The following is a 1,137,062-nucleotide window of genomic DNA, read 5'->3' as shown; positions in this document are numbered from 1 at the left end:
TTTATTTATGAAATAAATCCTTGATTTTCACTTAAAAAATATTAACTTTTTAACCATTTTATCACAAAAATATACTAGTAGCTAATCTTGTTAACAATTTTTAATTCGGTTTACTAGTAACAAAGCTCTCAACAAAATAAAGGTGGCCATTTTCCAAGATGGCTGGAATGGGGTCATCGTATACGCTAATTGTGCTAACACCAGAAAAGTGGAACTGAGTATAAATTGTTTACAAGGGTCACTTATTGAACCCAACCACAGTAAGATTAACCGTTATTAGCCATGTCCCTCGTAAAGTTATGCTAGATGGGTGTATAATAGCTTTAACTGATATTATACATTTTATATCGATAAAAAATAAAAACATTAAAAACCCTTAAAAAGTAATTGATGTTTCAATTTTTTATTTTTCCGATTTGCGGAACATTTTCCGCATTTTATTTTTCCGGAAAATTAACAACACTAAAATGACGTCTTGCGACACGTTTGAAAGACACGACTTATCCTTCCCCCTCTCGTGCGGCGTGTCGGCGCGAAATCTAGACCATGATGGCCGTGGATTCTCTCAGAAAAAAACAATTCTTGATCATACTTTTTGTTGTTTTACTTCTCCGGAATTTTGTTTGGGGCCCTACGATTCTTGCTGCGTGAACGAATATTTTTCGTCCGTTTTGGGTTTAGAGAGCGCAGAGAGCAGATTTAGAAACTTGACTTGAAATTGCGTCAAGTAGAGTTGGTTGAAATGACGGAGAGGGGATACTGATGGCTCTGTGGTTTTTGAGATTGCGGGAGATTTACTTAGATCAAGGACACGTGTAACTATTTGTATAAGTTGTAGAAGTGGCTGAAAGACCAGTATGTGTTAATTTGAGGGGCCTCGCGTTTGTGTGTTTTGTCCCGAAGCAATAACTAGAGTTTACCAAAAACATTTCGTTCCCGTATACTGATTTTTTATGTAATTATTTCAAATACTTTTTGTGAAACGTAAACCGACAGTTAAAACCAGTAAATAATTAGTTCTTAAACGATTTCTGTAATCGTGTTATCACCCATTTTCCATCTTCCGTGATAAACCACTGACCAGAATACAGGAAGAAGAAACATTGAACGATAATAATAATCAGCTAGGCTAATACCCAAGGCACCACCTTAGTCCTAAGTCATCAAGCGACTTTTGAAGCCTTTAATTCAGGTGGCCGGGTTACAATGCGTAGGAGGGTGGTGGCAAGCCCTGCATGCCACGCGAGCCAACAGCTCCCTACACTAACTATTACCGTTAACCACCTCTACACCAAAAGTGCATATTTAGCATCTGGTATACCCGGCTGTAGCAAAAAGTAATAGAAAGATATCTTGAAGAATTCTTCTTGTTTTGCAAGGCTGGTCTCAACTACTTTTAATAAACTAACATGCAAATCGACGAATGCTAACTATAGTGCTCGGCATTCGATTAATTTTTATCCATGAATAAAATAAGCTCGGCGATATTTAAATAATATTTATTTAAATAACCAATAGTTGAATAAAAATTGTAAAATGTTTAAATAATCGAAAGAGAATAAGCCTATTATTTGAATAAAACAAACAATTATTTAAATAAATACCACTTTTATTCAAATATATGCTTGGTTGCGTAAAAAAATATAATTAAATAACTTAAAATGATATTCTTTTTACAAACGTCTTTTAAATAAATCGGAAAATTTGTGGATAATGAATAAACAATTCCGAGCACTAATGCTAACGCCAAACTTCGGAGCAGGTCACCTGGAAGGATGCACTGATTACTCTATATATAGAGAGAAACATGACAAGGCCTTACAGTTCGGGTTATAACTTCTAATATAAGTTCACCCCTTTGATGAAAGTTTTTCAATACAAAACTACCTTTTCATGAAAAATTTTCAAAGGCTTTGAAATATTTTCATCTTTAATATACGCAAGCAAAAAACAATTTATTAATCAAGATTACCTTATTTCAAGAACCTGGTTTGGTATATAATATTGATTTAGGGCAAATTCCATCACCAATTTAATAGCTTTAATTGTTTTTCCTTGCTTACTGTGAAATTTCATTTAGGGGCACGGGAAAGGTTAACTTATTTATCACACTCACGTAGAACAATTCATTCTACATATTTCATTACTAATTTGTAAGTAATATGATAGTTTCATACAATTAAGTTTTATTCTAAAATACTTCATCTGAATTTATTTTATAATTTTTATACTTTATATTTGAGAAGCTTGTTTATATCGCACAAAATTTTATTTATAGAAAATGTTTTTAAAATATGATATTGTTATACCATAAATATCGGATACGACTTCCCCCTAGGAGCCACAAACACATAAGGAAAACACAGCTGCCAACGGGTTAAAAGTTTCCATTATTTCAACACTGGTCTAAACAACGAATTGGCTTTTTCGTGAGTTCTACTTCACAACAGTAAGGTATTGTCGGTATACTAAATTGCATCCAAATAAAAACCTGCGAAAATAGTACAGAATAGGGTCGTATGTTATTATTTATTAAAAATGTGTTTAGCATTTATAGTCCACGTACCACAAAGCTTACAATACATAACCATGGAATCTATAGCAAAATATTTATATCTGGCCTGGGTTACAACTTTTTTAGCGTATAAGTAAAATCTTCCGAATTGTAATACAGCCGGGTACACGACGCCTAAAATCTGTTGGGCAAAATTTCACACAATGATACATTTAAATTAATAAAGAGCCTTTAATTTATGTTTAAATAAAAATTTAAACCTTTTTCAAATTCAAACATTTCAAATGTAAAATTTAATTCTTTCACAATAAATTCATATGTATTTTTAGAAATATTTATGGTATTTTAATATAGAAATGTTTATATTTTCATTATTTTAGGGAAGCTGAAATATCCTGGAGATAGGCCACCGTGTTCTGCGGTTGGCCTACCACCAGGATATTTGCGCGGCGGGAAGTAAGCTTAAAGGAAAACCGGCAGAAGAAATCCAAGGCCTTTAATACCGGAGGCTTTAAAATTTTGATTTGATTTAAGAATTAATTTGATTTCAAAGTATAATTCGGCTTGTCCAACTTGTTTTATAAAATGTTACTTTCTTTCGCAGACAATAACAAGATGTCACGGACATTTAAGTACACACAATCCCCCTGGTGTATTAAATGTATTTCAAATATTAAATTTGATTACATTTACAATTATCTTGTACATTAACTTAATAAACCCAAGAGGAATTTTACCGAAATGCCTTTTTCGAGTTACTTGGTTTTGGAAATAAGGTAGCGAAAACCCAACACGTACTTTTAGATAAATTTTTAGACAAACCGAATTTTTCGAGTTACAGCCAAACCGAATTTTTGAGTTACCTGGTTTTGGCAATAAGGTAGCGAAACACAAGCACGTTTAATTTAAATTAATTTTCAGCCAAACCGAATTTTTCGAGTTACCTGGTTTTGGAAATAAGGTAGAGGTTTCCAAGGTCGAAGATCAAATATTTCGAGACAGATGGCGCTTGTATTCTGAATCTGGATTTGTTCGAAATTTCAATATCACAAAAGTGCTTACGCGGGTTGTGGGGTCCTGCGAATTGGCCAGAAATCTCACTTAAAATTAAAATTTCTTAATGTAACCAAGGAGCAACAAACACAGCACCCCACACAAGGAGAACACAACCCGTCAAAAGTCGGGCATTGTCTTGTGTACATTTTTCTTTGGTTAGACGCTTTAGCGCCTGCTGCCGTCGGAAGGGGAAAATTCGGAAATTGTCTTCCCCCTTTCCGTAAAACGCTCAGCGTTAAGGCTCGTCCAATGAAATTTCTACACAACTTTAAACACGCCAACGAGTTGTGACAATTACTCTGCGTTTGGCGTGCTTAAAGGCTAGCTGCGTTCTCCTTGTGTTTGTTGCTTCTAGATGCAACCGTAAACGTAGTTCAGAAATGATCCGTACTAAATAAAAATATAATTTTCAAACCGATTTGGTATATTTAAGTCTAAAATCGCCAAAAATCAGTAAAATGGGTAAATGATCTACTTGCAGGTCCCCTAATTGTAGAAGAGTTATGTAAGATTTGGCGGCGGCAGCGGCTACACGGTACGTGATCTTAGTACACACAAATCCCTTTTGGGGATTGTGTGTAAAAAAACGGAAACGAGAGTCTTTCATCCCCGGAGATCACGAAATTGAGGAATAAGGGCCGAAGGGTCCTACCGTAAAACCGCTTTTACAAAGGTGGTATACTACTATTATTTTGTAATTAACTTATCACAGATTACATGGTTTACATCAGCGAAAAAAACCTTGAATGGGCCAAGTTCCGCTTTGTAGAGCTTGGTTTGCACTGGATAAAATGTCAAAAAAAAATCTGATTTTGGCTGCGGACGTTGAGCGGTTTTTTTTTGTCGTCGTGCGCACAACAAAGAATTTATATTTTTCCGGGACCCTTCGCGTTTTACGTTGCGGATATTATGGGCTCTTAAAATTACGCAAAACGTTTTTTCTCTTACCGGAAATTTATTTCAAACCATAACAAGGAAAAGTTGGATGTTAAGCAACGAAATTATCAAAATAAAAAATAGGCGTAACTGTGATAGAAATATGCAAGTGGAAGTGAGAAAATTTCAATTACAGAGCTGCCAACCAGACAGTAACATTACTTGTGGGTATTAGCGTATTGTATATAAGGCTTGACTAGTGGGTACCCAGTTGCACTTTAAAAAAATTCATATATTACAATTCAGTCTATAATGTTTGCAAATACATTCGAATTATACAGATAATTTGGGTAAATGAGGGAACATGAAAAACATAAAAAAAGTTTGAGAAATGCAATTTCAATTATTGTGTAGTAAAGTAGGGTACACGAAGACTGTAATAGATTAAAGGTTTGGACAATACTAGAAATGGATTTTCAAGGTTTTTTTTTTGGTGTTTACTTTTGTACCCCACCACGGCACTTTTTTGAAATGGTAAAGTTCCATTTTTTTGTAGTAAAGAAGGGTACCCGAAGACTGGGGTGGCGGAGTGGTTAGCACTTTCGCCTCTCAGCAAGAAGAGCCGGGTTCGATTCCAGCTTGTGACACTGGATTAGAACTCGGAACAACTTCTGCGTTGAGTTTGCAAGTTCTCTCCCCACTGGTTTAAGGGGTTTTCCCACGAGCTCTTCGGTTTCCCCTTCCATAAGAACTTGTTAAGGATAACGGTAAATAGTTAGTGTAGGGAGCTGTTGGCTCGCGTGGCTTGCCTCCACCCTCCTACGCATTGTAACCTGGCCACCTGAAATCAGGGAGTACAGAACGGGAGATGAAAAGAGGGGGGTTTTTTGGTTCTGCTGCAATGAGCTACACTTCAGCAGGCGCCTCTGCAAAATACGGGACACCTCGACTATTTAACGCCATCCATTATCAGCGGCCATGCGGTTTTTGTTGAGAAATTCAAATTTTACACTCACGTGGTGAAAATAAGCATGGACCATTGTTACATAAATCGACTTTCAAAAGTAAAAATAAAATAAAATTGTAATTATTTTAACAGATCTTAGAATTATTTTATATCATTTTATACAATTTCTTTTTCTATTTTAGGGAATGTGTTTAAAAGGGCCATGTTAAAGGCAAAAATCGGAAATATATTAGCCAATCATTGCAAAGGCTTAAGGTTTGAAATATGATACAAAATTATATTTACATTGATTTAGTACTATGATTTCAGTTGTATTATATCCTAAAAAATATACGCTTTACTCAAGAAACTTGGAATATTGCCACTCGTAAGATAATTTAAATATTTACAATTAGGATCTACGTTATCTAATGAAAGACGGCAGCATCAACTTCCTCCATAAACAACAAATCCACAAAAATTAGGTAGATGGCGCAAAAAGCCGTATCTTGTCCCGTATTTTGCCAACCTTTCCACCCACTTGCCACCCACCCCACCTCGATTCTCTGGCTTCTTGGTTGAGAACCCTAAGAGATCTGTCAAAACGACTCCCGTTCTGTACTCCCTGCTGAAATAATGGCTTAAAAGTCGCTTGATGACCTAGGCCTAGGGTGGTGCCTTGGGTATTAGCCTAGCTGATTATTATTAAATGTTTGGACAATATTAAAAAGGGATTTTTTGTGCTTACTTTTGCACCCCACCATGCCACTTTTTTTAAATGGTTAAGTTCCATTTTTTTGTAGTAAAGAAGGGTACTCGAAGACTGTAATAGGTTAAATGTTTGGACAATATTAAATAGGGATTTTTTGTGTGTTTCCTTTTTTTTTTTGAGATACACAAACATCGGTGTCGACCCGACGCCTTAGACACCAGAACACACACAATAACTGATTAATCAGGGTGAGATATGTGTAACGGCCACGCCAACGGGGGGATATGTGGGGACAGGGGTGGGGACACCCGTGGCGGAAGTATCCCGACCACCCGTTGGGGGATTGGTAGTCGTCCTCACACGGCCTTCCACAAACTCTGCCTCCCGGACACCTGGGATTACAGGAGTGAGCCACTACTCCCGGCTGTGTGTTTACTTTTGTACCCCACCACGCCACTTTTTAAAAAGAGTTCAGTTCCATTTTTTGGTAGTAAAGAAGGGTATCCGAAGACTGTAATAGATTAAATGTTTGGACAATACAAAAAATGGATTTTCGGGTTTTTTTGTGTTAACTTTAGTACCCCACCACGCCACTTTTTTGAAATGGTTAAGTTCCATTTTTTTGTAGTAAAGAAGGGTACCCGAAGACTGTAATAGATTAAATGTTTGGACAATACTAAAAATGGATTTTCGGGGGGTTTTTTTTTGGTGTTTACTTTTGTACCCCAGCACGCCACTTTTTTGAAATGGTTAAGTTCCATTTTTTTTGTAGTAAAGAAGGGTATCCGAAGACTGTAATATATTAAATGCTTGGGCACATTATTCGTGTTTATTTCATTTTGGTATATAGACACAATTTTGTTCTATTATTTAATTTCGCCGGGAGTAGTGGCGTACTCCTGTAATCCCAAGCGTCTGGGAGGCAGAGTTTGTGAATGGCCGTTTGAGGAAGACCACCAATCCCTAAACGGGTGGTCGGAATACTTCCGCCACAGGTGTCCTCACCCCTGTCCCCACGTATCCCCCCGTTGGCGTGGCCGTTACACATATCTCGCCCTGCTTAATCAAATGGACGAGAGGACTGAATTGTCACACACGTCAAAATCGACCTCTTAGAAACATTATTTAATTTCTATTGATTAAGTCACTACAAGTACAACTCGGCTCTGCCAGGACAAATCTTAGGAAACAACATTTTTCAAATTCGAGATAGTTAAGGTTTCTGATTTTGATTTACATTACTTCACTTCTTGTGATAATCTCAACGACGATTTTTTTGTGCGATTGGGAGGTGTGAAATAGGCCTTTCCATAAATTCACTACGACTTTTCAACTTGTTTGAGATAGTGCAGTCAAGCCTGTGGACGAATTCACTAGCTCTCTTTAGTGGGCAAGCTAGAGAAGCATTGTAGAAGCAGAAAAAAAACAGGAAACAAGAAAACCACGTTAGTATATGGAAATGCTTATGTTAATTTGTATACTTGAATTAATTACCAACTAGGTTTTGCCATGAAACTAACACAATTTAATAACACTGCTAGTATTATACCTAGAATTAAACTATATTACTAGTATTATACCTAGAATTAAACTATATTACTAGTATTATACCTAGAATTAAACTATATTACTAGTATTATACCTAGAATGAAACTATATTACTAGTATTATAGCTAGAATGAAACTATATTACTAGTATTATACCTAGAATGAAACTATATTACTAGTATTATTTACAGATTTATTGTTATAACCGGAATAGTCAGAAAGATATTATTAATATATTATATGTAACATTAGTATCACATAATAGTCGCTCGATGACTTAGGCCTAAGGCGGTGCCTTGGCAGGGCTCCCAGCGATTTTTTTAAATATTATAGGAATTATAGGAAATTTCATAGAAAATATAGGAATTTATAGGAACATTATTAGCCAAAAAATAGGAATTTATAGGAACATTTTAGCTAAAATAGGAATTTATAGGAACATTTTAGCTAAAAATAGGAATTTATAGGAACATTTTAGCTAAAAATAGGAATTTATAGGAGCTTTTTAGCTAAAAATAGGAATGTATCGGAGCATTTTAGCTAAAAATAGGAATTTATCGGAACATTTTAGCTAAAAATAGGAATTTATAGGAACATTTTAGCTAAAAATAGGAATTTATAGGAGCATTTTAGCTAAAAATAGGAATGTATAGGAGCATTTTAGCTAAAAATAGGAATTTATCGGAACATTTTAGCTAAAAATAGGAATTTATAGGAACATTTTAGCTAAAAATAGGAATTTATAGGAGCATTTTAGCTAAAAATAGGAATGTATAGGAGCATTTTAGCTAAAAATAGGAATTTATCGGAACATTTTAGCTAAAAATAGGAATTTATCGGAACATTTTAGCTAAAAATAGGAATTTATAGGAACATTTTAGCTAAAAATAGGAATTTATAGGAGCATTTTAGCTAAAAATAGGAATTTATCGGAACATTTTAGCTAAAAATAGGAATTTATCGGAACATTTTAGCTAAAAATAGGAATTATCGGAACATTTTAGCTAAAAATAGGAATTTATCGGAACATTTTAGCTAAAAATAGGAATTTATAGGAACATTTTAGCTAAAAATAGGAATTTATAGGAGCATTTTAGCTAAAAATAGGAATTTATAGGAACATTTAAGCTAAAAATAGGAATTTATAGGAGCATTTTAGCTAAAAATAGGAATTTATACGAACAATTTTGAAAAAATAGGAAATTATAGGAGTATATGGAAATTATAGGAATTTATAGGAACTCTGGGAGCCCAACCTTGGATGTTTTCGGGAACAGCGGACCTAAGCCAGAGCTAAGCTCTATTTAGAAGGCAAATTTTTCCCAAACGTTAAGGCTGTTTTTTAATACATTATTTTTAAAATTATAGGAATTTCTGGACATAGCTATAGAAAAACTAGAAAATTTCGAAAAAATAGGAATTTATAGGAACAATTTTGAGAAAATAGGAATTTATAGGAACAATTTTGAGGAAATAGGAATTTATAGAAACAATTTTGAGAAAAGAGGAATTTATAGGAGCATATTGAAATTATAGGAATTTATAGGAACTCTGGGAGCCCTGCCTTGGGTATTAGCCTAGCTGATTATTATTTTTTTTATTATTTAAATATGTAATGTTAATTTATGGTCTAGTAAATATGGTCCAGGTAAAAGGGCCTTAGTTAGTTCCGGCACTGCAGCCGGTGGCGAAAGCGTGATCGCCTTTTGATGCCAGTTAAAATGGTTATTTGTGGGTTCCAAATATTTACACGGATCTATTCGTGTATGAAATGTCCCCTATCAACGAGAGCGTTCGACGACCCTCTCCCAGCCCATTTAGTTATACCATAAGCGACATAATAGTCATAAGTATGTCACTTCCTATTTTATACACACTCATGTTTTAATGATTATGTGTTTCGCCAATGACCACTTAAATCATAAATCTATTAACGCGAGTTTATATTAGTCTTTGGTACAATGCAAACTTTTTAACAAAGCAGCCAAGGCTTATTGAAAACTGAAAAACTTTCCATTGAAGTAAAATTAACGCTTATTTGGCCAAATAGTTAAAAATTTTCGAATGGGAAAGCAAAATTGACTATTTTAATTTAGGACCGATAAACGACTTTTGGTAATTATTTATTTTCATAAATTATCCCGGCAGTGATTCTACCTAAAATTGAAAAGTAAAGAATACGTCGACTTTGTTGATAAAATACCATTTACGGAATCACTATCGACAGACTAGTGCTCGGCATTCGATTAATTTTTATCCATGAATAAAATAAGCTCGGCGATATTTAAATAATATTTATTTAAATAACCAATAGTTGAATAAAAAATTGTAAAATGTTTAAATAATCGAAAGTGAATAAGCCTATTATTCGGCTTTCCGTTGCTATGCAACGCGTTTTGAAATTTTTAATGTTTAGGCTTAGTTTCTCTTTTAGATAACAGTCGCCAGCCGCAGATTTCCCGCGCGGTACTGATGAGTTCCAAATAGAACGAAACCGGTCTACCGTTGGAATTTTTGGCTTTTTTATTTAGTTTTTATGTAGTTTATTACTCGAAGATCTATTTGATCCGAGATTCGCGTTTTTTGTTTGCTCGAAGACATATTGGTACGAGTTATTAGTAAGTTTTTTATAATCTTCATTTTGTTTAGGATTTAGCTATATTATCCCTTTTAATTATGGACTAATCTACTTTTTCACGTATTATATCATCCTTCGCACAGTCCATAGGTGGTTTCTTCTAACTTAACTTATCGTATATATTATTTAAATAAATACCACTTTTATTCAAATAAATGCTTGGTTGCGTAAAAAATATAATTAAATAAGTTAAAATGATATTCTTTTTACAAACGTCTTTTAAATAAATCGGAAAATTTGTGGATAATGAATAAACAATTCCGAGCACTATCGACAGACTATCATTAACCAGACTCGCTGAATATTATACTTAAGCTATTAAGTTACTTATGATGATATATCACTTAATCTCAGTTGTGTTTGCGCCTTACTTGGGCAAATGCGCCGATGAAGCTTTTACCGTCTCGTAGCTTTTCCTGTTCCGCGAATTCGATATCCAGTTATTCCGTATTGAACCAATAGCTAAGGTTAACGTACGATATATTGAAACGTGCTAGATCCGCGTGGATTATGTTTTCAATTATTTCCGGGACGTTACTTTACCAACAACGTTTTTTTGTTAGTCAGCACCAAAATCAGCATTATGTTAAAATATGTTCATTGTCGTAGAAATTCGTTATTTATTTCAATTTAAGTTATTCGGTGTTGGTCCATTTGATCGAAAAATATGTGATAGACAGTCGATCATTATACGTTGCAATTGATCGAAATTCCATTTGATAGAATCCCATTTGTCATTTGTTTCATAAGATCAAACCTTCAAATGATCGAATACTATTTGATCGAATTCAAAAGTATTTATAGTACTAGTTGGTATGTTTTTATTTTACCGAATGTCAATATGAAGTGCAGAAGGAATAATGATGGGATAATTCATTCCTTTAACTGTATTAAGCCACAAAGATGAAGAGATTTTTACTTTATACACTATATGATGGAATTTTTTATGACATCGACGATAACGGCCCGTTGTTTTTGATATATATAAATAGGGTCAGGTTAGGTTAGGTTAGGTTGATGTACGCGAGTCGTAGGCGCGTATGCACCGTTGTATACGAGGGGTCTGACCACGTTCACGGCCCTTCTATTGCTGGAAATTAGGTACAGAGTTCGTTTTTTTAATAGGTCTTTCTATTAATTATGTCCGAGAGAATATTTTGTTTTCTACGTCACTGCGCTCAGGTTTTCTTCTGTATATTATTTTTTGAAGTACTATGGTTATTTTTCTTTAGTACAGTTTAAAGAAATAATTATTATTCATACAGTCTACTGTATCTCATTCTGACTAGATGTTGCCTTTTCGATTTACTCCCAAAAACTAGTAGTTTTACCCTACAGTAGCTTTCGATCAAATTTCGTTCGATCAAATGCCATTCGATCAAATGGAAATTCGATCAAATGGGACCCGTTCGATCATTTGGGAATCGATCAAATAGACTCAAACCAGTTATTCATATTAATTAATAAGTAATTATTGAGATAAGAATTAGATAATGAATTTAAACGGTATCTGTAAAAGACAGAAGAATCCATTTAAACCATAAAAAATACACAAACGTTTTTATCAATCTTGCAATCACATTTCAATGTAATTGATCAGTTATTTTGAATTAAAATGGGTGGACATAAAATGGGATGACGTACAACTTCATAATTTAAACTGAGGGTGAAAACCTAATTATTTTTGAATTAGGTTCTCAATGTCCTTCAAGAAGATGTTCAAGGTCATTCTACATTTCATTTCCCAGTGTCTTTTTTCTTGAAATTAATCTCTTCTTCTCGGTTCAATTAGTTTGGCTAATTAACTATTCATTTTGAATGACCTTGATTTATGTTTCCCCTTTAATTAATGAAATAGGACGACCATCGAAATTAGGGCTCGGCATTATAATACCGTTATCCGTGAAATTCGTGGTTATTTGTGGTTAACCGAAAAATATCTTAGTTTTAACCGTATTTTTAGCGAACTGATAATTGTTTTTATAAATAATTTCATTACAATTTGATTAGAAAAAATATTTGTTAAAGATATTATGCAGTTTTTTATCTTGATTTTTACCGTTTCGCTTAGAGAACTGATAATTGTTTTTATAAATAATTTCATTATAATTTAATTAGAAAAAAATAATAGTAATATATACAATGCAGTTTGTTATTTATATCATAATCTATTTGAAGCTACATATAACTAATATTACATTAAAAAATATCGTATTGGAATGTCATAAGAAACTAGTTCATTTTCATAAGCGAAAAAGCGGACCAGGACGGCACTTTGACTTCACACCTTAACTGAACCCCTATGACCCAAAGCGACATAAGACCCAAAAGTGTGTCAATTCCACCTTCGCGCCTGCTAAAACATCTAGCGAGAGCTAGTCTCCCCATAGACTAAATAACCTACTAGTTGGAATTGCACTAGCAACATTATGGCAGAGAGAATTTATAAATTATCTCTGATTATGGTCTGGCGCGATTTTCTCGCCCGTAGACATACGTTCTAAAACGCCTCACTCGGCGGCGCTAGAGTGGATAATATTTAAAATTTTGATGACGTAGCTTTCACGTCACTCTTACCCCCCGATCCCAGTTAATTCCCCTCATTGCAACACTGAACGATTTACCTTTCTGAAAAGTGCTTCCACTTTGAGGGATTTTATCCCTTTTTAGGGATTTTTCCGACCTAACAGGGATTTTATTTTGGAAGAGAGGGAAAAAGGGAAAATTAAGGGATTTTTCGAAAATTAAGGATTTTGGGAATTTTCCTAATTGTCGCTTGAAATATTTTGGTCTAGTACTTCAAATACTACGAATGAAATTAACTGGGATTCGGAAGTGTGTCATAGATTTAAATATATTTTTAAGAAAAAAAATTTCTTTATATAAGTGGTAAATATTATAAATCTTATTGTTTTAGTTAAAAGAATTGTGAAAGGGATAAAAATGGATTTATTAGAACCGACAGAGGGAGAAAGGAGATTGTCCAAGCACTGTTTCTGACACACTTTTGGGTCTTATGTCGCTTTAGCTAAATTGGCTATGACCTATGACGTAAACTTAGGTTTCCCTTTAGTTGCGAAAAGTAAAATCCTAATAGTAATATTTAAAGTCAATAGATCGCTGTGCGATTATTAAAACTCGCCTTTTATATTTCAATAACATCACCGGTAATCAAAGTTATTTTTCGGGCCCACTTGTTTTTTCACTTAGATGACGCCGACCGTCATCGGCTACTAATATTTATCCCCCCCCCCGTTTTGAAATGTCTCGGTACGCCACTGCGCTTATGTAGATATTGCCCATGGACGGACTTATAATGCTTAATCCTACCCTTTCAGCTTGCCAGACCGAAAATCTGAAATTATCGATTTTACTGGAAAATTATTGCACATTTGAATTAAGATTATTATTTTTGAAAGCACTACAGGAGTTCTATTTCAGGGAAGTAAACAAAATGCCTATTAACTGAATATGTTTAAAAATGTTTAAAACACTCAGGACTACGCCACACGTTCGGCAGAAAATGTAAATCATTCATTTTTAAGTAGAATTTATATAATCGAATATTAAAATTTAAATCGTTCGTAGGTTTTCACAAAAATTTAAAAATTGTCGTACATTATCGTACGTCGAGGCAGAATTATCGAAATAATGGTACGATATCGTACGCCATGAAAATTATAGTACGCCATAAAAATTTCGATGAAATTATCGCACTGCGCGATAATTATCGTACGTCTGGTTACGCTGGGCCCTTTCCACGGTTCAACAATAGACGATAAAATAAATTCCAACGGCTTCCCGCCCTCTGAAGGAGGTTTCTCTAACTACGCTGTACAGCCAAAGGTTGCGGAGAGAGGATTTTCAGCCCCCTGGAGTGACTGATTTTTAACTCTTTGGGGCATATAGTTCATTCCTCCCCACATATACTTTTACTCTAAGGTTCGACTTTCACAATAAAGATTGAAGTGAGATTGGAATAGCTCGTAGCATGAGTCTCGTTAGACTCCATCGCCATCTATTTTTAATAAAAGAACTAAAAGCTACCTATGTGAGAAAATTCAGCTGGCGAGAGTGCGTTTAAGATCTTTTAAATTAAGTCAGATTTCTGGACAATTCGAGGGGACCCCACAACCCGCTTACGCGCTTTGCCGTATTTGAATTTCGTGGCTATTGATACAGGCGCCATCTAACTCGTTCGCGTTTCGCTACCTTATTTCGAAAACAAGGTAACTCGAAAAATTCGTTTTGTCTAAAAATAATTTAAATTGACGTGTTCACGTTTCGCTTCTTTATTTCCAAAGCCAAGTAACTCGAAACATTATTTTTCGATAACATTCGTTTTGAGTTTATTAATGTACAATTTGTTCAAATTTAAATTTAATATTTGAAATATATCGGGGGGATTGTGTATACTTAAATGTCCATGACATCTTGTTTACGTCTATGATGATTCATTGCAATAAATAATTTGCATTTTAAATTAACGAGTTCAAAATTGTAGCTAAATTTATAATTAAACGGGCATTTTGTTAGGCCATTATTTCCGAAATATAACTTAGATGGCGCCACGTGCTCTATGATAAATTTATTTGCTTCTCGGCGACAGGCGAAAACAGTTTCTGTACATGCTCAAATATAAACCAATCCGCAGCATTTAACCTTGGATTAATAACGTTAGCTTTTATTATTAATCCAAGATTTAACTAACAATGACGTATAAAACGCTCCAAAAAATGGTCGAGGGGTCGGAGGGGCAGGAGGGGCTTATCATCCCAGTAATCGGTGTACAAACTTGTAGCTTTGACTGTACTAAAGTGATGACGTAACTGATTACAGAATTAGCACTACCAAAGGCTGTACTCACAACGAGACGACCCGAGGTGTAACACACCGATTTTGTTCAAACTCGGGGTTTATATTCAATGGGAAAATTTCCATTTGGTGTTGTCAAAAACATTTTTGGTTGCCAGGGCAAAACGGTTGTTTATGGAGACATTTCCCTTTAGGATTTTTCAAATTACATGAAAGTCTACTAAACCCCCGAGTTTGAACAAAATTGATGCGTTACACCTCAGGTCGTCTGCTTGTGAGTTCAGTTTCAGCAAAAATATTTATTTTTGGTTTCAGCTGCTTGGAATCGGTGTACAGAATTTTAGGAAGGGGGTTGCACTAACAATACAAGGAGTCAAACTTCAGTTAAAGGCCTAGTTTAAGAAAATTTCATCCCCCAGTATCTAAAAGGGGTTGAAACTTATTTTGGCGTTCCCCTATTGATAGCGACGGCGTCCCCTCGTAAATCGAGGTAAGACTGGGAAGCAAAAGATATGTTTGAGCCCCCCTTTTCAAGTAAGGGGGTAGTAGCAGCGGCGATCGGAACACATTCCTGCGGGGACCTGGGCCATTATTTTTTATCTAAAAATTCACATACTTAAAACTTAAGCAAGAAAATGTACTGCTCTAAATCTTTATTACTATATATTTTTTTATCCGTCAGTGAAATCATTGATAACAAAATTTAAGTCGATGTTTTCAGTAAAATCTCTGTGTACATGGCTAGATCATTAAGCCTTTTTTGGCCACATACATTACGAAGGTATTTTAGGCTATCTAACTACACTTGAGTAAAACAGGGTACACGACGAGCCGATTTTCTGTTTGGACGAATCTATCGAAATCAATTTTATACTATACTCAATTGCAGGTTAAGAAAGGCAAAATATCTACGGCATTTAGCGGAAAGATACTAGCATGAATTTCAGGTTAATTGCCGACGGGAATTTCGAATTTGGTCTATTTTCTGTTGAATTCCCAAAGGCTCCTGCGCGTGTTATATTAATCCATTTTAGAAATGCCTATTGAGTAAATTTCTCAATCAATAAATATTTAATGTATATTATTATTTTTAAGCTTAATTATAGCGTATTTTTAGTATTATGCTTATAAACAATCATCGAATTGCATGTTTACATTCGTCAACTGTTACCTGTTCTATATACTTACCGTGGACTCTCCTTACGTATGCCTCAGTAGTACTAAATTAAATAATAACCGCTGTTTTTAAATATTATCTATGTTAATTGATTAATTATTACTTTGAACCAAAACGCAATATACATTTTTTTTCAAAATTATATAATGCGCGCAGGTATACTTAGAAATTCAACCGTAAATAGGATAAATTCCAAATTCCCGCCTCCGATTTACCAGGAATTCCTACTAGTATCTTTCCGCCAAATGCACTAGATATTTTTCTTTCTTAACCTGCAAATATGCTGCAACTGACGTGAGTATAGTTAATCTTAATGTTACTTGCATCCACAATATCAAAATAACTTCTGTAAAAAGACTGAAATTGGAGCAAAATAAAAATCAGTTCTCAATTTAATTTCTGTGGGGGCTCTGCCCCCGTATCTTTTTAGCTGTTGTTGCTCGAGTCCCGGTGCCCCCACGGGAGGCTTCGAAGAGTTTTCACCCTACAACAGCGCTCCTAACGGTAAAACCATCCGCTTTATAGCGCCAATAATTTTGTAACCTTTGTTAAAACGTAAATCACATCAAGCATAGTGCTCGGCATTCGATTAATTTTTATCCATGAATAAAATAAGCTCGGCGATATTTAAATAATATTTATTTAAATAATCAATAGTTTAATAAAAATTGTAAAATTTTTAAATAATCGAAAGTTAATAAGCCTATTATTTAAATAAAACAAACAATTATTTAAATAAATACCACTTTTATTCAAATAAATGCTTGGTTGCGTAAAAAATATAATTAAATAACTTAAAATGATATTCTTTTTACAAACGTCTTTTAAATAAATCGGAAAATTTGTGGATAATGAATAAACAATTCCGAGCACTAATCGAGCATATCAGGTTTTATACAGGCATTTCGTAAACGTAGAGATAGAAGTGGTTTTAGGCTTAGCTAAAACGTGATATGACGGACGTTTCTCTAGACGCGTTCTAAAAGCCTACATACGAGGATTCTCTCTCGACGACAGGAAACTAAGTTGAACAAAGGGTCTATAGGCACTTCCTCTATTCAAACGCGCGCGCGTGTGTACACGTTCTGAATTGAAATGACCCAGATAATTGCTCGCGCACGAATATCAGGAAATTTGGAAAATATCGAACAATAGCCAAGGACAATATTTATAGAGATGATGTTCGTGATATTTATTCGGTTTTAATTGACGTAAACTGGGAAAAACGACCGCTAAAACGCGCATTTCATGATATATACAAAAATAAATTAATATAGATCATAGCAACATTGAATCATAAGTAACATAACACATAAGTATGACCATAAGTTTATAATTATTATTTCATTGAAAGCCATTATTATACAGGGAGTTGTGTAAAGGGGCAGGGCCAGCATATGATACATTTAAGTTGGGTATTTGTCTCGCTGAAGGTTACAAGGTTATGACTAGTGTTGTTAATTTTCCGGAAAAATAAAATTCGGAACATTTTCCATAAAATTTTCGGCGGTATATTCCCATTCGATCGAACTCCCATTCGACCGAATTCAATATGTTTCCGAAATATAGCCCAAAAGGCGGATTCGTTTCATTGGGACCTTTTGTTTTGTTTTTAACTTCTGCCCCGAGATATAGCAGGGTACGCAAAAAACGTTATACCTAAACAAAATTGCTACAGGTGTACTAACTGTAATGTTAGGTTAGGTTAGTCTCTCACTTCCCTAGGGTGGCGCGCTTTTATAAATATATTTATGCTTTGAACTTTTTATTTATATCAAGAATACAATAATTCGAACAATTCGAAACACTTATTTATATCAGAAGTAAACCTATTTAAAAAACGTCTCATAAAAACGAAATTTGATCTACTATAAAAAATAATATAAACGTGCAAAATTGGGCTGTAAACCGCACAATTGGGGTATTTTCGATCAATTGGGACTCAATGTTAAATCGTTTTCGAACGAATGGGATTTCGGTCGAATGGGACCAAAGCTTTTCGGCCAATCGAAAAAATAAAAAATTGAAACAAACTACTTTTTAAGGGTTTTTAATGTTTTTAACTTTTTATCGATATAAAATATATAATATCAATAAACGTACTATAAAACAATAATATTGTTACATTGTTAATCAGTTTAAACTTGTCTAGAGGTTTAGTTTTACTTTCAGATTCGAAAAAATGAGGAGAAAATGCCGCTTTATTTAAATTTGAAAACAATATATTAGACTAGTCATGGAATGAAACCTTTTTTTATTTTTTAATACGGAAAATTATCCGGAAAAAAGGCCTCGGGAAATTTTCCTACTTACAACACTATAGTTATGACGTTATACGCCTATATTGAAAGGTGGGTAAAAATGGCGTTTTTTCAACACGTAATTATCATTTTATTATTTCGATTAACTGAACATTATTCGAGTGTCATACTTACAGCTATTAAGTTACGTATGGTAGAGGCGGTGGGAAGGAATAGGAATAACAATGTACTCGTTCTTAAAAAAAAATACCCTTAGTTTTGAGTTGGCGATTTGTGATACTAGATGGTGCTGGTATCGACAAAGAAGAAGTATTTGTTAGTAGAATGCATAGGTCGGAAACACTTTTGGTCTCCAGTCTCCACTGGAAGGTTGAGCCTCCGGTCTCCAGGTCTTCAGTCTCCACAGAAATCGCGGGTCTCCGATCTCGGAGACTGAAACTGGAGGTCGGAGCCGCCGCGGCAACACTTTTGGTCTCCAGTCTCCACTGGAAGGTTGAGCCTCCGGTCTCCAGGTCTTCAGTCTCCACAGAAATCGCGGGTCTCCGATCTCGGAGACTGAAACTGGAGGTCGGAGCCGCCACGGCAACACTTTTGGTCTCCAGTCTCCACTGGAAGGTTGAGCCTCCGGTCTCCAGGTCTTCAGTCTCCACAGAAATCGCGGGTCTCCGATCTCGGAGACTGAAACTGGAGGTCGGAGCCGCCACGGCAATACTTTTGGTCTCCAGTCTCCACTGGAAGGTTGAGCCTCCGGTCTCCAGGTCTTCAGTCTCCACAGAAATCGCGGGTCTCCGATCTCGGAGACTGAAACTGGAGGTCGGAGCCGCCGCGGCAACACTTTTGGTCTCCAGTCTCCACTGGAAGGTTGAGCCTCCGGTCTCCAGGTCTACAGTCTCCACAGAAATCGCGGGTCTCCGATCTCGGAGACTGAAACTGGAGGTCGGAGCCGCCACGGCAATACTTTTGGTCTCCAGTCTCCACTGGAAGGTTGAGCCTCCGGTCTCCAGGTCTTCAGTCTCCACAGAAATCGCGGGTCTCCGATCTCGGAGACTGAAACTGGAGGTCGGAGCCGCCACGGCAATACTTTTGGTCTCCAGTCTCCACTGGAAGGTTGAGCCTACGGTCTTCAGGTCTTCAGTCTCCACAGAAATCGCGGGTCTCCGATCTCGGAGACTGAAACTGGAGGTCGGAGCCGCCGCGGCAACACTTTTGGTCTCCAGTCTCCACTGGAAGGTTGAGCCTCCGGTCTCCAGGTCTTCAGTCTCCACAGAAATCGCGGGTCTCCGATCTCGGAGACTGAAACTGGAGGTCGGAGCCGCCACGGCAATACTTTTGGTCTCCAGTCTCCACTGGAAGGTTGAGCCTCCGGTCTCCAGGTCTTCAGTCTCCACAGAAATCGCGGGTCTCCGATCTCGGAGACTGAAACTGGAGGTCGGAGCCGCCACGGCAATACTTTTGGTCTCCAGTCTCCACTGGAAGGTTGAGCCTCCGGTCTCCAGGTCTTCAGTCTCCACAGAAATCGCGGGTCTCCGATCTCGGAGACTGAAACTGGAGGTCGGAGCCGCCGAGGCAACACTTTTGGTCTCCAGTCTCCACTGGAAGGTTGAGCCTCCGGTCTCCAGGTCTACAGTCTCCACAGAAATCGCGGGTCTCCGATCTCGGAGACTGAAACTGGAGGTCGGAGCCGCCACGGCAATACTTTTGGTCTCCAGTCTCCACTGGAAGGTTGAGCCTCCGGTCTCCAGGTCTTCAGTCTCCACAGAAATCGCGGGTCTCCGATCTCGGAGACTGAAACTGGAGGTCGGAGCCGCCACGGCAATACTTTTGGTCTCCAGTCTCCACTGGAAGGTTGAGCCTACGGTCTTCAGGTCTTCAGTCTCCACAGAAATCGCGGGTCTCCGATCTTGGAGACTGAAACTGGAGGTCGGAGCCGCCACTGCAATACTTTTGGTCTCCAGTCTCCACTGGAAGGTTGAGCCTCCGGTCTCCAGGTCTTCAGTCTCCACAGAAATCGCGGGTCTCCGATCTCGGAGACTGAAACTGGAGGTCGGAGCCGCCACGGCAATACTTTTGGTCTCCAGTCTCCACTGGAAGGTTGAGCCTCCGGTCTCCAGGTCTTCAGTCTCCACAGAAATCGCGGGTCTCCGATCTCGGAGACTGAAACTGGAGGTCGGAGCCGCCACGGCAATACTTTTGGTCTCCAGTCTCCACTGGAAGGTTGAGCCTCCGGTCTCCAGGTCTTCAGTCTCCACAGAAATCGCGGGTCTCCGATCTCGGAGACTGAAACTGGAGGTCGGAGCCGCCACGGCAATACTTTTGGTCTCCAGTCTCCACTGGAAGGTTGAGCCTCCGGTCTCCAGGTCTTCAGTCTCCACAGAAATCGTGGGTCTCCGATCTCCTTCGCTGAATACATGTAGAGAGGAACCTTTTTTAGTGATATTTGGTGATAATGAATATGGTGAAACGGTAAAATCGTGCCAAGATATGAATTATCCATCAGTATCAATAAGGACGTTCTTCTCATTATAAAGTGTCGAACTTTCCCCATCATTGTTTTGCCTCGACTCTTTCTTAGCACGCCTGAATTTGTTTGATAATTTTACATGACTTCAACCATGGTTGGTATTAATGAGAGTGTAGACCAGGCACCAATGGTAGATTACCCTTTCCCCCACCCATCTATGAAAACGAGAAAACAAAACGATTCGTTGACCCTTGAAATTTCAAATGATGTGACGTTCCTCTACACTTCAGTCATAGGTCAGCTTTCCTATTTATTTGAGGCATCATTTTTTCCGCCATCAATTATATTGTACGAGGAAATATTTTTTCCATTTATTATATCTTGATGTTTCTTCTTATTATACTTTGCCAAGGGGCTAGTTACCTCGGAAAAAATGTACACCCAAATATCTCCGATCTTTCCCAAATATCTTCGATCTTTCCCAAATATCTCCGATCTTTCCCAAATATCTCCGATCTTTCTCAAATATCTCCGATCTTTCTCAAATATCTCCGATCTTTCTCAAATATCCCCGATCTTTCTCAAATATCCCCGATCTTTCTCAAATATCCCCGATCTTTCTCAAATATCTCCGATCTTTCTCAAATATCCCCGATCTTTCTCTTGATTTCTCAAATTTCCAATATTTCGATTTCTCGCTACTAGTACACCAATTTTTAAAAGACCGCCAAAACACATCTGCAAAAGATCGCCTTTTTTGGTATTTCAAGTATTTTTGAAAACCTGGAAACGTACTAGTTTTTGAGACAATGTTTCGCGCATTTAATTTAATTATTACTATAAATTTTTGTTAATTAACATAATCCCTTTAATCATATTTAATCCGCACTATACTCTGAACATTAAATAAATATCGCAATTCAATTTTATCTCTTCAATTAGTCACTTTATTTATGTAACTTCAAAACTTTGCATACTTTAAAATTTACATACTGTTCACTCAAACTAGTGAAAATAAATTACGTGTTACGTGAAAAAGTCCAATCTACATTCTCAATTATAGGTAACAAACGACTCTATCATGGAAATGTAGAGGCTTAAAATTGCACGGTGTGACTAAACATAACAACGGCTCTGAATAAGCTTTTCTAAAAAGTCATTACGCTTGCCGAACTTGTTTTAATGTGTGGCTTTCGTCACGAGATACGTAGGAGTTCAGTTCAGTTTTGAAGGCTAGATCTTTATAAAAAGGGCGACTCGTCGAATTTTACTAGTTCTTTTTATAAAGTAACCTGGCCTTCTTGGTTAAATGTTGCTCTTACGTCACAGCCTCTTACTTTCACCATATGTAACATAATTACCTATAAGTATGCCACTGTACCTTTATTCCATTCAAAAATCTTCACTAACGGTTTGATTCACCACGAACCAGTAAAAAGGTGGACTACGTTAGATTTTAACCTTTTTATTCATCCTAGTAATTTTGGGAGTCACACTATTGGCTAGTAACATATGTCTTTAAGCCAATGGAAAACCTCAAAATTGAGAAGGAATTTTAGTCAGCCCAATGTAGCTTATTGAAATTTATAAACTCGCTCGGTTTGTGCGGATGAAGTTAAATAATGAGTAGTTTAGAAAAAGAAAAGGTTGGGGAAAATGAATAATACGGATACGGTTCGGTTCGGGGGGATATTCCACCAGCGTTATCAAAACCCATACTAAGCCTAGAAGGGTTAGGCCGATGCTCAAAAGAATCTGCAAAGAGTCCAACCTGGTAGATGTTTCAACTATTTTTTCCAATAAACCTGCTTCTTTTATTTGACAATGCAAATTTATTTAGAACCTGAGTCGCCGAAACAATAATTTGCATATTAATAGCATTAACAGCACTTGACAGTATATTGTAGTTCATTTTAGCTCCTAAGTAGTGCTCGGCATTCGATTAATTTTTATCCATGAATAAAATAAGCTCGGCGATATTTAAATAATATTTATTTAAATAACCAATAGTTGAATAAAAATTGTAAAATGTTTAAATAATCGAATGTGAATAAGCCTATTATTTAAATAAAACAAACAATTATTTAAATAAATACCACTTTTATTCAAATAAATGCTTGGTTGCGTAAAAAATATAATTAAATAAGTTAAAATGATATTCTTTTTACCAACGTCTTTTAAATAAATCGGAAAATTTGTGTATAATGAATAAACAATTGACGGCTTTTAAAATTCATTTTGCGCGTGAAAATAAATCTACATGTTATGGTCAAAAAAGCGCGCAAAGAAGGCTGTGTGCCCAAGACATGTACCTGTAGTGTCACGCGCTAAAACGTCATTTCAAAATCCGTCAATTCCGAGCACTACTCCTAAGCCTTGGTTGTTCAAACTGGTTTTGTTTACTAAAATAATGGCCGTCGGTTTATCAGACGTAGAGCTAATGGTGCGACGGCATAATCGGCATTTGAGATTCGATGACGTCAAATATTACGTCAAATATTACGCAATATCTGTGAAACAAACCGTTAGTGAAGAAATAGAGCTAGTGGCATACATATGAGTAATTATTTTTCATATGCTTTTACTAGTCTATGAGTGCGCTCTACAGTCGTCAGAGGACTTAAGGTTTACTAATATATACTAATAAAGCTGAGTCTTGTGACGTAAGAGCAACATTTTAACAAGTTGGGCAAGACCACTTTTTATTTTATAAAATCAACTATTCATGTCTTGTTCAACTTGTTAAAATGTTCCACGCGCTCTTTAATATTTTAGTGTAAAAGGGAGCATGCGCGAAATCGCTCGAGCCCATTTACGCTAAAATATCCAGACGCGCGTGGAACTTTTTAACAAGTTTAATAAGACATAAATAGAGTTTATGCTAGCGTCTATTGGCTATCATAGTGAAACGTCACTTCTACGTCACGAGTGACGCACCCGATACATCTAAACAAAAGGTCAATGTTACTTTATAGAAAGGCTTACTGCTACCCGTCCAACTAAATCCTCCCAAAACCCAGGCAATTTTTACGAGCAGACGAAAAATGATTTTTGTGTTAGATTACGTTATTCTAACCTAACCTAACATTAACCTATAGCATCATAAGTGTATAATATTATTACACAAGTGTGACACTTCCTATTCTTCACATGCAAAAGTTTTACAGAGAGCTATTCACGAGACAGACTGCATTACGGGCTTCGTCACCGATTTTCTCCCGCTTGCTAACGCGTCACACGTAGCCTTTGATAACGCCTCGTTAGGGGGATATTTTCTTCTGGTGATGACGTCACTCCGTTACTAGCTCTCAGTAAAATATTCCCCATTAAGCTGGTTTCACACTCGACGGAAAATATGCCGGAAAGACGATAATAATCGCCGAGCTGAAAATTGATTACCATTCGTAGAGGTCGGTAACGGTTAATCATTATCCATTACTAAATTGATTTTTTTGGGAAAAAAATGTAAACAAAGTAATTTACCGGTTAATATTTCGGAAAATGATTAAAAAACATGTATTATTCGTAAATTTTGAGCTTTTTATCGAAAAAAACGTCGTTTTTCCGATTAATTTTACCAATTTATCGAAATATTTAATCGGATAATACAGAAATATAAATTACTTGATCAAAACATTTTTCGAATAATTTTGAGAGCTTTATCTATTGAATAAAAGTTAACCATCCCCGACCTCTACCCATTCGATATACCGCTAACGTTCAACTTTACGCTGCTAATTTTCCGTCGAGTGTGAAACCATCTTAAATGTGACAAACTTATGAAATAATATTATATACTTATGCTTTCGTCCATAAAACCCTAGGCCCAAAACACTTGAAATATTACATACAGGCTGTCGTAATGTGTTTTACTCGCTCGTAAAAATAACATAACAAATATTTCCATATAAACGTTCTATGACTCAGAGCATTGGCTCATTATTATTATATTCAAGGATAGATATATGATCGTATATGTTATCAAGCTGGTAATGTTTCGAGGTACAGGTAGAGTCATCAGACGTTAAAAAGTCCAAGTGATGATTTTTAAGTAGTCATCGGACTTGGCAAATGACTAGTCAAGTTAATTTAACTGCGTTCCGAAATCCGTGTTTAAATGTACACCGAGTTTTCCTTAACATTTCCATTTAAATCGGACGTACTTCATAGCTCGAACTGGAGATACGTTGAATTTATTTACACATTTTGTTTTTATTCCGTTATTGTGGTGAGTCTTATTTTTAAAAGCTGAGATTATCCTTATAAATAATTTAATTTTGTTGCCAGTTTTCGACAGTATTTACGGCACTTAAAAATAACAACATTAAATAGAGGTGGGGTAGCGGAGTAGTTAGCGCTTTCGCCTCGCAGCTTGTGGCACTGGGTGAAAACTCGGAACAACTCCTTCCGCGTTGAGTTTGCAAGTTCTCTCCCCACTGATTAAAGGGGCTTTCCCCGAGTTCTTCGGTTTCCCCTTTCCATAAAAACTTCTTGAGGTCAACGGGAATAGTGAGTGTAGGGAGCTGTTGGCTCGCGTGGCATGAAGGGCTGGCCACCACCGTCCTACGCAATTTAACCGGCCACCTGAATTAAAGGCCTTAAAAGTCGCTAAATGACTTGGGCCTAAGGTGGTGCCAAGTGTATTAGCGTAGCTGATTATTATAGAGCCAAAAATATGAAGAGAAATGTTCAGGGTCAACGGAGAAATATAAGCCTTTTTTGTATTCCTTGCCTGTTCCCAGGAGGGATTGGAAAGGAAATTTATCCGTCAAAGTCAAAGGGCCAAAAGAACTTTTAAATAAATTTAAATGAAGGATCTGGCATCTGGTGTAAAGTGTCGCTACGGACGCGCATTTCCGGGTAGCTCATCGCGTCGAACGGTCGCGTTTTTCACAGTCGCTTCTTTGCAACTCAATCGCACTCGCCGGAATGGAGTCGATGCCGTTTTCACCCAACTACTCCTACTGCTTCGATTTCGAGCGTAGTTTCAACGGCAGTCAAAGACAAAAGGAAATGTACGACGTCATCCACCTTCCGTACACTTTCAGCGTCTTGTACGTGGCTCTGGTTTTCGGCGGGAAGGAATGGATGAAGAATAGGTCCCCGTACCGCTTGAAGATCCTGTTGGTGCTGTGGAACGCGTCCCTTTGCCTCTTCAGTACGCTGGGATCGTTACGACTGCTTCCGGAGTTGACGCACGTTTTGACGAACTACGGTTTCGGGTTCTCCGTTTGCCAACGTACCGGTTTCCTCTACAACCCAATTTACTCTTGCTGGAGCTACCTGTTCACCGTCTCCAAAGTGTTCGAGTTGGCGGACACCGCCTTCGTCGTCTTGAGGAAGCAAGATTTACGTTTCATCCATTGGTTTCATCACGCCGCCACCTTGATCATCACCTGGCACGGATTCGTCGAGTTTGTCGGATTCTCGCGATGGTTTGTCACCATGAACTTGGTCATTCATTCGGTGATGTACTTGTACTACGCTATCCGGGCTGCCGGATATAGAATACCCAAATGGCTCGCCATGCCTATCACGGGGGCCCAGATCCTGCAGATGTTCGTGGGCACCGCTGTCTCCGTGTACAGTCTGTACAGTCTCCTCAGCGGAGGAACTTGCCACGTATCCTTCGGACTCAGTGTGGCCTTTACCCTCCTCTACGGCTTCTACGTGTATCTCTTCCTGTCCTTCTTCATTGCCAGCTATTTTGGGAAACCACGCTCGACTGGGACTCCTCGATACGCGTCCAAATCCAAACTGAATTAATGCGCTCTAAAGGAACAAAGGCCAATAGGCGAAACTATAAAGTAAATTTGGTCTTAGCCAACTTGTTAAAATGGGAAAACTAAAACACGTGACTACCATATCACAGCCCATTTCGATTCGGTAACTCGTGTTCATAGTTGGCGGTGCGGCGGTAAAGAAAAAAATTATTCCTTCCAGGTACTGCATACAGCTAATAAACTTCCACCTTTCTATTACCAGATGTTATAAATAATAATAATAATTAGATAATTTACATGAAACGATCAAAGTTTAAACAGCCATTAGCAAAAGAAAATGAATAATAATTCGTATTTCTTAGGATAGATGGCGCTGCAGTTTTCCACAAAGTCACGTGACTACCATCTTTATAGTTTCGCCTATTCCAAGAAAATTGATTATATTATTCCATTGTGATTGAACCTTTTTTTGGGATCCTTTTCGTTTTCGTTTAGATTCATATTTAGTAAATAGACAGGTTAAACCAACTCTCGAAAACGTGTAGGTGGAAATTGTAGGAGAAACCTTCTACAAGTTCCAGCTGCACGTTTTCTGGTCGTTCTCTGGTGCTGGCTATACCTCTTTATTATCATCGTGGTGCACGCAAATGACTAATCAGTACCACCAGATGTATATTTTACAAGTACCAAAAGTGTGTCAGAACGGAATAGTAGTTAATGAGAGTTTGACGCAAAGTAAAAATGGGGAAACGAAGGGGGTCGGAGAATACGTCATCAAAATCGAGATACTCCAGCGCCGCCCAGTGAGGCGTTTTAGAACGTATGTCTACGGGCGAGTAATTCGAAGAGTGAAAATCGCGCCAGACTACAGACTAAATATAAAGTTGCTTGTACTATTCCAACTAGTAGGTTATGTAGTTTATAGTGCGACGAGGTCTCACTAGAAATTTTAAAAGTCGCGAAGGTACAGCTGACACACTTTTGGGTCTGATCACAGACAGTATATATCCCTATATACTGTCTATGGTCTGATGCTGATTTTGCAAATATATTTTAGAAACAATTAATGATGCTAATGTTAATGTTATTCGCTTGAAACATGCAGGGGCGTAGGAACGTTGTAGAAGTTGGAGGGGGCAAAAAGAAACGAAAAGGGGTCTGGAGAATGGTTTTAAATTTTTAATGGGGCGTAGCTTCTCCGAATGCAAGTGTACTTTTTACTACTATGTAAATTGGCGGGAAATGATAATTTGAGCCTTTGGAAAATTTCAACTGACCAAAAAGTTGGAGGGGATCAATAACATTAGTTACCCCTCCAAGCATTGCCCCCCCCCCCCGGTTCCTACGCTCCTGGAAACATGAACCTTTGCCTGCTCTCGCTGATTTCTCAACATAAGTTTCGGATGTAACATTATTACAGTGAAATGCGAATATTATGGTTATTATTATTACATCAAGAAAGAAATATTTATATTCCCAACTGCATCGAGCCTGGAAGGCACATAAATGGACGCTTCAATGCTGTTATATTTACTTCTGGTAACATTGATTCTGAAATCCACAGATTACTATAATGCTAAAATGAGCTTTGGCACTGATCAATTCAATTTGACATAAAGGTTGTAGCTTTTCTGTGGTAATTAGTTAATTCTCTGGTGTTTAAAATATAAATTTTAAATAAAAAAAATTAAATTAAATTAAATTTGTGTAAACCAACTCATTTAGTCAAAATCGTAACTGTTTTTATCGAAAGAGACACCAAGTTTTGCAGCATTTGCAATCTCGCGTATATAGTTAAGTGCACATACACAAATAAAAATGGTCTATTTCTATGGCTGGATGGAAGCGGTGATGCCAAATCGAGGGAAATCTCACATATCTAGGGAAATTTTGAAAAAAGCAAAAAGGGAAATCAAACCGAAAAATTCAAAGCGAAGCTAATAATTAAAATTATAAAATGAATTGGATTTCGTGATAAATATGATTACTTCTAGAGTTTTTGATGACTTTTAAGGCCTCCGAAAGTGTTGCTGCTTTTGACCAAGCCCAGTGACGTCACAGAAATAATAGCCACTAGCAATTTTCTAGCGCAAAATGTTTTAAGTATTTATTTTTAGGCGCGGTAAAGGAAAACAAAATATTATTTATACGAAATGTTGAGAAAAACCATATTTATTTTCTTTGTATGCTTACATACTTATGTTGTTATCTTTGTAATATTAAAGATTTTATACTTATTGATGATGTAATAACATAAACTTAGACAATATGTTGCATACGTGTGTTTGTTAGTCGAGATAATTACTAATATTAATGTGTTCGGTGACGTACAGTTTACGTCATACCCAAAGCGCCTGTAGCGGGGAAAAGTAAATTAAAAACATTATACCTGCACGAGTCCCCAAGGCCAAGAGAGGCTTTTAATGAACTCTTAATGACTTAAGCACATCAAGAATGTTTGTGTTCATTCAAGAAATGGATTTCAGTTAAAATTTAAGACGGGCAAATACTAAAACTTTAAATATAACTGGATTTCAGTTAAAATGTAACACGGGGAAATACTAAAACTTTAAATATAACTGGATTTCAGTTAAAATTTAACACGGGGAAATACTAAAACTTTAAATATAACTGGATTTCAGTTAAAATTTAACACGGGGAAATACTAAAACTTTAAATATAACTGGATTTCAGTTAAAATTTAACACGGGGAAATACTAAAACTTTAAATATAACTGGATTTTGGTTAAAATTTAACACGGGGAAATACTAAAACTTTAAATATAACTGGATTTCAGTTAAAATTTAACACGGGGAAATACTAAAACTTTAAATATAACTGGATTTCAGTTAAAATTTAACACGGGGAAATACTAAAACTTTAAATATAACTGGATTTCGGTTAAAATTTAACACGGGGAAATACTAAAACTTTAAATATAACTCGATTTCAGTTAAAATTTAACACGGGGAAATACTAAAACTTTAAATATAACTGAATTTCAGTTAAAATTTAACACGGGGAAATACTAAGACTTTAAATATAACTATTAATTATTGACGAAAAATTAAAAAATAATGACGCTTCAAGTGGTTTAAATTTCTTTCACATAATCACTGTTTTGACGTAATCAAAAAATGCTTAGAATTTCAATAGGAGTAATTTGAATACTGGTAATCGGTATAATTAAAATTCTGGCAATGGTCCCGAATTATTAAAAAATCCTGGAAATTGAAAGTATCAAGGTCTAAAGTTATTAATTTTTGGATTCGGTGGGGAAAAATCTATTACAAATTGATAAATTATATAAATTAAGTACCTTCTGTTATTTTATAACGAAAAGGCAAAGCTAAAATTTCTTGGTAGAGTGTACTAATGCTTTTTACACACAATCCTGAGGGATTTGTGGGTACTAAAATCACGTACCGTGTTGTTGAGAATAGCCGCCGCCGCCGCCGAATCTGACATCACGCATCAACCAAAAGGTTTAGAAGGGTCATTGATGTGGCAATCGATAGGAAAAATCAGATCCTCAATAGCCCATATTCATTTTGCCACTAAGGGGCCCACAAGTTGCTAATTTTAGTAGATTTTCAACTTAAAATGTACATAATCTTTTTAAATTAAGACCGACTTGGTTGAAAATTATATTTTTAATTAGTACTGATCATTTCTGAACTACGTTTTTGGTTTCATTAAGAAATTTTAATTTTAAGTGGTAACCCGCGTACGCACTATTGTCATATTTGAATTTCGTGCCAATTTATACAGGCGCCATCTAGCTCCAAATAACATGGCTACCTTATTTCCAAAACCAGGTAACTCGAAACATTCAATTTCGAGAAAATTTCTCTTGGGTTTATTAAGTACAAGATGATTGAAAATTGGTTCAAATTTAAAATATATTTAATGCATCGGGGGATGGTGTGTATTAATGTACGTGACATCTTGTTTCTATTAGGATTTAATTCCGCCCAAAAATGTGACGAACCGATTTTATCTAATCGGTTTTTCCTACATTCGACTCTGTTCATTAATTTATATCTGTCCTTGAAATTATTCGAACTGACAAACTATAACCACGAAAGCGGTAAATTTTCGATAATTTGCAACCCTTTGCCATAAACCCAACAAAATATCGAGTGGGCCAGCCACTCGATAAATCGGATTAAAAAAAACGATTACTTGATTTCTTAAAATCAAATAAAATCAATCAATTATTAAAAAAAAGTTTCATTTAAAAAAAAGCAATTTAAACGAGTTTTTATTTCTAAATTATAGAAAATAAATAGTTTTAAAATTAAGATTATTTTAGTAGTCATAAAATCATTTGTAATCAAAATAAATAGTTAGAAATCAGGGAAATCTTTGGTAAAGAGTAAAAAAATTAGGAAATCATGGCTTGGACAAAAAATTGGGAAATCATAAAATCACTGGGAATTGAAAGAATCTTTAGAAAACCGGGAAATCTTTGGTGAACAGTTAAAAAATTGGGAAATCATAAAATCACTGGGAATTGAAAGAATCTTTAGAAAACCGGGAAATCTTTGGTGAACAGTAAAAAATAAGGAAATCATGGCTTGGACCAACAATCGGGAAAACTTTCATGGAAATCTAAAAATTCGAGCCTATTTTCAAAATTATATAAAAAAAAATTAGGAATAGGGAAAATATTTCGTAATCACTAAAAAATTATGAAACAATGGCTTCGACCAAAGAACGGGAAATCTTAAACACCCAATATTATTTTGGAGACCATAGAGTCACTGAAAATCGGCAGAATTTTTAGAAATCGGGCAAATCTTAGGTAATCCGTAAAAAATCAAGGAAATCGTTGGTAATTTTATAATCAGTAAGAACCCTGGAAATCTTTTATGGAAGTCTTAAAAGGATTATTTTCGGAATCATAAAATCTTGGGAATCGAAAGAAATCTTTAGAAGTCGTGGAAATATTAAATCAAGGCTCCGAGAATAAACAATCGGGAAATCTTTCATGGAAATCTTAAAAAACCAAAATTATTTTCGAAATTATAAAATCACTGTGAATCGAAATAAATCTTCGGAAAACTTTGATAATCAGCAGTATAAAAAAATCTAAACCATGGCTTTGACAAAATAAAATCGGGAAATCTTAAAAATTCAAGTTTATTTCCCAAATTACTAAGAATCGAAAAAATTGGGGCATCTTTGGTAAATATTATAAAAATTGGTAAATTATGGAATCTTTGGTAAATTTTATAAAAATTCGTAAATCATGGCACCTTTGGTAAATAATTTAAAAATTGGTAAATCACGGCATCTTTAGTAAATTTTATAAAAATTGGTAAATCATGGCATCTTTGGTATATAATATAAAAATTGGTAAATCGTGGAATCTTTGGTGAATATTATAAAAATTGGTAAATCATGGCATCTTTGGTAAATAATATAAAAATTGGTAAATCATGGCATCTTTGGTAAATATTATAAAAATTGATAAATCATGGCATCCTTGGTAAATATTATAAAAATTGGTAAATCATGTCATCTTTGGTAAATAATATAAAAATTGGTAAATCATGGAATCTTTGGTGAATATTATAAAAATTGGTAAATCATGTCATCTTTGGTAAATAATATAAAAATTGGTAAATCATGGCATCTTTGGTAAATATTATAAAAATTGGTAAATCATGGCATCTTTGGTAAATATTATAAAAATTGATAAATCATGGCATCCTTGGTAAATATTATAAAAATTGGTAAATCATGGCATCTTTGGTAAATATTATAAAAATTGGTAAATCATGGCATCTTTGGTAAATAATATAAAAATTGGTAAATCATGGCATCTTTGGTAAATATTATAAAAATTGGTAAATCATGTCATCTTTGGTAAATAATATAAAAATTGGTAAATCATGGAATCTTTGGTGAATATTATAAAAATTGGTAAATCATGGCATCTTTGGTAAATATTATAAAAATTGGTAAATCATGGCATCTTTGGTAAATATTATAAAAATTGGTAAATCATGGCATCTTTGGTAAATATTATAAAAATTGGTAAATCATGTCATCTTTGGTAAATAATATAAAAATTGGTAAATCATGGAATCTTTGGTGAATATTATAAAAATTGGTAAATCATGGCATCTTTGGTAAATATTATAAAAATTGGTAAATCATGGCATCTTTGGTGAATATTATAAAAATTGGTAAATCATGGCATCTTTGGTAAATAATATAAAAATTGGTAAATAATGGCATCTTTGGTAAATATTATAAAAATTGGTAAATCATGGAATCTTTGGTGAATATTATAAAAATTGGTAAATCATGGCATCTTTGGTAAATATTATAAAAATTGGTAAATCATGGCATCTTTGGTAAATATTATAAAAATTGGTAAATCATGACATCTTTGGTAAATAATATCAAAATTGGTAAATCATGGCATCTTTGGTAAATAATATAAAAATTGGTAAATCATGGCATCTTTGGTAAATATTATAAAAATTGATAAATCATGGCATCCTTGGTAAATATTATAAAAATTGGTAAATCATGGCATCTTTGGTAAATATTATAAAAATTGGTAAATCATGGCATCTTTGGTAAATATTATAAAAATTGGTAAATCATGACATCTTTGGTAAATAATATCAAAATTGGTAAATCATGCCATCTTTGGTAAATAATATAAAAATTGGTAAATCATGGCATCTTTGGTAAATATTATAAAAATTGATAAATCATGGCATCCTTGGTAACCACAATTTGTACGATCTATCGTGTTTCATACTAATAATACGAATGTAAAAAGGGGTTAAATATACTTTATAGTATTTACTGTAAAGTAAATTTGGTCTTAACCAACTTGTTAAAATGGGAAAACAAATTTACGTGACTACCTTTTCACAGCCAACTTCGATTCGGTAACTCGTGTTCATAGTGCGACGGTAAAGAAAAAAATAAATTCCTTCCAGATACTGTAGACAGCTAATTAACTTACACTTTTCTATTACAAAATGTTTTAATTAATAATAATAAATAGATAATTTAGAGGAATCGATCAAAATGTAAACCACCATTAGCAAAATAAAATTAATAATAGTTCGTATTACTTAGGATAGATGGCGCTGCAGTTCTCCACAAAATAACGTGACTACCATCTTTTCAGCCCCCCTAGACTTTATAGTTTCACCTATTTACCCAATAAAGTGTTTCCACAGGTGCCGCTTTGGCGAAAAAGTTACCAGATAGTTCGTTGGAAGGTTGGGGGAAACGAACGAATTAGTCGTCCATACTATCTGGTAAGGGCAGAGGTAACGCATCCTACTGAACTTCCCCACGTCACTTCGCACCGCGGCGTTATAAAGTTTGTTCAAACTCCTCTCTCTCGGAAGAGTGTCAATAACATTTCATCGAGGTGGAAAAACTGGTTGTTCGCCAGTGAAAGGGTTGCATTTTCCCCGATGCCTTACAGACACGATATTTTCATCAAAATACAACAACTCCAAAGATAAATCTCAACTGCTTGGATTTTTTCACGCTAACGGATATGATTTAAACTTAGCTTCCTAGCGGTGGCTATATAAATTGTTTCTCTAATTTAACGCCTCTGTAGTTTTGAAAGCATCGTCTGAAAGCGAAAACCACGTAACGGTTTTGTCGGGCATTTTGAAAGATATTATTTTGATTATTTGAAATAATATTCCAGATTGCGTTGTATAAAAAAATTAATATTTTGCCTAATATTGGCATTAAAATCCGCTCGTATCGGAATTCATTATATAATTTAAATAACTCGTGTTTAAAATCGTATATCGTGTTATTTGGGTTTTGCCTTTAGGCGACGGCTCACCAAATATGGGGCTTTATAATTTTTGGTTGCTTTATTAGTGGGACGACACGACAAGCATTTTGATTTATTTAATTATTTACTTACTGATACAAGTTGTGAATTACAGTTAAGAAGTATAAAATAAAAATTAAAAGCAAAATCACGTACCACACTTTTGCCAAGATTATAAATGAACCGCTCGTTATTCTTGCTTTTGTTAGGATGACAGGCGTGGTATTGACCTCCCAAAGAACCACTACGGTTAGTAATATTGACACTAAGCGATAATGAATATCGATAATACTATTTATATAAAACCAATAACTTACCTAATTAGACGACTCACAGATACTCTGTAACAGCCATTTTTGAACACCAGGATGTTTTAATGTTGTTTACTTAATCCACTACCATTAATCTCATCTAGATTCGCTACTAAGAAATAACTTTTATTTCCTTTTTTCGTTCCACTTTAAATTCGTGTTCCGTTTTTTAAGAGTTATATAAAACGCCGTATTTTTCCAACATAACTACTGCCACCTATTATTAATAAACGACGTTAATTTAATTAATATTATTAGCGTTATAATTTGTAATAAATCTGGGCTTTTTAACACGCTATCGCTCGGGCCGAGCCAGGCTGTCGCTGGCGTAATGACCACTGCCTGGCGGCGGACGGTTAACGATATTTCACGCGTGGGAAGGAGTTCAAGATTCCGTTACCAGATGTCGCCGCGACCGCTTTCCTAATCTAAACTTCTAACCAATCCAAGCGCCTTAAAGTTCTTCAGATTATAATAGACAGGATAAGCCCGCGTTAGAAGCAAGTGTAGAGGGTGTGCAAGCGTCGGTTGATCGCGCGCTGACTCGACTCGCTGTACCCGTCCGGCCTACCCGTTTTGTGGGTCGTGCTTAACCTGTTACATATATCGCCACCACTTCCTAGATCCTAGTACGCTTAAATGACTCGCTATGAAAAATCAAGCTTATATAAAAATAAAACAATGGATTAGTCCTTGGGGATAGGACGTTTGCGTTATTAATTTTAAAGGGTTCAGATTGAGGTTAAGCTCAATACACTAGAAAGTCTATAGAGACCATATGAACCGTGCCAGATTTTTCGATTTGCATTATTTGTTAATTGGATTTCAAAGGTACAATCACTTAATTTTTTTAGATTGCTGTAAACCATGTTTTACTAATTATTATTTGATTGAAATTAATTTTATTAATGCTTAATACTTGATTATTAGTAAAATGTTTGTATTAATAATATAAGCATTATTTTAATTTTAATATTTATTTAATATTAATTGTAATTTGTCATTAAATTAGTTTTATTAAATAACAATTATTAATAAAATGTTCGTATTAATATGAAAATTGTTTTAACTTTAATATTTATTTAATAGCAATATTAATATGAACATAAAATTTATGTCAATATTATATGAAAGTACAATTTTGGTCAATATAACCAACTTAAAATTTATGTCAATATTATATGAATGTAAAATTTATATCAATATTATTTGAATGTAAAATTATGGTCAATATTATATGAACGTAAAATTTATTTCCATATTACATGAACAAGTAAAATTTTTCCATATTACATGAACAAGTAAAATTTTTCGATATTATAAAGTAAAAATTATATATCTGTATTATAAAAACCTAAAATTTGTCAATATTATATAAATGTAAAACTTATTAATATTATATGAATGTAAAATTTATTTCCATATTACATGAACAAGTAAAATTTTTCAATATTATAAAGTCAAAATTATATATCCGTATTATAAAAACCTAAAATTTGACAATATTATATGAATGTAAAATTTATACGAATATTAAATGAACAAGTAAAATTTATACGAATATTATATGAAAGTACAATATTAATATGAACATAAAATTTATGTCAATATTATATGACGGTACAATTTTGGTCAATAGTATAAACTTAAAATTTATGTCAATATTATGAACGTGAAATGTATGTCAATTAATATTATGAACGTGAAATTTATGTCAATATTATGAACGTAACATTTATGTCAATATTACATGGATGTAAAATTTAAGTCAAAAATATATTAACGTAAAACTTGAACAAGTAAAATTTATTTCCATATTACATGAACAAGTAAAATTTTTCAATATTTAAGTCAAAATGATATATCCGTATTATAAAAACCTAAAATTTGTCATTATATTTACGTTAAATTATGAACATTAAATTTACATCTATCACACAAACGTTTAATTTATATCTATCACACAAACGTTAAATTAATGTTCATATTTATAAGAACATTAAATATCAATTGTATGAATATTAATAAAATCACATTTTTAATTTAATATGTATATAATCTTGTGAATATGAAAAAACAGGGTATAAAAATGAACATTAATTAATTACTGGTACGTTGAGAAGGAGTTTAAATATAGGATAATTAATTGAAAAAGAGCCAGGAGTTCGAAAGCTCCGGGTTTTAAATCTGAAATATAGTTTAAAAGATCTCCATGCATAATTCTTCTATTCTTAACCGTCAAATATTAAGCCATGTACAATAATAACATTATATTTAAACAGGTATGTAATCTAAAAAGAGAATCAGTTTTTATGTAATCAAATTTTATTTTTAAAACCTTAATTTTTGCGTAATAACATCTTACAAAAAAAAGTCCATTGTATAGCGTATCAAAATTCGCGGTTCAAAACTAAAATCACACCTTTGACAAATGATTCGCTGAAATAACAAGAATTATGCGAGTGACTAATAAAACGTTCCTTGCTCTTCAGATAGGTGGAGCCACCTACGAGAGAACCCGCGAAAAATGAAAAGTACTCCCTCAACAATAAAAAAGCAGCTTTTGGAATTTCTCTGGGAAATCGGAAATAATACGTAGTTACGTTTTGCACTATTAACAGATGGGTATAATACTTCGGTTCGGTAGTAGAAAATATTTAGAAATTACTATTTTGTAAAGTACATTAGTAAAATTTTCTAAGATAACTGAATAAGTTCTAGTCGATTTTCTTGCCATTGGTTTGCGAATGGCCGTTGGTTTGGTAAAGATGGCCGTTGGATACGGTACCGTTGACGGCTTGGCTCTTGGCCAATTTTTCTCTGTCGTGACGTTTGACGTAAGCTTGGATGAAGAAGTTGAGGAAAAGGATGAAGTAAGAGACGTAGATCGCCATGGATAGGTTGGCCAAATTCTTCTTGATGTCGCATTGGTAGTTGTTAATACTGACGTAAAAGACGTAGCCGAAGACGACGGAACCCGCTACCATCTGACTGATCTGGAACATTGTGATGAACATGGAGATCCATTTGGGGACGCGGTACTTCAAGGCGCGGAAGGCGTAGTACGTGTACATCACCGAATGTACGCTGTGCCAACAGATGAAAAAAGACATTTAGTAAAATGGTAACGAAGAAATTAACAGGAGACCCAATACGGGAATGCTAGGAGGTGGTTGGAAGTTCAGGGTGGATTGATTTTACCCAAGGACGTCCCTGCTAGTCGTACCTGTAATTCATGACTATGATCCACCTCGCGGTCGAGGAATGGTCGGTGTAGCCGTACCAGAGGAAGGTGGCGGTGGCCAGATGGTGGTACCAGTGCAGGAAGATAAGTTTCTGCTTGCGCAAAATGATGAAGGCGGTGTCGAAGAACTCGGGCACTTTGGACAAGACGAACATGCAACCCCAGAAACCGCTGATCGGGTTGAAGTCGGCGTAGCTACGGTTGCAGACGGAGAAATGGAAGCCGTAGTTGGTCAGGACGTGCACGAACTCGGGCACGGTCCTCAAGGTCCCCATGATGCTGAAGACGGCCAGGGTGGCGTTCCAGGCGGCCAGGGCGTTGCGGAGTTCGTAGCGGGGTCTTTTCTGCATGAAGTGCCGGCCCCCGAAGATTCCCACCAAATAGACGATCCCAAGGTAGACGACCAGTTGCCAGTGGCGCTCCATCCAATCTCGCCAAGCATCTTTGTTGAAGTTCTCTTCGAAGGGGAAGATGAAGGCGTAGTTCGGAGAGTAAGCGAACGTCACGTTAGTTCGGAGCATGGCGTTGCTGGATGCTCGAGGTTCCTGTAAGCATCAGATAATCATTTCAGTCAAAAACTATTTTCTTTTAAAAGCAACTTACGCGTTGGCCACCGAGGCTAGTTTTTTGAACCTGGGAGTTTTTTTACCCAATAATAACTTTAGAATTCTAAAGAGCCGGGTAGACTTTTTTAAGTAAGTAGTCCCGATTAACCCTAAGGCTAAATTGTACGCAAAATCTAATATGTAATGAAGAGCGTGTAAAAATGTCGTCTTATAGGCCTAGGTTTTCTTCTGCCTGTCCCCCTTTAAATTAGGCCAACATGTTCAGTGGTTGGCCTACCACCAGGGTATTTGTGCTCCACTAAGTTAATTTAAAGGGGGACAGGCAGAAGAAAACCTAGGCCTTTAACTTGGGCCATTTCGTTGTATACTTCAAAATTTTTCTCTACCGTTCAAATTAATGGAACCTTCACGTGATTAATTAGTGTAGACGGGTTAAGCTAGCTCTAAAAAAACGCTTAGAGACAAGGCGTGTGATAAACAGTTTGTACGCTATTAAGCTACGTTTGCAATCTTACGAGGTTTACTTTATCTGTTACCCCAAAAGGAATTTGCAAGAATCAAGTCGTAATTAATGAAATCGAAATTCATTACGGAAACAAATCTAGTTTTGATTACAATTAATTTAGCGATACCTCGAGGCTAGAAAGGAGATACAACTTTTACTTACGTTTCCGATGGTAGATCTATTACGAACTAGTATTTCCATTCGAATACGCCCGAGTTTAAATATAAATATTGAGCTGATAAATGTACCTTTGGTCTCTTCACAATATTTACCATTTTAAAAATATTTTTTTTTAACCATCAGTAAATATTTTCAATTAAAACATTTATAGTAAAAAATAAAATTAAAAACCTAATGAAATATTCATGGTCCCTGCCCAAAAATCACCCGTCACCACTACCAAAGGCAGGCAATAAAATAATTTTATCTTAAGTAATAATAATAGATTAGTTTAAATGTATTGTCTACTACAAACACTAAAAATTCTTTAAAAAATAATTTCGAAATTAAAATAAAAAATTTAAAATAACAACATCCACTTCTACTTTAAAAAAAAAACGGCAACCCTGTTTTAAAATAATATATATCCAAAGAATCAAAGATCATGGATTACTTAACTAGCTATGCAATGACTAATGATTGGACGGACAACGTTTGGGGAATTAAGAGAGTAATTTGTAAGCTTGAGTGCTGAGTCCCTACGTTTTAGGCTTGAGTGCAGAGTCCCTACGTTTTAGGCTTGAGTGCTGAGTCCCTACGTTTTAGGCTTGAGTGCTGAGTCCCTACGTTTTAGGCTTGAGTGCTGAGTCCCTACGTTTTAGGCTTGAGTGCAGAGTCCCTACGTTTTAGGCTTGAGTGCAGAGTCCCTACGTTTTAGGCTTGAGTGCCGAGTCCCTACGTTTTAGGCTTAAGTGCCGAGTCCCTACGTTTTAGGCTTGAGTGCCGAGTCCCTACGTTTTAGGCTTGAGTGCCGAGTCCCTACGTTTTAGGCTTGAGTGCCGAGTCCCTACGTTTTAGGCTTGAGTGCCGAGTCCCTACGTTTTAGGCTTGAGTGCCGAGTCCCTACGTTTTAGGCTTGAGTGCCGAGTCCCTACGTTTTAGGCTTGAGTGCCGAGTCCCTACGTTTTAGGCTTGAGTGCCGAGTCCCTACGTTTTAGGCTTGAGTGCCGAGTCCCTACGTTTTAGGCTTGAGTGCCGAGTCCCTACGTTTTAGGCTTGAGTGCCGAGTCCCTACGTTTTAGGCTTGAGTGCCGAGTCCCTACGTTTTAGGCTTGAGTGCCGAGTCCCTACGTTTTAGGCTTGAGTGCCGAGTCCCTACGTTTTAGGCTTGAGTGCCGAGTCCCTACGTTTTAGGCTTGAGTGCTGAGTCCCTACGTTTTAGGCTTGAGTGCCGAGTCCCTACGTTTTAGGCTTGAGTGCCGAGTCCCTACGTTTTAGGCTTGAGTGCCGAGTCCCTACGTTTTAGGCTTGAGTGCCGAGTCCCTACGTTTTAGGCTTGAGTGCCGAGTCCCTACGTTTTAGGCTTGAGTGCCGAGTCCCTACGTTTTAGGCTTGAGTGCCGAGTCCCTACGTTTTAGGCTTGAGTGCCGAGTCCCTACGTTTTAGGCTTGAGTGCCGAGTCCCTACGTTTTAGGCTTGAGTGCCGAGTCCCTACGTTTTAGGCTTGAGTGCCGAGTCCCTACGTTTTAGGCTTGAGTGCCGAGTCCCTACGTTTTAGGCTTGAGTGCCGAGTCCCTACGTTTTAGGCTTGAGTGCCGAGTCCCTACGTTTTAGGCTTGAGTGCCGAGTCCCTACGTTTTAGGCTTGAGTGCCGAGTCCCTACGTTTTAGGCTTGAGTGCCGAGTCCCTACGTTTTAGGCTTGAGTGCCGAGTCCCTACGTTTTAGGCTTGAGTGCCGAGTCCCTACGTTTTAGGCTTGAGTGCCGAGTCCCTACGTTTTAGGCTTGAGTGCTGAGTCCGTAAGCTTGTTTGCATTCTTGAATTGTTTAATCTAAAACTTGCGCCGCTAAAACAACGATTAACTACTATTGATTAATTAATCTTTAGATTAATGCTAATTAAATTAATAGTTTCAGGCAACATTTATTGAGGAAAACCTTTCCTCATTTGTCCTATAACGGACGTCAAATTGAACGCTAATAACTAGCCTCGGGCATTCTATACTTTAATTAATTAATTTTTGTTTAACATTTAAACGCCGCTTACTGTACTATTCGAGTGTGAACGGCCAACCATTAAATATTTATTACCTCTTTTAAAATATGCTCGATTAGCACGAGCCGTGGTTTCGAGGAAAATACCCTTAATATACGCGGTAAAAGTATTCGGAGGGGAAATTACCGCGTAATCCTATTAAATATATATTAATAATAAAAATAATAATAATAATAATAATAATTATAATTATTATAATCAGCTAGACTAATACCCAAGGCACCACACTAGGCCCAAGTCATCTAGCGACTTTTATTACGGTGGAAGGGTTAAATTATATATCGACACAAATGTAAAAACAAATAGTAGCATTTCAATCTTACTCTTTTGATTATGAATGTCTTGAGTTTCGGACGATGGGATGACCTGCGCGAGATACTCCTGGCGCGATACAACGTCCAGGTCGGAGTGACACTGCTCAACCTGGCCAAAATTATGTCCCTAGGAATCGGCTCTTTGTCACTGAATTTGAGCCCCCAAGAATAGATTCGACCCCTATCACTGACCCCCTTTTAAGAAAAATGCGCCGCTGTTGGTCAAACCGTTCCTACAGGTCGCTCTACCAAAACTCAGCGGGGTATCTTCAACGTTAGTCCTAAAGGGGAGGGCCAGTATCAGTTTGGTTCGCCAAGAAATGTTCGAAGAAAGGTTTAGCAAGGTCACCTCGCGATATACAAAAACCGACCTTAAAGCACTTCCCGCAAACAAAATATTTGTAAATTGTGGAGAAAAAGTCGAAGAGTAACAATGAATATTTCGAATTTTCTTCGCGTATTTACGCGTTTGTCAAAACAAAAGGGTAATAGAGTAATTCGAACAGCGACTGATGGTGACTAAGGATCGAAAGAGTGGTCGAAGCGTAGAAAGGTGGCACCCAAACGCTCTCCTCAATCAGTTAGTTTTCTCTTTCCGTTTTCTCGCGAGCTATGGGCCAAATAAAACTCGATTTCGCAGTGGAACAATTTGAAACCAGTACGTTGCAAAATACACTCCAGGGTTTCATTTATGATTTTATCACCTTTATAGCTGATTCCGGTAAAGGGATTGAATTTACGCCGAGAGTACGGGCTTTACATATTAATTTCTCCCCACGAAATCCAGTTTTACTATAAAAAATATCTTGGATGCGTTTTTTTCACTTAATAATTAAAGGGCCACTGAAACGTCACCTCCGGATTTCGAATTTTAATGAAGCTACACCAGAGATTATCTCACAAGGTCGATTTCTGAACGTTATTTTTAAGGAACATTCACCGTGATTCGAACATTTTTGCGGATTAATGTACTTGTTATTTTCTTGTATTTCGATTAAAACGACCTTGGTTCGGTCGCAAATATAGAAATAAATATTTACCTTGTATCTTCCAAGAGTACGTGATTCAAATTTTAATTTTAAATTGATCAAAATGATCCTTGAACGTTGTCTTTAATTATTCGTCCGTAACGTTTCTCAATTACTTTCTTTTATTGTAAACATCCTAACGCCTACTTTGTCAACCTTTGACGAAATTTAATGAAATTGGCCCTAATTATAGATTTAAACTTTATTACGTTTTTTAAAAATCTTACAAGATTGATTGATTTCAAAGTGAGTATTTGAAGTATATTTCATAGTGAGTATTTGAGGTATATTTCAAAGTGAGTATTTGAAGTAGATTAGAAAGCGAGTATTTGAGGTAGATTTCAAAGTGAGTATTTGAAGTAGATTTCATAGTGAGTATTTGAGGTATATTTCCAAGTGAGTATTTGAAGTAGATTAGAAAGCGAGTATTTGAGGTAGATTTTAAAGTGAGTATTCGAAGTAGATTAGAAAGCGAGTATTTGAGGTAGATTTCAAAGTGAGTATTTGAAGTAGATTAGAAAGCGAGTATTTGAAGTAGATTAGAAAGCGAGTATTTGAGGTAGATTTCAAAGTGAGTATTTGAAGTAGATTAGAAAGCGAGTATTTGAGGTAGATTTCAAAGTGAGTATTTGAAGTAGATTAGAAAGCGAGTATTTGAGGTAGATTTCAAAGTGAGTATTTGAAGTAGATTAGAAAGCGAGTATTTGAAGTAGATTAGAAAGCGAGTATTTGAGGTAGATTTCAAAGTGAGTATTTGAAGTAGATTAGAAAGCGAGTATTTGAAGTAGATTAGAAAGCGAGTATTTGAGGTAGATTTCAAAGTGAGTATTTGAAGTAGATTAGAAAGCGAGTATTTGAGGTAGATTTCAAAGTGAGTATTCGAAGTAGATTAGAAAGCGAGTATTTGAGGTAGATTTCAAAGTGAGTATTTGAAGTAGATTAGAAAGCGAGTATTTGAAGTAGATTAGAAAGCGAGTATTTGAGGTAGATTTCAAAGTGAGTATTTGAAGTAGATTAGAAAGCGAGTATTTGAAGTAGATTAGAAAGCGAGTATTTGAGGTAGATTTCAAAGTGAGTATTTGAAGTATATTTCAAAGTGAGTATTTGAGGTATATTTCCAAGTGAGTATTTGAAGTAGATTAGAAAGCGAGTATTTGAGGTAGATTTCAAAGTGAGTATTCGAAGTAGATTAGAAAGCGAGTATTTGAGGTAGATTTCAAAGTGATTATTTGAGGTAGATTATAAAGCGAGTATTTGAGGTAGACTAGAAAACGAGTATTTAAGGTAGATTTGAAAGCGAGTATTTGAGGTAAATCAGAAAGTGAGTATTTGAGGTAGATTAAAAAGTGAGTATTTGAGGTAGATTTTAATTGGTATTTGATAGATAATGTAGAAAATTGAAGTTAGTGTCGTACATCTTAGCCCAAAAATAATTTATTCACTATAACACAAACAAACAAAACAATGGGGAAACAAATTATTTTCATTTCCCGAAAATTATGGTATTCATTTTAATGTTTCATTTCTTCGTCTAATTTTCGTCAATCCCTGAATTTCCTATCCCTAAGTTGAAGTATTTATTACTGTGCTAGAAATTAATGTAACCTAAGGACTGTCCTGCGCAAAGACTATATGGTCTTTGGTCCTGCGTTTGGAAAGAAGGTACTAGGTCCCCCCACCCCAGCCCCAAAAAAAAACCTTTGAAATGTGTTCAAAACTTCAAACTCTATACATCCTCCTAGGTTCAAAGGTCTCTTAACGCCAGCCCTCTGAACTCCTCCATTGATAGCGGTCTTCCGATCCTGGGAATTCAGGGATGCCAGATTGGGCTGGAAAGCAGCCAATTTGGCTTCTTTTCAAGAACATTGGCTGGAAATAGAAGGGTTGGCTGTTGGCGGAAAATTGGGTTTCCGTGTTTTTGTTTTGGACTTTTTGTACTGAGAAAACCGCCAAGGGCCAAAATCCATTAAAATTAAAAGACGAACAAAAAAACCGCATGGGATTGGAATTATTAGAAAGCGTTTTGTACTTGGGATTAAAAACATCAAAAGTTCGAAGTTACAGCCACCATTAAACTTGATTGAAAGCTACAACTCGTCAATTTACGATTAAGACACCTATGTATTATATGTGTCTTTAACTTTAAAATAAAAAATAAAAAAATTTACGGCAAATCTTTTGGCTTGTTTTTGGGCTACTTTTCAAAAAAAGGATTGGCGGTTTTTTTGGGCTTTTTTCAGTTTTGTTTTGGCGGGTTTAGGATTCAAAATCTGGCATGATGGCATCCTGGGATACGGATCTACTTATTTATTTGTTCAAATGTTACAGCTCCCAACCCCTTTCCCGGTTAAAAGATTTCTGGGTGCGTCGTTGTGGTTATCTGTGTAGCCGCCGCCTGTAGGGAATTTTAAAAATGTTCGCTCAAAATCTTAAAATAGCTTTCCTTCGTACTTAAAAAAAGAAGAAATAACGCCATTTTCTTTTCAGGTGGTTCTTTATACAGTCTATGGTGGGGAAAACTATTACAGTGAGTATTCGAAGTAGATTAGAAAGCGAGTATTTGAGGTAGATTTCAAAGTGAGTATTTGAAGTAGATTAGAAAGCGAGTATTTGAAGTAGATTAGAAAGCGAGTATTTGAGGTAGATTTCAAAGTGAGTATTTGAAGTAGATTAGAAAGCGAGTATTTGAGGTAGATTTTAAAGTGAGTATTCGAAGTAGATTAGAAAGCGAGTATTTGAGGTAGATTTCAAAGTGAGTATTTGAAGTAGATTAGAAAGCGAGTATTTGAAGTAGATTAGAAAGCGAGTATTTGAGGTAGATTTCAAAGTGAGTATTTGAAGTAGATTAGAAAGCGAGTATTTGAAGTAGATTAGAAAGCGAGTATTTGAGGTAGATTTCAAAGTGAGTATTTGAAGTATATTTCAAAGTGAGTATTTGAGGTATATTTCCAAGTGAGTATTTGAAGTAGATTAGAAAGCGAGTATTTGAGGTAGATTTCAAAGTGAGTATTCGAAGTAGATTAGAAAGCGAGTATTTGAGGTAGATTTCAAAGTGATTATTTGAGGTAGATTATAAAGCGAGTATTTGAGGTAGACTAGAAAACGAGTATTTAAGGTAGATTTGAAAGCGAGTATTTGAGGTAAATCAGAAAGTGAGTATTTGAGGTAGATTAAAAAGTGAGTATTTGAGGTAGATTTTAATTGGTATTTGATAGATAATGTAGAAAATTGAAGTTAGTGTCGTACATCTTAGCCCAAAAATAATTTATTCACTATAACACAAACAAACAAAACAATGGGGAAACAAATTATTTTCATTTCCCGAAAATTATGGTATTCATTTTAATGTTTCATTTCTTCGTCTAATTTTCGTCAATCCCTGAATTTCCTATCCCTAAGTTGAAGTATTTATTACTGTGCTAGAAATTAATGTAACCTAAGGACTGTCCTGCGCAAAGACTATATGGTCTTTGGTCCTGCGTTTGGAAAGAAGGTACTAGGTCCCCCCACCCCAGCCCCAAAAAAAAACCTTTGAAATGTGTTCAAAACTTCAAACTCTATACATCCTCCTAGGTTCAAAGGTCTCTTAACGCCAGCCCTCTGAACTCCTCCATTGATAGCGGTCTTCCGATCCTGGGAATTCAGGGATGCCAGATTGGGCTGGAAAGCAGCCAATTTGGCTTCTTTTCAAGAACATTGGCTGGAAATAGAAGGGTTGGCTGTTGGCGGAAAATTGGGTTTCCGTGTTTTTGTTTTGGACTTTTTGTACTGAGAAAACCGCCAAGGGCCAAAATCCATTAAAATTAAAAGACGAACAAAAAAACCGCATGGGATTGGAATTATTAGAAAGCGTTTTGTACTTGGGATTAAAAACATCAAAAGTTCGAAGTTACAGCCACCATTAAACTTGATTGAAAGCTACAACTCGTCAATTTACGATTAAGACACCTATGTATTATATGTGTCTTTAACTTTAAAATAAAAAATAAAAAAATTTACGGCAAATCTTTTGGCTTGTTTTTGGGCTACTTTTCAAAAAAAGGATTGGCGGTTTTTTTGGGCTTTTTTCAGTTTTGTTTTGGCGGGTTTAGGATTCAAAATCTGGCATGATGGCATCCTGGGATACGGATCTACTTATTTATTTGTTCAAATGTTACAGCTCCCAACCCCTTTCCCGGTTAAAAGATTTCTGGGTGCGTCGTTGTGGTTATCTGTGTAGCCGCCGCCTGTAGGGAATTTTAAAAATGTTCGCTCAAAATCTTAAAATAGCTTTCCTTCGTACTTAAAAAAAGAAGAAATAACGCCATTTTCTTTTCAGGTGGTTCTTTATACAGTCTATGGTGGGGAAAACTATTACAGTGTTGTCAATGTGTGGCGATTTTTGGCGATTTATTTGGCTTTGTGGGATAAAGGGATTTTTAAGTGAAAATCATTGATTTAGTGGATTTTGATTTAAATTATTTGAGAAAAAGCACTATTTCCGAAAAAATATCAATTTTAAATATTTGCGTATCGCCTTCAGATTTTTGTATTTTATAATATTTGTTTAATATAATTTTCTAGATTAAGCTACTCATATAACGTAGTATTTTTTGGATGGCGATGTTTGGCATATAAATAAAGATGCACAAAATCAGCCATTTTTGACTGGTTTTAACTCCAAACCAAAGACTATAGAAGCTTACGCTAAGCGTAAGCTTCTATAGTCTTTGTCCAAACGTTGCGAGTCAATTTCGTAAATCTTTTTACTATGGGTAGACAAGAAGTCATATAATTTAATTGCGGTGAAAAATCGTTGCGATCTCTGTTAGTTCGGCAACCATTGACGTTTGTCTATAATAAAACAATATCCAAGATTATTATAGAAATTATAAATTTGTTTGGAATCCAAAGAAATTTTTAGAAATTAGGGAAATCTTAAAATAATCTGGAAATCATGGCATTGTCAAAAAAATAGGGAAATCTTAAACATCCAAGATCATAAAATCATTGGAATAAAAAATAATCTTTAGAAATCATAATTTCTTTTTAATCCTTAAAACAACCCGAAAATCATAGTTTCGATAACAAAAATTGGGAAATCTTTAATAAATTTTAAAATCTTAAAAATCCAAGATTATTTTCGAAATTATAAAACCACTGGGAATCAAAAATAATGTTTAGAAATCGGGGAAATCTTTGGTAATCAGTAAAAAATTGAGGATATCATGACTTCGACCAAAAAAAGGGAAATCTAAAAGATCCAAGATTATTTGATTGGGAGTCGACCAAAAATCGAATCCAATCTTTGGCAATCAGAAATTTGGATTACAATTTTCACTTAAGTTCTGAATTCGAGAAAGTGTCGAAGAGAAAATATCAGATGGACTGATGGTACGACCACGTTGCCAGATGTAAAACTGAAAATTATGGTATACGAACTCAAAAATGATTGAATTCTTGGACAAATTATTTAACAAGGTCAACTATTAATCTTTTTGGGCTGAACGTGAGTGCAAAATGATAGTCGGTTCGGAAATTATTGACAACATGGTATGTCCTATCAGAATTATGGAAAATATGGTACGGTCTGTTAAAATTATTACAAAAAGGCGTACCATAATTTATGGCACACTGGTTAAATTATGGTACGTTCCAAATTCCTATCTAGAATTAATGAACTGTATCATAATTATGGTACGTCTGGCAACACTGTGGTATGAATTTGGCCCACGCTGGAAGCGATCATCACTAGAGTACCCAGGTGTACGAATTGCAGAAAAACACAGGAAAAATTCCACAAACATTCCGGGAAATGATTGGAAATCACAAAACGTGTTTGGAAAGGCACAGGTGTGCAAAGGCTTTAAGAGTATCAAGGGACTACCCCCTCGGGGAATTTAGAAAAATATTTTAATCCTGCTTTGAAGCTGATATCCTGAGGATAAACCACTGCCTAGGCTGGTAGAACATATAACCATAAGTAACATAATTCCTCATAAGTATGCCATAGAAGCATTTTCTTCAAAGAGAGAGTGTTAGAATATTCTTGGTATAATTAGATAATGATATTAATAATGGTAATGACGATTTTACTTACAAAAATAAATATTGAAGTTTTTAAATGGAGGAGTAGGCTTCCCTGCATTTTATGGGAACCTATTATTGACGTCATTTGCCGGTAGATGTTTATATTGGTTACCACTAGAGACCCGAGATAAAATTTGGGATTTTCAAAAAGAATTTTAAACCTTTATGTAAAACACTAATACGACATCGGAATCGAAATTCCACGTTTAATAAAATCATTTAATTGTTTTACGTATAAGGATTTTAATTATCAATAAACATAAATAAATAGGAGTAAAAACGCGAACAAGTAAAGAGACCAAGAAGTGGGGGAGAAAACTAAGCTTTATGGGGGGAAAATATGCGGTTAGTCTTAATTAAGTTTTTCGCCTTGAAGGCCTATCGGCCGAAGTACCGCATATTTTCCCCCAATAAAGCTTAGTTTTCTCCCCCACTTCTTGGTCACTTTACTTGTTCGCGTTTTTACTCCTAAAGCCTAGTTCCCACTTAGCGAAAAAAACTATTTTCGCGCTGAAAATTGACGCTCGCGAATAAAATTTGCGATTTTGTTCAAATTCGCCGCTAAAGTCGCGTCTCCGCGGTATCTAGCGAATGTTCTATTTTTTGACGTCCACACCTTGGCGATAAAAAGCTTCAGCCAATCAGAAAACGCGTTCCCTCGATCTATTCCACTCCCGTCCGTCACTTATTAAGCCTAGGTCTTTAGAAAAGCGGCTCAGCCAACTTGACCAAGATACTGAAGTAAAGGTAACTATCTCACGAATAGAATCGTTTATTTATTGAAATTATCAACAGGAACATCCATTTGGTTCATTTTGAACTGATGTTTTATGTTAGACCTAAAACATTACTAAAAATCCACACGAGTTGTTTTCAGCGTTTTTAAATTTTCGCGCTAAAGTGAGAACCGCTTCCCCAGCGACCGAAAAAACACGTCTTTTTTATTCGTCTCGAAAATTCGGCAAGTGGGAACAAGCCTTTACTCTCTAGACCATTGGTGGTTCTCGTGTTTTTGTTCTAACATAAATAAATACCTTATCTCCAAAAGAAACAATAATGTAATAAGCTTTCGAAACATATTGGTGGTTTTCCGACACACTTTTCAAGTCATAGTTAATTTTTGAAAGGACATAACAAATTCATGGGAGCCAAATTCTTTTCAAATATTAGGAGCGCGCGCCCAAATAATCAATACATAACTTTATACACTTATTTAATCCTCACAAAAACTGGAACGGTAGGAATTTGGTAGAAAATCTACTAAATTTCTTTCTATCCTCAACAATTTAGTGATTAACACATAAATATTTGTTTCAAGTGCCATAAAATTTTAGAATTGTGGACATAAAAATCTATAGAGTAGTTTCAGTTCGTAGCTTTGGCTATGGCCGCCATTTTGTGCGGGATATTTTCTCTATGGGAAAAAGCATAGGTGACGTCGTGTGACGTGATACTGATATCACTGTATATTATGATGGACCCTAAATCACCAAATTCAAAATGTGTGCAAGCTGACACACGCTCACTGGATGGAACGTAAATTACGTCACTTTAAACTCCGTGACGGGCTTCTATGAAAGAATACCCTCACGAAATTAATACGCAGTGAAAATTAATGCCCTGCCACAATTAGGGCGCGAGCAAAGCCGGAAATAGCCAAACCCCTCCAAAATGACGTCATGAAAAAATGAATAGAATTTGTCATAATACTCAAAACCAAATCTGGTTTCATTTTTCAAATCAGATTTGTTGTTGTAAAGTTATTTATGCAAATTAACCCTAATTTAATTTTTAATTGAAACAAAGTCAGCGTGAAAGTAGTATTTAAAATAATATCGCTCGAGACCCTGATATTTTTTGCTTCGCCCCAAATAGTGGCGCCGAAAGCTCATAGAATTAAGTATGATAAAAGTTGCGCTTCTAATTAATGAAATTAGCGGATATGATTGACCGGGTGTCAGTCTATATTATATGTTTCATTGTTTTGCCGTGGCGACCGAAAATGTGTTTGACAAAAAAAAATGCTTTTCTTACATGGGAAAACAAAATATGTGAATAAAATTTAAAAAAACACAAACGTAAACAACGACAATTGTTTTGGAGGGGTTTGGTTATTTCCGGCTTTGCTCGCGCCCTATTGGTGGTAGGACATTAATTTTCACTGCATATTAATTTCGTGAGGGGTATTCTTTCATAGAAGCCCTCATTCGGTTATCTACCTAAAATAGAAACAAAATGGCTGCCAAGAGAAAACGGACAGAAACTTTTGATCGGGACTGTACCTCACGATCACGTGATTTCGTTTCCGTGGAAACTTTCTCAATAGATTCTTTTACGCGCGTATTTCATGGGAGTCGCCATTACCGTGCTACACGCAAGAGAACGGGTTTTGGGGGAAAGAACTTTCCACGGTAGAGCTACGTGCAGTACGTCTATGGCAGCTGCCTGTGGAGCAAATCGTCATCAATGACGCAGCTCTAAGTATAAATATATGCACCAAGAATAAATATGCAAGTTGAGCAAGAATGAACAGTGCAACGCCCGGCAACGCCACCCTTTTGCTGGTGTAGATTTCTTAGTAAAACGCGAGGTTAAACAGTTACAATCGTCTGTTTGCGGATTTTAATTATTTTCAAATGATTAAGAATTTAGTTTCACGTTAAAATTGGTTAACTGCCGTCAGAATTGGATTGGAGGAAGTTATCATAGAGCCATAGAGCCCATTGTGGGCGCATTTGACTTGCCAGAGAGAGAGAGAGACTAGGCGCGATGACAATTTTGGCCCCCTATCACGGGAGTAAGACCGAGATCGGTACCTGGTGGAAATTTATAGAAACACTGGAAAATGGCAGCCGATATAACCGCTGAAACGTCTTTGCGATCTATTATGGATATTAACAGCTTAGAAAGTGAGACAGATCCATCTAGGGATATGAATTTCCAACCTCCTAAGATGCACCAACTTAATAAAGTTATTATTTAATTAGCAAATCTAAAACGAAAAATAAGTCTGTAGCATGTAATTTCGATAAAAAATTGCCAAATAGTAACCAAAAAACGGCAAATAATACTAAGCCTTCGCCAAGTTTTAAATCGGTTTCTTAAGCCGGAAATTACAGAGAAAAACGATTCTAAAGCTAACAAATTTTCCAATGTTGACATCAAAACGAAGAGTTAATCTACCCTTACAGAATCAGTGGTAGTTGGGATATTAGTTTGTGATATTTCAAAGATGATCAATTTTAATTATCATGTAGAATTAAATTATGAAGTATGTAAATTTGTATTTAGGAATTTTGGCATTAATGATAAATAAAAAATATATAGAATATTGAAGCATATGTTTTAAATAACGCAGTTCTTGACTGAACAAATAAACTTACATCTAGTTTAAATATATTAGTAGCTTAGTTAAATAGGTGTCATCCCAGTTCCACGCTTCCATGTCTAACAACACTTAAATAATTAATATCTTTTTTTTTAGTCGATTGTGACGTGTGGGACAGTTCAGTCCTCTCGTCCATTTGATTAATCAGGGCGACACCCGTGGCGGAAGTATTCCGACCACCCGTTGGGGGATTGGTCACTGGTGGTCTTCCTCTAACGGCCGTCCACAAACTCTGCCTCTCAGACGCTTGGGATTACAGGAGTACGCCACTACTCCCGGCACTTAATATCTAAGCCTAGAATTGTAAAATTTACGATATAGCAGACGATATTTTAATTTCGTTAGCTTACGTTAGATGGCGGTATCGTTACCCAGCGTCCCTCGAGAATTTTCTCTCCTTTTGAGGGGATGGAATTTTCAACGAGAAAGAAACTTACCCCCCACGCTTTTGTAAGGCATTTGCGCTTCCAGAATTTAGGGCTCTGTAGTAACTTCTCCTAATCTAATTCTGCTACCGTGTTAAAAATTGTCCGAGCAGTTCAATTTGAAAGGGAGACCGAAAATTGTCATTTTATGCGATACCGAAGATAATTTAAATTCAAATTCAAATTCAAATTCAAAACAAAATTTATTTGACCAAGTATTTGGTTAGCTACAGTTCAATATGGCCAAGTCTTAAAAGACTTTTAGGCCTAGACACTGGCAGTGCCCATTTAATTAAAGTATTAATTTATTTACATTGTTTTTGGTTCATTTAATTATAGTGTTTTTAGTTCGTTTAATTACAGTATTTTAGTTTAGTTCAGTTTTAGTTCATTCAGTAATTGTAAAAGAAACACGGTTGAAGAGGTAAAAAAGACCAACAACGTTTGGGGAAACTAAAATATAGAGGCGAAGGTACCTTCGCCTTGAAGGCCTATCGGGATTAGCGTATTAAATAAATATATTTTAGTTTCCTCCGCTCCTGGTTTCAATGGAGATCAAAGGCTTAAGCTTCATATTTCCTACCTGTTTAAAATTAATTAATAATTTAACTAATACGATGGTAGCATCGTGCGTCAAAAACTATCCAAATCGAACGGCCATCAGGAGTAAAGCAACACAGAATCATAAGTAATATAATAAACGTACGTATAAACAAAGGTTTATAATAACATTTTATGATAAGTGTGCCAGGTAGAGCTATTTCTAGAATGGCGGACTTTAGATCAAGTCATTAGAAATAAGCAATGCTTTTGACCTCGTCAGCAGTTATAACCGACAAGTAATAATTTGTATTTTAAATTTAATAATTATTTTATATAGAGGCGCTTATATTTCTGATAATGGGCACACTCTTGTTAACTAACTAATGGAATAGTAATAATAGACTTATGTTTATGACTAGATGCGTACTTTGAGTAAAACACAATAAACCATTTGGGCAATTGTTACTGAAAAACGTAATCTACCGAGGGGTCGGACACTTGCCATTATTTTGTACGGGATTTTGGGATTTCGTAGAGATTTTGGCGATTTTATCATTACTTTTTGAAGTGATTTTGGGATTTCAATGTTAATTTACCATAGCGAGAGTTAAAAGATTTTGGGATTTCAGACAAAGTGTACGGGATTTTGGTAAATGTCCGACCCCTCGTAATCTACATACTAAATACAAAACAATGGCTTTACAATTTGACTATCCATTGAACTATAAGTAACATAATTTTATGTTACTTATGATTACACCCAAAACTCTTGATTTTGGTAAATTTACATTTTTGTTTACGAGATGGAGTGCACAGTCCCTAAATTGCCAGTTTCGAGGTTAAAGGGGGTGTACACCAAATCGAAAACAAGCATTAGGAAATGTTTTAACGTAACCAAAGCCAGTTAAAATAATTATTAATAATCAGTTAGACATACACCAAATCAGCTACTTAAGCTACTTTGTCACTTTTCAGATTATCTACAGGTTCTATTAATCCTAGTGGCAGATATGTGAAATATTTCGTTATTCTTGGATATATAACATTGCCGGTCACTATTCGAAACATTTGCTAAGTATATTATTATATTATATTAATAAATATAATCAAGCCGTTGTTAAATCATAAGCAAATTATATTTAATATAACAAATATAAGATTATTGAAATTATAGAATATAATAGAATAAATATTGGATTATTAAAATTATAGAATAGAATAGAATAGAATAAATATTGGATTATTAAAATTATAGAATAGAATAGAATAGAATAAATATTGGATTATTAAAATTATAGAATTGAATAAATATAGGATTATTAAAATTATAGAATATAATAAATATTGGATTATTAAAATTATAGAATAGAATAGAATAGAATAAATATTGGATTATTAAAATTATAGAATAGAATAGAATAGAATAAATATTGGATTATTAAAATTATAGAATTGAATAAATATTGGATTATTAAAATTATAGAATTGAATAAATATAGGATTATTAAAATTATAGAATAGAAAAAATATAGGATTATTAAAATTATAGAATAGAATAAATATTGGATTATTAAAATTTTAGAATTGAATAAATATTGGATTATTAAAATTATAGAATTGAATAAATATTGGATTATTAAAATTATAGAATAGAATAGAAAAAATATAGGATTATTAAAATTATAGAATAGAATAAATATTGGATTATTAAAATTATAGAATTGAATAAATATTGGATTATTAAAATTATAGAATAGAATAAATATTGGATTATTAAAATTATAGAATAGAATAAATATTGGATTATTAAAATTATAGAATAAATATAGGATTATTAAAATTATAGAATTGAATAAATATAGGATTATTAAAATTATAGAATTGAATAAATATAGGATTATTAAAATTATAGAATTGAATAAATATAGGATTATTAAAATTATAGAATTGAATAAATATAGGATTATTAAAATTATAGAATAAATATAGGATTATTAAAATTATAGAATTGAATAAATATAGAATTATTAAAATTATAGAATTGAATAAATATAGGATTATTAAAATTATAGAATAGAATAGAATAAATATTGGATTTTTAAAATTATAGAATTGAATAAATATAGAATTATTAAAATTATAGAATTGAATAAATATAGGATTATTAAAATTATAGAATAGAATAGAATAAATATTGGATTATTAAAATTATAGAATTGAATAAATATAGGATTATTAAAATTATAGAATAGAAAAAATATAGGATTATTAAAATTATAGAATAGAATAAATATTGGATTATTAAAATTTTAGAATTGAATAAATATTGGATTATTAAAATTATAGAATTGAATAAATATTGGATTATTAAAATTATAGAATAGAATAAATATTGGATTATTAAAATTATAGAATTTAATAAATATTGGATTATTAAAATTATAGAATTTAATAAATATTGGATTATTAAAATTATAGAATTGAATAAATATAGAATTATTAAAATTATAGAATAGAATAGAATAAATATTGGATTATAAAAATTATAGAATTGAATAAATATAGAATTATTAAAATTATAGAATTGAATAAATATAGGATTATTAAAATTATAGAATAGAATAGAATAAATATTGGATTATTAAAATTATAGAATTGAATAAATATAGGATTATTAAAATTATAGAATAGAAAAAATATAGGATTATTAAAATTATAGAATAGAATAAATATTGCATTATTAAAATTATAGAATTGAATAAATATTGGATTATTAAAATTATAGAATAGAATAAATATTGGATTATTAAAATTATAGAATTTAATAAATATTGGATTAATAAAATTATAGAATAGAATAAATATAGGATTATTAAAATTATATTAATAAACATGATACAATAAATATAGGATTATTAAAATTAAATTAATAAACATGATACAATAAATATAAATTATTTATAATTATGATGGTTCAATTATTATATAACATGAGAGTTTTAATTAAAAATTCCCGAAAATGAACCCAAGAATATGTGCAATTGATTTTGGCAAATCACGCGATCTTACGTGTGAAGATCGATTGACAAATAAAAGTTTATTTCTCCATTGATAAATATTTTTCACAAAATTGGCTAATATTCTACCCTCACAAATCGTATGCAATCTCTTTCACAATTTAATCTATGGCGACTAAGCTACTTTCTTCATATCTTTTAATAATTGCTAATCCAAATTATTTTAGAGGATAAGGCGTAATTTGACGCGGAAAAAACCTTTGTAAAATATGCAGTTGTAAAACATTTAAAACCATAGCTTTAGCTTTTTTACACATTTACAATTAATAAAAATTTTGTAATCGCATCTTCGGTTACATCTGAGATTTGGAAAAAGTTATTTTTTTCGCCAACCCAGTTCAGTCTTTTCAAACGAAGCCTTGACCTAAACGTAGAATCAGAGTTTAACTTTAATTAAAAAATCATCTGTAATCCCAGAAGTTTATAATATACCTTATCAAAGGAGTATCTATCACTTTAGACCATTAAACTGAAACGTGTACCATTTTACCACGGCTTAAACTTGATTGCGTTATTTACTATTGTAATACCAGAAGTTAATTGTATAGCTTACCAAAGGAGTATCTATCACGTTAGACCATTAAACTGAAACGTGTACCATTTTACCACGGCTTAAACTTGATTGCGTTATTTACTTCTGTAATACCAGACGTTAATTGTATATCTTACCAAAGGGGTATCTATCACTTTAGACCATTAAACTGAAACGTGTGCCATTTTACCACGGCTTAAACTTGATTGCGTTATTTACTTCTGTAATACCAGAAGTTAATTGTATATCTTACCAAAGGAGTATCTATTACTGTAGACCATTAAACTGAAACGTGCATATGGTTCAAACTAGAGGTCGGGGACGGTTAATCATTATCCATGATTAAATTGATTTTTTTCGGGAAAAGAATGTAAACAAAGAAATTTACCGGTTAATATTTCGGAAAATAATTAAAAAACATGTATTATTCATAAAATTTGAGCTTTTTATCGAAAAAAAACGTCGTTTTTCCGATTAATTTTACAAATTTATCAAAAAATTAATCGGATAATACAGAAATATAAATTATTTGATCAAAACGTTTTACGAATAATTTTGAGAGCTTTATCTATTGAATAAAAGTTAACCATCCCCGACCTCTACTTCAAACAGTAAACAGTAAGGTGTAATTCACCCAATAGAAAAATAACATTTAGGTGTAGTGAGAGATAAACCATTTTACAACGGTTGCTTCAAGTAATTTAGTAAGAATTATGACTGTTCAATTATTTTTCGATTATAAGAATAATTAAGAATGAAAATCGACTTTTTACTTTATGTAAAAAATTATTACGTTGTAATTAACTCATTGAAATTGTGATCCAATATTGGGTCAAACATCAGATTAAGAACAATATTTTCTGGCCGTCGGGAAACAATTGCTTTTTCCCACTTTTCAAACTTTGCCCCGCGGAATTCCGAGTTTAAGAGCCCGACATATACGTCGAGATATCAACGGTACTTTGTGGAAATTATTCCCTTGAAAATGTCAGCGGAAAATCGCGATTATTTAGTAAATAAATATTTGAATTATTGTTACTTGTAATGAATATTTTAATTATTATTATTGTTGTAATAATATTATGATATGTAACATTATAACTTATTCCTTTAATGAAACTTTGTTTACAGGATATGACGTAAAATGCATCACTTTCGGCAACTTTACAGATGGGAAATAGAAAACACGCGGAATTCAATCCATAATTAAAAAAAAAAGTGTATTTTCCAAGTATCAAGAAAAAGGAGTTTAACATATTATTCAACAAATCCATTTCACATGTAATACTTTGGCAACCCCTAGCCATCGCTACGCCGCTGTATGAGTAATTATGTTACCTATGATTTTATTTATAATAATTTTATTACATACAAAAACTAATAAAAAACAGTAACATATATGTAAACAGGATGTTAACTAAAAAACGATACAGGGCCAATAACTAAAAAATATGTTTTAGTTAGGAGTTTGAAATTTTCAGGACACATACCACTTGCAAGGTGTCAATTGGCAAGGGAAATTTCTATGACCGTGAGCCATGTCTTCAAGGTTTTCATCATGGTTTTTTTAATCGGGTTAAAGACATTAACACTTAAAATTTCAATTCACACTCTTTTCAAATTGGAAGCATTTCTCTATATTGATTCGATTTCGAGATAAACTTTGAATGACCTTGAACCACGAGTTAAAGGTCATCCGAGTTTGAAAAATCTAAAACCCCCTAACTAGATGAGTATGTCTAGCAAATTTTGATACTCTTGCATGAGTACTTTCATAAGCCTATCATAAGGTCTCCATAAGCAAAGGTCTACCATAGGGTCCCATTTTCGTTTTCAAAATTTGTACCTCTAAAATATTATCTTACTTCGTAGAGCAGCCACGCTCGGGTTGATAAATGCCACACCTCAAATTTGAAAAATAAATACGTTCAGAAACAAGTTCTCTTATTTCTAAAAGTCAGTTTTAGGTTCTGATGAATCATTTTACAACGATAAGTGTTAATTTTAGGTTTGAAAGTGATAAAATTGTGTATAAGCCTTGGCTACGGTGCTAAGGGCTCGCGGCGTAGATTTCTCCTGCGTGGTTCTAAGTTTAAAAACGTTCACGCACGGCTTGCGCGCATTCATCATGCAACGCTCGAAATCAAAAGGAAATAGGGGGAGAAAGTCTATCACTGCCTTCAGATTTTACCTTCCACCATGCTTGACACCCTTTTTGAAGAGCTAGTGATCACGTGATATTTCTAACCAATAAGGATAGCACATTACGCGCGAAGTAGTGCATTTGTGGTATTCCGGTCCGCGCTCAAGATGAAAATTTTGAATTTTATTCCCTGGCAATCATGTCACCGCCTCGCGATTTCAAATAGTCTCTCTGTCAAATGCTGACCATTATTTCCTTCGATAACGGTTGATTTTAATTAATAATTACTATATCAATTGTAAAATAAACAAAAAAAGCTCGTAGCTATAGCTATTATTTCAGTTAAACTTGCAAATTGTTAGGCCTTAACATCGTAGACTTACCAATTAGTCCCGATCTCTGCTCTTAGATGGCGCCACGCTCTCCACGATTTAAGTGAGCGTTATTCTAGTTACGGTTTATTACTTTTCAAAAGTCGTGTTATTATTTTTAAAATGTCGCATTTTAGTTTCTATCATATATCTACTTTATTTAGGAACTAAATTAACCAAATTATCGAAAGCAAAAGTTTAATATTCACGTATTTTATAGAGAACTATTTTTCATCGTGGCGGAGTGCAACCGATACCTTTGTGTCCCTGTAAAGAGGCGAGGGGGAAGTCATTTGCGAAGCCCAAAAATGTTACCCCTCAAATAAGACGTCGTGCGGTTGGACCCAGTGCCAGACTTTCTCCCCTATTTACTTTTGTCGAAATTCATTTGGGGAAATGCCTATAGTTGATGACGTAGCCAATTATAGGAGGTGCAGATTTTAACGGGTATGTGATCGTCAAAAATTTGGCCTAGACCTTTGCTTATGGGGACCTTATGATAGGCTTATGGTCAGACTGTATATATTACAAATTTGTTATTTAAATTTTCTTTAATTTAAAATTTAAGGTATAAAAAATTGCAGAAATTTCGTAATAGCTAACTATTAAACTTGATTTATTTTGTTTATTTTTGATGAAATTTGTTTCTAAACTTCTAAAGTGTAAGCTAATTTAGTATTCATGTTGGATATTTTCTTCTAGATGGTATGTTAGATGTCATAAATGTCACAGGCCAGGTAATTTTTCAAATGATTAAAAAGTTAGATATCCTATTTACGCACTTTGCATACTAATCAAGGTGATTCCCACGTATGTACTTTCTCAAGGACTTTAGCGCACCCTTGGAAATTTCATATAAATGTGTATACACAAAATCCATTCTATATGAGAGTTGATAAGGGTAACTTTTAATAAAAAGCAAAATCGACGAAACTATCAAATTTCTTACAGGAAAAAACCTATTTAGAGCGGTTTGATTTTTATGCTGTGCCAGACTTTCTCCCCCTATTTACTTTTGCTTGTAGGATATTAGATTGTACAGATTATAGTAAAATCAATAAATTCGCCATCGTGGAAAATGACTTTTGAAAAATAAATATTAGCCTAAACACCATTTCAAAAGACTTACATAAACCACTCGCAGTTTGATACAAGTTCAATCTGAATATAATTCATTATTATGTACATTATCTCATTAACCTTGACCTCACAGAAAGGTTTAGCAAAATGCTGTCCTAGTTTTTCCACAGCAACGCCAAATTAGTTACCAAAACTCTCGATTGCGCATTGTGTAGTGGTAATGAACTTTTACAATTACCCTACACGACAGGTAGAAATAATTTGGGCTAAATAAATCAGGCGCGTGCTACAAAACTTAAGATAAATTTCGGAGGTGCAATCACCTTCCGGAGAAAAAATGGTTGTTACAACAGCACGAGGTAATTCAGGTTCCTTTATTACGTTTAAAGAGATTTTAACTCGACTCGAATTGCGTTTCAATGCCGTTGGACATTTTAAATGTGTAATTTTCAATAGACCTTGAGCCGGGCTCACCATCTTGACAATCTTCTCATAATTGATCCACTTTTCCCAAATATTCGCGAGATTACAAATAAATAATGGCATAAGCGTATAAAATATATTGTACGAGTGCTATTCGTTTGAAAGTGAAACTTGTAGCTTCTAACTTTCTAAAGTTATTATGTCGGAGGTAATATGGTTTATAAATAATTAAGAGTAATTTTTACATTTTACATCGATAGATGGAGTGATGCTATCTACACATCCGTGATTTGCTGGGATATACCATCCCATTTAGTAGTGGTTGGATCCTGCAAAGGTAAATGTTTCATTTTATCAGCCTATATTAACACTTATCTCAAGATATATATAAAATTCTGATAACGGTGAATAGTATAAATAATATTTTATAAAAAAAAAGGTTTAAAAAATTAAAACGCTAATTAAAACTTTATTTACAAAAAATTCTGCCTGTGATAACAGTCGATTTAAATTTAATGTAAATTATTAATTAGTTATTTACCATTATCTTCCATATTTACTTTTTTAATTTTTTACATTTTATCGTTTTTTACGATACTATTTACCACGAGCGAAATTGAGCGGTGAAATTTCATTTTAAAGGGAATATAACTTTTGGTATTTCTGTCGCCCTCCGAGGGTTCCAATATTGTCCGCTGCCTCCCGTGGCTTTTCACACCGGCGGCGCTGATAATCGCTGATTGTGAAGGGAATAAAGGAAATTGATGGGGTCTTCCATAAAGAACGCGTTGGAGGTTCTATTCCCTTTAAAAGACCGCCAAGCGAAAATGAAAAGAGCGCAATAGATAGAAGTGAAAATTTTTAATCTCATGGTAGCTCAAAAACCGGCTAGCGCGAGGGGATGTTCACTAAAAATGCTCATAACTATAAAAGCTTTCACTCGGGTTACTCTTGTAACCGAGGGGTCGGAAATTCTAAGAAATCCCGTATCTGGCAAGAAATCCGAAGTAAAATCTCGAAATCTGGAAAGAAATTCCTAAATCCGACGGGAAATCTTGATGTACAGCGAGAAATCGAGAAATCCTGAAATCCAACGAGAAATCTTAATATACAGCGAGAAATCCCGAAATCGAACGAGAAATCCTGAAATCCGGGACAAAAATTAAGAAATCCGAAATCCACCAAGAAATCGTTAAATCTCGGATTTCAAAATTCCGTACACATTTTTGGTGAATGGTCGACCCCTCGCTTGAAACGCCATTATAAGCAAATCTTTAAATTCCCAAAATCTTAACAGATGGCGCCAGCAGTCTGGTAACGTAGAAAAATCGATTAATATACAATTTTTTCTATTTATTTTTACGCCGAATTTTTCTTTGTTCACATGGAACACTGTTAATGTTAAAATTATGTTGTTGATTATAAATCGGTGATTATAAATCGGTGATTATTTATTCTCTTTTCACCAAAACGTTTAAACTGGCGCCATCTAGAATAAATCAAAGCATTCGTTGTAGATGAAATAGAGTAATCAACCTCGCATGTTTGTTAAAAAACGCTTATCACTTTAGATAAGATAATATTTGTGTATATACATGTATATCGAACCGCCGTCAATTCGCCGAAATCCTTTTCAACGAAAAAGATTTTTGGGATTACGTAGCACTCAGAAAGACGAAAAAATGATTAGACTATACTAAAATACTCAAAATGAAAACAGATGGCATGAGAATTCAATAGAGTTTCTCTGCTTTGCGACGCGCGCATTTTAAAAACACCAAAATATTAACCAGAATTTGAACAACTGGGTAAATATCACGCCATCTGTTTTCATTTTGAGTATTTTAGTGTAGTCTAACCTATTTTTGTCTTTCTGAGTTCCACGTTACCCCAAATCTTTTTCGTTGAATATGATTTCGGCGAATTGACGGCGGTGTGTAATAATAATAATAATTATTATTTATTTATAGTCACATGGTAATATAATACAGAAATTGAGATCAATAGGCGCTTAAATAAAACATCTTCCCAGAAATTGCCAAGAAGTAATATTTCCGACAGCCAGGACTCATAAGTTATTATTTATATAGTGCTTGTTGAAATATTAGAAAGCTGGAAACTTTCTCGAACGTAACATCGGTTTTTTGCTAAACCTTAACATGCCAAAAACGTTACTTGGTTAAAAGGAAACACTTGTTGCAAAAGTAATATGTTTAGTTCTAAATGAATGAGTTTTCATCTTATTCCAAAAGATAATTTTATACGAAATGAATTAACTCTGCCTACATGAGAAGCTTTAAAATTGCCCGGTATTATAAAAATATTACATATAATTTTAATTATTTATACCATAAGAGGATGATAATAATAACAATCTTCTTATACTTAGTTTTAGTAACATTATATATTTTACCTTAAAATATATTATCGAAAATTAACATTAGTACGTTCCTTATACACGTGAGCCGACGCGTTTCTTATCTGACGCAAAATTCTCATGAGGGCAAAAACGCGTCTCCAATTGGCTTAATAATGACTTTTTGGCTAGCCATTCTAACCGTTTAACCGACCGACCGGAAATAGTTCCTTCCCAGATGAATTTGGAGAGGGGAGTAAAAACCGAGTATCTTTTATTGAAGCGTCCATTGTATTAACAACACTTATCTCCCGATTGTAAATCAACTGTAATAAATCATGCTATGCTATTAAACATGTCGGTTCAATCATTCTTCTTTAACTTAGAACAGCATAAAAATCAAACCGCTCTAAATAGGTTTTTTCCTGTAAGAAATTTGATAGCTTCGTCGATTTTGCTTTTTATTAAAAGTTACCCTTATCAACTCTCATATAGAATGGATTTTTATGTATACACATTTATACGAAATTTGCAAGGGTGCTGAGCTGCTGCGCTAAAGTCCTTGAGAAAGTACATACGTGGGAATCACCTTGATTAGTATGCAAAGTGCGTAAATAGGATATCTAACTTTTTAATCATTTGAAAAATTACCTGGCCTGTGACATTTATGACATCTAACATACCATCTAGAAGAAAATATCCAACATGAATACTAAATTAGCTTACACTTTAGAAGTTTAGAAACAAATTTCATCAAAAATAAACAAAATAAATCAAGTTTAATAGTTAGCTATTACGAAATTTCTGCAATTTTTTATACCTTAAATTTTAAATTAAAGAAAATTTAAATAACAAATTTGTAATATATACAGTCTGACCATAAGCCTATCATAAGGTCCCCATAAGCAAAGGTCTAGGCCAAATTTTTGACGATCACATACCCGTTAAAATCTGCACCTCCTATAATTGGCTACGTCATCAACTATAGGCATTTCCCCAAATGAATTTCGACAAAAGTAAATAGGGGAGAAAGTCTGGCACTTGGGTCCAACCGCACGACGTCTTATTTGAGGGGTAAAATTTTTGGGCTTCGCAAATGACTTCCCCCTCGCCTCTTTACAGGGACACAAAGGTATCGGTTGCACTCCGCCACGATGAAAAATAGTTCTCTATAAAATACGTGAATATTAAACTTTTGCTTTCGATAATTTGGTTAATTTAGTTCCTAAATAAAGTAGATATATGATAGAAACTAAAATGCGACATTTTAAAAATAATAACACGACTTTTGAAAAGTAATAAACCGTAACTAGAATAACGCTCACTTAAATCGTGGAGAGCGTGGCGCCATCTAAGAGCAGAGATCGGGACTAATTGGTAAGTCTACGATGTTAAGGCCTAACAATTTGCAAGTTTAACTGAAATAATAGCTATAGCTACGAGCTTTTTTTGTTTATTTTACAATTGATATAGTAATTATTAATTAAAATCAACCGTTATCGAAGGAAATAATGGTCAGCATTTGACAGAGAGACTATTTGAAATCGCGAGGCGGTGACATGATTGCCAGGAAATAAAATTCAAAATTTTCATCTTGAGCGCGGACCGGAATACCACAAATGCTATACTTCGCGCGTAATGTGCTATCCTTATTGGTTAGAAATATCACGTGATCACTAGCTCTTCAAAAAGGGTGTCAAGCATGGTGGAAGGTAAAATCTGAAGGCAGTGATAGACTTTCTCCCCCTATTTACTTTTGCTACAAGTTATCCCTGCTCGTTTCCAAGAAGCCGGCTCTTTAAAGCAAGTGTCGGCTCTAAGTGAAGTAGCTCTTTTTTCAACAGATGTCGCTAGCGTCGAAATCAAAACAAGATGCTCAAGCTACATTTTAACCCAAAAGGCGGGACACAAAAGTATTCTTAGCGTTGATTGGCTCGTTTGTAAATTTGTCAATAACTTCCATTATAGTAATTGTTTACAATATATTTTATATGGGATATATAATTTAGGTTAAAGTTCACTAAGTAGAGTAAAAGTGGTCTAAATATAATACTCTATAATGGCTCTCTGACGACGTTATTGTTTCGCTATTTTGAGTTTTAGCTTCCGGTCCTATTAATAGATGGCTCCACGCTCTCCACGAAAGTAATTTTTTCGTAGATTCGGATAGATTCATGGCCCTCTCTAATAACAGGGGCCTTTTCATAATACAGGTGGCAATGATAGAGCCGACAGTTGCTTTAAGACGTTTCCAAATTTTACAGGCATGACTTGGGACCCGGAATCTACTTGAGGAAGCGCTTCCGGGGGCCCTAAAATTTGTTTTGTGTGCCCGAAATTAAAATGAGAAGAACTAACCTAATCTTGGTGCTAAAACGTAGTGTGTCAATATATAGGCGTTTTCCGATAGATAATTCCAATAAAATTCTGGTAACACTACAGAGTAGCAGACGACACGTGAAGCAACGTTTTTAAGTATAGCCAAACCATGCATGTTTCCAGTGAATAACATAAGCACTATATATAGTAACATGAATCTATTTAACCCATGAATATCCAACTCTATCATTAGCCACGGTATACTCTGAGTGAACGTGGGGCGGAGCCTATTTTCGCGCCATACGAGTGATTTACTCTTTAAGCCAATAAGAACGAATTCGGAAATGATGTCATTTTAGCGCCAGATAATTTACGAGAGCAGAATAGCCGCGGCGAAATGACTTCTCAGGTACGGTTCACGTTTAAGCTTTACAGTTATAATTCTTTCTAGTATAAAAATATAAATTAAAAAGGAATGTTACTCCGATATTTTGAAAGCAATCTTATGCTATCGAGTGTCTTGTGAGATTTATAACAATTTAAACATACAAACTATCTCTGAAAAGTTAAGCCTCGGTGAAACTTTGGAAGAAAACCTGAGTCAACGTTTGCCATATTATTATTAAATAATAAATGCTCTGTTATCATTTTATTCTAATAAAATCTATTCTAATAATAATATGAAATAGATCTATTTATTTAAATAGATTAATGATAAGTACTGCAAAAAGCTTCGACTGCTTATAAATAACAGCTGACACATCTGAGTTCTACTTCGACTCCGTCACTATAAATTGGCTCCGCCCCACGCGTCGCCAGAGGTGACCTAGGGTATTCCAGTTGAATATTCATGGGTTAAATAGATTCATGATAGTAATTAATACTTAGCTCCAAGATTTGTATTATGTACTTCTGTAATCATTTATTAATAAGTTTTTTCGTGATTTCTTTATAGGCGATGCGGTAAAATGGAGGTTACAGGATTTTAAATATTTAGTAAACCGTAACAGAAGCTTTTCTATTTTAGTTCTTTTTCTCTATAGCGCAGTTGATTTTCTTGTGAAACTAGTCATTGTGACCCTTTTAGCATGGCTCCCAATCCCCGGCGATCCCGTATGAAAAACATACGGAGGCAGAGCCCCCACAGGATGAATAGCAATATGGAAAACGCGTAATTTCTGCAGGCTATCCTTATAAGGCGCTATCTATCGGTAAGAAAGCTTGTGCTATCGTCGCGAGAGCCATTGTCTCCTGCTTAAAAATTATAATAAAAGTCACCAACAGATGGTGTCTAAAAGCTACGGCCTGCGAAAAGGTCAAGCACTTAGTACTAAATCCTGCTAAAATGCTAAGAGAGCTCGCACTCTGCCTCTTGGTCACGTGCCTTCCTCGGTGTCTGCTAGGTGTCCATTCCCTATTTTATGTTAGGCTTAGACGCCCCGAAATTTATCTAGACCTTTATATACATTTCTTATATCTATGGCTAGGTATATGGTCAAAAAAGGCTTAATTTTCTAGCCAGGGCGCGTCAAAATTCTTCCCTTGATAGTGAGAATTCTCACTTCTCAAAATTTTGACGGTCTTTCTCACAGGAGGTGATGTAATCTCTTCTCGCGAGTTCTCATGAGCAGGCTTGGAAATAAGGTTTATTTCTAAACTGGTCTATTTGGCCAGTGACTCCCAACTCTTGAATTATTTAATGGTCACGTAGACCAGATGGTTAATAATACGGTAGATAATTTTGAATTACTAAACTGGACACTGGACCAGTGAACCCCTAGCTTTTGAATAAAAAAACTCGTTCGAGAAATTAATAAACTGGTCTTTGACCCAGTGACCACCGCTTATTTCCTAGCCTGCTTATGAGACGAGTGAGAATGCGGCCTCCGAAAAAATCACAAGAATGTAAGTGTAATGTGTAATTTTGTTTTACCCATTGAGTTGGGAATATTAATCTGGAGGTCCAATCAAAACGTCGGATTTCAGTATTTCGCGAAACAAGTTTTTAAAAATAAGAATACTGTCGTCTGCTCCCATCGGCGTCCCAATTTGGGACTCCCAAATGACGAGAAAACGTTATCATTCTACCCGTGGCGCCGTCTATCTCTCAATGGTCCGTTCAAATAAGACGCGTTTTCAAGCAAAAAGATTTTTTTTTTTCAAAATAATGGATGGCGCCACGGGTCATATGATAACGTTTGCTCGTCATTTTAGAGCAGACGGCACATTCGTATTTTTCAAAAACGTGTTTCGCGGGGAGCAGATTTGATTGGATCTCTAGATTAATATTCCCAACTCAATGGTTTTACCATGGAGTGTAGGAAACGAAGATGTAGAAACACTAGCGACATCTATCAATGAAATGAAACGACTTTAAATTCTATACAGCTTTGTGTATAAAATTCTTTTATTATTATTTTTTTATTTGCCCATTTTATTTTTATAATTACAACAAAGGCACTTCATAGATGCATGTTTAAATACATTTGTTAAATTATCATTCTTGTTATTAATATTTATTTTGTTTTCTTAAATTCAAAATGTTGGATTTTAAAATCGAGAAATATAAAGTATATTTTTTATTTAGTACCAGTGTTATTCATTTATTTTCATAGAACTCTTAAGAAGAAAAGATTCAACATTTCTGAATTATCTGATAATTCATAACACAACATAAAAAAATATAACTAAGCCAACTTGAGAAAAATAAAGGCATACACTGGGTGTTTTAATAATATGACTAGCGAATCATAATAATAAATATAAAATAAAAAAAAATATGGCAATGATATCGCAATTAAAAAATGTTGTAAATTTTTTCATTTGCATTTGTTTTAGGTGATTAAAGAGGATATCAAAGGCGTTCCATCTGGTTATTGCTTTTCATTCTGTTAACTTTAGTATTATTAATTTTTATTTATAAGAAAAAACAATTCATTTTAATTTTAAAATTAGACAAATTAATTGGGCTTGGTTATATTAGCTTTAGGAATTTTTATTTATGTTCAAAATCATTTTATTGTATAATTTGTAATATTGGGGCGTTTTTATATCAATTTCGATTATTAAGTATACGTGCTTTATATACCGTGTTGTATATATTTTAATACTAGTTTTATTTAAGGCTATATATTATAATTAATTACTTCGTTAGTTTCTATCAGGTGAAAGATGTGATACTATTGGGGTGATATTGGATCTAGTCTAATTTTGTAAAGTGTTTTTTTAATATTATTAATTTTCTCAAAATTTTCGTTGTCTTTACTAAAAAACAGACGAGTTCGATTAATTTATTTCACCTTTCCCTTTTTTAAAATTACCTGCCTATAAATTCGCTAGTCTCACTTTTACATAGCTGAAACTACCCTTTAGTATCGAATACCTCAGCCCTAATTTATTTCTAAGCTACTCTTTATTTGTTTCTTTTAATAATTAAGTTATTTAATTCAATCCCTCTATAAAAAGCCTCATTTTTAAAGCCTACCTTCACTTTTAATTTTAAATTTCCCCTTCAAACTTTAAAAGCTGCCTGTAAATATTCGTATCCTTGTCGGGTCCCCAATCAAAACGTGGTGCGTTTCGTAGCTGTGTTTATTAATAAAGTTTTGCGTGTTTAAAAATGTACCTATAATTTGTTTGGGTAAATTTGTAAGAAAAACGTGAGTTTTGTTTTTTTGTAATAGTTTCTCGATCGTTGTATAGATGGCGACAGCGTTTCAGTTTTCTTTCTTCGCGTTTTCCGTCGCGTTTTGCTCCACGATTTGTTGTCGGGCCGCAACGGGTGGGTCTTCTTTCGGCGCTACGTCTTTCGATTTGTTCAATTTGGGTTTGCTATTTCGTAGGTAATTGTCGTAGAACAGTTTTCCGAAGAGTAGGCAGAAGGAGAAGTACATGAGGAAGGACAGTTTGGCCGTATCGAAGGTCACAGTGCAATCGTAACCCCTGACCAGGACGTAGTAGGCGTAGATGCTGATGAAACTGGCCACCACCATCTGCAAGATTTGACCGGTGGTGATGAAGACGGCGAAACTTCTGGGCAGACGGAACTTGAGTGCTCGCATTCCGAAGTAAGAGTACATTACCGAGTGTATGCTACGGGATAGAAGAAGAACGGACTTTAGAAAACAATGTGGAAAAAACAGAACGAGGGCTACGACATTGGCAAACTTTGAATTTCAAAGTGATATCAGAAACTGCTTATGGGATTGCAGAGCACGATTTTCGCTCAGATTTCAGGATTTTCAAGTTGATTTGTACTTATGTCGAACCTCTCGTAACGGACATAATGAATTTGAGGACACTTACCTGTAATTCATCCAAATGAACCACCTGGCCATAGCCGTATGTTCCCGATAGGTGTACCAGCAGTAGAAGGCAGCCAAGATATGGTGATACCAATGCAAGAAGAGTAATCGTTGTTTACGCAGTACAATAAAGATGGTATCACCCAGCTCAGGGACCTGTTATCAGATATAAAATACATACACAGAAATTTGTTTATTAAAATTTTGAATACAGACAACTAACCACGGGTGATTTTAGGCGCGGAATTTAAATTAAAACTAGTAATCGTTTTCCCTCACACCATAAGTATCCAAATTTTACATGAGTATGATGGTTAGTCTTGTCTAAGACCTGACTGAAGGCTATCAGTAAAAAGACAGTGGAACTGAAACACTTATGTGAAACAATTAAAATGAAAATCTAAGACATTATAAATGTCTATGAGACTATCGATTTAAATGAAGAATCAGTTTCTTCCGATTATATTTGAATTTCTATCACAAAAATAGTTGTTGGAAACTGCCCCAATTGAAGGACCACTTTAATAATACACGATTTGTATTCTATGCACTTCTAGCATACACTTGGGATGCTCAAGGATTCATTGAGACCAATTCTAAACACTGCTAGCGTACACTTCGAATGTCCAAGGATCCATTGAGACCAATTCTAAACACTGCTAGCGTACAGTTCGAATGTCCAAGGATCCATTGAGACCAATACTACGCACTTCTAGCATACACTTTGGATGCTCAAGGATTCATTGAGACCAATTCTAAACACTGCTAGCGTACAGTTCGTATTTCCAAGGATCCATTGAGACCAATACTACGCACTTCTAGCATACGCTTGAGATGCTCAAGGATTCATTGACACCGTGCTGTCCACGCGTTTGGGAATAATTAAAATTAACATTTCCGATTTCTCAGAATGAAAAATAATCAGGCAAGGTCACAGGTGCCAAGTATCACAGCGATAATTAGAGACATTAGGGGTCACTGGTGTCAAAGATTTAAGGTTCAATGGTATCAAGGAAATCTTAATTCCAATACTTTTATGCTTTCCCACTGAGCTTACATAATTCCAATATTTTAATGCTTTCCCATTTAGTTTACATAATTCCAATACTTTTAGGCTTTCCCATTGAGTTTACATAATTCCGATACTTTTATGCTTTCCCATTGAGTTTACATAATTCCAATACTTTTATGCTTTCCCATTGAGTTTACATAATTCCAATACTTTTATGCTTTCCCATTGAGTTTACATAATTCCAATACTTTTATGCTTTCCCATTGAGTTTACATAATTCCGATACTTTTATGCTTTCCCATTGAGTTTACATAATTCCAATACTTTTATGCTTTCCCATTGAGTTTACATAATTCCGATACTTTTATGCTTTCCCATTGAGTTTACATAATTCCAATACTTTTATGCTTTCCCATTGAGTTTACATAATTCCGATACTTTAATGCTTTCCCATTCAGTTTACATAATTCCGATACTTTTATGCTTTCCCATTGAGTTTACATAATTCCAATACTTTTATGCTTTCCCATTGAGTTTACATAATTCCAATACTTGTATGCTTTCCCATTGAGTTTACATAATTCCAATACTTTTATGCTTTCCCGTTGAGTTTACATAATTCCGATACTTTTATGCTTTCCCATTGAGTTTACATAATTCCGATACTTTAATGCTTTCCCATTGAGTTTACATAATTCTGATACTTTTATGCTTTCCCATTGAGTTTACATAATTCCGATACTTTTATGCTTTCCCATTGAGTTTACATAATTCCAATACTTTTATGCTTTCCCGTTGAGTTTACATAATTCCAATACTTTTATGCTTTCCCATTGAGTTTACATAATTCCAATACTTTTATGCTTTCCCATTGAGTTTACATAATTCCAATACTTTTATGCTTTCCCGTTGAGTTTACATAATTCCAATACTTTTATGCTTTCCCATTGAGTTTACATAATTCCAATACTTTTATGCTTTCCCGTTGAGTTTACATAATTCCAATACTTTTATGCTTTCCCGTTGAGTTTACATAATTCCAATACTTTTATGCTTTCCCATTGAGTTTACATAATTCCAATACTTTTATGCTTTCCCATTGAGTTTACATAATTCCAATACTTTTATGCTTTCCCGTTGAGTTTACATAATTCCAATACTTTTATGCTTTCCCATTGAGTTTACATAATTCCGATACTTTTATGCTTTCCCATTGAGTTTACATAATTCCAATACTTTTATGCTTTCCCGTTGAGTTTACATAATTCCAATACTTTTATGCTTTCCCGTTGAGTTTACATAATTCCAATACTTTTATGCTTTCCCATTGAGTTTACATAATTCCGATACTTTAACGCTTTCCCATTGAGTTTACATAATTCCGATACTTTTATGCTTTCCCATTGAGTTTACATAATTCCAATACTTTTATGCTTTCCCATTGAGTTTACATAATTCCAATACTTGTATGCTTTCCCATTGAGTTAACATAATTCCAATACTTTTATGCTTTCCCGTTGAGTTTACATAATTCCGATACTTTTATGCTTTCCCATTGAGTTTACATAATTCCGATACTTTAATGCTTTCCCATTGAGTTTACATAATTCCAATACTTTTATGCTTTCCCATTGAGTTTACATAATTCCAATACTTTTATGCTTTCCCATTGAGTTTACATAATTCCATACTTTTATGCTTTCCCATTGAGTTTACATAATTCCGATACTTTTATGCTTTCCCATTGAGTTTACATAATTCCAATACTTTTATGCTTTCCCATTGAGTTTACATAATTCCGATACTTTTATGCTTTCCCATTGAGTTTACATAATTCCAATACTTTTATGCTTTCCCATTGAGTTTACATAATTCCGATACTTTAATGCTTTCCCATTGAGTTTACATAATTCCGATACTTTTATGCTTTCCCATTGAGTTTACATAATTCCAATACTTTTATGCTTTCCCGTTGAGTTTACATAATTCCAATACTTGTATGCTTTCCCATTGAGTTTACATAATTCCAATACTTTTATGCTTTCCCGTTGAGTTTACATAATTCCAATACTTTTATGCTTTCCCATTGAGTTTACATAATTCCGATACTTTTATGCTTTCCCATTGAGTTTACATAATTCCGATACTTTTATGCTTTCCCATTGAGTTTACATAATTCCAATACTTTTATGCTTTCCCGTTGAGTTTACATAATTACAATACTTTTATGCTTTCCCGTTGAGTTTACATAATTCCAATACTTTTATGCTTTCCCATTGAGTTTACATAATTCCGATACTTTAACGCTTTCCCATTGAGTTTACATAATTCCGATACTTTTATGCTTTCCGATTGAGTTTACATAATTCCAATACTTTAACGCTTTCCCATTGAGTTTACATAATTCCGATACTTTTATGCTTTCCCATTGAGTTTACATAATTCCGATACTTTTATGCTTTCCCATTGAGTTTACATAATTCCGATACTTTTATGCTTTCCCATTGAGTTTACATAATTCCAATACTTTTATGCTTTCCCATTGAGTTTACATAATTCCGATACTTTTATGCTTTCCCATTGAGTTTACATAATTCCAATACTTTAATGCTTTCCCATTGAGTTTACATAATTCCGATACTTTTATGCTTTCCCATTGAGTTTACATAATTCCAATACTTTTATGCTTTCCCATTGAGTTTACATAATTCCAATACTTGTATGCTTTCCCATTGAGTTTACATAATTCCAATACTTTTATGCTTTCCCGTTGAGTTTACATAATTCCGATACTTTTATGCTTTCCCATTGAGTTTACATAATTCCGATACTTTTATGCTTTCCCATTGAGTTTACATAATTCCGATACTTTTATGCTTTCCCATTGAGTTTACATAATTCCAATACTTTTATGCTTTCCCGTTGAGTTTACATAATTCCAATACTTTTATGCTTTCCCATTGAGTTTACATAATTCCAATACTTTTATGCTTTCCCATTGAGTTTACATAATTCCAATACTTTTATGCTTTCCCGTTGAGTTTACATAATTCCAATACTTTTATGCTTTCCCATTGAGTTTACATAATTCCAATACTTTTATGCTTTCCCGTTGAGTTTACATAATTCCAATACTTTTATGCTTTCCCATTGAGTTTACATAATTCCAATACTTTTATGCTTTCCCATTGAGTTTACATAATTCCAATACTTTTATGCTTTCCCGTTGAGTTTACATAATTCCAATACTTTTATGCTTTCCCGTTGAGTTTACATAATTCCAATACTTTTATGCTTTCCCGTTGAGTTTACATAATTCCAATACTTTTATGCTTTCCCATTGAGTTTACATAATTCCGATACTTTAACGCTTTCCCATTGAGTTTACATAATTCCGATACTTTTATGCTTTCCGATTGAGTTTACATAATTCCAATACTTTAACGCTTTCCCATTGAGTTTACATAATTCCAATACTTTTATGCTATCCCGTTGAGTTTACATAATTCCAATACTTTTATGCTTTCCCATTGAGTTTACATAATTCCAATACTTTTATGCTTTCCCATTGAGTTTACATAATTCCAATACTTTTATGCTTTCCCGTTGAGTTTACATAATTCCAATACTTTTATGCTTTCCCATTGAGTTTACATAATTCCAATACTTTTATGCTTTCCCATTGAGTTTACATAATTCCGATACTTTTATGCTTTCCCATTGAGTTTACATAATTCCAATACTTTTATGCTTTCCATTGAGTTTACATAATTCCAATACTTTTATGCTTTCCCGTTGAGTTTACATAATTCCAATACTTTTATGCTTTCCCATTGAGTTTACATAATTCCAATACTTTTATGCTTTCCCGTTGAGTTTACATAATTCCAATACTTTTATGCTTTCCCGTTGAGTTTACATAATTCCAATACTTTTATGCTTTCCCGTTGAGTTTACATAATTCCAATACTTTTATGCTTTCCCATTGAGTTTACATAATTCCAATACTTTTATGCTTTCCCATTGAGTTTACATAATTCCAATACTTTTATGATTTCCCATTGTGTTTACATAATTCCAATTCCCATTGACTACTGATGAATTAATTAAAATCTAAAGACAAATTAGTCGCTTGATAACTTAGGCCTAAGGTGGTGCCTTGAGTGCTAGCCTGGCTGATTATTATTATTATTTTATTATTATTAATTTAGAAGAAATATTTATTTAAAAATTAATCTGAAGTAATACAAGGTTAAAGTGCTCATATATTGGATAATTCCTAAACTCGGATGTGACGGGGCCACTACATCTAATAATGCGAAAAAGCCATGGAAAATATTTTGTATTTTATTTATTTTTAAATCGAACAGTTCTAGAAGAAACGGTTTGCTAACAAATTAGATGATAAGTCAGCATCGATCCTGAAGGTAATAATTTATTATATTTTGGTACCTTATTGTCAGGGAACCTAGGCAACAGTAACAGCTGCACCCGAAGGAAGCATTTTTAATAAACCCGAATTTTCCAAAAGAACAAACGAAAACATGACATTGAAATATTCAATCGTTTGATAGTATATTTAATAAATCGGTCACTGAATAAGTTATTAAATAAAAACAATCATACATTGACGACAATGCTACAATAGAGAATATAAATAAATACTTAATTTAAAATATAATTTTCATTCAAACAATACCGCATTGTATTTTCAATGATATTGCAAGATCGATAAACGTACATTTATGGGTTCTCGATAATAGACAATAATATAATAAAGCAATTTCGATTAAGCCAATGTTAAATATACAGAATGGATTTTAGGGTCGCTTCTCCCTGGGCACTCGTGCTTAGCCAGTAAAACATTGGTATAGGGGTCGATAATGGCGTAAAGCTTTTCGGCTGCTACGCGAATATAGTGAAATGGGGACAATGTTTTATATTGATGTATCGTTCCACGCTACGCTGAATCGATACTGAGCCGAGGACGTTCAACGTCTGCGAGTGACGCTTTACCACACTTGACTTCAGCGTTTAAATCGACGATCATAAGTAACATAATACCCATAACTATTTTGCCAACATAAAAGTCTTTTTAAATGTTAAACGCGTTTAAATTTTTACAAAGCCTTAATTGGCTGATCCTTCGAATAGGCTGCTATCGGTACCGTTACCTAACACTTCCAAAGACTAGTAACAGTGGAGTGATCAGTCCTTAGCCACGCAATGATTTATTTGGTAATGGGTGAAGCCGATTAACATTACAAAAATACAATCGGTAAAATACGAAGTGTCATATTTTTTTTAGCTATAATTGGGATGACGTAGATAACAAGTGACCTATGGATTTTCCAATTCCCTATATGGAAAAAAAGTGGAATAAAACTACTTCATAGCGGAGGAAACCCATGAGATAATATGAATTATTTCCCCCATGCCGAAAGATGGCTCTGATGGCAATTGAACGTCAGTAAAATTTAAAAAAAACATTAGGCGTATTTTGCATATTTCCCTATTTGTGATACGCGAACTTGCAAAGTAGGTCGATTCTGTTATGGTAACGCTTTCTAACAATTGATTCGTCTTGGTTATTTTGTATCTAAGAGGTGTTTAAATACGGTGATTCTTAGTATGACGTCATCATAAGCTCTAGTTCGGTCTACTGCGCAAACTCGGGTCATCTTACTCGTTAGCTAACCATAGAACCATTAACACGAAGAATAGAATATTAATCGCTGGTTCCCATTGATTTTCAAAATGCTTTTTGGAAGAAAACATAGTGCGTGGCGAAATACATCATAGTTAGGTAAATTTCGAGACGTGTACCCCTCCGGCGATTGCCAGGAAAATCGAGTCGCGAAGCGCTGTACCCCTCCGCAGTTTGCCAGGAAAATCAAGTCGCGAAGCGCTGTACCCCTCCGCCGTTTGCCAGGAAAATCGAGTCACGAAGCGCTGTACCCTTCCGCCGTTTGCCGGGAAAATCGAGTCGCGAAGCGCTGTACCCCTATGCCGTTTGCCGGGAAAATCGAGTCGAGAAGCGCTGTACCCATCCGCCGTTTGCCGGGAAAATTGAGTCGCGAAGCGCTGTACCTCTATGCCGTTTTCCAGGAAAATCGAGTCGCGAAGCGCTGTACCCCTCCGCAGTTTGCCAGGAAAATCAAGTCGCGAAGCGCTGTACCCCTCCGCCGTTTGCCAGGAAAATCGAGTCACGAAGCGCTGTACCCCTCCGCCGTTTGCCGGGAAAATCGAGTCGCGAAGCGCTGTACCCCTATGCCGTTTGCCGGGAAAATCGAGTCGAGAAGCGCTGTACCCATCCGCCGTTTGCCGGGAAAATTGAGTCGCGAAGCGCTGTACCTCTATGCCGTTTGCCGGGAAAATCGAGTCGAGAAGCGCTGTATCCCTATGCCGTTTGCCGGGAAAATCGAGTCGAGAAGCGCTGTACCCATCCGCCGTTTGCCGGGAAAATCGAGTCGCGAAGCGCTGTACCCCTATGCCGTTTGCCGGGAAAATCGAGTCGAGAAGCGCTGTACCCATCCGCCGTTTGCCGGGAAAATTGAGTCGCGAAGCGCTGTACCCCTCCGCCGTTTGCCGGGAAAATCGAGTCGCGAAGCGCTGTACCCCTCCGCCGTTTGCCGGGAAAATCGAGTCGCGAAGCGCTGTACCCCTCCGCCGTTTGCCGGGAAAATCGAGTCGCGAAGCGCTGTACCCCTCCGCCGTTTGCCGGGAAAATCGAGTCGCGAAGCGCTGTACCCCTCCGCCGTTTGCCGGGAAAATCGAGTCGCGAAGCGCTGTACCCCTCCACCGTTTGCCGGGAAATTCACGACCATTAGAAGGCGTACGTTTCATTTTGCTGGCTGGGAGGAATACGTTATGGTGCAGATCACGCTGTGACCTAGTTTACTAATAATCAAGAATAAAATTTAATCATGATATAGTCATTTTTCATCTTTATACAACTGACGTGATTTTAATCAGATTTAATCATGCGAGGATGTGCTGATAATCCATAATACTTCTATCCTAAGTGATATATTACTAGGATGTAGTTGAATCGGCGATGCAGAGATGGGCATTTTTGTAAAACAGCCGCTAGCGCTCGTGCGTTTTTTTGAGCATTGAAAATTTTCACTCTTTTTTTGAGTAGTGGAATTTTTCGCTCCTCTATTTTCGCTCTGGTTTGAGCGTTGAATTTTTCGCTCATCTCTTTTTGCTCTTTTTCGAGCGCTGGAAATTGATTTTCTCCAAATTTTCCTTTATTATTAAAAGAAAATTTACCACTTAATTTCGCTCAAAAGTATCAATAAGCTCTAAATGAGAGGACTGTCTTGAAACTCAATAATCAAGAAAAACACCGCGGCTACTAGTCCAATTTTTCGAACTATTTTAAATTTTCTACCAAATATTTTGTTCGAATAATCGACTATTTGTTCCTGAAAAATTAATATAGGCGAAAATTTCCAGGTCTATTCGCTTCGATTAATCGAATATTCGAATTGGTATTCGATCGAAATATTTGGTGTAACACCTCTATAAAATTTAAATTATCAGGGTCCACTAATGCGGTCTGGTCTTGTATGACTATCCTACGTCTATGAGCCCTAGTAAAAATTTCGATGACCTTGGACAAGTGCAGTGGCGCACTCAGGGGGGTTCAGCAACCCAGGAAGAAGAAGAAAACTAGCATAACCGAAGCCCCCCCGCCCCCCGAAACAAATCCTGGGTGCGCCACTGCTCAAGTGGAAAATGAAAATTGTAGGTCTAGTCTCCCCTCGCTACCCTACGTCTACGACCCTTAGTAATATACGAAATGACCTTGGACAAGGTGAAGAGCCAGGTCCAGTAGCCGCTGATTTTGTTTTGCTCTACGTAGGAGGGATTGCAGACGGAATAGTGGAAGCCGTGGTCTCGGAGGGAGTGCAGGAACTCCGGGATGGTGCGGAGAGCACCCATCAGGCTGAAACTGGCGAAACAGAAGTTCCAGACGGCCAGTAGAGGTCGCAGCTCGAAGGGCGTGCGCGACTTCATGTAGACGGGCCCCACCGAGATGAGCAGGACGTAGGCCAGCAAGTAGTACAGCACCCGGTTCCAGTGGTCCGTCATCCATTGGCGGCGAGCCACGTTGTCGAAGTCACTCTCGAAGGAGAACAGAAACGATCCGTTTTGCCACATCTTCGGTTCACTGGGTTCCTTTCAAAGAGACGAGGGAAACATTAATTTTACACAACTACTTCCGTTCAAGTTAGATTCTTAAATGGATAGAGGACGTCCGAAAATGGTTATACAAAAAAATTTAATGTTAATATTTCCAGTATTTGATTTATTATTAGCAACCAACTTTCGTGTTTTATCTCCTCCGACTCGATTTTCTCAGAACCGCTTGGTTGAACCTACCTGCAGCGCCATCTCGTGAACGAAATATTATTTTCCCCGGTTTTATCGTTTTTCGGTCGGAACTGTCGTCTGCTACGACATTCTCCTTGGCTTTTTAACCGGTTATATTCGTAGATTGTAGTTTATCGTGTTTTTAAAATGCCTTACACGCCGCCCTTTCTCAAATTTTTGCCGCCTCATTCTTTTGGCGCTGCACGTAGGTTCAACCGCAATTTCTGGAATTTTTGGAGCCGTTTGATGTAGGTTGCGGAAAAAGTAGCGTAACTTTTTAAATACTTTTCCAATAACTATAAAATTTCAGGGACATAATCATTGATATATTTTCTATCATTCTGTAAAAAAACCTCGTAAAGTTTGGTTTTGGTGACAATTCCCCTTTAAGTCACGAGACAAAATTTCCCTTAAATTTTGTATATTCAATGTTTTAATTATAAAGAAATTTATTCATGCAAACATTCAAAGGGAATTTAACCTTAAACACGTTCTTAACCGATGACCGCAAAAATATTATGGATTACCTCACCAGCAAACCCCTAAACCACGTCAAAATTATTAAAAGCCTTAGGAAGACGTAGATTTTCGATACCACAGTAATACACTACAGAGGTTGTTTGTCCTTAAAATTGTTCATTTTTCTCGCTAGAGGCGTTTGTCTTTTTGGCTATGACGTCAATTCTGCGTCACTCTACACAAAACTATTAGTAATTATTTCTACTAACTTACTTGCGCAACATAATTATACCCTTTTGGTATTATTTCACGGTTTCTCGGAATGACTATTTTCTAATGAACATCTTTTACTCAAAAGTGATAAAATACGCGAAAAGGAAAGGAATCGAAAGCTAAAACCTAAAATTTGAAGAAATTAGAAAATTTACATATAACCTGTACCATTAGGTTTTCGAGCAAACAAAAGACGCGAAACTCGGACCAAATAGATCTTCCAGTGAAAAATGAAATGAAATTAAATAAAATAGCCAGAAATTCCAACGGTAGACCGGTTTCGTCCTATTTGGGACTCATCAGTACCGTGCGGGAAATCTGGCTCGCGATTATTACACCGAAAATAGAAACTAAGCCAAACATTCAAAATTTCTAACACGTTTCTCGGCTTCTGATTGGTCAAATTTGGTCAAATCAAAGTTATTACAACTAATAATATGGCGAGCAACAACCTTCTAGAGATAGCTTTTGAATGACCTTGAAAACATGGTTCAAGGTCATTCAATTTTACACCAGTAAATGTCCTCCTGCACGAGGAATGTTCCATAGAAATTTGGATTTGGGTACATTTGTTCGAATTTCATTCGTCCGAACGGTGGTACAAATGTCCGAATGATCATTTGTCCGAATGCCGGAAAACAGGATCGTGTGTCCGAAAACGTATTTCATTTGCCCGAAAAATTTATCACAACTTTTGTTGGTGATTTAGTCGTTCAATTTATGTTAACTTTACTGGCGAATTTCATTTGTTCGAATAATCGTTTGTCCGTTTTTTTGAACATTAGGAATTGGTTGTTTTTTTTAAATATTGTTAAAGGGAATATAACCTCAAGTCTTTTTAAGGGTTTTTTATGTTTTTTATGTTAACAATTTTGGGGGGAAATTACTAACCAGTGCCAAATATATCTGAAGTCATAGGAGGGAGCGGGAAATGGTCGAAGTGTTGGTGTTCCACACCTAAAAACCTGAGGTTATATTCCCTTTAATATAAGAAAATAGTAACATTAACGTGAACCTAACCTAACCTGACCTAAAATATCCACAACATTCAACGCAATTCCCACTTACTATATCGGCCAAGGAAAAATGGACATAATAGGATAAAATTATTAGACATTATAAAAAAACAGCAATAAGAAATACTAATTTAGCGACAGAATTCGGACAAGTGATGCTACCGATTCGGACGAATGAAACAAACAAGTTGTCCAATTCGAACAATTGAAACATTTGTTATTTCGGTGGTTCGGACGAATGAAATTCGAACATTTGTTCCACCGTTCGGACGATTGAAATTCGAACAAATGTACCTACCCCGAAATTTGAAATTTAAAAAAAAAGATTTTCAGTTATTTCTCAATTTTCGTTTTTAAGTAGACACCCGGTTTAAGAAATGTTAAGCTAATAAGAACTGCATTCGCAAGAGAAACATTTTAACAAGCTGGGTAAGACCACTTTTTATTTTATAAAAACAACTATTGATTTCCAAACAAACCGAATTTTTCGAGTTACCTCGTTTTGGAAATAAAGTAGCGAAACACGAACACTTTAATAAAAATATATAAATAATCAGCTAGGCTAATACCCAACGCACCACCTTAGGCCTAAGTCATCAAGCGACTTTTAAAGCAATTAATTCAGGTGGTCGGGTTACAATGCGTAGGAGGGTGGTGGCAAGCCCTTCACGCAACGCGAGCCAACAGCTCCCTACATTAACTATTACCGTTAACCTCAACAAGTTTTTATGGAAGGGGAAACCGAAGAGCTCGGGGGAAAACCCCTTAAACCAGTGGGTAGAGAACTTGCAAACTCAACGCGGAAGGAGTGGTTCCGAGTTTTCACCCAGTGCCACAAGCTGGGATCGACCCCGGGTCCTCTTGCTGCGAGGCGAAAGTGCTACCCACTCCGCCACCCCAACTTAAATTGATTTCCAAACAAACCTAATTTTTCGATTTACCTGGTTTTGGAAATAAGGTAAGGAAACGCGAACACGTTAATTTAAATACTTCTTTTAATTGATTTAATGTTGCTCTTCCGTCACAGTCTCTTACTTTGACAAGTCTACAAGCGCGTGCTACAGTCGCCAGAGGAATATAGGTTTTTCTAGCGCGGGTGCAAATCGCTCGTGCGAAGAATATACTAATAAAACTGTGTCTTGTGACGTAAGAGCAACATTTTAACAAGGTGGGCAAGACCACTTTATAATTTATAAAATCAACTATTTTGATTGATCGCGTGTAGTTTTTTCTTCGACCGAGTCCAACATACATAATTACTCCAATTCGATAAATAGATTAATTAAGGTTACGTAATCGGTTATTGTTTCCTACTCCAGGACGTTTTAAACAAATACTGGGTTTCTCGAGAATGCAGGTTTCAAAGTGACGTCACGGAATAACTCAATTTCATTGGTTGAATTTCAAATTGTTGAATAACTGGAAACTGTGTATCAATCAGCTACCTGAAAAAAGTTGCGAGTTGGTCCCCAGTGCCTGTGCTAAGGACTAGGATTCTAGGAAAGGTATGCTATGGTATACCCTGAAATTTTAAAGGGTTCCCAAACCCTACCAAGTGGGCCCAATTTTTTTATAATGCGTTTAAATTTCTTAACTCTACAGAAAATTATTACATGGAGCGTATAAGTTTAAATTTTGACTATGAACCACCATATTTTGCTAGCTTGAGGAAATAAAATGGACCTAATTAAAAATCCCGGCCTCAAAGAGAGCCGTTGCTACTGGAAGTAGCTATACTTTTTCGGAGAGAAAGCCGGGATGAATAAACCTGGTTTGTTCGAAGACGGTCCCCTAGGCTAGATGGCCCCTAGGCTGGACGGTCCCCTAGGCTGGACGGTCCCCTAGGCTGCACGGTCCCCTAGGCTGGACGGTCCCCTAGGCTGGATGGTCCCCTAGACTGCACGGTCCCCTAGGCTGGATGGCCCCTAGGCTGGACGGTCCCCTAGGCTGGACGGTCCCCTAGGCTGGATGGCCCCTAGGCTGGACGGTCCCCTAGGCTGGATGGCCCCTAGGCTGGACGGTCCCCTAGGCTGGATGGTCCCTAGGCTGCACGGACTCCTAGGCTGCACGGACTCCTAGGCTAGACGGTCCCCTAGGCTAGACGGTCCCCTAGGCTGCACGGTCCCCATAGGCTGCACGGACTCCTAGGCTGGATGGTCCCCGGTTTCCCCCCTCTTTTGTGGGCCTGGGCCTACCTATTCCAAATATCCTGGCGCTACGGCTGATTGTACCAGCCTTCGTTGTTCACACGACTTATTATATTCCCAATTAGTTGGGCAAACTTGAAAGCCCAACTAACATTGTAAAGACCTTTTCACACGAGCCAACTTTTCAAATCAAAATGCTGAGTCAGCTAAAATGGATCAGTGATCCATTTTTTCTCGTTTACTCATCGAACTTTTATTCACACGAACCAACTAGTTGGGTCAAAATGTTGGCTCGTGTGAAAAGGCCTTAAAGGGAGTATAACCTTTTCAGGAATTTGGGGCAATACATAATTCCCTCCCCTCATTTTTCTAACCACGTGTTATACGTAGTGTGAAATTCAGTGGCTTTTGAAGAATTCTCCCACTAAGAGTATCCCCGCTTTGGTAGTTCGTTAATTTCTCATATCTACTAGAAGGCCTTTCGTAAATCTAAAACCACGTACCTCATTATTAAGAAATTATATTTGAGTAAATATCCAAACTATAATGAAAATTATTAATTTATAGCTCGGATATTGTTGTTTATATGTTAATTAAGGGTGCATTTAAAAAATAAACACTAAATATAAGACATTCATTATATATATTTATATACCCCCGTACCGTAAATTAATTAAAGTGAGAAAACCTCTTCAGGGCGGGCACTCTAATAGAAGAATGGGGTATTTCTACTATCGTTCTAGACTAGCGCCATGAGCGAGAAAAGAGAGAAGCTATGGCGCACCCTACCAAACAAGAAGGATTCTACTCCCTTTAAGTGGCACGAATAATTACGGGACCCGAAACCAAATGGCGCGGTTGGTGCTTTTACCGCAGCGCCGCTTGTAGCGCCGTAGTGTCAAGTATTGGAAAGATTTCTATCCAAATACTAAACACGTGCCCAATAGTAGCGGACGACGTTAGGCCTAACGTTCTTAGCTCGTCACTGTCGTCAAAGCTTATTTCCATTTTGACTAGGCGTTTTTAAATTTATAATCTATTTAAACCTTCCAGTGGCGGCTTAAGAAGGCTGGGTCCCCGGGGCGGCGGCAGTGTTATGTGACACCCCCCAGGACCGTGCAGAAGTTTTCACGGGTACGTCTTCTTCAAGTTTAATCGTTCTGATTTGCACCCCCCCCCCCCTCGAGCTTCTCCGATGGCACCCCCTGCTGCCCTGGTACCCGGGGCGGACCGCCCCGCCCCCCCCCCCCTTAGACCGCCACTGAAACCTTCACACAAACTATATATGCCAAAACATTAAAGCGAACTTCCAATTTAAATTAATTAAATCGTTACCCGATTCAAAGCCTACTAAAATTAAAAAAGTCTCACTTCTATTAAAAACAGCTGAGCAGACCTAATGTAGGAATGCACAATTTTTACGCGCTTGTTTCGTATTTGGATAGAAATATTTAATGATTCTCTCGGTAGGAGCGCTGACGGGCGATACAAATTGTGGAACCGGGTATTTTGCTTAGGACCTTAGGTTTTGAGTCCATAAATTATTCGTTCAAGGTGACATTCAAAAGTTGTATAGTATGAAGTACGCTTTACTAACAATTTTAAGTACATATATGTACGAGTTTTCCGTCAATTTTTGACTGCCATTACATGTCTATTTATTCAATCAGAAAAGCCAGAGTTGCTAAACCAGTGCCACGGCTACCAGGAAAACCATCCACTGATTGTATTTTGGACCTATTATAGCGACACAATTTGCTGATGATTTTTAAGTTCCTCGATTGTATTGAAAATTATTTCTAAAGATTTAAAAGCTTTATATAATAGTAGAGGAGAGAAAATTCAATTTCATCCATAGAAAAAGAATCTTGATTTTAAAATTAAAGTGGCAGGGCTTGACAAACCGCTCGTTTTCCTTCAACAACAACCTTCTATTCATCAATATCGTACGTTTGTCTAGAAAATTTTGATTTTGTAATTGGCTTTATCAAAATGTTTAGTTAAATACCCAAGAAAAAACCTCATGATTTAAAATAAATCAATATTTATAGTTATGTAAATTTATTTTAAAAATATATTACAAAATTAAGAAAACATTTATAAAAAAAATATTATATTTTGAATGGTTAAAATTAATATTAAAATCGACATTCAATCAAAATTCAACTAGAAAGTTAAATATAATTATTTTATAACAAACGAAATTTCTTTATAGAGTAATGGCACTGTGACGTTCTAGTACGTCACCAATGCTTTTTCCTATAGATAAAAAATGTGCGACCAAAATGGCGGCCATGGCCAAAGCTACGGAGTGCTACTACTCTATTATGTTGGTTTAGTAGGTGTTTTAGGCGTGATAAAAACATTGCCTTTAACGTAATCGGTTTTTATTGTTACAATTTTTAATTTTTTCCAAATTCACGAAAGGAAAACTAATTTAAATCGCGAAACTAACTTTCAGTAGCGACATTAAATCACAAAAAGTAAAATTAAACTGATCTATTTGTTCGTGGAAAAATGTAAATGTTAAATGTACCTATCTTTAGCTACTATCTACTTTCCTACCAGCTTAGAAATAAATATATACAGTTGTTTTAACATATTACGTGTTTTTGCTCATAATTATCTTGAATATCACTGTTATCTAATATCGATACATGGAAATACTAGATTAATCGCCCACAGGAAAGTCCAAAAGTTCGGATATTATTCTATCGTATAACAACTTTTAAAATAAACTAAAAATTGTTAAAAAAATAAAACATTATTTAAAATTCTTAGTGATACTTTACTTTGCAAAGTTATTTTACAAAAAATTTTAAAATATTATTTGATATTGAAAAAATATGTTACAAAACATTTTGAAAAATTATGATACAAAATGTTTTTAAAAATTATACAAAAAAAATTGAAAAACTATACAAAAAAAGTTTAAAATTATTTTAAAAAACATTTTGAAAAGAAAAATAATTTTTCGAGATGTTTCGTAAAATAATTTTTCAAGATGCTTCGTAAAATAATTTTTCAAGATGTTTCGTAAATAATTTTTCAAAATGTTTTGTAAATTTTTTTACAAAACATTTAGTATAAAACTTGTACTTGTAGTAGTAGATTTCAAACTCTAAAACGACCGGTAGAACACTTGTCACTGTCACCAGTGTGACACATTTCAATCCTGAGCTTATAGGCAAAGAACATTTCCTCAAAAAAACCTATTTCATTATAATCCGTATGAAACCCCTCACTGCTTATCTTTGTTCAATGTCTAACTACAATCGAATTTCAACCTGTTAAGTTTCTACCCTTTGTTAACTTATAAAAATTACAATAGCAACAGCTTGTTTAGCAGTAAGGTGTGGTCAAGGATAGAGGAATTTCGTTTTCATTTTTCAACGAACTTAGAAGACGCGACCTCCCCTTGACCTGTGACCCCTCCAACAATGATAACAATAGCTAGAAAAAAATAAATTGCCAAAGGGGGAAAAAGCATTGGGTCTAAAGATAGCAAACCTTGACACTACGACCTTCAAAAGGTTTAAGAAAGGGGGTGGGGAGAAATAGGCCCCATACTGGGGAATGCGGCTTGGATATCTTGCCAAAAACTGTCCCATTTTATCAGGAGAGTAACTTTGTCATTTTCTTTTTTTACCTGGAGATAAGATTTATTGACGATTTTTGGGTTTTACAATATCGTCATTTTCCCAGTGCCAAAACAATATAACTCCAAAAATATTTGTTTTAAAAAGTTTTCGCTTCCAAAGTTTGCCGTATTTTGAAGGTAAAAAAAACGTTAACTATATTTCCGAGTCCAATTCGTATTTACGACATTCGCAAAATGTCATTATTCCCTTGCAAATGAAAACACCGCATTCGATCCCCGCCACCAGTACGTTTAGGATCATCCATTATACTGAAATAATTTTGTTTCATTTTTCTGTTAGAGCTGTATTAGAATTATACGGTTGTTGAATTTCAAAAATAATAATATGGGCTTTCACAACTCAAAAATGCGCAACTTACTCTGAGCATGCGCAGTCACTGTTACGCCTATTTCTCCCGATAGAGGGATGGGGAAGAAGAGTTTTAAAGCTCGCTAAAGAAATTTAGTCCCTTTATTAATTAGTCCAAGATTAGTGTTTCCCCCCCATTATCCTACTAATAAAAAATAGTGTAGTGCTAAGTAGATTAATTTAAAGGGGCTGGAAAGTGGGGTTTTGAAATCGTCTAGTGACGTAGTATCTCCAAAAAAATCCGGACCCTGCTTTATTTCCTTTTTTCCCCGCTTGAGGAATTTGGCTCTGACGGAGATGTTTTGAAAATAGTGAGCGACCCGAGAGAGACTAGTGACAGGTATTCATACGCGAACTAAGATATTCGGGACTTCGTGGACGTGGTTTTGGTTCTAGTATTTTAATATTTATTTAATTATAATGAAGTTAATGAACGAGTTTAATTCAAATAAAAAACGGAAACGTGATGATACGAAAATATCTGTTGTTGGTGAATTAGATAAGTGGGAAAAAGCAAAAAAACTGGTGTAGTACTAAGGTGTATCAAAATGCTCCAGTGAAACCAAGGCCCTAAGAAATTGGCTTCGATTCATCTAGCGTTTTTTTACAAAATTCGATTCAAATGAATTTTTCGTTAAATATTTGTTGTTCACTAAACAAAATCTCAATAAAGATTAATGAAATTTGAAAACTTCCTACGAGCTCGGCTATAACACTAACCAAGACCACGCTGGATTTCGTCATACAAAAATCCCAACTCAGCGGTACCTGTTTACGTCTTCGTGAACTTGAGAAAAAGTAGTTCTACGCGCCAAATTTCGTTAATGACGTCACGGATGACGTTTTTCAAAACCCCAATTTCCAGCCCCTTTAAAAACTATAACATCCCAACTAAAGCCCAGTTCACACTATACAATTAATTGGGCCACTTAATTGAAAGCAACTAATTGTAAGCAAGAAAACTGTATAGTGTGAACAGAAAAAGTTGGAACAATGGTTACAATTTTTCTGTTCACACTATTCAATTTTCTTGCTTACAATTAGTTGGTTTCAATTAAGTGGCCCAATTAATTGTATAGTGTGAACTGGGCTTCACTTACTAAGTTTTGCTTTCTTTCCCTAAGAAGGCCTTGGAAAGTTGGAATTTTCAACACTGACCCGCTCGGCCTCCCGAGTTGCTTCGCAGATTCTAGTTATATAAATACCTAAGGGGTTTCATTTTTACACTAACAAGTAAGTAATACACGCGATAAATTTAGAATCTTAGAAATGCGCCTAGAGCTTGCGACGGTAAACGTTTAATTTTAATAGCTTGACGGATACTTATAAATATTTGATAATAGTTATTATTATAATATAAAATTGAAAAGTAATTTTTTTTAAATTGTACCAAATTTATGAAAGCAAAAAAATATAATTATTTACGTGGTAATCCAAAAGGCTGTGATGTACATTAACAAAAAATCGCGTGTTATGTGTTTGGAAAATTGTAGTGTTGTTAATTTTCCGGAAAAATAAATGCGGAAAAATTTCCAGAAACGTTTCCGCAAATCATAAAAATAAAAAATTGAAACATAAATTACTTTTTAAGGGTTTTTAATTTTTTTTTAACTTTTTATCGATATAAAATGTCTAATGACATACTACAAAACATTAATAGTGTTTAAGTGTTACATTGATAATCAGTTTAAAGCTAGTCTAGAGGTTAGTTTTACTTTTAGATTCGAAAAAATGAAGCGAAAATGCCGCTTTATTTAAATTTGCAAACAATATTAGACTAATCATGGAATGAAAACGTTTTTATTTTTTTTTGGAAAAATACGGAAAATTTTCCGCAAAAAAGGCCTCGGTCATTTTCCGCGGAAATTTTTCCAACTTACAACACTAGAAAATTGGCTCCAAGTTTTGTAAAATATTATCGATTTTAAAATTTATAAAATACTTGTAATTATGTGGTATTTAAAAAAGGCTGATTAAACTTTGTAAAATTTAAATATTTTTCATGTTTCCATTTATTTTTTTATTAAGCATTTTACGTTTCAAAGTTTACGAATTAATGGCGTCACCCTGTACATTTCTGTCTGATTTTTAAATTGCTCGTTTAATTCGTCATTTTTATGAAACGAACTGATATCGGACATGAGTCATGATGCAATCTTAGTAGATCAAGGTAAAAACTGCCTAGTTTGAAGTCTTTAGAAATCATCGCGTTACGTCATTTCGCTAAATTTGTTTGTGCTTTTGAAATTATAACTCTAAAGCGGTTCAAGCGTTATGACGATTTGCCAACTCGAAACCCTCTTCCAACAACCACCGTTTTATCCCAATTAAATGCGAGGAATAAAACCTTACCGAAATCAATGAGGCGTTTTTGCTACTTGCAAATTACATTTCCCACGCCAAACGCAATATTATAACAAGAACCTTTTTATTTTGATCTGGAAAAGAACTACGTTGAGGATGAATCTATTTAAGCCATGAATCTTCAATTGGAATACCCTACCCAATCTATAGTGACGTAGTCGAAGCGTTAGTTCCTAAAATGACGCGTTATGGTTAAGTTTCCTTTTTGTAGCATTTATCATTACTCTATTTAATTAAATATATGCATGTATTTATTTAATATTATTATTAGAATAGTTATAATTATAATAAAATTATAACAGAGTATTTTTTATTTAATAATAATATTATTATAATAAAATGGCAAACACTGACAAGGGGAGTACCAAAGGTGTTTATTGCCGATTTTGTTCAAAGTCGGGCGTAATGTAGACCTATATGAGATATGAATTTCCCCAAAAGGAGACGTTGCACTACAAATTCAATTTGCCATGGCAACCGAAATTGTTTTTGACCACTTAATACAAAAATATTTTTTTTCCTTATTTTACCCAAAAATTGTTACAATAGTTGATTTTATAAAATGTCTTTACGCTTGCCCAACTTGTTGAAATGTTGCCCTGGAATAGTTCAGCCAATACCTAAGAATGAGTTCATAAACTCTTTAGTGGGAGAGAAAACGGATCCACAACTGAAGCGGGGAGGCAACATTTCAACAAGATGGCCAAGGTTAGTTTATAAAAAGAACTATTTATTCAAACTTGAGGAAATTTTCCTAAATGTGGTCTAAATTACCCATTTAGTGATTTTCAAATTAAATGGAGATTTTTTGTTTTAAGTGGTCAAAAATATTTTCGGTTGCCATGGCAAATCGAATTTGTAGTGCAACGTCTCCTTTTGGGTAATTTCATATCTCATATAGGTCTACCTTACGCCCGACTTTGAACAAAATCGGCAATAAACACCTCGGGTACTCTCCTTGTGAGTCAGGTTTTTTCCAAAGTATCACCGAGGTTTAGGTTTTCAGAGATAGTTTGTACGTTTAAATAGTTAAAAAGCTCACAGGCACTCGATAGAATCGCTTCCAAAAGATCGGAGTTACATACCTTCATTTTGTATTTTTATTCTAGAAATATTTATAACTTTAAACCTTATTTTTAACAAAATAACGTGAACTGTTACCGAGGTTAACGGTAATAGTAAGTGTAATGGTTAAGACAATTTACTTCTGTGCTCGAAGAGTAAGTTCCGTCCCCAAGCAAATATATAACCATCCCGGTATTTGATTGGTTCCCTAAATCTGATTGAAAAAAATGAAATTATGGTATATGAACTCCAAAACTATTGAATTCTTGGCAAAATTATTTATCTTTCATTATGCAGGCGTTTTGAGACTTTGGCTAGCTTTTAAAAATTATGAGTGAATTTTCCAGATCAAACATTATTGAAAATATGGTACACCCTATTATCATTATTGAAAATATGGTACACCCAATTAACATTATTGAAAATATGGTACACAAAATTAACATTATTGAAAATATGGTACACCCTATTAACATTATTGAAAATATGGTACACCCTATTAACATTATTGAAAATATGGTACACCCTATTAACATTATTGAAAATATTTTACAAACTATTATCATTATTGAAAATATGGTACACCGAATTAACATTATTGAAAATATGGTACACCCAATTAACATTATTGAAAATATGGTACACAAAATTAACATTATTGAAAATATGGTACACCCTATTAACATTATTGAAAATATGGTACACCCTATTAACATTATTGAAAATATGGTACACCCTATTAACATTATTGAAAATATTTTACAAACTATTATCATTATTGAAAATATGGTACACCGAATTAACATTATTGAAAATATGGTACACCCTATTAACATTATTGAAAATATGGTACACCCTATTAACATTATTGAAAATACGGTACACCCTATTAACATTATTGAAAATATTTTACAAACTATTATCATTATTGAAAATATGGTACACCCTATTAACATTATTGAAAATATGGTACACCCTATTAACATTATTGAAAATACGGCGCACCCTATTATCATTATTGAAAATATGGTACACCCTATTAACATTATTGAAAATATGGTACACCCTATTAACATTATTGAAAATACGGCGCACCCTATTATCATTATTGAAAATATGGTACACCCTATTATCATTATTGAAAATATGGTACACCCAATTAACATTATTGAAAATATGGTACACCCTATTAACATTATTGAAAATATGGTACACCCTATTATCATTATTGAAAATATGGTAACCCAATTAACATTATTGAAAATATGGTACACCCTATTAACATTATTGAAAATATGGTACACCCAATTAACATTATTGAAAATATGGTACACCCTATTAACATTATTGAATATATGGTACACCCTATTATCATTATTGAAAATATGGTACACCCAATTAACATAATTGAAAATATGGTACACCCAATTAACATTATTGAAAATATGGTACACCCAATTAACATTATTGAAAATATTGGACACCCTATTAACATTATTGAAAATATGGTACACTCAATTAACATTATTGAAAATATGGGACATCCTATTAACATTATTGAAAATACGGCGCACCCTATTATCATTATTGAAAATATGGTACACCCTATTAACATTATTGAAAATATGGTACACCCAATTAACATTATTGAAAATATGGTACTCCCAATTAACATTATTGAAAATATGGTACACCCTATTACAATAACGCAAAAAGGCGTACCATATAGCACACTGTTAATTATTGTACGACCCAAATTCCAAGATAGAATTATACCATAGCCTTCCCCCTCTCTCATGCAGGATGAAAAATTGAGAATTATTACATATCTCTGGTATTCACGATAAAATTAGACAAGATGCAAGGCGTGAGGGGGGTGGATGTTGACACTATGCTTTCATTATAGTGATAATGACGTCACGATGATATTACCTATACGACTATATTAAAAGGTGGTGAAAATGTCGACCCACCCTGCGAAATTTTAATTTTTATGGAGACGAATTTCCTGTCGTGCGTAGTTTTGTGTCACGAAATTGCAGTTTCTTATTGGACTTTCATATAAATTAAAATTTAGCTGGGTTGGCATTTTTACCCATCTCTTAATATAGGCGCATAGAGTAGCGGTTTCAGTAACATATTACCAACAAGTATGACAATTAGCTAAAACTGATTTTCAGTTATTACCCAAATATAACACAAGCCGAAATAAAATACTACCAAGGATGATAATAAAATACTCGGTTCGTTTGCGAATCCAAGTCGAGGGTGGGCGAGTGTTAAAAGTAATAATGCTACTTATGGCAGTAGCATTCGCAAATCAGTTATCTGTAAGAGCTATTTAAAACTAATAATTATTATCTTCAAAAATGAAACCAAAAATATTTAAAAAAACCCAAAATCTTTATTGGATATGAAACTAACTTAGTTCATACAAGAGCGCTTTTAAGAAAAAATTTGTAATTTCAAAAAATGTCTCAAAAATGGATTAATAACACTTGTACAAATTTTTCAAAGGTTGACTGAAGAAGTACCTTATGGCGCGAAACTAAAATATAATTTTGACACAGACCGATAAATTAATCATTCAGTAATTAGTGACAGTATTTAAGTTTTTATTTTTAATTTTTTTATTTTCCTATATAAAAATAATGACGAAAACGTTTTGCTCAAAATATATTTACAGCTGTATAGCTTGAAAACACCTAAAGCTCGTTAATAATACCATCCCGAAATTTAGAGAATCACTCCTATTTTATTAGGAGAAAACCTACAGTTTCATTTTTAGATTTAATATGATTATCTCACATTGTTTTCGCCTAACTATGGAAAGAACTGGTCAACTAGTTTTTTCCGTTAAAAGTATAATTTCACGAGAGCTTATTTCGAAGAGACTATATCGCTTTATCTATAGACCCGTAAAATGTACATTAGTTTTAATTTTACGTAGTATTTAATAATTTATATATAACAAAACAAGTTTCGATTTCCTTTCCCGCGAATTTATTTAAATCACACTAAATAACAACGCGGTATCTACAACATTTAATAAAATCGAAATTGAGCCAATTTCAAATTCATACATTTTTTTTAATGATCTAAATCTTCAATTTTTTAATTTTCTCATTTAAGGAAAGAGCTAAGCTAATGGTACCAAAATTAAATTTCGTACTTTCTAGCATATTAATATAATTTTAACAAAAAAATCTTTAATAGGTGGGAGGTTTTTATAATTCTTTTTAATATAAAAAAGCCCATTAAGTTTTTTATTTAAAGATACGTTACTGAATATACCTTATAAGGCTATATATATATACTAAATATGGCTTGAGCATATTTTATTTTGTCCTGGAAAAATTAAGTTCCTTTCGGAGGATCTTCAAATTTTCCCCACGTTTTGGTATTGTAGTAGTTAACGGAAAAACAATAAACATAAACCAAAATTTTTATATTCCTTACGTAGAATATAAAATTAGTAGACACCTATGAAATTTTCGTTGCGAAAATATAACGCGTTTTAAGTTTGTCGTCACATATACGAACACGACTTCGCGTAAAAAAAAAGTCTGAATTTTTTTCTTTAAACTAAAGATTATTCCGATTAAAACAAAATTGGACGAAAAAAAAAAATTGGAACGAAAAATACGGAATGTCGACTTTTTTCCCCCAAAAAACGAAAAATAGCGATTTTAAAATAAACCTTTTTTTAGTTATACGTTCATGGGTGTGTTTTTTTGGTGAGGTGTCCCGTAATAAATTGGGGGAGGGGGTGGTCCCGGCGCGAAATTTACTGTTCTTTCTTGATGTATTTGGCGGGGGTTCTGGAAGATGGGAAGTAATTATTGTAGAACAGCTTCGCGAAGAGCACGAAGTAGCTGAAGTACATGAGGAGAGAGAGCTTGGCGATGTCCTGGGTGATGACGCAAGCCTCCCCGCGTCCGCGAGCCTGGTAACCGTAGATGCTGACGTAGCAGCCCACCACCATTTGGGCGATCTGCGACATCGTGATGAACATGGCGACCCAGCGTGGAACCCGGAACTTTAAGGCACGCAACGCGTAATAAGTGTACATGACGGAATGGACGGAGTAATTCATGCAGACGAACCATCTGCCCATCGCGATGTGTTCCTTGTACGTGTACCAGCAGTACAGACAGACGGTGATGTGGTGGTACCAGTGCAGGAAGATGAGGTTCTGCTTGCGCAACACGATGAAGATCGTGTCGCCCAGTTCGGGCACCTTGGACAGCGTGAACATCCAAGTCCAGAAGCCGCTAACCTTGTTCTCCTCGATGTAGCTGGGGTTGCAGACGGAATGGTGGAAGCCGAACTGCTTCAGCACGTACACCAGTTCCGGGAACGTGCGCAGAGCCCCGATGATGCTGAAGACGGCCAGAAAGATGTTCCAAGTGGCCAGGAACCGGCGCAGCTCGAAACGGGGCCTGAGACTCATCAGGGCTTGTCCGCCGAAGACCAGGATCATGTACGCGGCGATGTAGTAGAACACCGTGTGCCAGTTGTCCAACATCCATTGCCGGCGACTTTGCTTGTCGAAGTTGCGCTCGAAAGCGAAGATGTAAGAGTAATTGGGCGAGAAGGACACCCGCATGTCGGCTCCGAGTGTTTGCGACATGTTGAAGAACGGCGTTGATGTCGCTGGTGCGGCGGTGGCGGCGCTGGCGGCGGTAAAGAGACTACAAAAATGAGAAAAAAACGAAAAAGAGAATTGAGCGGTGCATGCGCTGAGCAAACAAAATAAGCTTATACGAGCAATTCAGAAATAATAAAAGAAAAATAATTTAAAATGGGGACCGTTATTATAATATACCTAGAAATGATATCTAACGTGCCGGTGATCTCAAAAATCATGCCCCCGCAAGCTCTCAATATCCTTCTAGATTTCACACGCGAATATACTTTTAAAATTTTACTTTATTCTGGCTAACCGCGTACCGACTTCCGCGAAGGTAAAGTTATCTTCCCAAATCCGAATTGACTACTGCCGTCAAACGACTGTTTAACCATTTTATATAACAAAGGAACTAAACCATTTTAAAAAACAAATAAATGAAATAATAGAAATCAAAAAATGCATAGCCAAATTAAAAAAAAGCTCCAAATAAATGATCGAAAATATAATTTTTTTTTATAAAAGAAAGTGACTATAAAATAAATAATACGAACCAAATAGAACCGATTTTATTTTTAAAAAAAGGCAAGTTTAAAAAATAATTGCAGACAACTTTTGGGATGAAATAGAATTAAATGAAAAATAGTTCAGGGCCACGGTAAAACTATATAAAAACATGAAATAAAAAATATAATTAAATTAAAATTATATTTAAACAAAACTGCAAAAAAATCATAATGCGTGCTTCAGCAACGGAGTGCAGGATGGGAAAAGGGTTTGCAGCTTCGGGAGCAAAGAAGAGGTGATTGGGAAAACATACGATAGATTTATTTTTTTGGCATCTTGAGACGCGCTTTCACCACGCTGAAATATCAGGAGAAGGGGTGGGGGAGGCAACCTCGGGGGATGAGGCGATGCGACCTTGAAATATTGGATCTCCGCGCGCGGGATGATTCGATGTTTGGTGGGTGGAATTATCTCGAAATTGCGGGGTGGCCTTTCGCTGAGCGCAGCATCGCATGTTCACGAGTTCGCCACGAGACGTATCCATATTTGATAAGTAAATGAGTATACGATTGTACGTCGCGTCAACGCGAAAGTATATTATCAGATACGGCGCGAAAGTGTTGTATCATCTCGTGATGAGCTCATTGAATGTCTGTGGAGTGACTATCTTCTCGTGGTCCGATGTGCGGAGACAGTGTTATTCAGACGGACCACGTTTGCCGTCTCGAGGTATAATCGCTATGATTATATCAAAATAGACATCTATTTCGGGATATTTGTTGGGTTATCTTGGAGATTGGAATGAAATTACATCATACGACAATTTATAAGTTGCGTAATTTTACATATAATAAAATTATATTAATTATATTTTACCACAAAATCGGATTTTAAAGGTGCATTTCAACATTTCTTTCGATTACTTTTGGCTATTTTAGTGGAAATAATTTAATTAAAAATAAGTAACACAACGAAAGTCAGGGTTGGCATGATTTTGCCAAGGGTAGAAATAACTGTGTATTTCCATGGTTTTTTCCAAATCTAGGGGCAAAATTCAATATAAAATAAAGAATAAAAGCAGTATATTCTTCTATTCTATTCACTCTTCATCTCTCCTATTTGCAATGACCAAATTTGTAACTTAATAAATGAAAAGAGACTTAAAACGGTTTTAAAATTCACAATATATTTATTTAAAAATCCAACGTTTCGGAGGAACTGTTCCTCCTTCTTCAGGGATTTTTACAAGTCTGACAGTATAAAATCCCTGAAGAAGGAGGAACAGTTCCTCCGAAACGTTGGATTTTTAAATAAATATATTGTGAATTTTAAAACCGTTTTAAGTCTCTTTTCATTTAGTTTTTCACAATGTGCTTCTCTTCACTTCTATGTAACTTAATAGATTAATGATTCATTTATCCTGAAAAGGGTTTTCTCCACTTTTTTCCGGTTTTTAGCAGTTTTCCCCACATGTCCCGGCAAAACACTGTTTTTGCCAACCCCGACGAAAGTGTCAAATATAAATTATGAGTCTTGGTATTTTAATGGAAAAGAATGTTAGAAACCCTCCGCGAGAGAGCAAAGCTGGACTAATCAGTAATCAGATATGAGCAAAAAGCGTGAATTTTTTCCTTTTAAAATTCTCTTGGGCGCAGCAGTGGGTAAGAAGCCCTGAAAATGACAAATTTATGTCTAGTCAGAGCTTTATAAAATTATGTCTATGGAGGTTTTTTTTTGAATGACAAGAACATAGTTGAGATACCTTGGTACAGCGTAGTTGTATTTTAAATTAATTCTTATTTATTAAAATCCTGAATTTTAGAATTTACTATATGGCAATGACAGAAAGAGATTTCCTTAATAGGTTTTTCCATAAATTCGCTACGACTGTCCAACTTGTTTTTGAGATAGCGCAGTCAAGCCTACGGACGAATTCATAAGCTCTTTTTGGTGGAAGAGCTGGAGAAGGATTGTAGAAGTGGAAAACAATTAAACAAGAAGGCCACGCTATTTTATAACACTTAAAAATAATATTAAAAATCCAACACTCGTAAAAATAAGTACTATATGCTTACATTATTATTAAAAAATACCCGTTAATTGAAAACATATTAAAAAGCAAATACACGTAAATCGGTAAGCCTTGAATTTTAATTTGTAAGTAACACGATGAAATTGGCAAATTAATTTAATTTGAAACATTTTTTTTAGACCTTGAATTGTAAGAAAGAAAATTTGTACAAATTAAAGCGACTCGAATATTTTTGGCTGAAGTTCAAAGCGAAGATAAAAAGAAATCGTCTGATTAATGTTGAAAGGCACAATCTGGGTCCAATGTCAGTTTACAACGGAGAGAGGAGTGAACTTCGCCAAAAAAGGCAAAGTTGAGTGACCGGCGGTCAGCTGAAACTGAAATGAGGCGAGCTACGGTGGCGCCACTCGGACATAGGGTCGATATCGCGGCTGGACAGAACGCGCGGGACTCGCCAAATTAATTGATCTAATTAGACGGACAATCTACGAGCAGCAGAAAGAAGAATATAGATTATTCCCTGGCTTTTTCCACGAATTTCTAGGCGTGCGCGATTAGAAATGGCTCGTACGCTACGCGTATTATCTAGACGTTTCGTTCGCGGTTCTTAACCTCTGCACCCAAATTGATCGTACTACGGAGTACGGTCCAGTGTTACCTAAATGTCACTTTTTTAGAAAGTGGCAAAATGTGACAAATAATCAGTAATTGCATTTAAATGATGTAAATAATATCTTTCAGATATGTAGAGATGTGAGATAATGTTTCAGTTTTTCACAAAAGAACCATTAAAAACACCTTACTCAGGAAAAATTGTTGAAAAATAGCCAAAGAAATAACTAGATTGGGCTACAATTGAGTTTCTAGCCCAAAACCTGGCAACTAATCCAGTATATTTGTCTAAAATAGCGCAAATATATTTATCCTTTGGTACGTTTTTTTATTTTTATTAAAATTGATTATTTGCCACTATTTGGCATATTAGCCAGTAAAAGTATTATTCGCCATGTCGGTATTTACCACTTTTTGCCACATTATTTGACACCTGACATTTACCACTTCGGAACACTGTTGCTTCATTAGGTTTTATTATACTCTTAACATGAAACAGGGTTGCCACAGTTTTTTCACCATCAAATTCCCTGACTTTTCCAGGTTTTCCCTGACTTATTTTGTGCCAAGATTTTTTTAACCTATATTTTAGAAAAAGTTTCCTATTTGCAACCGAAATGAAATTCCCTGATTTTTAGATAACTTTTAAAATTCCCTGATTTTTATACAGCCGATATATCGGCGGTAATATCAGACGATATTAACAAAGGTATCTATCATAAAAGTAGTGTATATGATAAAATCATTGTAAAAGACGGTTCTTCAGTGCATTGTCAATTTGTCATACCATTTTATTCTATTTTTTCATGAAAAAATTTTGCAAGAGCATATGCGAATATTTCTTTTCATTTTACGTGATACATATTTTGCATCACAGATGGAAAATCGTTGTTTTGTATTTGATTACACTTCCAACCCCCTTTCTAAAATAAGGTATGATCTACCTTTTTAAGTCTGGCGTACGTGGCGCGGCCAATCAAATCAAATATTATCATTAGTTAGTTATTCGATAATTTTTTTATTTTTAAATGTTTTTTCTGGAAATATTTTTCTAATACCGGTATTGGCCGATTACGATATATCGGTGCATCCCTAAAATTAACATTAAAACCATAGGAAGTACCATACTGTTTGTACTAATTAAACGTAATTAAATGGATTAATTCAATTTACCAATGTATACGAATTAATAACCAATTTGCCAGAAAAAATCTCAACAATGTTTAAAAATCAATAAAATTTTAAAAACCCTGATTTAACGACTTTTTTAAAATAAATTTTCTTGGAGGTCACTATAGATTCAGTAATTACCCATTGAACCTTAAATTTCTGAAAAATAATTTTTATTTGGCCTCGAGTAATAAATATGAGGGTAAAATACTGGCCTAGAGTAATAAATATTAGGTTAAAATACCTCGTATTTTAAATATTTACCTTAGAAGAACTCTTTAAGCGTAAATAAAATATAAAAAAATTGTGGAAAATCGGGATTTGCAAACCAAGCCTTTGTCAAGTTTTTAGAGGAAATTTTTTGACATAAATATAGATCCGGTATTTTCGGTTTAATTTCTTCTTTTCATTGACAAGAATTCAGATAGCGAAACAATTAACCTATATACCAAGAGATATCTCGCTTATATTTAAATTTCACCGGAAGAACGGAGGAAGTAAATTTCTTACGTTAATATTTCAAGCGTAAAACACCGGGGCATTGTTTACGGTAAGTACGCGTTTAGAATATTTGAATTAAAAATTTCATTATTCGTTCAAATTCCACTCATTGGGAATGAAATTGCTTCCGTATTATGGTTTCAATTCATCCTAACTACTTATTATTCAAATCATAATTTGATTACCCAAATCATTATTTGAGTAACTATTTATTACCCAAATCATTATTTGAGTAACTATTTATTACCCAAATCATTATTTGAGTAACTATTTATTACCCAAATAAAATTTTGAGTAACTATTTTATTAATAAAATAAAATTTTGAGTAACAATTTATTAAACAAGTAATAATTTAAGTAAAAATTTATTACCCAAATAAAAATTTGAGTAATAATTTTATTACCCAAATAAAAATTTGAGTAAAAATTTATTACCCGAATCAAATTTTGAGTAACTATTTATTACAAAAATCACAATTTGAGTAACCATTTATTACAAAAATCACAATTTGAGTAAAAATTTATCACACAAATAATAATTCGAGTAACCATTTATTACAAAAATCACAATTTGAGTATTATTACAAAAATCACAATTTGAGTAACTATTTATTACAAAAATCACAATTTGAGTAACTATTTATTACAAAAATCACAATTTGAGTAACTATTTATTACAAAAATCACAATTTGAGTAACTATTTATTACAAAATCACAATTTGAGTAAACATTTATCACACAAATAATAATTAAATAAATTTGTCCTATGAAATTTAGGATTTTTGGTTTGATTATTTGTATAATAGGTACCAAGAAGTTTCCTCGCATTTTTTGAATGTTGGATATTAGCGTAAAAATTTTCGTAATCAAAAATTAGTAGGTTGGAAATCGCCCTGGGGTGAAACGTCCAGAAATTCCCCCGATAAAAAACAAATATAACTTTCCGTTTTAAGCTCGGGCGACTGCTAAAAGGGGAGGCAGTACAAAACACACAGGTAACTCAGCAAAAAGCAGGAAATACAGAGGTACTCAGACAGGAGAAAAAATTCTACTTTCAGTTTCTTTGAGAGATTTCTAATTTCTCTTCTAGCGACCTCATTTTTTTGTGTTTTTCGAAAGAAATGGAGGCGCGCAAAAACTGCTGACCCAAACATTTGAACGGCGCAGCTTTTTGAGAGCACTGGGTTTTATTTGTAATGGGATTTCATCGCGATTATTAGGCTATTTTACGGTCGTGTCATGGCGTACTGAGCGCCGCTTTTGTCACAGACAAAAGAACTAAATGCCATTATGAAGTTTACATCTATATTCCTTCATAAATTAGCTAATTATTAAGACATTTAAATAATCAATCATAATTTTACGTGATCGGCAGTTTAATTTAGAAGCGATTTATAGGAAAATATATAAAACCAAATAGACGAAAATAAAGGAAAATATTGGGATAATAATAGGATATATATTAGTAAAATACAGGAATAATATAGAATAGTTATTACGAAAATACAGGAATAATATAGGATAGTTATTATTAAAATATAAAATAGTTATTAGGAAAATATAGAATAGTTATTACGAAAATAAAGATAGTAAATATTAGTTATTAGGAAAATATAGAATAGTTATTAGGAAAAGAAAGATAGTTAATATTAGTTATTAGTAAAATAGAGATAGTTAATATTAGTTATTAGGAAAATAGAGATAGTTAATATTAGTTATTAGGAAAATAGAGATAGTTAATATTAGTTATTAGGAAAATAGAGATAGTTAATATTAGTTATTAGGAAAATAGAGATAGTTAATATTAGTTATTAGGAAAATAGAGATAGTTAATATTAGTTATTAGGAAAATAGAGATAGTTAATATTAGTTATTAGGAAAATAGAGATAGTTAATATTAGTTATTAGGAAAATAGAGATAGTTAATATTAGTTATTAGGAAAATAGAGATAGTTAATATTAGTTATTAGGAAAATAGAGATAGTTAATATTAGTTATTAGGAAAATAGAGATAGTTAATATTAGTTATTAGGAAAATAGAGATAGTTAATATTAGTTATTAGGAAAATAGAGATAGTTAATATTAGTTATTAGGAAAATAGAGATAGTTAATATTAGTTATTAGGAAAATAGAGATAGTTAATATTAGTTATTAGGAAAATAGAGATAGTTAATATTAGTTATTAGGAAAATAGAGATAGTTAATATTAGTTATTAGGAAAATAGAGATAGTTAATATTAGTTATTAGGAAAATAGAGATAGTTAATATTAGTTATTAGGAAAATAGAGATAGTTAAGATTAGTTATTAGGAAAATAGAGATAGTTAGGATTAGTTATTAGGAAAATAGAGATAGTTAATATTAGTTATTAGGAAAATAGAGATAGTTAATATTAGTTATTAGGAAAATAGAGATAGTTAATATTAGTTATTAGGAAAATAAAGATAGTTAATATTAGTTATTAGGAAAATAAAGATAGTTAATATTAGTTATTAGGAAAATAAAGATAGTTAATATTAGTTATTAGGAAAATAGAGATAGTTAATATGTTATTAGGAAAATAGAGATAGTTAATATTAGTTATTAGGAAAATAGAGATAGTTAATATTATTTATTAGGAAAATATAGATAGTTAATATTACTTATTAGGAAAATAAAGATAGTTAATATTAGTTATTAGGAAAATATAGAATAGTTATTAGGATAATATAGAATAGTTATTAGGATAATATAGAATAGTTATTAGGATAATATAGAATAGTTATTAGGATAATATAGAATAGTTATTAGGATAATATAGAATAGTTATTAGGATAATATAGAAAAGTTATAAGGATAATATATAATAGTTATTAGGATAATATAGAATAGTTATTAGGATAATATAGAATAGTTATTAGAATAATATAGAATAGTTATTAGGATAATATAGAATAGTTATTAGGATAATATAGAATAGTTATTTGAATAATATAGAATAGTTATTAGGATAATATAGAATAGTTATTAGGATAATATAGAATAGTTATTAGGATAATATAGAATAGTTATTAGAATAATATAGAATAGTTATTTGAATAATATAGAATAGTTATTAGGATAATATAGAATAGTTATTAGGATAATATAGAATAGTTATTAGGATAATATAGAATAGTTATTAGGATAATATAGAATAGTTATTAGGATAATATAGAATAGTTATTTGAATAATATAGAATAGTTATTAGGATAATATAGAATAGTTATTTGAATAATATAGAATAGTTATTAGGATAATATAGAATAGTTATTAGAATAATATAGAATAGTTATTTGAATAATATAGAATAGTTATTAGGATAATATAGAATAGTTATTAGAATAATATAGAATAGTTATTAGGATAATATAGAATAGTTATTAGGATAATATAGAATAGTTATTTGAATAATATAGAATAGTTATTAGGATAATATAGAATAGTTATTAGGATAATATAGAATAGTTATTAGGATAATATAGAATAGTTATTTGAATAATATAGAATAGTTATTAGGATAATATAGAATAGTTATTAGGATAATATAGAATAGTTATTAGGATAATATAGAATAGTTATTAGGATAATATAGAATAGTTATTAGGATAATATAGAATAGTTATTAGGATAATATAGAATAGTTATTAGGATAATATAGAATAGTTATTAGAATAATATAGAATAGTTATTAGGATAATATAGAATAGTTATTAGGATAATATAGAATAGTTATTAGAATAATATAGAATAGTTATTAGGATAATATAAAATCCGTTAAAGTCGTCTGCTAAATGACGTAATTGATGGACAATAACCTTGGAGAGTTGTTGTTCCACCTTGTGGCAGAATGGCCAAATTCATTGACAGATCATATTTATAGTTAAAACAAAAGCCAAGTGATTAAAACCGTCTTTCCAACCATTACTGTTGCGGTTAGTGCGTAGTAGTAGAAAATAAAGCAGCTTTCAAAGCAAGTGCTTTTTCAAATGATTTAAACTACGCTGCAGTTAGGTGTAGACTGTAGAGTAGTTAATTATTACAGCAAACGTACTTGTAGGTGATGATTAAAAAACATACGCTTAGATTGTTCAATAGATATAGCTAGCTTAAAAGTAAAATTGTTAGCCACAGATTAGCTTATAATTAATTTTCACAGCCGAAATTTAGGTTAAAATTAATTCCTAAACGTAATTTAGCTTAAATTTAAGTCATAGTTTAGCTTAAAATTAATTATTCTAGCCGTAATTTAGCTTAAAATTAATATTTCTAACCGTAATTTAGCTTAAAATTAATATTTCTAGCCGTAATTTAGCTTAAAATTAATATTTCTTACCGTAATTTAGCTTAAAATTAATATTTCAAGTCATAGTTTAGCTTAAAATTAATATGTGTAGCCATAGTTTAGCTTAAAATTAATATTTGTAGCCATAGTTTAGCTTAAAATTAATATTTGTAGCCATAGTTTAGCTATTTAATATAGCCATCGTTTAGCTTAAAATTAATTATTCTAGTCGTAATTTAAATTAAAACTAATATTATAGGAGTAATTTAAATTAAAACTAATATTATAGGAGTAATTTAGCCTAAACTTAATATTATAGGAGTAATTTAGCCTAAACTTAATATTATAGGAGTAATTTAGTTTAAAATTAATTCCACTAACCCAATTTTAACTTAAAATTAATATTTCTAGCCATAATTAAGCTTAAAAATAATATTTTTGGTTACAATTGAGCTTAAAAATATTTTTGGTCTCAATTGAGCTTAAAAATAATATTTCTAGTCACAGTTTAGCTTAAATTAAATTTTCACAAGGTACCACATAACAATTTTCCCCCGTGATTTGCTAGACTGCGGGGTTACGGCAACCCCCCGATAAGGAAAATACACTACTCTATCAAAATCAGCTTCAAATTGGAATGTAGTATTGTCCAGACAAAAATTTCATGGTCGTATATCCTACTACACGCAATAATATCGTGGAGGCAGAAGTAAAGAACTTCCATAATATTTCAAGAGCGAAGTAACCTATATTTTTTCACGCTTTAGCGGTCAGCCCTTTCCGCTCGTAATACAATCCAAATTTAGGCTTAGAGGTTTCACTTATAGGAAATCATCACAATAATCAACGCATCACACTTGAAGGAGCCCCATGTGGCGCCGAGGGAGACGGGTGCACGCGGGTGTGTAAGCAAAGAGGGAGAGACACCCAAAATTTTCCATATTCTACGAGCCTTATATTTGTGTCAAGGTGAAAACCTGTGACAAGTTTAAACACTATTTGCGTTTGCTTAGATTTAAAAATTAAATACGATTTAGTATGAATATGGGCATGATAATTTCAAATAAAATGCAAGCTCACGTTGCCACCCTCGTAATTAAAATAAAACATTTACATCAATATGACGTCACTACATCCATTCTCATAGCTTCGCCTTAGAATGTAAAGAGGGAGGTGGTTACCTCTATGACGTGATCGATTCGGGCGTATTTTACGTAATGTGGCCGATCGATGCCGACCGCTCAAAATATGAGCCAAACCTTTACACTTTCCACCCCAAATGTAAAAAGGTGTTAAACCAATAATTTATACATCCATAAATTGTTACATTCGTAAATCTATATGAATTATTGAACGTTAAAATTGATAAAAGAAAATTCGTTTTTAACTAACTCTGTAATAACTATTGGAAGGATTGTCAGTGAAAAAGGGTTATCCCGGAAGTCTATCCTATTTTGAAAAGGGCGTTGATGGGAAGTTAACTTTACATACGGGATGGTCACCGGGTAATGTTTTAAAATATCCAGGGTGTAAATTGCGTAAAAAATGACTTACTTTTCGAAGGTGAAATGTGTAGTCGACGGAGACGCGCGACGAGCGAGGCAATCGATACGAAACAGGCGAGGCTACGAAGAGAAACTCGCTTCTCTAAGCCATAGGATAAGGCTTAGGAATGGAGCACGCCGATTTAAAACTGATATTTCGTTTTTACGCGCGCACTTAAGTCTCGCAAAAACGCTCGCGAGCGTAACGATAACGGAAATTTTCGAGAGAAAAAAAAGCGGTATTTTATTTTTAAGTCTGTCGGCTCTCCTCGGGCGATTGGCGCGAAATTAAATATATATAATCTACGGGAAAAGTCGAAAAAGTCGCGCGTTTTTAGCAGTTACTCCGTCGGCGACCCAAATTCGCCGAGACCGTGCTATGGTCTGATAGCCAGAAGCCGATGTCGAGGAACCAACTACCGCCTACGAACTGCCGATTCAAGCTCTTACGAAGATATGACCGCTGTCCGTACGACGAGGGGGAAGTAGCTTTTTTCGTTATCGGGGGTAAAGACGCGTTCGAATGCCAGGTGGATTTGACGGTGGCGGCGTTTGGGTTTTGGGGGGAAACTTCCCAGATCTTTCGCTCTTTTCTCTACGCGTTTTATTAGAAATCACACCGCTGGCACATGGTATCCGCTGTAGGGGCTTTCCTAGATCGTGCGCGCGCTCAAATGTCAAACTCCGACTCTCGAAAATGCGCGCTATATCTTCCACTTTCTCTCTCTTTCCGCGGGGAGGATGATGGGGCCGTATTTGTTTGTAGCGCGATATAGCGCAGGCTGAGAGAGTGGCGCCACTACTTTTCGCGCGGGGATATCATCCGAGACCCGACCGGCGTCGTCAGCCAATCGGAACCACTCTTTCGTTGGATGACGTCATCCCGTGGAAACGCGCGTTTCGCTTAACCCAGCCGATCCGCTGAGAATTCCGATTGTTACGCGCGATCTCGACATATTCGAGATTCGCGGACTGTCCCGCTGGCAACGAAATTGCTGGCGAAAAATTGGGGCAATGGGCCCCCATCCCGGACAATGACTTGACCAGAGGTTAAACCCTATTTGCCAACTTACAAACCCTGGGTTATACCCGGGACCATTGCGAAATTCGGAGAAAATACGCGTTTTTGTTTATGATCTTTTAGAACTACGTTTTGCAGGTAGCCCAATTACAGAGCTTTGTTGGTGATTCCTTATGAAGTTATGATAATTTACTAAGCGAATCCACTCGTGACGGCATAGCTCAAATATTTCATACGTTCATTTTATTAAATAAACTTGATCAGAAGTATATAACGTAACTCTTTCTAGGGGAGTAACCATCTAGGATGCGATAATAAAATATGAACTGAAAACAATAGCAGGGATTCAGGAAGATACTTCTCTCTGAGAGACATGGTATATACTTCTGACTTCATTTAAAATTTAGAAACATCCGGATTAGTGTTTAAATTTATTAAAAATGATTTCATAATATCTAAACTTCAGACTTCATTTAAAACCTAGGCACATCCGGATTAGTTTTTAAATTTATAAGGAAATAATTTTATAATATCTAAACTTCTGACTTTATATAAAATTTTGGCTCATCAGGATTTGTTTTCAAATTTATTAAAAAATTATTTATTAATATATAGACTTCTGATTTCATTTAAAAGTTAGAAACATTCTAGTTATCTCTTAATTTATTATAAAATTAATTTTACAATAGCGAAACTTCTGATTTCATTTAAAAGTTAGAAACATAAAGATTAGCATTTTAAACTTATTAGAAAATAACTTTATTTTATCCAAACTTCTAAATTTATTTCAAATTTAGGCACGTCCAGATTAGCTTTTTAAATTTATTAGAAAATTAATTTAATATTATCAAACCTTCTGATTTCATTTAAAAGTTAAAAAACACGAGGATTAGATTTTTAAATTTAATAGAAAAAAAATTAAAATATCAAAAATTCTGGCTTTATTTAAAATTTACAAACATCAGAATCAGTTTTATTTATTATAAAAATAATTTTACAATAACGAAATTTCTTATTTCATTTAAATTTTGGAAACATCCGGATTAGCTTTTTAAAAATAAAAAGTAATTTAATATTATAGAAACTACTGATTTCATTTAAAATTTAGAATCATCCAGATTAGCTTTTTAAATTTATTTAAAAAAATAATTTTATAATATCAAATCTTCTGACTTTATTTCAAATTTAGAAACATCCGGACTATACTATTTAAACTGTATGAGAAAAATAATTAAGAAATATCGAAATTATGTACATTAACAAGATAGTAAAATTTCAAAAATACCCACTTTTTCCTTTTATTGAAAATGAATGAAAGTTATATTTTCTACTTCCTGTACGATGAAACCGGTACTTTAGAGGAAATCTTATCTTCGATTATTTTTATGGGAAAGAAATTTCGTTTTATACAACTTGTTTCTCGTTAAAAAGTTTCCAAAAGTTAATATTTGTTAACGGGCCTACGAATTGCTGGAACGCGCGTTTTATCGACCATTTCTTATCGGGAAAACTTTCGATTTTAAACCTCCGTGACACCGTAGCAATTTTAACAACACTTTACAAAAGTAGTATACAATCAAGTCGGTATTCCCCTTTGAAGTATTTGTGTAAATAGGCAAATTTAACCGTAAATTATCCAAGTTTTTTTAATTGATGGTAAACTCTACGCTGAAATGTAACAAAAAGAACTTGATCCTAATTTTAAGAAATTCCTACCTCATTTTTTTCCCTTTCGTTTCAGTTCTTTTGAAATTCCTAAAGGCGCTAGTGACGAACTAACGTATCATTAAGTTATATTTTGCAAACTACGAAGCCTCTTTTACGGATGGAGCTTCAATTAGAACGCATTAAATAAATGGATCACAAATTAGGTTCGCCATTTGCCACTAGACACAGGAAACTGGCAGTTTATTCGGTTAACTGACAAATTTCGTTACAGCAACACTGTTGTCTGTTCACTAGATGAGAAATATTTGGGTTGTCTTAACTTTAAATCCCCTTTAGTTAATTTAGACAGAAGGACGAAGAACTCATATAGTTTAACCCTGGATAGAATATAAAAATATTTTTAGAATTAACTACTCGATGTTTTTACTAACAAGTTCGTTTTTGGCAATGAGAGCTTTTATCATTCGTCCACAGGGCATACTTAGTTTTTCTCACAGTCTCACGTTCGATTCGAAAGTAATCATTATTTTCTACTCGATCTTGAAACTCCTTTGTATGATCACAAATAACAAATGAAGGCTTTTTCCTGATTTTGACCTTTTATTTAAACTTAGTAATTTACCCGTTTGATAATTACGAGCCTGTATTTTGTAGATTTATGGGGGCAAGCTCTTCATACCAACCAGTCGTCCGTCTACCTTAAATATATTACCGTTAACCTTCACAAGTTGTTTTTTAAATGAAAATTCTAATCACGTTTCCCGAAGAGGTAGCCACCTAAGAAATCTGGTGTACAAACAGTCAGAAATCCAAATAATTATTTCCGGAAATATAGAAATCCACAAGCAATATAGGAAATATTGGAAATCCGGGATAAATATTGGAAATCCAGGATAAATATTGATATCCAGGATAAATATTGGAAATACAGGATTAATATTGATATCCAGGATAAATATTGGAAATCCAGGATAAATATTGGAAATCCAGGATAAATATTGGAAATCCAGGATACATATTGGAAATCTAGGATACATATTGGAAATCCAGGATACATATTGGAAATCAAGGATACATATTGGAAATCCAGGATAAATATTGGAAATAAAGGATAAATATTGGAAATCCAGGATAAATATTGGAAATACAGGATAAATATTGGAAATCCAGGATAAATATGGGAAATCCAGGATACATATTGGAAATCCCGGATAAATATGGGAAATCCAGGTTAAATATTGGAAACACAGGATAAATATGGGAAATCCAGGATAAATATTGGAAATCCAGGATAAATATGGGAAATCCAGGATACATATTGGAAATCCCGGATAAATATGGGAAATCCAGGTTAAATATTGGAAACACAGGATAAATATGGGAAATCCAGGATAAATATTGGAAATATAGGATCAATATTGGAAACCCAGGATAAATATTGGAAATACAGGATCAATATTGGAAACCCAGGATAAATATTGGAAATACAGGATAAATATTGGAAATCCAGGATAAATATTGGAAATCCAGGATAAATATTGGAAATCCAGGATAAATATTGGAAATCCAGGATAAATATTGGAAATCCAGGATAAATATTGGAAATCCAGGATAAATATTGGAAATCCAGGATAAATATTGGAAATCAGGATAAATATTGGAAATAAAGGATAAATATTGGAAATCCAGGATAAATATTGGAAATCCAGGATCAATATTGGAAATCTAGGATACATATTGGAAATCTAGGATACATATTGGACATTTCTGGAAATCTAGAAATTCAGGATAAATATTAGAAATCTAGAGGAATCCAAAGAAATATTAGAAATCTCGAGAAATCCAAAGAAATATTTTAAATCTCGAGAAATAAACGGAACTTTTGTAAATAAGCGAAAGTTTAAAAGATGTTCCAAATAAATCCTGGTTTTATTTATTTATTTATATTGCCCCACCCAAATGACGTCCCTGGTCACGTTTCTCAGGCGCCGAACCGCCGCCGCCGAGTCTTTTACTTTTCAGCGCACCGCCGACGCCGCCGCCGATAAATTTTGATACCGTCGCCGAATTTTTCTTGAGATTTTCTAAGTAACTTCATTTTTTTTCCTTCAAAAACATTTGGATTTTTTCCCCCAAATATTCAAAAGGGGTATAAACTTTTGCCCCTTCACGCCACCGCCGCCGCCGACAAAAAATTCAACGCCGCCGAGGATTTTTGAAAAATCGTCGCGCCGCGCCAAGTCGCCGTCGCGGGATTTTCGCGAAACGGCGCCGCCGACCCAAATTAAATCCGCGCTTTGCTCTGACGTTGTAGTGTACACATTCACCATCTCGAAATGGATACTTCTCTCGTAAGAGATATATTATTAGCTTCTGATAAATCAGGATTTAGAGGTTACATAGATACGTAAATATATGTTCGCTTGATTAGTCTTGGAAAGTGAAAGGTATTTGGTCGAATTAATTTTATAACCTGAGAAAACGTCACCTCGTGAACTGCGTAGTTTTGGAAAATAACTTGGATTTATGTCGCGTGAAACGGTTGGCGGGTCAGAAATGAACCGTTAAATCAGTCAATTATTACCATCATTAAAATGAAATTGAAATAGCCGTAAAATTCGGCAAAATTTAAAATAATACCTTTTCAAGTTTAATGCCCTGAGAAACTTGGAAGGTTGTTTTAAATAACAAATAAATAATAACCAGCTAGACTATCAGAATCCATTATGAATGTAATTCCGGGAATAATTATTTTCAGAAGCCAAAGCTATTGAGTCTCCGAAAGTGATAAAATTCAGGAATTTTACAAAATTACTAAAAATTAAAGTTGGCGTTATCTCATTAAAATTACCAGTTGCCAACATTATTTCTGGTAATAATTTCTGGAATAAATTAAGGAAATAAAATGTTTCTTTTAGAATAACCATAAGTATAATATTAATAAGTAATATTAGGGTAATATTAAACGAAATATTAAACGTGACATTAGACTAATAATAAATCAAATATTAAACGTAATATTAGACTAATATTAAACGTAATATTAGAATAATATTAAATAAAATATTAGACTAATATTAAATGAAATATTAGATTAGTATTAAATTAAATATTAGACTAATATTTAATGAAATATTAGACTTATATTAAATTCAATATTAAACTTAATATTAGGCTAATATTAAATGAAATATTAAACTTAATATTAGGCTAATATTAAATGAAATATTAAACTTAATATTAGGCTAATATTAAATGAAATATTAAACGTAATAATAGCGCTAGACTACTATTACAAATCTAATTTAGTATTATTAATTTAATGTAATATTATTAATTTAATTCAGTATTATTAATTTAATTTAATATTATTAATTTAATTCAGTATTATAAATTTGATTCAGTATTATTAATTTAAATTAATATTATTAATTTAATTCAGTATTATTAATTGAATTATCACTAATTGAATTTAGTATCACTAATTTAATTTAGTATCACTAATTTAATTTAGTATCACTAATTTAATTTAGTATCACTAATTTAATTTAGTATCACTAATTTAATTTAGTATCACTAATTTAATTTAGTATCACTAATTTAATTTAGTATCACTAATTTAATTTAGTATCACTAATTTAATTTAGTATCACTAATTTAATTTAGTATCACTAATTTAATTTAGTATCACTAATTTAATTTAGTATCACTAATTTAATTTAGTATCACTAATTTAATTTAGTATCACTAATTTAATTTAGTATCACTAATTTAATTTAGTATCACTAATTTAATTTAGTATCACTAATTTAATTTAGTATCACTAATTTAATTTAGTATCACTAATTTAATTTAGTATCACTAATTTAATTTAGTATCACTAATTTAATTTAGTATCACTAATTTAATTTAGTATCACTAATTTAATTTAGTATCACTAATTTAATTTAGTATCACTAATTTAATTAAGTATCACTAATTTAATTTAGTATCACTAATTTAATTTAGTATCACTAATTTAATTAAGTATCACTAATTTAATTTAGTATCACTAATTTAATTTAGTATCACTAATTTAATTTAGTATCACTAATTTAATTTAGTATCACTAATTTAATTTACTATCACTAATTTAATTTAGTATCACTAATTTAATTTAGTATCACTAATATAATTTAGTTATATTAGTTTAATTTAGTATTATTTATCTAATTAATATTATTAATTTAATTTAGTGTTATTAATTTAATTTAGTATTAATTTAATTAAGTATTATTAGTTAAATTTGGTATTATTAATTTAATTTGGTATTATAAATTTAATTTAATATTATTAATTTAATTTAATTTAATTTAGTATTAATTTAATTTAGTATTAATTTAATTTAGTATTAATTTAATTTAGTATTAATTTAATTTAGTATTAATTTAATTTAGTATTAATTTAATTTAGTATTAATTTCATTTAGTATTAATTTCATTTAGTATTAATTTCATTTAGTATTAATTTCATTTAGTATTAATTTCATTTAGTATTAATTTCATTTAGTATTAATTTAATTTAGTATTAATTTAATTTAGTATTAATTTAATTTAGTATTAATTTAATTTAGTATTAATTTAATTTAGTATTAATTTAATTTAGTATTAATTTAATTTAGAATTAATTTAATTTAGTATTAATCTAATTAAGTATTAATTTAATTTAGAATTAATTTAATTTAGTATTAATTTAATTTAGTATTAATTTAATTTAGTATTAATTTAATTTAATTTAGTATTAATTTAATTTAGTATTGTTAATTTAATTCAGTATTATCAATTTAATTTGGTATTATTAATTTAATTTTGTATTATTAATTTAATTTTGTATTATTAATTTAATTTTGTATTATTAATTTAATTTGGTATTATTAATTTAATTTGGTATTATTAATTTAATTTGGTATTATTAATTTAATTGAGTATTGTTAATGTAATTTAGTATTATTAATTTAATTTGGTATTATAAATTTAATTTAATATTATTAATTTAATTTAATTTAATTTAGTATTAATTTAATTTAGTATTAATTTAATTTAGTATTAATTTAATTTAGTATTAATTTAATTTAGTATTAATTTAATTTAGTATTAATTTAATTTAGTATTAATTTCATTTAGTATTAATTTCATTTAGTATTAATTTCATTTAGTATTAATTTCATTTAGTATTAATTTCATTTAGTATTAATTTCATTTAGTATTAATTTAATTTAGTATTAATTTAATTTAGTATTAATTTAATTTAGTATTAATTTAATTTAGTATTAATTTAATTTAGTATTAATTTAATTTAGTATTAATTTAATTTAGAATTAATTTAATTTAGTATTAATCTAATTAAGTATTAATTTAATTTAGAATTAATTTAATTTAGTATTAATTTAATTTAGTATTAATTTAATTTAGTATTAATTTAATTTAATTTAGTATTAATTTAATTTAGTATTGTTAATTTAATTCAGTATTATCAATTTAATTTGGTATTATTAATTTAATTTTGTATTATTAATTTAATTTTGTATTATTAATTTAATTTTGTATTATTAATTTAATTTGGTATTATTAATTTAATTTGGTATTATTAATTTAATTTGGTATTATTAATTTAATTGAGTATTGTTAATGTAATTTAGTATTATTAATGTAATTTAGTGTTATTAATGTAATTTAGTATTATTAATTTAATTTGGTATTATTAATTTAATTAAGTATTATTAGTTAAATTTAGTATTATTAATTTAATTTGGTATTATCAATTTAATTTAGTATTGTTAATGTAATTTAGTGTTATTAATGTAATTTTGTATTATTAATTTAATTTGGTATTATTAATTTAATTAAGTATTATTAACTTAATTTAATATTATTAATTTAATTCAGTATTATCAATTTAATTTAGTATTATTTATTTAATTTAGTATTATTAATTTAATTTAGTATTATTTATTTAATTTAGTATTATTAATTTAATTCAGTATTATTAGTCAAATGACTTGTAACAAAATATGCGATGAACTCGACTTTTCAGAGATTAACAAATCTAGGTTTAAAAGAGCGCTGCAGAACTATTTATTTAGGTAGCTGCTTCTAAATGTGTCCTAAGCGTCGGCTGATCATCTCTCTAATCGAAATTTTATTATTTGCAACTTTATTGTGAAACACATTTGAATGTAATATTTTGATATAAAAAAAATTAAACAATTGTATAACGCGAGTTTATTTTTGCTCCAGATTTTTCATTGAATTTTGTATACCTAAATATTTTCGGGTGCTTTTAGACTAAAACGGCGGGCATATTAAAATTATTGAAAATTATTGAAAAATTATTGAAAATATTGAAAATATTAAAAATAGGACTGTAGAACTTAAAATTAAAACCTTTAATTAAAAAGGGATGTATAACTTAAAAGAAAAGGGATTGTATAACTTAAATGAAAAGGGATTGTATAACTTAAAAGAAAAGGGATTGTATAACTTAAAAGAAAAGGGATTGTATAACTTAAAAGAAAAGGGATTGTATAACTTAAAAGAAAAAGAACTGTAAACCTTAAAAATTATTAGAATTTCATAACATAAAAATAGTACTGTATAAGAAAATTTGTATAATATAAATTATTGTAATTTTTTTCCTCCTTTTTAAAACGAAAATCAAAACCCTGTAAAGTTGTTAAAAGTGTTAAAAAACATGTTACTTTGCAGGAAATAAACAGTTTCAATTCAATTCAATTCAATTTGGTATTATTAATTTAATTTGGTATTCTTATTAGTTTAATTTGGTATTATTATTAATTTAATTTGGTATTATTATTAATTTAATTTTGTATTATTATTAATTTAATTTGGTATTATTATTAATTTAATTTGGTATTATTATTAATTTAATTTGGTATTATTATTAATTTAATTTGGTATTATTATTAATTTAATTGGGTATTATTATTAATTTAATTGGGTATTATTATTAATTTAATTTGGTATTATTTATTTAATTTGGTATTATTATTAGTTTAATTTGGTATTATTATTAATTTAATTGGGTATTATTATTAATTTAATTTGGTATTATTATTAATTTAATTTGGTATTATTATTAATTTAATTGGGTATTATTATTAATTTAATTTGGTATTATTTATTTAATTTGGTATTATAATTATATAATTAATTTGGTATTATAATTATATAATTAATTTAATATAATTTAATTAAGTATAATTAATTTAATCTAATGTAATTAAGGATAATTAATCTAATTTAATCTAATGTAATTAAGGATAATTAATCTAATTAATTAATTAATTAATTTAATTTAATTTTAAGTATAATTAATCTAATTAATTAATTAATTTAATTTAATTTTAAGTATAATTAATTTAATTTAATGTAATATAATTTAATTTTAAGTATAATTAATTTAATTTAATGTAATATAATTTAATTAAGTATAATTAATTTAATATAATTTAATTTAATTAAGTATAATTAATTTAATATAATTTATTTAATTAAGTATAATTAATTTTATATAATTTAATTTAATTAAGTATAATTAATTTAATATAATTTAATTTAATTTAATTAAGTATAATTAATTTTATGTAATTTAATTTAATTAGATATAATTTATTTTATATAATTTAATTTAATTAGGTATAATTTATTTTATATAATATAATTTAATTAAGTATAATTAATTTTATATAATTTAATTTAATTAGGTATAATTTATTTTATATAATTTAATTTAATTAAGTATAATTAATTTAATATGTTTCTAATTTGTTAAATATTATTAACACTTTTCAATTATAATTTCTGTCTCAATACAAATTTGACCTGAGTTGGGTATAAATCCACTTTCGCAGTGCGACGCCAAACAAGGTTTTTGTAGGCATATAATACGTTTTTATAAAGAATGAAGCACCCTTGAAACAAATTTACAATTTTTTTTGGTTAAATACATTTCTATATGTACAGAAGCTGAACTTTACAAAGTGAATAACGAAATTTGTAGATACTTTTAAACAATTTCCAGTAAAAGCAGTTAAATATCAGTAGAAAAACCGACTACACGGTTTTGAGCCTCAAAGTAATTCTAAAAATCAGAAACTGATTTTGAAATTTTAGAGCGAAATTTTCGAGGGGCAGGTCACTGAGGTCACTTCCATTTTGGGTGCGTCTTAATCAAAGTATAATGATTAAATCAGGGTAATCCTGATTAAATCAGGGTAATCAAGATTAAAAAATCTTATCACGATTTAATCAATCTAATCACAATTTAAACGTGATTTAATTATTCTAATCATGATCTAATATTTTTAATCAGGATTTAATCATTTTAATCAGATTTAATCATTTCAATCATATTTAATCATTTCAATCATATTTAATCATTCAATCATGATTAAATCAGATGTAAACATTCTAACCATGATTAAACGTGATTTAAGCATTCTAGTGTTTTTGTCGATTTTCGCCTTAAAATCTACACGCTAATTTTACCTGGTTGAATATTATATTTTTAATTAGTACTGATCATTTCTGAACTACGATTTCGGTTGCATTAAGAAATTCTAATTTTAAGTAATATTTCTGACCAATTCGAGGGACCCTACAACCCGCGTACGCACTATTGTCATATTTGAAATTCGTGATTATTGAAAGTTTGTTCAAATTTAAATTTAATATTTAAAATACAGATTGTATGTACTTAAATGTCCGTGACATCTTGCTTAGGCTGATTTCGAGATTTTGGAACTGATATTCGCTCTGGATTTCAATATTTCTAAAATCATTTTCTCCAGAGTGTACGGGATTTGCACGAATGTCGGACCCCTTGAGAAAAAGACATCGCAAGTTCTTGTAGCGAATAAGTATAAGCCTTATGCTGTCTCTGTTCTTATAATAATTTTAACATAACTACTAACAATTAATAAACAGTGTTTTATAATAAAAGGAAGTTCAAAGCTCAGGGTCTTCCATTTTAAACTGCTCATTGAAAAAACCCCACAACAATCAGAGATTAAATTAACCACGACCGTTCCGTTGGTTTCATCTTAATACGTTTTCACCTTCTTAATGTACACGTTGATTGGGTGGAAATGTTACAGGTAAATCATGGAAACTACAATGAATAGTACGTCTTTCGAAATATATGTGGTTATTCCTTAACCACATTTAGGTGTGATTTAGCACTATACTTTAAATCAGTATTTTACTATAAATCAGCACTTCATTGTAAACTAGTCGGTTACTCTAAATTTGCAAGTTACTATAAATCAGCCCGTTATTATAAATCAGTCCGTTACTATAAATTAGCACGTTACTATAAATCAGCATGTTACTATAAATCAGCACTCTCCTATAAATTAGAACATTACCATAAAACAGCACTTCACTGTAAATTAGTCGGTTACTCTAAATTAGCACGTTACTATTACGTTACTATTAGCACGTTATTATATATTAGACCGTTATTATAATTTAGCACTTTACTATAAATTAGCACTTTACTATAAATTAGCACTTTACTATAAATTAGCACTTTACTATAAATTAGCACTTTACTATAAATTAGCACTTTACTATAAATTAGCACTTTACTATAAATTAGCACTTAACTATAAATTAGCACTTTACTATAAATTAGCACTTTACTATAAATTAGCACTTTACTATAAATTAGCACTTTACTATAAATTAGCACTTTACTATAAATTAGCACTTTACTATAAATTAGCACTTTACTATAAATTAGCACTTTACTATAAATTAGCACTTTACTATAAATTAGCACTTTACTATAAATTAGCACTTTACTATAAATTAGCACTTTACTATAAATTAGCACTTTACTATAAATTAGCACTTTACTATAAATTAGCACTTTACTATAAATTAGCACTTTACTATAAATTAGCACTTTACTATAAATTAGCACTTTACTATAAATTAGCACTTTACTATAAATTAGCACTTTACTATAAATTAGCACTTTACTATAAATTAGCACTTTACTATAAATTAGCACTTTACTATAAATTAGCACTTTACTATAAATTAGCACTTTACTATAAATTAGCACTTTACTATAAATTAGCACTTTACTATAAATTAGCACTTCACTAGATTAGTCCGTTATTATAAATTAACACTTTACTATAAATTAGCATTTTATTATAAATTAGTACGTTACTTTAAGTCAGTACGTTACGATAAATCAGCACGCTGTGACTTTTATTAAAGGACCTATACATTTCGTATACATAGACAAAACACTATACTTAGGCTACTGAGGACAAGCTAGTAGTTGGTTGACAGAAGGAGTACTAGAACGTCTAGAAGAAGTGTATAACATATCGTTTACGAGAGAAGTTAGTGTAGTCATCTCCCTTTATTGCTGATGTTAATCGCTTAAAACACGTACCTTCGCAATCTCCCGCTGTTTTAGGGATGCAAACTATGTATTACATAGTGTGCATCCCTACGTCATCAATGACGCAGTTCCAAGTATAGATACATCCACCAAGAATAAATATGTAATTTACTCAAGAATGAACGGTACGATGTCGCTATTTTTCTGGTGTAGATTTCTCAATAAAACGCAAGGGTTAACAGTATCAATCGTCTGTTTGTGGATTTTAATTATTTTTAAATGATTAAGAATTAAGTTTCACGTTAAAAATGGTTAACTGCCTAGTTAAAATTGTTCGAGTAGTTCCATTAGAAAGGGAGACCTAATATTGTCATTTTATTCAATACCGAAAGTAATTGTAAAAGAGATCACCACAAAGGCTTAATTTTATAAACTTTGCTAACTTCTTTTCTTAGATATTCCTGTCGTTATTTGCTATTTTATTTAAATAACCCGGGTTTAAAATCCTATCTGGGTTTTCTTAAAGCCCTTAACGATATTAATTTAAAAATTTTAAAGTATAAATAAAATTTTCGTACGTTTTGTCGCTTTGATGAAATTACCAACAAAATGGCTACCTATTTGGTAGCTACGCGCGAAATGGTTTGAAATTTTCACTCCCCTCCTGGTTTCCAAGGAGACCATGGGCCCCTCCCTTAGCTGCAAACTATGGCCGAAATTCATCATATAGCGAGTTTCTAAACCTATTACAGAGTGAAAATGATTGACTAATTTGTACAAATTCCTATACATTGTAATTTTAACATTTTGCATGCTTAGAAAAATTAATACGTGGTATAAATTTTGATCCGTGATGCGGTTTATACATCCGCGGTTTTTGCGGGAAATTTGAACCCAATCGAATCTGCGTCTAGCCTGACAAGGTACATTTTTATGGTATAGATGGACTTCTGGTATAATGTTGATGGCGATTAATACCAATGAAAATTTCAAAATAACTGCTTCAAAAGCTGAAAAACCATAAGTTAAATGTTCCGGTTCAATTTGCTGTAGGAAGCTTCATTTTTCTTTTGGAAGCGTTTTCATTTTCAATAGGCCTTGGTTACACGCAAAAATTAGCTGGTATACATTACAAAGAATAGCAATATAAATATAAGAATTAAAGAAACATTTATATGTAGTTTCTTTTGATATTTTAAATCTCTTACCAAACTATTGTAAATAAAACTGCGGGTATTTAAGGAATTGCCGCCGTTTTTTTTTCAAAAAACCTCGCTCTTACCACCATCTCATAGCTGCCCTACTAACTTTAAAATTTTGTCTATTCAAATTTCATTTCAAACGCATTTATTGAATTTTACTTAAATTTTTATTGGGAGAGGTATGTTATTCATATTTAAGTATTTTAAAATTACGCAGTGATAGTAGTTTATTGGTTTCACTGTAGATGGCAGGAAGCCTGCTACCGGCTACGAAAAAACCGGAAGTATTGCCACGTTGGAATGAGACGCGTTTTTCGGCGAACTTCCTTCAGAAGTTTCTGACACTACGCTGGCGCCTTGATGTTGATAATCTTCTACGTAACAGTTTTAATAATGGTTGAATTTTTCAATGATTTTCCTTCGGCCTTGGGCTACGTCGCCTTTTAAATTTAATTCGTTATCATATTTAATTTTTAAGTTTAGTTATTTAGATAAATTATATTTTAAGAAATTGCCAAGTTTGTAAATAAAAGGTAATGAATTTATTTTACAAAGTCCTAAGTATTTCGGAATAGCAACCCCTGTTAATTTCAATGAAGTTCCTAGTCAAGTATTTAGGCCAATGTCTGTATCTAATCTAGGCCTAGGCTTCGGGTTCGTCCCTGATAGTGATTTCAATTTCTTTTTACTTCGTACATTTTTAGAAATTTCTAACATATTCTGCATACGTGGATAATAGAAAGGTCTAATGTAAAATATAAGTCATAGGGTCCATTTTAATGCCTAAAATTAATTATATCTTCTTAGATTTGTAATGAATAAGTATGTTGGCAAAAAGCCATTTATTTTTTTGGTTAACTCCAATATGTATCTGTGTTGATTTAAGGAGAGGTTTGTTTATTACATTACAAATGTATTTTGATAAGAAACTCTGCCATGATAGCCAAAGGTATTTTATTAAAATTTTTAATCCATCTAAATTAAATCTTGTTTTATTCCACAGGCACTTTACACCAAACAATGGCCCAACAAAATTCAAATATTAGGAGTCCTCCTATGGCTCCAAACCTTGGATTTCCGCCAGGACCAAATATGATGGCACCAAGACCACCAGCCAGAATGCCCCAACCTCTTCAGTCCTACGGTTCACCAAATCCACCCCCAAATAGCATCGGAGGTACGCCTTACGCGGAAAAATTGAACAGCCCTTCTTTAGGAGGGACTATTGAAAATGATGGAGTAAAACCACCCTTAACTAGCAATGGTGATGTTAGGAGACCATTTCAAAATGGACCTTATAGAATGCAAAACGCTGCTCCCAATAACTTCAACGGACTTAATAACTATAGTGGCGTGAATGGTGTCCCTAGTGTAAATCAACCTAATTGGATACCCCAGGAGCATCCGCAGTCATTACCTGGAATGGGACCCCATAATGTGGGAGGTCCACCTAATATTTCCTACCAGCCAGCTGTACCCACAGCTAATACTCCTTATTCTTATTCTTCTGTGCCTTCTACCACTCCTGGCACTAAACCAGATGGTATGTCATTTTTTATTTAGTATTTGTTGAATTGATTGAACAATGATAATTGTAATAAAGGTGTGCAGCAACAACCATACATGCAGCAACCATATCAAAATGTACCGCCAGGGTCCATATCACGGACAAGTAGCCAAGGTCTTTTACAAACTTCCTCTGGTAAGATGTTCATTCTTTTCCTTTATGGTGTTCATTTCAGTTTAGTTTTCCTCTTGGTAGACTGATTTATAAAAATGTTCCAGTAATTAAGTGTTTATGAAGTTATGTTTTTGCTAAGCATGATAATTATTTTTGTAGAATTTTTCTATCCGTACTGATTACTAATTTTCAAATCTATGTGATGTTTGCGATAATAATGTGTCACGGCTTTCTTCTAATAGAACCAAATTCTGCACGCTCCTCGAGAAACCCTTCTCCTTTACCCAATCGAAGCTATGACAGCATGGAAGGACAGTTTCCATCACCTAGGCCCAGTAGGTGTTTGCGCAAAATCTTCCATTTTTATTTTCATCTAAACTCACCCTTTCGTTGTAACGATAGTAGCTTTTTTTGTAACTTTTATGTGTTGCGCATTTTAAGTTCATCACACCTGTTTGAATAGCTAAATCATTTTATTGCAGGTCCCGTTAACTCTTCAACTAATCTCCAATCACTAGCTGGTCCCCCAACTGGTCCCCAATCTCCTCCAAATACTGGGATGGCTCCCGCAACAAGTGTCCCTTCTACCTTTCCAAGCATTCCACCACCTCCCAACAGCACGCCTCAATATCGGCCTATGGTTCCCCCTTCTTATATGACCCATCCTGCGGCGCCAATCACTCATCAACCACAGCAAATTACGCCTCAGAACCAATCATCTCAAGGATCTCCTAATCCATTGGCACCACCTTTGCCCCACGCTCCATCGGCTCCAACTCAGAGACCGAGGTATCCGCAACAGACAGGGTACAGTCAAAGCAGTTATCCAACTCCATCTAGTCAGGCACCCGCGATGACTCAAATGAACCAGCCATATGGTAACAACTACGGTGGGCCAAACTACACTAATGCTCCAGGACCTCAAATGTCTGGTCCTGAAGGGCCTGTTGGTGGAGTTCCCGGAGGGTATGACCCTCAATTACATGCCCGAATGGCTGGAATGAGTGTTCATAATAGCTTCTCAAGGATGTGGGTCAGTTTAGCCATCTTTAAATTGTTACATTTGCAAGTGAAATTTTAATTTTTCTTGATTTAACAGGGAAATGACAGTGTAAATCTCCTGCAAGACCGTCATATTCTTCCTCCCACGCCTGTTCATCCTCCCAAACCAATCTTGCCACAAGAGAAAGCAAATTGTAGTCCAGAGTAAGATTTTAGCGGCTTCGTAGCAAACCCCTTTTTAGCGGTGAATTAATCTCTTTTTTTGCAGTATATTTAGATGCACTTTAACCAAAGTCCCTGAAAACTCTTCTTTACTACAAAAATCAAGGCTTCCACTTGGTATTTTAATTCATCCCTTTAAAGACGTTAGCGTAAGTATAGGTTTTACCTAATATTTAATTTTATATGAATATCAACGCATGTCAGTTTTTTTTTATATATATACTTTAGCATAAGCCTATAACCTCTAAGTTTGAAACGCGCATAGCGCCCTCTGTACCACCACTGGACGGGTGAAAAAGAAGAAATCAAGCGATAGTATTGGCACCTGATAGAGATAAATTGAAGCTTCTTCCTTCCCCCTTTCTCTCTCTACGCACCTCTCTCTTACCAAAGCAGCTGGCATCATGCATTGCCACCGGGTGGATTTAGTGCTGTACTTTCGCCAGTCGTTTGCTTGAACCAACACTGCCTTTCGATTCAAACTTAGGGTTGATAGGCTTATGACTTTAGATGATACTGAACATTTCTGTGTCAAAATTATTTTGCGGAGATATTAATTTTTGAAAATTAACAAAAATTAACGTTTTCTAGCGTTACTTTGCCGTTTGTGGTATAGTAGGGTACATGAAAATTTCAGTTTTGTGCAATATTGGGTGGGCAAAAAGTATTTCCTATTTTTTCTTGGTAATATGTCATCAAAGTCACGATGCTAGACAGCCCATCATGATTAGTCAGAATGGGGTTGGGGTGGCTCCGTGAATTTTCATTTCTGAAAAATAAAAATATTTTAATAATTTTGACACAGAAATGTCTAAAGTATCACAAAAAAAAATTGTGTTGATATTTTGCCTTCGTTTTTTATATCCGATAAAGTTATAAATTAAGTTTTGATTTTTTTTAGCATCTTCCCGTAATTCAATGTAACACTATAGTAAGATGTCGGAGCTGTAGGACCTATATTAATCCTTTTGTATCCTTCGTTGACCAAAGAAGATGGAAGTGTAATCTTTGCTATAGAATAAATGATTGTAAGAATTGAAAAAAGTAAGTTATTTTGACATTTGGATTGTAAATTAAAACTTTGATACCAATTTTTAGTACCCGAAGAGTTTTTCTTTGATCCAGCGAGCGGGACTTTTGGTGATCCAACTAGGAGACCCGAAATTAAGAATGCCACAATAGAATTTATAGCCCCATCTGAGTACATGGTGAGTTTAGAGAAAAATGTTGATCAGCAATGGAATATTACATTTTCTTTACATTTTTAGCTTAGACCCCCTCAACCTGCGATATATCTGTTTTTGTTAGATGTATCTCACGCTGCTATAGAAACAGGCAAGTTTTGAAGATGGCTTTTTTATATAACACTAAAAGTAATTAATGATTATTGAATCATTTCTTAGGTTACCTATCAGCATTTTGTCAAATTTTATTAGAGGAAATAGACAACTTACCCGGGGATGCTAGAACCAGATTAGGAATAATTACGTATGATAGTTCAATTCATTTCTACAGCTTATGTGAGGGAATGACCCGCCCCCATATGCTGGTTGTATCGGATATTGACGGTACGTTTTTATGCTATAAATTTCCAAATAAATTTTGGACTCAAATAAATTTTTTTTTTTACATTCATTAGAAATGTTTGTTCCTCTACCGGATAATTTATTGGTTAATCTATATGAGAATAAAACGGTAATTAAAAAGAACCATGACTTTAGACTCTTAATTTGGTTTCTTGCTATAACCAAGCCGATTATTGCAGCTCCTTCAAGAGTTGTTAACCGAACTGCCCACTAAATTCGCTCATAATGATGACACCAACAGTGCCTTGGGTGCTGCTCTTCAAGCCGCATTCAAGATGGTGGTAGGAACTGCTCTTTTGGCAAAATGTTGATTCTTTTCGTAACGGCTTACTTGTAATTTCAAGTCCCCCGTTGGAGGTCGGGTAACCGTAATGCAATCCACATTACCAAACCTTGGTCCGGGAGCCCTCAAGCCCAGAGAAGATCCAAATCAAAGAGCAGCCAAAGTAAAGTGTTTCGAATGTGTCTTTGGAATTAATAGCTTACTAAGACCATTTTTGTAGGATATAAATAATCAATGCCTTGGTCCAGCCAGTGATTTCTATAAGAAACTGGCTCTCGATTGTTCTGGGCAGCAAGTTGCTGTTGACCTGTTCTTGTTAAGCACTCAGTATGCTGATATTGCGACATTAGGTAATAGTGAACTAATATTTTGAAATAAATAAATATTCTTAAGGAATTCCATTGGTTTGTTTTAGCTTGCGTATCAAAGTTTTCCTCTGGCTGCATGTTTTACTATCCGGGATACCACAGGGCTCAAAACAATCTTCAAGTTGAAAGGTATGAGAATGATTTGAGGCGTTACTTCACTCGTAAGATTGGGTTCGAAGCAGTCATGAGGATTAGGTGCACTCGAGGCTTGTCAATTCACACATTCCATGGAAATTTCTTTGTGCGATCTACCGATCTTCTCTCTTTGCCCAATATCAACCCTGACAATGGCTTTGGAATGCAAATTTCTATTGAGGAGAACCTAACGGAATCCAATGTTGTCTGCTTTCAAGCAGCTGTTCTTTATACATCTAGTAAAGGTAAACCACAATTGTCTAAATCTCATGCCATAGTTTATTTAACATAATTTTAATTTCTAGGTGAAAGACGAATTAGAGTGCATACTCTGAGCCTCCCTGTTTCGCCAAATTTAACAGAAATTTTAGGAGGAGCAGACCAACACGCCATTGTTGGTTTATTGTCCAAAATGGGTAAATGGTTATTGGCCACGCTTTAAACTTTTCCCATTTTCTGAAATTAATTCAATTTCAGCTGTTGACCGAAGTATAACCTCATCTTTATCCGATGCGAGAGACGCTTTAATAAATGCCTGTATAGATATTCTGAGTGCTTTTAAAGCAACATTGCCAGCGTCACAAACAGCCGGAGCTTTAATGTCTCCTTTTTCAGTTCGATTAGTGCCTCTCTACGCTATTGCTCTATTGAAACATGTAAATTGCACCATCATAATTACATAAAATCTCGTAATATTTATTGAACTTTGTTTATTTTCAGCCTGCATTCAGGGTCGCTGTTAGTACAAAACTGGACGATAGAGTGTTTGCCATGGAGCAAATGAAGACACTACCCATTGCTTACCTACTCAATTATATCTATCCTAATTTATATCCTGTTCATGCTTTAGATGATAATGTAATGGTTAACTTTTTGTTACTTGACTTATTTCGTCTTGCATTTTAATTTCCATGTTAATATCTTTAGAATGCCTTGAATGAGAATGATGTAGTTATACCGCAGCCCCCACTACTTCAACTTTCTTTCGAGAAGGTTGACAGACATGGAGCTTATTTGCTGGATACGTTAGAGTGCATGTATCTTTACATTGGCAGAGCCATCAGTGATCATTTTTGCGCTAATGTTCTTGGGGTACCGAATTATCATAACATTCAGGAAGGATTGGTAAGCGATTCTTATTTTAACCCATTTTAATTTTATAATTGGCTATAACAATTTTAATTTTATTAATACAGTGTGAGATACCAGAATTGGAGTGCCCAGAAAATAATAGGTTACGAACTTTCATTTCCTGGATCTTAAGCCAAAGGCCATTCCACGCTCCATTAATGATTATAAGGTAATATACTTTTTCCTCACTGTTACTCTAGTTAGGCATGTGCGAGCCTTGATTGGGTTTCGAGCCAAGCTTGGAGTATGAAAAATTTCACTTTTCGAGAATCGAGCTGAGCTTTAAAATTTTATCAAGCTTTCGAGCTTTTAGGCTTAGCTTAGGAAATAGTGGACTGATGAACCGCCAATGACAATAAACAGCTAGGGCACACTACGTTATGTAACTGATGGATTTGGTTTCATTTTCTACAATTAAAATCGTTGACCAATCAGGAACAACTAGTTAAGTTAGAAGAAACCACCTTTGGACTGTGCGAAGGATGATAAAATACGTGAAAAAGTAGATTAGTCCATATTTAAAAGGGATAATATAGCTAAACCCTAAACAAATTTGAAGAAATTAAAAAACTTTGTAATAACTCGATAGATAGAGATTCGCGTTTTTTGTTTGCTCGAAGATCTATTGGTATGAGTTATTAGTAAGTTTTTTAAGGTAATTCTCAGCAATCTTGCTCAAACTTTGGGTTTAAGTAGAACATGAAACTTGCAAATTCCTTAAGGGGAAAGTTATGTTGAACTTCTGTTTTGTTATTAAATTAAATCATTTCCCAATTTTTCTCCAATTTACCCATCTATTAATTTAGCAAAATATTTAATTTTTTTCTGTATATTTCATGTTAAATCACATTGAAAGTTTGGTTTTCACTTTGCTATGGCAAAATTGTAACTACACCCTTTAGGATTTTTCAAATTACTACCGAAGGTCTACCAACAATGTATTTATTTCTACTTACGCATAGGCGAAAGTCCTAACCACCCCTCTTGTGCATGGGGAAACTAGGAAATGATATCATTCTCCTTATGTATTAATAAATAAATACATTCTTAGTCCACTAAATCCACATATTTAAACCAAATTGGTAATAACCACCTCCCATGTGGTATCCTTGTTAATGTAGTTTGTTAAGTCAAGACATTGTTAGGGAGGAAGTTTTTGCGTTCAAAAAGATAATCATATGGTTTGGGGAAAGGGAGCTCGTTCACTCTAAAATGTTTTGTCATTTAATTTGTATGTCTTGAATTTAGGGAAGACAGTAAAATGAAACATCTTTTCGTTCAACAAATGCATGACGATCGATCAGAATCTTCGTTTTCGTATTACGAATTCTTGCAGCATCTAAAACAGCAGGTTTCAAAGTGACTCTAATACACGTAATATATTTAAAGTAAAATTTTCTAGGGGTTTTTTCATGTTGTAAAATAAATGAAACTATTTAGAACCGCGAAGGCTCTTCATCAGTAAATATTCGCGAGTATGTTTAGCGCTTTAATGACTGGACGAATCTTTTACCTGGATTATAAAAAAAACAATTATCAGTAAACATTTTCATACTATCGGAGCCTATAAACCATTGACTGATCGGAAAGAAATGGTTTGAAGCGTAAATAGTTCTCCTCTTACCACAACATAGGTTCCAGTTATTAAAGAAAATAATTGTTTTCAAAAAATAAATATTTAATTGTAGCTAGTTAAATCTTTAAAAAAAAGTTAAATCACGCGTGCGCGGAGGAACTCTCTAAAATCCTGCCAGGAGTGCGTATCGGGAGAGAGAAGCCGAGCTAAATTGCCGTTTTTTAATTGTGGCAATCTTTCATTTCTTTGGGTTCACTGATACTATTACATATATAAAAAAATATTTATCCAATATTGTTCTCAAATTTAAAAAAAAGAGCAGGCCCTTATAAATAAGAAAGGTTATTGGCTGATGAAATTTGGTCAATTTTTTTGTTTGTGAACAATCAATTAGTCGTATAAATGTGAAAATAAATTTTTGAAAATAAAATGTTGGGTGATTAAAAAATTTTAAAGGTAAAAACATTGCGTATAAAAATAACCTTTTTATTGAGCAAATATATCTGTTCAATATAATTATATACATTCGTTATAGAAAAAAAAAAGATAAATCACTTATGTGGTAATACACAAATAAATTGGTAATATTTAGATACTAAGACTAGTGTTGCATACCAAAATAAGTTTACAGATTTTTGTTTGTAATGGTGGAGTGGTATTGTTATCACACTTTTGTCTAAAAATGAACCCGTTTCTTAACAACTTAGGTCTGTCATAGACCTTGTTTGGATCCAGAAATTATAAAAAGTTCACTGTCTATGGTCTGCAAGGGGTATGAGTTTGTGCTATGTTAAAAAATGTTTATAAAGCTCCAGGATGTAGGAGCTCATTTATGCGTTGGGATTGTTAATTGAACGATTAAAATTTACACGCGCTTTGATGAGCTAATCAGACATTATCCTTCAGCTCTTATTTTGCAATTAGAACCAGGAATTCTGGGTGTAAAAGACAGGCGTAGTCCGTGCTTTGATCTACACACCATTTCCATCGTAAAATGGATCTTGTCCCTGTGATCCAATGAGTTAACGACAAAGTGGCGTAAAATGTTGGCTACAATTACTTTTTCTTCCATAAAGGCAAACTTTTGACCTTAAGGGAAAATAACAAGTGAATAAAGTGTTTTTTATCAAATGTCTAACTGCTTGGTGCCTACCTATGCAGTTCCTAGGACCAGCTGAAAATGGTACATAACTGAAGGGATGTCTACCGTTGCAATTTTCTGGTCTAAAACGCTCTGGGTTGAATGTTTCAGGGTCTGAGTAGTATTTGGAATTTTGGTGCATCATGTAAGAAAATACCAAGACAGTGGAATGCTTCGGTACTCTGTAACCGGCTAAAAAAATAATTATGTTATGTCAAAAAAATTTATTGTTGGTAGTGTAGGTGAAGCTCATACAATCACAAATGTGGCTTAGGCATAATTTTGTTAATTTTTCTAATAGGCTCAGGCTTAATTTTGTTAATTTTTATGAAATTGAAGTATTAAACTCGGTTTTCAAATATCAGTTAAAGTAATTTTTAGTTAAAGCTTCTTATATTAACTAAAATTTGGAAGAATGTTTTAGGCTAAATATGTACATTTGGCGCAGTGGCGGAGCTAGAGTTGTTAGTTTTCCTGTCAATCCCCCTGGGCGTAGCTTTGACGGTACTAAATTTTAACCCCTTTTGGACCTCCACTGGACAAATTCCGTTTTACAGCACTGATATTGAAGAAAAAGTAACACCTTTGAAGTGTAATGTTTAGATTAAAAAATTTCCCAAGTGACAAAAACGCAATTTTTGGGCTTTTAATCAAGGACGTATTAATAACAATATGCGCTTGGACTTATTAATAAAGGGATTTAAACTGAGCACCCCTTTTGGTCGCTACTAACGTTTTGCACTCCCCTGTTATCCGTTTAAATATTGTGATATTTTCCCATTGGCGCAGAGTGAGTTCTTAGTTTTTTAGTTGGTAAAGGGATCGAAAAAAGCTTTACTTTTTTGGGGAATCAATACATCTGAATTAATTCAGGACAGGAGCGTGCCAACGTTTTACGAAAGCGGTCACCGTGGCAAATAAAAAATTATAAGCACATACCTTGTTACGTTCGAAAAAATTCCGCGAGATAGAAAAACAAACACAAGAGTGTCGCATGTTTAGTCGTATTTTTAACCAAAAAGTATTATCGCTTTATAAACGGTATAAGAGTGATTATCACAAAGATGAATTTTTTAATCCAGTACCAAAGCCTGGTAGGAAACTAGGAATCTCGTTAATTTTGGAAAAGTGTAGTAAATGGTTAAAAGCAATTAATTGTAATGACATAACAGTAGACAGTGGCGTAACTAGGAACTCCGCCCCCCCCCCCCGCGAAAAACGACTCGGGGGCCCTTTTAAATAGCACCAATTTTAATAATAAACGTTTGGGGGCCCCTAGTTCTGCGGGGGCGCTATTTACGCCACTGACGGTAGATACTATAAAAGTACATCACCGTGTGTATAATGTGCATTTTGTGGTCGGTACCAACCAGTAGATCAAACATTTAATTTATCAAAAAATTTAAACAGCTTTAAAACTTCAGAAACTTTTACTTAAAAGCCAGGGGCGGATTAACCCTTTTGGCGCCTTTAGGCACAGAAACATTTTTCGCCCCTGGGCATTGTCTAACGGGTTGGTCAACTAACAAGGAGACGACCCGAGGTGTTACACACCGATTTTGTTTATACTCGGGGCATTGGTAGACCTTCATGTAACTTGAAAAATCCTAAAGGGATTTTATTCAATGGGCAACGGTTTTGCCGTGGCAATGAAAAATGTTTTTGACAACTTAAAATTTAAATTTTCCCATTGAAAATAACATGGGATTTTGTCCGATTCCAAGGGCCCCCCCCTGTGAAACATTTTACAAAATTGAAAACAAATTAAAATACCAAGATGATAAAAAAAATTATAAAAATTGACGAAAAAAATCAATTAGTCACATTTTTTATCAATTTTTTTAATTTTTTTCACAGGGAAATCGGTCAAAATCCCATGTTATTTTATGTTGTCAAAAACATTTTTCTTTGTCATGACAAAACCATTGCCCATTGAATAAATTCCCTTTAGGATTTTTCAAGTTACATGAAGGTCTACCAGTCCCCCGAGTTTGAACAAAATCGGTGTGTAACACCTCGGGTCGTCTCCTTGTAAGTAGGGGCAAGCCAAGTACTTGGACCGTGGGGCTTTATCAGAGCACGGACTGTAAATTTTAGAGTTTTGGCGCCCCTAGAAATATTCCGCCCTAGGCACGTGCCTACTCTGCCTAATGGTTAATACGCCCCTGTTAAAAGCTCTTTAAAACTTCAGGAATTTATACACATACATTGAATTAACAAAATTCGACTCTACAACTTTAGTTCAAAACACTTCTAAGCCATTAAAACTTAACGAGTACGTGCGACTCCAAAAAAAAATATTTTGAGACTAGTCTACCAAGCGCACGATAGATGGCTATTCGATCATAGCCCCACGTAAACACTAGCATCATGGGTTGATTAATCTACATTCCATGGTAAAATATTCAACCATGGACACTGTATCTCATGATTCAACCAATCGCAGCCCAATCTTCGAGGCCCCTTTTCGCCTCCAGAATACAGCTTCTCTCCTTCAAGACTCAAGAGTGAACTACAAATAGTTGCCAGGTATAAGTGACGCCCCGCAGCCCAATACGAAATTAAACTAGCCCAAAAAAGCGGCCACCGTCAAAATTTTTTTTTCTAAAAATAGCCCAAATAGACCCATAACAAAAGAGGGGCCGCAGACGAGGCTTAAGTGAGACCTCTGGACGGAACATCCTGTTTGTGACGTTTTGAACCACGTGACCGCCATTGAAATATACAGGCGGAAGTAAGGAAACGGATGTTCCGTCCAAATGCTGAGTTGCCAGGTAAAAATGTTAATTTTCGGCCCCCCAACTTTCAACATGGGTCTATTCTTGCCCATTTTATAGGCATATTTTCACAAAATAGGGTGGAAAATTTCATAGAGTCGATAATTTTCGGTCAAATAATTACTATATAACAAGTAATTTTTGTTTTAAACAGAGTTGTGGTCTAATATTAGGGTAGTCACACGTAATTGAGCGGAGCGAGCGAAGCTCTCACTTCAGCGACTTCAATGGAAAAGATGCCTGTCGTGCTGTCCGTCCGTTTTTAGGGGGCGCGTAAATGGAGGGGAGCTACAGCAACTTCAATGGAAAAGATTCTGTCTGTCGGCTGTTCATCGCGCAGCGTAAGGGGAGTGCGTAAATGGAGATGAGCAAATAAACGCTTCCTTCCCCCCTTTTTAGCCTCTAACAATAGAACGAGAATATCGCGAGGAACCAAGAGAAGGAGAGCATTGGAATTTACCTCTTTCTATCGTCTCTGCCTACAGAAAAAAATTAACCAAAACCACATGACCGTCGCCTGGTTGTCGCCAATTGAAACACATTGTGAAACAGTGGAAAAGTACCAGTTCAATGGGTATGAAAGAGAGTTCCCCCGTTTAGGGTTAGGCCTATATTTTGTCATTGGTAAGAGGGGAAAACTCAAATGCCCTGACTGACCTTAACTTCTTTTCCGCACTTTTTATTCCATCATCGACTCGTTCACATTATGGGCGAGAGCTGTATGTTATAGTTAACGGGTCAGAGTGTGCAATAACTGGTGGCTTTACCGGGGAGTCGGGGTCCGGCTCTTGTAACCCATAAGGGCGGTGGCGCACTGTGAGATGTTAGCTCTGGTCAAATGGTCCTATCTCCACCTCCGACTTCGGTCAGGTAGGGGCTGGAAACTGAGTTTCGGCTCAGGCTAACGGAAAGGGTCCGTGCAAACTGGCCGCCTCGGCGGATTGGGTAGCGTGCTGTCGGGTCACACCGGGATCTCCGGTGCCAGCTGTGCCGGGTTACTAGGACTGCTGTGTGCTCGTCGTTCCCCTTTAGGTGCTCTCTCCAAAGGGTTTGACTCTTTACCTACGTAGGTAGGGTGTCGGCTGGAGTTGCTACAGCATCCACACTTAATCCCACTGCTGGGTTGAGTGGCTTGCGTCAAAGGTGCGACCATCAGTGGTAGGTTCCTACTACCCATGCTGGATTTGTCACCTGTTCGGGCTAGGTGGACGCTGGCGTAGGGCACTATGATGATAGACCTCCGGTGGGTATGGTCTCTGTTACTAGGTACACCGGGCTATAAATTCTGACACACTGTAGGTTATAGTTATATTACCAGTACTAGGTAAGCATCAGTTTTCTCTATTTTCTTCGCTTATAAAACTTATGTCAGCATTGCGACGCGTTTCGTATTTTGAAAGAAATTTTTTTTTCGTCTTCATTCTTCAGTCTTGTTTCTTCCGTATGTATTGAAAATCGTTTACCGGCTCCCTGTAGTTTTTATCGTGGTTTTGTCCATTATAAAATGTAGCTTTCTTACACTTAAAATGTTTGAATCAAAGTAAAGGAAATAAAAACTAATGACTTGAATTCCAGCCATTACGCGCGCTCCGCTCAATTTTTTGTCGAGAAAGCCCGTTTCGGGTTTTGAGACGCCCTAGTTTTTACCCCGTGACCCCCGTCCCCGTGGACTTTAGCGATGCCGCTATCGCCTCGTTTTCATTCAACTTTCCCTCCGTTTTATTATAAGTTTACGATACCTAAGTTTATGGTTTTACGAATTTTACCGTAAAATTATTCCCTAGACCGCCTCCAGCCATGCTCCAGCCCAAGCCTTTTTTTCCCGCAAACGCTTTGAAAAATAGCCCAATCGGGCGGGAAAACCGCCCATCTGACAACTTTATCTACAACTGCGGAAAGTCTGCCCTTGCAAAAATAGCGGGGCCAACTTACTAGCCAAGTCGCCTCCGCTGGCCCTGTGGTTGGCAAGCCCCTGATGTGCGATAACATGGTCCCCTGTTTCCGATTTTTTTTTCTTAGAATGGAATTTTTTTTAAAACTGCTTGTGGCGCCATCTGGAAATTGCAAAAGTGGGATATTTTCCCTACCGCTCTGATATAAGTTTAATAAACATTAATCATAATTTACGTAGGCACTAGAGGGCGCAAGTAAATTCCCTCAGTTTTTAACTTCATAGTGCCAGCAATTTAATAGTGCTTAGTTACTTCTACGCGTTCTTGTTTTTATCAAGAAATCAAGACGTACCAATTAAAGTTTCCTCTCGAATTTTGCGAGCAACGAATGGAACGGAAGGGTAAATACGTTGCGTTTCCTAGACAGAGATAAAAAGATTCAGCTTTCCCGCTTTGTACACCGAATATTTTGATATACCTTAAGTACACATTCCAAGTATTTCATTTCTTTGACGTCCTCGAGGGTGACGTTTCTTTCTGTGTCATCTCCGAATATTTCGTAAACTTCCTCGTAAGCTTTCTGTTGAACGTCGGGGTACAAACCCAACAAGTACAACATCCAACTTATGCCCACCGCTGTCGTGTCGTGTCCCTAAAGAAGACAGACGGAATACATTATGTTTGGTAATTTGTTTTACTTGAATCCGTGGTAAGGATGTATTTTACCGCAAACATGAATGAGTCCACTTCCTCTTCAATGTCCTCCAAACTGAGGCTGTTGTCTCGGATGTGATGGTACAACAACAGATCGAGGAAAGCTTGTCTCTTTTTGGCTCCGTAGTATCCCTCGTCGGCGGTATTGGCGATTTCCGCCAATTTATTCATATTTTTGTCTTGTAACATCTCTTCTTTTCGTTCGAGGATGACCTGAGAGTTATCTTAGATTAGATTTCATTCCAAAAAGCTGTTTCTCAAATAATATCAAGAAAAATGTAATAAAACATTGCAGATATACAGAACTAATCAGGGCGAAGCGTATATAGACGCATTCACATATTGCCTACAGGGAAATATGCAAAAAGGGGCGAAATCCACCCGAGGTACCTTCCTATTTAATAATGTTTGAGATAGATGGCGACACTATAAAATTTATGAAAACTAAACTTTTTTAAAAAGTTATTAATTAATTACTAAATTATAGTACTTTAAATTCTTATTAAAAGTATATACTTTTTGTAATTTAAATTAACAATTAATTTTAACAGTAGTTAACACGCTCCGCCATAGATGGCACTATAATACAATTTTAAAAATCCAATCAAGGTTCAGGGAAGTGAATTTTGTATTTTGAAGCTCGACAAAACCGTTCTCCACTAAAAACTGAAAACTTTCAACCAATCGTTGAAAATCAAATTTATGACGTCATGTTGTTATCAGAGCGCCATCTACTAAGAAATAACGCCATCACCACGTTACCTCGGATGAATTTTACCCCATGAAAGTCGTCTTTGCCCGTTAAAAATGTAAATCGATCTATACAGGGTGTTTCGAAAGGTTATGCAAAAAATTTAAGGAGTTGTAGGGGGTGAGTTGAGAAGTATGCCTGTTTTTTCCCATTTTCCTACGATGAGTTAAAAGAGCGCCAGAGAGCTTCAAATTGTGTCCTACTAGCCCCTGGAAGTAGGCTGTTTATAAAGTCCTTTTTCACCTATCACACGAACCCAAACCTTAATGTTCGCATTTCCCTGCTGCTTGGTTTCGCTCTTGTTGCAGCCTACTTCCAGGGGCTAGTAGTCCACACTTTGAAGCTCTCTGGCGCTCTTTTAACTCATCGTAGGAAAATGGGGGAAAAACAGGCATACTTCTCAACTCACCCCCTACAACTCCTTAAAATTTTTGCATAACCCTTTGAAACACCCTGTATAGTCTTTGCTAATCAGCCTCCGTGTCGTTACGAATTTTGAATTTTGATTTTGAGGTCAAAGTTTATATTGTTAAGGCTATGGGAATGTACGCCTTCGTACGCGTTAGATTTTCAATCTTTTGAACATGTAGTTACCCTTATTGAGCCTTTGACAAGAAAATATAGTTTTGTACTTCCAAATTCAATTAACGAAAAATTAATTATTAATATACTTATTGCAACTTTAATAAAAGTTGAATTTAAAGATTTAATTCAGTGAACTAATCCTAGTTGATAGAATTTAAATTATTACGTATAATATGTCCCCGAAAGATGGCGTTACTGTTTTAATTTGAATTGCAATTTTTCGTCTGAACCAGATAGTTCTGGCTTCTATAAACTGGTCGTGCGTTCTTAGTAACCTAAGTACGATCTTGAAATTACAGATTTTGAGCCCACTAACGTTAGAGCCCTCGCATCAAGTCCCAGGTGTGTTTAGAACTTTGCAAATTATATGGGGTATCCTAGTATTTGACATTTTATATTTCAGGGAGCCACGCCTAAAGCCAATAAAGGTTTTGAGGAAAGATTAAAGTTCCCAATTTCGCCTTCATGGTGTCTGGGCTTCGAAGACTTCGCCAGCCCGGCTGGGCGTTTTGTACTTGTGCCAATCAAGTGTAAGCTTGAAATAAATTTCTTCAATTTAAGGAAAAACCGTTATAATTTTGGCACCTATTCGTAGTTTCTCTAAATGACCCCCAATTTCGAGTTTCACCTTCAAGGCGACCCAAAGGCTTAGCAGCCACGTGAAAGTATAGTCTACAATCTAATAAAGTTGATTGACGTCGGTATCAACGAAAAGTTCATAAACGAGTTTTATCGGCTTGCGTTGACCCAAATTGACCATTCGCGAGAGGGGGGTTTCCCCGCTTGTAACGCGTGTTTGTTCGATGGTGAATACCCATTTGCAATTTTAAAGGTGATTACGTATTTGCATTTTCAATTAGTTTCCGTGTTTGTTTCCGTCTAAATGGGCGCCCGATGCCGTTAATATACAGCTTTTCTTACTTTTTGAACTCTCGTAAACCAATATTTACCCCTCTTCGTAAGCACTTTCAAAACTCGTGCCTGTTTCAAAAACATTTAAATGACATTTATTTGCGCAGGAAATTTTAAAGATTATGTGGGCGCTTAAAAATCTCTTAATCTCTCTTTATTTTTTATCAGTAAATTTATAAAATTGTATGTTTTTTAAACTGTGTATATATATTGATGCAATAAATATGCAACTTTCAAATTTGTTCGTTCACTGCTGTCCATCTATGTTGCCTACAAATTTATTTATTTATTCTATATTATTATTTATGACAATGTTAAGAAGATAATCTAGACGGGGGAAGGATAAACGTCAGTCACGGCCAACTTTGATCCAGCTTTGATCACGCGCTGTTCGCGCTAGCGCGAGTGATCAAAGTTACCCGTGCGTCAGTAGATGGTAGTTTTAGCCCAAGGTTGGTAAAATTTAGACTAGAAAAGGTTGCCTCGAAAAGGGGGTTTTGGTTTATGCGTCGTCTTATTCTAGGTCTGCTACTCAGCCTTCTACTGTAGTACATGACGTCCCTGGGTTCGGAAAATACTAGCCTTCTCAAAGTTACAGGTGACGTCACCTGGTTTGGCCAATAGATTTTTATTCGTACATGAGACCCACTTGATTTTAGCCGCTTTTCTTTTATGAACCCTGCTCGTACCCTAGATTCGAATTCTAAGAGCTTTCTTATTGACGGTTTTGGAACGAAGCGTTTACACACTTTCGGCACCTGACCAGGGTTGGACATAAGGACATTTTTTTAGTAGTCAGCCTGACTAGTGAGCCTACTACCTTAATTTATTTTAATAGTCATTGACTAGTGGGGGTAAAAATGGGGGTATAAAAACAAGACGGACAGGCAACATTTTGCTTAACCCGTCAGAATTAAAATAGGAGTTCATTATCACTTGAGTTACTTGACTTTGGCCGATCACAATTTTTTCACAGAGAGTCTTTGACTAGTTTGAAATATTTTCATTGATAATATCATCAAATGACGCATTAATTTGACTTAGAGATTCTGAATCAGAACTTGACAGTGACTCTTGATTTTTTTACAAGCATGTTGTGATTTTTTTTTAAATAAAATGGGATTGATGCATTTATGATACGCCATATTCGCCATTATTTATGAATATTTAGGTAGGTTTTTCACTAGTCAAATTGACTAGTGAGCCCCCAGATTTTGATTAATTTTAGTAGTCAGAGCATTTATTTTAGTAGTCAAATGCCGTGTCTAGTGCCTTATGTCCAACCTTGGATAGGCGCTGTTCGCGCAACAGCGCCTCATCAAAGTTGGCCGTGGTCATATCTATAGTTGGTTACCATTGTTACTATGGAGCTAATTATTTCGGAGTTCCGTTAGGAAGTTGGTAAACGCTATTGAAAGCTGTCTGCTCGTTCAAAATTCTCTCTGCTAGACAGCTGAAAGTTCAACCAATTGAACATAGAAATTCAAAAGTCGTCTGCTATTTCTCACATATTTAATTGACGGATATTAAGACAGATGGCGCTATATTTCCTAAGCTCGAAACCTTTTGTTAGGGCATGAGGTGGATTGGGAGCAACGCTAAAAACTGTCCGGACATTTTCGGTATTACATAAATCGACTAAACCTAATTTTGAAATGCTATTTTTCTCTTTTATTTCTATGTGGCGTTAAATTAAATTTACCATATAAACATAATTTCTAATCGAAAACCACAAGCTAACATTAAAAAAACCTATAATAATAATAATAATAATAATAATCAGCTACGCTAATACCCAAGGCACCACCTTAGGCCTAAGTCATCAAGCGACCTTTGAAGCCTTAAGTTTGTTGTCTAAAAATCGAACTTATCAATTAAAAAAGACATAAATTTAAAACATACTATCTTGAAAACCAATTTTTAAAACTGTAATTTCGTTGAAAAGGGACATTTCTTAATTTTCTAACGCAAAATATGATCATATGTTTTTACTTTGCCTTAGGGTAATTTGAAATTAGCCACAGTCCTCATTAAAACGATTGACCTTTCAGTGATTTCGAATTATTTCAATTATATTTTACCCCATAATTAATTTATAATTATAGACCGAAATATATTTGTGGTATAATGTTTCCTCCTTTCACGCTTCAAAACATTTTGGTCGTCTTAAACCTAATTTTGTTTATATCCGCTTTAAAAAAATAACGAGATTAAATAATTAAGAGTTTTTTAAAGCGATAATTGTACCTTCTCACAAATAAATTTCGCACCTATTACAAAAAAGCGTGAATTTATAATTAACCAGGCAGGTAGATAAAAAAATGGTTTTTTAAAACAAAAAAAGAAAAAAAACTGTTTTTATCGGAGAAGAATTTATGAAAAACGAGGGTAGGTAGTCTTATTTTTTTCGTTATTCCCCGACCCGCATAATTACCCAATTTAAGGGCCAGAAGAAAAAAAATGAAAGCGAAACTGTACCAGGAAATATTTATTCTTGGCTGGATAAAGAATAAAAAAAGAAAAATTCTCAGAAAGAAAATGTATACCCGCACACCAATAGGGTCAGCCCGCGAATAAAACCCGACGCCCCCTCCTTCCGAATTATTTTCATTTACCATTTTTACGTTAAAATAAAAGCCTAATTTGTCGGTTGGAAAGTGGGACTTGGTCATTTCCTGTATGGGGAAAGTGGACCATGGAAATGGACAGGTTTAGGATTAGCTCGAGCTACCTGGGAACGCGCGGCCGCCGCGAACTTAACAGGAAAAATACTCTCTTCGTAAGCTAGAGGCGATCCTTATATTTGGTATTCTTTGGAAATTTGTTTAAACAGTATAAAGTGTGGGAAAGCCCATCGGATTTGGGTCTCCGGAACCCTTTCGAAGAATGAGCCAATTTTCAATTAATTTTTAACTTCCTGGGCAGTAGTTTTTCGAATGGGCTAGTCGCTAATGTATTCGGGTGTACGAATCTTAATCATAATAATTAAGGCAAGAAAAACACTGTAAATAGTCTGACTGATTTTCGCCTAAGGTTCTTAACCGACTATAGCTAAAGTTATTGACATTTGAGGTCATGTCTTGCCATAAGGCAATTTACATTTATTGATACATTTTTCTTTGCTGAACAGGTTTGGTGTAATTCTGTACATTGTTTTCTAAAAATCTTAATATTATTAAAAATATTTTGTTTGGTACCAAAATATTTTGTTTTTATATTAATTTAATAATAGACGTTTTCAAAATTCGGCTAAAATCAAAGTGTAGTATCAACTGTTTAACATATCAACCACTAAAATTGAATATAAACGATCTATCTAATCTAAACGATATATCTAGGAAAATAAATGCATCGTAGATTCCACATAATTCCGAATGTAATATCTGATTAATTATTTTATTTGAAAATCTCCGAATCTGTTTTAATCTTTACATGATATTATTTTTTTCCAAAGTGAAATCTCAAATATAAAAGGTTACGGCCACTTGTACCTTTCCCAACTTCCGCCTCCAATCAAAGTGTAAACCTTTCAAGCATTACGGTCACATATTATATTATTCAAGTCTGCCTACACTTTATAAATTTAAATAATTCCTCTCCTCAGCATAAAAAGGGTAAATTTATTTAAATGATGAGGAAAAATGTTCCTGCTGAACTTACTTGCTGAACGAAATCGCTCATGGCTTTCACGCATTTATTGAATTCTTTGCCCCTTTTGCTTCGATAGAAGATTTTATTGTACCACAACCAAGGTCGCACGATGCGGGCGAAAATGGTTTCGCAAACTCTGAATGATTGGCAAAAAAGAGTTCAGTTATCACTAAATGTTAATGAAATGAACTTATATTTATATCTGTTCTTTTCTCAATTAAATGCTAATTAAATGAACTTATATTTATATCTGTTCTTTTCTCAATTAAATGCTAATTAAATGAACTTATATTTATATATATTTCTACTTTTCTAAATAAAATTTAATTAAATGACTTGGTATTTATACTTCTACTTTTCTGAATAAAGTTTTAAATAAATGACTTTATAATTATATTTCTACTTTACTGAATAAATTTTTAATTAAATGACTTGGTATTTATATTTCTACTTTTTGAATAAAGTTTTAATTAAATGACTTGGTATTTATATTAAAACTTTTCTGGATTAAATTATGATAAAATGACTTGGTATTTATATTAGATCTTTAATTGTAATTTATTAAGGGCATTTAATTTTAATTTTATCAATTTATTTCCTGTATATTTATACTTTTTCACCATTAAATGACTTATTAAATGAATTATTAAATGACGCAATGACTTATTAAATGAATTATTAAATGACGCAATGACTTATTAAATGAATTATTAAATGACGCAATGACTTATTAAATGAATTATTAAATGACGCAATGACTTATTAAATGACTTATTAAATGACTTATTAAATGACTTATTAAATGACTTATTAAATGACTTATTAAATGACTTATTAAATGACTTATTAAATGACTTATTAAATGACTTATTAAATGACTTATTAAATGACTTATTAAATGACTTATTAAATGACTTATTAAATGACTTATTAAATGACTTATTAAATGACTTATTAAATGACTTATTAAATGACTTATTAAATGACTTATTAAATGACTTATTAAATGACTTATTAAATGACTTATTAAATGACTTATTAAATGACTTATTAAATGACTTATTAAATGACTTATTAAATGACTTATTAAATGACTTATTAAATGAATTATTAAATGACTTATTAAATGAATTATTAAATGAATTATTAAATGACATTAAATGAAATATTAAATGAATTATTAAATGACATTAAATTAATTATTAAATGACATTAAATGAATTATTAAATGACGCAATGACTTATTAAATGAATTATTAAATGACGCAATGACTTATTAAATGAATTATTAAATGACGCAATGACTTATTAAATGACTTATTAAATGACGCAATGACTTATTAAATGACTTATTAAATGACTTATTAAATGACTTATTAAATGACTTATTAAATGACTTATTAAATGACTTATTAAATGACTTATTAAATGACTTATTAAATGACTTATTAAATGACTTATTAAATGACTTATTAAATGAATTATTAAATGAATTATTAAATGACATTAAATGAAATATTAAATGAATTATTAAATGACATTAAATTAATTATTAAATGACATTAAATGAATTATTAAATGACGCAATGACTTATTAAATGAATTATTAAATGACGCAATGACTTATTAAATGAATTATTAAATGACGCAATGACTTATTAAATGACTTATTAAATGACGCAATGACTTATTAAATGACTTATTAAATGAATTATTAAATGACGCAATGACTTATTAAATGAATTATTAAATGACGCAATGACTTATTAAATGACTTATTAAATGACTTATTAAATGAATTATTAAATGACGCAATGACTTATTAAATGACTTATTAAATGACTTATTAAATGACTTATTAAATGACTTATTAAATGACTTATTAAATGACTTATTAAATGACTTATTAAATGACTTATTAAATGACTTATTAAATGACTTATTAAATGAATTATTAAATGACGCAATGACTTATTAAATGAATTATTAAATGACGCAATGACTTATTAAATGACTTATTAAATGACTTATTAAATGAATTATTAAATGACGCAATGACTTATTAAATGACTTATTAAATGACTTATTAAATGACTTATTAAATGACTTATTAAATGACTTATTAAATGACTTATTAAATGACTTATTAAATGACTTATTAAATGACTTATTAAATGACTTATTAAATGACTTATTAAATGACTTATTAAATGACTTATTAAATGACTTATTAAATGAATTATTAAATGACATTAAATTAATTATTAAATGACATTAAATGAATTATTAAGTGACATTAAATGAATTATTAAGTGACATTAAATGAATTATTAAATGAATTATTAAATGACATTAAATGAATTATTAAATGAATTACTAAATGAATTATTAAATGACATTAAATGAATTATTAAATGAATTACTAAATGACTTATTAAACAACTGATTAAATTATATTTAAAAGGTAAAAAAATAGACTCTTACACGTGTAATCCGTTAAGATAGGGCGAGTCGTTGTTTTTCTGTGCTCCTATGTACTTTCCCATCGCCGTTTCTGCAATATAAAAATGATTAAATTATCGGGCGCCCCTGAATGTCGACTTCGGTGGGAGCGCTTCAAAGCTAATAGGTTGAAACACGTATATAGGGGTGTTTTAAGACATATTGGTGTATTCGGTTTTCTCAATTCGCAACTTACCGCAAATGATGTCCAGCGTACAGAGAGTGACCAAAGGAACGATGTCCGTTCCTGTTCCATTCAGACTTTTAATTTTATCTATCAGAATTAGCGATTGTTCCTCTATAACCGGAAGGAACACTTCCAAAACTCGGAAATGGAAGGCGGATGTCAAGAGCTTTCGTCTGCTCTTCCATTTGGCTCCTCCGCTATTGTTGAGAAAGAATTAATACACCGAGAGTGTGAATATGCAACCAGAAGTTTATCATGATAGGAGTACCCATGTAGACGCTCTACGTCACGTAATTTTTTTGCGTCCGAAGCGCCATCTGTTATAAAAGCTGTCATTTAAATATTTACCCTTTATCCTATCGTGCAAGGGCGAAATTAAATAAAATTCACTTATTACTTAATGATATGGCCGCCATCTTGGATTCAATATGGCGGATGATTGAGTTAAGGATTTTATCTTGCGGTTTGTTAAAGCCACTCGCAATTGACTCAGCGGTTGTAAATAAGAAAATATAATTTACACGGAAGTTTCGAAATCCGCCATCTTGGATTCAAGATAGTGGACTGCTGGGTATACAAGCTAAAATTGTTATTCTATATTTATATGAAAAATTACATATTTTTATCACAAAATTAAAGTTTTTCTGAGATATTATCCAAACTCAAATGAAAATTCAATGAATAATAAACGAAATCAGAACGTAATTGTCAAATAGTGATCTTCCAAATTTACCCAGAAACCCAGGTGACAGAAACCGCTTAAAAACACAAATTTTTAACCCTTTTTGATTTATATATTTTTAAACGTTATCGAAGACGTCATTATTATCTCTTAGACGCGGTTCAAAGTAGAATACTCCTATCTCGATTAATTCCTGGTGTGGATTAAAAATATCACAATTAAATGTTTGAGCACGTTTACCTGACCACCAGACCCGTTTTCAACCATGGCCTCATAAAATTGTATTCGGCCGACTTGTCAATAATGATATTACTGCTAAGTATTTCCTGAAAATATTTTCCTTTAACTCTGGAAGCCATTAATTAGATTTGCTTGAAATAGAGCCTACCTCGACCGTTTCTGGCTTGCAGACGATAACAATAGGTCGAAAGAACGCCCAATATCTCCAGACTCCAGACTCACCGTATAATTTCGTGTAGGCGCAGAGTGTTTGGAAAAAAGCTGAAATATATATTAAGATTTAGTTTCGTTGTGTAGACTGTTATTTAATTTCTGCGACAACAAAACAATATATTATTTATCTTCGTAATTAAAATATTTTATAATCCTGATACACATATTGATTCTTTGATGTAAAAATTCCATTATTTTAAAAATAACATTAAAAATGACACAAAATAATAAAATTACAGGCGTATTATAGTGAAATTTCAAAACGATAAAAATTTCGGAGAAAATTTATCGCAACCTATCATACTTTCGATAAAAGGTAACTTCGTATGAAACAAAATATTTAATAAAATAAATAAAGTTTAATGTATTCTGTATTGGGGATCAAGGTCAGTGGCGGACTGTACATAGGGGGGCCTTGTGCGATGGCAAGTGAGCCCTATGGTCAGTGGCGGACTGTACATAGGGGGACCTTGTGCGATGGCAAGTGGGCCCTATGGTCAGTGGCGGACTGTACATAGGGGGACCTTGTGCGATGGCAAGTGGGCCCTATGGTCAGTGGCGGACTGTACATAGGGGGACCTTGTGCGATGGCAAGTGGGCCCTATGGTCAGTGGCGGACTGTACATAGGGGGGCCTTGTGCGATGGCAAGTGGGCCCTATGGTCCCTGGCGGACTGTACATAGGGGGGCCTTGTGCGATGGCAAGTGGGCCCTATGGTCCCTGGCGGACTGTACATAGGGGGGCCTTGTGCGATGGCAAGTGGGCCCTATGGTCAGTGGCGGACTGTACATAGGGGGGCCTTGTGCGATGGCAAGTGGGCCCTATGGTCAGTGGCGGACTGTACATAGGGGGCCTTGTGCGATGGCAAGTGAGCCCTATGGTCAGTGGCGGACTGTACATAGGGGGGCCTTGTGCGATGGCAAGTGGGCCCTATGGTCCCTGGCGGACTGTACATAGGGGGGCCTTGTGCGATGACAAGTGGGCCCTATGGTCAGTGGCGGACTGTACATAGGGGGGCCTTGTGCGATGGCAAGTGGGCCCTATGGTCAGTGGCGGACTGTACATAGGGGGCCTTGTGCGATGGCAAGTGAGCCCTATGGTCAGTGGCGGACTGTACATAGGGGGGCCTTGTGCGATGGCAAGTGAGCCCTATGGTCCCTGGCGGACTGTACATAGGGGGGCCTTGTGCGATGGCAAGTGGGCCCTATGGTCAGTGGCGGACTGTACATAGGGGGCCTTGTGCGATGGCAAGTGAGCCCTATGGTCAGAGGCGGACTGTACATAGGGGGGCCTTGTGCGATGGCAAGTGGGCCCTATGGTCAGTGGCGGACTGTACATAGGGGGCCTTGTGCGATGGCAAGTGAGCCCTATGGTCAGTGGCGGACTGTACATAGGGGGGCCTTGTGCGATGGCAAGTGGGCCCTATGGTCCCTGGCGGACTGTACATAGGGGTCCTTGTGCGATGGCAAGTGGGCCCTATGGTCCCTGGCGGACTGTACATAGGGGTCCTTGTGCGATGGCAAGTGGGCCCTATGGTCAGTGGCGGACTGTACATAGGGGTCCTTGTGCGATGGCAAGTGGGCCCTATGGGCGTCTACTGAAGTGGTCAATCGTATATATTCAAACTAAATAATAGCCTTATACTTCTGGCAACCAATATTTTTGGCCACAATCCGCTACTGATAATTGCAATTTTTTTTATAAACATTTCAGTTACCAAATATTTTCAATATCTTGAAAAACGCCAGAAGTAATATTTTTTTAATATTTAATCAAGTAATAAGTAGAATTATAATATTTACATACGATAAAAATATTGAACTAAGCTTTAAAAATTTCAATGGGCACGAAATTTATCCATATTACCATTGATATTTGTTTTAGAAAGAACATTTTCAATATTTTCTAAATAGAAATATTTAGAAAAATCAAGTAGAGTCAAGCAAATAACATTAGCAGTATAGGGAGGTGGATAGTTATATCTATGATATATATTATATATACTTCTGGTGAAAGCAAACACTCCTCCGTAACACGAATTTAATGACAGATGATTTGAAATATCGTATCACCGTTTCCCGACAGCCAGGGTTGTACATTTTATGATATTTTTCTACATAATGAAACGTTCGATATTATATTCAACTCAAAAACAACGTTGAAAAATGATTTAGACAGATGAAACAATCCATATTTTTATTCGTATTTTCATTTTCTACAACCTAGTTTTGATTTCGTATAAAGTAGGAGCAACAAACACAGGAGAACGCAGGTAGCCCTTAAACAAGCTAACGCCGTGTTGTGTACAAATTTCATTGGACGAGCCTTTACGCTGCACGTTTTACGGGCGGGGGGAAGACAATTTCCAAATTTTCCCCTTCCAACGGCAGCTAGCGCTAAAGCGTACGCAAGAAAATGCTCGACTTTTGACGGGTTGCGTTCTCCTCGTGTGGGGTGCTGTGTTTGTTGCTCCTAGGTATAAACCACGTGGTTTTGGGCAAAGTTTCCAAAGCCAGCTTTAAAGTGAACAATTTCTATCATGGATCGATGAAATTCATGGTTTTGCCATTATTGTCTTATTAAAATTATGAGGGTGAGGTAATTCCATATGGATGCACCTAGTCATGCCAGAATGGATCAGCGGATTGAAATAAAATTTGGCACACTTGTTTCTATAAAAAAAACTAAGATTGATAGATTTGAACAGTAAAATATTAATAAATAAAAATTTAGATTTAGAAGCAAACTTTACGGATTTGGAAAATGAAAATAACTTAAGCGATTTCTAAATGACTATCCTACTTTATGAAGTAAAATGCTACAAATCTGATGGTGTTCTTAGAACTATGCTACCTTGTTTTGGTCCTACCTTGGGGGAAATCTGATCATACTACTATACATAGTTTGCACCGTAGGGAGGGGCTTATGGTCTCGATGGAAACTGGGAGGTGAGATCAAAAATTAAAACTATTTCGCGCCTAGATACTCAATAGGTAGCCATTTTGCTTCTGAACTCATCGAAGCGACAAAATGTACGAAAATTAGATTTATGCTTTCAAATTTTTAAATTCAAATCGTTACGGGCCATAAACCAAACCAGATCATATATTTTAAACCTGGCTTATTTAAATGAAATAGCAAATGACGACATGAGAATCTACGAAAAGAAGTTGGTAAAGTTTATCAAATTGGGCCTTTATGGTGAACCCTTCGCTATCGAATAAAATGACAATTTTCGGTCTCCCTTTGTAATTGAACTACTCGAACAATTTTTAACAAGGCAGTCAACTAATTTTACTAAATTCTTAATCATTTAAAAATTAAATTAAAATCCGCAAACAAACGATTGAAACTGTTAACCCTCACTAAGAAATCTACACCAGCAAAATGGCGGCATTCAGGCATTGTAGGGTTCATTCTTCTTCAAATTACACATTTATTCTTGGTGCATATATCTATACTGGGAACCGCGTCATTGATGACGTAAGGAATTTAGACCCGGACGCCACGAAATTTTGACCGGCGGCGGCGACCCGATTATTTCCCATCGGCGGCGTCGGGGTCTAGTAGGGATGCAAAATATGTATACCGGAATGCAGTACGGAAATTACAAATTCAATTACAGTTATTTCATTTAACTAAAATCAGGGCGGTTAATCGATACATTTTATTTGGTTCAAAAGGACGAAATGAAGGCAGTATTTACCATTAGCCATTAGATGCTACGAGTAAGGTTTTTACTCCGACTATGCTGAAGATGGCGGCAGTGGCGTAACTAGGAACTCCGGGGCCCGATTTTAATCATAAACGTTTGGGGCCCCCCTAGTTCTCGCCCCCCTCCCGCGCCGCGGGGTCTGCGGGGGCGCTATTTACGCCACTGGATGGCGGTACACAAAATTGGGGAGCGTTCCCGTTCCAATTCACACGTGACGCCATCTTCAGCAATTTTTAACAAGTTAGAGAAAAAGTGGCCAGGACATACAAACTCAAACCCCTGTAGCAAATTAGAGTCGGGCCGACGTCGGAAAATGGTACTAAACTCTAAAGTCGGCCGACCTTTGGATTGAGGGTCGAAATGTCCTAGGGGCAAAAGGGTCGGCGCCGACTACAAAACGTCGACGTTTTACCGCCTTTTAATAGACCTAAGAACCAACTCCGAAACGACGTCGTGCCGACTTTATATTAATGCTTATTTCTGACCAAAACTGATCTAATTATTAGATGCCGCGTTTTTCAAATACAAATAAGTTTGAAGAAAAAATAAAAGCGAATAAAAATTATCTCAGAAAATCATCAAATAGTCAGAAAATAATTAAAATATCCCCTTTTCCTAAATACATATGGTCGGTTTCATAATGTTAATGTCGAATCCAATAATTAAATGTAAGGTCTATTTTAAGTCGGATAATGGTCGGCATACCGACCATATATAGTCATAAAAAAGGATTTACGGTTTAGGTCGGCATTTGGTCGTCGACTATAAAGTGACTTTTCGACCGTACTTCGAACCTAAAACGACTTCATGTGCTACAGGGGAAATTTTTAGACCGGGCCACTACGCGCTTAAACCTCTTTTAGAAAAAGTAATACTATTCCTTTTTTATTTCGATTGACAATGGTTAATGATTTTTGGCGGTAAAATATTCTTTTTAATTGTCCCCATTGGCAACAAATGTTTCAGCAACTGACAGCGATTAGCCTCGTGGGCTCGTCAACTAAGTGGATTGGCTTAAATAACAACTATGGGAAATAATTAATGGGAACAAAAATAATCATTTATCTAGTCATTTTAAAACGGGCGTTATTAAAACGAGATTTGAATATATCTTTTTGAAGAAATATTAAATTTGTTTTGATATTTTATTTAATGATTTTCCTTTAGATCCGCCAGTTGGAAAAGTTAATATAAAGAAAACTTTTTCCTGATTTGAGGTTTGGGAATTTAACGTGATTCTTTATTTCGAATCCTAGTACTTTTTTTTTCAAATTGACCTTGTAACGTCCATCACAAAATTGGGAATTCCTGTATACAGGTACTCAGGTAGATTGACTTTGTACGAATTTAACAGACGAAAATTTTATTTTGACTCGCACTCAATCAAAGTAATTCTCGCGGCGGTTGAGAAGCGGCAAATTTGATTTATTAACGTATTGGGTCATAGTTTATTTCTGAATGCTCCCCTTGTATGAAATTCGGTTATACTTTCCTCGTAAGAAATCTGTAAATATATTTATTGAATGCGTCTGTATGAATGTCCAATAATCATTGACCTCTTCAAATTGTGGTGATTTTCAAGGATAACTACTGAGAGTCAATCTGGTACCAGAACTTGGTAACCATATTTCATGGTTCTCAGATAAAGTGACTAAGTTTAGAGTACAGTCTCGCGAAAATTTGTTTTACTTTTCGTTAGGCTTCAGAACTTTATTGAATAAAGTTAATTTTACTTTTCGTTAGGCTTCAGAACTTTATTGATTCAAGTTAATTTTACTTTTCGTTAGGCTTCAGAACTTTATTGATTAAAGTTAATTTTACTTTTCGTTAGGCTTCAGAACTTTATTGATTAAAGATAAATTTACTTTTCGTTAGGCTTCAGAACTTTATTGAATAAAGTTAATTTTATTTTTCGTTAGGCTCCAGAACTTTATTGATTAAAGTTAATTTTACTTTTCGTTAGGCTTCAGAACTTTATTGATTAAAGTTAATTTTACTTTTCGTTAGGCTCCAGAACTTTATTGAATAAAGTTAATTTTACTTTTCGTTAGGCTTCAGAACTTTATTGATTAAAGTTAATTTTACTTTTCGTTAGGCTCCAGAACTTTATTGAATAAAGTTAATTTTACTTTTCGTTAGGCTTCAGAACTTTATTGATTAAAGTTAATTTTACTTTTCGTTAGGCTTCAGAACTTTATTGATTAAAGATAAATTTACTTTTCGTTAGGCTTCAGAACTTTATTGATTAAAGTTAATTTTATTTTTCGTTAGGCTTCAGAACTTTATTGATTAAAGTTAATTTTATTTTTCGTTAGGCTTCAGAACTTTATTGATTAAAGTTAATTTTACTTTTCGTTAGGCTTCAGAACTTTATTGATTAAAGATAAATTTACTTTTCGTTAGGCTTCAGAACTTTATTGATTAAAGTTAATTTTACTTTTCGTTAGGCTCCAGAACTTTATTGAATAAAGTTAATTTTACTTCTCGTTAGGCTTCAGAACTTTATTGATTAAAGTTAATTTTACTTAACACTCCGGTTACTCGACTGTACGGAGTTACACCAGATAATAATTTTTTTTATTAGTTTCAAGGAAAATGTTTTTCCCATTCCACATATATTCGATTTGTTTTTAGTTCGTCGAGAGGATTACATGATTTTCATTCGTAAAAGCCAAAAGCCCCGTTTTCAATCACGATTTTTCCGATCAAAAATCACGCTTTTGTGTCAAAACCAACCGGGAGAAGCTTCTCTATTGGCAGATACACAAATGGTTTTGATATAGGCTTCTTTTGAAATAAAAGCGCGTCAAAAAAGCAAAAGCGAAAAGCCTGAAAAATATCGTCATTAAAAACGGGGCTTTAGTCTCACTAATTTGAAGTGATAAAGCCACAAAAAGCAACGTCACCGGCTTCAAAACATCCGATTTCAATTTAGAAGCAGTTAGATCGGTATAGGAAAAAGCCCAGTCATAGAATATGAACGTTTATCTGACAGTTTTATTTTCAACGAAGCACTAAATTTGAGATTTCTGTCTCTTAGAACACTTGTAAGAGTTTGCTGTCTCTTAGAACACTTGTAAGAGTTTGCTGTCTCTTAGAACACTTGTAAGAGTTTGCTGTCTCTTAGAACACTTGTAAGAGTTTGCTGTCTCTTAGAACACTTGTAAGAGTTTGCTGTCTCTTAGAACACTTGTAAGAGTTTGCTGTCTCTTAGAACACTTGTAAGAGTTTGCTGTCTCTTAGAACACTTGTAAGAGTTTGCTGTCTCTTAGAACACTTGTAAGAGTTTGCTGTCTCTTAGAACACTTGTAAGAGTTTGCTGTCTCTTAGAACACTTGTAAGAGTTTGCTGTCTCTTAGAACACTTGTAAGAGTTTGCTGTCTCTTAGAACACTTGTAAGAGTTTGCTGTCTCTTAGAACACTTGTAAGAGTTTGCTGTCTCTTAGAACACTTGTAAGAGTTTGCTGTCTCTTAGAACACTTGTAAGAGTTTGCTGTCTCTTAGAACACTTGTAAGAGTTTGCTGTCTCTTAGAACACTTGTAAGAGTTTGCTGTCTCTTAGAACACTTGTAAGAGTTTGCTGTCTCTTAGAACACTTGTAAGAGTTTGCTGTCTCTTAGAACACTTGTAAGAGTTTGCTGTCTCTTAGAACACTTGTAAGAGTTTGCTGTCTCTTAGAACACTTGTAAGAGTTTGCTGTCTCTTAGAACACTTGTAAGAGTTTGCTGTCTCTTAGAACACTTGTAAGAGTTTGCTGTCTCTTAGAACACTTGTAAGAGTTTGCTGTCTCTTAGAACACTTGTAAGAGTTTGCTGTCTCTTAGAACACTTGTAAGAGTTTGCTGTCTCTTAGAACACTTGTAAGAGTTTGCTGTCTCTTAGAACACTTGTAAGAGTTTGCTGTCTCTTAGAACACTTGTAAGAGTTTGCTGTCTCTTAGAACACTTGTAAGAGTTTGCTGTCTCTTAGAACACTTGTAAGAGTTTGCTGTCTCTTAGAACACTTGTAAGAGTTTGCTGTCTCTTAGAACACTTGTAAGAGTTTGCTGTCTCTTAGAACACTTGTAAGAGTTTGCTGTCTCTTAGAACACTTGTAAGAGTTTGCTGTCTCTTAGAACACTTGTAAGAGTTTGCTGTCTCTTAGAACACTTGTAAGAGTTTGCTGTCTCTTAGAACACTTGTAAGAGTTTGCTGTCTCTTAGAACACTTGTAAGAGTTTGCTGTCTCTTAGAACACTTGTAAGAGTTTGCTGTCTCTTAGAACACTTGTAAGAGTTTGCTGTCTCTTAGAACACTTGTAAGAGTTTGCTGTCTCTTAGAACACTTGTAAGAGTTTGCTGTCTCTTAGAACACTTGTAAGAGTTTGCTGTCTCTTAGAACACTTGTAAGAGTTTGCTGTCTCTTAGAACACTTGTAAGAGTTTGCTGTCTCTTAGAACACTTGTAAGAGTTTGCTGTCTCTTAGAACACTTGTAAGAGTTTGCTGTCTCTTAGAACACTTGTAAGAGTTTGCTGTCTCTTAGAACACTTGTAAGAGTTTGCTGTCTCTTAGAACACTTGTAAGAGTTTGCTGTCTCTTAGAACACTTGTAAGAGTTTGCTGTCTCTTAGAACACTTGTAAGAGTTTGCTGTCTCTTAGAACACTTGTAAGAGTTTGCTGTCTCTTAGAACACTTGTAAGAGTTTGCTGTCTCTTAGAACACTTGTAAGAGTTTGCTGTCTCTTAGAACACTTGTAAGAGTTTGCTGTCTCTTAGAACACTTGTAAGAGTTTGCTGTCTCTTAGAACACTTGTAAGAGTTTGCTGTCTCTTAGAACACTTGTAAGAGTTTGCTGTCTCTTAGAACACTTGTAAGAGTTTGCTGTCTCTTAGAACACTTGTAAGAGTTTGCTGTCTCTTAGAACACTTGTAAGAGTTTGCTGTCTCTTAGAACACTTGTAAGAGTTTGCTGTCTCTTAGAACACTTGTAAGAGTTTGCTGTCTCTTAGAACACTTGTAAGAGTTTGCTGTCTCTTAGAACACTTGTAAGAGTTTGCTGTCTCTTAGAACACTTGTAAGAGTTTGCTGTCTCTTAGAACACTTGTAAGAGTTTGCTGTCTCTTAGAACACTTGTAAGAGTTTGCTGTCTCTTAGAACACTTGTAAGAGTTTGCTGTCTCTTAGAACACTTGTAAGAGTTTGCTGTCTCTTAGAACACTTGTAAGAGTTTGCTGTCTCTTAGAACACTTGTAAGAGTTTGCTGTCTCTTAGAACACTTGTAAGAGTTTGCTGTCTCTTAGAACACTTGTAAGAGTTTGCTGTCTCTTAGAACACTTGTAAGAGTTTGCTGTCTCTTAGAACACTTGTAAGAGTTTGCTGTCTCTTAGAACACTTGTAAGAGTTTGCTGTCTCTTAGAACACTTGTAAGAGTTTGCTGTCTCTTAGAACACTTGTAAGAGTTTGCTGTCTCTTAGAACACTTGTAAGAGTTTGCTGTCTCTTAGAACACTTGTAAGAGTTTGCTGTCTCTTAGAACACTTGTAAGAGTTTGCTGTCTCTTAGAACACTTGTAAGAGTTTGCTGTCTCTTAGAACACTTGTAAGAGTTTGCTGTCTCTTAGAACACTTGTAAGAGTTTGCTGTCTCTTAGAACACTTGTAAGAGTTTGCTGTCTCTTAGAACACTTGTAAGAGTTTGCTGTCTCTTAGAACACTTGTAAGAGTTTGCTGTCTCTTAGAACACTTGTAAGAGTTTGCTGTCTCTTAGAACACTTGTAAGAGTTTGCTGTCTCTTAGAACACTTGTAAGAGTTTGCTGTCTCTTAGAACACTTGTAAGAGTTTGCTGTCTCTTAGAACACTTGTAAGAGTTTGCTGTCTCTTAGAACACTTGTAAGAGTTTGCTGTCTCTTAGAACACTTGTAAGAGTTTGCTGTCTCTTAGAACACTTGTAAGAGTTTGCTGTCTCTTAGAACACTTGTAAGAGTTTGCTGTCTCTTAGAACACTTGTAAGAGTTTGCTGTCTCTTAGAACACTTGTAAGAGTTTGCTGTCTCTTAGAACACTTGTAAGAGTTTGCTGTCTCTTAGAACACTTGTAAGAGTTTGCTGTCTCTTAGAACACTTGTAAGAGTTTGCTGTCTCTTAGAACACTTGTAAGAGTTTGCTGTCTCTTAGAACACTTGTAAGAGTTTGCTGTCTCTTAGAACACTTGTAAGAGTTTGCTGTCTCTTAGAACACTTGTAAGAGTTTGCTGTCTCTTAGAACACTTGTAAGAGTTTGCTGTCTCTTAGAACACTTGTAAGAGTTTGCTGTCTCTTAGAACACTTGTAAGAGTTTGCTGTCTCTTAGAACACTTGTAAGAGTTTGCTGTCTCTTAGAACACTTGTAAGAGTTTGCTGTCTCTTAGAACACTTGTAAGAGTTTGCTGTCTCTTAGAACACTTGTAAGAGTTTGCTGTCTCTTAGAACACTTGTAAGAGTTTGCTGTCTCTTAGAACACTTGTAAGAGTTTGCTGTCTCTTAGAACACTTGTAAGAGTTTGCTGTCTCTTAGAACACTTGTAAGAGTTTGCTGTCTCTTAGAACACTTGTAAGAGTTTGCTGTCTCTTAGAACACTTGTAAGAGTTTGCTGTCTCTTAGAACACTTGTAAGAGTTTGCTGTCTCTTAGAACACTTGTAAGAGTTTGCTGTCTCTTAGAACACTTGTAAGAGTTTGCTGTCTCTTAGAACACTTGTAAGAGTTTGCTGTCTCTTAGAACACTTGTAAGAGTTTGCTGTCTCTTAGAACACTTGTAAGAGTTTGCTGTCTCTTAGAACACTTGTAAGAGTTTGCTGTCTCTTAGAACACTTGTAAGAGTTTGCTGTCTCTTAGAACACTTGTAAGAGTTTGCTGTCGTTCGTGTACTAACGCAGCAAATTTTTACAAAATCATACCTAACTTTTTTATAATTTATTTATGGGTAGAAATTAGCTCAAGTACCAAACGTTTACAAAATCATACGTATCTTTTTTATCACCTACAGGCCCGTAGCCAGAAAAATTTCGCTCAGGGGGCAGTAACTTTTTGTGAGGGGGCACCTTTTTATGATATCTAATTTCTAAAATTAACATAAGTGGCGCCGTGAAATGTTTTTGGTGTTTAACAAAAAAAACCGTTGCTTTCTGAAGCAGGCCGTTCTACAACTTGTATTTTATTAAGAAATAGTTACCTATAAATAACGATCTAGACCTTAGAAAAAGACAAGTGGTCCAAAAGGAAAATTTCAACGAATAGAAGTTTAAAAAACTAATAGAGATGTATATTCTTTGAGGGGAATGGATCAAATTGAGGGGGCAGGTGGGGCAAATAAAACTTTCATTTGAGGGGCAACATTTATTTTTGAATGCCCCCCGTGGCTACGGACCTCTATCACTTATTTTTTGGTTGAAATTAGTTACAGCAATTTTGATGTTTTGCAAACAGTTCTTTAGCTGCTAAGAATTCGTTTGCTAAGCAGGTGGCTTTATGTTTTAAAATGGCAAGACGAAAATCCAGCAGTTAACCAACTTCTCGCGTTTACCGCTACTTCATTATAACTAAACTGTAAAGGTCAATCAAAAATGATTACCATGTTTTTTTTAAAGAATTTAAATTAAAATTAAATTTTAAATTCGTTCTTTAATTATACGGCTCATAGTAGAAACGTTAAGTGACATTTTATTTGAATAACCGTGTTGATATCGCAACTTTATAAATTATAGCAAACATTGGAAGTTTATCGTTGCGTGGGTGGTAATTTTCTTCCTTTTTAGAAGGATACGCGACTCTTTTGTACCTGTGAATTGGTCAGATTTTCGCTGCCCCAAATGACCACTTTTCCTTAACACGATTTGAAATTTAATTATTTGAATAAAGAAGTAAACGTTAGAAGTGAAATTTCGAGATAATGTGTATTTTGTAATGCCTCGATTTAAAAGACGAGCTATGCATAATGTGTTAATAAAAGACTTCATAAAATCTGAGTTGTCTATAGCGTTTTCCATTGCTGCTCTAAAGAGCTCTGTTTGGGATCGCTCAGATCTAGATTTCATGTTTCATTTTCAAGCCCAGAGCTGCTCCGATCAGCATTTCATGTTTCTTTCTAGTGCTCGGATCTGCTTCGATCAGCATTTTGTGTTCCATGTGCGTGCTCAGAGCAGCTCCGATCAGAATTGCTTGTTTCATTTGCGTGCTCAGAGCAGTATTTTCAGTTTCGTTCTAATGTTCGGATCTGCTCTGAGCAGTATTTCATGTTTCATTTCTGTGCTCAGAGCTTCTCGGGTCACCATTTCATGCTTCTTTATAGTTCTCGGATCTGCTTCATGTGCCATTTGCGTGCTCAGAGCTGCTCCGAACAGTATTTTCAGTTTCATTCCAATGTTCGGATCTGCTCTGAGCAGTATTTCATGTTTCATTTCTGTGCTCAGAGCTGCTCCGATCACAATTTCATGCTTCTTTATAGTTCTCGGATCTGCTTCATGTGCCATTTGCGTGCTCAGAGCTGCTCCGAACAGTATTTTCAGTTTCATTCCAATGTTCGGATCTGCTCTGAGCAGTATTTCATGTTTCATTTCTGTGCTCAGAGCTGCTCCGATCACAATTTCATGCTTCTTTATAGTTCTCGGATCTGCTTCATGTGCCATTTGCGTGCTCAGAGCTGCTCCGAACAGTATTTTCAGTTTCATTCCAATGTTCGGATCTGCTCTGAGCAGTATTTCATGTTTCATTTCTGTGCTCAGAGCTGCTCCGATCACAATTTCATGCTTCTTTATAGTTCTCGGATCTGCTTCATGTGCCATTTGCGTGCTCAGAGCTGCTCCGAACAGTATTTTCAGTTTCATTCCAATGTTCGGATCTGCTCTGAGCAGTATTTCATGTTTCATTTCTGTGCTCAGAGCTGCTCCGATCACAATTTCATGCTTCTTTATAGTTCTCGGATCTGCTTCATGTGCCATTTGCGTGCTCAGAGCTGCTCCGAACAGTATTTTCAGTTTCATTCCAATGTTCGGATCTGCTCTGAGCAGTATTTCATGTTTCATTTCTGTGCTCAGAGCTGCTCCGATCACAATTTCATGCTTCTTTATAGTTCTCGGATCTGCTTCATGTGCCATTTGCGTGCTCAGAGCTGCTCCGAACAGTATTTTCAGTTTCATTCCAATGTTCGGATCTGCTCTGAGCAGTATTTCATGTTTCATTTCTGTGCTCAGAGCTGCTCCGATCACAATTTCATGCTTCTTTATAGTTCTCGGATCTGCTTCATGTGCCATTTGCGTGCTCAGAGCTGCTCCGAACAGTATTTTCAGTTTCATTCCAATGTTCGGATCTGCTCTGAGCAGTATTTCATGTTTCATTTCTGTGCTCAGAGCTGCTCCGATCACAATTTCATGCTTCTTTATAGTTCTCGGATCTGCTTCATGTGCCATTTGCGTGCTCAGAGCTGCTCCGAACAGTATTTTCAGTTTCATTCCAATGTTCGGATCTGCTCTGAGCAGTATTTCATGTTTCATTTCTGTGCTCAGAGCTGCTCCGATCACAATTTCATGCTTCTTTATAGTTCTCGGATCTGCTTCATGTGCCATTTGCGTGCTCAGAGCTGCTCCGAACAGTATTTTCAGTTTCATTCCAATGTTCGGATCTGCTCTGAGCAGTATTTCATGTTTCATTTCTGTGCTCAGAGCTGCTCCGATCACAATTTCATGCTTCTTTATAGTTCTCGGATCTGCTTCATGTGCCATTTGCGTGCTCAGAGCTGCTCCGAACAGTATTTTCAGTTTCATTCCAATGTTCGGATCTGCTCTGAGCAGTATTTCATGTTTCATTTCTGTGCTCAGAGCTGCTCCGATCACAATTTCATGCTTCTTTATAGTTCTCGGATCTGCTTCATGTGCCATTTGCGTGCTCAGAGCTGCTCCGAACAGTATTTTCAGTTTCATTCCAATGTTCGGATCTGCTCTGAGCAGTATTTCATGTTTCATTTCTGTGCTCAGAGCTGCTCCGATCACAATTTCATGCTTCTTTATAGTTCTCGGATCTGCTTCATGTGCCATTTGCGTGCTCAGAGCTGCTCCGAACAGTATTTTCAGTTTCATTCCAATGTTCGGATCTGCTCTGAGCAGTATTTCATGTTTCATTTCTGTGCTCAGAGCTGCTCCGATCACAATTTCATGCTTCTTTATAGTTCTCGGATCTGCTTCATGTGCCATTTGCGTGCTCAGAGCTGCTCCGAACAGTATTTTCAGTTTCATTCCAATGTTCGGATCTGCTCTGAGCAGTATTTCATGTTTCATTTCTGTGCTCAGAGCTGCTCCGATCACAATTTCATGCTTCTTTATAGTTCTCGGATCTGCTTCATGTGCCATTTGCGTGCTCAGAGCTGCTCCGAACAGTATTTTCAGTTTCATTCCAATGTTCGGATCTGCTCTGAGCAGTATTTCATGTTTCATTTCTGTGCTCAGAGCTGCTCCGATCACAATTTCATGCTTCTTTATAGTTCTCGGATCTGCTTCATGTGCCATTTGCGTGCTCAGAGCTGCTCCGAACAGTATTTTCAGTTTCATTCCAATGTTCGGATCTGCTCTGAGCAGTATTTCATGTTTCATTTCTGTGCTCAGAGCTGCTCCGATCACAATTTCATGCTTCTTTATAGTTCTCGGATCTGCTTCATGTGCCATTTGCGTGCTCAGAGCTGCTCCGAACAGTATTTTCAGTTTCATTCCAATGTTCGGATCTGCTCTGAGCAGTATTTCATGTTTCATTTCTGTGCTCAGAGCTGCTCCGATCACAATTTCATGCTTCTTTATAGTTCTCGGATCTGCTTCATGTGCCATTTGCGTGCTCAGAGCTGCTCCGAACAGTATTTTCAGTTTCATTCCAATGTTCGGATCTGCTCTGAGCAGTATTTCATGTTTCATTTCTGTGCTCAGAGCTGCTCCGATCACAATTTCATGCTTCTTTATAGTTCTCGGATCTGCTTCATGTGCCATTTGCGTGCTCAGAGCTGCTCCGAACAGTATTTTCAGTTTCATTCCAATGTTCGGATCTGCTCTGAGCAGTATTTCATGTTTCATTTCTGTGCTCAGAGCTGCTCCGATCACAATTTCATGCTTCTTTATAGTTCTCGGATCTGCTTCATGTGCCATTTGCGTGCTCAGAGCTGCTCCGAACAGTATTTTCAGTTTCATTCCAATGTTCGGATCTGCTCTGAGCAGTATTTCATGTTTCATTTCTGTGCTCAGAGCTGCTCCGATCACAATTTCATGCTTCTTTATAGTTCTCGGATCTGCTTCATGTGCCATTTGCGTGCTCAGAGCTGCTCCGAACAGTATTTTCAGTTTCATTCCAATGTTCGGATCTGCTCTGAGCAGTATTTCATGTTTCATTTCTGTGCTCAGAGCTGCTCCGATCACAATTTCATGCTTCTTTATAGTTCTCGGATCTGCTTCATGTGCCATTTGCGTGCTCAGAGCTGCTCCGAACAGTATTTTCAGTTTCATTCCAATGTTCGGATCTGCTCTGAGCAGTATTTCATGTTTCATTTCTGTGCTCAGAGCTGCTCCGATCACAATTTCATGCTTCTTTATAGTTCTCGGATCTGCTTCATGTGCCATTTGCGTGCTCAGAGCTGCTCCGAACAGTATTTTCAGTTTCATTCCAATGTTCGGATCTGCTCTGAGCAGTATTTCATGTTTCATTTCTGTGCTCAGAGCTGCTCCGATCACAATTTCATGCTTCTTTATAGTTCTCGGATCTGCTTCATGTGCCATTTGCGTGCTCAGAGCTGCTCCGAACAGTATTTTCAGTTTCATTCCAATGTTCGGATCTGCTCTGAGCAGTATTTCATGTTTCATTTCTGTGCTCAGAGCTGCTCCGATCACAATTTCATGCTTCTTTATAGTTCTCGGATCTGCTTCATGTGCCATTTGCGTGCTCAGAGCTGCTCCGAACAGTATTTTCAGTTTCATTCCAATGTTCGGATCTGCTCTGAGCAGTATTTCATGTTTCATTTCTGTGCTCAGAGCTGCTCCGATCACAATTTCATGCTTCTTTATAGTTCTCGGATCTGCTTCATGTGCCATTTGCGTGCTCAGAGCTGCTCCGAACAGTATTTTCAGTTTCATTCCAATGTTCGGATCTGCTCTGAGCAGTATTTCATGTTTCATTTCTGTGCTCAGAGCTGCTCCGATCACAATTTCATGCTTCTTTATAGTTCTCGGATCTGCTTCATGTGCCATTTGCGTGCTCAGAGCTGCTCCGAACAGTATTTTCAGTTTCATTCCAATGTTCGGATCTGCTCTGAGCAGTATTTCATGTTTCATTTCTGTGCTCAGAGCTGCTCCGATCACAATTTCATGCTTCTTTATAGTTCTCGGATCTGCTTCATGTGCCATTTGCGTGCTCAGAGCTGCTCCGAACAGTATTTTCAGTTTCATTCCAATGTTCGGATCTGCTCTGAGCAGTATTTCATGTTTCATTTCTGTGCTCAGAGCTGCTCCGATCACAATTTCATGCTTCTTTATAGTTCTCGGATCTGCTTCATGTGCCATTTGCGTGCTCAGAGCTGCTCCGAACAGTATTTTCAGTTTCATTCCAATGTTCGGATCTGCTCTGAGCAGTATTTCATGTTTCATTTCTGTGCTCAGAGCTGCTCCGATCACAATTTCATGCTTCTTTATAGTTCTCGGATCTGCTTCATGTGCCATTTGCGTGCTCAGAGCTGCTCCGAACAGTATTTTCAGTTTCATTCCAATGTTCGGATCTGCTCTGAGCAGTATTTCATGTTTCATTTCTGTGCTCAGAGCTGCTCCGATCACAATTTCATGCTTCTTTATAGTTCTCGGATCTGCTTCATGTGCCATTTGCGTGCTCAGAGCTGCTCCGAACAGTATTTTCAGTTTCATTCCAATGTTCGGATCTGCTCTGAGCAGTATTTCATGTTTCATTTCTGTGCTCAGAGCTGCTCCGATCACAATTTCATGCTTCTTTATAGTTCTCGGATCTGCTTCATGTGCCATTTGCGTGCTCAGAGCTGCTCCGAACAGTATTTTCAGTTTCATTCCAATGTTCGGATCTGCTCTGAGCAGTATTTCATGTTTCATTTCTGTGCTCAGAGCTGCTCCGATCACAATTTCATGCTTCTTTATAGTTCTCGGATCTGCTTCATGTGCCATTTGCGTGCTCAGAGCTGCTCCGAACAGTATTTTCAGTTTCATTCCAATGTTCGGATCTGCTCTGAGCAGTATTTCATGTTTCATTTCTGTGCTCAGAGCTGCTCCGATCACAATTTCATGCTTCTTTATAGTTCTCGGATCTGCTTCATGTGCCATTTGCGTGCTCAGAGCTGCTCCGAACAGTATTTTCAGTTTCATTCCAATGTTCGGATCTGCTCTGAGCAGTATTTCATGTTTCATTTCTGTGCTCAGAGCTGCTCCGATCACAATTTCATGCTTCTTTATAGTTCTCGGATCTGCTTCATGTGCCATTTGCTTGTTCTGATAAGCTCCGATCAATTATTGCGTGTTCCATTTACTGCTCTCAAGAACTCCTATCAAGAGTTTTGCGAATCCAATTGCAGTTAAAATGAAAACGCTATTAGTGTCCGTGCAACTGCTAAAAATAATAATAATCCGCTAGGCTAATACCCAAGGCACCACCTTAGGCCCAAGTCATCTAGCGACTTTTAATGCCTGAAACAGGTGGCCGGGTTACAATGCGTAGGAGGGTGGTGGCAAGCCCTTTATGCCACGCGAGCCAACAGCTCCATACATTAACTATTACCGTTAACCTCATGAAGTTTTTAGGAAAGGGGAAACCGAAGAACTCGGGGAAAACTCCTTGAACCAGTGAGGAGAGAACTTGCAAACTCAGTAAAGAGTACAATTGAAAAATTACCATACACCTAAAACATCTCGCGTTACAGGTTATGTTTCTATTCTCAAATTATAATAATTACGTAATAAAATAATAACGCCAAGATTTCTTACAAGATTCGGCAGCGTCTGGAGAAACATTGTAGAATCTTAATTTCTGCAATGTTGGGTCCATTCTCTTTGATAAACACGGAAGAGGGTATTTTACGGGCAAATTAATTTCTAGCGTGACGACTGTCAATTAGTGAAATGAATTAAATAATAGGTTTTGTTGAGTGTTCAAGTTTGAGGCTACGTGCATCAGTTTATTAGATTATGTAAATATTGTAGCTGTGGCTAAAACTTTTTTATAGGTCACAATTAAAATCTTGAACCTCGCTATTTATTCTAGGAGCTCAATTACTCGATTTTGAAGCTCTTCGCGTGAAACCGTGGTTTCAGTCAGGAAATATTTGGTTATCTACCGCGTTATTTTGTACCTTACTTCCTTGTTTTTCTTAAACACGATTTCATTTTTCGGAAATCGAGAAGCAAGTTCGGGAGATTCCCTTTAATTAGTATCGGATACTTTATCGTCGCCTCGAAGCTATTTCTTGCAAACATGAAAGCCATACCTTACAGCAAAGATCTGTTCACACCACCCAGCTTTACAGCTGACCAAGTTCCTAGCGCTATCGAAACGGTTACCATGAAAACAAAATGTCCTGATCGCGAGGCACGAACTAAACTTTTGATTGTCAAAGCCAGAAACGGGCGGAGAATTCGGCTCGTTTTCAAAATCCGCTTCACTAACTTCAGTTTCCCTTCTGTAAAGTTGACGACGATTTTTCGTCGCGGAGTAGGAACAAATAATAGACCCGGCACAAACTGTCCCGATAAAGTAGCAGACAGATGTTTGGTGTGAACGAGCCATAAGTTAAATACCTCCATAATTATCTTTCCCCAGAATTAGTGCGTTGTATTTATTTATACTAGCAATTTAAGATATTAGTTTAAATGACAGTACTATTTTGGAATTTCTAATATTTTTCTGTCTTCTGGCTATGAGTTGTATATTGGTAGCGTTATTTAACACCCATTTACTGAAATTTCAAAAACAAATTATGTTTGCGACTGAAATTAAAACAAATACAGTTTGAATCCAATTCTGTTCCGAATAAATAAATTTTATCAAATCAAATTTCATTTATTGAAATTCGATCAAATATAATAAATTTTTTATGGTAATTTTCGATCAAACTTGAACCTACATAATTTTTAATATCATTTAAAAAAAATTTAGGCCACAAATTTTTGTAATTGATCTTCAGAAGGGAAACAATCGGAATTTAAATCAAGCTTCCGGTTGAGTATATGGGCATCTATCGGCCAATTAAAAGCTTCAAATTAGTCACCAGATTTGAACCGCTTATAGCTTGAATTTTACGATTTTAACCGATTTGTTTTTTTTTCTTGGAGGTTAATTTTCGTATACGTCACATCCTAGTTGAAAATATTTATTGACCCATTAAATTAATGAGAAACTCTTATTGCAAAATGACATAATATTAAAATCCCTACTGTGGATAATGTGGGTGATGCTTTTCAAAAGATATCTAAATGTTTGACATTGCGTTGTTTGTTTTGAAAGTCGTTAATATATTACAAACAATAGCCCATCGTCTTCAAAATGCTTATCATGTCTGTTCTTTTAGTTATTACGCTCACTCTTCCGAGTACAATCTTCATTACAACAGCGGATTGGTTGAGATGGTAACCGTGTTTTTAGGGTTACCAGGAAGTAGTCACTCGTTGCGAGTTCAAAGCTGCCAACACTTGCGTTATTATTAATCGCTGGATGCATTTTAGGTGTTTCCTAGTTTCGACGAAAGTTTGTAAACGCGATAGCTTCTCAACCGTTGGTTGTAGAGGGATAATTTTTCCACTTTCTAAATATGAATCAACCATTGTGAATCCAAAAACGCGCGAGTCAGTGCCGTAGAACCAATATTTAAAAAGTTGTCAAAAATGAGTTTTGACGGTACCCGCCAAACTATAATTTTTTTGGCGGACGAAACCGATAAATAACGAAAGATATTGGAAAATAAATAATAGTTGCAATTGGTTTCATCGATCTATCTATTATAGTTTTCTAGCAGAATTAAAAAGAGGGCACAAATTTCACCTGTCGAAGACCTTTTAAACAGAGTGTACCTGATTTATGATTTCTGCGCATAATCTCCATAGCTAAAGTAATTTCCCAATTATGAGCCATGGCCACCATTTCAACAAATTTCTCGTGAAGCTTAAAAATCGTTAAAAAAAAAGATTTCCTCTTCGTATTCATTTATTAAGGAAAACTATTTTTTTGGGACAAATACGAAATCTTAGCGGAAACTGTTCACAAATTTTAACCTCAATTTCAAAAAACAAATGAACAGAATTTAAGTTAATTCTTAGCTGAAACGGTTACACACGTGATTGTGGTTTTGAGAACCTTAATATTCGTCGCCAATTTAAGAACAGTTCACGCAGTATTATTACAACCTAGAATTTTTTTAATTTATGCTCAAGGAGAATGATTATTGGACATTTTATTATAATGCCCAATATATTAAATATTTTATTATAATGCCCAATATATTAAATATTTTATTATAATGCCCAATATATTAAATATTTTATTATAATGCCCAATATATTAAATCTTTTCTTATAATGCACAATTTATTAATTATTTTATTATAATGTCCAATATATTAAATATTTTATTATAATGCTCAATATATTAAATATTTTATTATTATGCCCAATATATTAATTATTTTATTATTATGTCCAATATATTAAATATTTTATTATAATGCCCAATATATTAATTATTTTATTATAATGTCCATTGTATTAAATATTTTATTATAATACTCAATATATTAAATATCTTATTATAATGTCCATTGTATTAAATATTTTATTATAATGTCCATTGTATTAAATATTTTATTATAATACTCAATATATTAAATCTCTTATTATAATGTCCAATATATTAAATATTTTATTATAATGCCCAATGAAGGGCTTGCCACCACCCTCCTATGTCTTGTAACCCGGCCAACTGAATTAATACTTCAAAAGTCGCTTGATGACTTAGGCCTTAGGTGGTGCCTTTAGTATTAGCCTAGCCTAGCTGATATATAATAATAAATCTTATATTATAATGTTTAATGTATTAAATATTTTATTATAATGTTTAATATATTAAATATTTTATAATAATGTTTAATATATTAAATATTTTATTATAATGTTTAATATATTAAATATTTTATTATAATGTTAAATATATTAAATATTTTATTATAATGTTTAGTATATTAAATATTTTATTATAATGAACAATTTATTAAATATTTTATTATAATGTCCAATATATTAAATATTTTATTTAAAGCAACTGTCGGCTCTATCATTGCCACCTGTATTATGAAAAGGCCCCTGTTATTAGAGATGGCCATGAATCTATCCGAATCTTCGAAAAAAATGACTTTCGTGGAGAGCGTGGAGCCATCTTTTAATGGGAATGGAAGCTAAAATTCAAAATAGCGAATCAGTAACGTCGTCAGAGAGCCATTATAGAGTATTATATTTAGACCACTTTTACTCTACTTATAGTGAACTTTAACCTAAATTATATATATCATAAAATATATTGTAAACAATTACTATAATTGAAGTTATTGACAAATTTACAAACGAGCCAATCAACGCGAAGCATACTTTTATGTCCCGCCTTTTGGGTCAAAATGTAGCGTAAGCATCTTGTTTTGATTTCGACGCTAGCGACATCTGTTGAAAAAAGCTACTTCCCCTAGAGCCGACACTTGCTTTAACTGCTCAAAAATTTTATATTTTATTTAACTGCTCAAAAATTTAATATTTTATTTACTGCTCAAAAAATTTAATATTTTATTTACTGCTCAAAAAATTTAATATTTTATTTTAATACTCAAAATATTAAATATTTTATGTTTGTACTTAAAAAATTAATTATTTTATGTTACTACTTAAAATATTAAATATTTTATTTTATTACTTAAAGAAATAAATATTTTATGTTACTACTCCAAATAATAAATATTTCATGTTGTAATATTTTATTTTGCTACTCAAAATATTCAATATTTTATTTTACTGCTCATATGCATAGAGAAAATTAATATCTTGTTGCATCGTGGTCGAATTTTCTCCAGGTATGAGAGGCGGGAAGGAACAACGTCACCGGCGTGAGCTTCAATTGTGTCGGAAGACGTCAGATTTAGAGAACCAATGAGATACCAATAAATGCACTCTTTATAAATAATCAGTTGGGAAAATGTTATTGTTCGAAATGAACTTTTATGGAATCATTTCCGATTCCTAATTAACTTTTTTTCTGTATAATCACCTCAAAGGTATTTTCATTCGTTTTAATATTCCGATCATTGATTACGTAGCTTAGGAATTGGCTTTCTTTTAACTTCCTTTAGCACGATGCACTCAAAATATGCACTCTATCTAGTTTAATATCTGAGACGTGCACGCGGTACAAAGTGGAGGCATCCAACAGGTTTTTTGTCTGTCGCAGGAAATGATCCGCTTTTCTTCGTTTGGGGATTTCAGGAGCCCCTGTTTTCCCAAAAATGTATATTTCCGATTTGTGTGACTGTTTTAACGGTCTAGGGAAAAAATCATTGAATATATGGAATTGGAATTTAGGTTATCCCGGTAGTGGGCTTGGGAGTCTTTGGAGAACTCGATAAGGCACCCAACTTTAATTGCGATAGCTAGAAACAGGTGCAATAAAAAATATAAAATGCTGAATTGCAGATTAATCTTTTTATAATATTATAAGAAATTATATAACATTTTCCAAGGGGGAAAACTTGGAATACTCTAAGGATATTTATTATCTGCTTCTATAAAGAAATTGTATAATACTAGTGCGGAATGAATTATGGAGGGATAATTTTTATTTCCAAAGGTATTTGGGTACAGTCACCTGTAGAATAACTTTAGATAAATTAAACTCTCGAGAATAACGTTAGGGAAATTATACTCTACTGAATAATATTAGAGAAATTACACTCTTTCGAATGACGTAAAAAAGTAAAATTCTTTAAAATAAACATCAGAGAAATTTTATTCATTAGAATAATGCTATAGAAAAAATTTATTCTTTAGAAAAAACATTAGAGAAATTATATTCTTTAAAATAAATGTTAGGGAAATTATATTCTTTAAAATAAACGTTAGGAAAATTATATTCTTTAAAATAAACGTTAGGAAAATTACATTGGTAAAATAAACGTTAGGAAAATTATATTCTTTAAAATAAACGTTAGGAAAATTACATTGGTCAAATAAACGTTAGGGAAATTTTATCCTTTAATATAAATCTTGGCGAACTTACACTAGAATAAACTTCATAATTATCTATAGAAACCTTTCATAATCTAGAGGGTACTATTTCAAAGCTTTAAATATCTTAAGAAATATAAATAAAATTATCTATAAAATATTCCAAAGGCTATAGAACCGTGTAAATTACACTTCAAAGCTCTAGAAGTGGCTTCAGAATTTCTATAGAAACTATCTGTACGCTAAAAAGCGGAGTGTAAATATTTGTATAATGATATGATTAACTGTAAAAAAAGGGAATTTTGATCGAAGAAAATGCACTGTTGCATAGAAAATATTGTAACAACCAAGAATACCGTAGCTCTATGCAAAGCTTCAGAGAATATATCAACGCCTATACTGTCATTTAATTCCATATATTAGTTTTAATGTTCAATTATCAAAATACTTGATAATTTGCAAATATCTTTTTGAAGTTCTACGAATAAGTTTTTATTTGGCTGAGCTAGGACTACTGTAGTTCTCTCAAAACATTTGTTGAGTTTGTCTTTACGTGAAAACTAACGCAAAATATATATAAAAAGGTTGATATTATAGCAATTGTTACACCTTTCTTTGCTGCATTTCTGTAACATACTTTTTGAATAACGCAAATAAAGCATGGATTTGTAGATAAGCCCTTTAAAATATTTGTTTTTGTACCAAATAGATGACTTAGTATAATTATTATTGATTTATTAAAAAGCTTAATCTTCTGCCTAAGATTAATAATAATCAGCTAGGCTAATACCCAAGGCACCACCTTAGGCCTACATGTAAGTCATCAAGCGACTTTTGAAGGTGGCCGGGTTACAATGCGTAGGAGGGTGGTGGCAAGCCCTGCACGCCACGAGATCGAGCCAACAGCTCCCTACACTAACTATTACCGTTAACCTCGACAAGTCTTTATGGAAGGGGAAACCGAAGATCTCGGGGGAAAATCCCTTTAACCAGTGGGGAGAGAACTTTAAAACTCAACGCAGAAGGAGTTGCTCCGAGTTTTCACCCAGTGCCACAAGCTGGGATCGAACCCGGCTCCTCTTGCTGCGAGGCGAAAGTGCTAACCACATTAAAGTGTGGTATCGTTTAGCACCAGCTGTAAAATGGGATAGATCGAGGGGTATCCTAATAATCATTATTAAAAATTTAACCAATATTTAATCATTTTTAATCTTTGCGCAGTCAAAGCTACAGATTTTATTTCAATCAGATCTAATCATGATTTAATCACGCGTAGGGTGTCCTAATATGCATGGAAGTGAACCGCCCGTCGGGATAGATACATACTCTTAAAATAATAAAAATCTCTGTATAATATTATGGTAATACGTTTTTCTACTCGCTTAAGACAGTCAATGATTTGCTGAGTATAAAGATCTAAGTAATAAGTCGACGCCCACTGTCAATTTGAAGTCAAAACATAGCTTTTTCGTCAATCGCGTTTCTTAATATTATAAAGTAAATAATAAAATAAAAGTAAATGTCGTTACATTTCGATGATGACGACCAGAAAAAAAATCCAACAAAAACCGAGTCATTTTGGGTAAAATATAGAAATTCTAACAGGAAAAAAAAGTTTGGCGTAAACTATAAATTATACGAAGTTAATTTATATAATCCACTTTTTAGGGGCACCTTATCAGCAGACAGTCTTATCTCTGGTGTATCAGGGTAGAATGATTTTTCTTTCCTATAGCTTATAATTTAGGTTGGCCGAGTATGGCCCCCTTGGTATCTTTAGGCCATTTCGGCAGTTAACTCTCATCGAAGGGGAGATTACTTAAGAACAAGTAGCAATTATTCATAAAATCCTTATAAAGTCAACTACTAAATGTTCCCGAGTGGCGATCCCCCGCATTTAGCTCTGAGAAAAATAAAAATAAAAGTTAGGTGCCTCGTGACATGAAAAATGTAGAGTTCGAGACCAGAAATGATTTGGCTGGACCATATCAAACCGACAGAAAAAGTGCAGTCCCAAAATGGGGTCACGATACACCGAGACACAGAAAAAAATCATTTTCTTTCCCAGGTGGAATATTTAATTAATAACACCTTTGTTCGTGCTTTTTTCGCTCTTTTGATTAATTGTACCTGCCACGCCTTTTTCATTTTACAATTGAAAATTAACAATGTTTTCGTCGGCTATTTTTGTAATTACTTGTTATTTTTTTGGTGGGTATACAAAACTTATAAAGGAGGAAATATTTTTAACATTTTTTTGAACAAAACCATTCAACGTAGATAGCACCTGCTGCTGAGTTTTAAGTTATAACACCAGAAGTATATAATATCAATATATTATTTAACTGTTCAAAATATTCAATATATTATTGAACTGCTCAAAATATTAAATATTTTATTTTACTGTTCAAAATATTCAATATATTATTTAACTGTTCAAAATATGCAATATATTATTTAACTGTTCAAAATATTCAATATATTATTTAACTGTTCAAAATATTCAATATATTATTTAACTGTTCAAAATATTCAATATATTATTTAACTGTTCAAAATATTCAACATATTATTTAACTGCTCAAAATATTAAATATTTTATTTATGAACGTCAGATTTAAGGAACGAATGAGATACCGGACTTATTTAATTTTTTAGGGGGAGCTTACTGTTATATTTCAACATAGTAATTCTGCCTAAATATAAATAAATACAAATTATACTGCTAAAAATACTGAATATTTCTATTGCTCAAAATACTGAATATTTATAAGTACTGCTCAAAATATTGAGGATTTTGTTTTAATGCACAAAATATTGAATATTTTATTTTACAGCTCAAAGTTGAATATTTTATTTTACTGCTCAAATGTTGAATATTTTTACTGGTCAAAATATTGAAGATTTTGTTTTACTGCACAAAATATTGAATATTTTATTTTACTGCACAAAATATTGAATATTTTATTTTACTGCACAAAATATTGAATATTTTATTTTACTGCACAAAATATTGAATATTTTATTTTACTGCACAAAATATTGAATATTTTATTTTACTGCTCAAAATATTGAATATTTTATTTTACTGCTCAAAATATTGAATATTTTATTTTACTGCACAAAATATTGAATATTTTATTTTACTGCACAAAATATTGAATATTTCATGTTACTGCTCAAATGTTGAATATTTCATTTTACTGTTCAAATTGTATGCCCCTTTTGAAGCCTTAAGGGCGGAGGAGCTTACTGTTATATTTCAACATAGTAATTCTGCCTAAATATAAATAAATACAAATTTTACTGATAAAAATACTGAATATTTTTATTGCTCAAAATACTGAATATTTTTACTGCTCAAAATATTGAAGATTTTGTTTTAATGCACAAAATATTGAATATTTTGTTTTAATGCACAAAATATTGAATATTTTATTTTACAGCTCAAAGTTGAATATTTTATTTTACTGCTCAAATGTTGAATATTTTTACTGCTCAAAATACCGAATATTTTTACTGCTCAAAATACCGAATATTTTTACTGCTCAAAATACCGAATATTTTTACTGCTCAAAATACCGAATATTTTTACTGCTCAAAATACCGAATATTTTTACTGCTCAAAATACCGAATATTTTTACTGCTCAAAATACCGAATATTTTTACTGCTCAAAATACCGAATATTTTTACTGCTCAAAATACCGAATATTTTTAAGTACTGCTCAAAATATTGAGGATTTTGTTTTAATGCACAAAATATTGAATATTTTATTTTACAGCTCAAATGTTGAATATTTCATTTTATTGCTCAAATTGTATGCCCCTTTTGAAGCCTTAAGCTCCGGACCATTTTACTTCAACTTCCTTTCAGAGACCTCAAATTGATTCGTTAAGAAGTTTTATAGACACCAGCTTCTTTAAAAAACCTGCATTCCAAGTTGACACAATAAAATGGAACTTGTATTTCTTACGGGCAGGTATTACTTCAAATCCGTTAAAGATAGTAATTTCTCCAGAAAAATGGTAAACAGGATAGAACGCCTAAAATGTTTTCACGGTTATTACACAGTGTTAGATGATCTTACGTCTTCCTTTATCAATCCAATACTCCAGGATTTGATCAAGTTGTTGCTTCTCTACGCTTAAAATGCGTTGTGGAAGCCTATACTATCGCTTTCAGATGGTTGATACCAAAGTCTGAATCCATGGAATGATAATTAAACCCGTACCTTCGAAGGTTCCAGTCAGTTTTAATAATGAAGAAGAATTCACAGCTCTAACTACCAATATAAAATGGAAAAATTACAACGCGTTGTGATATTTACCTATTTACGAGGGGCAGGTCACTTCCATTTTGGGTGCGTCTTAATCATAGTAAAATGATTAAATCATGGTTTTCGTGATTAAATCAGGGTAATCAAGATCTAATCTTTTTAATCAGGATTTAACCATTTTAATCACGATTTAACGATTTTAAACAGATTTAATCATTGTAATCAAATTTAATCATTGTAATCACGATTTAATCATTGTAATCACGATTTAATCATTGTAATCACGATTTAATCATTGTAATCACGATTTAATCATTGTAATCACGATTTAATCATACTAATGATGATTTAATCGTTTCAATCAGTATTTAATCAGATTTAATCATTTAATCATGATTAAATCAGATTTAATCAATTAATCATGATTAAATCAGATTTAATCAATTAGTCATGATTAAATCAGATTTAATCATTAAGTCATGATTAAATCATTTTTAATCATTTAATCATTATTAAACGTGATTCAATCAACATAATCGTGATTAAATTGAATTTAATCAAAATAATCACGATTAAATCGGATTTAATCTTTTGAGGAGTACGTAGTTAATCAAGGAAGTGACCTGCCCCTCACCTATTTATAAACCCATATTTGTCATAGAAAATTACTATAATTACGAATTTAGCCTGAAAATGTTTTTTGAAAAAAGGGCGTGAACTTGCAAAGGTACATGTTTCAAATAATAAAATTAGCGGGTTAGGGAGATGGATACTTAAACGGATATCTCATAGAGTTCAGGTGAAACTTCTATAGTAAGGTTAACGGTAAACCTCAAAAAGTGTTATCAAATTGAAATTTTTCTTTGCATTGATTGTTATTTACGAAAAATTATCTTTAAAGGTGAGTCAGACCTGTCTAATTTTTGTTGATTTTTAATTACGAAGAATTATTTTTGAAGGAGAATCAGGACTAATTTTTTGAGAAATACCTCGTCACCGTTAAAACAAAACCACGTATCTTTTCGGTGGCCTTTTTGAGAAAAATGGATTTTTTAATTTTGCAGGGACTTGTGAAATCGCGTGTTAGGTTTTTACACGCGAGTTAATTTTATAGTTAAATAATTTCGTTTCAGTATTGACTCTTTATGAGGATTTTAATTTAAAAATATTTTGCTAAAGGGGAATTTTTAGAGATACGTGGTTTCGCGTCATGAAGTGAGATAGGAGCTGAAAATAAGCGAGATACGTGCTTTTGCGCGAAATAAATTGCGAATATCAAAGATACGTTTAAATGTTTTCTCGATTTAAAAAAATAAATCCAATTGCAACCTATTAATGTTTTTAATGTTATTTACGTAAATTGGGGTGTAGAATCTAAGTATGTCAATTTTGACAAAACCACGTATCTCAAGTTACGTGGTTTTGTTTTAACGGCGACGGACCTTTTCTAACCAAGATACTTCTTTTTTCAATATCCACGTATAATTTATTTTCTTATAGTTCTGGTAGTGATAATACACTTTCAATTTCAATTTCTTGATATGATCTGGTCGACCAAAAGAAAGCTATTTACTAACCCTAAGGCCACTGCTCCGACGTTGTAGTTAATCGCTTACGGCTTAACCTCAGTAATACCATCTTTTTTTTATTAAACAGGATTTGTTAAAACGACAGTAAAAATTTACGATCGTTTAATATACGTTTATGGCTTTTTTAAACTGGAATTTAATTTTTGTTTAAACATTTAGTTTGTCAAATATTTTTAGCTCGCGTACGATTTCCAATCGCTATATTGAAACTAACGTGGTTCATTTACAAACCTGTAGTAGTTCTAACAGGCTAAATAGTACATGCTAAAATTTAGGCAAAAATTATTAATTACAAATTGTCCAAAAAGCATATGGGCGTATAATTAATTAAATTGACATTTTAATTCTTATGAAGTTTGGAAATTAACCACTGTTTTAACCTAAAATATACCCGTTTATTTTAATTAATTAAATAGGTAATTTAATTCTTATGAAATTTTGAAATTCACAATTTTTTAACTAAATATATACTAGTATATTTTATTAATTAAATAAGTAATTTAATTCTTGCGAAGTTTACAATGCAATTTCATTCTGATGAAATATAAGAATTTAGGCAAAAATATTAAATTATTTTTTTGGAATTTAATATACCCATATAATTAAATTATTTAAATGAACAATTTATTTAATTAAACGAGAAATTTAATACTTAGAAAATTTACGAATTCCGAAATTTTATCGAATTTAATATATTCACGTATATTTATGTAAATGAAATACGTAATTTAATTGTTATGAATCTTTAGAATTGAGCAATTTTGTTGAATAACTTAATTTATGTGAAATTTCATTTTCTATAACGATCTAGAGTTCACTCGCGGGTTTTTAAACCTTCAAGAGCTCAACGCCAACATTATTCGTTTCAAAGCCCAAATATTTTAACGATATTTTGAACTCGGCGAGTTCGCTCATGGAAAGCAGTTTTTCATATTTGAAAAGAAACAAAGAAATATTTCGGATCGGAGATTTTTAACGGTGGCCCCAGATTCGCCACCGCAGACAAAATGAGAATACGTTTTTCTCTTCAGATGGGTTCCGCCATTTCCCCCTTATTTATTGTAACGAGCTTTATTTCGGGGACCTTAGGCGTAGTTTGTTTAAAGCCGGGAGCCCTAAATTATTAGCATATTCGAAAATTGAACCAGGAAAAACATAAATTATTTTCAATTATTGTTTTACAAATAAACACGATTGTTTTTGTTGCACACCGAATATTTTAAAATTATTTATTATTTACGGAATATTCTTTTAGCACGAACAGGGGTTTTGAAGTTAGATAATTATAACTGAATACGGCGAAATTTTCGGCACAATTGACGGATTTTGAAATGACGTTTTAGCGCGCGACACTACAGGTACATGTCTTGGGCACACAGCCTTCTTTGCGTGCTTTTTTGACCATAACATGTAGAGGTATTTTCACGCGCAAAATGAATTTTAAAAGCCGTCAATTCCCAGGAAATTGATTTTATAAATCTAGAAATACGTTTTTATATAACGCGAAAAGGTAGAAAATGAAAAGGTCATAGGAGATTTTTATTAATAAATAATAATAATAATAATAATCAGCTAGGCTAATACCCAAGGCCTAAGTCATCATGCGACTTTTTGAAGCCCTTAATGGTTTTTTCGTTGCTACGCAACGCGTTTTGAAATTTTTAATGTTTAGGGTTAGCTTCTCCTTTTGGTTAAGCTAGTCGCGAGCCAGATTTCCAGCGCGGTACTGATGAGCTCCAAATTGGGTGAAACTGGTCTATCATTGGAAACTCTGGCTATTTGCATTCCATTTTAATTTGTTTAATTTTATCCGAGTATTTTGTAAGTTTTATCATTACTTTAATTTGTTTGTATTTAGCTTTTTTTGCCCCTTTTCAGTATAGACTTTTCTACTTTTTTACTGCATTATAGTCCATAGAGGTTTTTTATTAACTTGAATTGGAAATTTTTAAATTCGATGTTCAAAATTTGGACTAAAAAATATCCAAAATAGACTAAATCTGAACTAAAAATTGATAAATCAGCAATTAAAATTCTTCGATACAATTTTCTAAATCGCAAATCTAAAGTGAAATTATATTGAATCTCAAAATTAATTTTAAAATCTTAATTTTTTGTCTCAATTGAATGATAACCTAATTTTGATAAATGAGTTTTGGAAACGAATTTTTATATCGAAAATCCACGGTGGAATTGACGAATTTTGAAATGAAGTTTTAGCGCGCGACACTACAGGTACATGTCTTGGGCACACAGCCTTCTTTGCGTGCTTTTTTGACCATAACATGTAGAGGTATTTTCACGCGCAAAATGAATTTTAAAAGCTGTCAATTATATTTTTGAATACCAAAATTTATTTTAAAAAGTCAATTTTGGACGCAATAAGCGGAATATGAAAATGTCTTTATTAATTGATAATTACCAATTGTCAATAAACGTAGGGAAAATGCGGTACTTACTGACATTCATGTCGACTTTCTTGTTCCTGATGACGGGCAGCAGGGGAACGAAGATGCTTTGCCAGGGGTTATGACGCGCTCCCGGCATCATGTCCACCATGGACAAATATTCCTTGAGACGCGTGGTATACAACACAATCACTGAGAGTAGGACCATCAAGAGAAATAAAGCCGCGAACAGGTAAACGGGCAGGTCATCGTGGCTCTTGACCAAATATGAATCGGTGAAATCCTTAGAGTCCACCATCTCTGGGAGAGGCGTCACGAGAGAGAGTGCAAAGACGGACCGAACTATGGCGCGATCCTTCCACCGGAAGCTCCTTCGACGGAATGCCACAGTCGCGACCGGGACTCTCGCTACCTGGTCAAAAACCTGAACGAGATTTTTCGTGATCAATCTTTTAAAAAGCGCACCTATAGCTCGTTTCGAAATTACTTTCCGCTCGGCTCTTTCGATCGAGACCAACGTCATAAATTAGCGGCCAATAGAGACGCGTTTCTAGCAGACGCCGGAATGTAGCCTGTACCCTGCCCCTTCCAATGTTGAGAGGCACCAATCCTTGGCGTAATCCGCTTCGAGCTCGATTCCAACTAGCTTCTTTATGAATTTATATATTTTTTTAAAGACGTTCGAAAGTTTTCCTTATATTTCCTTTAACGAAAAGTGAGAGGCCGTCGATTTAGCCCGAGGAAAGTGAAATCCCTCATTCGTTCCGCTTGTGTCCACGCTTGGAGGGCGTACGGATGTCATTTTATCCTGACGTTTTTTCCTAGACGTTTGAGATTTGCCGCGTAACTCCGATGGAATTATTAATCAATTAATTGTCTACGCTGTACTATCTCTCGCTACGGACCTGATCTTCAAATTTAGTACGCAAATTTAAACGCATTTTCTCTATATTTATCTCCGGTTCGTCTTCAGGAAATAAGCGTTTAAAATTCGTCTTTTATTACGGGTATAGTCTAAACTTGAGCATCTTTAAAGAAAATTGTTCGGTAATAACCGTTGGTTTATAGAGTGGTTTTTACGGTGATATTTCCTTATACCTTTTTCTTGTTGTTATTTCTCATTGTAAAACGCAAAAGGTGAATTGCAAATAAAAAAAAATGCACTTTGTCATAAAAACAAACAAGTCAGCAAATAGAATACGCGATATTATCCGTTTTATGTATAAAAGTAATCCACATTTAAACTTCACAAAATAATATAATTTATCATTTAACCTAATTCTTTGAGATTAAATGATAATAAATCTTTTGTTTTGACTTTTTTTTCCACTTAAATTCTTCGAATGAAACCAAGGTGTCTGGGAAATTACGTAAGATAAAGGGTTACGAATTAAAAGACCAATTAATTTTGAACTAGGTAAAAATCAGCACCCTTGAAGTATTTATTTTTTTAATTGTAACAGTTCAGTCCGTGATGACCATTTCGTTATTTCCTCCCCCGCCATCTTAGTGTTGACCATTCCGCGTGCTTGACCGCTATATTCGTTATTTGGAACCGCTGTGGTTCAACGGCTCCAATTCAATCACCCCTAAATATTGAAATAATATTTAATAATAATAATAATAATAATAATAATTACTTCAATAGCCAATTACTTTTTTCGGTGACCGGAGCAGTGCCCATATTTGGCCTTTAATAAATTGAGAAATCAGTTTTTTATATATTTTTTATGGAAAAATTAAACTTTTTTGTCGAAGTGATCAGTCTAATTTCTTATTACATATTTTAAATTTTCAAAATTCTTGTAAGCGTAATAATCAGTCTCAGTTTTAGATAAAAGGTTTGATGCTAAATAATCAATCTCAGTGTTACAAAAAATCGAGTATGCAAAATAGCCAGTCTCTGCAGTTTTACAAAAATCTCGTATTCAAAATAACTAGTCTTAGTTTTACGAAAATCTCGTATGCAAAATAACCAGTCTCTGCAGTTTTACAAAAATCTCGTATGCAAAATAACCAGTCTCAGTTTTACGAGAAATCGTATATGCCAAATAGTCAGTCTGAGTTTCACATAAACCTTTATTCCAAAAAATAGTGTTGTTAATTTTCCGGAAAAATAAAATGTGGAAAAATTTCCCTAAAATTTTGCTGAAAATTTTCCGCAAATCGGAAAAATAAAAAAATGGAAACATAAATTACTTTTTAAGGGTTTTTAATGTTTTTAACTTTTTATCGATATAAAATGTCTAATAATAATCAGCTAGGCTAATACCCAAGGCACCACCTTATAGGCCTAAGTCATCAAGCGACTTTTAACGCCATTAATACAGGTGGCCGGGTTACAATGCGTAAACAGTAAACAGTAAACACTAAACATACTACAAAAAATTACTAGTGTTACATTGTTAATCAGTTTAAAGCTAGTCTAGAGGTTTAGTTTTACTTTTAGATTCGAAAAAATGAGGCGAAAATGCCGCTTTATTTAAATTTGCAAACAATATATTAGACTAATCATGGAATGAAAACTTTTTTCCGGAAAAATACGGAAAAGTCAGTCTCCGCAGTTTTACAAAAATTTCCTATGCAAAAAAAGCAGTCTCAGGTTCACAAAAACCTATTTGTCAAAAATCTGTTGAAGAGTGAAAATCTTGTAAGAAACATAATGGTTCTCGGTTTTTCAAATATAATTTTTTAAGATTTAAATTTATCGTATTAAATAAACTTTGAATCTAAAATAGAATTTTGTAAAACTTGGACTAACTTCGAAGCACGGTTCGAGTTTTATGATAATAGGCGCTTCCATTCTTTCAAGAAGCACTACCTTAACAGTCCTTGCAGGTGCTGGCTTTCGGAAATATTACTTTTTGGCAATTTCCTTGAAGTATTTTTTATTTAAGCGCTTATTGGTTGACCCCCTAGCATTAAGTTATCCACATATTCGTTCTAAAACCAATCGTAGATAACAATTTCACTATACGTAAATAAAATCTATATTACTTTTTCCTTATTCTTTGTCAAAACAAAATAGAAAAACGCGGCTATTGTTCATATATTTCTTCCATTATTATCAAGAAAGTATTCAGGTGAACAGAGAACATGTGGGCTCTATCCCGAGATAAATAACCACGCCCCTTTGGGTTTCCTCGTGTAGGCGGTTGTCACGAAGACATATCCTATAGTCACGTCTACATATTCTCTGTTACCCTGAGTACTTTCTTGGTATTATTGGTTCGAAAGCCCCGCGAAACCACGCGGCGAAAGTGAGGTTTTTACAACAACAAAGGCAGAAACAGGGTCACATTCTATTCCGATAGAAGGAAAGACTCTTCGCGAAGATTAAGACTTTCTCGATTTTATAGCTCATGCTCTTTAATAAAACGCGGGAAGTATTTTTAGTCTTCACGAAATAAAATTGGGTATCGCCGCTGCGAACCGGACCTTTCGGAAGTCTGACTTTCCATTGAACGTTTCGAACGGTTTTCCTCCAAGTCAGCTGCGCCGAACCATTCCAATATTGTTACACTTTCCCCAAACTATTCTTTGACCCAATAAAGTGACGCTGTAATTGCATAGTTTTAAAAAGATTATTTAAAAAAATGGCTGGATATATTCTACGACATTTCCCAAAAGGTGTATTTGATTTATTATTCGCCGGTAGTTGGTCAGCGCGATTGGTTCTTGAACGACAATTCATCATCTTATTAAAGGAAATATTTCAGGTTTAATTTTTGGTGGGAGGGGATTTTTGCAAATACCATTTTCAAAGTAATATTATTTATAGCAATATTCTTTAATTATTTAAAATAGGTCTTAAATTTTAAAGATCGACTAATAATAGACCAGAAATCGTTTTTGTGTGTTTTTGACAAGATAACTTCAACCAAAATGGCTGCAACATACGTTTTCCAAAACGTAAATTAAAAATTTATATTTATTTATATTTTATTTTGCACATAATAGATTAATTCGAATAAAACAATTTTTTAAAATTTAATAAGTTTCTTCGTTGTTTGACTAAGATCAAAGTGTAGTATATTTTCCCATCAACAAAATAAATGACTTTCGTAAATATGCACCTCTAAAATATTTTGTTTTGTACCAAATAGATTTCTGCCTATACTGTTTTTAGATATTAAGTAATAAGCTTCTTCATAATTGTTTTAAGATCAAAGTGTAGTACCTTTTATGATACATTATCAAATCCTAATGTACCATAGATTCAACTTAATCCTAATCCAGCTTTAACCCGTTGTGATGTGTCGTCAACATTATTTTTGTCAAATGATTTCGTAAAATTTGCGATATTTTGATAAAACAATTGTACCATAATAAAATAAAAATGTTTCATAAGAGTTCCAGTTAGTCGAAATAATTATTGATATCAAATGGATAAACACCTCTAATGGAAAAATATGCAATTTAATTATCAATTGTGGCGTGACGGTTAATGCACGCGACCTCTAAAACAACGAGATAAAAAACCTAAAGAAATCCACAAAAATAAGCGATGGATTTTCAAATTAATTTTGCGCATGAAAATAGCACGCTATGTTTTGGGCAAAAAAAAAACCAGTTAAATAAGGCTGTTCATTTCAAAATTGACCAATTTGTAGCTATTTTAGAAACGGCTATCAGTAAAAATTTAACCTATGAAACATATTTATAAACCTACGGAAAAAGGCATTATCCCCAAGTAGATACATTAATGTTTTCTAAAGACTTCAAAACTCCGAACTAGAATTTTGCCATGTTTATATGAAGTCTTGGTAATTTATCAAGTGACCAAATTTTAATTAAAAATTAAGGAAATGAGAAACAACATTTCTTTCGGTAGTTTTAGAATTGAATATGGTAAAATGTAATTCATATTTATGGAAAGTAGTGTGAATATGAGGTAGGATGAGTTTAGCAAGTCGTTTTTAAAACTTATGAATAACGAATTCTTTGGTATGTCAGGGAATTTGAATATGGGTATAAAAATCAGGGAAAGGTCAGGGAATTTGAATATGGGTATAAAAATCAGGGAAAGGTCAGGGAATTTGAATATGGGTATAAAAATCAGGGAAAGGTCAGGGAATTTGAATATGGGTATAAAAATCAGGGAAAGGTCAGGGAATTTGAATATGGGTATAAAAATCAGGGAAAGGTCAGGGAATTTGAATATGGGTATAAAAATCAGGGAAAGGTCAGGGAATTTGAATATGGGTATAAAAATCAGGGAAAGGTCAGGGAATTTGAATATGTTTATAAAAATCAGGGAAAGGTCAGGGAATTTGAATATGGGTATAAAAATCAGGGAAAGGTCAGGGAATTTGAATATGGGTATAAAAATCAGGGAAAGGTCAGGGAATTTGAATATGGGTATAAAAATCAGGGAAAGGTCAGGGAATTTGAATATGGGTATAAAAATCAGGGAAAGGTCAGGGAATTTGAATATGTTTATAAAAATCAGGGAAAGGTCAGGGAATTTGAATATGGGTATAAAAATCAGGGAAAGGTCAGGGAATTTGAATATGGGTATAAAAATCAGGGAAAGGTCAGGGAATTTGAATATGGGTATAAAAATCAGGGAAAGGTCAGGGAATTTGAATATGGGTATAAAAATCAGGGAAAGGTCAGGGAATTTGAATATGGGTATAAAAATCAGGGAAAGGTCAGGGAATTTGAATATGTTTATAAAAATCAGGGAAAGGTCAGGGAATTTGAATATGGGTATAAAAATCAGGGAAAGGTCAGGGAATTTGAATATGGGTATAAAAATCAGGGAAAGGTCAGGGAATTTGAATATGGGTATAAAAATCAGGGAAAGGTCAGGGAATTTGAATATGGGTATAAAAATCAGGGAAAGGTCGGGGAATTTGAATATGGGTATAAAAATCAGGGAAAGGTCGGGGAATTTGAATATGGGTATAAAAATCAGGGAAAGGTCAGGGAATTTGAATATGGGTATAAAAATCAGGGAAAGGTCAGGGAATTTGAATATGGGTATAAAAATCAGGGAAAGGTCAGGGAATTTGAATATGGGTATAAAAATCAGGGAAAGGTCAGGGAATTTGAATATGGGTATAAAAATCAGGGAAAGGTCAGGGAATTTGAATATGGGTATAAAAATCAGGGAAAGGTCAGGGAATTTGAATATGGGTATAAAAATCAGGGAAAGGTCAGGGAATTTGAATATGGGTATAAAAATCAGGGAAAGGTCAGGGAATTTGAATATGGGTATAAAAATCAGGGAAAGGTCAGGGAATTTGAATATGGGTATAAAAATCAGGGAAAGGTCAGGGAATTTGAATATGGGTATAAAAATCAGGGAAAGGTCAGGGAATTTGAATATGGGTATAAAAATCAGGGAAAGGTCAGGGAATTTGAATATGGGTATAAAAATCAGGGAAAGGTCAGGGAATTTGAATATGGGTATAAAAATCAGGGAAAGGTCAGGGAATTTGAATATGGGTATAAAAATCAGGGAAAGGTCAGGGAATTTGAATATGGGTATAAAAATCAGGGAAAGGTCAGGGAATTTGAATATGGGTATAAAAATCAGGGAAAGGTCAGGGAATTTGAATATGGGTATAAAAATCAGGGAAAGGTCAGGGAATTTGAATATGGGTATAAAAATCAGGGAAAGGTCAGGGTATTTGAATATGGGTATAAAAATCAGGGAAAGGTCAGGGAAATTGAATATGAGTATAAAAATCAGGGAAAGGTCAGGGAATTTGAATATGGGTATAAAAATCAGGGAAAGGTCAGGGAATTTGAATATGGGTATAAAAATCAGGGAAAGGTTACGGAATTTGAATATGGGTATAAAAATCAGGGAAAGGTCAGGGAATTTGAATATGGGTATAAAAATCAGGGAAAGGTCAGGGAATTTGAATATGGGTATAAAAATCAGGGAAAGGTCAGGGAATTTGAATATGGGTATAAAAATCAGGGAAAGGTCAGGGAATTTGAATATGGGTATAAAAATCAGGGAAAGGTCAGGGAATTTGAATATGGGTATAAAAATCAGGGAAAGGTCAGGGAATTTGAATATGGGTATAAAAATCAGGGAAAGGTCAGGGAATTTGAATATGGGTATAAAAATCAGGGAAAGGTCAGGGAATTTGAATATGGGTATAAAAATCAGGGAAAGGTCAGGGAATTTGAATATGGGTATAAAAATCAGGGAAAGGTCAGGGAATTTGAATATGGGTATAAAAATCAGGGAAAGGTCAGGGTATTTGAATATGGGTATAAAAATCAGAGAAAGGTCAGGGAAATTGAATATGAGTATAAAAATCAGGGAAAGGTCGGGGAATTTGAATATGGGTATAAAAATCAGGGAAAGGTCAGGGAATTTGAATATGGGTATAAAAATCAGGGAAAGGTTACGGAATTTGAATATGGGTATAAAAATCAGGGAAAAGTCAAGGAAAATAATTTCAGTTGAAAATAAGAAACTTTTACTAAAATATGGGTTAAAAAATATAAAATCTTGGCGCAAAATAAGTAAGGGAAAATCTCCGGAGATAGTCAGGGAAAATCTGGAAAAGTCAAGAAATTTGATTGTGAAAAACTGGCAACCCTGAAAGCTGTGTTTCACGGACACTGACTCTCTATGTTATCTGATTGAGACTGATGATATTTACAACGGCATGGCAACGTCAACCCGTCTTTATGATTTTTTAGACTATCCAAAAGATCATATACTATTTAGTGAAACCATAAGTTTATGATACCATTAACTTATGGTGAAACTTACAAAAAACAACTTGTATTTATGAAAGATGAATTGTGTGGCAGACTTGGCCTCTCTTTCGTTGGTCTAAAACCAAAAATACATTCGCTACAGTGTGAAATTGGAGACAAGAATACTGCCAAAGGTGTTGAAAGGCATTTTGTCAAGAGAAATATAAAACACAACTCTTACCGGAAATGTTTATTTACGCTACGCGTAATGTTAGCGAACACCAACAAAATAGCAGCGCAAAATCTTGAGCTAAATACGACAAATACTACTAAAATTGCGTTAGGCCCTTTTGATAGCGAGAGGTATGTTATAGATGGTATTGAAACACTGGAATTCGGAAATTACAGTATTGCATCATTCAATAATAAAGATTAATTTTCAAAGTCATTACACGTTTAGTAACACAAATTATAATTTGAATATCTAGTTAATTTGATGGTGGTTGTGTTAAAATATTTGTCATGTTGCTAATAAAATATAATTCTAAAAACTGATTTTGAATTTAGTTTTAAGTTGATTTATCCCTTAGCCAATAAAGAACTGTCAACCCTTAGTTAGGCAAGCAAGAAAAGCAAAATAATTGTCAGCTCTAGGCAAGGAAAGAAAAAATCAATGTTCACCAATGAAAGGTTAGAACTTCAGAAAACAATTAAATGACCTCTAATCTAAAGGACTGGACTCGTTTAAAAACAAAATGGCCGCCCACCCTAGACTAGATAAATAATAAAAATCAAAATGGCCGCCAACCAAAGGCTAGATACATAATTGAAAACAAATGAGCTCTAATCAAAGATTAGGTTCACAGGAAAATATAAACTTTATATAGCAACCAAATTTCGTGTCATAATTGTTACCACGTACGCGCCAGGAACCTCATATTCACACTACTCTGGAAACATTTTTTAAAGTGCCCAAGAAGCGCCGAACTGAGACGGCCGAACAATTATAAATTTAAAACTTTATTAGGATAAACGTTGTAGTTTCCGATCCATGAAGATTGTACACCCTCAAGGCTTAAACTCGAACTTTCCATCGCGGTAGCTCTTTTTCCTTGACAAATTTTTAATGCACGTACACACCTAAATAATGAGCTACAGTTGGGCATCATGCAAAAGATCCAATTTGAATCGCTTCGTTTCTTTGCAATAGACGAAAAAAGATTTGAAAAATTTCACGCCAGGAGTTTGCCACTTTGAAAATTGGCGTTAAAGGAGCGAGAAATCGAATTAATTATCCATATATATATTGGAAACTAAATAAATATTGGGAAGGAGATAAATATTGGAAACCATAAAAATATTGGGAAGGAGATAAATATTGGAAACCAGATACATATTGGAAACCAGATAAATATTGGAAACCATAAAAATATTGGGAAGGAGATAAATATTGGAAACCATAAAAATATTGGGAAGGAGATAAATATTGGAAACCAGATAAATATTGGAAACCATAAAAATATTGGAAACCAGATAAATATTGGAGACCAGATAAATATTGGAAACCATAAAAATATTGGGAAGGAGATAAATATTGGAAACCATAAAAATATTGGGAAGGAGATAAATATTGGAAACCAGATAAATATTGGAAACCATAAAAATATTAGGAAGGAGATAAATATTTTAAACCAGATAAATATTGGAAACCATAAAAATATTGGGAAGGAGATAAATATTGGAAACCAGATACATATTGGAAACCAGATAAATATTGGAAACCATAAAAATATTGGGAAGGAGATAAATATTGGAAACCAGATAAATATTGGAAACCATAAAAATATTGGAAACCAGATAAATATTGGAAACCAGATAAATATTGGAAACCAGATAAATATTGGAAACCATAAAAATATTGGGAAGGAGATAAATATTGGAAACCATAAAAATATTGGGAAGGAGATAAATATTGGAAACCAGATAAATATTGGAAACCATAAAAATATTAGGAAGGAGATAAATATTTTAAACCAGATAAATATTGGAAACCATAAAAATATTGGGAAGGAGATAAATATTGGAAACCAGATACATATTGGAAACCAGATAAATATTGGAAACCATAAAAATATTGGGAAGGAGATAAATATTGGAAACCATAAAAATATTGGGAAGGAGATAAATATTGGAAACCAGATACATATTGGAAACCAGATAAATATTGGAAACCATAAAAATATTGGGAAGGAGATAAATATTGGAAACCAGATAAATATTGGAAACCATAAAAATATTGGGAAGGAGATAAATATTGGGAAGGAGATAAATATTGGAAACCAGATAAATATTGGAAACCATATAAATATTGGAAACCATAAAAATATTGGGAAGGATATAAATATTGGAAACCAGATAAATATTGGAAACCAGATAAATATTGGAAACCATAAAAATATTGGGAAGGAGATAGATATTGGAAACCATAAAAATATTGGGAAGGAGATAAATATTGGAAACCAGATAAATATTGGAAACCATAAAAATATTAGGAAGGAGATAAATATTTTAAACCAGATAAATATTGGAAACCATAAAAATATTGGGAAGGAGATAAATATTGGAAACCAGATACATATTGGAAACCAGATAAATATTGGAAACCATAAAAATATTGGGAAGGAGATAAATATTGGAAACCAGATAAATATTGGAAACCATAAAAATATTGGAAACCAGATAAATATTGGAAACCAGATAAATATTGGAAACCAGATAAATATTGGAAACCAGATAAATATTGGAAACCATAAAAATATTGGGAAGGAGATAAATATTGGAAACCATAAAAATATTGGGAAGGAGATAAATATTGGAAACCAGATAAATATTGGAAACCATAAAAATATTAGGAAGGAGATAAATATTTTAAACCAGATAAATATTGGAAACCATAAAAATATTGGGAAGGAGATAAATATTGGAAACCAGATACATATTGGAAACCAGATAAATATTGGAAACCATAAAAATATTGGGAAGGAGATAAATATTGGAAACCATAAAAATATTGGGAAGGAGATAAATATTGGAAACCAGATACATATTGGAAACCAGATAAATATTGGAAACCATAAAAATATTGGGAAGGAGATAAATATTGGGAAGGAGATAAATATTGGAAACCAGATAAATATTGGAAACCATAAAAATATTGGGAAGGAGATAAATATTGGAAACCAGATAAATATTGGAAACCATATAAATATTGGAAACCATAAAAATATTGGGAAGGATATAAATATTGGAAACCAGATAAATATTGGAAACCAGATAAATATTGGAAACCAGATAAATATTGGAAACCATAAAAATATTGGGAAGGAGATAGATATTGGAAACCATAAAAATATTGGGAAGGAGATAAATATTGGAAACCAGATAAATATTGGAAATCATAAAAATATTGGGAAGGATATAAATATTGGAAACCAGATAAATATTGGAAACCATACAAATATTGGGAAGGAGATAGATATTGGAAACCATAAAAATATTGGGAAGGAGATAAATATTGGAAACCAGATAAATATTGGAAATCATAAAAATATTGGGAAGGAGATAAATATTGGAAAGTTGAGGAATACGAAGAATTATTAGAAATCTCTAGATAAGAAAATATTTTATTCTACCAAATATTGAGAAACTTTGGAAATATTGGAAGTTTTTTATAAAAATTGGATATGTCTGGTTAATTTTGAGAACATAGGAAATATCTTATTAATATTGAGAAACATTGGAAATATCTTATTAATATTGAGAAACATTGGAAATATCTTATTAATATTGTAAATGCCAGTTGAAATAGTTCATTAATATCCGAAATATCTGGAGTATTTGATTAATGTTGGAAATATTTGATTAATGTTGGAAATATTTGATTAATGTTGGAAATATTTGATTAATGTTGGAAATATTTGATTAATGTTGGAAATATTTGATTAATGTTGGAAATATTTGATTAATGTTGGAAATATTTGATTAATGTTGGAAATATTTGATTAATGTTGGAAATATTTGATTAATGTTGGAAATATTTGATTAATGTTGGAAATATTTGATTAATGTTGGAAATATTTGATTAATGTTGGAAATATTTGATTAATGTTGGAAATATTTGATTAATGTTGGAAATATTTGATTAATGTTGGAAATATTTGATTAATGTTGGAAATATTTGATTAATGTTGGAAATATTTGATTAATGTTGGAAATATTTGATTAATGTTGGAAATATTTGATTAATGTTGGAAATATTTGATTAATGTTGGAAATATTTGATTAATGTTGGAAATATTTGATTAATGTTGGAAATATTTGATTAATGTTGGAAATATTTGATTAATGTTGGAAATATTTGATTAATGTTGGAAATATTTGATTAATGTTGGAAATATTTGATTAATGTTGGAAATATTTGATTAATGTTGGAAATATTTGATTAATGTTGGAAATATTTGATTAATGTTGGAAATATTTGATTAATGTTGGAAATATTTGATTAATGTTGGAAATATTCGATTAATGTTGGAAATATTTGATTAATGTTGGAAATATTTGATTAATGTTGGAAATATTTGATTAATGTTGGAAATATTGAATTAATGTTGGAAATATTTGATTAATGTTGGAAATATTGAATTAATGATGGAAATATTTGATTAATGTTGGAAATATTGAATTAATGATGGAAATATTTGATTAATGTTGGAAATATTTGATTAATGTTGGAAATATTGAATTAATGTTGGAAATATTTGATTAATGTTGGAAATATGGAATTAATGATGGAAATATTTGATTAATGTTGGACAGTTGGAAATATGGGATAAATGTTGGACAGTTGGAAATATGGGATAAATGTTGGAAATATTGAATTAATGTTGAAAATATTTGATTAATGTTGGAAATATTGGATCAATGTTGAAAATATGGGATCAATGTTGGAAATATTGAATTAATGTTGGAAATATTTGATTAATGCTGGATATATTTAAAATACTTGAATAATGTTGGAAAAATTTAAACTAATTGAATAATGTTGGAAAAATTTAAAATATTTAATTAATATTGGAAATATCAGAAATGTTAAAAATATCAGAAATTACAGAAATGATGAAAATTTCGGTATATCCGAAATATTGGAAATATAGGAATATCAGAAATGTTGAAAATATAAGAAATATATGAAATGTTGAAAATACAAGAAATATATGAAATGTTGAAAATATAAGAATAATATGCAGTCCATAGGTGGTTCCTTTTAACTTAAGAAATATATGAAATATTGCAAAATATCGGAAGGGATCTCAGGAAATATCGAGAAATCCAAAAATCCAGAAATACCATCGAGGTATCAGAAATATTTGGAGCTCAGGAATTTGTTCGAAGTGGCTCACCCCTCGAATTCAAGTTAGCACGTGCGTGTTCGAATCGAGTTCGCAATATTTTCCTTGTCAAGATGTAATTTCCTAGTTGACCCGTTAAGACTCACCCGCCAAAATGTCTTCATATACATCGGTATTTTTGAAGTTGTTTTTATACTTCTTATTCCTCTTAAAAATTTCACTCTTAAATCTTTCTTCGCGTGTTTATGTTTTTGCATGCTTGTAGGGTTTAAAGTTCTAATTTTTGAAGTATTTGTGTATCTTATAATTAGCCATATTCAGGGAAAACCAAGACAGTTTACTTAAATTATTAGTTAATAAATTTAATAAGAACTCCGCGTGCCATATTCGAAAGATGTTTGGTAATTAAAGGGACTTAACTTAACTAGCACCAATCATCAGTGTCTTCTGTTAAACGTGCTGGCGTAAAAGTTAAATTCGTGGGATCCACCCTTCACTCGATCGCCTTCTTCCAAAGTTACTCATTCCAGTTTCACTCGAGTTTGTGAATAGTACAAGTTTATATTTTCTATTATTATTTTTTTCCTAAGTTGGAAACACGTGATTTATATGTCTAGATAAAAAATTGCGGTCATTTAAAAATTCGTAACTATAAGTAAGCGCGTTAAATATAATAGCATAATCGGGTCACAAGTTATTTCCGACAGATGTTTTGATTTATCAACTGAAATCACAACGTGGAACGAATTTAAGCTTTTACGGGCCGAATCCAAAAACGTTGACGGCGGCCGCAGATTAACAGAATGCTCTCTAAAACTGTATAATTAAATCCGAAAGAAATGATATGAAAAAAATGGGGATAATGTCAAACCATTGCTACGGGCGATAGAAAGCAAAGGTTGTACGGAATATAGCAAAATTGGTTTCCCGGGCTATCCGATTGTACTACGAAGATAGTTTTCTTTGTGATATTGACAAAAGATAACAGTAAATTCACCGAAGGCAAAGCTGGTTTTACTCATCGTTATTAAAAGTCAAAATTTTAGAAAGAGATTCCAACAGTAGACCGGTTTCGCCCTTTTGGGGCTCATCAGTACTGTGTAGGAACTCTGGCTACCCTCGGAAATCTGCCGATATCAGTATATTAGTTTTACTCATCATTCTTTTACATCTGTGTTAGATGCATTCCGATTGCTGTTTGATCATTTTTTACTTTTGATTTGGATCATAGATTCGTTTCACTTCAGTATTAAGTTAAGATAAAAACAAAGTTAAATAACACTGTCATTTATTCCATCAGAAAAAATAATATTTTTTAATTAATTATGTACTATTTAATTATGTACCATTTAATTATCATTTATCGGAGTTTCAATCAGTTGAAATATTTTCGCTGATCGTGGTACAGATATCCACCATACATTGTCAATTTTTAACTTGTATAAATTGTTAAACAATTTTATAATATTTAAAGCAATAATAATCAAATGAACACAGCAGTATTTGAATAACAAATTTAATCAATAATAAAAAAGTTAAAATTATTTCAGAAAAGGGGTATTTTAGTTCTTTTTTTAATTTGATAAGCGTAAATTATAAAATTGTGATCACTGAACCGATAACCATTAAATTAAACATTAATGAATCGGTATATAATTCCAACTAAACAATAAATGTTTTTTTTACGTATCGTAAATACGGTAACATTAATATTGCTTTGGTCCATTCGACCGAAATCCCATTCGTTCGAAAACGATTTAACATTGAGTCCCAATCGATCTAAAATACCCCAATTGTGCGGTTTACAGCCCAATTTTGCACGTTTATATTATTTTTTATAGTACATCAAATTTCGTTTTTATAAGACGTTTTTTAAATAGTTTTACTTCTTATATAAATAAGTGTTGATAGTCTTATTGGAGCCAGTTAGCTAAAATGGAGAAAATAGCTCACAAAGGAGGGTTTTTGTACATTAAGAATGATTATTTGTTTCGCTTACACAAAACGGTAAATAAATCTAGTTATTATTGTATTCTTGATATAAATAAAAAGTTCAAAGCATAAATATATTTATAAAAGCGCGCCACCCTAGGGAAGTGAGAGACTAACCTAACCTAACCTTACCGTTAGTACACCTGTAGCAATTTTGTTTAGGTATAACGTTTTTTGCGTACCCTGCTATATCTCGGGGCAGAAGTAAAAAACAAAACAAAAGGTCCCAATGAACCGAATCCGCCTTTTGGGCTTTATTTCGGAAACATATTGAATTCGGTCGAATGGGATTTCGATCGAATGGGAATATACCTTAATATTAGCAGGGTCGCACTTGATTAATTAATTGTCTAGCCTCATTTGGTATATTCTTTATTTGGACAACATATGTTTTCCTATTAAAAATTCGAGTCTATATTTGCGAATGGGCAGTTATCGTATTTCCAAAATAGGAAAAAGCAATTGTTATTCAACTCTCGTTCCCAACACTCTCAATTGAAGATGATTGGTCTATAATGCCCGTATCGCGGGTTTAAATGAAGGAAATGGTAGATATTTACTGAGCGCGATTTAGCTCGCTTGAGTAACTCCATTGTTCAGTATCTATAAATGAGCTTTTTTTCAACGAAGATTATTTCTACACTATTTGAAAATATTCCTACCTTTTTAAGTTGAAATTAAGTTTTCATAAATAAACAAACCAATACTCATATTCACGCTAAAGTTGTGATTCACACTCACATTTATATTTCAAATTCAAACTTAACACTCAAATTAACCCTTCACACTCACATTTAAATTTCCAATTAAAACTACACACCCAAATTAACACTTCGCATTCACATTTAAATTTCAAATTAAAACTTTACACTCACATTTAAACTCCAATTTCAAACTTAACACTCAAATTAACATTTTACATTCACATTTAAACTTCAAATTCGAACTTTACACTCAAATTAACATTTTACATTCACATTTAAACTTCAAATTCCAACTTTACACTCAAATTAACACTCATATTTAAACCTCAATTTCAAACTTCACATTAATACGTTGAATACAAACTTGACCAGTGGTGTAGCCAGGGGGGCACAGGGGGCACATGCCCCCCCCCCGAAATCTATGGTCATACGTACAAATATTATTATTTTTTTTTACTTTTTTTTCAATGGCGTGCCCCCCCCGAAATAAAATCCTGGCTACTCCACTGAACTTGACACTCACATTTCAAATTCAAACTTCACACTCACACTTCCGAAATATATTTCACATGAACATTAACCATCTTTATATCTAGTGATATCGACAAAATTATATAAACCATTTTTTCATATCGATAAAAAGTTAGGTAGTTATTAATTTTCTTTTTGCTTGTACTGAACCGTTTTGTGTAAAGTGTATTATATCCGTATTTTGTACTGGAACAGAATGAGTTCCAGTTTATTTAAATATCCACATTAACATTATCGATAAAATTGTTTCACATTAATTAAAAACAAACAAAATATATCCTGAAGGTCCCAATACACGAATGACGCTTAAAAATTTGTTTACATTTTATTACTAATTGAAACATGATATGACACCGAATTTTAGAACGGCTTTTGGGGGAAAGTTGTAGAGCAACTATTTAAGAAGTAGGTTTAGCCTTTAATCCGATCAATTTCGGAAACATTTTTATCTAATCTCTTATCTTCAATGAGAGAATATAGTTAACAGAAAAAACGCTAAAAGAGGTCTGCCCACTTTTTAAACTTACGTAGTCATTTATATTATTTACAACTGGCAGGATCTCATAACTCTTTGGAACTCGGCCTAGCCTTCGACGTGCACTAGCCGATAGGCTTGAGAAAACCTGGTTTTTCCCGATGAATTTTACTCTAAATCCTTTCTTTAGTGTTTTTAGAGCGACGTTTTTCCTTATTTTGACTTTTATTTATTATAGCTTTGGCATTGCCACGGTTTCCCACGTTACAAAAAAAATACGTCCAGAATATTTTGTACTTTCCTTCAAATTATTTCTTTGTGGTTTTTTAAAAATACCTTCGCGGTTAAATTTCGCCAACGAATTTTCGATACGCTTCTATCACTTTTACTTTCTGTCGCAATTTTAATGTTAAAGGCATCTTTGAAGCAAATCGTGTGGCGTAGTGGGCATTTAGAGTTGTTTCGATTATAAGAAGGGAATCCCAACCAGGTAACTTCTCCATTGCCAATGCATTATCTCCATTAAACTGTTTAGTTACGGCCATGACCTCACCTCTATTTGAAAAGTAGTACGACAATCTAGTTTTTGTGATTAAACATTGTGTCTCTTGTTTATCTAGATGCAATTTCCCTTAACCAGCCACTCGTGGATAATCAGCCATTTTGGAAAATGGCGTCTAAATTACGCTAAATCACTCGTAACTCGCTCAGTGCAAATCTTTCGTTGGTTTATTATCTAAAACGTGTGATCGTAGATATTTTAAGATTATTTTCACCGTTTGTGTTTTACAATAAGAAAAATAAACAACACTTTTTTCTCCGGAAATGACAATTTTATTTATTCAGTAATGTCGATGTGTAGACTGGAGCTGAGGTTAGTGTCCAATGGTGTTACACTTTTCAAAATCACTAACAATTAGTTTCCAGTGTATATATTTTGCGTTTCACTTTTCAGCAATATTTTGTTTTAATGAAACACTAGAATAACACTGGTGCAGAAAATAGATTCCAATAAATATTATAATTGTACTATAATTGCGTACACTCTTCCACCAAAAACAAATTCTAACTTTAAGTTTGAGTTACTGTTCACAAGTGATAAAGTGTGAAATTCTCATACAAAGGTAAATGCGAATAATCACCACCTCCAAATCCGTGACACACATGACCCACTTGAGCTCAAAGAATTTCTCAACTACGCAATTTATCCGTTATTAACGCGGTATCGTCAGAATTAACAAAGGCAATGGGTCAGTGGACACATCTTAAATTTCATTTCCTCCAATTTTACACTTAACTACCTATCCGAAATAAAAACATTTAGCTTAACTCGAACGTTAATACAATTATTAATCATAATTTTTGATTAGATTAGTTTTGCAATATAAGAACCGAGCTAAATCCTCGTAATTGATTTGGTTTCAAGTCCAACAGAGGGTGGAGCCATTAGCCGTAGACTACATTCGCGATCAACCGATAAGGATTGTAAGAGATTATATTGACAAAATTATACCCATGTTCCTACCGTCATGGTACAGTGCCTTTCCCACTTTTGAGTACGAAGGGGTGAAGGTTTTGAACAGATTTTAAATATGACAGGATGCCGAAGTGCCTAGCACGCGAGAGGAGTCCGGGCTCTATCCCAGCTTGTGGCACTGGGTGAAAACTCGGAACAAATCCTTGTGAGTTGAGTTTACCAAGTTCTCTGTTAAATAGGTTTTCCATAAAAACTTGCGGAGGTTTTAAAGTCATAGTTAGTGTAGGGACGCTTTTGGTTATAATACTAATAATAACCCCAGGCACCACCTCCTCGAGCAACTTTTAATGCCTATAAACAGGTGGACGGGTTACAACGCGTATATAGGAGGGTGGTGGCAACCTTTCATGTAACGCGAGCCATCAGCTCCCTACACTTACTATTACTTGTTAACATCTACAGGCAGGGCTAAACACAACCCCTGTATCGCTGTTAGAAGGGCCTCAGGCCTGTATAAATTCAGGTGATAAATGACTTCGAAACTTTACTGAAAAATCAGCTGAACCACATTGAAATATGAATACTTATCTCTAGGATCTGTATTATTTACTTCTGATAATATCAAACCAAATAAGAAAATATGCCACCTACTAACAGACAACTAGGGAAATCGGAGTTGCCAGTCACTTTTAAACGTGAAACAAAAGCCATTAAATAACAGCTTTTCGCCAGATTAACTCTCCACTGAAGACTCGTTGTTATATGAAGAAATTGCAGGAAAACTTTGATAACATGCCAAACCTTTTGAATTATACGCAATTTTTGAGATTGTAATGCCCGGTTACAGTATATATTAAATTTGCTCGATGACTTGGGCCTAAGGTGGTGCATTGGGTATTAGCCTAGCTGATTATTATGTTATGATAACTAATTACATTTTCAATTTAATTGGAATAATTACGTCATAAGTGTGTGAGATGCGTATTAGGGGTTTACCCGAAACTTCCCTTTCTCAATTACAACTGATTAAATTTTATTAATTTGATGAAATTTTATTTATTTGATTAAATTTGATTAAATATGATTTATTTGATTAAATTTGATTAATTTGATGAAATTTGATTTATTTGATTAAATTTGATTTATGTGATGAAATTTGATTTATTTGATTAAATTTGATTTATGTGATGAAATTTGATTTATGCGATGAAATTTTATTTATTTGATTAAATTTGATTAAATATGATTTATTTGATTAAATTTGATTAATTTGATGAAATTTGATTTATTTGATTAAATTTGATTTATGTGATGAAATTTGATTTATGCGATGAAATTTTATTTATTTGATTAAATTTGATTAAATATGATTTATTTGATTAAATTTGATTAAATATGATTTATTTGATTAAATTTAATTAAATATGATTTATTTGATTAAATTTTATTAAATTAGATTTATTTGATTAAATTAGATTTATTTTATTAAATTAGATTTATTTGCTTAAATTAGATTTATTGGATTAAATTAGATTTATTTGATTAAATTAGATTTATTGGCTTAAATTAGATTTATTTGATTAAATTATATTTATTTGATTAAATTAGATTTATTTGATTAAATTAGATTTTTTTGATTAAATTAGATTTTTTTGATTAAATTAGATTTATTTGCTTAAATTAGATTTATTTGCTTAAATTAGATTTATTTGCTTAAATTAGATTTATTTGATTAAATTAGATTTAATTGATTAAATTAGATTTATTTGATTAAATTAGATTTATTTGCTTAAATTAGATTTATTTGCTTAAATTAGATTTATTTGCTTAAATTATATTTATTTGATTAAATTAGATTTATTTGCTTAAATTAGATTTATTTGCTTAAATTAGATTTATTTGCTTAAATTAGATTTATTTGATTAAATTAGATTTATTTGCTAGCTAAATCGATTAACTCTCCGAAATTAATTGTTCAACTGTTTGTCTCACTAATCCGTTCTTGCTTGCACCTAAAAATACCCAATAATAAAACGCGTACCCAGGAAGTTTTTTATGTCAGAAAGTTAAAATCTATTAACCCTATCACTCGAATTCAGAGTAAATTTAACAAATTGTATAATTCTGATAACTACACCTTAGACTTGTGTAATCAGAACCTTTACTCCTTTAAAAATAATATAATGGCACGCTTAAAAGAAATTGACGTTAATAAATAACCGAATCGCTCATTTTTTGTTTAAACTTTTAACTTAAGAAAAAACCGATTTAAATACTACGTAAAGCATGACAAATAAATATGTAAAACTTTTGTGCTATTTTTTGTAACAATATAAAAAAATAATATAACAAACTTAACCTCTGTATAAATTTTAAAAGTGTCACCAACATGTTTTTATACAGAATAAACAAAGTTTGAATTGAATTGAATTGAATTTCCAATCAATCATAAACCAATTTGATTTGATTGATTTTTATTGGATTTAAATTAGATTTATTCGACTTCAATTGAATTTATTTACTTTTTAAACTTTGATTATGCTAATGTTACAGAAATGAAGTGAGCGTATAGGTAGTACCTTAAGTCTGCGTGTAGTAGCCTAAAGCTATCTACATTGTCTTATCCCTAGTATAATCAAACGGCCCTTTTAACTTCTGATTTCATTTCAATGAAATTTAATTACTAATATTATTTATTATTATTCTGACGTTTACAAAAAAACCATCAACTAAAGCTATATAATTTAAATCTATAATGTCTTTTTCAATTAAAGTGATTTAAAACGTTTACTTATGTTAAATAAATTAACATTATTCAGCCTTGCTTAGTTGGATATAATGGTTGTGGCGTTGCCAAACGTTTTGCAATGGGTGGTCCTCTTGGCGCTGTATACCAGATTCCAAGGTTGGTACAAGTGTCCAAATTTCTTAATTATTTTAATTGCTAGTAAGTTTAAGTATCGACCGTATGCACGTGAACTTGTTGGCTATCGCTGTGCTTCCCCACGCGTTAGTTCAAACGTCTAGAGAAGGCGTACAAGTTTACGTTCATACGCTTAAAATTTTTCATTTTTATGCATAAGTATTTCAAATTGTCTTTACATCTTTGGAGAATGATGGAAATTTACCCGTAAATAATTGATAATGATCAAATGCTCAAATATTCGAACAAAACGAATAATTATAATAATAATAATAAGGACGCTTTTTATTTGGATATACTTCCTGGTTGCTTTTTAACCTTGACAAAAGTCTCAGGCTTGGGCTGGGCACTGGATCAAAAATCAGAAAAACCGTGTCATTTCGCGGACTTCAATTTTGTTGATTGGTTTTTCGTACTTAATGGTTCTTTATTATTACTGAGATTCGGTGGCAAAAATCGATAGACGTCCTTGAATAGCGGAGGCCTCTCAAATTAACAATACGACGTTGAAGATTTCGTTTCGTTTTAAGGAATATCATCTCTATAGCATTTGTGTCGCCAAAAAATTGGTTCCAATATTAGAGACTTCTTCCTTTGGTTTTGGAAATTTTCGCCGCTGCTTAGTGGTTTGTTATGAACGAACCAAATTGTACGTAAGAACACGTAGGAGGGTGGTCTTCACTTAAAGGAAAAGTCCAGGTTTGGTAAAACTTGGGCCTATTTGAAAGATCAGGTTTAAATAAACTCAAAAATATCAGTCGTAAAATTGTATCTTTTTGTAATGACGAGAAATTAATTTTTAAACGAGCGAAATTTACCGCCAAGCGATCTGCCATTTTTGTTTCGGGGTGACGTTTTAGGACTTTAATCACGCGCTGTTCGCGCTATAACAGGCTTTAACAGGGCTCTGTTCCCCGCGCGCGCTTGCTCCGCGTGCGGTCTGCGGAGGGAAGGCGAAAGAAAATGGCAGCTCGCTTGGCGGTAAATTTTGCTCGTTTAAAAATTAATTTCTCGTCATTAAAAAAAGATACAATTTTACGACTGATATTTTTGAGTTTATTTAAACATGATCTTTCAAATAGACCCAAGTTTTACCCAACCTGGACTTTTCCTTTAAACCTCTATTGGGCCAAGGATTGTTTTTATTAGGGAAAAACACCGCAAAAAATGTCCGTTATACATAAAGGCTTTTTTGGACTAGGAGCGCCAATTTTTGAAATCTTGTTTATGCCTAAGGGCTAAGACTAAAACTAAGTAGCAGTTTTAGGATTTGTGACGCCCTTTTAAACAGATTCATAATAAAAACTACATCATTTCTGGTACATTTCGAAAGGGATTGTTTGTCGTGTATTCTTAATTATTAATTTTCAATCAAATTTAATTATTTTTGTGTTAAAATAGTTTTGTTTAAAAAATAAGAATATTAATCGTTTAGTTATCAAGGATATTAATAATTTAGGAAAATACACACTTATTAAACAAATCTAATTTACTAATCAAGGAAATTATTTATTTTCTATTGAGAAAATAATTACAAGTTTACTAACAATTGTAAGTGCAAAATTAACAACTTACTAATTATACAAGTAATGCAAATAACTAATTCAGCTAATTAATTAGTGACTCGTTTTTTCCAATAACTAATTTACTCACTTTTGTAAAATACTATAAATCTAGACTTTTCAAACTATACTATTTGAATCGATTTCAAGGCAAAGTGTGAACTCGGTTTAGTAATTGCCTATCCATGGGCCAAATAATGATTTATCATTATTTGGCCCATGGCCTATCCAAATAAATCGGCGCGACAAAAACACATCGACTGCGAGCGTCGACGTAAAAAATGTTAGGCCTAACGGATATTTTTGCGTCGATCCTATTTTTGGCGCTTTGGCACTAGTGAAAACCGACATGTTAACGAGCTTTTAGTTAAATACTACCCACAAAACGCATTGACTGAAAGCTTCGGCGCAAAAAAAGTTAAGTCTATTGGAGCCTAACCACAAAACCCAACCAATGCGAGTGTCTACGCAAAAAACGTTAGGCCTAACGGATATTTCTTGCGTCGATCCTATTTTAAGCGTTTTGGCACTAGTGAAAACCGACATGTAAACGAGCTTTTAGTAAAATACTACCCACAAAACGCATCAACTCCAACTGCAAGCTTCGACGCAAAAAATGTTAGGCCTAACGGATATTTTTTTTGCGATTTGACCCTAGAGAAAACCGAAATGTTAACCAGCTTTTAGTCCAAAACTTAACCACAAGACCCAACCACTGGGAATGTAGACGTAAAAAACATTGTTAGGCCTAACGAATGTTATTTTGCGTTTTGGCAGTAGAGTAAACTAACATGTTAACCAGCATTAAGTAAAAAAATGTAGCACAAAATACCTTCCAGAGTGGCTGTTTTGCCCTTGGATAAAACAAGCCTTAATTTGGAACGTGCGGCGCTGCTTTGAAAGAAACTTTTTGTGAAAACGAGCGAAATAATGGTAAAAAAAGCGAAATACTTGTGTGCGCCGCCTTTTGTATTATTTGACGCTTATTTACAATGCTTCTTTTTATATCGACGCTAGTTTTTGTGACTAGGTCGAATATGTGAGGGCATCAAGGATGTTATAATTTGTTTTCTCGATTTTTTCGCTTTTCATTCTTTAAATATGTTTCTTTCTCTTTTTCCTCTTCGTGCTTCTATGTTTATTCATTCGTTTCCACTTTCCAAGGTGCCGCGTTTGATTCGGTATCAGAAGTTCATAACGCTCTCTCGTAAGTATGTAAAGCGCCTTATTCTTATTAACGCCAAGCGGCGAGTTTTCGAAGCGCATGAAGGGACAATGGTGAAACCTTAGCAATCAGAGAAGTTACTTTTCTGATTTTATGGGCGCCATGCATTTTTCATTTGAATTTATATATTTCACGTGAAAATATTTATGGCAACACTGTATATAGAGAGATATCTAACTAATGATCAAAAACATTTGGACCAAAAACTAGCGATTTTGTTTTTAATTAGGTAGACCATAAACAAATAAAAGATTTTCCATGATTATTATTCGCGACCGAAACGAGTCTAGGTGGCGTCTAGGAGCAACAAACACAACACCCCACACAAGGAGAACGCAACCCGTCAAAAGTCGTGGATTATCTTGCGTACGTTTTTCATTGGCTAGACGCTTTAGCGCCTGCTGTCGTCGGAAGGGGAAAATTCGGAAATTGTCTTCCCCCCGCCCGTAAAACGTTCAGCGTAAAGGCTCGTGACGCTCGTTCATTGAAATTCGTACACAAAACTTCGTTAGCGTGTCTAAAGGCTAGCTGCGTTCTTCTTGTGTTTGTTGCTCCTGGGTGGCGTAACGGCGCTAGCTACTCCGAGGCTACGCCTATGATCTACCGTCTGCTATAGACAAATTAAAAAGGCATAAGAACGTTTTTTCTTAAATATTATCATCAAAATATTAGAAAACGATGCAAAAATATATTAATATGCAAGTATTATTATTTAATAAGTCAAATTTACGAATAACGACGAGGAAAAAACTAATAGCGTCTGCTTTAGTCGCTACCGGTCTAGCTTTCAATGGCGGACTAAAGGGGGCGTAGTGATAGTTTTCGGTAGGGAATCCCGTATCGTTCTCCCTTCTAAATACCGTTGTCGACTTCTAAACCTAACCGGGATTAAGCAAAGAATATAAAGCCCCAGGAATGGAAGGTGTAGCTCCGTGTAGTGGAACTTTTGCGCCTCTCGTTTTTAAAGATAGACCGGGTTGCGGTAACCGTTCCCGGTTACTCTGATTTGCTTTGCCGGAAGTTTCTAGCGCAGCCAAAACACGCGGCCAATAATATCAATCCTTCCATTCCTGGGGCTTTATATTCTTTGGATTAATTACAGAATCCGGATTGTTTTTCCAAACAGTATTCGTCGGTCTAAAATTTCGTACAAGTCTGTGGGGTAAGTTATAATTAAATTGATGTAATTTGGCGTTTGCAACATTTTTTTCAGTTGTCAAGGGTTACGTTGAGATGACGCGTTTCGGAGAGGATAATATTTTATTAGTCTGTGTTATCCAATTATCCAATTTTTGACAAACATTTACAGCAGAGAATAAAGAGATAAGAATTTAAAATTATAATTTATACTAGACGGAGCTGATTTAAACTTTTGGGTTGGAAGTGAATAAACATACATTTATCACAAATACTTTCTAACACTATTTTAAGTGATGTCTTACGTAGAAACCTGAATACAATATATTTTACGATTTTAAAACTTTTTAAAAAAATAATCTTTTCAGAATGGTGGAGTATTTCAAAATTGCCCCCGAAGAAAGGTTATATCAAGAATATTGATAAGATATTTTCGAAGTCTATTAACTTTGAAATAAAATCAATTTTGCCAAAGGCAATGTCTGGACAAATTTGTTTAACTCCGAAAACAACTTCGCTAACCCAGAACGCCACGAGGTACCTCCGAACATGGGCCAAATAATGATAAATCATCATTATTTGGCCCATGCTCCGAACAGCTAAGAAATAGTAATTACAGTGTGGCACTATAGGCTTCGAGCTTAGGAAATATAGCGCCATCTGCCTTAATATCCGTCAACTAAATATGCCAAGAATTAGCAGACGCCTTTTTCATATATTCAATTTAAAACTCGGTCGGTAGGCGGCGATACTTATGTACAAAATTTTAATTGAGCCTGAAGCCTATAGTCTTTCTTATATCTCAACATTCAATTTCAGCACAAACAGGCGCGTAGGAACGTTTTGGATTAAGGGGGGTACAGTTTGTGTGTTTAAATTGACGCCCCCCTTTTAATACAATTTCGCGCCCTTTTCGAACCAATTTGGCTCCCCTGTCCAGTTTCAAGGGGGTACATTGTACCCCTGTGCCCCCCTGTTCCTACGCCACTGAGCACAAAGCCCACTAGTGTCTAAATATGCCCGAAACAAAATACACTACCACCATATGTAACATAATTACTCATAAGTATGCTACTAACTCTATTTCTTCACTAACGGTTTGTTTCACAGCTATTGCGTCATCCATACCTAGAGGTCGGCGTTTGAATAAGAAATTATACGATTGTTTATATTTATCCATAACCGAGAATTATTCAGAAATATTCGAAAAAAATGATTAATTTTGCATGTTAAATCGTTGTTTATTCGTATAATTTATTCGTATAAAATAAATAATACTAATTTTAATGATTAATTTTAATTTTTGCGGTTAATTTTTTGTTCCGCCGACCTCTATCCGTACCTTACGTCCTTACGTAATATTTGATGTCATCGAATCTCTAATGCCGTCGCACAATTAACTCTACGGTCTCATAGACCGACGACCATTTTTGTTAACAAACCGGCGTGAACCACGAGTTAAAATGGAATACAATATCGTGTTAAGTGTTGTTAATGCAATTAATTTTAAAATTAATGTATTCGGTAAAATAAATTTGCATTGTCAAATAAAAGAAGCAGATTTATTAGATTTAGATTAGGTTGAGCTTTTCTGCTGCATCTTTGATAAATATAAACCCTGAAAAACAAAGGACTTAAAGTTCTAGAGAAATCAAACTATCTTGGAATGGTACCAACCAATTTGGGGTAGGTACATTTGTTCGAATTTCAATCGTCCGTACGGTGGAACAAATGTTCGAATTTCATTCGTCCGAAATAACAAATGTTTCATTCGTCCGAATCGGTAGCATCACTTGTCCGAATTCTGTCGCTAAATTAGTATTTCTTATTGCTGTTTTTTTTGTCCGGATTTTTACCTCTCCGAGGGGACAAAGTCCCCTAGGAGGGGTTATACAACCAGCGTGTCTGTCTGTGGATCTGTGGGTCTGTCAGGCCTGCGAACGCATTCGCATTTTCGGTGCAAAGTGTAATCACTGCGTACGCAGTTTCTCAAAGGGTTGGCAAAACCACCGTGTGACGGATGCATTTGCGGTTTGGTTTGGATGGTGTTTTTTCGCTCACCGTCGTGACGGTTTGGTGTATTACGTTTTTGTAATGTTTATGCGTAGGTTGTGAGTGTTGAATTTGTTGTGTTTGTGTTCTGATGGTTGTGCATGTTGAGTCTGTTGTGTTTATATGGGCGTTTTCTCTCCAACTTCTTCTCAATGACTTTGGGACGGACCGAGTGCTGAGTGTAATGCTACCTCTCAACGTCCAATGGCAGGGTTTCCACCAGTTGTACACGGTATTCGTCTTAGTATCAATTTGCGATCGCATCGGGCGGGATTTGAACCCGAGACCTCCTGATTGACAGGCGGACGTTCTACCACAGAACCACCGACACTTGTTACGCGTTATTGAAAATTAGACCTTCAGCTTTATCGGAAGCGTATTTAATAGAGTACGAAATTTTGGTTTAATTGAAATAGAATTGAAATTGAAATTATTGCATCGAAGAAATTCTAATTTAGCGTTTCTCTATTGATTAAAAACAAATGCGCCACCCAGGTTTCAAACCCAGACCATTCGGCTTGGCAGTCGAGCGCTCTACCACAGAACCACCGATAGCTGCTTAGATTCACTGAAATTAAGACAGGCATCGTAAGCATAATAGGTAATAAAGTCTTTTTTTATTAATGAATTTATGAAGGCCTTATCTGTTTTTTTTTTAAAGGTTAAATCTTGTTTTAGCGCAGTCAGCCGAGATTATAGGGTTAAAGGGTAGACCCTATGGGTGGTCCACTTTGTTAGTTTTTTTTGTTATTTAACGACCTATATATAGTTGTGTTAATTCTAAAGAGATAATTTAACGTTAATTGCTTTAAGAGCTGGCGGTTAGTCAAGTGGCTCTCTGTGCTTTGTTGATGGTAAGGTTTTTGCTTCTTGTAAATATATTTGGTGTGGATATTTGGATATCTACGATTTCTAACGCAGTCAATGATTTCTTGGGTGTGCGAGTCATTATATGATATTGGAAATTGGTCTTTTTCATGCGGTATGTGTCACAACGTCAACTGGAAGTTGAAATAAAATGAGCGTTAAAGATGCGGCAAGTATTTCGTAAGCGAGAAAAATACAAATACCATCTGTAGATGTTTCTTTCATTAAAATTTGCTTAGTATTATATTCAACTGATAAACATGTACTGTAAAAAGGGTTAAATTCAATTGTGCATTGTTTTAGTGAATCTAACTCGCTGTTGTAACTACTTAATTTATAATATTCTGAATAAATTAAACTCGATTGTTTCGTCTCAATTATTTAAATTAAAATTAAAATTTTATACCGGGCAGGGTTTGAACCGAGAATACGTTTTTCGTAAATAACTCTGAATTGCGGAGATATCTTTGGGGGTCGTATCGAGAAATTAATACCACTAGGGACCATACTTCCGAGGAGAGGTATATTTTGGCTTGCCAACTTGTTTTTAGTGCAAGAATTAAAAAAAAAACTACATTGAAAATATCGTTGTTTGTTCAAGTTGTTTTTTCTTAATTGCTGCTATAGTAAGTGGGAATAGGCCGATAAAAATATTATCGTACGAGGAGACTTCCCATCAGTGCTTCCCCCGCGTAAACCTGCGAAAAAGAGGATTTCTCTGATTGGTGGGAATTTACGGCCAACTTCGACGTTTTTTTTGCAGTCTAACGAATTTGCAATTCGCGAATCGGCAAGTTTAAAGCGATGGATTCTCCAATGAAAAGACTTGTTAATGTTTTTGATAAATGTAAATTAAATAGCATTTAAATAAAACAGCAAACAAATCCTCCAATTCCAATTAGACGATTCATTTTATATTTTTAACTTATAATTTACGTGTTAATCATAAGAAACGTTCGCGTAAGGCCACGATTCTTGCTAAGGCTTATGTTTTCCTCAAAAATACTCCAGCAGACGAAATTGATTTTTAACGTTTTTTATAGTTTTGATATCTGTACATAGATGGCGCTGCTTTTAAACATACGTCACAGACTTGCTTCCCCTTCCTACCACCTTTCCGAAATCCTCTAGTATTTCGTTGAATGTTATGGATAGGTTAGGTTAGGTTAGGTTAGGTTAGGTTACGTTAGGTTCACGGTAATGTTACTATTTTCTTATATTAACAATATTTAAAAAAAATCAACCATGCAATTCCTAATGTTCGAAAAAACGGACAAACGATTATTCGAACAAATAAAATTCGCCAGTAAAGTTAACATAAATTGAACGACTAAATAACCAACAAAAGTTGTGATACATTTTTCGGGCAAATGAAATACGTTTTCGGACATACGATCCTGTTTTCCGGCATTCGGACAAATGAACATTCGGACATTTGTACCACCATTCGGACGAATGAAATTCGAACAAATGTACCCAAATCACCAATTTCTGATAGTTTCCATAACGAATTCCATAACTTTATCAAGTTGTTAGGACCAGATATAAATAGGTCTAACGATGATTATTTAAGTCTTCTTCACACCAACGTTGACGAAATAGTGAAAGCTTGTTGCGATAAAGAGAACAAAACAAATTGAACACTATCATTGGATGAAGAATCTATTAAAGAAAACACGGTAAGAAACCTTTTTTGAACAATAATATGTACCTTTGAAGAAAAAAGCCATATAACTTTCTCTGGAATTAGAATAGTTGATTTTATAAAATAAAAAGTGGTCTTGCCCAACTTGTTAAAATGTTGCTCTTACGTCACAAGACTCAGCTTTATGAGTGTATTCCTCGCACGAGCGATTTGCACGCGCGCTAAAAAAACTATACTCCTCGTTTCTATTAGTCGGGAAAATTTAACTGAAGATGATTTTAAATCAAAACAAGCTAATTCAACAAAATACTCAAATTTAAACTTAAGTAAAAGTAAACCTATAATATTAAAGCTATGCACGCTTAAACAAAACGCAGAATTGGGAAAAATATCTGACAAGGCCATTAGTAAAAAATGTGTAGATGAAATATTTAGTCAAATTAAAAAATGTGTAGATGAAATATTTAGTCAAATTAAAAAATGTGTAGATGAAATATTTAGTCAAAATAAAAAATGTGTAGATGAAATATTTAGTCAAATTAAAAAATGTGTAGATGAAATATTTAGTCAAATTAAAAAATGTGTAGATGAAATATTTAGTCAAATTAAAAAATGTGTAGATGAAATATTTAGTCAAATTAAAAAATGTGTAGATGAAATATTTAGTCAAATTAAAAAATGTGTAGATGAAATATTTAGTCAAATTAAAAAATGGGTAGATGAAATATTTAGTCAAATTAAAAAATGTGTAGATGAAATATTTAGTCAAATTAAAAAATGTGTAGATGAAATATTTAGTCAAATTAAAAAATGTCTAGATGAAATATTTAGTCAAATTAAAAAATGTGTAGATGAAATATTTAGTCAAATTAAAAAATGTGTAGATGAAATATTTAGTCAAATTAAAAAATGTGTAGATGAAATATTTAGTCAAATTAAAAAATATGTAAATGAAATATCTAGTCAAATTAAAAAATATGTAAATGAAATATCTAGTCAAATTAAAAAAATGTAAATGAAATATTTAGTCAAATTAAAAAAAGTAAATGAAATATTTAGTCAAATTAAAAAAATGTAGATGAAATACCTAGTAAAAATAAAAACTTAGCTACCATTTGGGAAGAGTTCCAAGGTTGAAAGAGGAATAATTAAACGAAAAAGAAAGTACCTTCCCATTTTTCTATGTATGAAATGTGACAAACTTCATTTATAGTACAAAATTTATTAAACAAATGTTATTTATTATACAATATGATTAATAAAACAAATATTTATTATAGAAATTTTATAAATTTGTGTTTTTCTTTGCTGCAACACAAAATAGTACAGAATCAGTAAGATGTCAGGGGTAAATCAGGGATTTAAATAATTTCGTAGAAAGTCAGGGATAAGTCAGGGATTTTAGTCAGTCAACCAAACCACACATTAGCAAAGAATTTTTGACCTAAAATAATAAAAAAAATGTCCAAAAACATAACCAAAATTTCCAAAAAGGTCAGGAATATTGGCAAAAATTGGTCAGGCATAACCGGGAAAAGTCAGGGAATTTAGATCAGAAATTTTGGTACGAACGCTATGAAGATCTCGGGGGGAAACCCCTTTAACTAGTGGGGAGAAAACTTGCAAACGCAACGCAAAAGGAGCTGTTACGAATTTTCACACAGTGCCGCAAGATGGCTTGAACCCGTCTCCTGTTACTGGGAGGTGAAAGTGCTAACCACTCACCCAAACCACAACAGAATCGAACTATTTTTAAGAAACTCCTGTCTATGGCAACTAATAGCAACAAACACAGCACCCCACCCAGGGAGACCTCAGCAAGCCTTTAAACTCGCTAACGCAGTGTTGTGTACAAATTTATTGGATAAACCTTTACGCTGAACATTTTACGGAAAGGGGGAAGACAATTTCCGAATTTTCCCCTTCCGACGGCAGCAGGAGCTAAAGCCTCTAACCAATGAAAACTGTACGAAATAAAATGCACGACTTTTGACAGGTTGCGTTCTACTTGTGTAGGGTGCTGTGTTTGTTGCTCCTAGATAGCAACATATATAAACATTGTAACATTAAAAAGGGCCGCTGGTCACTATAGAAACTTCAATTTATCGAGTAATAAAATTACACGCGGAGTCTCACGAACTGAAACGCGAGGTATTTAAAATCGCAAAAAAGCGCGCGACCGCGCAAATCAAAAACTTTAGAATTAGGCCCTAAAAACCTCTTACGTAAAGTTTTATACTTAAGCGCAAAATTTAACAGAATGAATAAAATTTTCGGCAAAGATGGCAAGAAAAAGACGGAAGCCAAAATATTTCCGAGGAAGTCGAAGCCGGTTCAACCGAAGTCCAACATTCCCGGGCCCACGGGGGGAAAGTGGTTCCATCCTGAGAGACCCAGGAACCAGGTAATCGCCGAACTGATCAAGACGGAACGCGATTACGTCCGGGACCTCAAACTGGCTGTCGAATATTATTACGTGCCACTCAAGTACTTGACCAGCAAGAAGGGTAAACTGACCAGCGTCTTGCCGGCCCGGTTAGTGGAGAGAACGTTGGGAACCTTTCCCGCTCTGGTCAAGAAACACGAAAGGTTCGCGATGGACTTAAGGCGCCGCTGGTCAGTGTCGGATGACGACCGCGCCATCGCCGATTTGGTCAAGTCCTTCTTCTTGGACCGGGAATTGCTGGAACTATACATCAGGTACACCGAAGACGCCACCGTGGCTCTGAAGGAGGTCGAGATGGCCTACGGCGTAAACCACACCCTCGAAAAGTTCGATCGCAAGGTCAAGAAGAAAATGACCGAAGACGGGGTCCACTTCGACGTTCGTTTAGTCAACATGAACCAGTTCGCGATGAAACCCATGCAAAGAGTGACGAGGTACGACTTGTTATTGCAGCAGCTGCTTCAGAAGACCGAACCCTCTCACCCGGATTACGCTGGTCTCCAAGAAGCCAAAGTCGTCAGCGAAGTATTCCTCCAGTGCGTCAACAAAGGAAAGAGAGATTTGAGCGGCCGCGTCTCCGCCAAGGGCCAGTCCGAACTCGGCAGGACCATCTCCTTGACCGGATCCGTTCCCTCGTCATCTAGTCTCAAACGGACTGCGAATTCAGCCACGAAGTCGTCGTGGGATGATGTCCAACGCAACGCGTCAGATCTGGGAGCGTCCACGTCAACGGGAACCAATACGTCGATGTCCGATGGCTCTACGTCAAAAGCATCTACGAGCAAAGGTTTATCCGGAGCACGCTCGCGGTTCTACAACTCACTGCCTTCCGAAGGTACGATTAAGAAGACCAAAAAGAAGCCAACCAAGCCGGGGAAAGTCAAAAGCCCTCGAAAAATTCATAACAAGAAGAAAAAATTGTTTTAAAGTGTTAATTTCTTTGAACTTATATTAAATGTTTTATCGTAACGTGACTTAATTTTTTCGATCTTAGGAATACTACAGTAGTTAAACCTAAATTAAACGACGTTTAAGATTTGTAGAAGTAAGGCACGAGTATACGAGGAGATATATTAACTGTACACGAAAACGCAATTCAGTGTTTAGACAGCGCTCACAGCCACACATAAGTTGAATTTTAATAAAATGTTCAAACACGTTATTAATTTCGTGGTGTATCCTGGGTTAGCAAAGAGTCTAAATTTGGTTAAAATGTTGTTAGAAACGCAGCCGTTTTGTTTGCTGTGAAACTGACAGTGTGCTTCACCTTTTTAAAAGACTCTTTGCTCGTCGACGTTTAGGCTTAAAGAGATAAATGTCTAACTTTGATCACGCGCTGTTCGCGCTACTACGGCCAACACATTCGTCGAAATTCCGCGAGCAAGGATTTTCCCCCTATAAACTGCACTATAATGTGTAGGAGGTCAGCGCCACGCTCGGTGGTTATATTGTCTTCAATGTATAAACTATACTAAAAATAATAATCCGCTAGGGGCGCTGACGTCATACACATCTTTTGCTCATAAGTTAACACAGAAACGTCAACGAATGAGATGGCCGCTGTAGCGCGAGAGATGCGCGATAAATCAAAGTTGGGTGGTGCCTTACATCGGAGTCAATGGAGTAGTCACATTATTAGGGTAGTTTCTTTGAAAAATATTAATATACTTACTGTATAGCTCTTTAAATCTAAAATCGAACATACATCTATATAGAAAAATTATTGGGCCAAGCATTGTCCTCGACTACGTCTACGTGTTATCTGGTCAAAATGATAAACTTTTACTTTTATTAATATGATCAAAATTTTGTGTATTCAGAAGAAAAATTTGCGAGATTTGTTATTACAGCGGATTTCTAACCAGATTTGTGAACTTTTCTAATATCCAAATTTATTTTAGAAAAATCCTTGGATTTACTATTTTTTTCAGGATATGTGGATTTTTATTGAGAATTTGTAGCTGTTTCGCTTGGAATTTGTGAAATCTTAAAAAAAATTTCTTTAATCTGGTGGACTGGTGTATTTTTCTTCAGATTTGTGGATTTTTCAAAAAGTTTGGGTGACTTTGCGACCTTGAACTGTCCCTCGGATTTGAGCAGTAGGTTGGATGCCAGAGTGGCCAAGTGCCGTTGGTGACATTCATCAAGGACAAACCCAGCCAAAGTCCGATTTTCCCTCTTTGGTTACTCTGAATGTCCACAGACTGAAACAGAAACCGCCTTCGATAGGCAAATAAATACTATACGTTGTCATCAGTGCCATCTCTTGGACAAAACTGTCAGTTATTTTTCCTGGATGTATTTCGTTTCGCTGTGTCAGGATTTTCATGCATCAGTAGGGGAAAACAGACCAATGAAAATCACAATTGAATTTGTGTATAAACATGTAAATCTTAACGAAACATAAGTGGATAAAAAAATATAAGTATGACAACTAATACAAATTTTTCAATGATAGTCTGTTTCGCCAATGACAAAGTAAACCATTACGTACCGACGGACTGTCAACTCTCCGCGAACTGCTCTTAATATTTGGAGGAAGCCAGGAAAATCGCTGATGATCCGCCGGTAGCCTTTTCGACGGACCAGTCAAGGCCTATTGAAAATTGAAATGCTTTCAAAAGTCTAAATAACGCTTACGTTTGGAAAATAATGATGAATTATTGAATCGGAAGATAAAATTAAAGGAAAAGTCCAAGTTGGGTAAAACTTGGGTCTATTTGAAAGATCATGATTAAATATACTAAAAAAATTAGTCGCAAAATTGTATCTTTTTTTAATGATGAGAAATTAATTTTTAAACGAGCGAAATTTACCGCCAAGCAAGCTGCCATTTTCTTTCGTCTTCCCTCCGCAGACCGCGCGCGGGGAACAGAGCGCTGTTAAAGCCTGTTAAAGCGCGAACAGCGCGTGATGAAAGTCCTAAAACGTCACCCCGAAACAAAAAATGGCAGCTCGCTTGGCGGTAAATTTCGCTCGTTTAAAAATTAATTTCTTGTCATTAAAAAAAGATACAATTTTACGACTGATATTTTTGAGTTTATTTAAACATGATCTTTCAAATAGACCCAAGTTTTACCAAACCTGGACTTTTCCTTTAACTATTATAAACACTGGCTCCATTTCAGAAGTTATTTTTTTTTCGAATTTCAAACCTAAACGAGTGTAGGTTCGTATTTCTCGCCATCAAACTAACCAACTATTTTGCCAACGGAAAGAGTAGGAAGGGACGAGTTTCCTGTTCGCAAACTTCCTGTTTCGCAATCACTCCACGACAGAGTATCATTAACCAAATTCGTTCTGTGCCATACTTATGTTTATTATCCACTTATGGGGTTAGTAATAACACTGCACCTACCGTGTAATTAGGTATGCTTTGGTAGGTATGTTCCCATTTAACCCAATTTGACCTTCTCCCAAAGTTATCAGTTCTCCCAAAAACATGGTGTCCCATTTGTCCCAATTCCATTTCTCCGAACCGGAGTTCATTTAACCCAAAAATTTGTATTCCCATTTCTCCCAACGATCAATATTCCCAAAAATATGGATTCCCCTTTCTCCCAATCATTATTTGGAATCGGTAAACAAAGTAAGTTTACCGTTTTGTGAATATGTGAATTGACTTGGCGTTAGGTTAGGTTAGGTTAGGTTAGGTTAGGTTAGGTTAGGATCCAAAACCCCAGAAGAATTCCTCGAAGCGATAAAATGGGGATTCGATGTAAAATGAAATGGGCAAAATTTGATGTACTTGCATATTAAAATAACACTTAGATTCATGTTTATACCAAGTGTAATTTTGGGACAAATGGGATTTGGGATAACTATTTTGGGACAAATGGGATTGGGACAAATAGGATTGGGAGAAATGGGATTGGGAGAAATGGGAATTGAGAGAAATGGGATTGGGAGAAATTGGAATTGGGAGAACTATTTTGGGCGAAATGGTAGTAATAAGCCTATTATTTAAATAAAACGAACGATTATTTAAATAAATACCACTTTTATTCAAATAAATGCTTGGTTGCGTAAAAAACATAATTAAATAAGTTAAAATGATATTCTTTTTACCAACGTTTTTTAAATAAATCGGAAAATTTGTGGATAATGAATAAACAATTCCGAGCACTAGGTAGATCATCCTGGAATAGCAAATATGTATTAATATATTAAAAGGTGAATAGAAATAATAATTAAAATATTATACCTATCCAGGTACTCTAAATAAATTCTTAACCCTGCAAGATGAAACTCTTTTAAAAACGTTTTTAATTGAAATCTTTTTTATTTCTTCGTATGAGTTCACCTGCCTTCGCTCTCTGACATTTTTCGCAATTTAAAATTTGTGAGCTGTTCGAGACGAAGCGTTGAAAGGATTTGTTGCAAACAAATAATACAATTTAGCCAATCCGTAAATTTAGTTTCACATTGAGAAATTCGGAAAGGACGAATTTCACATATTTATTGTTACATGAAGAAACGTTATGACACATAAGAACCTTTTCGGTGATACATGGGACCTGTTTCGTAGAAAGTTACGTATAATATTCATGATATTTTAAATTTGAGAAGATGGCTTCATAAACATAGATTAAATAATTAGGATAACCGCTTAATCTCTTTTCAACTCTGAAAAAATTTCATTTCCAAAAAAAAAGATTCGGTTTAGTTTGGCAGAAAGGTACGAAGTTAGTTAATAACTTTTTCTAATGTGAAATGAAAATCAACGTAACAGCATCTAGTTAAAGCCTACAGTTACTATATTTAATCGATTTACTATCCAACTGATTAACAGGCCTTGACGACCACGACCGAATTTTAACTCCAATGACTGCACTCATCCGACCAAAACCACAAAATAAAATTTTTGCCGAAAATGTTAATTTCTATGATAAAAACCAGGTCATAATATCAAAATAAATTGCTCAAGTTAAAGGGGAACGGTCAAGCTTTAGCCAGTCAGATAGCCCTATAGCCCATTAAAAACTAAAATTTATGGTGAAAACCGCATCAAAAAATATTGAGTGCTTAATTTTTAATAAAATAAAGGAATTTCGGGAAATCGAAAAGCGCGCGTCCGCCGCGACACCTGGTGAGAAGTCGGTGAGACGGAAAAACAACGTAAAAGCGCGCGCTGCTGAAGACGCAAAAAATTTGTTTTTCACGCGCGGCGCGTTCCAGTTGTAAGAGACCTAACCCTAAATCGCGCGATTTTAAAAGTTAGGATAGTTCGCAAATCGCTCATACGGGGTTAGGGGCGCTGGCGGCAGCCCTAAGATGGCGGCGAAAATTCAAACCCAAACACCTGGCGTTATTTTTCGTTTCAATTTTTTGGGCCAAAAGCTATTTTTTCAAGACAAAAAAAGGTACGTGTTAGTATATTGATCGTCTTGTTAATCTTTTGATACGGAAATAAGGCCCTATTTGGAAAAGCTTGGCCGTTCCCCTTTAATTTGAACTCTATAGACCTTTTCACACGAGCCAACTTTTCAAAACAAAAAGCTGAGTCAGCAAAAATGGATCAGTGATCCATTTTTTCTCGCGTACTTTTTTGGTGGATTAACTTTTATTCACACGAACCAACTAGTTGACTCATCTAGTTGGGTCAAAAAGTGGGCTCGTGTGAAAAGGCCTTAACTATAAGCAATAAATTTGATTCCATTTCATGTCACGCTGTGATGTCATTTTATCTGCTGTGTACAACAAGTATTATATTTAATTCTGATATTCCGGCTTTTTAACTCCTCGCATTTCATAGAATATTTAAATCTAAACTTGATAATTTTTCATTCTTGGTTCAATTTGTTTTACCTTAAAAATTATATTTTAATTTTAAATTTGCAACATCACCTGGGAAAACTGATTCATTCAATCAAATCAAATAATTTTAAAGTCCAGATTGGCTCACAAATTGTTACGATTAACTAAAATTTAATTATAGGTTTAAAGACATATTACCAATTACATTTATCTGCAGTACGTCTTATGCAATGACTTTTTCGGTAAAAAAGTAAATTTCTGACAGGCAAGCCAAATTAAGGTTTTTGTGTTCTGAGTTTGCTAAAATAAAATCTCATAACAACTTTTTGAAGATTGACATTTAATTTAGAATAAATAAAAACTTTATGAAGTGATATTATTCTAAAGTTATTCTCAATCTGCTAAAAGTTGTCATGACATTTTATTTTAGCAAACATTGCGACTAGAGGCTTCCGGTCTCCAGGAATCCAGTCTCCATCATAGGCCAGCAACACTTTTGGTCTCAAGTCTCCACTGGAAGGTTGGGCCTCCAGTCTCCGGTTTTCCAGTCTCCACTGGAAGGTTGGGCCTCCAGACTCCGGTCCTCTAGTCTCCACTGGAAGGTTGGGTATCCAGTCTCCAGTCCTCCAGTCCCCATTGCGACTAGAGGCCTCCGGTCTCCAGGAATCCAGTCTCCATCATAGTTCAGCAACACTTTTGGTCTCCAGTCCTCTAGTCTCCACTGGAAGGTTGGACCTCCAGACTCCGGTCCTCTAGTCTCCACTGGAAGGTTGGGCCTCCAGTGTTTGGCCCTCTAGTCTCCACTGGAAGGTTGGACCTCCAGACTCCGGTCCTCTAGTCTCCACTTGAAGGTTGGGCCTCCAGTCTCCGGTTTTCCAGTATCCACTGGAAGGTTGGGCCTCCAGACTCTGGTCCTCTAGTTTCCACTGGAAGGTTGGGCCTCCAGTCTCCGGTCCTCCAGTCCCCATTGCGACTAGAGGCCTCCGGTCTCCAGGAATCCAGTCTCCATCATAGTTCAGCAACACTTTTGGTCTCCAGTCCTCTAGTCTCCACTGGAAGGTTGGACCTCCAGACTCCGGTCCTCTAGTCTCCACTGGAAGGTTGGGCCTCCAGTGTTTGGCCCTCTAGTCTCCACTGGAAGGTTGGACCTCCAAACTCCGGTCCTCTAGTCTCCACTTGAAGGTTGGGCCTCCAGTCTCCGGTTTTCCAGTATCCACTGGAAGGTTGGGCCTCCAGTCTCCGGTTTTCCAGTATCCACTGGAAGGTTGGGCCTCCAGTCTCCGGTTTTCCAGTATCCACTGGAAGGTTGGGCCTCCAGACTCTGGTCCTCTAGTTTCCACTGGAAGGTTGGGCCTCCAGTCTCCGGTCCTCCAGTCCCCATTGCGACTAGAGGCCTCCGGTCTCCAGGAATCCAGTCTCCATCATAGTTCAGCAACACTTTTGGTCTCCAGTCCTCTAGTCTCCACTGGAAGGTTGGGCCTCCAGTCTCCGGTTTTCCAGTATCCACTGGAAGGTTGGGCCTCCAGACTCTGGTCCTCTAGTTTCCACTGGAAGGTTGGGCCTCCAGTCTCCGGTCCTCCAGTCCCCATTGCGACTAGAGGCCTCCGGTCTCCAGGAATCCAGTCTCCATCATAGTTCAGCAACACTTTTGGTCTCCAGTCCTCTAGTCTCCACTGGAAGGTTGGACCTCCAGACTCCGGTCCTCTAGTCTCCACTGGAAGGTTGGGCCTCCAGTGTTTGGCCCTCTAGTCTCCACTGGAAGGTTGGACCTCCAAACTCCGGTCCTCTAGTCTCCACTTGAAGGTTGGGCCTCCAGTCTCCGGTTTTCCAGTATCCACTGGAAGGTTGGGCCTCCAGTCTCCGGTTTTCCAGTATCCACTGGAAGGTTGGGCCTCCAGTCTCCGGTTTTCCAGTATCCACTGGAAGGTTGGGCCTCCAGACTCTGGTCCTCTAGTTTCCACTGGAAGGTTGGGCCTCCAGTCTCCGGTCCTCCAGTCCCCATTGCGACTAGAGGCCTCCGGTCTCCAGGAATCCAGTCTCCATCATAGTTCAGCAACACTTTTGGTCTCCAGTCCTCTAGTCTCCACTGGAAGGTTGGGCCTCCAGTCTCCGGTTTTCCAGTATCCACTGGAAGGTTGGGCCTCCAGACTCTGGTCCTCTAGTTTCCACTGGAAGGTTGGGCCTCCAGTCTCCGGTCCTCCAGTCCCCATTGCGACTAGAGGCCTCCGGTCTCCAGGAATCCAGTCTCCATCATAGTTCCGCAACACTTTTGGTCTCCAGTCCTCTAGTCTCCACTGGAAAGTTGGATCTCCAGACTCCGGTTTTCCAGTATCCACTGGAAGGTTGGGCCTCCAGACTCTGGTCCTCTAGTTTCCACTGGAAGGTTGGGCCTCCAGTCTCCGGTCCTCCAGTCCCCATTGCGACTAGAGGCCTCCGGTCTCCAGGAATCCAGTCTCCATCATAGTTCAGCAACACTTTTGGTCTCCAGTCCTCTAGTCTCCACTGGAAGGTTGGACCTCCAGACTCCGGTCCTCTAGTCTCCACTGGAAGGTTGGGCCTCCAGTGTTTGGCCCTCTAGTCTCCACTGGAAGGTTGGACCTCCAAACTCCGGTCCTCTAGTCTCCACTTGAAGGTTGGGCCTCCAGTCTCCGGTTTTCCAGTATCCACTGGAAGGTTGGGCCTCCAGTCTCCGGTTTTCCAGTATCCACTGGAAGGTTGGGCCTCCAGTCTCCGGTTTTCCAGTATCCACTGGAAGGTTGGGCCTCCAGACTCTGGTCCTCTAGTTTCCACTGGAAGGTTGGGCCTCCAGTCTCCGGTCCTCCAGTCCCCATTGCGACTAGAGGCCTCCGGTCTCCAGGAATCCAGTCTCCATCATAGTTCAGCAACACTTTTGGTCTCCAGTCCTCTAGTCTCCACTGGAAGGTTGGGCCTCCAGTCTCCGGTTTTCCAGTATCCACTGGAAGGTTGGGCCTCCAGACTCTGGTCCTCTAGTTTCCACTGGAAGGTTGGGCCTCCAGTCTCCGGTCCTCCAGTCCCCATTGCGACTAGAGGCCTCCGGTCTCCAGGAATCCAGTCTCCATCATAGTTCCGCAACACTTTTGGTCTCCAGTCCTCTAGTCTCCACTGGAAAGTTGGATCTCCAGACTCCGGTTTTCCAGTATCCACTGGAAGGTTGGGCCTCCAGACTCCGGTCCTCTAGTCTCCACTTGAAGGCTGGGCCTCCAGTCTCCGGTTTTCCAGTATCCACTGGAAGGTTGGGCCTCCAGACTCCGGTCCTCTAGTTTCCACTGGAAGGTTGGGCCTCCAGTCTCCGGTCCTCTAGTTTCCACTGGAAGGTTGGGCCTCCAGTCTCCGGTCCTCTAGTTTCCACTGGAAGGTTGGGCCTCCAGTCTCCGGTTTTCCAGTCTCCACTGGAAGGTTGGTCCTCCAGACTCCGGTCCTCTAGTCTCCACTGGAAGGTTGGACCTCCAGTCTCCGGTCCTCCACTCTCCACTGGAAGATTGATCCTCGAGTCTCCGCTCGTCCACTTTCCATTGGAAGGTTGGCTTCCAGTCTCCGGTCCTCCAGTCTTCATCGCGACTATAGAAGCCTACGTTCTCCAGGAATCCAGTCTCCATAGAAATCGCCGGTCTCCGTATTTTTTAACGTATTTGTTTGGAAATCGATAACTTTCTGAATTTGGTAGAAGAATTTGATTTTCAGGTTTTTCAGGTTTGATTAATTAAATGTTAATTAAAATTTGGCGTTTGAAAAGACGCAAACTTAGTATGCATTGACCAAGAATTTAAGGGGACTCACTGTTCCCAATATTTTGACACGGTAGGCGTGGCCTAACTCGGAAGGCTTACTGAGGTACATCAGCCGCTTTGGAGCGCCTCAAGAATTCTGTTCAACTATCACTGCGAGTTGGGGCTTAAGAGACAGTACGTGCGAGAAAGTTAGGTTAGGCTTAGTTCATAAAATTTTTAAGTTTAGAAACGAAATGGATTCCAGTAAATTTGATTAAAACACAGCCATATGCGGCTTACTGATTATTTTTTACTTAACACAATGGTTAATTACCATTACTTAAAATTTTAAAGGCCCAATTTCATTTTGTCAAAATTGAACGTGAACGCTCCAGCTTCTCTACGAAACTACGTCGGAAATCGACTTCAGCGACGCCAACTTCGCCAAGTTTGTCCACATTTAACTAAAATTACCCGTGATTTTTCTATTCCCAGTATTAACGCGTGCTTTTTAAAGCCTAAAAATTGAGACCCTTTAGATTCTTGTCGATGCTTGGTCCATGGTATAGGGCTAAACTGAAAAAGAAGAGTTATACAATTCGAATAGCCCGCCATCTATGATTTAGTTTTAATTTAATAATGTAAAGTAAAGTATACTTAATTACTTTGTAATTAATTTATAATGTAAACAAATAAATATAATTCATATATTTATATTAAAATATCTATATATATATTTTTTATACATATGTATGAACTTCTACCCAAACTATAATACTAGATGGCAATAGCAGCGTATGATCACTTCATAAATTATCTCTCCAACACTTAGTTCCAGCTTTGATGACTAGATGGCGCTATAGTCTCGTATTTTTTCTAGATATTCCGCTAACTTTTCCTTATCGCGCAGCACTTAGAAACCAGAAAATGACATTATTATCGCGTTTGTTTTTCGCTAACGGTTTAAAGATAAATTTGAAGTCTAGTCACTGCCAGAAGCCTTTTATTTCCATTAGTTTTTATTTGATTAATACCAGAACTCCCAAGGAAACGAAAGCTACTACCTATAATTAAGTTCTTATCACCAGCTAGATAACCACAGGCGGAGTATATAGAAACAATTAAATTAAATCTAATTAAAGGGTCTTAATTAAAACGATGTAAACTGAATTTGTTTTACTTCAACGTAACTTGGCGACAACTTTTTATTATATCTTCCGTAAAATACAAAAAATTAAATTTAGAAGTACTCAACACCAAACTTATTAATACCCGAGTTACTTAATTTTAGGAGGTTAGATTAGTAACAGAAACGCCTCATTTTATGTTGATTTGTTAACAGCTCCCTCTATTGCAAACAAATAGTAGCGTAAATAAATAAATGAAGTGTGGTGTGGTTCATTAATTATTAAAATAATCTAATAAAATGTATTTACATTTATAACTCAGAAAATAAATATTTTCAGTAACTATTCATTTAAAATTAAGGCTATCTACTCAATTTAAATAAGATAGATGGTACTCTTTGGGGGGGGGGGGGATAATTAAATTGTAAAAGAGCGTGAATTTTGGAAAAGCAATTCGGAATTATGGGCGCCATCGGAATTTTAAGCTAGCAAAATTAACTTAAATTACTTTTATCCAAAACATTAATTTCCAAGTTAAATTAAAGGAACTATGAAGGAGATATAAATATAGTCTAAGCATAAAAAACGATAATTTTGCCCTATAAAATGGTTATTTTGTCATTATTATGATTTTTTAATTTTTCACCTGTGTGATTATACAGTTAATTCGTATTAAAATTTCATTTTTTGACATTGCAAGGCCTGCTTGACTCGGAGGGTCAGTGGAGTGATTTCTGGCCTTAGAACTGGTAGTCTGACGAAATAATGTTCTTATAGTATGCGTGTTTTAAGAATACAGCCGCGTTCACACTTACCCCTTAAATGGCTTCGTTTAGATAACTAGTTTTCGAAACCAGCGTGAGAAATCGCTTCGTGTTGGTTCGGGAAGCAACTCGTCCAAGTCGGTTCGCTTAGAATCGCTTTCAAAACGACAAGGCGGGGAAGTTAAATTGCTCGTATTTTCGAAAATAATGGGAATAAAATTCTAAATAATGTCCAATAATATTCCTGTATGTATAGTAAACATGATTAACTAATTGTTTTGAAATACATTTTAGTATTTTCCAAATTCCAGTCATAATTTGAAATGGCGTTAAGCCTTGGCTATAAGCGAACCGGACTGAATAGATTTCGCACGTGTGAACCAAGAATTATGGTCGGCGGTCAAAACTGGCATACAAACCGACCTAAACTGGGTTTTAGGCTCTAGTGTGAACGTGGCTTAAGTTACTTTGAAGGCGTTGACTGTATATCCAATGGGTTTTTGGAAGTCCGTATAATGCGAGACGCTGTCAAAAGCTCACGAAAGCTAAAATGGATTAACCTAGGATTCTTGAGAATTAGGCTTAATGGTGGCCAAGCCGACCGCCCTGGTATTTTTTGACGTGACATTAATCACTTATAAGCTTACGGTAAACTTGTTTATGATTTCAAAGAGAAAAAATATAGATTTCACATATGTAGGCTTGCTTTAAAAAAAGTTGGACTTTTGTAAAGTTGGAAAATATCGCGGTTTTGCTTTAGATGTTTTTTAATCGAAATTTATCAACTCAGAAGAATGTGACACGGTATTTCGTAACAATACGACAGATCGTAACGTCATGATTTAGGGCTTGCTGGAAATTAATTTATTAATTATACTTAATTAATTATACTTAAAATAAGTATAATTTTAAAGTAGTAATTTCGAAACCGTTTACAATCATAAAAATTAAAAAAAACAATTTAGAAATATTTAAAATAATTTTTAAAAAATATTTTAATTTTTCATTTGTTTTTTTTATATATTTATTTAAGATGATTTTTCAAAAACTATCTTAATATTACGCTTTTTTTTTCCACAAAATATTTTAATATTAGGTTTTACTTTTTCCACAAAATATTGTAAAATTAGGTTTTAATTTTTCCACAAAATATTTTAAAATTAGGTTTTATTTTTTCCACAAAATATTTTAATATTAGGTTTTACTTTTTTCACCAAATATTTTAAAATTAGGTTATATTTTTCCACAAAATATTTTAATATTAGGTTTTACTTTTTTCACAAAATATTTTAATATTAGGTTTTATTTTTTTCACCAAATATTTTAAAATTAGGTTATATTTTTCCACACAATATTGCAATATTAGGTTTTATTTTTTCCACAAAATATTTTTAAACTAGGTTTTATTTTTTTTCACAAAATATTTTTAAACTAGGTTTTATTTTTTTTTCACAAAATATTTTAATATTAGGTTATATTTTTCCACAAAATATTTTAAAATTAAGTTTTAATTTTTCCACAAAATATTTTAAAATTAGGTTATATCTTTTCCACAAAATATTTTAAAATTAGGTTTTATTTTTCCCACAAAATATTCCTGAATTTTTTTCCAAACATTTTTATTTTTATTTTAAATTTTTTTAATTTTTTCAAAAGGTTTTTTTAATTTCTAATTTTTAAAAGCGTTTGAAATATTTCTAAAACATACAATATTTATAAAAACGTTTAAAATGTTTTTAAAAACGTTTAAAATATTTCTAAAACATACAATATCTATAAAAACGTTTAAAATATTTCTAAAACATACAATATCTATAAAAACGTGTAAAATATTTCTAAAACATACAATATCTATAAAAACGTTTAAAATATTTCTAAAACATACAATATTTATAAAAACGTTTAAAATATTTCTAAAACAAAATATTTATAGAAACGTTTAAAATGTTTTTAAAAACGTTTAAAATATTTCTAAAACAAAATATTTATAAAAACGTTTAAAATGTTTTTAAAAACGTTTAAAATATTTCTAAAACATACAATATCTATAAAAACGTTTAAAATATTTCTAAAACAAACAATATCTATAAAAACGTTTAAAATATTTCTAAAACATACAATATCTATAAAAACGTTTAAAATATTTCTAAAACATACAATATCTATAAAAACGTTTAAAACATTTTTGAAACATTTAAAATGTGGTGGTTTTGGTATTTCGGCGAGAGATTAGAATGTCCTTGAGAATGAGCGGAAAGCGGAATTGTGATTATTTCGTTACGCTTATTTGGATGAAATCTTTGACGAAATCAGCGTGTGCAGTAGCCATTCGTCGTGGCTGCGATTCCCCAACCGGTAATAAGCGTTCATGATGCGGACAATCTCTGTGTATTTCTGTTTGACGAAACGGTTGTCTTATTTTATTGTTCGTGAGCCTATGAAATTTCTGGGAATCTTTGTACAGATATAGATTTGTTCTTTGATAAAATGTTCACGCAGTCGGAACGTCAACTTGTTTTTCGTCGCAATTTCACATATTTTCGGTTTTCGCCCATCATTGTACTTTTACGTAATCTTTTTGTAATACGTTAATTCGAACATAATTACGTAGAAATATTACAATGATTCTACGGAGCTTGCGCAACAAATCTCTATACATAGGAAAGTATGCAAGCAAAAGATTGGGGGTGGAGTGGTAGTTAGTAAAAACTATGAATAACACCTTCCGCGCTGAGTTTGCCCCCATTGGTCAAAAGGGTTTTCCGTCGAGTAATTTGATTTATCCTTTCCATAAAACTGCTGGCTCGCATTGCATGAAGGACTTGCCATTAAAATTATATGACTTATGCCTTGGTATATAGCTTATTATTATCATCAAAGTACTTAGGCATCATTTTAAGTGCTACTCACACTACGAGTCCCAAATTTTTGCAAAAGGTTTTTGTTGAACACCGTTCACCACTCGAATTTTCAAATACTTTGTGTTCGAGTTCACACGTTCTACTTATACCTCTAATGCAACAACAAAATTTGTCAATTTACATTCTTAAATGTTGTATACCTCTAATACAACAACACAATTTGTCAATCTACATTCATAAATGTTGTATACCTCTAATACAACAACACAATTTGTCAATCTACTGTAATAAATGTTGTATACTTCTATTACAACCACAAAATTTGTGAATTTACATTCGTAATGTTTTATACCTCTATTATAACAACAAAATTTGTCAATTTACATTCGTAAATAATGTATACCTCTACTTCAACAACACAATTTGTCAATGTACATCCGTAAATGTCTTATACCTCTATTATAACAACGCAATTTGTCAATTTCCATTCATAAATGTTGTATACCTCTATTACAACAACAAAATTTGACAATATACAATCATAAATGTTGTATGCCTCTACTACAACAACACAATTTGTCAATATACATTCGTAAATGTTTTATACCTCTACTACAACAACAAAATTTGTCAATGTACATTCGTAAATGTTTTATACCTCTATTATAACAACAAAATTTGTCAATCTACATTCGTAATGTTGTATACCTCTATTACAACAACACAACTGGGATATCTACATTTGTAAATGTTGTATACCTCTATTACATCAACAAAATTTGTCAATATACATTCGTAATGTTGTATACCTCTATTACAACAACAAAATTTGACAATATACAATCATAAATGTTGTATGCCTCTACTACAACAACACAATTTGTCAATCTACATTCGTAAATGTTGTATACCTCTATTACAACAACAAAATTTGTCAATTTACATTCGTAAATGTTTTATACCTCTACTACAACAACAAAATTTGTCAATGTGCATTCGTAAATGTTTTATACCTCTATTATAACAACAAAATTTGTCAATCTACATTCGTAATGTTGTATACCTCTATTACAACAACACAATTTGTCAATTTACATTCGTAATGTTGTATACCTCTATTACATCAACAAAATTTGTCAATTTACATTCGTAATGTTGAATACCTCTATTACATCAACCAAATTTGTCAATTTACATTCGTAAATGTTTTATACCTCTACTACAACAACAAAATTTGTCAATCTACATTCGTAAATGTTGCATATCTCTAATACAACAACACAATTTGTCAATCTACTGTAATAAATGTGGTATAGCCTACCTCTATATACTACAGAAACAAAATATGCCAACTTACATTAATAAGACTAAAAAAAATTTCATTTATTTTTGTTGAATTTGAATTAAAATTGCGTTCATATTATTAAATTGAAATATTTGAGATATAAAACCGGTCGTTCTTCAAAGCTAAACCAACAAAAGCATTTGTGCGCTGATCACGTTGTGATAATTTATTTCTCAATTCACACCGAGATGAGCAGCTCCGTTCGCGTGAATAGGTCTTAGGTCTACCTATTTTACTACAAAATATGAATCATCAAGGAAATATTTGTATAAATGCTTTTTAGAAATAAAGATGGTTGTATCCAGAATACGAATTATACTTTTTAATTTGATTTACCGTTTTCCCTCTCGATTTCTCGAACATGTTATTACTGGGTCGCGTGTTGTCTCGCTGAACCCTCCGTCATCACATTTTTATTTATCTCGGGCGGAAATGTTAATTTTGTCCCTATTTGATACCCCTGCTTATTTTTGGGAGGGGTCCAATGTACCACTGGGTTTCTTTAGGGTTTTATCCATTCTTTGGACGAAGTTTAGTCGATTTCATTTTTGAAGGAGAAACTGGAAATATGATTATCATTTACAAAAAAATAATCGCTATACAATAAACAATTTTCTTGTTTTGGGGGGTTTGACGCGTACGTTATCATCGGGCACTTCCTGAAGTCCCGTGGTGATAAATTCTTCTATGTAAGATGTAGTCCTTACAAACACCAATAGTAAAGCATTTTTACATATTTAAGGTTTTGTTTTATTTATTTATCATTTCAAATAATTCCAGTCGTAGGTTTAAATACTTTCTATATAATATCTGATGCAATATTTCCCATAGTAATTAAGGGGGAAGACTACTGTGGCCATTGTCTTCTTTCATGCTATTTCGAGCTGAACTCTTTTAATTTTGTATTTTAACTTATAAAATTTATATTTAAGTGTAGAACAGACTCTTGTTTAGTGCTTAAAATAATTTTGAAAATTTCAAATTTATAAGTAATTAAGTTATTACGTTTTAATTCGGACCCCCGGAGCTAAACAAGTTGGGCCAGCGCCCAAACTACCCTTTAGTTAGGACCTTATATCTTGTTAATTATTAATATTAGAATTCTCAAAATTATTTAAGCACTAGAGGAAGGAACAGCTTAATAAGAAAAATATAATTCAACTGTGTAATTGTTAAAACAGAAACGTTCAGCTTGAACGAAAAAGAGGCTTTTACTGTATTCTTCCCCCTTAAGTTTCCAAAACAAACATTTTATATAATAATATAAGGTATTTAAAATACCATGGTACAGCGAAATATAATTTGAACATACTGAGTTTTAACTTGGTTTTTCAAGAAATAACTCTAATTTCAAAATATTGTTATATTTATTATATTATATTATATTTAATTAAATTTATTTTAGTGGAAATTTTTACTGGAGATGTAAAATTATTTCCAAAACCTTAAAATTAACATGTAATTTAAATATTTTCAAAATAGGCTTTCCTGGGTTTCGCCAAATGAGTCGATCTGACATAGACACCTCACGAATATCTTACAGGGAAACCCATCTTTAGAAGGCAGCCATTAGAGGTTCGATTTTGATGACTGTTATTTATTCTAGATGGCGTCAATTTAAAGGAAATATAACTTCAAGTCATTTTTTATGTTTTCTATGCTTTTTTATGTCAACAATTTTGGCGGGAAGTCACTAAACAGCGCCAAAAATATCTAAAGTCATAGGAGGGAGCGGGAAATGGTCGAAGGTTGGCGTTCCACACCTAAAACCTGAGGTTATATTCGAGGGGCAGGTCACTTTCATTTTGGGTGCGTCTTAATCATAGTAAAATGATTAAATCAGGGTAATCGTGATTAAATCAGGGTAATCAAGATTAAAAAATCTAATCAAGATTAGAAAATCTAATCACGATTTAAACGAGAGTTAATCATTCTAATCGTGATCTAATCTTTTTAATTAGATTTAATCCATTTAATTAGATTTAATCATTTTAATTAGATTTAATCATTTTAATCTCGATTTAATCAATATAATCGGTCGAATCGAGAATTTATCATTAAAATCAAAACTAAAGTATGATTTAATCATACTAATCACGATATAATTTTTTAATCAAGATTTAATCATTTTAAACAGATTTAATGATTTTAATCATTTAATCTGATTAAATCAGATTTAAACAATCTAATCATGATTAAACGTAATTTAATCAATATAATCGTGATTAACTTGAATTTAATCAAAATAATCACGATTAAATCGGATTTAATCTTTTGAGGGGTGCGTCGTTAATCAAGGAAGTGACCTGCCCCTCGGTTATATTCCCTTTAAACATTTTGACGCAAATCAAATGAACACTTACTGTTTTCTTCCAAACAACTTATCACACTATTTTAAGCCATGTATGTATCATGTAAAAACGTTGTCGTAAAAAAAACACAAAAAACATTTTAAAATATTTCAAAAAGTGAAAATAATTCTTTGGTTTGAATGATAACAATTGTGGGGTGACTTAAAGGGAGAAAACTTATTTAACATTTATGCCACCAGATAACTGGTGCTAGTTACGTTAAAACCATTTCGTAGCACGTGCTATAAGACGATTTTCTTGCAATCATATTATCCTGAGCATTGTAACCCGGCAACCTGATTTAAAGGCATTGAAAGTCGCTGGGTAACTTGGGCTTAAGGTGGTGCCTTGGGTATTAGCCTAACTAATTGAAATATCTCATAAAACTACGACAGTGATCTTGGTAAGCAGATTTGACTCTCTTTTATATTGCCCTACATGTAGTTGGAAAAATACTATTCAGTTAGGTACAAAAAATCGAACTTTTGACTGGACAAGCCACTGTAACACATTTTTTACGCCTGCACCTAAAACCTTGGTTCGCCTGAACCGAAAATCATGGTACTTCTGCACAAAAATTTGGTACGCCTGCACCAAAAATCTTAGTACGCCTGCACCGAAAAGCATGGTACGCCTGCACAAAATTCTCTTACGCCTGCACCGAAAATCATGGTGCGTCTGCACCTAAGACCTTGGTACGCCTGCACCAAAAATAATGGTATGCCTGCAACAAAAATCTTAGTTTGCCTGCACAGAAAATCATGGTATCCCTGAACCAAAAATCATGGTATCCCTGAACCAAAAATCATGGTATCCCTGAACCATAAATCTTAGTATGCCTGCACAGAAAATCATGGTACGCCTGCACAAAAATCTTGGTACGCCTGCACCGAAAATCATGGTACGCCTGCACCCAAAATCGTGGTACCCCTGCACCAAAAATCGTGGTACGCCTGCACCAAAAATCTTGGTACGCCGCACCGAAAACAACCTGAAATAAATAATTTATAGTTATGATTTAGGTATATTTTATAGCTGTTTTATATCGTATTAGTTTTATGGCCTCAAGCGAAAATTATTTTTAAACTGCGAAGAGAAACAGGAAACGAGCTTTTGAATCGTTGGTGGTAAAAATGGGAGATACCTCTCGAGTCGTTATGTAAATAATGAATTCGGGCTTCAATTGGATTTAAAATAAAATGGCACGCTTTTTTTCGCGCCTATCCTGCCAAATGGTATTTTAAGTTTATCTAGTCCTTACCCCCTGCCCGGGTCTATATAATATTTATGTACCTTCCACCCTCCACGTTGATTTCTCGAGTATTTTTGTAATTTGTTATTTCACCGTTATCGACATGACATTAGTTATAGCTAAGGATCGGAAATATAACTTTTAGTTATTTTTATATTTATCTAACCGAGATCCTAAATCAAGCAAGTCTTAAATCGAGTTTTTTTTATATCTAGAATAATAGCAATGATAATTTAATAATATCATTTTTACATTTTTTCTTAAAATGAGAACCAAAATGAAACAAGGCGAGGGTATCAGTATCGAAAAACGTTTCGAACATAAATATTTAAATAAAAGTAGAGTTGTTAATTTTCCGGAAATATTAAATGCGGGAACCGGAAACTTTTCCATAAAATTTTCCGCAAATCGAAAAAATTAAAAATTGAATTTTAATTCTAGATTAGTGTAGAGGTTTAGTTTTACTTTTGGATTCGATAAAATGAGGCGAAAATGCCGCGAAATTTAAATTGGCGAACAATATTAGGCTAGAAATGGAATTAAAACCTTTTTTATGTTTTTTCGGAAAAATACGGAAAATGTTCCGGAAAAAAGCTAGGCTTCGCTAATTTTTCGGAAAATTTTCTGACTTACAATAGGAAGTGTCAAACTTATGACTATTATATTACTTTTGATAATATAAATAAACTAATAAAATATATTAAAATAAATTAAAAATTAAGGCCTAATGTAAAAACATAAAGTTATTACGAATTTCTTTCAAAAGTGAAGTATCTCGACTTGCTACACTTTCGCTTTCAGGTAGAGCAGTATTGCCAAGAAGCCCTCGAATTCAATAGCGTTAGCTTATAAAGACAGACAAGTACAGTTTGCATATATAGAAACAACCTATTAGTGTAAGTCATAAGTACAATATTATAAATAGAACGACGTATGTTTTCACCGTTTGTTGTAGTTGGCAACCTGTTTTTTTCACGCGTTTACTAGCTCCCTGTAAATTCAGTGGTGGGAAGTTTTTTTGGTTATTTTTATTATTTGAGGCTAGGCCTAATCATTCTTCTCGGGATGTTCTCGAGGAATCCTGGTGAAGTTGGAACTTCGGCGGTTGCATTCCGGATGTGAGAAAAAGTCGTTTTTATGTATCACGATTCACGCTCTTCAGATTAAAAATATTCGAACTACCGTTTGTGGCGTATTAAAAATAGCCAAACGTTTAGCGTACCTGGTACCAGTTCTGATGTCAAAATGAGTGATGGAATTGTATATTCTCAAGAGAGAATTGTGTTGTTTCTTTTTTAGTGCTTTGAGCTGTACGGTTTGGCCGAAATCGGTGCTATGAAAACATTATTTTTAACATCAACTTTTCATTTATTTACTTCCAATTTTATCTGAAAATATATTCTTCATTTTAAAATTTATTTAATCAGTAATTTAATGTTATGGGTAATTTTATTTTATTCGTAATTTAATTTTATCGGTAATTTAATGTTATGGGTAATTTTATTTTATTCGTAATTTAATTTTATCGGTAATTTAATGTTATGGGTGATTTTATTTTATTCGTAATTTAATTTTATCGGTTATTTAATGTTATGGGTAATTTCATTTTATCAGAAATTTAATTTAAATCTAATAAGTAGTTTAATTTTAATCTAATAAGTAGTTTAATTTTAATCTAATAAGTAGTTTAATTTTAATCTAATAAGTAGTTTAATTTTAATCTAATAAGTAGTTTAATTTTAATCTAATAAGTAGTTTAATTTTAATCTAATAAGTAGTTTAATTTTAATCTAATAAGTAGTTTAATTTTAATCTAATAAGTAGTTTAATTTTAATCTAATAAGTAGTTTAATTTTAATCTAATAAGTAGTTTAATTTTAATCTAATAAGTAGTTTAATTTTAATCTAATAAGTAGTTTAATTTTAATCTAATAAGTAGTTTAATTTTATCAGTAATTTAATTTTAATCTAATAAGTAGTTTAATTTTATCAGTAATTTAATTTTAATCTAATAAGTAGTTTAATTTTATCAGTAATTTAATTTTAATCTAATAAGTAGTTTAATTTTATCAGTAATTTAATTTTAATTTAATCAGTAATTTACTTTTAATTTAATCAGTAATTTACTTTTAATTTAATCAGTAATTTACTTTTAATTTAATCAGTAATTTACTTTTAATTTAATCAGTAATTTACTTTTAATTTAATCAGTAATTTACTTTTAATATAATCAGTAATTTACTTTTAATTTAATCAGTAATTTACTTTTAATTTAATCAGTAATTTACTTTTAATTTAATCAGTAATTTACTTTTAATATAATCAGTAATTTACTTTTAATTTAATCAGTAATTTACTTTTAATTTAATCAGTAATTTACTTTTAATTTAATCAGTAATTTACTTTTAATTTAATCAGTAATTTACTTTTAATTTAATCAGTAATTTACTTTTAATTTAATCAGTAATTTACTTTTAATTTAATCAGTAATTTACTTTTAATTTAATCAGTAATTTACTTTTAATTTAATCAGTAATTTACTTTTAATTTAATCAGTAATTTACTTTTAATTTAATCAGTAATTTACTTTTAATTTAATCAGTAATTTACTTTTAATTTAATCAGTAATTTACTTTTAATTTAATCAGTAATTTACTTTTAATTTAATCAGTAATTTACTTTTAATTTAATCAGTAATTTACTTTTAATTTAATCAGTAATTTACTTTTAATTTAATCAGTAATTTACTTTTACAAATTATTTAATTTTAATTTAATCGGTAATTTAATTTTGTCGGTAATTTTAATTTATTCAGTAATTTAATTTTGTAGGTAATTTTATTGTATCCGTAACTTCATTTGAATTTTAAATTAATATTTATATATTCATCTCGAGTTACCTGAACATTACAATGGAAATTTATAAAGTTAATACCAATAAATAACTTTTCTAAGAATCCCAGTTTAGTTTTAATTGTATTCTCGAGAAAATATATGTTCCAACGCTTTTTGTTTGATGAGGGTTTCGTGAAATGACGTACCGCAGAAGCTTTTACCATGTTTGCTTTCCCAGCGGTTTTAATAACCACGAAGGTAAATACGACCAATTTGTTTACCGTTTTCCATTGATACCGTGAAACTGCAATTTTAACCATATTAACTCATATCTTTATTAGCTTGTAGTAAAATTCCTTTTGTGTACTGTGTTCTTATTTGCAAATCCTCACTATAAGGTAAAGTTCGTCCATAAATTTGAATGTGTATTCAAATTAAGTTCATAGGCACTAAGACGGGGTTGGAAAAAAACATTTTTTTAAAATAAAAAATCCAGTATGGTTCAAATCAGTTGTAACCGGTGGTTTGAACCAGTTAAAATGACTAATAAAAAATACTCAAATTGCTTATATCTACCCCTTAATTATTACTTCGAAAATGGTAAAATTGGCCCATTTCAAAATGACGTTTTTGCGCGTGACAGTACCTTTACATTGTAAGGTATAGCAGGCTTATTTACCCGCTTTTATACCGTAACATGGCGGCGTATTTTCACGTGCAAAATGAATAAATATTATTTCAGATTTTCAATATTTCTAATTCATTTCTCAATATTTTTATAATAAAAAAGTGGTTTTAACCATGGATTTTTTTTCGGCTTAAACAAGTCTGGCTGGTTCTAGTAAAAAGGCTATTTTTTATTACGTTTTTGTTAGAAATTCTTCACATTTTTTAAAATATTTATTGGAAAAATAAGTAAATAATAATAAGGCATTGATGAATCAAGACCCGAGGCATTTATTTGTTTGCTTTGTACGAATCTCGTTTACGTACATAAAAATGAAGTTGATGTAAACAAACATCGATACAGATACATTTTAATTTATTCCAATCTACGGTTGAGTGGGGACCTGAGGGATTTTCAATTCCCATTCAATTAATTTCAAAAAATCGCCGTATCAGCTTTCCGGATCTGATTATTAGCGAGATTAAGCCTAATGGGTTAAACGCGTAAACGGTGTAGAACTTCCAGACACTTTTTTAATGTTCATTTTTTAAATAACACCTAATTACGTAAACTTGACCATTAACAAAAGTGTATAAATCTAATTGACATAAGTGTGTCAGTTTTTTATCTTAATAATTAAATTTCTGCTGAGAGCCATTTCTAAAACGTTCAGACATTTTTGGTGAACTTCAGACTCAGTCGTCATAAGGTGCAATACCTGATTTTTACGTCGTCGTCTTAGTGGACGCATGCAAGGAACCATGTCGTGACTTAGGACGGGAGTTATTTTAAATTCTCGCGTTTTTTTAAATTCTACGTCACTCTACACATAGCCGTCAGTAATTATTGATACGAAAATGGTATTTCCGATGTGCACTTCAACACAACGTTGACCATTTTTCGTGGAAGTTGAAATTTCTTAAAATATTTTATATTCAAAAATAGTATTATTTTGTAAAAGGAAGTACGCATAGAAAAATTGGTTTAGTTAAAAACGGTGCAGTTATAATTAAACTGAAATTTCCATGTGTTCTTGCTTTATATAAATATAACTATCAATATATAAAATAATAATCAGCTAGACACCACCTTAGGCCTAAGTCATCAAGCGACTTTTGAAGCCATTAATTCAGGTGGCCGGGTTACAATTCGTAGGAGGGTGGCAGCAAGCCCTTCATGCCACGCGAGCCAACAGCTCCTTACACTCACTATTACCGTTAACCTCTAACTTGCACACTTATGGAACATAAAATTATTGACTTCTATCTGTAAATATCTAACAAGGAAACATCCCGAGGTGTTTATCCTTGATTTATTTTTCAAACTCGGGGGTTAAGTAGACTTTCATATACCTTGTAAGCTCCTAAAGGGAGAAGTTTCAATGGCCAATCGTTTTGCCATCTTCAGACAATTAAAAAATTAAAACTTTGGCGCTAGGGGGAGATCTTCTTCTTGTGATGACATCATTCCGTTACTAGCTTTCAGTAAAATATTTCCCAAAGTGACAAACTTATGAAACAATATTATAGACTTATGGTAAACGCAATAAAATAATTTTTGTTTGGGAAATTTACTCGTTTTAAGCGTTTGACGCGTTCGTCACAAGCGATTTGGGCGATACTAATTTTCGCATGCAAACTCTTTTTGCAAATTTTACGCAAGTTTTGATATTTTCAGAAATAGCCCATAGTTTGCAAATCAGATACTAATTTGCGCAAGATTTTTGCAAAATTTTATCAGATATTGATAATTTCAATTCGATTTACCTCGGATATCACAGTTTGCAAAAATATACTATTTTGCACAAGGTTTTTGCAAACTATGATATCTGAGTTATATATAATTGAAAACACCAATAATCGTGAAAAGTTTGCAAAAATCTGGCGCAAAATAGTATATTTTTGCAAACTATGATATCTGAGGTATATATAATTGAAAACCCCAATAATAGGGAAAAGTTTGCAAAAATCTTGCGCAAAATAGTACATTTTTGCAAACTATGATATCTGAGGTATATATATAATTGAAAACACCAATAATAGGGAAAAGTTTGCAAAAACCTTGCGCAAAATAGTCTATTTTTGCAAACTATGATATCTGAGGTATATCTATAATTTAAAACTCCAATAATAGGGAAAGGTTTGCAAAAACCTTGCGCAAAATAGTACATTTTTGCAAACTATGATATCTGAGGTATATCTATAATTTAAAACACCAATAACAGGGAAAGGTTTGCAAAAACCTTGCGCAAAATAGTATATTTTTGTAAACTATGATATCTGAGGTATATCTATAATTTAAAACACCAATAACAGGGAAAGGTTTGCAAAAACCTTGCGCAAAATAGTATATTTTTGCAAACTATGATATCTGAGGTATATATAATTGAAAACACCAATAACAGGGAAAGGTTTGCAAAAACCTTGCGCAAAATAGTACATTTTTGCAAACTATGATATCTGAGGTATATCTATAATTTAAAACACCAATAACAGGGAAAGGTTTGCAAAAACCTTGCGCAAAATAGTATATTTTTGCAAACTATGATATCTGAGGTATATATAATTGAAAACACCAATAACCGTGAAAAGTTTGCAAAAATCTTGCGCAAATTGGTATTTGATTTGAAAACTATTGGCTATTTCTGAAAATATCAAAACTTGCGCAAAGAGTTTGCTTGCGAAAACTAATATACCCCCAAAAAAACTATAAGACGTGTTCTCCAGCGTTGATTCCAAATAATATTTCTACGCGCTGAAAAGTAAAAAAACGGAATAATACTCCTGAAAGTAATATTAAAATAATCATAAGCCGAGAAACACCCGTAAAGAAATATGCTTCTATGATTTTTTCCTGAAATATTCCCGCATAAAAGCTTGTTTAGAGATTATCTCGACTTGAGCCAATTTATTGTTTGGGGGTCTTATCTCTGCTTTTTGGTTGCAAAGCGAAAACATGAGGCAATATTATAGTTTTCGTGACTGACCTACATCAGCCGTGGTGCTGGCCGTCTCTCTGGCCATTTGACCAGCCCAACTTTACCAGTTTACCCCTTGTTGTTGTTTGTTGTTGCGATTCCCCAATTATTAATCAGATTTCAAATTAAAATGCAACAATTGAAAAATATTAGAACCTTTAATGTTAATCAGAATTTAAATTATTATGCTTCAAAGAAATATAATGATATTTCTAATTTAAAGTGTTTATTTGGAATATATAACTTTGTAAAAACTTTATATGTAAATCTGTAAAAAAGTCTTTGTAAAAACTCTATATGTAAAAATTTTAAAGGTTACTTGTAAGAAAAAGATATATATATATATAAAATAGTTTTATATAAAACTGTAATTTGAAAAACTGCGTTGTGGCTTAAAAGTCAATATTGACTTAGCCCGTTATTTTCCCACGTAAAAAAAAAATATATATATACGTCTAATAAATGTCAGCTTAACTATAAGTATTTTTTATTCATAATTTCAAGAATTATAACATTATATTTTAATCAGATTTGAAATTAAAATGCCTTAATGGAAAAATATTATAATTAAATATTTCCTAAAATATAACCTTTAATGTTAATCAGATTTGAAATTAAAATGCCTCAATGAAAAAATATCCTTTAATGTTAATCAGAATTGAAATTATTTTGCTTCAAAGAAATAGAATTGTATTTCCAATTTAAAGTGTTTATTTTGAAATATTTTTATTCATAATTTCAAAATTTATAATATTATATATTATTCAGATTTGAAATTAAAATGCCTCAATGAAAAAATATTATAATTTAATATTTCCAAAAATTAAAACCTTTAATGTTAATCAGAATGGAAATTATTTGGCTTCAAAGAAATATAATTATCAAGTCTAATTTAAAGGGTTTAGTTTAAAATATTTTGTATTCATAATTTCAAAAATTATTATATTATATTATATATTATTCAGATTTAAAATTAAAATGCCTCAATGAAAAAATATTATAATTTAATATTTCCAAAAATTCTAACCTTTAATGTTAATCAGAATTAAAATTATTATGCTTCAAAGAAATGGAATTATCCGTCTAATTTAAAGGGTTTAGTTTCAAATATTTTTTATTCATAATTTCAAAAATTATAATATTATAAATTAATCAGATTTGAAATTAAAATGCCTCAATTGAAAAATATTATAATGTAATATTTCCTAAAATATAACTTTTAATGTTAATCAGATTTGAAATTATTTTGCTTCAAAGAAATATAATTATCCGTCTAATTTAAAGGGTTTAGTTTCAAATATTTTTTATTCATATTACCAAATTTATAACCCCATTCATATTAATCAGATTTGAAATAAAAATACTCAAAAAATAGTAATTTTCTTTTAATTTATATTTATAATAAATGATTATTTCCTAATATTTTAATTTATAATTTCAATAATATACTCTTTTATGTTAATCAGAATTGAAATGCCTCAATGGAATAACATTTTCGTTCCAATTCAAATTGAAATTATAAATTTAAAATATTTGAAATTTGTTTCAATATATTTAAATTTCGTAACTGGTTATTTCTACTTCAAAGCATATCGTTTAAAAATCTTTCCGTACCACGTTAAAACCTCTCTTTTGAGACGAATCAGATACGTTGACACTTGATAATTTCCGCCATTTTAAACATAAACCTTTACGGGTATTGTTGCAATCTTAATCCGAAATCAGTGGCCCTATTCTGGCCCATTATTTGAAATAATAGCCGCTTATAATTTATAAATTGCCCCTAAAATTTCTACGCATTTTGTAATTCAGGCATAACGAAAGATATAAATAAGATTAGCATTTATAATGTTTATTAGTTCATGGTTGAATATCACTCCAGCTGTTCCGCGTTTGCTTGGTAATTCTGGCGACAAATCATTCGCTACAGATCTTGATAATGTTATTCGTTCGAAACATTTACCTACGAATGCTTCCGTTGATTTCTCAAAACACGTTAGGCAAGAAAAAATAGTGCTAGGTGAAGAAAACTGAATATCGTCTTATTGATTTTCTTATACTATTTCATACATTGTTAAATCTAGGAGCAACAAACACAGCACCCCGCAAGGATAACGCAACCCATCAAAAGTCGTGCATTTTCCAGCGTACATTTTTAATTGATTAGTCGCTTTAGCGCCTGCTGCCGTCGGAAGGGGAAAATTCGGAAAGGCTCGTCCAATGAAATTTGTACACGACATTGCGTTAGCGTGTTTAAAGGCTAGCTGCGTTCTCCTTGTGTTTGTTGCTCCTAGGTTAAATATACCCACGCAGTGTAATTCTAAAATTTGACATCTTAAAGGGTTAATTTTGAGTTGTAAATTCACGCGCAATTTATGAACCCGCGAAGGTGCGTGATTCATTTTAATAGCAGTAAGAAAAAGATTATTAACTTCTGATACAAACTTAATTTGAATAATATTGTGAAAGTAGCACGCATTAATTTTAACAAATTCATTGTCGTGTGTATAGTTATCGGTATAGTGATATTCTGTTCAAGAAACGTTCACCGCACCCTATTGTGGTGTGGGCGGTTCTTTCGAACTAAATAGCATTATTGACATTGTTACGTCTGAGCATTTTGACTTCACCCTGGCGAAAGTGACGCGATCATATCCTTGGGTAGGAGTAGACTTTTCACCCTTTAATTATTCGTTTCTAATACGGGCCTACCCACGGTAATGGGAAACCCGTAGTGTCCTATATATACGTATCATTAACGCTCGTATATTCGCTCTTTTTGTGACAGAAATAAATTCTGGTTTTGTTTCTGAATTAGCTATTAGCTAGGCGTGTGATGAGCCCGACTGTTTCAAATTGGAACTCGCTACTTCCGCGTACTAAACCTACTCGCTTTCAACAATTTTATATGGAATTTTGAAAGCTAGTCGAGAATCTTGGCTAGATACGCCAAAATGTCGGCTATTTGAATTTTGTACCCTAATATTGCAATAGCCCTAAAAATTATGTTGACTACTCCAGTTTCGGTAGCTTCAGCCGAAAGATGGTTTTCTAAAAACTACCTAAGATCAACCATTAGCCAGGAAAGATTGTCATCGCTTGCCATATTGTCAATCGAAAATGAAGTGGCGAAATCATTAGAGTTTAATGAAATAATCAGATTTTTCAGCAGAAAGAGCTATCTAGGTGCCAATTTTAGAGGTAAACATTTTGTGAAACGACTCAACAAGTACTTAATTACTGAACGAAATAAAAACTTTTTTTGGATGTTTAAGTTTGGCAAAATGTTTTCCCTGACAATAACTCATCTCTTAAAAGGAGAGGGAAAGGGGGGAGGAACTTTTACAAAGTCATGAGCCCCGAAAATGCACTTTTCACCCGGCCCCGCAAAAGTTCAAGTAGGCCCTGGCTATTTCGAACAAAGCATGACCATTATGGTTGTTTAAAGGTAGGCTTTACATTTTCTTTTGACTTTGTAACAGTGGAAAAAGTAAAATTCAATTTGGTTCAAAAGAGTAAAATTCAATATGGTGCAGAAAAGTAAAATTCAAATTGGTGCAAAAGAGTAAAATTCAATTTGGTGCAAAAGAGTAAAATTCAAATTGGTGCAAAAGAGTAAAATTCAATTTGGTGCAAAAGAGTAAAATTCAATTTGGTGCAAAAGAGTAAAATTCAATTTGGTGCAGAAAAGTAAAATTCAATTTGATGCAAAAGAGTAAAATTCAATTTTGGGCAAAAGAGTAAAATTCAATTGGGTACAAAAAAAGTAAAATTTATTTTTTAGGCAAAAGAGTAAAATTCAATTGGGTGCAAAAAAAGAAAAATAAATTTTTGGGCAAAAGAGTAAAATTCAATTGGGTGCAAAAAAAGTCAAATTCAATTTGGCGCAAAAGGGTAAAATTCTAAATTAGGGGTAAGGAGCAGTTTTTAATTAGAAATTTTAATGAAAAATCAGTGGTCACAATTAAGGAGCAGTTTTTACCTCTCCTAGAGGACAAAGTCCCCTAGGAGGGGTTATACAACCACCGTGTGTGTCTGTCTGTCTGTGGGTCTGTCTGTCAGGCCTGCGAACGCGTTCGCATTTTCGGGGCAAAGGGTAATCATTGCGTACGCAGTTTCTTAGAATCAGGGAAAAGGTTTTTCCAAAAGCGCCCTCTTTTTGTCATTGGGTGTAGTATAATTTTTTAATCGGCTGGGATTCGAACCCGAGCCCTCTTGCACGACAGGTGAGCGTTCTACCGTAGAACCACAGATACAGTTACGCTTCACTGAAAATTAAAAAATCTTCCGAGGAGAGGTATATTTTGGCTTGCCAACTTGTTAATTAGAAATTTTAATGAAAAATCAGTGGTCACAATTAAGGAGCAGTTTTTAGCTAGAAATTTTAATAATAATTGGTGGTCTCAAGGAGCAGTCTTTAACTAGAAATTAAAAAAATAGGTATCCCGAGGAGCAGTTTTCAACTCGAAATTTTGATTAAAATCAGTGGTCCCAAGGAGCAGTTTTTAACTCGAAATTTTAATTAAAATCAGTGGTCCCAAGGAGCAGTTTTTAACTCGAAATTTTAATTAAAATCAGTGGTCCCAAGGAGCAGTTTTTAACTCGAAATTTTAATTAAAATCAGTGATCCCAAGGAGCAGTTTTTAACTCGAAATTTTAATTAAAATCAGTGGTCCCAAGGAGCAGTTTTTAACTCGAAATTTTAATTAAAATCAGTGGTCCCAAGGAGCAGTTTTTAACTCGAAATTTTAATTAAAATCAGTGGTCCCAAGGAGCAGTTTTTAACTCGAACTTTTAATTAAAATCAGTGGTCCCAAGGAGCAGTTTTTAACTCGAAATTTTAATTAAAATCAGTGGTCCCAAGGAGCAGTTTTTAACTCGAAATTTTAATTAAAATCAGTGGTCCCAAGGAGCAGTTTTTAACTCGAAATTTTAATTAAAATCAGTGGTCCCAAGGAGCAGTTTTTAACTCGAACTTTTAATTAAAATCAGTGGTCCCAAGGAGCAGTTTTTAACTCGAAATTTTAATTAAAATCAGTGGTGCAAAGGGCCAATTAAAACCCAAAACATATTTTGGTAATTTCTAGCGCGCGAGAGTGTAAATTTAATGGGTCAAGGAATTTTATTAACGTCAGATTAAACTTAATTTGTATTTTCGGTTGGGTTTCTTTTTCGGAAGAGATCAATCATTATTTCCTTATTTTTTGTGTTATGATACTCAACTTGTAAAACAAGGAAGTGAGGTAAGCTCATAATTATTGGCGTTATTAGCCACCTTATATTTGGTTCTAGTAAAGTAATTACTCTAAGACGTATTTTTCACACTTTAGCTTGATGGAACCCCTGTAGCACAAAGAGCCGATTTAGGGTGGGGTCGTGGTCGAAAAGTTACTTTTGGGTCTTGGTGCAAAGCCGACTCTAAAAGTCTGAAACGTTTTTGAGAAAATTCCGCGTAAGTACGTATTTGATCCCTTTTAAAGTGGGTATGACGACCTCACATTTGGACCACTTTCCGACCCCAAAAAACCTTACAATGTTTAATATTAATTTATAAGAGTAACGAAATTCAGATAGTGAATTAGCACCAAACGAAAAGGTATCACCGATTTTGTTGAAACTCGGGGGTTCGGTAGACCTTATGGTAGTATGAAAATTGCCAAAGGGAAAAGTTGCAATGGGCTGTAGTTTTCCCATGGCAACCGAAAATGTTCTTGACCTCTTCATTTAAAAAAGCATGGGATTTTCTCAGTTACCCAAATTTTGTTAAAATTTAACCAAAATTGATCAATTTTAGCCAAAATCATTGATCAATTTTAGCCAAAATCATTGATCAATTTTACCCAAAATAGGTCAAATTCATCTTTTGGATAAGTTTTGAAAATTTAATTTAAACCGAGAAAATCCCATGCTTTTTTAAATGGAGAATTTTTGGTTTTGAGAGATCAAAAACATTTTCGGTTGCAATAGGAAAACTAAAGCCCATTGCAACTTTTCCCTTTGGCAATTTTCATACTACCATAAGGTCTGCCTAACCTCCGAGTTTCAACAAAATCGGTGATAACCACCTCGGGTAGTCTCCTTGTAAGATTAAAGTGTAGTATTGTTTCGCTCCTCAAAAAAGATAATTTTGTATTAAATAATATTTTTAAATTTAATATTATGGTTTCGTGAAAATGTAGTATCTTTCCGCATAAATTTGAGTAAATGACTTCATGTAATTTATTTTAATAATAATAATAATAATAAACAGTTTCGTCGTTTGGCAAAAATCAACAAAATAAATGACTTCATATAATTTGTTTTTCAAATTAAATAATCAGCTTCCTCATCGTTAAACAGATCTATGGTCTATACTCTATGAAATAACATTTTTCAACTTCATATTTAAGTTTTTAGTCGTTTGATCAAAGTGTAGTATATTTTCGTATCAGTTGTCAAATATTAAAATATTATCGATGTATTATCGTTACAAATATTTGATTAACTTAATAATAATAAAAATATTATTTTAAAATGAAAATTAATTAGGGATGCACCGATATGGGTACAGCCGATATATCGGCCGGCCGATATATCGGCTAATCGTGGCCGATAATATCGGCCTAGGATAGCCGATATATCGGCCGATATTAACAAAGTTACCTATCACAATATTATGCTTTTTTGTTTACTCTCGTAACCACCTGTTAAAAAATGATATGATCTAAGGCTTTTGGAGTCTAAAAACCACTTATGATTCCTGACCGTTTTGGACGCGAATAATTATTTCCTACAACAGCGATCAAAAAGAACCACCAGAAAATGTTTTTCTAATACCAGAAATATCGGCTAATATCGGCCTCGCTTAAGCCGATATTGGCCGATACCGATATTTGAAAAATTAGCCGATATATCGGCCGATATATCGGTTACCGATATATCGGTGCATCCCTAAAATTAATACATTAAGCTTTCAATGAAATCGCAGTTTAAATTCACCTTTAAAAATAAGCCTTAGCCTTTCTAACTTTTCTTCACGGAGGTGCGTGGTAAACCGCGTTTTGGACAATTGAGCAGCTGATGTTGTTTTGATAGGCGAACAGAGGGGATTCGAAATTGAAGTTGGCAGGCACGGACCACTGAACTTCGACACTCTTTTCCAATGCTCTACTTAAAATTCGCGGGATCTATATCAAGCCAATTAGGTCAATTATATTACACGCTTTGTTTAACTCGAATGCCATCTTTGCGTGTAGGATAACAAATTGGAACTTTAGGGATTTCCACTTGATTTAATCCAGAATTAATAATTGGGCTCGTGATCCGCAAGCCTTTCCGCTTGTATTATCGAATATCAGGTACGATACCGATCTCTCCGTGTTGGGGGATTTTACTTGAATTATTGATTAATCTTAGAAAATTTATACCAACACATAACTAAATGATTTCTAGATCAGACTTGAAGAGATTTTAAAATTGAAACTTATATTAAATCCTGTTTTAACTTGTTGTTATCATTTAGTTTACAAAATTCGTTTGTGATAATACGTATTCAGGGTTCTGCTCAGTTATAAATTATGTTAAATAAAATAACATTTTAATAAAATAACTATGTAAAATAAAGTATTACTATAATTTAATAAATTATCTATGTAATATAAAGTATTATTATAATTTAATAAATTAACCATGTAAAATAATGTATTATTATAATTTAATAAATAAATTATATAAAATAGAGTACTATTATAATTTAATAAATTAACTATATAAAATAAACAATTATAGTAATTTAATAAGTTAATTATATAAAATAAAAAATGTAATAATTTAATAAATTAATTATGTATATTAAATCATTATAATAATATAATAAAATAATAATGCAAATTATATAATTATAATCTTCTAATAAATAAATTATGCAAATAAGATAATTATAATCTTCTAATAAATAAATTATGCAAATAAGATAATTATAATATTATAATAATTGAATTATGTAAATTATATAATGAACATATTTTAATAAAGGAATTATGCAAATTAGATAATTAGAATATTATAATAAATGAATTATGCAAATTAAATTATAATATTTTAATAACTGAATTATGTAAATTAAATTATAATATATTAATAAATGAATTATACATATTAAATTATAATATTTTAATAAATAAATTATGCATATTAAGTTATAATATTTTAATTCTTTATGCAAATTAGATACTAATATTTTAATAAATTCTTTCTGAAAATTAGATACTAATATTTTAATAACTGAATTATACAAATTAAATTATAATATTTTAATAAACGCATTATGCAAATTAGATACTAATATTTTAATAAATGGATTATGCAAATTAGATACTAATATTTTAATAAATGGATTATGCAAATTAGATAATTATAATATTTTTATAAATTAATTATGAAAATTAAATTATATTTTTTTAATAAATGTATTATAGAAATTAAATTATATTTTTTAATAAATGTATTATAGAAATTAAATTATAATGTTTTAATAAATGAACTATGCAAATTAAAAAATATTTTTTTAATAAATTAATTTTGCAAATTAAAAAATATTTTTTTAATAAATGAATTTTACAAATAAAATAATAATAGTATTTTAATAAATGACTAAATTAAATTAAAATAATTCATTAAATTAATTACACAATTATATGGAAAATTTTTACAAATAAGAATATTAACGAAAAAAGTTTTGATGATTATTAACGGTTTAATAATTCAATCGAATTAATTTTTCACGGAATTTTACGGTAGATTAAATTCTTAATTAAATAATATGAAATTACTAAGGGCGGTGATTTTGCACTTGAATGACCATCAACCCAGGAACGGTACTGTACTAATTGATAAATGCGCTCCGGGATTTTCCCCAAAAACTATTCTACAGGATAATACGGTGAAATTTAAAATAAAGGTATCAACAATTTGGCGTATTGAAATTTCAAATTAAGCAGGTATTTAGGGCTTTAAGCCCTTAACACCCCCATTACGAAACTGTTACGTATTTTTCACTTTTTCATAAAAAATAAAAGAACTCAACATCTTTATTTTGTCATTATAAATTTATTGCGTATTGGATGTCTCAAAAAAACTTTTTTTCAAATTCGTTGGCCCCGGAAGCCAAGTTATTTGTTGAAGATTGTGTAATAATATACTGTTGTCTGTGTTTTTTTTTGTGTGTCTTTAACGGCTGGCGATTTTCATAATTATCACTCCTAACAAGAGCAATTCGGGTCATAACATGGTAACACGATGGCGTGAATATGTTACTCTCTATAATGCACCCACTTACTTGCTTCGAGGTTATTTGGTTAATGGGTTGAATGCGGAAGCTTTAGTTACATTTCACGTGACGTCAACATCTCTATAATAACCGAATCCATTTAACTATTTTCGTCATATTGACCAAATTTATCGTGAAAGCTCTTATTGGGTTTCTATGGAGATTTTTCGATATTTTTACCAATTTTAAATACTGGCAGCATGACGTAGATAATATGTCACGTATGCTTTTTCCAACTGAAAAAGAAAAGCATACCAGCATGGGGCGCGTCAAAATTCTGAGAAGGAATTCTTCTCTTGAGAAGAGTTCTTCGTGAGAACTCGCTAAAATGCGTCAAATGATTCTTCTAAAGATGGCGGCTTACGAAAATTCCACGAACATTGTAAACTAAGCCTTTGACAATAAATATTATTTTTACACGATTTCACGACAATATATGAAGTAAGAAAACATTTAATTTTTAATTTAAAAGGAAATATTTCATCGGTAATTAACGAACCATTCTGTATTCTCTGAAATTCATTTTCGTTCACAAAAATATCATATTGTTTATTTTCTTCAGCATCAAGTAAACTGAATAAAATATTAGCTGCCATTTATATTGATAATGGCAAGTGAAAATTCTCCTCCTGCTACGAGTCGAGAGTGCTAACCACTCCGCCACCCCACCGTATCCGACTAGTAAATGTAGGCCTGTAAGCATTAACTACTAACTTGTAAATTTGTTGAGTAGAGGGTAAAGTTTGAACACGGCTTTAGTAGTAGTATTGTTGTTAACAATATTAACGCTAGAAAACTTTATTATGATGATTTTAAAGGGAACATAACATGAGTAGCATCTCGAAAAATAACAGTTCCTTCTTTTCTTAGTATTTCCTAAGTATAGCTATGGTAACCTACGTGAAGAGGGTACTTTTCAAAATAAAGCAATAAAAAAGGTGGCATATTTACACAATCAATAAGATATCATTGTTATAATGTATACAATAGTTTGTTTAAACATTTTATCCAAAAATTAGTAAGGATTTGCACTCATATTTATTTTAAATCTAGACAAAACTTACCCCCTTCACAATCAAAAGGGGGAAAGCCTGTATGATGACTGTTGGAATTTTCCAAAATCACAACCTATATTGACGTGTTTATCGTGAATGTTTAACGCTACATTTAACATAGTTGTTAAGTGGGACGTGTTTACGTTGAAAGAATACGTTTATTTATATATTTATTTTTACCCCTATTTTAATATTCAAATTATATTGCCACTAGCGTGGTCGCTATTACAAACCGCGGAACCAACTTCGCTTTTACTTTTTAATAAAACTATCCGTTTATAAAACCGGCACTGTTTAGAATAACTTTAAATCATTATTAATAAATAATTTGTATATTTTCAGTTTGCTATGTCCAGTACGATTTTAAATTAATAAACTGTGTATATTTTTAAATTTCTTTACGAGAGTTATTTAGACTGAATGGTGTTAGAAACCCAATTATATTAATATATATTTTTATTGAGAATAATTTTCAAAAGCGGGTTTACAATTGAGCGTATCCATCGAAATCGAAAATAAATTTAGCTTTTTATTTATAAAAAGAAAAATGTTTAAAAAAGCTTTGAATTCCGAAAGCGCGGGAACAAAGGTAGTATATTTCAAAAAGTATTTATTATTCTCGTTGTGTGTATTTGCGATTCTCATGGCTGGGTATTTAGTTCAACGTTGTCGCCTTTTTTATAGCAGCGACGTAAAAAGTAGTGGAAGTATAACCCGGGTTATACTTTTTTTTTTCAAATTCACCTGTGCCGCTTACGGAAGCAAGGCCTTACTTTTTTTGCTATGATTTACCGCGGTTTTTTATACGCATTTCAAAAGATCGTAATATATATACCTGTTACGTTTGACTTGATTTAACTCCAACCCATATAGAGCTGTAATGTTTGTTAAATTATAATTCTAATACTAATGCGTTTGGGCGTAGGAACAGAAGGGGGGAAACTGCCCCCCATAAGATTAACTGGGAGGGGTAACTAAGTCAATTGACGCTCAGGAATTTTTTATCGGTTGAATACGGATTAAAGATATGAAATGCTTGATGAAATGAAAAACGAATTCTTCCTGTATTTTTTAAATCTGCGCTTTTTCTACAGATTAAATGAATTTTTCATTTGTATCAAATTATACTATTAATTATATACTATATTAATGAAAATTATCATATTTAACGCATTAAAGTAAGTGAAAAATATAATAATATTATATTTAATAAAATATTAAATAAAATATTAATTAAAAAAAATAAAATAAAATAAAATAATAATGTTCAATAAAATATTAAATAAAATATTAATTAAAATATGAAATAAAATATTAAATAAAATATTAAATAAAATATTAAATAAAATATTAAATAAAAAAAATAAAATAAAATAAAATATTAAATAAAATATTAATTAAAATAAAATAAAATAATAATGTTAAATAAAATATTAAATAAAATATTAATTAAAATATTAAATAAAATATTAAATAAATTATTAAATAAAATATTAAATAAAATATTAAATAAAAAAATATAAAAATAATGTTAAATAAAATATTAAATAAAATATTAATTAAAATATTAAATAAAATATTAATTAAAATATTAAATAAAATATAAAATAAAATATTAAATAAAATATTAAATAAAAATAAAAAATAAAATAAAATAAAAATATTAACCAAAAATAATAAAATAACATATTTAATAAAAATAATAAAATTAAATACTAAATAAAAGTAATAAAATTAAATATTAAATAAAAGTAATAAAATAAAATAAAATAAAAGTAATAAAATTAAATAAAATAAAATAAAATAGAATAAAAGTAATAAAATAAAATAAAAGTAATAAAATTAAATAAAATAAAAGTAATAAAATAAAACAAAATAAAATAGAATAAAAGTAATAAAATAAAATAAAATATGAAATAAAAATAATAAAATAAAATAAAATATTAAATAAAAATAATAAAATAAAATAAAAACAGTCTGCGCAGTATAAACCTGCGTTTAAAATAGAAGAAGTAGAAATTTACGCTTTCCTAGAAAACAGAAATACCAAATTTTATATCTTTAAATTCAATCAAAAATAAGTTAAGGAATCATTTTCTCAATTGAATTCAAATAATAATTTCTACTTTAAATATGTTTTAGGATTGGTTTGAAATGATTGCAGCACAGTTGAAAAGAATTCACAATAAACAAAACCAAACTGTACTTATCAGATTTATGTAAAAATTTCTAACTACCTGATAGCGAGTTAAAAGAAAATTTCAATTGGTGTAACTCGACCGAAATAAGCCATCTTAATTGAATCAATCTAATTATTTCCCTATTTTACCAATGGTATTCAGCTTGTAAAATTATCAATCTAAAGTTATCACAAAACGATCAAGAAGCTGTTGCTTCTATTGAAAATAATGTTTCCTTAATGACACGAAAAGATCTGATTTAAATTCATTTAAGACGCTTATAATTAACGATAAAGGTGGACGCTTCACTACGCGGTGAATTTTAATTAGGTACACGCCAAATTATCATAAATTAAATGATGCCCCTTAACAGATAACACTTAACCCAGAAAAAATACCTTTGAATCTAGTCTCCCCCGCGCGCTGTAGGTTTTTGAAACTTTGCGTGAATTTTTAATATTTTGGTAGATTTGTGTTACCCAGCAACGTACGGTATTTCGTCGTGTTTGTTTTTAAAAATCTTTCTGGGTGTATACGGTACAACGAAGAACTATAAAATATTCAAAAGAAAAAATAGGATTTAAATCTAATCTGGCCATTAATTTTGCCATGAACTCTTTTATTGTTGCGAGGGTGGTGCAATGTTGGTATTCGTTTTTATTGAAAAATGTTGATGACATTTCGTAACAGACCGATGCTAGGTATAATAGTTCTATGGGTTACCCAGTAAAGAGATTTTCTACAGAAATTTAAAATAATCCTTTTTCAGCTTAATAGAGATTTTATATAGATAAACCTTAGGAAAATATCGTTTTAAAGATAAAATCTCAGTTACCCTAAAGAAAATAGCGACTCTGCAAATACCCTTAAAAAAGAATAATGATAATTGCTGAAGGTATTTTATAGAGTTTGCAAGTTCTATCCTTACTGGTTAAAGGGGTTTTCCCCCGAGTTCTTCGGTTTCCCCCTTCCATAAAAACTTATTGAGGTTAACGGTAATAGTTAGTGTAGGGAGCTGTTGGCTCGCGTAGCATGAAGGGCTTGCCACCACCCTCCTACTCATTGTAACCCGGTCACCCGAATTAAAGGCATTAAAAGTCGCTAGATGCCTTGGGTATTAGCCTAGCTGATTACTATTATTATTTATTATTATTATCATACTGTTTGTCTATAAAGAACCAAGAATTATCTTTATATAAATTTTGCTTTGTCTTACTTAACCGCTTTTTAAACGTATTAATAGATTAAAGCGAGGGGCTAACCACTTCTTCAAATTCTGAACACCGATTACAGCGAGTACAGCCTTTGGTAGTGCTAAATCTTTAATCGATTACGTAATCACTTTAGTACAGTCAAAGCTACCGGCTTGAACACCGATTACGGATAGTGATCCTTGGGTTAAAGTTATATTTATTCATAATTAAAAAATTACCATACAGCTACAATTATAGTTTTTAAAGTGACCACGTTTTCCATATACTTTAGGAAGGTGAATAGGTGGGCAGCACCCTGTTCACGTGGTGGCGGCTAGGAGCAACAAACACAACACCCCACACAAGGAGAGCGCAACCCGTCAAAAGTCGTGCATTTTCTCGCGTACATTTTTCATTAGTTAGACGCTTTAGCGCCTGCTGCCGTCGGAAGGGGAAATTCGGAAATTGTCTTCCCCCCGCCCGTAAAACGTTGAGCGTAAAGGTTCGTCCAATGAAATTTGTACACAACACTGCGTTAGCGTGTTTAAAGGCTAGCTGCGTTCTCCTTGTGTTTGTTGCTCCTAGGTGGCGATCGAAGGTTTTATTTCTTTGTAGGTACCAGACGAGAATCTTGATATCAGAAGCTATAATTGCAACCACGTCTTCTCTGCTCAATTTAATAAATTCTTCGCGCTACCTCCGATTTAAAAGTCAGATTTCATTCTCTTTTTATTTATATTTTGACATCCACCCTGTTATTTATTTGACTGTTGTAAGTGCGTTATTTAAACTATTTTAGTTATTGTAGAAATTTAGCATTTTCTCAATATCATTGTTGTGAAGGGGTGGAATATTTTACAATACAACGGAAGCGTTTTATTTTATCGTACAAGCTTTTCGCTCTATTTTCGTATCCTAAATATCCCATCATTATCGCCAAAATAAACCTACCAAGGCCTACCGAATGTATTCTTTCAATTTCGTCATATACGGTATATTTTGGAAAAATATTTCAATTCAATTCCCCCACTCCATCCGTTTCGGATTAAAACTTTCCCTCACACTGAGTTTTAAACTTTTTGACCTCCTAACCAATATATTTTATTCTGCGCTCAAAGATTTTAAACTCTAGGGTTGCGTTTGGTATTTTTAAAATAATCGTTTAAGTTCTTTGAATATTTGCCTAACCCTTTTAGGCTTTAGGTTAAGACAGGTTTTATGTTTCAGTGGATGCTCGACTTGTTAAATAACTAATTTATGGTATAATAACTTAATTAATTTAGTCAAAACCGAAAATTATGTTTACCTTCCATATAATAGAATCGTATGTAGCATAATATCTCATAAGAATGCCTGTGTATAACATCTCTATAGATCTTGTTTCACACAGTACGTAGAATAATTGAGTTTGTACTTTTCTTTCAGATGCGTTACCAATTGGAAGTTATTAATTATCTGGCAAGATTTGTAAGATTTCTTGGCATTTGGTCAATTCCGGCATTTTTTTAATTGAAAATATTAAAGCGATCAAAGACATCATTTTCTACAGATTTTTAAGATGGATTTGGAGGTAATTTACAATAAAAAATTCAAGATGGCTGCTCCCTTAATACATTCACCCTACGAATTTCAATTTAAAAGCACATAAAAATCGTTTTTGTGCTAAATCCGTTCAATTTATATTAAACAGATGTTTTACACGTGCGCACTTAATTATTTACTTAAATTAACCGACCTCGTACCAATAGAAGTCGCTTAAAAATATCCAGGGCTTAGCGTTTTTGAACGGATACGTTTGACACGATTTTGTAGAGTTCTTACTTTAAGATTTATTCTTACAGGACTTTGTTCTTAAAATAATGCATATTTTTTGTTAACTTGACGCACCCTTGGTTTCATTAGGGAAAAATAGTTTATGGCAGTCGTTTCCCAAACTGTGGGGAAAAAATATATAAAATGCTAATAACCCATAGAGCTTAAATTTGTAGCACGTAAAACTTATGCTGTTTATTTTGACTTTATTTAAATGCTATTTATTAGTTGCAGTCAGACGGCGAGCACATACTATCTTGGGGTAAATTATGCATCTTTAGTTTAGTCTCCAATTTTGTTCCATTTTCGCGAGTCCTGTTGCACAATTTAGTTAAAAAAAATTAAATCGGAGGTTTTTTCCTTATAAAAAAAACGAAAACACAGATTTGCGCCCCCCACCTATTACGGATTCCGTGTTTTTTTTTTCAACTGGTTTATGGCATAAAAACTTATGATTGATTATGTTACATATGTTAAGTTACATACTAAATTTTTTATATTTATATTTCACAACCATCTCATATTTTTGACTTTTAGCACCCTTTAATGTTATACACTTTTTATAGTAATACAACAGCGAGAGCAAAGTAAACCTATTTCAAACGATCTTAAAACTTTACGACGTCGTTAAATTATTTGCAAAATAAACATTTACTACCCACATGCTTTTAAAGATTAACAAATTATTAGAACTTTGATTCTTGGAGGAACGTTTTCTCAAAATCGAAATTTCTTGAGTGAATTTTGTTGGTAAGTTCCGTTTACGGTTAAAAAATGTGATGAGTCAAACTCTTAGTTTTAAATTCAAATCGTAAATGAATAGACGTAACATTTATAAACGTGGTGGTTGAAACGGGTTTTAAAAGCCTGTTGGCCCGGAATTCTCAACTTCCTTCCTGTCCGTTTTAACCCCCGATTGTCAGCCAGTTTCTCAATTTGTTTCGAGTTCATTTTTCATCGAGTTGGTCCTTCTTGCTGTAAATTCGGGTTTCCTCGTCTTGCGTCATTTCTCGAGAAAAATAAATTGAAATATCGGACGAAGTGCAATTAAAAATTGTGTCAGACGACCGATTTCAAATCTGCTATTTCCATAATTTTAAATTCATATTTAATTAAGGCGTCTAGGTGGCCCTGTAATACTACGCGAATCGAAAACATTTGGGCCCCCAATCTGAGTACCGTGATAAATGTCGTAGGTTTTCACAGAAGGATTTGAAATTTTCTAAATCAAGTCCGATTTTTAAAACACAGATATTTCTTAATATTTCTACAGATTAAAATACGCTAATTCAAATTATATTTTTGATAAGGAACTTTTAGCATCAGGCCACCTGAACTAATAGCTTCAAAAGTCGCATGATGACTTAGGCCTAAGGTGGTGCCTTGGGTATTAGCCTAGCTGATGATTAAACGTGATGGCACCGTGGGGCCCTTAAACGCTGAATTCTGCGACTAGTTTCCCGCTAGGAGACATTTAGGCGCTGCATCCCAACAGAATTGTATATTGGTTTTAAGGCAGCTGTGGTTGATATTGGAAGAAACATGTCTCTTGAAAATGGTCAAATTAATGTAATATTGATAGTTTACTGTTATTTACTTTAAGAAAATTACACCTTCAAAGTTTAAAAATTGGGATAAGAAGAGGTCAATACAGTTAATTAATTTGTATTTTCATGTTTGGTAGGAATTAGCGGCTTATGAACGTCAACACCACAATTAAATTTTTTAATTACCTGCCATCGGAAATAAAACCAATGAACTATCGCGTATCAGATTTCCGACATTTAAATATTCATAATAGTCTTGGAAAATAAACTGGGTGTGTTCTGCATTATAAACAAAAACCAACAATCGAAACCTTTAATAGTGTTTAGCCTGGGTTTTAATACCTGTTTATTCCCTGTTTATATAGCCACCACTAACAAGGAGACTACCCGAGGTGTTAGACACCGATTTCGTTCAAATTGGTAGACCTTCGTGTAACTTGGAAAATACTGAGGGGATTTTATTCAATGGGCAACGGTTTTGCCATGGCAACGAAAAATGTTTTTGACAACATAAAATGGAAATTTTTCCCATTGAAAATAACATGGGATTTTGACCGATTCCAAGGGTCCCCCTGTGAAAATATTTACAAAATTGAAAAAAAAAAAATGAAAATACCAAAATTATAAAAAAATTGATAAAAATTGACGAAAAAAATCAAAATTTATCACATTTTGATCAATTTTTTTATTTTTTTATCACGGGGAAATCGGTCAAAATCCCATGTTATTTTCAATGGTAAAAATTCAATTTTATGTTGTCAAAAACATTTTTCGTTGCCATGGCAAACCCGTTGTCCATTGAATAAAATCATTTTAGGATTTTTCAAGTTACATGAAGTTCTACCAATCCCCTGAGTTTGAACAAAATCGGTATGTAACACCTCGGGTAGTCTCCTTGTAAGCTGTTATTTCTGCTGTATGACGTTACAAACGTTCAATTTAAAGCCATATTCCACCTCTGCTATTACATTAACATTCAGTATTTTGAAGACAAATTTGACACCTTTAACAGGTATTGACGGGTTGTATCAACGGGGTTTCTGATCGAATTGAAGAATTGTCCGTCTTAAATATAATTTAAAGTTTAATTTCATAAAATATGTGCATAAGGTCGCATTTATTTTTTCCTTAAATATGTTAGGGTGTCAGACGGAGTTGAAGAATCACCGCATGGGCAAATTAATCAATCGAAAAAACCTTTTATTGAATTGCCAGGAAAGTAACTTTCACTTTCATTTTATTCAAATGGTACTTGCGAATCTGTAAACGAGTTTTTTTGGGTTCCTACTCAAACAAAGCCAGTTTAACTACTGGAAAGCGCTTCTCAATTTAACATTACTTTTATCGAGGTAGCGGCTTTTAAAGATTTTCAATCAACGTCTTGCTTTACATTTTCTACCTTTCTGAAAAAGTGGTTTTCATTCCAAAAAATTTTCAGCAAAGTAATAATTGTAGACATTAAATTCGTTGGAATAATACTTTAACGTAGACATTAAATTCGTTAAAAAATACTTTAACGTAGACACTAAATTAGTTAAAAATATATACACGTAGACACTAAATTAGTTAAAAAATATATACACGTATACACTAAATTAGTTTAAAAAATAAAATCACGAAGACGCTCAATCAGTTAAAAAAATAAAATCACGAAGACGCTCAATCAGTTAAAAAATATATACACGTATACACTAAATTAGTTTAAAAAATAAAATCACGAAGACGCTCAATCAGTTAAAAAAATAAAATCACGAAGACGCTCAATCAGTTAAAAAATATATACAAGTAGACACTAAATTAGTTTAAAAAATAAAATCACGAAGACGCTCAATCAGTTAAAAAAATTATTCACGAAGACGCTAAAATAATTTATCGTAGACGCTAAATTAGTTAGAAAAATATTTTCTCATAGACGCTAAATTAGTTAGAAAAATATTTTCTCATAGACGCTAAATTAGTTAGAAAAATATTTTCTCATAGACGCTAAATTAGTTAGAATTTTTTTTTATCGTAGACGCTAAATTAGTTAGAAAAATATTTTTTCATAGACGCTAAATTAGTTAGAAAAATATTTTCTCATAGACGCTAAATTAGTTAATAATTTATCGTAGACGCTAAATTAGTTAGAAAAATATTTTCTCATAGACGCTAAATTAGTTAGAAAAATATTTTCTCATAGACCTCAAATTAGTTAGAAAAATATTTTATCGTAGACGCTAAATTAGTTAGAAAAATATTTTCTCATAGACGCTAAATTAGTTAGAATTTTTTTTTATCGTAGACGCTAAATTAGTTAGAAAAATATTTTCTCATAGACGCTAAATTAGTTAAAATAATAATAATAATAATAATAATAATAATAATAATAATAATAATAATAATAATAATAAATTCAAGAAGACGCCCAATCAGTTAAAAAAATAAATTCACGAAGACGCTCAATCAGTTAAAAAAATAAATTCACGAAATCGCTCAATCAGTTAAAAAAATAAATTCACGAAGACGCTCAATCAGTTAAAAAATATATATTCACGAAGACGCTAAATTAGTTTAAAAAAATATACATGTAGACACTAAATTAGTTAAAAAAAATAAATTCATGAAGACGCCCAATCAGTTAAAAAAATAAATTCACGAAGACGCTCAATCAGTTAAAAAATATATATTCACCAAGACGCTAAAATAATTTATCGTAGACGCTAAATTAGTTGTAAAAATATTTTCACGTAGACAAGTAAACGCCTGCGGTATTTTATCTGAAGTACCTTCGTCGGTTCACTGTATTACTGCCCAACATTTATTTCGTGTTTTACTGCACCTACTTAGGCTATATCAAATTCAAAATTTTCACTCTGTAATTTAAAAAAAAAAACAATGCGTGACGTAATTTCGTTCGAAGGCCGCGAGGTTCAATCGTAAAAAAATCATCTGTAATACCAAAAGTGTATAATATATATCACGAAAGAAGTATTTAACAATTTATTCAGAATAATGAAATTAATAATTATCTAATTAGATTTATTTTACACTTCTGTTTATAATTTTACTTATTATTGTATTTTATAAGATATAAAATGTTCCCTAATAAATAATATAATATAATTTGAAACATTTATGATTATTCTAACCAAAATTGAAAGAAATTGGGATTAAATTATGTATTATACATATTATATTATGTGCATTTAATTATATTTTATAATGGTGGTCATTTCTATCAATATACTTTTAATATTAAATTAAAATTAAACTTTTAAGTTAAATATGGATAAGAATCGTCCAAATTCTGTCGAAACAATCAAAGTCGGACATTTGCGATGTTCCCAATGATGGTAAGATGCCGGTCCCAATAAAAATCGCGGACACTTTTAATGAGCAACGAAGTGTATCTTTAGATTTGTTTTTAGATTAGCAGAATCCGCCTACACAGCCGCCTGTAGATGCGGGAAAGAAATTAAGTAATGTTAAATCCGTCGAGATAATACTTCAAGGATATCAGTCTTTATCGAGGCATTTTCTAAACCTAAATTCTTCTAAAGTCACAAAGCATTAGGCGTAAGAAACACCTGGATTTAAGCTGATATGACCGACGTTATAACTGTCTATATCTTAACCTCATTGTTTGTATATCGCGCCGAGTGTCAGTGAACCGCTGCTAATGCATTCCGAGTCGTGGCAGGGGTCTAAGGTGCGCTGTCAATATTAATGCAAATGGGTACGTGGTTTCCTTAATAATTCGCAGTGGCTGATAACTTTCACTTTAGTAGAAAAGAAATGGGTATGCATCATTTAAAGAGAAAAGTGTTTACCGATGTTCTTTTATCCAATTCGAGAAATTATTATTAGGTTTTTACGGGTAAATATTAATTTTATGGATTTGAATTGGAATATTCGACAATTTCTACTCAGAAATTCTTCCCGATAATTTTAATAAATAAAAATATGGAATGATTTAACCTTAATTTGGTTTAAGTTATGAAAATTTATTTAAATAATTTTTAGTTTTAATTCGTGATACTTAAATTTTGTTGAATCTATTGAACTTAACTAGTATGTATGGTATAGATCAATTCAATTTTAATGGTGAACGTGGTGAGACATTTTTAACAGAAACTACACTTTCATCTTAGCTTAAAGACGAAGAAGCTTTTAATGAATATTATAATTTTTAATAAGTCATTTTTGCTGAAGCGTAATATACTACACTTTGATCTTATTATTAAATATTTAAAAATTATTTTTAAGAAGTCATATATTTTGCTGATGGAAAAAGAAACTACACTTTGATCTTAGTTACAAGACGAAGAAGCTTCTAATAAATATTTAAGGACCATTTTTAATAAAATATGCTACACTTTAATCTTATCTAAAAAGCGAAGAAGCTTTTATTGAATACTTAAAGATCACTTTTAACACGTCATCTTGGCCGAAACTACACTTTCATCTTAGTTACAAGACGAAGAAGCTTCTAGTAAATATTTAAGAACCATTTTTAATAAAATATGCTACACTTTAATCTTATCTAAAAAGTGAGAAAGCTTTTATTGAATACTTAAAGATCACTTTTAACACGTCATCTTGGCCGAAACTACACTTTCATCTTAGTTAAAAGACGAAGAAGCTTCTAATAAATATTTAAGGATCATTTTTAAGGAAATATGCTACACTTTGATCTTATCTAAAAAGCGAGAAAGCTTTTATTGAATACTTAAAGATCACTTTTAAGACGTCATCTTGGCCGAAACTACACTTTCATCTTAGTTAAAAGACGAAGAAGCTTCTAATAAATATTTAAGAACCATTTTTAATAAAATATGCTACACTTTAATCTTATCTAAAAAGCGAAGAAGCTTTTATTGAATACTTAAAGATCACTTTTAAGACGTCATCTTGGCCGAAACTACACTTTCATCTTAGTTAAAAGACGAAGAAGCTTCTAATAAATATTTAAGGATCATTTTTAAGGAAATATGCTACACTTTGATCTTATCTAAAAAGCGAGAAAGCTTTTATTGAATACTTAAAGATCACTTTTAAGACGTCATCTTTTATCTTAGCTAAAGGTTGAAGAATCTTATTATTAAATATTCCTTTTAAGAAGTCATATATTTTGTTGATGTTTGTTTATTAAATACTTCTGAAAATAAAGGTTTTTTTTACGTTTTTGAAAAAAGAATGTAACATAATATTACACTAAAAACTATACAAAAAAAGGTATATCTGTTGATGTATTTCTAAAATTTAAATGCACAAACACAATATTTCGACTGTAGACTAAAGCCTAGTTTAAAGCTGGAAATTGAGAAAAACAAACCAGTTTTGGATTTAGTCCGTTATTTAGTTCCATTTATGGCAATTTAATTTTAAAAATACAATTATTAACATGTTATTTACCATTTAAATAGCTAATAGTTCTGAACTTTCGAAAGTAGGCAGTCGCCGCTTGACCCTTTGACCTGTAGGGGAACCCAACACGGGTCAGTTTAAAATATAAGCCAAGAAAAGTTTCCCCTTTCTGAGGTTTCTGGTTACACCACAATAACCCAATAAACTTTCACAGGGATCTTTTCGCCAGTACGAGAAAATCTTGTTTATTGACCCCCATTTTTCGCGTATGCCCATAAGCGTGCTGACCGCCAGACGACGCTCATGATGGAATATTCGGCAACAAACACGCACGTGATGCGCCTATGGCGTTTCAAATACGTGAATTCCAGACGAATTTAATACAAGCTGCGTTTGGATTAATTGCTATCAATGATGGGTGCGCTCAGCTCATTTTAGAGTGGGTCGGAGAGTTTGAGGTCGGAATGAGCGCTAACTTTTACATAATTGACAGGAGAAGAACGGAGCTGCCTCTGTAATTAGTTATTAATGAGCGTGAGGATCAATAACCTCAATTTTAGCTTGAAAGTGAGCCGACCTTAAAGATGAGCTCGCGAGTGAAGAGCCAAGCTCTTTTTTATCTCTTAAAATCTAAAAAAACTGAGACGAGTTAATTATAATTAGCCTAAAAAGTGTGAATTCTGGGCTATTAAATCTTCGCTTTTCGTAGAGTTTTCAGAATTTTATATTATTTAGGTAGCTCTAGAATTTATTTTCTTGATAATATAGGTAATATGATAGAATTAGTTAAGGATTTCTGATTAAGTTTTTTACGGTTGTTGACCTGGTTGATGAGACGAGTGAAATAACTCATATTTTCTTTGAGCTGAGAGCGAGAGAGCTTTCCCAATATTCAATTCGAAAATGAGGGACCAATTTGGCGCGTTTTTCGAATTGTACCCCCCCCCCCCCCAATTCTACCCCACTTCAAAATTGAAATAAGCAAAGATATGAGCTATCAGTATACGCGTTTGATATGAGCGTATGTGAGAGCGTATAAATTATCTAATCCACTCTTGAGAAGAGCGTGAAATACAAATATGTCAGGTTCTCGCGAGCGGCTTGTGAGCTGAGATTGAATATCCAAAAAATGCCCATCACTTATTGGTATGCTTTCGTAATAACGCGGCAGCTAGCAGACCATTTAAATCGGTTCACAAAAAAAAATAGTTTCTGAAAACTAAACTATTATATAATCGATGATCAATATTTTACCGAAATATTTTGTATAAAATGTCGGCCATTTTTTGTATATTATCCGGGCATGGATAAAAAAATAGTGACGTCAGTCTGAAATTTTGGAGGTCATCCAAGTCAGCACAGTTCACTTTCCCCCCTAAATATATTTTATACTCAGTTGCGGGTTAAGAAAGGTAAAATATCTAGTACATTTAGCGGAAGGATACTAACATCAATTTACGGCGGGAATTCCGAATTTAGCCTATTTTCTGTTGAATTCATAAAGGCTCTTACGCGGTGTTATATTAATCCATTTTAGAAATGTTTATTGCGCAAATTTCAAAATGATCAATAAATATTTAATGTAGATTATTATTTTAAAGCTTCATTATAGCGTACTTTTAATATTATGCTAATAAAAAATAATCAAATCGCAACGTCAACGTTGTGATCTCGGCATTACCCGTTCTATACTTACCCAGCTTGGACTCGCCAAATGGAAATGGAATTTTTTAGGTATGCCTCACTTGTAGTACTTATAATAAATTATTACAACTGTTTTTAAATCTTACCTATGTTAATTAATAAATTATCACTTTGATGTATAAAGCAATAGACGGTATTTTACAAATTTATATAACGCGCGCAGGTATACTTAGAAATTCCCGCTGCCGATTTACCCTAAATTTGTGCTAGTATCTATCCGCCAAATAAACTAGATATTTTGAATTTCTTAACCTTTAACTGACAAGGAGACACCCCGAAGTGTAACCCACCGATTTTGTTCAAACTCGGTAGACCTTCATGAATCATGAAAAATCCTAAAGGGAATTTATTCAATGGGCAACCGTTTTGCCATGGCAACGAAAAATGTTTATCACAACACAAAATATTAAATTTTCCCATTGAAAATAACATGGGATTTTGACCTCAAATTGATCAATTTTGATGGTTTTTTTTTGTCAATTTTTTTCTATTTTTGGCATTTTTGAAATTTTGAAATTTGTTCAAATTTTTCACAGGGGGTCCTAGGAATCGATCAATGGGAAAATTTCCATTTGTTGTTGTCAAAAACATTTTTCGTTGCCATGGCAAAACGGTTGCCCATTGAATAAATTCCCTTTAGGATTTTTCAAGTTACACGAAGGTCTACCAATCCCCCGAGTTTGAACCAAATCGGTGGGTTACACTTCGGGATGTCTCCTTGTGAGTATAGTCAAAAACCGTATATTTTCTAATGGGCTAAAACGGCCCAATTTGTTTTATAAAAAATATTTTATTTTATAGATAAAAATTATTCTAGTTTGTAACCTTTAAATATGCGTCCTAAAACCGTTATCGCATTTTTCTCAAAATCCGCGTTCACACTAAACATTTTTGAAACGGTTTCGAAAGATTATATTGAACATTTTCGGGGTCATCTGTATTAACAAGCTTACGATAAATAAATTCGACACCAAAATTTTACAATTTGATCTTTCTAAACTGCTTTTAAGTGTTTCTAAAGTGTCTAGTGTGAACGCGGCTTAGGTAGAGTTTTTAAATTTTCAGGGTTTACGTAGGGAACAATCTAATTTCTAATTTTCATACGTAAGCCCTGAAATTTAAAAAATAACCTACCTATTATAGAATTTGAGACACCGTTTTTGGAATTATTTTCAAAAGTTTGCCGTTTTGGGAAGCCTTGGAAATTTTAATGATATTTGTCCGGCCAAACTGTCTTTCAATGCTAATATAAATAATAATTAAATTAAATCACTAAATATTCCTCAATTTGTTTTTTAAATCGCTGGAAGTTACAAAAATCTTCCGTAAGAATTACCATTAGAAGTAAACAAATACCAAGTAGAAACCAAGTAGGTAATTAGGTAATATTAATATTAAATGAAATTTTAGTTCTTTATTGATATTAGCGAAATATCTAGCAATTTGTCATGAAAAAAAGACTTAAACTGTATGAAAAATCAATAATTTTCAAAAGAGAAATAAAACCCTAATTTAACAACACTTTGTTGTAAACGTGGTTTTAATTTCACAAATATATCCCCCTGCATTCTAATTTCGATATTTAATTGTTATATTTTAGATTATTGAAAAATATTCCGATAAAAATGAAGATATTTAAAAATACAGTTTATTATGATTACCTAGATGATGTTATCCCCCCCCCCCCTAAATTTGGTACAAGTTAAATATAAAAACTACCTTTTGGGTTACCTTTAAAATAACGTTTTAAAGAGTAACAGTCTATAAATACCGAACGTTAAACGTGGTTTTAATTTTACAAATATATCCCCCTGCATTCTAATTTCGATATTTAATTGTTATATTTTAGATTATTGAAAAATATTCCGATAAAAATGAAGATATTTAAAAATACAGTTTATTATGATTACCTAGATGATGTTATTCCCCCCCCCTAAATTTGGTACAAGTTAAATATAAAAACTACCTTTTGGGTTACCTTTAAAATAACGTTTTAAAGAGTAACAGTCTATAAATACCGAACGTTAATTTTAAAATCTTGAAGTTTTAATTCAGACAAAAGAACTCATCTGATTTAAAAAAAATCAATTGATTTTTAAGTACAAGTCTTTAGTTCTAAATTTAATCCATTCAAGAAGCCCGCCATGGTTCGAATGGGGGGCGGGGGGTGACACTTACTTTCCCCTACAATGATGACGATGTCACGTAAGAGTTACATTTATACCCTACAATCGCGTTTGATCAGAATATAATAATTCAGACTGAAGAATACCCAGTTGATATCTATAATTTAATCCCGCGGTTATTTTTTTTTGGGTTGAAAGTTCGTTATCTGTTTGTACAAATGATGTACTAAACACGCGAATCTGAAGCGTGACACGGTTCACCCAACAACGAAGTGGAAAGCAGTCAGCGTGGAGCGGGTCTTTCACCGCCTTCCAGCGCGCTGTCACGCGAGTGGTGAATTTTGGAGGAATACCCGCGGCTCTCGGCGAGGAAGAGAGTTCCGACTCACTCGAGTGTGACCCAGATTTCGTTCTCTTCCGACCAGTGAAAGTTAAAATGGAAACGGCGAGGGGGGCATTCAATTCCGGATGGGGGTCGGATGAAACGAACCACCAGGGCGACAGCGGTGGCTGCAAATGATGGTTAAAATCCGTATAATGGCACCTGAGGCGTATCAGTTTGATTTGACTTTAGTTGTAGGTGGAAGTGTAAAGCTGGTGGGATCAGTCGCCTTAACCACGAGTGAGAGTGATAATTCTCGGATACTGACTGCTTCGCGTGGATTTGTGCCGCCGCTGGTCCTTCTGTTATAGAAGATGTCCTCGGACTTGTTGCCGGTCACCTTCTCCACCTTAATCCCGGAGAACTACTCCCTGTGGACATTATGGTGGGCGACGGTGCTGTTGGTGACCGTGGTGCCCAGTGCCTACCTCTTCCTCAAGATTAAACGGAAGAGCGACATGTTATGGAAAGTGCCCGGTTCCAACGGAAATCCCTTTTTGGTGGCCGTCGCGGTGTGCAGGGCCATCATGGCGCAAAAGAGAATCAACTCGAACGTCAGTAAGTTGCCGTTACGCTGACTTTCCTCGTATTACTCGCTATTCTGGATAGAATTCATTTTAATTTTTGAAAATGGTAAAACATTATCTAGGTCGGAAAATAGCGCTGGTAAAATTAGCAGTTTCCAAAAAATTCATTTTAAAATTAGACCAAAAAGGTATATATTTCGACTATATGGAGCTGTATATATTTCTAATAAACAAAAAATGTTATATTTTTCGACGATACAGAAATTTCTATTTTTTAGTAGAAAACGTTATATTTATTACTAGAAAAATTTATATTTCTTACTAGAAAAATTTATATTTCTTACTAGAAAAATTTATATTTTTTACTAGAAAAATTTATATTTCTTACTAGAAAAATTTATATTTTTTACTAGAAAAATTTATATTTTTTACTAGAAAAATTTATATTTTTTACTAGAAAAAATTATGTTTTACTAGAAAAAATTATATTTTTTACTATAAAAAATTATATTTTATACTAGAAAAAATTATATTTTTTACTAGAAAATTTATTTTTTACTAGAAAAAATTATATTTTTTACTAGAAAATTTATTTTTTACTAGAAAAAATTATATTTTTTACTAGAAAATTTATTTTTTACCAGAAAAAATTTATATTTTTTACTAGAAAAATTTATATTTTTTTACTATAAAAATTTATATTTTTATAGTAAAAAAATTTATATTTTTTTACTTACTTAATTTATTAAGTTTTTCTAGACAAATATGTATTCATTTTTACTAGATAAATATTTATTCATTTTTACTAGATAAATATTTATTCATTTTTACTAGATAAATATCTATTCATTTTTACTAGACAAAAATTTTATACATTTTAACCATACAAAATTTTTTAAAAATTTCCAAAAACTCGCTTAAACCTTCTATTATATCCAATCGTATATTATTAATGTTGAAAACATTTATTCGCAAATTACTGCGTATGTACAACCAATTTTAAATTGTTCTCCTTCGAGAGAAAATTTACTACAAACCTCCCCTCTAAAGTGACACCTAATTTTTAGATATAATTTACTGTTTTAAAATAATTTCCGGTTACTCGTGATCCTCGTAAAATTATTATAATTTACTTCTTTAATAAAATGGAGCCCCTAGGCAAGCAAGTGCTTCGGGCTATTGGAATATTCCCAGCGCTCGTTGTTCATTTCCTAACACAATCGCTAAAATCTATTATAAATTTCCCCGGAATTGAAAGTTAAGTTGGAAAATAATCACTTATTGTATTCAGCTTTAATTAGGCTCGTAACAATTTCTATAAAAACTCTAATTAGAAAGTGTGAAATCGGGGTTAAAGCTTTGACGCCCTTTGTGAAATTTCGAGAATTCTTTCAACTTGTCTTAAGAAATATTGTTTTTTCCAGAAAAATACTTAGAAAGTATTTGGTTACTTAAAAATGAGCTAGCATTCCTCACATTCCTCCATATTAAAAAGAATCAGTCCAGCTAAGCTAAAAGTGAAGAGGAAGGCAGGGTTGAGAGTAAAGTAGGCGCTTAAAGATATTTAACGGTAATTTTATTATCATTTGTTCGTCATAAGCGGGCGAAAAACTAGTAATTTGTTTCTGTTATTGGCCCCCTCTCCGATTATCTAAATCTTAAACTTCAAAACCAATTTTGCGTAAACGCCACAACATAAATAAAATTACTGAAATATTTTCAACTCTTAAAAAACATTTGCGTAAAATTGATAACATTAATAAAATAACTGAAATATTTTCTTATTATTTTCAAACCTAAAAAAGGTTTGCGTAAAAATGATAACATGAATAATAAAATAACTGGAATATTTTTTTAATATTTTCCAACCTTAAAAAACATTTGCGTAAAAATGATAACATAAATAATGAAATTACCGAAATATTTTCTTAATATTTTTAAACGCTAAAAAAAGTTTGCGTAAAAATGAAAACATAAATAATAAAATATCTGAAATATTTTCTTAATATTTTCAAACCTTAATAAACATTTGCGTAAAAATGATAACATAAATAAGGAAATTACTTAAATAATCTCTTAATATTTTCAAACGTTAAAAAAGGTTGCGTAAAAATGATAACATAATTAATAAAATAACTGGAATATTTTCTTAATATTTTCAAACCTTAAAAAACATTTGCGTAAAAATGATAACATAAATAATGAAATTACTGAAATATTTTCTTAATATTTTCAAACGCTAAAAAAGTATGGTAGAAATAATAGCAGACGGTCAAAAATTAATTTAACGGAAGAGTATTGTTTCCCACGAAAAAGTAACAGATATTGAAAAATGACTAAACAAAGAATTCTATATTAAGAAAGTACTGAAAAACACTTAACTTGGGAGCTGAAATAGAGATTGAATCTTCGATAGCCGACGCTATTATTATTTGAGAAAATAATTATTGTTCTATCTTTAACGGCGGCAGTATCGTTATTCTAACCTACTTTTTAGTATCTAGTGACAATGGTCCGTTTTTTACGGCGATATTTTTTCTGTGATATTCTTTTCACTTTCCTCAAATACGTTCCCAGTAACCCTGAATTTATGTCGCGTTACAAAGTTGCAATTTACTTCGGCTTACGTCTAGCTATGTATCTGGGATTCACCATTAATTTTTTTAATGAAACGCTAGAAATTTCGTGCTTTGCGGGGTAAAATTTTGGGACGTGATTGGAATTTTAATAACCTCCGTAATTAGTTTTTTCCCCCTGGTTTTAAACTGCCGGGAATCGAAGCGTTTGTATATTAATAATTACTTGATTGTCTTTATTAAAGGGTTTGGTTATTTTGGACGATGGTAATTTAGCACCGATCTGTTTATTTTCTTAAAGGGGAACGGCCAAGCTTTTCCAAATATGGCCTTATTTCGGTATCAAAAGATTAACAAGACGTTCAATATACTAACACGTACCTTTTTTTGTCTTGAAAAAATAGCTTTTGGCCCAAGAAGTTGAAACGAAAAATAACGCCAGGTGTTTGGGTTTGAATTTTCGCCGCCATCTTAGGGGCTGCCGCCAGCGCCCCTAAACCCCGTATGAGCGATTTGCGAACTATCCTAACTTTTAAAATCGCGCAATTTAGGCTTAGGTCTCTTATAACTGGATAGCGTAGCGCGTGAAAATTTTTTTTCGCGTCTTCAGCAGCGCGCGCTTTTACGTGGTTTTTCTGTCTCACTGACTTCTCACCAGGTGTCGCGGCGGACGCGCGCTTTTCGATTTGTTTATTTTATTAAAAATTAACCACTCAATATTTTTTGATGCGGTTTTCGCCATATATTTTAGTTTTTAACGGGCTATAGGGCTATCTATCTGACCGTTCCTCTTTAACAATCTTCGTAATGGAATTGTATTTATTTAAGTTACTGGATTTTAGTTAATTACTCCTTTTTTATTTAATTTCTAACAGTGTCTTTTCAAGTGCTATGCGGAGTCACTCAAATGTTCGAGCGAGAAAGAATTTACCGATTCTGGTTCGGATTTCGACCAATTATCGTCTTCTACAAACCGGAAACAGTCGAAGTATTTCATTTCTTACGTTATGTTTTCTAGAAGTTTTCTAGTTGTACGAAACACCGGCTCAATTAACCCTTCAACCCTGTGAGCTCACGTTCTTATTTCCTTTAGGTGGTTCTCAGCAGTAATACAATACTGGACAAGAGCTTTGTGTATCAGTTTCTCAACGAATGGTTCAAAGCCGGTCTTATCACGAGGTAATACCTTATAGCGGATTTACTCAACGCAGACTTTACTCGATTTAAACCCTTTGTTCGAACTATTCTTTTAAGTTTATCTAGAAACGCGTTTTTCCGACAAGGAAATAGCTCCAGAGTTCAGCCATAATAAATTAGCCCATTTCAGCACTATAGATGTTAAGCAGGTGAAAGTGTTATATTTCTGGATGTAAAAAAATGGTGGTTTTACTTTTACACTCATCGTAGAGAAATAGACCATTCTATAAAATCCGAGCTAAGCCGGCCCAACCCTTATCAAAGAGATTAAAACTATTGCTGTAGGACTGGCAACTTTAAATATTCTTTGGTTTCAAGAATTTAGCTTATGTTCCGTTCTTTTTCGGGCTAGACATATTGCATTTATTAAGTTATTTTTTATATCGATCAGCCGACCTGTGTTGCACGTTTGCCAGATAATAATGAACCGCTCTGGTTCATGAAAAATTGGGCCAAACCTTCAGCCTCTCTATGCACAAAAGCAGGAATCCATACCTCTACTTGGAATGCTTATCCTGGCGTATCGCCTATGGTAAGATCACTCTGACGGCTTAAAAAATCCCCTCTGCGCACGCTCCCTTCTCACGTTGTTGTTCGTTAAGTTAACATAGTGACGTCAAAAAAACCATCAGCCACATCGAGACGAAAATCTGACGCGATAAGCATTCCGAGTAGAGGTATGGATTCCTGACAAAATTAAATAACCACATAACTTGTATTTTATAGAATGGTTTATTCTCAAACCACAAACTCATTCCTGATATTTAAAACATTTCGGTTTTCAACATATCTTTTACGAATCATTTATTTTAAAGAGGTCAGGTAATTTCTAAATTTGCTCAAAAGGTAGCAAAGGCAACCTGAGATAGAGGTGAGGGTAAGAAAAAGACGACAACCAGATATAATAACAGATAACGTTTTCGTCTGCCCGTAAAACCTTCGGGATAGTTGGGACTTCGACAATAATGATATAATTTCCTTCATGATGGCGTTTCAGTACTGGCGGCAAATGGAAGAAACGCAGGAAGCTGTTGACGCCAGCTTTCCACTTCAGGATCCTGGAAGACTTTTTGCCAGTCATCAACGAGCACGCATCCGTCCTGGTGCAGAAGTTGAAACAGCAGGCGCCATTGGGAGCGTTCGACATGGTTCCTCATACAACGCTTTGTTCCTTGGACATTCTTTGCGGTAAGTGTGTTCTCAATCTCGTCTCAACACTATAGTTTCATCCTTACTGTATTTTATTGGAATGTTTAGAAACCGCCATGGGCAAATACGTGGGAGCCCAACAGAAGTCCGAGAACCCCTATTTAGAAGCTCTCAGCGAGTAAGTTTTTTCTTTTCTTTAGAACTAACGCCATTAGAGGTTGAATTTAAAAACCAGAAATCTTAACAGATGGCACCAATAATCGAAAATGTTAAAATTTTAAATTTGAGGTTAACGGTAGTAATAACGAGCTGTTGGTTCACGTGGCATGAAGGGATCATTGAGTTGGGAATATTATTCTAGAGTTCCAAATCAATTCTGCTCCCCGCGAAACAATTTTTAAAAAATTACGAATGTGCCGTCTCCTCTAAAATGACGAGAAAACGTTATCATATGACCCGTGGCACCATCCATTATTTTGGAAAAAAAAAATTTTGATGGAAAACGCTTCTTATTTGAACGAACCATTGAGAGATAGACGGCGCCACGGGTAGAATGATATAAAGTTTTCTCGTCATTTGGGAGCAGACGGCAGTATTCTTATTTTTTAAAAACTTGTTTCGCGAAATACTGAAATCCGACGTTTTGATTGGACCTCTAGATTAATATTCCCAACTCAATGGAAGGGATTGCCACCACCCTCCTACTCATTGTAACCCGGCCACCTGAGTTAATGCCTTTTAATGGCTTTAAAAGTCGCTTGATGACTTAGGCCTAAGGCGATGCCTTGGATATTAGCCTAGCTGATTATTATAAATATGCCAAATGTTTTTCTGAGTTAACTTTCGATTACAGTCTTTACAAATAATCGTTTAAAATGATTTTTTAAATTGTCCTTCGCAATAAATCAGTATTTATTCCCTAACCACCAAAAGGTTTAAATTGAAACCAACTAGTAAAATTTAAAGCATTAAAAGTCAACCTCTGATGGCTTTGATCTAAATGTTTGTTTCCCTGTTAGCAATTTGTGAATCGATCTTTTGGTACTTTACAATGGTGACTATATCTTTGTCCATCCTTCCGCAGCGCGTCTGAGATGTTTATGTATCGTATCATGCGTCCTTGGCTTTGGCCCGACTGGATTTTCAATTTGTCACCCGGAGGACGTAGGTTCAAAGAGTGCATGCAGCATATGGGGGATTTTACAAGAAACGTAAGTTGCTTTCAAAAATATTTTATTAAGTGATCTCTGACCAAATTGCCCCATAAGTAGCCGTGCAGTAGCGTAGCAAGAAATTTGTCAAGAGGAAGGGGTCAGATTATGTAAAAATTAGGTTCAGGAGGAGGTCGAAATTTAAGTCAAAGCTTCGTCAGTGTTGCTTGGGGGAAAACCTATTGAACTATTTCGGAAAAAAAATCTAATGAACAGAAGCAAGATAAACGTGAAATTGAAAGGGTACAATTATATCTTCCGGAACCCATTTCCTATTAAAAAAAAAGAGGTTTACGAGGTAAAACAATTTACACCAAAGGGACCTATATCAGCAGTGTTTCCACTCTGCGGTCGAAATTTTCGCCTATTTTAGGGACAATTTTACCAGTTTTCGCCGGTCCTATAGTCGATTTTCGCCGCCGTTTTCGCCACAATTTCCCCCCCATAGATTTAGTGTCACTGCATATGTTTCTTCTCTTTATTTCCAATCTTAGAATCAGGCAATATATTTATTTTTTACAAAAGGTAACTATTTGTTTTTTAAATAAAAAAAAACATTTTAGATAAATTTTATCTCTGCCAAAAAATGAATGGGTTGCCATAAGGGGCACAGTAGGTGGACTACAGAGACGATGATTTTTTAGTTTTTCTGACTGAAAATATTTACGCCGCAAATTTCGCCGTTTCCAATGGTTTTCGCCTTTTCGCCGGTTTTAAAATTTCTGGTGCTCACCAAGACAGTTTTCGCCGAAAACGCCCTTTTTCGCCGCAAAGTGGAAACACTGTATATCAGTGATGGACGCTTGAAAGCTACTTTCAACTCTTCTATCTGTCATGTGCCACCGTGGGATCACGGTTGACCTCAAACCAAACAATACCGACTATTCGCCTAGTGTCTGTACCGTTTACGTTATTTTAAATCTAGCAAAATTTACTGGTGTCTTATCGGCTAAGATAGGAGCGACTAAACCTTTCTCCTGTGAGATATTTTACTGGGTAAAAATCTTCCGTGGCTCCGTGTGAGCTGTCACCTTCTCTTCACGGTTTTTTAATTTATTCAACTCACGGTGATTGAAATTTTTATCGCAAGTTCTATACTTCCTGTATTTTTTCTCCGAATGAATATTTAAGTCTCTAGATTGTTTTTCAGAAACTTTATCGAACTACGAAATTTTGTCAGCTTAGGGTTATTTCCTATTTAGTGAATATACATTTGTTCTCTAATAATGAGTAAACTTGAGACTTGAATGCGCAGGTTATTCGCGAAAGGAAGGTCGAAATGATCAGACGCATCAAGGCCGGAGAAGACTCGGAGGAGGAGTCTGGCTACGGGAAGAGTCGCAAAGCCTTCTTGGACATTCTGGTCAGGAACCACTTGGCCGATGAAACCTTCACGGAAGAAGACATCCGCGAAGAAGTGGACACGTTCATGTTTGCCGTAGGTTTGACCAATGTCTGGTCCCCGAGAGTCCCTCTAACCCCGTTATCCAAGAAATATTGTTGAGGTTAATGGTAATTACTGCTGTAGGGAGCTGTTGGCTCGAATGGCATGAAGGGCTTTCCACCAGCTTCCTACGCTTGTATAACCCGGACATCTGAATTAATGGCATTAAAAGTCGCTAGATGACTTGGGCCTAGGGTGGTGCCTTAAAACTTGTTGATGTTAACGGTAATTGTAGGTGTAGGGAGCTGTGGGCTCGAGTGGCATGAAGGGCTTTCCACCAGCTTCCTACGCTGTATAACCCGGACACCTGAACTAATGGCATAAAAAGTCGCTAGATGACTTGGACCTAAGGTGGTGCGAAGGGTATTAGCCTATCTGATGATTATCGATTATTGGCGTAAGAATCACCTTTTGGGGCGTCATTTTCAGGGTCACGATACGACGGCGGTGGGCATGAGCTGGACTCTCTACCTCATCGGATTATACCCCGAAGTCCAGAAGAAAATCTACGAAGAAGTCCATTCGATTTTTGGCGACGATAAAGATCGTCCAGTGACTATGGACGACGTGAAAGAAATGAAGTACATCGAATGCGTCATGAAGGTAGGCGCCAAAAATCACATTTTCCAGCGAAGATTACGTTTCTCAGAAAACCTCGTTATCCTCGTTACAGGAGAGTCAGCGATTGTATCCTTCTTTGCCCCTGATTGGACGAGAGCTTCAAGAGGATGCCGTCATTAGTACGCCCTTTCCGTTTTCCCGTTAATAACCCGGGGCAATCCCGCTTCAAGTTTGTCGCTTTTTTATCGATCAAATAGATGGATATCCAGTGCCGGCCGGAACGGGTCTGATGATCTTTACGTTCATGCTTCATCGTAACGAAGAGATCTTCCCTAAGGCTGAGCTCTTCGATCCGGATAGATTCCTTCCGGAAAACTGCTCCGGAAGACACCCTTACGCCTACATTCCCTTTTCGGCAGGACCCAGAAACTGCATTGGTAAGCGTTATCTTCTTGGTTTTAGCTTTGTATTCGCGCTGTTTCCTCTGGGACTGTCTTCGAAAATTGAGTACACGGTTGTTTTGGTTTTGTTTATATATGGCTCGATTTTTCCATTAAAATTTCGAACAATTGGTTCTGTGGTATCTGTTGGGTTGTTTATGGTCTATTGGGACCAGGACTTTGGTTCGAAGGCAAGCAACTGACTAAGAAATAAAACAAAAGATTTCAGGGGATAATGTGTCCCTTGTACTCCGTATCTACGCTATTGACTGGTTCTTAACAATATATTACATGTAGTTAAGAATTTCCGATTTTATTTATGGCTTGACCTTTTGCAACTGCTCAAGGTCGAACATAAGACTCGCATTAAAGATTATTATTAGGACTCTATATTCGTTCGGAATTAGGATTGTCTTTTGACCTTTCATTTCCTATTTTATTTATGATTTGACCTTTTGCGACTGTTCAAGGTCGAACATAAGACTCGCATTAAAGATTATTATTAGGACTCAATATTCGTTGGGAATTAGGATTGTCTTTTGACCTTTCATTTCCTATTTTATTTATGATTTGACCTTTTGCGACTGTTCAAGGTCGAACATAAGACTCGCATTAAAGATTATTATTAGGACTCTATATTCGTTCGGAATTATGATTGTCTTTTGGCCTTGCATTTCCTATTTTATTTATGATTTGACCTTTTGCAACCGTTCAAGGTCGAACATAAGACCCGTATTATTTTTCTAATAGGCATTTCCGTTATCCACAGGTCAAAAATTTGCCGTCATGGAGCAAAAAGTGGTTCTTGCAAACGTCATCAGGAACTTCACTTTGAAATCTCTCGAACAAAGAGATCAGATTCAGTTGGTGGCCGAAATGGTGCTGCGTTCCGAAAATGGAATTAAAATGATAATCGAGCCTAGGTAACGACTAAAACTAGTTCTCGTTGGTTTTCTTCGAGCGATCAGCATTCATATTTAGTCTACGAACTGACGAAAGTTGCAGTTCAAAGTTATATACACAAACTTTTCAATTCATTCAATATATGCATTAATCTATTTAACCCATAAATATTCAACTGGAATACCCTACCCAATTTATTGTGACGTAGTCGAAATAGAACTCGCCTGTTATTTATTATCAGTCGAAGCGTTAGTTCCTAAAATGACGCGTTATGGTTAGGTTTCCTTTTTGAAATATTTATCATGGATCTATTTAATTAAATAAATTAAATTAAATAGATTCATGTATTTATTAAATATTATTATTATAATAGTTATTATTATAAACAGATAATTTATTATTTAATAATAATAATAAAATGGCAACACTGATTCAGGTTTTCTTCCAAAGTATAAACCGAGGCTTAGCTTTTCAGAAATAGTTTGCATGTTTAAATCATTGAGTTGGGAATATTAATCTAGAGATCCAAATCAAATCTGCTCCCCGCGAAACAAGTTTTTAAAAATTACGAATGTGCCGTCTCCTCTAAAATGACGAGAAAACGTTATCATATGACCCGTGGCGCCATCCATTATTTTTGAAGAAAAAAATATTTTTGCCGGAAAACGCGTCTTATTTGAACGAACCATTGAGAGATAGACGGCGCCACGGGTAGAATGATAAAGTTTTCTCGTCATTTGGGAGCAGACGGCAGTATTCTTATTTTTTAAAAACTTGTTTCGCGAAATACTGAAATCCGACGTTTTGATTGGACCTCTAGATTAATATTCCCAACTCAATGGTATAAATTGTTTAAAACCTCACAGGCATTCGATAGAATCGCTTTCAAAAGATCGAAGTTACATTCCTCCATTTTGTAATTTTATTCTTGAAATATTTATAAATTTAAACCTTATTTTTAACAAAATAACGGGAACCGTCAGTGAGAAATAATTTTGCGATAATTCTGCTCTAGAATTACATCATTTTCGAATTCGTTCCAATTGGCTTAAAAAAGTAAATCCCTCGGGTGGCACGAAAATAGGCTGCGCCCCACGTTCCCTCAAAGTATACCGTGGCTAATGATAGATTTGAATATTCATGGCTTAAATAGATTAATGATATAAGGGACACATGTTTAAATGACAACTTTACTCAGAGTGTAAAAAGTCTTCTAAATGTTCAAGATAATACCAGTAGCATATATTATGAATCTTAGCATCTACTGTAATACTAATGTTATTAGTTTTGAAGCATGTACCTTCTCAGGCGGAGTAATACAGGTGTTATATTTTGAGCGATGTTGACCGCGGTTTTACTGGAAGTTTTATCCCGCTAATAACTGCCTCGAGCCTGGGAAGGTAAAAGTTTCATTTTAATGGCCTTGATGGACACTTCTCTCTTAAGAGATTTTATAGTCTTCTGATAATACTCCGAAAATTTTGTATAATTTGCATATTTTACATCGACTCACCGACAATTACCAAACGTATTCTAACAAGGAATTAATTTGATGACATTCAACCAAAGATAATGAGATGCGTAGAAAGCATTAGCTTTTGATTTTAAAAAACTATGTTGTTTTATGGTGTTCTTTTATTAAAATAAATAATAACGTTTGGTTTGTAACTGAAAACGTTTCGTTAAATAATACTTTTTTTTATAAATTATATTGTGAAAAGTTCAATTATATTATATTTGAAACGAGAGATGGCGCTTCATAGTTTGGTCGCGTAGTTTAACTGCTGCAAGATAGATGGCGCGTCGCCTTGCGAGACGCGTTTTCGAAAATCGCTAGAACTGAAGCGACAGATTTTATTACTTTTTATATTTAGCGTTTAACATAAGTTTAATGCAAATTCTAAGCAGACTTGAAGACCGGAAGTCGCGTATCCAAACCAGATCAACCAAAGATTATGAAATTATGATAATTAAATATGTAGTTTCTACTTTTTCACGGTCTAGGGCAAGGGTAAGTAGCCATATTTTGAAATTGACCTAATTTGAACTAATTAATAGCTAAGCAACGCTTTTAATTAATAATTAGTCCCATTAGTTTATAACTATTATCAGCCCTTCTAGGAATAGAATAATTTGGCGCCCCTTGAGCCTAGTCAGGTAAAACCCAAATATTGACCCCACTAAAATTTTAGTAGAAAATAAACGTAGCAAAAGTTCCCATTTTAATTGGTTTGGGATTACATAATCGGGTTTCATTTCTGTGGTCTTTAAAATTCATTAATTGATTGCTAGGCCTAGTTTTTCGACGTGTTTTAGTTAATTTAGATTTAATTTACATTGTGTAAAAGTTACTTTAGTTTAAAATAAGTTAAGATTAGGCTAATTTAGTTTGTGAGGAGAAATTTCAACCAACGAAAAGTGGGAACCGTTGCTATGTTTAATCTGATGTGAAATTGGTCGCCCTAGGCCTATTCCTGAATGCTTATAGCCCGTTGACATTGACAATTAACAAACCCTTTAGTAAACTACTGACGAAAATATTTGCCCTTACAATTTCTCAGTGTTTATTGTTTAGGCTTATCAGAATATTTATAACATCCATGTCTAATATTTTTACGTAAGAATACTTGAGAGGTTACGAACGAAAACATAACGGGAAATGTGAACTTGTAGACGCTGCTTCAAATTATTACTAAAATCTGGGCATTTGTTTAAGTAGTTTCCTAAGTAACATAAGTACGACACTTCTAGTGGCGGCTTAAGAAGGCTGGGTCCCCGGGGCTACAATATTTTGTGACACCCCCCAGGACCGTGCAGAATTTTCACGGGTCCTTCGTTTTGCACCCCCCCCCCCTCAAGCTTCTCTGATGGCACCCCTGGCTACCCTGGTACCCGGGGCGGACCGGCCCCCTCGCCCACCCCTTACGCCGCCACTGGACACTTCTAACTTAGACCATAAGTTTTTTGATATTTTAATAAAATCGAATGTTTTAATGTTTTATTTTATTTTATTTTATTTTAAAACATTAATAATTTGAGTGCATTGGGTAATGTTAATTAAAATTAAAGATCTACATTTAATTATTAATCCTAATTTAATTATCTCTGAATTGGCATTGCTACAGTAATTATATTTTTGTACACTTTCAAAAATGCATAGAGGAATAATAGGTGATTTAAACCAATGATTTTTTAAAGTAAGTGTCGGCTCGACGTGTACTAGCTCATTTTTCAATAGATGTCGCTAGCGTCGACGTAAAAACAAGATTCTTAAGCTACATTTTGACCCAAAAGTACCCCTCACAACGTTTTTCTCGTTTCCAAATTTGACAATGACTTAAATTATAGTAATTTTCAACAATATATTTTATATGGGATTTATTATTTAGGTTAAGCTCCACTAACGAGGAGACGACCCGAGGTGGTTCTCACCGATTTGGTTCAAAGTTGGGGGATTGTTAGACCTAGATGTAACATGAAACCCGTTAAAGGGAAAAGTTACGCTGGGCTTCCGTTTTGCCATGGCAACCAAAAATGTTTTTGACAACATAAAATAAGAAAAACTCAATATAAAATAACACGCGAAAATGACAAATTCTAAAAAAAAAGTAAATTTAACATTTTTGGATTACTTTGGACAAATAGGGGGGAATAAAAACCATTTTGGGTGAACTCGAGCGAATTTATAATTATATTTAATATTTAATTATAATACTCTACAAAGGTTCTCTGACGACGTTATCGTTTCGCTATTTTGAATTTTAGCTTCCTTTGCCATTATAATAGATAGCACCACGCTCTCCAGTAAAGTCGTTTTTCGAAAAAACGGATAGATTAATTGCCATCTCTGATAACAATGGCCTTATCATAATACCGGCGGCAGTGATAGAGACTAAAATACTTGATTTAAATCAGAAAATCAGGTATTAGCAAAAATCTAGCAATTGGGTTGTATTTGTGTCTTTTTGTAAATGATCAGCCAATTTAAAACTCAGTCAATCCAATAATACGAGATTGACCAATTCCTCCCTTCTCTCGTAGCAGCCCTGGGGACTTAGACCATGTAACAGTAATTATCCCCAATTATAAATAAATGCATTCTAGTTTATAATAGAGAGGTTAAGCAGAGCACTCTAGAAGTCACGCGAACATTTTTCGTTTCCCGTTTGCACTTCGGAGCAGCGTTGCCAGACGTACGATAATTATCGCACAGTGCGATAATTTCATCGAAATTTTTAGGTCCTACTATAATTTTCATGGCGTACGATATCCTATATACCATTATTTCGATTATTCTGCCTCAACTTACGATGATGTACGATAATTTTGAGGGCTGTAGTTTACTTCTGCCCCAATACTAATTTTGGTTGACGTAGAACTGATGAAGACGAGGTTTTATGTTTGATCTATACTAATATTTGTTAATCTTATTGACTGTAGTTTACATCTGCCCCAATACTAGTTTTGGGTGACGTAGGGTACGCGACGATTGTATTAATAGTTGTAGGCTAGAATATTGATGTTCATATTGATTATATACGTAGCAGCTACAAAAGAGCGAGAAATGGCTTGTTTCAATGCTAAGGTTAGGTTTAGGTTAGGTTAGCAATTTCTGGTTCTTTGTAGCGGATTTGTAATTAATTACCTTGTTTTCCATTGAAACCAGCCATCATTGGCCCTTTGTAGCTTCTCCGAATGCACATTCCCTGTTTTTCATTGTAATAAAAAATTTGTTTCTTTTGTAGTTATTCCGTATTTAATTACTCTGTTTTCTATTGAAACAAGCCATTTCTCGCTCTTTGGTAGCTGCTCCGTATTTAAATACCCTGTTTTCTATTGAAACAAGCCTTAATTTAGTCTACAGCTATTAATCTAATCGTCGCGTACCCTAAGTCACCCAAAACTAGTATTGGGGCAGATGTAAACTACTTCCATTTTGAGATTTTTTGAAAAACTTACGAACGAAATTTTATAATTAATTTATATAACGTCTACTTAAATATGAATGATATACATTTTCTGCCGAATGTGGTGCGTAATCCTGAGTGTGAGTTTATTACTCCTAGCTGTTACCGCATTTTTTAAAAACATTTTTAAACATATTAAGTTCAGCTAATAATGATAAAAGGCATGGGTTTTTTCCCTGAAATAAAACTCCTGTAGTGCTTTAAAAAAAATCATCTAAATTCAACGCATTTATTTAAAAATTAAAATTTAGCGCCAAAAAGGAATGTGCGATAATTTTCCAGTAAAATCGATAATTTTTTGGCCTAGATACGATAAATTAAGATTTTCGATCTGGCAACGCTGCTTCGGAGTCGAATATTTAACAATTTTAAGACGACACCATATTTCTGTCGAGCTTATTTAAAGTGTTTAAATAAAAATACTGATAATTATAATTATAATTTTTCAACTCAACAAATCGAGAGAGAGAGCTATGACAACTTAGCTTATTTCTCTAGCAGCATTTTTGTAAAAAAGTGTAAATACTTGTTCGAATTGAAATAAACCTAGGTCTTCTGGTCTTGTACAATTGAGACTAATTTGATGAAATAAGTACGAGTATATTAAAAGATAAATTTGTGGTACACCCGGGCACACGAAGAAATAAATAATTGTATTTCGACAACACTAACATCCATTAATAACGACTGTTTTAGTACTGTTCAAACAACGTTTTTAAACTTCGTGTACCCTGGGTTAGCGAAAGGTGTGCAATTTGTTAAAATTCTATTGCAAACGTATTTGATTGCGTTAGACGATGAACGAAATCGCGCCTAACCGATTTTAAAGAATATTTATCCTAGAACGTCGAGGTTCTCCCGACGTTGTTGTTAAAACTTCTAGAGCGCATTGCTTATCCTCTCTAATATGCCAAATTTCGTTGCATACCAACCAAAGCTTTTCCCTCGGTAACCATTTAACTACCGCCGTCAATTTGCCGAAATCATTTTCAACTAAAAAGATTTTTGGGGTAACGTAGGACTCAGAACGACGACAAAAAGGTTAGACCATACTAAAATACTCACAATGAAAACAGATTATACAGATGGATAACCCCCCCTATGTCAACGAAAGAGCCCTGGGAGAAATAGGGAATTTTAACTTCGATCACGTCAGGGTTGTAGAGAGATGGTTCGATCACTGAGCAATTCTACCATAGGAGAGTTTGGCTAAAGAAAAAGTGGCAAATAGATAGCGCCCGACACCGCGTAGCCCCTTAAGATACTTATGGGCATTCCCCCAATGCATAGAAGTACTGAGGTACCGCCTAATTTATAGGAGATAGCGGGAAATTTAAATTTTACAAGCTAACTGGGATCAATTTAATTTATGTTTCGTTTTTACACGTGTGAATTTTAAGGAATTTTATTTTTTTAATATTTATAATTAGCGAACATTAAATTTCAGATTCTCAGATATTTATTTGAACTGAAATACAAATTTTGTACTAGAATTAATAAAGGAATAACACTGACCGTAGTTTTGCTTTTTGGCTCTTAATTAGCTTAGGTTTGCTTAGATTGTTCGCAATTTTCAAAAAATAAATTGTGAATGAATTTATAACAAAGCGAAAATTAACTAATTTAGAGATCATAAAGAACCGAGATCGATCGACACGAAAACTTGGCAGTGTTCCCTTTCCTTAGGTACTCCAGTGTAATGAGGTAAAGCCCACAAAATATCGGTAGGTGCTACTTAGCGTCACTAGCGCCATCCGTGGTAGAAAAATATTTCGCCAAATAAAAAATCTAAGTGATCGAACCATCTCTCTACAACCCTGATCACGTTTAGGGAATGGGGGAGTAAATAAAGGGAGGGGGGAAATGGGGAGTAAATAAAGGGAGGGGGAAAGGGGGAGTAAATAAAGGGAGGGGGAAAGGGGGAGTAAATAAAGGGAGGGGGGAAAGGGGGAGTAAATAAAGGGAGGGGGAAACGGGGCGTAAATAAAGGGAGGGGGAAAGGGGGAGTAAATAAAGGGACGGGGAGTAAATAAAGGGAGGGGGAAAGTGGGAGTAAATAAAGGGAGGGGGGAAAGGGGGAGTCATAAAAGCCTCGAGATTATGTCTTGGTGCCACGCTTTAATCAGATGATGTACCTCTTTTTGATTACTCTTAAGTCGATTTTTTTTACAACATCTCCTGTGTTGTTTAATTTTTTTCGGGGATGATGTGTGTACCCGTGTAGGACCGACTTTTGTTTAAGTTGAAAATTTGTTTCCATGGTAACGCACCGAAAGTCACGTAAGGCATTTTTATTTTACTTCTTAACCCGACCTTAGCCCTTCGCTCCTAACGTTTTATGGATGAGGTGCCCCCTTTCGTCAACTTGGTCGTAAAATGAAATGAAAAAACGTGAAGTTTTATTAAAAAATATTGCCTGAGGCAAAAATGGTCTTTCAAATTAAAGTGCTACTATGGAAAACATCGCGGGAAATTTAAATTGGAAATTTATCTAAAGCGGATTTGTTTAAACTTGTTCTAAGCGTTGGTCTATTTCACGTGAAGGACCAAGATCTACCCTTATTTATAAATATTCCTTTGTTGGTTGTACTGCTGTTCAAAAAACGATGCGACTGACTGTTAGACTGTTAAAAAAATATTGCTGGCTAGTCCCAAAGTTCGAATCGAGATTTCACTGAAGCCGAAAGGCAAACAAAAAAGGAATGATTGGGTTTTTCTCAATACTATCCTTATGTCGTTTAATGCTTTTGTGTCTTGTAGAGGGCAGTAATTTCGTTTATAGTACCAAGAACGTATTTAGGTTATTGAGAAAGTACGCGTTAAAGACTACAACAGGGTTCATACACGACCTGGGAAACCTGGAGAAGTCAGGGAATTTGGAAATGTTTTCAAAAGGTCAGGGAAAAGTCAGGGAATTTGAAAATGTTTCCAAAAGTCCAGGGTAAAGTCAGGGAATTTGGAAATGTTTCCAAAAGGTCAGGGAAAAGTCAGGGAATTTGGAAATGTTTCCAAAGGTCCAGGGAAAAGTCAGGGAATTTGGAAATGTTTCCAAAAGGTCAGGGAAAAGTCAGGGAATTTGGAAAAGTTTCCAAAAGGTCAGGGAAAAGTCAGGGAATTTGAAAAATTTTCCAAAAGTCCTGGGAAAAGTCAGGGAATTTGAAAATCTTTCCAAAAGGTCAGGGAAAAGTCAGGGAATTTGGAAATGTTTCCAAAAGTCCAGGGAAAAGTCAGGGAATTTGGAAATGTTTCCAAAAGGTCAGGGAAAAGTCAGGGAATTTGGAAATGTTTCCAAAAGTCCAGGGAAAAGTCAGGGAATTTGGAAATGTTTCCAAAAGTCCTGGAAAAAGTCATAGAATTTGGAAATGTTTCAAAAGTCCAGGGAAAAGTCAGGGAATTTGTAAATGTTTCCAAAAGGTCAGGGAAAAGTCAGGGAATTTGGAAATGTTTCCAAAAGTCCAGGGAAAATCAGGGAATTTGGAAATGTTTCCAAAAGGTCAGGGAAAAGTCAGTGAATTTGGAAATGTTTCCAAAAGTCCAGGGAAAAGTCAGGGAATTTTGAAATGTTTCCAAAAGTCCAGGGAATTTGGAAATGTTTCCAAAAGTCCAGGGAAAAGTCAGGGAATTTGGAAATGTTTCCAAAAGGTCAGGGAAAAGTCAGGGAATTTGGAAATGTTTCCAAAAGGTCAGGGAAAAGTCAGGGAATTTTGAAATGTTTCCAAAAGTCCAGGGAAAAGTCAGGGAATTTGAAATGTTTCCAAAAGTCATGGGAAAAGTCAGGGAATTTTGAAATGTTTCCAAAAGTCCAGGGAAAAGTCAGGGCATTTTGAAATGTTTCCAAAAGGTCAGGGAAAAGTCAGGGAATTTGAAAATGACCCCAAAGAAATCGGGTCAATAAATTTTGAAAGATATACATAATAAATGTTTTTCAAGATTTTACCTCAAACCATTCATTTATTCTACAAAAATGGTCAGGGAAAATTTTACAATTTGGTCAGGGAAAACCTGGAAATGTCAGGGAATTTAATTCCGGAGATTTTGTACGAACCCTGTACAAACAGCAATCAAAATTGAAACAGCCACGCCATTTGTAAGGGTGTTGTTTTAAAATATTTTTCTGGTCCTAACAATTATAGTCCAGTCAACGAATGCTCAAAAAAAGGTATAGAGGGAAATGTTGGGAACACAATTTTTGACTTGAGGTGAACATATCAAAAGTCCCCGCCCGTAGCCCTTGAGCCGGGGAGACTATGCGATGCACCCAAAAAATAAATGTCGGCCATAGGGTTGTAGAGCATTAAATTCACCATCTTTTTTTGTTATGTTTCGACGCCATATAATAAATAATAAAATAATACATCATTGGAAGGTAAATAATCTAATTTTTAATTAATTTAAGTTATTTTTAGCTGTTTTATTGAAGATTTATTGTATCTAACATAAATCATAGACGGCGATCGCTACGATAACGCGTCTGATAGTTTTAATAGACAAGGAGCGTTTCGGCTATCATTTTGTGACATGGTTAGGTTATTTTTACACAAAATATAAATTGTTTTTGTGCTTTACTGCTAGTTATAAACTAATTGGGCACTCATTTGTTTGTTTTTGTCATATTTTGTTTTGTTTGTTTCAGTGGGATGTTTTGGTGTCACATATAACGGTTTGAGTCTATTTGATCGATTGAATCGATTCCCAAATGATCGAACGGGTCCCATTTGATCGAATTTCCATTTGATCGAATTGAATTTGATCGAATGGCATTTGATCGAATGAAATTTGATCGAAAGCTACTGTAGGGTAAAACTACTAGTTTTTGGGAGTAAATCGAAAAGGCAACATCTAGTCAGAATGAGATACAGTAGACTCTAATACCGAAAAAAAAAAACCTGAGCGCAGTGACGTAGAAAACAAAATATTCTCTCGGACATAATTGATAGAAAGACCTATTAAAAAAACGAACTCTGTACCTAATTTTTAGCAATAGAAGGGCCGTGAACGTGGTCATACCCCTCGTATACAACGGTGCATACGCGCCTACGGCGTGCGTACATCAACCTAACCTAACCTAAGCTAACCTAACCTAACCTAACCTGACCCTATTTATCAAAAACAACGGGCCGTTAGCGTCGATGTCATAAAAAATTCCATAATTTAGTGTATAAAGTAAAAATCTCTTAATCTTTGTGGCTTAATACAGTTAAAGCAATGAATCATTCCATCATTATTCCTTCTGCACTTAAGCAATGAATTATTCCATCATTATTCCTTCTGCACTTAAGCAATGAATTATTCCATCATTATTCCTTCTGCACTTAAGCAATGAATTATTCCATCATTATTCCTTCTGCACTTAAGCAATGAATTATTCCATCATTATTCCTTCTGCACTTAAGCAATGAATTATTCCATCATTATTCCTTCTGCACTTAAGCAATGAATTATTCCATCATTATTCCTTCTGCACTTAAGCAATGAATTATTCCATCATTATTCCTTCTGCACTTCATATTGACATTCGGTAAAATAAAAACATACCAACTGGTACTATAAATACTTTTGAATTCGATCAAATGGTATTCGATCATTTGAAGGTTCGATCTTATGAAACAAATGACAAATGGGATTCGATCATATGGAATTTCGATCAATTGCAACGTATAATGATCGACTGTCGATCACATATTTTTCGATCAAATGGACCAACACCCATATAACGATGTCGTGAGTGTTGTGTCGTCAAAATGAGCAGCAAGTGTTTTGTTTGTGATGAGGAAGTGACTGCATCGAGTCCTGAGGTTTCTAAAGTGGGTGAAAAAGGGATAGTTTCCCTTAAAAAAGCCAGTAAAGCGGGGTGACGGCAAAATCAGCCAACTAGCCAATGTGACTTCACTTCTCGCCCACACGTTGTGTAGAAAAAATTACGCGAGGACCCAGTCGATCGCGGCATTCAAGAAACAAGAGGCATCAACATCTGCTCAGCCTGAAACATCGGTGCTGCGATCTGCATTACCCAAGTTCAAGAAGAATTGTTTCCTTTGTGGAGAGTTCATTCAACATGAAACTAAGAAGAGTCAAGACAAAAGAAGGAAGGTACATCCAGTCCGCACTCTTGATTTCCATAAAGTATGTATATCTGCAGCCTTGCCGGTGTTAATGACTGTGGTTTGAAATTCATCAGGCCCTTATATGCTCATGTGAAATCAGGAAGTTCCTCATCCGAGTACGTAGCAAAAGCAATGAATGATATTTATGCCTTCAGTTCTCATAGACTGATATTCTCGATGCAATTACTGGGGAGAAACCTGTATGGAAAACTATAAAAGCACATCTTCAAGCCAAGTATGGGTCTCGTTTGATAGTTTCTGAAGGTTCTAACAGATTCGATGTTCCAGTGCCGTGCAAACAAATCCTACGCGATGCTTGGTATGAAGAAAAAAAGAACAAGGAAAGTGACGAAAGACTGAGGATTGTGCAAAAAGCTGCCGAAATCATTAGGCATGATATTCAGAGTAAAATTTGCAATCACAAGGAATACCCCCCAACCGATGACTTCTTTAAAGATGGAGAAGATCTCCCAAAATCCTTACTCACTTTTCTCCGTTCAAAAAAAGCAAAAAATATGAGGCAAAAATGTTTTTTTTTCTCCAAAATTACAGACTTTCGAGAGCGGATATCTCGAAAACTATACAAGATATCGAACAATTTGACGGAGTAAAAAGTGTAGCAAATTTAATCAGCTTTCATTTTGTATGGATTGGTCATGTCGCTAGGACGCATTGTTTCCGAGATATAAGCCCAAACCCGAAATGTGGGACCTTCAAACCCCCTCTCCCCGGCTCAAGCAGTGAAGTACGAACTAAATTAAGAGTTAAATCAAACAGTTCCATTACTAATATCATATGTAACTTAATCACTCATAAGTATACCATAAAAGCTTTTTCTTTAAGAAACCTTGTTCACGGGATATGATGCAAATTACGTCACTTTAACAATCTTAATTTCCACCACTCCGTTAATCACCCAAATCTCACTCCTGAGTCTCTTGTAGCAGACTAGTCGTCGAAAAAAAGACTAAAAACGTCGAAAGGCAAATTGCAGGGGTGCCAGGTCAATTGTTTTAAATATTGTGATTATTTAGATTAGTAGCTTCACTTTAAGATCAGCCTACGTCAAATTTCCCTAGATTTCGCCAATTTTTGGTCTGATTTCCCTTTTTCCTTTTTGGATTTTTAGGGGTCAAAATTTTGGAAATTTCCCTCGACTTGGCATCACTGCTCCCGCGTCACACGTCACACGTAGCCTTTGACGGCGCCTCGCTAGGGGGAGATTTTCTTCTTGTGATGACGTCACTTCGTTACTGGCTCTCAGTAAAATATTCCCCAAAATGACAAAGTGTTCCGAAGTGGTAAATGTCAGCTGCTGTCAAATCTTGGATTAATAATAGTAGTTCCTACCTGGATATATCACTGGGAAAAAATCTGACCAGCAAATGTATTTTGCGACAGCAGCGCCGCTTCGGCGAAGTTAACGGAGAATTTCCGAAAGTCCCGTAACACGTAGCCTTCTACAAGGCAGAACCCGTAACAAACACTTAGGAAATGCACACGGAACGATTGAGTGATATATCCCGGTAGGAACTACGATTATTTATCCAAGGTCAAATAATGTGGCAAAAGGTGGTAAATAATAAATTTTGATAACATACCAAAGAAAAAAATATTTGTGCTATTTTAGACAAATATACTGGATTAGTTGCCTGGTTTTAGGCTAAAAACTCAATTATAGCCCAATCTAGTTATTTCTTTTGACTATTTTTACTGAGTTTGAATTCGTGTGCTACATATCTGAAAGATATTATTTACATCATTTAAATGCATTTACTGATTAAATATTAGTCACTATTTGTAACGTTTTGCAATATTTGCCACTTTTTGCAATACTTACCACTTTTTTGCCATATTCACCCCTTTTTGCAATACTTACCACTTTTTGCCATATTTACCCCTTTTTGCCACTTTTTGCCATATTTACCACTTTTTGCCATATTTTTCACTTTTTGCAATATTTGTCACTTTTTGCCATATTTGCCCCTATTTGCCACATTTGCCACTTTTTGCCACATTTGTCACTTTTTGCCATATTTACTCCTTTTTTTCACATTTACCATTTTTCATATTGCAACTTTTTGACATAATTGTCACTTTTGCCATATTTGTCAATGTTTTGCCATATTTGCCCCTATTTGCCACATTTGCCCCTTTTTGCCATATTTGCCACTTTTTGCCATATTTATCATTTTTTGCCATATTTGTCACTTTTTGCCATATTTACCCCTTTTTGCCACATTTGCCACTTTTGCCATATTTATAATTTTTTGCCATAATTGTCACTTTTTGTCATATTTTTCACTTTTTGACATAATTGTCACTTTTGCCACATTTGTCAATTTTTTGCCATATTTGCCCCTATTTGCCACATTTGCCCCCTTTTTGCCATATTTGCCACTTTTGCCATATTTACCCCTTTTTGCCACATTTGCCACTTTTTGCCATATTTACCATTTCTTTTCATATTGCTCCCTTTTGCCACATTTGCCACTTTTGCCATATTTACCATTTTTTGCCATATTTGCCACTTTTTGCCATATTTACCATTTATGCCATATTTGTCACTTTTTGCCACATTTGCCACTTTTTGCCATATTTACCATTTTTTGCCACATTTGCCACTTTTTGCCATATTTACCCCTTTTTTGCCACATTTGCCACATTTGCCACTTTTTGCCATATTTACCACTTTTTGCCATATTTTTCACTTTTTGCAATATTTGTCACTTTTTGCCATATTTGCCCCTATTTGCCACATTTGCCATATTTACCATTTCTTTTCATATTGCTCCTTTTTGCCACATTTGCCACTTTTGCCATATTTACCATTGTTTGCCATATTTACCATTTTTTGCCATATTTGTCACTTTTTGCCATATTTACCCCTTTTTGCCACATTTGCCACTTTTTGCCATATTTACCATTTCTTTTCATATTGCTCCTTTTTGCCACATTTGCCACTTTTTGCCATATTTACCATTTTTTGTCATATTTGTCACTTTTTGCCATATTTACCCTTTATTTGCCACTTTTGCCACTTTTTGCCATTTTTCCCATTTTTTTCCATATTTTTCACTTTTTGCAATATTTGTCATTTTTTGCCATATTTGCCCCTATTTGCCACATTTGCCACATTTTGCCACATTTGCCCCTTTTGCCATATTTGCCACTTTTTGCCATATTTGTCACTTTTTGCCATATTTACCCCTTTTTGCCACATTTGCCACTTTTGCCATATTTACCCCTTTTTGCCACATTTGCCACTTTTTGCCATATTTACCATTTCTTTTCAAATTGCTCCTTTTTGCCACATTTGCCACTTTTTGCCATATTTACCATTTTTTGCCATATTTGCCCCTATTTGCCACATTGGCCACTTTTTGCCATATTTACCATTTCTTTTCATATTGCTCCTTTTTGCCACATTTGCCACTTTTGCCATATTTACCATTGTTTGCCATATTTACCATTTTTTGCCATATTTGTCACTTTTTGCCATATTTACCCCTTTTTGCCACATTTGCCACTTTTTGCCATATTTACCATTTCTTTTCATATTGCTCCTTTTTGCCACATTTGCCACTTTTTGCCATATTTACCACTTTTTTGCCATATTCACCCCTTTTTGCAATACTTACCACTTTTTGCCATATTTACCCCTTTTTGCCACTTTTTGCCATATTTACCACTTTTTGCCATATTTTTCACTTTTTGGAATATTTGTCACTTTTTGCCATATTTGCCCCTATTTGCCACATTTGCCACTTTTTGCCACATTTGTCACTTTTTGCCATATTTACTCCTTTTTTTCACATTTACCATTTTTCATATTGCAACTTTTTGACATAATTGTCACTTTTGCCATATTTGTCAATGTTTTGCCATATTTGCCCCTATTTGCCACATTTGCCCCTTTTTGCCATATTTGCCACTTTTTGCCATATTTATCATTTTTTGCCATATTTGTCACTTTTTGCCATATTTACCCCTTTTTGCCACATTTGCCACTTTTGCCATATTTATAATTTTTTGCCATAATTGTCACTTTTTGTCATATTTTTCACTTTTTGACATAATTGTCACTTTTGCCACATTTGTCAATTTTTTGCCATATTTGCCCCTATTTGCCACATTTGCCCCCTTTTTGCCATATTTGCCACTTTTGCCATATTTACCCCTTTTTGCCACATTTGCCACTTTTTGCCATATTTACCATTTCTTTTCATATTGCTCCCTTTTGCCACATTTGCCACTTTTGCCATATTTACCATTTTTTGCCATATTTGCCACTTTTTGCCATATTTACCATTTATGCCATATTTGTCACTTTTTGCCACATTTGCCACTTTTTGCCATATTTACCATTTTTTGCCACATTTGCCACTTTTTGCCATATTTACCCCTTTTTTGCCACATTTGCCACATTTGCCACTTTTTGCCATATTTACCACTTTTTGCCATATTTTTCACTTTTTGCAATATTTGTCACTTTTTGCCATATTTGCCCCTATTTGCCACATTTGCCATATTTACCATTTCTTTTCATATTGCTCCTTTTTGCCACATTTGCCACTTTTGCCATATTTACCATTGTTTGCCATATTTACCATTTTTTGCCATATTTGTCACTTTTTGCCATATTTACCCCTTTTTGCCACATTTGCCACTTTTTGCCATATTTACCATTTCTTTTCATATTGCTCCTTTTTGCCACATTTGCCACTTTTTGCCATATTTACCATTTTTTGTCATATTTGTCACTTTTTGCCATATTTACACTTTTTTTGCCACTTTTGCCACTTTTTGCCATTTTTCCCATTTTTTTCCATATTTTTCATTTTTTGCAATATTTGTCATTTTTTGCCATATTTGCCCCTATTTGCCACATTTGCCACATTTTGCCACATTTGCCCCTTTTGCCATATTTGCCACTTTTTGCCATATTTGTCACTTTTTGCCATATTTACCCCTTTTTGCCACATTTGCCACTTTTGCCATATTTACCCCTTTTTGCCACATTTGCCACTTTTTGCCATATTTACCATTTCTTTTCAAATTGCTCCTTTTTGCCACATTTGCCACTTTTTGCCATATTTACCATTTTTTGCCATATTTGCCCCTATTTGCCACATTGGCCACTTTTTGCCATATTTACCATTTCTTTTCATATTGCTCCTTTTTGCCATATTTGCCACTTTTGCCATATTTACCATTGTTTGCCATATTTACCATTTTTTGCCATATTTGTCACTTTTTGCCATATTTACCCCTTTTTGCCACATTTGCCACTTTTTGCCATATTTACCATTTCTTTTCATATTGCTCCTTTTTGCCACATTTGCCACTTTTTGCCATATTTACCATTTTTTGTCATATTTGTCACTTTTTGCCATATTTACCCTTTATTTGCCACTTTTGCCACTTTTTGCCATTTTTCCCATTTTTTTCCATATTTTTCACTTTTTGCAATATTTGTCATTTTTTGCCATATTTGCCCCTATTTGCCACATTTGCCACATTTTGCCACATTTGCCCCTTTTGCCATATTTGCCACTTTTTGCCATATTTGTCACTTTTTGCCATATTTACCCCTTTTTGCCACATTTGCCACTTTTGCCATATTTACCCCTTTTTGCCACATTTGCCACTTTTTGCCATATTTACCATTTCTTTTCAAATTGCTCCTTTTTGCCACATTTGCCACTTTTTGCCATATTTACCATTTTTTGCCATATTTGCCCCTATTTGCCACATTGGCCACTTTTTGCCATATTTACCATTTCTTTTCATATTGCTCCTTTTTGCCACATTTGCCACTTTTGCCATATTTACCATTGTTTGCCATATTTACCATTTTTTGCCATATTTGTCACTTTTTGCCATATTTACCCCTTTTTGCCACATTTGCCACTTTTTGCCATATTTACCATTTCTTTTCATATTGCTCCTTTTTGCCACATTTGCCACTTTTTGCCATATTTACCATTTTTTGTCATATTTGTCACTTTTTGCCATATTTACCCTTTATTTGCCACTTTTGCCACTTTTTGCCATTTTTCCCATTTTTTTCCATATTTTTCACTTTTTGCAATATTTGTCATTTTTTGCCATATTTGCCCCTATTTGCCACATTTGCCACATTTTGCCACATTTGCCCCTTTTGCCATATTTGCCACTTTTTGCCATATTTGTCACTTTTTGCCATATTTACCCCTTTTTGCCACATTTGCCACTTTTGCCATATTTACCCCTTTTTGCCACATTTGCCACTTTTTGCCATATTTACCATTTCTTTTCAAATTGCTCCTTTTTGCCACATTTGCCACTTTTTGCCATATTTACCATTTTTTGCCATATTTGTCACTTTTTGCCATATTTACCCCTTTTCGCCACATTTTCCACTTTTTGCCATATTTACCATTTCTTTTCATATTGCCACTTTTTGCCATATTTACCATTTTTCATATTGCCACTTTTTGACATATTTGCCCCTATTTGCCACATTTGCCCCTTTTTGCCACATTTGCCACTTTTTGCCATATATACCATTTTTGGCCATATTTACCCCTTTTTGCCACATTTACCACTTTTTGCCATATTTACCATTTTTTGTCATATTTGTCACTTTTTGCCATATTTACCCCTTTTTTGCCACATTTGCCACTTTTTGCCATATTTACCACTTTTTGCCATATTTTTAACTTTTCAATATTTGTCACTTTTCGCCATATTTGCCCCTATTTGCCACATTTGCCACTTTTTGCCACATTTGTCACTTTTTTCCATATTTACCCCTTTTTCCCACATTTACCATTTTTCATATTGCAACTTTTTGCCATAATTGTCACTTTTTCATATTTTTCACTTTTTGACATAATTGTCACTTTTGCCATATTTGTCAGTTTTTTGCCTTATTTGCCCCTATTTGCCCCTTTTTGCCATATAATTTTTTACCATATTTGTCACTTTTTGCCATATTTACCCCTTTTTGCCACATTTGCCACATTTGGTACTTTTGCCATATTTACCCCTTTTTGCCACATTTGCCACATTTGCCACTTTTGCCATATTTACCCCTCTTTGCCACATTTGCCACTTTTTGCCACTTTTTGCCATATTTACCATTTTTGCCATATTTGTCACTTTTTGCCACATTTGCCACTTTTTGCCATATTTACCATTTCTTTTCATATTGCTCCTTTTTGCCATATTTATCGTTTTTCATATTGCAACTTTTTGCCATATTTGCCCCTATTTGCCACATTTGCCACTTTTTGCCATATTTACCATTTTTGGCCATATTTACCCCTTTTTGCCACATTTACCACTTTTGCCATATTTACCCCTTTTTGCCACATTTACCACTTTTGCCATATTTACCATTTTTTGTCATATTTGTCACTTTTTGCCATATTTACCCCTTTTTTGACACATTTGCCACTTTTTGCCTAATTTACCATTTTTTTTTCATATTGCCACTTTTTGCCAAATTTGCCCCTATTTGCCACATTTGCCACTTTTTGCCATATTTACCATTTTTTGCCATATTTGTCATTTTTTACCACTGACGTGTACTTTATTCTAAAAAGTGACATATAGGTAACACTGGTGACAAACCTATGAAACCAAATTATAGACTTATGGTAAATTTCCATAATAAATTTAAATAGAGCACTATCTTAACCTTCTATTTGGGGGTGGGGGAGGTAAAGGCAAGCAACAAGTGGTCGTCAAGAGTCCTAATGTAGGGGGGGAGGGATGTTTAGTAAGGTATCTCTGCCGATTCGTGCATCCTTTTGTTCTTCCTACCTGGTCGCAACGTCACGACGAAAACCCTGCCCTTCGAGCTCACTGCCAGGTCCCTTGGTCGCGGCGCCACCCGCGTCTGTGGCGAGTAAGGCGCCGATCGATTCGAGGCAGAGGACTGTTGCCTTGGCGACTAATAGAGAAGCAAACTGTAACAGGCCAACGATCAAACAAGGTCCCCCCCTTCGGCTGCCGAATTTATTCCGTTCAAAAAAAGAACTATATGAAAGTGCGAGGCTTGCATCGCGTCAAAGGTCAGGTGCTTTTCAATCAGGTAGCACCACGCTCGGATTAAATCTTCTTCTCTTTATTGGAAATTGTCATGTACCTCTTTTAATTTTTCCCAATTTATTCTCAATTTTATCATCTTGTTTTAAAGGTAATAAAACGAAACATTAAAATTGGAAATTATCGCGTACCTTTTTTTAATTTTTACCAATTTATTCTCAATTTTATAATTTTTTAAAGATAATATTATGGAACATTTAAGTATATTTAACTGTTAGGTTTAGAAGGGTGGTAATTTAGGTGGTTATTTAAGCATTTTTAGCTGTTAGGTTTCAAAAAGTGGTAATTGATTGATCTGAATTTTATTAAAAAGTGCCTGAAATCAACCAGTTGCCTAGATAGGTTTCAACATAGTCATTATCCCTAATCAGGGCTGCCACAGTACCTGTAAAATTTGGTATTTCAGGTTTAGATTTACTTTTGTATTAGAAAAAATGAGGTGAAAATTCCACAAAATTTAAATTTGTGAATAATATTAAGCTAATCATGGAATGGAAGAAAATTTTATAAATGTTGTTTTTATTTTATAAAAAGGATTGGTAATTTAAAATTACCAATCCTTTTTTTCCGGAAAATCAAAGGTTATATGAATAGTAAATTTTAAAACGTATAAAATAAAACAACATTTATAAAATTTTCTTAGTAGAGTTGTAAGTCGGAAAATTACTAATTTTCCGACTTACAACTCTCAAAGTCAGGAAAAATCCAGGGAATTTTAAAATGGGTCTCAAAGTCACGAAAAATCCAGGAAATTTTAAACGGGTCTCAAAGTCAGGAAAAATTCAGGGATTTTAAAATGAGTCTCAAAGTCAGGAAAAATCCGGGGAATTTTAAAATGGGTCTCAAAGTCAGGAAAAATCCAGGGAATTTTAAAATGGGTCTCAAAGTCAGGAAAAAGCCAAGGAATTTTAAACGGGTCTCAAAGTCAGGAAAAATTCAGGGATTTTAAAATGGGTCTCAAAGTCAGGAAAAAGCCAAGGAATTTTAAAATGGGTCTCAAAGTCAGGAAAAAGCCAAGGAATTTTAAAATGGGTCTCAAAGTCACGAAAAATCCAGGGAATTTTAAAATGGGTCTCAAAGTCACGAAAAATCCAGGGAATTTTAAAATGGGTCTCAAAGTCACGAAAAATCCAGGGAATTTTAAAATGGGTCTCAAAGTCACGAAAAATCCAGGGAATTTTAAAATGGGTCTCAAAGTCAGGAAAAATCCAGGAAATTTTAAAATGGGTCTCAAAGTCACGAAAAATCCAGGGAATTTTAAAATGGGTCTCAAAGTCACGAAAAATCCAGGGAATTTTAAAATGGGTCTCAAAGTCACGAAAAATCCAGGGAATTTTAAAATGGGTCTCAAAGTCATGAAAAATCCAGGGAATTTTAAAATGGGTCTCAAAGTCAGGAAAAATCCAGGAAATTTTAAACGGGTCTCAAAGTCAGGAAAAATTCAGGGATTTTAAAATGAGTCTCAAAGTCAGGAAAAATCCGGGGAATTTTAAAATGGGTCTCAAAGTCAGGAAAAATCCAGGGAATTTTAAAATGGGTCTCAAAGTCAGGAAAAAGCCAAGGAATTTTAAACGGGTCTCAAAGTCAGGAAAAATTCAGGGATTTTAAAATGGGTCTCAAAGTCAAGAAAAAGCCAAGGAATTTTAAGCGGGTCTCAAAGTCAGGAAAAATTCAGGGATTTTAAAATGAGTCTCAAAGTCAGGAAAAATCCGGGGAATTTTAAAATGGGTCTCAAAGTCAGGAAAAAGCCCGTAAATTTTAAAATGGGTCTAAAGTCAGGAAAAAGCCAGGGAATTTTAAAATGGGTCTCAAAGTCAGGAAAATCCGGGGAATTTTAAAATGGGTCTCAAAGTCAGGAGAGCCAGGGAATTTTGAAAAGTTTTCTCAAAGTCAGGGAATTTTTTAGAAATTAGTATACAATTCAGAGAAAAGTCCGGAAATTTAATTGTGGTTACAAATAGAAAACTTTCACCAAAATGTTATTTAAAAAATGTAAAATTTGGTCTTAAAATATGTCATTGAAAATCTCCAGAAATGACCAGGGTAAAATCACCGGAACTGACCAGAGTAAAATCTCCGGAAATGACCAGAGTAAAATCTCCGGAAATGTCCAGAGTAAAATCTCCGGAAATGACCAGGGAAAATCTCCGGAACTGACCAGGGAAACCCTGAAAAAGTCAGGAAATTTGAATCCGTAAAAACTGTGGCAACCCTGATAAGTATAAATAAATATATTCTTAACATTGCCAAATTCTTTTGCGTTTCCAAAATCTAATTGCCAAAACCAAACGGTGGAATATTTTTAGGCACTCGCAATAATGTAATGGGTTTTAGGGTTTTAGTTGTTCCTCGAGTGCTTTCGGAGTCTCTCCGCTCACGTGCGGGCGCTCTGGCCTGTTTCGGTAGGACTATCATCGAATCGCGAACAGCTGTTCGGAAACCACAGATTCAATTATTTTCCCGTTCCAGCAGAGTGGTTCAGAGCGAGGCTTCCGAAAGTAGCCGAAAAAGAACTGAATTGGATCCTTTCTTCGACGAAAGATCTCCGATTTCTTATCCCTTTAAATTGTTTGTATTGATCACCGCAAGGGGGAGCTGCGGGTTATCTAGGCGGGAGGGACCAATCTTTTCGTTCTCATCCTTCCCTTGCTTGACAACGGTCCTCACAACCGAGGTTTCCAGAAACGGTACACTTTTTAAAAAAATGGCCCAAAACGTCACACTTTTTTCATAGAAATTTCGTGAAGGTTTTTTTAGACATAGCGTAAAACGGCATACTTTTTTCGAACCCGAAACGGCCCACTTTTAAAATAGTAATTTCGTGGAGGTGTTTTTAGACATAGCGTAAAACCGCTTACTTTTTTCGAACCCGAAACGGCCCACTTTTAAAATAGTAATTTCGTGGAGGTGTTTTTAGACATAGCGTAAAACGGCATACTTTTTTCGAACCCGAAACGGCCCATTTTTAAAATAGTAATTTCGTGGAGGTGTTTTTAGACATAGCGTAAAACGGCTTACTTTTTTCGAACCCGAAACGGCCCACTTTTAAAATAGTAATTTCGTGGAGGTGTTTTTAGACATAGCGTAAAACGGCATACTTTTTTCGAACCCGAAACGGCCCATTTTTAAAATAGTAATTTCGTGGAGGTTTTTTTAGACATAGCGTAAAACGGCATACTTTTTTCGAACCCGAAACGGCCCATTTTTAAAATAGTAATTTCGTGGAGGTGTTTTTAGACATAGCGTAAAACCGCTTACTTTTTTCGAACCCGAAACGGCCCACTTTTAAAATAGTAATTTCGTGGAGGTGTTTTTAGACATAGCGTAAAACGGCATACTTTTTTCGAACCCGAAACGGCCCATTTTTAAAATAGTAATTTCGTGGAGGTGTTTTTAGACATAGCGTAAAACGGCTTACTTTTTTCGAACCCGAAACGGCCCACTTTTAAAATAGTAATTTCGTGGAGGTGTTTTTAGACATAGCGTAAAACGGCATACTTTTTTCGAACCCGAAACGGCCCATTTTTAAAATAGTAATTTCGTGGAGGTTTTTTTAGACATAGCGTAAAACGGCATACTTTTTTCGAACCCGAAACGGCCCACTTTTAAAATTTCGTGGAGGTGTTTTTAGACATAGCGTAAAACGGCATACTTTTTTCGAACCCGAAACGGCCCACTTTTAAAATAGTAATTTCGTGGAGGTGTTTTTAGATATAGCGTAAAACGGCATACTTTTTTCGAACCCGAAACGGCCCACTTTTAAAATAGTAATTTCGTGGAGGTGTTTTTAGACATAGCGTAAAACGGCATACTTTTTTCGAGCCCGAAACGGCCCACTTTTAAAATAGTAATTTCGTGGAGGTGTTTTTAGACATAGCGTAAAACGGCATACTTTTTTCGAACCCGAAACGGCCCATTTTTAAAATAGTAATTTCGTGGAGGTGTTTTTAGACATAGCGTAAAACGGCATACTTTTTTCGAACCCGAAACGGCCCATTTTTAAAATAGTAATTTCGTGGAGGTGTTTTTAGACATAGCGTAAAACGGCTTACTTTTTTCGAACCCGAAACGGCCCACTTTTAAAATAGTAATTTCGTGGAGGTGTTTTTAGACATAGCGTAAAACGGCTTACTTTTTTCGAACCCGAAACGGCCCACTTTTAAAATAGTAATTTCGTGGAGGTGTTTTTAGACATAGCGTAAAACGGCTTACTTTTTTCGAACCCAAAACGGCCCACTTTTAAAATAGTAATTTCGTGGAGATGTTTTTAGACATAGCGTAAAACGGCATACTTTTTTCGAACCCGAAACGGCCCATTTTTAAAATAGTAATATCGTGAAGGTGTTTTTAGACATAGCGTAAAACGGCATACTTTTTTCGAACCCGAAACGGCCCATTTTTAAAATAGTAATTTCGTGGAGGTGTTTTTAGACATAGCGTAAAACGGCATACTTTTTTCGAACCCGAAACGGCCCATTTTTAAAATAGTAATTTCGTGGAGGTGTTTTTAGACATAGCGTAAAACGGCTTACTTTTTTCGAACCCGAAACGGCCCACTTTTAAAATAGTAATTTCGTGGAGGTGTTTTTAGACATAGCGTAAAACGGCTTACTTTTTTCGAACCCGAAACGGCCCACTTTTAAAATAGTAATTTCGTGGAGGTGTTTTTAGACATAGCGTAAAACGGCTTACTTTTTTCGAACCCAAAACGGCCCACTTTTAAAATAGTAATTTCGTGGAGATGTTTTTAGACATAGCGTAAAACGGCATACTTTTTTCGAACCCGAAACGGCCCATTTTTAAAATAGTAATATCGTGAAGGTGTTTTTAGACATAGCGTAAAACGGCATACTTTTTTCGAACCCGAAACGGCCCATTTTTAAAATAGTAATTTCGTGGAGGTGTTTTTAGACATAGCGTAAAACGGCATACTTTTTTCGAACCCGAAACGGCCCATTTTTAAAATAGTAATTTCGTGGAGGTGTTTTTAGACATAGCGTAAAACGGCTTACTTTTTTCGAACCCGAAACGGCCCACTTTTAAAATAGTAATTTCGTGGAGGTGTTTTTAGACATAGCGTAAAACCGCTTACTTTTTTCGAACCCGAAACGGCCCACTTTTAAAATAGTAATTTCGTGGAGGTGTTTTTAGACATAGCGTAAAACGGCATACTTTTTTCGAACCCGAAACGGCCCATTTTTAAAATAGTAATTTCGTGGAGGTGTTTTTAGACATAGCGTAAAACGGCTTACTTTTTTCGAACCCGAAACGGCCCACTTTTAAAATAGTAATTTCGTGGAGGTGTTTTTAGACATAGCGTAAAACGGCTTACTTTTTTCGAACCCGAAACGGCCCACTTTTAAAATAGTAATTTCGTGGAGGTGTTTTTAGACATAGCGTAAAACGGCTTACTTTTTTCGAACCCAAAACGGCCCACTTTTAAAATAGTAATTTCGTGGAGATGTTTTTAGACATAGCGTAAAACGGCATACTTTTTTCGAACCCGAAACGGCCCATTTTTAAAATAGTAATATCGTGAAGGTGTTTTTAGACATAGCGTAAAACGGCATACTTTTTTCGAACCCGAAACGGCCCATTTTTAAAATAGTAATTTCGTGGAGGTGTTTTTAGACATAGCGTAAAACGGCATACTTTTTTCGAACCCGAAACGGCCCATTTTTAAAATAGTAATTTCGTGGAGGTGTTTTTAGACATAGCGTAAAACGGCTTACTTTTTTCGAACCCGAAACGGCCCACTTTTAAAATAGTAATTTCGTGGAGGTGTTTTTAGACATAGCGTAAAACGGCTTACTTTTTTCGAACCCGAAACGGCCCACTTTTAAAATAGTAATTTCGTGGAGGTGTTTTTAGACATAGCGTAAAACGGCTTACTTTTTTCGAACCCTAAACGGCCCACTTTTAAAATAGTAATTTCGTGGAGATGTTTTTAGACATAGCGTAAAACGGCATACTTTTTTCGAACCCGAAACGGCCCATTTTTAAAATAGTAATATCGTGAAGGTGTTTTTAGACATAGCGTAAAACGGCATACTTTTTTCGAACCCGAAACGGCCCATTTTTAAAATAGTAATTTCGTGGAGGTGTTTTTAGACATAGCGTAAAACGGCATACTTTTTTCGAACCCGAAACGGCCCATTTTTAAAATAGTAATTTCGTGGAGGTGTTTTTAGACATAGCGTAAAACGGCTTACTTTTTTCGAACCCGAAACGGCCCACTTTTAAAATAGTAATTTCGTGGAGGTGTTTTTAGACATAGCGTAAAACCGCTTACTTTTTTCGAACCCGAAACGGCCCACTTTTAAAATAGTAATTTCGTGGAGGTGTTTTTAGACATAGCGTAAAACGGCATACTTTTTTCGAACCCGAAACGGCCCATTTTTAAAATAGTAATTTCGTGGAGGTGTTTTTAGACATAGCGTAAAACGGCTTACTTTTTTCGAACCCGAAACGGCCCACTTTTAAAATAGTAATTTCGTGGAGGTGTTTTTAGACATAGCGTAAAACGGCATACTTTTTTCGAACCCGAAACGGCCCATTTTTAAAATAGTAATTTCGTGGAGGTTTTTTTAGACATAGCGTAAAACGGCATACTTTTTTCGAACCCGAAACGGCCCATTTTTAAAATAGTAATTTCGTGGAGGTGTTTTTAGACATAGCGTAAAACGGCTTACTTTTTTCGAACCCGAAACGGCCCACTTTTAAAATAGTAATTTCGTGGAGGTGTTTTTAGACATAGCGTAAAACGGCATACTTTTTTCGAACCCGAAACGGCCCACTTTTAAAATTTCGTGGAGGTGTTTTTAGACATAGCGTAAAACGGCATACTTTTTTCGAACCCGAAACGGCCCACTTTTAAAATAGTAATTTCGTGGAGGTGTTTTTAGATATAGCGTAAAACGGCATACTTTTTTCGAACCCGAAACGGCCCACTTTTAAAATAGTAATTTCGTGGAGGTGTTTTTAGACATAGCGTAAAACGGCATACTTTTTTCGAGCCCGAAACGGCCCACTTTTAAAATAGTAATTTCGTGGAGGTGTTTTTAGACATAGCGTAAAACGGCATACTTTTTTCGAACCCGAAACGGCCCATTTTTAAAATAGTAATTTCGTGGAGGTGTTTTTAGACATAGCGTAAAACGGCATACTTTTTTCGAACCCGAAACGGCCCATTTTTAAAATAGTAATTTCGTGGAGGTGTTTTTAGACATAGCGAAAAACGGCTTACTTTTTTCGAACCCGAAACGGCCCACTTTTAAAATAGTAATTTCGTGGAGGTGTTTTTAGACATAGCGTAAAACGGCATACTTTTTTCGAACCCGAAACGGCCCATTTTTAAAATAGTAATATCGTGAAGGTGTTTTTAGACATAGCGTAAAACGGCATACTTTTTTCGAACCCGAAACGGCCCATTTTTAAAATAGTAATTTCGTGGAGGTGTTTTTAGACATAGCGTAAAACGGCTTACTTTTTTCGAACCCGAAACGGCCCACTTTTAAAATAGTAATTTCGTGGAGGTGTTTTTAGACATAGCGTAAAACGGCATACTTTTTTCGAACCCGAAACGGCCCATTTTTAAAATAGTAATTTCGTGGAGGTTTTTTTAGACATAGCGTAAAACGGCATACTTTTTTCGAACCCGAAACGGCCCATTTTTAAAATAGTAATTTCGTGGAGGTGTTTTTAGACATAGCGTAAAACGGCTTACTTTTTTCGAACCCGAAACGGCCCACTTTTAAAATAGTAATTTCGTGGAGGTGTTTTTAGACATAGCGTAAAACGGCATACTTTTTTCGAACCCGAAACGGCCCACTTTTAAAATTTCGTGGAGGTGTTTTTAGACATAGCGTAAAACGGCATACTTTTTTCGAACCCGAAACGGCCCACTTTTAAAATAGTAATTTCGTGGAGGTGTTTTTAGATATAGCGTAAAACGGCATACTTTTTTCGAACCCGAAACGGCCCACTTTTAAAATAGTAATTTCGTGGAGGTGTTTTTAGACATAGCGTAAAACGGCATACTTTTTTCGAGCCCGAAACGGCCCACTTTTAAAATAGTAATTTCGTGGAGGTGTTTTTAGACATAGCGTAAAACGGCATACTTTTTTCGAACCCGAAACGGCCCATTTTTAAAATAGTAATTTCGTGGAGGTGTTTTTAGACATAGCGTAAAACGGCATACTTTTTTCGAACCCGAAACGGCCCATTTTTAAAATAGTAATTTCGTGGAGGTGTTTTTAGACATAGCGTAAAACGGCTTACTTTTTTCGAACCCGAAACGGCCCACTTTTAAAATAGTAATTTCGTGGAGGTGTTTTTAGACATAGCGTAAAACGGCTTACTTTTTTCGAACCCGAAACGGCCCACTTTTAAAATAGTAATTTCGTGGAGGTGTTTTTAGACATAGCGTAAAACGGCTTACTTTTTTCGAACCCAAAACGGCCCACTTTTAAAATAGTAATTTCGTGGAGATGTTTTTAGACATAGCGTAAAACGGCATACTTTTTTCGAACCCGAAACGGCCCATTTTTAAAATAGTAATATCGTGAAGGTGTTTTTAGACATAGCGTAAAACGGCATACTTTTTTCGAACCCGAAACGGCCCATTTTTAAAATAGTAATTTCGTGGAGGTGTTTTTAGACATAGCGTAAAACGGCATACTTTTTTCGAACCCGAAACGGCCCATTTTTAAAATAGTAATTTCGTGGAGGTGTTTTTAGACATAGCGTAAAACGGCTTACTTTTTTCGAACCCGAAACGGCCCACTTTTAAAATAGTAATTTCGTGGAGGTGTTTTTAGACATAGCGTAAAACGGCTTCCTTTTTTCGAACCCGAAACGGCCCACTTTTAAAATAGTAATTTCGTGGAGGTGTTTTTAGACATAGCGTAAAACGGCTTACTTTTTTCGAACCCAAAACGGCCCACTTTTAAAATAGTAATTTCGTGGAGATGTTTTTAGACATAGCGTAAAACGGCATACTTTTTTCGAACCCGAAACGGCCCATTTTTAAAATAGTAATATCGTGAAGGTGTTTTTAGACATAGCGTAAAACGGCATACTTTTTTCGAACCCGAAACGGCCCATTTTTAAAATAGTAATTTCGTGGAGGTGTTTTTAGACATAGCGTAAAACGGCATACTTTTTTCGAACCCGAAACGGCCCATTTTTAAAATAGTAATTTCGTGGAGGTGTTTTTAGACATAGCGTAAAACGGCTTACTTTTTTCGAACCCGAAACGGCCCACTTTTAAAATAGTAATTTCGTGGAGGTGTTTTTAGACATAGCGTAAAACGGCTTACTTTTTTCGAACCCGAAACGGCCCACTTCTAAAATAGTAATTTCGTGGAGGTGTTTTTAGACATAGCGTAAAACGGCTTACTTTTTTCGAACCCAAAACGGCCCACTTTTAAAATAGTAATTTCGTGGAGATGTTTTTAGACATAGCGTAAAACGGCATACTTTTTTCGAACCCGAAACGGCCCATTTTTAAAATAGTAATATCGTGAAGGTGTTTTTAGACATAGCGTAAAACGGCATACTTTTTTCGAACCCGAAACGGCCCATTTTTAAAATAGTAATTTCGTGGAGGTGTTTTTAGACATAGCGTAAAACGGCATACTTTTTTCGAACCCGAAACGGCCCACTTTTAAAATTTCGTGGAGGTGTTTTTAGACATAGCGTAAAACGGCATACTTTTTTCGAACCCGAAACGGCCCACTTTTAAAATAGTAATTTCGTGGAGGTGTTTTTAGATATAGCGTAAAACGGCATACTTTTTTCGAACCCGAAACGGCCCACTTTTAAAATAGTAATTTCGTGGAGGTGTTTTTAGACATAGCGTAAAACGGCATACTTTTTTCGAGCCCGAAACGGCCCACTTTTAAAATAGTAATTTCGTGGAGGTGTTTTTAGACATAGCGTAAAACGGCATACTTTTTTCGAACCCGAAACGGCCCATTTTTAAAATAGTAATTTCGTGGAGGTGTTTTTAGACATAGCGTAAAACGGCATACTTTTTTCGAACCCGAAACGGCCCACTTTTAAAATTTCGTGGAGGTGTTTTTAGACATAGCGTAAAACGGCATACTTTTTTCGAACCCGAAACGGCCCACTTTTAAAATAGTAATTTCGTGGAGGTGTTTTTAGATATAGCGTAAAACGGCATACTTTTTTCGAACCCGAAACGGCCCACTTTTAAAATAGTAATTTCGTGGAGGTGTTTTTAGACATAGCGTAAAACGGCATACTTTTTTCGAGCCCGAAACGGCCCACTTTTAAAATAGTAATTTCGTGGAGGTGTTTTTAGACATAGCGTAAAACGGCATACTTTTTTCGAACCCGAAACGGCCCATTTTTAAAATAGTAATTTCGTGGAGGTGTTTTTAGACATAGCGTAAAACGGCTTACTTTTTTCGAACCCGAAACGGCCCACTTTTAAAATAGTAATTTCGTGGAGGTGTTTTTAGACATAGCGTAAAACGGCATACTTTTTTCGAACCCGAAACGGCCCACTTTTAAAATTTCGTGGAGGTGTTTTTAGACATAGCGTAAAACGGCATACTTTTTTCGAACCCGAAACGGCCCACTTTTAAAATAGTAATTTCGTGGAGGTGTTTTTAGATATAGCGTAAAACGGCATACTTTTTTCGAACCCGAAACGGCCCACTTTTAAAATAGTAATTTCGTGGAGGTGTTTTTAGACATAGCGTAAAACGGCATACTTTTTTCGAGCCCGAAACGGCCCACTTTTAAAATAGTAATTTCGTGGAGGTGTTTTTAGACATAGCGTAAAACGGCATACTTTTTTCGAACCCGAAACGGCCCATTTTTAAAATAGTAATTTCGTGGAGGTGTTTTTAGACATAGCGTAAAACGGCATACTTTTTTCGAACCCGAAACGGCCCATTTTTAAAATAGTAATTTCGTGGAGGTGTTTTTAGACATAGCGTAAAACGGCTTACTTTTTTCGAACCCGAAACGGCCCACTTTTAAAATAGTAATTTCGTGGAGGTGTTTTTAGACATAGCGTAAAACGGCTTACTTTTTTCGAACCCGAAACGGCCCAATTTTAAAATAGTAATTTCGTGGAGGTGTTTTTAGACATAGCGTAAAACGGCTTACTTTTTTCGAACCCAAAACGGCCCACTTTTAAAATAGTAATTTCGTGGAGATGTTTTTAGACATAGCGTAAAACGGCATACTTTTTTCGAACCCGAAACGGCCCATTTTTAAAATAGTAATATCGTGAAGGTGTTTTTAGACATAGCGTAAAACGGCATACTTTTTTCGAACCCGAAACGGCCCATTTTAAAAATAGTAATTTCGTGGAGGTGTTTTTAGACATAGCGTAAAACGGCATACTTTTTTCGAACCCGAAACGGCCCATTTTTAAAATAGTAATTTCGTGGAGGTGTTTTTAGACATAGCGTAAAACGGCTTACTTTTTTCGAACCCGAAACGGCCCACTTTTAAAATAGTAATTTCGTGGAGGTGTTTTTAGACATAGCGTAAAACGGCTTACTTTTTTCGAACCCGAAACGGCCCACTTTTAAAATAGTAATTTCGTGGAGGTGTTTTTAGACATAGCGTAAAACGGCTTACTTTTTTCGAACCCGAAACGGCCCACTTTTAAAATAGTAATTTCGTGGAGGTGTTTTTAGACATAGCGTAAAACGGCATACTTTTTTCGAACCCAAAACGGCCCACTTTTAAAATAGTAATTTCGTGGAGATGTTTTTAGACATAGCGTAAAACGGCATACTTTTTTCGAACCCGAAACGGCCCATTTTTAAAATAGTAATATCGTGAAGGTGTTTTTAGACATAGCGTAAAACGGCATACTTTTTTCGAACCCGAAACGGCCCATTTTTAAAATAGTAATTTCGTGGAGGTGTTTTTAGACATAGCGTAAAACGGCTTACTTTTTTCGAACCCGAAACGGCCCACTTTTAAAATAGTAATTTCGTGGAGGTGTTTTTAGACATAGCGTAAAACGGCATACTTTTTTCGAACCCGAAACGGCCCATTTTTAAAATAGTAATTTCGTGGAGGTTTTTTTAGACATAGCGTAAAACGGCATACTTTTTTCGAACCCGAAACGGCCCATTTTTAAAATAGTAATTTCGTGGAGGTGTTTTTAGACATAGCGTAAAACGGCTTACTTTTTTCGAACCCGAAACGGCCCACTTTTAAAATAGTAATTTCGTGGAGGTGTTTTTAGACATAGCGTAAAACGGCATACTTTTTTCGAACCCGAAACGGCCCACTTTTAAAATTTCGTGGAGGTGTTTTTAGACATAGCGTAAAACGGCATACTTTTTTCGAACCCGAAACGGCCCACTTTTAAAATAGTAATTTCGTGGAGGTGTTTTTAGATATAGCGTAAAACGGCATACTTTTTTCGAACCCGAAACGGCCCACTTTTAAAATAGTAATTTCGTGGAGGTGTTTTTAGACATAGCGTAAAACGGCATACTTTTTTCGAGCCCGAAACGGCCCACTTTTAAAATAGTAATTTCGTGGAGGTGTTTTTAGACATAGCGTAAAACGGCATACTTTTTTCGAACCCGAAACGGCCCATTTTTAAAATAGTAATTTCGTGGAGGTGTTTTTAGACATAGCGTAAAACGGCATACTTTTTTCGAACCCGAAACGGCCCATTTTTAAAATAGTAATTTCGTGGAGGTGTTTTTAGACATAGCGTAAAACGGCTTACTTTTTTCGAACCCGAAACGGCCCACTTTTAAAATAGTAATTTCGTGGAGGTGTTTTTAAACATAGCGTAAAACGGCTTACTTTTTTCGAACCCGAAACGGCCCACTTTTAAAATAGTAATTTCGTGGAGGTGTTTTTAGACATAGCGTAAAACGGCTTACTTTTTTCGAACCCAAAACGGCCCACTTTTAAAATAGTAATTTCGTGGAGATGTTTTTAGACATAGCGTAAAACGGCATACTTTTTTCGAACCCGAAACGGCCCATTTTTAAAATAGTAATATCGTGAAGGTGTTTTTAGACATAGCGTAAAACGGCATACTTTTTTCGAACCCGAAACGGCCCATTTTTAAAATAGTAATTTCGTGGAGGTGTTTTTAGACATAGCGTAAAACGGCATACTTTTTTCGAACCCGAAACGGCCCATTTTTAAAATAGTAATTTCGTGGAGGTGTTTTTAGACATAGCGTAAAACGGCTTACTTTTTTCGAACCCGAAACGGCCCACTTTTAAAATAGTAATTTCGTGGAGGTGTTTTTAGACATAGCGTAAAACGGCTTACTTTTTTCGAACCCAAAACGGCCCACTTTTAAAATAGTAATTTCGTGGAGATGTTTTTAGACATAGCGTAAAACGGCATACTTTTTTTGAACCCGAAACGGCCCATTTTTAAAATAGTAATTTCGTGGAGGTGTTTTTAGACATAGCGTAAAACGGCTTACTTTTTTCGAACCCGAAACGGCCCACTTTTAAAATAGTAATTTCGTGGAGGTGTTTTTAGACATAGCGTAAAACGGCATACTTTTTTCGAACCCGAAACGGCCCATTTTTAAAATAGTAATTTCGTGGAGGTTTTTTTAGACATAGCGTAAAACGGCATACTTTTTTCGAACCCGAAACGGCCCATTTTTAAAATAGTAATTTCGTGGAGGTGTTTTTAGACATAGCGTAAAACGGCTTACTTTTTTCGAACCCGAAACGGCCCACTTTTAAAATAGTAATTTCGTGGAGGTGTTTTTAGACATAGCGTAAAACGGCATACTTTTTTCGAACCCGAAACGGCCCACTTTTAAAATTTCGTGGAGGTGTTTTTAGACATAGCGTAAAACGGCATACTTTTTTCGAACCCGAAACGGCCCACTTTTAAAATAGTAATTTCGTGGAGGTGTTTTTAGATATAGCGTAAAACGGCATACTTTTTTCGAACCCGAAACGGCCCACTTTTAAAATAGTAATTTCGTGGAGGTGTTTTTAGACATAGCGTAAAACGGCATACTTTTTTCGAGCCCGAAACGGCCCACTTTTAAAATAGTAATTTCGTAGAGGTGTTTTTAGACATAGCGTAAAACGGCATACTTTTTTCGAACCCGAAACGGCCCATTTTTAAAATAGTAATTTCGTGGAGGTGTTTTTAGACATAGCGTAAAACGGCATACTTTTTTCGAACCCGAAACGGCCCACTTTTAAAATTTCGTGGAGGTGTTTTTAGACATAGCGTAAAACGGCATACTTTTTTCGAACCCGAAACGGCCCACTTTTAAAATAGTAATTTCGTGGAGGTGTTTTTAGATATAGCGTAAAACGGCATACTTTTTTCGAACCCGAAACGGCCCACTTTTAAAATAGTAATTTCGTGGAGGTGTTTTTAGACATAGCGTAAAACGGCATACTTTTTTCGAGCCCGAAACGGCCCACTTTTAAAATAGTAATTTCGTGGAGGTGTTTTTAGACATAGCGTAAAACGGCATACTTTTTTCGAACCCGAAACGGCCCACTTTTAAAATAGTAATTTCGTGGAGGTGTTTTTAGACATAGCGTAAAACGGCATACTTTTTTCGAGCCCGAAACGGCCCACTTTTAAAATAGTAATTTCGTGGAGGTGTTTTTAGACATAGCGTAAAACGGCATACTTTTTTCGAACCCGAAACGGCCCACTTTTAAAATTTCGTGGAGGTGTTTTTAGACATAGCGTAAAACGGCATACTTTTTTCGAACCCGAAACGGCCCACTTTTAAAATAGTAATTTCGTGGAGGTGTTTTTAGATATAGCGTAAAACGGCATACTTTTTTCGAACCCGAAACGGCCCACTTTTAAAATAGTAATTTCGTGGAGGTGTTTTTAGATATAGCGTAAAACGGCATACTTTTTTCGAACCCGAAACGGCCCACTTTTAAAATAGTAATTTCGTGGAGGTGTTTTTAGACATAGCGTAAAACGGCATACTTTTTTCGAACCCGAAACGGCCCATTTTTAAAATAGTAATTTCGTGGAGGTGTTTTTAGACATAGCGTAAAACGGCATACTTTTTTCGAACCCGAAACGGCCCATTTTTAAAATAGTAATTTCGTGGAGGTGTTTTTAGACATAGCGAAAAACGGCTTACTTTTTTCGAACCCGAAACGGCCCACTTTTAAAATAGTAATTTCGTGGAGGTGTTTTTAGACATAGCGTAAAACGGCATACTTTTTTCGAACCCGAAACGGCCCATTTTTAAAATAGTAATATCGTGAAGGTGTTTTTAGACATAGCGTAAAACGGCATACTTTTTTCGAACCCGAAACGGCCCATTTTTAAAATAGTAATTTCGTGGAGGTGTTTTTAGACATAGCGTAAAACGGCTTACTTTTTTCGAACCCGAAACGGCCCACTTTTAAAATAGTAATTTCGTGGAGGTGTTTTTAGACATAGCGTAAAACGGCATACTTTTTTCGAACCCGAAACGGCCCATTTTTAAAATAGTAATTTCGTGGAGGTTTTTTTAGACATAGCGTAAAACGGCATACTTTTTTCGAACCCGAAACGGCCCATTTTTAAAATAGTAATTTCGTGGAGGTGTTTTTAGACATAGCGTAAAACGGCTTACTTTTTTCGAACCCGAAACGGCCCACTTTTAAAATAGTAATTTCGTGGAGGTGTTTTTAGACATAGCGTAAAACGGCATACTTTTTTCGAACCCGAAACGGCCCACTTTTAAAATTTCGTGGAGGTGTTTTTAGACATAGCGTAAAACGGCATACTTTTTTCGAACCCGAAACGGCCCACTTTTAAAATAGTAATTTCGTGGAGGTGTTTTTAGATATAGCGTAAAACGGCATACTTTTTTCGAACCCGAAACGGCCCACTTTTAAAATAGTAATTTCGTGGAGGTGTTTTTAGACATAGCGTAAAACGGCATACTTTTTTCGAGCCCGAAACGGCCCACTTTTAAAATAGTAATTTCGTAGAGGTGTTTTTAGACATAGCGTAAAACGGCATACTTTTTTCGAACCCGAAACGGCCCATTTTTAAAATAGTAATTTCGTGGAGGTGTTTTTAGACATAGCGTAAAACGGCATACTTTTTTCGAACCCGAAACGGCCCACTTTTAAAATTTCGTGGAGGTGTTTTTAGACATAGCGTAAAACGGCATACTTTTTTCGAACCCGAAACGGCCCACTTTTAAAATAGTAATTTCGTGGAGGTGTTTTTAGATATAGCGTAAAACGGCATACTTTTTTCGAACCCGAAACGGCCCACTTTTAAAATAGTAATTTCGTGGAGGTGTTTTTAGACATAGCGTAAAACGGCATACTTTTTTCGAGCCCGAAACGGCCCACTTTTAAAATAGTAATTTCGTGGAGGTGTTTTTAGACATAGCGTAAAACGGCATACTTTTTTCGAACCCGAAACGGCCCACTTTTAAAATAGTAATTTCGTGGAGGTGTTTTTAGACATAGCGTAAAACGGCATACTTTTTTCGAGCCCGAAACGGCCCACTTTTAAAATAGTAATTTCGTGGAGGTGTTTTTAGACATAGCGTAAAACGGCATACTTTTTTCGAACCCGAAACGGCCCACTTTTAAAATTTCGTGGAGGTGTTTTTAGACATAGCGTAAAACGGCATACTTTTTTCGAACCCGAAACGGCCCACTTTTAAAATAGTAATTTCGTGGAGGTGTTTTTAGATATAGCGTAAAACGGCATACTTTTTTCGAACCCGAAACGGCCCACTTTTAAAATAGTAATTTCGTGGAGGTGTTTTTAGACATAGCGTAAAACGGCATACTTTTTTCGAGCCCGAAACGGCCCACTTTTAAAATAGTAATTTCGTGGAGGTGTTTTTAGACATAGCGTAAAACGGCATACTTTTTTCGAACCCGAAACGGCCCATTTTTAAAATAGTAATTTCGTGGAGGTGTTTTTAGACATAGCGTAAAACGGCATACTTTTTTCGAACCCGAAACGGCCCATTTTTAAAATAGTAATTTCGTGGAGGTGTTTTTAGACATAGCGAAAAACGGCTTACTTTTTTCGAACCCGAAACGGCCCACTTTTAAAATAGTAATTTCGTGGAGGTGTTTTTAGACATAGCGTAAAACGGCATACTTTTTTCGAACCCGAAACGGCCCATTTTTAAAATAGTAATATCGTGAAGGTGTTTTTAGACATAGCGTAAAACGGCATACTTTTTTCGAACCCGAAACGGCCCATTTTTAAAATAGTAATTTCGTGGAGGTGTTTTTAGACATAGCGTAAAACGGCTTACTTTTTTCGAACCCGAAACGGCCCACTTTTAAAATAGTAATTTCGTGGAGGTGTTTTTAGACATAGCGTAAAACGGCATACTTTTTTCGAACCCGAAACGGCCCATTTTTAAAATAGTAATTTCGTGGAGGTTTTTTTAGACATAGCGTAAAACGGCATACTTTTTTCGAACCCGAAACGGCCCATTTTTAAAATAGTAATTTCGTGGAGGTGTTTTTAGACATAGCGTAAAACGGCTTACTTTTTTCGAACCCGAAACGGCCCACTTTTAAAATAGTAATTTCGTGGAGGTGTTTTTAGACATAGCGTAAAACGGCATACTTTTTTCGAACCCGAAACGGCCCACTTTTAAAATTTCGTGGAGGTGTTTTTAGACATAGCGTAAAACGGCATACTTTTTTCGAACCCGAAACGGCCCACTTTTAAAATAGTAATTTCGTGGAGGTGTTTTTAGATATAGCGTAAAACGGCATACTTTTTTCGAACCCGAAACGGCCCACTTTTAAAATAGTAATTTCGTGGAGGTGTTTTTAGACATAGCGTAAAACGGCATACTTTTTTCGAGCCCGAAACGGCCCACTTTTAAAATAGTAATTTCGTGGAGGTGTTTTTAGACATAGCGTAAAACGGCATACTTTTTTCGAACCCGAAACGGCCCATTTTTAAAATAGTAATTTCGTGGAGGTGTTTTTAGACATAGCGTAAAACGGCATACTTTTTTCGAACCCGAAACGGCCCATTTTTAAAATAGTAATTTCGTGGAGGTGTTTTTAGACATAGCGTAAAACGGCTTACTTTTTTCGAACCCGAAACGGCCCACTTTTAAAATAGTAATTTCGTGGAGGTGTTTTTAAACATAGCGTAAAACGGCTTACTTTTTTCGAACCCGAAACGGCCCACTTTTAAAATAGTAATTTCGTGGAGGTGTTTTTAGACATAGCGTAAAACGGCTTACTTTTTTCGAACCCAAAACGGCCCACTTTTAAAATAGTAATTTCGTGGAGATGTTTTTAGACATAGCGTAAAACGGCATACTTTTTTCGAACCCGAAACGGCCCATTTTTAAAATAGTAATATCGTGAAGGTGTTTTTAGACATAGCGTAAAACGGCATACTTTTTTCGAACCCGAAACGGCCCATTTTTAAAATAGTAATTTCGTGGAGATGTTTTTAGACATAGCGTAAAACGGCATACTTTTTTTGAACCCGAAACGGCCCATTTTTAAAATAGTAATATCGTGAAGATGTTTTTAGACATAGCGTAAAACGGCATACTTTTTTCGAACCCGAAACGGCCCATTTTTAAAATAGTAATTTCGTGGAGGTGTTTTTAGACATAGCGTAAAACGGCATACTTTTTTCGAACCCGAAACGGCCCATTTTTAAAATAGTAATTTCGTGGAGGTGTTTTTAGACATAGCGTAAAACGGCTTACTTTTTTCGAACCCGAAACGGCCCACTTTTAAAATAGTAATTTCGTGGAGGTGTTTTTAGACATAGCGTAAAACGGCTTACTTTTTTCGAACCCGAAACGGCCCACTTCTAAAATAGTAATTTCGTGGAGGTGTTTTTAGACATAGCGTAAAACGGCTTACTTTTTTCGAACCCGAAACGGCCCACTTTTAAAATTTCGTGGAGGTGTTTTTAGACATAGCGTAAAACGGCATACTTTTTTCGAACCCGAAACGGCCCACTTTTAAAATAGTAATTTCGTGGAGGTGTTTTTAGATATAGCGTAAAACGGCATACTTTTTTCGAACCCGAAACGGCCCACTTTTAAAATAGTAATTTCGTGGAGGTGTTTTTAGACATAGCGTAAAACGGCATACTTTTTTCGAGCCCGAAACGGCCCACTTTTAAAATAGTAATTTCGTAGAGGTGTTTTTAGACATAGCGTAAAACGGCATACTTTTTTCGAACCCGAAACGGCCCATTTTTAAAATAGTAATTTCGTGGAGGTGTTTTTAGACATAGCGTAAAACGGCATACTTTTTTCGAACCCGAAACGGCCCACTTTTAAAATTTCGTGGAGGTGTTTTTAGACATAGCGTAAAACGGCATACTTTTTTCGAACCCGAAACGGCCCACTTTTAAAATAGTAATTTCGTGGAGGTGTTTTTAGATATAGCGTAAAACGGCATACTTTTTTCGAACCCGAAACGGCCCACTTTTAAAATAGTAATTTCGTGGAGGTGTTTTTAGACATAGCGTAAAACGGCATACTTTTTTCGAGCCCGAAACGGCCCACTTTTAAAATAGTAATTTCGTGGAGGTGTTTTTAGACATAGCGTAAAACGGCATACTTTTTTCGAACCCGAAACGGCCCATTTTTAAAATAGTAATTTCGTGGAGGTGTTTTTAGACATAGCGTAAAACGGCTTACTTTTTTCGAACCCGAAACGGCCCACTTTTAAAATAGTAATTTCGTGGAGGTGTTTTTAGACATAGCGTAAAACGGCATACTTTTTTCGAACCCGAAACGGCCCACTTTTAAAATTTCGTGGAGGTGTTTTTAGACATAGCGTAAAACGGCATACTTTTTTCGAACCCGAAACGGCCCATTTTTAAAATAGTAATTTCGTGGAGGTGTTTTTAGACATAGCGTAAAACGGCTTACTTTTTTCGAACCCGAAACGGCCCACTTTTAAAATAGTAATTTCGTGGAGGTGTTTTTAGACATAGCGTAAAACGGCTTACTTTTTTCGAACCCGAAACGGCCCACTTTTAAAATAGTAATTTCGTGGAGGTGTTTTTAGACATAGCGTAAAACGGCTTACTTTTTTCGAACCCAAAACGGCCCACTTTTAAAATAGTAATTTCGTGGAGATGTTTTTAGACATAGCGTAAAACGGCATACTTTTTTCGAACCCGAAACGGCCCATTTTTAAAATAGTAATATCGTGAAGGTGTTTTTAGACATAGCGTAAAACGGCATACTTTTTTCGAACCCGAAACGGCCCATTTTTAAAATAGTAATTTCGTGGAGGTGTTTTTAGACATAGCGTAAAACGGCATACTTTTTTCGAACCCGAAACGGCCCATTTTTAAAATAGTAATTTCGTGGAGGTGTTTTTAGACATAGCGTAAAACGGCTTACTTTTTTCGAACCCGAAACGGCCCACTTTTAAAATAGTAATTTCGTGGAGGTGTTTTTAGACATAGCGTAAAACGGCTTACTTTTTTCGAACCCGAAACGGCCCACTTTTAAAATAGTAATTTCGTGGAGGTGTTTTTAGACATAGCGTAAAACGGCTTACTTTTTTCGAACCCAAAACGGCCCACTTTTAAAATAGTAATTTCGTGGAGATGTTTTTAGACATAGCGTAAAACGGCATACTTTTTTCGAACCCGAAACGGCCCATTTTTAAAATAGTAATATCGTGAAGGTGTTTTTAGACATAGCGTAAAACGGCATACTTTTTTCGAACCCGAAACGGCCCATTTTTAAAATAGTAATTTCGTGGAGGTGTTTTTAGACATAGCGTAAAACGGCATACTTTTTTCGAACCCGAAACGGCCCATTTTTAAAATAGTAATTTCGTGGAGGTGTTTTTAGACATAGCGTAAAACGGCTTACTTTTTTCGAACCCGAAACGGCCCACTTTTAAAATAGTAATTTCGTGGAGGTGTTTTTAGACATAGCGTAAAACGGCTTACTTTTTTCGAACCCGAAACGGCCCACTTTTAAAATAGTAATTTCGTGGAGGTGTTTTTAGACATAGCGTAAAACGGCTTACTTTTTTCGAACCCAAAACGGCCCACTTTTAAAATAGTAATTTCGTGGAGATGTTTTTAGACATAGCGTAAAACGGCATACTTTTTTCGAACCCGAAACGGCCCATTTTTAAAATAGTAATATCGTGAAGGTGTTTTTAGACATAGCGTAAAACGGCATACTTTTTTCGAACCCGAAACGGCCCATTTTTAAAATAGTAATTTCGTGGAGGTGTTTTTAGACATAGCGTAAAACGGCATACTTTTTTCGAACCCGAAACGGCCCATTTTTAAAATAGTAATTTCGTGGAGGTGTTTTTAGACATAGCGTAAAACGGCATACTTTTTTCGAACCCGAAACGGCCCATTTTTAAAATAGTAATTTCGTGGAGGTGTTTTTAGACATAGCGTAAAACGGCTTACTTTTTTCGAACCCGAAACGGCCCATTTTTAAAATAGTAATTTCGTGGAGGTGTTTTTAGACATAGCGTAAAACGGCATACTTTTTTCGAACCCGAAACGGCCCATTTTTAAAATAGTAATTTCGTGGAGGTGTTTTTAGACATAGCGTAAAACGGCATACTTTTTTCGAACCCGAAACGGCCCATTTTTAAAATAGTAATTTCGTGGAGGTGTTTTTAGACATAGCGTAAAACGGCTTACTTTTTTCGAACCCGAAACGGCCCACTTTTAAAATAGTAATTTCGTGGAGGTGTTTTTAGACATAGCGTAAAACGGCTTACTTTTTTCGAACCCAAAACGGCCCACTTTTAAAATAGTAATTTCGTTGAGGTGTTTTTAGACATAGCGTAAAACGGCTTACTTTTTTCGAACCCGAAACGGCCCACTTTTAAAATAGTAATTTCGTGGAGGTGTTTTTAGACATAGCGTAAAACGGCTTACTTTTTTCGAACCCGAAACGGCCCATTTTTAAAATAGTAATTTCGTGGAGGTGTTTTTAGACATAGCGTAAAACGGCTTACTTTTTTCGAACCCGAAACGGCCCACTTCTAAAATAGTAATTTCGTGGAGGTGTTTTTAGACATAGCGTAAAACGGCTTACTTTTTTCGAACCCAAAACGGCCCACTTTTAAAATAGTAATTTCGTGGAGATGTTTTTAGACATAGCGTAAAACGGCATACTTTTTTCGAACCCGAAACGGCCCATTTTTAAAATAGTAATATCGTGAAGGTGTTTTTAGACATAGCGTAAAACGGCATACTTTTTTTGAACCCGAAACGGCCCATTTTTAAAATAGTAATATCGTGAAGATGTTTTTAGACATAGCGTAAAACGGCATACTTTTTTCGAACCCGAAACGGCCCATTTTTAAAATAGTAATTTCGTGGAGGTGTTTTTAGACATAGCGTAAAACGGCATACTTTTTTCGAACCTGAAACGGCCCATTTTTAAAATAGTAATTTCGTGGAGGTGTTTTTAGACATAGCGTAAAACGGCTTACTTTTTTCGAACCCGAAACGGCCCACTTTTAAAATAGTAATTTCGTGGAGGTGTTTTTAGACATAGCGTAAAACGGCTTACTTTTTTCGAACCCGAAACGGCCCACTTCTAAAATAGTAATTTCGTGGAGGTGTTTTTAGACATAGCGTAAAACGGCTTACTTTTTTCGAACCCGAAACGGCCCACTTTTAAAATTTCGTGGAGGTGTTTTTAGACATAGCGTAAAACGGCATACTTTTTTCGAACCCGAAACGGCCCACTTTTAAAATAGTAATTTCGTGGAGGTGTTTTTAGATATAGCGTAAAACGGCATACTTTTTTCGAACCCGAAACGGCCCACTTTTAAAATAGTAATTTCGTGGAGGTGTTTTTAGACATAGCGTAAAACGGCATACTTTTTTCGAGCCCGAAACGGCCCACTTTTAAAATAGTAATTTCGTAGAGGTGTTTTTAGACATAGCGTAAAACGGCATACTTTTTTCGAACCCGAAACGGCCCATTTTTAAAATAGTAATTTCGTGGAGGTGTTTTTAGACATAGCGTAAAACGGCATACTTTTTTCGAACCCGAAACGGCCCACTTTTAAAATTTCGTGGAGGTGTTTTTAGACATAGCGTAAAACGGCATACTTTTTTCGAACCCGAAACGGCCCACTTTTAAAATAGTAATTTCGTGGAGGTGTTTTTAGATATAGCGTAAAACGGCATACTTTTTTCGAACCCGAAACGGCCCACTTTTAAAATAGTAATTTCGTGGAGGTGTTTTTAGACATAGCGTAAAACGGCATACTTTTTTCGAGCCCGAAACGGCCCACTTTTAAAATAGTAATTTCGTGGAGGTGTTTTTAGACATAGCGTAAAACGGCATACTTTTTTCGAACCCGAAACGGCCCATTTTTAAAATAGTAATTTCGTGGAGGTGTTTTTAGACATAGCGTAAAACGGCTTACTTTTTTCGAACCCGAAACGGCCCACTTTTAAAATAGTAATTTCGTGGAGGTGTTTTTAGACATAGCGTAAAACGGCATACTTTTTTCGAACCCGAAACGGCCCACTTTTAAAATTTCGTGGAGGTGTTTTTAGACATAGCGTAAAACGGCATACTTTTTTCGAACCCGAAACGGCCCATTTTTAAAATAGTAATTTCGTGGAGGTGTTTTTAGACATAGCGTAAAACGGCTTACTTTTTTCGAACCCGAAACGGCCCACTTTTAAAATAGTAATTTCGTGGAGGTGTTTTTAGACATAGCGTAAAACGGCTTACTTTTTTCGAACCCGAAACGGCCCACTTTTAAAATAGTAATTTCGTGGAGGTGTTTTTAGACATAGCGTAAAACGGCTTACTTTTTTCGAACCCAAAACGGCCCACTTTTAAAATAGTAATTTCGTGGAGATGTTTTTAGACATAGCGTAAAACGGCATACTTTTTTCGAACCCGAAACGGCCCATTTTTAAAATAGTAATATCGTGAAGGTGTTTTTAGACATAGCGTAAAACGGCATACTTTTTTCGAACCCGAAACGGCCCATTTTTAAAATAGTAATTTCGTGGAGGTGTTTTTAGACATAGCGTAAAACGGCATACTTTTTTCGAACCCGAAACGGCCCATTTTTAAAATAGTAATTTCGTGGAGGTGTTTTTAGACATAGCGTAAAACGGCATACTTTTTTCGAACCCGAAACGGCCCATTTTTAAAATAGTAATTTCGTGGAGGTGTTTTTAGACATAGCGTAAAACGGCTTACTTTTTTCGAACCCGAAACGGCCCATTTTTAAAATAGTAATTTCGTGGAGGTGTTTTTAGACATAGCGTAAAACGGCATACTTTTTTCGAACCCGAAACGGCCCATTTTTAAAATAGTAATTTCGTGGAGGTGTTTTTAGACATAGCGTAAAACGGCATACTTTTTTCGAACCCGAAACGGCCCATTTTTAAAATAGTAATTTCGTGGAGGTGTTTTTAGACATAGCGTAAAACTGCTTACTTTTTTCGAACCCGAAACGGCCCACTTTTAAAATAGTAATTTCGTGGAGGTGTTTTTAGACATAGCGTAAAACGGCTTACTTTTTTCGAACCCAAAACGGCCCACTTTTAAAATAGTAATTTCGTTGAGGTGTTTTTAGACATAGCGTAAAACGGCTTACTTTTTTCGAACCCGAAACGGCCCACTTTTAAAATAGTAATTTCGTGGAGGTGTTTTTAGACATAGCGTAAAACGGCTTACTTTTTTCGAACCCGAAACGGCCCATTTTTAAAATAGTAATTTCGTGGAGGTGTTTTTAGACATAGCGTAAAACGGCTTACTTTTTTCGAACCCGAAACGGCCCACTTCTAAAATAGTAATTTCGTGGAGGTGTTTTTAGACATAGCGTAAAACGGCTTACTTTTTTCGAACCCAAAACGGCCCACTTTTAAAATAGTAATTTCGTTGAGGTGTTTTTAGACATAGCGTAAAACGGCTTACTTTTTTCGAACCCGAAACGGCCCACTTTTAAAATAGTAATTTCGTGGAGATGTTTTTAGATATAGCGTAAAACGGCATACTTTTTTCGAACCCGAAACGGCCCACTTTTAAAATTTCGTGGAGGTGTTTTTAGACATAGCGTAAAACGGCTTACTTTTTTCAAACCCGAAACGGCCCACTTTTAAAATAGTAATTTCGTGGAGGTGTTTTTAGACATAGCGTAAAACGGCATACTTTTTTCGAACCCAAAACGGCCCACTTTTAAAATAGTAATTTCGTGGAGGTGTTTTTAGACATAGCGTAAAACGGCATACTTTTTTCGAACCCGAAACGGCCCACTTTTAAAATAGTAATTTCGTGGAGGTGTTTTTAGTTATAGCGTAAAACGGCATCCTTTTTTCGAACCCGAAACGGCCCACTTTTAAAATTTCGTGGAGGTGTTTTTAGACATAGCGTAAAACGGCATACTTTTTTCGAACCCAAAACGGCCCACTTTTAAAATAGTAATTTCGTGGAGGTGTTTTTAGACATAGCGTAAAACGGCTTACTTTTTTCGAACCCGAAACGGCCCATTTTTAAAATAGTAATTTCGTGGAGGTGTTTTTAGACATAGCGTAAAACGGCTTACTTTTTTCGAACCCGAAACGGCCCACTTCTAAAATAGTAATTTCGTGGAGGTGTTTTTAGACATAGCGTAAAACGGCTTACTTTTTTCGAACCCAAAACGGCCCACTTTTAAAATAGTAATTTCTTTGAGGTGTTTTTAGACATAGCGTAAAACGGCTTACTTTTTTCGAACCCGAAACGGCCCACTTTTAAAATAGTAATTTCGTGGAGATGTTTTTAGATATAGCGTAAAACGGCATACTTTTTTCGAACCCGAAACGGCCCACTTTTAAAATTTCGTGGAGGTGTTTTTAGACATAGCGTAAAACGGCTTACTTTTTTCAAACCCGAAACGGCCCACTTTTAAAATAGTAATTTCGTGGAGGTGTTTTTAGACATAGCGTAAAACGGCATACTTTTTTCGAACCCAAAACGGCCCACTTTTAAAATAGTAATTTCGTGGAGGTGTTTTTAGACATAGCGTAAAACGGCATACTTTTTTCGAACCCGAAACGGCCCACTTTTAAAATAGTAATTTCGTGGAGGTGTTTTTAGATATAGCGTAAAACGGCATCCTTTTTTCGAACCCGAAACGGCCCACTTTTAAAATTTCGTGGAGGTGTTTTTAGACATAGCGTAAAACGGCATACTTTTTTCGAACCCAAAACGGCCCACTTTTAAAATAGTAATTTCGTGGAGGTGTTTTTAGACATAGCGTAAAACGGCATACTTTTTTCGAACCCGAAACGGCCCACTTTTAAAATAGTAATTTCGTGGAGGTGTTTTTAGACATAGCGTAAAACGGCATACTTTTTTCGAACCCGAAATGGCCCACTTTTAAAATAGTAATTTCGTGGAGGTGTTTTTAGACATAGCGTAATACGGCATACTTTTTTCGAACCCGAAACGACCCACTTTTAAAATAGTAATTTCGTGGAGGTGTATTTTTAATCATGATTTAATAGATTTAACCATGATTTAATAGTTTTAATCATGATTTAATAGTTTTAATTATGATTTAATAGTTTTAATCATGATTTAATAGTTTTAATTATGATTTAATAATTTTAATTATGATTTAATAGTTTTAATCATGATTTAATAGTTTTTATTATGATTTAATAGTTTTAATCGTGATTAAATAGATTTAATTGTGATTTAATAGTTTTTATTATGATTTAATAGTTTTAATCGTGATTAAATAGATTTAATTGTGATTTAATAGTTTTAATTATGATTTAATAGTTTTAATCGTGATTAAATAGATTTAATTGTGATTTAAGAGTTTTAATTATGATTTAATAGTTTTAATCGTGATTAAATAGATTTAATTGTGATTTAATAGTTTTAATTATGATTTAATAGTTTTAACTATTTTCTGCACGATTTTTAAATTAATTTCTTTCGGTTGGCCAAACTATTTGTTATGCCTAGAAAACAAAATAACGTTTAATTTTCCTCCACAATTAATAAATAATAATGAATAAATAAAATACAAATTATAGTCTTTACCCGTTGATTTAATTATGTACATAAAAGTGAAGCAAAGATTTTCAAAATAAATATTTAACTTCCTTCTCCTTCAAGGTTGTGTAATTTACCTTTTTCAACCTTATTTATAATTTAAACCCGTGAAGATAATTATTTTTTCCCGGAAATAAAGCTATAAGAGACCTAAGCTTCGACGGGATGGCAAAAAAATACTTTTTTTCATCCCGTCATCGTCGTTAATTCCCCGGGGTATTTTCGAGCTTGCTAGAATCGTCGCCAAGCGTCGCCCGTCGCGATGTGTCGGAAGTCGATTTACAGCTAGCGAAAACGCCGTAAAAAGGTCAAACTAATTTGCATACCAAATGAAACGTCGATTAACTTTGAAATATTCCTTCTTGTAAGCCTCGTCGAGGCCCGGGCGAGCGTTTCTCTCCGCACCTCTCATCCCCTTTCCTCCCGAGCTTCTGGGATCGCCAGAAGCTGGGAGAGTAAAGATGAAGAGAATTTACATATTCGGTGAAGGGATTTACGTTGCCTATAGGGCGCAAAAATGTAGATCGCGCTCGGCTCAATCTTAAGCTGATATCGTTATTAATGAAGGGGAGAGGTCGACCCCGCGATTGACTTCACTGCCACTTTATTCCCGCCCCGTCTTTGGGCTCGTTCAATTTTTAATTAAAACAAGACGGGCAAGCTATATGGGAAATTGATGCTTTTGCTATATTTGAAAAAATTCTAAGGTGGTGCCTTGGGTATTAGCCTAGCTGATTATTTTTTATAGATGATTTCAAATTAGCCAGTGAAATCTGGTGACGGTTTTCTGAACCACGTCGAATCTCAGTGGTTCAGAAAACCATTACTTGATTTTAAATAATAACAATTAATAATAATAAGGAAGAAGAATAATAATAATAGTTAGTGTAGGGAGCTGTTGGCTCGATCTCGTGGCATGCAGGGCTTGCCACCACCCTCCTACGCATTATAACCCGGCCACCTGAATTAAGGGCTTCAAAAGTCGCATGATGACTTAGGCCTAATGTGGTCCCTTGGGTATTAGCCTAGCCTAGCTGATTATTTAATTTAATAATAATGATAATAATAAAAAATAATACTAACAATTATTAAAAAAATATATAATAATTAATAATATTAACGAAGAAGAATAATAATATAATAATAATAATAGTAATAACGAAAAAAATAGTAATTAAAAAACCATAATAATTAAAAAAACAGTAATAATTAAAAAAACAATAATAATTAAAAAAACAATAATAATTAAAAAAACAATAATAATTAAAAAAAAACAATAATAATTAAAAAACAATAATAATTAAAAACAATAATAATTAAAAAAACAATAATAATTAAAAAACAATAATAATTAAAAAAAAACGTAATAATTAAAAAAACAATAATAATTAAAAAAATCATAATAATTAAAAAACAATAATAATACCAATTATTAAAAAATTAATAATTATTAATATGATTAACGAAGAATAAAAATTATTAAATAATAACTGATACACTGATAAACCGGATTTTTTAATTTAAAATCTCGCAAATAAGAATCGATGTACCATTCTGTATAATTTAATATTGTCTATTCTGAAGCTTTGTTTGATTTAGGAAGGCAAATTGAACGGTTTGTTTTGGAATCAATTCATTGCTGTCGAGCCATTGAAGTAATGCGGGGGTCTAGGTTAAAAAAGTGTTTCTGAGCCTGGTGGTCCTAATCAAAGGAAGCTATCTATTTGTGATCAAACGCGAATTAATTCCTTCTCTGATAAGCTAAGCCCATTACACAATCTGCCCCAATATTTTAAAAATGTAATTCGCTATCTTGTTATAAAACATTAAATATACATTCTAATTAGGGTGGTCCTTATTTGGTTTATTTCTTCTCTGTTGCATTCTTAGCCCATAAATTTGTTCCAATGTATGAAAAAATAATTCATAAGAAATTTGGGAATACATTTATCAAAATTTAGAGGTAGCTCAATAACCTTAAAAATTCCCTATATCTTAGCATTAGAATAAACGGCGTTTCTTAAATTTGTATCCATATTTTTCGAGTTAGTTATGGATTACCCTTACTCTATCTAAAAATCAACCACTCTGTGTTGTTTAATATGCCATTAAAGGCCTAGGATTCCTTCTGCCTGTTGTCCCTTAAGTGTACTTCCCGCCGCGCAAATATCCTGGTGGTAGACCAACCGCAGTACACGTTGGCCTACCACCAGGATATTTGCGCGGCGGGAAGAAAACTTAAAGGAAAATAGGCAGAAGGAATCCTAGGCCTTTAATTATCTGGTTTCCAACTGCCTAACGTTCTATTACAGAAAGTGGAAAGTTATTAGCATACGTAAACAAAGCAGTTTGGAATTCCCTATATTTAGCAATCGAACAAACGTTAATTTTTAATATTTCGCGAGTTAGTTACGGGTTATGGCTACTTTCTCTAAAACTGAAATATTCCCAGTAGTGTAATATGTAACCAATTTATCTGGTTTCAAACTATTTTTTGAAGCTAGGAGCAACAAACACAGCACCCCACACAAGGAGAACGCAACCCGTCAAAAGTCGTGCATTTTTCAATGGTTAGACGCTTTAGCGCCTGCTGCCGTCGGAAGGAGAAAATTCGGAAATTGTCTTCCCCCTTTCCGTGAAACGTTCAGCGTAAAGGCTCGTCCAATGAAATTTGTACACAACACTGCGTTAGCGTGTTTAAAGGCTAGCTGCGTTCTCCTTGTGTTTGTTGCTCCCAGGTTTAAGCATGGCAATGGATCCAATAGACTGGCCATTTTGAGTAATAGTACACAAAACAGTTGTAATCCAGATAATCTAACGACATATTCAACAACAGAGTGGTTGGTTTTGAGATAGAGTAGCCGTTATCCGTAACTAACTCGAAAAATATGCATACAAAATAAAAAATCACCGTTTTTCCTAATGCTAAGATACTGACAATTTTCAAGCTCTAAATTTTGTTCAATTTACCCGAAATTTCTCATGAATTATGTTTTCAAACATTGGAACAGATTTAGAAGGTAAGAGTGCAACATTTAAGAAATTATCAAAATAAGGACGACAATAATTATAATTTGACTAAAACCTTTTCTGGTAAAACTACCATTTCTATACACAATATCAGGGTTACTTCGCACTACCTCCAAAGGCAGGGGTTTTAAAGCCAATGCCCGAAATATAGTCTGCTAGGTTAAGTGATTTCTACTTAAAGAGTAAGTTACAAATAGATTTTCGGAATAGAAACTTAACAACTTATATTTTTCTCGTTCATTTGATGGTGGGTTTTCCGAAAATGTAATTAACTTGATGAAATACCGTCGTTAAGTTTATTTCATATTAAAATGAAAGATAATTTTATCGCGCCTAGTTTGTGACGTCATTGACTAGGTTTTTTCTGAATTTTTCCCACTGCATTTGGTAGGTTATATAGTACCCACCATCCTACATAGATAATTCAGGTTCGAAAATATTAAGTAATATCGATTAATTTACTCTGAAAACATAACCTGACTTTACCAAAAATAACTATCAAATTAAGTAATTTTATAGAAAAATTAATTTATCGTTATCGTATATATAAATTAAGAGATTATTCTTTAACACTTTATTATTTTTATTGGTTGGTTCAAATTAACCGTTAGCCTCTACAGAGACCCCACCCATAATAAACACTTTCCAGATGAATTCAATCTAATTTAAATTTTCGGCGAAATATTACGAAGCAAAGTAAATTTTTTAATTAATAATTACCAATAAATTTGGGTCGAACGTAATTTTTGAAAAATTAAATGGTTTATATCTCCGGATTAATTGTGGAGCAAATGAAATTTTTTATAAAATACTGTGGAGCAAAATAATGCCGAAATAATGGCTATTTGCGTTTCGAATTGCGAAGAGATTTGGGGGGGGGGGGGGCGACCGTGACTTTGGCCCCGCCAATTAAAATTTGAATAACTTCAGTTTTAAAATGGAGCAAATGTTTTGGAATTAAGCGGTCGTCGGAGCAAGATGAGAAGTTAAAGAATTCACATTTTGATATTAATCGGAACAGGTGGGGGGGCCAAATGTTAACTTGGCCTCCGAATTAAAATGCAATTAACTCCCTATTGCATATGGAGCAAAAGTTCTAACTAAGTGCAATCGTTAGAGTATTAGAGCGAAAAATTATATTCTAAGTTTAAAAGAGATCGGTGAACTGGGGGGGAAAGCGTTAACTTAGCCCCCCCAATTAGAAATTAGTTATCTCGATTAGCAATGTGGAGCAAAATTTGATTTTTGTGGAGCATAATGGAGCAAAACAAAGCCAATTTAATTATCTATTTAATCGTTGTTTTATCATAAGTGAGGGGGCCTATTGTAAACTTAGCCCCCCCCCAATTAAAATGTTAATAAGTAATTAATGGAGACGGAGCAAAATGGTTACGACACGGAGCGTAATAGAGCAAAATGAGAGCAAAATGATGGAATAAGTAAATTTTAATTATGAGGTTTGGAGGGGCCAAGTTTACGGAGCCTTGTAGGATCCTTGCTAGATAATATGGCGATGCCAATTTAGCGCGCGCTCTAAAGGATAAGCGTGAGCGCGTGTTTTTAAAACCATGTAAGCACCCGCGTACAAAATTCAGTAGTAGAATCACATGGTTCTATAGGAGATTTTCGGATTTGACCACGGAATCAGTAGATTCTACATTTTGTTTCCAAGCCTAAACTCTATGTTGGGTTCAGTGGCCAAGGATAAATAACGTGTAGCCATTTAGTGTTCGGAATTGTTTATTCATTATCCACAAAATTTCCGATTTATTTAACAAAAGTTGGTAAAAAGAATATCATTCTAACTTATTTAATTATGTTTTTTACGCAATCAAGCATTTATTTGAATTAAAATGGTATTTATTTAAGTAATTGTTTGTTTTGTTTAAATAATAGGCTTATCCACTTTCGATTATTTGAACATTTTACAATTAATTTTCAAATATTGGTTATTTAAATAAATATTATTTAAATATCACCGAACTTACTTTATCCATGGATAAAAATTAATCGACCGCCGACCTCTATAGCCATTGACGTCAATCACCCCGCTAAAATGCAAATTGTTTTGGCGTTCTACAAATTATTTATAATTATCTACGAAACGGAAAGCAACGAAACTTTATATTTGTGTATTTTAAACGTAAGCGCTTCGTTTAATAACAAAATTAAAGCGGTAACGTATAATTTTACTCTTTAAGGAAAACGATTAATTTGAGCGTTGCTCCCAATCTCCTTCATGCAGTCATGGGCACTCCACTCGTTTTGAGCGAAATTGAACGGTAAAATAACTGTTAAAAGAGCTCAACACGGAAATGAGAGGAGCTGAAATTTCCCCGCTCAAACGGAGAAAAGAGATGAGTAAAACATTCGCGAGTACGAGCTGAGCGGATCTTTAATGAAAGTGCCCATCACTGCGCTCGTGCTCGAAGAGTTAGCTCCTTCCCTTTAAACCAAATTAAAACAGGCCTGTATCCCAAAATACGACCGTGGCTCGTCTCACATAGTAGTAGTCTTGGCTAGGTAAAAAGATCACTTTGAAGTAATATTAGATTAGAGTTGGTTTAAATAAATAGTTTCACTTTAAAATGGATAACAAAAGTTAAAAAGGGCCTATAAATAAATTTTATTATTTGAATAAAATATTTCCGAATTTAAAATTTAAACAACCAAATCTCCCTGTTTTTAAAAGAGCAAGTTTTAAAAGAGAAAACGGATGATTAGCTATTTAAAGCAGGGTTTAAAAAAACCCGGGTTTTTTCAAAAACACCCAGCCCATTGGGCTTTTTTGGGTTTTTTTGGGTTTTATTGTTTTTTTTTTGGGTTTTTTAGGGTTTTTTACCTAAAATGATACCCTAAATCGATGATTTACTTCATTTTTATTTTTTATTTTCAATTTAGCACTACTTATTTATCGCTCTTATTCTTATCTTTCGTAGACGTAAAGTATCGTCTGCTCCATGTTCTGCTAAATATTTATTGAAAGTTGCAGAAGTTTAAAACTTACTGTTTAGTTAACACTGTTAACTTGCTACTGTTAGATTAGTGTTTACCAAAACACTGGTAATGTATTTTGTGTAAATACGTTTTATAAAAAAGCAATATTTTTGTATTATTATAGAATTTAAAGAATTAAAGTTTAATTTTTTAAATGCTTTAATATAGTTTAATATAGTTTAATTATTAAACAATAAATTTAAACTTTTTTCGTCGTTTTTGAAACTATTTAAGGTGGGTTTTTTTAAGTGGGTTTTATTGTGGGTTTTTTAAGGTGGGTCCAACCCAAAATAACCCGTGGGTTTTTTTGGGTGGGTTTTATAAATTCGAACCCTGATTTAAAGCAAGTGTCGGCTCGACGTAAAGTAGCTCTTTTTTCAGCAGATGTCGCTAGCGTCGAAATCAAAACAAGATACAACGCTACATTTTGACCCAACGCTCGCATTGATTGACTCCTTTGTAAATTTGACGATAACTTAAATTATATTAATTTTTAACAATATATTTTTATAGCACCCATACTACCCTTTAGTTAGGACCTTATATCTCGTTAACTATTAATATCAGAATTATCAAAATTATTTTAAGCACTAGAGGAAGGTTCAGCTTAATAATAAAAATATAATTCAATCATATAATTGTTAAAACAGAAACGTTCAGCTTGAACGAAAAAGAGGCTTTTAGTGTATTCTTCCCCCTTAAAGTCCACTAAGTAGAGTACAATTTGTCTAACTATAATAATTATCAATGGTTCTTGACGATGTTATTGTTTCGCTATTTTGAATTTTAGTAGTGTTGTAGTGCTGGGAAAAGTTTCCGGAAAATGACTGAGGTCTTTTTTCCGGAAAATTTTCCGTATTTTCCCGAAAAAAATAAAAAAGTTTTTATTTCATGATTAGTTTAATATTGTTTGCAAATTTAAATAAAGCGGAATTTTAGCCTCATTTTTTCGAATCTAAAAGTAAAACTTAACCTCTAAACTAGCTTTAATCTGATTAACAATGTAACACAACAAATTATTTGTAGTATGTATACCGTTATTAGACATTTTATATCGATAAAAAGTTTAAAAAATTTAAAACTCTTAAAAAGTAATTTATGTATAATTTTTTTATTTTTCTGATTTGCGGAAAATTTTCCCTGAAAATATCCTGGAAATTTTTCCACATTTTATTTTTCCGGAAAATTAACAACACTAGATTTTAGCTTCCTTTGTCATTAATAGATGGCACCACACTCTCCAGTTAAGTAGTCTTTTTTATCTAGAATCGGATAGATTCATTGCCATCTGTAATAGCAAGGGCCTTATCATAAAGCAGATGGCAAAGGTAGAGCGTGAGTGCTCCTATTAAAAAAAAGCGACAGACGAGTAGCTCCATCTATGGATCAGTTAATGAACCTCTTCAAATGCTTAGTAGTCTCGGGTAACATCGATTTCGAGTGCGAAAAATGATCGAGCTTGTTAGATCAGAGCCCCGAAAGATTTCCGAAAAAATAGCCTCTAATTTTCTAACTTGGATGATTTATTATAGAGAGTTTAAGCGACACTCTATCTAAGTTTCGGACATGTATGCCAAGTTAGCTCGACGTAACGTCTGTGAAGTACTAGCGAAGCCTATAGATTCCCGTTTGTAACGTCGGACGTACAACCTCTGTAATATCTCATCTTTCCCAGGTAGAATATCTTAATAACCTTAAAAAAATGAAATCCTCGGTATAGACGATAAATTTGATATAAGAACTAGTTTCCGACAGAGCGTAGGAAATGTCTTTGGAGATATGAGAACCGGCTCCTACCCCTAACCCCCCTTATTCCCCTACCCCTAACCCCTTTTTGCCCCTACCCATAACCCCCTTTCTGAACTCTTCCAACAAATTCTTTTATCGTGGTCGTCCGCAGTCACCTGACCGCGTGGTTCCAAGGCCATTCGTAGCGGATTACGATAGTGGATATTTTACCCTGTTCCCCGCTGTTGGTAGCGCTGTTAACTGACGGCGGGGTACATTAGGGCTTGGGCTCCCTTAGAACCAGGAAGAAAAGGCTGGTGTTTTTGCAGCAATGCTTTGGCAGAAGAAAGTCATAACTTTTGATTTGTGACTGCGCGACACTTTTTGGGACGTAGTCATTTTTCGTTCCTCTTGACTAACCAATCAATTTGGAACCATTTCGCTTGGATGAGCCCCCTCCCCCCATCCCCCTTTATCCCCTGTTCATTTTAGCCCAACAGATCTGCCTCATTTGGTGGCTCTATCACCCTCCTACCTTCCCCCCTGACTATAAGTCACTTATATTAATATTAACCACAATCGTTTCGAAGATAGACCATAACCTAATATATATGTTATTTCTGCTTAGGTATAATGACCATGTTGATACTATTTTTAGCGTTTGTTCGAGTCCACCTTTCACGGCGTCAAAATTCCCTAGTTTCCAAAGCCGGAGATACATTCATATTTACATGAAAAAGTACATAAGTAACCCTGGGAAAAAATTTCGTTTTAATTTTTGTTTCGAAATAATTATCTCTGATGTCCCTAGTATATAAAATAACGCGCTTTCTATATTCTCAATATATACCCATAATTCATCTTTAATATTGGTTGATTTTTCAGTTAAATAAAATACCAAAACAAGCTAATAGTATCAATGGCTAATTTTATTATATTTACTTTTTTAATTTAATTTTGTCATATATTGTGATTTTTAGCTTCGTTTTAAAATCATCCTCACTTCAAATTTCCCTAGATTTATAATTTCCCTTATCCATTTTCCAAATATTTTAGGTTTAAATTTCCCTAGATGTGGGAAATTTCCCTCGATCTGGCATCACTGCTCCTTCCCCAAGCAAAAATATAAACATCCGGGTTGTTTAAAACTTACATCTTCCAACTCGATTGAAGCGCACGTCGGTAACGGTTTTCCTCCCCCCCCCTCTCGTGTGAGGAGGGAAATTCGACTTGGATGCCCGTGATTGTCTCAACATAGTACTTATTTCTACTTAAGCAGAAATCAAGTCTTTCCCTAACCAATATATTTGTAATTACCAAAAAACTTTACAAAGAGTACTTGCGCAGGTAAAGTAAAGCACATTTTGTGTCGTGGGATTCCAGAAGGAGAAAATCTAAAGTTTTCTGTGCGTGGTTTCGTTTCATTTCACGCCTATTAATAGAAACCTCAACAAATTCATAGAAATCTCCTCAAATTCATAGAAAACTCAATAAATTCATAGAAATCTCCTTAAATTCATAGAAAACTCCACACATTCATAGAAATCTCCTCAAATTCATAGAAATCTCCTCAAATTCATAGAAATCTCCACAAATTCATAGAAATCTCCACAAATCCATATAAATCTCCACAAATTAATAGAAATCTCCACAAATTCATAGAAATCTCCACAAATTCATAGAAACATCCACAAATTCATAGAAACATCCACAAATTCATAGAAACATCTACAAATTGTTAGAATATTTAACAAAATCCTAAACTGTTAGAAAAGTCCACAAATCCATAGAAAAACCTAAAATCTTAAGAAATAATTCTAGCAACTATTTAGTATCATTTAAAATCCTAGATTTTTAACAAATCCGCCGAATGTTTTTTTGGAAATTTCCGCATTACTAAAAAATAAAAATCATCGACAATATTCGCAAATCCATCAAAAAATACAAAGCTTTGGATTTTGAAAAAATACAAATCCACGTGTTTTGAAAAATACGGTTGAATTTTTTAATTGCTTACGGGGAAACAAAAATTCAGAGCGAAGCCCTTAGCGGCTCCAATTTATTGCTTTTATTTATCTTACACGGAGCGAATTTAAGCGTTTTAGGGGGAAGGGACCAAATGTTCAACAAATTATTACTAAAACACTACTTCTTATACATTTTGAGTGAGGTTTTATGTGCCAAACTATAAACCAAAGTAAACTTTAGAAAACAAATCGGCTTAAAAAATATTTTTTTTTTGTGGTTTTGGGATAATTTAAAATTTATATTTTTGAGACTACTGGCACCATCTGGTTATTTTAAAATCAACTTTTAATTGCGTTACCCATGTGAAAGAATATCCCTTGTGAAATCTGTCTATTGCTGCTCGATCATCTTGTTTCAAATATATTTTCTTTAGAGGAAAATATCTGATATTAGAAAGGTTAAGAAACCCCTTAAAAACGTGTAGAAGAATCTTGCAGGAGTGTACAATCAAATCTCAGCTAAAGTTTCTCCTACACGTTTTCGAGCGGGTAGCTTAACCTGTGTATTGGCGAGGTTAAGATCTCAAAATTCGTCTAGAAATATGTCAAATAAGTTCAAATTTTACAAGGCATTTCTTAAGCCTAGCGACTTCTAGCTCCTAAAAAGTAAAGAGGGACTCTATACGTGTCAATCTCAAATAAAGGCTTGCTAAGCCTGATACGCTTGACGTAGCGGGTAGACGGGCATTTCGTTCTTAACCTCTATTGATTTCTTTCGAGGATTTTTCACTCTTCTCCAGCGAAACAAAATTTTTGGGATGTCGTTGTGTATTTTCTATTATTTTCTTTTGGTTATTTATTTGGTGCAGTACTAGCCTAAGCTTTCTTGTTTATCATATAAAAATAGCCCTGAAAATCGACAAACCCTCCGTTCCAAAGAAAAACAGATTTTTACTTTTTTTTCCATTAATATTTAAAAGGTTTTTATCGTTTGCAAAAACAATCGGATCTACTGTTTTTCTACGTGGTAATATATTTGCGAAAATAGCTGCTTTAAATTTACATTCCCAGAGCTTGAAAATGCAAAACAGGCCCTTGCCGTGTCGGCCACCATTTCAACCTTTTTCAAAAGCATTACCTTAGTCCCTAAACCAGGTAACTCGACTTAGCACATTTGGATACCTCATTGTAAATATAAAATATTAAATTATGATAACCTTTGACCATATTTTTATATGTGAACTTTAATAAAGGTTAAAGTTAAGTTACTTTTATCTAGTTAGTTAATATTCGTAGTAAACACGGTTTTGGGTAGAAGGTATTCTACTCTAAAACCGTGTTTATTACGAATATTCGGTATTTTAGTATGTTTTACCACCAATAGATGGCAGACGTAGTCCAGATGAGTGGCTTTTCGCCTGGAGTTGCTGTTGGAAGGTGATTCTACCTAAAAGAACTTTCCCGAAGCTTTTTGTCAGTATTTACTTTAAATCTTTTAAATTTTAATGTACTGACATTGGTTAGCGACGAAGGAAAGCCCATAAATATCCCACTTCGGTACTTGGTGGCGCCATCTACTGAAGTTTCGCGAAACATCTTAGATTATTTAAGACGCGCGGAAACGGGTGAAAGAAACGAAATACTACGCGTTTCTTTTTCCCACTACTAGATGGCGCGCTGATAAAAAATGTCCAGGCGCATCGGATAACCCGATCACGAACCTGATAAATCGGTAATCACTTCCTCGAAGCGAAAAAATCCAAAGTTTTCCGGCAATCTCCGCTTGTCTTTACTTAATAAATAATAAAGCGTATCTGCTTCCAACTACTTTCTAATATTTCGGACACGCTAGAATAGAACGTCGTTCTTACTCTCCGATCACGTACATGCACAATCATTTTCCGTTGGGCGCCGGCAAAAGCCTTGATGTATACAGTGATGGGCACCGCTACTCGCATTGCGAGCGCTTATGTTATTATGAGCGAAATTGAGCGGAAAAATGTTTTTTTAAAGAGTGCGAAATGAAATTGAGAGGAGCGCCAATTTCAGCTCTCAAAAATGAGCGAAAAGAGAGGAGTGCTTATTTTAACTCTTAAAGAAGAGCGAAAAGAGAGAAGCGCTTATTTTACCGCTCGAAAAGAGTGAAATTGAGAGGAGCGCTTATTTTACCGCTCAAAAAGAGCGAAAAGAGAGGAGTGCTTATTTGACCGCTCAAAAAAGAGCGCAGATAGAGGAGCGCTTATTTTACCGCCTAAAAAGTGTGAAAAGAGAGGAGCGTTTATTTAACCGCTCTAAAGAGAGCGCAAAGAGAGAAGCGTTTATTTTACGGCTCAAAAAAGAGCGAAAAGAGAGGAGCGCTATATTTTACCGCTCTAAAAAGAGTGAAAAGAGAGGAGTGCTTATTTTACCGCTCAAAAAGAGTGAAAAGAGAGGAGCGCTTATTTTACAGCTCAAAAAGAGCGAAAAGAGAGGAGCGCTTATTTAACTGCTCAAAAGAGAGCGCAAAGAGAGGAGCGTTTATTTTACGGCTCAAAAAAGAGCGAAAAGAGAGGAGTGCTATATTTTACCGCTCTAAAAAGAGCGAAAAGAGAGGAGCGCTTATTTAACTGCTTAAAAAAGAGCGGAGATAGAGGAGCGCTTATTTTACCGCCTAAAAAAGAGCGAAAAGAGAGGAGCACTTATTTTACGGCTCAAAAAAGAGCGAAAAGAGAGGAGCGCTTATTTTAACGCTCAAAAAAGAGCGAAAAGAGAGTGCTTATTTTAACGCTCAAAGAATAGCGAAAAGAGAGGAGCGCTAAATTTTACCGATCCAAAATGCGTGAGCGTGAGCCGATATTAGACTAGCGAGTGCGAGCAGTCAGTGAGCTGAGCGACTCTTTGACAAAAATGCCCAACACTGGATGTATATTCCGACGAATAGCGAGGGGGTAACTGTTTCGCTCCCCACAGAGCTCTGCTGAGTACGCTACCATTTTTATGAACTCTAGCAAAATTTATGTCGACCAACTTTTAAGGATAGAAACCCTCGAACGAACCAAGTACGAGGTCCCTTTTTCTCTGCATTATTAAAGGTATGTTCCCATTTAACCCAATTTTACCTTCTCCCAAAGTTATCAGTTCTCCCAAAAACATGGTGTCCCATTGGTCCCAATTCCATTTCTCCGAACCGGAGTTCATTTAACCCAAAAATATGTATTCCCATTTTTCCCAACGATCAAGTTTCCCAAAAAAATTGATTCCCATTTCTCCCAACGATCAATATTCCCAAAAATATGGATTCCCCTTTCTCCCAATCATTATTTTCCAAATATATGGTAATTGCGCGGTTAGGTTAGGTTAGGTTAGGTTAGATTAGGTTAGTAGGCATATCCTAATTGTAGTAATATAAAGAATTACTTGGACTTATTTCATGTAATATATACCAAGTTTAATTTTGGGACAAATGGGATTTGGGACAACTATTTTGGGACAAATGGGATTTGGGATAACTATTTTGGGACAAATGGGATTTGGGATAACTATTTTGGGACAAATGGGATTGGGACAAATAGGATTGGGAGAAATGGGATTGGGAGAAATGGGAATTGGGAGAAATGGGATTGGGAGAAACTGGAATTGGGAGAACTATTTTGGGCGAAATGGGGGTAAACCTTATTAAACGTCGATGCAGAATATTTATGGATGGTGCGGTAGATAACTACATAAAAATAAATAAGCATATATTATTTCACAATTTATTTCCTTTTTTATTTACTTTATTTAACTTTCGAGCTACGCTGTTTTTCGTTTTACATTATTCGTATTCCATTTCTTTTAATGTTGTGGCATTTGGTTTCGGAGGATATTTTAGGAATCGCGTTCTAAGTGGCTCTTGATTCCTTATTACCTATTTCAAAGATATTCCAGGAAATTATGTTAAGGACTAGAACTTGAGTATTTTAAATTTTTAATAAGTTGTACAAAAACCCATTAATTTTAATGAGAATTTATATTTTTTCAGTAGGAATGTAATCAATATTGCGGTAGTACTGGATACCATTTTTAAATCCTAAACAAGAATGTGTTTATTTTAACCAAGAAGGTATTTATTTATAAACCAAGAATGTATTTATTTATACCGACAATGTATTTATTTATACCGAGAATGTATTTATTTATACCGAGAATGTATTTATTTATACCGAGAAGGTATTTATTTATACCGAGAATGTATTTATTTAAACCGAGAAGGTATTTATTTATACCGAGAATGTATTTATTTATACCGAGAAGATATTTATTTATACCGAGAATGTATTTATTTATACCGATAATGTATTTATTTATACCGAGAAGGTATTTATTTATACCGAGAATGTATTTATTTATACCGATTATGTATTTATTTATACCGAGAATGTATTTATTTATACCGAGAATGTATTTATTTATACCGAGAAGGTATTTATTTATAGCGAGAAGATATTTATTTATACCGAGAATGTATTTATTTATACCGATAATGTATTTATTTATACCTATAATGTATTTATTTATACCGATAATGTATTTATTTATACCGATTATGTATTTATTTATACCGAGAATGTATTTATTTATACCGAGAATGTATTTATTTATACCGAGAATGTATTTATTTATACCGATAATGTATTTATTTATACCGAGAAGGTATTTATTTATACCGAGAATGTATTTATTTATACCGATTATGTATTTATTTATACCGAGAATGTATTTATTTATACCGAGAATGTATTTATTTATACCGAGAAGGTATTTATTTATAGCGAGAAGATATTTATTTATACCGAGAATGTATTTATTTATACCGATAATGTATTTATTTATACCTATAATGTATTTATTTATACCGATAATGTATTTATTTATACCGATTATGTATTTATTTATACCGAGAATGTATTTATTTATACCGAGAAGGTATTTATTTATACCGATAATGTATTTATTTTTACCGATAAGGTATTTATTTATACCGAGAAGGTATTTATTTATACCGAGAATGTATTTATTTATACCGAGAATGTATTTATTTATACCGAGAATGTATTTATTTATACCGAGAATGTATTTATTTATACCGAGAATGTATTTATTTATACCGAGAATGTCACCCTTGAACTTTTCTTACCCTAGATTAATTAATTAATAATAAGAATATTAATTTTATTAATAATGATTATCGTTTTCATTTTCGGTCACGTAAGTGGACAAGTAAATGGAATTGTTCATGATGAAATTATGACTTCAAATTAGGGTTGAGACGCGCGGCGTGTTTTGTAATCACGTTGAAGACTTCAGTAAACCCCCTTCGATAAAGACAAAAGGCTTCTTTCATCTGCCAGCAATTTACAGTTCTTTCGTATCGGACATATTACTTCAAAATAATGTCTAATCAAAATTTCCTATTTTTGTGTTAATAATAAGCAAACAAAAAAGTTGGAAATATTGCCAGGGTGGCACAGGGGGCACCTGCTAATGTTGACCACGCCAGGTGGCACAGTGGGCACAAGCTAATGTTGACCACGCCCGGGGGCACAGTGGGCACAAGCTAATTTTGACCACGCCAGGGGGCATATAGGGCATACTTTTGGTTTCTAATTTACATTTTTCAATAGCCCTTTCTATAAAATAAGCTTCTCCTGCTGAACTGGTTTTTATGTAGCTCATTCGTCACGAAATACGTAGAAGTTCAGTTCAATCTATGCTTAAAAAAGGGTACCTCGTCGAATTTACTCTGATGTCCAGGGCTTTTCGTAGTAAAACGTCATCGATACGTCACCCGTGACGCAGCAGCAACATCAAAACAAGAAAGCCAATGTTACTTATCAGAAAGGCCTATTAAATGCCAACCAAACAAGTGTTGTAAGTCGGAAAATATTCCGGAAAATGACCGAGACCTTTTTTTCCGGAAAATTTTCTGTATTTTTACCAAAAAAAAAAATAAAAAAAGGTTTCATTCCATGGATAGTCTAATATGTTGTTTGGAAATTTAAATAAAGCGACATTTTCGCCTCATTTTTTTCGAATCTAAAAGTAAAACTAAACCACTATACTAGTTTTAACTGATTAACAATGTAACACTATTAATGTTTTGTAGTATGTTTACTGATATTAGACATTTTTATCGATAAAGAGTTAAAAACATTTAAAACCCTTAAAAAATAATTTATGTTTCAATTGTTTATTTTTCCGATTTGCGAAAAAATTTTGCAATTCGGAAAATTTTCTGTAAATTTTTCCGCATTTTATTTTTCCGGAAAATTAACAACGCTAAACCAAACCAAAATCCGGTCAACTCGAATTATTAGGAAAACAGTCACACTTACGTCAAGTGCAATTATAAACTTACGGTATAGAGGTAAGAGAACCGAAAAGTAATTCCCACAAGTTCCTTCGTTACGCTCGGCTGTTACTTAAGCGCGTAGATCCCTTTGACAATCCCTCTAATATCTTCCACCGCCGATACATATTTTCTTTGGTATCACTTTACCGTACATTTCCGCGTAAAAATATCGATGCGATATGTTTCCTCGCATCGTCGTCGGAGGGCGCCACTGTCCCCGTCGCCCCTTCCGGCGTGTCGATAAATTTCGGGGCCGGCTCGCCCACCGTTGGAGAGTCGCCGTTAGAAGTACCCGTACCGACTGCCGGTGCCGCTACTTGATTCCGGAGGTTCCCCAGCAAATCGGAATTTTTGCCATTATTTCCGTTAGATCACATTTGCGGTTTTAATCAGAGAAGCCTTTGCTTATAAATATCATTATCAAAACAATTCAGTTAGCTCTGTTTCGATCCAGAAAGTCCGGACGTTCCGGTTGGACGTTAATTTTTCGTTAATGGTCACTAGTGGCGAGAGTCGTTCACGGACAACGGTCAATACTTAATCAGGTTTCCCGGTTTAGTTATTTTTAACGCGGCGATCTTGTTAATCATGGCCAACATGCTCGAGATTTATTTTAAATAAAGGTTCTTTCTTTAACGGTACGTTTCGGGAAGTTTCTTTTGATGTGTGGTTTTGGTTGCAGTTTGTGATAATTTATTATAATTTATATTTCTATTTCTTAGCCGTTTCAAAATGACGTAAATAAAAGGCGATATAAAGGAGACATTGCAGAGGCGTTTATTGGGTAAGTCTAATTTTTAATTGTGTTTTTTTGGTCGGTTTCATATTTTCGGTTTAGGTTTGCTGAATATTTTGTACGAATTGTGTTTAATGATATAACGATTGCTACCAATTTGTTTTCTGTTTGGTTTGGTATATATTGTTATAGGTATATGATATTGTTCCATAAGTATGTCGCTTTTGGGAAATATTTTATTGTGGCGGGAACCTAGAAAAGGCCACTTGAGACGCGAGATCGAACGGGCTCAAAACGGAGACGAAAACCCTCTATAGAGTCTGTGTTGTGAATGGTACTCAGTAAAAATGTTATATATAACATGTGGTATGCTTAATGGTCTTACGAATCCTAAATAAGTGACCTACTTATGGAATAGTATTATAGACTTATGATATTGTACCGGTAAATTTCTTATTGAAAATGTTTTGAGGTATTTTCAATTTTACAAATAATTGAAATTGAAATAACTAAGTCATGAAAAGTACCGTTAACTATCGGAAAATAGTTAAATGATTTATGTTTATAGACTTATGGTATTATAACGGTAAAAATGTCAACGTATTCCCAATTTTACTATTAATTTAAATACAATTTACCAATACAAGGATGTACCGTTAACTATCGGAAAATAGTTATATAATTTATGTTTATAGACTTATGGTAGTATAATGGTAAAAATGTCAACGTATTCCCAATTTTACAATTAATATAAATTCAATGAACGAAAACAGAGATGTACCGTTAACTATCGCCAAATACTTCAGTAATTGGAATTTATTAACTTATGGTATCGTAGCGGTAAATTTCTTCTTGAAAATTTATCAACCTATTCCCAATTTACAATTAATTTAAATTCAATGAACCAAAACAGGGATGTACCGTTAACATCCGCGAAATATTCGAGCAATTTCAATACACACGGTCATAAATATTAATGGCGTTTCACTGGGATGAAAACCCGTTGGGGATCTCTTTGTACTATCATTGAAATTCCTCTCTTCAAGAGCAGGCGCAAATCCTTTTAATAAATATTCATAATTCCGTAAGTAAAATTGTCCCCTTTAACCGACATCCAGGAGACAATCTTGATGGGAATAAAATCGTAGGAAGACTCTCGCTTTTTCATATTTTGAAAATGACGATTATATCGCGAAACCTTTTGGCTATGTCCCTGAGCCGGCCAGCTGCCTCGTAGGGCTCGTCCGTATCTCATTTAGATAATGGAAAACTACTTACAGGATTAAAAGTAATTTTGCCGGTTACCCAGGGTACACGGGAACCATGAAGTTATTACGTCTTTACCAGTCCGTGCTCCGACACCAGTTAATTGCTTTCCACCCGTTTCATTCTGCCCGAATTCCAAACAAGTCTATTTTCCAACTATGAAACGACTTGATTGGGAGGTTAAGCGGCAGCCATGGTTGGGATTCGAGCACCCGTTCGAGTGGATGTCTTGGGTACGTTCAGTAACGCTCATCAAAAACATTGATGAGTATTCGATGTCAACATTTTGTTACTGTACGATTTTTCGTGTTTCCCAATTGACGTCAAGATGTGCATCCGATGGCTTGTCTCTCATACAACCGAATCCTACAATTTTGGCGGATTTCAAATAAATACTGAGTGTAGGGAGCTGTTGGCTCGCGTGGCGTGAAGGGCTGGCCACCACCCTCCTACGCATCGTAACCCGGCCACCTGAATTAATGGCTTTAAAAGTCGCTTGATGACTTAGGCCTAAGGTGGTGCCTTGGGTATTAGCCTAGCTGATTATTATTTATTTTTTAACGATGAACTTTTAATATGCAATAATTAATTGTCATTTTATTAAACCTAATCTAACCTAACCCAACCGAACCCAACCTAACCCAACTGAACCATACCTAAGTTAAAAGAATGAAACCCAACCTAACGCAACCTTAACTAACCCTTTACCCTAAACCAAACCCATACCCTAACACTAACTCATAGGTATATATTTATTTTAAAATGTGGGCTATAGATTATAAAACTGTAGTTTTAATCAACAATTCTACTGGTTTGGTCAGAGGCCTATCATTTAATTGGAATGCCTCAGCTACTGCAATGACCGTTTTCGCTTTTTTAATAAAAGACTGATCGTTGCAACAATAAAGATTATTGTCGTCAACAATTTCGACATTTACCAACTCATTAATTGTTGAAAATAATATTTTTTATTTCCTCTGATTTTTGGGCCCCATAACATTTACAACAGCCATCTTTAAAAACAGCACTGCCTAGAAATAACACCGTTCAGTAATCTCCTACGTCACTATGACGACAAGCAAACATTAAGCAAACATCAAGTAAAAACCGATTTTCCAAAGATTTGCGTTATTGAACGTACCCCTTGACAAGTGTCATCATGTATTATTGTATTTATTTAAATCAAGAATCTATTCTGGTGAGCAGAGAATATGTAAAGCGAGTAAAGTCTCTCATTTCATAATTCCCGGAACACGGAGATAGAGTCCGTGTTCGTATGTGAGTGTTTTCCCCCTTACCGACAGAAAAGGGAAATATTACGCACGGTAAGTCGGAGGGGCGTGGTTTAACTTCCGGGAATCATATAAATAATCTGTTAACCTCAATACGTTCTTGCGTAAACTACGTTAAGGTGATTCGTGGTCATCATGATCCACTCCTCCCCGGTAAAAGTGGGGGACGGAAATAAGTCACCAGCGTCTGCTTCAATCGCGTTAGAAGACCAATAAGCTACGGTCATAAGCCTATCAACCCTAAGTTTGAATAGAAAGGCAGTGTTGGTTCAAGCTAGGAGCAACAAACACAAGGAGAACGCAGCTAGCCTTTAAACGAAGGTTTGTGTACGAATTTCATTGGACGAGCGTCACGAGCCTTTACGCTGAACGTTTTACGGGCGGGGGGAAGACAATTTCCGAATTTTCCCCTTCCAACGGCAGCAGGCGCTAAAGCGTCTAGCCAATGAAAAACGTACACAAGAAAATCCACGACTTTTGACGGGTTGCGTTCTCCTTGTGTGGGGTGTTGTGTTTGTTGCTCCTAGGTTCAAGCAAACGACTGGCGAAAGTACAGCGCTAAATCCACCCGCAAGATAATGCGAGATTTAGTAAGAATTCCTCTGTAAGATCTCGCGAGATTTAGTAAGAATTCCTCTGCTAGATCTCGCGAGATTTAGTAAGAATTCCTCTGCAAAATCTCGCGAGATTTAGTAAGAATTCCTCTGCAAGATCTCGCGAGATTTAGTAAGAATTCCTCTGTAAGATCTCGCGAGATTTAGTAAGAATTCCTCTGCAAGATCTCGCGATATTTAGTAAGAACTCCTCTGTAAGATCTCGCGAGATTTAGTAAAAATTCCTCTACAAGATCTCGCGATATTTAGTAAGAATTCTTCTGTAAGATCTCGCGAGATTTAGTAAGAATTCCTCTGTAAGATCTCGCGAGATTTAGAAAGAATTCCTCTGCAAGATCTCGCGAGATTTAGTAAGAATTCCTCTGCAAGATCTCGCGAGATTTAGTAAGAATTCCTCTGTAAGATCTCGCGAGATTTAGTAAGAATTCCTCTGCAAGATCTCGCGAGATTTAGTAAGAATTCCTCTGCAAGATCTCGCGAGATTTAGTAAGAATTCCTCTGTAAGATCTCGCGAGATTTAGTAAGAATTCCTCTGCAAGATCTCGCGAGATTTAGTAAGAATTCCTCAATCTCGCGAGATTTAGTAAGAATTCCTCTGCAAGATCTCGCGAGATTTAGTAAGAATTCCTCTACAAGATCTCGCGAGAATTCTGGCCGTCTTGACACACCCTTAATATATAAACCAGTGGGAGGGAGGAATTGTAGATGATGCGGAACCGAATTGTATCTCTGACGCTAGCAAACGGGGTTCTCAATGGTATTAAATGGTGTGATATGGCTTGAGGGGGGTCGCGGGTCGGAGGGGGGCGGGCATTTGTCCGACTCTGAGAGACGCGCCGCTGGAGGGCGCTCGCGAGCGAATGTCGCTTCGGCCAAATTCAATTTCGCCGAAACCGCTTTCGTGATATGTAAATGGCACATCCCAGAGGCCGTCTCATCTAATACCAGACGCGAGGGCGACGGAGGGAGTATCAGTCTGTCCTGGTCACTTCTACCTCTTCGACGTTACGGGGTAGCGGGTGAGAGGCGGGGTTTTTGAAGGATGGGCGGAGTCCGTGGGACGATTTGCGGGCGAGCTAGAAGGCGTAGGTGAACGTGCGGGCGCGAGGCTTTCGCTAAACGGAGTGTTTCCTCGCTAACTGACTGATTCCTCCAACAGCGGCTTAAAGCCCTCTTCCACAATGCCTTCGGCTTCCAAACTTTTCGCGTGTGTGGCTGTGAATGCGCATTTCTGAGTCGTGTATATTTATTTCGAGTCATTTTTTCTAACTTTTCTGGTGAAGCCCCAAAAGCTAGACCGTTTATTTTGTTTGTTTTTTTTTACCGACGAATGTGGCTCGTAGAACAATGTGACAGATCTATTAATGTGAAAAATCATTTCAGCGGAAATGGTATTTTAGTTTTTGAACCGTTACTGATGATATATATATATATATATATATATATATATATATATATATATATATATGGTCTCCAGTTTTTGGTCTACAGTCTCCGCGGGAAGATCTCGTTTACGACCTCCAGTATCAGATTCATCTATAAGTCTCTGATACTCAGGTCTCTTCAGTTACCTTAAATTTCCGATCCAAACCCAAGAGGCCGAAATCACGTAAATTGGAATGTTGTTTTGTCTACTGTCTCCACTGGAAGATGTAGTCTCTATACCTACAATTTCCCCTGAAAGATTGGGTCTCCAAACCTCCACTGAAAAATCAGGTCTCCAGACCTCCACTGAAAGATGTGGTCTCCGGTTTCCAATATCCACTGTAAAATATGGTCTCCGGTTTCCAATATCCACTGTAAAATATGATATCCGGGCTCCAAATCCACTGTAAAATATGGGCTCCGGTTTCCAATATCCACCGTAAAATATGGTATCTGGTTTCCAATATCCACCGTAAAATATGGTCTCCGGTTTCCAAATCCACTGTAAAATATGGTCTCCGGTTTCCAATATCCACTGAAAAATATGGTCTCCATTTTACAAATCCACTGTAAAATATGGTATCTGGTTTCCAATATACATCGTAAAATATGGTATCTGGTTTCCAATATACATCGTAAAATATGGTCTCGGGTTTCCAAATTCACTGTAAAATATGGTCTCCGGTTTCCAATATCCACTGTAAAATGTGGTATCTGGTTTCTAAATATCCACTGTAAAATGTGGTCTCTGGTTTTTAAATATCCACTGTAAAATATGGTATCCGGCTTCCAATATCCACTGTAAAATGTGGTATCTGGTTTCTAAATATCCACTGTAAAATGTGGTCTCTGGTTTCTAAATATCCACTGTAAAATATGGTATCCGGCTTCCAATATCCACTGTAAAATGTGGTATCTGGTTTCTAAATATCCACTGTAAAATGTGGTCTCTGGTTTCTAAATATCCACTGTAAAATATGGTCTCCGGTTTCCAATATCCACTGTAAAATATGGTCTCCAGTTTCTAAATATCCACTGTAAAATGTGGTCTCCGGTTTCTAAATATCCAATATCCACTGTAAAATATGTTTTCCTTATTTCGCCAACTTCCGTGCGATTTCGTTCCAGGGATAAGGGCAACCCGAGGGGCAACCCCGGACGTGCACCGAGCCAAAGCCGAATGATCTTTCCATCGGTAAAAGCGAGAGGTTTATTTCTGCCGAAATGGTTTCCGGGCGTTTACAAAATAAACAAGCGCTTCCATTAAAACTGTCTCATTCCAACACGCGCGGAAAGTCAGTCTTCCAGCGTCTTTTATGCAAAACAGCTGTCGTAAACGGGCTTCGTATTTTTAGCACCCTACGCCACTTCCTACTTCCGTCACCGGGTACTTCCATTCCCAGCCTGAACCTCGCCGACTGCACCCTATTCTTTTATTTTGATATTAGTGTCTCTTTAATGATATATCAGTGCCATATTTTTTGTATTTTGCTGTAATAAATAGTATATATGGATCCGATGAAACTGAAAAAGACATAAACGTCAGGGCGACAAATTGTAGGACTTAATGACGATGCGACACAGCGGCGTTGTATATTACGAGAAAATAACCTAGATTGGCTTTTTTAGTCTCTTTGTTATCATAATAAAATCATTTACCATTGGGGGTTTTTCCGCTGAGAAATAAAATATAACATTAACTCTTTCATATTTCTAGATTTTTGTTGTTTTGTGCTATTCTAAATTTTTTAATTAAAGTGAAGTTTAATTAATCGTTTAATTAAAACAAGTTGGCAAGCCAAAATATACCTCTCCTCGGAAGAATGGTCCCTAGTGGTATTAATGTCTCGAGACGACCCTTAAAGATATCTCCGCAATTCAGAGTTATTTACTAAAAACGTAATCTCGGTTCAATCCCTGCCCGGTATAAAATTTTAATTTTAATTTAAATAGTTGAGACGAAACAACCGAGTTTAATTTATTCAGAATATTATAAATTAAGTAGTTACAACAGCGAGTTAGACTTACTAAAACAATGCACAATTGAATCTAACCCTATTTACAGAACAAGTTTATCAGTAAATAATACGAAGCAAATTTTAATGAAAGAAATATCTACAGAGGGTATTTGTATTTTTCTCGCTTACGAAATACTTGCCGCATCTTTAACGCTCATTTTATTTCAACACTCGCCCTTGATGAAGATGGTAGTGGACGACTCGTAGACTTCCTGTTGACGTTGTGGCACATACCGCATGAAAAAGACCAATACCATCCAATTTCCAATATCATATAATAACTCGCACACCCAGGAAATCAATGACTGCATTAGGAATCGTAGATGTCCAAATATCCACACCAATAAAAAATGTATTAACAAGAAGCGAAAAACTTACCCTCTCAAAGCACAGAAAGCCACTTGACTAAACCACAGCTCGTATATCAATAAATGACCGTAGACGGAATAGTTAGTGCGACACCTTACCATTAACAAACAGGAATTTTCGACGTTATTATCATGAAACCGGATAAGCTAAACAACACGACCTACACACTATAAAGTATCCTCCAAAACTGGACGTTTTCGTGGAAACAAAATAATCTCAAAAAACCAAAGATAAAAATATAAGATCAAAGAATAGACAAAAAACAACATTATCTCGATCAGTAAAAATAACATACGACCCTTCCTTTGCCTAAAACCCAAATACATATGATATTAAAATAATTTAAATCTTACACGAAATCTTGTTCTATTTCAATTAAACCAAAATTTCATACTCTATTAAATACGCTTCCGATAAAGCTGAAGGTCTACTTTTCAATGAAGCGTAATAAGCGTCGGTGGTTCTGTGGTCGAACGTCCGCCTGTCAAGAAGGCGGTCTCGGGTTCGAAACCCGCCCGATGCGATCGCAAATTGATACTAAGCCGATTACCGTGAACAATTGGTGGAAACCCTGCCATTGGACGTTGAGAGGTTGCCATAACACTCAGCACTCGGTCCGTCCCAAAGTCAATAAGAAGGAGTTGGAGAGAACGCACCCATAACAACTGGCGCGACGGTGAGCGTTAACGAAAAACCAATGCAACCAAACGCAACGTAATCGCAAATTTAGCCGTTAACGCTTACCGTCACACGGTGGTTTTGCCAACCTTTAAACTGCTAAAACGGTTATTCTACTGCGTACGCAGTTATTACCCTTTGCCCCGAAAATGCGAACGCGTTCGCAGGCCTGACAGACAGACCCACAGACCCACAGACAGACAGATAGACAGACTGACACGGAGAGGTACAAGTTGGCAAGCCAAAATATACCTCTCCTCGGTAGAATTGTCCCTAGTGGTATTAATTTCTCGAGATAACCCTTAAAGATATATCTCCGCAATTTAGAGTTATTTGTTAAAAATATTAACCCATTTCTATCCCGCCCGGTATAAAATTTTAATTATAATTAAAATAATTGAGACGAAACGACCAATTTTAATTTATTCAGAATATCATAAGTTAAGTAGTTACAACAGTAAGTTAGACGTACTATAACAATGCACAATTGAATTAAACCCTTTTACAGAACAAGTTTATCAGTTAAATATAATACGAAGCAAATTTTAATGAAAGAAATATCTACAGAGGCTTTTTGGAATTACTCGCTTACGAAATACTTGCCGCATCTTTAACGCTCATTTTATTTCAACACTCGCCCTTGATGAAGATACCGTAGATATCTGGTAGTGGACGACTCGTTCACTTCCTGTTGACGTTGTGACGCATACCACATGAAAAAGACCAATGCCGTCCAATTTCCAATATCATATAATGACTCGCACACCCAAGAAATCATTGACTGCGTTAGAAATCGTAGATATCCAAATATCCACACCAAATGTATTTACAAGAAGCAAAAACCTTACCATCAACAAAGCACAGAGAGCCACTTGACTAACCGCCACCTCTTAAAGCAATTAACGTTAAATTATCTCCTTTGAATTAACAGAACTATATATAGATCGTTAAGAAAGTGGACCACCCACAGGGTCTACCCTTTAACCCTTTAATCTCGGCTGACTGCGCTAAAACAAGATTTAACCTTTAAAAAATACCAGATTAGGCCTTCATAAATTCATTATTAAAAAAAGACTTTATTACCTATTATGCTTACGATGCCTGTCTTAATTTCAGTGAATCTAAGCAGCTATCGGTGGTTCTGTGGTAGAGCGCTCGACTGCCAAGCCGAATGGTCTGGGTTCGAAACCTGGGTGGCGCATTTGTTTTTAATCAATAGAGAAACGCTAAATTAGAATTTCTTCGATGCAATAATTTCAATTTCAATTCTATTTCAATTAAACCAAAATTTCGTACTCTATTAAATACGCTTCCGATAAAGCTGAAGGTCTAATTTTCAATAAGGCGTAACAAGTGTCGGTGGTTCTGTGGTAGAACGTCCGCCTGTCAATCAGGAGGTCTCGGGTTCAAATCCCGCCCGATGCGATCGCAAATTGATACTAAGACGAATACCGTGTACAACTGGTGGAAACCCTGCCATTGGACGTTGAGAGGTAGCATTACACTCAGCACTCGGTCCGTCCCAAAGTCATTAAGAAGAAGTTGGAGAGAAAACGCCCATATAAACACAACAGACTCAACATGCACAACCATCAGAACACAAACACAACAAATTCAACACTCACAACCTACGCATAAACATTACAAAAACGTAATACACCAAACCGTCACGCCAGTGAGCGAAAAAACACCATCTCAACCAAACCGCAAATGCATCCGTTAACGCTCACCATCACACGGTGGTTTTGCCAACCCTTTGAGAAACTGCGTACGCAGTGATTACACTTTGCACCGAAAATGCGAACGCGTTCGCAGTCCTGACAGACAGACAGACCCACCCACAGACCCACACACAGACCCACCCACAGACCCACCCACAGACCCACAGACAGACACGGTCGTTGTATAACCCCTCCTAGGGGACTTTGTCCCCTCGGAGAGGTAACAATTAAGTTGAATTAATCGTCTAATTAAAGTGAAGTTTAATTAATTGTTTAATTAAAATGCAGTTTAAATAATCGTTTAATTGAAGTGAAGTTTAATTAATCGTTTAATTAGAGGGAAGTTTAAATAATCGTTTAATTAGAGGGAAGTTTAAATAATCGTTTAATTAGAGGGAATTTTAAATAATCGTTTAATTAGAGGGAAGTTTAAATAATCGTTTAATTAGAGGGAAGTTTAAATAATCGTTTAATTAGAGGGAAGTTTAAATAATCGTTTAATTTAAGGAAAGTTTAATTAATCTTCTAATTAAAGTGAAGTTTAATTAATCGTTTAATTAAAGTGAAGTTTAATCAGTTGTTTAATTAAACCGAAGTTGTCAGGTACTATTTGCGCAAAATAATTGTTTTGAGTTTTTTGCTGCCATAACAACTACATTCATTTCGAATAAAGCAACGCTATGATAAAAAATTAGAAATACAAGTATTTAATTACTCATATTAGGCTTTATTATTTAGAAATATGAAGATTTAAATAATAAAAAAAAACACAATTTTTGCTCCAAACTTGCTCTGAATTCCCTTTGCTCTAATGGGTGATACATTTCTTTATACGGAATGTTCTGTAGATGGCGTTATATGATAAAAATATATACTGGATCTGATCAAAGATAATATAGAACTCCGTACCCTAAATTCGAGTTCAGGGAGCTTTCCGATTGGCGGTTTTGTAACGAAGTGATTACCCACTTCTGGTTACTATATATAGTAAGTTACCATGGTAATTATGGAGCTAATTTTCTCGGATCACGCACGAGGTTTTTATTATCTTTGATCTGATATATTTTCTTTCTACGGAGGTACGTTTGTCGTCTGCTTTACTGGCTACTATTGATTTAGAAAACCCAAAAAAATTAGGAAGTACCAAATTCAATTCCGAAATCGGGCCCGGGCCCCGGTAAAAGAACAACGGCGGGCCCCAGGATAGCCGTTATGCCTGAAATCCACATTGAATTTATGTAGATTAACTTAGGAGAAGACTCCAAACCCGGGCCCCATGCTGCGCGGGCCCATCATCTTGACGGGGCCCTATCAAATTCAGATGGTAGGGACCATAATTTCCAAATTTCTTTATACATTATCGGATTACTAATTAGGGCGAGGTTTACTTTACGAAATACTTCAAACAAAAATTCCTTAATAAATAAAAAAGAAAAAATAATTTCGATATTCAGTGTGTTAAAACGAAATGAAACGTAGAGGGCGGAGCTAAAGTATCCCCCCCCCCGCTTAGGATAGAGGGGGGAGAGAATACACCAAATTATCTCCCCTAGCAACATCGGCCCGTCGCCTGGTGGGCGTTACTACTATCACAATGAATCGAGTTGATTTTTTCGCCTCTCACTAGATGTCGTTAATCATATTTTTGGATGAACTTTTTTTGGAACGTTTCCAAAAAGGGAGAAAATCGGAAGAAAAATATTGGAATCTTTTTCCTTTAGAAAAATATTAAAATCCATAAAAACTATAGATTTAGGGGGGGGGGGGCTGAATAAATGGGGAGAGTATTCCTAACTATACAGCTCCTGTTTATCTTCCTAAAAATACTCGTATACCCAGCGTACGCGTGTAATTTCATGTATTTTAATATAAATAAATGTATTTGGTGGCTGTCCGGCAACACTGCCCGTCTGCTTTTGATGGTAATGTAAAATTTGGTCGTCCGGTAGCCCCGTATCTGCTAAAATCCTATAATTTTTGTTTGATCTGGCTCTTTGCGTATTTGGACCAATGACCATTTTTTTCAAAGAAGGATCGATGGCTGTAGAATTCTTTGTCTTAAAACGAGAGGGGCACGACACTCTTAACTCCCCCCCCCAAATTCTTTCTTTAACCTCCTTACCCGAGGTTAAGAACATCGTAATTTGAGATATCGAAATTTGGGAAAATCCACTTGTAAGTTTAAAATTTTCGCAAATCAAGAATACCCATCAAATTTATTACATACGCTTTTTGAATATTTAGAAAGGTAGTTAACTATTTCCAATCACCGAAAATTATAAAAAATAAAGTTATAATTGAAATAGGTCCAGTTACTATATTTTAACTTTAAACTTTCACCAAAAATATCTTAACATTAAATTAAATTTGACCGTAATTTACTAAAATAGAATAATTATACCTACTTTTCAAACAAATAATATCGTTACTCAAGTTACCATTAATTTTAATCTACTTGTACAACAAAAAATAACGTAACTCAATTTACCCGAAAATTTATCTACTTTTTAAACAAATAATATCGTACAAGTTACCACAAAATGTAAATACTTTTCAAACCAATAATATAGTACAAGTTACTAGGGATGTAATGGTTCCATTTATTTGGAGTATATCGGTTCCAGTTCCGGTTCTTAAATTTTCGAACTTCAAGTTACCATAAAATATATCTACTTTTCAAACAAATTTTACTGTATCTTAACGTTACCATAAAATATACCTACTTTTCAAACAAATAATATTTTAACTTTAAGCTACCATTAAATATATCTACTTTTCAAACAAAGTTTATTGTAACTACAAGTTACCATAAAAGTTATCTACTTTTCAATCGAATAGTATCGTATCTTAAACTTACTATACAATATATCTACTTTTCACGTTACCATAAGATATATCTACTTTTCAAACAAATTTTATTGTAACTTAAACTTACGATACAATTTATCTACTTTTCAAATCATATTTTCAAAAAATATAAGTTACTACATTCTTATCTTCTTAATATCGTGAAATCTATTATCTTTTTGATAAAATAGAGTGCATTACGGGAAATATCAACCCAACCAACTTACGTTAGAAAATGTTGAAAACCGAGTTCGATGAAATTAAGAGTTACGATGATTTTAAACTCAGGTAACGACTTTATCTTTGCTTTTTCCCCCTTTTCGGCAGATGGATGATAAAATATTTTCTACTTTTATATCGTGCTATATTTTTATTTTGAGCCAGTTTTTCGGCACTAATGTGTTCTATACAGGATTTACACTGCATCTCCTATTTACCTACCTTAATTCCACAATAAGGTATCTCCAAATATTTAACTTAAATAAAAACATTTAAATTTTGAAAAGAAATATTACACAAAAATTAAAAAAAAAGCAAAAAAATCCATAAATTTGTATATAAAATTTATACAGGATGTCCACTAAAATGATCCAGAGTTAATAATTGAAAAGCTATTTTTCCTTGGAATTTGATGTTTTCATATAGTATAGCACGCGCAGGGGGTCATTAGATTAAACCAAACTTATGACCTTCTTGACATAAAATGCGATGGCCCACACCTTCCTAATTGGAACCGAGTCTCTAAGTCAAACGGTTCTCGAGATAGGTTTTGAATGACCTTGAGGACATGGTTCAAGTCCATTGGGTCTTGTATCATCAAATGACCCTCAGCGCGTGCTATGCGATCTGAAAATATCAAATTCCTAGGTAAAAAAGCATTTCAATTATTAGCTCTGGATCGTTATTTAGTGGACACACTGTTTAAACAAGCAAATACATTTAATTCGAGTTAACTGGTTTTGGAACTAAGCCATTTTTGTTTACACCTTTTAAATTAATAGCCCCGTAACGTTTTTGATGTTACCAACGATTTCACTGCCAAAAGTTACTATGTGTGATTTTTGAGAGAAGGGTATAAGTCAGAACAAGTTACTGGGGCTCGTGCAGCTTCGGGGCCCCTGTCAGTATAAGTTAGGTACCCTTCTTCTTAGAGTATCCCAGAAAACCAATCTTTATCTCTAGTATTAATTATTGGGGCCTCTATTTATTGTTTTATAAGAGCCCGGGCCCACTACGTCGAATCTGTTCCATTGCGCCGAATCCCATTCGACCGAACCCAATCACATTCGACCGAAAAATCCGCACTTTGGCGGATTTAGGATTCGGTCTAATGGGATTGTCCCATTCGACCGATAAAACCCGCACTTCTCCGGGTTTAGGATTCGGTTTTATCCGTTTTAGCATCTGTCAGAACGGCATGCAGTGTTACCTAACCTCACCTAACCTAACCTAAGGTAGAAAGAAAAACTATTTTTTTGAGGTCGCTCAATTGTTAATATTGCGTCGATCGATTAGAAAAATAAAAAACCCGCCTTTGGGCTAATTTCATCAAAAACATTGGCGGAATTCGGTCTAATGGGAATTCGGTCGAATGGGATTTGGCGCAATGGGAAGATACCGCTACGTCGACTTTGGTTTCAGGGGAATGTTTTATATTTTAGGTTGCAATATTACTAATGATTATTAAATTTCAATTTATTCCAATCGAAGGGCTTGCAATAAAACAGTCCTTAGGGCTTTAGTCCCCCACCAAATAAAGCCCTGAAAAAATCACGAACAATAACAGTGCCAATATCATTAGGATAATCAGCATCAGACCTATTCTATTGATTTTAGCCCGTTTTACAACCTTTAATATTTTCGACCGGTAATGATGATAATACTACCCTTAAATATATCCTCCACATTTCATAAGCCTCGAGGCAAAAAATAAGTAACTCGAAATTGTTAGTTAAAAGAAAATTGGATTATCGAACTTTTGGAGAAAGAAAAGCCTAACTTGGAATTGGGTTATATTAAAGTAGAGTTAGACCAGGAGTATATAATGTATTTTAGAGAATATAAGTATCTATCTAGGCAGGAATCCATACCTCCACTTGGAATGCTTATCCTGCCTTATCGCGTATGGTAAGATCACTCTGACGGCTCTGTCCCCGCCTACGATATAAAAATCCCCTTTGCGCGCCCTCCCCTCTCACGTTGTTGTTTGTTAAGTTAACATAGTGACGTCACAAAAAACCGTCAGCCATATCGAGACGAAAATCTGCCGCGATAAGCATTCCAAGTAGAGGTATGGATTCCTGATCTAGGACATTAAAATGAAACGTGTAAATTTGCAGATTCATCGCCAAAATTATAATTCCTGTAAAATCAGATATTTTGAGACCTACCCTATATTATCCTGTAAATTCTAGTAAGTTTGAGTTAGTATATGTTTCCAAAATACCAAATTGTTTGGTGACATAATTAGTGACTGAAACTGTCGCTACGCATCGTTCAGTTGCCGTCGATAATAGGCGAAACTATAAAGTCCAGGGGGGCTGAAAAGATGGTAGTCACGTGACTTTTGTGGAGAACTGCAGCGCCATCTATCCTAAGAAATGCGAACTATTATTTATTTTATTTTGCTAATGGTGGTTTAAATTTTGATCGATTCGTCTAACTTATCTATTTATTATTATTATTTAAAACATTTTGTAATAGAAAAGTGTAAGTTAATTATCTGTCTGCAGTATCTGGAAGGAATAATTTTTTTCTTTACCGTCGCACGGCCAACTATGAACACGGGTTACCGAATCGAAGTTGGCTGTGAAAAGGTAGTCACGTGAATTTGTTTTCCCATTTTAACAAGTTGGTTAAGACCAAATTTACTTTATAGTATCGCCTATTGAATGTTGGCGCCTCTAGTGTGGAATAACAATTTAACAAAAAAAAAACGGTTTAATAAGCGGGAACCTTCGAACACTTATATCAAATGATATATATTATATACTTCTGATAAAACCATAGAATGTGCAAGTAGAATTATTTTTTAAAATTTCGAAGTTTTTCAAAAGTTACCATATTCAAAGCATTGCGATCCGTTTGAAAATTCATTACCGAAATACCCATTCCCGAATCCCGATGCAAAGTATTGCTAACCTTTTCAAAATACTAATAATAATCAGCTAAGCGAATACCCAAGGGAACACACAGGCCTAATTCAACTAGGGACTTGTGAAGCTAATTACCTAGCTACACTTACAATTTCCGTTAAATTCAGCAAGTTTTTAAGAAGGGGGAAACCCCTCTAACTGGTGGGGTGAAAAATTGCAAACTCTACGCCGAACGAGTTGTTCCGTGTTTAAAAACAGTGCCACAAGCTGGGATTGAACCCGGCTCCTCTTGCTGCGAGGCGAGAGTGCTAACCACTCTGCCACCCCACAAATGCGTTCCCGAAATTCCACTCTCAATTCAAAATATTACTTCCAGCTAGGAGCAACAAACACAGCCAGTGGCGTCGCTAGGCTGTTTTAGGCGGCGCTTGAGCCACCTGTAACATTTCTGAAGCGCCACCTAAAAGTTCCGAAAAGCGCCTACTCAAATTTAGAATTTTTCCAATTCACTTGGCGAAAAGTATCTTTGAAATGCTTCCTTAAAAATGCTCATCAAAAAATTTATTTTTCCTAGTCAGCCTCGATGTTTCAACTTTCCAAACCCCTTAGGGGGGCCCCCTCCCCCATATCACTTAATGGGACGCCCCTGACCAGTGCTTATCGCTTAAGCGCCGCCAGTTTCGAAATCCTGGTGACTTCCACCCAGGAGCAAAAAACACAACACCCCATACAAGGAGAACGCAACCCGTCAAAAGTCGTGCATTTTCTTGTGTACATTTTTCATTGGTTAGACGCTGTCGGAAGGGGAAAATTCGGAAATTGTCTCCCCCATTTACATAAAACGTTCAGCGACTAGGCTCGTCCAATGAAATTTGTACACAAAACTCCGTTAGCGTATTTAAAGGTTGATAATTTATTACTGAAGTCAAAATAACCTTTCCCAACTATTCCCTTACCGAAAATAAGACTTCAAGGGGATTCCCGCTCATTTCCGCGGGATTTGTACGATAACCATAGAAAATTGTTTAAAAAAAACGTTTCTTGATGGTACTATTAGGATTTTTTTTGCTATATATAGCAAAAACTCATAATAGTACCATGGTCATTACACTATACAATGAAATTCCCCAGGGTTGTTTTCCGAACTTTGTTTTCAATTTCCGGAGATCTCCATTATTCAGAAATACACCCCTGAACCGAGTAACTTTGTTTTCTGTATTATTAATATGGACTCAGGCTTTCTATTTAAATGAGATATTCTTGAATAATCTATCCATCATCTATTTTCCGTACATTTTCCTTAAACTCTCTACCCCTTTAATGTTTCCGTCGGAAAAGAAAAGGTTGACCTATTTTTTTGTTATCAGGGTTTTATCATTTTTAAATCATGGCATGGTTTTCTTTACTTAAAGGTTTGCGTATGAGTAGACTGTTAAATAAATGTTTTATGGAGATATATACTCATAAACGGAATATATTATCCTGATAATACGGGTTTTGTAAAACTCACAGGGCTCGTCTACGTAATGTTTATTGTGGCGCCTAGATAGCGCGGATGTTGTTATTAATATATTTAAATTTTCATATTTTTGTAGAGGATGGATGTTGTTGTCCGATTTTTGAAATCGCCTGTTCTGTGTTTCGCGGAAGATGAGCTCGTTTCTAACCTTCATTGAGTTAAAATTCAACTACCTCTAACTTGCGAAAACTCGCTTCCACTACGTCATAGAGTCGTCTGCTACGTCGTCTAATCTCCCCACTTTCCAAGCGGTACAAATGACTAGGGCCCGTGAATTCTAAGGCTGAGGTTTCATCGAACGAGGATCTCTTCTCCCGGGTTTCTACTCCTCTCCAAGCGGTACAAATGACTAGGGCCCGTGAATTCTAAGGCTGAGGTTTCATCGAACGAGGATCTCTTCTCAAGGGTTTCTACTCCTCTCCAAGCGGTACAAATGACTAGGGCCCGTGAATTCTAAGGCTGAGGTTTCATCGAACGAGGATCTCTTCTCCCGGGTTTCTACTCCTCTCCAAGCGGTACAAATGACTAGGGCCCGTGAATTCTAAGGCTGAGGTTTCATCGAACGAGGATCTCTTCTCCCGGGTTTCTACTCCTCTCCAAGCGGTACAAATGACTAGGGCCCGTGAATTCTAAGGCCCAGGTTTCATCGAACGAGGATCTCTTCTCCCGGGTTTCTACTCCTCTCCAAGCGGTACAAATGACTAGGGCCCGTGAATTCTAAGGCCCAGGTTTCATCGAACGAGGATCTCTTCTCCCGAGTTTCTACTCCTCTCCAAGCGGTACAAATGACTAGGGCCCGTGAATTCTAAGGCCCAGGTTTCATCGAACGAGGATCTCTTCTCCCGGGTTTCTACTCCTCTCCAAGCGGTACAAATGACTAGGGCCCGTGAATTCTAAGGCTGAGGTTTCATCGAACGAGGATCTCTTCTCCCGGGTTTCTACTCCTCTCCAAGCGGTACAAATGACTAGGGCCCGTGAATTCTAAGGCCCAGGTTTCATCGAACGAGGATCTCTTCTCCCGGGTTTCTACTCCTCTCCAAGCGGTACAAATGACTAGGGCCCGTGAATTCTAAGGCCCAGGTTTCATCGAACGAGGATCTCTTCTCCCGGGTTTCTACTCCTCTCCAAGCGGTACAAATGACTAGGGCCCGTGAATTCTAAGGCCGAGGTTTCATCGAACGAGGATCTCTTCTCCCGGGTTTCTACTCATCTCCAAGCGGTCAAATGACTAGGGCCCGTGAATTCTAAGGCTGAGGTTTCATCGAACGAGGATCTCTTCTCCCGGGTTTCTACTCCTCTCCAAGCGGTACAAATGACTAGGGCCCGTGAATTCTAAGGCTGAGGTTTCATCGAACGAGGATCTCTTCTCCCGGGTTTCTACTCCTCTCCAAGCGGTACAAATGACTAGGGCCCGTGAATTCTAAGGCCCAGGTTTCATCGAACGAGGATCTCTTCTCCCGGGTTTCTACTCCTCTCCAAGCGGTACAAATGACTAGGGCCCGTGAATTCTAAGGCTGAGGTTTCATCGAACGAGGATCTCTTCTCCCGGGTTTCTACTCCTCTCCAAGCGGTACAAATGACTAGGGCCCGTGAATTCTAAGGCCGAGGTTTCATCGAACGAGGATCTCTTCTCCCGGGTTTCTACTCCTCTCCAAGCGGTACAAATGACTAGGGCCCGTGAATTATAAGGCCGAGGTTTCATCGAACGAGGATCTCTTCTCCCGGGTTTCTACTCCTCTCCAAGCGGTACAAATGACTAGGGCCCGTGAATTCTAAGGCTGAGGTTTCATCGAACGAGGATCTCTTCTCCCGGGTTTCTACTCCTCTCCAAGCGGTACAAATGACTAGGGCCCGTGAATTCTAAGGCCCAGGTTTCATCGAACGAGGATCTCTTCTCCCGGGTTTCTACTCCTCTCCAAGCGGTACAAATGACTAGGGCCCGTGAATTCTAAGGCTGAGGTTTCATCGAACGAGGATCTCTTCTCCCGGGTTTCTACTCCTCTCCAAGCGGTACAAATGACTAGGGCCCGTGAATTCTAAGGCCCAGGTTTCATCGAACGAGGATCTCTTCTCCCGGGTTTCTACTCCTCTCCAAGCGGTACAAATGACTAGGGCCCGTGAATTCTAAGGCCGAGGTTTCATCGAACGAGGATCTCTTTTCCCGGGTTTCTACTCCTCTCCAAGCGGTACAAATGACTAGGGCCCGTGAATTCTAAGGCTGAGGTTTCATCGAAGGAGGATCTCTTCTCCCGGGTTTCTACTCCTCTCCAAGCGGTACAAATGACTAGGGCCCGTGAATTCTAAGGCCGAGGTTTCATCGAACGAGGATCTCTTCTCCCGGGTTTCTACTCCTCTCCAAGCGGTACAAATGACTAGGGCCCGTGAATTCTAAGGCCCAGGTTTCATCGAACGAGGATCTCTTCTCCCGGGTTTCTACTCCTCTCCAAGCGGTACAAATGACTAGGGCCCGTGAATTCTAAGGCCCAGGTTTCATCGAACGAGGATCTCTTCTCCCGGGTTTCTACTCCTCTCCAAGCGGTACAAATGACTAGGGCCCGTGAATTCTAAGGCTGAGGTTTCATCGAACGAGGATCTCTTCTCCCGGGTTTCTACTCCTCTCCAAGCGGTACAAATGACTAGGGCCCGTGAATTCTAAGGGACAGGTTTCATCGAACGAGGATCTCTTCTCCCGGGTTTCTACTCCTCTCCAAGCGGTACAAATGACTAGGGCCCGTGAATTCTAAGGCCGAGGTTTCATCGAACGAGGATCTCTTCTCCCGGGTTTCTACTCCTCTCCAAGCGGTACAAATGACTAGGGCCCGTGAATTCTAAGGCCCAGGTTTCATCGAACGAGGATCTCTTCTCCCTGGTTTCTCCTCCTCTCCAAGCTATTTTGGGGCCTAAAATTAATATTTTACCGGGCCCGCTTTCGGTGGCCCTTATGAGACTTCGCTAGATCAGTGAGGGGGGATTTCCACCTACTGTCTTTTGGAATTCATCGGTTTAATCTCGGATGTATGTTAGGGCTACTCACTTCCGGTAGTAATATGAAGTTACTTGTTAGTTTTTTAATATTATTAACTATTAAGATTTATAACGCAAAAGCAAAGCTTGCAACGTTGAGATGGTTCCGGACTAATGCGAAAATGATCCAAAATTGGATCAAATCTAATCAAGATAAAATCCAATTTATGTTATTCTGTTTAGATAAGGTTGATCAAATCGGAATAAAGTTGGATTATTTATATAGTCATTGGAAAGAATTAATTACTCCTGATTATTTTTCTTACTTCATTTTAACCATATCTTTTGCCTGTTTTAGCCATTCTTTAACCAAATCGGGATTAGTTTAATAATCTGGTATCGTGAAATATCCACTATTTCGCGTAAATATACTATTATTTTTTCAACCTTTGATTATACACATTATTAAAATAGGAAAAAACTCAATACCGGAAGCGGTTAGAGGAAGCCTCGACCACGTGACAAAAATGCGACTCCGCGATCTGATCGTATCTAGTGTTGCCAATGTTCAAAAGTCGAAATTCGCATTGCTGGATAGTAAATTTCAAACGATTTCCCACACCCCTATTTAGCCCCGTCCCAACCAAAACTCAACGGAAAACATGTCATAATTTTCAAACGTTTTGTGAAATTAATTTTTTAAATAAAATTTTATTGAAATTGCAATTTTTAAAATAAAATTTTAATGAAATTACAATTTTTAAAATAAAATTTTATTGAAATTACAATTTTTAAAATAAAATTTTATTGAAAATACAATTTTTAAAATAAAATTTTATTGAAATTACAATTTTTAAAATAAAATTTTATTGAAATTACAATTTTTAAAAAAAAATTTTATTGAAATTGCAATTTTTAAAATAAAATTTTATTGAAATTGCAATTTTTAAAATAAAATTTTATTGAAATTACAATTTTTAAAATAAAATTTTATTGAAATTTCAATTTTTAAAATAAAATTTTATTGAAATTACAATTTTTAAAATAAAATTTTATTGAAATTACAATTTTTAAAATAAAATTTTATTGAAAATACAATTTTTAAAATAAAATTTTATTGAAATTACAATTTTTAAAATAAAATTTTATTGAAATTGCAATTTTTAAAATAAAATTTTAATGAAATTACAATTTTTAAAATAAAATTTTATTGAAATTACAATTTTTAAAATAAAATTTTATTGAAAATACAATTTTTAAAATAAAATTTTATTGAAATTACAATTTTTAAAATAAAATTTTATTGAAATTGCAATTTTTAAAATAAAATTTTATTGAAATTGCAATTTTTAAAATAAAATTTTATTGAAATTGCAATTTTTAAAATAAAATTTTATTGAAATTACAATTTTTAAAATAAAATTTTATTGAAATTGCAATTTTTAAAATAAAATTTTATTGAAATTGCAATTTTTAAAATAAAATTTTATTGAAATTGCAATTTTTAAAATAAAATTTTATTGAAATTACAATTTTTAAAATAAAATTTTATTGAAATTACAATTTTTAAAATAAAATTTTATTGAAATTACAATTTTTAAAATGAAATTTTATTGAAATTACAATTTTTAAAATAAAATTTTATTGAAATTACAATTTTTAAAATAAAATTTTATTGAAATTGCAATTTTTAAAATAAAATTTTAATGAAATTACAATTTTTAAAATAAAATTTTATTGAAATTACAATTTTTAAAATAAAATTTTATTGAAATTACAATTTTTAAACATTTTGGTTAGGGCTGAGTCGAGTACTCGGACTCGGACTCGAATATTTTAATTTTTATTACTCGAATGGACTTGCGAGCCGTTCACCGAGTCCTAAAAATTACTCGCAAGTCCAATTTTTTTAAGACGAGTCCGTTATTTTCCACCGAGTCCGTCATTTTTATTTGTTTATTTTTTTTGTAAAAGTCCCGTATTGGCGCTGCGGCAGCGTTAACGCAGTTTGTTTAGTCAGAGGTCACATGACTCACATGGTGAATAGTTCTTGTAGTAAGTTTTAGTAACCAAAAAAATCCAGATTCCAGATATTAAAACATTTTTGAAGAAAATTTTAATTACTTAAATTAGTAAATTAGTAAAATTACTTCTTATTATAAAAATTGTAGATAAGTAAATTAAGTATTTTAAATATTAATTACTGATTTAATTTTTAGGATGATTCTGACTTTTTAGCAATATAAGGCTTAGATAGGGCTCAACTGCAAATTGGGGACTCTGAATTAATTTATGACTCGAATTGGACTCGCGAATAAATTTAATGCTCATACTGGACTCGTTCGGAAATTTAAGACTCGAATATTGCTCGTGGCTAATTCTTAGGGACTCGAAGACTCGAATGAGTACTCGAAAGTGGGACTCGCAAATTGGTGAGTCCAATTTTTTGGGACTCGGACTCGACTCGAAATCCAAAAAAGAGGACTCGCACAGCCCTAATTTTGGTTGTTAGGCATATGCATTGATTGATTGAAGGATTAGGAGGCGTCTCCTTTATATTATTTATAAAATTCCAATGTTAACAAAAATACACCGCTCTAGATAAATTATGGCTTCCTATTGAAATTCAAATTAAAAAAACCCCCGAAGACATGAAAATCCCCACAAAATCAACGTTTTTGAAAAAAATAAATTACCTTTTTCCCACAGCCAAAATGGACCCCAAAAGTTCCCACAATATGGGAAATTTCCCACAATCACGCAACACTGATCGTATCATTCGTATGAGAGCCTATCAGATTTTTGAGCCAGTCAAAAGATTTCCGCCGGGTGTATTGCGGGGAAGACGAACGTACATCAGAGTTAATTTTTATGTACTTAAACGTAATTAGAGACGAATTTTAAAGGAAACTTTTATGATTTATCATAATACTGATATAAACCAATTTATTTATAAAGAAAAATATACAGGGTGTTTCAAAAGTGATGCAAACATTTTAAGGAGTTGTAGGATGTGAGTTGAGAAGTATGCCTGTTTTTTTTTTAAATTTTCCTACGATGCACTGTTAAAAAAAATTGTTCTAATTTGAACAAATTGCCGTTCAGAAGGTTGTCCCTGTAACAGAACGCCATTTTGTTCTAATATGAACAAAAAATTTTCTTTCGATAAAGAACGATGGTTGATGGTTCAATATTGAACTTAGATGTTCTATATTGAACAAACCTTCTTTGTTCAAATTAGAACGTTTTGTCGTTCGCCGTGGATCATTTTCTCGTTCGACTTAGAATGTTTTATCATTATCAAATGCAAAGAGTACATCAATTTGTTGCTTTCAAAATTATAGCTCATGTCTCCTGACGGCGGTTCATCATGCTAAATTAAAAAAGTAACCGAACATAACCCATTGCCCACCGAAAAGGCAAACCAGGCCTAAAACTAGATTATTTAAATTTAGTTCCAATATCAATTACAACCATCTTATTAAGCTTAAATTATCTACCACGAAAGTGATAGGCCTAAATTTATCAAACCTTTTCATAGCACAATAGGTATAACTTTCTATTCTCAGCCGAAAGGCCGAGAACTGGTAACTTACGATTTTAGAATTTATTTCTATGCTGAAAACGTCAAACCAAATTGCAGTATATTACGAAATATTTTCTGTAAATTTTAATTCTGGAACTTGGGCAATTACATTTCCGAACGAATTTAGTCTACCTTGCCAATCAAATAAAAATGTACTTAAAAAAAACGGTGCGTGTCCTATAAATTCGGACCTTTCACAACCCTTTTTCGTTTTCCACTTCGTTAGGACCCGGAGGTTATTTATATCGTTATTTGTGTGAAGTTTCTTTTCAATAGGTGGGGTAGTTTCTGAGAAACAGCGTTACAGACCTAACGCCATTTGAGTCGCTGGTGAAGGAGCTACGCTCCAACAATGAAATTGAATCTTCGGTAAATTTCCAAATAGTTTAATTAACCAGTACACTAACTTAAAACAACATAATAATGTACGAAAAAACTACCTATAACAAAGCGCACTCTAAGCCACTCATTTATTACTTTATGGATGTTATACTTGTTTGTTACTTTTGGCCATACGAAGTTTTCCGCAAAATAGTGTCACGCTTATTTGTTACTTTTGGCCTTACGACGTTTTCCGCAAAATAGTGTCACACTTATTTGTTACTTTTGGTCATACGTTGAAAGTGTCACTTTTGTATGTTAGTACATGTACATGAAACCAATACAAAGAAATCCATATAGAATTGTGTGTAAAACCTGATCTCCTAGCTATTGGAACGAATCTATTCTATTGTGTAGTTTACAAGCCTTCCTCCAGAGGGCGAAAGAGCATTCGTTCTTATTTGAACGAAATAAAATATCTTGAACACACCGTTCTCTGTTACATACCTTTAGAACGCTATCGTTCATTTTTGAACAGACTGTTCTAAGTTGAACGTCTTCTGAACGAATTTTTTTAACAGTGTGAGTTAAAAGAGCGCCAGAGAGCTTCAAAGTGTGGCCTACTAGCCCCTGGAAGTATATTGCAACTAGCACTAAACAACAAATGATATCTAATAGGTTCCAAAACGACCTCAAAAGATTCCATGATCAACCAAATTCAATATGTTTTTGAAGCAATACCCATTTTTTTCTGCCTTGTAAGTATCTAGAACTCCCCGAGCGCGATCTTTGGAGTGCCTTTGAAAATAAAATCTTGCCGCGTCGCCATTTCCTTTCAGGGACCACATTTACCCGTATTTCCCTCTCGAAAAAAATGGAAACCATCATTATGGAAAACTATGCAAACAGCTCGAAGATTTCCGCTCTTAACCGCGAAATTGGTTCGTTGGTCTACCAACTGAATAATGCAGAGTCGCCAAAACGAAATTTCCCTCACCGGGTCTTGAAATTTTCCTTTTTGACTCGAAACCCTGAGAACCATAACACTTGGTTAAATATTTTTTATTGGCCTTGAAAAAGTTATATTCAACACATAGCGCCTTCTTCGTAACCAATATTAAAATATACGCCCCTAATTAATCTTAAAAGGGAATTGTCACCAAAACCAAAATTTACGAGGTTTTTTTACAAAATGATAGCAAATATATTAATGATTATGTACCTGAAATTTTATAGTTATTGGGAAAGTATTTAAAAAGTTACGCTACTTTTTCCGCAACCTACATCAAACGGCTTCAAAGATTTCAGAAATCGCGGTTGAACCTATGTGCAGCACCAAAAGAATGAAGCGGCAAAAATTTTAGAAATGGTGGCGTGTATGGCATTTTAAAAACACGATAAACTACAATCTACGAATATAACTCGGTTAAAAAGCTAAGGAGAATGTCGTAGCAGACGACAGTTCCGACCCAAAAACGATAAAACCGGGGAAAATATTATTTTCTTCAAATTAAATCAATTATTTTAAATATTGTGATTATTTAGATTAGTTGCTTCACTTTAAAATCACCCTTTGTCAAATTTCCCTAGATTTCGCGAATTTTTGGTCTGATTTCGATTTCCCTTTTTGTATTTTTAAGGGGCCAAATTTCCCTCGACCTGGCATCACCAAAAGCGACATAAGACCAAAAAGTGTGTCAATTCCACCAATGCGCCTGCTAAAACATCTAGCGAGAGTTAGTCTCACTATAGACTACATAACCTACTAGTTGGAATAGTACTAGCAACAATATAATTAGTCAGGAATCCATAACTCTACTGGTAATGCTTATCGCGGCAGATTTTCGTCTCGATGTGGCTGACGGTTTTTTGACGTCCCTATGTTAACTTAACAAACAACAACGTGAGAGGGGAGCGCGCGCAGAGGGGATTTTTTTATCTCGTAGGCGGGGCCAAAGCCGTCAGAGTGATCTTACCATACGTGATACGGCCGGATAAGCATTCCAAGTGGAGGTATGGATTCCTGATGAGGACTATTGACTGGGGCGATTTTCTCTTCGATTTACTTGCCCATAAAAATACGTTCTAAAACGCCTACCTCGGTAGCGCTGCAGTCGTGAAAGTTTTCCGAATTGGGTGACGTAGCTCGTACGTCACTCTTACCCCCTGATCCCAGTTCATTCCCCTCACAAGGAGACATCTCGAAGTGTAACCCACCGATTTTGTTCAAACTCGGGGGATTGGTAGACGTTCATGTATGATGAAAAATCCTAAAGGGAATTTATTCAATGGGCAACCGTTTTGCCATGGCAACGAAAAATGTTTTTGACAATACAAAATATAAAATTTTCCCATTGAAAATAACATGGGATTTTGAACTCAAATTGATCAAAAGTTGATCAATTTTGATGTTTTTATTGTCAATTTTTATTTATTTTTTCTTTTTTTGGCATTTTTGAAATTTTGATATTTATTCAAATTTTTCACAGGGGGGGGCCCTAGGAATCGGTCAGAATCCCATGTTATTTTCAATGGGAAAATTTCCTTTTGTTGTTGTCAAAAACATTTTTCGTTGCCATGGCAAAACGGTTGCCCATTGAATAAATTCCCTTTAGGATTTTTCATGATACACGAAGGTCTACCAATCCTCCGAGTTTGAAAAAATCGGTGGGTTACACTTCGGGATGTCTCCTTGTCAGTGCAACAAGCTCCCACTGAACGATTTACCTTTCTGACACACTTTTGGGTCTTATGTCGCTTTTGCCATCACTGACTATACTACGGATTTGAAGTTGGCCGTTGAAAAAAGATGGTGGCGCCCATTGTAAATAAACGCAACCGGTTCTAACTTCGTTAAAGCGTAATCAAAACGTAATTGCCTTGAATACGGCTTTATTTTGCAAAGGGGGATAAAAGCGCGTAACGAGGGATTAGAGCCCGTAAGAAATGAATTTTTTGGCTGCTGGCTTAAGGGCTTAACCGTAAAAGCTTCGACGCGTTCGAGGAAATTCGAAAGGATCCTAATCTTAGGCATTCTAAACGTATCTCCTCTTAACTATAAAATATCCCAATGGCCAGGCTTAAGTCCTTTCACGGTGGCGGCGGCCCTTTTATGTCCGTCCTGGTAATTGCTTGTTTTCCCAAGGACAGATATCAAACAAAAAAGTGTTGCGGCTCGAAAACAATACCTTCATTTCTCCCCGCTGAGACTTTCGGCTCGCGTTTTATCGAAGCCGAAAGAAGCTTACTTGGAAACCAAATTTCCCCTTCCCTAATAGGAACTGTACTCTCCTCGCTGCCTTTAATCGCGTCTCCAGTTGACCTATAGAGTTTTCGCCGTGAAACGTAAAACCCTTTTAACCTAATTATCCTTTGAGCGGGATTCGCTGTTAAATATTTTATACAGTGTGTCGCTTAACGTTTGGAGCGTTTGAGGAGGGAACGTATCTAGCGCCACCGTTTGGAGGGAGCCGCGGCATTCGTTTGCGTAAATAATCGCGACGCTAAAGTTTAGAAAGTCCTGCCCCGTTTTTGGAGTTTAAAATTTATGAATTTATGAGGGACTAACTCGAAATTATTTTATCCTAAGGCGTTTACAAAGGCGCCGTACGGTCGATCCGCGTCGATTGTAGGCTGATTAAGGGATAAACGTGGATTTGCCTAATCATCCAGGCGGCTATAGGCTCGTTGATGGCTGCAAATTGGCAATTAGAAGGAAGTTTCTCGCTTTTCCGCAACGCGCGATGATTGGGTTGCCAAACGCAACGAGGGGGAAGAGTCGGGACAAAGGGGGGACGTTACTATGGCAACATACGTTATTCGAGCGGAAATAAAGTTTACCTATTTTAAAAGTATCTACATTTTAAATTACTTTAATTATTACGCTCTGGTTTGCCGTTTTAAATTGGAGTTTGGAATTTACTTATTTAAGTCAATTACGGCATTTTTAGAGTTTCGAATAGACTGATTGAATGATGAATGAATATTTTTTTACTCTTTGTTAAAGAACAAATCCCTTTTATAACAGGGAGAAATCCATAAATATGGATCCCACGAGTTACATACTTTAAAATATATTTGCCATCGTCAAAAACATATTATATACAATAATTTCGATAGAATAAAATTGGCAAAAAAACTATAGAAATTTAGAAAAATAAAATAAAACCAAAGGATGGATAGGACTAATAAAAAATTGTTGAGGTTAACGGGAATAGTGAGTGTATGGAGCTGTTGGCTCGTGTGGCATGAAGAGCTTGCCACCACCCTCCTACGCATTGTAACCTGGCCGAGGGGTCGGACATTCCCAAAAAAAGCGTACGGGATTTCGAGGTTTCGTCGGAGATTTCGCGATTTCATCGGAGATTTAGGGGTTTCGTCGGAGATTTCGCGGTTTCGTCAAAGATAACGCGATTTCGTCAGAGATTTCGCGACTTCGTCAGATATTTTACGATTTCGTCAAAGATTTCGCGATTTCATAAGATATCTTGAGAAGTGCACGGGATTTTGTACAAATGTCCGGCCCCTCGAACCCGGCCCCCTGAATTAATGGCTTTAAAAGTCGCTTGATGACTTAGGCTTAAGGTGGTGCCTTGGGTATTAGCCTAGCTGATTATTATTATTATTAAAGTTATTTACAATATGTACAGCTCAAATATGAATGCATTTGCATTTTTAAATTTGGCACACTTAACTAGAAAAAGGTTTAATTCTCGATTGTCCCCAACGCCCCAGAATTCGTTTCGTCACGACCAGAACTTGCCATTTCGAACTCTTCGATTCTAAGCCCAAAAGATACGCCAAGCAATTGGCCGACTTGTCCAGTTCGTTGGCGTAAATATATTATTTTTATATGGTGAGTGAGGGTAAGAATGGACATGGCGAAGTTTGGACACTTTTGAAAAATATTTATTTGAAAATTTATTCTTTGATGCCAAAGCGTATACAAAAACCAATAATATTTCTGGAATTATATAATACGATATAGACTGCTGCGCCACAAGTGAGTAATGAATTCAGATTTACCTTTGGTGCAAGGGTTATTCTAACCTCTAAGGGCTTTGCTCTAAATGTTTGTTTCCCTGCTAGTAATTTGTGTAGTTGAGACAATACTGGCTTTCGAGAGTGCAGACGATGCTGGGTTCGATCCCACCTTGTGGCACTCGGAACCACTCCTTCCGCGTAGAGTTCGCAAGTTTTCTCCCCATTGGTTAAAGGGATTTCCCCCGAGTTCTTCGGTTTCTCCTTCCCATTAAAACTTGTTGAGGTTAACGGTAATAGTTAGTGTAGGGAGCTGTCGGCTCGCGTGGCATGAAAGGCTTGCCACCACCCTCCTACGCATTGTAACCGGCCACCTGTTTCAGGCATTAAAAGTCGCTAGATGATTGGGGCCTAAGGTGGTGCCTTGGGTATCAGCCTAGCTGATTATTATTTATTTATTTAATTAATTAATTATTGCGAATAAATTCTTACTCAACCGTGGTGGCTTAAAAGAACTGAAGTTAAACAAGCAAATTCAGAATAATAAATTATTTTCAAACTTCAACCAACATTTGTACCTATAAATACTCTTTTGTAAATAACTTTTAACACGTAAATAATTTATGATCTTAATTTTTAAATCTATTACATATACTTTAATATGTATATATTAATTAGGGCTTCTAACGGTGATCTGTGGCTTTCCAAGATTAACTGGATTATTTTTAATCCTATACCTTTAGCGGATAACATATTTTGTTACTCTAACGGCAGTACGCGGATACGCTTTGCGATTGTCTGACAAACCTAAATGATTTTCACGGGTTGATCTGCTTTTTAAATTGTTTCTTTAATCCGCGATAACTGCGGATATACTATTTTAGTGTATCTTTATATTGGCTTGGTGGAACTAAGGAATATTTTTGTTGCGATACAAAAATTTTAAAGGGTAAAACACATTTATCTAGATGTCTAAAGGTAGACCACACGAAGACCGATATCTACGCGCTTATCTGAGAAAAAACTTCTTACTATATCTGTGGTATCGTCGGTTACCGAAACCAAATATAAAAACCCGATTGCCGCGGGTCAGATAAAAAAGGGTACAAGTAGCCAGCGAAATCAGATGTTTATCGGAAATATATCTGATATGAGAAATAGTAATCAGTTTGCCTTATTCAGATAGTCGTTAGAAGCCCGAATATTAATTGTAATACTCATTTTCTAAAATTATAGCCTGTGATTAATTCATTCCGTCTTGATTCCCAAATTTAACCCAATTCTAAATAAGATTTTCAACATTTGGTGATAGACCAAAAGTTTCAATGGCGAAGATTAGAGCTTCCAACAGATGATCTGAACCGAGTAAATAATTAAGATCAGATTTCAGAGTAACTGCATTTGAAGTTAGATATTGTTAGATCAGTTGATGAATGTCAAGATACAAACCAGTTAGTTTAAGGCCGAAACTAATCAGAATTCATTGTAAACCAATTAACAGAAGGTGAGTGAATTCCAAATTTATCACAGCTAACTTTTTTGAATTATTTTCTTAATTTTTATTAGTTTATTTTAATTTGCTTTCCACAAGATTATATATACACTAAGCGTATAAGTCAGATAACGGTTCGCCAAACTGAATCTGGAGAGATTATTTAAGCAGATCATTTCCGATCGGTTAGCTGGGTTAATTAAAAATGCGTATTTTTATTTTAACTCGCTTTCCACGATATAATATATACGCTAAGTCAAAAGCAAATTTACTTTTGCACTAAATCTGGAAGCAAATCAATGATTATCGTTGGAAACACTAGCTAAAATCACGGTTGAAAATTTTGAACGCAACGGGAAAAAACTGGACTAGCAATTTTCATCGCGTTTTTCGACATAAGTAAAGAAAAAAAGTAAACAATTTGAGTTCGGCGTTTTCGCAATCTCCGATACAAACCCCAAACCATTAAAACTCGCACGCGACCAAGCGTCCCCTTAAAACACGCTCTGTGTTTGCCTTTCACGCGCGAAGCCTTTAAGACCATCATTTAATAAATTTTCGTCCAATTACTCTTTCAACGGAGGGAGCCAAAAATATATTCTTAAACACTGCGAAAACGGGCGAAAAACCATTATAGATTAAAGCCTAGTTCCCACTTGGCAGAAAAAGCAGTTTTCACGCTGTAAATTGACGCGCGCGAATAAAATTTGCGAAAATCTTAGTGTTGTTAATTTTCCGGAATAATAAAATGCGGAAAATTTTCCGCAAGTCGGAAAAATATAAAATTGAAACATAAATTACTTTTTAAAGATTTTTAATGTTTTTAATTTTTTATCGATATAAAATGTTTGATATCAGTAAACATCACACAAAACATTAATAGTGTTACATTGTTAATCAGTTTAAACAAGTCTAGAGGTTAGAATGAGGCGAAAATGCCGCTTTATTCAAATTTGCAAACAATATATTAGACTAATTATGGAATGAAAACTTTTTTATTTTTGTCGGATAAATACGGAAAATTTTCTGAAAGAAAGGCCTCGGTCATTTTCCCAAGCGTCCGGGAGGCAGAATTTGTGGATGGCCGTGTGAGGACGACCCCCAATCCCCCAACGGGTGGTCGGAAGACTTCCGCCACGCGTGTCCCCACCCCTGTCCCCACGTATCCCCCCCGTTGGGGTGGCCGTTCCACATATCTCGCCCTGATTAATCAGGTGGACGAGCGGAATAAATTTGTCCCACACGTTACAATCACGAAGAAAAAAAGAAATTATAAAACATCCCGAAAAGTAAAAACCGGTTCGTTTGCAGAAAAAGCTTTTCGAAATCTGGTAGTTTTCTTCTCAATCCTATTTCGCACTACATTTAGAAATACATCGTATTGTTCTGAATGCATTCGAAAGAACCTAAAAAGCAAATAAAATTTTAATTTCTTTATCTGTCAAACATTGTTTATTTCAAATTACTCACTTGAAAAAACTTTATCGGTCACAAATCCTCATTTCTTGAATAAGGTTAATGAAATAGCCCTAGCTGTTCCTGTATTTTTTGAAATATATTGCTAATCCAAAAACGTTTTTGATTTTGGAGAAAAATTTATCATATATTACATAAACCAATAAGATATTAAGTAAAATTAATTTTTTTATGGAAATTCTAGCGATATTAGGCTTAGTGTTTTTAAATATTTGCGCCAAATGAGAACCTACCGCCCAAGCGATTTGAATTTTCGAAATATTTCGTCAAGTGGGAACTAGGCTTTACTCTGAGCTTAACGAAATATTTTCCAAAAAATTCCATCTTTATAGCTTTTGCAGAGAGAAAAAACATTTTAAATTAATCACGTGACTTTGCCCGAGAAATCGACCACTTTGACCCCCCGCCCGTCTCGCTGTGATTCCTTATTGAAGCGAGTGTTCGAGGAATGGCGAACGAACAGATTTGTGGACGGCTTCGGCCGGGTGGGAAGCGGGCATCGAAAGAAAATCCATATTGGCATCCTTTGGAAGTGAGGAAAAATGGGAAAAAAAGGTTTCCGAAAAGCTGAAAGATTTCCGGCCCTCTTTCCCCCCGCGTCTGAGAATTACTCATTGTTGGCTCATCTTCAAAAAATCCTCCTTTTGGTTCTTCGATTTATCCTTCGCGAAGGAAGCATAGACCAAGAAAAGGTTCTCGGTCTATGCTCTAACCGCGTTCGTCTGGTTATTTGAGCTAAGCTACAACGGTTTTCACTCGAAACCCCAATATTTTAACTTTCAACGTCTGAGCTTGGGTTACTATTTGCCTCGTAATGGGATACTGCAGTCTCGCGTTGTTTCGACGGTGTCTCGCTGGAATATCTGCGAATCAGACACGCTCTGTGTTTACTAACCAGGAGACTACCCGAGGTGGTTATCACCGACTTTGTTTAGAGGTCGGTAACGGTTAATCATTATCCATGTTTAAATTGATTTTTTCGGGGACAAAATGTAAACAAAGAAATTTACCGGTTAATATTTCGGAAAATGATTAAAAAACATGTCTTATTCGGAAAATTTGAGCTTTTTAACGAAAAAAACATCGTTTTTCCGATTAATTTTACAAATTTATCAAAACATTAATCGGATAATACAGAAATATAAATTACTTGATCAAAACGTTTTACGAATAATTTTGAGAGCTTTATCTATTGAATAAAAGTTAACCATCCCCGACCTTTAATTTTGTTGAAAGTCGGGGGTTAGGGAGACCTTACGCATGGATTAAACACTAAAGGATGTTCCACGAGCTAGCTTCCTAAGGCAAAGTCCTCGTTAGCTAGGTGTTATTTTTTGTTTTTCTTCTATCCAGGGGCACCGGATATGAGTTTGTAGCGCCATCTGTTATTTTTTGAAACTTTTATACCGTGATTTTTAGAATTCGTATGCTATTTTTTCGATACCATTATTTATTTAAAAGCACTAGGGTTTGTTTGCCCCTGGATAGAGCGGAGAGAAAATTAATTTCCGGTTTTTCGGACTCGCGCCGCTAGGTGGCGACACGACAGGGCATTTTTGTGTTTCTTCGCCAGTGGAACATCCTTTAGTGTTTAATCCATGCCTTATGGTAGTATGAAAATTAAACTAGTGGGGAGAGAACTTGCAAACTGAACGCGGAAGGAGTGGTTCCGAGTTTGTAGCACCCTGCTCGCCTCTTGATTCCCGGCTCAAAAACCACGCCCCTCCAATATCTCTCTCTCTCCAAGTTGTCATGAAATCAGAGGATATGGTTACGGCTACAAGTTCTCTGTTAACCTTAATGCATTCTTGGTGATTTTAATGAGCATACTCTCTTTGAAAATCTCTTTGTGTTATTTGGTAATTAAAGGCTAATTTCGAAGTCGGTTCCCTTTTAACTGGCTCTATAAACAACTCGCTAATTTCCAAGACACAATGGCTCTCATTTTACAACGAACCCGAAATCTGTATTTAAGGCAAACATTGTAAAATCTTAAAGGGCCACAACGGTGTTTGAAACCAGCTGGGTGAAAATCGAGGAGTTCCCGTTCAATCACATTCTGGGATTTTTTTACTCATATTTCTGGCGATTGCGTGGGATTCTGGGAAGCACTTTCGCCTCGCAGCAAGAGGACCCGGGGTCGATCCCAGCTTGTGGCACTGGTTGCAGCGTTGCCAGATAGCCAAAATCAAATTATAGACCCAAGGACTAAATATTATAGATTTCCAGTCCAAATTATAGGACACATTGTATTTGGCTTTAATTTATATTTTTATGAAATTTTAAATGAAAAAAACCGAAATATTAAAAATAATAAAAACACATTTATTCATTTTTATCATAAATTTAGTATTTTTCAGTCTGATATAAGAAATTTTGAAATTATAGGATTTATAGGTCTTCAATATCGAAAAATCGAAAAAATGCCCTATATAGTATACTGTTCAAATTATAGGGCACCGAAAATTTTGTGACAAAATTATAGATTTTCCCTATAATTTTAGGGCGTCTGGCAACGCTGACTGGTTGATAAATCGGAAACACTCCTTTCACGTAGAGTTCGCAAGTTATCTCCCGGCTGGTTAAAGGGGTTTTCCCTCAAGATCTTCGGTTTTCCCTTTCCATAAAAGCATTTTATGGTTAACGTTAATAGTGAGTGTAGGGAGTTGTTGGCTCGCGTGGCATGAAGGGCTCCATCTGAATTAAAAAGGCATTAAAAGTCGCTAGATGACTTAGGGTATTAGCCTATCAAATTATTATTATTATTATTATTAATATTATTATTATTATTATGAGCTATTAAAACTCAATCGGCGGTTTGATTTAGGCCTATTCATACGAGCCAACATTTTTTCTCAACTTGTTTTTTTTTCACATTAACCTCCTTTACGTCACGCTTCCGTTTAATTTTATTTAATCAAAAAAATTAGCGTGAAAATTAATAGATTAAATATTAACGCTAAGCCTTGGTTATAAAAATTGCTCCAACAGAAGCGTTTGTGTGCCCGACACATTGTAGAAAGTGTTTCACATTTCAAGGATCAACTGTCAACACATTTGGCGACCCGTGTTTGCTATAAATATTTTGCGTAAATTTTGAGGAACATCGAAAAATGCCACGCGTCGTCAACCGAATTTTCACGACTGAGGCTTAGCTTTGATTATTTTAATAGGTCAATTTTGGTTAACATCCTTTTTATTCATTATACACAACTTAATGCTTATATTAAGGCCGTAAAAAGTAGACCTGATATCCGTAAAAAGTAGACCTAATATCCGTAAAAAGTGGGTCTAATATCCGTAAAAAGTGGAACTAATATCCGTAAAAAGTGGAACTAATATCCGTAAAAAGTGGAACTAATATCCGTAAAAAGTAGGCCTAATATTCGTAAAAAGTAGGCCTAATATCTGAAAATAAAAGACCTTTAACCGTAAAATGTTCGAATTGTAGCTGTTATAGATATGCATTATATACGTCATTACTAGATATATTAAACAATTTACATTAGCTATTGTAACACGAGAAGTCGTCGAAATTAACACTATAAGTGTGCACTGGAAAAGTTAAATAATCTTTTCTATAACCTTATATCAACGTACATAAGTGGTTAGAAATGACAATGTCAGAAACGTTAATTTATACGAGATTACATCGTCCGAAAATTTCGCTCATAAACAAAGTTGGGGAAAATGTTTGTCTTGAAACTTGCATTGGACAGCTCACATATATTTGACTGATTTGGGCAGATTTCCGAGGATATCCAAATTTCGTACGCAATACCGTGAATTAATGGGTCCAACATTCGTATAAATACGGTACACTTTAGAGAAAATAATTTTAGAAATTAGGGATGCACCGATATACCGGCCTATTTTCTAATATCGGTATCGGCCAATATCGGTATCAGAAAAATATTTTCAGAAAAACATTTAGAAATAAGAAAATTATCGAATAACTAACTAATGATAATATTTGATTTGATTGGCCGCGCCACGTACGCCAGACGTTAGAAGCTAGCTCATTCCTTTTTTGGACAGGGCACAGGGGGTTACGAGGGTAAAAATACAAAACAACGATATTAGATTTGTGATAGAAAATATGTATCACGTAAAATGAAAATAAATATTCGGATTGTGCACGAATAGCTTGGGAGAGCGTTTGGGGGTCACGGAAGGTGGGCCTACCGACTGAAAAATAAGCCCGGTGTTCGCGGAATCACGGAATCACTGAATGAAAACTTAACGCGTAACGCGAATAACTTAATCGACATTAAATAATAACGACTTGTTAAGAATTGAAAATAAACTGAATTTAATTGAAAATATAAAGAGGGGTTTACAAAAAAATAGAATTAGTTAAAACTTGGTTTAAAAAATCGCGGAAGGTCTCGAAAAGGGTTTCTCTCGGAATGAACAAAGGTGACGACTGACCCCAGCTTCGGAGAGGTCCTCGGGTTTTGTACCCTGGGAGTGGAAAATGTTGGTCCGCTGACGCACGGAGAAAACCTTTCCACGATTTCACCACGGAAAGAAACTGGGGACAATATTGGGGCTTTTCAACTATTCTTCGAGAAGCGAAGAATAAAAAAAGGGGTCGTTAACAAAATTGTGGGAAAATGCACTTAGAAAAAATAGAAATACCTTATAAACTTAAAAATGAATTCACAATGAAATAAACAAACTAAATACAAAAATTACGCAATCTTAGCGAAGATTTAACATACTCCCGCCCTTGGACTCCGTTCAAGAAAATTGACTCTCGAGAAGATAGAGTAATTTTACTGGTCTTCTTAAAATAGTCCCGTTTGACAAACGTATAAGGCACGATCTCACATGACCATCGCGTCCAGGATGAACTTCGTGAACCACGGCCATCCTCCAATCTTGTCGCTTAGCTCGGGGCTCTTCTATTAGGACGACGTCATCCACTTGTAAGGGTTTCGTCGGGGTAGCGTTGGTACGATGGTGCGCTGAACGCAATTCCAGAAGATAATCTTTCTTCCAACGGTTCCAGAATTTGTCCATCAGAGTTTTTCGGTACTTCAGACGTTGCACCAACTCCTTTCTCATCAGCGGCTTGTCGGCTGCAGATGTAGTCGTTTGTGAAGGCAGGGTTGTCAATCTATCCCCGATCAGGAAATGCGCTGGCGTTAGAGGGGATGGCTCATTCGGCTCGTTGTAGATGAATGAAATCGGTCGTGAATTGACGACGGCTTCTGCCTCGATGAGAGTAGTCTCCAGTTCCTCGTACGTTAGAAAAGCTTGTCCAAAGACTTTGCGTAGGGAACTCTTCACAGTTTTGACCATGCGCTCCCAGTATCCTCCTACCCATGGTGCTCGGTCGGGAATGAATGTCCACTTGATTTTCAGGTTGTTGAAGTGCTGTCGAATTTCGGGGCTTTTGATTGAGGTCCACAATTTCTTTAAATCGGCGTCCGCGCGATAGAAAGACTTGGCGTTGTCTGACATAATCTGCTGAGGTATTCCGCGGCGCGAAATGAAACGTCGAAACGCGAGAAGAAATTTATCAGCTGACATATCTGTCACTAACTCAAGGTGAACGGCACGACTGACCGCGCAGGTAAAAAGCGCGATATAGCTTTTCTTCGCATCACGTGTGTCGATTGGACCTGCGAAATCAACTCCAATATTTTGGAAAGGGCGCGTCGCGTTGACTCGACTACTTGGCAAAGATGCCATGGGTGCGCAGGAAGGTTTTGCACTGAAAATTCTGCATACGGTGCAGCTGTTAACCACTTTTTTCACAAGTTGACGGCCGCGAAGAATCCAATAGTAGCTTCTTACTTCCGTTAGAGTATTATTTACGCCTGCGTGCATGAGTCTCTCGTGATGGTCTTTCACAATTAGCTCGGAAAGTCGATGCGTGGGTGGCAGAATTACGGGATGCCTCTCTTGATAGGTAAATTCCGTCTGTCCCAAGCGTCCGCCAACTCGCAGAAGGCCTTCCGGATCGAGGAAGGGGTTTAGCGTGTGAAGCTTGGATTGGCGAATTTCGTCTCCTTTCGACAGACTTGAGATCTCCTCGGCGAAGCTTTCCCTCTGAGCGGTTTTGATGAGATGATTCTCCGCTTTCACGAGTTCCTCCACGGTCAGCGGCTTGCTTCTATTCTCGGGGCGTTTCTTGACGCTGATGTCGATGAGACGTAAAACGTACGCTATGATACGGGTGACCTTCTTGAAGGAGCTGAATCTCTCCAAGTCGATGAGGCTGGTTGGCGGGGACTCGATGATGCTCAGGACTGCGTTTCCTGTTGTACTTTTCTTCTCTTCGGCAGCTGCTTCTGCCAGGAATTGGTCAGGAATCGGAATTTCGATGTGTTGAGTCAAATCGCCACGTAGCCAGGCTGGACCGTGAAACCAGAATTCGCTGTTGACTAGCTCGGTCATCTTCTTCCCTCTGGTGGGCAGGTCTGCTGGATTATCGACTCCTTTGCAGTGGCGCCACATCTCAGGAGTCGTTAGTGTGTGAATCTCGTTGACACGGTTCGCTACGAAGGTTCTCCATCCTCCGCTTGTCGGCGGCTTTTTGATCCATTGCAGGGTGATAGTTGAGTCTGACCACATGTAGACTGACGACGGTTTTTCGCTGAAGGTTTTCAGGAGATGGTTCACTAGGCGGGCTCCAAGGAGGGCGCCCATCAGTTCGAGCTTCGGAAGTGTCAGGGATTTCTCAGTAGACTGATTCTCTTCCGAAGGCGTGGCTTTTTGCCTCTCTTTCGTCTTTGTTGTTGGTGCGACTCTGCTTTTCGAGGCGACTAGGCTTGTAGCTACGTTTCCTCCGTCATCTTCATAGCGTAGGTAGACCACTGCTGCGTACGCTTTCTCGCTGCTGTCGACGAAACAGTGTAACTGGACAAACGAAGGGCTGCCAGTCTTGACTTCTCCGAAGTAGAATCTTGGTATTCTCGCGTGACGTAGATCTGGTAATTCTTCGCACCAGGTGTTGAATTGATTGGCCAAATCTTCGGGTAACTTCTCGTCCCAACCCAAGGCGTTGTTTTTTGCTGACTTCAGTTTCCATAGTTGCTGAAACAGGATCTTCGCTCTCACGATGAAGGGGGCAAGAAAGCCCAAAGGGTCGTAGATCCTGGCTACCGCTTTAAGAACCCATCGCTTGGTTTCTTCTCGCTTTTGTAGGAACTTCAGAAGCGGCGCTACGTCAAACGTTATCTCGTCGGTGGCGGTGTTCCATGATAGACCCAGTACCTTTTGCGGTGATGATCCAATTAGCGTCTCTTCAGCTTCAGGCTCGGAAATATTTCCTCGTTGTCTCCATAATCGTCTCAGCTCGGGGGAATTGGTTTTCCATTTTCGCATCTGCATATTGGTTTTATCCAGGATATTGGTTACGTCGCTAGTGAGACTGTTGGCGATTGCTGCGTTCCTCGCTCCTGATAGCAGGTCGTCCACGTAGAGGGCGTCTCGGATTAAGCGACAGGCGTCCGGTTTTTCATCTTCGAAGGACTTCGCGTGATGTCTGACTGTCGCGGCCAGAAGAAAGGGTGAAGAGGTGACTCCAAAGCCAACTCTCGTCATGCGATAGGTGATGAGTTGACCCGTCGGATCCGGATTGTCGACGTTGATCCATAGGAAACGTACGGCGTCTCGGTCTGTCTCGGCGATGGAAATTTGCAAGAATGCTTTTTCCACGTCTCCCGTAAAGGCGATGGCGTTTTCTCGGAAGCGGATTAGGACGTCTAGCAGCTCCGGATTGAGGTTTGGGCCCGATTCTAAACAATCGTTTAGAGACGGTTTTCCAACGGCTCGTGATGATGCGTCGTAGACGATTCGAAGGCGAGTTGTGGCGCTTGATTCTCTGATTACTGCCCTGTGTGGTAGATAATAGACTGGTCCCGTTGCGGTCTTCAAATTCTCGGGAGGGACGACTTCGATGATGTTTTGGTCATGCTGATCTTTCATGACCTGGTTATAGTCACCGAAAAGGATTGGATCTCGCTGCATCTTCATCATGAGGTCGTCTGTTCTCTTCGCTGCTACAGAAAAGTTATCTCCCAGAAGCGCTTTGTTGGATTTCCAAGGCCAGCCTACCTCGTAACGTCCATCGCTGAATTTGACGGTTTCCTCGAACCCTTCAAGTACGTGGTTTTTGACTGGAATCTCCATTTCTCGGCTGTCGATGCCGATAGCGTCCAAGTCCCAAAAGAGTTGTAGTTGCTCTGAAAGGGGATCTTCCCTGCTCGCTGATAGCATGACTGGTACTGCGTTGGCTCTGAATTGACCGGAAGTGACTGATGTTTCGCCGCTGACTATCCATCCTAGTTTCGAGGACATTGCGACGAAGGCTTCTCCTAGGCGTACGGTTTTTCCGAGTGCGATTTTCCAGTACTGCTTCATGCCGATTAAGAGATCCAACGATGAATGAGTGGGATCGCGGGTGGTTGTCATCGGTTTGTCCGCCATCTCGAGTCCTCTTCTCCGCATTTCTCGTGCGACCGCTGATCCGGGTACTGCGAAGACGGCCCCACATATTTCCGGCGTCTCGTAAGCTTCGATGACGGCTTTGCTGTTCGGATCTTTGACGCTGAATATTTCCACGAGGACCTTTTTGCGGACTTTTCTGACTGGCTCCTCTCCTTCGAAGCCGTATACTTCGATGGCTTCTTCCGCGATGACTTCGAGGTTCAGTTTTTTGGAAACGTCTTCTTTGATGAATGAACAGTGAGCGGCTGGATCCAGTAGACATCGGTATTTCATGTCTCGATCGCTTCCAAGATAGGCTTGCGCTGTCTGGAGTAGGACGGTGGTTTTGTCTCTCCCGTCGACAATTGCTGATGCTACTAGAACTTTCTCCGCTTCGCTTTCCGGCTGCTCTCTGTTTGGTACTCTCGTAGATTCTCTCGGTCTGGATTCGGCGTCGCATAGAGTTGAATGATGTTTTCTCTTGCAATACTTGCATTGTTGATTTTTCGCTCTGCAATCTCGTGATTTGTGAAACTCCCGTAGGCAGGTGAAGCATCGGCGTCTCTTTGCTATTATCTCCCTCCTCTCGGCGACGGTGAACTTCTTACAATCGAGGGTACTGTGTGACGTGATCTCGCAGAAGACACAGTATTTGTCTGTGGCCGTAGTGAAGGCTGCGGCGCTTGTGCGGCGACGGGGTTCATCGTTTGATGAGCGGTAATCGGGTCTCCCATAGCTTGATTTCTGCGATAAAGATTGTTGCGGTTGCTTTCGTTCCGGTCTCGTTTTTGATACGGCAAAAGCGCGTTCGCGACTTGATATCTCGATTTCCAGAAATGATAGAAGGTCGCGGGGGCTCCATCGCTGATTCGGCTTTAATGTTCTCGTAAAAGCAAGGGCTATTTCTTCCGGAATTCGCTTGATTAGAATTGGGCAGAGAAGGGTACGATAGGTGTCGCTGCCAACTCCGAGTGACTCTAGACTTCTGATCTCGATCTCGCAGGTATCGTATAGCTTGGTAAGGGCATTCAAATCACTCGCGTTGCTGACCTTATCCATGTAGAGTAGGTTGTCCAAATGTTCCGCTATGATGACTTCCGGTTCTCCAAATCGCTTCTTTAAGATGCTGATAGCGGCGTCGTAGCTTAAAGATGTGAGACCGGCGATCGCTCTGGCAGCCTTGCCTTCCAGAAATGACTTCAAATAGCTAAATTTCTCGCTATCGCTTAAAGTTGTTCGATGAAAATTCGATTCAAATATTCCCCAAAAGTTGAGCCATTCTGCAGGTTCGCCGTTGTATTTCTTTACTTCAAGTTTGGGTAACCTGACGTTAAGTCTCGGCTCACTCCTCTCTCTCGGTATCGCTGAAGGGGGTGTCCGGTAGGGAGGATCCACTCCTAGTCCAAGGTCGAGAAGGGGGTTTCCCGTCCCGTTGCTGCCGCTCGGTAAACCGCCCTGGTCGTCCGAACCGGTTCCGCTCCCGCCCGTGATGCCTACGCTGACGATTTCCGTTCTCGCGGAGGACCCCGAGGAGGATTCCGCTTGCTCGTGGTTGTTTCCCCTCGGCGGCGGGCTAGCTCGTGTTTTCGCTGCCTCCATCGCTTCGAGTCGTAGGTCAACTAGCGTCTTGATTTCAAGAATGTCCTCCTTGTATTTTTCGATTTCTTCTATCTCTTTCTCGTAATTATTTTCGTCCAATTCGAGGACCATCGGATCAATTTGGGCGTCAAGCGCTAGGACTTCTTTTTCTTTGACTTTTAATGAAATAATATTCACCTTAATTATCTCGTAATTTACGGCGGTTTCCTCTAGCTCCGCTGTAATTTCGTTGACTTTCTTGGTTATCGCTGTACGGATGATTCCTCTCTTCTTTCTTAATCCCGTCAAGATGGTGGTGCTGGTCATGATGACGATCTTCAATTATCACGATCACAGTTCAGAGTTAACACCGATTAAACTTAAATCACGTTTCGCGGAAAGTTCCCGGGTTTCGGCACCAAAAATGTGCACGAATAGCTTGGGAGAGCGTTTGGGGGTCACGGAAGGTGGGCCTACCGACTGAAAAATAAGCCCGGTGTTCGCGGAATCACGGAATCACTGAATGAAAACTTAACGCGTAACGCGAATAACTTAATCGACATTAAATAATAACGACTTGTTAAGAATTGAAAATAAACTGAATTTAATTGAAAATATAAAGAGGGGTTTACAAAAAAATAGAATTAGTTAAAACTTGGTTTAAAAAATCGCGGAAGGTCTCGAAAAGGGTTTCTCTCGGAATGAACAAAGGTGACGACTGACCCCAGCTTCGGAGAGGTCCTCGGGTTTTGTACCCTGGGAGTGGAAAATGTTGGTCCGCTGACGCACGGAGAAAACCTTTCCACGATTTCACCACGGAAAGAAACTGGGGACAATATTGGGGCTTTTCAACTATTCTTCGAGAAGCGAAGAATAAAAAGGGGTCGTTAACAAAATTGTGGGAAAATGCACTTAGAAAAAATAGAAATACCTTATAAACTTAAAAATGAATTCACAATGAAATAAACAAACTAAATACAAAAATTACGCAATCTTAGCGAAGATTTAACACGGATATGCTCTTGAAAACATTTTTCCAGGAAAAATTTGAATAAAATGGTATGGCAGTGTACTTAACTGTTGTTTTACAATTATTTTATCATATACATTATTGTTATGATAGACAACTTTGTTCGAGGGGTCGGACACTTGCCAATATTTTGTACGGGATTTCGGGATTTCGTAGAGACTTTGGCGATTTTATCATTAATTTTTGAAGTGTTTTTGGGATTTCAATGTTAATATACCTTAGAGAGAGTTAAAAGATTTGCGATTTTAGACAAAGTGTACGGGATTTTGGTAAATGTGCGACCCCTTGCCTTTGTAAATATCGGCCGATATATCATTCGATATTTCCGCCGATATATCGGCCGATATTATCGGCCACGAATAGCCGATATATCGACTGTACCCATATCGGTGCATCCCTATTATAATTTAGAAATCTTGAAATCAACTTGAAAAGCCCGAAATCTGGGCTAAAACCAGTTTCAAAATCTCCAAATCAGCCGGAAATTCCAAAATCAGTTTCTGATTTCTGAAATCATTTTGCGATTAAAATCCCGTACGCGAAATTGTCAAATGTCGGACCCCTCGAAAACCGGTCTCCCAAAAATTGGAGTTTGGTAAAAATGTTTCATTACGAAAAGTGGAGTATCGTCAATATGGAAGCGACAATGGACGCTTCAATAAAAGATACTCGGTTTCTACTCCCCTCTCCAAATTCATCTGGGAAGGAGCTATTTCCGGTCGATCGGTTAAACGGTTAAAATGGCTAGCCAAAAAGTCATATTTAAGCCAATTGGAGACGCGTTTTTGCCCTCACGAGAATTTTGCGTCAGATAAGAAACGCGTCGGCTCACGTGTATAAGGAACATACTAATGTTAATTTTCGATAATATATTTTAAGGTAAAATATATATTGTTACTAAAACTAAGTATAAGAAGGTAATATTATTATTATTATCATCCTCTTATGGTATAAATAATTAAAATTATATGTAATATTTTTATAATACCGGCCAATTTGAAAGCTTCTCATGGAGGCAGAGTTAATTCATTTCGTATAAAATTGTCTTTTGTAATAAGATGAAAACTCATTCCTTAAGAACTAAACATATTACATTTGCAGTACGGTATGCAACAAGTGTTTCCTTTTAACGAGGTAACTTTTTTGGCATGTTAAGGCTTAGCAAAAAACTGAAAGTTTCCAGCTTTCTAATATTTCAACAAGCACTATATAAATAATAACTTATGAGTCCTGGCTGTCGGAAATATTACTTCTTGGCAATTTCTGGGAAGATGTTTTATTTAAGCGCCTATTGAGCCGGAAGTAAATAGAAATTTGAAATCGATGGATCCGGGGTCGGAACGGGTCCATGTGCGGGAAAGAAGGAGAAATTAAAAGGCCAAAACATAATGACGGAAAAGAAGGCTTAACGATAATGAATTATCACTTTATTATTACGGCTTTTTGCGTGAAGCTCCCTAATTAAATTGGGTTGACGGCCACCAGCCGACCATCGGCGGATTAAGTTACGCGCTCTTTGTCCATACACCAAGAACTTATTTAGCTGAGCTCTCAAATTTCGACTTCAAAGGTGTACGCTCGCCAACGCTCTTCATAAACATCGGTGAGTAATCGATGTCATTATTTTCCGTCGAACGCCTTTTTCATTTTCGGTTTGGACGTTATGATGCCCATGCGATACCCTTAACAAGGTCATACAGACCTGGAAAACCTGGACATATCGAGGAAATTACCATTTTTAAAGTAGAAATCAGGGAAGTATCAAGGAAATTACCATTACCATTTTAAAGTAGAAATCAGGGAAATATCAAGGAAATTACCATTACCATTTTAAAGTAGAAATCAGGGAAATATCAAGGAAATTACCATTACCATTTTAAAGTAGAAATCAGGGAAATATCAAGAAAATTACCATTACCATTTTTCTTTGTAAAAATCAGGGAAATTATATATTTTTTTAAATTAAAAATCATTAAAATATCATGGAAATTCCAATTTTCTTGTAAATATCAGGGAAATATCATAGAAATTCCATTTTTTAATCAGGGAAATATCATGGAAATTACATTTTTTTAAATCAGGGAAACTCCCATTTTTGTAAAATATCAGGAAATTACCATTTTAGTATAAAACACACATATATATATATATATATAGATATATATATATATCAGGAAATTACCATATTTTAGTATAAAACACATATATATCAGGAAATTACAATTTTTTTGTATAAAACACATATATATCAGGAAATTACAATTTTTTAGTATAAAACACATATGCTAGGGCAATTTCCATATTTTTAAGTAAAATTCAGGAAAATTCCCATTTCTTAGTAAAATACAGAAAATTAACGGAAATTAATGAGGTTCAGAAAGTTTTCCTTAACGAGTGCAAATTTACATCATTAACATTTTCTTATTAAAGGTTTGCTGATATTCGTTCCTGAATGATACAATATAAATTAGTCAGTCTAAAGTTACATTCAGTACCCAAAGGACATGGGACTGCAGAGATTGTAAACCATACTTTGCAGCGAAGGTTCATCTGCTTACGAATTTTTGTGATCAGTTTAAAGTTTTATGATTATCAAGTGATCCAACTTTCGCTATGAACTGTGGGAGAGTGGTACCAGAGATTGATGTTATCAAAGAGTATAAAAACTACGTAACCTAGAGATATAATGATGGTCGAAAGCAGTAAAGGAAGTTGTAGCGACCGGGGGGGGGGGGGAAGTAACTCAGTGAATTTGCACTTCAAATTTCGGTACCGCAGCGCCACTACGGCAGTTTTAAGTGGCAATCATTTTGATTTAGTTCAACATTCTTGAAAATTCCTTAAGGAATTGGTTACCTTTAAGACTTGGCAACGTTAGAGAACAAACGCCTTATTCTTCACTTTTTGAAAATAAACACCAAAACAACGAATCCACAAATTCTAACTAAAAAAATCACGAAACAGTAACCAATTACTGTCACTTTTTTGAATTGACAGATATTAGACAATTAAATATCCAAAATGCCAAATTTAGCATCTCCGCAACACCGTAACTGCCATTTTTCTCCGGTTTTATTATTTATTGTACTAAATACTGCCGTAGTGGCGCTGCGGTACCGAAATTTGAAGTGCAAATTCACTGAGTGCCTTCCCCCCCGGTCGCTACAACTTCCTTTACTGCTTTCGACCGTCATTATATCTCTAGGTTACGTAGTTTTTATACTCTTTGATGTTATTGCCTCATTTTCATGTTTATATAAACTGAAATATGAAATCCTTATTTTGAAGGAAAATTAAACGAAATACGAGTAGTCAATATTAGCGTGTGTATATAACTATAGCACTGGAATTACATTTATTGCTTTCAATCTGATGAACAATAACTGTCGTGGATAAATAAAATTGAAGAAACTTTATAGGTGCTATAATTCTGCTTCTTTTCTACGATACGTGCTCGAAAATTTGGAATGAAAAATTAAATATTAACGTCCTAAATAGGAATACCGAAATAAAATCTTACTTTCCAATTTTTCTGGAGATACAACCTCCTCTGTACTTAAATCCACTGATCTATTTGTAATTGTTCTTTAAGAGTTTTACTTGCTTACCCTTAGTTCCCAAAAACTGCAATTTAGTTGGCTGCCATATCAAGAATTCCCCAAGTTATCCACCCATGGTCGAGCAAATATTAGTAGTGCTGTATTTACTTACACTTACACTTACAGAACTTTTGTAGCTTTTCCAAAGACTTACAACAATGATTACAAGTCTAAATTTGGAGTTCCATGTTTTCCAAAATCATGATGAGATCTTCAATCAGAAATTAAATATCAATTAAGTACCAACAACACGTAAAAATTGTCTCATCAACTTTTTTAGCAAATCTTCGAAGTATTATTATAATTGAATTTCATAGAGTGGCTTCATCTGTTTTGAGTGAAAACTAATCAGAAGACTTTGAAGTAACTGGTGTTATCATTTAAAATTTAATCTGTAATGTTTTGGGATTTTGAGTTGTACCAATTTCTATAATCAAATATTTACCAATGTTGTTCCAGAAGTTCACTAATTATATTGTTGTTGGAGGTTCAATTTGTCTTGTTTATGGACGTGTGTCCAAACGTAGTAACGGTTCTCAATTTCTATTGAACAGAAATCCTCCCACATACCAAAGTAATTGCTGCCTAACAACCGATTCGCAAATCTCATAGAGCACGTAAAACTATTAAACTATCGCAACCTTTAGTCGCTGCTGTTTATAGATGAATTTATGTGGGTCTCTCAATTTGTGCATCGGTTGATTAATTTTGCTTATTCGGTTCTTAGATAATTCATAATAGATTCCGCAGGCCATGAGCAACACGTGCGAGTCTCGTTCTCAGAGTGCCGGCTTTAATTACATTTCTGCCTCAGTCTGTGGCCGCACTTGAAGAGTGTACGTAACCCACAAATGCATCTGGTCATTGTTTACCCAGCGGTCGAAGGTCACTCTCAATTACTTCTGAATATTCTTTAAAGGAAATAGAACCGCAATAGAACACCACTATTTCTGGCTCTACACCTTTAAGGGTGTTTTCTCTCTCATATTCAACACCTTAACCGGTTTACAAAGGATGTTATCCTACACCTTTAATAGAGTGTTTATTTACACTTTTTGAGGTGCTTTTGTCCTCCGTTTTAGTTCCTTCACACTCAAAACTTACTGTTGAAAGAACAGCAAATACGGTTTATAATTTACAGCAAGGTGCAGTTGAAGTGGGTTAACAGCAGTTGGTCGTAAAATTTACAGCTTTCTGCTTTATTTTGAAGAAAACAGTAGCGACTGTAAAAATTCATATTCGTACTGTTTTTAAAATGACAGTTATATTAAAATTAACAATATGAAACCGTGGTTGACTTTTTACTTCAAAAATGCGTAAAATTTACCACACGGTGCTGTTTTTTCTGTTATGAACGGCAAGCGCTAGTATATAAAACTAATTATTATTTAGTTGTCAAAACCTTTTTAAAATCGCACAAGTTTCATTTTAGTTTTAAATATAATAATATCCGATAAAAATATTTTTATATACTCTTTTGTATAAGCAGCACCCCACGCAAAATGCTATAATAATTACAACCCTTGTTCATCGTGTGCTTAATAATTTGAAACCAAGTTAATAGTTTACTTTCCTTTGGTTTTCCCTATAACTCTGAAATACAAAGGATCGAGCTAAACATAATCAATTAGAGTTGTAGTCATGTTTGGTAAATACGATTAAATGTTGCTCTTGAACTATGAAAATATTTGGTCAAAATTTTTGTTATAATAATTTTAATAATTGATAAAAAATTATATATTTCTATCATGAATTGATTAATAAAATATTTGAAATGTTTTAATTAAACCAATATGTTAATGGTGTAATCCGTAATATTTTTGGTGAAATTTTAAGGTTGTGAACAAGTTCTGTACTAAATACGTTTGACAACTAAAACTACGGCAAACACTGGGATTTTACTGTAAAAACTGCAAACATTTGCCGTATTAAATACGTCTGGAATGAAGGTTAAATAAACAGCAATACTCTGTAAATATAACTTTGTCTTGATGTATTTTTGTCCAGTAAATTTAACAGGAAGCATAACAATAAAAAAAACAGTCAGAGTTGGTTGTGAAATTAACAGCATTCTGCTGGCATCTATGCTGACCGCAGCTTACTGTAAAATTTACATTAATATTTTTCTGTGTGTTTATTACACCGTTTGTGGTATAAAACCACTACTCAATTTAAAGTACAAGACTATTCCTTTTTTGGTTTCTAAAGGACCACCTTTAGGGTACTAAACTACTGCCTTAAGGGTTCTACAATACTTCTTGTAAAGTGTTAAACCACTCCCTTTAAAGCGTTAAACTACTCCCTTTAAGGTACTAAGCTACGCCCTTTAAGGTACTAAACTACTCCCTTTAAGGTACTAAACTACGCCCTTTAAGGTACTAAACTACTCCCTTTAAGGTACTAAACTACTCCCTTTAAGGTACTAAACTACGCCCTTTAAGGTACTAAACTACGCCCTTTAAGGTACTAAACTACTCCCTTTAAGGTACTAAACTACTCCCTTTAAGGTACTAAACTACTCCCTTTAAGGCACTAAACTACTCCCTTTAAGGTACTAAACTACTCCCTTTAAGGTACTAAATTACTCCCTTTAAGGTACTTAAAACTCTCCTTAAGGTACTAAACTAGTCCCTTTAAGGTACTAAACTACTTCCTTTAAGGTACTAAACTACTCCCTTTAAGGTACTAAACTACTCCCTTTAAGGTACTAAACTAATCCCTTTAAGGTACTAAACTACGCCCTTTAAGGTACTAAACTTCTCCCTTTAAGGTACTAAACTACTCCCTTTAAGGTACTAAACTACGCCCTTTAAGGTACTAAACTTCTCCCTTTAAGGTACTAAACTACTCCCTTTAAGGTACTAAACTACTCCCTTTAAGGTACTAAACTACTCCCTTTAAGGTACTAAACTACGCCCTTTAAGATACTAAACTACTCCCTTTAAGGTACTAAACTACTCCCTTTAAGGTACTAAACTACGCCCTTTAAGATACTAAACTACTCCCTTTAAGGTACTAAACTACTCCCTTTAAGGTACTAAACTACTCCCTTTAAGGTACTAAACTACTCCCTTTAAGGTACTAAACTACTCCCTTTAAGGTACTTAAAACTATCTTTAAGGTACTTAAAACTATCTTTAAGGTACTTAAAACTCCCTTTAGGGTAATAAACTACCAGTGGCGCCGATCCCATGGGGGCGGCGGGGCCGAAGCCCCCATTGGGCAAAAACAATGGGGGCTCTGCCCCCATTGGTAAAACCGCCGATGTTAAAGGCTATTTACTTTTAAGCAAGATAGTGTTGCCAGCAGCCTCATTCCAAGTTTATTAGTGAGCTTCAGCCCCCATTGGGAAAAAAGCGATCGGCGCCACTGTAAACTACTGTCTTAAATGAGCTACACTCTACCGGGTGTTAAATCACTATATTTACAATGAAATATAACAGCGTTTATACACCTTTTCAAGTTTTAAATTTGGGACAAGAAAAAACCCTTAATGGTGTATATAGTAACCCTAAAGAGTATTATTTTAATCTATTTTAGCCCCTTAATATACCATTAAAAAACCTTTAAGGGTGTAGTTACTGAATTTTTGCTCAAATTGTTAAGAGTTTTTCATAAAGAATGCGTTGATGTTATATTCCCTTTAAAGACATAGTTTAGACTATTTGATTTTCTTGAATTATACCATAAAGTAGGAAAAGCCTTCACTAGCAGGTGGTTTTACTTTATTAAATGCTATTAAATAAAACCAAATGGTTAAGTCAGTGATTCAAACTTTTTGAACTTATTACTGGCTTTAAATTTAAATTACTTTCCAAAATAATTTGGCATTTTTTTGTATCTTCATTAATATTAGGTACTCTTAAGTAATGTAGGCTATTGGTATTCCTTATCAATTAAATTTACAACTTCGGTATATGTGCATCTAAATAATTTTAGTTTAAAATGCAAAATTTCTCCGTAATAATTTGGTCACTAAGACTAACTGCAGTAAAAAAGTAAAAATTATTTTCATCAACAAAGTTAATCCCCATAATTTACTTGTTGATTCTGTTGACGTTCATCGAAGTAGTTACATATACATTTAAAATACTTGTATTAACACTCATTACCAACATAAATTATTAATATTTTAAAGTAATACTTAATTTACATGGTAAAGGGTTTGGTTTATTTTTGAGCTACTAGCGCCTGTAAGAGTGCTCCACCCGCTGTACACTGGACCACAGATAGAGTTGATAGTTATAATAAGGCATTAAAAGTCGCCAGATGGCTTGGGCCTAATGTGGTGTCTTGGGTATTAGCCTAGCTGATTAATATTATTATTATTATTATTAATTTCTACTAGCCCAGCCCTACACGTGAGACTAAAATCACTGAATTGTGTATTAGTTTTAGCAAAAGTAGCATAAGACTCAAAAGTGTGCCAGCTGTACCTTCGCGCCTATTAAAATTTCTAGTGAGACCTAGTCGCACTATAGACTACATAACCTACTAGTTGGAATAGTACTAGCAATATTATATTTAGTCTTTAGTCTGGCGCGATTCTCACTCTTCGATTTACTCGCCCGTAGACATACGTTCTAAAACGCCTCACTCGGCGGCGCTGGAGTATCTCGATTTTGATGACGTATTCTCCGACCCCCCTTCGTTTCCCTATTTTACTCTGCGACAAACTCTCATTAACTACTAGACCGTTCTGACACACTTTTGGGTCTTATGCTACTTTTGGTTTTAGTTTGAATCTGTTCGTGGCCACGTTTAATGAATTCCATTCTGAGTATAACCAAAGGCGAATAAATATTCACTCATCGATTACATTGAAGGAACTGGTATAAAGATTATATTTACATTTAGTTAGCAACTATAATTTACGTAAAACCTCAAACACTTACAATTTGGTCACCGTAAAATCTGCCATTCCAAACAAAAATTAAATTAAAAGTAAATATTTGATAAAAAACGCCCGTTGTCAGCGGGGTGGCGAGCCCCGAACGGCCGACGGCAAAAGTTCTTTATTAAATTAATAAAGAGAGTACGGCTTTCCCTTAATTAAAGCCATCGTGCCTAGGACAAAGGAAAGTGGCACGGATAAATAGTCAACCTTTACCGCAGTCGGTACAAACTGTACCCTTTCCATAACTATAAGTAGAAGTAGCGGATGAGAGTGGGTCTTAGTTAAGGCCTAGGTGGACCAGAAGAAAAAAGCTTTCCGCGAGGCGCTCCACTTGTACCTTTGGCCTTTATCCTTTATTGCTTTTTTACGCATTTTTTCGGGTGCTTTTTCATCTTCTCTCCGGGTTCATTTCGGGGTTTTTCGCACCCTCAGCCACCGAATTCCGGAGATGCTTATTGAAGCTAAAAGCTAGCCCCACTTCCATCCCGCTTTCGACAATGGTTAGGTTGCGCCTGTATTTGTATATGTAAAGAAAGCCAATGGAAGAAAAGGCGGTAATAGCAAGAACGTTGTAAGGTTATTGAGAACGGACGAGTCTAACGAGGACTACTTAGGTCAGACTGAAAAAATGTGGTAATTTGAACTTAATTAAAGCTAACGATATTTCCCCTTTATGGGATGTAGAAAACAGTATCATCATCTCTCCAATTATGTCCATGGTATCGACATAAAAATTTTTGATGTTGCTCCCCGTTATAAATATACCGTGAAAAAACATGACGTCATTATACTATCTGTATACACTCTATTATATCCTTATTTGTGAGAGCTGCCATTACAGGTCTGATTTCAAATAGTGCACGCAAGGCCGCTTCACGCGGTCAAGTGCACGCGACGTCACGAGCTGATGAGCACGTGCAGGCGCCCTTGGCTGTACTATTTTAAATTAGGCCTGTAATGAAATGGCCGACTTCGTAAAAGAGTGTATATTGTTAATAAATAGACATGCTCGACGTAAAATTGTTACTCTTGACAAAGAGTCTAGTTAGAGTAGGTTAAGAAGAATAACGCTATGACGTCATTTTACTCCGATTCCGTAGTGGCGAATAGTTTGAGTCGGAGTAAAAACGTTTTTCCAAAACGGCTGCCCATTTTTAGCAGATAAATTCTGGCTAGCAGACGAATAATCCGATTTACTCCTTCACACCTCCTTTTCAGAAGGAGTAAAAAGAGTAGCCCTAATACTCCGGAACAAGCGAATAGTTTATGGGCCGGAGTAATTCTCATCACTGGAACAGGCGAATAGAACGTTTTAGGGTAAAGAGAGTACACTTTTAGTCCTAGAACAGGCGAATAGAACGTTTTGGGGTAAAAAGAGTACACTTTTAGTCCTAGAACAGGCGAATAGAACGTTTTAGGGTAAAGAGAGTACACTTTTAGTCCTAGAACAGGCGAATAGTACGTTTTAGGGTAAAGAGAGTACACTTTTAGTCCTAGAACAGGCGAATAGAACGTTTTGGGGTAAAAAGAGTACACTTTTAGTCCTAGAACAGGCGAATAGAACGTTTTAGGGTAAAGAGAGTACACTTTTAGTCCTAGAACAGGCGAATAGAACGTTTTGGGGTAAAAAGAGTACACTTTTAGTCCTAGAACAGGCGAATAGAACGTTTTAGGGTAAAGAGAGTACACTTTTAGTCCTAGAACAGGCGAATAGAACGTTTTAGGGTAAAGAGAGTACACTTTTAGTCCTAGAACAGGCGAATAGTACGTTTTAGGGTAAAGAGAGTACACTTTTAGTCCTAGAACAGGCGAATAGAACGTTTTGGGGTAAAAAGAGTACACTTTTAGTCCTAGAACAGGTGAATAGAACGTTTTAGGGTAAAGAGAGTACACTTTTAGTCCTAGAACAGGCGAATAGAACGTTTTGGGGTAAAAAGAGTACACTTTTAGTCCTAGAACAGGCGAATAGAACGTTTTGGGGTAAAAAGAGTACACTTTTAGTCCTAGAACAGGCGAATAGAACGTTTTAGGGTAAAGAGAGTACACTTTTAGTCCGAGAACAGGCGAAAAGAAACCTCCTAGTAACATAATACAGTTACTTATTTTCCTCGATTAGAGATTTTTTTAGATAGTTCAGATATCAGATCAGTTGATACGGCTCAAAATGCCAACTAGATAGTTTAAACCGGAAATTAATCTTAATTAATTCAGATAACTCACAGTTATACTTTTTTCTATAGCCTCCAATTGATTCCTTTAAAAATTTTAATTACTGTTTATTTTTAATTTACTTTCCACAAGATAATATATACTACTCGTTAGATAACTGTTCAGCAAACTGAACCTGGTGAGATGTCAGTTCAGTGCGGTTATTAGGGATAATGTATCAGATACAGTTTGAAGTCAGATTGCAGAATGAAGGGAATAGGAAAGATTGCCTGATCTGACTAACTAGTTACCATCAGGTATTGGAAAATGATGACTTGTATAACCTGATCAGTTGAACGTTGGAAGAACTATTAGGATAATTATAACTGAGACCAAAGTTAGGGAAAAATGAATTGAAAATTATATAAATATATTATATATATATTATTTCGTTCATTTCTTAAATGTTGCACTCTTACCTTCTTAATTTGTTCCAATGTTTGAAAACATAATTCATTAGAAATTTCGGGTAAATTGAACAAAATTTAGAGCTTGAAAATTGTCTGTATCTTAGCATTAGAAAAAATAAATATTTTTGTATATATATTTTTTTATTTTTATCGAGTTGGTTAAGGATAACGGCTACTCTATCTCAAAACCAACCACTCTGTTGTTGAATATGTCGTTAGATTATCTGGATTCCAACTGCTTTGTGTACTATTACTCAAAATCGCCAGTCTATTGGATCCATTGCCACGCTTAAACCAAGTAGTTTGAAACCATATTTTGTTATTTATTACACTACTTGGAATATTTCAGATTTAAAGAAAGTAGCCATAACCCGTAACTAACTCGCGAAATATTAAAAATTAACGTTTGTTCGATTGCTAAATAAAGGAAATTTCCAAAACTGCTTTGTTTACGTATGGTAATAACTTGCCACTTTCGGTAATAGGACGTTTGGCAGTTGGAAACGAGATAATTAAAGGTGTATTAAACAACACGGAGTGGTTGATTTATATATAGAGTAAGCGCAGTGCCGGATTAAGACCCTTGGGGGCCTCTAGGCACTAGGCTATCGGGGGCCCCTTTAATGCAAGTAGAGGACTCAAGGATGGAGTAAGAGGGTAGCTAAGCAAACCAACTTTTTCTAGAGTTGACACAATGACCATTTTGAAAATGGGAAATGGTTTTTTTCCATGGGCACCCGCAGAGGTGGGACAACGGGGAAATTGCTCCATCCCCGCCCCCTTTCTTTAGCTATACCTCTTTACTCCCCCCCCCCCCAATTGGGCCTTGCTCTGTTAATCTTTCTGTCGAAATTTTTGTTGAGTGCAGTGACGAAGAAGAGTGATCCAGTTACTTGAAATGTGTGTTACATCAATTTCGGGAAACTTATATCCGTATTCCTACTAAGCTTTAGCTATAGCTCGTTCATTTATCGGATCGTTGTATGTGAAAATAATGTTGTATATAGAGCTCGGCGAAACAGATAAATTAACCGCTAAAGTTTTGATTAACCATAAAAATTACGATTAACTGTTTATCCATGGATATTATCCACGGCTATATAGCAATTTAATATGTAAAATAATCGTTTTTTCTCGGATAATTTTGGTTTGTGGATAAAAATAAATAAAGTGATTATTTCTTATCCAAACGCCGAGCTCTAGACTTGTATATTTCATCGGGCGAGTTCGCTATATGACTTGAAATAATTTCTGCCGGCGTCCATGCTCTCAGTAGCGTACGGGGTGGACTTGCCCATCTGGCTATGCCACTGCATGCTCCTCTCTATTTCAACTCTGTTTGAACCCAAAAACCAACCTTTTTCTATTTGAATAGGCAAAAACCAAACTTTTCGCCCTACCCCTCTAATACGAAGCACTTAATTACATACGTTCCTGAATTCCATAAATGACAATTCACAACGTAACTTAAACCAAAAAATAAATAAAAAATGCCATAGCACCCACTTAAAGGAAGTAATAACTGGACCATGATTATCCAAATTATAGTTCGACTATTCAAATTTGTTTAATGCTGGGAAAATGTTGTCAATTCAAATCCTAACGATGTTTATATAAAAAAACTATGCTGGGGCCAAACAGAACTAACAATTGTGGGGCAACCCCCTCTCTGCTGAGCGGCCTGACACGGAGTCACAGAGTGGACAAGAGATTGGTTATGCAAGGTTACAAGGTAGTCGTTTTGGTACGGTTCTACCTCTATAGATCACCGTAAAACGAAATAGAGGCTACGCGGCAGTGGCGGACTGGGTCTAAAAATGTGGACTGCCAGGGGTCAAAGGGGGCCCACCCAAAACCAGAGGCGTAGACAGAGGGAGACACCCTCCGAAAAAGGAACATTCCCGCCTGAAATATTGTTTTATGTTAATAATGTTTTCGCTTTAATTATTTTTACTCAATTGTGTGCGAACTACGCTACTGCCGAAAACTAGAAGGATAAATCCTGAAATATTTTTTATTAAATCAAGGAATACCACTGGGCATGCCTCAGGCTGGAATCAAACCAGCGACCTGTGGGTTGCGGTCCCAACGCCTCTTCCATTTGGACTACCTAAGCCCACAAATTAGGTGTTCCCTTGTCTCGCGTAAAATATATCCCGATTTTTTATTAAGCCGTAGCATTTTATAAATCACCTAGTAGTAGTAACAGTTCCTTTCAATTGGAATACTCTTTGAAACGGCCACTCATAGGTCGCTGGTTCGTCGCCATTTATAAAGAGAAATGTTTTAGCGATATAATGTTTTTAATAATTACAGATAACATATTAAGGCAATATACAGTCGATACTAAATGTAAACATAATTATACAGATTGTTATTATTAGTTTATATTTTAAACAAATGCTAGCTTTTTAAATATGTATACGGTGCCGAAATTTTACTTATTAACCGGTTGTTTAAAGCATGTTTCATGTTCCACTATATTTTGAGTAATCGTTGGAATACACTAGATGACTGTGCGAATCTGTCAATAATTGCTTCTACATCCACTTCATCTAACAATTCCTTTTCAATGGATAGCATTATGCACGATTCCAGGTTCTCCTCGGACAGTTAATTTCTTAGCCTTGTCTTTATTATTTTTAGCTTAGAAAATGCCCTCTCACATTGGACTTGAGTAACTGATAGTGTGCAGACACGTAACTTACGCGACTTTTACACGCACCCTTCTATTCGCAATAAAGGGTTGATCGCACCATGGCTAACTTACCTATTCTGCCGTTACAATTAAGTTCGTCCCGGGTGAAACGCGTATCGTTCACTATTGGAGATAGCGTAGCTGCTGGTCTAGAAAATGGTAAGCTTACAACTATCATTAAATTTAGATTTAAATGGTTTTACCAGGGTTTAATAGGGCGAAACAAACAGTAATTAACCACTCAAACATAAAATAAATAACGCAACATAAACAATTTCCCATACATCAATTCCCACAATATTTACATTAAAAGTCAACGGTTTTTATACCTCGTCATCGTCCACTTGCCTTGGTTCACTTGGGCAGCGCACTCTTTGGAGATCTTGTTGGACGCAGTTGGATCACACGCTCACGCACTAACGCTACCTGCCCGCGCAACAGCTTGGGTCGACGCACGGTCGGATCCTCTGACTCAGTGAGTGAGTCCGCATCTAAGTTTAGCCGGAGACCGAGCGCAACTGATATTATACCACTTAGGGCAAAAGTTATGTCATTTGACGCGATCATCGTAGGCAAGGTTTCAGCTCCGAGTAGAAGTCAAGTTCCAAGCGTGACTTATGAAAAACTTAGGGTTATCGGCTCTGCAGCTTAGTTTTGTTCGAGCCTCCTGTCCATCAACGGAGCGTCATTGGCGTCATTGTTTTCAATACCAAATCGTCGGCAAGGGGTTGACCTTTTATTACCCAATTGGTGAAGGGGTCACACCCCTTACACCTGGGACACACACGTGGAAAATCTCGTGGCATATGGGGAACACACTATCATCGGTACACTTTCAACATTTGGGAAACATCGGTACACCTTCAACATTTGGGAAACATACGCGACACTTTTCAACATGTGGGATACATTTATAAATCCGGTGGCAAACCATATTTAGAAAGGTTAAAGAAAGAACAAGTATTCGCGGGGTGAAGGAAAGATAAGGAGATGGCCACGTGTGACCTTCATTTTACGGTAGAAACACTTTAAAATACAATGGCATTACTTTTTACGCAAGGGCCGGGAAAAGACAGCAGCAGCTATCGCTTTAAGCGGACAATAGTGAACGACTTCGGTGCGAGGAAGCGGGAAGCGGGACCCCTAGGCCTACGGAGTCATCACTCCCCTACACACAATGGGAATCTTAGGGAATGGTCGAATATGGAGTCAATTACTCCACTCGCGTCCCGCGCGAGTGGAGTAAACTACCCCACATGCGGAAACACTCCCTGGAGAAAAATAAACTGAATTCCACGGAATAATAATTAGGGTTTTTGAAATATATCTAACGAGAGCTAAGAGCTTTTTAGTGTAACGGCTAAATGCAATAAGTCCATTATTTTATGTTACAAGAAGACTTTATAAAGTTCATAAAGGTTATCATATGCCTTGTCGTGAAGTCTGTTGGATGCCAGAATTTTTGGTACACAGGACGGACAAGCTCGAAGCAAAAGAAAGCAATTCCAACATAACTTCATCTTTACTGATTCGTGGAGAAAGCTTAACACCATTCAAGGCGTCATCTTCTAGGCCCTTCTCTGTAATATTTTTAAAATTTGCTGTGTCAAAGCAAGATAAATCTTTATACAACTTTTTGTGTTGTAAAAAACGTGAATATAGTGACTGGAAAATGCGGTCCATTATTAGGTTAAACACATTTACTCGAAAATCAGCGGGACCCTGCCAAATATAAGACGTAACTGTTCAACTACGTAGTTTCTTTCGTCGGGTACTCGGGCTTAGCCAAACTTTTAAAAATTAGTTAATAATGGTTAAAATTGTTTTGAAACTGAATCCACTCTGAACCGCCAGCGCCTCGGCACCCCGACGATGTTATTGGAACTTTTTTTTTAAATAAAATATTAAGTTTTAGTTTTATTCAGTAAAAATATAATTTATAATTGAAAGTTTTGGAACTTCTATTATATTTTGAAGCTACTATAATGTTGACATATTGTTGAAGGTTTAAGGTGGCCTACTGACCAAATTTATCATGGGGCCCACCTGCCATCGGGCAGGCCCAGTCTATGGCCAGTCCGCCACTGCTACGCGGTACCTTATCTCGACTTACTCGAATTCGTTTTTTAGTGTTTTTCGGAAGAGTATTTCATATTTCGTTTATATTATAAATATTAAAAAAAGAATCAATATAGTTTCCAAGTTATTTTCATATTGAAAAAACATGCCGTAAAACTGTTATTAAATTTAAATAAGCTTAATGTTTTTTTCAAATAATTTATTCTTTGAACTAGCGTATTGACGTGGGATCTTTCGGGGGCCCCTAGGCACGTGCCTAGTGTGCCTAATTCTTAATCCGGCACTGAGTAAGCGCAATCCGTAACTAACTCGAAAAACATGGATACAAATTTAAAAAACGCCGTTTATTCTAATGCTAAGATATTGGGAATTTTCAACGTTATTGAGCTACTTCTAAATTTTACTCAATTTATCCCAAATTTCTTATGAATTATATTTTCATACATTGGAACAAATTTATAGAGTAAGACTGCAACAGTTAAGAAATAAACAAAATAAGGACCACCCTAAAATATATACACCTAAAAATAAATGGTTGAGAGCTATTTTTCTGCTCAGAAACGATCAAATTGTAGACTTTATTTTCCTTGCTTAAAATCTGTGGTTTTCTACAGGCCGTTTTCGACTTAGTAAAGCAACGGCCGTGGTTAACAGCGGAGATTTCCGTCGCGATGTGATAAGCTAGACTCGGCTCCTAGTCGACGCTAAGCCTTGTCTCGAATAGAAGTTCAAAATCGGGGTTTTATAAATACATTTTCTGGTAAGTTTATTTTCCGAGTGAGTGTCCTTCACAGCCAGCCAATGAATTTGAAAATCCTACGTTACGTCTTAGATTCGACGTAGTTTAAGCCCCACCCCCGTTTCTATTACCGATTTCGGAGCACGGTACCAATGGTGCCTTTAACATTACAAGTATATACGTGTCCCCTGTAGCACAAACAGTCGATTTAGGATCGGCCTTTGGTCAAAAAGTAACTTTTGGGTCCTGGTCCAAATGGCGACTCTAAAAGTCTTAAACGTTTTTGAGAAAATTCCGTGTAAGTACTTTTTTTTATCCCTTTTAAAGTCGGAATGGGGACCTTACATATTGGAGCACTTTCCGGCTCCAAAAATACCTTGCAATGTTTAATATTAATTTATAAGCGTAACGAAATTCAGATCTATACTATATTCCTAAGTGTCTTCTGTCTGTCTGTCTGTCTGTCTGTCTTGCGTCTGTTTCTCTAAAGAATGTTAAAAAGCGAGTTGAAATCTATGTATTTTTGCCCCTGGAAAGGTGCCGTGAATCCTGCAATACTGCAACCTACATACACCTATACAACCAATATTTTTCTGCCTCAGTCAATTTCGCGGCTACGTCATCGTCACTTGGAGAATGGAGACTGGGGGGGGGGGGGGGAATAGCGTTTTGTTTATGACTCGGTCTTCACGGGATTTTAGTTCCTTAAATATAAAATTAATGGATCTCCATTGCGAAAAATAGCTGGAACATTTAATTATGTTTTCTTGTTAATATTTCTAGTAACAATCTTTAATACTATACAGGGTGTTTCAAACGGTTATGCAAAAATTTGAAGAAGTTGTAGGGGGTGAGTTTAGAAGTATGCCTGTTTTTCTTCTTCCTTTTCCTACGATGAGTTAAAAGAGCGCCAGAGAGCTTCAAAGTGTGGCCTACTAGCCCCTGGAAGTAGGCTGCAACAATTGGAACACCCTGTATATAGTTTCTTGGGCTAAAGTTAAGTCGGTTAACACACCAGTTGGTCTAACTATTCGCCCGGTTTTTGCAGGAGTGGGCTCGTTCCGTATAAGAATAAACGAAGGCGAATGAAATGCAACTAGTAATAGATCAAGCCTCGATGTCACCCATTCAATTTCCGCTTTCCTCAAAAACATATACCTGTAGCTCGAAATATCGTGTCCCATTTTCAGGGTTCCGTTTTCACCCTCTTCCATCCGAGGATTCTCCTGCCCGTCCTGCCAGAGGAAAGAGTTAGCATGGCCGGCCAACGTTTAAGGAAAGCCTCTCTTGATTTTTATTGGCGGATAGGGAAATTACAGTCTATAGACCTTTTTAACTTTATCTTTTTTAAATTAGGGTAACCCTTTCTATAAACTTTCAGCAACTTCTTTGATATATTTTCTGTTAATTTTAAGTTTATTATATAATGAGTTAGAAAGCTACGACTCAGTGACCCAGTAAAATATAAATTCCGGGCCCCAACTACTAGAGATAATTATACATTTACGGGGAGTCGAAAGCGTAGTTTGCTCAAGCCCGGGCCCCAGTAGGTATTGGCCTCTGTAAATTGGCTTCCCGACAGCGGACCACGGGCCCTGGTAAAACAATGATTCCGTGCCCCAAGAGAGCCGTTACTACTGGGGGTAGTTACGCTTTTTAAGGGGCGTCGAAAGCGTAGTTTGTTCAAACCCGGGCCCCCAGTTGATATGTGCCTAGGCCCTATAGGTGGTACAGGCCCGGTTATTTGGCTTCCCCACTCCACTTAGCCTTAAAGGTACAGGTATAATTTTTATGGATACTTCTGTCGTTATAGAGATATTGTAAAACTTCTGTTTCTACTTATCGCCTTCCTCTCTTATTAAGTAGTTTTCAAACAATGCAATATTTTTATTCTCCTGACGATACTCGAATGCCCTATCCCCGAGCAGATGGCAGCGCTTCCTAACTCGGATAAACTTTATCAACATTATCGGGTGGCCTTGGGAGAAAAAAACGTTTTTCAGAAGCCTAATTAAATGTCAAGTATTCCGTCCTTTCAATGTCCGCGATATAAAAGTGAAGCTTTTTCGCGGGAAAGAGCGAACGCCAAAGATAAATCCTAATTAGCCTTGTCTCTCCAAATAATAACTGTAAGGAACAAAGCGCGCCCTCCCGCGTTGGCTTTCGATAAGACTAGACGACGTCCCTCCTTATCACATTTCGTCCTATTATCGAGCCTCGCTTGTTTTTTACCCCCGGCTGGGATCATGATTGAGCTTTTTGAATTTAAGATGGCTTTGGCTTGTAAAAGTTTCTTTCGCGTGACTTCATTTTCTCCGTATTGAAGTTAATGGCGTTCTCTGGCCCGGGCCCTTAGCAAAAATAAATCCAGGCCCCAATATCGTAGGAAATTAGTATAGGTCCAGGACCCCCGGCTGCACGGGCCCCGGTATAACAATAAAGCCTTTAATACTGGAGATGATTGTACGTTCATGGAAAGTTGCTTGGTAGAAGGTGCTTTATCCAGGCCCCAATATCGTAGGAAATTAGTATAGGTCCAGGACCCCGGCTGCACGGGCCCGTGTAAGCAATAGGTACGGGATCTAACAAAGCCGTCATTAATACTTTTATGTAAAATATCGTGTGATCTAGGAGCAACAAACACAGCACCCCACACAAGGAGAACGCAACCCGTCAAAAGTCGTGCATTTTTCAATGGTTAGACGCTTTAGCGCCTGCTGCCGTCGGAAGGAGAAAATTCGGAAATTGTCTTCCCCCTTTCCGTGAAACGTTCAGCGTAAAGGCTCGTCCAATGAAATTTGTACACAACACTGCGTTAGCGTGTTTAAAGGCTAGCTGCGTTCTCCTTGTGTTTGTTGCTCCTAGGTTTAAGCATGGCAATGGATCCAATAGACTGGCCATTTTGAGTAATAGTACACAAAACAGTTGTAATCCAGATAATCTAACGACATATTCAACAACAGAGTGGTTGGTTTTGAGATAGAGTAGCCGTTATCCGTAACTAACTCGTAAATATGGATACAAAATAAAAAAATCACCGTTTTTCCTAATGCTAAGATACTGACAATTTTCAAGCTCTAAATTTTGTTCAATTTACCCGAAATTTCTCATGAATTATGTTTTCAAACATTGGAACAGATTTAGAAGGTAAGAGTGCAATATTTAAGAAATTATCGAAATAAGGACGACAATAATTATAATTTGACTAAAACCTTTTCTGGTAAAACTACCATTTCTATACACAATATCAGGGTTACTTCGCACTACCTCCAAAGGCAGGGATTTTAAAGCCAATGCCCGAAATATAGTCTGCTAGGTTAAGTGATTTCTACTTAAAGAATAAGTTGCAAATAGATTTTCGGAATAGAAACTTAACTACTTTATACTTTATCGTTCATTTGAAGGTGGGTTAACTCACTTGATTAAATACCGTCGTTTAGTTTATTTAATATTAAAATGAAAGATAATTTTATCGTGCCTAGTTTGTGACGTCATTAACTATGGTTCTGCTGAATTTCCCCCACTACTTTTAGTAGGTTATATGGTACCTACTATCCTACCAAGATGATTGTTGTAATCATTGAGTTGGGAATATTAATCAAAAGTCGTGTATTTTCTTGCGTACAGTTTTCATTGGTTAGACGCTTTAGCGCCTGCTGCCGTCGGAAGGGGAAAATTCGGAAATTTTCTTCCCCCTTTCCCTAAAACGTACAGCGTAAAGGCTCGTCCAATGAAATTTGTACACAACACCGCGTTACCTTGTTTAAAGGCTAGCTGCGTTCTCCTTATGTTTGTTGCTCTTAGGTGTGATAATGGTTTTAAGCCAGCCCCGCCCCACTTTTTAAGATGCACGGGCCCCTGTATAACAATAGGGCCATTAATACTGGAGATAGATAGAAGGATCTATATCCAGGCCCCAGGCTGCCTGGGTCCCCGGGTAAAGCAATACGTCGGAAGGGGAAAATTCGGAAATTGTCTTCCCCCTTTCCTTAAAACGTACAGCGTAAAGGCTCGTCCAATGAAATTTGTACACAACACCGCGTTACCTTGTTTAAAGGCTAGCTGCGTTCTCCTTATGTTTGTTGCTCTTAGGTGTGATAATGGTTTTAAGCCAGCCCCGCCCCACTTTTTAAGATGCACGGGCCCATGTATAACAATAGGGCCATTAATACTGGATCTATATCCAGGCCCCAGGCTGCCTGGGTCCCCGGGTAAAGCAATACGTTTATGTAAAATATCATGTGATAATGGTTTAAAGCCGGCCCGCCCTCTAGGCTGCATGGGCCCCTGCATAACAGTAGGGCCATTAATACTGGAAATGTCTGTACATTTATGGTAGGTTTCTTGTTAGATGGATCGAAATCCAGGCCCCAGGCTGCACGGGCACGTATAAAACAATAGCTCCTGCCCCAAGACAACTGCTATTACTGGAGATACCTATACGTTTAAGGAAAGTTTCGTTGGGGAATGGTTTAAATCCGGGCCCTCAGGTTGCACGGGCCACAGTAAAACAAAGTCCGGGCCCAAGAGAAACATACGTTTAAGGAAAGTTTCGTTGGAGAATGGTTTAAATCCGGGCCCTCAGGTTGCACGGGCCACAGTAAAACAAAGTCCGGGCCCAAGAGAAACATACGTTTAAGGAAAGTTTCGTTGGAGAATGGTTTAAATCCGGGCCCTCAGGTTGCACGGGCCACAGTAAAACAAAGTTCGGGCCCCAAGAGAAACATACGTTTATGAAAGTATCGTGAGGAAATGAGAAAAGGGATCTGGAGCTGCACGGGCCTCGGCAATTGCTACAATTTGCATTAATGTTAAAATCAAGTCCTTACATGTATTGCAAGATGGAGGTGGGCGGAGTCACTGTTTTAAAAAAGTGGCTTAAACATTCTATTTCCAATTAAACTAACTTCAGGTTACTGTTTATTATTTAGACCTAGTCTATTTAATATTATCAAAAGTATATAATATCATCTTTGATAGAAGTATCCACTTTCCTATATTGATAATGTTACTAGCTAGAAACGTACTTTCGAAGTCTCCCACTGATTTTTCAAAATAATGAGAAAATCACAAATTTTTCTTTCACTATATTCCCATTATTCATCAACCTCATAACATCGCTCTCATTTGAAAATTTCTCGAGCCTGTCAAGGTACACGTTATATTTTTATATACTTCTGATATAAGCAGAAGTAAATGAACCGAAGTTGGGTATTATCCTAGCTGATTATTATTATTATTATTATTAAGTTATTGAAATAGCGCTCCGAATCGGAGGGCGTTTTCCTTATGAAAATGATGAGAAAATCGAGTCAAATGAAAGCTAATTTCCGTCCCCTTCTTTTGAAGCGACAAATTGCACTTGGGAATTGTTGGTAAAGCTATTTCTTTAAAGGCCTAGGTTTTCTTCCACCGGTCACCCTTTAAATTTACTTTCCTTCCAAACAAATACCCTGGTGGTAGGCCAACGTGTTCCGCTGTTGAAAACCTAGGCCATTAAAATCCAAAACCTTTTTTTCGGCCTAGGAGCGCGCAAAATTTCAAATTCGAGGTCAAAATGTAACTTCATAAAGATAACGCCTCCAACATGACTGGGGATAAATGAGGTTCATTTACTTCTGATATTAGTAATAGCGAAATCATTTTAGTCCCCATATCCCTTCGATTGAACGCAGACAATCTACAAAGAACTAGCAAAACTGATTTTGTATTTTCTTCGTATCGATTCATAGCCTCCCCTTATGACGTAATTGGCTGTCGTTCGATTGATGTACGTGCCGCGTCATTTATTCAACGTTTTCGATTTATTTTCATTTTGTCATAGTTAATAGAATTTCTTCATTTATACTTCAATATAACGATATTTCAAAGATATCGATCGTGCTGGCGCCGTAACGATCATACTTAACGTCGATCGATTTCTTGCTATCGATTTCCTCGTAAAATATAATGGCTCGAGTGAAACTACTCCCCTAAAAGTTTTAAGTAAAGAGAGAGGTTCTGAGATGTTTTCCATCTCTTTCCGGTCTTTCTTATTTTGGATTATTTTTCTTCGTTTTTAGAACGTCCTTTCCCTGAAGCGTTGGAAAAGAAGTTACCAATACCTGAAGTTTTGAACAGAAACATATTGGTTAATGTTAATGTTAATGTTACAAATTATTCGCTCTGATTATTTTCAATACTAACGCAGACAGATAACAGATTACGGAGAGTAAAGTTCCATATATACGGTTTTTTTGCCTTTTACCAAGGTAAGCGTGGGAATGGATGGCGATCAGATTGGTACCTTATTTTTGGTTCAGGAATGGATTTTCTAGAGTTGTTAATTTTCCGGAAAAATAAAATGCGGAAAAATTTCCAGAAAATTTCCGCAAATCGGAAAAATAAAAAATTGAAACATAAATTACTTTATAAGGGTTTTTAATGTTTTTAACTTTTTATCGATATAAAATGTCTAATAACGGTAAACATACTACAAAACATTAATAGTGTTACATTGTTAAGCAGTTTAAACTAGTCTAGAGGTTAAGTTTTACTTTTAAATTTCAAAAAAATGAGGCGAAAATTCCACTTCATTTAAATTTGCAAACAATATTAGACTAATCATGGAATGAAAACGTTTTTATTTTTTTCGGAAAAATACGGAAAATTTTCCGGAAAAAAAGCCTCGGTCATTTTCCGGAAAATTTTCCGTCTTTCAACACTATAATTTTCAATTCTGATCCCCAAACCTTGAATTGGCGATGTAAATTTTTGGAATGGGAAAATTGAAGTCGAATACAATGGGAATGTTTGGTAGGCAAATATTTGAAGGGAAATGGGTATTCTTTCAGCGGGAATGGGAAGAAATGGATTTTCCATCTGATCCCAATACCTTGAATCAGGAAAGGAAATTTCGGGAATGGGTGGGAATGGCAAATCTCGAAAACTTAAAGGCCTAGGATTTCTTCTGCCTGTTTTCCTTTAAGTTTACTTCCCGCCGTGCAAATATCCTGGTGGTAGGCCAACGTGTTCTGCGGTTAGCCTACCACCAGGATATTTGCGCGGCGGGAAGTAAACTGAAAGGAAAACAGGCAGAAGAAATCCTAGGCCTTAACCCAAATATGTTAATGGTTTTAAGACAAATATTTGAATGGAAGTGGATGTGTTTTAGCGGGAATGGGAAGAAATGGTAACATTTCTGTTTCAAATGCAGTTTTCTAATAATGAGAAGTAACCAGTAAGGAAACAACTCTATAAAATGTCCTAATTTCGATTATTCAGGAATCACATTCAATATAATTTAGTAATCAAATTTGATAAACCATTTTCGTAAAGAGATATACCACGAGTCTATAATTATGTTTCAAAAGATACGGAACTTATATACTTTTCCCTCACCTTTTATATATTTTAAAACCATTTCCTTAAATTTGAGCCTTGAAACTGTAACAGTAAACTGAGAAAATTTTAAATTGTAAAGGAGTACGCGTGTTTAGTTCAGAATTATGTATATTCTAATGGAAATATTTAAAATGAATTTTAAAATCGTCCGCCATGGATATAAAATAAGGCTGTGGGATAAAAAATTCGAAAGAGAAGACATACTACGAGCTGAGTTATTTTGCTTGATAAGGCACCATATTTTTGAAACGCTTATTTCTGGCATTGATTTTCAATGCTATAGACGCAGGGCTTCCATATTCGGGGAATTTTTCCTTTTTCCAGAATTTTTCAACCTTTAAAAACACTGAAAGGGAATAATGCAATTTAAAAGGGAAAACGGGAAAAGCGATGGAAATTTAATAAAGGGTCATTATAAAAGTAATGAAAGTCACAATCTAAATATCCAAAGCAACTTTTGAGGATATGTTTTTGCAAAATTATTAAAATGTAAGTAATTTTGTAATAAATAAAACCTTAAATTTTCAATAATTTTAAGAATTAATCTTAATATCTATATAAATTAGTATTAAGAGCGAGGGATAAAAAATGGGAATTACTAGGTCGAAAACGCGAAAATGAAATTATCGCAAGAGGAAAATTTTAGATATCAAATGTGGAAGCCCTGTATAGACGTCTGCTATGCTGTCCTAATTGGATTCTGCAGTTTTGTGTTTCCAACGAAACGACAAAATATTATAACCTTAATTAATATGCTGTTTTATATGTTAAATAAAAATTTTGTTTAAATACATAAGAAATTAAACGGTTAAAGGAGTTTGCAACTTTCTATGTAAGCTAATTCTCATAATGAATTTATAAAACAGACACGTACTAAATTCTATCTATCCAAGTCTGCACTTATTATTTTAAACTTCTGGTTTAAAGTAGAACTATGCAACAGTATTTAAATTTGGCATACATCATGAAAAACTGAAGATCCAAGTCAAGTAGTAGTAAAAAAAAATGACAAAAGAGTTACATTAAAATGACACCATTTCTTTCTAGAAAGGCCTGATGAAATGTGTGCAGTTACACTGCAGTAGCCTGTTTGAATTGTTAAAGGGACTTTCAAGAAAGACTTACAAGGAAAGTACCCTTGTAAGGTTGCCATGGCAAATCGAATGGGTAGTGCAACGTCTCCTTTTGGGAAATTTCATATCTCATATAGGTCTACATTACGGCCGACTTTGAACTAAATCGGCAATAAACACCTCGGGTACTCTCCTTGTTAGTCAAATTGAAATAAGTCATTCAGTCGTAACTTTGGGTTTACAATGTACGGCATGTTAACTTTAATAACTTTCTTGATTAAATTGATTGCAAATCTCTTTTATTGATGACTTCTTTACTAGTTTAGTTTCTATAATGAGTTTCAGCAATTTAAATGCTGCAATTTTACACGTAATCCTTTACAATTTAAAATTTTATCAGTTTACTGTTACAGTTTCAAGGCTCAAATTTAAGGAAATGGTTTTAAAATATATAAAAGGTGAGGGAAAATTTATGGAAATTATTTTAGAAATATAATTTGCTTTTTAAAATAATTCCAAAAAATAACTCTTTAATCTAAAACATTTCAAATATCTGTGCCTTCATAGATCCGAACTACCCCTTAAATCAAATTTCCAACTGCTTTGATAAAAGCATTTTTTATTTAATAGCTGTCCCTTTGCTCTGCATCACAGGGCAAATTTTGACTAAAATTTATAATTGAAAATAAAATCCTTAAGTTAGAAAATAAATAGGTTTTATTTTTAAAAATATTTTGTACAGACATTTTAATTGAATGTAATTTAATATATTGAATATTATTTTAAATATTTTACTTAACATTGGGAAATAAAGATGATAATTGGTTATGTCAAATTGAGGTTTAATTTGCCATTAAGACTTAGATAACGGGTGTATAACTGGTTCTAGTAAGCAAGTGAAATATGCTAATTTTAGTAAAACTTTCAATCAAAAACAGACCTTTGATGAGATAGTGTTTATGGGTAGCATAGCATGATTTGTGAAGAGCTTCTAATCGTTTACTTTTATCTCAATCATGTATCAAGAGTTTTCCAACTCTGCCGAGCTTTCAAATAAAAAACCAACCATGTGTAATTTATATTATAATAGAATGGGGTACACAGACATTGTAAATGAAAATAGCCACAAAGGCAATTAATATGAATATATATTATATTAAAAATCTAAAAAAAATTTCTAACGCGCTTAGTGTAAGTAAGCACATTTATCAACAGTACTTGTTCTGGCTGTACTACCTTACAACGGTATGGCTCGTACACTACTGATCCTCAAATAACAATAATTTATCTTTAAGCTTTTGAATAATTAAGACGCCTTTACATAGAGGATTAAGTTTGAATGCCCAAACGTTTATTGTTATGAAAAATTATTCAAATATTTACCATACTTCTTTACTGTAATTAAAATTCTCAAAATTATTTTCACAATGCTAAATGAATACACCTAAATCAAAATTCAATGATTATTGTTTTTTAACTCTGAAAAAATTAGCTGAGTAAAAAAAATATGTAAGAGATAAAAAAATTAACTTCAAACTAAATTTTACTTTCCACAAAATTATTTCTGGTACTACTAAATACGTTAGTTTTAACCTAGAATATATGATCGGGTTCTACAGGCTAATTTTCCCTACGAAGCAAAGGCTTAACGGTTAAATGTTAACTACTATTAAATTTCAATTAAATGAATTACGAAAATGATAATCGTTACTTAAAAAATACTTAATTACGTATAAATAATGAGATTTAAATAAAGTTCCCATACGAAATGGTTTATTATTTCTTGAGTAAAGTGCGAAAATCAACGTTAACTCGAAGACGGACAAAATTTTATTTTTGCATTTTTCCGGGAAACTGGCTACGAGCTGATCAGTTGCCTTCCATGTCAAAAATGGTACTCTAACTCATAACAGTACGAAGCTCCTTATCTACAGTCGACTAACTTTCGTTAAATGACGGGATGAAGTTGACAGTAGCAACAAATCCGTATGGCTATCTCTGTACTGTACAACAACGCTGAAACATTAATATTCATTGTAGTACTTCCAGACAATAATTGTTGACAGTAAGTATAATCCCGCTAGGGATCCACAATACTGAATCTTGGGCATGAAAATCGCTTAAAAGTCTTAAAAATTTTAGCGACCCGACTATTGATTCTCCTGCGCTTGGCTGTATTAATTTTAGTGATGCAACTGAAGGTTTGCACTTAAATACAACGATATACATTATACAAAGGAGAAGATCCTTTCACGGGAGTTACGCCATTAGGGGCTGACATTTAATTACCCTTAGCCTTACCAGATGGCACCAGCAGTTCGAAATGTAGAAATTTTAAATTATTTAAAAACCGCGAAAAATATCATTTCTTTTTATGGGTAATTTTTTCAAAGCTGTTGTTTCTGTTATTGCATTTACATATAAAATTTATTAAAATAATGTTAGAAATTGTGGAATTCTGTAATAAATCCTCACCCAGAACATTTAAATTGGCGCCATCTACAATTAATAAAAGTATTAAAATCAAACCTTTAATGGCTTCACTCTAAAGGTTCGACATTCCTACAAATCCCGTAGATTTTGGAGAAAACTGATTTTAGAGATTTTGAAGGCAACTTCAGAATCAGATCAAAAACCAGAAATCAACACGAAAATCGTGCTCGGAAATTTCAAAATAAGTTTCTAATTACTGAAAACACCTTGAGATTCAAAATTCCATACATAATATTTGCGATCTTTAATAATAATCAGCTAGGCTAATACCCAAGGCAACACCTTAGGCCTAAGTCATCAAACAACTAATAAAGTCATTAATTCAGGTGGCCGGGTTACAATGCGTAGGAGTGTGGTGGCAAGCCCTTCATGCCACGCGAGCCAACAGCTCCCTACACTCACTATTACCGTTAACCTCACCACTCGATTTCCACGTAAGCAATAGGTTAAACTATAAAGTTCAAGGGGGCTGAAAAGATGGTAGTCACGTGACTTTGTGGAGAACTACAGCGCCATCTATCCTAAGAAATGCGAATTATTATTCGTTTTATTTTGCTAATGGTGGTTTACATTTTGATCGATTCTTCTAACTTATCTATTTATTATTATTATTTAAAACATTTTGTAATATAAACGTGTATGTTAATTAGCTGTCTGCTGTATCTGGAAGTAATAATTATTTTCTTTACCGTGACACGGCCAACTACGAACACGAGTTACCGAATCGAAGTTGGCTGTGGTAGTCACGTGATATTGTTTTCCCATTTCAACAAGTTGGTTAAGATCAAATTTAGTTTAGTATCGGTCCTATTCTATAGGGACGTCAGAATACAATTGTAGCAGCCCAACTTGTCTTTTTCTTCTTGATATTCTTGTCCTTGGTTCTTGAGATGGATGCTCGGTCCTTAATTCCACTCTATCCCCGTCCCTTTTCCCTCGCTGGTCGGGAAGAGCTATCGGATTTCGATAGCCCCGCGAATACGTCTTCCACTCTCTCACGGGCGGCTCGCTTTTAATGGAATATCCGAACGTTAGCCGGCATGCTCTCTGCCATAATGATGCCGACAGACTTTTTGTTCGCTCTCTCTCCAGCCTAGTTTCGATTTGTTAAGATACGCTTTTACAATGCCCCCTCGAAGACAGCAGCTATTACGGTTGAAGGTGGGCTCCCTGGTACACTCTGTACGGGTCGATTCCGTTCGGAAGCTACTGTCTCGTTTGTAGGTGAGCCATCCGTGTAGATTCATCCGATGCCCAGGGCCTTTACCTTTAAACTATCCCGGTGCTTGGAAACTTTTCCCGGGATTGGACTGAGAGGATGGCTGCCCCGCGGGACGCCAATTCTGCGAAGGTTAATCATGTATTCGACTACAGTTTTTCTTAAAAGTTCTTTTTTGTATATCCATATTGAGAATTTGTTTTAATTTCTGGTTAACCTTTTACCCGGGGATTATTCCCTCTCCTCTACCCTTAGTTTCGACGGATTTCGGCGAGTTACCCGCTTAATATTTGACAATGGTAAAGTTTAGCCACAATATCCGCAGGGTGAAATATCTGACCGTGGTATAAACGTATTTCCGGGGCTCTGGATGGGCCCTGGAAATCAACAAGTATTTTGACTAAATTCCGACTATCCTTGACAGAAAAGCTTAGCTAGTGGGCCTGGAGGGTATACAATAGAAAATATAGAAAAGGAATAGCAACTCTGTCTATTTATAGTCTACGCCTAGTGTAGGTCTATTAACTTCCGGTAATATTCTGAAGACAGCCTTGCATATTGCTATATGCCGGAAGTATCCTAGATTTAGAACGTCGAGATAAATTTTTACAATTGTCATTTGAAAATATTCTTTGTAGACTCGTAGGCTCTCGGAGTGACCTAATTACGTTCGTGGTCCTAGTATTTATATTTCAAACTGTAATAATGGAATTTTATTTAAAAATGAAATAACTTGATAATGGCAATTTATTTAAAACTGTAATCACTTGATAAAGAAAATTTATTTAAAACTGTAGTAACTTGATAATGGCAATTTATTTAAAACTGTAATAACTTGATTTTGGCAATTTATTTAAAACTGTAATAACTTGATAATGACAATTTATTTAAAACTAATCACTTGATAATGACAATTTATTTAAAACTGTAGTAACTTGATAATGGCAATTTATTTAAAACTGTAATAACTTGATATTGGCAATTTATTTAAAACTGTAATAACTTGATAATGACCTTTTATTTAAAACTAATCACTTGATAATGACAATTTATTTAAAACTGTAATAACTTGAAAATGACAATTTATTTAAAAATCAATTTAGTTTTTATGGGTATACTTTAATTCGATTTCCCGGTAATACATAGTCTACACTCTCCTCCAAACAAAAGATACCAGTCCAGCGGCTATTAGTTAACTGATTACTCGTCCACTTCGAACGGGACGGCTTACTTTGCATAAAATCCAATTGGAAATAAAGCGATTATAAATCAGTGTCAGGCGCGGAAGAAGCAAAAAGTATTTTATTATAGGGAGGCCTATCCGTCTTCCAAGGCATACGTGCGGGGGGCATCTGTAGTTCGGCCAAACTCCGCCAGAGCGAGCCAGAGCCTAAGATAAATAGTCCAATGACGTGAGCGACCTCGATCCGGTGGGCTATAACGAGAGTTCCGTGGCGCAGGATTCCGCAGGAAATCACGGGCCTCGTAGAAATGATTATCCTCGGGGACCCATCCCGTCCGAAGCTATCAAAGAAAAATGTGTGTCCATTGATCCAGACTTCTATACCCGTATATCATTTATTGACGACCTTTACGGGTCTTTCCTCGAGTCCTAATTAGGATCCCGTAAAATATACACGTACTTTACTAGGTCTAAGATCACGCTTTTTCTTCGCAATAATTTCCCTCCAGAAGTTGAGTGATTAGGGATAATCATATTCCATCAATTTAGCTTTTTGGGAGCTCTCGAGGAAGTTTAATAAGTAGTTAGGATTCGCCGTAACTTATTTTCAACTATCACTAAAATTGGTGATTTCCTATAAATCTGTGCCCCTTTTTGGGACGGTGACCACGCGTGACCGTGGCGGGAAATGGGCGTCAATAGACTTAACGCGGTGTAATTCATCAGAAAAATACGTGGAATGGATCTCGTGGAGCACAGACCACCTACCCCAAAAGGGACATGCATCGCTGGTAGTCATTTCAGTATTTATACAGGGTGTTTCAAAAATGTATGCAAAAATGTTAAGGAGAAAAGGGTGAGTTGAGAAGTATGCCTGTTTTTTCCCCATTTTTCTACGACGAGTTAAAAGACTGCTAGAGAGCTTCAAAAAGTGGCCTACTAGCCCCTGGAAGTAGGCTGCAACAAGCGCAAAACCAAGCAGCGGGGAAACGCGAACATTAAGGTTTGGGTTCGTGTGATAGGTAAAAATGGACTTTGTAAACCAATCGAGGTAACCAGCGTAAACAAGTAAACTTAAACAGTATTTTAAGTCCCTGCTGCTGGTTTTTGCGCTTGTTGCAGCCTACTTCCCGGGGCTAGTAGGCCACACTTTGAAGCTCTCTCGTCGTAGGAAAATGGGGAAAAACAGGCATACTTCTCAACTCACCCCCTACAACTCCTTTAAAATTTTTGCATAACCTTTTGAAACACCCTGTATGTCTTGAATGTGAGATGGCTTTTTATAAGAGCGTGACATCTCACGGCAAGTAGAGGCAGTTTTGAAGGTACAAGGACGAAGCACGCGCGACAATAAAAAAATGTACTGTAGAAGCTGGCTCGTGCATTTATTTCGTTAAATAAAGAATTTTCACGCGCTATTTTCTGTTTGTTGTAAAAAAAGGCGCGTCAATTTTGAGACAACATTTTTTCGAGGTTGATGCGAGTCCTTCTCAGGGAAAGTGGTCTGTGCGCGGAGCAAACACGCCCAGAAACACGATAGCTTTTAATACATCTCTCCTCTTTTATTCCTCTTCATTTCGCCGTCGCCGCTTGGTGGCGCTGCTCCGAGTGTTATTGAATAAATTGCGGGGCCGGCCCAGCCCCGTAAATAAAAGGGAGTTGCCGTAACCGTACCGAGGTTAAGCGCCCCGACGTTCCGTCTGCGTCCCTTTGACGACGCCACGCGCGCATTACCCGTTTGAAACTGCTAAATGCGGTTGGCTACGTGCTAATGACAAATAAGGCTTTCGTAGCGGCGGCCAAGGTGTAATTGCGTTTTCCCATTCAAAGAGGGCGCTACTTCCCTCGCCTTTAATTGCCCGCACGTGACGAGGTCGCTTTAAACCGATGAGTTTTCCGAACGGGTGCCAGCCGCGCCAAAAACTAAGCCCAAAGGATTATTAACGTTATTGTTTTTTAAACCCCCTCTTCGGCTACGCCCCCCGCAACACCTTTTGTTTTACTTTTGCCGCTCTGAGCGCCCTCGTTTGGTTATCGGCGGAACTAGAAAATTGATTTTTCCGCTCGAGGCGATACTTTTTTTTTGCTCAATCAAGTGAATATTTCTTTCGTTTCTGCGCGTTAAAATTTACCTCATTGACCATATTGGACAGAATTTTTTTGGTGCTTTATTTTACAGAGAAGTTAAAAAAAAATTGTACGTAAAACTTTTACGCAATAAAACTATACATTTTCTAGTGCTAGATTAACATACCTTTAGTTTTAGAATATTTTCAAGTCTGTTTAAAATAGTTTATGTATGCTTATTTTTCTTAAGAATCAAAGTGCGTTAGAACTTACTAATTAGTTCAAAATTACTTGATATACATTATGACGTCATTCCGTCATTACAAAAATAGTTATATTCTGAAATTTAGACTTTAAAAATTGATATACAAAACGTCTGTTTGTGTGTTTTTTTAACCTTTTATAAATTTAAATGAAAAACTAATTTTAAAACTTATTCTAACCCCAATGTATTAATCTCTAAGTGCAATAAAAAAAATTGAATTTTAATTTTAAATTTGAGTATTTAAAAGATATTACAAAAGATAAATATTACAAAGAGAAATGTACAAAAACAAATATTGAAATGCTAATTGACAAAAATAAAATGAATTAAAATAAAATGAGAATGGATGAAAGTTTTTCGGGGGCTGTTAGGCATTTACGAGTGTGCACCGGTCGATCTGCCAGCCTTTGAGAATGGCTTTAGTGGTGTTGAAAAAGAACACTATTTGTAATTCAATTTACATTTATTGTGTTTAAATTTATAATCTTGACCTATTTAACTTGGTATATAGCCAAATTGCTCATGCATATAATGCAATTTTGTCATTACAATGTAATATGACCAAAAATGTTAATACATATGATGTCATTTGGTCTTTACAATAAGAGTAAACCAAAGTTGTCAATACATATGATGTCATTTGGTCTTTACAATAAAAGTAAACCAAGATTGTCAATACGTATGATGTCTTTTGGTCATTACGATGTAAGTAATCCAAAATTGTTAATACATATGATATCATTTGGTCTTTACAATGTAAATAGACCAAAATTGTCAATACAAATGATTTCATTTGGTCATTACAATGTAAGTAATCCAAAATTGTCAATACATATGATGTCATTTGGTCATTACAATAATAGTTTTACTGAACGCCTGTAAAAGTGTTCCACACGCGAAGCTCCAGTGTTGAGGGAAAAGTTAATTTACATGGTTTTCGCTTATAATTCCTTGGATACATTTTGAAATCGAACTTTTCCAATTTAGTTTCCCTTAACGAAAGACTATCGGGTTTAAAATTTCAATATTGGCCCATTTTGCGGCTTCAAACTGTCAAAACCAGCAACGAGACTTGGTCACGTGGCGATGAAAGCGCGTGATCGAAAATAAGCTTAGGACGCTAGATAAATACTCAGCTCTGGAAGAGCGAGCGTTGAAGGGTCTTATAAATATTTATTTTAGCAATATAAGAAGCTATCCATTCCTTTTCGCCCAATTGGAAATATTGCCATTATCAACCGCCAGAGGGAGCAGCGATAGACAATATCCGTACACACGGTACCGACATTGATTGTCGCGTAGACTCTTCTTTTAAGATAAAGAAAAATATTATTGAAGTGGAAAACTCTCAATACGAATTTTTGGTAACACCAGAAGTTTTTATCCCTTAGGAGGGAAGTATCCATTTAGCCTACTCCGATAGAACGTGTATCTTCACCGAATCGAGACACTTTTAATTACTCAAATATCCAGGGCCGTGCAGAGGGGGGGGCAGGGGGGCAAAATCCCCGGGGCCCGGGTGAAAAGGGCCCACGAGGGGGGCCCGTAGCTGTAGGGCCCATCGAAGAAGCTCAAGGGGGGGGGGGGTACAAATCGAAGGGGCCCGCGAGTAAGTTTGCCCCGGGCCTCAGGATACCTCTGCACGGCCCTGCAAATATCCAATTTAATTGCAAAATTGTTTTAAATATTGGACAGATCCATTAAATTTTTGGCTAAATTCAAAGCCATTAATTTTCAAAAATATTATCATTAATATATTTGTTTATAATTAGGGAGCTGTTGAGTCGATCACGGTTGAATTTACATTTGAAATTTGTAGGGCAATAAGTTTATTCTTTAACGTTTATCTTTTATCGTTTATGATTAAAAATTTGCTTAATGATGAATTTTCTAGTGTTGTTAATTTTCCGGAAAGATAAAACGCGGAAAAATTTCTCGAAAAATTTCCGCAAATCGGAAAAATAAAAAATTGAAACATAAATTACTGTTTAAAGGTTTTTAATGTTTTTAACTTTTAATCGATATAAAATGTCGAATAACTTTAAACATACTACAAAACATTAATAGTGTTACATTGTTAATCAGTTTAAAGCTAGGATTAGTTTTACTTTTAGATTCGAAAAAATGAGGCGAAAATGCTGCTTTATTTCAATTTGCAAATAATATAATAGACTAATCATGGATTGAAAACATTTTTATTTTTTCGGAAAAATATGGAAAATTTTCCGGAAAAAAGGCCTCGTTCATTTTCTGGAAATTTTTCCGACTTACAACACTAGAATTTTCGTTGTTACAATATTCTTCAGCTAAGGTAGCGATGGTAATCTTGATTTCTTTGCACTCAAGTGTGTTAGGTTTTGACAAGGTTTCGTTATAATGGCGAGGTGGGAGACGTATAGTTTCGCCACTTCTCCAACCTTGGAAGCGCCTATAATAACGAGCGCACTTTCATATTACGAAAGAGGAAAATATAATAATATTTGCTATCTTTATCTTCGTAACGGTACGGTGGTGATAGAGCCTAGTTTTCATTGGCGGTAAACACGCGAGAAAAAAAAACGGTTTCCGCAAGATTCACCTTGCGGAATATTTTCGGTTTCCTTTGGTACATAAAACCTCATTCTTTTTTTCTTCTTTGCTGCACTTAGCCGCGTTATTTTGGCCGAAATATTTCTCGAAAGCGGATTCCTGGCAATTTCCGCTAGTCGAAACTAGGCCTAAGCCGGTGACAATATATCCATCGATATGATTTTTCTCCCACCCTTTTTGCAACGGTCACTTATCGTTAGTCTAGAATTTTGGGAGGCTGGAATTACGACCTGATCTTGTCTCTATCGCGTAGGCCATCAGAGCCATTAGCTTTTTCGTGCCCGGAAACGAAAAAGTTGCCTCTGTCCTCGCGACTAACGAAGCTCGGAATTTTGGACGTAAGTCTTCTAATCGCATTCTTAATATCTCAACTTCCTTCAGCGTTGTTTCGGGGGAAACCAAAGGGAGCAGGTTTAGTGTTTCCTGAGATACGTCACGGTACATGTCAATTTCGTTTGGCTACCCACTTACTTATTTTTGCTCACTGTCTACGTCGTTTTGGCACTAATGACAAAAGGTCATTTACTATTTTACTCTATCATAAAAGCGGAACTGCGGGTAAAATGTGACAGGTAAATTAATGGCGTTGTCATTTCTCCGATGACAGTTAAGTTATATAAACAGAATTCAATACTTTACCCATGAAATGTCAAGTATAAATAGGAATTTGGTAAATCGTCTACAAATTTTGCTTAATTTGACATAACGAAATATTATGTTCCTAAGTTTGTTACTTATTATTGAGAGAAAATATAGATATAGTTGATTTAAATCGGACTTAATGAACCGTTTTTTTTTACATTTTATTGTATTTCAACATTTATTGCCTTTTTTGACAAATTCATAAATTTCCTGCAGTGATAATGTACACTAAAATTTTAGTGTATTTAAATCTAATTTCTACTTGTAATTTATATTGCTCTGAATTAGCATTGTTACATATGTTATTGTTTGTACATTTTCTTCCATATATTGAAGTATATTAGGCGATTAATTTGATGTTTTTGATTTTGTAGATTTTTAAACATTTATTACAACTTTTTCTTGAAAAACTTTCTTAATAAATTTCTTGCATGCTGCCAGTAGTGATGTAGATATATAAATCATGTTTTGAATCAAATAGATATATAAATCATGTTTTGAATCAAATAGATATACAAATCATGTTTTGAATCTAATAGATATATAAATAATGTTTTGAATCAAATAGATATATAAATCATGTTTTGAATCAAGTAGATATATAAATCATGTTTTGAATCAAGTAGATATGTAAATCATGTTTTGAATCAAGTAGATATATAAATCATGTTTTGAATCAAGTAGATATATAAATCATGTTTTGAATCAAGTAGATATATAAATCATGTTTTGAATCAAGTAGATATGTAAATCATGTTTTGAATCAAGTAGAGATATATAAATCCTGTTTTGAATTAAGTAGATATATAAATCATGTTTTGAATCAAGTAGATATATAAATCATGTTTTGAATCAAGTAGATATATAAATCATGTTTTGAATCAAGTAGATATATAAATCATGTTTTGAATCAAGTAGATATATAAATCATGTTTTGAATCAAGTAGATATATAAATCATGTTTTGAATCAAGTAGATTTAAACGTTTTAAATCAAGTAGAGTTAAACGTTTTAAATCAAGTAGAGTTAAACGTTTTAAATCAAGTAGAGTTAAACGTTTTAAATCAAGTAGAGTTAAACGTTTTAAATCAAGTAGAGTTAAACGTTTTAAATCAAGTAGAGTTAAACGTTTTAAATCAAATAGAGTTAAACGTTTTAAATCAAATAGAGTTAAACGTTTTAAATCAAGTAGAGTTAAACGTTTTAAATCAAGTCGATTTAAACCTTTTAAATCAAGTCGATTTAAACCTATTAAATCAAGTGGATTTAAATTTTAAATCAAGAAGATTTAAATTTTTTAAATCAAGTGGATTTAAATTTTAAATCAAGAAGATTTAAATTTTTTAAATCAAGTCGATTTAAACGTTTACACGCTACAGAATATAATTCTAGTAGTCTTGGATTTTTCTTGTTTTAGGCTTTAAAAATGTACTGGATGCATGTAAAAGTGTTCAGGAAGACGTTATAAAACTGTAAAGGGTTTTAGCGTATAATTCCTTAGATACATTTTGAAACGGTACTTTTTTACCCCAAAAATATTTTATATTTATAGTTGATGGACAAACTTTATTGTTAATAGATTTGAACTCGGCTTCATCCGGATAAATATTTGACTAAAATTATGAAATATTTGAATACACTCAATTTAAGCCAAAAACATTTTTGGATGGAAAAATAACAATATTTATTCAAAACCCGCGTGAAGGAAAATCCCTATAGGGCCATGGAAAGCTCCTGAAATATTTCCACCGATCTCCTGCCTCTTAAAATATTTATTTCTTTGGAGTTCATTTCGGTTTTAGGGACCGGAGGTGCGAGTTCATCTTGATAGATAATTCAAGATTATTGTCCTGTTTCTGTCGGGCGGTACGTTGTCGTATAATATCTCTCTGGTGACGCGATGGAAGATACGAAAAGGTCGCCATGGTTACCACCGGATTGAGTTATGGATAATAATAATCAGCTAGGCTAATACCCAAGGCACCACCTTAGGCCTAAGTCATCGAGCGACTTTTAAAGCCTTTAATTTAGGTGGCCGGGTTACAATAAGTAGGAGGGTGGTGGCAAGCCCTGCAAGCCACGCGAGCCAACAGCTCCCTACACTAACTATTACCGTTAACTTTAACAAGTTTTTATGGAAGGGGAAACCGAATATCTCGGGGGAAAACCCCTTAAACCAGTGGGGAGAGAACTTGCAAACTCAACGCGGAAGGAGTTATTCCGAGTTTTTCACCCAGTGCCACAAGCTGGGATCGAACCCGGCTCCTCTTGCTGCGAGGCGAAAGTGCTAACCACTCTTCCACCCTGTGGATTTGTGGTTAGCTCTCTCTCTACTCATTGCTAGAGGAGCCGGATTTAAACTCAGCTTGTGGCACTGGGTGAAAACTTGGAACAAATCTTTCCGCGTTGAGTTTGCAAGCTCTCTCGCTAATGGTTAGAGGGGTTTTCTACCGAGTTCTTCGGTTTCCCCTTACTATAAGACTTGTCTAGGTTAACGGTGGATACGGATCTATACCTCTACTTCGAATGCTTATCCTGGCGTATCGCTCATGGTAAGATCACTCTGACGGCTTAGGCCACGCCTACGAGAGAAAAAATCACCTCTGCGCGCGCTCCCCTCTCACGTTGTTGTTTGTTAAGTTAGCATAGTGACGTCAAAAAACCCGTCAGCCACATCGAGAAGAAAATCTGCCGCGTTAATCATTCCAAGTAGAGGTTTGGATTTCTGCGATGAATGTAGGAAGCTGTTGGTTTGCGTGGCATGAAGGGCTTGCCTCCTAAAAAAATGACATTAAAAGTTATAGGCTTACTTAAGTCTAGGGTGGTGCCTTAATTGCGTGTTAGCCTAGTCATCAAAGTGATTTTTTAAAACAATCATTAAAACAAAGTTTCTATATTATTTCACCTAATGAATTATTAATAACATTTGAGCAGTGATTTTTGATCAACGTTTTTTGAAAAGAATGTACATTTACCTGATTGCATGATTCTAATACATTGTTACATTGTAGTATATTTCAAACAGTCTTTCCTTAATAAAAGCGACTAACTTGTAACTGGAGTTTCGGGAGCTTTGAGAGATACTGGCGCGTTTGAAATTGCTAGCAGCTTATCTTTAGGAACTGGAGTGATCAATTGTAGGATACTAAGCAACCTTCCGAATCAGTCGGGCATAGTATATGGCCAGTAAATAATGGCGCTATTCAACTCCCGCGCCGAAGAGGGGTGCGGACATCCCCGCTAATCGGGAACGGGTGCTCTGGTCCCCGCCTGTCCACGCCGTGACGGATGACCGCGGTTCAAGGTCTTGTCTCGTCGTCCTCTCTAGCCAAATACAACTCCGCCGAAAGCCCCAACCGACAGTTCAATCAAAGACCGCTAGGGTCTAAATGGGCGCCTATTTCGTTGGCGTTTGTAGGCCTATTTTTAGCCTTTTCTTCGTCGCTGCTTCCTGCTCCAAAAAAAGGCGAACCTTTTTCATACTTTTCGGTTCGTTGCGGTTTTCCCAGCTCATCCGAATGGATCTTTTTCCGCGGGCCTCCGATTGAAAAGGGGGAATATTTCTTTCGGGAAAAACTCTTCATTGTTTCTGGAATGCTAGTCGATGACGTGGCGCTCGCCTCGTTAAGCCGGAAGAATAGCACGCCCCGCTACGCCCATTACTAAGGGACACCTACGCCATCCAGCGGACGGAGCGCGAATTACTTAAATAAAAGATATATATTTAGCTTTACGAAGGAAAAACTTGGCAAGATGAATTGATAGTTTTTGTCTCGTCGCGTTTTCTTGGTTTTGATTCTTAACGCTACTATGGAAACTATTTTCGTACTTACAAAAGTTGCGTATTCTATATGCTTTTTTTCTAGTTATAGCGTAAGTAACATAAGAAATATAAGTACGACACTTCCTATGGTTTTTAATTCACATTTTCTTACCGAACAATGTTTGGATAATGATAAAGGAGACGACCTGAGGTGTAACGCACCGATTTTATTCAAACTCGGGGGTTTGCTAGACCTTCGTGTAAATTGAAAAACACTAAAGGGAAATGTCTCCATAGGCAACCGTTTTGCCATGGCAACAAAAAATGTTTTTGACAACACAAAATGAAAATTTTCCCTTTGAAGATAACATGGGAATCTGACCAATTTTAAAATATTTAAATTTTTGAAAATTATAAAAATAGAAAATATAAATAAAAAAAATAATGAAAAAGTTCGAAATTGATTAAAATTTTTACAGGGGGTACCCTAAGAATTGTTCAGATTCCCATGTTATATTCAATGGGAAAATTTCATTTTGTATTGTGAAAAACATTTTTGGTTGCCATGGCCAAACGGTTGCCTATGGAGACATTTCCCTTTGGGGTTTTTCAATTTACATGGAGGTCTACCAAACCACCGAGTTTGAACAAAATCTGTGCGTTACACCTCGGGTCGTCTCCTTGCGTTATCGTCCTTGGCAGTAGTACATTTCGTCGCCGTTAAAACAAAACCACGTATCTTTTCGGTGGCCTTTTTGAGAAAAATGGATTTATTAATTTTGCAGGGACTTGTGAAATCGCGTGTTAGGTTTTTACACGCGAGTTAATTTTATAGTTAAATAATTTCGTTTCAATATTGAATTTATGAGGATTTTAATTTAAAAAATATTTTGCTAAGGGGGAATTTTTAGAGATACGTGGTTTCACGTCATGAAGTGAGATAGGAGCTGAAATAAGCAAGATACGTGCTTTTGCGCGAAATTCATTGTGAATATCAAAGATACGTTTAAATGTTTTCTCGATTTAAAAAAAAATAAATCCAATTGCAACCTATTAATGTTTTTAATGTTATATACGTAAATTGGGGTGTAGAATCTAAGTATGTCAATTTTGACAAAACCACGTATCTCAAGTTACGTGGTTTTGTTTTAAAGGCGACGATAATGGTTTGGTCATATTTAGACACTACATGGCTATGTGCTGAATTAAACCTTTGATTGCCCAATAAGCACCGTGATAATGTTTGATAATTGTCTTATGGAAACAGTAGTTTCCTGTATAGGGTCTTGACTTACAGGAGACGACCCGAGGTGATAATCACCAATTTGGTTTAAACTCGGGTATAGTGTACACCTCCATGTACCTTAAAAAACCTGCAAGGGAAAAGTTGCGACGGGCTTTCGTTTTGCCATGGCAACCGAAAACGTTTTTGACAACATGATTTGGGATTCTTCCATTGAAAATAACATGGGAATCTGAAGGGTGATCCCCCCTGTGAAACCTTTTAAAAGACGAAAAATTTTGAAAATTAAAAAAAAATTTAATTGATTTTAAAAATTAAATTTAATCAAGGTTAAATTTAATTTGGTCAATTGGGGTACTCTTAAAATCGTTCAGATTCCCATGTTATTTTCAATGGAAATAATTCCAAATCATGTTGTCAAAAACGTTTTCGGTTGCCATGGCAAAACGAAAGCCCGTCGCAAATTTTCTCTTGCAGGTTTTTGAATGTACATGGAGGTGTACACTATACCCGAATTTGAACAAAATCGGTGATTATCACCTCGGGTCGTCTGATTGTTAGTAGCACATTTATAAAATGGTTCGATATATTTCAAGTAGTTTTTACACACAATCCTAAGGGATTTGTGTGTACTGGGCCAACGTACAGTGTAGCCGCATCACTCTCCAAGAATTAGGCTTAGAAGGACCAAAAATATCTTAATCGAAAGGAATTTCATGTCCTCGGTAGCCCGTCATAAAATATTTAAATCGGAGCCCAAAAGCGTTTTCCATTTAAGTGGTTTTTCGCGTTTTTCGACTTCAAATCTACATACTTTTTTAAAATTGAAACCGACTTGCTGGAAATTATATTTTTAGTTAGTACTAATCATTTCTGAACTAATTTTTAGGTTTCTTTAAGAAATTTTAATTTTAAGTGAGTTTTCTGGCCAATTCGCGGGACCCCCTAATCCGCGTACGCACTATTGTGATATTTGAATTTCGTACCAATTGATACAGGCGCCATCTAACTCAAAACACATGGCAACCTTATTTCTAAAACCAGGTAACTCGAATTATTCGGTTTGTCTAAAAATTAATTTAAATGAGTGTTTTGCTACCTTATTTACAAAACCAGGTAACTCGAAATATATTTATTTTAAATAAATAAATATTGAATTTTAAAACCGTTTTAAGTCTCTTTTCATTTAGTTTTTCACTTCACTTCAAAATATATGGTTTGTCTAAAAATTAATTTGAATGAACGTTTTCGAAAAATTAATTTTTGATAAAATTCCTATTGAGTTTATTTAGTTGATGGACAAGATGTTTGAAAATTTGTTAAAATTAAAATTTAATATTTAAAATAAAGTTAGTTGTGTGTACTTAAATGTCCATGATACCGAACTGAATAGTATATTATAGTCCTTGGTAGTAGTGTATCTCGTCTTGGGCATATTTAGGTACTAGGGGGCTCTGTGCAGAGAACTAAACCATAACTTATTGTTATTATGTGATTTGTAAGGAATATAAATGATCAATAATTTTAATTTAAAGTCGTAATTAAGTACTTTTTTTCCTCATTTATAATAGTTTGATTATTGTTTTCTAGAGGTAAAACAATAAAGAAATAGGCTTAAGATTCTATGAAATTTATTAAATTTATGGTTGATGGGGTGGTTGAAAAAAATACTTCTTGAGTAACTTACATGAAGAGCCCTTAAAAATGTGACGGAAATTTTTGAAAAACCGTAAATGGAAAAATTTATGTTTTGACACACATTTTGAAATTTTAAAGCAGTGCCGCCCATTGAATTGGGAATAATACTGATAGAATTACAATTACTATTTCGGTTGCCATAGTTACGCGGGACCTGTTCTGAGAAGACTGTACGAAATTCATCTTTATAATTAGGCGGTAGTGCCATCTATATTTTGTAAAGTTATATGGCTAAAAATAAATAATTATTAGCTAACTCATCGTAACTTGAATTACAAAGGATCGCGTTGACAGAATAAAATTATTTTCAAACAACTTCAAAGGTTTGTTTGGTTACCAGTAATCATACATTTCAATTTCGCATTAGATTCGCGAAAAAATTCAATTGCAATATAGTTGCCACCACTAGAGACAGATGCCGCCACGGTTGAACGATATAGTTGAAAAAAGTCTCAATATTGAACGAAATTGGTCCCACGCCAGCCAGATTTAGTTGTACCTCTATTTATTCCCAACTCAATGGTGGACCAAATTAAATCCATTTGTGTTTGGATTAAATAAATTCGATCACATAAAGTTGAATTTCCTATATTTTCATTAGATCTTTTTGGTGTAGTCCAAAAAAAAAGAACCGGGGCGCTCATGGGGGCGCTACCAGGGTACGGCCAACTCGATTTCACGCGTAATCGAAGTTGGCTGTACCGGCCGCTATAAATGTACATCCAACTTCGATTTCACGCGTAATCGAAGTTTGCTGTACCAGCCGCTATAAATGTACGTCAAACTTCCATTTCGCACGTAATCGAAGTTGGCTGTACCGGCTGCTATAAATGTAGGTTCAACTTCGATTTCACGCGTAATCTAAGTTGGCTGTACCGGTCGCTATAAATGTAGCTCCAACTTCGATTTCACGCGTAATCGAAATTGGCTGTACCGGCCGCTATAAATGTACGGTCAACTTCGATTTTTAGCGTGATCGAAGCTGGCCGTATCAAGATAGTGGTTTTGAAACCGTGCTCCCTTTAATTTGGTGACGCCGCCCCGATTTCAAGGGGTTGTACTTTGTATGGGTTTACCAATAAATCTTAAATCTTAAATCTTAAAACAAAATTTATAATAAATTCACACACTCTTTATTCGAGAAAAATGATTTACGAAATAGACGCAAGGCGCGCCCTGGCAAGTGGAAAAAAAGAGGCAGGGCATGCCCTGGCAAAATGGAAAAACCCAGGTGGGGCGGCGCCCTGCCTTTGAAAAAAGCACCGGGGCGACGCCCTGGCCCGACTACACCACTGCAGTTTTAACACATTTTGAATTGAAATATTCGATCAAAGTCGAATTTGGAGCGGTCAAATTTTCAGTATAATTATGGGAACAAATTTGATCCACTATTGTCGTAAGGCTAAGAACATGTTTCTTTAAGTAAATGGATATCCGTAACATTTAAATTCAATTCCGTGTTTTTTCTTTATTTAATATAGGCCAAATGATTTTCCGGAAGTTAGACCTGCAGAATCCGGTTTCGTGGTCGACTCGCGGGTAGCGCGCTCTTCAACAGCATAGTCACCTCTTCTCGAAGCTGCTGCCGCAAGTATGACTCAAATGGCCGTTGATCAAGACGACATCCTTCAGTCGATTCTCCACGGGAACCTCACCAGCGTCCCCAACCCGCCATCCAGGGTTGTCAAAGTCTTCGTCTCTTCCACCAAATCTGGTCAGTTGATACTTTCATTATTTTAATTTTTATTACAGATTCTGGGGCATTGAGAAAATTAAGTACTCAATGGAAATTAGTGACTAATACTCTACGAGGTACCTTTAAGCTCGTAATTAGCTTGATATTTTTAACATGTTCTGTGATTTTGAGATAAAGTATCTGGTGTAGACATTGGACCACGGACGTCCAATTGTGGGGGACAAAGAGTTCTGTGATTTTGAGATAAAGTACCTGGTGTAGTCATTCAACCACGGACAATCCTTTGTGGGCAGGGACGTGTTATCCAATGGACACAATGGGCACTGTGCCCAAGGTTTACGAAGGTTTAAATAGCCTACGTCGGTTTGAACGGGCCTAAGAAGGTTTGAAGGGGCCTACGAAGGTTTGAACGGGACTACGAAGGTTTGAAGGGGCCTACGAAGGTTTGAAGGGGCTTGCGAAGGTTTAAACGGGTCTACGAAGGTTTGAAGGGGCCTACGAAGGTTTGAACGGGACTAAGAAGGTTTGAACGGGACTACAAAGGTTTGAAGGGGACTACGAAGGTTTAAACGGGTCTACGAAGGTTTGATTGGGACTACGAAGGTTTGAATGGGACTACGAAGGTTTGAAGGGGCTTGCGAAGGTTTAAACGGGTCTACGAAGGTTTGAAGGGGCCTACGAAGGTTTGAAGGGGACTACGAAGGTTTGAAGGGGACTACGAAGGTTTGAATGGGACTACGAAGGTTTGAAGGGGCTTGCGAAGGTTTAAACGGGTCTACGAAGGTTTGAAGGGGCCTACGAAGGTTTGAAGGGGCTTGCGAAGATTTAAACGGGTCTACGAAGGTTTGAAGGGGCCTACGAAGGTTTGAAGGGACTACGAAGGTTTGAAATGGCCTACGAAGGTTTGAAGGGGACTACGTAGGTTTGAAGGGGCTTGCGAAGGTTTAAACGGGTCTACGAAGGTTTGAACGGGACTACGAAGGTTTGAAGGGGTTTGCGAAGGTTTAAACGGGTCTACGAAGGTTTGAAGGGGCCTACGAAGGTAACATTGGTCAGATTTCCATGTTATATTCAATGGGAAAATTTCAATTTTGTGTTGTCAAAAACATTTTTGGTTGATATGGCAAAACGGTTGCCTATGGAGACATTTCCCTTTAGGGTTTTTCAAGTTACATGAAGGTCGTCTCCTTGTTAGTGTAATTCTCACCACCAGAGCAGACGAATAGGTAAATTTTAGGGTAAACAGTGTATTCTTTTAATTCCAAAACAAACGAAAACTATCGACCTATGATGAACATTGTATGAAGAATATCGGTTTGCCATAGAGTGGAACGGAGTAGGTTTTACGCGCACTCAAAACGCGCGTGGCCGAGACAAAGCGATCGATGGAGAAACGAGAATCCGATTTGGGTGAGAGAACGAAATTGGGTTTCCCGACCGAATTAGGAGCCCAATTCTCACCCTGCACCCGACGGGAGAACGAAGGGGCTTACTTGGCATCTTCCCGGATACCGCGACACCATCCGAGTCATCTTCCGCTCTATTGTCTACAGACAGAGACCGATTTAGAATGGGGTATTTGTCCAAGAAAGAGCCTGGCTATAGCTTTTATTGATCTTAATGCTTAATTCTTCTTTCCTCCCCATTACGGCTCGCCGTCAATTGAAGACGATTCCGCTCTTACTGAGCAGGCGCGTCCAGTTGTGCCCACCACAATACCTCCTCTTGCCACCGATTCCCTAAAATATACAGGGCGTTTCAAAAGGTTATGCAGAAGTTTTAAATATTGCTGCTTGGTTTGGCGCTTGTTGCAGCTTACTTCCAGGGGCTAGTAGGCCACACTTTGAAGCTCTCTGGCGCTCTTTTAACTCATCGTAGGGGCCCATCCTTTTAAGGGGCCCTCCAGTGACCATAATTACTGTATTCGAAGGCATAAATCTATAATATCAATCGTAATTTATATTGGAGAAATTCCTAGGTAGAAGATTTTGTTTTAAAATTACCAAAATTTCTGCCTGGCAGTTTACGGACGCAGCCTTAATTTGCAATGTTGCATAATTATCGCGTATTTAGTCGACGATTGTTAAGAGCTTTTATTTAGTAATATAACCGTAGAGCTCAGACTTCTACGCTGAATCAGGGAAATTCAGGCACAACCTAGTTCCAGGGATAAGAGTAAATGCAGCGCGTGAAAAGGGGGCCCAGACTCCTTATCTGCCTATGGGCCCAGGATCTCTAAGTCCAGCCCTGGATCTCTAAGTCCAGCCCGGGATCTCACTAGAGTGAATTTGTCCTGAAAATATCGATGCCGTAACGCAAATACTTTCTAAATGATTAACACCTAAGCATGATCTCTTGGACATTTTTATTTATGACCTTCTTGTTTTTGGTGTTTATTTTCTTAGCTTCCTATTAGGCAATTTACATCGGTTCAGAGTCACTTGGACATAAAATGCGATGTCACACACCTTTCTAATTGGGACAGAGTCTCTAAACCCAACAATTCTCGAGATAGTTTTTGAATGACCTTGAGGACATGGTTCAAGGTCATTGAGTTTGGTTTCATCTAATTCCTAGGAAAAATAGCTTTCCAATTATTAACTCTGGGTCGCTTTTCAGTGGACACCCTGTGGATTCTTATCTCATAAGAGATTTATTATAAACTTCTGGTGAAAGTTAAATATTATTCAAACAAGAAACAAATTTAATCCGTGTAAACGTACTTCGCATCCTAGATGGATACTTTTGGCGTAAGAGATATATTACATACTTATGTTCCTATTTAATCCGTGTAAACGTACTTCACATCCCAGATCGATACTTTTGGCGTAAGAGATATATTACATACTTATGTTCCCTTTTATGACCTCCTCAGGGGCCTCGAAGGAAGTAGACGCTTGCTAACAACTTGCTTAATAGATAACTCGCAAATGACGATTAACGATGTAATTTAGAAATGTGAAGCCCCGTATTTCCGCGAGCTAATTTGATGGCGGCACAACTCATCGTTTATTTACGCTTGAAATAATTTCATTATTTACGTTCAAATCGAGTATCGAATAGATATTAGAAAATGTTATCGAATCCAAAATTGTAATTAGACTTAGAATTCTGACGCGGGTTTGAAAATGATTCGGCAGATAATTACAACTTTAACCGGGGTTAAACGCCTTCCACTATCACAATAGACCCGCCCTTAATATATTCAAGCCTAGTAGAAATATAAATATCTTTGAATTTTGATAAGACGGTCTTTTCACAGCAATGGTCGGCTTAGTAAAGGATGGGTTGATGCGTAGCGTTGAAAGACCCTCGCGAGGCTTAACCCTTCGTGGGATTCAACCCCGCTGCTCTCCCAATTTAGAAAGGATAAGGACTTGGAATTGCTAAGCGGGCCCAAGTTCGGTATCGTAGCTAGGGTACTATTCTGGCATATATTCTATTAGGTACAAATGTTATTAAGGGGCAAGGACCCAGTTGGAGATTAAATTGCGGCCTGTCTTCCGAGACTAGCTATCAATAAAATGCTAATCCCAGCCTCGTATGTGCCCCGAAACGGCGGTCAGCTGAGAAGGACTCCAAACTAGGTAAGCCCCGGATTTAGCTCGATGGTAATTTGGAGCATTCGCGAGAAAGGGGAGAGATCTAATTTTCTTGGCCTGATAGAATGACCATTGAATTTGCATTAAGAGAGGCTTTTGCTTGTTTGTACTAAATTCAAGAAGAGGAAGATGTCGACGAAACTATTCTAATTACATTTGCAAAAATGAACGGGGAGAGTTTACACCTCTGTTTCACTCTATTATTTGTTATTCAAATTTTATAGTCTGATAATTTTGGCTACTTTTTATGTCTGATACTACTTTAAGGGGGAAGACTACAGTGGACATTGTCTACTTTCGCGCTATTTCAAGTTAACCTCTTTTAATTTTGTATTTTAACTTATAAAATTAATATTTCAGTGTAGAACAGCTTTTTTAGTGCTTAAAATAATTTTGACAACTTTAAATTAAAAAATTAAAAAGTTATTACGCTTTAATTCGCACCTTCGGAGCTAAACAAGTTGGGCAAGCGCCCAAACTACCCTTTAGTTAGGACCTTATATCTCGTTAACTATTAATATTAGAATTATCAAAATTATTTTAAGCACTAGAGGAAGGTTCAGCCTAATAAGAAAAATATAATTCAATTATGTAATTGTTAAAACAGAAACGTTCAGCTTGAACGAAAAAGAGGCTTTTACTGTATTCTTCCCCCTTATCGGTCGAAATTTCGGCTAACTTCCGAATCTAATAATTTTTGCTAATTGCCTAAATTAAGAGTTTGACATGTTTTAAAAATTTTTGAGGGATACTTTTTGAAACTTTTCGAGCGTTCGTTTTATGATATTATTTTGAAATTTTATTATATATTTCATTTATTAGTTTTAATTCGTCTGAAATATCTTTGAAACGCCGAAGAGCAGAATTCGGAAGCTAAGATATTATTAAAGAGGTCTTGTTTTTCCACCAAAGCTTACTTTTACTATTATTTTTTGGCAACACAAATTAGTAGCGTAACCTCGGCGGACTCTTGGTGTAACCTCGGCGTACTCTTGGTGTAACCTCGGTGTATTCTTGGTGTAACCTCGGCGTATTAGTAGTGTAATCTCGGCGTACTCCGCGTACACGTGTACGCGTAAGCTCTTCATACTCATGGCGTAATCTCAGCGAATGTCGGTGTACTCTTTGAGTAATCTCAGCGTACTCCACGTACTCTCGGAGTAATCACGGCGTACTTCGCGTACTTTCAGGGTTCTCCGTGTACTTTCAGAGTACTCCGACTAATGTGTAGTGTGTACTGGAAAACTATAAATGGGCATCTCCTCGCTACACTTCGTAAGATCCTGTGGTTGAGCCCGCCACTGGTTAGAGTGTTAAACCACATATGCCAGCTCTATGCGAAGCCAATCTTCACTATTCCCTCCACGAAGAAAGCACGCCTGGGTCATCCTCTAATATTTCTTTGACTTTTCTCCACTTCTGTAGCAAAACACTGGCCCAGTAGGTAAACTGGCCCAATGCGAACCGAGCTTAGTAGGGTCTTTCTGTTCTTATCTAATAGTAAAGGTGCGTGCGATATCACTGAATGCACACGGATAAATATTTACCATCTTAAGGCGCCAAACAAAAATCCTTCGGAGAAATGTCACTCAATCTCACTCTTTCTCTAGATGTTTGTACTGAACTTCAATATATTTGTTGTCCTTCTACGCACTTTTAAACGATATATATTCTTCAACTTCTCATTGAGAGTATCTGTCCTAAGGATATATTTATACGGCTAGAACCCTTCAAAACTATTATTTTATTTACTTTTACGAGAGTTCAGGCAAAATATTTGATATGATGAGCGTTGAGGTTGGTCTCGGAATGTTTGACGGTGGGCCCGATTTAAATTCCAAATTCGCCAGTTCCCACTGCGGCGCTTTCAGCCGTTTCGCTGGCAAATACCTTTGGGAAATAGCTCCGCGTTGATTTCGTGGAAAATACAGGCGAGGAATAGCGACTCCCAACTTTTACAAGGCTTTAATACCGGAATTTAATACAGGGCTACCACGTGTCAGGGAAATAGACCTAAAATGTCGGGGAATTTGAAATTAAACCTAAAATGTCGGGGAATTTGAAAATAGTCCTAAAATGTCGGGGAATTTGAAAATAGGCCTTAAAGGTCGGGGAATTTGAAAATAGGCCTAAAATGTCGGGGAATTTGAAAATAGGCCTAAAATGTCGGGGAATTTAAAAATAGTCCTAAAATGTCGGGGAATTTGAAAATAGGCCTAAAAGGTCGGGGAATTTGAAAATAGTCCTAAAATGTCGGGGAATTTAAAAATAGTCCTAAAATGTCGGGGAATTTAAAAATAGTCCTAAAATGTCGGGGAATTTTAAAATAGTCCTAAAATGTCGGGGAATTTGAAAATAGTCCTAAAATGTCGGGGAATTTAAAAATAGACATAAAAGGTCAGGGAATTTGAAAATAGACATAAAAGGTCAGGGAATTTGAAAATAGACATAAAAGGTCAGGGAATTTGAAAATAGACCTAAAAGCCGGGGAATTTGAAAATAGACCTAAAAGTTGGGGAATTTGAAAAAGCATACCATTTATACTAAAATATATTTTGAAAACATTTATTATTTTTCGATAGAAGTAAAATTTAAAATTTAAAAAATATAATTTGGGCCTTAAAAATTCAGGGAAAATATGCGACATGGGCCAGTTAATTTGAATATGAACGTATAAGCCTAAAGTACCCCGAGAAGAGTTGTTATTCCTCTTTTATATTTTCTACGGTTAGATTTCCAACGCTCATGGTATGAGGTTGGATCATTTCTATCTACTTAACTATTAATTGCGTTTTAAACATCCTTGATAGTTTTAAGCTGTTACACTATGCTGGAAAGACTAGGTTTGGAAATGGGGAGGTACTTACTCACGTTTGTGAACTGTCAATCTCGCAGACCAGGAAATTATATATTAATAAACTTGGAATGACTAAGGATCCATTGCCACCGTGATTGCGTCTGGAGAAACAGGCCACTATCGTATTCTACATAACTCTTTAACAATTAGGTCTAATAGGGTCAGTGATATCTCAATCGAAAGGAAATTTCATGGTCTCGGTAGCCATTATGAATTTTGGATATCGGTGGCCCACAAGTTCGTCATTTGCCCATTTTAGTGATTTTTGGCGATTTTTTACTTTAAATGTACATATTTTTTTAAAATTAAAACCGACTTGGTTGGATTTTTTTTAGTTAGTACTGATCATTTATAAACTACGTTTTATGTTGCATTCAGAAGTTTTAATTTTAATTTAGATGATTGAAAATTTGTTCAAATTTAAATTTAATATTTTAATATATATACATCAGGGAAATTGTGTGTATTTAATTGTCCATAACAACTGGTTTTCAAGCACATTAACTGTCTTGTAAAATAGACTTAATAAAAAATGGATGTAATATTCTCTTGGTACTCTTGCATTGAAGTTCTTGGAGAGTTCATTAAGTTCTTCACGTAACTAGTCTAGCTCCGCGTTAAATCGTGTATTTAGATGGTTTGAAAAGATAAAATATAATAAGTGAACTTCAATTCGAGCCAAGGCTTAGTATCAAATCAGCACAGATTTTAACGTAAGAGTGCACAAGCAAAAATCTTGACTTTTAATCACGCCCATTTCTATGGAAATCATCGAGATTGCCATCTAGGAGCACAAACACAGCACCCTACACAAGGAGAACGCAACCCGTCAAAAGTCGTGGATTTTCTTGTGTACATTTTTCATTGGCTAGACGCTTTAGCGCCTGCTGCCGTCGGAAGGGGAAAATTCGGAAATTGTCTTCCCCCCGCCCGTAAAACGTTCAGCGTAAAGGCTCGTGACGCTCGTCCAATAAAATTCATACACAACCCTTCGTTAGCGTGTTTAAAGGCTAGCTGCGTTCTCCTTGTGTTTGTTGCTCCTAGTTGCCCTAGACTTGCTTAGACAATCCTAGTGTGTACATAAATATTTCTTGATTCGAGTAATTTCGTTCAAAAAAATAACATTTTACTTACCTGACTAAGTAAGTGTAGACAATGTCTACTTTGTTTTACCTATAAGCGAGAAACAACAGTAACTTGTACGTGCATTATACTAGCACACCAGCGCATCCTTTATACTAGCGCACCAGCGCATCCTTTATGCTAGCAAACCAGCACATCCTTTATGCTAGCAAACCAGCACATCCTTTATGCTAGCAAACCAGCACATCCTTCATGCTAGCGAACCAGTACATCCTTTATGCTAGCAAACCAGCACATCCTTTATGCTAGCAAACCAGCACATCCTTCATGCTAGCGAACCAGTACATCCTTCATGCTAGCGAACCAGCGCATCCTTTATGCTAGCGAACCAGCGCATCCTTTATGCTAGCGAACCAGCGCATCCTTTATGCTAGCGAACCAGCGCATCCTTTATGCTAGCGAACCAGCGCATCTTTTATGCTAGCGAACCAGCGCATCTTTTATGCTAGCGAACCAGTACATCCTTTATGCTAGTGAACCAGCGCATCCTTTATGCTAGCGAACCAGCGCATCCTTTATGCTAGCGAACCAGCGCATCCTTTATGCTAGCGAACCAGCGCATCCTTTATGCTAGCGAACCAGCGCATCCTTTATGCTAGCGAACCAGTACATCCTTCATGCTAGCGAACCAGCGCATCCTTTATGCTAGCGAACCAGCGCATCCTTTATGCTAGCGAACCAGCGCATCCTTTATGCTAGCGAACCAGCGCATCCTTCATGCTAGCGAACCAGCGCATCCTTTATGCTAGCGAACCAGCGCATCCTTTATGCTAGCGAACCAGCGCATCCTTTATGCTAGCGAACCAGCGCATCCTTTATGCTAGCGAACCAGCGTGTCCTTTATGCTAGCGAACCAGCGCATCCTTTATGCTAGCGAACCAGCGCATCCTTTATGCTAGCGAACCAGCGCATCTTTTATGCTAGCGAACCAGCGCATCTTTTATGCTAGCGATCCAGTACATCCTTCATGCTAGCGAACCAGCGCATCCTTTATGCTAGCGAACCAGCGCATCCTTTATGCTAGCGAACCAGCGCATCCTTTATGCTAGCGAACCAGCGCATCCTTTATGCTAGCGAACCAGCACATCCTTATGCTAGCCTACCAGCACATAAATTATACTAGAACACCAGCACATAAATTATACAAGCACTCCAGCGCATCCTTTATGTGAGCAGACCAGCAAATCCTTTATACTAGCACACTAGCACATCCTCTATACTAGCACACTAGCACATCCATTATACCAGGACGAATAACCCCGCAGAACGTTTAAGGGGATTTTTGTCTTCGACAGCACTATCAATTTAACTTGTCGAATCTTGAAAAGCAATAACTGGACCGAAGAAAACAACTTTCTGTGAGAGCCTGTACCCGTGTAGACGTAGTCTTATTTCGAGCAGGCTAAACGAACAATGCGGTCTTTTTATTATAGCGGATTTAGCTCTTTGTAGACCGATTCACAAATTGCTTACAGAAAAACAAACATTTAGATAGGAGCCCTTAGAGGTTCGATTTTAAAGCTTTTATTCATTCTAGATGGCGCCAAATTAAACTTTTTGGCGGGAATGTAATGAATGATGAGTTAAATATCTACTTGCACTCTTTTAAGCGATGTTTTATGTAAATCCATTAAACCATGGTTAAACTCCCTTGGCAAATCAATTTATTCTACCATTTAGAAATTATGTATTTTTAAAGGATTATTTCAATAGTCCCAATGTGGAAATAAATAACCTAATTTATAAAATAGATTATTTTTTAGTTTTTATTTGTTACTCGGCTTAGAAAAATATCGATTCAGAATATTTTATTGTTATTTTATGGTTATTTGATGGTTATTTTCCTCCATTAATAACCCTCCGAAAGAGAAAATATAATCTTTGTATCAGTCCGCGTCTAAGACTTTGTTTCAAAGATTGGAAATGGATAGGCAAAGGGAGAATATGTGTCGAACTTAGCTATGGTGACTGGATTTTCGATGTGGGCCCGTTATTTCCGCTTCATTTGCCGTAGCTTATCTCCGCATCGACACTATAAACCTTACATTCCTTGTTACTTTAGTTCATTTCCTTTATCTTTCTGCACGGTTCTCTGGAAGAAAATGTTTACTTTTTTATCTCAGTAGTCTATCTTATTCCGTTTGTTAGATGGACTATGTAGGCTAGCCGGGTAATTCTTATATAGAAATAATAAAAAGTAAACCCGCATTATGATACTACTGGAAAGAGGCTTAGAAGTTTGCGCGTTATTGCTCGGATTAGCCTTATGGGATTACCGATATAAGGGAATCTTGTTGCGTTAAAGCCATTGTTTTAAGAATGCGATTGACAATTCTACCATGATCTTTTTAGGGAAAGGTTGGAGCACTCAGCTATCACGGAAAGGGGATAATATCACTGTGTATCGTCGCGACATCTAACGCTCTCTTACGGAACTAGTGTAATTTTTAAAGCGTAAATGACGCAATAGTCGCTTAAATAAGTCATCCTCCAAGGAAATTGCCAAGAAGTAATATTTCCGAGAGCCAAAACCTACAATTACTGTTTATATAGTGCTTGTTGAAACAATGGAAACTTTTCACCTGTAAACAGAACGTTGTGTTTTTCCAAGCCTTAATATGTCAAAAAAGCGAATCTGTTCCATTGCGCCGAATCCCATTCGAACGAACCCAATCCCATTCGACCGAAAAAGCCGCACTTTGGCGGATTTAGGATTCGGTCTAATGGGATTGTCCCATTAGACCGATAAAACCCGCACTTCTCCGGGTTTAGGATTCGGTTTTATCCGTTTCAGCATCTGTCAGAACAGCCTGCAATGTTAAGTAACCTAACCTGACCTAAAGGAGTAGAAAGAAAAACTTTTTTTTTGCGGTCGCTCAATTGTGAATAATGCGTTGGTCGATTAGAAAAATTCAAAACCCGCATTTGGGCTAATTTCATCAAAAACATTGGCGGAATTCGGTCTAATGGGAATTCGGTCGAATGGGATTCGGCGCAATGGGAAGATACCAAAAAAGCTATTTGGTTAAAAGGGAACACTTGTTGCTGCAGTAAAGGTTAAAAATTTCCATTATCTTAATAAGCACTATATAAACTGTGACGTGCAGGTCCTGGCACTTGGAAATATTACTTCTTGGCGATTTCCTTGGAGGATGATTTATTGGAGCGTCTATTCGCGACCGAAATGAGCCTAGGTAAACTATTTAGCGTCTGCTATGGTCAAATTCGATAAAATGCCTAAATATGGGGATCGAAATGGTTCTGTGTAGCCATGGTGAAAACACAAAGAGATGTAAAGTTACACTACTGGCTAATAGCGTCTGCTACCTATATATTTTTCGACGACAACCAAAAGAGGGCGTACCGAAAACTTTCGATCGCGTTATTGAATTTAAATTTATTAAAATTTAAATATACTTTCTGTTTAAATATTGGAAAATTCGTAGAAATAAATTAGAATACAAAATATTACATTATAATATTGGTAGTATAAAGTAATGTTTTATGCAATTTCTTGTATGTAGTACAGATGGCGCAAATTAACACTCTGGCTACGTTCAACAACCTTCTGACTCATTCCCTATTATGAATCAGAAAAACCGAAACAGCTGTTAAACGACTTTTGCTTCTTCCGTTTATGACGTCACGATAGGTATCGGAAAGCTATCAAATAACCTGTTCTACTAGCAGGTTTTACTGATATGTATCATCATAAGTGTATATTATTGTTACATAAGTGTGACACTTCCTATTCTTCACATGCAAAAGTTTTACTGAGAGCTATTCGCGAAACAGAATTCCCCAAAGTGACAAACTTATGAAACAATATTATAGACTTATGATATTTTCAATCACAAATCGAATATCGTTGTTTTTAATTCACTTACACTCGTAACCCTCTGCCTAAAAAAATATGACCCAGATTCTGAAGTCTGGCGTACGTGGCGCTGCCAATCAAAGAAAGTATTATATACTACCTCTCAGTAAAATAATCCCCAAAGTGACAAACTTATAGACTTATGGTATCATAAAGGTCACGCGCAAGTTAAAAATTTCCGCTGGCCGCCATTTTGATTGATTAATTTTCTACGGGTTTTTAGCGTTTTGGCGTCCTGACGGTAACGCAATCAGAAATATATCGGATTAATTTACAATTCTAGTTGTTGAACGCAGCTTCTGAAATATTTACCCTGATTTATAACCATTGAATTGGGAATAATACTGCTAGAATTACAATAACGATTTCGGTTGCCATGGTTACGCGGGACCTGTTCTGATAAGACTGTACGAAATTCATCTTTATAATTAGGCGGTAGCGCCATCTATATTTTGTAAAGTTATATGGCTAAAAATAAATAATTATTAGCTAACTCACCGTAACTTGAGTTAAAAAGGATCGTGTTTACAGAATAAAATTATTTTTAAACAACTTCAAAGGTTTGTTTGTTAAGAGTAATCATACATTTCAATTTCGCATCAGATTCGCGAAAAAATTCAATTGCAATATAGTTGCCACCACTAGAGACAGATGCCGCCACGGTAGAACGATAATGTTGATAAAGTCTCCTTATTGAATGAAATTGGTCCCACGCCAGCCAGATTTAGTTGTACCTCTATTTATTCCCAACTCAATGTTTATAACTGACGAATGAGTGGCACAAAAATGAAAAGTAGTACGACCACCTCTCCACAAAGGGATCTGGATTCTACGAATGTAACGTCAACGTATCACCATAAGCTGAAATCGCGTAAAGGGCTATCTTGGCCAGTCACTTTCGTATTTTATAACGGGTATTCCACAGAATTCGGGCTAAAAAAAAGTTTTCTTACGTACCGAGCTTGGTTTATTTTTTCGTCCTAATCTCCCCGGAATATTTGAATCTTCTTTTTCCGGTAGTGACAACCACTCAAAACCGCGAAGCAGCTCAACTTGTCCAAACTCTAACTCTACCGTCACCCATATACCGAATGAAAGCCATTTTACTATCTCACCTATACCCTTGTACCAACTACCAGGTAACGCAGAACTAACAAGAAATATTTGAGTCACGGGATAACTACATATTTCATGTTTTCCGGGGAAAAGGTCGGTTAATATATATATATATATATATATATATATATATATATATATACACATATCCACTATATATACACATATATACATATTTTTCTTTCTTTGTGAGAAATAGAGGTCACCTTTTTCTTGACAGTATTTTAGAAAGGACATTTCTGTTCTTAAACAATATGATAAGAAGGCCTCAATAACTCCTCTTTCGTACATTGTCGAGGCTGAAAAAAACGTATTTCCAATAAGCATGCCGCAGTGACTTGGCTTGCCGATGTTCCAAAAAGCCTCCGATAGATGTCTCTTACTAAGTTCAAACTGTCTATCGCGGCTGAAAAGTGTGACTATATATATTTTTATTTGCTAAGCTTTTTCTTTGCAGTCGGCGTCAGGCCAATGGATTTTCTTGGGTGCTACTTGTTTGATTTGAATGTATTGGAACGGTTTCACTCTTTTAGCGGCGATCTATTGATTCTTAGGATAAACGGAGTCGTGTTTATGTTGCAATATTTCGTGCCTCTTTCCTCTATTTATTTTGTTCCCGGGGTGCAAACCGCGCTGACAAATCGATTTTCATTCCTTTAAATTTGCCTTTTCCATATATTAGTGTTTCTCAAATATTCAATTTTTTATAGGAAAGATAGGATTATATTTCTAAAAATATAGGACTATTTTTTTAAATTACAGGATTTTATAGGACTATTTTTAAATTATAGGATTTTATAGGACTGTTTTTTATGTTATAGGATTTTATAGGACTATTTTTAAATTATAGGATTTTATAGGACTATTTTTAAAATTATAGGATTTTATAGGACTATTTTTAAAATTATAGGATTTTTTAAGACTTTAAAATTATAGGATTTTATAGGACTATTTTTTAAATTAAAGGATTTTATAGGACTATTTTTTAAATTATAGGATTTTAAAGGACTGTTTTTTTAAATTAAAGGATTTTATAAGGCTATTTTTTAAATTATAGGATTTTACAGGACTATTTTTTAAATTATAGGATTTTAATGGACTGTTTTTTAAATTAAAGGATTTTATAGGACTATTTTTTAAGTTATAGGATTTTATAGGACTATTTTTAAAATTATAGGATTTTTAAGACTTTAAAATTATAGGATTTTATAGGACTATTTATTAAATTATAGGATTTTATAGGACTATTTATTAAATTATAGGATTATATAGGACTATTTTTTAAACTATAGGATTTATAGGACTATACAGGGTGTTTCAAAAGTTGTAGGGAGTGAGTTGAGAAGTATGTCTGTTTTTTCCCATTTTCCTACGATGAGATAAAAGAGCGCCAGAGAGCTTCAAATTAATTTATAATATATATTTTTATATATATATATTATTTATATATAATTTATTGATATATCTAGAAATTTAAGTGAGTGGCGGGATTTGAAATGGGCAAAATATCAAAATTATAGTATTTTATAGGACTTTTTGGGAATTTTGCTAAAAATATAGGATGTTATAGGACATTTTGGAAAATATGGGATTTTATAGAAATTATAGGACTTCTGGGGGCCGTGCAAGACTGCGCAGTTATTATTTTTCGTTGCTCGAAAATAACTCGTTTTTGTAGCCTCAGGATGTCGCCATATTTTACATCCAGCCAAGAACGAATTCAGACAAATTCATGATTCCCGGACAGAGAGAGCCCACTATTGTACCGGATTTTATCCCCCCTCTTACCAAGAGCAAGGCGGAAAAGATTACGCTATGGGAGATGGAGAGGCGTGGTTTGAAACGAGGGCATCATAAGCATATTCTCGGTTTACTTGAATATATTCTTGGTACAATCCCGCTAAGTATTTACCTAATGGTTCAAATAGTGGTACTGAAAGCGGTATGGACTGGAAAGTGCGTCTATATACAATGTCTGCGAAACGGGCTGATTCGTTGAATAATTTAAATGCAGTTTAGTTACGGAGTTCACAAATCGCGATGGAAGCAACTTTAAATTCCCGTTTACGGAGACAGATTTAGCATTTTGAAAGCGGTTTATGAATAATTTTAAAACGAATATGAAGGATATATTTTTGTTCGCGCGGTGAAGCGTTTCAATGATTGATTTTGAGAAAACCTCTGCTTACGTAATATATTTGGGTAAACGCGCAGAATTGACGACATTATATTATTTTTTAATTAAATTTCAATCGACTGTAAAAAAGCCATTCGGTTGTAAATAACATTTCGTTTACTCGCGATCAATCAAGTGAAATAAATCTTTTTATTGGCGTGACAAATCCTATCCAAACCATCCAGGCAGGAGGGAAAAGTCAGCCGTAGTCCAACACTTGTCAGAATTTCCGCGGCCAATTTATTGAACTCGTTGCGGGCGACAGTGGCGAAAGAGGTTCCCCGTCCGGATTTACGCCCAAAAGCGTAATAAACAAGTGCTGAAGACGTCGAACTGAATGGGAGCGGCGGCGACGGCGTCCCGGTCCCTCTCCCAATATTTCGGTCCCCCCCCCCCCCCGTGTGGGCGGCACGAAATAAAAAAATACAACTGCGAGTGACAGCGAAAGTTCGATATATATTTCTAGTTCGAAAGCAATATTGGAGAAGACAAGGCGTAAGATTTTTTGGGAACTGTTCGAAATCGAATCAGTTGAAGGTACGAGATTAATATATCTGGTCCAATTACCGGAGACACGGGTCCCTTTCTACTACGACTTTTCCCTCTTTGGAAATCCTTTTTGCGGAAGGAAGATAATGCGAAAGAGTTGCTTCCTAAATTTGATTGGATTCTGATTCGGTCTTTGGCGCCCTCTTCGTGGAAGCTAAATCTTTGCTTTGATCTTTGGAACCGACGACGTTTCGCCAAATCCGATTACTCGCCTTTGAAATTGAAATCCACTCTAGATATTTCCACGCTGGTTTTGCGAGAATTGATTGGGACGATATATATTTTCCAGCTTATTCTTCGGTTTATCCCGTTAAATTTCGAATTGCCTATTATCGAAGTTACGACATTTTTAATCGATTCTTCTTAGTATCAACAGAGGTTTAAAATTCAATCATTAGTGTTCCGAAGGGGGGAAATCCAGGTGGCTAATAATGTGGAAAATAGTGGAAAATTTCGGTCGGGAAGAAAAGTTAATTTAAAGGGAATATAACCAACACTTCGACCATTTCCCGCTCCCTCCTAAGGCTTCAGATATTTTTGGCGCTGGTTAGTGATTTCCCGCCTAAATTGTTAACATAAAAAACTTAAAAAAGACTTGAGGTTATATTCCCTTTCATGGCTAATTTGACGAAACGTGGCCAATAATGTTTTTACTCCTCCCCCCTTTTCGGCTTTCCGTTGCTATGCAACGCGTTTTGAAATTTTTAATGTTTAGGCTTTTCGATATAACAGTCGCCAGCCAGATTTCCCGCACGGTACTGATGAGTTCCAAATAGAACGAAACCGGTTTACCGTTGGAATTTCTGGCTATTTTATTTAGTTTTTTAAGTAGTTTTTTACTCGAAGATCTATTTGATCCGAGATTCGTGTCTTTTTGTTAGCTCGAAGACCTATTGGTACGAGTTATTTGTAAGTTTTTTATTTTCTTCAAATTTGTTTTGGGTTTAGCTATTTTATCCCTTTTAATTATGGACTAATTTACTTATTCGCGTATTTTATCATCCTTTACTACAGGGATTGTCGGATTCTGATAAGTCTGTTTTGTAAAATGTTAATACTGATATTGCTCAATTCGGTTGAATGGAACCCCGCCAACTTTCGTGCTATTTTTACAACAATATTGACTATATATTGATTCGGTCGAATGGGAATTCGGTTTTATGGGATATAACCGATTTAATTTTATGATATATTTGTTATTTTAACGTTTTTTAAGAGTTAGCGTAAATTTTGCGTCAATCGAAATCAGGTAATACTTACAGATTTGGTTTGTACCTTTTGAATATGAATGGGTTAATTATTTTAAACTCTTGTTATTAATGTTGTGTTAATATTCCAATGATAATATTTCTATACATTGAAAAATATTGTCTTCACAAAGGGCACCTTGGTTATGTCCAAATAATTGACCTTCTTACTGACCATTTAAACTAAATAGTACTTGTTGTACACAGATCCAAATAAAAAATAAAAATAAACTAACTCTAAATTGCTGACCTCCACAGTTTGGCGCTAATTTATCAAAATTAAAGTTTTTTGTTTGAGCCCTGAACAAACATCATTTTTTTAATTTATCTGGCGCTATGATAAACGACCTTTGAATTTTGTCCGTTAGATGGCTCCGACGTCAAACAAACACCGTGTATTGTAAAATTCGACAAGGAAAGGATCCGAGATTGTGAATAATAATGAGCCACGCGCTGTGTTTTTGAATAAATTTCTTCTGGGGAATAATTTCCCAACCCAAATATTGACGCCGAGCTTGTCGGAGTTTGCGGTGAAAAGAGGGAGAGTTAAAACGACCCCTGGAAAGGGGGGGGGGGGGAGAAGTAACTCGGAAAAGTAGAGTGCAAAGGGGTGACTTTTATTGGTTTAAAAATTTGTGGTAGGGAGTCTCTTCGCTTTGACGCCCGGCCGATTTAGATTCGCTGACTCGGTCAAATTGGCCCTGCTTTCGAGTGGAATAATTTTCTTCGGGGCGACGAGGTGGGCGAATGCCCCTCCTTCGGTTATTCTCTTCCGCGACCAGTATCAATTTAAGGACGCATGGCTACCCGTGAAATATTTATGAGGCACCCCTTGACCTTCTTCGACGAAACTTCCCGCATCGCGTCTTGAGTCAAGCGAACTTTCCTTTAAAGTCTTTCGCCGGAGACACTCGCCAAAGTCATTAACCGACACTCTTTAACTGAGGAATGTTTTTGTTTGTGATTTTGCAGATTTCGAGCAAGAGCGGCGTGTCCTTCAAGAGTTCGTGCTGCCCGATCTGCAGCGCCATTGTCTGTCGCTGGGCCTTGATGTCCAGTTCGTGGACACGCAGAGGGGCAACGAGGTTGAGGCCAGTCTCGAACCTTTCGTCTTCGATCGGCAGCGACGTGAAATCGAAGAATGTTACCAGACCTCTCTCGGGTGCTTCTTCTTGGTGAGGACCAATACAGCTCTTTTTCTCTTTTCGTCCGTTTGTCCGCCTCGCTATTGAGTTTTCTGTCTATAACGATGTTTATGGGTATGCCCGCTATACCAATACCTTAAATCTATATTCTAATTCTTTGGGGAGGACAAGCTACTGTGGTTCGTTCGACCCTTTAGCCTTTTCAAGTATACTCGGTACAGCGGATATCGACTTGGTATGGGAGTTACCCTGTTAAGGAGAATTGTGGAAAGGCTGAAACAGTTGGGAAGATAGGATTTTTTTACACGGACATTTTTCGTATACTATGTTCGTTTCTAACCTTAACTATGATTTAGATCAGTGTGTCCTAAACTGTGTACCGTGGAACCCTAGCGTATTGAGAAAATAATACGGATATATCACCTTCAGAATCACGATTATTGTTCATTAGTATGTATATTTATGATAGCAAATAGTAGTTTTAACATGTATTACCTTTATAATGTAGAAATTACCCAGCTCAATCAAAACGAGGCGAGTCTCTCAAAATTTAAAATCCCCAGCAAAAACCTATGGGAATAAAACGAACTAAAATGTAAAGAATCGTCTGCATTTTTCAAATGTTTTCTCCGCTTCTGCTCGCGTATGAATCGAGGGGCAATCCAATCATTAAAAATGCTAGAAATTTTGTACATCTGATTTCAGATTTTAAGTGATGTCAATATTTAATTAATTAAAGATATTAAAGCTACTAAATTTACGTGATTTCAAGTGATTGCACTGCTGATTTGTACACCTGAAGTCCCTCGGTATGAATATATCGAGAGGACTATATTTTCTGGCCACATATCCTCTAACAAATCTGTATCCCTCCGAATTCCTCTTCTTCGAAAACGAGACGTTCACGATTTTGAGAGAGTTAGAGGCTTCTCTTATATCTTTAACCTATATTCTTCTTTAATTTCTTGAAATTTTATATAATGCTCTACCCTGTATAATCCTATAAATTGACAAAAATAATCCTATTTTTCCTATACGAAATTTTAATTTTTGGTTGGGCTCCCTGCATTGACTAATTTTTTTTTAAATAAATTAGATTAAAAAAATTCATTTCTTTTGTTTAAAATTAAATATTTAAGAAGTTAATATCCTCTCATAAATGTTTTAGTTTTTTCAAAACGTGTGTTATTTAATTACATCAAAATATATACAGCAAAGGAAGCTATGCATTGCTAAGAGATCAAAATTAATGGAGAAATCTAACAAACACACAATAAATGATTTCAAATCTAATTGAACTAAAAAAAACACACAATAAATGATTTCAAATCTAATTGAACTAAAAAAACACACAATAAATGATTTCAAATCTAATTGAACTAAAAAAACACACAATAAATGATTTCAAATCTAATTGAACTAAAAAAACACACAATAAATGATTTCAAATCTAATTGAACTAAAAAAACACACAATAAAATATTTCAAATCTAATAGTACTCAAAAAACTTGCAATAAACTATTTCAAATCTAATAGAACTCACAAACACGCAATAAAATATTTCAAATCTAATATTACTCAAAAACACACAATAAACTATTTCCAATATAATAGAACTCACAAACACGCAATAAAATATTTCAAATCTAATATTACTCAAAAACACACAATAAACTATTTCCAATATAATAGAACTCACAAACACGCATTTAATGATTTCAAATCTAATAAAACCGACAAACACACAATAAACGATTTCAAATCTCGTTGAACCCACAAACACATAATAAAAGATTTCAAATCTAGTTGAACCCACAAACGGGCAATTAACGATTTCAAATCTAATAGAATCACAAACACCCAATTAAAGATTTCAAATCTAGTTGAACCCACAAACGGGCAATTAACGATTTCAAATCTAATAGAATCACAAACACCCAATTAAAGATTTCAAATCTAATAGAATCACAAACACACAATTAAAGATTTCAAATCTAATAGAATCACAAACACACAATTAACGATTTCAAATCTAATAGAATCACAAACACGCAATTAAAGATTTCAAATCTAATAGAATCACAAACACACAATTAACGATTTCAAATCTAATAGAATCACAAACACACAATTAACGATTTCAAATCTAATAGATATCACAAACACGCAATTAACGATTTCAAATCTAATAGAATCACAAACACCCAATTAAAGATTTCAAATCTAATAGAATCACAAACACCCAATTAAAGATTTCAAATCTAATAGAATCACAAACACCCAATTAAAGATTTCAAATCTAATAGAATCACAAACACACAATTAACGATTTCAAATCTAATAGAATCACAAACACGCAATTAAAGATTTCAAATCTAATAGAATCACAAACACACAATTAAAGATTTCAAATCTAATAGAACTCACAAACACGCAATTAAAGATTTCAAATCTAATAGAATCACAAACACACAATTAAAGATTTCAAATCTAATATAATCACAAACACGCAATTAACGATTTCAAATCTAATAGAATCACAAACACACAATTAAAGATTTCAAATCTAATAGAATCACAAACACGCAATTAACGATTTCAAATCTAATAGAATCACAAACACACAATTAAAGATTTCAAATCTAATAGAATCACAAACACGCAATTAAAGATTTCAAATCTAATAGAACTCACAAACACGCAATTAAAGATTTCAAATCTAATAGAATCACAAACACACAATTAAATATTTCAAATCTAATAGAATCACAAACACGCAATTAACGATTTCAAATCTAATAGAATCACAAACACGCAATTAACGATTTCAAATCTAATAGAATCACAAACACCCAATTAAAGATTTCAAATCTAATAGAATCACAAACACACAATTAACGATTTCAAATCTAATAGAATCACAAACACGCAATTAAAGATTTCAAATCTAATAGAATCACAAACACACAATTAAAGATTTCAAATCTAATAGAATCACAAACACGCAATTAACGATTTCAAATCTAATAGAATCACAAACACCCAATTAACAATTTCAAATCTAATAGAACCCATTCCTCCAAACGTTGGTTCTTTGTAATGCTTTCATTCTTATCTGCTATTTTAATAATTTATTTTGTAGTAATAGAGCGTTCTATAAAATCAGCCCAAAACCGGCCAACTTTTCATACAGACTATAGAGCTAGTTCAGCAGGACTAACAAATTTTGTTATTCTTTGGTTTAAGAGAATTCGGCTTATGTCCTGTCTTTAAATGAATATTTTAGAGACGTACCTTTTAGGAGTTGTAGGAGGGACCCTAGATGTTGAAGTATGTTTGGGGTTAAGAATATTTTCATGATCTAAGTTTCTTTTTAAACCCGTGGATTTGGGACTAGTATTTTGCTTATTTGCCATCATACATTTATTACAAAAATCATTTAAAATAAGAAAAACGGCGCGGAAAGCCGGAAATGAGTGAAGCCTAGGCTAGCAACTATGCTACTCCTAAAAATCGACTGCTCTCAATTTCTTACGGGTTTGCCAGATTAATATTTTTCTCTCACACGAAAAACCAGCCAAACCTTCACCTCCTCCGAACTTAAATGGGGGAAAGCACACAGCACCGATTTTATAGAACGCTCTATTGGAACTTTTTGGCGTAAATTTGGAACAATTTTTGGGTAAAATAAGGAAAAAAATCCCTGTTTTAGAAATACTAGATACTCAATTTGCACCGCTATTATTAAAATATAAATTGACAATAGAAATAACCCGCACAAATAACGTATTCAAATTTGTCTGAGCTTAAAAATGTCATCAGATTTTACGAAGTCAAACGATTATGATTCTATTCGGATAAAGTTATGTAGAATTAATTAACTATGCAGAAATACTGAATTAATTCACGTTATGTAGCGGCATTTGACAGTTAAGTTAATTACGTTTAATAATAAATAAAATCGTTTAAGAAATGGAATTAAATATTTGGCGAAGTAATTTAAAATTCTGCTTACGAAGCGATTTCACTTTTCGGACTTTATCAAAGAAAAACCTCGGCTTTCAAGTAAATTTGAAAAGGCCAAAAACCAATTAAAAACGAAAGAGATATTCCCGCAACAAAGTAAAATTTTTTTTTGCGTGAAAGACTCGCTTCTATCTTAATAAATTGTCCTTCACATTCTTTTAAAATTACCTGAAAAGGATCGCGACAAACATGTCACGGAGGCCACAAAGCCTATACTTTGAAACATCTAAAAATAAATTCCAGGTGTGGAAAGGTAGGATCCGCAACGTGCCTTTTTCAAATATACGAAACCTTTTCCGGCGTTCCGCTTTAGTCGACGAAATTTGAAACGATTTTAGAGAGTTCTTTTTTGACGGCGAAGGGAATGGACATTTATCAAAAATTCCCATTCGAGCACAGCCGAAAAATTCGCAAATTTCCCGCGAACAGGGGGGTCATTTTTCTTTGTTTTTAAGCCTACTGCGATTTTATATCGTGCAGAGAACAGGCTAGAAGATTTGTGTTTAATTACAAACAAGTAGCTTGCTAAAATGGTCGGAAATTCCGCTCCATTTCGTCCTAAGCGTTTAAGGTTTTTTTCATCTTTTAATTACAAAATTGTGCAGCTTAATGACGAAATAATATTCTTCTAAAGGCGTTTTTAGCTAAGCCTTTGTGCTAAGTCGAAAAATAGGCCTTTGCTTGTATTAGAATAAATAGGGAGCTTTGCCGTTAACTTCAAATTATCGATTTTAGACGGTGATTTATCGTTATTTTTTATCTCATTTTATCGTATTTTACAAGTCGTAGTAATTCAAAGACAAAACCCAGTAAGCGCGCAGTTTAAAAATTTCGAGTTAGTTGTAAATTCAAGTATAATTGGCAAATAAGGCTGCTTATTTGTAGCGTAGTATACATACGTCGTAGCTAACATTAAGTCCTGCCTTGAAATACCAAAATCTGACGAGAAATTCCGAAATACGGGACTAAAGTTAAGAAATGTTTGTTTTAAATACTTCTACGACAGTTACAGGAGCAGAAACTGCAATAACTCCGCCCTTCTGTAACACAACAAAAAAATTAACTCAAATTTTTATACGGGGTTAAAATGTTTAATCAAAAGATTTTTTAAAAGTGAAATGTTTAATTATAAATAATTAAATCTCATCTAAGCTCTGTTAGTCTTGTAACAAAAAAAATTGTTTTACTGTTTTCAATAACTTTGTTTTCTTTTTTTTTAACTTATCGCTTTTTAAATTTACATTGAGATCTGTTATTGTTATTTTATGATAATTTTGTAAAAAGAAGGCTAGAAGTCGCATGCAGATTTGGCCCTCTAACATCAATGACAAACAAACAAAAATAATAATAAATAATTGAATTGAATTGAAATCCGAAATCCAACAAGAAATCTTGAAATACGTGAGTTCCGGATTTCAAAATCAGTTACACGAATTAACTTACTTAACACAGGCCAAACCCACGAGCAAGCTACTTATACCTACTGTAAAAATTTCAAGACTCCCAAATGTCCTGGATGATATATACCACTTACGTTACCAAAAGAAATAATGTTAACCAAAATAAAGAATCTGAAATACCCAAATGGCGTTTAATAGGTTTTGCCATGGTACAACCGTATTATTGAAGAAAACTCCGTGTTATTTTATAGAACGTGGATTGTACTGTAATAAATTTTATTTTGAGATAAACGATTGACATTTCGGGTCGTAAAATCTTCCGTTTTCAGACAATATTTCAGCCCTTTTAAATCTGTATTTATAGCCTTTTCCTTTTAGACTTAAGGTTAGTATAAATAAAAACATATAGTGTTTAACGTTTCTATCGGGAACCTGACAAAAACAAATAACGATTATTTGATATAGTAATATTTTATTTGCAGTGTATGATTGGGAACAAATACAAGCCGTACGTCTTGCCGACCAGTTTCGAAGCGTCAGAGTACCAAGCCATCTACAACGCCGCCAAAGAGTCTGGTCTCGACGTCTCCTTCTTGGACAACTGGTTTCAACTCAACAACAACTTGAGTCCTCCCGCTTACGTCTTGCAGCCGGTTAAACACAAGTACCGGAAGTTCAGTCTCAGGTATGGTAGCTCTCTCTGTCTACGATTTCTGTGGACATATTCGTTTTCAATGTGGGGGTCATCATTTTGAAAATGCCCTGGTTGGAAACACTGATATTATAGTTTGTAGTATGTTTTTTTGAACAGCTAAGGTGGACTACGTGACCAGAATATATTTTTCAAAATATAGAATTATTATGAATTAGATATTAGCAAAATCAATATCGTTATTTCACTGAATAAAATGGATTAAAAAATAAATATTAAACCGATAAATGAGTATCTGCATATTTAATGTCGTTGGGAAAGTACTGTGAGATTACTGTAGGCCAGGAGTTCCCAATCTAAACGATTGCAATTTTGAAGGTCGAGATGACCATTTTCAAGGTCAATCTCTTTGTTTATATCAGTTATAATTTATTTAGTGTTGTTAATTTTCCGGAAAAATAAAATGCGGAAAAATTTCCAGAATATTTTCACGAAATTTTTTCGCAAATCGGAAAAATAAAAAATTGAAACATAAGTTACTTTTTAAGAGTTTTTAATTTTTTTTAACTTTTTATCGATACATTAAAAAATGTAAGATGACTGTAGGACAGGAGTGCTCAAGTTTCCAATTTAAAAGATCGCCATTTTGTAGGTCGATGACTTAGGCCTAAGGTGGTACCTTGGGTATTAGCCTAGCTGATTATTATTATAAGATCACCTTGTTCATGTCCGTTATATTTCATTACTTCATATTTAATGTATTAGGCAAAGTAATAGGATGTAAGATGACTGTAGCCCAAGGTTTCTCAAGTTTCCAATTTAAAATTTTTCAATTTCCAAGGTCGATATGACCATTTTCACGGTCAAACTCCTTCTTTATATCAGTTATATTTTATTATTCCATATTTAATATCTTCTGAAAGCACTAGAATGTAAGACTACTGTAGCCCAAGAATTCCCAAGTTTCCAATTTAAAAGATTGCAATTTCCAAGGTCGAGATGACCATTTTCAAGGTCAAACCCCCTGTTTATATCAGTTATATTTTATTATTCCATATTTAATATCTTCTGAAAAACTAGAATGTAAGACTACTGTAGCCCAAGAATTCCCAAGTTTCCAATTTAAAAGATTGCAATTTCCAAGGTCGAGATGACCATATTCAAGGTCAAGATTACTTTGTTTATATCAGTTATATTTAATAGTAAGATTTTAAAATATTTTCAATGATCACTCGCTGCGAAATTTTCCAAAATCCCCACCTGCAATCACCGTTAATTATAGAGAGTGGCGGACATAGTGCACTTGTAGGCAATGTCGACGTCCACATTTTAGTCCGAAACAATGTCCATTGCTGAAAAGTGCTGGGATAGTTTTAGTAACGTGAAGGCGGTGCCATATTGTATCCGTAATTTATGGAATGTCGTCTCAGGGCGAATGCGAGCCGAAATAAATTTGATCTGTTGCTGGCGCCGTTGTTTGGAAGTACTTGTGGCCAAATGTATGGCTATCACTTAGCCAGGAAAGGTCTTAAGTGCTCCGAGCTCTCTCGGAGAAAGGTCGTAAACCGGGCGCGCTGCTGAGAGAATGGACGGAAACAGAGCCGTAGCAGTTGAATGGATCTCTCTAAACGTCTGTGAATCCTCGTAAAGGGCGCTCGCCCTTCCCTTAATTTATGTTATTGCCGCGATAATAAAATTCCATTTGGACCACCCCACCTTTCTATCTCTCTCTCTCTGGCATCGCTCTGTTAGGTCTACTCGAACCTGGAAATTCGCATCGGACGTGGTTGCCCGATGCGCTCTTTCTCCGCCGATTTTGGCGGGTTGAAACAAATAGGTTGCGGGAAACAACACATTTCAATTTTTGAGGGAAATTTTTAAGAGCAGACACGGATTAGATAGTACCATTAAGTTCTAGAGGAGTTAAGCTATTTCTACCAATGGGAAAAGTAACGTTTTTTCATTGAAAGTTTGAAATAAAGGCAAAGGGCTCGGCTTCTGACAGGTCAAATTTTGTCAAATCAAAGTCATTTGAACTAATAATATGGCCAGCAACGAGGGGCAGATCACTTCCTTGATTAACGACGCACCCCTCAAACGATTAAATCCGATTTAATCGTGATTATTTTGATTAAATTCAATTTAATCACGATTAAGTTGATTAAACCACGTTTAATCATTAATAGAATGTTTAAATCTGATTTAATCATGATTAAATGATCAAATCTGATTAAAATGATTAAATCCTGATTAAAAATTATTTCGTGATTAGTATTATTAAATCGTACTTTAGTTTTGATTTTAATGACAAATTCTCGATTCAACCGATTATATTGATTAAATCGTGATTAAAATTATTAAATCTAATTAAAATGATTAAATCTGTTTAAATGATTGAATCCTGATTAAAAAGATTAGATCATGATTAGAATGATTAAATCTCGTTTAAATCGTGATTAGATTGATTAAATCGTGATTAGATTGATTAAATCGTGATTAGATTGATTAAATCGTGATTAGATTTTCAAATCTTGATTTGATTTGTTAATCTTGATTCCCCTGATTTAATCATTTTACTATGATTAAGACGCACCCAAAATGGAAGTGACCTGCCCCTCGGCCAGCAAAACTTCCTATTTGGAACCAAATCCTTAAACCCAACGGTTCTCGAGATAGTTTTTGAATGACCTTGAAGAGATAGTTCAAGGTCATTCAATTTTACGCTAGTAAATGTCCCCCTGCAAGAGGAATGCTCCATAGAATTTTTTTTATTTTTTAGTGCACACCCTGTATATTTGGAAAATAAATATCCCTCATTGCTCAATATATTTTGCAATTTTAATCAACGTAAAATATTAATAATATTTATTGCTAATTCCTCCTTCAAACTAGACTTGTAAATTTGGGTTTATAAAACGAAATTGAATCTTTACGCCGGGGTTACTTAAGTCTTTAAATGTATAATTTATCAGAGCTCTGAAAGTAAACCAAGATCGGCATATTTAGAGATCGTCTGAAGACTGTCTAAAGCTTTTGAGACACTTCGAGAGTCATTAAATTGCTTACAAAGACAACACAGTTTATATTAAGTTTATAATTGTTTCACATAAGTCTGCCATCAGTTCCTCATCTTGCACTTGTTAAATATTTACTAAGAACTAATTGCATTTTTGGCGAATGTTTCATTAGAATTGCATTACGCGCTCTTTACCACGCCGGCATAGTGAGCGCTTGATAATTTGATTTTAAGTTGTGTAGTTTCCTCGCTAGAGGCGCTTATCTTTTTGGGTATGACGACAATTCTACGGAAAACTACGCGTGGAACTCAATTATACGCTTATGAAACATAATTATACTTTAATGGAACTGAATTAGGAGCTTTTGAAACTTAATAATGGGCTTATGGAATAATAATAGCTTAAAGAATTTATAACTATGAGCTTTTGGAACTTAAAAATAAGCTCTTAATTATACGTTTACGGAACTCAATTATATGTTTACGGAACTTAATTATACTTTCATGGAACTTAATTATACGTTTACGGAAATTAATTATACGTTTATGGAACTTTATTATCGGCTTTTGGAACTTAATAATGAGATTATGGAACTCAACTATGAGGTTTTTGAACTTAACTATTAGCTTATAATTATACGTTTACGGAATTTACTTATACGGTTATAGAAATTATTTATATTCTTACGGAAATTAATTGTACGTTTACGGAAATTAGTTACAGTCTAATGGAACTTAATTACAGTCTAATGGAACTTAGTTATACGGGAAAAAAATTATTTATATGTTTATGGAAATTAATTACAGTCTAATGGAACTTAATTATACTTTTACGGAAAATTATTATACTTTTACGGAACTTAATTATACGGTTATAAAAATTATTTTTACATAAACGGAAATTAATTATAGTCTTATGGAACTTAATTATAGTCTTATGGAACTTAATTATAGTCTTATGGAACTTAATTACAGTCTAATGGAACTGAATTATACTTTCATGGAACTTAGTTATACGGGTATAAAAATTATTTATACGTTTATGGAAATTAATTACAGTCTAATGGAACTTAATTACAGTCTAATGGAACTTAGTTATACGGGAAAAAAAATTATTTATATGTTTATGGAAATTAATTACAGTCTAATGGAACTTAATTATACTTTTACGGAAAATTATTATACTTTTACGGAACTTAATTATACGGTTATAAAAATTATTTTTACATAAACGGAAATTAATTATAGTCTTATGGAACTTAATTATAGTCTTATGGAGCTTAATTATAGTCTTATGGAGCTTAATTATAGTCTTATGGAGCTTAATTATAGTCTTATGGAGCTTAATTATAGTCTTATGGAGTTTAATTATAGTCTTATGGAGCTTAATTATAGTCTAATGGAGCTTAATTATAGTCTTATGGAGCTTAATTATAGTCTTATGGAGCTTAATTATAGTCTTATGGAGCTTAATTATAGTCTTATGGAGCTTAATTATAGTCTTATGGAGCTTAATTATAGTCTTATGGAGCTTAATTATAGTTTTATGGAGCTTAATTATAGTCTTATGGAGCTTAATTATAGTCTTATGGAGCTTAATTATAGTCTTATGGAGCTTAATTATAGTCTTATGGAGCTTAATTATAGTCTTATGGAGCTTAATTATAGTCTTATGGAGCTTAATTATAGTCTTATGGAACTTAATTATAGTCTTATGGAAGTTAATTGTAGTCTTATGGAAGTTAATTGTAGTCATATGGAACCTAATTATAGTCTTATGGAACTTAATTATACGTTAACGGAACGCAATTATACACCTACGGAACATAAAACTAGTATTAACGTTTTCAGTATGGATGAGAAAGTTGGGCTGTTTGGGACGAACGATTTCCCAGATGCAATAGTCTCTCCGATCTGGCAACACCGTAATCGTTCCAATATAGAGTATAACTCGAAACTGAAGTTCTCCCGGTGACGTTATCCAGTGAGCGTATCAACATATTCCGGCTTTCTCTAAATGTTTATCGCCATCTACTGGAGTTCCGAGTTTCTCTATTATTAGGAAATATTTCCACGGGTGGTACTCACTTTTAGCGAGAGAGAAAGTGGTTGGCCGATACCACCTGTTCCGCCTCGCCTAGCCATAACGACCGTGCCTTATCGATTCGACAAAGGCTGCGGAAGGCCAAGCTAGAAGCCTTCGTCCCAAAGCATAAGCGGATTATATTTAAATCGAAGCGCCGGCTAACGTCTGAACTGCCCTCCTTTTGGATTCCACATTTGCTCGCGTAACTCCGTTTTCAGCTCCCTTCTTGAATTGGAAATGTGAAATAACGCTACGTTGCCTCGCAGAAATCATATTCGCCGCGAGATTCTGCGCGCCAAGCGACGGATTTTCCAAGATTTATGGTTTTATATCTTCTTTCGATGGTATAAGTCTGGCTTTTGCGATATTACTGGGAAAACGATCTTGTTATGTCGATTCTCCCTAATTCCCTTGTTCCCCCTTTCCCTACCCCCCCAACCCCGGGGTTTTGTTCGCACCTAAATCTCTTTAATCTATAATTAAATGCTAATCGACATTTACACAATAAAAATTACTTTATTTTGAACAATAAAGTAATTGTCAGGTGCAAGACGACGACGTGAGTGCACGTCGAAACATGTAGTGCTTTATTGTTAAAAATATAGTAATATTTATAGTGTAAAAGTCGATTATTATTTAATTATCTATATACACAAGAAAAAACGCCAATTTTTCAATTTCACTCTAAGTACCGCAATGAAGCCTGTTATGATTTAACAATTCTTAAATTTCTGCTTTAGTTTTAGCTGAACCTAAACCCATAGAATGCCAAAAATAGTCTTATGATTATGTTCCACAGGGGTGCCAATTAGTCGAAATAATTACTGACGTACTGGAATGACGTACCATTGATGTCATACCCAAATTGATAAGTTGTATTTAACAGTCATCCTATGAGGTAGATTCGATTATAAGTCTATAATTATGTTCCATAAGTGTGTTAGTTAGTAAAATTGACCTCATGCCCAATCAGATAAGCGGTATTTTGCAGTCACTCCATGCGGTAGATTCGATCATAAGTCTATAATTGCGTTCCATAAGTTTGCCAGTAATTACAATTGACGTCAGACCCAAAAATAAGCACCTCTACAAGTAGCTGTATTTTATAATCAATATATGAGTTAGGTTCGATCATAATTAACTTTCGTAAGTGTATCATATAATTGAAATAATTACTGGTGGGTTGAGTGACGTAGATAGACGTCATGCGATAAAAGATAAGCGCCTCTAACGAGAAAAAAAGGCAAACTTAACAAACAAATTAGCACGCGCCAGTACGATCTACTCTTCATTACGGCTCCATGCACCACCTCAAAAAGCACGTATTATATATTTATTATATTCGTAATGACGTAGCCTAAAGTCGACCATAAATGTATGGTCGAAATGTTTAAACTAAAAAGCATATGCAACATAATCACTTATAAGTATGCCGTAAAAGCATTTTCTTAAATGAAACCTAGGAGCAACAAACACAGCACCCCACACAAGGAGAACGCAACCCGTCAAAAATCGTGCATTTTCTTGCGTACAGTTTTCATTGGCTAGACGCTTTAGCGCCTGCTGCCGTCGGAAGGGGAAAATTCGGAAATTGTCTTCCCCCCCGCCCGTAAAACGTTCAGCGTAAAGGTTCGTCCAATGAAATTTGTACACAACACTGCGTTAGCGTGTTTAAAGGCTAACTGCGTTCTTCTTGTGTTTGTTGCTCGTAGAATAAACCTTGTTCACGGGATATGACGCAAATTACGTAATTTCTAACTCTGTGACAAAAAACGCGTCATCAACTTCACAAATAGGAAACGGAAGTTAGTATAGCGGATTTGGAACATAAGCCGAATTTCTAATTTTAACAAACTATAGTTTTAGCTCGTGCCTCGCGATCACGTGATTTAGTTTCGATGGTAACCATCTCAATAGTAATTATGTTGCAAATGATAGTAGCCTAGCAGATTTTATTACTGGTTTTAATTTTAATTGGCTATCATACGTTTTCTCACGTTTATTCAGTTTCGCCATTGCACGATAGCCAGCGCCATGGCGAAGAGTAGATTTCTAATTACTCGTTACCTTGACGGTAATTACTAATTGGTAAAGGCGTAGCGCGTAGGCTTGGATTCTTAATGAATTCTTGGAATTTGGATAATTTATTTCTAAGATCTCATTTCGTTGTACAATGGCCTCTTTGTGGTTCCTAATTTACCGCATTTTTTCATTAATTTCCATAATTAATTTTCATATTATAATTTATTTCTAAGATCTCATTTTGTTGTTGTAATAAATTCTTTGCGGTATACAAAAAGTGTTCCCTTTTAACCAGGTAGCTTTTTTTGACATATTAAGGCTTGGAAAAAACATGACGTTCTGTTTACAGGTGAAAAGTTACCATTATTTCAACAAGAACTTTATAAACACAGACTTGCGGGTCCTGGCTCTAGAAAATATTACTTCTTGGAAATTACCTTGAAGATGTTTTATTGCGGCGCCCATTTATGGCATTTTCCCGTAAAATTTCCCTAAATAATTATCATATTTTAATTTATTTCTAACATTTCAGTTTGTTGTACAATGGGCCCAATGGCTATTATGTGGTTTACCACATTTTTTTCCTTGAAAGTTTCCCTAATTTATTTTCATATTGTATTTTGTTGGCAGCCCTGTAATTGATGTACATTTTGCTCTTCAGCAACGTTAGGTCATTGCCAGGGTTTTGGTTTTAGTAGTCAGCCTGACTAGTGAGCCTTCTATCTTAATTTATTTTAGTAGTCACTTGTATAAAAACAATAAGAACAGGCAACATTTTGCTTTACCCGACAGAATTAAAATAGGAGTTTATTATCACTTGAAATACACGTCTTTGGCTGATCACAATTTTTTTCTTTGACTAGTTTAAAATATTTTCATTGATAATATCATCAAATGACGCATTAATTTGAGGTCGAGATTCTGAATCAGAACTTGTATGAGGTGCAGTGGACTCTCGGGACTCTTGATTTTCTACAAGCATGATGTGATTTTATTTAAATAAATTACGATTGATGAATGATGAATTTATGATACGCCATATTCTCCATTATTTATGAATATTTAGACAAATTTTTCTCTAGTCAAATGGACTAGTGAGCCCCCAGATTTCGATTAATTTTAGTAGTCAGTGTATTTATTTTAGTAGTCAGTGTATTTATTTTAGTAGTCAGTGTATTTATTTTAGTAGTCAGTGTATTTATTTTAGTAGTCAGTGTATTTATTTTAGTAGTCAGTGTATTTATTTTAGTAGTCAGTGTATTTATTTTAGTAGTCAGAGTATTTATTTTAGTAGTCAGAGCATTTGTTTTAGTATTCAAATGCCGTGACTAGTGCCTTATGTCCAACCCTGGACATTGCACCTATCACCGCAATAACTTTGAACCGTGTATTTCTTAATCACATTCGCTAATAGGCGTCTGGGACCGTTAAAGAAAATTATCTGTAGCCACCAGAAATCTCGTCTGGATGGGGTGGTGGAGTGCTTAGCACTTTCGCCTCGCAGCAAGAGAAACCGGGTTCGATCCGAACTTGTGGCACTGGGTGAAAACTCGGAACAACTCCTTCTGCATTGAGTTTGCAAGTTCTCTCCCCACTTATTTAAGGGGTCCCCCCCCCCGAACTCTTCGGTTTCCCCTTCCATAACAACTTGTCGAGGTTAACGGTAATAGTTAAGACCTTTTCACACGAGGCAACTTTTCAAATCAAAATGTTGAGTTAGCAACGAAATGCTTCAGTAAAATAAAGTAGTGATGTACATGACGAACAAAAAAGTTCTAACAACAGTATTTACTAGGAGATGCCTCAAAAATTTCTAAATACATTATCGACAATTGTTTCATTGTTTTTTATAAATAATTTTATCTCTTAGGACAATTTTGAGACCCTTTCTAGATCAATTTGGGGCCCCTTATAGGATGATTTTGGGGCCCCTCAAAATTTTAAGGTAGGCAATGGCCTACCTGGCCTACCCGCTAGCGCCGCCACTGGAACCAGCTAGTTGACTCATCCAGTTGGGTCAAAAAGTTGGCTCGTGTGAAAAGGCCTTAAGTGTAGGGAGCTGTTGGCTCGGGTGTCATGAAGAGCGTGCTACCACCCTCCTACGCATTGTAACCCGGCCACCTGAATTAATGGCTTTAAAAGTCGCTTGATGACTTAGGCCTAAGGTGGTGCCTTGGGTATTAGCCTAGCTGATTATTATTATTTATTAACAAGATCTTTAATTTTGTAGACGGGCCGACGAGTTGAGTCGTCCCCAATGCGAAGCCGAAGTGCTGGAATGGACGGAAGAGCTGGAGAAGATGATCCGGCTCGTGCAGTACGGCGCCCGCGTCGCCTACGACGAAGGACTCATCACTCAGGAACAAGAAGAGAGACACAAATGCTACTTCTTTTCCGGTACGACCCACATTATCGAACTTCCTTTAATTCTTTAAAAGGAGCCCACGTGATGCCCACTTGAAACTTCGAAACGCTAAACCCGTCGCTATCCAGGGTACATTTTCCACGCGTTTAACGTAGCACGAAATATAAATGGGGCTTAGGCACTTAACAGACTTTTAAAGTACCTTTATAAGCCCTTTTTTTCGTTTTACGGTACTTCCTATTTTTATTTTTATAAACCTAGTATCATAAGTAACATAATGAGCATAAGTATGGCCGCTTACTATTCTCCGGATGTTTTTTTTGTGAAAGTCTGTTTTGTTAATGAACATACAAATCAACCCTTTTTTAGGGTGGCGCCTTGAGTATTAACTTAGCTGACTATTATAATTATTATTATTAAATATAATGATAATTTATTGAATCGTTACATAAAATTGATTATTATAAACAGTCGCTTTGTTTCTAAAGATAGTTATTTTCGAATTTGAGACTCAAACGTTTTTTCAAACGATTTTATCCTCGTCGCAGTAACCTGCCACCCAATAAACTTCAGATTACTAAATCACTTCGCGTCAGACTATCATTAACCAAAATCATTCGGTGTCATACTTATGCAATGTTAGGTTACTTGTGGCCTCATTGTTGGCAGGAAACGGCAAAATCGTTCGGTGTCATACTTAATCTATGTTATGTTACTTATGGCCTCATTGATGCCAGCTAGGAGCAACAAACACAGCACCCCACACAAGGAGAACGCAACCCGTCAAACGTCGTGCATTTTATTGTGTACATTTTTCATTGGTTAGACGCTTTAGCGCCTGCTGCCGTCGGAAGGGGCCAATTCGGAAATTGCCTTCCCCTTTCCTTAAAACGTTCAGCGTAAAGGCTCGCCCAATGAAATTTGTACACAACACTGCGTTAGCGTGTTTAATGGATAGCTGCGTTCTCCTTGTGTTTATTGCTCTTAGATGGCAGGAAGCGGCAAAATCGTTCGGTGTCATACTTAGTCGGTGTTATGTTACTTATGACCTCATGGTTGCCCGGAAGCGGCAAAATCGTTCGGTGTCATACTTTCATCTTTTACGGTACTTATGGTCGTATATTTGTATTTTAGTAGTTGTTTCAAAGGACGCGAGTTTAAAAGTTCACTTTTTGAGGGTCGTTCGGTTTTATATTAGGTAAAAAAGGCTGAAGTATCTCGAGTGCGGAGTTGCGGTCTTTTCAAAGACTAAGTCTAGTGGGGGAGGGCTTTCCCCCGAGGCCATGTTAATTACTAAGTGAACAACTTGCAAAAAAGCCAACAACAGGAGAGGCGCTGTTTGTAGCGTTGTTGGCTATCTCCTTTCTTAGAAATTCGCTTTCTTCGAGTAGCTTCTCCTTGGGCGGTTTTCCGCTCGACGGCGAGTCTCGTTCGAATTAGACATTGCGAAATATTTTACGCAGTTATCTTTTAGTTTAGAAACAAACTTTCATATATATTTCGCAAAGAAGAGAAAGTTTTTTTATTTATCTTTTTTTAAATGACAATGATTCACGGTCGCCATGGTTTAGTTTTCACTAGCCACGTGCGGGGGAAGACGTCATATTTAAGGAACCAATCGGATACCGAATCGATTTGATTGACGTTTAAGGGGAGGAGCAAATTGGCCGACAATGCGATTGATTGGAGGAATCAGAAATATATCTTAACATAGCCATTTTCTCAGTATAAATCCATACATTTTTACTAGCAAACATTGAGGCAAAGCTTATTCTAAGTTAAAGTTAATATAAACCACCTATGGACTATATTGCGGTTAAATAAAACTAAAAAGTAGAAAAGTCCATAATAAAAAGTGGGCAAAAAAGCTAAATCCTAACAAATTAAAGTAATGATAAAACTGACGAAATACTCAGTCCATAGGTCTCGAGGATAAAATTAAAACGCGCAACTTGGAACAAATAAATCTTCGAGTCAAAAACAAATTAAATGCAATTAAAATAGCCAGGACTGGTTTCGCATTTCAATCTTCAACAATATCCCCCATTTGGCTTTCCGTTGCTACGCAACGCGTTTTGAAATATTTTATGTTAGGGGCTAGCTTTTCTTTACGGCTTAGTTGTAAGTAAGATTCCCCGCGCAAAACCGGGAAATTCTGGCTATTGTAATTCCGTTTAAATTGGTTTTTGACTCGAAGATCTATTTGGTTCGAATTTCGTGTTTTAATTTTATCCTCGAAGAACTATTTGTCCTATGTTTCGTAAGTTTTATCATTACTTTAAATTTGTTGGGGCTTAGCTTTTTTGCCCCCTTTTTATTATGAACCTTTCGCGTAAGTTAAAAGCTTATTCTAAGAGGTTACCGCTACTAAATTTCAAATAGATTAGAAACAAGTAAATAAGAAATTAAAATTTAAGAGATCAAATAATTATAAAACCAACGAGAGATTAGCAAATAAATTTGAAATAATTAAATAAAATGTTGGAAAATTAGGGAAAATTAAGAATTTTCATAAAATCATTCGTTAAAATCCAAATCTTTCTACCGGAGGATATCAGCCAACTTATTCCAAGTTTCGTGCAAACGACCAAATTGCCCACTTAAAACAAAGGTTATTTTTGACGAAACTTTGGGTCTTGCATAGAGATATCGTTTGTAGGCGAATTACCACAAATCCGTATGGGCTACAATGCAGACTTATACACTTGTTGCGAGCCAATTAGTACGGTATTAGGGGAGAAAAGTCAAACTTGGAAAGGTTTAAGTTCAAACCATTAGCGTACGTCGAAACTAGACGTTATTTAATCCGCTTAATTGGTACATTTCACCGCTCTCGAATATGGACAAGAATTAATTAGTCTAAACAGAGAATATACGTTTCTGCAACCTTTAGAGTCTGTTGTCGTGAAATCCCAGAAATAAAATCCGCCTACACCGAGAGAGAACTTGTGACCGTACCGGAGCATCTTCCCCCAGAGTGAGATCGAGGAGCAATAAACACAAGGAGAACGCCGCTAGCCTTTAAACACGCTAACGCAGTGTTGTGTACAAATTTCATTGAACGAGCCTTTAAGCTGAACGTTTTACGGGCGGGGGGAAGACAATTTCCGAATTTTCCCCTTCCGACGGCAGCAGGCGCTAAAGCGTCTAGCCAATGAAAACTGTACGCAAGAAAATGCACGACTTTTGACGGGTTGCATTCTCGTTGTGTGGGGTGCTGTGTTAGTTGCTCCTAGGTGAGATTAAGGAGGAAGATTACAAGCGCAAAATCGGAGGGGCGTGGTTTTTCTTTGTGGTTTCACGAGCCGAACAGGCACGCGTATTCTCTGTTAACATCAGTACATTTTTGCTAAAGATGAGTTGAGGACATAGATCGGAGTCGTACAGTTCGAACAGAACCCCGAGATTAAGAGTATCTCTCGGGCGGTAGAGGGATGACGCGCGGAGTTGAAGGATGCTGTTGAGCCTCGGAGGCTGGTCGGCCGCCCACCCATTGTCTCTGACACTAATGCCGAAGCCATCAAGTTAAACTGTACTCTGTCAACACTGCAGGCCCCGCAAAAGTCTTCGCTTCGCGGATTAATTAAAAAGTTTAGGAACAATCCCCGCTTTGTCGCTTTATCCATTTCACGTCGAGAAAACGCGCTTTTCCACGAACACTTATCTTCCAACGACCAGCGGCCAAGGCTGTAAAAACCACCGGAGTTTGCTCTTCACTTTGAAAATATTCGCTCGAGTATACTCGCGATTCAAAGTGGACTTGTCTTCTTGGCTGCAACGTTGATTTTCCCACTTTCTCGCTATTCTTAATAAGAGCTCCTTTGATGTCGATGATTTCGAAGACACTAGCACGTGCGTGGTTTGTTTCAAAGTGAGAATAAAACGAAACTTCAAGAGGTTGGAGAAAAAAGGCTTAGCGTTGAAAGCGACTGAATGTTATTTTCTTTACGCGCGTAAAAACATTTGAACGTTTCAAAGCTGAGAAACGCGTCGTTGCGCGTGCCAGTGGAAAACAAGCATTAAGCTTGTTTTCCACTAGCGCGCGTCATAATGTTATTTTCTTTACGCGCGTAAAAACGTTTGAACGTTTCAAAGCTGAGAAACGCGCCAGTGGAAAACAAGCTTTAGCCGATAGCTACGCCGCAAAATTGTCGCTTTCAAAACGAAAACATTTGAGAGAGTTGGCCGTTTTCGATCTATCGAAATCTGGCAGCCTTGCCTCCCTTCCAGCCTGTATCTCCATACCGAAAATGGCCGACGATTAGGCCGCCGAAAATATTTAACTAAACTGATCGGCGGCGTTTTTGACCGTTATTTTGAATTATCGACTAGGACTATAAACCCAAGTGGAAAGTCACCAATGAATCAGTCCATTTCGTTCTGTTAGATTCGCCGCATGAAGCCAATGAACTTAAGAGTAAATTTCTGTTTTGTTGCGTATGGTTTCAAAAATGGCGGTAATTGTTACTACCAAGGCAACGTCATTTTCAGACTAATTTCTTTCAATTAGAACATTAATTTTGCACACTATAGTAACGTTTATATTACGAGTAATGTTCTTCGTAGTGAACGACAAATTCGATGTACGCTTTACTATAGTGTTATACGCTGGGGTAGCGGAGTGGTTAGCACTTTCACCTCGCAGCAAGAGGAGCCATCTTGTGGCACTGTGTGAAAACTCGGAACCACTCCTTCCGCGTAGAGTTTGCAAGTTCTCTCTCCACTGGTTTAAGTGGTTTTTCCCCGAGCCCTTCGGTTTCCCCTTCCATAGAAACTTGTTGATGTTAACGGTAATAGTTAGTGTTGTCTCGCGTGGCATGCAGGGCTTACCACCGCCTTCCAACGCCTTGTAACCTGGCCACCTGAACTAATGGCTTTAAAAGTCGCTTTACATGTAAAATCGATGGCTTCCCGGTAGTTTATTTAAATATATTTCAGAAGAAAACCATCAAATACTAACTTTGTATCAGGAAGATATGGTTTAAAAGCGGTAAATATCTCTACTCGCGAGGAGACTACCCGAGGTGATTATCACCGATTTTGTTGAAACTAGGTGGGTATGTGGACCTTATGGTAACATAAAATTTCAAAAAGGGAAAAGTTGCAATGGGCATTAGTTTTGCCCTATGTTAAGTTTGAAGAAACCACCTATGGACTGTGAGAAGGATGATAAAATACGCGAAAAAGTAGATTAGTCCATAATTAAAAGGGATAATATAGCTAAATCCTAAACAAAATTAAGAAATTAAAAAACTTACTAATAACTCGTACCAATAGGTCTTCGAGCAAACAAAAACGCAAAAAAGTTGTATTTGCCAACTAATCGCCAAATCGAAGATAATAAATGAATTTGATCAAAATTAATAATTTTAATTAGAATTATTAGTATTATTTTTTACAGGGGGACCCTTAGAAGTGCTCAGATTCCTATGTGTTAATTTTCGGTTGCCATGGCAAAACTAATACTCATTGCAACTTTTCCCTTGGTGAAAATTCATGTTACCATAAGGTCTACATACCCACCTAGTTTCAACAAATTCGGTGATTATCATTTCGGGTAGTCTCCTCGTCAGTTGGGTTTTCCCATTTTTCACAGTTAGTCCAAAATTGTATCTATTTCAACTTACAGAGAGCGGCTATTTGGAGACGACTCGCGAGTTGCACCCAATCCCCCTCATGCTTGAAGAGTAAGCTCAAATGGGACCGGTATCTGTTTGATTCTCTAAAACGGACGTCTTCAAATGAATTTCCAGAACAATACGGAATTAATTAGACAGCTATTGTTGTCGAATTGTTCTCCGGTTCCTTTTATAATATAGCCGATGGAGTCAGCGCGTAATTAGAACGAGTAAATTTCCTATTTGTTTGAGCTGAAAAGGAAACGGGAGGGGTGTCACGACGCTAATGGGAACGCGCCTATTATTGGAAAAGTCATTTTGCACAGAACAGAAACAGAGTTCGACTTGTTTTGTTTTCTCCGAACGACTCTAAAATCTCCAAACGAACGAGCATTTGGCGACAATTTTCTGATATTTTGGAACTGCCAAACAAAAGACACTCAACCTAATTTTAACGCTTCTAATTGCCTTCATTTACGACAGTTCTTATCGACTGATATCAAAAGTGACATAATTACCAAAAGTGTGACAATCCCTGTACTTTCGTATGCTAAAGGTTTAATGAATGCTCGGTATATTCCCATTCGATCGAAATCCCATTCGACCGAATTCAATATGTTTCCGAAATAGAGCCCAAAAGGCGGATTCGGTTCATTGGGACCTTTTGTTTTGTTTTTTATTTTTGCCCCGAGATATAGCAGGGTACGCAAAAAACGTTATACCTCCTTGACCTAAACAAAATTGCTACAGGTGTACTAACGGTAAGGTTAGGTTAGTCTCTCACTTCCCTAGGGTGGCGCGCTTTTATAAATATATTTATGCTTTGAACTTTTTATTTATATCAAGAATACAATAATAACTAGATTTATTTACCGTTTTGTGTAAGCGAAACAAATAATCATTCTTAATGTACAAAAACCCTCCTTTGTGAGCTATTTTCTCCATTTTAGCTAACTGGCTCCAATAAGACTATCAACACTTATTTATATAAGAAGTAAACCTATTTAAAAAACGTCTCATAAAAACGAAATTTGATGTACTATAAAAAAATAATATAAACGTGCAAAATTGGGCTGTAAACCGCGCAATTGGGGTATTTTCGATCGATTGGGACTCAATGTTAAATCGTTTTCGAACGAATGGGATTTCGGTCGAATGGGACCAAAGCGAATGCTCGGCTCGAGATCGACCACATAAAAGACTATTTATTGTCGCCTTTCTCGATCTTTTTTTAGTCTATGGTATTATATCGTAGGTAGATGGCGATAGCATCTCCACAGAACGACGAAAAATCAAAAAATACACTAACTTTGACCAGTGCTACTTAGTTCCTCCGTTCCTCACTGCGAGGCGTTATTTGTTGTTTTTAACTTCCTTCCCTCCCCAAGGCATACTTTCCCTTCTCCCCTCCCAACTTGTATTTCGCTCGTAACATTCATTCAGAAATAGGTCTGATTGACACACTTTTGGTAATTATGTCACTTTTGCTGATATATTGAAAAAATTAGCTTAATTACGCAATATTTGTAAGATTAATTTCAATTTACGAAATATTGGACCGAGCTAATAAGTATGTTATAGATTTTTAACGGTTGAAATGGTGATATTGGTCGTAAGAGAATTTGTCATTTTTGGAAAAGTTTTCCTGTCTTTCGGTTTTTGTTAGAACCATTCTTTTTGGAGATAAATCTAATAAATCTATATATGTATTTTCGAATTTGTTCTGAGCAATTTGTTGATTATATTAAACTCTTTAGTTATTGTTTTAATATACATGGTGTTAACTAAAAAACGATACAGAGCCATAAACTCAAAATGTGTTTTAGCTTGGAATTGGAAATTTTCAGGACACACAGAACGTCTCTTAACAACATAAATTTGCTTGACTTTGAATTAAGTCTTCAAGGTCATTCAAAATTTATCTCGAGAACCATTAGAGATACAAAGTTGGTTTCAATTCGAAAGTGTTCCCCGTGAAAAGTGTGTGAATTGCAGTGTTGAGCATTTTCGTCAAAGAGCCGCTCACACTCACTAGCCTAATACCCACTCACGCTCAATCTTTTTTGAGTGGAAAAATTTTGGCGCTCGTTTCTTTTCGCTCTTTTTTGAGCGGTAAAAAAGCGCTCCTCTCTTTTCGCTCTTTTTTGAGCGGTAAAAAAGCGCTCCTCTCTTTTCGCTCTTTTTAGAGCGGTAAAATAAGCGTTCCTCTCTTTTTGCTCTTTTTTGAGCGGTAAAAAAGCGCTCCTCTCTTTTCGCTCTTTTTAGAGCGGTAAAATAAGCGTTCCTCTCTTTTTGCTCTTTTTTGAGCGGTAAAAAAGCGCTCCTCTCTTTTCGCTCTTTTTAGAGCGGTAAAATAAGCGTTCCTCTCTTTTTGCTCTTTTTAGAGCGGTAAAAAAGCGCTCCTCTCTTTTCGCTCTTTTTAGAGCGGTAAAATAAGCGTTCCTCTCTTTTCGCTCTTTTTTGAGCGGTAAAAAAGCGCTCCTCTCTTTTCGCTCTTTTTAGAGCGGTAAAATAAGCGTTCCTCTCTTTTTGCTCTTTTTTGAGCGGTAAAAAAGCGCTCCTCTCTTTTCGCTCTTTTTAGAGCGGTAAAATAAGCGTTCCTCTCTTTTTGCTCTTTTTTGAGCGGTAAAAAAGCGCTCCTCTCTTTTCGCTCTTTTTAGAGCGGTAAAATAAGCGTTCCTCTCTTTTTGCTCTTTTTTGAGCGGTAAAAAAGCGCTCCTCTCTTTTCGCTCTTTTTAGAGCGGTAAAATAAGCGTTCCTCTCTTTTTGCTCTTTTTAGAGCGGTAAAAAAGCGCTCCTCTCTTTTCGCTCTTTTTAGAGCGGTAAAATAAGCGTTCCTCTCTTTTCGCTCTTTTTTGAGCGGTAAAAAAGCGCTCCTCTCTTTTCGCTCTTTTTAGAGCGGTAAAATAAGCGTTCCTCTCTTTTTGCTCTTTTTAGAGCGGTAAAAAAGCGCTCCTCTCTTTTCGCTCTTTTTAGAGCGGTAAAATAAGCGTTCCTCTCTTTTCGCTCTTTTTTGAGCGGTAAAATAAGCGTTCCTCTCTTTTTGCTCTTTTTTGAGCGGTAAAAAAGCGCTCCTCTCTTTTCGCTCTTTTTAGAGCGGTAAAATAAGCGTTCCTCTCTTTTTGCTCTTTTTTGAGCGGTAAAAAAGCGCTCCTCTCTTTTCGCTCTTTTTAGAGCGGTAAAATAAGCGTTCCTCTCTTTTTGCTCTTTTTTGAGCGGTAAAAAAGCGCTCCTCTCTTTTTGCTCTTTTTTGAGCGGTAAAAAAGCGCTCCTCTCTTTTCGCTCTTTTTAGAGCGGTAAAATAAGCGTTCCTCTCTTTTTGCTCTTTTTTGAGCGGTAAAAAAGCGCTCCTCTCTTTTCGCTCTTTTTAGAGCGGTAAAATAAGCGTTCCTCTCTTTTTGCTCTTTTTTGAGCGGTAAAAAAGCGCTCCTCTCTTTTCGCTCTTTTTAGAGCGGTAAAATAAGCGTTCCTCTCTTTTTGCTCTTTTTAGAGCGGTAAAAAAGCGCTCCTCTCTTTTCGCTCTTTTTAGAGCGGTAAAATAAGCGTTCCTCTCTTTTCGCTCTTTTTTGAGCGGTAAAAAAGCGCTCCTCTCTTTTCGCTCTTTTTAGAGCGGTAAAATAAGCGTTCCTCTCTTTTTGCTCTTTTTTGAGCGGTAAAAAAGCGCTCCTCTCTTTTCGCTCTTTTTAGAGCGGTAAAATAAGCGTTCCTCTCTTTTTGCTCTTTTTTGAGCGGTAAAAAAGCGCTCCTCTCTTTTCGCTCTTTTTAGAGCGGTAAAATAAGCGTTCCTCTCTTTTTGCTCTTTTTTGAGCGGTAAAAAAGCGCTCCTCTCTTTTCGCTCTTTTTAGAGCGGTAAAATAAGCGTTCCTCTCTTTTTGCTCTTTTTTGAGCGGTAAAAAAGCGCTCCTCTCTTTTCGCTCTTTTTAGAGCGGTAAAATAAGCGTTCCTCTCTTTTTGCTCTTTTTTGAGCGGTAAAAAAGCGCTCCTCTCTTTTCGCTCTTTTTAGAGCGGTAAAATAAGCGTTCCTCTCTTTTTGCTCTTTTTTGAGCGGTAAAAAAGCGCTCCTCTCTTTTCGCTCTTTTTAGAGCGGTAAAATAAGCGTTCCTCTCTTTTTGCTCTTTTTTGAGCGGTAAAAAAGCGCTCCTCTCTTTTCGCTCTTTTTAGAGCGGTAAAATAAGCGTTCCTCTCTTTTTGCTCTTTTTTGAGCGGTAAAAAAGCGCTCCTCTCTTTTCGCTCTTTTTAGAGCGGTAAAATAAGCGTTCCTCTCTTTTTGCTCTTTTTTGAGCGGTAAAAAAGCGCTCCTCTCTTTTCGCTCTTTTTAGAGCGGTAAAATAAGCGTTCCTCTCTTTTTGCTCTTTTTTGAGCGGTAAAAAAGCGTTCCTCTCTTTTTGCTCTTTTTTGAGCGGTAAAAAAGCGCTCCTCTCATTTCGCTCTTTTTAGAGCGGTAAAATAAGCGCTCCAGTCTTTTCGCTCTTTTTTGAGCGATAAAATAAACGCTCCTCTCTTTCGCTCTTTTTAGAGTGATAAAATAAGCGTTCCTCTCTTTTTGCTCTTATTTGAGCGGTAAAAAAGCGCTCCTCTCATTTCGCTCTTTTTAGAGCGGTAAAATAAGCGCTCCAGTCTTTTCGCTCTTTTTTGAGCGATAAAATAAACGCTCCTCTCTTTCGCTCTTTTTAGAGTGATAAAATAAGCGTTCCTCTCTTTTTGCTCTTATTTGAGTGGTAAAAAAGCGCTCCTCTCATTTCGCTCTTTTTAGAGCGGTAAAATAAGCGCTCCAGTCTTTTCGCTCTTTTTTGAGCGATAAAATAAACGCTCCTCTCTTTCGCTCTTTTTAGAGTGATAAAATAAGCGTTCCTCTCTTTTTGCTCTTATTTGAGTGGTAAAAAAGCGCTCCTCTCATTTCGCTCTTTTTAGAGCGGTAAAATAAGCGCTCCAGTCTTTTCGCTCTTTTTTGAGCGATAAAATAAACGCTCCTCTCTTTCGCTCTTTTTAGAGTGATAAAATAAGCGTTCCTCTCTTTTTGCTCTTATTTGAGTGGTAAAAAAGCGCTCCTCTCATTTCGCTCTTTTTAGAGCGGTAAAATAAGCGCTCCAGTCTTTTCGCTCTTTTTTGAGCGATAAAATAAACGCTCCTCTCTTTCGCTCTTTTTAGAGTGATAAAATAAGCGTTCCTCTCTTTTTGCTCTTATTTGAGTGGTAAAAAAGCGCTCCTCTCATTTCGCTCTTTTTAGAGCGGTAAAATAAGCGCTCCAGTCTTTTCGCTCTTTTTTGAGCGATAAAATAAACGCTCCTCTCTTTCGCTCTTTTTAGAGCGGTAAAATAAGCGTTCCTCTCTTTTTGCTCTTTTTTGAGCGGTAAAAAAGCGCTCCTCTCTTTTCGCTCTTTTTAGAGTGATAAAATAAGCGCTCCTCTCTTTTTGCTCTTTTTTGAGCGTTAAAAAAGCGTCCTAAAATGTGACGGGAAATACGTTACTAATTGAAACCAACTTTGTATCTCTAATGGTCCTCGAGATAAATTGGGATTTACCTTGAAGACATGGTTCAAGGTCACGGAAATGAAAATTTCAAAACACATTTTGAGTTATTGGCTATGTATCGTTTTTTAGTTAACACCCTTTATCTTAAACTTACAATTTTAAATCTATTTGTCTTAGAGAATGGCGTAAGATAATTGGATGGGGTTGGTTTAATTTCGTTAAATAGATAATAGTTCTAAATCTGTTTAGAGCATATTTCCAATTTAGACCCTTAATTATTTTATTCAAATTAATTAAAATAAGAGTTTTCAATCGCACTTTATCCATACTTATAGAGCCGAAAATATTATAAATACGTAACAGTTGTTATTTTTAAATTTGCTTATTTTGCACGTTTTTACTGCAGGTCTGGATAGATATTATTTCTTTCTGCGTTACTCTACTTAATAGACCTTTTGCGGCGTCTGAAATTGAAGCTCGTAAAAATGTTCTGGTAGCCCTGTTGATGAAAAGCGGTTTTCCATACAGTATCTACTATCCTACTGTTAATTCTATTAGTTTAAAAAAATAGTTGTAGCGTGAGATATCACTTTTAGGGCTTTGTGATTTACCATTCATTTCCTTAGTGTTTAAGAGAACACAAATATTAAAGGTAAGCTTAATTAGTTTTTATGTTTTATGAGTTAAAAGCTTTAAAGGATCAAAATTAGGAAAAGTACACGGGCTAAAATGGCAAGGCTTAGAATCTACAATCGCTCACGTGGTTTCTGTCTCAGTTGTCTCTGCTACAATGTAATCAGCTGGGATTCCCCTGGGAAGAAATATTCTTTTTTCATCCTACTGAAATATCCTACTAGAGGTGATATTGGGGGGGGGGGGGGGGGGTTACCCATAGTGAAGGTGACTTTGGGGGGGTCGTAACGGGGAAAATAATAAAAATGGTAGCCTAGAGTCGAAAGCGCCGCAAATTATCCAAGGATCCTATATGTTAGAAGGATAGGTAGCCCTCCGGCCAGTCCGTGTTTTCAAAACTCCGGCAGCGCCGTCGATATTAAGAGATCCTCTAAACGTGGGACGTCTTGTTTCTATTCCCTCAATTACAAATTTTGGCGGTGCTTCCTCCATGTTTTGTCTTTGACGGAATCTAAAGACGGATTCTCAATCGCGCATGACCCACCGACGGCGCTGCCATTTTCCGTCCCTCGCCTCATATCCTTCTAACATATAGGATCCTTGAATTATCTATACTGCACGATGAGTAAATCCTTACCCCATCTGGTGGTCGAAAACATTACTAAACGTTAGTAGGGCGTCACCTTGGCACTGTCACCTCGCGGCAAAAGGAGCCGGGTTCGGTGGCACTGGGTGGACTCTCGGAACCACTCCTTCTGCGTAGAGCTTGCAAGTTCTCACCCCACACTGGTTATAAAGGTTTTCCCACGATTTTTTTCTAAAAAGAACTTGTAGAGATTAACGATAATGTTGACTGTAGGGAGCTGTTGGCTCGTGTGGTCTCCCGCGCATTGTAACCCGGCCATCTGGCTATAAAAGTCTCTAAATGACTTTGGCCCAGGGTGGTACCAAGGGTATTAGCCTAGCTGATTATTATTGATTAAAATCTATTACACTTTGATCATAGATTAGCCTAGCTGATTATTATTGATTAAAATATATTACATTTTTATCCTAGCCAAACGATGAAGAAACTTATGAATAAGTTTAAAAATATATATATATATATTTTTACGAAGTTAAATATGTTGTTGATACCAAAGATTTGGATCTTGGTCAAACAAAAAAAACTTATTATCAAATTTAAAAAAAATATATTCTAAACAAAGTCATATATTTTGTTAAAAACTAGATATTTTAGAGTTTAAAGTGTAGCTTACAGAATACCATCCAAAAGTAAGGAACAAAGAATGAAATCAATTGACGTATTATAAATTTTTTAACCTTGTTGGAGAAATCCAGCTTTAGCTATAACGTCACAAACACATAATATGAAACCGTGTTTTTAATAGAAACATAGATAAAGCTAATAATAATAAGCTAAGTGACTGCAAACTATTTTTTTAAAGTTGGGTTTATAAATACCACGTTTATATTTTCTTCCGAATAATTCCGTGTTAGAGTTTTTAACATTCGCCATCCAATAAGAGCCCAATGCACTTTCACATTCATTTTCGCGTCATTTTATCCGATCGCGTATACCGTAAAGACACGCTTGATGTACCGAGCATAAAGGGCGATATTGGACGAACGTTCATCTCGACTCCATCCGTACAAGGCCGGACACTGGTCATCGATTGTCCATTTTCTCCGAGTCCTTTCTCTCGATATCTGACCCATTGCGACGTTATAAAAGCCGGCTAGAACTAATAATCAGTGAGCATTCACTCTCACCGGGGGAAAAGGGGGACCCGGCAAATCGCAATTCCTTCCATTCGCAATTCCTTCCCTCCGAATTGAAAAAAGAACCATATTCCTTATTTTTATTTGTTTTCTTCTCTTAGCGTTGATATTTTTCGTCGCCTTTTTAATATCTGTTATTGCGGACCCGCTGTTACGTTAGATTCAGACTGGAACGGAGAGACGCTCCAAGTCCCATTTTTTGCCTCCGCTACTTTATCCAAAGACGGAGAAGAAGGCGTTGATTCTCTTGGGACCACGTTACGGCGTACCATTTCGACCTGATGGTGGAGTGGCAAGGCGAAGATACGAGCTTCACGCCTTACACGAAGTGCGAAGTAGGGGGTTTCCGCGTAAGAGCTAATGGAAAATCCATACTTGTCCCCGTGGAATGGAAAAATATACGCGTAAATCCGTTATGACGGAAAAGATTTCGTTTGACGGACCAAAAAAATCTGTCGTTCCACCTCCTTTAGCGTGACACGCGTTCTTACCTTTCTAACGTCTAAGTTTATTTTTAAATTATTTAAGAGCATCTCTCGGTGATTGCCGGTGGATGATCCATCTGGACTATTCAAATAAACCGGTACCTTAATAGCACGCTCAACGCAGATTCCACTGGGCTTACAATTTAGCACGTACCAAAAATGTATGTTATTTCCACTTACGAGGAGTGTACCCGAGGTGTTAATCACCGATTTTGATGCTACTCGGGGGTATGTAACATGAATTTTCACCAAGGGAAAAAATACGCTGGGCTTCCGTTTTGCTATGGCTATTTTTAAATGTAGATTTTTTAAATTTAAGTTGTCAAAAACATTTTTGGTTGCCTTAGCAAAACGGAAGCCCAGCGTGAAAATTAATTTTACCTCAAGGTCTACATACCCTCCGAGTTTCATCAAAATCGGTGACTAACACCTCGGGTACACTAGGGATTGACTTTATTTTATTGCTCCTAGGGGGCATGAAGGGCTTGCCCCCACCCTCCTACGCATTGTAACCCGGCCACCTGTTTAAAGGTATTAAAATAATAATAATAATAATAATAATAATAATCAGCTAGGCTTATACCCAAGGCACCACCTAAGGCCCAAGTCATCAAGCGACTTTTAAAGCCATTAATTCAGGTGGCCGTGTTACAATGCATAGGAGGGTGGTGGCAAGCCCTTCATGCCACGCGAGCCAACAGCTCCCTACACTAACTATTACCGTTAACCTCGACAAGTTTTTATGGGAAGGGGAAAACCAGTTAAACCAGTGGGGAGATAACTTGCAAACTCAACGCGGAAGGAGTAGTTCCAAGTTTTCACCCAGTGCCACAAGTTGGGATCGAACCCGGCTCCTCTGGCTGCGAGGCGAAAGCGCTAACCACTCCGCCACCCCACTTCAACTCACCCCTATAACTCCTTCAAATTTTTGCATAACCTTTTGAAACACTCTGTATACTTCTGTTGATAGTAAAATAGAAGTTATAGCATTTCGTGGTTTTCATTCCGGAGAGTGCATTTGGTAATGAAAAAGGAATTGCAGAAATGGACGCACACCACAGACTTGCTATTTTTTTGATGGGTGCTTAAAGTTGACCAAAAATGTCTTATCTTGTTTAGGGTTTCTTGTAAAAACAAATTTTAAGTCGCGGAGCATATCATATATAAGTCTTCAAAGAAAACTCGAGCTAGGAAACCCTAATAAAGCTCTGCAGTCGTGCACGTTTCTCCTACGCGTTTTCATTGTCAACCTGTCTAATCACGAGATGAAACTGGTACACAATTAAAGTGTAGGTAAACGTAACCTTCAATTTAAACGTAGTACAAATATTCTTGGTATAGCATAAGTAAATAAAACGATAAGTATGACATTTCCTACTGCTTTAATGCTTATTTCCGGACCCAATTTGTTTTCGACACTGATACTCTCTTCAAGCTGTGACTTGGACTGCCACTCAAACCGACAAAGAGAGTACCCGAGGTGTTTATTGCCGATTTTGTTCAAAGTCGGGCGTAATGTAGACCTATATGAGGTATGAAATTTCCCAAAAAGGAGACGTTGCACTATTTATTCGATTTGCCATGGCAACCAGAAATGATTTTCTCGGTTTCACATACGAAATTTTTTTTTTATTTTAAAATCACGAAATGGGTAATTTGGACCACATTTAGGTAAATTTCATCAAGTTTGGCTAAATCGGAACATATTAGGGGTAAAATTGTAAGAAATTTTGAATAAAATAGGGAAAAAATCTTATTTTTGTTTTAAGTGGTCAAAAACATTTTCGGTGGCAAATCGAATGGGTAGTGCAACGTCTCCTTTTGGGAAATTTCATATCTCATATAGGTCTACATTACGCCTGACTTTGAACAAAATCGGCAATAAACACCTCGGGTACTCTCCTTGTGAGTGTCGTGTTATCGTCCTTGGCATATTTCGCCTTAGGCATATTTAGACACTAGGGGGCTCTGTGCTGAGAACTAAACCCAAATTACGCAATAGCTCTGAAAATCAGTACGGTTATAATTTTTCCTAATTTACACATTGTTATTATGTTACTTAATATTGCCCGCGTTATTATAAAGGCCAGCGTACGGAAAATATCTTCAGGCCTTTTAGTTCGAGAATTCCGGCCACCTGGTTCTCTCGTATCTGTACTCCATTGCCTAGGCAACGGCAATTTTTCAACTTTCAAGAGTCTGAGACCTTTAAACAATATGGCGTTTCAAAATGCAAATTGTTGCATTTTAACAAATTTGGGAGGAAAATTACCATTTAAAAAAATTAAGTGCCCTGAAATTGAGTGCAAGAACTAAATTAAATGATTTTAATATAAATTGTTGTTTGGTCTCAATGGAAAAGGTTAAGCCTAGTTTTTTAGGAAAACCCTTATTAGGTTCAGATCATAGAAATAGAAATGAGACTAGAACCACTACGCTATCCGGTAATCTCAAGGGAAACGTGCAAACTAGAAGGCTGACGCGAGAGTGAAATCGCCACTAATAGAAGTGCGCCATCTATTAAAAAAATTTTAAACTTTACATTTTTTAAAATAGATGGCGTGCTTGCACAAAGATTCCACTCTCATGGCAGCCTTCTAACTCGTACACCTCACCACAATCTAATCGTTCTTCTAGTCTCATTTCTATTTCTATGGTTCAGATCAGAGAGGCATCTTAAAATATAGCCCCGCGCACGAACCTTTATAATAACGTAGGCAACACTCTAATATCGAAACTCGCTTATTTAGGAGTATATCTAGGCGGGCAAAATCCTTGACTTAACGAGCTTTATAATCGCTTATCTCAGCCGGTTAATAAAGTTGTACATTTTGCAGGTGTTCACACTCAACTCAGGCACGCACTCAGCCTCTCCAAATCCAACGAGAACCGCATCGTTTGCGTCGTTCGCCAATTCGACGGTAAGTGATACTTCATTTAAAACTAGCCGCGAGCGGTATCTTTCCATTCAAAACTAGTCTTAGAAAAATGATAAAAAAGTTTACAAAATATGAGACGTTTTGCCTTTTGAAGGCGTTTTGGTTATTCACAAACTTTTGCTTGAAAGAAGTTTCAAAATTAAAGAAGGTTAAAAAAACTATTCGCTTCCCTAATAACTTGAACTTCCTCCTTTTCACTTCCCGAGGCAAAATCTTTTCAACACCTTAGCTCCCCCCGTTTTTCAACCCCCCTTCCGACCTTTTCCTCATTAAGTCAAAGGCGATCGTTATAGTCGTGCTTTCCTTCCCCGAACGCTGCTTTAGAGATTTAATCAAAATGCAAAATCCAAACACGAGAGGAAAAAATTTCCGTTTTTGCAAAAGACGCTTCTTTCGTAGTCAGTCTTTGAGTGTATTATAAAAGACTAAAACTTAGTCGCCCGGTAGCGCTGTATTCTGAAGAAACGTTGGCCTAGACTAAAGGCAAACATTATCGTTCGCAATCTCTGGTATTAGAGAATCTGTTACACTTTGTGTGTATACGGTGGTGAGGGCAGAGATTGAGGAAAAAGATCAATATTACCATATGTAACATAATTACTCATAAGTATGCCTCTGTATAACATTTCCATTGAAAAAAATTCAATGAGACCTTGTTTCACGCGGAACATACATTAAGCGGACCTAAAAATGCAAAAATGCATATAAACCTGGCGCTATTGAAAAGGTTACCATGGAAATGAAATCATGTGATCGCGAGGCACGAACTAAACTTGACATGGGCAAAGCCAGAAACGCGCGAGGAATTAACACTAACTTCCGTTTCCCATCAGTAAAGTTGTTGACGCGTATTTCGTCACAGAGTTGTAAGTGACGTAATTTACGTCATTTCCCGTGAACAAGGTTTCATTAACGAAAATGCTTTTATGGCATACTTATGAGTGATTATGTTACATATGATATTACGTTAAGAATAGTGTTAATTGTTAGTTTTCCGAAAAAATAAAACTCGGAAAAATTTCCAGAAAATATTTTGTAAAATTTTCCAGCAAATCGGAAAAATAAAAAATTGAAACATAAATTACTTTTTAAGGGTTTTTAATGTTTTAAACTTTTAATCGATATAAAATGTCTAATATCAGTAAACATACTACAAAACATTAATAGTGTTACATTGTTAATCAGTTTAAACTAGTCTAGAGCGAGTATAGTTTTACTTTCAGATTCGAAAAAACTAGGCTAAAATGCCGCTTTATTTAAATTTGCAAACAATAAATTAGACTAATCATGGAATGAAAACTTGTTTTTATTTTTTTCGGAAAAATACGGAAAATTTTCCAAGCGGGAAGTTTTCCGACTTACAACACTAGTTAAGAATAACCGAAGCAATTCGCGCCCAGAGGGAGGGAGCATGGAGAGATTCCCAAGTGCCAAAATATGGTAACTCAAAGTTTAAATCAATGCCTTTGATTAAGTAAATGTTCGTTTAGAGAGTTAATAAAAGTTGTAGGAGGAAATTTAGCTAATAACTGTACTTTTTTCGTACCAAATGTTTAGCTTAGGCAGAATTATATGATATATTCTAGGCCATAGAAATTAAACATGAACCTTTGCAGGCTTGAGCAAGTTCCTAATGGGCGTTTAAAATTTATGAAACTTATTACTCTAACTAACGACGAAAAAAATGTAAAAAGGAAATTTTGTAGGGTTTGTTTACTATAAGTATAAACTTTATTTACTGGGAGGCTATTCTGTAAAAATCAAAAATGACAAAAAATAACGATCCGTCAAAAATAGCAATGCGCGTATGCGGAAGACTCTGCTATCGAAATATCGAATTATTGGTGAAATTCAAAATCGTGGCGGTCTGCAATGCCGACGTAAGTGGTTTTAATGAAATGCTACGGTCGATGGTGCCAATTGAATAGTGTTCGGAATTGTTTATTCATTATCCACAAATTTTCCGATTTATTTAAAAAACGTTGGTAAAAAGAATATAATTTTAACTTATTTAATTATGTTTTTTACGCAACCAAGCATTTATTTGAATAAAAGTGGCATTTATTTAAATAATTGTTTGTTTTATTTAAATATTAGGCTTGTCCACTCTCGATTATTTAAATATTTTACAATTTTTATTCAACTATTGGTTATTTAAATAAATATTATTTAAATATAGCCGAGCTTATTTTATTCATGGATAAAAATTAATCGACTGCCGAGCACTACAATTGAAGTCTTGGGCACCAAAAATAAACAGGTATTTTACGTCCGCTTAAGCATTTAGTTTATGATTTGACTAAAATACCGGATATAGCGTAACATACTGCCACTATAATAATAATCAGCAAGGCTAATACCCAAGGCACCACCTTAGGCCTAAGTCAACAAGCCATTAATTCAGGTGGCCGGGTTACAATGCGTAGGAGGGTGGTGGCAAGCCCCTCATGCCACGCGAGCCAACAGCTCCATACACTAACTATCACCGTTAACCTCAACAAGTTTTTATGGAAGGGGAAACCACTCCCACCTATCTGCAAGTTCTCTCCCCACTGGTTCGAGGGGCTTCCCCCCAAGTTCTTCGGTTTCCCCTTCCATAAAAACTTGTTGAAGTTAACGGTAATAGTTAGTGTATGGAGCTGTTGGCTCGCGTGGCATGAGGGGCTTGCCACCACCCTCCTACGCGTTGTAACCCGGACACCTGAATTAATGGCTTTAAAAGCTCCTTGATGATAGGCATTGCTGATTATTATTACTTAAAATTGAACTTACACAATCGATAGTTTGATATTTCGATATCCGCCTCTTCTCCACACTTGGATTTTTGATTTTTACAGAATAGCCCTCCTGGTTTAATTAGAAACTTGTACATGTTTCAAGTTAGTTAATTAGCAAATTGGCAGTTATATCAAAGATATATATCAGAAGTATAGGACTGCTAATATTATTCGCTTAAAACATATTGACTGCGGTTGATTTTTGAAAACACGATAAATATGGATCATTATCGGGTATCCCTCTCGTTAGAGGATTTTGCTTGTTAACTTTTCATTGCGAACATTTCTTAATCGTCTCTAATTATTAATCTATTGAACGACCATTCTCCTCCCTGCTAAGCAGCCCATCCTTTCCGGTAATTGTTTTCTGATTAGTTGGCCTCCCTCCCCTTACTAGCCTCGCTCCCCCTCCCCTTGTTAACGGCTGTACATACGTCCAATTAGTTTCTTATTATCGTTTTTTTTTGTTGAGAGGATAACTTTTTCTCTTGGTGGGTCGCTTATCTTTGAACACCGGTGTACTGCGAGTGGAACACTTTTACAGGCGCTAGTAGGTAAAAATAGACATTCACGGAAAACCTATATGGGTCTCTAATAGGGATCAGGGTTGGACATAAGGATATTTTTTATTAGTAGTCAGCCTGACTAGTGAGCCTCAAATCTTAATTTGTTTTAGTAGTCACTGACTAGTGGTGGTAAAAAGGGGGTATAAAAACAACATTTTGCTTTACTCGTCAGAATTAAAAGAGGATTTTTTTTTATTTGAGTTACATGACTTTGGACGATCACAATTTTTTTTAAATAAAATGGGATTGATGAATTTATGATACGCCATATTCGCCATTATTTATGAATATTTAGGTTAATTTTTCTCTAGTCAAATTGACTAGTGAGTCCCCAAATTTTATATTAATTTTAGTGGTCAGAGCATTTATTTTAGTGGTCAGAGCATTTATTTTAGTGGTCAGAGCATTTATTTTAGTGGTCAGAGCATTTATTTTAGTGGTCAGAGCATTTATTTTAGTGGTCAGAGCATTTATTTTAGTGGTCAGAGCATTTATTTTAGTGGTCAGAGCATTTATTTTAGTGGTCAGAGCATTTATTTTAGTGGTCAGAGCATTTATTTTAGTGGTCAGAGCATTTATTTTAGTGGTCAGAGCATTTATTTTAGTGGTCAGAGCATTTATTTTAGTGGTCAGAGCATTTATTTTAGTGGTCAGAGCATTTATTTTAGTGGTCAGAGCATTTATTTTAGTGGTCAGAGCATTTATTTTAGTGGTCAGAGCATTTATTTTAGTGGTCAGAGCATTTATTTTAGTGGTCAGAGCATTTATTTTAGTGGTCAGAGCATTTATTTTAGTGGTCAGAGCATTTATTTTAGTGGTCAGAGCATTTATTTTAGTGGTCAGAGCATTTATTTTAGTGGTCAGAGCATTTATTTTAGTGGTCAGAGCATTTATTTTAGTGGTCAGAGCATTTATTTTAGTGGTCAGAGCATTTATTTTAGTGGTCAGAGCATTTATTTTAGTGGTCAGAGCATTTATTTTAGTGGTCAGAGCATTTATTTTAGTAGTCAAATGCCGTGACTAGTGCCTTATGTCCAACCCTGATAGGGTAAGGCCAATATATCGGCTATTCATGGTCGATATTGACAAATTTATCTATCATAACAGTAGTGTATTTGATAAAATCATTATAAAAGATGGTTCAGTACACTGCCATACCATTTAATTCTAATTTTTCATTAAAAGAAGTTTGTAAGAGCATATCCGAACATGTTTGCTTTTAATTTACTTGATACATATTAACAAATTAACCTGTCCTACGAGCAGGTTTTACTGATATGTATCGTCATAAGTGTAAATTATTGTAACATAAGTGTGACACTTCTTATTCTTCACATGCAAAAGTTTTACTGAGAGCTTTTCAAGAGACAGACTGCATTATGGGCTTCGTCACCGTTTTGCGTCCGCTTGCTAACGCGTCACACGTAGCCTTTGACAGCGCCTCGCTAGGGGGAGATTTTCTTATTGTGATGACATCACTCCGTTACTAGCTCTCACAAGTAGACGACCCGAGGTGTTACACACCGATTTCGTTCAAACTCGGGGGATTGGTAGACCTTCATGTAACTTGAAAAATCCTAAAGGGAATTTATTCAATGGGTAATGGTTTTGCCATGGCAACGAAAAATGTTTTTGACAACATAAAATTGAAATTTTTCCTATTTAAGCCATATCGGTTCATTTTCACCCATTTGGTTCAAATTGATCAAAATGTGATCAATTTTGATTTTTTTCGACAATTTTTAATTTTTTTTTTATAATTTTGGTATTTTAAAACTTTTCAATTTTTTAAAATCTTTCACAGGGGGGGGCCCTTGGAATAGGTCCAAATCCCATGTTATTTTTAATGGGAAAATTTCCATTTTATGTTGTCAAAACATTTTTCGTTGCCATAGTAAAACCGTTGCCCATTGAATAAATTCCCTTTAGGATTTTTCAAGTTACATGATCCAATCCCCCGAGTTTGAACAAAATCGGTAGGTTACACCTCGGGTCGTCTCCTTGTCAGTAAAATATTCCCCAAAGTGACCAACTAATAGAATAATATTATAGACTTATGGTGTTAGATATTGACTAAACAGAGCACTTAGCATGGTCAATTTGTTCATCGACTGAATACATCATAAGATTTGAAAGACGCAAACTGATTTTCATTTCCTTTGGAGTCCAGTAGCTCAATGTAAATGGTTTTGGTTTCGGAAACACTTTTTCACAATGTAACCATTTATATAGTTACAAAGTGGGTTTATGGGAACCAAAGAACTAGTGTTGTTAGTTTTCCGGAAAAATAAAATCCGGAAAATTTTCCGCAAATCAGAAAAATAAAAAATTGAAATATGAATTACTTTTTAAAGGTTTTTAATGTTTTTAACTTTTTATCGATATAAAATGTCTAATATCAGTAAACATAATACAAAACATTAATAGTGTTACATTGTTATTCAGTTTAAACTAGTCTAGAGGCTTAGTTTTACTTTTAGATTTGAAAAAATGAGGCGAAAATGCCGCTTTATTTAAATTTGCAAACAATAAATTAGACTAATCATTTAATGAAAATTTTTTTATCTTTTTTTGGAAAAATACGGAAAATTTTCTGGAAAAATGGCCTCGGTCAATTTCCGGAAAATTTTCCGACTTACAACATTACAAAGAACTCAACTTTATTATTTTTTAAACTTTGATCTTAATCGACGGAAAATATTACGAAAATATAAAATATAGTTTTGGTAACGTTTTACAATGTAACGTTTTCCGTTGTAAGTTTTCTTTGTTAGCCGTAAGCCATTATTCGGAGTACCCGGTTTGCGACTAAAACCAAAATAAATGCACAAATTTCGGGCCGGTACGCGGCGCTAGAGTCAATTGAAAGCGGCTATTTCGAGAAGCCTAGCTAAACGTATTTCGTCGCTTGGAGATTAATTACCGCGAATGGCGCTATTACGTCGGCGACACGAATGCCGAAAGGTGTCGCCGGGAATGAGACTCTTTTGATACGCGTGCCGCCGGCAGAGGGAGCTCGTGGAGCGCCTTCAACTCTTAAGCCTTGTTCTTCATTTCATTATATTAGACTTTTGGGCCCGTTTCCTTTGACGCCTCTATACCGCTTTAATTTGAAATCCAAGCTCGAAACGCTGTCGGGGTGTCGCCAAACGGTGTCGAAAGATTACTCGCCGCCCGTGGCTCCATCTCTCGAGTGAGGTCGCCGTTAAACGCGTAGTTCGGACTTAGTTCAGCCAAAGGGACGGAGAGAGATGGTGGGAGGGAAATGGAAGGTTCGGAAAATCGATGCGACGGCATCGCGGATGCATAATTAAATACCCCGCGAGCTTTGCTTTTGGGGTTTTGGATCCTGAAACCCCCGAGGGATGGCCGGAAGTTGTTCGCTTCCTCGCTCTACGTCGTCTGCTCCGGTGGCGCGCTGTGCGGAATCATCGCGACTCTTGGCTAAGTTTTTAATTTCCGGCCCAAATAATAATCAAACTCTCGTTTGTTCCAACTCGCTTTCCCCGAACGCGTGTACCGCTTTCGCGCCAACAAATCTTCGTGTATTACCAATACGCTGGTTTTAGTTCGTATTAAGGGGTGCTCGTTAGAATTTAACTAAATTCTTCGTTTTACGTATCGTGTAATGCTTACACTCTTAAAAATAGAAGAGTTTTTAAAGTATGTATTTCGTATAAATCCATACACGAGATATATTTTACCTCGGATACGAAAATTTAATTTCATCCATTTTATTTGTACGAAACAATACTACACTTTGATCTTAGCCAAACGATGAAGAAGCTTATTCGTAATCTTTTAAAATTTAATTTCATCTATTTTGTTACGACCGGTTTTCACTGGGCGATTTTTGCGCGATTTTCGTATTTTTTTGCGGAAAAGGAAAAAACATTTCCTGTTATTTTTGTGAAATTCGTGTTTTTGCGTCGCGGGTCCTATTTCTATTTTTGCGATATATATTTTGGTGCGGTTTTTTTCCCCGTAGCCGTAGACCAATCATAGCCAGTCTTTTAGTCACGTGATTTAGGAAACCGAGGGAGTGCGTGTGTTTACCTTTTTCAAGTCGCCATTTTGAAATTTCGAGATAAGACCTATAGGCTTAGCTCTTCGATCTGATATAGTATATCATCAGCGGTTAAGTTAAAATGACAAAAATTAATTCTGAAGCTATTGTAGAAGAGATTAGAAAATACCCATATAAAAACTCGAGCTACAAAGATGTAATCATGACTATAGGATGAAATCTATCGCAACAATTCGTTTCGGCCAGTGAAAACTCACAAGCGAGAAAAAAATTAGGAAAACGGATTTTACGATTTCCGCTCTTTTTGCGAAATTATATACGGAAAGGAAATCGGTGGAAACTACTAAACTACTATCTTAGGTAAACAATGAAGAAGCTTATTCGTAATGTATAAAAAATTAATTTCATCCATTTTATTGATTTTATAAAAAAAATAATTCAACAGTGCCTACTGGGGGAGTGTTACACAATTACACCAAAACTTGTACAGCAAGTCAGCAACCACTTGATGCATTGCCAAAGAACCTAAACTTCTTTTAAGAAATCTAAAGCATTCTATTGAGTCAGGACGTACACAAACATATTTATAATTTACTAGTAGGCCTCGTTATCAATTATTTTGTTAAGCCTAAGAAATGCCTGCGAAGAACGTCTAGGATTGTAGACATTTTCTAAGACAATTTTAATCTGTATAATTTGTACAGCGTAATCTCAAAGCCAATTTTATTTTTTTTGGTGATAATGGGCTAGAAGTGTTAATTAGAGAGTTTTGGGTCCAAAATAAGAAACCATTTAAATTTTGGTTTCAAAATTGAATGAAAATTGAATATTAAATATTTATCCGTATGTTGAATTTTAATTTTTTACATATCTCGGTGTACTTTGTTTTCGATGATGCCCTACAAATTTTTATTTGAGTTATGGGCCCAAATATTAAATAATTTAAATTTTGGTTTCAAAATTCAGTTAAAATTAAATATGAAATATTTATCAATATCTGGAATTTATTTTTTTAATATATTTAGGTGTATTTTAATTTCGATGATGCCCTTCAAATTTTGGGTCCAAAATAAGAAATATTATTCCGTATCTGGAATGTTACAATTTTTTACATATTTTGGTGTACCTATATTTCGATGATTCCCTACAAATTTGGATTTGAGTTTTGGGTTCAAACAAGATACAATTTAAATTTCTGTTTTAAATTTCAGTAAAACTTAAATATTATTATATTTATCGAAAAAAATGATTTAAAAAATGATTAACTATTTTGATTTAAAAAATGATTAACTATTTTGATTTAAAAAATGATTAACTATTTTGATTTAAAAAATGATTAACTATTTTGATTTAAAATATGATTAACTATTTTGATTTAAAAAATGATTAACTATTTTGATTTAAAAAATGATTAACTATTTTGATTTAAAAAATGATTAACTATTTTGATTTAAAAAATGATTAACTATTTTGATTTAAAAAATGATTAACTATTTTGATTTAAAATATGATTAACTATTTTGATTTAAAAAATGATTAACTATTTTGATTTAAAAAATGATTAACTATTTTAATTTAAAAAATGATTAACTATTTTGATTTAAAAAATGATTAACTATTTTAATTTAAAAAATGATTAACTATTTTGATTTAAAAAATGATTAACTATTTTGATTAAAAAATGATTAACTATTTTGATTAGAGACATTTTGATCCAAACAAAAATTAATTAGAAAACGTACTGGTTAAAGATTTGCGGGTTCGGTTCATGCCCGAGATAAATTGATTTTCCTACTATTCGATTCGTAACGCGATCGTGGAAGTATTTTTGATTTAACAAATAATTCCCGTAAAAATTGGAATTTCTATTTCTACGCACCAACGTATAAAAAGTAATATGCTCAGAGCTTCTATAATCTCACGGCTTTCAAACCCAGCGTCGGTGTTAGGCACCCGGTAGGTTTTTTCAAAAGGTGATAGAGGTGGTTTCAAAGATTTAGCGTGTCTGTTTCGACGCGATAAAAATAGTATTTCTAAGCCGCGAAGAATAATTTTCAAATATAAATATTTTTTGTGTACTTGGCCATTTCTCGGCGGGGACCGAAAGAAATTGTAGTAATTGGTTTTCTCTTTTTATACTTTTTCTTATCTGTGTTTTCGATTTAAAATTCAAGCCAACAATAAAATAAACCAGCCAGGCCACATATATCGATATAATGTATCTCTCCTCGTATTAACGGTGCCCCGCAATGGCAGGCTTTCCCGCAGCCATCGAGATGTACAGGGTGCTCTAGTTCTGCTTGAGACCATTTTTTATATCATGAACGAAAATTTTCTGATTTTCAGGATAGAACAAAAATATTTTTTTAATTTTATTTCACGAATAAGTTAAATATCAGATTTTAATTATTTTTAACGAATTATTAATAAGAGTAATAGTGTCAGTTGAATTAAGCGATTAAGGTAGCGATAGAAAACACCTATAGAGAACGTGCTTGAATGTAAACGTAGTCTTATTGTGTACAGACTTCTTTCGTTAGACGTTCTCGCTAGCCGTTTTTAAGAAGCCTTAACCTCCATAATCAAAAATCTGAATAGCGATGAAACTCTACAAATTTTGATTTTAGACATTTGATCCAAAGAAAAACAATATACATTTTTGTTTTCAATCTCAGTGAAGATTCAATATATATATATATATTTCACCGTCTCTTGGAAGTTCAAAAAGACTTAAAACAATTTGGTGTAACTATTTTGAAATATTTTGATTTGATTGAAACAAAAATATTTTGATTTGATTGAAACAAAAATATTTTGATTTGATTGAAACAAAAATATTTTGATTTGATTGAAACAAAAATATTTTGATTTGATTGAAACAAAAAATTTTTGATTTGATTGAAACAAAAAAATTTTGATTTGATTGAAACAAAAATATTTTGATTTGATTGAAACAAAAATATAATTTGATTTGATTGAAACAAAAATATTTTGATTTCATTAAAAAAGTATATTTTGATTTGATTCAAACAAAAATATTTTGATTTTATTCAAACAAAAATATTTTAAATTTTTGTTTCAAACACAGTGAAGTTAACTAAAAATATACCTCACCATCTCCAGGATGTCCGAACAGTTTTAAAACATTTTGGGGAGCTTTGGGCCCTGTTCGATCAAATCAGAACACCCTGTATATTCTCCCCGCGAATATTTCGAAATTGCATTACAGGCTTATTTTTCTAAGCAAATGAAATGTGCCTCAGGCTCAAAAATTGGTGACTCGCGAATGGCTTCGGGCGCAGATTTCATTTTTAACGCTAGGAAATGAGCTTTGGCTCGTAGACGCTTATAACGAATTCGCAAATTGTTTTTCCAAAGTGTCGTTTTGGCTTTTATGGTGAGTATACAGTCTCTAAGCCGTGATGTATATTACACTTTCATGTATTCTAATCCCTGAAACCGTAGTCTATTAATCAGGGTTCCAAAACTTGGTACGTCTAACTCTCTAACTCGCTCTCGAATACGTTATAGCAGAAGTAAATGCACCGAAGTTATCGAAATAGCGCTCAGAATCGGAGGGCGTTTTCCTTATGAAAATGACGAGAAAATCGAGTCAAATAAAAGCTAATTTCCATCCCCGTCTTTTGACGCGATAAATTGCACTTGGGAATTGTGGGTACAGCTATTTATATGTTTAAAAAATGGTTTCAAAAAAACAAAAACGTTTTTTTTCGGCCTAGGAGCGCGCAAAATTTCAAATTCGAGGTAAAAATGTAACTTCATAAGGAAAACGCCTCCAACATGGGGAGTATAGCAGTCTGATAACTTCGGCTCATTTACTTCTGATTATAGCTAAACCATAAGTCTATAATGATATTCCATAAGTGTGTCAGTTACTCGAAATAGTTACTGATTGAGTGACTTAGAATCTGTAGGCTAGCTAAAACCTTTATCACTAGGTTCCTGACGGAGTTAGTGGTGCTTTAAGCGGCTGACAAAAAGATGTCGTCTGCTTTGAGGGGCGTTATTTGGTTTACGAACCAAACGAGCAAAGTTTTAGCTTACGTGCCAGTGACGTTATTCGTAAATAGTGCCACTAGCTTGGATAATACGTGGCTTTAAATACTGTTATCAGATGGTGGTCCTACGCCCCAGCACGCAAAGAACCCGTAAAATAGAAAAATGACTTACAAGGAGACTACCCGAGGTGTAACACACCGATTTTGTTCAAACTCGGGTATTAAGTAGGCCTTAATGAATCAAGAAAATTCCCAAAAGGAAACGTTTCAACGGGCATTAGTTTTGCCATGGCAACCGAAAATGTTTTTGACAACACAAAATGGAAAATTCCTTACCCAAAAAAAACATGGGATTTTGAAACTTTCTAAAATGCAAAAAACTAGAAAATTTTGATAAATTCGTCAATTTTGATAAATTTTTTCTAGTTTTTGCATTTAAGAAATTTTCAAAATCCCATGTTTTTTTGGGTAAGGAATTTTCCATTTTGTGTTGTCAAAAACATTTTCGGTTGCCATGGCAAAACTAATGCTCTCTATCTTCAATAACTATTGCTAGTGACGTAGAAAAAACATTTACACGTGACCACCCGTATTTTATAGAATCACCTATTAAAAGATGGGAAATTGGCACTTGCGGAAATTCTTTGTCTTGTTCAACTTGTTAAAATGTCCCACGTGCTCCGCCATATTTTAGCGTAAAAGGCTCGCGCATTTTTTATATTTATTTTAGGGCACTCGCGCGAAATCACCCGAGCTCGTTTACGTTAAAATACAAAGACGCCCGTGGACCTTTTAAACAAGTTGAATAAGACATAAATAGAGTTTATGCTAGCTAGGAGCAACAAACACAGCACCCCACACAAGAGGAACGCAACCCGTCAAAAGTCGTGCATTTTCTTGCGTACAATTTTCATTGGTTAGACGCTTTAGCGCCTGCTGCCGTCGGTACGATCTACTCTTCGTCACGGCTCCATGCACCACCTCAAAAAGCACGTATTATATATTATGACGTAGCCTAAAGTTGACCAAAAATGCGTGGTCGAAATGTTTAAAACTAAAGCGCATATGCAACATAATCACTTATAAGTATGCCGTAAAAGCATTTTCTTAAATGAAACCTAGAAGCAACAAACACAGCACCCCATACAAGAGAACGCAACCCATCAAAAGTCGTGCATTTTCTTGCGAACAGTTTTCATTGGTTAGACGCATTATCGCCTGTTGCCGTCGGAAGGGGGAAATTCGGAAATTGTCTTCCCCCTTGGACGTAAAACATTCAGCATAAAGGTTCATCCAATGAAATTTGTACACAACACTGCGTTAGCGTGTTTAAAGGCTAGCCGCGTTCTCCTTGTGTTTGTTGCTCCTAGATGCTAGCGTCGTTTGGGGGATCTTTAAGTTCATTTTGCGCGTGAGAATACGCCGCCATGTTAGGGTATAAAAGCGGGTAAATAAGCTTGCTATACCACTCAATGTAAAGGTAATGTCACGCGCAAGAACGTATATTTGAAATATTGACACACTTACGTGGGCTTATATCTATACGCGCATCAAATATTCCTCTTATTCGCGGTGTAAGGATGAGTATTGTCGATTAGCGAGGCCGGAGTCAAGGTTCTGTCTGGAGAACAGCTCTTAAGCGCAGTCAAACGCGTCTCCGGGCAAACCGTGTCATCCGATGACTGCGGGCGGATCAGCTTTGATCCCGGCTCAATTTGGTTGGCGAGATTAACAGGAGGGCGAAAAGGGCGAAGAATTTGCGGTATTTTAACGAGATGCTGTTACTTCTCCTTTGATCCGTAGAAGTGCCGGTAATTGACGGGGCTCCGTCCGCCGACTTCGTGGACTCGACAGGGACGCCGGCCGCCGACGACGAGAGCAACTCTGGCCTTCAACAACTCTTCGAGGATGTCATCCTGGGCGTCAGCCGCAAGAATGTCCACTATTTCTCGTAAGCACCTATCCAACGTCTTTAATACTCGCCCCTTTCTGTCCTAGCGGCGAAACGAACTGCTTGTTTGACTGAATCTTCATTTATAACATAGTCCCACGCCACGAGAGCAAACCCTCTGGCTGAATTGGCATTTTGAGGACTTGTTCGGAAAGGAAATTACTTAGTCAGGTAGCCAAGGTCTAAATGAAAACTTTTGGTCTCTTACTTAAATAGCGATAGTTTAATTGATCATTTCAGTTTAAATTGTTGCCCCAATAAGGAAAAAGAATAGAATTCCCATATATCGAATAGAATTCTAATATACCCTATGGAATTCTAATATATCCAATGGAATTCTAATATATATCCAATATAATTCTTATATATCCAATAGAATTCTAATATATCCATTGGAATTCTAATATATCCGATGGAATTCTAATATATATATAATGGAATTCTAATATATATCCAATAGAATTCTAATATACCCTATGGAATTCTAATACATCCAATAGAATTCTTATATATCCAATAGAATTCTAATATATCCATTGGAATTCTAATATATATCCAATAGAATTCTAATATATCTAATGGAATTCTAATATATCTAATGGAATTCTAATATATCTAATGGAATTCTAATATATCTAATGGAATTCTAATATATCTAATGGAATTCTAATATATCTAATAGAATTATAATATATATCCCATGGAATTCTAATATATCCAATGGAATTCTAATATATCCAATGGAATTCTAATATATCCAATGGAATTCTAATATATATCCAATATAATTCTTATATATCCAATAGAATTCTAATATATCCATTGGAATTCTAATATATCCGATGGAATTCTAATATATATATAATGGAATTCTAATATATATCCAATAGAATTCTAATATACCCTATGGAATTCTAATACATCCAATAGAATTCTTATATATCCAATAGAATTCTAATATATCCATTGGAATTCTAATATATATCCAATAGAATTCTAATATATCTAATGGAATTCTAATATATCTAATGGAATTCTAATATATCTAATGGAATTCTAATATATCTAATGGAATTCTAATATATCTAATGGAATTCTAATATATCTAATAGAATTATAATATATATCCCATGGAATTCTAATATATCCAATGGAATTCTAATATATCCAATGGAAGTATAATATATCCAATGGAATTCTAATATATTTCCAATAGAATTCTTATATATCCAGTAGAATTCTTATATATCCAGTAGAATTCTAATATATATCCAATATAATTCTTATATATCCAATAGAATTCTAATATATATCTAATGGAATTCTAATATATATCTAATGGAATTCTAATATATATCCAATAGAATTCTAATATACCCTATGGAATTCTAATATATCCAATGGAATATCCAATAGAATTCTTATATATCCAATAGAATTCTAATATATCCATTAGAATTCTAATATATATCCAATAGAATTCTAATATATCTAATGGAATTCTAATATATCTAATGGAATTCTAATATATCTAATGTAATTCTAATATATCTAATGGAATTCTAATATATCTAATGGAATTATAATATATATCCCATGGAATTCTAATATATCCAATGGAATTCTAATATATCCAATGGAATTCTAATATATATCCAATAGAATTCTTATATATCCAGTAGAATTCTAATATATATCCAGTAGAATTCTAATATATATCCAATAGAATTCTAATATATCTCATGGAATTCTAATATATCTAATGTAATTCTAATATATCTAATGGAATTCTAATATATCTAATGGAATTCTAATATATCTAATGGAATTCTAATATATCTAATGGAATTCTAATATATCTAATGTAATTCTAATATATCTAATGGAATTCTAATATATCTAATGGAATTCTAATATATCTAATAGAATTATAATATATATCTAATGTAATTCTAATATATCCAATGGAATTCTAATATATCCAATGGAATTCTAATATATCCAATGGAATTCTAATATATATCCAATAGAATTCTTATATATCCAGTAGAATTCTAATATATATCCAATAGAATTCTAATATATCTAATGGAATTCTAATATATCTAATGGAATTCTAATATATCTAATGGAATTCTAATATATCTAATGGAATTCTAATATATCTAATGGAATTCTAATATATCTAATGGAATTCTAATATATCTAATATAATTATAATATATATCCCATGGAATTCTAATATATCCAATGGAATTATAATATATGCAATGGAATTCTAATATGACCAATAAAATTCCAATATATCCAATGGAATTCTAATATATGCAATGGAATTCTAATATGACCAATAAAATTCCAATATATCCAATGGAATTCTAATATATCCAATATAATTCGAATATTTTCAATATATATGGATGTAACCAGAAGTAAATGATATATGTCTTTTGAAAGAAGTATCCATCTCTCTTTGATACGCCTGAAGCACGTACCTTCGCAGGATCCCGCTGATACTTTTTAAAATACGTTTTCGGAAGAAAAATAGTGCGGGTGAAATTCACAATGACTAGAAAATATTGTCATTGTATAGAGTATTTTTTACATTTTATGTTATTAGGTGGAGTAGTAAACGTGATAAATTTTGAGCTGTGCAAACTGCTTTATCCTGTACATGCTTCATATTTCATGTACTTCTGATTTAACTAAGAGACCGAAATACTCATTTGTAGGGGTACACTATCACAGAAAATATTTGAAAATAAATTATAGGTACCATAGAATTTGAAATCAAAGTACTATTTTTGAGACCAAACTTTAGCTAAATCAGACAATGGCAGTTCCCGTTTCTACTAAATGAAAAATAACAAGACAAGAAACCATTATTGTACCAAAAAATTCATTTAATTAAAAGCCGCTACAGAAATAAAATATTGACAGTCGAACAACTCGACAAGAAAACTTTGGGGCAAATTAGGTCATTGTAGTACCTCTCTCTAGATTTACATTATTTAAAAAAAAACCTTAAATACGTGCAGGAATCTCTTGATTATTAATAAAGCAATTTCTATAGACTCATTAATTACATTAGTTTTTATTTAATTTGGCCAGATTTTTATTCAGACAACAACATTAGTCGAGCTTTGCCGCTTACGTGTTAATTGATACGTACCACAGAGCGTGCATCGCGTGCCGTTATTACATTCACACGCGTATTTTCACACGTTTGATGTACCAAGATTGTCCTTCTTAGCAGTGAGTCGTTTCTACTTTTATGACAATGGACAAGTGTAAAACTTTCCCGAAATTTTCGTTGGTTGCATCAAAGTCTTGCAAAGATCAAAAAGTCCCTTTCTAACCATTAGCTTTTAAGGATAAGAGTCTTAAACCGAATATTCTCATATTTCCTTTTAAATTTTAAGTAATAAGTTGTCCCTTATAGTTTATATCGAAGGCGGCGACAAAGTCTTTAGAATTTCGGTCTTTCGACTTTGAGCTGAAGGAAATGCGAATATATCGAGCCATTCTCAAGACCCAATCCCATGGCCACTATAACACCGAAACACGGCAGTGGTAAAATCCCCCCCAGAGATTCGAAGATATTCCCGACCTGAAAAGGAACCGCCTTCGGGAGACGAGTTTCAATTTGATTTTATTGGGGTGTAAATTTGGTGCGCTGTGTAATTAAGGTCTTCTTTTAACACTCATCGGCCCTTTGAACTTTTACCTTTGCGCCCGTCGATTCGACCTCAGTTTGGCTCAGTTGCTGTTTACATTTTTCTTAAAGAAAAAACATTTCATTCGATAGGCTTAACGGGTTGAAGCCCATTAGAGGTTAAATTTTAATGCTTTTATTTATTCTAGATGGCGTTAATTTAATCTTTTTAATGGGAAAAGTATTAATATTTAATAAATAAGAATTTCTTACACTATTTTAAACGATTTTCTAATGTTAAACTTTGAAAATCTGAGCTCAACTCGAGAAAATATCGGAATAAAAGAAACACGAAATAATATTTTTCACCGCTTTTAGCGTATTTAAAATTTCAGACTGTGGCGCCATCTGGCATTTAAAAATCGACCCTAATGGAGTTACCCCCGGGAAAGGATCTCCTCCCTCGGTCTTTGTTTTTGAAGTTAAACTAATTTTCATTCAGTGGCGCTTTGCAAAGCACAGTTTCCGATTTCACTGCAACTATTCCTGAATTTTAAAAGTAGTCATTGAGTCACTCAATACATGCAATATCTAGTTTCCTATGATAATTTTTTGCCATGGCGTAAGGCGTATGTTAGACTAAAACAAATTGTAATGCTTTTTTAACGGAAATTGATTACGTTTTCGTCCAACAAACTAGGGTACATGTTCTATAATTCGTTTACTAAGTTTAAAAACGTCGTAACTCTAATTTTATCGTAGCTCTAATGTTATCGTAGTTCTAATTTTAAAAACGTCGTAACTCTAATTTTATCGTAGCTCTAATGTTATCGTAGTTCTAATTTTATCGTAGTTCTAATTTTATCGTAGCTCTAATTTTATCGTAGCTCTAATTTTATCGTAGTTTTAATTTTATCGTAGCTCTAATTTTATCGTAGCTCAAATTTTATCGTAGTTTTAATTTTATCGTAGCTCTAATTTTATCGTAGCTCAAATTTTATCGTAGTTTTAATTTTATCGTAGCTCTAATTTTATCATTGTTGTAATTTTAATTTTATCGTAGCTCTAATTTTATCGTTGTTGTAATTTTAATTTTATCGTAGCTCTAATTTTATCGTTGTTGTAATTTTAATTTTATCGTAGCTCTAATTTTATCGTTGTTGTAATTTTAATTTTATCGTAGCTCTAATTTTATCGTTGTTGTAATTTTAATTTTATCGTAGCTCTAATTTTATCGTTGTTGTAATTTTATAGTAGTTTTAATTTTATCGTAGTTCTAATTTGGTCGTAGTTCTAATTTTATCGTAGATCTGATTTTATCGTAGTTTTAACTTAATCGTTGCTCTAATGTTATCATAGTTCTAATTTTATCGTAGTTCTAATGTTATCGTTGTTGTAATTTTAATTTTATCGTAGTTCTAATTTTATCTTTAATAAGATATTTTGGGTTGATCTTTCGCGCAGTGTACTTTATTTCATCATACTGACAATAAATATTTTAATAACGACTTACCCTATACTTTGTTAAGGATTTTAAAATTTAAATTAAATTTTCTCTAAAATCGTCTTTTCAAAGTTACGATGTTTTTAAACTCGGAATGAACGAGATATAATTTTAAGTGGCCCGAAGTTCGCGATATCAAATCAAGTAAGTAACGGAAGAAGAAGGATTTAAATAATAAATGAGGGCGAAATTAATGAGCATTTCTGCCAGGCGCGAATCGTCGTTGCGCGGAACGAACTTGGTGGAAAAGATTTGAAATGAAAATGACTCTTTAAAACGAGCCGGAGATCTCGCGGAATACATTTATCCAATCTAATTTATGTTTCTCCCTTTCTCGTTGACCGCCGATGTCTTTCTACTCGGCTCGTGATTGGAATTGGCTGTTGGGTGGCGCCACCGTCGTTAGAGTCCCTTTCCGAGAGTGCGGAGTGGATCCGGATTTGGAGGAGCACTCGACGTACCTGGAGAAGTTCTCTCAGCTGGTCCTCAACAACTTGAAATTGCTTTCGGAAGAAGCCGCCGTCGCCAGCGCCCCCTCCTGGGGAGAGTTCCCGCCTCCCTTGAGACTCGCTTTGCAGGTTAGTCTACCTTCTCTCTCTCTGGCTCCATCTATCGGCGACCATCCTTCGGGCTACCACCAAACTAGCATGCCCGGATTTAGCTCTACTTCGCGACTGGTATCTTTGCGTGGGTTCTATACGCTTGGATGCCCATTGATAAAACGGGAGGGAAACCTTTGATTCGGAATCAGGGGGAACTCTGAATTAAGTTTCCAAATACCTCTGATTTTGTTTAACCCAGCCCCACCTGACTACCAGAAATAACAAGTATAGCAATTTGGTTTTACTTTACCCGAGATTGTAACTACAGTCGAAATCACAGTCAGCTCTAGAGAAAAACGTATTTTTGTTTCGCTATTGGTTTCGAAAAACCAACATAAAGAAAGAGTTTTCAATTTTTGAACTCTGGTTTCATTTGAAAACGTATTTCGAAGCTTCAATTGAAAACGTATTTCGAAGCTTTCCAAGAAGTTGAGGAATAAAAGTGTTTGTTCCTTAGAGAAGTAAAGTAAATTGTCGGAATATGATTGGATTTGACTTTGTATATTAACAAAAGAAAGTGGATCGAATAGAAATATGTTATAAAGGGTTACACACTTTTTTAATCGGAAGTTGTCCAAATCCTATCTCTCAAAACTCAACTTCATTGGAACAACCGATATTTTCTCACAAGAAATGTGTATAGTTTTGTCGATTTAAAAGGCGAGGGGCAGGTCACTTCCATTTTGGGTGCGTCTTAATCATAGTAAAATGATTAAATCAGGGTAATCGTGATTAAATCAGGGTAATCAAGATTAAAGAAATCTAATCAAGATTAGATAATCTAATCACGATTTAAACGAGATTTAATCATTCTAATCAGGATCTAATCTTTTTAATTAGATTTAATCATTTTAATCAGATTTAATTATTTTAATCACGATTTAATCAATATAATCGGTCGAATAGAGAATTTATCATTAAAATCAAAACTTCAGTACGATTTAATCATACGATATAATTTTTTTAATCAGGATTTAATCATTTTAAACAGATTTAATCATTTTAATCAGATTTAATCATTTAATCATGATTAAATCAGATTAAACATTCTAATCATGATTAAACGTGATTTAATCAACTTAATCGTGATTAAAATGAATCTAATCAAAATAATCACGATTAAATCAGATTAAACATTCTAATCATGATTAAACGTGATTTAATCAACTTAATCGTGATTAAAATGAATTTAATCAAAATAATCACGATTAAATCGGATTTAATCTTTTGAGGGGTCTGTCGTTAATCAAGGAAGTGACCTGCCCCTCGTTAAAAGGCAACAAAATCTTTTGAAAAATTCGTGACTTTCCCTCTTTTTAAAACACGTGATTCTTGAAATGGTTCAATCTACAATGATACTGAAATCGTATGCTCTTGTTGCTGATTGGTTCTTTGCAAATGTCGTCTTCATATAATATGTACAGTACTTTATATAAAAAATATAATTTAGGCTAAAGTCAACTTTATATAACCTAAATGGTCTAATTATTATACTCTTCAACGCTTTGTTATTTTCAATATTCTGAAATTTAGTACGCGTTGTCACCAATCCTTTTTGCAAAATCTTGTTGACCAAAACGAGGGATAAAATTATTCCTCAACGTGTTGGCCACACAACGCAAAACAGCGTTCCAAAAATACCAATTTTCTCGAGTATTGTGGCACACTGGTAAATAGTGTTAAATAATGGTAAATATGGAAAATTATGTTAAATAATGGTAAATATGGAAAATTATGTTAAATAATGGTAAATATGGAAAATTATGTTAAATAATGGTAAATATGGAAAATTATGTTAAATAATGGTAAATATGGAAAATTATGTTAAATAATGGTAAATATGGAAAATTATGTTAAGTAATGGTAAATATGGAAAATTATGTTAAGTAATGGTAAATATGGAAAATTGTTAAATAATGGTAAATATGGAAAATTAGGTTAAATAATGGTAAATATGGAAAATTATGTTAAATAATGGTAAATATGGAAAATTATGTTAAATGATGGTAAATATGGAAAATTATGTTAAATAATGGTAAATATGGAAAATTATGTTAAGTAATGGTAAATATGGAAAATTATGTTAAATGATGGTAAATATGGAAAATTATGTTAAATAATGGTAAATATGGAAAATTATGTTAAGTAATGGTAAATATGGAAAATTATGTTAAACAATGGAAATCAATAGTAAATAATGGAAAGCAATGGTAAATTATGGCAAGTAATGGTAAACAATGGTAAATTATGGCAAGTAATGGTCAACAATGATAAATTATGGTAAATAATGGTAAACAATGGTAAATATTGATTTATATTATATAATAATATGTGAAATCAAGAAAATCATGAAAAAAGGAATATATGTCAACTTTAGAAGATCTTAAACTTTATTTTCATTACTCACCAAATCGGTTCTAAATCCTAAAGGTTTTATCTCCCTAAATGTAGGTTAAAGTTTTAAATACTGTAAAAAATTCAGGGAAATATATTATTTACCATTATCTACCACCTCCCATTTTATACCATAACGTTAGTTACCATTATCTACCATTTTTTTTAACTTTTCCCATTTTATATCATAATGTTATTTACCGTTATTTACCACTTTTTCCATTTTATATCATAATGTTATTTACCATTATTTACCACTTTTCCAATTTTATATCATAATGTTATTTACCATTATTTACCACTTTTCCCATTTTATATCATAATGTTATTTACACTTTTCCCATTTTATATCATAATGTTATTTACACTTTTCCAATTTTATATCATAATGTTATTTACCATTATTTACCACTTTTCCCATTTTATATCATAATGTTATTTACCATTATTTACCACTTTTCCCATTTTATATCATAATGTTATTTACCATTATTTACCACTTTTCCCATTTTATACCATATCGTTATTTACCATTGTTTACCACTTTTCTCATTTTAAACCATATCGCTATTTACCATTGTTTACCACATAATTCACCACCTGTTAAATACCACTTCGGAATCCTGACAGAAACGCTTTTGTTGGTCAAGTTTTGAAGCACAGTCGCTTCTACTAACCGAGGCTTTTCAAATATTTCAATATACTAATTTTGTTACACATCTTTTCGAATGCGTATAACTAAATGATAATATTTAATTAATCATATAAAGTTATTTGTGGTATTGTACTTTAAAAAAGTAGGTTAATGTTAAAATGAAACGAACTCAATAAGACTACACTGCAAATTTCAATTTCACTTTGAGATCACATAAAATTCACTTATAGATCATAAAAATCTGTCCTAATTTTAGATCACTAGTACACAGTTGGATCACTATATGTGTATGTGCTGACAGTGCCGTCTTTCCCATTGGGCAAATAGGGCACTGCCCTAGGGCCCCAAGATTCTGGAGGGCCCCATTTTCAACTTTTGTAAGGCAAATTATTAAAATTATTTAACTATCTAAAACATGTCTTTTCGTGATATTTTTTATTTGAACCAATATTTGTAAATTAGGGCAACGATGAGCTTCGCATTGGAGGTTAAGAAATTGTCTGGAATTATTAGGGGCCCCGCTTATCACTTTGCCCTGGGGCCCCCAATCATCTAAAGACGGCCCTGTGTGCTGATAGCGATCTAAAGGTGTTATGGTGTGATCCAAAAGTAATTCCCAAGTGTGCTTTATGCGTTTTAAAGCGATCAAATATGAGTGATCTGTTAGCGTTCTAAAGTGCACTTAAAGATCACTTTTGTCTCAATTTTAGATCGCTTGTGCATATAAGAACGCAACAAGAACGCAACAAGAACACTCCTAAGTAAACTAGGTAGAACGTATACAGACCACTACAAGAAAACTATAGGTAAAAGATAATTTATGCAAAACAACCCAAAAAATTAACTTCAAAATACATTTATTTATTCTACTTGTTCCAAATTTTCATAATTTCCGTTTCCAATTTTACAGCTTTGGTTCCCAGTTTGCAATAACTGTGCTTTAAAACAAACTTGCCCATAAGGCCCATAGCTTGAAGAAATTGCTTCGGGTAATCAATTTCTAAAGCATAATGGTATGCTACTAAAATGTGTAAAATGTTCGCTAGGTCTAAATTTTGTTCCATGAGTGGAACAATGTTGCCCAGACCAACAATGGCGGCCTCCTTCAGATGGTCATTTTGGAAACTATTAATGTCCATTATGTCACCCTGTTTGAAAACATCTATTTCGCCTTGAAATTTTTCTGGCTATATTAAAAATACATAACATAAATATTACAAAAAATATTAATTTTTAAAGTAATTGTTAAACAAATTAGAAACGGAAAATTTTAAATTGACTATAGGTATTTTATGGCACGCCATCCAGGTCAATATAAAAAATATTTTTGAAAAAAATAAATACATAGTGTAAATTTTGACCTAAATGGTTTATAAAAATATGAATTTTACGAAAAGAAAAAGGGGATATTTTTTTCAACACATAAGTGAATATTTTTGTTCTTAATTTTGACCAGGATGGCTTGCCATAGTATTTTCCCTTCATTAAAAAAAATTACACCATACCAAAAAGACCGATATAAGTAAACAATTGATAAATTGGGATACCTAAAAAAATGCTTTATATTATGGAAAAAATGAAGTTAAGACTTACAGATACTTCTTTTATTATTGGTTCTGATTTCGTCCCTTTAGTGTTAGTTATGGCTACTTTTTTTTCGCACTAAAATGATTAGTAATAAATCCAAATTAAGACAGGCAAAATTATACACCTATATACAATTATATAAAATACCTTTGTTTTGATATCGGAATTTGTAACTTCAACAATAACTTTCACAAATTGTTCCACGTTTTTCAAAAAGCTATCGTAACGTGGTGCACCTAAGGTTAATCTGAGTTCAATCACAAACTGAAAATAATATATAAAAATAATTATTCATGATTGAAAAAGGTTAATAAGTGATATTACGTACTGCTTTTGTATGGTCGAAGCATGGGTAATATTTTAAAAATTGAATCATGTCCAAATTTTTCATGCTTTTCAGAAATATTGATCGATTCGGGAAAGTTTGACGAAGCAAAGCTCGAATGGAACCCCAATCAATTTTTGGTTTTTGATATTCCTTCTTCAATTTTAAAAGAGCTTCTTCAAATTTTTCTTCTGATAGAAGTTCTCCTTTAAAGTTGTCTCTTGAGTAACTAAATTTTATATGTGAAATATTATCAACCCAAATTAAGACAGTTTATAAAGCATTAAAAATTTTGACACATTATATATACCAGTTAATAGCAGCTCTCTTTTTAAATGGCGGTTCAGTATTTGAAGCTGATTGCCCAGGTGAAGAGTTTCCGGAAACATTGGCTAATTTCAAAAAACCTTTTGGATCTTTAGAATTGTCATTTTTAAGTTTTCCTCGTTCCTTCCTGATTCTCAGACTTAAAGCAGAAGAAAAAGTAGTCTGAAAAATGATTTTTTTTTTAAATTTAAGAGTTAAGGTAAAAGTAAATAAATTACTTGCCCAAGCTTTAGTTCCTGGTGCTTTAATACATGGATATTCGGCTGTCATCTCCATTCCAATTTCCCCATAGACAGTTTGAGTACGCACATTTGGAAAACTAACAAAATGTGCAGCGCATTCATGAATGAATGCATTCCAATAATCATGTGTAATACTCAGAATACCATTTTCCAATGCACTCAATATTAACGGTGAAAATTTTGGGAAAGAAAACTTCTATTTTTAAAAAAAAAATTGTTTAACCAAAATATATCAGGTTTAAGAATTTAAAATAGATTTACCCTGTAATTATTTGTTTCAGTTAGCATTTGAATATCATTTCCTAAATTTGGACTTATTGAGAGTTCAGTGTTAATAACTTTATTTTGAGGCTCATTTTCCCTTTGTTGAGAAGTGTGTTCATCAGATGGCTTTTCCGTGTGAACTAGTTTATCTAGACTACTATATTTCTGTTTTTGTACATCATCACCCTCACATTTCTCCATATTTGTGACTTCTCCTGAACAATTCCCTTTAATTGGGGCGTTTCCCTTACATTTTTCATTTGGGGAAGTTGTGATATTGGAGGTCTTCCCATGTTCAGTGTTAACTGTTCATATAATTCAAAATTAAAACATTTAACGTAACAACTAATACCGTAATTTCAGTTAGAAAAACCACTCTACAAGTTTGCACATTAATTACACACTCATTACACACTCATGATTGTTTCTTTTATTAAAAAAGTTAGTCAATAGAAACACCACTGTGTATGACAAGCCACGATACCATTCAACTTTGAATACTTTATGAACTGTGGCGTTTTAACCAGAAAATACGGTATTAAAAATATAAACACCTTTATGCTTGGTTGGTGGGCAGCCGCAATAAAAACAGTTTGAATTATCAGTCGATTTTGGCATTTCATAATCCAGACATTCTCCTACACATTATTTACACTCTCCACGATAACAGCCTCTGGTATCTAACATTTTTTAAACTGGTGCTTGTATAATGAAAATAGAATAAAATTTTAAGATATCAACAGTTTCCTAATTTCGAAAAAATTAATTTTTTTGATGTTCAAAAGTTAAGAATTTTTATTTCTAAGCAATCTCTATGTAAAAAAATGCCCTTAATTTGACAAAAAACCCTTTAGATAAGCCGAATTGAACTAAAATTAAAACCATTTAATGAGTAATTTGCTCTTATAAAAAAAATAACAATGAAGATGTAGAAAATGCAATTTCGTTTGAAACAATGGTGAAATTATGATAAAGTATTAAAGTATTAGGCCTATATGTTGGGAATGTTTGATTTGAAACCAAGTTTCTAGGGAAAAATAACTATTAAGAGAGTGAAATTTGCTCAAATCCTATTAGCAACAATACGAGGACAGCTAATTTAATCTAAATTCCAAAGGTCAGATGCAAAAATTTAAATTTGATTGAAAAAAGGGAGAAATTCTAATAAAATATTAAAGCGTCGCAAATGTACACCATAATGAGATTGAAATAAAATTTAACAGTAGCTGTGCAATATAAATTTTAAGGCAAATAGGTAAAAATCACTCGTTAACGCATTATCACAACCTAAGAAACCAATTTGCTAGGAAAAAATTACTATTAAGAGAGTGAAATTTGCTCAAATCCTATTAGCAACAATACGAGGACAGCTAATTTAATCTAAATTCCAAAGGTCAGATGCAAAAATTTAAATTTGATTGAAAAAAGGGAGAAATTCTAATAAAATATTAAAGCGTCGCAAATGTACACCATAATGAGATTGAAATAAAATTTAACAGTAGCTGTGCAATTTAAATTGTTGTCTTATCTGTAAAATTACAGTATCTTTCTTTTGGACTTAATTAAAAGTTGCTTTTTACTAAATTCAAAGGTAACTGTGGTCAAATTATAAAATTAATTTTTACAACACTAAACTAATTTAAAAAATGAGCATTAAGGAATTATTACATTAGCTTACAAATTATCCAATTAAGCACGAATACTTATGCACAATGAAATGTTGGTTATTTAATACTTTCATTCCTAATGGCCAAGGATTTTCTAATTGATCTCTTTGTATAACAACCTGATTGTTGCTTAATTTAATTTCATAGGCATTCAAACAAGGCACATACTCAATGATTTCTGTGGTTTTAATAATAAATAGATAATGTCTCTTAGTTGCAATTATTCCATGAATTATCCCAAACTCTGGTAACTCCCTTGTTAGTGGAGAGAGACATAATGCAGCTCCTGGCTTGTAAACATGCCCATGAACCCCGAATTCTTTTATAACATAAATTTGTAAATCATAAGGTTCTAAAAAAGGAGTAATTAACAATCCGATTTCTTCGCTAAGTTCTCCAGGCAATACTACCACATCTATGTTCACTTCATCAGACCCGTACAAAAAATTTCTATTTGGCGCGCCACTTACGGTGTTTTGATAAAAACAATTTCTTAATAAATGAAAACGGCTCATGCTAAGAGCAATATTTTTAAATGAGCCCCATTTTCGACCTTTAAAAACACTAAAATGAGCTTCGAATCTCATACACCACTGGTGTCTGAGAGGACCAAAAAGCCTCATTTGTTCTGGGAAATGAATTAAATAGTGGAATTTCGGTTTTAAACCGATATTGGGATATTCAACTAAAAACACTTCATGATGCACTTTTATAGCATTTTCAAGCTGTTCACTACTTTCCTGTACACAATATGGAGAAGTGCACAAAAATGTTATTTTTGCCATCAGTAAAAAATTTTTTAGCTTTGGGTTGTCAGAATCTACTTTAGATGCCAAAATAAAAGGTAGCACTTCTAGAATAGTTAAAGCTGCAGAGGCTGAGAGAGATATATGCCCATCATCTGATAAATTTGACAATTCTATTCTCGTTGGTTTGTTTCTAATTTCTAAATAAGAATAATGATATTGATCAATTTGGGAGTTTAACCAAGAAATGTCAAAAAACTTTTCCACATTAATGAAATTAGCAAGCGTGGCTTTTAGTTCGACTAATACTATACCTTCTAAAAGCACGTGCATTGGGTCATGAACAGCTAAATATAACGAAACATTTTCAATTGAAAAAAGAGGGGAAAGATTATATATCCCATATTCTTTACTCCAATGCTTTCTCGCAACTTCAGATTCACATTCATCAAGAATCTCGCACATTTCTAGGTGTTCCTCCATATCTCGTCGTTGAAAATCTAACGCTCTGAATTTTTCAAATATTTCAGGCCTCTGACCCATGCAAGTTCTACAAGGCTTCTTAGCAAACGCAACCCCTTCTTTGAAACCCCATAATTGGTTTGAAGCTGGAGTATCGGCAGGAGTACCAACAATTATACCAAAATAAATAGTACCATTATTAAGCAAATCAATCCCATTACGTAAATCATTCATACTTTGAATAAAATCTAAGAGCACAGGTTCAAGACCAAACTCTTTTACATCTGCAGATTTGACAATTGCCAATACCTGCTTCGTATGCAGTTTTGACCTAAACTGAGGTGGAATATTTGCCAGTTCATAAGAAAATATTGTCAATTTGTGAGTTTTCCTATGAACCCCTATTGGATTCACAGTTTCAATATCATCTACATGAAGTACTGTTTGAAGGCAATTTGACTTAGAAAGTGCATGTTCCTTGTAATACAAACCATCGCACCAATCTTTCATGACATTAGAATCGCTTTCGTGAGATGTTTCAAGCCAAAACTTTACATCAGGAGTTCTAAGCAAAGCTTTAACACTATCCAGAAAAGGAACGCAATAAGCATAAATATTTTTAGCAGTGAATCTCCCTTTAACTTTAACTCTCCTTGTACCAAGGTATACAGGCATTACATCTCCTAAATTGAATTTTTGTCTAAAGATTTTCTGCCTACCAGCATCAGTTAACATTTGGCTTACAGTATTTGAAAAATCAAAAAGCGAATCAAATCTGTGATCTTTGAAATCTACAGCTACAACTCTAGAAAGGTCGTCACTTAAAGTTTCTGAAATTTCACTGAATAATTGTAAAAATTCCTGAGCTATACTGTTAATTACGGTTTTGCTTAGTCCATGTCGGCCTTCTAGTCTTAAAAAAAATAAGCCAAGGATGTTTGTATAGATTTTTTCTTAATGTCAGGATTTATTTCATCGTGAACTATAGGATTTTGATTTGGACTGTTAGGGAGACTATCAACTGAACTGTCATTAGCACTGAAATCCATTTGCATTTGTTCATTTTCTGGTTCAGATTCAAAAGCTGCTTCAGCACCTAAACAACTTTGGTGGTTACGACGACAATGAACTTTAAAAGCACTATAACTGGTAGTCTTATATGGGCAAACTCTACAAGAAATACTAAACAAGCTCTCATTCTTATGAAGTTTGATAGTATGTTGGTTCAACATTTCAATACGATTAGTTTTGAAACTACACATTTCACAAGAATAATTTTGATTATTTTCTCCCATTTTGAACGTTAACGAAATAGCAACTTGCTTCACGATAATAAATTCTAGGTTAGTGAATATGGGAGATTTAAAAGTTTACTAGGCCAAGGTCCTTAAATGAATTATGATCATTTATCCAAGGTTAGAAATTTAGGCCTATTTTTGGGGAACCCAAAGGCTTACCAAATATACAGGCATCTTCAAAAAGTTAGGACGGTTACGACGCTAATGGACGGTATTAAATGCCCTTAGAAAATCAGCCTGAAGTTCAATTATATGTCTTAAAATTGCCTAAATTCGAAAAAACTATACTTACCCAAATTGCAGTTAAATAAATTTAACAATTTTTAAAAGATTTTAATTTTTCAATGCAAAAGAAATATGGCTTGCAACTATCTCTATGGCTGCTCACAGCAATACAACACGTGTGAAAAACTCTCGAGGAACTGTGGAACAGTATGGAATATGGAAACCCCTATAGTAATAGTAGTCACTAGTCAAACCATAATTTACTAAAATTATATTATTTCTATGGCAACATTTGATAACATAGGTAAAAAAACACTAAATTACCTTGTGAATATCCCCCGTTTTCAGTGTTTCCATTTGGGTAATTTATAAACTTCTTCGGGTAAAATGTATAACTCCCCCTTTCTATTTTCTAAATTTTCCATCGAGCTAGGCAGGTCCTGTGGCGCCGATTGGCTACGCGAGCGTCGCCAGATAGGAAGTTGATAAATAATTAATCCTTAGATAAATTAATTAAAATTAATTAATCCTGCGCTGTTAGTTTTCGATTCATTATACGTTTATTATATTGAGAACTTAATTGAGAATTTAATGAATAAGTACAAAATTAAATGTTTTAATGTGCTGGTTATATCAGTTTTATAATTAGTTATTTATTTTGTAGTAATTATATAACTAATAAATTTTATTGAAACAAACACTTATCTTTAAATAAATCTAATGATATTAAAGATAGTTTTCACTTAAGAAAAATGAAATTGAAAAATTAAATTTATTTGGTTCAAATATTTGAATAGCGAAAAATTTCAATTAAGAATTCGTGGTGATCTATATAGGTGAAAATGTGTTCAGAAGTAAGCGGTTATGTGATCTGAAAATGACTAGTAATCTACTTTCGGGTAAGATTGCATATGAACGGTTGTACATCACTTACTCTAACATATAGATCACTATGAAAAAAATTCAGATTACCTATGAACCTCTTCAGATTACATTTAATCGGTTACGGATCACTCAAGGTACATTGCAAGTGATCTCTAAATGTTCAAAAATGATCTCGGAGTGAAATTGAAATTTGCAGTGTACGGCGGGCCCTTGGATATTTGTGTGTTTCGCGAAAACCGCGTTGAGTTTACAAATTTTCGCCGAGTTCCTGACCTTTCCATTATTCCTAGGATTAACATTAATAGTGAGTGTAGGGATCTGTGGGCTCGCGTGGCATGAAGGGTTTTCCACCACTCATCTGCAAGTTGTAATCCGGCTAACCGAATTAAAGGCATTTAAAATCGCAAGATGACTTGGAACTAAGGTGGTGCTAAGGGTATTATCCTGGCTGATAATTATGTTTTTTTCTGCTCTTATGAATCTTAACCACCTGAATTCTAGATAGTAAGTTACATAAAATATTTTACCTAGGCTACTCATCCTAGATAAATTATAAAACAACCTATGAAATCCTGACATTTCAAAGATTAGATTTGTCAACATTTTAAGTTATTTCCGGATTTATGTCATTTAGTAAATCGTTAAATTAAAAGATAATTTTGAAATTCACCCGTAATTGTCTCGGGATAGCCGGGAACTTAGTAGCTGTTTATATAAATTGACATATTTTATGGTAGAAGATATACTTGTTTAAAGTTAGGAGTAATTCGCCAGCGTCTTTTGCGAATAATACGTGCATAGAGTTCGGCGTTTGGATAAAAATTAACCACTTATTTTATTTTTATCCATAAACTACAATTATCCAAAAATATAAATTATTTTTTGCATGATAAATCGTTGTTTATCCATAATATCCATAAATAAACAGTTAACCAAAATATTTACGATTAATAAAAATTTTGTCAGTTAATTTATCTGTTACGCAGAGCTCTATACGCGCACCAACAAAGTTAATAAAAAACTTTAAGACTTTTAAATCTTTTGTTAAAAGATTTCGGTGTTCAAAAGATTCGAGTGAAATACGCTGTAAGTTTAGGTTAGGTATTAAACACTAAATCACAGTATACTTCATAAGCCCTTGATATCTAAATATAGGTGGTTTCTCGTCCATATTTTAAGGAACCCCGGAGGGCCAATTGTGTCGCCTTTTATGACGTAATTTTATCGACGAGTGAGAGACATTTGGCGCCTTTGTTGAAGAACCGGGTCGAGAAACGATGTCGCGCTCGCCGTGAAAGGCGTCTATTGTTGCCGCACCTTTCATTCGTCCCTCCGCCGGTAGCCAGCGCCGGCAAATGTAGGTGGCGCGACGGGGCAGCCGATAATAATAATAATAACACCACGAGCTGATAAAAGGGTAAAAATGCGGGTGACGTTGATCCAAACAAATGAAGCTGGAAAATCAATTTGAAAGCTTCCCCTCCCCTTTTCTTTTATGACGTGCAGCGCCACCTTCCCACAAAATCTTTTCTTTCAGCCTCTGAACACGCGTTGCTCGTATCTAGGTAATTTAGGTAAACCGCAAGCTCCTTTTACGCACCCTACTGCCAACTGACTATTATGGATCTATAGTTTTACCATAAGTAACTTAGTACGTGTTAGTATGACGCTTTCTTATTTTTTTTAATATTAAATAATAATTAGCTAGGCTAATACCCTAGGCACCACCACAGGCTAGAGATCGGCGTTTGAATAAGAAATTATTCAATTATTTATTTTTATTCATAACTGACAATTATCCAAAAAATATCAGAAAAAAACGATTATTTTTGCACGTTAAATCGTTGTTTATTCGTATAAAATGTTCTTAAATAACAGTTAACCAAAGTTTTTATGATTAATCGAAATTTTGCTGGTTAATTTATTTGTATCGGCGATCTCTACCACAGGCCTAAGTCAGATTGCGACTTTTAATGCCTTATTTACCGGTGGCCGGGTTACAATGCGTAGGAGGGTGGTGCCAAGCCCTGCATGCCACGCGAGCTAGCCGACAGCTCCCTACATTCACTATTACCGTTAACCTCCACAAGTTTTTATGGAAGGGGGAAACCGAAGATTGCGGGGGAAAACCCGCTATTTGTGAATGATAGTCTGTTTAGCCAATGACCGTATAAATCATTACGTGGCTAAGGACTGAGAACTATATTTTATATTTGAAGCATTAGCCAAAGCTTATTTTCAACGGTAAAAATAACGTTTACTTTGACAAAATAATGATGCTTTTTTGAATCGGTAAAATTAACTATTATAACAAGCCTGTTCGTTTCTGGAGTTAATTATACAGGGTGTTTCAAAAGGTTATGCAAAAACGTTAAGGAGTTGTAGGGGTGAGTTGAGAAGTATGCCTGTTTTTTTTTCAGTTTCCTACGATGAGTTTAAAGAGCGCCAGAGAGCTTCAAAGTGTGTCCTACTAGCCCCTGGAAGTAGGCTTCAACAAGCGCGAAACCAAGCAGCGGGGAAACGCGAACATTACGGTTTGGGTTCGTGTGATAGGTAAAAAAGGACTTGGTAAATAAATCGAGGTAACCAGCGTAGAAAAGTAAACTTAAACAGTATTTAAAGTCCCTGCTGCTTGGTTTTGCGCTTGTTGCAGCCTAATTCCAGGGTCTAGTAGGCCACCCTTTGAAGCTCTCTGGCGCTCTTTAAACTCATCGTAGGAACCTGGAAAAAAACAGGCATACTTCTCAACTCACCCCCTCCAACTCCTTAAAATATTTGCATAACATTATGAAGCACCCTGTATTTTAAATGTAGACCTGAGGAGGTACCAACCAAGAAGTAATTTTGCCGTATTGAGCATCAAAACACTGCAGTAAACCCCTATAATAAAAGGCGGGTAAAAAAGGCGACCCACCCAGCTAAATTTGAATTTATATGAAAAACCAACAAGAAACTGCTATTTCGTGACACGTCATCTGAAACGCGGATGATTTTAAACCAAAAACACGAAACTACTCGAGACATTCAATTTCAAAGGGTGGGTCGACATTTTTACCCACCTTTAAATATAGGCGTATATCACGCCTATCACGCGCAATAAATAAGGTTTATTTAGATCTTTATTACAATCTAATGGGAATCTTTCCTGGGAGAAAACTCGGAACAACTCCTTCCGCGTTGAGTTTGCAAGTTCTCTCCCCGCTGGTTTAAGGGTTTGTTCCCCGAGCTCTTCGGTTTCACCTACCATAAAAACTTGTTGAGGTTAACGGTAATAGTTAGTGTAGGGAGCTGTTTGCTCGCGTAGCATGAAGGGCTTGCCACCACCCTCCTACGCATTGTAACCCGGCCACCTGAATTTATGGCTTTAAAAGTCGCTTGATGACTTAGGTCTTAGGTGGTGCCTTGGGTATTAGCCTAGCAGATTATTATAATTATTATTATTATTGTTTATTTTCTTTTATATTAAAAGTACTTGAAATAACGCTAATATTGGCTTTTTAAACTATTTATTTTTTGTATTAAAAGTACTTAAATCAACGTCTGGAAAATACCGAGGTCGTTTAAACGTTCGCGTTCGTAATATTGAGTGCTAAGTCTCTCTTTTGCTTTATATTAAAAGTACTTAACGGAACGTCTGGAAAGTTCTGAAGTACTTTAAAACGTTCGCTTAGGCTTAAGGTGGTGCCTTGGATTAGCCTAGCTAATTATTATTAATTATTATTTTTCACAATATTCCGATTTCCGATAACTGGACAGACTAACATTGACCAAAACCATTGGTTGTCACACTTACGTTTAGTACGTTACTTACGGTATTAGTAGGGTATGAAAAGGTAAGATTTCCGGTCATTGTTTGGCGCCTTCTGTCGCCTTTTCTTTTTCCTGGCAATCGATTTTACTATTATCTTATCGTTTGGCCGGGCGGAGAATGACTTCGGCGATAGTGAGCCGAATACAAATCGAAAGAGATCGGCTTATTCGTTGCGCCATCTACCGCCGTATCGAGTATAAAGGTGGCCCGCCGTTATAAATCTCGCGCGCTCTCCTGATTTGCTCTCAAACTGTGATCATCCGGCCGCGTATGTGCCGTTGGTTTCGCTCCGTTACCTGAGATTTAGAGCGATAAAATACGTAGGTCATCCTTTGGCTTTTCGCCGGTCACGGGTCACCTGGATTTGGAGTAGATAAATCTTTTGTTTCGACGACGTTTCCGCTTTCGTTCCTCGCGTATCTCACCTCCCGGAGCTTCCCAAATCCTTCTTCACTGACCGCATCCGGCCTACCATTCACACCCACGTTTATAGGCAAGACGCAAAAAGGTGGCTTAGCTATAATGACGCTATAGTCCCATTCGACCGAAATCCCATTCGACCGAAGGCGGTTTTTGAGGTGTCCCATTCGACCGAATTCCGCCGAAACGTGCGGTTTTTATGTGTCCCATTCGACTGAACGCTTTTATGTGTCCCATTCGACCGAACGCTGCTATATAAATTGGCTTTTGGAATGAGCATGAATTATATTTTTATCTTCACCTAGTCAAGAAAAGTAACTGAACCAAAACTGAAATAGTAAACTTAACCAACTCTAACCTAACCTAACCTAACCTAACCTAACCTAACCTAACCTAAACATGGATCTTCGATAGTACATACCTTATAAATAAAATACCAAATCACCCCGCCAATTGGGTTACATTTTAAAATTCTTTCGGTCGAATGGGATTTCGGTCGAATGGGAATAAACGATAATGACAGTTTCATAACCATTTCTTTGAAGTCATTAAAAGTTACATCAAAATAGTAGATAAAATATATTTCTGATATTTTCATCTAGGCGTTAAGGGAAAAACCGTGTGAATGTTTAGTGACGTTTTCTGCCACCAGATGGGGTACGAACACCTCTCAACATCGCGTTCAATTGTTAGATTAACGTTCAAATAAATTGTCTCTCATCAGAGGCGAGTAGGGTTCGGAGGTGGTATTTAACAGGCGGTAAATAATGTGGTAAAGAACATTATAGTATAAAATGGGGAACAGAAGTAAATAATAGTAGATAATGGTAAGTAATATACTTTCATGAATTACTAATAGTATTTAAAACTTAAACGTACATTTATGGAGATAAAACCTTTAAGATTTGGATCAAACTTGTAAAGTAATGAAAATAACGTTAAAAATCTTCTAAGATATTTCTTTTTTGAATTATTTTCTTGATTTCACATATAATTATTACCAATATTTACCACTATTTATCATTATCGGAAAATGAAACAATTTCAAAATTAAAATTAAATACTTACATTATTGAAAAGAAATCTAAAAATTAACGTTTCTGAACGGAAATTAATAGCGTAATACTTATTTTGTTATTTTCAATGTTGGAGTCTTACCAAAATGAATAATTGTGGACATATTTTGCGATAAATGTAGAGCTTGAAAATTCCCTGATTTTAAACTATCTTGTTTATTAGCACTATTTCGTTGGCTACGTTCTCATCTATTATTTTAGATTTAAAGCAAATCTATGAGACCCATTATCATATCTAAACATAGCAGTTTGAAACCAAATAATTAACCTTCTTCGAATATTTCAATTTTAGATAGAGTATTCATAGCCTACTTCGCAAAATATTAATAAAGATGGTAAATCACAAGTTTTTAATGCTAAGATAAACTGAATTTTCAAGCTTTAAATTTTGCATAATTTATGAATTATTCTTTCATACTTTGCGACAAATTTAGAAAATAAGACTTGTACATTTAAGAAAAATATTAGAATAAATAATCAAAAATAATAATCAGCTAAGCTAATACCCAAGGTACCACCCAGGCTTAAGTCAACTTGTAAAGCCTATCGCCGCCGATCCAATGCTGCCGCCGCCGATATTTTATCTGGCGCTGAACCGCCGCCGCCGAGTCATTTACTTTTCAGCGCGCTGCCGAATTGTTTTGACATTTTCAGGGTAACTTTATTTTTTTTCCTTCAAAAACATTTTGGAGTTATTGTTCCAAATTTTAAAAAGGGGGGATGAACTTTGGCCCCTTCACGCCGCCACCACCAAATTTTGGAACAATCGGTGCGCCGCGCCGCCGCCGCGTTATTTTCGCGAAACGCCGACGCCGACCCAAATTAAATTGGCTCTATGCCCTTGGTGGCTACCCTAATATTAAATATTTTGAATTTGAGACAACACTTCGAGTTTAATTTAGGTTACATAAAGTAAGGTAAAATTAGCTTATTAACGACTAATGTCTTTTGCTTAAAAATTACTGTGCAAGATCATTTTTAATTGATGAAAATTGGTAACAATTTCCTTTTCGCACAAGTTAACAAAGCTGTTAATGTGAAACCTTATGCCAGACCTTCACTTTGGTGAGTTTATGATAGACTTTTGATAATATCGAGGATAAATATTATGATATTATACTTCTGGTGTATCTTAGTGTGGTGTATTTTTACCTTGTAAGGCATTATAGTATACAGGGTGTTTCAAAAGGTGATGCAAAAATTTGAAGGAGTTGTAGGGAGTGAGTTGAGAAGTATGCCTGTTTTCCCCCCATTTTCCTACGATGAGTTAAAAGAGTGCCAGAGAGCTTCAAAGTGTGGCCTACTAAAGCCGCTGGAAGTAGGCTGCAACAAGAGCGAAACCAAGCAGCAGGGAAACGCGAACATTAAGGTTTGGGTTCGTGTGATAGGTAAAAATGGACTTTGTAAACCAATCGAGGTAACCAGCGTAAAAAAGTAAACTTAAACAGTATTTAAAGTCCCTACTGCTTGGTTTTGCGCTCGTTGCAGCCTACTTCCAGCGGCTTTAGTAGACCACACTTTGAAGCTTTCTGGCACTCTTTTAAGTCATCGTAGGAAAATGTGGAAAAAACCGGCATACTTCACAACTCACCCCCTACAACTCCTTAAAATATTTGCATAACCTTTTGAAACACCCTGTATAGGTTTGGTGTTGAGGCACTACCGAGGGGTAAGACAGTCTCAGATAATCTGTACACCGAGTTCGTGCATTTAGCACTGTTAAAGGTACATATTTTCAAGAGTTCGCGAGTTCCATTTAGTACTGTCAAAGGTACGGCAGTGTACACCGAGTTCGCAGAGTGACTTACCCCTCGGGCACTACGCTTCAAAGGTGATTTTCAGTATGATACCGAGTTATTTTTAGAACGGTGCTTTTATAAAGATTTTTCTACCTTTTAGGAAAGCATACCCCGGTTGCGTTTATTCTATGTCAGTCGGTCTATGGCCAAAAGAATAAATAAATCTTCATTTTTGCTTTTCTGTCTCGGAATATTGGCTGCCCTGGCGTGTTTTCCCTTTTCAGCTGTTTATCTTTATTAAAGGATTCCTCTCCTTTTCGTATTCTTCTTTCGGCGGCAGATGACGCCACGGACTCCATCCTTTTGTTTCCTGCTCGAGAGTCTGTCTCAATCGCAGTTCGCTATCTTTTATCTCTTCTCGCGGAGAATCCCCGATCGGAATAGTGTCGTCTTCTTACTTAATACATTCGAGACCAGCCTCAGTTGACTGCTCTTTCCAATAAGGGGTAGCGGATGTCCTACCTCCACCGGAGAATAGGGTTCAATAACGTCTTCGTGACGCTGGTGTCGACATCTATTTTATTCCCGAGATTTATCTATTCCGGTTTGCCTTAATTGGTTCGAATTGACGCCAATTGTTAAATATTGCTCTAGCTGCTTGTTAGCGATGGGTTTGTCTATTTTAACACGCCCACACGCCCAAATCCTATTGTTGTCTGTTTGACATGTTAATGCGTCCATCGAAATCCAACAAGGTTTCTAGCGTTGGTTTGACCTATCAATTTGAACCTATGAAGTACGGTTCAGACTAGTGTTGTAAGTCGGAAAATGACCGGAAATTTTCCGTATTTTACCGAGAAAAATAAGAAAAAAGTTTTCATTCCATGATTAGTCTAATATTGTTTGCAAATTTATATAAAGCGGCATTTTCGCCAATTTTTTTTCAAATCTAAAAGTAAACCTAAACCTCAAGACTAGGTTTAAACTGATTAACAATGTAACGCTATTGATGTTTTGTAGTATGTTTACTGTTATTAGACGTTTTATATCGATAAAAAGTTTTTAAAATAATTAAAAACCCTTAAAAAGTAGTTTATGTTTAATTTTTTTATTTTTAAGATTTACGGAAAATTTTTTGAAAATTTTTCCGCATTTTATTTTTCCAGAAAATTAACAACACTAGTTCAAACTATGCAATTTTATTGGTGCCAAATTAGTTTTCCATATCCAATACACCATTTTATTGGTCACCCTACCCTGTTCACGGCTTTCCACCAATGAGTTATATTCAATTTTTGTGGGTTGCGATAGTACGAAAATTGTCCACACGAGGGCTAACGATTTGTGTTCTTCTAATGAGATTATTCGTAGTTTTTCTTATCGTCTGCTATACTGTTTCCGGTTGTAATTTAAAAATTAGGTTTAGCCGCTTAAAATTATTTATGTCTGCTATTTCGATAATAGCAATATTATATAGTCAGCGGACGACGGGTCAAAGGTTTCAAAGTTACCGCGTCAGTGACGTCACGGAATACCTTGATTTCATTGGTTGAATTTCAAATAGTCGCGTATCTCAGTCAAATTTTTAACACAAAAATCGCTCACCGAACCGAAAAAAGTTTACCGATGTTTACTTTCCACAGTGATTAATTTACTGCCTATTAGTTTCGACAAATTTGGTGGTCAAACTAGTTATTCAAAATTACTAATCGAGAAAATGTCAAGAATGGCACTATAAAAGCGTTTTAACTATTTTAACTACTTCACTGTAATGACAGCGGGTTAAAAATGGCTTACAAAAAAGGGGTAAACACGCTGAGGATGCCAACTGTTTAATTATTGGCTTGGATGACGATCCTACCCCAAATTCCCATGATGACATCCCGAATAGTTTGATCATAAGTTAGGTCGTTTTGAAATCCCGAATAGTTTGATCACAAGTCGTTTCGAAATTCCGAATTGTTTGATCACAAGTCGTTTCGAAATCCCAAATAGTTTGAGCACAAGTCGTTTCGTAATCCCGAATTGTTTGATCACAAGTTGTTTCGTAATCCCGAATTGTTTGATCACAAGTCGTTTCGAAATCCCGAATTGTTTGATCACAAGTCGTTTCGAAATCCCAAATAGTTTGATCACAAGTCGTTTCGTAATCCCGAATTGTTTGATCACAAGTCGTTTCGAAATCCCGAATTGTTTGATCACAAGTCGTTTCGAAATCCCAAATAGTTTGATCACAAGTCGTTTCGTTATCCCGAATTGTTTGATCACAAGTCGTTTCGAAATCCCGAATTGTTTGATCACAAGTCGTTTCGAAATCCCGAATTGTTTGATCACAAGTCGTTTCGAAATCCCAAATAGTTTGAGCACAAGTCGTTTCGTAATCCCGAATTGTTTGATCACAAGTCGTTTCGTAATCCCGAATTGTTTGAGCACAAGTCATTTCGAAATCCCAAATAGTTTGAGCACAAGTCGTTTCGTAATCCCGAATTGTTTGATCACAAGTCGTTTCGTAATCCCGAATAGTTTGATCACAAGTCGTTTCGTAATCCCGAATAGTTTGATCACAAGTCGTTTCGTAATCCCGAATTGTTTGATCACAAGTCGTTTCGTAATCCCGAATTGTTTGATCACAAGTCGTTTCGTAATCCCGAATTGTTTGATCACAAGTCGTTTCGTAATCCCGAATAGTTTGATCACAAGTCGTTTCGTAATCCCGAATAGTTTGATCACAAGTCGTTTCGAAATCCCGAATAGTTAGATCACATGTCGTTTCGAAATCCCGAATTGTTTGATCACATGTCGTTTCGAAATCCCGAATTGTTTGATCACAAGTAAAATCGTCATGAACTCCCGAATTGTTTGATCACAATTTTAAGTTAAGTCGTTTCGAAATCCCGAATAGTTTGCTCACAAGTTAAGTCGTTTCGAAATCTCCGAATAGATTGATCACAAGCTAAGTCTTTTCGAAATCCCGAATAGTTTAATCAGAAGTAAAGTCGTCATGAAATTAGGAATATTTTGACGGGAAATGAAATTGTCGTGAAATCCTGATTAGATCGAGTATAAATGAAGCAGGCGTAAAATAGTTTGACCAGTGGCGTAGCCGGGGGGGGGGCACAGGGGGCACATGCCCCCCCCGAAACGTATGGCTAGGCTAATACCCAAGACACTACCTTAAGCCCAAGTGATCGAGCGACTTTTAGTGCCTTTAAATCAGGTGGCTTGGTAAAACCTTCAACACGTTTTTATATATTGCGATTATAAAATAGAAACCTGTATATAATACGAAAGAAACGCGTAAAAATCCACATTTTATTCAAAACTTAACAAACTAGAATACTAATATTAAAAAATGACCCAAGAAATATTATGAAAAGTAGTGTTCAGTTAGAAGAAACCACCTATGGACTGTGGTGGTTTCTACTAACTTAACTTATCGTATTTACTATTCTCCACCACACTCCCCCCCCCCCCCTTTTCGGCTTTCCGTTGCTATATGCAACGCGTTTTGAAATTTTTAATGTTTAGGCTTAGTTTCTCTTTTAGATTTGACAGTCGCCAGCCAGATTTCCCGCACGGTACTGATGAGTTCCAAATAGAACGAAACCGGTCTACCGTTGGAATTTCTGGCTATTTTATTTATTTTTAATTTAGTTTATTACTCGAAGATCTATTTGATCCGAGTTTCGCGTTTTTTGTTTGCTCGAAGACCTATTGGTACGAGTTATTTGTAAGTTTTTTAATTTCTTCAAATTTGTTTAGGATTTAGCTATATTATCCCTTTTAATTATGGACTAATCTACCTTTTCGCGTATTTTATCATCCTTTATGAATATAAATATCAAATAGTAATTGATAATATAAATGCGATTTTAGTGCATAATTTCTGAATTTCCTTTCATTATTCTTCAATGGCCATCTCGTAATTTTTCTCTCGGAGTTCTCGCACCCCTGTTCAACTATTTCTTTATCTTCGCGCTTCGAACTCTCTTTAGAGGGTAGGTAATCGATCTTGGATCCAACGCGGGTCCATTTCGAATTGAAAGATGAGCCTAAGGTAGAAGCGGCCATTTGCCCAGGAACGATCTGTCATTGTTGCCTACCAGAAGCAGCTCCCTTTTCTTTTTAATTTATCTTTCTCCTTTAAACGTGGATTGAAAACGAGAAAATTCCCCCTTTAAATTCGCATTTCTTTCTCGTTTGTTTGGTGGAGAATATTCGAACACTTTGTTAAATTCAAATCAGTCTGCTTGAAAGGTATTCGAATCACCCACGTATTTTTAAGCGGATAAATTGGATTTTGGATAAGTTTTTAATTTCTTTTATTCAAAATGGATGGCGCCACCTTATCCCATTTGTTATATCCTTCTGACGTCTCGCAATTTTGAAATAGGAAAGACTGGCCTTATATTATGGCTTGGTCTGTGAACTCTAATCTTTTATATTGCACCTTTTAATATTTTAGCGAATAAGATTTATATTTAACTAGTTTTTCGTATAGTGTGATCGATAACGTATTTATGTTAAAAGATAATAGGCGAGCAACAGCAGTGGCGGATTAAGCACCTTGGAGGCCCTCTAAGCTATTTTATGTTGTAAATATTATTTGAGGCCCCTCGAGACGGCGAAGTCCTTGGCGGAATTTTTATTAAAGCTCTCTAAATTAATTATTTCATACTTTTTCGTCTCGTGATTCCCTTGTTTTAAAACCACGCCCCTCAGCCTTTCCTAGTGTAATCTTTCCATCTTTTATGTCGGTAAGGGGGGAACGACACTCTGATACGATCGCATTCTCTTTCCCCATGTGGGCGGAGATTGTCTTCCGGGTATCATGAAAACACAGGGTATAGAGGCGACTACGTATTATTCGCTATCTTAAATATATTCTTGGTGTAAGTTTCGGACCGGACTAAGCCTTGGCTCTCGAGCAGTGGCGGGTTAAGAAAGGCAAAATATCTAGTACATTTGGCGGAAAGATACTAGCACGAATTTACGGTATATCGGCAGCGGGAATTTAGAATTTGGCCTATTTACGGTAGAATTTCTAAATATACCTGCGCGCGTTACATAATTTTGGAAAATACTGTCTATTGAGTTATAATTCAAAATGACAATTTATTAATTAACATAGATAAGATTTAATAATTTAACTTTAGTACAAAAAGTGAGATATACTTAAAAAATTCCGTTTCGCGAGTCCAGGGTAAGTATAGAACGGGTAGTGCCGAGATTACCACGTTGACTTATATAAATATGCGATTCGTTGGCTGTTTATGAGCGTTATACCATAGAGTAACCCACTCACGTAGAGTGCAAGGCTATCAGCGAAACTTGTTAACACTTTTCGTACGCAACGTCTTGTTTTCGAGACGTGAAATAAACAAGTTGGTCTAAAAGGTAATATACAAAATCTGGATAAAAAATTAAAAACATGGGACTATATTTATCGGTTTACCCCCATTTCGCAGAAAATAGTTCTCCCAATCCCATTTCTCCCAATCCCATTTCTCCCAATTCCCATTTCTCCCAATTCCCATTTCTCCCAATCCTATTTGTCCCAATCCCATTTGTCCCAAAATAGTTATTCCAAATCCCATTTGTCCCAAAATAGTTATCCCAAATCCCATTTGTCCCAAAATTACACTTGGTATAAACATGAATCTAACCTAATATAACCTAACCTAACCTAACCTAACCTAACCTAACCTAACGCCAAGTCATTTGAGTAGAAAACGGGTAATAATTAAATGCGGTGAGAATATAAAAAGTCTTGAGTAAACACACCCGTAAATTTCTCGTTTTGGGCCCCTTCCTATTTTATTAGACAATGTCGTCAAAAAATATAATGCCGTCAAAATGTTACGCTGTGTTTTTTTCGACATATCGACTCGTACCGATGAGATCTAAAACCGCGCAATTTCCATATATTTGGAAAATAATGATTGGGAGAAAGGGGAATCCATATTTTTGGGAATATTGATCGTTGGGAGAAATGGGAATCAATTTTTTTGGGAAACTTGATCGTTGGGAAAAATGGGAATACAAATTTTTGGGTTAAATGAACTCCGGTTCGGAGAAATGGAATTGGGACAAATGTGACACCATGTTTTTGGGAGAACTGATAACTTTGGGAGAAGGTAAAATTGGGTTAAATGGGAACATAACTTTAATAATGCAGAGAAAAAGGGACCTCGTACTTGGTTCGTTCGAGCGTTTCTATCCTTAAAAGTTGGTCGACATAAATTTTGCTAGAGTTCATAAAAATGGTAGCGTACTCAGCAGAGCTCTGTGGGGTGCGAAACAGTTACCCCCTCGCTATTCGTCGGAATATACATCCAGTGTTGGGCATTTTTGTCGAGTTTATCCACAAGTTGGTCCCTTAGGATTAATGTTTCATGCGCTTCCATAGGGCCTTCCACTCTATGTGACTGGGCTATTCTATGGTTATACTAAAAATGTGCTATAATTATGTAATTAATCTACATTAAATATTTATTGATCACTTTGAATTTTACGCAATTAACCTTTCTAAAATGGATTAATATAACACACGTAGGAACCTTTACGAACTCAACAGAAAATTGGCGAAATTCGAAATTCCCGCCGACAATTTACCGGATATTAGGTGTTTTCATAAAGTCCCCATCAAAGAACAACGTAAGAGGTGGTATACTCTAGGAAGGGACATGTAACCGTCTGTAGTCTTTGGTTTTTATTGATTTTTCGGGAAACATGTTTGCCAGCTTATTGACGTACATTCATGCGAGTCGCGCCGACGGTTTTAGAACTGGAACGTACTGAACCGAACTCCCATCAAAGACTGAGGGGGCAATTTTTTTCGGGGGGGGGGGAAACAACATAGCCGGATTTTATGAAAACGCGTATTCATGCTAGTATCTTTCCGCCAAATGCACTAGATATTTTGCCTTTCTTAGCCTGCAACTGGGTATAGTCGGCGTACAGAGATGGTAGAGATGGTAGAGATGGTAGAGATTGTAAAATATGATGACGATAATTACAACAAGAGCCGCTAATGAGCGTCGCCGTCTCTTCGGGGGTGTTATTAGTCGGAGCCCGCTCAAATCTCGCACGTCGTCGGGCAAAACTTCAATTTGAGGAAAGCGCGTCTCCTGCGAGGCCTCTTTCCCCCGACACCACCCCAACACGCCCTTTCCCCTTTCCCCTTTAAACTTCGAAAGTTTTTAAGACGTTCTGCCCAGCGTTCTCCTATGAAATTGGATTTCTCAGTCTTAAATTTTCGCATCGACGACGTAATGAGTATTTTTAAGTAACGAGCTCCCTCCGTAGCCGAAATGAACGAGGCCTGACGTCGCTAGTATGCCTTTGCCTATTTTTAATGAGTTTTCGCCAGAAACTATATACCTGTACACTAGGATTGTCGAAGGCTACGACAGCAACCGAAGAAATGGGCTGGACTTAAACTATACGTTTTATAAATAATAATATAATAACATTGGATGCAATTTGTATTACTTAGTTTATTCATAGTGACGACCAAAATTTATAAAATAGCACCACCTGGTAGCGACTTTGCTCACTATACTAACGGGGATGTATTTACATCAGCTCACTTCGCAACGATTTGAAGACGAGGCTTAGCGAAACTTAAAACGCTTTGAAAATGAAAATAAATCAGTTTCAATAATATCCGACACATGCGCAGTTAGACCAAAAATCAAACGAGGATGGTACTTTGACGTGATATCTTAGTGTGACCTCGGTGACCTATGACGTCAGCTTAGGCTTCACATTGTTTACGACAAGTACCATCTTAATAGTTATTTTTAAAGCCTATAGATGGTGGTGCGAATATTGTAACAGTCGTGTTATCCGTAGGATGATAAAATTGGCGAATAAGTAGATCATCCTTTACAATGCAGTCCATAGGTGGTTCCTTTTAACACAAGGACCTTAAATATTATCAAATATTAAGACTTAGCAAAAGTGACATAATTACCAAAAGAGTGACAATCCTTGTACTTTTGTATGCTAAAGGTTTAATGAATGCTCAACTCGAGATCAACCACATAAAAGACTATTTATTGTCGCTAGCTTTCTGGATCTTTTTTAGTCTATGGTATTATATCGTAGGTAGATGACGATAGCATCTATACAGAACGACGAAAACTCAAAAAATACACAAACTTTGACCAGTGCTACTTAGTTCCTCCGTTCCTCACTACGAGGCGTTATTTGTTGGTTTTAACTTCTTTCCCTCCCCAAGGCATACCTTACTTTCTCCCCCCCCCCCCAACTTGTATTTCGCTCCTAACATTCATTAAGAAATATGTCCGATTGACACACTTTTGGTAATTATGTCACTTTTTAACTTAGTTAATTCGTTTTGTAAATGAAGCTATAATACCCGTCTGTGGTAGTCGAGGGGCTAACCACTTCTTTAAATTCTGTACACCGATTACAGCGAGTTCAGCCTTTGATAGTGGTAAATTTGTAATCGATTACGTAATAACTTTCAAGTTTATACGAGTTCAAGTTTAATTTATTCTTTATGATTAAAATATACAAATTCGATGCAAGGGCCAAGTCATCAGTGACTTATAGTACAGTCTTGTAAGCCGATTACGGACAGTGATCAGCCCGGGGTTGGCAAAAACTGGTAAAAACCGGAAAAAAAAGTGGCAAAATCCCTTTTCATGCTAAAATAATCATTGATATATCTATTAAGTGACGAATTTGGTCATTGCAAATAGGAGAGATGAAAAAGGCCAGAAGAAGAGTGAATAGAATAGAAGAATATACTGCTTTTATTATTTATTTTTATTGAATTTTGCCACTAGAGGTGGAAAAACCATGGAAGTACAATTTTCCACACGGTTTCTAACAGGAAAACAATAGGTGGAAAAAACCGCGGAAAAATTTGGTTTTTTCCACCCGCTTTTTCCAGTCGAGGGGCTAACCACTTCCTAAAAATCTGTACACCGATTACGGGAGTACAAAAATGAGTACAGCCTTTGACAGTACTAAATCTGTAATCATTTTCGTAATAATTTTAGTGCAGTCAAAGCTACAGGCTTGTACACCGATTACGCCGAGAGATCAGCCCCTTGGTGGTAGTTTTATCGTATGCAAACCTCATATGAAATATAAGATGGGAGATATTTTCAAAGTCATTTTCTCTTCGGAATTTATCATTCTCTAAACAAAACTATCGCGATTTGGAGCTTTTCTATAGACGGTTAAAAAAAAAGTTCGCCAGTCCTCTTCCCGGTTTTGTTTGAAAAGGGGGAGGGGGTGTGACGTAGACCTGACGCTAGTGCCGCCTATGGCCGAAACAATATTTATTTTCAAGGTTTTTTCCGTTAAAATTATATCTTCGAAAATACGTCTGCTATAACAAATCCAAAGGCTCTTTTAAACGTTAATTTTGGTTTCATTTCAAATTAGACCTTCAACGTTAATCAAAATAAAGATGTTATTACCTTTAAACTGATTTATTTTGAATCCATGATGGTTTTCCGTCTATTTCAGTTTATTGAAAATAATTATCGATAATCCATTGAAGTTTACAAACAAATACCAAGTATAAGACTATGACTATACGTAACATAATGACAATTACCGAGATTTACAACCAAACTGATTTTAATAGTTATTGCGTAATCAAGATGTTTTCTCGGCACAGAGCCCTCTAGTGTCTAAAATAAGCGAGACCTCCGCTAAGGCGAAATATCTGGTTTCCGATAGATAGGCGGAATATTAGGCTAAAATGATAAAAATTTAAAAAGTTTTTCTCGGCGCCACGAGCTCATGTTTTTTTTATCACGCGTGATTCCCACGCGGGCTTCAAAACAAAGCCAAAGCCCCTCGCGACTCCAGAACGTGCTCTCTGATATTAGGCTTAAATTGTTATCAAAAAGTAGTCATACAAAACGGTTAGTCGTGAGTCCAAGTCATAGCTTGAAGAGAGTATCAGTGCCGAAAAAACGTTCGGTTAGAAAATTAGCAATAAAGCAATAGGAAGTGTCATACTTATTATTATTATTATTACTTATGCTATGACTAGGATCCGATCGTGAATATGTTTTGAAGGGCAGCCATGTTTAATAAAATGCGTGTACTAGGATCTAAAGATAGACCCAGTTTTTGACAGTTACAATATTTGAATGGTTTTTTTATCCATCTATACCCGTCTGTGGTAGTTAATACGTTTGCAGACGTCGTGTGAAATATATTTGAATTTATCATTCTCTAAACCAAATAATTTTTTTATAATAAAAGTTAAATTTTTATTTCGTTCCCGCTCAGGAAGTGGTTCGTGAATCTCAAACTCACTTGTGCAATTGCCGTCAGCACCTGAGGGTGTTGGGAGTGTCTCAATGTCTGGACAGTGACTGCGGGCCCTTGTTGCAAATCCAGGAGCTGATGTGCGTGGCGGACGACAGCAACCGACTGCGGCACACGCCCATCATTGTCACTGGCAAAGAGGGATGCGGCAAATCCACTCTGCTCTCGCAGGTATTTCAGTTCCCTCCTTGTCTTCTTTAATCGTTGAATCGTGTCCACCCACAAACGACGCGTTATTTCCTATAAGCCTTGGCAGTAACCCAATTCCCCCTTACTTCCCTATATTCATTCAATTTGCCGCGTTTCCGGAAAGGGAGAAATTAGTATGGACGCTCGTAAGCCCCGCTATTTCTTCCTAATTCCAACAAACGCGACTGGAATAAATAGGTTAAGCGAACCTTCGCTGAAATTTAAACGAAGCGTGGAGAAAAAGTAAGGAGGTGTAATATCTGTGGGATCATGTTTGAGTCTGACCATAAGGAGGTTGGTGTTATGTCTGCGGAAGAATGGGGGCTGAAAAAAGGGGTTGACATTCGGTTTTTTAGGACGTGACGTCGTCCAAGGGAGCGTCAGCGGTCGTTGTCGCCCATTGTTGGCATCCCCTATTGTCCGGAGAATTAGGGGTTGACAAAAAGGGGGTGGACAACGTTAAAAATAGCGTCAAAGGCACCAATTCACCAGCTGTCGTTGCAAGCGCCATAGAAGTGTCGGTGCTTACCCCCTTTGTTGGCATCCCATATTCTCCGGCTGGCATTCAAATTGTTTTACAAAACGACTCCAGAGTTTTACTCCTTTCAATCGAGCGACAGTGATATTATCGCGCAATAAACCGTTGTCTTGAATTTCAAATTTGGCCGGTTTAACATTTGTATTTACAATAGAATCTTAAACCGAATAAATTAAGTCAAGTGATTCATATTTACCAGTGACAATTAATCAATTAACGTTGCATACGTATTTTCTAAAGCGTCGTTATTTAGTCAGACTAGCAAACGGCTCTAGTCTTTCAAGGTTAACAAACACTATCAGGCCCATAGTCGTCAGTCCATGGTCAGGAAGTGAATTCTTTAGTCATTACCTTCAAAAGAACATGTGCCTAAACGTAGCAGCGGTTCCCAATTTTCGTTGCTCAAAAGTTTTCTGGCAACTCAAAGTAATTTTATAACCAAAAGACCTTAGTATATATTAGCCTAATTTAACCTAATCTTAACCTAACCTTTACCTAACCTTAACCTAATCTTAGCCTAGCCTGCACCTACTCTTAACCTAACCTTAAACTAACCCTAGCATCATTTTAACCTAACCTTAATTTAACCCTAACCTAATCTTAGCCTAACCTGCACCTACTCTTAGCCTAACCTGCACCTACTCTTAGCCTAACCTGCACCTACTCTTAGCCTAACCTTAATCTGACCCTAACATAATTTTAACATAACCTTAATCTAACCCTAACATAATTTTAACCTAACCTTAGTCTAACCCTAACATAATTTTAACCTAACCTAATCTTAGCCTAACCTGCACCTACTCTTAGCCTAACCTGCACCTACTCTTAGCCTAACCTGCACCTACTCTTAGTTTAACCTTAATCTGACCCTAACATAATTTTAACATAACCTTAATCTAACCCTAACATTTTTTAACCTAACCTTAGTCTAACCCTAACATAATTTTAACCTAACCTAATCTTAGCCTAACCTGCACCTACTCTTAGCCTAACCTGCACCTACTCTTAGCCTAACCTGCACCTACTCTTAGTTTAACCTTAATCTGACCCTAACATAATTTTAACATAACCTTAATCTAACCCTAACATTTTTTAACCTAACCTTAGTCTAACCCTAACATAATTTTAACCTAACCTTAATTTAACCCTAACCTGCACCTACTCTTAACCTAACCTTAATCTAACCCTAACTTAATCTTATCCTAATATTCAAGCTCCAGTTTCACGTTTATCTTTAAATAAATTTATTACAAAAGGTTACTGGGCTAAGTCATCTTAACCTAACCATCAACTTTAACCTAAATTAAACAGAACAACGCGAAAAATTAGGCTTAGCCCTCAATTTACGATTTTCATAAACCACGGAAAAGAAATAGGATGACGTAATCCACAGCCAATGAAATTGGAAACCGTGGTTCAGTTTTGTCGCATCTTAAAAAGACTACGCTTTAGAAAGGACTTATGATAAACCTTTGACATTGCGAAGTTCAACTAGACGTTCGCGTGAACAATTCGGCTGCTCAACTTCTCTAAGCCGTGTTGGGAAATAGGAATTTGCAATTCTTTTGTTGTCGTATTCCCAGGAAGTTAGTCTCCCTTTGCTTGGAAATCGCCTTAAAGTATCAGCCAAGGTATATGGCTATCCTTACAGTAAATATATTTTCTTTTGAAAGTTTAAATAACAATGGAGGATGGAATTCTGCCGGCGTTCTTGATCCATCCTGCTTTCTCTGGCTTTGTTTCTCCTTTAACGTTATCCTTCCGTATTTCCTCCCCCAACTCTCCCCCAACACATTTGCCCTTTGCTATTTTGTACTCTTGTCATCTCAACGTGACAATCTCTCGAAAGGTTCAACCTCCAGTTTCGGGGCGTCCCAAATGGAAGGTTGAAATCTAATATGTGTAGATTCTTTTTATTACGCTGAACAAAACCTAGAGTAGCTTTTTATTTAAGCGGATTGAAAAGGAAATTTGCATAGCGACATCCGAAATAGTGATGTAAGAGCAGGAAACCCACCGGCTCAAATGAAATGGGACTTCTCGCATTTGGTCGCTTTCAAAAAGCGGTTCCGTTTGTCGCTCTTATATTGTAATTGAATATTTTTATTGGAAAATGCATGGAGGCTTCAATTATTTTAACTGAGCTTAGATATTAGTAGTTCTTTGTTCAGGGTTAACGGATTTAAATCATTTCTTAAGTTTAAGGTTTTTCGTTCTTTTCGTTTGTTCCGGGATTTCGGAGTAGGGTAAGAAGAGCCAGGCTATGACGTCGTTTTACTCCGATTCTGTGGTAGCGAATAGTTTGAGTTGGAGTAAAAAAGCTTTTCCAAAATGTCTTCCTGTAGTCTTTTTAGCAGATAAATTATGGCTAGCAGACGACAAAATCCGATTTACTCCTTTACACCTCCTTTTCAGAAGGAGTAAAAAGAGTAACCTAATACTCCGGAACAAGCGAATAGTTTCTGGGGCGGAGTAATTATCATCCCCGGAACAGGCGAATAAAACGTTTTAGAGTGAAAAGAGTACACTTTTAGTCCGAGAACATGCGAAAATAAACCACCTTATTTCAATGGTGGAATAAAAAATTTGAAAAAATATAGTCTAAAGCAATTCAAAGTAAATCTAAGCAAAGTAAACTATTAAATGTTAATTTAATTTAAATTAGATTTAATTTAAGTTTAATTTATACAATTGTAAATCCATAAATTAGACCCTAAACCAAAAATTGTTCAGAAATCAAACAAATTCAATAAAATCAAAAGAATTATCTTTAAATAGAGATTGGTTGATTTGATATAATAAAATTTGATATCGAAAGTACGTACAACTAGGTTTATTTAGCGTTGATGGGGGGGGGGGGGGTTTAATAGGTGTTTCTATAAAATAAAACAAAAACAAATAAAAGTATAAAATGTTTTTATCCGCGTCACGAGCTTAAGCGTTTTAGTACTTAATTGGCACGCGCGTTTCAAAAATCTTCCGTAACTATAGCTGGTGACGTAGAAAAGACATTTACACGTGACCTCCCGTATTTCATAGAAACACCAATACACTCTTTTATATCCTTATTTGTGAGAGCTGCCATTTTATTACGGGTCTGATTTCAAATAGCGCATGCAAGGCCGCTTCACGCGGTCAAGTGCACGCGACGTCTCGAGCTGATGAGCACGTGCAGGCGCCCTTGCCTGTAATATTTTAAATTAGGCCTGTAATGAAATGGCCGATTTCGTAAAAGAGTGTATAGATCTTTATATAAAATACGAGAGGTCACGTGATTACGTTAGATTTATCGTGCAGTTAAAGTTAGAGAGCGCGCGCATATTTTGGTTTTTGTTGAGCTCGCGCGAAAACGCACGAGACCCTCTACGCGGAAATATTAGGAAGCGCGCGCTCGAAAAAAATAATAATAATGTATGCGTATATATTATTTTATAGAAAGAGCTATTGGAAATTTATACTCTATTTGTAAATATTTTAGTAGCGTTTCTAGTCTGAGATAGTCAAAATAGTGGTGGCTAACTGTGCAATTTTCTCCGTAGGTTTTGATGTATTGCCCGGAATGGTTGGGCAACGACGTGGTTCGCGTGGTGCGGCACGTGGGTCAAAGTCCCTGTTCCATGTACACGCCGGAGCTGCTGCGCAATCTGTGTCTGCACATCAGCCTCGTCTTCGGCTTCGAAATCACGCCCAAACATTACAGCTTCGAGTTGGGCAAATTGAGCAACTGGTTCCAAGACCTGCTGAAAATGGTCGAGTCAACGACCAGCGAGTTGGTGATCATTCTGGACAATTTGCACCAATTGCGTTCGACGGCCAACCATCAGGCGGCCATTCTGGGTTGGCTGCCCTGGAACCTGCCCATGAACGTTCACATTCTGTGCTCCATCGCCGAAGAAGCCGAGACCGTCTTGGCCTTGCTCAAGAGTCGCATTTCCAGCAGCGATAACTTGGTCCGTATTCCCCCTTTGACCAATTCAGCAGCGGTCAGCATGTTGCAGTCGAACCTGCGCGACCACAAGCGCGTCTTGACCCCGGAACAATGGGAGGTGGTCCGGCTTCGGATGGCCGAAGCCACCGTTTGTCCCCTGTACGTCAAATTACTGTCCCATCGGGCCCGCAAATGGATGTCCTCCACCAAACTGACCGAAGAGGACGTCTTCACCGACCTGGAACGTTTGGTCAACTTGTCTTTGGACGAACTGGAGACCCGTTACGGGGCCCGAACCATTCGAAAACTCGCCTCCTACTTAACGTGTACCAACTTCGGGCTGCGGGAAGCGGAAATCGTGGAACTCTTGTCGTCCACCGACTTCGAGGGACCCGTCAGCGACATTCAAGGCGAGGACAAGAAATCGGAGTTCTCCTTAAGTTGCTGGTTCGGCATCAAGGAAGAAATGAGTGAGTTTTTGCTTTTTACACATTTTGAGCGCTTTAACAGCCAGCTAGCGATATATACGAACACCGGACGCGTTATCTTGGTCTACTCTAATCTAATCTAATCTTAGACAGAAAAGGCCTTCGAAGATTAAACTCGTAAACTTTCTACGATAAAATTTTAATCCCGTTTCACTCGTTCGAGCTTACGATAAATTTCAATCAGTGGATTCGCTCGAGAAAATCAAATTAGCAAAACAAATTTCGGCACGTAAAGTAGACCGGGTCAGGATTGAGCCTATAGCGAGGCTTTAAATTACATATCTCCATTCGGTATCGCCCGCCCCTTATTGCTGGCAGCCTCGCGTTACGCGACCGTGGATATTTCCGCTCCATAATTCCAGGACGAACATTGATGGCATACGCGTCTGATAGTTGCTAATCAGAAAATGAATTTAGAACGCGCGGCCATATTGGCAGGCTTAACTTCATTTTCGGGCCCGTTTCAAGTCGAATTTGATCTCCGCGGAGGACAATGTTAAGAGAGCCTGTTCGTCCAAAATTAGACTCGCTTGGCTCCTTTCGAAGAGAGTTCATTAGGCTGTAACTCAAACCAACTACGCTCTTAATTCGAGACATCGCCCGTTTTAAGTCACAATTAGTGCTCGGATTTCGATTAATTTTTATCCAAGAATAAAATAAGCTCGGCGATATTTAAATAATATTTATTTAAATAACCAATAGTTGAATAAAAATTGTAAAATGTTTAAATAATTTAAAGTTAATAAGCTTATTATTTAAATAAAACAAACGATTATTTAAATAAATGCCACTTTTATTCAAATAAATGCTTGGTTGCGTAAAAACATAATTAAATAAGTTAAAATGATATTCTTTTTACCAACGTTTTTTTAAATAAATCGGAAAATTTGTGGATAATGAATAAACAATTCCGAGCTCTAGTCACAATGGCTTCATACGATAAAGTTTCAGCGAATTTCCGTAGATGTTTCAACCATAATATCAGGATATATTGGCAGCGCATAAAGATATTTTTATAATTTTCTTCTTAACGGTTTCGGAAATAGTTTTGGCGGTTGGCGTTTTTTTTTTAACAATTTTGCAATTAAAATCCTACTCAAAAATATTTACTGATCCAGACAATTATTTAACTGTTTCTGCAGTTCTGATATTTCAGTACGGAACATAATCTTGAAAATAATTATTTAATAATTACGACGGAACCTACTGCCGCCAGTCTTCTAATATTTGCTTTCCGTGTTAATCGGAAACAATATTCCCTTTTAATTCAAGAAACTTTGAACTTTCTAATTGCGAAATTTAAATCCTACTTTATTTATAATTCTTAAAATTCACTAATTGGAAACATTAGTTTATCACCTTTATCCTTTATATTTATAGTAGCAATTTATGACAATAATTTTCCGATAAACAAAGTACACAAGCTTAATCATTTTCACGAAGTCAGCCTTTAAATCTTCAAATCAACTAGGCTAATACCCAAGGCACCACCCTAGGCCCAAGTCATCTAGCGACTTATAATGCTTTTAAATTCAGGTGACCGGGTTAAATTGCGTAATAGGGTGGTGGGACGCCCTTCGTGCCACGCGAACCAAAAGCTCCCTACACTAACTATTACCATATGTAACATAATTACTCATAAGTATGCCACTGTAACCTTTATTCCATTCAAAAATCTTCACTAACGGTTTGTTTCACCACGGCATTTGAGATTCGATGACGTCAAATATGACATCAAATATGACGTCAAATATTACGTAGGGTACGGATGACGCAATATCTGTGAAACAAACCGTTAGTGAGAAAAAGAGCTAGTAGCATACTTATGAGTAATAATGTTACATATGCTATTACCGTTAACCTCAACAAGTTTTTATGGAAGGGAAAACCGAAGAGCACGGGGGAAAACCCCTTTAACCAGTGGGGAGAGAACTTGCAAACTCAACGCGAAAGGAGTGGTTCCGAGTTTTCACCCAGTCAGAAGTCAAGCGATTGCGAATATAAAATCGAAAGCTGTATAGATATCTAGGGAAACTCGTAAAAATCGACAATTTATTCGGACTTAATGAACTACGAACTTAAGACTACCAACGAAATAATCAGTGATCATCTGCTTAGAGGACTTTTAAAGACTCACATCCCCATTGTCTTTAAATTTTAAGAGCAGACGAAAAAAGATTATCACCACCTCGCTATCTCGGTGATAAGACTGGTTTAGCGACACTACCGTTCTTCGTTCAAAATATGAATTTTGGCTCTAATTATATCCTCCACGAAAATTTCTAACTTAATCCTGCAAATAAAAAAAATCGTCGTAAAATTTCCCAATTTTTCTAGACATATAGTTTTAGCCCTTGCCGTAACAGTCGCGAAGACTTCTCACAAGCGAGGCAATCAATTTTCATTTAAAAGCTGGGAAAACTTTTAATACAAGCACTGTTTACTCCCAAGAATTTTCCAGCTGAAAGAGGCTCGAAGCTCTACTTCTATCCTACGAGATATTACGCGCTATATCTCTCCGCTTTGGTATTACCGTCTATAGTAAAGCGTGACTGAAATGAATTTTGATAAACCTCTTTGTTTAAACAACGCAGCTCGTAGCTAAATCCCGATTACCTTTAGCACGCTGAAGATTGGAAAATGCTCCGGCTTTTCTAACGACTTCATTTTTAAAGAGAATCTCACGCGCGTGTTATACCGGGGGGTGTCATTCCAGGCGGAACTTTGAGCCGTTTTTGAAGAGGAGTTCATTTTGTCCAAACTTCCGCTTTTATCTCTCGCGAAGAAGGTAGTTTCGAGAGAGCTCTTTCTAATGAGTCTATTCCACGACGAAGAATGCCTACTTCTGTCCGCGCGCTGATAAATCGCCTCTTAATCGACTGGCGTTAAATCCCTTTTTCACTTTTAAGGAGGCGGATTAAATTTAGATGTTTCCGTATTATATCGTAGATACATGACGCACACAGGGTGTTTCAAAAGGTTATGAAAATATTTGAAGAAGTTGTAGGGGGTGAGTTGAGAATAGAGGTCGGGGACGGTTAATCATTAACCATGTTTAAATTGATTTTTTTCGGGGGAAAAATTTAAACAAAGAAATTTACCGGTTAATATTTAAAAAAAAAACATGTATTATTCGTAAAATTTGAGCTTTTTATCGAAAAAAAACGTCGTTTTTCCGATTAATTTTACAAATTTATCAAAAATATAATCGGATTATACAGAATTATAAATTACTCAATCAAAACGTTTTACGAATAATTTTGAGAGCTTTATCTATTGAATAAAAGTTAACCATCCCCGACCTCTAGTTGAGAAGTATGCCTGTTTTTTTCTCATTTTCCTACGATGAGTTAAAAGAGCGCCAGAGAGCTTCAAAATGTGGCCTACTAGCCCCTGGAAGTAGGCCGCAACAAGATCAAAACCAACTGAACATTGCGGGAAACCCGTGGTCGACCTACTTCGTTCTTGTTCTGTAAAACGAACAATACCAGTCGCGGAGAAGTTGGTAAAAGTCCGTGAGACGGGGATGCGCCGGTTCGGGTACCTTTCCTGGTAGAGACGTTGAGCAGCCAAAGCATTTCCATCCGCTAGTCCGTACACGAAATGAATATCCTCCAGTTCTTCCAAAGTGAACTCCATTGTTGCAGTTTGAAAGTGATGAGAAATAACGGTCCATCACGACTTTAAATACTGTTTAAGTTTACTTTTTTACGCTGGTTACCTCGATTTGCTTACAAAGTCCTTTTTTACCTATCACACGAACCCAAACCTAAGTGCTACGTAATAGTGCCATCTATCGGTGTTCAAAATTAGTATTTGTAAAAAAGAACGTGATAGATTAGGCCTAATAATGTTGATAGCCGTAGAGTATGAAGTCACTTGTCATTTGGTTTGGGATTGGGTCACTCTATAGAATTCAAGATCCTTAAATTAAAAAAAAGTTAACAGAAATGCTTCTAAAGGCGCTTCTAGGTGGCAGCACCTTCCGGGACTTAAAGCGAAAGGCGAGTTGTCTGCCATCTATTGGCTTTCCGAAACCACGTGTTTAACAAGTTAATAATCACGTGATTCCGAAAAGCCAATCAACGCGACAAGCTCCCAATTTACCACACCTTTTAGGCTAGATTTTGATGCTTACTCAGCTTGTTTTGATAATTACGCTAGCGGCATCTTGTGGGAGCGAATTCAACTAGATATGAACCACCACTTGCTTTAAAGTGACAATATCCATACTCAAAAGCTGGGATACCCTTGTAAATAATTTTCAGTTTAGTAATCCCCTGGTGGCTCGCTTGTCCCCGAGTATCATACAATTTATTCGTAAATATTCTAGGAAATATTTTTATTATGTAGTTGTATTTTTAAATTTAATATTTTGTTAAAAAAGTAGAAATTGAAATTAAAACTAATAAATAATCCTGTGAACGTATATCCTTGTAAAAGAGGAACCAAAGTTAGGAAATTCATTCATTTATTCAAATTGGTGTATAAATATATATCAACAACAAATTTAAATATATCTTTTTGGTGGGGAAATCTAAAATTAAACACGAACTGTATAAATTGTCAATAATTTCTAATAAATATTCACTCATTATTGAACAAGCTATGTTAGACCCAGTGTGGAGAATAATGTTTCATAGAATCCGTAGTATATAAATATATCTTGCTAGAGAAGTGTGCATCTGCCTATCCCGGCTAAAACATGTTTCTTCTTATCAAAAAAATATTTTGGGGGGAAAAAAATGTGAGGCCGAAAAAAATCATGTAATGCCTATCTTATTCATTTATATATTCACATTAAAACATATTAAAGGGGAACGGCCAAGCTTTTTGAAATGTGGCCTTATTTCCGTATCAAAAGATTAACAAGACGTTCAATATACTAACACCTAGGAGCAACAAACACAACACCCCACACAAAGAGAACGCAACCCGTCAAAAGTCGTGGATTTTCTTGCGTACGTTTTTCATTGGCTAGACGCTTTAGCGCCTGCTGCCGTCGGAAGGGGAAAATTCGGAAATTGCCTTCCCCTCGCCCGTAAAACGTTCAGCTTAAAGGCTCGTTCAATGAAATTTGTACACAACACTGCGTTAGCGTGTTTAAAGGCTAACTGCGTTCGCCTTGTGTTTGTTGCTCCTAGGTAACACGTACCTTTTTTCGTCTTGAAAAAATAGCTTTTGGCCCAAAAAGTTGAAACGAAAAATAACGCCAGGTGCTTGGGTTTGAATTTTCGCCGCCATCTTAGGCAACTTTTGAAATCGCTCAATTTAGGCTTAGGTCTCTTATAACTGGAACGCGCCGCGCGTGCAAATTAAAAAAACTAAAATCTTTCGCATCTACAGCAGCGCGAGCTTTTTTTATCAATTTTAATCGAACCGGGAGTGTCTCACCGACTTCTCACCAGGTGTCGCGGCGGACGCGCGCTTTTCGATTTCCCGAAATTTCTTTATTTTATTAAAAATTAACCACTCAATATTTTTTGATGCGGTTTTCGCCATAAATTTTAGTTTTTAATGGGCTATAGGGCTATCTAACTGGTTAAAGCTTGACCGTTTCCCTTTAAATTAAGTATATAAATATTTACATTTTTCGTTTTTAAACTTTAAATATTGAACCATCATGAGGTGTTACGGGTTCAAAAGTACCTACATAAATACTTATGTCGTATAACTTAAATTATTTCTGTGAAATTTAAATGTATATTTCAACTTACAGAAGTACAACTGTAATTTTTGCAGTTGCTAGTAAAAATTACAGTTAGGCCTAATCTTTCAAAATATTTCCGTAACATATACAGAATTAAAACGTTTTAACAAAAAAAGTACACTGGAATTTTTTACAGATCATGTTAGTAGGAATTAAAGTTTTCCCAGTCCACCATTTCAGTAAAATTTGCATAAAAAAAATGCATTTTTTAGGATTATGAAGGTCTATTATTTCTACAATTTTTGGTAACTATTTCATTTCTTAAGATAAAATAAACAGGTTTTTTATGTTTTATAGTAAATACGACCAAAGATAATAAAAACCTCGTACCCTACATGTAGATTCTAAATCACTGTCTCGAGCATAGTCGATAAAGTTTACCCACTTCCTGCCGGAACTCCGAAAAAATAGCTTCATTATTACCAAGGTAACCGACTATAGCCATGATAGGATTATGGCCTAATTTAAATTAAATTTAATTAGTTTTTAAAAACCAAATTAAATTTAGTTTACCCTAATTCACATTGCCTGACAGTTTACTTTTGTAAATTTTATTAAGTAATAATATAATCAGCTGGGCTAATACCCAAGACACCACCTTAGGCCTAAGTCATCAAGCGACTTTTTAAAGGTAATTCAGGCGGCCGGGTTACAATGTGTAGGAGGGTGGTGGCAAGCCTTTCATGCCACCCAGGAAAAATTAACACAGCACCCCACACAAGGAGAACGCAACCCGTCAAAAGTCGTGCATTTTCTTGTGAACAGTTTTCATGGTTAGACGCTTTAGCGCCTGCTGCCGTCGGAAGGGGAAAATTCGGAAATTGTAAAACGTTCAGCGTAAAGGCCCGTCCAATGAAATTTGTACACAACACTGCGCTAACGTGTTTAAAGGCTAGCCGCGTTCTCTTTGTGTTTGTTGCTCCTATGGCAGCGACCAATGAAGGTCGATTTTTCGGACGTCAAGTAAACGTTTCGTTACAAAACCGTCAATCAGAGAGCTCTCAGAATTCGAATCTAGGGTACGGAGTTCTATATTATCTTTGATACCACTTTTGTTTCGCGTCAATAAATAAGTTCGGTACATTTCAATACGGTACAATATTTCCGTGCCAGAAATTTATCTCAGTGGATAAGGGATATATGATAAACTGTTTATAGAATTTGTTTGGGCACTACGGGCTTTCGCGTAATGATATATTCCTTTATGGTGACAACGTACCTGGAATAATAATAAGCTAGGTTTTTCCTCTTCTCCGAAAAGAAATGGGATCGAGTGGTGGGAATCCGCATCTGCGGTCGTGTTCCGCCTCTGGGAACAAGTCCTTCCCTTCTCATATCCTTCTCGTCTCGCTCGCATTTGCTTGACATCTGTTTAATGGAGTCCCTCTGTTGTCCCTCGACGAGGGGGGCCGGGAATGCTTGTCTACCCCCTCTCCTTGCGCGTTCTTTTCGTCTAATGGTATTCGCGCTTCTTTCTCCATTAAATCCTCCATTTTCCCTCGATAATAGAGAGATTAAGCGAAGGCCCGTGAACGTTCTAAAAGTACTTGGAGTAACGTAAATACCCAGGTACCTTATACGTTCGGGCTCGTAGAATGGAGTGCCTAGCTTCGTAGTGGAGTGTTTAGCGCTTTTGCTTCTCAGCGAGAGGAGCCGGGTACGATCCCAGCCTGACACGTGGCACTGGGTGGAAAATCGGAACTGTTACTTCAGTGTTAAGATTGTAAGTTTTATCCTAGTGTTGTAAGTCGGAAAATGAACGAGGCCTTTTTTCCGGAAAATTTTCCGTATTTTTCCGCAAAAAATAAAAAAGTTTTCATTCCATGATTAGTCTAATATATTGTTTGCAAATTTGAATAAAGCGGTATTTTCGCCTCATTTTTTCTAATCTAAAAGTAAAACTAAACCTCTGGACTAGTTTAAACTGATTAACAATGTAACACTATTAATGTTTTGTAGTATGTTATTAGACATTTTATATCGATAAAAAGTAAAAAAAAATTAAAAACCCTTAAAAAGTAATTTATGTTTAAATTTTTTATTTTTCCGATTTGCTGGAAAATTTTCTGGAAATTTTTCCGCATTTTATTTTTCCGGAGAACTAAAGGCCCATTTTCATGCTCGCTGGTAGCGGATAAAAATTGTCAAAATTCGCATCCGCCACTCGCAAGCGTGAAAATAAAGCTAAAATATCTGTTTGAAACAGATCGACGCGGAAAGTGAAAATGTGTGTAGCGGAAGCGGATTTTGTCGATTTTTATCCGCTACGAGCGAGCATGAAAATGGGGCTTTACAATACTATTTTCTCCCCACTGGTTATAGGGGTTTTCCCCCGTGTTCTTCGGTTTCCCCTTTCCATAAAAACTCCGACAATATTTTGAACGGTGAACGGTAGTGTCCCTAAACCAGTCTTATCGCCGAGATTACGAGGTGGTGATAATCTTTTTTCGTCTGCTCTTACAATTTAAAGACAATGGGGATGCGAGTCTTTGAAAGTCCTCTAAGCAGATGATCACTGATTATTTCGTTGGTAGTCTTAAGTTCGTAGTTCTTTAAGTCCGAATAAATTGTCGATTTTTACGAGTTTCCCTAGATATCTATACAGCTTTCGATTTTATATTCGCAATCGCTTAACTTCTGACTGGGTGAAAACTCGGAACCACTCCTTTCGCGTTGAGTTTGCAAGTTCTCTCCCCACTGGTTAAAGGGGTTTTCCCCCGTGCTCTTCGGTTTTCCCTTCCATAAAAACTTGTTGAGGTTAACGGTAATAGTTAGGGTAGGGAGCTGTTGGCTCGAACGCGTGGCATGCAGGGCTTGCCACCACCCTCCTACGCATTGTAACCCGGCCACCTGGATTTATGGCTTCAAAAGTCGCTTGATGACTTGGGCGAAAGTTAGTGCCTTGTGTATTAGCCTAGCTGATTATTATTATTATTATTATTGTTATTTTCTTTATATTAAAAGTACTTGAAATAACGCTAATATTGGCTTTTTAAACTATTTATTTTTTGTATTAAAAGTACTTAAATCATCGTCTGGAAAATACCGAGGTCGTTTAAACGTTCGCGTTCGTAATATTGAGTGCTTAACCTCTTATTTCCTGTGTATTAAAAGTACATGACGTAACGTTTGGAAATACCGAGGTCGTTTAAACGTTCGCGTTCGTAATATTGAGTGCTTAACCTCTTATTTCCTGTGTATTAAAAGTATATGACGTAACGTTTGGAAAATACCGAGGTCGTTTAAACGTTCGCGTTCGTAATATTGAGTGCTTAACCTCTTATTTCCTGTGTATTAAAAGTATATGACGTAACGTTTGGAAAATACCGAGGTCGTTTAAACGTTCGCGTTCGTAATATTGAGTGCTTAACCTCTTATTTCCTGTGTATTAAAAGTACATGACGTAACGTTTGGAAAATACCTAGGTCGTTTAAACGTTCGCGTTCGTAATATTGAGTGCTTAACCTCTTATTTCCTGTGTATTAAAAGTATATGACGTAACGTTTGGAAAATACCGAGGTCGTTTAAACGTTCGCGTTCGTAATATTGAGTGCTTAACCTCTTATTTCCTGTGTATTAAAAGTACATGACGTAACGTTTGGAAAATACCGAGGTCGTTTAAACGTTCGCGTTCGTAATATTGAGTGCTTAACCTCTTATTTCCTGTGTATTAAAAGTACATGACGTAACGTTTGGAAAATACCGAGGTCGTTTAAACGTTCGCGTTCGTAATATTGAGTGCTTAACCTCTTATTTCCTGTGTATTAAAAGTACATGACGTAACGTTTGGAAAATACCGAGGTCGTTTAAACGTTCGCGTTCGTAATATTGAGTGCTTAACCTCTTATTTCCTGTGTATTAAAAGTACATGACGTAACGTTTGGAAAATACCGAGGTCGTTTAAACGTTCGCGTTCGTAATATTGAGTGCTTAACCTCTTATTTCCTGTGTATTAAAAGTACATGACGTAACGTTTGGAAAATATCGAGGTCGTTTAAACGTTTGCGTTCGTAATATTGAGTGCTAAGTCTCTCTTTTGCTTTATATTAAAAGTACTTAACGGAACGTCTGGAAAGTTCTGAAGTACTTTAAAACGTTCGCGTTTGTATTTTAAAGTGTTTAACCTCTTTTTGCGTTATATTCGCATAGAAAGAGCTCGGGAAAATGTCGTATTTCATTAGTGACATCTATCGAGCTTTTGAGGTACTTAAAAATATAGATATATTATCTAAAGACAAGCGCTTTTTTTTTCAAGGAACTATAAAGAGTTGTTTAATAAAGCCTCATTTAATGCATAATATTTATGTTCCATTGGTTTATTTAATGGTTTTTTATTTTTTTCTTTGTTGTGAAGAATGGATTTTCGTCTGTTTTGACATGGTTCATTCTTTTCGAATTCTAACGACATATCCGCAGAAATCAATTCTGGCGCTTTGTCGTTGACGATAAGTGTCTTTCACTGAAATAAATAATATAAATTTGGTTGTCTGGTAACAATGCAGCGTTGTAAGACCCAAACGGAATTGGTCATCTGGCAGCATTGCCATTTTTGAGTTTGCAAGTTCTCTCCCCACGGGTTAAATAGGTTTTCCCCCGAGCACTTCGATTTCCCCTTTCCTTAAAAACTTGCAGAGCTGAATGAAAATAGTGAGTGTAGGTAGATGTCGGCTCCCTTGGCATGAAGGGCTTTTCATCGCTATCTTACGCAGTAAAACCCTGCTACCTGAATTAATGGCTTTAAAAGTCCTTCTATGCCCAAGGTATTAGCCTAGAACAATTAAATAAAAGAAGCTGGGCTTTCTAAAAATCTATCTCTGGGGTAAAAATATTTTTTTTTTCTTTTATGAATGGTGTACGGTAGACTGAGAATCGTATAACCTGAATTTCAGATGGGAAATAAGTGGGAGTGATTAAGCCGAGAAGCAACTCATCCTAGAGAAATTCTAAAACTACCAATGAATTCCTGATTAAACTAGTCTAGAGGTTTAGTTTTACTTTTAGATTCGGCGCCACGAGCTCATGTTTTTTTTATCACGCGTGATTCGCACGCGGGCTTCAAAACAAAGCCAAAGCCCCTCGCTACTCCAGAACGTGCTCTCCGATATTAGGCTTAAATTTTTATCAAAAAGTAGTCATCCGAAACGGTAAGTCGCGAGTCCAAGTCACAGCTTGAAGAGAGTATCAATGCCGAAAAAAGGCTCGATTAGAAAATTAGCATTAAAGCGATAGGAAGTGTCATACTTAATGTTATTATGTTACTTATGATGATACTAACAATGTAAGTGAATCTGTGCAATCTACAATCATAAATAACATCAAGGTTCGTGTTTTAATTTTATCCTTGAAGACCTATTGCACCGAGTTTATCATTACTTTAAATTTGTTAGGCTTTAGCTTTTTGGCCCCCTTTTTACTATGAACGTTTCTACTTTTTCGCGTAATTTAACAATAAGTATGTCAATTAGGAAAAATAGGTTTTGTTCACAGCGCAGAGCCCCTTAGTGTCTAAATATTCCCGAGGCGAGTTTGGTGGATCTTAAAATTCATTTGCACCTGAAAATTCGCCGCCAGGTTACGGTATAAAAGCAGGTAAATAAGCCTGTGCTCTCACAATGTAATTACGCGCAAAAAAGTAATTTTGAAAACGCTCAATATACTACTACCTAGGAGCAACAAACACAAGGAGAACGCAGCTAGCCTTTAAACACGCTAACGAAGGGTTGTGTGCGAATTTCATTAGTCGAGCGTCACGAGCCTTTACGCTGAATGTTTTACGGGCGGGGGCGGGGGGAAGACAATTCCCGGAATTTCCCCTTCCGACGGCAGCAGGTGCTAAAGCGTCTAGCCAATGAAAAATGTACGCAAGAAAATGCACGACTTTTGACGGGTTGCGTTCTCCTTGTGTGGGGTGTTGTGTTTGTTGCTCCTAGCTACTACCAAGGACGAAAATGAATTGTCTTGTTGTCGTTACTTTTAGGAGTGATGATGAAGGAATATTTGGTGGACGGGCGGGCGTATTCCCATTGGAGCCACACCTCCATTTCAAGCGTGGTTCAGAAGCGCTACTTGTCGCTCGAAGTGGACACACTGGCTTGCCACACGGACTTGGCCAGCGCCTTCCACCAGAGTTTTCTCTCGGAAAAAGATGAGAAGGTAGGTATGTGTCCATTCTCTTTCATCAACGCGAGAGCCCAGGGGTCCCTTCTCAAAATAAGAGTACACTTTGAAGTCATTGAGGCTGGTTAAAAGCTTCAATTAACGCGATTTTACTATCAAACTTTAATTTGCCTTACGATGTAAAATTTGTATTAAATATTTAATTTCATTTTCCATTTCTACGTATGGATAAATATACTTCTGGTAGTAATTAGTCTTACCTTTCAAAATATCTACGGGCAAATATTAACGTTTCCTTTAATTTTGTTACCGAGTTTCGGAGGGGAATCAGCCATTAAAATTAACTTATCTTAAAAGGCTAATAGGCGTAATTTAATATCCAATGTTTACATTTCCTTAATTAAGCCAAAAAGGGTTCGTTTTTGGTACTTTTTCGGCTTGTTGGGTTTTCAAAGAGGCTATTTTACTACCTAGAAAATCCGCTAAATGGTAGCGCTGTTTGTCGGGTTATTTTTAGGTATCTAACACTGCCACCTGGTGGATTTTGCGCGTCCAAATAACCGTCCGTGGGAAACCTATGAATATTTTAGGGATGAATAGGCAGATTTAATAATTACTTTCAGATAAGTGAATCCCTTAGGGGTTAGATTTTAATGCTTTTATTTATCATAGAGAGCGCCAGTTTATTCTTTTAGACTGGAAGGGAATACAAACACATTTCTAACACAACTCTAGAGGTTTTTAAGTAAAAACTTTAAGCCTAAGATCAACACTAAAGAAATGGTTTTTCCTAGTTTTAAGATCAATTAAAATATTTACGTTTCAGACTGTTGGTACCATCTGGTGAGAATTCGGATATTTAAAAATCGCCCTTTAATGGCGGTACCCCTATGAAAGGATCTTATCCCTTCGGTCATTTATAGATTTGCTATGTGACCTTTAAAATGGGCTATATTGTTTGTGTGTGGTTAGGGCACCCCTGTGGTCGAGAACGGAAGTCCCGCAGTGACCAGAGGTTCCAGTTGGAGGAAAGGCGACTGGTCAGATATGCTCAGAGAAATTGACGAGCTTTGGTTTCATCTTATGATGAGCGGTAATTAAAACCAATTTTAATTTTTATACAATAATATATATTTTTGGATTTGACGATAATTTGCAGGTGACCACCTGAAATTGAAACAAGACGCTATTTGTAATTTCGACTTTCTCCTATCGGCCATCAGGGGCGCTTCCATCAGTTACGTACGCAGCGTCTTGGAATTAGTGCGATGCAAGGTACGTTTACGTGGTTTCACTATATTTTAGAGGCTGCTTTTCGTTAGCGTACAAATTTGACGCAAATATATCCCGTTAAGACTAATTCTTAGTTTCCACTCAACGTTTGAACATAAACTTTGCTCTAGTGAAAACCAGCTTTTAGGCCTAATATGTTTTTGCGTCGATTTGTTTTAGCCCTAGTGAAAACCAGCCCTTAGGCTTAATAGGTTTTTGCGTCGATTGGTTTTAGCCCTAGTGAAAACCAGCCCTTAGGCTTAATAGATTTTTGCGTCGATTGGTTTTTGCCCTAGTGAAAACCAGCCCTTAGGCTTAATAGATTTTGGCGTCGATTGGTTTTTGCCCTAGTGAAAACCAGCCCTTAGGCTTAATAGATTTTGGCGTCGATTGGTTTTTGCCCTAGTGAAAACCAGCCCTTAGGCTTAATACGTTTTTGCGTCGTTTGGTTTTTGACCTAGTGAAAACCAGGATCTACGCTCGCCAATGCGTCATTTGAGTCCTAGTGAAAAGCAGCATTTAGGCCTAATAGATTATCTATAAAGCCGCTGCCTGACCCCATTTATAACTACCACTCGCAGCTCTTAGATTGGGAAGTGGAATTATTGTACAGCATGACTAAACTCTCCGTGGACGTCCTCAGTCAAGATCCGCAACAGATGGCCACGGAAATTCTCAATTGGATCAGACCGTTTTCCGGTAAGAAAAAGATAAGCATTTTAAAACAACGCGGTGTAATTAAGGTCGCCGACGGGGTCACGTTGGCGCGTTTAATAGAATCCTCGAAACAATCGGGTTGCTATTAACGAGTCTGGGTGTAGAACAAAGACCTATTCGGCGTCTGTTGATGGACTAGAATACACAAACCCCGATGTCAAGTCGGAGGGTGTGGGCGAGTGTCGAACCTTGGCAGCGTGTCGAGCGTGAATAATAAACGAGTCGATCTCGCCTCTGGCTGCCGGACGCCGATAAAGCCCAGTAATGAAGCGCGTCACCTGTTGTTAATCATTATTGCTTGGTCACCAGCCACGACCGAACAAGCCGTTAATATTGGCGCTGGTGGGGGGTTGTCTTGGTCGCCTGATGTAGGCTGAATTTCGCTCCCCGATTACGTAACGTGACGCTTTTCCGATTTATCCGTAAACCCCCGATTTGGCATTTTAATATAAGAAGTTCTGATTGATTGGACGCCGAAATGAAACCACATCCCGTTTGCTCCATATATTTTAATCCAATCCCCCGTGACATTTACTAAGAATAAATATCAACGGAGTTCATGCTGAGGCAAAATAAAGTCGTTAACATGGATTCAGTACACGAAGAGCTAAAATTATTGGTACCATAAGTAACCTAATAACAATAAGTATGACAATTAACGAGATTTACAACCAAACTGTTTTTCATAGTTATTGCGTAATCAAGATGTTTTCTCAGCACAGAGCCCTCTAGTGTCTAAAATACGTGAGACTTCCGTTAAGCCTAAATATCTGGTTTCCTATAGATAGGCGGAATATTAGGCTAAAATGATAAAAATTAAAAACGTTTTTCTCGGCGCCACGAGCTCATGTTTTTTTATCACGCGTGATTCACACGCGGGCTTTAAAATAAAGCCAAAGCTCCTCGCGACTCCAGAACGTGCTCTCCGATATTAGGCTTAAATTTTTATCAAAAAGTAGTCATCCGAAACGGTAAGTCGCGAGCTTGAAGAGAGTGTATCAGTGCCGAAAAAAGGTTCGGTTAGAAAATTAGCATTAAAGCAATAGGAAGGGTCATACTTATCGTCATTATGTTACTTATGTTGGTACTAAACTAAAATTGACTTTTTTTAAGTGATCCTTATCAAAACGAATTGCTGTTGTTTATTCAAGCGGTTGAGCTCTTAATGATCTTAATGGTTTTTCATTTTATTCCATCTTACCATTTTTTATATGAACTTTCATCCCAAAAAGCTTTTGTCTTTTTAAATGAATTTCGAATTGTATTGGTAATTCCTTCAGAAAATACGGAAAATTTTCCATCAAATGAAGATATTTTTCCCCGCCCAATTTCATTCTTTCAGTTAAATACCATTAGTACCAAAGAGGACTAAAATAGACGATTAAAATATTAGATAAATGCTCTTATTTCAATCCTTCTTAACAGGAGAGTCCGCTCTTACGAATATTCATAAACTTTTTTCCTTTGAAAGTATTTTATTGGATCAAAATGTTCGATCGTACTTCTGAATTTTAAACTCCACTTTCCTCTTCCGGAAATTTGATTCATTTTTATTATTTTTCCCTTTTTCGTTTCCCTTGGAAGCTATCACTTTCTATGGAGGACCCATTTCCAAAAAAACCGCCTGAAAACGAATTTCACTTCCAGCGCCCAAAAAAAAGTGTATCGTAAAAAAGGAGCACAAAAAAAATATATATGGAAGTTGAGAGTTTTCTCCAGGCTAACGCTATAACCGTGTTGTTTGATAAAATTCGGGGAACGAAGTTTAATCTACACTGTGTAGAACGGGGTCGTTTTCACTGGTAAGACGGAAACCAATCCCTTACATTTTCACGACAGAGTTTTTGGACAGATATCGAAAATGGTCGACGCTAAAAATGATTTTTTTCTTCTAGAATTTTTTTATTTCATCTTTTTATTTTTACTTTATCCGTCAATCCTCCTTCAAACGGTGGTTCTGATTCTGGTGGTTTTAAGATCTCCTGTAATTGGAAGCTAAATCTCTATATATGTTTTGATATTTTGGTTTTTACGAAATTGTCATTTATGACATTTCCGGTGGTTTAATACATCTGACTTTGAGGGTAGAAATAGGTTGGTACAAATATGGAAAGGTTGTTTTTCGGCTGTAATATATGACGATTGGCGACATGGTGGATTTTAGTGTTTAACATTTGTGGCCTACTAGTGCCTGTAGAAGTGTTCCAGCCGCAGTACACCAGTGTCCTGGGGTAAGTTAATTTACAAGGTTTCGCCTATAAAAGTTATATGTACAAAAAAGTGATTTAGAAAATGAAAACGTAAACAGGTTATTTCTCTGGTAGAATATAGACTGACGACATGGTGTTTAGTAGTGATTTACATTTATGGCCTACTATCGCCTGTAGAAGTGTTCCACACGCAATGAATGAATGAATATTGATTTACTCTTTGTTATAAACAAATCCCTTTTAAATCAGGGAGGAAACCATATCAATGAGTTCGCGAGTGCCATACATTTTCCATCGTTAATTTTTTTTAATTGATGTTATATTTTATATATATTATTTATTTACAATATACATGATTTATTTACAATATACATGATTTTGTTTACAATATACATGATTTTGTTTACAATATACATGATTTATTTACAATATACATGATTTATTTACAATATACATGATTTATTTACAATATACATGATTTATTTACAATATACATGATTTATTTACAATATACATGATTTATTTACAATATACATGATTTTGTTTACAATATACATGATTTATTTACAATATACATGATTTATTTACAATATACATGATTTATTTACAATATACATGATTTTGTTTACAATATACATGATTTATTTACAATATACATGATTTATTTACAATATACATGATTTATTTACAATATACATTATTAATTTACAATATACATTATTTATTTACAATATACATTATTTATTTACAATATACATTATTTATTTACAATATACATTATTTATTTACAATATACATTATTTATTTACAATATACATTATTTATTTACAATATACATTATTTATTTACAATATACATTATTTATTTACAATATACATGATTTATTTACAATATACATGATTTATTTACAATATACATGATTTATTTACAATATACATGATTTATTTACAATATACATGATTTATTTACAATATACATGATTTATTTACAATATACATGATTTATTTACAATATACATGATTTATTTACAATATACATGATTTATTTACAATATACATTATTTATTTACAATATACATGATTTATTTACAATATACATGATTTATTTACAATATACATGATTTTGTTTACAATATACATGATTTATTTACAATATACATTATTTATTTACAATATACATGATTTATTTACAATATACATTATTTATTTACAATATACATTATTAATTTACAATATACATTATTTATTTACAATATACATTATTTATTTACAATATACATTATTTATTTACAATATACATTATTTATTTACAATATACATTATTTATTTACAATATACATTATTTATTTACAATATACATTATTTATTTACAATATACATTATTTATTTACAATATACATTATTTATTTACAATATACATTATTTATTTACAATATACATGATTTATTTACAATATACATGATTTATTTACAATATACATTATTTATTTACAATATACATGATTTATTTACAATATACATTATTTATTTACAATATACATTATTTATTTACAATATACATGATTTATTTACAATATACATGATTTATTTACAATATACATGATTTTGTTTACAATATACATGATTTATTTACAATATACATGATTTATTTACAATATACATTATTTATTTACAATATACATTATTTATTTACAATATACATTATTTATTTACAATATACATTATTAATTTACAATATACATTATTTATTTACAATATACATTATTTATTTACAATATACATTATTTATTTACAATATACATTATTTATTTACAATATACATTATTTATTTACAATATACATTATTTATTTACAATATACATTATTTATTTACAATATACATTATTTATTTATAATATATATTATTTGTTTATAAATACGAAGATGTACCGTGACTTCTAGCTCTCTGCTATACAATGAGAGACTCCGGTGTTTGTCGATCTCTTGACGCCACTTCGCGTTGGAGTTTTCCACAGCCTTGATCCAATCAGCCATCGTGTTTACCTTTCCGCGGGAGTGACCGTAACTGTAAGCCCAATCCATGACCCGTTGTCCGTAGTTATCGATACACTTTGTTCGGGGTACGTTCCGGAGCCCTACGAATGAGTCGACCCAGGCAGGACAATTTACCAAGAGCTTCCCGCCCAACAAAAGCTGACCAGGTCATCTCGCTGTCACGAAATTGTCCCCCACCGCGGCTTTACCCACGGAAAATTGCGCTTGTTCAAGTTTTCGATTTGTTGGTACCTTTGTGTTTGATCACACCCTGAAGGTGACCCGATTTTGATCGAATCTTGGCTTCATACGGCTCTAAATAGTCAATCTCCGTACACAAATTAAGAGACTCCTACACTCTTAAAAAAACGGGTGCATAATAACACCTTTTTCTTCGCCACAAATATGACACCTTCCAGATACTTAATGTACACCCTTTCGCGATACAAAGTACACCTTTTGAAACGAAAATACTCCTGTTTGCAACAGAAACTACACCTTTAAATGTATGCAATTGCACCCTTTTTTGGCAGTAACTACACCTTTAAAATTATACAAATACAATGTATACCTTTTGGCGGCAGAAAATACACCTTTAAAGAGTCATTTTGCACCTTTAAGCATTAAATCATGCCTTTAAAGGTGACAATACGCGTATTAAAAGGAAAAATCAAACCCGTGAAGGAGTTCAAAACCCTTTTAAAGAGTTATAGAACACCTTTAAATAAATTTACACTCTTAAAGGTGTAATTTGCACCTGGTGAGAGTTACATCTCACCTTTAAAGTGTACAATCACAATTCAAAAGGTGTAGATACACATTTTAAAAGATAAAAATTGCACCTGATAAGAGTTGAATCGCACCTACAGAGGTGTAATTAGGTTCTTTTAAAAAGTAAAATCACTCTTTTAAAGGTGTAAATGCTCACTTTAAAACAGAGAAATTGCACTTGGTAAGAGATAAATAACACCGACAGAGGTGTAAATACGTATTTTTAAAGAGCAAAATCACACTTTCAATGGTGTAAATGCACACTTTAAAACAGTTTAGTTGCACCTGGTAAGACTTTAATCACACCTTTAGATTTATAAATATGCCCATTTAAGGAGTAAAATCACTGTTTTAAAGGTATAAATATGCCCCTTGCAGAGTAAAATCACACCTTCAATAAATAAATTAACCTATAAATCTGTTTAAATGACCTTTTAAAAGGTACATTGCTCCTAAAAGCTCACTAACAATTGTAATGGTTTTAGAATGTCATATGAAAGTGTTCAATAACACTTTTTGTCGGTTTGAAAAACACCCTTGAAAGATTGTTAAAGGAATTGTGTTTCTAATAAATACTATTTTACCAATAGAAACAGTGAAAATACAAAAAACTAGTGTAGTTAAATACAAATTGATATTTTTCATTTCACATGGTTCCAATTAAACTGATTCGAAGAAGTTGTTTTTCAATGAAGAAAGTGTAAAAGTTTACAGCACGGCAAAGTGATTGAGACAGTTTTTAAAAATTTCAGTATTACTACAGCAACACAACAACGAACCGGCTACACCTAAGACGTAAATAGCACTGCGACAAGGAACAATAATGCCAGGGTGTTTTATACCGAAAACCAAACGTGTAAAAAAAGTATTCTTATCTGTTAAAAAACCGAATGACGGAGAGATAAAATATGTATAAAAACTTATTGATAACTTAAGCACGAAAAAATATCTTTATCGTATTTTATTTAAAGGAAAAGTCCAGGTTGGGTAAAACTTGGGTAGAGACCTATTTCAAAGATCATGTTTAAATATACTCCAAAATATCAGTCGTAAAATTGTATCTTTTTTTAATGACGATAAATTAATTTTTAAACGAGCGAAATTTGCCCGCCAAGCGAGCTGCCATTTTCTTTCGTCTTCCCTCAGACAGACCGCACGCGGAGCAAGCGCGCGCAGGGAACAGAGCGCTGTTATAGCGCGAACAGCGCGTGATTTAAGTCCTTAAACGTCACCGCGAAACAAAATGGCAGATCGCTTGGCGGGGAAATTTGGCTCGTTTAAAAATTAATTTCTCGTCATTAAAAAAAGATACAATTTTACGACTGATATTTTTGAGTATATTTAAACATGATCTTTGAAATAGATCCAAGTTTTACCCAACCTGGACTTTTCCTTTAACTAATCACCCGCGATGAAGATATTACTTGAGGCGTAATTTCTGATCATCTCGGACCAGCTCTGTTATATAGAATTCACGGATGTTGATACGCTTTGCGCAATGGGCAAATTTGGGGTTGTGGATCATTTCATTGGCCCAGGCGTTGTAGATTTTCAAGCAAGAACTCAAAAATTGACACTAAAGCCCAGGTTGGACTGAAACTTTCGACTTAACGTGATAATAGGTGTCACTATCAATCAAAAACATGATATTTATTGGTCATTATTTCTTCTTTAATTCGCATTTTATAGAAATTTTAACACTTCTTGCTTAAACCAATAAGTAAATTAAACAATAAGATTAATTGAAATTCCAATAACATTTAAAATTCACAAATATTTACAAAATATATATATGCAGTTATTCGATTTTTGATTGTAATTTAATAATACGATGTGCTTAAACGTGTAGTATTAAATGTGTGATTTAGCCCTACAAATGGGCGTATTAACACTTTTAAAAGTGTTATTTAACTCTTAAAAAGGGCTTATTAACACTCTTAAAGATGTGTTTTAACTCTTAAAAAGGCGTATTAACACTTTTAAAAGTGTTATTTAACTCTTAAAAAGGGCTTATTAACACTCTTAAAGATGTGTTTTAACTCTTATAAAGGCGTATTAACACTTCTAAAGGTGTTATTTAACTCTAACAAAAGGGCTTATTAACACTTTTAAAGATGTGTTTTAACACTTAAAAAGGCGTATTAACACTTCTAAAGGTGTTATTTAACTCTAACAAAAGGGCTTATTAACACTTTTAAAGATGTGTTTTAACACTTAAAAAGGCGTATTAACACTTCTAAAGGTGTTATTTAACTCTTAAAAAGGGCTTATTAACACTCTTAAAGATGTGTTTTAACTCTTAAAAAGGCGTATTAACACTTCTAAAGGTGTTATTTAACTCTAACAAAAGGGCTTATTAACACTTTTAAAGATGTGTTTTAACACTTAAAAAGGCGTATTAACACTTCTAAAGGTGTTATTTAACTCTTAAAAAGGGCTTATTAACACTCTTAAAGATGTGTTTTAACTCTTAAAAAGGCGTATTAACACTTCTAAAGGTGTTATTTAACTCTAACAAAAGGGCTTATTAACACTTTTAAAGATGTGTTTTAACACTTAAAAAGGCGTATTAACACTTCTAAAGGTGTTATTTAACTCTTAAAAAGGGCTTATTAACACTCTTAAAGATGTGTTTTAACTCTTAAAAAGGCGTATTAACACTTCTAAAGGTGTTATTTAACTCTAACAAAAGGGCTTATTAACACTTTTAAAGATGTGTTTTAACACTTACAAAGGCGTATTAACACTTTTAAAGGTGTTATTTAACTCTAACAAAAGGGCCTATTAACACCTTTATAGATGCTATTTAACTCTTAAAAAGGGCGTATTAATACTTTCGAAGGTGCTATTTAACTCTAACAAAAGGACCTATTAACACCTTAAAAGGTGCTATTTATCTCTTAAAAAAGGCGTATTAACACTTTTAAACATGTGATTTTACTCTAACAAAAGGGCTTATTTACACTCTTAAAGGTGTGATTTAACTCTTAAAAAGGCATATTAACACTTTGGCAAATCGGTGTTAATTTGGATCCCGAGAGGTGTTAATTCAGATCTTAAAAGGTGCTAATTAGAACATAAACAGTGTAATCTAATCATTTATGGGTGTCACTTCGATCTTCAAAAGCGTGTTTTTAACAGTATAAAAGGTGCTTCTAATACCATTTATTTTTCAATATTCGTAGTATATGGTGGTGTAGAGGCAGTAGCGGCGCTAAGGTTTTTTCACAGGTGGGCTAATTATTTTGTGGCCCCTGGCCCTAAGAATTTTGTGGCCCTTAGTGGGAACCTTGGATTGACCATATTTCGCAAAATGGTGAAATCGAAAAAACACAAAATTTTCCAGGAAGCGAGAAGAGCAAGGTCGTTTTATTGTTGCGGCTCTCGTCGCGTTTTCTGGACCCCTACTGACCTTGTATCTGACCTGGAGGGGACACGTGCATGCCTGGGATATTTGCCTAAATTCCCATAAGCCCCTTTCTTTTCAACTTTATCTCAATTTCCTTCCTCCCGAATCTATATGTTTATGGTCTACTACCTTTTTGAGTAAACAAATTGATTTTGAAAGATTTTTTCCAGAAAAACGTTTCTTCGCAATAAAACAAATTTCTAGAGATAATGAAAATTCATAAATTAAAATATGTGGCCTCTTAATTATAAATATGTGGCCCTTTTAATATAAATATGTGGCCCCTCTCAGAAATGCAGGGGGGCTAAAGCCCATTTCAGCCCACCCTTAGCGCCGCTACTGTGTAGAGGTAATCCTTTACAAGGGCGCTTTTAAGGTGTCCCTAAACACCTTTTTTGTAAGATAAAACCTCTTTATTATATGCTCTTTTAACACCTTACTTTTGCCCTACAGGGTGTAGTGTAACTCCCACAAAAGGTGTAATAATGGTGTTTAAACCTATCCCACCCCTTTATAACACCCTTTCGAGACTTTTTTCATTCCTTAACAAGAGGCTATACACCATTTTCACACCCCTTTCAAACCATTATAACACCCTTAAACACCTTTATAACGCCTTTATTTTTAAGAGTGTAGTTAATCAATCTGAGTAAAGAATTGAACCGGTGAGCCCTGAAGGTACAACGGTTGAAATACGGCGTTAGAGTTATTATTACCTGAGAGCTGGATAATTTTAGGTTTTTCGCTTCCGAAGGCTTTGAAGATCTTCCACAGTCTCAGATATTGTATTCACATCATCCGCGAAATATTGGCCAGTCAAGGTTTACGAAATTTCAGCTCAGGACGGATGTTGCGATGAAATTCAAGTCCCGATCCGGAGAGTGCAGGATCAAGCGGTTCCAGGTATAGAGCGAAGAGAACTGGGCACAACGGGCAACCCTGTTTCAGGCCCACTTTGGATTGGATCCAGGAAGTCGAAATACACTCGTGTCCAGGGAAATGTTAATTTACACGATTTGGCCTACGCGAAAGTGATTAAGAAAATGAAGAGGAAGTTATTTTGGGCTTTTACAGTTAAACGCCTCTGGCGTCTTACACTCTAAAGGCCCAAACACACATACGGTTCGCAAGCGATTTCGCCTGCGAATTTTCGCGCACGCGCCCATGCGCCATGACTTGCATTCTATTTAAGTCACGCGACGCGACGCGATTTGCCAGCGAAATTTCGCGCGCGAAGGCTATGTGTGCATCCGCCTTTACGCTTGTTTTCCACTGGCGCGCGCAAGGACGCGTTTCTCAGCTTTGAAACGTTCAAAGGTTTCTACGCGCGTAAAGAAAATAACATTATGACGCGCGCTAGTGGAAAACAAGCTTTACGGTATATCGATTATTTGTGAGAAGTCGTGAAAAAAACACCCTGAGCAACCATTTTCAATTACAGTCTTTAGGATTCAGCTGAGAAACAATTTCCCAGGTAGAAGACGATGTCTCAATGACTTTAATGAAAGAACCGCCTCTCCCCGCAATGTGTGAGTGTGTGGACAAAGGGAATAAGAACAAAAAGTCGTCGAGTCCAGTCAATTTGACCTCTTAACCCGTCTCGGGGAGACAAATGGTCAAGCGTCGTTCCCTTAATGGCTTTCTCCGTCGTGGCGCTTTTTGTTTTGAGACGACCACCAGGGGGAGAGTACGCCTTCTTCGGAGGTCATGGCTGTCGTCTAAGCTTTGATAACGACATCGCGACAATTGGCAATAAAAGGAAATCGGCCAAAGAGAGAACGGAGAGAGGAAAAATCTTTCGCGTTTCGCCTTTTAACACCAACTCTTTCTCTACTAGATGGCGATATTTGGGGGGAGAGCTTTGGCTTGTTTCTTTTTATCGTATCAACGAACGGAACAGGCAACAATTTGGCCAACACCATTGCCAGTTTCACCCGAGGAAATTCGTTTTAAACTGTAAATTACATTCACTGCGGATGAGATCAAATGTTCATCTGAAACAGTATGAGAAGTGTATAAAACATCTTTGCCGAGAGAAGTATCTAGTGCTCGGCAGTCGATTAATTTTTATCCATGAATAAAATAAGCTCGGCGATATTTAAATAATATTTATTTAAATAACCAATAGTTGAATAAAAATTGTAAAATTTTTAAATAATCGAAAGAGAATAAGCCTATTATTTAAATAAAACAAACAATTATTTAAATAAATACCACTTTTATTCAAATAAATGCTTGGTTGCGTAAAAAGTTAAAATTATATTCTTTTTACCAACGTCTTTTAAATAAATCGGAAAATTTGTGGATAATGAATAAACAATTCCGAGCACTAGAAGTATCCTTTCACTACCTACGTAATTAATCAAAGCCCCTACATGGTCTTTCAAATTCGCCGCAAATTGCCACTAGGTGCGCGTGTACGTCGAATCTACTGCTCAGGCCTTGTCTAAAGAATATGCCATGGTGATAAATCACGTAGGCTACGGTGTTTAAAGAATAAAATTAATGTTTAAGTATTTTTTTTAAATCTCAATATTCATATTACCATATTTTAAAATCAAAATATGGCGTTCAGTAAGATTCAACAGAGAAGAAACATATTTTAGTTGAATTCATTGAGTTGAAAATAATATAGAGCCGGGACCGGATTTTCTCCATAAGTGGCAATGGGACTGAAAATCAAGGAACTTTATAATTTACCTTCTACAATGCATTCTCGTCTGGCGCCAGACTGCGCACGCCTGCAAGTCCACGTGACATTAATGCTCTGTCAAAGGCTGTTTAATATTATCAACAGAAGGCGCCAGGCGATAAAGATTTTCAGTCCCGTTGCCACTAATGATAAGCTTAAGGCCTATGCAGAGAATCCGGTCTGGGGCTCTAGATTATTCTCAACTCAATGGTTGAAACCGTTGAGCATTCTTTCTGAACCCTTTTCTTTAACCATTACTAAATTTGTGAAATGGCGCCTACCTCGTGTGTACAAACGCTTGATTAAAATTTCCACGTATAATAATAATTTAGATTGAAATGTTTTATTTTAAATAATATTTAATGATTTCATTCTTTTTTCGTCATTACTTTGCAATATTATGTACAAAACAATAGAACTAGAAGCTTGCGCCGCCGCCGCCGCCGATTGTTCGAAAATCGGCGCACGACGCCGCCACCGCCGATACAAAGAACGGCGCACCGCCGTTTCCTTTTTACCTCTCCGAGGGGACAAAGTCCCCTAGGAGGGGTTATACAACGACCGTGTCTGTCTGTGGGTGGGTCTGTGCGAGGGTCTGTGGGTGTGTCTGTCTGTCAGGACTGCGAACGCGTTCGCATTTTCGGTGCAAAGTGTAATCACTGCGTACGCAGTTTCTCGAGATCTCTGCGTTCGCAGTTGCTAGTAATTAGGGAACAAAGTCGAAAAACTGTGTTTGCAAAACCACCGTGGGACGGTGAGCGTTAACGGATTAATTTGCAGTCGGGGCTGGTTTGGTGGTTTCTTTTTCGTCAACGCTCGCCGTCACGACAGGTTTAATTCAGTGGTTTGGATATTTCGCTATTGTAATGTTTATGTGTAGGGTGGTAATGTTGTGTTATTGTTATGACGTTTGTGGGTGTTGAGTTTGTGGTGTGTATGTACGGGTGGTATATCTCTCCAACTCTTTCTTATTGACTTTTGGGACGGACCGAGTGCTGAGTGTAATGCTACCTCCCAACATCCAATGGCAGGGTTTCTACCAATTGTTCACGGTATTCGTCTTAGTATCAATTTGCGATCGCATCGGGCGGGTTTCGAACCCGAGACCGCCTGTTTGACAGGCGGACGTTCTACCACAGAACCACCGACACTTATTACGTTTCATTGAAAATTAGACCTTCAGCTTTATCGAAAGCGTATTTAATAGAGTATGAAATTTTGGTTTAATTGAAATAGAGCAAGATTTCGTGGAAGATTTAAATTATTGCATCGAAGAAATTCTAATTTAGCGATTTCTCATTTGATTAAAAACAAATGCGTCACCCAGGTTTCGAACCCGGGCCGTTCAGTTAGGCAGTCGAGCGCTCTACCACAGAACCAACGATAACTTCAAGCTATCCTGCAAATAAGACACTCATTGTAAGCATAATAGTTAACAAAGTCTTGAATTTTTTTACGAATGAAATTGTGAAGGCCTAATGTGGTTTTTTTACGAAAAAATTATAAAGACTTAATCTTGTTTAATATAATAAGGTGCTTTATTTCAATTTGATACTTTTGTTTAGGGTTTTTTTAATGAATGGAGTTAAAGATTTTTTTCTTCTATTATTTGACGTTTTATTTTTGCGGTTGTATATTTGTTTTATCTTTTATTCTTTTAAAATTATTTACTTCTTCCGCAAAATGGTTCATTTTTTGGAGGAACCTTTTTACTTATTTTTTGTGTATTAATGTTTTGAGAACCTTTACGTTTGGGAAAGGATAACTTTTGACGGAACCTTCAAAGTGTATACGTCGCATTTTCAAAACATTTAATGGTCAAATCTTGTTTTAGCGCAGTCAGCAGATAAGATAAAGGGTAGAACCCGTTAGTTTTTTGTAATTTATTTAGTTTTTTCAGTCGTATATTCTTATCTATTAGGTTTAGCCTATTGGTTTTCAAGCTTAATAATTCATTTATTAACAACATATCGAGTTGGTCTGGTTTTCATCTCGGTCGTAATTTATTTTAAACGTTTTCTCGGCTGATTAAGATGTTTAATACAGTTCATCAATTGGGTTCGTTTGTGTTTATTTATAAAGAACCCTAACTATTCCCTCTACGGTCATTTATTGATATACGTTTAGTCAAGTGGCTTTCTGTGCTTTGTGAATGGTACGTTTTTCGCTTCTTGTTAATAAGTTTTTTGGTGGTGTGGATATTTGGAAATCTACGATTCCTAATGCAGTCATTGATATCCTGGGTGTGCGAGTCATTATATGATATTGGAAATTGGACGGTTTTGGTCTTTTTCATGCGGTATGTGTCACAACGTCAACAGGATGGTTCCGACAGTCTACGAGTCGTCCACTACCAGATATCTACGGTATCTTGATCGGGCGAACGTTGAAATAAAATGAGCGTTAACTATGCGGCAAGTATTTCGTAAGCGACAAAAATACAAATACCCTCTGTAGATATTTCTTTCATTAAAATTGGCTTCGTATTATATTTAACTGCTAAACTTGTACCGTAAATAGGGTTAAAGTCAATTGTGCATTGTTTTAGTACGTCTAACTCACTGTTGTAACTACTTAATTTATAATATTCCGAATAAATTAATCTCGGTTGTTTCGTCTCAATTATTTTAATTCAAATTAAAATTTTATACCGGGCGGGATTGAACCGGGATTACGTTATTAGTAAATAACTCTGAATTGGGGAGATATAACTTTGAGGGTCATCTCGAGAAATTAATACCGCTAGTTGTATTTTAATTATGATTGTGTTGAGCTTTTGGGCAGTATTGTTGGCTTTAATTATCATTTTTTCGTGTGAAGTGGTTTAAAGAAGGTTTTCTGTGTTGTTATATCGTAAGCGATAAAAATTCAAATATCCTCTGTAGATATTTCTTTTATTAAAGTTTGCTTCGTATAACATTTAACTGATTAAATTTTTCTGTAAATAGGGTTAAATTCAATTGTGCGTTGTTCTAGTTCGTCTAACTCACTGTTGTTACTACTTAATTTATAATATTCTGAACAAATTAATCTCGGTGGTTTCGTTTCAATTATTATAATTCAAATTAAAATTTTATACCGGGCGGGATTGAACCAGGATTACGTTATTAGTAAATAACTCTGAATTGGGGAGATATAACTTAGAGGGTCATCTCGAGAAATTAATACCACTAGGGACAATGCTTCCGAGGAGAGGTATATTTTGGCTTGCCAACTTGTTTATTTATACACTATTTTTTTTGGTATATTAAGCTTGGTTTCCATTTACGCGAAATATCGACATTTGAACACGACGTCGAACGTCAAATTTTGGTTTTCGGATTTCGGTTGACGCAGAGTTATAGCATTTTCACTTAGCGTCAATAGATTCCAGCATTGTTATCTTGGCTATAGAGAGAGTCACTAATATAACTAAAGCTTATCCACATTTTAATTCCCTTTAAATTTAAATGTTGCTTGGTTTATCGATATGTTCCCCCCCCCCTAGTTGACCCTAGTTTTCCGTTAGTTCCTAACTCCGCCGCCAGCGCGCACATTTAACAATCGTCCGAAGCAAATATTCGGAAACGGGGCGTACCTGTGTGAAGTACATTAATTAGTCCATGGAAGGACTAGTACGAGTTGGTATTTGCCCGTGCCCTTCTGGTCGCGTGTTTTTTAAACTGTCGCTACAAAAAATAGCTCCAAAATTTACACAAACGCCGGCGTACGCCGCCGCCGCCGGTCATTTTGGCCACGCCGAAGACGCCGCCGCCGTAGGCCTAAACGCCGGCGTACGCCACCGCCGCCGGTATATTTTGGGTCAAACGCCGCCGCCAACCCTTATCAGATCGGCGCAGGCCTCTAAATATAACTATCATTCGATCCATTATGTTAAAGGCAAATAACAGAAAGAGCTGCTCTATCAGCAGATTAATTTACTGAGCAACGTTTGCGCGTTACCGAATGCAGCCAAAATTTACTACAAAATATACTTTACTTGAAAGTTTGCACTGCTTTGCGATATATATTTATTAAAAACCAATATTTTATCGATGTAATAGCTTACGATAGTGTGGTTCGAAATTCCTAAAGAAAATGGTGGATCCAATTTGATTCAAAATTATATCCAAAATTTTACAAACCTATATTTGACTTTGATTGAAATCCCCAACGAAAATAGTGGATAAAATCTTATTCAAAATTATAAAGATTCATATTCGACTTTGATTGAAATTTCTATCCAAAAATGTGTTATATTCATTTATATCCAATTACATCTTGATTATGATTCAAAATTCGATCCAAATTTGGATATTTGATCGAGGCGAGGGGCAGTTCACAGCCATGACTATTAGGACACCCTACGCGTGATTAAATCATGATTAAATCTGATTGAATTTAAATCAGTAGCTTTGACTGTACAAAGATTAAAAATGATTAAATCTTGATGAAATTTTTAATCATGATTATTAGGACACTCTTTAAAAGAGTGACCTGCCAATCCGGTCGAGGGATATAATTTTTCCCTCGAAACGAATTTTAAAACAACGTGAGCCTGCTAAGGTACTTGTTTCAAGCGAACAAAATTAACGTTCTAGAAAAATAGGATACTTCTCTCTTAAAGGGAGTATAACCTTTTCAGGAATTTGGGGCAATACATAATTCCCTCCCCTCATTTTTCTAACCACGTGTTATACGTAGTGTGAATTACAGCGGTTTTGAGGAATTATCCCACTTAAAGTATCCCCGCTTTGGTAGTTCGTTAATTTCTCATATCTACTAGAACGCCTTTCGTGAATCTAAAACCACGTAACTCATTATTACGAAATTATATTTGAATAAATATCCAAACTATTTTTAACATAATTAATTTATAGCTCGGTTATTGATGTTTATATGTTAATTAAGGGTGCATTTAACAAATAAACACTAAATATGAGACGATAAAGGTTTTAAGTGAGAAAACCTCTTCAGGGCGGGCACGCTTCCTCTAATAGAAGAATTGGGTGTTACTACTATCGTTCTAGACTAGCGCCATGAGCGAGAAAAGAGAGAAGCTATGGCGCACCCTACCAAACAAGGAGGGTTATATACTCCCTTTAAGAGATATATTATACGCTTTTGAAAGTACGAAAACGTTTGAACGAAATGGAGGTGAAGGTACGGAGATGGTCAATTTAAGAGCTTTCCCGTGATGAGCGCGTCGGTATCAAATGGACCTCCTTTGAGAGATCGAACGTGTTTGGAGTTCAAGACCCCAGTCGCGAGATTTCTATAAGATGAGGGCCAAATGTCTTCCTTTTTATCTGGACGGATTCCAAATACCTGTTTTCGGGTAACAACGAAGACTCGAGTCGCCATCCTTTTGTCCGTAATGGACGTGTACAGGTAGGAACTCTTCAACACCTTTTGGGAGTTCCCAGACTTTCTTCCGTGGACGATTGTAGGCCTTTCAGAAAAGTGGAAACACTTTTTTCCTTACGTCCCTTTTTTGGGACGGGTTTAAAACGGTTCTTTCGCCTTTGGTCAGTTGTCTCGACAGAGGGCTTTTCTTCTCATTCTTATCCTCCGTAGGCCTTAGTATTTATATATCCGGCATCGGAAGTGTAGTCACGTCGACTGAGGAAACTTTATTCCTTCGTTTTTAGAGCTCTAAACATTTTTTGTCCCCCTATCAGTGGGAAAGTTTTCAATGGCGAGCTCAAAAGGAAGTAAATAAGCTTCTGCTTTGATGGTGTTTTGTTTGCTTCGGATATATTTACAGGAGAGACATTATATTGTGGTTCTTGACCGAGGGGGAGGTCACTATTATTGTGGGTAAATGATTGAAAGTTTAGTCACTATTTAATTATTTCAATCGTGATTTAATCATTTTAACCATTGTAGTGATGATATAATAATCCCAATGATTAAGCTGAGATTTAATAATTTGAAGCGCGATTTAATCATTTGAACCGATATTTATTAATTAAAATGATTAAGTCAAGATTTCATCGTTTGAATCGAGATTTCATCGTTTGAATCGAGATTTCATCGTTTGAATCGAGATTTCATCGTTTGAATCGAGATTTGATCATTTGAATCGAGTTTGATCATTTGAATCGAGATTTAATCATTTGAATCGAGATTTAATCATTTGAATTGAGATTTCATCATTTGAATTGAGGTTTCATCATTTGAATCGAGATTTAATCATTTGAATCGAGGTTTCATCATTTGAATCGAGATTTAATCATTTGAATCGAGATTTAATCATTTGAATTGAGATTTAATCATTTGAATCGAGATTTAATCATTGGAATCGAGATTTCATCATTGGAATCGAGATTTCATCATTGGAATCGAGATTTAATCATTGGAATCGAGATTTAATCATTGGAAACGAGATTTAATCATTGGATTCGAGATTTCATCATTGGAATCGAGATTTAATCATTGGAATCGAGATTTAATCTTTTGAATCGAGATTTAATCATTGGATTCGAGATTTAATCTTTTGAATCGAGATTTAATCATTGGAATCGAGATTTCCTCATTGGAATCGAGATTTAATCATTGGAATCGAGATTTAATCATTGGAATCGAGATTTAATCTTTTGAATCGAGATTTAATCTTTTGAATCGAGATTTAATCATTGGAATCGTGATTTAATCTTTTGAATCGAGATTTAATCATTGGAATCGAGATATATTCTTTTGAATCGAGATTTAATCGTTTGAATCGAACGCTGTAAGACTGTTTACCAAATAGCGTAGACTATCGCAGGCTTCAAATTAATTGGATCCGATTGGGCCGTTTTTTCTCTAGAGTGTTCTTCGGCCGTCTTAGACTCGCTGGTCAGTCAGGCATTGCAGTGGTGCAATAACCGGTCAACTTCGCTCCTCGTGCCTCAAAACTCGTGGCTCAACTTGGCCTTGCCCTCGCAGATCACGGCCATGACCTGCCCGCACCAGATTACCCACATGGTGGCCACTCCCGACTCGCAGCACGTCCTGTGTAGCTCCTCGGACAAGACAATCTACGAGTACAATCTGCCTTCCCGCAACCAAGTTCGGACCTTCAAAGGTACCTTTCCTATTCGCCATTGACCCATTATTTTGGGTCCTCCATTTTGTACCTTGAATTTATCGTATTTACCTGCCATAGGTCATAAAGCTAACATCACGTGCCTACATATCACCACATCTGGTCGCTGGTTGGTCAGCGGTTCCGAAGATACTGACGTTATAATCTGGGACTTGAGCACTGGACATATTAGGCATAGACTCAGGTAACTGATATCACAATTCATTTCACCAAGAACGCGTACAAGTGACTAAGAACTATACACCATAACATTATCCATGGGACTCACTGTTCAAGATTTAAAAAGCACGCGTGAATACTGGGAATAGGAAAATCACGATTAATTTTAGTTCAATGTGGACAAACTTGGCGTCGCTGAAGTCGATTTCCGGCGTAGTTTCATAGAGAAGCTGGAGCGTCTACGTTTAATTTTGACAAAACGGCGCCGTTGTTGTCGATTAAATTATTAGGCTTAGTGAGTTTTTAACCTTTTTTTTATAAATTGGTTCTTTAAAAGTTTAAGTAATGGTGTTAAGTATAAGTAACCAGTAAGCCGTATATTTTTAAGGTTTTTTAATCAAATTCACTGGAATCCATTTCATTTCTAACCTAACTTTATCGCACGTACTGTCGCCTAGGCCCCGACTAATATTCTCGTAGTGATAGTTGAACAGAATTCTTGAGGCGCTTCAAAGCGGCTGGCGTACTTTGGTAAGCCTTCCGAGTTAGGCCACGCCTACCATGTCAAAATATCGGGAGCAGTGATTCTTGGTCCATGCATTATTACCTGCTGACAGCTAGGAGCAACAAACACAAGGAGAACGCAGCTAGCCTTTAAAGACGCTAACGCAGTGTTGTGTACAAATTTCATTGGATGAACCTTTACGCTGAATGTTTTACGTCCAAGGGGGAAGAAAATTTCCGAATTTCCCCCTTCCGACGGCAGCAGGCGCTAAAGCGTCTAGCCAATGAAAACTGTACGCAAGAAAATGCACGACGTTTGACGGGTTGCGTTCTCGTTGTGTAGTTTGTCGATGGAGGGGTGCTGTGTTTGTTTCTCCTAGCTGCCACGATCTTAAACTTAAAAATCTGTCTGTGGCGCCATCTTGGAAATGAAAAAGTTAAGATTAAAAAATGGAACGATAATTTTTTAATTTGCATTTGCTGACTGAAGTACTATACTTTATAATTATAAAATAGTAATAATAGCAATAAATAAAAATAATAAATTAGAATTTGTACACTAAATTTTTCACAACTATATGAAAATGTAGGCACTTGAGGGCGAAAGTCAATTCCCAGAGTTTGAGAAATATAACTTCATGGTGGCTACATTTCATATTTCCATAGCTCTTAGTTACTTCTATGCGTTCTTGATTTAATTAACCCATCTCACCACCTACATTGGTAGAAATAAACTAGAGATTCCCCTATTGTAAATTCCTGTCATAACAGACGACATTTGTTAATTACACTACCGCCATCTCTAGAGTCGTTGCTAAACCACAGTTTCTAGAATCCAAAGAGCTTGATTAAAGGGCCACACTGGTGTTTGAAAAAATGTGGGTGAATAGATAGAAGGATAGTAGATCCGGCCAATCACATACTTGGAGTTTTCAAGCCCTATTTCCGGAGCCCGACCGATAAACTAGTAAAATTCAAACTATACCTTATGGCTCTTTTAATAATAGTTCAGCATAGAGCTCGGCGTTTGTATAAAAATTAACCACTTATTTTATTTTTATCCTTAACCTACAATTATCCGAAAATATAAATTATTTTTTTGCATGTTAAATCGTTATCCATGGATAATATCCATAAATAAAAAGTTAAACAAATATTTACGATTAATCGAAATTTTGTCAGTTAATTTATCTGTTACGCAGAGCTCTAGTTCAGCAATGCATCTATAGATGGTGACACACGCATTGGCGTTTGCCATAAGAAATTAGGATTGGCTTATACCTTCGGAAAGTAACGAGTTTCGTCTCATTTTCAGTCATCACATCGCGGGGGTCCTTTGTTTAACCACGACGATATCGGAAAGCCTGGTTCTGAGCGGCTCCGAGATCGGGGTCGCCATCGTGTCGCGCCTAGACACGGGCGAAGTGGTACAGAAGCTCGAAAGACACCGCGGAGTCATCAGCTGTATCGCCGTCAATAGCGGGGACGACATTTTCGCCACAGGTAAAATTCTTCAGCGCCATCTGTCAAACGAAATGAAAAGGCACGAGCAGCCGTTTTGTCTTAATTAACGTCCTTTCGAAGACACGGTCTATCTTGACGACTTAATTCGGACGGTAGCGCGCGTGCCGTATTTCGGTCGCGAATACCTTTTCTGGCCGAGGAACCCGAACGAATGTCATCCATCTTGGTCTGTCCTTTTCTCCCGCTGGCAAATGAGACTGGGAAGCCATCGATCAATCGGATAACGCGTCTCGTTCTTTCAACTGCCACTGTCCGAGCAAATTGACCGAAAAAGGAAAACTTCGCGTGTAGCACGGAAACTCCGCGGGCGGTTTCATTTTTCGTGGACGTTACGACTCTCGAACGTATTTCTCCTTCCTCTTCAGAAGGCAGCGTTTAAAATACGTTGTCGCTGCAACAAACGTCTAAACGCGCATTTAATTCGTTCCGTCTTCGTAGGTTCGGCGGACAAAACGGTTTTGATTTGGAGTCTGGAGGATTTCAGCTTGCTCAACTCCATTTGCCTTCATTCGCCCATTTGCCACATGAACATTTCGGGAGACAGCACCTTCCTGCTGCTCACCTGCGAAGACAATAGCGTCCACGTGCGGTCATTGACTACCGGCTCCGACGTCCATTCGCTGGAGGATCACTCCGGGCGGGTGACGGTCACCACCTTCGCCAAGGACAACTGCAGATGCGTCATCGGCAACGCCAGCGGGAAATGCTTCGTCTTCGATATTCACTCGGCCAAACGGATTCAAGTCCTCGCGGGCCATTCCGAACCCATAGTGGCCGCTCAGGTGAGCACCCCGAATGTCCTTCCTATTGCTGGAAGTAGCGCGAATACCTTGCTTCAACGAATTATTCTTTTTTTAGGCTCAAGAACAAGACGGCTTTCTAATTACGGCCGGTGGAAACAAAGTAATCGTTTGGAGTTTCTACCGACCGAAGAAGCCTCGAATGCATCAGAAACACAAGCACCGGAAGCTGGAAGATCACAAGGAACCAGTTACCGCCATCGCCGTATCCAGAGACGGAAGCTTGGCCATATCCGGTACGCGATCGCTACGAACGTTAACGTTTCAGAATAATCTAAGGCATTCTTCTTCAGGTTCCAAAGACGGCAGTTGCAAATTGTGGCAAACGAATAGCGGGGATATGACCACGAGTCTGGAAGGTCACGTCGGGGCAATCACGTGCCTAACATTCGCTCCCAACGGGTTGTTCGCGGTGTCCGGCTCGGAGGACATGACGGTCAGGGTCTGGGGGCTGACCATAGGTCTAGTCGTATCGTCTTTCAAAGTAAGATGGACTTTGAATAGATCGTGGGTGTCACTGAAGCTGTAATTTACATCGCTTTCTCAGGAACATCAGTACAGAATCACCGCGGTTGCGGTCTCGGCCGATAGCAGGCGAGTCTTATCGGTAGACGGCCACGGACTGCATCGTCTGTGGCTGTCCGATACCGGGCAGCAAATGTCCGTTAGCACCAAGGCCATGGCCCAAGTTATTTTACATTCCAATTTCGTGTTCGCCGTTGGAGGAAACAGTTTGAAATTCTGGCCACTGATGGACATGGAGAATGAAAAGAGCGTCAGCCACAGTGACGCCATCCTCTGCTACACTGTCACCTACGACTGCCATACCATCGTCACGGGTTCCCAAGATATGTCTTTGAAAGTTTGGGAATTGGCGTCTGGAAAGCTCACGCAGGTGAGTTCCGTTTCATTTCTAGGAATATTCCAGTTATCTACGAATTTGCTTTGGATACCACCAGAAGTAAATGAACCGAAGTTATCAGAATGCTATACTCCCCATGGTGGAGGCGTTTTCCGTATGAAGTTATATTTTCACCTCGAAATAGAAATTTTTCGCCCTCCTAGGCCGAAAAAAAAACGTTTTTTTTATATAAAACCATTTTTTATACATATAAATAGCTACACTCACAATTCCCAAGTGCAATTTATCGCTTCAAAGACGGGGATGGAAATTAGCTTTAATTTGACTCGATTTTCTCATCATTTTCATAAGGTAAACGCACTACGAATTCTGAGCGCTATTTCGATAACATCGGTTAATTTACTTCTGGGGTGGTGGAGTGGTTAGCACTTTCGCCTCGCAGCAAGAGGAGCCGGGTTCGATCCCAGCTTGTGGCACTGGGTGAAAACTCGGAACAACTCCTTCCGCGTAGAGTTTGCAAGTTCTCTCCCCACTGGTTTAAGGGGTTTTCCCCCGAGATCTTCGGTTTCCCCTTCCACAAAAACTTGTTGAGGTTAACGGTAATAGTTAGTGTAGGGAGCTGTTGGCTCGAACGCGTGGCATGCAGGGCTTGCCACCACCCTCCTACGCATTGTAACCCGGCCACCTGAATTAAGGGCTTTAAAAGTCGCATGATGACTTAGGCCTAAGGTGGTGCCTTGGGTATTAGCCTAGCTGATTATTATTATTATTATTATTATTATAATAAACTTTGGAATTATAGTTAAAATTTATAACATTTGTGATTAATTCACGTACAATATTTAAAGGGGTTATAAACCTTTGTTAACATCAGAATAAAATTATCGACCTGGTTATGAAGTTTACACAGACGCCGCGAGCGAATCTTTCCCTGTGTGTATCATCCAGGATTCCAAGTAACCATGGAGAGCTACTAATTTTTAATTGAGACCAAAGCTTTCGCTAACTGGGTGAAAACTCAAAACCTGCGTTGAGTTTGCAGTTTCTTAAAGGGGTTTTCATTTGAGCTCTTCCTCTTTCCAAAAAATTAACTTGGCTGCTGGCTCAAGTGGAATGTAGGGCTTGCATGAAAGGACGCATTGTCCAAATTATTAATTAACCGTGTGTTTTTGAAGGTTCTAGTCGGACACGAGGGACCAGTGACTTGCGTCGCAGTGGCTCCTTTCAGTTCGGCGATGGTCGTGTCTGGCAGTATGGATTGCAATCTTATTGTTTGGGACATGATCTCTGGCTCCGAAAATTTCACCCTCAGGGGACACACGGAAGTTGTGAAAACCGTCAAATTGACATTAGATGGCAGTATCGTCGTTTCTGGTTCGTCATTTTCTAATTAGTTAGTCGGAAAAGAAAATACAGAAAGGAATAGAAAATTCATCTCGGGATTTGTTAGAACTACTAACTTCCGGTAATTTTAATAGCCGGAAGTTTATCGCCTAAAAGCGTGAACTTTCAAACACCGACGTAGTTTTATGGCGTTTTCCATTGGGACTGCTCCGAGCGTGATCCGGATTTGCCTTCTACGTCATCGCTCTACCACGGAGAACTCCGCTAGGTGCTCGGAGGACTAGACTTCCAGCCCTCCCAATGGAATACGAATTTTTCTCGGAGTCACTTTGCTTAAAAATTGCTCTTTTTTGGTTGCCCCGTCCCTCGAGTTGGGGCAGCTCGGATCAATCCGCGAGGGAGCAACAGTGCCAATGGAAGACGTGCCTCCTTTTTGGAGTTGCCCTTTTTGTCCCAATGGAACACGTTTTATATTTAGGAGCGCTCCAGGAGCGCTCAGAGGACTCCAATGGAAAACGCCATTAATTAGCTCTTCCAACCGATTTTCAGATAACAGTTGAGTTATTTGAACCGAGCAAAAATCTATAAGTCAGATATCAGATATCAGATTATCCGCATTTACGTCCAGAAATGATCAGATCAGTAGATATTTGTCTAAACGGAAATCCAGATATTTTAAATCCGAAACTAAAAGACATAATGGGAGCAGATTTCAGATGACTCACAGTTATCGTTTTTACCTGATTAAACTCCTTTCGGAATTATAATTACTGTTGAATTTTATTCGCTCTCCACAGGTTTTCATGGGCCAACTGAGTCTGGTCAGAATAATCATAGCAGATCAGTTCAAACCGGGAATCTGGTGATAAGATTTTAGGCAGATCAGTTCAGATCGTGAATCTGGTGATACATTTTATAGCAGATCAGCTCAGACCGTGAATCTGGTGATACGATTTTTAGCAGATCAGATCAGACCGTTAATCTGGTAAAAAGATTTTTAGCAGATCAGATCAGACCGTTAATCTGGTGATACGATTTATAGGAGATCAGTTCAGACCGTTAATCTGGTGGCACAATTTATAGCAGATCAGATCAGACCGTTAATCTGGTAATACGATTTTTAGCAAATCAGATCAGACCGTTAATCTGGTGGCACAATTTATAGCAGATCAGATCAGACCGTTAATCTGGTAATACGATTTTTAGCAGATCAGATCAGACCGTTAATCTGGTAATACGATTTTTAGCAGATCAGATCAGACCGTTAATCTGGTAAAACGATTTTTAGCAGATCAGCTCAGACCGTTAATCTGGTAATACGATTTTTAGCAGATCAGATCAGACCGTTAATCTGGTAATACGATTTATAGCAGATCAGCTCAGACCGTTAATCTGGTGGCACATTTTATAGCAGATCAGATCAGATCGTTAATCTGGTAATACGATTTTTAGCAGATCAGATCAGACCGTTAATCTGGTAAAACGATTTTTAGTAGATCAGATCAGACCGTTAATCTGGTAATACGATTTATAGCAGATCAGTTCAGACCGTGAATCTGGTGATAAGATTTTAGGCAGATCAGTTCAGATCGTGAATCTGGTGATAAATTTTATAGCAGATCAGAAGAGATTGGTTACTTGAGATATTGAATAAGATACCGTTTGAAATCAGAGTGGCCTGTGAGTTGAATATAAAATATTAAACTGATCTGATTATCTTACGATCTGAATGACCTGATCAGGTGGCCGTCGGAAGCCATAGTTTCTATTCCTCTTGTGTATTTTCTTTGATGACGCCGTCATTTTACAAGTGGCGGGATTTATTCTGTTTATTGCGTAAAGGTTCGGACGACAACACTATGCAGTTGTGGAACAGCCAAACGGGTCATCGCATCGCCATTTTGGATCTTCATTTGGCTCTCTTAAACGTGTCGACTTCTTTGAACGTGGGTTTTCTGGTTGTCCATCTCGCCAACAATCAACAGGTGCCAATCTTGAGGCTTCACAACAACCCTGGCAAGGGACTCAACTTAGATCTTCCGCCGGTCACGCCGGTCACCGAAGAGGCCAAAACTCCAGGTCAGTTTCAATCTTCTTAAGCCTTTGCACTGTTCATTTTGTGGTTTTTGCGTCTTTTGAGCTTTTTATTTGCGATGCAAATTTGCAAAATTCACAGTTTGGTTGAGTAAATTATTGCACTAACAAGGAGAGTACCCGAGGTTTTTTTTGCCGATTTTGTTCAAAGTCGGGCGTAATGTAGACCTATATGAGATATGAAATTTCCCAAAAGGAGACGTCGCACTACTCATTCGATTTGTCATGGCAACTGTTTTTGATCACTTAAAAAAATCTCCATTTAAAAAAGCATGGGATTTTCTCGGTTTCACATACGAATTTTTTTTTAAATTTGAAAACGAAATGAGTAATTTGGACCACATTTAGGTAAATTTCATCAAGTTTTGGACAATTGTAACAATTTTTGGGTAAAATAAGAAAAAAAATCCTATTTTTGTTTTAAGTGATAAAAAACATTTTCGGTGGCAAATCGAATGGGTAGTGCAACGTCTCCTTTTGGGAAATTTCATATCTCATATAGGTCTACATTACGCCCGACTTTGAACAAAATCGGCAATAAACACCTCGGGTACTCTCCTTGTAAGTTGATTATATTAAATTTGTTATTTAGTCTGCATTTTATCATATTTTTATATCACTGTTTAAAAATCAGACTACACAGCGAAGTCATGGTGAAAAGCTATTGAGTGGTGTTGTACGAATATGATGCAAACGTCCACACATTATTTCGACCGTTATTTCCCCCTTACTTCAGCCCCCAATTCTTCCGCCGGCGTTAAAGTAAGGGTGACAGGTTAAAATTGTAATGCAGCCCCACTACTGACCTTTTCCCCATGGCTAAGCCATTCAATATGGTCAAAGCTTTGAGTAAACGTAGAAATAGTTGACGTTTGAACCCATTGTATGAAGTTTCTAATACAAATGGTATTATAAAAGTTGGTATTATAAAAGTTGGCATTATAATTTCCGTAGTGGACAAAAATCTTGGTATTTTCTAGTATTTAACAGTGATTCGCATTTCAAGTACTTTATCACATGATAATTTAAGTTGTGAGCGAATGTTTTCACAATGTCTTAACATTTGGTTTTTTCTTTGATATAAATTTAAATTTCTTTGCTAGTTTTTTTAGCTTCCTAATTTGAGTTGCATTTTGAATTTAATTTTTCCAAGTGGTTGTTTTTGAGTTCAGTGTCATTTTGGTGTTGCACCTTCTGCACATTTGTTGCGACGATTATTTTCGCCCAGCTTTCGTGGTTGCACTCACTTTTTCCTGTCATCTAGGAGCAACAAACACAGCACCACACAAGGAGAACGCAAGCCGTCAAAAACCGTGCATTCTCTCGCGTACATTTTTCATTGGTTAGAAGCTTTAGCGTCTGCTGCCGTCGGAAGGGGAAAATTGTTTTCCCCCGCCGGTTAAACGTGCAGCGTAAATGCTCGTCCAATGAAACTTGTACACAACACTGCGATAGCGTGTTTAAAGGCTAGCTGCGTTCTCCTTGTGTTTGTTGCTCCTAGCTGTCAGCAATTTTCACATTTCTCAGGTTACAATCTTTTCGTTATTGGTGTTAGCAGGAATCCATAACGCTACTTGGAATGAGTATCTCCCCATATCCCCTGTGGTATTTTGTGGCGGAACATTGTGGGAGGGGCTAGAACGCTTATACCGCCTTAAATGGCGTCAAATTCAGTGACAAACAAAGGCTTATAAGCTCCGCCTACTATGTTCCGCCACAACGGCGGGGAATCGAAGCCGTTATTCATTCCAAGTAGCGTTATGGATTCCTGGTGTTAGTCATTGGTGTTAGTCTTCGCAATTCACCATCCCGTTTTGTTTTTCCGTGCAGGACATTCCTGGCGGGGCGTCGTCCCCAAACGCGTCTTGCTGCGAGGCAACTTGAAGCGGGAGCAGTCCTTCGACTCCTTCTACTGGGACCTGCGCTCCGCCTCGCCCAAGCACGACATTGGCGCCAGTCTCGACGACTTCAAGCGAGCACCTTCGCCTTTCGGCTCCCGAGAGCACCTGCATTTGGCCGGCACCATTTGGGACGGCAACGTGGGGCGCGGTCTCCTACGGGGCGGAGCCCACGGCGACAAACCCAAGTTGCCCAAGCACAAAACTCTGAAAAAGCAGCACAGTATGTTCGCCTGTTTCCCCGAATTCACCCAAAGTGGCTCGCTGTCCAGCGTCAACCCCGCTCTCCCCCCTCCACCGACCATCTTGCTGTCGCCGCAGCCCCTCAAAGACGACAAGAAAGCTGAAATCCTCTTCCGAACTCCGCAGAGTGGCGCGGCCGTCGCCTCCGCCGCCGATTCTTCCAGGGCGGCCATTCCAACTAGTGTTTCCGGTAATCCATCTCTGATGGGGGGAGGCGGCGGCGGTTCCCCCGTATCTGGGGACGCTAAGATGTCCGGGCAAAACGGGTCCGCGGACACCACGGTCGTCATTCGACAGTCGGTCGTTTGCGCGATCCTCTGATTTCGCGTCTAGCTATTGGAAACGCCATCTATCGGTTGTCGTTAGAGTTTCGTTTTTCCATTTTAGGCCTATATAATTGTCTGTGAAAAAAAAACACTCGAGGTTTAAATAAATCCAGCAATATTTGGGAAACGATCGAATCGTTCCTCCTCCTGATCGTTTCCTCCTCTGATCGTACACCGCTCATTCGCAGTCCCGCGTTTAATCGATCCTAGTCGTACGTAGAGTTGTTTAAACGGAGACATCTATCGGCGGTCAGTAGAAGCTCGAAATTTTGGTAGACCAAAACAAAATATGGGCTGGTGGGGTGTCATTTGTTTCTATAGTGACAGAGTTATAGGATAAATATATAATATATATTAAATATATATTAAAGAGCACAATTTCCATTTACACGGATCCAATGTACAAAACTAAAATAAATATGCGTAACAAAAAACAAAAACACCTTAAAATAATATATCCCGGGCTTTCACATTTGCACAATCCTTGTTACATAATGAAAATTAATTATTACGATAAAACAAATAACTACGTGTATATTATATTAAAAGAAAATGAAAAAGTTGAAAGTAACCCTTAATACTGTACAAAAGTGGTCGCCCCCTTTTAGTCTAAATATTAAATTCTGAAAATAACTTTTTAAATTAATTTCATTTGAAATTTCCGTTGTACGTATAAGTTGTCCATTCACGATAGCTTTCTTTCCCGTGATGTCTCGAAATGCAAACCATTTTTCTAATTTAATTTTGGGAAAGCTATTCGTGTAATCGTGTTAATTACCTAACAAAATGTGGAACTTTAAATTATCAGTTGATTCCGTAAAATCTCAAACAAATGAGACTGATCAATTTTGGAGCGAAAAAATATTTGAAAACAAAACGTAAGAAATAACAAAGAAAAATACAAATAAATAAAATTGCTATGCAAAAGCGGGAAACTTACGAGCAACATAAAATTATTTTACACTCGACCCAATCAAAAGAAAATTTAAAATAATATTTAGTTTATATAAATCCTGGCTGAAATGTTTTCGAATTAAAAATTAAAAAAATAATAATGGGAGATTGGTGGTTTATACGATTTGGGGCTTTCTTAATAGTCCAATCAAAAACACAAATGTAAGAACACCCGCATTGTTGTTGATGTTAACCTGTAGAGTTTTGTTACTACTATGGGAACGTAAAGCTATGCCAGGGACATTTTATAAAAAAAAAATTAAGACATAAAATATACATGTAGGTTGATATAAAAATTCCAAAAATGAAACATAAAAAATAACAGAAAAACAAAAAAAAACAGATCAAATTATGTTTTCTTATCTCCTTATACACAGAAAAAAACGTGTTCCTTTTGCCATTCCTACTTAAGGTAGTTTTCTGGAGAAATAAAAGAAACTATTCAAGAATTTGTACTTCGTTCGAATTATTAAACATACTAAATACTAAAAACAATAAACTTGAAAAAAGGCATACATCTATTTTTGAAGTACATCAATTTGATTCAATCCTGATTTAAATCAAATGATATTTAAGTCGCTATTAAAATTAAATGATATTTAAGTCGCTATTAAAATTAATATTTTAATTTAAATCAAATGATATTTTAATTTAAATCAAATGATATTTTAATTTAAATCAAATGATATTTTAATTTAAATCAAATGATATTTTAATTTAAATCAAATGATATTTTAATTTAAATCAAATGATATTTTAATTTAAATCAAATGATATTTTAATTTAAATCAAATGATATTTTAATTTAAATCAAATGATATTTTAATTTAAATCAAATGATATTTTAATTTAAATCAAATGATATTTTAATTTAAATCAAATGATATTTTAATTTAAATCAAATGATATTTTAATTTAAATCAAATGATATTTTAATTTAAATCAAATGATATTTTAATTTAAATCAAATGATATTTTAATTTAAATCAAATGATATTTTAATTTAAATCAAATGATATTTTAATTTAAATCAAATGATATTTTAATTTAAATCAAATGATATTTTAATTTAAATCAAATGATATTTTAATTTAAATCAAATGATATTTTAATTTAAATCAAATGTTATTTAATTTAAATCAAATGATATTTTAATTTAAATCAAATGTTATTTAATTTAAATCAAATGATATTTTAATTTAAATCAAATGATATTTTAATTTAAATCAAATGATATTTTAATTTTAATCAAATGATATTTTAATTTAAATCAAATGATATTTTAATTTAAATCAAATGATATTTTAATTTAAATCAAATGATATTTTAATGTAAATCAAATGATATTTTAATGTAAATCAAGTGATATTTTAATTTAAATCAAGTGATATTTTATATTAAATCAACTGATATTTTAATGTAAATCAACTGATATTTTAATTTAAATCAACTGATATTTTAATTTAAATCAAATGATATTTTAATTTAAATCAAATGATATTTTAATTTAAATCAAATGATATTTTAATTTAAATCAAATGATATTTTAATTTAAATCAAATGATATTTTAATTTAAATCAAATGATATTTTAATTTAAATCAAGTGATATTTTAATTTAAATCAAATGATATTTTAATTTAAATCAAATGATATTTTAATTTAAATCAAATGTTATTTAATTTAAATCAAATGATATTTTAATTTAAATCAAATGATATTTTAATTTTAATCAAATGATATTTTAATTTAAATCAAATGATATTTTAATTTAAATCAAATGATATTTTAATTTAAATCAAATGATATTTTAATTTAAATCAAATGATATTTTAATTTAAATCAAATGATATTTTAATTTAAAACAAATGATATTTTAATTTAAATCAAATGATATTTTAATTTAAATCAAATGATATTTTAATTTAAATCAAATGATATTTTAATTTAAAACAAATGATATTTTAATTTAAATCAAATGATATTTTAATTTAAATCAAATGATATTTTAATTTAAATCAAATGATATTTTAATTTAAATCAAATGATATTTTAATTTAAATCAAATGATATTTTAATTTTAACGAAAACAAATTGCCGCTAAGCCTTCGTCATCAGATGGTGAACGTGTTAAATTCGAGAGACCAGGACTTGAATATAGCGACACCGCATGCCCCTTTGTTTTGTCTCCCTTCATAAGCTTCAAGTTGGAGAAACTGCCGAAAAGGATATCTATTGTACTACACTACAGCCGCCACTTGCTTCAAAGAAAATCATGGATTTAAATCACCGATTATACTTCAATCTATTTATAGAAATATACAAAAGTAGTGTCTGTAGCCATGCCAAACTAAATTACAAGTAGTAAAAAATTTAATTAAGGTTAATTTATATTTTAGTCTGATTTACCGCAGCATGACCATTATTACTCAGTTTGTTAAGAGCCACACATTTAAAAATATTGAAGTATAATTTAAAATAAGAAAATATTCCATTATTTCAACAAGCACTATATAAACAATTACCTTGCCGGTCCTGGCTCTCTGAAATATTACTTCTTGGCGATTTCCTGGGAGGATGATTTATTTAAGCGTCTATTTCAAACAAACAATTAGCTGTGTAGGCTTAATTAAAATAAATTAAAATAAATTAATTTTTAAATTAACAAAATTTAATATTGTGATTCCATTTCAACATTCGATACATAATATTATTGTTCGATGAAGAACACCCTTGTAAAAACGTTCGATTTATCAACAAAGTTAAAAACGTGCAATATACAAATTTACAAAATATTAAGTTTATATTTTTTATTTCTACACTTTTACGAGGATGACTTAAATATCGATATATTTAATAACATTTGTAATATTTACGTTATTTTTGTAATCCATAATATAATTAGTTCGTGATAAGATAACTTTGAGTTTCAATTTCGGAAAATTGACTGAAATAGAGGTCAGAATATGGTCAGATCGAAACAAGTTATACATCCAAAATTGTACCTCAAAATAACGTAGCCAAAGATGCGCTTCCGAAAGGGGGCATTTAGCTGGTTAAATTGTTTTACGGAAACCCGTTTTATACCTACGTAAGTAACGTGTGACAATAGGCTAACGACGTCTCGAGCAAAAAACTCCAATCAAATCTTACTCTTCAAAAATAACCACCACTCGATTTTGAAAAATAAATAACATTTAAAAAATGTAGCACCGAATTTTGATAATCTGGAATTATTTGAAAGAAAACGGGGTCTACTTTTGGATAAGGAATACGCCGTCTCATTTCGCAACTCCAGAACCATTCGGCTTTCCCTTCCACGAAGCTTTGTATTCGTCCGCGAACAAAACGTGGTGGAAGGCGGATAAATTCGAGCGATCCAAGTTGCGACTGTCTTATCAACGCACCACGACGAAACGTCTTGATAACCTTCAACTCGCGAAATGCTCAGAGAATGTAGTATAGGAAAAATTCCATCAGAGACTGATTTCTTCGAGGGTGTGCCACCTGGTGACCAAACTTCTCGGATTGGAGAGCATTTCTTGCCAATGCAACAGCGGGTCGCCCCTGGAGTACATGAAAGGTCCGACCACCAGTTTTCCGATTGGCTGATCCTTGACCAGCGGCGTGGGTCCGCTGATAACGACGGTGAAATTGATACTGAAGGAGTCGAAGTACTTGCTGGCCACGGCGAAATTGAAGGCTTCGTCGAAAACCACCTCGTCGCGCTCTTTGTCGTGGTGCTTCAGACTGGTCTTCTTCGTCTTCATCAGCTTGTGGCCGTGGAACAACTGAACCCTGGTGTACAGACCGGCTTCTCCGTTGTCGATCCCTCGTACGTTCTTGAGTCTCCCCACCACCGCCTTGAGTCTGTTCGTCATAGGATTGCAGGACAGCGTTAGTTGTAACTCCCCGACAGAAGACGGCTATGAAATTAAATGATTCGTTAGTTTAGTTTGACAAACGTGTATTATCGTTGGATGGATCATGGGGGAAAAAGTGAGGAATCGTTTTGTAAAACCAAATAAGGGAGTTGACACCGTGTCTTTTTTCCTACGTGACGACGTCAAAGCCACTAATTCCTCAGCTGGGAAATAAACTCCCACCATTCTCGCGCTGACATCACGGAGACGCGATCAATTTGTTTTACAAAGCCACTTTTTCTTCACGAATGGATGGTTCATACTTGGCAAGACGTTTCCAAGTCTCTGGATAGGACTTCGGCGCTTTTCAAGTCAACTTTGCTCAGTACGACGAAGATGTGACCCAGCGAATGCCTCACCTTCCTTTTGTCAATGTCGTACATGGACAACCTTAGAGTTCGAGTCGCTAATTCATCTTTAGTCACCTTTTGGTAAAATGTCTTCGATTAAAACCGTGTTCTCGCTATTTAAAGAAAGATAAACGTACTTGAAACTGCAACACTTCGTTGAACTTGGGCGAAAGGGTCCGCTTCCTGGCTTTGGTTTGTTCGTAGTGTTCGTCGTCAGGCAACAGGTACAGACGCACGAAGGGATCTCGGGGGTTGTTATTGTATCCTCGACCTAGTCGTGGGACGCCACGCGAAAGATGATTAATTTTCAGCGACTGTTGGTTCTATTTTAGAATAATTTTCCCTCCCACTTCGCTCTTAATTAGGTTCGGGATAAATCCCTGTTTACCAAAGATAATCCCACCAATCAACCCTGATACGTCCTCGGGGATTATTTTGCTTTCGCATAATAAATTGGGGTCGCGTTACCGATATTCCGTTTCGTCGCCCACATACTCTCGATTAAATTAAAAAGTTGCTCTTCCGAGTTTCGTTCTCCCACTCCCAGTACGCCCTGACTTTGAACCGTGAACGCCATCTTAAACAAATTTATCGCGAAAATTCTTCTAGCCCTAACGAGATAACAATAGCGGATCTAGACAAGGTTTAATTTCAGTTTGACTAGATTTACCTGGTAGATATTTGGCCTTCACAACGTTGACTTTCAGTTTCTCTTCCGATTCTTCGTAAGTCACGGAAAACCAGAGTCGGCCGTTGCCGCAAGGGGGCGAATTCGGTTCGTCATCGTCTGAGCCTCTATTGTTTTAATGAAATTTAATTAGAAACATTGTTATATTTTACAACCCGGTTACAACAGCCAATAAGTGTGTCAAGTTAGTCGAAATAATTTCTGATAGCCATGTGTGAATTGACGTCATACACTGATACCTCTACTTGGAAGGCTTATCATGGCGTATCACGTATGGTAAGATCACTCTGACGGCTTCGGCCCCGCTTACGATATAAAAAATCCCCTCTGCGCGCGCTCCCCTCTCACGTTGTTGTTTGTTAAGTTAACATAGTGACGTCAAAAAAACCGTCAGCCACATTGAGACGAAAATCTGTTTCAATAATAATAATAATCAGCTAGGCTAATACCCACGGCACCACCTTAGGCCCAAGTCATCAAGCGACTGTTGCGATGAGCATTCCGTGTAGAGGTATGGATTCCTGCTAACGGTAATAGTTAGTGTAGGGAGCTGTAGGCTCGCGTCGCTTGCAGGGCTTGCCACTTCCCTCCTACACATTTTACCCCAGCCAAATGTTTAAGGCATTAAAAGTCGCTTGATGACTTGGCCCTAAGGTGGTGCCTTGGGAATTAGCCTACCTGATTATTATTATTATTATAATAGTGTGCCTCGGTTAAATATAAATTCCGGGCCTCAAAGAGATAGCTATACTTTTTCGGAGAGAAACCCGGGATAGGTATACCTATTTGGTTGAAACCCGGGGCCCCCTGGGCTGCATGGCCCCCGATAATTTGTACCGGCTTCCCCTCTCTTGTCGGGCCCGACTACGAGGACAAGGCAAAGGTTCTGAAGTGGAAGATAGCTAACTGGCACGCTTGTGCGAAACGTAATTTTAAACTTATGGAATAATTTACCTGTAAAGATCGGGTTGAACTTTGCCGATAACCGTGGAAGGGTAGTAATTTCCCATGGAATGCCATCTGGGGAGGGATGGTGGCCTGTTGGTAAATCCAGTAGCACTGCCGTTGGCTTTCAACTGCATCGGAATGTCCACCGAAGGCGACTGTATGAGGGCCATCCTTTTGGGCGAAGGAATGGTCGGGTAAGGGTAGGATAAATCGACTTCGTCCGCCGAGCTGGATGAAGTGTAACTTGAAACTGGCCTGTCGTACAAAAAGTACAATCAGTACAATTACTTAACGACGCTCGTGGTCCTGTCTCACATTTTATGGCTGCAGACGTGTCCCACGATGGACGATTCTGGACTGTCCGTGCCGTTGACTTTGGAACGTTTGCGTTTTATGTAAATCACGAGAATGATTGAGACGAAGACGAAGGCAGTCGCTGCCGTACCTCCACCAGCCAGATACAACCACAGACTCGAATCTGCGTTAAACAAAATGACGCTCATGTAGTTAACGACGTCACTGAATAAAACGCGCTAAGAAATTTAGGTTGGTATGTCATATCAGGGGCGCGTCAAAATTCTAAGAATTCTTCCCTTGATACTGAGAATTCTCATTTCTCAAAATTTTGACGGTCCTTCTCACAGGAGGTGACGTAATCTCTTCTCACGAATTCTCTCGAGAAGAGTGAGAATGCCTCCTCACTTGGTCAAAAGGGGGGGGGGGAATTATAAATAAAAATAGCAGCTAATATTCCAGTCAGTTTACTTGATGCTGAAGAAAATAAACAGTGTGATTTTTTGTGGACGAAAATGAGTTTAAGAGAAAACCAAATGTTAAAGCAACTGTCGGCTCTATCATTGCCACCTGTATTATGAAAAGGCCCCTGTTATTAGAGATGGCCATGAATCTATCCGAATCTTCGAAAAAATTACTTTCGTGGAGAGCGTGGAGCCATCTATTAATGGGAACGGAAGCTAAAACTCAAAATAGCGAAACAATAACGTCGTCAGAGAGCCATTATAGAGTATTATATTTAGACCACTTTTACTCTACTTAGTGAACTTTAACCTAAATTATATATCCCATATAAAATATATTGTAAACAATTACTATAATGGAAGTTATTGACAAATTTACAAACGAGCCAATCAACGCGAAGAATACTTTTGTGTCCCGCCTTTTGGGTTAAAATGTAGCTTCAGCATCTTGTTTTGATTTCGACGCTAGCGACATCTGTTGAAAAAAGAGCTACTTCACTTAGAGCCGACACTTGCTTTAAGTAATTTTCCGATGAAATATTTCCTTTTAAATTAAAAATAAAATGTTTTCTTCCTTCATATATTGTCGTGAAATCTTGTAAACATAATATTTATTTTCAAAGGCTTAGTTCGTGGAATTCTCGTAAGACGCCATCTTTAAAAGAATCTTTTTTACATTTGACGCTTTTTCGCGAGTTCTCACGGAGGAAAAATTATCGCAAAGAACTCTTCCCAAGAGAAGAATTCCTTCTTAGAATTTTGGCGCGCCACAGGACTCGGGAGTTCCTCAAGGTACCAGTATTACACTGTCATTTCGTTGTAGACAGACCCACGCAAACGCGTTACATCATGTGCATTGTAGTGTTGTAAGCGAAATCTATTGCGATTACTGTCAAGCTCAAACATCAAGCTCAAATTTAATAGGCGTCTCGATAAAAGCAGATCAGCGAGTCCCCAAGGAGTAATAGCACTGAGAGCATAGAATGGAAAGCTAGGTTTTATTTAGTATTTGTCTCTTGGTTTTGAAGCGGTGTCGAAAATAACACCACATTTTAGGCGGTAAAAGTTATATAAAAGTTTAAAAAATATAAAATTTTACCTTATATAAAATTTATCATTTACTTCGACCAGGACGAACACGTGTGCAAAGGCTGGTCTCTTTTGTGAAAGCATGGTGAAAGTGAAACGCAAAATCTATTTTACAAGTCGAATTGAAGTTGGCTTGGTTGGTTGGTTACCGGTAGAATTGGCAACCCTGTTACCGCCCGACCGAAAATATTTCAGATCAGTGACTACGTCATGGGAGAAGCGAAAGGAGAGCGCTGCCTATCGTGCAAAGGCGGAACTAAACGTATGGCCAAGAATGCATTTATTTTTATGTTGAGATGAATCAATAATCCGCTAGGCTAATACCCTTGGCACCACTTTAGGCCCAAGTCATCTAGCGACTTTTAATCCCTTTCATTCGGTCGTCTAGTTAAATTGCGTAGGATAGTGGTCAAAACCCACGCGATTCAACAGCTCCCTACACTTACTAGAGAGGTTAAGCAGAACGCTCTACAAGTTTGAACGACAACGTCGCGAGTATCTACACGTTCATGAAATTAATTTCTTTAAAATTGGTTAAGCACGCTTTCACTTTGACTGCTAAAGAAAACATTTACAGTTACAATAAAATTTTAATACATTTTAGAAATTTTTGCATGACGAACATAAAAAGGATTTTCACGAATACTAAAACGCGCCTTATGTATGGCTGTCAGGGTGACCATTCTTCCTTTATTTTATCATTTTTCCTATATTACAACGCTTTCCTTTATTTTCCTATAATTTAACCATTTTTCCTATATTTTACTATCGAGTACGAGCGATTGACGCGCAGCGCCTCTAGGGGCGAGCCCGCGCTTAACTTGGTTAAAAATAAACTATAAATTCCCGTTGTCGCTAATGTAAATGTAGCGATGATTTTAAGTAAATTAACAAATCGTTTTTAGAAAAAAATATTTGATTTACATTTTTCCATAATAAATTAATATAAAAGAAACCCAAAAAAAGCCTTTAAGAAATATTTTATCGTTTTATTTTCGAAATAGGCGGGCTCAAAGTTCATACGTATGCCTAGATAAACATCTAGGGGGAGTGCGGTGTTTCCCGGTGAATTTAAATACTTCTATCTTGTACAACCTAGAGTAATATTTTATAGAAATTATATGACAATTAAAATTAAATTACTTACATTAATTGTTATATCGTAAACGTTTTTAGTCACCGACGTCTCTCATATTTTTGGCCTTGAACTACTGAGCTATATTCGATTGCCTACCAAACGACCTTGACCTTTTCTATACGTAGATTCTCTAAAATATTTTCTAAGTCCATTTAACGGCAAAAATCCCACGTATTTCGTTATTTGTTTCGTATTACAATTAGCGTTCGCCATCAATTAACGATAGTAATCGGGTTTTTCCGTTTCAAAATACGCGGTAGATTAAATCGAGGCTTAAGATTTTCGTCTACTTTAAAGATACATTGTGAACGAACCATTGGTTGAAAAGTTATGAAACTAGCTTTTAAATAAACCTTGAAACTTATTTCAAGTAATATTTATAATTCACTGATGACAAAATTCGCGAAAAGCAATAATATCGTTCCGAATTACAACCTATTTTCTAAAATCACATTATGCTTTCTAATACGCTCGTTGACAACGCAAACTTTACCTAGACGAGCAGCTGTTCGATTATATACATGGCGCGTTAAAAATAATCTTGAATGTTATAAAGCGATAAACGATTTTTCAAGACGATTTTATATTACATTTAAGTTCATACAAGAATGTATTTATTTATACTCATTGAGAATGAATATGTCGAGACTATCGACGGACACGTTGAGGCCCTAACCCCGTCACGCTAAGGGGGGGGGGAGGAAAGAAGTAGGCCGTCTTATTTTTTGCGTCCTCGCTGCAGCGTTAATCGCGTCGAAAAACGTCATTTTTAAGAACCAATGAGATTGCAGTAATATTTGATATTATTAAAGCGGAGGAGCATACCGGGGGCCCCAACGCGTGGAATTGGAGTAACGCTAAAAATATGTTCCTATATTTTCCAAGAAAATACTCCTATATTCTCCTATAAATCGACTGTTGAATTTCCTATATTCCTATAAATTTTTTGGTGTTTTTCAGTGGTCACCCTGATGGCTGTGAGCGTTGTCTAAAGACAAACATTTGTTTTCGTGTACCCTGCTTTACTTTAAATGTATTTCCGTAGTCCGATTTCGCCTACAATTTACAAGGCTTAAGAGCATTACTATTTGAACCACTATTTACGATTTGCTATAACTTGCTAGAAAAGGAATAACTTGCCATAATTATATCTCGATTTGTTGAGCAGGAAAGTTGAAATATTCAGTATTTTATTTAAACGATATAGATACTATACTACGTGTCAAGGTTACTGGATATTTTCACTACTACGTGTCACATTCAATGAGGTAGATTATGAACTAGAGATCCACACAAATCCGGGATTCGCGGGACACGTTTTATTTGAGTAGTAGAATTAGGATTAAGTTTCAACTTTATCCAATCGTGTTGGCGCCATCTGTTTCTATAAGCAGACACTTTTGCAAAATATATTAAGGTTTAATTTTCTAATAACACAATAGATGGCGCCAACGCGATTTGATTAAGTTCATTTACTAGGCCTAACCATAGATATAAGAAATGTATATAAAGGTCTAGATAAATTTCGGGGCATCTAAGCCTAACATAAAATAAGGAATTGACACCTAGCAGACACCGAGGAAGGCACGTGACCAAGAGCGCAAGCTCTCTTAGCATTTTGGTACTAAGTGCTTGACCTTTCCGCAGGCCGTAGTATTTAGACACCATCTGTTGGTGACTTTTAGTATAATTTTTAAGCAGGAGACAATGGCTCTCGCGACGATAGCACGAGCTTTCTTACCGATAGATAGCGTCTTATAAGGATAGCCTGCAGAAATTACGCGTTTCTGCTAGCTGTCACCTCCGTATTCACTCCCTTTGAAATATTTTATCTAGACCTTTATATACGTTTCCTATATCTATGGGCCTAACTCTCCAACTCAACAAATACTGTCCCGCGAAACGGTAGGTCCTGGAAGGCGTTTTTGGATCTCTATTTATTCTACCTCATTGGTCACATTAGCCCCTTTAGAAATATGGTGTCGTCTTCAAGTTATAAAAGGAATATTGCGTCGGTCGATTAGAAAAATACAAAACCCGCCTTTGGGCTAATTTCATCAAAAACATTGGCGGAATTCGGTCTAATGGGAATTCGGTCAAATGGGATTCGGCGCAATGGGAAGATACCAAATACACTGCTCTTGATAATTTTGAGCCCTCTATTGATAGTCAAATTTTAAAAAAAAACCTAGGATATATCCTAGGTATTTATATAAATACCGGCAGTCATGAAAATTCCCACAAAATCAACGTTCTTGAAAATAAATTACCTTTTTCCCACAGAGCCAAAATGGACGCACACTATGGGAAATTTCCCACAATCTGGCAACACTGACTCCAAAGTATAAACGCGAAAAGAAAACCGTGGATAATAATCACGTGACTCTCGAAGTTGTCGTTCAAACTTCGAGAGCGCTCCGCTTAATCTCTACAAGTTTTTAGAGAAGGGGGAAACCGAAGGAACTCAGTACAAAATCCGTTAACCAGAGAAAAGATAACTCGCAACATCAACGCGGAAGATGTGGTTCCCAGATTTCACCCAGTGCCTTAAGCTGGGATCGAACCCGGCTCCTCTTGCTGCGAAACGAAAGTACTCACCTAATATAAATAAATATATTCAAAATTAAGATAAATATAAATATTACTCTCAGTGACCTTCATATTTTAGCCACAAACCAATGGTCCAAAAATGAAACATGGGTCGCAACCACAAATCTTGACCGCCTATTAATTTATCGCCCACCTTATGTACGTATACCGTTCAGAGTTGAATACTCGTATCTCGATGGACTCCTGGTCATATAAAAACTTTCAGAAGGGAGGTAGTGGTTAGCCGTGACAGGTCTAGCCACAACCCACTTGGTTTGACCTCCTCATCCCCCTAGCTAGTTGCGAGACTGGCTATAAATAGAATAAGAAAAAAACGAAAAAAAGTGACCAGAAATATCCTGTCAACCGAAGTCGAAAACTGCCTTTGATTAGGTATGGGTTGCTAGGAAAACACTGCGCTACGCAAGGTTGACCGTCTAACGCGATTCCTTATTTGAAGGCACTTTTTGGTGTAACCTGTAAACCAAAACCCCCTCTTCAATTAACGAGATGGAACCCCTTCCAAGAATAGCAATTTTTCACTGGTTTCTTATAGCCGTCTTTTTTTAATGGTGTCGTTGGACTGCGCGGGTACTTAACGAGTCTATTTTCCGGAGGCTTAATCCAATAATAATTCAATCCTTTCTTTTTAGTTTGGACTCGGAGAAGAGTATCGACCCCTCATCAACAATTAGTATTTAAAAATAGAAAGGTTGATGCGAGACAACACGACTTCCCGAATAGCGCCGCTTTAAACGAGAGGTCTGGGATCTTGGAGAAGCAGAAGGGTGGACAACCCGCTTCTGGAACTTCAGCCGTGCCCCGGATTTAACGGGGGTAACAAGACGCCGTGGGCGTTCAACCTTTATTCTCACACGAATTTGAGAATTCTAGGAAGGTTTGCTCGACTGAAATCGCGGCCTCTCGAAATTGAGCTTTAATGGAAATTTCAAGAATCTTACGAATTACTTGTTGCGATGAGTGTATATCGGGAAAATGGTTCAGAAACCTTTATATCACCAAAAGTAAATAATATTTCTTTGCGGGAGAGGTATCCATCCATCTAGACCATTAAAATACGTACTCACTGAAATAATATCACAAGTATTATATATCTTACGAGAGAAGTATGCAGCTAGACCATTTAAATACGCATTCACTCAAGTATTATCAGAAGTTATATATGTCTTACGAGACACGTATGCAGCTAGACCATTAAAATACACATTAACTCAAGCATTATCAGAAGTTATATATATCTTACGAGAAAAGTTACATGTAAACCATAAAAAAACGGTAACTTAAATAATATCAGAAGTAATATATCTCTTACGAGAGAAGTATGCAGCTAGACCATTTAAATATACATTCACTCAAGCATTATCAGAAGTAATATATCTCTTACGAGAGAAGTATGCATCTAGACCATTTAAATACACATTCACTCAAGTATTATCAGAAGTAATATATATCTTACGTTAGAAGTAAGCAGCTAGACCATTTAAATATATATTCACTCAAGCATTATCAGAAGTAATATATCTCTTACGAGAGAAGTATGCAGCTAGACCATTTAAATACACATTCACTCAAGTATTATCAGAAGTAATATATCTCTTACGTTAGAAGTATGCAGCTAGACCATTTAAATACACATTCACTCAAGCATTATCAGAAGTAATATATCTCTTACGAGAGAAGTATGCAGCTAGACCATTTAAATACACATTCACTCAAGCATTATCAGAAGTAATATATCTCTTACGAGAGAAGTATGCATCTAGACCATTTAAATACACATTCACTCAAGTATTATCAGAAGTAATATATATCTTACGTTAGAAGTAAGCAGCTAGACCATTTAAATATATATTCACTCAAGCATTATCAGAAGTAATATATCTCTTACGAGAGAAGTATGCAGCTAGACCATTTAAATACACATTCACTCAAGTATTATCAGAAGTAATATATCTCTTACGTTAGAAGTATGCAGCTAGACCATTTAAATACACATTCACTCAAGCATTATCAGAAGTAATATATCTCTTACGAGAGAAGTATGCAGCTAGACCATTTAAATACACATTCACTCAAGTATTATCAGAAGTAATATATCTCTTAAGCGAGAAGTATACATCTAGACCATTTAAATACACATTCACTCAAGTATTATCAGAAGTAATATATCTCTTAAGAGATAAGTATGCATCTAGACCATTTAAATACACATTCACTCAAGTATTATCATAAGTAATATATCTCTTACGAGAGAAGTATGCAGCTAGACCATTTAAATATACATTCACTCCAGCATTATCAGAAGTAATATATCTCTTACGTTAGAAGTATGCAGCTAGACCATTTAAATACACATTAACTCAAGAGATATATTACTTCTGATAATGCTTGAGTGAATGTGTATTTAAATGGTCTAGCTGCATACTTCTAACGTAAGAGATATATTACTTCTGATAATGCTTGAGTGAATGTATATTTAAATGGTCTAGCTGCATACTTCTCTCGTAAGAGATATATTACTTCTGATAATACTTGAGTGAATGTGTATTTAAATGGTCTAGATGCATACTTCTCTCTTAAGAGATATATTACTTCTGATAATACTTGAGTGAATGTATATTTAAATGGTCTAGCTGCATACTTCTCTCGTAAGAGATATATTACTTCTGATAATGATTGAGTGAATGTGTATTTGAATGGTCTAGCTGCATACTTCTAACGTAAGAGATATATTACTTCTGATAATGCTTAAGTGAATGTGTATTTAAATGGTCTAGCTGCATACTTCTAACGTAAGAGATATATTACTTCTGATAATGCTTGAGTGAATGTATATTTAAATGGTCTAGCTGCATACTTCTCTCGTAAGAGATATATTACTTCTGATAATGCTTGAGTGAATGTATATTTAAATGGTCTAGCTGCATACTTCTCTCGTAAGAGATATATTACTTCTGATAATACTTGAGTGAATATGTATTTAAATGGTCTAGATGCATATTTCTCTCTTAAGAGATATATTACTTCTGATAATACTTGAGTGAATGTGTATTTAAATGGTCTAGATGCATATTTCTCTCTTAAGAGATATATTACTTCTGATAATACTTAAGAGAGAAATATGCATCTAGACCATTTAAATACACATTCACTCAAGTATTATCAGAAGTAATATATCTCTTTTGAGAGAAGTATGCAGCTAAACCATAAAAAACGGTAACTTAAGTAATATCAGAATTAATACTTTCTTACGAGAAAAGTATCGATCTAGACCATTGAAATTCACGTTCATTTACGAGAATAGTAACCATATTGACATTGAAATGAAAAAACTACCTTAGCAAGCTCGAGGGGCGTTTCGAAGGTACATATTTCAAGCCGTATAATAAATAGAATCCTTCTAATTTTTTTAAAAAAATGGCACACACTTTTGATATGACGTAATGTTTGATGACCCAGAGGATTTTAGCAATACTATTTGTGAATCCCATTGCTTCTTTTAAATTTATGGAATTTTCGAGATAATTTCGAAATAGAAGTAAGGAAGTTCGTATCTCTAAGGGCCAAGGATTGTAAAACCTATCGTAGTATTTTGTTGTTCGTCTTTGAAGTGTTGATGGATGATTTTCTTATTTATAAGCTCGTTGAAACGTATCGCGATCTAAAAATTTATTACTTTATGGGTTGAATTTTGAAAGGTACACTATATTTCCAACACGTTGACGATAAAGAGTATCGCTAGCAACAGGCGGTTTACGATTAACCCTTCTAAAATACTAAAATATAACACGAATTTGCATATCCTCTTTATGCGAACTTTGGATTTTCCGATTTTAATTAAGCGCTACTGAACTTCCTCGCTGCTTAAGACGTCCGCCAGGGGGAAAGGGTGGCGTTTACAAAAGGATGGGGGAAGCTAACTTATTTTGAAGATAAGAGTGGACCGTAACACCCACGCAATGGATAAGGATTGAACCTAACCCGACTGTTCACTAAGAGTCTCGATACGCGGATTTTACTATACACCAGACATTGTTTGAACTATCCGGTAACACCGTGACCCACGACATAATTTAATTTCAATTTTATTACTCGACGAAGAAAGAGGTATGAAATCTTATAATAGCCCGGTCTGCTGCCGTATATAAACGACCGAGTTTGGCTAACTGAAGAGAAAACTTTGGTAATTTAATTTTGGCCAAGACGGCCGACCTCGCATCTTGAACAAACAGTATTTGAGGATATTTAAAATAGATTTTCGGGTGCTATTTAAATATTAATTGGCTTTTTTAACACTAGCCTAACCTCCCACGAATGTCTCGGTTTGCAGGATGAAATAGCGGAATTCAAATGAGATATGTAAATTAATTCGGATTGAAATTTATTAAATAAATTTAAATATATAAATAAATTGACATAAACAGGAGTAACTTAATATACCTAGAATTATATTGACAGAAATGTAATTAAATAGATATAATTACTATTAATTGACAGAAATATAATTAAACTGACATTAATAGGATATAATTAATATAACTAGAATTAAATAAATATAAAAAGAATTAAATAGATATAAAAAGAATTAAATAGATATAAAAAGAATTAAATAGATATAAAAAGAATTAAATAGATATAAAAAGAATTAAATAGATATAAAAAGAATTAAATAGATATAAATAGAATTAAATATATATAAATATAATTAAATAGATATAAATATAATTAAATAGATATAAATATAATTAAATAGATATAAATCCAATTAAATAGATATAAATCCAATTAAATAGATATAAATATCATTAAATAGATATAAATATAATTAAATAGATATAAACATAATTAAATAGATATAAATATAATTAAATAGATATAAATATCATTAGATAGATATAAATATCATTAAATAGATATAAATATCATTAAATAGATATAAATATCATTAAATAGATATAAATATCATTAAATAGATATAAATATCATTAAATAGATATAAATAGAAGTAAATTGCTATTCCGAGAGATAAATATTGCTACTAATAGAGTGAAATGGCTATTACTAGAGTAAAATTGCTACTACTAGAGTAAAATTGCTACTACTAGAGTAAAATTGCTACTACTAGAGTAAAATTGCTACTACTAGAGTAAAATTGCTACTACTAGAGTAAAATTGCTACTACTAGAGTAAAATGAAACTAATATAAATGTAATTAGATTAAACTAATATAAATGTAATTAGATTAAACTAATATAAATGTAATTAGATTAAACTAATATAAATGTAATTAGATTAAACTAATATAAATGTAATTAGATTAAACTAATATAAATGTAATTAGATTAAACTAATATAAATGTAATTAGATTAAACTAATATAAATGTAATTAGATTAAACTAATATTAATGTAATTAGATTAAACTAATATAAATGTAATTAGATTAAACTAATATTAATGTAATTAGATTAAACTAATATAAATGTAATTAGATTAAACTAATATAAATGTAATTAGATTAAACTAATATAAATGTAATTAGATTAAACTAATATAAATGTAATTAGATTAATCTAACATAAATGTAATTAGATTAAACTAGTATAAATGTAATTAGATTAAACTAATATAAATGTAATTAGATTAAACTAATATAAATGTAATTAGATTAAACTAATATAAATGTAATTAGATTAAACTAATATTAATGTAATTAGATTAAACTAATATAAATGTAATTAGATTAAACTAATATTAATGTAATTAGATTAAACTAATATAAATGTAATTAGATTAAACTAATATAAATGTAATTAGATTAAACTAATATAAATGTAATTAGATTAAACTAATATAAATGTAATTAGATTAATCTAACATAAATGTAATTAGATTAAACTAGTATAAATGTAATTAGATTAAACTAGTATAAATGTAATTAGATTAAACTAAAATAAATGTAATTAGATTAAACTAATATAAATGTAATTAGATTAAACTAATATAAATGTAATTAGATTAAACTAATATAATTGTAATTAGATTAAACTAATATAAATGTAATTAGATTAAACTAATATAAATGTAATTAGATTAAAATTGCTACTACTAGAGTAAAATTGCTACTACTAGAGTTAAATTGCTACTACTAGAGTTAAATTGCTACTACTAGAGTTAAATTGTTACTACTAGAGTTAAATTGCTACTACTAGAGTTAAATTGCTACTACTAGAGTTAAATTGCTACTACTAGAGTTAAATTGCTACTACTAGAGTTAAATTGCTACTACTAGAGTTAAATTGCTACTACTAGAGTTAAATTGCTACTACTAGAGTTAAATTGCTACTACTACAATATAAATGTAATTAGATTAAACTGATATAAATGTAATTACATTAAAATAATCTAAAAATATTAAAATATTCTACAAATTTTAAAATAATCTAAAAATCTAAAATAATTTAAAAATTTTAAAATAATCTAAAAATCTAAAATAATTTAAAAATTTTAAAATAATCTAAAAATTTTAAAATAATCTAAAAATTTTAAAATAATCTAAAATTTTTAAAATAATCTAAAAATTTTAAAATAATCTAAAAATTTTAAAATAATCTAAAAATTTTAAAATAATCTAAAAATTTTAAAATAATCTAAAATTTTTAAAATAATCAAAAATTTTTAAAATAATCTAAAAATATGAAAGCAGATTTGATAAGGCTTATGACCTATGAAGATGTTCTCTATGATTGGTCGGAAAGCAGCGTATTTCGAAATATCAATCCCACTCATATTCTGTCATTATTAATTAATCAATTGGTTTAGCAACGTTCAGACAGATGGCAGTGCGGAGCAATACCAGTTCCCTGCCTTCGTTTGTATCAGGGTCCAGTGGCGTAGACAAAAGGGGTGGAGTTTCCGGGTCCAGACCCCCCTCTTGGGCCTACCTTTGACTGTACTAAATTTCCACCCCCTTTTCGACCCCTCTTAACATTCACATACTTTGACCCCCCCCCTTGACGAATTTCTGGCAACACCACTGTCAGGGTCTATGTTAAGATAGTACTAATTCTTTAAGCATTTTTGCCTGTAATCGGCCAAAATGTCGGTGAACTTCACATAGATGGCGCGGTAGTCGTAGGCAGTACCTGGGATGAGTTTATTTCATGCTAAATATAATCTTAAAGGGCATTATCTATTATTTATAGCCACTTTAAATCAACGGGAATAAAAATAAGCATCCAGGCTTAAGAGAATAAGTAATTTTCCGACTACATAATTATTAATTAATAATCATCCGTGAATGGATCGAACGAGTTGTACCCCCAAATGAGTTCCCATTCTACGAAATAGAAAAATATCGCTCTCTTCCGCAGAATCGGGATCTAATCCTAGCGATGTAAATCTCCCAATGATATGTTTATTTTTGGCCGTATTGATTCTTCGAATTCCGGGGCTCGGCGCTTTTCCCGTTTGCCCATAGGCTGATTAAGCTGCTCGATGACTCCCACGCAATCGTTTCTCCGTAATACGTAGTCTATCGCTCCCTCGTTTGACCTGTTTACCAAAGCCACGCGAGAGGGTAGAGTTTGTCTCGCTTTGTTATTGGCTTAGGTGTCGGGTAATTACAGTCTCTATTATCGAGACACACCTTGTTCCGTTATTTCCAGGAATCCTTTTGTTTACGCGCTACAGGCGGCCCATTCTCGTCTCATTGTCTACGCGCTTTCACGCCTATTTGTTCTTATAAACTGCACTGTGGTGGTTCCAGGAAGTTTTTTCCAATTCCCAGGACAGTAGAGTACTACGACCGTTTTTAATTAAATAACTTAACAATGGACTAATTAGTGCACTTCGCGAAAGACGTGGGTAATTAGTCTATGAAGTTCACGATGCTATCCGCAGAGACGTAGCTTTGTTTGTCTGTTTCATTCAAATATTGGAATATTTAAAGCTTCGATAACAAGTACATTCAACTGGTATGATGATTCTCAAGAACACAACCCTCATGACCTGAAAGATTATAATTTTGATAGAATGTTATTATTTTTCTAAATGATCTTGTATGTATCTGATGGAAGTGGCAAAAATAGTCTTAAGTTTTGAGAAAATTATATATTTATTCTATGCGAAGAAGCAGATTAGATTGATAATATAAGATGATACGTTGAAATCTAAGGTACCAGAAGATGTAGATAATAAGGTAACTAACTGTGAGGTTAAAAGACGTATTCTAAAGAATAAGCCAATCTCAAACGTGGTGCCATCCCCATATTTATTGCTGAGAAATTGTCGTCTGCTCTGAAGGTTGCTTAATGGTGGTTCACCAACAAATCTATCGAGATGGCGATAGTGTAGTTACAATATGTTTGTCTGCTTAATGGTAGTTCAGCAATGAATCTAGAGATGGCGGTAGTGTAGTAACACCAATTTTGTCTGCTAAATTGTGGATAATCGACGAATCTAGACTCTAGATTCGTCGATGATCCACAATTTAGCAGACAAAATTGGTGTTACTAGTACACTACCGCCATCTCTAGATTCGTCGATGATCCACAATTTAGCAGACAAAATTGGTGTTACTACACTACCGCCATCTCTAGATTCGTCGATGATCCACAATTTAGCAGACAAAATTGGTGTTACTACACTACTGCCATCTCTAGATTCGTCGATGATCCACAATTTAGCAGACAAAATTGGTGTTACTACACTACCGCCATCTACTGCTAAATGGTGGTTCAGCAATGAATCTAGAGATAGGCTACGTATAGCACCTAGGTAATTTTTAATAATGAACACTTACGAGATGCAATTTGAATTCAATAATTTATAAAAGGGATGTAAGCAACTGACAGTTTCAGCAGCACTCGAAAATTTACAAACTTGAAATTCGGAGCCAAATATTGCAGACGTTCTTTACCGTTAATAATTTCTCTAGACAGTTAACACTCCAACGTGGATTTGCATAACGATTTTTACCTCTCCTAGGGGACTATGTCCTCTAGGAGGGGTTTTACAATAACCGTGTCTGCGTGTCTGGTGTCTGTGTGTGATGAGTTTGTTGTTATGCGTTTTGTATGTATGGGTGTTTACTTATTGACTTTCGGGACGGATCGAGTGTTGAGGGTTACGATAAACGTATCAACATCCAAATGGCAGGGTTTCCAACAAATTTTTACGGTATTCGTAATAGTATCAATTTGCGATCGCATCGGGCGGGATTCGAACCCGAGTCCTCCTGTATGACAGGCGGACGTTCTGCTACAGAACCACCGATTCATGCTCCGCTTCTTTGAAAATTATAAACTCAGCTTAGCGGAAGAGTATATTAATGGTTTTTAAAGTCTACATTTTGTACGTATGAAATCAAAGTCAAATCTTGTTTTAGCGCGGTCAGCAGAGATAAGAGGGTTAAAGGGTAGAACCTGTGGGTGATCCACTTTGTTAGTTTTTACCTCTCCGAGGGGACAAAGTCCCCTAGGAGGGGTTATACAACGACCGTGTCTGTCTGTGGGTCTGTGGGTGGGTGGGTCTGTCTGTCTGTCAGGACTGCGAACGCGTTCGCATTTTCGGTGCAAAGTGTAATCACTGCGTACGCAGTTTCTCAAAGGGTTGGCAAAACCACCGTGTGACGGTGAGCGTTAACGGATGCATTTGCGGTTTGGTTTGGATGGTGTTTTTTCGCTCACCGTCGTGACGGTTTGGTGTATTACGTTTTTGTAATGTTTATGCGTAGGTTGTGAGTGTTGAATTTGTTGTGTTTGTGTGCTGATGGTTGTGCATGTTGAGTCTGTTGTGTTTATATGGGCGTTTTCTCTCCAACTTCTTCTTAATGACTTTGGGACGGCCCGAGTGCTGAGTGTAATGCTACCTCTCAACGTCCAATGGCAGGGTTTCCACCAGTTGTACACGGTATTCGTCTTAGTATCAATTTGCGATCGCATCGGGCGGGATTTGAACCCGAGACCTCCTGATTGACAGGCGGACGTTCTACCACAGAACCACCGACTCTTGTTACGCCTTATTGAAAATTAGACCTTCAGCTTTATCGGAAGCGTATTTAATAGAGTAGGAAATTTTGGTTTAATTGAAATAGAATTGAAATTGAAATTATTGCATCGAAGAAATTCTAATTTAGCGTTTCTCTATTGATTAAAAACAAATGCGCCACCCAGGTTTCGAACCCAGACCATTCGGCTTGGCAGTCGAGCGCTCTACCACAGAACCACCGATAGCTGCTTAGATTCTCTGAAATTAAGACAGGCATCGTAAGCATAATAGGTAATAAAGTCTTTTTTTATTAATGAATTTATGAAGGCCTAATCTGGTATTTTTTAAAGGTTAAATCTTGTTTTAGCGCAGTCAGCCGAGATTAGAGGGTTAAAGGGTAGACCCTGTGGGTGGTCCACTTTCTTAACGACCTATATATAGTTCTGTTAATTCAAAGGAGATAATTTAACGTTAATTGCTTTAAGAGGTGGCGGTTAGTCAAGTGGCTCTCTGTGCTTTGTTGATGGTAAGGTTTTTGCTTCTTGTAAATACATTTGGTGTGGATATTTGGATATCTACGATTTCTAACGCAGTCAATGATTTCTTGGGTGTGCGAGTCATTATATGATATTGGAAATTGGACGGCATTGGTCTTTTTCATGTGGTATGCGTCACAACGTCAATAGGAAGTGAACGAGTCGTCCACTACCAGATATCTACGGTATCTTCATCAAGGGCGAGTGTTGAAATAAAATGAGCGTTAAAGATGCGGCAAGTATTTCTTAAGCGAGTAATTCCAAAAAGCCTCTGTAGATATTTCTTTCATTAAAATTTGCTTCGTATTATATTTAACTGATAAACTTGTTCTGTAAAAGGGTTTAATTCAATTGTGCATTGTTATAGTACGTCTAACTTACTGTTGTAACTACTTAACTTATGATATTCTGAATAAATTAAAATTGGTCGTTTCGTCTCAATTATTTTAATTATAATTAAAATTTTATACCGGGCGGGATAGAAATGGGTTAATATTTTTAACAAATAACTCTAAATTGCGGAGATATATCTTTAAGGGTTATCTCGAGAAATTAATACCACTAGGGACAATTCTTCCGAGGAGAGGTATATTTTGGCTTGCCAACTTGTTTGTTATTTATTTACGGGTTTTATTATCGTCTTAAATATAGTTGTAATAATGCAAAGGCGTTTATTTAACGTTTATTGATATACGAGTTGTCGTTTAGTCAATTGGCTCAATGTGCTTTGTTGATGGTAAGGTTTTTGCTTCTTGTTAATAAATTTGGTGTGGATATTTGGATATCTACGATTCCTAATGCAGTCATTGATTTCCTGGGTGTGCGAGTCATTATATGATATTGGAAATTGGACGGCATTGGTCTTTTTCATGCGGTATGTGTCACAACGTCAAATGGAAGTCTTCGAGTCGTCCAGTACCAGATGTCGAATATAGCTATTCTACGGTATCTTCATCAAGGGCGATTGTTGAAATGATGTGGCAAGTATTTCGTAAGCGAGAAAATACCCTCTGTAGATATTTCTTTCATTAAAATTTGCTTCGTATTATATTCAATTATTCTGAATAAATTAAACTCGGTTGTTTCGTCTCAATTATTTTAATTATAATTAAAATTTTATACCGGGCGGGATAGAACTGGGATTACGTTTTTAATAAATAACTCTGAATTGCGGAGATATATCTTTAAGGGTCATCTCGAGAAATTAATACCACTAGGGACAATTCTTCCGAGGAGAGGTATATTTTGGCTAGCCAACTTGTTAGACTGTTAAATTATAGAAACCTTTAGGCGTTAGCCTTCCAATTTGACAAATTTTAGCGGCAGCGAAAACTGTCTACCTTTTTAAATTTTAACTTATTTCAAATTAAAAAGTGGAATAAATGGAATTAAACTGAAAGTCGATTTATCATCTCAGGAAACTTTATAAGTCTATAAACTTCCGGTAATCTTACGACACAAGCCTCTACAATTTAAATATATATAAAGCGGAAGTATCTCAAAATACATTTTAAAGCCGTTTTCACAAATACAGATGCAATTTTGTCCACGCTATTATGAGTATTGAACCTCCGTATTCAGCTTTGTATCGGAGTCGTATTCGAAAGTTGAAAATCTGCTTCGCCGATAGGAAATTTAATATATAGAGTATTAAGGTGGCCATGGATTCGCATTGATATGTAAATATATCCAAGACAGAGGAAGGTACATTATAGTCGAAATCCGATCCGATCGCTTCCTGGTGCTCTCAGGTTCTTATTCTTCCGGCATACAAACTGCGGGTCACTGAACTTTGAAGCAAAATAAGAGCGGATACAACTCGGGCAACGAACCATATTTTCTTCTCCTGCCCGTTGGTTTCCCTTCCGTCTTGAAGGCTTTCTCTAAACTGTCCGTGACCCACGGGCAAGTTCACCTTTCGCCAATAATATTGGCCTTTCTTCAAAGTGCTTTTTTACGATCTCGTTTATATTGTTAATGTTTTTGCCCACTGGCCTATAGCTTCGCTTTTCCGAAACCTTTCAATCTTTTCCATATAAGTAGATTTCCCTCGACGTCATTTTTTATTACGTTACCCCCTCCCCCTTTTGACTTACAACCAATGGCGCCATCTTTCTCCCATTTTAGCACGAAATCTTACTATTATTGTAAAGATATTTTATTGTACATTACGTGCGGATTTAATTGCTCTGGCGAGTTCGGAGTGCGAAAGCATGTATTCGTTTGAAACACGTACCTGAGCAAGCTCCAAGAGCATTTCTTTCAAAAAGCGTTTTGTCAAAGAAAATAGTGCTCGGCGAAACACATAATTAGTGAAACTATTGGCTACACTAACAAGGAGAGTACCCGAGGTGTTTATTGCCGATTTTGTTCAAAGTCGGGCGTAATGTAGACCTATATGAGATATGAAATTTCCTTAAAGGAGACGTTGCACTACCCATTCGATTTGCCATGGCAACCGAAAATGTTTTTGACCCCTTAAAACAAAAATTAGATTTTTTTCCTTATTTTACCCAAAAATTGTTCCAAATTTACGCCAAAACGTTCCAATAGAGCGTTCTATAAAATCGGTGCTGTGTGCTTTCCCCCATTTAAGTTCGGAGGAGGTGAAGGTTTGGCCGGTTTTTTGTGTGAGAGAAAAATATTTATCTGGCAAACCCGTAAGAAATTGAGAGCAGTCGATTTTTAGGAGTAGCGTAGGTGCTAGCCTAGGATTCACTAATTTGCGGCTTTCCGCGCCGTTTTCCTTATTTTAAATGATTTTTGTAATAAATGTATGATGGCAAATAAGCAAAATACTAGTCCCAAATCCACGGGTTTAAAAAGAAACTTAGATCATGAAAATATTCTTAACACCAAACATACTTCAACACCTAGCCTACCTAGGGTCCCTCCTGCAACTCCGAAAAGGTACGTCTCTAAAATAAATATATAAAGACAGGACATAAGCCGAATTCTCTTAAACCAAAGAATAACAATTGTTGGTAGTCCTGCTGAACTAGCTCTATAGTCTGTATGAAAAGTTTGGCCGGTTTTGGGCCGATTTTATAGAACGCTCTATTTAACCAAACTTTATGAAATTTACCAAAATGTGGTCCAAATTACACATTTCGTGATTAATTTTTTTTTTAAATTTTCGTGAAAACGAGATACTCCCATGTTTTTTTAAAAGGGATTTTTTTTTGTATTAAGTTGTCAAAAACATTTGAACAAAATCGCCAAAAAAACACCTCGGGTACTCTCCTTGTAAGAGTATTCAGTGTATCGGAAAGTGTAGTTCAAATTTTCTAGTTTTATTTCTGGTGCGCTATACTTGGCGCCAAGAGTTTGATTTCGTGCAACACTAGTTGAAAGTGTAGTACTATTGGGGCCAATGGCTCCCATTGAAAACTGCGTGTTTCATTTAATAACCTATAGTTGGATACTTCTCACGTTAGTGACACGTTATAAACTTCTGATATTACCGAAATGAATATGTAAAATTAGTTCGTGCATTTTAGCGTAAGATGGGAGCCTATTTTTAGAGTAACGTTAAAAGACTTGTTTACGTACAATCATGTATAACTGCAATCTTGAAATCGCTTGTAGCGCGTGTTATTTATGGGTAATTACACTATGTTGTCTAGAAAAATATAAAGTGTTCGAATGGGGACTCGGGGAGAAATATCATGTGAGTCATGGGAACCTTGTAAGTCAGACTTGATCAATACTACAGGCGCCGTTTCATAAACAACTATTTTACAGAAAGTTTCGGCTCCAAAAAAAAATAACTGAAACAATTGGTTTCTAGGTGGATGCAACCTTTCAGAACCTGAGAATGTTCGTGTAGAGGAAACCTGTAGCCGAGTGTAGACGTAGCTTTATGATGTACAGTCTACACGCCTACATGTAAAGGGATTTGGAATCTCAGGTTTGATTTTGTAAGTTAGAAAAATATTTCGACATTTTCATTTGATATTTTTGCTCTGATTTCGAGATAGGATTATTATTTTATTATTTTCAAGTTCATTTCCAGATTTCTTTAGAGTGTAGAGGATTTTGACGAATGTCGCCTGATTTAAATCAATTTGATTTAAATCGCTTATCATGTAGGTTGGCGGAGTGGTTAGCACTTTCACCTCGTAGCAAGAGGAGCTGAGTTCGATCCCAGCTTGTGGTCCTGGGTGACAACTCGGAACAGTTCCTTCTGCGTTGAGTTTGCAAGTTCTCTTCCCACTGGTTTAAGGGGTTTTCCCCCGAGATCTTCGGTTTCCCCTTCCATAAAAACTTGTTAAGGTTAACGGTAATAGTGAGTGTAGGGAGCTGTTGGATCGCGTGGCATCTAGGAGTACCAAACACAAGGAGAACGCAGTGTTGTGTACAAATTTTATTGGACGAGCGGGGGGGGAGACAATTTCCGAATTTCCCCTTCCGACGGCAGCCGGCGCTACAACGTCTAACCAATGAAAACTGTTCACAAGAAAATGCACGACTTTTGACGGGTTGCGTTCTCCTTGTGTGGGGTGCTGTGTTTATTGCTCCTAGGTGGCATGAAGGGCTTGCCACCACCCTCCAACGCTTTGTAACCCGGCCACCTGAATTAATCGTTTATTCCCATTCGACCGAAATCCCATTCGGCCGAATCCCATTCGACCGAAAGAATTTTAAAATGTAGCCCAATTGGCGGGGTGATTTGGTGTTTATTTATAAGGTATGTACTATCGAAGATCCATGTTTAGGTTAGGTTAGGTTAGGTTAGAGTTGGTTAAGTTTACTATTTCAGTTTTGGTTCAGTTACTTTTCTTGACTAGGTGAAGATAAAAATATAATTCATGCTCATTCCATTTTATTTTCAAATAAATGCATAGTACAAAGATATTAAATGGCATAGCTAAATTCATAGCTACTGCATCTAGTAGGGAGAGTGCTACTTCATTTTGAGATTAAGACGGAATAAATGATTATTATTGATGTATAAATACCCTCCTTTATAAGCTATCCGCTCCATTGCAAACGACTTCAGTAACTAAATTGAAAACATAGCAAAAGCCAATTTATATAGCAGCGTTCGGTCGAATGGGACACATAAAAGCGTTCGGTCGAATGGGACACATAAAAGCGTTCGGTCGAATGGGACACATAAAAACCGCACGTTTCGGCGGAATTCGGTCGAATGGGACACCTCAAAAACCGCCTTCGGTCGAATGGGACTAAAGCGAATTAATGGCTTTTAAAAGTCGCTTGATGACTTAGGCCTAAGGTGGTGTCTTGGGTATTAGCCTAGCTGATTATATTATTACTTAATAAAATTTACAAAAGTAAACTGTCAGGCAATGTTAATTAGGGTAAACTAAATTTAATTTGGTTTTTAAAAACTAATTAAATTTAGTTAAAATTAATTTTAATTTTACTTATATTACCGTTCCACTGAAATTATTAATAAATAAAAAAAATAAAGGCAATTAAAATCCCTATTAAATCAAATAAATCGATTTTTCAATTTAAAATTCAATGACCCTGAATACGAATACAACTTTATTTTGAAGATCGAAATAACGAATTGCAAGGTCAAAATCGCCCTGTTATTAGCAGTTTTTTTATTATAAATTATCTTGAAGGTCGACATCACCTATTTGAAGGTCGAAATGACGATTTTCAAGTTTGAAATCGCCCTGTTTAAATCAGTTATTTTTTATAAGATTTGCTGAAAGTCGACGACACCAATTTGAAGGTCGAAATGAAGATTTTCCAAGGTCGAAGTCGCCCTGCTTATAGCAATTATCTTTATGAAAATATTTTTTGAAGGTCGGCATCACCTTTTTGAAGGTCGAAATGAAGATTTTCCAAGGTCTAAATCACCCTGTTTATAGCAAATAGTTTTTTATTAAAAGATATTAGTATATTTTCGTTGTATATATTTTGAAGGTCGACATCACCAATGTAGAGGTCAAAACCGCCCTGAATCTCAAATAACCAAAGTATCAGAAAACGGTGGTGGATAATAATAATTTGGCATATTATGCTGTATCAGGAAACTATATAGGTATACACTTGGAATGTCTAAGGAAGATTTTTCGGTCGTGATGAAGCTCGCAGAAACGGGCGTGTCTTAAAGCGGGAAAACTCACGAGAAAACCTCTCGCGCCTCGCTACCCTAATTCGACGAAAACTCGTCATTAAGCCTATAGTCATGGTTATTATATTATTAGCTTACCCGATTATCTCTTTTATAACCATACAAATACCTGAAATTAGGTATCACTACACTTCTTTCGCGAAAAGCGTTATAATTGACTGATTTTGAAATGACGTTTTAGCGCGCGACACTACAGATACATGTCTTGGGCACACAGCTTTCTTTGCGTGCTTTTTTACCCATAACATGTAGAGGTATTTTCACGCACAAAATGAATTTTAAAAGCCGTCAAATACTTCAAAATATCAAAAGTAAATAGGGGGAGAAAGTCTATCACTGCCTTCAGATTTTACCTTCCACCATGCTTGACACCCTTTTTGAAGAGCTAGTGATCACGTGGTATTTCTAACCAATAAGGATAGCGCATTACGCGCGAAGTAGTGCATTTGTGGTATTCCGGTCCGCGCTCAAGATGAAAATTTTGAATTTTATTCCCTGGCAACCATGTCACCGCCTCGCGATTTCAAATAGTCTCTCTGTCAAATGCTGACCATCATTTCTTTCGATATCGGTTGACTTTAATTAATAATTACTATATCAATTGTAAAATAAACAAAAAAAGCTCGTACCTATAGCTATTATTTCAGTTAAACTTGCAAATTGTTAGGCCTTAACATCGTAGATTTACCAATTAGTCCCGATCTCTGCTCTTAGATGGCGCCACACTCTCCACGATTTAAGTGAGCGTTATTCTAGTTACGGTTTATTACTTTTCAAAAGTCTTGTTATTATTTTTAAAATGTCGCATTATAGTTTCTATCATATATCTACTTTATTTAGGAACTAAATTAACCAAATTATCGAAAGCAAAAGTTTAATATTCACGTATTTTATAGAGAACTATTTTTCATCGTGGCGGAGTACAACCGATACCTTTGTGTCCCTGTAAAGAGGCGAGGGGGAAGTCATTTCCGAAGCCCAAAAATTTTACCCCTCAAATAAGACGTCGTGCGGTTGGACCCAAGTACCAGACTTTCTCCCCCTATTTACTTTTGGAAATATTAAGTACAATAACAAATTGAGGTTTTTAAATCCATTGTTTTATAAGGCTTTTTTGCGCGGGAAGATCGCCTATTTGTAACTATGACGACGCATTCTTTCACGTCAAACCTCCAGCCAATGAATTGGAAATGTTGTGTTACGTCTTACACTTGACGTAGTTAAGCCCCGCCTTTTTCTCGGCGCGCTTTCGTATCACCGTCCCAATCTAACCTTTAACATTCCAAGTGTATACCTCTATAGTTTCCTGGCTGTATTAAGTGAACTTTAACCTACATTATATTTTCTCTAAAAATTGAAGGTTTTGAAGTACCTTCGATTTCAACACAAATTGTAACTTGAGCAGCGTGTCCCAAAAGGCTCCTTTCATTTTAATGATCCAAAAGGAAATTGACCGAATAAACATCGTATTACGAAAAAGACTAAGCCGGCCCTAGAAGACGCGTAGGAAAAACGTGGAGGGTAATCAGTCTGTGCACGGTAAAGCTACTCCTACACGTGTTCCGCTACGCGTTTTTTAGCGCGGGCTTAACCTATTATCTCAAATTTAAGAAGATATAAAAAAGACGTTATTTTTCAGTAGGATGAAAATCTATACATTTGGTCAAGTTATGTATCAAGTATTTTCAGGCAAATGACTCTATATACAAATTCAAATTGAGGGGTCGTCACTAACCATCTTTAATCACTGAAATTAGCTTGCGAAAGGCACCGAAATATCGTAAGAAATTACTGAAAATCACTGAATAATTGTGATAATTTAATGAAAATGATGTGAATGGTTGTGATAATTTACTGAAAATCACGTGAATGGTTGTAATAATTTACTGAAAATCACGTGAATGGTTGTGATAATTTACTGAAAATCACGTGAATGGTTGTGATAATTTACTGAAAATCACGTGAATGGTTGTGATAATTTACTGAAAATCACGTGAATGGTTGTGATAATTTACTGGAAATCACGTGAATGGTGGTGATAATTTACTGGAAATCACGTGAATGGTTGTGATAATTTACTGAAAATCACGTGAATGGTTGTGATAATTTACTGAAAATCACGTGAATGGTTGTGATAATTTACTGAAAATCACGTGAATGGTTGTGATAATTTACTGAAAATCACGTGAATGGTTGTGATAATTTACTGGAAATCACGTGAATGGTGGTGATAATTTACTGGAAATCACGTGAATGGTTGTGATAATTTACTGAAAATCACGTGAATGGTTTTGATAATTTACTGAAAATCACGTGAATGGTTGTGATAATTTACTGGAAAACAATGAATGGTTGTGATAATTTACTGAAAATCACGTGAATGGTTTTGATAATTTACTGAAAAACAATGAATGGTTGTGATAATTTACTGAAAATCACGAGAATGGTTGTGATAATTTACTGAAAATACAAGAATGCTTGTGATAATTTACTGAAAAACACGGAATGGTTGTGATAGTTTACTGTAAATCACTAAATAATTGTGTTAATTTTCTGAAAAAACACTGAATGGTTGTGATAATTTACTGAAAAACACGGAATGGTTGTGATAGTTTACTGTAAATCACTGAATGGTTGTAATAATTTACTGATAACCCTGAATTGTGATAATTTATTGAAAATCACCTAAAAATCATCAGACATTACTGGAAAGTACTGAAAATATCGTTATAAATTAAATGGTAATCACCGAATAATTGCAATAAATCAACTGGAAGTCACAGAACGTTTTTCAAAAATCAGTAAACAGGTGTATAAATGTTTTACGAGCTACAACCACCTGGATGCTAACGCCTATCGATGGCTGTAATAACTTACATCGATGACCAATCTGAACACAACTTATTGCCTTACATAAGACTTGAATATCTCAAGATAACCATTGTCAAATCGTTAAAGTTAAAAAACCAACCTATTCAAAGTACTCTGAACGAAGCTGTTAAAAGTATGAATATTTGCGACATCGTACTGTATCTGTAAAATGTAATTTGTGGTCTTGTTCGCTTTACGGACCACCAGGATTTCGTACCGCTACTTCGCTTATCTTTGGAATGCTTTTTATAAATCATTTTACGAGTCGTTATCTGTATCGTTCCACCTGTCGGATCACGCCAAACCTAATATTGGTGTTATTACGCAAAAGTTACCATTTGGAATAAGTCTACCTTGTGGATTTGGGTACATTTGTTCGAATTTCATTCGTCCGAACGGTGGTACAAATGTCCGAATGATCATTTGTCCGAATGCCGGAAAACAGGATCGTGTGTCCGAAAACGTATTTCATTTGCCCGAAAAATTTATCACAACTTTTGTTAGTGATTTAGTCGTTCAATTTATGTTAACTTTACTGGCGAATTTCATTTGTTCGAATAATCGTTTGTCCGTTTTTTCGAACATTAGGAATTGGTTGTTTGTTTTAAATATTGTTAATATAAGAAAATAATAACATTAACGTGAACCTAACCTAACCTAAAATATCTACAACATTCAACGCAATTCCCACTTACTATATCAGCCAAAGGAAATATGGACATAATAGGATAAAATGATTAGACATTATAATGCTTATTTCCGTTTATTATTCAAATATTTTACATTCATTTTATTTTGAATGTAACCAAAAAAAAACATCAATAAGAAATAATAATTAAGCGACAGAATACGGACAAGTGATGCTACCGATTCGGACGAATGAAACAAATAAGTTGTCCAATTCGAACAATTGAAACATTTGTTATTTCGGCGGTTCGGACGAATGAAATTCGAACATTTGTTCCACCGTTCGGACGATTGAAATTCGAACAAATGTGCCTACCCCAACTTGTGTTATACAGACATACATATCACGTGTACCAGTATACAGTTTTCTCTAATAAATACCACGACCAAATATTTTTTACATTTTTAAAACTAATCGGCGGTCGGGGGGTTCATGATACCAAAAGTTTGGAGGCACTGACTAAGTTGACAGAAAAACTATATTGTCTATAACACGGGGCGTAATTTTTCCAAATACCAAAAGAAATTCACATTTTTAAAAACCAAAAAGTTTGGATTTTTTCAACACCGACTATTTGAACAATATTTTATTTTATTTTATGCCTTAACCCTATGGTGCTTTACAAAAAACCGACTGTTTGAACCACATTTTTAAAAAAATTTATACCTTAACCCTATGGTGTTTTTCAAATTACCGACTATTTGAACAACATTTATTTTTCATTTTATACCTTAACCCTATGGTGTTTTTCAAATTACCGACTATTTGAACAACATTTATTTTTAATTGTATACCTTAACCCTATGGTGTTTTTCAAATTACTGACTATTTGAACAACATTTATTTTTAATTTAATACCTTAACCCTATGGTGTTTTTCAAATTACCGACTATTTGAACAACATTTATTTTTAATTTTATACCTTAACCCTATGGTGTTTTTCAAATTACCGACTATTTGAACAAAATTTATTTTTAATTTAATACCTTAACCCTATGGTGTTTTTCAAATTACCGACTATTTGAACAACATTTATTTTTAATTTTATACCTTAACCCTATGGTGTTTTTCAAATTACCGACTATTTGAACAAAATTTATTTTTAATTTTATACCTTAACCCTATGGTGTTTTTCAAATTACCGACTATTTGAACAACATTTATTTTTAATTTTATACCTTAACCCTATGGTGTTTTTCAAATTACCGACTATTTGAACAAAATTTATTTTTAATTTAATACCTTAACCCTATGGTGTTTTTCAAATTACCGACTATTTGAACAACATTTATTTTTAATTTTATACCTTAACCCTATGGTGTTTTTCAAATTACCGACTATTTGAACAACATTTATTTTTAATTTTATACCTTAACCCTATGGTGTTTTTCAAATTACCGACTATTTGAACAACATTTATTTTTAATTTTATACCTTAACCCTATGGTGTTTTTCAAATTACCGACTATTTGAACAACATTTATTTTTAATTTTATACCTTAACCCTATGGTGTTTTTCAAATTACCGACTATTTGAACAAAATTTATTTTTAATTTAATACCTTAACCCTATGGTGTTTTTCAAATTACCGACTATTTGAACAACATTTATTTTTAATTTTATACCTTAACCCTATGGTGTTTTTCAAATTACCGACTATTTGAACAAAATTTATTTTTAATTTTATACCTTAACCCTATGGTGTTTTTCAAATTACCGACTATTTGAACAACATTTATTTTTAATTTTATACCTTAACCCTATGGTGTTTTTCAAATTACCGACTATTTGAACAAAATTTATTTTTAATTTAATACCTTAACCCTATGGTGTTTTTCAAATTACCGACTATTTGAACAACATTTATTTTTAATTTTATACCTTAACCCTATGGTGTTTTTCAAATTACCGACTATTTGAACAAAATTTATTTTTAATTTAATACCTTAACCCTATGGTGTTTTTCAAATTACCGACTATTTGAACAACATTTATTTTTAATTTTATACCTTAACCCTATGGTGTTTTTCAAATTACCGACTATTTGAACAACATTTATTTTTAATTTTATACCTTAACCCTATGGTGTTTTTCAAATTACCGACTATTTGAACAACATTTATTTTTAATTTTATACCTTAACCCTATGGTGTTTTTCAAATTACCGACTATTTGAACAACATTTATTTTTAATTGTATACCTTAACCCTATGGTGTTTTTCAAATTACTGACTATTTGAACAACATTTATTTTTAATTTAATACCTTAACCCTATGGTGTTTTTCAAATTACCGACTATTTGAATAACATTTATTTTTAATTTTATACCTTAACCCTATGGTGTTTTTCAAATTACCGACTATTTGAACAAAATTTATTTTTAATTTTATACCTTAACCCTATGGTGTTTTTCAAATTACCGACTATTTGAACAACATTTATTTTTAATTTAATACCTTAACCCTATGGTGTTTTTCAAATTACCGACTATTTGAACAACATTTATTTTTAATTTTATACCTTAACCCTATGGTGTTTTTCAAATTACCGACTATTTGAACAACATTTATTTTTAATTTTATACCTTAACCCTATGGTGTTTTTCAAATTACCGACTATTTGAACAACATTTATTTTTAATTTAATACCTTAACCCTATGGTGTTTTTCAAATTACCGACTATTTGAACAACATTTATTTTTAATTTTATACCTTAACCCTATGGTGTTTTTCAAATTACCGACTATTTGAACAACATTTATTTTTAATTTAATGCCTTAACCCTATGGTATTTTTCAAATTACCGACTATTTCAACAACATTTATTTTTAATTTTATACCTTAACCCTATGGTGTTTTTCAAATTACCGACTATTTGAACAACATTTATTTTTAATTTTATACCTTAACCCTAGGGTGTTTTTCAAAAAACCGACTATTTGAACAACATTTACTTTTAATTTTAGACCTTAACCCTATGGCGGGTTTTTTCTTGAAATTTTTAAACCCTAAACCGGTGCTTTTTTCACAATACCGAAATATTTTTTTTTAATTTTTCAAACCGTCACCAGATGCGTGTTTTCAAAATACCTACAAAAAATTTTCAATTTTCATAATACCAAAAGTAAACAATAGTGTTTAAAACCTGTATACCCCAACCCGGGGGGGTGTAATTCGCCGATTAGCACCCTATTCTAGCGATATTGACCGCTCGTGACTCCGTTCTAACATATTTTACGTAATTAATCTTAGCAATCAGGCAAGGGTAGCACAATGGGGTAAGGTTAAGATGCCGAAATCTCGAACAAGAATATTAACTCTTCCACGGTACTTCGCCGACATTTCGTCAATCTATCTAGGCAGTTCCTCTAAAGCATTCCGAAGTTCGCGTTAAAAGTAGACTCGCTTAAGCTCCCTAATGAAGGTGAGATGCGCAGCTGTGCTAGCATTAAAAAATGTAACGCTCGCGACCGTCGTTCAACTAGCATTTCATTCTTTGTATACCGCTGTATGCTTGAGTAATAATACTTAAAATACGCCTACATTCCACCCGTAATATACGGTACAGGTACGACGAGAATAATACCCGTATATCATTCTCTCCCCAAGTTCAACCTGACCTTAAAATATTTTCCCGAAAATTTATCGCTCGTCGACATAGCGTAGAAGTTTCGAAAGGTTTATCTTCGTAGCTGCCTTAATCCGGGTTATATTGAGGTTAAGGTGGATTTCTAGGATTAAATTAACCCCCCCCCCTAATCTACACCCACGCGAACACACTCTTAATCTTCGAGATAAAGATAAATTAGCAGACCCCGTGAATGACGGTTCGTTTTACGTTGAATCGTCGCGGTTAAGCCCAAAAAACTCTTATTTTCCAAATGACCTTGTCTCTGACGATTGTTTTTTAAATCTTTAAGGAAATAGACACTAAATAGCAAATTACATGTTAAAACTCGCTACGATATGTCTTTTTTAACGTAACTAGCATCAGTCACCTAGTCGCTTATGTTAAACCTGGTGGCAGAAACATTTATAGCCTAGACGCTTACTTATCTCTTAAAAAATATTTTATATACTTCTGATCAGGGTTGGCACAATTTGGCCAAGGTTGAAAAAACCCGCGGTTTTTTCTAAAAAAAAACCGGGTGGAAAAAACTAGATTTTTCCGCGGTTTTTTCCACCTATGGTTTCTTGTTAAAAACCGTGTGGAAAATCGTACTTCCATGGTTTTTTCCACCTCTAGTGGCAAAATTCAATAAAATTAAAGAATAAAAGCAGTATATTCTTCTATTCTATTGACTCTTCTTCTGGCCTTTTTTCCTCTCTCCTATTTGCATTGACCAAATTAGTCACTTAATAGATATATCAATGATTAATTTAGCATGAAAAGAGTGTTTTCCGGTTTTTTCTATTTTTTCAGCTTTTTACCAGTTTTTCCCACATGTCCCGGCAAAAACACGTCCCTGATTCTGATAATCACAGATTTCCGTTAGTTAGTGCTTAAATAGTTTAGAATTTTTTTAATATTAAACATACTAATTATATATGAGGTAGCAAAGCTTAAATTGGTGTATTAGCTCAAAACTAGCCTTTAGTTACATGACAAAAACAACTGAAAATAAAATTTATTTTTAGCACTAGAGGAGAATTTGAGGAAAATAAATGAAGATTTTGAGTGTAAAAATTACAGTAATCAGAACCTGCACAGTCAAAACTGGTAACACCGCTATTTATTTTATTTGTTTATTTCTTATTTATCTATTTCTTATTTTTGTAATAATAATTTTAACGTTTTGATAAAGTAAACATATTTTATAATTTGACTCTTATTAAAAAAAGTTCAGATGAGAAATGAATAGTCCTGTACATATGAATAGATTGAAATAATTAAAACCACTATAGAACAATCAAAACGATATTTAATTAAAAGACCTCTACGGCCGTTTCGACATCGGTCTTTTAATTAAATATCGTTTTTATTGTTCAATAGTGGTTTTAATTATTTCAATCTAATTTATTTATTATTATTTTTTTATATTTTTTAATTTTAAGCTTTCCTGATCAAGGGGTCGGCATTTATTGGAGAATAAATTATGTATTCATTTATTCATTCATTTATTCATTTATTCATTCATTCTATCATTTATTCATTCATTCTATCATTTATTCATTCATTTATTCATTCATTCATTTATTCATTTATTCTTTCATTCTATCATTCATTCATTCATTCATTCATTTATTCATTCATTCTATCATTCATTCATTCATTCATTCCATCATTCATGCATTCATTCATTCATTTATTCATTCATTTATTCATTCGTTCATTTATTTATTCAATTGGTTATTGATTTATCCATTTATTCATGCATTTATCCATTTATTTAATTGATTATTGATTTATCCATTTATTCATGCATTTATCCATTTATTCATTTATTCATGCATTTATCCATTTATTCATTTATTCATGCATTTATCCGTTTATTCATTTATTCATGCATTTATCCGTTTATTCATTTATTCATGCATTTATCCGTGTATTCATTTATTCATGCATTTATTCATTTATTCAATTGATTATTGATTTATCCATTTATTCATGCATTTATCCATTTATTCATTTATTCATGCATTTATCCATTTATTCATTTATTTATGCATTTATTCATGCATTTATCCATTTATTCATTTATTCATGCATTTATCCATTTATTCATTTATTCATGCATTTATCCATTTATTCATTTGTTCATGCATTTATCCATTTATTTATTTACATCTTGTAAAGTAAACACAAGACAACCAACCGTTTACGTATCCCGTATTACCCTTTTAACCTAGTGTTTAACTGTCGGAGGTTTATGTTTAATAGCAACGTAAGAGGAAAAATGATGGCTGCAACGGTGGCGTTGAAGCCAATGACGTAGACGCTAAAAAGCAGCCCGTTCGAATCAATGACGTATGTTGCGGCTTATCTCTTTTCTGCGTTTGCTTAAGCCATTTATTTTACGGGATCATAATCCATCACAGCGTTTCGCTCCAGGAAAAACCTTGTACGCTTTCAATGTATCGTCATCATCTCCATTTTTATCCTTTCTCGCGGCTCTCTAAGGGCTAATTGAGACCCCGGTTGCAATTTCGCTTTTACAGATAACCCAAGACGTTCTCGTTGTGAACGTAGGCATTTTAACCTCTATGACAGTTAGGGTCACACCTTAGACTACTTATATCCAAAGTTACTATACTAAGCTTCTTGATTTTTCGTCTGCTAGTTTATGAGCTTCACACGTTGGCCGCTACACGCCGCTACGTACACTGAAGAGGCTAATTCTTCTTCAAGATATTTTTTTTTAAATTTAGTGATATTTTACAAATTATTATGTACCAATGCTTATTTACAAATGCATATTTACTTAAAATATTAAATATTTGAAGGTTCTTTATAAATTAACATTTACTTAAAATATGAAATATTTGAAGGTTCTTTATATTACTTAAATATTAAATATTTAACAAATTATAAAGTTCAACAGCTTTAAAGATTCTTATTAAATTAACACTTATTTAAAATATTAAATATTTGGCGAATTATTACGAATAATTATATTTATAACGTACCAAATAAGTTTACATTTACGTAAAAATTATGGCGCCACCAAAATGTATCAGCTGTCGTAAATAGGTGTTTCTATAAAATACGGGAGGTCATGTGACAATGTTTTGTCTACGTCACTTAGCTGTAGCTCTTGGAGGTAGAGAGCACGCGCGGCAGTCGCGAGACCCTTCGCAATCTGAAACCCGCGTGCAAAACGCGCGTGAAAGTAAAGCACTTAAATAACTGGCGCTCGTGACGCCGATAAAAACATTTTATACTTCTATTTTTTATTGTTTTATTTTATAGAAACACCTAATAGGTTTCTTTATAAATTAATATTACTAGAGCTTTGAAGATTCTTATTAAATTAATGCTTATTTAAAATATTAAATATTAAGCGAATTATTATGAATAGGTACCCAATAAGTTTACATAAACGTTCAACTGATGGCGCCACCAAAAATGTATCAGCTGTCGTAAATTGAAGTTTCTTTATAAATTAACATTCCTAAAAATACTAAATATTTTACAAATTATTACGTACTAGGTACTAGAGCTTTGAAGATTCTTATTAATTTAATACTTATTCGTAATAATTCGCTTAATATTTAATATTTTAAATAAGTACCCAATAAGTTTACATAAACGTTCAACTGATGGCGCCACCAAAATGTATCAGCTTACGTAAAGAGACTAATATCTATAGTGTGGCGTTAAGAATCCCCTTGGATGTAAGTGGTTTGAGGTCAAACGGATGTCCTAATACCAACACGCGTAGTTTTTTTAAAAGCAGACGGATGATATTGGTAAATCGTAGAGGTTGAAAAAATGTGGGGGGAGTTCACATTGTGTTTTTTTCCCCTGTAACTTTGACATTCGAATAAAAGGTTGTTTTTGCCGTGAACCCAATTTCCAGACCACGTTTCTACGACGCGTTCCATCCTGAACAAATAAGAGTAATTCGTCTCTAAATTGTTCCGTTTATAACATAAAATAACTTACTCGTTAGTCTATTCCATTATAAAAACTTTTGTAGTAGCCGCAGTACCCATACGGTTGGTTGAACGAAAATGTTTCCACGGTCCATTTTTCCATTTTTAAAACTTTTATAATTAATAACTAATAACTCTTTGCTATATTGTATTTCATTTAAAAGGAAATGGTATTGAGACTTGGTTTAGTTAAATAAACTATCGATTTTACCGTCCAAATTAACGCGTTTTAACCGAACCAAACCTTCGTTTTTATTAGTTTAAAATAAACTAAAGAAATTTACTTAAAATTAAAAAAGAATATCAAATTCTAACGTTAATTTTTTTCCCAAAACTACATGATATATCAAAAATATCGCCAACTAAATTACTAATTGAATATAAAAATCAAAATCTTACCTCGCGTACTGTCGTCTTTGGGCGCCATGTCAGCTCGCCACTCACCCTGATCTGTCCCCATAATTGGAAGGGGGCAAAGGGTACGTTTGACCGGTGGTCACTCTGAGGGTCAAATTATAAGCGCGTCAGGTCTTTCCATTCGCGCTGGTTAAGTTCTCGGGAGTAAAAGAGCTTGCTAACTTGACTGCGCGAGCTGATTTGATGAATTCTTGGCGACGACGATGGAGGCGCTGCGATCGGGCGCGCGCTCAAACTTTTATTGCCCACGCAAACTTTTCTTCCCCCCCCCAACCTCCGCCCCCGCCTCCTTCGAGACCAATGTACAGTGTTGCTAATGCAGCTGCTGCCCTATCGCCGCTACCTCAGAGCGAAAATACGTTATCTAGGATTTTTTCAGAAATGTTGATAAAGATTGTATCCAAGATAAAAATCGTGTTACTTTTAGCAAATGCATCCAAATTATTGTACAAATTAGGAAAATTTACTTATTGTAGTGTAAATGGCGAATGTGAAAATTAGGAAAATTTACTTATTGTAGTGTAAATGGTGAATGTGAAAATTAGGAATATTTACTTATTGTAGTGTAAATGGCGAATGTCAAAATTAGGAAAATTTACTTATTGTAGTGTAAATGGCGAATGTGAAAATTAGGAAAATTTACTTATTGTAGTGTAAATGGCGAATGTGAAAATTAGGAAAATTTACTTATTGTAGTGGGGTGGCGGAGTGGTTAGCACTTTCGCCTCGCAGCAAGAGAAGCCGGGTTCGATCCCAACTTGTGGCACTGGGTGAAAACTCGGAATAGCTCCTTCTGCGTTGAGTTTGCAAGTTCTCTCCCCACTGGTTTAAGGGGTTTTCCCCTGAGATCTTCGGTTTCCCCTTCCATAAAAACTTGTCGAGGTTAACGGTAATAGTTAGTGTAGGGAGCTGTTGGCTTGCAGGGCTTGCCACCACCCTCCTACGCATTGTAACCCGGCCACCTGAATTAAAGGCTTTAAAAGTCGCTCGATGACTTAGGCCTAGGGTGGTGCCCTGGGTATTAGCTGAGCTGATTATTATTAAATGGATAATGAAAATTTACTTATTGTAGTGTAAATGGCGAATCATAAAATTATGAAAATTTACTTATTGTAGTGTAAATGGCGAATCATAAAATTATGAAAATTTACTTATTGTAGTGTAAATGGCGAATGATAAAATTAGGAAAATGTACTTATTGTAGTGTAAATGGAGAATGATAAAATAAGAAAACTATTTTAATTTCATAATTTTTCGTTAAATAAGGTACGATTTTGAGCTATAGTTGTCGTATTTTTTAAAATGAAGTTAGTAATAATTTTTAATTGAAGGTCATTTCACAAACTATGTTTTACTTAAACGTTATTTAAAATCATGAATTCCCGTATTTAAGTGATTACCCAAACACATTAAGAACCTTCAAACTATGCTATTATAACAACCTTGCCTTATATAGTTCACGGCGGTAAAATACTTAATTTTAAACTATATTTTCCGGTATTAAATGTTTTAATTTTCACAAAACTAGCATATAGTTTGCAAGCTTTATTCTGTACAGCCTCATCTCTTACAAGTTACCTCTGCATAACGATTTAAATGTATTTAATTCTTAGACGAAATATCATTCACAACACACAAGTCATTTTGTCAATATTTTCAGTCTGAGCTTATATGTTGGTTCATTTTTTTTGACATGACATTTCACTCTTCTAACTGTAGTCAAAGAGATAAAATATAATATGACGTTATCAGGACAATCCCTGATTGGTCACCCGTATGTTTTCGTATCACTTGACCCGCAATGCTCTAGTGGCGCCCTTTCCGCAATTTACACCTACCATAAGTAACTTAATATCTTACATAAAATAAGTATGACACTTTATATTGTTTTAATGCTAATTTTCTTATCGACATCTATTTTTAGACTTAAACTCTGAAAATCAGTTTGCTTATGATTTTTTTCTAATTTGTTACTATTGCTAAAATCTATTAAATTTTTTATTATTTTCATCTAAGAATTATTTGTTTTTACAAAATATATTACGTATTAGATAAAATTACGTCATGGATAGATCTTAACTTATTGGAAATTGGCCTTTTCAGTTAAGCGTTTGCATAGCAGACGAAAATACGGCTGTGAAATTAAGTTTCAGCGTTGACCGCCAGGTATAACTAATGTCCTTGGAAGTAGTATTTTTATCCTTGGGCATATTTAGACACTAGGCGTCGCCTGAAAGCCAAATTCACGTATCTTTTAAAGATTAGTGTATAAAGTTACGTGGATTTTTCTTTCAGGTGACTAATTTTTTACTGCTTAATAATATATATTAGGAACATTACCTGAATTAACGGCTTCAAAAGTCACTTGATGACTTAGGCCTAAGGTGGTGCCTTGGGTATTAGCCTAGCTGATTATTATTATTATTATTAACAACCGGTACTTGATCATAATTAACTCACAAATCATTAACGGTTTAATTGACGGTGGGGTGGCGGAGTGGCACTTTCTCCTCGCAGCAAGAGGAGCCGGGTTCAATCCCAGTTTGTGGCACTGGGTGAAAACTCGGATCAAAATCTTCCGCGTTGAGTTTGCAAGTTCTCTCCCCGCTTGTAAAGGTTAACGGTAATAGTTAGTGTTGGGAGCTGTAGGCTCGCGTGGCTTGAAGGGCTTGCCACCACCATGCTACGTATTGTAACCCGGCCACCTGGTTTAAAGACAAAAAGTCACTAGCCTTGGGTTAAGAGCTTAGCTGATTATCGTTATTGTAACTCTACCCCAATGAAAGATCAATAACAACGCTAACACCTTGTTCATTAGAAACACTTTTAAAGCACCCTGCCCATTGGGAACAATTTTTAATCACCCTGCCCATTATTTAAAGAAGTTCCTTTGTTGCGCAATAATTGTGAAAATCGGTTCGATGATAATTTTTTCCTAATTGTCATACTTATTGGAATTATGTTACTTACGCAGCTACTCCAGTCTTTCCACGAAATTTACCCTGTAGTGGTTATAGGGGATATTTTCGGGGTTAGTCGAGTGAGCTAATTTTCTCATCTGCGGGGTGCTGTAACATACCTACGATCTGCCATATACACTAGAACTTGTGTGGGCTCCTTCCCTTTATGATTGCCTTTTGCGATAGGGACTCCTGGTTAACAGCGGACTTTGAAAAGGTTGACAATGGAAGATCCTTGATCTCTTGGAAGCAATCTTTGTTTGTTTACTTTTGACCCGGAGTGGATTGTGGTCAGTGTCGTTGAGAACTATTCATTTAAAATTAAGATGAGTGGCCGATTACTTCCTTACAAGCCTTAGCTTTGACTGTGCTAAAGTGATTACGTCACTGATTACAGATTTTGCAATTCAATTTCATTTGGTTTTAATCACTAGTTTAAAAAATATAAGACCATTATAAGAACTCGTAAACACGGTGCTTTTTGAAAGTCAAATTAAAATAATCTACGTTTCTCGCGTGTTCATTTAATTTGTATTCCTTAAATTTGATTGTTTATCTAAAATTTTAATTATTTACTATCAAATTTGATTGTTTATCTAAAATTTTAATTATTTACTATCAAATTTGATTGTTTATCTAAAATTTTAATTATTTACTATAAAATTTGATTGTTTTCTAAAATTTAAATTATTTACTATCAAATTTGATTGTTTATCTAAAATTTAAATTCTGTACTACCAAATTTGATTGTTTATCTAAAATTTAAATTCTGTACTATCAAATTTTATTGTTTATCTAAACTTTAAATTCTGTACTATCAAATTTGTTTGTTTATCTAAAATTCAAATTCTGTACTATCAAATTTGATTCTTTATCTTACTTGTTTTTAATTTTACTTTATTATTTCCCAAGACAAAGTGTCCAATTAATATATACACTTGGTATTTCCTGTACAATAAACTCCTTTAATTAATATTAATCGGTCGACATAAATTATTTTATTCACGTATTTTGGGACCACGTTGGCCGTGTTGAGCCAAAATCCCTTTAAATTACCTATTCTGTAAAAAGAAATTGGTTTTGAAAGCATTTCTTAAATAATTAAAATCCTATTCTCGTTTCTATTATTAATGTAAAAAGATACTTATGGAAGGGGAAACCGAAGAACTCGAGGGAAAACCCCTTAAACCAGTGGGAAGAGAACTTGCAAACTAAATTCGGAAGGAGGTATTCTGAGTTTTCACACAGTGCCGCAAGCTGGGATCGAACCCGGCTCCTCTTGCTGCGAGTCGAAAATTCTAACCACTCCGCCACCCCACAAAATTCCATCAAATTACGAAAATTTGGCTTACTGCGCGCCTGTAGAAGTGTTCCACACGCCTTACATCGGTGTACAGGGAGAAGTAAAAGTACAGGAGCAGATCCTAAAATAAACCTCGGATGCTATTATTGGTGTTATCTTAGGGCCCGTTGCAAAAGTCTGCTTGGCTATAATGTTACGTCATAATTCTAGCCAAAAAAGGCGTGGTTAGCCGATTGGCGATTCTAGCTGAGAAACGCGTTGCAAAAGTATAATTTTCAACTCGGCTAGCGATAAATATTTCTAGCCGATTGGCGACTGGTCTAACCCACTCGCCAATCGGTTAGAACGGGGAAAATGGCGAAATATTTATCAATATTTTATTTAGGCGGGTTTTTTAATCGCGAAAACGAAGCTAGAGTACCTGTTTTAAGACGTAGAAGAGTGCAACATATACGCCAAAATCCATTGGAATTGGATGAAAAAGAGTTTTTGGGGTATTACCGACTACCAAAAAGAAGGGTTGTATTCTATTGGACCGAATCCCGTTTGACCGAATCCCATTGAACCGAAAAGTATTTTCGTTTATAGCCCAACATGGCGGGATTCAGTTGAATGGGAAATTTAAATCTGGTTCGTTTTCACTTCGGGTAGGTTAGTTCAGGTTGGGTTAGGTTAGGTTAGGTTGGGTTGGATTGGGTTATTTTAGGTTAGGTTAGTTCAGGTTGGGTTGGGTTGGGTTGGGTTAGGTTAGGTTAGGTTGGGTTGGGTTGGGTTAGGTTAGGTTAGGTTAGTTCAGGTTGGGTTGTGTTGGGTTAGGTTAGGTTAGGTTAGGTTCGGTTGGGTTAGGTTAGATATGGTAGGCAACTATTTCACGTCGGGTCTTATCAAGGTTATTTTCCAAAATGAAACCCGGAAAATATAAAATTTCAAGGGAAAAAGGTCTAAAAATACACGTCGGTACGAAATAATAAATATTTAAGACATAGTTTAGTCCAAATTAGATATACTATCGTCACGTAACCTACGATATATAAAAATGTATCACTAACGTTATATTGAATGAAAACCGCGCAAAAAGCGGTTTTCGGTCGATTGGGATTCGGTTAAATGGTACATTCGGACGAATGGGATTTCGGTCCAATGGTCTACAATCAAAAATAAGTTATGGAATGAACTACGACTTGATCTGGAGCCTGAAGTGTTGAGAAGTCGACCACCGTTGCATTCTGCATTATAATTTGGTTAATATCCTTCCCGCGGTGCCATAATCTTTTACGTTTCAACCACGAAACTACACAAAATTATCAAAAATTCTTGAAAGCAAACTTCACAAAAGATAATTTTCACCGAGTTCACGAAAATCGTTTCTCTGTCGTCTGCCTAAAAAACCCGCGATTTACCGCGAAAATAGGACTATCCTATTGGTTATAAAGTGGACGGGGCGTAATTTCGGCTAGAATTATTTTGGCTAGATCTAATTTTGCTAGATCGCACTTCGGAGACTTTTGCAACCCATTTTTTTCTAGCTCGCCAATCGACCTAGCCAATTTGCGATTTCTAGCCGATGGGCTAAAAATTTGGCTAGGACTTTTGCAACGGGCCCTAAATCTCTCTCCAAATGATGGGACGTCGTTTTTTACAAGGTAACTTAATTCCTTCGATTCTATAAATCTCTTCTCTGTCCAAATGTTCGGACATGGTCTTTTTTCCAGGTAAAGTCATCGAACCCGCTGTCCTTTAAGTGACCTTGAAACGATTCTCTTATCCTCCAACGCGACTCTTGGGAGATTAATAATTTCTTAATGAGAGAAGCACGGCGTGAGAGCCAACGTGACTCTGTCGCCCTCGCGTTTGATCTCAACACTTGGCGATTCTCGGAAAAGAATTCCATTACATTGTGTATTCGATTTTGTTCTATCGAGAACGAATAGCCAAACAAACGTTTCTTGAACGGCCAACTGGTCAATTTCTTCTGGTCGTAATTTTCAGATACCTGAAAGTAATCAGCTAGTTAGATCAAGTTTATCTTACATATTCACCTCAATTTGCATCAGAACTGATCTGATATAATTCGACGTCTCACCAGATTCAGATATATAGAAACTTCTTGGATGCAAATTAAAATACACAGTAAAAAATATAAATTAGCAACGACGGATACTTCATAGTACTTCGTTTATTTCTCAAAATATTATAAAAACATTTTATAAAACATTATAAAAACATTTTATAAAACATTATAAAAACATTTTAAAAAACATTATAAAAACATTTTAAAAAACCTTATAAAAACATTATAAAAACATTATTTTACGAATGCGCGCAAGTCGTGCGCGAACGTTTTTAAACTTAGAACCACGCGGGAGAAATCTACATCGCGAGCCCTTAGCACCGTAGCCAAGGCTTATTCACAATTTTATCGCTTTAAAACTTTAAATTAACACTTTTCTTTGCAAATTGATTCGTCAGAACCTAAAACTGGCTTTTAGAAATAAGAGAGCTTGTTTCTGAAGGTATTTATTTTTCAAATTTGAGATTTAGACGCGTTTTGTGTGGCATTTATCAACCCACGGCCAACTTTGATCACGCGCTGTTCGCGCTACTACGGCCAACACATTCGTCGAAATTCCGCGAGCAAGGATTTTCCCCCCATAAACTGTATTATAACGTGTAGGAGTTCAGCGCCACGCTCGGTTTTTATATTGACTTCAATGTAAAAACTATTCTAAAAATAATAATCCGCTAGGGGCGTTCACGTCATACACATCTTTTGCTCATAGGTTAACACAGAAACGTCAACGAATGAGATGGCCGCTGTAGCGTGAGAGATCAAAGTTGGCCGTGATCAACCCGAGCGTGGCTGGTCTACCAAGTAAGATAATATTTTAGATGTAGAAATTTTGAAAAAGAAGATGTCGCTAATGCCCTATCGTCGTACGTTCATTTTCTTCTCTTCAGGACAACGCCGTTATCATGCGCCCCTGTGGTAGACCTTTGCTTATGGGGACCTTATGATAGGCTTATGGTTTCACATTCAACGCCGCTGAAATATTTAGAATTGAACTGGATTCCAGTTAATTTGATAAAAAAAACCTCAGCCATACGCGGTTTACTGGTTATTTCTACTTAACACAATGGTTAATTACCATTATTTAAACTTTTAAAAAACAATTTAAAAAATAATAGGTTTAAAACTTACTAAGCCTAATCATTTAACCACGGCCAACTTCGATCACGCGCTGTTCGCGCTACAGCGGCCAACCCATTCGTTGAAGTTTCTATGTTAACCTATGAGCAAAAGATATCTGTACGGTTTGAGCGCCCCTAGCGGAATATTATTTTTAGAATAGTTTTGCATTGAAGCCAATATAAAAACGAGCGTGGCACTGAACTCCTATAGGACCGTTTATAGGGGGGAAATCCTTGCTCACGGAATTTCGATGATTGGGTTGGCCGCTGTAGCGCGAGAGATCAAAGCTGGCCGTGATTTAACCAACAACAACGGCGCCATTTTGTCAAAATTGAACGTGAGTGCTTCTCTACGAAACTACGTCGGAAATCGACTTTAGCGACGCCAAGTTGTCCACTATGAACTTAAATGAACCGTGATTTTCCTATTCCCAGTATAAACGCGTGTTTTTTAAAGGCTGAACAGTGAGTCCTCTTAGATTATTGGTCCACGGCATAGAAATAGAAATTAGACTAGAAGCACGATTGGATTGTCCGGGGACGTACCAGCTAGAAGGCTGCCATCAGAGTGGAATCGCGATAGTCGCGCCATCTCATAGAAACCATTTAAACTAAATAAGTAAATATGGTCACGTGGAATAACATAAAACAGATCGTAGGCAACGTATTAAAAACTTTTTTTATTTATCTGACATTATATTAAGTTATTTAAACAGCTTTAGGAAAATCTTAAAAATCTCAAGAATCTACTATATCTACCGTGTCACCCTTAAAGTCACACGTTAACTTTGCGCAATCGTTGTAAATCTGAAATACCACAAATCATCACAGTTTAACTAAATTTTAATTATTTCAGTGTGGTTTAAAATATGCCTACATATGAGATTCCAAAATCTTGGTTTCAGTGTCTTTTAAACTATCATCAGTATTAGTCTTGAAAGTCAAATTGAGTGGTTTCCGGTAGTTCACTTTTTCCGTAAGTTTTCTGAAATAACCTCTGATAAATAGGGAAACTAAATAACAATTACTAAAATCAATAAATTGGCATACTCTAGAAGATGTAAATATGCTTTGTTCTGGAATGGATATTTTTAGGAGCTCTTTCAAATTCTTGTTTTAATAAAGAAATTATTCATATTTCAGTTAGTTTTTATTTCAGAATGTATAGGGTAATTTTTATTTGTGTAGGTACAGCATTTGCTTTCAAATGGTGCCTTCCATTTTGAAAGTAAATTTCATCCGGCAGAAAATGCTTACTACACACAAAGTCATATGAAGTAATTGAAGATGGAGTCCAATTTTCGCAATTTACCGCTAAAACCTATTTTCCTAGTAATTCAGCATTTCTCAGAGGAAATCTTATTGTAAAAAAATCCCTTATTCCGAGATTATTATAAAATATTTACTATAATATTACATACTTATGAAATGAGAATTTTATTTCTTTCCCAGACCTCTCTTTACAATGTGAAAAAGCGCAGTTTTTGACCATATTTGCGGATATGCTTTTAGACGCAAAAATTTAAACACGAAAAGACCGCCGCTGCGCACGACGTGATGCGCAGTGGATCGCGTTTTTTTTTCCTCTTCGAAATTCGCGTCGTAGCCATGGCGACAATATTTAATGCGTTGGTCAGATGGCGCGTACATCGCGATTCCACCCTAATGTCAGCCTTCTAGCTTGCCTGTTTCCCTTGGGATTGGCGGAAAGGGCAGTGCTTCTAGTCTAATTTCAATTTCTATGGTCCATGGACGCAGCTAGCCATTTTAAAAGATACCTGTACTGATAGCGCCATCAATCGTCGACTTCAAAAACTCAGTATCCAAATAAATTTTACATTTAATTTTTTCAACGTAACACGGTGTGAATTAAACAAAAATCGACTTTTCTTTAATAAATATAAATATAACGATGTCTATATAAATATCTACCTATAATTAAATAAATCTGATAGTATCCGATAGATGTCGCCCCGCAACCACTTTCAATTCATACCGGGATTCGTATAAAGTAGAAACAAAGTCGTCGATCGAAACTAGGCTTAACGGAATAGGGCGCCACCTGAAAAGGATCGATTTGTGTAGGTCGTAAATCGGGAGGGCTCTATCTCGGCCCTATAAATAAACAAACACAACTCTCCGCCTTCCTTTTATAACAAGCTTAAAATATTGACTTTAGCCTGGACGATTGGATTTCCAGCGAATCTATCCACTACTTTCTTGGAGCTTCCAAAAAGAAGGGGGGAAGTAACTTGGCTGAAAGAAAATGTATTCCATAAAGTTGGAGCGGCCATTTTCTTTGGCTTAGGTTGTCAAGGGAGGGGAAGCGGCAGTTACTAAGGCAACGATACTGTTGCTTCTAGTACCCTCCCTCCCTCCCTCAACTTCTTTTTAGCCAATAAATGGAACGGCAGTACGGCACGTCGCTAGGCCTAAAAAGTACAAGTTTTCTAATTAATATTGTTAGTCCTTTTACTGCCGATTATAGCATAATGAAAATTTATATAAGGAATATGGATAGTAATTATGGTCATATTGGATATCAAAATGACCGTATTTACGACTATCCTAATAATAATCCTATGGTCTTAATATACCCCTAAAATTTATTACCGTAGTAATATAATAAGCTCGAGGCGAAATACATTTTCCTAACTGGGATAAATTGGTTTTACGGATAGCGTGAAAATGTTTATGGAATTGTAATGCCCGGGCGCCAGACCAATCTCACGCGAACACCTTTGAAATATGAACGCATTATCTACCGTTTTTCAGACTGCTCATTTTGAGCAACCTCTTTTATAATTATTGTTTAAACGGGAAGAAATTTTTACACCGTTTGATTGATAGTGTTTTGAGTCGGCCAAATGTTCTTTTAGCTCTCGCGTGATTGCGTGTCGTGTGGTTTTAAAATTTTTCAAAAGCAATACTTATACCAAGAATGTATTTATTTATACTCAGGGAGAATAGATATGTCGAGACTATCGACGGACACGTTGAGGCCCTAACCCCGTCACGCTAGGGGGGGGGGGGGGGGGGAAGGAGGCGGTATAATTTTTGCGTCCTCGCAGCAGCGTTAATCGCGTCGAAAAACGTAATTTTTAAGAACCAATGAGATTGCAGTATTATTTGATTTTATGAAAGCGGAGGAATTGGAGAAACGCTAAAAGTAATCTCGACATATTCATTCTCCCTGAGTATAAATAAATACATTCTTGCTTATACCTTGCACATTTAATATTTAGAAAATTTGTTTACTCGAATAATTTTTTTTAATTACCGTGCTATGAGGAAATTGTGCCGCTAACGATATCCGCGATTATCGCTCGCCTAGTAGTGAAATTCTCTCCATGTTCCTACATTCCTCCTAAAGGCGTCTGCTGGAGTGCTTTGGCCCTTGGAATTTGAATTGTTGAAGATTTGAACAGATATTAAATACGTAGATATAAATACGAAACCCCACTTATTTTTCTCTTAATTTTTTTAAAACAATCTATTGTATGCAGTGAAATAACGATACCTCACTAATGCGTTTCTATTTGATCGATAATATTACTATATTTTGAAAAATATTCTATTCACGTAGGTCACTATAGCTATATAACTTAAATATAAATATCGACGTTTCTATTAGTATGTTAGAAAGTACCGTAATAAATTAATCCGTATTTACTGTAACTTATATACTGCCTACTTATAAACAAACATAACATTTATTATTAATTAGTTAATTTTTTACTATATCAATTATACTACCGATTTATAAATAACCACGACAGCAGTGTGGCTACTCATAAAATGTACAAAATGGCGGCACATACAGACGCGAAACAAAGTCTGTATACCGCTCTAATGAGTTCGGTTATTTTTCTGTCGAAAATGGTGACTCTAATCTCGTTTATCGTTAATTAGAAGCGGAGGAATTCACCGATACATTCCTTCTCCAGGGCCTTCTTTTTATTTCACTTCTCAAGCTTAAGCTCCCTCCAAATCGCGAGAATCAAATTCTATACATACGCGAAAATCCCATTTTAATTATTTGCTTCTCCTGGACAACCAAATTGAGATTCTCCCGTTGTCGAGGAGAGATGGGCTAAATCTTTTTTATATATTTTTCCTTTCACTCGAGGATAAATAATACGGGGATATCAACTGCTAAATAAAAAACTAAATCTTATATTTAGAATGCAAAATCCTTTCATAAATCGGGATATTTTTTGCGTTAGAGTTCTATTTTCGAGGAAAGCTAGGCTGTATTTTACGGATATATTTTTAGGAGAACGGTTAGTGTCCGTGGCTGGGCTAGGAGGAGCGCTGATCCCTGGGAATATCGATTTCACGCGAGGTCTTCTCCTTTTCGAAGCCTTAAGCCTTGGACTAGCTGATTATAATGTTAAAGGCGGGATACGAGAGTAAAGGCTACTCGTACTGAGGTAAGGGGCAAATGTCCGCTAAGCCTCGGTCGCTCATTTCGCGTCCTACTGAAAAACGAAACCGATTCTACGCGCGTTATTTTAATCCATTTTCTATCTTCATTTACCTCGCGTCATCTCGTGATATTTAAAAGAAGTCAAAGACCTTTTGGGCGGGAATAAAATGATTATTTTTTATTGTCGTATTTACGACCTTTATTCCATTTTATATCCATTGTAATATTTATAATTTAATCTTCCGAATAATTTAATTTTTTTAAGTAAATTAAGCGATAGTTCCACCACTTCCACTACCCCTAAATTACGACTTCTCCCTAAGCACCGCCTGTACTCGGTAACACTCCCAGACCGAAAAATAAGGCAAAATAATTATAGGTTCGTTTCACGATTGTAGGACTGTTGTTGAAAATGGTGGTAAATAAAGAAAGAGAGATAATAGCCAACAGCCTGTATCGAAAAATAATTCGCGCAGTCCCAATGAAAATACATTTATCTGACTACATAGCTTATGTGTAATAGCTTTTAAAAAATGAAACCCAGGTGTGTTTTCGTACCGCTCGTGCGTCCCCCGGCTCGCCTAAATATTAAATGACATTGTATTTTTTAACCACCCTTTTCTGGGTTATATTTTATCGAATATTTTATTCAATAGAGAGATTAAGCGTCGTAGAAACCACGAATACGGAGAACGTGTGAAAAGTACGCCTTTAATCGATACTTGCCTTCAGCCTAACGAAAACCCGGATTTTTGGGTTGCGCCATAAGTCTATAACTATTTTGCATAAGTGTATCGGTCAGTCGAAGTAGCTATTGTAGAATTGACAATCGACCATGATGCCCGAAAACGCGATTCGACCATCCTTCGACCATGATGCCCGAAAACGCGATTCGACCATGATTCGACCATGATGCCCGAAGACGAAATTCGACCATAATTCGACCATGATGCCCGAAGACGAAATTCGACCATAATTCGACCATGATGCCCGAAAACGCGATTCGACCATCCTTCGACCATGATGCTCGAAAACGCGATTCGACAATGAGTCGACCATCATTTGACCATCCTTCGACCATGATGCCCGAAAACGCGATTCGACCATGATTCGACCATGATGCCAGAAAACGCGATTCGATAATGATTCGACCATAATGACCGAAAACGCGATTCGATAATGATTCGACCATAATGACCGAAAACGCGATTCGATAATGATTCGACCATAATGACCGAAAACGCGATTCGATAATGATTCTACCATAATTACCGAAAACGCGATTCGATAATGATTCGACCATAATGACCGAAAACGCGATTCGATAATGATTCGACCATAATGACCGAAAACGCGATTCGATAATGATTCTACCATAATTACCGAAAACGCGATTCGATAATGATTCGACCATAATGACCGAAAACGCGATTCGATAATGATTCGACCATAATGACCGAAAACGCGATTCGATAATGATTCGACCATAATGCCCGAAAACATATTCAACTAAGTAAATTTTTCAATAAAACTGACACACTTATGTGAAACGTAATTAGAAACTTATGGTTGTACTGTTTAAAAATACCATATTTTTAGGCGTTTTAGCGGCAGTGAAACTCTCAAATGTATGGTTCCCAATTGGCATTCCCGCGCTGCCTTAATAGGCCAAATCTTCTCTCTGTGTGTGTTTCGATCCGCTCCGAGAAAGCCTGCTGGTTTTTCTTCCTTCTTTTCGTGCATTGTTTCATTCGCAGAAGGGCCCAATTATTTACTTTTTTTTAATCGTGCATGCGCCGTATTGGAGAGTTGGCCGCGCTTAATGGCCGGTTTCCACTAGAGCCAAAACGCCGAGTGTCGACGCCAAACTATTCCATTAAGCCTAAAAGAGATTTTTTTTTGCGGCGAGCCTAAGCCGCGTTCACACTATAATCTTAGGAAATATTTAAGAGCAGCCACCGATTTTAAGTCGATGAAAAATTACTAGCGGCGGCGTAACCTATTTTTAGAGCGCTTGGCGGCGGCACGCTGAATATATTTTTTCGGCGGCGGCTTTAGGGTAATTTATCCAGAGGCGGCGGCGTTTGCCGGCTTAAGCAATAAAAATGAGTTTAAGAATATAAAAAAATAAAAAAATAACAAAATGACTAGTATTTAACGTAAGCATTCTTTATTCTAAAAGTAGTTAGAGAGCTTGGCAGCGGCGCGCCGACAATTTTTTAACGGCGGCGGCTTCAGAGTAATTTAATCAGTGGAGGCGGCGTTTGCCGGCATAAGCATTAAAAATTAGATGAACAATATAAATAATGAAAAATAATTAACAAAAGGACTAGTATCTAGCATTCTTTATTCTAAAAGAAGTTACCAGTTCCATACCTTACACATAAAGTTTGAGACCAAGAATACTACACGTCATTTGCGAACTTCGATCCAAAATAATAGCGCCGAGAAAGATGGGCGGCTTCGGCGCGGCGAAAAATACATATTTATAATAAAAACCCGTGCTCTACACCGATTAGATGGCACCACTAAGCTCTAGGGTTATTTAAGGTATTTCCACCAATGGGAAAACGGGAAAAAGGTTATTGCCCTTTGCCCTTCTTTTCTATTGGCAAGGAAAAAGCGTGACCTTTCACCCGCTTTCCCATTGGTGGAAAAAGCTCTCGAAATCGTATGTTTGAACCAAATGCGAATACTTTTCGCGTGTAAGAAGAGTAACCATATGACGTCATTTTTTCGATTCTGTGGTGGTGAAAAATTCCAGTAGGGGTAAAAATGTTTTTCCAAAATAACTGCCAGTGGCCATTTACCCCCGCTTTGAGGTGGTGTAGAAAGTGTAGTCCCAATACTCTTCTAATAGCTCACGGTCTACAGTAATTATCTCCACCAGATCCAACGAATAGTTTAATTTAGCGTAAACCAGAAAAGTAATAATAATAATCAACTAAGCTTATATCTTAATGCCTTTAAATTAGGTGGCCGGGTTACAATGCGTAGGAGGGTGGTGGCTAGCCCTTCATGCCACGCGAGCCAACAGCTACCTACACTAACTATTACAGTTAAAACCTCCAAAGGTTTTTAAGGAAAGGGGAAATCGAAGACCTCGGGGGAAAAACCTTGAACCAGTCGGGAAGAGCAGTCTTGTAACCTCAACGCGGAAGGAGTATAAGTCCACGTTTCCACCCAGTGTTCAGCTAATTTTGTTTTCGAAACGCTACGAGATCGAAACGACGCAAAACGTGGGTACGTGTGAACGCGGCTTAAATGAAAATCAGTTTTAAACTTTCCAGTGAAAACAGGCCTTTAACTTTCCATTGAAAAGTGGGCAAGTCACGATTGATAAATAGTTTTTGGTCCATTGTTTTCCGTCCGATTATGAACGCCCTTAAAATGTTCCGCTATATTTACTTTTACGTTAAATGCCAATAATGGAATAAAGAACTATAGACGGTCCCTGGAGGATCAGATTATTGGATGTTTACTTCGTACGATGGGCGGGATTAAATATCCCCAATTTCCGATTGCGAATTGAACCTTCGTGCGAAAATTCAATGAAATTTGAGTAATTTAAAATTTTATAGCTTCCCTTTACAGTGTTATGATGTCAATAACATATTTTAGGCCAAAATCGGGTAATTTAATATTTGCGTAGCATAGCATCATGTTGCCAACAAATTATTTCAGACTAAAATTCATTCTCCCAAAGAGTAAATAAAAAAATTATTGATATCCTTTGATAGCTAGGAAATTAAAGAACATTAAAAAAAATATGAAGTATCTATCTTTTAACTTAAAGTAACCTTTAATATTCTTGTCTTAGCAGTCTTTTAAATTAAAGTACCCTTTAAAACCCTTGACGTAACTGTCTTTTAAATTAAGTACCCTCTAAAACCCTTGACATAGCTGTCTTTTAAATTAAGTACCCTTTAAAACCCTTGACCTAACTGTCTTTTAAATTAAGTACCCTCTAAAACCCTTGACGTAGCTGTCTTTTAAATTAAGTACCCTTTAAAACCCTTGACGTAGCTGTCTTTTAAATTAAGTACCCTTTAAAACCCTTGATGTAGCTGTCTTTTAAATTAAGTACTCTTTAAAACCCATGACGTATCTGTCTTTTAAATTAAAGTACCCTTTAAAACCCTTGCCGTAGCTGTCTTTTAAATTAAGTACCCTTTAAAACCCTTGCCGTAGCTGTCTTTTAAATTAAGTACCCTTTAAAACCCTTGACGTAGCTGTCTTTTAAATTAAGTACCCTTTAAAACCCTTGACGTAGCTGTCTTTTAAATTAAGTACCCTTTAAAACCCTTGACGTAGCTGTCTTTTAAATTAAGTACCCTTTAAAACCCTTGACGTAACTGTCTTTTATATTAAAGTAACCTTTAAAATCCCTGAAACATTAGTTGTATTTTAGGGGGGCGGAGCTTACTCTTCGAGCATGAGCAAAAAATCGTATCAACATAGTAATTCTCCCAAAGTACAATTCATTCTTGAGTTGGGTAACTTAAAATTGAATAGCATCCCCGTACAGTGTCGCGTTCCATCGTAAGAAAACATTTCGAATGAAATTGTGAATTATGATGACGTCACTATTTGTCTAGGGAGTAAATAAAATCTCTCTTCCGTGGAATGAATTGTTTGTCGGTCTCGCACGCCATCTAGGGGCCGTGTCAAAGAGAGGGCGTTCGAGCAACGCCTGTTTTGACGTATTGTAATGGACGATGGGCGAGCTTGATTACACGCTACAACGAGTGGCACGCGGGAAAAGGCGGATCACCAAAAAACGCGCCAGATAAATGACACTCTTGAGTTCCTATTAAGGACCTGGCCCCACTTTCGATACCTTTCTTAATCCTTTGCAATGGCCTTTAAAACATACTTTCATCTATCTTTTCCGTCTACTTCTCTTTGCGCTTTAATTTGTTTTCATTTTTATCGGCGTCATTTTCAAAAAATAGAAACTGTCAGTTGCTGAAATTGCGGTTCGGCTACGTTTCGGTAGATGGAGGTAGTTGAAGTCTGGCAGCCGCCTTGCCCAATAAATAGGATTGAGCTATTTCAATCATAATAGTAAACGCTCAATTGAACGTTTGAGACGTCATTAAGATACCAAAAGTATACAATATTTTTCTTTGAGAATTATTCGTCTCTCTCAGGGTTGCCACGGTTACCTCTAAAATCTGGAATTCCTGGAAAAGTCGGGGAATTTGAATATGGGTATAAAAATCAGGGAAAAGACAGGGAATTTGAATATGGGTATAAAAATCAGGGAAAAGACAGGGATTTTGAATATGGGTATAAAAATCAGGAAAAAGACACTGAATTTGAATATGGGTATAAAAATCAGGGAAAAGTCAGAGAATTTGAATATGGGTATAAAAATCAGGGAAAAGACAGGTAATTTGAATATGGGTATAAATTCAGGGCAAATTCAGGGATTTTGAATATGGGTTTAAAAATCAGGGAAAAGTCAGAGAATTTGAATATGGGTATAAAATCAGGGAAAAGTCAGGGAATTTGAATATGGTTATAAAAATCAGGGAAAAGACAGGTAATTTGAATATGGGTATAAATTCAGGGCAAATTCAGGGATTTTGAATATGGGTATAAAAATCAGGGAAAAGACAGGGAATTTGAATATGAGTATACAATCAGGGAAAAGACAGGGAATGTTAATATGGTTATAAAAATCAGGGAATTGTCAGGGAATTTTAAAAATTACTCTAAAAATCAGGGAAATGTCAGGGAATTTAATTTCGGTTGTCAATAGGAAACTTTTATTAAATTTGAGTATGGGTTGAAAAATCAGGGAAAAGACAGGGAATTTGAATATGGGTATAAAATCAGGGAAAATTCAGGGAATTTTAAAAATTACTCTAAAAATCAGGGAAATATCAGGGAATTTAATTTCGGTTGTCAATAGGAAACTTTTACTAAAATATAGGTTAAAAATTACAAAATCTTGGCACAAAATAAGTCAGGGAAAAACTCAAGAGACGGTCAGGGAAAACCTGGAAAAGTCAGGGAATTTGTTTGTAAAACAAATGTGGCAACCCTGTCTCTTTACTGCTAATGTATAAATTAATAAAAAATAATAACAGAAATAAATGAACCAAATTTATCAGACCGCTAAATGCATTTTCCTTATGGGATATATTTTTAATCGCCGTTTTCAAATTTCACGCCTTCATAGCTTCACTATCACCATCTAGTGACTAATAGGTGGTGACGGGTATATCGAATGTGGATACAAAATGCAAATTGGATAGTTCAGATATCAGGTAATCTGCATTTACGTTCAGATATTATCAGATCAGTTGATCAGATAGCTTAAGTCCAAAACTAAACTAAATTCGTCGTAAGCCGACAAAAAATGGGATCAAACTTTTAATTAGTTTATTTTCATTTGCTTCCCCCACATTAAATAAACACTAAGCTTATAAGTCAGATAACTGTTCACCAAACTAAATATGGTGAGAATAATTATAACAGATAAAGTTTGAAAGCAGATGGCTGGGTAAGGATAATATAAAAGATTAACCCGATCTGACTAACTGATTATCTTCAGGTATATCAATAAACCTGAATTACCTGATTGACTATTATAAACCTATCGTAAACAATTCACGAATCACGACCTAAATTGTGGTTTTTACACAAGTTTTATGTTTACTATTGACGTGTTTCGATCGATTTAGCCGCATATTATTCCCGAAAACGGGGTAAAACGCTTTAGTTTAGCGTTTGTTCACGCAATCAATGCCAATTTTCGATTTTGAATGACTGCTTTTACGCGTTTAGTTATCGATCTGCCTGTGTGAATTTTTCTCCGATAGACACCCTGACAACATGAAAAAGCCACATTTGGAACACGAAAGAAAACACTAAAAGATCTATAAACTGAACTAATTCCTCTGTTTTTCTCGCGAGTTAAATGAGGTGAAGCTTTCCGGGTCGTACGAACCCCTCTCCAAGAACAAATCGAAGAAGTCTAAATTTTATTCCATTCTGACGGGATGTTTTTCTCAGCTCCATAGTTTTGCCAGCCGTGAAAGGTGCTTATTATTTCTCCATTAGAAAAAGGCCACCCAACCGATTTTAATTTCTCTCGGGAATTCGGACACACTATTTCCTCCCCATTTGCTTTGCCGCCCCCCCCCCATTCGGCCATTGGGGATCTCCGGTCAAACGACATTGTCGAGGTAATCTGAAGGAACGTCTTCATTAAGGAAGCTTCGCTTGACCAATTGATGGCCATTTGTTTCAATTCGTTTGTCTCTTTATTGGCATCGATGTACGTCTACTTCGTCGTCGCGTACACCCAGGAAACTGCAATGACGTAAGTTGGCCGTAGTCTCAATTTTATTGTATTGTACTTTCGTTTCAAAGAGTGACTTGGACGTGTAGGAACCAGAACTCGCCGATCGAAAAGACTTGTTCTAAGACGGATTTGCCATTCAACCATGGTTTGGTTTTATCAAAAGCAAATAGTGGAGAAAGTCTAGGACTGACCGCGAATTGTAGTTTCCACCTTCATGTGGTCTTAAACGAGCTCAAAAACACATTCTATTTAAAAATTCAACTAGTGACTTGTAAAGCCAAGGTTTTTCTAGGAAAAAACCGGGTGGAAAAAACTAGATTTTTTCGCGGTTTTTTCCACCTATTGTTTTCCTGTTAAAAACTGTGGAAAATCGTACTTCCAAGGCTTTTTTCAAAATTCAATAAAAAATAAATAATAAAAGCAGTATATTCTTTTATTCTATTCACTCTTCTTCTGGCCTTATTTCATCTCTCATATTTGCAATGACCAAATTAGTCACTTAATAGATATATCAATGATTAATTTAGCATGAAAAGAGTTTTTTCCATTTTTCCGGTTTCTACCAGTTTTTCCCAGATGTCCCGTCAAAAACCGGTTTTTTCCAACCCTGCAATTACCGGTAGCCGGGTTAAATTTCGTAGAAGGGTACTGGCAAGCCCTTCAAGCCAACAGCTCCCTACAATTACCGTTAACCTCGGCAAATTTTTATGGAAAGGGGAAACCGAAGAGCTCGGGAGAAAACCCCTTCAACCAGCGGGGAGAGAACATACAAACTCAACGCGGAAGGAGTGGTTCCTATAGTTTTCTCCCAGTACCACAAGATGTCGTTTACAACTTACAAGGAGACTACCCGAGGTGGTTATCACCGATTTTGTTGAAACTCGGGGGTTAGGTAGACATTATGGTAGTATGAAAATTGCCAAAGGGGAAAGTTGCAATAGGCTTTAGTTTTCCCAGGGCAACCGAAAATGTTTTTGACCTCTCCATTTGAAAAAGCATGGGATTTTCTCAGTTTCACTTAATTAAAAAATTTGAAAAAATAAATTTTCAAAACATACCCAAAAAGATGAATTTGACCCTTTTTGGGTAAAATGGATCAATGATTTTGGCTAAAATAGATCAATTTTGGGTAACCGAGAAAATCCCATGCTTTTTTAAATGGAGAGGTCAAAAACATTTTCGGTTGCCATGGAAAAACTAAAGCTCATTGCAACTTTTCCCTTTGGCAATTTTCATACTACCATAAGGTCTACCGAACCCCCGAGTTTCAACAAAATCGGTGATAACCACCTCGGGTAGTCTCCTTGTTAGTGTATTAGGTCCGATTGGCTGAGATTTACAAAGATTTCAAATGGGTATTTAATAGAGCTCTGTCGAATATTTGCAAACGAGGCATGCGGGGTCGATATCCAAGTTTTAGTCTCATGCCAAGTAAGTAATTATTGTACTTTGATTAAATTTAATTACGATATGATAAACTTTAGCTTAACTGCTTTATAACTGCTTAAATATATTGTAGAATTCAATTTTAACTTATTAGAACCTTAAAAAAGAAGCGAACTACTTTTTACCGCGGTGGATTTCACGTTTAAACAGAAATGGGGGATGGACGCGAAATCCAAGATCTAGACTTTCTCCAACTATCATTTGTTTATACGTGTCCAAGTCCATTTGTCGACTGTCGCGTTTGTCAAATAGGGAAACCGATCGTGGTCAGCATGTTCCTCTTCATCCACGACATTGACCAGGTCAACGAGGATCAGATGGAGTACCGTCTTCAAGTGACCATCGGAGAGTTGTGGTTCGACGGGACGCTGAGTCTACCCGAGAGCAACCGGACGGACGTGCTGTCGGATAAGATAGTTCGCTGCATGTGGAAACCCGATTTGACCTTCCCCAATAGCAAGGACGGAAAGATATTCCCCGTATCCGTGCCCAACATTCGCTACTGGGTCGTCCAAGGGACCTACGTCCAACGACTGACCAGGTTACCAAACTATCTTACTCAAACGCTTTCATTCGTGGTAACTGGATAATTGATTAAAGGTACATCTTAATCGTCGGTTGCCATATGGAGTTTCAGCGGTACCCCATGGACTCGCAACAGTGCCATTTCAAAATGGAATTGGGTAAACGATGTTCCTTTTCGAGTCGTTTCTAAATAACGCCATCTCCACTCAAACGCAGTGACTACGCCGGATCACTTGGCCACCGTTAGCTGGGTGGAAGACACGCTACCGGAACTGAAACTTCATTACACCATCAAGAATATCCGGCGTGAGGAAGAGTTCAGTCTCTTGGAGTTTGCTTTGTTACCACCGATAACCACTCATAAAACGGTCAACAAGTGGCCAACCGGTAGTATACAATCACCCGAGGAGCTGATTATTTTTCGTAAGCAATGTGCCCACTTTCCGTAATGATTACGAAATCGCAGAGTAGTCTGCGTACTCCTCGTAATTTTACGTTATCTTGTCGTAATCGTGACGTAATATTGAGCGTACTCCACGTAATCTAAGGGTACTCGACGTAATATCGGCGTACTCCACGTAATCTTGTAGTAACCATGACGTAATATTGAGCGTACTCCACGTAATTACAGGATACTCGAGGTAATATTGGCGTACTCCACGTAATCTTGTCGTAATCGTGACGTAATATTGAGCGTACTCAACGTAATATCAGGGTACTCGAGGTAATATCGACGTACTCCACGGAATCTTGTCGTAATCGTGACGTAATATTGAGCGTACTCCACGTAATTACAGAACACTCGAGGTAATCGTGCGGTAATATTGAGCGTAATCCACGTAATAACAGGACACTCGAGGTAATATTGGCGTACTCCACGTAATCTTGTCGTAATCGTGACGTAATATTGAACGTACTCAACGTAATATCAGGGTACTCGAGGTAATATCGACGTACTCCACGCAATCTTGTCGTAATCGTGACGTAATATTGAGCGTACTCCACGTAATTACAGAACACTCGAGGTAATCGTGCGGTAATATTGAGCGTAATCCACGTAATAACAGGACACTCGAGGTAATATTGGCGTACTCCACGTAATCTTGTCGTAATCGTGACGTAATATTGAACGTACTCAACGTAATATCAGGGTACTCGAGGTAATATCGACGTACTCCACGCAATCTTGTCGTAATCGTGACGTAATATTGAACGTACTCAACGTAATATCAGGGTACTCGAGGTAATATCGACGTACTCCACGCAATCTTGTCGTAATCGTGACGTAATATTGAACGTACTCAACGTAATATCAGGGTACTCGAGGTAATATCGACGTACTCCACGCAATCTTGTCGTAATCGTGACGTAATATTGAGCGTACTCCACGTAATATCAGGGTACTCGACTTAATATCGGAGTACTACACTTAATTTTGTCGTAATCGTGACGTAATATTGAGCGTACTCCACGTAATCTCCCTCCGTAACCGTTGTGTACTCCGCGTACTCTCTTCGTGATGTGTATACTTAATCTTGTCGTAATCTCAACGTACTACGCGTAATCTTGACTTAATTTTGGCAATCGTCGTGTAGTCCGTGAAATATCGACGTACTTATCGTATTCTTACTCCCTGATTACGTAATCGGTAGACAACCTCTAAGTGATCAGCACCTCACAATCACCTCTATTCCCACCTATCTTAACTCTAACTGCCTTGTAGGTAATTACACGATTCTATGGACGAACTTTACTCTCCAACGCCGCTTAACGGGCAGTCTCATCAACGTCTACATCCCAACGACTCTGATCGTCATGTTATCCTGGTTGGCCTTCTGGTTGAACGCCAACGCTGTCCCTGCCAGAGTTACGCTGGGAGCGACCGCTCTCCTCACCGCCACGACCCAGACTTTGCAATCGAGGGCGACTCTGCCTCGTTTGGACTACGTGACCGCCTTGGACATCTGGTTATTCTTTTGCGTATCCATGGTCTTCGCTAGCCTGGTCGAGTACGGATTCGCCTATACGAAAAACGTCAATCAGGTTTTAATTTTTGCGAGTATTTGGACACTTTAACCGCGATAACTTTGGCATTTCACGTTTCACTTTGTTCGCTTTATCCTCGTTAGGATTTATTACAACGTCGATTTCCTCCATAAATATTTTCCTAAAGGTCGTTCCGGAAACGAGTTGCGTCTCTTGCAACCGGCGAAAGTTATTGACCTCCTCGGAGTGCTGGTCGAGCAAAAACCATTCTTTCAAAACGGAAGAGTCTGGCGGAGAGGCGATTTCTCACAAGGCGACGGTCAAACTGGACCAGAGCCAAATATACCGGCCACTAAGCGCCGTTCACTCGTCCGCGACGACACGCGTTGTCGGAATGAAACGACCGGAGAAGAGCTTGGACCAAATATCCCGTATCCTGTTCCCTTCCGTCATGCTTCTCTTTTCCCTCGTCTACTGGACCTACTTCAAGTTGACCAGATAATTCACGGCCATTCCATTTCATTGTTTTTATTTCGTTCCCATTATTCTTTGAATAAAAATGTGTTTCGCTAGCCGTACAAATTCATTGGTGTTCTTAGATCAATTTTTCTTCTCCAGGGCGAAGGGGTCTGGTTCTTACAAGGAGAGTACCCGAGGTGTTTAATACCAATTTTTTTCAAAGTCAAGCGCAATGTAGACCTATATGAGATATGAAATTTCCCAATAAAAGACGTTGCACTACCCATTCGATTTGCCATGAAAACCGAAAATGTTTTTGACCACCTAAAACAAAAAAATCTCCATTTAAAAAAAGCATGGGATTTAAAATAACGAAATGATAAATTTGGACCACATTTAGGTAAATTTCATCAAGTTTGGGTAAATTGGAACATTTTTGTGGTAAAATTGTAACACGTTTTGGAAAAAATAAGGAAAAAATCTTAATTTGGTTTTAAGTGGTCAAAAACATTTTTGGTTGCCATGGCAAATAGAATGGCTAGTGTAACGTCTCCTTTTGTGAAATTTGATACCTCATATAGGTCTACATTACATTTAATAATTTAACAATTTGACAATTTAACACTGAAACACTGAACGTTGTTTGGGATATATTGACTACCCGACGTTTTTTGTATTATATGCTAGGTTACTTTATTTTATTACTAGTTTATTATCTTACTAGTCTGTCCAGTTTGTCCCATCCTTTGGATATATTGGATATATTATTGTATTTTGATAGCTGTGCTCACTTTTTGTAGAGCCGCCCTGTTTCAAAAGGGTGTCATCTTGACGATTATAGACCATTGGACCGAAATCCCATTCGTCCGAATGTACCATTCAACCGAATTCCAATCGACCGAAAACCGCGTTTTGCGCTGTTTTCATTCAATATACCGTTAGTGATACATATTTATATATCGTAGGTTACGTGACGATAGTATATCTAATTTGGACTCAACTATGTCTTAAATATTTATTATTTCTTACCGACGTGTATTTTTAGACCTTTTTCCCTTGAAATTTGATATTTTCCGGGTTTACTTTTGGAAAATAACCTTGATAAGACCCGACGTGAAATAGTTGCCTACCTAAGCTAACCTAACCTAACCCAACCCAACCTAACCTAACCTAACCTAACCCAACCCAACCCAAGCTGAACTAACCTAGCCTAACCTAACCCAACCCAACCTAACCTAACCTAACCTAACCCAACCTGAACTAACCTAACCTAACCTAACCCAACCTGAACTAACCTACCCGAAGTGAAAACGAACCACATTTAAATTTCCCATTCAACTGAATCCCGCCATGTTGGGCTATAAACCAAAATACTTTTCGGTTCAATGGGATTCGGTCCAATAGAATTGAACCCATCTTGACGGCTTAAATAAAAACCTTTAAACTTTTACGCCCGACTTTGAACAAAATCCGCGATAAACACCTCGGGTACTCCCCTTGTTAGTCGTTTCTATATTATTTTTGTTTTATACAACAGGCTTACCACGATTCTGTTTTCGTACTTTGCCGTAGGGCTTTTGGACGCGTTACTAAAAGTTTTATGGCCTAGGATATTGCCTAACCTTTATTAAATTGCCTAGCGTCGTAAAGCAAATTGAAATTGGTCAGGGCTTCTCTATATACCCAAGACGAGAGCATACATCCTTCTTAATGCGTCTTCGAAGCACGCCTTTGACTCGTTGCTACCTAAATGGGGTATTTTTGGAATTAGGTCTTGTTTACCAACTTTACTTTAGTCCTAACCTATCACTTAAAGCTTAGTAGTAGGATATTAAGAACACAAGTTTATAATTATAACTCACAGAAAGGCATCACTACCTACGTAATTAATAAAGGCCCGTTCATGCTCGAAAAATAAAATATTTACTGGTCCTGCGAATTCATCGCCGATTCACGCTAGGTGCGCTTGTAAGACGAATCTACTGCTCAGGCCTTGTATATATAGCCTAGGCCATGGTGATTAAATCACGTACGCTGCGGTCGATAATGACTACATCGAAGCTTCGTAGGACAGAGTTTGAAGATATATAACACTAATTTGTAAGTACTTTTTTAATCCGAATATTTATATTACATTATGTTAAAATCGAAATATTATTTAACCTATATCTATTGTTTAAAGTTGTATATTTTGGCCATTTTCACAAATAAAACTATTAACTATTTAAAATTACATTAAAAATTAAGATTTTCTTAAACCTTGGCTAAAAATTTTGAAAAAGTTTTGTGAAAAATCGGATGCCCATCATGACGTCAAATCGGAAACGTGAAAAATCGTACAGTTACAAAATGTTGGCATCGATGATTCCTCGATGTTTTTGATGAGCGTCACCATAAGTCTGACACTTCGTTTTCTTTATATACAGGAAGTAACTTAATAATCAGCTTGGCAAATACCCTCGGCACCACCTCAGGCCTAAGTCATCAAGCGACTTTTGAAGCCATTAATCCAGGTGGCCGGGTTACAATGCGTAGGAGGGTGGTGGCAAGCCCTGTATGCCACGCGAGCCAACAGCTCCCTATACACTCACTTATATACAAAAGTTTTACTGGGAGCTATTCACAAGACAGACTGCATTACGGGCTTCGTCGCAGTTTTGCGTCCGCTTGCAAACGCGTCACACGTTGCCTTTGACAGCGCCTCGCTAGGGGGAGATTTTCTTCTTGTGATGACGTCACTCCGTTACCAGCTCTCAGTAAAATATTCCTCAAATTGACAAACTTATCGAACAATATTATACATTTATGGCGTTACTTAACGATAAATTTCTCGGATATGGCGTAGACGTTCGCGTCTACGCCTAGAAGGGGGTTGCTGAAACTCTCTATTGAAAGAAAATACGAAAATTGTCAACTCAATGTGAGCCACGTGACTCTGGAAACTATTTACGGCCGGAAAGTATCTTCAATGTTTCTCACTTTCATCCAATAAAGTCTGGCGACTGGCTTATCGGGATCAAGTCCCTGGGATTGAGGGACACAATAGCGATGAGGACGAGAAGAAGGGTGGCTGCGGAGTGCGAAATTAACCCCAAGGTTACTTCTCGAACTCATCGCTTGGTTTACTGCTGATTCCGTTGTATTATTTGTCCCTTCACGGAAGCTCCCCCCTCCCCCCCCCCCCGCGTCGAAAGTGGCGCCGCCTATTTAATTCCTTTAATCCCGACAATATCCGACCTCTCGCCGGATATTTCCGTTTCTACGTTATTATACAATTCCTTTCGAGTGTCGACCCCGAACCCCGCTCTTATCCTGTCAAAGGGGTACAGTTTGCACGTTATTATTAAACCCGCCTTTAAACCTCGGTTTGGAATTCAGATAGGAAAGAACGGCGGGAGTCTGTGTTTGAAGTAATCATAAGCTTTAGTTTTCCACCGTCCGTTCGCGGAAGGCGCTCCGTGCCTCGCATCGGAAGTGAACTATAAATGAGCCAGAGATGGGCTTGATATCATTGTCTCGATACCTCCATCCCCTTTTTATTTTCTACCCCCGCCAACCTCCCTAATTCCCCCCTTCTGAACGCAAAGAATACTCTACAAGAATGGCTAATTTTAAAAATTGGAGAAGAGAGCCAATACAGCCAATTTCTTTATATAAGGTGTAGACGTTCGTTCGATCGGTCCAAGTGGGCTTCGTCTGGCACGTCTTTGCAATTGAACGCGTGGTAAGAAACACCCGATTTTCTGGCCCAAAAAAAAATGAGTCGAGCTTCCTACAGGGAGCAATAGTTTTTTCTATTATTTTTCTACTTTTTGATTTCTCCTGGTTGCTAGAAAGTAAATTGATCTTGGATTACTTCCTTAAGTGATTTACGGTGCTTTTTTAAGCGGTAAAGAGCAGAAAAAATAAATTGGATAAACCAGAAGTATATAAGATATCCCTTACTAGATAAGTTTCCATCTGTGATATCATAAATAGAACATGTACCTTCGCCGGTTTGAGGTATTTTTCAATGGGAACGACTACATGTATTTCAAACTTCTGATCTCCAAGACATACATTACGTACCTCTGATCTCGAAGAAATACATGATATACTTATGATCTCTAAAAGATACATTACATATTTATGATCTCTAAAAGATACATGACATACTTATGATATGTTTGAGATACATGACATACTTATGATCTGTTTGAGATACATGACATAATTATAATATGTTTGAGATACATGACATACTTATGATCTGTTTGAGATAATTACATCTGATCTATTTGAGATAATTACATACCTCTGTTCTGTTTTGAGATAATTATATACGTCTGATCTGTTTGAGATCAATACATATGATTGGTTTGAGATCAATACATATGATTGGTTTGAGATCAATACATATGATTGGTTTGAGATCAATACATATGATTGGTTTGAGGTAAATACATCTGATCTCTTTGAGATAAACACATTCTTCTGATCAGTTTGAGATAAATACATTCTTCTGATCAGTTTGAGATAAATACATTCTTCTGATCAGTTTGAGATAAATACATCTGATCTGTAAAAATACATCTTATATGTTTGAGTTAATTGCATACTTCTGATCTGTTTGAGTTAATTGCATACTTCTTATCTGTTTGAGTTAATTGCATACTTCTGATCTGTTTGAGTTAATTGCATGCTTCTGATCTGTTTGAGTTAATTGCATACTTCTGATCTGTTTGAGATAATTGCATACCTCTGATCAGTTTGAGTTAATTGCATACTTCTGATCAGTTTGAGATAAATACATCTGATATGTTTGAGATAATTACATCTGATCAGTTTGAGATAAATACATCTGATCTGTTTGATATAAATTCATCTGATATGTTTGATATAAATACATCTGATCTGTTTGAGATAAACACATCTGATCTGTTTGATATAAATTCATCTGATATGTTTGATATAAATACATCTGATCTGTTTGAGATAAATACATCTGATCGGTTTGAGATAATTACATACATCTGATCGGTTTGAGATAATTACATACTTCTGATCAGTTTGAGATAAATACATCTGATATGTTTGAGATAATTACATACATCTGATCTGTTTGAGATAATTACATCTGATCTGTTTGAGTTAATTGCATACTTCTGATTTGTTTGAGATAATTGCATACTTCTGATCTTTTCGAGATAATTGCATACTTCTGATATCAAAGATATTCATTACATGCATCTTATGTCTAAAATATTCATTACATACATCTTATGCGTAACAGATACATACTTCTAATCTGTTTGAGATAATTACATCTGATCTGTTTAAGATAATTACATCTGATCTGTTTGAGATAATTACATCTGATCTGTTTGAGATAAATACATCTGATCTGTTTGAGATAATTACAACTGATCTGTTTGAGATAATTACATCTGATCTGTTTGAGATAATTACATCTGATCTGTTTGAGGTAATTACATCTGATCTGTTTGAGATAAATACATCTGATCTGTTTGAGATAATTACAACTGATCGGTTTGAGATAATTATATCTGATCTGTTTGAGATAATTACATCTGATCTGTTTGAGATAAATACATTTTTTTTATTAATTACATCTGATCTGTTTGAGATAATTACATCTGATCGGTTTGATATAATTACATACCTATGATCTGTTTGAGATAATTGCATACCTCTGATATCTAAGAGACTTAATACATACATCTTATATCTAAGAGATACATACTTCTAATCTGTTTGAGATAATTACATGCTTCTGATCTCTAAGTAATACATTACATACTTCAGGACTCTGTAAGAGTATATTATATACTTCTGGTCATAGCCAATTTCCGTATCTAATTTCCCATTGGTCAATAGCCTTGGGTTTTTACCCTCGAACGACTGTTTGTATCGAAAGCCACTTTACCACGATTTAGAGGGAAAAAATGCATTTTGACAAAGTCCATTTCCGAAAGATATCGAATTTTGGTCCAAGTCTCTGAGCGTAAAATGAACAAAAACGTCGAGTTAAGAATAAATTCTTTTTTCGGGGCAGCTTCGATCTAAAGAGTCAACAATTCACCCTGCCAGCTCGGGGAAGGGGTTAAAAGCCAGGGTTGTTTGATGTTTGCTTAAAGAAACGGGGAGATCCTTTTCCAAAATCTGACGTGTTTGCGTTTTACTATATTTGAGGTTTTTCTTTTAGATTCTAACGCCCCGATAAATTCGCATTTTTGTTAGCGTACTTTTTATTACAATTTTTATGGGGAATATTATAACTGACGTGTCTAAACCGTCATAGAATACCTCATTCTGAAATATAAGATAATTTGGTGTATATGCCCTTTCTATGAGACCATGAGCTCTTTGTCAAAAATGGTTTTGTTCAAATGTACATTTTTGAGATACCTGATTTTGGACATAATGTATTACAAATTTCGCGATATGGTCATTTTTCTCAAAACAATTTGCTCTAGAAAACTGACATTTTCAGGGAAGGCGTTATTTTGTAAATTTCAGAAAAAACGGTTTACATTTTTTTAATCGATAGGTGCTAGTTGAAAACGTTTCAATTAAAAAATTGTAGAGCATACTCGAAAACTTACTAGTAACGTTGGTTCGGCCGGAATATGCTAATTTTTCACTAAGATATGAGGTCTTGAAAAAAAAAACAATTAATAGTAGGATACAATAGCTATTTTGTCAGACAACTGTAAGCATAATGGTCTGTCCTTAAGAATTACTGTTTGAAAAAATTAAATTGAGGAAAACAACGTGGTTTATTTCTAAGCTTTAAAATAAAAACAAATAATTTTGGCAAATAAGGAACACACTTTTCAACGTTATAGACCTTGATTTTAAAGCCGATTTTACATTACTTTTTATTACGGACAAAGGTCATTATTTTAATGTAGTATTTAAAGCGATAGTTTCCATACGTTCACTCATTCTTGAATTTGTTAATGCAAATCTAGTATGCCTTATTCTATGGTCAAAATAATCATAACACTAATTTAGTAAGCCAACTATTTAGAAAGCGGTATCCTATTCAAACAGCAGATCAAACCTCACGATCTAAACCCCTATGTTTCCAGCACGATGATGTACCAGCTAATCTACATCGAAATGTTGTGAATTATCTAAACATCTATGTTTCCAGCACGATGATGTACCAGCTAATCTACATCGAAATGTTGTGAATTATCTAAAAGCCTATTGTTCCAGCACGATGATGCAACAGCTCATCAACATAGAAATGTAGTGAATTATCTAAACGCCTATGGTTCCAGCACGATGATGCACCAGCTCATCAACATAGAAATGTAGTGAATTATCTAAACGCCTATGGTTCCAGCACGATGATGCACCAGCTCATCAACATCGAAATGTTGTGAATTATCTAAACGCCTGTGGTTCCAGCACGATGATGCACCAGCTCATCAACATCGAAATGTTGTGAATTATCTAAAATCCTATTGTTCCAGCACGATGATGCACCAGCTCATCAACATCGAAATGTTGTGAATTATCTAAACGCCTATGGTTCCAGCACGATGATGCACCAGCTCATCAACATCGAAATGTTGTGAATTATCTAAACGCCTATGGTTCCAGCACGATGATGCACCAGCTCATCAACATCGAAATGTTGTGAATTATCTAAAATCCTATTGTTCCAGCACGATGATGCACCAGCTCATCAACATCGAAATGTTGTGAATTATCTAAACGCCTATGGTTCCAGCACGATGATGCACCAGCTCATCAACATCGAAATGTTGTGAATTATCTAAAATCCTATTGTTCCAGCACGATGATGCACCAGCTCATCAAAATCGAAATGTTGTGAATTATCTAAACGCCTATTGTTCCAGCACGATGATGCACCAGCTCATCAACATCGAAATGTTGTGAATTATCTAAAAGCCTATTGTTCCAGCACGATGATGCACCCGCTCATCAACATCGAAATGTTGTGAATTATCTAAACGCCTATGGTTCCAGCACGATGATGCACCAGCTCATCAACATCGAAATGTTGTGAATTATCTAAAATCCTATTGTTCCAGCATGATGATGCACCAGCTCATCAACATCGAAATGTTGTGAATTATCTAAACGCCTATGGTTCCAGCACGATGATGCACCAGCTCATCAACATCGAAATGTTGTGAATTATCTAAAATCCTATTGTTCCAGCACGATGATGCACCAGCTCATCAACATCGAAATGTTGTGAATTATCTAAACGCCTATTGTTCCAGCACGATGATGCACCAGCTCATCAACATCGAAATGTTGTGAATTATCTAAAAGCCTATTGTTCCAGCACGATGATGCACCCGCTCATCAACATCGAAATGTTGTGAATTATCTAAAAGCCTATTGTTCCAGCATGATGATGCACCAGCTCATCAACATTGAAATGTTGTGAATTATCTAAACGCCTATGGTTCCAGCACGATGATGCACCAGCTCATCAACATCGAAATTTTGTGAATTATCTAAACGCCTATTGTTCCAGCACGATGATGCACCAGCACATCTACATCGAAATGTTGTTAATTATCTAAACGCCTATGGTTCCAGCACGATGATGCACCAGCTCATCTACATCGAAATGTTGTGAATTATCTAAACGCCTATGGTTCCAGCACGATGATGCACCAGCTCATCAACATCGAAATGTTGTGAATTATCTAAAAGCCTATTGTTCCAGCACGATGATGCACCAGCTCATCAACATAGAAATGTAGTGAATTATCTAAACGCCTATGGTTCCAGCACGATGATGCACCAGCTCATCAACATCGAAATGTTGTGAATTATCTAAACGCCTATGGTTCCAGCACGATGATGCACCAGCTCATCAACATCGAAATGTTGTGAATTATCTAAAAGCCTATTGTTCCAGCATGATGATGCACCAGCTCATCAACATCGAAATGTTGTGAATTATCTAAAAGCCTACTGTTCCAGCACGATGATGCACCAGCTCATCAACATCGAAATGTTGTGAATTATCTAAACGCCTATGGTTCCAGCACGATGATGCACCAGCTCATCAACATCGAAATGTTGTGAATTATCTAAAAGCCTATTGTTCCAGCACGATGATGCACCAGCTCATCAACATCGAAATGTTATGAATTATCTAAACGCCTATGGTTCCAGCACGATAATGCACCAGCTCATCAACATCGAAATGTTGTGAATTATCTAAACGCCTATGGTTCCAGCACGATGATGCACCAGCTCATCAACATCGAAATGTTGTGAATTATCTAAACGCCTATTGTTCCAGCACGATGATGCACCAGCTCATCTACATCGAAATGGACCTAACACCACTTGACTTTTTCCATTGGGACTTGATAAAGGTGCACGTATATAAAGCACCTGTGGCAAGCAATGAAGAATTACGAAGGCGAATTGAGGCAGCGTGTGCCGCCTACTAACTTCCGACATGATCCAAAGAACATTTCGTAACATGATTCATCGTGCAGCCGACAGCGTAATAATTACAAAATTTTCGTGATTTGTTTTTAATTTTAAACATAATTTGTAATAATTATTTATTTTAAATAAACAACATTGTTTTCCTCAATTTAATTTTTTCAAACAATCATTTTTAGGAATAGACCAATATGCTTATCGTTTTCTGCCATAATAGCTATTGCCACTTACTACGAACTTGTTTTTGTATCAAGACCTCATATCTTCCCATTCTCACCAAACCAACGTTACTAGTAGGTTTCCAAGTATGCTCTACAAGTTTCTCATTGAAACGTTACCACTAACACCTATCGGTAAAAAAACACCAATTTAAGAACGTGAAAAGTTTTACGATTTTCTGAAATTAACAAAATAACGTCTTCTCTTCGTAAAACGTAATTCCGGAAAATTTCAGTTTTCTATAGTAAAGGGTTTTTGAGAAAAATGGCCGGATCGAGCAATTTGGAATACCCTGTATACTTATAAATAGGGATTGCAATTGCTGGATCCCTCATCCAGCAATCCAGCTGGATCCAGCGATGCGGATTCGCAAGTAATTAACTTTTAAATAATTGGCACGTGAATCACGATTCGCGTGACGCGAATGGCACAAAAGTGAACGTTCCCGCTTTGATAGGTGCGCCAGGGCCCTGCATGAGGCAAGGCCATCAGTACCATTTGTTTCTTAAGATTGTACTTCCCGAAAAGTGAAAAAAAAGCCTCTTGTATTAATGTATGTGGTTTAATAATTAATAAAATGTAGCTGTTGCCAGTATTTACAGTCTGGTTTATTTGTAATCGTCTGCCTTATTCTTCCAAGATGTGAACAAGAATCTCCTTAACTATTTGGTGTAGATAGATACAAATTATACAAACGTGATTGATTTAATCCTTTAAAATACTTCAAGACTAATATTTTATAACTCCTACTTCTAATAAGAATTTTCCATAACAGAGCTCTCACGAGGGGTTTTAAAATTGTTTGGTGTGTCTGTTGGCAAAGTGTATTCACCGCGTTGGTAGTTTCATGAACTATGGAAATGGTTCACCAGGGCTAAGCTGGTGTAACGGCTAAACTCCTCGTTACATCTGATATATTTTTTAACATTAACGCCCACCGTAGCGACGGTTTTGATTTACTAGTTAGTGTAAATCAACTTTCGAACGTTTGTATTCAAATTAGTGTTTTTTTAAGGTTTTGTGTACTGTGTGTTTGTGTTCAGACATGGGTGAATGTTGTGTGTGTTCTGTATGTATATGGGGCTTCTTCTCTGCAACTCCTATTTTTTGTCTTTTGGGACGGGCCGAGTGCTTAGGGTTACGGTAAATTATGTTGCAACGATATTTATACAAACAACTTTGGGAAAATCCGTCTTCCTTTACGCTGAGCCAATGACTGCCACGTCTACTAATTGAATATAAATAATATCATAGACATACCATGGAGGAATAACAGGATAAGTTTAATTTGGTCACGCTATTTAGTACAGTACGACAGCCATGTGACGCTAGCATCGCCTTTCAAAAAAACGCCTGTTCGTTCTCCATGCAAAACTTCCGAGGAGAGGTATATTTTGGCTTTCCAACTTGTTGGTCATTTTTGATAAAATTGTAGTTTTTTTGAAAAATATAAAAATTGCTGGATCCGCGTTGGATCCAGCTGGATAGATGTCGGTCCAGCAAAAATCCAGCTGGATTGAAAACCCTGCTGGATTGCAATCCCTACTTATAAACGTACATAACAATTCGGGTTACATTATACATATGAATTCGGGTTACAAATATACACATGAATTCGGGCTACAATATACATATGAATTTGGGTTACATTATACATATGAATTCGGGTTACAAATATACACATGAATTCGGGCTACAATATACATATGAATTTGGGTTACAATATACATATGCATTCGGGTTAAAGTATACATATGAATTCTGGTTACAATATACATATAAACTCGGGTTACAATATGCATATGAATTCGGGTTACAATATACATATGAATTCGGGTTACAATATACATATGAATTCGGGTTACAATATACATATGAATTCGGGTTACAAACATATGAATTCGGTTTACATTTTCATAAATCCGGGTTACATACATATAAATTTGGCTTACATTATCATAAATTCGTGTTACATTCTCATAAATCCGTGTTACATACATATAAATTTGGCTTACATTCTCATAAATTCGTGTTACATTCTCATAAATCCGGGTTACATATATATAAATTTGGCTTACATTCTCATAAATTTGGCTTACATTCTCATAAATTCGTGTTACATTCTCATAAATCCGGGTTACATACATATAAATTTGGCTTACATTCTCATAAATTCGTGTTACATTCTCATAAATCCGGGTTACATACATTTAAATACGGCTTACATTATCATAAATTCGGGTAACAAACATACCTATCAATTCGGGTTACATACACATAGTGCTCGGCATTCGATTAATTTTTATCCATGAATAAAATAAGCTCGGCGATATTCAAATAATATTTATTTAAATAACCAATAGTTGAATAAAAATTGTAAAATGTTTAAATAATCGAAAGTGAATAAGCCTATTATTTAAATAAAACAAACAATTATTTAAATAAATACCACTTTTATTCAAATAAATGCTTGGTTGCGTAAAATATAATTAAATAAGTTAAAATGATATTCTTTTTACAAACGTCTTTTAAATAAATCGGAAAATTTGTGGATAATGAATTAACAATTCCGAGCACTACATACACATAAATTCGGGTTACATAATATGAATCCGTGTTATATCAGTAGTGAATAATATTTATCTTACTAGAGAAGTATTTATCTCCCCGAACCCGCTAATGTCATTCGCTTGAAACCTTCGCAGGCTCCCGCTGATTGTACATACTCTTATGCAATGCAATTTTAACATTTGACATTGTTACTAAAAAAATCGCGTGTTAAATTTAAAACTTTGATACGCGTTTTAGCAGGAAATTCCCGACCAATGGAATCTGTGTCAAACCTGTTTCATTTTTATGGCTTAAATGGAAACTTATATCGTAAGACCGTTACTATAGACTCGCGGTTATATGTAATAAATATATAAATAGAATCCCACCCGAATTTATGGTCGTTATTTTAACTGTCGTATTTCGGGATATTTCTTCACGGATTTTCGTAAGTTATATTCGCATTGAAAACTTACATCCTAATCTCAACTTTTATAGCTTGCATTTTTAAATTGTCTAAATTTAATACTTAACTTAATCCTGACGGTCTTAAGAGAGTCCGTTTGGAAAACGAATTATTTTTAACTATTTTTAAAATATCGGTCTTAGTGCCACCGAAATAGACAACAAGATCCATTAAGGCGACACTTTGCATTCTAAAACTCTCGAAAGGCTGGAATCTAAGAATAAAGATAATAGTCAGATTTCGAGGACTATGCATTAGGAGCTGGATGCCATAGTTGCTTTGAAAGGATTTTGGAAGCCGACGATAGAAGGCGTTAGTGAGTGGATAACGAAGAAAGAAAGCAAAGGGGAGAGGGGGAGTGAAACGGTTAAGAACAAAAGGATGCTTAGCCTCCCCAACCTCCTCCTCCTCCTCCTCCTCCTCCTCCTGGTAACCCATCTTTTCATCGTTTCAACCCTCCCACGTCTCGCCGCCATTTTTACTTAACGTGGTCACGGCTATATTACGGATTGGGTACGACGTTACTTGGTGCTTTTGTCTTGGATAAAACAGACGCGGATTTTACCCGCTTGCCCGCCTTTGACGTCACTTTCGGTTGAGGGTGGTTTAATGGGGTTGAATTAAGAGGAAGAGACGCGCTAGGGCCATTAACATATTGCATTTGCAAAATGAGCCAACTACTCTCTTCGGATTTAATTAATTTGAAATGATAGTTACTGTTTTTCATTTGCACCGTTGTCGTGTTAGCAGACTAAGAAACAGCCTAGGCTTGATAAATAGTTCCACACGCAGTCGGACCTCCTCCTTGACCTCGGCGGCTTTGCGTTGTCCAAGTTCGTGTTTCGGTTTACTTGACGTCATTTGTACGTCGACCAATCGTTATTTAGAAGTGAATCGTTTTACTATCATCAATAAAAGGAGAACCATTTCGAATTAGTTAAAATCGAAATTTGTTTCTATCAGAAGCAGGAATCCATGGTATATTCCCGTTGGATAGAATCCTATTGGGTCGAATTCCCAGATAGAATCCTATTGGGTTGAATTCCCAATGAATCGAATAAAAAAATATACTTTCCCAATTGATCGAATTCTAATTTTGCAATCCCATTGGGTCGAATCCCATTTATTCTAAAAAGTAATATAAATTGAAATCTGTTTATTTCGTTAGGTTAGGTTAGGTTAGGTTAGGTTAGGTTTCATGCTTTCACTTGTGAGCAAACAAAATGTCGGTCGAATGGGATTCGGTTGAATGAGAATCGACCCAATGGGCATCGACCCAATGGGACCAAAGTGGAATCCATACCTCTACTTGGAATGCTTATCCTGCCGTATCACGTATGGTAAGACCACACTGACGGCTTTGGCCCCGTCTAAGAGATAAAAAATCTCTCTGCGCGGGCTCTTCTCTCAAAAACCGTCAGCTACATCGAGAAGAAAATCTGCCGCGATAAGCATTCCGGGTAGAGGTATGGATTCCTGTCAGAAGTTAATATATATCTTACGAGATTAGTATTCATATTTATGTACCATTTTACATAATTAAAACATAATTTTTCAAATGATGTTTCAGAAAAAAGATGTTTCAACTAAATATCCGTAAAATGATACTGGACCAGTCTCAAGCTAAAGTCTAGAACCACTCAAATAAAGTCAAAATTATTGTGCTTTTTCATTTACAATATGACTGGACCATCTAAGTCATAAATGATTTGTAAACCCAATAAGTTAAGGTTAGGTAGTAAGAAATGTAGATACTAAAAAAAGAAACTTAAAGGGGAACGGTCAAGCTTTAACCAGTTAGATAGCCCTATAGCCCGTTAAAAACTAAAAATTATGGCGAAAACCACATAAAAAAATATTAAGTGGTTATTTTTTTAAAAAATAAAGAAATTTCGGGAAATTGAAAAGCGCGCGTCCGCCGCGACACCTGGTGAGAAATCCATGAGACAGAAAAACAACTTAAAAGCACGCGCGTTCCAGATATACAAGACCTAAGCCTAAATTGCGCGATTTTAAAAGTTAGGATAGTTCGCAAATCGCTCACTAAGGTGCTGCTGGCGCTGGCGATACACCTTAAGATGGCGGCGAAAATTCAAACCCAAATACTTGGCGTTTCAACTTTTTAGGCCAAAAACTTTTTTTTCTAGACAAAATAAGGTATGTGTAAGTATATTGAACGTCTTGTTGATCTTTGATATGAAAATAAGGCGATATTTGGAAAAGCTTGGCCGATCCCCTTTAAAACATACAGTATAAATTCATTAAAACAATCTTAAGGTTATATAATATACAGATGTTAACATCTTATTGCTGTGCCAACATTAAAAAATTAAGTGTTTTTTTTAAATGGAAAAGGTTTTTTATATTTTTTTTTCAAGAACAGAGTTAAAAGGCTTAACACCATTATACATTATCGAAGTAAATTTTTTCTGAGTCTTGCACTGAGGAAGTATGAACTGCCTTTTTTACACAATATCGAGCGGTGGTTACGGAGAAGTCGAATCAAAACTTTATTTTCATTGCATTTGACATCAAACGCTCGAGGAGAAACAATATTAATTGTAAGTGTAATTTTATATAATGCTTTTGCAATTTACATGTTTCCAAGGCATTTCTTACGTGGGACTCTCTACAATTGGCACTCTTTTTTTTAATCCGATTAAATATATTAAATCGTGTTAATCGTGATTAAACTTTTAACCAGATTGCTTTTTTTAACTAATTTAATCTTTTAATACGAATTTAATGATTTTAATCTTGATTTAATCACACGTTAATCTGTTTAATTCGAATTTAATGATTTTAATCTTGATTTAATCACAAGTTAATCTGTTTAATAACGATATAATCTTTTAATCGTGATTTAATCAACTTATTCTATATTTAATTGACTTAATAGTGATTAATTCGATGAATTCTAATTTTTTGAGTATATTTATTTAATCGGCTTAATCGTGATTAAATTGCTTTAATCGTGATTTAAACATCTTAATCGGGATTTAATAATCTTAATCGTGATTTAATCCGCTTAATCGTGATTTAATTGGCTTAATCTCAATTTAAATGGCTTAATCACTAACTCGATTTAATCGTGATTTAATCAATCTAATCATCTTAATCATGATTTGTCCGAATTTAATCGATCAAGGATGCAAACTTAATCATCTCAACATAGTCAATAAATTAACTTTTGTTAAAACCTAATTTTGAAATAACAGTGCTACGTGGAAAGATGTTTTGGGAATAAGCCATCTTACAGTGATATGTTATTCGATTACTCCAAATGAAAAAGTCCGGCGTAATCTAAACGCGTTTAGTATAGAAAAAAACAGGGACCCAAAAATAAAAATGGTTTTGATCCGAGTATGGCATGCATGATTCATCTCTATTCCGCCTCTGGCTTTCCAGATAAAGAGATCATCTATTTTTCCACTCTCGCCCCCCTCGATTCGCCTTTCTTTGATGTACCCCGACGTGGTCCTTCCGGAAGCTTGGCTGGCGCGTTCGTCTATCTGGAAAATCCCGCCGAGACCTGCGCTTCGTGCTCTCCATCGTCCAATGGCCGTAGGCCTATTAGATAACCTTTTTACCTCCACAAATATTTACTCACCGGCCACTTTTTTAAAGCTGTTTTTTTACGCTTACGACCTACAGGGTGTTTCAAATGGTTATGCAAAAATTTTAAGGAGTTGTAAGGGGTGGGTTGAGAAGTATGCCTGTTTTTCCCCATTTTCCTACGATGAGTTAAAAGAGCGCCAGAGAGCTTCAAAGTGTGGCCTACTAGCTGCAACAAGCGCAAAACCAAGCAGCAGGGACTTTAAATACTGTTTAAGTTTACTTGTTTACGCTGGTTACCTCGATTTGTTTACAAAGTACTTTTTTACCTATCACACGAACCCAAACCTTAATGTTCGCATTTCCTTCTGCTTGGTTTCGCTCTTGTTGCAGCCTACTTCCAGGGGCTAGTAGGCCACACTTTGAAGCTCTCTGGCGCTCTTTGAACTCCTCGTAGGAAAATGGGGAAAAACAGGCATACTTCTCAACTCACCCCTACAACTCCTTAAAAATTGTGCATCACCTTTTGAAACACCCTGTATAGCTAAGCAACGTACATTCGCTTTAACGGCGAAGTTGGGTTTTTTTTCTGAACGGAAAATACCTATTTGGTAAACTCTTCACTGACGCCGGCCAACCGTGGTTCTTTGACCCCTGTTTCTTCGTCATTTCATTTTCCCGATTAAATATCGGGTTCATAGCGAACTTTAAAACCTGAAAGTAGAGTTGTTAATTTTCCGGAAAATTTTCCTTAAATCGGGAAAATAAAAAATTGAAACATATATTACTTTTTAAGGGTTTTTATTCCAGAGTAGTCTGGAGGTTTAGTTTTAGTTTACGGGGCGAAAATGATTTAAAGGGGAACGGCCAAGCTTTTCCAAATATGGCCTTATTTCCGTATCAAAAGATTAACTAGAACGTTCAATGTACTAACACGTACCTTTTTTTGTCTTGAAAAAATAGCTTTTGGCCCAAAAAGTTGAAACGAAAAATAACGCCAGGTGTTTGGGTTTGAATTTTCGCCGCCATCTTAGGGGCTTCCGCCAGCGCCCCTAACCCCGTATGAGCGATTTGCGAACTATCCTAACTTTTAAAATCGTGCAATTTAGGCTTAGGTCTCTTATACCTGGAACGCGCCGCGCGTGCAAAACAAATTTTTCGCGTCTTTAGCAGCGCGCGCTTTTACGTTGTTTTTACATCTCACCGACTTTTCACCAGGTGTCGCGGTGGACGCGCGCTTTTCGATTTCCCGAAATTTCTTTATTTTATTAAAAATTAACCACTCAATATTTTTGATGCGGTTTTCACAATAAATTTTAGTTTTTAATGGGCTATAGGGCTATCTAACTGGTTAAAGCTTGACCGTTCCCCTTTAATTTAAATTTGCAATCAATATTAGACTAATCATGGAATGAAATCCTTTTTTCTTTTTTTCGGGAAAATACGAAACATTATCCGGAAAAATGACCTCGGTAATTTTCCGGAAAGTTTTCCACGGAAAAAACCTATCACCCACACATCTTCTGAAATGAAGATTTTTAAAACGAAAACAAGAAACCGCGTGAGACCGGCGATTTCGGCTTCATATAAATACAATATCTGTTTTTTTTTACCTGCTTTTAATTAATATAAAAATATTTTTTTTCCAAGCTATGTTCCCTGATATTTTACTGAAATCTTGCTACCAGTCTTGCAAAAGTAAAAACAGCGCTTACATTGGCAAAGTAATGATTAATAATGAATTTGGAACGTGGTCTATTTTGAATCCTTTACTCTTTTTTGGTGGTAGTTCTGCAAAACAAGGAAAGTTAGAAATGAGGAATTTCCGGTTCAATAACCGACCACCTTTGTGTCATACTTATCACAGCCTTGTTACTTATAGCCCATACACGGAAGGCTCATCTGTAAAAACGCCACTAAAAAGAGAATCGTAATTTGTAAAATTACATTTCGAACTTTGATTTAACGAGAGTGTAAATATTTAAGTTAAAAATAGATCAAACGCCTGTAGAAGTGTTCAACCCGTCGCACTTCGGTGCTTAGGGTGAAGTCAGCTACCAGGCGCTGTAATTTATTTTTAAATTATGGTTTCGAAAATAATTTACCTACTCGTAGACGTGTCTCAAACACTGAGAAAATAGTATAAAATCATGGCTGATAGACTCGAGGCTCTTTAAGTTGTTATTATTTTGGGATAATCGTTTCTCTTGAATTTTAGTCCGTCGCGAGGGAAGAAGAGAAATCTTTGTGATATCAAATTATAAGCCGCCTTCTTTTACTTTTTAACGTGAAAATGATTTTGTAGAAGAAACCATAATTTTCCCGGAAAAAAGGGCACTAAATTGAGATTCGAGGAAAAATGCCCCCCCCCCCCCTCCACGTGTTTATCCCCCTTCAATTTCGGGTAGAGCAAAATCGTCTAGACCTTTTAACGGCAGCGATTGTATGCTTTTTACGGCGTTTCTAAGTTAGCTAGGCGAAACGTCTACGCCGGAAGTAACACAACGCCCCGTAAGTATGACACGGAATGATTTCGGTTAATGAGTGATTGCGTAATCGGAATTTTATAATAATATATCAGATTGTTCACGTCGAGCCAAAAAATCCCCGTTAGGCCTAATAGCATATTTTTCGCGTCGACCCAAAAAATTCCCGTTAGGCCTAATAGCATACTTTTTGCGTCGACCCAAAAAATTCCCGTTAGGCCTAATAGCATATTTTTCGCGTCGAGCCAAAAAATCCCCGTTAGGCCTTATAGCCTATTTTTCGCGTCGACCTAAAAAATCCCCGTTAGGCCTAATAGCATATTTTTCGCGTCGACCCAAAAAATTCTCGTTAGGCCTAATAGCATATTTTTTGTGTCGACCCAAAAAATTCCCATTAGGCCTAATAGCATATTTTTCGCGTCGAGCCAAACAAATCCCCATTAGGCCTAATAGCATATTTTTCACCGCTCATCGTCGTGGTTATTTTAATAAGTCATGGGATACAACAACCTATCATTAAAAATATGAACGTCGATAGAATAGGAAATGTAAAACTTATGTCTATTATGTTACTTATGGCTAGAGCAAAGTTGTAAAGTTTGGCTCCGTAAATCTCGTTCGTTCCATGCCCAGGCGGATGACCTCACGATTGCCCCCCCCCCTCACCCTCCTTTTGCGTCTATCTCCGGCAAACATTTCCAACCCTCAAAAAGATATTCCTTTCTTGTTCAAATTTGTAATTTCGCGAAAAGAACTTTTAGCCGCCGCTAGATGGCCCTAGTGTCTCCCCCTGCCCCCTCCTCGTTCCTCCATTTTTATCTACGCACGTTTTTGATTCGCCTCGCGAGATCCGCCATTCCGTTACCAAATTCATTTCAAAATCTCTTATTTTTAGGCCTTGCTTTTTACGATTTTTACGAGACGAGGATTTGGGGTTTTGGAGTACAAAAAAATTAGGATGGCTTGATTTTTCTGGAGTTTTAGGGGGATTTTATATAGGTTTTACAGCATCGGATACTCTCTTATTATTGAGTTTAAGCTCGTGAAATACGTCGAACGTATCAGGCTTTCGCATAACCTAACACCATTAGAGTTAGAAGTTGTTAGGCATCTCTAGAAACGTAATTCTTAACCTCTCTGTTTTCCCAGATATTTCGGTTTTGTTGCAACCCATACTTAATAGCTAGGTTTGGACCGTTAAAAAATATCAACAAAAAATTTATTTCGGGTAAAATCGTATGATTGGATTTTGGTTTTTTCGCGTGTTTTTTAATAAAACAATAGTAGCGAATGTATTTTTATTATTCGAGGAAGCAATCGAAAAATTCGATTTTTGTTTATTTATCCAACTCGAATACTTCGTAGACTACGCCTTAATCTTAAATGCCACCTAGCGTTGAAGATATTTTTGGAAATAGTTTTGTTGCGGTACATTTAGTAGAATCCTGCAATCGTAAAATATAATTTTGGTTTTTTGTTTACACTTCAAAGACTACGTCTTAATATTAAAGATATGTATTTTAAATACTTTTTTGATAAAGTATAAATACTTTTCTGATAAAGTATTTAGTATTTTATTTTAAGAAGAGAACGTTCTTTCTATGTGATTTCAGCAGTTTTATCTGTTATGTCAAAATAGATACATCAGATAATGATAATTTTCCCAAAATTTTAAATGGATAATTTTTTAAAATAGTTAGCTTTCATAAAATTACGATCAACGTTAAAGCAAAATGTACGTTTGGTCCCAGCACTACTCTCTCGGCTCAAACGAATGCGATATCAAATCTTTTAAAACATAAGAGAGTAAGTGTTAAGAGCTATGGCTTATTTTAAAAATTATCATTGTTGATTTCTTAATAGGTAATGTTACACATATTTTGCTTTAAACTTATTTATACTTTGGGAATAAATAAACTAACAGATAATAATTTCGAGCAGTTATTGTTACTTAAAGCAATTGTTCCTAAATAGAATTTTATATTTTAAAATACTAAAATAAACTATTTTATTTTAAATACTTTTTCCAAAGTGCATTGAGTATTTTATTTTAAATACATATTCTAGCCAGTATTTAGCATTTTATTTTAAATACTTTTTCCAAAGTGCATTGAGAATTTTATTTTAAATACTTATTCTAACCAGTATTTAGCATTTTATTTTAAATACTTTTTCCGAAGTGTATTGAATATTTTATTTTAAAGGAAAAGTCCAGGTTTGGTAAAACTTGGGTCTATTTCAAAGATCATGTTTAAATATACTAAAAAATATCAGTCGTAAAATTGTATCTTTTTTAATGACGAGAAATTAATTTTTAAACGAGCGAAATTTACCGCCAAGCGAGCTGCCATTTTCTTTCGTCTTCCCTCCGCAGACCGCACGTGGAGCAAGCGCGCGCGGGGAACAGAGCGCTGTTAAAGCCTGTTATAGCGCGAACAGCGCGTGATTAAAGTCCTAAAACGTCACCGCGAAACAAAAAATGGCAGATCGCTTGGCGGTAAATTTGGCTCGTTTAAAAATTAATTTCTCGTCATTACAAAAAGATACAATTTTACGACTGATATTTTTGAGTTTATTTAAACATGATCTTTCAAAAAGACCCAAGTTTTACCAAAACTGGACTTTTCCTTTAAATACTTATTCTAGCAAGTATTTAGCATATTATTTTAAATTCAGAAAACGATGTATTTTACCATCACTGATTAAGCGCCTTGTAGGGGTTGAAGATTTATTTTAAAAATATTTATGTTGTTTGGTACAAGCGAGGGAACCCAGAAATAGTACCTTGTAATTTTTGTTTACTGATCCAACAGTTGGATCAGTAAACAAAAATTACATTTTACTACAGTTACTGTATAGCCGTGCCTATAGCAGTGGTTATAGACTACGCCTTAATTTTAACAGAGGTCGGTAACGGTTAATCATTATCCATGTTTAAATGGATTGTTTTCGGAAAAAAATGTAAACAAAGAAATTTACCGGTTAGTATTTTGGAAAATGATTAAAAAACATGTATTATTCGGAAAATTTGAGATTTTTATCGAAAAAAACGTCGTTTTTTCGATTAATTTTACAAATTTATCAAAAATTTAATCGTATAATACAGAAATATAAATTACTTGATCAAAACGTTTTACGAATAATTTTGAGAGCTTTATCTATTGAATAACAGTTAACCATCCCCGACCTCTACGCCATCTAGCGTCAAAGATAATTTTTAAAAAATATTTCTGTTGGGGTACGGGCGAGTGAACCCTTATCTCGGTTTTAAGAGAGTTAAAATCTGAAGAAACCAAAAGTATGCTAGTCGCATAGTGGCAATGCAAGGGTATAAAAAAATAAACTTAAATATTCGAACACGGCCTTAGATTTAATATAAGCCATAAAACTTAGTGGGCTTTCGGAAAAGCAAAAAATGTCGAGGGAGAGACCCTAAGAATGCCATAGCGTTATTAAAATTCCGTACTTAGAATTGCGAGATTTTTCCAGTCTTGCAGTCTCGTAACCTGGCCTTTTAGTTCCACATCGAAATATATTTCGTGGAGCTTTTGCTAGGGCCGAAATGTAGAAGTAGTAGTAATTTGGCTTTCAAAGATTTTATCGAAATTTTACACATTCGTTAAAAAACCTTACTATACAGTGATTTCAGTATCACGTGACCTATGCTTTTTCCCATAGAGAAAAAATCCCGCACAAAATGGCAGCCATAGCCAAAGCTACGAACTGGGACTACTCAATACACTCTTTTTAGAAACGTTTACTGGGCGCCACCATTATCGTACAGACAACTAACGAGCAAGCCCTCTACCGCAGAAATTTCATCCCCCCAAAACCGGTTTTTTCATCACCCTCCCCGTAGACTGTAAGGTAATGGCGGTCGATTGGGAAGGCGTCTATAGAGCATGTATCAAGAATCTAACGGGACTCACTGTTCAACTAGGAGCAACAAACACAGCACCCCATACAAGAGAACGCAACCCGTCAAAACTCGTGCATTTTTTTGTGTACAGTGTTCATTGGTGCTGTCGTCGGAAGGCGAAAATTCGGAAATTGCCTTCCCCCTTTCCGTAAAACGTTCAGCTCAAAGGATCGTCCAATGAAATTTGTACGCAACACTGCGTTAGCGTGTTTAAAGGCTTGCTCTGCGTTCTCCTTGTGTTTGTTACTGTGTTTAAAATGCACGCGTTGATACATGAAATAGGAAAATCACTAGTAATTTTAGTAGTTTTGTAGAGAAGCTAGAGCGTTCGCGTTTCATTTGGACAAAATGGCGCCGTTGTTGACGGTTAAACGATTAGTCTTAGTAAGTTTTAGCAGGAAACTATATAGGTATACACTTGGAATGTCTAAGGAAGATTTTTAGAAACGGGCGTGTCTTAAAGCGGGAAAACTCACGAGAAAAACTATCGCGCCTCGCTACCCTAATTCGACGAAAACTCTTCATTAAGCCTAGTCACGGTTATTATATTATTAGCTTACCTGATAATCTCTTTTACAACCATACAAATACCTGAAATTAGGTATCACTACACTTCTTTCGCGAAGAACGTTATAATTACTTCTAAATATTAAGTACGATAACAAATTGAGGTTTTTAAATCCATCGTTTTATAAGCCTTTTTCGGGCGGGAAGATCGCCTATTTGTTACCATGACGACGCATTCTTTTCGCGTCAAACCTCGAGCCAATGAATTTGAAATGTCGCGTTACGTCTTACACTTGACGTAGTTAAGCCCCGCCTTTTTCTCGACGCGCTTTCGTATCACCGTCCCAATGGAACCTTAGACATTCCAAGTGTATACCTCTATAGTTTCCTGGTTTTTGACCTTTTATTTTTGAAATTGGTCCTTTAAAAGTTTAAGAAATGGTAAAAAATAACCAGTAAGCCACGTATGGCTGAGGTTTTTTATTTATCAAATTAACTGGAATCCATTTCATTTCTAAACTTAATAAATTTAATGAACTAACAATTGTAAGCCTAAATATATACTCTATTGACATTTTAAGCGCTCAATGTTAACAGCAAGGTGCAAATATGGTAGCAAACACGCCTAAGCCCCGACTAAGCCGGATAGTGATAGTTGAACAGCATTCTTGAGGCGCTTCAGTAAGCCTTCCGATTTAAGCCACGCCTACCGTGTCAAAATGTCTAATATCATTAAACATACTACAAAACATTAATAAGTGTTACATTGTTAATCAGTTTAAACTAGTCTAGAGGTTTAGTTTTACTTTTAGATTCTAAAACATTAGGCAAACAATGTATTAGACTTATCATGGAATGACAACCTTTTTTTTTTGAAAAAATACGGAATAGTTTCGGGGAAAAAGGCCTCGGTCATTTTCCGCGGAAAATTTTCCGACTTACAACACTAGTTTTGGACATGCCTTTAAGTAGCTTAAAGGGTTCCATCGGCCTCGTAAATGGAGAAACTTTCGCCCCCCCCCCCTAGTCAGTCCGGATTTTGATTTTGATTACCGCCACTAGAGGGCGCTAAACGAATGTGCGATGACCGCGTAGTATTCCTCCGCGAGTTCGCCAGTCTGTTTTAAAATTTTCGGCTTTAACAATGTCGAGCAATGAAATTAATGGTAATATAAAAAACATGATAAACGAAAAGAAATTCAATCACTAAGACAATTCGTTGAACAAGAACAACTTTCCATATTAATTCTAATTAAATTCCAATAAAAGCAAACTAGACCGAGGTGACAAAAACTCCGTCCGTCGCGACCGATCTCGTAATCCGAATTTCCGCGAAATGACCACGTGTTTTGTAAAGTTTCGTATTACCAAACATTTGTCTCCTTCCGCGTTAAAAAAATAGTGCTATTTCAGCCCCCACTGTCATCCCCTTACGAGGCTGATGGAACCCTTGAGTTGGGAATATTAATCTAGAGATCCAATCAAATCTGCTCCCCGCGAAACAAGTTTTTGAAAAATACGAATGTGCCGTCTGCTCTAAAATGACGAGCAAACGTTATCATATGACCCGTGGCGCCATCCATTATTTTGAAGAAAAAAAATATTTTTGCTTGAAAACGCGTCTTATTTGAACGAATCATTGAGAGATAGACGGCGCCACGGGTAGAATGATAACGTTTTCTCGTCATTTGGGACGCCGATGGGAGCAGACGACAGTATTCTTATTTTTAAAAACTTGTTTGGCGAAATACTGAAATCCGACGTTTCGATTGGACCTCTAGATTAATATTCCCAACTCAATGGATGGAACCCTTTAACACATACGATGTGGAACTTATATTACGGCTGGGCGGACTTGGTTTCAAATGTTTTTATTCTCTATTCCGAGAGCACACCGCTTTCGTCGTGGCACATACTAAAATCCTAGCTTTAATTTGGGGTGGAAAAACATATTAGAAAGAGAGTGGAGACGGCTAGCGATCATTATTCGTAACTATGACAACCGAGTAATTGGTTTAACTAAACGTGACTCCCAATAAGGAATTATCGGCCTTCCAATTTTGAATGACTTAAGCCTCGGCCTTTTTTTGCGTCATCCAAGCGAATAGAATTTCTTCGCCTACAATTTCGTCTAAGAAAGAGCGCGCTTACCAAATGGGAAAAACGCTTTTTCTAATACGAAATTAGGATCTCCGCTCACGTACTCATTACGAGGCTTAGTTTTAGGCCTTGGCTGATACCCCTCCCCTTTCCCACTACGCGGCTCTTTCGCTTGGCAATTGAATAATTTATCGGAAAGTTTTCGAACAGTCTCTGCTTTATTTGTCTACGATAACCAGGTGTTTGCATTTCTAAGTGTGAATGATTGTACTAAGTCTCGATATTCCCTTTTTCTAAATGTCTTCTAACAGATGGTGGAAACTCTCTGTGAACTTGAGCAACAATGTTTGCGATACAGTTTTTTACGATCATGTTCGATGCTATCCCACTACTTAGTAAAATAAATTATTCATCAAGCTAGAAACTTTTCGAAAAAAATCTTAGCAAAATGGTTACTAAATATGGAATTGAGCAAATACCGGGCTTTTAATCCTAGAAATTATATATAAGGATTTATGTAGGATGCGAAGTTGTCTCTTCGATAGACCCGTACTCCCTCTCAAAACGCCCGTGTATTACGGTGCAGCTGAAGGGGCAAATATCCAGGTCACACCTAGCACATGAGACCTATTGTTTTGGGTTGAAATTCAACGCCATTTTGGAAAATTGTCAATCTAATATTCAGTAAATGTGGGGGGTAGGTACATTTGTTCGAATTTCAATCGTCCGAATGGTGGAACAAATGTTCGAATTTCATACGTCCGAGCGACCGAGCCGCCGAAATAACAAATTTTTCAATTGTTCGAATTGGACAACTTGTTTGTTTCATTCGCCGAATCGGTAGCATCACTTGTCCGAATTCTGTCGCTAAATTAGTATTTCTTATTGCTGTTTTTTTTGTCCGGATTTTTTTAAGTGCAAGAATTAATTTTTTTTCCTTTGGCCGATATAGTATGTGGGAATTGCGTTGAATGTTGTGGATATTTTAGGTTAGATTACGTTAAGTTAGGTTAGGTTACGTTCACGTTAATGTTACTATTTTCTTATATTAACAATATTAAAAAAAACAACCAATTCCTAATGTTCGAAAAAACGGACAAACGATTATTCGAACAAATGAAATTCGCCAGTAAAGATAACATAAATTGAACGACTAAATCACCAAAATAAGTTGTGATAAATTTTTCGGGCAAATGAAATACGTTTTCGGACATACGATCCTGTTTTCCGGCATTCGGACGAATGAAATTCGAACAAATGTACCCAAAACAAATGTGGAAATAGATTATTTACTTTATATTTTAGTACATCCAAAAGTAGTAAAAGTCATATCAGTAACGGTCCCCGAAATTTAAAAGCCTTCATCCCGGCGCCAGTCATTTAGGTGCCACTAATCAGGCGCTAGTCGTTAAGACACAGGCGCCAGAAATTTTGGCACATCGACTTAGGTGTCAAGGTAATAGTAGTTCAACCTCATCGCAAGTTGAATAACCTTCCCAGAGAGAGCTTAAGCCAGGGGTACGCGTTCGAACGCCTGAGGCGATTTTATTACCTTTAAACAGGTGGCCAGGTTAAATTACGTATGAGGTTGGTGGCAAGCCCTTGAAGCCACGCGAGCCAACAAAAAAAAATAAACAAGCTCGCCAGTCCTCTTCTCGAAGGAAGGTTTTGTTTGAAAATGGGGGAAAAAAGTGACGTAGACCTGACGCTAGTGCCGCCTATGGCCGAAACAATATTTATTTTCAAGGTTTTTTCCGGTAAAACTCTATCTTCGAAAATTCGTCTGCTATAACAAATCCAAAGGCTCTTTCAAACGTTAATTCTAGTTTAATTTCAAATTAGACCTTCAACGTAAACCAAAATAAAGATATTTAATATTATTTAGCGACTTGCACAAGTTATAATTATCGCTCCCCTGATGACGGAGCGATAATGCAGCCGAAACTAGTCGGGTTTTAAATTTATTCTTCCAATAAACAAATTTTTGTGCACTTTTAAATATCGTTGTTTTTACTCATTGTTCTAACCCAAAATAAAGATGTTATTACCTTTAAACTGATTTATTTTGATACATAATGGTTTTCCGTTTATTTCAGTTTATTGAAAATAATTATCGATAATCCATTGAAGTGCCCAAACAAATATAAGACTATGACCATAAGTAACATAATAACAATAAGTATGACAATTACCGAGATTTGTAACCAAACTGATTTTAATAGTTATTGCGTAATCAAGATGTTTTCTCAGCGCAGAGCCCTCTAGTGTCTAAAATACGTGAGACTTCCGCTAAGCCGAAATATCTGGTTTCCGATAGATAGGCGGAATATTGGGCTAAAATGATAAAAATTAAAAAGTTTCTCTCGGCGCCACGAGCTCATCTTTTTTTATCACGCGTGATTCGCACGCGGGCTTCATAACAAAGCCAAAGCCCCTCGCGACTCCAGAAAGTGCTCTCCGATATTAGGCTTCAATTTTTATCAAAAAGTAGTCATCCGAAACGGTAAGTCGCGAGTCCAAGTCACAGCTTTAAGAGAGTATCAGTGCCGAAAAAAGGTTCGGTTAGAAAATTAGCAATATAGATATAGGAATTGTCATACTTATTGTTATTATGTTACTTATGCTATTACCGTTAACCTCGATAAATTTTTATGGAAAGGGGAAACCGAAGAGATTGGAGGAAAACCCCTTTAACTAGCGGGGAGATAACTTGCAAACTCAAGTATACTTGAAGTATAATTAAATACATTCTTCATTAAAATTTAAATAGACTGTTCCAATTAGTATTATATTGTACTGCATAATTTAATTTTAATCTCAAATTACAAATAATTAATGAGAAAATTCGCCGTATATCTTTGTTAAAATTTGAAAGGGTTATATAGCGCTCATTTGATGAAGATAATCGCGAGAAGTGAAAGGGTATTCTAATCCTCGCGAAAGTTCGAACGAGTTAATGCCAGAGGGGTCACTGGAGTTTAAAAGCTATTTAAGATGGCGGAGAGAAGTTGGAATTGTTCTCGTCAAACCGAGAGAGACGTTCGGGGATGTGACTGTTTGTTTTATTTCGTAAAATTCCGGGATTTGCGACTAAATTTAGCAAGAAATGAAAGGCACAGAGGGTGACATTCTCCGAGGAATTATAAGTCATTCGAAATGGGATAGATTTCGCTGACTCTCGATTTGCCAAAGGGCGAACCTCAATAATATATATATAATTTCCGAAATCTAGTTTAACAGCTAGATATTTTTGAATTTATATATTTTTATAAACTAATTTTCTACTTAGAAATAGATGTCTCATTTCCGGTGAAAAAACTTTATGAATTACAAATTTAAAACTTTATGAATTACAAATTTAAGACTTTACGAATTACAAATTTAAGACTTTATGAATTACAAATTTAAGACTTTATGAATTACAAATTTAAGACTTTATGAATTACAAATTTAAGACTAGGAATTACAAATTTAAGACTTTACGAATTACAAATTTAAGACTATGAATTACAAATTTAAGATTTTATGAATTACAAATTTAAGACTTTATGAATTACAAATAAAAGACTTTTTGAATTACAAATAAAAGACTTTATGAATTACAAAATTTAAGACTATGAATTGCAAATTTAAGACTTTATGAATTGCAAATTTAAGACTTTATGAATTGCAAATTTAAGACTTTATGAATTACAAATTTAAGACTTTTTGAATTACAAATAAAAGACTTCATGAATTACAAATTTAAGACTTTATGAATAACAAATTTAAGACTTTTTGAATTACAAATAAAAGACTTCATGAAATAGTAATTTAAGACTATAAATTACAAATTTAAGATTTTATGAATTACAAATTTAAGACTTTATGAATTACAAATTAAAAACTTTTGGAATTACAAATGAAATACTTTATGAATTATTAATTTAAGACTATGAATTATAAAAAGGCAAAGAAGAAGGTTTTGTTCGGTTTTGTTTAGTTGGAATTGCATTTTTTTAAAAACACTAATTTTTGTAAAACGTTTTAAACTAATTTTTTTAAACATTTTTTCAAAGTAATTTTTGAAGTAAAGTTTTTAGATTATGACGCAAAAATAGGTGCATTACTAAAATATTTATTTCTGAATAAAATAGGTTTAAATGTGACTATAGTTTCTTTTTTGAACTCCGGATATTGATTTATTTTCTCCTATAGAATTTGCGACGTAAAGTCTTTCATACTGTTTCGTGATTGATGGCTAACCAATCATATGGGATGCTTTGTTTTGGTTGAGCGGATTCATATTGAAATTATTGACGGATCGAAAACATTTTGGTTTTACACAGAAGGCTTTGACATTTTCAGCATAGGTTGTGAACAAGACGTAGACGAGACTATTGAAGTTTGGTCTCAATCGCTGAAAATTTTATGTAATCGGAAATGAGTGGTTATTGTAGCAAAACAGCCGTATTTGTCATCTAAAAGCACCCCTCTGACCTCGCTTGGCCTTATGGTTACATCGCAGATTCAACTGTAAATCTAGTTTACCTATGTCTAAGGAAGACTTTGGTGGCCCTGATGGTTTCTTTAAAAATAGATGTGGTTTATAGTCAAGATTTTAAACAACGGTCGGCTCTATCCTTGCCACTTGTATTATGATAAGGCCTTTGTTATTAGAGATGGCTATGAATCTATCCGATTCTTCGAAAAAATTACTTTATTGGAGAGCGTGGTGCCATCTATTAATGGCAAAGGAAGCTAACATTCAAAAAAGCGAAACAATAACGTCGTCAGATAACCATTTATAATTATTATAATTAGACAACTTATACTCTACTTATTGGACTTTAACCTAAATAGTAAATCCCATTTAAAATATATATTGTAAAAAATTACTATAATTTAAGTTATGGTCAAATTTACAAACGAGCCAATCAATTAACGCGAGCGGTACTTTTATGTCCCACCTTTTGGGTCAAAATGTAGCTTAAGCATCTTGTTTTGATTTCGACGCTAGCGACATCTGTTGAAAAAGAGCTATTTCACGTCGAGCAGCGACAATTGTTTTAACTTGTCACCGATTCGACGTTAAGCCTCGGCTCATTTGGTTTTTTTAACCATCTAAATACGTGAATTTAGGCGTAACTAGAGAAGTTATGGCAAGAACATTATAAATTCTCCAAGAACGAATCAGGGCCGGGTGTACTCGGGTCGTATAGAAACGTTTATGATGTTTAAGACTAGACGTCTACTCTTTTGTTAACTAACTGATCAAGAGAAACTACATAGAACGGAAGAAAAACGTGTCGTGTCGGTAATTTTCCAACAGATACGATATAATAGATGCAAAGGGAGACAACGGTAACCTACGTTAACTGAAAAAATAATCACTTTCGGTTTGCAGGATCTCGAAGTCAAAGGAAATTACATCTGTCTTTTTGAACATTAATTGGTTCCGATCGATGGCTCCCTAGATGAAACAAGGTCAATAAAGAACTGGGAAGGCATCCCAGTCGGTTTCGTCGACAAGACTCATCAAGGAAAATTTCTGGAGATGGTTAGGGAAAACCTGGAAAAGTCCGGGAATTTATTGGTGAAAAAACTGACGAATTTCTGGCTACGCCACTGGTCGCAAAGGAAAATTTCTGGAGATGGTTAGGGAAAACCTGGAAAAGTCCGGGAATTTATTGGTGAAAAAACTGACGAATTTCTGGCTACGCCACTGGTCGTCAAGGAAATTTTCTGGAGATATTTAGGGAAAACCTGGAAAAGTCAGGGAATTTATTGATGAAAAAACTGACGAATTTCTGGCTACGCCACTGGTCGTCAAGACTGCTCCCACGACTCCACGTGTAGAAAACTATTATTGGCACATAGATGGGACTATTTCAAGCTGGTGGTTGAGTCTCGATTGAAGGATTGTTCGGAGCTTGTCTAAACAAGAACACGGTCCAGGATTGTACATCCGATGTCAGCTAGGAGCAACAAACACAAGGAGAACGCAGCTATCTTTTAAACACGCTAACGCAGTTTTGTGTACAAATTTCATTGGATGAACCTTTACGCTGAACATTTTACGCGTACGAGGATGGTAATAGTAGGTGAATAAGAAAATTCCATAGAGTTGGCCAAATCAAGGCTTCTTCCCGTAAAGGACGCACTTATTAGAAATATTAGGTGGCGCTTCAGAAATGTTTCGGGTGGCTCAATCGCCGCCTAAAACACTTCAGCGACGCTACTGTGGCATAAAGGGCTTTCCACCACACTCCTACGCATCTTAACTCGACCACTTGATTTAAAGGCATTTAAAGTCACTAGATGACTTGGAACTAAGAAGGTGCCAAGGGTATTACTTTATTATCCAAGCTCGTTGTTATTGTAATTATGTAGGTGACTTGCGTGCTCCTGCATATGACATATTTTTATAAATTTCTCCGTATAGTCGTGCCTTCAATGTTCTCCCGTTCTGTTCCTGACATATTTATGTACAATTTATAGAGCCATGAGTAAACCAATTGCTTAGATTGAACGATGCCCCGTTCCCTGTGTTTCGGGCTGTCTGTTCATGGCAGCGTAGTCTTTTGGGCTTCATCCAGACGATGTAACAGACAGAAATGATATATAATATAATATAATATAATATATTTATTGTTACCTCTCTTCAATAATATTTTTACCTCTCCGAGGGTACTATATGTAACCTAGGAGGGGTTATACAATCACCGTGTCTGTGGGTGTCTGTCAGTCTGTGTGTCCTGCGAACGCGTTCGCAGTTTCGGGGCAAAGCGTAATCACTGCGTGCGCAGTTTCTTTGATTCTTAATTGTGGCAAAACTGCCGTGATAGTGAGCGTTAACGGATAATATTTGCGTTTGGGGTTTTTTGTTCATCAACGCTCACTGTCACGACAGTTGTGACTTGGTAGTCTTTTTCGAGATGTTGCGATTGTAATGTGGATGTGTATTGTGCACTTGTGACGTGTTGTTTTTTGTGATGTTTGTGTTTCGTTTGCGATATACTCTCCAACGTCTATGTATTGACTTTTCGGACGGACCGTATGCTGAGGGTTACGATAAACTTCTCAACGTCCATAAGGCAGGGTGTCCACCAAATGTTCACGGTATACGTCCTATTAACAAATTGCGATTGCATCGGACGGGTTTTGAACCCGGACCCTCCTGCGTGGCAGGTGAGTGCTCTACCAAAGAGCCACCTATGCTTGTATATAATCGCTGTTTTTAGAAAACAGCCTTGACCAAAGTCCTTTCCGCTGTTATAAAGTTATTAACGTCACTTAATCCTATAAATCTTTTTTTCGATAATTCACTGTAGTCCGCCATTTTGTTTTAAACCTGGTAGCCCTGTTAACTTATCGACCATAATGTCGTTCCACGATAGAATATCCCTTTGTAATTTTCGTCCGTCCATCCGTTAACACGAGGTACATTTAAAATAATTTATGTTGTACGGTTGGTGTCTAAGGCCTGGGGCCGACACCACCTTGTGAATCTTGAAAACAAAAAACAAATATTTTGTATGAGATTCCTAACTAAATCTAAGCTCTCAACATGGATAACTTCATAGAAATAAGCAATGAGGTAGAATAAATAGAGATCCAAACAAATCTGGGATTCGCGAGACACGTTTTATTTGAGTAGGAGAATTAGGGGCAAAAATTTGGTTTTTTTATTTTATATATATTTTATTTCCGAAATATTCAAGTGGTTTTCAGTGCAGTAGAACCAATGAAAAAAGTAAACCGTCTTTTTGTGTGCTTAAGGCGTTGGGGAATGCAAAGTTGCAGCAGCTTCTAAAAAAGTGAATGGAACATAGAATAAATGGCACTGCCTCAGAACACACGACGACGAATATCAAGCGTTCCCCTTATTGGCGCCTTACGGCGCCGCGCACTCACTTCGCTCGAGCGCTCGGGGCGCGCGGCGCACCCCAACCCCATACTAAAAAAAGCGATGGGCCGTCTATAACGCCACCGAGAGGACAGTACCTAGCCAAACGCACCTAATATCGTCCAACCGTCAGGTGTTCTACGTTATCTAAAAATTCGAAATCAGGAATTTTTAGTAAACATCCATTGAAAAATCTAAATTTTTAAAGTTAAATATCTCCGCGAATATAAATTTGCGCCGCATAATTCTTGCACCCAAATATTCCCCATCGCCCAAGGTATCAAATAAATATACCACTTGGTCGAAAATCTCGTGTGTCTGTGTACCTTACTTCACCCATTAAATGTTCTGTTTTGAAGATTTCCTTTTAATCGGTCGGATTTGTTGAAAGAATGGCTTGAAGCTATAGGTAATTTTAACTGGACTCCTGATCCAAATGACGTGATTTGTGGTGATCAATTTTTGGAATCGGACTTTGCTTTTACCAGAGCAACACATTAAAAGAGGAATTGTATTTAACAAATTGACTAAATAAAATTAAAATAAGCTATCTAAATTTTAATTTAACAAATAATTTTAGAAAACCTACAGTCGCATTGACTTAAATGTACTCTTTCCTTGGTTGCGAAAAACATAGGCAAACAATCATAAAGGTTAAACAATTCAGACTTAAAAAGAAAACCAACAACAGATCGAATTTATGGAAATTGAAACTGATCAAGTACAATACACAGCTGGTGCATTAGAAGATACAGATATATGTATAGAGCTTGCAAATTATGAAATTGAAAATGTAAGTTATATAATATTGAAAAAAAATTAGCATAGTATTAAAATATTTAAAATTAGGAAAAACAAAATGAGGTGACTGAAGAGACAGAAATTTATGAAGAAAAATAGGCTAGAAAGCAAATTCCTTTAACCGAATTAGATCATGTAATTTTAATGAACAGTCACTTTTTTTTAAGAACGCATTTCAATTTAGAATTATTTTCAGAATTACAGTTTGTCCTTTGAAAAAGGTGTTAAACTATTTTAAACTTTGGCAATGTCATTTTTTGGTAAAGAATACAATGTGAAGGGTGGTTTACAAAAGCATTCTTTCTTGAATACATTATGAATTTAACAGACTAGATTTTTCCAATTTGCTGAAAGTAACCTATGGCTATTTTTGCAGTCCCTAACAATACAATTTGAACCAGTCATGATGTACCTTAGAAAAGATACAGCATATATTAAGCCTTGGAAAGATTTAAGTTGAGTTACTTTATATACTTACCAAAACTCTCATTCAGTTGATTATTATTTTTATTTAACTATAAAATTTGTAGTAATAAACGGTAATTTCCTCATTAGAAATTTAAAGATATAAACTAAACTTATACGATTATAAACTAAACAGTTTTAACTTGATTATCGTAAAAAAACAAGCGTGAACGGTTACGGATTGAAATATTTTCCCTTTTTTTGTTTTTGAAGATTCACAAGGTGGTGTCGGTCCCAGACCTTAGACACCAAGAAATATTTTCCCTAAAATTACCTTGCGCGCTATTTTATCACTTAGTTTTTTCACTTCCCAGGCCAATCACAAAAATATGGACAAAAACACTTGGCAGTGAAAATCCATAAAAGATGGTAGCTCTCATGAGGTGTAAAAATGGCCGCAGGAAAAAGATTTATACCGTTTTATTACCTCTCCGAGGTACTATGTAACCTAGGAGGGAATATACAATCACCGTATCTGTCTGTCTGTGTGTGTGTGTGTGTGTGTCTGTCCTGCGAATGCTTTCGCATTTTCGGAGCAAAGCGTAACCATTGCGTATAAATCATATTAATCTTATATTTAATTAAATATTTATAAATTATAATAATTTTATATTTAATTAAATATTTATAAATTATAATAATTTTATATTTAATTAAATATTTATAAATTATAATAATTTTATATTTAATTAAATATTTATAAATTATAATAATTTTATATTTAATTAAATATTTTAGTATTTTAATGTAAAATTTGATCGTGATCAGGAATTGAACTCGGGTCACATTGTTACAATGCGGATAGTTCACCACCGAGCCATTGACTTCCTTAGGGAAAATATTAAAGTAAAGGAACCATTATGATAAGGCGGGTTTGTTTACTAAACGGGTGAATACCATATCTGTATATATTGTTTATTGAACTTTGTTTTTTAATTTTTGTGAACTTGTTAAAGTCTTAATATTTTACGTATGAAAATTTAAAGGTCAAATCTTGTTTTAGCGCAGTCAGCAGATCAAATGGTTCAAGTGTAGAACCAGTTAGTTTTTTGTAATTTATTTCGTTTTTTCAGTCTTTTTTATCTATTGCGTGTGTGTTTAGCGTATTAGTTTTCAAGGGTAATAGTTCATTTATGAAGAAAATATCGAGTTGTTTACATAGTGGTCTGGGTTTTTAACTGGGTCGTCATTACTTCGTAATTTATTTTAAACATTTTCTCGACTGATTAAGATGTTTAATGCAGTTCATCATTTTCGTTCGTTTGTTTTATTTATAAAGAGCCCTAACTATTCCGTCTACGGTCATTTATTGATATACGAGCTGTCAAGGGGCTTTCTGTGCTTTGTGAATGGTACGTTTTTCGTTTCTTGTTAATTCATTTTTTATTGGTGTGGATATTTGGACATCGACGATTAATAATACAGTCATTGATTTCCTGGGTGTGCGAGTCATTATATGATATTGGAAATTGGACGGTGTTGGTCTTTTTCATGCGTCATGTGTCACAACGTCAACAGGAAGTCTACGAGTCGTCCACTACCAGATGTCGAATATAGCTATTCTACGGTATCTTCATCAAGGGCGAGTGTTGAAATAAAATGAGCGTTAAAGAAGCGGTAAGTATGTCGTAAGCGAGAAAAATACAAATACCCTCTGTAGATATTTATTTTATTAAAATTTGCTTCGTATTATATTTAAATGATAAACTTGTTCTGTAAATAGGATTAAATTCAATTGTGCATTGTTTTAGTACGTCTAATTCGCTGTTGTAACTACTTAATTTATATTATTCTGAATAAATTAAACTCGGTTGTTTCGTCTCAATTATTTTAATTATAATTAAAATTTTATACTAAATTTTTTTATTGTGTTTTGTTTGATTTAAACGGTTTAAAGCAATGAATAGGGTTTTTGTTAATTTTATTTTTTGAAATGTTTCTTTCTTTTGAGGAAAAAGTGTTTTTATTTTCTTGGAAAAATAATTTTTGTTCTTTTAAAAAAAAATATTTTTATTGGAAAAAATATTTTTGTTTATGAAAACCAATATTTTTCTTTTTTTAAAAGCTACATTTTCTTTATTCTTTTTCAAAAGTTTTATTTTCTTTGAAAAAATATTGTTTTCTGTAAAAAGTTGTTAATAAACATATTTTTGATCATTTTGAAATATTTTTGTTATTAAAAAACTATTTTTGTAAATTTAAAACGATTTTTGTTATTAAAAACAATTTTTGTTAATAAAAAAACCACTTTTGTTAGTAAAAAACAATTTTTGTTAATTGTTAATAAAAACAATTTTTGTTAATTGTTAATAAAAACAATTTTTGTTAATTGTTAATAAAAACAATTTTTGTTAATAAAAAAACCACTTTTGTTAGTAAAAAACAATTTTTGTTAATTGTGAATAAAAAAACCACTTTTGTTAGTAAAAAACAATTTTTGTTAATTGTGAATAAAAACAATTTTTGTTAATTGTTAATAAAAACTATTTTTATAATTAAAACAATAATTTTGTTGATAAAAACAATTTTGTTCTCTTAAATCGACGTTTTTTGAAGAATTTTGGTTCCTTTTGCAAAAAAAAAATGTTTTTATTCCTTTGGAAAAAAATTTCTGGGAAAAAATATTTTTATTATTTTGGGATAAAACAATGTTTTCGTTCGTTTTGGAAAAAATATTTTTTTATTTTGGAAATAAAAACCACAATGTTTTTTTTTTAGAGGAAAACCCCGGATTTGTCCAGCGCTGGTGTTTCCTCATCATTTCGGCGGTGTTGTTATCTTTGTAATGGTTGGAAGAAATGGTTGGGAAATGCTCGGAATAGTTGTCTTCATTCTCTGGGAAGGCGCGTGCTTTGGTTGCGGGAGAGGCGGAAGTGTAAACGTCGCTGTCGGGATTTTCCATTTATTTATAGCTAATTTATCGTTTGAAATCCGTGAAACGCGGGTACATTCCCCTAATAACAAGTATTTCATCCCGCAGTCTCAAGACTGAGCAGAGGACTTTTCGTTCTCGGGTTCCATTTTGACTCGTTCTCTCGCTCTCTGCTATTTATAAGTTCACATAACGGCTCTTTTTATTTCGGATAATTTTTATCATGTTCTAATCGCGGTACCATTTCGTAGTGGAAGATCAAGGGCGGGCTGTGATCAAAGAAATTGGGATCCATTAGGCCATTTCTCAAATTTTTCTAATCTGATCATTTTCACAGTTTTTTTTTTATTTGAAAATTGTTTCCCGTTTTCTAATTTAATATTTTTTTTCTAATCTTCTAATCTGATATCTTTTTCTAGCTTTCAAGTTTACGAAACCGTTATTTTTTAGCTTTCAAGTTTACGAAACCGTTATTTTTTAGCTTTCAAGTTTACGAAACCGTTATTTTTTAGCTTTCCAACCTGAAATTTTTATAATTTTCCAATCTGATATTTTTATAATTTTCCAATCTGATATTTTTATAATTTTCCAATCTGATATTTTTATAATTTTCCAATCTGATATTTTTATAATTTTAAATTCTGATAATTTTAAAATCTGATATTTTTATAATTTTAAATTCTGATAATTTTATAATTTTCCAATCTGATATTTTTATAATTTTCCAATCTGATATTTTTATAATTTTCCAATCTGATATTTTTATAATTTTCCAATCTGATATTTTTATAATTTTCCAATCTGATATTTTTATAATTTTAAATTCTGATAATTTTAAAATCTGATATTTTTATAATTTTAAATTCTGATAATTTTATAATTTTCCAATCTGATATTTTTATAATTTTTCAATCTGATAACTTTTATAATTCTCCAATCTGATATTTTTCTACTTTTCAAATCTGATAATTTTTTTCTGGTTTTCGAATTGTCTAGTTTAAGAATTTGATAATTTAAAAAATTCTAACCTTTGAATGTAGTAGTTTTCACATAATTTTCGAGTTTCACAAATCTTTCCAGTTTTCCAATCTGATAATTTTTTTCTCAGTTTTGGAATCTGATAATTTTTTTCTCAGTTTTGGAATCTGATAATTTTTTTCTCAGTTTTGGAATCTGTTAATTTTTTCTCAGTTTTTGAATCTGATAATTTTTTTCAAGTTTTATAATCTATTGATGGTTTCCAATTTTCTACTCCGATCTTTTTCACAGTTTTCTTATCTTATAATTTTCCCCAGTTTCTTATATTTCTAATATTTTCCGAACCTAGCAATTTTTAAAATTTCCCAATCAGATAATTTTTAAAAAGAAACTTTCCTTTACTGGTATTTTCAAAGACGTTTATTCAGTTTCTTAATCAGATCTTTTTTTGTATATTTTCCAAATCTTTAATTTTTTTAAATTTCCCAATCAGGTTTTTTTAAAGAAACTTTCCTTTACTAGTATTTTAATTAGATCATTTTCTTCTATATTTTCCGAATCTTTCAATTTTTTAAATTTCACAAACAGTTTTTTAAAGAAACTTTCCTTTACTAGTATTTTAATTAGATCTTTTTTCTATATTTTCCGAATCTTTCAATTTTTTAAATTTCACAAACAGTTTTTTAAAGAAACTTTCCTTTACTAGTATTTTAATTAGATATTTTTTCTATATTTTCCGAATCTTTCAATTTTTTAAATTTCCCAATCAGTTTTTTTTTAAAGAAATTTTCCTTTACTAGTATTTTAATTGGATCTTTTTTCTATATTTTCCGAATATTTCAATTTTTTAAATTTTCCAATCAGGTTTTTTTAAAGAAACTTTCCTTTACTAGTATTTTAATTAGATATTTTTTCTATATTTTCCGAATCTTTCAATTTTTTAAATTTCCCATTCAGTTTTTTTAAAGAAACTTTCCTTTACTAGTATTTTAATTAGATCTTTTTTCTATATTTTCCGAATCTTTCAATTTTTTAAATTTCCCATTCAGTTTTTTTAAAGAAACTTTCCTTTACTAGTATTTTAATTAGATCTTTTTTCTATATTTTCCGAATCTTTCAATTTTTTAAATTTCCCATTCAGTTTTTTTAAAGAAACTTTCCTTTACTAGTATTTTAATTAGATCTTTTTTCTATATTTTCCGAATCTTTCAATTTTTTAAATTTCCCATTCAGTTTTTTTAAAGAAACTTTCCTTTACTAGTATTTTAATTGGATCTTTTTTCTATATTTTCCGAATCTTTCAATTTTTTAAATTTCCCAATCAGTTTTTTTTAAAGAAACTTTCCTTTACTAGTATTTTAATTAGATCATTTTCTTCTATATTTTCCGAATCTTTCAATTTTTTAAATTTCCCAATCAGGTTTTTTTAAAGAAACTTTCCTTTACTAGTATTTTAATTAGATATTTTTTCTATATTTTCCGAATCTTTCAATTTTTTAAATTTCCCAATCAGTTTTTTTTTAAAGAAATTTTCCTTTACTAGTATTTTAATTGGATCTTTTTTCTATATTTTCCGAATATTTCAATTTTTTAAATTTTCCAATCAGGTTTTTTTAAAGAAACTTTCCTTTAATAGTATTTTAATTGGATCTTTTTTCTTTATTTTCCGAATCTTTCAATTTTTTAAATTTTCCAATCAGGTTTTTTTAAAGAAACTTTCCTTTACTAGTATTTTAATTAGATCTTTTTTCTATATTTTCCGAATCTTTCAATTTTTTAAATTTCCCATTCAGTTTTTTTAAAGAAACTTTCCTTTACTAGTATTTTGATTAGATCTTTTTTCTATATTTTCCGAATCTTTAAATTTTTTAAATTTCCCAATCAGTTTTTTTAAAGAAACTTTCCTTTACTAGTATTTTAATTAGATCTTTTTTCTATATTTTCCGAATCTTAAATTTTTTAAATTTCCCAATCAGTTTTTTTAAAGAAACTTTCCTTTACTAGTATTTTAATTAGATCTTTTTTCTATATTTTCCGAATCTTAAATTTTTTAAATTTCCCAATCAGTTTTTTTAAAGAAACTTTCCTTTACTAGTATTTTAATTAGATCATTTTCTTCTATATTTTCCGAATTTTTCAATTTTTTAAATTTCCCAATCAGTTTTTTTAAAGAAACTTTCCTTTACTAGTATTTTAATTAGATCTTTTTTCTATATTTTCCGAATATTAAATTTTTTAAATTTCCCAATCAGTTTTTTTTAAAGAAACTTTCCTTTACTAGTATTTTAATTAGATCATTTTCTTCTATATTTTCCGAATTTTTCAATTTTTTAAATTTCCCAATCAGGTTTTTTTAAAGAAACTTTCCTTTACTAGTATTTTAATTAGATCATTTTCTTCTATATTTTCCGAATCTTTAAATTTTTTAAATTTCCCATTCAGTTTTTTTAAAAGAAACTTTTCTTTACTAGTATTTTAATTAGATATTTTTTCTATATTTTCCGAATCTTTAAATTTTTTAAATTTCCCAATCAGGTTTTTTTAAAGAAACTTTCCTTTACTAGTATTTTAATTAGATCTTTTTTCTTTATTTTCCGAATCTTTCAATTTTTTAAATTTCCCATTCAGTTTTTTTAAAAGAAACTTTCCTTTACTAGTATTTTAATTGGATCTTTTTTCTATATTTTCCGAATATTTCAATTTTTTAAATTTTCCAATCAGGTTTTTTTAAAGAAACTTTCCTTTACTAGTATTTTAATTAGATCTTTTTTCTTTATTTTCCGAATCTTTCAATTTTTTAAATTTCCCATTCAGTTTTTTTTAAAGAAACTTTCCTTTACTAGTATTTTAATTAGATCTTTTTTCTTTATTTTCCGAATCTTTCAATTTTTTAAATTTCCCATTCAGTTTTTTTTAAAGAAACTTTCCTTTACTAGTATTTTAATTAGATCTTTTTTCTATATTTTCCGAATCTTTCAATTTTTCTCTCTGGTTATCTTCGTTTATCTGATTCGTGAAATTAGCGTGAAACTATTAGCAGCACGTCTTCAATGTCAAATGATTTGAAATTCTCGGTTGTATCATTTAAGAAGTCGTTTGCGGAGGGCGTCATTCCGTTCCACTTCCAAATGACTTTCATCTCGTTGTCAAAAGTGAAAATAATAAAAGCCACCGGTGACCGGTGGTCAAGAGCTCCGCCCAACCAATTCGAATATAAGTGGGCAAATTTATTATCTTAATTACGCGCCAAAAATGAAGCGAAAGGAAGTAGAAACATTTCCACTTTTGTCGGCAAAGAAAACCTCTTTCCAAAACGGAACTTCAAAGTGATCTTAAACGTACAGCGCGCGTATAATTAAAATTATCAATGTTACCAGAAGTATATAAAATTCATCTCGCGGAATAAGTATCCACTAAGGGCGTAAAAGTGTAACATGAACATTTGCTAGGTAGACACAGATTTCTACCAGATGAAATTCGAGATAAAACGGATATCCGTCTCTTTAAACGTGTAATTCGTAATACAATAACAAATTAATTATTTTAATGCGTTTCTTGTAAATATATAATTCTTTGTGCCTAAAATATAAAAATAGTAATAATCAGCTAAGCTAATACCCTTGGCCCCACCTTAGGGCGACTTTTAATGCCTTAAACAGGTGACCGGGTTACAATGCGTAGGAGGGTGGTGGCAAGCCCTACAAACCAATTTTAGTTTTTAACTCGAAGATCTATTGGGTTCGAGATTCACGTCTTTTTGTTTGCTCGAAAATCTATTGTACGAGGTATTTGTAAGTTTTTTTAATTTCTTCAAATTAGGGTTTAGCTTTTTTGTCCCTTTTCATTATGGACTAATCTCATTATTCCAGTATTTTATAACTCTTCACATTGCAGTCCATAGCCGTGGTTCTTATTAACTTAACGCTTTGTATATTGTTTATTTTTTCCCTATGGTTAATATTGGTGTTAAGGCCTCATTTTAAAGAATGAAAAAATAGCCTTGCATAAATATTGAACAATCGCCATTAACCTTCTCGTTATTACTAAGCTCGGGAATCCATGCCTCTACTTGGAATGCTTATCCTGGCGTATCGCGTATGGTAAGATCACTCTGACGGCTTTGGCCCCGCCTACGAGAGAAAAAATCCCCTCTGCGCGCGCTCCCCTCTCACGTTGTTGTTTGTTAAGTTAGCATAGTGACGTCAAAAAGCCGTCAGCGACGAAAATCTGCCGCGATAAGCATTCCGAGTAAAGGTATGGATGCCTGCTTAGATCTAAAGTTCCGCTCTCGGAGAAGGGGGTTGCGTTTACGCCAGCCAGGACGAGGGGTGGGGGGGGGGGTGGCTGCCGATCGAATCTAGCTTCTATAGCCTATTTGGTAGAGTGCTCGCAGAGGTCAGAACCCCATGAACTACGGAAACGTCATACAGGCGCTACAAGGAATGACATCTCGTGGTAGATTTTATATTTTTACAATATTTAATGATAGTAATAATAATAATAATAATAATAATAATAATAATAATAATACTAATAATAATAATCAGCTAGGCTAATACCCAAGGCACAATCTTAGGCCCAAGTCATCTAGCGACTTTTATTGCCTTTAAACAGGTGGCCGGGTTACAATGCGTAGGAGTGTGGTGGATAGCCCTTCATGCCACGCGAGCAAACAGCTCCCTACACTAACTATTACCGTTAAAATCCGTGGGTTTATGGGAGAGGCAAACGCTACTTAGTTATTTAAAAATTATTTTGACCTAGTTAAAATATGACTGGGGGTAATATTTGGTAGTAAATATATCGCCAAAATATACGGAATTTTTTATATAAATTAAACTAGTATTTGTTAGTAAATATGAAACAAAATTAAACTCAATTTTATTTTAAGTGAGGATAGTATTGGCTAGTAAATATATAACAAAAATAAATGGAATTTTTAATTTAAATTAAAGTAGTATTTGTTAGTAAACATGAAACAAAAATTAAACTAAGTTTTATTTTAATTGAGGATAGTATTTGTTAGTAAATATATAACCAAAATAAACGGAATTTTTAATTTAAATTAAAGTAGTATTTGTTAGTAAACATGAAACAAAAATTAAACTATATTTTATTTTAAGTTAGGATGGTATTTATTAGTAAATATATAACCAAAATTAACATAATTTTTAATATAAATAAAGTAGTATTTGTTAGTAAATATGAAACAAAATTTAAACTAAGATTTATTTTAAGTTAGGCTAGTATTTGTAGTAAATATATAACATAAATAAACGAAATTTTAATTTAAATTAAAGCAGTATTTGTTAGTAAATATGAAACTAAATTTAAACTAAATTTTATTTTAAGTTCGGATAGTATTTGTTACTAAATATATAAGAAAATAAACGGAATTTTTCATTTAAATTAAGGTAGTATTTGTTAATAAATATATAACCAAAATAAACGGAATTTTTTAATTTAAATTAAAGTAGTATTTGTTAGTAAATATAAAAAAACTATATTTCATTATATAAATTCCGTTACAATTTTATGAACGTAACGACCTAATTCTAGCTCGAACGCGTCTCCCCGTTTCGGAGTTTATGACGGCCATCGGCAGATGGCGCTGTTGGATCGCATCTCTCTCTCTCTCTCTCTCTCTCTCTCCTTCCCGCGAACCGCGCTAGCCTGGTGGGGGAGGCAGGACGCTTCGAGTAATGGAGGGACGGGGGGGGGGCGAAGCCTTCCTTCCTTCAGCGCCGCCTGCCTGAGTTTCTGGTTCGTTTTTCGGGCGTCAGAGTATTGTCAGAAGCGGGTAAACTCTCCCGTCGACTTGGCGGCTTTCCAAAGCGCTCGTCGCGAAAGGTGAAAGTTCAAAACCCCGGGGTTCTCGCAGCCTTTTCTTATATCTCCGATATATCGCTGGAAAAGGGTTTTTTCGTCGGCACTTTTTGGATCGCGGCGAAAAATTTGTAAAATATCGGTCCAGGATGTTGTAAGGGGCACGACAATGTAAACGAACCCTCTGAGCCACTGGATTTATAGAACGAACCGCCTTTCTCCACTCGTACGTACCACACGCATTTTTCTCTCCTTTTATCTTCCGTATCATTCTATCTGTCGTCAGCCTCTCTCGCTACCTGTTCCGTCCGAGAGATGGCGCCTCGCTCTGACAGCTATTTTTAATCCCCTTCATCATAATCCCCTCCCCCCTCACCTCATTCTTCCATTTTTTATCTGTTATTTTTTGGCTGTCGATTATTGTTTTTTTTTACTTCAATTTTTTATCTATCCATTTTTTCTTCTTCAATTTCTATATTAAGGCATATAAAAGGGGCTAAGTCGGGGGGTTACTTTTTACCCCTCGTCCGTACCTATAGTGGACTCTTTTTTATGTTAGATCGAATTTACTGAATTGACATCATATTAAAGCGACAAAGCTATTATTTAAAACGTTTTAAAGCGGGATTACAATCAGGTCCTTGTTAACATCGCAGGTTGGTAGTTACTAAAGTAATTAGGCGTACAATACGTAGATAATAACGGGAATTCACAAAAAAATACAGAAACCAATTGTGAGAAATCACATAAAACTGTGGAAAATCACAAAAATCACAGAGAAATTGGAAATAATAGAAAATCACAGAATTTTCTTAGAAATCATAGAAAATTACCGACTTTTTATAAGAAATCATAGAAAAACACAATTTTTTATAAGAAGTCATAGAAAATCGCAGAATTTTCTTTAAGAAATCACATAAAATCGCAGAACTTTCTTTAAGAAATCATAGAAAATCGCCGAATTATCTTTAAGAAATCATAGAAAATTGCCGAATTATCTTTAAGAAATCATAGAAAATTGCCGAATTATCTTTAAGAAATCATAGAAAATTGCCGAATTATCTTTAAGAAATCATAGAAAATCGCAGAATTATCTTTAAGAAATCATAGAAAATCGCAGGATTTTCTTTAAGAAATCAATGGAAATCACAAAAAAATCACAAACATTTTGATTAATCACGGGAAATCACAGATTTTTTCGGTCAACTATCAGTTATCTTACAAAGGTACTAACCCCAAGTTCCATGCCTGATAACACGAAGGCCTGATTTTCCACATACAATGTGTCCATTGTGCGTGGAGACCTCCTACAATCGATTTTGTAGCAACTGCCCCAATTCAGTAAACCATGTAGTTGTTTTACTCCGGGAATTCGGGTTTTCGAGAGCTCTCTTTTTATTTCCCTTAAGCCTTAGCTTTTAAATGAAAAAAAAAATATATATATAACAATTTTAATACGATTGTGAACCCCGCGATTTAAATAAGTTAAAACGTAATTTCGTTGTTAAGGTTCATTAAATACGTTCTATATTTGGTGGTCTTAACGCGAACAATACTCCGCCCAATATAGTCGTCTAGGGTGTAATTTGTTTTCAATTTGTTTTTGGGGTTTTTCCGCCAGAGTTCGTGGGCGACGTAGTACCGCATCTAGGTGTCTTTTTGCGCGGAACCTCCATTATTTTGGACACTCTAATGACCGGTTTTTCCGGCCGTAAATGGGGTCCCCTTTTTCGCGTCTTCCCCGCGCTTCATTTTCTCTCGAGTCTCGGATGTAATTTGCTTCCTTTTTTTTCTTGCCGATGTTCGCCTAATATTGAACCCCATTCGATTCGTTTGCCCTCTCGTAACGGAGCTGCGGCCAGAAAAGAACTTTATTGGTGAGGATTTCCACCGCCAGGGTCCCCCGATGGTCGGTCCAGCCTTTCTATTTCCTTCGCCCTATTAATTACAACCTGGCTAACTAGCCCTGTCACTATTCATTGACCAGGTTTTGAGGTTAATTCAATTTGGGTTAATATAGTGCCGTTTTTCCCCCACTTTATACCTCTAAATTGTTAGACGTTCAACTAAGGCCTAATTAACGTAATTTAAAACTTTAAATGGTAATTTATTGGCACTTTCGTTAAAATTTTAACTAATAGGCCACAAATAGGTCCCGCGCCTGTAGAAGTGTTCAACACGCAATGCACGCGTGTTCAGGGAGAAGTGTCCGATCAGAATTTTATAGCGACTGTGAAAATTGTAGAAGTATCCACTTGGCGATTCGATTAATGTTATTTGTTTGAAAAATTTGTCTTCCGAGAATCTCACGAATTTTTCAAAAACTAGTGTAGTTAGTAGAATTAACTTTCTAAAACTATTAGGTAGGATAAAATATGGTTTTCCTATAACAAAAATATCCCTACGCAGTGTATTTTCAATATTTTACATGAACGAAGAGATACATTTGACGCGTGGAAATGTGGAATGTATTACAGTGGCGTAAATAGTGCCCCCGCAGACCCCACGCCACGGGGGGGGGGCTCGAGAACTAGGGGCCCCCAAACGTTTATCATTAAAATCGGTGCTATTTAAAAGGGCCCCGAGTCGTTTTTCGCAGGGGGGGGGGAGTTCCTAGTTACGGCACTGTGGAAAGCCCGTTTGTGGCGTTACCGTGCAAAGGTACTAGCTTCAGCGTCATCGTGCAGTTGGAGCCGATTCTGCCACGTAGTTTTCCCCAAACCATTTTTGTTGCCATTTAAATAGTATCTTCCTTCGAAAACCTGCGGTAGATGGCGTCACAATAAATACAAAAGTGTCGTATTTCAGTGGCGACGATCCCGTGGGGGCTCTGGGACTTGAACCCCCACAAGGAAAAACATACGGGGGCAGAGCCCCCACCTAAAATTAAATTGAGGGCAAATAGCAATCAGGGAAAATATTATGATATCACTGCCTTTATTTTGGTTCAAATTCAGTCTTATTTAGGAAGTTATTTTGGTATTGAAGCAGGGCCGGCGTAAGGGCAAGACGAGCGAGGTGACCACCTAGGGCCCCGCGCATCACTTTTTTTGTGCTCCTATCTCATCTCTTGCTGCCTAGGGCCCCGCATACCGTAACACCGGGTCTGTGTAAGTAACATTAAGATTAACTAGCATAAAATTGATTTCGATAGATTCGTCCAAACAGAAAATTGGCTCGTCGTGTACCCTGTTTCAGCCAAGTTATGTTAGATAACCTAAAATTCCTTCGTTATGTATGTGGCCAAAAAAGGCTTAATGATCTAGATTTTTCTGAAAACATCGACTTAAATTTTGTTATCAAAGATAAAAAGAAATTAGTAATAAGGATTTAGAGCTGTACATTTTGTAACTTAAGATTTAAGTATGTGAATTTTTGGATAGAAAATAATGGCCCGGGCCCCCACAGGAATATTTTCCGACCGCCGCCGCTGGCGTATTTGAGAACTTTTAAGTCTTTTGATAACCAAAAAGGATCTCAAACTAGACGAATCAAAATGAACCCGAATTAAGGCTATACTAATAATTGTCGTATTCGGGAGCCGAAACTCTATAAGTTAATTAATTTATCGTCTCTCAATGGGCTATTTACGTAGCAATTTAGAGGCCTAGCTCATCATCTCCGGCGGACCAGTGGTTCATTGGCCCCCACGCGAAGCACTCATCGGAGGGCCAGCGAATCATTTATCGATTGTATCCTTCGATAATCCCTTCTCGCGGGGTAATAGGGCGCCCAGGGATTGAAAGCGCAAAAATAAGATTTATTTCATCCCCGACTAATGAGGTCCTCTAGATTGGCCCCGATCTCCGCGCGGCTTGCTTAAAAAGAGAGACCCTTTTTACTAGGCCTTGGCTCTCAATTTCGCGTCCTTTTGATTGTATCCACCTTTGATTTATAATCGCCGGGGTAAATCCCGAAAATGAGCTTCTTTTTTCCTTTCGGTCGCCCTCGTGTTTGTTCAAAGTAACGTCCGCCTTTTATGGGCCTCGGTCAACCGACATTCAGCGCCACCCCGCGACTGTTATGGAATGAAAATTGATCAGATGGTCCGAAAAGGGGGGTTTTCACTCCTTTTTTGGCAGTCCACCCTTACCGCCCTCGGTTTTTGGCGTCGGTACACTAACTTTAGCTCCGTTTTGTTACCAACTTTTCATTCCCCCAACTCCCCCCTACCGCCTTCGCCTTTGCTTCTATAGGTTTCTCTTCCTAGCCCTTTGCTCGTGTCCCCGCTGGCGTTCCTTTCCGCGAGCTATACCACTTTGCTCGAGTGAAAAGCGGCGAAGCGTCCCTGGCAGGGGCTCGTCCAAGCGTGCAGGAACGAAGCGGGTCGACTGCTCTGAAGGATCGGACAACTCTGCCGCTGCTGCGGTGGAAAACAACAAAAAGAGGGTTAGGAACGTGCCAGTCCGGTCGGGCAGCCCTGTAAGCCCCGCATTCAAACTCGCCAGAGATTTCCTTGAGTGGACCTTTTTTTTTTCATACAAAATTTTCCGTACAGCAGCGTTGCCAGACTTACGATAATTATCTTTCACGTCGATAACTTCGAGCTAAATTTTGGGCCGTACGATAATTATCGTTCACGTCGATAACTTCGAGCTAATTTTTGGGCCGTACGATAATTATCGTTCACGTCGATAACTTCGAGCTAATTTTTGGGCCGTACGATAATTATCGTTCACGTCGATAACTTCGAGCTAATTTTTGAACCACACGATAATTTCAATGACGCATTATATAGATCGCTATTTCCCTATAATTCAACCTGAGTTGATAATGTACAAAACAATTTTGGAGTTGGCAGTAAATATTAGGTTTTTGTTTTACCAAGAATTTATTTATTAATTATATAAAGTATAAACAAGAATATCTGTCCTTGGTACGATAATTTTTTAAATCGATAATTTTCTGTCCTCGGTACGATAATTTGATTTTCAATAGCTGGCAACTCTGCCGTAGCGAGGCAGTCCAGTCGAGAGAGAAAAGGTTGCCGGTCTTTTTATCCCGAAGGTGTTATTTGAAGCGCGATCGACGAAGCTAATTAGGGGTAAATATTTGGACAAGTAATGAGGGGTTTTCGCTTGACTCCAGTGTACAATCAACCGCGCACGAGGCTAATTTAAAATTGATCCAAAAATTAGCGTATGACTTTCTGTGACTACGAGATTTAATATATAATCTGTTTACGAAATATATTTATTCACTGTCAAACTCCCTTAATATTCTGTCTACACCAATTCGTATCCCTCGTCTTTTTGGTTAAATATTTTCCGTGTTGACTTTCACTGACAAGCGCGCTGACCTAGCAGTTCGGGAAGTTAGCTCTTTTATAATGTTTCATACTTAGGGTCGTTCACAAACAACGTAAGGCGTAGGGGTCTTTAACAAATAACGTAAAGACAAGGGTATTTTTTTTCAAATAACGTAAGGGCAAGAATGTATTTATTTATAATCAGGGATAATGAATATGTCAAGATTATGGTTAGCGTTTCTCCAATTCCACCCGTTGGGGCCCCCGGTATGCTCCTCCGCTTTAATAAAATCAAATAATACTGCAATCTCATTGGTTCTTAAAAATTACGTTTTTCGACGCGATTAACGCTGCTGCGAGGACGCAAAAAATAAGACAGCCTACTCCCCCCCCCCCCCCTTAGCGTGACGGGGTTAGGGCCTCAACGTGTCCGTCTGTAGTCTCGACATATTCATTCTCCCTGAGTATAAATAAATACATTCTTGGTAAGGGCAAGTGGTCTTTAACAAATAATGTAAAAATTGGCATTCTGAGGTTTTAAATAACGTATCATAAATTGCTCTTATTAATTAAAATAATTTAAAATTAATTTTTGATATTAAAATATGACATGTAATATTTTTATAATAAATAATAATAATAATAATAATCAGCTAAGCTAATCACCCAAGGCACCACCTAAGTCATCAAGCGACTTTTAAAGCCATTAATTCAGGTGGACGGGTTACAATGACGTATTTCTTAAGATAAGTATTAATCTCTCTATATTTGCTTGAAACATGTACAGTCCCGATCAAACTTTTCTGGCCGTTTTCTCTTGGCAGCCATTTTATTTCTATTTTAGGTAGAGAGCCGAATGAGGGCGTTTATGAAAGAATACCCTCACGAAAACAATATGCAGTGAAAATTAATGTCCTACCACCATTAGGGCGCGAGCAAAGCCGGAAATAGCCAAAGCCCTCGAAAATGACGTCATGAAAAAAATATAATTTGTCGTGTCTACTCTTGTTCGAAGCGTCATAATTTTCGGAAACTAAATCTGCTTTTATTTTTCAAATCGGATTTGTGATTGTAATTTGTAAAGTTATTGAAGAAATAGTGATGACGGAAAACATGAAAATTAACCCTTATTTAATTTTTAAGTGCTTTGTTTCACTTAAAAGAGAAAACGGCCAGAAACTTTTGATCGGGACTGTACCTTGTGTGCCCATTTTAGCAGATACATTTTGGATAAGTAGACGATTTTATCAGATTATTCTCTTTACTCCTTTACTTTACTTATCTGATGTCTGAACGTAAACGCAGATTACCTGACATTGGAACGTAAATGCAGATTATCTGACATCGGAACTTAAATGCAGATTACCTGCATTTGAACGTAAATATTATCTAATATCTAAACGTATAAATGCAGATTATCTGATATCTGAACGTAAATGCAGATTATCTGACATCGGAACGTAAACGCAAATTACCTGACATCGTAACTTAAATGCAGATTACCTGACATCGGAACGTAAATATTATCTAATATCTAAACGTATAAATGCAGATTATCTGATATCTGAACGTGAATGCAGATTACCTGATATCTGAACGTAAGCTCAAATTACCTGACATCGGAACTTAAATGCAGATTACCGGACATTGGAACGTAAATATTATCTAATATCTAAACGTATAAATGCAGATTATCTGATATCTGAACGTGAATGCAGATTACCTGATATCTGAACGTAAGCGCAAATTACCTGACATCGTAACTTAAATGCAGATTACCTGACATCGGAACGTAAATATTATCTAATATCTAAACGTATAAATGCAGATTATCTGATATCTGAACGTGAATGCAGATTACCTGATATCTGAACGTAAGCGCAAATTACCTGACATCGTAACTTAAATGCAGATTACCGGACATTGGAACTTAAATGCAGATTACCGGACATTGGAACGTAAATATTATCTAATATCTAAACGTATAAATGCGGATTATCTGACATCTGAACTAACCTATTTCCTTGGTTCAGATAACGCAACTGTTAGCTTAAGCTTGTTTTCCACCAGCGCGCGTCATAATGTTAGTTTCTTTACGCGCGTAAAAACGTATGAACGTTTCAAAGCTGAGAAACGCGTCGTTGCGCGCGCGCCAGTGGAAAACAAACTTCTGATAACACGTATACAAATCCTACTTAACCCGTTCCGAGTGACGCAATGTGTCCAGGGTGTAAACCATTTTCTCCGTGGTCACGCTCTTGATAATTCAAAGTTAGGAAGCGTCCACTTCGGCGCTTACGATTAAAAATTCCAAATCTGATTTGATACATTTTGAAAGAGTTGGTCGAGCGTTTGACCGCGTTCTCGGAAAAGGGTTAATAGCTAATAACACGCCCAAGATAGCCGTCCTATGTTCTAATAATTATCCTAATGGGATAAAGCAGCGGCTAACCACGGAGATGGACCCCCCGGAGACCCAGGGCGGTTGGGGTATTTGCTGGTGGTCCTTGACGGCTCCAGTCAACTTCGGAGACGCCTGCGGGGTCCATTTTTTTATCCATTCGTAGATAAATGGCCTATTGCGAAATATTTAATCTGGCAACTCTTAATGAGTGCTAGTCTGTTAGGGGCTACGAGAAACCTTTCCACCGTCAAGTACAGAAGCCCTAATCAATATCGGCCTTGGAAAGGCTGAGCGCCTGTTCCTTCGCTTTGCCTACATTTCTATATCCGCTCGGAAGGTCAGTGACTTAATTCGAAAGGCATACCCAAACGCTGACTTTAAACTCTCTGCCCCCTTTCCACTCTATTATACGATTATGTTTTCATTCCTTCGCTGTTAAATCCCGCTGTGTTCAAGGCTAGACTATACGTGACTTTTTAAACGGTAGAGGATATTAAATATCAGCCCCTATATTTAAAACAACTCCATCTATCGGCTTTTAATGTTACTATTGCCTAATGGATGTTACTGTTTCTTTCGACGATTAAGGCTGACTTTACGACTGTGACGTCATAAAGTACCGTTTTCAATCCCATGATCCCTTTCGTTTAAAACCGGTTAGGCGCCCGACAATTTTAAAATAATTTATAGTTATTGTAGGTTGATGTAGTAATAGTAAAAAAAATTAATATATTTATTTTTCTAATGAAATAGTTACTGGTAAAATATATTGGTATTATAGTGACGTCGCCATCACGATAGTGGAAGGTTAGAAACACCGAAAAATCAGAAGTATTTAATAAATATATTTATTTTTCTAATGAAATAGTTTAAGGTAAAATATATTGGTATTCTAGTGACGTGGAAGGTTAGAAACATAACCCCCAAATTGCCTAATTTCGCCTCGAATACCAGCTATTAAAACATAAAAGCAAATGGTTGTAACGTCAATTAAACGCATTTACCACAAAAAACAAGATATTTTGATTAAATAAATAAAAATTAATGTTAATACTACGTCTCGAAAAAGGGGTTTACCTAATTTCCGATACCAATTAGCGTAGCTCATCACGATAAACATTTTCCTTAACTTTTTTCCGGGCAATTCCCAATCCTAGATTCCTTTGATAAATAACTTTTTGGGCTCAGGGAAAGGAAATTAGTAATTACTCCTTGCAAATTTAATTAAAAGGGAAAGAAGTTGCTGAAAGATGATAATATTTTACCGTATATTTATCCTTTTAAGAAGAGGCATTGCAGACCCTTTTAATTGGAATCTAATTAAATGGTAAAATAAATATCTGTGGCGACGTCGCAAATTTCTAGGAATAAGGGGGAGGCTTAGAAGAAGGGCTATGAAAAGGGGCCGATGACCAGGGATGGAACCTTAATTCCAGGGTGCGCGGGAGAGAAATACAAACTTCATTTCTCTAAAATGATTTTCCGTTGAATAGAATCGCGTGCAAGGTTTCATTCTGCACTGTCTCTCTCTGTGTGTGTTTGAAACGGTTTTTTTGGTCATCGGCTTTCAAAAGGGTTCCTGTATGCTTTATTTATTTTCGCCCATTTTCCAGCCCTGATCTGACCCGATAGCGCCTTACAAACGGGGACCACGGTCGATACCAATTGGGCGTTGCTGTCGGGTGGCGTTGGGTCAGTCGCGCTGTCCTTAGCGGCCTTCGGGGACTGGCTTAGCGGGATGGACACTCGGCGCCCTGGCTATCGATTGGACGTTTCTTGGTCGCCTCGCCGTCTCTAGTTGCAGCGCCGAGAGATAGGGGGCGCGACGGAGTACGGCCCAACTTCCGACTGCCACCAGTCTCCGTGATATTTTTTCCTCCCTCCCGTCGCTGACACAACCCGCCGGAGATGTCGTAAATATAAATAATCACGCGCTCTCTTTTGATTTATTAGGCAACTTCTTAGCGACCCCTCTCGCAGTTTCCGTTAATATCTCTCGTCGTAAAAGCCAAAGCTCCCAGAAAATAGCTTATTTCATTCCCGTATAGATTGTTTTTGATTAGAATAATTTTTCTTCCGATTAAAATCTTTTCTTTCCAAATTGAATCTCTCGCTCGGGTCGAATATTCTCTTATGACGCGCTTCATTTTACTATCGTACCGTGATGCCGTTGTTTCGGGAATGTTTAACCTGACATTTTGAAAAGATGGCGGCAATCATGACGACACTCGGAAACTTCACTATTCATGTTTTCAATAGAAGCATTGAGTAGTTGGTAAATGAAGTATCTTTTGAGTAATATGACAGTTTCGGAATTCGCACTGTCATCCATTTTAAAATGAACGATTTTGCTCTGGGATCTATTAATCTATAGACAGATATATAGATAGATCGTTAATTATATAGATATATAGATATTTAAATAGATCGTTAATTAGATAGATAGATAGATCGTTAATTAGATAGATAGATAGATAGATCGTTAAATAGATCGTTAATTAGATAGATAGATAGATAGATAGATAGATCGTTAGATAGATAGATCGTTAGATAGATAGATCGTTAGATAGATAGATAGATCGTTAGATAGATAGATAGATCGTTAGATAGATAGATCGTTAAATAGATAGATCGTTAGATAGATAGATATTTGCGCGGCGGGAAGTAAACTTACAGGAAAACAGACAGAAGAAAACCTAGGCCTTTAACCGTTTTTTAAAGAAATTCATACGTTTTCAATTTTTTTTCAAGTTTACCATTTGAATAAACTCTAAGCCTCACAAAAATTCGTACGGACAATTCTTCGAAAATTTTAAATCACACCTGATATTTGATACCGAGTGAGTTTTTAAAATGACGCAAAACTATTCATCTAGCTGTGTATATATTAGTCAAAATAGGAAGGGGGCTCAATAAAGCCTCGAAACAGTATCACTTGGCCCCTGGTTTTAAATACTTTGAATAGCACAAGATGGCGACGGTAAAATTAGGAATCAATCATATAGCTTACAAAATACTTCGTTACAAGTCCCTCTTGGAGTAGTTTGTCCATCCTTCTTTATATACCATTTTCCTTTATTAACTGCTGGTTTGCTATGTTAAACACCAATTAAGTAACACCAGAAGCATATAAGACATCATTTGGAAATTTAGAAGGAAATATTCATCTCCGCCTAATGTAATTCACTGGAAACATGTACCCTAGCAGTCTCCTCACTGATTTTTCAAATTGCGTTTTAATTTTAATATATATTATAGTGATTAATAAATAAATAATTAAATATTCCTTACGCGGTTTTATTTCTTCAGTTTACATCTTTAGGCAGAGTATGTTTCCGCGGTTGGTAGAGAAAATGGCGCCCATTGAAGTTGCTTCGAGCCTGTAAAGGTAGATCTTCCATTTTAATGAACTATAGAGGAATACTTCCCATGTAAGGAAAATAAGAGATAATGACCCTATTCTTGAGGACTATGTGCCGCTCAGCTACTAAGGATTTCCTATCGACAATTCAGCTCTTTTCGATATAAATAACATAAAAGAAAATTATTTCTTCAGCAGTCTCTTTACGCTATATCATTTGATTGTTGCGCGCGGATTTAAAGATTGGACTTTCGCGTGTTTGCGGGCGATCGACAGTTCAAACCGTTTTGTATTGTCTTCCGGCTTTTACGACCTTCTTTGATCACGATTTCTTTATTGATATCGTTCTCTATATCGACCTTCTCTTCAAAATAAAATTATATAGATAGCACGTAATTGGCGGTATTTTAAAAATATATTTATAGCTAATGTACTGTTTTATCGATTTTATACTTTAACGAAACTTTCAAACGCTTGACGTATCTGTCTTTTAAATTAAAGTAACCCCCTAATACTCTGACGTACCTGTTATTTTAAATTAAAGTAACCCTTTATAATCCTTGAAGTATCTGTCTTTTAAATTAAAGTAACCCTTTACAATCCTTGGCGTATCTGTCTTTTAAATTAAAGTAACCCTTTACAATCCTTGGCGTATCTGTCTTTTAATTTAAAGTAACCCTTTACAATCCTTGACGTATCTGTCTTTTAAATTAAAGTAACCCTTTATAATTCTTGACGTATCTGTCTTTTAAATTAAAGTAACCCCCTAAAACTCTGACGTACCTGTTATTTTAAATTAAAGTAACCCTTTATAATCCTTGAAGTATCGGTCTTTTAAATTAAAGTAACCCTTTACAATCCTTGGCGTATCTGTCTTTTAAATTAAAGTAACCCTTTAAAATCCTTTCGTACCTGTTATTTTAAATTAAAGTAACCCTTTCAAATCCTTGGCGTATCTGTCTTTTAAATTAAAGTAACCCTTTACAATCCTTGACGTATCTGTCTTTTAAATTAAAGTAACTTTTAAAACCGTGTATGTATCTGCCTCTTGAGAGATTTACTTTAATATGCCTGTTTACTATATTTCAAATCCAACTCCTTCGAGTTTCGTATTTCGTTGGCAAGGATGCGTAGCTTAAATTAGCTGTAATGTTTTCCGGTTCAGTTATTGGAAGTAGGGACCAACTACAAATGTTTTAATAAATAATCATTTTAAGTGTGACCCCACAGATCGCACACATTTTGTAACAATTTAAAAATGAACATTTAAAAGAAAAAACATTTTTAGCTCTTCTTATTTTTTACGGTTTGAATATTTTCAGTAAAGACGTATAACTTTGTGAAATTTTGTCATTTCTAAAAAGTAACTTAAAAGTTACGCGTATAATAAGCAATTCAACCCCATCCAACGCGGGGCTGCATTCGAGGGAAAGGGGTAAAAAATGCAAAACCCGAACCTAGAGCTTCACTCTCAATATCTTTTATAACTTCGACAATAACACTTGACTGGCGAAAAGCGAATAATAAAGGAGTTACGGTTCAAACACGTTCCGCCTCCAGTAGACAGCGGCTCCTATCAACACCCAACGTAGACTTCACCCCTCTTCCCCGGTTGGGTATCGGCGTCGGATGATGAGGCCTTGGCCTTCCAACACGTCTCTTGGCGAAACAGACTCTTTGAACGAAAAATAAAAATATAACGCGCCATCCGAAAAAATTCCGTGCCGTGATAAAAATAGCGAGCGATTCCCCTGGCTAGTGTATAGTTTTCGGTTGTAGACGCGCGTCATCCACAGCCTTCGATAAAAAGTTTATAGTTTGGGCTGCAGGAAGTGAAAATAGAGGTCGTATACCTTTCTTCAACCACTCATGAAATGCTGGTAATAGTAATAATAAGATCTATTTTTCTCCGGCATTTTAACAAAATTGGTTCGAGTGTTGAGTGATGACGTAATCGACGTTAAACCGGTTACTTTTTGGGGGCAGTGTTAGGTTTGCTTACACTTTTCAGGGCGCGCCCTTGTTGGGCAAACCATCTTGGTTTTTAGCGACTTTACTACTCGGACAGTAGCGTAGCCAGGATTTTGTTTCGGGGGGGGGAGGGGGCACACCATTGAAAAAAAATATATATTTGTACGTACGACCATACGTTTCGGGGGGGGGGGGCATGTGCCCTCTGTGCCCGGGTGCCCCCCCCCCGGCTACGCCACTGTACTCGGAAGAGGAATGTCTTATGACCACGATACACGTCTTTGGCCACGACAGATGTCGTCGATACTGAAAATTTGTTTTGACTAGCATCAAAGGGAACGTATTATGGCCAGAATAAATGTGAAGTACTTGGCCAGGATAGATGTGGTCCAGCATGGTAGGGAACGTATTATGGACAGTATAGATGTGTTGTTGGCAAGTATTAGGTGTTATCGATTTCGCAAAGTATTTTGGTCCGGGATGGAAGGGAACGTTTTATGACCAGGATAAATTGTTTTGGCCAGTGCAGGATATTGTATCTTTCCAAGGAATTAGATCTGCTAGATTCCGCCAAATCGTTTTGGAAAGGATAAACGAGTTTTTAACTGGGCTGGGTTTTAGTTTTTGGACCGTATTAGATGAGATCAATTTCGCAAAGGTTTTTCCAGGATAAACGTGTTTTAAGACCAGGATAAACGTGTCTTAAGACCAGGATAAACGTGTCTTAAGACCAGGATAAACGTCTCTTAAGACCAGGATAAACGTGTCTTAAGACCAGGATAAACGTGTCTTAAGACCAGGATAAACGTGTCTTAAGACCAGGATAAACGTGTCTTAAGACCAGGATAAACGTGTCTTAAGACCAGGATAAACGTGTCTTAAGACTAGGATAAACGTGTCTTAAGACTAGGGTAAACGTGTCTTAAGACCAGAGTAAATTTGTCTTAAGACCAGGATAAACGTGTCTTAAGACCAGGATAAACGTGTCTTAAGACCAGGATAAACGTGTCTTAAGACTAGGATAAACGTGTCTTAAGACTAGGATAAACGTGTCTTAAGACTAGGATAAACGTGTCTTAAGACTAGGATAAACGTGTCTTAAGACTAGGGTAAACGTGTCTTAAGACCAGAGTAAATTTGTCTTAAGACCAGGATAAACGTGTCTTAAGACCAGGATAAACGTGTCTTAAGACCAGGATAAACGTGTCTTATGACCAGGATAAACGTGTCTTATGACCAGGATAAACGTGTTTTAAGACCAGAATAAACGTGTCTTATGACCAGGATAAACGTGTCTTAAGACTAGGGTAAACGTGTCTTATGACCAGGATAAACGTGTCTTAAGACTAGGGTAAACGTGTTTTAAGACAAGGGTAAAACTGTTTTAAGACAAGGGTAAACGTGTTTTAAGACCAGGATAAACGTTTTTGACCAGGGTAAGCGTGTTTTTGTTTTGGTCCAGGAAAAAACGTTTGGCCAGGATAAACCTTTTTTCCAGTGTAAACGTGTTTTTTTGTCTAGGGTTGGAAGTGGTTTTTTTGACCAGTCGTGGGATGTTGTTGTTTGAAATGCGTAGGGAGAACTTATAAGGAAACAGTCTGTACACAATTAAAGTAACTGTACGTGAAAAATCTTTAGAAATATAAATCGCATAATTAAAGGGCCACACCAGCGTTTGAAACATTTGGTCCACATTTACGAAAAATCTTATTCTGGAAACTAGCGCGTGAAACCGGTCAAATTCAAACGCCCTTTAACAAACTTAAACGTCAATACTAATACAGCTACATCCTTGTAATTTTTGGTTTTCAAAATGGAAAAAAGCCAGGTGTTTCTATAAAATACGGGAGGTGACGTGTAAAATATTTTTAGTTATTAGCTTTAGCCACGGCCAACCCATTCGTCGAAATTCCGTGAGCAAGGAGTTTCCCCCTATAACCTGTAGCAGTTCAGCGCCACGCTCGTTTTTATATAGGCTTCAATGCAAAAACTATTAGAAAAATAATATTCCGCTAGGGGCGCTGAAACCATACACGTATCTTTTGCTCATAGGTTAACATAGAAACCTCAACGAATGGGTTGGCCGCTGTAGCGCGAACAGCGCGTGATCAAAGTTGGCCTTGCTTTTGCTATTGAAGTTAGAGAGCGCGCTCGAGTCGATAAAAATTTTGGAATTTGAAGTCTACGTGCGAAACGCGTGTGCTAATAAAGCACTAACAAGCGTAATCTCGTGAAGTAGAGAAAAACATTTTATACTTTTATTTTTTTTAAGGAAACACTTTTTGAGTTAGGCCTAACGGAGATTTTTTTGTGTCGACGCGAAAATTTGTTAAGCCTAACTGAACGTTTTTGTGTCGACGCGAAAAATTGTTAGGCCTAACTGACCTTTTTGGTGCCGACGTGAAAATTGTTAGTCCTAACTGAACTTTTTTGCGTCCACATTCGCAGTCACGCCGTTTTGCCTAAGTTTGAAAAATTAAAATCAACCATAAGGGAAAAAAATGGGTTTATTAAGTGAATTTCGAAGCTATTTGACTCGATTTGATTGTAGTTGGCTTCTTTGGCTATTCAGGCGAAGCCGGTTACCGATCAACCGGAAGTATTTTATTCATCGATCCCCTTTTCACCAAGTAGGTGGGAGGAAGCGCCTATTTCTCTATGTTTTGTAGCGAACTTTAATAACCTTGAATATAAAACTTTCCGTAGAGTTAAAATTTGTTAAATTTTACGACTAGAATACTAAAAGTCGCCACGCGAGCTAGAGCGAGTTTTAAAGTATATGGCGCATTAATAGAGCGAATTTACGGTCCCAAAGTGAGTGGCGGCCATTCTGCTCGTTCTTTGTTTGTTGCCTACGTAACAACATCCCCTATTCCGATATAAACGTAAACACGCACTCTATTCGCGGGTCATTTATCCGCGTAGTCTCCCTTTTTTGTATAACTCCGCATAGAAACGAGCGAGAAGGGAGTTAGCGCCAAGGGTTAGGCTAACCTAATTCCTAGAGATCTCAGGTACCGCTGCGAAGATCAGTAAGACTGCGCTCCCTTTTTCCAAACATCACTTCTTTTTCGTACTCCTCGAAGAAAAGTAGGGAAAAAATCATCCCATTTTTATCGTTTCCGAGTCACCTGATAGCGTACTTAAAGGTAGTTAAGTACCCAATTCCAGCTTAAACTATCTATGGGTTAAGCCTCGGTTATGTTCTAAAAATGTGTCCCCTTTTTATGGGTGAATCGCTCACGGAAAAGTCCGAAAATGGGAAGACCTCTTCCCATCTCTTTCGAACTTGTTCGTCCCAAAAAAACGGCCTATTTGTCGATCGCGTCCAGGCACTTTTTATTTCTTTACCGCCCACCTCTGTCGCCATTCCATCCCTAAAAATGGTAATGTTGGATTTGTAGTATTGTTTCCGGGAAAGAGAAATTTCCCAGGATACTGCGCCAGTGGCGCTATCTATCGGAAATACGGCAATACAAAATCTACTTTCTGCTTATCATCGAAGAAATCTGACTATTAACCATGTTTGAAATGGGCTTTTTTTCGTGAATTGTGTTAGGCCTTGTTCGACTTTGTCGTTACATTCTAAATATAAATAGTTTTTACTAATTTTAAATTTAAGATAAATTATATATTTCGTAGCAGAATTAGTTGCAAATTTTTGATAAGTAGATTTGAGGAAAAAGGTTGAATTTATTTGAAAATAATAGGAAATTCTAATTTAATAGAGTTTATCATTAGAAATATAATAACAATAAGTAGGCCTATGTCTATTTGCATATCATCATTGAACTTATTTTCAGAGTTATTGGGCACAGAGTCCTTAGTGTCTAAATATTCCCAAGGTGAAATGTACTATCAAGGGCGATAATTTACCATTCAGTTCCAAATCGGAGCTTGGCGTGTCAGTGTCGAAAAATTGGTTTCGATAAGAAAATTAGCATTAAAACAATGTTACTTAATATTTTCGGTATAATAATTTTCCGTCAAATGTACATCTTAGAATGTCATAGGACCAAAACCATTTACGTCTAGTAGTAAAAATGTCACGAGTTAGCTACAAAGAAAGCTAATACCGTTTTCCATTTGACTGCTCTCGAGCGCTCTAGATCGCTCTGATCAACATTTTATGTTCCACTTGCTTGCCCCGATCTGCTCCGATCAAGTTTCGTGTGTTCTATTTCGTGCTCTCGGGTGCTCCGAGATCGCCCAAGCCCGATTTCGATCAACGGATCGAGATTTAAGCAAATTTTTGCGTATATTCCTTTTAGATTTTTTGGCAAAATGACAGACCAAGGCTTAGCACGACGCGAAAATTCAAATTACTAGTAGACTAAAAACAAAAAAGCGCGGGAATATGTTTATGGATTGTCCATCATAGACCAAGAATCTAAGGGGACTCACTATTTCCGATATTTTGACACGGTAGGCGTCGCCTAAATCGGAAGGCTTGCTGAGGTACATCAGCCGCTTTGAAGCGCCTAGAGAATTAATGTTCAACTATCACTACGACAGGCTAAGTTGGGGCCTAGGCGACAGTACGTGCGAGAAAGTTAGGTTATTCTTAGTTCTTTAAATTTGTTAAGTTTAGAAATGAAATAGATTCCAATAAATTTGATTAAAATAAACCTCAGCCATACGGGGCTTAGTTTTACCGTATGTAACATAATTACTCATAAGTGTGCCAGAAATAACTTTTTCTCAATGAGACCTTGTTGCAAGGATATGACGTAATTGACGTCACTTTACAGTCGATGATGGTTTTATCGTCATCAAAACTAGTTCGGGCGTGGAGGGATTGAAGTTAAAACCAGTTTTACGCGACGTTAGTCCGTATTTTCTTTCGTGGCTGTGAAACAAGGTCTCATTTAAATTTTTAATACAGATATGTTAAACAGAAGCACACTTATGAGTAATTATGTTACATATGGTTTTACTTACCACAATGTTTAATTACCATTACTTAAACTTTTAAAGAACGAATTTCAAAAATAAAATGTCTAAAACTTACTAAGCAAAAACGGCGCCATTTTGTCAAAAATGAACGTGAATGCTCCAGCATTGACCAAGGATCTAAAGGAACTCAATGTTTAGGCTTTTAAAAGCACGCGTTAATATTGGGAATAGGAAAATCACGGGTAATTTTAGTTCAATGTGGACAAACCTGGCGTCCCTGAAGTCGATTTCCGACGTAGTTTCGTAGAGAAGCTAGAGCGTTCACGTTTAATTTTGACAAAATGGTGCGGTTGTTGTCGGTTAAATGATTAGGCTTAGTAAGTTTCTGACCTTTTATTTTTGAAATTTGGCCTTTAAAAGTCTAAGTAATGGTAATTAACCATTGTGTTAAGTAGAAATAACCTGTAAACCGCGTATGGCTGAGGTTTTTAATCAAATTTATTGGAATCTATTTCATTTCTAAACTTAACAAATTTAAAGAACTAAGCCTAACCTAACTTTCTCGCTCGTACTGTCTCCTAAGTCCCAACCATAGAAATAGAAATGGTCCCAACTCGCAGTGATAGTTGAACAGAATTCTTGAGGCGCTTCAAAGCGGCTGGTGTACCTCAGTAAGCCTTCCCATTTAGGCCATGTCTACCGTGTCAAAATATCGGGAAAAGTTAGTCCCCTTAAATTCTTGGTCCATGGCTCCAGCTTCTCTACGAAACTACTCCGGAAATCGACTTCAACAACGCCAAGTTTGAAGCCTGAACAGTGAGTCCCCTTAGATTCTTGGTCCATGGTTCCATTTGCGGTTTTACTCTCGTCGATGACGTCAGAGACAGATCCGGAGTGAATCTGGGGCAATCAAATGGAAAACGCTATTAGTAAAAACTCCGCCTGAAAAAAAAATGCGTCGAAGTTTTCATCGCTGATTGCTTAATAGCTGACCCGCTGGATTATTTATTTCCAAGTTAAAAAGCTTTCATCGTCGTCCTTAAAGACGTCAAATGTTTTGAGATGCTCGCTTCCTTAAAAGTCACCTGGTTCTTGGCTCGGCTGTATTTTCTTTTAACAATAGGGTATTTTCGCGTCCTTCTTGACTCCGTAGTATTTCTTTTTGCTTTCCGGGCGTCCATAAAAAAGCGCTCTGATCTCTCAGCCTTATAAATAATGCATTGCGGGATAGCAAATCCCCGTGGAAGGGGCTACGTCCGGAATAAGCTGAGCGAAGAAGGGAAGAAAACCAGCGGGGGTGGAAAGGTAGTAAAAGGAAATACGCAAAAATAGTGGAGAGAAGATGAGGTAAGGAAAAAACGTGGAGACGAGCCATAAATATTTTATTCTTAATAATTCGACGGATGGAATTAGGTTCGCCAATTTTTCTGGTTATCTTTTTTTTTTGGCTTTACCGGTTTTGCTCGTAGACTCTCTGGAGAATGGACCACTGATATAGCTACTCTCCAAATAAATAATGGCTCTAGCTCCGCTTAATTTATATATGGTTTCCAACCCTTCAATCGAAGCAATAAATTACTTGATGCGATCACTATTTCATTCCATTCTTCGAAAACATCAAATCAATATATTACAATCGAATTGCGCTGGTTTTAGTAGCTTCGATTGCTTTTCGATTCGATTAGATGAGCACATCAAATACTGTAGGTCTGATTTAACTTGATTCGATTTATATTCGATTTGACTAATATATTCTAAAATTTCTAATTGGACTGTTTTTCTTGATTCGATTGCCTCTAGCAACAAAAATACTTAAATTAAAAACAAATTATCAACATCAGACAAGAATCTAACATCCTGGTAATTTCCGAATAGTCCAGACAAGAATCTTAACATCCTGGTAATTTCCGGATATTCCAGACAAGAATCTTAACATCCTGGTAATTTCTGAATAGTCCAGACAAGAATCTTAACATCCTGGTAATTTCTGAATAGTCCAGACACGAATCTTAACATCTTGGTCATTTCCGAATAGTCCATACAAGAATCAACATCCTGGTCATTTCCGGATAGTCCAGACATGAATCTTAACATCCTGGTAATTTCCGGATATTCCAGACAAGAATCTTAACATCCTGGTAATTTCTGAATAGTTCAGACACGAATCTTAACATCTTGGTCATTTCCGAATAGTCCAAACAAGAATCAACATCCTGGTCATTTCCGGATAGTCCAGACACGAATCTTAACATCTTGGTCATTTCCGAATAGTCCAAACAAGAATCAACATCCTGGTCATTTCCGGATAGTCCAGACATGAATCTTAATATCCTGGTCATTTCCGGATAGTCCAGACAAGAATCAACATCCTGGTCATTTCCGGATAGTCCAGATATGTATCTTAACATCCTGGGGATTTCCAGATAGTCCAGACAAGAATCTAACATCGTGGTAATTTTCGGATAGTCCAGACATGAATCTTAACATCCTGGTAATTTCCGGATAGTCCAGACATGAATCTTAACATCCTGGTAATTTCCGAATAGTCCAGACTAGAATCGTAACATCCTGGTAATTTCCGGATAGTCCAGACAAGAATCTTAACATTCCGGTATTTTCTGGATAATTGTGAAAATAATCTTAACATCCTGGTAATTTCTCTAAAGTCTAGAGAAGAATCCTAAATTCCTCGTAATTTCCGGATAGTCCAGACAAGAATCTTAACATTCTGGTAATTTCCGGATAGTCCAGACAAGAATCTTAACATCTTGGTAATTTCCGGATATTCCAGACAAGAATCTTAACTTCCTAGTAATTTCTCTTAAGTCCATAGTAGAATCCTAAATTACTCGTAATTTCCGGATAGTCCAGACAAGAATCTTAACATTCCGGTATTTTCTGGATAATTGTGAAAATAATCTTAACATCCTGGTAATTTCTCTAAAGTCTAGAGAAGAATCCTAAATTCCTCGTAATTTCCGGATAGTCCAGACAAGAATCTTAACATTCTGGTAATTTCCGGATAGTCCAGACACGATTCTTAACATTCTGGTAATTTCCGGATAGTCCAGACAAGAATCTTAACATCCTGGTAATTTCCGGATAGTCCAGACACGATTCTTAACATCCTGGTAATTTCCGGATAGTCCAGACAAGAATCTTAACATTCTGGTAATTTCCGGATAGTCCAGACACGATTCTTAACATTCTGGTAATTTCCGGATAGTCCAGACAAGAATCTTAACATTCTGGTAATTTCCGGATAGTCCAGACACGATTCTTAACATTCTGGTAATTTCCGGATAGTCCAGACAAGAATCTTAACATTCTGGTAATTTCCGGATAGTCCAGACACGATTCTTAACATTCTGGTAATTTCCGGATAGTCCAGACAAGAATCTTAACATTCTGGTAATTTCCGGATAGTCCAGACAAGAATCTTAACATTCTGGTAATTTCCGGATAGTCCAGACACGATTCTTAACATTCTGGTAATTTCCGGATAGTCCAGACAAGAATCTTAACATTCTGGTAATTTCCGGATAGTCCAGACAAGAATCTTAACATTCTGGTAATTTCCGGATAGTCCAGACAAGAATCTTAACATTCTGGTAATTTCCGGATAGTCCAGACAAGAATCTTAACATTCTGGTAATTTCCGGATAGTCCAGACCAGAATCTTAGCATTCTGGTAATTTCCGGATAGTCCAGACAAGAATCTTAACATTCTGGTAATTTCCGGATAGTCCAGACAAGAATCTTAACATCCTGGTAATTTCCGGATAGTCCAGACAAGAATCTTAACATCCTGGTAATTTCCGGATAGCCTAGACACGATTCTTAACATTCTGGTAATTTCCGGATAGTCCAGACACGATTCTTAACATTCTGGTAATTTCCGGATAGTCCAGACAAGAATCTTAACATTCTGGTAATTTCCGGATAGTCCAGACAAGAATCTTAACATTCTGGTAATTTCCGGATAGTCCAGACAAGAATCTTAACATTCTGGTAATTTCCGGATAGTCCAGACAAGAATCTTAACATTCTGGTAATTTCCGGATAGTCCAGACCAGAATCTTAGCATTCTGGTAATTTCCGGATAGTCCAGACAAGAATCTTAACATTCTGGTAATTTCCGGATAGTCCAGACAAGAATCTTAACATCCTGGTAATTTCCGGATAGTCCAGACAAGAATCTTAACATCCTGGTAATTTCCGGATAGCCTAGACCAGAATCTTTATATTCCGAACAGTCCTGTGTTTCAAATACGTTTCGTGTTTATATTTGTGTTTAAAGCTGTACTCGCTAGATGGCGTTGTGAATTCTATCATCCGTTGTTATTTGTTTAGGTTCTTAAACTAAACGCTTCTGATTGCTGATACGGGCAACCCTTATATACGTGAAAAACAAATTAAATAGGCCCTTCAGGAGCGGATCCAGGCCATCAAGTAAGGAGGGGCGATCATGGGCATTCAAAAGTCGTCTGCTATTTCTTCACAAATTTAGTTGGCAGGTATTAAAGTAGATGGGCGCTATCGTTTCTAAGCTCGACGCCTATATTAAGCGTGAAAATGTAACGTGGAGCTCTCATTTTCGTTTGCTTAAACGAAGTACTTTCTACAACTAGAATTTGTGTTATAAATTGTCTTTCACCAAATAAATATATTTCAATAACTTCAAAAATTGTTATGTTTTTTCAAGTATTCTAAGGGGGGGCGATTGCCCCCATCGCCCCCCCCTATGGATCCGCCCCTGAGGCCCTTCAATAAAACACCTTCAAGGAAATCGCCAAGAAGTAAAATTTCCGAAAGCCAGAACCTGCAAGTTACTGTTTATTTGGTAAAAAGACTGTAAACAGAACGTCGTGTTTTTGCTAAGCCTTAATATGTCATAAAAAGCTACGGGTGAAAAGTTTTCAATATTTCAACAAACACTATATAAACAGTATATTTCTGGTCCTGGTTCTCTGAATTATTACTTCTTGTCGATTTTCTTGAAGATGTTTTATTGAAGGGCATATTGGATCAACCACGAAATATAACGTTTACAAAAAAAGTGGGCTTAGGGGGGGGGAGAGAGAGAGAGAGAGAGAGAGAGAGAGAGAGAGAGAGAGAGAGAGAGAGAGAGAGAGAGAGAGAGAGAGAGAGAGAGAGAGAGAGAGAGAGAGAGAGAGAGAGAGAGAGAGAGAGAGAGAGAGAGAGAGAGAGAGAGAGAGAGAGAGAGAGAGAGAGAGAGAGAGAGAGAGAGAGAGAGAGAGAGAGAGAGAGAGAGAGAGAGAGAGAGAGAGAGAGAGAGAGAGAGAGAGAGAGAGAGAGAGAGAGAGAGAGAGAGAGAGAGAGAGAGAGAGAGAGAGAGAGAGAGAGAGAGAGAGAGAGAGAGAGAGAGAGAGAGAGAGAGAGAGAGAGAGAGAGAGAGAGAGAGAGAGAGAGAGAGAGAGAGAGAGAGAGAGAGAGAGAGAGAGAGAGAGAGAGAGAGAGAGAGAGAGAGAGAGAGAGAGAGAGAGAGAGAGAGAGAGAGAGAGAGAGAGAGAGAGAGAGAGAGAGAGAGAGAGAGAGAGAGAGAGAGAGAGAGAGAGAGAGAGAGAGAGAGAGAGAGAGAGAGAGAGAGAGAGAGAGAGAGAGAGAGAGAGAGAGAGAGAGAGAGAGAGAGAGAGAGAGAGAGAGAGAGAGAGAGAGAGAGAGAGAGAGAGAGAGAGAGAGAGAGAGAGAGAGAGAGAGAGAGAGAGAGAGAGAGAGAGAGAGAGAGAGAGAGAGAGAGAGAGAGAGAGAGAGAGAGAGAGAGAGAGAGAGAGAGAGAGAGAGAGAGAGAGAGAGCAATGTTCGAGGCAAAATAGTCTCGTGTTTGCTCCACCTGATTTTAATAAGAATGGATTTTTGGCGTGGCGCGTTCCCGAAATAGAACTGTCAATGGCGGTTTGAGAAAGCGTGGGAGGAGTAACCGAATGGGACCTTTCTTCTTCATCCCTTTTTTAACCCTCTTCCTCCGCAATGATGGCCCAAGGGCGCCAAATTTAACGAATGAAAGGTCATTACGAGCTATTCTCATCCCGTTTACGCAGAAGTAAATTAACCGAAGTTATCGAAATGGCGCTCAGAATCGGAGGGCGTTTTCCTTATGAAAATGATGAGAAAATCGAGTCAAATAAAAGCTAATTTCCATCCCCGTCTTTTGACGCGATAAATTGCGCTTGAGAATTGTGGGTAAAGCTATTTCTATGTATAAAAAATGGTTTCATAAAAACAAAAACTTTTTTTCGGCCTAGGAGCGCGCAAAATTTCAAATTCTAGGTCAAAATGTAACTTCATAAGGAAAACGCCTCCAACATGGGGAGTATAGCAGTCTGATAACTTCGGTTCATTTACTTTTGGTTTACGCGCTTGGTAGACGGTTTCTTAGTATCCCCATAAGTGGATAATAAACGTAAGTATGGCACAGAACGAATTCGGTTAATGATAGTCTGTCGTGGAGTGTTTGCGAAATAGGAATTTTTCGAACAGGAAACTCGTCCCTTCCTACGGTTCTGTTGACAAAATAGTAGGTTATTTTAATGGCGAGAAATACGATTCAATAATTCATCATTATTTTCCAAAATTAAGCGTTATTTACACTATTGAAAGCATTCTCAATTTTCAATAGGCCTTGGCTGGTCCGTCGAAAAGGCTGCCGTTGGACCGTCACCGATTTTCCGGGCTTCCTCCAAATACTAGGAGCCGATCGCGGAGAATAGAGTGTTGTCGTCTGAAACCCTGCGACGTCACCATTGTAATTTGCCTATTGATAAAAAAACGGTAACTGTCATGGCGGCCACTATTAAAATTACAACACATATGACGTTACAAGTTTTCAAAATCGTATCAGGCGACAACACTCTATTGTCAGTCCGTCGGTACGTAATGGTTTACGTTGTCATTGGCGAAACAGACTATCATTAAAAAAATTGCATTGGCAGAATAGAAAGTGTCCTACTTATGTTTATTATCCACTTATGGTATCCCCTCTCTCCTTTTACGACGTTACGGCCATCGATGCCTATTTCGACGTCGTTTGATCATCTCTTTCGCTTATGTCCGATAATTGACGCGTCTGTCAGAATGGACTCCTTTAGATGCTGCCTCATTATTCCAGAGACAAAGTCAAGAATTTTTTGGTCGAGTGAGCCACAACTACTAGTATAGACTCTAAAATATTTTTGGTTGTATTTGTTTTGCGCTGACGCTGAATTTCCCGAAAAATATTGAAATTCTATCAATACTTCAATAGACATTTCGATAAAACTCATTCGGCGATTCGCTAGCGAGTATTAACCTACTCTTTATATGATTTTTGTAAAGGCTGGTTTTCCTTCACAATGATGAGAACGCCCACTCTAAAAAAATTGAGTTAGGCCTAACGGAAATTGTTTTGCGTCGACGTGAAAATTGTTAGGCCTAACCGAGATTTTTTGCGTCCACGCTCGAAATCACTCCGTTTTTGCATTTTGAAAAATTAAAATCAGCAAAGAAATTGAGTTTTTGGTGTAGTTCTGTTACATACATTTTGAAAAACTTAAATAAACATTCGTGTGGTAGGAACCTCCCAAATATTTTATTTATAACATAGATAACTTCCTATGTAATATTTTTTTGAAAAATTTTGTAGTTTCATTTTACTCCTAATCTGTTCGTGTAACTTTAATAAAAGCTCAATTTACCTATTTAAATAATTTATTTATAAATAGTTAATGGATTCTTAAATATTGTACCAAAAAATAAATTTGGAATCCAACTCTCGGCAGGCGGTGAAATTTGGAATCAAATTCTCGGCGGGCGGTAAAATTTGAAAACCAATTCTCGGCAGGCGGTGAAATTTGGAATCAAATTCTCGGCAGGCGGTTAAATTTGGAATCAAATTTTAGACAGGTGGTGAAATTGGACAACAAATTCTGGACAGGCGGTGAAATTTGGAATCAAATTCTCAACAGGTGGTGAAATTTGAGAACCAATTCTCGACAGGCGGTGAAATTTGAAAACCAATTCTCGACAGGTGGTGAAATTTGAATTTCAGTAACTTAAAACTTTCTAGCTAAAAATAAGATTTCACGTAATTTTTCATTTCAAAAACAAATATGAACTGAATGAATTACAACCTTGTAGAATAAAAGATTTAAATTATATATAACCTTAGACCAAAACGGATATAATCGACAGGTTAAGCCCTAGGTAGAAAACGTGTACCGAAATGTGTTGGTGTGTAAACGTAGCTTTATTGCGCACAGTCTGTTTACCCTTCAAGTTTTCCCAAAGCTTTTTCTAGTGAATTCTTAACCCTGTCTTATAATTTTATTATTGTTTAGTTTGACTATTTTAGGAAGAATTTAGTCAACAATAATACAACCCATAACATTTGTTAACTATAACTAGTAATTTGTTAGATCTACTGCTTTTTCCCTCTACAGCTCGAATTGAAGGAGTAAGTCCAAGGCCTATTCCCGATAATTACCAACTTGGTTTTCTCTCTGAAAATTTTTGGCAGGTAGCCCTGGGATCAGCCTTTAGGTCGAAGCCCCGAACCGACGAATAGCCAATTACAAAGCTCCATTCCCTTCGCTTCTCCGAAGTTCTCTCCGTTTGTCTACCCCCGGGGGTCTAGCATCCATCGGCTTCGACTGGATTTGAAGCTGTCACTACTCACTTGTCCAAGATCGTAGGTTCATCGCGTGGTCGAGATCGAGGGACACGCGCTGCTAACTTTTAACACTTTCCCCCTTTTCCCTGAAAGGAGAGTTTCTCCTCGAGGTTCTTTTAGCTCTGTCTCTCTTCATCATCTCGCGGTGGGAAAACGTTTTGGAGGCTGTGGGCAATTTCTCTACTCTCGACTTATTTTCGACAAAGAAACGATGCTATAGTACGACCATATCTATAAGAAACATCTGGCATTTTCTAGGGGATTTTTATACTGATATTTTGTATTGTCCAAGTCGCGTTTGATTGTAAAATCTAGGGTGGATTTTCCCTTTTTTTTAACTCGATAAATACTCTGGACTTGAAATATAATTTATATTTCCGAAAACACTTTTGAAAAACCTTAAAAGTTAGTTTATAAATATAAACAAAATTTTCGAATTATTATAGCTAGTGTTGTAAGTTGGAAAATTTTTCGGAAAATGACCGAGGTCTTTTTTCCGGAAAAGCTTCTGTATTTTTCCGAAAAAAATACAAAAAGTTTTCGTCCATGATTAGTCTAACATTGTTTGCAAATTTAAATAAAGCGCGGGTTTTTTTGGGTACGACCTACTTAAAAAAAACCCCACTATAAAACCCACTTTAAAAAAAGTGGGTTGTTTTTAATATAAGAAAGACTCAGTTCACACTTAATTTAATTTTAACACATGTTTATTAAAAAAATTTAAATATATGGTTCATAGATTTTACTAGAAATGTCTTAAATTTTATTAATATCGAAATACGTCGATTTTTGTAATGTTAACTTGTTAGCCTAAATTTTAATAAAACCCAAAATAAAACCCAATAAAACCAGATGGGTCTGGATTTTAAAAATAAATCCCGGGTTTTTTAAAACCCGGATTATTATAGCGATAATAGTACGTCTACCCTGGAAGTTGGCTTCTAAATGTACACCGAAGTGAGGCGTATGGAACACTTCTACGGGCGTTTGACCTATTTTTCACCAACAAATTTATCTACCTTGAAAAAATACTTTAAACCTTTTAAACGAGTAAAGAAAGTAAGTAGTTACAGTTTTTCTAACTAGACGGCGCCACATTATTCATTTTTTAAGCTTTTCCGCCTTTCTCGGGCCGTATTCGATTAGGCGACCTTTTCAGCCTCATTCTTATGGCTCCAAAGCCGCTCGCGTAATCGACGGACAGTCGAGAAAGGAACGACGCGCTCCAGCAACTCGGCAGCGGGCCCGCCTTCACCGACGCCGACCGAGTCTTAACACGCTATCGATCGGGCGTCGCCTTTTAACCCAGCCGTAGCGTTGAGGCCAGCCAAGGCTTAGCACGGTCCGATTTTTACCTGAACTCTCACTCGTTCTTCGGCGAGACGTCGATATTCGCCCCATAAGCCTATTTGTTATATTTCTTTGCCTCTTTTCGGTACGCTAGTTTAGAACCTGGCCTTTGACCGTATTGTTGGCGCTAAGCCTCGGTTTTCGTTTAAGCCCCCCCCCCTATTATCTTCCACCCCCTCATCCTCTGTTTCAAATAAAAGAAACCTTACGAAATTTCAGGGAGCGGTAATTGAAAAAGAACCATATAAAAATACACGTTGAAACCTATTTGGAAATAGTAACCGCTCTTATAACTGGTGGATTTGAAATATATTGTTCTTGCTAAGCCTTAGTTATTGTTTTTTCTATCTCTTTCCTTTGACGTCGACTGTTATATCAATGTCAGTATTGTGCTACGCGTGTGCGGTTCGGCCAAACGAAAGGAATGACCAGACATGGAAATAGTGATATTTTTAACGGGGGCCCTACGGTCTCCCCCCCCCCCTTAAGTTTATTTTTATTGAGGGCCACTGGCCTAGGGGGGGGGGGGGGGTTGAAATGTGGGGAAATTAATAATAGGGAGGTAAAATACGGGAATGAAAATTGGTTAAGTTACATACGCAACCATTTATTGACTTTGAAACGTTAACTTTAACGCTAGATTTCGCTCTCGATTAGGAAAACAGCGCTTCTGAGACGGCTTAGAAAAATATTTTCAGGAAATATTTTTTATAGATATTTTTATTAAGTTAGGGGGCCCCGGGGCCCGCCACCCCCTTTCGAATGATTTATTTTAAGCGCCCCCTGATTTTTTTTAAGAGCCATTGGCCCCAGGACTCCAGCTATTTCCGAGTCTGGGAATGACAGAGTTGAAGACGCACGTAGCAATGGTTCATGATTTTCATTGGTCAAAAATCATTTAGCAACTCAAAGGTAATTAACAGCACGCAGCAATGGTTCCCAATTTTCATTGGTCAAAAATCATTAAGTAACTAAAACACTTAAGAATACATATAGTTACTTAAATTAATCTAACCTTAACCTAAAACTAACCTAATAAAACTTAATTTAAAACTAACCTAACCTTAAAATAAAACTTAACTAAAAAATAACCTAACCTTAAAATAAACGTAACTTAACACTAAACTTAGCCTAAACGTAACCTAATCTAACATAACCTAGCCCTAAACTGTGCCTAAACTAACATAACACTAAACTTAGCCTAAACATAACCTAATCTAACATAACCTAGCCCTAAACTGTGCCTAAACTAACATAACCTAACCCTAAACTTAGCCTAAACCTAAGATAACCTTAAACTTAACCTAAACTTTACCTAACCTTATCTTAAACCTAAGATAACCTTAACCTTAACTTTACCTAACCTTATCTTAAACCTAAGATAACCTTAACCTTAACCTAAACTTTACCTAACCTTATCTTAAACCTAAGATAACCTTAACCTTAACCTAAACTTTACCTAACGTTATCTTAAACCTAACCTTAATCTTAACATAAACCTTAAACTAACCTAACCTAAACCTAAACTAAAACTTAACCTAAACATTAACCTAACCTAACCTAAACCTAACCTTAAACTTAACCTAAACCTAACCTTAAACTTAAACTTAACCTAAACATTAACCTAACCTAACCTAAACCTAAACTTAAACTTAACCTAAACTTTAACCTAAACCTAACCTTAAACTTAAACTTAACCTAAACTTTAACCTAACCTAAACCTAAACTTAAACTTAAACTTAACCTAAACCTAACCTTAAACTTAAATTTAACCTAAACTTTAACCTAACCTAACTTAAACCTAACCTTAAACTTAACCTCAACCTATCCTAAATTAAGTGAGGTGGCACTTTCGCCTCGCAGCAAGAGGAGCCGGGTTCGATTCCAGCTTGTGGCACAGGGTGCAAAGCTCGGAACTACACCTTCTGCGTAGAGTTTGCAAGTTCTCTCCCCACTGGTTAAAGGGATTTTCCCCCGAGTTCTTCAGTTTCCCCTTTCCATAAAAACTTGTAGAGGTTAACGTTAATAGTGAGTGTAGGGAGCTGTTGGCTCGCGTGGCATGCGTGGCTTGCCTCCACCCTCCTACGCGTTGTAACCCGGCCACCTGAATTAATGGCTTTAAAAGTCGCGAGAGAACTTGGGCCTAGGGTGGTGCCTTGGGTATTAGCCTAGCTGATTATAATAATAATTATTATTAATGAAACTAGATGACGTAAGCTAATAAAATTTGGGAAACACCTGTAGATTATATACCTTATGACGTCATCTTAGTTATTTTTAAAATTAAAAGATGACGCTATTGATATTTAAAGTTTCAAAAGAAAAATCTACTTTCAAATGCATGCCCGTATTTAAAATACATTAAAACAAAACATCATAATAAAATTGCAAGTATTTAAAAAGTGCCGAAAAAGTAGTCTTAGCTAATGGGACTAAATAAGCCTAGATTTATATAAAATTTTAAATAAGTAGCTTATTTTTAACCAATCGGAAACTGATTTTATCAGAAATTTCATCCCCTCCTTGTCGCCTTTCCCGAAATTTCTATAAATAAGCAACAAGCACTAAGATAAGAATTATAGAGGCGTTTATATTTGAAATTCCAAAACGTATTCTCCTCTATCTTTAAAATTGAACAAAGGGAACCGGAGTGCATTATCGCGTTACTCAATTTTAATCTACCAACACCGAAACGTATTGGAATAACGTGGAGATGGAAATTCTGTAATCTCGTTTTATACAGTTCGTGGTACGTTCCGTAACGGGCGAAATCGATTGGTCTATTTTTGGCCTACTGGCGCCCGTAGAAGTGTTCCAGCCGCCGCGCTTTTCCGTATTGCTGGTCGGCCTACCTCGCCCCTTCGTCGGCGTATTATCATACTACGTAAATCATGTTTTATGAATCTTTAATAATAAAACTTCGGTAAGGGTTTATTTGTGTATTTGAACGTTAAGCAACGGGGTATCCGAGAGAGGTGGAGAGATCATATTAATCAATGTTTAGTTTTCCTTCTATGGATTCTGCAAGAGCTATTTTTAGTATCACCTAGATCGACCAGCTTATTTCTAGGGGGATATAAATTCATGTTTTTCTTTAGCGTGTACAATTGAGATCCAAGTCAACACTCCGGACAAAATGGTACGTCAGAGTTGCCACAATATCTGTTTGGGAAAAAGCAAGGGAATTATAAAATCTAGTAAACCAGTCGGAGAATTTCAAGACTAGTAAAAATGTCGCGGAATTTTAGGAACAAGCAAAAAGGTCAGGGAAAATTCTGGGAATTTTAAGAACTAGAAAAAAGGTCAGGGAAAAGTCAGGTAATTTTAAGAACTAGAAAAAAGGTCAGGGAAAAGACCGGGAATTTTAAGAACTGGAAAAAAAATGTCAGGGAAAAGTCTGGTAATTTTAAGAATTATAGAAAAGGTCAGGGAAAAGTCAGGGAATTATAAGAACTAGAAAAAAGGTCAGGGAAAAGTCTGATAATTTTAAGAACTAGGAGAAAGGTCAGGGAGAAGTTAAGTAATTTTAAGAACTAGCAAAAAGGTCAGGGAAAAGTCTGGGAATTATAAGAACTAGCAATAAGGTCAGGGAGAAGTTAAGTAATTTTAAGAACTAGAAAAAAGGTCAGGGAAAAGTTAAGTAATTTTAAGAACTAGAAAAAAGGTCTGGGAAAAATCTGGAAAGTTTAAAACCTAGCAAATAAAATTTCCAATCAGAATTTTGAATTTTTTAATCAAATTAAAGTGACCTACGTGAATAGAGTAATTTAACAAAATATAGAAGTATTATAAATTAACCATTAACACAATCAATGACATATAGCACTCAAGCATTATATTATAGGATGACTGCCGCGTAATTTTCGCAACTTGTAGGAGTCGCCGGTTTCCCTTTTCCGATAACAGATGGCGTTATAGTGGCGACCCTCAATCATCGTTGGCTCCTTCCCAATGAAGACACGAATTTCGCCTTGGGCGGTAAATGGCCGAGGGGGGTTGCCGAAAGAGAGCAAATCGCGGGTCCAAATGGATTAATGCGGTATATACGAGGCCGGGGCTGTACTACTTTCCCAAATTAAGTCCTCTTCTCCCCCCCCCCCCCCCGCCGGCAAAGATTAGCCATCACTTCATCTCTTCTCTGGTCAGTTTCGTCGCATCCTACGTAAATAGGAACGCGAAAATTTCTCTGGTCAATTAGGACCATTTAGTCGGTCCCTTCTTGCTGGCCGTTACGAGTGGACCGCCGTTAAAACCATTATCTCGTATACCGGCGGACATCAGCCTGAAAGTATCATACTATAGGATTATTAGGTTTTCTCCGCCGTGTTAGGCATCCATCCAATCTACCGCCTCCTATGTACCGTTATTTTCCAAATAGATCCCGTGGATTAGACTCGTAGATAAGGTACTTAGCTTTTGTAAGATTTCTCAACTTTGCTCGAAAAGAGTCTCCTAAACTCGTGTTCTGGTTAGTTTGTTTTTCGGGAACGGTAAACAACAGGAAAGCCGCGTGTAAATGCGTGCTTACAAACGATTTCGAAGCTCTTAATTCTATTTTCTCTAAGTGTATCCAACGCGAAACATTTAGCATTGTCTTTGAAGAAATAACGCATAAATTACTTAGCGGATGTACACTCTAGATGAAAGGGTTTTAGTAAAAGCATAATAATAGCCATAACCACCCCGTTATCATTCTGTTATCATTATGTAATAATTTTGCAACCACCCTGTAATCATAATGTAATAAATCTGTAGCCACCCCGTAATAACCGTGTAAATACTCCGTAATTATACTTTCATCACCGTGTAAACACTCCGTAATTATACTGTAATCACGGTGTAAACACTTCGTAATTATACTGTAATCACCGTGTAAACACTCCGTAATTATACTGTAATCACCGTGTAAACACTCCGTAATTATACTGTAATCACCGTGTAAACACTCCGTAATTATACTGTAATCACCGTGTAAACACTCCGTAATTATACTGTAATCACCGTGTAAACACTCCGTAATTATACTATAATCACCGTGTAGACACTCCGTAATTATATTGCAAACACTCCATAATTACACTGTAATCACCGTGTAAACACTCCGTAATTATACTGTAATCACCGTGTAAACACTTCGTAATTATACTGTAATCACCGTGTAAACACTCCGTAATTATACTGTAATCACCGTGTAAACACTCCGTAATTATACTGTAATCACCGTGTAAACACTCCGTAATTATACTGTAATCACCGTGTAAACACTCCGTAATTATACTATAATCACCGTGTAAACACTCCGTAATTATACTGTAATCACCGTGTAAACACTCCGTAATTATACTATAATCACCGTGTAGACACTCCGTAATTATATTGCAAACACTCCATAATTACACTGTAATCACCGTGTAAACACTCCGTAATTATACTGTAATCACCGTGTAAACACTCCGTAATTATACTGTAATCACCGTGTAAACACTCCGTAATTATACTATAATCACCGTGTAAACACTCCGTAATTATACTGTAATCACCGTGTAAACACTCCGTAATTATACTATAATCACCGTGTAGACACTCCGTAATTATATTGCAAACACTCCATAATTACACTGTAATCACCGTGTAAACACTCCGTAATTATACTGTAATCACCGTGTAAACACTCCGTAATTATACTGTAATCACCGTGTAAACACTCCGTAATTATACTATAATCACCGTGTAGACACTCCGTAATTATATTGCAAACACTCCATAATTACACTGTAATCACCGTGTAAACACTCCGTAATTATACTGTAATCACCGTGTAAACACTCCGTAATTATACTGTAATCACCGTGTAAACACTCCGTAATTATACTATAATCACCGTGTAGACACTCCGTAATTATATTGCAAACACTCCATAATTACACTGTAATCACCGTGTAAACACTCCGTAATTATACTGTAATCACCGTGTAAACACTCCGTAATTATACTGTAATCACCGTGTAAACACTCCGTAATTATACTATAATCACCGTGTAGACACTCCGTAATTATATTGCAAACACTCCATAATTACACTGTAATCACCGTGTAAACACTCCGTAATTATACTGTAATCACCGTGTAAACACTCCGTAATTATACTGTAATCACCGTGTAAACACTCCGTAATTATACTATAATCACCGTGTAAACACTCCGTAATTATACTGTAATCACCGTGTAAACACTCCGTAATTATACTATAATCACCGTGTAGACACTCCGTAATTATATTGCAAACACTCCATAATTACACTGTAATCACCGTGTAAACACTCCGTAATTATACTGTAATCACCGTGTAAACACTCCGTAATTATACTGTAATCACCGTGTAAACACTCCGTAATTATACTATAATCACCGTGTAGACACTCCGTAATTATATTGCAAACACTCCATAATTACACTGTAATCACCGTGTAAACACTCCGTAATTATACTGTAATCACCGTGTAAACACTCCGTAATTATACTGTAATCACCGTGTAAACACTCCGTAATTATACTATAATCACCGTGTAGACACTCCGTAATTATATTGCAAACACTCCATAATTACACTGTAATCACCGTGTAAACACTCCGTAATTATACTGTAATCACCGTGTAAACACTCCGTAATTATACTGTAATCACCGTGTAAACACTCCGTAATTATACTATAATCACCGTGTAGACACTCCGTAATTATATTGCAAACACTCCATAATTACACTGTAATCACCGTGTAAACACTCCGTAATTATACTGTAATCACCGTGTAAACACTCCGTAATTATACTGTAATCACCGTGTAAACACTCCGTAATTATACTATAATCACCGTGTAGACACTCCGTAATTATATTGCAAACACTCCATAATTACACTGTAATCACCGTGTAAACACTCCGTAATTATATTATAAACACTCCGTAATTATATTATAAACACTCCGTAATTATACTGTTATTACTCCGTAATGAACCTGTGAACACTCCCTAATTATTCTGTAATCACTTTGTATTCATTCAGTAATCCTTTTGGTAATCGATATGTAATATCTGTAACCGTTCAGCAATTACGTAATACGAGTTGAAGTGGCTAGCCCTTCTGAAACCTTCTTGTGTTTTAGTACAACACTGAAATTGCGCTATAAAATCCAATAATTTAATTTTTTGCCTTATATTTCATAATATTTTTAATTTATGCTTAAATTCAAACTGAGAAAATTCTAAATAGATTACACGCTAACAGACTATATATTTATGTTTGTATTTTTCTCGTTAAACATGGTGTTCTCTAGAATTCCGATCTTGGCAAAGCAAGTTTCACTTCATGGGTCCAAAGTTTCTGTCTTAGGATATTTTAAATATATTCCCGAAAACTCCTGTCACATTTTGTTTTCCTATAATTCTTATTATATTATTGGAATCCTTGAATAGTTTAAAAATTCCCTTGTAGCTAAACCAGGGTTCGTACAAAATTTCCGGAATTAAATTCCCTAACATTTCCAGGTTTTCCCTGACCAAATTGGTAAATTTTCCCTGACCATTTTTGAATAATAAATGAATGGCTTGAGGTACAAATCTTGAAAAATATTTTCTTTCAAAAATTTATTTGCCGGATTTTTTTGGGGTAATTTTAAAATTTCCTTACTTTTTGGTACCATTTTCAAACTCCCTGACCTTTATGATTTTAAAATTCCCTAACTTTTTCCTGGCCTTTTGGAAACATTTTCAAATTCCCTAACTTTTTCCTGACCTTTTGGAAACATTTTCAAATTCCCTAACTTTTTCCTGACCTTTTGGAAACATTTTCAAATTCCCTAACTTTTTCCTGACCTTTTGGAAACATTTTCAAATTCCCCGACTTTTACCTGACCTTTTGAAAACATTTTGAAATTCCCTGACTTTTCCCTGACCTTTAGGAATAATTTTAAAATTCCCTGACCTTTACCTGACCTTTTGAAAACATTTTCAAATTCTCTGACTTTTCCAGGTTTTGTAGGTTTTCCAGGTCGTGTACGGAACCTGTAAGCGTATCGGTTCTTAAAAATTTTCTAGAGAAATTCAATAGAAATTTGGGTCAATTTTCTATGATCATAAAATATATTCTCCAGAATTTTCTATATATTTTCTATAGAAAAAAACATTATGATTTTATATAAAACAACTAGGATTATTAATAGCTTTTCTATAGAAAATATATTTCTTTTCTACAGAAATACTTGGTATTTTTAATAGAAAATCATTTTTTTCTATAGAAGGAATATGGATTTTCTATAAAATAACAGGATTCTGTCTATAGAAAAATTAACTGTCAATAAAATAATACCAAATGTTTCTATAGAAAACCCCAAAAGTTTTCTATAGAAAGAATATAAATTCCTTTAAAAAATTAGGATTCTTTGTATAGAAAAGTTTCATAGTCCATAAAAAATAACAAATGTTTCTATAGAAAACCCGAATGTTTTCTATAGATAAGGACACAAATTTCATGTTAATTAAAAACACATAATGCTTGAAATTATGTTTAATAAAATAAAAAAACATTACATTTGTTTACGACATTTAAAGTTTATTTCTTTAACTTTATTGGATAACGATTCCATTATATCTCGTCTTTTACAACTAGGATATTTCCCCAAAGTGTAGCCTAAAAAAATCATAATTTTATCAATATTATAAACATAAAGACAATTTTCAAATAATCCAAAATTACACACCTATAAAAGATTGCTCTTGTGCGGAGAAATGCTCTTGCTTGACATATATTTTTATAACTATGATACCTTTAAAGGAATATTGTGATAGATCTTTGCGTAGGCAAATTGTGGTTTTGACAAAACCCAAGAATAAAATTAAAGCCTATCCAGTCACATTTATTAAAAGTAAAACTATTACTCTTGATATGTCAAATTTTGATGGATATGTTGCTAATTTTGTTAACACCATTGAAAGCGACTTTTGATTTTTTGATAATTTAATAAATAGATCTCGATCTGCTTAATTGGAATTTTTATTGGTTTTTTTCTATAGAACTATTGGTGTTTTATACATAATTTATATAGAAAAATATATGTATTTATACCTTCTTAAGTTTTTTTTATTCTATAGAAAGTTAATATATAAGATATATAATTTATGTAGAAAATCTGTAGAAATTTCATAGAAACAATTCTATAAAATTTGTATAGAAACTATGAATTAAACATTTTATTTTCTATATAATTTTTATAGAAAAGTCTACAGTGTATAGAAAAACCTAGACCTTACATATGGCTCTATAAGATTTTATAGAATATTTATAGAAATTTTTTGTAAGGGTTATCAGAAATATTAAGCGTTCGTCGAAAATGTATAAGATAGCAACACAAAGCTTTTCTACGCGTTTCTGAAAAACCGTTTTAACAAATATGAACTTCAGAGCCAAAATAAAAGCTCTAATTTGAATCGAAATAGCAGACGAAATAAATTTTAAATATTTCATATAATTACATTTATTGGCGTAACTGTATTTACAAACGAAATTATAGAAACTTTCAGACTTCCCATTTGTAACCTTTCGTCTAATATCTCCATTTACTAATGCCAAAAGTAAATAAACACAAAACTCTAAGTCTGTTCTATCAACTTTGTTCCCCCTTTGCCAACGGAAAGTATTGTTCCAAGTGGGATTTTTCTTAAACTGTTTCAACTTCTTCGGTTCATCTGAGCAGATTAAGCACGAATCTTGTTGAATGCCTCGACTGGTATTCTGCCGCGAAGGGGGTAAGCACCACCGAAAGGGGATGACGTGGTACCTTCTCCTCTTCAAATTAGAGACTTTTGTTAATAGATCGATACACAATTAATAAGAGAAAAGATCTATTCACAGGGGTAACGCCATTGAAGGTCGATTTTTAAATTCGAAAAATCTTACCAGATGGCGGTAGTAAAGTCGACATTTTAATTAGTCAAAAACGCCAAATATGTTAACCTTTTTAAGTGCTTAATATTATATATTATTTTTACATAAAACATTGCTTCAAATATTGTTAAAAGTAGTTTTTTTTTGTAAGATATAAAATAATATTTATTCAGCAACCTAATTTTTGAAATTAAATAAACTGAAACTTTAAAATTGCGCTAAACTCTTGTATTAAAAACATTTAAAAATCACCATCAAACAATTTTATCGCAAATTTTAAAATATTTATTTCAATGAAAGGTATTTATTACCTTCAGCATTCAAGCAATTTGTGAATAGGCGACTTTGCAAGGCTGTAAAAATTACAGAAAAGTGATGAAACCTTTGTACATTCAAAGCTACGAAACTATTTTTCTTTTGATATTTAAATAACCATGATAATCTTGTCTGTTTCTTAGTTAAGTTAGAAGAAACCACCTATGCACTGTGCGAAGGATGATAAAATACGCGAAAAAGTAGATTAGTCCATAATTAAAAGGGATAATATAGCTAAATCCTAAACAAATTTGAAGAAATTAAAAAACTTACTAATAACTCGTACCAATAGGTCTTCGAGCAAACAAAAAGACGCGAATCTCGGATCAAATAGATCTTCGAGTAATAAATTACATAAAAACTAACTAACTAACTTATCTTATCGTATATACTATTCTCCACCACACTCCCCCCTTTTCGGCTTTCCGTTGCTATGCAACGCGTTTTGAAATTTGTAATGTTTAGGCTTAGTTTCTCTTTTCGATATAACAGTCGCCAGCCAGATTTACCGCACGGTACTGATGAGTTCCAAATAGAACGAAACCGGTCTACCGTTGGAATTTCTGGCTATTTTATTTAGTTTTTATGTAGTTTATTACTCGAAGATTTATTTGATCCGAGATTCGCGTCTTTTTGTTTGCTCGAAGAATTATTGGTACGAGTTATTAGTAAGTTTTTTAATTTCTTCAAATTTGTTTAGAGCAGGGGGATGTTGAGAGGTCCAAAAGAAGCTCGAAACCTAGGGCCCCACCAAGAGCAGGGGGATGTTGAGAGCATCAAAAGAAGCTCGAAGCCTAAGGCCCCACCAAGAGCAGGGGGATGTTGAGAGCCCCAAAAGAAGCTCGAAGTATATGGCCCCACCAAGAGCAGGGGGATGTTGAGACCCCCAAAGGAAGCTCGAAGTCTAGGGCCCCACCAAGAGCAGCGGGATGTTGAGAGCCCCAAAAGAAGCTCGAAGTCTAGGGCCCCACCAAGAGCAGGGGTATGTTGAGAGCCCCAAAAGAAGATCGAAGTCTAGGGCCCCACCAAGAGCAGGGGGATGTTGAGAGCCCCAAAAGAAGCTCGAAGTCTAGGGCCCCACCAAGAGCAGGGGTATGTTGAGAGCCCCAAAAGAAGATCGAAGTCTAGGGCCCCACCAAGAGCAGGGGGATATTGAGAGCCCCAAAAGAAGATCGAAGCCTAGGGCCCCACAAAGAGCAGCGGGATGTTGAGAGCCCCAAAAGAAGATCGAAGTCTAGGGCCCCACAAAGAGCAGGGGGATATTGAGAGCCCCAAAAGAAGATCGAAGCCTAGGGCCCCACAAAGAGCAGCGGGATGTTGAGAGCCCCAAAAGAAGCTCGAAGTCTAGGGCCCCACCAAGAGCAGGGGTATGTTGAGAGCATCAAAAGAAGCTCGAAGCCTAAGGCCCCACCAAGAGCAGGGGGATGTTGAGAGCCCCAAAAGAAGCTCGAAGTATATGGCCCCACCAAGAGCAGGGGGATGTTGAGACCCCCAAAGGAAGCTCGAAGTCTAGGGCCCCACCAAGAGCAGCGGGATGTTGAGAGCCCCAAAAGAAGCTCGAAGTCTAGGGCCCCACCAAGAGCAGGGGTATGTTGAGAGCCCCAAAAGAAGATCGAAGTCTAGGGCCCCACCAAGAGCAGGGGGATGTTGAGAGCCCCAAAAGAAGCTCGAAGTCTAGGGCCCCACCAAGAGCAGGGGTATGTTGAGAGCCCCAAAAGAAGATCGAAGTCTAGGGCCCCACCAAGAGCAGGGGGATATTGAGAGCCCCAAAAGAAGATCGAAGCCTAGGGCCCCACAAAGAGCAGCGGGATGTTGAGAGCCCCAAAAGAAGATCGAAGTCTAGGGCCCCACAAAGAGCAGGGGGATATTGAGAGCCCCAAAAGAAGATCGAAGCCTAGGGCCCCACAAAGAGCAGCGGGATGTTGAGAGCCCCAAAAGAAGCTCGAAGTCTAGGGCCCCACCAAGAGCAGGGGTATGTTGAGAGCCCCAAAAGAAGATCGAAGTCTAGGGCCCCACAAAGAGCAGCGGGATGTTGAGAGCCCCAAAAGAAGCTCGAAGTCTAGGGCCCCACCAAGAGCAGGGGTATGTTGAGAGCCCCAAAAGAAGATCGAAGTCTAGGGCCCCACAAAGAGCAGGGGGATATTGAGAGCCCCAAAAGAAGATCGAAGCCTAGGGCCCCACAAAGAGCAGCGGGATGTTGAGAGCCCCAAAAGAAGCTTGAAGTCTAGGGCCCCACCAAGAGCAGGGGTATGTTGAGAGCCCCAAAAGAAGATCGAAGTCTAGGGCCCCACCAAGAGCAGGGGGATGTTGAGAGCCCCAAAAGAAGCTCGAAGTCTAGGGCTCCACCAAGAGCAGGGGTATGTTGAGAGTCCCAAAAGAAGATCGAAGTCTAGGGCCCCACCCAGTGCCGGCTCGAAGCAAGTTTTAGGATGGAGCTAGATCCGATTATAGCGCCCCTTGCTTGCCCCTAATATAAAAATATTTTTTTCCTTTATTTTTCTTTACCACCGAGGCGCCCCCTGAGACTTCGCGCCTGGAACGGCCGCTCCGTTCGCCCTATGGTAGGGCCGGTCCTGGTCCCACCAAGAGCAGAGGGGTGTTGAGAGCTCGAATAGAACCTCGAAGCCTAGGCTGGGGCCCTGCCGTTTCCATTATTTAAGCTTTTAACAAATGCAACTATAATATTGAAGTAATTTGGATTATTATTCACTCCCCAAGTAAATAAAATTCTTGATAATATATGGACGTAGTTCGCTTAAATAAACGCTGGGGTACTTTAACTCTGAACTGAATATAAATAAAGTTACTCTGATCCAAATATGATATGAGCCGAAGTCTAGCCGACTTCGTCCCCCCCCCTTCTTAACTTACTATGGGTTCCAAGTGACAAATAGTAATTTTCTATCAATTTGGCTTCCCCTATTGATTTTTGAGGGTGGGGGGAGATCGCTTGAGATAAACGTGGGAAGGAAGGGGGACCAAAACCATTTTTTTTTATATATTCAGATTTCGCTCTTTATACGTGGAAAAGGTTTCAGTATTTTATTCGTATTATGAAAGCTATCTTCGCGTTGGATGTATTTTGGAACTGGGTTAACAAATAGCGGTAAAATACCAGAAGTACATACTATCTTTCTTACGCTTTACTATCCTTCTATAGGATAATTAAATGGAACCGCTTATTTAATTTAAAATTATAATATTTTAAAATGACACTTCGTAGAGCTTAGTGTTCGTACGGGGTCAAAATAAAGTCGGGGTCGGGGTCGGGGTCGGGGTCGGGGTCGGGGTGGGTCTAACCCCGCGAAAAACAAGTCGGGGTCGGGGTCGGGGATGGAAAATTCTTTGTATTTATTAAGAATAGAAAAATTATCAAAATACCCCAATTTTACTGGTTAAGATTAGATAGTGTATCTTGTGTAAGCAAGCCTCTGAGCCTAGGGACTATTAGTAATCGTCTTAGTCGATAGCTACGCCGCAAAATTTTCGTTTTGAAAACGAAAACATAGGAGAGAGTTGGCCGTTTTCGGTCTATCGAAATCTGGCAGCCTTGCCTGCCTTCCGGCCTGTATCTCCATACCGAAAATGGCCGACGATTACGCCGCCGAAAATATTTTACAAAACTGATCGGCGGCATTTTTTACCGTTATTTTGAATTATCGACTAGGACTATAGTAAAAATAGATAAGATAGGTAGATTTTAAAATAGAGGTCTATAGCTTAGGCATTGTAATTGTTTAAATAAGTTGTTTTATAAATACACAAGTTATTTACAAACGTTGTAACTCCACACTCCTTAGCTGAGACTGAGAGAGTTCGAAACAACGGCAATTATGAAACTAAAACTTATACGTCAACGGCATAGCCGAAGGTCATTCGGATCATTCTATTGTAGCCCACGAAAAAAGGGGAGAGAAGGAACCTATCTATTTTATATTTTTAGGATTTTAGCGGGGTGCGTCGGCGCGAAAATTTAAAATTACACTACGAAAACATAACCCCGAAAAATGGAAAACCCTGACTTGATTTGCGACAGTCGGGGTCGGGGTCGGGGTCGGGGACAAAAGTCGGGGATCCCCGACTTTCGGGGTCGGGGTCGGGGTCCCCGTACGAACACTAGTAGAGCTTGCAAGTTCTCTCCCCACTCGCGGGATAAGTGATCTTGAATTTATTGTCTGCAACGACACAAAGGTGGGTTTTAAAATTCCCTCGTCTGTGCAATGACTGTTGAAAATTGTAACTGTGTTTTCTGAAATCAGGACTAGATCAATTTTGCCTGTAGCTTTGACTGTACTAATGTGATGACGTAACTGATTACAGATTCAGCATTAGCGAAGGTTGTACCGTGTACATTTTATATAGACCTGTAATCAGTTACGTGTAATCGTTGTACATATTTTTGCAGCGTTGAAGACAGGGATAACGCTATTATAGATCAAATACCCGACAGGTGGCGCCAACAGTTTGAGACTTAGAAATTCGTTTCTTTTTACGCCGAAATTTTTCCTGAGTTGATATTTTGTTTACAGTTTTTATATCACTTAAAATAGCGTTCCACTTAAAATAGCGTTCGATTTAAAAAATAAATAAATCAGTTAGTGTTTATTCCTTTTAAAATTCAAATCAACGCCATCTAGTATGAAATAAATGCCTTAAAAACGAACCTCTGATGCATTCGCTCTGAATGTTTTGTTTCTTTGTAAGCAATTTGTGAATCGGTTTCATTTCTAAAATTCGTTAAAAGCACTAAATTGAAAAATCGTCTGCTAACACACGCAATGAGATATTATTAACGTAACTAGCGCCAATTGAAATTAATCCACCGTAAATATAAAACTTCATAGTTCCTACTCCCTTTAAGCAAGTACCTGTTGGAAAGCGAAATGTGTTGATGAAATATTTAAGGTAAAAAAGTCTGCTATTACAATTCTAACGTCTAATTAGAACAGACGGACAACCGTTAATTTACCCTGAAGTGGAATCTGAGTGTAAATATTTGAGGGGGATGTAAAAACTGTCTACTGAACTGATTCCTATAAATTCTAAATAACCCACAATAGTTGATTCTGAAATATAATATCGACAAATACATGTACAAAAGAGTTAATTTTATGGGCGCGCGCTCTTGATATATTAGTAGATTGTGGCTCGCGCGATTGTGCACGTGCGTTGAAAATGAAAAATAAAGCACGCGCTCAAATACTTCAACCATACAACAGAATGTAACCAAATCATGTGACCACCGATCTTTTTCGGAATCACCTATTATTGGTGTCGTTTGGAACTAATAGCAGCTTATATTGAATATTTTATACTGGTATGAGCCAGGTAGAGGATGTATGTAGTAGCGGTGTTGAAGTGTACCTAACCTACACCACTACCAACCTTTTAACATTTAGTCCCAGCAAAAACGTACTAAATCTTTCGTAGGGCAGAACCAAAAGTATAACTAATAGACAGCTCGATAACGTGTAGGGCTAACAGAGGGGGTAATCACTTACAGGAAATATATCCTCAACGCGTTCTTTATGGAAGACCCCTAACAATTTGAACAAGAATTAACTAGTGCCAGAAATATCTAAAGCCACATAATGGAAGTGTTGGTGTTCCACACCAAATACATACGGTTATATTGCCTTTAAGTAATCAGGTGTAAAAAATCGGAGGAAATCACGACAAATTGATGTATTTCAACGAAATACTGTGTGACAATCACAGAAATGTTGTGAGAAATCACTAACAATCAGAGAAATGTTGTGAGAAATCACTAACAATCAGAGAAATGTTGTGAGAAATCACTAACAATCAGAGAAATGTTGTGATAAATCACTAACAATCAGAGAAATGTTGTGAGAAATCACTAACAATCAGAGAAATGTTGTGAGAAATCACTAACAATCAGAGAAATGTTGTGAGAAATCACTAACAATCAGAGAAATGTTGTGAGAAATCACTAACAATCAGAGAAATGTTGTGAGAAATCACTAACAATCAGAGAAATGTTGTGAGAAATCACTAACAATCAGAGAAATGTTGTGAGAAATCACTAACAATCAGAGAAATGTTGTGAGAAATCACTAACAATCAGAGAAATGTTGTGAGAAATCACTAACAATCAGAGAAATGTTGTGAGAAATCACTAACAATCAGAGAAATGTTGTGAGAAATCACTAACAATCAGAGAAATGTTGTGAGAAATCACTAACAATCAGAGAAATGTTGTGAGAAATCACTAACAATCAGAGAAATGTTGTGAGAAATCACTAACAATCAGAGAAATGTTGTGAGAAATCACTAACAATCAGAGAAATGTTGTGAGAAATCACTAACAATCAGAGAAATGTTGTGAGAAATCACTAACAATCAGAGAAATGTTGTGAGAAATCACTAACAATCAGAGAAATGTTGTGAGAAATCACTAACAATCAGAGAAATGTTGTGAGAAATCACTAACAATCAGAGAAATGTTGTGAGAAATCACTAACAATCAGAGAAATGTTGTGAGAAATCACTAACAATCAGAGAAATGTTGTGAGAAATCACTAACAATCAGAGAAATGTTGTGAGAAATCACTAACAATCAGAGAAATGTTGTGAGAAATCACTAACAATCAGAGAAATGTTGTGAGAAATCACTAACAATCAGAGAAATGTTGTGAGAAATCACTAACAATCAGAGAATTGTTGTGAGAAATCACTAACAATCAGAGAAATGTTGTGAGAAATCACTAACAATCACAGAAATGTTGTGAGAAATCACTAACAATCAGAGAAATGTTGTGAGAAATCACTAACAATCAGAGAAATGTTGTGAGAAATCACTAACAATCAGAGAAATGTTGTGAGAAATCACTAACAATCAGAGAAATGTTGTGAGAAATCACTAACAATCAGAGAAATGTTGTGAGAAATCACTAACAATCAGAGAAATGTTGTGAGAAATCCCTAACAATCAGAGAAATGTTGTGAGAAATCACTAACAATCACAGAAATGTTGTGAAAAACCCCTAACAATCACAGAAATGTTGTGAAAAACCCTAACAATCACATAAATGTTGTGAAAAACCCCTAACAATCACAGAAATGTTGTGAAAAACCCCTAACAATCACAGAAATGTTGTGAGAAATCACTGACAGTCAGTGGCGTAAATAAGGCTCCCGCAGACCCCACAATGCAGGAGGGCCACGGGGCTTCATGGGGCCCCTAAATTCATATCAAATAATATGCTAGATATCGACTAAAACCCAGAAAAGAGTTGCGCCGGGGTGGCCTAGGTTGTCTTAGTTACGCCACTGCTAACAATTAGGGCAAATTTGTGATAAATCATAGGAAATTAAAACGAATGATTTGATTCGGTTGTACTAAACATTCTGTCAAGATGGCGGCCATGGCCAAAAGCCGGGACGATATCGCTATATCAGAGTAAAAGCAACTAAACAAATTCAATTATTATTTGTTAAGTTCAAAGGAACCACCTATGGACTGCATTGTAAAGGATGATAAAATAAGTCGCAAGCCAGATTTCCCGCACGCTACTGACGAGTCCCAAATAGGACGAAACCGGTCTACCGTTGGAATTTCTGGCTATTTAATTTAATTTAATTTAGTTTTTCACTCGAAGATCTATTTGGTCCGAGTTTCGCGTCTTTTGGTTTGCTCGAAGCAGTGGCGTACCTAGACCCTTTGACGCCCGGGGCGGGTCACGAATTTGCCGCCCCTCCCAATTTCCAAAAGATCCAAAACGCAATGTAAAGTATATAATATAATATAATATTCTATTACTATAAATAAGCGTACAATATTGTGCAAGCCTAACATTATGTTACGACCAAAATTTTAACCTAAGATCATTGTTTTGTACAATAATTATTGTACGTCTGGCAACGGTGATTTCAAGGCAGTCTAACAATGTAAGTTAAAGTGAAGTAGAGTAGAACTCGTAATTCGTTAAGATGTGATAAACGTATTTAAATCGAACAAAATTGTTTGTACTCGTTTCGATTTTCGTGCTATAAAGGTTTTGAAATTATATTTCCCCATCATAGCGTACGTAGACACGTATTATACGTGTCTACGTATAACTATACGGTATAATTAGTATTTAGTAAGATTAAAAACGGATTATATATAACGGTATATTAGTATTACCTAAAAAAAAATTATGTCGTCTTGTGTGGTCGTGCACACTACTACATCATAACAATATGGAACTTTTGAAGGAAATGATAAAGTTTTGGTTTCACTATATCAAAGATAATTTAAACTCGTACGAGTTTAAATTATCTTTGACTATATTGTTAGATTTTCGATTTTAAACCAAGGGTTAATTCAAGATTAATAAACTTGGTTAACAATTTACTATATGTATTATCAATGTCATGTAAAATTAATGAAGTAAAAACAAATACAGAAAAAAAACTACTTACAAACTTAAAAGTCGGTGTCAATGTCAAATGAGTAATCTACACTACAAGTACAGCACAGATATATTTCAACTATCCGTATAATCCGTTTCCGTTAATCTAAAAACTGAAAACGATCGGCTAAAACTTCGACGGACATTTATCTACGGTTATTACAACGATAGTAGCCGCCGGACTCAGGAAAGTAAAATTCGTATTTAAAAACTTGTATAATTCTAGCTTTCCATAGAAATCGGATAACAAACTAGAACGATTTTTGAAATTTTGTAGCGGGTTCCGATTAGAACTTTTAAAAAACCCTGCCTTTGGCCCATGCTTTTCGTTTGGCTGGCAACGAAAGTTACGCCATCGGTGCCAAACTGGTGAACTAACACTCTATTTCGCCTAAAATTAAATGGCTGACTTTAGCTCGACGCTAACGCGGTTTTTCTTACATGTTTAAAGTAACTTATGTTTAATTAAAGTAATCAAATCGTGTTAGAGTACATACTCAAAAGAAAACATATCTTTTCACAGGTTAGTGTTAGAAATAGTTTTCTTTTTACCATAATTTCTAATCGCTAAGAACGCACTAGAAAACGCGGTTCTTTCAAATCATTGAAAGATAGTTTTTTAAATAAAAAATGAAGAATGGTTCAAAATTCCGTAATTAAATATTTAAGGAGTAATTACTCAAACAAAAACATATCTTTTCACAGGTTACTGTTAGAAATAGTTGTTTTACGAGCAATGGTTATGGGGAAAACCGGTGCACAGTAATGGTTTATCGTGAATATCTACGTTAGTATTGTATGTACGGCTATAAACCCAAGTATGAACATTAGGGTCCGGCTATTTCCTACAAACAATGTTCTAAAAACATTTTACATACGAGCAATCGTTGTGTTGTAATCGCGGTTTTAACGTTGTACCCGAAACGCGTCTTATAATTTTGCGCCTTCGTTGACTTAAAACGCATCCGCCGCTCTTCATGTAACAGCGTTTAAAATTTACCACCCAGCTAACTCTTGTTATTTTTGAAATAAATCGCTTGAAAATGAAGCTATTGTGAAGGTTGTGTGAGACAAAATGATGGGAAAGTCGGAATAATGGGTCACTTCAATTTAAGTTCATACTGACTGCCGTAAGGAGTAAATCCAAAAGACCAGTATCAATGCTTTGAAAAGAAAACACGACACCGATGAGACTGTTCGACATGTAGAACGCGAGCGAATCAACCTACCAAATGATATAAGAAATATTCAACATACAAATTTTCCCGTTTATATGAACTTAAATGTAATATAAAATCGTCTTGTAAAACCGTTTATTGCTTTATAACATTCAAAAATAAAATTAAAATTATTAACATTAATAATATAATAAGTTTGCGTTGTCAACGCGCGTATTTTGAAACGAAAAAACCCGATTACTATAATCTTGGATTAATAATATGATATTTTTAATACGAAACAAATAACGAAATACGTGGAATTTTTGGCGTTAAATAAGCTTAGAACGTATTTCGTTATTTGTTTCTTATTACAAGGAGCGTTCGCCATCATTTAACCAAGATTTAACGATAGTAATCGGGTTTTTCCGTTTCAAAATAGACTGGGCAAGATTCCGCGCCTTAAAATGTTCGTCTACTTTAAAGATATATTCTGAACGAACCAATGGATGAAAAGTTATGAAACTAGCTTTTAAATAAACCTTGAAACTTATTTCAAGTCATATTTATAATTCACCGATGACAAAATTCGTGAAAAGTATTAATATCGTTCCGAATTACAACCTACTTTCTAAAATCTCATTTTTCTTTCTAATACGCGCGTTGACAACACAAACTTTACCTAGACGAGCAGATGCTCGGTTATCTACATATTGCGGGAAAAATATTATTTTTGAATGTTATAAAGCGATAAACGATTTTTCAAGACGATTTTATATTACATTTAAGTTCATATAAACGGGAAAAATTGTCAGTGGAATATTTCTTATATCATTTGGTAGGTTAATTAACGTTTAATTATCGCCAACTTTACATTAATTTCAATGGGGTGGGGGAAAACTTTTAACCAAGTTACGCGCGAGCGCGCCTCTTTAGGCAGCGCAGATGGCGTTACTGTCGTTTTAGCCAAGAATCTAATCGGTACCTTGTCAGCCATTCGATTAAGCGTTCTAGTTTATTATCCGATTTCTATGATACTTTCTTCATTTATAATTATCCCCGATTTATCGAAAAATCTTTTCCTAAGGACTGAAAACCTTGTGCCGTGATAGAATAAAATAAAATCAAGGTCATAAAATGAACTAAAGAGGGGCCCTATGGAACTCCCCAGGGCCGTAGCTAAGTCTCAACAAATTTTTGGACTTTTTCAATCCTTTGGAATTGTTTTTTTAATTTTTGTGGGGGCCCCTAGGCAGGTGCCTAGGATGCCTACCCTTAAATCTGGGCCTGCTCACTACGAGAAAAGACTAAACGTTAATCATTACTAAAAAGACGAATTTCTTTCTTGAGTGAAAAATGCCGCCCCTAGAAAGTGCCGCCCGGGGCGGATCGCCCCTCCCCCCCCCCCCCTAGGTACGCCACTGGCTCGAAGACCTATCGGTACGAGCTATTTGTAGGTTTTTAAATTTCTTCAAATTTGTTTAAGGTTTAGCTTTATTATCCCTTTTCTTAATGGACTCAATTATTATTTGCTTCACAAGGCGCTAGCTGATTATTATTTATTTATTTATTTATTTATTTAATTATTTATTTATTTATTTATTTAAATATACAAAGGCTCCAAAAGCCACAGAGTGGGCTTCTCTTGGAGCTTCGAAACAATGAGAAGAAATTAGACAGAAAAAAAATACGTATTTTCAGATTCAGTGACAATAAGAGATCAAAATTTAGGAGAATATGACAAGTAAATGGCACGGCTAAAGGGGCAGTGGGTAGAAAAAAAAACAAAACAATATACAAGTGGAAGACTAAATAATTATAATAATAATAATAATATTTGGGTATTAGCTGATTATTATTACTAAAAACGAGGTTTTTAGTTTTATATCTATAATAATAGCAATAATAATCAAATAATTGAAATATAATAAAAAAAAGAAGGTTAAATCAACATTTTAAAATAGTAATAACTCAATCTAAATTATAAACAACAACCTCCACTTCTTGTACAATAAAAGTTCTGGCCGAAAATAACGTATCTTGACTTGCTTGACTCTTGCTCTCGGGTACAGATGATGACGTTACGTGGAAGACAATTTTAGGGCCTACAACGACAATGCTAATAGCCTAAATCCCCCCATTGTAACGCCGCAACATTTCGCGGAAAACCGGGCTCCCTTAATTTGCATATATTTAATTACTCGCTAGAAAACGGGGCTTAGCTCACGCGTTTTTGGTTGAAAAATAAAATAGTTAATTTGTTTATAATTGATTCCAGTCACCGTTTCAATCTAACTACACGTCCTTTCAACAGTTTCATTTCGAAAACGCGTCTACCAATAGTTGATTTTGTAAAATAAAAAGTGGTCTGGCCCAACTTGTTAAAATGTTGCTTCTTACGTCGCAAGACACTGCTTTATTATTACATTCTTCGCACGAGCGATTTGCACGCGCGCTAGAAAAACCTATATTTATCTGGCGACTGTAGCGCGCACTCGTAGACTTGTAAAAGTAAGAGGCGCGTTAAAACAATAAGGCCACGTTACTTTATAAAAAGAACTAACAAGGAGACTACCCGAGGTGTTACATACCGATTTTGTTCAAACTCGGGGGATTGGTAGACCTTCATGTAACTTGAAAAATCCTAAAGGGATTTTATTCAATGGGCAACGGTTTTGCCATGACAACGAAAAATGTTTTTGACAACATAAAATAACATGGGATTTTGACCGATTTCCCTGTGAAAAAAATGTAAAAAATTGATAAAAATGTGACCAATTTTGATTTTTTTCGTCAATTTTTATAAATTTTTTTATAATTTTGGTATTTTAATTTTTTTTTCAATTTTGTAAAATGTTTCACGGGGGGGGGGGGGGACCCTTGGAATCGGTCAAAATCCCATGCTATTTTCAATGGGAAAATTTCCATTTTAAGTTGTCAAAAACATTTTTCGTTGCCATGGCAAAACCGTTGCCCATTGAATAAAATCCCTTTAGGATTTTTCAAGTTACATGAAGGTCTACCAATGCCCCGAGTTTGAACAAAATCGGTAGTCTCCTTGTAAGTTAATGTACAATCGAAAGATTTTAAAGAAAAGGTAGAAATAAAATGTTGAAAAAATATTTGATTAATGAATGAAAATCCATCGATTTTTCTAGGCACGTTTTTTTTTTCTAAACGTTGCTCAATTTACGCTTTTTTTGGTGACGAGGTAAGGAAGTTCCCTTCATCATTTGGTAATTGAGGCAGAGATGACGATGTTCACATTTTTTTCTTTCACTTCAACCCCTCTCTACTCTGGCTCCCTTTATCTCCAGTTCTCCATTCTTCTCATTAATAGGTTAATAAGATTTTCAGAGTACAGTCCCCTGATTTTTTTTCTTCAAATCCCTACGCTCTTTTCGATTAAACTCTTTAATTCGCGTTTTCTGACAAACAAAGTGAATTTAAAGGCTCTATAACCCCGTGTACATAGAACAAATGCTATACTTCAACTACTAAGGACAAGCTTATAGTTTTATGTCATGAAGACAGGATAGTAGTTTTATGAAGACAAGAGAGAAGTTTAATGAAGACAAGATAGTAGTTTAATGGAGACAAGATAGTAGTTTAATGAAGACAAGATAGTAGTTTAATGAAGACAAGAGATAAGTTTAATTAAGACCAGAGATTAGTTTTATGAAGACCAGAGAGTAGTTTAATGAAGACAAGATACCAGTTTTATGAAGACAAGATAGTAGTTTTACGAAGACAATATAGTAGTTTTACGAAGACAAGATACTAGTTTTATGAAGACAAGATACTAGTTTTATGAAGACAAGATAGTAGTTTTACGAAGACAAGATACTAGTTTTATGAAGACAAGATAGTAGTTTTATGAACTTGACAAGATAGTAGTTTTACGAAGACAAGATACTAGTTTTATGAAGACAAGATAGTAGTTTTATGAACTTGACAAGATAGTAGTTTTACGAAGACAAGATACTAGTTTTATGAAGACAAGATAGTAGTTTTATATCTTTTTGTAGGTAATATGACTAGCTGGCTGCATTGATAATAATAATAATAATCAGATAGCCATTAATTCAGGTCGCCGGGTCACAATGCGTAGGAGGGTGGTGGCAAGCCCTTCATGCTACGCGACCCCCCCCCCCCGAGTTTTTTCTGTATCCGCCATTGCGTTAACCTCAACCCGTTTTTAGAGAAAGGGAAAACCCCTTTAACCCGTGGGGAGAAAACTTACAAACTCTACGCAGAAGGAGTCGTTGATGTCCATAAATACCAGTGAAATTCCTCTTAGATTTGCAAATAAATCATTTGCGATACGAAGAGAGTGTTTATCCGCCACCGGAACAAATCTAGATGGCGCAGCGGCGCCACTTTCTTAGTAGGTAGCACCTATGGCCTAACGTCTGCTATTGTCAAATTAGAAAAAAAAGGCTAAATCTGTAATTTTATAAAAACAAATTGCCGGGACTAGTGGCTCATTCCTGTAATCCCAAGCGTCCAGGAGGCAGAGTTTGTGGATGGCCGTGTGAGGACGACCACCAATCCCCCAACGGGTGGACGGAATACTTCCGCCACGGGTGTCCCCTTCCCGGTCCTAAAATATTAACCCTGCATAGCTTTTATTACATCCATCATAACTCTCTAATACGCGTTATTGCATACCATTATATGTCGTTAAACTACTGGATACGCTACCTTTCTAGTTGTTCGATGACAACCAAAATAGGGCGTAAAATAGTAAATTTAACGTATCGCCGAAATAAACGCTAATTAAATTTTTAATAGGCCTTGGTCTTATCTTGGATAAGTAATAGTAGCAGGAACTACTATTATTTATCCAAGGTCTTATAGTCTTCGAAGTAGATTCCTCGCCATTGTAACCTGGAAGCTACCTACAGCGCCAAATTCGTTCGCGGCGTATGTGTGAACTTCGTGATCAGGTCGATAATTTTTTTTAGGTGTCAACGAGGATTATACGGCTTTTAAACAAAGCCTTTGAGTATACCAAAAATACTTTATATCCTTTCGTTTGAACAGTTGGATTTCGTTTTCTCTTGTTGCGTTGTTGTTGGGTGTATCTATCATTCGGTGTCTGTAGGATTAACTATACACACAGTACCCGTATTGTTTGAAGGTATGAAGACCCCACCTACAGTTCACTCGAAAATTTCCAAGGTCTTTTCTCTACTAAGAACTGTTTTTGCCTTCCAATTTCCTTTGAAATTTGTTCCGTCTGAGACTCTGGGTTGGTTTGCTGGGGGTGGTCTCCGTTGCGAATAGACTTCTTATACATTCTTGTTAGTGTGATAGGCAATTAATTATTGGTATTATTATTTTTCGAAATATATATAAATATATGCCCTTAAAGATGAATAAATTTTAACCTATTTTATTTTATTTTAACACTACCAAAAAAATTCTACTAGAAAATCGTAATTTAAAAATCGCAAAAACAGTTTCAGAATTCCGTAATGACCTTTAGCAAAAGTAAATGAACTGAAGTTATCAGACTGCTACACTCCCCATGTTTTAGGCGTTTTCCTTATGAAGTTACAATTTGACCTCGAATTTGAAATTTTGCGCGCTCCTAGGCCGAAAAAAGAAACGTTTTTATTTTTATAAAACCATTTGTTATACATAGAAATAGCTATACCGACAATTCCCAAGTGCAATTTATCGATTTTCTCATCACAAGGAAAACGCCCTCCGATTCTGAGCGCTATTTCGATAACTTCGGTTCATTTACTTCTGCCTTTAGATATCTAATCCTGCACTGAAAAATTTTAAGTTTCTACATAATTTTAATCCAAAAGATTATTGGATTTTTGAGTACATTTATATTTCCTGGCAACGGCAAAATAGTTGCTGCTTTCGGGTTATTTCTACTGTTCTTCAATACTAGGCCTTCAACCTTGTGAGCGCATTTACTTAAATAAACTCTACCCGTTGAATATACAGGTATTATAGAAATGTTTACCCTGGACGATTTTTACCGAAACTCAGCCAGCCGTTTTGGCCTTAAATAAATATTAAATTCCACTGCTTTTTTATGTACATGCCAACCCATTTTATATTTACGTTACGTATAAAATTAATTCTTAAAATTTTAGCTTAAAGGACCACACCGGTATTTGGAAGATCTGGGCGAAAATCTTCCGTACATCGCCATAGCGAAACCAGCCAATCATATTCTGGTTTTTAGCCCTATTTACGGGGCTCACGTTTGAAACTAGTGAAAATAAACCATAGTGAATAGACGCAACAGGCGCTGCTGATTTCAATCAAGTCCTTGATTAATTGAGTGCTTGCTCTTACAATTGTTAGTGTCGTAGGCATACGTCCGAGGGGCAGGTCATTCCCTTGATTAACGACGCACCCCTCGAAAGATTAAATCCGATTTAATCGTGATTATTTTGATTAAATTAAATTTAATCAATTAATACTGTTTAAATTTGATTTAATCATGATTAAATGATTAAATCTGATTTAATCGTGATTAAATGATTTAAATGATTAAATCTGATTTGAATGATTAAATCTGATTTAATCGTGATTAAATGATTTAAATGATTAAATCTGATTTGAATGATTAAATCTGATTTAATCGTGATTAAATGATTTAAATGATTAAATCTGATTTGAATGATTAAATCTGATTTAAATGATTAAATCTGATTTAAATGATTAAATCTGATTTAAATGATTAAATCTGATTTAAATGATTAAATCTGATTTAAATGATAAAATCTGATTTAAATGATTAAATCTGATTTAAATGATTAAATCTGATTTAAACGATTAATCGTGATTAGTATGATTAAATCGCGATTAGTATGATTAAATCGCGATTAGAAATTTGAACGAGAATCAGAATATGTGTTTAGAATTATTATTTCGTACTTACCGCGCTCGATAAAATCTCGATTCGACCGATTATATTGATTAAATCGTGATTAAAATGATTAAATTGTGATTAAAATGATTAAATCTAATTAAAATTATTAAATATAATTAAAATGTTTAAATATGATTAAAATGATTAAATCCTGATTAAAAAGATTAGATTATGATTAGAATAATTAAATCTCGTTTAAATCGTGATAAGAGTGATTAAATCGTGATTAGATTTTTTAATCTTGATTACCCTGATTTAATCATGTGACTATGATTAAGACGCACCCGAAATGGAAGTGACCTGCCCCTCGCATACGTCATAACTAAGCCCCGCCTTGAAACGGCCGCCATGACAATAATATCACGTCACAGATCACGTGGAAAAACGCCACACTATTTTGCGAAATAATCACGTGACCGCCACGGGTGTCTTAATGTCATGGCTGACCTATACGCGTTAACATGGCAACGAACAAAAGCCACACCCACGAGCCGGCTACGAATATTATATTTAACATTGATTATTACCATAACTGATACAAGTATCCATCAATTAATTTAGAAAATATTCATTAATTGTCTAAAAATCAATAACCTCGCAAAATACAATTTAAATATAAAACCTATCGATTTGATTTGTTATCAAAGCCTAAGTCGCGCGTATTGCCATAAGTCTATCACAATAGTTCACAATCCAAACGTTTATGTACTTATGATATTACGATTCTACCACCCAAAAAGAAAGTTATTTGTTATTCCTCGCTGGTTTTAAGGGGAACAAAACGCGGTGTAGAACAAACCCTGGTATACGGCTCGAGGAAAAAAGGGAGATAGAAAATTCCTTCAAAAATTCTAGTGACGTAAATTGCGCCCTAAATTTAACCAGTTTTTTTATCTCTGACGTGAGGGGGAAATAAAGATACCAAACTATGCTGGTGTAATAATTAATCAACTCAGGCCCAGGTATGGCCGTAATCCCCGCTTAAATAACTTCATTTTACGAAAACCAAACAGCCGGGTTGAAATATTAAACGTTGCTGTTTTAAAGTTAATACATTTTTACGAGGTAATCAATGGTATTCGACGTTTCTTTTAGTTTATAGTAGTTTGAAACTAAGCAAATAGGTACCGTTGTGACCATATGTTGATTTTCCCGCGATAAGCTCGTTTTCCCGCCAAAACTGGTTCCGGTTGTCTTTTTTTCACGTAGGGGGGGCAACAGGAGGGGAAAGGAAAGTGATAAGTTTTCGCTCGGAGTGGGTGCAGTATGTGTTTGACCTTTTAAACGTTACTGATAAGTAATTTTAAGGGTTAAGTGGGTAGGAACAATATTTCGTTTAATCTTTTATTTTCGGTGGTCTTTTCGTCGTTGAAATAGCGGGTGTAATAATGCGTGTCGTTTTTCCGTAATCTTTTTCGCAGGAGACGGCGTCGGATCAAGTCCGGGAAAGAGAAGAAGAGGTGGAAAGGAAGGGATGCGCGCACGCATGTGCCTTGTTGGGAAGAAGCGATTTAATTTTCACGAAGCGAACGAGAATTCGCGAGACGCCGAATCCTCAGAGTTCTTCATTGTAGCGAAATCAGAATGGCTGCGCCTATTGTAACAACTAGGTTTAGTGATAATTACGACCTCAAAGAAGAACTAGGAAAGTGAGTACCGCTTTAATTTAACGTTTTCGCGACCCGCCATGGCTAAGGCCTTTCCCGGCTGACAATCCATTGGCCTCGTCCCCCCTAAGGGAACTCTCCCGAGACGTGGCCGCCCATCTTCCGTACTCCGAAAGAGAGAGAAGGAACGAGGGAAATGATGCCCCGCTCCTCCGATGAGAGTTCCCTTTAAAGTAGGAATCATCGCTCTCCGATGCGGTGATAGGAATTCGTACACTTTCCCCATTTTGCGCCCTTTTCCTCTCCCGCCGCTCTCTGTAATTCAACTCTACGTTGATTTTTATACCTATTCCACAAACCTTGTTAATTTTATACCAGGCATATTTATATCTGAAGTAAGGCTTCAGGTACTTGGCCTCTTGGCCTAGATGAATTGGCTTATACGAAATATTCCAATACGAAAGACGGTTCTGAATATATTACCAATAAAATTTAAATATTTTGCACCCTTAAGACCCTATTTGGATCAATTATGGATCCAATTTATTTAAATTTATACTAATTTTGTTATCATATGAAAATTATATAATATTACTCTCAACACCCACGCATTTCTAGCCTCTGTATCTGTAGAAGTCAGTTTAATATTTAATTTGTTCCCAAAATTAACACCCTTAACTGAAGTGCTATTACTTGTAATATTAGCCTACGTGATATTAATATTCTTATTAATAAATATAAATTTTCTATTAGGGGGGCATTTTCAATTGTAAGAAGATGCGTTCAAAAATCCACAGGCCTAGAATTTGCGGCCAAAATCATAAACACAAAAAAATTATCAGCACGAGGTATTTTAGCCGTGTTTAAAATATTATAATTATTTAATAAGAGAATTAACTTAATATTATTTCATTTTTGAACTTCAGATTTCCAGAAATTAGAGCGCGAGGCTCGCATCTGTCGAAAATTAAATCATCCTAACATAGTACGGCTACATGATAGCATACAAGAAGAAGGTTTCCATTATTTAATATTTGATTTGTAAGCAACGAACGTAATTTCACAGTTGTCGAACTGAATTAATATTATAATTTTGCCCACTTATCTACTCAGAGTCACAGGAGGAGAATTATTTGAAGACATTGTAGCGAGAGAATATTACAGCGAAGCAGATGCAAGGTGCTTAACTATCTCTTTATCTCCAGTTCCACCTAATTATACGGATCCGATTAATATTGTTTTTTATTCATTCTTGCTCAGTCACTGTATTCAACAAATTCTCGAAAGTGTTAACCATTGCCACACAAATAGTGTCGTTCACAGAGATCTCAAGGTATTATTTCTTTAGGAAATAAAAATCACGTCTATAGTAAATTAATAATGTTTTATATGATGTAGCCAGAGAATCTATTACTGGCTAGCAAAGCCAAGGGAGCGGCAGTGAAACTAGCAGACTTTGGCCTTGCAATCGAGGTTCAGGGTGAACAGCAAGCATGGTATGGTAAGTTTCTTCCGCAATTTCTGATGACTTTTTGTGGTAATTAATCCTTAAAGTATTTCTTCAATATTGATAGAAAAAATTAAATTTTTCTTCAGGTTTTGCCGGAACTCCCGGTTACCTGTCCCCCGAAGTTTTAAAGAAGGACCCATATGGGAAACCTGTTGATATATGGGCTTGCGGTAGGTAATATTGAAACACCTAAGCCTTTGCTAGGTAATGTTTACAGATTTAATGTTTCTTAGCCTTGGTAAATGAAACGGCTAAGCCTTTGCTCGCCGAAACTATAGAAGTTTTAGTAAAATGACTAATATTTTCTATCTTAATTTCATTTTCTTATGTCATTCAGGCGTCATATTGTACATATTACTAGTAGGTTACCCTCCATTCTGGGATGAGGACCAGCATAGATTATATGCCCAAATCAAAGCAGGAGCTTACGATGTAACTTAAACCCAGCGAATGCTTTTCTGATTATTTGCTAAGCTTTTTTGTTTGCTTTCCTAGTACCCTTCACCAGAATGGGACACTGTGACGCCGGATGCGAAGAATCTCATCAACAGCATGCTTACTGTAAACCCTGCCAAGAGGATAACTGCTGCAGATGCACTGAAGCACCCCTGGATTTGCGTACGCATCTTTTTATTTATTTTCAATGTATTAATTTAAATCATTATACTTTTTATTTCAGCAACGGGAACGTGTGGCTTCTACTCTACACAGGCAAGAGACGGTCGACTGCTTGAAGAAATTCAATGCCAGGCGGAAACTCAAGGTTCGTTTCCATGTCATTTTTGTTATGTAAGTCCTTTGAAAACGTGTTGCGGTAAAATAGTTCAGGGATGGCTTAGAATTGCAAAAATTGGCTACAAAATCTTGCAGTGACAGTGAGAAAGCTATAAATTATATTATTTCAAATCCCCTATCATCATAAATTAATATTCAAGGTTAAAGTAATAATTGCAGGTTTATTTTTTCTTACTATGAAACAGGTTTTAAAAAAAATGTGTTTGAACAATTGATTTTTTCAATTAAAACATCTAATAAATTAATAATCCATTTATAGATAAATTTACGTTATATTTTTATATCTAAACCAAATTCCCCGCAAAATAGAAACCAGTTGCTTCAATAAAGGGAGGAAAAACATGTACGCTGTATGTAATTTAACAATATAAATTGTAGCTGTAGTTTTGTTCCACTTCAACGTCAACCACTTTTATCAATCGAAAAGATACAAATTGCCAGCATAAACATTTACAATCTGGGTTTAACAAGACTTTTATATTTCTTTGATATTATTTTATTATCTTGACAGTTATCTTTATTTCTTTTTAATCAACAGGGGGCCATCTTAACCACAATGTTGGCTACGAGAAATTTCTCTAGTAAGTTGAGTTCTGTTGCCATTTGGGGGGTTTTTTGCCTTAAACTACAGGCTAGTGTGTAGTTGGGTAGTATTGTTCTGCAACTGCGTCTTCTCTATCTCTTTATACCATGGGTACTCTCGCTGATAAAGTTAAGTATATGCATTTTGAATATAATTCACTATATGAGAATTGATGACCATGCTTTTTAATTATGCAAATTCAAATTCCATTATTTTAAAGATTATTTTAGAATAATAGATAAATATTTCTAGTTGAACAAAGTTTATTTATGTGTAGGTACTAGTACTTAGTAAATTTTCTAAAATAATATTGATAAATTTATCGCGACTATTTTGTCAACGTTATTCAGTACTTCTAACAAAGGCTAGAATTACCCAACGTTCGTTCTTAATAAACGTGGCAAGTTACATTTTTGCACTTAGGCGGGTTTTGCGAGTTGAGGAAGGGGACTATTGGAATGCAGACGCAGCGTTGCCTAATTGCAAAAGTCAAATCATCATACCAGAGACTAAAAATTATAGATTTTCAGTCCAAATTAATAGTTCCCAAAACATTCGTCGGAAAATTCAAATTTGAATTAAAAAACGCAGCGTAATCAAGGCTGAGAACTATAATAATAGTGTGAGTCACGTGACCTTACGTCAAGGGTGCGTCAAAATTCTAAGAAGGAATTCTTTTCGTGAAAAGAGGTCTTCAGGATAATTTTTCTCCCCATGAGAACTCTTAAAAGTGCCAAATGATAATTCGTTCTTTTCATAATAGCAGCTAAAGGGGAGCCCTAGAACCAAGTGAGAATGCCTTCTCAAGAGAACTCGCGAGAAGATATTATGTCAGTTCTTTCGAGAAGGATTGTCAAAATTTTGAGAAGCGAGAATTTTTGCTATCAAGGGAAGAATTTTGATGCAGCCCAAGACTAGTTGACGACAAAGTCTCCGCATGTTTGCTGGAAATCCGAATGTGGTTCTTTGTCGAATTTTTAAAGAAGTAAACGTTAAGTAATTGAAATCAGCCCTTCCGTCACCAAATTATCGATTTTATAGTACGCCGATAACGAATTATCCAACAAAGAGTACACAGTCTAAAAAGCCTTCGACAGGTGAAATTTTGCCAGATAACTATAAGAGATAGATCCATGAAACCAATTGCCAATATTATTTATTTTCTAATATCTTTCGTAATTCATTGGTGTCGTCTGCCACAAATTAATAATTTGGCGGGAAACTCAAAACTCATTTTTGACAACTTTTACAATATTAAAAAGTCCTGTCGAAGTACGCGCTTAAAATTATAGTATGCCCTAAAAATTATTGGAAAGTCCTATAATTAATGACGTCTGGCGTGAAATAAATTTGAACAAAAGATGCTCGGCAACCCTGTTGAAATAGCGTCTGCTTCAACTTTTCACCTTAGACAGCTTTCCAAAAACCCCGTTTGCGGAAATTGAATTAACGCCCGTATTCGGCATAGATGGGTTTATATTCTTTGGCGCTACAACTAAAATTTTCAAAACATTTTAAAAGGAAACTCAAATGATTTCGTCCTGGACTCCTGGATGTTTAAACATTTTTATTATTTCATACATTGGTGGTTTATTCCACGTTTTTCCAAGTTTCTAATAAACTCCCTTTGGATTAGATTGACATACAAGTACTCCTGAAGAAAATTATGAATTTCGGTGGTAGGGCGAGGACTTAGTCAAATAGCTACAGGCCAATAAAATCGATATTTTCACACTAGCTAACAACAATCAACTTCCATAAATTATATCCAATATCATTATTATACATATGTGTATAAGTGAAACAGTTTAATAACTAATAAGAATAGAAAACTTAGGAAGGTGCAAACATTTCCCGCTTATTCTTATTGGAACCTTGATATATTCAATATTTTCCGTAATTTTTCTTTTTTGTCAAAACTTACTTTATTTTCTTTGAATTTTTTGTGCACTCCTATTTCACTGAGTGTTTTTTCTTAAATTTTTTGTTGAGTTTTTTTATTGCGCAAGTTTGCACCTAACCGAGTTTATAAGTCTCTTCTATATTACTTGCTATCATTATAACAAATCTGATTGTGTGGGAAATTTAAACACAATCCATTTAAAAGATATTGTTAAAGGCAATTTTATGTAAGTTTTTTTTTTAAATCATTCCAATTTCTCCAGAGAGATGCGCAGTTTCATCATCATTTTGTGGTCTGTATTGGTATGGATGTCTCTTGGTTCACATTATATATTCTAAAAAAACGGGTGTTCGATACTTCACCTCCCATTCTTACCCCAGTTTTTAGACAGTTAAGTTATTTAATTTCCCGCAATATGCCTTAATCTATAATTTAATTTTCAAAAAATTTTCCTACTAACTAGGGGCTTTTTTCTTAATTATTTTTAACACGCTGGGTTGGTTTGGTTTAACTTGGGCTTGAATATACTAACATACTTTGGGAGAAATGGTTGTGCACGTAATATAGGAAAAAGAGCGAAACATAAGTCTTAAGTATAATTCCTGCTTGATAACTTTTACAATTTTATTTGCCTCGCTCTAGGCCATGCTACAGCCACTAACGCAGGTAAAAATATGAAGTCTTTCTATTATTTAATGAGCTAATTAAAAAATGTAATAATTAACAAGTCCCCCATAATTCAGCAGCATCTCTGCCTAAATACCTTTAATGCACAACCCTTCTCCCTTTTTCGCCTATTTCCCCTTCGTATTTGTCTATTTAACCGCGATATCATGATCAATGTTTTAGCGTTGTTAATTCGTTTTTGCTACTAATGTAGTCTCAGAGTGATTGTTGTAAAAATTGGCCTGGTGAAAGTTGTTTTTGTATATTCATTTTGCTATCTTAAAGAAATTCCTACACCGTGCATTTTATAAATGTAGCATGAGTCTAAATGTACTAAGTACTGTTTTTGATGACACTGGTAATTGAAGGGGGCAATGATATAGTTTGTTGTAGTGGCATGGGGATATTAAAATATGTTACCTATTTCAATAATTACCATCAGTTATGCATAACTTTCAAACTAAACCCATATGTGACAGGCACACAGAGTACATCACCAATTTATTAAATATTCACTTCATTTTCACCATCTCATTTGATCATCACTGTGTTTAAGAATCACCACAATAATTCAATAATTTTTAAAGAACTTCCTGATGTATTTTTGTGTGTTTTTTACCCACCCTATTTTATTATCCATAAATTAATGTAGGGGCACATAAAATTATATCAGCATGGTAGCTATGCTCATATTGGAAATGTAGCAATGAATCCTGGTAGTGTTTATTAGCTGCCTCCGCTACGTTTATTTAAACTCAAACCCTTATAGTGTAGTAACCGCTACGCTTTTCCACTATAAATAGAAAATTGGTATTGACATTTTTTTAAACAAAAGTGGAATTTTCAATCCCAAAAACCTTCGCTTATTTTTCTCGCTCAAAGTACGAAAATTGTATGACCAATCGCAAAAATTCCCAGGGCTGGACTTTACCCAAAAACAAAATCTGCTACACATCAAATATATTGTCCTGTGCTTAGAAGTTTGTCCTTTAAATGAAACACCCGTGGGCATGGCCACCCTTCTACACTACAATATCATATTTTTGTAAACAATTTTTTCCCTCTACGCCCGACTTTTTGATAAAATCAACTCCTTGACCACCCTCCAGTACGTGACCTCTGGATGCGCATTTGACTCCATTGAAACCCCATTGTGTCTCAAAAATAAAGCTAGGTGCTGCTGCTATATGTTACCATGAAATAGCATTAATAGAACATTCCGAAGACGTGTTTATTTTAAAGCCACGCTAAAATATTCCCTAGCATGAATCGTTTTTTATAGCCTGACAACGTTGCTTTGCAAAATAATGCTATTTCATTGGTACATTTCTAAGAATAAGTTGTCTTTGAGTTTAAGTGTATTTTTAAGGTGGGGACTTAATTTTTTAATCATTCTGAGCGTATTGGATAAATTAAATAGTTGCGTTTTTAGAATTTAGTGTCTTAGGAAATTACTTTATGGGTTTAGTTATGATAATAATAACTCTGTACCAGAATCGAAATTCATGGCAAAAATCCTATTGTTGTAGGTCGTAGTATGATGAACAAAAAAGGGGACGGTTCCCAAGTCAAGGAATCCACCGATAGCAGTACAACATTGGAAGAAGATGACGTCAAAGGTATCGTTTTAACACAAATATTTAATAGAAATAATACTGGTATAGTTATTGATTAAAACTTAGATATGAGGGTAGTGCAATATTTGACAAAGCTAAGCTTATGGGGGTCTAAGTTGTAAAAGCTAGACTTACTTATGTCGAAATAATACAAATTTGGTGTTTTTGCTTTTCAAAAACTGCGCGTCTAAATACTTTATTTATATATACTCCTATAGTTTGATTGGTAATGATTTTCTTTATAATTCTTGGTAAATTTTTATATAGCTGAAACTCCTTAGATATTTATATAGTAGTTTCCCCTTTTTTGTAGTTACTCTTTTTCCCTCCAGAATTTTTGCAATTTTGGTTTACTTATCTCTTTAAAGCTAGACCTTTTTGATTATTTGAAAGAAAGATAAATATTACCCCTGTTATAATTTTTTCGAATGAATATATTTGGTGCTTCTCTCTGTCAGACCAGTATCCATTTCTTCTCTGGCTTTTAATTTTTTGCTCCTCAACTTTGCAATTTTCTCTCTCTCTCTCTCTTCTCTATCCCTTGTGTTTTTCTTTCGCACTCTCTCTCTCCTCTTTTTCTTCTCTGTTGGCCAAACAAAAAACCGTTTCTATTTCTCTGCCCAATATCATCAGAAACTAGTCACGCCGGGCCAGAGCGAAGTAAAACAGTTATCCAAGTAGATCAAGGTAGGAATTTCGGTTTCTTTTATTGCCTGTGGTCACAACATTTATGCAATGATAGCTCGCGTTTCTAAGGTACAATTCTAATCATCATTTTATCTGATCTACAATTAATAGTTTAACTACATGTACAGAATGTTCCATGAAACTGAATAAGTCGAAACTCAAAATATCTCAAACTGAAATGAAAATTTTGTTTTAAAAACCTGTTATTGTTAAATGAGAACATAAAATATAATTTGAGTGTCAGTTTTTCTAACACTATAATAAAAAGTGTTTCTTTAAAGGACAGACTTAACAGTATCATTAGTTATTAAGGGTAATTATTATAAATTAACATCCATAAGTGGGCCTTAATAGGAATAGTAACCTTTTTTATACATCATAATAGTGTTTGGAATATTTTGATATCTTGACATTTTGTTTCTAAATAGATGTAGTTGAGCATTTTTATGAATGATATACTATACAAATGTGTGTACTTGTATAAACTATATATAGTAGGCCTGTTATACTTGTAGACATTGCTAGGTATTGACAAAATATTTCCATAACCAGTATGAAGTTTATGGGACCTTCATGACTTTATTTCTATTAGTTATTCTGATTTTTTCGATTTTATTTTTCATTCTAACTCAAAAGTGCTTCTGAACTTTTCTCTTTTTCCCCCCCAATATTTTTTCAATCCTGAAAAATTTTGATCCCATCTCTTTATTGTTTTAAAAGTAAAAACGCCAAACCCTGATAATAAACCAACACAAAAAGCAGTTGTTCCCGATGCAATCTCTTTAGTCACAGTAACTTCAGGTGAGAATGGGAAACTCAAAACTAAGCAAAATTGTGTTCGTCTCCCCTCAACCAAAATATTGAAAATTAGTGGGCTTTTCTATACTCAACCCTTACATTCTGGTTCAGTAGGGCTTCTAACATCCCATTCTCGTTCGTGTAAAATAAAACTATAGTGTGTAAATAACTAACAATTAACCCATAGTGGCTCTTGTTAAAAAAAAGTTTTACGTATATATACATATATGTAGAGCAAAATTGTAGTGTTGTTTTTGTGGCTATAAATCGTTTGCTAATATCACAAGAACCCAGAAATGTAAACAGAACTGATTAATACAGGTTATTTTCCTTAAAATTACTGTCTTTCTATCATATTTAAAGTTGAAATGATAAAGGGCTTGTTTTAGTAGTTGCCAAAAAGTCACAATTTTAATAGGAAAAATGTTTAAATCTCTCTTGTGCGTTCTATGTTACATAAATGGATTCTTGCTAAATATACCTGTTGTTGAAAATTTGGTATTCTTATTGTTAATAGTTCCAAAGCACTTAGTACTAAAAACTGTAATAATAGTTTTTCTCTATATAGTAGTATATAATATTTAATAGTATTCCAAGTAATTTTGTCTGCAATAATTAGTACTAACAAATTAGTATTTCTTTCTCGTTTGACACTTTTTGTTTTAAACAAAAAAAAATCAAAATGCTTTTAATTTTCATAGCTGTAAAGATAAATGGCAATACCTCGGATCGTAAGTATTTCTCTATATCTTGCAATTGCCATAACCATCTCATAATCGCTATCATCCATGGAATGACATACTATAATTTTTATTATTTTGGTGATTTTATTTAATTTTGCTTTTCTACAATTTATTAACAACATTAATCAGGCCGTAGCATGCCACATATTCCTAAACCAGAATTATAAATTTTATTTTTCCATTTTTATAATTTTAACAATTTCATAAAAAAAATCACAATTTGCACTACCCTGCACTAGAAAAAAAATTCAATATTGTTTTAGAAATAAACCTTCCTAGCTTTTTCACGCATTTATAGGGCAAATCGAAGCTTTTCTTCATTTCCTCTGAATTCTTAAAAAAAAAAATGTGGGTTAATTTTTGTAGCCAGAAAACAAGAAGTTGTAAAAATAACTGAACAGTTAATCGAAGCTATTAATGGAGGGGACTTCGAAGCTTACACGTAATTTAAATTGTTTACAAGTTTATAGTTCTCGGTTTTGATAGTTCGCTAATGCGTAATTATCTCTTTAATTATAGTAAATACTGTGATCCACATTTGACTGCCTTTGAACCTGAGGCTCTTGGCAATTTAGTGGAAGGAATGGATTTCCATAAGTTTTATTTTGACAATGGTGGTTATTACATTGAAGGTTTTCTCAGTTACCTTAAAAAAATTAGCTCTCAGAGTAATAATGTTTTTTATTATTTATTATCCTTTTCAAACAGTGCTAGGAAAAAACTGCAAGTCTCTCAATACTACAATTTTGAATCCAACAGTACATTTGCTCGGAGAAGATGCTGCTTGCATTGCCTATATTCGCCTCACTCAGTATATGGACAAGTAAGCCACCTTTCACTGCCCATTTTAAGGATTTTTTTAGAACTAACCAAATTTAGGCCTAGTATAAAGAAAACTATCTTACTTAAGCAAATTTTTTTGTCTCAACCCAAGATAACTTCCACCCTTAAATTTTTGGGGTAGTACTCAATTTTAGAACTACCTGAATATCGCAAAACAGTGCAATCCACCTTTATTGTGGTTTTTTAGCAAAAGAGCTAGTGACCCCAAATGAGAGGCATATTGTACTTAAAGAGTTATTTAGCAGGACTTTCAACCAATAGTCATTCTTTATGTGACTCTTACTACTAGTGCCAATTAAAAAATCTTTCTGTTGGGGGAAACATAAAAACAATCATATCCGATTGGCTGCATTACTGATAACCATCATGGTACAGTCCTACTGGATCTAGAATATAAATGTAACAGTTATAGTTCAGGGGGTTTATTTGGTGATTTGGTCGACAATGTTTCCATTGCAATAATATTAACCTTTTAGCTTGATCTGACTGTGATGTTATAAGTGTCATTTATTATTTGCGTTTTATCACTTCTAAATTCTTATAATTATAATAAATATAATATATATTTCACTTTTAATGGAAATGACTAGATGCATTTGTAAAATCCATTAGATTTTAATAATTAAAATTTAAGTACATATTTAACCAAAATAAAGGCATACAAAAAGGAATTTTGGTTAATTACTGAGGCTTCATGAGTACAATTTTCAAATACTTAACTATAATCTCTTTGATAATGATTGAACTGTGTAGGTGTGGTCATGCTCACACGCAACAATCGGAAGAGACGCGTGTGTGGCATAAGCGTGATGGCAAATGGCAGAATGTTCATTTTCATCGCTCAGGCTCTACCCCATCACCCTATTCTGCCGCCCACAAGCAGTAACAACTGAAACAAAAAATTACGTTTATAAAAACTAATCAACTGTATTAGGATCTATCTATCTCGTCCTATAGCCACGAAGAAAGAAAAAACAAAAAAATTAAATCAATGGTGACATTTTTGGTTTCACCGTGTTTCGTTGAAAAGTTTTCTCTTAAAACTTTTATTTAAATTCTACCGATGTTTTTTAAAAAAAGGACTTAAATAGCCATAAAGCAATGAAAAACTTCAGTTTCTAAATGAATATTTCGTTACCCTTCAGGCCTACCCCACTAAAGCCTCCCTTTACTTTGCTTAAAAATTTTATATAATTAAAAGTTGCCTTTAGCTGCTACATATCATATGGTTCCTTCATGAACTTTTTGGAGTTTTCACCCTTTTTTAATTTATTGTTATTGTTATTAAAAAAAAATTACCCTATGAAGAAGATAAAAAAATTGCTCAGGTTTTTATCCAATGTTTTTGTTTATTTAGTTTAAAAATGATAAAAATATTTAGAAGCGAAATAATGGTTTAGAATTAATATTGTTGAAAGGAAAAAAATATTATTTCATAGTTGCTACGTGTATTATAATTATATATCGGAAGAGATTTTTACAAAAAAATGAACAGAAAGGGGATAAAACATTATTTATATTCATTCCCTATCAATTAATGCCACAAGTTTCCCCAATTTTTTTATTTGAAAATAATCCCCCTTTTTACCTCGTTTCTTTCAAATGGTTAATATAAACATTGGGGCAAGCGCTTATACTTAAGTTCTTAATTGCAACATGTGTGAACGAGAAATGTTCAGAGTAATCTAGCAGTTTATACGAAATCCATTCTACATAATTATAAAAAAATCTAGTTGGGGAAAAAATCTTTTTGCGAAAGGAAAAAAAAAATGTAAATTTTGAATCTATGAGATGTTAAACAATTTAGCTTTTTGAAGTATAAGATAAAAAATAATTTGAAAAATTTCTCTATTTGAATGTCTCCATTTTTAATCGTTTCTGAAAAAAAAATTGGAGGCTTTGTTATTTGTCCTCCCAGAAATTGAGGAAAAAAATAGTTGTGAATGTTGAATTTCTGAGCTATCTTTACAAAATGGACAGTTTAATTGTGTTTATACCCCCTTTTTATTTTATAATTTTTCTCTTTAATAGAAAATATTCAGTTTATGGAAGTATTTACTATGCATAGTCAATTAATTTCCCCCAGAATTAACGCAGCTGAATGGGTATTTTGGTTCCAAGAGTTAAAAATTCAAAACTTTCGCGATTTCAAATTTTAAGTTGGTTACAAACTTTATTTGAAAAATTAGCACTGCCTTTATATTAACAGCAAAAGGAAAATACTCTAATGTAATTTATTGCACTCAAATTTTTTCCTGCCTCAAGAGAAAATTGAAAACTTAAATCCTCCACCGTGGGTTTTTAACTCCTCCAGTATTTAATTTTTTGCAAAGTGATAATATGCTGTATTTGCCCGTTTTTGAAACATTGCAGACTAGTGTATAAACAAATTATATCTATGAACTTCTACTATATACTCAGTGTTTGTACTATTTTTCAACATGTATGTCTAATTATAATGATCACATTTTTGGAATTTATTCCTCCTTTTTTTTCGAAATGAGGTGATGGATTTTTCTAGTCCACTAAATTATATTATATATATATATATATATATATATATATATATATATATAAAACCTACCAGTCGGATACTACTTGCAGCCTTGATTAAGAAAAGCCTAATGAGAATACTGGAAAGTAAACAATTGAGCCTTCTAATTATAGCTGTGACTATCTAACCCTTAATTATTACAATCTAAAAAAAGTGACAAGTTTTGTTTTATTTACAGTTTTATATGAAATATTTATGTACTTAATACATTATTTATTGTGTCATTGTTAAAGGAAAACAACGCTCATTACAAGAATCGCGTGTTTGTGGTATATTTCATTAATCGAGCTAACTATAGACCACAAAAAAGTGTATTTTGGCGAAAATTACAGTTCTTGTGATTTTCCAAATTTGTTTTATTCTCTCTCACTTAACAATCAATAAATTTAATGGTTAAAAACAAACCAAAATGTGTCAGGCTTTGAAGATATAAAACAAAAGACATTTTGTAGCGTTTGCTGTATCATTTGTAAAATATATCTTATAGATAATTTTCAATTTTTGCAAAAAGAAGTTACATGCGGATGCCTTTTGGGGTTTTTAGATAGAAAGTATAAATATTTGAAAAAATATTAAAGACGTTAGAGTACTTTTCTTCTACGAGAATTCTGTTGCGAAATTGGGTGGTTGTCAAATTATATACCCTAACTCGATAGATATATTGAAATTTAAAAAAGAAGATGTCTTAATCTTCTTGTATAATAAAATTATTATCGCCCTCGTTAATTTAATCGGATTGCGGCGTATTTTGCCGGTGAGTTTTTTTGTAGAACGAAAAGTACCCGCCTTTTAAATAAAAATAGTAAGCATTAATGGGTTTATGGGGTTTTTCTGCAATTTTTTAGCTGAATAAAATTATTACGTGGATATCACAGGGAAACTTATTACAAATAAACCTAGAAAACAAACTGTGATCCCTTATTAAACTAAAAACAAAGTTATTAAATGAAAAATTGATATGAAACAGTCGCCTTTTTCCTGGTCCATTACATATAGGTTATTTAAATCGTGAGAGAGGAGTTGGAAAAGTTTTTGCCATTTGGCAGTTCAAAATTATTGTCGTATACCGATCTTGTGATGTATGTACCTGTATAATTTTTTTGTATTTTGAAAAAAAAAAAGAAAACAACCACATCCCTCTATAGATAACAAAGACTTGTGTTGTGAGAATGAAATGAAATACCATCATTACGCAAAACTAAAAAGTCATAGAAGTTCTAAAGTTTGGTTTATAGAATTCAATGAATATTTATTGAGATTGTCTCAGGCTTTGCTCTGTTTTTTCTCAGATCATTTCAATAATAAACTACGTTCTCCATACTAATTGTATGTTTTTTTAAAACACTTGTTTTGGCATATTTTATATTTAATAGGCATAGTAGTATGCGGACAGAGGTAACTTCCGTTGAATTATTAGCGGAAAACACAATGTTGCCTTGTGTTATTTTCACAAAAATTCTTATAATTTGAATTTTGCGGTTAAGTTGATACAATTTTATTGGCTGAAATTTCGGAAGAAACTTGGGTTCTGCGGCCATTTCCACCCAATAGCTGTGGGTTTCCAATCCACTATCGAAGTTGGACATTCATTCTGTTCTCAAAAGAGACCTGTTCCGGTGTGAGCGAGTTGTGTTCTTAATATTGGTTTTCACAATTTATTTGGTGTCAATATATTGACTTTTTGAACTTCAAACAACTTTTAATTGCTACGTTTAGTCACATCTTCTGAAATATAACACTTTCTAAAGGTAAATGCATTTTGGAATTTCTTTGTTTTCGCCATGCATGGTGGTGGGCTCAGACTCAAAGGCTTAAAAAGAAACGTCATGCTGGTGATGACGTAATATTTTTTCCTACCCTGACCTTTGGGGTCAAGCAAGTTGCCTTATTGACTCGGTTAATTTTCACATTCTGTATTTTATAAATGTGACCACTGGAATATTTTAACTTATTAATCTAATATAAAATGGTTTTCCCAGCGCTTTGATATTATAGTCTTATAAAATGCCCAATTTCCACTAAACTTCATTTTATCATCTTAACTAAGACTTGGTCATACTAGATGAACTTTACCTAAAAGTTTGTTTCTAAAACATAGCCATGGGCTCTTCGTCGTGTATTGTTCGGGATTGTCATAATAATTACTTTAAAAAACGCGCGAGAAACGAGAAATTGTCTTTATTTCGGTTTCCTAAAGTGATAACTCATCAAGGAGAGAAGACGCTTAAACTTAGTGAGCTGCGTCGGTGTAAATGGTTTGAACTTATTCTTGGAAATTTCGATAAACTCAGTGACAGTGCTAGTGATAGGTACCGACTATGCAGCGACCACTTTTTTACAGGTAATTAAAAAGTATAACTAATATTACTTATGTAATGAAGTAAATTAAAGTTGAGATTTTATTTGAAGGGAAACCGGCCAGTCTATATGATACTAAAAGCCCTGATTGGCTTCCTACACAAAATATGCCAGACTTGTCCAAAACTGGAACACAGTATTCTAATGATAAAGAGTATGACGTTAGATATTCCAAACCTCTTGTTCAAATCAATGTGGCAAGAACATTAGCAGATTTAGATCTTTTAAACTATGCTAGTTTGGATAAAAAAGTCGAGCCTGTAGGGCCCACGAACAAGCCTCAACAAACATACAAACTAAAGGCAGTGCATAGTGGGCCAAGTCCTTCAAAATCAGAAACAATAGAATTTCAATTTGACCAAAATTCTCTTGACTTGGAAGCGGCGGAATTTGTAGAAAAGTCCTATGGACCAAAAATTTTGGAATTTATGCAAAATTCTGAAACTGACACTTCATTTGAGCCAACCAATACAGCATTTGCGCAAACTATGTGTGAACCTTCTTCAGTTCAGTGTGATATGTTCCGAAATAGTAACAGCTCTGAAGTTATAGTTCCGGAAAAACTGGAAGACAATGTACCAAAAGAAGGTACCAACTATATTTTAGTTAAAACTCCTTTCATTCCACCGTGCCAGAATCGTGGTATCCAAACTTCCTTGTTAATGGAGCATATTAATGCTTTAGAAAGTGAACTTCGTCAACGAAACGAAGAAGTTTACACCTTAAGAAGTAAATTAAAGAAAATGACTCTAGATGAGGATTACTTTGAAGGTGACAATAAAAAAGTGTGTTTCTACACGGGAATATCAACGTATGACTCATTTTTGGAACTTTTGGGCCATGTTAAGGAAGATTTGCCCTCTCACAAAATGTCATTAACGCCTTTCCAACAACTTATGTTAACGTGCATGAGAATCCATTTGGATACTCCACAGAGAGACTTAGCTTACAGATTCAATGTGTCGCAGGCGACAGCGAGTCGTATTTTTGCTCACTGCCTTCAGGTTCTCCACCAAAGACTTATAACAGACCCGGTTAAACCCAATTGTGGTAAGCTTTAGGTTTTAAAAGTGAGCTTTTGTTTGCAAAGCAATTTATTTTGTTAAAATAACCCTTTCAATAAGGCATTGGCAAAAAACCCATTAGAATAGAAAATAAATATATTGTGCGTGTAGTTTTTTTTAAGATGGTTGGGGTTAGAATTATTATATTTATCTTGTTTTTCAAGAGATGAAAAACACCAATAATTCAGAGTATCAGATTGAAAGAGGTGACAGTGATTCAGCGCCTGAAGAAGAAGGGTTCCAAACATCGAGGGATAGCGCGCTGAAAGAACGTGATGCTTTGGCATCAAAAGCTCGTGAGGAAAAAAGACTACTAAAAGAGAAAAGGAAAGAAGTTCATAAACGAAATGCTGCTCAAAAGCAAGAGAAAGTCGGTACTTTACATTTATTTTAATAAATATTTGGTTAATAAAAGGATTTTCTGGACTATAACTCAACCCAGATGACCAGAATAATGGAATTGGGTGGGAAAAAATTACCAGCTGCTTTCCTGGAAAAAATTACGCAGTTTTCAAACCGAAAGGAACAGTCTAAAAAAATGTACCAACATGGTAAACGTAAAGCGGATGAAATTTCTGAAGATAATGTAGAGGAAGAAGAATCTGAAATAAATAAAGAGGTTGATACTGGTATTCCAAGTTACGAAGAAAATTATATCGGTATTCATGGGTAAGGGTTTTTAAATCAGTTATTTTTAGGCATGTGCGAGCCTAGCTTAGAGTATGAAAAATTTCACTTTTTGGGTACCGAGCCCACTAATTTAAAGGGAATTTTTTTAGTATCTTTTCCCGCCATTTTTAATGTCTGTGGTAAGATTAATAAAGTTTCGAGTTCTCGAAAGTGAAGCCTTAGCCTCGATTTGAGGCTACTCGGCTTGAAGCTCCACCGAGTACTTGCACATGCCTAGTTATTATTTTTGTCAAATTTTTTTCTACATTTCTTCCTTTTATTTACTTTGTTAAAGTCAAACGGAATTTGAGGTAGTACCGATTGATAGTGCTTTGTCCCAGTCTACAGTTGGGAATAGTGCAATGGAATTTAAAAAGAGGAAAGCGTTTGGGTCAAACATTCAAAGAGAACCAGGTATGTTGCATTGTTGGAAATTATTTTTAAATCAAAGCATTTATTTCTTGGGTGTTTTTTTAGTTGAAAGTCTAATTGCAAATGAGAGGAAACAGGCTGTAAAACATTATTACTCAAATTATCCTCAAAATTAAAATAAAATGTTATTATTACATGTCTTTTTATTTCAATTGTTTACTAGTCACTAAAAAATAAAATCTAGATCTTACTCCAAGCTTGTTCGTTGCCATGGTAACGCGTATAGGTCAGCCATAATTATTTCGCAGGATCGTGTGGCGTTTAACCTCGTGATCTGTGACGTGAAATTAATGTCATGGCGGCCGTTTCAAGGCGTTGCTTAGCTATGATGTATGAATTAATGAATATTTATTTTCCCTTTAAAATACAAATCCCTTTTATAACAGGGAGGAAACCATTTACTGGATTCGCGGGAAAAAACATAAAACGAAATACGCTAGCACTTTAAAAACAAATATAAAATGCGCCAAAAATAAAAACAATGAAATTAATTTAAAAAATTGAAAAAATTAAAAATTTTAAAGGATGATATCAAAGACTATATAACGCTTCGAAGCGTTATATAGTCTTTGGATGATATATACAACCAATATACTGACTATGTACAACCAACACAACCAAAATGTCAAGAGATCAATTTGTCCTTTTTAACCGTAAGCCCCCCCAACGACCAAGTATCCTTTTCGTTACAAGAATATCCTGCCATCCGGGCTACGACGCTACAAGCAAGCACCCAATACAGTGGCGTATTATCCAATAGACTCACTAGGCGCGCGTCTAGGGCCCCATGGCCTCTGTAGGCCGCAAAAATTACAAAGCAATAAAAATATAAAAACCATATGAGAAAATTGCACCTAGGGCCTCAAAAGAACGAAATCCGCCACTGCACCTATATAGTATGGTTTTTAATAATCCCAAGGAATACTCCAACTATAGGTTAACTTTCTAGGAAGTAGGTCAAATTCTGAAAAAAAAAATGATATTTTTCAAAAAGAAACAAAAAAGAATTTTAAATATAATTTTATTCGATTAAGATGAACAAATAAATGGTTTTATGTAACGTTGTTCTAAATACAATTAAAAAATTGAAGAAACCGCGTCTTCAAGTAGGCCATCTATTCATAATATTTCCTGTTCCCCTCTACAAAGATATATCACTAATTTTTTGGGCATGGGCCATAATTATCTCTGGAAATGTTTTCTTCGCGTGGCGCCCCTTCTAAAAATACACGAGACAGATTATAAATAATCCTTTTCTTTGTAACGTTTACCTTCATTCACTATAGCAACTGTTCTCTCAAAGTACTCTTTGTTCCCCTAGCTCAAAATTCAATATAGGCGATTCTATTAAAAAAACAGTTTACCGATCCGACGCGGCGTCGATATTAAATGAAACTTTACCCCTATCTTAATAGTGAAGCTAGAGTTAAGGCGCAAAGAATTAAGAAAGTTGAGGCGTTTATAGTTGGAGACTCGTTACATTCGTCTTCGAAGCATTCGCAAACCGACGATTTGACGTCCATGGTAGTTGTGTAGTAACCTGAATTATAACACAATTATTTAGCCTATTATTTAAACTATATTACAGGCGTATTAATTCTTACAATCGTATTTAGGGTGATCTTCCCATCCACAGTTTCTTACGGTACGTTTTTCGCCACCAGGCACTAAACATGATGAAAGAAATATTTAGCTCAACTAAAAGTCTATAATTATGTACCCATAAGTATGCCTGATCATCGAAATAATTAGCCTTTTCAGTTTACATAGAGCCAAGTAGCGGCCAACTGCTGAAATTTTATCTGCTAAGCAGACGATAAATCACAAAGCTTCTGCATAGTTCACCCGTTTGAGCTTCTCGTATTGGCCGTTATGTGGCTCTGGCCGCTCTGTGTAAACTTAAAAGGATAATTACTCGCCATGTGCGTGGAGTGATGTATAGTTGACGTAATGCCTAAAAAGATGAGCGCCTCTAGCGAGAAAAATGCAACTTGAGTCAATTATTAGGCGTCGGTCCTACAGGAGGCAAAACCTTTTCCCGGCTCTAGCACTATCAGTGGCGTAGCCAGAAATTCTTTAAGGGGGGGTCGAAGTATGTGAATGTTAAGAGGGGGTCGAGAAGGGGTGGAAATTTAGTGCAGTCAAAGGTAGGCCCAAGGGGGGGGGTTGGACACGGAACCCCCCCCCCTGTCTACGCCACTGAGCGCTATACTCCGTTTGAAACTCTCTTAAGGACGATACTCTTCTTTCGCGACTGGGTTGAGGTCGGCTTCCTACAAATGCGACCCTACACCGGTTCAATCTCAGTGTGACGGACGCTTGCACTCGCTGCGATGCTATGGACGATGCGTATCACGTCTTGGTGCGAAGGCCCTCGTTATATACACCAAAAACTTGTAACCTTTATTTCGACCCACCTCCTACGTGTACCTGCACGCGCTCACTATGACGACAAAGCGAAGATCACGTATTAAGCTTAATGACTTAGTTTTGGCGTAGAACTAATCAACACTGGGCCTGTTCGCAGGCGAGAAAACCTTAAGAATGTGCCTTAACAACGCCCCCTAGCGGGCCTTCGTTGAAGTCACGGAAAGTTATTGCTGGTCGGGTGGGGTTTCTCAACAGTGTTGATTAGTTTCATCATATGTAACATAATTACTCATAAGTGTGCCAGAAATAAATTTTTCTCAATGAGACCTTGTTGCAAAGGTTATGACGTAATTGACGTCACTTCAAAGTCGATGACGGTTTTATCGTCATCAAAACTGGTTCTGGCGGGGAGGGAAGTAAGTTAAAACCAGTTTTACGCGACGTTAGTCCCTATTTTCTTTGGTGGCTGTGAAACAAAGTCATTTAAATTTTTAATACAGAGATGTTAAACAGAGGCACACTTATGAGTAATTATGTTAAATATGGTTTCATGGTATAAGTCCACCAAAAATGGATGGTCATGCTAAATTGCACACGTGGAAATGCGGAATTAACACACTTATATGAAACGAAATTGAAATCTTACTCTTCTACTTTTTATCCTGCAGTAAAAGTCGTTTGAATCGGATGTATTGTTTGGTTATTGATTGACTACAACTACCTTAGTCTTTTAACGGCAAATAAGAAATATTTTTGTAAGAATAGTTGCCAATTTACTCCCACGCCAAAGTTCGTATAGTTTTGTAACAGGTTTTTTCGCGTCTTTTTTTCTTAAAAGCAGAAACATTTACATAATAAATCACCACAATCCTTCTTATTCCGCGTGATATGGCAAAAACCTTCGTTTTAGTTTAAATTCGATACTGACTGTTTTAGAAAATATTTAAGACAGTAGCATTTCTCAGGCCTAACGGAAAATGAGCTAGGCCTACCATCTATTAGGCGGAAAAAATTGCGCTGATTAAAGCCAATATTTTAAATAATGCGATAACGGTTCGAATTTTGGTACAAAATCAAAGCAATTAACACGGCTCATTTGATTCTAAACTCGCAGTAAATTGCCTAAGGTGGCTTCTAAATTCGAGCTTTAATCTTCGTCATGTTGCTCCGTGCATTTTACGCATAATTTTCGTGTACCGATAATCCAGCGAGAGCTATTGGATTACGATACTTTTACTTTAATCGTACGGTCATTTGCTCTATGACGAATCAAATAATTCGCGGCGTGTTAAGATTTGAAAGCTTAATTGAACGCGTCGCAACTAGGTTAGCAAGAAATCCGAATCGTCATACCATTTATGCTTCGTAATTGTATGTAATTTAAATTATAATGATTGGCAATTGACTTTGAGGGGAAGGGTAAAACTTAATATCCGTATATTAAACCTTAGTTAAGACATTACTATTTTCAAAAAAATTTGTAGAATCTTACGTGAAATGACCATTTTACGACAAAGAGTGTATTGTCCACCGGGTGGTTTAAGTATATGTACTTGGTCATCGCAATTCACCAGATGAGTCCCATTTTTAACGGTATCGCAGTGTTTGTCGTTAACGGAATTACACCAGTAACATTTCAGCGCCTGACCTGTGAAATAAAACGCGCTTGTAAACCCGTAAACTACCTAAATTACTATAAAAAAAGGTAATAAATATCCATCTTTACCTTGATCCAGTAGCGACAAGAAAGCTACGAACAGACAGATGAAGTAAACTTTAAAATCCATCGCCCACGATCGAAGGAGATGGAAGGAAACCTTTCCGCAGCCGGCGAAGATAGGTGATGGGGGAGAAAACGGCGCGAAAAAGCGAGTCTAATGAAGTCAAAACTTAATTCCCTGTTTTTGCGTCGAAAGAATCCGGCGGAATAGCTATAAATAGCTGATTCTCCAGTGGTCCGGATGAGGAACGGTGAATGCGAAGATGGGGATTGAGATAAAATAAAATTGGTTCTTATCGATACGATATTTGTAGGTCTTAAAGCCCGATTCCCTCTCTTCCACGACTATCGAGTCTTGGAAAGGTTGGCTCGGCTACCTCTTCTACGTGAGGCCCAAAATAAAATGATGGAGGTTGCTTATTTTTCGACTATTATTCAGGTGCCTAGCTGTTCCATATACCCCTACTCCTCCCCAACCTTTAAATACTTTGGCGAAAAGAGGGGAACTAGTTTGTGTTTCCACCCTCCCGCGATTTCTTTTGCATTTTTGTTTGCAGCTGCGAGCACCCAAAAATAAACCCAGCGCGTCATTAGTCAGGCAGCCTTTAAGAAACGTGGCAGACCTTCGAAAATGTAGTTATGACATTTTGAGGGCCCCACCGGTAGCGCTCTACCCTATTCTCCTTTCAAACTTTGGCATTTAAAAATTATACCAGCGTGACTAGGTTGTACTTTGCAACTGATTAACCCGGCTGTTTTACCTTCCAACTCCACTTAGCGCCCGTCCGGGCGGATAGGCTTTGGTAGTTGGTTTTACATGGGGCATCAGGACTTACGTACTTCTACGTTTTGTCTTAGAGGAGACCTATTTTTTGAGTCGCAAATTCAGTTACGAGACTCTCTTCGTGGAAGTAGGAGCTATCGCGATGTAAGTTCTAATTATTTTGCATAAATAACGACAATTTAATTTTCTATGAATTTCGACCTGTTATTGTTAATAAAAATAATCGGTTTAAAAATATAAAAATAATATTCAAAATTTAAGATGATTGTAGTAGTTTGTAAAAGTTATGAACAAAAATATCGATGACTGGAATCTTTTCGAAATTAATGGTTTTAAATTCTGTAACTGTGGCAGGCCTTCCTTAAGTACCAAATAGTTTCATTTTTAACCTCGTTTCAAATTACCAATTTTTTATATGAATCAAATTCCCCGCGTGTCTTTTAGATTCGCTTTATCCGTCATAGAAGGCGCTACATACGTTGTGAGTGTCTACAGCGCCATCGCTGGGCGTAAGAGAAGAGGAAACCTTTTTAAAAGTTTACGTCCTTCATTAATTCATTGTTAAATTTTTTCTGATTATGCGTTTTGCTATTTTTCGTTAAAAAGTGGTTGTTTGCAATTTATTCAACCCAATTACAATTTGGGAAAAGGTTCTTCAATATTAAGGTAAATGATAGGATACTTTTTAATTGTAAAAATCTAGTTTATTGCTTAACTTTCTTAAAAATATTTTTTTTTTTTTACAAATTTGAGGGTAAATATATTTGATGACAGTTAACCGTTAAGGCACTAAATAGATTGGCATTTTTTTACGTTTGGTAACAAACTTTCTCTAATCAAATGGAAGCTCGATAAACTAAAGTTTGAAGATTGTTCATAATTGCATTTCTTTTAAACTGAAAAAATGATTTTATCCAATGTCTCAAAACCTATAAATATTTAATGAGCCAAACTATTTGAAAGTCAGGATCGTGCGAAGTAAGCACTAACTAATGCAAACACTACAACAAATGGTACAATGGTCAGTGATGAGGCCCCGTTACAACCATCACTTTCGCACTGGCAGACATTGACTCTGCCTCCCAAACCAGCCTTGTAAGAGCATGTTCTATCGTCCTTTTCTACACCGCATTGTCGAACAACACTTTGAAATGGTTTTTCTGGTGGATGGAGCGTTAAGTTAATAATTGCATGAAATATTAAATTGAACCAAATAACAAGTAGACATACGCTCTAGTAATTGAAAATCAACCCACTGATCCATTTTACGACAAACAGTAAACGCTGAGCTGTCTTTTAAATTTCCATTTCCACATTCTTGTAGGTATTTTTCATCTTTCAAGGAATCGCAATCGGGATCATTTTTAGAGTTGCATTGGTAACATTTCAGAGCTAAAAAGTGGTAGGAAAAAGATTTTGTAGACTTTCCAAGATTGCATAATTGGGTCACATTGCGCAAGGGCTATGTCGAAAAACCAATTTAATTAATATTTAAAATAATATCACAAATAACGTACCTGCGCAAACTTCGAAAAGAACAAAAAGGCAGAAACCTATTAAATATAAATATTTCATTTTTGAGGCAATGTAGAAACGAACTTTTATGCTGTTGTTAAACGCCTAACTTTCCCGGTCGCAACCTCAATCTTACTAAACGCGGCGTCCTGTGTGTCTTTTTGCTGGAGAAACTTTTTTATTGGGACTTTTAATGGGGAGGGTGTGAAACAAGAGGGGGTACGAACTCTATTAACAACTTTTGGTACGCTCGGGTAGTATCATGGGTCTACGTTTACGGTACCCCCTCCCGTCGAGCGTGTGTTTTCAGTAGCGTCTAAAATTGAGACCTTCACAGTCACGTGACTTTTGCTTTTAGAAGCTCCCTTTGTAACGTAATTACTCTTATTCGCCGCGCAATGACAATAAAAATAGTTTTAAATTCGTTAATTCTACTACGACGGATGTCTATTATTACTGAAATATTCGTTGTTGTTTTTTAGAGAAACGTTTTCGACCCGGCCGAATTAGGCGTCGTCGTGTTCATGCGATGGAATTCGAGAGGGTTTAGATAAAGAGATAAGGGTAGTCCTAAAATTCCCATATATTGATAAGCGGCCATTATTTGTTTTAACTGCTATCAGACGATTCTTTTAGACTGTAAACTGTGGATTTTGAAATATCAAGAAGCAGTAAAAATTAATATTATCAATCGTTGTTAGGTTGAATTTTAGCGATATTTCTTCTCCCGTATTTCTGGTTTAAGAAAGGGTGTTACTTCACAGATCGTAACCACGTAGGAGCTCGCTTTTTGGAATAATAATGATGTATTTTAACAGGAAGGAAACCAGCACAAAGAGTCCCCCGTGTGTCAACGTAGAATATTTCAAGAAAATTCTTTTTTTTTTTTCAGAAAAACCAACTTTACATTTGTACGGTTTGTTTTTCCGAAAAACCAAACATAATAAACAAGATTTGGCGAAATAAGTTCGAATTTGAAACATTTTTGACCCTAATTGAAGAAAAATTATTTAATTTGGGAAATTAGACTCGCAAAATACTTTATAAATTTTATTTTCGATGAGGGTTTACAGCAATTATGTCTGCTAATTTTAATAAATAAAACCCACTTAGTGACTAGAATACAATGTGCGTAAAACAATATTCATTTAAATAAATTACCACAAAAATGACAGTAAAAAAATTGGACGGAACCGTATTGACGGTATTTAAACCCTTTCAAAAATAATTGGGCATACTATTACATTTGGGGTTAAGCCCGTCTTCAGTTTAAAAAAATAAATCTTCTAAAATCCGTATATGCAAATTTATGGTTCCTCTACGACTACAAGCGCCTACATTCTTAATAGGACCATTACTAGCTCCCTCTAATGACCGTTACAGTCCATTTATAATGATCCCTTAAAAAAACACCAAGGCTCAACTCTGCTATAATGACTAGTAAATTATTAAATCTGCTTGTACGCGAGGATATGCCATCTGAGCCTTTTGAAGCCGTATTACAGTTTTCTCTAGTCGGTAGAACTAGCTTCACCCGCTGTTTTTAATTCTCTTATCTATATAATAAAAACCACTTTGTCGTAGCTGTAGTCGTCGTTCGTCTTACTCGTATTTCTGTCACTCGGGGAAGTGTGCATCGGGTGCGCCTGATTCAAGAGCAGGGTTGGACATAAAGCGCTAGTCACGGCATTTGACTACTAAAATAAATGCTCTGACCACTAAAATTAATCGAAATCTGGGGCTCAATTTGACTAGTGAAAAATTTACCTAAATATTCATCAATAATGGTGAACATGGCGTATCATTCATTCATTAATCCCATTTTATTTAAATAAAATCACAACATGCTTGTAGAAAATCAAGAGTCCCGAGAGTCCACTGCATCTCATACAAGTTCTGATTCAGAATCTCGATCTCAAATGAATTTGTCATTTGATGATATTATCAATGAAAATATTTGAAACTAGTCAAAGACTCTTAAGCCTGGTTCACACGGGCAGTGTTTTCCTGGTTTTCTATATTTTCTAGTTTTACCCTTTTCCCGTGGTTCTGGCGCGCAGGAACACGACTGTACACACGGACAAAATTTGCCGGATTTTATCACAGCGAGCGCTGCCGGCGAACGAGGAAACGGATAACCTTTTTTTGAGGGGCGTTGGGCTCGACCAGTCAGCGAGCGTTATGCCGTCACGTGGTAGACGCCAAAATTCTTAAGCCTACTTTTAAAGACTTTCAAAATCGCTCCTTATATCACGTGACAGCTAAACGCTCGCTGATTAGTCGAACTCAAAGAGCTTCAAAAACGGGGAAAATAAAGTTTCAACATTTTTTTCTCCGTTTTCTCGTTTACCGGCAGCGCTGACGGCGGAAAAATCCGTTAAATTTTGTCCGTGTGTACAGTCGTTTTCCCGTGCGCCAGAACAACGGGAATAGGTGGTAAAACGAGAAAATCAGGAAAACACTGCCCGTGTGAACCAGCCTTTAGTCGTGAAAAAATTGAGATCCGCCAAAGTCATGTATTTCAAGTGATAATAAACTCCTATTTTCATTCTGACAGGTAAAGCAAAATGTTGGCTGTTCTTATTGTTTTATACCCCAATTTTTACCCCCACTAGTCAGGCTGACTACTAAAAAAAATATCCTTATGTCCTACCCTGCTCAAGAGAAACGAGAGAGAGAACAGGGTTGCCGCACGTCAGGGAAAACAGGAAATTTAAAAATTTCCCTAAAAAGTTAGGGATTTTTATGAATTTTGTAAAACGTCAGGGAAATCAGTTTTATCTTGCCATTTTTTAAGGTAATTTTACTCTAGATCTATGGCAACAGTGTTCCTAAAATGTCACTTTTTTCGAATATAGGCGTTGTCACTGGTAAATAGTGACACATAATGACAAATTTGACAAATGATGGCATATAATGACAAATAGGGGAAACAAATAATTTTGTACTCTTTGAACACTTTATTTGCTATAACTTTTAGCAATGAATAAAATAAAATAAATATAAAAAATAGCCCAATTCTTGGCAACCACGGGTAGGATAGTTACAAAAATAGCCTAAAAATGCTTTTATGGTATTTCATACGAAAAATTTATTAGTATTTTTACTTTTTCTAATATTTGCCACTATATGTCAATTTGTCACTAAAAATCATTATTTGCCATGTCACTTTTTGCCACTATTTGCCACAATAAATGTCAGGTGGTATTTACCACCCGGGAACACTGTATGGCAAATTCTGTTACTATTATTTAGACCCTTGAAAGGTTTTTTAACTTTTAAGTAACTTTTGTACGGAAATATAAGTTGTTAAATTTATTAACTTCTGATAAATGTAAAAGTTAAAATCTGTAATTTTGGCTGTAAAAAGTCAGGGAAAATAACTTAAAATGGTCAGGAAAACAGGGGATTTGAATCTGATAATATTATGGCAACCCTGAAGAAACTCCCCCTACCATGCTAAGTCGGGGGGTATTTAATAAGCTCGCAAATAAGTATAATATTATAAGCAGCTTTCACGTGACGTGGTCATATTTACTGTGGAAGGTTGATGTCATTTATATAAGGTGGTTTCTTTTCGCTGGTTCGTGGATTTCGGAGTAGGGTAAGAAGAGTAAGGCTATGACGTCATTTTACTCCGATTCTGTGGTGGCGAATAGTTCGAGTCGGAGTAAAAACGTTTTTCCAAAATGGCTGCCTGTGGCCTTTCCAGTAGATAAATTCTGGCTAGCAGACGACAAAATTCGATTACTCCTTTACACCAGGGTTGGACATAAGGATATTTTTTTAGTAATCAGCCTGACTAGTGAGCCTCCTACCTTAATTTATTTTAGTAGTCACTGACTAGTGGGGGTAAAAACGGGGGTATAAAAACAAGAAGGTCAGCCAACATTTTGCTTTACCCGTCAGAATTAAAATAGGAGTTTATGATCACTTGAGTTACATGATGTGATTATTTTTAAATAAAATGTGATTGATGAGTGATGAAATTATGATACGCCATATTTGCCATTATTTATGAATATTTAGGTAATTTATTCCCTAGTCAAATTGACTAGTTAACCCCCAGGTTTCGATTAATTTTAGTAGTCGGAGCATTTATTTTAGTAGTCAAATGCCGTGACTAGTGCCTTATGTCCAACCCTGCTTTACACCTCCTTTTAAGAAGGAGTAAACAGAGTAGCCCTAATACTCCGGAACAAGCGAATAGTTTGTAAGGCGGAAAGGCGGAGTAATTATCATTCCCGGATCAGGCGAATAAAACGTTTTAGGGTAAATAGAGTACACTTTTAGTCCGAGAACAGGCGAAAAGAAAGCACCTATTATAAAAATCACTTGGTCGTAGTCGTTCGTTGTTCTTTCATTTCTGTCACTCGCTGAAGCGTGTGACGGGTGCGGGCTGCGGGCGTCTCATCCAAGAGACGCCAGAGAGGGAAACGCCCCCTCCCGTGCTAAATCCGGGGGTATTTAATAAGTATACGATGCGTGGTCATATTTATCGTGGAAGCCTAGTGTCATCGAAATTTCATCATTGAGCCAGTCCGCCATTTTGACCCAATTACTCGCGAATCCTGCCTATATGCCCAATGCATTACATTTTTAAAATGATCGTCTTATTATCGGTTTCGTTTTGGGTTGAAAGATGGTGAAAACGGACTCTTTCTTTTCTCCATTCCCTTCGCGGTTGTCAGTAGTGACTATCCGCACCGATTCGAGCCTAATTTCGTCCGTTACTTGATGGATGGCATCAACTGGTTTCTTCACTCGTTGGCATTCCTCATTGAGAATCGATTGATTAGTGACGCGAATGACCCCACCACCGACATCCTGATTGTTTTCGTAGCAGGATATGTCATCGCCTTCCTCGCCCTCCTCGTCTTCGTTGTCGACAGGGTCGCCGTATGACCTACTGGCCGAGGAACGGAAGGAGAGACGATTGCGGATGGAATTCCGAGCGGCGCTCCACCAGAAGAACCGCCGGTTGATTTCGATCTTGAACCTGGGATGCGTCAAGCTGTACACGAACGGGTTGAAAACCGACGACGCCTTGGCGAAGAGGGCCGGGATCATGGAGGTCATCGGGGTCAGCCGTTTCCTATCGGAGAAGATGCCCATCAAAGCCACGGTGGCGTAGGGCGTCCACGATAGCAACCAGATGGAAATGAGGGTGAAGGCGATTTTGGCCAATTTAAGTTCCTTTTCCTTCCGCGAGGTCTTTCCCCTTTCCTGTCGGGGTCCGTGCGTCTGGTACGAGCTCCGGAAGTGACGGTCGCTCTTCCGCACCGCCACCACGATGCCGCAGTAGCTGTAGCAGATGATGACCAACGGCACGCAGAAGGCGGCCACGAAGTAAACCAGCACGAAGGCGCGACTGGAAAGGTCGCGGGACAAGTAGTCGAAGCTGCAACTGGTTAAGTAGCCTTCAGGGACGTATCGGTTGAGTCCCAACAGCGGAGCGCTGCTGAAGATCAAAGAGTAGATCCAGATTAAGACCGCGATCAACGTGGCTCTGGTGGTGGTCATCCTGCTCGCCGGGTCCAAGGGTCGACTGATGGACACGTATCTCTCGGCGGACATGGCTGCGATGCTCATAATTGCGCATGTTCCTGAGAATCCACCCATGAATCCGTATACTTGACACCCTGTAAATAGGTATATGTAAATAGCTCGCTAGTGGGTGTGGCCTATTTTCGTTGCCATGGTAAAGGAATTATGTCGGCCATGATATTAAAACGCCCATTGTGGTCACGTTATTATATATGGTGTTGTTCCCGTCACGCGTGACGTAGAATAATATCATGGCGGCTGTTTTAAGGCGGGGCTTAGCTACGACATTACGAGCAAGCATCGAATATTTAATGAAATGTCTTTATCATTCAGAATTTATGGTCGAATACGCGATGTTTTCATAGGAAAATTTCCTGTCTATTCCCTGTCTAGCCTATTCAATAACAAAGTCAATTTTGATCCCCCAAGCGTGATAGATATGCGAAAATGGAATTGAGTTTTTCCAGAAGTATATAATTTTTTTTCGAGAGAGAAGTATAGGAAGACAGCGGAGTAGTAGTACTGACGTCACTTTATTTGGAAATATTTACATGGGGCGATTCTTTTAGACGAAAATGAAATTATGTTTTTCGCTCTTCATTTATTTATACTTTTAGACACCCAATAAGATACCAGGCTGGTTTTATGTATTTTAGAGGAAGGAGCTTATTGGGTACACCGCTATACTATCTTCTCAACATAGTAATTATCCCTAAGTAGAAATAATGACATTCTTGGTGCTAAAAGTCGTTTTTTCAAAGTGATAAAAATATCTGAAACGTCGACCTTAAGGCTCAAGAAATATAAGCCTTGGACTTAAGTTTCAGACTGCTCCACCATAATGGCGAATCTAAATTAATTTAAAAATTCCACCATAGTTTTTGTGAGGTAGGTTATTGTTGGTTCCCTATACATTTGCTTGAAACGTGAACCTTTCCCAGCTCCCGCTAATTTTTTAAAATAAGTTTCGTTCCACTATTTCATTGCAAAATATGTAAATATTCATAAACTTCGTAATTTTTAAATGATTTTATCAATACGTGCCTTAATGCACACGGATAACTTTCAGCAGTGACGAAATGTATGTCTGTGAAGGTACGTTACGTCAGTGGCGTAGCTAAGACAACCTAGCCCCCTCCGCGAAACGATCTTCTGGGTTTTAGTCGGTATCTAGCATATTATTTGATAGGAATTTAGGGGCCCCCTGAAGCCCTCCTGCATTGCGCCGTCTGCGGGGGCCTTATTTACGCCACTTCGTTACATCCTAAATGGATACTTCTGTCGAAAGCCTTATTTTATATGCTTCTGGGTAAATTCATTCTTCTTCGAGTGTTATTGTAACTTCTTGAATTGACTTTTAAATTATTCCGCCGCGAGCAACACTTACAAATCGATTCGCTACTATTCCTACAACACAAATATACTCTTGGAAAACATCTTGATGGTGCTATTTTCAAAGCATCTTTCTTAAAGGAATGCGAATTGTTCGTACATCTTCGCTGGCAGGGTTGCCACCTAATGATTTTTTTAATAAAAATCTAATTAACCGATTTTTTTTATTTAATCGAAATTTTTATATTTTTGTATTTATCGATTTCTAAACATTGAATGGCTTTTATAGTCTAATTGTATGATTTAAAATTAAATCTTAATTTGAATTATTGATTACTTTATTTTAGATTTACCAGATTTTAGTTTTTTAATAATTTGTTGTAGTGACTTTATATAAAGACCTATTTCAGGGTTGCCACACGTCAGGGAATTTAAAAATGTTCCTAAAAAGTCAAGGAAAAGTCAGGGAATTTTAAGAATTTGTAAAACGTTTGGGAATTTAATTTTATTTTGACACTTTTTTAAGGTAATTTTACTCTAGTTATATGACAAATTCTATGATTATTATTTAGTTCCTTTAAAGTTTTGCTAATATTTTAACGTTGCAATAACTTTTGTACTGAAATGTAGGTTGATTTCTATTTATAAACTTCTGATAAAAGTAAAATCTAAAGCTAAAAATTGTCTAATTCTGGCTTTAAAAAGTCAGTGTCAAATCTCATAAAATGATCAGGGAATTTGAATCTGAAAATATTGTGGCAACCCGGTATTTAGATATTATGTAAATAGTTTTAGTGAGATCACATACCCCACGCTCCGGTCACGGGTCCGTAGTTGAAACTATTGTATATAAAGATGGGCATTTTGGCCGTCATAAACCAATCGGCCAAAGCCAGGTTGACGACGAGAATGTTGGATGGAGTCCGCAACGGTTTCGACCTGAAAAAATAAGAAATCATTATAAATATAGTGAGATGTCATTTGAGATGTTAAAATGGTCAATAAATGTATATGCAAAAGTGTATAATATCTTGATAAGTCGACGTGAAATGAAAAGTTTACCTTCACGGATTCCATTGCGCCACACCGCTCAAGCTTACAACTTATTTATTATTTCGCCCAAGGACATTGAGTGTAAAAATTACATGGTAAAACCTAGGAGCAACAAACACAACATAAGTATATGTATTTGTACCCCGCTGCTCCGCCTTAAGCACTACAGCGGCCACCAAAACAACCAGCCCCGGACAAAAGTGCGCTTTGCGAAACAACGTTCGGCCAGTGAGACAGCCATTTTGACCGCCTCACATATAGCAAACAAACGCCCTCATCACGGCCCAACAAAAGGCGACACCATGGGCTGCCCGAGACCCACCCTCGCACAGCTGAGGACTAGAGTGGCTTCCTCTTCCACTGCAAACTACCCTCCTTAGTAGGTCACAGAATGACGAGTGTGGAACACCCATGAGGTTCCAGTGACCCAGCGCCCCGATCACATGACCTTGAGAGCCGGGTATGGAGCCCCCCACAAGGAGAACGCAACCCATCAAAAGTCGTGGATTTTCTTGTGTATGTTTTTCATTGGTTAGACGCTTAAGCGCCTGCTGCCGTCGGAAGGGGAAAATTCGGAAATTGTATTCCCCCCCGCCCGTAAAATGTTCATCGTAAAGGCTCGTGACGCTCGTCGAATGAAATTCGTACACAACCCTTCGTTAATGTGTTTGTTGCTCCTAGGTAAAACTAACTGTTAGTTTACCATTTCGAAAATGATGGATCAAATTTGATTTCCTATTTATAATCCAAAATTATAGAATTGATAAAAAATTATAGAATTGATAAAAAAGTATAATCCAAAATTATAGAATTGATAAAAAATTATAATCCAAAATTATAGAATTGATAGAAAATTATAATCCAAAATTATAGAATTGATAGAAAATTACAGAATTGATAGAAAATTATAGAATTGATAGAAAATAATAATCCAAAATGTGTTGTATCTGATACAATTACCATGTACAAAATTCTACTTTATAGATTTGACTTGATTTGGATAATGGATCGATTTACTTTCGTAAGGGTGGGGGGTATGTACTTTTCAGTAGCGTATGGTCGTACGTTCAAATCTTTATATTTTTACTTTTTTACAAAGGTGTGCTCCCTCCCCCCCCCCGAACCAAAATCCTGGCTATCACTGGTTCTTATTTATTAACCATATTTTCCAGTAGTATACTCAAAAAGGATGAAAATTAAGCGGCAAAAACCCTCAGAACATCATCCAGGGTTCGACCTGGAAAACCTGGGAAACCTGGAAAAGTCGGGGAATTTGAAAATGTTCCCAGAAGGTCAGGGAAAAGTCAGGGAATTTGAAAATGTTCCAAAGAGTCAGGGAAAAGTCAGGGAATTTGAAAATGATTCCAAAATGTTAGGGAAAAATCAAGGAATTTGAAAATGGTCACAAAAAAGGAAGGTAATTTTAAAATGACCCCAAAAAAATCAGGCAAATAAATTTTTGAAAGAACATCTTTTTCAAGATTTTTTCCTCAAACCATTCTTTTATTCTACAAAAATGGTCAGGAAAAATTTGGTAATTTGGTCAGTGAAAACCTGGAAATGTCAGGGAATTTAATTCCGGAAATTTTGTACGAACCCTGTCATCGAGTACTCGGTCTTTTTTGAGGTCGAGTACCGAGTTCCATAAAAATTGCATATTCGGGTACCCGATTACTCGAATAAGCTGCTCTCTAAACTCTTCGAGTATTTGTTTTTTCAATCCTCGTTGCTTCAAAGTCAAAGAGGGGTTTTTACAACTTTTTGGGGGGGCAATAAAAGAAACCTACAAAGTTGTGGAAACTGTGGTTCATCTAAATAAAAGGGATATTTCTCAGAAATGAAAATTACTTTATACTCCTTTTAAATTTAATTTCCTAATTACTTGAATTAAAACCAGCTCCTAATCAAGTACTCGATAACCCGACGCGTTATAAATATTACTCTTAAGTTTTTTTAGTTACTCGACTCGATTAAGAGAAAGTTTCCCCTTAATCAAGTACTCGATTACTCGACTCGACTTCAATATTACTCGACTCGAATACTCGATGAAAAAATTTTTGATACTCGATAACCGACTCGATCGTCTAAAACCACTAATCGCACAGCCCTAATTTTTTGATTAACCACCTGCTTAGCGTTGGCCGCTACGTTACTCTGTGTAAACTACAAAGGCTTTATGTATGTCTTCCGAAACATAATAATAAAGGTACGTGTTTCAAACTAATAACATTTGCGGTATTGGGATAAATACTTCTATCGAAGGAGATATATGGTACTCTTTCGATGTAAGTTGGCGTCTTACTAACAGCCAACGTTCTTTAACCATAAATACAGTTTCTGGATAATAAATATTACGTTCACGTTGCCGCTATAGATTTACGGGTGCCGCTCAAAGGACTGATAGAGGAAGGGGACAATGACGTCACGTGAAAGTCAATTTTAGTTCATAGTAGAGTTGTTAATCGGAAAATTACCGAGTCCTTTTTTCCAGAAAATATTCCGTATTTTTCCGAAAAAAGAAAAAAAAGTTTCCTTTCCATGCATGATTAGCCTAATATCGCCTTATTTTATCGAATCCAAAAGTAAAACTAAATCTCTAGACTAGTCTAGAATAAAAATCCTTAAACAGTAATATATGTTTTATTTTTCCGATTTGCGGAATTTTCTAAACTTTTTTGCGCATTTAATTTTTCCGGAAAATTAACAACTCTAGTTCATAGGGAAACGACCTTTTAACATTGGCTACAAAGGAAGATATAAATAGGCCAAATCCAATGGGTTTAAAAAGTAGTTTAATCATCCCTTTGCCCGATTGCACGTTTTCCTCTACCTTTGATAATTTTTGCCTCTTCTATCCAATAAAATCGATAATTTCCTTTGAAAACTTTTCGCGATTGTTACAGATTGGAAGAACAGCGAATTTTGCGTGAGAATGATTCGCTAAGCGTGGTGATTTTATCATCGTTTTTCCAGAGGTAAATCTCTTGCAGCAAGCCGAATGGCTATGCCTTCTCCTACGCTGAGTAAAACTCGCCTTTTTTATGAATAATCGGAACTAATTTCGTCTACGATCGAAACTATAGTACTTACACAAGGTTCATATACAGACTTTGAAAACCTGGAAATAATAGGGAATTCGGTTGTCGACAGAAAAGTCAGGGAAATTCCCATTTTTTAGTAAAAATAAGGGAAATCAGGGAAATTTATGAGGGTTGAGAAAGTCTTCCGTAATGAGTACAAATTTACATCAATATGTTTTCTTATACAAAATTTATTAACCTTTTCGCATAAATAATAATATTTGACTTCATTACTTCTTTATGTATTATAATATGGAAGCAAGTTGACTCTGTGAATCTTAGTTTTAATTGTGGGATAACCGGGAAATATCAGGCAAATTGGATTGCTATTATTTGTATGGTCCCGGTTACAAATCAGACCAAGAAACAGAGAGAAGGCTACCTTTAAGCCACGTTAAAACCCAGTTCAAATCGGTTTTATTGCCAGTTTTGACCACATTGAAAGTTTACTATAACCGTGGCTCTAACTTCACCTTGAAAAGAGGTTTCAAGCTATATAGTGACCGTCGGTTTAAACACTCCAAGAAAACTGGTTTCAAGAGATATTGTGACCGTGGCTCTAAACTCGGCGTGAAAACTGATTTCAAACGATCTGGCGACCGTGGTTCTAAACTTGGCATGAAAACTAGTTTCAAGCGATATGGTGACACTAGCTCCAAACTCGATATGAAAACTGGTTTTAAGCGATATGGTGACACTAGCTCCAAACTCGATATGAAAACTGGTTTTAAGCGATATAGTGACACTAGCTCCAAACTCGTCTTGAAAACTGGTTTCAAGCGATGTTATGACACTAGCTCCAAACTCGCCTTGGAAACTAGTTTCAAGCGATGTTGTGACACTAGCTCCAAACTCGCCTTGAAAACTGGTATCAAGCGATGTTGTGACACTAGCTTCAAACTCGCTTTGAAAACTGGATTAAAGGGATATTGTGACAGTAACAACAAACTCGCCTTGAAAACTGGTGTCAAGCGATGTTGTGACACTAGCTCCAAACTCGCCTTGAAAACTGGATTAAAGCGATATTGTAACAGTAACTCCAAACTCGCCATGAAAACTGGTGTCAAGCGATATTTTGACTCGCCATGACAACTGATTTCGAGCGATTTCTGGTACTTACGTGCAGTATAACCATATGATCATGCCATTTCCAAGCAAAGCGGGTATGATAATGAAAATGTAAAGAAATCCCAACGCCACGTGATCCGCCCTCGAGGGTGGTTCGAATTGCAACCAGTGTTCGGGGACCAGTTCGAAAAACTGTGGGTCCAAGACATCCCTCCACGTCAGTCGATGTCCGATCGGGGTCGTAATCTGACCAATGGACAACGAAATGGTTTCGGTACAGTTCAAACATATTATTTCCAAAAATGAATTGAACGTCGGGGAAAAGTCTGTACGATTAACCGACTCGTTGGCGTAAGTGACCGAAAACACGTCCGTAGACACATCCTGGCTATCCATCGCGACGGTGAGACGTAAATTTATCGGTTAAGGTAATCCGGAAACCACCAGTGTCTCTGTGCCGATCCCCAACTTCCAATTGGAAGGATTTCGCGCGTTTTCCCAAGTTTTCTCCCGCCGCCCGCGCGTCTTCAACCAAGCTAGTCGCGAATCCCAAACGTACCAATCCTTGCCCTTCGCGAGTGTTTCGAACCTGTCGTATGAATTTGCGAAGAACGGGAGGACGCGAGAGCGGTCGCGATTGACTTCGGAAACCGTTTTTATCCCAAATTGGGGAAACTAAAGTTTTATTCTCGGTCTGATATCGAATTACTTTTAATGATTTTAGTTCCTCCAATCATTTTTAATCGCTACGCTCACGCTACCAGCCACCATTAACCATTTGATATCTTCTGTGTTTAATTATTGTTGTTAAAATGAATTTTTATATAAGACCACGCGTCTTTTGTTATTGTGAACTTGCGGGGGGTGGTTAAAGCCACGCAATGCCTCGTTCAATTGCCCATTGTCGCGTGGGATGAAACAAAACGGAAAATGGTTTCCTGGATCTTTTGTAAATTTCTAGCTGGTCACCGCCTTTGGTCAAGAAACATCTCTCTTTGTTTCCCGCTAGAAATTGTTTCGTAACATTAGTCAATTGCGTTGGCCGGTCTCGTTAGGCTGAACCAGACGAAACATTCAGGGTTGAGAGATGATTCGGTGGGAAAGCTAAAATTCCACTATGCACTCGCCAATCTTTAGCTGTTCAAAATGGCGGCCATTTCAAGATGGCTAAGAAGACGATCACTCTGAACATGAACTTGCCAGTATATGGATTTGAAAAACGCAAATTCGTTCTCACACTGAAACTGAAATCAAAAATGCTCTTCATAAAACTAGTATTTAAAGGGTTACAAAAGAGAAAATAAGGTAAGTCAACATTTATTTGAGAAAATAGGCTTAATGTCTATTGACACCGAACTTGTCGCATTACGGTGACTACGAAAATCTTAGCTCTACACCACGCCCTGTTCTCTTAGGTAAATTACTATCTTCTACAATGTACAGTTGTATATTATGTCCCTTCATATATCTAATTAATAATAATGAATTTTAAATGAAAATACAATGTAACATTGGAAAATATTTTTAAACACTGACTTGTCTCTAGCGTCCTTCACATCCATTTCTATTATTTCCTCGTTGTTACACATACTTCAACAATCGAGTTTTAATGATTCAGGAACCGGTGGCCATCTCTAGCGTCATTCACATCCAATCCTATTGTTTCCTCGTGGTTAGTCATATTTGAACAATCGAGTTTTAATGATTTAGTAACCGCAGGCTATGTTCCTAGATGGCGGTGAAATCACCACGACTACTAAAACGACCGATTAGTAGTTGATTTTATAAAATAAAAAGTGGTCTTGCCCAGCTTGTTAAAATGTTGCTCTTACGTCACAAGACACAGCTTTATTAGTATATTTTGCGCACGAGCGATTTGCACGTGCGCGCTAGAAAAACCTATATTCCTCGCGACTGTAGCTTGTGAAAGTAAGAGGCTGTGACGTAAAAGCAACATTTAAACAAGAAGGCCAAGTTAGTTTATAAAAAGAACTATTACGTAAATCCATTTACTTCATCATGTTTATAAAGGTTTTCTTTGAAATGCTTTATTAAACAACTTGAGTTTCATTAATCAACAATAGCGAGGGTTAAGACACTGCGAACTCGGTGTACACTGCCGTACGTTTGACAGTGCTAAATGGAACTCGCGAACTCTTGAAAATATGTACCTTTAACAGTGCTAAATGCACGAACTCGGTGTAAAGATTATCTGAGACTGTCTTACCCCTTGAACAATAGCACCAATGAAATAACAATCTTCGCTTTGAAATGTTTTATTTCCTATAAATTTGCTTATTTAGCTCTTAACCAACTTGAGTTTCATTAATCAACAATGGAATTTAAATAACCGGAAATATCCATTCGGAAACGGATAGGTGCGTCTTCAAAACACATCGCAAATAAAATCAGAGTACTTGAAGTATAGTGCAATTGACTATGGAAATGGCAGCCATTTTCAAATGCTACGGATTTGAAAGTGCATAATGATTTCGGCTATCCCATTGGATCATCTATAATCTCTCGTTTGAGCAGATAACGTTCAACTTATTATAAGACAGGTTAAGCCAACCCTTTGAAAACGGGAACGGGGGAACTTGTAGGCGTGTAGATTGCACACAATAAAGCTACGTCTACACTCCTCCAAGCTTTCTCTACACGTTTTCTAGCGCTGGCTTAACGTATTTAACAATTGATCCTAATATAAAAATACAGTTTCGTAACACCAGAACTTCAGAAGTTTATAAATAACGGTTACGATAAAAGTATCCATTTAATGCATAGAAATCCAATATGTAATTTCGCAGGTACGATTCACTTTTGCTAATTTATCCGCATCACGACTCCAACATTTACCGCGTGTATTACTTCGCCTAAGGATTATGAACTATAAAAATTATATTTCCTTGGTGGGGTGGCGGAGTGGTTAGCACTTTCGCCTCGCAGCAACAGGAGCCTTGTTCGATCCCAGCCTGTGGCACTGGGTGGAAACTCTTGTAGGTTAACGGTAATAGTTAGTGTACGGAGCTGTTAGCTCGCGTGGCATGAAGGGCTTGCCACCACTCTCCTACGCATTGTAACCTGGCCACCTGTTAAAGGCATTAAAAGTCGCTAGATGACTTGGGTCTAAAGTGGGGCCTTTTATATTAGCCTAGCCGATTATTATGCACTTAAAAAAAACCTATTTTCGAGTTTCAATTGCTTTTGAGAATTACCGTACTACTTTTATCTCAAAAATCAACGGGAGCTAGGAGCAACAAAGAACAGCACCCTACACATGAGGAGAACGCAACCCGTCAAAAGTCGTACATTTTTCATTGGTTAGACGCTTTGACGCCTGCTACTGTCGGAAAGGGAAAATTCTGAAATTGTATTCCCCTTTTCCGTAAAACATTCAGCGAAAAGGCTCGTCCAATGAAATTTCTTAGCTGCGTTCTATTTCTGTTTGTTGCTCCTAGAATTAGCAAATAACATTGGCAACACAGGGACCAGTGGCGCACCCAGGATTTGTTTCTGGGGGGGTCCCAAAACATTATTAGGTAGAGTTTGTAATGATAAGCAAAAAACGTTTTATGAAGGCTTCGGTTATGCTTATTTTCTTCTTCTTCTTCCTGGAGGGCGCCACTGATAGAGACACGTTTCAAGCAAGTAACATTAGCAACATCGATACACGTTTCAAGCAAGTAACATTAGCAACATCGAGACACTTTTCAAGCCAGTAACATAAGCAACATCGAGACACGTTTCAAGCCAGTAACATTAGCAACATCGAGACACTTTTCAAGCAAGTAACATTAGCAACATCGAGACACGTTTCAAGCAAGTAACATTAGCAACATCGAGACACTTTTCAAGCAAGTAACATTAGCAACATCGATACACGTTTCAAGCAAGTAACATTAGCAACATCGAGACACGTTTCAAGCAAGTAACATTAGCAACATCGAGACACGTTTCAAGCCAGTAACATTAGCAACATCGAGACACTTTTCAAGCCAGTAACATTAGCAACATCGATACACGTTTCAAGCAAGTAACATTAGCAACATCGAGACACGTTTCAAGCAAGTAATATTAGCAACATCGAGACACGTTTCAAGCAAATAACATTAGCAACATCGAGACACGTTTCAAGCAAGTAACATTAGCAACATCGAGACACGTTTCAAGCAAGTAACATTAGCAACATCGAGACACGTTTCAAGCAAGTAATATTAGAAACATCGATACATGTTTCAAGCAAATGCCATTAGCATCAGAAGGACACGATTTAAGCAAGTAACATTAGCATCAGAAGGACACGATTTAAGCAAGTAACATTAGCAGTATAGGGAGATCGATCCTTGTCTCATAAGATATTTATTGTGTTCTTCTGGCCACAAAGAATTTCGCTTGTATCATAAGTAACATAATAACAATAAGGATAAAACTTTCTATTGTTTTAACGATCATTTTCTGGTTGAACTTTTTTTCGACATGGACACTCTCGCCCAGCTACGACTTACTCATAAATTAAATATTAAATATTATCGTCTTTCGTAGTAATATATTTTGACTTGAGGCATATATAGACACTAGGGGGATCTGTGCTGAGAACTAAACCATAATATCACAATAACTCTGAAAACTAGTTCTGTGATCATTTTTGCTAGTTGTCATACTTCGTGGTAATATGTTATGGCTTATACCTACATTATCCCACCGATACTTTGTCTATGAAAAATTTAAAATAATCGACTTTTGGTAACTTATTTATAGGAATAATCGAATGGCATCGAAGTAGAGGACATGACAACTCCAGGAATAATAAGAAGGTTAGACGAGACGGTTGTCAACCGAATAGCTGCTGGGGAAGTGATCCAAAGACCCGCCAACGCTCTGAAAGAATTATTGGAGAACAGTATCGATGCTAAGGCGACTAATATCGTAATTATCGTCAAGGATGGAGGCCTGAAACGATTTATAATTCAAGACAACGGACTTGGAATTTGCGTAATTATCAACGATTTTGTTTTACTCGAAGGAGTTATTAAAGGTCTGAAGTATTTAGAAGGAAGACTTGGAAATAGTTTGCGAACGATTTACCACTAGTAAGTTGAGATGTTTCGATGACCTCTCATCAATCGCAACATACGGATTCAGAGGAGAAGCCCTGGCTAGTATTAGTCACGTCTCCCATCTCACCATTACCACAAAAACGGAAAAATCACGTTGCGCCTACAAGTAAGTTATCAGCCGAACGAAATATGACTGCTGACATTTTTGGCGATTTGGCCAAGAATGTTTTTGATTATACTTAGGGAAAATGACTATGTTCATACCGATGGTTCCGGCATTCGTAGGCTCTACAGAAAAATGATTTTAAAAGTCTTGAAATCAACTTGAAAATTGTGCCCTAAAATCTCAAAATCAGTTTCTGATTTCTGAAATCCCATACACAAACATTTTCTGATGTCGGACCCCTCGGACATTTGATCAAATTAATCAAATCGTTATTATATGGATCAAATCGTTATTATATGGATCAAATCGTTATTATATGGATCAAATCGTTATTATATGGATCAAATCGTTATTATATGGATCAAATCGTTATTAAATGGATCAAATAGTAATTATATGGATCAAATAGTAATTATATGGATCAAATAGTAATTTAATGGATCGAATAGTAATTTAATGGATCGAATAGTAATTTAATGGATCGAATAGTAATTTAATGGATCGAATAGTAATTTAATAGATCAAATAGTAATTAAATGGATCAAATAGTAATTAAATGGATATAATAGTAATTAAAGGGATCAAATCGTTTAAATGGGATCAAATCGCAATTAATGGGATCAAATCGTTATTATATAGATCAAATCGTTATTATTGGGATCAAATCGTTATTATTGGGATCAAATCATTATTAAATGGATCAAATAGTAATTAAATGGATCAAATAGTAATTAAACGAATAAAATAGTAATTAAACGAATCAAATCGAAATTAATGGATTAAATCGAAATTAATGGATTAAATCGTAATTAATGGATCAAATCGTAATTAAATGGATTAAATTGTAATTAAACGGATAAAATCGTAATTAAATGGATAAAATCGTATTTAAATGGATCAAATCGTAATTAAATGGATAAAATCGTATTTAAATGGATCAAATCGCAATTCAATGGATTAAATTCTAAGTATATTACGATTACCAATATAATAAAATATTTTATGAATAAAACGAAATTTGGACGTTTAAATCGTGATAAAAATGATTAAAATCGTGAGTAAAATTATTAAAACGATTAAACTATGACCAAATTTTTATTCAGTTAAACGCGAAAAAGTAAGAGGAGAACAACATTTAGGGGAAACTAAGCTTTATTAGGGAAACAAGCACGGTATTTCATTATATAATCCTTCTGGCTGAATACAACACTTAATTTTACTCTTAAGTTTTGTATTCCGCGCTTAATGTTTCCCCAATTAAGCTCAGTTTCCCCTAAATGTTGGTCTCCTTTTACTTTTTCGCGTTTAACTTTGTACTCATTCCCAGTCCAATGGTGGCTTCAGTCTTTTATACATTTTTATTCATTTAAACATGATTATTAGAACACCCGAAAGTATAGCGACCTGCTCCTCAGTCATTATGGTCTCTCTGTTCTCATAATTTAATTGGTTTTGTAGGGTGTCTTATACAGATGGGAAACCAAAAGACAACCCCAAGCCATGTCCCGGAAATCAGGGAACACAAATATTGGTGGAAGATCTGTTTTATAATATAGCCACGCGTAGAAAAGCCATGGCCAATACTTCAGCTGAACATGCCAAAATAGTGGATGTTGTTAGCAAATATGCGATTCATAATTCTTCTATTGGATTTGCATTAAAAAAGGTTGCATTTTTTACTATTATATTCATAAATGCATTATTTAAAATAATTTTTAATTCATTCTTTGCAGTATGGCGAAAATTCTCATGATGTTTTAACTAATGCAAACTCTAATCCGGTGGATAACATTAAAATAATTTATGGAGCCTCAGTTGCAAAGTAAATATAAGTATAATGGTATAATAAATATAATAATAAATTTGTTTTGCAGTGAACTTTTGGAATTTAATTGCGAGGATGAGCGTCTGCACTTTAAAACTAAAGGTCTCATCTCAAATGCAAATTACTCTGTGAAGAAATTAACCTTCCTTCTCTTCATAAATCGTAAGAGTAACTCAGTCCCATTTATTTAGAATTGAATTAAATTAAGAATTTCACGTTATGTTGTTTTCAGATAGATTAGTGGATAGTTCGTCCCTACGCAAAGTTATTGAATCTGTTTATTCAAATTATCTACCAAAACACACACACCCATTTTTATACCTTAGGTATTCAAATTTGAACATATTGGGTTCTTGTAAAGGGAAATGAAGGGTTTATTTCTTTTCCAGCATTGAAATAAATCCCAAGAATGTAGACGTTAACATTCACCCCACAAAACAGGAGGTTCACTTTCTCCATGAAGAAGCCATTGTTGATAGAATTGGGAAAGGACTTGATCAAACTCTGTTGAACTGTAACAAATCCAGAACCTTTCTCACTCAAGTAAGACTAGTAATTCAATTTCAACATGAAAGCTAATTAATTTTAATCACGTTGTAAATTTTAGTCTTTACTGCCTTTCCCTTCGAAAACTTCAGAGGTTAATGATCAACCGAGTACCAGTAGCTCTAAAGTATACGATCATCAACTTGTGCGAACCGATTCGAAAGATCAAAAATTGGACACGTTTTTGAACAAAGATTCCTGCAAGTCAAAGAAAGATGAAATTTTCTTACAGTAAGTCAAATAATTTAACTATCAGGAATTTAATGTATCATTCTGAATTCAAATTTGGCCTTAACAGAAGCGAAGTACTTCTGTCAAGCGTTTTGGAGATAAGGGAGGAGTTAAACTCAAACAACCATAATGGTATGACAATTTCTTATTATATTTTAATGCTTATATCTGCAGCAACTGTCATTTTTTATCTTAGGTTTGACGAAACTTATTCGTAATCACACTTTTGTGGGGTTAGTATAGTTAATTTTAATAAAAATACAATGGTGGGACAAAGTTTGCTTAATATAGGGGGTGAAGTTCCCCCAAAATGGCCGCTATTTTATGGTGAAACGGTTTGGTTTACCAATATGGAAGTCAATAAAAATTAAAATGAGTTTAATTAAAGAAATATGAAGATTAAAATAAAATCTTAATTCATGCAGAGAAATAAAATTTCTGGTGATTAAAATAATTTACCATGTATATTTATGTATTCAAAATAACGTGTTTTTCAAAGAACTTTCATGTATCTAATCTGGACTGTTTCACAGGAAACTTAAGAAAAAAAGTAAAACCTAAAAAATTCAAGATAGTGGTCATTTTCTGGAACTTCCAAACTTAATTTTTTACAAAAGACAACTTTTTTTTAAGAGTTACTTGCCTTAAATTTTCTCTAAGTCTTGTCCGAATTGCACTGTACTAGGTGTGTTAACCCTCAAAGTGCCTTAATTCAGCATGACACTGAACTCTATCTCGTTAACACGAACAAACTTAGTGAAGAATTATTCTATCAACTCCTGATAAGAAACTTTGGCTGTTTCGGCTATATCAAATTATCCGTAAGTGTCTTAACTTAAAGGATTTACCACTATTTTTAAAAATAATTAATTTATAGACACGCGCCTCATTACTGGAACTTGCAAAAATGGGTTTGGACATGGAAGAAAGTGGTTGGACGGAGTTAGAGGGTACCAAAGAGTCACTAGCGTCAAAAATTGTTGAAACATTGATTGACAAAAAGGAAATGTTGATGGAATATTTTTCATTTGAAATTGACGAGGTAAGTTTCTAATTTTCACAGTGAAATCTCGAAACTAATAATAATACCTTGTAATTAATTACAGGAAGGAAATTTACAATCCCTGCCCCTAATTTTGGATGGATACCTTCCATTTATGGATAATTTACCTATGGGAATTGTTCGTTTAGCCGCTGATGTCAATTGGGATGATGAAAAATTGTGCTTTGACACTTTTTCTCGAAATTTGGCTAAAATATTTGCTATTCCCGTAGATATTGATGAAGGATCTTCACTTAGAGTAAGTTTGTACAACATTTTTATTCTCGATTTAACAATAAACTTAAATGTTTATTTACAAAAATTAGACAGAGAAAAGTCCAACATGGAAGTGGACTGTTGAACATTTGATTTATCCGTCTTGCAAAAAAATTCTATTGCCCCCGAAGAACTTCTCAGTGGACTCTACCTTGTTGCAAGTAGCTAATTTACCCGATTTGTACAAAGTGTTCGAACGATGTTGAAACCAAGATAACCAGTATTATTTTGATATATCATTAAATTTAAAATTTATTTTACAATTTAAAAAACTTGATTAATTTACGCAACACCTATTTTCCATTAGAAATTTTACTAGTCTACGAAGTGGCTAACATTCCATTTTGAATTTCTTGATGTTTCTTTTGACGCCAGGCACACATTTCTATAAAAGGGCACATATTACACTTAAATGTTTCCTCAATCGGGACACCTTCTGCCTCTCTCTCTAATTTCCAAAATTGAAATAGATGATTTAACTTATTTTCTAGCCATGATTCATCATTCACCACTTCAACATAATCGATTAAGGAATTGTCTTTTTGATGGCGGTACTCAATTTGCATGTTACTGATTTGAGGAAGAGCTTGCATGGTCAAAAAAAGTTTTTCGAGCAATGAATTTAGGTTAGTTATTGGACCAGCCAAGGGTTCTCTATAGTACTGCACCTGTTCTAGTATGTCTTTACTGAAGATTTTTAACAAATTAAGTCCAAGATGACTGCCTATTTGAGTTTTCTTAAGTTTATTGCGAATAATGCAGTCAAAAAGGTGTTTGTACAGTGCAACTTGAATTTTGTGGCCCAAAGCTTGGCTCTCAGATGGTTTTCTAGATGATACCCTGGTTTTAAGCTCGATCAAAGTAATTTCATACGTATTTGGATTAAATCTGAGTTCATCAATGATTCCAGACATGTAAATATTGGAGTTGAATGGTATTCCAAATATAGGCACCTCCCTGCACACTTGTGCATCAGCGTTTAAGAAACTTAGAACGGCATTTAATAAGTTGATTATTTTAACAGCAAAGTTATCTTCTCTCGTAACAGTCTTAAGGGGCACTCTGTCTTGTATTTCTAACTCTGAAAGTAATTTTTTGTTATTTTCTGTATGTTTTCTAATTATTAATTAAAAATTCCATACCACGTGCTAAATGAATAGTTTTTCCAGTTGTAACTTGTACGGGTTCGACTATTCTAACCGGAACAGATATATTGTAGTCTAGCTGCTGTTCGCACCAAGTTTGAGCGATTAGGTCTGAAACCATTAAAACTGTACGACCGTATTTAAGCTGTTTGGGTTTATGACAGTCTTCAATTTCAGCTATATCAAGAGCTGTTGTGCATAGATTCAAATCTTTTTCGTTAGTTTCTCCCCATAATTCTTCATCCGAATCATCAATAATTACATCCATGATTTATAAATTTTACAAGTTATTCAAAACTTTGTGGTCACATCGATAATGGCGGTCGTTTGTTTACATTTTTACGACTTGCGATTGGTCAAAAACGAGTTATGTTGCTGAATTGTTGTGAATATTAGTATACTGTGATGAAGAAACTGTTAAGGAAATTAGTAACGATATAAAGACGGTAAAAGTCTAAAAGACCAGAAATTTCAGAAGAGTATCTGAAACTGAAAGAAACGGGCAGCGATGTAATATGAGTTCCTTTTCATTTAGCCTTTGATAGTTATAACAGTAAAGGTTTATTTTTAGAATAAACGTCAAAAACATGCCTCTCGATTTAGAAACACGTGTGCTTGATTTGAAAAAAGAAAGGTGTTTGTCAAAACTGGTGAGGTTTTACTTACTTTATTTTTTACTATTACTTTATCTCGGATCCAAGTCAAAAGTTCACTAGTTCAGTAACAGTCACTTTTATGTTAAACTTAACGTAATTTATAGAATAAACCGTTGAATGAACTTCTGGAAGACTTAAATTTGCTTGACAGTTCTGAAACCACAAATGAAGATCCTATAAAAGTTCAAGAATTAATAGAGATATTGTGTCAAATAGGAAGAGTCAAGGAATTCTCATGCGAATTGAGTAGAGGTATTCAACTACTATTAATATTTCCTTAAGCTCTATCTAATGTTATTTTGAACCTAAATTCTAGATTTTGAAGAGAAAGATTTCAAAGGAGTATCTTCAGTCGCATCAAAATGCTTTCAGTGTTTGAATAAAATCGTAATAAAAACAGATTGTTTAAAACGGGGAACAAACTTTGCAATCTACCTACCTCTTGTCCTAATATGTGGTACACATCATAAAATATTTTTATGGTCAAATGCAGAATGCGTTAGCCTTCAGAAAAGTTTGTTGTTTCTAGTTTCACAATATTTTTTACACAGATTTTTCTAATATAGAAATTGATTTCAGATTTACTGGAGAGGCTTTGTAGCTCTAAGAACTGTGAATCATTAACAGACCTTCTCTTAATATCGAATTCGCAAAGTGAAATTTTGGTCAAGAATATATTTGAGAATTTAAAACCTTTCTTAACCTTGGAAAAATGGAAACAAAATCCCTCCAGCCCTCAAATATTTAAATGGATTTTAGAGTCTCTGCCAGTAAGTTATTTGCAATTTAAATTTATTCTTTATTGAACAATTACAATATTATTTTACTTTCAGTATCATTTTGTATCCAAAGTGCTTCAGGATATATTTCCTCCTACCCTTCTTTTTTTAGACAATTTTCAAATTGAAAATCAAATATTGGGTGTTGAATGCGCAGATATAATTGTAAAACATACTGTAAGTCTTACTAATATATCAAAATTCATCTATAATAACTCTTTCTAATATTTTAAACATAGCCGAATGCTATGTTGATCTGGAATGGTTTGGCTGAAGTTCTTTATGATGCTTTGTTTCGTTTAACTCGTTCGAAGGAACCCCAAGTGATTGATTTGGTGTACCCTTGCATTTTGACACTTGTTTCGGGTTTGGAGAAAGATCCTAATAGAGTGGACAGGAACAAAAATGTTTGTAAAAAATATATAGTTGATGTTTAATTTAATTAATATTTAGTTTGGTTTAATCGTTTAAGCCAGGATATATAGATGCCATCTATAATCAGCTTTTAGGAAGGGCAGAAATGGAGTCGAAACTTAAAACTATAGAATCATATTCGAAACTTCTACCCATTTTTATTGATAAATTGGGAATAACAGTCTTACGACATTTCCAGGTAAAATTTTCTTAATATTTGAAGTCGATTTTTTCTTTAATACACCTAGTATTTTGATATTTTGACATTTGCAGAGAACGAAACGGGTAATTATTGAATATATATCCATTTATAAAGGGCCAAGTGAAATTTCAAGGATTTTTACTCTGAGAGCTTTGCAAAAACTTATAATTGTGGCTTGGCCCAGGTAATGTTTATGTAAAGATTGTGCGTTTAACAATTTTTATGGAAATTTGATTTTGATAGGATACCTAATTATACAGAGGAAATTATGAAAATCTTAGCTAAACTTTTGTATGATATTAATGTGAAGGAAAAACGTCTGGAAAAAGATAAAAATGGCAAGTGTTTGTGTGATTTGGTGAGTTCAGTTTACTCATTAATTATTTACTGCAATATTGTATTTTAGCTGATGAAATTTTAATGAATGAATGTAAAACGTGTCTCATTTTACTGTACAAAGCCAGTCCTGATGTTTTTGAAGTAGGGTACTCAATAATTTTTTGGGTATAAATATTGAAATTAAATATTTATGTTTCTCATAGGGTTTAGTTTTGCCGTTAAACAGCTCAAGCATGGTGATTCCGATATCTAATGTTTTTCTAGAAATTTGTAAAATCAAAAATAAATAATATTTTTTGTATAAATGTTTTTTTTAGAAGTTGGTGGTTAAAATTTTAAATGATTCTATGGCTATAACACTAGGTGGTTTCTTTTCGCCTGTTTTCAGACTAAAAAAATACTCTTTTTAACCTAAAACGTTTTATTCGCCTGTTCCGGGGTTGAGATTTGCTCTGCACCACAAACTATTTGCTTGTTCTGGAGTATTAGGGCTACTCTTTCTACTCTTCCTTAAAAGTGAGAGGCATTTTTACCCCAACTCGAACTATCGCCACCACAGAATCGGAGTAAAATGACGTCATAGGGTTCCTCTGAAATCCCAGAACATAGCCGCCTAGATTAAACAAAGCCCGTGCATGGTACCCAGAGAGGGGGGGATATTTTACTTACTCCTAGCCGAGCTTTAGTTCTTGTGTACGCCGTTGGATGGCGTCTTATGGACTACGAACTCGGGGGGCATTAATAAAGGTTCAAGGAAAATAAATTGTATTAGGGACTAGGGAGGTCCTTATAAAGTTCAAAATGTAAGTAACTGTAGCTGCTAAGTTTGAGATTTCTTGACTAGCTTCATTATCAGTAATAGATGTTAATTTTTCATTTTGTACTTTTTCAGGTGACCTTTTCTTCTTAGGAGGAGATAAATAAGGATTCCTTGTATTATGTGATGACATTTTATTGAGCACAGAATTTGAGTCATATTGAGTTCCTTGACTAGCGTGAAAAACCCCTTCTTGATTTTGATTGCGTATTATATTAGACAAAGGGGTTTTATTTATTGCGTAATCTCCATGACTTTGATGATTACTTTTATCAACTAAAGTTTCATTTAATTGGTCTTCAACAATGTCTTCGACAAATATTGAAGGAATAGCAAATGCCAGTAATGATTTTCTGGAACTTGAAATGCTGAAATCAGCTTGATTAAAGTGATCACTACAAACTCTTGCACCCTGATTATTAATGTTTTCAAGGTATTCGCTTTGAACTTCATAGTTCTCACCAAATATTGCACAAAGCCAGTTATTTCTATTATCTTTTTTCTTGGGAATCCTATGAAAACTTCTGGTATCAGAAGTTTTCTTGTGCCAATCGTTATTCTTACATCTTGGAACCAAACAGTAGACCATTTTTTAACAAATTTAACTGAAAAATAATAATAGTTTTAGGAAAAGACCTAACAAATAGCCCAAGATAAGGCCTACGTATATAGCATTTAGTTCAAAATAGAACACCCTAAATAAAGTACACCGCACAGTGTGCACTTTAAACTAGTTATTTAATGAACGAAACACTATTCTAAAAAAGTATTTTTCATTTAAAATCATTTTCTTACCTGTTAAATAATAATGAAATACTTATTACAACTTTACGAGGCACACAGCCTCCAAGCCTCGTAGCAGACGCCTCTACCGCACCGTTAGAAAATTATTGCGTAATCGTCCCTAGTCCATAACACGCCACCAAGCGGTCAACCCTAGCGTCCTTAAAATGCCAGTTTTAAAAAAGATTTTCCGACCATGCACGGGCTTTGTTTAATCTAGGCGGCTATGCCCAGAATAAATGAAAAGAAACCACCTAATGCCGCGAATGCATTTTGAATTTCGCGGGTAAATGGTAGCTTTAAATTTCGGGTAGGTGTCGCTAAAAAGGTTAGTCATTGTGAAAGGCTGAAATAAGATTCGTTTCGTTAATGGCGATTTCGGACTTTAGTTGCTTATGTGTTCAGTAATTTTATGATTGTGTTTTCTATTTTAAAGAACTTTTATTAGAATTAATATCGAAAATGAATCGTTTTCTAGTCTTTCAATTACTTTTCTTATTCATAATTTTAATATTTAATGGTGCCGATTCGGTTATTAAAGATACTCAGTTGCCCTTCTATTACATGAAGCATGACAACATGACCAAGTACCTGAAGGAGCTAGAACGCACGTATCCTAACAACGCGCAAATATACTCTATCGGTAAAAGTTCCCAGAATAGGGACTTGTGGGTTTTGAAAATAAGTAGCAATCTAAATCACCGAGATATTGGTAAACCTATGTTTAAGTATGTGGCCAATATGCATGGCAATGAAGCAGTTGGACGGCAGCTTTTACTTGCCTTGTCCAAATACCTCCTTGATAGCTATCAGACAGATAGTAGGGTTTCGCAAATTGTAAATAGTACAGAAATACATCTGCTTCCATCTATGAATCCAGATGGATTTGAAATGGCCAAAGAAGGGTCTTGTATTGGTGCGAATGAAAAATCTGGCAGAGAGAATGCTAATGGGGTAGATTTAAACCGTAACTTTCCTGATCAGTTTGACGAGCAATCGCAGGATATGGATAATAAAGAACCAGAAACAGTAGCCGTCATGAGTTGGATTGTATCACACCCATTTGTCCTTTCTGCCAATTTACATGGAGGGGCGGTTGTGGCTAGTTATCCATATGATGATTCCAAGTTTCATAATATTAGTGGGGTTATCAGTGCGACTCCCGATGATCCTTTATTTAAACATCTGGCTCATCTATATGCTGATAAACATGATACCATGAGAAAAGGAGAAAATTGCCCCACAGATAATTTTGATCACGGTGTAACGAATGGTGCTCAGTGGTACGATGTTCCTGGAGGAATGCAAGACTATAACTACTTACACAGTAACTGTTATGAAATAACAGTTGAACTATCTTGTTGCAAATACCCTACTGCTAAAGATCTTGAAAAGGAATGGAATTTAAATAAGGAATCATTACTGACTTACATGGAACATGTAATGTTACCAAAATTGATATCAAATTTATTTTTTTAAACTAAATTTAACAAAATTTGCAGGTACATATGGGAATTAAGGGTGTGGTTGTAGATAGTGTCACCAAAAAGGGTTTGGTAGCCACTTTAGTCGATGTAAAAGGCAATGACCATGGTGTAACCACAACTGAAAATGGGGAATTTTGGAGGTTATTAATGCCGGGTGAATACGATATTGAATTCAAAGCTTTTGGGTAAATATTCAAATAAAATGTATTTGAAGCAATTTTATTAATTAGTTTTGGTAACATCAGGTATAAACCTTTTGTTAAACGCTCTGTGAAAGTGGACTCAAAAAATCCAACCTGGCTTGATATTCAGTTGGAGGAAGAAGTGAAAAAAGATGAACCTTTACTCTCTCCAGTTTCGCCTAAAAAGTCAGAGTCTGTGACTACTCAAGTTCCGACTACATCTATAGCTCCTATTGTCTCAACCACAACAGAAAAGGATTTTGTTTTAACTCCTGAATTTAAACATCATCGTTATTCAGAAATGAAGGAACTTTTGGAAGGAACTGCTCATATTTATCCATCATTTACGAGACTGTACAGCATTGGTAAATCAGTGCAAGGTAGAGAACTCTACGTCCTTGAAATATCCAAGAACCCTGGTGTTCATGAACCTGGTAAGCATTATACCTTTAAATTATATATGGGTAACAATTAGTTAAAAAACAATTCTACAGGTGAGCCTGAGTTTAAGTATGTGGCAAATATGCATGGAAATGAAGCCGTTGGAAAAGAACTGCTGCTTTTGTTAATTAAATATTTGACTGAGAACTATGGCCTTAACAAGGAAATTACTCAACTAATAGACACTACCAGAATTCACATTTTACCTTCAATGAATCCGGATGGATATGAAATGTCCAAAGAAGGTGGAAAAAAGTTATTGCATTGTATATTCCTGAGACACGGAAAGCTTACCTTGTTTATAAGTTAAAAACACCTTCATTTTGCAGGGGATTTCCAAAGCTCGCGTGGTAGAGGAAACGCCCACAATGTGGATTTGAATCGCAATTTCCCTGATCAGTTCGTAACAAATGAGTTAAATAAAGTTCAAGAACCCGAAACTAATGCTATGATGGCTTGGATACTTTCAAACCCTTTTGTTCTCTCGGCTAACTTGCACGGTGGCTCCTTAGTTGCTAATTATCCATTTGATGACAATCCCGAAAATCGGGACAGTATTTACAGCAAATCTCCGGATGATGAACTATTTAAACATTTGGCTCTCATCTATTCCAAGGTTAATAAGATCTACAATGATAAACTTAAAGCGTTTTCCATTTGACTGCTCTAGATCGCTCTGATCAACCTTTTATGTTCCATTTGCTTGCTCGGGATCTGCTCCAATCAAGTTTCGTGTGTTCCATTTCCCACTCTCGGGTGCTGTGAGATTGCCCAAAACCGATCTACTGTTTTCGACAGATCAACTGATCGAAAGCGAGATTGGAGAAAATTTTAGCATGTTAATTTAAGATTTTTTTTTCAAAATGGCAGACCAAGATGCGAAAATTCAAATTACTAGCAGACAAATAACAACAAAGTGCGGGAATATCTTAATGGCATGTTCCATTTGCTGTTTAGTTTACTCTAGTCGATTGGGGCGAGATCTATGACGTCAGAGACAGATTCAGAGCGAATCTTGAGCAATCAAATGGAAAACTCTATTAATGATTTCTTTCATTTTTCAATAATAATGTTATGTACAGAATAATGAAAGGATGTATGTAAATAAGCCATGCGCCCTTGGTAAACTAGGAGAACATTTTGATCAAGGCATTAGCAATGGAGCTATGTGGTACAGCGTTTCTGGAGGTATGCAAGATTGGAACTACTTACACAGCAACTGTTTCGCCATTACGCTTGAAGTTGGCTGCCATAAATATCCAAATGCAACAGAATTACCACGTTATTGGAATGAAAATAAAAAGTCTTTAATGGCATTTATGAGCGCAGTTGAGTCTATACTGTTTAAAAAATCTTTTTGAAATCCAATTAAGACTTGATTCATATTTAGGTACATACCGGAATGAAAGGTTTCGTTATGAATGATAAGAAAGAAGCCATAGCCAATGCTACAATTCATGTCCAAGGAATTGATCATGATGTCACATCTTATGTTTATGGAGATTATTGGAGACTTTTGTTGCCCGGAACTTATCACGTCACGGTCAGTCATCCAGGGTGAGTCGATAACATTTAGACTCTTCGTTAGGAATGTGCGAATAGTGAATTTTCAAACTGATTCTAATAATAATTAAAAAACAATTATTTGAATTACCGAATATTCCTTTTAAACTATGAAAAGTTTGATTCTAAACCATTTTTCGTTTGAATATTAGGCTTAAGCGATTCTTTAAAATTTTGTTAATTTGTAATGAAGTAAAAGTTTTAACTAATTTAGACTTATATTATAAAAATAAGAGTGTTTACGAAGAATGACCCGTGAGATCAAAGATAAAAATATAAATACTTTTATTTACAAATTTGGCTCATCATTCATTCTGATTACAAAGTGTAAACTTTCACCCTTATATAGAGTCGTTAAAAAATTTACAATTAACTAATTTTTAGGGTGAATTTTAGGTAATATTAAAAAATTTGGTTATTTGCACACCCCTACTCTTCATTGCAAGAGAATCTTGGGATTGTAAGACTAATTAATGATAATTTAGGTACATGAATATGAGCCACATGGTCACAGTGAATGAAATAGGGACCACTGTTCAGAACTTCACCTTGATTTCCTCAAATAATCAGTGGTCTGTGGAAATGGACTATGGAATTGTGCAAAATTTGGAGGAAAAGTATCTCTCAAATGAAGAATTGCACTCAGCTTTGAGAAAAATGGCTGCGGATAATCCATTATTGATGAAAACGATGATGAACCCGGGTATCAATGGAGAAATGGAATTGCAATTTGTTATACTAAATCCAGAGGTATAAAATTATGAAAATATTTCATTATTGTGTTCATTGTGGTAAGCATGTTATTTTAGATTACCAAGAATGCACAATCAAAAACAAAAGTGGCTTTGCTCGGTAGTTTACAAGGAGCAGATACAGTTGGTCGGGAAGTTTTGGTCAGATTTTTAAGGAATGTTATTGAAGGTATTTATAAAATGAACCATACACAGTGTATTAGAGTTAACTTACTTTATTTTCTAACAGCCTATAAGTTTCACAATTCACGAATGATGGATATTTTGCAATCTCTGGAAATACATGTTTACCCATCGTTGGATGATAAGGGTTTTGCAAGTGCCAAAGAAGGAACTTGCCATGTAGAGGAGACTGGCAATAGCTTTGAAGGGAAATTTGGACCTGAAAATGACAAAAAATACGGATTAATTGAAGCCTTGAAGTACAACTGGAAACAGTACAAGTATCCTGTTGCTTTGAGCATCAACGGTGGTGGTTTAGAAGTGCAGTAAGTTGTGAATAACATTTATTAAATTTATATTATGGCTACGCTTTAATACTTTTTTTTAAATATTTTAGCTTTGATAGTCATGAAGGAGCCCCAACAGATTCTGCGGCTGTAAATTTACTTTCCACCGTACTTAAGCAACATCACAAACTATTGAGCAAAACTAACGAATGTCCCAAGAATGATGTTAAACGCCATTCTCATCAACCAACGTCTGGTTTATCTCTTCGGGACTATGCTTTTAAGACAGCCAACACTTTTTTGGTAAGCATTTGAGATTGTTGTGAAACAGTGCAAAGCTTTAACTGCGCACGTAGATTGAATCGTATCTTAGCTAATACATAAAAATGTTTTGAAATATGCTAAGTGGATATATAGAGCAAGTGAGTCGGAACACACAGCTTTATTATTACTAATACACCGCTTTTGCCAGCTTCTTGAGAACCACCCTTTTACGGTTTTAATTAATTATCTCAACTCCTTTAAGATTCATGAACACGTATATTGCTGTTCTTATCCCAAAACAAAAGAACTACCTGAAGTTTGGATGCAGAATTTAGAACCTTTGCTGGATTTCCTCGAAAATGCCCGAACAGGTATTTATGTTAAATTTTAAATACCTTAATGAGATTGTAATGATAAAATGCCATTTTCTAGGTCTTCAAGGCAGAGTGATTGATCAAAATGGAAAATCAGTACCTGGAATTGAGATAGTACTTGAAGATTCACATCGTAAAATTGAGGTGGATCCCTCAACTGGCTACTTTGACATTTTTCTAGCTCCTGGATCATATAAAATTCACTGTAAAATTTTTTAATTCTGCTTTTTTTAACTGTGGAGATGTTGAAATTTTTTGTTTTTAACTTTCTAGTAACTGCTAATGGTTACATAAAAAAACTTTTGAACATTAAACTCAACCCCAAAGAGCAACTTAAACTCTCAACTGTTATGGAACCTCTAAATCTAAATTTGAATTATCGCAATTACGAAAACATGGTAGCCGCACTGAAATCTTTGATGCAGCAACATCCTACTCATACTAAATTTTACAGGTATTCTTTCGCAATGTTTTTCTTTTTAGATTGGAAATTTTCATTCATTTTATATTTTATAGTATTGGTAAAAGCAACAATAACAAAGACATTTACGCCTTGGAAGTGAACTCCATCAGTGTTGATGAAATTTCTACATCAAACCCAACCATTGCCTTTGTAGGAGGATTGAGAGGAAACGACTTGATCACCAGCGAAGTTCTGTTCCAACTAGCTCAATTTTTGTTGGTTGATTACGGTTGGGATGACGATGTTACAGGGGTAAATAAAATGACATATTTATCTTTGAGCTTTTTGGTCATTAACGAGTGATTTTAATCTATAGTTGGTTCATAAAACTAATATCATAATGGTTCCCATTATGAATCCTGATGGCATGGAAGTAGCTGTTGCTGGTTCGTGTAATGACCCTCGTGGACGCAATAATGGTCATAATAGAGATTTGGCTAGTTCTTTCCAAGGTAATTTTAATCTTATGCTAGTGAATATCATGAGTAATATGCAAATCTTTATAATTTTTTTAATAGATTTTTCAGCTACAGTGGAAACTTTGTCTATTGAAAACTGGTTGAAGAAATTATCTCCATCTTTCGTAGTTTCGGTTTTTGGTGGTGATTTGAAAATTGACTATCCCAACAAAGGTACTCCTTCAAAAGTTTTACAGAGTAGATTGAATTGCGATATTTTTAATATTTGTCCTTAGACATGAATGACTTAGATGTGGAACTTTTCAAGACCATTGCGAAATCATATGTCGAGGCCAATGTCAATATGCAACCTGCTGCCAGTAACTGTCCTCAAGCTAACAAAGACTCTGGCGAAAGGAATGGCACTCTATCTGTAAATATGAATGACTATCAACTAAACCACTTACAAAAAAATTATATGTTACCTAATTTAGGATTATTGCTATGAAACATTTGGTGTACCGACTTTCGATGTTTACATCGATTGTTGTTCTAGCCCCCCTGCTGACAAACTCTATTCCGTTTGGCTTAATCATCAGAAAGCCCTGCTACAAATGATTTCGCAGGTAATATAATTTCAATATTTAAGTTTAATTGTTTTTAATGCTTGTAAATCTCAAGGTTCACCAAGGAGTTAAAGGAAAAGTGACCAACACTTACGGAGATTCCATTAAAGATGTTTCAATTGTCATCAATCGATCAAACCAGGTTTCTAGAACATTACCCGATGGGAAATTCCATAGAGTTTTAGTAGAAGGAGAACACGCAATTACGGTTTCTGCTCCAGGATACTTTCCCATTACTAAAGCAAGTATTTTTAGCTTTGATAAAAGATTTACATTTTTTATTTCTGAACATTTAAATTTTATCAGCTTGTTAAAGTTTACAAAGGAGAAATGGTTTCAATCGAGTTAAAACTGAAAGAAGATTCCAGAATTGCTGGGGTATCAAGACATATCTTTGTACTCGGAGTTGGTACCATCGTTCTTATAATTATGGTTGGATCTCTATGCGTTTACGCCCTCCTGCTACGTCGGAGAAACCGTCGCATCGGGTTCTACAGAATGGACAATGCCAAAGGTCTCTTCACAGACTATACTGACGATGATGAAGAGAATGTGAAAAGCAATGGCTCAAGAAAGCATCTCCTGGCCGAAAATGAATATCATGACAGCAGCGACTCCGAGGATGAGTTATATAACACTTATAGAATAAAAAATGGAAAAAATGGCAGACCGTAAGTTCATATTTTTATATTTTTCATTGTGTCTATTGCTTTGGGTATTGACATTTTCATGGCTTACAGTATGCGGTTAAATGCATGTTTGGGCAATTGATGTTTTTGATGTAGATCCATGCTCGAAATGGACTTATTCACCAACCGAAACGTGTTTCCTTCAAAGCTTCCAATTATTCTGAAAAACGGGAGCTGTGCAATAAGAAATAATCTTTACGAACCAAAACGATATGAGGAAAAACTTTTACGAAACAGAATGGCGTTCCAGTCCATTTCGAGCACTGGTGTAGATACATGCTTCATGTGCTAACTGGTGTTCATACTTGTTTTGCAGGAGATAAAAACTTAATCAAAATACTAACTGCTATTACGATCTCTCTGTTGCAATGTTTTTTTTGGTTTATTTTGCATTGTAAAACAATCTCCTAAAAACGCAAAATATAATTTTTTTTATAAATTACTTCAACAAATTTTATAATAGGGATAATATTCCGAAGAGTCTTCTCACGTAAAAATGGATCTGTATTTAATCGCTTCAGAAAAAAAAATTGAGCTATTTTTTTAAAACAACTATTTGCTGGAAAAAAGTGTACTTCTTTGCCTGGGTCATAGTACCTTATGGCAGTGATTTTCTTCGTGGGTTTTGGGAGTTAGGATTTAATGAAATATTTCATTTTTTTAAACTATATCTTTAAATTTCTTGAGCTTATCTTCCTTTGTTAAATTATTAATTTGAATGCATTCCAGGCATAATGTTTAAATTTACTATTTTTGTTAGCTTTTTTTTAGAACAACTTTATTTATAACTTACCGATGGCCTTTTTTTAATAACTTTTAATGCTAGTCAGTTATGTCTTTCTAACGAGCCCTATGCACAAAAACGATCAATGTCAAATTTAAGATTAGATTTAATATTACTGCAAACTGTAGTTGAAAAGTTTTAAAACTCAAATGTGCTACTAATTTTATGTAAAAACATCATGGCCATTCGATTTGGGGTTTTTTGTTTTCCTTTAATCAAAAGTTTTATTCCTTAATTTACACTATTACATTGTCCCCAAGTTTTAGTATTAAGGTTTGCTTTTTTTTAAAGTTATAAAGAGCGATTAATGATGTCCTTGTTGAAACATATTAAAATGTAAATTTATATATCGCTCAAAAAATGTGTAAAATATATAGATTGTATATGAGATCTTTTTAGATTTTTGAATAAATATCAAGAAATTTCATATGTGGTTATTATTTTGGGTAAAAAAAAAATCCCTTATAAGTATTTAATGCAGAAAACGTTTAAATCACATCATAAAAAAATTGTTTTAAATTAATTTGGCACTAACATATTTTTACACATTGACTTTTTCAGAAGGTGCCAGAGTCTTAGCGCTCCTGAAATGACTCCTTACTAAAGCATAGCACAACATGGTTACGACTATTACGAATAAAAAGTAACTAGTGTGCATAAGATGTAGATTGACGATAGATCTATCACGCTGAAAAAAAGACTGGATGAGCAATAGCCCTAAATTATACGTCTAATTATTTTATGTTAATTACAGCACTTAGCATCACTGTGTAGTCTGGTCGGGGGGTATAATCAATTTTGAGGGGAGTTTTCCCAATGCAGTACTTTGCATTAGTGCCAGGCTTATGGAAAACAAAGTTAACTGGTTTCCTGGATCCTCCTAACTTGGCCATACTGCATTTCTGAGGTTCCCTGTGGAGAATTCACGCAAATTGAAATGAAATAAGTAGATTTTCAAATTTGGTTTAAAGATAGTTTTTTTTTACCTAGTTTTGGGGAAAAGGTTGGAAGGCCCAAAAAACAGTAGGCAAACATTTAACTCTAAAGCACATCTTTCGCTATCTATGCGACATTTTTCAGCCAAAACATTTCTATTAAAGGTTGGAATGAAGAAGCTTACAGTTAAAGTTTGTTTTGATAATTTCCCTGTGGATATAAAGAATTTTTTAAGGCTTAATTAAGACTTTTTCATGGTCTTATTGCAATACCATGAAGACCCAACTGTCTTCCAGTGACAGATCCTTTCAACCACCTAATAAGAGGTGGGATTTTTAATATCTCTGGTCCAAATTTAAGAGGCACCATGATGTGTTTGGTCAAGTTTACATAGGGACTTTTATCATTTGAGGCTTGCAATTGAGATATGTCAGGTATGAGTTCACTCAAGCTCATTTCACCGAGTGGTGGTTCAGAAGGGATTAGGGAAGCGTTTGAATTTGAGGAGTTGGTCAAGGTTAATTGCAATTTGGAGTTAGATTGTAGGTAAATGACTTTCTCGTTGTGTTTTGTGGCATTCCTGACATCCACACACATATCCAGCTGAGACATATGATTCAGGAATACATTCCAATCCTAAAATGAATTATTATTATCATATTATTGATTTTTAAGCAATTGTATCGTTTACTAATTGTACCATTTCAATATCTGGGTTTGGGAATTCAGAATCCCTAACTATAAACGCTAACATTATAGTGGTAATTCCAAATGCTAAAATGCATATGGTAAAGACTAATAATGGAGGTTGGCTAGCTGCAAAGCCTTTTAAACCTTGAAGCGGCGACACTGTCATTTTAAACTTACTGCAAAACTGTTTATTTACCAAAACTTTATAATTAGTTCTTCTATGTATCTTGCATTAAGCCTTGGACTTATAAAACTAAATATTCATTGATAAAAATAATAACTCTACTTTAATTCCTAATATTTACTAAACAACGTATTCAAATTCCATGTAACATCGCACTATATGAGTTTACTTTGATAAAAATTAGAGCAAATATTATTATTTAACGAAAAACCATCCAAGATGGACAAAAATGATTATCCATCTTTTTCTCCTGACGTCACAGTAAACAAATGTTGCGCAACATGATCGTCGAACTGAAACCGATCGTTACGTTTTCGATTGGTCGTTTCGGTTTTTGTTATCCTCCAACCGGAGTTCCCTCATGACCTCGTAGCTCGCTTCACCGCTCGGCTTCAGCCCGGGAACAGAATCAACACGTGTAAAAGATATAACGTGTTCGATTTTTAGCTTTCCTGGCACGCCCACTCCCGTTTTAGTTTCAGAAATGTAGTCCCTTCAATTAGACGTTAGTATTGAGTTTTCTGGTTTAATAATTAATGAAAAGTGTAGTATTAAACAAATGTTATGAAAATGAACGGCCAATTTAGGTAATAAAAAGCTTGAAAAGCGTGAATATCATGTTTTTCGTATATTCGCACCGTCGTGACTCGGGGTGTGACAGCGAATGATAGAACAGCCATTTTTAGCCTGGCCCTTTTCCGGTAACCACGAACAGTTATTGACTGTGTTGTTTAGGGCTTCTAGCTGTTTTGTTTACGGATTTCGCCGAGTATATTGGAATAGTTCCCCGTCATTTTATTTGTTCAATTTAAGTCTTATACCCGTTGATAATTTCGGTAGTAATTCAAAATATTATCGTCTCGAATTTGCGATACTAAGCCGGAATTTTTTTTATTGGTTTCTAAGTATTTCGGTCGGACTTCGAACTTGATATTTCGCAAGGCTCCCTCAATTTCGGTTTTAGGACGAGTTTATTTTTTAGCAACGTCCCAAAGTACTTTGGCATTTTTACTTGTAATACCAGAGGGGGTAAAAAAAGAAAATTTACAAGAAAAGGGATGCTGTAGTCCACGTACAAGTTGAGCACGTGCTTACAGCCGGTTGCGAAGCGAAATAGACGTCAATCAAATTACCACGTGGTTTTTGCCATCCCCCCTCATTGCCCGCTGCCAGCCTGCCACCGCTTTCTACGCTCGAATGTTTTGATGCACACTCGCGCCATATTGGGCAGGCTACGGGCCATAATCAGAACGGGAAGTTTTATAATCGGACTAGTTAATGAAATTGCGCTAAAGTAAACCGAAAGTAATAAGTCGTTGCGGTCAAGTGTTAACGAAAGTACATGATGAGTTTAGAAATATTGTTGGAAGCCGCGAAATACTTGGAATTCTCCGCTGAGGTTGAAGCACGTGGTAAGAGATTACGAGATCCTTTTTCTCCCGAATCCCAGTTTCATTTTCACCGTAAATTAAGCCTCTGCCCTTCATTCAAATATCTTGCAATTTAGCTAATTGGACAAGGGTTTATCGCTTTTGCCAACGCTACCACACTGGTATCTCACTCTTTAGTTTAAAATTTGATTTTTAAGCTGAATTATAATTCGTCAAGTATGACGAAGCTAGTTAAGCCTAGGCCTGTAAGAATTTTTGGCGCTCATTAAAGCGCGATTTTTTGTGTCAGTATTCCTAGTATAATTTACGATATTATATTATTTGTTAGGTAAACGCTTTTATTCTACCAAAATCATAGTTTTTAGTCCCTCTCTAAACGGCGGTTTTTTAATTAATTTTAAACATTTTTTGTAACGTCAAAATTTTCGCGGATGAGGATGGGAGTGACTTGGGATAAAATCGGGTAGATGTTATTAACAGGGCCACGCCTCTACTGAATTGTGAAGCTCCGCCAATCGCGTGACTAGAATTGATCCTTTTACCGCCAGTTAGCTATTAGCTTTTTCTATAACATTAAAACTTGTATTAAATTGGTATTCTTTTGGCACGCGCTGTTCAATTCTTTAAATAATTGGACTCGCGCAATTTTGCACGCGGTCTCTTGTCTCTCTTAATTTAAACAAAAGCACACAGTCACTTCTTTAACAATACAATAAAACCCTAAAACTAACATAAACACTTGACCTCCTGTATTTTATAGAATCTCCTATTTAAAAATTATTTGTTTCAAATTTTAGATGAAACGCCACCCGAAGTCACCCATTTCTCCAAAAGAAAAAGTCACCATAGCTCTGGAAAATCATCGTCAACATCATCTCATAGATCTAATAATAAAATTCATCATTCAGATCATTCCCGCGACTCTACTCGTTCATCCCATTCCCATCAAGATTATTACGGCCAGAGTTACTCTCATCAAGACGATTCAAGGGATAAAAGACGCACTGGAGGGTAGGGATTGGATTTATTGTTTATGAGTTAGACAGACAGTGTCTCAAAATGTATTGGCAGCCAATCGTTTTATTTAGTGAAACATGTAGTCCCTCAATTCCTTTTTTGTTTGACAATTGTTTTTATTTCTCAGTGCTGGCACTCGAGAAGTTCATAATAAATTGGAAAAAAATAGGTGTGTATTGGAGATTATGCAAAATTCTCAATTAGGCGATTGAAGTGATTAAATTAATTTAATATAGGAGAGCACACTTAAAGGAATGCTTCGATATGCTGAAAAGACAGCTCCCAGCCATGGATGAAAGGAAAACGTCAAACCTCAGTATATTGAGAGGAGCTCTTCGTTACATTCAGGTCTATATTTCCGCCGATGATTAATAATTACTGGGATATTTATAATTGGAAATTGTTTGTTATGGGTAGCTCCCAGGCCGACCCTCTTAATGGTTCGAAGCCCTGTCACGTGGGATGATTAAGACCCACCCCTCCTCCCTGAGCACGTTGTTCGATAACGGCCTTTGATTGGTTGAACCCTTCCCGAAACGTCACCAGCTGCAGGCTCTTCTTTTCTCTCTCGGCATTCCCCGCGCACGCGCTGCCTTGCTTGTCTGGCGTCTTGATATAAGAATCTGTGTAGTAACTACCACAATGCCTCATTAAAAATGCGTATCCTTCCGCTGCTGTCCCGATGGCTCGGGCCGGGTGGGAGGACAACGAATCAGCTGAAGTTTGGCGCGAAGTTCCGCGTTCTCTGATCGGGCTTTGGGCAGGGCTTGAGGACATTGTCTAGTGTCTACTCAACTCTTGTTGCTCACTCCTTTTCTCTGACCACAGATCTATCAAACGCTTGGCTGTCACTTATTTGTTTCAGACTTTCGGTTTTGTAATTACTGCGCCTATTTATCGAAACTAACTTGAAAAATATTGGAAATATAAAGATAAACTACATTAAAAAAATTTCATAATCCATCAATTGTCCAAGTCAGGAACTACTTTAATACACCGAAATAAGGCTGTTTCAGGAATTTATGTGGTTGCGTCTTCAAATTCTTATTTTAGTAATAAAGAAATTTCAGCTTTTTGCTTAAGTCTACAGACTTGTAGCGACTTCCGCTGCAGTGAGTCCAAAAGCTTCTACAGATCGTTTCCCAGTGGAGATCGCCACTTAGTAACTTCAAAACCTGCTCGAAGTTAGTTGATCTACGTATATTTTGGGATCAATTTCGAGTGGGGAGAGTCTGCAGTAAAAATTTGGTAGTGAGATGCCTTCAGATTGCGGTAGTGAAGAGTTAAATATTATGTCAAGCGCTTTCAAAGAAAATTCTATAAAAACTTAAATTGCGATAGTTCGAAACACTTTGATACAACTCCTTATTGATGTAAAGGGGAAACACGGGTCTTAAATTAATCCTTATAAAGATCCGTTTCGTTTGTTAACTGAGTCCGTTGCAGGTGCTAAAACGGAAGGAGCGTGAATACGAGCACGAAATGGAAAAGTTGGCTAGGGAGAAAATCGCCTCTCAACAAAAATTGGCTTCCTTGAAAAAGGGTCTCTCATCGCAGGTAGACCACATTGACGTTTCTCGTTATCTGCCCGATCAAGATAACGAGACGACTACCACCGCTTCCGGTAAAAAATATCCGAAGATCACGCCCTCATTAATCGATGAAAAATGCAATATTACAGGGCTATTTTCGCGTAACAGAATGCGGGGCCCTTAGCGATCCAGAAGACGACCCTATCGGTCCCGTCCGCCAGATCGCCCGCATGGACCGCTTGTCTGTTCACAGTCTGCGCTCACGCAACAGGCCTTCAATGGCCAGGCCCCCGTCGCCGGACACTGCCAGCCAGACCTCCTCAACCTCCTCCGCGTCTAGCGATGGCTCGCCTATCATCGTCGTTGATAATCCGCAAAACGACGCCTCTTGTTAGTTCACGAACGAAAAACTAAATTGAATCTTGAAAACCGCCGTGTTTATTAAATAATAACCTTCGATTACCCTTAGCTTCCACCGTCACCGCTCACAAGTCACACGGAAAACACGTTTCAACCGAGCCATCACCCGATGTGGCACACCGGAGCCCTCCAAAATCGGTCGCCAACTCGAAAGAGTCGACGAATGTGGTCCCGTCTTCTCAAGCCAAATCTCTTCCTTATCATTCCAATGCCGCAATTTCTGCCACACATATTCATTTCGCCAGTGCGACTGCCGCGGTAAGTTAAGCTTGGGGTTTCTTTAGAGCAAACTCGCGTCGACGTAAAAGGTATTATGCTTGGCTTACACTAAAGCGTGTTTTAAGTGTGTAAAGAAACAGCTTCCGGCCTAAGATTAATTTCCACTAGCGTGCTTAATATTGTATTTTACTTTTCGCACCTAGACCCGTTTTGAGTTTTGTTATGCGCTTTTGAAAATTAAGCTTAACGGAGATTTTTTGCCTTAATGAAAACCAGCCATTTAGCACCTCTAAATACATAACTTGATTACATCGTTTTATAGAGTGGCGCCACGTCTTCCGGAAGTCTTCAGTTGGGTAACGTGGCCGGAGTGCTGGCCGCTCCACACGCTGTTCAAGTCATTAATCAAGGAAGCGGGGTCAAAGTGATCGCGGCCACTCCCGCCACTCTGGGAAGTGGCTCCGCCCTTCTTTCCGCTCAAAATGGTCCTCTGCGTATATTTTCGCCGACTGCCGCCTCCTCCTTAGTAGCTATGGCCAATCCCAGCACCACTCTGGCTATGGTTACGCCAACCACGGTGGCCAAGATCGGTCAACAATCGTTGGTCCGTTTCTCGACTCAGAGCAACAATGCGGCTACCAGCAAAAGTACCGTCGTTGCGCCCGTCACTTTAGTCACTTCGTCGGCTATGGTCAGCGTTAACCAGCTGAACAACGGAAAACCAGTCATCTTCAACCAAGGCCTGACGTCGGACCAGGCGGGTCGCGTCGTAGCTACTAACATCGGGAAATCGGGCGCAACCGTAACCTTGACGAATCCAAAAGGTCAACAATACGCGACAGTAGCTTCCAACGGGTTGGCCTACGTCCAGCCTAAAATGGCTTCTCATATTCTGCAAGCTGTATCTCAAAAAGCTCTGTCCCAAACACTCGTCAACGCTGGTGGTGCGTATTTGTAATTATCTGGACCTAATTAGTCTTTGCTTAACGATATTTACGTTTATCGTAGTTGGTCAGTCGAGCCTTAACAATTTTGGTCGCCATTTGATGACCACCGCGATCAAACCGGGCTCCAACACCGTCAACACCATTCGAGCACCGTTGGCCCAACTGTCCAGGGTAACTCAGGTCACGCAGCTGGTAACTCAACCGACGATCGGACAGATAGTGACGTCGGGAAATCACGTGCTGGGGACGCCGATTACGATGGTCCCAGCTTCGGCCGTCAACCATCATTTGAACAAAGTACTGACTAACGCGCCGATATTGAAAACTGTCAATTCGGTGCCTATTCTGCAGCAACAGCTGCAACTGCAAACTTCCGCGGCGGCACCCACTTCCGGTACTTTAGCCGGCGTGGGTACCATCAAACCAATGATGGTGGTTAGCGTACCGAGTGTGGCGGCGGCTTCTACTAAGCAGGGGGTGGTATCTTTGAAACAATGACCCCCCTTCATTTTGCTACGGGGATGAATTTGCGGTCGTAGTTTCCCGCGCGTATTCCGATACTTGACGGGAACTCTTCGCGCGCGGTTTTTAACTTTCCATATTATTTTTAAGTTGAAATTTAGGTCATTAGCGAGTCCATTTTCTGATGTTTTTCGTTTTAATCTTTTCGGAACCAACAAACATTCTCGCGTTAGCTATAGATAGATCTCAAAGTATATTTTATCGTTTTAGATATAGTTTTCGTGGCCCTAATTTAGAGAAGCGTGTTTCTGAGGAATTTGCTCTCCTCTCTATCTTGAATAAAATCTTCGGATGGTGCTAAAACGTAAAACGCGAGCAGCCGGCGTTACCGGTTTCCTAATACCGCCAGTCGTGTTTGGTAGTTTACCCGTACCTGGCTGCCATCACCAATACGTGCAGCGTTCTTAATTAGACAGGTTTTCTTTCGGTTTTCCTCGACTTACTTAATTCTGCATCAAAACCATATACATTTTTTTAAACCGTTATGAGTTAAAATGTACGCGATGGTTACTGAGATGTTTCTAAAATTAATATCTGGTATATTCAAATTTTCTAGACTATCTTGTTAGGCAGTATTTTTTGTCGTGTTTAAAATGTTATAATTTGTTTTTCGTCATTTTTAATCGTGGTTTTTCGATGATCAAAATTCTCTAGAATTAGTGCCTATTTCAAATACGATCCTATATTTAGATTATAGTTATATATAATGTGTACAGTATACTATTTTGTATCTGTATCATCCTTGTAAGAAACAACCAACCGCCGAATTAGCCGTGTTTCCTTAGAAGTGTTTTTAATAAAAAATAATTATATCGGTAACTGATTTTTCCACGCGGTTTAAAATTTATTTATACATTGAATGATTTTTGCTATTCAAGTAAAACCAAAATATAAGCTGTCAGGATGTGTTTAGTCTTCAAAATATCTTTGTTCTACGCGCGCTGTTATCAAATATGTTTGAAGTGTTAAATTTAAATCTGAAAGATAAAAAAGGTCAGGTATGGAAGAACTCTACGGTAATAAATTACCATAATTGTAAATTGTAACTTGTAAATATTTATATGTATATTTTGTACCAGTAAACAGCTAAAGCTGTGATTTAAACAAACGTGTAATTATTAATCACAAAGAATTCAGCGAACGAATAAAGTTTTCGTTATCATTTGTTCTGTTGCCTCTCTGTTAAAATTTGACCGAAGCCGAATTGCTCGAAATTGCATCTTTAGGTCGCCAATCACCATCAACAGAAGTGAAAAAGACTGTTATTCGCCTCTTTATGGGGCGCCAAACCGGGAAAAACTAAACAAGATAGTTCTAGATATATTTCAGTTTTCTAGGAATATTTCTAGCGTTCTAGACACATTTCAAGCATTCTAGACCCATTTCAGTTTTCTATAGCCATTTCAGTTTTCTAGACACATTTTACGAAGCTCTCTAGGTATTTTACGCGACGTTCTCTCTGGATATTTTACGAATCTCTCTAGGTATTTTACGCGACGTTTTCTATGTATTTAAGGGTTAGGGACTTGGAAAACTTTCGCCTTCGCCAGTGAGAGAGAGGGAAAACTGCATTCAACGGTTTCAGCCGCGTATTCAACTGAACGATCGCGCTTACCAAAAGAACGCGTCGTCGCGGTGACTGATAAATTCATCTCAGATAAAGACTATAGATGGCAGACACGGGATTCCATTTTGGAGGATCGAATGGTACCGTTGCGGTGGTATTTATTATCTGAAGTCTTAAACCTTTAATAGGTGTGACGTAATCCATAAGGTCATAAATGAAAAGAGACTTAAAACGGTTTTAAAATTCACAATTTATTTATTTGAAAAATCCTACGTTTCGGAGGAACTGTTCCTCCTTCAGCTGGATTTTTACAAGTCTATAATGTGCTTCTCTTCACTTCCATAAGGTCATAGATAAGTTAGCCCGACTCCAATCACACGGAATAGCACCGGCGTCATAAGACAGCTGGAAGATGGTCGTAAGCGGAGCCGCTAATGCATCGGCGCACTGGCTCAACACAATTGACTGGATGCCGTCAGGGCCAGGGACTTTATGCGGTTTGACTTTGGTCAACAGCTGGTGTATTCCTTTGACTGAGAAGATGATGTGCAAGAGGTGCCAAGGGCGGAACTACGGCTACATCATACGCCGGAAAAGTACGTCGGAAGGTAGACGCCAGGAGATTGGCTTTGTCTACTGCTGTGGTGAACGTCGTTCCAGAGCTGGAGAGATCGGGAACTCCCGCTGACTTCACCTTCTTGGAGACTAGCTGGTTGAACTTTTTCCTGTGGGTTGTGATATCCGACGCTACTTTGTCAACATGATGGGTGCGCGCAGCTCGGAGTGCAAATTTGTCCATAGCACGATGCCGACTGAAGGGTTGTACATTGGCAGCAGAAGGGTACTTCCGGGAGCGGTTGTACGTACGCTTTGTGATGCGTATCAGACGTCTGAGGGAAGAGTCTACCCACGGGAGATTATGCCTGGAGGATAGATGCTTTGTGGGAACATGATCCGTCACCACTTGCCTGACGGCCGAGGTGAAAGCGCCCCACATCTCTTCAATAGAAGTGGCATCGGGGAGGTGGATATCAGAGAGCAAGCATGCCATAGACGTGAAGTCGGCCTTGTTGAAGTCAGGAACCGATCTAGGATGATTCCTGGGTAGGGGCGGACCCCACGAATATTGAGCAGGAGGAAATCATGGTCACTGATGCCCGGAAGATGGGAGACAGTTTCAAGAATGTTGTCATCGGAAACCAGAACCAGATCAAGGATGTTGGCAGCTGAATCACGTACCCTGGTGGGCTCAGTGACACGTTAGTTGAGGTGAGAGGCCAAGAGAGTATGTAGAAAGCTCGTTGCCACTGACGAGGAACTTGTCTGCATAACCCAGTCAATACTGGGAAAGTTAAAGTCGCCGGTGATGATGAGATCGGACTTCCCCCCGGCCAGACCTCCAAGTAGGGAATTAAGTCTCTTGGTGTACGTGAGGGTGGCCGACGGTGGCCGATAAATGTAGCAGAGAAGGAGACATGAGGAGCCGATTGTCACCCGGGCCGCGACCGCTTCGACTTCAGCCTTCAGGTCCAATGGGTAGGACTTGAGGTCCTTGTGGACGGCCAGGCAAACACCACCTCCGTGTAAGTTCCTGTCTTTCTAGTAGACCTCGAAGTCAGGACCAAAAAGCTGGAAATACGATATGGTAGCATCTAGTTTGGTTTCGGTGAGCATTATGGAGGACGATGTGTATCAATATAGGCACGGAGCGCGTAGTTTAATTTAGTTTCAAAGTAAGAGGGGCGCCAAAAATCTCCCTTGCCCGGGTGAAAAAATATTCTTGAGCCGGCTCTGAGAATGATAAAGTTATCTCGACATTTGGGAGCATACGGCAGTATTCTTATTTTTTTAAAAACTTGTTTCGCGTAATACTGAAGTCCGACGTTTTGATCGGACCTCTAGATTAATATTCCCAACTCAATGGTTGAGCCTCGGTTGTTAATCAAAGGGGTAACATCACGAGTGCTAGGAGGAAGAGGCTACTATTCTGGCTGTGCCATATTGTTATTTGCATAAGTGGCATAATTACCCTAGGTGTGCCAATAAGAGCCTCCATGCTTTCCCATAGAAATTCATCAATGAGAGCTTGTTCTACACGGACCAAAGAAACGTAGGACTCGCGAATTCCGATCTAGTACCCTATGTGGTCATTGTAATGTTCCCGCCAATTTCGTCCCCGAATAAAGTGACGTAAATTTCGTCACTGGAAAAAGTGACGTCATTTACCTTTAAACAAGGTATCATTGTAAAATTTATCTTACTGACACACTTAGGGTAATTATGCCACTTATGTATGCTCAAAAGTGGGCACGGGTGTATCCATAAAATCTCCCCCCCCCCCTGGTCAAACATGGAGTTTATGCTACAGCGACTGGTTTTACGAAAGGTTTTGCAACTGTTGTCATACTTCAGGCAGCATATGTAACATAATTACTCATAAGTATGACACTGTACCTTTATTCCATTCAAAAATTAAATGTTTTATTAAAATAATTATATATTATATTTCGCGAAACCACGACTACCGAACGCGCCTATGTCATTCTAGCGGTACTATTCCCAAAAATATATATATATATTTTTGCTATTCCCAATTCAATGGCGAAAAGGGTTCGGCGTCTAGTTATAGTGAGTGAAGCATTTGCGTACTCTCTTCATACATAAAGCGAGATACACGAAGAAGAAAAAAGAGATTGAACGATGCTACAGCAATTTAAAAATCCCATAAAATCCGCTTACTATTTTCTCGTCGTGTATCCCGCTGTAGTAAAAAAAGATACATTTCATGCTGACGAATACTAGTTGTTGTTTAACTGAACTGCTTTGAATAACTGTAATTATTCATACCCAAATATAGAGCTATTTATACGACGGCATTATCGGCATTTGAGATTCGATGACGTCAAATATTACGTAGTGTACGGATGACGCAATATCTGTGAAACAAACCGTTAGTGAAGAAATAGAGCTAGCGGCATACTTATGAGTAATTATGTTACATATGCAGGCAGTATATTCTTGGAGGAATAAAACCAGTATACTTGTTTTATTCCTCCAAGGTATATTCGACCGCAAGGTAAAACTGTTGGTCCCCGAAAGATTTTATTTCCCTAATCGAAATCCTAGGAGCTGCGATCTGAACTGAACTCAACCTAACTGAGTCGTCTGCTACGAATTTGAAATTTTGACATTCACGCTGATTTTCAGAACTACTTTTTTGGATTGTGTTTTTATAGTTCTTTCATATAGAGTTCCGTTTATTATTTCCAAATATAATAAATTTAAAAAAATTAAAATTTTATGAAATTTGGTATTTCATAAGTAATAAAACTTTAATCTATTTTTTTATTTGAAATGAGTGAGAAACCTGGTAAGCAACTAAGCATTGCATGTTGTGGAAGTATTCTACTTAATTAATAATTAACAGAGCATTCTCTTGTTAGTTGTAAACATTTTTTATTATTTTCTAGAAGGAAGCTCTACTATATTATTAACTCATCTACAGCAATTACGATTATGGCAACAGCAGCAACAAGAAAGTTTACGTAATATCCAGAAAGAACAATTTGAGCAAATTCGATTGGAGAGAGAGAAAGTCAAAGAACTACTTGATAAACATTCTGAGGGTAATTTAATCATTATATATTTCTACATTTTAATTATTATTTTTCACATTTACTTTAAAGATAAAAGCATTTAAATTGGTCCCAATTAGGTCAGAAAGGTGAAAGGAAAGTAAAAAATGCGCCAACATTTAATAATGCTTCAAGTAGCTATCAAAAGACCGTATCCATGGCTCAAATCAAAGATAATGAGATTGAAAAAAATGACATTGAGGTAGTTGAAAACAACGTAGCTTTGGAAGAAACTGAAAAACCTAAAGGACCTTTCAGGTTTTTGAAAAAAGGAGAGGGTATTGCGCGCTTCGGTGGAAAAAGCACTAGAGCAAGAACAAAAAGCGCGCCTAATTTTAACAGCAATAGACCAGTGCCAAAAATAAATGTAACAACCCTTTTCTCTCTTGAGGTTTTATTTTCCAAAGTGTGTAGTTTATTAATTGAATCGTATTAGACTCAACCAGAAACAAGAATACTGGTGAGGAAGTTAAAACTTATTCCAAATACAAGAAGACATTCTGATGTCCCTGTGTTGTCTGAACAAAATCAAAGTATTCCTCCAAGAAAAGAAGAAGATTTTGAAAGAAACTGTGGAGAAAGTGAAGATAATACTCTGGATTCTAGGCAAGAAGTATTCCAAGTAATTTTGAATTTATGGAATTTTTCATAATTACTGTAAATAATGTTTTTGCAATTAATAAAGGAAAAAGAAGACTTGGCCGAATTTGAAATTTTGGAAAAAGTTGCCAGAAATTGTTCCTTCAACAGTGATTCCTCTTTAATGACAAAACTGGTCAACAGGGGGAAAAACATTGAAAGGAGTAGCCCAATTCCTTTACTAGAATCAGATGAAGAACGCTACACCAATATTGCCCGTTCACCTTTATTAGAACCACAAGTGCAGAATTTACAAGGTAGAGCTGAACCACTAGTTAATGATGCCGACTTCAGGTGGAAATCTTCGGATATTGATGATGACAATAAGTCCTGTTCTTCTGCCAGCTCGGAAAGCTTAAAATTAAACAGCAATGCTAATGAAGAAATAGTGGAAATGGTGGGCTTAAAGAAATACTGCGAAGAAATGATGCAAAGGTTGGCTGCTGGAGTCCCAGAAAGCGCTGATGAAAGTGAAGAGTTAGAGAAAGTGACAAAATGGAAAGATTTTAGCAGCATGGAGTGGTCTGAGAGTACATCTCCGTTTGAACTAGAACTTGAGAGAGATACCGAGCCGAAACCAACTATTTCTGTTGGATCTGTGGATATTCACGATAATGAAAAAATCACAAAGAATACACTGAAGGAATTAGAGGATGAAATTGCCGAGTTTAAGAAGCAAAACAATGCCCTCTTGAAACTTAGAAAACAACACGAAGATTTGATGAAACAGTTGACTAAAGAACACTCGGCTTTCAAAAAACAACAAAGTGAAGCTAAAGAGAAATTTGAAACGTACATAAAGGAAGAAAAACTTAAATTAAGGTGCAACTTTCATCTGAAGAATCATGCCTATTTTTTATAACAATATTTTTTACGCAGAAAACAAAAACAAGCCTTTGAAAACTATCAAAAGTCCAAGAACGATTTTCCAGATAAAAAGGAAAGGGAAGAAATAGCTGCCCTGAAAATTGAGGTCCAAAAACTGCAAGAAGAGCTAAAAAGACAGAGAAGTCAGTTGACTGGGGAATGTGGACGTTTAAGAGCTCACGCTTCATCTATGGAAAGTGAAAGAAGTCGAATGAAATCTGAAGTTCAGAGATTGCAAACTGAAAAATCTGAAATTTTAGCAGCTTTAAAAGTATGTTTATTTTATAATTTTCTTCTGAGCTATATCTTGCGTCTTTTTATAGGAACTGAAATCTAAACCTCCTGTAGTTAAAAGACTAACTGTTAACAAATTAATACCTAAAAAAACTGTTATCAAACCAAAATCACCTGTAAGGAAGTCTATAAATATAAACAAGAAACCTACAAATTCTAAATTAGTCCGTAAAGAATCAGCTTCTGGGGAAACTTGCGTTAAAACTATTTCCATACCTGAAAGTTTCGACGAAATGAAACCAAAACAGAAAGTACGTTTTGCCAATGACATTAGAGAATCTGAGCTTGCTATTAAAGAAGCAGAAAGTATATGTGATCAGTCTGTATATCAAGAAATTAATCATTTTGACAAAGTAATTGGGTAACTTGGGTTTCTTAATTAAATATGAACGTTTATAGTTCTTTTTTTGTGTTAGGTTGAAAGAATTTATTTCAATGGAGAGCGGGAGTATCTTTATAAGAGTGGAACTCGCCGCCTTATAACTGAAGATTGTTCAACTGAAACAGTGTATTTTTATAATGGGGATGTGCTTTTAATTTTACCTGATAAATCTGAAGTCTATCACTTTATTGATTCTGGAATTAAACAAACTAAATATCCAGATGGAATGACCCTCGTGGAGTTTCCAGAGTAATTATGGATTTACTTACTGCTTATTAGCAGTGGTGGCCGAAGGAAAATATTAGGTGGGGTACAAAAGTAAAAATCCGGGCAGTCCCCAGCACTCCGAGAAAATTATGTATTTGTATGGCATATTTGCTAATGATTTTCGGGAAAATAGAGCAGTGCTTAGAAAATAGCAAGTCTAATTTAGTGCTTTATTAAATCACTTTTTTAATTTATATAGTTATATGAAAATATTATTTTATATTATATTATTATTATATAATCATTCTGAAGGTTTTGGAAAATTATAGACCAAATTGTAATTTATGAAATTTTTGGGGGGTACAAATACATTGATTGTACCCCGCCTGAAATCTAGGAAGGTACAATGTACCACTGTACGCCCTGATTTCCCCGCCACTGCTTATTAGCTAATATAAATCCTTATCCTTAATTTGTTTTTAAATTTAGTGGCCAAGAAGAACGTTTACATAAAGATGGATGTAAGGAAGTATCTTTCAAAGATGGATCAATACACTTGTTCTACCCTGATGGAACGCAGGAAATCAAATCAAGCGAAGGATCTGTGTTAAAAATATACACGGATGGGTCAGAGATTTTAGAGCTTTCAAATGGAGAGAGGGAAATACACACTACGGATTTTAAGGTATTTTATTGATATTATCATATTAAGTGATTTTTCACTGTGTAAAATTTTATTTGTAGAGGAGAGAATTCCCCGATGGCACCATTAAAATAGCCCATTCAGATGGTAAAATTGAAACAAGATACCCCAATGGTAGAATAAGAATTAAGGACAAGGATAACAACATAATCGTTGATACTAAATATATTTCTTGAAAAATTATTATAACTCCAATGTTTTTATACAGAGATATGCTTTTAAACTACGAAAATAAAATTATATTTTTAGTTATTTAAAATTTCCGCCTAATGCTTTTCGATACTTTTCACCAACCATGTCCAGCTCTATATCATCTGACATAATTCTGGCAACCTTGTAAGTACAGGTGTACTGACGCGTGTAAGGAGGTGGTAGCAGAGGCCGTCTTTTGTTTATGTAGCGGGCGCAAAGATTACTTTGTTTTTGAAAATCAATGAAAACTTCAATTAAACCCTTAAATTTAAAATAAAATGAAGCAAATTCAATTTGCCCAAGCCGTTTTGGTATTTCTTGGCCTTTGCCAGTATGCAGTTCAAGATAGTGGACCTAGTGACACAATCATAGCATCTGCAAGAGTTGAGGTAATAACTATTTTTTTTTAATGAAATTGAATAGATTTTAATGTATGAATTATCATTAGAGCTGCGGAGGATGACGACTGAATCGTTTGCCAGAAGTGAAGAGGTTCATCTATACAGATATACCACTTTAGTATCCTTTTTTATCATTTAGGAAATAAAGTTAACAGTAATATTTTGTGTTTTTCCTTAAGTGATTTTATAGCCACAATGCTGAATTCAAACAAGTTCCTGGGGCTCCACCCGACCTTGTATTCTTAAATAAGGAAGGGAAGGAAATTCAGCGAATTGATTTGACTGAAAAGAATCAGATAGAATGCAATCAACTTTTGTTGGATAAAGGCTTCTATCGAAGAGAGCACAGAGATGATCCGATTCCTGACAAGTTTAAAGATGTGCCATATTCCACATCCTCACACTTGGAAGGGGAACTCTGATCCTCTAGTTTTAGTAAAATAATTAAGCGTATCATTAAATCGGTTTCAAATCCTAGTTTAGGTAGTTTTAATAACTTCAATTAAGGTCTCAAATTAATTTTAATCAGCTATTGTTAATGAAACCGCTGTCTTGTATACGCTTATTGAATCTAGTTTCAGAAAATTAGGCAAAGTTTCCTCTAATGTTATCTGGCGAATTACTAATACTCATGAAGTTGTCAGTCAAAATGCTGGACTGATAGACTGAAATTTTAATTTAGGATAGTAGGACAACATGGGGAAAGTTTGTTTAAGCTAGAGAAAACTGTGATGAATAAAAATGTGATGAAACCATAATTAGTTTTATTAATTGAAATGTACAGAGATTTTTCCACAGAACTGAAGTATTAGGCTTGTAAGACTGGACGTTTAACCTTAGCAAAAGTTTCGTTGGTGCTTGCGTATCCAGTGCCTCCTCTTTGTAAAGGAACAATGTCTTTTTCTGTCAAAGTCTTCCCATTAAGTGGGTCCTTCATATCCAATTTGATCAATTTTTCAACGCATTCCATTGTGACTACGCACTTTGATGTATTGAGTATAGCACATGGGACAGAATTGCTTAAAATATCATGTGTAACGGCGCACATGTAACGATTTTTCTTGGTGATTAGTGATCTTTTATCATCTGGATCATTCACAGGTGTAAATCTAACTTCCACCAGATCTTTGATTTTGAGTGGCTTCCCACTCATGGGGCAAAGTACAGCGGTGCTAGGTCTTTCAATTTTGGTCTGTTTGGAGGCTGGTGTCAAATTGGGAATCCAAAAGCTGGGTAAGGTTTTGTCTCTCCCATTACTCATGTTGGAAATGCTACTTCCAGCCTTGCTAGTGCTAGGACCCTCTTTGACAATACTGCGTTCGGTTTCTTTGAATGAAGCCGCTCTTGATTGTTGTTCAGCTTCCGCCAATTCCTTAAGTTCATTTTCTTCTCTCTTCTTTTGTTTCTCATATTCTTTCAATTGACGGGCAATCTCGGTTTTTTGATGGATGAAATATTCAAGGATGGCTTCTTTATCGTACAAGTATCCATCGGGAGTAATAACAGGGTTGCGACATGGTTGTAAAGTTAATGAGCAGCAATCAAAATCTTTCACGGAATCTTTTCCAACACGAGATTTTTGCGTGCCATAACCACATGATCTTGTGTCTTTTTGCTTTTCGTGGTAAGTGTAAACAGCCCCGGCTGTGCAATTCCGGGCGTGTCGTGTCATTTTAAACTGAAGTTAAAAAAAAATTGTGTTAATTAGGCCTTGGTTAGTTACTACTAACTAACCTCTTAGAGTCAGCGAGTAGAAAATGAGAAAGACTTACATTTTATGAAAAACCAAGTATTGTAGTTTTTCTGACTAAAAAACTTATACTAAAATAAAAAATTAGGTTAAAATTATCTACAAGAATTAAAAAAACACTTATAATTCTAAAACCCAAAAACTCGAGGTCAAGAAAATGTTGATGGCAGCGTTGCCAAATGCCAATGCCAGGAGTTGCCGCGTTGAAAATGATCGATTCCGGAAAAATTAAATTTACTTTGGATGCGGGAAGGCAGTTATTAGACATATAAATCTCATAGGTAACTAGAATGCTGCCGCCTACGGCCGAGCTTGTCGCCCGAGGGGTCCGTCACTGCGAGGAATCGTGTACGAGATTCCGAATCAAGGAATCTGGAATCAAGATTCTTGATTCTGCTAAGATTCTAGATTCTAGCCAGATTCCGTGATTCCACCATGATTCCTTAATATTCCGTGATTCCACTCTTGATTCTTTGATTCTTATTTGATTCCGTGATTCTTGTTCGGCTACACACTTGTACAAGGTTACTTGATTCATCTATTCGCAACCAAAACCAATCTAGCTGTTCGAATATTATAGAAAAGCCGGTGTGACTAGGCAAATGACCAGTTAAAAATTGTCTAGGTCAGTTTGAAAAATAAATGGAAGGTGGCCAGTTAAGGGGTCAGTGGTTCACTAGCCCACTTAATAAAAGGGTCCCACTGGTGTTTGAAAAATCCAGCCCGAAAATCGAGTAGCAGGTGACATTTCATTCCCTACGTCATAATTTCGCACCGGAAATTGTAACAATTTGAAGGCCGGTGTGGCCTTTAATTCAACTTGGTTTACGGATACATATTATGGATTAGCTCAGGTATTTCAGGGCACGGGGTCGAAGGCTAAGTCGATGGTCACTGCCACTCACTGGTTCACTTTAAAAAGTTCCTTATTTCCCACCCTGAAAAATGGCTCACTTTATTTTCCGTCTGCTTGAGATTCAAACCTCACCTTTCAAAGTTCCAAATTCGAGCCAACGCCGGGAGTATAGTGGCTCACTCCTGTAATCCCAAGCGTCCGGGAATCAGAGTTTGTGGATGGCCGTGTGAGGCCGACCACCAATACTTCCGCCACTGGTGTCCCCACCCTTGTTTCCACGTATCCCCCGTTGGCGTGGCCGTTACACATATCTCGCCCTGGTTAATCAAAGACGTGAGGACTGAACTGTCCCACACGTTACAATCGAAAAAAAAATTCGAGCCAACCAAATGATTATCGATTGTAATACGCCCGAGAATACGACGAGCTAATACCGAGGCTAATACGCTCGGTAATACGAATACGATTCACCTATAGTCACGTTCACACATACGCGATACGTCTAAAAAGGTTTCAAAGCTCTTCAAATCGTTTTCGGCCATAAGTGTGAACCTAGTTAAATCAGAGATAATTTATAATATTATAAATTATCTCTGGATAAATCGCTTAAAACCGTTTCAAATCACTAAAAAACCGTTTTCGGGCCTTAAAGCAAGTGTCGGCTCGACATCAAGTAGCTCTTTTTTCAACAGATGTCGCTATCGTAGACGCCAAAACAAGATAGTTAAGTGACATTTTGACCCAAAAGGCGATAATTATAGGTACACCTTGCGTTAATTGGATCCAGGCCCGTCTATCCAGGCATGGGCTAAATGGGCTACAGCCAGTTTTGGAAAGGCCGGCCTTACAGCTTCTACTCTAGGGATAAGGGTTTAGTTGGTTAAATATTATTTATGCTCATTTAATATTATGTATCTTTTAGTTACGTCTAAAGTAATTTGACTCATAGCCACATCGTGTATCATACGCATAGAAATCTCATAGGTAACTAGAATGCTGCCGTGTAACTGGCAAATGGACCAAACGCCGTGGCAGACGATAGCCAGATCTCAGCCAAACAGAGCTCAAAGAGTGGTTCTTCCAAGAATTTAATGTGATCAGAGAGAATGACAACCCCTATAGTTACGCGGAAACAAGGAGGATTATTATCCTCCTTGGCGGAACCACTCTACGGTCTCTCATTGGCTGAAGGTTCAAAACGAACTGGCGACAAGCTCGGCCGTAGGCGGCAGCATTCTAGTTACCTATGAGATTTCTATGATCATACGGTACCTACAATATCTAAAACCCATAGAAATCTCATAGGTAACTAGAATGCTGCCGTGTAACTGGCAAATGGGCCAAACGCCGTGGCAGACGATAGCCAGATCTCAGCCAATCAGAGCTCAAAGAGTGGTTCTGCCAAGAATTTAATGTCACCAGAGAGAATGACGTCACCTATCTCCCGCTATAGTAGAGGATCCAAGGAGAATTATTATCCTCCTTGGCGGAACCACTCTACGGCCTCTCATTGGCTGAAGGTTCAAGGCGAACTGGCGTCAAGCTCGGCCGTAGGCGGCAGCATTCTAGTTACCTATGAGATTTCTATGCTAAAACCTAACAGCGAGTCACTGTCAGTAACAATCTTATTTCCAGTAGGCCTATGCAGGGGGTAGAAACGTACGCGAAATGCGTTGTCTCATGCGATTCCCTAGTGGGAGAGGTGGGGGTGGAAGTTTAGTCTGAAAAGTTTCAGCGGGTTCGTCTGCTTCGATATATGGACCTCGTGTCCTCGTTCGGGCCTCGGGCTAAAAAGGGATCACGCTTATTGTCTAAAGAAACAACCCAAATCTAAAAAGCCGAATGGTTAGTATTACAATTTTAATTATCATCGATGTAGTTATAAATTGTTTGTTTTAAATATAATTTCAGGGGTAATCTTTAAAAACGCTTCAAAATTAATATCTTTGCCCAATGAAGAGATTGAATCTCCTGATTTACCTTTTGTAAAAATAAGTTTTAAATGCTTAATTTCAAATGTTTTTCTATATTTTTATTCTTTTTAAACAGCTTTGCTTAGAAAAAAAATTAAGGCTAGAGGTTGGCGGAACGAATAAATTAACTGGCAAAATTTCGATTAACCATAAAAAGTTTGGTTAACTGTTTTTTATGAACACTTTATACGAATAAACAACGATTTAACATACAAAAATAATCGATTTTTTCGTATATTTTTTGGATAATTTGCGGTTATGAATAAAAATAATTAATTGGATAATTTCTTATCTGACAAATGAAGCATTCCATTAGGCCTACTTGTATATATTTACAATTGAAGGCACCAACGTTATTAATAAACTTCGCTACAATTTCAATTTAACCCAACTTATGATTAAAGATGATTTGTGATAGTTCTTACAACTCTTGAAATGGCAAGATTTTACCATATTTAGTTTACACCTTGGTAAAATAAAATTCCAATCAGTAAAATAAAGAAAATTTACGCTGAAACTTGGTCGAAACCTCGGGCCTCGTCCTCCAGTCCCGATTTTTACGAGATTTAAAAATGAACCGAACTGAATATTTCAGACTTTTTACCCCCTCGCTATGACATTGCCCCCCGCAACTAGGGAATCGCGAGGTTAGATTTCCAATCTAGGGTACGTAGTCTAGATTATCTTTGGCCTATGTTATACTTTTAAATTAAAAGTTTTGGTTGGTTAGTGGATAGTTGAATTTAGACAACGTACATACAAAGGCTGACCGTTGGGGATCGCAAAGGTCTTAAGAAATAATTTAGCCCAGGGCCACAAAAGGTCTTAAGACGGGCCTGATTGGATCGTTTGTAAATTGGTGAATAACATAAATTACAGCAATTATAAACAATATTTTAACATGGGATATATAATTTAGGTTAAAGTCCACTAAATAAAGTATAAATTGTTTAATTATAATACTCAACAACGGTTCTCTGACGCCGTTATCATTGGGGGGGGGGGGGGGGCAGAATCGTCGCGGCGGGCGGTTGCCAGGACGGCGAATCCTCCTTGAGAGACAAATGGCGACGGGAGGTATTGAAGAGCCAGCTCAGGTTGTGGGCCTGTGCCAAACGCCAAGCCCTGAGGAGGAATGGTAAGCGACCCAACGGGAAGCTATGTTCCAAAGTCTCGAGAGGAGACAATCGTTCTCTCTAAAAGGAGTTGTAGTAAGCAGTGTGTCATAATTTATAGCCCGGTGTACCTAGTAACAGAGTCCATCATCATAGTGCCTTACGCCAGCGTCCACCTAGCCCGGACAGATGACAAACCTAGCATGGGTAGTAGTACACTACTACTGATGGTCGCACCTTTGACGCAAGCCACTCAACCCAGCAGAAGGTGCAACAATGGGTGGGCCATTTCCCACTTCGCTAACAGCAGTGGGATTAAGAGTGGATGCATAGGATTTTTATTGCACCTTCAGCGAGTTCGCTGAGAACGGTGTTCCCGGCGTCAACTTCAAACAAATAAACCTCTTTCCAAAACTGGAAAGATTGGATTCCCGAGAGTTGAGAAGTATGCCCGTTTTTTCCCCATTTCCCATACGATGAGTTAAAAGAGCGCCAGAGAGCTTCAAAGTATGGAATACTAGCCCCTGGAAGTAGGCTGCAAATAAACAGGGTACCCTGGAGAATAAACAGCGTGCTTTGTCCCAAAAACATTGTACCCTGGACAACAAACCGTGTGCTCTGTGCAAAAAACAGGGTGCCCTGTGAAATACTTGTAACTACTAGATGGCGCACTAGACTTTATTTTTGTATGGTAAAGTGATAACGTAGTCAGTTTAATCATGGGCCAATAAAAGATTTCATCTAGGACATGACTCTCCTAAGCTTGTGCCTACAAAATATTCATCTACCTAGAAAAACGATCTTCCTATATGAGAGGGGTAGGAAATGGGGCGTGAACAGGAATTTAGATCAAGTTTCCGGCAATCTTTTCCGGTTAACTGTAGCGCCATCTGTGGATAGTTGTTTGAAATGTTTACAGGTTCACAGGTTTATTGGTAGCCGTAGTTATACACCCTTTTATAACAGGGCGGCTCCGACACAGGGCCGGAGCACAGCCTACAATTTTAGCGTTTTAAAGTTACGAAAATTATAACAACATTTAAAACTATAACGTCCTCATACCATAAACACTCTACAAACGCAAAACAATAAAAAATAAAATACAAATATAAGTCGTATTAAAAGTCTTATTAGTCTTATTAGTCTTATTAGCCTTATTAGGCGGCTCAACTTCTTTTCCTTTACACATCTCAGCCACCCTTACTTCAAGTTGACCAATGTCTTTTATAACTTAATTCCTATCATCCCTAGCATCCTCTGACAAAAACAAGAAACGTAAAATGGTCAGTGCATCTTATCACGGCGCCATTGCTCCCTGGCATTGTGCCATTCCAACAAGATACATTTAACTCCTACAGGGTTCCAATCAGAGCGCCCAAAGCCAACCATATCTTTGAGAGACGAGTCAAACCATTCAGCCCTCCAGTCATTACTCGTGGTACTCGTACCCACAGCAGGACACTCCGCCAAAACATGTTCAATATCTTCATAATACCACCCGCACAAAGGACATTCAGGTGAGCAGTCTGTCAGCTGACTCTGACGCCCCTCTGTCAACAGTAACCCAGATCGGGCCTGGAACAGCAAACTGCTGCTCTTTGTTCCGTCATAAAACATCTCCGGAGCTGGTTTTTCCTTAGCCGAGTATTGTCGTAGGCTGTCTTTGCTCAGCACTCTAGCCTTCCAAGCACATTCAGACGCCTTTTTTACCTCGTTCTCCACTATGTTGATCCACTGTACATACGTTTCAGCCGTTCCTCTGTTTGTACCAGCCCCATGCGAACGATCCAGACGCTCCACAGCTTTTGTCCACTCCGTGTGAATCCCGTTTTTTCGTATATAGAGGAACATTTTCTTTACTAGCCTTCTCTCAGGGAGAAATTTAAGTCTTCCCAAATACTTCAATTTACTCTTAGCTTCCCTATCACGAAACAGGCTCCACCCCATTTCGCCTTGGATCGCAGCATCTGCTGCCATTGGACCCGCATTTAGGAGTGTTTTACCAACATCCCGCTGAGCTCTATCCAATACCTCTAGAGTTTTGGGTGAATAACAGATTACCTCGTTCGCAAAAGTCAAGGCAGGGACAGCCACAGTTTTCCAAATGATACGACCTATTGCATATGGGTTATAGGACTCCCTTGCTGAGGTGCACACACCCCAACGAAACCTTTGCGCCTTCGTAATGAGTGCTCTCTCTCTTGTTTGCTGTTTGAGATCCGTGTTTTCAATTTTAACGCCCAAGTACGTGTATTCTGTGACCTCCTCCATTTCGCGACCCTGGAGCAGAAGGATCTGGCCTGGTGGACCGTTGAAGGACATAAATTTTGATTTAAAAAAACTGAAGGTAAGCCCCACATCCTTTGCAAATGAGCTTGCTATATCAAGTAATCCCTGCATGTCGTTGGGGTTGTTCGCGAATAAAACTATATCGTCAGCGAAGAAGAGGTAGGCCAGGCTGAAGCCGTAATTTTTTAAGGTCATCGGTGAAGCACCGCTCGTATATCAGAGGCAATGTTTTTTCCAGTAATGGCGCTAACTTGACCGTTGAAAGTGTTCATTGTTTAGGTGATTTTCACTAGTATTTAAAATGGTTACTTGTAAGCATTGCGCATTTCCAAATTGCAATAGCGATAGTAGGTATTCTCATAAACCCCATATGAAAGGTGTCACGTTCATAGCGTTCCCAAAGTTTAAATCTAAGCCTACGTTATGTAAACAATGGGCGGAGTGGCTATCCAAATTTAAGCCTGGTTTTAATGTAAATTCGGTTTAATATCAAACTTACATCTGCTCTAAACACTTGAACGATGACTTTTTTCAAAGCCAAGAATGGTTAAAACCGAAAATTACAGCTCCAGGTATGTTTTTTCTTTACCAAGTAACAATTTAAGTTGTAGCTGCTTTATATAATGTGCTTCTCTAAGGTCCCATTCTGACAATTATGAAACCACAAGTGTCACTGCTGAAGCCACAAGAATCGCTCCTGGAAGCTTCAACTTCTACAATAAAGCCCTCGCTATCGAAGACTTCAGCTACTTCCATGATGACAGCCTCAACTTCTGCGCAAATTTTATCTTCTCCCGCAACTCCTGATTCTATTTCAAGCGAAGTTACTCATGTGACAACTGAAGGTCCCATTCTGACCATTGTGAAACCACAAGTTTCACTGCTGAAGACAACTAAGCCAAGAGAATTGCTCCTGGAAGCTTCAACTCCTACATTAAAACCTTCACTATTGAAGACTTCAGCTACTGCTATGACAACAGTCTCAACTTCTGTGGAAATGTTATCTACTCCCGCAACACCAGAATCTGTTTCAAGTGAAGTTACTGATGTGACAATTGAAGGTACTTTTTGGTATAATAATATAGAATCCACTCCAATCTTAAATGACCGTACAAACATGGCATCATTACCTCTTACAATCACACCAATTTTAACTTTGATGACCCCGGATATGCCACTTTCGAGCGTATTTAAAGCACAAGAAACACCAATTTCTGGTACAAAAACCAAAACATCCCTATTCAGAAAGTCTGTGCTAATTAAGCCAGTCATTCTTCAAGATAAATTGGAAATATCTAAATCACTCAGTACCGTGGTTGAAGAAACTAACAATATTATTACTGAAGCTACCGAATCTGCCATTGAAATAAATGGTAATGCTGAAAGGTCAGTTGAGAAAACTCATCAAACCAAAAGTCCAAATGCTTTGAAACTACATAAAAAAGGGCACCTTCATTTGTTCCTTTTTCATTTGGTGGTACTGGTGTAGCTGACTCTTTGCTGTACCTTAAACTCCTTTCAAAAATGTGTAGAAGCAAGAAATGGACCGCCCTTGTTTTTAGGAACTTTGATATTGGTGGTTCCTGTTGGTAGTAAAATTAAAAAATTAAGTTTATCTTAATCTGTACTGGTGTATTTAAAGATAACCTTAACTTACAGTTATATGTGACATTGTGGCTATAATAATATTCAAGTAGCTTTCATTTGATTTAATGCTTTCTGTAACAGCAACGTATTTTTCTTCAGGTGTGTTTGTTAAAGCTTCTTTTAAGATATTTTTTAAACATGCAATAGTTTTGTTATTGTTTAATAGCAATGCCCAATTCATCACCATTGCATTAGATTCGGGGAGATCCATTTCATTTAAAGCTGTTGTTATTGCACCAATAGCGAAATTAAAAACGCAAGAAAACATTCTGTCATAGTTCTCTACATCCACAATTTTATCTCGTTTAGCTTTTTTTCCTATCCGTTCTTTCTTTGTCTTTTTCTTGGGTGGAGTATTTTCACTAAGAAAAGTTAAATATAAAGAAACGTGGATCACCAGATTAATAGTCCATGTTAACATACGTACCACTTTACAATTGGCTCACGTGCATCCAAAATATGATCAGAATCTGAATCTAAAACAAAATAAATTTGTTTTGTTTAGCAAGTCAATTGGAATAAAAGGAACAATTTTATTAGTACTCACCAGATAAAATAACAAGAGGGGGAGGTTCAATTCCTAGAGTCATATAAGTGTTGAGTCTAAACATTTTGATTTCCCACAGCTACATTCCACCAAAGGCTAAGGCTTGGGATTCCACGTGTTTTCAAATATTAAAAAATCCTCCCCCCCCCCTTTCCGAAAGTAGTCACGTGATTTGATCTAAAAGGAGACGTACTTCCGTTTTGGTTTAATGGAACCGATAGATGACGCCACGAGTACCCGTTTTTCTAATTGAACGCTTTTTCGCGAGAAGTCATGTCCTAGATGAAATCTTTTATTGGCCCATGGTTTAATCAAGTGTATAGAGAGCGCATCATTGTAAACATTAGATTCGATTAGTATTAAATGTTTTAATCTATAACCACAGTCTCAATCTTTTCATAGTGTCAGAAGTGCTGCTCTCACCTTAATTGTCATGATATAAAAACTCCCGGTATTACGCCTTTTAAAAATGGTAACACTTTATATAGTCTTTAAAAAAACTAGTTTTAAGAATGGTACCACCCTGGGCACCACCAATAGTTTGGTTCAAAATATCTAACTACTAAAAGCTTGAAAATAGCCAACTAACTATATAAACTAGCCCGAAATATTTTTATTTAAAACAAGCGCAGTACGGCTTCTTTAAACCTCCAGGAGGTAGAAGTCGGCTTTTCCCAAAAATATTAAAACAAAACAGACACCACTAATATAGTTTTGTTAAAAAATAACTAGGTACTAAATAAAAAGCTTGAAATTATTATTTAAACAAAAAGGACACTAAATTAACTGACTGAGAAAGACCCGAAATGTAGAGAACTGCTTTGAAGGAGCGCACAAAATGAAATGAAACTCTGGGAAAAATAATGTCTTAACTTCGTTAAGATAAGAGTGACCACCGGCCTTTCGAACACGTGACCCAGTGAGCGAATCACAAACCCCCAAATAAGCTGCAGCTTTCCAGTTTTACCCCCATGGTGGAGGCCCACCCCTTCTAGGACGATATTGCGTTTATCAACAAACGACATTCTTGACAACACGGTAGCTCTCGGACGAACAGGTGTCAGGTGCGGGGGCCCCCTTTCTCGATTTGCAACTTGTGGCGGGGGGAGAGACATTTCGCTCTTTGAACTTGCCACGAGGTGGAGCGAAGCTAAGGTCCGAGATCATTTTTACGTTTTACGATAACGTGTGCGGCTTATGGAAGCATCTGTTTTCCCCCCGAATTACAATGATCCCCCTTTACGAATAAACTCGGAATGTTAACACCGCTTAACCTACCCTTTTTAGGCTGCAGGGGGCCCCCGAGGGGGCTTGTTTTCTAAAGGGGAAAGCAAAGATTACCGGCCGTTCAGGATGAAAAAAAAACTGGTAGTCAACTAGTCATCTTTTTAATGAATTTTAGGCCCCAAGAAGGCACCTTTTTCGTAAATCGGAGGCCTAAAGTAGGCACCTTTTCTTAAATTGGAGGCCCCAAGTAGGCCTATAGTTCTTAAAATGGAGGCCCCCTAAGTAGGCCCAAAATTTTTCAACTCAAGCACGTGCCTACTTGTGCCTACCGCTGGCGGCGCTACTGGTACCGCGAATCCGGCCACTGCCTGGAAGGCCTATAAGGAGAATTTCAAAATATACGCTATCACATCTAAGCTAAGAGCTGAGGATCCGGATACGCAAGTAGCCTCTTTTTTATATACTGTTGGACCAAAGGGTCGGAAAGTTTATGATACTCTAGCTATTCAACCTCAAAATGGCCAAACCAGTCCGGCATTGGATCAAATCTACACTGCTTTTGATACTTACTATTCTTCCTATAACAACCCCGACTATTATCGATATACATTCTTTCACACTCTTCAATCACAATATCAACCCTTTGATGATTTCCTTACGGATCTTCGAAAAAAAGCACAAAATTGTGATTTTGTTACGTTATCTGACTCATTACTCCGATATCAGATTCTTGCTGGCATCTACAACTCTGAATTACGGAAGTTACTGTTTGCCCGACGGAATCTTACGCTCCCTGAAGCTATTTCATTATGTCAAACTGATGAGACCTCCACAACCCAAGCTGCAAAAGTGAGTCGTTCTACCTCAACTCAACCATCAATCACTGTGTATGCTGTTTTCCGTGGTGGCCAGGGTTCTCGATATCATATACAGCACTCACGTCCTGTTTTCAATGGCTCCCGTTCTCGCCCGACGTTTTCATCTCGAGGTTCTTGGCATCCAAATGTCAATCTCCGCACTCAACATCCTCAACGGTGTCCAGCAGCTGATTCTATATGTCGCTGGAAATGACATTGGGCAGGCTTGTGCCGCTCTCGCCCTTCCCATTCTATAGCCGTTTTAGAAAGTGAAAGTCACAATTATGATTATGGGGAATATCACGATCAGAACAGTCCTAACTATTTCGCCTATGAACGCCTTAACTATGACCATCAAAATATGGAATCACAACAGAAAGATGTTACAGCATATACCTATGGGACTTCACAACTCCAAGATAAACATCAATATGACAAATATTTCTTTGAAACACAGGCACTCACTCCAGTGGAACAATCCACCGACTTTTATTTGCATTCAATAATAGCTGTGTGTGAAGCTACCAGTACAACTCCCTTCACAAACAATGACGAATGGTACGATTTCATATATGTGTGCAATAATCCAGTTCTTTTTAAATTAGACTCTGGGTCGCAAGTCAACATCCTGCAAAGACGTATCCTTGCCTAAACTGGTCATCTAGTACCTGTACTTGGCGTTGTCACCTTACCAGGAGCTTCAATTCAAGCCTCAGGAAGTCTCCTATTCTTTTATACTCCAATTTTAGGAGCCTCTACGTTGGAGTTGCTGCAACTGGTCCAAAGAATTCGGAAAAATCCTGCATTGCCTTTTGCATTATTGGAATCTGTAAAACATTCAAACCTCTTGGAACGACGGTCAGATGGTCAACCAACTGTTGGATCTTCCTCAAGCTGTGAACCTGTCAAACTAACATCGGTAAAACCACAGAACATTATTAATGAATTCTCTCAGCTTTTGGACAAAATAGGAAGACTACCATTTAAGTATAACATAGAACTAAAGCCAAATGTAACACCGCATGTCTCTGTAGCACATAAATTACCATTTGCTCTTCAACAACCAGTTTTTCTAGAAATACAACGAATGCTGAAAGAAGGCGTGATTACTCCAGTCCGTGAGTCTGGTAGTGCAGAGAAAACCAAATGGGGGGGTTCGTATTTGCTTGGACCCAAGAAAACTGATTCATGCTATACTTCGGCCTCACAATCTGATGGAAACTGCACAGCAAATTATTGCAAAGTTACATGGCCACAAGATCTTCACGGTTTTGGATGCGAGAAATGCATTTTAGCAAGCATAATTAACTGAAGAAAGTTCCTATTTATGTACATTCGCGACGCCATTTGGTACTTACGCCTCCCTTATGGGTTGTGCCTAGCATCGGAGGTTTTCCAACAATTTATGCATGAGATTTTTCCCCCACAATAATTCCCAAATACGTTAATAGCAACAGATGATTTTCTACTGATGTGTGAAGATGTTCCGAAACACAACCAACTTCTCCAGCATCCCCTTGCACTATTACCATGAATCCGACTCAACAAAGGTATGCTCAGATCGAAAAGAGCTACTAGCCATACTTTTTGTATGCGAAAAATTTCACTTCTACATTATTGGGAAGCATATAACTATCGAGACTGATCACAAGCCATTACTAGTGATAGTACAGAAACCCATGAACCTCTTATCTCCAAGACTTCAACGTATGCTGCTACGTTATTATGCTATACATTCAATCTCAAATATGTTCCAGGTACTAAACTCCCTATAGCAGATACGTTGTCACGAGCTGCATTACCAGAAGCTACCATTGACACCTCTGATATGGAAGGCCCATAAGCCACCATACACTCAGTAACCGCTCTGTCTGAGGAGAGACGGACCATACTCCAGAAAGAAATACAGCAAGATTCGTTATATCAAATTCTACTGGAGTACATTTACAAAGGCTGGCCTTCATCTCAGAAGAAAACGCCTCTAGCTCTTGCAGATTATTGGGCATACCAAGAAGAGCCTCATGAAGAGGATGGGTTACTTTACAGGGGTAATCGTTTAATCATTCCACCAGCAATGCGAACAGATGTTATTAGACAGTTACATTAAGTACATCAATGGACTTCAGCCTGTATAGCGAAAGCAAAAATGCATGTTTTTTGGCCAAAGATGACGTCGGATATAATACATTACATTAAAGCCTGCACGGTCTGCCGTTCACGAGATTCATCTAATCCATCAATCCAGGTCCATCCACATGACAATCCAGAGTTTCCACGGGAATCGGTGGCCATAGATCTATGCCAGGTACATAATATTGACTATTTTTCTAAGTTTATTGAAGCTCAAGAACTAAACAACACCATAGCTGAAACAGCAATAAATTTCCTGAAGCCACATTTTTCTCGATAAGGTGCTCCAATACGTTTAATGTCAGGTAATGGCCCGCCATTCTCATCCTATCAATTCAAAGAATTCCTAACCAACTGGGGTGTTAAACATGTGGCTAGTAGTCACTATTATCCCCGCTCCAATGGAATGGCAGAAAGATCTGTGCAAACCATAAAATCTCTTAGTGAAGGCGAAAAGCGAAGGTCGTGATTTAAACTACGTATTGATGGAGCACCGAGCAACACCAACAGGAAACTTAATACGAACTCAGAACACTACCTCTAAAGAAACACTGAGACCACATTTCCAAACGGCGTGGCGAACGTGCATAAGTGTGAGCTGGACTCCGTAAATTGCACTTGCCAGAAAGCACTTTTCGCATCTAGAACCGTTAAAATAGTGCTTCCGTGGAGTTTGGAGAAAATCTGTTGTGCAGTCGGCATCTGGCAGTGTGGTCTCTTTATCGCTGGATTTAATTTACGAGGATCCAGGCAGATGCGTATTCCTCCATCTGATTTCCGCTGAACCACCATCGGGTGCACCCATTCAGTCGGGCCTTGGACTGGTATGATAATCCCGTCCTTCAACATTTTTGTAGTTCATCATAAATCGGCTGTTCTAATGCGTATGGTAGTTTATGGGCTATAGAGACAAAAGGCATGGCATTAGGTTTCAACTGAATTTGATACTTTATCGGAAGTTTCCCAATCCTATCAAATACATCTGTGTATTGATCAATGATGGCCCCAGGGCTTTCTTGCCCCGACGGTGTGTGTACCATAGATGCTGATATCGCCATATCTTGGGGAATACTTTGTCTCGTGTGTTGTACCAGTCCCAGAGTCTCCAGAGCTCGAGCTCCAAGAATGGGAGTAGCTTGAACCGGAGTTATATTGAACAATAGACGTTGTTGCGAAGTAGTAGAGGAAGCACAATACAGCTCCACAACTCCTAGAATTGGCACCCTGTGCCCGGTGTACGCAATTATTTGTTTTGGTGGAGGATGTAACGTCAGCCGGGTCGTGAGTGTGTTGTAGATAAGATGGGGCAAAATATTTACTTGCGAGCCAGAATCTAGTTTGAATAAAACATAAATATTACTAACGTGTATGGATTCATACCATTCATCTGCAGTGTTCTGCGATTGAAGTAGTGGCATTGCATAAAGCCGTTATAGATTATAGCCAAAAGTTTGAGGAATCGTCAATTGACATTTGATCATCTACGTCGACTAGAAAGTAACTTCCTTGGGGTAGTGAGTCCGCTGGATCCTGTATAGAGTCAGTGCTGGGATCAGGGTAATAGTCAATATTAACAGCAGCAAGAGATTGAGACGTCCGGGAACGGCAGAGACCAGCCCAATGGCCTCGTCGGTGGCAGTTATGACATATGGAGTTGGTGGCCGGACATCTGACTTGACGGTAAGCCGCAGTTTGAACATACACTTTGAGCTGCCATTGGCATGGACGAACGACTGGATCCCCTTTGTTGGTGCTGTGTTGACTGTTGACGTGGTACGGAAAGACGTTGTATGGGTTGTGGGTGCCACGGGCGGCGGGACGAAGAATCATTCCGTGGGCGCTAAGTGACCGTGGGTAACGAAGGTTGTGAACGTACATGTCGGTGTCCTTGTCCGTGTAGTAGAGCGTCTGCGGCAGCAGTTTTCTGTATCGATGTTGTCCCATGAACTAATTCGGAATGTCTAGTCAATGTCTCATCGGCCTGGCAGATAGTTATGGCCTGCTCTAAAGTTAAGTTACGATGAGAGAACAATTGTTTGCGTAGTTCTGTCTTATGGATTCCAGCCAGGATTTGAAATCGAAGAAGTGAGTCAGAGAGATCACCAAAGCCACAATTTCGTGGCTGAAAACGGAGGTCTGTGAGAAAGTCACCAAATGGTTGCTGGGGTTTTTGCTTGGTGTGAAAGAATTTGTAACGATGAGAATCTGGGTTATCATAAGGGGCATAGTAATTATCGAAGGCTGTATAGATTTGCTCCAAAGTAGGGTGTATTTGGTCATCAAGCAGCGTTATCGTGAGGTTGTCATATATATTGCAACCCACAGGGCCAATAATATAAAGAAAAGTTGCTACTTGCGTTTCAGCTTGTTCATTGCAAAGTTTCGAGGCCGTAGCGTAAATCTTGAAAGTGGCCTTATACTGTTGCCACGCCGCTGCAGGGTTTGTAGTTCCAGGATGAAACTTTTTAAAGTATTATTGGGTAAATTCAATAGCGGAGAGAAGCAGTTTTCAAGAGATCTGGGTAAATTAGTATTCGTTTGGCAAATGATGGCCTATTTTAAAAGTTTTAAAAACGCTTTGTAAAATATTTCTGGGCAAAATCAATAGATAGGTCGCATTTTGCAATAGTTCTGGGTAAATTAGTATCTGTTTTGCAAAAAATGGCCTATTTTAAATTTAAAATTTCAAAATTCAACTTTTTCGTAACTGGGTAAATTAGTTACCTTTTTTGAAAACTATGGCCTATTTAAAATTTTAAAATAAATTTTTTTAAAATATTATTGTGTCAATTAGTATTCGTTTTGCAAAAATATGGGCTATTTTAAAGTTTTTCTGGTTAAATTTAATATTGTAGTATAGCATTTTGCAAAAGTTCTGGGTAAATTAGTGTCTGATTTGTCAATTATGGCCTACATTCGGAAAATTTCGAAATGTGGGTAAAGTATTTTACAAAATGTTTTGGGCAAATTATTATTTATTTTTCAAATCCTAGTCTATTTCTGAAAATAGCAAGTTCTGGGTAATTTTGCAAAAATATTTTGCATAAGCAAATTAGTATCTCCCTCCAATGCTGGCCAAGAGAATAGTTTCGGGTTTATAGCGGTTCGTTCGGTGAAAAGGTATGAACACGGTTTTACGATTGTTCACACTTGCCCCTAAAATCGCTTCGTTTTAGATAATTCGTTTTCAAAACCAGCGTGAGAAATTGCTTCGTGTTGGTTAGAATCGCTTTCAAAACGACCAGGCGGGGAAGTAAAATTGCTCGTATTGTCAAAAATAATGGGAATAAAATTTTAAATAATGTCAAATAATATTACTGTATGTATAGTAAACATGATTAACTAATGTTTTGGGATACATTTTATTATTTTCAAAATTCTGGTCATATTTTTAAATGACGTTAAGCCTGGGTTATACGCGAACCGGGGTGAAGCGATTTCACACGTGTGAACCAAGAATTATCGTCGGCTGTCAAAACTGGCATTCAAACCGACCTAAACTGGGTTTTAAGCTTTAGTGTGACCGTGGCTCTAGCCTCACGCTGCTTCTCGCGCATGGTTTTGTTTAAATCGGCGTGAAGGCGATCCAAAAGCGAAGACAACCGACGATTCATCAGTAGAAAAAAGAGCTAGTCTTGTTTGCCAGTCACCTATAATAATGCGTTTGAGAGATTCTTTGGTCGTTGAGACCATGCGCTCGGCTTGCCCATAGAAAGTTGGCGAACTCGTCAGATGAAAACTACGTAGTGCCATTGTCGGAAGCAATAGTGACAGGTAGTTCATGCGTTACGAAAAGAGTTCCTAGTTTAGCGATAGTTGTAGCTGAAGTCATCGAAGAGACGTGAATGACTTCGAGCCATTTCGAATGCGAATCAACGACTACGAAGGTTTGTCCCTGGTATGGACCAGCAAAATCTACGTGAAGACGAGACCGTGGTTTTTCAGTCCATTCTAAAGTATGAACTGGTGCCTTGGGTGGATTTCATCATGATTCTTGGCAAATAGCGCATGTTTATACCGTATGCTCTATTTTGCTATCCATTTTGTGCCACCAAACGTAGATACGGGCCAGACCCTTCATTTGGACGATACCTGGGTGTGATCCATGTAAGATTGTTAAAACTTCTTGCACTCTAGTCACATACTGTCAAAAGCACAGTAAATTTTACGATTTAAATGAAAGTTAGCTGCCGTTTCTCGTAAATAACAACATATAACAGTAATGTAAACAAGGGCATATTGTTTTTCGAAATAACTGCAATTAATTTTCAAAAGTATCTGTAATTACTATCTATTTAAAAGTTGAATACTATTTATAAACAGAAAGATGTTGTTTCTCGCATTTCGTTTGCCATAAAAACCAAGAATGTTGCTGTTTTTAGGGAAAACTATTTATTGCTGTCATATAAATAGTTTTTTTGGCAAATATAACAGTATATTAAAACTGAAACATCAGTAGCCCACAACTATCGAAACATTAAGCGACTAAACGATGAACAGTAGGCAGCGTTTTATCAAACAGTATATACGTCGCTTTTCATGAAACAGTACTTTGCTCAATATGAAACAGCACGTTAATGTAAATGAAATAGTACGTTGCTTTTCATGAAACCGTACTTTGCTCAATATGAAAGAGCACGCTGCTTTATATGAAACAGTGCTCTTCTAATTCAGATCAAACAGTACCACAGCTAGAGCTCCAGAGATCCGAAATTTTGGAATAATTTCCACGAAAGATAATGTGAAAATATTTTTACCTTTTATGCTTCAGTACACGATTTATTATTATAATATAAAAACGCGTGCGCTGTGACCACTGGCAGTGGGAATAGCTTCCGTTAAGGAACATAGAAAAATCGACGGAATACAACATCAGATTAGTCAAATAGGACAAGTTCCGATTATTTGTTAGACGACTTTTCAGAACAGGACACACGGTTTCTTTCATGATTATTAGGACAGCCTGTAACAGAGTGACTTGCCCCTCGTATTTGCAGTTGGGCAGCGAGGATATTTGGCGCCCAGGGTAAAACACCCAAATTTTCGCCACGCCCCTGACTGCCGCAATCGGGCAGCCACAAAACCTAATCGTCATGATGTAATCAGTCATAATTTGGCACCCCTATAGCCTCCATTACCCAGGGTGGCTGCCCTTTGCCCCCCTCGCTACGCCACTGCGTATTCGACATATCACATTCAAATTTTGAAAGTAGATAGAAAATAGTATGATATTGATAAGAATGAATGCTGGTGCGATCGGTGCATTTCTTGGTATAGTTTCTGTGTCAATTGTTGCTTATGCTTAAAGATTACCGCGGAGTAAAGATGAGATGAGTTAGCTCACCTGTCCGTAAAGTCTGTAGATCATATCTTGGTCGCCCAGTGGCGTAAATAAGGCCCCCGCAGACCCCGCAATGCAGGAGGGGCCCCCTAAATTCTTATCAAATAATATGCTAGATACCGACTAAAACCGTGAAAAGAGTTTCGCGGGGGGCCTAGGGTGTCTTAGTTACGCAACTGCCGTCGCCACTCCAAATATTCTACTTCCGCTTTAAAAAAAAGTCTGGCAGTTTTAAGCTCAGTTCACGTTGACGCTCAGTATATCATAAAACCAGGAGTCTCATACACAAAGTAGCAGCCATAAAGTAAATGGAAGCGCACGAAATATTTATCCAAATGGGCCAACTGGTTTTCGAGGCGTGAATAAATTTAGTCCGTAGAGCGATGGTGTTGTTTTTACATTTTTTAGATTATAAACTTTCTTTTTTATCCAGATATTGTACATTACCTTTGGGTCAACTTGTTAATTTAACGCCACGAAAACAAGACGTTGCGTAGGAAAAGTGTTAACAAGTTTCTCTAATAGCCTTCTATTGTATGCGAGTGGGCTACTCTATGCCCGGCAGTTGAAAAGTTTAGTAGAATTCTGCAAAAATCATTAAAATGGGCAAATGACCATCTTCTTAGACTCCGATTTCAAAATGATTAACAATGGCGACGAGTGTTTTATATGTCTAATAGATTGACGTATCGTTTTATTTAGGATCGCAAACAGTTCGAGAGTAATCGAACGAACGGCGGCTTCTACGTAGCAAATCATATTTATACAAACAAATGCTTCAGGGATTGTGTGTAAAAAGCTATGACTAATAAGCGTCTATGGTCTGAAGTGAATTTAATAGCGGTATATTGTCGCGGACGGACCACACATTAATCATTCACAATCATAAGACTGTCAGGCAAGCCACAAGCGTCAGACGCTACCACTAGTAGCGCTGTTGTCAACGCCGGTGGGTATAAAAGCCGCGCTTCGGTGAGGTTTTTAGAGTATCTCTCGGCCGCCTGTAGTGGGATCTTAAGACTGAAAAGTCCAGCCTACTACAGGTTTGGTGATCTGGAGGAAAGGCTGCAAAAGCTCGCCCTGGACACCAATTTCCTTCACGGGGATTATATAGCTGTAAAAGCTGCGCCTCGTGAGGAAATTATCCCTAAAGAGAGAAACCCCGTTTCACCGCCGCGCTCTTGACTTATTTCAATTAAACCATTCTGTAAATAAAGTGTAAATAAAAACCATTTCTATTTTCAACAAACGTCTCGTAAATTATAAGCGTGACAATATACTTAGAATTACACATTTTTTAATTTCGTTAGAATTGCCATAATGTTTCGATGGAATTGATATATACTGTTTCGATTGAAGCAACGTACTAAAATTTTTCAGATACCCCAAATTTTGGAATAAATTCAGTACACTCTACGATTTATTATAATATAAGAACGGAGGCGCTGCGACCCCTGGTGGCGGAACTAGCTTCCGTTAAGGAATATTTAAAAACCACCTAGGGAAATGGATAGAGCACCATCACATTAGTCAAATTGGACAGGTTCAGCTTCTTAAAGGGAGTAAAAACTAAAACTCCGAACACGCGCTACGTCTGGTTTTCAACGTAATTAGCGCCAATAACTCCTAGCTTCTGTTAAAATTGGTGACAGGAATGTGAAATTCGTTGATCCACCATAAGTTTAAAGACAACAAAAATGACGTAGGGGGGATTGGGGATAACGTGGCGTGATTTAGTTCAAAATAGTCCATAATAACCTACTGAACATGGCCGAAACAAAGTTTTTCATTCTTATTTCGTCTGTGCAGAGAGTTTGAATATACCTAAGAAGCTGAACTTGTCCTATTTGACTAATCTCATGGTGCACTATTCATTTCGATGTTCCTTAACGGAAGCTATTTCCACTGAAGCATAATATGTAAAAATATTTTCACATTATCTTTCGTGGAATTTATTCCAAAATTTCGGATTTCTGGAGCACAGTGGTACTGTTTGATCTGAATTAGAAGCGCACTGTTTCATATAAAGTAGCGTACTGTTTCCTTTAAACCAAAATGCTGTTTTATGAAAAGCAACGTACTGTTTCATTTACAGTAACGTGCTGTTTCATATTGAGAAAAGTACTGTTTCATGAAAAGCAACGTATTATTTCAGTTACAGTAACGTGCTGTTTCATATTGAGCAAAGTACTGTTTCATGAAAAGCAACGTACTATTTCATTTACAGTAACGTGCTGTTTCATATTGAGCAAAGTACTGTTTCATGAAAAGCAACGTACTATTTCATTTACCGTAACGTGCTGTTTCATATTGAGCAAAGTACTGTTTTATGAAAAGCAACGTACTATTTCATAAACAGTAACGTGCTATTTCATATTGAGCAAAGTACTGTTTCATGAAAAGCAACGTACTATTTCATAAACAGTAACGTGCTGTTTCATATTGAGCAAAGTACTGTTTCATGAAAAGCAACGTACTATTTCATTTACCGTAACGTGCTGTTTCATATTAAGCAAAGTACTGTTTCATGAAAAGCAACGTACTATTTCATAAACAGTAACGTGCTGTTTCATATTGAGCAAAGTACTGTTTCATGAAAAGCAACGTACTATTTCATTTACCGTAACGTGCTGTTTCATATTGAGCAAAGTACTGTTTTATGAAAAGCAACGTACTATTTCATAAACAGTAACGTGCTGTTTCATATTGAGCAAAGTACTGTTTCATGAAAAGCAACGTACTATTTCATAAACAGTAACGTGCTGTTTCATATTGAGCAAAGTACTGTTTCATGAAAAGCAACGTACTATTTCATTTACCGTAACGTGCTGTTTCATATTGAGCAAAGTACTGTTTCATGAAAAGCAACGTACTATTTCATTTACCGTAACGTGCTGTTTTATATTGAGCAAAGTACTGTTTCATGAAAAGCAACGTACTATTTCATTTACCGTAACGTGCTGTTTCATATTGAGCAAAGTACTGTTTCATGAAAAGCAACGTACTATTTCATTTACCGTAACGTGCTGTTTCATATTGAGCAAAGTACTGTTTAATGAAAAGCAACGTACTATTTCACTTACCGTAACGTGCTGTTTCATATTGAGCAAAGTACTGTTTCATGAAAAGCAACGTACTATTTCATAAACAGTAACGTGCTGTTTCATATTGAGCAAAGTACTGTTTCATGAAAAGCAACGTACTATTTCATTTACCGTAACGTGCTGTTTCATATTGAGCAAAGTACTGTTTTATAAAAAGCAACGTACTATTTCATTTACCGTAACGTGCTGTTTCATATTGAGCAAAGTACTGTTTCATGAAAAGCAATGTACTATTTCATAAACAGTAACGTGCTGTTTCATATTGAGCAAAGTACTGTTTCATGAAAAGCAACGTACTATTTCATAAACAGTAACGTGCTGTTTCATATTGAGCAAAGTACTGTTTCATTAAAAGCAACGTACTATTTCATAAACAGTAACGTGCTGTTTCATATTGAGCAAAGTACTGTTTCATGAAAAGCAACGTACTATTTCATTTACCGTAACGTGCTGTTTCATATTGAGCAAAGTACTGTTTCATGAAAAGCAACGTACTATTTCATTTACCGTAACGTGCTGTTTCATATTGAGCAAAGTACTGTTTCATGAAAAGCAACGTACTATTTCATAAACAGTAACGTGCTGTTTCATATTGAGCAAAGTACTGTTTCATGAAAAGCAACGTACTATTTCATTTACCGTAACGTGCTGTTTCATATTGAGCAAAGTACTGTTTTATGAAAAGCAACGTACTATTTCATAAACAGTAACGTGCTATTTCATATTGAGCAAAGTACTGTTTCATGAAAAGCAACGTACTATTTCATAAACAGTAACGTGCTGTTTCATATTGAGCAAAGTACTGTTTCACGAAAAGCAACGTACTATTTCATTTACGGTAACGTGCTGTTTCATATTGAGCAAAGTACTGTTTCATGAAAAGCAACGTACTATTTCATTTACCGTAACGTGCTGTTTCATATTGAGCAAAGTACTGTTTCATGAAAAGCAACGTACTATTTCATTTACCATAACGTGCTGTTTCATATTGAGCAAAGTACTGTTTCATGAAAAGCAACGTACTATTTCATTTACCGTAATGTGCTGTTTCATATTGAGCAAAGTACTGTTTCATGAAAAGCAAAGTACTGTTTCATGAAAAGCAACGTACTATTTCATTTACCGTAACGTGCTGTTTCATATTGAGCAAAGTACTGTTTCATGAAAAGCAACGTACTATTTCATAAACAGTAACGTGCTGTTTCATATTGAGCAAAGTACTGTTTCATTAAAAGCAACGTACTATTTCATAAACAGTAACGTGCTGTTTCATATTGAGCAAAGTACTGTTTCATGAAAAGCAACGTACTATTTCATAAACAGTAACGTGCTGTTTCATATTGAGCAAAGTACTGTTTCATGAAAAGCAACGTACTATTTCATTTACCGTAACGTGCTGTTTCATATTGAGCAAAGTACTGTTTCATGAAAAGCAACGTACTATTTCATTTACCGTAACGTGCTGTTTCATATTGAGCAAAGTACTGTTTCATGAAAAGCAACGTACTATTTCATTTACCGTAACGTGCTGTTTCTAATTGAGCAAAGTACTGTTTCATGAAAAGCAACGTACTATTTCATTTACCGTAACGTGCTGTTTCATATTGAGCAAAGTACTGTTTCATGAAAAGCAACGTACTATTTCATTTACCATAACGTGCTGTTTCATATTGAGCAAAGTACTGTTTCATGAAAAGCAACGTACTATTTCATTTACCGTAACGTGCTGTTTCATATTCAGCAAAGTACTGTTTCATGAAAAGCAACGAACTATTTCATTTACCGTAATGTGCTGTTTCATATTGAGCAAAGTACTGTTTCATGAAAAGCAACGTACTATTTCATAAACAGTAACGTGCTGTTTCATATTGAGCAAAGTACTGTTTCATGAAAAGCAACGTACTATTTCATTTACCGTAACGTGCTGTTTCATATTGAGCAAAGTACTGTTTCATGAAAAGCAACGTACTATTTCATAAACAGTAACGTGCTGTTTCATATTGAGCAAAGTACTCTTTCATGAAAAGCAACGTACTATTTCATAAACAGTAACGTGCTGTTTCATAAACAGTAACGTGCTGTTTCATATTGAGCAAAGTACTGTTTCATTTACCGTAACGTGCTGTTTCATATTGAGCAAAGTACTGTTTCATGAAAAGCAACGTACTATTTCATTTACCGTAACGTGCTGTTTCATATTGAGCAAAGTACTGTTTCATGAAAAGCAACGTACTATTTCATAAACAGTAACGTGCTGTTTCATATTGAGCAAAGTACTGTTTCATGAAAAGCAACGTACTATTTCATAAACAGTAACGTGCTGTTTCATATTGAGCAAAGTACTGTTTCATGAAAAGCAACGTACTATTTCATTTACCGTAACGTGATGTTTCATATTGAGCAAAGTACTGTTTCATGAAAATCAACGTACTATTTCATTTACCGTAACGTGCTGTTTCATATTGAGCAAAGTACTGTTTCATGAAAAGCAACGTACTATTTCATTTACCGTAAAGTGCTGTTTCATATTGAGCAAAGTACTGTTTCATGAAAAGCAACGTACTATTTCATAAACAGTAACGTGCTGTTTCATATTGAGCAAAGTACTGTTTCATGAAAAGCAACGTACTACTTCATTTACAGTAACGTGCTGTTTCAAATTGAGCAAAGCACTGTTTCATGAAAAGCAACGTACTGTTTGATAAAACGCTGCCTACTGTTCATCGTTTAGTCGCTTAATGTGTTCTATAGTTTTGGGCTACTTATGTTTCAGTTTTAATGTACAGTTATATTTGCACCAAAAACTATTTATATGACAGCAATAAATAGTTTTCCCTAAAAACAGCAACATTCTTTTTTTTTGTGGCAAATGAAATGAAATGCGAGAAACAACATCTTACTGTTTATAAATAGTATTCAACTTTTAAATAGATAGTAATTACAGGTACTTTTGAAAATTAATTGCAGTTATTTCGAAAAACAATATGCCCTTGTCTACATTACTGTTATATGTTGTTATTTACGAGATACTGCAGCTAACTTTCATTTAAATCGTAAATTTTACTGTGTTTTTGACAGTATGTGACGTGAGTGTAACAGTAGAAAACTTAACAAATAGTCGACCATAAGTAAAGTAGTTAAAATAAAAAGAATCTTCTGGTAATTCCATAATTGTAGAAAGATTTGATGAAGTTGGAAAATTAACGAAAGAATTTTCGGTATATTGTTTGTTTTTGTTATTTGAGATCGAACTAAGTCCTTTTTTTAAGCTTGTTTAAGACTTTTCATGGTTTATAAATCTTATATTTTTAATAATAATAGTAATAATCAACTAGGCTAATACACAAGGCACTAACTTTCGCCCAAGTCATCGAGCGACTTTTAAAGCCATTAATTCAGGTGGCCGGGATATAATGCTTAGGAGGGTGGTGGCAAGCCCTTCATGCCACACGAGCCAAGATATCCCTACACTTTCTTTTACCAAAAGTAGCTACTTTTGCTATTACTGTTAAGCTCCACAAGTTTTTATGGAAAAGGGAAACCAAAAGCTTATTTAATAAATGTTTCAAAAATGAATGATTAAGAGTATTTAAGTAATAGTTATGTTTTCAATTTTATATCGCAAAATCGTTTTCTTTGAGGTTGCAAAGAAGTACGAAACAAGTCCAAAGCCATGATGAACTTTAATTTTCAAATAAACAACTTAAATCGAACGCATGCACTTGTCGGTTTATATTAAAAGCATTTCGACGCGTACGAGGGTAACACAAATAAGAGCTTCAATGGAAAATAACATTTAAAGCGATGTTTGGCATTTTAAAAGTCACTTAATTTATTAAAGATCACTTAATGAAAATATTATAACACGAATAGATCCAATTGATTTGTTTTTTAGTCCAATAATCTTAAGTTAATATACTTTTGGTTTAGTCGGTTAATAAGACACATTTTCTACGAAACTGCATGCACTGTAATATTATGAATTGAAAAGTTCTAGAATATTAAACTATTTACTTTAAAATTTTTTTAATTAATTAATTAATTAGCTAAAATAGCTAAAATTACAAAAATTTGAAAACTAACAATCGTTTCTGAGAGTGGGGTTAATGGTGGAAAACATAGTCCTTTCCGAATAGTCGAATTACTTTGCTTCTGTTGTAAAATAAAACCAAATATATAAAAAAAAGGTTTCGATAATTTTTTACTAATCATGATTTTCCATAAGAAATTATTTTGGCCAATTTGTAAATTAATCAATGTTTTTCCTAGTAACAGAGACCATACCACCGGAGGCCTATCATCATAGTGCTCTACGCCAGCGTCAACCTAGCCCGGACAGGTGACAAATACAGCATGGGTAGTAGTACCCTACTACTCATGGTCGCACCTTTGACGCAAGCCTCTCAAACCCAGCAGAAGGTGCCGCAATGGGTGGACCAATCCCCACTTCGCACACAGCAGTGGGATTAAGAATGGATGCTGTAACAACTCCAGCCGACACCCTACCTATGCAGGTAAGGAGTGGTTAGCACTTTCGCCTCGCAGCAAGAGGAGCCGGGTTCGATCCCAGCTTGTGGCACTGGGTGAAAACTCGGAACAACTCCTTCTGCGTTGAGTTTTCAAGTTCTCTCCCCACTGGTTTAAGGGGTTTTCTCCCGAGTTCTTCGGTTTCCCCTTCCATAAAAACTTGTCGAGGTTAACGGTAATAGCTAGTGTAGGGAGCTGTTGGCTCGATCTCGTGGCATGCAGGGCTTGCCACCACCCTCCTACGCATTGTAACCCGGCCACCTGAATTAATGGCTTTAAAAGTCGCTTGATGACTTAGGCCTAAGGTGGTGCCTTGGGTATTAGCCTAGCTGATTATTAACCCTTTGGAGAGAGCTATTAAAGGGGAACGACGGGCACACAGCAATCCAAGTAACCCGGCACCGGAGATCCCGGTGTTGTTCCAAAAGGCCGGGAAACAGGACCGCCGTGCCCGCATATGGAGGCCCGCCACCCCACAGCAGGCTACCCAATCTGCCGAGGCAGCCAGTTTGCACGGACCCTCTCCGTTAGATAGGACCATTTGATCGAAGCTAACATCTCCCAGTGCGCCACAGCCCTTATGGGTTTCAAGAGCCGGACCCCGACTCCCCGGTAAAGCCACCAGTTATTGCACACTCCGACCCATTTAGGGCCCCTCTTTGCAGTCAGGGAAATGGATCTGAGCTCGTGTAGAAGCCACTATTTTAATATTATAGTTAAAAAATAATCGCGTTAGTGATAGTCAGTCTATTGGCCAAGATATTGAACGTCTTGTTAATCTTTTGATACGGAAATAAGGCCATATTTGGAAAAGCTTGGCAGTTCCCCTTTAATAAAACCAAAAAGAAAGTATTTAGTAAAGGTGTTTCGTCCTAATAACAGATATTGTGTTATTTAAGAAGCAAACCCTCTAGATGTTATTATTTGAGAGGAGGACTTTGATGAAATGAGAACTACATTTTGCACATAAAATAAAGAATGTCCCATTCTACAAGTACTTTGACTAGTCAGTGGCGCCGATCCCATGAGGGCGGCGGGGCCGAAGCCCCCATTGGTAAAACCGCCGATGTTAAAGGCCGTTTACTTTTAAGCATTGGTGACGACGTCAGGCTGACGTCCAACAGCCATCAAAAACTAGTGGCAATGACTGGTCAAAATGTAACAGTCGGTCAATACACATTTTTTAGTCGCGATGATTGTACCTTTTGACTAAATAATGACTCCTTTTACTATTTACTTTAACTGAAACCAATAGTTAGATGTCGATATGCTCATGGCTATTTATTTATGACAAAAATAATTGCTCAATAAGCCTCAGGTGGGCTTTTGTTTGAGCATCGTTACGGAAAGACGCAAAAAAACCAGACCGCTATAAAATAAAAATACTGACAAAAAGACATGGGATTTTGAGAATGCGAAAAAAATAAAATAAAGGGAGATACGAAAACAAATGAGTAAATTAGGAAATAGAGGTTAAGAATCAGGTAACGCGAGAGGAATCTTTAAAATGAAAAAAAAAGGCAGAGACGTGGCGATTGGGGATAGAAACAATCTCGTGGGGAACGGAATTCCAGTCATTAACAACACAACCGCAAAAATGATTTAGACGCTGAGCGGTACGTACTCGGGCTTGGAGAGTTTGAGCGAATGTCCCCGAGTTTGGGAGGAACTAAGAGAGAAGAAATCATAAAAATTTAGAGTTAAATTATTATAGAAACAAGCGTGAAGCAAACAGAGATCATTAACATGGTGTGGAAGATGTACCGGATCGATGTGTAGGTACTGCCAGCGAGATGGGGCAGGGAGATACGAAATTTTGTGGGGAAGCTTAGCGAAGGCATTTTGAGCTTGTTGGAGAGCAAGGATATCCGATTGGAGACGAGGGCGTCAGATTGGGGAACAGAAATCCAAGTGGGGAAGAATGAGGGAATTATATAGGGTACGAATTAGCCTAGGAGAGCGGGAGAAAATATTGCGACGGACAACACCAGTAATAGAGCGAATTTTCTTCGAAATTTTGTAAGCGTGACTCCTGAATTTCAGAGAAGGATCCACAATAATGCCTAAATCGCGAGTGGTGTTAATTGGCGCATCCCTGATAAAATATGTGTGATTGGGGTTATTCCTTCCTAAGTGTAAGACGGAGCATTTGTCGGTGTTAAAAGATAACCCCTTCGAGTCAGCCCAGAGAACAACAGCGTTAAGGTTAGATTGAAGACACAGACAATCGGGAGAGGATTTGATACAATGAAATAATTTAGTGTCATCCGCAAAGAGCTCAAAGAGCGCATAGCGAACAACATCAGGGAGGGAGTTAATTAAGAAGTTAAACAGAAGGGCACCAAGGACAGAACCCTGGGGGACAACACAATGGACATCAGCCCAAATCAGAGACTTCACCGTGAACCACAACACGCTGTTTACGAGAATAAAGGTAATCCGCAAGCTAAGCAAGCGCATCACCCCAATTACACCGACGTCTGGTAAACAAGGGAAGGGGCACAATTGCGTAATAAGAGTGGATGAATACCGTCGGAGCCCGGAGACTTGTCAATTTTTAGTTTCCCAAGTAGACGACTAATATCAGCTGGCGTACAGGTAAATTTGTCAAAAGTAGAGAGAGAGGCAGCGCGAGAAGGAGACGGGACAAAGGGCAGAGGTTGAATAGCAGAGGCAAAATACTGATTAAAAACATTGGCGGCCTCCAAGGAAGAAGTCGTAATTAATTTATGGTGAGAAACACGTTTAAGTTCGATTTCATGGTATCAAAAAAGTGTTCAAAGGTCGTTATAACTATGAAATGGGAGTTAAATGGTGTAAACACCTTTATCACACCGGGGGTTTCAGAAACACCATGTATGGTAGTAATAAGGTGTAAAAGATAATATCATTATTTTATCATTTCCTAAAATAACTTCAACCTTCCAAAACCCCAAAAGGGAATAATTAAATTTAAGAGGGAAAACGCTGAACGGGAGAGAAAAATAAATGGAATGTACGAAGTATCAAAGCTGTAGAAGCGTACACCTTGTTCAAAGCCGATCTTACAACTCCTCAAAAGAAGAAAGCTCAGCTTGATAGCTTATTTAACCCTGAAGTAGAAAGACCATCGAAACCAAAAAGTGACGTTAGGAAACAAATAGAGGTACCGAAAATAACCGATAATGAGTTCATGACGTGGTGTGAAGATTTTTACAACGGAGACAATAAACTGGCTATATTTAGCGTCCTTTCAAAATTTCAAGAAGGATTTGTTCCAAAGTGCCTTGATATAAAGTACCCACCCGTATTACCAGACCTCCTTGATGAGAAAGTTAAAACTTTGTCTTACCCTGAACTTCTAATTTTTCCGAGACTGTAGATATAGCGTTTAGTGATAACCCTCGAAAAAGAAACCAGGCTACAGAGTGAATCCAAACTTTAGATCAGGAAAAATAACCGCATCAAATGCGAAGAGATTCTGCAGTTCAGATCCAACGATGCCATCTGTCTCTTTACTGAACACCATTTGCTACCCAAATTCCTTCAACTTTCAAACCGAAGCGACAAAATGGGGCCAAGATCGCGAGAAATGTTTATTATAATCGTCAATCCGAACAACACGCAGATTTTTCAATCACCGCTGCAGGTTTATACCTCAGCAAGGACAATCCGTTTATTGGTGCTTCGCCGGATGGACTAATAAATTGTTCTTGTTGCGGAAAAGGGGCCCTCGAATTAAAATGCCCTTTGTCCTATAGAAATGATTCGGTTTATTCCCAGTACAAAAATGCTCTGAATTCCCTTGAACAAATTCATCAGAGTTACGTAAGTTTCCAGTCCTGAGAAGAACTTTGTTCGACAGTCATTATTAACAAATGTTGACTGAACACAGTTTCTCAAATTAAGTTCATTTTGAAGTACTTCTATTTTCTAATTTAAGAGACTAGCATCATTTTCGAATTTAAGAGACTAGCATCACTTTGAAGTACTTCTATTTTCGAATTTAAGAGACTAGCATAATTTTGGAGCTTTTAATTTGATTGCCAGCATTTTTAAGCATGTCTTGTAACTTTTTGGTCTCGTTCAATAATTCTTCGGATTTTGTCGTGTTTATTTCTAGCTCAAACATCTCTACCATCCTAAAGATTGTTTAGGTCTGTACTTCAATTATCTCAGTTTGAGTTGTAACTTCTGCTTCTGAGTAACTTTCAGTTTGACGGGCAGACCGTTACGATTCTTTTACGAAATGGTGAACTGTTTTACTTTTCTAAGTTCTAAAGGCATAGTGAATTAACTGTAAATTAAGTAACAATTATGAACTCGTTATTATACTTTACAATTAAAACAAATTATTAATTGAAATTTATCATCGTAGACGTAAATAATAGTTAAATTGGTCACAATGTCTGTTTGAAATCTCAAAACGGTAGCGGCCGTGTGACTAAACTAAATTGACACTTAAAAATGAAAAATTAATTAAAATAGTTTTTATTTAATTTTAACTAAAAACTTATGAAGTATTATCTTACACTGTTAAAATCACTTTTGACTCGGTAGTTATGGTTTATATGGAAGTATGGTTTATAGTTTCCAGCTATGATTGTAGAAAGAGCATATTTCTTTTATTTTGTCATGATTCCAAGAATAAAGTCTTAAGTATTTAGAAAATCTTTACAAGTAGAAGAAGTAAATTATATGCCCATTCAATTTAATATAAGTTTTAATGAAATTTTCGGGATTAATTAATTAATTATTAGAAACGTAATATAAGCAGAAAATAATCTGAAGTTCAGGGCCGATCAGACGGTTGAAAATGAAGTAGTCATATCTACTTGGATCTAGGCCACTGAATATGAATAGCTTTCCTAAAAAATTGTAGTTGAGCGGCTCGAGCCCAACCAATAACATAATAACATCTACGTCTATGAAACCATCAAGTGTGTTTTTAAAACACTTTCTCGAAAAGGTTCCATAGGCACCCACAGAGGGTGGTGGATAAGATTTCGTTCTATAATACCACCTCCAAGGGTACAATTTTAATCATTTGTTCCTACAGTGAAGAGGCTTACCTGATGGCGGCTCCACCCACTTTCCTGGTGATTTTCCACTTCCGGGCGTTTTTTTCGTTAACAATGGCCATTACTTCCTTCTGAACGTGGTTAACTGTACATTAAATTAGCACATCTTATTGCAAACAGTACCTAAAGAACTATTTCTTAGGAAAGAAACGCTACATGATCTGAAATTTCCCCTGGATATGATGTCATTTCTTTTCTGTATGAGCCCTTCTTGGACGAGTTCCCAATCGTCCACGACGACGAAAGGTCGCTGAGCCACCCACACCGTGAAAATCCCTAGGTACTTCTTCTTCAAGTCGATCAGAGTATTCGATATCGATTTCTTCCCTCGGAACGCTATCGAATACCCACACTGTTTACCGATATTTATCCCAAATCAATACGAGTAATCGTACTTAGAATGTTTCCGATGACCGGCAGTGGAAATGGACCCGGCGGATATTCCCTGACTTTCATCCAAAATTGCACCAAGTAGAACGCAACCAGTCCAATTAATAAAGCCAACAACCAAGACGTTTCCTTTGTTAGGCTTTCGGAGAATGATTTCGACTTTAGGGCTTCCATCTTAACACCGCTTTGTTACGACCACCAAGATAGCAACGGGCAAACGATATTTGTTTAAGACAGAAACCAAAATTTTGCAATGATTGAAACCATAATGGAATAACGTTCGTGTTACGGCACAGTCTTTATCGATATTAATATATATCCTTATCAATTTGATTACAATAACCTTCAGTTTTTATTTAATCAATAGTCAAGAATGTATTTATTTACCATTAGGGAGAATGAGTATACATGTATTGAGACGATCCACTGGCATTATGATCGAATGTTGTCACGGGTGAGGAGGGCAAAGAAAAACGTCATAGGCGTAAGACGTCAGTTTTACGGAACCAATGAGAAACGGGGCTTATTTGACATTTTTAGAGGAAAGAAGTTTACATTTGAGCATGAGGGGGATTGCAAGCAACGCTATAACTCCTCTCAACATAATAAATCACCCTAAGCAGAAATAAATTTACTCTTGACATAGTACAGAAAAATAACTAAATCTTATCTAAAAGAAAAACATTTATTTACCCATCAATCGATGGAATGATTACTTGAGATAGGTAACCGTGAACCAGTGAAATGAAGTAAGTCCCCTACATGACTGACGTATGAATTACAAGGACTCGACAACAATTTTGTAAATTTTGGGAATCGCGAGAGTGGCGGCACCGTCCCATTTGGGCTCTAAATCTGCCGATTCTGTTGGCCGGTCCAGTTTAATCCTAACCTTCTGCAGCAGATTGGTCAAGACGAGGAAGATGTCGTTGCGAGCCATTTTCTCGCCCAAACAGATTCGTTTTCCCTCTCCAAAGGCCAAGAAGCCCGTTCGGTCGTTGTTGAAGGTACCATCGGACTTTAGAAACCTTTCTGGTTTGAACTTCTCGGGCTCGGGCCAGACCTTCGGGTCCGCGTGAACGGCAGCGGAGTGAAAGATGACCATGGTACCTTTCTTGATTTTGTGACCTCCAAGCTCCGTGTCCACGTTGGCAGCGTGTGGGACTCCCAATGGAACGGCGGTTCTAAAACGCATACACTCGGCCATGAAAGCCCAAATGTAGGGGCAGTTCTTTCTGTCGGCCTGCAATGGCATTCGGTCACGGCCTAGGAACGCAACCCAATGTTACTTTTGCGTTTCAAACAAATGTAAAAAGTGACCAACCAATTTGTTCTTTAATTTCTTCTATCAATTTTTCTTGGATCTCGGGATGACAGGCCATTATGAGAATCATCCATCTAATTGTTGTGGCTGTAGTTTCGGTAGCGGCTAGATTTTACGAATTTTTACGTTATGTGTTTCTAAGATAGGTAATAACAGCGCATTTAACGAACCCATATACAAAGCTCCCATAATTTTCATCATTTCGTTGTCGTCCAAATACTGCGTCACGTCGTTGTCTTCTCCCTCTGCCTCGATTTTAGAGGTAATCACCGCGTCAGTGAAGCTCCGGATTTCCCCTGAGTGAGTTGAGCAATTTAAAACATCCGGTTACTTACCATAAGTACTTATTATTTCGTCTAGCGACGAATTAACTACCACATGGGCCTTAATCTTTTTGAAATTTCTAATATTCTTATCTATATTCATATCTTACCTCTTTCGTAGGACTTCTTTGTGTCGTCGAACTTCTCTCTGAGAAACTGTCCGAAAATTTTGGCCGTATTCTTAACTGCCAAATCACGGTTGTAATACAAAAGCAGCAGCCAGGGGGCGATGTCTCCCGGGCAGTTTCCGGCCAGTCTCTGGATTTCGCTGTACAGAAACGACAGTTTTTGGTATTCCGCTTGCGTTAGGCTTTTGACGCTGAAGTAAAAGTTACCATTTAGTGGCAGATCCTTTTTAATCATTTGTTCTATTTATTGCCTCACCCGAAAGCGGTTTCGGAAATGATGTTAATCATCATGATTTGGACGTCAGCGCTGGGGTCGAAAGGTCTTCCTTTGAACTTGAGGATTTTCGACACGAACTCGTCCGTATCGTTCTTGACTATTATGGCCAGTTTTTCGCCATCGACAAACTTCCTCACGGCCGCGCCGCCAACCTTTCTGCTGATTTCCCATTTGCGGTCGCTTTTCTCGTTAATGATGCCCATAAATTCTTTCTGAAGGTGTTCAACTGCCAATTTAGTTAATGATATTGATATGACGATGACAACTGGTGCCAAAAACGTTAATTTCTGGGTACAAAACTTTACATGATCTGATATCTCCTCTGGTTAAAATATCGTTTCTCTTTAGAATTAGTCCTTCCTTGGCGAGATCCCAATCGGCCACGACGATGATAGGCCGTGAAGCCCCCCACACGGTAAAAATCCCTCCGTACTTCTTCTTCATGTCAATCAGAATATCCGAAAAGCTCTTCTGCACTCTAAAAGCTGAAGATTTTCAACACGGTTAACGATTTTTCCAAAGTCGCGTATAATACGTTACTTTACATAGAACATTTCCGATGACCGGAAGTGGAAATGGACCCGGTGGATATTCTCTGAGTTTCATCCAAAATTGTACCAAGTAAAACGTAACCAATCCAATTACTAAAGCTGATAACCAAGACGTTTCCTTTGTTAGGCTTTCGGATAATAATTTCGACTTTAGGGCGTCCATTTTAACACTGTCTCTAACGACACCTACAAAAGCAATGAATCGGAGTTCAATTTAATACGGCCTTTAAATAGCGCAATGATTGACAGAAGAATGAATGTTTGCGTTACACAAAAGAATGTTTGAAGATATAAACTTTTATCAATTTGATTACGGTAGCCTTGATTTTTATAAAAATAATACAAAAAAAAACCAGCGTATATTCGAAGGCCGCAATTCTTGTCTTAAAGTAAACTCTTTTGCATCCATCGATGGTGTGAATACTCTATATAGATTGTTTCGTTTGTTTTTGTTCTGTCTATATTTAAATAGCCTGATGAAAAACTACGGTTTGAAAGCTAGCTGTAAAATTTTAATATTTTAGAAATAAGTTTTAATTAAACGTTTTTAAAACTTGAGACATGTAGTATCGTGTCTTGCGTAAAATAATAAAATTTAATTCCTAATATTGTAAACGTGACATTGAATGCTTTCAATCTATATAATTAAATAAATAGAGTCTAGACGCAACATAACTAACAGCGTTTATTCATTGTCTGAGCTTGTCTTTATTCGCAAAGCTGTCTGCTCAGTGATGCCAGGTCGCGAAAATAGAATTTCCCTTCCCGACCCTTGATATTTCCCTTTTTGGACTAAAATTTCCCTAGTTTTCCAAAACACTAAAAACAATGATATTTGCGTAAAACAATTACTTGGGACGTTGTAAAACAAAAATAACAAATATCCTGAAGAAAATAATACTTTTATTTTCATCTCGCAATGAATAAAAACTACAGTAGGAACAATTTTACAAGTATAAAAATCACAGTTTGTACTAGGGATAGAGCGGGAAAAAGTCGTTTAGACTCGTTCCTGTGGGCAAAGATAATCTAGACACGGTTTATATATTTACACAGGTTAGACTACTTGTACCTTCATACGTGCTAGCGTTTGAGCCTCTTAAGTTCTTCTGACAGGCAACCCGGTTTTCTACTATGCTACTGGTACGCCCTCTAATGTATATAAACAGTACTAATTAATTTATTAGTAATTAAATTTTTATAAATTTTAATTATAAATACACTAATGTGCTACCGTATTTATAATTTGATAATATGTATTTTAAAATTTATTAATTATCTACGATACATTTCAATTTAAAATATAGGTGGCGCTCCATTTTTAAATATAAATATTATTTTAACCATAGTTGATTATAGTTCAGAAACTTTACACAAGCGGGCGCGGTAGGCGCGAAGTAGAATTTTAATTCTCTAAACGCGGGAGTAGCTCATAAGCGTCCATCTCTGAGCCGAAGTGTTCTAACCTGTGTAAATATATAAACCGTGATCTAGACTACGTCAGTTATTTAGCAGACGTCTTTATAAATTACCAAAAAAACAAATTGCAGTGGTGCCAGCTAAAGCGAATCCCACCAAATACTTAAATACTTATGATTTTATTAATTGACTATTTCATATTAAGTCAATTTAATGACGGTGTGCCATTTTTTTTGTTACCTTTAAAAAAAAAATTTACCCTCGAATTTCCCTGGATTTAGTTAATTTTTGGTAGGATTCCAGTGGCGTAGCTGAGAACTCAGAGGCCCCCCGGCAAAATCTCTATGAGGCCTTCCTTTTCATATTTTTTTGGTTAGTGGGGGCCTCCCGAAGGTCGAGGCCCCCCCCCCCGCACCGCGGGCGCTGCGGACCATCAGCTACGCCACTGGCGTTGTCTTCAAGTTGTTAAAAAGGTTCCGAACTTCCGACTCCGATGTAGAAACGCGAAAAGAAAACTGTGACACTATTTCGGAAAAAAGGCCTAGGTCATTTTACCGAAATTTTACCAGCGTAAAATATTTCGACTTACAACACTAATAATAAATAAATAAATTAAATAATCACAAGAGTCGACTAAAACCCTCGATTGATGAGACCTAACTAAAATCATAGTTTAATTATTGCACTTGGAGTTAAAATCGCTACTCCTCTGCTTCTATGTTGATGTATAATATAATTCACCATTTTAACCATAAACGTTTGAAGAGTTGTAGCAACGGCTATTACATAGTACATACCTACTGAAAATAGTACACTCAAAATCCCTGAGATTTTTTTTTTATAAAAAATAAGATTTGTAAGAAGGATCAAGATCAACAATATTTTGCCAAATATCTTTTTTGGAATCTTTTAAACATATACTCTCTACACTTTTTTTTAAAGTTTTTCCCATTTGAAAATTCTATAAGAACTTTTATCAACCGCGGCGATTTTTTTATTCCGAGTCCGTATTTTATTTAGCCCATTGGAAATCATTGAAAAGACCAGGAAACACCAGATTTTTGGCGAACCCCAGGGTCAGAGGTCAGGAACACCCGTACGGGAAGTAGAAAAGTTCCCTCACACCATGAGCAACGCAACACCCATGGTTTGAACCATAAATAATAATTTGCTGGGTCATTTTATAGCCAATTAATTCACTCAATATTCACAAAATTAGACGTTAACAATTTGATGTAACTTCCTTTATACGTATCCCCTTTTAAATTTCGAAATATTTATTTATAATAGCCCCTACCAAGTCATCTTTTTGACTTGCCTATTTAAAACTCAGATAAATGGAAATTGAATTGAATTGAATTGAAAGGCGGAAATAGAATTCTAACCGAAATTTTTCGGAGTAACCGACGCTACGGTATGAAATTCGTTTATCAATAATTTTAAAACATGATTAGCTGTTCCCATTTCACATAATCAAGAAACACTTCCTTTAGAATTCTATCCTTTATAAACATTTTCAAATATTCAGCTTGGGTTGTTTGAATTAACTTATTGCTTCTATATTTATAACCAATAATTCATTGGGATAACCAAGAATATGTGGCAATAGCCATTGCCTGCGGATAGAACCTTCGGATACTACTATTAACTACCCATATTCATTCTTGCAGTAACTTTGAACGAATTAGTTGTAGTTCTCGACTGAACAGCACTATTATTATCATCGAAAAGTTCTTTTTAAGCTAGTTTCGTAAGGCGTTTGATATACTAAAAGCCGACTTGTTTTGGTTGCTGTAGGTAATCCCTTTCGGCGAAGTTCGGCAAACTGAATAAGGACCGGATTTCTACTTCTTAAAGGCCGACTACATAAATCTTCGGTTTACTCGGTCTTTCACTGGAAGTAGGCTTACTGCAATACACGTATGCCTTGCAGTCAGCCTACTTCCAGTGAAAGACAGAGTAAACCGAAGATTTATGTAGTCGGCCTTTAAGCGCCTATGGGAAACTAAGCTTGAGTATTATACTTTTTTTTTCTGAATGTATCATAACGACCAAACCATTTAGAGCAGCAAACTTGTAACTGCTATTATACGTTATAGAAAGTGCGAATTAGTTCACTGATGGCGTAGAATCATTTCAAAAATAAATTATTGTCCAACTCATAATTGTTGGAATTATATCCATAAATTAGTGAATGTTTTACCATGGACACTGTATCTCTAGCCGGACGGGAAAAGCAGCCTAAAAGAGGTACCCCCTCACTGTCCGTTTGCGTCCTACTTCGTAATAGCTGAAATAGTCGGCCGTACTCGATTCGCAGGGCAGTCAAGGTTATTCGGAAAAATCTAAACCGCCATTTCCAACGGAATGTTTTGTTGATCACGTGACGAATTATATGGCCTTGACAGCCCGAAACTTTCAAAATTCTTGGTGATTTTGTATGGTGGAAGCTCCAGCTTTTCCCGTCCGGTTAGAGATACAGTGTCCATGGTTTTACTAAGGTTTTGTGAGAAGTACCATTAATACATCCACGTTATTTTGATAACGACGTACTTTATTTAAAAATCCTACAAGGTGGAAATACCTTTAAATCTGCATTTTTATTGTTTGTTTAAAAAAGCATTTTTATAAATGCTTCGGCTTAAAATAACTGATATTTAAAATTGCACTACATCAATTTTACCTTAAAAAAGCGACATTTAAAAAGAAAAAAAGGTACAAAATACAATTTTAAAATGTTAATAGAAAAAGTAAATTTAATAGGTTTTGGCATTTTTGCAAACTTAAATATTTTTCTATTTTTATGATATTTTGTTATTTTGTTATATTTTTGATTAAAACCTACGTAGAGATGCGGCGGAATTTTGACGAAAATATTGCCCAGATTGATTTAGCCAACGTATCACGCCTTCTGATATACTGCATGGAGGGAGATTCTACGAGGCCTAAGGAGAATTGCATTCCTGCCGTGGTAGGCCAGTTGGCGAAGGGATCAGTAAGTTTTCCACAGCCTTGAAATCGTCCGCAGAAAGAACTGTTGAAATTAGGAATGGTAGTAAATTAACATACGAAACTCTACTCAACAAATGTATGCATGGATATAGAACGATATTATTTGTGTCTAGGCAGAGAAAAAAAATAACATTTTTACACTCGTAAATTTAAGATTATTTTAAAATAAAAAGTAATTACTAAGAACAAAAGTAGGATAAGACCCAAAAGTGTGTCAGAACGGTATAGATAATGATAATTTGTCGCAAAGTAAAAAAGGGAAACGAAGGGGGGGGGGGGGTCGGAAAATACGTCATCAAAATCGAGGTACTCCAGCGCCGCCGAGTGAGGCGTTTTAGAACGTATGTCTACGGGCGAATTAATCGAAGAGAGAAAATGACGCCAGACCATAGACTAAATATAATGTTGCTGGTAGTACCAACTAGTAGGTTATGTAGTCTATAGTGTTACTAGGTCTCACTAGAAATTTAACAAGTGCAAAGGTACAGCTGACCCTTTGTTTTGGGTCTTACGCTACTTTTGCTAAGAAGTATACTTACAATCATTTAACGGGACCTTAGGCTGCTCGCTGGGACGAAACCCAAACTTGCCAAAGGGGTACGGGATTCGAGAAAACGGATACTTCTTGGGTCCCGGAGTCGACAACCGAATGGGTTTATTGGCGCGGGTTGGCCACAGCAAGTCTTCGCTCTTGATGGTTGGTGGCGGCGTAATCGTGATTCCGAGGAACGGGTCCGAAGTAATATCCTCGCCTCTGGTTGCACTCACCAGAGGTTTCCATTCCAGCGACGGATCGTCACCAATCGGCGACCCCAGTGGCACGGATCCGACTGCCAACTCGACCAGGGCCGGAGATAACCGGTTCGGTGTCAAGGGCGAAGGTAGTCCGAATGGAATGGGCGATGACAGTGGGCTTTTGTGTCCGGATGGATATTGTAATCGGGATGGCAGCCTCAGGTACCCTTTTTCTCGTTGACGCTCGGTACCAATCGCTGTTGGTTCGCTCTTAGTAGAAATATCGCGATTTGGAGATGGGGAACCATTTTCGACTCTGACCTTCTTAGTTATGGCCCGTCCTGGCCTAAAATCTGGTCCCGTGAAGAGATCTTCTCCGAAATAGTACGACGTCGGTGACAACCCTTCTTCGCTCCACGATGGCGTGGCCGGTGACGCTTTAGTAGTTGGGTATTTGTCGAATCCATACTGCGGGCCTCCGTTCGAATTCAAACTTTCAACGGACTTTTCATTACCCTCTTCTACCAATATTGGAACAGGCGATTTCCGAACTTCTTCGGCTCCTTGATTGTCTCCTTCCTCGTCCAAGTTCGGACCTTGATCTCGTAGTCTCTCGGCGATAGTCAGTGGTTGATTATTCCCGTCTCCCGCGGCTATTGTTTTCGGGTACTCCGGTTTGTGCAGCCCGTCGTGCCAACCCGAAACCCGTTCCTTACTTTCTCTCGCTATGAACCGCAAGAGCCGCTTTATATCGCTTCCGGCAGCGATAATATTACCTGACAATGGACAATACGATCAACTCAAATTTAGCGTCTCGTTAATAAACAGTCAATATCGAAGAATGATTTTCCTTACCGGCAATAGGCCATTTACATCTGAGGTGCAACTCGTGAATGGCGGATTTGTAAACGTCACCCGCTTTCAAGTTATTGGCGAAGAAAGACTGGCAAGTGACGCAACCATCGACGCTGGACGCTGGCTGACCGATAAATACTCTTATATCGTTTCCCACGTAGCGTAATTCGTTGGCTGAAATATCCGGGGTTCGCGAGTATGGTTCGCGAAGAATTTTGCTTCTTTCAAACATCGCCAACTCGTTTACTTTTTAAATACGTTCAGGTTAAATCTTTAAAATTAAATTCGAGCGAATTAAAATTGACGAAGTCCAGAAATCTCGAAACCGTTCCGCTCGGTTCCTCGGAAACTAGTCTAAAATTCCTTCTTTCGTCGACCTATCACCCTAATTCACTGGGCCCTTTTTATAATTTTTTATTTCAGGTACTGTTGAAATAATATCAATTTTGATTGGACTTTACTTTTGACCTTCGCCCTTTTTTTGTAGGGAAACTATATATGTTTTTACTGTCTTCCTTACGTTCTCGTGTTTTCTTCATTAAAAAATAGTTTCCTTACCCCGACATTTGCAATTTAGTAGAACTGACATAAGTAGTATCAGAAGTTTATAACAGATATTTTATGAGATTAGTATTCATTTAGGTCTAGCATTTTTCAATGGCCGTAAAATTGCCGCCATATCACATAAGCGTGCACCCATCATGGATCGAAATTTACTAGTGCAAATTTAACTTTTGATATCAAAGCAACGTATAAGTACTGAATTTTGTCGTTTTTTGTTTAATTACCGGAAGCAGTGTGTACACTAAAAATTATCCCGGGCTAAGGCTGTGCGATTAGTGGTTTTAGGCAATCGAGTTGGTTACCGAATATCAAATTTTTTTCCATCGAGTATTCGAGTCGAGTAATCGAGTTCTTGATTAAGGGGAAACTTTCTCTTATTGGAGTCGAGTAACTTAAAAAACCTCGAGTATTATTTTTAACGAGTCGGGTCATCGAGTACTTGCTTAGGAGCTGGTTTTTAAGTAATTATGAAATTAAATTTAAAAGGAGTATAACGTAACTTTCAATACTGAAAAAATATTCCTTTAATTTAAATGAACCACAATTTACACAACTTTGTAGGTACTGTTTATTGCCCCCAAAAAGTTGTAAAAACCCCTCTTTGAACTTTGAAGCAACGAGGATTGAAAAAACAAATACTCGACGAGTTTAGAGAGCAGCTTATTCGAGTAATCGAGTACCAGACTATACAATATTTTTGGTACTTAGTAATCGACGAGTATTCTCCAACTACCTATTCGAGGTGGGGTGGTGGAGTGGTTAGCACTTACACCTCGCAGCAAGAGGAGCCGGGTTCGATTCCAGCTTGTGGCACTGGGTGAAAACTCGGAACAACTCCTTCTGCGTAGAGTTTGCAAGTTCTCTTCCCACTGGTTTAAGGGGTTTTCCCCCGAGATCTTCGGTTTCCCCTTCCATAAAAACTTGTTGAGGTTAACGGTAATAGTAAGGGTATTGAGCTGTTGGCTCGAACACGTGGCATGCAGGGCTTGTCACCACACTCCTACGCACCCGGCCACCTGAATTAATGGCTTCAAAAGTCACTCGATGACTTAGGCCTTAGGTGGTGCCTTGGGTATTAGCCTAGCTGATTATTTATTTATTTATTAACTCGACCTCAAAAAAGGCCGAGTGTTCGAGTACTCACGAAGCCATATCCAGGGCTAATAAGTCAAAATGTATTTTTGGCAACGAATTTGAATGAACTCGCCGGAGGTCATTCGACAATGAGAAACTCAATGACCCATGCGATTCAGGGCGATTTAAAATCTATCTCAAGAACCATTAGGTTTAGAAACTTCGTTCCTATTAGAAATGTCTCTAAACCTACGAAATAAAGACCCAGAAAATAAACTTTTAATTAAAACAAGGTCATTAAATAAAAACTATTCAAGATATAACACGCAAATGTTTATAAATTAGAGGTTTGCTTTTTCTACATTATCAAAACTTTCAGGACAAACTCATCATAGTAGGGTGGCGGAGTGGTTAGCGCTTTCGCCTCGCAGCAATAAAAGCCGGGTTCGAGCCCAACTTGTAGCACTGGGTGAAAACTCGGAACTACGCCTTCTGCGTTGGGTTTGCAAATTCTATCAACACTGGTTAAAGGGGTTTTCCCCCGAGTTCTTCTTTTCCCCCTTCCCTTGAAAACTTGTCGAGGTTAACGGTAATAGTTAGTGTAGGGAGCTGTTGGCTCGCGTGGTATGAAGGGCTTGCCACCACCCTCCTACGCATTGTAACCCGGCCGCCTGTTTAAAGGCATTATAAGTCGCTAGATGACTTGGGCCTAAGGTGGTGCCAAGGGTATTAGCCTAGCCTAGCTCATTATTAACTCAGACTCTGTACCTTGAACCATGTTTTCAAGGTAAAATTTTTTTCTTTAGTTCATTGGCTTTTTATTAGTCGATACACGTGGTTTCAAAGTCGGTTAGAAATGTGATGGTCCACATTTTTCTAATTGAATCTAAGTTTTTAAATCTAATGGTTCTTGAGAATTAAATAAAATAAAATAAAATATTAATGTATTCAGTATTCTTCAATAAATATAGATGACTCTCCGATGATTGCCATTTTAGGTCGGGTTTAAGCTGTCTACTATAGAGTAGTAGAACTCCGTAGCTTTGGCCATGGCCGCCATTTTGGTCGCAATTTTTTTATCTATCTGAAAGAGCATGGGTGACGTACTAGGACGTCACAGTGCCATTACTCTATACGAGGTTATTTATCTCAAACAATTTTCTTCCAAATTGTATTTTGAAAAAGCAAGCGAATATTAGCTACATAAGAGTTGGGTACTTTGTAACGAAAATATATTTAGCATGAACGTTCCATTACCACGAGGAGAGACTAAGAGGTTGTCTAATCCTAATTACAACTATATCCTCACTACATTGGTCAAACTAAGACAATAGCCCGAGCTCCCGCGTCGCTTTCATACTGGGCTGGGCGAGATAAATAAAATTGTCTAGGGGATTTGATGTAAAGTTAATGTCTAGGGGTATGCTTATACTAAAAGATAACAATAGGGTTGAGGTTTGACAAGTAAAACAAAGCATTTAATGCATTTTTAAAACTAATAGTGCCCAATGTGGCGAACTATAACATAAAAAGGGAGGACTACGTCCAACGATGCCAAAGGCGTCATATTAAGGCGCCAATTAGCATGAGGCCAAATATAAACCACAATACAAAATATATATCATAAATGAAGATAAAAATGTTTTACGATATGGTCCAGAGACGGTGGATGCTTAAGGCTCCTTGACGGAAGAACTGGCGATGTCGCGTTAGCATTCATTACACTTCGACTCTTTATCGCGAACTCAGGTTCACGCGTTTTATTAAGAGCGGTCTGCGCGACCCGTACTTGGACTATGTCCCAATTTTAGTTTGGTGACTTTCCGACCCTTGTATCTGGTGGTCTTGCGCTCCGGTTGACTTCCAGAGTTCTATATTTAGAAATGTCAAAGTCCGAGTTTTTGAACCAGATCGCAACGTGGTCTTAGAGATTTTCTGTCATTCGGGCCAATCGTGACCTCTGTGAAAAGCCCGGGGAGTAGTATCTGCCAATCCCTGACCGTGAGATCAGCCACGATGTCCGGCGTCATCAAAGGTTTGACCCGCGCATCACTTGTCCGTATAAATATCAAAAGTGGCGCCAGGGCGGCGGCCACCATAAATTATCAAAGTTCACCATATATGAACGCAAAAGTATTGGCAGGACGATCCCAATTAGGTCAATCGCCCTGTTCAATGAATAGCGGAATTCCCACGAATTCGCGCATATCAAATAAAACATACAAAAATAAAGTATTGGCAACTAGATAGGCAAACCTCGACGTTTTGAGTAAAATTGATGGAAATGGTCCTTACTTTAATGAAAATAACCATAGGTAAGCCCAATAAAGACGGTACCGCGGGACGGCAAGAAGAAAGCGAAAGGGGAACCGTGGCCAGAGGTCCCAGAACGACTTCCTACAGAGAGGGGATCTAACAAGTAGGCCCAGGCCGTAATATTAGTTCCACATCGGCGTATTCGGGTGGGCAAACCCATACACTCTTAGTAGACACAGGTAGGCAAACTAATATAAAAGCTGTTGAGGCCATGTGATTTCCTATCGTTAGATAGACGGAAAGTATCAAAGGTGAAATAGGTAAGCAGAACACGACGAACATAATTCTTTTAAATTATTGAAATTAAATAAATTATTTTTCGCAGCTCCATCTACCGTGTAGTCACTTTCCACGCCGCCAAACAAACAACACTTAACGACATTCCGTCCATAGCAATAGTGTCACTTCGAATATATATATTCGATGTTAAACTTAAAAAGTAGGTGCAGAGCCCCCACTGAAAAATATTTGTGCGGAAAGGCCCAAGACCAATTTTAAATTATTGTTTTTAATTTATTAAAATGTATTAATTGGTTATTACTAAAGAACGGTACATAAAAAGAAATAAGCATAAGTTTTAGTCCTATAAAATGTTTAGCCCATAATTTATCCATCGCGTACACAGCTTTATCAAAATATTTTAATTATCCGAAGACAACGACTTTGAATTAACTATAAATGAATTCATTGACGTTTCAGATATCAGAAAACACTTTTTTAGAAATTAAACATTAATATTAATTTAGTTTGATATAAATAAGTTTTATATGAAAAAATCAGCCGAGCCCCCACCAAAATTTTTGCGATCGCCGCCGCTGCTTCAATCGCTTTTTGTTCCCTTTTGGGTACCCTGGTTTATGTAATGAATACCAATACCTTATCCGATCAAATGAAAACTGCCATGTCTAACACTTTTCCTCCAAATTAAGAGACTAACTAAATCTACTTTATGCGTTATAACATAAAATAACATCTGCACTAACATTATAAGGTTAAAATATAGAAAATACCGTTGTAGAGTTTGTTTAGAAAAATAAATGTACCTCAAAAAAACACAGGCCTCTGCTGCCGCTTAGGGTACAAAATAAACACGGCAGAAGCGTACATAATTTGCCCGTCGAACGCACGAAAGCTCGGAACAATTGCGAAATACGCGGTTAAAAACGAACTTTTCAAAAATACACGTGGGTCACGTGGGTGCAAAGGTCGCATGACTCGCATCATCGACTTAACAGCCAATAGAATTCGGTTCAGTCAATTATTTTTTTAGGGGTGGACTACTATTGATGAGTTCGTCCTCTGAGCAAATAGAATTTAGAAACATTTTGAGAAGTATTTATTCACTGGAGCTCGTCCTGGGCTCGTATCATTAACAATAATTACGATAAGTCTCTACTCGGGCTCTTTTTTATACTATTTTTGGGACTCAGACTCAGTCTCGTCTCAGCTACAAAATTAGACAATAAATTTCTTGGTCTCGTCTCGTGCTCAAAATGTTATACGTTTTTTCGAATGGTCTCAGCCGAGGCTCGAGATTCAATGAAATTTAGAAGGGACTCGTCTCGGGCCCAAAAATTAATTCGAAATTTCGAATATTTAAGGACTCGGTCTCAAACTCACAAATGGGCTCAAAATTGAGACGAGCCCGTGCAGTTGTGCTATCCATTGTCAAAAAAACGTTTCACATCCTTTCTCCTGCAACGCTTGGTGCTTCGTCTTATTCGCTTTAATCCTCGACTCATTTATGTTCCTGGAACACGAATGTACTGTACATATCTGATGCTCTTTCTCGCACCCCTTTACCAACCACCGACATGAACACAGACTATCTTGAAGGTCCTCAAACTGCATCGCATGCCCTAACTACACTCTCTTCAACCCGCGAAAATGAAATAAAAACTCACATTCAACTTGTTACTGATATGAGTCAATTAAAACACTATGCTGAATGTGGTTGGCCACGCTACTCCAATTCTCTCTCTTTGGAGATGAAACCGTACTGGCCCCATTAGACTGAAATACATGTGGACAATGGCTTACTATATAAAGGTGATCGACTTATTATACGAAAATCTTTGCGCAGCATGATCTTAAATCAACTCCACAGTCCTCAACAAGGCATAAAACCTTTTAAAAAATTTGAAAATTTCAAAAACGTTAAAAAAAATTTAAATTGATTTTAAAAATTAAATTTAATCAAGTTTAAATGCAATTTGGTCAATTGGGGGACCCTTAAAATACTTCAGATTCCCATGTTATTTTCAATGGAAATAATTCCAAATCATGTTGTCAAAAACGTTTTCGGTTGCCATGGAAAAACGAAAGCCCGTCGCAACTTTTCCCTTGCAGGTTTTTTAAGGTACATGGAGGTGTACACTCAGGGACGTACCTTTGGGGGGGGGGGGGACAGGGGGGGTGCCCCCCCCCAAAGATTTGTAGAGTTGGCAAATCGAGGTGGACTTGGCAAAATGAAAATTATGAAACATGTTAGTTAATTAAAAAAACTACTAAATCAATAGTAAACAAATCATTTAGAATTTCCCAGCAATTTACTTCCCTAAAGTCATTAACTATATTTGAGATTTCTATGTAGTTGCTTCTCCTTATGTATAACTTACAAGACCTGATTTCTATGCTAGGCAGCTAGTGTGTCGGAACTTTAGTTCAGCCTTGTGGTAAAAGCTTTTTAAATGGTCATTTTTCCTACAGCACCTAAGTTATAAAATTCAAAGGCAGATAGACGCGTGTTAGTGAATATCGGTTGTTCGTTATTATTTCAGTGTTAATTTTCTACGTTAAATTTGGCAATCTGTATAAAATTTATAAAAATACCTAGTTTTAATTTCTATGGGAGATGTTACATTTTTTTTACTTAGGGAAAATTAGGTAAGTCGTGAATATTATAGTGATATTCTTTAGGAAAGTGAAAATTTCACAAGCCAATATTCCTAAAGTTGCGTTGGGTAAAGATAACGTGTGATCATATGGTGTGATACAGTGTCGGTTGTTCTTACGTTAATATTTCAGCAATAAGTGTTTGAATTGCTTATGTTATATTTGGGTATGAATAATTCCAGTTATTCAAAGCAGTTCAGTTAAACAACAACTAGTATTCGTCAGGATGAAATGTATCTATTTTTTACTACAGCGGGATACACGACGAGAAAATAGTAAGCGGGTTTGATGGGATTTTTAAATTGCTGTAACATCGTTGAATCTCTGTTTTCTTCTTCGTGTATCTCACTTTATATATAAAGAGAGTACGCAAATGCTTCACTTAATATAACTAGACGCCGAGCCGTTTTCGCCATTGAATTGGGAATAGTACCGCTAGAATGACATAGGCGCTCAGCCGTCAACTCTATCATAATACAGGTGACGCCATCTATAACTTCCAAAGTACATTAGTACCATTAATTCAATTGTATAGTATATAGTTCCCGCCGCTAACAGCGGATGGCGCCACCGATTATAATTTTAATGAAACATTTAAATTGAAATCTACCGTAACAATCCAAACTTAGACGACTTGACAAACTTTGGTTTTTACTTGGCAAATTTCACTTACCTCCCCCCCAAACGTACACTCTTCGGTACGCCCCTGTGTACACTATATCCAAGTTTGAACAAAATCGGTGATTATCACCTCGGGTCGTCTCCTTGTAAGTGCATGGAAATTGATGAATTACGCACAACCACAGCCGACGCTGTGATCAAGGCCATGGCTGCCCACCTTTCAATTCCAGAGCCTTCTCTGATTTCCTGACTCAGTGGGTAGTCAACCACACAACATCGAGCCCTCTCTTTCCTCAGTCCAATGGCATGGCTGAGCGGCATATCCAGACTATAAAAAAATTTGCTGATAAATGCTAAGGCTGCGGGTATAGATCCCCACTATGTTCTATTGGAATATCGCACAACACCTCAACCTCACCTTCCATCTCCCTCTGAGATGCTGATGGGCCGCCTTCAACTTTATAAATCTTTGATAATAACAAATCTTTATTAATAGTATATATATAGCAAATTCACGAGTTTATAACCGTTCTTAGGTAGTATTTTCTATAAATCTAATTAGTTTTAAGAGTAAGAATCTTAATATATTTTGCAAATATATCCGGTATAGCAGGAGCACATATAAATTAGGCATATATCTACGTAAACACAACGTAGCAACTTTTCCAACCTAGTTATTTATCTACTATTTATGTACGAAAAAACTATACCTGTCTGCCAATCTAGTGATATATTCACCATATCTAACGTAGGAAACACGTGTAGTGTAACACATGACTGAATAAGTGTCTTATATACTAACTTAACACGTTGAAATGACGTATATATTTTACTCAACACGGAATATAAACGATGAATACTAAATATCACCCTTATATACACGCGCACATGCTACCTGGGATTCTATCCCCTAAGAAAGACAATTAAAGCAAGCGTAAAGGAAAAGTTATTTTTGTAGAAATGATAAAAAGTAATCACGAACCTATATGTTCTTTGATTTCGTCTCGTATCATCTCTTGGACCTCGGAAAAATTTGCTAGTATTAGTAACATCCATCTCAGAGTACTGGCTGTCGTTTCCGTAGCGGCTGAACGATTCTAATATCTTTAATGGACCAACGCGATACTTGCCGTTGCACTTACCGATGACCCAGGGCCTTAGCTATCCAAAATTGCACCCGGGGTGAATAAAAATTTTGCACCCCATATTAAGCTTAAATTGCTTATAGAAAAAGTATATTTTGGCGTCCCTAAACCCTTACGCGCCCGGGGCAGTCACCCCAATTGCCCCTGCCTAGCTACGGCCCTACGATGAACGGAGCTCCCATAATCTTCATCATTTCGTTGTCGTCCAATACTGCTTAGCGTCATTCTTTTCATTATCGGCCTCAATTCCCGATGATATCAGCGCGTCTCCAAAGTTTCGTATTTCCCCTGCCAAAAAAAAAAGCTTAGTGCTGCTTCCTTTGTTGCCTAACTCTTCCCTCAAACTGAATATTTACCTCTTTTGAATGTCCTCTTGTTCTCGTCGTACTTCTCTCTGAGAAACTGTCCGAATCCTTTCGCCATATTATTGATTACTAAATCGCGGTTGTAGAACAAAATCAGCAGCCAAGTGGAAATATCTCCCGGTGTATTTCGCTATATAGAAAAGTCAGTTTCTGGTATTCCGCTTGCGTTAAGCTTTTGGCACTGTTTAGAAAATTAGCATTTATTAGATTCAGGTAAGGCAAGCACTTGGTTGGAATGGTCTTACCCGAAGGCAGTCTCGAAAATGATGTTGATGATTAGAATTTCAATGTCGAAGGGTCTTCTTTCGAACTTGATACTTTTAGAGACGAACTCATCCGTGTCCAATTTTTTTCCATCGACAAACTTCCTTGTGACATGAAAGGGATACGATATCAATTAATAGCATGTTAGTCGCAATTTGTGCGCATTCGGGGTTAGGGTTACTTGGAACAAACCATTTAGAATAATGTGCCATGAAACTAGAGAGATAAGTGAGTGCGTATGCCGATAAGGAGGCACCTGCGGGCGGGGGAAACGGGGGTGAAACGGGCCCCTATAGGGGCCCCCTTTTTGCGTACATTTTCGACAGGTCAAAAGGTCAATAGCTGGGGGCACCCCATTTTAGGGTCAATAGATGATTTACGATGTTACCCTCATAAAACCTGGGTCAATAGGTTATCTGCCCCTATGGACACGATGCAAACAGCCGTTAAATAAGGGTGAAACAGGCCCCTGTAGGGCCCCCATTTTGCGGCAATATTCGGCAGGTCAATAGGTTAGCTGATTTACGATGTTAGGTCAATAGGTTATCTGCCCCTATGGTGGTGACACGATGTTATGCAAACAGCCGGCCCGTCATAGTTAATAGCTGGAGGCACCCCATTTTAGGTCAAAAGGTTAGCTGATTTACGATGTTATAACCCATAAAACCCAGGTGCTAACCCATTTTAGGTCAATAGGTTATCTGCCCCTATGGCGGTGACACGATGTTATGCAAACAGCCTAGGTGGTAACCCAATTTAGGTCAAAAGGTTAGATGATTTACGATGTTATAACCCATAAAACCCGGGTTATAACCCATAAAACCCAGGTGCTAACCCATTATAGGTCAATAGGTTATCTGCCCCACCCTATGGCGGTGACACGATGTTATGCAAACAGCCTACCCGTCATAGTGAATGTCACCCCCCTGTCTTTCGAGTTGGTTGGTTTTCGCCGACAAACACTTTCGGGCCCCTAAGGGTAGCGTAAAATAGCGGGCGTTCATCGGTAAAAGTGTTTTGGAAAAAAAGAGCAGAGTGTATACAAATTATAAGGTTTTATTTAGATATTCAAAGTTACAGTACATTAAGCGGATGAAAACGTTTAAAGATAAAACAATTTAGTTTTAATATATTTATGGTGTGTAGATACCATATTAAACAAATTGTAAAAGTTAAATACACAAAACATATTTTGGTTGGCCACTGTTTCTTTAAAATCGTCAATAATTTTAAATGCTGTTACGTAATTGGACGCATAGCGGACAACGGTATCATACCTTTCATGTTCATCCGATAGAAATAAATTGTTGGGTGCACATGGTTCTTTATACAATATTTCGTAAATTTTACGATAATTATCGGTTATAACGTAACCCATTAATTCAAAGAGTTTTTGGTTCACTTTAAGGAGTTGAATGTGCGAATTAATGAAATATTTGAGTCTGTCCAATTCTCGAGTTTCCGGCGCTTTGATTACGACCGACGCTTCGGATATCGTACTTTGCAAGGTTAATTCTTTTTGGTCAGACATGGCGGCGGTCACTAGCGCATCAGATAGCGGGAACGGTGATCGAAAGGGCAACCGTTGGGGATCATTTATTTGTTCCCAGTGGCCGTATAAATCATCCCAGGCGCGCGAAGACATTTCAAAGACCTGGTGTGTGATTTTATTGCATAGAGCTACAGATATATCGAGCTCAGACGTAAAACCCGTAGTAACGAAAAGCTCGGATGAAAGTGAATACCGAGGGTTAACTTTCCGCTGAGTCGGATCAAATTTAGACATTTTAGTAGGCGCTGGAACGTTATCTACACAGCTTCGTTTAGACATGATGCTCGAGAAACGGTTTGTAGTGTACTGCCGATGGATGACGGGGATGAATCCCTTATATAGCGATAATAATTTGATGACGTAATCAGGATGACGTAATGGGTTGACTCAATGACTCACGCGATTAGTCAAATTTTGCGGTGTTATGTGTATAGCGACGGCCATATTGGTAAACCAAAGAGATAGAAATTCTACAAGTCCCATTAAAAGTAAAATCAACGCGATTAGTAATGCGTTTTTAGGATTGTTCGCGATAAGGCGAGTAACGGGAAAGGCGGGATCGTCCCTATTCGGTAGGGCTGGTGGAATCATCTGACATGATGTTATGCAAACAGCCAGTAGCTATAAACCCGAGTAATGGGCCCCCTACGGCATCTGTCAAACACTTTTTTCCACGTGCGAGTGGTGTTATGAAATAAATCCAAATAGTTCAATGGGTCGAGCCCTTTGTGTATCTATTCATAACTATTTTCACCGACAAACACTTTCCCCGTGTAACATTATTTTCAAACACTTTTACGATGCGCAAAGCTATCCGTCTTACGGAATATCGGCCCTAAGGGGTAAAGGGTAGATAGAGGATGGCCCTTGCCCCCCGCGCGTAAAATAGACACAGCGGGTGTCCCCTCTCGCTAGCTAAAAGTGTCGTTTTTACATCAGGTGTGGATTCTTCGCGCTAAAATGGTTATAACAAACGATTGTTCCCACCAAAAATGTAAAATCCATCTCCGCTGTTCTCGGATGAGGACGTAGCCATTTAAGTTTTTATCAATTTTTATATTTTTAGCTTGGCGATGTATTCCAAAATTAAATGGTAACCAGTATGCGTTACAATTTCAAGATGCAAGATACTCGAGAATGGTAAAATAGTCTATATTTAAAGTTAAAATGCGAAAACTATATTTGTATAGTCGAAATTTATTTTAACGTATTAAAATAAAAATTCATCTTTCTGACAAGAGTCTTACCCATCATACATACACCATCTAATCTGGAATCTATGTTTAACAATTGGAGGAATTCGTGTTTACGATAGGCTCTTTTTTAACGTAACTTAGTACATTAATTGAGTATTTTGAAATATTTTAATATCGGAATTTTTTTTGATGTATTAAAAGTAGAGTTAAGATGCTTTTATAGTATTTTCTATGTATTAGCATATCTGAACTTGCGGTTCAATTTTGGGTACATGGACCACTTACACGCTAATGATATTCAAATGAAGTTTAAAAATATTTCCATTTGAACGAGTCCCTCTTTTTATATCAGCAAAGTACTGAACGATTCTATCTTATGGATTTAAATAGTTCTAACAATAGTACAACTACAACATTTGAGAAAGACACTTTTCCCATTGTGAAAGTGGAATACAAAATAAGAATCACTTCAATTTAAAACGCACTTTAAATTTAAGTATAGACTATTTTACCATTCTCGAGTAACTCTTTTTTCTTTAAAAGCTGAAGAAATATTAGAAACGACATCAGTGATCAATTAATTGTTTCCGAGTATGACAGACGATTTTTGATATTAAAGAGTCATTTTTCAAAAGTAAGATTGTTTTCGGTTATTTTTTTTAAAGCTAGCTTAGAAATCACATTATTTTTATATATAATTATTTAGTTGTAATGTTAATTCTTAATTACTGGTAGCCTTCACTAGAAACTATTATAAGAATTATATATGAATTTATAACCAAGCGTGTATTTACCACTAGTGAATGCAATATCAGTCGAAGAATTGAAGAAAGACGGAATCACGTCATTATTAAGAACTGGTGACTACTTCTGTATATATTGTGACGGTTCAGTTTTTCATGTTCCAACTGTCGGACGGCTAGCATGGTACTGTGACGGATACTCAATCTGTTTGAAGTACCGTAAAGCTGTTTATTTCCAATCAAAAATAATTCTAAGTATAAGAATTCCTCCAGGTGTATTAAAAGCGTTACCACGCATATATTTGTGTTTAAATTGTGATATGTTGGGCACTAAGAGAGCAGCCAATTTGTCATATTGCGAAGTAACTGGTGGATGTTGTGTATTTCCAAAAATTAAAAAATAATAATAGTATGTGTGTGTTTTTCTATTATTTTTCCACCTATATTTGGCGTATTGAAAGCTATTTTAACGTATTGAACGTAGAGTCAGGGGTTTTTATAGTATTTTACTACCTATATTTACATTTTGGAAAGCTATTTAAACGTATTGAGCGTACAGAGTATTTTGCATTATTTATGGTAATAAAAGGTAATTATTGTAGAAAATAAAAGATATTTTAATTAAAACATTTCGGTGATCTATTCCAAAATTAAATGGTAACCCCGTATGCGTAACAATTTCAATATGCAAGATACTCGAGAATGGTAAAATAGTCTATATTTAAAGTTAAAATGCGAAAACTATATTTGTATAGTCGAAATTTATTTTAACGTATTAAAATAAAAATTCATCTTTCTGACAAGAGTCTTACCCATCATACATACACCATCTAATCTGGAATCTATGTTTAACAATTGGAGGAATTCGTGTTTACGATAGGCTCTTTTTTAACGTAACTTAGTACATTAATTGAGTATTTTGAAATATTTTAATATCGGAATTTTTTTTGATGTATTAAAAGTAGAGTTAAGATGCTTTTATAGTATTTTCTATGTATTAGCATATCTGAACTTGCGGTTCAATTTTGGGTACATGGACCACTTACACGCTAATGATATTCAAATGAAGTTTAAAAATATTTCCATTTGAACGAGTCCCTCTTTTTATATCAGCAAAGTACTGAACGATTCTATCTTATGGATTTAAATAGTTCTAACAATAGTACAACTACAACATTTGAGAAAGACACTTTTCCCATTGTGAAAGTGGAATACAAAATAAGAATCACTTCAATTTAAAACGCACTTTAAATTTAAGTATAGACTATTTTACCATTCTCGAGTAACTCTTTTTTCTTTAAAAGCTGAAGAAATATTAGAAACGACATCAGTGATCAATTAATTGTTTCCGAGTATGACAGACGATTTTTGATATTAAAGAGTCATTTTTCAAAAGTAAGATTGTTTTCGGTTATTTTTTTTAAAGCTAGCTTAGAAATCACATTATTTTTATATATAATTATTTAGTTGTAATGTTAATTCTTAATTACTGGTAGCCTTCACTAGAAACTATTATAAGAATTATATATGAATTTATAACCAAGCGTGTATTTACCACTAGTGAATGCAATATCAGTCGAAGAATTGAAGAAAGACGGAATCACGTCATTATTAAGAACTGGTGACTACTTCTGTATATATTGTGACGGTTCAGTTTTTCATGTTCCAACTGTCGGACGGCTAGCATGGTACTGTGACGGATACTCAATCTGTTTGAAGTACCGTAAAGCTGTTTATTTCCAATCAAAAATAATTCTAAGTATAAGAATTCCTCCAGGTGTATTAAAAGCGTTACCACGCATATATTTGTGTTTAAATTGTGATATGTTGGGCACTAAGAGAGCAGCCAATTTGTCATATTGCGAAGTAACTGGTGGATGTTGTGTATTTCCAAAAATTAAAAAATAATAATAGTATGTGTGTGTTTTTCTATTATTTTTCCACCTATATTTGGCGTATTGAAAGCTATTTTAACGTATTGAACGTAGAGTCAGGGGTTTTTATAGTATTTTACTACCTATATTTACATTTTGGAAAGCTATTTAAACGTATTGAGCGTACAGAGTATTTTGCATTATTTATGGTAATAAAAGGTAATTATTGTAGAAAATAAAAGATATTTTAATTAAAACATTTCGGTGATCTATTCCAAAATTAAATGGTAACCCCGTATGCGTAACAATTTCAATATGCAAGATACTCGAGAATGGTAAAATAGTCTATATTTAAAGTTAAAATGCGAAAACTATATTTGTATAGTCGAAATTTATTTTAACGTATTAAAATAAAAATTCATCTTTCTGACAAGAGTCTTACCCATCATACATACACCATCTAATCTGGAATCTATGTTTAACAATTGGAGGAATTCGTGTTTACGATAGGCTCTTTTTTAACGTAACTTAGTACATTAATTGAGTATTTTGAAATATTTTAATATCGGAATTTTTTTTGATGTATTAAAAGTAGAGTTAAGATGCTTTTATAGTATTTTCTATGTATTAGCATATCTGAACTTGCGGTTCAATTTTGGGTACATGGACCACTTACACGCTAATGATATTCAAATGAAGTTTAAAAATATTTCCATTTGAACGAGTCCCTCTTTTTATATCAGCAAAGTACTGAACGATTCTATCTTATGGATTTAAATAGTTCTAACAATAGTACAACTACAACATTTGAGAAAGACACTTTTCCCATTGTGAAAGTGGAATACAAAATAAGAATCACTTCAATTTAAAACGCACTTTAAATTTAAGTATAGACTATTTTACCATTCTCGAGTAACTCTTTTTTCTTTAAAAGCTGAAGAAATATTAGAAACGACATCAGTGATCAATTAATTGTTTCCGAGTATGACAGACGATTTTTGATATTAAAGAGTCATTTTTCAAAAGTAAGATTGTTTTCGGTTATTTTTTTTAAAGCTAGCTTAGAAATCACATTATTTTTATATATAATTATTTAGTTGTAATGTTAATTCTTAATTACTGGTAGCCTTCACTAGAAACTATTATAAGAATTATATATGAATTTATAACCAAGCGTGTATTTACCACTAGTGAATGCAATATCAGTCGAAGAATTGAAGAAAGACGGAATCACGTCATTATTAAGAACTGGTGACTACTTCTGTATATATTGTGACGGTTCAGTTTTTCATGTTCCAACTGTCGGACGGCTAGCATGGTACTGTGACGGATACTCAATCTGTTTGAAGTACCGTAAAGCTGTTTATTTCCAATCAAAAATAATTCTAAGTATAAGAATTCCTCCAGGTGTATTAAAAGCGTTACCACGCATATATTTGTGTTTAAATTGTGATATGTTGGGCACTAAGAGAGCAGCCAATTTGTCATATTGCGAAGTAACTGGTGGATGTTGTGTATTTCCAAAAATTAAAAAATAATAATAGTATGTGTGTGTTTTTCTATTATTTTTCCACCTATATTTGGCGTATTGAAAGCTATTTTAACGTATTGAACGTAGAGTCAGGGGTTTTTATAGTATTTTACTACCTATATTTACATTTTGGAAAGCTATTTAAACGTATTGAGCGTACAGAGTATTTTGCATTATTTATGGTAATAAAAGGTAATTATTGTAGAAAATAAAAGATATTTTAATTAAAACATTTCGGTGATCTATTCCAAAATTAAATGGTAACCCCGTATGCGTAACAATTTCAATATGCAAGATACTCGAGAATGGTAAAATAGTCTATATTTAAAGTTAAAATGCGAAAACTATATTTGTAGTGTTCAATTTAAAAGAAAATTACTTCAGCTTTTAAATAAGATTTTTTTTCTGTATCTACCCTATATCATTTACATATTATTTTTTTATTCTAATTTAACCATAACTTTAAAAACGTTGCACGTCTGAATAGCTGTGTAGAGTACGATTAACAGAGATAAATATTTCTGGGTTCAGTTAATGTGATGATTCGAGTGAAAAATTTGAATATGTTAAAGTTATTGGATTGAAGGAAACTTCAGTGTTTTCAGAGTGATAATTAAGGGAAGTTGCCGTACAATATAGTTGAAAATTATCTTATCTTATTCCGACAACGACCATAATTTCAAACTATGTTTTTTATATTTTTTATTTATTTCTTTCTTTTATTTTGTTTAATTATATATATTTAAAATTGAAGCTGAAACAAATTTTAAAATGACTTTGGTTTCCCCATAAGACATGCTACCCTCCCCACCTCGCCGTCTTGCACGCGTGCGCTGATTTCCCCTGGGGGGGGGGGGCGCGGTCTGGGGCGCGGATTTCTCGGGGGGGGGGGGCGCGGTCGGGGGAACTTTGGGACGAAAAAATATTTATGCATACATATAGTGGAGGCTACTGTTCTTTAGCCGCGCGCGTTTTTTCTCAAAGGCTAGTGTTACGTCGTCATAAACGGAGTATAAATTCCCGTCGCGCGACTACACCCCGTTTTATTCATAACTAAACCCTCAGTATCGTGTCGGTGGCATGGCGAGAATGGCCGTTGTCGAATTTGACTTTCTACTAGGAAAATCCGCCTCGCGCTCCGGCGGAGAGCCCCCCGACATTGTCGTGAAGGAACTAGCTATATCAACAGTATCGACCCCTCCCGCCGTTCAAGCTTGGACTTTCGAACAACCCTATCCAGTACAACAACTTCCGAACGCCATTAAAAGACAAAACGGCTGGGTGTCTAGGAACCTTCACGGTATTTGCTGGACCGCGGGGTATCTCCCCTATTATAAACTATCCGCCTGCCTTATATCAGCTGTTTCGAGTGCTGATATGATTTTTACAAAAGGAGACGTAAAGTGTAAATTTTTAGCCGATTATATTGAGACCGCCATATACGATTTGGAAACTTTTGACTGTCCCCGAGCTGTGACTTTTGATACGCCCCCGCCAGTGAAATGTCTATTCAGACATCAAACTCTAAACACCCGACAACCGTGTTCTTTGGAACGAAGTCTACTTTTCGCCGACTGGATTACCCAGAACCGCGCTGAAATAGATAACCAAATACGATGTCCATTTTAATTTTTTTTTGTATCGCACTATAATATTTTTATTTGACTCGTAAAAGAAAAATAATTTTTGTAATATATCATCTTATAAAATTTTTTTGTAAAAATAAATATTTTTTATTATCTTATAAATCCGACTCGTTATTTCTCATTGCTCGCGTCATTTTTTAGATTATGTAATTAATAGTTCATTGTGTCCATTCATTCGCCCACGTTGGAAAAATATTATAAACGTATTTTAGAATTTTAAAAATATTAAGTGTCAATTTACCCAAATGTAAAATTTACTTTATACGGTCACCTTTAAAAATAACAATGTATTCAATATAAAAACGTTTATTCACATTTTCTTTACAGCGGTTTTAATATTATGAATTTGATTAGTTTTACAATATTCTTGAAAATAAATCAGAGCAGCCATTTCCTTTTCAGTCGGCATTTTTAATTCGGCTGGCAGGTTAGATGTAGTTGACTCGGTTGATTCCATTGTGGCACCGCGCTTTTTACATTCCCCAATAAGTTCGTTAAGATAATCGATAATTTTATCATCTGACATTTCCTCGACCTCCGTGTAATGGAGAGATTCACTCGTATCACAATCACACGCCAGATCCGAATCTTCTTTCATTGTATTACACGATAAATGAGTCATTAAATGTTGTTTGAAACCTCTCACGGACCGGTATATTTCCGCGCATATCCAGCATTTCTTGGGTACACTAAGCTGAGACATCTTCCTCTTTCCCATAGCGGCTGGCTTATGAAAACCACAACGCATCTACGTAATCTTTACGTTTCATGGTGTAGATTACGTCATCTTTAGTGAGTCATTTTTAAATTACGTCATTTTTATAGATTACGTCATTTTTATAGATTACGTCATTTTGGGGGGTTTAAACCCAGAAATATTATTCCGTAGCTCAGAGAGAATCGGGATGGCATAAATATATTGTGAATTTTAAAAACGGTTAAAGTCTCTTTTCATTAAGTATTTTTAAATATTTGAATATCGGAATTGTATTTTGCCCGCGTTAAAAGTAGAGTTTAGATGTATAGTCGTTTTAAGAAATACTCGTGATATAGGTTCAAGTGCCCAGCATATTTAAGTACTACAATGATATTAAAATAAAGTTTAAAAATATTTCAATTCTACGTTACTTTAACAACGAATATTCTATGACGTCAAAACACTCAAATCCATGTTTCAAAGTCAAATTAACCGCGCAAAACACTTAAATCTATGTTTTCATTTGATTTTTAAATTAACCGCGACGCGCCCCCCGAGAAATCCGCGCCCCAGACCGCGCCCCCCCCAGGGGAAATCAGCGCACGCGTGCAAGACGGCGAGGTGGGGAGGGTAGCATGTCTTATGGGGAAACCAAAGTCATTTTAAAATTTGTTTCAGCTTCAATTTTAAATATATATAATTAAACAAAATAAAAGAAAGAAATAAATAAAAAATATAAAAAACATAGTTTGAAATTATGGTCGTTGTCGGAATTCGCGAACATATCGGGTCTTCTATCTAAGCGCGATACCACCCTTGAGGTTGGGGATGGTTAACTTTTATTCAATAGATAAAGCTCTCAAAATTATTCGTAAAACGTTTTGATCAAGTAATTTATATTTCTGTATTATCCGCGTAATAAGCCGAGTTGGATAATTTTTCGATTCAATTATTGTAATTCTGGGCAAAAAAATTGCATGTCATTAAGTTATCGCATTGAAAGAAGCTTCAGTGTTTCCATAGTGAAATGTAAGGGAAGTTGGTTTTAAATATAATGGAAAATTACCCTTGTTATTCTATGTTCACCCATTGAGTATGGTAGCAGATGAAAAAAAATTAATTAGCCAAACTAATACTGTAATATATGCAAATATTTCACTCAGAATAAAAATTATTGACTCCCAAAAAATATTTAGCTATTTTATTATTAACATACAGAGCTAGTCAGACTTAGGGAAGCGTGTTTTAAGATATGTTTAAAATTAACTTGATAAAAACAATGCTTGAGTTTTTAATTTTACGATACAGAGTGGCTCCCATTTAATGTGATGATTCTGAATGAAAAATTTTCAAAAGTCAAAGTTATTGGATTGCATGAAACTTTAGTGTTTTCAGTTTGAAATTTAAGGGAAGTTACCGTTATTAAAGTGATGGTTAAATTAGAATTGAAAAAAATAAATAATTTCAGGTTTTTTATAACTGATATAGGGTGGATCCAAAAAAAGTAATTTTTTTAAATTGAACACCATCTCTTCTGAATACCTGTGTTGGGTAATTCTAAGGTGGTCACATATTTTTTTTCGATTCCATAATCGTAATTCTGGGAAAAAAATGCATGTAATAAAGTTATCGCATTGAAAGAAGCTTCAGTGTTTTCATAGTGAAATGTAAGGGAAGTTGGCTTTAAATATAGTGGAAAATTACCTTTATTATTCTATGTTCAACCATTGAGTATGGTAGCAGATGAAAAAAAAATTAATTAGTCAAACTAATACTGTAATATATGCAAATATTTCACTCAGAATCAAAATTATTGAATCCAAAAAATATTTAGCTATTTTATTATTAACCTACAGAGCTAGTCAGACTTAGTGAAGCGTGTTTTAAGATAAGTTAAAAATGAATTTGGAAAAAAAATTGCTTGAGCTTTTAATTTTACGATACAGAGTGGCTCCCATTTAATGTGATGATTCTGAGTGAAAAAATTTCAAAAGTCAAAGTTATTGGATTGCATGAAACTTTAGTGTTTTCAGTTTGAAATTTAAGGGGAGTTACCGTTTTTAAAGTGATGGTTAAATTAGAATTCAAAAAAATAAATAATTTCAGGTTTTATATAACTGATATAGGGTGGATCCAAAAAAAGTAATTTTTTTTAAATTGAACACCATCTCTTCTGAATACCTGTGTTGGTTAATTCTAGGGTGGTTCCATATTTTTTTCGATTCAATAATTGTAATTCTGGAAAAAAAATGAATGTAATAAAGTTATCGCATTGAAAGAAGCTTCAGTGTTTTCATAGAGAAATGTAAGGAAAGTTGGCTTTAAATATATTGGACAATTATCTTTGTTATTCTATGTTCACCCGTTGAGAATGGTAGCAGGTGAAAAAAATAATTAGCCAACCTAATACTGTAATATATGGAAAATTTTCACTAAGCATCACAAGTATTAAACCCAAAAAATATTTAGCTATTTTATTATTACCCTACAGAGCTAGTCAGACTTAGGGAAGCTTGTTTTAAGATATTTTTGAAATTAACTTGATAAAAACAATGCTTGAGCTTTTAAATGATACAGGGTGGATACCGAAATTGAAGAAAAGCTTGCTAAATGAAATTTTTTCACTTCCTAACATAATCAATGGGTGGACACAGACTTAAAAAGATAATTTTCAACTATATTGTACGGCAACTTCCCTTAATTATCACTCTGAAAACACTGAAGTTTCCTTCAATCCAATAACTTTAACATATTCAAATTTTTCACTCGAATCATCACATTAACTGAACCCAGAAATATTTATCTCTGTTAATCGTACTCTACACAGCTATTCAGACGTGCAACGTTTTTAAAGTTATGGTTAAATTAGAATAAAAAAATAATATGTAAATGATATAGGGTAGATACAGAAAAAAAATCTTATTTAAAAGCTGAAGTAATTTTCTTTTAAATTGAACACTACAAATATGGTTTTCGCATTTTAACTTTAAATATAGACTATTTTACCATTCTCGAGTATCTTGCATATTGAAATTGTTACGCATACGGGGTTACCATTTAATTTTGGAATAGATCACCGAAATGTTTTAATTAAAATATCTTTTATTTTCTACAATAATTACCTTTTATTACCATAAATAATGCAAAATACTCTGTACGCTCAATACGTTTAAATAGCTTTCCAAAATGTAAATATAGGTAGTAAAATACTATAAAAACCCCTGACTCTACGTTCAATACGTTAAAATAGCTTTCAATACGCCAAATATAGGTGGAAAAATAATAGAAAAACACACACATACTATTATTATTTTTTAATTTTTGGAAATACACAACATCCACCAGTTACTTCGCAATATGACAAATTGGCTGCTCTCTTAGTGCCCAACATATCACAATTTAAACACAAATATATGCGTGGTAACGCTTTTAATACACCTGGAGGAATTCTTATACTTAGAATTATTTTTGATTGGAAATAAACAGCTTTACGGTACTTCAAACAGATTGAGTATCCGTCACAGTACCATGCTAGCCGTCCGACAGTTGGAACATGAAAAACTGAACCGTCACAATATATACAGAAGTAGTCACCAGTTCTTAATAATGACGTGATTCCGTCTTTCTTCAATTCTTCGACTGATATTGCATTCACTAGTGGTAAATACACGCTTGGTTATAAATTCATATATAATTCTTATAATAGTTTCTAGTGAAGGCTACCAGTAATTAAGAATTAACATTACAACTAAATAATTATATATAAAAATAATATGATTTCTAAGCTAGCTTTAAAAAAAATAACCGAAAACAATCTTACTTTTGAAAAATGACTCTTTAATATCAAAAATCGTCTGTCATACTCGGAAACAATTAATTGATCACTGATGTCGTTTCTAATATTTCTTCAGCTTTTAAAGAAAAAAAAAGAGTTACTCGAGAATGGTAAAATAGTCTATATTTAAATTTAAAGTGATTCTTATTTTGGATTCCACTTTCACAATGGGAAAAGTGTCTTTCTCAAATGTTGTAGTTGTACTATTGTTAGAACTATTTAAATCCATAAGATAGAATCGTTCAGTACTTTGCTGATATAAAAAGAGGGACTCGTTCAAATGGAAATATTTTTAAACTTCATTTGAATATCATTAGCGTGTAAGTGGTCCATGTACCCAAAATTGAACCGCAAGTTCAGATATGCTAATACATAGAAAATACTATAAAAGCATCTTAACTCTACTTTTAATACATCAAAAAAAATTCCGATATTAAAATATTTCAAAATACTCAATTAATGTACTAAGTTACGTTAAAAAAGAGCCTATCGTAAACACGAATTCCTCCAATTGTTAAACATAGATTCCAGATTAGATGGTGTATGTATGATGGGTAAGACTCTTGTCAGAAAGATGAATTTTTATTTTAATACGTTAAAATAAATTTCGACTATACAAATATAGTTTTCGCATTTTAACTTTAAATATAGACTATTTTACCATTCTCGAGTATCTTGCATCTTGAAATTGTAACGCATACTGGTTACCATTTAATTTTGGAATACATCGCCAAGCTAAAAATATAAAAATTGATAAAAACTTAAATGGCTACGTCCTCATCCGAGAACAGCGGAGATGGATTTTACATTTTTGGTGGGAACAATCGTTTGTTATAACCATTTTAGCGCGAAGAATCCACACCTGATGTAAAAACGACACTTTTAGCTAGCGAGAGGGGACACCCGCTGTGTCTATTTTACGCGCGGGGGGCAAGGGCCATCCTCTATCTACCCTTTACCCCTTAGGGCCGATATTCCGTAAGACGGATAGCTTTGCGCATCGTAAAAGTGTTTGAAAATAATGTTACACGGGGAAAGTGTTTGTCGGTGAAAATAGTTATGAATAGATACACAAAGGGCTCGACCCATTGAACTATTTGGATTTATTTCATAACACCACTCGCACGTGGAAAAAAGTGTTTGACAGATGCCGTAGGGGGCCCATTACTCGGGTTTATAGCTACTGGCTGTTTGCATAACATCATGTCAGATGATTCCACCAGCCCTACCGAATAGGGACGATCCCGCCTTTCCCGTTACTCGCCTTATCGCGAACAATCCTAAAAACGCATTACTAATCGCGTTGATTTTACTTTTAATGGGACTTGTAGAATTTCTATCTCTTTGGTTTACCAATATGGCCGTCGCTATACACATAACACCGCAAAATTTGACTAATCGCGTGAGTCATTGAGTCAACCCATTACGTCATCCTGATTACGTCATCAAATTATTATCGCTATATAAGGGATTCATCCCCGTCATCCATCGGCAGTACACTACAAACCGTTTCTCGAGCATCATGTCTAAACGAAGCTGTGTAGATAACGTTCCAGCGCCTACTAAAATGTCTAAATTTGATCCGACTCAGCGGAAAGTTAACCCTCGGTATTCACTTTCATCCGAGCTTTTCGTTACTACGGGTTTTACGTCTGAGCTCGATATATCTGTAGCTCTATGCAATAAAATCACACACCAGGTCTTTGAAATGTCTTCGCGCGCCTGGGATGATTTATACGGCCACTGGGAACAAATAAATGATCCCCAACGGTTGCCCTTTCGATCACCGTTCCCGCTATCTGATGCGCTAGTGACCGCCGCCATGTCTGACCAAAAAGAATTAACCTTGCAAAGTACGATATCCGAAGCGTCGGTCGTAATCAAAGCGCCGGAAACTCGAGAATTGGACAGACTCAAATATTTCATTAATTCGCACATTCAACTCCTTAAAGTGAACCAAAAACTCTTTGAATTAATGGGTTACGTTATAACCGATAATTATCGTAAAATTTACGAAATATTGTATAAAGAACCATGTGCACCCAACAATTTATTTCTATCGGATGAACTTGAAAGGTATGATACCGTTGTCCGCTACGCGTCCAATTACGTAACAGCATTTAAAATTATTGACGATTTTAAAGAAACAGTGGCCAACCAAAATATGTTTTGTGTATTTAACTTTTACAATTTGTTTAATATGGTATCTACACACCATAAATATATTAAAACTAAATTGTTTTATCTTTAAACGTTTTCATCCGCTTAATGTACTGTAACTTTGAATATCTAAATAAAACCTTATAATTTGTATACACTCTGCTCTTTTTTTCCAAAACACTTTTACCGATGAACGCCCGCTATTTTACGCTACCCTTAGGGGCCCGAAAGTGTTTGTCGGCGAAAACCAACCAACTCGAAAGACAGGGGGGTGACATTCACTATGACGGGTAGGCTGTTTGCATAACATCGTGTCACCGCCATAGGGTGGGGCAGATAACCTATTGACCTATAATGGGTTAGCACCTGGGTTTTATGGGTTATAACCCGGGTTTTATGGGTTATAACATCGTAAATCATCTAACCTTTTGACCTAAATTGGGTTACCACCTAGGCTGTTTGCATAACATCGTGTCACCGCCATAGGGGCAGATAACCTATTGACCTAAAATGGGTTAGCACCTGGGTTTTATGGGTTATAACATCGTAAATCAGCTAACCTTTTGACCTAAAATGGGGTGCCTCCAGCTATTAACTATGACGGGCCGGCTGTTTGCATAACATCGTGTCACCACCATAGGGGCAGATAACCTATTGACCTAACATCGTAAATCAGCTAACCTATTGACCTGCCGAATATTGCCGCAAAATGGGGGCCCTACAGGGGCCTGTTTCACCCTTATTTAACGGCTGTTTGCATCGTGTCCATAGGGGCAGATAACCTATTGACCCAGGTTTTATGAGGGTAACATCGTAAATCATCTATTGACCCTAAAATGGGGTGCCCCCAGCTATTGACCTTTTGACCTGTCGAAAATGTACGCAAAAAGGGGGCCCCTATAGGGGCCCGTTTCCCCCGCCCGCAGGTGCCCCCTTATCGGCATACGCACTCACTTATCTCTAACTAGCTTTTGTGGTTCTCTGAATTAACACTCTTAAAATCAAGTGTTGAAGTTTGATTTAATGGTATCAAAAAAGTGTTCAAAGGTCGTTATAACTATGAAATGGGAGTTAAATGGTGTAAACACCTTTATCACACCGGGGGTTTCAGAAACACCATGTATGGTAGTATTAAGGTGTAAAAGGGAATAATAATATAATAGTAATATAATTGTTATCATTGTATTTAGATTTATTAAAAATGTTAACTCAATAAAAAATAACTAATATTGACATATTAAAGTTTTTCATATAAAAAATGTTGTTCCATATTTATTAAACTTGCTTTCGAATTTTTAAGGTGCTTTTTGACGACCAATAAGGACAATTTTATAACTTTAACGGTGTTAATATATAACCATACAAATGTAATTTAATAATTGAAGGGTTATCACAACCACCCAATAAGGTGTATTTAAAACTAAATAATGTTGTAATTTGACTTATTAAAAGGAGATTTTTACATACTTTAAGTGGTTTATATTACATGTATTCCTTTTTTGGAGTGTATTTGTATCCTCAAAAAAGGTGTCCCATATGTTAATTTTGAATTATCCTTTAAAGGTGTTATCCAACACCTTGTTTTAAGAGTGTAATCACCTTTGTTTCTGTTGTGGTGATAACCATGTTTAATGATCATTTTCTCTCGCTTAGAACTCCTATTTCCGTTAACCTCCACAAGTTATTACGGCAGGGGAAACCAAAGAGCTCGGGGGAAAACCCCTCAAACCAGTGGGGAGAGAACTTGCAAACTCTACGCAGAAAGAGTAGTTCGGAGTTTTTGCCCAGTGCCACAAGCTGGTATCGAACCCAGCTCCTCTTGCTGGAGGTGAGAGGGCTAAACACTCCGCCACCCCACAGAAGCCATCATCTAACTCCGCTAAGACCTCGAGACCTAAACTAGCCTCGTAAACGGCCTTAGTAATTATCTATAATAGCAAAAGCGTCTAAGCATAATCTAACTGAGTTACAAATCATAGACATTATCTAAATACCTTACGAGCCCTATAAATCACCCAGCCTTACTTGGCTTCCCAATCGCTCTTGATTGATCACCTCATCCATTTAGCTAACGTGATGTTTCAACAAGACCATCACTGATTGTTCCGCCCCAACTAGCGACAGCTTTCCTCCTGGGTACTTTATGGGGACCCAAACCACAGTGATCTTTTGTTGAGGGCCCTACGTTATCAGACGGATCAACGCAACGTGATCTCTAGTTTGTGTCTTTTCAATGGTGAAAAACCTTCTTTGAACGTGAGCCCATCTTAAGGTTGTTTTCAACAAAATTTACAAGGGCTGTTTGTAACTGGAGACCACAAGCTCGCCCATATTTGCAATCTTAAATAACGCGCCTTTCTCAAGCACCTTCTCAGAACGGTTTGATATTGCACCATATAAAATTTTGTTCAAAAGCACCTATGGAAGCTCAATTTTGCACCATTGCTTTTAACTTACCTGATTTCAGCACCGACGTCTATCGAATAACGACACGGTAGCCGATGTTTAACGACAATTCAATGCGAGTTAGCGTACCTAGAATGTTTCCGATGACAGGAAGCGGAAATGGTCCCGGCGGATATTCTCCGATTGTCATCCAAAATTGCACCAAGTAAAAAGTAACCAGTCCAATTAATAAAGACGTTTCCTTTGTAAGACTTTCGGAGAATAATTTCGATCATGGGATAGCGTTTCTTGTACAGTACAGTGTTACTCAATACTTAAGTGTAATTAGATTGGAAATGATACCCTTATCAATTTGATTAAGATGACTTTGTTTTATTCAACCAATACAATACAGAAAAATAACGACGCTAAATTTCTTAGAACAGCAAATTGCTTATCTAAATGTAAACCATTTATTTATCCATCATTGGAATAAATACTTGAGAAATGTAGCAGTGACCTAGTATAACGGCGACTATCCTACGCGACTTTCTTAAATTAATTTATTACAAAGACTCGACAATAATTTTATAATTCTTGGGGATCCCGAAAGTGGCGGCACCGTCCCTTTTCGGCTCTAAATCGGCAGATCCTGGTGGCCCGTCCAATTTAATCCTCGCCTTCTGCAGCAGATTGGTCAAGACGAGGAAGATGTCGTTGCGAGCCATTTTCTCGCCCAAACAGATTCGTTTTCCCTCTCCAAAGGCCAAGAATCCTGTTCGGTCATTGTTGAAGGTACCATCGGCCTTAAGAAACCTTTCTGGTTTGAACTTCTCGGGCTCGGGCCATGTTTTGGGGTCCATATGAACGGCTGCAGAGTGAAAAACCAAGACGCTTCCTTTCTTGATTTTGTGCCCACCCAACTCGGTGTCGGCGTTGGCCGCGTGTGGAATTCCTAATGGAACTGCCGCTCTAAAACGCATGCACTCAGCCATAAAGGCCCAAATGTAGGCACAGTTCTTCCGGTCTTCTTGAAATGGCATTCTATCCCCTAAGAAAGACAATTAAAACGAGCGTAATGGAAAAGTTCTTTTTGTGGAAATGATAAACATTAATCACGAACCTATATGTTCTTTGATTTCGTCTCGTATCTTCTCTTGGACCTCGGAAAAATTTGCTAGTATTAGTAACATCCATCTCAGAGTAGTGGCTGTCGTTTCTGTAGCGGCTGAATTAAATGATTCTAAGTTGTATAATAAGACGAACGCGATACTTCCCTTGGCACTTACCGATGAACAGAGCTCCCATTATCTTCATCATTTCTTTGTCGTCCAAATACTGCTTAGCGTCATTGTCTTCGTTCTCGGCCTCAATTCCCGATGTTATCAGCGCGTCTCCAAAGTTTCGTATTTCCCCTGCCAAAAAATACTTAATACTGGTTCCTTTGTTGCCAAACACTTACCTCAAACTGAATATTTACCTCTTTGGAATGTCCTCTTGTTCTCGTCGTACTTCTCTCCAAGAAACTGTCCGAATCCCTTCGCTATATTCTTGATTGCTAAATCGCGGTGGTAATACAAAATCAGCAGCCAAGTGGCAATATCTCCCGGCGTGTTTCCACCGAGTCTCTGAATTTCACTGTACAAGAACGTTAGTTTCTGGTATTCCGCTTGCGTTAAGCTTTTGGCGCTGTTTATGAAATTAGCATTTATTAGATTCGGGTAAGGCAAACACTTGGTCTGAATGGTCTTACCCGAAAGCGGTCTCGGAAATTATGTTAATGACAAGAACCTGTATGTCAGTGCTTGGATCGAAGGGTCTTCCTTCGAACTTGACCATTTTAGAGAAGAACTCATCGGTGTCATCCTTGACTATAATGGCCAATTTTTCTCCATCAACAAACTTCCTTGTGAAAAGAAAGGGACACTGTAAGATTTTATTCATTTTTATTTGAAACAAACAATTTTTTAAAGGTGCGATATTGCACACTTTCTTTGAAGGCATATTTGTGTGATTGCTTTACGAGTCCCTTAATCGTCGTCAATGTTTGTTGCGTTCAAAATAGCAACGTCGTTCGTTCTGGCTATCGTTGTGATTTATAGTTTGTGGCCCTACGTCTTCAGTTGTTGCCAATCCATCGCTATTTATATTTCGGGCCCCAAGCGTAAGAATTAAATTCTAAATAAGGCCCGTTGGGCCCGAGTCCTCCGAATAATTTCAGAGACGGGGCTAAACTCTGAAAATGTTTTTAGATTCAGACTGATAGATTAAAAGACCATACCAGAGGGTCTCTAGTCCAGCGGTTCCCAATTTTGTTTGTGCTATTGTTACGTAAATTCTCCAGCTAATTCTGGCGGAACCCCAACTCATTTTTTCTTATCTTAAAAGACTCTTGACATAAACAAAGATGGCCACGCTGCAAATTCTCGGAACCCCTGCGACCCTTCCACGGAACACCTTTTGGGAACCGCTGCTCGAATCAGTCCCTTAAATAAGTTTTCTAGTTGTTGGGAGTGTATCGCTACGGCTCCCTAATTTAATCAAATGTATTGAGTTTCATTTTCTTATTCCCAAAATGTGTATATATATATCCTGAGTTCGATTTAATTACTATACACGAAATTTAATATTAAAAAGTCCGCAAACCCACAATAGCGCCCTCTTCCGTTGGAATAATAATTTAGATTTTTCATTGCGATTCGCGCTCGGAGGATCCGGTGGTCAAATTCTTACAATATTTCTGTGACGGGTATCCGGGTGCGATTACACTATTGTGATGCCCAGCTCATATCGGTGTCCCGAGTAGCCAACAGCGTGGCTGGGGTCACCCGGCTGGTTCGCCCCGCACGGGTTGACTTCATTCGCCTTTCTACGTTCGCGGAAATAAAACGGCCTGGCGAGTAGGCCTGGAGGCTGGACTCAACAGTGGCATGTTCATACATCGCAATATCCACTCGTGGGTGCTAAGCCTTTTCCTGGTCCCAGCTTACTCATGCAACTCAAATTATCACTTGCGCCTCTAGTTTGTATTCGTTTCCCGACCAACGCGACTCTACACCAAAGTGCGTTGGCGGAACACGTGGTTCACATTCTATTCAACCGCCCAGTTTGGGCCACGGTTATGAGATTATTACTTGTTGTACTCCGTCACCTCGCCCCTTTCGGAGGATTTAACGACTATCCTTCAGGCCATTCACTCAGGATTTACGGACGTAATAGCTAGCGGCTACTTGCCTCGTCCTGCGCAACGCTATTTCCAAGTCAAAAACCGATTTTTCGTTTAATTAAATTATTGCAAAAGAAATATATTAGATATAAAATGTGGAAGCCCTTCCCGGCCAAAGTTTCCGTACGTATTATAATTATGGTACAAATCACATTATAAATGGTACTATTATTTTGAGAAATATAGTACCAAAATGTATCATATATCCAACCTATTGTACTATAATGGTACTATTTTTGTATTTACATTATTTCTACTACGAAAATAATAAGAATTTCATATTAACTATGCATAAAATCGTCGCCTGGAAGCAAAACTTTATACTAAATAAATATTAAGCCCACGTTCAAGTGTTGCGAGATCACTCGACAGTCGATACCATAGAAATCGAATTTCTAATCGGCCCGCACGGTGAAATTTCAAAAATCGTTCTAGTTATTTATTCCTATTTCTATGGTCCATGCCATAAGCCTATATCATAAGCAAAGGTCTAGGACAAATTTTTGACGATCACATACCCGTTATTAAGAGGTAGGTATTCAAAATCTGCACCTCCTAGTGGCTACGTCATCAACTATACATTTCTGAAAAATATTTAGCGAAATGCATGATGAATGCGCGCAAGCCGTGCGCGAACGTTTTTAAACTTAGAACCACGCGGGAGAAATCTACGCCGCGAGCCCTTAGCACCGTAGCCAAGGCTTATTATCAATTTTATCGCTTTAAAACTTTAAATTAACACTGATCTTTGCAAAATGATTCATCAGAACCTAAACCTGGCTAATTATGAATAAGACTTGTGTTTCTGAAGGTATTTATTTTTTAAATTTGAGATTTAGACGCGTTTTGTGTGTCATTTATCAACCCGAGCGTGTCTGCTCTACCAAGTAAGAAAATATTTTAGATTTAGAAATTTTTAAAAAGATGTCGCTACTGCCCTATCGTAGTACGTTCATTTTCTTCTCTCCAGGACAAAGCCGTTATCATGGGCCCCTGTGGTAGACCTTTGCTTATGGGGACCTTATGATAGGCTTATATCCATACTGACTACATCCTTTCCCCATAAAGAAACGACACACGATAACAGTTATCTGCATGTTTTAACTTAAAAGTAATTAATACTATTTTATATTGGTACCATAATTTATATTGTGGTACTATGACTTTTTACCCTTTGTACAGTGGCGTCACCAGGATTTCAAAACTGGTGGCGCTTAAGCCATTAGCACTGGTCAGGGGCGTCCTATAGTGAGTGATATGGGGGAGGGGGGGAGCTCCCAAAAAGGTTTTTAAAGTTGAAATATTGAGGCTGACTATGAAAAATTAAATTTTTGATGCCCATTTTTAAGTTCGAAGAAACTTTTCGACAAGTGAATTGGAAAAATTGGGAATTTTAGGTGGCGCTTCTAGGAAATTTTAGGTGGCGCTTCAGAAATTTGACAGGTGGCTCAAGCGCCGCCTAAAACACCCTAGCGACGCCACTGCCTTTGTACAAGCATTCGGTCAGAAAAATCTATCTAACGGACAGACCTTTACTATCCTTTTACGAAATGGTGAATTGTTTTACTTTACAAAGTTCGAAATAAATAGTGAATTAACTGTAAATTAATTAACAATGAACTCGTTATTATATTTTGTAATTAAAACAAATTGAAATTTATCATCGTAGACGTAAATAATAGTTAAATTGGTCACAATGTCTATTTGAAATCTCAAAACGGTAGCGGCCGTGTGACCAAACTAAATTAACAATTAAAAATGAAAATTAACTAAAAACTTATGAAGTATTATCTTACACTGTTAAAATCACTTTTGGCTCGGTATTTATGGTTTATATGGAAGTATGGTTTATAGTTTCCAGCTATGATTGTAGAAAGAGCAGATTGTCATGATTCCAAGAATAAAGTCTTAAGTATTTAGAAAATCTTCACAAGTAGAAGAAGTAAATTATATGCACATTCAATTTAATATAAGTTTTAATGCATTTTCGGAAATAATAAACTAGATCAAATATTAGTTAGTTTTAGGAGAGACGTAATATAAGCAGAACATTGAAGATTAAAAATTGCAAAAACCATTTCTTGTACAATAAAAAGTTTATTTAAATCTTTAAAATTCGGACGACTAGTTTCGCCACCATTCGGGGGCTTCGTCGGGTCAGACGCCGTCGCTCGCGATACAGAGCTTTATCTAGCCCTCACACAGCTACATTGTTTTTTATAACAATTATTTTTAATTTTAATTTTATTAATATAACCAGATTAAGTAAGCGCAAAGGGCAATTATATTAACCAAAATTGGAGTTAGGGAGTAATATTGAGCGAGTTTTGGGCAATGAAATTACCTGGACCATCATCACGATTGAGTGTGTTGCCGTCTCGACGTATTTTTAGAATTTCAAGAGATTCTCTAATGTTAAGTTTTAAATAATGGTCGGTTTTATATACCATCTTTATTTTTTGGAAGTTAATTTCGTGTCCCGTTTCGGTAACGTGTTCGGCCAAGAAGGATAGGTATACTCCCCTATACTCTTTGGTTCGGCTAGCGCAGATGTGGATTTCTGGAAACGGTATGTCGATGACATTTTGGCTCTATGGCGACACGGTATAAATAACATCGACAAATTTCTACAATATTTAAATTCTTTGGATAAATCCATTCAATTTACTTTCGAATTGGAAGTTGATAATTCGATTCCATTCCTAGATATTTTAATTACTAAAGCCAACAATACTGTTAATACTAAAGTTTATCGGTAACCCTTCTCAGTTTGTATTCCACCACATGAACGATCGTCTCACCCCCCAAATCAAAAATTAAGTTCTTTTTACTTCTTCATTGATCGCGCAGTCAAATTGTGTTCAAGTGAAACTACCCTAACTCAAGAATTAGAATTTGTCAAATCTATCGCTACTGATGGAGGTTTTAACAGTGATATTTTAAATAGAGGCATAGACCGTATTGTACATAGAAATATAATCGAATCCAATACTTCCTTTATAAATGAGCCTAATAAAAAAGAAATAGTTGTAATACCATATATTAAAAATGTCTCTGATGTAATCGGTAACGTGTTCGGGAAAAATAATATAAAACCAGTAAAAAAACCCTTTAATAAATTAAACTCATTTAAAACCCATCGAAGACCCTATAAGTAACTTGGAAAACTATGGGGTATACAAAACATCATGTAGTTGTAACCATGTGTACAATGGCCAAATCAAACGGAATTTGAAATTTAGAATAAAAGAACACATATTAGCAGTTCGGAACCAAAAAACTACGACATCTGCGCTAGCCGAACACGTTACCGAAACGGGACACGAAATTAACTTCCAAAAAATAAAGATTATTTAAAACTTAACATTAGAGAATCTCGTTAAATTCTAAAAATACGTCGAGACGGCAACACACTCAATCGTGACGATGGTCCAGGTAATTTCATTGCCCAAAACTGGCTCAATATTAATATTATTCCCTAACTCCAATTTTGGTTTATATAATTGCCCTTTGCGCTTACTTTATCTGGTTATATTAATAAAATTAAAATTAAAATTAAAAATAATTGTTATAAAAAAACAATGTAGCCCCCGAATGGCGGCGAAACTAGTCGTCCGAATTTTAAAGATTTAAAATAAACTATTGTACAAGAAGTGGTTTTTGCAATTTTTAATCTTCATTGGTTTATGTACAAGTGCCGTAAGTTATTTCTAAGCACAACATTATCTGAAGTTCAGAGCCGATCAGACTTGGTAAAATTTTCAGCGGTTGAAAATAAAATACAATCATATCTATACTGAGGTCTACGCCACTAAATATGAATAGCTTTCCTGAAAAATTGTAGTTGAGCGACTCGAGCCCAACCAATAACTTAAAAACCTCTACGTCTATGAAACCATCAAGTGTGTTTTAAAAACACTTTCTCGAAAAGGTTCCATAGGCACCGAGTCCGACAGAGGGTGGTGGATAAGATTTCATTCTAAAATCACCTCGAAGAATAGATTTTTAATCCATTTGCGGCATGCTACAGTGAAAGGGCTTACCTGATGGCGACTCCTCCCACTTTCCTGGTGATTTCCCACTTCCGGTCGTTTTTTTCGTTAACAATGCCCATTACTTCCTTCTGAACGTGGTTAACTGCACATTGAATTAACATATCTTATTGCAAACAGTACTTAAAGGACTATTTCTTAGGAAAGATACATGATCTGAAATTTCCCCTGGATATGATGTCATTTCTTTTCTGTATGAGCCCTTCTTGGACGAGTTCCCAATCGGCCACGATGACGAAAGGTCGCTGAGCCACCCACACCGTGAAAATCCCTCCGTACTTCCTCTTTAGGTCGATCAGAGTATTCGATATCGATTTCTTCCCTCGGAACGCTATCGAATACCCACACTGTTTACCGATATTTATCCCAAATCAATACGAGTAAACGTACTTAGAATGTTTCCGATGACCGGAAACGGAAATGGTCCTGGTGGATATTCCCTGACCTTCATCCAAAATTGCACCAAGTAGAACGCAACCAGTCCGATTAATAAAGCTGATAACCAAGACGTTTCCTTTGTTAGGCTTTCGGAGAATGATTTCGACTTTAGGGCGTCCATTTTAACACTGTCTCTAACGACACCTACAAAAGCAATGAATCGAAGTTCAATTTAATACGGCCTCCAAATAGCGCAATTGACAGATAAATGAAGGTTTGCGTGACAGAAAAAAAGGTTTGAAGATATATACTTGTAACAAATTGAGTACGGTAGCCTTGAATTTCTATTAAAATAATATCAAAACAAATTGGCAAGCTTGCCAAAATATACCTCTCCTCGGGAGAGTTAGCCCTTGGGTGTATTCACTATTGGAATTTTGGAAACGACCCTCAACAATATACCGCCGTATTCAGAGCTTCCACCTAAAACTAATCCCGATCCTATCCCGACCGGTAGAATATTTTTATTATAATTAAAATAAATATTATAAATGTTATTGCCTTAAACAAATTCCAATATCAATAAGAACAAAAAACCAACTTTAGACCTAAAACGTTATTAAATTAACAAAGCAAAAAATGAGAAATAGAAAATACAGAATTAACAATTATTAGAACGCTCAGGAAAGTAAAATATATGTGCGAGAAACTATTTTAAAGACAAAAACCAACCCATTAAATTGTATTATAGCTCTTAAACAATCACATATATACGGATAACAAAAGTTAAAGCGAAAACAAAACTAACGACGTAAGTGAAAGCACGAATAAAAACTGCGTGGGCTCACGACGACAACCCAACGAAGCCGGTATAAATCAATGCAAATAAAAAACCGTAGACATGAATTCTCCCTCACATTAACAACACTTTCGATAAACGAAAAAAAAAACAAGAAAAATAACCAGTAGAAAAATGTATAATAACCCAATTAAGCAATGTTAATTCAAATACTTAGGAATCAAGAAAAAGTCAATCCAAATACCCACAGTAATAAACATTGTAATAGCAGAAATAAGCAATAAAAATATATAATAATAATAACCCAATCAAACCACAAGGCAATTCAAATACTTAGAAATCCAGAAAAGTTAATAAAAATACCCACGGTAATGAAAATTGTAATAGAAAAACCAAAAACACCTTACCGTTAAGAATACCCGGCTTATAACGCACACAAAAAACCCTTAACTCAATAGTGAAGGCTAAGCAACAGCGCGTATTTCAGTATAAATAAAATCAACGTAACCACATTAATCTTTTTTTTTTTTGAGATACACAAACATCGGTGTCGACCCGAGGCCTTAGACACCAGCACACACACAATAACTGATTAATCAGGGTGAGATATGTGTAACGGCCACGCCAACGGGGGGATACGTGGGGACAGGGGTGGGGACACCCGTGGCGGAAGTATCTCGACCACCCGTTGGGGGATTGGTAGTCGTCCTCACACGGCCTTCCACAAACTCTGCCTCCCGGACGCCTGGGATTACAGGAGTGAGCCACTACTCCCGGCTAACCACATTAATCAAAATGTATCACACATTTAAAGTCGATAAGAAAACACGTAAAATAAATTACGAAGTTATGAGTAAGGTAAAACGAAAGGGCAGAAATTCTTTAGTAACCTTGAAGAGCGCGATGTATACAAACCTGTTTTCATAAATGACGCATTACACTTGAAAAGTAAATACCGATAGACAAACGGCCGTATTCTGCATGACCCCGCAAGTAAGAAGGGAAACGCCTACTTACTTCGGCGCTACCATTCGACGAGAGCTCACTGATTTCCCTCTTCTTCCCCTCTTGCTTGGCCAATTGAAGGGCTGCAGCGACGTCACTAGTGTGACGTGACTCTTGACAACCAATGTTCCGGAAATAACGTTAAAACGCCCCCTACACCAAAATTAAGCGTACAGTGTCATCTAGTGTTATTTTAGGGAAGATAATTTGCAATGCCATCTATTTTTCATTTTTTATTCAAAACTTTTGTAATGCCATCTTCTTATAAACAAAAAAGTAATAGCCCTAAAACAATGCCATCTACTTTAAATTTCATTAACTTTAGAACAACATCTTTTATGATAAAAACAATAATTAAAAATAACCTTCCATAGTAATCTGAATCTTGTTTGAAATTAAAACAGAATAAAAATAATTATTTTTTACAATATTTTTATTACATATTCAGCTTTAGTGTACAATTTATTGAATAAAATTTACATAAAAGTACAGCCAACTTTGACCACTCAGTTGCGCGGGAAAAACGGAAGAGCTTCGTGAAGTTTCCAACAAGTGACGAATATTCTTTAGTTTGTTTACTTTATGGAATTAAATTCTAACAAGAAATATGAACCTGTAGGCTATATAAAATTATGCACCTATAAGCCATATCGAAATAGGAATCTGTAGGAGTAGCGAATTAGTAATTGTATTATCAGTAGCTACTAAGCGGCTGGAGCTCTGTTCCAACAGCCAAATGTAGGCGGTGGTGATAATTACACCTTTTATGTTGCTATAATTGGCTGTATTCAAATAGGGATGGCTCTTAAATCCACCTATGAAAATAACTGCTCAACCATTCGCCATCCCTACAGGTTTTTTTCTCCCAATCACAAAAATAAATAAAGGTTTTTAGTATATTGTTTGGAAAATGTGTAGAAATTTGTGAAATAAATATTTGACTCAATTCGATTTGGTGAAATATTTTGTTAAGCACTAAGCAATTGTTTAAAAATGAGTGATGAAGACCCTTTATATACTGTGGAGGAAGTGGAAGCCTCTATTCCCCATCTTAATGAACCCAAATGTGAAGAGCTTCAGCGGCATAAAAGCAGTGCTCATAACTATAAGCAGAATAATCGATGGGACACAGTTGCACTCGTGGTTAATTCTGCTTTGCTAGCTCCCAAAATTTCCTCATCTGATATGAAAATAATGGAACAACCTAAAAACTGATGCAAGAAATAACAATACTGGTAACGGATAATATCCAGACATACTTAAAAATGAACCACTTAAAATAAAACACTTGTACATATTATTGAATAAGTGTCGTACGGAGGAGTACCTTGTAGTATTTACATCTGAATAGGGGCTTTCTGTGAAAAATCTGGAATATATAAAGAGTGGTAATATGCGAGGAGATAATTGTTACATTCAGTATTTTTAATTAAGTTCATTCGGTAGTATGCATCTGCAAATAAAAATATTTGTATTTCCAAATTTATAATGTAATCGTAATGTACAAAGAGTATTGTACCATTGGCTCTTCAATTTTATCATTTTGTACCTGAAAGCCGCTTGTGTTGATGAGCGTTACTGAACGTAGCCCAGTTTCGTGGTTACTAGACAAAACACGTTGAAAAGAGCCTTATCTGTAAAAAATAACGTCAATTAATTATAACCTTATGTTCAACGATTTTAAAGTACATATTAAATACCTGCTTCTTCAATGATGCGCTTAGCTAAACATTCTCAATTCCATGCTACCTTCGTTAAAAAATTTTACTTCTTCCGCTAAGCCTATCGTTTCAATTCCAACGACAGCAGCAATAACTCCCATTGCAGTTTCGGCAAAATTCACTTGACAAATGATATTAAAAATGTCGGAAAATTTTAACCGGAAGTTGGGAATTAAAAACAAGTAACCCTTCAATTGGCCAAGCAAAAGGGGAAAGAAGAGGGAAATCGGTGAGCTCTCGTCGAATGGTAGGGCCGAAGCAAGTAGGCGGTTCCCTTCTTACTTGCGGGGTCATGCAGAATACGGCCGAAAAACTATGAAGACCACCCAGGGGTTCTACCCTTTGTCCCTCTTATCTCAATATCTTTTCCGACCGCGCTAAAAAAAGATTTGACCTTTATAATTTCATGCGTAAAAAAATGTCAGACTTTATTAGTATACTCTTCCGCTTAAGCTGAGTTTCTGATTTGTGGAAGTTGGAGAATATTTACCCAGTTCAAACAAAACACACATCAATCACGAGCACAATACACACGAATGGATATCGAAAAGAAGCGCTTCCGTATTTCCAAAACCACGTAACCGCATAATAATATTCACAAACCACCAAAAAAAAAGAGATACGTTGTTTTGGAAAGCGTTTTACGAAATCCCAAAAACTGCGAACGCGGTGATTACACTTTGCCCCGAAACTCCCGGACTGACGGACAGACACGGTGGTTGTAATAACCCTCCTAGGAACTAGTCCCCTCGGAGAGGTAAAAAAACCAGCGTATATTCGAAGGCGGCAATTCTTGTCTTAAAGTCAACTTTTTTCATCCATCGATGGTGTGACTACTCAATATAGATTCTTTTTGTTCTGTCTATATTTAAATAGCCTGATAAAGAACTATGGTTCGAAAGCTAACTGTAAATTTTTAATATTTCAAAAATAACTTTTAATTAACCGTTTTAAAAACTTCAGATATGTAGTATCGTGTCTTTGCATAAAATAATAAAATTTAAATCGTAATATTGTAACCATGACTTTGAATGCTTTCAATCTATATAATTGAGCGGAGCGAGCGTAGCTCTCTTAGCAGCGAGTTCAATGGGAAAGTTTTGTCCGTCCGTCCGTCCGTCCGTCCATCCATCCGTTAGTAAGTTTCAAAGGAGGGGGGGACGCATGGTATGAGCCACGGGTTGCGAGAGACAGAGAAAGCGTGAGGGTAGGGGGTGCTCGACGGGGATAGGAACGGTCGTCCGTTAGTAAGTTTCAAAGGAGGGGGGGGGAGGACGCATGGTATGAGCCACGGGTTGCGAGAGAGAGAGAAAGCGTGAGGGTAGGGGGTGCTCGACGGGGATAGGAACGGTCGTCCGTTAGTAAGTTTCAAAGGAGGGAGGGGGGACGCATGGTATGAGCCACGGGTTGCGAGAGAGAGAGAAAGCGTGAGGGTAGGGGGTGCTCGACGGGGATAGGAACGGTCGTCCGTTAGTAAGTTTCAAAGGAGGGGGGGAGGACGCATGGTATGAGCCACGGGTTGCGAGAGAGAGAGAAAGCGTGAGGGTAGGGGGTGCTCGACGGGGATAGGAACGGTCGTCCGTTAGTAAGTTTCAAAGGAGGGAGGGGGGACGCATGGTATGAGCCACGGGTTGCGAGAGAGAGAGAAAGCGTGAGGGTAGGGGGTGCTCGACGGGGATAGGAACGGTCGTCCGTTAGTAAGTTTCAAAGGAGGGAGGGGGGACACATGGTATGAGCCACGGGTTGCGAGAGAGAGAGAAAGCGTGAGGGTAGGGGGTGCTCGACGGGGATAGGAACGGTCGTCCGTTAGTAAGTTTCAAAGGAGGGAGGGGGGACGCATGGTATGAGCCACGGGTTGCGAGAGAGAGAGAAAGCGTGAGGGTAGGGGGTGCTCGACGGGGATAGGAACGGTCGTCCGTTAGTAAGTTTCAAAGGAGGGAGGGGGGACACATGGTATGAGCCACGGGTTGCGAGAGAGAGAGAAAGCGTGAGGGTAGGGGGTGCTCGACGGGGATAGGAACGGTCGTCCGTTAGTAAGTTTCAAAGGAGGGAGGGGGGACGCATGGTATGAGCCACGGGTTGCGAGAGAGAGAGAAAGCGTGAGGGTAGGGGGTGCTCGACGGGGATAGGAACGGTCGTCCGTTAGTAAGTTTCAAAGGAGGGAGGGGGGACGCATGGTATGAGCCACGGGTTGCGAGAGAGAGAGAAAGCGTGAGGGTAGGGGGTGCTCGACGGGGATAGGAACGGTCGTCCGTTAGTAAGTTTCAAAGGAGGGAGGGGGGACACATGGTATGAGCCACGGGTTGCGAGAGAGAGAGAAAGCGTGAGAGTAGGGGGTGCTCGACGGGGATAGGAACGGTCGTCCGTTAGTAAGTTTCAAAGGAGGGGGGGGGACGCATGGTATGAGCCACGGGTTGCGAGAGAGAGAGAAAGCGTGAGGGTAGGGGGTGCTCGACGGGGATAGGAACGGTCGTCCGTTAGTAAGTTTCAAAGGAGGGAGGGGGGACACATGGTATGAGCCACGGGTTGCGAGAGAGAGAGAAAGCGTGAGGGTAGGGGGTGCTCGACGGGGATAGGAACGGTCGTCCGTTAGTAAGTTTCAAAGGAGGGAGGGGGGACGCATGGTATGAGCCACGGGTTGCGAGAGAGAGAGAAAGCGTGAGGGTAGGGGGTGCTCGACGGGGATAAGAACGGTCGTCCGTTAGTAAGTTTCAAAGGAGGGGGGGAGGACGCATGGTATGAGCCACGGGTTGCGAGAGAGAGAGAAAGCGTGAGGGTAGGGGGTGCTCGACGGGGATAGGAACGGTCGTCCGTTAGTAAGTTTCAAAGGAGGGGGGGAGGACGCATGGTATGAGCCACGGGTTGCGAGAGAGAGAGAAAGCGTGAGGGTAGGGGGTGCTCGACGGGGATAGGAACGGTCGTCCGTTAGTAAGTTTCAAAGGAGGGAGGGGGGACGCATGGTATGAGCCACGGGTTGCGAGAGAGAGAGAAAGCGTGAGGGTAGGGGGTGCTCGACGGGGATAGGAACGGTCGTCCGTTAGTAAGTTTCAAAGGAGGGGGGGAGGACGCATGGTATGAGCCACGGGTTGCGAGAGAGAGAGAAAGCGTGAGGGTAGGGGGTGCTCGACGGGGATAGGAACGGTCGTCCGTTAGTAAGTTTCAAAGGAGGGAGGGGGGGCGCATGGTATGAGCCACGGGTTGCGAGAGAGAGAGAAAGCGTGAGGGTAGGGGGTGCTCAACGGGGATAGGAACGGTCGTCCGTTAGTAAGTTTCAAAGGAGGGAGGGGGGACACATGGTATGAGCCACGGGTTGCGAGAGAGAGAGAAAGCGTGAGGGTAGGGGGTGCTCGACGGGGATAGGAACGGTCGTCCGTTAGTAAGTTTCAAAGGAGGGAGGGGGGACACATGGTATGAGCCACGGGTTGCGAGAGAGAGAGAAAGCGTGAGGGTAGGGGGTGCTCGACGGGGATAGGAACGGTCGTCCGTTAGTAAGTTTCAAAGGAGGGAGGGGGGACACATGGTATGAGCCACGGGTTGCGAGAGAGAGAGAAAGCGTGAGGGTAGGGGGTGCTCGACGGGGATAGGAACGGTCGTCCGTTAGTAAGTTTCAAAGGAGGGAGGGGGGGCGCATGGTATGAGCCACGGGTTGCGAGAGAGAGAGAAAGCGTGAGGGTAGGGGGTGCTCGACGGGGATAGGAACGGTCGTCCGTTAGTAAGTTTCAAAGGAGGGGGGGAGGACGCATGGTATGAGCCACGGGTTGCGAGAGAGAGAGAAAGCGTGAGGGTAGGGGGTGCTCGACGGGGATAGGAACGGTCGTCCGTTAGTAAGTTTCAAAGGAGGGAGGGGGGACGCATGGTATGAGCCACGGGTTGCGAGAGAGAGAGAAAGCGTGAGGGTAGGGGGTGCTCGACGGGGATAGGAACGGTCGTCCGTTAGTAAGTTTCAAAGGAGGGAGGGGGGACGCATGGTATGAGCCACGGGTTGCGAGAGAGAGAGAAAGCGTGAGGGTAGGGGGTGCTCGACGGGGATAGGAACGGTCGTCCGTTAGTAAGTTTCAAAGGAGGGGGGGAGGACGCATGGTATGAGCCACGGGTTGCGAGAGAGAGAGAAAGCGTGAGGGTAGGGGGTGCTCGACGGGGATAGGAACGGTCGTCCGTTAGTAAGTTTCAAAGGAGGGAGGGGGGACGCATGGTATGAGCCACGGGTTGCGAGAGAGAGAGAAAGCGTGAGGGTAGGGGGTGCTCGACGGGGATAGGAACGGTCGTCCGTTAGTAAGTTTCAAAGGAGGGGGGAGGACGCATGGTATGAGCCACGGGTTGCGAGAGAGAGAGAAAGCGTGAGGGTAGGGGGTGCTCGACGGGGATAGGAACGGTCGTCCGTTAGTAAGTTTCAAAGGAGGGAGGGGGGACGCATGGTATGAGCCACGGGTTGCGAGAGAGAGAGAAAGCGTGAGGGTAGGGGGTGCTCGACGGGGATAGGAACGGTCGTCCGTTAGTAAGTTTCAAAGGAGGGAGGGGGGACACATGGTATGAGCCACGGGTTGCGAGAGAGAGAGAAAGCGTGAGGGTAGGGGGTGCTCGACGGGGATAGGAACGGTCGTCCGTTAGTAAGTTTCAAAGGAGGGAGGGGGGACGCATGGTATGAGCCACGGGTTGCGAGAGAGAGAGAAAGCGTGAGGGTAGGGGGTGCTCGACGGGGATAGGAACGGTCGTCCGTTAGTAAGTTTCAAAGGAGGGAGGGGGGACACATGGTATGAGCCACGGGTTGCGAGAGAGAGAGAAAGCGTGAGGGTAGGGGGTGCTCGACGGGGATAGGAACGGTCGTCCGTTAGTAAGTTTCAAAGGAGGGAGGGGGGACGCATGGTATGAGCCACGGGTTGCGAGAGAGAGAGAAAGCGTGAGGGTAGGGGGTGCTCGACGGGGATAGGAACGGTCGTCCGTTAGTAAGTTTCAAAGGAGGGAGGGGGGACACATGGTATGAGCCACGGGTTGCGAGAGAGAGAGAAAGCGTGAGGGTAGGGGGTGCTCGACGGGGATAGGAACGGTCGTCCGTTAGTAAGTTTCAAAGGAGGGGGGGAGGACGCATGGTATGAGCCACGGGTTGCGAGAGAGAGAGAAAGCGTGAGGGTAGGGGGTGCTCGACGGGGATAGGAACGGTCGTCCGTTAGTAAGTTTCAAAGGAGGGAGGGGGGACGCATGGTATGAGCCACGGGTTGCGAGAGAGAGAGAAAGCGTGAGGGTAGGGGGTGCTCGACGGGGATAGGAACGGTCGTCCGTTAGTAAGTTTCAAAGGAGGGGGGGAGGACGCATGGTATGAGCCACGGGTTGCGAGAGAGAGAGAAAGCGTGAGGGTAGGGGGTGCTCGACGGGGATAGGAACGGTCGTCCGTTAGTAAGTTTCAAAGGAGGGAGGGGGGGCGCATGGTATGAGCCACGGGTTGCGAGAGAGAGAGAAAGCGTGAGGGTAGGGGGTGCTCAACGGGGATAGGAACGGTCGTCCGTTAGTAAGTTTCAAAGGAGGGAGGGGGGACACATGGTATGAGCCACGGGTTGCGAGAGAGAGAGAAAGCGTGAGGGTAGGGGGTGCTCGACGGGGATAGGAACGGTCGTCCGTTAGTAAGTTTCAAAGGAGGGAGGGGGGACACATGGTATGAGCCACGGGTTGCGAGAGAGAGAGAAAGCGTGAGGGTAGGGGGTGCTCGACGGGGATAGGAACGGTCGTCCGTTAGTAAGTTTCAAAGGAGGGAGGGGGGACACATGGTATGAGCCACGGGTTGCGAGAGAGAGAGAAAGCGTGAGGGTAGGGGGTGCTCGACGGGGATAGGAACGGTCGTCCGTTAGTAAGTTTCAAAGGAGGGAGGGGGGGCGCATGGTATGAGCCACGGGTTGCGAGAGAGAGAGAAAGCGTGAGGGTAGGGGGTGCTCGACGGGGATAGGAACGGTCGTCCGTTAGTAAGTTTCAAAGGAGGGGGGGAGGACGCATGGTATGAGCCACGGGTTGCGAGAGAGAGAGAAAGCGTGAGGGTAGGGGGTGCTCGACGGGGATAGGAACGGTCGTCCGTTAGTAAGTTTCAAAGGAGGGAGGGGGGACACATGGTATGAGCCACGGGTTGCGAGAGAGAGAGAAAGCGTGAGGGTAGGGGGTGCTCGACGGGGATAGGAACGGTCGTCCGTTAGTAAGTTTCAAAGGAGGGAGGGGGGACGCATGGTATGAGCCACGGGTTGCGAGAGAGAGAGAAAGCGTGAGGGTAGGGGGTGCTCGACGGGGATAGGAACGGTCGTCCGTTAGTAAGTTTCAAAGGAGGGGGGGAGGACGCATGGTATGAGCCACGGGTTGCGAGAGAGAGAGAAAGCGTGAGGGTAGGGGGTGCTCGACGGGGATAGGAACGGTCGTCCGTTAGTAAGTTTCAAAGGAGGGAGGGGGGACGCATGGTATGAGCCACCGGTTGCGAGAGAGAGAGAAAGCGTGAGGGTAGGGGGTGCTCGACGGGGATAGGAACGGTCGTCCGTTAGTAAGTTTCAAAGGAGGGAGGGGGGACACATGGTATGAGCCACGGGTTGCGAGAGAGAGAGAAAGCGTGAGGGTAGGGGGTGCTCGACGGGGATAGGAACGGTCGTCCGTTAGTAAGTTTCAAAGGAGGGAGGGGGGGCGCATGGTATGAGCCACGGGTTGCGAGAGAGAGAGAAAGCGTGAGGGTAGGGGGTGCTCGACGGGGATAGGAACGGTCGTCCGTTAGTAAGTTTCAAAGGAGGGGGGGAGGACGCATGGTATGAGCCACGGGTTGCGAGAGAGAGAGAAAGCGTGAGGGTAGGGGGTGCTCGACGGGGATAGGAACGGTCGTCCGTTAGTAAGTTTCAAAGGAGGGAGGGGGGACACATGGTATGAGCCACGGGTTGCGAGAGAGAGAGAAAGCGTGAGGGTAGGGGGTGCTCGACGGGGATAGGAACGGTCGTCCGTTAGTAAGTTTCAAAGGAGGGAGGGGGGACACATGGTATGAGCCACGGGTTGCGAGAGAGAGAGAAAGCGTGAGGGTAGGGGGTGCTCGACGGGGATAGGAACGGTCGTCCGTTAGTAAGTTTCAAAGGAGGGAGGGGGGACACATGGTATGAGCCACGGGTTGCGAGAGAGAGAGAAAGCGTGAGGGTAGGGGGTGCTCGACGGGGATAGGAACGGTCGTCCGTTAGTAAGTTTCAAAGGAGGGAGGGGGGGCGCATGGTATGAGCCACGGGTTGCGAGAGAGAGAGAAAGCGTGAGGGTAGGGGGTGCTCGACGGGGATAGGAACGGTCGTCCGTTAGTAAGTTTCAAAGGAGGGGGGAGGACGCATGGTATGAGCCACGGGTTGCGAGAGAGAGAGAAAGCGTGAGGGTAGGGGGTGCTCGACGGGGATAGGAACGGTCGTCCGTTAGTAAGTTTCAAAGGAGGGAGGGGGGACACATGGTATGAGCCACGGGTTGCGAGAGAGAGAGAAAGCGTGAGGGTAGGGGGTGCTCGACGGGGATAGGAACGGTCGTCCGTTAGTAAGTTTCAAAGGAGGGAGGGGGGACGCATGGTATGAGCCACGGGTTGCGAGAGAGAGAGAAAGCGTGAGGGTAGGGGGTGCTCGACGGGGATAGGAACGGTCGTCCGTTAGTAAGTTTCAAAGGAGGGGGGGAGGACGCATGGTATGAGCCACGGGTTGCGAGAGAGAGAGAAAGCGTGAGGGTAGGGGGTGCTCGACGGGGATAGGAACGGTCGTCCGTTAGTAAGTTTCAAAGGAGGGAGGGGGGACGCATGGTATGAGCCACCGGTTGCGAGAGAGAGAGAAAGCGTGAGGGTAGGGGGTGCTCGACGGGGATAGGAACGGTCGTCCGTTAGTAAGTTTCAAAGGAGGGGGGAGGACGCATGGTATGAGCCACGGGTTGCGAGAGAGAGAGAAAGCGTGAGGGTAGGGGGTGCTCGACGGGGATAGGAACGGTCGTCCGTTAGTAAGTTTCAAAGGAGGGAGGGGGGACGCATGGTATGAGCCACGGGTTGCGAGAGAGAGAGAAAGCGTGAGGGTAGGGGGTGCTCGACGGGGATAGGAACGGTCGTCCGTTAGTAAGTTTCAAAGGAGGGAGGGGGGACACATGGTATGAGCCACGGGTTGCGAGAGAGAGAGAAAGCGTGAGGGTAGGGGGTGCTCGACGGGGATAGGAACGGTCGTCCGTTAGTAAGTTTCAAAGGAGGGAGGGGGGACGCATGGTATGAGCCACGGGTTGCGAGAGAGAGAGAAAGCGTGAGGGTAGGGGGTGCTCGACGGGGATAGGAACGGTCGTCCGTTAGTAAGTTTCAAAGGAGGGAGGGGGGACACATGGTATGAGCCACGGGTTGCGAGAGAGAGAGAAAGCGTGAGGGTAGGGGGTGCTCGACGGGGATAGGAACGGTCGTCCGTTAGTAAGTTTCAAAGGAGGGAGGGGGGACGCATGGTATGAGCCACGGGTTGCGAGAGAGAGAGAAAGCGTGAGGGTAGGGGGTGCTCGACGGGGATAGGAACGGTCGTCCGTTAGTAAGTTTCAAAGGAGGGAGGGGGGACGCATGGTATGAGCCACGGGTTGCGAGAGAGAGAGAAAGCGTGAGGGTAGGGGGTGCTCGACGGGGATAGGAACGGTCGTCCGTTAGTAAGTTTCAAAGGAGGGAGGGGGGACGCATGGTATGAGCCACGGGTTGCGAGAGAGAGAGAAAGCGTGAGGGTAGGGGGTGCTCGACGGGGATAGGAACGGTCGTCCGTTAGTAAGTTTCAAAGGAGGGGGGAGGACGCATGGTATGAGCCACGGGTTGCGAGAGAGAGAGAAAGCGTGAGGGTAGGGGGTGCTCGACGGGGATAGGAACGGTCGTCCGTTAGTAAGTTTCAAAGGAGGGAGGGGGGACGCATGGTATGAGCCACGGGTTGCGAGAGAGAGAGAAAGCGTGAGGGTAGGGGGTGCTCGACGGGGATAGGAACGGTCGTCCGTTAGTAAGTTTCAAAGGAGGGGGGGAGGACGCATGGTATGAGCCACGGGTTGCGAGAGAGAGAGAAAGCGTGAGGGTAGGGGGTGCTCGACGGGGATAGGAACGGTCGTCCGTTAGTAAGTTTCAAAGGAGGGAGGGGGGACGCATGGTATGAGCCACGGGTTGCGAGAGAGAGAGAAAGCGTGAGGGTAGGGGGTGCTCGACGGGGATAGGAACGGTCGTCCGTTAGTAAGTTTCAAAGGAGGGAGGGGGGACACATGGTATGAGCCACGGGTTGCGAGAGAGAGAGAAAGCGTGAGGGTAGGGGGTGCTCGACGGGGATAGGAACGGTCGTCCGTTAGTAAGTTTCAAAGGAGGGAGGGGGGACGCATGGTATGAGCCACGGGTTGCGAGAGAGAGAGAAAGCGTGAGGGTAGGGGGTGCTCGACGGGGATAGGAACGGTCGTCCGTTAGTAAGTTTCAAAGGAGGGAGGGGGGACACATGGTATGAGCCACGGGTTGCGAGAGAGAGAGAAAGCGTGAGGGTAGGGGGTGCTCGACGGGGATAGGAACGGTCGTCCGTTAGTAAGTTTCAAAGGAGGGAGGGGGGACGCATGGTATGAGCCACGGGTTGCGAGAGAGAGAGAAAGCGTGAGGGTAGGGGGTGCTCGACGGGGATAGGAACGGTCGTCCGTTAGTAAGTTTCAAAGGAGGGAGGGGGGACACATGGTATGAGCCACGGGTTGCGAGAGAGAGAGAAAGCGTGAGGGTAGGGGGTGCTCGACGGGGATAGGAACGGTCGTCCGTTAGTAAGTTTCAAAGGAGGGGGGGAGGACGCATGGTATGAGCCACGGGTTGCGAGAGAGAGAGAAAGCGTGAGGGTAGGGGGTGCTCGACGGGGATAGGAACGGTCGTCCGTTAGTAAGTTTCAAAGGAGGGAGGGGGGACGCATGGTATGAGCCACGGGTTGCGAGAGAGAGAGAAAGCGTGAGGGTAGGGGGTGCTCGACGGGGATAGGAACGGTCGTCCGTTAGTAAGTTTCAAAGGAGGGGGGGAGGACGCATGGTATGAGCCACGGGTTGCGAGAGAGAGAGAAAGCGTGAGGGTAGGGGGTGCTCGACGGGGATAGGAACGGTCGTCCGTTAGTAAGTTTCAAAGGAGGGAGGGGGGGCGCATGGTATGAGCCACGGGTTGCGAGAGAGAGAGAAAGCGTGAGGGTAGGGGGTGCTCAACGGGGATAGGAACGGTCGTCCGTTAGTAAGTTTCAAAGGAGGGAGGGGGGACACATGGTATGAGCCACGGGTTGCGAGAGAGAGAGAAAGCGTGAGGGTAGGGGGTGCTCGACGGGGATAGGAACGGTCGTCCGTTAGTAAGTTTCAAAGGAGGGAGGGGGGACACATGGTATGAGCCACGGGTTGCGAGAGAGAGAGAAAGCGTGAGGGTAGGGGGTGCTCGACGGGGATAGGAACGGTCGTCCGTTAGTAAGTTTCAAAGGAGGGAGGGGGGACACATGGTATGAGCCACGGGTTGCGAGAGAGAGAGAAAGCGTGAGGGTAGGGGGTGCTCGACGGGGATAGGAACGGTCGTCCGTTAGTAAGTTTCAAAGGAGGGAGGGGGGGCGCATGGTATGAGCCACGGGTTGCGAGAGAGAGAGAAAGCGTGAGGGTAGGGGGTGCTCGACGGGGATAGGAACGGTCGTCCGTTAGTAAGTTTCAAAGGAGGGGGGGAGGACGCATGGTATGAGCCACGGGTTGCGAGAGAGAGAGAAAGCGTGAGGGTAGGGGGTGCTCGACGGGGATAGGAACGGTCGTCCGTTAGTAAGTTTCAAAGGAGGGGGGGAGGACGCATGGTATGAGCCACGGGTTGCGAGAGAGAGAGAAAGCGTGAGGGTAGGGGGTGCTCGACGGGGATAGGAACGGTCGTCCGTTAGTAAGTTTCAAAGGAGGGAGGGGGGACGCATGGTATGAGCCACCGGTTGCGAGAGAGAGAGAAAGCGTGAGGGTAGGGGGTGCTCGACGGGGATAGGAACGGTCGTCCGTTAGTAAGTTTCAAAGGAGGGAGGGGGGACACATGGTATGAGCCACGGGTTGCGAGAGAGAGAGAAAGCGTGAGGGTAGGGGGTGCTCGACGGGGATAGGAACGGTCGTCCGTTAGTAAGTTTCAAAGGAGGGAGGGGGGGCGCATGGTATGAGCCACGGGTTGCGAGAGAGAGAGAAAGCGTGAGGGTAGGGGGTGCTCGACGGGGATAGGAACGGTCGTCCGTTAGTAAGTTTCAAAGGAGGGGGGGAGGACGCATGGTATGAGCCACGGGTTGCGAGAGAGAGAGAAAGCGTGAGGGTAGGGGGTGCTCGACGGGGATAGGAACGGTCGTCCGTTAGTAAGTTTCAAAGGAGGGAGGGGGGACACATGGTATGAGCCACGGGTTGCGAGAGAGAGAGAAAGCGTGAGGGTAGGGGGTGCTCGACGGGGATAGGAACGGTCGTCCGTTAGTAAGTTTCAAAGGAGGGAGGGGGGACGCATGGTATGAGCCACGGGTTGCGAGAGAGAGAGAAAGCGTGAGGGTTAGGGGTGTTCGACGGGGATAGGAACGGTCGTCCGTTAGTAAGTTTCAAAGGAGGGGGGAGGACGCATGGTATGAGCCACGGGTTGCGAGAGAGAGAGAAAGCGTGAGGGTAGGGGGTGCTCGACGGGGATAGGAACGGTCGTCCGTTAGTAAGTTTCAAAGGAGGGAGGGGGGACGCATGGTATGAGCCACGGGTTGCGAGAGAGAGAGAAAGCGTGAGGGTAGGGGGTGCTCGACGGGGATAGGAACGGTCGTCCGTTAGTAAGTTTCAAAGGAGGGAGGGGGGACACATGGTATGAGCCACGGGTTGCGAGAGAGAGAGAAAGCGTGAGGGTAGGGGGTGCTCGACGGGGATAGGAACGGTCGTCCGTTAGTAAGTTTCAAAGGAGGGGGGGGGGACGCATGGTATGAGCCACGGGTTGCGAGATAGAGAGAAAGCGTGAGGGTAGGGGGTGCTCGACGGGGATAGGAACGGTCGTCCGTTAGTAAGTTTCAAAGGAGGGAGGGGGGACACATGGTATGAGCCACGGGTTGCGAGAGAGAGAGAAAGCGTGAGGGTAGGGGGTGCTCGACGGGGATAGGAACGGTCGTCCGTTAGTAAGTTTCAAAGGAGGGAGGGGGGACGCATGGTATGAGCCACGGGTTGCGAGAGAGAGAGAGAAAGCGTGAGGGTAGGGGGTGCTCGACGGGGATAGGAACGGTCGTCCGTTAGTAAGTTTCAAAGGAGGGGGGAGGACGCATGGTATGAGCCACGGGTTGCGAGAGAGAGAGAAAGCGTGAGGGTAGGGGGTGCTCGACGGGGATAGGAACGGTCGTCCGTTAGTAAGTTTCAAAGGAGGGAGGGGGGACACATGGTATGAGCCACGGGTTGCGAGAGAGAGAGAGAAAGCGTGAGGGTAGGGGGTGCTCGACGGGGATAGGAACGGTCGTCCGTTAGTAAGTTTCAAAGGAGGGAGGGGGGACACATGGTATGAGCCACGGGTTGCGAGAGAGAGAGAAAGCGTGAGGGTAGGGGGTGCTCGACGGGGATAGGAACGGTCGTCCGTTAGTAAGTTTCAAAGGAGGGAGGGGGGACGCATGGTATGAGCCACGGGTTGCGAGAGAGAGAGAAAGCGTGAGGGTAGGGGGTGCTCGACGGGGATAGGAACGGTCGTCCGTTAGTAAGTTTCAAAGGAGGGAGGGGGGACACATGGTATGAGCCACGGGTTGCGAGAGAGAGAGAAAGCGTGAGGGTAGGGGGTGCTCGACGGGGATAGGAACGGTCGTCCGTTAGTAAGTTTCAAAGGAGGGAGGGGGGACGCATGGTATGAGCCACGGGTTGCGAGAGAGAGAGAAAGCGTGAGGGTAGGGGGTGCTCGACGGGGATAGGAACGGTCGTCCGTTAGTAAGTTTCAAAGGAGTGAGGGGGGACACATGGTATGAGCCACGGGTTGCGAGAGAGAGAGAAAGCGTGAGAGTAGGGGGTGCTCGACGGGGATAGGAACGGTCGTCCGTTAGTAAGTTTCAAAGGAGGGGGGGACGCATGGTATGAGCCACGGGTTGCGAGAGAGAGAGAAAGCGTGAGGGTAGGGGGTGCTCGACGGGGATAGGAACGGTCGTCCGTTAGTAAGTTTCAAAGGAGGGAGGGGGGACACATGGTATGAGCCACGGGTTGCGAGAGAGAGAGAAAGCGTGAGGGTAGGGGGTGCTCGACGGGGATAGGAACGGTCGTCCGTTAGTAAGTTTCAAAGGAGGGAGGGGGGACGCATGGTATGAGCCACGGGTTGCGAGAGAGAGAGAAAGCGTGAGGGTAGGGGGTGCTCGACGGGGATAGGAACGGTCGTCCGTTAGTAAGTTTCAAAGGAGGGGGGGAGGACGCATGGTATGAGCCACGGGTTGCGAGAGAGAGAGAAAGCGTGAGGGTAGGGGGTGCTCGACGGGGATAGGAACGGTCGTCCGTTAGTAAGTTTCAAAGGAGGGGGGGAGGACGCATGGTATGAGCCACGGGTTGCGAGAGAGAGAGAAAGCGTGAGGGTAGGGGGTGCTCGACGGGGATAGGAACGGTCGTCCGTTAGTAAGTTTCAAAGGAGGGAGGGGGGACGCATGGTATGAGCCACGGGTTGCGAGAGAGAGAGAAAGCGTGAGGGTAGGGGGTGCTCGACGGGGATAGGAACGGTCGTCCGTTAGTAAGTTTCAAAGGAGGGAGGGGGGACGCATGGTATGAGCCACGGGTTGCGAGAGAGAGAGAAAGCGTGAGGGTAGGGGGTGCTCGACGGGGATAGGAACGGTCGTCCGTTAGTAAGTTTCAAAGGAGGGGGGGAGGACGCATGGTATGAGCCACGGGTTGCGAGAGAGAGAGAAAGCGTGAGGGTAGGGGGTGCTCGACGGGGATAGGAACGGTCGTCCGTTAGTAAGTTTCAAAGGAGGGAGGGGGGACACATGGTATGAGCCACGGGTTGCGAGAGAGAGAGAAAGCGTGAGGGTAGGGGGTGCTCGACGGGGATAGGAACGGTCGTCCGTTAGTAAGTTTCAAAGGAGGGAGGGGGGACGCATGGTATGAGCCACGGGTTGCGAGAGAGAGAGAAAGCGTGAGGGTAGGGGGTGCTCGACGGGGATAGGAACGGTCGTCCGTTAGTAAGTTTCAAGGGAGGGAGGGGGGACACATGGTATGAGCCACGGGTTGCGAGAGAGAGAGAAAGCGTGAGGGTAGGGGGTGCTCGACGGGGATAGGAACGGTCGTCCGTTAGTAAGTTTCAAAGGAGGGAGGGGGGACGCATGGTATGAGCCACGGGTTGCGAGAGAGAGAGAAAGCGTGAGGGTAGGGGGTGCTCGACGGGGATAGGAACGGTCGTCCGTTAGTAAGTTTCAAAGGAGGGAGGGGGGACACATGGTATGAGCCACGGGTTGCGAGAGAGAGAGAAAGCGTGAGAGTAGGGGGTGCTCGACGGGGATAGGAACGGTCGTCCGTTAGTAAGTTTCAAAGGAGGGGGGGACGCATGGTATGAGCCACGGGTTGCGAGAGAGAGAGAAAGCGTGAGGGTAGGGGGTGCTCGACGGGGATAGGAACGGTCGTCCGTTAGTAAGTTTCAAAGGAGGGAGGGGGGACACATGGTATGAGCCACGGGTTGCGAGAGAGAGAGAAAGCGTGAGGGTAGGGGGTGCTCGACGGGGATAGGAACGGTCGTCCGTTAGTAAGTTTCAAAGGAGGGAGGGGGGACGCATGGTATGAGCCACGGGTTGCGAGAGAGAGAGAAAGCGTGAGGGTAGGGGGTGCTCGACGGGGATAGGAACGGTCGTCCGTTAGTAAGTTTCAAAGGAGGGGGGGAGGACGCATGGTATGAGCCACGGGTTGCGAGAGAGAGAGAAAGCGTGAGGGTAGGGGGTGCTCGACGGGGATAGGAACGGTCGTCCGTTAGTAAGTTTCAAAGGAGGGGGGGAGGACGCATGGTATGAGCCACGGGTTGCGAGAGAGAGAGAAAGCGTGAGGGTAGGGGGTGCTCGACGGGGATAGGAACGGTCGTCCGTTAGTAAGTTTCAAAGGAGGGAGGGGGGACGCATGGTATGAGCCACGGGTTGCGAGAGAGAGAGAGAAAGCGTGAGGGTAGGGGGTGCTCGACGGGGATAGGAACGGTCGTCCGTTAGTAAGTTTCAAAGGAGGGGGGGAGGACGCATGGTATGAGCCACGGGTTGCGAGAGAGAGAGAAAGCGTGAGGGTAGGGGGTGCTCGACGGGGATAGGAACGGTCGTCCGTTAGTAAGTTTCAAAGGAGGGAGGGGGGGCGCATGGTATGAGCCACGGGTTGCGAGAGAGAGAGAAAGCGTGAGGGTAGGGGGTGCTCAACGGGGATAGGAACGGTCGTCCGTTAGTAAGTTTCAAAGGAGGGAGGGGGGACACATGGTATGAGCCACGGGTTGCGAGAGAGAGAGAAAGCGTGAGGGTAGGGGGTGCTCGACGGGGATAGGAACGGTCGTCCGTTAGTAAGTTTCAAAGGAGGGAGGGGGGACACATGGTATGAGCCACGGGTTGCGAGAGAGAGAGAAAGCGTGAGGGTAGGGGGTGCTCGACGGGGATAGGAACGGTCGTCCGTTAGTAAGTTTTAAAGGAGGGAGGGGGGACGCATGGTATGAGCCACGGGTTGCGAGAGAGAGAGAAAGCGTGAGGGTAGGGGGTGCTCGACGGGGATAGGAACGGTCGTCCGTTAGTAAGTTTCAAAGGAGGGAGGGGGGACACATGGTATGAGCCACGGGTTGCGAGAGAGAGAGAAAGCGTGAGGGTAGGGGGTGCTCGACGGGGATAGGAACGGTCGTCCGTTAGTAAGTTTCAAAGGAGGGGGGGACGCATGGTATGAGCCACGGGTTGCGAGAGAGAGAGAAAGCGTGAGGGTAGGGGGTGCTCGACGGGGATAGGAACGGTCGTCCGTTAGTAAGTTTCAAAGGAGGGAGGGGGGACACATGTTATGAGCCACGGGTTGCGAGAGAGAGAGAAAGCGTGAGGGTAGGGGGTGCTCGACGGGGATAGGAACGGTCGTCCGTTAGTAAGTTTCAAAGGAGGGGGGGGGACGCATGGTATGAGCCACGGGTTGCGAGAGAGAGAGAAAGCGTGAGGGTAGGGGGTGCTCGACGGGGATAGGAACGGTCGTCCGTTAGTAAGTTTCAAAGGAGGGGGGGAGGACGCATGGTATGAGCCACGGGTTGCGAGAGAGAGAGAAAGCGTGAGGGTAGGGGGTGCTCGACGGGGATAGGAACGGTCGTCCGTTAGTAAGTTTCAAAGGAGGGGGGGGGACGCATGGTATGAGCCACGGGTTGCGAGAGAGAGAGAAAGCGTGAGGGTAGGGGGTGCTCGACGGGGATAGGAACGGTCGTCCGTTAGTAAGTTTCAAAGGAGGGGGGAGGACGCATGGTATGAGCCACGGGTTGCGAGAGAGAGAGAAAGCGTGAGGGTAGGGGGTGCTCGACGGGGATAGGAACGGTCGTCCGTTAGTAAGTTTCAAAGGAGGGGGGGGGGGACGCATGGTATGAGCCACGGGTTGCGAGAGAGAGAGAAAGCGTGAGGGTAGGGGGTGCTCGACGGGGATAGGAACGGTCGTCCGTTAGTAAGTTTCAAAGGAGGGGGGGGACGCATGGTATGAGCCACGGGTTGCGAGAGAGAGAAAAAGCGTGAGGGTAGGGGGTGCTCGACGGGGATAGGAACGGTCGTCCGTTAGTAAGTTTCAAAGGAGGGGGGGAGGACGCATGGTATGAGCCACGGGTTGCGAGAGAGAGAGAAAGCGTGAGGGTAGGGGGTGCTCGACGGGGATAGGAACGGTCGTCCGTTAGTAAGTTTCAAAGGAGGGAGGGGGGACGCATGGTATGAGCCACGGGTTGCGAGAGAGAGAGAAAGCGTGAGGGTAGGGGGTGCTCGACGGGGATAGGAACGGTCGTCCGTTAGTAAGTTTCAAAGGAGGGGGGGAGGACGCATGGTATGAGCCACGGGTTGCGAGAGAGAGAGAAAGCGTGAGGGTAGGGGGTGCTCGACGGGGATAGGAACGGTCGTCCGTTAGTAAGTTTCAAAGGAGGGAGGGGGGACGCATGGTATGAGCCACGGGTTGCGAGAGAGAGAGAAAGCGTGAGGGTAGGGGGTGCTCGACGGGGATAGGAACGGTCGTCCGTTAGTAAGTTTCAAAGGAGGGAGGGGGGACACATGGTATGAGCCACGGGTTGCGAGAGAGAGAGAAAGCGTGAGGGTAGGGGGTGCTCGACGGGGATAGGAACGGTCGTCCGTTAGTAAGTTTCAAAGGAGGGAGGGGGGACACATGGTATGAGCCACGGGTTGCGAGAGAGAGAGAGAAAGCGTGAGGGTAGGGGGTGCTCGACGGGGATAGGAACGGTCGTCCGTTAGTAAGTTTCAAAGGAGGGAGGGGGGACACATGGTATGAGCCACGGGTTGCGAGAGAGAGAGAAAGCGTGAGGGTAGGGGGTGCTCGACGGGGATAGGAACGGTCGTCCGTTAGTAAGTTTCAAAGGAGGGAGGGGGGACACATGGTATGAGCCACGGGTTGCGAGAGAGAGAGAAAGCGTGAGGGTAGGGGGTGCTCGACGGGGATAGGAACGGTCGTCCGTTAGTAAGTTTCAAAGGAGGGAGGGGGGACGCATGGTATGAGCCACGGGTTGCGAGAGAGAGAGAAAGCGTGAGGGTAGGGGGTGCTCGACGGGGATAGGAACGGTCGTCCGTTAGTAAGTTTCAAAGGAGGGAGGGGGCACACATGGTATGAGCCACGGGTTGCGAGAGAGAGAGAAAGCGTGAGGGTAGGGGGTGCTCGACGGGGATAGGAACGGTCGTCCGTTAGTAAGTTTCAAAGGAGGGGGGGGACGCATGGTATGAGCCACGGGTTGCGAGAGAGAGAGAAAGCGTGAGGGTAGGGGGTGCTCGACGGGGATAGGAACGGTCGTCCGTTAGTAAGTTTCAAAGGAGGGAGGGGGGACACATGTTATGAGCCACGGGTTGCGAGAGAGAGAGAAAGCGTGAGGGTAGGGGGTGCTCGACGGGGATAGGAACGGTCGTCCGTTAGTAAGTTTCAAAGGAGGGGGGGGGGACGCATGGTATGAGCCACGGGTTGCGAGAGAGAGAGAAAGCGTGAGGGTAGGGGGTGCTCGACGGGGATAGGAACGGTCGTCCGTTAGTAAGTTTCAAAGGAGGGGGGGAGGACGCATGGTATGAGCCACGGGTTGCGAGAGAGAGAGAAAGCGTGAGGGTAGGGGGTGCTCGACGGGGATAGGAACGGTCGTCCGTTAGTAAGTTTCAAAGGAGGGGGGGGGGACGCATGGTATGAGCCACGGGTTGCGAGAGAGAGAGAAAGCGTGAGGGTAGGGGGTGCTCGACGGGGATAGGAACGGTCGTCCGTTAGTAAGTTTCAAAGGAGGGGGGAGGACGCATGGTATGAGCCACGGGTTGCGAGAGAGAGAGAAAGCGTGAGGGTAGGGGGTGCTCGACGGGGATAGGAACGGTCGTCCGTTAGTAAGTTTCAAAGGAGGGGGGGGGGGACGCATGGTATGAGCCACGGGTTGCGAGAGAGAGAGAAAGCGTGAGGGTAGGGGGTGCTCGACGGGGATAGGAACGGTCGTCCGTTAGTAAGTTTCAAAGGAGGGGGGGGACGCATGGTATGAGCCACGGGTTGCGAGAGAGAGAAAAAGCGTGAGGGTAGGGGGTGCTCGACGGGGATAGGAACGGTCGTCCGTTAGTAAGTTTCAAAGGAGGGGGGGAGGACGCATGGTATGAGCCACGGGTTGCGAGAGAGAGAGAAAGCGTGAGGGTAGGGGGTGCTCGACGGGGATAGGAACGGTCGTCCGTTAGTAAGTTTCAAAGGAGGGAGGGGGGACGCATGGTATGAGCCACGGGTTGCGAGAGAGAGAGAAAGCGTGAGGGTAGGGGGTGCTCGACGGGGATAGGAACGGTCGTCCGTTAGTAAGTTTCAAAGGAGGGGGGGAGGACGCATGGTATGAGCCACGGGTTGCGAGAGAGAGAGAAAGCGTGAGGGTAGGGGGTGCTCGACGGGGATAGGAACGGTCGTCCGTTAGTAAGTTTCAAAGGAGGGAGGGGGGACGCATGGTATGAGCCACGGGTTGCGAGAGAGAGAGAAAGCGTGAGGGTAGGGGGTGCTCGACGGGGATAGGAACGGTCGTCCGTTAGTAAGTTTCAAAGGAGGGAGGGGGGACACATGGTATGAGCCACGGGTTGCGAGAGAGAGAGAAAGCGTGAGGGTAGGGGGTGCTCGACGGGGATAGGAACGGTCGTCCGTTAGTAAGTTTCAAAGGAGGGAGGGGGGACACATGGTATGAGCCACGGGTTGCGAGAGAGAGAGAGAAAGCGTGAGGGTAGGGGGTGCTCGACGGGGATAGGAACGGTCGTCCGTTAGTAAGTTTCAAAGGAGGGAGGGGGGACACATGGTATGAGCCACGGGTTGCGAGAGAGAGAGAAAGCGTGAGGGTAGGGGGTGCTCGACGGGGATAGGAACGGTCGTCCGTTAGTAAGTTTCAAAGGAGGGAGGGGGGACACATGGTATGAGCCACGGGTTGCGAGAGAGAGAGAAAGCGTGAGGGTAGGGGGTGCTCGACGGGGATAGGAACGGTCGTCCGTTAGTAAGTTTCAAAGGAGGGAGGGGGGACGCATGGTATGAGCCACGGGTTGCGAGAGAGAGAGAAAGCGTGAGGGTAGGGGGTGCTCGACGGGGATAGGAACGGTCGTCCGTTAGTAAGTTTCAAAGGAGGGAGGGGGCACACATGGTATGAGCCACGGGTTGCGAGAGAGAGAGAAAGCGTGAGGGTAGGGGGTGCTCGACGGGGATAGGAACGGTCGTCCGTTAGTAAGTTTCAAAGGAGGGAGGGGGGACGCATGGTATGAGCCACGGGTTGCGAGAGAGAGAGAAAGCGTGAGGGTAGGGGGTGCTCGACGGGGATAGGAACGGTCGTCCGTAAGTAAGTTTCAAAGGAGGGAGGGGGGACACATGGTATGAGCCACGGGTTGCGAGAGAGAGAGAAAGCGTGAGGGTAGGGGGTGCTCGACGGGGATAGGAACGGTCGTCCGTTAGTAAGTTTCAAAGGAGGGGGGGACGCATGGTATGAGCCACGGGTTGCGAGAGAGAGAGAAAGCGTGAGGGTAGGGGGTGCTCGACGGGGATAGGAACGGTCGTCCGTTAGTAAGTTTCAAAGGAGGGAGGGGGGACGCATGGTATGAGCCACGGGTTGCGAGAGAGAGAGAAAGCGTGAGGGTAGGGGGTGCTCGACGGGGATAGGAACGGTCGTCCGTAAGTAAGTTTCAAAGGAGGGAGGGGGGACACATGGTATGAGCCACGGGTTGCGAGAGAGAGAGAAAGCGTGAGGGTAGGGGGTGCTCGACGGGGATAGGAACGGTCGTCCGTTAGTAAGTTTCAAAGGAGGGGGGGGGGACGCATGGTATGAGCCACGGGTTGCGAGAGAGAGAGAAAGCGTGAGGGTAGGGGGTGCTCGACGAGGATAGGAACGGTCGTCCGTTAGTAAGTTTCAAAGGAGGGGGGGAGGACGCATGGTATGAGCCACGGGTTGCGAGAGAGAGAGAAAGCGTGAGGGTAGGGGGTGCTCGACGGGGATAGGAACGGTCGTCCGTTAGTAAGTTTCAAAGGAGGGAGGGGGGACGCATGATATGAGCCACGGGTTGCGAGAGAGAGAGAAAGCGTGAGGGTAGGGGGTGCTCGACGGGGATAGGAACGGTCGTCCGTTAGTAAGTTTCAAAGGAGGGAGGGGGGACACATGGTATGAGCCACGGGTTGCGAGAGAGAGAGAAAGCGTGAGGGTAGGGGGTGCTCGACGGGGATAGGAACGGTCGTCCGTTAGTAAGTTTCAAAGGAGGGAGGGGGGACACATGGTATGAGCCACGGGTTGCGAGAGAGAGAGAGAAAGCGTGAGGGTAGGGGGTGCTCGACGGGGATAGGAACGGTCGTCCGTTAGTAAGTTTCAAAAGAGGGAGGGGGGACGCATGGTATGAGCCACGGGTTGCGAGAGAGAGAGAAAGCGTGAGGGTAGGGGGTGCTCGACGGGGATAGGAACGGTCGTCCGTTAGTAAGTTTCAAAGGAGGGAGGGGGGACGCATGGTATGAGCCACGGGTTGCGAGAGAGAGAGAAAGCGTGAGGGTAGGGGGTGCTCGACGGGGATAGGAACGGTCGTCCGTTAGTAAGTTTCAAAGGAGGGAGGGGGGACACATGGTATGAGCCACGGGTTGCGAGAGAGAGAGAAAGCGTGAGGGTAGGGGGTGCTCGACGGGGATAGGAACGGTCGTCCGTTAGTAAGTTTCAAAGGAGGGAGGGGGGACACATGGTATGAGCCACGGGTTGCGAGAGAGAGAGAAAGCGTGAGGGTAGGGGGTGCTCGACGGGGATAGGAACGGTCGTCCGTTAGTAAGTTTCAAAGGAGGGAGGGGGGACGCATGGTATGAGCCACGGGTTGCGAGAGAGAGAGAAAGCGTGAGGGTAGGGGGTGCTCGACGGGGATAGGAACGGTCGTCCGTTAGTAAGTTTCAAAGGAGGGAGGGGGGACACATGGTATGAGCCACGGGTTGCGAGAGAGAGAGAAAGCGTGAGGGTAGGGGGTGCTCGACGGGGATAGGAACGGTCGTCCGTTAGTAAGTTTCAAAGGAGGGAGGGGGGACGCATGGTATGAGCCACGGGTTGCGAGAGAGAGAGAAAGCGTGAGGGTAGGGGGTGCTCGACGGGGATAGGAACGGTCGTCCGTTAGTAAGTTTCAAAGGAGGGAGGGGGGACACATGGTATGAGCCACGGGTTGCGAGAGAGAGAGAAAGCGTGAGGGTAGGGGGTGCTCGACGGGGATAGGAACGGTCGTCCGTTAGTAAGTTTCAAAGGAGGGAGGGGGGACGCATGGTATGAGCCACGGGTTGCGAGAGAGAGAGAAAGCGTGAGGGTAGGGGGTGCTCGACGGGGATAGGAACGGTCGTCCGTTATTAAGTTTCAAAGGAGGGAGGGGGGACACATGGTATGAGCCACGGGTTGCGAGAGAGAGAGAAAGCGTGAGGGTAGGGGGTGCTCGACGGGGATAGGAACGGTCGTCCGTTAGTAAGTTTCAAAGGAGGGAGGGGGGACGCATGGTATGAGCCACGGGTTGCGAGAGAGAGAGAAAGCGTGAGGGTAGGGGGTGCTCGACGGGGATAGGAACGGTCGTCCGTTAGTAAGTTTCAAAGGAGGGAGGGGGGACACATGGTATGAGCCACGGGTTGCGAGAGAGAGAGAAAGCGTGAGGGTAGGGGGTGCTCGACGGGGATAGGAACGGTCGTCCGTTAGTAAGTTTCAAAGGAGGGAGGGGGGACACATGGTATGAGCCACGGGTTGCGAGAGAGAGAGAAAGCGTGAGGGTAGGGGGTGCTCGACGGGGATAGGAACGGTCGTCCGTTAGTAAGTTTCAAAGGAGGGAGGGGGGACACATGGTATGAGCCACGGGTTGCGAGAGAGAGAGAAAGCGTGAGGGTAGGGGGTGCTCGACGGGGATAGGAACGGTCGTCCGTTAGTAAGTTTCAAAGGAGGGAGGGGGGACGCATGGTATGAGCCACGGGTTGCGAGAGAGAGAGAAAGCGTGAGGGTAGGGGGTGCTCGACGGGGATAGGAACGGTCGTCCGTTAGTAAGTTTCAAAGGAGGGAGGGGGGACACATGGTATGAGCCACGGGTTGCGAGAGAGAGAGAAAGCGTGAGGGTAGGGGGTGCTCGACGGGGATAGGAACGGTCGTCCGTTAGTAAGTTTCAAAGGAGGGGGTGGGACGCATGGTATGAGCCACGGGTTGCGAGAGAGAGAGAAAGCGTGAGGGTAGGGGGTGCTCGACGGGGATAGGAACGGTCGTCCGTTAGTAAGTTTCAAAGGAGGGAGGGGGGACACATGGTATGAGCCACGGGTTGCGAGAGAGAGAGAAAGCGTGAGGGTAGGGGGTGCTCGACGGGGATAGGAACGGTCGTCCGTTAGTAAGTTTCAAAGGAGGGAGGGGGGACGCATGGTATGAGCCACGGGTTGCGAGAGAGAGAGAAAGCGTGAGGGTAGGGGGTGCTCGACGGGGATAGGAACGGTCGTCCGTTAGTAAGTTTCAAAGGAGGGAGGGGGGACACATGGTATGAGCCACGGGTTGCGAGAGAGAGAGAAAGCGTGAGGGTAGGGGGTGCTCGACGGGGATAGGAACGGTCGTCCGTTAGTAAGTTTCAAAGGAGGGGGGGGGGACGCATGGTATGAGCCACGGGTTGCGAGAGAGAGAGAAAGCGTGAGGGTAGGGGGTGCTCGAAGGGGATAGGAACGGTCGTCCGTTAGTAAGTTTCAAAGGAGGGAGGGGGGACGCATGGTATGAGCCACGGGTTGCGAGAGAGAGAGAAAGCGTGAGGGTAGGGGGTGCTCGACGGGGATAGGAACGGTCGTCCGTTAGTAAGTTTCAAAGGAGGGAGGGGGGACACATGGTATGAGCCACGGGTTGCGAGAGAGAGAGAAAGCGTGAGGGTAGGGGGTGCTCGACGGGGATAGGAACGGTCGTCCGTTAGTAAGTTTCAAAGGAGGGAGGGGGGACGCATGGTATGAGCCACGGGTTGCGAGAGAGAGAGAAAGCGTGAGGGTAGGGGGTGCTCGACGGGGATAGGAACGGTCGTCCGTAAGTAAGTTTCAAAGGAGGGAGGGGGGACACATGGTATGAGCCACGGGTTGCGAGAGAGAGAGAAAGCGTGAGGGTAGGGGGTGCTCGACGGGGATAGGAACGGTCGTCCGTTAGTAAGTTTCAAAGGAGGGGGGGGGACGCATGGTATGAGCCACGGGTTGCGAGAGAGAGAGAAAGCGTGAGGGTAGGGGGTGCTCGACGGGGATAGGAACGGTCGTCCGTTAGTAAGTTTCAAAGGAGGGGGGGAGGACGCATGGTATGAGCCACGGGTTGCGAGAGAGAGAGAAAGCGTGAGGGTAGGGGGTGCTCGACGGGGATAGGAACGGTCGTCCGTTAGTAAGTTTCAAAGGAGGGAGGGGGGACGCATGATATGAGCCACGGGTTGCGAGAGAGAGAGAAAGCGTGAGGGTAGGGGGTGCTCGACGGGGATAGGAACGGTCGCCCGTTAGTAAGTTTCAAAGGAGGGAGGGGGGACGCATGGTATGAGCCACGGGTTGCGAGAGAGAGAGAAAGCGTGAGGGTAGGGGGTGCTCGACGGGGATAGGAACGGTCGTCCGTTAGTAAGTTTCAAAGGAGGGGGTGGGACGCATGGTATGAGCCACGGGTTGCGAGAGAGAGAGAAAGCGTGAGGGTAGGGGGTGCTCGACGGGGATAGGAACGGTCGTCCGTTAGTAAGTTTCAAAGGAGGGAGGGGGGACACATGGTATGAGCCACGGGTTGCGAGAGAGAGAGAAAGCGTGAGGGTAGGGGGTGCTCGACGGGGATAGGAACGGTCGTCCGTTAGTAAGTTTCAAAGGAGGGAGGGGGGACGCATGGTATGAGCCACGGGTTGCGAGAGAGAGAGAAAGCGTGAGGGTAGGGGGTGCTCGACGGGGATAGGAACGGTCGTCCGTTAGTAAGTTTCAAAGGAGGGAGGGGGGACACATGGTATGAGCCACGGGTTGCGAGAGAGAGAGAAAGCGTGAGGGTAGGGGGTGCTCGACGGGGATAGGAACGGTCGTCCGTTAGTAAGTTTCAAAGGAGGGGGGGGGACGCATGGTATGAGCCACGGGTTGCGAGAGAGAGAGAAAGCGTGAGGGTAGGGGGTGCTCGAAGGGGATAGGAACGGTCGTCCGTTAGTAAGTTTCAAAGGAGGGAGGGGGGACGCATGGTATGAGCCACGGGTTGCGAGAGAGAGAGAAAGCGTGAGGGTAGGGGGTGCTCGACGGGGATAGGAACGGTCGTCCGTTAGTAAGTTTCAAAGGAGGGAGGGGGGACACATGGTATGAGCCACGGGTTGCGAGAGAGAGAGAGAAAGCGTGAGGGTAGGGGGTGCTCGACGGGGATAGGAACGGTCGTCCGTTAGTAAGTTTCAAAGGAGGGAGGGGGGACGCATGGTATGAGCCACGGGTTGCGAGAGAGAGAGAAAGCGTGAGGGTAGGGGGTGCTCGACGGGGATAGGAACGGTCGTCCGTTAGTAAGTTTCAAAGGAGGGAGGGGGGACACATGGTATGAGCCACGGGTTGCGAGAGAGAGAGAGAAAGCGTGAGGGTAGGGGGTGCTCGACGGGGATAGGAACGGTCGTCCGTTAGTAAGTTTCAAAGGAGGGAGGGGGGACACATGGTATGCGCCACGGGTCGCGAGAGAGATAGCGAGAGGTTAGAGGGGGGGCGCTCGGCGGGGATAGGAGCGAGTTGCACGGGAACGTTTTGTAGAGAAGTGGAGGGGGATGGGGGCTCTGATAATTTGCAGATAGTCGCGAGTATTTAAACGATTTGCCACTTTGTGTGCTTGTTAATTTTCCAACATACTCAGGTCCGTCGTTATACAATAATCTGATACCAATCCCACCAGTCACCGTTTCGTTTAAAAAGTGGGCGGCCACTTGTACTCGTAAGCAATTCCCACTGCAACTTTCTTACGCAATCAGCATTCATCGTTCCCAGGGCTTAACACTTGAGCAAGCAGTTGTTGATCTCGGACCCAACGAATTCGCTCTCGGCATGGCATACGTTGCCGTTTCGCGCGTAAAAACATTGTACGGCATAATTTTCGATCCTGGATTTAACGTAGAACGACTTTTGAAAGTCAATAGTAAGACCGGGCTAGCTTTAAAAAAAAAAAAAGAACTGGAGAGGCTGAAACTACTATGATATGTATGTCATAAAAATAAAAGTTATTACCTTAATTTCTTTAAATGTGTGTTCAATATTTGAATTATTTATATTGTCGCTAGCTCGTTCCGCTCAGGGTTTTGTCAAAAATACCCGTTGGGGTTTTGTGACGCCCTAGTTAAATAAATGGAGTCTAGACGCAACATAACTAACAGCGTTTATTCATTGTCTGAGCTTGTTTTTATTCGCCCAGCTGACTGCTTATATTGTAAAATACAGAGTGTAACATATAGTAAGGAGATTGTACTTTATTGTCTTGTCTATAGTGGCGGGAGATTAAAACTTTACAATATGAAACCTACTTTTTTGAACAAAAGAAAATTCAAATATTAATATAAGAATTATTACACAAAATATAAAAGTAAGTATCAATAGCACGTATAACGCACTTTAAAGCTAGTGGAAATAGTCTTTTAGTTTCAGTAATTTTTTGTGTCGCTACCGGTGACTTGGGACTCGATAGAGCTTTGAGCTGATGGCTCAGGTCTATCCACAGGTAAACAGCGAAGCTGGTAGTTTTTCTCTTTGCGAGCTCCATCTAGTCGGTGTTTCTGGAGATTCGGAAATAGGGGGGATTGGTTTAGGAAATAAATTATCTTGCCTTGGGGAAGTACTGCAGGCTGGCAACACTTCAGGTACCATCCGCATCTTGGGTCATCAATGCGGAAAGTGTAAGAGAGGTCAGCGACCTTGGATACCACGACGCCTTTGCTGCAGATTGGGGTTAGGCTTAACCCGTACAGCTTCACCCGGATTGAGGTCGCGAAACTATTTCGTATGTTCGTCGAACTGTGCGCCGCGCTTCTTTTATGACTGGCGGACGTAGTTGAGCCTTGGAAAATGGTAATTGGTAGCGTAGGCGACGAGACATCAACCGTTGAGCGGGGCTAGAATTAAAGCCTCCTGTCGGAGCGTTCCTCCAATCTAGTAGGGCCATATGCAGGTGGTGCGCTCATACTTTTGAAGCATTGTCTTGGAAATCTTCACGGCCGATTCTGCTTTGCCATTGCCTTAAGCACGATAGGGTGATGACGTTTCGTGACGAAACCCATAGAGATCTGCGAATTCCTGAAATACGTGGCCATTGAAGCGAGTGCCGTTTTCGGAGATGATAACATCTGGTAGACCAAACCACTTAAATATCTTTTAAAACATTCCACCACAGTTTCCCCTGTAGTATCAGGTAAAGAATCAACTTCCCAATAATAAGAGTACTTCCGATTGTCTGTACTGAGAGTAAATAGCTACTTTTTGCCATGTTAGCGAGGAAATCAAAGGTTCCTTAGCTTGCGCTGAGCTAAATTCGTTGTAGCCCTTGCATTGGTCAAGCGTTTGTTTCACCTGGTCTTTTATTCCTGGCCAATAAACAACTTCTCGAGCTTTTCTTAAGCACGCTTGGATTCCACAGTGACTAGAGTGTAAAATTTTCAACATTTATTGATGCATACTGCAAACTGAGAATGTTTCTTACCACATGTCCAAGACGAACCTTTGCGAGTGCGTTTCCGTAGAGGTTCACTATAATCTGACAGCTCAGGTAGGAACTTTGCCAAGTACGGGATAAAACTGATGAAGCTCCGTAGCGGCTGTACACTCTGTGGCACTGGCATGTCCTTTGTATCCCGAACCTTTTCTGGTTCTGGACTAACTCCTTGTGAAATCAGTATATGTCCGATGTACTTAACTGTAGTCATCCTTAATCTCATTTTGGTTTTATTCAGTTTCAAATCGCATTGTCTTTCTCTTTCTAATAGTGCTATGAGATTCTTATCGCGATCACGGATGGTTTCATCTATTGTGTCTCCACATGACCACATCCAATGCATATGAGATCATAAGTTATGTTTTCGACACCTGTTAAACCTTCAAGAACTTCGGTTAAAAGTCGTTGATATTCTTTGGGGGATACTGATAAGCCAAAGGGCATACGTTGCCATTTGTATATGCCAAAATGAGTCCAGAAAGTAGTATAAACGCTACTTTCCTCATCTAAACGTGTACTTGCCAAAAACCATTTTTTGCGTCTAGTACGGTAACCAAAAAATATATGGCGGGTTCGGAATTACGGCATATACAAACAATTTTGAAATTTTCCAAAGAAAATTAAAAATTCTTGCGGCGTGGTGGCCAGATAATAATTTAATTATTTATTTTGAACTCCCTATGGTCTAACTTGCAGAAATTCAATGTTTTTAGGGACCATTTTTGTTTATTATGGAGACTCCCATCGCAAACTGACCATTTTGTACCGTATTGACCACTCCCATCGCAAACTGACCATTTTGAACCATATTGACCACTCCCATCGCAAACTGACCATTTTGGACCATATTGACCAATCCCATCGCAAACTGACCATTTTGGACCATATTGACCACTCCGAAATCAAACTGACCTTTTTGTCCCATATATTGATCACTCCCAAATCAAACTGACCATTTTGGCCCATATATTGACCACTCCCAAATCAAACTGACCATTTTGGACCATATGACCACTCCCATCGCAAACTGACCGTTTTGAACCATATTGACCACTCCCATCGCAAACTGACCAGTTTCTACCATATTAACCACTCCCATCGCAAACTGACCATTTTAATTTTAACCATATTGACCACTCCCATAGCAAACTGGCCAGTTTTGGCCATTTTACCAATTTTAACTTTGAATGACCACTTTTACGCATGTTTAGCATATAAAATCCCATAAGGAATTTCCTGATCGACTAAGGTCAAAATTTCGACAGGTCATAAAACTTGACCTAGGGCAGGGTCTAAAGGTTGCCATAACTTTTTCTCGGATCCCCGACTTACAGTCCAAGACCTTCCCTTGTAAGATTGAGTGGCTATAACCATTTAGTTAATAATTATCTATTTCAAGTGTCTTTTTGTCTATCGTTAAAGATACATAGAGTTTCTTTCCAATAACATTACATGTAGATAGATAAATTTAGATTTGGTGTTGTCAAAAACCTTTTCAGTTGCCATGGCAAAACGAAAGCCCAGCGTAACTTTTCCCTTTGGGAATTTTGAAGTTACGTTAAGGTCTACTAATTCACCGAGTTTAAGCAAAATCGGTGGGTTACACCTCGGGTCGTCTCCTTGTTAGTGTGGTATAATACTTTTTTACATTTGTAGCTTGTGAAATTGTAACATAGTATACTGAGTAACATGAGTCATCAGAGTTCGGTGGATTGTAATCGTCCACTGCGTTCACTTCACTCTTCTTTTTGAACTTCTTTTTAGTTTTGGTATCAGTCGTAGAAGTAGAGTTTTGTGGGTTGTCCGCTTTAGAGCATTCAGCAAAATGGTTTTGTTATTTTATTTTCCACACGTCTTGCAATATGCTGGACAGGCTCACATGTCACGTGCATTTAAACTTCCACAATAATAGCAGTTTGTGTGGAGCATAACCCTTTAGAAATGGTGGTTAAGTCTTTTGTAGATAATATTGATGGTGGTCTCGTTTTTGTTTATTACCAACATGTCATCCACGTAAAGCAGGATATAAGTCCAAGTTTCGTCCTTCTCCAGTTTTCTGAAGAGTCCAGGATCTGCTTCACTCCGAGTGAATCCTTCAGCCCTTGCGGATTGCTTCAGTCCATAAAGGCTGCGCTTGAGTTTGCAGACTTTATCTTCCAGCCCGGTTTCAACGAATCCTGGAGGTTGCTCCATATAAAGGTCTTCAAGTATGTCCCCATGAAGAAAAGCTGTTTTAACATCGTAGTGCTTGACTTTCAAGTACTTGGCCGCCGCGATTGTGAGATGAAGTCGTACGGTTTCGTACTTCACGACAGGGGCGTAAGTTTCGTCAAAATCATCTCCAAACTTCTGGGAATAGCCTTTCGCAACCAATCATGCTTTGTATTTGCTGATTTCCCCATGTTGGTCGTGCTTCATTTTAAAAATCCAACGACACCCAATAGCATTTCGATTCGGTGGGAGATCAGTCTATTCCCAAATTCCTCTGTCGTGTAATGACGTAATTTCTTCATTTGCGGCGTCAATCCATTTCTTCTTTTCTCTAGAATGTAAATCTTCTAGTTGCGTCCATGAACTGGGTTCTCGAGGATATTCGACTGTGGCCTTCTACGTCAAGCTTGGTGGTGGGACGCCTTTGTTTCCTCTTTCAGACCGCCTCGGAACTGATTTTTCTATCTCCACTTCTTCGTCTGCCGTCTCTGGAGTGATTAGGCTGTCTGTCGACACCAATTGATCCTCCCCTTCTGGCTTTGATGATTCGCTGTCTTTGTACACGTCATCGCCATTACCTTCATCGAACGTTAGGGACCGACTGAAATGAACCAGGCCAGTTTTGGAATTCAAAATCCTATAGCCTTTCGTTGCTAGTCCGTATCCGACTAGGACTCATTCTACGGCCTTGTCATCCCGCTTCACTCGTTTCTCCTTGGGAATGTCGGAATAGACCTTGCTTCCGAATACGAGGCTTTGACCCAGTCCACAGTTGATAAGGCGTTTGGTCTATGGCTTTACTTGGCAGGCGGTTTTGGAGGTAAGTAGCTGTCGTAACTGCTTCCAAAGGCGTAGCGAGGGGGGGGCAGGGGGGCATCTGCCCCGGGCGCTACTCATTAGGGGGTGCCAAAAACTGTTTGACGACCTTTTTGTCAACGGAAAACGTTGCATTTTGGGGATTTTATATGCTTAAAGGGCGCCATTTAAGAGATTTGCCCAGGGCGCCACAAACCCTTGCTACGCCACTGACTGCTTCACCCCAGTAGCTATTCTCCATCCTTGCGTCCAGCAGCATGCACTTCGCCATCTCTGCCAGAGATCGGTTTTTGCGTTCTGCGACCCCATTTTGTTGAGGATGATATGGTACTGTTAGCTGATGCTCAAGCCAAGTCCCTTTAGATAGTCTTCTATAGCATGATTGATGTACTCTCCGCCATTATCGGATCGAATCTTCTTCGGGTGTCTCTCGAACATGTTGCTCGTGACTGCTATGAACTCCTGGAAAACTTTATGACTACGTCCTTTGTTTTCACCAGGTAGTTATGGGTAAACCTTGAATGATCATCGATAAACGTTACCATATATCGATTTCCGCTCGGCGTAGGTGTTGGCGTGGGACCGCATGCATCAGTGTGGATTAAATCCAAAGGCCGTTTGCTCTTCGACATTGAAGCCTGGTATGTTTTCGCTGCCATCTTGCCTTTGAGACAACACTCGCAAATTATTTTCCGCTTGCAGCCGGATAGCTTGATACCGTCGGCGAGGTCTTTGAGGAAAGTGCCATGACGGCGTCTACGTCCCTATGTCCAAATCGTCTGTGCCACAAATGCAGGCAGTCTTCGGAATGGGCGTTGCTGGCGGCTCTAGCAGTCTGTTTGGTTTGTAATCGGTAGAGAACCCCATCCATCTTAGCCATAGCCAAAAGAAAAGCTTACTGGTAACATTGGACTGCTCGTGTAACTTTTGAAGCGATGTCCACATTGACCTGGGCGGGCCGGCGGATCGTGTTAATCTCGGGTGGGTAGTCAGGCGAAGGGGGGGGGGGATTTATTGGGTTATCCTACATAAAAAGATAGGCCTATATAATACTAATTCAGAGAAATTGATAGAGGTAAAAACTACAAAAAATTATTATTATTTAAATTTATTATTACATAGTATTAGTTGCGCAATGCAAAAACTGTACTGCGCTTTGTATTTTCGGAAATGAACTGATTCAATAATTTTTCCAAATATTTTGACGCGTTATTTCATGTAGCTCAAATATGGTATAGGTTTTGGGGGGGGGGGATTCGAGGAGCCAAACCCCAAAATTTCTCTCTCTCGGGCACTCGAGACACGTTTCAGACGTGAAACGTACCATAAGAGATGTAAGAAACGTTAGATTCGGCAGTATAAATTCAGAGTGAAGTTGAGGTGATACACAGTATAGGGCGGTTGTAAAGGGCTGCCAGACCGACCCCGACAAAGACTCTAGTCATAGGTAGCATAGCGTTTTGTCTACTTAGAGATAATGATCCACTTATGGTAACATTTATGCTATTCGACAAATCTTTGATTTCACTATCACAAAGAAGGTGAAAAATGTATTGTTCATTTTTAGAAAACCTTCAATCCTTATTTAATATACTCTGAAGACGAAAATGTGCTTCAGTCAACAAAGAAAGAGGTCTTTCCGAGTATTTTCCGAAGTCACCAGTGGGGTATAGATCAAGGCTATTCTCAGGGGGAATATTTAATAAATCCATAATCTTTTACATATTAACATTTAATTTAAATTTAAGTAATAAAGTAAGTAAATTAGGGTTCAATTATAACAAATATGTTATCGAAATGAAACCCTTCCGAAACAAATTCATCCGAACTAGATTCGAACCCACCTCGTTAGGACGAAAGGGTTATAAAATATTAACGCCTATAACCACTACACCACACTTCTATGCGCTGATTGCATTTTTTATGCGACACATTTTTTTACTAGAAGACCAAGGCTTAAGAAACTCGAGCTAACGCATCGCATGGACGCCATTTTATTTCATTTTTCATGGACCAAAGTCATTTCAAAAGAAATTAAATTGAAAATCAGCAAAATTCTTGAAAAATTATTTATAACCTTTCTTTTCAAATTTAACAGAAATAATATGGCTAGGAAATTAATTTAAACTATAAACGAAGAAAAGTTTCATCCCAAACCAAGCCGTTTTACCTGTACAAGTGTCTAAAAGTTACTTATACTTATGGGTACCTCAGCACCAAAATGTCTACTTTTTAAGTTAACTTTCCCATAGCGTGAAGGCATCGAGTTTAATCGATTATAATGTTAAAACGCTGGTTACCTATATATACCTTGGGGACGACTCGCCGACTCGTCCCCAAGGTATAATATTATTTGAACGTTTTATAGATAAGAGGGGTCAGAGGTGAAACGTATAAAATTACAAGTTTCGATATAGTTTTCCTTTTATCTGAATTGGTTGATAATAAGAAGGTTGATTTTCATCAAAATGGATAAACCCATGAATATTAAATAAGACCTTATCTACTGGATAAAAATGACACGAATTCCGAGCACTAGCTCGGTGTCCGAAGAATCGCTCATACGGTGAGGAATGGAAACGAGCCAGCGCCTCCGCCAGTTGTTTGAACTCTAAATACTTTTATTCAACTCTTTAACTTCAGCCTCGCGTCTTAAGCAGCGTTCAGAATATGTGAAAATAATACGTTTGCGTCGATCGTGTCGGTTCTTTCGATTTCTTACACCGTTCAGACTTCTCAACAGAGACTTTAAATTTTCGCGCGTGTCGTTTACATTTTTTCATTTCGTTGCGGATTGCCTAGATGGCGTCTCGGTTTAAAGGTCAAAAAGTTCATAGCAGACAATTCAGGATTTTAACGCGGGAACTCAGGGAAGATATCGGCTTAGGAGGAGCGCAGACCTCTAACACCCATTCGCGTCGGAATAAGATTGTGGAAATCTCCATCTTTCTCTCTAACTGTAAAAATCACTCATCAAAATTTCCCTATTTCTTCGGTTTTTAATTCTATTGATCATGTAGGCCGCGAGTAAATTGTTATTATTCAAAATTAGCGCCTTTCTATTATCTGTCGCCATTGTAGCCTATTTCAATTTTCCGCCGTTATTACTGAGCTCTGATTGGATGAACAATCACCTTTTATGTTAATCTCCGTGCAAGGTTGGTTCCTTCTGAACAGTGAAATGAACGAACCGACGCGACCAACATAACCGAAACGATACGACCGACGCTAACGTAACATTTTCACATAGTCTGAACGCTGCTTTAAGAAACTCAACAAAACATTCACATCAAACTCCTCATTCGTCTTACAATTCATAGTGTGCTTTAATCTAATATCGTATGGCCTATTATTTTGGAACACAAAGCTATGCCATTGCAATAGTATCAACCCCTTATGTTCTAAGCCTTCCAATATTTGACGTGAATAAGTCATACAATTTCCTTAAAGCATTCGTATCGTTAACACTTTCTAAATTTTCTTGACCGTATTGTTAAATAGGTAAAAAACAACTCGGGAGTTTGAACTTTTACTACTTCTATTTAACTCTTTAACTACAAAACTTAGTCCCAACCAGGAGGAATATACTTGCGGACGGGGATGATCGCTGGTGAGGCTCGGGCTAGCTTTTGCAGCTGGCAACCTTGCCGGTTCCTCTCTGACACTTCGCTTTTGCAACGTCGGTCCTCGGAGAAGAGAGGGAGCGAATCCCCAAAACTGGGCACGTAGGCCCCTTTTAAGGGCCAACGAAACGACTGCAACGTTTTCTTTCCCCTGGCGGTGGCGTGGGTTACAGTGGCAATTTTGGAAGGTCTACCGTGAGCCGTGCGTTCGTCCAGCTAGTCTGGTAACGCGACAATATCTAGCGTTTTGCAATTTAACAGCGACATCGTAAATTTCATTTGAGGCTCTTAAACTTCCTATAATTTCTCTAGCATCTTCTTCTAAATCCGAATCTCAGTAGCGAAACATTTCTACCTTGGATAGTCACTCTTCATCCTGAACGGCTGAAGCCCGAGTCGTGGCCAGTCAGTGTAGTCTCCTTTGAATTGTCTTATTTGTAGCGTTGAAGTGTGCATTCTTCTCCTCTCAGCTGCGTAGATCCGTGGTGTGATGACTGATGAACCGTTCCTAAGCAAACCTCTATTCGGGTCCGGTGATTGTATTTTCTTGCTGGCTCTGGTTTTTGCTAAGTCTATCTGGTTTTCGATTTCCATTACCGTCAACACTGCCGTGCAAAGCACAAAAGCATTAACAACCAAATTTTCGATTTACAGATTGTGGTTTTATCTCTCCTTATTTTATACGTTAAATTCAATTTTGAACTAATTTTCGAATTTAAAATTTTTGTTCTTAGAGAAATGACAGTAGGGTCTTCGAGCGGGTCCCAGGGAGTATACAGTGGAAGGCCTCCACCGAGTGGAGACTGCTCCACCGAGTGGAGACTGCTCCACCCGGTGGAGGCCGCTCCACCGAGTAGTAAACGTACAAAGACAGGGTGACGCTGGTGGTGAATTGTAGAAGGCAGCCGCCTTTCTGTGTATTAATGGTTGACGGTCAGCTCTTTACCCACCTCCGGAAAAGAAGGGCTATGATCCTGATTGACAGTCCCCGCTTTTTATTGGGTGGAGAACTAGTAAAGCTAGGACATCACTGGTGGTGAACGTGTAACGCTATAGAGAGTGGTGCATAAGAAAACGTAAATACTGTACCCCGATAAAATGAAAGCCTTATAGAAGGCAGCAGTCTTTCTCGGTATAGAGAAGATCCCCACCTGCAGAAAGAAGAGTTTTAATCCTGATTGACGTTCCCCGCTTTTCACCGCCTGTATGAAGCGCGTACGTTTCTCCGATACTATTGTACACGTTCTACCGTACGAAGACCGTGTAAACTACGAATTGAGAAATAAACAACATTTTATTATGCAACTTAGACTTAAATTTGAACCACTGATTTCCCCGATATTATTAAAGTGGCGAATGAGTGGTGGTGAATGTTATAGCGGTGGAGCGAAATCCATGGGTTTTTCCGCTGTGGTGATGTAAATACAATGACTGAGAATATAAACTCGAGCGTTCAGTAGATAAGCATTCAAACACGAAAACTCAAATCAAGAAGAATAACCCGACAAGAACTATGTAAGTATAATCCCTTTTTTTTTATATTTTAGTCCTCTTTCTCGGAGGGTAATGTATTTACTTTTGAATTATAGGCATAAGAAATCAATAGTCATTGATTTTGAATTCTTTGACGGGCGGACCAAAGATGAGAAGCCGGAGAAAATAGTGAAAGAAGCGTCAGCTTGCTCGGCCGAAAATACATCCCAGGTCGCATCGTGGGTTTTTCTTCCACCGTACCCCCGAGCTGACCTCCCTTCGCGCACTCAACGACAGAACACCTGGGTTGAGAAGAACATACACGGTCTCGCTTGGGACTATGGTTTTACCCCGTACAACAAATTGGAAGAATGCATGCGAATGGCTACTCACGGCTATGACCGCGTATTTTGTAAAGGCGAGGAGAAATGTATATTTTTATTAGAACTAATACACCGCGAAGTGATAGACCTAAATGGTGTAGGTTGCCCGAAGGTTACTGAATTGGATGAATACAGACCCAGGTTCACGTGTCTTATTAGACACAATACTAATTTTGAAAGTAGGAAATACTCTTGTGCTTTAGAGAAAAGTACGATATATGCCAAGTGGGTATATACAAATATCTTTATTGTAAATTGGAGATTATGTGAATAAAAAGCAATTTATTTAGATCAAGAGGTTTATTTTTTTTTTATCTTAAAAACATTTTAAAAAAGAATAAAAAAGTACATTTTAAAGAATTTAAAAACATTTTAAAGAATTTAAAAACATTTTAAAGAATTAAAAAATATTTTAATGAATTTAAAAAAAAAAACATTTTCAAATTGTAATAGTTCTTTTTATAAAATAACCTTGACCATCTTGTTGAAATGTTGCCTCCCCTGCTTCAGCTATGGATCCGTTTTCTCTCCCACTAAAGAGCTTATGAACTCATTCTTAGGCATTGGCTGAACTATTCCAGGGCAACATTTCAAAAAGCTGGCCAAGGTTATTTTATAAAAAGAACTATTACATTTGGGAAGTTTTCCAAGGTGGCCCTTGTAATACACACACCTAGATGTTGCAATTCGGATGCAACCCCTTTTTATAGGTACCAATTGGATATGTCGGGTTTTGTCCGTAGTTGTAAAAATAACCTTCTCAAAGGTTAAGTAGTAAGAAATACCCTAATGACACTATGTATTTACCGTGATTTACGATCCATAGATACTAAATATAGAGAGAAACGTAAATACCCTAGAGTAAAACTACTGTTGCGGAAAAACCATCAAGTGTTCGCTATTTTTCGATGAACAACGGGAGATGGACAGTGAAAGGTTTTCTTAATATATTTGTGGTAATCCGTAGTAGAAACCACTCTCCCCAACCTGTTCCCCTTTATGTCAATCATTGACGGGCGTGAAAATTGGAGAAAATTACAAAATGTCCTGAAGAAACCCAGTAACCTAACTAGGCCTCTTAACTTTGGATACGTTACTTTCAACGTATATAGGTAAAGAGAGAGATGCTCCACAAAAATTGCACAATATTGTGTTTGGGTTAAACCAAGTATACACCACTCTCTCGGACACCGCTATAGGCATATGCTCTTTTTGACCAATGAGAATCTTGGTGGTGAATCGGTAAAAGTGCCGAATCATGTTAGGTCTATCAATCGGTATAAAAGGGAAGTGTACGGGTGAAAAGGATCACATTCGGCTTCAAGATGTATTCGTGTAGTACTTGTAGCCTCGTTTTTACTCAAAAGAGAAACCTCGACCGTCATATGGTAACTGTTCATGGTAATATTTCGTTGAAATGCCCCGTATGTGATAAATCTTTTTCGAGACGCGATGCCCTTAAACGTCATCAACGTGCAAATAATCACGGTCAACCCGCGGTACCCGTCCTGTCTCTGCAACCGCCGCCGATGCCGTTTCTCCAACCCGGACCGTCTTCGAGGTCCGAGCCGCCGCCGAGGCCCGAGCCGCGTATCCTAGATCGGGTGGTGCCATCTACGGCTGCTTCTCCGTCAACTGAGGCTCCCCGAAGCGCTAGACCATCATCCCCGCAGCCGGGTCCGTCGAACTCTCCTGTAAAAAAGGCTTCATCCTCAGACTCAAATCCTCTTAAAAGAGTCAGAGTTGAAAATGGTAAGTTTCTTTAACTCATTTTAACATTTCGTACATGAAAATAAAATATCTTTCTCTATTAGAAGATCACGCACCGTCTGATCCTTTAAGGATACATTCTCTTAATGAGTTATTAGACGCTGCGGTTGCGGATCAAAATAGTCACGAGTCGATTGCGGACTATTCGCTGCACTTATTCTCCGAAAACTTCGACAACGACCCGTTACATGAGTTATTGTGTACCCAAGACGGTGATGATAAACTCAATGATTATGTTGTGCGCGTAGAAACCGCGCAAACGTTAAGACCACAAATTACACACAGCGAGTGTGATCGCGCAATGGACGCTCTAGGAGTGATTTTTAATGATAATGACGCGTTATTGGACTCACAAGATGATGAGGTTTTAAAAGACTTTATAGAGAACTGGGACGCCCAACACGGTGACGGTGCCATCGATCAACCCGAATCTCAACAACCGGATCCCTTAAACAATCTATTAGCCTCTCAAGCCGAAGACGAATGGCTTGGTGAGCATTGGGATAATTTTCAACCAAAACAACAACAACCAACCGCCGTTGGTTCAGCCGTTGGTTCAGCCGTTGTTGACCAGAAAGCCGTCAACGCTCCTAACCCACCCACTAACCTACCCACTAACCTACCTACTAACCAACCCAATAACTCACCCGCTAACCCACCCATTAGCCTACCCATTGCCCTTCCAGTTGGTCAACAACCACCAGTGCTACCAGCTAATCCACCAGCAGCGCTACCAGCTGACCCACCAGCAGTACTACCAGCCATCCATCCACTTCAAATAGAGGAGGTTAATGCGCTTGGTGACGCAATTTTTTCGGCTCGTATAACGGCACCAGATGGCGTTACCGACCCTGTGTTATTTATAAATGAACACCGTGCTAAGGTAGAAACGTATCTTCAAAACAAACTAAATACCAATAAGGGAATAAAGTGGTATATGGTGGTGCGGGCACGATATACCCGTGAACTTGGCAACACTGGTACGGACGTTGAGGCAATGCCGTATTTCAGGGGATTTACACACGCGACGCTTTCAGCCGAGGTAATACCCGAACAAATAAACTCAAGTCGAGACAAAATTGCCGACAGTATGAACAATTATGAAGGACTAGGAAGTGGTTGGGTTTTGGATAAAATTTTGTATTTACAAATAAACATTATTCAATATTTGCCTCTCGTAGGTGGTACATATTTTCAATTATCGCCCGTGATTGAAAATAAACGGGCTACGGTAAATGTGAACCCTGATGACCCAAGTGACAATAAATGTTTCTTGTGGTCAATCTTGGCTAAACTACACCCAACCCAAGACCACCCTAGCCGTATTTATAATTATAAGCGTTACGAGAACGAACTTGATTTGTGCGGTATTACATTCCCATTCGAACTGGATGCTTATAAACTTAAAAAATTCGAAGAGGCGAATAACATATCAATTAACATTTTCGCATACGAAAAGGGTTATTTCCCGCGTTATGTAAGTGAAAAACGTGTACCCGAGTCTAGGGAAATTGATTTACTTTTGGTGACAAACGGTAAAAATAAACATTACGTCTTGATCCGCCACCTAAGTCGTTTGTTCAGTGGATTCTCCAAACATAATGGCAAGACGTTTTATTGTCGACGGTGTCTAAAAAGGAGCAATTCCGAAGACATTATCAAAGACCATATGCGTGACTGTAATGTTCACCAACCACAACGCGTGGAGATGCCAACCAAAGAACCAATTTTAAAATTCAAAAATTTTGGTTGGAGTCAAATGGTAAATAATTTAATACTTCTTTTAAATTCGAAATATTTATTTATTTGTTTCATATAGGTTCCTTACACCATTTTCGCCGATTTCGAGTCGATAATGTCAAAAATAGCGACATGTTTGCCAGACGCAACATTGTCATCGACCACGACCCTAGCCGTTCATGTCACGTGCGGATTTTCATACGCAATTGTCAGTCCCACTGGTACGTTTGATCACTAGAAATTCTTTTAATTCTTTATCTAATATTTATTTACTATGTAGGAAATCTCGTAAAGCACGAGACCTACAGGGGACAAGACGGTGCGTTGAAGTTTTTAAATATGCTTTTGGACGAGTCTACGGTTATATCGGAAGCGTTGAAGGAAAACATTCCTATGCAACTTTCTGAAGCTGAAGAAACATCCTACCAAACCGCAACTCATTGTTACGTCTGCGAAGAAGCATTCACCAAAACTTCAATTAAAACACGTGACCATGACCATTATACAGGAGCGTATAGGGGCTGCGCCTGTCAGAACTGCAATTTGAAAATGAAGGCGCCAAAATTCATCCCGGTTTTAATTCATAATCTGAGCAGGTAAGTTAAATGCAAATATGTTTAAGGTATTTTTTACTTATGACATGAAACATTTGTAGATATGACGCACACCTCATTATGCAACAAATTGCAAAAATAAAAAATAAAAATATAGACTGTATCGCTACCAACAGTGAAACATACATTTCTTTCACTTTGGGCAAACTACGGTTTGTTGATAGCATCCGATTCTTGCCAGCTTCTCTCGAGACCCTCGTCGGAAATTTATCGAAAGGTGGGGCTGACAATTTTAAGCTCTTAAACTCGGTTTTCACACCTGAAGAGGTTAAGTTACTTCTGCGAAAAGGGGTTTATCCGTATTCCTACATGGATTCGGAAGATCGTTTTAAAGAAACACAACTACCACCTATCGAGTGTTTCTTCAACGATTTAACCGATGAGCCTCTGAGTGAAGCTGACTACGTGCATGCGCAAAACATCTGGAAAACTTTCAACATCAGAAATTTGGGTATGAACACTATTAAAATAATAAATACGAATAATCTTCAATTGAAAATTTTATTTTTAAAGGACGTTATCACGATATTTATGTCTTGTCTGACACATTACTTCTGGCAGACGTCTTTCAAAGTTTCCGTCGTATGTGCATGACGTATTACCGGCTAGACCCCGCACATTCGTACACAGGCCCGGGTTTCGCGTGGCAGGCGGCCCTATGTATGACTAAGGTGCGTCTTGACCTTTTTCTGGATGAGGACATGCATCTTTTCATAGAAAAAGGGATACGAGGTGGAGTTTCAATGATCAGCCATCGTCTCGCACAGGGTAATAACAAGTACCTGGAAACACACGACCGTTCCAAACCAGATAGTTACATCTGTTATCTCGGTAAGAATAATCAAAGTTTTAATAATAAATTTAATTATACAAAAAAAAATAATAATTAAAAAAAAATAATAATAATTAAAAAATTAATTTCAACGATGTTATTTTAAACAGATTGTAACAATTTGTACGGTACTGTCATGTGCGACGCGTTACCAATGAAAGGTTTTGAGTGGATTGAACCCACCCCTGACTGTCAACGCGAAATTCTAAGTTGCCCCAACGACGCCTCTGAGGGATTTATTTTGGAAGTGGATTTGGAATATCCGGACGCATTACACGACGAGCATAACTGCTACCCGTTAGCTCCAGAGTCCATGTCCATTAAACCGGAAATGCTTTCCGAGTATTCCAAAACCCAGATGACTGAACTGAAAATACCTGTTAAAGAGAGCCTACCGAAACTGGTGCCCAACCTAAACAACAAGGAGCGATACGTTGTACACTATCGCAATCTCAAGCATTACGTGGAAAAAGGTCTAAAAATCACGAAAATCCACCGAATTATGAAATTCGAACAAGGTGCCTGGTTAAAGTCATATATTGACTTTAATACGGATAAAAGGAAGATGGCCGCCAACGATTTTGAAAAGGACTTTTTCAAATTAATGAACAACGCTGTCTTTGGTAAGTAATTAAAAATTAAAATTAAAAATTTAATTTAAAATTAATTTTTTTTTGCAGGTAAAACCATGGAAAACTTACGTTTACGTAAGGATTTTAAATTGGTTACGACACCAGAAAAGGCTGTTAAAAAAGCTAGCTCGCCCGCGTTCGAAAAGTTCACCATCTTCCAAAACGACCTTGTTGGAATTCATTCCGCCAAGAAAAAGCTTATTCTAAACCGGCCCATCTATACAGGTTTCGCCATTTTGGATCTATCGAAACTTTTAATGTATAGATTTCATTATGAGGTCATAAAGCCACAGTACGGAGAAAAGGTCAAACTTCTTTTTACCGATACTGGTACGTATACCCTCTTGTATATAGTATAGCTCATTTCTAATGATTATTTGTAATTTACAGACAGTCTCACGTATCAAATCCAAACACCGGATTTATACGAAGATTTCGCCCAACAGAAGGAAATGTATGATTTTTCTGGATACCCCAAAAATCATCCTCTGTTTGACGAAACCAATAAAAAGAGACTCGGAAAGTTTAAAGATGAAATGGACGGTACACCTATTGAAGAATTTTGCGGACTGAGACCCAAAATGTACTCTATTTTGTCCGCCAAAGGTGAGAAAAAGACTTGCAAGGGTGTGTGTAAACGTGTTGTGCAAAAGCGCGTCCGTCACGCGGAATATCGCGAGTGTCTTCTGAACCGTAAGTTAACTATCGCGGAGATGAAGCGCATAGTGAGTAATAAGCATATTGTGACGACTGTGCGACAAAACAAATTGTGTTTAAACCCGTGCGATGATAAACGTTATATTTTAGACGATGGTATATCAACGCTCGCGCACGGACATTATAAAACGAAACAATAAAATATTTTTATAACAAATTTATTGAGTATTTCTTATACATAAATTCTACAATCATACGATCATTAACATTTTTGTTTTTTGAAAATCTTTCCAATATACTAAACATTTTTATTCCCTGACACAAATTAATTGCAAAATATATACAGTAACCACCGCAAGCTTTACTAGAATTTCCTTGCAATTGAGCAGAATTATACGTGACAGTTAAGCTGTTTTTCTCTATAAAATAGTTAAATTTAAATAAATCAGGGCTGTTCCCGAAACTCTCGAAGAATGTACAATTGAGTGACCTTGAGAGATATATCAAACACCAATGTTCTCCTACCCCATTGGACGTATCAGTGTTCACGATGTAAAGTGAAGGATACGTTTTCACATTCTCGGGAAGTTTGTCGGCAGGGAAGACTCCTCTGAACAAATATTTGGTATACGGATCTTTCTTGAGTATGATTTCAAGTTGTTGCGAGTCCATTATGAACTTTGATCATATAAAACTGCTCTGTTCTTGTCGATCTCGACCAAAGATTGATATTCGGAATAGTAAATCACGCTAACTGTTGACGGCAACGATTCTCCGAATATTAATTCGAGACGAACGCTCCCGTTCTTTACCAGGTTGAAACAGTCAGTTGAACTTCCGTTGAGATCGGGAGTTAAATCGAATACGAATAGTGCGTTTCCATTGGCGAATTCATCACGGTCGATAAAATTTCCTTCGTCAATATTCCATTGCCCAGTTTGAAGAAAGAGATTAACGTATGATCGCATAAACAACTTATCTTTGAAATTTGGGTTTAACGGTTTTGCCGGGACACTACTACCATCAAGGTATAGGGCGATTTGAGTTAACGAAAAATTTTTAAAGTTAAAAGGTGACATTTTGTAGTCTCCCAAATACGCATTCTGGTCCACAAATCCGATCACCACCTTACTCGGTATTTGACCATTATATAAGTTGTCTTTGACGCATATTTTGTTCCCTTGTGAAATTGAAAATGAATTACACTCCGTACGGGTGATGGGATATTTCATTGTTGCCAATTCCAAAGTTTTAGCGTGGGATAACATAATCTCTGGCGTCAATCTAACTTTTCTGACAAACATTGATGCGTGTGTGAAAATGACTTTGCATTTTTCACCGTCTGTGTGTAAACAAAACTCGTTTGAGCTTTTGATAAACTTGAAATTTAAGTCTATCAGGTTAGGAATAAATCGATTTTGTTGACAAATATCGGCTCGTACAACTCCTATCATGTCAATCACACCTTCTTGGGCAAATTTTGCGCGTTTCGTAAATCCGTCGTTATTGAAAAACTCGTCAAATTTCCCAGCTTTGTCTTTATAGAATAGAGACGCGGTTAAGAAACTTTCCTTGGCTGGCCCACCATATGTCAAGAGCGTTTGAATCATACTCTTGTAAGGATACTGTTGAGGGCATGACGTAACTGATCTGTCACCCAATGATACGTGAACTTCGCCAAAGAGACTGTGTAAAAACAAATTTTCCGGGCCAACTTTGTCCGCAGGAGTTGTGGTTTTAGATACAGCGTCGTGAATATCGGGTTTCGGTAGAGTTCCATCTGCTTTCACAATTTTCACTTGAACTTGAAGTAAAGTATTTTTCAAATCAATGTATGTCTCCGAGTTTCCAGCGATACTAAAGATAATTGCTTGGTTTTCATTTATGTTTGATGTTGGATTATATTCAACCCATTGACTTCCTATTATGCCAGTTTGAGTATAAGGTACGTGAAATAAATCAAGTTCCGAGCTAATGCTGTTCTGCGAACTGGGGTGGGCTAACGACATTGTTCAATGATTACGAGAATATATCAGACTGAAGCAGAGAACGTCTTTTCTTCTTCCTGGTTCGAACTGAACTAATGATGGGAGACGTTTTACGTTTCCTTTTACGTCCATTTCCACTAAGTTTACTCACTGCTTCGGCGGCTCTTCTTAAGGTTTCTTTCCCCGCCTCTTTCCCCCGAGATTTTAACGCGTCTTTAATAGACACACCACTCGAGACGTCGGAAGCAATTTTTGCTCCGGTATTTAAAAATTTTCGACCAAGGAATGTGGCACCTTTTTTGAGTAAAGGCATGGCTGACCGAAATGCCGAGGCTAATATATTTCCAAGACCATATCCTCTTTGCACGGCTACTCCACGGTATACCGGAATTGATCCGTGTCCAATTTGATTTAAATAATAGTTATTATAATCGTTTACGGAAACGTGGTCTAAATTACGCGGAGACATATTTCTCCTTTGACACGTTAACCACAAATGAACGGAAGAAAGTTTTTACACCTGATTTTATAGAGAAGTCCATGTCCTTCGAGGTCTAAAATGTAGAGTGACGTGAACTTTTCCTCTTTCGAAATGTACAGGCTGACCCATTTCACTCATAATATTAATTTCAATGGTTTGAAAATTGTTATGCGCAATAGGCATATAATGAGGTCTAGAAAACTCCTTCTCAACAGTGTCTCCGTCTTTTCCTTGAATACTTATAATACGTAATAATGGAACATCTGAATCTCCAACCGATCGACTTTGTATGATATCGGAGTATATGAACAGAGAATGTAACCCAGCGTCCATATCACAACTAAAAGGAGCTGTCATTGAAGTAACTACAGTTACATCTTTGCCTGGAATTCTCGTGAATCCTAATATAATGGCGATTTCATGTGGTATGTAAACTTGATTCATTCCTTTAATTTCGATAACCACCCGCCGATTAGGTTTATTGTAATAAAACTCGACCCTTGAGTTAATTTTTTGTCCGTCATCATCGAGTGACATAATCTCTAGTAATTCTTCGGTAGAGCCATAATATCCGGGAGGTATAAGAATGCTTATATCACGCATTTCATCTTTGAGATCTCTCTTCACAAAATTTTCGGGGTTCTTTTCCGTCTTCTTGATTGACTGCTTTTTAGACTTCTTAGTTATAGGTTCTTCCAAGGAGTCTATAGTATCTTCTACAGTATTCCAAATTCGAACTAAACATTCTTCATTAACGTTATTCCACGTTCTAGGATAACTTATTTCGGCTAGACCAACTTCGTACGCTCCATCAAGTTTAATGGGTTCGGGTAAATACGTCCTGAACTTGCTTATAGTGTTGTTTTTGAAATAACGTATAGAAGAGTCCGAGGGTAGTGTTATATAGAAACTCATAGTACTACGATTTCTTGCACCCAAGAGTCAAAATCTGAACTGTAACCACGCCAACGTACTAAAAGTTCTTTCGTTCCGTCGGGTTTAGTTCTTTTTCTCAAAACTTTATCTATTTTAAACAAACAGTTATCAAGGTCTTTCCCGATTTTCTGTATTTCATCCTTGTAGAACACTCCTGAAATGAACTCAGTTTTCAAATCCTCCAGTTTATATACCGGAGGGTCTCTTGGTATGCACTGCGCTACTTTGAATATTTCCTCGGTATAATTGGCTTTGTAACCCTTTTCGAACGTAGTTTTATTCTTGCTTATACGAACCAAGTCACCTATTTCAAAAGGGAACGAGACTGGGGGTGAAAAATTAACTTTCCCATATAGGTTCTGCCACACTTGTTTAGAATTTTCATTCTTCACTTCAACGGGTTTGCATTTAATAGATTTGTGGTAGTTGTTATTATAAGCTTCCAATAAATCTGGTAAAACGTCGATATATTTGTGCGTATCTTTCTCCGTAAAATATCTGTACATTCGAGACTTCAATGTTCGATTGAATCGTTCTATAATACTAGATTTTACTTCGGAGTGCGTTGCGAAAAACTTGATTCCTCTACGTTTTAATTCACCTTGAACTTCTTTGCATAGAAACTCGTTACCGTGATCAGTCTGTACAACCTTCGGCTGTCGACCTGATTCTAAAATAGATTTGAATGACTTTACCATAGTTGATCCTTTCTTATCCTTGGTAGCCACAGCGAATGCGTATTTGCTAAATACATCTATACAACATAAGATATATCGGTATCCACTATTGTGATTTTTTATATCTTGCATGTCTGCCAGATCAAGTTGCCATTGTTCGTCTATCCCATACACTATCGTCTTGTTTCTTCGAAAATTGTGTCTCACTGGTCGGTGTAACGTGTACGTATCTTGGCGTTTTAAAAATTCTCTCACGTCGTTTATGTTAACTTTAATTCCCCTCTCTCTGACAGCTCGATAGAGACCACGAATGCCTCCGTAACTACCGGCGTCCTTTACATTGAAGTATATTTCTTCTAACTTATCCATTCATCGTACAGTTCATTTTCCGTTCGTGATACCAGTACGCGAAATCAAATAGTTCAAAAACGATAATAATAAATAATAACAAAAACGCCGTAATAACTTTGGGTGATTTCAAGTATGATATCGATAAAGAGGTTATCAACCCAGACGGAGTAGGATCGGTGCCACCTTCCATGTTGAGGTATAATTCGTGAATGAAAGAACTGAAACCTGATATATTATTATATTCTTTATTTCAAATTTATCCAACTCAATAATCCATTGCCATACATTGATTCGGGACTTGGAGGTAAATAATCTGAATCATCGTACACCTTTTCTGGTGAATCGTTAGAAATAATAGGTACATTTTCAATAGGGGATTCAAAGGGGAATTTATTTTTTACAAGTGATTTGGGTACATTTTCCTTGGCCAACAATTTATAAAAGTTATCTAATCCAACAATTTCATGTTTTGGTTTGGTTTTGTATCCTTTAACTGATTCGTGTAAAATATCCATGATATTAGATCTAACTATAGGACGTCCTTTATAAATAAGTTCACCACTGGTGGACCATTCAATTTTACTGTTTCTTTCAATCCACTTGTACAAAGCAATGACGGGTTTTAGATGTGAATCTGGTATCGCGATAGCTATTTCCGAATACCAGTCTTTCTTTCTTTTCGGTTCTTCAACGAGTTTCGCTTTCTTAGTTCTTTTGTTGAGTTGTAATAAATGGTTGTACAATTCTACTTTTTGTGATTGATTAAGATTTTGATTATTTAAAACCGTTTTCGTATCCAAGTTTTCGTCAAGTTTTGGTTGCGAATTGAGTCGTCGATAAACGTCTTCGGGGACTAAGATCATCTTCCTAGCCATTTTTGATAGCTCTACTTATAGCCGCGCCTGCAGCACTGCTCACAATTGAAAGAAGTGGTGCTAAGAGTAACGGTAAAAAACCTCCCTTCTGTATTAGAATCTTTTTCCGTTTTGCGATTGTAGTGGGTTTAGATATCTTCCGCAAAATATGACAATGTCGCTTCAATCGCTTCTTATGATCATCTGACAGTTTTACATTGCCACGCAGAACATTTATACAGCATTCCACAATAGCTTTAATCGCGTCGTTATTAGCATATTTGATGGCGGCATTTCTTTGACACGAATTACACTTAGACAGATATTTTAAAAACTCCTTATGATTATGAATTCTCTTCATTTTGGGATAAAAACGGCAGCCTCTTCTCCTGGTATAAGTCCGGTTCGTAGTCTGTGATCGTCTGACGTAGTTGGTTTCAAATCCACCCATAAATACCCAAAGTCTCTAGCGATTGCTTGATGAAAGGCGTCGATGACGTATTTACTGTTAGTTGGGGAAATCTGTCTAGCCAAATGAAATATCGCCGATTTGTCACGTGGTGTCTTGAAAATTATCAGATAGTGCGCGTTTAAATTCAACGTTCTAATTTCCTTCCCAGGATAATACAAATTTTGCATAAGTACAAAAACCGACGTGTTTTTATGATGAGAACCTCTTATAAACAAATTCGTGACATCCTTGTTATTTGATATTTCACAAAGTAAATCATCAAGAATAACAAAATTCTTGACATTTGGGTCTAAAATTTTAACGTCTAATAACCCTTCGTGAAATTCAACGGTGGGTGTATCATCTAATACCGAATTAAACAGTTTGGGTTGATATTCCGTATAGCACCATATAATTCTCTCTGGTGGGGGTGAAATACACGTATCTTTATATTTGATAAGACTAGCCACGAAAAAGGATTTCCCAGACTGAGTCGCACCCGCGATCAGACCGTTAAAAGGATGTTGCAACCTGAAATCCATTTTAAAGAATGACACATTTTTCTCAAATCAAATAGTTTTTATTCACAAAAGTTGTTTAGCGTTACAGACTATTCTGGCGACCATGCATTTACAAAATTCTTCATTTAAAAAGGTTTTTAAAGTAAAAATTTTATAAATCTCAATGTAGTCAAGATTTCTTATCGCAGTGTCGTAGTTCATTTCAACACGCATATCCCAGTCTTCTAGACAGTTGTGTTGAGTCTGTGACGGATGGTCCACGGTACATCCGTAGCAACACTGGCGGATATTAACACGCAACTGTTCCAAAATAGTGTCCTTTAAAAGGTCATATATCCTATTTGCTTCATTTAGGTATGTTACAACGTCTTTATACATATCCATTAGCACTTTGGTGAGAGCGTAACCAATGGCGAAACCCTTCTTGGTTGGGAAAAACTTGCCGTACAATTCACCGTACCCCGGAACCATCTCCCGGATATCCAAAATTTTTCGATTCTGATACGTTCTTAGTTCAACACGTTTCGTCTCGGAACCGCTGAAAAAGCACGATGATCCTGGGGCGTCATCCTTCTCGAAGAAAGCTAGTATTTCATCCTTCTTTTGGTATAACTCATGAAAATCGGCTTCGTCTAAGGTGATTCCCGTAGCACTATCTCGGAGTCCTAGACGCACATCTAGTGTAGACGTAACCTCGATGAATTTCTCTGACGAGACGGCGAACAAAACTTGGGCAAACATGCTATGAAAATTTATATGTTAGGAACATACAAAAAATATTTACTAAGTAAAAAAAAAACTAATATACTTACATAGATGATTTCGTGTTGATACTTGTTCCGTAGAATGTTCTTTTACCAAGATCCCACCTATATTTATACTATAACATTACGGTGGAGATGCAATATTGCACCACCCTGCCTTCACTACCCACACCGCCCGGTGGTGTCACTTTATTAATTCACCACCAGCGCCACCCTGCCTTTGTACGTTTACTACTCGGTGGAGCGGCCTCCGCCGGGTGGAGCAATCTCCACTCGGTGGAGCGGTCTCCACTCGGTGGAGCAGTCTCCACTCGGTGGAGGCCTTCCACTGTATACTCCCTGGGACCCGCTCGAAGACCCTACTAATGACTTGTTGCAAAACGCATTATTTTAGGTTTTTGCATTATTTTCAAACCAAAAACGCATTAATGTGTTTATTTTCTTTAAAATTCAAATCGCGTTTTAAGACATGGTTTTAATGATAATTCTGAAATATCGTTTGGCCTGTAAATTGTTTAGTACCAGAATATAATTTGAGTTGAAAAATCCAAGTCTCCTATATACACTTGAAAGAAGTAAGTTGGGGTATCCTAAGGCAAAGAAAGTTTGAATTTCGCGGGTTTTCTCCATATTTTGGTTTTGGTCGTTAATGCTTTTGTGCTTTGCACGGCAGAAAAGTTCTTCAATCAGCTCTCGTTTTTATCAGTTTTCACTGGTGGCCATAAGGTCATGATTTGAGAGTCCATGTCTTTTAGCGAGTTTTCATTTATACTGATTAGTGATAATAGTTCTTTCTATAAATCTTTTATGCTTGCCCAAATGAAAACGTCATTTACTGGGGGAGTTGATTAGATTAAATGCCATGATCCTCAACACTCCGAAAAAAATAAATTAAATGGTTCTAGTAGTTTCGACATTTTCTAAACAAAAACAATTCTATTACTTACTTTTAAGAAAATAAAACCTCTCTTAAGATATTAATTCTGTTTTTCATTAGAATACCTTCAGAATTGGTAATTTTTCAAAAAGTATTTGCTTTAAAAAAAACATCTGTTTGGAAATATTTCAATGGACCATCTCTTGAGAGTAAACAAAACAGTTCGTTCTTATGTAAATTTAGAAAACTATGAATATTTAAAAAGTAGATTTACATAAAATATTGAATTTTATTTAAAAAATGACAATATTTTTAAATATTAATATTATTATTATTCAAGTACTGTACCATGGAGAAACTGTTATGGTATAAACAGTTTTATTTTATTTATTGGACAAGTTGTTTTTATTCGACAATTTAAAATCTCGTGCTTCTAAAATATGTGTAATCCTAAATTCATGGATTTTAAGTTACACTATCCTAATGGAATTGAAAAAAAGTTATTTTAGCTTGCCCAGCTTGTCACTTTTTCAAGTCGTATTTTTTCAGTGAAAAAGACGTCTATTTATTTCGCGCCAACGCTACTTGGTGACGCTCTACAATTTTCTCATTGACAATTTTCTTATAGCAAAAAACGTGAACATATTTTTAGATTTAGATGCAATTTTGGTAGAAAGTGTCCCCCGGCACGTTTAATGTACAGGACAAATTTCAACTTTCTAGAAAACATAGTTTTTGAAAAAAATCACTTTTTCGAGTTTTATAAATTGTTCCTGATACTATCAAGAATGAAATAATTTGAACTTTGGCAGATTGATTTTACTGAGACGATCCGTGGGCATCATGGTCTAATATTCTCCCGGTACGAGAAGGGTAAAAGAAGTACGTCCAAGAACTAATGAGGTATTCGCTAATACCTTTTATTGGAAAGGAGTTTTCTGTTAATATTCATTATTATTTTCAATTAATCACCGAAACACATTGTCGTGAAAAATAATACTTCTAATTTATCATGATAATAAATCGTCGATGATTTTCAAAACCATTGCAAATCAATCCAGTTCGAGGTCAACAGATGTTCTCGGAAACTCGGTTTTTCTTAATTTGTTATTAATTCGATCAGTTTAATTTATCGTTTTGGGGAAAAATGAGATATTCAATAAAATGTTTTTCCTATTAGTCAAGTATAGCTACAAGACTATAGATAAAATAACTTTGTATATAGATAGGAAACTTCAATGGGGCAAACTGACTCTCACGAGATTGCCCTGACATCTAGTGACTGCCCCAGTTGGCTGTGTTCTCAAGAGCGTAGAACGTATTATTAAATTTGACGTGGGAGTTTTGTGAATAAACGTAGTTTGCAAGGTAAATGTCTTCAAATATACCAGAAATAGCGTTTAAAACAAGCTTGAAATCAAATACTGAATGCTATTTCTTAAGTACTATTTTTTTTTAATTTGCTCTCAGTTCAAGAAAAAGTACTTTTAATACATATAGCTCGCTTAAGCCTTTGCAATTGGGATTGCGTTACACCAAGGTTCTAGTACGGACTTCGTGTAGTGCGAACTTTACTAAATAATATTATTCGGGTGCCGCCACCAGAGTTCGGCCAAAATTCTGGCGTCAATTCTACAACATGAAGTTTCCTATCTATATACGAAGTTATTTTATCTATGTACAAGTCCAAGATAAAATCAGTTCTTTGAGTTTTAGGACGAATATTTTATTTCATTGTTTTATCAAATATTCTTCAGGAAGGCCTACCGGCACAAGCACTAGTTTTTCAAAAATGTTAGTCCCTTTTAGTTTTTTTTTGCATTATACCATTATTCTTTAATTAGTTTAACGGTACATTATAATGGTAAAATTTAGGTTATCATCTTGGACTCTTGGCTAAGCATAGAGCCACACGAGACCCCTATCGGAGAAGGTAAAGTTAAAAATATACAGGGATTCTCAATTTAATTGACAGATCATTCAAATCGTTTATTATTATTATTATTATTAAAAAAATTTCAGTAAATAAACATTTCCAGGTTTCAGATTTTTTTTACCAGGGCTTGTTTCAAGAAAATCAGAGGGGACGGAAGTCCCCACAGCAAGGTCCGGGAAAGTGACTATCTTTCGAGACCGAGCTAGTATTATCCCGAAGCAACTAGGGCCGATTTCAGCCCCTTGTGTCTCCTCAACCACTCAAAGTAGCGAGACAAGCAATATACCATTGGAAAGACCAGGCGCATACGACAAACATACAATAAAACTGTAAATCTAGGGCTGTTATGCTAATAATGCGAAGTAGTTCAAATATAGCCAAAATGTCTAAAAAAAAAACTTTCATCTTCTTCTTTGTTCTTCTTCTCGCAGACCGCTCTAGAGTAAAAACTACTTATCCGATTTTAATAACAATAGGTGAACACCTTCCACTTGCTTTCCCATTGTGGCGTTCCAAAGGATAAGTCTCAGTGCCTAACCGTCGTCGAGTTGATGTGGGAAAACTTTAGCCCAAACACAATATTTTATCAAATATTTTAATTGCGTTGAAACAGAGCCTGTTTGTTTGCGTGGTTTCGTGTCTCCGCTATATCTACAAATGTATGATCATAACGATTTAGGCCTAATCTATAGAACGCTTCGTCACGTTTCAATTTAAAATAGTAATTACGATTTCTTTAATTAATATACATTCTCATATAATAAGAAAAGCTTGTCATAACTCCTACTATATTTATATAGCTGAATAATTTGAATACATATTCAATATTATTATTTTTATTTAGCTGAATAATTTGAATATTCAATATTATTTTTGAAATACTACAAGACCTGCCAGGTAAGAAATTGTAAAATGGTTAGCGTACTTTTAGAATATAAAATCATACAATTTTCCCCTACACGTTTGCTTAGGAGGGGGGGTTGGCTTAAACTCTCTATTGTTTCAGAATAATTTAATTTGGGATGTGGAAGTTTTAGGATCAGATTTCCAAACCACAAAGAAAATTATCTCTCGTTGTCTAATTCTTTTCTAGAGGTGCCAATTAAGTATTAGAGAGGTCTAGGTCCCAATTTCCCAAAGTGTCGGTAAAAAATTCGGTATGATTGTTTGTAGTTACTTATGGGAATTTGTGTTTTTACAACTAAATTTCCCGACACAAATATGCTTATAACTATAGTATAATTTTAACTATAAAACTCCCGGGGTGGAATAGTGGTTAAGGTGGGGTGGCAGAGTGGTTAATAGTTCTGGAACTACAAAAATATATGAAATCTGGCCAAAAACCTGAAGGTTGAAATTCGCAAGGTCCTCTGCCCAACACTACGTCCTAATGTCTAAGCCCATGAACGTAGTGAAATCAAACCATGGGCAAGGTCTTAAATTTGAAATATGGACTAGTTCTATATGGGCCTGTTCATCACTCTTAGTAAAGAAAAGCCCGCATATCACGCTACTTGACATCAAATACGCTAGACCTTGCGCGGCCTTTTTTTTCAAGATTTGCTAGATCTATTTTAATACCAAACTCTATCCAATTAAAACACCCAGCTTTTCTTTATGATGAAGCTTTATTTTAAGCTCTGGTTTTCGAATATTTATAAATGATAAGCGCTGCGTTTTAAAACACATACTGTACCCCTTCTCAAAAAGTGAGTGACGCAAAACGGTTCTTCAACTAGGCTGCAACTTCAGCTCAATACCGACAGTGTAGCTTTGAGCTTTCCAAAAGCGATCGTTTTAAATCTAAAAGGGTTCAATTTATTTTCACCATTCATTGCGGGAGAACGATCGTTCGTTCTTTGATGCGGTGAGAAAATAATCTAATCATCTGGAGTCGTGGATGAGCAATGTGCTGATGCGAGCCAAACATGTCTCCCAGACTTCTTTCCCCTTTGATTTTGTTAATATCCGTGGCCAGGTCTCTCCCTTGGAATATGTACTTCTCGGTGATCTAGTTTATCTTTACTGACATTTCTCATCCAACAATCACCTCATCTCGTAGCCAGAACGTCTTATTTTTACCCAAAGCGATAAATTAATGTGACTGAATTAATAACAAATCAAGAAAATCAGGGTTTGTATTTTACGCGAACATCTGTTAACGTCGAATTGGATTTATTTGCAATTGTTCCGGATATAATCGACGACTTATTACAATGATACATTAGAAATATCACTTAAATGACAATATGTGTCTAAGATAAATTGGAAATGTTATAGTATAAATACAGTGTAATATCGTGTAGTTTACTTATAATTTTTGCCACAGAAGATTGTTGAAGAACTACATTCCGTAAGTAATATTTTATTTCTTCATCCAGTTGAGCCGATAAACATTCACTAAAACCGAAATTATACGTCGAAAATCGTTTTAATTAATTTTAATTTCAAGAATGTAATTAAATCTTTTTACGAAAACATGTGTATAAAATCGTTTAAATTAAATGTTATAACAAGAATTTAATTATATTTAATTAGGAAAAACCACTTTTTATTAGCTTTGCTCTCAAGCCACCTCACGCTCTAGCCATAAGGTCATTAAAATAAATCAATTGTTTTTTAACGTAATTCTTTGCCCCTCTCGCTCCGACGTGAACCTAAACTATGATACACGTCAATGGTCTCGACAAATTCATTCTCGCGACAGTAGAAATTAATACATTCTTAATAATATCTAATAAGTTTTATAAGAAACAAATAATGAAGCAATATTTTTTTAATTAATTTAATATGTAAAGAAAATAATTTGAGAAAAAGGTCCAAGTGTAAAAGTATTTTATATGAAGAATTTATCTATAGAAACAACTTAACATATATCTTAAGATTATACTTAGAAACGTTTGGTACGAGTAGACCATAAATTGTTAACCTTTTTTAAAAACCTAAAATATAGTTTTTATTTTTAATGACGAAAATTGGGAAAAGCATATTAAAAAACAGTATATTATTATAAGTATATCAAGTTCATTTTAGCTATATTTTCAACGAGTGAACGAGAAAAAACCTGTTTAGTAGTTTAGATCTAATAAATATGGTAAAACTTAATAATAAATGTTTAAAATTGTTATCGACCCGTTTGAAAACTGCGCAGGGCCAACAGGCTCGTATAGTGCTCGGAATTGTTTAATCATTATCCACAAATTTTCCGATTTATTTAAAAGACGTTTGCAAAAAGAATATCATTTTAACTTATTTAATTATTTTTTACGCAACCAAGCATTTATTTGAATAACAGTGGTATTTATTTAAATAATTGTTTGTTTTATTTAAATAATAGGCTTATTCACTTTCGATTATTTAAACATTTTATAATTTTTATTCAACTATTGGTTATTTAAATAAATATTATTTAAATATCGCCGAGCTTATTTTATTCATGGATAAAAATTAATCGAATGCCGAGCACTAGGCTCGTAAGCTCTATTCTAAAAATAAAATTCTACTTTTGGTTTAGAAAATGACGAAACTACAAGGACCATCAAGTTTTATTTTTTTCGGAGCCATGTTGATCATGGCATTTAATCAAATAAACGCAAAAAGCAATGGTGAGTTAAATATTTATTGTTTTTCAATAAAATCAATAATATATAATTAGATATTTTTACTATATAATTACATGATTATGATAATATCCAAATATCATTCGGTCTTGACGGTTTGGCATTCTCTCACGCGATCGGTCGTACACTCCACACGTTAGGTTGAATGTTTTTCTTCAAAGAATCGCTATTAGCGTTCAGCGTGGCAATACTGCCTCCGTATTGAATACTTTCCCTCCGAAGCTGTGCTTTAGTACTATTTGTAATCACTGCTCTAGTTCTTTTTAAATATTTTGTACAATTTATTTTACAAAATATAAAATTTAAATTTCAAAAATATGGACTAAGTTTTATGTAGACGTTTAGTTTTCATGTCAAAGACTATTTTCAATTACTCAACAATTTCATTAAATTGATAGCGAACCGTTATGTTTAACAGTAATATGGTCAACGGATTAATTGCAATGTTAGAGGTAACTGAACGCGAGACGCAAAAGGATAATAGTTTAATAAAAAATAGAATGGCGAAAGGCAACATTTGCCAAAACAATTTTCCAAATTAAGGCCTTGATTTTAAAAATACAACCACTTAAATGTATCCCTGCTCTCATTAAACAAACATAAAACTGGGCGTTTTAATCAAAAGTGTACTAAACAATTTTTGGTTTTAACTGCTACTGAAATTTATTTTCTTTTTTACGTTTCTATTTGAAGGAAATCATCTGAGCCTCGAGAAACGTGAAATACCGATGAGTCCCGATAAAGTGGTGGATTGGGTGACTCATTGCTGCCCGATGAAAGACATCATCGGCAAGACCCCGAATATGATTCTAGAGAGAGTGGTCTGTTGCGCGGTGTTAGGATGCTATGAGGAGAAGAATGTCAATACTGACCTTTGTAATTGCTGTGACGACGAAGATATTCAAAATCCTTTCCATTGGTTTGGCAAATGAATACCGTTATTTAGAAAGGTGCTTTTACACTCATCACCTTTATTTATTTTATTAATATTAATTTCGTTATGTAAATTGACCATATATTTAGAATTTTACTTTATCAGTGCTTCAAATAAATTTTTGCGCAAAATGCGCGTGATGTGAAATGGCTTAAAATATTATAAAATAAATCATGATTGAAACCACTAAAATGCGTGTTTTATTGCCGTATTGTATTTATTTACATCCCGATTCATCTGTTTTATTGTGTCACCTGTAGCTAGATTTTCGCTTGACATTGCTCCTCAACGCCAAACCGCAGAATTTCTTACGTCGACGTCCCGTAGTGTAGTGTTTTCACTTGGCGCGGGTTTCGTCAAGCGGAAATCACGTGGTTTTCTGAATTCCGGTTTCATTTTCTCGAATGGATGACGATGTGGGTTTTGTTATAAACGCTCACATTAAACTAATAGATTTAGTTTTATTTACGGGATTCAAGGAGGGGTTATACAATCATCCTGTCTGTCTGTGTGTGTGTGTGTGTGTGTGTGTGTCTCTGATTATCTGTGGGCTGCGAACGCGTTCGCATTTTCCGTGCAAAGGTTAATCATTGCGTACGCAGTTTATCGTAATTTCTGCGTTCGCAGTTGCTAGGACTGTCGAAGGGTTGGAAAAACCACCGTGCGATGGTGAGCGTTAACGGATTAATTTGCGGTTGGGTTGGGTTTGGATGGTGTTTATTCGTTAACGCTCACCGTCGTGTCAGTTTTAATTCATATTGTTTGGATAATTCGTTATTGTAATGTTTATGTGTAGGGTATGAATGTTGTGCTTGTGTTAAGACGGTTGTGGGTGTTGAGTTTGTTGTGTTTGTGTTTGTACGGGCATTTTTTCTTCAACTTCTTCTTATTGACTTTTGGGAGGGACCGAGTGCGATGCAACCTCTCAACGTCCAATGGCAGGGTTTCCACCAATTGTCCACGGTATTCGTCTTAGTATCAATTTGCGATTTATTGGCGCCGGCCGGGAATCGAACCCGGGTCTGCTGCGTGCAAGAGATTTTCTCTAACCACTAAGTCACCGACGCTTGTTAAGCTACGGTGTTTTTCGAAAACCGCTTTGGCAAATGTCCTTTACGAAGTTATAACGTCAGATACTATAATTTAATCTACATCATTTTTTATAAATTATATTAATCTTATATTTAATTAAATATTTATAAATTATATTAATCTTATATTTAATTAAATATTTATAAATTATATTAATCTTATATTTAATTAATTTGAGGCTCTTAAACCTCTTATAATCTCTCTAGCATCTTCTAAATCGGAATCTAAGTACCTAATTTCTACCTTGGTTAGTCACTCTTCATCCTGAACTCCAGAGTCGTGGCCAGTCAGTGTAGTCTCCTTTGAATTGTCTTATTTGTAGCGTTGGAAGTGTGCATTTTTCTCCTCTCAGCTGCGTAGAACCGTGGTGTGATGAACCGTTCCTAAGCAAATCTATATTCGGGTCCGGTGACTGTATTTTCTTGCTGGCACTGGTTTTTGCTAAGTCTATCTGGTTTTCGTTTTCCATTACCGTCACCAGATCTTCAATCAGCTCTCGTTTTCATCAGTTTTCACTGGTGGAAATATTAAGGTCATGATTTGAGAGTCCATGTCTTTTAGCCAGTTTTCATTTATGCTGACTAGTGATAATTGTTCTTCGAGCGATAGAACCGTTTCTTGAGGACTTCTTAGTAGTGTATCGATTTGCGATATAGTTGTAGTAACGTTATTATAATAATCAGCTAGGCTAATACCCAAGGCACCACCTTAGGCCTAAGTCATCAAGTGACTTTTAAAGCCATTAATTCGGGTGGCCGGGTAACAATGCGTAGGAAGGTGTTGGCAAACCCTGCATGCCACGCGATCGAGCCAACAGCTCCATACACTAACTATTACCGTTAACCTCCACAAGTTTTTATGGAAGAGGAAACCGAAGAGCTCGCGGGAAAACCCCTTAAACCAGTGGGAAGAGAACTTGCAAACTTTACGCAGAAGGAGTTGTTCCGAGTTTTCACTCAGTGCCACAAGCTGGGATCGAACCCGGCTCCTCTTGCTGCGAGGCGAAAGTGCTAACCACTCCGCCACCCCACCGAATAGCAGTTCTCAAATTTTATGTTTAGATTCATTTCACACCTCGGTTTGTAGTAGCATTTTTTCCCGACGTCTTCGGCACAATTATTTAGCGACTATTTTTAATTTCTTAAGTTAGACTTCGCAGATAAATCAAAGAATTGAATTCATTAAATAGACGGAAAATAGAAGTTGCGTTAGACTTTCCATAATTTGTAGGGATGGATTAAAAGTGGGTCATTTAGGCCCGAGTGAAAAAAGAGAACTGATAACTTTTCTTTGCCAGGGTTCTTCACGGACGCTCCGTGCTTCTTTCCATCGTTCGCGACCCATCGTTTACCTTAGAAAGAGGGGAATGCGCCCCAGGAAAGGATATTTCGACATGCACGGAAAATTAGAGGCAACCATCGACACCGGACACTGCGAGGGTTTGGCCCTTTGGCGAAAATGAGCTAGCTTTTTTTTTTGGTGATTTAGGCAATAATCCCTTCTCGTACGCTCTCTCCTCTTCTTTACAATAAAACACCTTTACAATAATTGCACCTGCGTTAGCTATTTTTAGACTATTCATTTGCATTTTCTAGAATAGATAGTTTTAGGTTTAAATTTATTTTTTTAGTTAATTCTTTTACTTTGGCATGAAAACGACATAATTTTCTACAGATCCCTGAAATCGACGTCTTACGAAGCTATTGGATGCTCGCTATTGAAGCGCACACTGATGAAAATATTCTTCACCAACTCTCGTGCTAACATTCTACCATGATGCTTACGCGGATAGTTTCAACAAAGTCATTATTCCCAAGTTTAAAAAATACTTGATGATACATTTCAGTGGTTAGCTTGCAGTGAAATTTCAGGACATCGAAAAACAGCTAACCGATCTACTGTTGCAATCTCTGACCGAAGTTTGACTCTTGCTATCCTAAATATTAACGGTTATACCGCTTTAGATATTTCTGGCGTTGGGGCTATATTCCGTTTAATATGAGCTTCGTTATGGGACTTTTGCCAAGTAAGTGGGACGAAGAGCTTAGATTGTGCTTCAATAAGGATTTTATCATTCCTTTAAGATTCAACCGTAACATTATCGCCAAACAGTCTTCTATTTCTCAGTTGAACTCTAAGATAAACTTTCGATTTCTACATGAAATCCATCGACCCTATATTTAAGAATAATCAAGAATGTATTTATTTATTCTCAGATAATAAATAAATACATTCTTGGTATAATTATAATAAAACATTCAATATTATTATTATTATATTGTTCTAATATCTTATTATTTTTAAAACTTTCAATTTATTATAAATAATTTTTTAAGTCACCATTGATTGTAGCGTTGATTAGATTAAATGCCATGATCCTCAACACTCCGAAAAAATAAAATTAAATTTGTTCTAGTAGTATCGGCATTTTCTAAACAAAAACTATTCTATTACTTTTAAGAAAATTAAACCTCTCTTAAGATATTAACTCGGTTTTTCATTAGAATACCTTCAGATTTGCTAATTTTTCAAATAGTATTTGCTTTTAAAAAACATCTGTTTGGAAATATTTCAATGAACCATCTCTTGAGAGTAAACAAAAGTAACAGTTCGTTCTTATGTAAATTTGGAAAACTATGAATTTTTAAAATTTAGATTTACATAAAATGTTGAATTTTATTTAAAAAATGACAAAAATTTTAAATATTATTATTATTATTATTATTCAAGTACTGTACCATGGAGAAACTGTTATGGTATAAACAATTTTATTTTATTTATTGGACAAGTTGGTTTTATGTCTCATTCGACAATTTAAAATCTCGTGCTTCTAAAATAGGTGTAATCCTAAATTCATGGATTTGATAAAGGACCTCGGCTTGAAACTTCCCCAAAAAACAAAATAAAATTGTTCGCTTTATGAATTTCTCCAGTTTGATTTTTATATTGATAATATCTTTTTTCTAAAAGCATATTAAAAACAGCTTTAAATTGAATGAAATAATTTGAACTTTGGCAGATAGACTTTACTGAGACGATCTGACGATCCGTGGGCATCATGGTCTAATATTCTCCCGGTGCGAGAAGGGTAAAAGAAGTACGTCCAAGAACTAATGAGGTATTTGCAAATACCTTTTATTGGAAAGGAGTTTTCTGTTAGAGCGTAAGATGGAATGAGAGCAGAGCTAATAACATTGGTTCTTCCAAATATGGCCTTATTTCCGTATCAAAAGATTAACAAGACATTCAATATACTAACCCCGTATGAGCGATTTGCGAACTATCCTAACTTTTAAAATCGCGCAATTTAGGCTTCGGTCTCTTATAACTGGAACGCGCCGCGCGTGCGAAACAAATTTTTCGTGTCTTCAGCAGCGCGCGCATTTACTTTGTTTTTCTGTCTCACCGACTTCTCACCAGGGGTACGTTCAGCGGACCCTCATCCGTAACAAACCGGATTTTCGAAATTTTCAACCGCTGAGCTCCGTCGTCATAATGACGTCATGACTTGCTGAACGCTTTTTATTTCAGTAATCGGTGTTTGTAAAATGGCTGCGAACACATTTTCTGGCCCCTCGGTCTACTCCAGTGATGATTACAGGTTATGTTGAAAAAGTTGTGCCTCATTATATTCTAAAAGATTTTAAAAGTCATTTTAGAATGAGTCGTACAGCAGTTGAAGTAAGTTAAATTACCCTGTTTTAATGAGTTTGTTCGGTATCTTTAAATAATTTTTATCCAGAAAGTAATTGGCATTTATGGAGCAGCGGTAGCGTCTGAGAAAAACTTTATATCAGTGTCATTGGAGAAGCGGGTATTGTCATCTCTCTGGCTATTAGCCACACCTGATTCATTTCGGAGCATTGCTGATCGATTTAATTTATCTAAGGGAAATATGCATTATGTATTTATGGAATTTATAAGATTAGTATCTAAGAAAAGGCAAAACTTTATTGCTTGGCCTACTGTAGAAAGTATGGCAAACACTAAAGACTTTTGCGAACAGCATTATGGTTTTCCAGGAGTTGTAGGGGCAGTAGATGGATGTCATATCGATATCAAAGAACCAAAAGAAAACAAAAACTGTTATTACAATCGTAAAAGAAGAACCTCCATGCTTTTGCAAGGTAAATATATTAATATATTTATACTAAATATATTTTTGTACTAAACTCATTAATGAAACATCCTAGGTATTTGCAATGAAGAGTTAATATTTATTGATGTATGTGCGGGCTGGCCTGGATAAGTACATGATGCGCGAATGTGGAGGGCCAGTTATGTATACAAGTGTTTAGCAAATGGATTGCGGGAAGTTAGTGAAGGTCATCTTCTTGATGATAGTGCATATCCGTTGGATGTTTTTACAATGACTCCCTACAAAGAAAATGGGCATTTAAATCTGAAAGAAAGGAATTACAACAAACTTCACAGTTCCGCGCGACAAATGATCGAACGCAGTTTCGCTCTTTTGAAAGGAAGATTTCGTCGACTTAAATATTTAGACATGTCTTTGATAGCTCAGATTTCTGAGGTCATTGTGTGCGCGTGTATATTACACAACTTTATTTTACTAATTGACGGCAATAGTGACATAGAAGATTACATTGGCGATATAAATATTTGCCCAGCCACAGCTGAAATTGTAGAAGAAGCTGACAATCAAAACGCAATAGCTGATGCTGCTAAAAATAAACGAAAAGCTATTACAGATAGGCTTAGGCTGCAAAGAGATATAGACGAGCAGTAAATGTTAAGTCATTTAATTACATGTAGCCTTTTGATTTACATATTGATTAAAGAATCAACAAGTTTTGTTAATACTTCGTTTTTGGTTTCTAACTTCTTTAGAAGCTCAGTTTGAAAATTGTTTGTTTGTTCCATGATTTTTTTTTCCAACTGCTCATTTTTTCCCGACCATTCGATAAACCACTCTGGAGCATGTTGAGAACTCTTTTTAATTTTTATCTTCTTTTTCTCTTGAATTATAATGGTTTTATCAACTGCCTCAGGTATTGAAGATGCTGATGAAGAGGTTGATGGTGCTTGGGATGATGAAGAGGTTGATGGTGTTTGGGATGATGATGAGGTTGATGCTGATAGAGACTGTGCTTTAGAAGCTAAATACAAGATAAAATTTGAGATTTACCCTCAGGAGATTCGCTAATTGAATTTAACAAGTTGATGAGTGTATTAGCATGGTCAGTTCCAAATATTGTGTCCATTTGATCATAATATGGCCATGTTTGTTTCCCCTCTCCAGTCTTATTAGATTTATCCTTTACTTTTTTATAACTATTAGAAAAAAATTATTAGTATCCAGCAAGTACTATCATAGTAGCGTAGCTTCTTAAATTATTGGAGATGCTTGACCTGGCGAAGTACTATGCAAAAAATAAAAACCATTCCTAGCATGACTTACGTTCCTTTCAAATTTCTGAACTTTGCATCACAATCATCTCCGCTCCAAGAGTATCCTTTAACGTTCATCTCATCCGCAATTTTTTTCCATACACCATGTTTTTTCCGTGAATTTTCCAGTCGTTCTTTGTATTTAGCAAATAAATCTATCAGCAACAGTATTGAGCTATTAACCCATTTCCTAGAAGAAACTGAAATGGGAATAACAATTATTTAATTAGTACAAATTAAAGTTATGTAGACCTATTAAATAATTTTACCATGTCCGTTTCTCTCATGTCCAGTGTTAGCATCTTCTTTATCATTCACAAGAGTAACTTCTGACTGTGCTAATGAAGGGTGCTCCTTTGGTAATTGTTCTTCCGATAAATCATCTTTGGAGTTATTTAGCGGCTTTATTCCTATTGCTTTTGCTTGGTCTAGACAATAGCTAGCGAAAGCTGAATCTGTAAAAATGTGTAAATCTTTAACTATGGTACCAAGGCTTAACGTTTAACTAATTTTTTTAAACAACTTTATGAACAAATTTAATAAAATAAATTAAATATACCATACCTCTTATAATTCTATCGTGGTCTACTTGTCGGACAGCAATTAAATATGTTTCGTTATCTTTATCGCACAATGCGATTTCTACTAACTTTTCTGGAACATCCATCTCCAACCACGTGTTTATGACGAATAACACGTCACGCTGACCAAAAAACCGACTACTTCAGTCGGTGACCAAAATGGCTCACCGCTGAGTGTTGTGACGTCAGTTTCTGTCACCGGTAAAAATAAAAATCGCGTTCAGTAAGAAACCGCTGAGCCCGGACTCACCGGTGAGGTCCGCTGAACGTACCCCAGGTGTCGTGGCGGACGCGCGCTTTTCGATTTCCCCAAATTTCTTTATTTTATTAAAAATTAACCACTCAATATTTTTGATGCGTTTTTCGCCATAAATTTTAGTTTTTAATGGGCTATAGGGCTATCTAACGGGTTAAAGCTGACCGTTCCCCTTTAAAGGGTTTTATTTTTAGGACACTATATTTTCGGTAAACTGATTGGCTAACGGCTCCACAGCGAAATGCTTGGCGAAGAAAAAAAATTACTTATGATTAAAGTTCTTCAGAAATCTTCTATAGTAAAGTACACTAGATTAGACGGTTAATATTCATTATTATTTTCAATTAATCACCGAAACACATTGTCGTGAAAAATAATAGTTCTAATGCATCATGATAATAAATCGTCGATTATTTCCAAAACCATTGCAAATCAATCCAGTTCGAGGTCAACAGATGTTCTCGGAAACTTGGTTTTTCTTCATTTGTTATTAATTCGATTAGTTTAATTTATCGTTTTGGGGAAAAAATGAGATATTCAATAAAATGTTTTTCCTATTAGTCAAGTATAGCTACAAGACCATAGATAACATAACTTTGTATATAGATAGGAAACTTCAATGGGGCAAACTGACTCTCACGAGATTTCCCTGACATCTAGTGACTGCCCCAGTTGGCTGTGTTCTCAAGAGCGTAGAACGTATATAGAAATTTGACGTCGGAGTTTTGTGAATAAACGTAAATATACAAGAAATAGCGTTTAAAACAAACTTGAAATCTTTACTGAATGCTATTTTTTTAAATTTGCTCTCAGTTAAAGAAAAAGTACTTTTAATACATATATCTCGCTTAAGCCTTTGCAATTGGGATTGCGTTACACCAAGGTTCTAGTATACGTACTCGAGTAGCGCGAACTTTACTAAATAATATTATTCGGGTGCCGCCACCAGATGTCGGCCAAAATTCTGGCGTCAATTCTATAACATGAAGTTTCCTATCTATATACGAAGTTATTTTATCTGTGTACAAGACAGTGGCGTCGCTAGGCTAATTTAGGCGGCGCTTGAGCCATCTGTAATATTTCAGAAGCGCCACCTAAAATTTCCTTTAAAGGCCTCCTAAAATGAAGCTATTGCTTCTACTAAAATTTCCGAGAAATTCTAGTAAAACCGTCAAAAGTCTGTCCCTCTTCGCTCTTGAGTTTTTCAAATGTGTCGTTATATACCTTTATTTCTATGTTTACTGGCTACTCTCGTAACTCTCCTATTCTAAGCAAAAGGAAATTATTAATTTTTCGCTATGCCGGTTTACCCGGAAAAAGTAAATATTGAGAACCGCATACAACAGGGCGTACCGAAGAGGATCGATTTTGAGGGAGGATTCGAGGATTGCGCAAATTCCATCTTCATTTTGGCGAAATCTTGGAATTTTTCTTGAAAAGAGTTGTTCCAAAAAAGGTTCGTCGACAACTACACTTGAGGGCTTATGGCTTAAGCGCCCCCAAACTTCAACCCCTGGCGACGCCACTGCTACAAGATAAAAACAGTTCTTTGAGTTTTAGGTCGAACCATGTTCTTATCACAGAACGCTTTAGGACGCCATTCGACGAATATTTCATTTCATTGATTTATCAAATATTCTTCAGGAAGGCCTACCGGCACAAGCACTAGTTTTTCAAAAATGTTAGTCCCTTTTAGTTTTTTTTTGCATTATACCATTATTCTTCAATTAGTTTAACGGTACATTATAATGGTAAAATTGAGGGTATCGTCTTGGCTAAGCATAGAGCCACATGTATCATTCGACAGAATTCGGGTACGAAACCCCTATCGGAGAAGGTAAAGTTAAAAATATACAGGGATTCTCAATTTAATTGACAGATCATTCAAATCGTTTATTATCTAGAATAACAAAATATTCTGGGTATATTTTTGCAATAGGGATCACTCTAAAAATAAAATTTTTCAGTAAATAAACATTTCCAGGTTTCAGATTTTTTTTACCAGGGCTTGTTTCAAGAAAATCAGAGGGGACGGTAGTCCGCACAGCAAGATCCGGGAAAGTGACTAGCTTTTCGAGACCCGAAGCAACTAAGGGCCGATTTCAGCCCCTTGTGTCTCCTCAACCACTCAGAATAGCGAGACAAGCAATATACCATTGGAAAGACCAGGCGCATACGACAAACTTACAATAAAACTATATATCTAGGGCTGTTATGCTAATAATACGACGTAGTTCAAAGATAGCCAAATGTAAAAAAAAAACTTTCATCTTCTTCCTCTTCTTGCAGACCGCTCTAGAGAAAAACTACTTATCCGATTTGCATACCAATTACCTTCCACTTGGTTTCCCATTGTGGCGTTCCAAAAACTATCACATTTAATTATTTCATGGGTTCAACATTTTTAATTAATCACAATTTTGGATCTATAAAATGAAATAAAATATACAAGTTTTAAAATTATTTCATTCTTAGTCAAAGATTTATCCTTTAAACCAAATAAGGTTGCACACTTTATTCCCCATTTAAAATATTATTAAATATAAAGTTTTTTTTTTTAATATTTGGCAAATATACCTTGGCTTCTCTATCAATGGTGTGCTCTTCACTGCCGTTTTGTTATTTAAGTTTTCATACAAAATAACCAATTGTCTGATTTAAATATTGTTCTTAATTTTAGGGACAAGACATTCATTACCTTGAACCCGTTTGCATGTTCTCAACAACAAGGTCTCGTCATAAATAAGTTACGCTACCTCAAATGTTATCTGAAATTATCTACAGTTGACCTTCAAAACTATTCTTAATCCACTCAAGCTTGCCCCATGAGATCTTTATTCGCAAAAAAAAATATTTTTTAGCGTTGGGGGACAAAAAACATATTTCTCATACAAATAAGTATTCTTGGCGTCAAAGTGGTTATAAACCCATCCAAGTTAAGTAAAAAATAAAGCGACGAAAAACGCATTAAGGAAAATTTAATTACTGGAGAAAAAGTATGATCATAATCAACTTCCTAAATCGGACTAAAGTCCTGTGCGACTATCCTTGCCTTAAATTAGATGATATTGTCACATTGGTATTTTTTTACGGTATCCTTTTGTATACTTATTTGCTAGTTACTCTCCTAGCTCTTCAACATGTCTGTCAACCAGCGTTTTCATTTCTTCGTCCATGGTTTTTATTCAATGATGCTACCTACTGGGGTGCTGCTATATCATATTTTTAAGTCTAAGGTATTTAATATTCTGATAAAATACGCGAAAAGGTAGATTAGTCCATAATTAAAAGGGATAATATATCTAAATCGTAAACAAATTTGAAGAAATTAAAAAACCTACTAATAACTCGTACCGATAGGTCTTCGAGCGAATCTCGGATCAAATAGATCTTCGAGTAATAAACTACATAAAAACTAATTTCTTCAAATTTGTTTACGATTTAGATATATTATCCCTTTTAATTATGGACTAATCTACCTTTTCGCGTATTTTATCATCCTTCTCACAGTCCATAGGTGGTCTCTTGTAACTTAACTTATCGTATATACTATTCTCCACCACACTCCCCCCTTTTCGGCTTTCCGTTGCTATGCAACGCGTTTTGAAATTTTTAATGTTTAGGCTGAGTTTCTCTTTTCGGTGTTATAGTCGCCAGCCAGATTTCCCGCACGGTGCTGATGAGTTCCAAATAGAACGAAGCCGGTCTACCGTTGGAATTTCTGGCTATTTTATTTAGTTTTTATGTAGTTTATTACTCGAAGATCTATTTGATCCGAGATTCGCTCGAAGACCTATCGGTACGAGTTATTAGTAGGTTTTTTAATTTCTTCAAATTTTTTTACGATTTAGATATATTATCCCTTTTAATTATGGACTAATCTACCTTTTCGCGTATTTTATCATCCTTCTCACAGTCCATAGGTGGTCTCTTGTAACTTAACTTATCGTATTTAATATTCTGTACAGTTAACCTCAAAAGGTTCTGATACATCATCATATTTATTCGTTGATCACCATAACTTGGTGTTAGCATTATTTCGGCTTAAAAACTTTCTGTCTATATACTAGGGTGCATAAGATATTTGAACACAGGTTTGGATGGAACCTTTTTTCCTCATTATCATAGTGGCTACGCCACTGGCTTGTCCTATCGTCTTTCCAGACTAACAGCTGGTTATATATTCTCAGACCCAGCATTATTGTCTTTTCTTGGCAGTATGTTAATTTTATGACATTCGTGTTGTTTAATGAGATCAGCGTCTTCGGCTTCAGCTGGTAGCCTAGTTTCATTATGTGAGTTACCAGCTCTTCATCGGACGCCCAACTTTTCACATCTCCATTTCTACTTTTACCCGATTGCTTAGTGTATGTTTTGCCGAACTTCTCTTTCGTGGTAAGTGTCTACAACCTTGCATTCATCTGAATACCTACTCTATCCAATTAAAACACCCAGCTTTTCTTTATGATGAAGGTTTATCTTAAGCTCTGGTTTTCGAATATTTATAAATGATAAGCGCTGAGTTTTAAAACACATACTGTACCCCTTCTCAAAAAGGGAGTGACGAAAAACGGTTCTTCAATTAGGCTGCAACTTCAGCTCATTACCGACAGTGTAACTTTGAGCTTTCCAAAAGCGGTCGTTTTAAACCTAAAAGGGTTCAATTTATTTTCACCATTCATTGCGGGAGAACGATCGTTCGTTCTTTGATGCGGTGAGAAAATGATCTAATCATCTGGAGTCGTGGATGAGCAATGTGCTGATGCGAGCCAAACATGTCTCCCAGACTCCTTTCCCCTTTGATTTTGTTAATATCCGTGGCCAGGTCTCTCCCTTGGAATATGTACTTCTCGGTGATCTAGTTTATCTTTACTGACATTTCTCGTCCAACAATCACCTCATCTCGTAGCCAGAACGTCTTATTTTTACCCAAAGCGATAAATTAATGTGACTGAATTAATAACAAATCAAGAAAATCAGGGTTTGTATTTTACGCGAACATCTGTTAACGTCGAATTGGATTTATTTCAATTGTTCCGGATATAATCGACGACTTATTACAATGATACATTAGAAATATCACTTAAATGACAATATGTGTCTAAGATAAATTGGAAATGTTATAGTACAAATACAGTGTAATATCGTGTAGTTTACTTATAATTTTTGCTACAGAAGATTGTTGAAGAACTACATTCCGTAAGTAATATTTTATTTCTTCATCCAGTTGAGCCGATAAACATTCACTAAAACCGAAATTATACGTCGAAAATCGTTTTAATTAATTTTAATTTCAAGAATGTAATTAAATCTTTTTACGAAAACATGTGTATAAAATCGTTTAAATTAAATGTTATAACAAGAATTTAATTATATTTAATTAGGAAAAACCACTTTTTATTAGCTTTGCTCTCAAGCCACCTCACGCTCTAGCCATAAGGTCATTAAATAAATCAATTGTTTTTTAACGTAATTCTTTGCCCCTCTCGCTCCGACGTGAACCTAAACTATGATACACGTCAATGGTCTCGACAAATTCATTCTCACGACAGTAGAAATTAATACATTCTTAATAATATCTAATAAGTTTTATAAGAAACAAATAATGAAGCAATATTTTTTTAATTAATTTAATATGTAAAGAAAATAATTTGAGAAAAAGGTCCAAGTGTAAAAGTATTTTATATGAAGAATTTATCTATAGAAACAACTTAACATATATCTTAAGATTATACTTAGAAACGTTTGGTACGAGTAGACCATAAATTGTTAACCTTTTTTAAAAACCTAAAATATAGTTTTTATTTTTAATGACGAAAATTGGGAAAAGCATATTAAAAAACAGTATATTATTATAAGTATATCAAGTTCATTTTAGCTATATTTTCAACGAGTGAACGAGAAAAAACCTGTTTAGTAGTTTAGATCTAATGAATATGGTAAAACTGAATAATAAATGTTTAAAATTGTTATCGACCCGTTTGAAAACTGCGCAGGGCCAACAGGCTCGTATAGTGCTCGGAATTGTTTAATCATTATCCACAAATTTTCCGATTTATTTAAAAGACGTTTGCAAAAAGAATATCATTTTAACTTATTTAATTATTTTTTTACGCAACCAAGCATTTATTTGAATAACAGTGGTATTTATTTAAATAATTGTTTGTTTTATTTAAATAATAGGCTTATTCACTTTCGATTATTTAAACATTTTATAATTTTTATTCAACTATTGGTTATTTAAATAAATATTATTTAAATATCGCCGAGCTTATTTTATTCATGGATAAAAATTAATCGAATGCCGAGCACCAGGCTCGTAAGCTCTATTCTAAAAATAAAATTCTACTTTTGGTTTAGAAAATGACGAAACTACAAGGACCATCAAGTTTTATTTTTTTCGGAGCCATGTTGATCATGGCATTTAATCAAATAAACGCAAAAAGCAATGGTGAGTTAAATATTTATTGTTTTTCAATAAAATCAATAATATATAATTAGATATTTTTACTATATAATTACATGATTATGATAATATCCAAATATCATTCGGTCTTGACGGTTTGGCACTCTCTCACGCGATCGGTCGTACACTCCACACGTTAGGTTGAATGTTTTTCTTCAAAGAATCGCTATTAGCGTTCAGCCTGGCAATACTGCCTCCGTATTGAATACTTTCCCTCCGAAGCTGTGCTTTAGTACTATTTGTAATCACTGCTCTAGTTCTTTTTAAATATTTTGTACAATTTATTTTACAAAATATAAAATTTAAATTTCAAAAATATGGACTAAGTTTTATGTAGACGTTTAGTTTTCATGTCAAAGACTATTTTCAATTACTCAACAACTTCATTAAATTGATAGCGAACCGTTATGTTCAACAGTAATATGGTCAAGGGATTAATTGTAATGTTGGAGGTAACTGAACGCAAGACGCAAAAGGATAATAGTTTAATAAAAGTTAGAATGGCGAAATTCAACATTTGCAAAAACAATTTTCCAAATTAAGACCTTGATTTTAAAAATACAACCACTTAAATGTATCCCTGCTCTCATTAAACAAACATAAAACTGGGCGTTTTAATCAAAAGTGTACTAAACAATTTTTGGTTTTAACTGCTACTGAAATTTATTTTCTTTTTTACGTTTCTATTTGAAGGAAATCATCTGAGCCTCGAGAAACGTGAAATACCGATGAGTCCCGATAAAGCGGTGGATTGGGTGACTCATTGCTGCCCGATGAAAGACATCATCGGCAAGACCCCGAATATGATTCTAGAGAGAGTGGTCTGTTGTGCAGTGTTAGGATGCTATGAGGAGAAGAATGTCAATACTGACCTTTGTAATTGCTGTGACGACGAAGATATTCAAAATCCTTTCCATTGGTTTGGCAAATGAATACCGTTTTTTAGAAAGGTGCTTTTACACTCATCACCTTTATTTATTTTATTAATATTAATTTCGTTATGTAAATTGACCATATATTTAGAATTTTACTTTATCAGTGCTTCCAATAAATTTTTGCGCAAAATGCGCGTGATGTGAAATGGCTTAAAATATTATAAAATAAATCATGATTGAAACCACTAAAATGCGTGTTTTATTGCCGTATTGTATTTATTTACATCCCGATTCATCTGTTTTATTGTGTCACCTGTAGCTAGATTTTCGCTTGACATTGCTCCTCAACGCCAAACCGCAGAATTTCTTACGTCGACGTCCCGTAGTGTAGTGTTTTCACTTGGCGCGGGTTTCGTCAAGCGGAAATCACGTGGTTTTCTGAATTCCGGTTTCATTTTCTCGAATGGATGACGATGTGGGTTTTGTTATAAACGCTCACATTAAACTAATAGATTTAGTTTTATTTACGGGATTCAAATTGAAATTTCAAATTTTATTTTATTTATTGCACTTACGAGGAGACTACCCGAGGTGATAATCACCGATTTGGTTGAAACTAGGTGCGTTTGTAGACCTTATGGTAACATGAAATTTCACCAAGGGAAAAATTGCAATGGGTATTAGTTTTGCCATGGCAACCGAAACTGTTTTTGACAACACAGTATGTATATTTTCTCATTACCACCTACATGACCACCTAGTTTCAACAAAATCGGTGATTATCACCTCGGGTAGTCTCCTCGTTAGAGTTTTGTACAATGGGGTATGAGGGCCAAGTCATCGAGATAATTATAGCCCTCTTTGTAAAAGGATCTACAGAACAAATTTTACATTTCATTTTTCATGTTAATTTAAGAAAAATAACAAAAAATAACGGAATAAAATTAATTCGACCCCTAAAAAAATAATTTCTTAACCCTATTTTAATAACCAAAAATAAAGTCGATTTCTGCCTAATTTTAAAAATCAATATCCCTGTAAAATTGTACCCCTTACTCATAAATTTGAAGTCATAAGTTGGTGTTTCAGTAGACCATCCATGAACAATGTCAAATGCTACTGCTAAAAACGTCCATGGAATTAACTTTTCAGTAGTTTTACGTTGGGACGTTATTAATACATTTTTAGATCTTGTGGTTATTTTTATTTAAAAAAATAGTGAACTTAAAGAGGCTATCGGAATGACTTTTATATTTTTTACCTCTCCTAGTGTATAACCTAGGAGGGGTTACACAATCATCCTGTCTGTCTGTGTGTGTGTGTGTGTGTGTGTCTGATTATCTGTGGGCTGCGAACGCGTTCGCATTTTCCGTGCAAAGGTTAATCATTGCGTACGCAGTTTCTCGTAATTTCTGCGTTCGCAGTTGCTAGGACTGTCGAAGTGTTGGCAAAACCACCGTGCGATGGTGAGCGTTAACGGATTAATTTGCGGTTGGGTTGGGTTTGGATGGTGTTTTTTCGTTAACGCTCACCGTCGTGTCAGTTTTAATTCATATTGTTTGGATATTTCGTTATTGTAATTTTTATGTGTAGGGTATGAATGTTGTGCTTGTGTTAAGACGGTTGTGGGTGTTGAGTTTGTTGTGTTTGTGTTTGTACGGGCATTTTTTCTTCAACTTCTTCTTATTGACTTTTGGGACGGACCGAGTGCGATGCAACCTCTCAACGTCCAATGGCAGGGTTTCCACCAATTATCCACGGTATTCGTCTTAGTATCAATTTGCGATTTATTGGCGCCGGCCGGGAATCGAACCCGGGTCTGCTGCGTGCAAGAGATTTACTCTAACCACTAAGTCACCGACGCTTGTTAAGCTACGGTGTTTTTCGAAAACCGCTTTGGCGAATGTCCTTTACGAAGTTATAACGTTAGGTACTATAATTTAATCTACATCATTTTTTATAAATTATATTAATCTTATATTTAATTAAATATTTATAAACTATATTAATCTTATATTTAATTAAATATTTATAAATTATATTAATCTTATATTTAATTAAATATTTATAAATTATATTAATCTTATATTTAATTAAATATTTATAAATTATATTAATCTTATATTTAATTAAATATTTATAAATATAAACCTATGAAAGTAAAGGAACAATTATGATAAGGCGTGTTTTTTTACTAACGGATGAATACAATATCTGTATATATTGTTTATTGAACTTTGTTTTTTAATTTTTTTGAACTTGATAAAGTCTAAATATTTTACGTATGAAAATTTAAAGGTCAAATCTTGTTTTAGCACAGTCAGCAGATAAAATGGTTAAAGGGTAGAACCCGTTAGTTTTTTGTAATTCATTTCGTTTTTTCAGTCTTTTTTATCTATTTTGTGTTTAGCGTATTAGTTTTCAAGGGTAATGGTTCATTTATGAAGAAATTATCGAATTGTTTACATAGTGGTCTGGGTTTTTAACTGGGTCGTCATTACTTAGTAATTTATTTTAAACGTTTTCTCGACTGATTAAGATGTTTAATGCCGTTTATCAATTGGGTTTGTTTGTTTTATTTATAAAGAGCCCTAACTATTCCGTCTACGGTCATTTATTGATATACGAGCTGTCGTTTAGTCAAGGGGCTTTCTGTGCTTTGTGAATGGTAAGTTTTTCGCTTCTTGTTAATTAATTTTTTATTGGTGTGGATATTTGGACATCTACGATTCCTAATGCAGTCATTGATTTCCTGGGTGTGTGAGTCATTATATGATATTGGAAATTGGACGGTATTGGTCTTTATCATGCGGTATGTGTCACAACGTCAAGCGGAAGTCTACGAGTCGTCCACTACCAGATGTCGAATATAGCTATTGTACGGTATCTTCATCAAGGGCGAGTGTTGAAATAACATAAGCGTTAAAGATGCGGCAAGTATTTTGTAAGCGAGAAAAATACAAATAGGTACCCTCTGTAGATATTTCTTTCATTAAAATTTGCTTCGTATTATATTTAACTGATAAACTTGTTCTGTAAATAGGGTTACATTCAATTGTGCATTGTTTTAGTACGTCTAACTCGCTGTTGTAATTTATAATTTATATTATTCTGAATAAATTAAACTCGGTTGTTTCGTCTCAATTATTTTAATTCAAATTAAAATTTTATACCGGGCGGGATTGAACCGGGATTACGTTTTTAGTAAATAACTCTGAATTGCGGAGATATCTTTAAGGGACGTCTCGAGAAATTAATACCACTAGGGACAATTCTTCCGAGGAGAGGTATATTTTGGCTTCCCAACTTGTTATATATAAAGTTAACGCAGGATAATCTGTAGATCTGATTAATGTTTAACAGTTTGCTTTTATTATAAACTGGTTTAGTTGGAGCTAACCATTCTATATACTTCAAAGCTTTTATTTTGGGAGTTTGTTAATTTTCTATAGCTAATTATTAGAATTATTACCCAATGCAACTACTACATAATTTATATACAAGCAAAACAAACTATAACCATTTTCGGGCGTCCTCTATCCATTTAAATGGTTTTTAACCAATTTTAGGGTGGTGTCAATTCCCCTTTAAGATATGGTGCCAGCCTCTCTACAAATGATAATTTAGATCTTGCGACGAACTACAGGAGTCAAGGGAGTGACTTGACGGCTGACCAAGAATGTAACCGCGTGTTATTTCAGTTATATGAATAAACGTTTCTTGTTTAATTTAGAGTAATTCTTTAGTTGAACAGTTGTAAGTAGAACATTACACTTCCTTGTCCATAATGGATAGTCGTCCAGAATCCAGTCGATGACTTCTTCGGGAGCCATGACCATCTCTTCATAAATGTTCTCTGGCGTGATCTTGGTTTCAGGATCATTTGGTCGAATAAGAAAGTTCTTCGGGTGGAAAGTTTTACTTAATGAATTCCAACCTATACATACTAAAATGAAAATCAATTGAAGACTTAGGCCTAAGGTGGTGCCTTGGGTATTAGCCTAGCTGATTATTATTATTATTATTATTTATATTTTATTATCGAAAAAAAGGGAAGTAGAAAAATTAGGAAAAAGCTAATACCAACATCTAAAATGTTGTGGTATTTGGGGTCATATTGTACCCCTTCTCAAAAAGTGAGTGACGCAAAACGGTTCTTCAATTAGGCTGCAACTTCAGCTCAATACCGACAGTGTAGCTTTGAGCTTTCCAAAAGCGATCGTTTTAAATCTAAAAAGGTTCAATTTATTTTCACCATTCATTGCGGGAGAACGATCGTTCGTTCTTTGATGCGGTGAGAAAATAATCTAATCATCTGTAGTCGTGGATGAGCAATGTGCTGATGCGAGCCAAACATGTCTCCCAGACTCCTTTCCCCTTTGATTTTGTTAATATCCGTGGCCAGGTCTCTCCCTTGGAATATGTACTTCTCGGTGATCTCGTTTATCATTACCGACATTTCTCGTCCAACAATCACCTCATCTCGTAGCCAGAACGTCTTATTTTTACCCAAAGCGATAAATTAATGTGACTGAATTAATAACAAATCAAGAAAATCAGGGTTTGTATTTTACGCGACCATCTGTTGACGTCGAATTGGATTTATTTGCAATATCTTTCTAATATAAATTGAAAATGTTGTAGTATAAATACCGTGTAATATCGTGTAGTTTACTTATAAACATATGAAACATAGATAACCTGTAATGTCTTTAGATGTGTTAGTATAAAATTAGACATTAGTCTAATGTAGGAGTCAGTCATAGATTTGTGTTTATAATAATTTGGTAACTGTGACCAAGTGAAACGAAGTAAGTCCCCTACATGACTGACGTATTTATATTAATTACAAGGACTCGACAACAATTTTGTAATTTTTGGGAATCGCGATAGTGGCGGCACCGTTCCATTTGGGCTCTAAATCGGCAGATCCTGTTGGCCCGTCCAGTTTAATCCTCACCTTCTGCAGCAGATTGGTCAAGACGAGGAAGATGTCGTTGCGAGCCATTTTCTCGCCCAAACAGATTCGCTTTCCCTCTCCAAAGGCCAAGAAGCCCGTTCGGTCGTTGTCGAAGGTACCATCGGCCTTTCGAAACCTTTCTGGTTTGAACTTCTCGGGCTCGGGCCAGACCTTCGGGTCCGCGTGAACGGCAGCGGAGTGAAATATAACGAAGGTACCTTTCTTGATTTTGTGACCTCCAAGCTCCGTGTCCACGTTGGCAGCGTGTGGGACTCCCAATGGAACGGCGGTTCTAAAACGCATACACTCGGCCATGAAAGCCCAAATGTAGGGGCAGTTCTTTCTGTCGGCCTGCAATGGCATTCGGTCATGGCCTAGGAACGCAACCCAATGTTACTTTTGCGTTTCAATCAAATGTGAAAAGTGACCAACCAATTTGTTCTTTAATTTCTTCTATCAATTTTTCTTGGATCTCGGGATGACAGGCCATTATGAGAATCATCCATCTAATTGTTGTGGCTGTAGTTTCGGTAGCGGCTAGATATTCCGAAATTTACATTAATTATTTCTGAGGTAGGTAATAAGAGCGCATTTAACGAACCCATATACAAAGCTCCAATAATTTTCATCATTTCGTTGTCGTCCAAATACTGCGTCACGTCGTTGTCTTCTCCCTCTGCCTCGATTTTAGAGGTAATCACCGCGTCAGTGAAGCTCCGGATTTCCCCTGAGTAGGTTGAGAAGTTCCAAACATCAGTGTACCATAAGTACTTTTGTTCTTATCCAATGGTGAACTAACTACCACACTGGCCCCTTAGCTTAATCTTTATTAGGACTGTGAGGGCTTCTATAGTTTGGCAAGTTCTGGCCCATAGGTTTAAGCTATTCAGCTTAATGGTTAATGCACCATCAATATATTTCTGTCTAACGATCTTACCTCTTTGATAGGTCTTTTTTGTGTCGTCGAACTTCTCTCTGAGAAACTGTCCGAAACCTTTGGCCGTATTCTTGACTGCCAAATCGCGGTTGTAATACAAAAGCAGTAGCCAGGGGGCGATGTCTCCCGGGCAGTTTCCGCCCAGTCTCTGAATTTCGCTGTACAGAAACGACAGTTTTTGGTATTCCGCTTGCGTTAGACCTCTGGTGCTATTTTCAAAGACACCATTTAGTGTCTCAGATCCTCGTTAATAAATGGTTCTAATTATTGCCTCACCCGAAAGCGGTTTCGGAAATGATGTTAATCATCATGATTTGGACGTCAGCGCTGGGGTCGAAAGGTCTTCCTTCGAACTTGAGGATTTTCGACACGAACTCGTCCATATCATTCTTGACTATTATGGACAGTTTTTCGCCATCGACAAACTTCCTCACGGCCGCGCCGCCAACCTTTCTGCTGATTTCCCATTTGCGGTCGCTTTTCTCGTTAATGATGCCCATAAATTCTTTCTGAAGGTGTTCAACTGCAAATCTTTAGTTATTAAAATTGAAATAACGATAACAACTTCCCTTACGAAAAAACATCATAGAATTCTATAGACAAAAAGGCAGTTATTTCTTCAGATTTCCATAGATACACATAAAGAAATGAAAAGAGATTTGGCCCAATCCTCTATGTTGATATCTATCATAATATTAAAGATATTTTCTATAGCTTCTATAGAGAAAACCTAGAATAGGGCTCTAAAAATTCTAGATATTATAACACAAAAAGAAAGATCTAAAGGTAAGGAAACCTAGAAATATCTATAGAAATATATAGACTCTATAGCACCACCTTTTTTAGGTCTGAACGATTCTTTAGAGCTTTTTCATGAGGATGAAGAAAAATTTTAGGTGCAAAACTTAACATGATCTCTGGTTAAAATATCGTTTTTCTTCTGTATGAGCCCTTCCTTGGCGAGTTCCCAATCGGCCACGACGATGATAGGCCGTGAAGCCCCCCACACGGTAAAAATCCCTCCGTACTTGTTCTTCATGTCGATCAGAATATCCGAAAAGCTCTTCTGCACTCTAAAAGCTGAAGATTTTCAACACGGTTAACGATTTTTCCACAGTCGCGCATAATACATTACTTTACAAAGAACATTTCCGATGACCGGAAGTGGAAATGGTCCCGGTGGATATTCTCTCACTTTCATGCAAAATTGCACCAAGTAAAACGTTACCAGTCCGATTAATAAAGCCGATAACCAAGACGTTCCCTTTTTCAGGCTGTCGGTGAATAATATCGACTTTAGGACGTCCATTTGAACACCACTGTGGGCTGTGGCACGACCAACGTGAAAAGGAATGAATTGTAATACGATTTAAGACGGCCTGCAAATAGTGTAATGATTGACAGAATAGAAGAATAATGATGTGTAACGATATCAATTGTAAATAATATCCTTATCAATTTGATGACGGTAATCTTCACCAAGAATATTTTTATTTATACTTAAGGAGAAGGTTGAGACGAGCCACGGGCATTATGGTAGAATTTTAGCCACGGTAAGAAAGGAAAAACGTCACCAGCGTGTTTTTCAATCGTGTCGGAGCCAATGAAGAACTGGGCTGATTTCATTTCATTTACTTTTCGATCATGGATGGGATTGGGAGCAATGCTATAAGTCGTCACAGCCAAGGCATTCTCCCTAAGTAGAAATATATGCATACTTGGTAATACATGAAAATAAAGCAACAGTCAGTCTTAAAAATCAGTGGAAATCTATTATAGAGTGTTGTCGTCTGATGCGATTTTGAAAACTTGTAGTGTTAATAGTGGCCGCCATGACAGTTACCGTTTTTTTATCAATAGGCAAATTACAATGGTGACGTCGCAGGGTTTCAGACGACAACACTCTATAAGAGCATAGACAGTATATATCCCTAAGGGGACGAGAATACGCTCTGATTTTTAGACGGTAGTACTAGACCCCATCACAGTCGCTTTGCGGCCAGCTGCAAGAGTTCGTGTCGATGCTCGGGCCCCAACTGAATAAAAACGGGAACTTTCAAGGTCATTTGAAGCGCTTAGAAGCTTACGTGTTTCCCCCCCTCTTACAATAACAGAGCGTCAGTGAGAGAAACAGCTACGTTAATGCAGTGGAAGGTAGGCGATTTCTCGTCCCCTTAGGGATATATACTGTCTATGATAAGAGTAAATCGAAGGAATGAATACTCGAGATTGGTAACCGCGACCTCCAATGTCTATTTATGTGTTTAGTGTAACTACGAACATCTACTAGAAGAGAACGGTATATGCTTAATTGTATTTATTTCAAGGGCTCTACAATATATTTGTGCTCTAAATCATTGGCTGATCTCGATAGGAATTCCGAAAAAGCGCTTCTACACACTGAAAACTAACTTTTTCCACGAAGCGTTATTTGTTACCCTACATACAACGTTTCCAAAGAACGGAAGTGGAAATGGCTCCAGTGGATATTCCCTGACTTTCGTCCAAAATTGTCCAAGTAGAATGAAACAAAGCTTAAAACCAAGATGCTTCCTTGGACAGAATTTCGGTTAACAATTTCGCCTTTAGAGTTTCTATTTCTCTGAAGTCGGACGGAAATTTTATACCATTAAATGGGCTCTGATCTGGAAAATAATATTATTTAGAATATGTTTCGTTTCTTGATAATGGCCTTCGATTTTTTGTTAAGTGGGACAACAGACTTCAGTAACAATATCTATAGTGTGATTTGATAATAACCTTAGAAGTGACACGTGTTAAATTGTTATTTTTCTATAACGACAAGAAGCAAACTTCATTTGGTCACTTATTATAAGCTGAGGCTAATAATATGTACCTCAATATTTTATATAGACTTCCGATTAATTTTTGAATGTCATATTCCACCAACACCGCATCCGAGTACGGAACAAGATGTCCCGGACAATTAAGTTCACACAATCCCCCCCGATGTATTAAATATATTTTGAATATTAAAATTGAATTTAAACAAATTTACAGTCATCTTGTACATTAACTTAATAATCCAAGATAAATTTTGTCAAAAATGAGTGTTTTCTCAACCACCCTGTATATTTAAAACAATATTTCAATTACACTTAACCAAGGAGTAATTTTTACTCAAAGAAAAATCCACGACCAAGCTTTAATAATCAAAATGTGCATTAATTATGAACAATAAATATTTCAATCATTAAGTGTAAATTTCGTATAACAAACGTGAGGGACCATAAAAAGCCCGATGAAAGTATCCAAAGCATTCATGTTGTAGTTCCCAATGTCGAGGATCAAATATTAGGAGACAGATGGTTCTCGTGTTCTGAGTCTTGAATTGGTACGAAATTCAAATATCAGTATATTGCCAGAATTAGATTAAGAGAAGTTACTACAGAGCCTGAAATTCTGGAAACGCAAATGCCTTACAAAAGCGCGGGGGGGTAATTTTCTTTCTCGTTGAAAATTCCACCCCTTCAAAAGGAGAGAAGATTCTCGAGGGACGCTTGGTAACGATACCGCCATCTAACGTAAGCTAACGAAATTAAAATATCGTCTGCTATATCATACGTTTTACAAGGCTTAGATATTAAGTGTTGTTAGGCATGGAACGGTGGGACTGGGATGACACCTATTTAACTAAGCTACTAATATATTTAAAAAAGATGTAAGTTTATTTGTTCAGTCAAGAACTGCGTTATTTAAAACATATGCTTCAATATTCTATATATTTTTTATTTACTTTAATTCCAAAATTCCTCAATACAAATTTACAAACTTCATAATTTAATTCTACGTGATAATTAAAATTGGTCATCTTTGAAATATCACAAATGTCCCAATTACCACTTATTCTGTAAGTTCGTTTTGATGTCAACATTCGTAAATTTGTTAGCTTTTGAATCGTTTTTCTCTTTCATTTCCGGCTTAAGAAACCGATTTAAAACTTGGCGAAGGCTTAGTATTCTTTGCCGTTGTTTGGTTATTATTTGCCAATTTTTATCGAAATTACATGCTACAGACTTATTTTTCGTTTAATATTTGCTAATTAAATAATAACTATATTGAGTTGATGCATCCTAGGAGGCTGGAAATTCATATTCCTAGATACATCTGTCTAACTTTCTAACGGAAAGACGTTTCAGCGGTTATATCGGCTGCCATTTTCCCGTGTTTCTATAAATTTCCACCAGGTACCGATATCGATCTTACTCCCGTGGCAGCTAAATTCTGTAAGCAGGATAAATAGCTGAGTTGACCTTTGCATAACCCATCGATTTACATATTTAGCCTAGAGTTTCGTTATAGGCGACACTAATTGACTATTGACTAATAACATTTAATGATCAACATTTTATTTATTTGTAACCGAAACGAGTCTAGGTGGCGTAAATGCGCTAGATTCTCCGATATTAGTGCCTAAGATCTAGCGTCTGCTACAGACACATTTAAAAGCCACAAGAATGTTTTTTCTTAAATAATCCTGGTTTTCTATATTTTCTAGTTTTACCACCTTTCCCCGTGGTTCTGGCACGCAGGAACACGACTGTACACACGGACAAAATTTGCCGGATTTTATCACAGCGAGCGCTGCCGGGGAACGAGGAAACGTATAACCTTTTTTTGAGGGGTGTTGGGATCGACCAGTCAGCGAGCGTTATGCCGTCACGTGGTAGACGCAAAAATTCTTAAGCCTACTTTTAAAGACTTTCAAAATCGCTCCTTATATCACGTGACAGCGAAACGCTCGTTGATTAGTCGAACTCAAAAAGCTTCAAAAACCGGGAAAATAAAGTAGAGATATTTCAACATTTTTTCTCCGTTTTCTCGTTTACCGGCAGTGCTGACGGCGGAAAAATCCGTTAAATTTTGTCCGTGTGTACAGTCGTTTTCCCGTGCGCCAGAACAACGGAAAAAGGTGGTAAAACGAGAAAATAGAGAAAATCAGGAAAACACTGCCCGTGTGAACCAGCCTTAAGACCATTTACACCTGGACTGCAATGAAGGTTCAAGGTAGGCGTTGTTGTTAGGCTAGTGTCGCCGCTACCCCAACGCCACCATCGTTATTTAGAGGCAACTCTCGTCCACAAGAGAATTCGGGCTGAAAAAACGCGTTCACTTCGCGCTCCTCTCCAGACATTTTACTCGGTCGCCCCGCGAGTCATGACCAATTTTCGCCCGTTAGTTACGGCGTCAAGAGAGAGAGCGCGAACCGTTCGCCTCCTAAAGAAGGGGGATAAAAAAGGGGGGGTTGCTGCATGTTTGTGGATTACTATCGCGGATTTTCTCCACTTGGTGGTGTTTTGTAGCGGACACTGTGAAATCGGAGTTATAACGTTGGCATTGTAGTGCAGGTGTAAATGGTCCTAGAATAATCTTATCAAAATATAAGCAAACGATGCAAAAATTATATTTAAAATGCAAGTATCATTATTTATAAAGTCAAATTGACGAATAACGACGAGGAAAAACTAATAGCGTCTGCTTTAGCCGCTACCTATCCAAGTTTCTATGGCGAAACAAAGGGGGCGTTGCGATAGTTTTCGGTCGCGAATAGGACCCTACACTTCGGTGAGCCCTTGGCACCCAGTACCCCCTCCACTTGGCTACACGGGGGTTTCCGAGAAAATTTGACAATTATTCCAGACTGTTAAAAAAACTTTTATTGCAATACAAATCGAAAGAAAATCAACACTTAAGCCACTTCAATAACAATTTAACGTTTTTCAACGCGAATTTGGTAACTATTGGGCATGGAGAACAGCGGGTCGTTTCTGGGTTCCAAGTTAACCGATTCGGAACCAAGCTCGATTTTCAACCTCTGGAGCAGGTTCGCCAGCGTGAGAAAGAGATCGTTGCGGGCCAGTTTTTCCCCGATGCATTTCCTTTTGCCATCTCCGAAACTCAAGAACCCGTTGCGGCACTCTTGGTTGAAGGTGCCATCCTGGTGCAGGAAGCGAGTCGGATCAAACTTATCCGGTTCTTGCCAAACGTCCGAGTCCATATGAATCAAATCGGAGTTGAAGACCACGACAGTACCCTTCCTGATTTTGTACTCTCCCAAGATGGTGTCCACGGTGGCGGTATGGGCGACTCCCATTGGAGCCGGGGTCCTGAATCGAAGGGTCTCCGAGATGAAGGCCCAAGTGTAGGGGCAGTTTTGGCGGTCGCTTTGTAACGGCATTCTGTCTCCTGGAAAAGTTTCAAATAAGTGCCTTCGTTCCCTTTCTTTCACAAGTTAAATCTTTACTGAGAGCCGTTTCTAGAATGACCACAGATTTTCGTGCCTCGTCCTCTTACATCGTTAGTGAGCCGTGCTGAGGCGTTATATTTTGTATCAGGAATCCATACCTCTACTTGGAATGCTTATCCCTTCGAGAGAGAAAAATCCCCTTTGCGCGCGCTTCCCTCTCACGAAGTTGTTTGTTAAGTTAACAATAGGTGGTTTTTTTCGCTTGTCCGAGCACAAAAAAAGTAAACTTTTTACCCTAAAGCGTTTTATTCGCCTGTTCTCGGGGTAAGATTTACCCTGTCCCGAATTTTGTTCGCTTGTTCCAGAGCTCTAAGGTTACACTTTTTACTCCTCCTCGATAGGAGGTGTAGAGGGAGTAATCAAGCTTTGTCATCTGCTTAAACGAAAACATGACTTGTTTAGACCTCTTCACATGAGGCAAGCTTTTTGTAAATAACCTTTAACCTTTAACTACTCCCTTCTTACTCCAACTCGTTTTTTTCATCAAGACAGAATTGAAGTAAAATGACGACATATGGCTACACTTTTTAACCTGCTCAAAAAAAACCAGAACAGGCGAAAAAAAAACACCTATAGTGACGTCAAAAAAACCGTCAGCCACATCGATACGAAAATCGGCCGCGATAAGCATTCCAAGTAGAGGTTTGGATTCCTGTTTGTATTTAAAGAGCCACAAAATAGTTTGAATTTGAAGGATGAGGCTACGTAATTATGCGTATTGAGAAGCGAGAAGGTATTCCGTAACGTGACGGAAGGGGAGGAACTGGCTGCAATTCGCCCCGAAGTTTGATATTTTTATAACAAGAACCGCTTATATTTTTGGTTAGATCGTCAATAAGAGTTTCAATAACCGTACCGCCATCTATCGTGTTTAAAATTACTATTAGGCTGGTACTTTGTCACAACACAGGGTGGCCTAAGTTGACCTCTCATAAGTCACCGAGGTCACGCTGAGATACTACGTCAAAGTACCATCCTTGTCGGCTTTTTGTCCGATAATATTGAAACTCGCTCATTCTACGTTTCTTCGAAAAGGCTTTTAGTACTTATTTCGACTTAACTACACTCCATTTGTAACAAGCACCCATAAAGGTATTTTCCTGAATGAAATGACGTCACTTCCAAGTCCGTGACGATGAACGCGTCATTAAAATTAGTTTCCACGGTAAATTTTATCAAATAGCAATTAGGATTATAAGATTTTTTACGTTCCGTGTGAAACAAGGTTTCACTAATTTTTTTCTTATGGTAAGGTTTCACAGAGGCATACTTATGAGTGATTATGTTACATATGGACACAGCTATGGAATATTATCACAAGACTTATGCGTTACCTATGTTTTTGTATAGTTCATCTCTTAATTTCGCTTGCATTTCGGGATAGTTAGCCACCATCAGAATAAGCCAGCTAAGAGCTTGTGTTGATGTATCTGTTCCGGCTACGAGAAATAGTTACCTTTAATTCACATAAATTTGTGGAGGTATTTACCGCTAAACCGCGCCAGTATACATTACAACATGTATGGATTTTAACTTATTTATGAACCATATTTTAGTATTTAATATTTTTATAAGGTTAGTTTAAAATGTATGTAAGTATTTTTTTTAAATAATTTTGAAAAATTGGCGGAAGCCTGCGAATATTGTGCTTCAGGCTATTCAGATATCTGAAGATAGTTAGTTACTCAGATCAGTGTAATCTCTTATATTACCCCCACCTGCAATCTAATCTCAAACTAACTGATTCTCTGAAGTAACCGATCTGTACTGATATTCTATAATTATTCTGAACAGATTCAGTCTGATAATTTCGTTCAGTAAGACATTTTATGGAGAGCAAAGACAATAAATTGTAAATAAAATTACGAAAGGAATTTAGTCAAAGAAACTTGCAAAATCGATAACTCGAAGCCTCTGAAAACATTAGACAAGTTAAGTCTGCCCTTCTAAACGTGTAGGGGAAGCATTTTTGTTTACAATCTAATCTTCTATAAGGTTCCCCTACGCGTTTCTAAGAAGGTGGCTTAACCATGAATTTAAATTAGTTTCGGGTTTAAAGTGTCTGGTTTGCATTGTGACCAATATCAACTGAAAGTAAATTTATGCAGATAATATGATATATCATTATTTCGTGCTTGGGTCAGAGAACTGTTATCAGTATAACAATACGAATCAATCATTACCTATAAAAAGATCGCCAAGTATTTTCCAGGTATTTTCGTCGTGCACGTGTCCCTTGCTGGTGGTTGTCGTTTCATCCGCGTTCTCTTCGATTTCAGACGCGAGAATGGCGTCAGCAAAGTTTCGCACCGAATCTGTAAAGTCGAGACAAAGTCAACGATTAAAATATATTTTTGTCAAAGTACTTCCTTCCTATTTACCAGTTTTGAAGCTTTCGGCGTTGATTTTGTATTTCTTGTTGACGATTTCTCCGAATTTCGCCAAGACATTTTTTAAAACTTGATCTTTTTTGTAGTAAAATGGAAGAAGTAACGGTGACAAATTGCCGGGATTGTTGGAGGCCACCTCGTGGAATTCATGAAATGCTTGAATCAATTCCTGGCTTTCTTCATCGGTCAAAACGCCCACTCTTTGGTATAACTCAAATGATATTGTAATATTTAAAAAAATAGAACCGTCTTTACAAAGACTCGTACCCGAATGCTGTCTTCGAAATGACGTTAATGACGGTTAACTTGATTAACTCTGACGGATCGAATGGTTCCTTGTTGGTAAGCGCTTTCCCGACGAATTCCTCCGTCACATCTCTTACAATTATCGCCAATGTCTCAGCATCCGCGAAATTCCTGTACGTAGCCAAGTATATATTTATTAATAATTACGGTGAAGTACAAATCATCATGGTAAAAAATTCTCCCGGCATCAGAAGGGGAAGTCGCACGTTTTAATGAACAACCAATGAGATAACGGCTTGATTTGATTTTGTTTACGGAGTAGGATTTTACTGTTAAAGCGCCAATTTAAATAAATTCTTGATGGAACCAAGCGTAATTAACATTTTATTATCAAATTTACATATATGAAAGCCATTTTTAATGATAGTCTGTTAATGGCCATGAAAGTTATTAAGTGACTAACTAAGAATTATCCGAAAGCTATTACTAATCTTTGGACGTGTTAGGTAACGGAGCCCAAGCTTTTTCAATACCACAAGGAATATAATAATGTTCCCTATGAAACAACGTCTCATTGAACTTTCTTATGGAAATGTTTTACAGAGATATACTTATGAGTGACTACGTTTCATATACTGGGTTCGATCCCAGCCTGTTTCACTGGGTGAAAACTTGGAACCACTCCTTCTGCGTGGTATTTGTAAGTTTTGTTCCCTGCTGATGGTTAGAGGGGTTCGGTTTCCCCTTTCCATATATACTTGCTGAGGTTAACGGTAGGTGTAGAGAGCTGTTGACCCCCTGGCATGAAGGGCTTGCCACCTCACTTCTACTCAATTTAACCCGGCTTCACAAGTCTCTAGTTGACTTAAGCCTGTGTGGTTCCTTGGTATTAGCTAGAGACGAGTCGGGTGCCCGATTTAAATAAATATTTAAATGTGAAAGCTAATTTAAAATTGAAGATAATTATTTTTCTAACAAAAATTTACTTTTGTTACATTTTATAACATTTTTTGTATACCTTGAAAATGGTAATTAATGCTCCATTTTTCATTCTATCGACAATGGTTTGAGGGACAGCTAACTCCCGACTATTTAGCCCAAAAGCCCAAAATTTAAACAGCTTTGGTGAGGGTACGATACCACCTATGGGTTGCTTATCATTTTCATTTCTATCCTTATGGGTGCTAGGAACAGCAAATGGGCTCCAAGTGCCCTGTCCTCAAAAATTCTGTTTATTACCAACAGGAACTTTCTTACTTTGAAATTTTAAATTCATTAGTTTACCCATATGTAACATAATTACTCATAAGTATGCCTCTGTATAATATTTCCATTGAAAAAAATTCAATGAGACCTTGTTTCACGCGGAACATACATTGAGCGGACCCAAAAATGCAAAAATGCTTATAATCCTTGCGCTATTGAAAAGGTAACCATGGAAATGAAATCATGTGATCGCGAGGCACGAGCTAAACTTGACATGGGCAAAGCCAGAAACGCGCGAGGAATTCTCACCAACTTCCGTTTCCCATCAGTAAAGTTGATGACGCGTATTTCGTCACGGAGTTGTAAGTGACGTAATTTACGTAATATCCCGGGAACTAGGTTTCATTAACGAAAATGCTTTTATGGCATACTTATGAGTGATTATGTTACATATGGTTTACCCTAAAAATCGAATATAGAATGGTTCATTTAAACAAGTCCAAGCTTTAAGAAATACCTTCCCATAACTTTTTCACCTTTTCTTCTCTTACGTTGTCACGGATAATCAAGTATACACAATCCCCTGCGCTAAGGATATCGAGAGCTCTCATTAACCATGCAATCACCCCTATTTTATCGCCGGTAGAGCCCAAATCGATACAGCGACAGTGACGGCTAGCTGCTTCGGTGCCGTGGGATTATTTGTAGACATTTCGGTTAAAGATTTCAAAGTAAGAGTTAAAAAAGTTGATTGCAGTAGCGCTGAATTATTAATATTGAATTGGTACTAGGTCCCTCGAATTGGCTTAAATCCTTATTAAAAATTCCTAATGGGCTACAGATGGAATAATATATTATTATATTTTATCTGTTGGAAAGTTGTGTAGAATTTAGCGGTGGCATCAACATTGGCCACATTGTAAGCATTTACTAGTTATATTAATTGTTTCAGTCGGATCGGGTCGGGCCAGGTAAAATTTATTTTGGTTTTTGTTCGGATCGGGCATAATTTATTTTATTTCTTTTCGAGCCGTGCCGGGTCAACTCAGCTCTAGTATTAGCTTTGCTGATTTGTTATTATATGTTACTTACGTAATTATGTTATTTCTGACGAAATAAAATATCAAAGTGAATACACTAACCTAATAGCTCCCGCGCCAATTTTGCGACTTTTTTCCCATTTGGGAATGTCATTTTCGAAGACAATGTTTGTAACGTAATTCTGACTGAAAAACACTACAAGAATAAACCATATTATGAACTCGTTAAAATTTCCAGGCGGGTAAAGTAAGCTATAGAGACTTACTAGATCGGAGCGTAGGACGAGATATTACGTCGTTTCGTTTCACCAAAAGCGCTTCTTTGGCTATTTCCCAGTCGGCTACCACAACAAATGGTTGGTGAGCCAACCAAACGGTGAATATTCCACCGAACCTCTGTTTCAAATCGAAAGCCATCTGCCTGATCGGTGTTTGGCTGCGGAACACTTGGGAAAAAATAATTACAGATCAAAAACTATATCTACGGCAGTGATGTCCAAAGTTCCAATTTAATAGATCGCCAATTTGAAGGTCAAAATGACAATTTTCAAGGTCGACATCGCCTTGTCTATAACAGTTCTTTAATTACAACATTTTATTATATTATCGAGAAAAACCATTTTAAAGATTGAGATCACGATGAGCATTTTCAAGGTCAATATGGTCATCTTTTGAAGGTCGAAATCGCCCATTTGGGCATCCCTAATCTACGGAATTAGACGCGTCGAGTGAACAAAAATACTTACTCAATAGATTCCCAATTAAGGGAAGGGGTAAAGGTCCAGGTGGCAATTCTTTGATTCGCATCAATAGTTTAGTTATGTAGAACGTTACCAAGCCGATTAGCAGAGCTATCAGCCACGACGTTGCGGATAGCATCGCGTTCATGGTACCTAATGGCGTAAATAAGAGCGGCTGAACTGATCGCGCGAAATAAATGGTGCCTCTTGCTTTTCCGTTTGCGCCCCCAAGTCATTCCTTTGCCGGCGCCAGCCGCAGCTGCCGACACTTATAAAACTGCTATAAGAACATTGCGATTTTGGAAAAACCATGTTTACCTAATAACGCCACTAAAGAAAATATCATAGGACACTTGACCTAATTTCAGGGACTGGTTTGTTATAGAGGGAGCTAGGAATGACGACTTTCGCCAGGGTGTTTGAGCCACCTAAAATCTTTGTAAAGACCCTCCAAAAATTTCCGAAAAACACTTCCAGAAAATCGGACATTCCAATAATAGTGAAGAGATATATAGAATTTAAAATAATTGTATTCTATAAATACCGATTGTTAAATTCCACTGACTGTAGGTTTAAAAATTAGAAAACCAAATATTAAAGTTTTAAAACAGTTTCGTTATATGATTTTAATTGACGTATTCCTGGAAACTCCCCTTCTAAGCTTAAAGAAATTATAACGTTTTTGTAAATCAGGATGTCCTGGCATGGTCCTGGGGAATGAGCACCCAAACTTGAAAAATGTATTAAATAAGGTTATTTAATCCATGCTTGCAGTGCCGGATTAAGAATTAGGCACACTAGGCACTTGCCTAGGGGCCCCCGAGGGTCAGGGGGCCCCGAAAGATCCCACGTCAATACGCTAGTTCAAAGAATAAATTATTTGAAAAAAAACATTAAGCTTATTTAAATTTAATAACAGTTTTACGGCATGTTTTTTCAAAATGAAAACAATCAATAACTTTGAAACTATATTGATTCTTTTTTTAATATTTATAATATAAATGAAATATGAAATACTCTTCCGAAAAACACTAAAAAACGAATTCGAGTAAGTCGAGATAAAGTACCGCGTAGCAGTGACGGACTGGCCATAGACTGGGCCTGCCCGATGGCAGGTGGGCCCCATGATAAATTTGGTCAGTGGGACACCTTAAACCTTCAACAATATGTCAACATTATAGTAGCTTCAAAGTATAATAGAAGTTCCAAAACTTTCAATATTAAATTCTATTTTTACTGAATAAAACTAAAACTTAATATTTTATTTAAAAAAAAAGTTCCAATGACATCGTCGGGGTGCCGAAGCGCTGGCGGTTCAGCGTGGATTCAGTTTCAAAACAATTTAAACCATTTTTAACACATTTTTAAAAGTTTGGCTAAGCCCGAGTATTTGTAATTGTTAGATGAATTGGATGTAAAAGCAATTATGGACAGATTCGCACAGTCATCTAGTGTATTCCAACGATTACTGAAAATATAGTGGAACATGAAACATGCTTTTAAACAACCGGTTAATAAGTAAAATTTCGGCACCGTATACCTATTTAAAAAGCTAGCATTTGTCTAAAATATAAACTAATAATAACAATCTGTATAATTATGTTTACATTTAGTATCGACTGTATATTGCCTTTAATATGTTATCTGTAATTATTAAAAACATTATATCGCTATAAATGGCGACGAACCAGCGACCTATGAGTTGCCGTTTCAAAGAGTATTCCAATTAAAAGGAACTGTTACTACTAGGTGATTTATAAAATGCTATGGCTTAATACAAAATCGGGATATATTTTACGCGAAACAAGGGAACACCTTTATTGTGGGCTTAGGTAGTCCAAATGGAAGAAGCGTTGGGACCGCAACCCACAGGTCGCTGGTTTGATTCCAGCCTGAGGCATGCCCAGTGGTATTCCTTGATTTAATTAAAAATATTTCAGCATTTATCATTCTAGTTTTCGGCAGTAGCGTAGTTCGCACACAATTGAGTAAAAATAATTAAAGCGAAAAAATTATTAACATAAAACAATATTTCAGGGGGGAATGTTCCTTTTTCGGAGGGTGTCTCCCCCCTGTCTACGCCTCTGGTTTTGGATGGGCCCCCTTTGACCCCTGGCAGTCCACATTTTTAGACCCAGTCCGCTACTGCCGCGTAGCCTCTATTTCGTTTTACGGTGATCTATAGAGGTAGAACCGTACCAAAACGACTACCTTGTAACCTTGCATAACCAATCTCTTGTCCACTCTGTGACTCCGTGTCAGGCCGCTCAGCAGAGAGGGGGTTGCCCCACCTCTGTTCATTTTGTTTGGCCCCAACATAGTCTTTCATATAAACATCGTTAGTATTTGAATTGACAACATTTTCCCAGCATTAAACAAATTTGAATAGTCGAACTATAATTTGGATAATCATGGTCCAGTTATTACTTCCTTTAAGTGGGTGCTATGGCATTTTTATTTATTTTTTGGTTTAAGTTACGTTGTGAATTGTCACATATGGAATTCAGGAACGTATGTAATTAAGTGCTTGGTCTTAGAGTGGTAGGGCGAAAAGTTAGGTTGGTTTTTGGGTTCAAACAGAGTTCAAATAGAGAGGAGCATGCAGTGGCATAGCCAGATGGGTGGACCAAGGGGCAAGTCCACCCCCCACGCTACTGAGAGCATGGACGCCGGCAGAAATAATTTCAAGTCATATAGCGAACTCGCCCGACATTTACACACACAACGATCCGATAAATGAACGAGCTATAGCTAAAGCTTAGTAGGAATAGGGATATAAGTTTTTCGAAATTGATGTAACACACATTTCAAGTAACTGGATCACTCTTCTTCGTCACTGCACTCCCCAAAAAGTTCAACAGAAAAAACAACAGGGCAAGGCCCAATTCGGGGGGGGGGAGTAAAGAGGTATGGCTAAAGAAAGGGGGGTGGAGCAATTTCCCCGTTTGCACACCTCTGCGGGCGCCCATGGAAAAAAACCATTTCCCATTTTCCTCTACTTGTATTAAAGAGGCCCCCGATAGCCTAGTGCCTAGAGGCCCCCAATGGTCTTAATCCGGCACTGCATGGTTGAAACCTTGGCAAAGCCACTACTCCCAGCCCACTTTTGGGCTACAATTATTTTTTGGTAAGGACCCTGTAAAACTCGGCTCTTCTACAGTAAATGCTCATAAGTCGATAAATGTAAAATTTTCCAATAATCTATTTATATTATAATCGTTTTTAAATGTCAGTACTTAATCCAATATAAAGCGCCGGACTATTTATTGCCTTTTGCCGATTTGTTTTGTATTTTATTTTTAGTAACTCCGCCCTCGTATGCCCTTAAAAATAGACGAAAAATAGCGATTTTCGTTTCTGAGTCAACAGACGAGACTACCCTGAAAAAAAGACTTAAATAAATAAATTTCTATTTTATATATAAATTACCAATTTATTAACTTAAGATATTTTATTTTATATTATCATAAACGCAAAATTTAACCATGGTTAATTTAAACTAGTAAATAGTAAGTAATATACTATAGAGACAGATACTTCATGGTTTAAAATAAACTTTTATTAAAAAGAATATTGAGGAAAAGGAGCGAGTGGGCTCGAAAAGCTTCCCCGATATTCTTTTTAATAAAAGTTTATTTTAAACCATGAAGTATCTGTCTCTATAGTATATTACTTACTATTTACTAGTTACGCATTATATTTAGAAAGTTTATCACTAAACAAAATTTATGACGTTGGATTATTTTCCATTAATTCCTTTCAGTAATCTTTAGTTTTGACTGTATTAAATTTTAACAGCCCTGTAATTTTTCTCTATAACTCTTACTTTTAAATGTTTATATGCATGTTTTATACCACCACCCTCCTACGCATTGTAACCCGTCCACCCGTTTAAAGGCATTATAAGTCGCTAGATGACTTGGGCGGTGGCCTAAGGTGGTGCCTTGGGTATTATTATTTTTATTATATTATTGAAATATTAACATTTTTGCTATAAAAATTTCCAAAACAAATTTTGGGCCATAAATATATCCTCTCCTAATTTTTATTCAGTAGTGATCATATTTTTCTTCATGTAGAGTCAATTCTCTATCGCGACTACTTGTTTCTTAGATGGAAACGCCAAAAAAATGGTAGGGAAGAGAGCTGCCTTTGGTAACACTCATCATTCCTTTCCCCCTCTTTAATGACGCAACGACGGCTGCTCCCGCCGACGTTATATATTAGGTGTAGTTTCGGGCTAATAAAAGAGGTTGGTAGTGAATTACCCGTTACAACTCTACGGAAGTAACGGAAGCATGGCGTATCGTGTCTCGGTACATATAGAAAGCATTCATTATCGAAAAAGAATAAGCTAATTCTTGTATTATTTCGGTTAATTTGGTGGGATTTAAGAATCACTTTAGTGTACCTCATCCAATGAACATGCTTCTACTAAACTTGTGGTTCAGTGTTCTAATTCCATAGGAAATAATAAGCCATAATTGTAATTTGGAAAGTGTAGGAAGCTTTATTGAACAAAACGATTTTGTTGGAAAACTTTACCTGATTGGCCTTCTCCCCTTCTGTCTTCGTGTCTTTCTGCAGACACTCTTTTATTGGTTTATTAATGAAATTTCAGAAACAACAAATTCAAACAATTGACACAAAAATTTGGGAAGGGAAATTAACTTTTTTTTTCTCTCCAGTTATTACAAATTCAAAAATTACATAACTTTTTACAATATCATTTCAAAATTTTTCTTTTTTTCTCTAATACAAAGTTTTAAATGTCTGAAAATGAAATATATTTAACCCAGTACAAATGTTTTTTTTTTTTTGGAAATTTTTGTTACATTTCTTTAAATATGAAATTATACAAAAATTAACCAAAAAAATATATTAATTAAAACTTTTTATTTCTGAATTGGTAATTTCCTTGATGAGAATTTGACTTGAACTTGATGATTTTTCAAATGTTGAATGATGTGGTTTTTTTTAATGATATTAATGTACTCCGGGTAACACACCGGTCAAATATTTAAGGTGGTTTGAACCTACTGAAGAACCATTTTAAATATTTATATCTTCTCGTAAATTGAGTCACTTTACCGTGACTCAATTTAACAGGCTTGGCTACATGCTTGCTGTTTGGGCGTGTGGCGGTGGATTTGATTGTAATGCGGATGATAAGAATGCCAAATGTCCCTTTGGACACTTGTTAGCGTAGTGTCCTTTTTCTCCGCATTTAAAGCACGTTACTTGATCAAGCGGCCTGAATTGTTTCTGGCCAATATTATCGTGGTTCTGTACTACATTAACTTGCGCTTGTATGCTTTGTAAATTATGCATCCTGTTAATTTGTTGTTCTTCGCGGAGTTCGGGCGGCATCTTGAGGCAAGCTACAGCTTTATGGCCAGATTCTCCACAGTAATGGCATACAATATTAGATTTCTTCGTGAGCATCATTGGGTCCAATACTGGGAGATCAAATTTGGGATGCATAAACTTGCAGTTTGGCCCGTCTGCGCAAAACCCGCAAAGATAATTGATACAAAGTACTCTTCTAGTGTGACGGTGACGGCAGTTTGGGCCATGCCGACAAAAACCCCTATCATACCAAGGGCAATCTCTAATTTTTGCTTCGGGATCAATGTGTAAGAAAGGGCATTCTTTATTACTGCAAGCGTGAAATCGGGAGTAAAAATAACATTCTGGCATTTTTGTCATATCGTACTCGTGAAGAAATTCACATTGATCTCCTTTTTTACATAAACCCCTAAGCCAATGTTTACAAACAACGGTCCGATCCCCTTTTACGTGTCGAAAAGGGCACGCTGCCCCTTTACTGCAAGCTCCTTTCATAAAATAACCACAAACCGCTGCCCCAGATTTGTCCATGCCGGGAAAGGGCAAGGGTAACGCGCCTAGCTGTTGTTCTAACGCTATTTCTATATCAAACTTCATGATTCCAACGCTCGAAAGAAGATCCTCCATTGTAATAATCGAATGATATTTATTCAAACTCTAAGTTTACCTTAAAAATTAAGTATCTATACAAATTAAATTACTTATCATTTTGAAAATACTACAACAATAACTAGAATAACCGCCAACACATTCGTCGCCATATTGGAAATTTTTGGCTTCAAAATATCAGTTCTTTTTTTCTCCGCTTGATGACGACTCCTACTTTAAATTTATTTCGCGTTGTCGTCTGCTAAACTATACGATTCAGTACCCTGCTGCCAGTGCCGCGTGTGCTTATAAATTATTAAACATTTTTAAAGGACATCTTAAAAAACTGTAATTTATATAGAAAATATTATATTGTGGGACAAGTATATTAACAAGGTACTCCAATAATGGCTGTAAGTTTTACCACATTCTATATATATATCAAACATTATTGTGGCTAAGGCAAGGCTTAACTTCACTTCAAATTTTAGGTCACTAAAGGAAAGCAGGCTACTAAAGGGCAAAAACAAATTTATGAAGAAAATAAGGAAACTATTAAATTTTATGGTATAATGGGCATTGGAACAGAGGTAATAAGGTTATTTTCTAATTAAGGATATTTCTTGAGTGTAAATTTTTAACGATAGAATTAACGAACAGGTTATATATCTGCTTGTTATGGTGGTGTTTTTCATGGATTCGTTTACGTTTTTTTATTGGGTAAAAAAAGAGTTTGGAGAGTGTTTGCATATGCATTATTAATATTCTTTACACTTTGAAGTGATTTTTTTAATACCTGTAGTGTATGGTAGCATTAACCATAGCCATATATGGCGGTGTTTTGCAATTTATGTCATATATGGCTAAAGCAACGTTTAGCGAAAGTGGAGCGTTGTTAGATGGGGGAATAGACTTGAATATGGAAGCGGGAATATCAGAGTAAATGAGATTCTTATGGGTTTATCTTAAAATGTGATATAATTTGTAATAATATTTTATTTAGGCATTTAAAAGATTTGGTAATTCTCACTGCTGCTGTTCAACTTTTATCTCTTATCAGTAACTACTTTTGGCTACTCTGGTTTGTGGTCAGTATTTTTTATTCTTTTATTAACCTGAGCTGCTCAATTGTATTAGAAATAAATCCCTTTTTTTACAACTAATAGGCACCGGCAAGAGCATTTTTCATGTTATGGAAAAATATTTTATCTCCATGGTTTTTCCAACCTGCGCCAGAGGTTGATGAAAAAAAACAAAAGAAAATGGAAAGAAAAATGGCGAAGCGGCATTGATTGTATTTCTTTCACTCTCGTTGTACAGTGTACATATTAAATTAAAAGGGTATAAGCTGTTATGGTTTCTAAAAATTGCCGAATGTAGTTCACTTTCACGTTGCTAGATGGCGGTAATGCATCGTAGCTTTTGGCGGTTGCCTAGAAATTTTCTTTTTGAATTCAAAATCTTGATCATTCTGATTTGTATTTATGAAATATAAATAATAGAGAGATTTGATTCGTACAAAAAATTTAAAGCACCCAAACTCTTTATTCTGCTCACAAATGAAGCTTTTCATTTATTAGTAGTTTGTTCCATTGCCTCTAATATGGAGTTAATTTTTTATTTATTTAAAAAAGCATGTATGACGTCACAGTGCCATTACTCCATTCCACCATGAATAACTAACAGGATCTCACACTACTGCACTTTATCCATACCCGCTTTCAAGCGCGGGCTTAATTCCGCTATTTAAATAGAAGTGAAGAGAAGCACATTGTGAAAAACTAAATGAAAAGAGACTTATATCAAAAGTCTCTGATTGTTTATTAGAAAAGAGACTTAAAACGGTTTTAAAATTCACAATTTATTTATTTAAAAAATCCAACGTTTCGGAGGAACAGTTCCTCCGAAACGTTGGATTTTTTAAATAAATAAATTGTGAATTTTAAAACCGTTTTAAGTCTCTTTTCGTTCCGCTATTTAAAGATACAGGGAGAACACTTAAACTGCAGCAAATTTATCAATATTTAGTTTTTACTGTCAAATTTATTTCATTTGCTTCATCAAATGGTGATAAATGGAGACCCTACTAATTATGAGGGGAGGGTACAAACGTACGGCCAACTCTGTTCATTTGTGCAATAACAGCTGACAGTCGTTGGTTTAATTCATCCTTAAATAATTTTTATGTGCTTCTTGGTTATCCACTTAAAGCTGTCTAAGTTTTGGCGGAAATAAGGGGTTTGGAAAATTTTAATGCTGGAATAATTGTAAACTTAATAGAGACAATTAATTACCTTTCCATTTAACCATTCTTGGATGGGTGTCTCCTTTTTTTAAATATTTTAATCAGCGAAATCTTCACTCAAACGTTGCCCCACTGGCCCTAGCATCTAGCTCAGGGTTTCAAAGTGATATTTAACAGGTGGTAAATAACGTTATGATATAAAATGGGAAAAGTGGTAAATAATATATTTCCATGAATTATTTAGAGTATTTAAAATTGAAATCTAAATTTCATTTATGGAGATAAAACCTTTAAGATTTAGAACTGACTTGTAGATTAATCTTCTACAGTTGATATATTTATTTTTTGAAAGATTTTCTTGATTTCACATACTAGGCGAAAACTATTCGCTAGTTTTGGAGTAATTTTATAGGAAATAGCGAGCAACTTCAAAATACAGTTTGGCTGTTATAGTATGGAAGAAGTTGGTAGTTTGGGGTAAAAGGTGTACTCTTTTCGTCCCAAAGCCAGCGAATAGTTTTGGCGTAATATTATACAATATTTGGTGGTATGCAAAATATCCCAAAAGCTGGTAATTTTGGAACACTGATCTATCATATAGACGCTACTACAGCTCTTAATAAGTTTCCGTCACAACTATTATATTATAATTCAGAAATAAAGTGGTAACTTTTATATAAATGCCTTCTGATCTCTTGAAGTACAGGGCAAAATGAACTAAGCAATCGCCTTCCCTTGGGATTCAACTAGATCAACCAGTAAAGTTTCTATATGTATTTTGTAAGAATTCCTTTGGTTACTTCAACTGTGACTCGTATCCTGTGTTGGTAGAAGTATATGCGGACTTGAATAAAAAAGAATTAGCAGTAGGTCTAAGAGAATTATTGTGCAGTAGCAAAAATTCTTTAAGAACAGGTAAAAGCAAATGGGTAGGCCTATTGGGTAAACGCGTTAACTTTGCGGACCTGGACTAACACTGTTTTGGGGCCTACCCAATTAACCCAAGTTAGGGTGTATCAGATGCATTTGGTAGGGTAAATGGTAAATTAATTTTTTCTCATAAAAACCATGCCTAAATCCGCATAATAAAAATTCCTAGATAATTGTTTTTAAAATAGTAGCAGTTCAATTTAGGAAATTATTATAACAATTTTTGAAATTGTGTTAAATCAAGTGGAAAATTGTGGGGATAATTTACCTAATATATTTCGTTTTATTCAAAGATTTTTTTGGGTATGATAAAAATCCAAATTTGGCCATAATTTTATTGGGAGCTTATTTTGAGAAATTTCATATAAATTGGTGGAACCCTGTCGATTTCATGTACAATGTCCCCAGTTCCACGGTCACTGGTTATAATTGATTTAAAACGAAAAAATAACTATTTTATAGTTTATTCTATAGTACATGTATTTAAGATTACAATTTACAGCTGTACATAGACATTTTCCAACAAAATATAGGTGCTCGCTATCAATTTGATTTTTCATTCTTTTTTTTTAATTAGCTGCTAACATCAATTTTTTTTTAGTCTATAAAACATTCAAAAGAATGACGGGCAGTGTTAAATCTACCACATTTAGAAATACAGGAGTTCTTTTTTTAATATTTTTATACATACACATTTACAACCATTTGTATTTATTTACAAGTGATATCTGTTTAAACCAACTCATCTGTGTTTTCTTCATTTTTGACAATTTGGCAAATATTTCTGGCCGGTCAATGTAATAGTTATATAGGCCTAACGGGTAGTATCCTTAATAAAAAATAATAACACATTAAAATATACACTTAATTTACAACTTTCGGTATTTTTTTAGTACCGGTGATACGTTTAAAAAAAGCTTTAACAATAAATATTCAAATTCCGTGTGTATATCTATAGTTTAATCTAGAGTGCAAATATTGGTTGGACGTGCCGATTTAAAACGAGGTTAGGTGATGTTTCAGTAGAAAGAACGTACTAGGTACAGTCAGTGTAGTACTACTCGCCTTTGACCTATCAATTAACCTTTGTTTATTACGCTAGTTATAATATTGGTTCATTTGAAAGTACTAGCAGGGAGCTTCTATAGCTTATAGAAGCTCCCTGGTACTAGTAAACCTTTTCGGCCGGGTCGTTCTGGGACTAAGGACTGTGAAATTAAAATGCATTGTGGTTTCGTAGATAAAAGTATTGTACACAGTTTTTGGAAGAATATTTTGAAATCGAAATTTTTTGGACATCGATACTTACACAAATGTTTTACCCCAAATGTTTACCAATCTCTTCGAAAGTTCGAATTAAATCAAATTCTAACAAGTTTTAAAAATTCCCAAATCTAACTAAACTTACACAGATCTTGTATTTGTTTTCGCTACCCTATAGGATCACATCGAGTTCTTTATTGTTTTCATTTTCAACGGTGCAAATTTGGAAACTTTTTTTAAAATTTTCTTTTTATAATATAACCAATAATACAGTACGCTCAACGATAATACGTTATATCTTAACATTCACGAATTTATAACAACAAAATTGAAAGCGTTGTTATTCACATTATTTTGGCGCTTTTTTGGCCCAACAAATCATTAAAAAACACCTTTCTTAGATAATTATTTTTTTTGTTGCTTGTCAATATTTTTGTCAATCGTTCTAACAACGGAATATTATCACAGTTTTCTTCATTAATATATTTTTAATTTATATCATTGAAGTCGTAATAGGGATACAGATAAAAACTAATTTAACCAAAAAGCGTTTTTAAAATTAGCTTTTCTTATAATCTAAATTGTGCCATTGCAGCGGCTCAACATGAAACTAAAATCATATCATTCTTCTCAAGTAAAAATTAAAACACCGTAAAACGTTTCACATTGAGCTGTTGTAATATTAACTTTAATTATATTCAGTTCCGCTAACGTTGTTTCGTGATTCTAACATTATCCTAACATACCGAAAACACTGGATTACTAGCACATAATCTATGGCTTGAAGTTTAGCCTATACCTGAATTCTTAAGATTCTATAGCACTTTTATATATATTTTTTTAATATATATCTAGGCACACAAATATTTTTCGTTTTTATATCTGGTGAAACGAACAATTTGAAGACGGTTTTAAACGGGTGGATTAAAATGTAACAATATAATTTCGGAATTCGCCGTTGGTGAGGCTTAATCTTTATGTCGAGCATTTAGCCGTCAATTTTCGTCCTCCAATCAACCGCGAATTACCGAAAAATTGCGATAATTTAAATGATATACTTAAGCTAGACAGTATATTCGTATTTGTTTACTTAATTATATATAATTTTTTTTATAATATTCAAAAGGGGGGACCAAATACTCTTATTTTTCGTTTACGACCTTCGAAAAAGTTCCCAAATTTTTATTTATTTTTGACTTGTTCTATTTAAGGTGCTCCGTCATGACGGGGTTAATAGTCAAATTCTCCTCATTATGACTGTTGAAATATTTAAAGAGTAAAAATCAATTATTTTTTCCGTTTACGTTTTTACAAAATATAGAAAAACAATATTGTACAAATTCTGGAAATTAATATGAGTTACGAGATTAAATTTTATCAAGGTAACAAAGAAAAAAATTAAGAAACGGTAAAGCTCTAGAAAATGATCGATTTTTATACAAAATAGGGTTTTTTCTTCCGTATATTTTTATTATACGAGAGAGTTAATAAGTTTCATAGCGCGGTCTTGGTTTCATAATCATATTTGGTTTTACAGTTTAGCACTCTGGAAAAATGTCTTCGCAACTTCCTTCGATATTTTTTGGCGCTTCGGAATTTTAAAATCGTGGATTTGAAAAACGCAGTTCGTTTTTATTTTTATTCCAATACGCTGCACTTCGCCAATTTTTTCATTGATTCTATATTCAAAAAGTATTTTTTTGTTTTCTATAAGAACTACTGTAACTACGACTACTTAAAGTTAGAACTTATTAAAGTTGTCAGGGTTACGGGAGAGTTGGTGGTGAGTGGTGTTCTTAGTATATAGTGTAAAGAGGATAGATTGGATAGTTTCATACATCGTCCATTGGCTCGTCCTCTCGCATGCAGAACAGGCACTTCTCCAGATCGGTTATCTTGTGGGTTGCCACTCCTTGGTACTCTCGCAGCTCGTCGGCCGGAAACCAGGATGGCTCCTCTTCGGGTAGGACGCGAATGCCGCAGAGACGCAAAATAGCGACCACGGGAATCCACAGAACGGCCATCAGAATCAGCACCGCGATTACGATATTGCACCACGATGGCCATTGTTTCGTAGTAGGCGTGGCCTGCAACAGATTTGTAGGATCAAATTCAAGGGTCAAGTATAGGGCAGAAGGGCCGCAACCAGTGGCGTAGCCAGGGGGGCACAGGGGGCACATGCCCCCCCCCCGAAACGTATGGTTGTATGTACAATTTTTTTATATTTTGTTTTACTTTTTTTCATTGTGTGCCCTCCCCGAAACCCAATCCTGGCTACGCTACTGGCCGCAACGTGTCAAGATTGTAGGTTTATAACCAATTGTTGCTGGGTAATATACACTTCAATAGGCGCTTTCATTTCGCCTGTTCTCGGAATAAAAGTGTACTCTTTTTACCCTAAAAAGTTTTATTCCCCTGTTCCGGGGATGATAATTACTCCGCCCGTAAACTATTAGCTTGTTCCGGAGTATTAGGGCTACTCTTTTTACTCCTTCTGAAAAGGAGGTGTAAAGGAGTAAATCGGATTTGGTCGTCTGCTAGCCAGAATTTATCTGCTAAAAAGGCCCCAGGCAGCCATTTTGGAAAAACGTTTTTACTCCGACTCAAACTATTCGCCACCACAGAACTCTTCTTACCCTACTCCGAAATCCCGGAACAAGAGAAAAGAAACCATCTAATAAAACACTATATATCTCTTAAAATCCACCTCTTGGTCGGTATTTATTTCAGTCATGAATATCGAGCTCTATCATTACCCTTTCTACCATCTCGGGTTAGAATGGGGTGTGTCTTTTTGCGTTTAACGTAATCACTTGAGCCAATCAGGAGACAGCCGTTGGTCGTTAGCTCGATACAAAAACGTTTCAACGACTGATGTTAAAGTATTTACTGTTCATATATTTTTACTTTTTTTAATTAACTCCAAAAGATGGATATCTAAATTTACGAAATAGATTAGGAGCTAAGACTTGGCAATGAAACTAACTAAGTTTACAAACGTTGCCCATCAAAATGATTTTTGAACCAACGTCATAATAATGTACTAGCCCCTGGTGTCAAACTATATTGTGTAGTTCAACATTAATGGTTGAGATTAAAACATTTATGGTAAAACAAAACAAAATATTTTCGGTTGGTTATTTACCATGATTGCCTAACTATCCAAAGAAGCCAACTGAAACCCATCCTTAAGGCAACTAGATTTGATATTCACTTTATAGACGCAAAAATGTCCTTTAAGCTCAAGACATTTTTTGCATTTATTATCGCTCTTATTTCTGCACTGCATTAAATGTAAGCGGCAAGGACTATCCAAAGAGTATTTTGCACGTCCAAGTTCTTTATACAGGGTGTTTTAAAAGGTTGGGCAAATATTATAAGGAGTTGTAGGGGGTGATTTGAGAAGTAGGCCGTTTTTCGTCCCATTGTCCTACGATGAGTTAAAAGAGCACCAGAGAGCTTCAAAGTGTGGCCTACTAGCAACTGGAAGTAGGCTGCAACAAGCGCAAAACCAAGCAGCAGGGAAACGCGAACATTAAGGTTTGGGTTCGTGTGATAGGTAAAAAAGGACTTTGTAAACAAATCGAGGTAACCAGCGTAAAAAAGTAAACTTAAGTCCCTGCTGCTTGGTTTTGCGCTTGTTGCCACCTACTTCCAGCGGATAGTAGGCCACACTTTGAAGCTCTCTGGCGCTCTTTTAACTCATCGTACGAAAATGGGAAAAAAAACAGGCATACTTCTCAACTCACCCCCTACAACTCCTTAAAATTTTTGCATACTCTTTTGAACACCCTGTATTAGTACTTCCTAGCGAATCACTTAATCGGTTTTATGGAAGTGCCTGTTGAGAAGGTATCTTACCAAATCCTTGTCCCAAGCCTCGTAGCCCATACCGCCAGCGGCGATTTTAACGAAACTAGCGATCAAAATGCTCATCATGGTAATCGGGGCGGCGTATCGCCAGCAGAACAACCAGTAGTTGCTAGGCCTCTTCCCCGTCATCAGTTCGATGTCGTCGCTGAACCTAAAATAAAACATGATTCCAACTTATTAGCAGACCAATATAGAAATGCAACCCTTTTGGAACAGGGCAACTCACCACCATTGCGTATTGCTACGAGTTCATATCATTGATAATAGACCGCCCGAAAACGTGTAGGGGGAACTTGTTGGATTGTAGACGTACCTTTGGGTGTACAGCCTGCACCTTCTACAAGTTCCCTACTACACGTTTTGGGGACCTTTCTGGTGCTGGCTTAACCTCTCTATTGAGGCACTATTAAATATTTAATCAAACTTGTACGCACTTCAATATTTGCTATGTATAGGATACCTTTCCCTTTTAAGTAGCATATATGGTAAATTCCATGGAATATGATCAAAGGTAATATATTAGACACCCCAAGTGTCTAAATGTAATCAAATACGAAGGACGATAATATACTACTCATTACGATTTAAGTCCAAGTCTGAGCTGCACTAGAGTGTCACTGTTAAAAAAAGGTTCAGCAAGAAAATTAGCATTTTATCATTTTCATTGGGTAATGTTGAATATGCAACATGATAGGGGGAAAATCGCAATTAGTCACGTGACCAAGGAAAGAAAAACATTTCCCTCCAAAATTTTTAAGATCTCATGTTTCAATGTAATTACATAATGACTTGCAAGTTATCTTATTTCTAAAATGCATTGACTGTGGCCAAATCCGGCATATGAGATATTCCACAGGGCTCCCGAAAGAGTAATTAAAGACTCTAGAGTCATTAATTTCTGAATATATCAAGGGATTATTCCAGTTCAAAAGGCTGAAAAGTGAATAAATTTCTGGTAGTTACGTCAGTTACAAAAAAATTGGTATGTATTAGCGGTTTCCATTTGATTGCTCAAGATTCGCTCTGAATCTGTCTCTGACGTCATAGATCTCGCCCCAATCGACTAGAGTAAAACCGCAAATGGAACATTTCATGAACATATTCCCGCGCTTTGTTGTTTTTCGTCTGCTAGTAATTGAAATTTTCGCGTCTTGGTCTGCCCTTTTGCCAAAAAATCTAAAAGGAACACGCGAAAATTTGCTCCGATCTCGATCTCGATCCGTTGATCTGTCGAAATCGGCAGATCAGTTTAGGGCGATCTCGGAGCACCCGAGAGTGCGAAATGGAACACGCGAAACTTGATTGGAGCAGATCCGAGCACGCTAATGGGACATAAAATGTTGAGAAGAGTGATCTAGAGTGCTCGAGAGCAGTCAAATGGAAAACGCTATAAGATACATAAAGAAGTGACTGTATTTACAAACATTCTGCAACTAAATATTTTCAATTATAGAAAATTCCAATATAACCTAAAAGTATTAAACAATAGAAACCATAGTTATTTAAATGAAACATTTTTTAGTAACAAAAATATATTTATTTATACGAAACGTAGACATCATGGTCGAATTTCCCCTGGTTCGAAAGGGGGAATGAAAAACTTCAATCGCGTCAGTCGGTGCCAATAGAATTTATCATATATACTGGCGTGACAAAAGTTAATATAGGCCCGCGGAAATGTCGCGCTCTCACCTTTTAAGTCCGTACACGTACGATATTGCTATGCATTCGAATAAGGCTACAATGAGCAAAGGAAAATTGCCAGCGAAATTGTCGAACAGCGTGAAGATGTAATTGCCGGCTCCGTGGGCGAACGTCAACGATAGAAAGAAGCACACCAAACATATGGCACCTGCGCGATACAAAATAAATACCAATCAACCAACAAGTTTAGTCATAAGTGTGTAACGTATCTCAAACGAGAAAAGTATCCATTGTCCTATACTACTAATGTTATTCGCTTGAACTATTTGACGCGAGAGGATAACCACGTCTGTACACCGATTACAGAAATATGAAACTGAATACATCCTTTGCTAATGCTAAATGTGTAATCAATTACGTCATCATTTTAGTACAGTCAAAGCTACGCATTGTACACTGATTACGTAGAGTTATTAGCACCTAGCGTTGACGCGAATATAATCATGGGCCTACCATAGCCGTTCTACCCATTGAGTTGGGAATATTAATCTAGAGATCCAATAAAATCTGCTCCCCGCGAAACAAGTTTTTGAAAATTACGAATGTGCCGTCTCGTCTAAAATGACGAAAAAACGTTATCATATGATTCGTGGCGCCATCCATTATTTTTGAAAAGAAAATCTTGTTGCCGGAAAACGCGTCTTATTTGAACGAACCATTGAGAGAGAGACGGGTGGAATGATAAAGTTTTCTCGACATTTGGGAGCAGACGGCAGTATTCTTATTTTTTAAAAACTTGTTTCGCGAAATACTGAAATCTGACGTTTTGATTGGACCTCTAGATTAATATTCCCAACTCAATGGTTCTACCTGGAAGGGGGATAGAGGGTCGGACATTCACCAAAAATGTGTACGGGATTTCACGCTGGATTTCGGATTTCTTAACTTTTGTTCCGGATTTCAAGATTTCTCGTTGTATTTCAGGATTTATCGTAGGATTTCGGGATTTTGAAATTTTTCGATTTCTTGCCGGATGTCGCATTTCTTGGAAAGTGTATGGGATTTCTTTGAATGTCCGACCCCTTGAAGAGGACCCATTTCTGAGGGAAAGAGGTGGCGGTTGCTTGTAGAGAAAACGCGAGTTACCTTCGCAGGCTACCGTGATTTTTCAAAGGACTTTTCAGAAGATCAAATTGTGCGGGACGAAGAACGTCCCATAGACTTTGTTTCGCTCCAAAATTCGGATGCCGCCATTTTGTACATGCGATAACTATTATGGTTGTTTATAGAATTATGGCACTGTGAAAAATTTGCGACCAAAATGGCGGCCATGGTCAAAGCTACAGAGTGCTACTACTCTATAGGTAGGGAATATATTTTCTTTCAAAATAATTACAACAAGAAAAATACCATTTAATTCAGCATTTTTAAATGGTAAGCTTGAAGGTCGACTTTTGTTATATAGTTAAGATGACCTACATTAAATATTTATTTAAAAAACCAATATTATAAAAGTAATAGTAACACAACCTTGAGATATTAATATTTCATTTTATAGAAAAGTTGGGTGCCCATGTTTTGGCGCGAAAAACGTCTATAGGTTGTTGCTAAAACTGTTACATAACTAGTACATAACCCTACATCGTTACGAGCTAAATCGTCAGCAATTATGCGGTGTACACCGAGGTGGTAGTCACTCGTAACACGTTTGTACACCTCATTACTGATTTTCGAAAGATACTCAGTAATTTCCATTGTTTTCTCACAATAATTCGGTTATTTCTAGAGATTTTCTTAAGTGTAGCTTTAACTTAAGTAAATTTTCACCTCCTCCTGAAATTTTACTTAAGCCACGGTCACACTAGAACTTAAAACCCAGCTTATTTCGATTTGAATCCCAGTTTTGACCGCCGACGATAATTCTTGGTTCACACGTGCGAAATCGCTTCACCCCGGTTCGCTTATAGCCAAGGCTTAACGTCATTTCAAATTACGACCAGAATTTTGAAAATACTAAAATGTATCCCAAAACAAATAGTTAATCATGTTTACTATACACAATGTAATATTATTCGACATTATTTAGAATTTTATTCCCATTATTTTTGAAAATACGAGCAATTTGACTTCCCCGCCTGGTCGTTTTGAAAGCGATTCTGCGAACCGACTTGGACGAGTTGCTACACGAACCAACACGAAGCGATTTCTCACGCTGGTATGGAAAACTACTTAAACGAAGCGATTTTAGGGGTAAGTGCGAGGGTCAGGTCACTTCCATTTTGGGTGAGTCTTAATCATAGTAAAATGATTAAATCATAGTAAAATGATTAAATCAGGGTAATCAAGATTAAAAAATCTAATCACGATTTAAACGTGATTTAATCGTTCTAATCACGATTTAAACGAGATTTAATCATTATAATCACGATTTAAACGAGATTTAATCATTCTAATCATGATCTAATCTTTTTAATCAGGATTTAATCATTTAAACAGATTTAATCATTTTAATCACGATTTAATCAATATAATCGGTCGAATCGATAATTTATCATTAAAATCAAAACTAAAGAACGATTTAATCATACTAATCACGATATATTTTTTTAATCGGGATTTAATCATTTTAATTAGATTTAATCATTTAATCATGATTAAATCAGATTTAAACATTCTAATCATGATTAAACGTGATTTAATCAACTTAATCGTGATTAAATTGAATTTAATCAAAATAATCACGAATAAATCGGATTTAATCGTTTGAGGGGTGCGTCGTTAATCAAGGAAGTGATCTGCCCCTCGGGTAAGTGTCCTCATTTTGACGAATTTCTGTCTACGCTACTGTCAATAAAAGTAGATATTTTAATTTAAAACGCCCTAAATGGATAATTCTCTCGTAAGTGAAATGTATATCGGGAACTTGGTTAACTAAATAAGGAAGAGAGAAACAAAGGAAGTGACCTGTGAGTAATTCTTTTCTCAAATTAGGAAAGAGCTTGAGATCGACGAGTGAGGTGACGACCCCCTCCAGAGTTCCGAACTGCGAGTCGATGCCCAGCGTGAAGAGCATTAGGAAGAAGAGGATGGACCAGAACGGGGCTCCTGGAAACTGATTTATCGCCTCTGTGAACGCTATGAAAGCCAGGCCCGTACCAGAGGCGCTCTGAGGATGTTCGTACAGTGACAGCCAACAACGTCACCGAAAATAAAAGATAGAGGAAAGAAAAGCCGAGGCTTAGCTAAGATTTAAGGTAAGAAAACGAAAATCTATAGTCGGCCTCGCTTTTATCATTCAGTTACAGCCCACTGCTCGCGTGTATTTCCTCCGAACTCCAGACCGTAGTTGATGATGTATCCCTGTATCAGTGGATACACTTCCGAGGGTCCTGTTTAAATATGTATGCCTTCCTAAGGATTGATATCTTTATGGGAATGAGTAAATCCTGACTGAAAATAATAGAGCTAGCTATAAATATTTCCGCTGGAAGATCCGAGATTTTTAGTTGAATTAATGGAACTTCAAATTTAAGAAGCGCAAGAATATATTTATTTATACTAGTAAATAGTAAGTAATATACTATAGAGACAGATACTTCATGGTTTAAAATAAACTTTTATTAAAAAGTTTATTTTAAACCATGAAGTATCTGTCTCTATAGTATATTACTTACTATTTACTAGTTTAAACTAACCATGGTTAAATTTTGCATTTATGATTATATTTATTTATGCCAAGAATGTAGTCAGGTTAACTGAAAATGTGAAACCGCAACTATGGGCTCTGTTTTCATGATTCCCGGAAGATATTCTCCGCCCACACCAGCAGAAAGGGGGAAGGCGAAGAGGTGTGGTTTTTCTTCCGGGAATCAAGAGAAGAACAGGGTGCTGATGACTTAATCTCTGTTAAACTTAGGGAGAATGGCCGATACGGGAGCATACCATCATGGTCTTGTTTTCCCACATCGCAAAAGGGGAGGGAGGAAAGATCGTGTGTCTCAATCACGTCGGAAGACTTCAGTTTTAAAGAACCAATGAGATAACGGGTTGATTTTATTGATATCTCATTGGTTCTCTAAAACTGACGTCTTCCAACCTGATTGAAGACGGGGTGATATTCGACCAGTGGTACGTCTAGTTTGTCAGAATTCTAACTCAGAAGCTCAGAAATGTTTCATTCTGAGAAACTAGACACTTCTTCTGACCGAAAAATAGAATCATTGGATTTTGACCTTTCTGAGCCAAATAGTCAGAATAGTTTCGAGGTACCTTGCCGACAGAAATCAAAATGGCGGGGTGTAGTGCTGCTGATATTGATATGACACTAGCAGAAGAAAATAGGGGAAGTACGTATCTGTAGCTTTGAGCCGTAGAAGTCGTCGTGTGACCCACGAAAACGCCTTTTTACGCGTAATAAACCAAACTGAAAAAGTAGTTCTACTTTTGTTTTGATTCAACACGGCTATAATCGACGAAAGCAAATACGCCTTAACTCAAATAGCAGAGAATGAGAAGGGCAATATGTTACAATTGTTCAATTTAAGAAAAATGACTTTTTAAACGATGTATTCATCCGCGATTTCCCGCCAAACCGTTTTGGCGCGAAAATTCGTGAAAAGTGACGCCTTTCCAAAGCTGACTAGAAGCGTACTTCCCCCTATTTTCTTCTGACACTAGTGATACGATCCAGAAACAGATATAAATTATATTTAATGTGCAAAACAGTGGGGACCAGTGGCGCCGATCCCATGGGGGCGGCGGGGCTGAAGCCCCCATTGGAAGGCCGTTTACTTTTAAGCATCCGTAGCAAGAAAGTGTTGCCAGCAGCCTCATTCCAAGTTTATTAGTGAGCTTCGGCCCCCATTGGGAGAAAAAGCGATAGGCGCCACTGGTGGGGACACGAAAGAATGGTGAATGGTAAGTAATATTTCGACATTATTGGTCATTGATTTTTAATGTATGTCTAACAGATATTTTTAGAATTGTTAATTTTCCGGAAAATAAAATGCGGAAAATTTTCCGCAATTCGGAAAAATAGAAAATTGAAACATAAATTTCTTTTTGAGAGTTTTTAATGTTTTTAACTTTTTATCGATATAAAATGTCTAATAACAGTAAAAATACTGCAAAACATTAATAGTGTTACATTGTTAATCAGTTTAAACTAGTCTAGCGATTTCGTTTTTCTTTTAGATTCTAAAAACTGATGCGGAAAGGCCGCTTTATTTAAATAATTAGACTTATCATGGAATTATAACTTTTTTTATTTTTTTCGGAAAAATACTAGTGGTGTGCGAGTACTCGAAAATTGCGAGTACTCGTTATCGAGTCCGAGTCCGAGTACTCGGACTCGGACTCGGAATACGTAATTTTATTACTCGCACGGGTACCCGATTCCCACGAAAAGGGTACATAATTACTCGAAGCGGACTCGAGTAAATAGATAATTTGAAAATTACCCGGCGAGTCTAATATTACTCGGCGAGTCCATTATTACTCGGCGAGTCCATTATTATTGGGCAAGATTATTTAAACAGCGGCAAATAAATTTCAGACGAATTGGCCACGATAACTTAGGACTCGAATTGAACTCGATAAAAATTAGGACTCGAATTGGACTCGTTAAAAACATTCCGGACTCGTATTGGACTCGAAAGCTTTAAACCTAATTCTTTAGGACTCGAGGACTCGATCAAGTCCTTAATATTTGGACTCGAGGACTCGCGAGTCCAAGTTTCTAAGACTCGAGACTCGACTCGAATTTCAAAAAACAGGACTCGCACACCCTTAAAAAATACGGAAAATTATCTGGAAAAAAGGCCCTGGTCCTAACAGGAACACGTCCCTTTTTGTTTTGATTTTTTAGATAAAATTTATGCAACAAAGATTTCTTGGTAAAAGAAACGCGTCTGTTTCGAATCTTACGCTAAGAATTTTCCTGACTCATAAAAAATATTTCTGTCAGAACACAGTATGACAAACTAGACGCACCCCAGGATATCCACGAGTCATCCCAACATAGTCGATCTCCCTAAGTAGAAAAAAAATCCATTCGTGATGGCATATATAAATAAATTTCCCATCTACCTTTAAAGGGTTTTAATAATTCAATAGAATGTGAATTCTTAGAAGACTAACCTAACTTTTAATTCATAAGCCCGTGGACCAAGAATATAAGGGGACTCACTGTTCCCGATATTTTGACACGGAATGCGTGGCCTAAATCGGCTTAATTACTGAGGTACATCAGCCGCTTTGAAGTGCTTCAAGAATTCTGTTCAACTATCACTACGATAATCATAGTTTTCACACAATTTTGTTATGTAAATTCTATTTGTAACGAGGTTTTGTTGCGATTTGGTCGGTAATCACTATGCTTGCCACCATATTTGCACCTTGCTGTTAACATTGAGCACTTAAAATGTCAATAAAGTATATATTTAAGCTTAGTTCATTCATTTTTGAAATTTTACAAATGAAATGGATTCCAATAAATTTGATTAAAAACCTCAGCCATACGCGGCTTACTGGTTATTTTTTACCATTTCTTAAACTTTTAAAGGACCAATTTCAAAAATAAAAGGTCAAAACTTACTAAGCCTAATAATTGAACCAAACACAACGGTGCCATTTTGACAAAATTGAACGTGATCGCTAAAGCTTCTCTACGAAACTACGCCGGAAATCAAGTTTGTCCACATTGAACTAAAACTAAACGTGACGTCGTTCCTATTCCCAGTATTTTCGAGTGGTTTTTAAAGCCTGAACAGCGAGGATGAGCCCGTGGCCTAATTTGGAGTGTCTCTCGTCTATTTTCTATTCTTGTCCCACGCGTACTTGATTCTTAATGTGGCGCCATCTACGGCACTGAATAAATGACCCAGTGAAAAAGGTACCCCCTTAAAGCCATCGTGCTGAACGAACTCATTCTAATTGAAAAATTCTCATTGTCCAGCTAAACTGGTTCTATCCCTCTTTCATCGATTTTTTTTAGCCATAACGCCCCCCCCCCCCCTTTGTAGTTTTTCCAACACGCCGACATTCAGACTTTACCCAACCATACCCTTTCATTGCACTATAAGATTGTAGGCCTTACAAATTACACAGAATATTCAAGCTCTTTCAATCGTGGGTTACTATAAACGTGAACCTACGGCGCAAGGATATACTATGTTATATCTAATAGCATAAGTAACATATTATACATAAGTAAAATATTATACATGAGTATGACCATAGGTAACATATTATACATGAGTATGACCATAGGTGAAATATTATACATAAGTATGACCATAGGTAACATATTATACATGATAAGTATGACCATAGGTAACATATTATACATGATAAGTATGACCATAGGTAAAATAGATATTCATAAGTATGCCATAAAGTCCAACTTCGTGACGAAAAATGCGCCATCAACTTTATAGAAGGGAAACGGAAGTTAGTGAAATGGATTTTGTAAACACGCATAACTCCTTGCATATTTTCTGTGGGTGGATTAACCTGTTTAATAACGAATTTTGTGTACTGACTCTGTAATTTATCATTATTTTGCCAAAGTAATCGTTATTTTTATTGTTGAAAGAGTTTGAATTTCCAATAAGCTTTGGCTGTTCCTTTAATGGAAATTTCCAATAATCCTTGGCTGTTCCTTTAGTGGAAATTTCCAATAATCCTTGGCTGTTCCTTTAGTGGAAATTTCCAATAATCCTTGGCTGTTCCTTTAGTGGAAATTTCCAATAATCCTTGGCTGTTCCTTTAGTGGAAATTTCCAATAATCCTTGGCTGTTCCTTTAGTGGAAATTTCCAATAATCCTTGGCTGTTCCTTTAATGGAAATTTCCAATAATCCTTGGCTGTTCCTTTAATGGAAATTTCCAATAATCCTTGGCTGTTCCTTTAGTGGAAATTTCCCAGGCACTACTACTTCCAAAGACTAGTAACAGGCCCGACATGAGAGAGGAGAAGCCGGTACAAATTACCAGGCCCCGTGCAGACTAGGGGCCCGTATTTGAACAAACTAGGCATACTTCTAAAGAGTGATAAAGTACGCCAATAGGTAGAATAGTCCATAATGAAAAGGGCCAAAAACGCTAAACCCTCAACAAATTTGAAGAAATTAAAAAACTTACAATAGCTTGTACCAAAAGGTCTTCGAGAAAACATCAAGACGCGAATCTCGTACCAAATAGATCTTCGAGTGAAAAACTAAATCAAACCTAGGAGCAACAAACACAGAACCCCGTTAGTGTGTCTAAAGGCTAGCTGCGTTCTGCTTGTGTTTGTTGCTCCTAGATCATAAAACTAACTAAAATAACCCGAAATTTCAAAGATAGACCGGTTTCGTTCTATTTGGGAGTCCTCTAAGAGAATCTAAGCCTAAACATTAAAAATTTCAAAACGTGTTGCCTAGCAACGGAAAGCTGAATAGGGGGATAGGGTGGAGATTAATATATACGAAATGTATATCAGAACGGCCTATGGCCTGCATTGCAAAGAGTGATAAAATACCTATTCGCGTATTTAATAGGTGGTTCTTATTAATTTAACATTAGGTAGACTTTTCTCGGGCTTCTCTCTGTAAAAGATGTAGCTATCTCCAGTAGCAATGGCTCTCTTGGGGCCCGGAATTTGTATTTTACCGGGGCCCGGTCTCGGCGGCCCCGCTCGTGGGTAGTAATTTTGTATGGTCTTTGGCGAAACAGACCATCAGAAAAAAATATCTTCGACTAGAATAGTAAGTGTCATTCATACTAAATACCATAAATCTATAATATTCTTCCATATGTTTGTCACTTTGGGGAATATTTTACTGAGAGCTAGTAACGGAGTGACGTCATCACAATAAAAAAATCTCCCCCTAGCGAGGCGCTGTCAAAGGCTACGTGTGACGCGGGAGCGAGCGGATGAAAAACGGCAACGAAACCCGTAATACCGTCTGTCTTGTGAATACAGTGGCGTTGCTAGCGTGTTTTAGGCGGCGCTTGAGCTAACTGTAGCATTTTTTAAATGCTTCCTTAAAAATTGGCATCAAAAACTTTATTTTTTCTAGTCGAACTCGAAGTTCCAACTTTCACTCAATGGAACGTCCCTAATTAACCAGGGCTTTTGGTTTAAGCGCCACCAGTTTTGAAATCCTGGTGACGCCACTGTGTGAATACCTCTTTTGCATGTGAAGAATAGGAAGGGTCCCACTTATATAACAATATTATACACTTATGCTTATACTTATATGTTTCTTATGCTCGTAGGAAAAGTAGAGCTACACTTATCGCCACTGAAAGGATAACTGTTACCTCTTCGAGTTCCTTCTGCAAGTTGCACTCGGGCAATTGGAAATTAGGGGACAACTGCCCGGTGAAGTTAAGCACATGGATTATGTCCTCGACCGAAGCCGTATTAGACGTCAGCGAGGTGTTGTAGGGCTGCAGCAGCGTGATTCGGTCCTTGAGACACTTCTCGTGCGTCATGTGAGCTTTGAAACCTGAAAGAAGGGAAAAAATTGCCTTGACGTATTAGGCGCTCTAATAATAGAGCGAATCTCAGTTATTCCTCGGAGCGAGGAAATGACGTATCCTGTACGCGGCGTCATTCTAGAGCTGGCTGGGGAGTAATAATAATATTGTCGGCCCGCTGTTTTTCGGTTAATCAGGTTATGGAATGTCGTCTTTTTACGGCGTTCTTTTGCCGTAAAAACGTCATATTCTTCCTCCAACAACCTCTTTATTGGCTCGATATTAAATTCGCGAGTGACAACATCATAGCATGGAAAAGGCGCGATTAGTATCTTCTAAGATAACCATAAAATTACCTATTTTATAAGTTTACGATGAAATCATATAATAAGGGCTTATTGAATTTAGACTAATCATATAAATATACGGTTCTTTACTTAAAATACCTTTGTTGAAATAAAGAGCTATAGGCACAAATTGTTTTCAGAGAAACAAACATTTGGAACGAAGCCATTAGAGGTTTGATTTTAACGGTTTTATTTATGCCACATGGCGCCATTTTAAAGTTTTCGGCGGGAATTGAATATGGTATCTTTAAATTATTACAAAATATAGCTTCTAACACTATTTTAAACTAGACCCCAACGCCGATCCTTTTTTTTTTGCGCCGCCGGCACCATTGTTTTCTCGGCGCGCCGCCGACGGTTTATAATATTTTTTAACAGGGCTACTAGATTTTCCATTGATAAATTTATTTCAGTCTCTTTGCAGCTTTAAACAAAAAGGTAGTTCTTTCTTTAAAAAAGTCGGCGCACGCCGATGGAAAATCACCGGGTGACCCGGATCGCCGCCGGTCACAATTTCGCGGCGTCGCCGTCGGCGTGTATTTTAAACGATGTTTTATATAAAAGCTATTAACAAATTTTAACTAAGGAAAAATTAGGCATAAAATGAAACGCAAAATTTAGATAATTTACAATTTTTACGTTTAAAATTGTTACGGCATCGTGTAAGAATTCCGTAATATAAAAAATCGACCTCTAATAGCCTTACCCCCGTGAAAAGGTCTTCCTTGTCAAACGTGTACAGGTGTATTGGCTTCCGATGCAATATGCTGGAATATGAAAAATAAGTGAACCAAACGAAATACCTAATACGGAGAAGACGACCAGTCCGGCGAACATGGAGGTCCCGCAATTGGCCACTGAGACGAAGACGGCGTCCCTCATACAGTTGTTGTGGACCGGGTTGTACGAGGAGAAGGCAATCAGGCCCCCGAAGGCCAGGCCCAGAGAGAAAAAGATCTGCGTGCCCGCTTCCAGCCAGACGACGGGATCGCACAATTTGCTCCACTGAAAGACAATTTCCCCAGACAGCACTCGTTATTTACCCATTGCTTCTAATTCGCGTGTTGGCAAATACCACCGCTTTAGGTCGCTTAGAACGACCCAACAAGACGCGAAATAGTCGTACGGTTATTCCTATTAGAGCCTAGCGCCGCCTATCCAACGCCGCCGTCGCTGATATTTTCTCTGGCGCTAGTGGCGTAGACAAGGGGAGGGTTTTCGTTACTTTGGCTGTACTAAAATTGCAACCCCTTCTCGACCCCTCTCAGGTATTTTACATATTTTGAACCCCTCCCTTAAAGGATTTCTAACTACGCCATTGTCTGGCGTCGAACCGCCACCGCCGAGTCATTTAGGGCTAGTTTTCACTAGTCCAAAAACGCCACGACGGTTAGCTTCGATGCAAAAAATTCCCGTTAGGCCTAATACAATATTTTTGCGTCCGCCGTCGCCGTCGTCCCGTTTCTGTCCTAGTGGAAACCAGCCTTTACTATTCGGTGCGCTGCCGACGCCGCCGCCGATAAATTTTGTTCCCGCCGCCGAAATGTTTTGAGTTTTCCTACGTAACTGGATTTTTTTTTTCAAAAACATTTTGGAATTTAGTTTTGAAATTTTCAAAAGGCGGAGGGGAGACATTATTTCCCCTTCACGCCGCCACCGCCGAATAAAACCAAAAATCGGTGGGTCCGCCCATTAGTCCATGGTCCGCCGCCGCCGGGTGTTTTTTGCCAAACGCCGCCGTCGACCGAAATTAAATCGGCGCTATGCTCTAATTCCTATCTAATCTATCCCTATTTTTGACACGGTGAATATGAAACGGAGCTCACATTGGGTGTAAAGAGATGTTTGACACCCGCTGACATGCCCTCTAGCGTGATGCCACGGAAGAAAAAAATCACCAGCACCAGGTAAGGAAATGTCGCAGTGACGTAGACTACCTGTGATCAAAACAAAATCGACCAGCAAAAATGACTGTTAGAAATAGATTCATTAATAACACGCAATATTTCCCAGTATATAACTCAAAGGGTCTATGCAATGGACTACGTATTAGCCTTGGTATTAGCTTATCCAGGGCCGTTTTATTCAATGGGTACTGTGCCCAGGTCCTACGAAGGTTTGAAGGGGCCTACGAAGGTTCAAATGGGCCTACGAAGGTTTGAAGGGGCCTACGAAGGTTCGAATGGGCCTACGAAGGTTCGAATGGGCCTACGAAGGTTCGAATGAGTCTATAAGTATGAAAAAATTAAATTTATTAAATTTATTATTAGAAATATAGCCTACAAAGGTTTTAGTTTTAAAAGAGCATAGAGTTTTGTTGATAGTTATTATTAATAAATTAATTAATTTAATTCGATTGAAACAAGTAACTTCTCACTATCTCGTTGATTTTTCAAAGACGTTTCGGGGGAAAAAAATATAGTGAGTGTCTTTATCCGAAAGTCAGTGGGTGGAAATTACGTTTCCTGTTGGACATAAGGATATTGGTTTTAGTAGTCAGCCTGACTAGTGGGGGTAAAAACGGGGGTATAAAAACAAGAAGGTCAGCCAACATTTTGCTTTACCCGCCAGAATGAAAATAGGAGTTTATGATCACTTGAGTTACATGATGTGATTATTTTTAAATAAAATGTGATTGATGAATGATGAATTTATGAACACGCCATATTCGCCATTATTTATCAATATTTAGGTAAATGTTTCACTAGTCGATTAATTTTAGTAGTCAGAGCATTTATTTTAGTAGTCAAATGCCGTGACTAGTGGCTTATGTCCAGCCCTGTTCCCGTATCGAGTGAAAACTCTCATCAGTTACGTCATAACGTCGTCTGCTCTGTCGTCTTCCCTTAAACATGGAAGAATGGGAATAGATAAGGTTTTTTTTTATGTCTTGGCTTCAAACGCGTCGGTGTTTACAGTTTAGCTGGCGGAGGAGTTAAAATTATACAACTGTAGTTTTAATCAACAATTCTACTGGTTTGGTCAAAGGCCTATCATTTAATTGGAATGCATCAGCAATGGCGGTTTTCGATTTTATAATAAAAGACTGATCGTTGCAACAATAAAGAATATTGTCGTCAACAATTTCGTCATTTACCAACTCATTATTGAAAATAATATTTTTCGCTTCTTCTGGATTTGCGGGCCCCGTAACATTTATAGCCACCATCTTTAAAAATAACACTATTCACTATTCAGTAGCTTACTATGTCACTATGACGACAAGCGCTCATTAAGCAAACATCAAGTAAAAACCGATTTTTCTCAGATTTGCGTTACTGAACGTACCCCAGAAATCAAAACGATAATTGCGCTCTGAAAACTCAAAATCAGTTTCTGATTTCTGAAATATCTTTGAGATTCAAAATCCCGTACCCAAATTTGCACATGTCGGAATAGCTTCGATTTGAATCAATTAGTACCAAAAATAGCTCGGGGTTTAAAGGTGCGAAAAATATGTCAATAAATCAGAGGTGTTTGGCTTTGGGAATTTGAAAATAAATAAAAATTATCCCTCCTTAGACCACCTCCGAGGCGACAAATCACCGCTCATTCCTCCTCAATGACATGACCTCCGAGTCTGCTTAAAATTTGACTTGGTAATATTGCGAAGATAGCGTCGCGTAAATTTATTTTCAAAATTTTCGACCGCTTTATATAGGCGCGTAGAGAAATATCTATAAATAAGCTTCAAATGGTGTAACGGTAACGCGGGAGGCAATAACCTTAGCCTATAGGAGTTTCTAAACAAGGGGTTTTCGGTTTGGCGGGGCTCGCTAACGAGCTTCACTCTTTGGACGGGTGATCGCGTAGCCAGCGCCACGGCTCATTTTTCAACGTAGGCCTCAAAATGGGTGAACATAAAACGGCTTTTTCCTCCGCCGGGCGGCCGACTCGAGGGGGATAATGACAGAATAGGTGGAAAAGCCTAAAGGACTTCTCCTATAGGATACTTTTCTTTTCCGCTGGGCGGTTACTTTGGAAAATAACCCCCGTTAAACGCACCCCTCTGGAATTGGGGCTGTCTACCCCGAGCCGGATTTTTACAGTTGAAATTAATGATTGTAATCTCGAGGGGGACGCGATTTTTATTTTGCCGTTTCTGCCGAGTGATAAATTAATTTTTATCGCAACCGGAAAATTAAATTAACGTCTTGAAACCACTGCCTATTACCACCGCTCATCGCTGGTTATATATAAATATCATTCAAGTTAGTAAATGGAACACTTCCCTGATTACGTTATCATTATTAATACGGGCTTACGATTTTATTTAAAGGCCTAGGTTTTAAACAAATACCCTGGTGGTAGGCCAACAGCGGAACACGTTGGCCTACCACCAGGGTATTTGTTTGGAAGGGAAGTGAATTTAAAGGGTGACAGGCAGAAGAAAACCTAGGCCTTTAAGATACGTGTTTACATTCCAGTCTAAGATGTGTTTACATTTCAATTTAAAATGGGTTTAAACTACAGTTTAAGATATGTGTTTAAACTCCAATTTCAAATATGTGTTTAAACTCCAGTTTCAGATATGTGTTTAAACTCCAGTTTAAGATATATGATTAAAATCCAGTTTAAGATATATGTTTAAACTCCAGTTTAAGATATATGTTTAAACTCCAGTTTAAGATATATGTTTAAACTCCAGTTTAAAATGTGTTTAAACTCCAGTTTAAAATGTGTTTCAACTCCAGTTTAAGGTATGTGTTAAAATTCCAGTGTGAGATGTGTGTTTAAATTCCAGTGTGAGATGTGTGTTTAAATTCCAGTGTGAGATGTGTGTTTAAATTCCAGTGTGAGATGTGTGTTTAAATTCCAGTGTGAGATGTGTGTTTAAATTCCAGTTTAAGATGTGTTTAAATTCCAGTTCAAGACGTGTTTAAATTCCAGTTTAAGATGTGTTTAAATTCCAGTTCAAGACGTGTTTAAATTAAAGTTTAAGATGTGTCTACGCGTTTGCATTACAGTTAGAGATAAGTGTTTAAAGTCCCATTATAGATACGTGTTTATATTTCCATAAAAGATACGGGTATACATTCCCATATTAGATACGGGTTTACATTCCCATTTTAGATATGTGTTTACAATCCAGTTTAAGACACGTGTTTAATATCCCTTTTTAGACAAATGTTTACATTTCGGAGATACCGTTTACACTGAATTCCCAATTTACATAGAAGTTTATGTTCGTATTTGCCATATCCTAAAAAAAGCAAAATTCCTGGTATAAATGGAATTAACGCGAGAATGAACAACGCGAATCCCAATCGAAGCCGACGACTTCCTTCCCTCCCCTCTTACTATTTCATTGTTGGTGGAGAAACATTAGAGAACTTTTGCACTGTGGAAACGATTTAGAATTGATTAGAAATATAGGGGGCGTGAAAGTCGCGGATGACTCGCTTATAATATGAAACCGAGGCCTAACTTCGGATCGATTCGTCGCGACCGCGCACGCGCCCAAAAGTCAGTTCCAGCACCCCAACCCTTTACCAAAAACTACCCACTTCCCAGTTATATATACGCGTTAGGAATCAGAAATTCGGCGCGCGTCTGAGGCGTAAAGTGACCACCCTAGCCCCCTCCCCCATTTAATCACTCTAATTTCCCTTTGACCGTCGTTAACCTTCCAATAAACCGCGCGTGCCTGTCCGAAATTACACGAACTTTACAAATATAAGGTCTTTCCATGCAGGTATAACGTTATTTTTATTTTGGAACGGACAGACAATCTTACAGACGATGGGAATTGGTAAGCTCATCCTGACTTTTCGACTTTTTGTTTGGGGGGGGGGCTCCGTATAGGGGCTTGTAAAAGAAGAATAAGTTGGGTGCCGAAAAAGAGCATGTTGTGGGGGGCAGGGGGCGCACGCCTCCCCGAAAGGGGTGTTTGATGGATGAAGGGGAAATCTGGCTTCCTCCAAAAACTGGGTCATAGACGTTTTACCAAAAATGACATTTTTGAAGTTCTTGTTGCCGAAAAATACCGTCAAGAGCGCGGTTGCCTTAGAAAGTTACAAGGAGCCGACAGCCAATAGGAAATTGCAGATAGGTTAATTATTTTTTTATTCTGACGCTTTTGAAGGGTTGCTTACGATTTGCTCGAAGTTTCGGTTGAAGTACGTGGGTGTCACTCGGGTAATTTTATTAAAGCCGGGGAAATGTTAGGTGGTATTTTGGTAAAGGTTTCTGGTAACTTAACTGTCCCGTTTAATTCAGCCCATCTCGCTTAATTCACTCCAGCCCACTTCAAAAAAGGATATGTTAATTTTTGTAGTTGGAGATTAATGAATACTGATTAACTTGTAAAAAACCGCGTAATTGTTATCAAAATTCATCAAACTATTAAGCAGTCTTGTAGCGTTATGAATTAAAGATGAAGCTTGATTCAGTTTCCCTTGGGGCTGACTTCCAAAGCCAATTTGATTATACTAACTGTTTGTGACTCCTGTCGAGGTGGTAACAAAACCAACATCGAAGTTCGTACATATAATGACTTCATTGTTCGAATGTCTCGCCTCTAAATTAATATTTGCTCAATTAGTGTTAGTAATTGCAATTTACCTTTCCGGATGAGGCGATCCCTTTGATCATGCATAGATAGCAAAGAATCCACGCTGCCAAGAGACAGATTGCGATGTTCCAGTTGAATGCCACCGGGTGGTTGATGTCCTCCGAGATTTGTAACGTCTCTCGGTACCAGAAGTACTGCGTTGGACTACTTTTCTACAGGGAAGAGAGTAATAAAACGTATCTCCTTTAGTGTCTTGTTATTTTTATTTTCACTTTCAAAAGTTGAAAAGGTGACATAATTCTCAAGTTGCGCTCTAAACCATATACATAGCTTTACGTATCTTTAAAATTGAAATAATTAAGTGCCATCTGGTGCACATACGAATGAACATTATTTTAATGTTCGTATCTCACGCATTGCAAAGTCTTGTTCCGGGCGATTTCTGGAACGTATTTTCACCAATCACGAAACGTACTTTTTCAAGATTTCAACGTTCTCTTTAGTAATACCATAAGTAACATAATCACTCATAAGTATGCCATATAAGCATTTTCGTTAATGAAACCTTGTTCACGGGATATGACGTAAATTACGTCACTTACAACTCCTTGACGAAATATGCGTCATCAACTTTACTGATGGGAAACGGAAGTTAGTGAGAATTCCTCGCGCGTTTCTGGCTTTGCCCGTGTCAAGTTTAGCTCGTGCCTGGCGATCACATGATTTCATTTCCATGGTAACCTTTTCAATAGCGCAAGGATTATAAGCATTTTTGCACTTTTGGGTCCGCTCATTGTACGTTCCGCGTGAAACAAGGTCTCATTGAATTTTTTTCAATGGAAATGTTATACAGAGGCATACTTATGAGTAATTATGTTACACATGGTAATACGCTTAGTTCGCCCTCTTTGGTGCAACTTTCATCATTATTTAAATAATCGCGAAATTTGAATTTAAAAAAGTCAAACGAATGAAAAAGAATGACGCTACTGGCAATTCTAAGTGTACCTCACACTAAAAATTGACATTTAACATTTTTTTACAGATAAAATATTATTTAAGGGGGAAGACTACAGTGGCCATTGTCTACTTTCGCGCTATTTCAAGCTGAACTCTTTTAATTTTGTATTTTAACTTATAAAATTAATATTTATGTGTAGAACAGCCTCTTTTTTAGTGCTTAAAATAATTTTGACAATTTTAAATTTTAAAGTAATAAAATTATTATGTTTTAATTCGGACCCCCGGAGCTGAAAAAGTTGGACAAGCGCCCAAACTACCCTTTAGTTAGGACCTTATATCTCGTTAACTATTAATATTAGAATTATCAAAATTATTTTAAGCACTAGAGGAAGGTTCAGCCTAATAAGAAAAATATAATTCAATTATGTAACTGTTAAAACAGAAACGTTCAGCTTGAACGAAAAAGAGGCTTTTACTGTATTCTTCCCCCTTAAAACATGCTAAAACCATAAAAAATATTTCAATTTCTAGGGATAAATCGAAAACGTACTAAATACGTATAAAATATTTGGAAACGTATTTTCGTACTACATAATCCGAAACGTACTAAAAAAGTACACCCCTACCGATCTTGATGTATAATATGAACGCTATCTATTCAAAAAGTGACAGCGAGTAGATCAAACCGACAAATGTATTAATCAATAATCAATAATCAATAATCAATAATCAGTCTTAACATTATGCAGGAATCCCTATCTAGTCATGCGTCATTCATAATTCCCATTCCATTATTATTATTTTGGGTTAAAAATTCCCCTTCCATCCTTATTATTTTGTGTTCATAATTTCCCTTCCATCCTTATTATTTTGTGTTATGATTCCCCTTCCATTCTTATTATTTTGGGTTCACAATTCCCCTTCCATCCCTATTATATTGGGTTCATAATTTCCCTTCCATCCTTAATATTTTGGGTTCATAATTCCATTTCCATCCTTATTATTTTGTGTTCATAATTTCCCTTCCATCCTTAATATTTTGGGTTCATAATTCCCCTTCCATCCTTATTATTTTGGGTTAATTATTCCCCTTCCATCCTTAATATTTTGGGTTCATATTTCATAATTCCCCTTCCATCCTTAATATTTTGGGTTCATATTTCATAATTCCCCTTCCATCCTTATTATTTTGTGTTATAATTCCCCTTCCATCCTTATTATTTTGGGTTCATAATTCCCCTTCCATCTTTATTATTTTGGGTTCGTAATTCCCCTTCCATCCTTATTATTTTGTTTTATAATTCCCCTTCCATTCTTATTATTTTGGGTTCATAATTCCCCTTCCATTATTATTATTTTGGGTTCAAAATTCCCCTTCCATCCTTATTATTTTGTGTTATAATTCCCCTTCCATCCTTATTATTTTGGGTTCATAATTCCCCTTCCATCCTTATTATTTTGGGTTCATAATTCCCCTTCCATCCTTATTATTTTGGGTTCATAATTCCCCTTCCATTATTATTATTTTGGGTTCAAAATTCCCCTTCCATCCTTATTATTTTGTGTTCATAATTTCCCTTCCATCCTTATTATTTTGTGTTATGATTCCCCTTCCATTCTTATTATTTTGGGTTCACAATTCCCCTTCCATCCCTATTATATTGGGTTCATAATTTCCCTTCCATCCTTAATATTTTGGGTTCATAATTCCCCTTCCATCCTTATTATTTTGTGTTCATAATTTCCCTTCCATCCTTAATATTTTGGGTTCATAATTCCCCTTCCATCCTTATTATTTTGGGTTAATTATTCCCCTTCCATCCTTAATATTTTGGGTTCATATTTCATAATTCCCCTTCCATCCTTATTATTTTGTGTTATAATTCCCCTTCCATTCTTATTATTTTGGGTTCATAATTCCCATTCCATTATTATTATTTTGGGTTCATAATTCCCATTCCATCCTTATTATTTTGTGTTATAATTCCCCTTCCATCCTTATTAATTTGTGTTATAATTCCCCTTCCATCCTTATTATTTTGGGTTCATAATTCCCCTTCCATCCTTATTATTTTGGGTTCATAATTCCCCTTCCATTATTATTATTTTGGGTTCATAATTCCCATTCCATCCTTATTATTTTCGGTTCATAATTCCCCTTCCATCCTTATTATTTTGTGTTATAATTCCCCTTCATTCTTATTATTTAGGGTTCAAAATTCCCCTTCCATCCTTATTATTTTGGGTTCACAATTCCCCTTCCATCCCTATTATATTGGGTTCATAATTTCCCTTCCATCCTTAATATTTTGGGTTAATAATTCCCCTTCCATCCTTATTATTTTGGGATCATAATTCACCTTCCATCCTTATTATTTTGTGTTCATAATTCCCCTTCCATCCTTATTATTCTGTGTTATAATTCCCCTTCCATTCTTATTATTTAGGGTTCAAAATTCCCCCCTTCCATCCTTAATATTTTGGGTTCATAATTCCCCTTCCATCCTTATTATTTTGTGTTCATAATTTCCCTTCCATCCTTATTATTTTGTGTTCATAATTTCCCTTCCATCCTTAATATTTTGGGTTCATAATTCCCCTTCCATCCTTATTATTTTGGGTTAATTATTCCCCTTCCATCCTTAATATTTTGGGTTCATATTTCATAATTCCCCTTCCATCCTTATTATTTTGTGTTATAATTCCCCTTCCATTCTTATTATTTTGGGTTCATAATTCCCATTCCATTATTATTATTTTGGGTTCATAATTCCCATTCCATCCTTATTATTTTGTGTTATAATTCCCCTTCCATCCTTATTAATTTGTGTTATAATTCCCCTTCCATCCTTATTATTTTGGGTTCATAATTCCCCTTCCATCCTTATTATTTTGGGTTCATAATTCCCCTTCCATTATTATTATTTTGGGTTCATAATTCCCATTCCATCCTTATTATTTTGGGTTCATAATTCCCCTTCCATCCTTATTATTTTGTGTTATAATTCCCCTTCATTCTTATTATTTAGGGTTCAAAATTCCCCTTCCATCCTTATTATTTTGGGTTCACAATTCCCCTTCCATCCCTATTATATTGGGTTCATAATTTCCCTTCCATCCTTATTATTTTGGGTTCATAATTCCCCTTCCATCCTTATTATTTTGTGTTATAATTCCCCTTCATTCTTATTATATTGGGTTCATAATTTCCCTTCCATCCTTATTATTTTGGGTTCACAATTCCCCTTCCATCCCTATTATATTGGGTTCATAATTTCCCTTCCATCCTTAATATTTTGGGTTAATAATTCCCCTTCCATCCTTATTATTTTGGGATCATAATTCACCTTCCATCCTTATTATTTTGTGTTCATAATTCCCCTTCCATCCTTATTATTCTGTGTTATAATTCCCCTTCCATTCTTATTATTTAGGGTTCAAAATTCCCCCCTTCCATCCTTAATATTTTGGGTTCATAATTCCCCTTCCATCCTTATTATTTTGTGTTCATAATTTCCCTTCCATCCTTAATATTTTGGGTTCATAATTCCCCTTCCATCCTTATTATTTTGGGTTAATTATTCCCCTTCCATCCTTAATATTTTGGGTTCATATTTCATAATTCCCCTTCCATCCTTATTATTTTGTGTTATAATTCCCCTTCCATTCTTATTATTTTGGGTTCATAATTCCCATTCCATTATTATTATTTTGGGTTCATAATTCCCATTCCATCCTTATTATTTTGTGTTATAATTCCCCTTCCATCCTTATTAATTTGTGTTATAATTCCCCTTCCATCCTTATTATTTTGGGTTCATAATTCCCCTTCCATCCTTATTATTTTGGGTTCATAATTCCCCTTCCATTATTATTATTTTGGGTTCATAATTCCCATTCCATCCTTATTATTTTGGGTTCATAATTCCCCTTCCATCCTTATTAATATGTGTTATAATTCCCCTTCATTCTTATTATTTAGGGTTCAAAATTCCCCTTCCATCCTTATTATTTTGGGTTCACAATTCCCCTTCCATCCCTATTATATTGGGTTCATAATTTCCCTTCCATCCTTATTATTTTGGGTTTACAATTCCCCTTCCATCCCTATTATATTGGGTTCATAATTTCCCTTCCATCCTTATTATTCTGTGTTATAATTCCCCTTCCATTCTTATTATTTAGGGTTCAAAATTCCCCCCTTCCATCCTTATTATTTTGGGTTCACAATTCCCCTTCCATCCTTATTATTAGCTAACAGTTTCTAAGATTGGGTTCCATATTTTAGTTTCAATTCGCTTATTGAACTGCTTCAAAAGAGCAATGAAGTTCGCGAGCTATTGCTTTGGGCAATGGTTTATAAATACCCGTCAGCCGTATAAGCACCGCCCGCAACGTTTCGCCATAGCCCACTACAGAATATAATGTATTCCAAATAATCATTCTAAGTAGAGTTATAAATTCCCGCATTACGATATTGTAAATTTGGGCGTTTAGAGTTAAATGTGTTGAAAATAATTCGTAGAAATGCAATAGCAGTCTTGACAGTGAGGAAATAGCTATTTTTTTGCTTCGTAGAGGGATTTTAAAACAAGGAACTAAAATGAAGTACGCTAGACAGTTTATAGCGCTTGTGGATAGCGTTTATTGAATTTCCAAAGCTTAATACTCGAGGATCTGTACAGGATGGTCTTTTGAGACTAGAGACCCAGTTATTTCTGTTCGATGGGGGATTTATTTACTTTTACTTCGTCCGTGATTGAAGAAAATTGAAAGCAGAATTGCTTTCGAAACAGTCTTTCCCTCGCGTTGTCCAAAGCTTTCGAACTTTTAAATGCAACTCCCATTTGGGACTAAACGTAAAACTTCACCATTTGCGGCAGTTTCTATCCTGGCTTTCTATTCTTATAAGAAATGTAAGACTGCCATTCAACCCACGATGGGTAAAATGATCCTGTACCAACCTCGAGGGATATATAAATCGATTTGAACGTCAACAAAATGTTGATTTCTCATATTTTTCACTCTCGAGGTCTAGTCGAGTCAAACCTACTGTCACTCGCGTAAAACAATTTTTGGCAAGTATTTCGTTGTCGGGTGGTAGCTCACTTCGATCTCCCTGTTCGGAAATGGAAGGGTCAAACGCCTTTATTGATAAAAATTGGCCATCGCGTTTCAATTTAGGCTGGAAAGAACTATAGAAGTTTGGCGTTTCCTCAGTATAGACCCGCTGTATCACGTCCGGCGAGCTGTATATTTTTGACCCGTACAGTAAAGAAAGCCATGATAGATGACGTCAATAAATATCGTTTTTCTCTTTTCTTTTAGGGGTCTCCATTCCCGAGGAGAAGTCACGTCAAGATGTATATCCCGCGACTCGAGCTACGCGGCTACCTCGCATGGCCTGGTGGTAGCGCTCCCCTCTCTTTCTCAATGAACCGATATCTAACAGCGGGTGACGCGCTCGGCCCGAGGATCCTGATACCGGAACAATTGGATTTCGCGCGGCTGGTGAGACCTCCTTTTCTTCTATTTTTAGGCTTCTTTTTCCGCCAACTAGACTCAGGGCACGACGTCTGTCGACTGCCGCGCGACGCTACTAGCCTACGTTTCGCCAACTGAGAAAATTACTCCTTTTTGATTTATAGGCTAGTTTAAAAGTCAATGCTACACGCTCGTTCCGTCTACTATAACGTGAAACAAATTTCCGGTATTATATTGGGTCTCTGTCTCAACTTATTTTTGGATCAGAAATTATTTCGGTTACCATCGCAGGCTCCCGCTGATTTTCCAAAATGAATTTAGGAAAATTACGTCATATAATGACTTACTAATACCAAAAGTGACATAATTACCAAAAGTGTGTCAATCGGACCTATTTCTGATGAATGTTACGAGCGAAATACAAGTTGGGAGGGGAGAAGGGAAAGTATGCCTTGGGGAGGGAAGGAAGTTAAAACCAACAAATAACGCCTCGTAGTGAGGAACGGAGGAACTAAGTAGCACTGTTCAAAGTTAGTGTATTTTTTGATTTTTCGTCGTTCTGTAAAGATGCTATCGCCATCTACCTACGATATAATACCATAGACTAAAAAAGATCCAGAAAGCTAGCGACAATAAATAGTCTTTTATGTTGTCGATCTCGAGTCGAGCATTCATTAAACCTTTAGCATACGAAAGTACAGGGATTGTCACACTTTTGGTAATTATGTCACTTTTGCTAATACTATTACGAGAAGGAAAATATTGTTCACTAGTAAATAAATATCGTTAATATCTTGTATATTTGAAGGTATTTCTATCCTACTTACCCCCTTATGGCCACTATGTTAATGAAATATCTCATAACGATTTCTCGTGAAAGTAGTGCTACCAATTGAATATTTTTATTCCCTTCAAAACTAAGCAATCAGTGTAATCACACGATAAAATAAATTTTTCTGAATTTAGTCAAAGATGAGAAAACCTTTTTCCGATGACAGCTAGAAGTTCTAAAGGTGATATCCTAAGTAGCTACAAAATAACTTAGCCATCTTGTCACTTACTTTTTACATCTCCGAGGGGACTAGGAGTTTTACAATCACCGTGTCTGTCTGTCTGTCTGTGGGTCTGTCTGTGGGTCTGTCTGTCTGAGCTGCGAACGCGCACGTATTTTCGGGGCAAAGTGTAATCACTGCTTTCGCAGTTTCTTGGAATTTGGGAAAAGCTTTTTCCAAAAGAGCCCTCTTTTTGTCACTGGGTGTAGTATAAATTGTTTTCAATTTGCGTTAGTATCGGGCATGATTCGAACCCGAGCCCTCCTGCACGACAGGATACATGTTACCTTCAATGAGAATTAGAAACTCTTCCGGGGATAGGTATATTTTGGCTTGCCAACTTGTTTTAGTTAGAGCTGCGAGAAATTTGGGATTTATTATCCCGCGTGCTAAAACTATAATAAAGCTCTGTCTCGTACTTAAAAGCAACATTTTATATTCTTAGTTATGATTTCCTTTATTGTTAAAAATATCTTGTGGACTATTAAAATAACACCCCTTTTTTTCTGAAGGTAGTTATTTTCGAATTAATCATTATTTAGCCAAAGTAAGCCTCGTTTTCACTTTTAGCCTTAGCTAATCAAATAAACTATTTTCTACGATTTCTTGGAAGTTCCAAAGACAATTAACTGTCCTTAACGTAATGATTTCTATGATCATTAGCGAAATAGACTATCACGAAGAAATCAGCGTTGGAAAATAGGCAGTGTTATATCTATTATGTTGTTACGATACTTGTAGTATTATCCTAATGGATGCTGGCAAAGTAACCTACGAAAAGAAACGCCTATTTTGGTGGTTACTCTTGGGATACATTTATCTCGATCTAACAGCAAACTTAAAAACAAGGTCTGTGTTTTGTATATGTCTATCTGCTAAACGAAACGTAAGAAAATAACCTAATTTGATTGTCCTTATAATATTGGATAAAATCGCAGCGCCCGAAAAAGATGGGCAAGATGACCGTGGAATAAGACCAGACGAGTCATTTCCGATGACGCAAAGTTCATCCTATAATAACCGCTTCTGTAACAGCGTCCGAAGAGAGGTAGCGATGGACGCTGCGACTCGGATGAAAGGATTTTCCTTTTCCTATTTCCATTTCGAGACAAAATGGCAGATTAAGATTGCTTCCTGACGTCGTCTTTCTTTGTATTCACTTCCGCTTTATCTTTCTGCCCTATTTAACCGAATTGCCTCCGTTACTTCGTATCCATCCGCGAAAGAAGTACTCTCCTAGCAAAGGTGAAGGGCGAAGTTGGGTTTGCTTCCGGTTTTGGCATTTTATAGAGATTGCTCGAGGGAAATTATATGACATTTAAATGTATGCCGCAGTACCAACAGTAAATAAATAAATTAAGGTAATGCTTTAAAGGAATATTCTTAAAACGCATCTCAAGATTACATAAAAGGTAGAATCGTAAGAACAGAAGTATATACCTCAGTGTAACAAGGGAAGTAGGACCACAAAAACAAACGTTAAAAATATAAATAAACACGGCCCAAGGATATTTATTTCATGTGTTCACCCGATTTGGGTACATTTGTTAGAATTTCATTCATCCGAACGGTGGTACAAATGTCCGAATGATCATTTGTCCGAATGCCGGAAAACAGGATCGGATGTTCGAAAACTTATTTCATTTGCCCGAAAAATTTCGTTTATTCCCATTCGACCGAAATCCCATTCGACCGAATCCCATTCGACCGAAAGAATTTTAAAATGTAGCCCAATTGGCGGGGTGATTTGGTATTTTATTTATAAGGTATGTACTATCGAAGATCCATGTTTAGGTTAGGTTAGGTTAGGTTAGGTTAAAAATAGCAATTTGTATCTTTCTTTTTATTAAGACGGAATAAATAATTATTATTGATGTATAAATACCCTCCTTTATAAGCTATCCGCTCCATTGCAAACGACTTCAGTAACTAAATTGAAAACATAGCAAAAGCCCATTTATATAGCAGCGTTCGGTCGAATGGGACACATAAAAACCGCACGTTTCGGCGGAATTCGTTCGAATGGGACACCTCAAAAACCGCCTTCGGTCGAATGGGACTAAAGCAAAAATTTACCACAACTTTTGTTGGTGATTTAGTCGTTCAATTTATGTTAACTTTACTGGCGAATTTCATTTGTTCGAATAATCGTTTGTCCGTTTTTTCGAACATTAGGAATTGGTTGTTTGTTTTAAATATTGTTAATATAAGAAAATAGTAACATTAACGTGAACCTAACCAAACCTAACCTAACCTAAAATATATGTAGTTTTTTATTTTAAATTCTTGCACTAAAAAAATCCGGACCAAAAAAAAACAGCAATAAGAAATACTAATTTAGCGACAGAATTCGGACAAGTGATGCTACCGATTCGGACGAATGAAACAAACAAGTTGTCCAATTCGAACAATTGAAACATTTGTTATTTCGGCGGTTCGGACGAATGTAATTCGAACAAATGCACCTACCCCGTTCACCCAATCACGGCTGAAAATTCATCGTCCGATGACGTAAGATGTAAACAAACCACTGCCTATGGATATTTACTTATTTATGCACCGAATTCCCCTTTTTGTAATAGGTATTTGTTTCAAGCAAGTATCATTAGATGGATATGAAGATGAATACTTCTTTCGTAAGAAATATTTTATATACTTTTGATAACGTCACTTTTTGGGTATATAAATAAAAAATTAGTCAGTATCGATTTTTTCCCCATAAATATTTCAGATGCTATATTTAGCTGGTACGTATATTTATTTTCCTGATTGTTCGCTCTGAACTAGCCAAAACACTGCCGCTTTTTTTGGCCTATATTTTTGGAATTTCACTTTTATTTAAATAGAATTTGAATTTAACTTCTTTAGATTTGGTTTTCTCTTTCAATATTTATTGCAGTCCTATTTTTGTAAGATTGTAGGTTAGAATGTTATAAAAATAAAATATCTAACAGCTAAGAAATATGAAATAATTTTTTACCATAAGTTTATAATTACATTTAACATAAGTGTGTCAGTTCTCTATCTTTAGTGTTAAGCCTTTAATCAGAGCCATTTCTAGAATAACCAAGCATTTGCGTTGGAGCTCAGACTAAGCCATTAGGCTTAATCGCTCGTCCTCATAATGGATGCGTGCAGAGAGCCGCGTCAAGGCGTAATGGTTTTTAAGTTACGTATTTTTCCGACTAGAGGCGCTTATATTTCAGAGTAATTATATCGACCACCTTAGCACACTTATAGATAACGTATTTATATACCCATGGTTTTACTAAATCGACCGCGTTGGTCTTTTAAACCTTTTAAAACTCGATATTTTAAGTTGGAAAATTCCAAAATCCTTTAATCCATTTAAAGAATACACGGCAGATGGCGGTAAAGTCGGGTGCTTCCAAAATCAGGAACCGGAAGTTGCGTTTATTAACGCCTAGCTATAAAAGAATGCCCGAACGGGGCTATTGTTAAAACTTGTTCCCTTCCTCTCTGAAGTTGCGAACAGCGAAAAACGGACGCTCTCCGTAGATTGTAAATGGCGAAAGAGCATAGCTTCAGAATTGAAAAGCACCCTTGATGAGTTTGGCGGCCAGCGAAGTGAAAGAGCTGAAATGTCGTGCTTTACTTCGCCGCGTGTTCTTCTTTCGCAAAAATTAGGATGTGTAGGTGTCGCTCTAATCGGAAATGGGTCATTTGGACCACGTCATCTAGTCTGCCCGTCGTTCGCGGACGAGTGCTTTGACGCTTAAAATTGTCCTCAACCCAAACTCCCAGCGTTTGGTTTTTAACAGTTTTTAGTAAAAGGAAGATTCATTTTAATGTAATTTTTATTGCGTGTGAGTGAAGGGACGGATTTAAATTACGCGTTTAAAAAATGGGAATAATGGTTCCTGCGGTTAATGTTGGTTTTCGAGATTCTCTGGCTTTTACGTTCGCGCCGTCAAACCGCGATACCCGTTTAAGTGCTCGGCATTCGATTAATTTTTATCCATGAATAAAATATGCTCAGCGATATTTAAATAATATTTATTTAAATATCCAATAGATGAATTAAACTTGTAAAATGTTTAAATAATCGAAAGTGAATAAGCCTATTATTTAAATAAAACACACAATTATTTAAATAAATACCACTTCTATTCAAATAAATGCTTGGTTGCGTAAAAAACATAATTAAATAAGTTAAAATGATATTCTTTTTACCAACGTTTTTTAAATAAATCGGAAAATTTGTGGATAATGAACACAACCCGTTTCACTTTTTTTCTCGTTCGCCCTCTTCAATTACGACATCGAAAAGATATAAAGGAGAATTCGTATAAGATTTTCTGAATTTTGGAAATTATTTTATACTGTTAAAAGATCATAAGTAACATTATGAAATATAATTATGGAACATTCATAATTTTATGATATATTTAGCTTCTTCAGTAGGGAAAAAATCCAATTTACCAACGAATTAATTTCTACAGTTAATTACTTCCATCAAGAAGATGATCATATTATTTATTAAGCAGGAATCCATATCTCTACTTGGAATGCTTATCATGGCGTATTGCGTATGGTAAGATCACTCTGACGGCTTTAGCCCCGCCTACGAGAAAAAAAAATCCCCTCTGCGCGCGCTCCCCTCTCACGTTGTTGTGTGTTAAGTTAACATAGTGAGGTCAAAAAACCGTCAGCCACATCGAGAGGAAAATCTGCCGCGATAAGCATTCCAAGTAGAGGTATGGATTCCGGTATTAAGCTATTAAATTTTAATTTTAATTATTTTCTAGATTTCACCTGGATTATTATATTATTTGGGCTTTTTAGTGGTACATTTAATATTAACACAAATTAGTATTAATAAAGTAAACATTAATATAATCATATCTCAGTATAACATAATATAGAAATTTTTCATTCATAATATCTACCGCACATAATAGTTGAAACTTTACAACGCTAAACTTTGAAGAAAAAAAAACATATTTTCATGTCCTATGAAAAATAGCAATTATGATTTTTATATAGCAAAACATATATATACGTAACGATACTATTACACATTAGGGCAAAACGGCTTTATCAACAAGCTTGAAAATTTACATGGATATTCTTCGGAATATTGGGGTTTGTATTTTGATAATTATTTGGATTTTAATTAAATTTAAGGAACTGAAAACTAATTTTAATGATCATTTTTGTAAATAAAATACAGTAGATTTGATCGTTCTACCACTGCCAAAAAATTTGCATTATTGTTCTGATCTGATTGGTTTTATTTCGTAGTCCATCAACAATCAATAATTATTAATAAAATGGCCGACGTAAGCTCGATTAATTTTTAAACTAAACGAGGAATCTAAGCCTATAATCTTTTTTTAAAAAAAATTATACTACTTGGGGGTGTTATTATTAAAAGGCATGACTTGGTAAGTACGCCATTTGATATCTCAACCGCTGTGATGAAAGTTATGCGTTCGAAACCCTCCGGAAAAATTTTGCTTTTATAGAACTATTTTGTAGTCCATGTGTTAATTTTTCAGTGAAAAATGCCGTAGCTTGAAAATAATTGTTAATGGTTTTTGTCTACTCTAATAAAAATTAAAAAATAACCAAAATTATTATTATTGTTCAAAATTGAACACAGATGGAAATACCGTTCTGTAGCTCCATCAGTCCATTAGTAAAAATAAAAAGGCAATACATGCGCGTTAAATTGAAAGATGTAGCAGTAAAGGTGAGTTGGAATCCTTATGTGAATAAAAGATTTAGATCCGTTATAAGAACAAGACTTTATTAAATAAAATTTAGTTTTTTAGTATAAAGGTAAATGTAGAAATATATGAATTAAGAATTGTTGGTATTTATTACTAACGTAAGATTACCAACCTACGAATAAAAATTGCTAACAGAAAATTTAACAAAATAATGTAAGAAGATGGGAGCAAATTCCCAATTTGAGTACGGAGATTAGGGGATTTAACACCGTGCTAACTCTTTGCCCCGTGACGTCATCTGCGAACACCGTGCTAACTCTTTGCCCCGTGACGTCATCTGCGAATACCGTGACAACTCCTCTCCGTGAACAAAGTTCATTCACCATTTTCTAAGTAACGTAACAAGTATTCGAACCTACCCTCAAATTTCATAGAACTTTAGAATTATAAAATGTATTTAAAAAAATAAACATTTATTTATCGTTTTACCATTAGAAAATTTATAGCTCTATTTTCAAAGATATAAATAAGTACTCAAATCTGATTATAACTGAAAACATTTGTCTATTTAAGTATTAGGTTAAAACAAAATATTATAAAATGTTACGTCACATTCGGCCGGCTCCCTTGTAGGAACGTCCCTTGTAAGGAACGTCTCTGATAAGGATCGTCCCTTGTATGGAACGTTTAATTAAATGTTGTAAGTCGGAAAATTTTCCTCAAAATGACCGAGGCCTGTTTTCCGGAAAATTTTCCATATTTTTCCGAAAAAAATAAAAAGTTTTCATCCCATGATTAGTCTAATATTGTTTGCAAATTTAAATAAAGCGGCATTTTCGCCTATTTTTTTTTCGAATCTAAAAGTAAACTAAACCTCTAGACTAGCTTTAAACTGATTAAAGGGAATATAACCTGCAACGCAATCTTTAGGGAAGACCTCTTAGGGCCTGGTGCAGAGACGTTTTGCGATTCCTGTTAATTTTAACACGATCGCAATTTAGCGATTCAGATTTGGCGAGCTGTTTATTTGGCGAGCTGTTTATTTGGCGATCCTCGCAATCGAAATCGCGGTGCAGAGACGTTTTAGCGATTCCTGTTAATCGGCGACGCTGTTATTTTTCCAAATTTTTTTAACCAAGTAACGGACCAATGGGAGAGCTCCATTTCTGACGCAAAAAGCTATCACGTGGTTATGTTTGGTTTGTATTTTGACGATGAAATCCTGGCTCTTCTAATTAATAATTTCCTAACTCTAATTATATTATTAGGTTTTATAATTTTTATAGTTAAATCCGTTATTTTATTAAAATAAATTTATATAATATAGCCACGAAGGGAAAGCAAAACAGTTTCTGAAGAATGAGAGGTTATCCAAAATCTTTTTTAAAGCCTTAAATAGTGCATGAAAATTAGTTTCTTCTGATTATATCATTTTCTTACTCTTATTATTTATTAGATTGGTTGCATTTATTACACAGTTTAATGGTTTTGTTATTTTAAAGATATATTTTTATAATATGGTTGGTACATCAATAAAATAACGAATTAAAAAAAGATTCATTACTATTATAAGCCAACATTTTCCGAAAATGATTCTCTGTTAGAAAATGAGCCGTATCATTTGGTTTTTAGGAAAATATTTATTTAAAAACTTAGCTGATAGCAATTAAAATAAAACTAGTTATAACATAAATCAATAAATAAAAAAACCAATTTCACGAGGTTACAAAAAATGGTAATTGTCTAAAGCAATTTCTAGCGAAATATCCTATATTGATCACACGTAAAACAATGGTCCTAGTATTTGATAAAAGTTGTTGTTCTACCTAATTATCTGGCATTTACATAGCCTAATCCAGGTATAAATTGTAACAAATGATATAAGCGTGTAGAATTAACTGACGAACACTTTTAAGGTAATACATCAAATTATTGGCTCGGTAAGCTCTTGATGTATGCCAAATAAACTTGAATATTCCAATACATCTTTTATCGCAACTCCCTAGTCTACCTGAGGAAAGGTTTCTTCTCGGTAGATGAATTGGTATAAACGCTGGTTGATAGCTTAAGATCCTTGATACACTGAACCAATTCACCATGTCATTACCGACTCATTAGTTAAAACCCACTGCATACAGTACCAGCAAATAAGGATCTATAAATAAACCAAGGCTTTGAATACACCCAAAGTAGTAGTGTATAAGATTCCCTATTATAATTTATTCTTACCTGTAAAATTTGTAAGAGTGGCTGGCTTATTTTAGTGTTTCGTAAATCGTGATTGTGGTTAGGCCTTGGCTCAGACAATAATTCGACAAAAACATTTTTCGGGAAGCGATAATGAGCTAGAAACTCAAATTTTAATAATTTAAAAGATTCTGACCTATCGTGTTGTAAAATTTATCTTATTAAAGTAGGTAAAAAGCGTTTACTTCTCAATTTATTTCCCGAGCTCTTTATGTAATACAATCTGCCATTATTTTTGCGAGCTTTTCGGCGGCTAGCGACTGCCCAAGACCACTCGCAAAATAAACAGAGCGACTTCCTGTTATTTTTGCGAGCGAGATGTCTCTGCACACCGATTCGGCGCGAAGTTCGATAGCACGCGCGTTTTCTGTTAATTTGGCGATGAATCGCAATTTGGCGATTCTTAAAAATGTCTCTGCACCGGGCCCTTAATTTTTTCAAATTTCCCTGAAGAGTGGCGCCAGACATTTTTTAAGCCAAAGGCAAGAGCGGCCAGAGCTGCAAACGTTGGTGTTCCCCACCAAATACCTGAGGTTATATTCCCTTTAACAATATCGTAGATTCTTGGTCCATGTTACGAAGCTAGCGCATACTTTTTAAAACTGTGTTGGTTTTGACTGTCGCCATCTGGTGACTGACGTGGTAACCACAAATGGTTGCCACCCGTAAACCGCGTTTGGATTAAAAAAAATACATCTAAATTTTAGCCAAGTGTACAAGACCAATGTTTTCCCTATCAGCCTATATATAGCGGCCTTTCGAAGTAAGTGAGTAAAATATATGTATAATTAAATATTAATTTAAATTAATACTGGGTTAATGGTTACTTAAATATTAGATGGAAAGTACATTGTCTATTTTACATAAAATTTTTACTACGTTTTACATTAAATACATTATAATTACGAAGTATGCCTGTTTTTCCCAATTTTCCTACGATGAATTAAAAGAGCGCCAGAGAGCTTCAAAGTGTGGCCTACTAGCCTAACATTAAGGTTTGGGTTCATATGATAGGTAAAAAAGTACTTTGTAAACAAATCGAGGTAGCCAGCGTAAAAAAAGTAAACTTAAACAGTATTTAAAGTCCCTACTGCTTGGTTTTGCGCTTGTTTCAGCCTACTTCCAGCGGATAGTAGGCCACACTTTGAAGCTCTCTGGCGCTCTTTTAACTCATCGTAGGAAAATGGGAAAAAAACAGGCATACTTCTCAACTAATGGCTTTAAAAGTCGCATGATGACTTAGGCCTAAGGTGGTGCCTTGGGTATTAGCCTAGCTGATTATTATTTATTATTACTCACCTCCTACAGCTCCTGAACATTTTTGCATAACCTTTTGAAACACCCTGTATATAGGCTGAGAAGGAAAACAGTACATAGGATTATTTTTGTACACTGGTCTTGTACACTGGGTTAAAATTTCGATGTATTTTTTTAAAGTGTTGGTTGCACGACATTTTAGCTATTTCTAATTAATGATTCATTAGAAAGAGCAAGCACCGAAAATTTCATCAAAATCGGTTAAGCGGTCTTTGAATTACAATAATAAGAAGTCGGAATGGTGGAAATCGAGTTTTCCGGCGAATTTCCAGACTTCTAAAATTCTTCTCGGCATGACGTCAGAAAATGCGAAGCGTATCATTGGCTAATTGTCTGTAATACATTTCTTTACATCTGGTATTAAAAGCGGGTTGATTTCACACCCAGGAAAAAGTCCTACGCGGTAGTAATTGAAAAACGATATGAAACCAAGGATTCTATATGTGTAGGAGGATATGAGGCGACCCGTAAAACCTGTACAAAAAAACTGCCGGCAGCATCGTCGCGGTTAAGAGAGAGCAAAAGTACATTTAAAATGCGACTAGTTGTTTCGATTCCCTCAAGGTCAAATATCGGTGTATTGAAAATGGGCGCGATTCTTTAAGACACTATTTTAGAAAGGATGATTATGTTTTAATTAAAGTAGAGTATATTAAGATGTAAAAAATGTATTAATTCATTTTTTAAGTCTGACACTTTTTTGATTAGACGTATTTGGCGATTTTTTTAATTGCAGACCGAACAGAAACGAGATATTTGGCCTTGAGGGACTTTAAAAATTTAAATCTGCCTTGAATCAACTGCGCATGACCGGCCTCAATCATCGTCAGGTTTTATATCATGCCACATATCCTCTTACACATACAGAATCCTTGATGAAACCGAAGGCTCCTTGTAAATTCTTCTTAAAACGACGGGACGCGCGCGCCGCGTGGCGCGCGCGTAAAAAAAAAATCCGATAATCAGCCTAATATTATGATTAAAAACCTGTGGTTTGAAAACTTCTACAAGTAAACAGAATCCCTCCACTTCAGTTCCTTCTATTTTAGGAATAAAACTACAGCTTTAATTTGCCCGAAATTGCTCGTGTTTCCACTGGTCTGTGGTGCCTAGGAGCAACAAACACAAGGAGAACGCAGCTAGCCTTTAAACACGCTAACGAAGGGTTGTGTTCGAATTTCATTGGACGAGCGTCATGAGCCTTTATGCTGAACGTTTTACGGGCGGGGGGGAGGAAGACAATTTCAAAATTTTCCCCATCCGACGGCAGCAGGCGCTAAATCATCTAGCCAATGAAAAATGTACACAAGAAAATCCACGACTTTTGACGGGTTGCGTTCTCCTTGTGTGGGGTGTTGTGTTTGTTGCGTTATTTTATTTAATTTTAATTTAGTTTATTACTCGAAGATCTATTTGATCCGAGTTTCGCGTTTTTTGCTCGAAGACCTATTGGGTATGAGTTAGTAGTAAGTTTTTTAATTTCTTCAAATTTGTTTAGGATTTAGCTATATTATCCCTTTTAATTATGGACTAATCTACTTTTTCGCGTATTTTATCATCTGTGTTTGTTGCTCCTAGGTGGTGCTACGTAGGAGAGAAATTCGCCGAAAATTCCAGGATTTTGGGGAGCGAAAAAGGTCAGTTTCGGACTTAGGCTTGGAAATTGGTTTCGACAATGACATTTTTGGAAAGAGAACGTCCTGGGCTTCAAAACAAGCCCGCATTCATTCGTTTTTATTACTATCGATTTTTCGTGCAACCAACCCTTTAAGTCAAAACGCGGTTTAGGGGTGGCTATGAAACATAAAAAACTACTCTAAATTGCAAAAGTATCTCTTGACTTCAAATTTCTTGCTTGAATATACATTTATAACATTCATTTTTCGCTGAAGAATCCCAAGATTAGAAATCATATATTAAATTTATTCAAAAACAAAACAAAACCGGTATTTCGAAAGATAAACAAAACCTGCTATCCAATAATGACTTTGGGGGTATATACACAATACGGTTAAGCTTTCTCTAATCGCGAATAACGTCCATCCTCGAGGCATTCAGCGCCTCACGTGGAAGAAGAATGAAGCAGGAAACAATTTCGGCCCGGCGAGAACAAATGAAGAGGAGGAAAAGAGAAAGAAAAATTTTACCCGAATTGGGAGAAGTTTTAGAGCCAAAAAAAAAAATCCCTTTTCTCGGTTTTTTATATTTTTTATTTTTGGTTGTAGCTAAGAAACAACGGAATCGGGAAAGTGATGAAAAAAATACAAAGGCTGATATAGTAGCCATTGTTTTACGCTGATGTTTTTGAGCTTCTAGTTTTGCCACCTCACTTCCTCTCCTTGATTTCTTGTAGCATCGTATCGATTATAGATTGTTCAATATTTCTTTTTCTCTTCCGGTAGGGATGTACGCTCTATAACGAAATCAGAGTGATCCTATTTCCATTCAACTCTCGCTGTGTGTGGCTAGTTCTACGTTTTTTTCGCTTCTAGCTTCCGAAACTGGGAAATTCCGAAATACAGTGTTCTCTGTTTCATTTATTGAAAGGACTAAAGATTAGGATTTTGTTTCGTTTTTTATTTGGAATGTCTTATTTTATGATTGACACGTATGTTAGAATTTACAAGCAGAGTTTGTTTTGAGGTAGTGATTGAATAAACTAGCTCGCGCCATTCGTACTAAAATTGGGCGTTTCGAAAACTCACACCATAAGTCTATAATATTGTTTCATAAGTTTGTCACTTTGGGGAATATTTTACTGAGAGCTAGTAACGGAGTGACGTCATCAAAATAATAAAATCTCCCCCTAGCGAAGCGCTGTCAAAGGCTACGTGTGACGCGTTAGCAAGCGGACGCAAAACGGTGATGATGTCTGTCTTGGTAATAGCAAAAGTGACATAAGACCCAAAAGTGTGACAACTCTACCTTTGCGTCCGTTAAAATATTTACTGAGAGCTAGTCTCACTATAGACTACATAACCTACTAGTTGGAATAGTACTAGCAACGTTATATTTAGTCTATGGTCTGGCGCGATTTTATCTCTTCGATTTATCCTCCCGTAGAAATATGTTCTAAAACGCCTCACTTGGCGGCGCTGAAGTGGAGGAAATTTCAAATTTTGATGACGTATTTTCAACCCCCTCTCCCACTCCCTCTTTTTACTTCGCGACAATCTCTCATTAAACGGTGTTGGTCCATTTGATCGAAAAATATGTGATCGACAGTCGATCATTATACGTTGCAATTGATCGAATCCCATTTGTCATTTGTTTCATAAGATCGAACCTTCAAATGATCGAATACTATTTGATCGAATTCAAAAGTATTTATAGTACCAGTTGGTATGTTTTTATTTTACCGAATGTCAATATGAAGTGCAGAAGGAATAATGATGGAATAATTCATTGCTTAAGTGCAGTAGGAATAATGATGGAATAATTCATTGCTTTAACTGTATTAAGCCACAAAGATGAAGAGATTTTTACTTTATACACTATATGATGGAATTTTTTATGACATCGACGATAACGGCCCGTTGTTTTTGATATATATAAATAGGGTCAGGTTAGGTTAGGTTAGGTTAGGTTAGGTTGATGTACGCGCGCCGTAGTTTTACCCTACAGTAGCTTTCGATCAAATGCCGTTCGATCAAATGCAATTCGATCAAATGGAAATTCGATCAAATGGGACCCATTCGATCATTTGGGAATCGATCAAATAGACTCAAACCCATTAAACATTATTCCGTATTAACACACTTTTGGGTCTTATGTCGCTTTTGGTAATAGCTCTCAGTGAAATATTTAAATTTATCACCTCAAGGCGATTTCTTAGTTTAAACCGTTGAAGACAATTGGCCTTTTCAGTTTTAATATGGCCACGTAGCGGCCAAAGCGCGAAGTTCATAAGCTGCTGTATTTTCGTCTACTAAGCAGGCGATAATTTTCAAAACTTTTGCTCAGCAGACGAAAATCCAGCAGTTTATGAGGTTCAACCGTTGGCCGCTACGTGGCTCTATGAAAACTGAAAAGTCTAATTACTTTTAAATCTACTATAATATCTGTTCATAAAAATAATGTATTTATGTACTTTTTCATATTTTGGTTCAATTGAAAATATGTTTATTATAGTTCACGATTACATTTTGACGCTAGGCCTCGGTTAAATTCGAGACTCCAAGACTCTAATAGCAACGGCAGTTATTTAAAACACTAGGTGCCCTTGAGATACTACTCAAGAACCATCACTCGCTTTAAAAGAGTTGTGTCCGATACAAATGAAACTCGCGAGACAATTGAAAGTGCTGTTGACAGCATACTGCTGGTCTTTGGAAGGGAAAACAGTCTTTGTGAAATCGTCGTAGAAACGTGGTCGCGATAAATATTCAGCGTTTCATCGATGACGTTACATTGTTGGTCATTAGTAGTCATCACAAGGGTCGAATTATAAGACCCTAAGCACTTTTATAACTCAAAATATAAACAACACGTGCTTATTTTGCCTAATTCCCTTGTGTATCTTCCCATTGCGCCGAATCCCATTCGACCGAATTCCGCCAATGTTTTTGATGAAATTAGCCCAAGGCGGGTTTTGTATTTTTCTAATCGACCGACGCAATATTCACAATTGAGCGACCGCAAAAAAAAATAGTTTTTCTTTCTACTCCTTTTGATTTTTTACGGAAGCGTTTTAATATATTTTAGGTTAGGTTAGGTGAGGTGAGGTGAGGTTAGGTTAAGTTAGGTTAGGTTAGGGTAGATTAGGTAACACTGCATGCTGTTCTAACAGATGCTGAAACGGATAAAACCGAATCCTAAACCCGGGAAGTGCGGGTTTTTCGGTCGAATGGGACAATCCCATTAGACCGAATCCTAAATCCGCCAAAGTGCGGTTTTTTCGGTCGAATGGGATTCGGCGCAATGGAACAGATTCATTCCTTGCCGTCATATTTTATGGTCGTTTTATTATTTGTTTTGTTGTGCGTCCGGCTACTGGAATTAACCGTCAATACTTTTGAAAACACTTAACTTTGGTAATTTGCGAAGCGATATTGTTTCTAGTGCGTTTTATAGCGTAAACCTCTCTTCTTATTGTCTTACAGTTGGTGGGGTACAAAAGTAAAAACGCCAAAAATAAATAAAATCGTTTTGTTATTATTGTAAAAACAGTTACTCTGTTACTGTCCTCGTGTCCTTACTTTACGACACATAAACTAAAATCGATTACCTTGCTTTGTTCAAACATCTATTCTTTTTATGTAATTTTATAAAAGATTACACTCATTGTACCGCCGACTGAAATCTGGGGTATCTTATGTCAAGATAACGTTTCCATTACTCTGCCTACGAATCGCAAGCATAAAAAAGATAATCGAAATTTAATTTATCCTTATACTCGAAATTTCGATCCTCAAGAAAAATTGTCCTTAGCAAGGAGCAAACAAAAACGTTTTATGATAAAGTCTGGGTAATGGGGTAAAAACTGTCCTTAAAGATATTATACAAAAAGCGGTTCTTTGAACTGATAAAACGGTGTTTATTTTTTTAAATTGTACTGCTAACAAGGGACAGATATTAAAATTATTACGCGAGACTTGCTTTACAAAGCAACAATCTCAATGAAATAATAAGATTTTTTAATTATTTATCTGAGTATTTCTGTGGAATTTTAATTTATTAGCCAAGAAGGCAGGAATCGAGTATAGGAATAAACAGTAAACTTATCGGTTTACTTGAATGAGGATCAATAATAATCCTTATTTGTTTTAGTTTTTGGTATTCAATTTGACATATAAATATAAAATTTTAATATTAATTAAATAATTAATGATTACTCTTTTGTGAGTTTTATCCCTTATCAAAATCGAAGCTGATTTTAAAAACTTATAAAAGAAAAGTTTTAAGCTGTCACAGTTCCATATTCATCCTTATTTCCACCTTAATTCGTGCTTGGTTTCGACCTTAAAGAAGGCTTATTTACAATTGTAGAATGTAGATATGAAAAAGTTTTAAACACGTGCCAATAAAATAAACTCAATCCCATGTTCATCCTTATAGCAGATATAATTGAAGTACGCAATTTAAGACTCAAATTTGCAGATGGAATTAAGTGATTTATCAACCCAAAAAAGTCTGAAATTATTAGTAATCCAGAGACTTGGTTGAGTCTTTATCTGCTAGAATAATCAGCTTGAGTTTAAAGCTTATTTAAAGCTGCATTATAGATACTTTTTAGCCTACATTTAAATAGAATATATTTATTCTGGTCTTAATCATGCAGTAGAACATTACATTAGTCTCAATCTAATCTGAAACAGCAGGTTTGATTTAGTTTACATTTAATTTGAACTATTCGCAGTTAATTTAGTCTCAATCGAAAAGTATAATACGAGATTTCTTTTACACTAAAATTAGTTTTTGAGCAATTTAACGAGGAAAATTAAGGATGAAGTGTTAGAATTAGACTGAAATTAACATACATTTTTGAAACATCAAAATATTACTCATATTTAAGACTAATCCCAAAAATAAAAAGATATATAAATGTCGTATCTTAATTTTAAATTTATACTAGGAAATATCCGATAAATAAGTTAAAAACTCAGGCTGATAATTAAGTATCTCTATTGCAAGTTATTCGAAATTTTTTGTTTGATAAATCCCTAACTTCTTAATCTGCTATTTGAAGGCTCGTGTTTAAAACTTGTTCATATTTACATTCTACAATTGTAGGTTGGGATTAGTCTTAAATATGAGTAATATTTTGATGTTTCAAAAATATATGTTATTTTAATTTAATTCTAACACTTCATCCTTAATTGTCCTCGTTGAATTTCTTAAATAGGATTCCTTTTTCGGTAAAGGCTAGGCGGAATTTTTAAACCGAATTCAAGACTCATTTTAATATTAATTTTTTATTACTGCCTTTAATTAATATTTTTTACACTAATTGATCTAAACGTAACTGTAGCTGAAAATATCAGCCATATTTAGGAGCTACTTAAGTCTTGTTTGAGCGTCAAATTTATTCCTAAAAAGCTGCATTTCCAATATTTTAAGTTCAAATGAGATTATTTTACACTGCTGCCTTTTAATATCGAATTCAATTCGTTTTTGGATCTTAACTTTAAAGGTATATTTTATCCTAAAGTATTCCTAATATTATTTTGATTGAAGCGTAAACGTAGCTGACATGGTTTAGAGATAATTAAGTCTTATCCAAGTGTCAAATTTAGTCAAAATATGACAAATTAAATGGAAATAAAACTAATTCAACTTTAGCTCGAAATTTTCCTTTCGAAAATACTACACACAGAAAAATATTATTGTAAATTTTACAGTGAGCTGCGGTCAGCATAGATGCCAGCAGAATGCTGTTAATTTCAGCACCAACTCTGACTGTTTTTTTTATTGTCATGCTTCCTGTTAAATTTACTGGACACTTTGCTGTTTAAAAATACAGCAAGATAAAGTTATATTTACAGAGTATTGCTGTTTATTTAACCTCCATTTCAGACGTATTTAATACGGTAAATGCATGCAGTTTTTACAGTAAAATCCAATGTTTGTAAAATTCCAGTGTTCGCCGTAGTTTTAGTTATCAAACGTATTTAGTACAGAACCTATTCACAACCTTCAAATTCCATCGTATATTTTACGGATCAAACCATTATCATATTGCTTTAATTAAAATTTTTCAAATATTTCATTAATCAACTCATGATAGAAATATATAAAATTATTAAAATATCAAAAATGACTACAACTCGAGCCTTTGTACTTTAGAATTATAAGGAAAACCAAAGGAAAGTAAACTATTAACTTGGTTTCAAATTATTAAGCACACGATGAACAAGGGTTGTAATTAATATAGCATTTTGCGTGGGGTGCTACTTATACAAAAGAGTATATAAACTATTTTTATCGGATATGATTATATTTAAAACTAAAATGAAACTTGTGCGATTTTAAAAAATGTTTTGACAACTAAATAATAATTAGTTGTTTTATATACTAGCGCTTGCCGTTTATAACAGAAAAAAACAGCAACAACGTGTGGTAAATTTTACGCATTTTTGAAGTAAAACGTCAACCACGGTTTCATATTGTTAATTTTAATATAACTGTCATTTTAAAAACAGTACGAATACTGTTTTCTTCAAAATACAGCAGAAAGCTGTAAATTTTACGACAAACTGCAGTTAACCCACTTCAACTACACCTTGCTTTAAATTATAAACCGTATTTGCTGTTTTTTCAACAGTAAGTTTTGAGTGTGTACTTGATTAACTATTGGATCCTTATTTAATCCATAATTAGAACTTGAAGTAAGCTTTGTTTAGTATTTAAAATACGTACTCGAATAAACGTTTAATCTCTATGTTTTAACTGACTTTAGCACTCTAATATGGTTAAAATAAGGATTTTTAATTTGCGGATATTTTTCATCGATAAACAATTTAGGATTTAATTTTAACCTTGTTCAAGACTTTTTCAAATCTTCGATTATATGGATATTTGCATCACTATTTTCCCTTTATTTTAGTAAATTTTAGAACTTATTTAGTACTTAATATGAATCGAAATGTAACGTAGTAATAAAGACGTATTTAAAATATTAGACCTACGTGAGATATTTTGTCAGCAAATATTTTACACCCTCCTACGCATTGTAACCCGGCCACCTAAATTAAAGGCTTTAAAAGTCACTTGACGACTTAGGCCTATGGTGGTGCCTTGGCTGATTAGCTGGTTTAGTTTTTATTATATTTTGATGTTCCAAAAATGTCTGTTAAATTTATTTCAGTCTACTATAAGACTTGATTCTTAATTACCCTAATTCCATCCTAATATAAGACTCCGATTTTCGTAAGATCTAAGCTGTAATTATAAACTAAAATTAAAACATCTTATTTATGTTTTAAAATAAAAGACGAAATTTTTATGTTTAGAACTATGATTCCATAATTGAGCCTTAAAGGTAACCTTATTTGGTATTTAAAATTCGCAATTCAATATACGTTAAATCTTTATTTTTAATTTTTACCTTACTGCAGAGCTTTTCTAGGGCTAAAATAAGGACTTTTCAACTTTCAGATATTTTTATTAAAACACATTTAAGGCTTTAAATTTAAACTTTCTTTAAGACCTTTTGAAATCTTACATGAAAATTAGATTAGCATCCATATTTTATCTTCATTTCCGTAAATTTTAAAACTTATTAAGGACTTAAAATGACTAGAAATGTATAGTAGAACTAAAGAAGTTTTAAGATATTAATAATACTTCTATGAGTTATATATTTAGTCTGCAAATATTAAACACGCGTGGGTTTCAGTCTTAATTTATTTTTATATCGAAGACATTAACTTTAATTATCCTAGTTCCATCCTAAAATAAGATTCCTTTCGTAAGGGATATTATCATCCTTGGTAGTAGTTTATTTCACTACGGAAATATTTAGTCACTAGGGGTCTCTGTGCTGAACTAAACCTTGATCACGTAAAAAGTCGGAAAATCAGTTCGCTGATAATTTTTGTTAATTGACATACTTAATGTTCTTATGTTACTTATGCTAATACTAAAGTAGTAAAGTCTATCATTTTCTTACCAATTCGGAAATTATAATAATTTGATCTACGTCTTTAGTTTTGAATGAATATTTTTAGTGTAGGCTCCCAATTTCAGAAAGTAAAAGAGACTTATTTGACATTGCTCCCTCCATCCTCTCTTTCTCAATCGTCTCTTTAAATTTGCCCCCGGGAACAATTACGTCTCAAAAGAAGTAAAATGTTTTTACAGGCTATCTAGGGGCCTGGACAATTGGTTTATTTCGAAATACTCTAGCATAATGAACAAAGGGAAAGTTACAATGTAATCGAACCCGATCATCTCCTTCTAAAATTGGGCCCTCAAGGCCTCAGTTGTCACTAAAACGTCGGAATTTTCTGACTGAGGTAATTTGATTTTTAACTCTCCAGTTTAGAATGCGAAAAGCGCAGACGTATCCCTAATTTAAAAATTTTGCTTGGTGAAAACTCGGAACAACTCCTTCCGCGTTGAGTTTGTAAGTTCTCTCCCCACTCGTTAAGGGGGAAGAGTACAGTAAAAGCCTCTTTTTCGTTTAAGATGAACGTTTCTGTTTTAACAATAACATAATTGAATTATATTTTTCTTATTAGGCTGAACCTTCCTCTAGTGCTTAAAATAATTTTGATAGTTATTATTTTAATAGTTAACGAGATATAAGGTCCTAACTAAAGAGTAGTTTGGGCGCTTGCCCAACTTGTTTAGCTCCGGGGATCCGAATTAAAACGTAATAACTTAATAACTTTTAAATTTAAAATTGTCAAAATTATTTTAAGCACTAAACAAGAGTTAAAATACAAAATTAAAAGAGTTCAGCTTGAAATAGCGCGAAAGTAGACAATGGCCACTGTAGTCTTCCCCCTTAAAGGGGTTTTTTCTCTAGTTCTTCATTTTCCCTTTTCCATAACTCTTACTCGTTGTAACCGGGCCACCTCTTACGTCACAGTCTCTTACTTTTACATGTCTACGAGTGCGTGCTCCGGTCACGAGGAATATAGGTTTTTCTAGCTCGCGTGCGAAAAAAATTCTAATAAAGATTTGTCTTGTGACGTAATAGTATCATAATATATATTTTTCTTTTAATTCGCTTTATAGAAACATCTATGAAAATTTTTTTATATAAAATTATACAGTTCTATATTATGAAATATACTAAATTCACACAATTTTTGCAGGCCATATAGAAAATATCAACCAAAAAGGACTGAACATAAACTTATTTTTTAAAACCAAAGAATAGTAACAGTTTTAAGTCCTACTGCAGTCTGCTATAGTCTTTGTGAAGGGTTTAGCTAGGAATTTACGAATGGCTTAAAGTGTTTTCACCAATAGTTTTAACGTCGAGGTGTTTTTATAAATTAGTCTGTCAGACATATAAGGCTTAAAGTCCTTACAGGATATGTATTTTTGCTGTTCTGTCAGAGCACACGAAATCTCGCCATCTGAAATAAATCACGAAATGGGGAAAGAAAAAATTAAAATAATAGGAGCTGCTGTGGTCATTAATTCGTCATTAGCTGCTTTCGGAGGGGGGGGGGAGTCTCTAATTAAATGGGACAGCGTTATTTAGTTTTCCCGGAGAGAGAGCCACGGAGAGAATGACTCTGAGTCGCGGGCTTTGCTTTGGGTATTAAAGGATTAAGCTCCTACCGCCGTCGCCGCACTTAATTGAAGATGTTAGAACGGATATAAAGGTCCCTTGATTACATCACGAATTCGTGCCGGAAACCAGGGCAACTTTACCGTCTACCCACTTCTGTCTAAAACTGCCAAGTTAGGTATGGCGTTTGGAAACATGCAAGCTCCAAACTTATACCATTCCGTCTACTTATGTATAAATTATAAAATAAATCTATTTTATAATACGAAAGCAACCAAATACAACCAATCGGAAACAGTAGTGGCGCTAAGGTTTATTCACAGGTGGGCTAATTATTTTGTGGCCCCTAAGAATTTTGTGGCCCTTACAACCATGGAGTGTAGCTACACTCCATTTTACAAATTTAGTGACCCCTTATAAATTTTCCAGGAAGCGAGAAGAGCAAGGTCGTTTTCTTGGTGCGGCTCTCGTCACGTTTACTGGACCCCCTATGACCTTGTATCCGACCTGGAGGGGACTCAGACATGCCCGGGGTACTTCCCTAAATTCCCTTTCTTTTCTTTCTATTGTCCATTCAACTTTCTCTCAATTTCCGCTCCCATCCTCCCGAATCTATCTGTTTACGGTCTACTATCTTATTGAGTAAACAAATTGATTTTGAAAGTTTTTTTCCAGAAAATTTTTTCTTGGAAATAAAACCAATTTCTAGAGATAAAGAAAATTCATAAATTCAAATATGTGGCCTCTTAATTTTAAATATATGGCCCTTTTAATATAAATATGTGTCCCCTCTCAGAAATGCAGGGGGCTAAAGCCCACTTCAGCCCACCCTTAGCGCCACTATATACTGATCGGAAACTGCTTTCAAGGTATAGCGCCTTATCTCGCGGTCTCAGAATGCCAATTACCGACCTGACTGTTCGAATTCGTCGCCAATAGCTTTCGCTAAGAGCACGCGTTCAATATTCATTGCGGCTTTCTTAGCCAAGCTATTGCCACTGATTTAGGTTTTGCGCTCAGAATTTATAAACGAGACTCGCTTTATATTAATCACCACGAAACCAACGATTTACGCGTGGTTATTGATTTAATTCATATACCTCGATCCACGGGTTTAAAATTGGGATTTGGTTTGTTTACTAATTGGCGTCCGAAATTACCGAACTTTCGCGATTGAGTAAACAATTATTTCGAGATTTGTAGATTTCCTCTATCCTAAATTAACTACAGATCCGAATGCCGAATTATTAACTAATTTTCCAATCAAGTTTGCTAGTCGAGGTTTAAAATAATATTAATTTCATAGTTAGAATTTATTGGAAGGGAAATTTTCAGTTTAGACAATTAAAAATTTCAGTAAAATATTATCATTGTGAAACGTAATTTAATTAGATAATCCTAAATATATTGATAGATGGCTATAGCCTTTTCAAACGGCGGGCTTAGAGTACATAACTGAATTTTGTCTGAGCTACACGAAAACGTAAACCTGAGGTTGGTTGCACTCTAGCTTCATTTTCGTAAAGCAGGGTTTGCGAAGAAGAAAAAACAATTGTACTGCCCAAGGCGAATTTTCTCGTCGTTTGTCCTTCTTTACCAAAATGAACATTAGTTGAAAGGGGTTTTATAAAATGGGTATTAGGATGAATTTAAAATACTTTTCAACCAACAGAAGCATAAAGAGATTAGCTTCTTAAGAAAAAAACGAAAATGTGGACGTTACTAAATTTGATTGTGTATATAATTTTTCCCAATTTTATTATTTACTTTTAAAGTTACGGGTTTTGTTTTGATAAGAATTTTGCATATGGCAAGAATTTAAAACCCATAGGCTAGCTAATCTACAAAAACGTCATTTAAGTTTTCTCAAAAAACTGCTCTTTACGTACCTTGCATGAATGGAGTGTTTTTATTATTATGGCTCACTGAATATAATCTTTGGGAAAAAGTGACGATGTAGCGAAGAAATGCCGGGGGATAAAAATAACATTTCTATTCCATTTTTTAGCGAAACCATGAAAAACTTTAATTCATTCTCTTTTCAATTTTCTGTCCTTGGAAATGATAAAAGCTATTTTTACTAGCTTGTTTAGTGTCCTCCTCTCCCGTCAAGAGTCTCGTAAAACCCAAGATCCCTTTTTTATTTTGGAAGGTTTTATATTTTGGTTATTTTTAGGAAGAAATTTGTCTTTTGTTTTAGGTCATAAATATCTTACAAAAATTATTAGTACTGTCTGTTTTCAAAACCACACGCAAGTGTACATTTTTGTTACTATTACCAAAAGTGACATAATTACCAAAAGAGTGACAATCCCTGTACTTTCGTATGCTAAAGGTTTAATGAATGCTCGACTCGAGATCGACAACATAAAAGACTATTTATTGTCGCTAGCTTTCTGGATCTTTTTTAGTCTATGGTATTATATCGTAGGTAGATGGCGATAGCATCTCCACAGAAAGATGAAAAATCAAAAAATACACTAACCTTGACCAGTACTACTTAGTTCCTCCATTCCTCACTACGAGGCGTTATTTGTTGGTTTTAACTTCCTTCCCTCCCCAAGGCATACTTTCCCTTTTCCCCTCCCAACTTGTATTTCGCTCCTAACATTCATTAAGAAATAGGTCCGATTGACACACTTTTGGTAATTATGTCACTTTTGCTATTACGAACTAAACAACCATAATCCCAAATCTAAACCCATAATCTAAAATCTAAATATTTGTACATTATTGGCCTAAAAGCGCCTGTAGAAGTGTTCTAGTAGCAACACACCGGTGTTCAGGAAGAAGTTAGAGTTAAGTATTTTACTGTGTATCAGTTGAGCTATACCGGGTGTTTCAAAAGGTTATGCCAAAATTTGAAGGAGTTGTAGGGTGTGAGTTGAGAAGTATGCCTGTTTTTCCCCATTTTCCTACGATGAGTTAAAAGAGCGCCAGAGAACTTCAAAGTGTGGCCTACTAGCCCCTGGAAGTAGGCGGCCACAAGCGCAAAACCAAGCAGCAGGGACTTTAAATACTGTTTAAGATTACTTTTTTACGCTGGTTACCTCGATTTGTTTACAAAGTCTATTTTACCTATCATGTAAATGTTCGCGTTTCCCTACTGCTTGTTTTTGCGCTCGTTGCAGCCTACTTCCAGGGGTTAGTAGGCCACACTTTGAAGCTCTCTGGCGCTCTTTTAACTCATCGTTGGAAAATGGGGGGAAAACAGGAATACTTCTCATCTCACCCCCTACAAGTTTTTTGCATAATATTTTGAAATACCCTGTATATTAAAGTTAAACTATTTCAACACGACGCGTAAACTTACCAGTTTTTCCAATGTAGTATAGTTCACGGTTTTCCTCGTCGTGTGTCTTTCTTTACCAAAATAAATATTTGTTGAGAAATTTGCTAACTCAACTTGAAATGCTTATATCCAAAAATTCAAACGATAAAAAAATGTGAATTTTGACCCCGACTTTCGCGTTGATAAATTTCAATACGATACTAAAAATATTTTTTATAACCTTACTTTAGTATGTTCTTAAGGCCTAAGCAGATACCATTGCGAAATATTGCTAAGAAATAAGCTTGAAGGAAATTTTTTAGAAGATAGGTTTCTTTCGATTAAATTATATCACTTTAATATCTTTTTTATCCAACCCTATAGTAACAAAAAACGGATATAGCTACACGCCTAGTTTACGCTTTTTCGAGTAGCGTGAAAGGTCAAATATTTCCCCCTCAAGAAAACCCACGCATTTGCTATTTTCGGATTTCATTCTATGAAATCCTTTTATAACATTTATTACGAGTAATAAAAAGAAATATTTCAAAAAAGGAGCCTAAAAATACGGGTGAATTCTTAGAAATAAATCTACATTAGCTGGAAGAAGATGCATTATATTTTTCCATTTTTTTCTTAATCTTCTTTGGTCCGGACAGAAGGATGCTTGACTTTGCCGGGATTGGTAATCTCCTTTTATAATCTTCCCGGGAGGATTGTCACCGCGCGGAGTGCCAAATGTCCTGGCGACGTACTTAGGTTCGTTTAGTTACTTGTCAGTCCGTAGAAGGAAGGATTCGGGTCGTGGGCTCTATTCGCTTCGGGGAAAAGACCAACCGTAGGCGAAACTCTCTTTTGCGAATTGGGACTCGTACGCGGAGATTTGGTTCATAATGGTAGGATCTTACGAGAGATAGATTAAGCTCGACAAAGCTGCCATCAATTATGTACCATGCCAAAAATGAGCGGGAACCGTGGAATTACCAGGACTGAATTATTTAATATTTAATAGGATTTATGAGGTGTGTCATAAGTCCGCTTAACTGATAAGAATTTCAAATGGACTGACAACTTCTCTTTGACTAAGCTTAGTGTCATTTCTTTAGTGCGTACGTGGGTGGTGTATATTATGGGTCGTATTCGCGACCAAAATGAATCCAGGTGGCGTAACAGCGCTACGTTCTCCGAGGTAGCGCCTATGATCTAGCGTCTGCTACAGACAAATTAATATAAGACATAAGAACGTTTTTACCTCTCCGAGGGGATTGTCCCCTCGGAGGGGTATTACAATCACCGCGTCTGTCGGGGGGTGTGTCTGTCTGTCTGGGCTGCGAACACGTTCGTATTTTCGGAGCAAAGTGTAATCGCTGCGTACGCAGTTTCTTAGAATCAGGGAAAAGGTTTTTCCAAAAGTGCCCTCTTTTTGTCATTGGGTGTATTTTGGGACGAACCGAGTGCTGAGGGTTACGGTAAACGTCTCAACGTCCCAATGGCAGGGTTTCCACCAAATTTTCACGGGCGGGTTTCGAACCCGAGCCCTCCTGCGTGACCGGCGAGTATTCTACCACAGAACCACCGATAGAAGCTCAGCTAAAGCGGAAGAGTATATTAATAGTTTTTAAAGTCTACATTTTTTTAGGTATGAAATTTTAAATTTTTTAGCGCAGTCAGCAGAGATAAGAGGGTTAAAGGGTAGAACCCGTGGGTGGTCCACTTAGTTAGTTTTTTGTCTATCGGTACTTTCGAACCGTTAAGGGTCATTTATGAATACAATTTCAAGTGGTATACTACGCGCTTTTTTCGTTTTGCATACTTTACTCGTAACTTCGTAATTTATTTTACGTGTTTTCTTATCGGCTTTAAATGTGTGATACATTTTCATTAATGTGGTTACGTTGGTCTTATATTTTGAGATATGCGCTGTTGTTTAGCTTTCACTATTCAGTTAAGGTGTTTTTTGTGTGCGTTATAAGCCGGGAATTGTTAACGGTAAGGTGTTTTTGGTTTTTTCTATTACAGTTTTCATTACCGTGGGTATATGGATTGACATTTTCTGGATTTCTAAGTATTTTAATTACCTTGTTGTTTGATTGGGTTATTATTATATTTTTTATTGCATATTTCTTCTAATACAATGTTTATTACTGTGGGTATTCAGATTGACTTTTTCTTGATTCCTAAGTATTTTAATTAACTTGTTACTTAGTTGGGTTATTATTATATATTTTTCTATTGGTTATTTTTCTTGTTTGTTGATAATTTGGGGGATTATTCATGTCTACGATATTTTAATTGTATTACTTTTTATCGGCTTCGTTTTGTTGTCGTCATGAGCCCACGCTGTTTTTATTAGGGCTTTCACTTATAGTTTTGGTTTTCGCGTTAGCTTTGGTTTTTCTATAAAAGTTTAATGGTTTAAGACCTATAATACAATGGGTTGGTTTTTCTCTATAAAATAGTTTCTCGCACATATATTTTACTTTCGTGAGCTTTCTAATAATTTAAAATTTTGTATTTTCTATTTCTCATTTTGTTGCTTTGGTAATTTAATAACGTTTTGGGTCTAAAGTTGGTTTTTTGTTCTATTGATATTGGAAATTTGTTTAATGCAATAACATTTGTAATATTTATAATCAAAATAATAAATAATCTACTGGTTGGGTTAGTACCCGGATAATATTATTTTTCGGTGGACCCTTTTGATGGCGAAATATCATTGAGTACCGTGTCCAGTAGTTAATAAACCCAAGGGCAAACTCTTCCGAGAAGAGGTATATTTTGGCAAGCGTGCCAACTTGTTTCTTAAATAATCTTATCAAGATATAAGCAAACGATGCAAAAATCATATTAAACTGTAAGTATCATTATTTATAAAGTCAAATAAGTTAAGAATAACGATGAGGAAAAACTATCTAGCTTTCAATGGCGATGACACAATACCGCTTAAATAGTATCTGAGCTAGATAAAATTCGTATGAATGAGGTAGTTAAAGATTTCATTAATATAAATAAATAAATTAAAGAGAGTAGAGTTAAAATATAATTTGTGTGAATATTCTCTGTAATTATTTTTGGCTAGTTTGATTCTATTATTCGATTAAACCAGCTGTTAAATTAAACTAAAATCGATAACTTAAAGGTTAAAGAAAATCTGGAAATATGCATTAAATATCTCGCCAAAAAAATCTAGAGTTATCGGCTCCCGCCCACACATCTAGTTTCGATTCTTTGTACCCCCAAAAAAAACTTCCACCGCCGCTGTTTTCATTGGTAGGCGTAAATGTTGACCCTTGATGCGTATGCTTCCGCCTCATGGCGCAAAATTCGTACCGCCTAAGGTACGTGTTTCATTTTTACACCCTAGCATACTTAACTCGTAATATTTATGAATTGTTACCTGATCTTAGTAGATACATCTCATTTAACACGAAGAAAATAAAATATCCGATGGTTTTCAGACTATAGTCGTCATCTGGTAAGACCATATACAACTTGTTCCTTACCTCGCACTCCGGAATAGTCCTCATGGTCCCGTTGGTGAATTCTTCGGGGCACTCTGACCACGGTAACGGGCTCTGGAAACTGTGGAAAAAGTAGTAGAGGCACCATGCTATGATGGTGTTGTAATAGAGAGCCACGTTGAACGAAACCACAGCGCTGGTGATGCCGATTCCGCCCATGTAAGGTGACACCAAATTCCAGGCGCCAATCGCGCCCTTGCGTAACCTTTGACCTACGGCCAGCTCTAGGAAGAATACCGGTATCCCTTCAACGCATAACATGATGAAGTACGGAATCAAGAAGGCCCCTGAAAAACAAAATATTTAAAAATTATTTTTGACGTCTGTAGTTTAAATATCCACTAGCAGTGGCGTAAATAAAGGCCCAGCAGGGCCTGAGACTGAGAGACTCGGGTAGGCCCCCGAAGAACAAGGGCCCCCAAAATATTGAGAAAGAAATGATTCTCATGATAAGAAGGGTCTGGAATGACCTATCAATTTACAATTCTGTGTGCGTGTTCGAAAGTCATTACAATAAAAAAAACATAATTATGTTTGCGCATAGTTTAAAATTTATTAAAACTAGGCTTATACAGGGTGTTTAAGATAAGTCTGGCACGAATTTACAGGTATATTCCTTGGGTAACTTCATACTAGCATTCGGGGAAAAAACACGGGAATGAGCTAGATACGTTTCGAAACTCCTCACAAGGTATTAAATTTGTACTTATGGCATTAAAAGAGTAAAAAAATGAAATTCAATAATTTCCTTTTTTAATAGTCGTTGTTACTTAGAAACAACTAATATTTTAATAACGCACTTTTGATACTAGTTTTGTTTTTTATCGAAAAAGATAAGAAATCAATGCTTAGTGAAAGGAAACAATTGGGTCCAAGGAATAATAGAAACTGCACATTTGCGCGTTTTTCGACGTTTCGGAGGCCGATTTTAGACGGCCAATTACTCGGATACGGTTCAATTTAGGAAAACGTTTCTTAGGACCCTTTTCACTCTTTGTTACCCAAAGAACACGGCTGTAAATTTCTGCCAGACTTCTCTCAAACACACTGTATAGCTGTCAGCTATGCAAACCTTTCACATAAAACTTTCTCAAACAAACCGAATCGAGTCAGACCACCAGATGAGTTTAGTTTTTAAACTATGCGGAAATATAAGCAAGTTTGGTTTTGATGACCTTTTAAATGGAATTTAACCAAATTGAACCACTATGTATTTAAAAAAAAATTAAATATGCAAATTTTAAATTATTCGAATTGCCTTTAAATATAATTTCCATTTTATTGGATTTCACAGCACGACGGAACCGTATCCAGTATCATAATGGAAACAGTTTATTACTGGTAATAACAAGGAAATTATTCCATTTCGGTTAACTTCTCCATTTCCACCTTATACATATAGCCGGGATATTTTCGTTTCAAATTCGCTTTCGCCTATGACGTCTTGAGTATTGATTCACGGAGAGACGCGGTAGGTGGCGCTAGTGGTGATTTGGTCGCCGTACCCTAATAACTGGAGGGGCTATTTCGTATTAGGCCGGCTGTCTTATCTGTCTCGCAAATGCAGGCTTCGATTCCAGAAAGGCAACATTGAGATGACAGCCGCGATGATTTTCCGTTAATTGCAGCTGCGAAGAGTTTCCCATCAACTCCATCCAGGGAGAGTGGATATTTCCTCTCATCTTTGGAATCTCTCTTTAGTCGGGACGAGCGATTATTGCCCCTGTTTTCCGCGCCATCAAATTGCGGCGAAAAAAATCCCTTTTATATTTAAATAAGAAATATTGATATCGTGTTTTTCCCCCTTTTTAATATAACGGTATTTGGAACGCTCTGATTTGAAATGTTGGACGCCCATCTGCCCAATGGGGGATGATGAACGTAACAAGAGGGCTCCGTTAAAAGTTTTGATGATAAATATTTATTGAAATTTTCTCGTATCCGCGCTTTGGGGTTTATTTTGGCTTTATTGCGCGTATTGAAAGATTTTGATACTTTCTCGTCTTTTCATCCCTATATTTTCAATGCACTTAGGTCAATGAACTCTCCATATCATTACGAGAAACGTGTGACTAAAGTCGTAGCAACAGTTTCCAAGTTTCATTGGTCTAAAAATTTGGTTCGTAACCTAAAGTAATTTTTCAAGCAAAAAACCTTACCTTAACCTATCACAGAAAAAAAGTTTAGCTTTTAAACACAATTTTAGCACCGAAACATATATATTTCCTAAACATATTGTTTAAATTGTTTAAAACCTAAATGCATAGATTTTTTTTACATAAACACCAAAATTGTAAACACTTTCTTATAGGGTTTATGATGCGTCGCTAAACGTTTATTTTTGAAACGGATAAGAAAATTAAACGTTTTTCTAAACATGCCGTTTCAATTGTGAACTTATATGTTTAGGGGGAAATGTAGTGCTTAGTCTTAAAAGTTTAGTTTTGGTCCAGGTAAATAAACCGACATTTTTCTGTTTGAAATTACTCATTCAGGATCGGTTTACTTGGTGAATTACCAAATTTTACATGAAAGAGCTCTTGATTTTAACATTTAGAGAAAATTTCAAAAATTATAAAGTGTATTTCTGATTTTTATGTATAAGCCTTAATGTATAAGGTAAGCATTAAGCCTTGGCAAGCTATAATGATTGCGATGTTAATAAATACATTAAAAAGTAACCAAATGAAATTTTCTAAAAAAATAATATAATATTAGAAATTTAAGGCTTACTCTTAATCAGATATTAATCTGTCATTTAGAATCTAATTTTATGATGAATAAGAAATCTTTTAAATATTTAGAATTGTCGAAAAATACTAATTAAACACACTAATCCAAAAGGATCAGTTAGATAGTTTTATGTAAAACCATCAATTAATGTAAATTTAATTTGTGACACGCTAATCAAAAAAAGATTAGTTATATTTTTGGTTAACAATTGCTAAGTGAATACAGGGTGTTTCAAAAGGTTATGCAAAATTTTTAAGGAGTTGTAGGGGGTGAGTTAATCAGCTAGGCTAATACCCAAGGCACCACCCTAGGCCTAAGTCATCAAGCGACTTTTGAAGACTTTTAATTCAGGTGGCCGGGTTACAATGCGTAGAAGGGTGGTGGCAAGCCCTGCATGCCACAATATCGAGCCAACAGCTCCCTACAATCACTATTACCGTTAACCTCAACAAGTTTTGATGGAAGGGGAAACCAAAGAGCTTGGGGGAAAACCCCTTAAACCAGTGGGGAGAGAAGTTGCAAACTCAACGCAGAAGGAGTTGTTCCGAGTTGAGAAGTATGCCTGTTTTAAGAGAGCCAGAGAGCTTCAAAGTAAGGCCTACTAGCCCCTGGAAGTAGGCTACAACAAGCGCAAAGCCAAGCAGTAGGGACTTTAAATACTGTTTAAGTTTACTTTTTTACGGTGGTTACCTCTATTTGTTTACAAAGTCCTTTTTTACCTATTACACGAACCCAAACCTTAAGGGGGAAGACTACAGTGGCCATTGTCTACTTTCGCGCTATTTCAAGCTGAACTCTTTTAATTTTGTATTTTAACTTATAAAATTAATATTTAAGTGTAGAACAGCCTCTTGTTTAGTGACTAAAATAATTTTTACAAATTTAAATTTTAAATTAATTAAGTTATTACGTTTTAATTCGGACCCCCGGAACTAAACAAGTTGGGCAAGCGCCCAAACTACCCTTTAGTTAAGACTTTATATCTCATTAACTATTAATATTAGAATTATCAAAATTATTTTAAGCACTAGATGAAGGTTCAGTTTAATAATAAAAATATAATTTGATTATGTAATTGTTAAAACAGAAACGTTCAGCTTGAACGAAAAAGAGGCTTTTACTGTTAATGTTCGCGTTTCCCTACTGCTTGTTTTTGCGCTCGTTGCAGCCTACTTCCCGGTGCTAGTAGGCCACACTTTGAAGCTCTCTGGCGCTCTTTCAACTCATCGTAGGAAAATAGGAAAAAACAGGCATACTTCTCAACTCCTTAAAAATTTTGCTTAACCTTTTGAAACACCCTGTGTAATGCTATATTAAAAGGTTTTCCATTCTAAGATTTTATATCAATAATTAAAGAACTAGTAAGATATGTTTAAATGCTTGGCATTTAGCAAGCTAAACACGTTTAAAGCTATACATCCAATCCAGCAAGCATAAAATATATAAATGTGTTTGAAACCTACACAGCTTCAAGCCTAAGCATGTTTAAAAACTAATTACTATCAAATGTATATTCTAAACACGAAAGGATATTAAACGTGTTTGAAACGTAAACATATTGATTGTAATCGTATCACAAGCCTAAACACTTTGTGTACTAAACATGTGTATTATATAAACAGATTTGGACCTAAACACATTTAGCTTTTAAATGTGTTTGAAAACGCGTTGCATTTTGACGTTTAAGAAAACGTTTATGTCCTAAACGTTATTTTTTTCTGTGTAATTTCTATTTAACCTAATCTAATCTAATCTAGCCTTATTCTAATCAAAACTAGCCATAAACTAACCAAATCTAGCCATAGTCTAACCAAATCTAGCCATAGTCTAACGAAATCTAGCCACAGCCTAACCAAATCTAGCCACAGTCTAACCAAACGTAGCCACAGCCTAACCAAATTTAGCCATAGTCTAACCAAATCTAGCCATAGTCTAACCAAATCTAGCCATAGTCTAACCAAATCTAGCCATAGTCTAACCAAATCTAGCCATAGTCGAACCAAATCTAGCCATAGTCTAACCAAATCTAGCCATAGTCTAACGAAATCTAGCCACAGCCTAACCAATTCTAGCCACAGCCTAACCAAATCTAGCCACAGTCTAACCAAACGTAGCCACAGCCTAACCAAATCTAGCCATAGTCTAACCAAATCTAGCCATAGTCTAACCAAATCTAGCCATAGTCTAACCAAATCTAGCCATAGTCTAACCAAATCTAGCCATAGTCGAACCAAATCTAGCCATAGTCTAACCAAATCTAGCCATAGTCTAACCAAATCTAGCCATAGTCTAACCAAATCTAGCCATAGTCTATCCAAATCTAGCCATAGTCTAACCAAATCTAGCCATAGTCTAACCAAATCTAGCCATAGTCTAACCAAATCTAGCCATAGTCTAACCAAATCTAGCCATAGTCTAACCAAATCTAGCCATAGTCTAACCAAATCTAGCCATAGTCTAACCAAATCTAGCCATAGTCTAACCAAATCTAGCCATAGTCTAACCAAATCTAGCCACAGCCTAACCAAATCTAGCCACAGTCTAACCAAATCTAGCCATAGTCTAACCAAATCTAGCCACAGTCTAACCAAACGTAGCCACAGCCTAACCAAACGTAGCCACAGCCTAACCAAACGTAGCCACAGCCTAACCAAATCTAGCCATAGTCTAACCAAATCTAGCCATAGTCTAACCAAATCTAGCCATAGTCGAACCAAATCTAGCCATAGTCGAACCAAATCTAGCCATAGTCGAACCAAATCTAGCCATAGTCTAACCAAATCTAGCCATAATCTAACCAAATCTAGCCATAGTCTAACCAAATCTAGCCATAGTCTAACCAAATCTAGCCATAGTCTAACCAAATCTAGCCATAGTCTAACCAAATCTAGCCATAGTCTAACCAAATCTAGCCATAGTCTAACCAAATCTAGCCATAGTCTAACCAAATCTAGCCATAGTCTAACCAAATCTAGCCATAGTCTAACCAAATCTAGCCATAGTCTAACCAAATCTAGCCATAGTCTAACCAAATCTAGCCATAGTCTAACCAAATCTAGCCATAGTCTAACCAAATCTAGCCATAGTCTAACCAAACGTAGCCACAGTCTAACCAAACGTAGCCACAGTCTAACCAAATCTAGCCATAGTCTAACCAAATCTAGCCACAGTCTAACCAAATCTAGCCACAGTCTAACCAAACGTAGCCACAGTCTAACCAAACGTAGCCACAGCCTAACCAAACGTAGCCACAGCCTAACCAAACGTAGCCACAGCCTAACCAAATTTAGCCATAGTCTAACCAAATTTAGCCATAGTCTAACCAAATCTAGCCGTAGTCTAACCAAATCTAGCCATAGTCTAACCAAACGTAGCCACAGCCTAACCAAATTTAGCCATAGTCTAACCAAATCTCGCCATAGTCTAACCAAACCTAGTCATAGTCTAACCAAATCTAGCCATAGTCTAACCAAATTTAACCAGTAGTCTAACTAAGCCTAACCTAACCAAGTGATAAAACCAAGCCAAGCCATCGATGCGTGGATTTCATAGACTCCGAAAAAGAAATAAGATGACGTAATCCACAGCCAATGAAATTGGTAACCGCTGCTACGTTTAGTCGCTTCTTTTGGGATGCGGCAGATTTAAATTGACTGGCTATCGGTCAGTAAAATTTGGAAACATTGGTTTTGAAAGAGAATGGTTGCGTACCTCCTCCGTTTTTCTGAGCCAAGTAAGGGAACCTCCAGACATTCCCCAGTCCGACGGCGTAGCCGATGGTGGCCAGCATGAACTGCAGTTTGCTGTCCCAGGACTCGCGAGTGTCCTCGCACTCCGGTTTGAACTCTCCCTTTTCGTCGGCCGTGGCCATGTCCATGGCCATCCTCTCGGCGGTGGCCGGGCTGACCTCGCCGTCGAAGGCCGGGTTGGATGTCCCGTAGGACTGGTGCATGTTGCCGTTCTCGACGATCAGCCGGTCCTGCATTTCTCTCAGTTCCAATTTGTCTCCGACGGGTAGTTCTCCTTTCGACGTCTGCTTCCGGATCAGATTTTGCATCGCGACGATGCTCTCTTCGCGCCCCTTGTTTTCTGAAAAATAAAGTAAATAATGAGACGTATATCTATACGCAGTAAAGCGTATGTTTGCACGATAATAATAATCCGCTAGGCTAATACCCAAGGCACCACCTTAGGCCCAAGTCATCGAGTGACTTTTAATGCCTCTAAACAAGTGGCCGGGTCACAATGCGTAGGAGGGTGGTAGCAAGCCCTTCACTAACTATTACCGTTAACCTTTATAACTTTTATGAAAAGAGGAAACCGAAGAACTCGGGCTAAAACTCCTTTAACCAGTGGGGAGATAATTTTCAAACTCAACGCGGAAGTTCCCAGTGGCACAAGCTGGGATCGAACTCAGCTTCTCTTGCTGCGAGGCGAAAACATTAACCACTCCGCCACCTCACCTTACTCCGTACCTTGTTCTATCGACGTGACAATTTTGCAATCAAAACAAAACTTTAGCTGTTTTATTAAAAATACAGGTAACCGATGTTATATGATATTAGTTGGTAGTTGAGCAATCGATTTTTCTTTAGATCGGTCGAGTAGTGGATGCTCAAGTATTCATTTGGGGGCGCTGAGCATCCCCAGGATTTTCATAAATATTTATTTAACGCCGGTGTGGCTTTTTAAACACAATGGACAATTATGACTGCCGGGATTGCCTGACATTTTCTGGTCAATTTTTCAGGAAGAAATTAACTACCCAGGAAAAGGAATTACAATCAAACGAAGTTTTCACTTTCAGAGCAACTATTATAAGTCAGATGACTACACCTTCGTTGTGTAAAAATACAATGGAACGGAAGAATATAACATTCGTGGCACGGGACTTGTAGCAGCTGCAGATGACTGAATGTCTAATTAAAAATTCGCGCCTGGTTTGGTGAGCTTTCGTATCAGAACCTTCCAACTGTCTCCAAATCTTTGCCACTTTACCGATCTCCAAAATTTAAAGAAATTGTGTGAAATATTATAACCGTACAGAATTAACATTTTTGAATTTTATAATAACTTAAAATATGTATGTGTAGATTCTTAATGAAATTTTTCCTTTTAATTATTTTCATTCTTTACCGAATACAACCAAATGTAACAATCGAATTTAGATAGTGGTCAGTTTTCAGAGGTAATTTTAGTCGTTAGTGGTATAGGAATCAAACTATTAAATTAATGGGAAATACGCTAGATTTTGAAAGTGATTGAAGTATTATTAATAGCTAAAATATGGATGTTTGTCTAAAATATATTAAAAACTATCTGGATAAGAAATTAAGCATTAAAACAATAGGAAAGGTCTTACCATAAGTCTATAATATTTTTCCATAAGTTTGTCACTTTGGGGAATATTTTACTGAGAGTTAGTAACGGAGTGACTTCAAGGGCAAGCGGACGCAAAACGGTGACGAAGCTCGTAATGCTGTCTGTCTTGTGAATAGTAAAACTTTTGCATGTGAAGAATAGAAAGTGTCACGCTTATTTACAATATTATATACTTATGGTCTTACTTATTTTTGTTACGTCAGTTATGGTTGATGGAATAGTTATCCCCTCCCTCTCCCCCATTTAACAACATGAAAATACAGGATAAGCATATGCTCCCATAGACCTCAATTTAAGAGAGTTGGCATAAATAGAAGTATTCGCTTACTACATTGAGATTAATTATGCAAAGTTTGTTCGCTTTAAGACAAATAGTTGAACACGTAGAGACAGGCCAACAAACATTCATAAATATTCATTGGAATTTTCAGGCCATCTTTAACTTGATGGACGAAAAAAGTAATATATATTTACGTTTAAATATTATCAGATCAGTTGATACGGGTCAAAATTTAAACCAGGTGAGAAGATTTCAGATGCCTCACAGTTATCGATTTTACATATCCCTCGTTTAAATTCCATTAGAAATTATAATTTCAACTAATCGAATTTGGTGATATGAATTATGAGTTCCGATCTGTTACTTGGGATAATGAATCAGATACAATTTGAGATCGAATTGCTGGATGAGAGTTATTAAACCTGATCTGACTTAATGCTTATCTTCAGATATATGAAAATTACTTCTTGAACAACCTGAGATGAACGTTGGAAGTACTATAATTCTTTGTGTTTAGATTGAATGGCGCCATCTAGCTTTCAAAACTTAAACTAGTGGCTCTTAGCGATTACCAAATAAACTTTAGAATATTTTAATCACCTTTTCTTCTTAAGACTTGGATATTCAACTGTTACGAGGTTGGATTACGACGCTATACCAGTATTAAAACTTAGAAAATAAATAAATATAAGTAAATTGTTAAATTTTAAAAAAAGCTGCTACTTCATGACTTAGAAAAAAGTTTTTTTCTAAGTCATGAAGTAGCAGCTTTTTTTTAAATTTAACAATTTATAATAAACCATGGCTAAAAGTTTTAATATTTATAGTAAATATAAGTAAATGTTTATTTAAAACTATGGCTATCACTACTCACAAGGAGACTAGCAGAGGTGTTTATCTCCGATTTCGTTCAAACTCGGGTGATAAGAAGACCTTTTTGTAACTTGAAAATCCCAAAAAGGGTGGACAAGAATGGGCTTTCATTTTGCCATGGCAACCGAAAATGTTTTTGACAACTTAAAACCTGATTTTCTCTACGGAAATTAACGTGTACGTATTTACCAATATTTAAACAAAATTACCTATATTTCAACAAATTTAGGTATAACTTACCCAAATTTACCCAAAACGACATGTATTTACCACAATTTACCCAATTTAAGTATATTTACCCAAATTGACATGTATTTACCACAATTTACCCAATTTACACATATTCTTAATTATGTTTCTAATTAAACTTTTAAATTTTGGAGAAATATTCGATTTCTCCATGTTAATTTCGGAAGAGAAAATCGGGTTTTAAGTTGTCAAAAACATTTTCGGTTTCCATGGCAAAACGAAAGGACATTCTTGTCCACCCTTTTTGGGATTTTCAAGTTACACTCGGGTCTACATACCACCCGAGTTTGAACGAAATCGGAGATAAACATCTCGGGTAGTCTCCTTTGTCAACTTTAATTCACCTAGTTGTGCAATAACGATGAAAGAGGGGAAATTTAGGGAAAGCAAGTCTTAAGTTTGGGGCCATCCGAAAGCTTCCGTAATTCAACCCACTCAACTTTTTTATTTTAGCAAACCGTGTTATGTCTAAACTACCTTCATTGTATTTTTTTATCATCCTGACAAGTTCCCGCGAACCAATTCAACCGAAACGTGGATGTAGTAACTGCTTGTTATTTTGAATTTTCGATATGGTACTAAAGACAGATTATTTTAGGGCGTTTCAATTCTGAGAAGTATGATATCATGGCATCAGGGAACAGTGATATCGTACGTAGTTCTTCGCTACTTCTATGCATTCTTAATAACACTAACCACTTGGTCACCAATTTAGTTTGATCTGGATGTTACTGATAAAGTAAATATTTCCGCTGTGTTTCTTCCTCGTTTGTACCAAATGGATTGAAAAGCACAACCACTACCGCGCGCTTCCGAGAATTTCCGACGTACAAAGCTGTTTGTTGGGGTAGCTATGGAAACGCTCTTAGAAGTCGCGCTTGATTCGAAACCTCTCTGAAAAGGCTCGTCTCTCGAAACTCTATTAAAAGGCTGATTAACATTACCCGTGTTTTATTTTTTTCAAATCAATACCTTCCCAAAATATTTGCTTTTAAACCTCCCCTTCTCCGCGCGCAGGTTTATTATTCTAATAATACAAAATTTTATGCAAAGTTAATTTTTAAATTAAGCGGAGATTTAGATATTTAGCAGCAAATATTTAGATTTTAGCAGCAAATATTTAGATATTTAGCAGCAAATATTTAGATATTTAGCAGCAAATATTTAGATATTTAGCAAAAAATATTTAGATATTCAGCAGCAAATATTTAGATATTTAGCAGCAAATATTTAGATATTCAGTAGCAAATATTTAGCTATTTAGAAGCAAATATTTAGCTATTTAGAAGCAAATATTTAGCTATTTAGAAGCAAATATTTAGCTATTTAGAAGCAAATATTTAGCTATTTAGAAGCAAATATTTAGATATTTAGCTGCAAATATTTAGATATTTAACAGAAAATATTTAGATATTTAGAAGCAAATATTTAGATATTTAACAGAAAATATTTAGATATTTAGCAGCAAATATTTAGATATTTAGAAGCAAATAGTTAGCTATTTAGAAGCAAATATTTAGATATTTAGCAGTGGATATTTAAATATTTAGCAGCAAATATTTAGATATTTAGCATTGATGGCATTTAAAATTTACTGAAATATTGATTTGTAAGATTTATCTCAAAATCGCTATTCCTTGGATGTACTATAATTCAGTAGCCTATAGTAGAATGAGCTTTCAGTCGATAGTTAGCTTTAAAAGCAATAGCTTCGTGCTGCTTAAAGCGCGCACTTTGCGGCTTAGATCGTTGCCATCAAGTATAGAAGTACATTGTTATGAAACGGCTTTTGAGTACCACGCGATGTCGCCACGAGTGCGGGGATTAAGTAAATGATTGTGAAAAGGGAGAGTGCACGGATCTGGTCCTCTCTCTCTCTCTCTCTCAGCACGTTATGTCATAAAACTAATCCTATCTAAGCTGATTAGAAGAAGCTGTGTTGTGGTTTAGAGGGGATGTCTTTTATCGATGTGCTTAGAATTTTTTGTACCTTTATTCTGACCTTTCTTATCTCATATTCTCTAATTTTAACCAAGCCAAGAAAATTGGCTCCAGTTTTACGCGGTTATAATTAACGAATTTAGGCCACTGACAAGGAGACTACCCGAGGTGATTATCACGGATTTTGTTGAGGCTCGGGGGTTAGTTGGACCTTATAGTAGTATGAAAATTACCAAAGGTAAAAGTTGCAATGGGCTTTAGTTTTCCCATGGCAATCGAAAATGTTTTTGATCTCTCAAAACCAAAAATCTCCACTTCAAAAAGCATGGGATTTTCTCGGTTACACAGGGTAGCTACTTACTTAAAAAATTTTAAAACATTAAATTTTCAAAACTTACCCAAAAGATGAATTTGACCTATTTTGGATAAAAATTATCGAGAATTTTGGGTAAAATTTATCAATTTTGGTTAAATTTTAACAAAATTTGGGTAACCGAGAAAATATCATGCTTTTTTAAATCCAGTCTAGGTCAAAAACCTTTTCCCTTTGGCAATTTTCATACTACCATAAGGTCTACCGAGCCCTCGAGTTTCAACAAAATCGGTGATAATCACCTCGGGTAGTCTCCTTGTGAGTGAGCAATTTTTAACAATGAAATTATCGTAAGCTAAAATCAATGACCGGTATTCTTCAGGTGGCTTTAGTAACACTATGTCTTAAAACATTATAAATATAAAATGTTGAAGTTTATTGATTTTAATTAGATCGCGTCATATTCTCATGCAGTGACGCAGACCAGGCGGGGTTTCGACGTGGAATCCCCCGATTGGTTCCGAGGTATTTACCTTTAGCTACATTTACTTATCACATTCTTTTCGATCCCCAAGCTATGTAGCAGATATCTGACTTATTTCTTGTAAAATTTAAATATTTTCATAAGTCACATAATATTAGTAAGTATGACAGAAAACGGCTTATGATGGTCTGCCATAGAGCCATTGCTTAAAGCGGCTTTCAAGGGAGGTGTGAGGGATCGGAAGTCGATTCACAAAACGTCACTGAACCGGAAACTCGTCACACCCTACCCTCCTCGTTGGAAAAATTACAGCAAGATTCGTATGATGGCGATAAATATAAGCGTCATCGTAAATAGTTAAAATTTTAATTAAACTATCGCTTCAGAGGAATTGCAACAGATGGTATAAAATTCTTTAAAAGAAGAAGCTCATGGATTGTCAAATTTAAAGAGAATTAAAAGAAACCGGCTGCAAAATGGCCGGGTTAGCGGAGAGAGCTTTCGGCCCTCGAAAGGCCTTTGTCAATCTAAAGTAAAAACTAAAAACCATTAGTATATATACTAAAAGTTAAAAAATTAAAAAGTTAAAACATCAAACATTTTTGTTGTAAAAAATGTCACGACTGATATTTATACAAGTTGGCAAGCTTGCCAAAATATACCTCTCCTCGGAAGAGTTTTTAATTTTCAGTGAAGCGTAACTGTATCCGTCGTTCTGCGGTAGAACGCTCACCTGTCGTTCGAATCCCGGCCAATTAAAAAATTATACTTCACCCAATGACAAAAAGAGGGCGCTTTTGGAAAAACCTTTTCCCTGATTCTAAGAAACTGCGTACGCAGTGATTACCCTTTGCCTCGAAAATGCGAACGCGTTCGCAGGCCTGACAGACAGACAGACACGGTGGTTGTATAACCCCTCCTAGGGTACAAAGTCCCCTTGGAGAGGTAAAAATGTCCCCCCATAATTTGGCCTCCAAGCGGCCTTCGTCCAAGTTCATATTATCCTGATGTTTTTTAATAAATAAACCCTCAATAAATTTCCTTTTAAACCAATTTTTTTCCGAGTAGGCAATTTCCACCCCATTGAAATCTATCTTATGATTATCACCCGTAGAGTTCCAAATATGATGGGCTAACCCATTCTCCATGTCACCTCTAGCCACACAGTTCTTATGTTCACTCATTCTGATATTTACCTTTCGCTTAGTTTCTCCAAAATATTTTTTAGAGCAACTACATTCTAATTTATAAACCACATCGAGGAAGGGCAATGGTAGAGAGAGTCAGTGATACTGAAACCCTCACTTGCTCCCTCTACCAAAAACCCACCCATAGCCACGCATTTTTGAATTATTTTTCTAACCACCCGCGTCATGTTAAATTAGGCTTAGTAAAAGGTTTAAAAGCTCGTGTGGAATCGTTATCCGATAATCCCTGTGCTGACAAAGCTAAATTAAAACTGCAATTATTAAACTCCAATCACCCAGAAAAATGCATTGATAACAGATTTAATTATAACCATATTCGTAACTACAGTAGTCAAAACAAAAATACAACGTTAAATTGGTCAGTAGCAGCACTCATACCTTAAAAAATATCCTTAATAACAAAAATAAACCTGATAATAAAGTATTGGTCGGACAACACAGTGGCGTGGTTTTTTAAATTAGAATGTAGTTGCTCTAAAAAATATTTTGGAGAAACTAAGCGAAAGGTAAATACAAAAATGAGTGAACATAAGAACTGTGTGGCTAGAGGTGACATAGAGAATGGGTTAGCCCATCATATTTGGAACTCTACGGGTGATAATCATAAGATAGATTTCAATGGGGTGGAAATTGCCTACTCGGAAAAAAATTGGTTTAAAAGGAAATTTATTGAGGGTTTATTTATTAAAAAACATCAGGATAATATGAACTTGGACGAAGGCCGCTTGGAGCCAAAATTATGGGGGGACATTTTATAAATATCAGTCGTGACATTTTTTACAACAAAAATGTTTGATGTTTTAACTTTTTAATTTTTAAACTTTTAGTATATATACTAATGGTTTTTAGATTTTACTTTAGATTGACAAAGGCCTTTCGAGGGCCGAAAGCTCTCTCCGCTAACCCGGCCATTTTGCAGCCGGGTTTTTTTTAATTTGACAATCCATGAGCTTCTTCTTTTAAAGAATTTAATATCATTTTACCATGGATTTTAAAGGTTTTAGTATTTATGCAACAGATGGCGCTACAATTAACATAACGTAGCTCTTCTGAGGTTGATAAACCCCAGATATTTCCAGTAAGCTTTGACATTCCCAAAAACTCGCAGTCCTTAGCCACGTTCTGACTTGTATGATCATTGTGGAAAGTAACTAGTGTTGTAAGACGGAAAATTTTCCGGAAAATGACCGAGGCCTTTTTTCCGGAAAAGTTTCCATATTTTTCCGAAAAAAATAAAAAAAATTCATTCCATGATTAGTCTAATGTATTGTTTGCAATTTTAAATGAAGCGGCATTTTCGCCTCATTTTGTCGAATCTAAATGCAAAATTAAACCTCTAAACTAGTTTAAACTGATTAATGTTTTGTAGTATGTTTACTGATATTAGACATTTTATATCGATAAAAAGATAAAAACATTAAAAACCCGTGAAAAGTAATTTATGTGTCAATGTTTTATTTTTCCGATTTGCGGAAAATTTTCTGAAATTTTTCCGAATTTTATTTTTCCGGAAAATTAACAACTCTAGTTGAAACAGATTATCATCAAAAAATAACAATAGAAGAACAGAAAGTTTCGTACTTTTTTATATAACTTATGAATGTAGTAACTACCTCATCCTCACGTTACAATGAGGGAATATTAACGTAATACACCCAATTAGTTAATTGCAGTAAGAGTATGTTTTCTAAGCGGTAGACCACCAATACGTTGCTACGTTGAATTAGCGGAAAATAACTCGCTTCCGAGTGTGGCAGATCGAATTAAGCTCGTGATAATAGAGATAATAAACGAATTAAGCTAACAACGGCATCTATGTTTGTTCCGGGCGCGTGTAGGACGGGGCCCCGCTCGGGAAATAAAGAATTCCGAAGGCGTGTGTACGCTGAAATTCCCCTAATTGTGTTTTTAGCGTCGCTTTCACCGTCTCCCCAAACACAGGCAGATCCCAGAAACACGGTCTGGCGGTTCTCGAAAGCTAGGTGGGCGGACGCCCCCCCTATTCCGTCGTTTCTCCGTCTTCGCGACTTTTCGCTCGTAGGTGGCGTTGACGTCGTTCGAGACGGCGAAGGGAAAGGAGAAAGGGCGATTCGATATGATATAGTGTGTCTCGGAGGAGGGCGCTCATTACCTATTAATGGCTTTTAAGCCGATTTCTCGCCCTTCTCGAAGTCATTTGATGAAGCTCAGAGTTTCACTCCTCCCGCATTTATCGATTCTCGGACTCAAACGAGATATAGGCCGGAATTTCAATGATTACAGGCTTACAGACGTCTACGTTTAACGTCGATATTCCGCATTGGGTCGAAACTCAAAGGGCGGTTGGCGGGAATACTCGAAATTAAACCCAGTTCACCATTACCATTACACGCTCATTTTTCTGACCCCTCCCTTAATTATTTTTAATTAATTGACACGACTTTGGATTCTACGCGCGAACAATTTATAATTATATTTCATAATGGATAATAATAATAATCAGCTAGGCTAATACCCAAGACACCACCTTGCAGCCCCTAGGCTTGAGCTTTATTGCACACCCTCTCAGTGGCGTAACCAGGGGGGCACAGCGGTCACGCATCTCCCTCGAAATGTATGGTTGTATATACAATTGACGGCTTTTAAAATTCATTTTGCGCGTGAAAATACCTCTACATGTTATGGTCAAAAAAGCACGCAAAGAAGGCTGTGTGCCCAAGACATGTACCTGTAGTTTCGCGCGATAAAACGTCCATTTCAAAATCCGTCAATAGCAATAGGTGTTTCTATAAAATAAATCAATAAAAAAATTAAATGTATAAAATGTTTTCCCCGCGTCACGAGCTTAAGCTTTATTGGCACGCGCGTTTCGCACGTCGACTTCAAATTCTAGTGACGTAGAAAAAACATTTGCACGTGACCTAACGTATTTTATAGAAACACCTATTCTATAAAAAATATATACGCATACATTTATAAAAAGTTTTATTATTTGGAGCGCGTGCTTCCTAATACTTCCATGTAGATGGTTTCGTCCGTTTTCGCGCGAGCTCAACAAAAACAAAAATATGCGCGCGCTCTCTAACTTTAACTGCACGATGAATCTAACGTAATCACGTGACCTCTCGTATTTTATGTAAAGAGCTATTGGTATTTTTTCTTTATTTTTTTCAATTGCGTGTGTCCCTAAAACTAAAATTCTGGCTACGCTACTGCCCCCTCTCTGACCTTGCTTAAACCGGTCTAGCTAATGCCCCTACCTTTTAGAGAGTTCCGGGGCTCTAGGCACTAACCATACATTAGTATATTGGTTAATCCTCCACTGCTTATAGATTAATTCGCAGACTTTACTCTCGTCGTAACTGTATCCGTACTGACAAACAGCGTGGATCGAGAGCTGCAGCTGTTGCATACCCTCTCCCTATCGCCCCTGGAATCGAACTAGCCCGTAGCGCTTACGGGCCATGTGGCGGGGCCGCTTCTAAAGGCGGGAGTAGCTCCTAAATTTGGCGGCGCGTACCGAAAGCCGTGATAAGGGATTTTCTCCGTCTCGGCTTCTTTAGTGGCGTTGCGTTGAAAATGGCCCGTCTGAGATTAGAAAAGACGATGTACCTTTATTCGCGGGGAATGTAATTAAAGATTTTTCCTTAGAAATCTTCGCTCTATACTGTATATATGTAGTTTTGCGCGTGCCGAAAGGTCACTAAGTTGAGTACATGAAAACTTTCTAAATTAGACCGAAAGGCCGAATGTTAATGGTCTCGTGGGCATTTAATTATTCCTTAGTTAGAAATTTAACTAAATTGGCCCTTTCAAGCGTTCTTTTATTAGCGCTTATTACGCCTTTAACCGAACGAAGCTTCTATAAACGGAATTTACATGTATATAAGCTTTTACTTCAAATTCCTGTAAGCCAAGTTTTATAAAGAAGGTGTTAATCATTTTGATATTATGATATACCAAGAATATATTTATTTATATAAGTATGACACCTCCTATGGTTTCAATGCTAATTTTCTTGTCCAAGCACTTTGGTATTAGTATATTTAGACACTAACAAGGCTCTGTGCTGACTTATACCTTGATTGTACAAAAGCCCTCAAAATAACTTAGGTGATAATTTTTGCTAATTGTCAGACTTTATGTTATTACGTTACTTATGCTAATAGTAAATGCCTAATTATACCTTGTGACGAGCTTAAAATAAGGTTAATTTAGTCTTTGAGTAGCAAGTAATAGTATACTCTTTATACACAGCACCCCACACAAGGAGAACGCAACCCGTCAAAAGTCGTGCATTTTCTTGCGTACATTTTTCATTGGTTAAACGCTTTAGCGCCTGCTGCCGTCGGAAGGGGAAAAATTGGAAATTGTCTTCCCGCTTTCCGTAAAACGTTTAGCCTAAAGGTTCGTCCAATGAAGTTTGTACACAACACTGCGTTAGCGTGTTTAAAGGCTAGCTGCGTTCTCCTTGTGTTTGTTGCTCCTATATAGGTAGAACCATTGGGTAGAACCCTGAAGGGAGTAGTCTTGTACCCTAAAGGGTGTAGCTATGAACCCTGAAGGGAGTAGTCTTAATTGTACCCTAAAGGGAGTAGCTAAGAACCCTGAAGGGAGTAGTTTTACACCACAAACGGTGAAATAAAGGAACCAAAACGAGGACAAAAGCACCCCAAACAGTGTTAATAAACATCCTAAAGGGAAAAATGTTATTGAAGGTGTAGAATAACATCTTTTATAAACGTGTTCAGGTGTTAAATATGAGACCAGTAAAAACCCTTAAAGGCTTGAAAATAAACCATTTGTTTTTAAGAGTGTAGATTCGTAACTTTATCTCAAACTCTGAAGTAGAGACAATATTTCCTTGTCTTGGTTTTCGGACTTAAGTCTCCATATTTTAGCTTCTTTTAAGACCCACCAGACTCGTTTACCACCTGTTTCAAAGTCAACTATTCCGAAACACTTTTCCAAAAAGACAGAGTTTTTTTTTCCTATCTGTCTCTCCAGCAGTTCACTTCCCAGAAGGTTTTCTGCAAACCACGAAGATAACCCGCTGGTCGAGATTACTAAGCCCGTTGAATCTCCCGCACCTTTTTAGGAAATAAATCTCTCTCCAGCTCCTGGAGGTGGCTTGCCCTGAAAAACAGCCTCATTTTATGAGTATTTCTTCGCTACCATTTTCGTCTCATCTTCTTTTTCCGCTATTTTTTATCTCCATTCTCTCAGCACTTTCCAGATCCCCATCTTCCTCAGCATTCCGACCACCCGTTTTTCTCCTCCAGGGATTCCCTTTGATTTGACAAGCTGCCTTTCAGTAACGGAGAAGACGAGACTAGAAGCCTCTAGCCATCCTTTTCCAGTTCCCTTTTTTTGGCCGCCGAGACTTTAATCCAACCTAAGACTCAAGGAGAGCATCATTTACCCATTCCGCCGATTGACGACAGTTTGGTCCGAGAATCGAGAAAACTAAAAAGTACGTATCCGCTATATCCCGAACGTGAATTAACTAACAATTGGCAGTCGCCTAGCCAAAGGGTGTAGTCTGCCTCGAAAGAAAGCGACTATGCGAGCCGCGTAAGTGTCAGCTAAGACCCGGGGTTTGTCTCGACACGACCCGGCGAGTCGCCCCGAGGGCAGAATGTATAGTTGGGCACCCGCCCCCGTTCTTAACTCGGTCTCATCCGAAGATGTTACATCACGCTGGCGATCCGCCCCTGAGCCTGCTTCGAAAGAGATTTGAGCGCCTCCTCGCCTATTATTTTATCTTACAGCCAGATTTCCACAGCGCCGCCGGTCACCTCCTAAAATGGAGCCAAGCCAGGCTTTGTCGATAATACGATATTATTTTGGCTTCGTTTTAAATCGAGACGCGCCTCGGAGGTCGTTCACCCGCTAAAAGGTTAAGGTGATAAATCCCGAAGGGATACGTCCTACGGTATCATTTCCACTCGTTACTCTAATGAAAAGCTACGGGGGCGCTTTTTACCCGCTGTACGCTCGAGGGGGGTGAAATGTCTTTTATTGATCGATGCTGGGAGGCGGGCGCGGCGGTGATCCCCCTAGCGGGCAGATGGAGAAGCACTTTAGCCTATTATACTCTCGGCTATAGGCGCCTATAGTGTTTCCTGTTGGATTCGATTACCTCAAAAAACAGCGTAAAAAGCTGAGAAATTTGCAACTTAGAAAACTGCCTGCCGCGATTTCGACGTCTTTTACGGTATTTTTTATTAAGGCCTTTAGTTTGTTTGGCTTTCGTATAACTCAATTCATCGGCGCCTCCTAGTGTGAAAAGGAATTCGTTAATGGAGTCGAATCTACAGGGGCGGGGAGGCTGGTTTTTGCCAATCTTATTAACTTCACATTTCGTAAATATTATTCTCCACCACTCTCCCCCTATACGGCTTTCCGTTGCTATGCAACGCGTTTTGAAATTTTTAATGTTTAGGCTTAGTTTCTCTTTTCGGTGTTATAGTCGCGAGCCAGATTTCCCGCACGGTACTGATGAGTCCCAAATAGGACGAAACCGGCCTATCGTTGGAATTTCTGGCTATTTTATTTAGTTTTTTACTCAACGATCTATTTGGTCCGAGATTCGCGTCTTTATGTTTGCTCGAAGACCTATTGGTACGAGTTATTTGTAAGTTTTTTTAATTTCTTCAAATTTGTTTAGGGCTTAACTTTTTTTTCTATCTATTCGCGAGTTTTAGCACTTTTTACAATGCAGTCCATTGGTGGTTCCATAAGTCTATAATATTGTTCTATAAGTTTGTCCCTTTTTGGAATATTTTACTGTGAGCTTTTAAAAAAAAATCTCCCCCTACACAGTTAGAAAAAAGGGTTTCCATGGGTTTTATTAGGGTTTGCTTTGGGTTTAAAAAAGGTTTAGGAAAAAATTATAAACCCTTAACGTTTGTTTTGGCAACTTGCATGGTTTTAAAAGGTTTAAATGTTTAAAGGAAACCCCTATAGGTCAATGGAAAACCCTTAGGATTCCAATTTAAGAACCTACAGAAAAAAATAATAATTTATAACTTTTTAAAACCCTTTTCAAACCCTGCACGTTTTAAACTATCTCACGCCATCTACGCCAAAATTTGATATCAAGCCGTATAATAATTTCATAAAACGTAAAGGAAGACGGACTTTCCCCAAAATGGTTTCTCTAAACATCGTTGCAATCATACATCTTTCGGTGGTTCTGTGGTAAAACGCCCGCCTGTCGTGCTAGAGGGCTTGGGTTCGAAACGCGCCCGTTGCAATCGCCAAAATTTGTTATAAAGTCGTAAATTAAATTAATAGTTTTTAATTGAATCTATAAATACAGAAAGTGCTCATTTTGAAGCCTTGTGGGTTTGAAAATTTCCGTTAAAGGGTTTTGGAGGGTTTGAATTTTTTTTAAGAACCTTGGGGGTTTATAATCAAACTCTTTTTTCTAACTGTGTAGCGAGGCGCTGTCAAAGGCTACGTGTGACGCGGGAACAAGCGGATGCAAAACGGCGACGAAGCCCGCAATGCAGTCTGTCTTGTGAATAGCTCTCAGTAAAACTTTTGCTTGTGAAGAATAAGAAGTGGTGGCTCTTATTAACTTATTCTAACCAACCTTCTCCGGCTTTATTTAGTTACACTCCAGCGTAATATTGCTACTTTTACAGTGCGTGCGAAAGAATCCGGATTAAGTACGTAGTTCTTCGGATTTTTTTCACAAAGTTGAAAATAAATTTGTCGGAAATGTAAATGTAAGACTTAACATTTACATAAACTTATGTAATACCTGTATTAGATAAGTTTATCCACAGCACTTTGTAGTGGCTTAAGTCAAACTAATTTGGCTGTTTTTTTAAAGCGTATTGAAGGTACCATTAAGTTTTCTACAGGACCATATGTGTTTTCAATATTATCAGATATTATCAGATCAGTCAGTGCCGGATTAACACTATTGGGGGCGCTGAGTAAAAAATAATTTGGGGCTAAAACATTCTAAACTTTACTTTTTGACTTGAAATAATAATATTAAATAAATGGAAAAACATTTATTTCGAAAACGGGGGCCCTAAACCTCGCGGTGACCCGTGCCATGGCACACTTGGCACATGCCTTAATACGGCCATAAGATCAGTTGATATGGGCCAATATGCAAACCAGATAGTTCAAATTTGAAATTTATCTGAATTCATTGTAATCTGGCAGTCATAGTGAGCAGATTCCAGATGTTTCTCATCAGTTATCAATTTTTTATATTTCACGTTTAATTTCCTTTCAAAATTTCCATAAAAGAAAAATATTAAATTTTGAACTTTAAATAACAATCTAAACATAGTTTGAAAATTTTATTTGAGAAACGCTCATTCAATTATGCAAATTTATGTAAATACGCTTAAGGTACCTCGCAAGTTTGAGTACAAAAGCTATCTGATAATCTGAAAATTTCTCCCAGACACCAATCATTTACAGGAGTTGGACATGGAAACATCAATTAAACGGAAAACACGTTGATAAGGAAAAACCCTCAAGAGATTACAGCATAAACGAAGCGTAGTAATTCGTCCCCCGCCACCAGAGGGTGCGGGGGACGAATTTGATTAAATTTAAATTCAATTAAATCTAATGAAATGGAACCCCTTTATCGGAAACGGCTTCCATTGTGATGTATGTGGAAAACCCGCCATTGATTGCGTTTACAAAACCCTAAAAGGTTCAGAACTAGAGATAAATAAGCGTGGTTCTCTTTGACTGATTAACTATAGAAATTGAGTTATATTTCAACGTCCTTTTGACCGGCTTTTCACTATGTTTTTCAATGGTGGTCATAAGATCCAAGCTTTACACTGTAACGGTTTCTCCAATTCTATAGTGTTTACTTTATCTCTACGTTACGTAGTTAATGCAAAATATGTTTGACTGTAGAGCGTTGAAATAACCTTAGCTTTTAATTAAATATGTCACTGAGAGCTAGGAGCAACAAACACAAGGAGAACGCGGCTAGCCTTTAAACACGCTAAGGCAGTGTTGCGTACATATTTCATTGGACGAGCCTTTACGCTGAACGTTTTACGGGCGGGGGGAAGACCATTTCCGAATTTTCCCCTTCCGACGGCAGCAGGCGCTAAAGCGTCAAACCAATGAAAACTGTACGTGAGAAAATGCACGACTTGTGTGGGGTGCTATGTTTGTTGCTCCTAGCGTTAAACGTAGACAAGTAGAAATTGTCACGTGGAACGGACACTTATATGTTTGTCCCTTGCTTTAGAATTATACATTACGAAAAAGACAGCGCACTTTTAATTTTAACTCGACACTTTCACTCGCTGTCTGAGTCGGTTTTTTCGCAAACAGAATAAAAATGATTTCTGTGACGCGGGCTATTGGACGCGTTTCGCTAGTTTTATTAAAAGCCGCTAGATGGCGGAGAAAGGACCCCCTGTTTATCGCTCACTTAAGCGCGTATCGTCTCCTCTGGGAATGATACTTTTCGTCAAGTACGCCAGCGTGCTGAAGAGAGAAATTGAAGGGCCCTCTAAACTCCAAAACATTCCCGATACAGCTCGCACCTCGCTAACTGCCGTTAAACCAATCGTCACGTGACGGAAAGCTAAGGCCGAATCCGATTTAGTCTTTCCTTTGACCGCGGGATATTCCCATTTAACTCGATTTGGATGTGAAGATGGCTCGACAGAGAGCCCCGGAAACGGATAAGTCGCTTTTTCCGAATCTACGCTGCCGTCAGTAACCGAATTTGCGTATACGGGAATTTCTCCTCGGGCGCCTTTGTAGCGACAAGGACTGATCCGTTCTTGATACGGACATGTGAGTAGGCTTAGAATGGTGTATCCGGATTAAAGGGTGTTTGCGGAAAAGCAGCGGGCAGTAATAATTACTTAGAATTATATAAAGTCAAACTTATTGACTGCGAAAAGTCCGCGTGCTTTAATGTTATTTGCGCCGTAGGTCAAAAATAGACCAAGCGCCTGTAGAAGTGTTGTAACCTCAGTACGCTGGTGTGCTGGGAGTAGTAAACTACCAGGAGTAGTATCTAATGGAAATTATTTCGTTAAACCAGTTAATCCGTAGGAAATATAGTAGAGGATTCGCAACTTAGCCATTTATCTCGGGGTACTTTAGGTCTATAAACTTCCGTTAATTTTATCTTAACCGGAAGCATCCTGCGCAAACATTTTAAAATCATGTCAAATTTAGATTCGATAATCCATATCTATGGTGATTTTTAATTTGTAAAATATTAGACCTAATAACTTCCGGTAATATTTTGACTTGAGCCTCTTAACCGGAAGTACTCCCGCAAGCCCCCAAAGGTTTAGAAATATATTTTAAAATCATCTACAAAATCCTTTTCTTTATTTTCTACGGTTAAGTTTAACTACCCGAGGTGGTTATCACCGATTTTGTTTAAAATCGGGGGTTAGGTAGAAATTACACTGAGAGAAAAAAAAGTAGTTTCAACAGTAATCAATAATGTAAAATATACAAATCCTTTTGTATTATATAGTTTACTCCACATTACTGTGGTTTTTACAAGTCCATCCCTTACTTCTTCAAACAAGCAGTTGTAATTGGTTTTTAACTTTTACTAACTGTAAATAAAAAATTAGCATTCGTATTCTTTTCATGTAATTACTAGTAATTTTTACATGGGCATGGTTAGTAAGTTAACACAACCAAAGACTAAATCTTACAACTTTCATTTTGATTTTACATAAGATCTGTAATACATTATTACAGGTTATTACTGTTTTTTTCAACGACTAATTCTTGTTTTTGTAACTTAGCTAGCATTATATAGATATTAAAGTATATTCACACTAAATATTACCTCATAGTACGTATTTTATACTAACTAAATACTAGTAAAATGGTTATATTACTTTTTAAAAAACAAACCAAAAATATTTTTAAATTTTTACACGGTAAAGCTCATTTTACATTAAGACAGTGGTGTAACTAAGGACCCGCAGAGCCCACGACAGCCCGAGGGCCCATGACAAATAGGAGGCCCTTTCGTTTTAAGGGCCCACCGAAGAAGGTCAAGGGGGGGGGCGTGCAAATCTAAACGAGCGATTGAAAACGCTTTGAATAGGCTCGAGGGGAAGGGGGTGCAAATGCTTCATAACACATAAAAGGGTCCTGAATGAATGAATGAATGAATATTTATGAACTCTTTGCAAGAAACAAATCCCTTTTGTAACAGGGAGGAATTAACATTACAATGAATCCGCATGTTTTAGACCAAAAATCATCAAAATAAACAGGAAGTAAATCATATGTTTAGAATTAAAATGGACATAATAATACACAGAATTAATAATTAATATCTTGATATCTTTGTTTGGGGGGGGCAAAATTTTTCGTTACACCACGGTCTGTGTGTATTATCATGGTATTACGTATTTTTTAATATTCATATTATTATTCAAATAGTGATAATAAGAATATATTATTAATTTAATAAAAACACATTGGCTTGTTTATATTATTGCACAATATTATTTATTAATTAAGATAAAATATACTTAAATATAACCATTTAAATTTAATTAGTTTATTTGCTTAAAATCGGTTTAAATAAATAATATTGTGTAAGAGCAAGAGTCAAGTAAGTCGAGATACGTAACTTTTAAAAACATTTCAAAATAAGAATCCTCGAGGGTTTTCAAATTAAGGTGACTTGGTACAAAATTTTCAATATATATTTTCACTTTATTTTAATTAATTTTAATTATAATATTATGCTAGATTTCAAACTTAAAACTGGTTTTTCTTAAATAGTGGTTTTCAGACTTGATTTAAAAAATACGTTTTGTACTTCCTTATAAAATTTTCAGAAAACCTTATGATATACAATTTCAGTGTAAATTTTACGCGAGGAAACGTAAAAATTATTTTCTTTCAACATTATTTTCACTGATCCTCTTGTAAAAATTACTTAAAGATAATTTAAAAATTTTAATAAATGGTATTTGATAAATTTTACCGCCAACCTGTATATTTTACATTATATAGATTGTTATATTAACAGGGTTTATATTTAAAAGTACAAGCAAGTTCTTGTTAAATCGACAAAATTAATATACACTGAGGAAAAAATAGTTTAAACAGTAATCAATAATGTCAAATATAGGCTACATATCCTTTGATATTATATATTTTACTCTACTTTTTAAAACAAGCTGTTGTAATTGGTTTTTAATTTTTACTAACTGTTTTTTTTACAATGAATTACAAGCAATGTTTACATCAGTATGGTTAGTAAGTTAACACAGCAAAAGACTAAATTTTACAACTTAAATTTTTATTATACATAAGTTTTGTAATGCATATTATTACAGATTATTACTTTTTTTTTCCACGATTAATTCTTGTTTATGTAACTGGGCTAGCATTATATATAAAAGATACTACACTTTGGTCTTAGCCAAAAGACCGAATTTCTTCATTCTTTGGGCATACACACGAAACACGCTTAAATTATAGCAATTTTTAAAAGCCTTCTTCTATAGACACTAAGCCGTATAAAAAAAGACAAATTATTATGTAAGCAACGTATAATTGGTTAAAATTTTCATTAATCAGTTGGTTATAGGGTACGCTGTCATGCGTAGAGAGAGTTATCCCAGCGTTCTATTAACGTGTTAGACTTGCCGGTGTTTCATCACTGGCGCTTTTCTTAAAATTTTGCCTCGGTGTATAGTTCTTTATAGAACTGCACTTATTTTTAAAATGCTTTTTTCCGGGAAATAAATGCACATTTCGGTAAAACACATATTACCCTTTGAAAACCTGCCCTTACCTGAAATCGGCGTATCTCCTCGGAAAATACCGGGTACCCCGTCTAGATAAGCCCACATGTAATTAATGTAATTTTTCGGTGTAAATTTTAAGCGAGGAACCGAAAAATTTATTTTCTTTCAACATTAGTTGTACCGATCCTCCCGTAAAAAGTACTTGAATATAGTTTTAAATTGAAATATATGGTATTTGATAAATTTTACCGCCTACCAGTATATTTTACATTATCTAGATTGTTATATTAACAGGATTTATAATTAAAAATACAAGCAAGGTCTTGTTAAATCGACAAATATATTGTCAGTAAAAATGGACTTTTTCAACGATAATTTAAATAGTTTCGCAAGACCTATTTTATAAAGCGTAAATGTCATTAATATAATTTTACAGTGTAAATTTAACCATAATACCTAATGTACATTTTACATGGGGAACCGTAAAAATTAGTTTCTGTTCACATTAGTAATACTGATCCTCTTGTAAAAACTACTTCAAGATAGTTGAAATTTCAATAAATGGTAATAGAGTAATTTTACCGCCAACCTGTATATTTTACATTATCTAGATTGTTATATTAACAGGATTTATAATTAAAAATACAAGCAAGGTCTTGTTAAATTGACAAATATATTGTCAGTAAAATTTACACCTACGAATTTGGATTATCAGATAACATCATAACTTGTAAAATTTACGGGACAAAAATGTTAAGAATTCCATTACGAATGAGAATTGTGTTTTCATTAAACGTAAGCCGACTTAACAAATGAAAGTTTCCTTCCCAATTGAAATTAAAGTGCCGCCAAGTTCGCTTTATTTTCGAAAACCGCGATGAAAGACGTAAGCCCATTTGCAACGGTGAAATATGGCCTTATTTTCGAGAGTAGGAATCCGTGTTCCGGGGCCCGCTTACCTCTTGCCTTTTATTCCCATTCTGGTGGTTTCGCCTTTACAAATTCCCGCAAATAAAAATACGAGTGAGGTTCGAGATGTTGAGAATTCGAAGCGCATTTTTTTGCGCAATATTTCCGTGTCCCCCCGTGTCGTCGAAAACGTCTCTCCAGCGACCATAATGGACCGTCCAATTTCGAGTCCACCCTCACTCGTTCCTATAGGTTCGATATATTCCGGCTGTACCCTCTCCCAACGCCTTTAACGGAACTGCCGGATGAGGATTGTGTCGCGCCTGATGGAGTCGCCACCGTTGCCATGGTAACTCATCTTTTAAGGAGCTCCGGACCCGCGGGACCGTGAGAGCGATTTCTCCGCCCGTGGCCGAGCCGCTGGGTCCTTCGGGCCTTTGATACCTCGCGCGAGTAGCTCCGAGAATAGACTCATTTCACTTGTTGTTGGTCCTTCATTTGGAAAGCTAGGCCCGCGCCGACTGTCGCCCATTTACGCCCAAGATCCTTTGTTCGCCCAGTATTTTCCCAGATTGAGACTCGGACCGCCTGCGCCGCTGCTCGCCATTTCTTAACGTCTACGTATACGGTTAAAAGGCGAGTTTTGTTGCGAAGTTGCGACGTACCCCGCGTTCTGATTTATGGCGATATATCTTATACAGAGGCGTTTACGTCCTGGTCATTGTCTGTAAATGCCGTGATAAGACTTATTAAAATAGCCTGGAATTTTTGGCTCACTTTCTCGTCAAGTATTTTTTAATTTGAAGATTTAATTAATGTTGTGAAGGCTATTTTCCTACATTTTTACCTTACGAAAAATGTTCATTCTAGTATACCAAATTAGTACGAACGGTGGCATTCGTTGGTGCCGAGGGGCAGGTCACTTCCTTGATTAACGACGCACCGCTCCAAAGATTAAATCCTATTTAATCGTGATTATTTTGACTAAATTCAATTTAATCGCGATTATGTTGATTAAATCACGTTAAATCATGATTTGACTGTTTAAATCGGATTTAATCATGATGAAATGATTAAATCGTGATTAGAAATTAGAACGAGAATCAAACACAATTGCGATAGAACCATCAATATTAATGAAATAATATTAAATTATCGTACTTTAGTTTTGATTTTAATTATAAAATCTCGATTATATTGATTAAATCTGATTAAAATGATTAAATCTGATTAAAATGATTAAATCGTGATTACAATGATTAAATCTGATTAAACTGATTAAATCTGATTAAAATGATTAAATATGATTAATGATTAAATCTGATTAATATGATTAAATCTGATTAAACTGATTAAATCTGATTAAAATTATTAAATCTGATTAAACTTATTAAATCTGATTAAAATGATTAAATCTCGTTTCAATCGTGATTAGATTGATTAAATCGTGATTATATTTTCTAATCTTGATTAGATTTTTTAATCTTGATTACCCTGATTAATTGATTTTACTATGATTAAGACGCACCCAAAATGCAAGTGACCTGCCCCTCGTTTGGAACGCTCGTACCAAAAATGAGCGTTAAATTAGAAGATTTAGTATTTTATTTGCATTTTGAAATACCTAGCCTTCCGGAATGTAACAAAGCTACATTGGCTACTGCCACCGTGCTGTTATAACCCGGCCCCTGTTTAAGGCATTAAAAGTCGCTAGATGACGTGGGCCTAAGGTGGTGCCACGGATATTAGTCTAGTTGATTCTTAACTCTCAGTATGTTAACCGATGTTAACGACCTACACTGTTAAAAATAAAGGTTTTATTTTAGACCTCTAAAGTGCTTAAGACATTTTCCAATATTTAAGACCATTCAGGGTTTTATCCAAGAACATATTTAAACCTTCTGCTCCCCAAATTCAGTCCTTTTGTGGAATGTTTAAGTACTTATATTACATTATTTCATACATTTTACTTCTTAAACAGTAAGAAGTTAATCCTTTTTAACTTTATTTTCAGATCTTTATAGGCCTCATTTTTGTATAATTATTCAATACGACTCAATAGATCACCCATTAACATGGGCAGGTTAGGCTGGTTTTCGCTAGGGGGAAATAGTCGTTGAACGAAGGGAGTTGATCACGTAAAGTATCATTTAATACTTTCAGTTTTTGATATACACATAGCTAGAATTTTTTGCTGCCCTTATTTGGGTTATAATATATTTTGACGCCACAATCAATATCCCCTATATTTAAATCTGTTATCAAATTTTTAAAGACTTAACCTTAGTTAAATATTCCTGCTGATTGGAATTTCTTCGCATTATGTTATTTTAAAGAAAATATTAAAAAAAGAAATAACGTAGTATTCAAATACTAGTCTCGGAATTGGTCCATATCATTTTTTTCGTCGTTTAAGGAAATTAATTGGATATTCGAAAGGACTAAATGTTAGAACGTAACTTTTTTATACCTTTACCACCAGGACTGGAAAAGGTTTACTCTTTGGGCTCGTTCCTTTTCAATACCCCAAAAGGTATTGTATTCAACATGAAAGAGTAAAATGGGTCTAAAATAATTTATTAGACCGTTTTCAGTATCCAAATGGTTTGAAATAAATTAAAAGTCCAATTTTGGTCGTTTTAGAAACCTTTATTTTTAACAGTGTAAACTCTGACTGTAACGTAAGTTGGAGGTGGCAGAACTAACAATTGTAAGTTACTTTTTTGTGCATGCTCACCACGTGCGAATATGTGGCAACTACCTGGTTTCCTTAGCGTATTCGAACTTTCATCTCTTCGGCTTCGCTTCTACAATTATTCTACAGCCAATAACTCTACCCTGCTCCGCCTCTTCAAGTATATCTTTCACCTTTGAACTGATCCCATCACCAGCCATCGTTTTAAGTTCAACCTCTTCCCAATGGTGGTGTGGCGGAGTGGTTAGCACTTTCGCCTCGCAGCAAGAGGAGTCAGGTTCGATCCCAGCTTGTGGCACTAGTGAAAACTCGGAACAACGCCTTCTGCGTTGAGTTTGCAAGTTCTCTCCCCACTGGTTTAAGGGATTTTCCCCCGAGCTCTTCGGTTTCCCCTTCCATAAAAACTTGCTGAGGTTAACGGTAATAGTTCGTGTAGGGAGCTATTGCCTGTTGGCTGGCCACCACCCTCCTACGCATTGTAACCCGGACACCTGAATTAAGGCTTTAAAAGTCGCTCGATGACTTAGGCCTAAGGTGGTGCCTTGGGTATTAGCCTAGCTGATTATTATTATTATTATTATTATTATTATTCGCTAACTTAGTTCCAAGGCAACTTAACGAATTTTGAATTTTTTGGCGTTTTTTGAAAAAGCATTTCAAATTTATTTTAAATTTATTAAAAATAGCATCGATATGGCTTCAACGTAATCGATTTTTTACCATTTAAAAAAAGAAAACAATGTGTAATACTTTTTTTTCTAAATTTAAATAATTTTTACTTAAGTTTATATTTAGTTTTTGACCTTTGATCTTTACGTAACAATACCGTTTTGAAACTTTTCGAAGATTGGTGTGATACGTAGATTGAGAACGGCACCTCATTTATTACTTTCGGTTACGTACTTATCGAATTACAGACTTTATAAAAATAACGGCCATTTTCCAAGATGTCCGACAATCGTATTAGATTTCGGTAATGTTACCAAATGTTTTCGTAAAATTATCTTTTCAATGTACAAAAATTAATGAGAATATATTGGCGACCGAATTCCTTTGGAATAGCTTTGTATCAAAAGACCTACAATTCCCTAAATCTATTTTCTAGACGAGCTCATGAATCATTAATAAGCCAATTCAATAAAACAAGTTTAATTTCCTTTTCAACTCATTCTTAGCCTTCGATATATACGGTCATATCGTTTATTTAGGTTATAAGAAGGATTCAGTAATTTCGTCGAGTTATGGCGGCCATGGCTGAAAGGCAGGACGTAGCGCGCGCTACCTACCGACGAGAAGGTTCCCTAATAGAAAATCCTAGCGCTAGATCCGAAAAATTGTGATCTGTGTTTACATTGGAATCTACTAGACGAAGAAGAATGAAGAAAATGCAGTTTTTCTACGAGCGTCTGTAACTGTCCCACGTAAAGAGTGTGTCTAGAAAAGATTTAATGGCGGCGATCGTATCTCTGCGGACCAAACAAAAGACCCCCTCGAAGAAGCCCCTTTCAATATATCCCCACTTTTGTCTTGTTTGCTTTTCTCGCGTGGAAAACTCTGAAATTCCCAAAGGGTCGGTTTTCAATAAAGCCAAAAAGAAGCTGACGTCACTCGCTCGCGCGCCATCGCCCGGATAAAAGGGGAAATAGAAAAAGAGGCGATGCCGCTAACACCGCCATCTATTGATTTATTTTTCGCTAATGACTCGTGGAAAATTGAAATTTTTAATCGCGTCTAAACGACTTTCTTCGACCGCGGAAAAAGTGGATTGTTATGAAATCAATGGGATTACCTTGCAGCGTACGTACAGGGAGGGAATCGACTTACTGTACCCTTTTCCTTGCCTTTGAATTAACTTCCAATTAACCACCTACCCAAATACTTGGATCAGAGTGAGGATCAGAAGCTGTGCATAGCGATATAATTAATTAATAAAAAATGAAGCGACTGGCTAATCCTATCATTTTAATTATGCGTGAAAGGTTCCTGAGCTTATTGACGATTGATTGTCGTGTTATACAGTCGACCGATATCAATCGATTTCCAATTAAAAATTTTCAAATCATTGATTTTTTTAATTTGGCTTTGAGATCGTATTTTAAATTAAAATAATGTCAATTTTAAAGTATTGAAGTTTTGGCTTTCTAGATTTCAAAATTATAGTATTTCAACCGTGTGACTTTTTATTCTTATTTGCTCAAGAAATATTGAAATCATCTACAAATATCTAGATCAAGTGACGAGCACATTGTGAAATAAAGGAAATTAAAAACCGCATTTAATCGCAAAACATATTATTTCCAATTTTAACCGTTTTTGCATAATAATAATTATTACTATTTTTAAAATTCAACGCAAATCCTGAATTACCCAAATCCGTTATAAATAAATTTTTGATAAATATTTACAGAATCAAAACAAATTAAATATAACGCGTAAAGATACTTGAAATAGCAAACAAATATTTAAAAATCCAATTTAAATATATTTTGGCAAAAATAATAATTATTATTTAGCTAGTAAATTTCAAGCACTATTTACATAAAACAGCTTGAAATAGGAAAACATTATATAAAAATCCTATAAATATATTTTATTCGGAATTTCAACCGTTTGTGCAAAATAACAACTATTATTTTTAAATCTGGAATTACCTAAATCAGTTATAAATTATTTAGTTATTAAGTTTCAATCGCTATTTACATAATTTAAACAAAAATAAATATAATACGTAAAAACCGAGGTAAAAACAGCTTGAAATAGCAAAAATGTATTTAAAAACCAACGTAATTAAAAATATTTTATTCTCAATTTCAACCATTTTCTCATAATTATTATTATTTCAACATTATAATTTTTAAATCTAAACACAAATCCTGGACTCAGTCATCAAAGTCATATTCTATTTTTATGAGGCCAGAAAACGCCATAAATGAAAGTGTACTTAAATCACTGAAAATGTTTCCCGATAAACCATCCGCGCTATTTCTCTACATTATTCAAATTCTAAAATATGCACCAGTGAATCTTCGTTTTGTTTTATTCGAAATAATATATTGCTTTGGAAATGTTTTCTGCCAGTCTTCTGACTATTAGGAAATCACCCCAGACTGCTTTTTCCATACATCACTCTAGAAGTCTTTTCTAGTTCGAGGTCGGTCGCCATCTAGACGGGGTGCTGGACTGATAAACTGGTAACCAGTTCTTCCATTATAGAAAATTATAAATTTATTTTTCTCTGTACTAAGTAACCTCAAAAATTCCAATGTTAAAAAGTCCCTAAACTTTACCTTGTTGAAACTTAACATAATACGCTTAAATATCTGTTATAATTCAATGTGATGGACGTTATATTCATTTATAGGGTAATAACCACTTTCGGTTCGCAGCAAGATTAGCCGGGCTCGATTCCAGCTTGTGGCATTGGGTGAAAACTCGGAACCACTCTTTCCGCGTTGAGTTTTCAAGTTCTCACACCACGGGTTAAAAGGGCTTTCTCTCGAGTTCCTCTGTTTGTCCCTTTCCATAAAAACTTGTAGACGTTAACGGTAATAGTTAGTGTAGGGAGCTGTTGGCTCGCGTGGCATGAAGGTAATGGGCCAATTGCGCAGTTCCCATTAGCGCAGTTCCCATTTCCGCAAATGCAATTTCGCGGTTTTCCATTTGCGCAGTTTTCATTAGCGCAGTATCCCATTTCCGCGTTTTTCATTTGCGCTTTTTCCGTAAGCGCAGTTTTCCACTTGCGCAGATATTTTCCATTTGCGCGGTTTATCATTTGCGCAGGTTTGTCATTTGCGTGGTAGTTATATCAAGGCTAGCGCGCGAAGCGCGCAACGGTTAGGTTAGCCGGGCGCGCCGCAGGCGCGTAGGCACCGTTTTCATATAGGTGTTCTACTACAGAGGACGTATATTGTCCTACGACAGAAGCCATTTTAAAAGTGGTGCCAAGGTATTAGCAGCATTTTAACGGGGAAACCGCGCAAACGGGAAACTGCGCAAACGAGAAAACCGCGCAAGCGGGAAACTGCACAATCGGGAAAAAGCGCGCAAGTGGTAAATTGCGCAAATGGTAAATTGCGCAAATGACAAACTGCGCAAATGGGGAGCTGCGCAAATAGCAATTCCGCAAATGGGAAACGCGCAAGTGGACCCAAACCGGCATGAAGGCTTTGCCACCACTCTCCTACGCATTGTAACCCGAGCACCTGTTTAAAGGCATTAAAAGTCGCTAGATGACTTGGGCCTAAGGTGGTGTTTTGGGTATTAGCCTAGTAGCTGGGGGTTATACAATCACCGTGTCTGTGTGTGAGTCTGTCTGTCTGTGTGTCTGTCTGTCTTCGCTTACAGTGCAGCTGTATCCGTCTCGGTAGCAACCACTAAAATATTTATTTGTCAATGAAACGCAATGAAAAAAAGTTGATTTCATTGAAACGCAGATTACTAACATATTTCTTATTGCCTCTTTTTTTGAAACAAATTCCTTTTCTAATTTTGAAAGGTGAAAATTCCATAGGCATTGCTAAAAAGGTCATTATAGAAAATCATAACCAGCTGTCTTGCTCCTTGCCGAACACTGATACCAGAACCTTGTTTACAGCTTTGGCAGTAAAACAGGTTAAATCCAGTCACTGTAACACAAACTCAATATTGGACTTTGATGAGGCATTTAATAATAATCAGCTAGGCTAATACCCAAGGAAGCACCTTAGGCCTAAGTCATCGATCGGCTTTTAAAGCCATTAATTCATGTGGCCGGGTTACAACGCGTAGGAGGATTGTGGCAAGCACCCGACCGTGAAAAAAATAAAAACTTACACAAACTAGAATCTAGTAAGTAGCACACCATGATATCCGGCCCGGGTGGCACCCATGCTAGCTACGCCACTGTAAAGATGCTCCTGTTTCTACTCCCAAATGCGTTCTCTCTGCCAAATAAATTGAATTCCGTTTCCTGACGCGAAATAAATTCCAACAACATTTTAATTCTTTCCCAAATAGCTCGATAGAGTCACAATTGAGATACGTAAAACATTTAGTCTGTGAAAATTAATATTCGTAAAATCATATATACTGTATCTTGCAAAAGAAAAATGGATCTTGTCTTTACGAACAAATTAACTATAAAAATAAATTTTTAATATATTTCAGTTTATTGTGGATTTTCATTATAAATGATAAAATTCCGATCCATGGTAAATTTTCAAATTTTAAAATAAATATCAAAGGAGCTGCTACTTCAATAAATGCTTTTAAATCCATGAAGTAGCAGTTCCTTTGATATTTATTTTAAAATTCGTAAAAATCATACATTTTTTGTGTTTTTCTGAAACATATAGGCCTACATATTTTATAAAAGATCTTGGCTATCAAAGAATGTGTACTTAAAAAAAGTCGCCGAATCCAATGGTACACGTTTAATTTTTACGGCCTTCTCTTAAGAGATACGTTATTAACTTCTACCAGGAATCCATGCTTCTACTTGGAATGCTTATCGCGGCCGATTTTCGTCTCGATGTGGCTGACGGTTTTTTTGACGTCACTATGTTAACTTAACAAACAACCACGTGAGAGGGAAGCGCGCGCAAAGGGGATTTTTTCTCTAGAAGCCGTCAGACTGATCTTACCATACGCTATACGCCATGATAAGCATTCCAAGTGGAGGTATGGATTCCTGTTTCAATTTATTGTGGATTTACCCATCGGCTAAAATTCTAATTTCGTAAAAATCATACAAGAAACATTTTTCGTGTTTTTCTGAACATGTCCCCTTTGAAACGTATACATATTTTACAATCTTGCCTATCAAAAAGTGTGTACTTAAAAAAAGCTGCGACACGTTACATTTTTACGGCCTTCTCTTACGTTATTAACTTCTACCTATACTCATGTCGAAAGTAATCCCAAGCACCGTACTATGTTTGTCTTTGGGCAAACTTGTTTATTTGCAATTTAAAAGCGTAGCGTCCACACATTTTGGCACTCGCCTGAGAAGAAAGAAAGTAAGGCCCCGCGCTGTCTTCGAGTAGTTTTATACTTTGATACTCGTGGCGCTGGAAGGCGAAGAGAAACCAGTCTGCCAGAACGCCGCTGGCCGCTGTTCAATCGATCCAAATTCTACTCCAAAAACGCATTATATAGCACGTCGCCGTAAGCTATTGCCCAAAAATGCCGAACGTTGCTAACTCTTTTAGGTTTTTTCTTTCGACACATCGTCAGGCACCCTGTCCCTTCGTCGAGTGTCTCGGTGGCCAATGGCGACTCTCCAAACCCCCGAGGGTCCTCGAAAAATTGGACGCAATTTAGGCCTCATTGTAACGGTTTCTTCCACAGTAAATACTTCTGTTTTTAATATACTTAAGATGAAATCCTTACGCCAGTACCGGATTTACTGAAGGTGGGGGCCTATTTAAGGAAAGCGTAAAAACGCAAAACTCGAATGTCCCGAAGTTGAGCTTATGTGACGAGAATAAGGATTTTTCTAATAATAAAGCAACAAGCCTGATATGTTTTTCTCTTAAGGGGGAAGACTACAGTGGCCACTGTCTACTTTCGCGCTATTTCAAGCTGAACTCTTTTAATTTTGTATTTTAACTTATAAAATTAGTATTTAAGTGTAGAACAGCCTCTTGTTTAGTGACTAAAATAATTTTGTCAATTTTAAATTTAAAAGTAATTAAGTTATTACGTTTTAATTTGGACCCTGGAGCCAAACAAGTTGGGCAAGCGCCCAACTACCCTTTAGTTAGGACCTTATATCTCGTTAACTATTAATATTAGAATTATCAAAATTATTTTAAGCACTAGAGGAAGGTTCAGCCTAATAAGAAAAATATAATTCAATTATGTAACTTTTAAAACAAAAATATTCAGCTTGAACGAAAAAGAGGCTTTTACTGTATTCTTCCCCCTTAAACCGAATCAGTGAAAAAGCCATTGATTTAGTCAGTGGTTGGGACCTTCTGTTGGTGGGGGCCCATAGGCCTAGTCCTTAATCCAGCACTGCCTTACGCACTTTCTTATCGGTGTCTCAACGAATCTGTCTTAACGCTTTTCAATTAAGTTTTGATAAGCTTTTCTAGTGCAGCCGATATAGCGTGCTATTGTATTGATTTCGTTAACGGTTTCAACAGGTGTATCAACGTGAAAATTGTAAGGTTCTCGAGACGTATTGTTTGGACGAACCTTCATTCCTTATTTATGAAAACGCGTCGTTTTACGGGTAGTCGATGGAGGCGGATGGATAGGCGGGGGTCGGGTAAAGTCCGCTCGCATTTCTGTATCATGTCTTAGTTAAGCCTTAGTACCTTCGTGAGAAATTCTTGATTGAGACGTTGGTTTTGTCTCCTCCTTCGTTATAGAACTAGCTACAAATCGAACAACTGTCTACTGGATTCCATGCATATTTGATAGTGCAATCAATTTTAAACTAATAGTCAAAATGGTATTTTGTCGATTATGTGTCAGAAAAGGATCTTGTTATAAATATATACAGAGTGTTAGTAAAAACAATGCATACGAAATAGGATTATACGCAAAAAATTAACAGCTCTAAAAATATCGAAAAGAGAGGAGCGAAATATAGCGAAAAAAGAATCGAAAATTTTGCTGCTCAAAAATAGCAAAAAGAGAGGCGCGAAAAGAGAGGATCGAAAATTTCGCCGCTCTAAAATAGCAAAAAGAGAGGAGCAAACATTTTACCGCTTAAAATATAGCGAAAATGTCGCCGCTCAAAAATAGCAAAAAGAGAGGAGCGAACATTTTGCCGCTCAAAATAGAGCGAAATGAGAGGGCCAAAAACTTCACCATTCAAAAACAGAGCGAAAAGAGAGGACCAAAAATTTCACCACTCAAAATGAGAAAAAAAGAGAGGAGCTAAATTTCGCCGACCGAAAATTTCAAAAGGGACATGTATCGCTGGTGGTAATTTATTTATTTTTATGTCTCAAATGTGAGTTTTTTTAACAGCGCGACATCTAACGGCAAGTAGAGGCGGTTTTAAAGGTACAAAGTCGAGGACGCGCGACAGTAAAAATGTCTTGTAAAAGCTGGCTCGCTCACAATTTCTTTATTTTCATCTCATTTTCACGCGCTATTTTGTGTTTGCTGTAAAAACAGCCTCATCACTTTTGAGATACCAATTTTCGAGGTTGATGCCAGTCCTTCTTGGGGTAGATGGTCTGTGATCCGATTTCGATACATTTTAAAATATCTGCGTTATCATATAACCTATCGCGGTTAGAAACGATTTAAATACCTTTCTTTTTATTCGGAATTTCTTGGAATAGAAATCAATTGTATTGATGGCTTAGAAAATCAAAACTAACTTTAAAAAAATTAAGCAGATAGAATAAAACCCCTTTTGAAAATCGCAATATTTAAGTAAATTTGACAATATTTCAAAAGGGATCCAAAAGTATAACTCTTTTCATTCTAGATATTATACTATCAAATTTAAATGCAAATTTGATCAATATGGAAATATTTTCCTCGGATGGGGTGTGAATCTTCCGAAAAAAGTGTGGCTGAAAATTTTGTATATTTCTGCAAAGTGCAAAGTGGACGCGTCATAAAACTGAGTTTCCAGAGGACACGCGATGATGGAATTGAAGAAAAAACGACCACGAAAGAGGTGGAATACATTGGAGATGAAGAGAGCGTTGTGTTTGAGAAGAGTCGGGGCCGGGAGAGTTCGGTTTCTATGGAAGGGTGTGAAGTATCCGTTTCTCAAATTTATCTTCATTTTCTACGTTTTAGAAATGCGTCAGAGTCGAGAGTCGATGGGAAACTTTTGCGCTTCCGAGATACGTACAGTCTCCGTTGCGGCATCTTTTCTTATGTTAATTTAGCGAGGCGAATACAGTTCCTCAAATGATGGACTTCATACTAGCAGCCACCGGCTTACAGAAACTTTATACGCTTCAATTTTTAGAAATTGGAGAACGTTTGGGTGGGATTATAACGATATTTAGTACGGGAATTGTCCAATATACATTAGGAAATACGAAATACGAAATGCCGTACTTGCACGGTTTGCATGATTAAAATAAAATGTCCTTTGGATATGTACAGAACTTTAGTGAAGATATAGATGGTAGAAAACAACTTGTACTAACAAATAAAAAAAATAAAAAAAAACCACAATTTAGCACAAAATAAAACAAAATAACACAAAATAAAACCAAAAAAAACAAATAATACAAAATAAAGCAAAATAAAGTAAAACAAAATAAAATAAAATACACAAAAAATAAAAAACAAAATAAAATAAAATAAAATAAAAATAGACCAAAACTAAAACAAAAATAAAACAATAATAAAGCAATAAGACAAAAATAAAACAATAAAACAATAATAAAACAAAAAGAAAACTAAAATAAAACAAAAAATACAAAATAAAACAAAAATAAAACAAGAATAAAACAATAAAACAATAATAAAACAATAATAAAACAAAAATAAAACAAAAAGGAAACTAAAAAAAAATGAAACAAAAATAAAACAATAATAAAACAAAAATTAATCAAAAATAAAACTAAAATAAATAAAACAAAAATAAAACAATAAGACAATAACAAAACCCAAAGAAAACTAAAATAAAACCAAAATAATCAAAAATAAAACCATAATAAACAAAAATAAATCAAAAAAATAACAAAAAAAAACAAAACAACCTCAAGCATAAATAAAATAAATCAAGAATGCATTTTTTTGTACTTAGGGTACTGGTGCTGCGAGAGGGGGAGGGAAAACTTCACCGGTAGGAGGTTGCTATTCGGGGAATTAGGAAAAATGCTACAAATCTTTTCAACATAGTTATTATCCCGAAATAAAAATATATACAATTTGTACTCATAATAGATTCCAAATATTTTTGTTTTGTTTTGTCTTATGGTTTTGTTCCTCAACAATTGTTGAAAGTTTAGTACTACATGTACTTGATGTACCTCTCTTTGCTGTGTAAATTTTGGTGTAGTTCTGTAACATCCTTTTGGAATACTTAATTAAAACGTTTATGTTAAATATGCGCCTCCAAAATATTATCTTTTGTACAAAATAGAAGATTTCGGGTTTGTATTTTAATCAGGGGCGTAGGAACCGGGGGGGGGGGCAGGGGGCAATGCCCCTCTCTAGAACTTGGCTGGGAGGGGCAACTCGTGTTAATGCCCCCTTCTTCAAAAGGCTCAAATTCTCATTTTAAAGGCATATAGAGCTTATGGAACCTCAACTGTGTTTAAATTTTAGTCTTTTCCCGCCAATTTCTATAGTAGAAAACAGTACACATGAATTCGGAGAAGCTACACGCCATTAAAAATTCAAAACCATTCTCCAGGCCCCTTTTCGTTTCTCTTTGTTCCCCTACAAATTCTAGAACGTTCCTACGCCCCTGATTTTAATAATAAGCTTAAAGCTGCGAAAATAATTTACTTCTTCCTAGTTTCACTATAAGATCAAAGTGTAGTATTTTTCGCGTGGAAATCGATTGTGGTATTTGATACGTCCAGTTAGTAGATTCGACTAATTTTATAAATAAAACTAAATCCCAGTTATTTTATAAATAAAATATTAGCAAAGGCTTAATAAAAAATATTTGGTTTCCAAAACAGGATTATTTTGAATCAATAAATAACATAATTCAACACTGGTGTTTCACCGTTCCACTTGGATTACCAGTCAAAAGTATAAGTACTTTATTTCGTGCTAGAATTCTAAATCATTTAATGTGGTAACCGGAAGTTATGAATGTTCCAAATATGGCGTCGACGCCCCAATAGAGTCCTCGAATTCTCGACATAAAACCTTATAAGCCTTTCATTGCGAGCAGAAAATCGTTCTAATCTCTTCGTCCAATCACGGTTATAAATAATCCGACCTCACTGAGCGGCGAAGTGGATAAAAAAGTTGCTTACTTTTTCGGTTCCCCCTGTAAAACCCGCTACGCCGCGGAGTTTTGTCTTTTAGAAATATCGCGTGCCATGTTTGATATGGTACGAGTCTATTGGCGGCTATAACACTAAAAAAAAAAATAATGTATGAGCGTGTACTTCATATTCTAGGGAGCGGCTCAGGGCTATTTAACGGCTTACGGCTCGTCTCGGACCGAGCTCGCACGCCATCCGAAGTTGACCATACTCTTCCTAACTCACGCGATGACCGACCATAGAAGTGGGCGTCGTCCCCGAACGTTACGGTCAAGATAGAGTTCGTAGATCGTAGGGACAATCTGTCTTGACCACTAATCCAATGGAAAATTAGTCGATCTATCCTGTCTCGAGAACGCTGGCAACTGATCGAACTCAATTTACAAACTTCGTGTCTAGAAACGTTTTGAAAGTTATTTGGTTTGATTTTTTTGCCAGCGCTTCGCAGTTTTTATAGTTCTTCGCGAACGAGACAAAGCCATACGAAAGTTGCCGACGACGTATAGGTGTTGTCCCAATTGCAACGGGACCATCTACCTTTGTACACTGGACCGTCTACCTTGATACGACCTAAAAACTTAATTTTATCGATAAAGTAACTCGTAAAAAAGTTGTACTTACTTAGTTGGAAATTAGATAGGCAATCCTAACGTCGACAAAAATCCAAATTTCGTTAAATATACTTTGTATTTCCGTTTTTTCCGCAAAAAAACTCAGGTACGACTATGGAAAAGTGCACGAAATTTCTTGTAAATCGAGTTGAAAACTGAATTAGTCAACATTGCTCTGGTAAGAAAAGTCCTTGGAACACTGTTTTTTCGAGGTTTGATATATTTGAACCCTTTTCCACCGACTTTTAATAGCTGTGAATATTTGATAGCATTTCTTCGTTCTGGATATTATGGATTGGAAGAGCAAGAGTATCGGAGACTTTTCCTTCGAGCGGATATGATCCGAGATCCTAGCTTCTCTCCGGGATCTCGCGGTATGCTATTGACTCGCTCTGTCGCTGTCTCTAGCGAAGAATTACGCGGTCAATTTCAATTTCATAGCCCCAAATCGCCATCTAGCGTTTACTTAAGGGATTGAATTGATTTTTTGCCGTATTTTTATTACGGATTCGCTCGTAGAAGAGTTTCAGAGGGTTGGGAATACGTGGAATTGTTCCAATAGGGCAACTGTTCAAACCGGAATTCGAACATGGTAGCGCTTATTAAGTTAGAATTTTTAAATTTCAAATGGGTGATCTATATTTAGAATTTTTATATTTCAAATGGGCGATCTAAAGTTCAAATTTTTTAATTTCAAATGGGTGATCTAAATTTGAAATTTATTGAAATTTGTAATATAAATATCAAATTTATTGAAATGCGTGATCTAATTATCCAATTTATTGAAATGCGTGATCTAATTATCCAATTTATTGAAATGCGTGATCTAATTATCCAATTTATTGAAATGCGTGATCTAATTATCCAATTTATTGAAATGCGTGATCTAATTATCCAATTTATTGAAATGCGTGATCTAATTATCCAATTTATTGAAATGCGTGATCTAATTATCCAATTTATTGAAATGCGTGATCTAATTATCCAATTTATTGAAATGCGTGATCTAATTATCCAATTTATTGAAATGCGTGATCTAATTATCCAATTTATTGAAATGCGTGATCTAATTATCCAATTTATTGAAATGCGTGATCTAATTATCCAATTTATTGAAATGCGTGATCTAATTATCCAATTTATTGAAATGCGTGATCTAATTATCCAATTTATTGAAATGCGTGATCTAATTATCCAATTTATTGAAATGCGTGATCTAATTATCCAATTTATTGAAATGTGTGATCTAATTATCCAATTGATCGAAATGCGTGATCTAATTATCCAATTTATTGAAATGCGTGATCTAATTATCCAATTTATTGAAATGCGTGATCTAATTATCCAATTTATTGAAATGCGTGATCTAATTATCCAATTGATCGAAATGGGAGATCTACATTTCAAATTTATTGAAGTGAGTGCTCTAAATATAAAATTTATTGAAATGGGTTATCTAAATTTCAAATTTTCGAGATGGGTGATCTAAACTTTAAATTTATCGAGATGGGTGATCTAAACTTTAAATTTATTGAAATTGGTGATCTAAATATCAAAATTATCGAAATAGCTATAAGTGATCTAAATATCAAATTTACCTAAATAGGTGATCTAAATATCAAAATTATCGAAATATAAAATTTATTGAAATGGGTGATCTAAATATCAAAATTATCGAAATGGGTGAAATAAATATCAAAATTATCGAAATGGGTGATCGAAATATAAAATTTATTGAAATTGGTGATCTAAATATCAAAATTATCGAAATGGGTGATCTAAATATAAATTTATTGAAATTGGTGATCTAAATGTAAAATGAATTCACTTTTTTTGTCTTTAATTTATGGAAATATGGAAACTTGACGTTACAAACCAGTAGAAACTATTAAAGATGGTGATTTTCAGACCTGTAAATCAAACTACTATACATCAGGGTGTCCACTAAAATATGGACCAGGGCAAATATCTCCAAAACAGTTTTAGGTGCAAATTTGAAATTTTTAGGTCGCATAGAGTATGTAGGGGGAAACCGTCTTTGAAAATTTCGATGACCTTGAACCATGTTTTCAAGGTCATCCAAGTGTTCTCCGTCACGTTTTAGGTCTATATAGCGTAGACTCAATCGGATTCGACCAATAGGAAGTCGAGAAAATTTACCAAAATCACAAAGGTCGTAAAAGGGAAAATTGCAAGAAAGAGCTAATATCTCCAAAACAACATAATGTAATACAGTCTTTTAGATTAAAATTCTGGAATGTGGCCTACTGGAGGCTATTGCAGAAAAATGATTTTTGGTAAGACAATGAGCACAGGAGATACCTTCGCAGATGAGCAAATGGCGTTACCATATGTAACATAATTACTCATAAGTATGCCACTGTACCTTTAACAATTCAAAAATCTTCACTAACGGTTTGTTTCACCACGAACCAGTAATTTTGGGAGTCACACTATTGGCAACTAACATATGTATTTAAGCCAATTGAAAACCTCTAAATTGAGATGGAATTTTTTGTGTCGGAATTTTAGTCAGCTTTATTGAAATTTATAAACTCACTCGGTTTGTGCGGATGAAGTTAAATAATGAGTAGTTTAGAAAAAGAAAAGGTTGGGAAAAATGACAAGTAAGTGATCGCTTTCCGAAAATGGAACAAGTCGTCGAAGTGAGATATTTCACCAGCGTTATTAAAAATTCTGCAAAGACTCGAGCCTTGTAGATGCCCCAGAAAAGCTCAAACTGAAATGTCAACTATTTTTTTCCAATAAACATGCTTCTTTTATTTGACAATGCAAATTTATTTTAGAACCTGAGCAAATTAATTGCATAACAGCACTTGACACTATATTGTAGTTCATTTTAGTTCTTAAGCCTTTGTTGTTCAAACCGGTTTATTTACTAAAATTATGGCCTTCGGTTTATCAATTGTGCGACGGAATTATTGGCATTTGAGATTCGATGACGTCAAATATGTCATCAAATATGACGCCAAGTATTACGTAGGGTACGGATGACGCAATATCTGTGAAACAAACCGTTATAGTGAGAAATAGAGCTAGTGGCATACTTATGAGTAATTATGTTACATATGGTGTTACGCATTTCTTTGGCTGTAGAGGGATGGAAATAAGCAATTGTTCGTTTTACCAAATGGATCGATTCCAAAAGGCAGTGAGATAAAATTTGGTTCCCCCTATATCACTTTACCTCTCCCCCTGTAGCACACGGGAGTCGGTTACGGGTCGGTCTTGGGTCGAAAAGTCGATTTTAGGTCCATGACCAAAAGCCGACCCAAAAAGTCTAAATCTTTTTCGAATAAAAAAATATGTACGTTTTTCAGATTTTCTTAGTCAGTGTGGCTACCGCTGTAGCACAAGGGAGTTGGACCCTCAGTTGGTTACCGGTCGGTCTTGGGTCGAAAAGTCGTTTTAGCTCCATGACCAAAAGCCGACCCAAAATGTCTTAATCTTAAAAAACAAAATATGTACGTTTTTCAGACTTTTCTTAGTCAGGGTGCCGACCGAAATTTATAGTGCAATTTCCGACTTAAAAAAGACCTTACACTGTTTTCTGATAATTAAGATTTTGGGCATCTTATGGGTTTCATGAACCCAAAATATTACAAATAATACTGTGCTAACTTTTTGAAAACGTATATAGTTAATCGATTAAATCAATAAAATTTGCTGTGCTAGCTTGTCCCATTTTGTTTACTTTTAAATAAAATGTATTGAAAAAGTTCTATGCATTGTTAAATTGCTTTACTTTAATCGTGTACAAGATTAAAGATAAAACGAGCTGGCGAACGCCGTGATCGAGGAAATGACTAATATCTTTCTCTTCACAGCTTTCTTTAATTCTTAAACACCACTCGTCTGGTACTCTGGTTCTAACACCTTTAAGAAATTTTTGGGTCGAAAATAAGTCTTATTACCAAGTCGGCCTACCGATGTTTCGGAGTACGTACGACGAACATTTAGAGTCGGCAGAAGTCGAACATACGACGTCGGGCCGACCCTAAATCAAGTAGGACATTTCGACCATAAATAGTGCAGTGGGCCAACTTCCACCCGACTCCGCGAATTACGTCTGCCGCCAACGTCGGCCGGACTTCGATTTGCTACAAGTGTCGTCATAACGTCCTCTTTACCTTTAAGCTTTGAAGAGTATCATTACTATTAAAGTCAAATTTTCCAATAACGATTTGGAAAAACTAATAGCGTCTGCTTTAGCCGCAAACTATCTAGCGGGGGCGTAGCGATAGTTTTCGGTCGCGAATTAGTTTCTTGCCGGGGCTAGTGGCGTAGTGTAGTTTTGTTATCCCATTCGTCTGGGAGGTGCGGGCGACCATCAATTCACTCAGCGGGTGGTTGTTACTTCCGCCCCCAAATATACCCCCGTTGGTGTGGCCTTGACATAGATCTCACGCCTGATTAATCAGTTGGACGAGCGAACTGAATTAACCCACATGAGTTCCCGAATTTCTAACTCGAAAAGGGTTTCCGTTATTAACAGTACTAAATTTGTAAACCTCGGGAAATTTTATGTAGTTTGACCCTTGATCAATTTTTAGCCACGCTACTGCCCAAATTTTTATATTTTAAAAATTGTTCCACCTATTTACAGAAAGCTACTGCCACTTCAAACAAAATTTTCTTGCTACAGGTCTGAGTGTTTTCAAATTTATTGTTAGTTTTGTGAATATTTAGGAATAGTTTTATGATAAACAATTGTCAATAACCCCCAGTTACTCAAATAACAATAATGTGCTTTACGATTTTAAATATTTTTATCAATATTTTTAAGTCCATTTTATTACAAATCTGATTGTCTAAAGTGATAATAAAACCGTTTATCGATTACTAAGCCAATCTACACACTACAGGCGACACCTATGAGCAATATTTGTAAACAGAAACAAAGTTCATTTTTAGTATCCCTTGATCTTCGACGATATTCATCCTTGGATAATTAATTTTTTTATCCTTTTATCGGGATTTTCTTCTACGTACAGGTAATTTTTAGCCAATCTCCATAATTTCTAGCTGTTTTCATCATAATTTTACGAGTTAAATTTAACCTACCCTTAAATTTTAGTAATTTCATTTACTCTTTCCTCAAGCCAAGTCTTAATAATATTTTGTTTTCCTTCTAGATTGAATTCTGTTTGTTGGCAGCTGGTTGAGGAAATATTTTCGAAATTTAAGTCTATTTTGGGTATTAATGTTAAGTAGACTGTGAAATTCTTTTTGACAATTCCTGTCCGTGCTGCTAAGAAATATTACTAACAAGTAGCCAATGATAGAATTTGGAAGTCATCTACCTTTAAATGCCCATTATATTGTGAAGAAGGCATTTTAATTTTCAGCTTCGGACTGATTATGATTCCAGTTTGGCAAATCACTTGATAATATCAAACAATGGGTGTGTGTGTTTGTAAAGAGAGAAATCCTGAGCAGTTGCAGGATTCCGTGCAAAGTCGAAGACATTCGCGTCAACATAATAGACGACATTTACGAAGGCTTTCTTCTCAACAGTCCAACGAAATTTCCACTAGCCATATTGAACAGGGCATCCAAGATCAAGTTGATATAGTTTGGAATGCCATAAATAGCAGCGGGAAACTAAGTTCTCACATAGATAAACTAGTACTAGAAACCCTCGCTGTAATACGGAAATTGGTTGACAAGTAAGTCGTTTTTCTTTGAAATATAATGAACCTGAAGCTTAAATTAAATTACAATGTTTTTCACAAATTTTAGTGAGCAAGAACCACCGCCTTCCATGTTAAAGCTTCATTACATAGCTGATAAAGAAAGGGGTTGGTTGATGGTGGTACAATCAATGGTTAACGTGATTCCAATGGACGACCCTTTAGGACCAGCTGTCATTACCCTTCTCCTTGATGACTGCCCTCTACCCACTAAAGTAAATAAGATTTTATTTTATCATATAAAGTTGTTCTAATTCTAAATTTCTTTGAATTATTAGGATTCTATTCTAAAATTGCCAGATATATTTCATTTGTCGAGGGCGTTAACATTGAAAGGGAAATTTCAGCCGATTAAAAATAGAAATATTTGTGTAGTCCTAGGATGTATCGCAGAAAAACTAGCTGGTATTTATTATATAAGAAATTTTATGTAAAAAAATTATTTAAAATTAATGGTCTTCATTCTGTAGGACCTAGCAGTGTAGCGCTCTTGACAACTCAAACTCTGGAATATCTTTTAATGAATTTGGTACGTTTATTTTATCTTTTCTTATAAATTGGAGATAAATATCATTGAATCTTAGTTATTTTTTTCTTCAGGACCCAACATACCATTCCTCTGTGATTTTATTTTCATTAATTGCCTTAGAAAAATTTGCTCAAACAAGTAAGTTTTGTTAATTTACTCTGGTCTGAAGTAGCCAAGATTTACGTTTTAATTCTTCAATTATAATTAAATAGGTGAGAACAAATCTACCATTGACAAAAGACTAAAGCTTTGCACCGAAAATCCTCTTGAGAAGTTAGAAACATGGATTAACAGCCAAGATTTCACAAAGAAACAAGTTGGTTTTTGCGCTCAGTGGTGTCTTGATAACTTGTGTATGTATCAGTTTAGGACTCGCTACGCTCGTATTATTGAATATTTTGAACATAATAATGATAGTTCAATTTCTTTCGAATGGCAGTTTTACGTCCAGGACGACCATTTGCGTATGAGAAAGCTGATCGCACAAATTTGAATGCCATGCTCAATAGTAACGATGTTAGTGAATATTTGAAGATATCAGCGGATGGTTTGGCGGCTCGTTGCGACGCTTCCTCTTTTGAAAGTGTTCGTTGCACTTTCCAAGTCGACTCTGGTGTCTGGTATTACGAAGTAACGATAATAACTTCAGGGGTGATGCAAATTGGTTGGGCCACGAAGGACAGTAAATTTCTGAACCACGTAAGATTATTCTTTGTCTTAATTAATCTTTGGTAAAGAATTTTAAGAGTTATCTTTATTTCGAATTATTTAGGAAGGTTATGGTATTGGAGATGATGAATTTTCTCTGGCCTACGACGGATGCAGACAGTTAATATGGTACAATGCCGCAAGCACGCCACACACCCATCCATGTTGGAAACCAGGTAGGATAAAAACTCATATTGACAGCTATAATATAGTACCTTGATAGCCCAATAGATGTCATTGTTGGAATTCAGTACCAGATCCCCTTCGATTACTGGGTCTAACGCCATTAAACACAACAATGAAGACTACTACGACAACCAAACATCTTCTAGATAAATAATAGTCGATTAGAAAACCTAACGAAGACCAACGTGGTGAAACAACCACATTCCCCCTACTGTGCCCTAACGAGAACCGATAGTGAGCCACCCTGAATCGAAAGGGACCTACCCAGGGTGGGAAAAAACTGAACTGAACTGATGTAGGGTATGTTCAGTAACTAGTCAACGGAGTCAGCATTGAAAGTTGTTGAACAACATTTTGTACTCCAGTATTGACGTCTCGGTTCTCACCGTTGCAGTGAAGCATTGAAAAAGCATTGAGCTTAATTTTCATTTGGGTTTTGTCATCTGTCAAAGCGTCTAATTAATAAAAATGTCATACCTAGAGAAAATTTAGACGTCATGATTCTCAACGCTGGGGCGTCCCATTCAGAAACTGATGACGTCATGATTCAACGTTGTAGTGAAGCGTTGAAAGAGCATTGAGTTTGATTTTCATTTGGATTTTATTGTCTGTCAAAGCGTTTAATCAATATAAATGTCGTCACAAGAGAAAATTTAGACGTGACGATTCTCAACGCTGTAGGGTTGATTTATTTTTCATTCAACGTTGATTTTACGTATACTAGTTACTGAACGTACCCCTAGTGTATTAGTTTTGATTGGTTGTAATTTCCAAGAATCATAAACAGACTAGATATAGTAGATAACTCTTGTAATTTCTTCAGTATTTATTACATTTTCCATCGCTTAGCCCCAAATTTTATTTTATAAATTATAATTAACATCTTTTTGATTGAACTAAAATAAGTTAAGATATGAAAATTTTAAATCTTTATTATGAATGTTAATTGTAGTAGATTCAGGTATTTTTTAAAGAATTAATAGTAATTTTCTTCTTTGGTTAAACCACGCTGGAGCTTCTTACCGAGTGATAAAATTTTAATATTTGGAACTGCTGTAATGATTGGGGTGTAACTTTATGTGGTATTTTTTATGTTGTACTGAAAAGCGTAGAATAGGTTGTCTTTACTGGTTTAACTTTTTGATTAATTTATTGTTGACTTAATTTAACATTAACTTTTTGCAGGTGACATTTTGGGGTCCTTGCTTGACGTGACAAATCAATGGATAATATTTTATCTCAATGGAAAACCTCTTTCTCCTTGCCAACAAGTCTTCAGCAACGCAAAGTAGGTTACTTTTTACGTTGTTTGCATGTAAATTACCTCACCTCTTCTTTAAATTTTGGGTAATGACACAATATAATCAATTTAAAGTTATGTTAGATGGCGACACTGTTACTGATCCCAAAAGAGTATTATTAATCAATTTATTTTTCCCATATCAGTACTTCTTGATAATGCAATATTAATAATAAATAGAACGTTAAATATCATATTACATCTCAAAAGAAAACCGCCTGTAGTGCAATAGATGGAGACACTTTTATCGATCGTTCCTACTTATTTAATTATCTATTGCAGCGACCCTTTTATTGATCGTTCGAATTTACTTATCTATTGCTAGATGGCGCTAGTGCTGTATTGGGTACAATAATAATATAATAGTTATTATACATTTCTCTAACTGATAGCATAAAATGAACCAGAAAATCATTTTGAAATTTTCAATATTGATAGATTTATGTTTCGCTTTTTAATTACGATTTAAGTCTTAATAAGAAGTTAATCATGCAAAAATTATGCTTCTTTTTCTGCAATGACCTTAGGGAGCTTCCAATCTGAAATAGATATTTTGTTTTAACAAACGGGCAATTTTGTTTCGTTGGCGGCTGCTCTCTTTTGATCACAACTACCCCTGTAGTGTTCCCCCTCATTCTCATAAACGAATATCAACGTTTGACGTCATTGATACCTAATCGGTCAAGGTTATTGAAAAGGGGTGAACAACCCTTAGTCTTTCCTTCACCCACCCCCTCTTCGTTCATCTTGAATGTTTTTCCATTGAACGCGTCCCGGTTGTATTTAAGGCACTCGCCGATAGATGTCACCTCGTGAATGAAGGATCCGAGAAAAATGCCCCGTTTTCTACCATCCATCCATCTTTTCCGTGTCTATACTTTTCTTGTTCTTTGACGGAAACTGACCCTTATTTAAATATATCCAGCCCATATTCGCTTTGCTCGTTTAAGCGCAAATCTTGCTAAATCGGTGCTTTTCAGAAATATATATTCCTACGAGTCTATTACGGATAAATTCAACTTTGGGTGAACTTTTAACAGCGTTTCTTTTCTTTAATCATTTTTCTGAATATTGGGATTACTTTATGTTAATATGAACTTTTCAGCAAGAAATGTTGAAACGATTTTTACCCTTTATCCAAATCCACCTCATGACCCCCAGAATGCTCCTCCCCTTAAACATCAATCAAATCGTCTCGGTATCTGATTAGTTCCCTAAAACTGACGCCTTCCATCGCATTCTAGTTTTAAATAAATTTATCCTTGCTTTAAATAAACGCATTCTAGCTTTAAATAAACGCATTCTTGCTTTCAATAAACTCATTATTGCTTTAAATAAACTAATTCTAGCTTTAAATAAAAGCATTCTTGCTTTTAATAAACGCATTCTTGCTTTATGTATATGCATTCTGGCTTTATATAAACGCATTCTGGCTTTATATAAACGCATTCTGGCTTTAAAATAATGCATTCTGGCTTCAAATAAACGCATTCTTGGTTTAAATAAATGTATTCTTGATCAGTGGGGGGGGGGCGTTTCTGGGTCCTGACCCCCCTTGGGCCTACCTTTGACTTAACTAATTCCAGCCCCTTCTCGACCCCCCTCTTAACATTCACATAATTCGACCCCCCCTGGACGAATTTCTGGCCACGCCACTGTTCTTGGTTTCAGTATCGACTGATTATAAACCACCAATATAGATATATTTTTCTATTTTCGTAATATTTTTTGTTGTAAGTGAGAAAAGAAACGCGAAATCGAGATGAAGAAAGGACCAGAGCAGATCTCTTTTATCTCCCGGTCTAGTCTAGTTTACCTTTCCCTCTGTTCGTAAGCCTCGGGGTTCCTTTGTTTCGTTACTTTTCTATTTTCTTTAGCCATTTTCAATGCGCCATTTGATGATGTATGGATGGGGATAGACTGAGAAGAGTACACGCCCCCCCCCCCTCCCCGGGGCCATATTTCGCGCCAAAACTCTCCCTCCACCCCCACCCAGCCTCTATAGATTTATAACTTATCTGGCTACTTGTACACCGGATATACCATATCTCCTAGTTCGTTTTAACGTTAGAAATGCCTAGTGAACTAGGCTTGGACTTTGTCTTTATCTTCGACGCCAAAATGGATTTTGTTCACCGATAACCGAATATTTCGTCATTACTTTACTTTCCCGCCAATTTTTACAGCCATCCTTCTAAGCCTCGGCAAACAATAGTAACGCGTACTTTGAAAAAATTGTCTGTTAACTCGAGCTACGAATTGATTTTTAATCTCAGATCATCTGTATCCAACGGGAATCGAAATGTGTGCTTATTATATGCCGCCATTGGGATGATTTTTTATAAGTGGATGGCACGACATCTGTAATACGTTTTCATAAGTTTTGAAATTAACATTTAGTATATATTTTACGAATTACAGGGTGACCACATCTCCTATATTTTATAATTTTTCCTATAGCTTCCTATAATTACACTATTTTCCTATTTTTTTCCTATAATTACACTATTTTCCTATTTTTTCCTATAATTACAATATTTTCCAATTTTTTTGCTATATCTGTGGAATTTTTCGGGCTTTAGCTGTAACAATTATATCTTTTGATATCGAAATCTACAAATTTAGAAATTAGTTTAGAAATATTATAAATTTTCCCTCTCCCAATCAATTATTTAACCAAATCCACCATAAAATCAAGGATTTTCACTTCATAATTACTTAAAACCTATTTTTTCATGTAATTTTAATGGAATTTATCCTATATTTTCCTTTTACAAAAACAAATCCCTCCAGTTAGTCAGATCAGATTAATTATTTACAGGGCTGGGGAAAAAACTGTTTTTTTGTTTTTTTTTGTTTTAACCAGATTTTTTTAAAACACAGGTTTATATTACTTTTAAACTATTTTTTCGCTTGTGTTGACTCTTTTTCAACTGTACTAAAGTTTAATTTGAGTAAAAAAATTAAAGTACCAAAATTATAAGCACAGATTAAAAAATTAAAAACTTTTTCATTTTCTGGGACTCTATCCTTAAAGGGATTAGTGGATTACACTTCTTTGACTCTCTAACATCTTTGTTAAAGACTTTAAACAAAAACACGAGTGATTTTGTTTAGAAAATTATTTGATTTAAATCACACAAATGTATTTCAATGGAGGAAAAAAATGTTTTTAAAAAAATTAAAATACATAGAATATCTGAGCAAACTAAAATATTTAATTACTATTAAATTTGATTAAGATTTCATTTCATTCAAGATTAAGTAGCTGATAAAAGTTAAATAATCGTTAACAGGGTTCATACAAACATGGAAATCAGGGAAAACCTGGAAATATCAGTGAAATTTATTTAAAGCAAAAAAGTCTGGAAAATATCAGGGAAAATGAAAATTTTCCTGAAAAATCAGGGAAATCAGGGAAAATAATTATGAGAACTCCAAATTATGCGCAATTTATTTTAGTATTAATGAAATTATTACTTAGTATTGAATTCATACGCTCAATCTTGACTAAATTATATTAGAAAGTGTAACAGTACTGCTTTTAACATTTTAGAGACCCTATTGTTTTAAAAAGTACACCAGCAAAATATTCCAAACTACTCTGGAAAACCTGGAAATATCAGGGAAAATGGTTTTTGAAATATTGTATGAACCCTGGTTAATTTTACAGGAAAAGAACCATTAATAGGTGTTTCCATAAAATCCTCATCAAAGAACAGCCTAGGAGGTGGTATACTCTAGTAAGGGACATGTAACTGGCTGTAGTCTTTGGTTTTTATTGAATTTTCGGGAAACATGTTTGCCAGCTTATTGACGTATATTCATGCGACTCGCGCCGGTGGTTTTAGAACTGGAACGTACTGAACTGAACTCCCATCAAAGACTGAGGAGGCAATTTTTGTCAAAGGGGAAAACAACATAGCCGGATTTTATGAAAACACCTATTGTATAAAAATCAATTCAATAAAATCAAAAATCGATTGATTTGATTTTTATTAAAAAAGTCATAAAAGAATTGATCTGACATAATAAACCCCGCCAGGTTATTCAGTTAGCTGAACAGTTATTCGACTTAAACGTTTAAATAGTATATGTGTAATCTTGTGGAAGCTAATTAAAATATGTAAAATCTATAACTGACAAGGAGACATCCCGAAGTGTAACCCACCGATTTGGTTCAAACTCGGGGGATTGGTAGACCTACGTGTAACTTGAAAAATCCTAAATGGAATTTATTCAATGGGCAACCGTTTTGCCATAGCAACGAAAAATGTTTTTGACAACAACAAATGGTAACTTTCCCATTGAAAATAACATGGGATTCTGACTTATTCCTAGGACCCCCCTGTGAAAAATTTGAACAAATTTAAAAATTTCGAAAATACCAAAAATAAAAAAATAGATAAAAATTGACCAAAAAAAAACATCAAAATTGCAAAATTGGTCAACTTTTGATCAATTTGAGGTCAAAATCCCATGTTATTTTCAATGGGAAAATTTAATATTTTGTATTGTCAAAATCATTTTTCGTTGCCATGGCAAAACGGTTTGCCCATTGAATAAATTCCCTTTAGGATTTTTTATGATACATGAATGTCTACCAATCCCTCGAGTTTGAACAAAATCGGTGGGTTACACTTCGGGATGTCTCCTTGTGAGTGTAATTGGAAATCTGCTCACCTTATGTCTATCGGTTTACAAGGAATTCAGATTAGTTTCGGGTTTAAACTATGTGGTTTTCATATTGACCCGTATCAACTGATCTGATGATATCAGAACGTAAATGCCGATAATCTTATCTAATTGATCTAATATTACTTATCTGAGAACCGGTTGGAAGCGCTTGTCAAAAATTTTACGTAACTAACGCCAGTTACCGCTAGCAACCTTCAACCCCTTTAACAGGGTTCCTACACGACCTGGAAAAGTCAGGGAATTGGAAAATGTTCCCAAAATGTCAGGGAAAAGTCAGGGAATTTGGAAATGTTTCCAGAAGGTCAAGGAAAAGTCAGGGAATTTGAAAATGTTCCCAAAATGTCAGGGAAAAGTCAGGAAATTTGGAAATGTTTCCAGAAGGTCAAGGAAAAGTCAGGGAATTTGAAATTGTTCCCAAAATGTCAGGGAAAAGTCAGGGAATTTGGAAATGTTTCCAGAAGGTCAGGGAAAAGTCAGGGAATTTGGAAATGTTTCCAGAAGGTCGGGGAAAAGTCAGGGAATTTGGAAATGTTTCCAGAAGGTCAAGGAAAAGTCAGGGAATTTGAAATTGTTCCCAAAATGTCAGGGAAAAGTCAGGGAATTTGGAAATGTTTCCAGAAGGTCAGGGAAAAGTCAGGGAATTTGGAAATGTTTCCAGAAGGTCGGGGAAAAGTCAGGGAATTTGGAAATGTTTCCAGAAGGTCGGGGAAAAGTCAGGGAATTTGGAAATGTTTCCAGAAGGTCAAGGAAAAGTCAGGGAATTTGGAAATGTTTCCAGAAGGTCAAGGAAAAGTCAGGGAATTTGGAAATGTTTCCAGAAGGTCAGGGAAAAGTCAAGGAATTTGAAAATGATTAAAAAAGGTCAGGGAATTTGAAAATGATTAAAAAAGGTCAGGGAATTTGAAAATGATTAAAAAAGGTCAGGGAATTTGAAAATGTTTCCAAAAGGTCGGGCAAAGTCAGGGAATTTGAAAATGTTTCCAGAAGGTCAGGGAAAAGTCAGGGAATTTTAAAATGTTTCACAAAGGTCAGGGAATTTTAAAATGAACCCAAAAAAATCAGGCAAATAAATTTTTGAAAGAAAATATTTTCAAGATTTTTACCTCAAACCATTCATTTATCCTACCCAAATGGTCAGGGAAAATTTGGCAATTTCGTCAGGAAAAACCTGGAAATGTCAGGGAATTGAATTCCGAAAATTTTGTACGAACCCTGTTTAATATGTAAAATACCGAATCTGAGCATTCAGTAGTCCATAAGGGGTGGGGCCATCTTATTTTTAGCTCTTACCGGAAAAATCTTGCGGACGTCACCAATATTGGTCGAAGGCTTCCGATAGAATTTCAAATTCCTTTTCCTCCCTCAATACTCGATAATTCCAGCCCCTACCGGCCCCTTCACCCCCCACCGACCCCTTCACCCGTCCCCACACACACTATATCGCTTCCTTCCCCCCTCTTTTACCCCCCCCCCCCCTGCATCGTATTCTTTATACAATTCGTCCTATAGTCCGAGAATTTTTCGCCTGCCCCCTGCTTTGGAATAATATTACCTCTTTGGAGCAAGCATCTGAATCGGATCCCTGTGTGTGTCAGTTTGCTGAGAGAAAAATTTAGAGTTGTGATATTTCTGGTAATATTAAATGCGGAAAAATTAAGGGTTTTTATTCTAGATTAGTTAGTTTTATTTTTGAATTCGAAAAAATGAGGTGAAAATGATTTAAATTAAATTTGCGAACAATACTAGGCTAATCATGGAATCAAAATCCCTTTTTTTCGTAGAAATACGGAAAATTTTCCGGAAATAGGCCTGAGTAATTCTCCGGAATATTTTCAACTCTATAAAAATTAAAATTTGCCTGATAAAATCAGTTGCGTAAATTAATCCATAAAGATAAAGAGTTTAGCTTTGAAATAAATATTTTTCTTTGGGTTTATATTTTAAAATCAGTGTGCTTTTTATTTACACCGTGACTTCATTTCATAAGTATTTGAAATTTATATTTATCTGTAATTTCAACAGAAATTTTCCATATTTTCTAAAAATATTTTTCTTCATAAAATCCTATAACACTTAAAACTTCCTATTTTGTCTATGAAACGTTTTTTTAAGTTTTCAGGGTAGTTGGATTTCAATAGGTTATTTAAATCTAGATTTTTTTTTAAATCTTTGATGCAGCTATGGAAATTTATGTTCTTTAAAAATGTCAATTCAAAGCAAACTGAATTAGAAGTAGTAAATTAAATTAATTAAGATTGTTTTAACATTCGCTTGAAATCAAGTATTTTTCTTAAAAATCATTGGTTTAAGTCGCATTTATAAATTAGGACTAGTAATTAAATTTTAAAAATTATTTAAAATTTAGTTTACATTACCGCTGTACGTAAAATATTTATCAATATCTAGAAAAACTTTTTTAGACGGGGTTACGAGTGTAAACCAATACAAAACAACCATATTTGTTTTTGGATAGAAAATACGTATCAAGTAAAATGAAAAGAAACGTATTCGGATATGCTCTTGCAAACTTTTTTCCATGAAAAATGAGAATAAAATGGTATGACAGTGCACTGAACCGTCTTTTACAATGATTTTATCATATGCACTACTGTTATGATAGATAACGTTGTTAATATCGGCCACGAATAGCCGATATATCGGCTGTACCCCAGAAGTCCTATAATTCCTATAAAATCCTATATTTTCAAAAATGTCGTTTAACATCCTATATTTTTAGCAAAATCCCCAAAAAGTCCTATAAAATCCTATAATTTTGATATTTTGCTCATTTCAAATCCCGCCACTCATAATGTCAGTGAAATTGTTAGATTTAGCTAGAGGATAAATTCCTATTCAAAGTCTTTCTAGTCCATACTTTTGTTATTGTTAACATGGTTAGCTACTAGTATATTTTTGTGATAAAATGCTTCTATTTTTAAGTGAAAATCAAAGATTTATTTCACTAAATATAGATTTTGTTTTTAAATGCATAAAGTCAGTAAATAAAATAGCATACATAGTCCTATAAAATCCGATAATTTTGAAAAAAATAGTCCTATAAAGTCCTATATTTTTAGAAATACAATCCTATTTTTCCTATAAAAAAATTGAAGATTTGAGTGGGGGCCCTGCTGTACCCATATCGGTGCACCCCTAAGAAAAAGATAAGTAAAACGTTTAAAAAAAACAATAGAATAAATAATAAAAATTGTATTTAAATCGAAAGTCATTTTGTGCTGATCGCTGCTCTGTGGTCATAAGCGAACTTGTTCTTCTGGCAACTCGGCTCTCCATCAGAACGAAATATATGAAAGTAAAGTAATTATTAAAACTAGAGACAAATTATTAAATCTTCTATTTCTTACGCCACAAAATAATTTAGAAGTGCCTAGCTACATAAAAGCGATTTATTGCAGTTATTCAAAAAGGGTAGACTTCTTACTATTGCTAGAAAATAAGTGTGATAAATCCGAGTTAAGATTACCCCAAGGGGTCGGACATTTGTACAAAATCCCGTACACTTCTCAAGAAATCTCCGACGAAATCGCGAAATCTCAGACGAAATCGCGAAATCTTAGACGAAATCGCAAAATCTCTGACGAAGTCGCGAAATCTCTAATAAAATCGCGAAATCTCTGATGAAATCGCGAAATCTTTGACGAAATCGCGAAATCACAGAGATTTCGAAATCCCGTACCCTTTTTTTGGGAATGTCCGACCCCTCGGATTACCCTCAGATGTTATCAGTTGAGATAAGGGTCAAAATGAAATCAGATTGTTTAAACCCGAAATTAATCTGAATTCATTGTAAGGCGACTGAAGTTTAAAGGATTTCAGAGGCTTCACAGTTATCGATTATACATATATCGCAATTAGATCCCTTTCGAAGTTTTAAATACTTCATTTTGATTTACTTTCCGCAAGGTTATATTTCTACTAACAAGTTAGCTAACTAAAATTATCGTCTAATTTTGAAAATTATATCCTAAAATTATCCCTAAATTTTGAAATTTTTATCCCTAAATTTTGAAATTTTTATCCTCTAATTATGAAATTTTTATTCTCTAATTTTGAAATTATATCCTCTAGTTTTGAAATTTTTATCCTCTAATTTTGAAAAATCCTTTAATTATTCTACAATTTTGAGAAAATCCTTTAATTATCCTCTAATATTGAAAAATCCTATAATTATCCTCTAATATTGAAAAATCCTAGAATTATTCTATAATGTTGAAAAATCCTATAATTGTTCTATAATTTTGAAAAATCCTTTAATTATTCTACAATTTTGAAAAACCCAAGAATTATCCTCTATTATTGAAAAATCCTAGAATTATTCTATAATTTTGTAAAATCCTATAATTATTCTATAATTTTGAAATTTATATCCTGAAATTATCCAATAATTTTGAAATTTATATCCTGAAATTATCCAATAATTTGGAAATTTATATCCTGAAATTATCCAATAATTTTGAAATTTATATCCTGAAATTATCCAATAATTTTGAAATTTATATCCTGAAATTATCCTATAATTTTAAAATTTATATTCTGAAATTATCCTATAATTTTGAAATTTATATCCTGAAATTATCCTATAATTTTGAAATTTATATCCTGAAATTATCCTATAATTTTGAAATTTATATCCTGAAATTATCCTATAATTTTGAAATTTATTTCCTGAAATTATCCTATAATTTTGAAATTTATATCCTGAAATTATCCTATAATTTTGAAATTTCTATCCTGAAATTATCCTATAATTTTGAAATTTATTTCCTGAAATTATCCTATAATTTAGAAATTTATTTCCTGAAATTATCCTATAATTTAGAAATTTTTATTACTATATTTATCCTATAATTTTGAAAAAACAATTACTATATTTATCCAAGTATATATTTTTGAGCACTATTGTCTGGTATCCTCGAGGAACCTTTTCCCGAAAATCGGTAATCAGGAGACTACCCTTTCTACGTCAATCTCTTTCCTCTTAAATATTTATTTAAGCCAAAAGCTAAATCTACAAAATAAGCCGAAAAAAGGCAATATTAAACCCTCGCAACACATCCCAAAAACAACAAAAAGCAAGCGCGGGCTATCAGTCCAAACAATCGCCTCCGTAGATAACACTGGCATCCCACCAATCGCGATTAGGTTTAGCATCCCACCAGCCTCGTACGGCGTGGCTCACCGTGTCCGCGAGAGGATCGCCCGTAAAAACGGCCAGTAAGTTTCTAAGCCTAAATATTTCGTCTCTTCTTTCTCACTCGCGCTAATGCGAATTTATTCGGATGCAATTTATGAAAAATGGGCCCGAGTTTTATCGGGCGAGAAGTTCGAACCAAGCTGCGAAAAAGCGCGGAGATGTTATCGCTTTACGACCCTTTCCCCGGGCCCACCCCCCGACGACCCCTCTCTCTCCAACCCCCGCGTCCCTAGCTCGAGCGTCCCTCGATCTTGGAACCCCCCTGTTTTCGATTGGCGAAAGGTTGCTTTCCCTCCCACTATCTACTCGCTGCGAATCTCGCCGCCAGTCCTTTTCTAGAAGGGTCAAAGGCAAAGCGAGCGAGCGGTAAATAACGGATAATTTTCATCTGGCAGCCTTCATTCAATGCGCCGCTCTCCCCTCCCATCTCCGTTCTTTTACAGCTTCTGCCTCTCTCTCTCGGACCTCGCCTTTTACTGCGAAACCGCGAGTTTTCCTTTCCAAAGCGCGGACATGTTTGGCGCGAATCCAAAACAGTGGCGCGCCTGCGCAGTCACCTTCCAACGCCGAAAAGAGGCTGGGGTGGCCCTGCTAATAATGAGAATAGAGAAGGCGAGTGGATACCGTAACGAGGGGTCATTCGGAAAAGAATTCGCCATTTCGAGGTTTCCCTTTTCGCTATTTATTGTATTGGCCGTGTCGACTTTCCAGCCGATTTCCCTCAGCGTTGATTCTCTTTTCAGCTGTTATTTTGAATAGAGATGACTTCGTTAGTTTGTTTGTATGTTTTCGGGAGATAGAGAGTTACCGGGTGTCTAGTTGCGATTGATACAAAAGCCATTTTTGGTCGCCAGTCTACGAGGATTACGGGATTTCAGAACCGTTTTTAGCCGCAAAATGGCGGTATAAATGCGCGATCGGAATTTTTAAAATCGTGGTTTGTTCGCGAGGGGGTAGTCATTTCATTAATCGGGTGTACAAATCACTTAAATAATCACGAGTAATCAGGCGTATTCACTTAAAATAATCACGAGTAATCAGGCGTATTCACTTAAAATAATCACGAGTAATCAGGCGTATTCACTTAAAATAATCACGAGTAATCAGGCGTATTCACTTAAAATAATCACGAGTAATCAGGCGTATTCACTTAAAATAATCACGAGTAATCAGGCGTATTCACTTAAAATAATCACGAGTAATCAGGCGTATTCACTTAAAATAATCACGAGTAATCAGGCGTATTCACTTAAAATAATCACGAGTAATCAGGCGTATTCACTTAAAATAATCACGAGTAATCAGGCGTATTCACTTAAAATAATCACGAGTAATCAGGTGTATTCACTTAAAATAATCACGAGTAATCAGGTGTATTCACTTAAAATAATCACAAGTAATCACTGAAAATTTTTGGGTAATCACTGGAAATCACTGAAACATTATGAGAAATCACTGGTTATCATATTATGTTTTACGAAAATCCGAAATCAGGTGTACAAAATATTTACGAGTGACTACCCCCTCGTTTGTTCGAGCTAAATAAATTTTATTTAAATCAAGGAAATTATTGATTCATGACGAATTGAGGTAAAACAAATGGGCCAAAACAATTAAGATTTCCTTTAATTTAATATAACCGTTAGAAGTAAAAAGTATCTATATTATATTTATTATTTACTATACATAATATATTATTAAAATTAAATATTTTATTTAGAAATCAATAAATTCAAGAAAATCCGATTTAAAATAGGATTTCGTTTAATAACATACCCTGTTTCAAATAATTGGAAACTGTGCTATAATCGATGTGCTTATACGATTACGTTGTTATTTGAAAAATACATTATTACAATTTTATTTTTGCAATTTATTTAAAAAATAAAAATGGTTATTCCCACGCGAAAATTACCAGACTTTGTATCGATTATTTAACATTGTAACAGGCACTAGATAGTTTTGAATTGACTCTTAATTTTAAATAATGAATTTAAACTTAAAGGGAATATAACCTGCAAAGCAATCTTTATAGAAGACCCCTTCAATTTATTAAATTAGCCTGTACAGTGGCGCCAAATATTTCTAAAGCCAAAGGCTAGAGTGGCCAGATCTGCAAACGTTGGTGTTGCACACTAAATACGTGAGGTTATATTCCCTTTAAAGTCAATTCAAAACAACCTAGTGCCTTTTTATAAATAGTTAAAATTATCAATTCCCAAAGCCGGATCGAAAGACCTTTATTTCAGCTTTTCAGTCGAAGACATTTTCTGGAGAGAGTTCGGATTCTCTTTTTTGCCTCGCTATCTCGTTTCTTTCCAAATAAATCTTAATACTTCTATTAAGCGGAGAAAGATTTTTCTACAAATTATATTGAAGATTTCGCCTTTTTTCCGTTTCACTAATATTAGTATGGTTGTGTTTCTAGTTAACAAACCCTTAAGCCTTTGCTCGTAGATTTTAATTGGGTCTTTAAAGGTTTTGTTAAATAAGGCTCGCTTTTCGACGGTGTTTTTTAAGTTTCTTGTTTTTGAGTGTCGTACGTACTCTGGGAAAAATGTATTTTCCCCAAGACGATTTTTCTAATCTTATCTTTTTCCGCTCTCGTATTAGTTCAAGGTTTATAATTGTTTACTTCAACGAATATTATCGTATTTTCTCAACGCGACGTTTAGCCTAAGAAATATTTTTTTTTGCGCTTCTAGTTAATGAGATAGTATAGGCTTAATACGCTGCTACGAATGTCCATTCATTATCCTTGTAAAGGCAACATGTTTAGTCGGGTCGCGGATAAAATTTCCATGTGTTCGATAAGTTATGACCGAGACTAGAGTCAAATATTTAAATCAAATAAAAACAGTCCTGATACTTTACTCACTTAAAAAACACTTTTTTCTTTCAATTTCAGTTACTCAGTTACTTTTTCGAAATTTAGTTACTATTTATCACTTTTTTGGAGGTTTCCCTAGCGTTTATCTTTTAAGCAGTTTTTCAAATAAATTGAATCCATTTCAGAAAAATAAATCTAAATTTAGTCTTTTATGGTATAATTTTCTATGGTTATTTAGTTACTATTTGTATACGTAACTAGTCAAAACATATAACTATTATTATATTATTTTACCTTTTAAAAAGTTGGTTTTCCAAATTATTTTGTCAGTTTTTGGTTACTATTTTAGAAATTTTAGTCACTTAACTCACTAATTTTACTGTGTGAGTATCAGACCTGTTGAAAAATAGTTAAATTTAATTTAAAAATCGACTTAGTTTCATTAGTAAAGGTAGCTATGGGTAGTCATTTAAGTAATCAGTTGTAGAAATCGAAGGTAATCTCTGAAAATCTTGAAATAAATTGTGATAAATGACTTCAAATCGAATTTTTTACAAAATCATAAATTCTTTGCAGTATAAAAAAAACTTTGGTTGACGTCGTGTGAAGTAGAACTGTTAGCTCCCTATATTTTCAAACTATTTTTACCTATAAATTCCTATTTTTTCTGTGTTAAGTTCCTATAATTCCAATAATTAAAAAATAATAATCACTGTGGGCCCGGAAACTCCCTCCCTCTCCGAGTAGGCGGAGCGTATCTTCCGGGAATCATGAGGCTCAAGTTACGCCCACTTATTTGTTAACGTAACCAAATTCTCGTGACTCGTCCATTAAAATGCAAGAAGAATCACTCGATATCAAACGAACTACTCCGTATGAAAACAGCGGATATTAAAACGAAACATTTCTGAAATTGGTTTTTTGGGGGTGGGTGTGGCGGTGTGGCGGTGTTTGGACCACGTAAAGGTGGCGCTCTCCCCGCCAGCTAAGCGTCGAAGCGGAGAGATACACCCGCGACATTCTTTTTAAATAAAATTTCTAGCAACGGCGGTCGTTTTGATACGCGGAATTAGTGGCAATTAACTTTTAAGTCAAGCGGCAAATTTTGGGCTAACTTTTCATTCTATTTCGTTCGCGGGTAATGCTTTAAAACTGCGCCCCTTTTTGCCCCCCGAAAGAATGGCTTTCTTCCCCGAATTGATGGTGCTAGCGGGTCTCTCTATATAGGAAAATAATATCGGAGGTTTTCGGGTTGAAAGTCTCTTTTACCATATTTCGTTTTATCTCGGTTCTTACTCGCTTTTTCTTTATTTTCGGGTGTCCTCGCTGACAAATGACGTAAAACGAGCGTGGCTTTTGTAATTAGCATACACACTGGCACCCGAGCGACCTCTCGTTATCGCTCGTAACCCACCTCAGTCGCCACCCGACTCACGCGATACCCACCTGATAGTACGAACGAAGCGAAAGGGTAGTATGACCATTCATACCGGACGATTTAAGGCGCTTTAAACATCTTCGCAAAAACGAAATGTAAGGTTTCGCTTTTGTCGACGTTTAATTGAATTCCCATTCGTAGTCGCGTTATTACTAAAAATTCTGCTTTTACATATTTCGCTTGTATTTCCCCTTTTTAGTCGGAACATTATTGAAATGAAAAGTTGCGTTTTGTTTCATTCCTTTATCCAAAAATGTATTCGGTTAACGGAGGATATGTATAGCCGCAACTGTAGCCGCGGTTTTATCATTCCCGGGAGATACGCTAAGCCTACCCGGAGAGAAAAGGCAAAAAGGGGGAAAGATTCAACGACTTAAGACGGAGGGGCGTGGTTTTCTTCCGGGAATCAGGACGATAAGATATTCAGTGGCGCAAAATCCATAAGTCTTGACTAGGCGGAATCCTAGTAGCGATAGTTTTTGGTCGCTTTGAAGCAAAGACTATATATACATGTACGCTTCGCTTACTAGACACTAGACAGTAGGGATGCACCGATATATCGGCCGATTTTATCGGCCTAGGATAGCCGATATATCGGCCGATATTAACAAAGTTACCTATCACAATATTATGCTTTTTTTGTTTACTCTCGTAACCACCTGTTAAAAAATGATATGATCTATGGCTTTTGGAGTCGAAAAACCACTTATGATTCCTGACCGTTTTGGACGCGAATAATTATTTCCTACAACAGCGATCAAATGTAAGGTTGTGGCAATTAATGTTTTCCATTAATTAGTTCGTTGAGTATCGCCTTTTTTTAAAGTTTTTCCTGAAAATATTTTTCTAATACCAGAAGTATCGGCTAATATCGGCCTCGCTTAAGCCGATATTGGCCGATACCGATATTTGAAAAATTAGCCGATATATCGGTGCATCCCTACTAGACAGGCGTGTTCTATGTCTCAACTTGCATACCGATTGTGGCTCCATCTCGACGCTGGTCAAAATTTCCCCCTAGCTTGAGCTGTGTTACTACTGGCACCTCTAGCCACGGGTCCAAATATTAACCCGGCTTTTACAGTGCTACAGAGGTGTTAACAGGTTTTTCCTAGGAAAACGCCTGTCTAGTAAGCGAAGCGTATATATGGTTTACCCCCATTTCGCCCAAAATAGTTCTCCCAATTCCCATTTCTCCCAATCCTATTTGTCCCAAAATAGTTATCCCAAATCCCATTTGTCCCAAAATAGTTATCCCAAATCCCATTTGTCCCAAAATAGTTCTCCCAATTCCCATTTCTCCCAATTCCCATTTCTCCCAATCCTATTTGTCCCAAAATAGTTATCCCAAATCCCATTTGTCCCAAAATAGTTATCCCAAATCCCATTTGTCCCAAAATAGTTATCCCAAATCCCTTTTGTCCCAAAATAGTTATCCCAAATCCCATTTGTCCCAAAATAGTTATCCCAAATCCCATTTGTCCCAAAATAGTTATCCCAAATCCCATTTGTCCCAAAATAGTTCTCCCAATTCCCATTTCTCCCAATTCCCATTTCTCCCAATCCTATTTGTCCCAAAATAGTTATCCCAAATCCCATTTGTCCCAAAATAGTTATCCCAAATCCCATTTGTCCCAAAATAGTTATCCCAAATCCCATTTGTCCCAAAATAGTTCTCCCAATTCCCATTTCTCCCAATTCCCATTTCTCCCAAATCCCATTTGTCCCAAAATAGTTATCCCAAATCCCATTTGTCCCAAAATAGTTATCCCAAATCCCATTTGTCCCAAAATAGTTCTCCCAATTCCCATTTCTCCCAATTCCCATTTCTCCCAATCCTATTTGTCCCAAAATAGTTATCCCAAATCCCATTTGTCCCAAAATAGTTATCCCAAATCCCATTTGTCCCAAAATAGTTATCCCAAATCCCTTTTGTCCCAAAATAGTTATCCCAAATCCCATTTGTCCCAAAATAGTTATCCCAAATCCCATTTGTCCCAAAATAGTTATCCCAAATCCCATTTGTCCCAAAATAGTTATCCCAAATCCCATTTGTCCCAAAATAGTTATCCCAAATCCCATTTGTCCCAAAATAGTTCTCCCAATTCCCATTTCTCCCAATTCCCATTTCTCCCAATCCTATTTGTCCCAAAATAGTTATCCCAAATCCCATTTGTCCCAAAATAGTTATCCCAAATCCCATTTGTCCCAAAATAGTTATCCCAAATCCCATTTGTCCCAAAATAGTTATCCCAAATCCCATTTGTCCCAAAATAGTTATCCCAAATCCCATTTGTCCCAAAATAGTTCTCCCAATTCCCATTTCTCCCAATTCCCATTTCTCCCAATCCTATTTGTCCCAAAATAGTTATCCCAAATCCCATTTGTCCCAAAATAGTTATCCCAAATCCCATTTGTCCCAAAATAGTTATCCCAAATCCCTTTTGTCCCAAAATAGTTATCCCAAATCCCATTTGTCCCAAAATAGTTATCCCAAATCCCATTTGTCCCAAAATAGTTATCCCAAATCCCTTTTGTCCCAAAATTACACTTGGTATAAACATGAATCTAAGTTTTATTTTAATATGCAAGTACATCAAATTTTGCCCATTTAACCTAACCTAACCTAACCTAACGCCAATTCAATTCACATATTCACAAAACGGTAAACTTACTTTGTTTACCGATTCCAAAGGGCTGGACTCAACTGCCGTCTTCAATCACTGCACGTTTTTTGATTACTCGTAAATGATCTATGGCGTAAACAGGGTTGGCAAAAAATCAAAAAATCCGATTTATACGATAATTATCGGATTTTTTTATACTTATCCGATCATTTGATAATTATCCGATTATTTGGATAAATATCGGATTTTTTTGATAATTATGAATATTTGGAATTTAAGTTGTAAAATTTAACGATGATTCCGATGAATTAACAAGATTACCTTTTCAAGTTTCGAAACAATTTCAAATTTTAAAGTTTAAAATTTGATAAAATACATTTTGGACAGTTGTAAACATTACATAAATGCGAGCATAAATGTCATAAATACTTAATACTGCTCTATATTGCTTTAAAAATTATTAAATTAAACTTTAAAAACTGTTTTCAGAGAATTTAATTCGATAATTATCATGATTTTTTCATCGGATAAATATCGATAATTATCGTGATAATTATCATTGATAATTATCCATCGATAATTATCGACCAACCCTGGGCGTAAATTTCTCGTTTTGGGCCCCTTCCTATTTTATTAGACAATGTCGTCAAAAAATATAAGGCCGTCAAAATGTTACGCTGTATTTTTTTCGACATATCGACTCGTACCGATGAGATCTAAAACCGCGCAATTACCATATATTTGGAAAATAATGATTGGGAGAAAGGGGAATCCATATTTTTGGGAAACTTGATCGTTGGGAAAAATGGGAATACATATTTTTGGGTTAAATGAACTCCGGTTCGGAGAAATGGAATTGGGAAATGGGACACCATGTTTTTGGGAGAACTGATAACTTTGGGAGAAGGTAAAATTGGAATAAATGGGAACATACCGTATATATAGTCTTTGCTTTGAAGACATATTTAGTTTTTCTCATATAGGAATATTTGATGTTTGTCTCTCCGCAGGTCCGGTTTCTTCGCCGCAGCCAGTTTCATGTCATTCCAGCAGTGCGAGTTTAATTTCGGCCGCCAAGCTTTGAAATTCCCTCCTCCGGGAGTGTCTTTTCGGACCTTCAACGAATCGGCCCATCTCAACGACGACCAGAAGATCATACTACCCAGGTGGGCATTGAAAACTAATCTACTTTTATGATGACCCAGTTCTTTCGTGGCCGGGGCTTTTTGTTTTGATTTTAATTTAATTTGAAAGTTTGTGAAATACTGAAATGCCAAGCTTCATCTCCCCCAAAGGTGGCCTTTTAAATTAAATTTCCTAGAGATGGTTTTCTGTTTATACGAGTATTTATTGCCTTTCAAACGTAGACTGGAATAGTACTAGCTATTTTATACAGAGTATCTCAAAAAATAATAAATTCTGGTAATTTCCTAATTTCCGGTATTAAGAACAGTGCTGCCACGGTACCTGGAAAACCTGGAATTCCTGGAAAAGTCAGGGAATTTCAATGTGGGTCTAAAAATCAGGGAAAAGTCAGGGAATTTAATTTCGGTTGCAAATAGGAAACCTTTACTAAAATTTAGGGTAAACAAATACCAAATTTAGCCACAAAAACGTCAGGGAAAATCTCCGGAGATAGTCAGGGATAACTTGAAGAAAGTCTTTTTCTTAAAAACAGGTTTGCCACACGTCAGGGAATTTAAAAATGAGCCTAAAAGGTCAGGGAATTTTAAGAATTTGTAAAAATTCAGGGAAAGGTAAGGTTTTTTTATGAATTTGTAAAAATTCAGGGAAATGTCAGGTTTTTTTATGAATTTGTAAAAATTCAGGGAAAGGTAAAGTTATTTTAAGAATTTGTAAACATCCAGGGAAAAGTCAGGTTATTTTAAGAATTTGTAAAAATTCAGGGAAAGGTAAGGTTTTTTTATGAATTTGTAAAAATTCAGGAAAATGTCAGGTTATTTTAAGAATTTGTAAAAATTCAGGGAAAGGTCAGGTTATTTTAAGAATTTGTAAAAATTCAGGGAAAGGTCAGGTTATTTTAAGAATTTGTAAAAATTCGATGAAAGGTCAGGTTATTTTAAGAATTTGTAAAAATTCGGGGAAAGGTTAGGTTATTTTAAGAATTTGTAAAAATTCAGGGAAAGGTCAGGTTATTTTAAGAATTTGTAAAAATTCAGGGAAAGGTCAGGTTATTTTAAGAATTTGTAAAAATTCGATGAAAGGTCAGGTTATTTTAAGAATTTGTAAAAATTCGGGGAAAGGTTAGGTTATTTTAAGAATTTGTAAAAATTCAGGGAAAGGTCAGGTTATTTTAAGAATTTGTAAAAATTCAGGGAAAGGTCAGGTTATTTTAAGAATTTGTAAAAATTCGATGAAAGGTCAGGTTATTTTAAGAATTTGTAAAAATTCGGGGAAAGGTTAGGTTATTTTAAGAATTTGTAAAAATTCAGGGAAAGGTCAGGTTATTTTAAGAATTTGTAAAAATTCAGGGAAAGGTCAGGTTATTTTAAGAATTTGTAAAAATTCGATGAAAGGTCAGGTTATTTTAAGAATTTGTAAAAATTCGGGGAAAGGTTAGGTTATTTTAAGAATTTGTAAAAATTCAGGGAAAGGTCAGGTTATTTTAAGAATTTGTAAAAATTCGATGAAAGGTCAGGTTATTTTAAGAATTTGTAAAAATTCGGGGAAAGGTTAGGTTATTTTAAGAATTTGTAAAAATTCAGGGAAAGGTCAGGTTATTTTAAGAATTTGTAAAAATTCAGGGAAAGGTAAGGTTTTTTTATGAATTTGTAAAAATTCAGGAAAATGTCAGGTTATTTTAAGAATTTGTAAAAATTCAGGGAAAGGTCAGGTTATTTTAAGAATTTGTAAAAATTCAGGGAAAGGTCAGGTTATTTTAAGAATTTGTAAAAATTCGATGAAAGGTCAGGTTATTTTAAGAATTTGTAAAAATTCGGGGAAAGGTTAGGTTATTTTAAGAATTTGTAAAAATTCAGGGAAAGGTCAGGTTATTTTAAGAATTTGTAAAAATTCAGGGAAAGGTCAGGTTTTTTTAAGAATTTGTAAAAATTCGATGAAAGGTCAGGTTATTTTAAGAATTTGTAAAAATTCGGGGAAAGGTTAGGTTATTTTAAGAATTTGTAAAAATTCAGGGAAAGGTCAGGTTATTTTAAGAATTTGTAAAAATTCGATGAAAGGTCAGGTTATTTTAAGAATTTGTAAAAATTCAGGGAAAGGTCAGGTTATTTTAAGAATTTGTAAAAATTCGGGGAAAGGTAAGGTTTTTTTATGAATTTGTAAAAATTCAGGGAAAGGTTAGGTTATTTTAAGAATTTGTAACAATTCAGGGAAAGGTCAGGTTATTTTAAGAATTTGTAAAAATTCAGGGAAAGGTCAGGTTATTTTAAGAATTTGTAAAAATTCGGGGAAAGGTAAGGTTTTTTTATGAATTTGTAAAAATTCAGGGAAAGGTTAGGTTATTTTAAGAATTTGTAACAATTCAGGGAAAGGTCAGGTTATTTTAATAATTTGTAAACATCCAGGGAAAGGTCAGGTTATTTTAAGAATTTGGAATTTGTAAAATTAAAGCCCAAAAGTCAGGGAATTAAATTTTATCTTGACACTTTTTGACGGTAATTTTATTCTAGATCTATGACAAATTATATGATTATCATTTATTTCCTTGAAAGTTTGGCTAATTTTTTCAACATTGCAATAACCTTTTTACTGAAATATAAGTCCATTTAAATTTATTAACTCCTGTTAAAAGTAAAATATAACATAAACATTTTGGCCATAAAATGTTGGGGAAAATCTCTTAAAGTGGTCAGAGAATAGTCAGGGAATTTGCATCGGAAAATTTGGTGACAACCCTGAAAAATATTGTTATTTTAAAGTTTAAGATTACCGGAAATTTTCATAAGTAACTTAATTTAAATAAGTATGATGATTACGAAAAATCATTAATCGGTGGCGTCCCCTATCAAAATATTTTTTTTAAATTTAATACTCTGTTCTGACTTTTTAAGGTCAAAACTTTTACGTTTAATTAATAAATTTAAATGCACTTATATTTCAGTAAAACGGTTATTGCGATGTTGAAAAAATTAGCCAACCTTTCAAGGAAATAGAAGATTATCATAGAATTTGTCATAGATCTAGAATAAAATTACCTACAAAAAGTGTCGAGATGAAATTGAACTCCCCGACTTTTTCCTGAATTTTTAGAAATTCTTAAAATTCCCTGACCTTTGCCTGACTTTTTAGGCTCATTTTTAAATTCCTTGACTTTTCCCTGATTTCCCTATTTTCCCTGACGTGTGGTAATCCTGTTTTTAAGAAAAAGGGTTTCTTAAAGGGAATATAACCCGCAAAGCAATCTTTATGGGAGACCCCTTCAATTTTTCAAATTTCCCTGTACAGTGGCGCCAAACATTTCTAAAGCTAAAGGCAATAGCGGCCAGAGCTGCAAACGTTGGTGTTCCACACCAAATACCTGAGGTTATATTCCCTTTAATACCAGAAATTATATGGCACCACTGGCTTAAATTATTCTTACCACTGGTTTGCGGTAGATGACGACCAATGATAACTGCTTAACTTCGTACGTGATTTCAAGAAAGTGCCCCCAGCCATCAAATACAAATTTTGGCTCTAGAAGTACTAAATTCCAATCTCAACCCTTTACCGAAACTCTCCTATTTGTCTATTAAATTTGTGGATTTTGAACCATGGTCATCCTCCTAACCGTTCCTAGTGAATGTATGTATCATGGTTTCGTGATTTTCTGTTCGCAGGCACATAAGATTGCAAAACCTGCGAAACAACAGCGTCAAGGAGGACTCTTGCACGTTGTGTTGCGACACGGTAGCCTCTGTCCGTCTCGAGCCTTGCAAACACTGGTAAGCGTATATTTCTTCTTCCCTTTTGCCGCTCGTTATAACATTATCTCCGTTAAATGAGGCTAAGTACCGCGTTCGAAGTAGCCCTCCCGTTATCACTTTTGCTTAGTATCATTGAGTCTTACTAGATGGCGCGCTATATCGTATTTCCGCGCTGACGATAAGACGCTCCGTAACCCGAAGATTCCGGGGTTGAGGACCCCCGGGTTAAAGATGAGGTGCCCGTATTAGATTTGCCCCTAGCCTTTAATCCCCGGGGGGTGGAAGGGGTTTGAGCCCCCCCCGCGTGCCTTTCAAGCGAATCTCGTCCCTCGCTGGAAAATAGCCGAATCCATTTGTATATACCCCGTCTGAATTGAACTCGATGAGGCGGTACCGCCGTGCCGCCTTCCAGCGCGCTTTCCGATCGAGTACGAACGGAACTATAGCGGTGTCCCCTCTTTTTTCCATTTGGTCCATTTTCCGATTTCCCGCCATATTGTACGACTCGTAACCCTCGAGGGGGGAGGGCAACGGTACGAGGGGGAGTGGAAACTCCGTTTCCGGTGACCTTGGGATGTCAAAGCTCGATCGGATTGAAGAGAAGGATGCCGCTTTCTCTTCCCCCCCCCCCCGGAGTTCGGCTTCCTCCTGATCCTTCATCCCCCTTTCCCCTCCCCCCGTTGCTCCACATTGAGGCCCTCGGAGGCTCGGATACGCCACCCAGGCGCTCCCCACTACGACGGAGAAATATATAAAAATATCTCTATATAGGAATATTATGAACCCAGTGATGGTTGTACATCGATTTCTTCATATTCGCCAACGAAACTAGGTCTAAGGCAATTTTATACAGTATCCTTGGTATAACGTTATTCGCCCAATTTTTGTATGGCTAAATTATAGTTACCCAAAAATTGTTTTGTAAATTTTCCCTTATTTTCGATAATTTCATCAATTGGAACCCCTCTTTCAAAAATTATAAGCTTAGATAAAGAGCAGTTATTAAGCTTATAGATAAAGTATCAAATAGCGTGAGTTTATAATTATATTTTTACAGGCAGCCCAGCGGTCCTATAATTCCTAAAGAATCCTATTTTTAAACATTTTCTATGCTATCCTGTAAATCCTTGAAATGTCTTATTAACTTTTATGGGACGCCTAGAGGTCCTATAAAGTCCTATATTTTCAAAAACGTCCTATAACATCCTATATTTTTAGGATGTCCTATATATTTGGATATTTTGCCATTTCAAATCCCGCCACTCAGTTAAATTGCTAGATTTATCTATAGGATAAATTCCTATACAAAGTCATTTTAGTCTATGCTTTTGTTTTTTTTAAAATGCTTAGCTACTAGTATATTTTTGTGATAAAATGGTTAAATAGTTTCTAATAAGTGAAAATCAAAGATTTATTTCACTAAATATAGATTTTGTTTTTAAATGCATAAAGTTAGTAAATGAAATGGCATATATAGTCCTATAAAATACTATAATTTTGAAAAATAGTCCTATAAAATACTATAATTTTGAAAAAAAAAGGCCTATATTTTTGAAAAAAAAGGCCTATATTTTTGAAAAAAAAGGTCTATAATTTTGAAGAATAGTCCTATAAAATACTGTAATTTTGAAGAATAGTCCTATAAAATACTATAATTTTGAAGAATAGTCCTATAAAATACTATAATTTTGAAGAATAGTCCTATAAAGTCCTATAATTTTGAAAAATAGTCCTATAAAGTCCTATAAAAAACTTTAAGATTTGAGTGGGGGCCCTGTTATAACTTTGAGTTAGCATATATTTATTCAAAATACCATTGACAATTGATTGTCAACGCCTTTTACGCTCTCAAATAATTGTCGTACCCGTAAACAAATTGGCACTCTTTTAATTTTTTAAGCTTAAATTTCCCCGTATTGTGTATTTGAGAAATTTTATTCCTATATTATCCTATATATTGAAATTATTGAAATGTTGGGTCCGGTATAATACTATAAATTTAAAAATATAGTTCTATTTAGTTTAATAATTTAAATAATTGGTTGGGCTCCGTGTAAGAGCCATCAGCGAAGGGAAAGAACCGGTGCGTGTGTTTCTCGCTAGAGGCGATTATCGTTTAAGGTATGACGTGATTTCCAAGTTTCTAAGATTTCATTTGATTCAAATCGATTTTCTGATTTTTATTTTTAAATTTCTATTAAAGATTTCTCGATTTTTTCGTCCAATTCACGATTTCTAGGATTTTTTAGTGATAATCAAATATTTCATTTGATTCCCAATAATTTCATCATTTCAAATATAATGTTGAATTATTAAGATTTCCCAATTTTTTTTCAAAGTCATGATTTTCGGGATTTCAAAAATTTCCTTAATTTCTAAAGATTTAGTTTGATTTCTAGTGACTACAATTCCACGAATTAAGTTGCTTATTTCTATCGTTAAGGCGTTTACCTTTTTATTCTACGTCTCTCCAAACATAGCTATCGACTTGATAATAAACTTCCACACTTATTAAACGTAATTATAAACCTTTGCCGATAATCTTTGGCAAAAAATATTCCAAATTAAAATTGAAACACTCGCAATAATAATTCGTAAATGAATAATTTGTAGGAACAAATTGTGCCAGAGTTGGGTATTGTTCTGGGAAGCAGTTGGCGAAATAACGTAGATTTCCAAACATAGCTATCGACTTGATAACTAACTGCCACACTTATAACCGTAATTATAAACCTTTGCCAATAATTTTTGGCAAAAAAATTCCAATTTAAAATTAAAATTATTTAAACCCTCGCAATAATAATTCGAAAATGGATAGTTTTTAGGAAGAAATTGTGCCGGAGTTGGGTATTGTTCTAGGAAGCAGTTGGCGAAATAACGTAGATTGAACTAATTTGATCCGTGTCAGGGGCACGGGGGCCTCTTCTTCCCAATTCCGCAGCTGTTTTGAGGATTCGCAGGGGCCCATCTGCTTACTATGGTCATTTTTCAATCAAGCTCTCGCGCAAAGCCGTGGACATATCAATGCTGCTGACCCCCCTCACTATCCACCCCCGAACCATTATATTGGATACATGTATTTGGGGTGTCTGCTACGAAGTAAGGCCAACCCTGGAGAGGGGGTAGGCGGTTGAGAGAGTGAGAAAGAGAGAAAACAGGACGGTTTTCCTCGAAGGTCGACGTCCTTCGTCCATTGTTTCACCATTAGAGCAAAAAATAGCCACGTCTATTTTTACCTCTGTAGTACAGGCGTTGGTCCCGGGGAAAGTTCTCGGGAATTGGCTGTAGCTTTATTCTAAATTTTCACTCTTATAATTGCGGTTTTCTCGCGCGGTTTTCTCATTTTCTTATTATTATAAGTATTACAATAAATGATTTTATAAAATCTTTAGGCTTGCCCAACTTGTTGTAATGTTGCCCTGAATCAGGGTTGGAAAAAAACCGGCTTTTTTTAAAATTGACAAATCCAGTATGGTTAAAACCGGCTGTAACCGGTGGTTTAAACTGGTTAAAACCATTAATAAAAATGCTCAAATTGCTTATATCAAGCCCTCATTGCTCAAATTTCCCGATTTAAAAATTACGTTTTTGCGCGTGACAGTACCTTTACATTGTGAGGTATAGCAGACTTATTTACCCGCTTTTATACCCTAACATGGCAGCGTATTTTCACGCGCAAAATTAATTTTAAGATACCCTAAGTGCTTATATGTTAGCTCTCATTACTCGCGACAAAAAGTGAAGGTTAAGTTTTGTCAATGTTTCTAATCAATTTCTCAATATTTTTTTAATAAAAAAAGTGGTTTTAACCATGGATTTTATTTGGTGGTTAAATCCGGCTTAAACCAGGGTGGTTTAATCCAGTCTGGCTGGCTCTTGCCAACCCTGCCTGGAATAGTTCCGCCAATGCCTAAGAATGAGTTCATAAACTCGTTAGTGGGAGAGAAACGGATCCACAGCTGAAGCGGGGAGGCAACATTTCAACAAGATGGCCAAGGTTATTTTATTAAAAGAACTATTTCTATTCTCACAGTGCTCATTTTTAGCCTCTTCCTCTAGTGTAGAATTCTCTTCAACGGCACTCGATATCAAATTAAGTCAGGCGTGATTCTATTGGTATTAGTTGTCTCTATCTATCCATACCACTGCTGAGCCGCGGTTTTTAATCAAAGGGGTAAAATCAAGAGTGCTAGTATGAAGAGGCAACTATCCTGGCTGTGCCATCTTGTTTAATGTTAAAAATAATAATCAAGTTAATAAAAACCACTGCAATGCAAAGAGTGATAAAATACGCGAACAGGTAGAATCAGGGTTGCCACACGTCCGGGAAAAGTCAGGAAATTAAAAATGGGCCTAAAAAGTCAGGGAATTTTAGGAATTTGTAAAATTAAAGGAATAAGTCAGGGAATTTTAGGAATTTGTAAAATGAAAGGAAAAAGTCAGGGAATTTTAGGAATTTGTAAAATTAAAGGAATAAGTCAGGGAATTTTAGGAATTTGTAAAATGAAAGGAAAACGTCAGGGAATTTTAGGAATTTGTAAAATGAAAGGAAAAAGTCAGGGAATTTTAGGAATTTGTAAAATGAAAGGAAAAAGTCAGGGAATTTTAGGAATTTGTAAAATGAAAGGAAAACGTCAGGGAATTTTAGGAATTTGTAAAATGAAAGGAAAACGTCAGGGAATTTTAGGAATTTGTAAAATGAAAGGAAAAAGTCAGGGAATTTTAGGAATTTGTAAAATTAAAGGAATAAGTCAGGGAATTTTAGGAATTTGTAAAATGAAAGGAAAAAGTCAGGGAATTTTAGGAATTTGTAAAATGAACGGAAAAAGTCAGGGAATTTTAGGAATTTGTAAAATTAAAGGAAAAAGTCAGGGAATTTTAGGAATTTGTAAAATTAAAGGAAAAAGTCAGGGAATTTTAGGAATTTGTAAAATGAAAGGAAAAAGTCAGGGAATTTTAGGAATTTGTAAAATTAAAGGAAAAAGTCAGGGAATTTTAGGAATTTGTAAAATGAAAGGAAAACGTCAGGGAATTTTAGGAATTTGTAAAATGAAAGGAAAAAGTCAGGGAATTTTAGGAATTTGTAAAATGAAAGGAAAAAGTCAGGGAATTTTAGGAATTTGTAAAATGAAAGGAAAAAGTCAGGGAATTTTAGGAATTTGTAAAATGAAAGGAAAACGTCAGGGAATTTTAGGAATTTGTAAAATTAAAGGAATAAGTCAGGGAATTTTAGGAATTTGTAAAATGAAAGGAAAAAGTCAGGGAATTTTAGGAATTTGTAAAATGAAAGGAAAACGTCAGGGAATTTTAGGAATTTGTAAAATGAAAGGAAAACGTCAGGGAATTTTAGGAATTTGTAAAATGAAAGGAAAAAGTCAGGGAATTTTAGGAATTTGTAAAATTAAAGGAATAAGTCAGGGAATTTTAGGAATTTGTAAAATGAAAGGAAAACGTCAGGGAATTTTAGGAATTTGTAAAATGAAAGGAAAAAGTCAGGGAATTTTAGGAATTTGTAAAATTAAAGGAATAAGTCAGGGAATTTTAGGAATTTGTAAAATGAAAGGAAAACGTCAGGGAATTTTAGGAATTTGTAAAATGAAAGGAAAAAGTCAGGGAATTTTAGGAATTTGTAAAATTAAAGGAATAAGTCAGGGAATTTTAGGAATTTGTAAAATGAAAGGAAAAAGTCAGGGAATTTTAGGAATTTGTAAAATGAAAGGAAAAAGTCAGGGAATTTTAGGAATTTGTAAAATGAAAGGAAAACGTCAGGGAATTTTAGGAATTTGTAAAATGAAAGGAAAACGTCAGGGAATTTTAGGAATTTGTAAAATGAAAGGAAAAAGTCAGGGAATTTTAGGAATTTGTAAAATTAAAGGAATAAGTCAGGGAATTTTAGGAATTTGTAAAATGAAAGGAAAAAGTCAGGGAATTTTAGGAATTTGTAAAATGAACGGAAAAAGTCAGGGAATTTTAGGAATTTGTAAAATTAAAGGAAAAAGTCAGGGAATTTTAGGAATTTGTAAAATTAAAGGAAAAAGTCAGGGAATTTTAGGAATTTGTAAAATGAAAGGAAAAAGTCAGGGAATTTTAGGAATTTGTAAAATTAAAGGAAAAAGTCAGGGAATTTTAGGAATTTGTAAAATGAAAGGAAAACGTCAGGGAATTTTAGGAATTTGTAAAATGAAAGGAAAAAGTCAGGGAATTTTAGGAATTTGTAAAATGAAAGGAAAAAGTCAGGGAATTTTAGGAATTTGTAAAATGAAAGGAAAAAGTCAGGGAATTTTAGGAATTTGTAAAATGAAAGGAAAACGTCAGGGAATTTTAGGAATTTGTAAAATTAAAGGAATAAGTCAGGGAATTTTAGGAATTTGTAAAATGAAAGGAAAAAGTCAGGGAATTTTAGGAATTTGTAAAATGAAAGGAAAACGTCAGGGAATTTTAGGAATTTGTAAAATGAAAGGAAAACGTCAGGGAATTTTAGGAATTTGTAAAATGAAAGGAAAAAGTCAGGGAATTTTAGGAATTTGTAAAATGAAAGGAAAACGTCAGGGAATTTTAGGAATTTGTAAAATGAAAGGAAAACGTCAGGGAATTTTAGGAATTTGTAAAATGAAAGGAAAAAGTCAGGGAATTTTAGGAATTTGTAAAATTAAAGGAATAAGTCAGGGAATTTTAGGAATTTGTAAAATGAAAGGAAAAAGTCAGGGAATTTTAGGAATTTGTAAAATGAACGGAAAAAGTCAGGGAATTTTAGGAATTTGTAAAATTAAAGGAAAAAGTCAGGGAATTTTAGGAATTTGTAAAATTAAAGGAAAAAGTCAGGGAATTTTAGGAATTTGTAAAATTAAAGGAATAAGTCAGGGAATTTTAGGAATTTGTAAAATTAAAGGAAAAAGTCAGGGAATTTTAGGAATTTGTAAAATGAAAGGAAAACGTCAGGGAATTTTAGGAATTTGTAAAATGAAAGGAAAAAGTCAGGGAATTTTAGGAATTTGTAAAATTAAAGGAATAAGTCAGGGAATTTTAGGAATTTGTAAAATGAAAGGAAAAAGTCAGGGAATTTTAGGAATTTGTAAAATGAAAGGAAAACGTCAGGGAATTTTAGGAATTTGTAAAATGAAAGGAAAACGTCAGGGAATTTTAGGAATTTGTAAAATGAAAGGAAAAAGTCAGGGAATTTTAGGAATTTGTAAAATTAAAGGAATAAGTCAGGGAATTTTAGGAATTTGTAAAATGAAAGGAAAAAGTCAGGGAATTTTAGGAATTTGTAAAATGAAAGGAAAAAGTCAGGGAATTTTAGGAATTTGTAAAATGAAAGGAAAACGTCAGGGAATTTTAGGAATTTGTAAAATGAAAGGAAAAAGTCAGGGAATTTTAGGAATTTGTAAAATTAAAGGAATAAGTCAGGGAATTTTAGGAATTTGTAAAATGAAAGGAAAAAGTCAGGGAATTTTAGGAATTTGTAAAATGAAAGGAAAAAGTCAGGGAATTTTAGGAATTTGTAAAATGAAAGGAAAACGTCAGGGAATTTTAGGAATTTGTAAAATGAAAGGAAAACGTCAGGGAATTTTAGGAATTTGTAAAATGAAAGGAAAAAGTCAGGGAATTTTAGGAATTTGTAAAATTAAAGGAATAAGTCAGGGAATTTTAGGAATTTGTAAAATGAAAGGAAAAAGTCAGGGAATTTTAGGAATTTGTAAAATGAACGGAAAAAGTCAGGGAATTTTAGGAATTTGTAAAATTAAAGGAAAAAGTCAGGGAATTTTAGGAATTTGTAAAATTAAAGGAAAAAGTCAGGGAATTTTAGGAATTTGTAAAATTAAAGGAAAAAGTCGGGGAATTCAATTTCATCTTGACACTTTTTGAAGGTAATTTGATTCTTGATCTTTGACAAATTCTATGATTATCATTAATTTCCTTGAAAGTCTGGCTAACTTTTTCAACATTGCAATAACCTTTTTTCTGAAATATAAGTCCCATTTAAATTTATTAACTTCTGATAAGATATAAAATAAAAATTTTGGTCTTAAAAAGTCAGTGAAAATCTCTTAAAATGATCAGAGAAAACAGGGAATTGGAATCTCAAAATTTTGTGGCAACCCTGAGAATAGTCCACAATGAAAATCTACAAAAAAGCTAAACCCTAAATAAATTGGAAGAAATTAGAAAACTTAGAAATAACTCGTACCTATAGGTCTTCGAGCAAACATAAAGACGCGAATCTCAGACCAAATAGATCTTCGAGTCAAAAACTAAATAAAATAGACCGGTTTTGTCCTATTTGGCTTGCTACTATTACACTGAAAAGAGAAACTAAACCTTAACATCAAAAATTTCAAAACGCGTTGGAATTTCTGACTGTTTTATTTAGTTTTTTAGTCGAAGATCTATTTGGTCCGAGATTCGCGTCTTTGTTTGCTCGAAGACCTATTGGTACGAGTTATTTGTAAGTTTTTTAATTTCTTCAAATTGGTTTAGGGTTTACACAATTTTCCTATTTTTTCCTATTTTAGGGTAATTTTTCGGCTTTAGTCCCATTCGACCGAAGGCGGTTTTTGAGGTGTCCCATTCGACCGAGTTCCGCCGAAACGTGCGGTTTTTATGTGTCCCATTCGACCGAACGCTTTTATGTGTCCCATTCGACCGAACGCTGCTATATAAATTGGCTTTTGCTATGTTTTCAATTTAGTTACTGAAATAGTAAACTTAACCAACTCTTACCTAACCTAACCTAAACATGGATCTTCGATAGTACATACCTTATAAATAAAATACCAAATCACCCCGCCAATTCGGCTACATTTTAAAATTCTTTTGGTCGAATGGGATTCGGTCGAATGGGAATAAACGAATTTTTCGTGATTTACCGGTTGCATGTACGTGTTTTGATAATGATGGTAATGTAAAATATTACGTCAGCTGCCCCGTCAAGCAGATTCAAGATAAAATTATTTCCAGCCAATTAGTAAACCAAATTCCCTTCCAAAGCCATGCATTTTCTATTCATAAGTATTTGATAGCTATATTGTTCTGTAATTTCAATTGAAATTATTCTATATTTTCCAAAACATCTCTCCTATCCAAAGGCTAAGGTGATTTTGAAGTCCAATATGCGATTGATGATTATGAAAGATAAAAAAAATAAATTATAAATTTGCATATTTAATTAAAACCAATGTTATTTACAATGATTCGTCCTACTAGTTTCGAAGTGCTTGGAAATTGTAAATAACATTGGTTTTTTATCTTTCAGAATAATATAATATCCTATAAATCAACTACAAATTTCCTATTTTTTCTATAAGATTTTTGGGGCGAGTACTAAATCAAATGGAAATGAGACACTTTGGACTCCTAAGAATTATCTGAATGCTAGTAGATAATTTTACACTTTATCGTTTATTCAGAAAACTACAACTAAATTAATTTCATTCACAATATCAGATATATAATTTTTTTTGGTTAACTGTAGTGATCGTTTTGAGCAGTCATATTCTTATTTTCGTTTCTGAAGGGAGATATTTTCATACTTGAAAAGTTAACTCTTCAGAAATTTTCGATTACACGATCACTCAGCAACAAACTAGCTTATGCTTTTATGTTACTTGTGATATTAAGTCATGTTAAATCAAATTAACTGGATGAAATGAATTCGTTAAAAATCTTGAATTTCGGACTCAATCACATTGTTACGGTTTTTTTTAAATCGTTCTACTAAAAATTATTTTATATGCCGATCTCACCCTGTCAGTACGATTAGAATTTTAACCTTTACTTAAATTTCGGTCATAATAATACACTACCGCCATCTCTAGATTAATAGCTGAACTATTAATTAACAAAATCCTGTGCATTCTTTATAATTTTTGCTATATTTTCATTGTTTTCCTATAACCTTTTGTAAATTACACTATTTTTATATTTTTTGGAATTTTTTCATTCTTTCCCGGTTGAAATCACATGTTTTGGTATAGTCTGAAACTACGAACAAAATTACTTCAGCTATCGCGTTAGTACTAGGGGTGTGCGAGCACTCGCTTAAATCGAGTACTCGAATCGAGTTCGAGCTCGAGTACTCGGCTCGAAACTCGATAAGCCTTGTGCAGAAACTCGCCAAACTTTCGAGTTTAAAATTGGTTCAAGGTTAAACTCGATAAAAGACTCGTTAAGCAGTTTTCGTATTAACGAGTTTTAGGGCTATGCGAGCACTCGTATAAACCGATTACTCGAATCGAGTTCGAGTACTCGGATAAAAAATGGAAAAACTTGCTCAGCTTTCGTTCTTCATATCGAGTTTAAAAAATATTACGTCATAGCTCTCCACCAATTAGGGCTCACAAAACACTTTCGACGTCATACTTTATCAGCTACTTTTCTTCATTGGATCATGTGACAGATTTCGAATTTTAAATTTTCATGTGATGTTTAAAACAGCTAGCATTGGCTGTGTCGTTTTATTTACTTAGAACTGACAAATAGAAACTTGTAGTTGTGTGATAATAAATATCATGCAAATTTTGTTGTTTTTTTTACGAATATTAGATCTTAGTTATCTAATTAACTCTTTTATATTAAAACTCCCAAATGTAATGGTTTAATAGAAACTCGTTAAAAATTTTAAAACTCGTGAAAATTTTTAAGACTCGTTAAGAATTTTAAGACTCGTTAAGAATTTTAAGACTCGTTAAGAATTTTAAGACTCGTTAAGAATTTTAAGACTCGTTAAGAATTTTAAGACTCGTTAAGAATTTTAAGACTCGTTAAGAATTTTAAGACTCGTTAAGAATTTTAAGACTCGTTAAGAATTTTAAGACTCGTTAAGAATTTTAAGACTCGTTAAGAATTTTAAGACTCGTTAAGAATTTTAAGACTCGTTAAGAATTTTAAGACTCGTTAAGAATTTTAAGACTCGTTAAGAATTTTAAGACTCGTTAAGAATTTTAAGACTCGTTATGAATTTTAAGACTCGTTATGAATTTTAAGACTCGTTAAGGGCTCGAAGCTTAGAAAAGGTGATATTTTAAAACTCGTAAACTCGCTAGGTTTTTCAAACTCGAACTCGAACTCGATAAGAAAATTTATAAAAATTCGAACTCGACTCGGTAGTCAAAAATTGATACTCGCACACCCCTACGCGTTACCCAGATTCAAACAAAAATTGATTTCACTTCATAAATATTTGAAATCTATATTTTCTGTAATTTCCACAGAAATTCTCCTGTATTTTCCAAAAATTATTTCCTATAAAATCCTACAATCTGACCACAAATTTCCTATTTTACCAACAAACCGTCCACAAATTTTCTATTGTTGCAATTGGTAATTTAGTCCTATAATTTTAAAATTTTTATCCTATAATTTTCAAATTTTTATCCTATAATTTTCAAATTTTTATCCTCTAATTTTCAAATTTTTATCCTCTAATTTTCAAATTTTTATCCTATAATTTTGTAATTTTAAAATGTTATCCTATAAATATCCTATAGTTTTTAAAAAAATTTCCTTCAGTTATCTTGTAATTTTGAAATTTTATCCTTCAATTATCTTGTAATTTTGAAATTTGTATCCATTAATTATGCTATAATTTTGAAATTTTTATCCATTAATTACGCTATAATGTTGAAATTTTATCCATTAATTATGCTATAATTTTGAAATTTTATCCATTAATTATGCTATAATTTTCAAATTTTTACAATAATTTTGCTATAGTTTTCAAATTTTATCCATTAATTATGCTATAATTTAAAAATATTCTATAAATCTTATATATTTTTGGGCTTGGAACTCTCGGAATATTTGGGAAGAATATTTAGGGTACCCCTGGAAGTTAACCATCCCTTCAGATAATTTGTAAAGGATATTTAGGGTGCCCCTGGAAGCTAACCACCCCTTCAGAATATTTTGAAAAGATATGTAGGATAATAAAACTAAAAAAAGAGAAACTAGAGAACGCGTATTACCCAACAGTTCTACCAACACATCTCCATTTTTTTTATGAAAATGTAAAACTACCCCGTTGGCGTCGGCGACCCAACAATTTCTTTCTTTCAAGTCAGCCGCTCGCGCCTGATTTAGTGTCTTCTGGGCCATCGAAATAACTCCGGGCCGTAGACCATTACTCCATCCTACCCCGCGTGTTCCTTCAGTTTTTGGATTACGTTCCTCTTTTTTTGCCTTTGCAGAATCTCGGCTCTTTAGATACGCTTACGATTACGGTTCTATACGCGTATCCTATGTCTGACGTAACCCCCGCTTCCTACCATTCACCGACGCAACCTAACGTGGCAACGTGGTTTTCTCCCGCCTTGAGATTCCGCCAGTTATCTTCGATTAACTCTGACTAGATCCCTGTTAAGTCTATCGGGAAGTCAATTTTGATTCGACACTGGGCCCGGAGATGATGGCTTGTTTCTGGTTTTTGCGGGATTTGTCCGCGCGTCGACCTCGATGAAGTTGGCCCTTTGGCGCGCTTGATATCCTAATGAAAGTTGACAGTGACATAGTCGTCTCGGAAACTGACGAAATCGCAGTCGATACTCGCTGTTTTTCCGCGTCCCCCAAAGATTACTCGGGTTTGGTGCTTGCCGTAATCGCGGTTAAGTCTAAAACGTACCAAAAGACGAAGGACGACGCGAAAAATTCTCGTTAGGCCTAACGGATATTTTTTTGCGTCGTGGCGTTTTAGGCCTAGTGGAAACCAGCCTTCGCGCGTTACTCGATACGCGAGTCTTCCTACGCGACTGAAATTAATGGTCTCTAAATTAGCCTTCACTCAAGAGTCAGTTTGTGGTATTGCTTACATTAACGTGTACTTATCGCACTACCGTTACTGATGACGCCCGAAGCACCAGCCACGCGGGACTGAAGCCCTAACGATAAAACTAACGGTTGCCAACGGTATCTTTCTTACTGATAATCCAAGTTGATACAACCCCGACAAATATTCATTCCTACCTCCGCATTTTGCTAGGGAAGATCCGCCATTTTCGGTGTATTTGGAACGAAATAATCTTAAACTGGCAACAATGCTATCTTTTTTTTTTGGCCGGCTGAGAAAATTTTGCCTGGCAACGCTGTTTCTTCACACTCAAAATGGCAGGTGAAAACATTGAGTTGGGAATATTAATCTAGAGATCCAATCAAATCAGCTTTGAAAATTACGAATGTGCAGTCTCCTCTAAAATGAAAAAGTTATCATATGACCCGTGGCGCCATCCATTATTTTTGAAAAAAAAATCTTTTTGCCGAAAAATGCGTCTTATTTGAACGAACCATTGAGAGATAGACGGCGCCACGGGTAGAATGATAAAGTTTTCTCGTCATTTGGGAGCAGACGGGAGTATTCTTATTTTTTAAAAACTTGTTTCGCGAAATACTGAAATCTGACGTTTTGATTGGACCCCTAGATTAATATTCCCAACTCAATGGGTGAAAACGTAACCGTAAGCTAGTCAGCGGTTTTTTTCGAACTTTATTTTGAATTATTTACTACGACTATTGCGAATATAGTTGGTGTAATTAGCCGATCTTACCGTGTCATGGAGACTGAAGACTGGTTTTCACTAGGGCAAAAACGTCACGGCAACGAGTGTCGACGCAAAAAATCTTCGTTAGGCCAAATAGAGTATTTTTGCGTCTACGGTCACCGTTGTGGCGTTTTTACCCTAATCCAAGACAAGAATACATACCTCTACTTGGTGGTGACTTGGGTATAATTAGTCTAGCTGATTATTATTATGTTTATCCTGGCGTATCGCGTATGGTAAGATCACTCTGACGGCTTTGGTCCCGCCTACGAGAGAAAAAATCCCCTCTGCGCGCGCTCCCCTTTCACGTTGTTGTTTGTTAAGTTAACACAGTGACGTCAAAAAACCCGTCAGCCACATCGAGACGAAAATTTGCCGTGATAAGCATTCCAAGTAGAGGTATGGATTCCTGAAGATAATATGAACCTCGTACCCTAGATTCGAAATAGCTGTCTAGCGCGTAGTCAATAGCGTTTACCCACTTCCTGTCGGAACTCTGAAAAAATTAGTTCCATAATTATCATGGTAACTAACTATAGATATGACGACGGCCAACTTGGATGACGTGCTGTTCGGGCAACAGAGCGTCATCAAAGCTGGTCGTGATAGGCCTGTGGCAGCGACCGATGGAGGCCAGTTTTTCGGAGGTCACGTACCGGAAGTGGGTAAGCGCTTCGGTACGGAACCATCAATCAGCAAGCTCTCTATAAAATAAAAAGTGGTCATGCCCAACTTGTTAAAATTTTCCTATTACGTCACAAGACCCAGCTTTATTAGTATATTCTTCGCACGAGCGATTTGCACGTGCGCTAGAAAAAGCTATTTTCCTCTGGCGACTGTAGCGCGCGCCTCGTACGCTTGTAAAAGTAAGAGACTGTGACGTAAGAGCAACATTTAAACAAGAAGGCCACGTTAGTTTATAAAAAGAACTATTCGAATCTAGGGTACGGAGTGCTATATTATCTTTGTATAAATTAAACCAGCCCCCCCCCCCCCCCGCAAACGTGGCGCCATCCTTTGTTCTAGTTCTGAACTATTAATTAGTAACTTTCAGAAATTTTTAATAAGCCTTTGACAAAATTGAAAGTCAAAAACTGATAAACGCAAATGAGAAAGTGTTCGTTTGAGACATAGAGGATCTCATATTCGTAGCTTGTTCGTTGGTGTGGCTTGTGTTCGTTGTCATGGGAATGCGTTTAGACCGGCCACGACATTAAGACGCCCATGATGATCACGTGATTATATCTCAGGATCTTGCGGTGTTTTACATCGTGATCTGTCACGTGAAATAATGTCATAGCGACATATGACGCTACGAGCCAGCACCCAATTAGATAAGTTAAACGAATTACAGATAATATTTCGACGTAGCTTTGTTGCGTACAGTCTTCACTCCTATTGGTTTTCTGTTCGGGATTTATCGTCGGATTTCGGGATTTTTCGTCGGATTTCGGGATTTTTCGTCGGATTACGAGATTTCTTGTGAGATTACGAGATTTATCGTCGGATTACGAGATTTATCGTCGGATTACGAGATTTATCGTCGGATTACGAGATTTATCGTCGGATTACGAGATTTATCGTCGGATTACGAGATTTATCGTCGGATTACGAGATTTATCGTCGGATTACGAGATTTCTTGTCGGATTACGAGATTTCTTGTGAGATTACGAGATTTATCGTCGGATTACGAGATTTCTTGTGAGATTACGAGATTTCTTGTGAGATTCCGGGATTTATCGTCGGATTTCGAGATTTATCGTCGAATTTCGAGATTTCTTGTCGGATTTTGAGATTTCTCGTCGGATTTTGAGATTTTTCATCGGATTTCTGGGATTTTTTTCGAATGTCCGACCCCTCGTACAAAATTGAAACTACTATGAATTATGGGGCATATATTAAACTACCTGATCTCACGGTATCAATATATTCCAACACACGGTTTGAGTATTAAAAAAATCGAATCTGATGTAAAAAAATATCGATACCAATCCTGCTAATGAGACCGGGTCCTTCAGAAAATAAAGGCTGCTCTTCAAACTGGGGGCTCTCGAAGCTAAGCTAATCTCGAGAACTTAGTATCGGTATTTTCCCCTTAGTTGTTTCCCTAGAATGTTGGCCTTTCCAATGCTGGGCAATATACATATCATTAGCCACGGGTCTCCCGCGCTTTTGTTTATGGCAACTCTCTAGGTGAGATAAATCTCGATACCTATTGCGCTAACTCGGACCGTAGCATTTTTTCTACTGGATTATCGGGAAAGGTGAGGGGTGGTTTTAATGGCTTAAAAAGGTTTTTGGGCTAGCAGTCTGGTAACGACCCAAACGAATCGGGGAAAGGTCCCTCGCTAATCGAGCGTTTAGACTACCTTATTTTTTCCAGTATGTCGTTAAAACGGCTGCCAGCCTTCCAGCTAGGTCTAATCACTTATTTTGGGCCGCCTCCTGACGGGCAACAAAGTTTTATTTGCCTCCTTGATGAAACCGCTCAGAGTTTGATTAGTAACGCGGCCGATATCCATCCGCCAATTGCCTCGAAATGGCTGTTTTGCATTCCTTAGATCTCATCTTATCTCAGGTTGCCTGGTTGTTCTGTCACGCGCATCCGAAGAAACGCCTCTATCGGTTTCATTTTATAGAACGGGATAAATATTATGGACCTTACAGAGTGACCAGGCTTCCTATATTTTCGGGGTTGCCACACGTCGGGGAAATCAGGGAAAAGTCAGGGAATTTAAAAATGGGCCTAAAAAGTCAGGGAAATGTCAGGGAATTTTAAGAATTGCTAAAAAGTCAGGGAAATGTCAGGGAATTTTAAGAATTGCTAAAAAGTCAGGGAAATGTCAGGGAATTCAATTTTATCTTGGCACGTTTTGAAGGTAATTTAACTCTAGATCTATGACAAATTCCACGATTATTATTTATTTCCTTGAATGTTTGGCTAATTTTTTCAACATTGCAATAACTTTTTTACTGAAATATAAGTTCATCTAAATTTATTAAATTAAATTATTCATTATAAAATTAAAATATAAAAGAAAAATTTTGGCCTTAATAAGTCAGGGAAAATCTGTTAAAATGGTCAGGGAAAACAGGGAATTTGAATCTGAAAATTGTGTGGCAACCCTGATTTTATATTTTTTCCTATAACTTCCTACCATTTGTCAATTTTCCAATTTTTTTCCATTTTTCGTACTTTGCTCTTTGCTCTCAATATAGATTTAAAGTTCGATAAAAGGCGCTCAAAAACAGCCAGCCTTTTACCAAAGCACTAATTTAATTGGCTTTTACGGATGGCTGGGGTTTAAATATTACTTTAATACAAAGTCTGTGATGGTTTTATATTAAATGTAATATTATTATTAAACCAAAGTTCCTTTAAAAGCATTTGTTTATCTTTATTATAATGACTCCTATATTTTCCTATATTTACCTAAAAATAACTCCTATATTTTCCTATATTTACCTAAAAATAACTCCTATAATTTCCTATATTTTCCTAAATATTACTCCTATCATTTCCTATATTTTCCTATATTTACCTAAAAATAACTCCTATAATTTCCTTTATTTTCCTAAATATTACTCCTATCATTTCCTATAATTTCCTATAGTTTCCTAAATATTACTCCTATCATTTCCTATATTTACTTAAAAATTACTCCTATAATTTCCTATAGTTTCCTAAATATTACTCCTATAATTTCCTATAGTTTCCTAAATATTACTCCTATAATTTCCTATAGTTTCCTAAATATTACTCCTATCATTTCCTATATTTACTTAAAAATTACTCCTATAATTTCCTATATTTAGCTAAAAATTACTCCTATCATTTCCTATATTTACTTAAAAATTACTCCTATAATTTCCTATATTTACCTAAAAATTACTCCTATAATTCCTATATTTATCTAAAAATTACTCGTATAATTTCCTATATTTACCTCAAAATTACTCGTATAATTTCCTATATTTACCTCAAAATTACTCGTATAATTTCCTATATTTACCTCAAAATTACTCCTATAAATTTCCTATTTTTCTTTAAAAAAAATCGGAGGGTTTCCGGTGGTCACCCTGACCTTAATAATGTACTTAATTTAACAGTGATTATGCCAGCACCACCCTGTTCGTCTCGTGATTCCCGATAAAAAGAACCAAACTCCTTCACCTTTAGACGTATAATATTGACCCCTTTTCTGGCGGTAAGGGGTGGAAGACACACCCCTGTACGATCTCGGGCTTTCTCCCCGTGTAGGAGGGAATAGTGGCAATAGCTGCGGACACACATTCTCTGTAACCTAAATACTTTTTCGGTCCCATATGTAGCTTTCAGAATATTTCTGCAGCAGATTTGGTTTTCTTTTGTTATCGTCCATCGTTCCGAGAGAGAAGTGATATAGTGGTTGGGTAAAACGAATAGAAAAATGCTTCTTTCGGTCCGTGAAGAAACCATGCTGAGATACTTAACTTCTTCGGATGCGAAACCGTTTAGCCAGATCACGATTTCTTTGTATTCGCGACACTTTCCAGGAACTTTCACTCTTTCAAATTTTGTTTCGGTGACTATTTAATAATAATAAATAATCAGCTAGGCCTGGAAAAAGGTTAATTTAGTGGCCAATCTGACCAAAAGTGGACAATAAATATTTTTACCACAAAACATTTTTAAATAATAATAATAAACACAATATTTGAACACAGAAATTTCAGATTTGGGCTACTACAGCCACAAATATGCATAGTAATAGAGATCGGCGTTTGAATAATGAATTATCCAATTATTTATTTTTATTCATAACCGACAATTATCCAAAAAATATTCTAAAAAACCCATTATTTTTGCATGTTAAATCGTTGTTTATTCGTATAAAATGTTCATAAATAAACAGTTAACCAAAATTTGTATGATTAATCGAAATTTTGCCGGTTAATTTATTTGTTCCACCGATCTCTACATATATAGGAAGGGTCATATTCTGATTAACATTAGAATAGTCTTAATTTTTGGAATAATTAATTCTAACATTATAAGACTAAACAAATTTATTCCAATTACTTTTTTAAGCTTTAAAATGCAATTTTTCTTTATTAGCCACTTTTTACTAATTTTACGTAATTTTCCACAATTGGCCACTGGCCTCGACTTTTCTCCAAAAATTAGGCTTTTTAGGAACACTGATTTTAATCACGGTTCGAGCGCTGGAAACACTCCAAAATCGATTGTATATAGCACGGAAAATCAATATTAAAAGAACTAAATTTCAGTTGTATCAAATTTTATTAGTAATTTTGAAGCTCTTTTTCCGAAATTTAATTTGATTATGTGGCTCTTTAAGCCGAGTGGTCGGACATTCGCCAAAAATGTGTACGGGATTTTGAAATCTTGGATTTCTTAACTTTTGTCCCGTATTTCGGGATATTTTTTAATTTTCTTAAGTTTTCGTCGGATTTAGAGATCTCTGGATTTTTAAGTAATCCAGACTAGATTTCGGATTTCATGGAAAGTGTACGGTATTTGAATGTCCAACCCCTCGCTTTAAGCCTACTTTTCCGCAAAAATCAAATTGAATTTAATCGATTAAGAAATGGTAAATATCGTTTTTGTACTTACTCGTATTTTTAATCTACAAAAGGACAAAGTAGCTTATTTTTTACCCTAGGGCCTAAAATAGTGGGCAGTTCTAAAACTCTGAATTTATCGCGATTATTATGTTTTCCATTGTGGTTTTATTTAACAAGATGTTAAAAAATAAAATAATTCCAAGGTTCCAACTGCTTTTATAGCTCATTGAAATTAGGTTTTGGGGGTTTAGTTTGTATATAGAGGTTTGCTAGCTCGCCGTTATTTTTTATAGGCAGTTTTAAATATTACTCCTATAGTTTCCTATATTTACCTAAAAATTACTCCTATAATTTTCTATATTTACCTAGAAATTACTCCTATAATTTCCTATATTTACCTAAAAATTACTCCTATAATTTTCTATATTTACCTAGAAATTACTCCTATAATTTCCTATATTTACCTAAAAATTACTCCTATAATTTCCTATATTTACATAAAAATTACTCCTATAATTTCCTATATTTACATAAAAATTACTCCTATAATTTCCAATATATTTATCTAATATTACGGTATATTCCCGTTGTATAGAATCCTATTGGGTCGAATTCCCAATGGATCGAATCAAAAAATATACTTTCCCAATTGATCGAATTCTAATTTTGCAATCACATTGTGTCTAATCCCTTTTATTCGAAAAAGTGTATAGAATATTTTGACCTATCCAAATCGAAGTAGGCTATCTAGGCTAATACCCAAGGCACCACCTTAGGCCTAAGTCGTCCAGCGACTTTTAAAGCCATTAGGTTAGGTAAGGTTAGTTTAGGGTAGGTTGGGTAAGGTTAGGTTTCATGCTTTCACTTGACTGTGAGCAAACAAAATGTCGGTCGAATGGGATTCGGTTGAATGAGAATCGACCCAATGGGACAAAAGCAATATTACTCCTACAATTTCCGATATTTACCGAAAAATTACTCCAATAATTTCTTAAACAAATTAGTATAAATTTCCTATTTTTATTATAAAAAATAAAATAATTCCAAGGTTCCAACTGCTTTTATAGTTCATTGAAATTTTGTTTTGGGGGTTTAGTTTGTATATAGTGGCTGACTCGCTCGCGGTTATTTTTATGGGCAGTTCTAAAAATCTTTATTTTAGCCCCAGTTTTACCAGCTCATTATCCCTTTAAGGGGGAAGAATACAGTAAAAGCCTCTTTTTCGTTCAAGCTGAACGTTTCTGTTTTAACAATTACACAATTGAATTATATTTTTCTTATTGAGCTGAACCTTCCTCTAGTGCTTAAAATAATTTTGATAATTCTAATATTAATAGTAAACGAGATATAAGGTCGATTTCGTTACATTTGTTCGAATTTCATTCGTCCGAACGGTGGTACAAATGTCCGAATGCCGGAAAACAGGACCGTATGTCCGAAAACGTATTTCATTTGCCCGAAAAATTTATCACAACTTCTGTTGGTGATTTAGTCGTTCAATTTATGCTAACTTTACTGGCGAATTTCATTTGTTCGAATAATCGTTTGTCCGTTTTTTCGAACATTAGGAATTGTTTTTTTTTAAATATTGTTAATATAAGAAAATAGTAACATTAACGTGAACCTAACCTCACCTAAAATATCCACAACATTCAACGCAATTCCCACAATAAGAAATACTAATTTAGCGACAGAATTCGGACAATGATGCTACCGATTCGGACGAATGAAACAAACAAGCGAGCAAATAAGTTGTCCAATTCGAACAATTGAAACATTTGTTATTTCGGCGGTTCGGACGAATGAAATTCGAACATTTGTTCCACCGTTCGGACGATTGAAATTCGAACAAATGTCCCTACCCCATAAGGTCCTAACTAAAGGGTAGTTTGGGCGCTTGCCTAACTTGTTCAGCTCCGGGGTTTCGAATTAAAACGTAATAACTTAATTACTTTCAAATTTAAAATTGTAAAAATTATTTTAGTCACTAAACAAGAGGCTGTTCATTAATTTTATATGTTAAAATACAAAATTAAAAGAGTTCAGCTTGAAAAAGCGAGAAAGTAGACATTGGCCACTGAAGTCTTTCCCGTTAAACGTCCGAATTCGATAAAAAGCCACTAAAGAGAGGGACCAGAAGAATTCAGAGATGGCGATATCGTCGCGTCACGGCTTGTAATTTCCGAAATGATTTCTTTTTCGTATCGGGAATGAAAAGGGATCGTCGAGGAGGGGCTGCGCGCGTCTTACCTGTTTTTAGGAGCGGATAAAGATAAAAAAATGAAGAAGGGGACCTCCTTGTATGGTCGCTCTCAAGGTCGCGCTCCTTTGTTATCCGCCGAGAATTGATCGAATCTTTATCTCTCTCTGGCAGGGGTTTTTGCTCGAGCTGCGCCATTCAACTGGAAGTGTGTCCCATGTGCCGGAGGCAAATCACTGAAAGGGTTGAAAGCTCCAGTTCCTGACCTAATTCCAGCCCTCGGAAGCCTACTTTTCATTTTCTCATCGACGCTACTTTGCTCGCGAAGGGGACGACACGACCTCTTCGTGGCTTCCACTCTTCTCATTTCCTCCCAAGGTCAGTAGGTGAGTTCCTTTTACCTTCTCTCAAGGTCGCCTATCATTATGCCTACTGACTGCTAAGTCAATGTTTTGTGAACGGGTGAAGTCGCGACCCTTATCTTTGGTTTGCTTGGGAAATATCCCGCTGTTCAGAATTGTTGGCGTTTTTTTTTTCTGGGATAATTGCGCGCGTGAAAAAGTAGGCTTTTAAGTATTGCCCTGCCTCGAAATGGTTTAAATGGTTTATTGCCGACTTCAAGGTCGAGGATTTTAATGGCTATTTTGGCCGGTACCCCAAAATTTATTTTCGATTTATTCGCCCGCTATTGGCTGTCGATAGGCTTTCTCTACAAAGTAAAATATTACCCGTTCTATTCGTTGTCAGTGATGCCAGATCGACGTGGAAAATTTAGTACCGAAAATTCGCGAAATTTAGAGAAATTGGAGGTGAGGATGATTTTAAAGCGAAACTATAGGGAGCTAACATTTCTACGTCACAAGACGTCACCCATGCTTTTTCCTATTGAAAAAAAATTGTACCCAACTTAGGGGCCACAGCCAAAGCTACGGAGTGTTAGTTCCCTATTAAAAGTTCACGAGATATGACAGAATTGATTAAATTTTAAAAAATAAATATAATAAAATTGGTAACTGATTGGCTTTGATCGAATTCTTTGGTATTTTATTTAAGCCTTGCCTGGGGAATATTTGGTTTGAAAGCCGTTAAAGGGAAATTCAATGCCTTCACTGTTATCCGTTACTTCTACTTGTTGGTGAGAGATACAAGCTAACCAGTTGGGCAAGCGTGGTGACTTTACGCGAAGGTTTGCTCAAGCTATTTAGAAACATAATTTAAAATTATGATCGAATTTTTGTACAAGTTTAAAATATTTGAATTTAGTATTAATATTATCATAAGTAACATAATGACACATAAATATGACACTTACTTCCTATTCTAACAACGTTCTTCAATGATAGTCTGTTTCACCAATGGCCACAAAAACCATTACATGGACAAAGCAATTGAATATTGAATTTACGATTATTTTATTTTCAAATTTGAGACCAACTAATTTGGCAGTAATTTTGCCAGCTTATGATATTATATTATATTATATTATATTACAATATTAATTTTATTTGTAAGGAAAAAAACTAAAGAGCCCTTTTAGTTAGTGCTTCAAACCGATCCTCAGATTATTTGCGTTATTTGAAACGAGTTAATAACCAGATAGATTAAACCTGAAACTAATCTGAATTCATAGTAAACTGACAGAGCGGGTGAGCAGATTTCAATGCCTCTAACAAGGAGAGTACCCGAGGTGTTTATGGCCGATTTTGTTCAAAGTCGGGCGTAATGTAGACCTGTATGAGATATAAAATTTCCCAAAAGGAGACGTTGCACTACCCATTCGATTTGGCATGGCAACCGAAAATGTTTTTGACCACTTAAAACAAAAATCAGATTTTGTTTCCTTATTTTACCCAAAAATTGTTACAATTTACCCAAACTTGATGAAATTTACCTAAATGTGGTCCAAATTACACATTTCGTGAATTTCAAATGTTTTAAAAAATTTCGTGAAACCGATAAAATCCTATGCTTTTTTAAAAGGAGATTTATTTTATTTTAAGTGATCAAAAACATTTTCGGTTACCATGGCAAATCGAATGGGTAGTGCAACGTCTCCTTTTGGGAAATTTCATATCTCATATAGGTCTACATTACGCTCGACTTTGAACAAAATCGGCAATAAACACCTCGGGTACTCTCCTTGTAAGTTATCAATTTGACTATCCGCAAATTAAATTTTAATATCTTTCTCTTTGGATCTACTTTCGACTTTTTTTTATATCTACGAGTAGACTTGAAATATCTGACCTCAATAACCTGATTGACTGGCATTTGGAAGCACTACTGTCGCTCCTTCGAAATGGGCTTCTCCCTGAGCACAGCCATATTTTTGTTAAAAATGTGTTTTGACCTTCAAATTTACACAAATTATTGAAACATTTATTAATTTATTTATTGAATCACTTTATTTTTTGAGCTTGTACAAAGAAAAAAGTTACAAAGGTTTAGTGTATAAGCTTAAATTCAATTGAAACATAAATCAAAACCACATAGCGGCCAACGCGATTACAGGGTTGCCACACGTCAGGGAATTTAAAAATGGGCCTAAAAAGTCAGGAAAAAGTCAGGGAATTTTAAGAATTGGTAAAAATTCAGGGAATTCAAATTTATCTGGGCACTTTTTGAAGGTAATTTAACTCTAGATGTATGACAAATTCCACGATTATCATTTATTTCCTTGAATGATGGGCTAATTTTTTCAACATTGCAATAACCTTTTTACTGAAATGTAAGTCCATTTAAATTTATTAACTTCTGATAAAAGTAAAATATAAAAGAAAAATTTTGGCCTTAATAAGTCAGGGAAAATCTCTTAAAATGGTCAGGGAAAACAGGGAATAGTCAGGGAATTTGAATCTGAAATTTTGTGGCAACCCTGGATCATTAGCTCTCTGCTTAGCGGACCAGAATCCAGCACCTTATGAACTTCTCACTTCGGCCGCTACGTGGCCCTATGTAAACTGAAAAAGCCTATAAATAGTAATTAGCAATATATTGTATTAATACCATTCTTCTTTTTCCACAGCGTTTGATCTTCCAAATTTTTACCTTATCATCTTTCTTCAATTTCATTTCGTTATCTACCGTTGAACTCTCTAAATAAGAAATCTATAGGAAAAAAACCACAAAACTTTTATTCAAAAAATAATACCGATCAACTAATTGTGCCATCATCAATGTACAATCTAAAAAATATATAGTTACCACTCCAAAACTATAAAAAGAACCACGAAAAATCATATATATACTATTTAAAACCAAACAAACTTTTAACTATATTTAAAATTAATATAGCCATACGTGAGATTTAAATACTATATGAAAATTCTCTTAACAAAAAAAAACAATTTGTTTCGCGTCCAAATTTCTCCTTTTGAAAGGCCAAAAAATGAAATTAACTGTTTTCGCTTTGTTTTCTTTTAATATAAGGAAATAATATTTATTTTCCTGGCTTGGCTGGAAATTTATTAAACGCGCGCGTTTTTTAAGTAAAATATATTTAAAAAATCAATATTAATAAGCCAATTATATATATACAAAAAGTGCCAAACAAATGAATAATAAAATTTTTCAGATTTGTGTCGGTTCGTGAAGCGCTTAAGTTTTAAATCGATAGGACTAGATTATTAGTTATATATATTCGCCTTTGGTACGATGATGCAAGAGAACGATATTGACCGCCATCTAGTGGCTGGAAAATTAACTGACCAAAGATTAATATTAATTCGCTCGGATTTATCTTAGTCGCGGACTTAGGCTCGGAGACTTAACCCTCTCCTAGCCTTTCACCGCGCGTCACGACGTTACCAATGGCGAATGGACCTTTCATTTTTCCGCCATTTTGTCCTTATGATTTCTTTGATAAAAATGGTCAAAATATATCCCGTCCTTTTCTCTATGATATATATTTTAACAGGTAGGAAGTGTATATTATATATCTACGTGTTGTCGGATTTCGAAATCGACTTAACTATAAACTAGTCATTTCAATGAAAAGTTTTTATTTAATACTAATAATTTTTAATTGATTAAACAAAATATACTATTAGTTCCTATAATATTTTCTTTTTTTGTGGGGGAAAATTTATTGAATTTGATGTGTGTAAATTTATAGTTTAATTCGTTCATTGACGCGAAACGTTGTTGTATGAAAGTGTTACGGGCTTTTTATTACAAACATTTTATGTATGTTAATAAGTTTCTCTGTTTGTGAAAAGTTGGGGGAGTTTGTGTACATATTTCATTCGTTTATTTTAATGTACATAAATGTCAAAAAGGTTAATTCGCGAATCTTTTGATGTTTCGATAATTTGAATGTATTATCCACGATATCTTTACTCTACTGGTACTCTGTCAATTTTATTAGATATTTTTTCTCTATGCTATGAAGTAAGCGTTTCTCAAGATTCCTTCCAGTTACGAAAAGTGTCGTATACCTGACGCATTTAATACTATGAAATCTTTATGGAAAAAAAATATGACCTCTAATTTTTGCTTTCGACCAAGATGCGTATTCGCGCATTTTTTAAACACATACTTTGTTTCGTTTTAATAAATGGTCTATCTCTATTTTGTTTGTGTATTTTTGTACGTATTGGATCATCTAATGGGAATTATTCGACAACAGCTGTGACCAAGTTTGCGATCCTGAAGTTCTTTTTGGATGTCGAGATAGCCATGTTTATACTATTTATTTTTTATTACAATATATTAGTTAATTTTCGAGATAAACATTTTGAAGTCGTGATGACCTGTCTTGAGGGGGTAGATCTTGGTACATCTGATTACTAATTTTCGAAAAACATAGTGATTTCCACTAAATTTATCAGTGATTTCCCCTAAATTTATCA

General features: G+C 36.2%; 38 protein-coding genes, 2 long non-coding RNA genes and 1 pseudogene across 66 annotated transcripts; 19 read left to right on the top strand and 22 right to left on the bottom strand.

The window, feature by feature from the left end:
* The first annotated feature begins 25,875 nt into the window (after positions 1-25,875).
* Positions 25,876-27,031, top strand: LOC149927236 (very long chain fatty acid elongase 6 pseudogene; annotated as a pseudogene).
* Positions 27,032-37,197: 10,166 nt separating this feature from the next.
* LOC149927235 (very long chain fatty acid elongase 6-like) lies at positions 37,198-39,569 on the bottom strand. The gene is made up of 3 exons (XM_090159197.1): positions 39,355-39,569; positions 38,104-38,666; positions 37,198-37,964 (listed from the first exon to the last, which is right to left on the bottom strand). The coding sequence occupies exons 1-3, from the start codon at positions 39,391-39,393 to the stop codon at positions 37,595-37,597; spliced, it is 972 nt and encodes a 323-aa protein (XP_090015323.1). The 5' UTR covers positions 39,394-39,569; the 3' UTR covers positions 37,198-37,594.
* A 28,500-nt stretch (positions 39,570-68,069) lies between these two features.
* LOC149927234 (very long chain fatty acid elongase 6-like) lies at positions 68,070-78,980 on the bottom strand. Its single transcript, XM_090158578.1, has 3 exons — positions 78,603-78,980; positions 69,780-69,934; positions 68,070-69,566 (listed from the first exon to the last, which is right to left on the bottom strand). The coding sequence occupies exons 1-3, from the start codon at positions 78,957-78,959 to the stop codon at positions 69,191-69,193; spliced, it is 888 nt and encodes a 295-aa protein (XP_090014704.1). The 5' UTR covers positions 78,960-78,980; the 3' UTR covers positions 68,070-69,190.
* Positions 78,981-92,888: 13,908 nt separating this feature from the next.
* On the bottom strand, positions 92,889-106,553 carry LOC149927233 (very long chain fatty acid elongase 6-like). Of its 3 annotated transcripts, none has more exons than XM_090158393.1 (2): positions 105,819-106,553; positions 92,889-95,200 (listed from the first exon to the last, which is right to left on the bottom strand). In XM_090158393.1, exon 2 carries the CDS (start codon positions 95,137-95,139, stop codon positions 94,294-94,296), a length of 846 nt encoding a protein of 281 aa, XP_090014519.1. In that variant the 5' UTR covers positions 95,140-95,200; positions 105,819-106,553; the 3' UTR covers positions 92,889-94,293. The 3 variants fall into 3 exon arrangements, with proteins under 3 accessions (XP_090014519.1, XP_090014520.1, XP_090014518.1); XM_090158394.1 differs by lacking the exon at positions 105,819-106,553 and adding an exon at positions 95,691-96,171; XM_090158392.1 differs by lacking the exon at positions 105,819-106,553 and adding an exon at positions 95,335-95,535.
* A 13,905-nt stretch (positions 106,554-120,458) lies between these two features.
* On the top strand, positions 120,459-128,064 carry Sec24AB (Protein transport protein Sec24AB). 3 transcript variants are annotated; one of them, XM_090159275.1, is made up of 23 exons: positions 120,459-120,651; positions 121,122-121,661; positions 121,722-121,820; positions 122,042-122,134; positions 122,282-122,832; positions 122,899-123,005; positions 123,070-123,172; positions 123,925-124,051; positions 124,122-124,231; positions 124,292-124,358; positions 124,427-124,591; positions 124,663-124,718; positions 124,789-124,890; positions 124,954-125,055; positions 125,113-125,242; positions 125,308-125,640; positions 125,701-125,811; positions 125,873-126,051; positions 126,116-126,253; positions 126,323-126,520; positions 126,592-126,695; positions 127,775-127,900; positions 127,967-128,064. In XM_090159275.1, exons 2-22 carry the CDS (start codon positions 121,139-121,141, stop codon positions 127,887-127,889), a joined length of 3,513 nt encoding a protein of 1,170 aa, XP_090015401.1. In that variant the 5' UTR covers positions 120,459-120,651; positions 121,122-121,138; the 3' UTR covers positions 127,890-127,900; positions 127,967-128,064. The 3 variants fall into 3 exon arrangements, with proteins under 3 accessions (XP_090015401.1, XP_090015400.1, XP_090015402.1); XM_090159274.1 differs by having other exon boundaries at positions 127,775-128,064; XM_090159276.1 differs by lacking the exon at positions 122,042-122,134 and having other exon boundaries at positions 127,775-128,064.
* A 542-nt stretch (positions 128,065-128,606) lies between these two features.
* Positions 128,607-176,168, bottom strand: LOC149927231 (cytochrome P450 4C1-like). The gene is made up of 11 exons (XM_090159277.1): positions 175,623-176,168; positions 144,285-144,397; positions 144,137-144,222; positions 143,224-143,411; positions 143,010-143,079; positions 140,535-140,661; positions 134,639-134,839; positions 134,391-134,564; positions 134,265-134,331; positions 129,256-129,435; positions 128,607-129,191 (listed from the first exon to the last, which is right to left on the bottom strand). Exons 1-11 carry the CDS (start codon positions 176,092-176,094, stop codon positions 128,998-129,000), a joined length of 1,872 nt encoding a protein of 623 aa, XP_090015403.1. The 5' UTR covers positions 176,095-176,168; the 3' UTR covers positions 128,607-128,997.
* Positions 176,169-260,435: 84,267 nt separating this feature from the next.
* Positions 260,436-270,294, top strand: LOC149927230 (cytochrome P450 4c3-like). The gene is made up of 11 exons (XM_090158156.1): positions 260,436-260,559; positions 263,980-264,092; positions 264,198-264,283; positions 265,299-265,489; positions 265,559-265,628; positions 266,535-266,661; positions 267,917-268,099; positions 268,535-268,708; positions 268,779-268,845; positions 268,924-269,103; positions 269,876-270,294. Exons 1-11 carry the CDS (start codon positions 260,460-260,462, stop codon positions 270,031-270,033), a joined length of 1,449 nt encoding a protein of 482 aa, XP_090014282.1. The 5' UTR covers positions 260,436-260,459; the 3' UTR covers positions 270,034-270,294.
* Positions 270,295-332,639: 62,345 nt separating this feature from the next.
* On the top strand, positions 332,640-565,690 carry LOC149927228 (protein qui-1). 2 transcript variants are annotated; one of them, XM_090158274.1, is made up of 25 exons: positions 332,640-332,935; positions 333,020-333,081; positions 419,476-419,708; positions 437,230-437,432; positions 443,312-443,514; positions 452,836-453,002; positions 469,798-469,881; positions 483,092-483,239; positions 488,805-488,976; positions 517,411-517,620; positions 521,716-522,574; positions 534,280-534,455; positions 535,392-535,512; positions 535,579-535,694; positions 536,273-536,390; positions 554,313-554,570; positions 554,652-554,775; positions 556,570-556,757; positions 557,217-557,560; positions 557,637-557,814; positions 557,872-558,062; positions 558,126-558,473; positions 559,616-559,814; positions 561,627-561,863; positions 563,709-565,690. In XM_090158274.1, the coding sequence occupies exons 3-25, from the start codon at positions 419,588-419,590 to the stop codon at positions 564,338-564,340; spliced, it is 5,397 nt and encodes a 1,798-aa protein (XP_090014400.1). In that variant the 5' UTR covers positions 332,640-332,935; positions 333,020-333,081; positions 419,476-419,587; the 3' UTR covers positions 564,341-565,690. The 2 variants fall into 2 exon arrangements, with proteins under 2 accessions (XP_090014400.1, XP_090014401.1); XM_090158275.1 differs by lacking the exons at positions 332,640-332,935; positions 333,020-333,081 and adding an exon at positions 363,202-363,232.
* Positions 369,440-375,043, bottom strand: LOC149927229 (uncharacterized). Its single transcript, XM_090157834.1, has one exon. It carries the CDS (start codon positions 375,041-375,043, stop codon positions 369,440-369,442), a length of 5,604 nt encoding a protein of 1,867 aa, XP_090013960.1.
* On the top strand, positions 562,406-774,061 carry Mlh1 (DNA mismatch repair ATPase Mlh1). 6 transcript variants are annotated; one of them, XM_090158278.1, is made up of 17 exons: positions 750,919-751,195; positions 751,496-751,587; positions 751,658-751,717; positions 769,405-769,638; positions 769,697-769,869; positions 771,328-771,535; positions 771,603-771,691; positions 771,744-771,856; positions 771,927-772,020; positions 772,084-772,237; positions 772,302-772,471; positions 772,539-772,603; positions 772,668-772,704; positions 773,157-773,292; positions 773,349-773,513; positions 773,578-773,772; positions 773,840-774,061. In XM_090158278.1, exons 4-17 carry the CDS (start codon positions 769,435-769,437, stop codon positions 773,993-773,995), a joined length of 1,959 nt encoding a protein of 652 aa, XP_090014404.1. In that variant the 5' UTR covers positions 750,919-751,195; positions 751,496-751,587; positions 751,658-751,717; positions 769,405-769,434; the 3' UTR covers positions 773,996-774,061. The 6 variants fall into 6 exon arrangements, with proteins under 6 accessions (XP_090014405.1, XP_090014406.1, XP_090014402.1 ...); XM_090158277.1 differs by lacking the exon at positions 750,919-751,195 and adding an exon at positions 750,587-750,706 and having other exon boundaries at positions 751,496-751,717; XM_090158279.1 differs by lacking the exons at positions 750,919-751,195; positions 751,496-751,587; positions 751,658-751,717 and adding an exon at positions 562,406-562,428.
* LOC149927227 (synaptotagmin-15-like) lies at positions 568,019-605,197 on the bottom strand. Of its 2 annotated transcripts, XR_016474023.1 has the most exons (8): positions 604,999-605,197; positions 571,523-571,685; positions 571,214-571,462; positions 570,242-570,366; positions 569,709-569,842; positions 569,485-569,646; positions 568,386-569,224; positions 568,020-568,329 (listed from the first exon to the last, which is right to left on the bottom strand). XR_016474023.1 is itself a non-coding variant. In XM_090159149.1 (7 exons), exons 1-7 carry the CDS (start codon positions 605,057-605,059, stop codon positions 568,775-568,777), a joined length of 1,344 nt encoding a protein of 447 aa, XP_090015275.1. In that variant the 5' UTR covers positions 605,060-605,197; the 3' UTR covers positions 568,019-568,774. The 2 variants fall into 2 exon arrangements, 1 of the variants encoding a protein (XP_090015275.1); XM_090159149.1 differs by having other exon boundaries at positions 568,019-569,224.
* On the top strand, positions 625,814-636,805 carry LOC149927226 (glycine receptor subunit alpha-4-like). The gene is made up of 5 exons (XM_090157833.1): positions 625,814-626,202; positions 626,262-626,344; positions 626,403-626,573; positions 627,910-628,229; positions 636,701-636,805. Exons 1-5 carry the CDS (start codon positions 625,814-625,816, stop codon positions 636,803-636,805), a joined length of 1,068 nt encoding a protein of 355 aa, XP_090013959.1.
* Positions 728,573-741,636, top strand: CaMKII (Calcium/calmodulin-dependent protein kinase II). 3 transcript variants are annotated; one of them, XM_090159200.1, is made up of 20 exons: positions 728,573-728,667; positions 728,771-728,998; positions 729,710-729,804; positions 729,883-729,997; positions 730,070-730,135; positions 730,217-730,289; positions 730,355-730,457; positions 730,553-730,636; positions 730,804-730,898; positions 730,962-731,084; positions 731,146-731,229; positions 731,800-731,842; positions 735,943-736,032; positions 736,663-736,716; positions 737,437-737,517; positions 738,216-738,245; positions 738,624-738,699; positions 738,777-738,871; positions 738,966-739,080; positions 739,854-741,636. In XM_090159200.1, the coding sequence occupies exons 2-20, from the start codon at positions 728,934-728,936 to the stop codon at positions 739,984-739,986; spliced, it is 1,620 nt and encodes a 539-aa protein (XP_090015326.1). In that variant the 5' UTR covers positions 728,573-728,667; positions 728,771-728,933; the 3' UTR covers positions 739,987-741,636. The 3 variants fall into 3 exon arrangements, with proteins under 3 accessions (XP_090015326.1, XP_090015325.1, XP_090015327.1); XM_090159199.1 differs by having other exon boundaries at positions 735,940-736,032; XM_090159201.1 differs by lacking the exons at positions 736,663-736,716; positions 737,437-737,517; positions 738,216-738,245.
* On the top strand, positions 743,429-746,311 carry LOC149927224 (uncharacterized). The gene is made up of 6 exons (XM_090158282.1): positions 743,429-743,995; positions 744,064-745,062; positions 745,241-745,446; positions 745,519-745,745; positions 746,041-746,159; positions 746,223-746,311. Exons 1-6 carry the CDS (start codon positions 743,755-743,757, stop codon positions 746,291-746,293), a joined length of 1,863 nt encoding a protein of 620 aa, XP_090014408.1. The 5' UTR covers positions 743,429-743,754; the 3' UTR covers positions 746,294-746,311.
* On the bottom strand, positions 747,182-750,721 carry LOC149927223 (UPAR/Ly6 domain-containing protein CG9338-like). Its single transcript, XM_090158285.1, has 4 exons — positions 750,274-750,721; positions 750,040-750,195; positions 747,782-747,844; positions 747,182-747,717 (listed from the first exon to the last, which is right to left on the bottom strand). Exons 1-4 carry the CDS (start codon positions 750,332-750,334, stop codon positions 747,581-747,583), a joined length of 417 nt encoding a protein of 138 aa, XP_090014411.1. The 5' UTR covers positions 750,335-750,721; the 3' UTR covers positions 747,182-747,580.
* LOC149927222 (UPAR/Ly6 domain-containing protein crok-like) lies at positions 751,766-752,955 on the bottom strand. Its single transcript, XM_090158284.1, has 3 exons — positions 752,569-752,955; positions 752,282-752,443; positions 751,766-752,211 (listed from the first exon to the last, which is right to left on the bottom strand). The coding sequence occupies exons 1-3, from the start codon at positions 752,624-752,626 to the stop codon at positions 752,015-752,017; spliced, it is 417 nt and encodes a 138-aa protein (XP_090014410.1). The 5' UTR covers positions 752,627-752,955; the 3' UTR covers positions 751,766-752,014.
* On the bottom strand, positions 755,667-760,614 carry LOC149927221 (opsin, ultraviolet-sensitive-like). The gene is made up of 3 exons (XM_090158919.1): positions 760,508-760,614; positions 760,254-760,384; positions 755,667-758,208 (listed from the first exon to the last, which is right to left on the bottom strand). The coding sequence occupies exons 2-3, from the start codon at positions 760,318-760,320 to the stop codon at positions 757,166-757,168; spliced, it is 1,110 nt and encodes a 369-aa protein (XP_090015045.1). The 5' UTR covers positions 760,321-760,384; positions 760,508-760,614; the 3' UTR covers positions 755,667-757,165.
* On the bottom strand, positions 773,708-775,311 carry LOC149927219 (exonuclease V-like). The gene is made up of 2 exons (XM_090158283.1): positions 774,932-775,311; positions 773,708-774,870 (listed from the first exon to the last, which is right to left on the bottom strand). The coding sequence occupies exons 1-2, from the start codon at positions 775,200-775,202 to the stop codon at positions 774,110-774,112; spliced, it is 1,032 nt and encodes a 343-aa protein (XP_090014409.1). The 5' UTR covers positions 775,203-775,311; the 3' UTR covers positions 773,708-774,109.
* A 103-nt stretch (positions 775,312-775,414) lies between these two features.
* LOC149927218 (TELO2-interacting protein 2-like) lies at positions 775,415-777,630 on the top strand. 2 transcript variants are annotated; one of them, XM_090158866.1, is made up of 11 exons: positions 775,415-775,444; positions 775,506-775,584; positions 775,695-775,842; positions 775,907-776,104; positions 776,170-776,360; positions 776,424-776,546; positions 776,609-776,776; positions 776,842-776,982; positions 777,057-777,169; positions 777,229-777,465; positions 777,528-777,630. In XM_090158866.1, the coding sequence occupies exons 2-10, from the start codon at positions 775,522-775,524 to the stop codon at positions 777,389-777,391; spliced, it is 1,308 nt and encodes a 435-aa protein (XP_090014992.1). In that variant the 5' UTR covers positions 775,415-775,444; positions 775,506-775,521; the 3' UTR covers positions 777,392-777,465; positions 777,528-777,630. The 2 variants fall into 2 exon arrangements, with proteins under 2 accessions (XP_090014992.1, XP_090014991.1); XM_090158865.1 differs by lacking the exon at positions 775,415-775,444 and having other exon boundaries at positions 775,466-775,584.
* A 1,608-nt stretch (positions 777,631-779,238) lies between these two features.
* Positions 779,239-787,777, top strand: LOC149927217 (carboxypeptidase D-like). 4 transcript variants are annotated; one of them, XM_090158669.1, is made up of 22 exons: positions 779,239-780,364; positions 780,427-780,596; positions 780,657-781,027; positions 781,088-781,300; positions 781,364-781,650; positions 782,117-782,362; positions 782,425-782,591; positions 783,083-783,347; positions 783,407-783,518; positions 783,579-783,837; positions 783,909-784,101; positions 784,325-784,433; positions 784,495-784,641; positions 784,710-784,890; positions 784,953-785,151; positions 785,216-785,351; positions 785,418-785,531; positions 785,594-785,730; positions 785,792-785,923; positions 785,979-786,164; positions 786,230-786,594; positions 786,929-787,062. In XM_090158669.1, exons 1-22 carry the CDS (start codon positions 779,387-779,389, stop codon positions 786,933-786,935), a joined length of 4,974 nt encoding a protein of 1,657 aa, XP_090014795.1. In that variant the 5' UTR covers positions 779,239-779,386; the 3' UTR covers positions 786,936-787,062. The 4 variants fall into 4 exon arrangements, with proteins under 4 accessions (XP_090014795.1, XP_090014792.1, XP_090014793.1 ...); XM_090158666.1 differs by lacking the exon at positions 786,929-787,062 and adding an exon at positions 787,076-787,777 and having other exon boundaries at positions 779,240-780,364; XM_090158667.1 differs by lacking the exon at positions 786,929-787,062 and adding an exon at positions 786,664-786,922 and having other exon boundaries at positions 779,240-780,364.
* Positions 787,700-789,609, bottom strand: LOC149927216 (transmembrane protein 248-like). Of its 3 annotated transcripts, none has more exons than XM_090158673.1 (5): positions 789,033-789,609; positions 788,605-788,968; positions 788,383-788,542; positions 788,149-788,308; positions 787,700-788,084 (listed from the first exon to the last, which is right to left on the bottom strand). In XM_090158673.1, the coding sequence occupies exons 1-5, from the start codon at positions 789,186-789,188 to the stop codon at positions 787,938-787,940; spliced, it is 987 nt and encodes a 328-aa protein (XP_090014799.1). In that variant the 5' UTR covers positions 789,189-789,609; the 3' UTR covers positions 787,700-787,937. The 3 variants fall into 3 exon arrangements, with proteins under 3 accessions (XP_090014799.1, XP_090014800.1, XP_090014801.1); XM_090158674.1 differs by having other exon boundaries at positions 787,707-788,084; positions 789,200-789,607; XM_090158675.1 differs by having other exon boundaries at positions 787,707-788,084; positions 789,219-789,607.
* Positions 789,610-789,736: 127 nt separating this feature from the next.
* LOC149927215 (uncharacterized) lies at positions 789,737-796,408 on the top strand. 3 transcript variants are annotated; one of them, XM_090158672.1, is made up of 9 exons: positions 789,737-790,618; positions 791,395-791,608; positions 791,742-791,780; positions 791,847-791,962; positions 793,061-793,238; positions 793,315-793,536; positions 793,616-793,824; positions 794,108-794,729; positions 794,794-796,408. In XM_090158672.1, the coding sequence occupies exons 2-9, from the start codon at positions 791,395-791,397 to the stop codon at positions 795,228-795,230; spliced, it is 2,037 nt and encodes a 678-aa protein (XP_090014798.1). In that variant the 5' UTR covers positions 789,737-790,618; the 3' UTR covers positions 795,231-796,408. The 3 variants fall into 3 exon arrangements, with proteins under 3 accessions (XP_090014798.1, XP_090014797.1, XP_090014796.1); XM_090158671.1 differs by having other exon boundaries at positions 789,740-790,618; positions 791,742-791,783; positions 791,851-791,962; positions 793,061-793,171; positions 793,296-793,536; XM_090158670.1 differs by having other exon boundaries at positions 789,741-790,618; positions 791,742-791,783; positions 791,851-791,962.
* A 3,641-nt stretch (positions 796,409-800,049) lies between these two features.
* On the top strand, positions 800,050-803,744 carry Sas-4 (spindle assembly abnormal 4). 3 transcript variants are annotated; one of them, XM_090159066.1, is made up of 10 exons: positions 800,050-800,191; positions 800,292-800,447; positions 800,537-800,823; positions 800,893-801,078; positions 801,142-801,917; positions 801,975-802,233; positions 802,286-802,609; positions 802,673-802,887; positions 803,335-803,530; positions 803,590-803,744. In XM_090159066.1, exons 1-10 carry the CDS (start codon positions 800,176-800,178, stop codon positions 803,722-803,724), a joined length of 2,550 nt encoding a protein of 849 aa, XP_090015192.1. In that variant the 5' UTR covers positions 800,050-800,175; the 3' UTR covers positions 803,725-803,744. The 3 variants fall into 3 exon arrangements, with proteins under 3 accessions (XP_090015192.1, XP_090015193.1, XP_090015194.1); XM_090159067.1 differs by having other exon boundaries at positions 800,056-800,191; positions 800,295-800,447; XM_090159068.1 differs by lacking the exon at positions 800,050-800,191 and adding an exon at positions 800,241-800,259 and having other exon boundaries at positions 800,327-800,447.
* A 138-nt stretch (positions 803,745-803,882) lies between these two features.
* LOC149927213 (selenoprotein M-like) lies at positions 803,883-804,899 on the top strand. The gene is made up of 3 exons (XM_090159003.1): positions 803,883-804,129; positions 804,189-804,259; positions 804,332-804,899. The coding sequence occupies exons 1-3, from the start codon at positions 804,019-804,021 to the stop codon at positions 804,561-804,563; spliced, it is 414 nt and encodes a 137-aa protein (XP_090015129.1). The 5' UTR covers positions 803,883-804,018; the 3' UTR covers positions 804,564-804,899.
* Positions 804,889-806,054, bottom strand: LOC149927212 (nitric oxide synthase-interacting protein). The gene is made up of 2 exons (XM_090159002.1): positions 805,914-806,054; positions 804,889-805,819 (listed from the first exon to the last, which is right to left on the bottom strand). The coding sequence occupies exon 2, from the start codon at positions 805,811-805,813 to the stop codon at positions 804,950-804,952; it is 864 nt and encodes a 287-aa protein (XP_090015128.1). The 5' UTR covers positions 805,814-805,819; positions 805,914-806,054; the 3' UTR covers positions 804,889-804,949.
* A 6,555-nt stretch (positions 806,055-812,609) lies between these two features.
* On the top strand, positions 812,610-812,976 carry LOC149927211 (uncharacterized). The gene is made up of 2 exons (XR_016473913.1): positions 812,610-812,696; positions 812,763-812,976. It is a non-coding gene; the product is annotated as an uncharacterized LOC149927211 (long non-coding RNA).
* Positions 812,977-813,879: 903 nt separating this feature from the next.
* On the bottom strand, positions 813,880-814,451 carry LOC149927210 (uncharacterized). The gene is made up of 4 exons (XR_016473638.1): positions 814,319-814,451; positions 814,199-814,247; positions 813,956-814,133; positions 813,880-813,888 (listed from the first exon to the last, which is right to left on the bottom strand). It is a non-coding gene; the product is annotated as an uncharacterized LOC149927210 (long non-coding RNA).
* A 21,835-nt stretch (positions 814,452-836,286) lies between these two features.
* LOC149927209 (cytochrome P450 2E1-like) lies at positions 836,287-837,520 on the bottom strand. Its single transcript, XM_090158747.1, has 3 exons — positions 836,960-837,520; positions 836,721-836,900; positions 836,287-836,649 (listed from the first exon to the last, which is right to left on the bottom strand). The coding sequence occupies exons 1-3, from the start codon at positions 837,126-837,128 to the stop codon at positions 836,552-836,554; spliced, it is 447 nt and encodes a 148-aa protein (XP_090014873.1). The 5' UTR covers positions 837,129-837,520; the 3' UTR covers positions 836,287-836,551.
* A 100-nt stretch (positions 837,521-837,620) lies between these two features.
* LOC149927208 (cytochrome P450 1A1-like) lies at positions 837,621-839,786 on the bottom strand. The gene is made up of 7 exons (XM_090158745.1): positions 839,552-839,786; positions 839,312-839,491; positions 838,986-839,232; positions 838,712-838,920; positions 838,449-838,574; positions 838,279-838,383; positions 837,621-838,220 (listed from the first exon to the last, which is right to left on the bottom strand). The coding sequence occupies exons 1-7, from the start codon at positions 839,718-839,720 to the stop codon at positions 837,733-837,735; spliced, it is 1,524 nt and encodes a 507-aa protein (XP_090014871.1). The 5' UTR covers positions 839,721-839,786; the 3' UTR covers positions 837,621-837,732.
* Positions 839,787-843,509: 3,723 nt separating this feature from the next.
* On the bottom strand, positions 843,510-845,985 carry LOC149927207 (uncharacterized). Its single transcript, XM_090159202.1, has 4 exons — positions 845,579-845,985; positions 845,436-845,499; positions 844,528-845,396; positions 843,510-844,010 (listed from the first exon to the last, which is right to left on the bottom strand). Exons 1-4 carry the CDS (start codon positions 845,808-845,810, stop codon positions 843,922-843,924), a joined length of 1,254 nt encoding a protein of 417 aa, XP_090015328.1. The 5' UTR covers positions 845,811-845,985; the 3' UTR covers positions 843,510-843,921.
* A 26,848-nt stretch (positions 845,986-872,833) lies between these two features.
* On the bottom strand, positions 872,834-880,294 carry LOC149927206 (cytochrome P450 2B1-like). The gene is made up of 8 exons (XM_090158746.1): positions 880,110-880,294; positions 879,871-880,050; positions 879,711-879,804; positions 874,195-874,347; positions 873,922-874,130; positions 873,731-873,856; positions 873,565-873,669; positions 872,834-873,492 (listed from the first exon to the last, which is right to left on the bottom strand). The coding sequence occupies exons 1-8, from the start codon at positions 880,276-880,278 to the stop codon at positions 873,008-873,010; spliced, it is 1,521 nt and encodes a 506-aa protein (XP_090014872.1). The 5' UTR covers positions 880,279-880,294; the 3' UTR covers positions 872,834-873,007.
* A 46,018-nt stretch (positions 880,295-926,312) lies between these two features.
* On the bottom strand, positions 926,313-927,650 carry LOC149927205 (uncharacterized protein F54H12.2-like). The gene has a single exon (XM_090157832.1). The coding sequence runs from the start codon at positions 927,648-927,650 to the stop codon at positions 926,313-926,315; it is 1,338 nt and encodes a 445-aa protein (XP_090013958.1).
* A 10,117-nt stretch (positions 927,651-937,767) lies between these two features.
* On the top strand, positions 937,768-940,041 carry LOC149927204 (uncharacterized). Its single transcript, XM_090159597.1, has 3 exons — positions 937,768-937,830; positions 938,992-939,082; positions 939,791-940,041. Exons 2-3 carry the CDS (start codon positions 938,995-938,997, stop codon positions 940,027-940,029), a joined length of 327 nt encoding a protein of 108 aa, XP_090015723.1. The 5' UTR covers positions 937,768-937,830; positions 938,992-938,994; the 3' UTR covers positions 940,030-940,041.
* A 4,668-nt stretch (positions 940,042-944,709) lies between these two features.
* Positions 944,710-945,372, top strand: LOC149927203 (uncharacterized). Its single transcript, XM_090157831.1, has 3 exons — positions 944,710-944,804; positions 944,866-945,250; positions 945,317-945,372. Exons 1-3 carry the CDS (start codon positions 944,715-944,717, stop codon positions 945,370-945,372), a joined length of 531 nt encoding a protein of 176 aa, XP_090013957.1. The 5' UTR covers positions 944,710-944,714.
* Positions 945,373-952,508: 7,136 nt separating this feature from the next.
* Positions 952,509-954,786, top strand: LOC149927202 (uncharacterized). 2 transcript variants are annotated; one of them, XM_090157560.1, is made up of 3 exons: positions 952,509-952,571; positions 953,733-953,823; positions 954,532-954,786. In XM_090157560.1, exons 2-3 carry the CDS (start codon positions 953,736-953,738, stop codon positions 954,768-954,770), a joined length of 327 nt encoding a protein of 108 aa, XP_090013686.1. In that variant the 5' UTR covers positions 952,509-952,571; positions 953,733-953,735; the 3' UTR covers positions 954,771-954,786. The 2 variants fall into 2 exon arrangements, with proteins under 2 accessions (XP_090013686.1, XP_090013687.1); XM_090157561.1 differs by lacking the exon at positions 952,509-952,571 and adding an exon at positions 953,312-953,386 and having other exon boundaries at positions 953,697-953,823.
* Positions 954,787-959,416: 4,630 nt separating this feature from the next.
* On the bottom strand, positions 959,417-961,929 carry LOC149927201 (cytochrome P450 1A1-like). The gene is made up of 7 exons (XM_090157830.1): positions 961,751-961,929; positions 961,516-961,690; positions 960,887-961,141; positions 960,611-960,819; positions 960,275-960,400; positions 960,106-960,210; positions 959,417-960,047 (listed from the first exon to the last, which is right to left on the bottom strand). Exons 1-7 carry the CDS (start codon positions 961,917-961,919, stop codon positions 959,560-959,562), a joined length of 1,527 nt encoding a protein of 508 aa, XP_090013956.1. The 5' UTR covers positions 961,920-961,929; the 3' UTR covers positions 959,417-959,559.
* Positions 961,930-966,284: 4,355 nt separating this feature from the next.
* Positions 966,285-972,640, bottom strand: LOC149927200 (cytochrome P450 1A1-like). Its single transcript, XM_090158951.1, has 8 exons — positions 972,507-972,640; positions 972,027-972,206; positions 971,863-971,956; positions 969,536-969,685; positions 969,260-969,468; positions 969,062-969,193; positions 968,213-968,317; positions 966,285-966,817 (listed from the first exon to the last, which is right to left on the bottom strand). The coding sequence occupies exons 1-8, from the start codon at positions 972,637-972,639 to the stop codon at positions 966,342-966,344; spliced, it is 1,479 nt and encodes a 492-aa protein (XP_090015077.1). The 5' UTR covers position 972,640; the 3' UTR covers positions 966,285-966,341.
* Positions 972,641-976,996: 4,356 nt separating this feature from the next.
* On the bottom strand, positions 976,997-978,619 carry Clp (Cleavage and polyadenylation specificity factor subunit 4). The gene has a single exon (XM_090158901.1). It carries the CDS (start codon positions 978,474-978,476, stop codon positions 977,616-977,618), a length of 861 nt encoding a protein of 286 aa, XP_090015027.1. The 5' UTR covers positions 978,477-978,619; the 3' UTR covers positions 976,997-977,615.
* A 55-nt stretch (positions 978,620-978,674) lies between these two features.
* On the top strand, positions 978,675-979,877 carry LOC149927198 (transmembrane protein 208). The gene is made up of 6 exons (XM_090158902.1): positions 978,675-978,850; positions 978,929-979,027; positions 979,098-979,157; positions 979,240-979,376; positions 979,441-979,525; positions 979,604-979,877. The coding sequence occupies exons 1-6, from the start codon at positions 978,845-978,847 to the stop codon at positions 979,727-979,729; spliced, it is 513 nt and encodes a 170-aa protein (XP_090015028.1). The 5' UTR covers positions 978,675-978,844; the 3' UTR covers positions 979,730-979,877.
* Positions 979,878-982,197: 2,320 nt separating this feature from the next.
* Positions 982,198-1,081,141, bottom strand: LOC149927197 (sodium-dependent neutral amino acid transporter B(0)AT3). Its single transcript, XM_090158814.1, has 12 exons — positions 1,080,794-1,081,141; positions 1,045,900-1,046,277; positions 1,039,438-1,039,742; positions 1,004,767-1,004,928; positions 1,000,029-1,000,139; positions 999,006-999,207; positions 997,697-997,884; positions 991,357-991,558; positions 988,441-988,600; positions 986,737-986,899; positions 984,714-984,962; positions 982,198-984,554 (listed from the first exon to the last, which is right to left on the bottom strand). The coding sequence occupies exons 2-12, from the start codon at positions 1,046,243-1,046,245 to the stop codon at positions 984,546-984,548; spliced, it is 2,097 nt and encodes a 698-aa protein (XP_090014940.1). The 5' UTR covers positions 1,046,246-1,046,277; positions 1,080,794-1,081,141; the 3' UTR covers positions 982,198-984,545.
* Positions 1,081,142-1,085,404: 4,263 nt separating this feature from the next.
* On the top strand, positions 1,085,405-1,136,781 carry LOC149927196 (RING finger and SPRY domain-containing protein 1-like). 3 transcript variants are annotated; one of them, XM_090158696.1, is made up of 14 exons: positions 1,085,405-1,085,449; positions 1,085,940-1,086,473; positions 1,086,547-1,086,712; positions 1,086,776-1,086,902; positions 1,086,968-1,087,026; positions 1,087,098-1,087,164; positions 1,087,239-1,087,379; positions 1,087,466-1,087,725; positions 1,087,799-1,087,910; positions 1,089,106-1,089,208; positions 1,107,039-1,107,194; positions 1,110,828-1,110,932; positions 1,132,387-1,132,598; positions 1,135,238-1,136,781. In XM_090158696.1, the coding sequence occupies exons 2-13, from the start codon at positions 1,086,205-1,086,207 to the stop codon at positions 1,132,475-1,132,477; spliced, it is 1,656 nt and encodes a 551-aa protein (XP_090014822.1). In that variant the 5' UTR covers positions 1,085,405-1,085,449; positions 1,085,940-1,086,204; the 3' UTR covers positions 1,132,478-1,132,598; positions 1,135,238-1,136,781. The 3 variants fall into 3 exon arrangements, with proteins under 3 accessions (XP_090014822.1, XP_090014823.1, XP_090014821.1); XM_090158697.1 differs by lacking the exon at positions 1,085,405-1,085,449 and adding an exon at positions 1,085,658-1,085,798 and having other exon boundaries at positions 1,132,387-1,132,590; XM_090158695.1 differs by lacking the exon at positions 1,085,405-1,085,449 and adding an exon at positions 1,085,658-1,085,798.
* Positions 1,136,782-1,137,062: the final 281 nt, after the last annotated feature.

The sequence above is a fragment of the Leiobunum rupestre genome, chromosome 9, assembly GCF_980474605.1.
Source record: "Leiobunum rupestre chromosome 9, qqLeiRupe1.1.hap1, whole genome shotgun sequence".
NCBI lineage: Eukaryota > Metazoa > Arthropoda > Arachnida > Opiliones > Sclerosomatidae > Leiobunum > Leiobunum rupestre.
Note: the sequence above shows the minus strand (reverse complement) of the source record. Positions and strands in the feature narration are given on the sequence as shown.

Bases quoted from the DNA above. Each gene is read 5' to 3' on its own strand.
- LOC149927235 (XM_090159197.1), bottom strand. From the start codon at position 39,393: ATGGAAATACTAGTTCGTAATAGATCTACCATCGGAAAC. The intron at 38,667-39,354 runs GTAAGTAAAAGT...TGATGCTTACAG, and splicing joins ATAGATCTACCATCGGAAAC to GAACCTCGAGCATCCAGCAA. The intron at 37,965-38,103 runs GTACGACTAGCA...CTGTTGGCACAG, and splicing joins ATCATAGTCATGAATTACAG to CGTACATTCGGTGATGTACA.
- LOC149927234 (XM_090158578.1), bottom strand. From the start codon at position 78,959: ATGTGGCAAAACGGATCGTTTCTGTTCTCCTTCGAGAGTGACTTCGAC. The intron at 69,935-78,602 runs GTCATTTCGTAT...ATCTGATAACAG, and splicing joins GGCTCTTCACCTTGTCCAAG to GTCCCTGAGCTGGGTGATAC. The intron at 69,567-69,779 runs GTAAGTGTCCTC...TCTATCCCGTAG, and splicing joins TTCATTTGGATGAATTACAG to CATACACTCGGTAATGTACT.
- LOC149927233 (XM_090158392.1), bottom strand. From the start codon at position 95,375: ATGATTTTTGAGATCACCGGCACGTTAGATATCATTTCTAG. The intron at 95,201-95,334 runs GTATATTATAAT...TCATTTTTGTAG, and splicing joins ACGTTAGATATCATTTCTAG to TCTCTTTACCGCCGCCAGCG.
- Sec24AB (XM_090159275.1), top strand. From the start codon at position 121,139: ATGGCCCAACAAAATTCAAATATTAGGAGTCCTCCTATGGCTCCAAAC. The intron at 121,662-121,721 runs GTATGTCATTTT...ATTGTAATAAAG, and splicing joins TCCTGGCACTAAACCAGATG to GTGTGCAGCAACAACCATAC. The intron at 125,056-125,112 runs GTAAAGTGTTTC...CCATTTTTGTAG, and splicing joins CAAATCAAAGAGCAGCCAAA to GATATAAATAATCAATGCCT.
- LOC149927231 (XM_090159277.1), bottom strand. From the start codon at position 176,094: ATGACGTTGGTCTCGATCGAAAGAGCCGAGCGGAAAGTAATTTCGAAA. The intron at 143,080-143,223 runs GTAAGTTGCGAA...TTTATATTGCAG, and splicing joins TACGCTGGACATCATTTGCG to AAACGGCGATGGGAAAGTAC. The intron at 129,192-129,255 runs GTAGGCACCAAG...TTTTCCCTTAAG, and splicing joins TGGTCCTAGGAACTGCATAG to GTCAAAAGTTTGCCTTTATG.
- LOC149927230 (XM_090158156.1), top strand. From the start codon at position 260,460: ATGTTATGGAAAGTGCCCGGTTCCAACGGAAATCCCTTTTTGGTGGCC. The intron at 264,284-265,298 runs GTAATACCTTAT...ATGGCGTTTCAG, and splicing joins AAAGCCGGTCTTATCACGAG to TACTGGCGGCAAATGGAAGA. The intron at 265,629-266,534 runs GTAAGTTTTTTC...ATCCTTCCGCAG, and splicing joins TATTTAGAAGCTCTCAGCGA to CGCGTCTGAGATGTTTATGT.
- LOC149927229 (XM_090157834.1), bottom strand. From the start codon at position 375,043: ATGACCAGCACCACCATCTTGACGGGATTAAGAAAGAAGAGAGGAATC.
- LOC149927228 (XM_090158274.1), top strand. From the start codon at position 419,588: ATGACTCAAATGGCCGTTGATCAAGACGACATCCTTCAGTCGATTCTC. The intron at 469,882-483,091 runs GTAAGTGATACT...TTTGATCCGTAG, and splicing joins CGTCGTTCGCCAATTCGACG to AAGTGCCGGTAATTGACGGG. The intron at 535,513-535,578 runs GTAATTAAAACC...GATAATTTGCAG, and splicing joins GTTTCATCTTATGATGAGCG to GTGACCACCTGAAATTGAAA.
- LOC149927227 (XM_090159149.1), bottom strand. From the start codon at position 605,059: ATGGGGACAGATCAGGGTGAGTGGCGAGCTGACATGGCGCCCAAAGAC. The intron at 569,843-570,241 runs GTAAATCTAGTC...TCCCACGACTAG, and splicing joins GAAGGCCAAATATCTACCAG to GTCGAGGATACAATAACAAC. The intron at 569,225-569,484 runs GTATGAACCATC...TTAATTTCATAG, and splicing joins ACTTGGAAACGTCTTGCCAA to CCGTCTTCTGTCGGGGAGTT.
- LOC149927226 (XM_090157833.1), top strand. From the start codon at position 625,814: ATGGGGGATGGACGCGAAATCCAAGATCTAGACTTTCTCCAACTATCA. The intron at 626,574-627,909 runs GTAGTATACAAT...ACTGCCTTGTAG, and splicing joins GGTCAACAAGTGGCCAACCG to GTAATTACACGATTCTATGG. The intron at 628,230-636,700 runs GTTTTAATTTTT...CTATTGTTCCAG, and splicing joins ATACGAAAAACGTCAATCAG to CATGATGATGCACCAGCTCA.
- CaMKII (XM_090159199.1), top strand. From the start codon at position 728,934: ATGGCTGCGCCTATTGTAACAACTAGGTTTAGTGATAATTACGACCTC. The intron at 729,998-730,069 runs GTAAGCAACGAA...TTATCTACTCAG, and splicing joins CATTATTTAATATTTGATTT to AGTCACAGGAGGAGAATTAT. The intron at 738,872-738,965 runs GTGGTTATTACA...CTTTTCAAACAG, and splicing joins TAAGTTTTATTTTGACAATG to TGCTAGGAAAAAACTGCAAG.
- LOC149927224 (XM_090158282.1), top strand. From the start codon at position 743,755: ATGGGCTCTTCGTCGTGTATTGTTCGGGATTGTCATAATAATTACTTT. The intron at 745,063-745,240 runs GTAAGCTTTAGG...TTGTTTTTCAAG, and splicing joins CCCGGTTAAACCCAATTGTG to AGATGAAAAACACCAATAAT. The intron at 745,447-745,518 runs GTCGGTACTTTA...AACTCAACCCAG, and splicing joins CTGCTCAAAAGCAAGAGAAA to ATGACCAGAATAATGGAATT.
- LOC149927223 (XM_090158285.1), bottom strand. From the start codon at position 750,334: ATGGATTTTAAAGTTTACTTCATCTGTCTGTTCGTAGCTTTCTTGTCG. The intron at 750,196-750,273 runs GTAAAGATGGAT...TTTATTTCACAG, and splicing joins CTTGTCGCTACTGGATCAAG to GTCAGGCGCTGAAATGTTAC. The intron at 747,845-750,039 runs GTAAGATTCTAC...CATCATGTTTAG, and splicing joins TCGTAAAATGGTCATTTCAC to TGCCTGGTGGCGAAAAACGT.
- LOC149927222 (XM_090158284.1), bottom strand. From the start codon at position 752,626: ATGAAATATTTATATTTAATAGGTTTCTGCCTTTTTGTTCTTTTCGAA. The intron at 752,444-752,568 runs GTACGTTATTTG...ACCACTTTTTAG, and splicing joins TCTTTTCGAAGTTTGCGCAG to CTCTGAAATGTTACCAATGC. The intron at 752,212-752,281 runs GTATGTCTACTT...TCCATCCACCAG, and splicing joins TGATTTTCAATTACTAGAGC to AAAAACCATTTCAAAGTGTT.
- LOC149927221 (XM_090158919.1), bottom strand. From the start codon at position 760,320: ATGACGGCCAAAATGCCCATCTTTATATACAATAGTTTCAACTACGGA. The intron at 758,209-760,253 runs GTATGTGATCTC...ACCTATTTACAG, and splicing joins ACCCGTGACCGGAGCGTGGG to GGTGTCAAGTATACGGATTC.
- Mlh1 (XM_090158279.1), top strand. From the start codon at position 769,435: ATGACAACTCCAGGAATAATAAGAAGGTTAGACGAGACGGTTGTCAAC. The intron at 769,870-771,327 runs GTAAGTTATCAG...TTGGTTTTGTAG, and splicing joins AAATCACGTTGCGCCTACAA to GGTGTCTTATACAGATGGGA. The intron at 772,705-773,156 runs GTTAGTATAGTT...GCACTGTACTAG, and splicing joins CGTAATCACACTTTTGTGGG to GTGTGTTAACCCTCAAAGTG.
- LOC149927219 (XM_090158283.1), bottom strand. From the start codon at position 775,202: ATGGATGTAATTATTGATGATTCGGATGAAGAATTATGGGGAGAAACT. The intron at 774,871-774,931 runs GTATGGAATTTT...AATTACTTTCAG, and splicing joins AACTATTCATTTAGCACGTG to AGTTAGAAATACAAGACAGA.
- LOC149927218 (XM_090158866.1), top strand. From the start codon at position 775,522: ATGCCTCTCGATTTAGAAACACGTGTGCTTGATTTGAAAAAAGAAAGG. The intron at 776,105-776,169 runs GTTTGTTGTTTC...AATTGATTTCAG, and splicing joins ATGCGTTAGCCTTCAGAAAA to ATTTACTGGAGAGGCTTTGT. The intron at 777,170-777,228 runs GTAATGTTTATG...TGATTTTGATAG, and splicing joins ATAATTGTGGCTTGGCCCAG to GATACCTAATTATACAGAGG.
- LOC149927217 (XM_090158666.1), top strand. From the start codon at position 779,387: ATGAATCGTTTTCTAGTCTTTCAATTACTTTTCTTATTCATAATTTTA. The intron at 782,363-782,424 runs GTTGAGTCTATA...ATTCATATTTAG, and splicing joins TAATGGCATTTATGAGCGCA to GTACATACCGGAATGAAAGG. The intron at 786,595-787,075 runs GTAAGTTCATAT...ATTTTATAATAG, and splicing joins AATGGAAAAAATGGCAGACC to GGATAATATTCCGAAGAGTC.
- LOC149927216 (XM_090158673.1), bottom strand. From the start codon at position 789,188: ATGACAGTGTCGCCGCTTCAAGGTTTAAAAGGCTTTGCAGCTAGCCAA. The intron at 788,309-788,382 runs GTAAAAAAAAAC...AATTCTCCACAG, and splicing joins AACCTTTTCCCCAAAACTAG to GGAACCTCAGAAATGCAGTA. The intron at 788,085-788,148 runs GTAATTAACATA...TCTTTTTTTCAG, and splicing joins ACACAGTGATGCTAAGTGCT to CGTGATAGATCTATCGTCAA.
- LOC149927215 (XM_090158670.1), top strand. From the start codon at position 790,549: ATGATGAGTTTAGAAATATTGTTGGAAGCCGCGAAATACTTGGAATTC. The intron at 790,619-791,394 runs GTAAGAGATTAC...TTCAAATTTTAG, and splicing joins CGCTGAGGTTGAAGCACGTG to ATGAAACGCCACCCGAAGTC. The intron at 791,963-793,060 runs GTCTATATTTCC...AGTCCGTTGCAG, and splicing joins GAGCTCTTCGTTACATTCAG to GTGCTAAAACGGAAGGAGCG.
- Sas-4 (XM_090159066.1), top strand. The intron at 801,079-801,141 runs GTAATTTTGAAT...CAATTAATAAAG, and splicing joins CTAGGCAAGAAGTATTCCAA to GAAAAAGAAGACTTGGCCGA. The intron at 801,918-801,974 runs GTGCAACTTTCA...TTTTTTACGCAG, and splicing joins GAAGAAAAACTTAAATTAAG to AAAACAAAAACAAGCCTTTG.
- LOC149927212 (XM_090159002.1), bottom strand. From the start codon at position 805,813: ATGACACGACACGCCCGGAATTGCACAGCCGGGGCTGTTTACACTTAC.
- LOC149927209 (XM_090158747.1), bottom strand. From the start codon at position 837,128: ATGGAAGCCCTAAAGTCGAAATCATTCTCCGAAAGCCTAACAAAGGAA. The intron at 836,901-836,959 runs GTACGATTACTC...GGTATTCGATAG, and splicing joins GGTCATCGGAAACATTCTAA to CGTTCCGAGGGAAGAAATCG. The intron at 836,650-836,720 runs GTAGCGTTTCTT...TTTAATGTACAG, and splicing joins CAGGGGAAATTTCAGATCAT to TTAACCACGTTCAGAAGGAA.
- LOC149927208 (XM_090158745.1), bottom strand. From the start codon at position 839,720: ATGGACGCCCTAAAGTCGAAATTATTATCCGAAAGCCTAACAAAGGAA. The intron at 839,492-839,551 runs GTAAAGTAACGT...GAAAATCTTCAG, and splicing joins GGTCATCGGAAATGTTCTAT to CTTTTAGAGTGCAGAAGAGC. The intron at 838,221-838,278 runs GTTGGTCACTTT...TTGCGTTCCTAG, and splicing joins AGAAATTAAAGAACAAATTG to GCCGTGACCGAATGCCATTG.
- LOC149927207 (XM_090159202.1), bottom strand. From the start codon at position 845,810: ATGTTTGAAAGAAGCAAAATTCTTCGCGAACCATACTCGCGAACCCCG. The intron at 845,500-845,578 runs GTAAGGAAAATC...GTCCATTGTCAG, and splicing joins ATGTAAATGGCCTATTGCCG to GTAATATTATCGCTGCCGGA. The intron at 845,397-845,435 runs GGAACGGGTTTC...GCTGCACAAACC, and splicing joins TTCATAGCGAGAGAAAGTAA to GGAGTACCCGAAAACAATAG.
- LOC149927206 (XM_090158746.1), bottom strand. From the start codon at position 880,278: ATGGACGCCCTAAAGTCGAAATCATTCTCCGAAAGCCTAACAAAGGAA. The intron at 879,805-879,870 runs GTATCTTTCCTA...TTCAATGTGCAG, and splicing joins CAGGGGAAATTTCAGATCAT to TTAACCACGTTCAGAAGGAA. The intron at 873,857-873,921 runs GTAAATATTCAG...ATTTTTTGGCAG, and splicing joins CAAGAGGACATTCCAAAGAG to GGGAAATACGAAACTTTGGA.
- LOC149927205 (XM_090157832.1), bottom strand. From the start codon at position 927,650: ATGTCGTTAGCCCACCCCAGTTCGCAGAACAGCATTAGCTCGGAACTT.
- LOC149927204 (XM_090159597.1), top strand. From the start codon at position 938,995: ATGACGAAACTACAAGGACCATCAAGTTTTATTTTTTTCGGAGCCATG. The intron at 939,083-939,790 runs GTGAGTTAAATA...TTCTATTTGAAG, and splicing joins AATAAACGCAAAAAGCAATG to GAAATCATCTGAGCCTCGAG.
- LOC149927203 (XM_090157831.1), top strand. From the start codon at position 944,715: ATGATTACAGGTTATGTTGAAAAAGTTGTGCCTCATTATATTCTAAAA. The intron at 944,805-944,865 runs GTAAGTTAAATT...ATTTTTATCCAG, and splicing joins TGAGTCGTACAGCAGTTGAA to AAAGTAATTGGCATTTATGG. The intron at 945,251-945,316 runs GTAAATATATTA...GAAACATCCTAG, and splicing joins AACCTCCATGCTTTTGCAAG to GTATTTGCAATGAAGAGTTA.
- LOC149927202 (XM_090157560.1), top strand. From the start codon at position 953,736: ATGACGAAACTACAAGGACCATCAAGTTTTATTTTTTTCGGAGCCATG. The intron at 953,824-954,531 runs GTGAGTTAAATA...TTCTATTTGAAG, and splicing joins AATAAACGCAAAAAGCAATG to GAAATCATCTGAGCCTCGAG.
- LOC149927201 (XM_090157830.1), bottom strand. From the start codon at position 961,919: ATGGACGTCCTAAAGTCGATATTATTCACCGACAGCCTGAAAAAGGGA. The intron at 961,691-961,750 runs GTAAAGTAATGT...GAAAATCTTCAG, and splicing joins GGTCATCGGAAATGTTCTTT to CTTTTAGAGTGCAGAAGAGC. The intron at 960,048-960,105 runs GTTGGTCACTTT...TTGCGTTCCTAG, and splicing joins AGAAATTAAAGAACAAATTG to GCCATGACCGAATGCCATTG.
- LOC149927200 (XM_090158951.1), bottom strand. From the start codon at position 972,639: ATGCTATCCGCAACGTCGTGGCTGATAGCTCTGCTAATCGGCTTGGTA. The intron at 969,686-971,862 runs GTTAGTGTATTC...GGCTACGTACAG, and splicing joins ATTGGCGCGGGAGCTATTAG to GAATTTCGCGGATGCTGAGA. The intron at 966,818-968,212 runs GTAACGCATAAG...AAACTTTTCCAG, and splicing joins TGAACTATACAAAAACATAG to GAGACAGAATGCCGTTACAA.
- Clp (XM_090158901.1), bottom strand. From the start codon at position 978,476: ATGGAGGATCTTCTTTCGAGCGTTGGAATCATGAAGTTTGATATAGAA.
- LOC149927198 (XM_090158902.1), top strand. The intron at 979,158-979,239 runs GTAAAAAAAGAG...TAATACCTGTAG, and splicing joins CGTTTACGTTTTTTTATTGG to TGTATGGTAGCATTAACCAT. The intron at 979,377-979,440 runs GTAAATGAGATT...TATTTTATTTAG, and splicing joins ATGGAAGCGGGAATATCAGA to GCATTTAAAAGATTTGGTAA.
- LOC149927197 (XM_090158814.1), bottom strand. From the start codon at position 1,046,245: ATGCAAAATCTGATCCGGAAGCAGACGTCGAAAGGAGAACTACCCGTC. The intron at 1,004,929-1,039,437 runs GTAAGGAACAAG...TCTTCCCTGTAG, and splicing joins GGACTATTCCGGAGTGCGAG to AAAAGTAGTCCAACGCAGTA. The intron at 991,559-997,696 runs GTAACAGTTATC...GAACATCCTCAG, and splicing joins TGCAGAAGGAACTCGAAGAG to AGCGCCTCTGGTACGGGCCT.
- LOC149927196 (XM_090158696.1), top strand. From the start codon at position 1,086,205: ATGGGTGTGTGTGTTTGTAAAGAGAGAAATCCTGAGCAGTTGCAGGAT. The intron at 1,086,713-1,086,775 runs GTAAATAAGATT...TTGAATTATTAG, and splicing joins ACTGCCCTCTACCCACTAAA to GATTCTATTCTAAAATTGCC. The intron at 1,087,726-1,087,798 runs GTAAGATTATTC...CGAATTATTTAG, and splicing joins ACAGTAAATTTCTGAACCAC to GAAGGTTATGGTATTGGAGA.